Here is a 1,010,333-nt window from a genome sequence, read left to right on the forward strand (position 1 = left end):
AACACACAGGAATTCCAGTAAGGGAAAGGAGTCCCTGGCCCCAAAAGCTGTATTTGGGGTTTCATTGAGACCACATTTCATCTGTATCAGCTCCCTCCTCCAGGTCAGGGAAGCACCCTCTTCATTCATCTTCCATATGGATATTGGCGTTGCATTGTGCTAGCCTGGGAGCATCTGAATTTTTACTTTATTTAAAACATTTACTGTGATTCATATCCATAGTCACTTTTCAAATGACTTTGGAATATACCTAGTTTAAAAGTTGGGAGTCCGTTATGCTAAGTGAAATAAGCCATTCGCAAAAGGACAACTACTGTATGACTCCAGTCATTAGAGGTAACAGGAGTAATCAAATTCTTAGAGACAGAAAATGGAGTGGTAGTTGCCAGGGGGCTTTGTAACGTCTTTCTGTGCTTTGCTGCCTCCACCCAGTCTTTTCCTTTTACTACAGGGCATTAGGATATCTCCATTTCTGACCTGGAATGCTGACTACCTTTTGTGGGGGACTGAAAACCCCCCGCAGGGAGGAGCTGGTGGTGGGATCCCCTGCACTGAGAGACTACTCACCTCCCACTTTCTCCCCTCTCCTCTGCCCAGTTCCTCAGTTCCCACAATTCTCCCGCTGCCATCACCTCACCTAACCCAAAGGACACTTCCATCCTCTCCTTGAGCCAACCTGGGTGGAGACAAGTGCCCCCTTCCCTTTTTTGAATAGAAACAAGAAGAGCACTTTTCAAAAGTAAAGGAACATTTACTGTGAATGTAAGATGAGATCAAACCAAACTGCAAGCAGGAAAGCTAAACGCATTAGAGCAGATGTAGGGACCGAAGGAGAAGCCTCTTTGTAATTTAACTGCTGTCCTTCCAGAGTGGCTGCGGCAGGTTGATCTGGCTGCAGTCCCATTCCCCATCGGCATCCCCCGAACACCTTAGAGGGGAGGAAGCAGAATCCAACAATGGGTCTGGGGACCAAATGGACCATTGACCTCAGAGAAAGCACCTTCGCATCTCTCCAGCATTAAAGTAACATGACGGATTTCCATACCTGGAACCTAGCATCCTTCTCTCCTGACAACTGTTAGAGGAAACTGACACATTGAACACATAGTACAAAAGGACCGACAGGAGTTTAATTCTCAAGGCCACAGCCACAAACCCGGTATTGCCAGGGAGAGTTGAGTGTGTTCAAATTCCAGCAGTGCCCCCACGAGCTCTGAGGCCTTAGGCTGGGCACATAGTTGTGCCCCTCCAGTGCCATGTCCCTCTTATGTAGGACGTCAGGGAGGACTGAAGAGGTAAGTGAACACAGCACTCGACAACCTCCCAAAATGTTCACTGTTTTCAACGACCCTGTGAGCCAGGTGTCCCTATTCCAATTTCACGGATGAGGCAGCCTTTGAACCCAGGTCTTCTGTGGTCAAGGCCTATGCTCTTTTCATTTGCCCACTGCTGCAGCCCTCATGTGGGCACTTGTTCTTGTACCATCTTGTTCCATTTCCCAGGCTGTGCATTTGTGGAGGCCATGGCAGCCCCAAGTAAACGGCTGTTTGAATTGAATGCATGAATGCCCATGTTAGTGAAAGGAGAGGAAGTGATCTGAATTTGAGAGACAGAGAAAGCACTTATATCAGAGGCTAATAGATTAATTCATTTAGACAGTCAGTTAGTTAATATTTACTGAGTATTCATAAGATACCTGGCTCTATTCATATACATTGTATCATTTGGGATGCCTGGAGGGAGTGGAGAAGGCAAGGAAGAATGGGGAGGTTGAACTAAAAAATAAAAAGTCTGCATTATAATTTTTTATATTATTTTATTATTTTCAGATCAAAGTAATCCTCAAACTAGGCTAAAAAAAGTATTGTTAGAGAAAGTAAAAACTGATGATATGATGTGTAATAGTCATACTGTTAGTTGTCATGTGAAAACATTCCTGTCCTCTTCTATCCCCAAATCCTGGTTACATGAATACTTAGCATAATCACCCAAACTAGTGATTTTAAATTCCAAAATAGCGTAGAGTCCAAGTGAAGGTTTTTATTGGACTGTTGCTATGGGCAGAAAGCACTTGAAAAGAAGACACCATACCTTGGATTGGAGGACAAGATTTCAGAGAGCAGGACTTCATGTCTTGAAGGTTTACTGGTATGTTGCTTGATTTAGTCATTCATTTGGTTTAGGAAGGGGACAAACAGCCCAGGTAGGAACCCAAAGGCCAGAAGCATGCCCAGGTAGTTGGAGGTAAACGACTATTGCTGGGAAGGTTTGATGCAGTTAGGGTTGTGGATGGTTTGGTGGAGAGGGTAGAGCCGGGGGAGGGAGAAGGAGAAACCCAGGGCCAAGGATCCCTCAGGGTGAGCATCTGCAGGTTCAGACAGGTAAGAGAATAGACAGGTTAAAGCAGGTTGGATCACAGGTGACAGTGAGAAGGGGCTCATGGGAGTGGCTTCCAAGCATGAATCCTCAAAATGAGTGTTGAAATAGGAGTGAGATGAATGTGGGGACCTCACTCCTCTTGCAGTCAATCTTGAGCCATTAAATGGCCTCTGACTGATGCAGAGTGTGAACTCTCGAAGGTAGTCTGGTAAGGTGCCTCCGAGCATATTTGAGTTCCAATCTGTCACAGGTTGAACGATCTTGGTAAATCATTTAACCTTTCGGCTTCCACTTCCTCGTCTGTAAAGTGGGATTGGCAGCAACAGTACCTGCCCCACTGGGATGTTATGAGGATGAATGTCACATGCTCAGCATTGTACCAGACAGTGATGAACTGGAGGGACCTGGGGCTACCACCTTTGGTCTGTGAGCTCTTCAAGGGCAGAGTCTATGGTTACTATTCATCACTTACTTCATTATCACTATTGTTGTTAATAAATTAACATTCAGTTATTTTAAAACATACCTTCTGCTTCCAATGATGTCTAAAACTGATACCAAGCAACTTCTCTGTGGGCCTGAAACCAACCTTTCTATTTTTTTGTTTTGTTTTTGGTTGTTGTTGTTGTTTTTAACCAGAAAAAGAGATACTGAACCAAAGCAATACTGTTAGATTGTCCTGAACCTCAGATCCCAGTAAAGGAGACAGCATAGAAAGAAAGAAAGAAGAAAGAGATATGAAAGCAGAAGTAGAGAATTGCTGACTTGGAGAATTGGAAGGCATTGAAGGTTCTCCTGAACAACCATCCCACAGTCAATTAAGAATGGTAACAGTGATGTCAAGAAGGGACTGGAAAGAAGTGAAGGGAGGAAAGACAGGATAAAGGCTGCAGTGGAAGCTTTGCTTCTATTTACAGGGTTAACAACTGATCAGTGTTATATTGGACTAGAGGCCCGGTGCACAAAATTCATGCACTTGGGGGGGCATCCCTCAACCTGGCCTGCACCCTCTCGCAGTCCAGGAGCCCTCAGGGGATGTCTGACTGACGGCTTAGGGAGTGGGCCTAAGCTGGCAGTCAGATATCCTTAGCACTGCCGCAGAGGCAGGAGAGGCTCCCGCCATTGCCGCTGCACTTGCCAGCTGTGAGCCCGGGCTCAGGGCTTCTGGCTGAGCTATGCTCCTCCAGTGGGAGCACACTGACCACCAGGGGGCAGCTCCTGTGTTAAGCGTCTACCCCCTGGTGATCAGTGCACGTCACAGTGACCGGTCATTCCATCATTCGGTCGATTTGTATATTAGCCTTTCATTATATAGGATAGGCTGAGATCCCTGGAGAGTATACAGATCCTGAAATCTCTGGCTGAGAATCTCTTTTGCAAAGAGGCAGCTATCATCTCCTATAGATAACTTAGGTTACAATAGACTTTTTAACCTTAATTACTCTCTCCCACTTACCTTCCTTAGTATTTGAGGCAGGTTACCATCTTTCTTCCTTTGCAATCCCGGTCCTTTTTAAATGGCTCTTCATTTTTTTATTCAGAGTATAAACTTAAAAAAAAAGTCCCTTAATTTCCTTCTTCTCTTCCTCTGCCTCTCCAATTCTTCATCTCCTGCCCTTTTGACCTTCTGTTCTTATTTATTATTTTTTTCCTTTTCTGTCTTAGTTGCCATTTATATTGTTCTAATATTGCATATGAGGTTCTACTTGTATTCAGGTCTACATTTTCAGGCCACAATAACACCATCTCTTCATAAGTAAAAAAAGCTAGAAAAACAAACAAAACAAAACTCGAAAGCTCTGGGTTCTGGCCCTTCCCTAATTATCTGGCTTTTCCCCCCTAAATACTTTCATTTTTTAGTGTTGGCATTGAAGAGAGAGAATGAACTAGGATACTGCTCAGAGATATGCTCCATGAATCACCTTTCCACTAAAGGTTAGAAGACGCAGCTTCACCATTTCAGGTGCAAGATGTTTGAGGCTGATATTATGCTCTTCTAGGACTAAGTATTCCGGCTGAAGCCCAGCCTCTGCTCTTCTATTGCCCACAGGCATTGGGACACCTAGTACGTCTGAGTAGGCTTCTTTTGGAATTATAGAGATTTTGGCAGAAAGGTCCTTCAAAGTCCATGCAGTCTATCCAGCTACCTGACATCCCTGAATCCAGGGGAGGAAATCGCACTACTTCCCAAGGCAGCCCAATCCATTCCATGGCCAAATAAGAACGCTGAATTTTCAAAGAAAACATTTCTATGTTTGGTCATGGTGGTTGTTTGCTTAGCAAACTATCTTTCCATGAATGATAGTTATTCTTAATTTTCAGTAGCCACAGGTCATTCTCCTCCTATCAAGGTCTTTGCAAGAGAAAGGCCTTTTATGATCAGAATACTGGGTTACTTGTCTTTTTAAAATTTACAGATGTGGAGGTAAAAATGCGTTGGTAGTGCATAAATCCTTTCTCATCGGCCTCATTGTCATGTATAATAATAATAGCTAACATTTCTATGGAATTACTATATGCCAGGCATTGTTCTGAGCATTTTGCATATATTAAATTAAGAAAACATGATTTCTCAAAAACAATTTTACTATTTTCTTCTCTATAGGGTTCCATAATATGATGACCTATCAATTAAAGATTGAATCTAGCCCTAACCGGTTTGGCTCAGTGGATAGAGCGTCAGCCTGAGGACTCAAGGGTCCCAGGTTCGATTCCGGACAAGGGCATGTACCTTGGTTGCGGGCACATCCCCAGTGGGGAGTGTGCAGGAGGCAGCTGATCGATGTTTCTCTCTCATCGATGTTTCTAACTCTTTCCCTCTCCCTTCCTCTCTGTAAAAAATCAATAACATATATTAAAAAAAAAGATTGAATCTAGTCATCTAGTCCAATCCCCAACTTTCTAGATAAGTTCCAGAGAGGGTATATGCCTTACCTAGGTCACACAGTTAGTAGGGTGGGAATTAAAATGTCTTAATAACAACAGGATCATCATTCATAGCCAGGATCAAGTAAGTTATTTCAGGAACTTGAAATTTTTTTTGTAAGAATCTGCTTCGTTTTGCTCCACAGGTGGTTAATGCTCTGCCACAAGTTGCCAAAATCACCTATTTCTTCTTCTCCTCCTTCTCCTTCTCCTTTTCGTTCTCCTTCTCCTTCTTCTTCTTTTTTTGTTAATCCTCACCAGAGGATACTTTTTTAAAAAATATTTTTTTATTGATTTCAGAGAAGAAGGGAGAGAGAGAGAGAGAAACATCAATGGTGAGAGAGAATCATTGATCGGCTGCCTCCTGCATGTCCCCTGACCAAGAATTGAACTAGTGACCTCCTGGTTTATATATTGATATCCAACTACCGAGCCACATCAGCCGGGCATCGAGGATACTTTTCTATTGATTTTTGGAGAGTGGAAGGGAGAGAGACAGAGAGAAACATCGATGTGTGAAATACACATTGATTGGTTGCCTCCTGCACGTGTCCTGACCAGGGTGGGAAACTGAACCTGCAACCACGGTACGTGCCCTTGACCGGAACCGAACCCAGGACCTTTCAGTCCTCAGGCTGATGCTCTATCCACTGAGCCAAACCAGCTAGGGCTCTATCTTTTTTTTATAGATATGTTTTTTTTATTGATTTTAGAGAGCGAGAGAGAGAGAGATAGAGAAATAGAAATATTGATGAGAGAGAAACATCAATTCCCCCCGCCCCCCGCCCCAGCCCACCCCCTCTCCTGGCCCAAACCTAGCCACAACCTGGTTATGTGTCTTGACCAGGACCATAGATCTCCAGGTTCATGGGTCAATGGTTAACCACTGAGCACACTAGCTGGATTATTATTTTTCCTATCTTTTAAAAATAAGTCTTTTTTTTTTTTTTTAACTTTCTTCCCAAGCACTCGTGTCATCCCTCCCTCCACTTTCCAATATATTTTAAAACTTTTCTAATGTAGACAAGTGAATTTTTCTCCAAGTTAGAGTGAGATTTCTGGATCAGAACAAAACAATCATTTTAACGTCTCTGCTGTTGACTCTCTTATCAGAACAACTGACAAACACAGTTCAGTTGACTTAGTCAAGATCTGTCCAGTCTTTCTCTTGCATGGCCTATCATGAAGGATGTAAAAAGCAGTGGGTGGTGGGGGGCAGGGGCTGGATGGAGGTGGGTAAAGGAGCAGGGAGAAATGCAGGACATCTGTAATGATGTCAACAACAAATTAAGACAATTAAATTAAGTTAACCCTAAAAATAGAGGAGGTATCAGGGAGAGGTAGACCCTGAGCAGAACAAAGGGCTGGCTGCATGTTGAAGAGAACACCTCTCTGGCAGAAGAGAAGGGAGCTGTCTGGCTGGCTGTTTGTTTCCATGGAAATCCACCTGAATTCTGCCCCTGGGACAGCCCAGGAACATGACAGGGAAACTCCTGCCCAATTCTGGTTGTGAACATTTCTTCCCAAGGACTCTGTCTGTGCACTCTCCATATTCAGAACCAGGTCTGGCAGGATCAGTAGAGAAAAGACTTTTATTCTCTCAGAACACAGGAATATTCTAAGTCAGGAGTTGTTTTTGTTTTTTTGTTTTTTCCCCAGTATTAGTGTGGGGGCTACATAGAATATTTTAAAGTCATATTTACCTTCAAGCAATGACAGCTTTACAAATAGTATGGGCATGGACATGAAGTAGTCCAATTCAATTTATAACTAATGCTAAATCAATTCCTAAACTATTTTCTTGTATACTAGAGCCCTGGTGCACACAATTCATGCACTTGGGAGGGGGTCCCTCAGCCCAGCCTGCACCCTCTCGCAGTCTGCGAGCCCTCGGGAGATGTCCAACTGATGGGGAGCAGGCCTAAGCTGACAGTCGGACATCCTTACACTGCTGCGGAGGTGGGAGAGGCTCCTGCCACTGCTGTTGCATTCGCCAGTCGTGAGCCTGGCTTCTGGCTGAGCAGCACTCCCCCTGTGGGAGCACACTGACCACCAGGGGGCACCTCCTGCCTTGAGCAGGATGGGGCAGAAACTGGCTCTCCAACATCCCCCAAGGGGTCCTAGATTGTGAGAGGGTGCAGGCCAGGCTGAAGGATCCCACCAGTGCTCCATCGGGGCCTGGGAGGTTGGCCAGCCAGGGAGGGACTGCAGGAGGGCTCCAGGGTGTGTCTGGCCTGTTTCACTCAGTCCTGATCAGCTGGATCTCAGCAGCAAGCTAACCTACCAGTTGGAGTTTCTTCCCCCTGGTGGTCAGTGCACGTTATAGCGAGCAGTTGAGTGGCCTTAGCATATCATTAGCATATTACGCTTTGATTGGTTGAAAGGATGACCTGACACATAGTATATGAGGCTTTTATTTTATAGGATAATATTGTTCAAAATTTGTTTGTTGGTTTTCAGCTGCTTTAAAAAACAAACAAAAAACTACAGATATTATAGTTGAATTGGTTGGTAAAAAAGTACTGAAGAGACACTGGTTGAATATTAGATAGATTTTCGGCAAAAGGGTATTTTCCCTAATTGTTTGAATGTTTCTCCTCTTCAGTAACTAGAAAGATGAAATTTATTTCAATTTTAGGGTCACACACACCTGGGGCTCAATCTTCGTTCACCACTTAGAATCCTGAAAACTTGTGTATGTGACTTAACCCTGGGTCTCCACCTCCTTTCATGGGATAGCACTTATCTCACAAGCCCATGTGGATTTCAAACAAGGTATTTGCAAAGCACATGAAATATGTTTGCATAGTGCTAGGTATATAGCCCCTCAGCAAATGTTAGTTTCTGTGTGTGTATATGTCTGTAAGTGTGTGTGTTTGGAGTGAAGAGGAAGGACTTAATTGATGAGTATGAATTGGAGGACCATTCTAGAAATAAAGAATCTGTAAACAAACAAAAATCTAACACAAAACAGAAAGGAACAAAGGTGAGAAACGGAAAACAAGAAGCTTAGAAAAGTGCTATTAACAAGTATTTAATAAGCACCTCTTATTTAAATGTTTAGGTCCTCTACCAGGTAACCAATGAATGGGATTCATGCACAGTTCTTATTCTCAAAGAGCCTACAATACTTTTGAGGACACCCCGCGATAAGATTTATTCATTTGTAAAAGAGATCATTAAAAGGCAAAAGAGTTGTTACTCTTGGAGTTGAAAGAAGAAAGCTATCTCTGCATTTATGGTTCTTTAGAGGCCAGACAGAAGTTCAGTGTTGCCATGGGAGAGAGGCAAGGACAGATGAGAAAATCTTCAAATGACCAGCCATTTGATCGGATGACTAAGGTTTGGGAATGGCTTAACAAGGGGAGACTGCTGGGTTTTTGTTTTTTTAACAGCAGTGGTGAAAACTGATTTTCATATTCTTTGGAACAACAGAAATTCCCAAAACAAACCTAAATGGGGCCTGATAGTCTCATAGCATTTATGCTGAGGAGGAGGGGGTGAGGGACAAACTGAAACCTCCAGTGCACACTCCTGGTTTCCTTATTTGGCTTGGGAGACACCCATACCCTTTGTTGAGTTACTTATCCAGATCCTCTTTAAGCTCCATTTCTTTCTTTTTCCAGCGGATCCCTGGAGAGATGCCCTTTCAACCCTCCATCTCTGCTAAATGCCTTTTGGATCCCAGCAGTGGAGCCCATTGGATGGTTGGATTGACTCAGAGCAGACTGTTAACTGAGGCCTATTAGGATTGGTACAAAGAATTGTAGCCAAATCTTCCAGGTTAGGAGAGAAATGGCAGCTCCTCCCCACTGTGTGCCCGTGACAAAGCACAGCAACCGTCTTTAAAAGGGTTAATACTCCCCCCCCCCCCTCTTGCCCCCCAACTTGCTGCCAGAGATCAGCTAATCTGATAATTATGGCAACAAACACAGTTTAGACAAACAAGACCTGACCCTGAGGGTTTGGAATGAAAACATTTACTCTCTCCCTCCCCGGAGAGCCGGAGAGCTGGTGCCTGGAGCATACACACAGGGAGACTGGGAAAATACCCTTGTGCTGGAGCGACAGGGTGAAAACATCTGTGTTCCTGAGCTGCTTAAGGAGATAAAGTTAATGGGGAGAAGGGATGGGGTGGGGAGGTGGGAGGAGCGGGGAATGGTGCTGTCGAAGGGTGTGCATGTTTGAAGCAGATGGAAAATGTACCCATAACTGGAGATGTAAGCCAATTGTAATTGATTTTACAACAGACGCAGGGTGACAGGAGAGGTGCAAAGGGGACTCGATGATGCAGAATTCCCGTGAAGAGCCTGGAGAGTAGCTAGAGGAGGAGGAACATCTTGAAACACCTAAGTAGGATTTACTCCTGAGAGCTGGAGTGGACGGATATTCAGTCCATGGTTCTCAGTGAATCTGGTATCTGCCAGGGAGTGGGGTTCACAGACTGGGTTGGCTGGTCATCCTTTTCTCACCTCCAGTTTTGCTTGTAAACTGAGCAACTTGCCCCTTACCCCTCCATGCCTGCCTCCAAACCTGCCAAGCTACTTTCCCCGCTTTCAGTTCTAAAATGCTGCTTCCTAGAACTCTTTCTGGGTTGCTTAAACTGGAGGTTCTGACCTTGGCTTGCTTCAACCTGGAATTCCAACAGTTTCTCCTTTTTCAACTCTACCCTTAAGTTTTGCACTACGTATCCAAGACCTGGTGCCAAATGTCATTTATTTTTTGTACATGGCTGGTGGTACATCAGCTGGTAAACATCCTTGCCCTTTGGAACTCTCCAAATTATCTCTAAGCATCCAAATCCCTGGAGGATTGCAGATCATATATATGGATGACACCAAGCTAAGAGGAATAACTGCTGTGATTGATGATAGGATCGAGGTTTAAAATAAATTCTGTGAGGTGAAAGATGGTCTAAAATCAATAAGATAGGATGCGCCAGGAATGTGAAGCACTGCGTTTAGGTCCAATAATCAATTGTACAAGCATAGGATGGAAAGATCTACAAAACAACAGTTTATGTAGAAACCAAACCAAACCATACCAAACATTTTTCAGTCAACAACTGATTCAATGTGAGACAACAATGAACCCATCTGCTTAAATAATAAATACAAGTATAGTAGGTGTTAATAAAATATTGTGATAACACTAACATTTTACTATGTTCTTTTAAAATTTTTTTGTCCTCACCCAAGGACATTATATATATATATATATATAGAGAGAGAGAGAGAGAGAGAGAGAGAGAAATATAGATCAGTTGCCTTTGGCATATGCTCCAAACAGTGATCAAACCCATAATCCAGGTATGTGCCCTGATCGGTGATCGAACTGGCAACCAACTGAGCCATTCCGACCGGGAATTGTTCTTAACAAAGAAAGGACAAGACTGAATCAATCTTCTTTATTTTTTTTTAATATAACTATGTGCTGACCAAGCATAGAGTCCAGACGACTGTACATAACAATTCTGTCTTACTTGTTTGGGCTTTAGCTTATATTGCACTCCATACAGGGTTCACCTTGGCAATTGTCAGGGGTTCCCATTCCCTATTCAGCTGGTTCTACCTGCCCCTGTGTTTTGAATCGCACAAAGGCCCAATTAGCTGCCCCTCTGGTAGTCTGTTGGAGAGTCCCCCATTTCTCGAGGAGAGACACTTCTTTTCAAAGAGGCCAGTCTTCTCACTATTCCACACACACCCCATGATCATTTGTTCATTGGTTCATTGATTCATTGATATATCCATTGACCATTGACTATGTACCAGGACCTGGGGAGTCAGTAGTCAATAAGCCCTCATCAAGCTTATGTTCTCATGGGGGTAGGCAGACCCTAAATAAAAACTAAAAATGTCAGATAATAAAAACGCCTGAAAAAGTTACCAGGTACTTGAAAAACCTTCCACCTTCTGCCTACCTGGTAGACTTTTCAAATTTTACCTCCTGCTTCCTAACCCAGCTCAAGTTCCACCTTCTCCTTGGAGGCACAGACTGCCTCCAAGGCCTCTCTTCCCTGAGCTCCTAGTGCCCAGGGCTTGTAACACATAATTTAGCACTCAGCTGCTCTCTAATTGTTTCCCTAATGCTAATTTTGCCTCCCACCAGACTGTGGGAGACAGTAAACTTTGAAGTTATAGGACATGTCTTCTGCTTAAATATATTCAGTCAATCTCTAGGTAGTGTGCTCTTTAAAAGGAGATGAAAAACACAGCTCAAACATGGTGAGGTTTTTAAGCTGATTCCCAGATAACAAGGGAACTTCTTCCACTGCCTCTGAAATGCTCTAGAATAAGAATGTAAAGTTAGGACAATAGTTTGTTTATTTGTTGAACTTACCTCCTCCAAAGAATCCTAGACTCTGTAAGGAGATCTTTAAAGCAACAAACATACCTTAAACTGACTAGTGGCAAGATTAGAGCGAACAGCAGGAAGAGACATCCAACAATCTCAAAAAGGGAGGAAAGGTAAGGGCAGAAAAGGCCCAGTCCAAAACGGAGTCCAAGCAATATGCTTCTGGATCCCTTAGACTCTGTAGAATAAGAGTGCCCCCCTCCCAAATAGCCCAGAAACAATACCAATGGACTGGTTAGAGGACTGTTAAAGAAATAATCATACCTTCATATGGTGGACTGGTATGTGGAAAGAATAACACAGGTAAAACTATACACTGACATAAAGAGATGGCCACTACATAGTTTAAGAAGTGAGTCTCATAATAGTACAGATAATATGATCCTTTTCATTAAAAATCTATATTTATATGTGTATAGAAAAATGCGTGTAAGAGTATATACAAAATTGTATATATCTATTACAATTTGGGAAATACTATTTGGGGTTATGGGCAATAGGGTCGAGGAGACAGAAGAATTTAATAGTTTATTTTTACTTGATAACTTCCACACTGTTATATATCCTGCACTTAATTATATACATATACATATACATATACATATACATATCCTGTCTAATAAAAGAATAATATGCAAATTAACCGTCACTCCATCACAAAGATGGCAGCAGCCAAGGAGCTGGAGTGAGCAGGAGGCTTGGGTTGCCCCTGGTGATGGAGGAAGCCAATCTTCCTGCCTGCCCTGGCCGGCCCGGAGCTCCGCTCAAGGCTACAAAGTTTCAATTATAGAAGTTAAATAAATCCCAGATACCTGCTTCCAGCCCGCAGGCGTAGCCAGCCTGAAAACGGCCATCAGCCCCTCACCCAGGCTGGCTAGGCACCCCAGCGGGACCCCCACCCTGATCTGGGACACCCTTCAGGGCAAACCAGCCGGCCCCCACCTGTGCACCAGGCCTCTATCCTATATAATAAAAAGGTAATATGCAAATTGACCCCAACAGCAGAACGACTGGGAATGACTGGTCACTATGACACACACTGACCACCAGGGGGCAGAAGCTCAATGCAGGAGCTGCCCCTGGTGCTCAGTGCGCTCCTGCAGGGGGAGCTCTGCTCAGCCACAAGCCAGGCTGACGGCTGCCAGTATAGCGGTGGTGGCGGGAGCCTCTCCTGCCTCCTCATCAGAGCTAAGGATGTCCAACTGCAGCTTAGGCCTGCTCCCCGCTGGCCAGGGACATCCCCTGAGGGGTCCCAGACTTCGAGAGGGCACAGGCTGGGCTGAGGGACCCCCCCCCCCCGCCACCGAGTGCACAAATTTTTGTACACTGGGCCTCTAGTACATATATATTTACAACAAGCATTTCTTGCTTTAATAAAACAACAAATAGGTAACAAAAGCAGCCATAGTTTTTACTAATCTGTCTTTTGGAAAAAGACACACATGTTATAGGGAAAAAGATCATTACTAATGTTTGGTTTGCTTCTTAGAGAATTATGGATACACAGAGTGGTTCCTGGATTTGTATAAGTGCCCCTGGGCCACATGGGAGAACTTCTGAAGAGAAATCCCACGATTTTCCAATGGACTGTGTATGGGGACAGCTCTGCCTTAGAAGACACTCTTCGGTAGAACAAAAGCATATTTAAACCAAAGATATGGCAGGATGCAGAAGGAAAGAGATGAGGAGGCAGCTAGAAGCATGTTTCATGAGCTTGCTTCCTTAATGCAACTCAAGGGTGCATTGAACAAATTCCTTGACAAAATTTTTGTTGTATACCATAAATGAGCTTCTGAAAAAAAATCTTTAAATACAATTTTAGATCAACCATAATTTTAGGCAGTAAGGGAAAACAATATTTAAGAGCTGTTGAAGTTAAGAAAGTGACATTGGAATGATAGACACATTTTGAATTCAAAATTTGCCACTTACTAGCTTTGCAATCTTTAGCAAATTACAGCAGATTCTCAAATAATGTGGCTTCATTCATTCAGAAAAAAAGAGAACTCTTTATATCGACTAGCTTATGGTAAAATCAGTTTTATTACATATTGTTTCACTTAAAGTCGTGGAACCTATCAAAAACCTTAAGTAAGGACTTACTATATGTCACCTTTAATTTTTCCTCCTACCTCTTGTCTCTTTGGGGGGCTCCTCTTTCTCTTTCCAACCCTGAAATGTTGATGTTCCCAAGGCTGCTGAGGGCCCTCTTCTCCTTCCTTGGGTAATATTTTCTTTTCATGGTTTCAGTGACCACCAATGCCCATGACATACAAGCCAATGGATCAGGCCAATCTCTCTCCTCAGCTACGCGTTCTGCCTAATGTCTTTTAATGGATCTCCATTTACCAAATGCTAAAACCCTATAACATGTTTTACATGGTTCTTTAAATCTGGTTGTAGTTCATCTTTCTGATCTCATCACTCACACATTTCCTCTTCTCTTTCTGCTCCAGGCTACCAAATCATTTTTTATTTCTTTGACTGTGTTATGTGCTCTCTGAACTCTGGGCCTTTACCGTGTAACTACCATCTCCTTAGCCTTCAACTCCTTTCTCCTTCTCTTCTCCTTCTCAGACTTCTTGGTTAACTCACACTCATCCTTAGATCTCATCTTACACCTCAGTTTTTCTGAGAAACCCTCCATGCTCCTCCTGGTTTGGTACTGCACTCCTCACTGCATTGAATGACTTGTTTACACATTTGGATTGCTCACTAGATCATGAGCCCTATGAAAGCAGGGAGCCCATTTGTCCTGTTTGTCTCTGTATACTTACAACAGAATCCCCAATACTGACACTTAATAGCCTTAGATATTTGTTGAATAAAGCACTATTGTTTGTTATTAATATGAGTGAGGTGACATAATGGTTAAGAATTGGACTCTACTGCTTAACATTCATGCAACTTTTGGCAAGTAAATTAACTTATTTATGCCTCAGTTTCCTTATCTATTATCTAAAATGCGTAGAGGAAGTGAAGGACTAACTGAAATAATCTTTTTCATTACAATGCAAGTGCTCAATAAACATCAACCATTTTAACACAAAAATGCTTAGAGCAGTACCTGGCACATAATAAGAACAGAGTAAATATTTATTATTGCTTTAATTTTTTTGCGCTGATAAAACAATCTCTAATTTTAAAAGTTTAGACTTCTGAATATAGATTTTATTAAACCACGGAATAGCTGTACTTAATAAGTTACCTAGTCTAGTAGCTTTTCCCTCTTGGAATGTATTTGAGCACTTGGGTGGAGACTTATTAGGAACAGTAAGATTTCAGTTTTTGCAATACTGTAGTTGGACTTTAAACTGTTTCTGTGACTGTTGCTTTTGTTCTAGATGGTACGTTCTCAAACTTGGGTGTGCATCGGCATCGTCTGGTAGCTTGTTAAACTACTGATCAACTGCCTCTATATCTAGGTGGTTCTGGGATGGGGCCTAGGTCCATGGACTTTATCAAGCTCCCCTGGTGATTCTGATGCATGCCAAGGTTTAAGAACCTGTGATCTAATAAAAAAGAAAGTGGTTAGAATCAACAGCGACTATGACCATGTAGCAGCATTGGGCTCAGCAGGACTATGTTGGAGTTGCCTTCTAGAAAGGGCTCTGAGATATTGGTCTCTGGGAGATGCCTCTGCTGCTGCAAGTAGCCACTGGGACAATTGTGACCTCCAGGACAATCCTAGAGACTCTAACAGGAACAGCTGCTGAGAACTGGTCCTGGGCTTGTTGAGGGAACTCCTGCTAAGGGATATGCTGTAAATGCCATTAAGAGTCTTTGCTGGAGGCCCTGCCCCAAGCAGCAGCAGGTAGCAGCAGTGCTTCTCAAAGTGGGATCACCTACTTCCAAAAATCACGTAGAGTTTGTTAAAATGCAGAGTCCTTGCTCCTACTCCAGACCTACTGAATCAGAATCCGCATTCTAAACAAGCTTCACAGCCTTTTCTGTGGTATGCTAAAATCAGAGCGCCATGGACAGACTGTTGAGATACTAGTGTGCCCCAGCTGCCATCTGGGGTGGAGAGGTGTTTTTGTGTTGTTTTGTCACACTCCCCTTCCTAGCACTCTGGTCAGGTTGGAGGCCCAGATATTCTGCATGGAACCTCAGACCGGTTTCTCAGATTTTAGGTGGTCACCAGCTGTCAAAGACCAGCTGGAGACTATAACCCAAAAAAGACTTTTGAAAATCAAAGCGTAACTTTGAGCTATTAGATGTTAGGCACTTTTCTGAGGACACCTACAGTGGGCATTTGGCTTTCACATTGTCTGCTTAAAATGGTTTTCTTTTGAGAGATATCTTAATTGTGGTTGGTGGGCTTTGTCTGGATTCCTCTTGTAAGGTCCTGTAGGCGACAGGGCTGTCCTGGTACACTTGGCTCAGGTAAGTGAAGCATTTTGTAGGTGACATCTACTCTTCTTATCTGTCAAACAAAGATAGATGAGCAGGGACTTGGTTGCCGCGGGGGATGTTATTGCCTTGGTTCTCCCATCAAACTCTGTCAGGCTTTGTAACTTGAAGAAATGAAAGGAGGAGCAGGAGAGGGACAGTTTCTAACGAGCTGTCAGTAGGGCCCCACCACGGGTTGGAAGCCTCCCTCTTTGTCGGCCTGCCTCAGCCCTGACTTTGTTCCAATGCTATTAGGGTAAACTCCTTGAGTTTCTCTCAGAGAAAGAGAAGTGGCCTGGGGCTGAGAGGCACAGATTCATAAGTAATTTATCTCATTATACACTTCCAGTGCTTAACCACCATTTCAAAGAGGAAGAGCCAACACAGCAGACTTTGAGAATTTTGCCCTGGAAAGGACGCACATCCTTCATACTACAGCTTAATCAGTGTGTTTTCTTTCTTTCTTTCTTTTTTAAAAATATATATATATATTTTATTGATTTTTTACGGGGAGGAGGGGAGAGGGATAGAGAGTTAGAAACATCGATCAGCTGCCTCCTGCACACTCCCTACTGGGGATGTGCCCGCAACCAAGGTACATGCCCTTGACCAGAATCGAACCTGGGACCCTTGAGTCCTCAGGCGGACGCTCTATCCACTGAGCCAAACCGGTCAGGGCCAGTGTGCTTTTCTTAATTGCTTAAAATGCAGGAGACCTGGCTCTCGGCAAGGCTGAGTTGTAGGAGGCCTTCTGTTCCAAGTGATTTTTAGGGGTGGAACAAGGGAGAATTTACAAAGTGCTAATGTAGAGATCCTTCTAGAGGTGGGATCTGCTTGCAAGGGTGAATTATCAGAGGAACCAGAGAGACTGTTAGAGTTGATGCCAAGTATAATCTCCAGGTGGGAGAGTATCTGGAGACGTCAGAGCAACTCAATTTCAGTAATCCCAGCATTGAAAAGTGACAGGTTTAATAAAGAAAACCCTGGGTGTCAGTTTTTGTTTTGTGTAGGTATTATAGATTTGTTTTATTTTTGTCAGCCACTATACTATTTATCATAAAATTATTCATTCAAGATTATAATATTAAAATAATAATTAGTTTAAATAGTCTATAATCCAGGATTACAGATGGTATGACAGCCAACAGTCCTGGAATGTGTTTTGGATAGTTATACAAATAGTGCGTGGATACATTTTTGCTGTAAAATATTTAGAAGTTTACACAGCAAAAAAGTCCCTCTCTCATTTCTTTTTCCAGAGGTAACCATTGTCAATAGTTTGATGAATACTCTTCAGTCATCTTTCTATATATATATAGAGAGAGATAGAGAGAGAGAGAGAAAGAGAGAGAGAGAGGCCCAGTGCACAACATGATCCCTCAGCCCGGCCTGCCCCCTCTCACAGTCCAGGACCCCTTGTTCCTTAACCACTACCTGCTTGCTGCTCCTCACTGCTCAGTGCCCTGCTCCTTAGCGCTGCCACAGAGGCGGGAGAGGCTCCTGCCACCTCTACTGCGCTCGCTAGCTGTGAGCCTGGCTTCTGGCTGAGTGGTGCTTCCCCTGTGGGAGCGCACTGACCACCAGTGGGCAGCTCCTGTGTTGAGTGTCTGCCCCCTGGTGGTCAGTGCACATTATAGCAACTGGTCGTTCTGCCTTAATGGTTGCTTAGGCTTTTATTATATAGACTAGAGGCCCGGTGCACAAAAATTTGTGCACTTGGAAGGGTCCCTCAGCCCGGCCTGTGCCCTCTCGCAGTCTGGGAACCCTTGGAGGATGACCACCTGCTGGCTTAGGTCCGCTCCCCAGGGGATTGGGCCTAAGATGGCAGTCAGACATCCCTCTGGCAGCCTGGGAGCCGTTGGGGGATGTTCACTTGCCAGCGGGGAGCAGGCCTAGCTGCAGTTGGACATCCTTAGCGCTGCTGAGGAGGCGGGAGAGGCTCCCACCACCACCGCTATACTGGCAGTCGTCAGCCTGGCTTGTGGCTGAGCAGAGCTCCCCCTGTGGGAGCACACTGACCACCAGGGGGCAGCTCCTGCATTGAGCTTCTGCCCCCTGGTGGTCAGTGTGTGTCATAGTGACCAGTCATTCCCAGTTGTTCTGCTGTTGGGGTCAATTTGCATATTACCCTTTTATTATATAGGATACTTATCTTTTCACATGAGATTATATATCACATATTGTTATGTAAGTTTTAAAAACTTAATAGTATATATTTTGGATATATTTTCATGGCAGTAGATGTGTCTTCTTCATTCATTTTAACATTAGCACAGTATTGAATTATAGGGATGAAACACTCACTAATTGGTGCTATTAAAATTGTTTCCAAAATATTTGTTATTACAAACAATGTTGCAATGAGCCTCTGTGCACATACATTTTTATACACATATTCTTATTGAAATTTTCCTGAATGCAAAATTTCAAGATCAAAGGCAAAGCTCAAGCCATTTTTTGGTTTTATTGTCACTTCTACATTTGTTTATTGTATAGTATGTCTAATTCTGTTCATCTCTCAATTCAGCTCTCTCAATGGTTCTTAACTCCAGCAGAGCATTAGAATCACTCAAGGAACTTTAAAAAATTACATATGTCCAAGCTGCACCCCAAACCTCCTGAATCAGAATCTTTGGGAAGGGCTTAGGCTTCGGTTGTCAGAAAAAATCTGAAAATTCTAATGTGCAGCAAAGATTCAGAATCATTGATTTATACATTAAACAAAACAGAACAGAGCTTTAGAGCATTTTAAGATAGGACAACAATTATAGACTGAGTCAGTTAAACAGTCACTGATTGTCTACTCTGAAAATAGCTTAAGTAAACCAAGTTGCCCAGGTAAAAAGAAATTTGATGTTTAATAGTTGTGTAGCAATTTTCTCTCTTGAAAATGCTTTCCTTTTAAAAAAAATCTCAGAGCATCTTCAAAGCTCTGAGCAAGTTGAGTCAGAAATGACCTTATCTATTTTACAATCGCAGAAGCTGATGGGGGCAAAATGATGCTTCTCAATTTTAATGTGCTTAGGAAAAATCTGGGGATCTCCTTTAAATGCAGATGCTGACTTAGTAGGCCTAGGGTGGGACCTGAAATTTTGTACTTCTAACAAGCACATAAGTGATACTGATGCTGCTGGTCTGAGGACCATGCTCTGATTAGCAAGCACCTGGATAAAAGATAGTGAACTAAATACAATGAAGAACCCACTCCAATGGAAGAAACTGGACATCATAGGGGTGCATCCTGTATATGTCTCTAGAAGGATTCTAAGCCTATTGGCTGTCACACTATCTGTAATTCTGGAGCTTGCCCAATACTGTTTTTTGTCTCTGACTATACCAGTAACTTTGCCTTTGGGGGAATCCTGATGGGAGCTTATGGGGCCTTTAGTGCTCATTCCACTGAGGCCTTTCATACCTCAGTTACAGCCCAATCCTCCCTGGGGAACCAGAAGACCCAACTCTGAACTTGACTTGTCTCTGCCTACCGTTTACTCTCTTGGGTCAATGGTCTTCCAGAGGAGACTTTGCAGCCCTGCACTGGTTCTCGTGTCCATCAGACATAAGATGCTGTAAATCTCTTGGCAATATCTATTCACCCTGTATAACAGGGCTGTTCTCCTTGGACAGTGCTTGTCGTCAGTTTTCTTTTTAGCCTTTAGAGATTTTTGTCCTATGTAGGATAGGAATAATAAATATATAAATAAATGTTTCTTCTCTTGATACTTGTTTCTTTAACTTAATAAACCTCTTACTCTCAAGAGTAAATTTCTTACTTGCTTCACGTTTCTCAACTGAATCACAAAGATAAAAATACTTATATTTTACTAATGGAAATTAGACTTTTAAAAACGATGTTTTTGCTTTTATTTTTTAGAAAAAAAGAGCTAGAAGCAATAATACAATAATAAAGGCATTATTTTTAACTAGAGGCTCGGTGTACGAAATTTGTGCACTCGGGGTGGGGGGTCCCTCAGCCTGGCCTGCAGTCCGGGAGTCCCACGATCCATTGCCCCATAGAGGGAGGCCCTGTTCACCTGCCGCAGCCTGCTGGTCAGTAGCCTGGGCCTCCCTCTTTGGGGCGATCACGGAGCCCCCTGATTGATTGCCCCGCCAGCTGGTGGCCTGGGCCTCCTTCTGCAGGGCGATTATGGGGTGATGGTGGGGCCCCCCCACAAGTCGCATCACACCCGCCTTGGCTGGCCTGGCACCAGTGCGTGTCATAGTGTGGTCCTCTGGATGGTCGTTCTGCTGTTCAGTTGATTTGCATATTATGCTTTAATTATTAGAGAAGATGGGATGTTTTCTCTCGAAAACATTGGTTGCCAATATGGATTCCAGAAATTGAAAATATGTGCAAGGTGTAGGATCTAAGATGTGCTGCTGGAGTAGGAATTAGATGTGAAAGATATGGAGCACTTACCATGGCTGTAATTTTAGTATTTCTGCTTATTCAATGCTCTTACTGTCATCCTCATTAATTGTGAGGATAAGGACTTTTTCTTTTTGTTCACCATGTTATCCTTAACTCCTAGTGCAATGCCTGGCACATAGTAGATTGTCAATAAATATTAATCAAATGAATGAATAAATCATGAAGAAAAAGAAACACTAGTTTTTTGTTATAAGATGAAGTTAAACTAAGGTTAGAACTAAAATTAAAACAAAAACTAAAAAATAACTCAAGAAGTCTACAAAGCTTAGCTTACATTAGAAAGATTCCTGATTGGAAAAGTTAGAGATCCACTGCTTTAGTCATGTGGAAGGTTAAAGCCATACACAATACCTTACCCCATTCAATAATTTTGACATTGTTTTGTAATTCCCTGTGAGCCCTTATGCCTCTTCCACTTCTAGAGCAGGATGTTTCTCTGTTCAGAACTTGGAACTGTTGTATGGAAATTAATATGATGTCAGAAAGCAAATACAGTGACTTCATCATAGGAACAAGTACCTCTCTTGATCTTTTTTTTTTTTTTTAAACATGATTAACTAACTAGTAATACATTTAAAATGTTTAAAAAATACGCCCTACTCTGAAAGGAAAGTTGTGATTTTTAGCTATGATTTAAAAGAAAATATTCTGAGTTCTCTGGGGGAAAAAAACATCACAATATGAAAACAATAAAATCTCATCCATTCCTTCATTCAATACATTTTTGTCACAGTAGAGGCAACATGGCACAGTGGAGCAAGGATCACCATTGTCTAGCTGTGCCATCTCAGACAACTTGCTTTTGCCTCAATTGCCTCATCTGTTAAGTGGGATAAGAAGACCATGTACTTCCGTGGTGATTATAATTTGAACGATTTGCTGTTTATAAAGCACTTAGAACAGTACCTGTAATAAGCACTATATACATGGTTTTAAATAAACAAACTCCTATAATGTGGTAGACAGGCCCCCAGGAAAGTAGTGAACTACTGAACATTTGCTATGCATCAAGTGCTAATACTCAGGCAGTTTTGCATCAATTTTTATAACAAACCAGATCAAGATATCATCTTCATTTATTTTTTCAGCCAATATTTATTGAGATTTACTAGATATGAGAAACTGTTTTAGATTCTGGATACAGTGTCTTAGAATTTATATTTTTAAAAAAATCACTATTTTATTATCAAGTAATTTTCAATAGGTCCCTCAATTTCAAGATCTGTTCTAAACTGTAGCACACTACATTATTCTTTGTCAAAAGTTTCTGAAGTTTTAAAGTACTACATCTGTAGTGCTTTGAAGAACTACTTTCCCCCTCTACTCCACATAATTATAGTTGTTAGACTGTCTCAATTTTGTATTCTTGTGAAGGCTCTTTCAAATCTGTTATTTTTCAATAAAAACTTGATTTTAGGTTATAAATAACACATCTGTTGGAAAGTATGTCATTGCTTATTATTTTTCTACTAAAGCAATGCTGCAAAGCATAACTGTATTAACTCCATATCTATCTTTTTCTGTAAACTTGTACAAATTTCTTTAGGATAAATCCCCGGAGGAGAGGTTGGCTGGTATCTGCACTTTTTGGCTGATATTGCCAAAATGCGCTCTGAAAAGGTTTTATCAATTGACATCTCACCAACAGTGCATGAAACTGCCATTCCCCCTGCATTCTCAACATTAATTTATCAATATTTTTAATTTTTTTCAATCTTATGAGCAAAATGGATAAATTAATGTGGATTTAATTTAATAATGAGGGTGAATTTTAATATGTTTATTGACCACTTGTATTTATTCTTTCCTGATTTCTTCATATCCTTAGCTCATCTTTCTATCAATAAAATGCTCTGAATATATAATAGACTAGAGGCCCAGTGCATGAAATTTGTGCACTTGGAGAGGAACCCCTCAGCCCAGCCTGTGCCCTCTCACAGTCGGAGCCCTCGGGGGATGTCCAACTGCCGTGGAGGCGGGAGAGGATTCTGCCACCACCATTGCGTTTGCCAGCCGTGAGCCCGGCTACTCGCTGAGCGGCACTCCCCCTGTGGGAGCACACTAACCACCAGGGGGCAGCTCCTGCATTGAGCATCTGCCCCCTGGTGGCCACTGCACATCATAGCAACCAGTCATTCCACTGTTTGGTCGATTTGCACATTAGCCTTTTATTATATAGGATTATTATATAGGATGTGTTTGAGAAGTATGCTGTAAATATCTTTTCCAAGTCATCATATTTTTATTTATGGTGTATATCACCATACAAAGTCATTTTCTTAAAAAAATATATTTTATTGATTTTTTACAGAGAGGAAGGAAGAGGGATAGAGAGTTAGAAACATCAATGAAAGAGAAACACCGATCAGCTGCCTCCTGCACACCTCCCACGGGAATGTGCCCGCAACCAAGGTACATGCCCTTGACCGAAATCAAACCTGGGACCCTTTCAGTCCACAGGCTGATGCTCTATCCACTGAGTCAAACCAGCTAGGGCTCATTTTTTTTTCTTTATGGCTTTTGTGATTGTGTCATGATTGGGAGAGCCTATTTTAGTAATATTTCAAAATCTCCTTTATTTTCCCTATTTTGTTTGTAGTTTAAAATATTTACATCTTAAATCTATCTAGAGTTTCTTTTTAGGTTTGCTACAAAGAAGAAAATCAAATTTCTTATCCCAAATAAATTTGACATAATTGACAATCACAACATTAGATGAAATTCTGTGCTAGAAAGGGTACACTGTTTCTAAAAGCACATATTATGAGTTAAATAGGGTCATGCTATCCTGAGAGAGTTCTAGAAGCACATGTATCTATAGCTAAAGCAAAGTCTTCTCCTGGGAGTTTCCTTCCATATACCATTCCCAGTCCTCACACATACCAGCTAAATAAAAATGCTACTATTATAGCAATAATAATTAAAGAGTACTTATCTTCAGTAAACAAAATTCTGAAAATCAAATTGGCAAGTGAGTTTATATTTTAACATGACAGTTTCCTTCATGTAAATGTTTAATTATATGCTAGACATAAATAATGCATTGAAAGCACTTTATGGAGGTACCTTCTTTCTAGTATATATTCCCATGTTTATAGAAAATGGCTGGTTTACAGGTTAGAGAGAGACTAGGGCAGAATCTCTTTAAAAGGGGGTAGAATTTAGAACAGAATGGAAATCTTTGATGACCTTGTTCCAGACAACCCTAGCTACAGAGTGAAAGTCCTATATCTTTTTCCTGTTTGTGCCCAATCAATACAATAAATGCTTTGGAAATGGTGATGCAGAAGATAGTTAAGAATTAATTACGGATGACAAAGTTCTAGAGATCATTGTACAACAATGTTCATATAGTTATTACTCCTGTGCTATATACTTTATAATGTTTATGATAGCAATTTTTAATTTTTTACCATAATTACATAAAAAAGTTAATTCTGCATGGGAATATCTTGTTGCTGTGAAAGATACCAGGAAATATAATTGATGGTTTCAGTTCACAAGGAACAAACAATCAAGTTTATGGCAAAAGTTCAGAACACATGGAAATGAACAATCTCAGGCAATATAATGATACTAAATGAGAAGAAGAAACACAAAGTCTTATGGGTTAGGCAGGCATTTCTGAGCTACAGTGATAGAAATATGTTAGGTACTTACATGGCTTTTAAGGCATTTTAATATATGTTTTCCAAATGGACCCTTTTTTCTAGACGTAGGAGGTGTTATCTGTGTTTAGGAGAGAGAAAACAAAGGCTCAGTAGTTGTAATTTTTCCAAGTTCACAAGGCAGAGCTGGGAACTAGACTCAAGTGTCTTCCAGCTCTTACTCCTGGTGGGATTTATTTAGATGGGCACTGAAGAAGTGTTGCCAAAACGTTTTGAGGGTTAGAGCAGAGTCCAAATGTACTAGGGATACTGTGTGCTAGATTAGGATTATTCTCTCTTCTCAGTCATCCTGCTCAAGAGCATCATGTAACTTTTAGTACAAAATAACAGATTTGTTCTTGCTTCTTACTGGATAGAGAAATCATACAGCAATAGCATGAGGATTAGCATACAAGGTTTCAATTTCACCTGTGTATATATACACACAGCCATTCAGCCGACTGCAATCCCATGAAAGACATTCCTACCCATCATGTCTGACATTATTCTTAAAGTAATAAGACTTGTGGTATCGTGAAGATAGGTCTGATCTGACTCAGGTGTTGAGAGGAAAACTAACACAGACAACACAATAGTCAGTGAATTTTAATTTAAAAGCAGTTATCAGAGATCACACCACATGAGTTATACACATTTTTAAACCACATCCTGCTAGTTCAGTAGACTGACTCCTACCCAGAAAGCACAGGAGCATTTGGTCTGTTCATAACAATAACCCTATCTGATTGTCCAGGGTCAAGCTACTGTTTATCTTTGCCAGACGGAACCCATATCCTGAGCAGAGAACCTAAAACCTTCTGCGTTTTCCACCAGTTACTTCAAGGCTATACAGGCTCTGACATTCTTTCTATGTAATCACCTAAACAATAAGAAAAACACTTTGGCCCTGGCCGAATAGCTCAGTTGGTTAGAGTGTCATCCTGTTACACCAAGGTTTCGAGTTCAATCACATACAGGAATCAACCAATGAATGCATAAATAAGTGGAACAACAAACCTCTTGCTTTATTCTCCCTTTCTCTCTCTAAAACCAATAAATCAATAAATTAATAAAAGAGAAAAATACTTTATGAAAAGTATTAGGTCAAAGTAAACACAGATACAATGACCAGAGCTTTGCTTTTATTTTCCTTCTCATGAGCACTCAATACATGTTGAGGCAGAAGTAGGCTTACGAAACACAGAATTTACTCTTGTATTATTATTTATTAATTCATTATATTATTTTCCAAAGAACTGTAAAGTCACTTTTGCCATACCCTGTATTTTGCAAAAGATGGGCAGTGCTGCCCTCTACTGTTGGATGTTGAAATGTTAACAATGTACTTCTATTTTCCTGCTAGCTATGTGGAATAGATTAAGACAATTTATTATAGTATATTGCTTTAGTCTAAAATAAACATGTTCTTAGCAAACACATTGAATTTATTTCCTTCATTATCTTTTCATCTATGTCTATCTCGTATAAAAGTGTATGGCTCAATAAAAAGAACATCAAAATTTGTGGAAAAATGCTAACACATTACTCTAGAAGTAAGAGGCTGTATTAGTGATGCATTTAGGGAGAAACAGGACAAGGAGAGGAAATTTTCCTCTGACTTTAATTAAGGTCTGTAGCTTTGAAGTTCTTTTGTCATCTGAATGTCTTCATTTGCTTTCTGTTAAGTCAATCCAGTTTTTGTTTCAACTGCACATAATGACAGTCACCTAGGGATGTTGAAAGAATAGAGGAATAGTTTCTAAAACACTTTCTATTCTTCAAAAAAGGTAATATAGAAATACAAAGTTATTATTAACATTGCTTAAACTTATTAAATATGTTGTCTTACTACCTTTAAGTTGCTTCGAGACTTTTACTGCTCACTACAAGACTTCTTAAAGAACTCGAAATATTTTTAAAATTGTTTCCTGCTTTTTCATTTTTAAAAAATTCCAGAGTATATACCTGCAAGAGAGAGGCCAGAGCAAAAAGACTTCAAAGAGAGTTAGCTAAGTCATTATCCTACAGCTATTCAGGGACTAAAGTGTATTATATGGCAATGATAATTTCTAAAACTGTGTTAAAGGTGTATGTATGTCAACACTAAGCAAAATCTTTTTGCCCCAATTTACAGTTAAGAATATTAAAATTCAGACACATTAAGTAATTGACTCAAAGTTTCAAAACTAGTAAAAGGCAAAACAAGGATTGCATTGTTCTGCTATGCAGCTCATCATTCAATGAACAAAGTAAATAAATCTCAAAGGCAAATGTCACCCTTTGGGATCTTGGCCTGACCTCCTTAGGCTTGGGAGACTTAACAGCCTTGGCACGTGCATTCATGGTCTTGGCGTTGTTGGCCTGCATCTTCTTCAGGCTCTTCTTATTGTGCTTCTTGGTGAAGCACATGTTCCTCAGGAACTTGGGGTCTACCCCCTCAGGAGATTCGTCTTTGTGATTGGGGTTTCTTGATGGCATTTCTGTGCCATTTTTGGGACTAGTTGTGTGTGGTGTGGTTCTGGGACTTGGCTATATCTGCACGAAGCACCTGGGACCAGAAGCTACAGTTTTGGTTTGTTAAGAAATATGCGCTCAGCTGCTAAATAATACCCTACTCTCAGTGACAGCATATACCTAAATATAACCATTTCAAACCACTTTGTAACTGAATGTAAAATGTGACTAACTCCTCCTTCCCCTGACCTGTTTCTAAAATTAGACCTCTGGGCATCAGGGGCAAGATTGAATACAATAAGCAGGTGTGGAGTTTGCTTAGAGGTCCATGCAGTACTCACTGCTGCCCTGGCCTCGCCTGCCTCTTATACTCTGGGCCCTGAACACTTCAGATTTCCAAGAGAGTATATTCTAAAGGGATTCATTCCAGATGAAGCTGTTCCCAGATCTTCTCTTACAATTTTGGAGAAACTAGGGGCTGAGGGGTTGGGGAGGCAGAAGGGGATGGTAGGGAGGATGCTTAAATGCTTAAGAATCATTGATTTAGAGGTATGATATTCACAGTGTTGGCCAACAGTATAGTCACTCCTTATATCATTCCCTGTGGGAAGAACAACCTCAGGTTAGCTAAACATCTTTCTTTTGACCTTCATTGCCCTTCCCCTGGACACTCACTTTACCTGGCTGCCTACCTGTCTGGGCAGTGTTGGCCTCTCAAGAGTTTTTGACTTGAATTATCCATTCAGCAGCCAGGCAGTGTTGCATCAATTCTAAGTCAAAGTGTTATAATTAGCAATGGCCTGGAAAGCATTTTGTTTATTCCAAGATTGGCATTTTACTTAGAGGGGCAGCCTGCAGGGCTCAGGGCAGAAGGGCACTGAACTTAATGTCCAAGAACCTCATATTCCTAAGGAAAAATGTTTGAGACTTGGATCCCACATATGTTGTCTCCAGCCCCTCTCCCCCCATCCACCCACCTAGTAACTGCTTGCCCTTTCTGAAAATTCACAACCGAGATCGTGCAGACATGAGAAAAACTGCATGCCTATGGCACTTTCTTTGCCCCTATCAGCACGGACTTGGTTATGGAACTGCTTAGGTTATCGATAAATATTTATTTGGACTTAGCTACGCTGATAGTGTTTAGCTAACCCCAGGTTGTTCTTCCCCTAGGGAATGACGTAAGGAGTGACCATATTGTTGGCCAACACTGTGAAGATCATGCCTCTAATCGGACTCTGGGGAGGCCGGGCCATAAAACACGCCTCTCGGCAGCTGCCTTCTGCCAGTGCCTTTGGCAGCACCGAAAGTTCATTGTCATTTCACCTTTAAACTTGCAACCTGAGAGGAAGGTGTTGTTCATGAGACACTGTGTGCGGTTACCTTTAAAACCAAAGGCAGTGTTTCTGAAAAGCAGCAGAGGCCACCCAAGGTTGGCAAGTGTTGCTCCAGGTTCTCTTGGCTTGTGTTCATTACTTTGAGTGGAAAATTCATTGGGAGACGTGTTGTATCACTCAATGAACAGAGGCTGAGGTACGGTTTTCGTCGGACACACCAAGAGAACGGACGCCTCCTTCCACCCTTTACTGCACACCGACTAAGACACTAAGTGCAGGAAACGGAGGGAGACTTACACAGGATAAGCTCTCTGGCCAAAGAAGCCACCCACCTACACGGGGTGTGGCAGATGAGCAATGACAACAGAAGCTAACACGTAGGGAGTGCTCACTAGATGCAAAAATCCCCCCACCCACTTCGTAAGTATGAACTCACATAATCCCCGGGGGGAAAATACTATCACCTCCCCTTTACCGAGCAAGAACAGAGAGGTCGAGTAACTTGCCTAATCCTGCACAAGTTAGCAAGTGGCAGAACCAGAATCTAAGCTAGGACGTGGGTTCTTAACGAGGGCATTTTCTAAAATGGTAATATTGCTCACAAGGTACGTCAGACGCAAAGGAAAGAGGCGGATTTGACTAGAGTGAGGATTAAGGGAAGACTTTCCGGAGGAGGCATTTACACGGGTCTTGAAGGTCACAAGGTTGGGGGTGGGGGGGGGCGGGGAGGAGGAATACTGAGGGAAGGAACAGCCTGCCTGAGAGAAGAGGCAGCCTGGGGGCCAGCCAGCGGAGGACGCAAGATCGGGCTGAGTCCGTGCCGGGGAGGAAAGCAGGACAGGAGCGGCGCCCAGACCCCGAAGGTCCTTTAGGACCAGGCTTCTGTGCAAGGAAAGGGAAACAACCATCTCCAACTGCAAGAGCGGCAGAAAGGAACTCCCGGTCTCTCCCTCTCTCTCTAAGTAGGATGTCCCCGGCCTGAGACCAAGGCGCGCGGCCCACGCCCATTTCCCTCTGGAGATGGTCAAGGTCGCCCGCGCGGGTTCTGGAGCTGCACGTCCTGGCCCGAGGACTGGCGTCCCGAACGCAGACCCGGGGACTTGGCTACCAGTCGGGGCCAGGTCAGGCCGGGTCAGGAACGTGCGTGTACCGGTACCGGAAGGCCCCTCCGCCGTAACTCCCGCCGGCCACCGCTCAGATACCTGGTGATCCCCCGAAGGTCGATGACGAAGCCTCCGGGACGCTCTGGTCGCTCGGCTCCGCCCCACCGTCCTCGGACGCCCGGAAAATGGCCTCAGCGATAGGACCACGCTCTGCCAATCAATATGCGCCACGCCCCCAGCTCAGACGTAGTCCATTGCATTGGTGGTATTATGCCGCCTATCAGATTCTCTTCTTGGATTGGCTAATAACGTCTTGTGCGTCAGAAGCTGGCGATTGGCTAACCGCGTTGCCAAGCTCCGGACGCGGCTCGACCATTGGAGGCCGCGGGCCCGCCCCGCTGGCTAGTTGAAGGTGAGAGTCTCCTCCAGCCGGCGCGGCTGAACCACACCGAGCGGCTCCAGCCTCACGGACTCCAGCTCTCTCGCCATGGCGCCTCCGTCAGTGTTTGCCGAAGTTCCGCAGGCCCCGCCGGTCCTGGTCTTTAAGCTCACTGCCGACTACCGGGAGGATCCGGACCCCCGCAAGGTCAACCTGGGAGTGGGAGGTAAAGATGCCGTGCCCGCAAGGTCAACCTGGGAGTGGGAGGTAAAGATGCCGTGCCCAGGCGCGTGAGTTGCCCGGGGAGCGGAGCGGACCTAACCGGGACTGTGGGGACTGTGGGAGGGAGAGGCGGAGGCCAGCTTGGCACTGGGGTAGGGGCCGCGGAGGGGCAAGATCATGGAGGCTTAGTTCAACCTGCTTATTTTACACATGGGTATAGGAGCCCCTGGCAAAGGGAGATGTGTCCAAGGTCACACAGAACAGAGGTAGCGGCCAGGACACTAGCTCAGTTTTCCCAATCCCCGTTCCGTGTTCTTCTTAAAAAAATATATATTTTATTGATTTTAAAGGGAGAGGGAGAGAGAGATAGGAACATCAATGATGAGAGAGAATCACCGATCGGCTGCCTCCTGCACGCCCCCTGCTGGGGATCGAGCCCGCAACCCAGGCTTGTGCCCTTGGCCAGAATTGAACCGGGACCCTTCAGTCCGCAGGCTGAGGCTCCATCCATTGAGCCAAATCAGCTAGGGCTGTTCCGTGTTCTTTATACTACATTCTTCACTTCGTAAGAAGTGGGCGGCCAGAGATTGTAGGGAGAAGAGGGTAAGATAGGAAGCCTGCTGGGCTTGGAGTCCTGTAGATGGGAAATGGACAAGGGAGAACTCAGCCCTGGGGAGCTTTGTTCTGAGCCGGTAAATATGTGAGTGGCTACCAGGTATCAGTCAGGTACTTTCCCCTGTGTGTGTGTGTGTGTGTGTAGGGGGTGTTGAAGACAGGCTTTGTTTTGCCTTCAAGAAGTAGGTGTTAAGTGAGATAAAAGAGATGGAAAATGCTTCTGTGGCAGGTTAATGCTCCCTGGGGGGACCTGGGAAGAATGTTCCCGCCGTTTAGAAGTGGTAGGAAAGGAGTAGAGAGGGTGGAAAGGCATTAGAAACTCATTTTCTACACATCCTTGCCTTCCTTTCTTGCTTGTATTTCTTGGACTTTGAACAGTTCAGAGCATGGGCCTCAGTTTTCTTCTTCTGCCAAGAAAAAGATTTGGACTCTAAGTGCCTCTTAAATTCCTTTAACTTTAATCTTCTCTGGTGAAATTTTTATTTCTATCAACTGTCGTTTGGATGTTTGAAACTCCACGCACTTTCTGGACCACATACAGAGTCCAGCCAGGAAGAAGAAAATGAATAGGGTGATGTTCTATGCTAGGGAACAGACTTTACTAAAAGGAGTAAAATATATATATATATATATATATATATATATATATATATATATATATATATATAATTTCAGAGAGGAAGGGAGAGGGAGAGAGAGATGGAAACATCAAAGGTGAGAGAGAATCATTGATTGGCTGCTTCCAGCAGGCCCCCCTCTGGGGATGGAACCCACAACCTGGGCATGTGCTCTGACTGTTCGGTCCTGAAGGAGGAACACAGGAGGTCAGAGTGGTAAGGGATTATGAATTTATTCATTTATTCAATCATCCGCACACCAGGTGGCTGAGTCTGGATGCCTCCAGCACCCAGTGACGGAGTCAGCGGCTTTTAAAGGGGCTTTTTCTGGGCGGAGACCTCTTTATGCATACGCGGAGGGGGATAATGGAATGTGGTCACCACAAGTGAAATGTCTTCAGCAAAGGGACTGTCCATAGTTCAATGATCTGAAATGCCAGTTCCTGGGGGAGGGGTATCAATTCAATTGCTCAATCAAACCTAACACTGACCATGCCTGGGAATCAAATCTCCTGGTTCATAGGTTGGTGCTCAACCACTGAGCCACACCGGCTGGGCAAAGGAGTAAAACTTTTAAAAACAGACAGTTGGACTGTTTTGTAGCAGAGGGTGGCAGGAAGGTGGTTCAGAATCAGGCTTCCCACTGTGACTGCTTATGTCTGTGCATATGACCTGTTAAAAAGACTTCACCAAAGATTATGGGGGAGGGGTTAGAAAAAGCCATTAAAAAGTGAGGGTTTGTTGAAGCTGGTAATTTGTTGAAGCTGGGAAATGGGTACATGGGCATCCATTATGTTATTCTTGAAATTTTGTATATGTTTGACATTTTTCATAAGAAAGCATTTTTAAATCAATACTACGGAGTTTCATCCACAAAATGAAAAGTGATATTTCTAGCAGGCAGCAGAGTGGGAGAAACATCGAAAGATTGCCTTGAATTGAATTAAAGTGGGTACCATTCACCCTCTTATTTAAATCCAATCCAAACTTCCAAGTATTTCTTAGGGCCAGATATATGGTGATGAACTAATATTGATGTTGATCTAAATATATATTTTAAAACCTCAGATTTTATTGACTCCGTTACCTTTGAATTGTCTTACAGAGTTTTTATGAGGATTACATACATCTAAAGTACACAGAACAGTTTCTGGCACATAAGTAGGAGTTATGTAAGGATTAGCTATTGCTGTTATTGTTTTGGCATTTCTTTGGTGGGTCACAAAAAATGTTGAATAAAAATTTTCAGTTCAAGAACTGCAAAATGAAAGTTCCTGGCATTGGTTCAGAAGTAAAGTGCTCGTGCAGAGAAAAAGCACCCTCCCAGCCCAGACCAGTTGTGATTAGCTCAGATGCATAGTCTGCAGCTCAGAAGTTCACTTCAACTGTGACAGTGTCTTTGTCATGTTTTCTAGGAACCCAGGAACTTCACCTCCTTACTATGAGCAAACTAGAGGCCCAGTGCACGAAATCGTGTGTGGGTAGGGTCCCTAGACCTAGCCTGTGATCAGGGCTATCTTCCGCCTGCTCACCAGTCCCCAGTCCCGCCCCACCGCCGCCACCCACCTGGTTCCCCTCACCAGTCCTCAGTCCCACCCTGCTGCAACCTACCAGGGTTCCCCGTTTGCCATCCAGCAATCGGAGCCTGTGGGCCAGGGGTGGAGACGGGGGAGGGACCGAGAGGTGGTCAGTGCACCTCATAGCGACTGGTTGAGTGGTTGTTCTGGTTTTACGCCGTTATGGTTTACGCCGTTATGGTCCCTGGGCTTTTATTATATAGGATGATTTTTGCATTTAATCTAATTTCATGCTTACAATGACGCTGGAGGGTCGTTACTATTACTGATGAAGCAGGCAAGTTATATGGCCATTGGTGGTGTGGAGCTGGGATTCTAGGCCAGGTCTCTCACACTCCTGGGTCTCTGCTCCCTCCTCTGTTTTGGGTACTTTCAGGTGCTCCAGAGGCAGTCAGTGCACTGTAGTGGAAAGAGCCAGGAGACTTGGGTACAGATTCAGTGACATGATCTTGGATGGGTTATTTAACAGACTTACTTGGTGAAATGAGGAGGCAGGGCAGAATGCCCTTTCTCTAAAATTCTACTCTTAAGATTCACTAGCATATTTCCTGACTTTAGGTTAGCATAATAATGTTACTGGCCTCTTCCGTTGACTGAGGATTAAATGAATAACGATGAAATGTGATATGTAAATAAAGTGTTATATAAATGTTATTTTTGATGATTACTGTGACCTTTTTTGTGGATGACAGGTGTGGATGATAAGGGTCTAAATAAAGTAAAGTAGAATAAGAAGTCTCTTTTCAGCCTTTGTATGTCCTAGCTGTATACTCATCCCACAATATCTTCTTTGTGAAGGAAATGTAATTAGTCACTGATTTTGAGTCACTTAACTCTTTTTCCTCCGAGTTAAGCTAAAGCCCAATGGCGGTTATCCAGCTCAAGTTCTAGTGATGTTGGACATGTTTTGAATAAATTGCAACCATAATCTCATTAGCTAGTTGCTACTTGCAGATTATTTCTCCAGAGAGTTTCTTTTTGCTATGACAATTTGCATAGTTTCCTTATAGTTAGAGCAGAGCATTTTCTACTGATCAGTATGATGTTTTCTGAGTTGACAGTTTTACTGCTTCTCAAAGTTTCAGACAAATGGCTTTCAGCTGGGGAGACATGGGTCCAGCCTGAAGCAAGACATTTCCTCATGGACTCCAGTCCGTTTGTCATGTAAACTTAGCTTTCTTTTGTTCCAAACTGTACTTACTTTAATATTTGTTGTCATTTTTAATGTGGGTTCTGGCATCTTCAGATAAAATTATTGGAGAGATGTGCTATATTAGGTGTTTCTGAGTACCCCTGGCCCTTTCCCCAGAACCTCTGTGGGAGAAGGGGCTTAGAGGCATATCTGCATGGGCTCTTGAGTGGAAATGGGTAAAGGAAGTGGAAATCTTAGGAGGAGGAGAGGTGATGGTTTCATCTTTTAGTTCTCTATTTTGTCCCTTTTCATCTGGAAAGCAAGACTGCTGGACTCACCTGAAACCTGTGTGACTCCTCTAAAAGGGTTTCTACCCAGGGATAACAGCAATGCTGCATGGAGGTGGGAGCATGCTGATAAAAAGGCCACTCGCACAGTCCTCTGGGACCTGCTTGCTTTGGGCTTTTTCTATACATCTGTTATTCTTAAAAAAGACACATGGATTAAGTATGACAGTCTGGTTCTTACAGACCTTGTGATCTTGGAAAATTTATTTAGCTTTTCTGGTCTCAGTTTCTAGACCCCTAAAATAGGGATCACAGTATCTATATTGTGAGTTGTTACAAGAATTGAGAGTAAAAAGTAAAGCATTTGGCATGGTCCCTCGTATGTGCTAAGTATTCAGTAGGTCCTTGTTATTACAATGGCTTTGGCTTCTTTATATCCTGAACTTCCCTGAAAACCAGACCCACATTTGCTATAGTTTGCTGAGTCTGTCCTACAACCACCTCAAATGCAACATGTTTAAAACACAACTCATCATTTTCACCTTCCTCTCAACCTTTTCTTTTTTTTCTTCCCCATATGTGCTATGTCTTGGTCAACTCCACCAGATAATAGATTCAATCATTATCCCTAGAGAGAGACTTTGGAGTCATCAGGGACCCTTTCCTGGATCCTATATCTATTTACTTGGTTACTGTAAATATTTCTCTTTTCTCCGCATCCAGCATGGCTAGAGAGCGGTCTGGTTCCTGAGTAGGGGCTGCTGGGGATTGAGAAAATGAAAGAAAGAGACAGACACAGAGATGGAAGGAAAAAGCTGGGGCCAGTGGGACCACTGTCCTCTGATGGAGAGACAGGGACCCAGAGCCAATACAGCATGTTTATTTTATACAGCAAAAACCAGGAAGTTTTACTAAAAGTTAAGACAAAGGAGATTATGTTCATTCTTGGATTGGCCCGAGTAGTATTCATTCCTGGTGCTTGGCTGGATTTAAATAACAAAACCCACCCCCTGGCACCTGGGCTGAAGGTCATGCTGACAACACTCCTGTTTCTGGCAAAGCATGTTTCCAGGATGTGGCTTTGCCAACACCACTGGATTCAGCTGACAATAATTAAAGAAATGCCCATGTGCCTTCCCAGGCGCTCTCTACAGGTTGTTACCTTCTGTCTTTTTTACCGCATAAATCTTTTTTTAATTATCTCTCCTTTTCTTTATCCCTTCTGTTGCTCCTTAATTCAAGACCTCATTATTTTCCTTTGGGATTATTGCAGTAACCTCCTGGCTTGATTATCTGCCTCCATCCTCCTCTCCAGTTATTTTCTATCGTGTCAGTCAAATGATCCTATTACAGCTGTCCATGTCACTCTCTCTCTGTCTCTCTCTTTTTTAAAAATATATTTTCATTAATTTCAGAGAGGAAGGGAGAGGGAGAGAGAGAGAGAGAGAGAGAAACATCAGTGATGAGAGAGAATCATTAATGGGCTGCCTCCTGCATGTCCCATACCGGGGACCAAGCCCACAACCTGGGCATGTGCCCCCTTGACCGGAACCGAACCTGGGATCCCTCAGTCCGCAGGCTGACGCTATATCCACTGAGCCAAACCAGCTAGGGCTCCATGTCACTCTCTTGCTTAAATGCTTTCAGTGGTTTGCCCAGTGAAATGAAGTTCCTTCTAGAAGAGACTCCAAGACTCTTTGAACCACTCGTTGGTATTCCTCCATTCCAATCATGAAAATGCAGATCCTCCAAAACATCTCTCCAAGCCTTTTGGACTTTGCCAGTGTTCTCTCTGTGCGGAATGCTTGTCTTTCTTTATCTTTTACACCCCTTCATACCTCATTGTCTGCACAATCTCCCCTGACCCCTCACAGGAGAATTAATGGCTCTATGTTCTATGTTTTCTAGAGAGCAGTGTTTTATTTTATCTTATCCATCTTTGTGTAGCTACTTCTAGTCAATGCCTGGTCCATGATAGATTCAGTACATCCTTGTAAGGTGAATGAGAGAATAAAAAAATGGGTGAGAAACTTATTAGTCCAGAAACAGGAATAAAATCCCTTGGGCAGCAGGAACAGTGGTTGTTGATAATGCTCCAGTCACCCAAGAGGAATCTGCAGTTCTGCCTCATTAGGCCATTTAGGTGAGACATTGGGAATACATCTGGAACGGAACCTGGGGAAACAGCAATGAAGGAGGAAAGGGAGGTTTAAATTGGCCAATTTCTCTTTTGTCACAATATAGACACACTGCCTCCCTGACACCAGTTGCATTAAGTATTTCTTAAGAGTTGCACAGAGTATACAATACTGGTAAGAGCAATAGTACTGTGGCTTTTTCTTTATCTCATTTTATTTATTTAAAACATACAATTTACAAATATTGTCTAGCCACTAAAATTGTGCTATAAATTGCTCATATATATTTGAAAAATGCCCACTTGCCTTTATAATAAGAGATATGCAAATTAAAACTACTCTGAGATTCTATTTGCATTCTCACATTGGCAAAAAAAACAACGAACACACCACTCAGTGAGGCTGTGTGGGGAAGCAGACAGTCTTATATGTTGATGGTAGGAATGTAAACTGATAACATTCTGATGGAGGACAATTTGGACATGCCTGTCAAAAACAACAAATGCACATATTTCTCAGCCCACTTTACCATTTCAACCTTGCATCTAACAGATATATTTGCACACGTGTAAGATGACGTATGTACAAGGTTGTTCACTGAAGTTTTGTAATAGCCAAAGATTAGAAACAACTCAAATGTTCATCAACAAGAGACCGGCAAAACAAATTATGGTACACTCATCAGTTTTGTGCTGTAGAAAAGAACAAAAACATTGTATGCACAGATATAAAAAGATCTTCAAGTGGAAAAAGCAAGAAACAAAACTGTATATTATGGTATATGTTACCTTTTGTGTGAAAAGAGGGGGGACATAGCTGTATTTCCTTGTATGTGCATAGGGAAGTTCTGGAAAAAAGAAACTTTTTTTTCTTTTCTACAAAAAGAAATTAAGAACAGTTTATTCATGGAGTGAGAGTATTTGGAACTAGGTTAAATGGAGGATAAAGATGGGATGAGGGCATGTGAATATATCACCTATTAGAAGAATAGTTCATGACAATTAGTTTTTTGTTTTTTTTTAAATATATTTTATTGATTTTTTACAGAGAGGAAGGGAGAGAGATAGTCAGAAACATCGATGAGAGAGAAACATTGATCAGCCGCCTCCTGCATATCTCCTACTGGAGATGTGCCTGCAACCCAGGTACATGCCCTTGACCGGAATCGAACCTGGGACCTTCCAGTCCGCAGGCCGACGCTCTATCCACTGAGCCAAACCAGTTTCGGCGACAATTAGTTTTTTGATAAGTGGAAAAAAGCACATTGAAAATTCTATATACAATCTGATTCATGTTTTATAAAAGAATATAGTCATGTAAAATAAAGCTTATAAGGTTGTATACCAAAATTTTCATACTCCTTATCTTTGAGTGCTGGGATTACATGTTAATCATAATGTTTATTATTTACTTTCTGGGCTTTTTAAAATTTTGTATAATCAACATGTGTTGTTCAGTAAATAATATCAACCACCCCACAAAGTGATTTTTTTAAAAAGTTAGGGATTGATATTGGGCAGAAATCAACCCAGTTAATCAGAACTACTCTAAAATTTTCAGTTTCAAAATCACTTGCAAAAGTATAGGCTTGTTGGAGACCTAAACATTCAAGCAGAGAGGCAAATGGCCCCAGCAGGAATCCTACTCAGAGAGATCACGGGCTTGGGTGCAAGCCAGAACAGCTGCCCTCTAAAGCCATAATCCCCAAATAAGCATAGGGTAGTATAAAGGCGGGGGGGGATCAGTTATAGGATAACTCAAAGTGGACAAAAAATACTTTTAGTGTAGAAGTGCTTAGAAATTTGATTGTAAGCAAGATTAAAGGTTATGAAATAGATGCATTTAGATCAATAAAAGTGTGAAGCACATGAAGTGGGAGGGACAGTTAAAATGGTAAACACTGACTGATGTCAGAACACAGAGAGAGGACGCAGATGTGTTTCAGTGGGCTGTTGAGTGATTGTGTAACCAGTTGTTGGAATCTTCAGTCACAGGGCGTTTGCTTGTCATTTGTCCCATTTCTGTTCGTATGGGACAGGAGGAGGAGGTGGGTCTCCTTTCACACCCCTCTCTCTGCATGTTTATGTTTGAAGGTGCAGCTTTCATCTGAAGTAGCACCTAGCCTTTTTCTGGAAGTCTCTTGGGGCGATACAGAAAGAAGCAGATTGGTGGGTCAATGGCTATAGAGACCTCAGTGCACTAGTAATACTGACATAGCATTTGTAAGATATATCATTTTAGTTCGCTGAGTGCTTTCACATGCATTCTCTCACTCCATCAGGCTCTGATGTCCCAGTTTTATTTTAACATTCTATTTTTCGGTGATCATAAATTTAAGAACTATAAGTTCTGTAAGGATAGGAACCATGTCTGTCTTTCTACTTGCCCAGCACCTAGCCCAGTGCTTGGCCCAAAGCGGGCAGTCACTTCCTGAACTTTAGTTTGTTTTGATCAGATGGTGATAGAATTTTCCCTGTTCATAGTTCCAAACTCTTATTTGGACAAAGCCTCATATAAGTCCCTTATGTAACTCTTTTCCATGTTCTAGCTTATCGCACGGATGACTCCCAGCCCTGGGTTTTGCCTGTAGTGAGAAAGGTGGAGCAGAAGATTGCTAACGACAGTAACCTAAACCACGAGTATCTGCCAATCCTGGGCCTACCGGAGTTCCGGACCCATGCTTCCTGCCTTGCCCTCGGGGATGACAGCCCGGCAATAAAGGAGAAGCGGGTGAGTTTTTGGATGAGGATATATATTTTCTCTTTAGGAACTGTGAAGGTGAAAAAGAGGTTGAAAATTCAAGTTGTTTTAAAATGTTAGGTGTTATGTCTATTGAACTGTCGATGAATCAGGGTTTAAGTAGTGTGACCTCAGGAACCTGATAGTGCAAATAACGTGCTTTTGTATAAAGCACAGCTTCTTCAATGGTTTACTTTTGCCCAATTGATTATCACATTTCAGCTACTGGGTTTGAAGCAGTCAGAGGAAATGCCAAGCTAAGGGAATTTAATGGATTTATCAAAAGACTAGGGTCTGGATCCAGCTCTGCCACTCTTTTTGACCATAGGCAAATCACTTACCCCTCTGGCCCCTATGACTCATCTACGTGTTACCGAAAGACTAGTTTGTGGCTCCTGGTCTCATAAGGCTTTTATCAGATTTTCGAAAGGAGTCTGTGGCCCCCAAAAGTTCAAGAACCACTAGTCTAGATGCTCTCTGAAGATCCTATCAGTTTTACTGTATCCTTTTATTCTTCTAGCCTTGGTCTCAGCTTCTCTCATTTCAGTGCTTCCTGGTACATAGTCTGTGTATAACTAGAGACCCTTGGAAGAGGAGCACATTTGGAAGCAGCCAATGAGAGAGGCTCTGTGTGGCAGGAAGTTGTTTGGTGGAGATTCCCAGTGTTGTAGGGATTCAGAGGAGGAGGAGGCTGGTGATGGCCAAAGATGAGACTTCCACTGAACCTTGGGAAATGAGACTACAACACTGGTTTTCAACACTGGCTACATTAGTATAACCTGGGGATTTTTTAAAAATATACTGATGGCTGGACCCAACACCAGGCCAGTTAAATCAGAATCTTGGAGGGTACCACCCTATCCTGCCCTTTTACTACCTTCCCTTCATGGGCATTTAAAACAAATTTTTTTAAAAAAAATTCAGTATATTTTTATTGATTTCAGAGAGGAGAGGGAGAGAGAGATAGAAATATCAATGATGAGAGAGAATCTTCGATCAGCTGCCTCCTGCACATCCCACACTGGGGATTGATCCTGCAACCCAAGCATATGCACTGACCAGTAATTGGACCGTGACTTCCTGGTTCATAGGTTGGTGTTCAACTACTGAGCCATGCCAGCCAGGCAACGGGCATATTTTTAATAGCCCTCTAGGTGATTCCAAAGTACAGCCGGATTGAGAACCACAAGGTACAGAGGGAGGTATTTGTCTGAAGTAGTGGGAGTTCAGGGCCAGAGGTAAGAGGTAAGCAGGCCTCTATGTAAAGAGACCTATCTGATCAGGCAGGCTGGTTTTAGCAGCCCGGGCAGGAGAAGCCACCTGAAGGTTTGAGCAGAGGAGTTACCCAATAAAAGTGTTGGAAGAAGATAAACTTGGCTGGGTGCGTAGGAAGGGAAAGAGCTCAGGTTTTTGCAATAGCTCAGTTAGATATTATGCAATTTAAACCAGCGGCCCTTATCGCTCCCCTGGGCCATTGTCTAGTGTGCCCTCATGAGTGGAAGGGACCACATCTTGGAGACACCTGATTTATCCCCACATGCTGTTACCTATATGCTCTGATAAACAGGACTGCAGGGTCTAGTGAAGGTTACACAGGGGCACATTATTATGTGTATCAGAAGGCAGTGAGGCTCCAGGTCGGTGATTAGGCAAGTAATTAACTTAATTAGGGTGACTCACTTCAAGGAACTGAAGGATAATACGGGTAGAATTGGAAGAGTTTAGAGATTATGGGTGGCATTGGGACACTGCTCTGACAATCCAGTGTTTCCATAGAGGGAGAGGAGTGTCTTGATAAAGTTTGGAAGTGGGGAATTTTGGCAACTGGGGATTCTTTCTGAGGTGCTGTTGATAGTTGGAATTCTGTTAACAAATGAAAGCAGAGATTCTGTGTTGGGGAGTTTCTTCTCCTAAGACTGTACATTCTTACACATTTATTAACTGTGTTGGGCAGACACTTATTCCTTTGCCCAACACTCCCCATTATTGATCACTTAATGCTGTAAGACTTGGGGCTGTTACTTGTGGAACATAGCCCTCCCTCTTAGTCCAGTGCATTTCATATTTTCTTTTTTAAAAATATTTTTTTATTGATTTCAGAGAGGAAGGGAGAGGAAGAGAGATAGAAATATCAGTGATGAGAGAGAATCATTGATCGGCTACCTCCTGCACACCCCCTACTGGGGATCGAGCCCACAACCTGGGCATGTGCCCTGACCGGGAATCGAACCGTCACCTCCTGGTTCATAGGTTGATGTTCAACCACAGAGCCACACCAGTGGGCTTTTTAAACCATTTTATCATAGAAAATTTCAAATATCTACAACAATAGATAAAACAGTATAATGAGCAAACCTCCATGCATCCATCACCTAGCTTCAACAATGATTTGTATTTGGTCAATCTTGTATACCTCCCACTGCCCTGCCAAAGCTGAATTATTTTAGAGAAGGTCCTAGACACCACCATATATTTAAAAAAAAAATTATTTAAAAATTTTACAAATAATACATGAAGACATTTTTATTTTTAAAAGACAACTTACAGCCCTAACCGGTATGGCTCAGTGGATAGAGCATTGGCCTGCGGACTGATGGGTCCCAGGTTCGATTCCGGTCAAGGGCATGTACCTTGGTTGCGGGCACATCCCCAGGAGGGGGTGTGCAAGAGGCAGCTGATCGATGTTTCTCTCTCATCGATGTTTCTAACTCTCTATTCCTCTCCCTTCCTCTCTGTAAACAATCAATAAAATATATTTAAAATAAATAAATAAGTAAATAAAAGACAACTTACAGGTTAGGCCACAGTCCCTTAGACCACTATTCTCCATAGCCGAGGCCCCTCCACAGAGGTTGCCACTGATTTTAGGTTGATATGTGTCCTTCCTTTTATTTAGATAGGCTTTTCCATGTACTCTTCCTTTCTTTCTCCTTAATCCTATAGACATAGTAAGCAACATGTAATTTATAACATTTCTCTACTGAAAGAGTTATGCCAAAACCTTGTTTAAATCATGAAAGGGCAAAATCAAAGATATAGAGGCAGAACAACAATGGCTTAGTGACTAGAGTGAGAAGACCTGGGTTGATGTTCAGCTCTGCTACTCACCACCTGTGTCTTCTTTGGCAAGCCACTTCTCTGAATCAGTTTCCTCATGTAAATTTGGGATCTAGAACTTATTTCATGGGATTGTATAAGGATAAAAAAAAGAATGTATGTGAAGGTATTTGGTAAATGGTAAAACTTAGGACTTTCATTATTGCCCCGTGAGGTCATTTTAAGATGAGATGAAGCTCAAGGAGAGAAAGTAGTATTCACATGTCACCTTTGTTTCATTAGAATATATGTCTAAGGATTCCTAAGCCTGCATTATGGAAGGAGAAAGCAGTATTCAGATTGATGTCAATGGCAAGCTGGAACATTATTTTCCAGGCTTCTGCTGGAGGGCAGTTTTGATCTTGGGATGGGTATCAAAGGGATTGAGGGTGTGCCCTCCAGGGCACACTCTGATGTGGCCTAGGTATGTTCTCTTCTTCTGTATTCAGAAGGGAAGCTCCCTCCAGAGTCAGACTTCAGACTTCCCTAATGCTCATAGTTGGTAACTTTGAGCAATGTGCTTCAGTTCTCAGCCTCCATTTCCACATTTGTAAACATGGGCAAATTACAGTATCTTCTTCATGTAGGTGTGAGGTGTGATGAGACAGTACATTTAAGGGCTTAGCATAGAGCAGGCACAAAGTAAATGCTCATCATTACTGTATTTTTCCCGATATTTTCTGACTTCCCCATTATCAACCAGTGACCCTGCTTCTTCTCTTTCAGGTAGGAGGTGTGCAGTCTTTGGGGGGAACAGGTGCACTTCGAATCGGAGCCGAGTTCTTAGCGCGATGGTACAATGGAACAAACAACAAGGACACGCCCATCTATGTATCCTCACCAACCTGGGGTGAGTTCTTTAGGTGTATTAAGAGGAGAAACAAAGAAACTAGGGGCAATTATCCTCATGATTCTCACTGTTTACCCAGAAAATGTAATCCAGCCCTGGATCACCTGACATTTAGGAATGGCTTCATCAGTGGATTTTGGCAGGACACGCGTAATATGATGCTTAAATTCACATTAGGAATACTTTTTCCCAAGACTCTTGGTAGACTTATGTTTTCATGTGTGTTAAAACTTCCCAGAGGAGGCATAGAATGTAGCTATATAGGGACCATTAGGATATAAGTTTAGCATGAAGAAGCCTGGTTGAATTTGTTTTTGGTTACAACCATTCTTAACTCCTCACCTCGATGTCACCCAGTGGACATTCCAGGGCCCTGGAAGTTGACCTGTGTCCTTTACAATTACACCTCCTGTGATTATAAAACCATTTACATTTTTACCCCTTTGCTTGCAGAGAATCATAATGCTGTGTTTACTGCCGCTGGATTTAAAGACATTCGGTCCTATCACTATTGGGATGCAACGAAGAGAGGACTTGACCTCCAGGGTTTCCTGAATGATCTGGAGGTGGGTGATGAGATGATAAAGTAAGCAGAGCCATAGGGAGCAGGGAAAAGTTTTTGGATCAGTTGATAAGCAAGAGAGTCCTGCTTGTGTCCAAGCTGATGTAGCTTCCCTTTCCTCAGAATGCTCCTGAGTTCTCCATCTTTGTCCTCCATGCCTGTGCACACAACCCAACTGGAACAGACCCAACTCCAGAGCAGTGGAAGGAGATCGCCTCCGTCATGAAGGTAACTAACTGCCTTTCCAGAGCCTCTCTTAACAAGTAGTCTGTATTAACATTGAATGTGTTCAGAAGCCATGCCTATTTACTGGAGAATATGTAAGTGGAGAAAAGCCTGAAGAAGAAAATAAATATTAACTGTAAATCCTGTTATCCAAAGGAAACCACTGTCAATATTTTGGTGCAGAATGTAAGGTGTATTTTTGTTGTTGTTTTTTTTTTAGTGTAGTTACACATATAAACATATCTGTTTTACAAAGGCAGGATTATTTTGTCTAGACCATTTTATAACATACTTTGTCTTTGATTTGAACTCCCTTACATGTCATTAAATGTTTTGTAGCATTGTTTCCCATGCATGGACATGTCACATAGGGATTGACTAAATTGGTTGATGGACATTAAGATCTCAGGTTTCTTGCTCTTATGAACAATTATGTAATAAATCTCCATTGTGTTATTTCTTTGGGGTAACTTTCTAGATTGGAATTTCTAGTTTAAAGTGTACATATGTTCTTTATTAAGGTGTTTAAAAAATACTCACTGGGAAACTTATATGACTGGCAGCATGGGGATATACTAGTGAACAAAGCTGCCCTCAAAGAGCATACACAGCCTGTTTGGGGAAACAGCCACGTGAGACAGTTTTGTTGGTGGGGTTATAGAGAGGCACATAGACCGGACTTTGGGAAGTATGTGTGTGTGTGGGGGGCGGGGGGGGGGGGGGGGAGGATGGGGGAGGGGTGGTATGGCAGAAGAAACCTTCCTGGAAGTGGTTTCCATGTTGAAACTTGAAGGATGAGGACAGGTGGGGGCTGGAGGGGCAGGAATGTCCCCTGTAAGGGGAAGAGCATGGCCAAAACCCAAGGTGTAGAGGTCATGGCCCGTTTAAGGAAGTGAAAGTAATTCCTGGCCTAGATTCCAAGGGCTTTGGGGGAATGTGAGTCATGAGGCTAGAGAGGTAAATGGGGACCAGAGCCTGTGCTGCGGCACTGACTTCATTCTGAGGGCAATGAGGAGCCATGAAAACCTTTGATGTCATGGAGTGACATGATCAGTTGTGCATTGTCTTCAAGTCACCTTGGCTACATGGCAGGGAATGGATCAGAGGGAGTCCAGATTAGACAGGCTGGGAGAGTAGTTAGGGGGCTATTGTTATAATCCAGGTAGGAGCTGATGGGGACCTGGGTGAAGTAGATGGCATTGACAGATGTGAAAGGATTCTAGAGCTCCCAGGAGACAGGAGTGATAGGACTGGGAGGGTGATTGGATGTGAGGGATGAGTTGCAGAGGCAGGACAGGAGGATGCACCTTAGTCGCTGGCTTGGATGGTTGGGATCAGGGAGGTGGTGCCCACATAGAGAGTGAGCCCAGAGGAGGAGCAAGTTCAATGTGGGGAGCCCTTTGAGGAGACCGGAGTGATAAGACTAGAGAGTATGCAGTGTACTTGTCCAGTAGAATAGCCCTGAAGTTATGAAGAGGCCCTGGGGATACCAAGCTGACATTTGACTAAGCTTATCACACCAGAAATTCATGGGAAAGAATCTGCCAATGTAGGTCAGACACTGCCTCCATGCCTCCATCCCTAAGCCCTGTTGGCAAGGCAGCATCATGATGCTCTGGGGCGATACACTTGAAAAAACAAGGTTTACCAAAATTGTTAGATTTAGGGGTTGGTGTTTAGCTGAACAGAGAAATAGAGATGTAAAGTGGTGATTGGATGCAGAAAAGAGAGAGAGAGGAGAAATGGATAGTTTTAGAAATTCCTTCCAGAAACAGTTGGGGATGAAAAGCCAGTGTCTGAGGTTGGTTCCTGAAGGATGTCCTGCCTGACTCACTTTCCTTCCTCGCAGCGCCGGTTTCTGTTTCCCTTCTTTGACTCAGCCTATCAGGGCTTCGCATCTGGAAACCTAGAGAAAGATGCCTGGGCCATTCGCTATTTTGTGTCTGAAGGATTCGAGCTCTTCTGTGCCCAGTCCTTCTCCAAAAACTTTGGGCTCTACAGTGAGTGCTCTCCTGAGTTGCAGCCCCACCCTCCACCCCTGCCCCCATCAGGGCCACCAAGGCTAATTCCCGTCTCTTTCTCCAGATGAGCGTGTGGGGAATCTGACCGTGGTTGCGAAAGAACCTGATAGCATGCAGCGGGTCCTTTCCCAGATGGAGAAGATTGTGCGAATCACTTGGTCCAATCCCCCTGCTCAGGGAGCACGGATCGTGGCCACTACCCTCTCTAACCCCGAGCTCTTTAAGGAATGGTAAGGGACTCAACCTGATGGGCAAGGGGTTGCAGAACAGTAAGTGCCCCATTACATTTAACTATCTCTTCCTCTTATTTTAGCGGAGGCAAGACATAATTACTTCAGCCTCTTTGAATCTCAGATATTTCTATGAAATAGGGCTGCCACCTACTCTCATGTGCATAACACAACACTCGTGCCTCACAAGCACTGGGAACATAGGAAGGGACACTCGAATAAATGCAAGTTTCCCCCACTCTCCCACCATCTAGGCTTTGTCCCCTTAAAGTGGGGAAACAGGAAGGAATTCCTGATAGGATAGAATATCCAACTTCAAGTTAGTGTGACAATTTGGGGGCTCTTCATTCTTAACGTTACATATATTTTATCTTATTTGAAACAGTAATTTTTATATAGTAGCTAAATCTGCAATCTCTATTTAATGAGTCCTGATAAAATATATCATTCTGTCTAGATCAGCACCTAGGTGAAGTCTGAGTTTAAACATAGGTGGTATTACAGCTAGTATACCCAAGACTAGAACTGAGCTCCATCAGTGAATATATTCCATTCCTTCTGCCTGGTAACCGTATCTCTTTGGCCTGTATATCCCCCATCCAGGCACCCACATACCATAACAGGCAAGTGGTAGTCCCATTTTCAGCTTATAGATTGAATTGTGGTTTTTAAACATCTGTGTTTTCATGTATTATTGGTATTTATGTTACTGTCCACTCAGGAAAGGTAATGTGAAGACAATGGCTGACCGGATTCTGACCATGAGATCTGAACTCAGGGCACGACTAGAGGCCCTCAAGACCCCTGGAACCTGGAACCACATCACTGAGCAAATTGGAATGTTCAGCTTCACAGGGTTGAACAGTAAGTGCTCCCCACCCCCAAATGCTCACTATTGGAACCAGCACTCCTCTCAGTCAGTGTCCTTGGACTTGGCTCCATTAGCTGTTGCCTAATTGGTCATCGAGAACTTTAGACCAGAACAAGTTAGGTTTTCTCAGTGTGTCCCATCCATCTCTTGAACTCCCTGGGTCTCAGAAGAGCATGATTGTGGTCTGTCCTGTGTCCCATAATTAAGATATTTTCATTTTTGTGGGCTGGGAAGTGGCTCAGAGCCAGCTGGGACGTAACAAGGTTTATGGCTTGGAGCCTTGATTTATGAAAGGTCTGTTATAAATGCTTAGGTACCCTTTGGCTCTTCCTTAGTCCTAAATATGAATATTACATATGATTATACAGGGACCTAATTGACTTTTTTTTAGAGAGAGAGGAAGGGAGTGAGAGAGTAGAAAGAAACATTGATGTGAGAAACATCAGTCAGTTGCCTCCTGTATGTGCCTTGACTGGGGATTGAACCTGCAATCTTTTTGGTGCAGGCTAACCCCCCAACCAGCTGAGCCACCTGGCTGGGCAGGGACATAATTTCTTAACCGGTCTTTCCTAGTCTCTTAAGCATTGCCCTCAAAAAAGAGGTTACAAAGTTACCTTTCCATGTCATAAATAAAAACTTAGATTGGTAGTTGGAATTAAAAGATGATTGAATGTCCAGTGGGTAGCCTTGAATGATCTTGGTCAGCCGTCAGTAGGCCTATTTGCAATTGGCTGTCCCTTCCAGTGATAGAGGGATCATTCATTTAATAAGTTATTCCCAAGCACCCACTGGCCAGGCCATGTGTTGCAGACATGGCCACTCACCTGCATGTGGAACTTGTGTGCCTGGCTTGGTAGTAATTGGGACATCAAGGTCCTGGAAGTTACTATAAACCAGGGCTACCAGAATGCCATCTCTCTCTCTCTCTCTCTCTCTCTCTCTCTCTCTCTCTCTCTCTCTCTCTCCTCTTCCTAAATCAATTTTTAAAAAGATGAACTGAGTTAATATAAAGTGCTTAGAACACTGGCTGGCACAGGGTTTGCTCCTGATTATTATGATTTTGTTCCCATCTTAGTTTGCGCTGCTATAACAAAATACAGACTGGGTGGCTTAAACAACAGAAATGTATTTCTCACAGCTCTGGAGGCTGGGAAGTCTGAGGTCAGGGTGCCAGCATGGTCAGGGCCTGGTGGGGTTTCTCTGCTTGGCCTGCTGGTGGCTGTGTTCTTGCTTCATGCTCACATAATGGTGAGAGAGCACGCTCTCTTTAGTCTCTCATGAGGGCACTACTCCCATTATGGGGCTCCACCCTCATGGCCTCATTGAACCTAATCACCAGCCAAAGGCTCCACCTCCCAATACCATCACATTGGGGTTAGGGTTTCCACCTGCATTTTGGAGTGACACAAACATTCAATCCATAACAATTATTATCCCATTCCCTCAAATGATGGTGTCTTAAGGGTACAAACTAGACAACAATCGGTTGAAATTCTCTCATGGCCTTGCAACAAAGCAAAAAAGCTCTAGAGATTGTGGCATAAACGAAGTACAGGCAGTCCCTACCTGCTCTATCCATGAGAAGTTATGCAAACACATGGGAAAGTGCTCCTGTTTATGTTTGAATGAGAGAGCTAAGACATGTCAGATCAGAGAGGTGTCTGCAGGTTTCCAGCCCGTTGGTTCATGCACACAACATTTATCCAGCTCCTCTCATGCATGGGGCCTTGTACAATGTACTGTGAAAATGAAATGTCCAAGGGAGGTTGCTTCTAGGTGCTCAGGGTTAAGCAAATTCAGGTTAAGGAAGAGACGAAGGAAGCACTTCATAACCCGTTTTTCGTATCAATGGAATGTTCTGAAGTCTGAGGGTTGTTTCAGTTGATAGCGTGTTCTGTGAATGGGATGTACAAGGTTTGGTTGGGAGATAGTCCCAGATTAAAATTCCTATGAGGAGGAGCGCTATTAAACTTCTTGGGGATTAGAAAGTCAGCTAATACGACTAGTTTTCAGAATCAATTGAGGATTTTTCCCTGTGTACAATTGGACAAAATAGCTCCTTTGGGTTTTCTTCTCTGTATTACGAGGCAAAGAAGGAAAACTAAAATTGTCATGGAGTTGCTGAGGCTTAAAGGATTCCTACTACTCTGATTCTATCTCTTTTTGTTTTCAACAGCCAAGCAAGTTGAATATCTGGTCAGTGAAAAGCACATCTATCTGCTGCCAAGTGGTCGGATCAACATGTGTGGCTTAACCACCAAAAACCTAGATTATGTGGCCACCTCCATCCATGAAGCAGTCACCAAAATCAAGTAAAGAGGTACCACTGAAACCAGCACCACCAAAGCGGCCCTCTGTCGAGTGTGTTCCCTGCCTGCACAAGTCTAGTTGTATACATCATGGATCAGACTATTGCAAGACCAAAAGGCTGCTCTGGTGAGGTTGGCCCCGCTTGAAGAGAACATCCCTTGAAAAGAGATGCAGGCCTGGGTTAGAGCCTTTCTGAAGGCCAGAGCAAATTAAGCTTTCTGTTTAAGAAGAATAAAACGGTACTTTGATCATGAGCTGTAGATACCTTGCTCCCTTGCCTGTGTCACTTGTGTGCTTCTATGTGTTGCTTGACTCTGTTCAAAGTCTAGTCCCAAAGATCAAGTTGTCTGAGAGCCATGTGTAATTGTGGGTGTTGGCTGTCAGCAAAACTCATCACCTCTACCCAGAGTGCCTGTGTCCCTGCTCTTTCTGCATGGTTGTGTCCCTAGCCCTAAGCTTTAGTTCTTTAGGGCAGCCAAGGTACAAAATATATTTACATCACATGCACACAGTTAACTAAAAGTTTCACAAAACAGTATATACTCTTGCTACATGCAGTGCATTCTGATATTTTCTAGTCCATTCTATTCTGTTATGTTCCATTTCACTAAAGAAATAAAAGTGCTGATTGAGACTCTATGTAATTGATTTTGTATCCACCAATAGGTTGTAACCCATGGCTTAAAATGAATGCTATAGCCCTGGCCGGTTTGGCTCTCTGGATAGAGTGTCGGCCTGGGGACTGAAGGGTCCCAGGTTCGATTCCGGTCAAGGGCATGTACCTTGGTTGCAGGCATATCCCCAGTGGGGGGTGTGCAGGAGGCAGCTGATCAATGCTTCTCTCTCATCGATGTTTCTAACTATCCCTCTCCCTTCCTCTCTGTAAAAAATCAATAAAATATATATAAAAAAAAGAATGCTATAGAGCCCTAGCCAGTTTGGCTTAGTGGATAGTGGGTTTTCTTGCGGACTGAAGGGTCCCGGGTTCGATTCTGGTCACGGACACATGCCCGGTTGTGGGCTTGATCCCCAGTAGAGGGCATGCAGGAGGTAGTCAATGATTCTCTCTCATCGATGTTTCTCTCCCTCTTTCTTTCTGAAATCAATAAAAATATATATTAAAAAAAAGAATGCTATAGAGGGATGTTCTAGTTGCTAAAGAAAACCTAATGTGTTCTTGTAACAGGCTTACCATTGGTGAACGCTTTGCACCCCAGCTCTTTGCCAGTTTTCTGGACTTGTCCTTCAGAGGCCAGCTGTCTTATATCACTTAAGACCTTGGACTTCATGGATTCCTAGAAGGGTTGACATCACTCAGGGTGATTCTAGAACACAGCCCCACCCAATGCAGTGGAGCACCTCCTAGTCAATTAGAGCCACTTGAACATAGATCACATTTTCCAGAGAGTCCAAGGAACTCTCCCCATACAGTTCTGTAGAATTTGAGTCTTGAGTTTGAAAATATTGAAAGATAATTCTAGTTATTTTAACAGTATCTGCCCCTAATGTGCCTTTGAGTTGATATAAAATCCTACAGTCTTGAGGGCTGATTGGTGTCTTAGAAGTCATTAACTCCAGCCTCTCTCAGAGCTATAGTCTCTGCCATATTGTCCCTGACCTGTTCATTTTTAAGGGGGCGGGGGTGAGGGGGAGGTAGGGGGAGAGCGAGATTCTTTCACTACTTGGTGAAGCATCCCATTCTATTGATGGAGTACCTTAAAGAGATCATTTACCTTGATTCAGATTTTGGTCTTCGTCTGTCCTACTCCCCTGGTTCCCTTCCTTGCGTCCTTCAAACCACAGATACCAAGTCCACTGGCACTTCTAATTGATGACCTTACAAATATTTGAAGTAGCAGTTGTTATTCCTAGTTTTTGCTTTTCCATGTGAAGCTCCTCCCTTCCCCCCACCCCAACTCTTTGTGTTCCTCCCAAGAAAGATCTTGAGCTTGGAAGGCACCCACCAGTGCCTCATGCATCACATGGATTCCACAAATAATTATTGTCTTAGTGCTTCTTTCCTGTTCTCATTCACACTCTAGCTCAGGGGTGGGCAAACTTTTTGACTCGAGGGCCACAATGGGTTCTTAAACTGGACCGGAGGGCCGGAACAAAAGCATGGATAGAGTGTTTGTGTGAACTAATATAAATTCAAAGTAAACATCATTACATACAAGGGTACGGTCTTTTTTTTTTTAGTTTTATTCATTTCAAACAGGCCGGATCCGGCCCGTGGGCCGTAGTTTGCCCAAGGCTGCTCTAGCTTCTCATTTGAGTTTTATTTCCATTTCTGGCATTTGTTTCTGCAAATTCTTACCTATCTGTCTTCCCAAAGTACAGCACTGGAGCCTTCCTGTAACCTAGACTGCAGCCTCATACCTGGCCTTCAGAGCCAAGCCTCTTCAGGCAGGTGGGCCCCATGAGATAATCACAGGTGAGCTCCACCCAATCTGCATCCCAAATGAAAACACTTCAGAACTCCCAGATTCAGGGCAAGGAAGCCAGTCACATTCCAGGAAAACATTTTCATTTTATTGAAAAATTATTTACAATTCATTAAGTCTTCATAAATGCTTTATTTTAAAATTAAAGTCTTTTTTTTTTTTTAAACTTTTTGTAACCTGAAGAAAATTGGGGAGGGTGGGGTTGGGGAATAGGAATGACAGTGGTTACAGGCTCCTTAGGGATTCTGCAAAGGGATGGATGTAACACAACAGCAGTGGCCTGAGCCCTGTGGCCTAAGTGGTAATGCAAGAAGACTGCATAACAGTTCTTACTTGAAACTCAGTCCCCTGGTTTGGGTCTGAGGCACCCAGCATAGGGCGGGGTGAGGGGGTGACACTTTGCTATTCCTACCAGGCAAGAGTAGGTGTTGGGGGCAGGTGGTAGCCTTGGAACTATCTAGAAGTCATGCACTACTGAGCCTCAGGCAGAGCCAGGCAAGGGATGTGAAGTCAGTAATACATTGCTAATACGCTGCTGGAAAAGGCATCACCAGCTGGAAAGTCTTTACTTCCACACGCCGTGGCCCTCCTGTCTGCAACACCTGCTCCGGTTCGGATGGGAAGAGGGGATGAAGTTATGTGGGGTGTAGGCTGTACAACAGCCTAGGTTGTGCCAAGAATTTCTGAGGATTTCCACTTCTCGGTGGGTGCCAGCTCCCCCCCATCAATTTCAAGGACACTTGCGAAGACCACTTACAATTAAAAATCTGTCTCAAACTGCCAGTGCTCACTTCACTCTGCATTGCAGAAACTTTGGGCTGAAAGCTCCACTTTCCGTTAAAATAGGTTTTAACCCTTTGTGGATCCAGGGCCTCTGAGGATCTATGAAAGCTTTAGCCCTCTGGAAAACAGGCATAAGAACACAGATACTAAATTCCTAGTGTTAGGGGTTTCATAGACCCAATGAAGTCCAACAATGGACCCCCTGGGAGGATGGACCCCCAAGTTAAGAACCCCTGAGTTAAAGGTTCCTATGGATAAGCTGCAAATAACCCAGAGGAACCATCATGTGATTACTGATTGAATGGGTGTGGGGTAATAGGAGTAATGGCTGTGGAGGAAGGGGAGGTAAGCCTGGTGCCCCACCCCAGGGAAAAGTTAGGGAATGGTTTGGAGATTCAGCAGGCAGCACTGGATCAGGGCGATAGATCAGAAAGGGACTTGGGGTCCCAAAGACCTTCACTTCCACATTTTCCCTAAGGCTGGCTCTGTGTCCCGATCAGAACTTTTTTTATTTAAGTAGGTACGTGCAATCATCCTGCCATCTGATGGTTATGCTTGGAATTGCATCTGCCCCCACATCCAAGTGAAATGGCAGAAATCTAATATGTTCTTGGAATAAAGTACACATGGCTAACTTGCTGGGGTGCAGTAAGGGGTAGAGGTGGGGGGACTGGATGAGAAAGAGGAGTGACTCTTCAATGTTCCTGTGTAATGCACACTGAAGTCCCATGAGAGCTTGCATCCTTCTTGGCTGACGTGGGCACTCTTTGGTTTGTCATGGCTAAACTTGCTTCAACAGCTTAGAATTTTTCCATATATACACACACATATATATGGGAAAATATATATTTGCTTTGATTTGAACTTTAAACCTGAAGCTCCATCTCTGGCTCCCAATTGGGTCTCTGTTCCCGGTTCCTCCTCTTCCAGAGCAGATTTATTGATCGATTGGTAACTGCCGATTGGGAGCCAAAGCAGATGTGTCCCTGGGAAAATCAGTGACTTGAGGTTCCATCTTGCATTCTTTCCACTCCAGCTGAGACCCAGTTCCCAGGCTGCTGGAGCCCTTATCTAACAGGAAACTGGTCACCAACAGTTTTCTGTATTGTAATGTCATGCCCACATGGCTGAGTCCCGCTGCCCTGAAGTTCTGGAGGAATTCTTGGTGCATCTTCTGAACACACCGTCACGCTTGCTGCTCCAGCCTCCGCTGTGCCTGTCAGCGGCACCTTCTGAGCTAAGCTAGGCATGAAATATGGCATCAGGGGATCTCAAAGAACAAAAAGGGCAGTAGGGGTCCCAGAGTGGTATTGTCAGCCTGGAGTCATGTCTTCAGTCCCAGGCTGTGCTGTGGACGAGGCCTTTTCTAGCATGTTCCACTCGAGGCACCTCCTTCCATCTTGGCCACCGCAGGCTCTGAGTCCAACTGGAGGCGATGAGGGAAAGTCTGTCAAACTGACAGTTAGGGGTGAAGAGGTGGCGAGGGAAGAGGAATGCTCTGTCACCTGTGGGAGGCCTTGGGGAGAAGCAGATGACAGGAGGGTGGGTTCTCCCCCAAAGCTCTGGAATGTCACACACCCAGCAAAAGTTGTCTGCCCATCATGTGATGAGAGGTGTTAAATTGGAGTTCTCCTCAGAGGCTCTCTCTCCATCGGGTGACCTCTTCCTTTTTCGACCACCTGAAAAACACAGTTTGTAAGGATCAATCTGCAGGACTCAGAGGACATTCATACTCTCTTGGTGGTCCAAGCTCTCTTCAAAATAGAAGCAGAAATGGAGACAGTTTGGCAGGAAGCAATCTGCATTGTAACCTGCTGCTGCTACCAGCATATTTACATTTTTCAAGAAATATATTTTTATTGACTTCAGAGATGAAGGGAGAGAGAGATAGAAATATCAATGATGAGAGAATCACTGATTGGCTGCCTTCTGCAAGCCCTACACTAGGGATCGGGCCCACAACCCAGGCATATGTCCTGACCAAGAATCGAACCGTGACCTCCTGTCCTGGTTCATAGTCAACCATTAAGCCACACCAGCCAGGCAGCATATTTACATCTTGAAGGACGAGGATGCACCTTTCCCCTGAGATGACAGCTCTACAAAGCCACAAACCCAGGCTAGTGCCAATAGAATGGAGATTTCCTGGAGGGAACTGAGTAAGGCCCATGTAATACCTCGGGATCATGCCGTTCCCATCCTCTGATCCCCAATTATCAAGGATGCAATAACAGCCCAGGGTCTATGATGGATTCCCCCGACTGTACCTCACTAGGGTTCCCAAAAGGAGTCACTGGTTCCTCCTCCATGAGGAAGAGCCTAACATGCTTTTTCTACTACCCAGCTGGTAGGTGGCTTTCATCTGGGTGAGGAGATACTCACTCAAGGTTCTCAGCAGCCTCTTGCCCATGGTTTCCTCAAAGTCACTACTGCAGGGACTGGTCTCTGTATCCAGGTTGATATTACAACATTCACTATCTGATGCTGAACGGAAAGAAGAACGAACACAAGTGTTTCCAACATGCACACCCAGGGACCGAGGTGGGATGATTCTGGCTGACATTTCTTAGCAGGTGAGAGTGCAGCACCAGTGCTAAGGCAGCAGTGGCTCCAACAAGGGAGGGATGCCCAGGGAGCCTTTAGCAAGGGGCACTTTAGTGCCACAAAAGGAACAGAGACAGAGAACAAGAGTGGGAATTAACTACTCAAACCCTGTTTGGCAGGAGAGAGAAGGGAACAAGATGTTCTCTACTCAGCATTTTTTTGCCAGACAAAAAGCACATTTGAGGACAGGTGGTGATGTGTCCTTCCTCTATTTATACAGATCTTGGAAAACCACAGGGTTCAATAACAATTAAGCACATGCCAGGTCTTCTCCCACTGAACCCGGTGAGAATTCAGAAAGCCCCAGAATCTCAGAGCCAGGAAGGAGCCCAGCTCTTAGTGCCGATGCAGGAGGAACCTAACCTGGGAGGCAAAATGATGTGCTGGAAATGGCCCTGCACCCTAAGCCAGGAGGCTGAGTCCGCTTCTAACGCAGCATACCGATGGGGCAAGTCACCTCCCTTCTCCAGGTCTCAGGGTCCTCATGTGCCACAGAGGAGGATGGGTCAGATAATCGCCAAAGATTCCCATCTCCTCCATTCTTATTCTTTTGATACAATTTCTTGGTACATGTTTTAGCTACTAAATCCAGTGTGGGTGGGAGAAAAAGAGCATCAGTCCTAAATTTAGGTCCTGGAACAGTAATTATGTATGTCCCAGATTTTCTCCATTAGCTACAAGTTCAAACATATCTCAGGCAAGCATATCTTAGGCAAGAACAGAAGGACCTTAGGACTGCTGGGACGCTGGGAGCTCGGAGCAACACCACCATCAAGACAGAGGCCTCCAGTGTCTCAGAGGGAGGTGATACGGTCTCAGACTTCATCTGGTCCCTGGGCCTCAAAGGAAGGGAAGAGCCCTGCCAATGAGAGTGATGGCTGACTTCAATGTCCTAATCTGTAAAGTGGGCCTAACAATAACTATGCACTCTTTAGAGATCATGGCACCAAGCACTGGAAGGTACCCTCTGTATGTGTTATCTCATTGACGCTCAAAGCTACTTTATGGGCTAGTTACTGCGATTTGTATCTATTAACATAAGGAAATGTACCTATTAAGACAAGAAAACGGAATCTTCAGATAAAGTAACTTGCCCCAAATTGCATAGCTCCTAAGTCAGTGGTTCTCAACCTTGGCTGCACATTAGAATCACATGGGAATCTTTTTAAAATCCTGATTTCTGGGCCTCATCCTCCGGAAATTCTGTTTCTTTGTTACTAATGATGAGGCCCAGAAATCAGGATTTTAAAAAGATTCCCAGGTGATTCTAATGTGCAGCCAAGGTTGAGAACCACTGTCCTAAGTGAAGGAGCCAGGCTCTGAACCCAGGTGGAAGCCTAGTTCCTAACACACTGTCTTCCAGGGTCTGATGCACGGTAGCTGCCCAGTAGATGTTAGGAGGCGTAAGGAGGCAGGACATTTTACATGGGGGCTGGGATCCCAGGCTCCCCTCACCCAGTGCCCTATGGTGAAGACCCCCCTGGCTCCTGGGGCCCAGTTTCCCTCCCGGACCTGCTCTTGTGGGAATGGCTGCAGGAGACACCGAGAGCTGCTGTGTGCTGTGCTCCTGGAAGTCCGTCATATCCTCCTGGGTGAAGCCCATCTCCTCCATCCTCAGGTACACGACCTCGCCGGGGCTTCTCAGCCCATCGGAGCGGCTGCCTGGGGAGAACAGCACGTGTGTCACCTCTCTGCTTTGGAGAAGACTCGGGCTCCATGAGGACAAGATGGCAGCTCGGGGCAGCCATGAGGAGGAAGGCAGGACTGTCCTCAGTTCAAGGCAACCCGGCCCATCCGCCTGACTAACTTACATGGCAGGCTGTTCCTGTTGTTTAGGAGGATGACAGCAGGGTCATCCTTGGGGGTCTGGGGTGTACCCCGGGTCGTGGGGGCCTTGGTGGAGTCTCCGTCAGTGAAGGCCTCCATGTCGGGGGACTGGGGTGAGTTGTCCATGTGGCAGGCGGTGAGCGCATTCTGGTACTGCTGCCGTGTGATCTGGGAGGAAGAGGCAGAGAGGGGCAGAAGCTCAGGAGACGCTGCGCAGAGCCTTCCATAGATGTGGCCCAAGCACAGACGCAGCCTCACCTGAGTACTTTGGAACCCAGGCCTCCGTGACCTGGGATCCATGAACTAGGGGCCTTACCCAAGCTGTACCAGGCAAGGGGTTGAAGACAATGAGAGGACCCTTTGTTTGTTTGCCACCAGAGTTCTCACTGTCATTTTTATTTGCTCTGGACTCTTGTTTTGTTTTATTTTTAAATTTAAATTCTTTATTGTTTAAAGTATTAAATATCTCCTCCCCCGCCCCATTGAGCTCTCCCCAGCCACTCCCACCCCCCACCACATGCCCTCACCCCCCTACTGTCTGTTTCCATTGGTTATGCTTATATCTTTGTTTTTTTCTAAAAAGATTTTTTTATTGACTTTTAGAGAGAGAGGAAGGGAGAAGGAAAGAGAGAAAGAGAGAGAAACATCAATCGGCTTCCCTCTACATGCCCCCAACTGGAGATTAAGCCAAGCAACCTAGGCATGTGCCCTGACCGGGAATTGAACCGGCAACCTTTCACTGCATGGAACAATGCACAACCAATTGAGTACTGGCTCTGGACTCTTAAAGTGCACCTGGAGGAGCTAAGTCTTTACTTGAGACCCTGGAGAGGAGAGAGGGCATCTTCAGTTAGCAGGGTGGTTGCCCACAGAGAGGTTTAAAACACAGGTGTAGAGAGCGGCTACAGCAATTGGACAAGTTCAAGCCTGGGACTAGTGAGAAGGCATGATCCTCTCGTGGCAAAAGCCACGTGCAAGTCCCAGCACAATTATAGCCAAAGGCTATAGTTGTAAGCTTGAACCTATGGTCCAAACCTGTGGTCCCACGTGGCTAAGTGATATAGGCTATGGGAGGTGCAGCAAGTAAACAAAGCTTGAGCAGGTGCATGTAATTGAGTAGATTTGAAACCCACGAGAAGGAGAACGTTGTAACCACGCCCTTACTTTGCCTTGTGGGAACTGTTTATAAAATAAAGACTCGGCTTGCAGGACGTGGCACTGTCGCTAGCTCTCCATCAGAACTCTGACAAAACTGCAGATGAAGCCAATATGTGTGTGTGTTTTGAAGCCTTCTATAGTTCTATCCTTCAAGAAATTATTGCCAGAAAGCAGCTCCTTTCTCTAGGTGAATTATGATGGGAACTTAAAGACCCACTGTTTCTGCTTTTTTGCTTTTATGACCAGGAAGTTCACAGATAAATTTCTATTTACTTTCAGTATCAAACTCATTCTTGATAGCTTTTTTTGCCAAATTGGTTTACAGTCTCTTTTCAACTTCTAACTTAAAACATAATTGAAGTATTTACTTATTGAAATCATATAACATATACTACTGGAAGTGCTGTAAATATCCTAAAGAGATGGAACCAGAGATTAGGTTTTCAGACCTTGGTGAAAGCTCTAGTGCTAATGTTACCCAGAAGGGCGTGCTTTTGCAGGTAGAGGTTGGGATATGAGGACGGAACCTTCTATCTACACTGAGTGGCCAGATTATTATGACCACCTGACGTTTGTAGGCAAATTAGCTATAATTTCAAGCTGAAGTTGCTAGAGGGCCAGATTATTATGACCACCTGACGTTTGTAGGCAAATTAGCTATAATTTCAAGCTGAAGTTGCTAGAGGGCCAGACCATTATAAATAGGGAAGCAGGTTGTTTACCACGACAGTAGAGTGATGTTTTTCTGAAGATATGGGTAAACAACGCGATTTAACAGCCTTTGCACGTGGGATGGATATATATATGTATATATATATATATATATATATATATATATATATATACACACATATATTATATATGCTATATAGTGCATAACGGCTTACCGAGCATGTAGGTATGTGCTATCACCTTTGCTTGTCATAATGACTGTATGGGGTGGGCGCGAGAGGTCTCCTACGGCCTATATTACGAGTAAGGAAGTGAGGTCTAGGAAGGTTGAAGCACTTGCCCAAGGTTTGAGAGTTAGCAGGCCTTCAGCGTCCTAGCCAGAAGTTCACCTTTAACCAGTGTGATGTCTCCTGTCATTTTATAACTTTCATCCCTCAAAACACGATCCTGCAATTTAGGGATTCTGCCACCAGATGGTGATGAGGCATCTTGGTTGCAGTCACACGAGTCAGATTATGTCATTAGCCAAATATCCTTAGTTTAATAATGACATTTACAAAACACATTTTTTTAAAAACAAGCATAATGATTCTTTGATATCTTCATAGCTTATTAACCACTATTAATCACAGCTTTAATATCTTTCCCAGATAATCGAGGCATACTTTTCTATCTAATATTGTAACATATTGTGAAGTCGGTTTACTCCTGGACTTTATAACCAGTTCTAGAACTTCATTCTATCTGGACATGGAAAGCCCTCACAAACTGCCCGCAGCCAGTCACAGGGGCTTCCACCAATAAAAACACCCATTTTGTACAAACTTCTGTCTAGGTTCCTCAAAAACTCTCTTTATGTTAAAAAAAAAAGGGGGGGGGGCTGGGAGAGGTCAGTAAAAGAGAGCCTACATCATGGTCCTAACTAGTCCATTAAATCAGGAGGAGGGGATTTTTAACTTTAGTCTAAAGCAGTGGTTCTCAACCTTCTGGCCCTTTAAATACAGTTCCTCATGTTGTGACCCCCAACCATAAAATTATTTTGGTTGCTACTTCATAACTGTAATGTTGCTACTGTTATGAATTGTAATGTAAATATCTGACATGCAGGATGGTCTTAGGCTACCCCTGTGAAAGGGTCATTCGACCGCCAAAGGGGTCTCGACCCACAGGTTGAGAACCGCTTGCTGGTCTAAAGCATCATCTTAACTTACATTAAAAAACAAAACAAAAGAGAAACCAACACCAACATAAAACAAAAGCTGTGTTGAGTTTGAATTCTCAAATTCCTTGTATAGAACCAACCATTCCAATCAGAGGTTTTCATTTGCTAACCAGGAAGGGGGCTCTCACCAGACACCGGATCCGACCACACCCAGAATGTGGACGCCTAGCTGCCAGAACTGTGAGAAGTAAGTGTTTGTTGTGTAAGCCACCCAGTCTATGGTAATTTGTTAGAGTAGAGCAGCCCGAGTGAACTAAGATGAATGGAAAGACCTGAGAAACAAACCTGACAAAAATTCCCAGTTCCAAGAGAATCCAAAGGCCTTACTCTGGCCTAAAATGCCAGGTGACATTGCTGCTAATGTGCCAGTCTCATCTCACACCAGCCTCTGCTTTTGGGCTCAGACCCTGGAACCCCCAGCTCCTTCCTGCCTGCTGTTTCTGTCTTGAACAGAAATTCTCCCCACCTTCCCTTTCAGGTCTCAGCAAAAATGTCCCTTGCTTGGCCTGCTCTGACAACCATTTCTAAAGCAGCCTCCGTTTATCCCCCACCCTGTATATTTCCTTCATCGTCGTTATCACTACCTGGAAATTACCTAGGTTTTATCTATGTGGTTACCTGTTAATTATCTTTCTTCCCCTAGGACAGTGATGGCGAACCTTTTGAGCTCGGCGTGCCAGCATTTTGAAAAACCCTAACTTAACTCTGGTGCCGTGTCACATATAGAAAGTTTTTGATATTTGCAACCATAGTAAAACAAAGACTTATATTTTTGATATTTATTTTATATACTTAAATGCCATTTAACAAAGAAAAATCAACCAAAAAAATGAGTTCGCGTGTCACCTCTGACACGCGTGTCATAGGTTCGCCATCACTGCCCTAGGAGCATGGCAGGTACAGAAAGGCAGGAGCTTGCTGTCTTGTTCGCTCCCGTAACTCACCAATGAATGCCTGGACAGAGCCAAGCGCAGTGCAGACGTTCAGTAAATATTTGAACCACTTACTCTATTGTGACTTCCCATTTCTTTTCCCACAAGTCATGTGGCCAGTACTACCAACCATAAGAGTTAGCATATTAGAATTTCTCTTCTCCCATTTTTTCCTACCTCCACTTCTGAGGAAGGTCTGCAATGAGAGGGCTTCAGGGCTGGAAGCTATAGGGACAAGAGTCATGGGCTCTGGCTTTCTAAGGTTTAACCTCATCGTCACATTATCTTGGATCAAAGGGGAATGGGATGCATATCCTGACCCCCCAGCCACCTCTGCCGGCAGGATCGAGGGGACGGTCCACCCGGGGGAGTTACCTTTACAAACTGCACGTCGCTGAGGATGTGGACTGAGTAGTCAGGAGTGTAGAGGTTGTTGCTACTGCACAGCTGGGTGTTGCTGCCCCCAAAGTCACTGCGCTCACGGTTGGGAGACTCGGAGCGGTTCAACCCGCTACAGCGTGAAGGGGAGCGGTTTACTGCAGACGATGAGGGAGAGGGGAGGGAGAAAAGGCCAGGAGGGGTGGGTGTGGAGAAAGGAGAGGGGACCAGAAAGAGGGAGAAGAAGAGAGAGAGGTGTTGTTTATTGAGGTCCTGCAGGACTTTAAGACAATGGCTACACTGGGTGGTGAAACCAGGCTCCCACCCCTCCCACCAGAGCCCAGAAAAATGCCCAGCTGCCCACTGATGTTTATTCCTTCGAGGAGCAAACACCTAGGACAGGAACTCATGGCTCCACTCTGCTCAGGCTCCTCCTGCTCCCCAAGACCTCAGCCAGGGTTGAGTGCCATGGAGGAAAAGGGGGCTCTGAAAGAAAGCTGATGGAAAGTAACCTCACGGGTTGATCTGATCATAAATTTCTAACTGGGCAGTCATGCTCCAGGCCTACAAAAAGGTTTAAGCAAGCCCTGTCCATTGCCCTTGTGCACTGAGGTTCACACACCTTTGAAATGCCAGGGTAACCCTCTTTCTCAGACCCTTTGGGGAGGTAACCACCTCAAGGGAGCACATACTCTTGTAACTTTCCTCTGTGCCTTGCTTTCTCCCACCTCCAGGTAACTGACCTTACATTCCCTCCTTAACTCCAAATGTATCCGAGGAACAGCAAAGCTGTCATTCTCTGGGGCATTGTGAGATCCTGCTCCCTGGCAAGTTGTCAGTTTGGCTCATAAAAATGCCTACAGGTTTGGATGTTCTCACATTGACAGTGCAGATGAGGCCCAATTGTGAGCGTGGTTAGCTACCCCAGCCCACGAGACCTTCTACTAGACTGAGTTGCTTCAGATAAACTCCATTCACAAACCTTATTTTAGAAAGGCCAAGATTTGCCCTCAAAACCATCTGCCACAGCACCGATAACCAATCCTCACTGCACTGATGCACTGCAGTGGGGATGACTCAGGTCTGCCCCAACAATGGCTGGGCCCGGGACAAGTGGAGGCCCACAGACCACAGGGCATATATTTAAATCACACTAATAAACTGTTAAAATAGGTTCTGTCGTTGTCCTCAACAACCTGGAAGGCCAGGTCCAACTCCTTAGAGTTTTGTGCCAGAAAATAGGGTTGTATGAGGAGGACCAATCCCCGGCACCCTTTTGGAATGGGGAATTCTGGGATTTTGGTATCGGAAATGTGGTCTAGAACAGTGGTCGGCAAACCGCAGTTCGCGAGCCACATGCGGCTCTTTGGCCCCTTGAGTGTGGCTCTTCCACAAAATACCACGTGCGGGCGCGCAAATACAGTGCGATTGAAACTTCATGGCCCATGCACAGAAGTCGGTTTTTGGCCTGGGCAAGTTTATTTTGAAGAAGTGGTGTTAGAAGAAGTGGGGGATGTCGGTTGGTTGGTTGGTCGACGGGAGATGCGGGATACGTGGGGCGGGGAGTGGGGGGGGGGCGATTCATACACCAGTTGAGGATGGGAGAGTTGGAAGGGGTTGACTTCAGCGAACGTACCTCAAACGTACCTCAATCAAATTGAGGACGTTTTTAGCAAAGGCCAGCTTAGGAGTACCCTAATTAAGTTAATAACAATGTACCTACCTATATAGTTTATGTTTAAAAAATTTGGCTCTCAAAAGAAATTTCAATCGTTGTACTGTTGATATTTGGCTCTGTTGACTAATGAGTTTGCCGACCACTGGTCTAGAAGGAAGAACACAGGTTCTGGGTGGGCACATCCCTTTGGCCCTGCAAATTCCTCACCCCACAGAGAGGGCCAGGACTTAGGAGGGCCAAAATGGGGCCCTCTAGTGTGGGGCTAGGTCAGGGTACCCTCTAGGGCCCAGCGGTTCTCAACCTGTGGGTTGCAAACAATGAAAATACATCCTGCATATCAGATATTTACATTACGATTCATAACAGTAGCAAAATTACAGTTATGAAGTAGCAACAAAAATAATTTTATGGTTGGGGGTCACCACAACATGAGGAACTGTATTAAGGGTCACGGCATTAGGAAGGTTGAGAACCACTGACTCGGCCTAATGGGGGTGGGGAAGGAATAAGTCTTCCTGAATGTTCAGTTTTTTTTCTTTTCTATTTTCAAGAACAGACTCTTCGGAAAGTTCAATTAAGACTCTGTTACTTGGTTTCAAAATGAACTATGTGAATTACCCTCCCCAGGATTAATAGGAGAGAGGTTCTGAAGGTGACGCTAGCTTTATCTTAACCTGGGCATAAGACCCTTCCACCCCTCTGCTTCCCAACTGATGCTACAATGCATTTCTTCTAAAAAAAGAGGAACAGGAGCCCTCAGCTTCTCATAACACAGACTTAGTGCAGGGGTTCAAATGAAGAGTCCGATCATTCAGAAGTTCTGCTCCTTGTTCTTTCAGGGTAGAACTTTAGGAACTTAATTCTGTCTCTTGAGATAATGTTGCCATCAATTAAAATATCCTATTAGCATCTATTTGGAGTGAGTCCTGAAGCATTGATGATCTGGTCAGCTGCCAAGCTATTATTGTTGTCTGGCAAACTGTGTTTCAGAAAGATTAAACCAACAATAGGTTGAGTAATTTTCTCATTGAAACCATAATATTCACTGCCTTGAAAGGATTGTAGAATTAAGGATTTCACTTGTCTTCCCCATCTCAGTAAATGTCATTCACATATACTGCTATTTAAATAAGAAACCTGGGAGTCCACCTGACTCCTGCCACTCCACCAGCCCCACATCAAGTCCTCTTATCTCCACCTCCGACATTATAAGCCCATCTGCCTCTCTGACTCTACTCAAGTCGGAGTTATCATCACTCTCATCTGGCCCACAGTCTGGTCTCCCCACTTATAATCTTATTTATAATCAGTTCTCACCTCAGCAGCCAGAAGCACATTTTAAAGACACAAATCAGTTTCCTATTGAATCTGAATAAAATTCACACTCTTTGCTGGGACCCTTAAGCCCCACCATGACCTGACCTCTGCTCTTCTGTTGGATCTCATCTTGGGATTCCCTTCCCCTCCCCTGCTTGCTCTGCTCTACTGGCCGCCTTGGGGATCCTCAATCATGCAAGCATCTCCCACCTCAGTCGATACTATTTCCTCTGCTCCCCCTTTTCCTCTTATCCCACCTCCTACCCACCCAGCCTTCAGCTCCCCAGCCCCACATTCCCATACTCACCCCTTCCCCCAACCACTCTCACTTCTCAGTCATTAGGTCTCAGTTGAAACACCACCTTCTCTGAAGTCCTGGTCTGGCTGCCCCAAGAAGATTCCTCTATTTTCCTCTGTCACTGCCCTCTGTTCATTCCTTCAAGGCATTTTCACAAGTTTTAACTATCCACTCAATTTAACTAAATTCCATGAGGGCAGTGACCTTTTCTTTTCTGGTCATCATTGTACACCCAGTACCTAGCACAGTGCATGGCCTAGAGTAGGTGCTCAATAAAAATGTGTAGAATGAATGAATCAGCACATATGAGTCCCTTAAGGAACTTTTAAGTTTAAAATCTAAATTTTATTTAAAAAAAAATAAAATCATCCTGGAATCAGAAAACCTTTCCTCTGCAACTTAAAGTCATTCTGAGAAGGCTAACATCTCCAAGAAGCTAGGAGTGGGCAGCTGAAGAGTGAGATCATGTGCAATGAGAATCAAAGGGCACCGAGAAGCCTCAGGCGCTGGCCTCATAGCTTGAGGAAGAGGCAACAGGAAGCATTAGAACTTTCTGTTTGTTTGTTTGCTTGTCTGTCTAATAAGCTTGTGAAACAGGCTCAGTTGAGTCAGAGCCTCCTCCAGAGTAACCAAGGACTGAGAGGGACAGTGATGGTGCCAGGGAGAACTGAGCGAAGCGCCAAGGTGATTGTAAAGGGCAGTAGAATTGGGCAGAAAAGTATGTATTTCATTTCTGGTCCCAGTCCCTTGAAAACAAACATTGAGTTCTGGCTTGGCTAGATCCATTTGTGATATTCTAAGGTGGTGGCTGGCTAAGTCAGTTGATGGTGCTTCCTTGGGCACATTGTTCTGGCAACAGTAGGGAGTCCTGTAGGAGAGCGGCTTCTTTGGCATGTGTGTGGAATTCAGAAACCGTACCTTGACCTGGTGGGTCCTGTCCTCAATTCAGTTTAGAACAAGGGGAGAGAGTGTGAGCAGGGCCTGTGGCTTCAGTTTCACTCCTTGGTAACCCTCCCTTTGCCTGGTCGGACATGTGCCTCACATACTCTACATCTGCTGTTCCACCTTCTCATCCCTTCTGTCTCAACTCAAGGTACATTCAAGGAAGATGACAGGGAAACACAGCCCTGTCTTATCTACTAAACAACTTCCATCCATAGAAGGTTCTGCCTGAATCACTTCTACTCCCTGTTGGAAACAGAGGCAACAGCTACTACATCCTGGTTCCCCCTAAAGCTCTCCTCCTCACTGACATCCAGCATAGGACTGTCACCCTGTTGCCACTCCCAAGGACCTGCATGTCAAACACAAGCAACATCACTGTTGTGCTAGGATGAGAAACATGTTTGTTTGTTTTTTAAAGTAAAAACAATGCTATTGAAGGTTTATTCATAAAACCCTGAAGGATTCCAAACACAAAAAGTTCCAACCATCTTACAGAGGTCTGGTCTATAAAAGTAATTTTTAAAAGGAAAAGAAGCCCTCGTTTCATGACAAAGAAAGTCTCAGCTCATCGAGTGTTGTGCAAGATCAGTGTTTTCATGTCCCAGAGCCTGACATTCCTCAATAGGTGGGATGCGATGACTCGGCATTTTGGTAATTGTGCCCATACACGCAGAGGTTTCTGAGGAAGGGACATGGACATGCTTTTAATAAAAAGGAGAAGAAATCAGTAACAGACGAGTGTCCCAGCAGCATGGCAAACTAGTTCAAGTTGTATAATTCTCCTTGGCATTTCCTAAGAGCACAGAGGCACAGCTTGGGGAAGCAAAGCGAGGAGGGAAATCCTAACTGTAGTGCAAAGAGGTCTAAGAGGGAACAGACCAAACTGTGATATATAAAACTGACCACAGGACCCCTCAACAGGAGTGAGGCCAAGCAGCCGGTATATCACTTGTCGACTCTTGCTCATCATGGCCCTGGAAAGACAGGGTGGTAGGGGGCCAGGGATTTCTGCTCTAGACCTCCAGGTGCCATGGAGAAGTGTGGCAGAACTCATTCTGCAGTCTTTGCCTAGTCAGTCTGCAAGGCAGATCTGTCCTAGGTGGCAAATAGGAGTTACTGAGGTTGGGTGGAGAAGACACTGCGGTAAAATTGGGGGTGGGTGGAAGAGGATTTGCCACTGCAGTTGGGGCTGGATGGAATATCCTTTCACTCTTCATTGATAGGCAGGGGCCAGGGAAACCTAGACACAGCTCTGGGACTCTTGCTTCACTTGTGACACCTGTATCAGGAGAGTGATCACAACTCTATCCCGGGAAAAGGACCCACAATACAGAAGAATCCCCACTCCCTGTTCCGTCTGAGGATCTGAGGGGAAGTGAGCTTCAGTGGCTGCCTGGTCACATCTTTTGGGCATTCAATGAGGCACAAGGGGGAACAGTCTACATTGGTCATGGTCACTGTGCCATGTGCCATCTGTGTTCTCCAAACTGCACGGGGAGTTTAATTATAGAGGCCTATAGGAGCACAAACGAGGATTATAAAAATGCATCATTCTGGGGTAATAGTCAACATCAGACAACCAAATGTCAGAAGCACTCCGTCAAAGCTACAATGTGAACTCTGCAAATCAGCCCAAGTTAGGAGCCCAGATGAACTCGCTCACGTTACATGAAGCTTTAATGGTTCCCAAATGTTTACGATGCAAGAGCCAACCCAAAGGAATATTTCCATTTACCACATTTCACAAAGTACAATGATTATTTTTAGGGACTCCTCATATATTCTGAGAGAAAACTCTATTCTCATTGATCTCAAAGCATACTATAGATGGACAATCAAGCATTGGAAAAGAACCCTTGCTCCTGCCTCTCTCCTGCCTCTGTGCTTTGTGGGTTCGGAAGGATTGTGAAATCATCTCTGCTGAGAGAAGAAGGAATGAAACTGGGGAGAGGGAATGGTAACTGTAGCGGGCCTCATACTCTCAGTGGGTTGATCAGAAGTTTTGCGTTTAAGTGAAGACACTTGCAAAGCTGGCTAATTACACCCTACTCTGGAGTTAATCCACAGACCACTTTGCTCTCCTCATTCCAAACTGAGGCTCAAACAGAAGGAAACTCATTATGGTTGATATCTGGTACAGGGACCACTGGCCTCAATCCAGTGTGAGCACCATATTCATTAGCACATCTGCTTTCAAAATGCGAACAAGTCACAACCCTCTGGGGGGCACAAAATGCCTACTTTCAGAGGGGCAGCAAGGTCCTGGGCTATGGGAGAGCAGGACCTAAGAATCTTGGATTCTAGTCCTCATCCCTCTACCTGCTTACTACACCCATGACACTGATCCAATGACTTAAATTCTTAGACCACTGCCTCCCAACAATAATTCCTGCCCATCTCCTAAGGTGGCTGTGAGGATCAAATAAAATGAAGGTTCCTTTTAAACCTAAAGGCCCTATTAATTTCCAGTATTTATATTCTTGCCTGTGTAAGATGGGGGTAAGACATACTATACATAATATGTTATCTGGATTATAAATCACGTATGGTGGCCAGAAGGTGCCAGGACTGCTTTCCACAATACTCCTATGACTGACGCTTCTGCTGCTGCTGATATGGAGCAGAAGCAAGAGTGACAGTGGCAATACCATGATATAGGTATGAAGATGTCACCCAACTGCTGGGAAGGCTTGGTGGTTGGCTATAGATAGAGACCAGACAAAAGAAGGTAGGGAGAAACCCGCCAAAGGAGAAGCAAGGCATCCCCACTTCTCATTCTCTCCTCCTGTGCTGGTCAGGGCTCCACTCTGCAGTTAAATCAAGGGTTGGAGTAAGCTGGCCTTGCTCTCACCTCCTTGTCATTCATCTGTTTCCTATTGGGTTGAAAAGGGGGTGGTGGTGGTTAAAAGAGCTTCCAGGAGCACATGGCAACAGCCAGTTGGATGGGAAGTCTCAGTACCTGGCAGTGGTTCTCAACCTTCCTAATGCCGCGACCCTTTAATACAGTTCCTCATGTTGTGGTGACCCCCAATTTCATTGTTACAAATTGAACATAATTAAAGCATAGTGATTAATCACAAAAACAATATGTAATTATATATGTGTTTTCCGATGGTCTTAGGCGACCCCTGTGAAAGGGTCGTGCGACCCCCAAAGGGGTCGGGACCCACAGGTTGAGAACCGCTGTGCTAGGGGGTCTTGCCCAGAAGGAATGAGACACCTTAATCTCTGTCTGACACTAGGTTACCATGAAGGTTTTCATAATAAACACTGATGAACTAGAGTTAACCTTTACTTTAACTGGAAGTTACAATTAACTAGGCTGTCTGGTTAACTGAGGGTTAATTAAAAAGGAAAATATACCCTGACTTGCCTCTTTTTTTTTAATGCTTTGATCCTTTTGGTTGAAAATCTTTTAAAAATGGGCATCTTCCCTTTTGCTGAAACTCATAGGACATTCTTCATTCACCAAGATTCCCCATATGTAAAGGATTGTGAAGGTCCATGATGTAGTCATTTCTAATTTTGCTGGCATGTGGGAGTAGACCAGTTAGCTGGCAGAGGCACCAGTTTGGCATCTCATACTGAACATACTGTCCTTTGGTCATCGTGAAGGCATGGGCTCTCACAAAGTGAGAAAAATTTTATTTCTTGGTGGAAAATCACCATCAAGTGAGAGAGAAAATTTGAGAATGTGGTTGATGTATCTTGTACAGATAAACATGGGAACCAGATGGTTTTTGATGGGAAAATGTGATTTGGGAGAAAGGAGAAGTCAACATAAATACTTTTGAAGTTGCAAACTTGGGGGTTTGAGGTCTCACATAGCCTTTTTTGAATATTGAGGGTTTACTCTGCAGATAGCAAAACACAACTGGATTTTTGATGACTGAGAATATGGTGGGGCCTCAGAATCATTACCATAGCACTGGGATAAGAGAGACAGATGTAGAGGGTGTGGGAAATTGTGTTCCAACTTCAGAGCAATTGAACAAATAAATTCTTGGTTTGGTCATTACTTATTCCCTGAGCCTAACAGATGAACCTCTAGAGATGAAAACAATACAAACACTTAATTGATTGCTCAGATTTATTACATTCTATTTAATCTTTGAGTTACTGTGTAGCTCTATGAGGAGCTGCTTTACCCAATTAAAAAGAAACTGGTAACTTGTATTTAATTAATGAGAGGTTAAATCTAATGAAAAGTTGTTTTGAAATTTTACATAGAGCATCCTTTGTGTGAACAGAGCCAGAAGGAATATGGTCACCACATGGTAACATTACTAGGAAGATAATGAGGATGGGTTAGTGGTTAGCTAAAGGCAGAGACCACACTGAAAGAAAGGTGGAGGAAAAATAGGATTAAGGCATAATATTCTATTGTTCCTTCCTATGTTTCTCCTGCTGCACTTTTCACCTCTCCATTCTACAGTCAGACAAATGTTGAGGAAGAACTCACATCATCTCTCATCCCATTATTTCTCTATTTACATAGACAGATACAACCCTGAGAGCTAAATTCACAAGTGACACCACTGAACTAGCAATGCCTGGGCTATATGTGCAAATGAGTGTTATCTGTTCATTGTGCTGTGCCTTAGGCACCAGAATGCCTGCTGGGAGGGACTGTTCTCATGTGGGACAGTGAAGTGACAGAGACCAAAGGCTCTTGCAAACCTCACTGGATCTATGGGGACCCAAGACACCCTTGCATGTTTACCTGGCGAGCCTGCCAGAGAGTCCCCTCTGCTGAAGGCGAAGGTACGAGACACAGACATGGGCACTAAAGAGTCAAGGGCCAAGGGTTTGTGAGTTGTGAAGGGGAAGATAAACACAAAAGGAGAGAGACAAAGAGTGGTGAGACAGTCTGTTCCTGGATCTTCAAAGCATCACATTTCTCTGCAAAAGGAATCGTGCCTCTGAAAACATGGAGATTGCACCCTCTTACAAAGTCACTCTCCAGAAAGAGGGAAAGGAAATACTTCCCTGAAGGTCTTCCAAAAAGGTGTACAATTCTTTTGAAGGGAAGCAGACCAGCCAAGGACAAGAACAGCAGTGCCCCAGTGGGGCGTGTGCATCCGCAGCAGCATTCTCTCTGAGCCAGCAAATCTCCGGGAGCCCAGCACTGCATTCCCACCAGGCTCTCCCAGCGGCCACATGTATCTGCTCACCAACCAGAGGGCTGAGAGCAAAATGCATGCTCCTGCTAGGGGCATCCTTAAGGAAGCTGTATCCTCCCTGGGACTCTTAGGAGCTCCCTCTGTGGAGGAACTGTGTGCTGCTAGAGCAGCGGTTCTCAACCTGTGGGTCATGACCCCTTCGGGGGTCGAACGACCCTTTCACAGGGGTCGCCTAAGACCATCAGAAAACACACATATAATTACATATTGTTTTTGTGATTAATCCCTATGCTTTAATTATGTTCAATTTGTAACAATGAAAATACACCCTGCATATCAGATATTTACATGACGATTCATAACAGTAGCAAAATTACAGTTATGAAGTAGCAACGAAAATAATTTTATGGTTGGGGGTCACCACAACATGAGGATCTGTATTAAAGGGTTGCGGCATTAGGAAGGTTGAGAACCACTGTGCTAGAGGCTTGGGAAGCAAGAGTGGCAGGCAGCATTTCCAACAATCTTAATGGGAATCAACTTGGTAAATTAACTCATCGTCACTTCTTAGCACTTAAAGTGCTCCAGAGCACCTCTCTCACTGTCCCCTTTTCCTTCTCTCTTTCCCCACCGGGTCTGAAATGGCGCTGGCCATCACTTGGGGCCTGGGTCCTTCCCCACGCTTGACCCTGATCAAACAGTGTTTCTGCATGGGAATCTGTCTTCACCTCTCTTATATGGTCATTCCGAGTCCCTTCCCAGGAGCTAAATGAAGCCAGTCTGCAGGTGATGGCACATCAAAGTAGGCAGCTTCTGCAGCATCAGATGATTTTACTGAAAGGACCCACAGGTGCAGGGGAGTGTGTGTGTCTGGAGCCCTAGACCTGATAATCATTTACTCTGATACGAGATATCAAAGGAGACTTGAACAGGCCCTTAATGTTGCGAGATACACGGGAATAAGAAACCCCATAGTCTCAAGAAGAATCTTACACTTCTGGGCAGCAAATTAAATGCATACCCTGGCCAAGCAATCAAAGACTCATTCTCTCCACCTGCACACCCCTGTGGGCTGCTTTTCTGGCTACCCTGAGCTCAGGCCCAGTTCCTCCAGGGTGCCAGGCTCAACATGGTCCTCCTGGGCTCCCTGGCAATCAGCACCAAGATGAAGGAGACAGTGCAGGCTCTGTTCCCTTTACTCTGCACAGGAAAGCCAGGGTGACTTACTTGTAACCTCGAGTTCAACTCTGAGGCCTTGGTCATGGGCAGTGTTCTGGCAAACTCATCATCCCATTAATCACCTTCAAAGGCTGATAGAATTACAGTCTGGCTTCCAGGACAGGGGCAATTTGCTAAAGTGAGATTCTAAAAGAGTTTACTGCCTTGTGGCTCAGCCTTAAACTCTCCCTTGACCTACAAGCCAAGGTTCTTGGCCAGTGAAAGATGCTGGGTGGCTGGACCTGGGGCTGAAAGTCCAGCAGGGACAACTGTAGGGTGTGGCCCAAGCATGTCAAACTCACAGCATTCGGCCCACGATGAATATTTTTGAGGCCCAGTCAATATAACAGTATGTAAGAAACGTTTTAATAAAAGTTTCGTAACTTAATTTTTACAATATCCTGTTACACATAATTATTAATAATGACTACAATGTTCACTAATGACTGATTACTATAATCGTGTTGCATTCATTTCCCTTACGTGCCTTACGCACAGGCACACCACTTCTCTCCACTAATACTAGCAGTGAATATTTTAGCAGCCGATTGCCAGGTCATTAGTCTTGGACTGACTTGTTTGGTGTGTGCAACAGGAAATACTTCACTTTTGGAGAACAAGAAAAATAGGTCTATTTGTGTTACACTTATTAATTTGTGCAGTTATTCAGTGTCTGGTAAGTTAACGTTCAAGAAAAACTTAATTTTTATTAAAATGTTCTATGTTTTATGTTAACGATCACTCATTTATTTCAGCCCTTTGTATTCAGCATGTGTCTACCGAAATAAACCTACATTTCTATGGAAATTGAAGCTTTTGTTTTTTTGTGGCCCATGTAAACTTAAACCTTGTTTATTTGGCCCGTGTTAGCCTTTGAGTTTGACATGCTTGGTGTGGCTAGTCTTTGGAGTTATTTCACACCTCACTCCACTAAATGGAGAGGGTTTGTGGGGAGGATGGAAAATGTCTCTATACCCCTTACAGACTAACTCATTTTTTTTTCCTCCTGAAGATTTCTAAAGATGCTCAAAAGTGGGCGGGAGGAAAAGAGTGTAATGCTTCCTTTTAGTTAACCAGTTATGAAGGAGAGACCTGTGTTGCAAGTGTACTCCCATCTCATTGATAAAATGGAAGGATTCTGATACAAAAAAACTAGAGACAGAAATGAGGGAAAGGAGAAAACCGGATAACATCTTCCTACTACTTTAAACTATATATACTTTTAAAATGTCATCTAAATTAGGTGGGTTGGGGAGTTGTAATTATCCCCTTCCCCCAGAGTTCCCACCTCTTTTGGTCTTCTGGAATAGCCAGAACAGGGCCAACAAGTCTAGGTAAGATTTAGAATCCCGGAAGTTGCTCTACATTGAGCAATGTGATGGGTGGACATCTCCTTTAGAGAACCAAGTCCGGTCCTGGAGCACATCCCTCACCCCAACAGAGTTCTCGTTCTGAGTACTGAGGTTTCCTCCATCAACCTTACTTGAGATTTGCTGGCTTATATAAGTATACTAATGAACCAGGGTATTTATTTTACAGATCTCCTTCAACTCATGTTGGGCCACGCCTTGGGTGTGGGTAGCGACTCTAATTTCATTTCAGCCCTATGCTGGGCTAGGATGCGAAATTATACCATAAATTGTTCCAATATTCCCACATAGAGATTGCATTCTGGAACATGATGGCTCTCCAATCTGTATTTCATTGTGTTGTGTGCAATAGTCAGGGCACCGGAATGCATCTATGTAAGTCACCAACATGCTGGGTGATTTGGAGCAAGTCACTTCTTTAGTTTCTCCATGTTAAAACGGTATCTATCTTTCATGTGCCAGGGATTGATATCCAGCGTTGGGACCCTCTGAGAAATCCAATATAAAACACTACGTAAAATGCTTTTTATGATAAGAGAAAACACTCCATTTGGCATTAAAATAGCCACTTTAAACAGTAACAGCTGAAAGCAATGCAAAAGTCAGACCAGTGAGTAAAAATAAATTCTAGAGAAATCATTCTTTCAGCATCACACTTACATCACAATAAATGCCATGCCTTCTAAACACAAGCACAACAATTCTATTTAGGAAACAGCAAGTAGGTAAAGCATAGAAGGGGCAGAGCAAACTAGCCAGCAGCCCCGTGACACCCCCCACCACCATCAGCATGCACGGCCAGCTGGCAGACACCTCTCCTCCAGCTGAGATGTGGCGAAGGAGGAAAGAGAAGCAGATACGCAATATATCGCACCAGCCTGGGACTTCTAGCCCAAGATCTTGCAGTCACTTCCTACTAACCCCACAGACACAAGAACGGCATATTAAGTTTTCAAGTAAAGGCCAGTGGGTGAGTTATCCCCGCAGAGAAGGAAAGGCCGAACCTCCACCAGAGCACACAAATGTGTGACAATCAATGGCGCCTCCCCTCACAACCTCCCTCCCTGCCGTTCATCACTGTACATGAGCAGAGCAGCAGCAGAAAACATTCCAGACACACAAACGAAGCTCCTGTGGTCTGCGAGTACCTGGCAAGAAGCAGTGTTCCTGGCAGAGCATTACAGAGAGGCTGCCAGCATTTGTGTGAGCCCCAGCCCCAGCCCCAGCCCAGGCTCAGAGTGCTGGGTCCGGGTCCCCAGAGGGGGCTGAGGCAGGACTACGATGGGGAGCATGGGGGAGGGGTTTGAGAAATACATACGAAAGGCAGAGGATCCAGCCAGGCTTCCCGCCTTCCGCACGTCATTATCTGAGGACAGAAAGATGCAACGTGTTTCAGAGGCAATTCAGAAAGTACACCTTCTTATCGAGGTTCTCCCTCTTCCACCCCACCCCCAGCATGAATGAACCTGGAAAAACAACACAACACACCAGACAATCAAATGGAAGTGTGAAAAGAAAAATAAACTTGTCTTTTCACACTAAAAAACCCCCCACTATCCATCCCTAACATTTGATAGCATTACTGTCTACCATGTACTTCCAAAAACAACTCTCTGAACGAAAAACGAGTCTTATTCCCACTTCATGGAGGAGGACACTAAAGCCCAGGAAGTTACCGGGCTTGCCCAGGGTTCCTAATAGGAGCAAAGACTTGAACCCAGCAGCTTTTTTCTACAATATCCCACTGCTTCCCCAATACGCTATGGCTTGGGAACTGGAATACCTGAGCAAGAAGTGGTCATGATGGCTGGGACACCATAGTAGGTGAAGGCTCCATTCTCGAAGCGAAGGCCTTCCTTACCAACCTCCACCTCCACTTTCCCCTGGAGAAAGAAGGCAGTGTGCTAAGGGTGTGTGCACGCACTTCCAGTTCGATTATTGACCACAACCCTAAGCTTCTGTCTGGATAACAAGCAGACTTAAGAGCTGATCACAGGGAAATGTGAATTCTGTCCAGATTTACGTGTCAGAAATAGCACTGCCAGCTTCAGTAGCCCTTTGCAGTGAATTAATTGCCTAATTTATAAAGCTGCATCCAGTCACAAATAATCCTGAGCTCTCCTTGCATACTGCAATGGCCTCCCATGACGCAGGCCCAGGCATCAGTTGGCCCAGGGCCCTATAAACGGACTCACTGGCTTGTTCTGAGATGAGACCATCTCTAAATCTGGTTGAAATAAAATCTAATTCTGACTCTGTGTGAAGCTTGTTTAACCCATCACCACTAATGACGACAGCTTATGTGTAGCATACGGTGTGTGTCTATGGGGCTGACATTGTGTTATGTACTCGGCATGGTTTCTCATTCAGTCGGTCCCACAACGCTATGAGGCCCCTCCTGCCTTCACCTCCAGTTTATAGATGAGTAAATTTTGAGGCTCAGAAAGGTTAAATCACTTAAATCAAGGTTAGTTAGGATACGGCAATATTGGAATTTTAAAGCCAGATCTTTCCAATATCTGAATTTACACTCTTGCCACTATATTTTACTTCCTCCAGCTTTGATTTAAAACAGTTAAGTTTATATGAAGCATAAAACAATAAATTGTATGGGTCATTATGTTATTTTTAAAAAAGTGACAGAACCCTTCCTGATTTCCAGCAGTGAAGAATGTGACCCCATTTTGGAGGTGGTCATTTTACTGAGGTTGTCTGGAAGAATGGGCATTCGGCACACTATCATGTCAGAGCAGACGGAGTGCAGGTGGACAGACAAAATAGAGCCCACTTGTAAGTTACTGTAAGTTTAATTAAGATTTTAAGCCAATCACTGTATTTAGGGTTCAGAAGATATTGTTGGGAAGAGATGGAGCAGTGACAGAGCTAATGGTGGAGCCAGGCCAGGGCGCCAGCAGGATCCAGTGCCGGAACCATGCCTGGCACGCATTTACAGGCCTATCCGGGCACAAGGGCAGAGGTGAGGACCGGGAAGAAGCTGCACCGCTCTCACTCGGTCATTAGTTTCCCTCCGTATCCTCTTAAGGAGGAGGCATCAAGGGACTGCAGAGACTGAGAAGTTTCCAAGAGAGTGGACGGGTTCTGTGCACCTCCAGCTGGAAGTCAGAGATGATAAGATTTCAGATCGACAGAGGGAAAAGCTTTAAATAAGAAGCGTCTGAAGTTTGAGAAGAGGCACAGGACAGGTCCACTTCTGGGCATGACCAAGCAGAGACAGGAAGGGGTCAGGGATTCTGTGGGACAGCAGTTTTGAAAGTTCAGTCACAGAACCCCTCTGCTGGAGAGGTACCTGCTGCACCCCACCACGAACATCCTTGAGTGGTCAGACTAAACGCCATCAAGATCGCCCCCCAACCCCCCACTCCTAGGACACCAACCAGTCAAACTTGGCCCCTTCTGTGGGTCACTGACAAACACCCACCCCACCTGGCCTTGCTCCCAGGGCAGCCAGCTGAGTCTTGGAACCCGGCAGTGGGGAGGCATGGCCATTCCTCTCCAGCCTAGGGAGGCCCTTGTCGTGTCCTCAGAGGGACTCGAATGTTCCCACGCACCTGGAGCAGCAGCACAAAGTAGTCCACGGGGCGGCTGCGCTGGTAGAGGTAGTGTTCCGGGGCTTTCTTGTTCTTGTCATCAAACTTCAGCTCCTGGATCACGTGGGGATGTTTCAGGAGCCGGAGTAGGATCTTCTCCGAAAGGTACAGAGACTTAAAGGGCTCCACTTCTAGAGGAGAGTGGGAGGCAGGAAGAATAGGCAGCTGGGAGGAGTCAGGGTGGGCACAACCAGGCCACGTGTCTAGAGCCACCTCCATTCGTGCTCCAGGCATGAGGCTGGAAGGGCTCTTGTGACTCTCAGGTGTGTGTGTGTGTGTGTGTGTGTGTGTGTGTGTGTGCGGGTTTAAACCCATGTGTGTCTCAGGCCTTCCCCTGCTCCCTGGGGATGTGTGTCCCTGTATTGGCACCTCAGGAGAAACAAGTCACCATTTTGGAAATGTCAATTTTGTTATTAATTTTCTACTTGACTTTATTTAAAGTTGCATGTGAATTTAAAAAAGAAGGCACTTTTGCCCCACCGGCATGGCTCAGTGGTTGAGTGTTGACCCATGCACCAGGCGGTCGCTGGTTTGACTCCTGGTTAGGGCACATGCCAGGTTTGTGGGCTCGGTCCCTGGTAGGGGACATGCAGGGGGCAGTCAGTCAATGTTTTTCTGTCATCAATGTTTTTGTCTCTCTCTCCCTCTCCTTTTCTCTCTCTCTAAAAAATCAATACAAATAAAAAAAAAAAGAAGGCAATTTTGCTATTTGTGACAACATGGATGAACCTGGAGGATACTATGCTAAGTGAGATAAGCCAGACACAGAAGGACAAACATTGCATGATATCACTTATATGATGAATTTAAAACAGTCAAACTCATAGAAGCAGAGGACAAAAAGGTGATTGCCTGGGGTGGTGGGAGGGTGAGGGAAGGGTGGGATTAGTCAAAGTTTCAGTTATGCCAGATGAATAAACCTTAGAGATCTACCACACAGCACCGTGCCCACAGTTAAAATACTGTATTGTATACTTAAAAGTTTACTCAGAGGTTAGATCTCATATTAACAGAGAAAAATAACAATAGAGTGGGAGGAAAACTTTTGGAGGAGATGGACATATTTATGGCATAGATTGTGGTGATAGTTTCACTTATTTCCAAACACATCAAATCGTATACAATAAATATGTACCGTTTTTGTGTGTGTCAATCATACCTCAATAAAGTGGTTAAAAAAACAGAGTTGGGCATGGCTAAGTAAGCATGTAAACAGCAAAACTTTCACTGTAATGATCAAGTGAAATACAGAGAATTTAATCTGACTTATTTGTGACATATCTGTTGAAAGAAATGAAATTCCAAGTTAATAGAAATGGTAATTATTTAAGTGATATGTTCTCAATAATGTGTAGCATCCTTGCATCAAATTTATATGTTAACAGATATTATATTATATCATACTGTAACATTAAAAGATACAGCTGCTTTACTCTAGGAAATCAGTCAGTAGTTAAAAGAAATCTGTATTCAGAACTAGATAACATGTTGAAAACTCTACTTTAAAGAATTGTAACATAAAGTTTTCTACTTTTTTTTTTTAACACCTGGAATAGTACTAGTACTCATCATATAGTCAATAATCATATGCTGGGTCAATTAAATATTGCACTTTGTAATGGGTGTGCATTTGAGGTCTGCACATTAATTAGGCCTGTGTGAGAAGGTCAGAGGGTTCAAAGACAAACTTTACCTTCTTCACAAGTTTATCTTTGGATCCTCTTACTTTTTTTTCTTTCTAAAGATCCCAAGATTCACAATCCACTTCCATATTTTAAGAACTCGTATCTCTATATGATCTCTGGAGGGTACTGGACCCCAGGGCCTTGTTGCTGGATAGGACAATGCCTTTCCCTCCCCCACAGATCATTTGGGGTACCCCAAATCCAACAGGATGGAGGTCGGCCTCTGTCTCCCACCAAGAGCGAGTGGAGGAAGGGAAAAGTGTAGCAGTGGTTTCTTTAGCTTTTTTTCTTGAGTAGATCAATAAGCAGAGTTGGGTTATATTCATTCCCTCCCTAGAAGATCAGGCAGGGGCTGGCACTGACAGTATGTGGCATCCTGTCACCCTTGCCTGAGGCAATCTCCTCTCCTGGAACAGTGGGTCTCAGTCTTACACTGGAATTAGGTCATGAAGTATTAAAAATGATTGGTGCATGGACCCCACCCTCCAGATTCTGCCTGGGGTGGAGACACGGTGGGCAGAGTCATACCTGTGGCCATGAAGCGGTGTGTGGCCAGCAGAAGCTGTGGGGAGACCTTCACCCTCATCTCCGAGTCAGAAAGCTTAAACAAGGAGAAGTCATGCCGCTTCCTCTCCCGGTGCGGGACCCTCTGCTTTTTCCGATTGTCGGCTGCGGGGATCACAGGGGACAGAATGCAGCAACTCAGAATCACTGTTGGTTTTTGGAGGTTTCCCGGAGTTATGGGGGACAGACAGATCCTCTGAGACCACCTGAATTTCTGCAGTGTCAACTGTAGATGACATTACCTCTCCGAGGGAGTGAAAGGATGTTGATCAGGGACAGAAGGTGAGAGGTGCTGTAATTGTCTCAGTGTTATCTACACTTAGGTGGTGCACGGTGGAAAAGGGGAAAGGGTGGCCTGGGACTCCCAAGGTCAGGGTTCTTGAGCTGGTCCCCTATTTATGAGCTGTGCAACCATCAGAATGTTTGTTTGTTTTAATCTATACAACGAGGTTAATAATTAATAACTCTTCTACTCATCTCGTGAGTTATTATGAGACTTGAACCAAAAGCTACCTGTGAAGTACTTACAAAAAGGCATTCAAACATCTGGGACTTGCATTCTCAGCATCTAGGGATTTGGGAGTCCCAGAGGGTTTGAGCCTCTGCCCCTCTTCTGTCCCCAGAGCTGGGCTCACCTGGTCTCTTCCTGATGATTTTAACCACGCTCTGAGCAGAACTGGAGGCATGCCACCTCCTCTTCCCACTCACAATTCTCCTGCTTCAACCTTGACCCCTCTGCGGGGAGAGAACTGGGGAGGAGAAGGGATTGCTGTCCCATGAGCTGAGATTCGGAGGAAACACTTCCTGGTGTAGGGATTCCCATGGATTTAGATAACACTCCCATTCTAGAGACAACTTTGTAGCATTTGCAAGGAAAGCTTTGATAAGACTCGGTAACCAAAAGCAGTCACTATCTGCATGGAGGAGTCCATATCGTTCCTGTGGGAGAGTGGGTAGGAAGGTGAGGAGACCAGAAAGGGGGGACAGGGTCAGAAGCAGGGACAGGAGCCAGGGGTGGGGAAGGGAGAAGAAACCAGCTGGTAGGGCTGAAAAAGCATAAGGGAGAAGAGCCGTGTGTATAAGAAGGGACACTGAAGGTTTGGCTTGGGTTGCGGTATGAAATCTCAGATGTCTCCACTGCGCACGAAGTTTTGGTGTAAGTAGATTGTTGAGTGGAATCCCAGGGTGTGTTGGGTCTGTATCTGGGTGGTTAAAGAGACAAAACAGGAACAACACAGGACAGAATCAAGGGCAGGGTGGCCACCTCAGGTATACTTTGTTTCCTTTAGTTCCTTTTTCATCCAAAGGCCAGGAGGTCTCCTTTTCATAGTCTTTGTTCCTGAAGGTTCTGTCCTGATAAACATTTAGCTAGCACAGCAATTTTCAACCAATGCGCTGCAAGAATTTTTAAAACATGCAACGCCTGACTACTTAGTCAGGGACACTGACCTCTTTTCCCTCAGGTTATACTGTAAAATTAAAAAATGACAATAGCCAATACAACAATAGTTGTCTGGTGTGAATGAATCAAAATTATACCTATTTTTTTTTGTCAACTCGGCCCAAAATATAATTAGTTTATGTGTGCCACGAGATAAAAAAGGGTGAAAATCTCTGAGCTAGCATGTTCTCAGGGACCCAGGTAATTCAAGCCAGGGTACCCTGCCATGCCTGCACCTGGCATTAGGGGGCTGACACACAGAATGCATGGGCTTGATATACACTCTTTCACTCTGTCTGTCACACTAAGCCAGCTCTGAGAGTCACAGAGGAAAAGCAGATGACCTTGGACAACAGCCAACGCCATGCACTTACTGTAGAGGTCAGTTTCGTCCAGGATCTCTGACTTGATGATCTCCTCTATGATGTCCTCCAGTGTGACAATGCCCATCACCTCATAGAAGGGGTCCCCTTCTCCCTCATTATTCACCCGCTGGACAATGGCCAGGTGAGATTTTCCTAGAGAACAAATGAAATCACAGGTAAGCATCGGGGATGTTTTCAGAGACCCTTCCTTAGGGAGAAAATTATACGACGTTGCTTTCTGACTGATCTCAGGACTGACCCACCCCAGGGCCTCCTTAAAATACGAAGTTTGTATACAAGCCTATATAAATGGAAACTATACTTTTACATCTCTGTTTCTTTTTAGGAAAGTTACCTAATATAAGGGGTTGGCAAAAGGAGGTTTACAGTTTCTCATATGGAAAAAGACAGGCAGGGTATGATGGTTACAATAGCTTTATTAACTCAGTGTTTTGCGCACTCACAAGTATAAACCTACTTTTGTCCACCCTGTACACAAAGTCAGTTAAATTTTTCTCCTTTTAACTTTCACATATTAGCAAGCACAGTTGACCTTTGGACAATTTGGGGGTTAGGGGCACTGATGCCTGCACGGTTGAAAATCCACGAGTAACTTTTGACTCTACAGTCAGCCCTTTGCACCGTGGATTCAACCAACTGCTGATTGAAACAGGACTGGGAATGGGAAAATACTGTTTTTGAGCTGTAGTGGGTTGAATCTGCAGATGCAAAAACCATGGATATGAAGGGCCAAATATATTTACTGAAAAACATCTGCATGTAAGTGGACCCACGAAGTTCAAACCGATGTTATTCAGGAGTTAACTGTACTAGTATATCTAAGCTAAAGAAGGATGAATAGGGCTATTGAAAGACCAAGAACTTGGAGTCAAAGAATTAAGTTAGAAGCCTTTTCCTCTTCCAACTTCCCCCATCCCATATCCCTTAACTATCCCAGTTACCATTTGTGCAACTGATCCTCATCTAATTATTTGACCTCTCCGAGTCTTGATCTTCTCATCTAGAATCAGGGGGAAATACCAGTATGGTGACTTTAAAACATGCCTCCAAATTCTTTGATAGGCTTCCCATCAAGAAGTGTGGTCTCTATCCCCTTCCCTTGAGTCTGAGCAGGTTGTGACTGCTTTAACAAGTAGAGAACAGGGAAGTGTTTGCTATGAGACTGCTGAGGCTAAGTCATAAAGGTCATGCGGTTTCTGCTGCAGAAACACTCGAAGTGAGAAGTATGATGACTACCATGGTGTAGAAACCACATGTTCCAACTGAGCCTGGCCTTCCAGCCATCCCATCAAGGTGCCAGCCAGATTTTAACAAAGAAGCCACCATGGCAGGGGATCTGTGATCTTAGTTGATTCAGCTCTGCTTTCAAGTCATCTCCAGCTGCTGGCTTAGACATTGCAAAGCGGAGGTAAGCAATTCCCACTGTACCTTGTCCAAATTCCTGATTCACAGAATAAAATGTACTCATAAGGCATTTTGAAGCTCAAATGACCTAGTGGGTATGTGAAAGCACTTTGTAAATTGTAATGTGTCACAGGCAGTTCATTTTTATTGTCCAACAACTGAATAATAACAGTTAACATTTATTGAGCTCTATCTACATACCAGGCATTGTTCAGAGAACTTTCTATATATTGATTCATTTGATCCTCATAACAACCCTCAAGATGAATATTATCATTATCCCCATTTTACAGAGGAAAGAACTGAGGCACAGAATGGTTACCTAAGATGCCTAATGTTACACAGTCACTTATAAATGGCAGAGCTGGATTGCAAATCCAGGTAATTGGGTTCAATCCTAACCTAGGGAATGAGTCTTACCTACAGTCTTCCTTCACCTTGGTTTGTTTTCATCTGCTGATAAACACATTTCCTTGTCCGGTTTCTAAAATGAAAATCTGGGTGGTTCTTTTCCTTGTCTAAGAGACATTTCAGGGGAAAATCTAGGGTACTGACTAGGATGTTATTCTTGCAAAAAAAAAAAAAAAAAAAAAAGGAAGTTCATGCTTTATCAGTGTTACTTTTTATAAGCTTATGCTTGGTCATTGCTATCAGATAAGAGGAGTAGTCAGCTTGCTGGACGCATAATTAACCACTACAATTTAAATACATGAACTTCTGTGTCAAATACTTCTAATCACACGAAAGCTACCTATTGGAATTTTTAATGGAAAAGATGGCATTTCTTTCAATAATGGTTTATAATTTCTTCTCCACATTTAACCCATCCTTTGACTTACTCCCAAACTGATCTGATCATGCCCCCGCCCTGCTCAAAACGCCCCCATGGCTCCCTAGTGTGCAGAGCATCAAAGCTAGACTCATGAGTTGGGTATTATCAAGAGTGTAAAATGCGGCTCTTCCCTATCTTCCTATCAATTCCTAATCATTCTATATTCTAGGTTACCTCTACTTCCTCAACGTCCTCCATCTCCACTTTCGAAGTCTTCACTCACAGTTTCCTCCTCCCATTCCAGCTCCACTGGTCCTTCAAGTTTCAGCTCACATGCCAGCTCCTCAAGAAAGCTCTCCCGTATCTTCCCCATTCTGAATCTGAACCAACCTCTCCTTGCCCGTGTTTCTAAGCCCCTGATAACTCTGTTAGAGCATTTGTCATACAAGTTGCTCCTTCTTATTACTAGCAATGTGTGTGACCTCTACTGGACTGTTTATTTTCCTCAGATCATCAGCTCCTTCAGGACATTAGACTTAGATAGGTTACCTCCCATATAACAGGCAGCCAGCAAATTTCTGATGACCTGAGCTAAGATGGAATAAAAACCCATAGTGGATATAATATATGATGTTAAGACCAGACACTAAAACCTTTACGTTTTGATAAAATATAATGTGTTTAAATTAAAATTTAAACTCTGACTCAGTGGTTCTAAAATTATCCTTCTTTGAAACAACTATCCTATCCAACTGGACTGAAGGGTTTTGTAGTTTAACTTAGGGTATACTGATTATTTGAAAAAACTTTAAATTAAAGTTTTTTAATTTTGATGAAGTCCTCTAAAGTGCTATACACACTTTAGAGGCCAGGCACAGTGCTAAGCATCATATACACAGTGTTCTTACATGTATGGCAGCTGTTCACACTTTTCTGCTAACATGTACTAGCAGATGACAAAAAAATAACTACTATAATGGAAAGACTTGAAAAAGTGATTTCTTAAGATTACTTTCTATAATTGGATAACTTTTTATTGTGGAGCCCAAAATATATATAACACAGCCATACTTCCTGCCACTAAGAGATCAATTCATATGATGGGATTAAATAAAATAACATTTTATGATGTTTCACACAAAATACCATATCTTCCATGTGAAAAATCTCCCATTGGTCTATACTTTAGAAGATAAATTTGAGGATACACTATATGATTACCAGGGAATAGAGAGTTTAAATCCTAATTATGTAATATCAAGACAATGTACTTATATAATCTATTTAGAAACATTATATAATCCATAATCAGCCTTCATGATTCCCTCAAGTGCCTGTAGAGATCTACAAACACATGAAGAAGTCATTCTTTCTTGGGTACAGACTGGAACAGGAATCAGCAATCACATAACCCTGTTCTGAGCTGACATTCACAGGGACAAGGAAACCAGATGTTCCCATGACACCTGTTCCTGAGGTCCTTCCTTTCTCAAAAAGGTTGGCCTTTGAGAGACTTGTCTTCCTGTACCCCTCCTCTTCCTGGGCCCCAGAAGTGATGGGTATGGCCCAAAGTGAAGCCAGTCTTGAGACATGGATAAGTTAGTCACTCCCTCCTGCCACAGCACTTTGAACATACCTCTTTAACTGAAATTTATAAGCACATTAATAGATATTATGATTATAGTAGCAGCTACTATTTGCTATATACACTTTAGGGGCCAGGCACAGTGCTAAGCATCATATACACATTATTTCACCATGTTGCTGTTCTCTACTTATGCATGATCCCCCTCCCCCCACACTATGAGGCAACAGCTATGTTCTACTTATCTCTGTTTTCCCAGAATCTAGAATAGCACCTGGCATAGAGGGAGAACTCCATAAATAATGGATGATAACTGGATATCTACATGCAAAAGAATAAAGTTGGATGCCTATGCCACACTACACACAAACATTAATTTGAAATGGACCAAATGCCTAAATGTAAGAGTGAAAACTATAAAACTCTTAGAGAAAGACATAGGAGTCAATCTTTGTGACCTTGGAGTAGGAAATGGTTTTTTAGATAAGACACCAAAAGTGTAAGTAACCAAAGTAAAAAATATGTACAAACAGGACTTCATCAAAATTAAAAAGGGGCACCATCAAAAGAAAGTGAAAGACAACTTACAGAATGGGAGAAAATATTTGCAAATCATAAATCTGATAGGGAGCTTGTATCCAGAATATACTAAAGAAAATTTACAACTAATAAAAATACAACTCTATAAAAAAGTGAGTAAAGGATGCAAATAAACATTTATCCAAGAAGATATACAACTGGCAATAAGCAATAAATATTGATGAGGATGGGGCTTAAATTTTGACTATTCCCCTCCTCTGCCCTTCTATGGGAACCATGCTCTTTCTGGTTGAGCTGTCCCTGTGTAAACTAGCAGAATTTTTCAAGTGCCATCTCACAACTATTAGTTCATTAACTTCAGTTTCCTTCCAACTTACTAGAAAAGCAGGATGCCTGGTAATTAATTTAGGCTAAAAATGATGAAATCATTAATATTTATACAGAACTTCACAATTTCTCGAGAACTTAGTTAGAAATGCAAATTCTCAGGCCCCACCCCAGACCTAGTAAATCAGAATCTTAGAGGGTTCCGTCCATTAATAAGCTTTACAGCTGGTTCTGATGCAGGCTAAAGTTTGAAAACCACTGGTTTATGGGGAGGTTCTGTGGTACTCTGGTTAGGTGTCAGATGACCTATTAATGAGGAAGAGAAACAAGCACTGAGCTGTCTAGTTAAATCCTGGTCCTTTTGGTAACCTTGGTGTAAGTCACAAGATGCTAAGTACTCCTGAAAAGACAGAAAAGAACCTCCTCAAAGAGTAGCTGCAGGGCAAGCTGATGAATGCTCTCTCATATGATGTGGTGGTTAAGGTATTTTGTTGACATGGGAAAGAGAATGGTGGTTGACTGTTTAATACTGAGCTTGGAAAGGGGTTTCTTGTAGTTTTTGTATCAATCTCCTTTAAGACAAGCTTGAGGTACTACACTATTTATTAGGCTCTTGCTGTGTCTGAGGTCAATAAAATTTCCTACTACTGAAAGTCAAACTAGTCTTTTCTGTTGCCCCAAGAATCCAAAGGGTGTTCTATCTCACCACCCAAACTACAGGTCAGATTTCTTAGAAGGGCGACTAGGTTTGTAGATGCTTTTGAAGCAGTGGTTTTCAACTGGGGCTGACTTTGTCCCCCAAGGATATTTGGCAATGTCTGGAGACAATTTGGGGTGGGGGATGCTACTGATATCTAGTGAGTGGAGGCTGGGGAAGCCTCATAACAAGGAATGTCAATAGTACTGAGGTTGGAAACCTTGCTTTAAAGAGACAGAAAGTTAGAGAGTGGCAGAAACATCACAACTGCATTTTGGTACTTAAATAAATATCTTCTGACGTGTCTTTAATAAATATAGCCTCTAAATGGTTTAGGCACGTCCACAGAGAAGAGCTTCCAAGGACCCTATTAGTATACTTCTTATGCTTTGAACAAAAAAAAAAAAGCAAATAATTGATCTGCTTCCCCTCTCTTTCAAAAATAGCTACAGTACTTTGGTAAAGTAAAGTGTTCCCAAGATAAAATACAGAAGCTTGGAAGTGAACATATTGCTTAGAAATATAGAATTAAGGAAAGCAGAGACCATTTTATGGTTTTATGGTTTCTGCTTCACTTATGACCTTCACCTTGTAAAATACAGTGGTTTGTTTTTTTTTATTCTCCCTGGTGTCCCTGCAGCATCTTTTATTCATTTGGTAGAAAGTATTGAATGCCTATTCTTTTGTACCTTGGTCTTGGTGACCTTCTACCACTCGAAGTGTATTCCTTGGAGGAGCAGCATTGAATATCACCTGGGCCTCTGTTCAACATGCAGATTCTTGGGTCCACCCCTGACCTACAGAATCAGGATCTTGGGAGGTGAGATGGGGCCCAGATAGCTGTTTTAATGATATCCCAAGTGATTCGTAGACACGCTAAAGTTTGAGAGGCACTGCGCTTGACACTTGCTACCAGAGGAACTGGTATCACCTGGGAGCTTGTGACCGATGCAGAAGTTCGGCCTCAGTCCCAGCATAGTCCAGGCATTGGGATGTTTAAAAATTCTTCTGGAGACTCCAGTGGGCAGTTGTAGTTAAGAACCTCCGCTCCAGCCTGGTGGGCCTGAGTGAGCGTTGACCTATGAAGCAGGAGGTCATGGTTCAATTCCCTGTCAGGGCACATGCCTGAGTTGTGGGCTCGATCCCCAGTGTGGAGAGTGCTGCAGGCAGCCAACCAATGATTCTCTCTCATCATTTATGTTTCTATCTCTCTCTCCTCCCTTCCTCTCCGAAATCAATAAAACTATATTAAAAAAAGAACCTCTACTCCAGTCCTTGATCCTCTGTTCTTCTTTCCCCTCTCTGTTAACGATCCCAGCAGAGCCCATCACTTTAAGTATCACCATTACCTCTTTCCTGAGAACTAAATTGGTATCTTAATATCAGTGTCTATTTTGAACTCTCATCCTGTTTTAGACATTTTTGCCTGAGCTGTGCCCTGGTCTCATCAGAATCATCTACCCAAACAGGAACACATGATGTTCACGCCCCATCATTCCAGCTCTTCCTCCCTCTTTGCTATAATAAGTGGCACCATCAACTTTCTAGTCACCCAGAGTCAAAACCTAGGAGTCATTTTTAACCTTCTTTTCATTTGCTCCTATTTAGAAGAAATCCTCACACTCTTCCAATTTGTATCTTCTTCATTCTTTCAACAGAACTTATTGAATGCCTACTATGTGCTAAGCACTTTTCTAGGCACTAGAAATACAGCAATGAACACAATGGACAAAGTAATGTTCCTCTGTAGCTTACATGTTAGTAAATGGGGGTGAGAGAGAACAAGCCAAATAAAATCTATTGCGCAGTGCTAAGAGGAAAAGCAAAGCAGGGAAGAGGGATGAGGGAGTGTGGGAGTGAGCAAGTAGGTGTTACAATTTTAGGTAGGGGAGGCAGGGGATGAACTCCCTGAGAAGGTGATATTTGAATAAAGATCTGAAGGCGGTGAGGTAGGGAGCCCTGTGGATATCTGGGGGGTATATTGGCAGTAGAACAAAATGCAAAGGCCATGAGAGTTGGAATTGTAACTGATGTGCTTAAGGAATGGCAACCGGGTGATTGCAGAGCGTGGGAGAAGACAGCGGTAAGAGCCAAGGTCAGGCATGTAGGGGGTGGGGTATGTGCAGCTATGATCAGCCCTGAACAGGCTTTGTAAGGACGTTGGCTCTCACTCTGAGTGAAATAAAGCCATTATAGAGTTTTGTCCCTTTTTAAGTTTATTTGTTTTTTGGCAAAATTGGTGACATGATCTGACTTATGTTTTAAAAGGATCACTCTAGCAATTATGTTAAGAATGGACACAGAGTGGGCAAAGGTGAAGCAGAGAGACCTCACAGGAAACTCTGGCACACATCTAAGTGAGAGATGGTGGCGGCTTGGACTGGGATGGCGGCAGTGAGGTGGTGAGATGTAGACAGATTCTCTGCATATGCTGAAAGCAGAGCCTACGTGAGGGACTGACTGTGGGGAAAGAAAGAGAACTTTGGACCTGAACAACTGCAAGAATGGAACTGCAATTTACAGAGTTTGGGAATATTGTGTGAGAAGTAAGTTTGGCAAAGAGAGCAGAAGCTCAGTTTTGGACAGGCTTAAGGTTGAGATGCCTTTTAGACCTCCAACTGGAGCTATCACGTAGCAGTTGGACATACAAGTCTCAAGTTGGCAATATCTTTGGTAGAATGAATGAAATAACCAAGGGAGTGAGAATAGACAAAGAGATCCTCCTTTGAGTCCTGGAGAATTCCAACATTTAGAGGTCACAGAAATGCAACGTTAATGCAACAGATATTTGAGCATCTGATATAGAGAGGCCCTGCTCCAAGCGCTGGGGACATATCTATGAATATGATGTAGGAGGAATTAACAAAGCAGACTGAGAAGGAGCATCCACAAGGTAATGAAGTCTCAGATTTTTACCCTCTTCCAATTGTAAGTTTATGTAGTCCTTAATTTCTACTTCCTCACTGCATCCTGGCAGATTGTTCTGATGTCCTAAGCAATCCTCCTTTTTGTTTTTTTCCAGCTCTAGTCCATCCTAGTCATTTATGAGGTTATTTCCCATCTCAGTAACATCTTCCAGTTACCAGGGAGGATCATTTCTGAAGTCTTCTTGTTGCCATTAAAGGCCTCTGTGGTTTTTGGTATATATCTTGCTTTCTTTTCCACCACTCTATCAAAATGTACTGTGCTCATTTGCCATTCAAAAAATAACTGGTTTGAGGATACTTAGCTAATAAATGGTAGAGCCAATATCTGAATTCAGGGAATTAAATAGGACCCATCCTAGCTGGGGTTTGTGGAAAACTTCAAGGCATACTAACCAAAAATGGGTACTTTAACCCCAGGCCTCTCAGACTCAGAACTGGTCTTAGAGGCTGCCCCTGAGGCCAGTTTGTCTCTCTCCAGCTTCAACTAACCATAACCAGGATCCTCTGCTTAAAAATCACCACGATGACCCCAGAATCTGGTTAAGCTTTGGCTAATGGAGACATTCTCAGGCCATAAACCAACCTCAGAATGAGAAAGATACATTGAAAGGTAAATAGGGCTGGTCTTAGTTGTCCACAGAGTACTTAATTCTGGGACAGCCGAGGGGGTGTGGTCAAACTAGGCTGGTCCCTGCGAGAAGTAAGCCAGACAAAAGCCACTCGAAGGTTCTCATTTACGTGAAGACCACCTACAGCTTCTCCAGTGATCTCCATACTGTTTCTGATCTAACCCAAGCTGACCTGAGAGCACAGGTTAACATTCACCCCATTTTCCAGTGTTTGCCATAGTGGTGATTGCCAGTGTTCACTGGGTGCATATATTCGTCATATCTTTGCAAAATGGGGATTGTTATTACTGATCTGTGAACAAGAAAACTGAGACTAAGAAAAATAAAGTGACTTGCCCCAGGCCCAGAGTTATTAAGTAGCAAAACCAGGAAACGCACCCAAGTCTGTCTGACTCCACAGCCTTGCTCTTCCCAACACACCTTGCAGACTCCACATTTCAGGCCAGATCTCAGGTTTCCTATCTTGGATGCATTTAAAAGCAATGAAACTTATTTTGTAAAGGCCCTGAGCCTGGAGGAAAGTACTATACAGAGCTACTGCCCAGCACCTCACTAGTGAATTAGCGAGGGAGGAGGAGGGCTTTGAACGGGGAAGGGGAAAGGAGTCACAGTCCCACCTCTTCACCATACTTTTGCCTTCTGGTCCAACCCTTCCAGTATTTTGCCTGGCATTTCATTTTAGTGGATTGCTTTGAAGGCTTTCATTGATCTGATGTTTTTGTGTTTTGTTTTTTTATTTGCCTGGGATGCCTGCGGAAGGGCAGAGTGATGGGTGAAGAAACCTAATGCTAACTGATGACAGGATAAAAGAAATGTAAGGATATTGCCAGAACTCAATTTTGGTTCCTGGGCCCTATCCAAAGTAAACAGCTCTCAGTTTTGTTTATTCCATACAGTGACTTTTACATGGGCTGGATCAGCACTGGCTATACAAAATGTCTAACTAGATACTATTCACGTAACTAGACCAGTGAGGTAAGAAGCAAATGGTGGAGTGTCCTGAGGGCTCTACAGGCATTATCTTTAGCCTTTGCAGTAAACTTACAGTGTAGTACCTTTATTCTCATTTTAAGAAGAAGGAAGATAAACCTCATTCTAAGTGGTACAGGAACCTGCCCCAATCATACAGCTAGTAAAAGGAGGAGCTGGGATCTGAGCCCAGGTGTCTACAACTCTCTGTGGTTCCACGGTCGGAGGCAGCAAGTCACAGATGTGGCTTCTGGTTCTGCCTCAGTCACTAACATTGAGCAGGACACTTGTGTCTCCAGATCCCAGGTGCCTCATATACAAAAAAGGGATAAATTCTACTGACTTCACATGCATGGTTAGCAAATGAGCTACTGTTTTGGAAAGATCTTTGCCAGTGTAAAGGCTTCGCAACTCAAGAGCTTATCATTGCTATTTTTATTAGTCCTTTCTGTGCCTTAGTTTTCTCCACCTTAAAATGAAAGGATGGGACCAGATGTTCCCCAAGGTGCCTTTTCTGGCTCTATCATTCTATCTATATATATAAAAGCCTAAGTGACTGTTATGACCAAACGACCGGAATGACTGAAACAACCAGAACAACTGGTCGCTATGATGTGCACTGACCACCAGGGGGTAGATGCTCAACACAGGAGCTGCCCCCTGGTGGTCAGTGCACTCCCATAGCCAACCTCCCCAGCTGGCCAACCTCCCGTGGTTCCTTCCCCCAGCCAGCAGGGCCCAATTGCCTGATCCGGGTTGGGCCCCGGGCTGGGATGGGGAACTGGGGGTGGGTGAAGGCAGACATGGCCCCTTTCTCAGGGGGACGAGGGCTGGTTCCCTCTATGGGGCCAGCAGCCAACCTCCTGCACCCTGTCCCTCCCCCCAGCTGACAGGCCCCAATCAGTGCCCTCCTGCCACGGTCGTGGCGCAGTGTTGAGGGAAGGAGGAGGGGGAGAGGTGCTCAACGGTGGCATTGGCTGTTCCTTCCGCACCCAGCCTGGTAACCGTCGCCTCTTCTCCTGACCCCACCGAGGGCCAGCTCTCTCCTGGGGCTGGTGGCCAACCTCCCGCAGTCCCTCCCTCCCCCACCCCCGTCCCTCCCCCTGGCCACAGGCCCCGATCTGTCTGACCCCGGTCAGCCCTGATCGCCAGCCAGACCTATGGACCCCACCCGTGCACAAATTTCATGCACAGGGCCTCTAGTACTTTAATAAGTTGAAAAAGTCCTGGACTGCAAAAAAGTTTGGCTTTTTAGAGGATACTTCTCTGTGATGATATATGACATGTCAGAATTTTAACAGTGCCAATAATTACAGCTTCTGTGTTTACAAAGGTCTGTGAAGTCCTAAAGTTTATATTTTAATATTGAAGAATTCCACTGGAATCAGATGAGAAAAAGCTACCTTAACACATGCTGGTATTTAAAAAAAAAATACAATCAAATAAAATCTTTTTCTATCAAATCAGAAAGAGAAAGACAAAAATGTTACCCTACCAGTCATACAGCAACCACCTTGATTTGGAAAAACAAAAGTTCCTTTCTCTAGTTACTAGTTTAAAAATAAGGAGTGAGAGAGGCTGTCCTGTGTAGTAATTATCCTGCTCCAATTCATTGGAAATAGAGTAATCAACCCATTTATCACAAAAAAATTTCTTAAGCCACTGAAAGGCAATTATAAAAAAGCCAACTGTGTCACCCAGAGCACCATGGTAACCAGCATCACTGGCGCATGAAAAAATAGTTGTTAGTCACTAGAAACTAAGCCGATTGGCAGTTTGGCTTGCTAAGCAACACTATAAAAATAGCAGTGTAACGACCCATTATCTGGAGGTCTGACTTTGCACGGCTTTGACTCTGGTCCCAGAAGGAACTATCCCAGGTTTGTATACCAACTCTGTACCCCAACTCCTAGTCAAAGCCTAATTAATCATTTATTCAACAAATATTTATTCAAGTGTATTGTATACCAGGCACACGATTCCCAACATGTGTATTTACTTGGTTTCTCAGTTAAATAGAGTTCTCAAATAGGCTCAGAAAGAGTGGTTTTGTGCTGAGTGGGGCAGGCATTTGCTTGAGGCCGGCTCGAAGAGAACCAGCAGCTGATAGCCAGCAGACAGAAAAAAATAAAAAAGTAGACAGAGAACCGCTTTATAATACTGCACAAAATTACTACATTCTCATGACCATGCTCCTGTGTCATCAAGGAAAGATTAAGTTACATTTAGGATCCTTTGTTCCGAAAGGCAGAAATGGGTATAAAACCTTTTAGAAATATCACCACCAAAAATGGTGAAGAGATACATTTTCAGCATTTGGAGGAAACAAATGATGTTTGACAAATCCCTCATTCTACCTAGTCCCCCATTTTACTGCAAGAAAAGCAGCATATGATCACTGCTTTGCCAGCACTCAAATGTAGCCTTGGCTCCCTCCCTGCCTTCATTTTTCTAGCTCAAGCTCCTGCCTCAGCTGGAATGCCCCTTTCCGTTAAAACTGCTTACCAAAGTCCCTCTCTTTCCACTTCCCAGATCCTCCCAGGGAATTATTTCTCCCTTCTGCCGCAGATGTTGTCTGGATGCCCTTGCCTGTCCTTCACGGTGCTTTGTATCATTTCCATCGGGGCCCTTCCTCCTTTCATGCTCCTGGGGGACAGGGCCTTTTCCATATTTGTATCCACATGCCTCTCCCAGAGCCCTGGTAGGCTGGCACTCAGTGATTCTTACTGCATTCAATTGCTCAGACAATGCTGGCAGTCACTAGAGGTCGAGGGAGAGTTGGTTGGAGAAGATAGTGTTTTTCCTCATGGATGTTAAATGGCCCAGGAGCCTCGCATGGCACCCAGACTGGCCCTTGCTCCTCAAGCCTTGGCATGTCTGCTCCCTTCCCCTGAGCTCTTCTTCTGGCACGCTCCTCACCATCCTGGAGAACTCAGCCCAAATAGCACTCAAGGAGCGGGAGTCTATCCTTACCCACAGAACTAGGGCCCCTCTAATATGCTCTCATAGATCCCTATGCTTTTTCTTCAAATCACTTGTCACTGTTTGTAATTATTTATTGGCTATTGTATATATCCCTACTCAACTGTAAGCACCAGGAGGGTAGGAGGCTTGACATAGAATAATGCCATATGAAAAAAGGAAAGAAGGAAGAAAGGAAGGAAGAAGGAAAGGAAGGAAGAAATGAATTGAGAAAAATCTCAATCTGGAAAGGAACAGACAGCGGAAAATAAAGAGAACTGAGAGTTGTTATTGAAGGTCCAGGGGTCCCAAATGTGGGTCCAGAGGTAAACCAGTTTAAGAGGATTCATATTAGGAGAATCCACAGACCGCCTCCTGTGAGACATCCAAATGCTTTCAGGGAGCTAGAAAGATAACCAAGTGTATTTGGTTGTTAAAAAATGGAATTGAGGTGAGGTACTATATTCTTCAAATAAAAGAGGACTCACAAAGGATGATAAAAAAGAGGAAATTGAATTGAACTGCAGCCTGTGGGATTTATATTAGATAAAAAGAAAGCCTGACAATAAAGGCTATTATACCCTGGAAAAGATAACTAGATCTAAAAAAACGAGTGAATTAGATTTTCTCTCAGGTTTTTCAATGCCCCTTCCAGCTTAGATTCTATTGTTACCTGGTATTTCTTTTGTCAGGCTGAGAAAAAAATTATTGTGGAGCAATATTATAATAATCATAATGAAAAATTTGAAAGAAATATATTATACCTTGTATAATTAATTACTTTTACTTTTGCTAATGTCCTTTCTTTCTTCTTCCCTGTACATGAGCCTAGACTTTGTTTACTGTTTGCTCTATTGTTTAGAAGGTTAGCATCTCATCCTAAATATTACTAATTATTATTTAGCAACGTTTGACATATTTTAAAGCACATTACATCTAATTATACCAGTGAAATATAACTTTGAGTGAAAGTAACTTTTGATTTTCTTTTATGAAAGACACAAAATGCAGCACTAATGTTTTGGCAGCTTTTTAAAGAATTAAACAATGGGATGGATATTCTTCCTAATAAAATAGCTCACGTAAGAATTTGGAGTCATAAGCAAAACACTGACTTTTCAACCAGATTACTTCTCAATGAAAATGTTACTGAGCACTTACTGTCTGTTTGGATGTTTTTCTCTCTCTCTCTCTTTCTCTCTCTCTCTCTCTTCCTCCCTCTCTCTCTCAAATCAATACATAAAAATTTTAAAAATAAATAACATACAATTTGACTTTGTCCTGCTGCATAGTCCCAGATGATGGGGCTGGGATAATTAATTCATTTACTAGAGCTCTGTAGATCCCTTCCATTATATTCAAGTCCTTCAATCATTCATTCAACAAACATTTATTGAAAACTTACTATGTGTCATATCCACTGTTAGGGTGCTACAGCTACAAAGACTCTTTGCTCTCCAGCTGCTCATTATATGTGTTGGTAGCACAAATACTTAAATATGGACAATAGAGCCTGTTCGTTCAATACCAGCAATATGGGGTTTATAGGAGAAGCTTCACAGAGGAGGTGGCCGGTGTGCTGAGTGTTAGAGGAGGAACTGGAGTAGGGGTCAGTCAGGCAATGCATATTCCTGACAAAGAGTACAGCTTGAGTAAAGGGGCAAAGACAAGAAATAGCACAGTATGGCCACAAGTTTAATGGTGCTGGAGCACACAGCTGAGGCAGGGAGTGGTGAGTGATGAGGCCAGAGGGGTGAGCAGGGAGCAGTTGATGAGGGCACAGCTTGGACTTCATCCTGCAGGGGGTGGGGAGTGCAGAAGAGTTTAAAGCAGGGGATGACATCACCGGAGATTATTTTAGTGGCACTGGAGAGGATACATTTGAGACAGACAAAAACTGGAAGCAGCAAAACCTCTTAGGAGGCATTTGCACAAATGAGTAGTAGATTTGTGTTTATATTGAATAATCATAGCTAACATTTATTATACGAAAGTTACTAAATAAGCACTATAATGCAATATTGTCTGACTATTTCAAACAGGCCTATGAATAAATACTATTATTATCCTAATTTTACAGCTAACAAAAGAGACAAACTGTTAAGAAACTTGTCTAAGGTTAGGGTGCAACCTGGGAAGTTTAGCACCAAAGCTTATGCTCCTAATCACTATCTCACTTATTTAATTTCTGTCTCTTGCATTTTTAGAATGAAAACTCCATGCAGACCGGAACCATATTGCTGGTGTTTTCTACTGTGTCTACACAACATGTACATGGTAACTATGTGTTGAATAAAATCAATGAATAACCCAAGTGAAAGAAACAGTGGACTAAATTATGTATACATATAAGAAATAATTTGGGTGAAATATTGGCAAACTTTTTGCAGACTTTGGTGATTGCTATGGACTAAATGTCCATAAATTCATACGTTGCTCCTCCTCAAATTCACACCTTGAAATCCTAAGACCCCAGTGCAGCCTCTAAGGAACTGAATAAGTTAAAGGAAATCATAAGTGGGGAGCCCTAATCCAACAGTAAGGTGTCCTTATAAGAAGAGGAGGAGAAACCAGAGTGTGTTTTCTGTTCTTTTCTCTCTCTCTTTCCCTCCCTCTGTCTTTCTCTCTCTCCCTCTCTCTGTCTGAGCATGCACTCAGGAAAGGTCATGTGAGGACTAGTGAGAAGGTGGCCCTCTGTAAACAGGAAGAGGCTTTTATCAGAAAACAAATCAGCTTGAACCTTGATCTTGGACTTCTAGCCTACAGAACTGTGAAAAAATAAATTTCTGTTGTTTGAGCCACCCAGTGTATGACGATTTGTTATGGAAGCGGGAGCAGACAAGACAGTGATTAGTAGGATGAAGGTGGGTGGTGAAGGAGAGGTCTGTAAGCCTGGAAGACTAGAGGGACAGTGGTGCCAGTAATTGAGGTAAAGAACCCAGCAAGAGGAAGAGGAAAGATTGGTTATGGTTAATGGAACAAACAACACTAATTTTTCTGAACTCAGGGTTTACCTCACTCAAACACAGCAATATAGAAGTTAGCTATTTAAAACCACTTATTCAATAAATGTGTATTCATCCCCTAGCCATGGTGACTGCTGTGCTTATCCTGAGAATACAAAGTAAATAAGATTCATTCTCTGACCTCAAGGAACTCACAGTCCACTGGGGAGAAATATTGTTCCCTTTTGTATAGCTAGCATGCTAGCTGGAAAGACCATTTTCCCTTTCTCCATTTTCTAAAGACCTGGGATCATCAGAACTATAGAGGTAAAATCCCATATGAATAAGAAAGAGTCATCTGAGGGAGGTAGGGGACGCTGGGGGAGGGGGAGGTCAATGGGGTGAAAAAAGGAGACATATGTACTACTATTTGTAATACCTTAAACAATAAAAAAAAAAAGAGTCATCTGAACTGGATTTGCATATGGGCCTCGGAGTATAAAAGCTGAGTGATGATCACAGGCAGTTTTAGGGTTCTCAGTTACACCTGCAGAGTTGTTTTACGATCAGAGAAGAAAAGGTAGGTAGAAATGTTTTGTCAAATGCAATATGCATGTTAATAATAATAATTATTATAAAAGCTACATTTCTCACCTGCAGAAACTAGAGGTGAATCAGCCATAGGCAACAAGTCAGAGCTAAAAAAGGCCGCTTTGAACCCTGTGGAGGCAGGAGTTCTGGGATGGTAGGGGGAGTAAGACTGAGGTAGTGGGACATAGAATAGGCTTTGGGGCCCTATAGACCTAGTTCAAATCACAGTCCAGTCAGTTATTAGCTATGGGAAATCGAACAAGTCATATAATTAACCTGAGCTTTAGTTTCTTCATCTGTAAAATGGAGTTAATAATACCAACCCTGGAGGGTTGTTCTGAGTATGTAAAGGGCTTGGCATGGTGCCTGGCAGAGTTGTCGCTCAATTAATGGCAACTGTTGCTCCTATTAAAATATTATCATTTTCCTCTCCTATCTCCTAAGGGGTTTGTGTAGGTAGTGAAGTAACTTGAGATGCCAAGAAGTGAGGGAAATGGAAGGGTTTTTATGACGGACTTAAAAAAAGTTATTTTTAAAAGTTAAAAAAAAAAGAGTAGTCCAACTCGGCTTTCCTCTCCTACCCTATGGTGCAAACATAACTCTTGTAGAAATTAGCACTGTATTCTATAGCTTGGAGTCACAGAACACCCACCTTGATAATTATTCCTTGTATTTAGTCTATCCTAAGTAAATCTATCAATCACCATTAATAAGGGTTCTCCAAAGGCAATGCTTCTCAAACTTTAATGTATACATGAGTCAGCTGAGGGCTTGTTAAATGCAGACTTTTATGCTGTGGATTTAGAGTGGGGCATGTAATTCTGCCTTTCCAAAAGCTCCCAGGCAAGGTCCATGCTGCTGGCTCATGGGCCACACTTTGAGGAAAGAGCATGGCTCTGAAGGGATGTGGACATATCTTCCTTGGCGCGGTGTTCACTGTAATGGCCTGCTTCTCTTTTGTGAGCTACCTAATTTGCAAACTAACTGCTAGTACACTAACAAGCCCTTTTCAGACCAAATGTAGAAATACCGCAACAGGACTCATTTCAGATCAATAGCGACTTTTTTGAGTAGCCTACTCTGTGCAAGGCACTGTGCCAGGTGCCAGGGATACACAGGTTAGTAAGACACAATTCCTGCTTCTGAAGGCTGTCCTCATTCTAACACTGCATGCCCTTGTAGACTAACTTTCTGAGGGCAGTCTTACTGTCTCCCTATTGCTTAACACTATGTAGATACTCAATAAAAACTAAATAAATGAGTCAATGAATTCACAGGAGTTTCATTGAAAATGTCTTCTCGAAGCACCTGACAATGGGACACTCTTAAACTGCACTCTATCCTAAGTATCACATGTAAGAAGTGGCTAAGTTAAACTGAGGCTGATAGGCTGAGTACTAATACAATCTGCCTGGTCTCCTTACAAAAAGAGGAGATTAGAACACAGAGAGAGACTCCAGGGATAAGAACACAGTGAGAAGGTGGCCATCTGCAAGCCAAGCAGGGAGGCCTCAGAGGAAACCAAACCTTGATCTTAAATTACCAGCATCCAGAACTGTGAGAAAATAAATTTCTGTTGTTTAAGCCCCGCAGTGTGCAGTATTTTGTTTTGACATCCTTAACAAACTTATACAGATTTTCACAGCTTTTATGCCCAGATCCAGACTCCCTTTTGTAGGGCACACAAAGTGGAAGAATAATTCTGAGTGGATGGATGAACCCCAGAGTGCAGTGGGAATGAATTATGGAAAAACTGGGGGGGAGACAGACAGAAGGTGAGACAGTAGCCTAAATTGGGCTAAAACAGCTGCTACGCACACACACACATACACACACACACTTCCTCCCTTCTCATGATACCAACACAAAGTAAACAGCTTTTTGACTTCTTTTCCCCTTGGTAGCAGAAGGAAGACCCCAGGTACCTCTCTATGCAAAGAGCTAGAGAGTACCTGTGATGATAAGGCAATGAAACTGAATTTTTGACAAACAAATTAAAACACACATAGTCAAATGAGATTCCTGCTAGTCACAGGGAAGCTACATTTGAAACCTGATTCTAAAGTCAGGGAATTAGTATTTTTTATTTAGCTTAGTTTGTAATAAACATGCCAACTCATATGTATAGATGAGTGCCTCCTTCAAAATAGTCATTCTAGAATCTAGAACAGTGGTTCTCAACCTTCTGGCCCTTTAAATACAGTTCCTCATGTTGTGACCCAACCATAAAATTATTTTCGTTGCTACTTCATAACTGTAATGTTGCTACTGTTATGAATCGTAATGTAAATATCTGATATGCAGGATGGTTTTAGGCGACCCCTGTGAAAGGGTTGTTCGACCGCCAAAGGGGTCTCGACCCACAGGTTGAGAATCACTGATCTAGAAGGTTCTACCTTTTTCTAACTATGTCACTGTTCTCAAATAATTTCTGGAATTGCTTTCAGGGTCTGTGAGATAATCTTCTGAATGTTCTCAGTGGTGACTCTTGAAGGTGGATTTCATTTTGAAAAACAAGCAAGGGTCCTTCTGGATCAACTCTAGCTAACTAGAGGGAGCAGCAAAACTGTGGAATGCCAAGACGACTGACACCAAAGTACCCAGGCTGATGTTTCTTGGGTGAATTGTACTCAACCCCAAAAGGCAGTTACCTAGGACCAACTCCAGGCATGCAGTGAACATGTTATAAGCATGACATCAAGGAGTGGGGGTGACTGCTCTGAAGTGAACATACAAGTTTTCTTTTCATGTCGTTATGCAAGTTTTCTAGTGGTTCCCTTTACCAGAATATTTCCTCAGGTCCAGATCTATCCTACCTCATGGGACCACAGTTCGAAGAAGTACAAGGACCTCATTGCCCTACTCAATTTTTAATTCCAACGTGGGTACTTGATATGCGGAGTGAATAGCTGATGGAAAATTCAATAGGGGGGAAGAATGTCTAAGGTGTTTGGGGTTTACTCTATGTGATTCAAAGGCTATAACTAGGACCCAGAGAGAAGCTTAGGAGAAATAAATTTCTACTCCAATGCAAGACACTGTCAGCAGCGGAGCTGTCCAGCAGTGGATTGAGTTTGCCCTGGAAATAGTGAGCTTTCAGCCCTGGGAGGAGTTTAAAACAAAGGCTGCTTGCTATGGGAACTGGTAAAGGTTCCTCCAGTAATGAGTGGGAAGCTATAAGCAATGACCTCCAAGGACTATTTCCAAAGTCCATCCTGAACAATACACCTGGCAAATGATAGGCCCTGAAAAAATACTGGAATGAGATGAATGAGAAATATGGGGCATCTTGTGAGCCAAGCCAAGGAGAAGAGCTCAGTCATCTGCAAGGAAGGTAAGGAGAAGTGAAATGAAAAGGGCCCGTGCGTCATGAGGTGGGGTCTCCCTTGAGTTTTTGGTACCGCGGAAGAAGTGCTTTGGGTGCCTGAAGCCTCACGTTTATGAAAGGGTAGTACTTTTGAAGGTGGTAGGAGTTGAGAAAGGAGATAACCACTGCTCACCCTTCTTAAACTCCTCCAGCACCGTGTCCAGCCGAGTATCATTGAAGACGCAGTGCAGGGGCCGGTTGTAGAAGCGGGTGACGGTGAGGAGTGGGGTGCAGTCATCGGGGTCCACGAAGGCCAAGTCCTTGACAAACAGAATGTCCACAATGTTGTGCCGCTGATCGCCCTCGTACACGGGGATGCGAGTGTAGCCGCTGCGCAGGATCTCGGACACCGTGGAGAAGTCCAGCACGGCGTCGGAGCGCAGCATGAAGCAATCGCCCAGCGGGGTCAGCACCTCCTCCACCACCTTGGTGCGCAGCTCCAGGGCGCCCTGAATGATGTTGAGCTCCTCTTTCACCAGGTCGTTGTAGGGGTCCGCGGCCCGCAGCGTCTCCAGCAGCTTTTCCCTCGTGTAGAAAGTGCTGATCTCCTGGCGCAGCGCCCAGTCCAGCAGGCGGCCCAGCGGGTAACACACCGGGAAAGCGGCCGCCATCAGGAGCCGGGTCAGGCACACGCTGTGCGAGGCGATGGCCAGCCCGTGCCGCGAACACACAGAATAGGGGCAGATCTCCGCGCCCAGGAACACGGCGCCGGTGCACACCAGCGCCGGCAGCCACGGGAAGTGAATCCCCGCCTCGCCGTAGTCTTCCCCCGGATCCCCGACGCCCGGCGGCAGCGAGGTGTACAGCCAGCCGGCCAGGACCGCGTTGGCTCCGACTTGGCCCAGGAGCAGCGTGCAGAGGAGATGGGTCCCCCGGCCGCGCACCGCCTGCACGCGGCGCGCCTGCTCCTGCTCGGTGGCCGAGCCGCTGTTCCGCAACACCCGTAACTCCACCGGGTCCAGCGAGAGCAGGCTCAGGCGCAGACCGCTGAACAGGGCGGACAGGGCGAGCAGCAGGAGCGCCCCGAGCGCCCGCAGCCAGGCGGGGGTCAGCAGGCCCTCGCCCGGGCCGTACAGCCGCGGGCGGACGCGCAGCAGGAAGCCGCCGGCGGCGCCGTGGTGGTGCCAGGCGCGTCCGTCCCAGGCGCACAGCGAGAAGAGTTTCCCGCCACCGCCCGCGCCGCCCCTCTCCGCCTCACCCTTGCGCAGCTCTCGCACTCGCACCTGGACTAGCGCCGATCCGGCCACGCCTCCGGGGCGCAGGGGCCCCAGGACCTCCACGTCCGACGCCCAGTCGCTCTGCTCGCGGCAGCGCTGCGGCCCCGGCGGACGCGTGGGGACCGCGCTGGGCGCCAAGCCGCTCCCGCCCGGCGGCTCCTCGATAAACACGAGCCGTGGAGCCAAGTCGCCCGTGCCGTTCTCCCCCGAGGAAAGGGTGGGTACGGGCACCAGCGCCGCGGGGGCTGCGGGCCCGGGCTGGAAATAGACACGCAGGAGGAAGCTGGTGCCTTCTGCCGCGCGGAGGGTGCCCCCCTCCAGGGACACGCGGCCTCCAGCGGTGTCCTCGGGCCTTAGGCCCAGCAGCCAGGCGGCGGCGGCCGGGGGCCGAGGGGACAGGGAGAAGAAGAGCAGAAGCACAGCGCCCCGGCTGCAGCAGTCTCGGAGTCTGACACCCACTGCAGCTGCCGCTGCCGCCATCCTGCACCCGGCGCGGCTGCACGTGATACTGCAGAAAGAAGAGCGAGAGCCTGAGGGAGGAGGAGCCAGCGCCTGGAACCGGTCCCAGGCAGGTCACCACGTGCACGCTCCCTGCGCGCGTGGGCTGGAGGCGGTGGGGGTTCGGACCCTGTCAGGGCAGGATGTCCCAGCAGGAGGCTGGAAATGGCCACGCATCACTGCACGGTGCATAACCCTGACGCACTCTGGTATATCTGAACTGCAGCCTAGGGAAAGCTTGGCTTGGAGCAGGGCCTCCTGCATAAGCAGTAGGCAGCACCTTAGCGAACTCCTACCCCGCAGTAATTCCCCGCCGGCCCCTCTTCTTCCCCATTGGCCAGGGAAATTTCCCATCGTTTTGCTTCTCCTGCTAGCATTCCCCCTTCTGATAAAAATATATTCTGGAGGCAAGTTTTGAATCTGTAAAACATTATGTTTGGTCTCAAATCCAGCTGATCTTTCATGTTTAAAATTTTCTAAATCACTTACATTCAATTCTTTCTTAAGACTGGAATGTCCATCAGTGAGAAACTGTTGAAATAAGCCATGATACTACTGTGTGATGGAATACTATGCAGCAAGAAAAAAGAATAACATGGAATCTTGTGATTGTGATATGGAAAAGTCTCCAAAGTAAGAGTTAGTTGAAAAATGGCAAGGTGCAGAACGATGCGTGTAATATGCTACTGTTTGTGTTAAAAATATTTGTGTATAAACTTATATGTACACATAAACATATATATTAGATTTACTATACAGAGGGTATAAAAGAGATTTGTAATGTTCACCTCTGGGGAGTGGGGAACAGGACTAGAGTCTGAAAGGTTGGTTGAGAGATACTTAAAGTGCGCGCACGCGCACACACACACACACAGCAAGTTGCAAAGATAAAGCAGAGATTCCAAGTATCCTTTACCCAGTTTCCCCCAATGGTTATATCTTAACTATAGCATAACTAGAGGCCCAGTGCATGAATTTGTGCATGGGTGGGGTCCAGTGGCTCGCCTCATGGGGGCCCATAGGGCCAGGCTGGTGGAGAGAGGGGGAGGGGAAGTGGGCTGTTGGCCAGCCAGCCCTGCCCCCAATTGGGGTGTTGAGGACTGATCTGGCGCTGCACCGCTCAGGGAGGACGGTGGGGGTGGGGCTGATCAGGGCCTGGGTCAGGCTGGTTGGCTGTTGCAGTGCGCATCATAGCCACTGGTTGTTCTGGTCGTTGCACTATTTGGTCACTCGGCTTATATATATATAGATACCAAAAGCAGGAAAGTGATATTGGTATAATGTGTGTATAATTCTATGTCATTTTATCACACACATAGGTTTATATAACCATCACTGCAATCAAAATACAGAACCATTATTCTATCACCACAAAGATCTGAGAGGGAGACTTTTTGCTGAATTCCTGTGTATTGTTTGAATGTACCATAGGCTTGTGACTTCATTTTTATGCATTTATTTTTAAGTTTTATGTAGTAAAATTCACTTTTTGGCTTATATTCTATACATTTTGACAAGTACATATTCATATAACCATCATAATCAAGAATAGTGCCATAACCCCCCAATATTCCCTCTCACTGTCTCTTTGCAGTCAACTCTCCCTCATCCCATCTTCTGGATACTACTGAGTTGTTCTCCACTATAGTTTTCCTTTTCCAGAATGTTATATATTGGAATAATACAATATGCAGCTTTTTGAATCTGGTTTCCCTCGTTAGCATAATGCATTTGAGAGTTATCCATGTTGTTGTGTGCTGGGGTGCAGCCCCAGCAGGTCCAGGGGTCCCCAAAGGTGTGGACGGAGTCGGCGAAGAATGAATGACATGGAAACTGGTTTCAGTTCATCAGCATAGCGAGGTTCTCCCTCCAGGATCTCCAGCGAAGTTCTGGTCAGGATCTCCAGCGAAGTTCTGGTTAGGAACTCCAACCAAGTTCTGGTCAGGATCTCCAACCAAGTTCTGGTGCCATGTTCTCTCGCTAGGTTCTCCAGCCAGGATCTCCAGGTTCTCCAGGTTCTCCAGCCAGGTTCAGTCACCAGGTTCTTTAGCCAGGTTCTATCCAGGTTCTTTTGCCATGTTCTGTCTAGGTTCTCCAGTGAAGTTCTGTAGCCAGGTTCTGTCCAGGATCTTTTGCCATGTTCTCTGGCTAGGTTCTGGTTAGGATCTCCAGCCAAGTCCTGTCTCTTGGTTCTCTCTCTAGGTTCTCTCTCTTGTCTTGTTACATCTGTATTTATACCAGTTGATTTTAATCCTGTCAATTTCTATTGCAAAGGTTAGGGCGTTTCTTATCTCCATTCCAGGGAGTAAAGATTATGTAGCTTAAGGGTGATTGTTTGTAGTTAAAGTGATTAACTACCCGCCTGGCACTTAGTTAAGAGGTTTTATCCCCTCCTTAACTTCAGGGAAAAAAACCTTTCTCGGAGAGGTGACCTTGGTTAAAACACATAGTGCTAAAGGGAGCAAACATATTAAGAACAGTATGCCATATACGCCAGGTCCCTTGAAACATATGCTGTGCAGATGTTTCTTCTCTGCAGCGACTGTGTCAAGCAGCAAGGATGGACCGGCTCCCAGCAGTTGTGTTTATCAAGAGCTCATTCCTTTTTATAGCTGGGTAGTATCCCGTTATATGGGTATATCACAGGTTGTTTATCTACTTACCAGTTAAAGAACATTTATTTCCAGTTTTATGTATAAAGCAGCTATAAATGTTCATGTGCATGTTTTTGTGTGAACATACATTTTCATTTCTCTTGTGTGAAATTACCATAGGTCTGTATTACTTTTTACTTCATTTTAAATATATATTTTTATTGATTTCAGAGAGGGAGGGAAAGGGAGAGAGAAATAGAAACATAAATGATGAGAGAGAATCATTGATTGGCTGCCTCCTGCACTGGATATGGGCCCTGACTGGGAATCAAACCATGATCTCCTGGTTCATAGGTTGACGCTTAACCACTGAACCACGCCAGCTGGGCTGGTACCTCCTAATAATTTAAAAAATTATTGCTTTGTTTGAAATGTTAATTTCCATAGAATGTGTGAGACCCCAAAATATTAAGAAAGCCTTGCAGAGGATAAAGCTCAATACAAATGATCCCAGTTAAAAGTCATCTTTTCATAACAAACTCTAATCATCCAGAGTGGGATTAGCCCCTTTCTGCGTTGAGACTAGACAGGGGCTAGTTGGCCACATGCCTACATAGGTTTTCTTTTATTTCTTTTTAAAAAATATATATTTTATTGATTTTTTACAGAGAGGAAGGGAGAGGGATAGAGAGTTAGAAACATTGATGAGAGAGAAACATCAATCAGCTGCCTCCTGCACACTCCTCACTGGGGATGTGCCCGCAATCAAGGTACATGCCCTTGACCGGAATCGAACCTGGTACCCTTCAGTCCGCAGGCTGACGCTCTATCCACTGAGCCAAACCAGTTAGGGCCCTACATAGGTTTTCTTGTCACTCTGAAGGGAATGTGAACAACCCTGCCATTGCCTTAAAATACACTAGATCCTGTCCATGCACTACAAGCTGCCTCTGGCACGGGCTGCTTAAGAGATAGCTGATGATTTAATCTGAAGGGGGAACATTGAGGCATTTATGGGATACATAGAGGAACAGGAGAAGTGGGGTCAGGCATGTGATTGTTTCCCTTAAGTATTGGGGGGATAAAAGCTCTCACTTTTCTCTTGACAGTTTGATCTCTCTCCTCTCTCAACCTAAAGCTTCTCAGTACAAAGGTATGTTATCCTAAGGGTTCTCCCACCTCTTTTAGGCCATAGGACTTTATCATCATTATGATACCACCTAACACCTTTATCAAGATTTAGAGTTACAAAGGAATTTTATATTTTTTATTTCATTCACACAATAGCCCTGTGAAGTAGATATAATTATCCCCATTTTACAGATTAGATTAAATGACCAGTAAAACGTCTTTGGACTCTAGTTTGATACTCTCTCACCCTGCAGTCCTGACTAATCCTATATAATAAAACCCTAATATGCAAATTGACCGAATGATGGAACAACCAGTTGCTATGATGTGCACTGACCACCAGGGGGCAGACACTCAATGCAGGAGCTGCCCCCTGGTGGTCAGTGTGCTCCCACAGAGGGAGTGCCTCTCAGCCAGAAGCTGGGCTCACAGCTGGCAAGCGCAGCGGCAGGTCTGGGGGCCTCTTCCACCTCCACTGCAGGTGGGTGGTAAGGAGTGAGGGGTCCTGGACTGCAAGAGCTCTGAACTGCAGACTGCAAGAGGAGTCCCGGACTGTGAGAGGGTGCAGGCCAGGCTGAGGGCACCTCCCCCCCCCCCCCCCCCGTCTCCCTTCCCTACCCGCTCAGTGCACGAATCCGTGCACCAGGCCTCTAGTGTCAAAATAAAACCTTTCAAAAATATTAGGTCAGGAATTTAAAACCTAAATTTCTGATGATAAAGAATTACATGCTCATTGAAGATAGATTTTTAATGTAAAAAAACATAAGTATAAAGAAACTATAACACCACCAACCTGAAATATACACTGTTAATATTATAGCACACTTTAAAATTTTTCTATATAGACAGATAACTGAGAAATACACACACATACTTGTATATTTTATATTTAAATACATATTATACATATAATTCTAGTCTGTTTTTTGTCACTTCATATATTAAGAGCATTTTCCATAATGTAATAACACTTATTTCATAAAGATAGTTTTTAATGAATGATGCTATTATATGTATATATATATGTATAATATTGAGAAAGAGAGAGAACTGTAAGAATGATTCTATTTCCAATTGTACCAGCTCGATTATTAGCAAGTGTTAGGCTTTGGAAAGTCAATCCACCTTTCTGGGCCCATTTCCTCATCTATGAAATGAAAGACCATTTTAGAGTCCCTCTCCTTTCATGAGTCAGTGTCTGAGGGCTAAGGTATACTGGATGAGGATAATCCAGAGAGACTGAGTACTTTTCCTTTACTGAACAGGAGGGTCTGGAAAAGTACTGGGTTTCCAGTGTTCTACTATAACTGGAAGGATTCCTAAAACAGGTTCAGGCTGTGTGATTCTAGTAAGGAAGAGCTGTCAGAATAGCTCCTCAGAATCTGAATGTTGACTATCTTCCTAGCTTACAAAATGGGCAATTCCTCACTTCTCAGACAGATGGAGGAAATGATACTTGCCTCTAATCTCATGACTATGCTATTTTAGAATGCATATGTTAAAATGTTTTTTTTTATTACTTGTTTATTGATTCAACAAGTATTTGTTAGGCAACAAAGTACTAGGCCCTGTGCTAAGTATTGGGTATAGACAGATACCATCCTTGCCTTCATGGAGCCTAATTTTTACTGAGGATGACAGAGATGAACTAGAAGTTGCTTACCTACCTAATTAATTAATTACTCCTATGAAGGAGATGTTCAAAGTGTCATTCATCTAGAGAGGAAGGTCTGGGAAGACTATAACCCCAAATTAAATTTAATAAAAATGGAAGAATTTATACATTAGGAAGAAGATGAAAAATTTAGTATTTTGTGCCTTCTATTCCTTTTGTACTACTTTTAAAATTATGACAGTGTATTAATAATATTCCTACTAATATAATCCATTAGCATTTATTGCATGCTTACTTTGTGCCAAATACATTATCTCTTTTAATCCTCACAATAGGTGAGAAAACTGTGGCTGTAACTGGATAAGTCTGTGAAAGTCACATCACTAATGAGTAGTGAGGCCTAATCATATAGACAGTCTGAGTCCAGAGTCTACAGTTTAAAAAGTTAGAAAAATAATAATACCAATAACCCTTAGATAAGGTTTACTATATATCAGGCATAAATTAACTCATTTAATTCTCATAAGCACCTTTGGAAGTAGGTACTATTATCATTTCCATTTTAATTGAGGAAGCTAAGCTACAGAGAAATTAAGTACCTTGGTGGATTTTACAAACAGTAGCAGAAACACTGCCACTACACTGCACTACACTACAGCTATCTGTCAAACTTTTGCCCATTTATATACATGGTCCTATATAGTTGCACTTCTAACATTTCTACAATTGTAGTATTGCTTCCTTTCATTCCTCATTATAGTGTAATTATTTTCCCTTATTAAAACTATACACATTTTTTTCCTTTCCTCTCTTTACACTAAATTGGGTGGAATAGGGTTAAAGTTTTGGGCTAGCATCTAAAGTGCATCTGCTCTTTTATGGGACATATATTCAAGCATGCTTCATATCTGAAAACACTAATATTGTTATTGTTGTTTGTTGGTTTTACCACAGGCACAGAGGATTGAGTTAATCATTTTCCTCAGTTCATGGGCTAAGAAAAGGCCTCCTTTCCATCCTAATCCCATCCCTTCCTCATTGAGGCAGCCACTCCAATATCTTGATATGGTCGTTTACAGGTAAGTATCCCTGTAAAATATACAGTGTTGGTTTGTGTGTTTTTATTTTATTGAGATATAATTCACATACCTTAAGATTCACCCTCTGAACTATAAAATTCAGTGGTTTTTAGTATATTCATTAAGTTGTGTAACCATCATCACTGTCTACTTCCAGAACATTTTTATCACCCCCAAAAGAAAGCCCCATCCCCTGTCCCACTGATATACTTTCTGCCTATGTATATGCTTTTAATTGTCATAAAATGTGCTATAAAACTTGTTCTGTCTCTTACATTTTCACTAAACCCTATGTTTATAAAATCTGTCCATGTTGCTGAACATATGCTTAGTTTGATGTTTCTAAATGCTAGGTGGTCTTCCACATTGGATAGCCACAACTTTAATTTCATCAATTCCCTTAGAGAGGGACACAGATTGCCATCAACTTTCCACTACCAAAAGCCACAGTGAAATACTTGACCATTCCCTACCGGACCTGTGGGAGACTCCTCTGGGATGTACCTACTCTGAGACTGTTGGGCCACAGTATATACATACACTTAATTTTTCTTAGTATAACCAGAATACTCTCCACCAGTAGTGCCTGAATTTTCCTGTTTCCCCATATCCTAGCCTGCAATTAGTATTTAATTTTCAAATCTGGCCAAGCCGATGAGCATGAAGTGCTATCTCATTTTTAAAAAACTTGAATGTCCTAACAACTTTGAGAATCTCATTATTATTTGTTAGCCTTTCAGGTGTGAAATTGGGTGGAATAGGGTTAAAGTTTTGGGCTGGCATCTAAAGTACATCTCTTTTATGGGACACATATTCAAGCATGTTTCATATCTGAAAATGCTAACACATACTTTACTCTGCTTGAAGCCCTGGACCCTATTCATACAGAAGCATGGAGATGGAGGTTCCCAGTGGAGCAGGGGTAAGGCAGTCTGGACTTGTTAATGTCTACAATAAACCATTAATTGTGTGCACAATATTTCTGAGGTACAGGCGTTTCTATCAGTTAATAAGTGAAACTCTTACCTAGGGCAGAGAGGTCCTCCCCGCACCCCCCCTAAGGTCAATAATTTTCTTTGTTCATCATTAATACCCAGCATCTGGGTAGTTAGAATGTCAATCCCACTCTGATCACCAGCTAATCAGTGTATTAAACACCTCAATCCAATGTGGGGTACCAGACAGGGGCACAAAATGCTGGAAGCAGAGATGGTAACTTCCACCCAAACAATGAAAAATATTGAAGATGTTTTCTTTACTGAGAGGAGATGGGAGAAATTCAAAGTTATTCATATAATATTGGCTTGAATGTTGTTTTTCATGATAATCTGGTTCTTAGATGGGCAGGGGGTAGTCAATCTAAGAGAGTCTTTAATGCAGGCAAATATTCATTTTTGTTTTTATAAAGCCATGATTATCAAATTTTATTATGCATAAAAATCACATGGGAGGTTTGTTTTTTTTTAAAACAGATTCCAAAAGAATACACAGGAAACTGGTAACAGTGGTTGCCTCTCTGAAGAGAAACTGGTAGCCGAGAAACAAGAATAGGAGAAAAACTTTTCCCTTTGATCTTTATATTTTATATAATTCACATACATTTTCTATACAAAAATAATTTACATTTAATTTAAACATGCATGTTCCTGAGGCCTTAAAAATGAAGGCCTGGAGTGGGGGTCATGTGTGGGCTGGAAGGGGGTCTATGGGGGGAAAAAGGGGACATCTGTAATACTTTCAACAGTAAATATTAATTTAAAAACAAAAGAATAAAAACTACTTAAGGCCCTGGCTGGGTAGCTCAGTTGGTTAGAAAGTTGTCTGGATATACCAAGGTTGTGGGTTTGATCCTCGGTCAGGGCACATATAAGAATCAACCAATTATTGAAAAAAAGAAAAAGAAAAAAAATGCACATCTCGTCTCCATTTTGAGTCTGTGGGTCTGGAATAGGACCCAAGAATCTGCATTTTAGTAAGTGTCTCCTGTGATTTCAATACAGTTGACTGTTGACTCACTTTTTGAGAAACAATGACATAAAAGAGTAGTTCTTAATCTGTTTTACATTTATGTACTCCTGGAAATTTCTAATAAAAGCTATGGGCTTTTTCCCTAGAAAACTGCACTTGTACTCAAGGACATGATAATGTGAATATGTTGTGAATACAATTGCAGGTGTTCATGGGAACCCCAGTGGCATCATATTCATGATCCTTACATTAGGGATCCCTGACATATAGGTTTTGTTCTATATGATGCAAGGAGTTGTTTTTGTTTTTGCTTTTAATCCTCACTTGAGGATACTTCTTCCATTAATGTGAGAAAGACATATCGATTGGTTGCCTCCTACACATGCCCCAAATGGTGCTGGGGATTGAACCTGCAACCCAGGTACATGTCCTTGACCAGGAATTGAACTGGTGACGCTCTAACTACTGGGAAAACACTGGCCAGGGCAGGAGTTTTTTGTTTTGTTTTGTTTTTTAAGAGAGAAGTTTAGATAATTGAGAGCATTTAAAAGTATGTATATGTGTGCACATATGTGTGTGTATAAGAAAAGTGCAGAAGTGATTTCTACTTTTGATGAAGGGGTTCCTCCTCCATTTCTAGAATCAGCTCCTAACTAATAAAGGAACAGAAAGAAGATGGATCCCTCAACAATTCCCTTCCAGCTACATTCTGTTCACAAACATGTTAATGAAATTTGCAGATGACCCCAAAAGAGGATATGCAGCAAACACCAAGAAAGCCAAAGAAATTATATAAAACATAAACAATATGGCAAAGAGAATGACACTCAGCTTGGAAAATTTTCAAGGAGAGGCATCTGGGGAAAAGTAATTGGAAAGAAAATTTTTCATGGGGAGGGCAACACCTGGAAAATAGTAATGGTTATAAGAGGCCCAAGGGTGATGCTAAATGGCAAATTAGATATATGTCTGTTGAGATATTATGAGAAAAATATGACACTGGCCTCTTGTCACAAAGCAGGAAGACAATGGCTCTTTCTGTTTGGCCCTAGTGAGGTAGCACCTGGGATGCTGTTTTTAGTTTAGGACACTTCATTAGTGGAAAAGTGTTGATTAATATTTGGGAATTTAGCTGTAACTGGCTTGGCTCAGTGGATAGAGCATTGGCCTGCAGACTGAAAGGTCCCAGGTTCAATTCTGGTCAAGGGCATGTACCTTGGTGCGGGCACATCTCCAGTGGGAGGTGTGCAGGAGGCAGCTGATTGATGTTTCTCTTTCATCGATGTTTCTGGCTCTCTATCTCTCTCCCTTCCTCTCTGTAAAAAATCAATAAAATATGTTTAAAAAAAAACAAACAAAAACAAAACAAAAAATATTTGGGAATTTAGAGGAAAGAAGCAAGAACAATTAAAAGCATTTATTTGACACAACTCAACCATTCAAAACCAATAGCACAGAGGGAGAGAGGAGTAATGAAACTATATACTTTGATTGTGTTACTAAGAAATTAAAGAAATCAAAGGTCTCTTCTTTCAATTTCAGCATAGAACCAATGATTGTTGGAGCTGGGAGGGTCTTTGGAGATGAATTTTGATGACCTTTAAGTTCCTGGGCAGTGTTAAAATTCTGTAAGCTAGGTAGGTTGCCCTTGGGCTGTGCATTCCACAGAGATCTAGCAAAAGTCCTCTTAAACACAGATCTCATATTATTCTCCTGATTAAAATACCCCAATAGATTCCCATGGTATTTAGAATAAATTTAGCTTTTCAACAGGGCCCATATCATTAGGCCTTTACCTAAATCTTGTTTTCTACCACTCTTCCCTGAGCTCACCAATCTTCAGCCACATCTCCATTCTCTCTATTTCTGTTTTTAAAATTTTTATTTATTGATATTAGAGAGATAGAGAGAAATAGAGAAAGAGAGAGAAACATCGATTTGTTGTGCCACTTATTTGTGTATTCACTGGTTGATTTTTGTATGTGCCCTGACTGGGGCTCGAACCTGAAAACTTAGCATATCAGGACAATGCTCAACCAACTGAGCTCCCCAGCCAGGCCCTTCTCCTTATTCCTAGAACTCTGCAAACTCTCCCAGCCTCATGGTCTTTGTATTTGCTGTTTATTTCTCTATCTCCTTGAATTATGGATTCCTTCTCATCTTTCTTCCTTACATAACCATGTTATCTAAAGTCTCCATTGCCACTCCATCACCCTGTTTAGAGCATGATCACAATCTGTAATTAACTTTATTTACTTGTGCATTATCTTTTCCCCTCTTAGGATGTAAAGTCCAGGAGAACAAGGACCTTTTCTATCTCACTCAGTCCTATAGTTCCAGTTCCTTTCATGAAGTAATAGCCAACACATTTTACCATATTCTTGATTCTGTTGAGTGTTTTACATGTATCAACTCATTTAATCCTCACAGCAACCTTATCAGATAGGACTATGATGATCTACACCTTAAAAATGGGGAAACCAAAATACAAAGAGGCTAAAATTAACTTGCCCAAGTTTAAACAGCAAGTAAGTGGTAGAGCTAGGATTTGAATCAGCAGTGTGAGACTTACCCAGGGCCTGAGACGTTAACAGAAGAGTCAAAGCTAGCATCCAGGGCTACTAGCTGCTTGGTGTTCATCTGTGTAAAGAACAGGCAGTGGATTAATTACTTGGATAGTTATGCACTATTATCTCTCCCTTATGAGAAATTCCAGTTAATGAAGATTTGTTTCCATATCTGGGAATGTGTGGTCTTGAGTCATTTTTTTTGGGAGTAATGAGGAAAAGAGACAAATTGGAAAGGGAACGGGAACAAAAACAGGAGGTAAAACATGGTGGAACAAGATTTGAGCTGTTTATAATATAGTGTTGGGAGAGGCAAGGGAAGCTAAGAGGAAGTAAAGCAAGGACTTGTTTTCTGGACTACTAGGAAGCAGGGAATTGGTCTGATATAAGAGGAGTTGGGGGGATGTGCCTTGGTATGAACTTATTTATCACTAGAGGCCTGATGCACAAAATTTGTGCACTGGGGGGGGGGGGGGGTGGTCCCTCAGCCCAGCCTGCGCCCACTAGCAGTCCAGGAGCCCTCAGGGGGGATGTCTGACTGATGGCTTAGGCCTGCTCCCTGTGGACATTTTGAGCACTGCCACGGAGGCAGGAAGGCTCCCGCCACCACTGCTGCACTCGCCAGCTGTGAGCCTGGCTTCTGGCTGAGTGGCGCTCCCCCCATGGGAGTGCACTGACCACCAGGGGGCAGCCCCTGCATTGAGCATCTGCCCCCTGGTGGTCAGTGCGCATCATAGTGACCTGTTGTTCCACCATTCAGTCGATTTGCATATTAGCCTTTTATTATATAGGATGGGCCGAAATAAGACTTACGTAGCCCTGTATTTTGGAGAGAAGATTGAGAAATACCTGTTCTGCTAGGTCAAACAGACTAAACAAAGTGTGTCCAAAGGCCTTTTTGTATTGAGCATCCAAGTGACTCAGTCTCTGTGACCTGTGTGACCAAGATGTGGGAGTCAATGACAACCCTGTGTCATAAAATCAGAAAGACATACTTGGATGGAGGAATCAATAGGCATATTTTATTAGTTTGCAGATTTTCTGCAACCAAGCAAAACAAATTTCCAAGCATCTTGTCAAAACTGAAAGGCTCTTAGTAAGCATGGGATGATATAGTGAAAGTAACTGTTTTATTAGCAGGAATGAAAACATATCCATGAGGGATTTCATTGGTTTATTCATGATGGCCTCAGCTTCTTCAACTCTATTTTCCCTGACTCCAGTCTTATTTTGTTTGTCTATTGTTTACAACACAGAGATGGATCTTGGTTAAAATTTCATTTTTTAAAATTGACTATTTTTTGGAGCAGTTTTAGGTTCACAGTAAAACTGATGAAGGTACAGAGATTTCCCATATAACCCTGACTTACATATGCAGATTTCTCCAATATCAACCCCCACTCTCCACCAGAGTGTTACATTTGTTACAGTTGATGAACCTACATTGACACATCATAATCATCCAAAGTCCATAGTTTATGTTAAGATTCACTCTTAGTGTTGTACATTCTATGGGTTTGGCTATTATTGTATTGCTTTCTGTTTCTGTCTTCAAATCTCTTAATAGTTAATGACATAATATATTTAGCTACTCTGATGGTAGGTGCATATATTTTTATAATTATTAGATCTTATGGTGAATTGACTCATATCATTATAATGATTGGGTCTTGTTTTTTTAAAAAATATATTTTATTGATTTTTTACAGAGAGGAAGGGAGAGGGACAGAGAGTTAGAAACATTGATGAGAGAGAAACATCGATCCAGCTGCCTCCCGCACACCCCCCACCGGGGATGTACCCGCAACCAAGGTACATGCCCTTGGCCAGAATCGAACTCGGGACCCTCCAGTCCGCAGGCCGACGCTCTACTATCCACTGAGCCAAATCGGTCAGGGCTGGGTCTTGTTTTTTAAACCCATTCAGCTTCTCTATGTGTTTTGATTGAGCAATTTAATCCACTTACATGTAGAATAATTATTGGTAGATAAGGACTTATTATTGCCATTTTGTTAATTGTTTTCTGTTTGTTTTTAGTTCCTTTGTTCCTTTCTTCCTCTAGTTGTCTTTCTTTGTGAATTAATGATTATTTGTCATATTATGCTTTGATTCTTTCCTCTTTGTCTTTAGTGTAACTACTGTGGGGTTTGTTTTGTGGTTACTGTGAGGCTTTCATAATAAATGAAAATAGTCTATTTTAAGCTGATAACAGCTTAACTTCAATTGCATGAAAAAGCTCTACATATATACTTGTTTCCCCACCCTCATATTTTATGTTGTTAATGTCATATTTTACATTGCTTTATATTGGGTATCATTTAAAATAATATTTAGTTATAGTTTTAAAAAATATATTTTATTGATTTTTTACAGAGAGGAAGGGAGAGGGATAGAGAGTTAGAAACATTGATGAGAGAGAAACATCAATCAGCTGCCTCCTGCACACTCCTCACTGGGGATGTGCCCGCAACTAAGGTACATGCCCTTACCCGGAATTGAACCTGGGACCCTTCAGTCCGCAGGCCGACACTCTATCCACTGAGCCAAACAGGTTAGGGCTAGTTATAGTTTTTAACGCTTTTATCTTTTAGCCTTTAACTAAACTTCAAAGTGATTTATAAACCATCATTATAGGATTACGGTTTTGCAAATTTGACTATATATTTACCTTTACCAATGATTTTGTATTTTCATATGCTTTCTGGTTACTAATTAGTGTCCTTTGTTTCAGCTTGAAGAACTCCCTTTAGCAATTCTTGTAAGAAAGGTCTTGTGGTGATGAATTCTCTCAGCTTTTGTTTGGAAAGAGATCAATACTTATAAAATGGAAATCTGACTACATCAGTCACTTGCTTCCAAGGGGTCTCTTGCTTGTAGGATAAAGTACAAATCCCTTAACATGGCTTATCAAAATCCTTCATGAGCTGCCTTCTTTCTGTATCCCATCACTTGGTTTTTCAAGGGTGGTAAGTGGCAGGGCTGGCATTTGAACCCAGATAATCAACTTCCAGAGCCAACATTCTAATTCTCACCTAAAGATATTTTTTCCATTTCTTTTATAGAGAGGAGAAGGGAGGGTGGGTGAGAGGAAGAGGATGAGGAGGAAGGGGAGTAGAAGGAGGGAGGAAGGGAGGGAGGGAGGGGGAGAGAGAAACATTGATGTGAGAGAGACACATTGACATTGATTGGCTGCCTCTCACGCCAGCTGCGACCCAGGTGGGAATCAAACCCAAGACCCTTCAGTTCTATGGCCCACGCTCTAACCACTGGCCAGGGCCAGAGCCAATATTCTAAATTGCTTCCTTGCATTGCCCAGCAGTACGCTATATTGAATTCCTTTCATTACCTTCCATGAACTGTGCTTTGTTTTCTCTTTAGGCTTTTCTCCATGCTATAGACTGACTGGAATTTTCTCTGGCCACTCTCTTGGCATAGAAAACCCCTTCCTATTTATCCTTCAGAGCCCAGCTTAGAAATTTCTCTAAGAAGCTTTACATGATTTCCCAAGTCTGGGTCAGAAGTCCCTGACCTATATTCCTATAAATTCTTTTTCTTCCCCTGACATATAACTTATTCATTATAATTGCCAGTTTACCTCCTTAACAATAATTTGGACTCTGTGATTTTAGGGGCTGTGATGATCTTAAATGCATGATTAATTCCCAGTAGGCACCAGGAACTTATTTGTTGCATAAACGAACAGAAGATTTAAAATTCCTTAATAGGATAGTCTCCTATAGTGTAAGTTTTTAGAGACTTAATACTGGGGGTTGGGAAGGGAAAACGATAGTTATTTTGTTGTTTGGATCTCTTGTGGGGGTGATTCAAAGCACAACTTGGAGAGAACTCCGAGGCAGCTGACACACTCAGGAGAGAAGAGACGGGGGAAGCTGGTACGTGCGACAGGCGGAAGCTGGTGCCGCTTCGCTGATGGGCTGTCCCCTCCATGGCCCTTCTTTGCAGGTGTCAGTGCTCTTCGGCCCACGTGGTGCCTCCGGGGCCTCTGGACGCCCTGGGAAAGCATCGCAGCTGGAACCTCCTCACAGCCCGTAATATCGCGAGGCTTCCTGGAAGGGAATTTCGCTTCAGCACGTGTCCCAGCACGTGTCCCAGCACGTGTCCCAGCACGTGTCCCAGCACGTGTCCCAGCACGTGCTGCGCGTGTCTTTGCCTGCTGCCCAGACACCAGACTGGAAGCGACAGAACCTGTGGAGGAATGGTGGCCGCTGACGGGAGTCTCCGAGGAACCTGTGGAGGAATGGTGGCCGCTGATGGGAGCCCCTGACGGAAGTCTCCGAGGAACCTGTGGAGGAATGGTGGCCGCTGACGGGAGTCTCCGAGGAACCTGTGGAGGAATGGTGGCCCCTGACGGGAGTCTCCGAGGAACCTGTGGAGGAATGGTGGCCGCTGACGGGAGTCTCCGAGGAACCTGTGGAGGAATGGTGGCCGCTGACGGGAGTCTCCGAGGAACCTGTGGAGGAATGGTGGCCGCTGACGGGAGTCTCCGAGGAACCTGTGGAGGAATGGTGGCCCCTGACGGGAGTCTCCGAGGAACCTGTGGAGGAATGGTGGCCGCTGACGGGAGTCTCCGAGGAACCTGTGGAGGAATGGTGGCCCCTGACGGGAGTCTCCGAGGAACCTGTGGAGGAATGGTGGCCGCTGACGAGAGTCTCCGAGGAACCTGTGGAGGAATGGTGGCCGCTGACGGGAGTCTCCGAGGAACCTGTGGAGGAATGGTGGCCGCTGACGAGAGTCTCCGAGGAACCTGTGGAGGAATGGTGGCCGCTGACGAGAGTCTCCGAGGAACCTGTGGAGGAATGGTGGCCGCTGACGGGAGTCTCCGAGGAACCTGTGGAGGAATGGTGGCCGCTGACGGGAGTCTCCGAGGAACCTGTGGAGGAATGGTGGCCGCTGACGGGAGTCTCCGAGGAACCTGTGGAGGAATGGTGGCCGCTGACGGGAGTCTCCGAGGAACCTGTGGAGGAATGGTGGCCGCTGACGAGAGTCTCCGAGGAACCTGTTGAGGAATGGTGGCCGCTGATGAGAGTCTCCGAGGAACCTGTGGAGGAATGGTGGCTGCTGACCGGAGCCGGGACAGGGAAGCCTCCGCTAGTGGCTGGGAGTCGAGCCCCCAGGCCAGACAGGGGCCTGTCCCCTCTAAGGGGCCCAGAGCAGGACAAAGTGAAAAGCAGCACCAGGAAGCACAGGGAAGCTCTACGTCCAGAACAAGAGGGACCCAGGCAGCGGGGCGGTGGCGGCTCAGACAGCAGGTGAGCACACCCGTGTGGGCGGCTTTCAGAGGGACCGGTAGAGGAGAGGTAGCCCAAGAATGCAGGGAGGGGTGGGGATCGAGAACACAGGTGTGGGTATGGCCGCAGGGATGAGATCCAGTCCTGGTTGCATGTGGTCTGGCAGTTGCTGCCTCTGGACCTGGGAAGGGACTGGTGGGTAGGACTCCGCTGGAGAACCTAGTTGTGAAGATGAATGTAAAATCACCTGGGAAATAAACAGCCGTGGCGCTGGTGGCGAACCTCTGAGCTGATTGCTTAGCCTTCGTCCAGAGATTTAGATTGATTTATTTCGTGCTTGCCCTCATTCCATTCCTCCTACCATCCTCCTTCCTTTCTTCCCTCCTCACTGTTCACTCCTCCCCTAGCTTCTCTCCCCCTCACCATCTCCCCCTTCCTTCCGTTAAACCAGTTCGTAACCCTAGGATTCCCGTGGGCTGTGAGCTAGGATGGGAAGAATATCACATCTTTATTTTATTCAACATCTAAGTAAAATTTTTGCATCTTCATCAATTATGAAAGGAATTGTGAACCAGAGTAGTATTAGCAGTCCGTATGACTATGTCCTCAATAGAAAGCACATAGTATTAATACCTGTACGTTTGTGACCATAGAAATAACAGATGTTGACATTCCCACTGTGGCATTTAGAGATATTTTTGCTCAGGACTGAGAAATTATGAGCTATTTTCAATGCATTAACATTGAAACATGTAATACTATATCACTAACTTAAAAAATATTTTGATAATTATAGTTCTCATCCATTCCTAATCTTATTATGGTGCATGGAAAGAAAATTGGTACTGATCTTGAGAAAGTGAATGACCCAAACCATTGGGCCACAAATCTTTTTTCAGTGCAGGTGGTTTCCAGAGGACCTAATGTAATCGTTAATTGATAATTAAAACTAATTTTAAATATTCACTGTGGATATTTTGGTGTATAACTCTGGAGGAGGTAAAAGAATTATGTGGTTTTGCCATAACAAAATGGTTATTTCCTATCTACTTATTTATGTAAACAAACTTTCTCAGAGTTTATATTTAAAAATAAAACAAAAAGGAAAGGGATTGATTTTGTACGTTGACTAATACTATCAGTAGATCCATAAAATAAAAGCCACATTAATCTCACTAAGAGATATGAGTCTAATAAAATATTCTTATATATATTATCTATATAAATTTTATTATATGTATGCTGACTTTGTTCAATTGATTAATTCAGAAGAAATTTTTTAATACTCTGAGCCTTATGGTCACACAAGGCTTGATTTTGGACTTCTGGCCTCTAGAACTATGAAAGAATATATTTCAGTTGTTTTAAGCCTTCAAGGCTACGGTAATTTGTTATAGCAGTTAATAAATAGGATATATAGCATGTGCAAATGCTCAGTTTTAGTAGATACTACCCAGTAGTTTTCAGAATGATGGTACCTATTTACACTCCCAGTAGCAGTGTATGAGAGTTCTAGTTGTTTTACATCAAGGGTTGGGGGCCAGGTAGTTAAGAGCCTGATAGTAAATATTTTAGGCTTTATAGGCCATATGGACTTATGGCAGATACTCAGCCCTGTCATTGTAGCATGAAAGAAGCCATAGACAATACATAAATGAATGGCTGCACTCCAGTAAAACTTTATTTACAAAAATAAGTGGTGAGTCCTAGTTTGCTGACTCTTGCTCTGTATTCCCATCATCATTTAGTATTTTTTGTCCTTTTCATTTTAACCACTCTGGTCCATGTGTAGTCGTCTCATTACGCTTTTAAATCACATATCCCTGATGATTAATGAGGTTGAATATCTTTTTGGGTGTTGACCATTAAAAAAAAAAATATATATATATTTTTAATCCTCACCCAAGGATATGTCTATATTGATTTTTAGAGAGAGAAGAAAGGAGAGAGAGGGAGGGAAGGAGTTGTTCAAGGTCACAGAGCTATTAATTGTAGGAGTGTGGATTTGAATCCAGAGCTGGAATTTTAAGAACTGCCTAATTTGCAGCATGGGATGGGCATGCCACAGTTAACAATAACACAGGGTTGCAGAAAGTAAGGGCTGTGTTACTTATCTAGGTTAGGTCTTGATGATAGGGAATTGTTCCTGAAATTGGCCAGAGGTTCTTTGCTTTTATACTTCAAATTGTAGCTATTTCACTGTTTCCAAAAGTCTGGGAAAGGGAAGAAGAAATATTGTCATTGTTTAACTGCTCCAATGAAAGGTATAAAAGAGAGGTTGAAGTAATTATTAGATAGTTGAGATTTGGGAGATGCTTATGAATCTCAAATTCCACTTTGTTTCTTTTCTCTATAACTTGGGACATAGACTGCTGATGTTAAGTAAATACAGGTATGTATTAAAAGATGGGGCCAAACTTTCCTTTTTGACTTTTTCTCCCATTACTACTCATACTGAATCCTTCCGTAGATGATCTGATTCATTCACTGCCCATCTAATAGACCTTTCACTTTCCCTTCCCTGAGGTTTTGCCTAACGAGGCCTATAATTTCTCTTGTGATAAACCTGGGATGTTCACAAACTTGCTATTCTGAAGTTGGAAGGGACTGTAAAAACATTCTGATCCAGAAAGCTTAGCTTAAGAGACTTGTCCAAGGTGACAGAACAGTTAATAGCAAAGCTAGTAAAGAACCCAGTTCTTCTAAACTTGTAGTCACAGGCTCTATGCACAGCCTCACTCTGCCTCAATTTTGGGTTGCTAGGAGCAGTCTCTAAAGGATATGCTGAGAGGGCCTCTGAGTCTCCTCTGACGTCAACTTTAAAATATGTGCCAGTGTGAATTTTCATATATAGAGTATGGGATTTTTCAAGAAAGTCACGTCTGTTTTATTTATTCAGTGTAGTCCCTGACAGCGATATGCAAATATAGAATTTATTTAGTCTGTCTCCCCTGGTGACTTGCCAGTCTCCAAGGGGGGAGGAAAACATTTTGTTTCCCATGGGTTTTGTTTGTCATAGCTTGATTTCCCATAATGAAAACAGCTCTGGATAGCTTCATATGGGACAAAGCTGGAAATTATTAAATGTTTCTGAGTTATGTACATTGGGCATCCATAATTTACTTATGAAGTTTCTCCATGCATTGCATTTAGAACTTGCCAAAATCTATCACTTGGATATTGGTTTCTTGGGTATTCTGAGGAGCTACAGTATTTGACAAAGGAGACCTAGTCTTTTAGTGTAAAAAATTGGAACCCGAGTTTTATTTACAATTTAAGAATCTCTCGTCACTAAGTGTATCCCCTTAGGTAAAGAATAAAAGCTTTGAGTCTTATTGAGAACTATAAATTCTTTCACCTCTGTGCTAATATGTTCTTTAACAGAATGGATGTTCTTGGCCCCCAAATACAGCATCATCCTGCTTTTCTGTACTTAATTTGCTTGTAGCATTTATCTGAAATAGCTCATTTACGTGCTATCACTTTCTGTGGTATCAGTAAAGAACAAGACAGTCTTTTTTTTTCATGAAAAGAAACCATTTTTTCCTCTTTCCTAATTGGTTCTGTCATCTATAAAAAGAACAATTGCAACTCTTGTTCTGAAATGAGATTTCTTTTTTTCTGATGATAAATGAAGATCCAAGGAATATGTACAAGCTCAATGAGTAGGAGAGAAATAATGGTTTTTGTAGATTGTGATTTTGATGACTTAATCAGTTCAGTTATCTTTGGTATTTTGAAGTCTAGAAACTAAGCAGTCATTTTTAAAGGGAAAAATATGCCTACGACATAGTCTCTTTTTTTATTAAAACATTTGTAATAATAGATAATAGGACATAGTCTCTTTTAAACACTTCACTATTACTTTCTTCCCCCATTACAGAATACCCCCTTTGTACTTTCAGTAAAGGAATGATATGAACCTTTCATTTACTGAACATCTACATATGACAGCTAATTTTACATACTTTAACTAATTTAAGCCCATAACAAACTTTATTAAGTGGTTATTTTTAAACTAATTTTTACTAATGAAGAAATGGAAGGTCAGAAAGTCCAAGTAATTTGCTTAAGGTCACACAGTTAGTGTGATAGAGCCAGGATTTAAACCCAGATTTATTGACTTCTGTGGTGGTGAACGCCAATTGGCTATTCAATATTCATTCATTCCTCTTTCTTAAAAACTGAACCCCAATTTAAAAAAAATATTTTTATTGATTTCAGAGAGGAAGGGAGGGGGAGAGAGAGATAGAAACATCAATGATGAGAGAGAATCATTGATTGGCTGCCTCCTGCACACCCCACACTGGGGATCGTGCCTGCAACCTGGGCATATGTCCTGACCGGGAATTGAACCATGACCTCCTGGTTCATAGGTTCACATTCAACCACTGCACCATGCCTGCCAGCCGAGCTGAACCCAATTTTTAAGGCAGCAAAATTCTGTATTTTTCAACCTCCTTTTCACCTAGGAGAAGCCATGAGATATAAGTGGAAATTGTTGGATGGGATTTCCAGGAATGACTCAACTGGGAGTCATCTTTTACTCTTCTTCTTTTTCTGTTCCTGTCTAGATAGTAGATGTGATGGCTGGAATTCTAGCATCTGTCTTGTGAACATGAGGGAAACTTGAGAATGCAAGCTACATGCCAGTGCTAAGGATTGCAGAGTAGAAAAATAGGAGTCTAAGACCCTGAAGATGATGTGATGACATCCTAACAGTCCTGGACAGCCTACCTTCAGACTTTATGTTAGTGAGAGAGTGGGGTGGGTAAACCTCATTTGTTAGAGCTGTGTAACAAGCAGCTGAATGCAGTTCCTAATTAAGACAGACTTTAAGAACCATACTACATTTACTACTGCTGGCTTGACTGCTATATTTTGAGTAGCTGAGTGACTAACTTTTTATGTTCAATATAATTCCATGTCTTACTATTCAAAGTATAGTGGTTGGGCCAGCAGCATCAACATTACCTGGGAGTTGTAAGACACTACTAAGAAAGAAAATTATAGGCCAATATGCCTGATGAACATAGGTGCAAAAATCCTTGCCTATAATTTGTTAAGCATTTACCTTTAATCTGTTTTACAGTCATTATGTTTGGGCTAAAGACAGAGGAAGAAGGACACATTCTCAGGCTATAATTTTGTTTTTCACTTAAAAAAACCAACGCTTTTATTATGGAAAATTTCTGAAAGACCAGCAAAATAGAATTATATAATGAACTCCTATGTATCTATCACCTAGATTCAATAAAGACAACATTTTGAAAAAAAAATTCAACTATCTTTTCTCTCTCTCTTTTTAAAAAATTCTTTATTGTTGGAAGTATTACATATATCTCCTTTTCCCCCTATTGACCTCTCCCGCCCCTCAGCACAGGCCCTCACCCTCCTACTGCCTGTGTCCATCGGTTATGCTTACATGCATGCATAGAAGTCCTTAGGTTGATCTTTTACCCCCCTCCCACATCCCTTGCCTTCCTTCTGAGGTTTGATGGTCTGTTTGATGCTTCTATGTCTCTCTGGATCTATTTCTGTTCATCAGTTTATGTTGTTCATTATATTCCACAAATGAGTGAGATCATGTGATATTTATTTTTTTCTAACTGGCTTATTTCGCTTAGCTTAATGCTCTCCAGGTCCATCTTTGCTGTTGCAAATGGTAAGAGTTCTTTCTTTTTTACAGCAGCGTAGTATTCCACTGTGTAGATGTACCACAGTTTTTTAATCTACTCACCTGCTGATGGGCACTTAGGCTGTTTCCAAATCTTAGCTATTATAAATTGTGCTGCTATGAACATAAGGGTGCATATATTCTTTCTGATAGCTGTTTCTGATTCTAGGGATATATTCCTAGAAGTGGGATTACTGGGTCAAAAGGCAGTTCCATTTTAAATTTTTTGAGGAAACTTCATACTGTTTTCCACAGTGGCTGCACCAGTCTGCATTCCCACCAGCGGTGTATGAGGATTTCTTTTTCTCCACATCTTTGCCAGCACTTGTTTGTTGGTTTGTTGATGATAGCCATTCTGACAGGTGTGAGATGGTACTTCATTGTTGTTTTGACTTGCATCTCTCAGATAATTAGTGACTTTGAGCATTTTTTCATATGTCTGTTGGCCTTCTGTATGTCCACTTTCAAAAAGTGTCTATTTAGGTCTTTTGCCCATTTTTTGATTGGATTGTTTATCTTCCTTTTGTTAAGTTGTATGAGTTTCCTATAAATTTTGGAGATTAACCCTTATCGGATGTAACATTGGCAAATGTGTTGTCCCATGCAGTGGGCTCTCTTGTTTTGTTGATGGTTTCTTTTGTTGTGCAGAAGCTTTTTATTTTGATGTAGTCCTATTTGTTTATTTTCTCCTTGGTTTCCATTGTCCCAGGAGATGTATCAGTAAAGATTTTGCTACGAGATATGTCTTATATTTTGCTGCCTATGGATTCTTCCAATATTTTTATGGTTTCCCATCTTACATTTAAGTCTTTTACCTATTTTGAGTTTATTTTTGTGTATGGTGTAAATTGGTGGTCTAGTTTCATTTCTTCTCTCTCTCTTTTTCCCCCTAGAGTATTTTAAAGCAAATCCCAACAGATAATTTCATTTATAAATACGTCAGGATGCATCATTAACTCTGAGGATTTTTTTCTTTCCTTCTTTAAACATTACCATGACAGCCTGAGTTTTTTCCATGTTTGTTGTTTTAGTTTTTGCTTAAAGGGAACTTTGATAATGGGAAGAGCTGTGTAACAAGCAGCTGAATGCAGTTCCTAATTAAGACAGAATGAATGAAGGGGAAGTTAGGGTATATACATGGGGGTGTAAGAACCTAGTGAAGGTCAGAGTTGTTAAAGGGAATTTTAATCCCTCTTTTAAAATCAGATATTGGTGAATAGATGATTCAGACCCTATCTGGTTACCCCTGATATTGCCATGTTACAGTTATTTAATCTCACTTGTAAGCAGATGCTTTTCTAGGGCTTCCCAACACAGGTTCAAAGCTTGAGGACATTTTCATAAATATTCCATTATGTACCTCTAAAAGAAAAGGGCTTTTTAAAAACAGGACTATAACCGTATAATTTTCACCTATAGAACTGTATCACATACAAGAATTAATAATAAATCCTTAATACATTAAATAACCAAATTTATAGTTCCTCATAAATACTCTGAATTTATTTTAAGAATATGGTTTTACAACCTCTTTTAATCTGAAATACCTACCCTCCAACCCCTGCCGTTTTTGTGTGAAAAAAAGTAGATCATTTGTCCTGTAGAATTTTCCCAAGTCTGGATTTTCCTGTAAATTAGTTGAGTTTAGAAATTCAGGTTCTTCTCTCCCCTCCACCCCCACAAGACTTCTTTATAGATAATCCTGTGTTCTTTTACCATCATATCTGATAGTCTCTCTTTTTGTAGTGTCATTTTCCCCAAGGATTCGTGATTCCTCTTGGTAGGGAAATCTGTGCATTAAGGGTGCTCATTGTTACTGGGATTATCACTGATTTTAGGATGTTTCAGTGGATAGAACTAGAAAATACTATTTTTAAAGATAAATTACATCTGAGTTTTTAGTAATACTTCCGATTCAAATTCAGTACTAAAGGATTTTTATTTAACCTTACCTTTAAAAAAATATGTTATACTAATCTGTTTCATTCTATGCTGAGAACTCTGGTTCTCATGAATGCTGGATACTATAGAATAAAATAGAATATTACATAAAATTTAATTTTCTTTATCCCACATTACACAATAACAGTCTAATAATAATAATACCAACACAACCACTAACAATTATGATGTATAAAGATACATAAAGTACTGGGCTTTACTAGTAAAGATGTATTAGAGATGTATAAAATACTGGGCTTTAAAGTCACTTGAACTACTCTATATGTAGTGAAACCCCCCCACTTGGATATATGTTTAGGTTGCTGTATTTCATTTGGTTTTTAGTTTTTAAGGGCTGTTTTAAATTTCTTCTAATTAAGTAAAATATTTGCATGGTTCTAAGTCAAATCAGCAAAACAAGCTAATTTTAAAAATCCTGTATCTCTTTATAATATCTTAGTCTACTTGTATTTTGATTATTTTTCTGTTGGCTTCCAATGTGAGCAGTATTAAAATTAGTCAGATAACTTCTCTCCTTCCTGATTCCTTCTACCCCAATATTTGATTTGAAGTAATATCCTTTTACTCCCAGTTAATCAAGCTTTAGTCTACTTTTTTTCATCCTTTACTATTTTTTCATAGTTTTACTGGATCTACATTGTTAGAACATATAGACATTGCCTGCTATATTCTCTCCTTTATAACTATCATTTAGTCTTAGTTCTTCTTTACATAGATGCCTCACCAGCTTTCTGCTATTGTTTTCAAATATGTCTGATGCTCTTTCCAGTGAGTAAGTATGAGAGAGAGAGATAGAGAGAGAGAGAGAGAACACGGAGAGGGAGGACGAGAGAGAGAGAGAGAGAGAGAGAGAAACAGGAAGAGAGGATGAATGAATATATGAATATGAATAAACATAAACAAGAATTTATGCACATGAGTTAGGGGATTTCTGAGAAGGTATCAGGAGCCAGATTTTCTATGCTTTATTCTCTAACCATAGTATGCTCAGCAAAAGTGAAAATAATCATGGATATAGACTTAGTCTTTATATATTAATAAATATTGTGTATCAAATTCAAAATCTACTGAGAAAACAAAATTGCCAGTATTGCTGAAAAAGAAAAGAAAATTTGTTTTATGCAAAATATATCTTCTATTATATAGAAGAGGTTGTCATTTAGATTGAGGAAGAAAGATGTTAAAAATGTTAAAAGACATGTTACATTGATTTAAGTGTTTATTAACTAATTAAGTAAAATATAGGGTCTACTTCTATGTTACACAGACTGGTTCAGAATATCCCATTGGTTAAGAGGTAGCTTCTGGAAAGACAGACCTAAATTTGAACCCCCAAGCTGCTACTTGTTAGCAAGTTACTTAATCTTTCTTACAGTTTTTCCTCCTTTAAAATTAAGTTATGAGAATTTGTCTATTAGAGTTATTGTAAAGATTCAATGAGGTAATGCATTAAAATGCTTTACACAATGGTTGGTACTTAATATGTGCTCAAGAAAGCTGGTTATTTTAAATATTATTCTTTGTCAATTTGGGTGGATAAATGGATTTCATACTTGAGATGATGAAGGAAGGGCTTAAAGTGACATCAGCTTTATTTTTATATTGTGTCTCCCCCTGGCAAGAACAGTTTTTTGCCTGCTTGCCTGCCTATTCTGTATTGTGTGCTTATACTTTCTCTGTAATACTGACTTTTTTATTTTATTTTTTAAAAATATATTTCTTTATTGATTTCAGAGAGGAAGAGGGAGAGAGAGATAGAAACATCAATGATGAGAGAGAATCATTGATCGGCTGCCTCCTGCATGCCCCCTACTGGGGATGGAGCCACAACCCAGGTATATGCCCTTGGCCGGAATTGAACCTGGGACCCTTCAGTTTTTAGGCCGACGCTCTATCCACTGAGCCAAACAGGTTAGGGTGATACTGACTTTTTTTTTGATTTCATGATGTCTTGCACACAGTGGGTATCCTATATAATGAAAGGGTAATATGCAAATCAAACGGTGGAACGACTGGTCGCTAAAATGTGCACCGACCACCAGCTCAACGCAGGAGCTACCCCCTGGTGGCCAGTGTGCTCCCACAGGGAAAGCGCTGTTCAGCTAGAAGCCCTGAGCCGGGCTCAAGGCTGGCAAGGGCAGCTGTAGTGGCGGTGGTGGGAGCCTCCCGCCTCCGTGGCAGCGCTAAGGATGTCCCACTGATGGCGTAGGCCAGATCCCGGGTCTAAGCCATCAGTCGGACATACTCCGAGGGCTCCCGGACTGCTAGAGGATGCAGACCAGGCTGAGGGACCCCCGCCCTTGAGTGTACAAATGTCGTGCACAGGCCTATAGTTAAATAAATAAGTGATAACTTCTTGTCTTCATGGAATACGAGTAGCACATTACTTATTTATAGATAATCTGTAAGGTTCAGGTGGGCAATCCCCAATTTTATCTTCGTGTAGCTCATCCTCTTTCACCACCTGGACTTTCAGACTTCCCAGCAACTGAGGATTATTTCTCTAGCTAGTGGTTGTTGTTGCTAGGTTTGCGATTGCTGCTTCATCTATCATTACACTCACAAAGATACATAGACACATCTGTGGGCATTAATTTTCATGATGTTTTTGACTGACCTATTCTATATTTTACAATTGCTTATTCACTGTCAGCAGCAGAAACCCTGTAACTGTTTATTTCTTGTAGTGTTTACCCAATTTCTGTCTTCTTTGGCTTTGGAGCATCATTTTATCAATAACATAACAGCATTTTTCTTTCTCCCTTTTTTCCATGGGTTGTATGTTAAGTGTTATGTGGACAGCAAATGTTAGTTTCACTAAAAATTTAAAAAACTATAGAAGTTTCAGTACTTTAGTGCTAAAACTTAGATAAAGTTAGCCAAGAGGAAACCTCTTCTAAAAATATGGAGCCCAGGCTCTATTTGCTGTCCCCTATAGTAATAATTCTCAGATTTTAAATCTGAATTTTACTCATTTGGGGATATTTGTTAAAATGTAGATTCTATTTAGGTAGGTTTGAGATGGAGCCTGAGATTCTCCTTTATAACTAGTTCTCAGGTTATGCTGATGCTGCTAGATCTGTGGACCACATTTTGAATAGTAAGGCCTTAGGGGAGAAGTATGATTTGACAAGATATACAACAAATTATTAACACACATTTTGCCTTTAATTTACATTTTATGAGAAATAATTGTATGAAATACTTTTGGAGCTGGCAGATTATTTATATTAAATGTTAATATCAAAGATAAATTTGAGGAAGACCTATTTACAGTTTTTAGCTTCATTGGGGATGGATTAGGAAGCATATTTAAATAAGTATTAGTGGTTTAGTTTAACCATTATATTTATTCTGACATTACTGGGTCTTTTTTTTACATGTACCTCAATGAATTGTTACAACAACCATGAAAATTAGATTACTATTCTTATTTTACATATAAAAATATTGATATTCGGCAACATTAAACAACTTTCTTAAGGTTTCTTAGATAATAGTAAAGCTGGGATGAACTTAGGTCTGACTTCAAAGCTTATTCATTTGGCATTGCAGTAAGCTGCCTTCCTAAGATTGTTTTTACGGTAAATTGGCTTTATATAAATGTTTAAAATATCTATGGAACCCTCTAAAGGAGTTTCTATGTTTATCTATCTGGGAAATTTTAGATAGTTTAGATGTGTGATTCTAAGATGCTTATAGTGGTGATGGAAGGTGTGTGTATGTGTGTGTGTGTGTACATTTTCCTTAAATGAGATGCACTTGTAAGAAGATATTTACTCCTCTTTAAAGCCAGAGGCCTGAAATAGATTTACTTAAACCCAAATATCCTATGATAGGTGTAATATTTTTATTTTTGAAAATGGATTGGCAAATAAATGGGGGGGACTTGAAACACTTTCACCAGCAGATGGCACTCTAACATTTCTTAGCAGGCCACCCTTAGGTAGTCTCAGTAGAGTCTAAACTGGAGACAAAAGCCAAAACAAACAACCTCCCCCTAACTTATTAAAGTATGAAATATTTCCATTATAATTGAGATGTAAAATGACATATGTATAAAGTAATAGACCCCTATATATACAAATTATTATGAAGTCATAATCCTTTTCAGTGTTCCGTGGCACTTTTCCCCATACTCTCTCTATTGCAACACTTTTAACTTGGTCATTTTCGAAGCTAGACTGTGAGATTTCCAAGAGCAAGATTATTCTTTGGATCCCAAGGTGAGTGGGTGGGTAGACATACACACTTCCTAGCCTATAGTCAGCACTCAATAAATATTTCTCCCTTTCAGTCCCTCCAAAATCGGTTAAGTATTGCCTTGAATTCAGGAAAATGTTTATGAACATTAGTCTTTGCAAGGCCTTTTAAAAATTTTTTCCCTTTCAAAAATTATTTTATAGGTATTGACTCTAATATGTTTGATGTATGTCCTTTGATATATTTGTATTCTTGTAAAATATAGTTTAGTTGTGTTTTATTTCACTAATGTTATTTATGCTATAGATCTCATTCTTTTTTTTTCATGTTCTCACATATGTAAAAGACCATCCATGTTGTTGTATGTACATTTAGTTCATTGCTTCTAAATATCTTCTAACTGATCCCCTCCTCATTTTACCAGTCCATTTGCCTTGTGATGGACAGCTAGGTGCTTCCAATTCCGCAGTATTAAAACCAATGCTTTACTCACCATCCTCGTTCAAGTCCTTTTATGAGCCTTTTATGAGTTGCTTGGGAGTTTATGCCCATAATGGGATTTCTGGGTCTTAAGGAATACACATATATAATGTCACAAAATATTGCCAGATCACTTTTTAGAATGGCCCAACCAGTTTACACTCCCATCAGCATGCAGAAAGGTTATCATCTCTCCACATCCATAATTAGTGTTATCAAATATTCAAATTTTGCCAATCAGATGGTGTAAAGTGAAAACATTTCTTGAATGAAGGAATAATCAGTTGATAATCTAGTAAAGCTAATAGGTTCTGTGGTATTTACTTGCACAGTTTACCCCCTTTGAGGATGGTCCCTCACTATCTGAACTTTCATTGTCTAAACTTAGGAACAGAATAGATTCTATTATTTTTTTTGAGATATCAGTATTTGAACTCTTGCTCATTACCTGAAACCTAGGAATTAAATAGATTCAAATAACATGGTATCCCTTGTCATCTGAATCTGTTCTGTGAAACTATAAACCAAATAGAAGTTTTATAGCATGGGATTCAGGATATGCTGAGATGCCATTCCAAATCAATTATCAGAGTATCTGGGGGATGGCCCTGGGCATGATTGTCTTTAAAAAGCTCCTCAGGTGTTAATGTGCCCCCAGGACTGAGAATCACTGACCAAGACACTCAAACTATTTTTATTTCTTCCTGAAAGGGGAAAACATTTTAAAGTATTTAAACACAGTATTGTTCTGGCTAGGCTTCAGAAAAATCAAAAGAGAAATTTGAAATTTAAGTGTCTGATTAAAATGAAACATACTTTCTAAGAGTCACAGCATATCAATCCCTCTAGATTACCAAAAGAAATTGAAAAATCTGATGAGAGTTAAGGCTGGTAAGGTTTAGCACAATGGCCGTTGAACTAAAGAAGGACTTGGATCTGCTTATGTGGGGACAACACTATTCCAAAGAATTAGGGATCTAGATGTTAATTCTGGCAGAGGTAAAATATTCAGTCGAATAACTGTGTACATGTAGAATATATCAGCAGACTTTGATTATTGAGGAGTGAACTCGACCTGAGGTAGGCTTTCTATTGTCATTATTTGTTCAACTCCCATTATTATAAACTAAGAACATTAGGTATTTTAAAAGGTCAAAGTGTACCATTAGCCTAGGGAACAAAAGAAAAGGCAATCACAGATAGTCATTTTGGGGGGTAAACAAACACACTTGTGTTCCAGGTAGATGTTTTATTATAGGCCCAATTTCTCAATGTTGAGACTAAAATAGGTATATTGAGATAAATATATATGACTTATATATTTAACTTAGAAATTATCTTTAATAATAATTAAGGTTTAGAATTGACTGACTAGGAAAGTGGTATATTGGAAACTATAAACAACTTATAGTTATTTGAAGGTATACACGATTTATAGTTAATGAAGCTGTAAAACATGTGAAAGGCAATCTGAATTTTTGTCCTGGGACATAGAATATATACATATAACTTTTATCTGTAAAAGTTCTCAGGTATTTTCAATAACAAACATGCCAAAGCAGTCTATCTAGTTTTCAATTAGCAGAGCTAGCTTTAGTTTCAGGTTCTTCAAGAAATTAGCATTTTGATCTTTTTGACTTTTGATTTCCTTACCTGAATTAGAGGATAAAGTTTGTCCTGTCTATGCCAGCATTTTTCAACCTTTTTCATCTCATGGCACACATAAGCTACTTACTAAAATTCTGCTGCACACCAAAAATATATATTTTTTCCATTCTGACAAAAAATAGGTATAATTTTGATTGATTCATTCACACTGGATGGCTATTGTTGTGTTGGTTATTGACATTTTTTAAATTTAACAATCTAAAGCAAAAGAGTGCCTCTGACTAGTCAAGTATTGCATGTTTTAAAAATTCTTGTAGCATACCGGTTGAAAAACCCTGATCTATATGCTATGAGCATGAAATGGAATCATATACATAGATGTAGGTAGTTATTATATTATTTCAAAAACCTTAGGTTTCAGGTGTATACATTTCTTCCTACCTTATCTATGCAAATTACATTTACTTCCACCATAAAATCCAACAGTGAAAATAATAGTTTAGTAACTATGTGCCAGGAACTAAAGACATTACCTCATTTAATTCTCAGAACACATGTGGAGGGAAGTATACTTATGCCTATTTTATAGATGGGAAAAATGATTTGTTCAACAAAAGTCACATAAGCAGATAGTAGATTGTGAACTAGATTTTAAACAAAGTCTATTGAACCTATGCAATTTGCAGTATAACCTGATGCTTTTCAGGACTTATCTGAATGTACAAAAGACAAAATGGGCTAGGATGGTAAAGTGACCTATCAATGAATGTGACTAAGGACATAAAAACTTTATAAAAATTTATCTTTATTGTTGGAAGTATTACAGATGTCCCCATTCCCCCTATTGCCCCCTTCCAGTCTGCACCTGTCCTCCCATCCTAGGCCTTCATCACACCAGGACACGAATACTTTTAATTTATTTTACTGTTACTTGTTTTTCCACCTATAGTAGTTGCCCACATAACTGTCATATCTACCCTGAAACAAGGGATTTCAAACTGGATTGAAGTGAGTCAACTACATTTATATGGTTATGATCTTCCCAACATGCATTTACTGTTTGATGGCAACAATGGGAACAAAAACCATCCAGCTAGAATTTTCTTATATAATGAGGTAAAACAACTTACAGAGTTACAAAATTTCTTTCCCCTTCAACTTCCCATATGGAGAAAGTGTCACCATTCCTTGCTTCTCTTAGGATGGAGACACAGTCTTTCTTATTCCTCAGCACTGTCCTTTGCCCACTTTGTCTCCCCTCTCCTAGTGGAAAATTGAAGGAGGCATATAAAACCTACTTAACTTTTCTTCTTTTTTCAGATGCTAATTATAGACAGAAGAGCCTGCATGGTTGAAATATATGGTATATTCTTTCATTATAATTATTACTACATTTATTGATATAATATTAGAGTTGACCTTTTGTTTCAAGGTTATCACAAAATTGATTATTTAATATTAGTTTAATTCTTGTCTCAGTTATTAATTGACAGGATGTATTTATGGTAAGTGTGGGAGAGAGGGAATTAGAAATAACATGAAATAAATAGCAAAATTGGCATATTTTAGAACTTATAAAGTAAATACATTAATATTTTAGAATTTATAAAGTTATTAGTTCTACATAATAACATTATTCAGTTATTATTCAACTCTAGGATATTATATTTTACAGAGTAGGCAGCTGAGGTTTAGAACCGTTCAAAAGTTTACCCAAGGTGACAAAGCTGGGATCCGGCAAACACAGGTCTTTCAACCCCTAGTCAAAGTTTTTTTCCTATGTTGACAAGTTGTTTGAGCATATGCATTATTTTAGCCACTTATAGTTGAATGTGGTGGAGTCAGGCATCCCTGGGTTTCTATCCTTGCTGCCACTTATTAGTTGTGTACCATGAGAAAGTTGCTTAATATCTCTTGAGTCTGAATTTTCTTACTAGTATATGTAAACTAGGTATAATAATTAATTATATACATCTCAGACTTATTCATTATTAAAGATAACATAGGTATAGCCCTGAGCGCCATGCATGGACCATAAGATCTCAATAAATAGTAGTCATCATGGACATGAATGTTTAATAGAAGAAAAGGAGGTGGTATATAGAGTCAATGAGTTTGTGATGGGCTAAAAGTGAGAAAAAAGCATAGGAAAACTGGAAAGAAATTATTGTAGTGAAGATGACCATCATTTAAAAAGTATGCACTCATTGCAGCCACACTGTAGGCTACAAAGTAGAATTTGGCCATACACACAGGATACATCATTAGTCCCAATCACCAGTCCTAGTGCTAATGTTGGTCACTGGCATATTTCCACTGGTATAAAATGAAATGATAAAAATATAGCAATTTTTTATGAAACTAAATTTATTCAGTATACACTTGCTCATTATTTTCACATAATTTCAGCTTTTTTTTTTTTGGCTGTTAGAATGTTCTTTTCTTTTGGGAAGTAATAGTGATAAATAGTTGATTTTTTAATGTCCTTACTAGACAAAATAAAAAGTTGGCAAATATATGTCAGCTTTCCCCCACTAATATTTATTTTGAAATCCCATAGTCTAGAAATCATTGAATCAGTTAATCTTCAAAATTTCTTACAGTTCTGGGAACCTAGATTCCTAGATATCAAAGGAATTTATCTGTAAGGACCATTCAGTAATACCAGGCAGAGACTATCCAAGGAGACTTCAATGTATCTAGTTCCCAATAATTAATATTTTATACAGAGGCCCAATTTTTGTTCCCTAGGAAAGTACAATCTAAGAGCAGAAATGCAAATTGTTGTCCCCCAACAGCACACAGAAAGTAGGATAGAAATATCAACCTAATATACAGATTAAAAATGAGCTACTTACAGCATATTAAGTAGGTGGTTAGATAGGAGGCAAGACAAAAATCATGATATGGGCATTGGGCGCTATTTGGAAGGAGTAGCCCTGTGCAGATCTATAACCAAACTAAACAGTCAGGTCATCTTGGAGTCAACCAGGAATATCTGGAACTCCCTAAAAGTTATGGAATTGCTTTCTTTACCTTGATTTCCTGAGACTGGACATGACTATAGAATTTCAATGGCTATACCAGAGAGATGGTTTTAATCAGGAATTAAGAAAAAAGCATTTTGGTTTGTTGGCTTTTATTTTTATACTACATACAGGTTCTGATGAAAACATTAAATACTGGTTAAATAGGCCACCAAACAATTACAGAATAGTTGGACCAGTAAGCAAAAATTGTGGTTAAAATTCATGATTAAGCAGATTCTCATTATACCTAAGTTCATCCTTAGTCACAAGAGTTGGTATTTTTGAAAGGTACGTTACTTAAAGAGATCTAGTGTAGTGGGTGAAATGATTTTTTTTTTTTAATCCTCACCCAAAGATATGTCTTTAAAATGATTTTAGAGAGGATGGGAGAAAGAGGGAGAGAAAGGAACATTGATGTGAGAGAGAAACATCAATTGGTTGCCTCCCCCACACACTCTGAGTAGGGATTGAACCTGCAGCCTAGGTTTGTGCCCTGACCAGGAATCAAACCTGCAATCTAGGTATGTGCCCTGACTGGGAATCAAACTACTAAGTGCCTGAGTCTGAATAAAATAAGGCCTCTGTATAAAATATTAATTATTGGGAACTAGATACATTGAAGTTTCCTTGTATAGTCTCTGCCTGGTATTACTGAATGGTCTTTATAATAGATAAATTCCTTTGATATCTAGGAGTCTGGGTTCCCAGAAATCTTGAAGATTAACTGGTTAAGTGATTTCTAGTGAATCAAACCCACTACCAATTAACTGAGCCACTCAGCCAGGGCTGAAATGATTTATTTCATTCAAGTTGTCTTCCTTTGACCTCATTTTATGCAATCCTACTTCCAGAAAGAGGTCTTCATGGCACTTCCCAGTCTAACCCAACCTAACCTTTGGACTTCCTGGTTGCTTGGTTTAGTAAAAGCTCCTCAGGAAACCTCATTTGAAGGCTATCTATGCTAGCTCTTTCCAGATTCCTTAATCCCATTGGTGGGGAGGGAAAGGGAGACAGGTTGCAATTTCAGTGTTTGTGGGTTCTGAGACTACCCTTGGGGAAAACCTTTGATCTGCATTTTAGAGTTTTGCCTGTTTGATATCAGAGGCCTTGGGACACTCATGCATACCTCTGCTGCACAAAGTCGTTCATCTGCCAAGTAGAAGGCCCATTTTGTCCCAGAAATAAGCCAAAAGTGGGGACTAATGGTCTGACTGCACAAACTGGGCCTGGCTTTTCTTCTGCACTTTGGTTTGAGACCTAAGGTTGGAGCTGATAGGTGCTGTGTGTCTCCACTTGAAGAGTCAGGGCAGGAGGTGCACCATGTGGGTTCCAGGCTGTTCTTGTACATCTAGGGGGATACTTGTGGGTGGACTCCAGGTGACTTCAGGTTGAGTTTGAAAACCCAACTGTGTCATTCTGTTCCTCTCTGGCACCATAAAGGCTCACTTCCCCACAGCAGAGGTAAGCCCAAGGTTGACCTTGAGAAAGGGCACCTCTGTTTGTGCATTGGAGTAGAGTGGACACGCAGTGGTTCAGATGAGATGGGTGCATTGCTGCCCAGACTATCCAAACACAGACCAGGTTGCTTTGACTTGGCCTAAGTCAGCGTAAATTGAAGCCCCCAAGACATTTCACTTTGGCTGCAGGCAGAACGCAGCCACATGCAGCCTGGATGCCCGTGTCCCTACACACAGAGAAGCTCTTTGACCTGGTCACTCTGTATATTACTTCTGGCCACTCTTTGCCCCATCTAGGTCAGAGGATGCTTCTGGGTGGATACCCAGTGTGTTGCAGAGGTCCTGACTTGTGTCCATGGAGTCTTCGTCTGCACTCTATGCTTTGGCAGGAATCAGTCGCTGCAGGAATCAGGACCGCTCTGCTACTTAACTAACATCCTTGCTCTCCTGCTTCAATCCAAAGGGAAGGGCCCAGAGTAGGCAGAATAGCTGATGCTGTAGGACCAACAGGCACAGGCTGGGGTGGACCTTTTACTCCACTGTGCCCAGGGCTGGCGCTGGGCTGTCCTGTTGGGGTTGTAGCTAGACCAGCCTTCCCCAGAACCTCACAGGGAGGGAAGTAAAAAAAAGACATCCCACCCTGTACTCAAAACTTAAAACAGTACTGCTTGGATCCCTTCCTCCACTTCCTGACCCTAGAGGGTTAAATCTGGAGGGTACAACGCCACCCCTCCTTCCTACTTCCCGCCTCTCCCCCAACCACCCCCTTACCTTTAAAAAGTTAAAAAATGTCTGCAGTCGAAATCTCTTAAAGGGGCGGTGCTGGTGAACGAGTACTCTTGGCAAGAGTTGCTGAGAAGGCTGGCTAGGGGCGTGAGTTCGCTCCACCAAGCACCAAAACACAGAAGAAAAAAAAAAGGGAAAAAAAAGAGAGAGAGAAAGAGAGAGAGCAAGGGGGGGGGGGAGGAAGGGAAAAAAGGGGGGGAAAGCAGACAGACACACACTTTAGATAAGGACAATTAGTCACCAGCGAGACCCTGTAGGAAGAGAGGTTTAAATCAGAGGGATTTAATGAGGGTGCTCTGTGCCTTCCCTGAAGCCATGCCCTCCAGCAACTCCCGCCCCCCCTCGTGCCTAGCCCCGGTGGCTTTCTTCTTGGCTCTGTTGCTCCATCTCTTCCTTTCCTCCCAAGCTGGAGACAGGAGACCCTTGCCTGTAGACAGAGCTCCAGGTTTGAAGGAAAAGACCCTGATTCTACTTGATGTGAGCACCAAGAACCCAATCAGGACAGTCAATGAGAACTTCCTCTCTCTGCAGCTGGATCCGTCCATCATTCATGATGGCTGGCTCGATTTCTTAAGGTAAGGCAGGGGCTTCCATGGATCATTTTTTTTAAAAGTAACAACCTCCCACCCCTCCTATCTCCCATTCCAAGGGGAAAGAAGAAGAAAATAAGCCAAGCGGATCTCTCAGAAAGAAAGGAGGTTTTCCTCCTCCTGGAATATTTGCTGTGAGGCTGTAACTGGTGATTGAGAAAAGCAATGTTTTCTATTAAGATGCACATGTTTGCAATGCAGAAGGCATTTCAGAAACTTATCAGTTATGACTGAAGAAATGTTGTGCTTACATATATCTGTAATTAGTCTACCCGACTCCTTCTGAAAAAGAGACGAGGTTCAGGACAGTTACAAAAGTGAAGAAAAGGTCTCCAGCAACAAAGACCCGAGAGGAATGTATGTATGTATGTATGTGTGTGAGAGAGTGCGTGTCTGCGTGTGTGTCTGTGAGTGTTCAGGCGGGGAATAGCACGAAAATGGAATTTTCCACGGAAAGATAGTTTTTTCAGTTCTCTCCAACTCCCAGACAGAAAATGAATTTAAGCAGAGGCTTGAGTGATAGACAAGTGGATCATATTTTTAAATTTTTATTTTATACCCTCCACTGTCATCTCCAGACTTGAGGACTTTGTAAGATGCTTTTTATAGACCGAAGGGCCCCCCAGTCCCTCCTCCTTAAATCTCCTGCGGTAACTGCATAGTTTAGTTTTTCTTTAAAGAAAAAAAAATCCTCGCTCTGATCATAGCGTATATAAGGAGAGCGGAAAGGGTTCTAGAAATACTCCGGGGATGTTTCAGAAGTCTGAACCCGGCACTGGCGGATTCGCAAACCCAGAGGCTTGTGTTCACAGACCCCCTTACTCTAATCTAGGCTTGGAATCCCTCTCGCCGGTTGTTAATGTTCAGCAGTTGGGCAACCACGATCCCTTCCCGTCAGGGACAGAGTTGCAGTGTAAAAAAAGAAAAAGAAATAAACAGATCATCTGTAGTGCTGAATCCAAGTGCTGAGTTTTTAAAAATCCCTCCAAATTGGAGCCTCAGCTGTGGGCTCACCCAGAGTCTTGAGCGCTTTTAGTCTCCTTTCTCCGCCCTGAGGCCGCGACCGCTGCGCTTCTTTCGTGAGTATCTTCGACTCCATTCGAGTTTTGCTTCTCGTGTGCGCCCGCCCCTCAGCCCTCTGGGTCTCCTCAGGACTTTGCCGGGTCAGCGGACTCGGCAGGTAGCGGGAGGCGCAACATGGGGCGCTCCTTCCACGTGGAGCAAGCCTTGCGTGAGGACTGCGTGGCTGTCGCCGCCGCCTCCGAGGCCGCTTCAGCTGCTGCCCGCGTCTCCGCTGGGAGGGCGGGCACATCTCCGCGCCGCCTGGCGTCCTCCTTGGAAGCTCTTCATGCAGCAGAACGTGTCTCTGAGCTTGTCCCCAGGTGGGGGGCAACCGGGGTTTGCCGAGATACACGCCCCACTTGCATTGCACTTATCCAGCCGCGCAGACTCCTTCAGGATTCTCTTTAAAAAACACACACACATCCTGTTTGCGCCAAATGCTTGCCACAGAAAAGATTCTAGAAGACGGCATTGGGGGAAGAAGCCGTGGCGGGCGTATTTGCATTGGCTGTGCAGGCTTCCGGATGGACGGTTGCTGGGAATGCCGATTCCGCAGGTCGGACTTCTCTGCCCGCGGAGGGCCACGCGATGTCCGACCGCGCTTCCCTGGAACGCAGTCCTAGAGGTCGCCGCCGCCGGACTGCCCCGGGCGGCCAAGACTTCTCAGAAAGTCCCTAAGCAGAATCTCCGGTCCCCTCTCTCGTATCTGTCCCCTTTGATACTCTTTAGTTTCTCCATTTGGGTTTGGATTTCAGAACCTGAACCAGCAAAGTGTTAAAAATAACGTATAGTAGTAAGAGCATCTACAATTGCTCTTTCTCACCTATTTCCGAAGTACAGCGCTTCTATTTAAAAAACAAAAAACAAACTATGGAAATTCTGAACCTAAATAGAGGTAAATGCTATTGTTCTGGTGCTCCTCCGATGCGCAGGTTCCAACTTGTGGCAAACTTCACTTTCCCCATCGCTTCTAAACGGCTCCACGTGGAAAGGAAAAAAGATGGAGCCCCACTGGGAGGAGGGGAGAAGAATGATACCTTTCTGAGATCACTCTGAATTACTGTAGGGTCAAAGAAAAATTGCCTTTCCTGTGCAAAGCAGGGGTGGAGGTATTCACCGAAAGGCAAGGATTACCCCGGGAATCTCTCGACCTGGGATTTGGGAGGTGGATGCGGTTGCTATAAAGCAGTGGAAAAGCATAATCAATTTAGGCATTAAAAAACAAAGAATCAATTTGACCTCAGGTGCCTGGTCTGAGAGAAAGAAGGAGAAAGAAGATGAGTTTAACTTTCTCTACTGAGGTTGCAGTGCCCCTGGGGCCGAGGAGGCAGATCCAGGGATTCAGCAGAAGTTTGGCAAAAACCGGAGCCCCGCGGCACGCGCGCGGTGCGCCTCTCCTTCAGGAGCGCTTTCCCGGCAGCAGCAAAGCCGGACAACTGCGCCTTAGCCCCGTGTTCTCAGAGGTGTCCCCCCTCCCCCCTTTACACACACTTAGCGAACACAATCTAGTCCTGTGGAAATAACTACCTTTGGCGAGCAGCTTCGGGGTGTCCGAGGGAGGGGTCCGTGGCCAGCTGGGCGCAAAAGGTAGGCTTGGGCCAAGGGCAAGGGCAAGAGGCGCACGCTAGAGGCCGCGGAGCTGCCAGGAGCCCGTGCAGTCCGCGGGCTGTGGTGGACACCGAGCCTCTGAGCCGGGGCCAGGTCGCTTGCAGAGTGGAAAGAGGGCCTTGCTGGGTGCTCGCGACCTCCCGCCTTCCCTTGGGATCCTTTCCTCTCTCTTTCTCTACCCCGCAGCTCCAAGCGTCTGGTGACCCTGGCCCGGGGACTTTCGCCGGCCTTTCTGCGCTTCGGGGGCAAAAGGACTGACTTCCTGCAGTTCCAGAACCTGAGGAACCCGGCGAAAAGTCGCGGGGGCCCCGGCCCTGATTACTATCTCAAAAACTATGAGGATGGTGAGAAACTTGCTTCCCATTCTTGCGGGGTGGGGGAGGTTTGGAAAGGGGGAGCGAGCTGTGTGTGGATGGGGTGGGTGGAAGTAGATTTGGAGGAGAGCCTGGTAGAAGCTCTCCTGAAAAGCCGGTAGCTGCAGGCGAGGGCATGCCTGAGTGTGGGACTCCTGACGTGATTACGCAGAAGGGGCTTTCAGGTAGTCCAGGTCCCAGCTGCTTGCCTTCGCTGGGCTGCTAAATCCCAAGGCCATGAACTGTAGCCCAAACTTTTGGAAGGCTAGTCCAGTGGGGAGAAGATGCAGTGGGTTTCTTGAGAAAATACAGGCGGGTTCATAGGCTATTAAAGGTCAGGTTCACATTGCATTGCTAAAATTCTAGAAAAAAAGTGGCTATTGTTTTTATTTCTTGCTTTCCTGAGGTGAGAATCCAGCCTTTTTTGAAACCTACTCTAAAGTTTTCTGAAATAATCCCTTTTAGATTGGTCCCTTGTTAGGGAAGGTTTGAAAATCTCCACAGTCAGTTCTCCTTCAGACTGCCTAATCTCAGAGTCACATTAAAAAAGAAAATTAAAATTGGATTATAAATGCCAGCCTTCTTTCCTGCCAGGATCAGATGAGTTAAGCGTCTGGCTTTGAAAATTCCAGATCCTATTCCCGTGTGAGGTGGACCAATCTTTTTAGGTTTGAACAGTCTCATTTTCAGTAGGGAAAAATGAAAATGGTATTTAAAAATTTTGTTTAGGGGGTTTGGTGTTAATGTCTATGAACTTCCTGTGTGGGTAAAGGGACATACTTTTTTTTCAGACAGGCAAGATGGGAATTGGTGGTTCCTCAGCCACTGAGGCTGTTTAGATAAGATAGAAGAGCATTAGTGTCCATTTTTGGAGGTCTATCTCTGTCCTGCTGTTCCTTCTCATAAGTGAGTTACAGTTTTATTTTTAAAGGGTTCAGGGACAGTTTCTCAGAGCTCCCTGGATTTTGTTACACCTTGTCCTTATAAATCAGCAAAACGAGGAAATGCTGTTTTATTTTCTGGGGCTTTCACTGAATGGGGATTTTGGAGAGGTACTGGATTTATTTCAAGGATGGCTGAGAAACTTTTTTTTTAAAGTGCCAGAATGGAGAAAGAGAACAAGGCTGAGACTTCTTGAGTTTGAAGTGTGAATAGGACTTCCTCTTTTATAACATCTGCCAAAGTGTGTAGGTGTTTAAGGCTATATCTTTTCAAAGGTAAATGTCATTGCCATAAAAATTAGAGTGCAAGTAGATTTTGCTGTCATTCAGCATAAAATCCTGAACAGCAGCTCTGTTGGTAATTTGACCCAGGGCCTTATAGCTCCCAGGGTCACTGTCAGCTCTTGTGATCAGACATAAGGAGGGAAAATATTAATGCTTTCCTGATGAAATAGCTCTTCTTTGAATCCATTTGAAATATTTCTTCTTTAGTTTGTAGTAAAACTTGTAAGAGCCCCAGGAATTGGCCTTTTTCTCCAAAACTTGTACCTAGGATTATATTACTGATTCATTGAGAACACGAGACCATCTTCAAATGAAGGATACCATTTGTTTTCCTTTGTAAAAGGAGAAAGTGGACACCATGGGGAGAAAAGAAATTGGCAAAAGACTGTGCCCCATAAAACTTCATAGAATTTTAAAAAATCAGAATTGGAAAAGATCTAAGAGATCATCTTCAATCCTCCCACCATTTCAGGGGCCGGCCAGTACAGGATCATTTCATATGGAATCCTTTTCTTGTTTTGTCCAACTGGCATTAAATATCTCTATGAATACAGTTTTCACCACTTCTATGGGAGAGAGCTCTTCTGTCCCATAGGTTTTTGCCAGCAAATTTATCCTGAGATTTTCCTTTATGCATATTCCATAAATATTTATAATTATTCATTTTGTATTTTTTAGATGTCTACCTTCAAAATAATTTCTGTCCTTGGCATATCACCTTCAAAAAAAGAGGTTTTGTCATAGCTGTTTTTTATCTAGACTACCTGGATTTAATTCTTTTAAAACTTTCTTTAAAGTCAGTTCTTCCAGACACTAATCTGTTTTATTGCTCCTAGCTGAACTTCTTTGATTTATGTCTCTTGGTAATAAGATGCTCTGAACTATATCAGTATTTGAGTCCTTAGCAGAGTTAAAGAGAGTGGGAACGCCCTATTTCTGCCCTTTGATGCTTACATATCCTTAAGCCACCCTGTTGTCTTTGTTGTTGCATGTTGCATTGCAGAACTCAAGGCAAAATTGTTTTAGGTATAGTCTCAGCAATTTTGAAAAATTATACTTCGGTTGTTACTTTTCATTCAGTGACAATTTTCATCTTAAAATAATTAGGTCTTCTTAGTAAATGGCCCTATAATAGGCACTTAGGCATAAGCACCTTATTAAAAAAAAGATATACTGACTTAAACATATTGTAAAATAATAGAGTCATGTGGCTTCTATTTTCCAAATAATTTTAAGTACTTTAATGCAACTGCGTTTTCTCTTTCTACAGCCATTGTTTATCACGTTTGGAACTTCTTTGGTTACTCCTTTAATATACTCTATGCTTAGGCAACTTAAATTTTATAGAAACATGGTGATGATGGAGGAAATAAAAATTGGATTGTTCTTCATACCTTGGAATCTTACCCTTTGCCTAACTTTTTCTCTGTTCTGTGATGTTATGCTTTTCTTGCTCTCAACAAAGAAATTTGGGTTAATCTTTTGTTCAGAAGTTTATTTTGCTCCAATCTGCCCTTCTTTGTTACATATTCTATGTGCTTTCTTTATATACCTGCCTCTTTGCTGCCATAAACATACCTTTAATCAAGTTGTATACCATTTATTATGCACATCAAAAACCAGCTTAATATTTCTAAAATATCATATCCATCATGTTTCCTTTAAAAACATTTTTCCAATTACAGTTGACATAACAATATTATATTAGTTTCAGGTATATCATGTCACTTTTTTTGCTAAAAAATGATTATTTTTGGATTGCTTACAGAAATGTTTAAACTCCTCAACTTGGCATTCAAGGCCTTTTACATTTCAATCTCAGCTTACTTTCTGTAACTTGTGTTTTAATATACCTTTTATTACAACCCTACTTAATTTCACTGTCTTCTTAAAGCACTGTCTAAACCCCATACCTATGTTCAGCTGGTATATCTCTGCTTTGAATCCCTTTCTCTTGGCTTTGTTCAAATCTCACCCCCTACCCTGCCCAGTTCCTGAAGGCCTATTGCAAATGCCCCTTATTTCCATAAAGCCTTTCCTGAACAAGGCATACCATAACCATCTCTTCTTCCTCTGGACCATTGTAGCTTTTACTCTTTATGCTGTTCTTTTGGCCCTCTCTACTTTCTTTTGCTTTTTCACTTTTCACACAAGTATTTGTTTTAACTTTCCAAGTGGCTCCGTTGGCTGAAGCAACATCCCGTACACACACAAAAAAGGTGGTGGGTTCATTCCTGGTTGGGGCACACGCCTTGGTTGCGGGTTTGATCCACAGTCAGGGCGTGTGTGGGAGGTGACTGATTGATATTTCTCACATTGATGTTTCTCTCTCTCTCTAAAACAATCAATAAAAACATATCCTTGGGTGAGGATTAAAAAAAAGAAAGAATGCACATTCTTTATAGGAAGGGATTATATCTAATTATCGTGTATCCCCAAATGTCTAGCATAATGTATGACACATAGTAAAACTTCCACAAATATTTTTGGATACATAAAAGGTTAAGAGCACTGTTAAAGGCACTGGGAAAATGGAGGTGACCAATGAAGAAAAGAATGAATACAAACATGAAGATTCTATTCATTTTTTTATCTTCAATGCATGTTCCCATGAAGTCTGCTTTTAATGCTTAATTTAATGACATTATTCATTTTCTTAGCCATGTACTCTTTATCTTTGGTAGTTAGTCTAAGTTGTCTTGGTTTCATGCGCTGTATTAAATCAACCTTACCACTTGGTTTAAAACCTTGCACTGGACTCACACTATTTTTTTTATTGTATCTGTTTCTTCTGTGCTTTTACTTTTGCTTTTCCTTGTTAGTTTTATGTAGTTGCTATGTCTAACTTTTCAATTCCTGATTTAATAGTGCCTTTCACAAGTTTATTATTTTTTGTCTTTATTTCCTGAAGATTTTCTTCAGAGAGCTTTTGAAATTCTAAATGATCAGTGTGAGTACACTTTGTAAACTCTAAGGCACTATACAACTATTATTATTGTTCTTTTCTCCAGGAACTTTTCTAGTTTTAGTAGAGGTGAGGTAATTAATTCTTTTTCTTTCTATCTCCATTCCATTAATGAAGACATATGACATAAGAATAGCACAACTGCCAAAATACATATTTACCTTGAATGTATCCACCTTCCATTATCTCATTTTACCTCACCTAAATGTTTCTTGAAATTCAATTATACTTAACAAGTATTTATTTATTTAAAAAGAACAAATATTTATTGATTATCTACTTTGTGTTTAGTTTTATGCTGAATAAGGAATGGCAGAATATCAAATAAAAAATACTGTCCTAAATCATCATTAGAACACAACAGTAAAAACTGCTATAGGTAAGATTCACTAATCTGTGTTAAAATAAGAAGAGCCTGGCTGGTGTGGCTCAGTGGTTGAGCATGGACCCAGGAACCAAGAGATTGCCAGTTTGATTCCCAGTCATATGGGCTTAATCCCCAGTAGGGGGCATGCAGGAGGCAGCTGATTGATGATGTTCCTCTCTCATCAATGTTTCTATCTCTCTATCCCTACCCCTTCCCCTCTCTCTCTGAAAGAAAAAAAAAATCAATTAAAAATAATTTTTTATTGTGGTGGTTTTAGAGTATGTCCTCAAATTCTCTGGTACTTTGCATCTAGGATATGATTGACTTCTCTCCTTTTGAGTGTAGACTGGATTTAATGACTGGCTTCTAAAGAAGAGAGTCTTAAAGGGGAAAATGCTAACTTTATGATGGAGAAAATGACAGGCATTATTTTAGCAAAGTGATCAAGGTTAACACCAGCAAATAAGTTATGTTGATATCAGGTATTTCCTAATATGATGTGATCAGAAGGGTACTTTGATACTCTTTTCCCACATCCACAACTCTCTGTAAATCTGAGAAAACAGATTGAAGGACACTATAAAATATCTCACTTGACCCTTCAAAATACATTGTTCTTGCTGTCAATGAACTAATAACTTAGTGAGATAATAGTTTATATTGATAAATCTGAAGATTAACACAAAGAGAATATAGAATAAAATGCAAAGTAGAACATAATAGTTTTTCAGGGTATAAGAGGAAAAGTAGAGATGAATACTGGCCAGACTTAGATGGGAGTTAGGTTAGGCCTTTTCTTTTTTAAAAATATATTTTATTGATTTTTTTACAGAGAGGAAGGGAAAAGGACAGAGAGTTAGAAACATTGACAAGAGAGGCTGCCTCCCACACACTCCCCACTAGGTATGTGCCCGCAACCAAGGTACATGCCCTTGACCGGGATCGAACCCGGGACCCTTGAGTTCACAGGCCAATGCTCTATCCACTGAGCCAAACCAGTCAGGGCTAGTTTAGGCCTTTTCAAAGATGGGTAAGAGACAAGGAGAGAAGACATTTAACTAAAAGGAAAGAGCATGAACCAAAGCCTAAGTATGTGTTTGAGCACATACCTTAACCCTAATCTCAATCCTAACTCTAACCCTAAACCTTGGCTTCATAGAAGGTACATGTTAGAAATTATCTTAATTCATGTTGCTAGAACCATGTCACATTTTTTAGACACTCATTTGCACATTTTTGTTAATTCAGAAATGTTTATAATTTTAAAAATCTGTAAAAATAAAGTGCATGTTAGAAATTACACCAAGAAAAGCTCATATTGCTAGAATTATGTCTAAATTGAGTTTTAAGAAGTTCTAATATATTTCTGTTAGCTCCAAAATATGTAATTAAAAAAGAAGAAAGTACCTGTTTGAGAAGAAGGTTTGGTTGGGTAAATCCAGATTAGATTATGAGAATCTTGCATTTTAAGCGTAGTAAAATGAAATTGGCCCTATAGGAAAATAGAGGCCATCATAAATTCTTTTACTCCATTGGAGTAGGGGAGGGAATTTTCAACCTGAGCAGTGAGGTACTATTGTCACATTACATACTACTGACCTCTTGTCACTTATGCAACGTAAGTCAAAATTAGTTTCTGGAGATTTAAGCCCAAGAAAAGCTTCCATTCCAGCTTCATCATTTGGTATTTATGATTTGTCTGCCAGTAACTTTAGGGTCTGATACAATTTAATGTTATATTAAAGGATTCAAATTCTGTAATATTTGAAATTTGGTAACCAGGTCCTGAGTGCTAGCTGCAGCTCACTGTACCCCTGTGAATTTGAATGTATCTCACAGAGATATAGTCATCATGTCATTTAATCAAAATTTAGTCATTGTGGCCATCTGTATAATGCTTAAAGTAATAGCGATCAGGATACTCTGATCTATTGCTTATAGAAGTGGCTTAATTAATTTGAGTGAATAAAAAAGTCCAGTAAATAAACCTTCCAGTCTCAACCACATTTGTATAATTATCACCTGGTCATTGAGGCCAAAGGTAATTCACACAGTTGTGTGTACCTGTACAACACAAACTGTGCTACTATTGCCAGTACCAAATATCATTATTTTTCTTGCCAAAGTTATTTAAATTCTCTCTCCTGTTCTCCCAAACACTCTTGTTGAGATGGGTACCTCATGAGGAAAAGAAGCTTCTTTCAAAATTTTCTGGGCCTTCCAGTTACATGGTCTGGGCTCCTGGAGTCAGGAGCCTCTTCTGAGAATCCTTCATCAAAATGGATTAGATGTTAGGGAATCTTAACTTCAGTGCTTCTTAGTATCTCAATGAAGTTTTCATTTATCTCAGTGTATGAGGCAATGGATTGGAACTCTGAGTAATGTGTGTGTATGTTTATGAGGGAGAGGTAAAGGGAGGAGGAGGGTACAGGGGGAGAGAGGAGAGAGGAGTACCTAAGAGAGAGAGCGATAGAAAAAAAAGAGAGACAGAGAGACAGAGAGTCAGGGAATATGAATATACTAGAGGCCCAGTGCACAAATTCGTGCACAGGTAGGATCCCTCAGCCAGGCTGGCGATCGAGGCCTATTGGGGGGCTGGCCGGGGGGGGGGGGGAGGAACCCTGGGAGGTTGGCCGGGCAGCCCCCCCAATCAGGGCCTATGGGGGGGGCTGGTCAAAGGGGGGGGGTTGGACGATTGGGGGGAGGGAGGGGCCACAGGATGCCTGCCGGTGGGGGTAGGGGCCATGGAAGGTTGGCCAGTTGTGGGGGAGGGGCCATGAGAGGTTGGCTGTGGGAGTGCACTGACCACCAGGGGGCAGCCTCTGTGTTGAGCGTCTGCCCCCTGGTGGTCAGTGCATGTCATAGTGACTGGTCGACTGGTCGACCGGTCGTTCTGGTCATTTGGTCGTACCGGTCATCCAGTCATAATGGTTGCTTAGGCATATATATATATATATATATATATATATATATATATGAGCATGAGAGAATTTGGTGTGTTAATTTCTTGTCCATGGTGATGTAGGCAAAATAAAAACATTTCTAGACTAGTGGTTAGTGCTGTAGAAGGTATAGTATAGATACTTGTTGAACTACTTTATCCTTTGATTTCGTGATCCGATTGAGTTGGATTCAATTCTGTCCCATTTTCTTCACTATAGTAGAGTGAAAAAGGTTATTTTGCTTAATTCAGTAAACATTTTTGATTATCAACTGTATGCAAACTTAGTACTAGATATTGGGACTGCCAAGAGGAATAAAACATGAACTGTACTATCAAAATGCTCTGGTCTTACATATTCAACAGAATTTCACAGTGGTTTCTAGTGTCACCACTGTAGTTAGACTAATCTCTGTCTAGTCCCTTCATTTTGAACACTCATCTTCCGTCTTGTATTAAAATTTATTTTCTTGTCCTTCAAGCTCTACCTAAGTCCTTTCTTTCATTAAACCTTCTGCTAAGCCAATCTCGAGTAATCCCCCCTCATTTTCTGAGTTTTTCTGAAATTCTTCTCTGAATACTCAATTCAGTTTAGCCCAAGTGCCCCAGAATTTATGTTTGCTTGACTTAAAAAGATAATTTTTGTCTCTAGGAATTGATGATAAAAACACAGGCATTGAGATGCACATAAAATCCATATAGAGATAATCATCATCACACTGTATAGAACAGACACATAAGTCAAACAAAGAATGTTATTTACAAGCTTTAATGCATGTGTTTTACTTTTTGTGTGGCAAAGAGTGAAGAATGAAAAATATAAGCTGCATATTTAGAAAAGATAGAGGTACATATCTGTATCTATATGTTTATAATGAAGGAGTTGAGGGTTAAAACAGTACCTTATTTTCACTTACTCTGATAAGGCAACAACACCTTGAAGGATGGAAGGTGAGACTGGAAAGCTGGGAAAAGGTAGATTGTCCAGACTTGTGGCATTGTTCTGAAACACTGTGAAAGAATGGATGCTTTTTTGCAGCTTAATAGTAGTAATAATATAGTAATATTACCTAACATTATAGAGTGCTTATTATGTGCAAATACTATTTTAAGCAGTTTACCCGTTTAATCCTTTTTACCCTCTGAGTAAAGTATTGTTTTCCTCATTTGACAGAGGGGGAAATGGAGACCCAGAGTGACTAAGTAGCTTGCCCTGCTAATGTAGTGTGAAAGAGGGACTCAGTGATGTCATTCATTAAACCTGCTATGAGCTTCATAAGGAGACTTTGGTTTTAGTCTCAATCCTTTTCCTAACTAACCATGTGCAATTGGGGAAACTGTTCACCCTCCCGAAGCCTGCCTTATCTGTAAAATGAAGAGAATTTACTACATTGTCCACATGTAGCATCTAATTTTAAAATTCTGTGAATTAAAGATTTTCTCAGATACACAAGACATACAGGAAATAATAGCAATGAAAACAAGATAGGATATTTTCAAAGATTAAAGGATGTATAAGCAGTAAGGAGTTCAGAGTAGGGGCATTAAGTGAGAGCTAGAGTAGTCAGGATAGGTGTCTAGGAGGAAGAATCTTGACCTGACCTTAAAGGTGAATACTACTACTACTACTACTACTGGCTACTGTTTGTTGAGCAATTGCTATGTTTGACTTTTGTTTCCCCCTTTAATTCATAAATCTGTCTGATGAGAAGTGTGTGTGTGTGTGTGTGTGTGTGTGTGTGTGTGTTTGAAGAAACTGAGACTCAGAAAAGACAAGTGACTTGCTCAAGGTCAGACCAGGATTATTATCCAATCTTCTCTTTACAATGCTTAGATAAGAGAGGGATTCAGTCTTTGATTCATTCATTATTTCATTTATTCATCTATTAGGCACTCAAAAGGCCTATATTAAGCATAGGCTTCCTATGAGGATATTCAAAGGACTTGTGAGTCAGGTCACAAATAGTTGTTATGTACAACAATGAAATAATAACCACAGAGGGGAGAACCAAGATGGTGGAGTAGGTAAACCCCTGTACTCGCCGCCTCCCACAACCACAACAAAATTACAACTAAAATACCGAACAACCATCATACAGAACCACCTGAAAGCTGGATGAGTGGAAGTCCTACAACTAGAGAAGTAAAGAAGAAAGCACATTGAGACCAGTAGGAGGGGCAGAGGCACTGAATGTGCTGGTCCGACACCCATGTGTACTATTTTCAAAAAAATATATTTTATTGATTTTTTTACAGAGAGGAAGGGAGAGGGATAAAGAGTTAGAAACATCGATGAGAGAGAAACATTGATCAGCTGCCTCCTGCACCACCCCTATTGGGGATGTGCCTGCAACCAAGGTACATGCCCTTGACCAGAATTGAACCTGGGACCCTTCAGTCTGTAGGCCGATGCTCTATCCACTGAGCAAAACCGGTTAGGGCTGTACTATCTTCTTAATTGGGAGGGATATAATCTCTGTGGAGGCTGCTTGTGAGTAGCAAGGAGTCCAAGCCCCACACTAGCCCCCCAGCCCAGGGTCCCAGAGCTGGAAAGAGAAGCCCCCATACTACAACTATGGGATGTAAAAACCAGCAGGGATTGGGCTGAGTGATGGAGGCTGCTGGAGACTCTGGGGTTCCTTTTAAAGGACTGGCACACAAACTTACAAGATCATGCTTCCTCTGAGCTCCAGTGCCGGCCACTAGGTGGTGGCTCTGGGACACCCAGACACATACTGGGAGGAACTGGATTGTCTGGAATTGAGGCAGGAACTCTGGGGCAGCTTTCTCCCTGAAAGGGGCACTTGAGAGGACATTATTCCTGGGCTGGGACATCCCCAGTTGCAAGGCTGACTGGCAGCCATATCTGTTTGCTTCGCCCTGGTGATTCCCTGAGACCCCCCACCCCATCCAATTTGCAGCCCCACCCAGCCTGTATGCAGTGGCTTTTTCAGATGAATGGCCTGTCTTGTTCAAGCTTCAGACTTTGCTAAAATCTCTCATGCCGGTGGCAGCATGCCCCAAACCTATCAATAAAAGGCCCAAGACCCGGCACTAGCACCAGCCTGTTTTGCTTCACAGCTGGGCCTTCCCTGGGCACCTCTAAACCCAATACAAATAGCTCCTGCAGGATGTCCCCAGGCAGTAGCTGACTGCACCTCTCTGGAGGCCCTAGAGTCAGTATACCTGGTGGACAGCTTCAGACCATAACGGATTACGACTCTATACATCCAAAAGTAATACACTCAAGAGGCAGACTCAGTGAGCACCAAAGCCCCACTGAAGCAAGTCCTGCTCCATAGGGGTATTTTCTGCACACTTGTTCTTCCACTGTAGTCATAGCTGGTCCTCACAGCCAATTGGCCTGGAGGTCAGTTCCTCCCAGAGATGCCAACAGCAATCAAAGCTCAACTATAAGACTGTGCACACAGCCCACACAGGGGCACACCTAGAGTGCTCAGCTCAGGTGACTGGGGAGGCTGAGTCACTGGGCCCTACAGGACACCTACTACACAAGGCCATTATACCAATTCCAAGAAACATAGCAACTCTATCTAATATGTAGAAACAAACACAGGGAAGCCAAAATGTGGAGATAAACATCACACATGAAAGAAATGGGACTAAGCAAACTACTGGACACAGAATTCAAAACCATGGTTATAAGGTTACTTAAGGATCTTCATGAGAGCTTCAAGGGACTTTGTGAGACTTTCAAGGATCTTAATGAGAATGTCAAAGACGTGGAAAAGGACCAGGCAGAAATTAAGCATACACTAACTGAAATAAAGAATAATTTACAGGGATTCAACAGTAGAGTAGAGGATTACAAGTATTAAATCAGTGATTTGGAATATGAGGAAGCAAAAAACACCCAACCAGATGAGCAAAAAGAAAAGAATCCAAAAATATGAAGATAGTGTAAGGAGCCTCTGGAACAACTTCAAGCATACAACATTCACATTTTGGGTGTGCCAGAAGGAGAAGAGAGAGAGTAAGAAACTGAAAACCTATTTGAAGAAATAATGACAGAAAACTTCTACCTGGTGAAAAAAATGGACTTACAAGTTCAGGAAGCACAGAGAGTCCCAAACGAGGAACCCAAAGAAGCCCACACCAAGACACATCAATATTAAAATACCAAGGGTTAACAAAAAAGAGAGACTCTTAAAAGCAGAAAGAGAAAAGCAGTTAGTTACCTACAAAGGAGCTCCCATATGACTGTCAGCTGATTTCTCAACAGAAACTTTGCAGGCCAGAAGGGAGTGGCAAGAAATATTCAAAGTGATCAATCTCAAGAACCTACAACCAAGATTACTCTTCCCAGCAAAACTCTCATTTAGAATTGAGGTCAGATAAAGAGCTTCACAAACAAGAAAAATCTAAAGGAGTTCATCACTGCCAAACCAGTATTAAATGAAATGCTGAAGGGTATTCTTTAAGAAGAGGAAAAAGAAGAAGACAATATGAGCAATAAAATGGCAATAAATACATACCTATCAACAATTGGATCTAAAAATCAAGGTAACACTGAAACCATTTTGACTTTTTGTTCAAATACTATATCACTGTGTGATTTGAAAGAAATCCTAGCTGAGGATTTCTTAAGTCTCTTTGAATACCATTCATCTTATTAAAGCTGCTTTGTGAATTTGAATGCTAGTGAGCCAAAGAAGAGATTTATAAAAAGACCTGGTTTATGATTTATTAGAAATAGGCTAAAGAAGGCACAAGGTAGTCATTTTTTAATAGCTCCTTAGTTGTTTCCAGGAGAAAATAATTACATTTTATATTTGTAATATTCTTTAAAGATTATAAAAACCTCTCTATTCTGTACAGAAACTGTGTATAGTCTTATTTTAAATTTTGAAATTTCTGGTTTATAAATGAGAAAAACTCAGAGAAGTTGCTCAGAGTAACATGGCTTTTAAGTGGCAGAGCTGGCATTAGAACTCAATACTTCTGCCTTTAAAAGCCTGACACTTTTAAATGAGGTATCGTAGCTAATAACCCTTTCACTCCACTACAATGAACTAGATAGTGCTCTTTTTTAAAATGTTTTTTTCCCTTTATTGAATATTACAAATGTGTCCTTATCCCCCCAATGTCCCCTCATCCCCCCAAAGTACTCTTTTTTAAAAAAAATTTTATTTTATTGTTTAAAGTATTACAAATAGCAGTACACATGTCTCCTTTTTTCCCCCATTGACCTTCCCCTGGCCTCCCCTACTCCCCGGCACAGGCCTCCCCCTTCCCCCCATGTCTTGTGTTCATTGGTTATGCTTATATGCACGCGTACAAGTCCTTCGGTTGATCTCTTACCTCCCCCCACAACCCTCCCCAGCCTTCCTGCTGTAGTTTGACAGTCTGTTCAAGCTTCTTTGCCTCTATCTATTTTTGTTCACAAATGAGTGAGATCATGTGGTATTTTTCTTTCACTGACTGGCTTATTTCACTTAGCATAATGCTCTCCAGTTCCATCCATGCTGTTGCAAAGGTAAGAATTCCTTCTTTTTTTTTTTTTTTTTTTTTTTTTTACAGCAGCATAGTATTCCATTGTGTAGATGTGCCACAGTTTTCTAATCCACTCATCTGCTGATGGGCACTTAGGCTGTTTCCAAATCTTAGCTATTGTAAATTGTGGCTGTGAACATAGGGGTGCATATATCCTTTCTGATTGGTGTTTCTGTTTTCTTGGAATATATTCCTAGAAGTGGTATTACTGGGTCAAATGGCAGTTCCATTTTTGATTTTTTGAGGAAACACCATACTCTTTTGCACAGTGGCTATACCAGTCTGCATTCCCACCAGCAGTGAAAGAGAGTTCATTTTCCTCTGAATCCTCTCCAGCACTTGTCGTTTGTTGATTTGTTGATGATAGCCACTCTGACAGGTGTGAGATGGTACCTCATTGTTGTTTTGATTTGCATCTCTCGGATGATTAATGACTTTGAGCATGTTTTCATATGTCTCTTGGCTTTCTGAATGTCCTCTTTCAAAAAGTGTCTATTTAGGTCCTTTGCCCATTTTTTGATTGGATTGTTTATCTTCCTTTTGTTAAGTTGTATGAGTTCACTGTGAATTTTGGAGGTTAAACCCTTATCGGAGATAACATTGGCAAATATGTTCTCCCATGCAGTGGGCTTTCTTGTTGTTTTGTTGATGTTTTCTTTTGCTGTGCAGAAGCTTTTTATTTTGATGTAGTCCCATTTGTTTATTTTCTCCTTAGTTTCCATTGCCCTAGGAACTGTATTGGTAAAGATATTGCTATCACAAATGTCTGCTATTTTGCTGCCTATGGCTTCTTCTAAGATTTTTATGGTTTCCCATTTTATGTTTAAGTCCTTTTTCCATTTTGAGTTTATTTTTGTGTATGGTTTAAATTGGTGGTCTAGTTTCATTTTTTTGCAAGTATCTGTCCAGTTTTCCCAACTCCATTTATTGAAGAGATGGTCTTGACTCCATTGTATGCTCTTGCCTCCTTTGTCAAATATTAATTGAGCATAATGGTTTGTGTCAATTTCTGGGTTCTCTATTCTGTTCCACTGGTCAATATGTCTGTTCTTGTGCCAGTACCAGGAAGTTTTGAGAACTTCTAGCCAGGCTCACCAGATAGTACTCTTGCTCTGTGGTAGTTGGCCAATCTGAAATGGGCTCTGTGGGAAGCTAGAATGGGTTTTTGTGAGAGGCCATTTTGTTTGTAGGTGTGCTGGGGTCCAGTTTAGTACCAGATTCTTGTATGTTTTTGAACTGCTCTTCATTGACAAACTCTTGCACAGGCCACAGAATGCCATTCTTGGAGATCAAGAACCTGAGTCCCAGATTCCCTTGAGCCTGGGATCCATTCCCAGGGTGAGGCTAGAACCAGTCCAGAGAAGGGATGGAGGGGACTTTGAGAGCACTGGGTGGGAGAGCACTATCACTGAAGAGATTTCCAACAAAGAATTCGAAAGCCTTTTAAAAATTTATTTTATTATTATTATTATTTATCTTTATTGTTGAGAATATTACAGATATCCCCCCTTTTAAGAATTTTAAAGCCTTTTAAACACAAACATTCATTAGCTGTCACAGTGCATCCGGTGGGAGGGAGGAGGAGTCTGTTCATCTACCACAGAGGAGGCCCATTGTGAGTAAGCAGAGAAGCTAGAAATAGAACATGAGGTTTTTTGGTGACATAGTCACTGAACCATGCACACTTTAAAAGAAAAATGTTTGTAATCACCAGTGAGACAAATCTTTGCATACCAATTAGTGCCCTAATAGGTATTTTTTTTCATCTGGGTTGTTTATTTCCTCGCAGTTCTTGAAAACCAGGTTGTGGACTTATTTGCCTGGCCATTATGAATACCCTTGGAAGAGTAAACTCAGGTTAAATCCATTGACGTGTAGATTCAAAAGGAGCTACATACAGGCCAGGCGTAGCCAAGTTAAAATCCATAGGTGAAACTAAACATGTAACCTAAAACCATTAGAAAAATAAGTGCTATTGTTTCATAGAACATTTGTAGAAGCAAATGAATGGCACCCCAGCCCAAAGGTCAGGATTTTCAACAACTTGTAGCAGAAAACTTACACTTATTAAATGTCTTCACTAGGGGTTTTTGTGTTAGTGGATGACTGAGGTCTTTTGTTTCTTCTGTTTTCCTCGTGGCAATAAAGTTGAAATTTAGCAAGCTTTCAAAATGAAATTTCTCATAGAAGTTATAACCACAGGTTTTAAGTTTTCATCACCTAAATGTGGAACAGAACGATTGAAAACTTGGGGGTAGGGAAAAGAGAGTTGAGGACACATGTGGTGTGTATCAAAAATCAGTGTAAATCAGGAAGGTGTGGTAAGGGGGATTTCCTGTGTTACAGAACTGCTGAAATAGTGCTCCTCCACCCTCCATCAACACATTCCAAATGAAGGTACTGGCTTTTTCTGACACCTTGCAGAGATGGTTTGCTCCTCAACTGACACAGTATAGTTTCCTTGAAGCTTCAATCAACAGTTTGCAGCTAGGAAAAACTAATCGTTGGGATAATGTGTTCTTTGATTGTGTCCTTTCTTTTGTTCCTCTTGAGTTTGGCAGATACCTTACCTGTAGGATAGGACCAGACTAGTATATCTTAGCCTGTTTGTTTGTTTTTCACCCCTGCTGTAGGATAATTCATTCCTAGGTTTCTAGGTATGAAAATAATAACTACCAAATTACTGAGCATTTATACTGGGTCCAAGTACTGGGCCAAAAGTTTTTCAAAGGTGATCAGATTTTCTCCTCACAACCCCATGAGACTGGTACTATTAATTGTCCCATTTGAGAGGAGTTAGTCAATTAACAAATATTGGGTGCTATGCCAATTAAACAAATCTCTGGGGTTGAGCTGAGGCATTGAGATAAAAAAAAAATTTCAACCTCTGGGTGAAGTGATTTGTGTTAAGATATCTCTGCTGGTCTGTTGTGGAGTTAAGATCTAGACAGAATCTAGAGCAGTGGTTCTCAACCATGACTGCACATTAGAATCATCTGGAAATCTTTTTAAAATCCTGATTTCTGGGCCTCATCCTCCGGAAATTCTGTTTCTTTGTTATGGGGTGGGGCCACAACATTAGTCACAAAGAAACAGAATTTCCGGAGGATGAGGCCCAGAAATCAAGATTTTAAAAAGATACCCAGGTGATTCTAATGTGCAGCCAAGGTTGAGAACCACTGATCTAGAGCCTAGGGCAGGCATAGCCAACTCTACTATAGTGCCGCCTGAACTTTAATGTGTATGTGAATCACCTGGGGATCTAGTTAAAAATGAGATTCTGCATTTCTGACAAACTTCCAAGTCTTGCCCATACTCCGGTCTGGGGACCATACTTGGAGTAGCAGGCTTTTCTACTGGATACTAATATTAGTACCTATGGTAGCCAGAAGGGAAAAATGTTTACTGAAAGGCAGTAAGCAACAAGATGGGGAGCTGGGAGGGGCTCATCCATTTTACTTTAGTGATGATGGCAGGGATCATGGATTGGCTATATACATTTCTCAGTGTTTTCCTAGGACCGAATAACCTTTTTCAGATTATTGTCCCATTCCTGAGAACTCTTGGAACTTTAAGACTGGCAAAACTAGTATAACTTCACTTGTTGAGGTGTTTTCATCTGTTAGTCAGGTAGAGATGTGGGTTGTAATTGCTAAATTGGTCAGCTTTCTAAAACTTATTCTCCTTTTCTTCAAGGAGGCTGAAACAGGAATTCAGATAGATGAGAAATTACAAGAAAAACATAGATTTTCAATTAAATATTTCAATAAACATTTGTTAAACACTGGCTATATAACATAGTCTTTTAAAAAATATATATTTTTATTTATTTCAGAGAGAAAGGGAAAGGGGAAGAGAGATAGAAACATCAGTGATGAGAGAGAATCATTGATTGGCTGCCTCATGAACACCCCGCACTGGGGATTGAGCCAGCAACCCAGGCATATATCCTTGACTGGAATTGAACCAGGGACCCTTCAGTCCACAGGCTGACGCTCGCTATTCACTGAGCCAAATCAGCTAGGGCTAACATAGTATTTTGTTAACATTGCAATATCTTCTCTCTTTAGGATACAAAAACAAATGGAATATAGTCTTTGCTTTGATAGAACTCACAATTTAGTGGGGAAACAATGACATAAAATAGATAATGATATGGTAGAAATATGAATAGACAGATTGTAGAGAAAGAAGCAGTAAACTTTACCAGAAGTAGCTGAGGAAGACTTTATAGGTGTCACCAGACCAATTTACTCTTGTTATTATTTCTGATTGTTGTAAATGTCAATAAGAGTTTAGGTTATTAGACCATTGCTGATATTTTTTAAAGTTTCCTCTGTATTAAGAATGATTTTATAATTTTGAGATTAAGGGTACAGGTGATTCTCATCAATTACATGCATGAAAAAATTGAGATTAAATTGACAATAAGCATTGTCTTAATCTTTTTTAGATGGCTTATTGAGCTATAATTTATATTCCATACAATTTATATGCCATTTAAAGTATACACATCAGTGGCTTTTAATATAGTCACAGATTTGTGCAACCATCACCATTCTCCACTTTAGAACATTTTCATCACTCCAAAAGGAAACCTTGGACCTCTTAGTTATCTCCCCAAACTATCCCCTACCCCTGACCTGGCAACTGTTAATATACCATCTGTCTCTCTGGGTTTGCCTATTCTGGATATTTCATATGAATGGAAAGAGGAAATTAAGGCTCAGAGAGATTAAATCTGTTAGTAATACAATAAAGCTAATGAGTAGCCGAGCCAAGATTTTATATCTAACGAATGGTCCTCACCCCACCCCTGGAAGGCAGTTTGACTATAGCACTTGATTCCTAAAACCTCCTTCAAATTACTAGAGCAATAAACAAACAAACAAACAAACCTTCTAAGCCTCTTTTATTGGCTCTGGCTATTGACAGTGACATTGTGTAAGGTATTCTCTCAAACCAAAGTTGTGTATTGGGGGTACCTCCAAGGAAGCAGTCCTTTTCTCTTTGCCAAAACTCAATAAATAGGATGCTTGCTTTTGGTCATGGGACACCATGGTCTTGGGCTAGAGAGGGATGGAGCCCGTGGCTAAAGTGGTCTATTTAATGGTATGATTCTATTTTTTCTTTTTTTAAAATATATTTTTATTGATTTCAGAGAGGAAGGGAGAGGGAGAGAGAGAGATAGAAACATCAATGATGCGAGAGAATCATTGATTGGCTGCCTCATGCATGCTCCCTACTGGGGATGGAGTCCACAACCTGGGCATGTGCCCTGAGTGGGAATCGAACTGTGACCTCTTGGTTCATAGGTTGACGCTCAGCCACTGAGCCACATCAGCTGGGCTATTGTATGATTCTTTTTAAAAAATATTTTTAAAATTAAATTTATTGTAGTAACATTGGTCAACATAAACATATAGGTTTCAGGTATGAGTTTCTATGTTACAAGACCTGTATATTGCACCACCCAAAGTCAGATCTTATGTCACCATATATTAGGGCTCGCTTCTCTCCCCACCCCCTGTACTTTTCTTTATGAAAGACTAGAGGCCTGGTGCACAAAAATTTGTGCACTCGGGTGGGGGGTGGGTGGTGGTCCCTCAGCCCGGCCTGTGCCCTCTCGCAGTCTGGGACCCCTCAGGGGATGACCACCTGCTGGCTTAGGCCCACTCCCCGGGGGATTGGGCCTAAGATGGCAATCAGACATCCCTCTAGCAGCCCGGCAGCCCTCGGGGGATGTCCACTTGCCAGTGGGGAGCAGGCCTAAACTGCAGTCGGGCATCCTTAGCGCTGCTGAGGAGGCAGGAGAGGCTCCCACCACCACCACTGTACTGGCAGCCATCAGCCTGGCTTGTGGCTGAGCAGAGCTCCTCCCATGTGAGAACGCCCTGACCACCAGAGGGCAGCTCCTGCATTGAGCGTCTGCCCCCTGGTGGTCAGTGTGTGTCATAGTGACCAGTCATTCCCAGTCCTTCTGCTGTTAGGGTCAGTTTGCATATTACCCTTTTACTATATAGGATAGAGGCCTGGTGCACGGGTGGGGGCCGGCTGGTTTGCCCTGAAGGGTGTCCAGGATCAGGGTGGAGGTCCCCACTGGGGTGCCTGGCCAGCCTGGATGAGGGGCTGATGGCTGTTTGCATCTGGCCACACCCCCTTCAGGGTGGGGGTCCCCACTGGGGTGCCTGGCCAGTCTAGGTGAGGGGCTGAGGGCCGTTTTCAGGCTGGCAGGTGACTGAAGCTACCAACCTCTCCTTTTTTCCTTTTTTTTTTATTCTGGGATTTATTTACCTCTATGGCTGTCACTGGAGCTGAGAGCCGGCTTTAGCTCTGAGGCTCAGCTCCAGCTCTGAGACCTTGGCTGCTGAAAGCAGGTATCTGGGTTTATTTGGCTTCTATAATTGAAACACTGTTGCAGCTCCAGCTCTGAGGCCCGGCTGGCTGAAAGGAGGTTTCTGGGGTTTGTTTAGCTTCTATAATTGCAACATTCTTTCTTAGAGTGCAGCTCAGAGGCCGGCAGTGTCAGGTGGGGAACCTTGGCTTCCTCCATCACTGGAGCAAGCAAGCCTCCTGTTCGCTTCAGCTGCCTGGCTGCCGGCTGCCATCTTGGTTGGAAGTTAATTTGCATATCGCCCTGATTAGCCAATGGGAAGTGTGTTGGAGGTATGGTTAATTACCATGTTTGTCTGTTATTAGATAGGATTATTTATAAAGCAATTCATTACTGTTTACCTCTTTAAATTTCCATTTAAATTTTTATTAAATTTATTGGGATGACATTGGTTAATAAAATTATGAAGGTTTCAAGTGTACAATTCTATAATACATCTTCTGTATATTGCATTGTGTTTACCATCCCAAATCAAATCTTCTTCCGTCACTATATATATGCCCTCTTTTATTCTTTGCTACTTCATCTAGACTGCTTTTTCCTTCTTTAGGTAATTTTTTTCTTTTTACTTAAGTGTAATGACCTAAAATATTTTACCTCAAGGATATCTTTTCCTTTTCTCCGCTTTTTGGATTTTGCCTAGAAGTGTAGTTTTTCTTAAGATAGAATAAGTTAAAAAAAAAAAAAAAAGATAGACTAGGTTCACCCTTATTTTGAGACCTAACCTTTCCCCTACAAGTACATTTCTCTTGAGTTCATGAGTATAATGAAATCTTTTCAATGCAATGCCAACTCTCTTTTTTGCCTTGTTAACTGCCTTTGATATTTCTCATTTGCAATTTGGTTTTACTGTCCTATCCCAGGCCTTCTACAAAAATAGTAACCTCCTGATTGGTGTCAGTGGCCCTGATTTCTTTGAATGAAGGAAATAAACAATTACTGAGCACCTACTCTTTGAAAGGCACTTTATAGTATATCTCTCTTTTTTTTCTTTTTTTTAAATTAAATCTTTATTGTTCAGATTATTACATTTGTTCCTCTTTTTCCCCCCCATAACTCCCCTCCTTCCGCCCTCACTCCCCACCCACTGTGTTCATCCATAGGTGCACGATTTTTGTCCAGTCTCTTCCTGCATCTCCCACACCCCTTTTCCCCCCAAGAATAGTCAGTCCATTCCCTTTCTATGTCCCTGATTCTATTATAATCACCAGTTCATTCTGTACATCAGGTTATTTATTCACTTGATTCTTAGATTCATTTGTTGATAGATGCATATTTGTTCATAATTTGTATCTTTACCTTTTTCTTCTTCTTCCTCTTCTTAAAGGATACCTTTCAGCATTTCATATAATACTGGTTTGGTGGTGATGAACTCCTTTAGCTTTTCCTTATCTGTGAAGCTCTTTATCTGACCTTCAATTCTGAATGATAGCTTTGCTGGATAAAGTAATCTTGGTTGTAGGTTCTTGCTATTCATCACTTTGAATATTTCTTGCCACTCCCTTCTGGCCTGCAAAGTTTCTGTTGAGAAATCAGCTGACAGTCGTATGGGTATTCCCTTGTAGGTAACTGAGTTTCTTTCTCTTGCTGCTTTTAAGATTCTCTCTTTATCTTTTGCTCTTGGCATTTTAATTATGATGTGTCTTGGTGTGGTCCTCTTTGGATTCCTTTTGTTTGGGGTTCTCTGCGCTTCCTGGACTTGTAAGTCTATTTCTTTCACCAGGTGGGGGAAGTTTTCTGTCATTATTTCTTCAAATAGGTTTTCAATATCTTGCTCTCTCTCATCTTCTGGTACCCCTATAATTCTGATGTTGGTACGTTTGAAGCTGTCCCAGAGTTTCCTTACACTATCTTCATATTTTTGGGTTCTTTTTTCATTTTGCTTTTCCGGTTGGGTGTTTCTCGCTTCTTTGCATTTCAAATCTTTGACTTGATTCTTGCGCTCCTCTGGTCTGCTGTTGGGAGTCTGTATAATAAATATTCTTTATTTCAGTCAGTGTATGTTTACTTTCTAGATGGTCCTTTATCACACCATCGAGGGTCTCATTAGATTTCCTGTACATCTCATCAAGTTTATCGACAGACTCTAGAAGCCTCTTGAGAGACCTCAAAAGTGTGGTTCTGAACTCAATATCCTCCCTTGATAGTTTTGTCCTGTTTCTTTGTCTCCGCATTTTTTACGCTTTCTTGGTACACCCCCTAGTGGTCTTTGTGCGCAGTCTTGTTGTAGTTAAGCCTTGAGTGTTATAGTTAATACTAGAGGGATTTGACCTCCAGGCCGACTGGCTGTGATCTTTTTTTAAAAATTAAATCATTATTGTTGAGATTATTACAGTTGTTCCTCTTTTTCCCCCCATAGCTCCCCTCCACCCAGTTCCCACCCCACCCTCTGCCCTTACTCCCCCCCCCCCCCACTGTCCTCATCCATAGGTGTACGATTTTTGTCCAGTTTCTTCCTGCACCCCCACACCCCTTTCCCCCCTGAGAATAGTCAGTCCACTCCCTTTCTATGCCCCTGATTCTATTATATTCACCAGTTTATTCTGTTCATCAGATTATTTAGTCACTTGATTTTTAGATTCACTTGTTGATAGATGTGTATTTGTTATTCATAATTTTTATCTTTACCTTTTTCTTCTTCTTCCTCTTCTTAAAGGATACCTTCCAGCATTTCATATAATACTGGTTTGGTGGTGATGAACTCCTTTAGCTTTTTCTTATCTGCGAAGCTCTTTATCTGACCTTCAATTCTGAATGATAGCTTTGCTGGGTAAAGTAATCTTGGTTGTAGGTTCTTGGCCTTCATCACTTTGAATATTTCTTGCCACTCCCTTCTAGCCTGCATAGTTTCTGTTGAGAAATCAGTTGACAGTCATATGGGTACTCCCTTGTAAGTAACTGACTTTTTTTCTCTTGCTGCTTTTAAGATTCTCTCTTTATCTTTTGCTTTTGGCATTTTAATTATGATGTGTCTTGGTGTGGTCCTCTTTGGATTCCTTTTGTTTGGGGTTCTCTGCGCTTCCTGGACTTGTAAGTCTATTTCTTTTACCAGGTAGGGGAAGTTTTCTGTCATTATTTCTTCAAATAGGTTTTCAATGTCTTGCTCTCTCTCTTCTTCTGGCACCCCATAATTCAGATGTTGGTACGCATCAAGTTGTCCCAGAGGTTCCTTACACTATCTTCATATTTTTGGATTCATTTTTCTTTTTGTTTTTCTAGTTGGGTGTTTTTTTCTTCTTCGTATTTCAAATCTTTGACTTGATTCTTGCGATTCTTTAGTCTGCTGTTGGATCTCTGTATAATATTCTTTATTTCAGTCAGTGTATGCTTAATTTCTAGTTGGTCCTTTTTCATAACCTCGAGGGTCTCACTAGATTTCTTGAGGGTCTTACTAAATTTATCGGTGGTCTCACTGGACTTATTGAGGGTCTTACTAAATTTATTGGCGGTTTCTAGAAAATTCTTGAAAAACCTTGTAAATGTGGTTTTGAACTCTATATCCTGTAGTTTTCTTCCCTCCATTTCTGTCATTTGTGACCTGTTTCTTTGTCTCTGAATTTTTTATGCTTCCCTGTGTTGATAGAGTGGCTTTCTGTGCTAGGTGTCCTACAGGGCCCAGTGGCTCAGCCTCCCCAATTACCTGAAGTGGACACTCTTGGTGCACCCTTTTGTGGGCTTTATGTTCAGTCTTGTTGTAGTTAAGCCTTGATTGTTGTAGGTATTACTGGGAGGAATTGACCTCCAGGCCAATTGGCTGTGAGAATCAGCTGTGTCTGCAGTGGGAGAACTTCTGTGCTGGAGACACCCTTCTGGGGCAAGACTTGCTTCAGTGGGGCTTTGGTCCTCACTGAGTCTGCCCCCTGAATATGTCTCTTATAGATCTGAGGAGTTGTATTCTGGATGGTCCCACTCTGACCACTGGGTACACTGGCTCTTGGATCTCTAAGGAGGTGCTAATTTAGCCTCTGCCTGAGGCTACCCAGCAGGAGCTACGAAGAGATCTGCAGATTCTCCTTCCTTTTTTGGGGTTTGGAGGTGCCCAGATGAGGCCCAGCTGTGAAGCAATACAAGCTGCTGTGGGGCCTTGGGCCTTCTTTTGGAAGTTCTGGGTCTCTCTGACCCAGCTGCAGTTTGTTAGGTAATTTTCAGATTGCAAAGGGCCAGGCCTTTCATATGCAAAAGCCTCTGCTAGCAGCTTGGGTGGGGCGGGGGTTTCAGGGGATCAACAGGGCGGAGCAAGCAGCTATGGTTACTCCTCAGTCCTACCCTAAGAGGCCTCGCGTCTCAGTGTCCCGTGGTAATCGCTGCAAGCACCTCTGAGAGAAAGCTGCCCTCGAGTTCCAACTGATGCCAGACAGTCCAGTTTCTCCCCGTATGAGTCTGAGTCCCCAGAGACTCACCCGGAACTGGAGTTCAGAGCAGTCGGGAGCTTGAGACTCCCTCCCAATTGAAAAAGACAACCGTGTCCTCAGTTGCCAGACCTTTCCATGTGCGCCTCCATACCTCTGCACTTTACTTCCGCACCTCCTCTGAGGCTCAGTGTGCTTTTCTCTTTCCTTCTAGTTGTAGAATTTCCACTCAGCCAGCCTTCCTGTGGTTCTGGATGATGTCCGTTTTGCCTTTTAGTTGTATTTTTGAAGTTGTTGTGCGAGGCAACAATTTCAGGTGTTTACCTATGCCGCCATCTTGGTTTCTCCTGATCCATAGTATATCTCATTTAATCCTCAAAACAACCCTACCAAGCAGGTCTTCCAAATACCAACATTTAAAGATGAGGAAACTGAAGTTCAAGGAGGTTGAATAACTTGTCTCAGCTTTACAACTAGGACTTAGCAGTCAGAGCTGATGATTTTAAAATCTGTTTTTTCAACAATAGTCCATTTTAGAATCTCATCACATATAGAGTACATAGTAGGTGGTCAAAAATGCATACTTATTTATAATGAATTCCTATTTAAATCACAGAACAACATTTAAAAGCCAGAGAGGACTAATGATCCTCTTACTATAAAATAATGATGCTTAAGGCCTTACTGCACTTTCATCTTAGAGTAGACCACTGTTCTTGGTATTTCTACACTTGAGTGTGTGGTGCTATTTTTTTTTTTATTGTTTAAAATATTACATGTCTTCTATTTTCCCTGATTGACCCCGACCAGCAACTCCTACCCCCGAAGGCAAGCCCCTATGGTCCCAGTGTCTGTGTCCATTGTTTATGCTAATATGCATGCATACAAGTCCCTTGGTTGATCTCTAACCCCCCTCTCCCCTGCCTTCTCTCTGAGGTTGGATGGTCCGTTCAGTGCTACCTTGTCTCTGGATCTATTTTTGTTCATTAGTTTATGTTGATCATTATATCCCAAATACGAGTGAGATCATGTGATATTTATCTTTCTCTGACTGACTTATTTTGCTTAGCATAATGCTCTCCAGTTCCATCCATGCCATTGCAAATGGCAAGAGTTCTTTCTTTTTTTACAGCAGTATAGTATTCCATTGTGTAGATGTGCCACAGTTTTCTAATCCACTCATCTGCTGATGGGCACTTAGGCTGTTTCCAAATCTTAGCTATTGTAAATTGTGCTGCTGTGAACATAAGGGTGCATATATCTTTTCTGATTGATGTTTCTGATTTCTTGGGATATATTCCTGGAAGTGGGATTACTGGGTCAAATGGTAGTTCCATTTTTAACTTTTTAAAAAAATATATTTTATTGATTTTTCACAGAGAAGAGAGAGGGATAGAGAGTTAGAAACATCGATGAGAGAGAAACATCAATCAGCTGCCTCTTGCACACCTTCTACTGGGGATGTGCCAGCAAGCAAGGTACATTCTCTTGGCCGGAATCGAACCTGGGACCTTTCAGTCTGCAGGCTGATGCTCTATCCACTGAGCCATACCTGTCAGGGCGATTTTTAACTTTTTGAGGAAACCATACCATTTTCCACAGTGGCTGCACCAATCTACATTCCCACCAGCATTGAAGGAGAGTTCCTTTTTCTCCATATCCTTGCCAGCGCTTGTCATTTATTGATTTGTTGATGATAGCCACTCTGATAGGTGTGAGATGGTACTTCATTGTCATTTTGATTTGCATCTCTCGGATGATTAATGATTTTGAGCATGTTTTCATATGTCTCCCAGCCTCCTGTATGTCTTCTTTCGAAAAGTGTCTATTTAGGTCCTTTGCCCGTTTTTTGATTGGATTATTTATCTTCCTTTTGTTAAGTTGTATGAGTTCTCTGTAAATTTTGGAGATTAAACCCTTATCTGAAATAGCATTGGCAAATATGTTCTCCCATGCAGTGGGCTTTCTTGTTTTGTTGATGTTTTCTTTTGCTGTGCAGAAGCTTTTTATTTTGATGTAGTCCTATTTGTTTATTTTCTCCTTAGTTTCCATTGCCTTAGGCCTAGGAGCTGTATCGGTAATGCTATTGCTACGGGATATGTCTGCTATTTTGCTGACTATGACTTCTTCTAAGATTTTTATGGTTTCCCATCTTATATTTAAGTCCTTTAACCATTTTGAGTTTGTTTTTGTGTATGGTGTAAGTTGGTGATCTAGTTTCATTTTCTTTGCATGTATCTGACCAAATTTCCCAGCACCATTTATTGAAGAGACTGTTATGACTCCACTTTATGCTCTTGCCTTCTTTGTCACATATTAATTGAGCATTATGGCTTGAGTCTATTTATGGGTTCTCTGTTCTGTTGTATTGGTCTATGTGTCTGTTCTTATGGCAGTACCAGGCAGTTTTGAGAATGGTGCCTTTGTAATACAGCTTGATATCTGATATCGTGATCCCTCCAACTTTGGTTTTCTTTCTCAGGATTGCTGAGGCTATTCGGGGTCTTTTTTTATTCCCAATGAATTTTTGGAGAGTTTGTTCTAGGTCTGTGAAATACACAATTGATATTTTAATGGGGATTACATTGAATCTATAAATTGCTTTGGGTAGTATGGACATTTTAATGATGTTGATTCTACCAATCCACGAACATGGTATGTTCTTCCATTTGTTTATGTCTTCCTCATTCTCTTTTTTCAATGCCCTGTAGTTTTCAGGTCTTTTACCTCCTTAGTTAAGTTTATTCCTAGGTATCTTAATTTTTTTTGGTGCAATGGTGAATGGGATTGTTTTTTTAGTTTATCTTTCTGTGAGTTCATTATTGGCGTATAAAAAAGCCATAGATTTCTGGGTGTTCATTTTGTATCCTGCTACATTGCCGAACTCATTTATTAAGTCTAGAAGTTTTTTGGAGTCTTTGAGTTTTTTTATGTACAGTATCATGTCATCTGTGAATAATGACAGTTTTACTTCTTCTTTTCCAATTTGGATGCCTTTTATTTCTTCTTGTCTGATAGCTATGGCTAGCACTTCCAGTACTATATTGAACAGGAGTGGTGAAAGTGGGCATCTCTATCTTGTTCCTGTTCTTAGGAGATATGAATTTAGTTTTTGCCCATTGAGTATGATGTTGGCTGAAGGGTTGTCATATAAAGCTTTTATTATGTTGAGGTATGATCCCTCTATTCCCACTTTGCTGAGAATTTTTATCAAGAAAGGGTGTTGGATTTTTTCAAAAGCTTTTTCTGCATCAGTCAATATGATTATGTGATTTTTGTCTCTCAATTTATTTATGTGATGTATCACATTTATTGATTTGTGGATATTGTACCATCATTGCATTCCCGGAATAAATCTCACTTGGTCATGGTGTATGATGTTCCTAATGTAATGCTGGATCCGATTTGCTAGAATTTTGTTGAGGATTTTGGCATCTATGTTCATCAAGGATGTTGGCCTGTATTCTCTTTCTTTGTGGTGTCTTTATCTGGTTTTGGAATTAGGGAAATGCTGACTTCATAGAAAGAGCTTGGAGGTGTACCTTGCTCTTGAATTTTTTGGAATAGTTTGAGGAGGATAGGTTTTAGTTCTTCTTTGAGTGCTTGGTAGAACTCCCCTGCAAAGCCGTCTGGACCAGGGCTTTTGTTTGCTGGAAGATTTTTGATTACTGCTTCAATTTCTTCAGTAGTTATCAGCCTATTCAGGTTCTTTGATTTTTCCTGATTGAGTTTTGGAAGCTTGTATTTTTCTAAGAATATGTCCACTTCATTTAGACTGTCCAGTTTGTTGGAATAGAATTGTTCATAGTTTTTTTTCATAATCCTTTGTTTTTCTGTGGGGTCAGTTGTTACTCCATCTCTTTCATTTCTGATTTTGTTTATTTGGGTCCTTTCTCTTTGCTTCTTGGTGAACCTGGCTAGAGGCTCATCAATCTTGTTTATCCTTTCAAAGAACCAGCTCTTGGTTTTATTGATCTTTTGTATTGTGTTTTTTTTTTTTGGTCTCTATGTCATTTATTTCTGCTCTGATCTTTATTATTTCCATCCTCTGCTTACTCTGGGCTTTTCTTATTGCTCTCTTTCTAATTCTTTGAGTTGTAAGGTTAGATAACTTATTACCATTTTTTTTCTTCTTCTTTTTTTTTTTTTTTTTGAGGTAGGCTTGTAGAGCTATGAACTTCCCTCTCAAAACTGCTTTCACTGTGTCCCATAGATTTTGGATTGTTGTGTTTTCATTGTCGTTTGTTACCAGGATGCTTTTTATTTCTTCTTTGATCTCTTTGGTAACCCAATCATTGTTTAATAGCATGCTATTTAGCCTCCAAGTGTTTGATTTTTTTTTCATTGTTTTTTTTGTAGTTGATTTCTAATTTAATGCCATTGTGATCTGAGAAGATGCTTGATATGATTTCTATCTTCTTGAATTTGAAGAGACTTTGCCTGTGTCCCAATATATGGTCTATCTTTGAAAATGCCCTGTGTGCACTTGAGAAGAATGTATATTCTGTAGCTTTGGGGTGAAATATTCTGAAGATGTCAATTAATTCCATCTGATCTAGTTAGTCAGTTAGGATTGATGTTTCTTTGCTGATTTTTTGTTTAGAGGATTTATCCAATGGTGTCAATGGGGTGTTAAAGTCCCCTACTATGATTGTATTGCTGTCGATCTCTCCTTTGATATCTTCCAGAAGTTTTTTTTATATATTTGGGTGCTCCAGTATTGGGTACATATATGTTTACCAGAGTTATATCCTCTTGTTGAATTGCTCCCTTTAGTATTATGAAGTGGCCTTCCTTATCTCTTACTATGGCCTCCACTTTGAGGTCTAATTTGTCAAATATAAGTATTGCTCTCTCAGCTTTTTTTTTTTCATTTCCATTCACCTGAAATTTTTTCCCCCATCCCTTCATTATCAGTCTGTGTGAGTCCTTTGTTCTGAGGTGGGTCTCTTATAGACAGGAGATATATGAGTCATGTTTTCTTATTCATTCAGCTACCCTACGTCTTTGATTGGAGCAGTTAATCCATTTACATTTAAGGTTATTATTGATAGGTACTTGTTTGTAACCATTTTTATTCTTTATGCCTGTGTTCCTATTTCTTCTTTTGACAGCAGTCCCTTTAGCATTTCTTGCATTGCTGGTTTGGTGGCAATAAACTTCCTTAGCCCTTTTTTGTCTGTGAAGCTTCTGATTTCACCATCAATTTTGAATGATAGAGTTGCTGGGTACAGTATTCTTGGATTCAGTCCCTTGCTTTGCATCACTTTGTACATTTCATTCCATTTCCTTCTGGACTGATGCGTTTCTGTTGAAAATCAGTTGATAGTCTGATGAGAGATCCCTTGAGGCAACTTTCTGTCTCTCTTTGGTAACCTTTAAGATTCTTACTTTGTCATTGGTGTTTGCCAATTTAATTACGATGTACTTGGTGTCAGTCTATTTGGTTTCATCTTGTTTGGGACTCTGTGAGTTTCTTGGACTTGTGTAGGTTTTTTCTTCCCAATATCAGGGAAGTTTTATGTCATTATTTCTTCAAACAGGTTTTCTATTCTTTGCTCAGTTTCCTCTCCTTCCGACCCCCCTATTATGCGGATATTGTTTTGCTTCGTGTTGTCCCAAAGCTCCCTTAGGCTCTCCTGTTTTTTAAGTTTTTTGTTTTTTTTCCAGTTGCTGCTCTGCTTGGGTGTTTTTTCCAACCTTGTTTTCTAGCTCACTGATGTGGTCCTCAGCTTCTTCTGGACTACTGTTGATGCTTTCTGTTGTGTTCTTTATTGCAGCTATGTTATTCTTCATTTCTTCTTGGTTCTTCTTCATTTCCTCTTGGTTCTTACACACGTTGTTGAAAATATCTTTCATCCTTCAATGTCCTTATGACCATTGCTCTGAATTCTTTCTCTGAGAAATTGCTTGCTTCCATTTCGTTTACTTTTTTCCCCCAGTGATTCCTCCTTTTTTTTTTTTTTTCATATGGGGGCTGTTTCTTTGTCTTCCCATTTTTTCTCCTCTCAGGCTGTCTAGTTGTGTGGCTTACTCTCTACCACTTTGACCAAAAGGCACAAAATACACCTCAAGAAGACATGACAGACAGGGAATGAAACACGACTGTATTCATGACACCAATAACCCCAAGTAAAGGTGACCACCAGAGAAAAGAGACTTAGGGGAGAGAAAACTGTGCAAAAATGTTATTGAGAAAAGGAAAAAAGGTAAGAGAGAAAAGAAAAAGAGGAAAGAAGAAGGGGAAAAATATATACATACATGGGGGGAAAACTCCACAAAACCCACAAATAACCCAAAAAATGCAAACACTGAACACTCAGAAAAAAAGGAGGGGAGCTGAATCTGAAGAGGCAGAGCTTATTTCCAGAAGGTAAGGTAAAGAAATTGAATGAATGGGGGAATGCCCACAATTCAGTATAGAAGAGGTAGAAAGAGAATGAGTGTATAAGAAGAAAAGTAAAAAACAAAGTACTCAATAAAATAAAAGATTTCCCCTTTCTTTACTCTATCTATCTATATATTCATCTATTTTTGGAAAAGAAGAATAGAGTAGGGAGCAGATAGGCCTGAGTTGGGTAAGTGAATCTAATTAAGCTATTAGTAGAGGAAGAGAACAAGGGAGGACAGGGAAAACAAAAGCATAAAATAAAATAAAAAATAGACAAACAACAGCAACAAGAAAAATATTGGCCAATGAAGAAAGAAAAAAGAGGGTGCATGGACTTGGAGGAGGGGAGAGGAAATTAGATTTATGAGTAAGCCAACAGAGACTACTATAATAGTAACTAGAGGCCTGGATCACGACATTTGTGCACTGGAGGGGGGGGTGTCCTTCACCCCGGCCTGCACCCTTTTGCAGTTTGGTACCCCTTGGGGGATGTCCGCTTGCTGTTTTAGGCAGACATCCCCTGAGGGGTCCTTAGCGCTGCTGCAGGGGCGGGAGAGGCTCCCGCCATTGCCACTGCGCTTGCCTGCCATGAGCCTGGCTTCTGGCTGAGCAGTGCTCCCCCTGTGGGAGCTCACTGACCACCAGGGGGCAGCTCCTACGTTGAGCATATGTCCCCTGATGGTCAGTGTGCATCATAGCGACCAGTCATTCTGCTGTTTGGTCAATTTGCATATTAGGCATTTATTATATAGGATGCGTCAATAGAGCAGATAAAGAAGATAAATTTTTATCAGGGAGTAAAAAGAAAGGAGAGAGAAAAACTAAAATAGGAATAGGAGAAGAGAGACAGGATGAAAAAGGTGGAAGTGAGGAAGAAAGGGTTGGCATAAAGGAAAAAATAAGATAGAGTAAAATAATGATAAAAAATAATAAAATAAATATAGAATGTAGGACACTAATCCAAAAAATAAAAAAATAAGAAAAAAAATCTATAATAACAAAAGTGTAGTATGGTAATTAGTCCTGACAGCCGAACAACCTTCTGGACGAAGCTGGGGCTGCGAGGGCCGAGCCCCTTGCACGAATTTCATGCATTGGGCCTCTACTTTTATATATATATATATATATATATATATATATATACACACACACACACACACACACACACATATATGTGTGTGCGTATATATATATACATACAGGTGTGTGTGTGTGTGTGTATATATATATATATATATATATATATATACACACACACACACATACATACATACTAGAGGCCCGGTGCACGAAATTCGTGCACTGGGGGTGGGGGTTCTCTCAGCCCAGCCTGCCCCTCTCACAGTCCGGAAGCCCTCAGTGGATGTCCTACTGATGGCCACAGTCTGGCAGCAGAGGCTCGGAGCAGGCGTTCCGTGTGTGTGTGTGTGTGTCCCCACTGGGGGTCTGCCCCCAGCCACATTGGAGGCTCAGAACAGGCACTGTGTGTGTGTGTCTGCTGGGGGCCTGCCCCCAGCCACACCATGGAGGCTTGGAGCAGGAGCCCCTCTGTGTTGATCTCTCAGGCTTCTGGCTTCCACTGCATGTTGTACTCTCCCTTGAGTGATGGCCAGGATGGGGGTGCTGCCTGCAAGCTGGGTTTTCCTGCTCCAGGATCGCCATGGCGGTGGGGGAGCAGGCCCAGCTTGGAGCTGCCTGCAGGCCGGACTTGCTCTCCTGCTCCCGGATCCCCATGGCAACCGGGGAGCAGGCCCAGCTGGGGGCTGCCCACAGGCCAGGCTTTCCTGCTCCTCGATCAGGCCCAGCTTGGGGCTGCCCTCAGGCCGGGCTTTCCTGCTCCCTGATCAGGCCCAGCTGGGGGCTGCCCTCAGGCCAGGCTTGCTTTCCTGCTCCCGGATCCTCATGGCGACCGGGGAGAAGGCGCAGCTGGGGGCTGCCCACAGGCTGGGCTTGCTTTCCTGCTCCCGGATCCTCATGGTGACCGGGGAGAAGGCACAGCTGGGGGCTGCCTGCAGGCCGGGCTTGCTTTCCTACACCAAGATCAGGCGCAGCTGGGGGCTGCCTACAGGCCGCACTTTTCTACTTACCGATGGCCGGATCACCACAGCGACCCAGGGCCCAGTGGCACTTTCCTGCTCTCCAATAGTCATAGGGTCCCGGCTGGGGGCGGGGCTTAGCAGTGCGGGGCTCAGGCTGCACGGGGGTCCCGGCTGGGAGCTCAGGTGGCACACAGGGGTCCCGGCTGGGGGCGGGGCTTATGCCCCGCTGCCCAGGGCTGCACATGGGGCCCGGATGGCAGCTCGAGCTGTCCCGCCCTGCCTGTAGTATAGTATAGAGGCCTGGTGCATGGGTGGGGGCCAGCTGGTTTGCCCTGAAGGGTGTCCCGGATCAGGGTGGGGGTCCTGCTTGGGTGCCTGGTCAGCCTAGGTGAGGGGCTGATGGCTGTTTTTAGGCTGCCCGCACCCCTTCAGGGTGGGGGTCCCCACTGGGGTGCCTGGTCAGTCTGGGTGAGGGGCTGAGGGCTGTTTTCAGGCTGGCAGGTGACTGAAGCTCCCAGCCTCTCCTTTTTTTTCCTTTTTTTTTTAATTCTGGGATTTATTTACTTTCTATGGCTGTCACTGGAGCTGAGAGCCGGCTTTAGCTCTGAGGCCGGCTCCAGCTTGAGGCCTTGGCTGCTGAAAGCAGATATCTGGGCTTTGTTTAGGTTCTATAATTGAAACACTGTTGCCATCACTGCTGCTCTAAGCTCTGAGCCCGCTGCTGGCTGAAAGCAGCTATCTGGAGCTTGTTTAGGTTCTATAATTGCAACTTTGTTGCATCCAGAACTCAGAGCTGGGCTGCCGCAGGCCGGGAACCTTGGCTTCCTCCATCACTGGAGCAAGCAAGCCTCCTGTTCGCTTCAGCTGCCTGGCAGCCGGCAGCCATCTTGGTTGGCAGTTAATTTGCATATCCTGCTGACTAACCAAGGGGAAGGGTGTCAGGGTTATGGTCAATTTGCATGTTTCTCTTTTATTAGATAGGATATACACACACATATATATACACACACATATACATATATACATATATGTGTGTGTATGTATATATGTGTGTGTGTGTGTGTGTATATATATATATATATATATGCCTAAGTGACCAGCCGACAGGCCAGTAGCTATGATGCACACCGACCACCAGGGAGCAGATGCTCAACGCAGGAGCTGTGGAGCTACAACTTTGCAGAGTGACCACTTGCACTCCGGGACCCCTTGGGGGATGTCAGACTGCTGGCCTCGTCCTGATCCCCGCAGGCCAGGCCAAGGGACCCCATTAGTGCACGAATCTGTGCACTGGGCCTCTAGCAATAATACTAATAAAAAATAAAGATAAAATGAAGAAAAATATTTTAGTTTCTTAAGTAAAAGATAAAAAAAAGTGAAGTAGTGAAGTTTGTTCACTTCAGCTGAGTATTTAATGTCCCATGGGGGCTGGTCTGAGACTCTCCACTGTTCTGTCTGCCATGTCTCAGCTTCCTGCTAGATAGTCAGCACTGTGTTGAAGCTCTCAGGGATCCACTGCTCCTCTCAGTCAGATGCCACTGCCTTGGTTTCAGTCAGGCGGGATCAATCTGCCTGCTTGTGTGGTGGTATTTTTAAAAACACTATATATTCTGTGCCATGCATAGGGCCTGACACATTGTAGGTGTTTGATAAATATTTGTTGAAAGAATAATGAATGGGTTAGGTTGTTGTGGTCTGATATCCATGCAAATTGAAAACAAAGATCCTTAATTCACTTAACTTGAGGGTAGTTGTCTTCCAGTGGCTGTTACTGGCTCTTTGTTTACAATCACCATTAACCAGAAAAGCCCCAGTATCTATAGAGAACCTATGAATCTAATGTTATTAAATATTCTCTTGTGGAAAATAGATTTGCATGTAAAGAGGGAGCTCTCACATCTTGAGAGTCTTGCTGTCTTCAAGATAGTTTGTTTATTCAGAAGGAAAAAAATGCAGGGGAAAAATTAAAAACAGACAAAAGCTAAATGGACAACTCTTAGTAATTGGGTATGAGGAGGGAGTAGAATTCCTGAATTTTGTTCCCAGCCTGGCAGCTGATTTATTCCTCCACTTCGAGTTCTTGCTTTGCTCCTCTAGCATCCTCATTTGCTATACTAGTATAGGAGAGGGCTATGGTGACTATATAGAAGTGAGCATTGTGAAAACTTGATGACATTGTTAGGCTGAGTTACCACCATGGAGACCAATATTATGCTCATCTTCTGGCAGTCCTGGTTTCTTAAAAGTTGCAAGGCCTCTGGAAGTAACTGGGAGCTATGTTGAGAAGTAAACTTTTCTTGAGAATTAAGGTATATAGAGTGGTTTTTAAATTTTATGCATATTAAATTTTAATCCCTTTTCTGGGGTTTTTAGTCATCATCAAGGGTATTTGGAAATGAAGGGATTTTTTTTCTTTTTTCTTTTTTTCACAAACTGCTTAATATTTGGGAATTAATGAGCTAAAGATAATGATCATGTACCATTGGGTCAATCATATATCCAATATACCAAGGCCACTTGGGAACCAATTGTGAAAGGCTTTTCTTGAGAGATGGAAATGGATTGGGATTGGGATTGGGATTAGACTGTGGAAAACTCTCTGAAAGTTAACTCGAGGGTTAAGTTAAAGGGTTTGTATTTTATTCTTTAGACAATAGAGAGTCAAGGATGGGTTGTAACTAAGAAAATTGTATGTGATATTTTAGAAAGATTTTTCTTATGGCTCATAGGACAGAATAGAACAATGGTAGATTCCTGGCTGCAGAGGGACAAAAGAGAGGCTAGTGAAGATATCCAGGAGTGAGATGAGGATAGACTACATTAGTGCATCAGTAGTGGGAAAGAAAAGGATAGAGAGTTATTACAAATGAAAAGTTCACAGAACATAGTAATTGATTTGATATGGATAGTATCCTTTACAATTAATTTGTGCTCCAGTTGTAACATGAAAGGGAGACCTTTTTTTTTTTTTTAGAAAATTCACTGGGACCAAAAAATCTTTATAAACTGAGGGATTAATAGCATCAGCATGAGTCAAACTTAATTAAAAAAAATGTAGTCAGTGCATAGCAGGTTTTTGGCTCTGTCATTTCAATTAGAAACAATCCCTTTTCTACTTTTTTTTTTAAACTGACTCCTCTACCCAAAGTCAAAATAAAGTCAGACAATTCAAAGGTTGAGAATGTGGTTAAAATGTTTTCAAATTATTATTACCTGGGCAGAAAACACTTTTGTATTTGAGACTTGCCCTGATATATATATATGGCATATCTGTGTGACATAGATTGAGTGGCCAAGTTATTATGACCACCTGACGTTTGTAGGCAAATTAGCTATAATTTCGCGCTGAAGTTGCTAGAGGGCCAGATCATTATAAATAGGGAAGCAGGTTGTTTACCACGACAGTAGAGTGACTTTTTTCTGAAGATATGGGTAAACAATGCGATTTAACAGCCTTTGAACATGGGATATATTTGAACGCGAGTGGCCAGATTATTATGACCACCTGATGTTTGTAGGCAAATTAGCCGTACATTGCATCGTATGGGATATGGAAGCCGAAGGCCTGTTTGCTGTCTGCAGTTACCAAGATAAAATATCTCCAATTTGCACAGGAACACAAGGATTGGACAGTCGAGCATTGGAAAAAAGTCATGTGGTCCAATGAATCACGTTTCCAGTTGCATCATGCAGATGGCAGAGAGAATATGGCGGAAAAAGCATGAAAGCATGCACCCCACATGCATGAGTACAACCCTTCAAGCTGGTGGGGGCAGTGTTATGGTTTGGGGCATGTTTTCCTGGCATGATTTGGGCCCTTTAATTCGTGTGGAACAACGTCTGAATAGCACAACATACCTAAGTATCATTTCTGATTTGGTTCATCCTATCATGTTCATGGGTATCCCAGTGATGGCAAACCTTTTGAGCTTGGCGTGTCAGCATTTTGAAAAACCCTAACTTAACTCTGGTGCCGTGTCACATATAGAAATTTTTTGATATTTGCAACCATAGTAAAACAAAGACATATTTTTGATATTTATTGTATATATTTAAATGCCATTTAACAAAGAAAAATCAACCAAAAAAATGAGTTCGTGTGTCACCGGTTCGCCGTCACTGGCGTATCCCAATGGAGATGGCTTCTTTCAACAAGACAATGCGCCATGCCATGGTGCTCATATTATGCAGGAGTGGTTTCAAGAACATGAGGGAGACTTTACCTTGCTTAGGTGGCCCCCACAATCACCAGATCTCAATCCAATTGAGCATTTGTGGGATGAAGTTAAAAGAGCCATCAGGCAGCTGGTTCCACAACCATCAAATCTCACAGAACTGGACAGTGCTATTCATCAGGCATGGTGTCAGATTCCTCGCATCACCTTTCAACATCTCGTGGAGTCAATGCCAAGAAGAATCGCCGCAGTATTGAAGGCAAAAGGTGGCCCAACGAGTTACTGATGGGGTGGTCATAATAATCTGGCCACTCACATTCAAATATATCCCATGTTCAAAGGCTATTAAATCACGTTGTTTACCCATATCTTCAGAAAAAAATCACTTATACTGTCATGGTAAACAACCTGCTTCCCTATTTATAAGGGTCTGGCCCTCTAGCAACTTCAGCGCGAAATTATAGCTAATTTGCCTACAAACATCAGGTGGTCATAATAATCTGGCCACTCTGTATGTATGAATCTAGTTAACACATACTGGTAGAGGAAAAAAATCTTTTCTGTAGCTAATATTGCACTCTTAAACCTGCTCTATTATCCTACAGTTGTATGTTCTTGTTTATAAATAGGGATTAGATGAGTGAATGGATGGCCCAGTTAATCATCATCATCAGTGTTGTTATGATCATATGGCTATTTTTATTATTAATGACTTTTATTAAACATTTCATATGAGCTAGACATTGTACCCACATTATACCTACTATTTTATTTAATTCTCTCAAACAACTTATGAGATAGGTACCATTTTTATTATTGCATAGAGGAGGAAACTCAGGGCTCAGAGCTATTATATAACTTGTTCAAGATCATACAGCTAGTATTTGGCAGAGCTAGGACAGAACTCAGATCACTTTCACTCCAAAGCATTATTTTATCTGGTAAAACACTTCCAAGTACATTTCTAATAGACATGTGGGGAGCATCAGTTTTAGAGCTAAAAATCAGCAGCACAGTATTGTACCTCCTAAAGATAAATCTGGTAATAAGGGCTTGGAATTATTTACAAAATATTTGATACCATGTTTCTAGGCACCTCTCATTTTGCTATACTAGTATATGGAAAACATTTCAACAAGTCAGTGACTAATAGTAATGAGTCACTATCTGCCCATGTAGTTTTTTTTTAATTGTGGCAAAAACATATAACAAACAATTTACTATCTTAGATCTAATATATGAATTCAGTAGTGTTGTAGGACACAAAAATCAACATAAGAAATGAATTGCATTTCTATACACTAACAATGGGCTATCGGAAAAAGGAAATTAGAAAACAATCTCATTTATTATGACATCAAAAAGAACAAAATGCTCAGGAATAAATTTAACTAAATAGGTGAAAGAGGAGTCCACTGAAAACTATAAAACATTGACTAAAGAAATTAAAGAAGACACACATAAATGAAAAGACATCCTGTGTTCATGGATTAGAGTATTTAATATTTTAAAATAGTCATAATACCCAAAGCAATTTACAAATTGAATGCAACCCCTACTGAAATCCCAGTGGCATCTGGCATCTATTGTTATACAAAAATAGAAAAACAGTCCTAAAATTAATTTGGAACTACAAGCGACCTCAAATAGCCAAAACCATTCTGAGAAAGAATAACAGAGCTGGGAACATCACACTTTCTGATTTCAAAATATATTTCAAAGCTACAGTAATAAGAGAGCATGACACTAGCATAAAACAGACATATAGATCAATGGCACAGAATAGCCCCCAAATAAATCCATGCATATATAGTCAATGCATATAGAAAATCCTTGATTTTCACCAAGGATGCCAAAAATATACAATGGCAAAAGGATAGCCTCTTCAACATATGGTGTTGGAAAAAGTGGATATTCATTATCCATAGGCAAAGAAATTAAATTGGACCTTTATTTGATACTATGCAAAAAGTCAAATGAAAATAAATTAAAGTTAAACATGAGATCTGAAAATGTAAAACTCCTAGAAGAAAATGGGAAAAGCTTCACGATCTTGGTCTTATAAATTATTTCTTGGATATGATAGCAAAAGCACAGGCAACAAAAGCAAAAAAGACAACTGGGACTATATCGAACTAAAAGTTCCTGCACAGCAAAGGAAAGAATAGTAAAGAGGCAACCTGTGGAATAGGCAAAAATATTTACAAATCATATATTTGATAAGGGGTTAATAGCCAAAATATAAGGAACTCCTTCAACTTAATTGCAGAAAAACCACTAATAACCCAATTAAAAACTTGGTAAAGGACTTGAGTAGACATACACCCTGGGGCCTTGACTTACGAGTGTCCTGACTAACGAGTTTTTCGAGATAGGAGCCGTCTCTTGGCCGATTTTTTGCTTTGAGTTGAGAGCTAAAATTCGGGTTACGAGCCAGCTTCAGATACCCCACAGCTAGTTGGCACAGCGAACGTCACAGTGAATGCCACAACATCAGCCCAGCATCACGTGTCTCACTTGTTCACTTTTTGATTTGACATACGAGTAATTTGAGTTACCAGCTCCGTGACGGAACGAATTAAACTCGTAAGTCAAGGCCCTACTGTATCTCCACAGAAGACATATAAATGGCCAAGGGTGTGTGAAAAGATGCTCAATATTACTAATCATTGGAGAAATACAAATCAAAACCACAATGAGATATCACCTCATACCTTTTAAGATGGCTATTATCAAAGAAACAAAAGGTAAGTGTTGGTGAGGAATTAAACTTTGTACAGCATTGATGGGAATGTAAAATGCTGTAGCCACTATGGAAAACAGTATAGAACTTTCTGAAAAAATTAACAATTGAAATACCATAAAACCCAGCAACACTTCTGGATATTTATCCAAAAGAATTGAAATCAGGATATTGAGATATGTGCACACCCATGTTCATTGCCACATTATTCACATTAGCTAAAATATGGAAACAACCTAAATGTCTATCAATGGATGAGTAGATAAAGAAAATGTGGTATACTAGTATACATACAATGGTATATTTTTCAGCCTTAAAAAAAAGAAGTACTGACCTATGCAACAACATGGATGACTCTTGAAGATGTTATACTAAGTTTTAGAGAAATGTGGTGTACAACATTGTGTGACATCTGCTGTAATAACACTATATTGTATACTTCAAATTTTAAGAGATTTGATCTCATGTTAAGTGTTTTTGCTACAATAAAGATTTATGTCATTTATAAAACTCTAAAGTTTATTATATGAGTAAAATAGGATTTTAAAGTGTTCACTGTGACTCTTTTTGGCATCTTAACTCAATTGTAAGATCTTTGAATGTGGAGTTCATTTTATTTCTTCCATACCCATCCTTTTAAAATGGTGGAGAACCACACAGTAGATAAAGCTTTGATTAATGGATATACACTGAGTGGCCAGATTATTATGACCACCTGACGTTTGTAGGCAAATTAGCTATAATTTCGCGCTGAAGTTGCTAGAGGGCCAGACCATTATAAATAGGGAAGCAGGTTGTTTACCACGACAAGATATGGGTAAACAACACGATTTAACAGCCTTTGAACATGGGATCTATATATATATATATATATATATATATATATATATATATATATATATATATAAATTAATTATGAGGAAAGTAAGGACATTCAAACTGATGGAAACTGATATCTTTGAACATTTACTATGTGCCAGATACTGTGCTAAATGTTTACTGTATTTTGTTTTACTTAAATATTTATAAAACCCTGTGAGAAAAGTATTACTACTGATCTTTTTAGAATGAGGTGTCTGAGATTCAGAAACATAGGTGAGCTGTGTGAGAGATTATGGTTAGTAGGTCTTTGTTTTGTATTGTTGTTTTTGAATGTTTATTTTTTTCTTAGTCCAGAAACATCTCTTTAGCTACTAATAAATTATTGTGACCTTGGGAAAAAATTTATCATCTTAACCATTTTTAAGTGTACATTTTAGTAGTGTTATGCCAAGGTAGTTTTGAGTCTATGTAAAGCTATCTCCTCTTTATCTCCTTCACTTTTGTCAGATTTATGTTTTACATTAGTAATTCTATAGTACATTTACATGGTATATTATTGAGTCATCACATGATTGGCCCATAAAGTGATCTGTGGCAGGAAGGACTTTGTACTGAATGAAGTTAGAAAAACTCCATTGGGAGGGTTCATTCATGTGGGTAGATTCATGTGGGGTAACAAAAGATCTACAGAGGCTAGTTCTCAGAGAGTTGGAGGCACTCTGTCTGCTTCCTAAGCTGGCCAGAGCATCTCTTGGGCCCCCTGTTACTAAGAGAATAGTAAGAACTCTGCATCAGGCAGTGTGGTTGATTAATTCAGAGGAAGGCAAGACATTCTTGGATATTTCAAAGGTTTCCCTCTATCCCCAAAAGTACCCATGTAAGATGTACTGCTCCATTCAGAGTCACAGTCAGAGGTCATTCAGAAGATTATGTTCTATGTAAATAAAAATAAACAAACAGTCAAACAAAACAACAGAAAAAAAACAGGCTTGGCATGGACCATTTAATTGAGTTCTTTCAGGACACTAACTTTGGCACTTGTTAATTTAGGGTTAAGCTGCAGTCTTCATGTGAGTCTGATGTCATTTTGTGTACAACCCCCCACTCAGTCTTTGCATTAGAAAGCACTTTATTAGAATTTCTACAATTGACAAAACCACTTAAGTTTTTTAATGAGGCCCTCTCCTCTTCTCCCAAACATGGGGTCTTTTTCTCCTCAGTTGTCTACTCTGACATTTCGAAAAGAAGAGAAAGATAGGTGTCTCTGCCTTTTGGGGAACTGTGGGATCTTCCATTTAAACTTGTGTGTTTTGCTTTCTTGGCCTGTTTATATAAATATAAGAAACCAGAAGCCAGTAAAAATAAAAATCATGAAGTTATCCATGAAACATGCAGAAGCAGCCTCCTTGAATGATAAACAAGCTCAGCTGCAGGAAGATCTGTAGTCTGATATTCATTACTGAAAAACTTCCACTGGATGGACAGTTTGTCCGGATGAGTTAATTAATTTTAAGAGCTCTCTGTCCTCTTAGAAATATACCATTCCAGATTGGCTGAAAACATGTTTACTTTGAACATTCATCAGTAATTCTGGGTCAGCCACCCCGCAGCTTGGTTTGCTTTGGTGCCAGCTGCATGTGGCAGAAGTTAATTTGTGAGATGTCTCTTGTGTTAAAAGGGGGAAAAGTCATGTGGGGAAATAGGACTCTTGCAGAGAGAAGGGAGTGTGGAATTTCCAGTTCTCAGAATTAGGAAGCCTTGAGCACAGAAGCTAGTTCATATGAATCTGTATGGAAATTAGGGGCTTTTCCCAAGGATAACTTCTCATCTCTGCAAATGGATTTCCATTTCGATATTCTAAAAATATTTAAACAAATTATTTCACGTGTCCAAAGGCTCGCTTTTTTAAAAATCCCAGATTTACCCTGCCTTCCAAGTCCTGTTTGAATCTTACTTTACTCCAAAACTTCCTTTTATTGCAGTGGCTTTATTAAACCTTCTCTTTCTGAAGTTCTAAAGCACTGGGAGATAATAACTGTGCTATTTTCCAATGTATTTTGATGATGTCTCAAGTGTATTTAGTAGGTTTCAATTAGACTTAGGTGAGGAATTACCTTGTGAGTGGATAGAACAAGTGACAGCCTTTGCAAATGGTTTTGTAAAAAAATTTCTCTTTCTCCACTTCCTTGCCATCCTTTTCTTAAAAATTTATCTTTATTGTTGAAAGTATTGCAGATGTTCCCCTGCCTTTTTTCCCCATTGACCCCCTTCACCCCACACAGGCCTTCACCACAGTATTGTCTGTGTCCATGGGCTATAAATAAATGCATGTAAATTCCCTGGTTAATCTCTCCCTAATCCCCACCCCCACCTTCCCTCTGAGATTCATCAGTCTGTTCGATACTTCTATGTCTCTGGATCTATTTTGTTCATCAGTTTATTCATTAGATTCCACATATGAGTGAGATCATGTGATATTTATCTTTCTCTGACTGATTTATTTCGCTTAGCATAATACTCTCCAGGTCCCTCCATGTTGTCTCAAAGGATAAGAGATGCTCCTTTTTCACAGCTGCATAGTATTCCATGGTGTACTAGTAAATGTACCACAGCTTTTTTATCTACTTGTCTACTGATGGGCCTGCAGATATATATATATATCTATAATAATAAAAGCTTAATATGCTAATTAGACCGGATGTCCTTCCGGACGTCCTTCCTTCTGGACAAAGCTGCAGCAGGCGGGAGCTGAGGCAGCGGTGGCAGAGGCCCCAGCTGCAGTGGTGGTGGGCAGTGGGCAGGGGCATATACGTACATATGTATGTATATTTTTCCCCCTCTATCTAACATGTTTTTTGTTCTACTTTTAAGATTTTCTCTTCATGTATGGTTTTCAATAATTTGATGTGTTTTGGTGTTCTTCCTGTTTCTTTTTCTTGGGGTTCTCTGGGTTTATAGTTTTTAAAAATATATATATTTTATTGATTTTTTACAGAGAGGAAGAGAGAGGAATAGAGAGTTAGAAACATCGATGAGAGGGGAAACATCGATCAGCTGCCTCCTGCACACCCCCTACTGGGGATGTGCCCGCAACCAAGGTACATGCACTTGACCAGAATTAAACCTGGGACCCTTCAGTCTGCAGGCCGACGCTCTATCCGCTGAGCCAAACCATGGGTTTATAGTTTTTTTTTTTTGTTTTTTGTTTTTTTATAAAGTGAATAATCTTTAATAAAGTTAATTACCTCCTGATTTTTCTGTTTAAGGAGGGTATATTTTACCTTTTCAAAAATTTTTTTTTTTAATTTTTCGCTAAAAGTATTACAAAGGGTATTACATAAGTGTCCTTTTTCCCCCCCCACCCTTAACAAGCCCCTGCCCTCCCTTACCCCATGGGTTTATAGTTTTAATCTATAGTCATGCACCATTTAACAATGGTTCTGAGATCTGCATCTTTAGGCGACTTTGTCTCTGCACACATCATAGAGTGCACTTATAAAAATGTAGGTGGTATGGTGTTATTTAAGAAACATCCAAACCTGTAGAGAATTAAAAAAAAATCTAAACCAGTCTTAATCTAAACATTATTTGGCAACTATTTCCTCCTAACATGATAGAACTGAAAGGTAACATGTGCAATTTCCCATTTTAATGCTCCTATATTATATACACAGTATACATACACTTAAAATGTTTGAGACAGCCTAGTCTCTTACATACAGACAGCAGGTCATGAGTAGTTTGAGCTACCCATACATCTTGCATAGATATTGGGCAAAATAATCTGTGAATATTTTTTACATTTTTAACAAATACACATAAATATAAGAACATAAATGACAGTTGAGAATTTTATAAGAGTTTATTTGAGCCAAACTGATGACATATGCCAGGGAGCAAGATCTCAAATGCTCTGGACTCTTTGGAGAATAACAGTTTTGCAGCTTCTTTTATGCATTTAAAATTAAGGAGGGAAATTAAGGAAGATTACATAGAGATGGGAGAAAGCAAGGCAGGAATTTGGGTTATGGTATAGTTAACAATATTATATGCTCTCTTGAGGGTTGTTATTTCAAAGGTGTGTTAAACCTAGAAGTATGGAAATAAAGCCTTGCTTAAGACAAAGATAAACCTTTTACTAATAAGTTATATGGCTGGGACATGATTACTCACCATGACCTGCCCTGTTTGAAATTTATGATTAGATTGCTCTGTGAGGTTATTTTCTATAGAACTTTTTTTCCCCCCATCCACAATGGTATGGCCTGTTGGTCTGTAGGGGAGGAAAAATAATTTTATGTCTACTCTTCTAGGTTCTTGGCTGACACATCTTGTAATAAAAGACAGATTAGCAGGGAAAAAAAAGTTTAATAACATGTATACCTCCTGTTGATATAAGAAACATTCAAACCTGTAGCGAAATTTTATGAGTTTATTTGAGCCAAACTGATGACAGTTGCTGGGAAGCAAGATTTCAAGTGTTCCTGAGAATGGCAGTTTACAGTTTCTTTCTTTCCTTTTTAATGCATTTTTATTGATTTCAGAGAGGAAGGGAGAGGGAGGGAGAGATAGAAACATCAGTGATGAGAGAGAACCATTGATTGGCTGCCTCCCGCACGCTCCCTACCAGGGATCGAGCTGCAACCCAGGCATGTGCCCCTGATCAGAATCGAACCTGGGGTCCTTCAGTCCACAGGCTGATGCTCTATCCACTGAGCCAAACCAGCTAGGGCTTACAGTTTTTTTATGCATTTGGAATTAAGGAGGGAATGTAAGGAAGGTGGGAGACAGGATAATTATATGTTTTCTTGGGGGTAGTTATGCTTCTGGGGGTCTGAAAAGGGTATTACTCTGACATTTCAAAGGTGTATTAACCTAGATGTACAAGGACAATGGAAAGGCTTGTTTAAGGCAAAGATAAACCTTTTACTAAAGAAGTTATATGCCTGGGGCATGACTACCTACCATGACCTTCCCAATTAGGAATTTATGATCAGATCACCCTGTGAGGTTACTTGCAGTCATTGGACTTGTCAGATTTATTACAGTATCTATTTTTCATCCATGCTCCTCCATTATAATCTTACTAGTGGCCTGGTGCATGGATTTGTGCATATTGAAAGGAAATTAATTAGAAGGTGGCTGGCGGAGCGGGACTGGGTGAGATGGCCTGGACACACCCTGGAGCCAACCCCCGTGGTCCCTCCCCAGCTGGCCGCATCTGGGGCGCTGCTGCGGTTCGAAGGGTGTCTGTGGTCACTGCAGCTCGGCAGTAAACCAGATTCTGGCCCACGGTGCCTCAGCAACAACATAACCCATGGCTGAATGTGGAATCACGCACCCTATGAGGAATTGGGTTCCCTCCTCTCTGGTTCTGGGGTGCGTCACCGCAGCTCAGCATCTTCTGCATTGAGAGTCTTCCCCCTGCTGGTCAGCGTGGGTCATGCCTATCGGATGGTCGGACAGTCGGATGGTTGTTTAGCCTTTTATGTATGTAGATGGAATCACTGCAGTCTGTTGTTGAAAGTGGTTATGTAGCACATGACTGTAATTTAAAAGTTTTGACCATTATTTTCTCAAGTATTTTATCCTTTTCTTCTCTCATCCCTTTTGGCACCAATTACTATGTTATGCTGCTTAAGATTGTCTGATAGCTCAGTGATGCTCTGTTAAAATTTTCCAGTCTTTTTTCCTCTCCATATTTGTCATTTTTGGATAGTTTCTATTGCTCTCTTTAATTCCATTAATCATTGTTTGTGCAGTGTCTAAATTATTGTTAATCCAATCTAGTGTACTTTCATTTTAGCTATATATTTTTTCTAGAAATTCCATTTTTTAAATATTTCTAATTTTCACTCTTGTGCTTTCTTTTATCTTTAACACATAGAATATATTTGAATTGTTTTTTTCATATCTTTGGTTACTACTTCCATTATTTATAACTTCTGTGTTTTTATATTTATTGATTTTTTCTTCATATTTTCTTGCTACTTTGTATGCTTGGTAATTTTTAATTGGGTATGAGACATTTTGAATTTTACATTGTTGGATGCTGGATATTTTGATATAAAAAAATTTTTTTGTGTGTGTGGGGGGATGAAATTAAATTCCTTGGAGTCAGTTTGATATTTAAACTTTGTAAGGGTGATCAAAAACAGTCTTTTTTCTATGGCTAATTTGGCTTCTCTGTTGAAGCAATACCTTTCTGAGGCAGTACCATTTGACATCCATACCCTTCGTGCTCCATGCCTTGTGTATAATGAGGTCTTTTTAGTCTGGGTGCCCAGAACATGAACTATTTCTGATCCTATGTAAACTGTGGTGATTTTTTCACTTACTCCTTCCTGGTCGTTCTTTTTTTTTGCCTTGGTAATTTTTTTCACATATGGCAGGTCATTACCCAGAGTTGTCAGGTGCCTCCTCTGCAGATCTCTGGATCTCCTGCTTTTTGTGTAGCTCCACCTCTTCTGTACTCTGTTCTATAACTTCTAGTTGCTTTGGCCTCTCCTAATTCTGAACTCTGCCTCCTCAATTCAGCAAGACTGCTGAGTTCTATTTGGGTTCCCCGTCCTGTACTAAAGCTTGAAAGCTCTTTCCAGGTAGTGAGAGAGGGCATCACAGGGCTCACCGTCTTTGTTTTTCCTTCCTCAGGGATCAATGTCCTGCGCTTTCTGTCTTCCTATGCCTGGAACCATTGTTTCACATATACTGGTTCTCTTTTAAGCTATTTAAGGTAGGAGAGTTAATCTAATTTCTCTTATTTCATCATGACTGGATGCTAAAATTTGTGATATGATTTTAAGTTTCCCAGGATGTCTCACTGTCCTCAAATATTTTTTTTACTGCCTTCCAAGGTGCTTATAATCCCACCATTAAATAATCATTAATGTGAGTCTTTTGGCATTTGAATATCCTATTGAGATGCAAAAGTGCTCCATAGGAAAGGAAGCATAATAGTACAAGTTCACTAAATACTTATGAGACATCTGAAAGCATAGAAATATTATAGAAGTAGAACTCTGGATATCTGGTTTCATTCTGAGATCTACTACAAGTTTGTGTGAACCCTGGCCAAGTTATTTGACATGTATGGGCCTAGTTTTATCATTTGTGAAATGTAAAGGAGGAGGAGTAAATGATTAGTTGTATTCTGGCTGAGGGCAGTAGGTCCATGTCTTACTCCTTAAAGAACTTAAATATAGTTAGAGAAACAACTAAATTTCATTAATACTTCAGCAAATCATAAAGGACAATATAGTAGAATGTTATCCATTCTAAGTGCTCTGAGAGTTCAGATATGTTAACATAATAGATAAAGTTTTGTGCAAAGATGGAAATCAGCCTGGCCGATGTGGCTCAGTGGTTGAGCATTGACCTATGGATTCCCGGTTAGGGCACATGCCCCAGTTGGGGGCTTGATCCCCAGTGTGGGCATGCAGAAGGCAGCTTCTCTTATCATTGATATTTCTATCTCTATCTCCCTCTTCCTTATTTTCTGAAATTAAAAAATATATATTAAAAAATATGGAAATCAAGGTGTTCCTTGAAGGATTAGTATTTTTGGATAAAACAAAGGGACAAAAGTAAGGGGAATAAGATGTTCACGTTTGTTAGAAAATTGTCATTGTTTAATGAGAGTTTAGTTTGCTGATAGTGGATCAATTTGAAGTTGTTATCTATAAAAATGGAAGTAATTGTTCTTTTTCCAATATCAATAAGAAATAATATTTCAGTAGTGGTTATAACTCTTGTGATTATTTGAGATGGTTATAATATAATTTTTTTTTCAGATTTTTGAAGTTTGCAGATATTTCTAGTGTTTTTAATTTTTTTAAACAAATCCCATATCTAATATGTACCCCAAATAAAATTTAGTAAGGTTTTTCATTATTACTTATCCCCTCGACTTCTCCTGTGTCCTCTACCATGGTTAATGGCATCACTTTCTACCTTGTGTCTTAAGGAAAGCTGTGTATTATTTTTTATTCTTTTCTGAGTCTAATCTCACATATTTATTTGGCTATCAGGTATAGCCATATTTAACTCTGGAATACTCTTTCTTGCTACAGCTGTATTGTCAACCCATCTTACCTCTCTCCTGGACCATTAGTGATATATTAATGGGTCTCTCTGCTTCCCAGCTCTCTTAACATATTCCTCATACTGCTATTAGTCTCATGTATAGTTTTCAGTAGATCACTTCTCTGGATACAGAGCCTCTGACATCTCTTCAGAGCCTGGAAAGAAACTTCAAACCATAAAGGCAGTCATTTGTTCCCAGCTTGTTTCTCCAAGTTTCTTGCCACCCTACTATACTCTAGTCTTAGTATTCTAATTATGGTATGTGGAAAAGGGAATATTTCAAACAGGGAGCAAAATTAGCAAAGGCGTGAAAATATATAATGTACTTGGAGTCTCCATCAGATAGACTTCTACTTATCCTTCAATAAAGATTTGGTTATGAACTCAACCCCCCTTTTTACACACTTCTGACTTTATCTCTTTTCCCCAAGTATGCAGATTATAAGTGCTTATTACATTGTTTTAGAATTATTTCTGTTCTTATTTGTTGTTATTACAGGCTGTGAGCTCCATAAGGGTAGGGACCAATATTTATTAATCTTCGAAGTCCTAGTGTTCAATATAGTGTGTTGAGCACATTGTAGGAGCTGATGTGTTTGTTTGAATTATTACCAGTATATAACTAACACTCCCTTGAAAGCCTGGTCCTTTCTAGAACTAATTCTGTGGGTCCCCTGAGGCTGCCACTAGGAGGCTCCAAAGCCATCCACATAAGGAAATTTGGTTTGCTTCCAAGTTAAGCAAGAAAATGATGATGCTGGACTAGTCCTTATTAAAAGTTCAGATGTCTAAACTTTTGTTTTAATTTCTTTAGAACTCTGTTTTGTTTTTGGCTGATTTTGATATTTAGTATTACATATCTTTGTATTACACATTATCCTTTGGAGAACTGATAGTATACTTAAATGATATATACATTCTAGTCCTAGCCAGTCTACAGAGAGTTGCGGGAAAACCAACTCTCAAAGCTTTTAGTTTTTCAGGCACAGAATGAACTTCAGTGCGACTGACTCTAATCCAGTGCTTAAGTATTTTTTTTCTTATTCATCAAAAAGCATGAATTAAGTGTAATTGTTGGCTTCCTGTTCTTGCCTATTATTTAGTTAGCTCCAAAAGATTTGAATACATCAGATTCTAATGGAAATTGCCATCTGAAATTATTGCTGCACAATGACCAAATATGTCAGGCTTTCGGCTCTAATTGGCATTCATGATTGCTGCTCTAGTAAAGTAAATTCTGAACCATTTCTTACAAGGTTGCCTCTTTAGGAGCCACTTGATAATGGGATGATCCTAGAGTTTCTGAGTGGTTTTTACTATTTAGATGTGAGGAGGGAGAGAGGGAGCCCATTGGTGCAGATCTACCTTTTTTCTTTATGTATCTCTGTCTTCTCTTTCCATAATCTGAATTCTGTCTGTTCTTCATGCCAAGTTAATCTTCTATGAGGATTTCTCCAGGATGTAGCATTATCTCTCTTTTTTCTTCTGAATTAAGCCGAAGTAAATTTTGGAGTTGGAAGACGTTTAGTTAATGTAGTCTGGTCTTTTACCAGTGTGTGAAAAATGGCACCAAATGTGGGTAAAAATGGCCCAGAGACACTTAGTAAACCAGCAAATATCTTGTTTTGGCCAAGGTTGGTAATGTAATAGTTCTTGTCTCATCCTAAGAACTAATGCTTTACTTCATGCTATGTGTATCCCTACTAAGAGCTACTTATGATTACACAGTCCTTCTATGAGGTAAATTATTTAGCACTTTTATGAAGAATCAATCAGTGCAAAAATGTATTTGTAGATAGAATTTCAGCAATTGCAGATAAAATAAAAGAAGTAGTTATGATACATTCTGCTACTTTGTATAAATTAGATCCAATTCTGCAGGAACTCTCACTTGAAAATAGACTTCAAGTTGGTTATGAGTCATGGTGTACAGATGAAAAATCAGGGCTGTGGTCAATACTGTAAGGACAGCCTTAGAAATATTTAGCTGAAGAATGATTTATGCTGAGTTATTGTGGGAAGTCTTTGCTTCTGGTTTTCAGCCTCCAACTCAATTGTATTGCTTGTTTTCATGAACATTCTTGTGATGGAACAATGGTGTCTCCATCTGGGAATGATGTAAAAGTAGAGAAATCCTGCAGACCTCAGAGGAGGGAACTGGAACAGAGACTTGAATATTCATGGACATCTGCCAAGTATCCATATATATTTGCATACATTTAGTAAAAATGGATAAAGATACTTGTAGAGGCACATTCTGCCAGGGTGTCACTTATTCTGCTGGGTGATGTGGGAAGAGCACCAGCAGTTAGGAGGCCAGGGTTATAATCTTTGGTACAAAACACCACACAAACAGAATGCTGAGTAAATCACTTTATCCCTGTCTCTAGTTTCCTTATCTGTGAAATTTGAGGGTATACTACTCTTTACTCATTCCTCTAGAGCAGGAGTCGGCAGAGTATATAGCCTGCAAGGCAAATCTCTCCACCGCCTGTTTTTATAAAGTTTTATTGGAACACAGCCGTGCCCATTTATTTATGTATTGTCTTTGGCTGCTTTTGCATTACAACAGCAGAGTTGAGTAGTTGCATCAGAGGCTGTATGCACAAAACTAAAATATTTACCGTCTGATTCTTTATAGAAAGAGTCTGCAACCCATGCTCTAGAGAACATTTTTTAAAATTGGGGGAGGGGTTCATAAACATTGACATTAGGGATGGCACTGATCTCTGGTTGATTGGGGCCAAGAATGTCAAATGTCCTGCAGGGAAGGACATAATGAATAACTCTTTTACCTGAAATTCCAATAACTCCCTCCTAGGGATTCCTTCCTTATTTTTGATTCTAAGGAGATCCATTTTTGAAAGCTATATCAATTCCCTAGAATAGGCAACAATTTCCCAAGTTAAATGAGTTAGGACTTTTTAAAATGTTTTTTTTTTAATTGATTTTTAGAGAGAGGAAGGGAGAGGAGTAGAGAGATAGAAACATCACTGAGAGAGAAACTCCATAATTGGCTGCTTCCTGCATGCCCCCTACTGGGGTTTGAGTCCTCAATCTGGGCATGTGCCCTGACCAGAAATCAAACTGTGAACTCTTGGTTCATGGGTCAGTGCTAAACTACTGAGCCACACCAGCTGGCGAGTTAGAAATTTTTAACCACTCCCTATAATCTGAAAAAGAGTATCCATCAAGATATCTACCCAGAATCTAAATTAATTATTATGCTTATGGTGAAATGTTAGAAGCATTCCTTTTAAAGTCAAGAAGAAGCCAATAATGCCCTCAGCTCACCTTTGTACTAGAGATACTAGTGGGCACAATACTATCAAGAATTGTGAAGGGTCTGAGGTTTTACCCTACATGCAAACTAACATGGTAGCCTGCCAGAGTTGCATGGATGCTGGCAGAAGATATGAGACTCCTGTGTCAGATACAAAACAGTTTATTTTTCACAGCAATATCTGTGGCTAGAGTATTAACACATGTTTTTAACTGTTTTGCTGAGTCTCAGTTCTCACAGGACAATAGGAAGAATGCTAAGTGATACTTGCATGTGCAATGGGTTGTATGACAGGAGGGGAACCCTGAGATTAGGGAACCCTGAATCTTTTGTAATGAGAAATAAACAGGACTATCCTGTATTCTAGAGAAAATGCTGTATTTATTATATAGGATACTAAGCATGCCTACTCTTTGCTCTGGAGGGAGGTACTATCTCTATCTTCTAAGACTGTTTAATATAGAAACATCTTTGAAAAGGTAATCTGCTGGGGTCCAATCCCAGCGGGTCCAGGGGTCCCCAAAGGTGTGGACGGAGTCGGCGAAGAAGGAATGACACGAAGACAGCCTTCAGTTGATCAGCAGCCTAGTCAGGACCTATAGCCAGGATTTCCAGCCAAAGTTCTGGTCGGAGCTCTGGTTAGGAACTGATGAGGTTCTGATGTTTATTGTCTTGTTATATCCATATTTATACCAGCCGATTTTAATCCTGTCAATTTCTATTACAGAGGTTAGGGCGTTTCTTATCTCCATTCCAGGGAGTAAAGATTATGTAGCTTAACTACCCGCCTGGCACTTAATTAAGGGGTTGTATCCCCTCCCTAACCTCAGGGAAAGATCCCCACCTGGGGAAATAACCTTTCTCGGAGAGGTGACCTTGGTTAAAACACATGGCGCTAAAGAGAGCAAACATATTAAGAACAATATGCTATATATGCCAGGTCCCTTGAAACATATGCTGTGCAGATGTTTCTTTCCTGCAGCGACTGTGTCAAGCAGCAAGGATGGACTGGCTCCCGGCAAATTCCCCCTTTTTTATTTTTTAAATGATAGCGCATGCAAATCAGTGGCCACCTCTCAGATTGGGCTGTTTAAGACTTGGAAGAAAACTGGCAAGCAATGACAATAAGCATAGCTATAAACATAGTGGATGAAGCGCACAAGGAGCCCCGTTCCTTAGGAGGTTGCCGGCCTCTTCAGTCAAGAGATTTCAGCTGTCCTCAAGTTGTTGGTTTGATTGTCTTTGTTGGTCTGGCTAGCGGGTGGCATCACTGGCGACGGGCTTCCCGACGTGTCAGCGAGTTGAAGGGCTGCATCAAAGGGTCCATCAGGGCCGTGCTTGATGGTGGCGTCGGCGTCCAAGGAGGAGCAAGCTGTGTTCTCTGGGTCAGCTGTTATGGAGGATGGAGGGTAGTAGAGAGAAAAAGAAAAGAAAGCAAAAGAACTACAAGGCATGGAAGTGTTTAGAAAAAAGAAGGAGAAGAAAGGGAAGAAGGCAGCATCCTGACACAGCCCTTTCCTTCATCTGCCCCCTTCCCTGTGGTCCAAGGTAGAAATGGGAGACAAGTCCTGTTGCAGTGAAAGGGAAGCTGCTGTCAGCCAGGTCTCTTATCTAGGTACTGATCTCAGCTGGACCAAGTCTCTTTCTGTTCCCGATCTGAGCTGGGCCAAGTCTCTATTCGTTATCTGGGTCCCTATCTGGGCTGGACATGGGAAGCGAGAAGCAGCCATGGGGGAAGGAGACCTTCCTCAGAAGGGCCGAGTGTTCAAGTCCCTGCACCATTGGGGGGGTGAGGATCTGTGCCCCACCTCTGTTGAACCCCAAGTTCTCTCCTACTGGCCCCTCTGTGACTGTGCCTGTCTTAGGTTGTTCCTCCCTGAGGAATCTTACCCGTCTTTGACTAACCAGCCAAGCTCCGGGGCCAAGCAGGGTAATGTGAGGTTCAGTTCTGTCTCCTTGGTAGTCTATGTCCCTCTGGCCTCCATGACCAGCAACTGCCTTTGGATCCCCTCGCCTGCTGGCGGGGGTCCCGGCATTGATCACATATCTTGGGGAACCCAGGTTTCTTCTCCAGAGAGAACCCAGCTCACTCCATTGGGCGAGAGACATATCCATGGTACCAGTCACCGTGACCTCAGCATTAACAGAGAACTCAGGCAACAGCTGTGGGCAATTGGATCGTGAGAAGAGGGTCCCTCTTGACACAAGGGCAAGAGGGGCCAATATAGGACAAAGGGGAGTCCCGGGACAGGGCTTTCTCAGCCCAGGATGTCAGGCTCTTGGCACAAGACAACTCCACGTATGAGGCATATACCAAACACCCCCAGTCACGGCAGAAAGGGGAGGTGCCCTTCCTGGAACAGTAGGGTAGGGAGATTCTAGAAAAGGCTGTGTTCAGGAGAGAAGGAGAAAGGCCAAAGAACCAGCAAACAAGTAGTTAGATTTTTAAAAAAAAAGGAAAAAGGAAAGAAGATGTGGGGCAAAGCTGGGACATATGGAGGCACATGTGATCCTCCCAATGGACAGATTGTTCCAGCTCAGGGCTGCACATCTGCTGCAGACGGGCACTGGTCAGGTGTGCTAGGGTGAGGTGGAAATGGAGGGCGGTGAGACATAAGATCGGACTAGACGGTCTGGAATCCACACAGGTGAGTCTGTGTCCTGTGGAAATATACAAGCATATCCTCTCCCCCGGGTTAAAAGTACATCAGGTCCCTTCCAGGCTCCTGTAAGCAAGTCTCTCCATTTGACGAGGACTTTAGGTTTAGTTAGATCAGGGTTCCAATGCCTGTACATCGGGGAATTTCCCTCAGAATCTACATTTAGTATATTAATTACAAATAAAGTATGTTGTAGAACATGATGAGGAGAGGAATATTTAAACTCATTTTCTTGTAATTTTTTAATTTGTGTTTTTAAGTTTGGTGAGCCCTTTCTACTATTGCTTGGCCTTGAGGATTGTAAGGTATTCCTGTAGTATGTGCGATGCCAAATGTAGAGCATAAGTTTTTAAAAGCTCTAGAGGTATAGGCAGGCCCATTGTCTGTTTTAAGTGCCCTTGGTATTCCTAGGTAGGAAAAACATTGGAATAAATGTTGACTTACATCTTTAAAGGCTTCTCCTGTACGTGCAGAAGCAAGGATAACATGAGAAAAGGTATCAATACAAACATGCACATAGCAAAGTTTGCCAAAAGATGGGACATGAGTAATATCCATCTGCCATAAATCACAGGGTCTAAGTCCTCTTGGATTAACTCCAGTAGCAGGGCTAGGAAAATGAGTAGGACAATGGCCGCAGTCACGCACAATACTTCGAGCAGCTTCTCTAGATATGCGATAATATAGACGGAGAGCAGAAGCATTTTGATGATGAATGGCATGAGACCGCCGGGCTTCTTCTAGAGCTGTACAAACTATTGGGCGAGTTAGTAGATCCGCCTGATAATTTCCTTCACTTAAGGGTCCTGGTAGACAGGAATGAGCTCTAATATGTCCAATATAGAAAGCCTTTTCTCGTTTATGAATGTAAGTTTGTAGCTGAGTTAACAAAGAGAAAATGGCTGTTCTTCCTTGTGGGAGAGAGGCGGTCTCAATATGAGGAAATAATTTAACTATATATTGAGAGTCAGTGTACAAGTTAAAGGGAACCTGTTGCAATTGTTCAAAAGCATAAATGACTGCCAAAAGCTCCGTTCTCTGGGCTGACGTCTCTAGGGTTTGTTGAACATGGGTTATTGAGTCAATGATTGTTACTGCCCTACCATTAGAGGAGCCATCTGTGAATACTAAGGAGGCAGGAGGTGATAATGGCTCTTTTGAACATTTAATAGGAAATATAAACGGATGTAGGGAGAGAAATTGCAATATAGGTGATCTTGGCAAATGATGTAAAATTTGTCCTGGGAAGTTACCTATAGCTATTTGCCACTCTTCTTCAAATTGTAATAGTGTGTCTAATTGTTCTCTTTTATAAGGTATTATTATCTCAGTAACTTCTCTTCCAAAGAGTTCGATACTGCGACGTCTACCTTTGATAATGAGAGTGGCCACTAGGGAAGGATAGGATGGTACAATCTTCCTAGGAGTGACAGGTAAATGTATCCATTCTAATGGTCCTTCCTGCCATAAACATCCTGTAGGAGTATATTTAGTGGCTAGAATAATTAAGGCCCAAGATTTGGAATAATCTAGATACTGTAGTTGCTGTTTATTGATGGCCTGTTCTATTTTTGCTATAGCCTTTTCTCCTTCTACAGTTAATTGTCGGGGAGACTTAGGGTTAGAATCTCCTTTTAAAATGTCAAATAGAGGTTTTAAGTCAAGAGTGGTTATTTTTAGATATGACCTGACCCAGTTGATATCACCTAATAGTTTCTGATAATCATTTAATGTGTTTAAATGATCTTTTCTTAATTGTAAAGGCTGATGGATGATAGTAGAGGTATGTAATATTCTGCCTAAGTAGGAAAAAGAAGGTTCAGTCTGAATCTTTTCTGGGGCTATTTTTAGACCATGTTCTTCTAAAGCAAGGACGGTCTGAGTAAGAATTTCCTGTAAAGTAGCCCGATCTTTATGAGCTAGTAAAATATCATCCATATAATGAATAAGATATAGATCTGAAAATTTCTTTCTAATAACTTGCAATGCCTGATCTACAAACTTTTGACATAATGTAGGACTATTTTTCATCCCTTGTGGGAGAACCTTCCATTGATATCTCTGATAAGGCTGTTTAAAGTTTTCTGATGGTATGCTGAATGCAAATCTTTGACAATCAGCTGGGTGAAGAGGTATAGTGAAAAAACAATCCTGTAAGTCAATAACAACAACACAATACTCCTGTGGAATTGCCACAGGGGAGGGCAATCCAGGTTGTAAGGAGCCCATATCTTCCATGGTGTCATTTATGGCTCTTAGATCTTGCAAAAGTCTCCACTTGCCTGATTTCTTTTTTATTACAAATATAGGTGTGTTCCAGGGACTATTTGATGGCTCTATATGTCCCTCTGCTAATTGCTGATCAATTAATTGTCGGGCTGCTGATATTTTCTCAGATGTTAAGGGCCATTGCTCGACCCATACTGGTTGTGATGATTTCCAGACTATGGGATCAGCAGTCCTATGGGCAATGGCCCCAATTATAAATCCTGTCGAGGAGTGTGAGGTATTACTCTCTTTTCCTAATCCCTTTTCTGGATTAAATCCCATGTGCAGCATCTGTGATGTTACTCTATCACTGGGGCTATATAATAGAACTCCCATTTGAGACAAGATATCTCTTCCCCATAATGTAAAGGGGATAGTCGTAATTACATAGGGACAGAAGGTTCCTGAATGTTGATCTTCATCAGCCCAAGTTAAAATCTGAGAACTCTTTTTTACATTAGATGCCTTGCCTAGTCCTACTAGGGAAGTGGAGGTGGTATGCGTAGGCCATGAAGAGGGCCAATCCTTCCCTGCTATGCAGGAAACATCTGCTCCTGTATCCAATATACCTTCAATTGGTTTTCCCTGAATTTGTAAAATTTTTGTAGGTCTAGTAGCATGGATTTCTTGTATCCAAAATGCTGCATCACTAGATCCAAAGCCTCCGGCCCCTCTGGCTTCCTGGGTAACAGCTGTCCCTATTTTATGTATTGGTAACAGGAGTAATTGGGCAATTCTCTGGTTGGGCTGAATCTGTATAGTTGTGGTGGGTGGGGAAAGTAGAATCTGTATTTCTCCTGTGTAGTCTGCATCAACAACTCCTGGGATGACTAAGATCCCCTGTAACGAGGTGGAGCTCCGCCCTAATATTAATCCTACAGTTCCCTCAGGCAGCGGCCCAGACACTCCTGTAGGAATGGCTGCTACTGGCGAGTCTGGGGTTAGTATTGCGTGGGTGGTTGAATGGAGGTCCAATCCTACACTGCCTGGGGTTGCTCTGAAGAGGTCACTGACGGATTGAAATTTGCAGCAGAGGGGTTGAGGGTCGATGCCCCTATTATTGCAGGGGCCTGGGGCCGGCCCCTTCTCAAGTTTCCCAATTGAGGTGATGGGATATAACCTCCTTGGGAGCGATTTGTAGAATTTAAAGGCCGACCATTTTTATGGTATTTCGATCTACATTCCTTTGCCCAATGGAATCCTTTCTGACATCGGGGACAAACGGTTTTTGGAGGATTAATATTATTCCCTGATGTATTTCCAGGCTGTCGAGGAGCTTGCCATCTGGCTTGAGTATTATTATTTCTATTTGGGCATTCTCTGCTAAAGTGCCCAGATAAGCCACAAGAGTAGCAGTTCATATTTCTTGTATTACCTGTATTATTGCTGGCTTGTCCTATGCCCTGTACATATTGAGGGTATGTCTCCCCTTTGAGAGCTGCAGCTATAGCTACACCCTGTATAAATGCTGGACTTACATCAGCACACTGTTTTATAAAATCATTTATAGTTCCCGTTCTGCGAATCGGCCTTAATAAAGCCTGACAGGTATTATTAGCATTTTCAAAAGCCAGTTGTTTGATTAGGATATCGGCAGCCTCTTCATTATTGATTACTCTCTTGACTGCCTGTATGAGGCGAGAAAGGAAATCCTGATATGGTTCCTCGAATTTCTGTTTAATCTCTGTAAGGGAGGTTGTTTTTCCTGCTGTATAAGGTAGGGATTTCCAGGCATTTACTGCACAACTGTTTACTTTAATAAGTGCCTCTTTGGGCATATACATTTGCTCCTGAGCCGTGTTAAAATCACCTTCTCCTAATATCATGTCTAGGGTTACTCCTCCTCTGGATTTTTTGCTAGTGGCTACAGCTTTCTTAGCAAGATCGTCATATTCAGTTTTCCATAATAAGTAATTGCCTCCTGAGAGACAGGATTTACAAACCTGTGACCAATCATAAGGAGTCATCCATTTATTGGCTAGGGTTTCTACCAAGGTTAGTGTGTAAGGAGCTAGAGGTCCATATTCAGAGCAGGCCAATTTTAATTCTTTAAGTATTTTGTAAGGTATAGCCTCCCAGTTGGGGCTTTCGTCCTCATCAAACTCATTCTCATATGCAACTGGGAAGCAGAGTGAGAACTCAAGATCTCCATTAGCTTCAGCTTCTCTTATCGCCCTTTGCAGCCAATCAATGATTCTTGCTGGGGTCCAATCCCAGCGGGTCCAGGGGTCCCCAAAGGTGTGGACGGAGTCGGCGAAGAAGGAATGACACGAAGACAGCCTTCAGTTGATCAGCAGCCTAGTCAGGACCTATAGCCAGGATTTCCAGCCAAAGTTCTGGTCGGAGCTCTGGTTAGGAACTGATGAGGTTCTGATGTTTATTGTCTTGTTATATCCATATTTATACCAGCCGATTTTAATCCTGTCAATTTCTATTACAAAGGTTAGGGCGTTTCTTATCTCCATTCCAGGGAGTAAAGATTATGTAGCTTAACTACCCGCCTGGCACTTAATTAAGGGGTTGTATCCCCTCCCTAACCTCAGGGAAAGATCCCCACCTGGGGAAATAACCTTTCTCGGAGAGGTGACCTTGGTTAAAACACATGGCGCTAAAGAGAGCAAACATATTAAGAACAATATGCTATATATGCCAGGTCCCTTGAAACATATGCTGTGCAGATGTTTCTTTCCTGCAGCGACTGTGTCAAGCAGCAAGGATGGACTGGCTCCCGGCAGTAATCTAGAAAAAGGCAGCCATTGTCTCTGATTGTAAGACAGTTAAAAATGCAAGAGTCCTATGTATTCCAACAAATAAGAAAAGTAAATAAAATATATAAGAATTAAGAAGGAAGAAACACATGTTTTTAAAAGAATAATTTTGATTTTTAGTGAGAGAGGAACATCTATGTGAGAAACATCTATGTGATAGCACATCATCGATCGACTGCCTCCTGCATGCCCCCTACCAGGGATCAAGCCCACAACCCGGGCATGTGCCCTGATCAGGAATTGAACCGGTAACCTTTCTGTGCATTGGAAAATGCCCAACCAACTGAGCCACACTAGCCAAGGCAATAAATTTGTTTTTATTAGCAGATGTATAATTGGTTACATAATGAATTCATAAACATCTAGTACAAAATGGTTCAAAATAATAAGAGAGTTTGCCAAGATTGCTAAAGTCAAGCTATATATAGCAAAACCAGACTCATTTTTTACAAACTATGGACAACTTAGAACATATTATTAAAAATTATACCAGCAAAAACCATAGTATCTTTGAATAAATCTAAGAAATATACCAAATTTTAATAGAAGACACTATAAAACTTTATTGAAAAACATTAAAGAAGACCTACATAGAAATGCATAATGTCATAAAAAGGAAGATTAAATATCTTGAAATTGTCTCCAAATTAATGTATAAATTCAGTGCAGTTAAAACTCCTATAAGCTCTCTCTCTGTGTGTGTCTGACTTACTTAACAAGCTGATTATAAAATGTTATAAAAGGATAAAGCTGACAGAGAGTACATGGATGGGTACATGAGAGCTGTGGATGGGTATTCTTTGTACATTTCTCTGTTTGAAAGATTATATAATGAAAACAAAGTAAAAATGAAGGTTTTTTTTTTCCTAAAAGTGATATGCTGCATGTCTTGGAGATCCCTGAGTCTGGAGTTGTGGATGCTGGCTTGCACTGTTTTAATTATCCAGATAAGAGATATATAGTATTAACTGGAATTGTAAAGAAGAGTGTAATTCTAAGAGACATTTTAAAGCCAAAGTGGATAAATTTGGTGACTTAAAGGGAAAGGAAGAGAGAGAGGAGTAAAAGATTACAGGGGTCAGAAATTAGAAGATTAGGGAAATGACATGGTTGATTAAGTCAGGAAAATTAAAGGGCAAGCCAATTGGAGGGAGGAGAAAGTAGATTATGAGTACTTTGGTTGGGAGTGATAGGTTCTCATCACAGAGGTCTTCTAGCATCTGTGAATCTCTTTCAAAGGACTATTTTTTGCTTCCTCATATTTCTTTTCATGTACTTATTAGCAATTTGTATATCTCCTTTTGGTGAAATGTCTATTCAGATATTTTATTCATTTTTAAATTGGGTTATTAGTCTTTTTATTAAGTAATAAAAATTTTCTTTATATTTCTATTGCATATATTATTTTCAAATATTTTCTGTGTCATCTTTTCATTTTCTGAATGATGTATCTGTTTGAATACAAGGCCTGTGCCTTTATTATATTGCCTCATATAATGTCAGAAAAAGCCTGTATTTGGCAGGCTTTGATGACTATATTAAAATCATTTTATTGTGACTGTGTCATCTAGTCTTAGCTTGAATATTTCTAGGAATAGGAAACTCACTCCATCCCCAAATAGCTCTTTTCCTTATAGGACAGGTTCTGTTACCATTTTTTCATGTGGAACTGTAGAGTATGTTTTTTGGTTATTCCCATAATGTTTGACTTTTGAGATTTACATGGAGTAAGTCAGTTATCTCTTCTATATGAAAGCAAGTTTTCTTTGCCAAGCTTACCACTCTCAGTCTTTTATGTCTCTTTACAATAACAGTAGATGAAAAAATTGAGGCTTACAGAGGTACTTTCACTGTCACTTCTGCAACTAATAAGTAAACACCAAATCAGATTTTTAAAAAAATCTTTATTGTTGAGATTATTGCAGATGTCCCTCTTTTTCCCCCTGTTGCTCCCCTTCACCTGGTTCCCACCTCACCCCAGGCCCTCACCACCATATTGTCTGTGTCCATAGGTAATGCACATATGCATATAAGATCTTTGTCTCATCTCTTCCCCCACCCCCTCACACCCCCTTCCTTCTGAGAATCATCAGTCTGTTCCATTTCCATGCCCCTGATTCTATTTCATTCACCAATTTATTCTGTTCATCAGATTTTTTATTCATTTGATTTTTAGATTCAATTGTTGATAGATACGTATTTGTTGCTACTTTGTTGTTCACATTTTTTATCTTTACCTTTTTCTTCTTCTTCCTCTTCTTAAAGAATACCCTTCAGCATTTCATTTAATACTGGTTTGGTGGTGATGAACTACTTTAGATTTTTCTTGTCTGTTAAGCTCTTTATCTGACCTTCAATTCTAAATGATAACTTTGCTGGGTAATCTTGTTTGTAGGTTCTTGCTATTCATCTCTTTGAATATTTCTTGCCACTCTCTTCTGGCCTGCATAGTTTCTGTTGAGAAATCAGCTGACAGTTGTATGGGCACTCCATTGTAGGTAATTAACTGCTTTTCTCTTGCTGCTTTTAAGATCCTCTCTTTGTCTTTTGCCTTTGGCATTTTAATTATGATGTGTCTTAGTGTGGTCCTCTTTGGGTTCCTCTTGTTTGGGGTTCTCTGTGCTTCCTGGACTTGTAAGTCTATGTCTTTCACCAGGTAGGGGAAGTTTTCTGTCATTATTTCTTCAAATAGGTTTTCAATGTCTTGGTCTCTCTCTTCTTCTGGCACCCCCATAATTCAGATGTTGGTATGCTTGAAGTTGTCCCAGAGGCTCCTTACAGTATCTTCATATTTTTGGATTCTTTTTTCTTTTTGCTCTTTTGGTTGGGTATTTTTTGCTTCCTCATATTTCAAATCATTGATTTGATTCTTGGGATCCTCTAGTCTACTGTTGAATCCCTGTATATTATTCTTTATTTCAATCAGTGTATGCTTAATTTCTGACTGGTCCTTTTTCATTTTTTGACATTCTCACTAAGATCCTTGAAAATCTCACTAAGTCCCTTGGAGATTTCTAGAAGATTCTTGAGTAACCTTAAACCTGTGGTTTTGAACTCTATATCCAGTATTTTTCTTCTTCCATTTCTTTCATTTGTTACATGTTTTTTTGTCTCCACATTTTGGCTGCTTCCCTGTGTTTGTTTCTATGTATTGGGTAGAGCTGCTATGTCTCCTTGAGTTGATAGAGTGGTCTTGTATAGTAAGTGTCCTAAAGGGCCCAGTGGCTCAGCCTCCTCAATCACCTGAGGTGGACACTCTAGGTGCATCCCTTTGTGGGCTGTGTGCACAGTTTTGTTGTAGTTGAGCCTTGATTGCTGTTGGTGTCCCTGGGAGGAATTGACCTCCAGGCCAATTGGCAGTGGAGACCAGCTGTGCGACTACAGTGGGAGAGCTGCTGTGCAGGAGACACCCTTATGGAGCAGGTCTTGCTTCAGTGGGGCTTTGGTGTTCACTGAGTCTTCCCCTTGAGTGTGTCACTTATGGATGTGAAGAGTTGTAATCTGGTATGATCTCACACTGACCACCAGGTACACTGGCTCTTGGGTCTCCAGGAAGGTGTAAAGTCAGCCACTGCCTGGGGCCACCCAGCAGGAGCTACAGTGAGATCTTCAGATTCCTCTTCTTTGTATCAGGTTTGGAAGTGCCCAGATGAGGACCAGCAGTGAAGCAAGGGAGGCTGGTGCTGGTACTGGGTCTTGGGCCTTTTATTGATAGGTTTGGTACTCCCTGACCCAGCTGCAGCTTGTTTGACAAGTTTTTAGCCTGAACAAGGACAGGCCATTCATATGTAAAAGCCATTGCTCACAGCTTGGGCGGGGTCTCAGGAAATCACCAGGGCTGAGCAAACAGAAATGGCTGCCAGTCAGCCCTGCAACTGGGGAGGTTCCAGCAGGGGAACAATGAACCCTATGAGCACCTCTGTCTGGAAGAAAGCTGCCCCTAAGTTTCTGCTCAGATGCTAGACAGTCCAGTTTCTCCTCATATGTGTCTGGGTCCCTCAGAGCTTTGCCTGGCACTGAGCTCAGAGGTAGCGGGAGCTTGTAAGTGCAGTTTGTGGTGCATGCCTTTTAAGAGGAGCAGCTTGGTCAGCCTGTGTGTCACTCAGCCACAATCCACACTGGTTTTTAAAAGCCCGTAGTTCTTACTGCCCGTAGGGACTTCTTTTCCCAGCTCTGGGACCCTGGGCTGGGCATCTGGTGTTGGCCTGAGACCCCTTGCTCCTCTGGGCAGCCTCTGCAGAGACAGTCTCCCTCCCAATTAAAAAAGGGGCACACATGGGTGCCAGACCAGCCCGTTCCACACCTTCACAACTCCTACCAGTCTCAGTGTGCTTTCTTCTTTATTTCTCTAGTTGTAGGACTTCCATTCAGCCAGTTTTTTGGTGGTTCTGGATGATGGTTGTTCTGTATTTTAGTTGTAATTTTGATGTGGTTGTGGGAGGCAGTGAGTACAGGGGTTTGCCTATGCCATCATCTTGGTTCTCCCCCACAAATCAGAATTTGAACTGAAGTCTGCTTAACTCCAACTCTTTACTCTGCTTCCCTTGACTGGCATAGAATGCAGTGTGGCTATGTAATCTTTTGTATTCTGGATGTTCTGGTTCCATTAATTTAGTCTAAAATTTAATTAAATTTTTTTTGGTGGCAATATTATATTTGGCAGTATATCACTGGCTTATATGTTAAGCTTGTATTTAACTAAAACTTACAATTCTTAATAAGATCTTAAATATCTGAACTTCTGTCTGGTATGGCCTTTGCATATTATCTTATGTAATTAATTTTCAGTATAAATGCAGGACTTTGTGTTCATGTCCTTACCTACATGTTGGGGATCCATCCTACATTTCTGTGTTGCCAAGATAATTTTGAATGTTGAGCCTATCATCTATGATACTTACTCTTCCTTCAGATGTATGACCATGTGCATCTTTGATAAGTATTCTCGCTTTGTGTTTATCGAGTCTTTGATACACTGTTGAACAGATGAAGTATAGATAAAAATCCATAAAGAATATCTGTTTCCCCCCAAACATTGTCATAATGCACTTTTATAAAGTCTAGGAAGTATGTTTGCCCATGCTCATTGTTTTCTTTTCTTAGTATTATTAACATTAAGATAATATGGTCACTTTCTTTCAAGGTTTTGGTTGAATGAACCAAATATCTTATTTGCTTAAAGAACCAAATATTTCTACGGGTACCATCAACACGGGCATTCTTTTTGTTTGTTTGTTTCAAAGCCATTGGTGTCAGCAGTGAGCACTGGCAGAGCAGCTTTTTTTTTTTTTTTTTTCTTTTAAAGAATTTTCTTCAAAATACTTTAGTTTGCTAGGTAAAACTTGAAAGTTTCTAGAGTTGTTATCCAAATTGCTATTGATAATATAATTTGTTTCTATGGTAATCAGCTGAATTATATTTTAACTTATAAAAGTAAAACAAATAACTTTAGGTCATGAAAGCTTCCTGGTAATTGTGACACATTCTAGAAGAATGTTTATTTTTGAGGAAGGCTATTTTCTGAAGAATACTTTTACTTTGAGTGTAAATCATACTGTATAAAAAGCAAACTATCACTAATGGGAAAATACCTGTGAAATAGAAAGATCTGAAAAGTTACTCTAGCCCTGCTCTTGCTTTCTTTAGTGACTCACAAAATACTTCTAAATTGAAAGGACAATTACTGAGTCAGAATGTATCCAGAGGTATATGAAAAAAATATCAGGAGAAATTCTGAGTAGCTTACTCACAGAATGGCAGCTCTAGTTTGAACTGAGTAGGCTGGCTGGGAGGTAAGCTTGTAAACAGGCCAAGAATCCTGAATACACATGCTGGAGCTATCACTTGGTCCTATGGCATGAGATAGAGGAAATGATCTTCATAGTCACTAGTATTCAGACAAAGTTGTATTATATTTTTCCCATGGAGAGTGCTAAAAGGTGTTAAGAAAAGGCCCCATGAGGTAAATAAATACTAGAGGTGAGCTTAGAAGAGGAATGGAGGAGTGAGAATCTTAAGTGAGGTTAGAGAGAGAGAAGAAACAAAAACATCTTCCAAGAATTTGGAAATGACCAGAGAAACTTGCAGGATGTATCATGAAGTTGGAGACCCTCAGGTTTATTAATTTTGAATTTCTTAATTCCGATGAAAATAGTGGTAGTTTATAAATTATAATTTTGGATAAAACAGGACTGTAATATGTGTATGATTTTTGTTTTATTAGTTTGTTTATTTATTTTTTATCTGTATTTTTATTGATTTCAGTGAGGAAGGGAGAAGGAAAGAGATAGAAACATCAATGATGAGAGAGAATCATTGATTGGTTGCCTTCGGCACACCCCCTACTGGGGATCGAGCCTGCAACCCGGGCATGTACCCTTGACAGGAATCGAACCTGGGACCCTTCAGTCCTCAGGCCAACGCTCTATCCACTCAGCCAAGCCAGCCAGGGCTATTTGTTTATTTTTAATTGTTTTGTCTTTCATTTGTGCTGCCTGTCCCCCCACCCCCCCCCTTTTTTTTTTCTTTCTGTAGACATTGTTCGGAGTGATGTTGCCTTGGATAAACAGAAAGGCTGCAAGATTGCCCAGCACCCTGATGTTATGCTGGAGCTTCAGCGGGAGAAGGCAGCTCAGATGCATCTGGTTCTTCTAAAGGAGCAATTCTCCAATACTTACAGTAATCTCATATTAACAGGTAAGGCTATTGGAGCCGGCTGGAATCTTAGAGCACTGTAGATTGATGGCCTCCATCAGTTAGTAACTTGATGCTTGGGAGACACTAAAGTGGGATCCAGATGAGCCCACATCTGTCTGTCTTTACTCACTATATCCCTTTTTAAATTGTGATGACTCTTGTCTTCCTATAAAAAACATTTCTTGTAGTTTGCAGATGTATTTTGGCTTGAGGTTATGGGCGATTCAGCATGTGTGTTCTTAAAAGACAGAACCAATGAAAACCTAATGAAGCCTTATAAAAATATTACTTTTTAGATGTGTGCCAGTAGATTTGAGAGAATTACTAAATTTGGTGTCTAAGAAGCAGCTATTTTCCTTTTTCTGTGTATGTCCTTTCTATGAACCCAGTGAATATAAAGATGAAATGCAAAAGAGATAATGATGCACATGCAGAGCTGAGAATGTTCTGTTCGTGGTGGAGTTTGAAAATATCTGGGGAATTTGATTTTCTTTTTAAGAGCAAAGAGGCTATGAGACTGAGCGATACTCCCTTACATCCTTGGTTCTAGAGGGGAAGTGAATATGTGTGAGAGCTCAAAGGAAAAACAACTTTTTGCAGGGTTGCCTGCAAACTTTTGCTGGTAAAGAGCATGAGAATTGCACGTCTTTGTCAAACTTTGGAAAATATTCTAATAGCAGGCCCTGCCCTGGTAGCTCAGTTGGTTAGAGTGTTGTCCCAATACACTAAGGTTGTGGGTTCACTCCCCAGTCAGGGCACATATAAGAATCAACCAATGAAAGCATAAATAAATGAAACAATAATCGGTGTTTCTCTATCTCTCTTTCTAAAAAATCAATAATAAAAAGTTTCTAATAACATTCACTAATGTGAGAATCATGAAGGACTTGAGACGAACTAATAAGAGCAGCTCAAGTTACCTTCATTTTCTTGAGGGCATGCAAGGCATATAGATCTGCATTATGTTTATTCAAATAAAATTTAACAAATCAAAAGTGTATTTTCCCTTGTTTATTAATATTTAAAAAATAAAAAGATGGATTGGATTGTCTGACAGGCTCTGAACATCTCACACTTATTTTTGTAAAGTCTAAGTTAGGAAAATTTTAACTTTTTTTTTTTTTTTTACAGGCTTCCTGGCATTTTACCAGGAATTGCTGAGTGGCAACCAAATTGTTTTGCTTTGTAAAAAGCACAAGTCTTTTTCAACTTTCCATTTTGTACCTGGTGGAAAACTCAATAGCATGAGATAAAAACCAGATTTAAATGTGGCTTTGGTGAGCAGAGAAGAGGATAATGGATTTCATAATATAGGCCCTGTTTTTTGCTCTTTGATAGGTCATTAAAGAAGGAAAACTTAAAAGTGATTTATAGCCAATGATGCATTTCCCTAAATTGGTTAGTGAAACTGTGTTTAGATGTTTGGGAAGATTTCTCTCTAGATTTATTCAGTCTACCTCAGATGTACAAATGTGCATGTATTTAATGTTTTTCAATTCTGTTATTGGACATGGAATATTTTTATTCTATCCTTATTTGAATATTTTAAGCACATATTGGAGAGGTCAGACCCCATGTTCTTTAATGTGGCATAGAAAGGACTTAGGGTAATTCTAACCCTAAACTGTGGATCCAGAATGTGGCTCAAAGGCATATTATCTTTGAACACACACAAGTGTTCTATTGAGTTCAATGGAATCTTTTCTAATTCTCAGTAACATAATCTTTTTCGATGTTTATTCACAGTTCAAACTGTTGGAATCAACATTGTCAACTTTTACCCTGACAACTTGCTTACTTTCCACTAAACAAACTTACCCTAGTGAAGAGCCTCTTTCCTGCTCTTACTTCTCCCAAGCTACTTCAAAGAGTCCTTAGGCATTTTCCACATTTTTCATCCAATGTCTGTGCAGAGGTGGTACCTTGCTACAGACAGAGTATTTGGTGTGCCCCGGTATGTTTACATGAAAGTTTAAAAGGTTTTGGTTCCAGGTGTTGGGAAGAGATGGAGTCATTTCAATTTAACACCAATGGTAAAACTATTTTAGTGTCCTTTAAGTCTTTGATTTTACACAGAGTGGTTTTCTAATTGTTATGAAGTTTAATCCTTGATTTCTTGTATAAATTTTGAGAACATGGTCTCCAGACAGCTAAACATAATATTTAAACATAACTAAACTAACTTTTGTAAATATTTCCCTTTTTAGTGATGAATGTATATTGGTAAGGAGGGTGAGGTTGAAGGGGCAGAGACCTCTCAGATGAAGTGACTTTCTTTACCAACATGTTCAGAACACCTACTCTTGGAGCTCTGCTTGGTGATGTCCGCTTATTTTGTGTAACTCTGGCATAATGTTTGAGTATTTATGTGGGAACAGGATAAGGAAGCTGGGCCTCCAAAATCTCAGAAAGAGATAACTTTTTCATACCTCTGCCCTCCCCTCAATATCTCTCCCAGTTATTTAAAGAATTTCATGTATATGGGTAGCAGTGTGTCATAATTGTTTCCTGGTAAGTTAATGATATTTATTTTTAAATTGGAGAACTAAGATCACAGTATAAGAAAAATATTAATAAAGTGATTGAAATGTCACTATGGTAAGAAATTAATAAAGTTATTGAAATGTCAGATAAAAGCATGTTAAAATATTGGTTGTTGCCCTCTGCATCACAAGCAAGCCCTCATTCTTAAATGTTTTGTCTTTATTTGGTATGACTAATAGCATTGAGGTGAGAGGCATGCTTTCATGTTCTTCATTTCAGCTCATGATTTCTCTTAAGCAGACACCCCTAAGATGAGGGTAAATGATATTTTAGTTTTGATGATATTTTGACCATTTAATAAAAGGAAACAACTCTACAGTTCTAGTAACTACCCAGTTAATGGAAACTAATAATAATTCTTTAATGCATACATCTTATTGAAGTAGTCCTCATTATATCATAATTTTAGGAAGGTAGATATTTTTACATGATTCTAAGCATGTCTTAATATTTTAATGTAAATTATTTATATGGTATTGGAAATAATGTTAGCCTCATCTAAAATAGAGGGTTTAAAGTAAACCTTAAGGTTACAGGAAGGTGAAGGAGTACTTCCAAAAGAACATCTGTGATAGAAATACTTTAAATGGTGATGAGTCATATACTACACTTATTACACTAACTCACCAACACCTGATTGTGTACTCATCTTGTGCTTCTTGAGTCTGAGAGTGTTAAATGTCACTCTTTAAAGAACAGGGATCATGTCTTTCATTTCTTTGTGCTCTCATGATTTTTTTTTTTTTTTTATCCTCACCAGAGGGCATGCTCATTGATTTTAGAGAGAGAGGAAGGGGGAGGAAGGGAGAGAAACATTGATGTGAGAGAAGCATCAGTTGGTTGCCTCCTGTATGCACCCTGACCAGGATTAAAACTGCAACATTTTGGTGTATGAGATGATGTTCCAACCAACTGAGCCACACTGGCCAGGGCTCTCATGATTTTTTTATTGTATATGCATGCTCTCAAGATTCTTAATCTAATAATAATGCTCTATAAATTTGTTTAAAATGTTCTGCTGTCTACATAAAGGATGAATTCACTTGAAGACTCTTTTTAAGGGATAATTTTAACATCAATTAAATAGCTTTTATAGGTTTAGATTCAGTTATTTGTCTTCCCTCACCTCACCCCCCTTTTGAGGTGTAAATTGAACTTTTGTGGAGGATTCCTATACTATAATCAAATGAAAAACAGAAAATAAAAGTTGAAAGTCAGCCTTTAAGGGCAATACATTTTCTAGGATTTTGTTTAGGACATAAACCCCTGGAAGGCAAGGAATAACTAGACAGCCCAAACCATGGCCATTATAAACCATGGCGTTACTCAAGATGCACATAGTACCCCGTTGTGGTCCATTCTTCTAACTTCAATTAAGGAAAAGGGCTCAAATCAGTGGAGTGAAAACTGTTCTTTCAGTTCCCACAAACCATAATGCTCAAAGGACTATTTCCAGATCTTTTAAATTATTTACATTATATTCTACAGTATTGAATAGAACATAATTTTATTTAATCATTTTCTTATTAAGTTCCATTAACTTCTATATATATTGACACATTTATTTCTGTGGAGTAGACATCTCAAAGTGGATGGCTGGATCAAAAGATATGTATTTTTAAATTTTATAAATTCAGGTTTATTGAGGTATAATTTACATGCCGAAAAAATAAATTCTGAAAAATGTATAGTCTATATAGTCATATAACCACAACCACCATCAAGATATACAAGATTCTGTCACTCTAAAAAGTTCTCTACCAAGCTGTAAAACATAGAAGGAACCTTTACCTTTTGCAACAGCATGGATGGACCTGGAGATTATTATGCAAAATGAAATAAGCCAGTCAGAGAAAGACGAATACCAGGTGATCTCACTTATGTATGGAATCTAATGAACAAAATAAACTGACGAACAAAATAGAAACAGAGGCATGAATACATAGAACAGACTGACAGCTGTCAGAGGGGTTAGGAGAGGGGGGACTGGATGAAAGAAGATGAAGGGATTAGGCAAAGGACATATATGCATAGCCCATAGACACAGACAGCAGTGTAGTGATGAGCAGAGGGAAGTGGAGGTGGGGGGATAGATGGAGGTGGGTAAAGGCAGGGGCAGAAATGGGGATATCTGTAACAGGGTCACCAATAAAAAGAAAAAGAAAAAGAAAGTTCTCTTATTTCCCTGTGCAGTTAATCTCCTTTTCCTACCTCCAGTCCTTAGGTGTGTGTGATCTGATCTCTGACCCTAAATGTAATGTACACAGGTAGTTGTGTGTGTATGATTTCTTTCACTTAGCATATTTTTTGAGATTCATTCATCTTATTGCATATATCAATCAGCATTTCATTCCTTTTCGTGGCTGAGTAATGTTTTATGTTATGAATATCCTACAATTTATTCATCTGTTGATAGACATTTGGTTTATTTCTAGTTTTAGTGATTATGAATAAACCCAGTGTAAATATTTGTTCTCAGATCTTTGTGTTGACATGGATTTTCATTTCTTTTGATTTTATGGTATCTTTTAACTTTATAAGAAACTATCAGACTATTTTCCAAAGTGACTGTACTATATCTTACATCCTACCAACAGTATGTGAGGAGTTCTAGTTCCTCCACATTCTTGTCAACAGTTACTATCACCTGTCTTTTAAATTTTAGCTATTCTAGTGAATATGTAGTAGTATCTCATGGTTTTAATTTGCAATTTATCTTTTGACTAATGATATTGAGCATCTCTCTTCGTGTGCTTATTTGTCATCTATAGATCTTTGGTGAAGTGTCTGTTCAAGCCTTTTACCCATTTTAAAAATATTAATGAGTTTTGTTTTCTTGCTATTGATTTTTGAGAGTTTGTATATATTTTGGGCTATAAGTTCTTTATTAGATATGTGATTTGCAAATACTTTTTCCTCTGTGACTTTAAAAAAAATTTCTAATAGTTTCTTATGAAAAGCAGAAACAATTTTGATGAAGTCCAATCTATTATTTTTTCTTTTATGATTTCCATTAAAAATTTTAGTGCATCTTGTCAGGTAATTTTCAGAAAAGTTCATAGCAATTCCTATTCCCACTAGCAGTGTACAATAGCCGTTATTTCCTAGCATTCACATTAGCACTGAGTATTAGTGCTCTTTTCAATCTTTTTCAGTATAACAAGTGAGAACTATTACCTCATTGTAATTTTCTGGCTATACCCAGAGTGACTATGTTTTCACATATTTGTTGGTGATTTGCATTTTCTGTTTTGTGAATTACCTACTCATATACTTTGCTTTAAAAAAAAGCAACACTTGGGTGTTGATCTGTTTCTTATCAGTTTGTAAGTACTCGGTGAATTAGGAATGTTAATCCTTTGTCATGTGTATTGCAAAACATTTTCCTCCCTGGATATCATTTATTTATTTATTTTTTTGGCTCTGTTTTTAATTAAGAGCTTTAATCTTTAACTATGACTGGAATTTATGTTTATATATAGTACCATGTAAGTATATAGCATTGTTTTCTTCCAAGTAACTAGCCAGCTTTGCATACACTGTTTTAAAATAAAACATTCTTTTGTCACTAAATTGAAACATCATATATGTTATATATTATGCTCTCACATATCTTTGTACCTATTTCTAAACTCTATTTTCTGTAATTTTTCTAGTCTTTATTTCTGTGCCAATGCTATACTGATTTGAAATCTGGTAAGGCTTATTAACCACTTACTCATTTTTCTTTCCAAGGTTCCCATAACTGTTCTCATATAATTATTTTTTGAAATGTATTTTTAATTTTTCCAGTTCAAGAAAATTCATTACTGAATTATAAATGTAATTGCAATAAATTTATATCCTAATTTGGGAAGGATTGATATTTTCTTTTTCTTTTTTATAGTTAAATTTAATATTGGCAGATTTTTTTTTAATTTTTCAACTATTTAATACTTATTTACACACACATGTTAGCAACAGGTATCTTTCTCACTTTATAAATGAAAAGTTCAAGTCAGGATTGGTCCAAAGGGCTCTTTCTTCCTCAGGGAAGTTTGCAGAGGATCCCAGGCCTTGATACTCTAACTCCTAGGACCTGTTAGGGAGGTTTTGGAAGTACAGGTAGGGAAGTGGAGATGCCAAAGGACCTACACTCAGACCAGAAGACAAAAGTACGTGGACATTTTAATGAACTCCCCTCCATGTAGCTTCAAGCTACCAGGACACAGGCCCCACCAACACCCTTAATCTTCTCCTCTGTCTTCTGCTGAAGAACTTGGCCTTCACAATGACAGGTTGCTTTGGGAGCTTTCTCTTCCCCAAAACTTTGTAGTAGCCCGATCGCACCACATCAATGATAGGAGCAACTCCAATCTTGCTTTTGGCAGCATTGACTCTTGTCTGCTCACTGACCAGGTCCACAGTTTATCAAGGTTGACAGTAGGGCAGAAGCTCTGGTTCCTCTTAAAGTGGTAATGCCTCATTCCAACTTTCCCAAAGTAACCTGGGTGATATTTGTTGAAGTTGATCCTGTGATGATGCAAGCCGCCAGCATTACTGCAGCCCCCCGGGTGCTTCCTGTGCTTGCCGATGCAGCCGTGGCCGTGGCTCACGTGGCCCCGAAGTTTCCGGGTCTTCCTCAGTCTAGATGGCATGTCGGTGGCCAAGTTGCAAGAGCTTGGCAGATTTTTTTTAAAAAAAATCTTTATTGTTGAGGTTATTACAGATGTACACCCCCCCCCCATCTCCCCTCTCTACCCAGTTCACTCCCCACCCCAGTCCTTCACCACCCTACTGTCTGTGTCCATAGGTAATGCATATATGCATATAAGATCTTTGTTTAATCTCTTCCTACCCCTCACCCGCCTTTCCTCTGAGAATCGTCAGTCTGTTCCATTTCCATGCCCCTGATTCTATTTTATTCACCAGTTTATTCTGTTCATTAGATTTTTTATTCATCTATTTTTATTTTTAGATTCAATTGTTGATAGGTATGTACTTGTTGCCATTTTGTTTTTCATATTTTTGATCTTTTTCTTCTTCATCCTCTTTTTAAAGAATACCCTTCAACATTTCATATAATACTAGTTTGGTGTTGATGAACTACTTTACCTTTGTCTTGTCTGTGAAGCTCTTTATCTGACCTTCTGGGTAGAGTAATCTTGGTTGAGGTTCTTAATATTCATCACTTTGAATATTCCTTGCCACTCCCTTCTGGCCTGCATAGTTTATGTTGAGAAATCAGCTGACAGTCATATGGGCATTTCCTTGTAGATAACTAATTGCTTTGCTCTAGCTGTTTTTAAGACTCTCTCTTTGTCTTTTGCCCTTGGCATTTTAATTATGATGTATCTTTGCGTGTCCTCTTTGGATTCCTCCTGTTTGGGGTTTTCTGTGTTTCCTGGACTTATAAGTGTATTTCTTTCACCAGGCTCGGAAGTTTTCTGTCATTATTTCTTCAAATAGGTTTTCAGTATCTTGCTCTCTCTCTTCTTCTCACACCCCCATAATGCAAATGTTGGTATGCTTGAAATTGTCCCAGAGGCTCCATAAACTATCCTCATATTTTTGGATTATTTTTTATTTTTGCTCTTCTGGTTAGGTGTTTTTTGCTTTCTCATAATTTTTTGACCAAGCGTTTTGAGTTCCTTGAAGACATGATTCTAACTAGAGGACTTTAAGTATTAGAGTTCTTCCTGATTACCCTAAAATGAAGCTCTGAGGTTGAACAGAAAAGGAATCAGATGCTATTTTACATGTTTAAAATGAGACTAATGCTATAATCAACACAATGAAGTGTTTGTGTAAATGTCAGTGGCCATACACAAATGCACAGTCATGAGATTAAATAACACATGACTAGAAGTTCTCAATTTCTCCAGCTGCTTTATGGTTTTAAGTAGAATATATTCTGTTGCTTGTAAGTCCTCTTATGAACCATCATATAAGTGAAGAATTTTTTTAAAACTCAATTTCTTATAAGATTCAACAGACATAAAATTACATTTCAATAAATATGATCAGAAGAAAGGTAACATAGGAGAGAAGGATATAATTGCAAAAACATACATTTTATACATGAAAAGCATTGTATTGGCAATTACTATAAAGAGTCATCAAAGGATGCTTTTTTAAAAAAGTGCTCATGTTCTGCGTCTCTCAGAATATACTTGGGAGCATTGATTGATTAATTACCAAGTTGATGTATGCTTTTTCTTTGTGAATCACCAAATGAACTTCCCTGTTTTCAGGAGTCTTTGTATTAGCAGACCTGGAAAAATGATGATTACTTGTTGCTTTTCACCTATGCTCTGTAAGATGATATAGGAAGGAGTCTTCTAAATTAATTTTAACTTTAGTTCTCTCTTGTTTTCTCACTATGAGAAGCATTTTCTCATCAGTTCCTTCATTTAGGATGATGGCATCACCTCAAAACATAATGGAATAAAAGCAATTTTTTTGGACAGTTAATTAAATACAGATAGCCCTCTCTGTAGTCTGGTTGAAGTTAATGGTGCATTTTAGAGTATTAGGACAGTAATCTTTCAAGATCCAGGTGGGTGTGGGAGAGGGTAGCTAGGCATTCCAAGAGCTATGCAAGGAAATCCATTGAGTGGGGGAGTCTTACTAATAATTAATTATGCAATCATCTTGTCAGAGGAGTATTAGTTTTTTATATTTTTAATATATCCTCAGAATAGAATGAGAATTTTCATTAGTTTATTATTCATTAGTTTATTTTCAGTGTATCTCAACATATTGCATGTAGTTCACATGTGTCCAGTTAAGTGGATTTAAAGTATTAGGTGCATTTTAGAGTATTACATATTGCATGTAGTTCACATGTGTCCAATTAAGTGGATTTAAAGAAATTTTTGAAAATAAACTGGATTAAATATAGTTTTAAAGCCAGCAAGGAACAACAAAAAATTGTAAGACCAGTGGTTTTCTTTCAGTATGAAATCTTTGTTGGCCACATAATGTGGTAAAAATAATTTGACAAGAAGTTGTCCAAAAAAAGTCTCTGAATTATCAAAAAAACTATTTTAAAATTTACATGTATTTTTAATAACATGTCTAATGGAACAGTGATATAATGCCCAGACATTATTAATATTTTAAAAATAGGAACAAAAAAGGTTTTGAATCATAATCAAAATAAGACACACATTTAAATTATTGCTTACTTAATTTTTAGCTGATAATTAAAAATTTTTATTTTGACCTATGTTTTAGAATGTAACTAAAATATTACTGCAGCAAGAGCTGCATATGAAATACATATATTACATATATAGTTATATATTAATATATATGTATATAAAAAATTGGAGATCAATAATCTATGAAGTCCTTTGTTCCTCAGAGAAGTATAGGGTAGTAGATATGAACAGGAACTTTAGGATTAAACAGATACGGGTTTTGATCCTGTACTTAAACTGTACTAGTTTTGGGGGCCTTAGGCAAACTATTTAATTTCATTCCCATTTGTACAATAGGGAAAATAATGTCTTATGTGGTTTGTGAGGATTAGATGAACTGTTTTGAAGTACTTAACACAGGGCCATACACTCAATGAATGTTAGTTATTGTTATTGTTATAATTATTATCTTAACTAGAGGCTCAGTGCACGAAATTCATGCTGGGGTCGGGGGGGTGGCAGGGAGGGAGCCCCTCAGTCCAGCCTACCTCCTCTCCAATCCGGGACCCCTCGGGGAATGTCCGACTGCCGGTTTGTGCCCTCACTTTAAACAGATGACAGCTCCATTGTTGTTTCTTTCTTTTCATGTTTAAACCCATTGGAATTAGAAGGTATTCAAAGTGTGTATACATTTTGGGGGGACACACTGTATATCTCTAGTCACCGGTGAAAGGAACCAACGATGGATTTGGAACCCTCAGACTGGGAACCTCGCTCACTCCCCACATGTCTCCCCACTCCACTTTTCACCTTTGCGGGCAGCAGGAGAATCAATGTTTTCTCTCATTGACTCAGAAAAGCACGTCCTGTCACCAGCTGCCTGGCAGGAGTGCGCTAGGCCCCAAGCGAGGGAGGCTCAGTCAGGGCAGCCTTAGCTCATGGGTGCTGGCACCCAAAGTGCACATTCCTCCTCTGCAGTTGCCCCGACTATCCCACCGTTTCACTGAGAGGACGGAACTCCTCACCTCCTCTGGGTTACCGATTTTGAACGCTGACCAAAGGCACCTCAGCAAGGGCCGCCTGCACCCATCAGGTGTGTCTGTCACCACCTTCTCCTGCCTCGGCACCTGCATTAGCCCCATGGAGGTGATCTCGTCGCTGCACTGGACTCCGCAGGAACAGGGCATCACCACTCCACTCTCTCACTGTCATCTTACAGGTGCCCACCCCCAGCACCCACAACACCCAGACACGCTCCACAGAACGTGAGCATGCTGGAGGGGATGTGTGCACGTCCTGTGGGGGACATAGGCATTCTGGGGTTGGTGGAAGTGCAGCGGAGGGGTGGCGGGGGGGAACTTGTGCACACCATGGTCCGGGACTGTTGCAGGCGTGCGTGGGTGACAGTGCACTGGGGGACATTTGCACTCAAGCGGGGGAAGAGAAGATGTATGCACTGGAGGCCTGTGGCTGTGCAGATCTGTAAACCCCCGTGGTGCGGCCAGGAGGACGTCAATCTGGCCTGCCACGGTGGCTGTCTCTGTGATCGAGCACCTTCTGGGCCAGGAGGCGGGACGTGTGCAGCCACTCCTCGGCGCTGATGGCCTGCAGGTGCTACTTCAGCTCGGCCCGCAGGCTCAGCTTGGCGCACTCAAGGCTGCCGCTGCCGCCATGTGAGGAGTACAGGCCGCTCTCCACTGGCCTACCTCCCCCACCCAGAGGCTCTCCTCAGCCCACAGGCTCTCCATGTGTGCTGTCCACAGGCCCAGAGCGGCTGGGGCGTGTGGAAGGTTTGGCTTCCTTCCTCACCGGGGTGATGAAGGAAGCCAAGCGTCCAGCCCAAAGGAGGCCAAGCATACTGCCCGAAGGAAGCCAAGCGTCCTGGCGGGCTCCATGGCTGCCACCAGAGGCAGGCCCTCGGCGGCCGGCTGGGGCATGCAGGAGGCTTGGCTTCCTTCGTCACGAAGGAAGCCAAGTATCCTGCCTGCTCTGGCTGGCTCTGTGGCTCCGGCCAGCACTGCCATTTTTGCGGCTATGGGCGCTGCCATCTTTGTGGTTATGGGTGCCGCCATCTCTGTCATGGAGTGATGGTTAATTTGCATATTACCTTTTTATTAGTATCCTATCTAATGATAGACAAACATGGTAATTAACCATACCTCTGCTACGCTTCCCATTGGCTAATCAGGGTGATATGCAAATTAACTGCCAACCAAGATGGCGGCTGGCAGCCACACAGCTTGAAGCGAAAATGAGGCTTGGTTGCCCCGGCGATGAAGGAAGCCAAGGTTCCCCGCCTGCCGCGGCCCAGCTCTGAGCTCCAGATGCAACAATGTTGCAATTATAGAAGCTAAACAAACCCCAGATACCTGCTTTCAGGCAGCTGGCCTCGGAGCTGGAGCTGCAACAAAGTTTCAATTACAGAAGGTAAATAAATCCCAGAATTAAAAAAAAAAAGAAAAAAAGGAGAGACTGGGAGCTTCAGTTGAGTCTTGGCCCGCCTGAAAATAGCTCTCAGCCCCTCATCCAGGCTGGCCAGGCATCCCAGTGGGGACCCCCACCCTGAAGGGGGTGCGGGCAGCCTGAAAACAGCCCTCAGCCCCTCACCCGGCTGGCCAGGCACCCAAGGAGGATCCCCACCCTGATCCAGGACACCAGCAGAAAGACTGGGAATGACTGGTCACTATGACACACACTGACCACCAGGGGGCAGACGCTCAATGCAGGAGCTGCCCTCTGGTGGTCAGTGAGCTCCCACATGGAGGAGCTCTGCTCAGCCACAAGCCAGGCTGATGGCTGCCAGTACAGCAGTGGTGGTGGGAGCCTCTCCTGCCTCCTCAGCAGCGCTAAGGATGTCTGATTGCAGCTTAGGTCTGCTCCCCACTGGCAAGTGGACATCCCCCGATGGCTGCTGGGCTGCCAGAGGGATGTCTGATTGTCAGCTTAGGCCCAATCCCCCGAGGAGCAGGCCTAAGCCAGCAGATGGTCATCCCCCGAGGGGTCCCAGACTGAGAGAGGACACAGGCTGGGCTGAGGGACCTCCCCCCCTCCCCCGAGTGCACAAATTTTTGTGCACCGGGCCTCTAGTAGATAATAAAGAGATTGTTCTTTAGAGAATGTTTCATAGATCAGTTCATGTCTCAGATACTACTATCACAATGCAAAGAGGAAAAGAGCTAAATAGATTTCAAAAGAAGCAAGTTCTTAAGTTTCATGATTATTGTCAGCACTAAAGTTTTCCCTACATGTTTTTTGTGTGTGTATGTGTGTTTAAGGGTCTAGGCTTTGGAGTAAGTAGAGTTTATTATAGAGATTATAGGGGCAACGGGTACATGAACATCCTTGCTACACTTCTCTAGTCTCTGTTAGGGTTCTGAAGAAGAGAAATGTAACCATCCTACAATTTTTTTAGTCTTTGGCCTGTCTTTCCTTTGAATGTAATGGCTTCAGCAGTTAAAGGTTACGTGCTCCTTTTTTTAGTATGAAGAAAATTTACAGTTATGCAGATAAAGATCTGTAATCTCACACATAATCAAGGTGAGTGTGGAAGTATGATAGATGTAGGAAGTGATAAATTGTACTATACAGCAAGGAAAAATAACATTTTGTTCACTTGGAATAGCCATTTGATTCTCCTGTGGCTTATGTTGTAGAATGTATTATTGTTACAGTGATTGATGATTAATGTATTAGGGAGAAATTTTCAGAGTTGAGAAACTACATTTCAGCTTTGCATTTACTTTACATGCATCCTGCAGCAAGACTTACCTTCCTCAATTCATAAATTTGGAATTATAGATCTGCCTTTTGTCAGCACATTCTGAACACCTGTCATGTGCTAGCACTGTGGTATTCACTAGGGATATATAAATGGTAAGACAGGATCTGATTCTTGCTCTCCCTGAAAATACTAGTATAGTTCAGTAAGAAGGTACACATGCAACCAATTATAGCTTACTGTGATTAGGGCTGTATTAGAGAGATAGGAGTCTGAGTTGGCCTTGGGGAATCGGAGGGGTCTTCATGAAGGAAGTGGTGCTAATGATCTCTAAGTTTGCTACTCTTACATTAAAATTCTGGTTAGCACTCATTTTAGAAATTAAGGACTATTTGGCAAAGAGATAGGCACAGGAGCAGTTTTCTTCAAATTGTTGATAGCTTGTGATGCCTTCAAATAAAAAAAATAGTTTACAAGTAACATACTTTTATTTGTACAGTAGGACTAGAGATACTATATATTGGTACCTGCATATGTGATTTGGAATTAGAATTGTTGAGCACCTTGGAAAAGCTCAACTGTTATTCTTTCTTCTTATTCTTTTTCCTCATTTGTCTCTTTTGCTTGTGTGAGAATATACTTTAGGGCAGTGATGGTGAACCTTTTGAGCTCGGCGTGTCAGCATTTTGAAAAACCCTAACTTAACTCTGGTGCCGTGTCACATATAGAAATTTTTTGATACTTGCAACCATAGTAAAACAAAGACTTATATTTTTGATATTTATTTTATATATTTAAATGCCATTTAACAAAGAAAAATCAACCAAAAAAATGAGTTCGCGTGTCACCTCTGACACGCGTGTCATAGGTTCACCATCACTGCTTTAGGGCCTCATCCTCTGCTTTCCCCCTTCAGTTTTTCATCCATACTTATGGCTTGAACTGTCACATAGAGGTGGGTCCTAATTTTTGTGGGATGCGTAGCTCACAACATTTTATTTTATCTTTAAAATAATGGATACAGGTCTTTAAGATGATGGGTACAAAATTATGAAATCAAAATTTTACACAAAAGTTTATACAGAAAAGCAAAAGACCCAGAATAGCCAACACAATACTGAGGAAAAACAAAACCAGAGGACTAGCACTCCCTGACTTCAGACTTATTGTAATGATACAGTAATCAAGTTAACGAATGTGATATTGGTGAAAGACTAGACAAATAGATAATGGGATAGAATAGATAGCTGAGAAACAGACCTAGACAAATATAGTCAACTGATCTTTGACAAAGGAGGAAAAATAATTCAATGGAGAAAAGTTAGTTTTTTCAACATATTGTGCTGGAACAACTGGACATCTACATACAGAAAAAATAAGACTCTAGAAACATATTTCACCTTTCACAAAAATTAACTCAAAATGGCCCTGGCTGGTGTTGCCCAGTTGGTTGGGCATTGTCCTGTGCATTGAAAGGTTGTTGGTTTGATTTCCAGTCAGGGCATGTGCCCAGGTTGTGGGCTTGATAACTAGTAGAGGGCATGCAGGAGGCAGCCTATTGATGTTACACTCTCACATCAATGTTTCTCTCTCTCCCTCTCCCTTTTTCTATTTCTCTCTCTCTCTCAAAAATCAATAAAAGTTTTTAAAAAATGAATTCAAAATCAACCGTAGACCTAAGATAAAACACTAAACTATAAAACTTCTAGAAGATTACATAGAAGAAAATCTAGGTGACCTCAGTTTGGTCATGAGTTTTTATTTATTTTTATTTTTATTTTTATTTTTTTGGTGGTGAGGTTTTAGATATAACACCAAAGCATGCTCCATGAAAGAGAAAATGGAAAAGTTGGTCTTTATTAAAATAAAAAATTTCTGCTCTTTGAAAGACACTCTTAAGAGAATGACTAAGTAGGTCCAGAAATACTCTGAATTCTTAATTTGAAATAATATAAAATGATATTTTATGTTTGAGTTGTTAAAAAATTATCTTCCCTTTCTCTTCACATACCCTGTGGTATGTATTTCAAAAGTAAAGTTGCTGATCATCTACATATTTATTAGAAAAGAGCAAAAAAGAAGAAAAAAGAGAAAAAAATATAAGTGTGGTGATTGCTAGAAAAAGGGAGCTTAGTGGGAGGTAGAGAAGGATATGGAGGATAAATGGTGATGGATGGAAACTGATTTGGGGTGGTGAACACACAATAGAATGTAAATATGATGTGTTGTGGAATTGTGCACCTGAAACCTGTACAATATTAACCAGTGTCACGTCAATCTACACTAATAAAAGAGAAAGATGCAAATTGACCATACCTTCATGACACCCACCAGCCAATCAGGAGTGAGTATGCAAATTAACTTAACAAAGATGGAGGGTTAATTTGCATATGCAGGCGCCGAGCAGCTGGGGATGGGGCAGGACGCTTGCATCGTCACCATGGCGATGTTGCAGGCATTCCGCACCGCTCCATCCGCTCTGGGCCTCTGGGTAGTGTGGGAAGGCGGAAAGGTGGCTCCGGGCTGGAGCAAAGGCAGAAAGGCGGCTCTGCCAGGCATGAAGGTGGTGCCAGCAGCCAGGGGAAGGAAGGCCCATTCTTGCACAAATCCTTGTGCATCGGGCCTCTAGTAAATTCAATAAAAAGGAAAAACAAATTTGTTTTATGAAAGTGAAAATGATTAACCAAATAAAACACTTTTCCATATTAAATATAAATTTATAGCTGGGAGTGTTACTAGGAAGCAAATCCAACCCCACTACACTATAGGGTACTTGTTCAAGGTCACACAGTTGGCTAGGTGGGACTAAAATCCAGGCTTTGGATTCTTTCTTGAGTTCACTGTTCTTCCTACTACACTGTAAAATGTTTTCCCTCCTGGAAATGAAATAACTTCTGTTCAACTGAAAAATAATTATACAATTTAAAAATTCATATATATACTACCGAAGTTCTATTAATGGGTTACCTTGTCTCATGCAGAGGTAGGCACTTGTAATATGGAGGTGATATGTCAGTGTTTTAGCACCAGATGAGCCTACCATCTGTTGGTGTGATTGACAGACAGAGGCACCACCATAAGGAGGGTAAGTGCTCTACTCTCAGACATGGGGACCAGAGTATCTCCGCTGTGGGAATAAGGGAGTGCACATGTTACCTGAGTCTTGAAGGAAGAATATGAATTATAAAATGTGTGAGGTGAAGCAGTTTAATTTTGTTGAAAATGGAACATATCACTTGACCCTGTTATAGCCTGCAGAGACTTCCAAGTCCTTGTGGTAAAGGAGTCACTTAGAAGAGCATCCAATTTAAGAAACTACTTCAATCCAAGAAGATTAAGGCCGTAGGGACTTTTTAATTTTCTTTAGGTCTTTTATCTTTATTTTTGGTGACTGAGTGGTAGTTGCTAATATGGTCTCTGTTTAGGGTAACGATTAGATTTTAGGTATAGGTAATGGAGAAAAGGGACATCCCTTTGTTATATGCTTATATTTTTAATAGAATTCTAATTGGCTACCTATAATTAGCCATGAAATATTATCTTTAGAGAAATGTGAAGAAACAGATTTCTAGATATGAGGGGAAAACTGTTACTAAAGTAAACTATGATTTTTTTCTAAACAGTTTCTTCTTTTTCTCTTGTAGGTTGCCATAGATTACTTTCAGTATGTCTTCTCTTTTTAATTTATGCCTATTAGTTTGAAGTTATGAAATACCTGGTCAGTACTCTTCTGCTAATTTTTCTGAACACAATAAACTTTTAACAGACTCTCAAATCCTCTCAGCACAAGTCTGTTTTCCAGTTGCCTAGTTTTGTGTCTCTGTATTTCTTTGTTAAAGGTTGTTTCTGTTTTGTAGCTCAAAAAAAACAGTATCTTCTTTTAACTCTCCAATAGCTCTGAACTATCTCTTAATGAGGAGACATGAAATGCCATTGTCAGCCTCAGCTACTTATAATTTCTTAATTTAGAGAGGAATATAGCCTGTTTTATTTTATAAGAGTTAGATCATCTATATTTTTATGTCTGGTTTGAAAAAGCAAAACAATTACGCTGCTAATGAGGTCTTCTGACAGTCCTATCTTGCTTCTCGGTGGAATATTAATACTTGCAGAAGATGAATGGGATGCCATCTTAAAAAGATGAGTCCAGCCCTAGCCAGTTTGGTTCAGTGGATAGAGTGTTGGCCTGCAGACTGAAAGGTCCTGGGTTCCATTTGGTCAAGGGCACATACCTCGGTTGCAGACTCCCAGCCCTCATGGGGGCAGGGGGAAGGGAAGGGGTATGCAGGAGGCAAGCAATTGATGTGTCTCTCTCACATCAGTGTTTCTCTCTATCTCTCCCTCTCCCTTTCACTCTCTCTAAAACTCAATGGAAAAAATATTCTTGGGTGAGGATTAAAAAAAATGATAAGTCCACAGAGATACTTCATTTTGTTCCCCTTTTTATTCCAAGAAAATCAAATCTGCTCAGTGTGCACGTCTCTGGGAGATACACGTTGAGCATTCATCCAGCAGTTGCTAATATATTGTTGGGATTTTGAGTAGTCTTTTATCAATTAATCACTTATTAAGTAAAAATAATTATATATAAGGCACAATGCCAGGAGCCATGGAGAAAAAGAAGTTGAATCTGTGTTCTTATTTCCAGGGCTAAAACAAAGTCTTAAATACTGATCTAAGAATAAATGTTAATATAAAAGTCTCATTTAAAATCATAAAGTTAGCAGCCAATATGAAATTAAATTGTTACAATTTATTCATAGTGTTGGTGGAAGTAGAGGAAGGCATGGCTCTTGGGAAATTAGTTCATTTTCTAAATTAGCTGAGAAATGATAAAGGGCTAGAAACCAGTGACAATTTTTAAAAAATCATAGATTCAGCATAGAAACTGAGCAGTATATAAAGGTATAATTAACCTTGCAGAACTAACCTTTAATTAAATACTAGAGGCCCGGTGCACAAAAATTTGTGCACTCAGGGGTGTCCCTCAGCCCGGCCTATGCTCTCTTGCAGTCTGGGACCCCTCGGAGGATGTCCACTTGCTGGTTTAGGCCCGCTCCCTGGGGGATCGGGCCCAAGCTGGCAGGCAGACACTCCTCTGGGCCCAAGCTGGCCGGCAGCCCTCGGGGGATGTCCACTTGCCAGCGGGGAGCAGACCTAAGCTGCAGTCGGACATCCTTAGCACTGCTGAGTAGGCAGGAGAGGCTCCCACCACCACCGCTGTTCTGGCAGCCATTAGCCTGGCTTGTGGCTGAGCAGAGCTCCCCCTGTGGGAGCGCACTGACCACCAGAGGGCAGCTCCTGCATTGAGCGTCTGCCCCCTGGTGGTCAGTGTGTGTCATAGTGACCAGTCATTCCCAGTCGTTCTGCTGTTAGGGTCAATTTGCATATTACCTTTTTATTATATAGAATAGAGGCCTGGTGCACGGGTGGGGGCCAACTGGTTTGCCCTGAAGGGTGTCCTGGATCAGGGTGGGGGTCCCGCTGGAGTGCCTGGCCAGCCTGGGTGAGGGGCTGATGGCTGTCTGCAGGCTGCCCACACCCCCTTCAGGGTGGGGGTTCCCACTGCGGTGCCTGGCCAGCCTGGGTGAGGGGCTGATGGCTGTTTTCAGACTGACCAAGACCCCTGGCGACTGAAGCTCCCAGCCTTTTTTTGTTATTCACTCCAGCTCTGTGGCCATGGTGACTGGAAGCAGGTATCTGGGGTTTATTTACCTTCTATAATTGAAACTTTGTTGCCTTGAGAGGAGGCAGCAGCTGCCAGGAAGCTTGGCTTCTTCCATCGCAATGGGCAAGCAGGCCTCCTGGTCGCTCCAGCTCTGTGGCCACAGCCTGCTGAAAGCAGGTATCTGGGGTTTATTTACCTTCTATAATTGAAACTTTGTTGCTTTTGAGGGGAGCTCAGAGCCGGTGGCAGGCTGGCTTCCTCCATCACTGGAGCAAGCAAGCCTCCTGCTCACTCCAGCTTCTTGGCTGCCAGCCGCCATCTTGGTTGGGTTAATTTGCATATAGTTGCTCTGATCGGCTGGTGGGTGTGGCTTAAGGCGTAGCAAAAATATGGTCAATTTTCATGTTTGTCTATTAGGTAAGATTGTGTTTCAAAAGATGCCTCAACTATCGTCAGACTAATGTCAGAAAAAAAGACATGAAACATGTTCTAGAAAAATTAATAAAGAGTAGTAAAATTCTTAAAACTTAGAGGAGTCATAAGTCAGCAGAACTAGTATTCTGATTTCAACTTCAAGAGTGGAATTTGGAAAACAATTTGTTTAAGCCTCAGTTTCCTGAGCTATAAATGTGGTTTATAATAGTATCTATTTAATAATGTTGATGTGAGGATTAAATAATATGTGTGTTTAGGGCTTAGTTCATTGCCCAGTTTATAGTAAGCTTCAAGTAAGTGACAAAAATTATAAATATTATATAACCAAAGTTTGGAAAAATAGTAGGGATTTAAAATATAATGAAATTATTTTTAAAAATTTAACTGGTTTTCTCTTATATAAAAATCAGAATAGCTCTTCTTATACTGGTTCATGAAAACCCTAGTACTACTAGTATTTTAATCAGCTAGTATAGGTTTTAAAAAATGGTTAGTGAAATATTATTAATGTAATACCATTACCCTGTATGTAAATTACCCCCAAACACTATTAAAATCTACATCACTAATATGGTTATCATACGTGGAGCTGATTCTAAGATTTTTTTTTTATAGAGATTTCAGAATAGATTTTCTAAATGTTATAATTGGAGTGGTTGGCTATTTTAAGAACTTGTTAAGAACTAAGGTCTTCTACCAAGCTATATACCAGTACACCAGTTTATTTTGCATTCTTTAATGAAAAGGGTAATAAGGTGGAATTAAGAATAAAAGAGGTACATAAGAAGCACTCATCAGGTATTCAGTATATCATATTAAAAAAAATTATAACAGAGATTCAAGTTTTGTGAAAGGAAGAATAATATATTGAAATTCAATTTCAGCATATTTGCAAAATATATAGGCCTTCTTAAAATGAGGTGTATGTTTTTTTTAATTGTTTTATTGCTTAAAGTATTACAAAGAGTATTTTATATGTCTCCTTTTTCTTTTCTCCCCTTGACCTTCCCCTAGCCTCCCATACCCCCCAGTGTCTTGTGTCCATTAGTTATGCTTATATGCATGCATACAAGTCCTTCGGTTGATCTCTTACCCACCCCCGCAACCCTCCCCAGCCTTCCTGCTGTAGTTTGACAGTCTGTTCGATGTTGCTCTGCCTCTGTATCTATTTTTGTTCATCAGTTTATAATGGTCTTAATTATCCATAAATGAGTGAGATCATGTGGAATTTTTCCTTCATTGACTGGCTTATTTCACTTAGCATAATGCTCTCCAGTTCCATTCATGCTGTTGCAAATGGTAAGAATTCCTTCTTTTTTACAGCAGCATAGTATTCCATCGTGTAGATGTACCACACTTTTCTAATCCATTCATCTGCTGATGGGTACTTAGGCTGTTTCCAGATCTTAGCTATGGTAAATTGTGCTGCTATGAACATAGGGAGGTGTATGTTTTTGACTCACTTGTATTTTGTGATATAATTTAATGACAAAGAGTTAAAATTGGATTAAATTTGGAAATGGAAAATATGGACCTCCAAGAAAGACAGCTTCAGTGGGAGGAATAGGACCTCCAACAATAAGTTATAGCCATAGAAGACTCCACTCCTACCCCCACCCCTGACTGTTTCAGAGTCTTGAGAACTTCCTGAGAAGACAGTTATTTTTCCTATCTGCATTTTTGAAAAGCAGAAGCCTGGAGTTCAGTCCTAGTTCTTCCACTTACTTGGATTTTGATTTAGGACATGTCACTTAATTCCTGTGAACCCATTTTCTTATCTGTAAAATGAGGATAATGATATCTGTCTATCTATCTCATAACATTGTTTTCAAGATTAAATGCACATAGAAGTACTTTGCAAGTTATAAAACCAAAACCAGAGAATGCAGATTTCAACTCCTCACATACATAAGGGACACAGTAAAGAAGCAGAATCAGGTTCGGAGGAAGCTGGAGCCGGACATGGCTGGGCCGGCGACATGGAACCGCTGTACCAGCAAATGCACAGGCAGGCCTACCAGACCCAGTATCACATGGGACGCTGGGTGGCGGCAGACAGGCAGTCTGTGCACTTGGTAGAAAACGAAAACCAAGCAAGCATACCAGATATTCAGCCACTAGGAACGCCTGGAGATTTTGCCCAGCAGAATGCCAAACTTCGTGTCGCTGAGACGGCCCCCGTGAGGCCGAAGCGGCCCCCGAGAGGCTGGGACGGTCCCGGTGAGGCTGAGGCGGCCCCGGTGAGGTTGGGATGGCCCAGGTGGGGGTGGGACGGCCCTGGTGGGGTTGAGACGCCCCAGTGAGGTTGAAACGGGCCCAGTGAGGCTGAAACAGCCCCAGTGAGGCAGTAATGGCCCTGGTGAGGTTGAGAAGGCCCCGGTGAGGGTGAGACGGCCCTGGTGAGGTTGAATAGGCCCCAGTGAGGTTGAAACGGCCCCGGTGAGGTTGAATTGGCCCTGGTGAGGTTGCAGTGGCCCCAGTGAGGTTGCAACTGCCCCGGTGAGGTTGCAACTGCCCCGGGGAGGTTGTAACGGCCCCTGTGAGGTTGAATCAGCCCCTGTGAGGTTGAGACGGCCCCGGTGAGGCTGGGACGGCCCTGGTGAGGCTGAGACAACCCTGGTGAGGTTGAATCGGCCCCGGTGAGGTCGAGACAGCCCCGATGAGGCTGAAACGGCCCTGGTGAGGTCGAAATGGCCCCGGTGAGGTCGAATTGGCCCTGGTGAGGCTGAAACGGCCCCGGTGAGGCTGAAATGGCCCATGTGAGGTTGAGACGGCCCCTGTGAGGCTGGGATGGCCCCTGTGAGGTGGGGATGGTGCCTGTGAGGCTGAGATGGCCCCTGTGAGACTGAGACGGCCCCTGGGAAGCTGAGAAAAATACCACATGAACTCATTTATGGATAATAAGTACCATTATAGACTGATGAACAAAAATGGATACAGAGGCAGAGCAGCATTGAGCAGAATGTCAAACTACAGTGGGAACCCTGGGGAGGGTTGGGGGGAGTAGGAGATCAACCAAAAGACTTATATACATGCATATGAGAATAACTAATGGACACAAGACACTGGGGGGTGGGAGAAGCCGGGGGAATGTCAAGGGGGAGAAAAAAGGAGACGTGTAATACTCTTTGTAATACTTTAAGAAATAAAATTAAAAAAAAAAGAACTTATAATGATGCAGACACTGGAATAAATCCCAGCCCCAAACTGAGAAATGCTCAGATGTGGATTCAAACCAGCCTGGGAATCCAGTCATGCCAAGGACAGGGCCTTGTGTCCCATGTGTGGGTGGGAGTCTAGATTTGTGATTTGGGCTCGATTGGGAAGCCGGGGGGATTGCAAACTGCTTGAGAGCCGGGGGCTTTGTCTGCCTTGTCCCTAACCGTCTCTCCAGTGTTTGGAGCAGTGGCTGGAACCTACCAGGGGCACCCTCAGTAGAGGTTCCCATGATGAAAGAATCAATGGGCAGATAAGTGTGCTGACCTCAGATTCAGTGGATAAGCCAGCTCCTTTTCTTTCTTGGGCAAGGTATCTTGAACCTTCTGAGCTTTAGAATCCTCAACTATAAGGTGAGAAAAAAATAGTACCTGCCTCCTAGGTTTGTTCTGAGGTTTGCACAAGTGATGACATAAGCTCAGTGGTTGGTACAGATTAAGTCCTGGCCAGTGGCAGGTACTGTCATTAGTAAGATTTGTATATTTCTTGTGGCAAATAAACAATAAAATCAGGATTTTAGAGCAATAAAACCCAAAATCCAAGGAGATCTGTGAATAAAAGAGAAACCACAACAGGGAAGCAAAATCCCAGTTTTCCTGACTAATTATTTTTAAAAGTGTCAGAAAAAAAAGGCCATTCTTAGTTGTCAAGAAATCTAAAATAGCAATTTTGAAATAAAGGAGGCAGTAATGTATTACAAAATCCAATGTATCTATTTCAAAAGACTCCAAATTAAGTGATCATAAGAAGATCTTTGAGAAATACTATAAAGGGAAGAAAGCAAGTCTTCTAATTAGGCATTGTGTGAATTATATCTCATTCAAATCCAAATTTAATATAAATGTATTCGCTTATAAGAAAAACCTAATGATGATTTAAAAGCATCCTATTCAGCTTTGACTTTAAAATGAAATACTTATCCACATGCACAGATTTGATGTGATATGTCTAAGAGAGCCTATGAATATTCATAGCCAGTATACGAACTCCTTGTCCACATTCATATAACACACTTCATGCCAAAAAAAACACACAAAAAAAACCAAAACCATATATGAGGCAGGATTATAATACAGTATGTCCTTGCGTTACGTCGGAGATCCGTTCCTATGGTGCGATGTAATGCGATTGTCGCTGTAAGTCGGAACCCACCTACACAAGCACCTACGTCACTCACATGGAGCACGTACACAGCAGTAATGAAGTAAAACAGTAAAAACAATTTAAAATGCCTGACCTTTACTTGTCCAATCTAATAATAGACAAACATGGTAATTAACCATACCTCTGCTATGCTTCCCATTGGCTAATCAGGGTAATATGCAATTTAACTGCCAACCAAGATGGCGGCCGGCAGCCACACAGCTGAAGCGAAAATGAGGCTTGGTTGCTCCGGCGATGGAGGAAGCCAAGGTTCCCCGCCTGCCACGGCCCAGCTCTGAGCTCTGGATGCAACAATGTTGCAATTATAGAAGCTAAACAAACCCCAGATACCTGCTTTCAGCCGGCCGGCCTAGGAGCTGGAGCCGCAACAAAATTTCAATCATAGAAGGTAAATAAACCCCAGAATAAAAAAAGAAAAAAGAAAAAAGGAGAGACTGGAAGCTTCAGTTGCAGGCTTGGCCTGCCTGAAAACATCCCTCAGCCCCTCATCCAGACTGGCCAGGCACCTCAGTGGGGACCCCCAACCTGAAGGGGGTGCGGGCAGCCTGAAAATAGCTCTCAGCCCCTCATCCAGGCTGGCCAGGCATCCCAGTGGGGACCCCCACCCTGAAGGGGCTGTGGGCAGCCTGAAAACAGCCTTCAGCCCCTCATCCAGGCTGGCCAGGCACCTAAGCAGGACCCCCACCCTGATCCGGGACACCATTCAGGGCAAACCAGTTGGCCCCCACCTGTGCACCAGGCCTCTATCCTATATAGTAAAAGGGTAATATGCAAACTGACTCTAACAGCAGAAAGACTGGGAATGACTGGTCACTATGACACACACTGACCACCAGGGGGCAGATGCTCAATGCAGGAGCTGCCCTCTGGTGGTCAGTGAGCTCCCACATGGAGGAGCTCTGCTCAGCCACAAGCCAGGCTGATGGCTGCCAGTACAGCAGTGGTGGTGGGAGCCTCTCCTGCCTCCTCAGCAGCGCTAAGGATGTCCGACTTCAGCTTAGGTCTGCTCCCCGCTGGCAAGTGGACATCCTCCGAGGGCTGCCGGGCTGCCAGAGGAATGTCTGATTGCCAGCTTAGGCCCTATCCCCTGGGGAGCAGGCCTCTGCCAGCAGATGGTCATCCCCCAAGGGGTCCCAGACTCTGAGAGGGCACAGGCCGGGCTGAGGGGACCCCCCCCCGAGTGCACAAATTTTTGTGCACCGGGCCTCTAGTAAATAAATAATAAAAAGCATGACACACATATGTACATACGTTGAAATGGTGGAACATTTTTTAATAAATAAACTAGAGGCCCAGTGCATGGCCTCTGGGGATAAGGTGGGGGGGTCGTCCCCTCAGCTCGGCCTGCACCCTCTTGCAGTCCGGGAGCCCTCAGGGGACATCCGCTTGCAGTCAGACATCCCTCTTGCAGTCAAGGACCCCTTGCTCCTTACCGCCTGCTTGCAGTGGAGGCAGGAGGGGCTCCCGCCACCGCTGCTGTGCTTGCCAGCCATGAGCCCGGCTTCTGGCTGAGTGGTGCTCCCCCAGGGGACAGCTCCTGCATTGAGCGTCTACCCCTTGGTGGTCAGTGCACATCATAGTGACTGGTCGTTCGCCCTTAAGTTGATTTGCATATTAGGGCTTTATTATGTAGGACTAGTGGCCCGGAGCATAAAATTCATGCGGGGGGGGGGGGGGGGCAGGTGTCCTTCAACCCGGCCTGCACCCTCTCCAATCTCGGACCCTTCGGGGGATGCCAGACTGCAGGTTTAGCCCGATCCCTGTGGGATCAGGACTAAACTGGCAGTCAGACATCCCTCTCGCAATCCGGGACCGCTGGCTCCTAACCGCTCACCTGCCTGCCTGCCTGATCACCCCTAACCACTCTGCCTGCTGGCTTGATCGCCCCCAACTGCCTCCCCTCAAGCTGGCCTGTTTGCCCCCAACTGCCTCCCCCACCGGCCTACTCACCCCCAACTGCCCCTGCCTGCTGGCCTGCTCGCCCCCAACTGCCCCCCCCCCCCCTCGCTGGCCTGATCACCCCCAACTGCCCCTCCGCCCCACTGGCCTGCTCACTCCTAACAGCCTCTGCCTCAGCCCCGCCACCATGGCTTTGTCTGGAAGGATGTCCGGTCTAATTAGCATATTACCCTTTTATTAGTGTAGATGAGAGATGGTGACATAACCACGAAACGATGTACGTTGAGTCCGACGTAACCCGAGGACTGCCTGTATAGGGATGTTCCTAGGTGTTAACTATATTGTGCTTAAGGAAATAGTTTACAAGGTTTATTATATTGCAAAGTACTTATCACTATAAAAAGTTTGTAAACTTGCAGCAAAATAAAATTTTTTGACCTCTTTTTGATTTTAATAGATTATTAATTAGATTATTATTAATCTAATTATTTAATTAGATTATAAGAAGTAAATGCTAGAGTTTGCTGCAAAAAGAAAGCTATAGAACTAATTGGAATGGATCAGTTATTTCCCAGATTTTTAAGAGAAACATAAAAACATAAGGCATGGAATTTTCTATTACCAGAATAACCAAATGCCTCTTAGAGTTGTAAAAGAGGCTTTGCTTATTAGCTTTGTAGAGATTGAGGAGATATAAAATTTTTTTAATGAAAATAAGAATGCCCCCTCTCACCCCCCCGCCCCCCCCGTGGGAAATAAAAATTGTTTGTCAGTTTCTACAATTTAGAGAAAACAAAATTCCCGGAAAATATTTGTGTCCCACAGTATGGATTGTCCCCAAATGCAAAAGTTTGATCAGTCAACTCAGAAGAGATAAACTAAATATTTTCCTCTGAATTTTCCATTAGCAATAGTAAACTGAATTATTTCCAAGGGTCAGTGGAGGTGCTGTATAGTGAGCACATTAGAATCATAGCTTGCCATCTTTAGAGTAATGGATTAGATGAGTCATGATATATATTGACCTGCTCATTAATGGTAAAAATAAAAATAGCTATATTTATTGAGCACTTATTATTTAGCAGGCATTATACATTTATTGGATATTTTGTTTACCATGTACCAAATTCTATGGGATGTTTTTAGGTATGGAATAGGGAGAGGAGGAAGGTTGCATGGTTAAGCAGGTTTGGGAAATACTGACTTAAAACCTTTTTTTTTTTCACTGAAAAATTTATCACAGCCTTTAATATCCTGATATACTTATGAATTTCAATGAGGGGGATATAGAATGTGTATTTCCTTAACTTTATTGACCAGAAACTCTTTCCTCTCTACTTCCCTGCTTCCTCTGCTTGTCTTGAGACTGAGATGATCTGAAGAAATACTTCTGAAAACACCATCTTTTAAAAAGGATTTGTTTGGAAACCTCAGGATTTTTAGCATTTCAATTCAGGCATGTAACAAAATAAGAATAATTTTTTTTAGTTAATTCAAAGAACCTTTGAAAGGAAAGCTCATAGAGAATTAAAAACCCATAGTGAGTTTTGTTTTAAGTTAATGAACAAAGTGACATGTCCTTTATTAAAAGAGAACATGGCAAAAACCCCCCCGCCCCCCCAAAAAAAGATATAGCAGAACTGCAACATCAAGAACATTTGAATTAGGGGACATAGTAATGACATTCATGCCCCGTAAAAAGGTAAATTAATAGCAGCTGGGGCAGAAGAATATGCTGGCAGAGCTATCAAGAAACACCACAATAGGGATGGAGCACAGATTATCAAATGGAACATGTGTAGGGGAATTTGTGCCCTTTTTCTTTTTTAAATTAGAGCAATTCAACTATTTAAGGAAACAGAATTGGGCCAAAATCACAGCAAGTAGTAGCCATGACTTCAAAGAACTCTTATTTATCAATTGATAAAACTGAGTAGTCTAGAAATAATCATGGACTTAGAGTCTGAAGTCCTGGATTCAGTTTTTGTTCTGCAGGTACCAGCTAAGTGGCTCTGGACAAATAACAAAATATTTTTTACCCTATTTCATAAGATTCAGATTACAATGAGGTAGTGAATGTACTACATAGTTGGAGCTTAATAAACTTAGTTGTAGCTCTGACTCTTTGAGTACACAAACGAAGGTTAGTGTATTTTAGAACTTCTATTTCATTTTCTAATTTTGTGGATGCTTACAAGAAGCTGCTAAGGACTAATAGTTTGAAAGGAATACTTTTGTCACTGATAGAAATGATGGTCTGTAAATCACATCTTTAATGACTTATTAACACCAAAAGAAGAGAATATAAGTTTTAAAAAATCTCTAATTAAGGTAAAATCCAAGTGATTAAATTAAAAGATTATCTGGACTCAGGGAGATAATCCTTGGTAATGTGGAAGGTAGGCTTAGACAGATATGGCTGGAGTGGGTTTTGAGAACTGATGGGCTAAAGCAATAGTTCTCAAACTTAAGTAAGCATAAAAATTTTCTGGGGAACTTGTTAGAAAAAAATGCAGATTTATAGGTCACAACTCCATAGCTCTTGAGTGGAGACAGAAAAATCAATTTTTACCAATCAGCAACTCAGAAGTTTTTGATGCAGATAAATCTTTGATCATAATTTGAAAAAAATTGAACTGCAACCTATATAAAACTATAATAATAGTATTGGAATAAGATATATTAGTAACATACAGATAAAAGAATGACTTAGAAAATTTATTAATATTTTTACACATTTGATCTGTTAAATTCTTTGAAAAATGTCTTATCCTACTCAACTATTTATTGGTTTATGTATTTTTCATGTAAGCATGTATACTTAAATTTTATTTAGCATTTATAGATATTTAAATTTATACTTGTGAAAGGAGAATATTTCTTTTTGAGACCTTTTTCTTTTTATTGAACATTTGTTGAGCATCTTCTGTATCCTCTAGGCATTATGGAGAATACAAAGGAGAGTATTCTAATATTGTAATGACTTACTGCTTTGGGGGTCTTGTTGCCGTAGAACTCCCAATGTTCCAGGTTCTTCTGGAGCAAGTTCCCTCATTCATTCAGAACATATTTATGGGAGATTCAGTATGTGCCAGGCACTGTTTTAATTGCTGTATAATATAACAATGGTCATTTTAGAAAATATATGAGTAAAATGCATACTTTGCTAGATGGTGAAAAGTGCTATGGAGAAGACAAAAAGCAGAAAAGGGAGGTAGGATTGCTGGGATAGGTATTCCTTTTAAGTAGGATGTTGAGGGAAGAACTCACTGGGAAACAACATTTGAAGAAGACGTAAAGTAGTTGGGGAGCAAGTTATACAGGTAATAGGGGAAGAGTGTTCTATGGAGTATCATGGGCAAAGACCCAGAGCCATGAGCATGTCTGCTGTTCCTGAGACAGCCAGGAGCCCCGTGTGGCTGGAGAGGTGTGAGCAAGAGGAGTGTAATAGGGAGATGTGTTCAGAGAACTTATGAGAAGAGAGGTTTGGGAAGTATGTTATGGTAGGGTACAGATGATTTATGGTCTTCAGAATTTTTCAAGTTAGAATAATGCTCCTAAAATAACCAGAAAGTATCACAGCATTTTGAGTTGGGTTTCAGTAATCTGGTTAAGAATTACCACATAGATAATATAATTTTTGAGAGCAAGAAAATGTATTATTCTTAATTGGAAATCTGGTGCCTGCCAAGTAAACATTTACTAAATATTGAAATGAATGGTCAAAAATGGGACTGGGATTGAGATCTCCACATTCAGAATTTTTAGAAGAAATTATTTACAGGTTTATTTTGATAATAAATGTCAAAGTTCAATCAAGTTATGATAATCAGTTCTTCATGTGAACTGGTCCTCAGATGAATTCAGTGCCTACACAATCACGAAAACATCCCTTTTGGATATAAGATATATCTTTCCCTTAGTTATCTTTTAAACTGAAATAAATTGTGTGTATTTTAATTTTTTAAAATTATGCATTGCACCTATTCTATCAAATGACATGTTTATTATCAGTCAGGATTTGTGTTTGTGTGTGTGTGTGTGTGTGTGTGTGTGTGTGTGTGTTTGGGTCTTAAGAATTATAAAGAAATGAGAGCTTAAGTCTGAGTTTCTAAATCTTATTGAACTTGATGGATGGGTTGCTACAGGGATCTAGGTAACTTAACTGAATTAGCAGTTTGGGGACAGTTTAGATAATAGGCCGTTTGTATTGTCTGAAGCCAATGGAAAGCCATTGGATTATATTAATGAGAGTATCATTTTTAGATTTGGAATTTAAAGAATCACTTTGCTACCTTTGTGGAAAATGGATAGTATTCTGGACAGGAGACCAGAACAATGAGAGTATTGCAATTGTCTGGGGGAAAAATGAGCAGGGCTAAATATAATTGAGTTGATGAAGAAGGGAGAGACTCAAGAGTTATTAAGGAGGCAGAATTGACAGGTCTTGGTGACTGAATGTATCTATGTGTTTGTGTGCTCATGGCAAGGTTGGGCAGAGATCAGGTGCAGAATAATAAGTGAGTGTAGGATGAGTCCTGTGTTTCCAGGTAGTTCTAGATTGCTACTTTATCAGTTTGTCTATACTTATATACAAGATCATAAGTGTTTAGAATTATTAGAGTTTATAGTTCAATTCAGTGAACAACAAATAAAAACAAAAAATACAACAATTTAGTGGCTAGACAGTCAAGTTGTTTTGGAATTGCATGCAGCTTTATTTATTTTTTTTTAATCTTAACAGTTGTTTCTTAAATTATAGGCATTAATTGAAATCTCAGTTTTATTTTCTCTTTAACTAGGAGATGTATCTGGAAATGAAAAATCTTGCTCTGGGCTGGTCAACAGGACAATAACAGACCAGGGAACATAAAGGATTTAAAATCTAGCTCTTTCTTTAGGTCAAAAAGCTTCACAGGATCCCACCCAGCTGTGAAGCTCTTCATTTGATCAAGGCCTTCATTTATCACTTCTGGAATTGTGTGCACATTTAAGAGAAAGGGGGCCAAATTAAATTAGTCTTAACAAAGAGAATTTCAGCAGTTGCATTAGGAATATGCAGAGGATCACAGTCTGCCCTCAGATGCACCCCCAGAATTTCCATTGACGTCAATACTTACTGCTTACACATATCTAAGGGCAGAATCTGGCCCTTGGAAATTAAATTAAATAATTCCCTGTGTGGAATGCCAGAAAGTATCACAGATCTGCTGAGAGGGACAAGCTACTAACCATGAAAGGGAAGATTTTCTGTGGTAATGTCAATACTGATGGATTAAGATGTCCCAGGGATGCAAAATGGTTCTTCCCATTACTGTTTAAGTTTACAAACATCTATGATCTGCAGATGTGTTTTCAAGAGTACACATGATTTTTTCAAACAAGCAGGAGATGACTCTAGTGAAGTTTTAATACTTTGCCTGTTGTATACTTTTAAATGCAGTGGAATTAAAATTCTAAACCCTAACATTCCAAAATAACTTTCATTCTATAATTTTGGACTTGAAATAATACAATGAAAATCAAACATTCTCCAAAGCAGTTACATTTCATCCATTGGTGGATGCATTTTCCACAATGAAGGTGCCTAGAGTTTGAGAATTTCTAGGAATCTTTTGAATTTAACAAATGGGAAAATGACCCTCTGCATGAGCTCCTGGCTTGTTGGTTGGATGGAGGTCAAGCACTTGTAAGTCCTCAGAAGGAGATAATTTTTTAAAAATGCATACTAGTAATATAAGGGAGCCTTCATTTGGTGACACAGTCACGAAAACATTTGTGTCCTTTGAATGAAAGATGAGATTAGGAAAATTTGTTCTATAAGAAATCCAATTCAAATATATAGAGAGGTCATTTAAACTCTCAGATGGGAGTACTCTTGTGTATTTAGGTGGTTTAATGCTGATTATAATAATATTAAGACTTCTTTTTCCCCAAACTTTAATTCAATTGAAAAACATTTACTGTGTAACCTCTTTAGGACAGTCTCAGGGCTGGCACTCTGGGCTGAAAACTTTATTAATGGGAGTATACATCAATATGCACAGAAGACAGGATCTGATAAATTATAAATAGACATATAAAAAAATTCTGAGAGAGAATAAAGTGGGAGAAAAAATGTTTAAATTTGCATGCTATTCTGGAAAGGTCCCAAACAGCCCTGCTCTACTGTGATGCACTTTGAAAATGAGTATGGTTTTGACTGGTGACAGAGGTGTAGGTAGGATAATGAGAACAGTACAGTGGGGCCTTGACTTACGAGTGTCCCGACTAATGAGTTTTTTGAGATACCAGCTGTCTCTCGGCTGATTTTTTGCATTGAGTTGACAGAGTAATTTGAGTTAACGAGCTCCTTAATGAGCTCGGTCTCTGAACGAATTAAACTCGTAGGTCAAGGCCCCATTGTATTCCAGGTGGAGTGATAAGCCTGAAAAAAAAAGAATGAGATGAGTGATTGATATGGATATTGGGAAGCAGTGAGATGTCTGGTACGGTTAGAATATAGGGTATGTTGAGTAGTAATAGTGGAGATAAAATAGTTAAGACCAACCTTTGGCCCTAGAATGCCAGGCTGAGGAATTTGGATTTTGCTTTAAAAGCACTTAAAATTTCTTAGGGTTTTTGTCTGATCTCAGTCCATATCAAGATAAAATTACAGCCATTTCTCTTAATAAAAGCAGTTTCACAGATATTATCTCTAAGCCTCTTATGCTCACATGTAGTTTTTATTTTTTCACTATTTTCTTTTTTTTAAAAAATATATTTTATTGATTTTTTACAGAGAGGAAGGGAGAGAGATAGAGAGTTAGAAATATCGATGAGAGAGACATCGATCAGCTGCCTCCTGCACACCTCCCACTGGGGATGTGCCCGCAACCCAGGTACATGCCCTTGACCGGAATCGAACCTGGGACCTTTCAGTCCGCAGGCCGACGCTCTATCCACTGAGCCAAACCGGTTTCGGCTTCACTATTTTCAATGAATATGATTCTCTACCCATTCAGGAAAGTTTTAATGTTGCATAAACAGGTTTATGGACCAATATGATGGGTTATCATAAAAAGGATTCAAGGAGAAAAAGGGTGGTGTGAAATCTTTGGGTGAGAAAAAGCCACATAAAGCTTTCAGATCTTGTAGTTTTCTCTTGCTTATACAATGAGTGGCCAGATTATTATGACCACCTGACGTTTGTAGGCAAATTAGCTATAATCTCGCACTGAAGTTGCTACAGGGCCAGACCATTATAAATAGGGAAGCAGGTTGTTTATCACGATAGTAGAAGTGATTTTTTCCTGAAGATATGGGTAAACAACGCGATTTGACAGCCTTTGAACGTGAGTGGCCTTTGGTGGTCGAACGACCCTTTCACAGGGGTCGCCTAAGACCATCCTGCATATCAGATATTTACATTACAATTCATAACAGTAGCAACATTACAGTTATGAAGTAGCAACGAAAATAATTTATGGTTGGGTCACAACATGAGGAACTATATTTAAAGGGCCAGAAGGTTGAGAACCACTGGGCCAGATTATTATGACCACCCCATCAGTACTTCATTGGGCCACCTTTTGCCTTCAATACTGCGGCAATTCTTCTTGGCATTGACTCCATGAGATCTTGAAAGGTGATGCGAGGAATCTGACACCATGCCTGATGAATAGCACTGTCCAGTTCTATGAGATTTGATGGTTGTGGAACCAGCTGCCTGATGGCTCTTTTAACTTCGTCCCACAAATGTTCAATTGGATTGAGATCTGGTGATTGTGGGGGCCACCTAAGCAAGGTAAAGTCTCCCTCATGTTCTTGAAACCACTCCTGCACAATACGAGCACCGTGGCATGGCGCATTGTCTTGTTGAAAGAAGCCATCTCCATTGGGATACGCCATCAATATGATAGGATGAACTTGATCAGCAACGATACTTAGGTATGTTGTGCTATTCAGATGTTGTTCCACACGAATTAAAGGGCCCACATCATGCCAGGAAAACATGCCCCAAACCATAACACTGCCCCCACCAGCTTGAAGGGTTGTACTCATGCATGTGGGGTGCATGCTTTCATGCTGTTTCCGCCAAATTCTCACTCTGCCATCTGCATGATGCAACTGGAAATGTGATTCAGCGGATCACATGATTTTTTTCCAATGCTCAACTGTCCAATCCTTGTGTTCCTGTGCGAACTGGAGATGTTTTATCTTGGTAACTGCAGACAGCAAACAGGCCTTTGGCTTTCATATCCCATATGATGCAGTGTACGGCTAATTTGCCTACAAACGTCAGGTGGTCATAATGATCCAGCCACTCAGTGTAGATGATGAATGTTATTAGCACAGGCATGCAGCTAGTCCCATCCTGGCAAACTGTGGTACTGGGAAATAATCTTCTGCCTCTTTGTTAGTCCTAGGACACAGACTTGGACAAATTGCTCTACTCTGGACTTCACATTTTGAAAATTAGGAGTTGGTCTAAATAAGCTCCAAGTTCCCTTACTCTTCCATGATTCAATATTGAGCAGTCACAGCTGCACCTAGCAAGAGAGACAGCATCTTGGATTTTCTTTGTTGCTGCTGGCCTGTACTGAGGCATCTAGTATCTCACTCTGTATGTACTCACCGATGCCTGCATCTGTCTTGCTCTGCTCCCTCACCTTGCCTTAAATCTACAGCCCCAATAAAGGGTAGTGGAGGAGGTGGTAATGAGAGGTGCTAGAGGTAGAGAGGAAAGTTAGCGTCAAGGTATAGTACTTTGAGTGCGAAGTGTGAAGGATATTGAGCAAGAGAGGCAAAACTACAAAATAGGTGAAGCTGATCTTTGTCACTGCTGAATGTGTTACTTTTATATGTGTGTCAGGTGGTATTGATTGGCCCATTGGTCCATTGGCTTGTTTTTGCAGGTTCTTCTTTGTTAAAACTTCAGATTTAATCATTCTGCTGGCAACCAGAGGCATGCATGTACAAGAAGTGCTATCCCTAGTCTTACCAGGTTATTTTGTTTTTGTTTCTACTTTTTAGAATTATTTCCGTTGAAGGATAAAATAAAAATTGGCCTCATTCAAATCAATTTCTAACTAGTGGAGCCAACCTGCCTATCAAAAGTCGTTCTCCAGGGAGGCTCAGTGCTGGTTTGTTTGCAGAAATGTCTAACTTTTAAAAATAACCCCCTGAGTGTAAGGGAAAATGCATTCCCTGAGAATATTTGTATCCTTCTTCTGTGAGGACCTTTGACCTACCTGTGAACTAATATGCATCAAGTGGTTTGTTAGGAAAAGGAAGCAGTACATATTTGCAAAGAAAAATGGCCACTTTACATCTTAATTTCCTCCAGCATTTTCCTTAGAGGGAAAAAAGCTTGAAGTTATTGTCATTGTCCTTAGTTCTCTGGAATTGAAAATATGGACTTCAGTGCCCTTAAATACACTGGTTACCAAGAAAAGCAAATGTTTCTCTGTGGCATTCTGTTGACATTATGGAAACATTACTCTGCCTAGCATTTATTTCAAGCTGGGGAGGAACTGAGTTTTATGGTTTTCTCTGAAAAGGGCACAAGCCAAACAAATCTCAGACTTCTGACCTGGCTCTGACCTTTTTCCAATAGCCATAACTTTTGTTTCAAATTGAAAATGGGGTAACAGTTTTCTCTTGGGAGAGAACCTTGAGCAGTCACTTAATAAAAGGCCTTTTCCCAGATTCTTAAGTAGCTTTGTAGGCCTTTAGCTCAGATTTTCAGATGGACAGTGCCTTCTGGCTCAGGATTTTTCAGCCTTTTTCAAAATTCTCATTGTATTCTCTGACATTTGTCATTTTCTTCATGACATTTTTTTTTCTGTTATTGACCCCAAAAACATATTTGTTGGAGGAAAAAACCTCAGGGTTTCTCTCAACAAACTCATCTTTCTAAGAAAATTGAATGACAAGATAGTTGAGAAGGATGGAGGACTTTTCACTGATCTCTGGATTGTCTACAGTGCACCCAGGAACAGTCTGTCTAGAACTGTGATGGCGAACCTATGACACGCGTGTCAGAGGTGACACTCGAACTCATTTTTTTGGTTGATTTTTCTTTGTTAAATGTTATATATATTTATATATATATAAATGTTATATAAATGTTGTATATATTTAAATATATAAAATAAATATCAAAAATATAAATCTTTTTTTTACTATGGTTGCAAATATCAAAAAATTTCTATATGTGACATGGCACCAGAGTTAGGTTAGTGTTTTTCAAAATGCTGACACGCCGAGCTCAAAAGGTTCGCCATCACTGGTCTAGAACAAGGAAGAAAAGACCTTTACTTCTGGTTAGTGTTCTCTGTGCCTTGGGCCTATCTATCTTTGCAGTCTTCTCCCTTTATTATTCTTATACTGTGTGAAACCACACTGTTATCATGTCTGAGACCTTTGTGAGTATCTGAGTCTGTCTGTATTTAAAACCAAGACTTCTGATCTGTTCTTTTGCCTCCTTTATCCTTCAAACTTAGGTTAGGAAAACTAGGGTACCATATCATAAAAATAAAGAGGTGAAACATATGAAAGCTCACTATAAATTGTAAAATGCCATTTAAATATAAGATGTTATAAAAATGAAAAGGGGGGTTTAAAAAAGCTCCTAGATATTATGTGATTTCTTTAGGTACTTGGAAACGTCCTATTTTTAACAGTTGCTTTTGAAGATTTTTATTATTATTTTATTTGACTTTTTGTTAATCCTCACTTGAGTATATTCTTTTCATTGATTTTTTTTTAGAGAGAGTGAAAGGGAGAGGGAGAGACAGAGAAACAGCAGTGTGAAGGAGACACATCAATTGGTTGCCTCCTGCATGTGCCCTGACCAGGGCCAGGGAGCCTGTAACCGAGGTATGTGCCCTTGACTGGAATTAAACCCAGGACCCTTCAATCCAAGGGCTGACGCTCTAACCACTGAGAAACCCGGTAGGACAACAGTTGTTTTTGATTAAAAAAATTTTAGAATAGTGACCTTGAAGTTATCTAGCTCACACTTTCTTTTGGGCAGAAGTCCACTTAAATAATCTTAGAAAGATGAATATTCTTCTCTCAAAGTCTAGAGAGGAGAATCCATCTTTTTAGGCAGTCCTTTCCAGTGTTTCATATCCCAGCAATGTGAATTCTGATTTTTAATCTAAGGATCTCCTGCTACAATTAAAGGCTGTTACTTTTGTTCCATTATAATGGAAACAGGACAGCTGTTCACTATTATTAATGTGATATATTTTTAAATTCTTGAAAGCTCAGTTTTTCTGGGTGAAATATGTCTGGTTCCTTTATATTTTCTATATAGTGACTATTTTCAAGAACGTTATTGTTCAAACATCTTCTCAATTCCCCAAATCTTGTTTTAGTTGTAGAGCCCCAAAGTAGAGCTCTCTAATTAATGGCATGCTCAGTGCTGCAAGATTAATTTGTCTCTTTGTTTTTCTCTTCTTTTATATGTATTTCTACATATAGCAATCAACTGGCATAATGTTGTTTTTGATCTTCAAATATTTTTCTATTTTACATGAGAAGGCCTTAATTTAGATTCTGGGAAAATATGAACTTTGAGGTTCCTTGTAAATAGGGTGAAAGTAATGGCATAATTAGTGGTGTTTATACTCCCTGTGAATTCATTTTTTCACTCATTCAACAAATAACATGTATCTAGTATGTGCCAAGCACTAGACATTTAGCAGTAAACAAAGATGGCAAAATCTCTGTCCTCCTGAAAACAACATTCTAATCAGGAATTTCTCTCCCCTCCAACTTTTTCACTGGAAGTTTATATGGCCTAAGAATGTAGCAGCATAAAGGCTATATAGGAGAGAGGTGGCAAGCGAGATAGCACAGTTGTGGAGGTGGGGAGTATATACATATTTTGCATATAGATTCTACTCATGCCCATGCTGAATTGTCCCAATGGACTTAACTTACAAAACTCTTACGAGCACAGGGCTTTGAGCATAAGGTATGCTATGGAAGCTGTGTAGTGAGCATCACAAAAGCTCCATGTTAACAGAACAGCAAGATACTGTAGAGGACATGAATATTGTGTGCATTCCCTCTGTTCACACTCATGTCCACTGTCCCATTGAATTTCACTTACAAATTGTAAGTTCAAAGATAAAAGTATTAAGAATTTTAAATGTCAATGATAGATTAAACCAAGTATAAGGTCTTTCTGAGTGTGAGCCCCAGTGTGACTGTACAGGTTGGATGATTATGAAGCTGGTCCTGACTTCTTCATTCACATTTCTGATGCTTGGAATGGGATGACTCAAAGGTTGAACTCACGTGGGCCTATTGACTAAAACACTTATATATGGCTTCTCAATATGAATTGGGTTTCTCCCAATGTGGTAGTTAGGTCCCAAGCAGTGGAGTCCTTAGAAAGACCTTCAGAGGGCAAATATTCCAAAAGAACTAGGTAGAAGCTGTTTGTCTTTAATGACCAAATCCTGGATATCACATATCACTTCTGCCATCCTTTATTAGTAGAAGCAAAGACTTCTTTGATTCAAGGGAAGTAACAAAATGCTCCCTTATCGATGGAGCATATTTTAAAACTGTTTTAGTAATTAAAATTTATCAGGTGCTCAGATGTTTTCATACTATTTTTTTTCTTTTCTCTCCTCTCCATTTCCATTTCTTCCCATCTAGTTCTTTCTTTGTCATATAGGCTCCTCTGCCTCTTCCTTCTCCTCCTCTTTCTTTTTTTAAAAAAACTCTCATTGCATCAAACTTTTCTCATTATTGAATGGGGGAAAAAATTTAGAGTTGGAGAGAAACATGAAAGTGAGTAAGACAGAGGAAGAGAAAAAATGGAATTAGCACTTAACCTCTCCATTTAGCTGTGTGAACTTATTGCAATATTTTAAAATTTCAGTCATCTAGGTCCGTGGTCGGCAAACTGTGGCTCGCGAGCCACATGTGGCTCTTTGGCCCCTTGAGTGTGGCTCTTCCTAAGCCTTAGGAGTACCCTAATTAAGTTAATAACAATGTATCTACCTATAGTTTAAGTTGAAAAAATTTGGCTCTCAAAAGAAATTTCAATTGTTGTACTGTTGATATTTGGCTCTGTTGACTAATGAGTTTGCCGACCGCTGATCTAGGTTATCGCCGTTTACTCCATCTTCATTTTAAGAAATTATCTGTGATTATGCATATTTCCATTTCATTCTATTTATTTCTCATCTATTTGCTTTTGAATATGAGTACTTCAACTAGCCCTGGTCTCATGTTCTCTGCTTTTGTCAACTCTACTGCATTTCTTGACTCTACTAGAATTCAAGCAACATGTATTCAAATATTCTACAATCAGCCTTATATAAAAGAGATAGAAATTTATTCCAAATAAACTGAAGCAAGATGTGGCTGCAAGAGGAATTTTGGCCTATAAATGTGAAAAAAATGTCATTGTATATTCTAAGAGAATGCATTTGGCAAGAGGATGGACTTCAGTGGAAATTGATAGAGCTGGTTTGCATAAAGCATCTTTAACCCATCTGCCACTTGAGTGATGGCTTCTGACTTAGTCTCCTTATTTCAAAGGATAGCATTTGAGTATTGCCTTAAATCTCAAACAGCATTCATAAAGCAGCACTTTGATTTGCTAAGTGGAACTACATCAGAAACATATAGACTTGGCATCACTCAGATTTACATAATGATGGAGCAGTGTCAGGATAATGCCAAGTAAAACAATGTGATGAACTCTAAACACTATTTTCTCACATACCTAAGAGTACTTTAGTTCCAGGCTCTCTAGAGTCAATGCCAAAGATATTCCCACCCTATCAGAGTTTATGGCTTTAAGAAGGAAATGTATCATGGTGTTTGTCCGCAAAGCCATTATTTCCCACATGCCACAGTCCTGGTTTATACTGTTTATTAGATAATTAAGAAGCAGCAAAAGCCTTTTATATTGGTACTAGAGGCCCGGTGCATGAATTCGTGCATGGGTGAAATCCCGAGACAGTTGGGGACAGGCGGGGATGTGATAGGTCCTCTGGGCGGGCGGTGGGATACCCTTGTAGGAACGGGATCCGGATCCATCCTGCTGACATTTGCACCCGTTCTGAGGAGCCACCTGGCGGCCACTTTTATATTGTTTCTTCCTTGTGGAGCATTTAGGGAGGTGAAGCAGCTGCAGTACCTGAGGCTGATTTCCAGGAGGCTGGTGGCACTGTCGGGATCCTGCCAGCGGTGCTGGTCTATTGGTGCCTGGCCCGTTCTCTAGAGATTGGACCTGCAGGACTACTGAGGGAGTGAGTGTCTGCCACCGGGCTGGTGGGCCATCAGGAGGGACAGGTCAGCTGAGTTGTGCTCCTGCTGTGGGAGCGCACTAAACACCAGGGGGAAGCTCCTGCGTTTAGCATCTGCCCCCTGGTGGTCAGTGCATGTCATAGTGACCAGTCATTCTGGTCGTTCTTGTTGTTCTGGTCGATCAGTTGTTCGGTTGCTTAGGCTTTTATATATATAGATTATTGGATTTTTGGCCAAGATAGTTTAAACTAGGTATATTAAAATAATATCATACAAGGAACATTAGGCTACTGACTTAAAACACAAATTAAATCTTTTTACAACAAGAAATTATCTTGTATCTTGACAGCCTAAAACAAGTATTTTCATTTTTACCCTTTTAAGATAATTAAAATGTTGTATCCATACCATTTTGTTTTTCATTTTTCCCACAGATTATAACAATGTGAAGAACATGGGCTTTGGAACCAGACAGATCTGGTTTCAAATCTTGGCTCTATCATCTACAGTGTCAATGGTTTGGTCAAGTTATTTATCCACTTTGGTCTTCAGTTTGTTTATCTGTAAAATGAGGATGACAGTTGACATCCAAATATAACTTGGGTTGCACATGACTAATCTTTGTATAGTATCTTATTCAAAGAAACAGCAATTTAGCAGTAAATATATATGAGAGAATTGTGATATTTAGTCTTTAAAATACAAATTAAGGAAACCAAGATGGCGGCATAGGTAAACACCGGAAATTGCTGCCTCCCACAACCACTTCAAAAATACAACGAAAAGACAAAATGGACATCATCCAGAACTACAGGAAGGCTGGCTGAGTGGAAATTCTGCAACTAGAAGGAAAGAGAAAAGCACACTGAGACTCAGAGGAGCTGCGGAAGTAAAGTGCAGAGGTACGGAGGCTCGAGTGCATGGAAAGGGGCTGGCACCTGAGGACACGGCTGCCTTTTTGAATCAGGAGGGAGTCACAAGCTCCTGACTGCTCTGAACTTCAGTTCCGGGAAGTCTCTGGGGACCCAGGACTCATATGGGAAGAAACTGGACTGTCTGGCAGCAGGCAGAACTCGGAACTTGAGGGCGGCTTTCTCTCAGAGGTGCTTGCAGCAATTACCGGGACACTGAGACGCGGGGCCCCTTAGGGCAGGGCTGAGGATCAGCCATAGCTGCTTACTCCGCCCTGTTGATTCCCTGAGACCCCACCCCACCCAGGCTGCTGCAGAGGCTTTTGCATATGAATGCCCTGACCATTTGCAATCTGAAAATTACCTAACAAATTGCAGCTGGGCCAGACAGACCCAGAACTTCCAAGAGAAGGCCCAAGGCCCCACAGCAGCTTGCATTGCTTCACAGCTGGGCCTCATCTGGGCACCTCCAAACCCCAAAAAAGGAAGGAGAATCTGCAGATCTCTTCGTAGCTCCTGACGGGTGGCCTCAGGCAGAGGCTAAATTAGCACCTCCTTAGATCCAAGAGCCAGTGTACCCAGTGGTCAGAGTGGGACCATCCAGAATACAACTCCTAAGCTCCATAAGGGACACACTCAGGGGGCAGACTCAGTGAGGACCAAAGCCCCACTGAAGCAAGCCTTGCCCCAGAAGGGTGTCTCCAGCACAGAAGTTCTCCCACTGCAGACACAGCTGATTCTCACAGCCAATTGGCCTGGAGGTCAATCCCTCCCAGTGTTACCTACAACAATCAAGGCTTAACTACAACAAGACTGTGCACAAAGCCCACAAAGGGGTGCACCAAGAGTGTCTACCTCAGGTAATTGGGGAGGCTGAGCCACTGGGCCCTATAGGACACCTAGTACAGAAAGCCACTCTATCAACACAGGGAAGCATAAAAAATGCAGAGACAAAGAAACAGGTCACAAATGACAGAAATGGAGGAAAGCAAACTACTGGATATAGAGTTCAAAACCACACTTTTAAGGTTTTTCAAGAATTCTCTAGAAACCGCCGATAAACTTAATGAGACCCTCAAGAAATCTAATGAGACTCTCAAAGTTGTGATAAAGGACCAACTAGAAATTAAGCATACACTGACTGAAATAAAGAATATTATACAGACTCCCAACAGCAGACTAGAGGATCGCAAGAATCAAGTCAAAGATTTGAAATATGAAGAAGCAAAAAACACCCAACCGGAAAAGCAAAATGAAAAAAGAATCCAAAAATACGAAGATAGTGTAAGGAGCCTCTGGGACAGCTTCAAGCGTACCAACATCCGAATTATAGGGGTGCCAGAAGAAGAGAGAGAGCAAGATATTGAAAACCTATTTGAAGAAATAATGACAGAAAACTTCCCCCACATGGTGAAAGAAATAGACTTCCAAGTCCAGGAAGCGCAGAGAACCCCGAACAAAAGGAATCCAAAAAGGACCACACCAAGACACATCATAATTAAAATGCCAAGAGCAAAAGACAAAGAGAGAATCTTAAAAGCAGCAAGAGAAAAACAGTCAGTTACCTATAAGGGAGTACCCATACGACTGTCAGCTGATTTCTTAACAGAAACTTTGCAGGCCAGAAGGGAGTGGCAAGAAATATTCAAAGTGATGAAGGCCAAGAACCTACAACCAAGATTACTTTACCCAGCAAAGGTATCATTCAGAATTGAAGGTCAGATAAAGAGCTTCACAGATAAGGAAAAGCTAAAGGAGTTCATCACCACCAAACCAGTATTATATGAAATGCTGGAAGGTATCCTTTAAGAAGAGGAAGAAGAAGAAAAAGGTAAAGATACAAATTATGAACAACAAGTACACATCTATCAACAAGTGAATCTAAAAATCAAGTGAATAAATAATCTGATGAACAGAATAAACTGGTGTATTATAATAGAATCGGGCATAGAAAGGGAGTGGACTGACTATTCTTTGGGGGGGGAAAGGGGTGTGGGTAATGAGGGAAGAGACTGGACAAAAATCGTGCACCTCTGGATGAGGACAGTGGGTGGGGAGTGAGGGCGGAGGGTGGGGTGGAAACCGGGTGGAGGGGAGCGATGGGAGGAAAAAAGAGGAACAAATGTAATAATCTGAACAATAAAGATTTAATTAAAAAATAAAATAAAATAAAGTAAAGGATTCCAATGGTAACTTTAAGAATAAAAATAAATAAATAAATAAATAAATAAATAAAAATACAAACTAAAAAATTTAACAGCTTTACTGATGTATAATTGACATATAATAAACTGCACATACTTAAGGCATAGCATTTAATAAACTTTAATATTTATAATACCCATGAAATCTTCACCACAATCAAGATAATTATTATCTTTATTTACATTCTTGCTAACACTTGGTATTATCAGTCTTTGTAATTTTAGCTGTTCTAGTAGATAGTGGTATTGAATAACCAATTACATAACCAATCTGTGTCCATTGGTTATGCTCATATGCATGCATACAATTCCTTTGGTTGATCTCTTACCCTCTCCTCCCCCAGCCTTCCCTCATAGGTTGGACAGTCTATTCAATGCTTCCATGACTCTGGTTCTATTTTTGTTCATCAGTTATGTTGTTCATTATATTCCACAAATTTATTATACTGAAAGATAATAATAATTATTATCTTGATTATTTACTGCCCTGCTAAATCGAACCTGGGACCTTTCAGTCCGAAGGCCATTGCTCTATCCACTGAGCCAAACCGGCTAGGGCTCTATTTATTCTTGAGTCAATTTTGGTCTTTGTGTCTTTCTAGGAATTTATTCATTTCATCTGAATAACCTTGACTTTGATATTCATTCATTTTAATGCATATGTCTAATTTGATACATTTGTCTAATTTGCTGACATAAAATTGTTCATAATACACCCTATAATTCTTTTAATTTCTGTGGGATAAGTGGTGATGTGTTCTTTTTCATTCCTGATTTTGGTGATCTGTCTTCACAGCGTTTTTCTTAGTGAGTTTTGCTAAAAGTTTGACATTGTGTTTTGTTTTTGTTGTTTTTTACCTTTTCTGAGAAGCATTTTTTTGTTTTTATTTATTTTCTCTATTGCTTTTTAATTTTTTATTTCATTTTATTTGCAATCTAATCTTTATTATTTCCTGTCTTTTCTACTTTGGGTTTGAGTCCATTCTTAATTTTCTAGGTTTCTAAGGTGAAAGCTTAGATTATTGATTTGAGATCTTTTTTTTCTAGGACAGTCATTTAAAGTTATAAATTCCCCTCTAAGTATTGCTTAGCTGAAAGTGGATAAATTTATTGCTGGCTATTTTTTACTTCAGAAGATATAGTAGTGGTTTTTAATCTTGGTTTGGCAGAGACTATCCAGTTATTTGTTCTTTTTGGACATTGGGGCTGAATATTTACTGCCCTGCTAAAGCTACAATCTTTAGGGGCATCTACAATGTTGCTGGGAATTGTGTTTTATCCCAAACATTTGTTCTCCAGAGAAAGTCTTACAGAACCATTTCCCCAGCTGTCTGCCTATACCTATTCACTTTCTGCCTTGCATTTGTGATTTTGATGACTTCTTATTTTATTATTTCAGTTGTTGTCCATAATCACTTGAAGCTTAAGAGAAGGGAGGAAGTGAGGGAAATAGTGTTCCTAATTGATGAAAAGAACTGGAAGTTAGAAAGCCTGAATTTTATTCCCAGCTTCACTGCTTTTCAGGGTCAGACATATTTTGGGTGATTGGGGTAATGTGATTTTAGAGATGTCAGAAGGCATTTTTCTTGTCTTTATTCCTTCTTCCTACCTATCTTTGTCTAGTTGATGTCCACTCACTCTTTAATCCTTGACTTTGATATTCATTCTTTTAGAATTCTCGGATCCTTTTCACTTGCTTTAACCTCTTCTCTGATCACACCAGTGTCTTAACACTATCTTAGCAATTACCACACTTTAGTGTAACTGCTTGTTTATTTCTCTGTTCTCCATGTTTTCTGAGGACTGGGCCCAGGATTTTGGTTCACATAATATACAGTCCCTGGCAATAATGGATACTCATGTGGAATTTAATAAATGGATTTTTGAAATTTAGCATTTACAGCTTTATTCCTTTTATGCTTTTTACTCAACAATGTAAATTTGATATTTAGATCCTTTCCTGAAAGCAGGCTTTGTTGTGAGGGCGCTTGAGGTACGTTGGGAGGCAGCACCAAAAGAGACCTGGACACAGAAAGGGGAAAAGGGCACACTAAAGTCTCGATTTACCTCTAAGTTTAACATGGTTTATTGGAATTTTTGTTTTTTTTGATAAATTTGTATCATTTTTATATTACCTTCAGTGATGAAATGGAAAGAATGTATGTTTAATTTGGTTATCTCACAAAACAGCTGGTGATCTTGTACCTGAGAGGAATATGTTCAAATTTAAAACCATCTGACAAACTGAGAAAAGGGGATGATATAAAAAGGACATTTAAATTTGGTGTAATTGCTTTAGAAAAGTAGGTCAGAGATAGTAATTTTCTAGGAATAATATTAATGTCTTAATATGCTTTAAGCATGAGAATAATAGTAAAGAAGGTAAGAATTTCTAAAATTTACAAGGAAATTTTCTTTGATCATAATCTTTCTAAAGAGAGCTATCATTCTACACTTTAAACCTAGAATTACCTTATTTTAATGCATATGGAAGGCTTAACACAACTTTTTTTTCCTTGACTCAAAAATAATTTTAAGTAATAAATTTTGGTGAAAAATAATTACCCTTTACATTTGCATATCACCTTAATTTTTTGGGGGGGATAACAAGAACAATAACACGTGTATTTTGCTTTATAATCTGCAAAGCATTTTTTCTTTAAAAATTATAAGAGACTAGTTATTCCATCAGATGATCACTTAGTAGGGCATATAAATGTCTAATAACCATCTTGTACATCTGAAACTAATATAATATTGTATATCAATTATAATTGAAAAATAAATTTAAAAATAAAATAAAAATTATGAAAGAAATTTATTTGGTTAGAAAAAATTATAGGATATACTGTATATGTCTATATATTTAATATATGATCTTCAATCCTACTTATAGGAATTGATACCATTAATAGTTATGTAAACTTCCAGATCTCTTGCTATATGTTCACATATAAACATATTTTTGGGTATATATATAATATATATAGCAAAGGTATAAGTATAATATTTATATATGGATACATTTATAATTAATTTAGTTATTTTACTGTACATCCTACACATGTATTTTTATGAATTATAATAGTATTTCTGATTGATTGTTTATGAGCAGTAGAATTGATGGAATAAAGGTTATTCACATTTTAAATGTTATGGACAGATTGCCTACCTAACCATTTTATACTCCATCCAACTATATATGTGAGTATTCTTTTTCCCACACTCTTGCCAACATGGGTATTATCAACCTCTTTAATTCTTGCCAAGCTGAAAAGCAGTATCTCCCTGTTTAGTTTGCAATTTCCTGATCTCTTGTGAGGTTGTACATCTTGTATTTCTTCTGTGAATTGCCTGTGCATGCCTTGCCATTTTTTATGTGCGTGTGTTATTTGTATTTTTATATTTATTTGTAGAAGTTTTTGAATTATTAGGGATATTAACATTTTTGTTAAGTATTTGTTATATTTTCTCTGAGTTTAACAGTTATATTTTAATTTTTTTAGAGTGTCATACAAAATATTTTTTATTTCATAAAATCTTCAATATTTTACACGTATTCTCAGACAATCCTTAAATCCATTAATGTAGGAATTACTATCATCATTGTACAGATGAACTAGCTGAGGTTCATAAAGCTTAAGTGACTGGCCCAATTAGGAAGAGACTCTCATCTAAGCCTACCTTGCTAGAAATGCACACCATGACAAGGGAAACTAGAAAAATAAGTGAGCTGGCTAAAGAGCCACAGAACAAAGCATGTTCCCTTCCAAATTGACTATTTCTCAGTGCCCAGCCATTGGTCAACAGTCTTTAAGGAGGCTGTACCTAAAGCAGCAGTAATAGTTTTGCAATGGCCTCTTGGTGGTTCTGGTGATATGAGGTGTTTGTAACTCCTTTGGCTTAGATTTGACACCCATTTTCCTTCCTCGCTGCTCCTGGCCAACTTTCTTTTATGGCTCTTGGCTCAGATCTTAGATATTAACTTTGTTTACTTTGTGACTTCTGGCTCCAACCATTGGCTGTGCCTATGGACAGATTATTGGCTGCAATTTCAGTGGGTTCCCTGGATCTATGATTTTGGCCCTGTTTGAAGGCCATGGTGCTGATACTGGGCTTTTAGGCCCTTGTATTGGTGAATGACACAGGGATGGAGAGTTGGAGAAAATGCAACAAAAATTTTATTTCAAAATATTCTCAAAATGTTTATTGAGAAAATTCAGCTACTGGATACCAAATATTTGTGAGAAAGTAAGTGTGGGTTGGAAGAGTGGTACATTTGACTCTTCTTTCTGACTGGAAAGAATTAGTTATGTGCAGTTTACTTTTTCAGCATGGATTGAAGTCATATAAATTCTCTTTAGTCACTCTGTCACCTGGAGTTTGAAAGGAGCAGGGAGACTGGAAGTAACTGGCATTCACCTTCTAGCTGGTCTGAAATCTAGAAAGTAGAGCAAATTATTGTCAAATAAAAAAGCAAAGTACAGAACATTTTGCATACTGTAATCCTATTATCTATATATATAAAAACCCAGGAACCAGCCGGCAGAACAGCCAGAATGACCAGAATGATCAGTGGCTATGACACACACTGTGGCAGCCAACCAGCCTGATCCAGGCCCCAATCGCGCCCCCCCCCCCCCCAACTCCAACCCTGCCCCCGGTCACCCCTCCACCCCTATCGGGGGCAGGGCAGGCCGGCCAACCTCCTGTGGCCCCCCCCCCCCCCCACCATTGGGGTGGGCCAGCCGATTCCACCCATGCACAAATTTGTTCACTGGGCCTCTAGTTATAAAATAAAGCACTGCCATAGAATATTGGTTAGGATTCTAACTCATAATCAGTATCTTCTAATTCTGGCTCTAATTGATGCAGAAAACCTCTTGATAAGGATTTTGGTGGTAAATTGGTAGAAGTATTGGAGCAGTTTCTACCCATTCCCCCACACCTCCGACTCTATAAATTTACTTTAAGTATAGGGGGAAAGCCAAAATTTTCTCTAATACTTCTCAGCAGATTGAAATTTTTATATGTCAATTTTTTATTAACAAATAGTTCTATTTTGGAGCATTTCTATTTTTTTAAGATAAACATCTCATTTAATCTTTATAACAACCCTATTTACAGAGAGGGATGTGAGATACAGAGGGCTTCAGTAATTTGCCCCAGCTCACACAGCTAGCAGGTGGTAGAGGAGGGCTTCCAGAGACTATACTCTACCATTTTATACTATGTTATACTATGCTGCCCCTCATGGGCAAAAATATGAAAAAGGGTGAATGTTTTCTTTAACAATAGCTAGCATCCATTATAGTTAACATTTATGAAGTGTTTATTATATTTCAGGACATGTACCACATACTTTACATGTAAAATGTTATTTAATCTTCATGATAGTCATTTGTGGGAGGCACCTTATTATCTCTATTTTATAGATGTAAAAACTGAGGTTAGAGAGGTAAAATAACTTACTTAAGGCTATGCAATCAGTAATGGCAATGCTAGAATTTAAGTGTAGAGCTATCTGATGCCAGGGCCGATGATAATAACTTTTTTCTATACTGATAAACGACAAAACCCAGCTACATTTAGTCTTCTAAGTATTGAACTTACAAACTTAAAATTATAAGTTCTGATACTGAAAGACAGTTTTTGGAAATTTCTGGGAGAGTAATATGAAAGGACAAACATCACTTGAGAGGACTTAGTGTAAAGGCAGTATGGTGCAATGGACAGCATACTTGACCATCTGGGAGATAGGGTTATTAGGATTGGAGTCCTAGACCCTGACACCAACTCATTATGTGACTTTGTGTAACTTAGTTTACCTATATTGATAGAAGATCTGTCTATAAAATTAATGTATAGGATTAGATAATCTCAAGAGAAATTTCTGATTCTAATGTTCATTGATTATTGCCACAGATAGATTATAAATAAATAAATAAATAAATAAATAAATAAGTGTTAGACTGTTGGACATTATACTGTCTGGATCTTTTTTGGATTATTTTCTAATTAATAAGCTCTCTTTGCCATGGGCAGAAAGATTTCCTTCATGCTCTAATTCTTTCTCATCATCACCCTGTCTCTCAACATCTTTTCTCTCACTCCTTCCTCTCAACATCTGGGTTTTTGGTGTTTGTTTTATTTTGGGGTTTTTTTGAAGGGTCTCTTTGTAGGACTACATTCTTCTGTAAACCACTACCTCAGTCCTCAGCCTTCTCTGAGTTCCTGGATTATTTGGGATGTTTTGCTTCCTGGACTTGTGTGTCTTTTTTCTCCACTAGGTTAGGGAAGTTTTTGGTCATTATTTCTTCAAATAGGTTCTTGATCCCTTGCTCTCTCTCATCTCCTTCCGGTACCCTTATGATTTGGATGTTGTTATGCTTACACTGTCCTCATTTTTAAAAATTCTTTTTTTCCTTTTTGCTGCTCTGATTGGGTGTTTTTGTTTTTTTTTTCTATTTTGTCTTCCAAATCACTGATTCAATCCTCTGCTTATCCAAACTACTGTTTATTCCTTCCAGTGTATTCTTCATTTCAGATGCTGTATTATTCATTTCTGGCTGGTTTTTCTTATGGTTTCTATGTGTTTTTTTCATGCTGTTGAGCATCCTTATATCTATTACTTTGAATTCTATATTTGATAACTTTCTTGCCTTCATTTTATTAGCTCTTCTCTAAGGTTTTTCCTGTTGTTTCATTTGGGGCCCGTTTTTTTTTTTTCCTTCCTATTTTGGCTGCCTCTTTTGTTTGTTTCTATGTATTAGATAGATCTTTGACTCCCAGTCTTTGTGCAGTGGCCTTATGTAGTAGGTATCCTGTAGGGTCCAGTGGTGCAGTCTCCTTGGTCAACTGAGCTGGGTGCTCTGGAATGTCCCTGTGTGGGTTTGTGAGCCCTCCTGTTGTAATTGTCTTTATTGCTGTTTGCCTGTTTGTGGGTGGGATTGGCTGTCAGGCTGGCTGACTGTGAGGCTCAACCTCAACCATGGTGTGTGAGCTGCTGTGCATGTGCTGACTCCACAAAGCAGAATTCACCTCAGCAGGGTTTGGTGCCTGCCAAGATCTTCCTTTGGGTATGCTGATTGTGAAGCTTATTGGAAGTTGCTCTGTTGTTGTTTGAAGCTGGCCACTGGGTCTGTTGGTTCTGGGCCTCTAGGGAAGGACTCTGGTGTAGTTCAGTGTCTGATACTGTCTGTGACTGGCCCAGGGCAGCTGATTTGGAGCTACCAGTGATCCAAAATTTATGGCTTCCTCTGCTGGGCGTGGGTATGCATGGGAAAGACCAAGCTGTACACCAAGGTTAACTCTTACCAGCACTGGGCCTGGCGACAGGTCAGCAAAAGTCCCAAGGCACCTTGATGAGATCTGCCTCCTGAGCCAGCCAGCTGCTTGTTAGGCTTAATCACTGAAAGAGCCTTTGGTTATATTCCTCAGCAGGGCATAGCTCCACAGGGTGACGTGAGAGGGAATCTAGAGGGTGGGATTATTGCTATCCCCCAGGCTGATGCTTCATAGAAGGGAGTGCTTTACCCAAGAAAGATGGCAACTGCAGTATCGGAGAATGACTCAGCACAGGGATCCTGGTGTCTGTCCCTTCAGCTTCCTCCTCAGAGCCACAAACCCCAGAATCTCCTCATGCAACTCTAGTCTGCTTGGCACTCCCTTTGCTAGAGACCAAGGTGAGTGGCTGCGAATGAAATTTGAAATTTTGTGCATTGGCCCTTTAAGAAGTTGACTGTGTCTCCAGCTGTCTCTCCCTGGTGGACAGAAACTCTGCTCCTTTTCACAGACAGATAATGGGCACCTCTTCCTGGTTCTGGTGGTCTGGGCAGGAGTCGGGGGTGGGGCAGAGGGAGCTTATCTTGAGATTTGGACACCATGCTTCTCAGGGGTAATATCCCCCTGCCCTCTCTGGGGCAGCTGAGATAGCCCTCCAGAACCTCAGCCACTCATGGAAGAAGGGTCAGCCCTTTTCACATCTCCACCCTTCCCACCAATCTTGATGTGGCTTCTTCTGTAAATCCTTGCTTATAAAGCTTGTTATAAAGCAACTAGTCTTCAGTTGTAATTTCATTTTGGTCCTGGGAGGAGGTGGGTGTAACTTCCATTTACTCTGCCTCCATCTTGATTCTTTCCTATTGTTTTTTCCTCTTCCTAGCAAAGAAGCCTCCATAGTAGAGATGCTTGTTTAGATGGACAGGTTAGTGTTTTCAGAGAGAAAGTGCATGCATGGAGAGAGAGAGAGAGGGAGAGAGAGAGAGAGAGAGAGAGAGAGAGAGAGAGAGGAGAGAAGAGAAGAGAGAGAAAGGAGGAGGAAGAGAAGGAGGAGGAGAAAAGAGAAGAGAAAAAGAAATGTGTTGGTATCTATATTAAACTTTATAATCACCAAAGTAAAGCTTTAGTAGATACTTGAAAATGTTTGTGATCATTAAGTGACTACCCTTTCTTGATGCCAACAAAAACTAAATAAGATGCATTTAAAAATGAAAGAAGGTAGGAGAGACCAAGATGGCGGCATAGGTAAACACCGGAGATTGCTGCCACAAACAACCACTTCAAAAATACAACTAAAAGACGGAACGGACATCACCCAGAACCACAGGAAGGCTGGCTGAGGAGAGACTCTTCAACTAGAAGGAAAGAGAACAGCATACCGAGGCTCAGAAGAGGCGCAGTGTGGAAAATACAAAGGTGCGGAGGTGCACGCGCAAAGCGGGCTGGTGGCTGTGGGCGCGGTTGTCGTTTTCAATCAGGAGGGAGTCTCAGACTCTGAGCTCCAGATCCAGGTGAGTCTCTAGGGACTCAGACTCAAATGGGAGAGGCGGGATTGTCTGGCATCAGTTGGAACGTGAGGGCAGCTTTCTCTCCGAGGTTTGCAGCAGTTGCTGGGGTTCTGAGAAGCAGAGCCTCTGGGAATGGGACTGAGAGCAGCCATAACTGCTCCCTCCACCTGCCCGGTTGATCCCGCCCTGCCCAAGCCCTGCACAGAGCCATTTGCCGGATAGCCTCAGGCAAAGGCTAGATTAGCACCTCTCCAGAGGACAGAAGTTTTCCCACTGCAGATACAGGTGATTCTCACAGCCAGTTGGCCTGGTGGTCAAATCCTGCTAGTATTAACTACAACAATCAAGGCTTAACTAGAACAAGACTGTGCACAAAGACCACAAGGGGGTGCACCAAGAAAGCATAAAAAATGCGGAGACAAAAAAACATGACAGAAATGGAGGATATAGAGCTAAAAAACGCAATTTTGAGGGCTTGCAATAATGTGCTAGAAGCTGCCAATAAACTTGATGAGAGCCTCATGAAATCTAATGAGACCCTTGATGCTGTGATAAAGAACCAACTAGAAATTAAGCATACACTGACTGAAATAAAGAATATTATACAGACACCCAACAGCAGACCAGAGGAGCGCAAGAATCAAGTCAAAGATTTGAAATGTAAAGAAGCAAAAAATACCCAACCGGAAAAGCAAAATGAAAAAAGAATCCGAAAATACAAAGATAGCGTAAGGAGCCTCTGGGACAGCTTCAAGCGTACCAACATCCGAATTATAGGGGTGCCAGAAGATGAGAGACAGCAAGATATTGAAAACCTATTTGAAGAAATAATGGCAGAAAACTTCCCCCACCTGGTGAAAGAAATGGACTTACAGGTCCAAGAAGTGCAGAGAACCCCAAACAAAAGGAATCCAAAGAGGACAACACCAAGACACATCATAATTAAAATGCCAAGAGCAAAAGACAAAGAGAGAATCTTAAAAGCAGCAAGAGAAAGAGACTCAATTACCTACAAGGGAATACCCATACGACTGTCAGCTGATTTCTCAACAGAAACTTTGCAGGCCAGAAGGGAATGGCAAGAAATTTTCAAAGCAATGAATACCAAGAACCTACAACCAAGATTACTTTATCCAGCAAAGCTATCATTCAGAATTGAAGGTCAGATAAAGAGCTTCACAGATAAGGAAAAGCTAAAGGAGTTCATCACCACTAAACCAGTATTATACGAAATGCTGAAAGGTATCCTTTAAGAAGAGGAAGAAGAAAAAGGTAAAGATACAAATTGTGAACAACAAACATGCATCTATCAACAAGTGAATCTAAGAATCAAGTGAATAAGTAATCTGATGTACAGAATGAACTGGTGATTATAATGAATCAGGGACATAGAAAGGGAATGGACTGACTATTCTTGGTGGGGAAAGGAGAGTGGGAGATGCGGGAAGAGACTGGACAAAAATCGTGTACCTCTGGATGAGGACAGTGGGTGGGGAGTGAGGGCGGAGGGTGGGGCGGGAACTGGGAGGAGGGGAGTTATGGGGGGAATAAAAGAGGAACAAATGTAATCTGAACAATAAAGATTTAATTAAAAAAAATAAAATAAATAAAAATGAAAGAAGGTAAAGGGATTAATCTAAAAAGTATATACATAACATATAGACACAGACAACAGTGTGATAATAGCAAGAGGGAAAGCGAGGTAGGGGTAGGTGGAGGTGGACAAAGGAGGAGTGAAATGGAGATAGAAAGAGACTTTGCTTGGGGCAATAAACATAAGATGCAGTGTGCAGATTTTTATTGAGCTGTACACTTGAAGCCTGTATGGTTTTGTGAACCAATGTCATGCAAATAAATTCAATAAAAAGTAGGCAAAGTAGAAAATTTTTGAAATTTTAAAAGTGAAGAAGGAATTTATACTAGATACACATTTATTTAATTATTTTTTAAAGGATGCAGATATAAGTTTATTGGTGATACACATCATTTCAACATTAAAGATCAAATAATCTTGAAACATAGTATCTAAAAATCAAAATTAAGAGTAAGTTCCATATATATTCTAAAAAATAATAAGTGTTCCAAAACTGCACACCATTTTTTTTTCTAAATGAAAAGTAGTATTAGTGGTATGTTTCTTAAAAGATTAAAAAAATTATAGCCATTTAATCTGTCCCTTTCAGGTAAAGATGATGTCTGATAATAAATGAGAAAGTAAATGCTGTCCAAAAGAAACCAGAGTAAGCAATGTGAAAATCGATGTTTATATGCACGTTTGTTTAGACCTTTGGCATCTGTTGATCTGAGAATGGAATGTTTACCAGAGTTTTTCTCAGTAGGATGGAACACTTTAGTTATTTAAAAACCTACTCTAAGTAAGGAATCATGTGAGATTTTTGCTGTAACATTGCACAGCTCTGGAACTGAATCTTGAGTAGTGACCTTTATCAGGATGAATAATGGTCTTTATTGGTATTAAACAGGAATTGGCAAACTATGGCCTATGAGCCAAATCTGGCCTGTTGACTGCTTTTGTATGGTTTGCAAGCTAAGAAAGGTTTTCAAATTTTTAAATGGCTGAAAAAATACCAAAAGAATATTTCATGACATATGAAAAGTATATGAAATCCAAATGTCAGTTTCCATAAATTGGAACAAAGCCATATTCATTCATGTATATATTTTCTATGGTTGGTTTTAGTTACAATGGCAGAATTCAGTAGTTGGAACAGAACCCACATGGCACACAACACCTACAATAGTTGCTGTCTGACCTGTTACAGAAAAAGTTTGTTTTTATACTTCTGGTATAATGTAAGATAGGATGGGAGACTCCCTAAGAAAAAGTGGGTTGGGGCAGAAATGAGGACATAAGATAAAGGCAGAATCCCTTTCCTTCTACTTTTTATTTCTTCCAAGCAAGCTCTATCTCTTCTTCTCTTTCACACTCCCACCCTTCGCTGTACCCTAGTTCTGTATTTACAGACACACATATGTTATGAAAGAAAGAAAACCGGTCTTTAATTTTTATGAAGGTTTGTAGTCGTGCTTTTAAAAAATAATTGTATTTTTCTTTATTGTTTTAAATCTGGAGCTTGGGCCCTATGGGAAAGAAAACTAGGGACCTAAGTATGTAGACTCTCCATTTGGCAACAACTAAAAGTAGTGCTAAGACTAGTTAAGAGGAGTAAGACTGAAAATGAAGCTTTGTTGGCCTGTATTGGGAAATTTGGACCAGATCCAACAGTTTTGAACATCATTTTTGACCACCATGCTGGGAATCCTGTTTTGTTCCACTGTACAGAAAAACCTTTAGGGGTTAAACTCCTACCATTCCATTCTTTGTGGAAAAACAACACAAAAGTAGGGTCTCAATTTGGATAAGATGAAACTGATTCAAATGAGATTTTATTAACTAATTTGGGGAGCATTTGGAGCTATTCTGAGCTATACAATTACTCCTTTCTCATCTCCACTGACACTCTGAGAATCAGATCACCTGGGGAAAGCAGATTTAAAAAATTCCAGATGGTGTGTGCGATGCTCCAGCTGTGGAGAATCTCTCCCAGTCAGGCAATCTGCCTTTCTCCCGGAACCCTCTAAAACAGTGCTGCCCATTTGTCATGCTTCTCCAATTGCAGCCTTCTGGATAGCTTCTCTTTGCCTTGTCTGTGTCTTCCTTTCCAGTTTTTCTCATCCCCCTTCATGAGTTAATGTAGTAACATCTCTTCATTGGCTGTAAATCCATAGAATAACCCAATATAAAATATGGTTTTGTAAAGGAAAATTGCAAAACATCTGTTTTTTTTACCCATAAGATTCAGTGTTCACTTGTCCCATATGACAACATGACTGTTTGTGCATGTGTGAAAAAGAAAATAAACAGGAAGAGGTAAAGTCGAGCATGAAGGTGAGCAAGAAGGAATTCATACATGTGTTTTTGTAGCCAGTTAGACAAAAAAATTCATCTCCACCTCAACTTGCTTGGAATCCTGAGTTAATGTTGGTTAAGGTCAGTCTCACTGACTTGAGTGACTTTGATGGGTTACCAAAGAAGTGATTGCTTCTGAATTGTGCTTGGCTATTGTCTTGATGATAACTTTTATATAGCACATGGTGGCAAGGCCTGAAAGTTTATGGGCATCTTTTGGTTTCCAGAGAGTTCAGATGGGCTGTCCTTGGAAGTTGAACACACTGGGAGGTAAAGGGAAGAAGCAGATGGAAAAGTAAGCCCCATGCTGTTGGCTACCTACTGCCCTTGTTTTATCTTTCTAATATGACTATACCTTTCCTAATTTGTAGAATATTAAATGGATGCATTTTGTAACCTTCCATTTTAGGTATGTTATAGTCCATAATTGAGTTCAAGTAAGGTGCATGTGTCACTTGAGTTTAATTTTACTTGGTACTTGGTATCTTCTGAAATCTAGATGAAAAATTACATAAATTGGCAGAAACTGAAATTTCTTTTTCCATGTTGTCACATTAAAAAGTTGAAGTAAAATTTATATATCATAAAATGTAAAGATCTGAAGAGTACAACTTGATTAGTTTTACTAAAAGTATACACCTATGTAACTACCACCTCAGATAAGATCTAGAAATTTCTGTCATCCAGAAAGTCTCTTGCTGTCCCTTGATAGTAAGTCCCAATCCCCAATCTCCAAAAGGCTATCACTGTTCTGACTCCTATCACCATAGAATATTTTGCCTGTTCTTAAACTTCATATCTATTCTTCGGTGTCCAGTCCTTTTTAAAAAAAATTTTAAAATTATAGTTGACATACAATATTATATTAGTTTCAAGTGTACAGCATAGTAACTTAATATTTATATACCTCACAAAGTGAGGCCCAACTCAGAAGCAATCACTTCTTTGTCCCATATAGAATCACCATAATAAGTCTACTCATCATCTGTCACTGTACATCATTATAACTATATTATTGACTATATTTCCTATGCTGTACATTACATCCCCATGACTTATTATATAGCTAAAAGTTTGTACTTTTTAATCCCTTTCCCTTTTTCCACCCATCTTCACATCTGCCTTCTCTCTGGCAACCATTAGTTTGTTCTCTGAATCTATGAGTTTGTTTCTGTTCATCTTGTTTGTTTGTTTGTTTTTAGATTCCACATGTAAGTGAAATCATGCATTATTTGTTTTTCTCTGTCCATCTTATTTTATTCAACATTGTACTCTTTAGGTACATCAGTGTTGTCACAAATGGCAAGATTTTATTATTTTTTATGGCTGTCTGACTTTTAAAAATTAACATAATGTTTCTAATACTCATCCATGTTGTATTTCTGTGGTTCATTAAAAAAATTTCTTGAGTTGTTTTCCAGTGTATTAGTATCCCACAATTGGTATGCTTTCTCCTACTAATGAACTTCTAACTTGTAGAGCAGAAAGTTTTACTTATGATAAGTCCAGTTTATAAAATTAAAATATATGTAATGTTCTCTTTGTCCCATATATGAAATCCCTGTCTGCTCCCAAGGCCACAAGTTTTTTTCATGTTTTCTTCTAGACATTTTTTTTAGCTTTAGGTTTTACACTGAGGTCTGTGATCCATTTTCTATTGATTTTGTCAGGGAGAGATTAATGTTCATTTTTTCATATGTTTTTCCAGCAGCATTTGTTAAAAATGCTATCCTTCCCCCCATATAATTATATAGTTGAAGATTTGGTCTATTGAACTGTAACTTTTTTTTTGTAATGTCCTTGTCTGATTTTGGTATCAGGGTTAAGCAGGCTCATAAAATAAGGTAAAATCATTCTTTTCTATTCTTCTGAAAGAGTTGTGTAATATTGATATTGTCTTCCTTGAAGGTTGACAGAATATACCAGAGAACTCAGTTTGGTGTCGAGTTTTCTTTGTGTGAAATTTTTATTACATATTTAGTTCTTTAATATATATAGGACTATTCAGATGTTCTCTTTCTTCTTGAGTTATTTCTAAGTAGTGTTTTTGTGGTTTTTTTTTAGTGAAGAGAGAGAGAAAGGAAGAAAAAAGAAAAAGAAAAAGAAGAGAGAGAGAAACATTGATTTTTTGTTCCACTTATTCACTCATTCATTGATTGATTCTTGTATGTGGCCTGACTAGGGATTTTTGAATTGCAACCTTAGCTTATCAGGACAATGCTCTAACCCAGTGATCGGCAAACTCATTAGTCAACAGAGCCAAATATCAATAGTACAACGATTGAAATTTCTTTTGAGAGCCAAATTTTTTAAACTTAAACTATATAGGTAGGTACATTGTTAATAACTTAATTAGGGTACTCCTAAGGCTTAGGAAGAGCCACATTCAAGGGGCCAAAGAGCTGCATGGGGCTCGCGAGCCGAAGTTTGTCGACCACAGCTCTAACCAGTTGAGCTACCCAGCCAGAGCCTTACGTTTTGTGTGTGTGTGTGTGTGTGTGTGTTAAGGAATTTGCCCATTATATTTAAGTTTTCAAATATATGGATATAAAATTGTTCATTGTATTACTTTATTTTCCTTTTAAGATCTGTAGGATTTGCAGTGATGCTTCTTTTTTATTCCTGATATTGTTAATTTGTGTTTTTCTCCTAATTATTCTTGGTAGGTGCTTATTACTTTTATTAATTATTTAAAAGAAAAAAGAAACCTTCCCAGTGGTGTGGCTCAGTGCTTGAACATCAACCTATGAAACAGGAGGTCATGGTTCGATTATTGGTCAGGGCATGTGCCTGGGTTTGGGACTTGATCCCCAGTAGAGGGCAGTGATGATTCTCTCTCATCGATGTTTCTATCTCTCTCTCCCTCTCCCTTCCTCTCTGAAATAAATAAAAAAAATTTTTAAAAAAGAAAAAAATACTTTCAACATTGTTCATTTTCTCTATTTTGTGCTGATTTCTAATTTGATCTTTATCATTCCTTTCCCACTACTTAATTTGGATTTAATTTGCTTTTTTCCCTTCTGGCTTTGTAAGGTGAAAATTTATTTTAAATATTTCTCTTTTCTCTAATATAAGAATTTAATACTATAGATTCCTCTAAAGTGCTGTTTTGGCTGCATTTCGTAAATTTTGATATACTAGTATTGTTATAATTCAGTTTGAAATATTTTCTAATTTCTCTGTGATTTCTTCCTTGGCCAATGGATTATATAGAAATGTGTTTATTTTTTACGAATACTAGGAGATTTCCTAGATATCTCATTTTTTTCTTAATTTAATTTCTTGTCAGAGAACACACTATGTAAGTTATTAATTGTACATTTGGTGTTTCTCATCACCAGTTTTGGCCATTATTTCTTCAGATATTTTATCTGTCCCAGGCTCCTTCAGGACTTAGTTATATGTATGTTAGGTCATATCATATTGTCCCAAAGATCCATGAGAGTCTATTAAATTTTTTCATTAGTTTTTTTCCTTTTTCCTCAAATTGAATTACTTTATTAATCTGTATTCAAGCTCACTGCTCTTTCTTCTATTGTTTACTCTTAAGCCCATCTTGTAAATTTTTTAAGATTATTGATTTTTAAAGAGAGCGAAAGGGGAAGGGAGAGGGAGAGAGAGAGAGAGAGAGAAACATTGATGTGAGCGGGAAACGATGATCAGCTGCCTCCTGCATGCCCCATACCAGGGATTGAACCCAGGCAGGTATGTGTCCCAAGCAGGAATCAAACTGGCAACCAAATAATTAAGTGCCTTTATAAAGTAGCCCTATGCTAGGGGCTTTCGTTATGTTACCTGGCATCATCATCATAAAAACCTGTGTGTGTGTGTGTGTGTGTATGTATGTGTGTGTGTGTGTGTGGTAATTAGTCTTCCTTACTTTATAGAGAGGAATTTGGCAAACAATAAGAATTGAAAATGAACATTATGACTTCTGGTTTCTGGTCTAGCATGCAAAGAGCTTGGATATCTCCATTCTATCCTAACAAGAAATAAAAAGATGACAAAGTAAAAAATAACAACTCTTTTTAGATCCCATTAGGGAAGTGAATACACAAGGCAAACTGTTGCCCTTATTTCTTATGGGTCATCTAATATGGAATACACTAAAATTCTAACCTAAAGAAATCTGATATCCAAAAAATGAGTAACATGAAAGTTGCGCCCTTAGAAGCAACTTTTAAACAAATACCAGAACAATAAATAACTTAATTTGCCTATTCACCATAAAAATTTCAGTGATTCTAGGAAGATATATAATAAAATCCTTTAATGTTGTTATTCCTGAGTAAGACTCAGAGGCCTCTCTGTGGGAAATGGCTTGCCAACCACTCAGTGGAATAAAAAGTTCTAATTACTCTCTGTTTTCCATCTTACTTTAAATCCTACTGCACAGATTATGTTAAGGGTAAATTTGAAATTCATTTCTCACATCAGACTTTGCTAGTCCTTTTTATGAATCTTTAAAGCATGATTTTTGAAAAAAAAAATGCTACTATTTCTAGTTTTAAAAATGCACTTTTTGGGTGATTCTGAAGTGTTTGGCAACAACCATATTATTAGACAAAACTGAAATAATCATCAAGCTGAGAAAGAGCTTATTTTATACAAGAAAGTTAAATAGTTCTCCCATATCCCAACATTGGTTGGTGTCCTGACCTTTCCAAATATTTAACATGTAAAGACATTTGAGAAGCCGAGGCCTTGCTCTCTTTCTGTCTTTAAAATGATATATTTTACTTGAAAATTTATAAGTGGAGCCACAACTGCATATAGGAACAAAAGAGCTATGTTCTTAGCAGGTTCAGAACATGAGAAAACCCTTTCTAGAGAGCTCTGGAAAGTTTTTAAAGTCTTGAAATTTGTGAAAAAATAAAAGTTTTATTTGTTCATTTTTAAATGAAGAGTCTACATCATGATAATTGGCTGCATGTGTTTGGAAGCAGCCATTCCCCAGTTTTCATTTAGCATGCTGTGGCATGTATTAGCTTAATTCCTCCCAGAAATGTGAGTGTCATCAAATAAGAAATGTATGAAGTTACCATTTAAAAATAAATAAACAATTAGCATTTTTAGGAGAACCATTTCCATGAAATTCCAAATTTTATAAACAAATGCTAAGCATTTTCATATCAGTTGTTTAAAGAATTTGAAGAAATTTGTTACTATTAAATCTTGGTTGATGAACAATGATAGAGGTTATATAATTTCAAAATTTTTGTATTGGATTATCAGGGATTAAGCACAATGGAATACTTTCTGTGATAATAAAGTGGGGCCAGGGCAAAGAGTTCTCAAAGAGTTTGTGTTTTAGTAGACCCTCATCAGAAATGGTAAGGAGAGTATCGAATGCTACCAACAAAGGCATAGGGCATAGTAGTTGCAAATACCAGCACTAGGATTCTGCCTCACTTATAACTAGATCAATTACCAAGTGAATTCTGGCCAACTAGCCTTTTGGGGATTAGTGGAAATATTTAAAGGAAGAGTCAAATAGCCCAAGAACTAGTTTCTATCCTCTTATAATTGTGATGGTTGAGTAGAGGTCCAGGCCAGTGGACTCTTGGCATTATATGGAAATTAAATTATACCTTAAATACATTTCAATAGCAGCATGTTAAATTGGAAGTTTTTACTAAGGTATAAGTAAGTATCCAATAGAGGTTACATACAAAGTGCCAGTCCAAGATGCATAAGGATATACCTAGAAACTGCTCACATAATTTTAAAAACTCTTCACCCATATGAGGGTGTTAAAGTATGGATTGTTAGATATTCGAGGATTGTTTTTAAAGGAAGCTCTATTTCGAGAAAGTGGTACTGTGCATCTTTTTCTCCACACCTCTCTACCAGGAATAAGGGGAAAGTGCTTCCCTCTTCACCTAAGGTCAAGAGAGAAGGGCAATGTAAGGCACTTGATATACATTTTCTACCACTGGTATGGGAGACTGCCATGAACAGACTTCTTTCCAGGAAATCTAGAGAGTAAAAGATAGACGGCCTAGTTACTTTTGTGATGGGACAAAGGAGATTTGCTACTGCATTGGAATAGGCCTGCAGTTCTCACAATATGTTTTGGGGAAAGAATCCATTAATGTTTTTAGTAGGTCAGATGTGGGATCACACAAACAAGGGCCATTATGGGGAACATCTTAGATCCACTTAAATAGAAGTTCATTGAAAGGCAGATAGGCCTCAGCATAGATGGGCTACTGTGTCCCTAGCCTTTGGAAGGAATAAATTACTGCCAGAACAGAGTAAATTCCTCTAAGTCAGTGATTTTTATCCAGTGTACTGTGGAACACTTAGTATCACAAGAATTTTTAAAACATACAATACTTAATAATTATAAGCGGGTTCTTACTTTTCTCACATTTCCCTTACCTTGTGTGAACCCTTGAGCAGGAAGTAGATTTAGTTTTGAATTAAGTATAAAGGTTTGATTATAACCTGGGATTAGAGATTTTGTGAAGATTGAGACTATGGTTGAGTCTTAAGGTGACCATAAAACATTTACTACCCGAGAGTGAGAATTAAAAGCCATGGAAAAACCTAAATTTCCCTCTAGAGCAGTGGTTCTCAACCTTTCTAATGCCGCGACCCTTTAATACAGTTCCTCATGTTGTGGTGACCCCCAACCATAAAATTATTTTTGTTGCTACTTCATAACTGTAATTTTGCTACTGTTATGAATCGTAATGTAAATATCTGATATGCAGGATGTGTTTTCATTGTTACAAATTGAACATAATTAAAGCATAGTGATTAATCACAAAAACAATATGTAATTATATATGTGTTTTCTGATGATCTTAGACGACCCCTGTGAAAGGGTCGTTCAACCCCCAAGGGTCGCGACCCACAGGTTGAGAACCGCTGCTCTAGAGGCATAGGAAATACTTCCCCCACAAAATATATTTTAAAGGGATAGTGGGAGCCAAAAGTAAGTATGCTATCTGATTATTTCCAGTGAGTCTGTTTTCTAGTGGGCGTGAGGTGGTATCTCATTGTGGTAATTTACATTTCCCTAATGACTAATGATGTTGTGTATTTTTTAATGTGTTTATTATTATATGGTTATCCTCAGCCCATTTTAAACTGGATTTTCATTTTATTGAGTTGTGAGTGTTCTTCATATATTCTAGGTACAAGTCCTTTATCAGCTAAATAATTTGTAAAGAATACCTTCTCCTAGTCCAGTGATGGCGAACCTATGACACGCGAACTCATTTTTTTGGTTGATTTTTCTTTGTTAAATGGCATTTAAATATATAAAATAAATATCAAAAATATAAATCTTTGTTTTACTATGGTTGCAAATATCAAAAAATTTCTATATGTGACACGGCACCAGAGTTAAGTTAGGGTTTTTCAAAATGCTCACATGCCGAGCTCAAAAGGTTCGCCATCACTGTCCTAGTCTGTAGTTTTTGAAGAATTTTTTCTTAAAGGTCTCTTTTGAAGAACAAAACTTTTTATTTGATGAAATCCTTATAACCAACTATTTTTATTTTAAGGTTGTTTATCTTTATTTCATCTTCACAAGTTTACAGTATAGTTTTGCTGGATATAGACTTTTTGGTTGATAAGTTTGTTTCTCTAACCCCTGCCCCAGCACTTTGAATATGTCATTCCACTGCCTTCTGTCCTCTACTGTTTCTAATTAGAAGTCAGCTTTTAATGGTATTATTATTCTATATGTGATTGATAGTTTTTCTTTTGATATTTTCAAACATTTTTCTTTGTCTTTGTCTTTTAAAGGTTGACCATGATGTATCTAGTTTTGGATAGCTTTGTGTTTATCCTACTTCTCTGCTGGTGAGCACTTAGGCTGTTTCCAAATCTTAGCTATTGTAAAGTGTGCTACTATGAACATAGGAGTGCATATATCCTTTCTGATTGGTGTTTTTGATTTCTTGGGATATAGTCCCAGAAGGGGGATTACTGGGTCAAATGCGAGTTCCATTTTTAACTTTTTGAAGTAACTCCATACTGTTTTCCACAGTGGCTGCACCAGGGTACATTCCCACCAGCAGTGCATGAGGGTTCCTTTTTCTCCACATCCTCGCCAGCACTTGTCATTTGTTGATGATAGCCATTCTGACAGGTGTGAGGTGGTACCTCATTGTTGTTTTGATTTGCATCTTTCGGATAATTAGTGACTTTGAGCATGTTTTCATATGTCTCTTGGCCTTCTCTATGTCCTCTTTCTAAAAGTGATTATTTAGGTCCTTTGCCTATTTTTTGATTGGATTGTTTATCTTCCTTTTGTTAAGTCGTATGAGTTCCCTGTAAATTTTGTAGATTAAACCCTTATCTGAAATAGCATTGGAAAATATGTTCTCCCATGCAGTGGGTTTTCTTGTTGTTTTGTTGATGGTTTCTTTTGCTATGCAGAAGCTTTTTATTTTGATGTAGTCCTATTTGTTTATTTTCTCCTTAGTTTCTGTTGTTCTAGGAGCTGTATTGGTAAAGATATTGCTATGACATATGTCTGATATTTTGCTGCCTATGGATTCTTCTAAGATTTTTATGGTTTCCCATTTATGTTTAAGTCCTTTGTCTATTTTGAGTTTATTTTTGTGTATGGTGTAAGTTGGCGGTTTATTTTCATTTTTTGCATGTATCCTACCAAATTTCCCAGCACCATTTACTGAAGAGACTCATGACTCCATTGTATGCTCTTGCCCCCTTTGTCAAATATTAATTGAGCATAAAGGTTTGGGTTGATTTCTGGGTTATCTGTTCGGTTCCATTAGTCTATGTGTCTGTTCTTGTGCCAGTATCAGGCAGTTTTGAGAATAGAGGTTTTGTAATATAGCTCAATATCTGGTATTGTGATCCCTCCAACTTTATTCTTCTTTCACAGGTTTGCTGTGGCTATTGGGGTCTTTTTTTTATTCCCAATGAATTTTGGGGAAGTTTGTTTTAGATCTGTGAAATATGCCATTGGTATCTTAATGGTGATTGCGTTGATTCTATAGATTGCTTTGGGTAGTATGGACATTTTAATAATGTTGATTCTACCAATCCATGAACACGGTATATTGTTCCATTTGTTTATGTCTTCCTCTATCTCTTTTTTCAATGTCCTGTAGTTTTCCAAGTACAGGTCTTTTAACTCCTTAGTTAAGTTTATTCCTAGGTATCTTAATTTTTTGTTGCAATATTAAATGGGATTGTTCTTTGGGTTTCTCTTTCTGTTGAGTTCATTATTAGTGTATAAAAAAAGCCATATATTTCTGGGTGTTAATTTTGTATACTGCTACATTGCCAAATTCATTTATTAAATCTAGTAGTTTTTTGATGGAGTCTTTAGGGTTTTTTTATGTACAGTATCATGTCAGCTGTGAATACTGACAGTTTTACTTCCTCTTTTCCAATTTGAATGCCTTTTATTTCGTCTTCTTGTCTGATAGCTATGGCTAGCATTTCCAGTACTATATTGAACAGGAGTGTGAAAGTGGGCATCCCTGTCTTGTTCCTCTTCTTAGGGGAATTGGTTTTAGTTTTTGTCCATTGAGTATGATGTTGGCTGTAGGTTTGTCAAATATGGCCTTTATCATGTTGAGATATGCTCCCTCTATTCCCAATTTGCTGAGAGTTTTTATCAAAAAATGGGTGTTGGATTTTGTCGAATGCTTTCTCTGCGTCTATTGATATGATCATGTGAGTTTTGTCTTTCAATTTGTTTATGTGATATATCATGTTTATTGATTTGTGAGTATTGTACCAGCCTTGTATTCCTGGAATAAGAACCACTTGATCATCATGTATGATCTATTTAATATATTGGTGGCTGAGATTTGCTAATATTTTGTTGAGGATTTTAGCATCTATTTTCATCAGGGATATTGGCCTATAATTCTCTTTATTTGTAGTATCTTTATATGGTTTTGGCATTAGGATAATGCTGGCCTCATAAAAAGAGTTTGGCAGTGTTCCTTCCTCTTGGATTTTCTGAAATAGTTTGAGGAGTATAGTTCTTCTTTGAATGTTTGGTAAAACTCCCCTGTGAAGCCGTCAGTCCTGGGCTTTTGTTTGGTGGGATTTTTTTTATTACTGCTTCTATTTCATCAGTTGTTATTGGCCTATTCAGGTTTTCTGATTCCTCCTGATTCAGTTTGGGAGATTATGTTTTTCTAGGAATTTGTGTATTTCATCCACATTGTCCAGCTTGTTGGTATATAGTTGTTCATGGTATTTTCTTACAATCCTTTGTATTTCTGTGGTGTCAGTGGTTACTTCTCCACTTTTGTTTCTGATTTTATTTATTTGTGTCCTCTCTCTTTTGTTTCTTGGTTAGTATGGCTAATAGTTTATCAATTTTGTTTACCCTTTCAAAAACCAGCTCTTGGTTTCATTGATTTTTTATATTGTTTTTTTTTGTCTCTATGTTATTTATTTCTGCTCTAATCTTTATTATTTCCTTCCTTCTACTTACTCTGGCCTTTTCTTGTTGTACTCTTTCTAGTCCTTTAAGTTGTAGGGTTAAATAGTTTATTGCTGATATTTCTTTTCTTTTTTCTTTTTGAGGTATGCCTATAGTGCTATGAATTTACCTCTCAGGACTGCTTTTGCTGTGTCCCAGAGATTTTCCATTGTTGTGTGTTCATTTTCATTTGTTTCCAGGAAGTTTTTGATTTCTTTCTTGATCTCATTGGTAACCCATTCATTGTTTAATAACATGCTGTTTATCCTCCATGTGGTTAAATGTTTTTGGGTGTTTTTACTGTAGTTGATTTCTAATTTCATTCCACTGTGATCTGAGAAGATGCTTGATGTGATTTCAATCTTTTTGAACTTGTAGAGACTTGTTTTGTGTCCTAACATGTGGTCTATCTTTGTGACTGATCCAGGTGCACTTGAGAAGAATGTATATTCTGCTGTGTTGGGGTGATATGTCCTATAAATGTCAACTAAGTCCATCTGATCCAGTGTGTCCTTTAGAGTCTCTGTTTCCTTGTTAAGTTTTTGTCTGGGAGATCTATCCAGTGAAGTCAGAGGAGTGTTATAGTCCCCTACTATGACTGTATTGTTGTTGATCTCTCCATAAAAGTCCTCTAGAATTTTTTTATATATTTAGGTGCTCCTATATTGGGTGCATATATGTTTACCAGGGTTATATCCTCTTGTTGGATTGATCTCTTTAGTATTATGTAATGACCTTTGTTGTCTCTTATGATGGCCTTCATTTTAAAGTCTGTTTTGTCAGAAATGAGTATTGCTACTACAGCTTTTTTTTTCTTTTCCTTTTGTATGGAAATTTTTTTTCCATCACTTCACTCTCATCCTCTGTGTGTCTTTTGTTTTGCAGTGGGTCTCTTTTAGATAGCATACAGTTGGGTCATGTTTTTGTATCCATTCAGCTACCCTATTACTTTTAATTAGAACATTTAATCCATTTATATTTAGGGTTATTATTGATAGGTACTTATTTATTGTCATTTTAATTCTGTATGGGTAGGCATCTCTCTCTGTTTCTTTATCTCATTACACCAGTCCCTTTAGCATTTCTTGTAATGCTGGCTTGGTGGTGATGTACTTCTTTTAGCCTTTTTTTTTTTTTGTCTCAGAAGCTATTTATTTGACCATCTGTTTTGAATGATAGCCTTGCTGGATATAGTAATCTTGGTCTCAGACCTTTGCTTTCCATTGCCTTGAATACTTCATGCCATACCCTCTGCCCTGTAGACTCTCCATTGAGAAATCACATGTAAGCCTTATGGGAATTCCTTTGTAGGGAACAGTTTTCTTTTCTCTTGTTGCCTTTAAGATTGTCTCTTTGTCTTTAATTTTTGGCATATTAAATTAATTATGATGTGTGTGGGCATGGGCCTGTTGGGGTTCTTCTTGCTTGGGGTTCTTCTTGGTTGGGGTTCTCTGTGCCTCCTGAACATGTGGGACTTTTTCCTTTGCCAGGTTAGGGATGTTTTCTGCCATTCTTTCTTCAAACACCTTCTCTATGCCTTTCTCCCTTTCTGTCTCTTCTGGCACACCTGCTATTCTAATATTGTTACGTTTCACTTTGCCCCACAGCTTCCTTAAGCAGTCCTCCTGTTTTTTAATTGTTTTTTTCTTTTGGTTCTCTGATTGAGTGATATTTTTAACTTTGTCTTCTAACACCCCTAGAATGAGTACTGAAAGTGATTCATTTAAGGCTAGCAGGGGATGGTTCAATAAACTTAAGAAAATAAGTATTTGTTTACAGATTAAATAGCACATTAGACATGTACTGTATATAAGAAAGGTTAAAACATGGAATCATTTGGGGGTCTGGAATGAATTAATTCAATTTACATTATTTCTAATGGGAAAAAATTATTCGTTTTTTGAACAAATTGCTTCTCAGGCAGCATTCCAGAATGAATTAAGTTCAAGAACCAAGGTTCCACTGTATATTAAAATAGCACTGTAATGTCTTTGAAAGCAGGACTCTCATTGAAATCATAACCCAAGGAGGACTAGTTTGAATTTGAATAAGACCCAGAGTCTTACTATTCAAAATCGTTAGGATATATATAATATTACATGTCATACAAAACCCAGGAAAATCTCAGCTTGCATTGAAAAAATTAATAAACATGCAAATGAAAATATGACACAAATGTTGGAATTATCTGAGAAAGACTCTAAGCTATCTTAGTAAGCACCAACAAGTAAATGCATACACTCTTAAAAACAAATGGAAAGAAAGACTGTCTCAGTAAATAAATTGAAAATATAAAACAGAAGCAAATGGAATTTTAGAACTGAAAATATAATAACTAAAATAAAGTCACTGTAGAGCCTTAATAGCAGCATAGAGATGACAGACAAAAGTGTCAGTGAATGTGAAGATAGATCAAGAAAAACTGATCAATCTAAACAAAAAGAAAAAAAGGTAGAAAGATAATTTAACAGACCCTCAGGGATCTGAGAGTCAAAACTAAAATGTCTAACATGCATGTCATTTGAGTCTCTGAGGGAGAGGAGAAGAACTGCATTGCAAAAAAAAAAATGTCAAAACTTACTAAATTTGTTGAAAGATATAATCCTGCAGATCCATGAAGCTCAGAGAATCCCTAACAGTATAAACCCAAATAAATATGTACAGACATGTCATAATCAATCAGCTGAAACTTAAAAGCAAAGAAAAAATAATATACTGAAAGCAGCCAGAGAAAAATGATGTATGATTTATAACTACAATTTTAAACATTGAAGATTTCTCATCAGAATCCATGGTGGCCAGAAAGAAGTAGGACAAGAATTTTTAAAGTGCTGAAAGAAAAGAACCATCAGCTGCAAATTCTGTATAGGTGAAAATACCCTTCAGAAAGAAGGTGAAATAAAGACATTCTCAGACTAATGAAAATAACTCATTTCTAGGAAACCTCTTCTAAAAGAATTTCTAAAGTAAATTCTTCATATGGAAGGGAAATGGTGCCAGAGGAAACTTGGAAAATTTGAAATGAAGGAAGAGCAATAGAAATGATACTTTTTAAGTTATGTGTATTTTACCACAATAAAAAAGTAAAATGATGGAAAAAGTTATATTGTGAAAACACTAAATAAAAAGAAAGTTGGAGAGGTTACATTAATTTCAGACAAGGTAGACTTCAGAGAAAAGAAAATTACCATGAACAAAGAAGGATATTACATAATGATACAAGGATCAGTTCACCAAGAAAACAACAATCCTACATTTGTATGTACCTAACAACAAAGCTTCAAAATACATGGCGCAAAAAGTTACCAGAATAAATTATTTAGATGTTCCATTTAAAATGATTATATTTATGTAAGTTGTATAAAATGTTTCTCAACTATAGCATCAAAAATCAGATCAATGGTTACCTGGGTACAAGAAGGTAGAATTACCAAGGGGCACAAAGAAACGTTCAGGAGTGATGGCTATGTGCACTATCTTTTTAAAAAAAAATTGAATCTTTATTATTCAGATTATTACAGTTGTTCCTCTTTTTCCCCCCCCATAGTTCTCTTCCACCCGGTTCCCACCCCCCCCCCCCACCCTGCCCTGTGGGGCCTTGGGCCTTCTTTTGGAAGTTCTGGGTCTCTCTTACCCCCCCCCCCCCCACTGTCCTCATCCATAGGTGTACGATTTTTGTCCAGTCTCTTCCCGCACCCCCACACCCCTTTCCCCCCCAAGAATAGTCAGTCCACTCCCTTTCTATGCCCCTAATTCTATTATATTCACCAGTTTATTCTGTTCATCAGATTATTTATTCACTTGATTTTTAGATTCACTTGTTGATAGATGTATATTTGTTGTTCATAATTTGTATCTTTACCTTTTTCTTCTTCTTCCTCTTCTTAAAGGATACCTTTCAGCATTTCATATAATACTGGTTTGGTGGTGATGAACTCCTTTAGCTTTTTCTTATCTGTGAAGCTCTTTATCTGACTTTCAATTCTGAATAGCTTTGCTGGGTAAAGTAATCTTGGTTGTAGGTTCTTGGCCTTCATCACTTTGAATATTTCTTGCCACTCCCTTCTGGCCAGCATAGTTTCTGTTGAGAAATCAGCTGACAGTCGTATGGGTACTCCCTTATAGGTAACTGACTGTTTTTCTCTTGCTGCTTTTAAGATTCTCTCTTTGTCTTTTGCTCTTGGCATTTTAATTATGATGTGTCTTGATGTGGTTCTCTTTGGATTCCTTTTGTTTGGGGTTCTCTGCGCTTCCTGGACTTGGAAGTCTATTTCTTTCACCATGTTGGGAAGTTTTCTGTCATTATTTCTTCAAATAGGTTTTCAATATCTTGCTCTCTCTCTTCTTCTGGCACCCCCATAATTCGGATGTTGGTACGCTTCAAGTTGTCCCAGAGGCTCCTTACAGTATCTTCATATTTTTGGATTCTTTTTTCTTTTTGTTTTTCCGGTTGGGTGTTTTTTTCTTCTTCGTATTTCAAATCTTTGACTTGATTCTTGGGATCTTCTAGTCTGCTATTGGGAGTCTGTATAATATTCTTTATTTCAGTCAGTGTATGCTTAATTTCTAGTTGGTCCTTTTTCATAACCTCGAGGATCTCACTAGATTTCTTGAGGGTCTCACTAAGTTTATCGGCGTTTTCTAGAGAATTCTTGAAAAACTTTAAAAGTGTGGTTTTGAACTCTATATCCAGTAGTTTGCTTTCCTCCATTTCTGTCATTTGTGACCTGTTTCTTTGTCTCTGCATTTTTTATGCTTCCCTGTGTTGATAGAGTGGCTTTCTGTACTAGGTGTCCTATAGGGCCCAGTGGCTCAGCCTCCCCAATTACCTGAGGTAGACACTCTTGGTGCACCCCTTTGTGGGCTTTGTGCATAGTCTTGTTGTAGTTAAGCCTTGATTGTTGTAGGTAACACTGGGAGGGATTGACCTCCAGGCCAATTGGCTGTGAGAATCAGCTGTGTCTGCAGTGGGAGAACTTCTGTGCTGGAGACACCCTTCTGGGGCAAGGCTTGCTTCAGTGGGGCTTTGGTCCTCACTGAGTCTGCCCCCTGAGTGTGTCCCTTATGGAGCTTAGGAGTTGTATTCTGGATGGTCCCACTCTGACCACTGGGTACACTGGCTCTTGGATCTCTAAGGAGGTGCTAATTTAGCCTCTGCCTGAGGCTACCCAGCAGGAGCTATGGAGAGATCTGCAGATTCCTCTTCTTTGTTTGGGATTTGGAGGTGCCCAGATGAGGCCCCGCTGTGAAGCAATGCAAGCTGCTGTGGGGCCTTGGGCCTTCTTTTGGAAGTTCTGGGTCTCTCTGACCCAGCTGCAGTTTGTTAGGTAATTTTCAGATTGCAAAGGGCCAGGCCTTTCATATGCAAAAGCCTCTGCACACAGCTTGGATGGGGCGGGGCCTCTGAGGATCAATAGGGCAGAGCAAGCAGTTATGGCTGCTCCTCAGTTCTACCCTAAGAGGCTCCGCTTCTCAGTGTCCCGGTAATCGCTGCAAGTACCTCTGAGAGAAAGCTGCCCTTGAGTTTCGACCAATGCCAGACAGTCCAGTTTCTCCTGTATGAGTCTGGGTCCCCAGAGACTCGCCCGGAACTGGAGTTCAGAGCAGTCGGGAGCTTGAGACTCCCTCCCGATTGAAAAAGACAACCGTGTGCTCAGTTTCCAGCCCTTTCCACATGAGCCTCCGTACCTCTGCACCTTACTTCCACACCTCCTCTGAGTCTCAGTGTGCTTTTCTCTTTCCTTCTAGTTGTAGAATTTCCACTCAGCCAGCCTTCCTGTGGTTCTGGATGTTGTCCGTTTTGTCTTTTAGTTGTATTTTTGAAGTGGTTGTGGGAGGCAGCAATTTCCGGTTTTTACGTATGCTGCCATCTTGGTTTCCTGATGTACTCTTAAGTTTTTCCTATGTGCACTATCTTGATTGTAGTGATGGTTTCTTATGTATATACACACACTTTTAAATGTATTAAGTTGTATACTTTAAATATATGTTGTTTAATGTACATTAGTTATGCCTCAATAAAGGTATACAGAAAGTTAAAAGAGATAGACTGGAACACATCTAATCTCCCATAATTATCTTACTTCATAGGCTCCATATTTCTCTCTATTCCTACTTTTTCCCACCAAATATGCTGTTTACCTTTTTTGAATAGCCTTTTTGTTCATACATCAAGGAAAGTTAAAGGAGTGAGGGAAGTTTTGGAATGTCTTTAGCTTACCATTTTAACTGAGAAAAATAGAACTTAATCTAAAGGAAGAGGGTATGGGAAGGACAGATTTTTAAAAAATTGTTTCTTTTAAGATCTTGAATCTTGAAGTCATAAACCAGTTATTGACAAACTTGGTCTAGTGGAAGGAAAACAATAAAGAAAACAAAGAACAAGTTCAATATCATTATTCATTAGGACATGGAAATAAAAATCCCAGTGAAATATTATTTCACACTCACTAGGATGGCCATAATAATACTTTTTAAATGGAAAATGTGTTTGCAAGGATATGGAGAAATTAGAATCCTTATACAATGCTGGTGAATTGTATATTTATGGTCTGCATGTGTGATGTGATATCTCTCAGTAGTGATCTCTGGATTGTTTGGATTGATATCATGTGTACTCATATTTATGTTCATTAAATGATTGTAGAAGGGCTTTGTAAATAAGTCTTCATGACATTGTAAATTTGGGGATAATGTAAAACAGAGAGCCCAGTCAAGTGTTAGGACTCCAGAAGAGTCATAGAAAGGAAACAGTCTTCACTTAGGAAGGTTATTATTAATTGAGAGAGTAACTAGTTATAATAACTAAGGTTATTTCATAGAATATTCATAACTAAATAACATGTGTGAAATTCTTATAAAATCTCAGTAAAACAAATTTTTTTTTCTGGGTTAAAGTTCACTTAACACTCCCACATCAATGAGAGATGATTCTTTTCTTTCTGAATTTTCTCCATTCCTCTTTGGAGGGTAAAGTCTCTTCCAATTCTCTGGGAGCCTTTGCAATTCAAGGCAAGCAATTGTTTCTACTCCCAAAATGCTTCTGGGATGAAAAAGCAATTGGAAAATAAATATTGGTTTAAAACTAATATCGCAGGAAGAAAAACAATAATGAACCAGACACTTTGGGCCTCAGGGAGTGAGCTTTTCAGGATAGGATATGTGGAGTTATTGGACAGGCCATGGCATGTCCATCATGAAGTGTATTATGTCAGATATAGAGACTTAGAGAGAAAAAGGCTGCTGGGAAATGTGAACTTGTTGATATGGATGACTTAATAGTAATCTTCATTCTCTGTGTAAGCCTTGGATATGCTATTCTAAGTGGATGTTTTCTCATCTATAAAATAAAGATGATAATCTGCCTCAAAGGGCTTCTCTTAAGTATGAAAGAAGATTGTGCATATAAATCAGCTAATATTATACCTGATGGGGGCTAAGCAGTTAATATATATTAGTTGTTAATATATTAATATTAATAAATTGTCATGGATGAAGACAAAGTCTATATATTCTAGTAGCAGCAAATATGTTAGAAAATAATTGGACCTGGGGGAGACAGTCACAGAGAACACCTTTAGGTAGACAGAAAGGACTTGGGGAACGAGAGACTCATCCAGTGAAATTTCCATGGGTGACCAGCAGTAGTGGTCCTAATGAAAATGATTTAGTCTAGATCAGTGGTCGGCAAACTCATTAGTTAACAGAGCCAAATACCAACAGTACAACGATTGAAATTTCTTTTGAGAGCCAAATTTTTTAAACTTAAACTATATAGGTAGGTACATTGTTATTAACTTAATTAGGGTATTCCTAAGGCTTAGGAAGAGCCACACTCAAGGGGCCAAAGAGCCGCATGTGGCTCGCGAGCCGCAGTTTGCCGACCATGGGTCTAGATTATTAGAAACTGTAATTAAATGGAATAAAATTTTAATTAAACATACATTATTGAGCACTTCTTACATGTAATGCAATGTCTTATGTAACTTTGTTAATCTTGATATGTTTAGTATAAGACAAAACCCATGTTCTTCAGGAGCTTACTTAAATGAGCCAATGAGTATGCAATGCAGATGGCCAGTTTTAGAGGGTACTGAGAGAATTAATGGAAAAAGAATACCTTCTCCTGGCAACATGGTATAAAGAAGAAAAAGAATTGAGATCACTCTTGAGCATATTGGTAGTAGAAAGTAATTGGGACAAAATGCTTGGGGACTTATTTTGGGAGACTGTTCAATTTGTTTAATTCATATGTTTTCCTTGCTGAATATGGTTACACTTGAGCACTGTATTGGCTTGCTATTGTTATTTAAGAGTTGACCCTAAAATTCAATTGCTTTAAGCAACAAATAGATATTATTGTTCATAGTCTGAGGATCAGCTGACTGGGACTTAGGTCATCTAGACTGGGTTTAGTTTAGGCATTTCTGCTCTTTGAACCAGTGAGCTTACTAACCTGGGCATGCTTTTAGGGTGATGATAGAATGCATGAGAGCAGATGGAAGCATGTAAGGTTTCTTAAGGCCTAGGCTCAGAAACAGGCCACTGTCATTTCAGCCTCATTCTGTTGGCCACAGAAAGCCATGTGGCCAATCAAACCTAGGGTCAAGGTGTCGAGAAGTATACTTGACTCATGGAGGTTATTGGACAGGCCATGTCGTGACCATCATGAAGTGTATTATGTGAGGTATAGAGACTTAGAGAGAAAAAGGCTGCTGGGAAATGTAGGAGAGTGAGCCACTGGCAAAGGCTCTTCAAAAAGCCAAATATTTTAATTTCCACCATGTAAGTCATGCTCCTGGCTAACTTTGAATAGGCCATTCTATTTGCACAAAAAATTAAATGTCACAAAGAACTTTTACATGTTATTTCTGTAATTTTTTTTAACATAAACAGGTTATCATCCCTAAATTAATGGTAAGAGACATGAAATAGCAATCCCCAGTTAACAATCTCAAGGTATAAATAGACAGGAATCGTTTCCCTCTAATTTAATATAGAAGAAATTCTGCAGCAATGGTAAATGCTCAGGAGTCATTGTGGGTCTTTGATACAGAAAGTAGTACTTTGTCTTCCGTTCCAGGGCAGGGAGATCAGAAGAATGGCTTCTACATATTTCCTTCTCTTTTTTCAGAGTCCAGATTCTAAACTCAGCGAGAAACCACAGATTTCTTTCTTTGGCATCAGATGGGTGGAAAGCTGATTCTTTTGGTTGCTTCTACATCTTCCTCTCATTCTCAAAGCATAGAATATTGGAATTGATTGCTACTTTGCTTTTTAACATAACTGGATTTGAAAGCATTTGTCAACTAATATTTGGAAGTGGTTAGAAAATGCCTCAGTTGATAGAGCTTCTAGTTTCACTTATGATTTGGTTTGGTTATGTGGCAGTTACTATTAGTTTCTTATCAGACAGCCACTCCTGCCCTTCTTCCTTTCTAAAAGAGCCTCACTTTTGTTCAGAAACAGGCAGCTATATGCTTCAGGGGAAACTGATTTCTTCCCAACCTTAGATTGGTGGATAGCCATTTCTTTAACTCAGGCATGGTAGTTCTATTCTCCTTGCATTATTAGTTTAAGAATTGCCAATAAAATAAAAATGGAAGTCTACTGGTAAGCTACTAGGAAAGATTTCCTCACTTTAAAAGAAATGTGCTGAGAAAAACAATTGTGTGAGGAGGTAAGGCCTGTAGCTGCTGCAGCCATCTTGCTACTATTAAGGGACATGCTTGAGGACAAAGCCAATGCTCTGAGAACAGCAGAGCAGAAATTGGAAAGGGTTTAATTACATCATTAAAGATATCACTGAACTACTGAATTAATCAGCCCTAAAAACACCTTATTTTAAGTCTAGTCTTTTTATGTGAGATACATTTATGTATTGTTAAATTACTTTTTTCTTCTTTGCTGCTAAAAGTACCCTAATTAATTGAAAGTAGGATCCTGTAGTGAGACAGATCTACATCTTGCCCTGCCTTCACTCTCAAAGAGGCAATAAATAAGGTGATCAGGAGCATAGACTTGGAAGTATACCAGACTTATATTTAATCCTAGCTCTTATCTTTTATTAGTTTATTAATTTTGGAGAAGTTATTTAACCTCCCTAAACTTCCTTTGTTTTCTCATCTGTGAAATGGGAGATATTAGCTATTTTACAGGATTATTAGGATTTAGTAAGATAATACATTTACAGCCTTTACACAGAACCTGTCACAACTAGTGCTCAATAAATTCTTTTTATCCTATATAATAAAAGGCTAATATGCAAGTCTACTGAATGGTGGAAGGACCAGTTGCTATGATGCACACTGACCACCAGGTGGCAGATGCTCAATGCAGGAACTGCTCCCTGGTGGTCAGTGTGCTCCCACAAAGGGAAGTGCTGCTTAGCCAGAAGCTGGGCTCATGCTGCTGGCAGTTGGACATCCCCCGAGGGGTCACAGACTACGAGAGGGCCCAGGCTGGGCTGAGGGACACTTCAGTGCACAAATGTCATGCACCGGGCCTCTAGTTTATTAATGTCTGCAAATTCAGATTAATACCACTGTCCACACCATTTGCACATTCAACAAATATTGATTAGGCACATAGTTTGTAGGCTAAGTGTGGAGAACAGCTTTCTTCTCTCCTCTTGAGACTGGAATCTAAACTGTGAGAGGAGTTATAACTTTGGGAAATGGACTACCCAATTCTGCTACCCTGAATTTTGAGGAAATGCTTCATAGGGCCCTGGTTTCACTCTCCTGGCAAAGAAGTATCCTCCTGTACCATAGCCAGTTGTTTTATTTGGCCAAGTCATCTCCATGGCCTCTAAGTTTCTGGCCTTTTAAACCAAGCTGAGTCACCATTTCCAGCCAGTATTTAAGACAGATGCTGGTGATTATTCTAGAAAATTACTTAGAATGCTTCTCCTTACCTCTCTCAGGTATATCACTTTTACTTCAGAAGCAGGTTATCCAGGCCCTTTAAAGAACAGCCATGAAGACACTGCTGTCTTCTACTTTCAATAGGGTAGTCTTGTGTGTTCTTCATAAAACCTTAGGATGTCCATCACAGTGTTACTTCTAGGTGCCCTGCCCTCCCCATAAAACATCAACATACACCTACCCTGCTCTTCCCCCAAGTATGCCTCAGCAAAGAACAAAGCATTTTGTAGTTGTAGTAGGAGGTAAAAAGCTTGGAAAGCTCTGTTCTAGAGAAGCTGCTGTGAGATTGCCTCAGAAATAGAATGTCAGATCATCTTTCAGTCCATGGGAAGCACACTGAAATGTATTGAGATACAGAGTGAAAGAGAACTGGGCTAGGAGCCAGGAGATCGGTATGGTATTCTGTAACAGACTTACTATGGGGCCTTTGAAAGTCACTTTACCTTTCAATGTCTATTTACTTATGCCCAGTTAATTATTATACATTCATTGAACAGTTATTTAATTTATTTAATAACTATGAACATTTAATTTATGACTTATGTATTCATTTGAATAATTAGTTATGTTTTATTAATTATTTCTAAGAGATCAGGAACTATGTCTGGCTCTACTGGTTATTGTAACTGTAAGCACAATTCCTGACTTAGAATAGTGCTCAAATATAATTATGACTGAAGAAATGAATCTATAATATGAATAAGCTCTGGGAGAAGTCCTTTCTTTTTCTATAAGTTAAGGGAAAATATCCTTATGTCCTCTTTAGTGTAAAACTGAATAAGTAGTGCTTTTTTTTGGAGGAAATACAAATGCCATGTATTTGAGGAGGGAAATCATCTCGATCTCTGAAGCATCAAGATAATGGGGGCACTAGAAAGAACTTCTGAGGAAAATATGGCTATTTTAATTTGACCAGAGGGTATTTGGAAAAGCTTGAAAGTATATGTATGCATGTACTTATCTTAAAGGTTAAGGTAGGATCATATAAAAGTAAGACCATTACCTTGGACTATTTGGTCTCAATCAGAAATAAGAAAGAGAAAATCCGATTCTTCATGTGTTGAAATAGATTTGAGAGCTCCCACAGAAGTTATGGGGAAACTGAAGAATTATGTAGGAGAAATCACCTCCTATATGTGAGATGCCTCTGATGCAGAGGGCATCTTGAAGTAATATGCAACTCTTGATGACACCTCTTCAACACTTAGTAAATCTGACCTTTCCTTTCATCTGTCATTTTGCTGAATCACATGGCCCAGCAAGCAGCTAACACATTGCAACCAAACTTCACAATTGCAGGCTGGGAACATGTGCTCCTTCAAATTGATTAGTGATATTACCAGTGTTTAAACCCATTTCCTGTCACCTTGGAGAATGGAGGTTACTTAACAGGAAGTCATTCTGCTGTCATCCAGCAGGGCTGCCAATGCAATTCTTTAAACTTGGTGAATAGAGAGGCAGCCTGCTTTACTCTGGTCTAAAGCTTTTGCACATGTTGAGTAATGCAGGCATTTAGCATTCCATGGAAGCACCTAGATTTGATACTAATGGAATGTGCATTAAGGAAAGGATTTCTAAGTTCTCAAAGGTTTTGGCAAATGCTGACATGGAAACTGTTTTAGTTAAAAATGAGCTTATTTTGTGTTTAAAAGGTCATTTTGCATTAACTGTGACTTCAAGTCGATTTTGAAAAATCACCTCTTTGAGGAGTGGGCAAATAGAAGTCCCAAGAGGCAGCACATTTCCTCTAATAAATTCAAGCAACTTTTTCTTTGTATTGAAGATATTATTTGTCATACATTTTCCTTGTCATACTGAGCATTCCCAGATCATCATTTAAAACAGATTGGTAATTTGGCCCTTAATTTTGGCACCTGTACATCTTTTAAAGCTCTGGTCTGTGTTTGGAGACTTAACTACTCTGTAAGTTAATACCCTTTTAGGGCCTAAACACCACCATTAGCAGCAAATTGGCCTCTCAGGATGCTGGATAGAACCATTTTTTATATTTATTTGTTTAAACTTTATTAGCCAAAGGTTGTCTAACAGCTCAGAGGGAGTGAATTGCCCATGAGGCTTGGAGGCATGTTTAAATATTTCCTTATAACATCAGGGTTAGGAGAGGGTTTGATCATTATAAGTACTTTGGACTGCTTATGATTCCAACCTCCATTTCTAGGCAGCCTTGAAAACAGTCATGAGCTGCTCACATTCTCTGGTTTGTAGATCTAGTAAGTCCTAGATTTCCATATCTGGAGTTGTCCACAGAGATCATTTGGTCAAAACTACTTATTTTACAAGTAAGAAACTGACGTCAAAAGATGGGAAGTGAGTTTTAAGTTATTTGTCTCTTCAGGGGGCATTTGCCTTTTTTCTTTTTAAATTTTTACTTTTCACTTGCTGTTGACATATATATTATGTTAGTTTCAGGTGTACAACATAGTAATCAGATATTTATATAGCTTACAAAGTGATCACCCCAGTAAGTTTAGTAGCCATCTGGCACCATACATAGTTATTACAATATTATGGACTATATTCCCTATGCTGTACTCTACATCTGAGGGAATACTAGTGTTGATGGAAATGTTCTGTCTTGATGGTATCAGTATCAATGTCATGGTTGTGATATCATACTGTAGTTTTGCAAGATGTTAGCATTGGGGGATATTATAAGAGAAATCTTCAAACACAAAATCTTTAAGAACCAAGGGAAAGGATTCCTATTGATGGAGTTTTATGAACTTTCAGGTGGTAGAAAACTATTCCAGAATAAAGCAGCTCTTCAAGTAGATACCTATTCCTTTCCCCCGCCCCCCTCCTTATTACTACTAACCCCTCTGCTAGGGAGTAGAACTCTTTAAAATGAAAGAGGCTTTATTCCATGTAATATCTGAGTGTGTTTATTTTAGGACAACACCTAGGTATAGTGCATGACATGAAGTAAGTGATTAAAAACGTGTATTAAAAGCGTATATCAAAATGGATTTAAAGATTCTGATATAATGAAAAGTAACATTCTATAGAGGGAAGAGCATCTTTCTTAAGAGTTCAGATCCACAGCACTAATAGTAGCTCATCAGATGACTGCTGAGTGGTTGATATTCTGAAATTGTGCAATTAACATTTATCCTCATGAGAGTCTTTTTTGTCTATTCTGAAGTATTTGGCTAAACTTTTGCTGATTCTTGTCTGGTAGGGGTTGATATGAGAAAGGACTTCTAGATTTTTAGACTTTGATGGCTTCTTGGAGGTCATCTAGGCCAGTGGTCGGCAAACTCATTAGTCAACAGAGCCAAATATCAACAGTACAACAATTGAAATTTCTTTTGAGAGCCAAATTTTTTAAACTTAAACTATATAGGTAGGTACATTGTTATTAACTTAATTAGGGTATTCCTAAGGCTTAGGAAGAGCCACATTCAAGGGGCCAAAGAGCCGCATGTGGCTCGCGAGCCGCAGTTTGCCGATCAAGGATCTAGGCCAATAATATTATCTAAGCCTTGCTTGATTTCCCTTTGCAATAAACCTGCCAAATTATTAAACAGGTTTTGCCTAAAACAGTTGTATGGTAGGGCAGTTCCTCTTACCATGAGGTGAATATACTTAGAAAGTTGTGCCTTTAAAAATAAATTCTTGCCATAACTGGTTTGGCTCAGTGGATAGAGAGTCGGCCTGCGGACTCAAGGGTCCTGGGTTCGATTCTGGTCAAGGGCATGTACCTTGGTTGTGGGCACATCCCCAGTAGAGGGTGTGCAGGAGGCAGCCGATCGATGTTTCTCTCTCATCAATGTTTCTAACTCTCTATCCCTCTTCCTTCCTCTCTGTAAAAAAATCAATAAAATATATTTTAAAAAAAATAAATTCTTATGCCCTAACTGGTTTGGCTGAGTGGAGAGAGCATTGGTCTGCGGACTGAAAGGTCCCAGGTTCAATTCCGGTCAAGGGCATGTACCTTGGTTGCGGGCACATCCCCAGTAGGAGGTGTGCAGGAGACAGCTGATTGATGTTTCTCTCTCACCGATGTTTCTAACTCAATCCCTCTTCCTTCCTCTTTGTAAAAAAATCAATAAAATATATTTTAAAAAATAAAATAAAAATAAGTTCTTATTTTTAGCAATAACCAGCATCCATCAAAATTTCTACTTATAGTCTTCTATAATAGACTCACTTATTATGAGTCTAATTCTTTTTCCAAAACACTGCAATTCATGAGCCTGTTTTTTCCCCCAAGCTTGGAGGTTATATTGTTAACATTATTCCTGCTTCTAAGGGAAGATGCGATTCCTAAATCGGCTGATTCCATAATAATTTTTCTTCCCAAGTAAGCCTTATTTGCCTTTTGTAATATTTTTTGCTTAAAGATTTTCAAATCAGTAGTTAATAAAGACATTTAGTTTCCTTTCTAGTCTTTTAGATTTCTAAAATGATGGTGGTTTTAAGTTCTTGTTTGTTACTTTCAATTGTAGACACATTCCATTTGATGTCTCCTTAAGCAGAGTAAAGAATCTCATTCCTCCAAAAATCTCACTGAGTTTTGGATTGTATCTTTATGGGAGAACAGCTGTGTTCACAAGAGAGGATCCTAAAGGTCTGCCATTAATAATTGGTCTTTGGGTAATTCCATTTTTAAGTCTAAGATAAGTGAATATATAGATAATAATAGAGCACATCACTCCTCTGCTCTAAATGTTGTCTAATGTTAGTGCTACTCACAGTGTGACCCACAAATGGGCTGCATCAATATAACATAGGAACTTATTGGAAATGAATTCCCATGCCCCACTTAAACCTATTGAATCAGAATCTCTGGTCACCAAAATCTGTGTTCTAATAACTTTTCAGGGGATTCTCATGCAAACGAAAGTTTGAGATGCATGGGTGTAAACGTCATAGACTTACATTCAACATCTACTGAAATGCTCTAACAACCTTTCTTTCTCTTTCCTTTACTATTAAGCTTTATCCAAATTTAAATACTTGATATTCTATCATAATTTTCTACTAAATCTGCTCACACTATTTACTCCACTACGAATGTCCTTACTGCCTTTTTTCTTTAAGATCCAGTTCAAATGTGGCCTCTTCTATAAAGACATCAGGAAGTCATCACCTGTAAGTGGCTGCTTCTTTTTCTAAAACTGTCCTAGCAATATATAGCTCTCTGCATGATACATTCTTTTCTAAATTAGAATTGTTACTTATCTTTTCTCCAAACTTCTATCTACCTCCTTATTCCATCTTGACCATAAATTCTTTTTTAAAAATCCTCATCCAATGATATGTTTATTGATTTTTGAGAGAGAGAGAGAGAGAGAGAGAGAGAGAGAGAGAGAGAGAGAGATCGGTTGCGCCTCCCTCCCTCCCCCTGCCCACACACATACACACTCTGACTGGGACCAAACCCACAACTTCTTGGTGCACAGAATGATGTTCCAACCAACTGAGCCACCTAGCCAAAGCCACAAATTCTTAAGAGCACTCTCTCTTTCTCTCTAACTTTTCCATAAGTGAGTGGAAAGGAACAGGAAATGTTTGTTGAGCAAATGAAATAATCTGCAATCAAAGGAAAAGCAACATACTCATAACTTAGAGATCTAGGTTCTGGTGTATCTCTGCCATTAGTAAATTTGATTTCTTTGAACAAGTCTCTTCATCTCTCAGGAAGTCAGTGTTCTCATCAGTAAAGTAAAAGGGTTAGACTAGCTGATTGTTTCCCAAACAATGGTCTATAGATGAATGCCAGTCTATGATGAAGTTTTCAACAACTAAGGATGAAATTAAAAAATAAGAACAATGTGGTGAGATTTTAATGATGCTAAATTTATCTAATGTTTAAGTTCCAAGTTAATCTTTCCACATTTTTATTAAAATTTTTATAACATTATGAAATGGTGCTGATAATTGATAGTTCCTTTTTAAATGTCTTTATTTTGCTAAAGCAAATGACTTTGAGAAAATGAGCAACCCTAGTTTGGTACTCTCAATATTTATTTTTTGGAAATGTTGCTGGTCTATGAAATCTATAAGAATGTGAATCACTGGCTTAGATGCTCTCTAAATCTCCTGCCAGAGTTAACATTCTATACTCTGTCAAATGTAGTTGGATTAGGTATGGACACAAAACCCCTATGGAAAATCCAGATGATACAGGAACTGAAGTTGGAATTCTGCATGAGACTGGCTGCCTTGTCCTTGGGGTCCACTGCTGAATCAGCACTTCAGGATGGTGGTAAAGTCATGTGGCTGCCAGTAACCCTGAAAGTTGGAGCTTGTGCTGGGTCTTCTTTCAAGATCCTTCAGAAGAGCTCTAAAAGCTTTTGCACTGAATAACTGCATAATTGACCAAAATGGAGATTTTCATAAATACCTCCAACTCTCAAAAAGTTTTTGGTTCACATTTGACAGGGCAATAGGAACTTTCAGGTATAAATTAAGGAAGTGGTGTCATTAATAGTAAATGGCAGTTCTTCTAAAATGATGCAAATTTTCAGATATAGGATTTAATTCTATTCCAATAATAAAGAGACTATATAAGAAAGCTTACCAACTATTCTTTTTAAATTAAATTTATTGGGGTGGCATTGGTTAAAAAATTATAGAGGTTTAAGTTATACAGTCCTACCATACATCATCTGCATATTATATTATGTGCTCATCACCCCAAGTCAAGTCTTCTTCCATCACCATTTATCCCCACATTGCCCTCTTCAACCTCCCCACACTGCCCCTTCCCTCTGGTAATCACCATACTGTCAAACTGCTCTTGATGTTGCTTCATTCTATTTCCATTTCAGTCCCCATATCCATTCCACCCTCAAGCACTGAGTCTGACTGTGTTAGTATTAAAGCAGACTGACTCAAGAGGCTTTCTGTATCTAATTTTACGGTAGCATATCTCTTGATTATTAACACATTAAGGCAATATACTTCTAACTTAGAAATTTGATACTAATTGGCTTTGGGATATTTGATTTAAAAAACAGTTTTCAAATGGGGCTGTGAATTGTTCAGTTTCTTTATTCAGGATTAACAAAAACATTAATTCTGCCAGGAAAAGTTGGTCTAGCAGGGCAGAAATATTAGAGTCTTGGAGCTTACCTGTCAATCTTGTATTTTCATGTCCTTTGTCTAGAAACAAGCCTATAAGCTAATTGACTTCTGTTCCTTTCCTCTTGGCCTCTCATTTTTCTGAGCATGGAGACTCAAATTAAAACAAAGATAAAATTCCAGGGGAAGCTGGCATTGATCAAGTTTTGGATTAAATTAAATTAAGTGCTTTTTATTGAACTCAGCAGTATTAGTTATTAAAACCAGAAGGCTTTACCCTGGCTAGTGTAAAAAAAGAAAACAATGACTCATACTGGAGCACAGATTTTTATTGGGAAATTAGAGCACTCGTTTTCTCTTATTCCATTAAAATTTTTGCAGACAAACACATGTAAACAAGATCAGGGAATGGAAAGCAGTGAGGAGTCAGTCTTTCTGGCCTCTGGTGCTTCTTGGGTTCTAGCTTTCAGTTGTAGGAACTTAGGGGAAATGCTTTATCTGGAAAGAATAGTAGGACATAGTAGGATTTTTCTTTTTTGGAGGGCATGTTAGACAAGTTGCCAAAGTGCTTTTTTTTTTCCTATACTGACTTGGAATTATGTACATAGGAGAAAGGGAAAAGACAGCAGCATAGTGTAGCATACAGAGAATTAGCCAGAAAGTTAGACCCCCCAAATTCCAGCTTTAAATCTATCAGATATAGACTGGTTGGCCTTGGGTAAGACAACATCTCTGCTCCTGTTTGCTCAGCTGTAAAATAAGGGGCTAAAATGGATAGTCTCTAAAGACCTTGCTCTCATTCTGTCATATATATCTGTGTTTTGTTTAGTGCTGTGGGAGACCACCATGGCCTATAGTGAATATAACAATTAACCCAGACTGGCCTGGGCTCAATCTGTTCTGCCATCTATTATTCTTATTTTTTATATTAACTAAAAAAGCCCACATTTTATTCAGATTTCCTTAGTTTTTACATATATTCTTTTTTCTGTTCAGGATCATCATCCAGGATACCATATTACACTTGGTTGTCACACATTTGTTAGGCTTCAGTTGATTCTGACAGTTTCTCAAGCTTCCTCTGTTTTTGATGACTTTGATAGTTTTGAGGAGTATTGGTCAGATATTTTATAGAATGTCTCTCTCTTGGAGTTTGGCTAATGTTTTTCTCATGATTAGACTGGGCCTACAGGTTTGGGGAAGAAAAACCTATAATAACTCTGCCACAGAGATGAAGTGCCATTCTCATTGCATCATATCAAGGGTATGTATTGTCAACATGACTTATAACTGCTGATGTCAACCTGGCTGAGGTAGTATTTGTCAGATTTCTCCACTATAAAGTTAATCCTTTTCTTCCACTTTCCATATTGTACTTTCGGGAAGAAAGTCCTTGTGCATAGCCCACACTTAAGGAGTAGGAAGATTCACATCCTTGAGGATGGGGTGTCTACATAAATTGTCTTCTTCTGCATGAGGGATTTATCTCTTATTCCCTATTTATTTATTTATTTATTTATTTATTTATTCATTCATTCATTTATTAATATCAGTATAGAGTTAGACTCATAGAAATTTATTTTATTCTTTTGGTTATAATCCAGTATTACTTATTTCATTGTTCAAATTGTTCCAGCTTTGGCCATTGGGAGTTCTTTCAGTTGGCTCCCACGTCCCTTTGACACACTTCATCACTGGGTTTTTGTTGTTTTTGGGTGCTTCCTTTTGCCACCTGTTTTTTTTTGTTGTTTTGTTTTTTAATAAAGTCTTATTGTAATACAGCTACACCCATTCTTTTACATATTCTTTATGGTGGCTTTTGTACTACAAAGGCAGAACTAAGTCCCTGTAACAGAGACCATATGGCCTGCAAAGCCTAAAATATTTACTCTCTGATCCTTTACAGAAAAAAAGTTTGCTGACTCTTGATTTAGACCATTCTATATGTTTTTAAAAATGTATTTATATTAGAGAGAGAGAGAGGAAAGGGGAGAGAAAGAGAAACATCAGTTTGTTGTTCCACTTACTTATGCATTCATTGGCTACCTCATGTATGTGTCCTGACCAAGGATCAAACTTGAAACGTTAGTTAATTGGGACGACACTGTAACCAACTGAGCTACCCAGCCAGGGCCCCATTCTCTTAGGTTTTCTAGTAGCTGTAACTTGATAGAGTATAATTTCTAGGATTTTCAGATTTCACTTTATTACATTTTTCCCCCTCTCGGAATATGATCTTGACCCTGAAGTTTAATCACCAATGGTGCCATCAGCAAGGCTTTGTTTAACACTTGTGGGTTTGGGTGGCTATGTTTTTTGTCCATGACTGCTTCCTTGCCCAAGTGTTTGATTAGTTATAAAATACCTTTTCTGTTAGTAGTTTTTGTGTGTGTTTGTGTGTGTGTGTGTGCCTGGGTGTGTGTTTTATGGAAGGAAAAATTCAGTAACTTTTTACTAAGTTTTTAGTAAAACTTTTACTAGCTTGGACTAAAAGAATTTATAATAGCCCTAGCTGGTTCGGCTCAATGGATAGAGTGTTGGCCAACAGACTGAACAGTCCTGGGTTCGATTCTAGCCTAGGGCATGTACCTTGGTTGCAGATTTCCTGGCCCTGGTCGGGGTGCATGCAGGAGGCAAGTAATCAATGTGTTTCTCTCACATCGATGTTTCTCTCTATCTCGCCCTCTCCCTTTCCCTCTCTCTAAAAATCAGTGGAAAAATATCCTCAGGTGAGGATTAACAAAACAAAACAAAAAACCCACAGAATTTATATAACCAAGGTCAGAGTTGTTTAATGGCTTATACTTGAAAAATTTCTTGTTGATAGCACTAAATCTGCCCCATAGAAGCAGATAGGTGGAGAATTTGATGTGAAGTAAAGAATGCTGACTAGAGTTTTGTGAAAGTCCATCAAGCCTACTTCATTAGTGAATTTACTCAAATTAGAACCAAAGGTTCTAATAGTGAATAGGAGTGCATTAGACCACTTCTCTTAAGTGTTCTCTAAGCCATGCGTTCTGACCAGTACTGAAAGAAAATAAATCATCAGGCTCCATGATGGTTTAATATGTCTAAACATCTGGATTTAGACATAAATTTTATTTTAGTATGGTTTTCACACTCCAATATCATCATCTCACCAAATTAGTAAAGTTGTCAATAGAAGGCGAGTAGAGAAATGGGGTGATTTATTTTAAATAATAAGTGTATTTATTAAAGTCCCAGTGAAGCAACATTAGTATTATAAATTCAAATTACAGTTTAACTCAATATAACATAGATAGGAGTAGAATGGACAAGGAAAATACTCATATGCTTTCTATGGTGTGTTGAGACTGATATCTATACTAATAAAAGCCTAGGTGGTCCTCACACCCTCGTGCGCAACGTCGTCACAAGATAGCTGCCATAAGATGGCCGCCACAAGATGGCCGCACGCAGAGCGGAGGCGGGGCCGAGTGGCTGCTCCATGTGGTGAGGCCTGGGGGTCCTGTGGCTCCACATGGTGCAGAGGAGGCCAGTCCTGGCATCTCCACCGCCTCGTGCGGAGGAGGCAGGTCCCTGCAGAGGAGGCGGGGAGTGCAGTTGTGAGTGATCAGGCTGGCAGGGGAGGGCAGTTGGGGGTGATCAGGCCGGCAGGGGAGCAGTTAGATGTCAATCAGGCTAGTAGGAGAGCGGTTAGGGGGTGATCAGGCTGGCAGGCAGAAGCAATTAGGGGCAATCAGGCAGGCAGGCAAGCAGTTAGGAGCCAGTGGTCCCGGATTATGAGAGGAATGTCCGACTGGGGATCGGGCCTAAACCGGCAGTCGGACATCTCCAGAGAAGTCCCAGATTGGAGAGGGTGTAGGCTGGGCTGAGGGACATCCCCTCCCCCATGCATGAATTTTGTGCACCGGGCCTCCAGTCTATATATATAAAAGCCTAAGTGACTGAATGACTGGTTGCTATGACGTGCACTGACCACCAGTGGGCAGATGCTAAAAGCAGGAGCTGCCCCATGGTGGTCAGTGTGCTCCCACAGCAGGAACATCACTCAGCTGAGACCCGTCCTGGCAGCCCACCAGCCCACCGGCAGCCACTCACTCCCTCAGTAGTCCTGCAGGTCCAATCCGGGACAGGCACCAACAGACCAGCGCCTGCTGCACTATCCCGAAGTGCCACCGGCCTCCTGGAAATTGGCCTTAGGCACTGCAGCTGCTCCACCTTCCTAGACACTTCTCAAGAAAGAAACAATATAAAAGTGGCCACCAGGTGGCTCCCGACAACCCGTGCGAATGTCAGTGGGATGGTTCTGGAACCTGCAAGGGCTTCCAGCCGCCTGCCCAGAGGGCCGATTGTGTCCCGGCCCCCCTCCTACCCTCTTCGGGACCCCACGAATTCGTTCACGGGCCTCTAGTCCTATATAACACTATGCACACAGGGGACAAGATTTGATCCATAGTATGGCCAGATTATAGCATGGTGGTACTCTATTTTAGAATTTTACTGTTAAAATAACGGACTGAGAAAGTTAAAGTTCTCCTAGGTACATTAAAGCACATAAAATAAAGGCTTGTTTCTCTCTTCTTTCACTGCCAATCTTTTCAAATATGTAGTCATTCCACAGCCTCCACTTTGAATCCACACTCTCATTAGTTCTCTGAAATCTGCCTTTTCCTCTGATTACTTGCCTGTATCAGAACTCTTGAAGGTCACCATGACCTCCTATTGCTAAATCCAATTGTCTTTTCCCAGCCTTAATTTCCTTGATTTGCTTGCAACATTTAATACTATTTTGCACCTTTGTGCATGTGTTGTGTGTGTTTTAAATCTAGTTTTTAGCTCTTAGCTTTTGTCATTCTATGCAGTTCTCCTTGGTGATTTTGTTCCCTACTTTGGTTCCAACTCTATATAGCTGATGGTCAAATCTAAATCTACAGTCTGATCTCTCTCCTGGGTAATTATCTCCAGGAAACGTTTTCATGTGGTGTCTTGGGTCATGTTAAATGCAGTGTATTTTAACCTGTCATTTTTCTTTCTTAAATTTGGTTCATTTCTTATATTTCTATTAATAATCTCACCATTCTCAGGGTTGCCTGGGCCTGACATTAAAGTTATGTTTGATACACCTGTTCTCTTGTTCTACATAGCCACTGAGTCAACAAGTTCTAATGACTTTCTCCTTTGCAGTGCCTTTTCCCTCCTGCTTTGGTTTTTTGTTTTTTTGTGGGTTTTTTGGTAAATATTTACTGAGTATTGTTCACCATGTACCAGGGGTTGTTTTCATTTTACTCTTCCTGTCCATTTTATTCTAATTTACCACTATATATCTTAACTATTATAATGACCACCTCAGATTGGCTTCTCTGTTTTTTTTCTTTCTCCCCTAATCCATCTATCCAGATGACAGTTCTTTAAAAAAAATTATTGATTCATTTTAGAGAGAGAGGAAGGCAGAGAAAAATTGATTTGTTGTTCCACTTATTGGTTGATTCTTACCTAGTATTTGTGCTCTGACTGGGGATGGAATCCACGACCTTAATGTGTCAGGATGACGCTCCAACCAACTGAGCCACACCATCCAGGGACCAGATGACAGTTCTTAAAAGTGAATTTTATAATGTCATTCAAAGAACTAGAGTGGTTCCCCACTATAAAGAGAATAAGGTAAAACTTCTACACTTAATGATAAAATCCTTCCACAACTTGGTCCATGCTTATCTTTGGAGTGTCAGTTCCTTCTTTTCTATATAACCCTCTTTCCTCCAAAGCAAGTTTCTTCATAATTCACTGAACTCACCTTTTATTTGTACTTTTCCTTTTAAAAATCATGGTAGTAATAGCCCAGCTGGTGTTGCTTAGTGGCTAAGCATTGACCTATGAACCAGGAGGTCTTGGGTCGATTCCCAGTCAGGGCACATGCCCGGATTCGGGTTCGATCCCCAATACGGGGCATGCAGGAGGCAGCTGATTGATTCTCTCTCATCATTGATGTTTATATCTCTCTCACTCCCTCTCTCTTTCTCTCTGAAATCAATAAAAATATTTTTAAAAAATTCAGGTAGTAATAGTCTTCTTACCTAAGATGCCTTCCCTATTTCATTCCACAGTGAAATCTGTACGTCATTTAAGTCCCAGCTGACAGCTCACGTGTAATGTGAGTAGAATGGCAGCATGAAAAGGTAGCATGGTGGATAGAAGGAGAAACAAGAGATTGGAGCTGAGAGGACTTCACCATTTGGGTGGTTTTGAACAAATCATTTTGTCCAATTTTCATTTCCTAACTGTAAAAGTCAGAATATACCATTACCTTTACAAGGATGTTGGGTGGATTAAATAAATAGACATATGTAAACTTTCCAGGCATAGTATCTGTCATCTAGTAATTGCCCACAACTGTTTGTTTCATCTGAATCTCCAAACCTAAATTATAGTAGAATTTCTTACACAGCTCGTCTTCCCCTCTATATGTTTACTGCCTTACTATGATAATGTTATCTCTTTTGTAATCTTCCTCTCCTCTCCTCTCCTCTCCTCTCCTCTCCTCTCCTCTCCTCTCCTCTCCTCTCCTCTCCTCTCCTCTCCTCTCCTCCCCTCCCCTCCCCTCCCCTCCCCTCCCCTTCCCTCCCCTCCCCTCCCCTCCCCTCCCCTTCCCTCCCCTCCCCTCCCCATGGGACCAGTGAATATTGACATGTATTATTTCACCTGATGGCCTAGGATTTAAGTGTAACCATCTCTTTCCTTTTCCCCCAACCATAGTCATCCCCAAATACCACTCTCATCCCCATACATATCTACACATTTACTTGGACCCAAGCAATAATAGATTAATCTAGTTCCAGTCTCAATTAGAAGTCTCTGACCTGCCTTGCTCTTTGGGAAGAATGGAAGAGGAATAAGAACTTTCCTTTTAATAATGATGGGTGAGATTACAAGGTTGGAGTCTCTTTAGTATCCTCTGGTATCCAGGAGGTGTCACTACAACCTTATATGCATTGTGAAAAGTAGACCACACCTTTTGTTTAAGTGTACCTCTTACTGTAGTATGCAACACTGGATACTGAGTTTTCTTCACCTGGCCTTTTAAATTGCATGACTATCAAGAGGGAAGCATTGAAATTCAAGGCACAAATCCTTGTTATCCTAAGAAGTGATTGGGAGTTGCTGGAAGGCTGAGTGATCTGGTTCAATTGTGTATGGAACAAATGATTTGAGATCTAGCATCCAAAAACAGTTTGGAGCTAAACAAAGAATAATCTGTGTTTCCAGGGAGCTGAGGCCAAGGTGTGCTGATTGTTTACAGGCCTGTTCATACCCTTCTTACAAGAAGCTTTCCTAGGCAGGTAGTAATGGCCAGAAGCATGTGAAGAAATATGTGGTCTTCTTTATCTCTTCTATCTCTAGAATTCATCTCTAGGCACAACAGAAACTAGCTGAGCTTTCTATCAGGGAGATCCTTGAAAGCTATCACAAAGGGAAAAAAAGGCACTAAAAAATTTCTCATTTAATTTGGCAAAACTAAACAAATAGAACAGAAGTTATCATAAAATACCTAAAAGCACTGTCTTTGAATGGTAATGTGCTTGCCTGTACTCCCTCAACCCAAATGACAGCTTTCTCTGTTCTATTTGCCTCTGATGAAATATATCAAAATAAGTATTGGCTTGACCTTCTGACATCAGGATAAAGACCTTGTCAACTTTCAGCACAGTTAAGTTTGTGTGCAGTGTAATACCTGAAAAGGAGACCTGAGAGAAGAATGGTTTGGGCATGACTAGTGGGAGCATTTTTCCTGTTGTATTAGAAATAAACCAGTGTTCCTGATGGAAGAAAAGGTCACTGTGCTGTGGGATATGCCTTCTGTGAGATGAGGCTCTGACCACTAATGACACTTGTGCTTTTCATTACAACGGAGGTGTTAACCACATCGTGCTGGCTGTGTTCCAGCCCAAGCCATTGCAGCCTTCTGCTTCTGCAGCCTTCCTCCTCTTTGCCTTGGTTGGCTGTAGAATTCTTCACTTCCTGTCCTAAACTTTTGTGAGGTGTCATGGCTGTTAAACAGCTGCCATGTTGCAGGCCAGATGTCGCTGCACATTAGTGTGCATGAAATGTTCCTCCTATAAAATATTAGATAGTTTAAAAATCTGTTTTGAAAGTTTGTAAAACACTTAGGATTCCTTCAAATAAGAGGGCTATTTGTATATTCTTAAATTGTGTGTGAAAAATGTGCCAAAGTATACATTGCAAAGGATGTAAATACTATCGTGCCTCTGTCTCCTGATTGTGAAGATAAGTTGCCAGCTATTTTGAGGAGAACATGTGGATATAATCCAATTAGATTTTCAAAAATCTATACTAAGGCTTCTAATCAAAGGTCTTTAAAATGTAGTCATTGCATTGATTTTGGAGTGGGAACAGTCTTATTTTGACTAAAGTAAGGACTTTAGGAATAGGAAACAAAAGGAGGAATAATGCATACTTATGTTATTTTAAAAGTTGCTTTATTAAGGTATAATTTACATAGAATGAAGTTAAAAGATCGTAAGTGAACAGTTTGATCAGTTTTCACAAATGCATACTCTTGTGTTACCCCAGTACTATCAACACTCAGCACATTTTCATCACCCTCTGAAAGCTTCCTTATACTCTTTCCTAGTCAATGTTCACCCTCTCCCACCCTTAAACAACCACTGGTCTGATTTCTGTCATCATAGATTGAGTTAAGCCATTCTAGAACTTCATATACTAGTAAATAGAATTATGTGGCATGTACTTGTTTTGTATCTGGCTGCTTTCATTCAGCGGAACATTTTTGAGATTCACCCATGTTTTTCTTTGTATCAGTAATTTGCCCCTTTTTTGTTGCTTAGTACTAATCTCTTATATAAATATCACAGTTTGTTTATCCATTATCCTGTTAATGGATATCTGGATTGTTTCCAGTTTTTGGTTATTATGAATAAAGTTTCTAGAAGTTCTTATGCAAGCATTTAATTAGACATAGATTTTCATTTTTCTCATATAAATACCTGAATCATAAGGTAGAAAGATACTTGTTTAATGTTTTAAGAAACTGCCAAACTATTTTCCAGTAGGTCTATTATTTTATACTTCCACCAACAAGGTATGAGAGTTCTGGTTATCCCACATACTCTCCAATATTAATTCTTTTTCATTTTACCCTTTCTAGTGGATGTGGAATGGTACCTCATTATTCCTAAGTTTTTATTTTAAATTTTGCCTGTATAGAAGTTTTATAAATTTGGATTCAGAAGTTCCTATAAACCCTTCTCCTAGCTTCCCTTAATGTTAACATCTTACATCATCATGGTACATTGGTCAAAACTAAGACATTAACATTGTTATAATGCTGTTAACTAATCTACAGCTTTTATTTGGATTTCCTCAAATTTTTCCACTAATACTCTTTTTTGTTGTTGTTGTTCCAGGACCAAATCCAGGATACCACATTGTAGTTAATCTTATGGTTTTAATTTGCACTTCTCTGGTGACTAATGATAATTTTTCATGTGTTCATTGGCCATTTATAGATTTTTTTTTTGTAAAGTGTCCAAGTGTCTTGCCAACTTTTTTTTGGGCGGGGGGGGGGGGGGGGGGGTCTTTATTTGCCTTTTGTCACAAAATTTTGAGAACTCCTTATTTATTCTGGATATGGAGCCATTGTCAGCTACACACACACACACACACACACACACTGCACTGAGTGGCCAGATTATTATGACCACCTGATGTTTGTAGGCAAATTAGCTATAATTTCACGCTGAAGTTGCTAGAGGGCCAGATCATTATAAATGTCTGAATAGCACAACATACCTAAATATTGTTGCTGATCAAGTTCATCCTATCATGTTGATGGCGTATCCCAATGGAGATGGGATGCCACGGTGCTCGTATTGTGCAAGAGTGGTTTCAAGAACATGAGGGATACTTTACCTTGCTTAGGTGGCCCCACAATCACCAGATCTCAGTCCAATTGAGCATTTGTGGGGCAAAGTTAAAAGAGCCATCAGGCAGCTGGTTCCACAACCATCAAATCTCACAGAATTGGACAGTGCTATTCATCAGGCATGGTGTCAGATTCCTCGCATCACCTTTCAAGATCTCGTGGAGTCAATGCCACGAAGAATTGCCACAGTATTGAAGGCAAAAGGTGACCCAACGAAGTACTGATGAGGTGGTCATAATAATCTGGCTGGTCATAATAATCTGGCCACTCAGAGTGTGTGTGTGTGTGTGTGTGTGTGTGTATGTGTGTGTATGAAGTATAATTAATGTTAGAGTTCCAATTGATAATAAGGAGGACTCAGATTTAATATTTTGAAATTAATCTGAAGAGAAAAATATACTAGGATTTCTTCAGAGAGGTAGGTTGAACTAAGTTTGGACTCTGAAATATAAACCTAAAGGTGAATATATCAGGAATGGGCCTAATAATAATAGTAGCAATAGTAATTGCTTATACTTGTTGGGTGCTTGGTATATAGCAAACCCATTTGCTTATTCCTTTATAAACATCATTTCATTTTATTCTCACAGCAATACTATGAGGTAGGATTACTATTATCCACATTTAAAGGTAAGAAAACAAGTCTTAAAGCAGTTAAAAAATTTGTTCAAGTTACAGCTGAAAAATGGTGACTTCAGGGTTTGAATCCAGGCAGTCTGACTCGAGTCTGCAGGCTTAATTTCTGCAATATTCTAACAGAAAAAAAAATCAGTGAACTTCAGTGTGTGTGACTAGGGACATGGAAACCAAGAACTATGAAACACTGTTTCTGATGTCATTGTTGTGGCAAAAGTTATTGATAACTTTCTGGAAAACTATTTTATCTTTGGATAAAACAGTGCCCTTGTACCTAGAGTATCATGTGCAATTTTTTTTGTCACCATACTTCAAAATGATGGAATTAGAAGGTCAACTAAAATAATAAAGAAAGAAAAGGAGGAGTAGTGGTCATGGAGGTGTTCAGGAACAAATTATACAGATTGGAGCTGTATCATAAGAGGACCATCATTGAAGTTTCTTTAGTTTATAGAAGCTTAAGTAAAATAAAAGGAAGAATTCTTTTCTATAACTTATGGAACTTATTAACTAAAGAGAAATAGGGAAGGGTAAAAAGGGTAGAAATATATTCAGAGGAAAGCTTAAAAGGTTTAATAAATGACAGCTAGGGAACAGGGATACTCCTGAGGTCTGAATTTGTTGTCTGAGAAGACAACTATGTTCAATTTTAACAAATTGCATTGCAAAACTTTAGGACATTTTATATGTCTGAACAACTTGCCTTTTCCAGAATATGACATTGTATTCTTATGTTATCATATATACAGCTCTCTCTGGCTCATATGCCCCAGCCCTCTTCATCCTTTAAGACTCACCTTAAAAGGCACCTCTTCTGTGCAGCCTTATCCAACATTTCTAGGCAGTTAGTTACTCCCTGCTCTGTTCTCCTTGCAATTTCTTTTATTTTAGCACCAATTACAGTGTTTAGGCAATCTTACAATCTAAATTTTCACTGGTGAATGATTGGATGGCAAATCTTGAGGTCAAAGAGATAAAAAAAAGGGGACAAGAATGTATAATTTTCCTATGTGCCCAGAACTTGAAAACTGGATACTGGTTAACTGTACTTATTCCCACCATAACCATTATCCCCATAATGAACTAAGGCTCAAAGGTGTTGAATAATTTGTCCCAGGTCAAACAGCTGCAAGAAAGTATACCCATTGCTGTCTAACTGCAAATGCTGTGCTTTAAACCAGTATAATATGAAGACTTTTTGACTCCTTATGTCACATTTTAGTTTACTCCACACCTGGCTACCACTGAGAATGCCTATAGGGAAGAGAGATGTTACTCCTTTCGTTAAGCATATTTGGTCTCCTTACAGGCCTTGTATAACAAGCTTATCGATTGCAAGGCTTCTCTTATACTTTATTTCCACCATAGATCTAGCACAGTGTCTTGTACATAGTAGGTGCTCAATGAAAATTTATTGAATTGAATTATATCTTACTGTGCTCCAATGATTCAATATAGAAGCTGGGTTGTGGCTTGGGAATTAAACCATCATTGCCTCAACTTTCTTATAGATCTTCCAGTAAATGATTGGCAGCAACATAATCTCATGTCTGTGTTCTGGAATATATTAACATTTTCTACTTTAAAATGTCTTATTTTTATCTTTTTAGAGAGTTATTACTAAAGACATTCTATTAAAAAAACACCCAGTTACTATGAAAAAACAACTACTTAAATTATAGCATCAGTCCTAAAGAAGTCAGAAAGCTAAAAGGCAAAGGGGCTATTCTAGTTTCCTAAAGCCCAAGGGAACCATAAAGTATTTTCTACAGTAAAAAAAAATATTTTTTTGTCGTGTTGAACATTTATTTGTAAAAGGTAACCTTGCTTACATAATGAGTTTACCCTGTATTAGGAATATGCAGTAAAAAATTGTCTCTGTATTTAAGGAAATTAAAATCTAGTTGGGAAACAAGATAAAGTTGAAAGATGCAATTGATAAAGATGCATTTGATTTATTTTTCTACATTAGTGGAAAGGAGTCGGTGCCTTATGGTTTTAGAGAAATATTTGTGGAACTGATGAGATAGAAGAGGTGATTGAAACCTGGAATGCTTAGAGTTAGGGTTAGGGAGACAGTGGAGTTAACTGGGGGCAGCCTGCTTTGAATTGCTTCCAAGTAGTTTTATGTGGCTGGAAAAAAACAAACTAGTCTCACGTCAATTTCATGAATTTCAATAATCTGGAATAGGCCATGGTGATGCTCAGCGATCTTACTGTTTTTCTTGTCCATTTACTCACCTATTTTTTTCATTTTATCTTCTCTCCTCAAAATTTACAGTCCCTCCCCACCCCCACCCCGTATCCTTTACTTTCATTGGCATACAAACATGGGTCCTTTTAAATCTACATCAGACCACTTGACTCTTCTGCTCTAAACCTTCCATTGGCACATCATGTCTCTCAGATTAAAGCCATTGTTCTTACAGTGGCCTAGAAGGCCCTGTGGTCTGTCATTCGCCCTCTATCCCACTACAACTGACTGCCTACTCTCTGATCTTTCTCCCACTACTCTCCCATTTGTTACCTTCACTGGCTTCCTTGGTCTTCTTAGAAAATATCGAGTGTACTCTTATGTAAGGGCTTTTGCATTAGCTATTCTGCTTGGAAATTTCCCTCAGATGCTTATGTGGCTTGTCTCTGACTTCCTTCAGGTTTCTGTTCAAATGACAAGGAGGCTTTTCCTAACCACCTATATAGAATGTTAATCCCCAGTCTGACCTCAGGACTCTCTAGCACCCTTATTCTTTCTTATTTCTCTTTGAATTATATATTTATTTATCTGTTTAGTGTTTGTCACTTCTTAGTTTAATGTAAGGAACTTTGTTTTGTTCTGAGTTATATTCTCAGAGCCTACATGTTGTAGACACTCAGTAAATTTTGAATGAATAAATGAAGTAGACATTTGAAAAATGGGTAAACATTTCAGAGATGAAGGCTAGAAAAGTCATTCCATGTTAGGAAAATAGTTTAAGGAAATAAGGAAAGGTGGGAATATGATCAATTTTAGAGACAGTGAGTTGACTAATATGACTGGGACATTGGGTTTGAGTTGAAAAATGATAGGACAAAATTTGTAAAGTTATGTTGGAGTATATTATGAAAAATTCTGAAGAACAAGCTAAGATATTTTATTTGTATATTATAGATAATGAGAAGTGATTGCAGATTTTAGAAGAATGGTGTGTGTATTTCCCTTTACCAGGACAGAATTCATGAGGCACATCCCAGGGAAGCTTATAATCTCTCCAGTGTCTCTGTTGCTAAAGCTCCAGAAGCTTGCCTTATTTTGGAATATATGAACATATTTTAATTAGTTTTCATTTTTGAGCTGGAAGGCACATTTGACATATTGTTTAAACTACTACCATGATGTTGTGCTTTCATGGTAAGAACCATTGTTTAACACATTGGCATTTGGGAGTCAGTAAATATTGATTTAATGAAGAATATTTGTTGAATAGAAACAAGTCCCAAAGAATTTGAGTGACTTACCTTAAAGTCATTCAGCAGAATGGTTCCCAACTCTAGAGTTTTGGTAACTGTTCTTTGTGGTTCCTTTACAGCAAGTAATTCAAGAGATTAACTACACAATCCAGACTCTAGACTTAGATTTTTTTCCTCCCTAAATGACTATTAAAATATAACATTTTTATTATAAGTAAATAATGAAATGAAATATACTTTGAATTAAAATGCAATGGACAAGAACTATAGGTAGAACTAACCCTAGTCGATTGCTTTATCAGGATTATGATCTTATTTAGAATACATAGTGAATTTTCTTTCCCATAATGTTATTTTGGCCTCTGGTTGGTTGGTTATTGGCAACTCTGACATTAGAAAGCCACATCTGTTTTAGTTGCTTGATAGCTCTTTTCTCCTGATTCTTGATTGTGTTTTATTCTTTCTTATCAAGTAGAAACCAATTTTTTTTCCTTTGCTTTCAGATATTATATGTTTAGTGACTTTACCTAAAAACTGAGCCAGGAATTCATTTGTCTATGTGAGAGTCTTGTTAAGTGTTAGGGAATTATTGAGTTCATAGAGAAACTTTCTCCATAGGGTACCCTTTTGTCCTCAGCTCTTTCATTTGTTTTTATTGTTGTTTTGTTATGAACATAAACATCTTATAACTTGGCAACTTTACATCCATCTCTTCTCACTTCTGCAGATTCCTCACAAGAAAGCATTTTTGTTGGTATAACCTAGAAAGCTTTAGATGACACTATTCAGATCATTCAGAGCCAGGGTTAAACTAGTATTTTGTTTCTAAAGTCCATGTCTTCCTATTTATATCACACTGATTCTTCCACCCAGGAAGGGGAAAACAGGAAGGAAACTCTGGGGATAGGGGTTAAGAAATACATAAATAATTTGGGAATGAGAGGGCAATTTTACAGATGAAATAGCTGTCTAAGAATGAAATGAGAGAGTAGCTTAGGCAGCGTGAGAATCTGATTGTATTTTATCCAAAACCAGGTTATATAAATGTGGGGTTGATTCTATTTGAGATCTTTTTTCAGTTGTCTGGTGACTTTTCTCTCAATATTTTATATACTGAATGCATTGGAGTGTTGCCACCAAACATAAACATATTCCCAACTTTGGTTAAAGATTTCACGAGGGATAGCTACTGAAATTGTCAGAATTTGGAAAGGTTCTAATTATAATATCCCATCATACTCCATGTTAGCAGCCAAACCACAACAGACATTGAGCCTTAGAGGAAAAACATTTTCACTTGTCAGCCAGAATATATAGCTACTAGACAAAAATATTGTCTTAACTGTTTATTTAACATTAAACATTGGGCTGTGCCATAATATTAGGTTTCAGCCATGTGACATTGTCAATATTCTACCATTTTTTAACAATAAGAATAACAAAATAATAAGAGCAGTAATTTATTGACATTACTAAATCTTTATGATGTGCTAAATGCCTACCATTATTATCTTATTTAATTTTCAGAGCAAACCATGTGATAGATACTATTTCCTCCTCTTAGAGATGAGGCTAAGAAAGGTTACGAGTTGTCCATGGGCAGATAGGTTGGAAGGTAGCAGAGGTCATATTTGAGGTAGCTCTTACAGTAAATGCCCTGCCTTTCAGTGTGCTAGGTTGATTCCTTATGGAGATCTAGAAAAATGAAGACACTTGTAGTAATAATAGCTGTCTGTGGTATTCATCTCACATGGTATGTTTTATTTACATTTTAATTAAGCCATACAAAAATGGATATCTTTCCTCAGTAGCTGCAGGTACCTTCTTAATGTGGCTTCAAGTTTAGAATAACTTTATTCTGAGGCCAACCAATGTGGCTTTCCTCTTTTTTTTTTTCATTTGCCTTCTCTAGACATTTCTGCTTTTGTTGCTTAAATATCTTTTTGGAAAATAGGGAGAATGTTCAAAAAAGCCTATCAATAACAAAGGATTTATTTATTTCTATTCATTGTTTCTTTGTTAATGAACTACTGTAGTAGTTTTGTTTCATAAAGTTGCCCAAAAACACTGAATTAGGGAATACTGAGTCATGTTCTTGGAGGAAATCAAGATTAGGTTCCTGTGAGCTTCTGGCCACACTTTCATCAGCCAATCAATACATAGCTTTGTTTTATACAGATTTCTGTTTAAGGATACTTTATTTAATATAGGGTGGGGCAAAAGTAGGTTTATAGTTCATATGGAAAATAATACAATAATAAATAATAATAATACAAGAATAAACTCTGTATTTCACATATTCAAAAGTGTAAACCTATTTTGCCCAACCCTATATGTACTTCATACAAATAATTAATTGTATGCTGTGTTTCTTTATAATAAAACACAACCTGAGAAGGGTGTAACAGTTTCCTGACTCATAACAATGTTTTTTCTCTGCTTTTTTTTAAAAAAGTCATTATCTCAAGAATCCAGAAATTAAGCTCTTTTTCATTTTTTCCATAACGTCAGCACATACTATAGATGTTTTAGTGCTATTATGAGTGGCCTCCTTTTTCTGGAGGAACTGTATATTGTTTCATTATCATTTAATTCAAGGCCAACAAGTGGGCAATTTGAGGGCAAAATGCCAGTAAGGAGGTGTTGGTTAATTCACTAGAGCTGTATTTGCTTTGTAAGGCACATCGCATGATTCTTACACTTAGGATCACTACAGAGCACTTCAGCACAATATTTGTGGCCACTTTAAATAGAAAAATCATCAACAAAAAGCACCAAAATGCATAAATGTGGCATGAAATAGGGAAGGGAAAAGCACACTTGTTTTCAGTTTGAAAGCTGAAACAAGAAGTCACCTATTTTGACCTCAGTTGGGAACATTTGAGTTGGATGTCAAATTTTCTGCGAGTGACTGTGAGAGCACCACAAATAATTGATTTTGGGAATTACAAATACATTTTAGCAAGTGGGCAAATTTGCAAACAGAATTAGTGAAAGGATCAATTGTAATTGGATTTATTACAAACCACAGTTTTTATGCATAACAATTTCTTTAATTTTATTTATTTAAATTGTTATTTATTTATCTTTATTTTTGAAAAGATTACATATGCCCCCCCCTCCCCATTGGTCCTCTTCTCACTCTTGCCCCCTTCCCAGGCCTTCACCACACAATTGTCTGTGTTCATGGGTTATGCATACATGCATAAAAATTCTTTGGTTAATCTCTTCCTACCTCCGCCCCCCTTCCCTCTGAGAATTATCAGTCTGTTGCATGCTTCCATGTCTCTGGATATATATTGTTTGTCAGTTTATTTTGTTCATTAGATTCCACATATAAGTGAGATCATGTGATATTTGTCTTTCTTTGACTGGCTTATTTCGCTTAGCATAATACAGGCAGTCCTCGGGTTACGTCAGACTTGATGTATGGTGTTTCGTGGTTACGTCGCCATCTCCCATTTATAAAAAAAAAAGTTCTGTCATTTCGACGTATGTACATATGTGCTTTATGTTTTTTATTATTTATTTACCACAAGTAAAGGTCAGGAATTATTATCTTTTAATTTTTTTTATGGTTTCACTTCATTATTCCTGTGTATGTGCTCCATGTGAGTGATGTAGGTACTTATGAAGGTGGGTTCTGACTTACGGGGAAAATCGCGTTACATAGTGCCCTAGGAATGGATTGACGTAACCCAAGACCTATTGTACTCTTCAGGTTATGCATGACAATTTTCAAGACTTTCATGACACTTTGAATGAATTTAGAAGAACAAGGTAACATCTTAAAAGTTACCACATACTTTATTACTGTATATTTCTCAGAGTAGCCCCAAAAATGAAAATTTTGATTTTATTATGAGGTTACTATTAGACAAATAAGTTGAAGTAAATAGAGTGATTATTTTCAAATCATGGAATAAGCCACTGGTTAGTCAAAATGCAACTGTGACAAAAAAGGACCAGATTGGCAGGTTATTTTTGCCACTTCTTTTGGTACTACCCTACACCTTCTCCTTTTTTTAAAAAAAATTTTTTAACATTTGCATAACAAGTATGATGTAGTGGTTAAAACTGCAGGCTGTGGAATAAGCCTAGTTCAAATGCTGGCTCTACCTTTTATTAGGTATGTAGATTTGGGCATGATCTTTATTGTCCCTAAGTCTGTTTCTCTGTAAAACTGAAATAATAGTGTATTATTTTATATACTAGAGGCCCGGTGCACGAAATTCATGCATGGGTATATGTGTGTGTGTGTGTGTGTGTGTCCCTCAGCCCAGCCTGTACCTTCTCCAATCTGGGATTCCTCTCACAATCCAGGACTGCTGGCTCCCAACCATTTGCCTGCCTGCCTGCCTGATTGCCCCTAACCACTCCCCTGCCAGCCTGATTGACGCCTAACTGCTCCTCTGCTGGCCCGATTGCCCCTAACTACCCTCCCCTGCTGGCCCAGTCACCCCTAACTGCCCTCCCCTGCTGGCCCGGTCACCCCTAACTGCCCTCCCCTGCTGGCCCGGTCACCCCTAACTGCCCTCCCTTGCAGGCCTGGTCACCCCCAACTGCCCTCCCCTGCAGGCCTGGTCCCCCCCAACTGTCCTCCCCTGCAGACCTGGTTGCCCCCCCCAACTGCCCTCCCCTGCAGGCCTGATCACCCCCAACTGCCCTCCCTTTCAGGCCTGGCCCCTCCCAACTTCCCTCCCCTGCTGGCCTGATCACCCACAGCTGCCCTCCCCTGCCGGCTATCTTGTGTCCACATGGGAGTGGCCATCTTGGGTGTTGGAATGATGGTCAATTTGAATATTATTCTTTTATTAGATAGGATGCTATAAATGTATGATATAGTCACATAAATAAAAATTTATGACATCTATATTCAAATGTACTGTATATAATTCATATGTAATTCATATGTAAATAATTATTTGTTGTGAGAGTAAAATAATATCCTATCTAATAAAGAGGGAATATGCAAATTGACTGCACGCTGTCACAAAGATGGCAGCGCCCACGGTGGAGGCAGAGTTCCCATAATGAGCCTTAATGAGCAATCAGCAAGGACCTGAGGCTGCGTGGCACTGGGCCGGAGTAGAGGACCTGAGGCTGCGCCCCCCACCCAGTGTGGCTTGACGAGGAAACTTAGGCCCTGTCCCCCGGCCCAGCACCAGGCCAGGGGACCTCAGGCCATGCCCCCACCCCGGCACCAGGCCAGGGGACCTCAGGCCGTGCCCCCCGCCTGGCAGGGCTTGACGGGGGACCTCAGGCCATGCCCTCCACTTGGCGGTGCTTGACAGGGGGCCTCAGGCCACACCCCCGCCCTGGCACCGGGCCAGGGGATCTGAGGCCATGCCTCCTGCCCTGGCGCCTGGCCGGGGGACCTGAGGCTGTGTCCCCCACCCAGCGGGGCTTGATGGGGGACCTCAAATGCACCCCCTGCCCCGGTGCTGGGCCGGGGGACCTGAGGCTGCACCCCCCGCCCAGTGGGGCTTGACGAGTGACCTGAGGCTGTGCCCCCCCCCCCCACCAGGCGGGACTTGATGGGGGCCCTGAGGCTGTGCCCGGTGCCAGGCCAGGGGACTTGAGGCTGCACCCCCCCGCCTGGTGGGGCTTGACAAGGCTGGGGCTGGCCGGGTCTGGATCTCACTCAGTGGTGGTTGGGCCGGCGTCTGGGTCTCGTGCGATTTTGAGGCACCGTGGGTGGACGGGGACTTGACTCTGGGTCCCGTAGCACACCCCAGACTCTGACAAGAGGAAGATTTTCATATATATTTTACTAATTTTCTTTCATCTCTGACACTTCTATTATAGTGAAAGGGCAAATAGTAATATTAAAATATTTCTGCTAATTAATCCCCTTTTAATGTGCATGAATTTTGTGCACCGGGCCACTAGTAAGTTGTATAAAATGCATAGCACAACCTAGGTACATATAAGTATTTTATAAGAAGTATGTATTATCATTACAAAGAACCTATTTTAAATGAGAACACAACAGTTCTCTAAGGCAAGCAGTGTTTATATCACTTATATTATTTATTGTGTTTTATAATGAAGTCTCAGAGAAGTTAAGTGATTTTCTTGCCAGACTCCACTACCTTTAAGTCTGTCCCTCCTGGGAATTTGCAATGAATCCTGTTCTTACAATTAAAGTGTTAATTATAAGATAATGTCATCTGCAAATAATGACAGTTTTTCTTCTTCTTCTTTTTTTTTCTCTTTGGATGCCTTTTACTTCTTCTTGTCTGATTGTTGTGGTTAGGACTTCCAGTACTACGTTTAATGAGTGGTGAAAGTGGACAATTCTGTCTTGTTCCTGATCTTAAGAGAAACACTTTTAATTTATGTCCATTTAGAATGATCATATATAGTTTTTATTATGCTGAAGTATGATCCCTCTATTCCCACTTTGCTGAGAGTTTTTATCATAAGTGGATGCTGGATTTTATGAAATTGCACATGGAAAACCCTAAAGACTTCACCAAAAACTACTAGATCTAAAAAATGCATTTTCCAAAGTAGCTGGATATAAAATTAATATCCAGAAACAGTTTTGATTTTATACACCAATAATGAACTATTCGAAAGGGAAACTAAGAAAGCAAACTAATTTACAATTGCATCAAAAATAAAGGTAAAATACCTAGAAATAAATTTAATCAAAGATGTAAAAGATTTGTACTTGGAGAGGAACCAAGATGGCGGTGTAGGTAAATACCGCCTCCCACAACCACATCAAAATTACCACTGAAATACAGAACAACCATCATTCAGAACTGCCTGAAATTTGGCTGAATTGAAGTCCTACAACTAGAGAATTAAAGAAGAAAGCACATTAAGACTGGTAGGAGGGGTGGCGGTGCAGAAAGGGCTGGTCCAACATCCACATGGAATGTTTTTAATTGAGAGGGATATCTTGGCTGAAGAGGCGTCCCATGAGGAGCAAGAGGTCCCTGTCCCACAACAGGCCACTCAGCCCAGGGTTCCAGTGCTGGGAAGATAAGTCCGCATAACATCAGGGTGTAAAAGCAATGGGGATTATGGCTGAGTGACATCGAGGCAGCTGGAGACCCATGCAGTTCCTCTAAAAGGACCAGCACATGGTGATGATGTGGAGAAAAAGAATCCTCGCATACTACTGGTGGGAATGCTGACTGGTGCAGCCACTTTGGAGAACAGTATGGAGTTTCCTCAAAAAATTAAAAATGGAACTCTCATTTGACCCAATAATACCACTTCTAGGAATATATCCCAAGAAATCAGAAACAGCAATCAGAAAGGACATATGCACCCCTATGTTCATAGAAGCACAGTTTACAATAGCTAAGATTTGGAAACAGCCTAAGTGCCCATCAGCAGATGAGTGGATTAAAAAACAGTGGTATATCTACACAATGGAATACTACGCTGCTGTAAAAAAGAAGGAACTCTTACCATTTGCAATAGCATGAATGGACATAGAGAGCATTATGCTAAGCAACATAAGCCAGTCGGAGAAAGATAAATATCACATGATCTCACTCATTTGTGGAATATAATGAACAACATAAATTGATGAACAAAAATAGATCCGTAGACAGAGAAGCATCAAACATACCGTCAAACTTCGAAGGGAAGACTGGGGAGGGTGGCGGGTGGGGGCGGGGGGTGGTAAGAGATCAACCAAAGGACTTGTATGTATGCATATAGGCATAACCAATTGACACAGACACTAGGGGGGTGAGGGCATGTGCTTGGGGGTGGGAGTGGTTGGGGAGAGATCCATGGAGGAAAAAGGAGACATATGTAATACTATATGTAATGCTTTAAACAATAAAAAATTTTAAAAAAGATAATGTAATAAGTCACTTGAAATGACATGTGGGCAAGGTCCATTTTTCTTTTCTTCATGGTTGATTTCCTGGTTGCCCAGCTCATTGACTGGCACATAATAGGTCCTCAGTGTATGCTTACTGAATGAATACATTAAATGCCAAGGTCATAAGTTTTGTGTAGTAAATCAGCCCTCTTGTTTTCCATTTTCACTCTTATTTCTCAATATTATTGCCATAATACCCATGCTTCTTAGGTACTACACTAGATAGAAAGAGGGAATACTACAAAGATAATTCCTGTTCAAGGAGTGTACAGTCTTTTAGAGATAGCAGATGATAGTGTAGCAGTTTCTTGTGGCTCCAGTAACAAACTTCCACAAACATGGTGGCATAAAACAATAGAAATGTATTCCCTCACAGTTCTAGGAGAAGTCCAAAATCTAGGTTGCAGGGCTGGCTTCATTTGAAAGCTCTCAGAGAGGTCTGTTCCTTGCAACTTTCAGTTTCTGGTGGCTCCAGGCATTTCTTGGCTTGCAGACTGCATTGCTCCAATCTCTGCCTCTGTGGCCACATTTCCTTTTTCTCTTCTGTTCCTTGTTTATCTTTTCTGAGGACACTTGTCATTGGATTTAGGGCCTACCCAGATACTTCAAGATGACCTTATTTCGAATCCTTAACTTAATTATATCTGCAAAGACCCTTTTTTCACAGCTCCAGAGTTTTTGTGTGTTTTTTTAATCCTACCCCAGAACATTTTTTTAAATTGATTTTTAGAGAGAGAAGGAGGAAAGGAGGGAGGGAGAAGAAGAGAGGTCTGGGAGAGAGAAACATGCGATGTGTGATAGAGAAACATCAATCTCAGAATTGGTTGCCTCCCACCCCAACAGGGCATCAAATCCACAACCTAGGTGTGTGCCCTGACTGGGAATCAAACCTCCAACCAAGTCAGTCACCTGGCCAGGTGCAGGCTCTGGAGTTTTGACATGGGTATTTTGAGTGGCCTAGTTCCAACCTCTACCACATATAGCAACTACTGTCAAGTCAAGTCTGTTTTTATGAGGGTACAAACAGTTTCTTACTTCAGGTGTGAGAAATGAATATATTGACAACTATAAACAGTGAGATGACAGTATGTATAAAACAGCTCAGCCATGCTTAAGGATTTTCTTTTTAAAGTGTATTAAGTTCTGAATATCTTCCCAGCCACTCATACTAAGTTCTTACTGAGAAATTTAATATGAAGTCCCCTTTTCCCTGAGAAGATAGTGTAGTACAGGCTCTGGAACCAGATTGCTTGGCTATAAATCCCTCACCATACCCTCATTGGTCTTTGTAAGTCTTGCCTGCAAAGTGGAAATTATAATAGTACTTATCTCATTAGGTTGTTGTAAGAATTAAATGAGTTAATATATGTCAAATATTTAGAACAGTGCATATGAATTATTGTTAGCTATTGTATGTGCCTTTGTTGGGGACACAGGAGAAATAAAACAAATGGTTCCTTTCCTTAAGGGAAATACAAAAAATGTATTGAGGGAAAATCTTGTGGCAAATACAGGACTAACATAGCTGAGTTCTGATTGAGAAGTCAAAGTCAAGAAGTCTGACTAAGAGATTGTTATGGAAAATGTCATATGAGATAAGGGGGCCTGGAATGGAGCTGTAGAATAGAGTAGAAAGGTTGGATAAGTGGAGAATTTTAAAGAAAAGTGGACCAATACTTGGCAACTTTATTCTACCTTGTTATGGGAGGGAAACAGTCTTTTTCTTATTTCCATTCAATTTCTAAAACCAGCATTAGTTAGACTTTTTCTCTAAGATGAATTAATAAGATTCCTTCCAGAGCTCAAGTTTTATTAATATTAACTCTTCTGATTTTTTTGAAGGAATCCCCTAGGTCCAAGAATTTTTTCAGGATAACTGAATGCCAGAAGCCTAACTAACCTAGTTCCAACCTCTACAGTTGTCTTAATTATTCTCTGTTGAATTATGTACCCTTACACTCACTTTTATAGTCTTGAAACACATGAGCTGGGTCTCAGATATATCTATATGAGAGAGGAGTTCGTGAATAAATTATATATACTTATGTTTTTCTTTAACTACTTATTATTTTTTCACTCCATTCCTCTGATGGAAATGCAGAGAAATAGTTGAGAAGAAAGAAGAGCAAAAGTCTTGAAAAAGAGGTGGCTGTTGTTTCTTTTCTTTTAACAGTTAGTGTGATCTCACAGTAGTTCTTTGTAAGTATGCAGCAGAGTATACACTGATTCTGCCAGATATATTAACATTATAATTTCAACAACTGTTACAGTTTCTCTGTTAAACCTAATAAAGTTTAATGAAAAGCAGTTACCAAACAAAAGTGAAAAAGGAATTCACTTAGGACATTAAGTTGAAGATAAAATTAAAGCCAAATTAGAAGAACATTCTTACTTTAGTTTTATAGTTCTGCCTTCATATAGTTGTTATTAATTTAAAGAAGGTAAATCTGCCCAGCCAACGTGGTTCAGTGGTTGAGCATCGACCTATAAACCAGGAGGTCATGGTTCAATTCTGGTCAGGGCACATGCCCGGATTATGGGCTGAATCCCCAATGGGTAGCATGCAGGAGATTTTCTCTCTTATCGTTGATCGATCTCTCTCTCTCTCTCTCTCTCTCTCCCTTCCTCTCTGAAGTAAATAAAAATGTATTTTTAAATCTAACATTTTATCTGCTATATTGAACACCAGAATAACATCACTACTACACCGAATACCAGAATAAGAAAACTAATAGCATTAAGTTTTCACACTAATAAAGGTTTGATGTTATCTTTATTAAGTATCAATTTTCCGCTTCCCAAAACAGTACATCTGTAGTCAATCTTCACTTAGTGGTTATAGCTGGAGCGATATTTATTAACAGTAAAAGGTAACAAGGCAATAAGCTTTGTAGTTCTTTATATTGAATATATTTGTACCTAAAGTTGAATTACCATGCCTAACATATAACTCAACTTTTCACAATCTCATTCTGTGATCAGCAGGTAATTATCATCTCAATAAAATTGCTACAGTCATTTAAAACCCCACATTAAATATATTTTATTTGGCATTACAAATCATTTGTTTTGCTCACGCAAGCTCCCCTCTACTTGAATCTCTCTTTGTCACTGTGTATCTGTATAGTGGTGGTAGTAGTAGGGATATGGGGTAAGATGAGGATTAATATAGTTTTTAAAAAGAGAAATTAGTTCATTTTTGCCTATTTTGCTCATCATAGAAAATTTGCACAATATAGACAAGTATAAAGGAAGGTTAAAAACATTACCTAAATATACTTCTGGGAAATTCAAATGAAAACATGAGCATGTTTTTACCAAGTGAAAAAAAAAAGCTGTTTTCTTGTTAGAAGTTGTTCACATTTGGTAAAACAGATTTGAAATTTACCTTTTGTTATAACTAAGATGTGATCATCAAGGCCATCTAGTTCAGAATTACTGTTTATACAGCAGATGCTGTTTTAAGTTTTGTAGGTCTGTGTGTTTTATTTTGCAGATAGCATTTTCATATCCTATATAATAAAAGGCTAATATGCAAATTGTCCCCTCAACCAGGAGTTCAACCAGGGGGCGGGGCCGGCCAGCCAACTGCCTGTGGCCCCTCCCCCTGGCTGGCCCCACCCCCAATCAGCCCCACCACCCCAATTAGGGGTGGGGCCAGCTAGTCAACCACCCATGGCCCCTCCTCCCAGCCAGCCCACCCCAATCAGCCTGATCAGGGCGGGCCAGCCAGATCCCACCTATGCACAAATTCTTGCACTGGGCCTCTAATACTTACATGAGAATTTACATTCAGAAACAAAAGTGTTTGTGGTTAGGAAATTCTCTGAACGTTCTCAGATTGTGATACAGTGTAGATATGTATTCTGAAATTAATGAGTCAGCTTGCTGATTTTACTTGGGTAACAGCTCTTTTCTGAACAATTTCTTTCTTTGTGTCAAAGTTGTGACTTTTAGACGGAAGATTGCTTATTTATTCAGGTAATTTGACGTACTTGTAATCATGGTTATATAATTAAAACAGAAATTTGCAAACACTGTCAATTTTATGTTACTACTTTGCTGAGGGTTTTCTTGGCGAGGATTACTATAGCCTCTGATTGATGGAAGAAGGTACCTAAGCCTTAATATTATAGTTTATTAGTGTAGTTTATTATCATTTCCACTTGTTTTATACAAATCATTGCAAAGTTATATTGTACAGTAGAAGCCACTATAGTCCTTATAAGAAAAAAAACAGATTTTTTTTGGTTGTGTAGTGAAATCTAGAATAATATACATAGTTCAACATAATGGTGTTACTATTTATTACATGACATGTAAAGGGAATCAATATATACAATTTATCATCTTTAAAAAAAGATCACCTGTATCAAAAGTGTCAAAAGTGTTTTGATCTCGAAACAAGGAACATGCCCACATGGAGTTATCTCCCAAAATACATATCTTATAAATACATTGAGAGATGACTGTACCAAATGAGACTGTATTTATGGGAACTAAAATGTTGTCTGCATTGCTTGCTGATCTGGGGTAGGACTTGATGTAAAGAAAATTGGACTAGGATGGTTGTCTTTCTTCTGTTGAATCTTAAGCTTTTGAGGATGGGGTTTGATGGGATGGGTTAAGCTAGATAACAGAAGAGAGAAAGAAGGAAAGACAGCAGCAAAGTTGTTTTATTTATTGCATAAATAATGAATAATAATGTCAGATAAATAACCCCATGGAGAATAGAGATCCTAAAGAAATATCCATGTATGTGTGTTACTTACATATCGTAATTTGATATCACAAATCAACAAATGTATAAGTGAAATATAAGTCCATAAAATTAATAGAAGAAAATGTAAGTGAATATGTGTGTGGACTATAAGGGCTCAATATGATTTCTCAACAAAATTTTAAAGCACAACCATAGGCAAACACTGATAAATTAAAATTAAGGATTTTTGTACAATGAAGCCTTTAGGGCCAAAAATTAAAGACAGATAACAGAAGGAGAGAATATATTGGTTATGTCTACATTCCTCTACAAATTCTATATTGTTTGAAAGAATTAATTTTGTTGTTGTTGTTAGTCTTTATAACTCTGGTGTCTGGCACAGAGTAGTCAGTGTTAAGCAACTTTTTGTTAAGTAAATGAGTAAAAGGAATGGATGAATGAATACAACTAATTATTTTTTAATAATCCTGTTTCCTTACTGTTGTTATCTCCAGGTTTTAAACAGCTCTGAATCAGGGAAATAAATATAGCCTCGTCATGTTGATGGCTCTGTGCACCATATTACAAACTGTTTTAATTAAATCAGAGGTATCTTTATAAAATACAAATTTGATGACTTCCATGATCAAATGCTTTATTGGCTCCACTTAAACTTTTTTGGGTAAAATTACTTCAAAAACATAACATGCACATAACTTGGCTTCTGACTACACCTTTTTGCTTATTTCTTTCTTTAAGCACCCTGAACTCTGTGGTATAAGGAACTTCTTTCATTTCGCAAGTGTGACATGTTGTTTGATGACTGTTTGCCTCTATGCATTCTGATCCTAGAATAAGTCACTTTTACCCAGAAATTTACAAGGTGGTTTCATATAGTTGGGACAATCAAAAAGTCTGTTTTAGGCTGGTTATTTATGTGAAACACTGTCCTGGAATCAAGGGCTGCAATGATAAGGGAAAGGGGTACATTTCTTAAGTTAATATGCTTTTTAGTATTAGCTAACTTTGAGCAGCATTGCTAAATCATTCATTTTCCACTAATTTAACCCTATCTTTGCCTTCACTGAACCAGCAAAAGTTCAGTAATTATAAAATGTCAGGGTTGCAAGGAGCCTTTAACATTACTCTAGTGCGAACACTCAGGTCAGTGGTTAGGAGCTGAAGGTAGTAGGGAGAAATGACTGCCTTAAAGCCACAACACATTTTGTCTTCAGTTAAGGGTATTTCTAGAACACCACCTCATGTTGCATCTTAGTTTACCTCAAATAAGGACCCAACATGAAAGATAAAATCAGAAACATAAAGAAGAGAAAGTTAAAGTACAGACTTGTCCATTTCCACCTTTCAGGCTTGTGGGATTTTCTTTTTCCCATAGGATAGGGGAAGTCTGAGCAAAAATCATTGGTATTGGGCTTCAGACCAATGCAAGTATTAACTACCTGAACTAAAAATCAACATTGAACATTTCCTTTCTGATACTGAAGAGCAATGGAAAAAGGAAGGATTTGTATAGTAAACTTGGGTTGCTAACACTTGACTTACATAAACTTTACATAGTTTTCCATAAGCCAAGATACATTGTTCATGGTGCATAAGAATTTATGCTCAGTCTTGAGTAGTGTGTTATGTGAGTCTCATTGTGTAATCATATTATCTTTTCCTTGTTCATTTATTAAGAAAGTCATTTAATTATCTAGTAATGTGAAGGGACTTTGATTTAGGTTAAAAAAAAAGAAAAAAAAAAGAAAGAAAAGTACTTAGATAAGACTTTCCACAATAGTAACTTTATAGAAGTCAGGAAATCTATATATATGAAAAGCCAGTGACCGGAACACTATAATGACCAGAACAACTGGTCGCTATGACGCCCACTGCAGCCAGTGGACTGGCTGGATGGGGGGGGGGGGGGGGGGGTGGGCGGGGGGGGGCCTAGTCGGCCAACCTCCTGTAGCCCCTCCCCCTGGCTGGTCCCACCCCTGATTGCCCCTCCACCCCAATTAGGGGGCAGAGCTGTCAGGCCAACCTCCTGTAGTCCCTCCCCCCACCCAGCCCCACCCCAGATCACCCCCACCCCCAACCCTGATCAGGGGCAGGGCTGGCCAGCCCACTTCCCACAGCCCCTCCCCACGGCTGGCCCCGCCCCCAATTGCCTCCCCCACCCTAATCAGGGGGTGGAGCCCACTGGCCAATCGCCCTCGGCCCCTTCCCCCAGCCAGCCCAGCCCTGATCAGGCCCCAATCAGGGCGGGCTGGCTGGCCAACCTCCCGCCATCTCCTCTTCCTGACAGGCCCAGCCCCGATCCTCCCCAATTGGGGCCGGGCCAGCCGGACCCCACCCGTGCATGAATTCGTGCACTGGACCTTTAGTGTTAATTATAAGAAACCCAAGTAATATAGCTGTATAGGGGATCCATACAGGCAAACCAAACATATGCTTAGAGTGCTAGCAAAATAAGATGCACCAGATTTTTCTAAATGAATTACAACTTTTTTTTTTTTTTTAAAGCATAAAAGTGGCCATTGCGGAGAAAATCAAACTTATTGGGCTTTTTTACACTTTTTTTTAGTATTACTTTTATTTTGAATTATATAATGGGAGATGTGTGGGGAGGGGGAAGTCCCTAATTTTTCAGTCCTATAAAGGTCTTAGTCTTTAATCTGAAAAAATATCATTATTCAAGCCACGAGTGAGTCATGTGTGTGATAGACTTGTTTCCAGTATTTTCTAAAGTCTCAGAATTTCAATCTTGAATACATCAGACACTCCCTCTCCTATTGCTTCTAGCCCCTGGTCAATTTGGAAAAACACCAGCATAATTGGTTGTTTCTGAACTCTCCCAAGTTAAAATCTTACGTGGCATCTATCCGAAACAAGTGGCAGTTTGGGGTCACTAGTGGTTACTCAACTGAATCATCATCCAAATATTTTACTTTAGTTGCTTTACCAGTTCATTATTTAAATTATTTTTTTTTCCAAACTTAGCTTAGAGTCTGTCTGAGGCTTGACCACATGTGAAGTTTGACATTTTAAAGGTCAGCTGGTTTTAGTTATTTGTAATTTAGAGTCAACAGATTTGTTTTTTCTTTTTGAACAGGGAAATGTCTATTGTTTTTTCCACTTGAAAAACTAAATAAAACATACAAATATTTCATGAGCTTTCTTCAGACTTTCCCAGAAAGAGTCTGTATTTGTGTTGAGACAAAGCACAGGGAAGTTGCAACCTCAGATGGTTTGGAAACAGTTCATATTGCAATAGTTGAAAAGTTAGATAAGGGGAAGGAAGACTTCCACTGGTTTAAGGGGAGAGAATAAAATATGGCTTCTTAATGTCTGTGTTACAGCACTCTATATATCATAAACTCCAATACAGAACCACATTTGGGACATGGCTGGGATGGGGCTAATATAGTAGTATGTGCTAAGCTATTTCTGGGATATACTATTGCTTCTGAGTTTAGACCAGCTTCAATATTCATATCATCTTTTTGAGCTTAAGCCTTCATGAAAACTGCTAGCTAAAAGCTCAGAAGAAAACATGTTGGAGTCTACCACCTTCTCCTAACTGCTCTCTCCTTTAAAGCATGGTTTTCAAGGCAGAGGATGGTCTTGTTAGAATGCAAACCAGATCATACACTCCCTTGCCTAAAACCCCGACTTTTCCCTCCATGGCCTGGAAGAGCCCTGCATGATCTGAACCTCACCCTAGAAGGATATAAGTATCTGAGGAGTTGAAGAGGGATGGCCAAAGAGGGAGTGGACCAAGAGAGGCTGGTTGAAAAACTAAAATTTAAAAGAAACTCACCACTTTCTAAGTCTCTTCTCTTTTTATTACCCTGGCAGCTTTCTTATTGCTACTTCTGAAGTCTTTTCATTATAGTATTAACAGCTGTAATTCAATATATTACTGGTATCTATTCAAAATTCGGCCCTGTGATAGAATATGCTCAGGGGAGGGAATTAGTCCCCTTTCTCTTCCACTTTGCTATGCTTCAAACTGATGCATTTCGGTTTTCTCAACCTCATCTCCTTTTTCAGTTACTTTAATTTGCCAAGCTATTTCTGGTTTCAGGACCTTCACACAAGCTGTTCCTTCTGCCAGGAAGTGCTTCCTCCCTCCTCTTCCCCAGCCAACTTCTGCTGATCCTTTAGAGCTCGGTGTAATTCATTCCCCGTCAGAGAGAACGCCCCATGCATCACTGAATGAAGGCGGGATACAAAGGGGAACAAATGCGGAGAGTTGCCCTGAAGGAGCATGTAATACTGCTGGAATAATGCATTCTGAATACATGAAAATTTCATAATGGAAGACAATTAAGAGACTTGAGTGCTTAGAAGAGGCAGCAATCATTTTTAGCTGAGATTTCTCTTGTAAACTTCACAGAATAGAGTAGGTTTTGAAGAGAACTTGGAGGATGATAATATTTGTGTAGATGTAAAGGAGGGCACAAGAAAATGAAAGAATATTTTTGTTTGGAAGAAATGAATATGGGAATTAGATTGGAGTGGATAGACTGGTTAAGAAAGAGAATCATTGAAATTTAGAGGTGGAAGAGACCTTATATTCATTTAAACGACTTCACTTGAATGCCTATCAAGTGTCAAGTATGTCAATATTTTAAAAATTAATATATATTTACCACACTATATGAAAACATTATTACTTTGTATTCTAGATAAGGAAACAGATTCATAGAGGTTAAGTACAGATAGTGTGTTAGAGCATAGGAGAAACCGACTAGAGCCGTGGTCAGCAAACTGCGGCTTGCGAGCCACATGCGGCTCTTTGGCCCCTTGAGTGTGGCTCTTCCTAAGCCTTAGGAGTACCCTAATTAAGTTAATAACAATGTACCTACCTATATAGTTTAAGTTTAAAAAATTTGGCTCTCAAAAGAAATTTCAATCGTCGTACTGTTGATATTTGGCTCTGTTGACTAATGAGTTTGCCAACCACTGGACTAGAGGAATACTATGGAAAGGAAGGAAGGTACTTTAAGAAATTAAGTGTAATTAACATTGTGACAATTTCAGATATTTGATACTTTGTGGATGAAAAAGGGTCTATATGCTAACCTGACAAGCTCAGGGAAGGCCTGCATGTCAGTTTTGCAAGCTCAAAGACCTAAAGTAACCACAAAGGATGATCTGAAATTAAAACTTTAACTAAAAGCAGTTATGGTGGGTAGTCAAGTCCTTGGCCAGTATCTTCCCTGACAAAGGTCAATCTTTACCTTAACTGAGCCTATTGTCTTTTTGTATCTACAATAACATATCATTGGAATGTCAAAGTAATTTTCCTTTTTCCAGACCCCTCAAAGAACAGGCACCACTCTGCTGAGACCACAAATCCCCTCATTGTTATTGAGTTAATTGTTGACTGTTAACTATCCTGCATCCACCTCAGTAAAAGAAGTATGTGTTTATCATTTTACTTTTTATCCAACCCCAGAAGTTTCCCTGCTTTGCCTTCTCCCGCTTCCCTAATCTATCACCAATGGAGTCCATGTAACCCACTTACATCTCCTCTTTTGATTATAATGTATAAAACAAGGTAAAAACTGCCATTCTCTGGAGCATTATCCCAATATATTGAGATTCTGCTTCCTGGCAATTGTTGACAGTTTGGCTCAAATAAGCTCACAAAAAGTCTTTACAGGTTTGAATGTGTTTTTTTCTCTTTCGTTTTTTTTTTTTTTACACGTTAACAACTTGCAGGTGATATGGTTTCTAAGTTATTATTAAAACAACTAGAGGCTCACTGCACGAAATTTATGCACAGGTGGGGGGTCCCCTCAGCCCGGCATGCACCCTCTCCAATCCGGGACATCTCTCTCGCAATCCGGACGGCTGGCTCCTAACCGCTCACCTGCCTGCCTGCGTAATCACTCCTAACCCCCTCTGCCTGCCTGCCAGATTGCCCCTAACTGCCTCTGCCTGCCAGCCTGATCACCCCCTAACTGCCCTCCCCTGCCAGCCTGATCGCCTCTAACTGTGCTCCCCTGCCGGCCTTATCGCCCCTAACCACCTCTGCCTTGGCCCCCACAACTGTGGTTTTGTCCAGAAGGACGTCCAGAAGATGTCTGGTCTAATTAGCATATTACCCTTTTATTAGTATAGAGAATCAAGTTATTAGCTAGAAAAAGGGACAAAATGAAAGGAATGCCAAATAGCTCAATATAATTACACGTTCACTAAAATTGTGTGCTGTAGAGAAATTATGTTGTGTGGGTCCTGAGAATTCTTAAAGTGACTACCAGTATTCTTCTACAAGTGTGATGGAGGTGAATCAGTTTCCCAGTTCAACATTCACAGAGAATTTCCTTTGCATAACAAAAAGGGAATCTACAAAAATGAGCAAGACTTCCAGAAGCTAACACTCCATTTAGGAAAATAAGAAATGCACATAGCTAAATGCAATTTAAAGAGGATGAATTCCTCTATATTAGAGATGCAAACAGAGCTGTGGGGCTACAAATGAGGAAGAGAGTAGCTCTTCCTTTGGATAGTAGATGGGCACATTTCAAATACTCTCTTTTCAGATTGTAGAATAACTAGAATCTTTCAAATTTACTCACTTTCAGCCCACCTTCATAATTTCCCCCTTATTTGTATACCATTTTACAGTTGATCCATCTTTTTAACTTTAATAATTCAAATAAATGAATTAAGAAAGTAAACTTTATCTTAGTACTATAAATGGAAAACCAGTTCACTTACCATAAAAAGACAGTAACTAAAAATAAAGACGGTATAAACAAAATAGTGTTATTAAATTCTATCTAGGTAGTGTTGCCTGTTCCTTGGCTCTGAGACTGAATCCTTGTAAAAAGAAAGCTTAGCAAGTGTTGGAGAGATGCTAATGACATATTAGCATGACACTGAGACTTTCTTTTTAACAAATTAGAAATTCAGAAACAGAATTGAAAATAGAATGACTTTCTCACTATGTGATTCAGTGCTATATGATAACTTCTGTTACCACTCCTGGTACCAGTCTCACTTCTAAGAAGTACTTTGGAGAATCAGTAGTACAGATTTTAGGTTTGATGGACATGACCTCAGCAGAAAAGAGGCAGATTTCATGGAAGAAGTGGTGTCTGAGGCTTTTTCTTGGCAGAATCTGAAGCAAGGATATTCCCATGGAAAAGCTGTTTATAGAAGCATACTGATTTCTATGGTAGAAAGAAGAGGAGGAGGAAGACTTACTCCTATTTTGCAGGCATATTTTTCTGCCCCCAGAACTCATTTTGGGTTTAGACATAAGGATGAGCCTAATACTAGGTTTCTTGTATATCTAATGCCTTCTTTATAGTTGTCTCTATCTTAGATGAAGGCCTCCACCCCAATCATCTGTGAGTCTACTTTAGACTATAAATGCCTCTGCAGATGAGAATAATGGGTGCCTTTTCATATGTAGATGACGTTTGTATACTGAAAATGGACTTTGCTAGTGAGGTTTGCTGGAGTTTATCAGCTTCAGAAATATAATCTCTCAAATATAGATAATTGAACACATTAGTATCATTTCATAAAACATCTTGGGCTCCAACAGTTCTTTGATGCTTTGAAATCCAAGATAAATGCTGTCAGTCAAGACAGAAAGTGATTATTTCTTTATGGGTTAGGTCTTTGAAGAGATATGGGTGTTGGACTTGGCAGCACATCAGCAGCCACTGCGACTTCTTTCCCACTGACCATTTTTTTTAGAGATAATTTTGACAAGAATCTGGAGAGAATCCCTCTCAGTTCTCTGGGGAATGTGAAAATACAAAATTTACAATATCTATCTTATTTGCCTCAGCAGAGCCCAACTTTAACCTTGCTGAGAATTATCATTTGTTGCAGAATGCAAAGTAATAATGAAACCACTCCCTTAGAAAGTATGAACTCGCATCTCATGCTAATGTTCATAATAACATGACCAATATCCTAGTCACCCTCCTCTTAGAAAAATAAATATATTGGATGCCTTGCTTTTAGTGCCTTCTCTGCTTACCATATTTCAGACACTCTTTTTTTTCACTTCACACACATTATCTCTAATCTTCACATCAACTTTGTAAAGTAGATATTTTTCCCACTTTCAGATGGATAAATTGAGGTTCTTAGGGAACTAATGAAGGTCATATAGCTGGAAGTGGTAGGAACTGGTATTTCCTAACTCTGCAAGTCTGTGTCTTTAAATTAGATTCTAAATTTGACATGATACTCCAGGTGAGGTGTGATAGGAATATAATCTAGTAGAAATATTATAAATTTTAATATTAATGAAGTTTAAGTTTGCATTTTCCTCTCTCCTCCTTTTTAACCCCTGTGGCATATGAGCACCACGTAAGCTTAAGAAGCTGTTAGAGCACAGGGTTTAGAGTGAGACAGATCTGGTTTGAGTCCAGCTCCATCACTTACTAATTCTCAGATTTGGCAAGAGATTTAATCTCTCTAGTACTCAGTTTCTTTAACTATAAATCAGGCATAATAATAGTGCCTGTTTCTTGAGGTTTTTATTATTAAATGGTAAAAGGTAATTTGCACATTTCCTAGCATGTAATAAATGTTCAATAACGGATAGCGTGATTAATAAACATTAACATTACTCATTTTTTTAAAATCGAAGTTTGACTTTTCTTATTGCATTAGCTCCTCTTTTGTTTCATAGTTCTCTGTGTGACCTCTTCTTCCTTCCATACTTTTTACAACTCCATTATCTATTTGATTAATCCTTGACTTTAAGTTGTTCTGTATAATGCCCAGCCAGGTTCTACAAATGTGTTAAAAATATGTCATATGCAAATTTCTTGGTCTGGTTTAGCTATTGTATATGTATCTAAGTATATATGAATACGTGTGTGTTGAGTATATGAGTGGGTGACATATATAGAGACAATGAAAGACCTCTGAGACACTAGCCTTATAGGGCAATGTTTTGTTAGCAACCTTACTGATCTCCTCTTAGGAATCCAGATCAGTCTTTATACAGCTACATTTTCTGGAAGATCTGTGGCTCAGATTGTCAAAGCTTACCAAGAGCACATGCTGGAAGAAGAGGCAGCCCTTCCAGCTGCTCCCTTTCTTCTCTCTGCAGATGTGAACACTTCCCACAAACCTCTTTATGAAATTTGGGAGAAGCAGAAGGGAAACTGTTGAGCTGTTTATTTTATTGCAAACAAAGGTTAAGAGAGTCTTTTCTGAATATTTTTCTTGGAAGCCAAGAATGAAATCTTATATTACTTGACCGATATGTTTATTTTGAGGCAATTTAAGATTTAACTATCTTGAATTATATCTGTTCATGACATGCCTACATGATCTTCTTAAAGCTCAAGCACTCCAATGCAACAATTGTGAAAAGCTGCTAAGGAAGTGTGGGGAAAAGGAGTGAGATGCCAGAATCAGAAGTCATATTATTAATGGAGCATGTAGAATTAGAAAACCATATTCATGACAAGAGAACGCTGATAAATCAAATGTTTGATGGTCTCAGGAAAGGATGACCTGTTCATCATTATCACAATGAGGATCGTCCTTCCAAGAGGACTGAAAATGCTCCAATCTGAACTTACTACTGTGGCCAGTTACAAGGTCTAACATGCTAATCCAACCTCATGCTGTTACACTTTTTCTCATTCACTTTTTGCCAGTGCCCTAGCATTCTTTTTATTTCAAAGACACACAGAGTTCATTACCATTTTAGCGAATTTGCACTTGTCCTTTCCTCTGATTGAAATGTTCTATCTCCAAATCTTTTCATGGTTGCTTCCTCCTCATTGAGACTTCAGGCCAAAGGTTAGCTACCCAGAGAGGGCTCCCCTGACCACCTTTGGCAAAAAAATGATGTTTGTTTCCCAATATCCCTTCTTCCCTTTTATTTCTTGTTAGGCACATTGGCACACAGCTAAGCAACTATATTACCCAAGCTCCCTTGCAGATGCATGTTGTCCTGTAACTAAGTTCTGGTCAATGAAATGTAAACCGAAAAGTAATGTGGTGCTTTGAGACAATTCCTAAGAGGAAGGAAATGGTTCTTTTTTTTCTCCCCTGTTCTGCCCTGTTCCCTGAAATACCAAATGGTTGCTGTGTCCTAGCAGCTAACTTGAATAATGGTAAAGGGGCATTCACTAGGTATGATGGAGCAGAGATCTGGAAAGCCTGAGTCCCTGATGAATTTATGACTCTCTAAAGCAGTCCTGGATTGTCTACTTCCTGGCTTCTTTTAAATAAGAGAGAAATAAACTTTATTTCATTTAAGCCACTTTTATTTCTTTTATTTTGTATATTCAGTCAAACCTATGCCAAATTAAAGTATTCTTCTCTTGCCTGCATATACCATACTTTATGATACCATTATTCTCTGGTTTGTCTTCACGGCACTTTTAGCAATTGGAAATTCTCATTTCTATCTTTTTTATTGTTTGTCTCTCCCATGTAGAATGTAACATTGGTGGGAGAGGGATCTTATCTTCTTTGTTCAGTGTGGTGTCCTCAGAGCTAAAACAATGTAGGTACTCAGTAAACAATTTGTTGAGTTAATGAAATCTGTAGGCTAAAATTCCTCCTACTCATATCAACATTTTTCTCTGTGATTCTGTTTCTGTGGGTGACCAGTCTTCTTGTGAACAACACCTTCTTTCTGTAGATATAGTAATTTGTTTAAATAGGTCTTTCTAGCTTTGATCCATCAAGTATTTAATAGTTAATTTAACCTTCATTTCTAATTATGTTTTGGGAAGGGGGCATCTATTGTCATCTGTAGGTACTTAAAAAGATCAAATTTGAGTTATTATTAGCTTCCCTACAATGTAAATTATACATTCATTCTAAAGAAGGTGGAAAATACTAGGTTTATGTTGTACTCACCTCATAACTGTTGCCTCAAATAGAACAAAAGGTTTTTATTTCATTTATGGAATAAGGTTGCTACTTTGTAGAGTTATGTTCCCAGGTTCCCAGCAGCTACATGTTGCTGACTGGTATTCAGCTTGCTGTCTCTTTTGACTTCATGCATAAAAACCCCACATTAAATCTCCCTAAAAGTGAATAAAAACCAACCACTGGTGGTATGAAAAAATGTTCAGAATATTTTGCAAGTAGCTGGAAACCAAGGGACACTTGTTAACTTTGAAATATTTCTAATGTTTTAAGGGAGAAAAATGAATACCCAGGATGAAAAGGTTTTAGTATATATAGGGAATCTCTGAGAAGAGGTGATAACATATGATGCCCTGTGCTCATAGAGGTGAGAATGAGACCTCTGTACCCATTATGGTGAAGGTAGATTTTGAAAGATAAAGAGGTTTCATGGCTTTGTTGCAGAGAAAGGGGTGGCAAGTAGGATTACTAGAGTAGAAGGAAATGTAGGGAGAATGTAAGAAGATATTACTCCAAGTACAGAGCTGGAGAGCACAGCTTTCCCTCAGAACATTCCTCAGCATTCACACAGGGCTTGCATGTAGAGGTACTCAGTAAATGGTGAATTGGGTAGAAAAAGTGGAGCCTGTCTCTTCTGTGTGGGCACCGTCAACACTCACCTCATCTTATGTTTCAAAATGAAGGAAGCAGTTTCTTTTATTATGTTCTTTCATATGAATCAATAAACTTCTTAAACCAAAGTTACAGAAGCTATAGAAAAATATCTATATTAAAATCAATCTGAAGATTTCCTTTTTATTACAGAAAAGTGAAAACTTAGGAAATAAAGAACCTTTAGAAATGTCAGAAAGCAATTTCAATGGATTGGTGATGGTAAAGCTTAAAAGTCATTGTATTCTCCCCAATACTGCTTGAATTGTCATATTTTTAGGAAACCTTGGTATCTAGCAATTACTGGTGTTTAGTCAAGATGATTTTTAGTAACATATATGGTGTCACTAGGGCTCTCAATAGAATGGAAAAGGAAATGAAAATTGTAGGCCTTCCTACTTTACTTCCCATGGCCCTTTGCAAACGCTTAATGCCCTTTTCCTCCAACTCTATGTTCTTTCTTATTAATAATAACTATTATTATTATTTATTGAATGCTTAGTATAGATTTGATACCATACTCAGCACTTTGCTTATATTATCTTTTTAATCCTGGCAAAACTATGCGAATTTAGGAATTCTATTCCCAGTTTAGAGATGAAAAAGCTGAAGCTTAGAGAAATTAAGTAAGGTTTTTAATGTTGCATTGTGACCAATTAGCAGATCTGAGATGAGGACCCTGGTATATAGGACTGCAAAGCCTGTTTTCTTAAACAGTCATTCTATCATATGGCATGTTATACTCCCTCTTTGGTGCCTGTTATTATACTCCCTAGTTATGCTCCAGATTAGTATGAGTCAGCTGTCTAAGCATCTGCCCCAATTCCTCAAGCTCCAAAATAGGCTATCCTTACCACTACCTCAGTGTGGAGGCTGTGTCCTTTTGCTCTTAAGCATGTGGGCCCACCAGCATCAAGCAGGGCTAGGTAGATAATACAAGATACCACAGTGCACAGACGTGGGTTTGGGGTAGAAGAGGCCAGACCCAGGTAGTGTGAACACAGTTTGGTGCAGTGAAATGTGAGTCTTCCCAGGTCCCTGCTGTGTTAGACAGAAGCATGGAGAGGTAAGCAGGCATTGATAAGCCCCAAAGATCAGTCACAGCAGCCGAACTGGATTAGACATGTCCATGTGGGATAAGGCCAAGACAGCGAGGTTCCAGTCATGTGGAAAGACTCAAGGGAGCACCAAATGAATTCTAACTCCCACTGTGATCTTCCAGTGGAAGCCTTTTATTGGGCATCTCAGAGCTGCCAGGTCAACCCCACTACCAGAAGGAAGCCCAGCTCTCCTGTTTAAGAAATATTACCCTTGTCCACCAGGAGCCTTTGGCACCTTTTTGCAGCTATACCAGTGACTTGTACTTATTTGGGGCTCTGCCAGAAGTGGGTAGGGGGAAGAAAGGGTGGGTTAGGTGTCATTATTCTTTGTCAGAGCTTACTCCCACTACTGTTTTGGATTGAATTGTGTTCCCTGCAAAGTCATATGTTGAAGCTCTAAATTCCAATGTAACTGTATTTGATAGGGCTTTTAAGAGGTAATTAGGGTTAAATAAAATCATAAGGGTGGGATCCTAATCCTATAGAATTGGTGGCCTGATAAGAAGAAGAAATGTCTCTCTTTCTCTCCATGAACACATACCGAGTAGAAGCTGTGTGAGGACGCAAAGAGAAGGAGGCTATCTGCAAGCCAGGAAGAGAGTTCTCACAAGAATCTGACCATCCTGGCACTCTGATCTTGGACTTCCAGCCTCCAGAACTGTGAGAAAATAAGTTTCTATGTGTAAGCCACCTAGTCTTTGGTATTTTGTTATTCTGAGCTGATGAATACAGCTACTTGATTGTCAGAGCCTTTGCCCTCAGTGGCTGGCCGTTTTCTTTGGCAAAAGTGGCAGGAATTCTTTCAGTCCCTAAAAGGAAGGCAAACTGATCAAAGTAATTCACATAGAGTTGTGAATGAGTGACAAGTTGACCCTGAGGGCATAGGGATTTTCCAGTGACATTTGTTACAGCCCATCTACCACTCTTCTCCACCCCATCCTGGCCCATTTCCCCCAACTAACACACACACACACACACACACACACACACACACACACACACAGGAGCAAGGAATCCTTCCTCAATGGCCCTTGGCTTTCTTGACCTTCCTCTTTTCATATATGAGGCGCTGTTGGGGTATGAGAGAAAGACGTGACCTTCTTAGTACCTCACTTGTGAAAGGGAGCCCACCTCTGACAATAGATTATTATTTTCTGTGCATGACTTGTGTAAAATAGAATCCTGTAAAACAGAATCAGGAAGATCCCTCTCTGGAACTAAGAGCAGCAATTGAAGTCAGCAGTCATTTGGTGTAGGGTTAAGAGTGGCTAAGGCTTTGGAATCAGCTACCTAGGCTTAAATCTTGGCTCTACAGATTATAGCTATATGAATTTGAGCAAGATCTCTAAGCCTTCATTGTCTCATTTGTAAGGTGGGGTTTATGATGATAATTATTCAAAGGGATGTAGAGATTTAGTTGGATAATCTATGTTAAGCTTGTAGCAGAGAATCTGTTTATATATTAGTAAGTAGGCAATAAATATAATTTACAATAATATAATTTACTAGGCATCTCCTGTAAAGGACACTATATTTGGAAATACACAGAGAAATAATGCTCTGTTCCTGCCCTTGGGGATCTTACAAGTATGAAAAACAGCATGCAGGATTCCTATGAGATTAAGAGACCCTCATAGACACCAAGTCTTTTAAAACATCTTCAAAATCCCTGTTTTCCAGTAAACCTACTGTCAGGTTTTCTGCACACTCAGTTTATCTGTCTTCTTAAGCTGTTTGAAGTCAGCTACATTTGGCTTTTTTGAATCTTTCCTCCTAGCCCTGTGCACAATGTGGCCAAATATTATACCTCATGTATTATTTTTTTTGTCACTTCCCTGGTGCTTCTCCAAAGCAGACCCTTTTCTTGCATACAAAGGAGGGAGACTTTCTTGGAAGAACATCTAGTCCAAAGGCTCCACGTATGCTGACTTTGTCATTTCTTCACAAAGACAGTACGTTTTCTTGAAAAACAAACAAACAAAATAACTCTATAAAAATGATCAGCATATCTTAATGTTACCAATTAAGATGAAAATACTTTGCTTTTCTTCTTCAATAGAGCCAGGACTGTGGTATTTCTGTAGTCAAACTATTGTTGTTCAGACAAGGTTATTGCAGTATGCTTTGGTTTGAAAAAGAAAAGGAGTTAGTGTTTGTCTCCTAATGCTTATAAAATGGCTCTCTCACCTTCTTCATTTTGAACCCTTCTTCCTTCTCGAGTTTAATTAGTAGAACGCAAAAGGGGCTAACTACCACTTCGTCACTTGTATATACAGGCCTGCCTGGCTTAGATAGCCTTCACATGAACTTTCCTTTATTACAGCCCTTATAAAAGATGGTGCAGAAAGCTAGACAGAGGTCAGTGCATGTGTAAACAGTGATATCAATAGTAGAACAAGTAAAGGGGAAAAAAGTCTTACCACTTCTCAGTGGGCTGAGAATCACAGTGGTCTTTGTGAAGAGGGAGCATATTGTTAGCTCATGACTAATCATTTGAATTGCTTATCCTCTTGAATGAGTTATTTGAGATGGGAATGTTGATTTGTTTATTGGGTTAGCACATGTTAATATTGCACTAAAAAAAGGTGCTGGTACATTCTGCCAGCAGATGTAAAACAATTATATTGTTTCTGTGATTGTGTTTTAAGAAAATCAATTTGAAGGAAGTTGGTATAGTCACAGTGACAGAAACACTTGGAAATATTGATAACACAGCAGGAAAATTATCATTGATTATGTGAAAAAGGACAGTGTTATTTTATCTTTTTCATTCATTTTAATCATTCAAGAAATATTTACTGAGTTCTTCCTACTGTATTTCAGTGAATCTAAGACTTTGTCCATTATAAGATGCATCATCATTTCAGCTACCACTCGAGTGGCAGGTAGCTTCTGAGATGATTCTCAGTGATCCCCCACTCCTAATATTCATGCCCTTGGATAATTATTAAATGTGGTCTGGGCCTAGTGACTTGCTTCTGAAGAATAGGATATGAAAAGTCACTTTATGTCTAGGTTACAAAAGATCATGAATTTACTCTTGCTAATTCTCTCTGGCATTGTTCTTTGCTTTCTTATTATATATTTTATGCTCTATGGAGAGACTCATGTAGGAGACCCTAAGGCAAAAGGCTCAGTTAAGCTGCTTTTGGATACAATATAGATAAAAAGTAAAAAGAAAAAACTAAGATGGAATCAGCTGTTACTATAATTTTTCACTTGTTCGGTTTTCCTAACCTAATATTAGAAATACTTACTCTTTTCTCAGTTTCAACTGGGCATAAATTCTGTGTGTGTGCTAACGTATGTATACAGTTTTTTAAAAACTTTCATTTTTCTCCATTTGACGTACTTATGCCTTTCTATTTTATGTTTTCCATTTTTGTATCTTTTTCCTTTAGCTGCCTTTTTTTCTTCCATGAATGCAACCTGTCTTTATAGAAAAAGTAGTGCTTCAAAGCCAAAGCTTACTAACTTTGTAATCTTACTTAATTTTTCTGAATTTTAGATTTTCTATGTGTAAAACGGGAATAATAATATCTGCTATATTAGGCATGACCTTTTTATTTCAAATGACAGAAACCCACCTAACAATAATTTAGGCAAGCATGAAAAGTAGAAAATTTTTGTGTGAGATAACTCCAGAAAGGGGTGCAATTGAGACTCAGGGATTACTGACACCAATGTCATAAGAACTGTCTGTTCCTTTCCATCTCTGAGCTACTACTTTCTGGTCAGCTTCATTTTCTCAGTATGGTTTCTTTCACATGGTTACAAACTTGGTTACCAGATGCTCCTATTTCTTCCATCTCAGACACAGTTTAGCAACCAAAGAGGGACTGAATTTCTTTCCCAAGGTCTAATTTAATAAATGCCAAGGAAAGACTGATTGGATTTCATTGGTTGTGGGACAAGGCAGAGGCCTACTTTTGGCAATACTCAACAAAACTACCTGGTTATAATGTGTGTGTTTGTGGGAGGCATCACACCTTTTCTGAAGGATTATTATGAGAGTAATAAAATTCTTCTAACTTATTTGGTTTATATTGCTATTTTTTCTATGAGTGAGAAATGTTACAACGTTTGGTAAACGTGAATGGTAAATGTAAAATAAGAGGTTAGTATTATCCAATTGTCTCTCTTAAGGTACCATTAAATTTTATCTAAAAAGGGTTTGGACATTGACAACAATCAATATAAGATTAAAGAAAAATTTTGAGGAGGAAAACAAATTTCCCACAATCTCATTTACTGAGTATATTTTTGCATATTTCCTGCCAAGCCCAAAACATCTACAGAATTAATCATTGTATTTACCTGTACTTTGTATCCTGCTTTCAATATTTATGTAATAAACATTTCCTATCTTTCTAGGTAACAATCAGAATAACATAATGGCTATCTATTGTTCCATTATGTTGATATATCATAATTTATATTGTACTTCCCCCTTTATTGGTTGGATTTTACAGTTTAATATAAAATATTTAATTTTTGGCTGTTATTGATAATGTTGTATTGTAGATTCTTAGTTGTGTACTGGATTAAAGATAGGTTGTACTAGCAAAAAATTGTCCACAAATAGGCAATTACTAGACTCAATAAATTACTCGTTTTCAATAAATACTTTTTAACATGGAAGGAGCATTTGGCTGAGGGTAAAAGGAGAAGGGAAGTTTCAATTGCACTTGAAATTGTGATGAGGGCGAGATGTTGTATTGCAATGTGAGACGCTTTCAGTATCAAGAACTTTGACCTTTTTATCTGCCCAGTACTATGACCTTGGACAAACCCCTTTACTCTCCAGAGCCTCTGTTTCTAGAGGATTTATAATTCCTTTCAAATAAAAGTATTATTTAATTGTCTAACATTGACTGGGTACAGATATTAGTAGTCTGACCAGAAAAAGGATGTAAAAAATGCTTTCTAATACATATTACAAAGCTGAACAAAGCAAATTATAGTAATTGTGACAACTATTGTGATGGCTACTAGAAGCTAGTGTCTGTGAAAGACAGTGCATCTTATGTTTTCTTTTTTCTTTTTATTGTTTAAAGTATTACATATGTCTCCTTTTTCCCCAATTGGCCCCACACATACACTCCCACCCCCGAGGGCAGGCCCCACTGTTCCAGGGTCTGTGTCAGTTGGTTATGCTAATATGCATACATACCAGTCCTTTGGTTGATCTTTAAAGCCCCCTCCCCTGCCCCTTGTCTCTGGATCTATTTTTCTTCACCAGTTAATGTTCATCATTATATCCCACATATGAGTGAGATCATGTGATATTTATCTTCCTTCAACTGGCTTATTTCGCTTAGCATAATGCTCTCCAGTTCCATCCATGCTGTGGCAAAGGATAAAAGTTCCTTTTTTTTTCATAGCAGTGTAGCATTCCATTGTGTAGATGTACCACTGTTTTTTAATCCACTCATCTGCTGATGGGCACTTAGACTGTTTCTAAATCTTAGCTATTGTAAATTGTGCTGCTATGAACATAAGTATGCATATATCCCTTTTGATTGGCATTTCTGGTTTCTTGGAATATATTCCTAGAAGTGGGATTACTGGGTCAAATGGGAGTTCCATTTTTAACTTTTTGAGGAAACTCCATACTGTTTTCCACAGTGGCTGCACCAGTCTGCATTCCCACCAGCAGTGCACAAGGGTTTCTTTTTCTCCACATCCTCACCAGCACTTGTCGTTTGTTGATTTATTGATGATAGCCATTCTGACAGGTGTGAGATGGTACCTCATTGTTGTTTTGATTTGCATCTCTTGGATGATTAGTGACTTTGAGCATGTTTTCATATGTCTCTCGGTCTTCTGTGTGTCCTCTTTCAAAATGTGTCTATTTAGGTCCTTTGCCCATTTTTTGATTGGATTGTTTATCTTCCTTTTGTTAAGTTGTATGAGTTCTCTGTAAATTTTGGACATTAAACCCTTATCTGAAATAGCATTGGAAAATATGTTCTCCCATGCAGTGGGCTTTCTTGTTGTTTTGTTGATGATTTCTTTTGCTGTGCAGAAGATTTTATTTTGATGTAGTCGCATTTGTTTATTTTCTCCTTAGTTTCCATTGCCCTTGGAGCTGTATTGGAAAGATATTGCTACGACATATATCCAATATTTTGTTGCCTATGGTGTCTTCCAAGATTTTTATGGTTTCCCATCTTACATTTCAGTCCTTTGACCATTATGAGTTTATTTTTGTGTATGGTGTAAGTTGGTGGTCTAGTTTCATTTTTTGCATGTATCTTACCAAATTTCCCAGCACCATTTATTGAAGAGACTGTCTTGACTCCATTGTATGCTCTTGCCTCCTTTGTCAAATATTAATTGAGCAAAATGGCTTAGGTCTATTTCTGGCTTCTCTGTTCTGTTTCATTGGTCTGTATGTCTGTTCTTGTGCCAGTATCAGGCAGTTTTGAGAACTGTGGCTTTAAAGAAAAAAAGAAGAAGGAGAAGGAGAAGAAGGAGTAAGAGGAAGAAGGAGGAAGGAAGAAGGAAGAAGAGGAAAAAGAAGAAGAGGAGGAGAAGGAGGAGGAGTAGGAGGAGGAGGAGGAGGAAGGGGGAAGGAAGAAGAAGAGAAAGAGGAAGAAGAAGAAGAGGGAGAGGGGGGAGGAGAAGGAGGCGGAAGAAGAAGAAGAAGGAAGGAGGAGGAGGAAGAGGAGAAGGAGGAGGAGGAGGAGGAGGAGGAGGAGGAGGAGGAAGAAGAAGAAGAAGAAGAAGAAGAAGAAGAAGAAGAAGAAAAGGAGGAGGAGGAGGAGGAAGAAGAAGAAGAAGAAGAAGAAGAAGAAGAAGAAGAAGAAGAAGAAGAAGAAGAAGAAGAAGAAGAAGAATAAGAAGAAGGAAAGGAGGAGGAGGAAGAAGGAAGAAGAGAAAGAGGAGGAAGAAGAGGAGGAGGAAGGTGGAAGGAGAAGGAGAAGAAGGAGGAGGAGGAGGAGGAGGAAGAAGAAGAAGAAGAAGAAGAAGAAGAAGAAGAAGAAGAAGAAGAAGAAGGAGGAGGAGGAGGAGGAGGAGGAGGAGGAGGAGGAGGAAGAAGAAGGAGAAAGGAGAAAGAAAGGAAAAAGAAGGGAGAAAGGAGAAAGGAAGGAGAAAGGAGAAAGAAGGGAGAAAGGAGAAAGGAAGGAGAAAGGAAGGAGAAAGGAGAAAGAAAGGAGGAAGGAGAAAGGAAGGAGAAAGGACAAAGAAAGGAGAAAAAGGAGACCACGACCATGGCTTTGTAATATAGCTTGATATCTGGTATTGTGATCCCTCCAAATTTGTTCTTCTTTCACAGGTTTGCTGCGGCTATTCAGGGTCTTTTTTATTCCATATGAATTTTTGGAGAGATTGTTTTAGATCTGTGAAATATGCCGTTGGTATCTTAATGGGTATTGCATTGAATCTATAGATTGCTTTGGGTAGTATAGACATTTTAATGATGTTGATTCTACCAATCCATGAACATGGTAGGTTCTTCCATTTGTTTGTCTTCCTCTATCTCTTTTTTCAATGTCCTGTAGTTTTCCAAGTACAGGTCTTTTACTGCCTTAGTTAAGTTTATTCCTAGGTTTATTATTATTATTATTATTATGGTGCAATGGTAAATGGGATTGTATTTTTAGTTTCTTTTTCTGTGAGTTCATTATTGGTGCATAAAAAAAGCCATAGATTTCTGGATGTTAATTTTGTATTCTGCTACATTACCAAACTCATTTATTAAATCTAGTATTTTTTTTATGGAGTCTTTGGGGGTTTTCTATGTACAGTATCATGTCATCTACGAATAAGGACAGTTTTACTTCTTTTCCAATTTAGATGCCTTTTATTTCTTCATTTTGTCTGATAGATATATCTAGCACTTCCAGTTCTATATTGAACAGGAGTGGTGAAAGTGGGCATCCCTGTCTTGTTCCTATTCTTAGGGGAAATGAATTTAGTTTTTGCCCATTAAGTATGATGTTGCCTGTAGGTTTGTCATATAAGGCTTTTAGTATGTTGAGGTATGATCCCTCTATTCCCACTTTGCAGAGAGTTTTTATCAAGGAAGGGTGTTGGATTTTGTCAAATGCTTCTTCTGCATCGATTGATATGATTATGTGATTTTTGTCTCTGAATTTGTTTATGTGATGTATCACATTTATTAATTTGTGGATATTGTACCATCCTTGCATCCCCAGAATAAATCCCACTTGGTCATGGTGTATGATGTTTCTAATGTAATGCTGGATCCGATTTGCTAGACTTTTGTTGAGGATTTTGGCATCTATGTTCATCAAGGATATTGGCCTGTATTCTCTTTCTTTGTGGTGTCTTTATCTGGTTTTGGAATTAGGGTAATGCTGGCTTCATAGAAAGAGCTTGGAAGTGTGCCTTGCTCTTGAATTTTTTGGAACAGTCTGAGGAGGATAGATTTTAGTTCTTCTTTGAATGCTTGGTAGAACTCCCCTGTAAAGCCGTCTGGACCAGGGCTTTTGTTTGCTGGAAGATTTTTTATTACTGCTTCAATTTCTTCAGTAGTTTTCGGCCTATTCAGGTTCTTTGATTCTTCCTGATTGAGTTTTGGAAGCTTGTATTTTTCTAAGAATATGTCCACTTCATTTAGACTGTCCAGTTTGTTGGAATGGAGTTGTTCATAGTATTTTTTCATAATCCTTTGATTTTCTGTGGGGTCAGTTGTTACTCCATCTCTTTCATTTCTGATTTTGTTTATTTGGGTCCTCTCTCTTTGCTTCTTGGTGAGCTTGGCTAGAGATTCATCAATCTTGTTTATCCTTTCAAAGAACCAGCTCTTGGTTTTACTGATCTTTTATATTGCTTTTTTGGTCTCTATGTCATTTATTTCTGCTCTGATCTTTATTATTTCCTTCCTTCTGTTTACTCTGAGCTTTTCTTGTTGCTCTCTTTCTAATTCTTTGAGTTGTAGGGTTAGATAATTTATTACCATTTTTTCTTGTTTTTTGAGGTAGGCCTGTTGAGCTATGAACTTCCCTCTCAAGACTGCTTTCACTGTGTCCCATAGATTTTGGATTGTTGTGTTTTCATTGTGTTTGTTACCAGGATGATTTTTATTTCTTCTTTGATAACCCAATCATTGTTTAATAGCATGCTATTTAGCCTCCAAGTGTTTGATTTTTTTTCATTGTTTTTATTGTAATTGATTTCTAATTTTATGCTATTGTGAGCTGAGAAGTGCTTGATATGATTTCTATCTTCTTGAATTTGAAGAGACTTTGCCTGTGTCCCAATATGTGGTCTATCTTTGAAAATGCCCTGTGTGCACTTGAGAAGAATGTATATTCTGTAGCTTTGGGGTGAAATGTTCTGAAGATGTCAATTAATTCCATCTGATCTAGTTAGTCAGTTAGGATTGATGTTTCTTTGCTGATTTTTTGTTTAGAGGATTTATCCAATGGTGTCAATGGGGTAGTAAAGTCCCCTACTCTGACTGTATTGCTGTCAATCTCTCCTTGATATCTTCCAGAAGTTTTTTTAAATATATGTGGGTGCTCCTGTATTGGGTGCATATATGTTTACCAGAGTTATATCCTCTTGTTGAATTGCTCCCTTTAGTATTATGAAGTGGCCTTCCTTATCTTTTATTATGGCCTTCACTTTGAGGTCTGATTTGTCAGATATAAGTATTGCTATCCGACCTTTTTTTTTTCATTTCCATTCGCTTGAAAATTTTTTCCCCATTCCTTCATTATCAGCCTGTGTGAGTCCTTTGTTCTGAGGTGGGTCTTTTGTAGACAGCAGATATATGGGCCATGTTTTCTTATTCATTCAGCTACCTATGTCTTTTGTTTGGAGCATTTAATCCATTTACATTTATGGTTATTATTGATAGGTACTTGTTTGTCACCATTTTTATTCTTTATGCCTGTGTTCCTTCTACCCTTCCTATTTCTTCTTTTTACAGCAGTCCCTTTAGCATTTCTTGCATTGCTGGTTTGGTGGTAATAAACTCCCTTAGCCCTTTTTTGTCTGTGAAGCTTCTGATTTCACCTTTAGTTTTGAATGATAGCCTTGCTGGGTATAGTATTCTTGGATTCAGTCCCTTGCTTTGCATCACTTTGTCTATTTCATTCCATTTCCTTCTGGCCTGATGTGTTTCTATTGAGAAATCAGTTGATAGTCTGATGAGAGATCCCTTGTAGGTAACTTTCTGGCTCTCTCAGGCAGCTTTTAAGATTCTTACTTTGTCATTGGTGTTTGGCAATTTAATTATGATGTGTCTTGGTGTCAGTCTTTTTGGTTTCATCTTGTTTTGGACTCTGTGTATTTCTTGGACTTGTGTAGGTTTTTTCTTCCCAATATCAGGGAAGTTTTCTGTCATTATTTCTTCAAACAGGTTTTCTATTCTTTGCTCAGTTTCCTCTCCTTCTGACCCTCCTATTATGTGGATGTTGTTTTGTTTTTTGTTGTCCCAAAGCTCCCTTAGGCTCTCTTCCTGTTTTTTAAGTTTTTTGTTGTTTTTTTTCCAGTTGCTGCTCTTCTTGGGTGTTTTTTCCAACCTTGTCTTCTAGCTCACTGATGCGGTCCTCAGCTTCTTCTAGTCTGCTGTTGATGCTTTCTGTTGTGTTCTTTATTGCAGCTACACATGTTGAATTTGTCTTCCTCCTTTTCAGTGTCCTTATGACCATTGCTCTGAATTCTTTCTTTTTTTTTTTTTTAATTAAATCTTTATTGTTCAGATTACATTTGTTCCTCTTTTTTTCCCCCATAACTCTCCTCCTCCCAGTTCCCGCCCCACCCTCCGCCCTCACTCTCCACCCACTGTCCTCATCCATAGGTGCACGATTTTTGTCCAGTCTCTTCCCCCATCTCCCACTCCCCTTCTCCCCCCAAGAATAGTCAGTCCATTCCCTTTCTATGTCCCTGATTCACTATAATCACCAGTTCATTCTGTACATCAGATTATTTATTCACTTGATTCTCAGATTCACTTGTTGATAGATGCATGTTTGTTGTTCATAATTTGTATCTTTACCTTTTTCTTCTTCTTCCTCTTAAAGATACCTTCCAGCATTTCATATAATACTGGTTTAGTGGTGATGAACTCCTTTAGTTTTTCCTTATCTGTGAAGCTCTTTATCTGACCTTCAATTCTGAATGATAGCTTTGCTGGATAAAGTAATCTTGGTTGTAGGTTCTTGGTATTCATCACTTTGAATATTTCTTGCCATTCCCTTCTGGCCTGCAAAGTTTCTGTTGAGCAATCAGCTGACAGTCGTATGGGTATTCCCTTGTAGGTAATTGAGTCTCTTTCTCTTGCTGCTTTTAAGATTCTCTCTTTGTCTTTTGCTCTTGGCATTTTAATTATGATGTGTCTTGGTGTGGTCCTCTTTGGATTCCTTTTGTTTGGGGTTCTCTGTGCTTCTTGGACCTGTAAGTCCATTTCTTTCACCAGGTGGGGGAAGTTTTCTGTCATTATTTCTTCAAATAGGTTTTCAATATCTTGCTCTCTCTCATCTTCTGGCACCCCTATAATTCTGATGTTGGTGCGTTTGAAACTGTCCCAGAGGCTCCTTACACTATCTTCGTATTTTCGGATTCTTTTTTCATTTTGCTTTTCCGGTTGGGTGTTTTTTGCTTCTTCGAATTTCAAATCTTTGACTTGATTCTTGTGCTCCTCTGGTCTGCTGTTGGGTGTCTGTATAATATTCTTTATTTCAGTCAGTGAATGCTTAATTTCTAGTTGGTTCTTTATCACAACATCGAGGGTCTCATTAGATTTCTTGAGGCTCTCATCAAGTTTATCGGCAGTTTCTAGCAAATTATTGAAAGCCCTCAAAAGTGCGTTTTTTAGCTCTATATCCTCCATTTCTGTCATGTATTTTTGTCTCCGCATTTTTTATGCTTTCTTGGTGCACCCCCTTGTGGTCTTCGTGCAAAGTCTTATTGTAGTTAAGCCTTAATTGTTGTCGGCAATACTAGGGGTGAATTAACCTCCAGGCTAACTGGCTATGAGAGTCAGCTGTGTCTGCAGTGGGAGAGCTTCTGTGCTGAATCTCTAGGGTGGTGCTAATCTAGCCTTTGCCTGAGGCTATCCGGCAAATGCCTCTGTGCAGGGCTTGGGCGGGGCGGGTCCTGTCCCAGGGGATCTACAGGGCGGGCGGAGGGAGCAGTTATGGCTGCTCTCAGTTCCGTCCCCAGCGGCTCTGCAACCGCTGCAAATCTCGGAGAGAAAGCTGCCTTCCCGCTTCTCCCATTTGAGTCTGGGTCCCTAGAGACTCACCCGGATCTGGAGCTCAGAGTCTGAAACTCTCTCCCGATTGAAAACAGCAACCACGCCCTCCGCCGTCGGCCCGCTCCACATGCACTCCGAACCTTAGTATTTCACCTCCGCACTGCGCCTCCTCTGAGTCTCGGTATGGATTTCTCTTTCCTTCTAGTTGTAGAATCTCTCCTCAGCCAGCATTCCTGTGGTTCTGGGTGATGTCCGTTCCGTCTTTTAGTTGTATTTTTGAAGTGATTGTTCGATGCAGCAATCTCCTGCGTTAACCTATGCCGCCATCTTGGTTCCTCCGCTCTGAATTCTTTCTCTGACAAATTGCTTGCCTCCATTTCCTTTACTTCCTTTTCCAGTGATTCCTCCTTTTCTTTCATATGAGGGCTGTTTATTTTTCTCCTCATTTTCACTCTTCTCTACTGCGTTGACCAAAAGGCACAAAATGCAACTCAATAAGACACGACATGGAACAAAAAACAAATGTATTCATGATACCAATAACTCCAAATAAAGGTGACCACCAGAGAAAAAAGACTTAGGGGAGAGAAAACTGTGCAAAAATGATATTGAGAAAAGGGAAAAGGTAAGAGAGAACAGAAAGAGAAGAAAAAAGAAGGGGAAAGAAATATACATATATGGGGAGAAAACTCCACAAAACCAACAGCTAATCAAACAACAACCACCTAGAAAAAAAGGAGGGGAGCTGAATCTGAAGAGGCAGGGCTTATTTCTAGAAGGTAAGGTAAAGGCATTGAATGATTGGGGGAATGGCCATGATTCAGTATAGAGGAGGTAGAAAGAAATCCTATATAATAAAAGTATAATATGCAAATTGTCCCCTTGACTGGGAGTTCGACTGGGAGTTTGACCAGGGGGCAGGGCCAGCTGGACAACCTCCTGCGTCCCCTCACCCCGGCTGGCCCCGCTTGATCGGCCCCTATTGAGGTGGGCCAGCTGGACCGCACCTGTGCATGAATTCATGCACCAGGCCTGTAGTGAGTGTATAAGAAGAAAAGTAAAAAACAAAATACTCAAAAAATAATTTTAAAAATAATAAAAATATATACAAAAGAATATATATATATGTATATACATATGTAATTTTTCCCCTTTATCTATATATTCGTCTATTTTTGGAAAAGGAGACTAGAGAGCAGATAGGCCTGATTTTGGTGAGTGAAACTAATTAAGCTATTAGTAGAAGAAGAGAACAGGCGAGGAGAGGAAAAACAAAAGCATAAAATAAAAAAAATAAAAATAAACAACTAACAATCAAACAAACAACAACAACAAGGAAAAAAATTAGCAAAGAAAGAGAAAAGAAAAGGGTGCATGGACTTGAAACAGGTGAGATGAAATTAGATATATGAGTAAGCCAACAGAGACTATTATACTAGTAATGCATCAATAAGGCAGATAAAGAATATCAATTTTTAACAAGGAGTAAAAAGAAAGGAGAGAGAAAAACTAAAGCAGAGACAGAAGAGAAGCAGGATGAAAAAGCAAGAAGTGAGGAAAAAAGCGTTGGCATAAAGGAAAATATGAGATAGAGTAAAATAATGATAAAAAGAATAAAAGAATGTAATACTCTAATCCAAAAAAAAAGATTAAAAAAAATGAAAGGTTGGGGATAGGAAACGCGTTCTCATGGCTGAGGTGAAAGTGAAGCTGCAGCCACCTGACGTGGATCCAGTAGAAATAGAGAACAGGATTATAGAATTATGTCACCAATTCCCTCATGGAATCACAGACCAAGTAATTCAAAATGAAATGCCTCATATAGAAGCTCAGCAGTGGGCAGTGGCAATCAGTAGACTATTGTCTATGGGTCAGTTGGATCTCTTAAGGAGCAATACAGGCCTTCTGTATAGAATAAAGGATTCTCAGAATGCTGGTAAAATGAAGGGACCAGACAACCAAGAAAAACTAGTATATCAGATCATAGAGGATGCAGGAAATAAAGAAATATGGAGCAGAGATATCTGGTATAAAAGTAATTTGCCATTAACAGAAATTAACAAAATTTTTAAGAATTTGGAAAGTTATAAAGCTTATCAAAGCTGTTAAGTCTGTAGCAGCCTCAAAAAAAAAAAAAAAAAAAAAGATGTATACGCTTCACAACCTGCAGCCTGACTAGTCTGTGACTGGTGAAGCCTGGTACAGTGACCAGGATTTTGAATCTGAATTTGTAGAGGTACTTAACCAACAGTGTTTTAAGTTCCTACAGTCCTAGGCAGAAACAGCCCAAGAAAGCAAACAGAATCCAGTGATACAAAAAAATAGTTCATTTGCTTCATCACACGAAGTGTGGAAATATATCTGTGAATTAGGTAGAGTTGTCCATGGAGGAATTGAAACCATTTTGAATACACTCATATCATGGGAAAGTGGAGATGACTATCATCGCAGCAAAGGAAGGCACAGTTGGTAGTATAGACGGACACATGAAACTGTACAGAGCAGTCAATCCAATCATCCCATATATGGGCTTGGTTCAGGACCCCTGTGGACTCTGTCCGGTTTTTGACAACTGCCAGGAAAGTGATGAGATTTCACCATCTAACTGTATTTACATGACAGAATGGCTTGAATTTTAATAGAGATCTAGGAACTTTATGACATCTTTCAAATGAAGTTACTTTGGGAACAAATAATTTAACTCATGATGGAACATCAAACTCCCTTGAAAGCAAACTTCATAATAATGGATACAGACTTACTGCTATGAAAATATATTTGTAAATCTATGAAGACTAAATTTATATTGTAGAGTAGTCACCAGAATATGAAGCAGCTAAGTGAAATCCATTCTTTAATAAACAAAATACTCTGAAGTTCTGGAGGACAACATCTGAAACTTTCAAGACTTGACTGTCCAAGGAAAAAGAAACCAACAAATGCATAGTTACCAATAGATAATGGCTAGAGCCTAAAAATGCTTGTTTTGAAGCTATTTTTTAAGGTCTTCTTTGGAAATTGTTTATATCTGGTTCAGTATCACCATTTCTGTTTTCTCAATGGTCCACTGAGAAGAAATTAAAACAGGAAAGGCAGGAATAGCAGAGCAGTCTGTGCAAACTTGGGGCGTGAATGGAGGAGATAGTTGAAACATCCTTTTACACATTCTGTTCCTTTTTATGTCAGAAATATTCTTTTGGAGGATTATGCCACCACCTTTACCTCAAACCTATATGATGACTATTGTCAAGGATGTTTTCAGTCCATAAATATTAATTATTATTCTCATCCAAAAGGATTTTTTTCTCTAGACCTTCTTTGTTAAAGTCTTACAAGTTCACTCTGTGGCTCAATTGTATTATTCAATAGAATTTTTCCTATATTCTTTTTTTTTTTTAATTAAATCTTTATTGTTCAGATTATTACATTAGTTACTCTTTTTTCCCACCATAACTCCCCTCCACCCAGTTCCAACCCCACCCTCTGCCCTCACTCCCCACCCACTGTCCTCATCCATAGGTGCACGATTGTTGTCTAATCTCTTCACTCACCCCCACACCCCTTTCTCCCCCCCCCCCAAGAATAGTCAGTCCATTCCCTTTCTATGTCCCTGATTCTATTACAATCACCAGTTCATCAGATTATTTATTCACTTGATTTTTAGATTCACTTGTTGATAGATGTGTATTTGTTGTTCATAATTTGTATCTTTACCTTTTTCTTCTTCTTCCTCTTCTTACAGGATACCTTTCAGCATTTCATATAATACTGGTTTGGTGGTGATGAACTCCTTTAGCTTTTTCTTATCTGTGAAGCTCTTTATCTGGCCTTCACTTCTGAATGATAGCTTTGCTGGATAAAGTAGTCTTGGTTGTAGGTTCTTGGTATTCATCACTTTGAATATTTCTTGCCATTCCCTTCTGGCCTGCAAAGTTTCTGTTGAGAAATCAGCTGACAGTCGTATGGGTACTCCCTTGTAGGTAACTGATTTTCTTTCTCTTGCTGCTTTTAGGATTCTCTCTTTGTCTTTTGCTCTTGGCATTTTAATTATGATGTGTCTTGGTGTGGTCCTCTTTGGATTCCTTTTGTTTGGGGTTCTCTGCGCTTCCTGGACTTGGAAGTCTATTCCTTTCACCAGGTAGGGGAAGTTTTCTGTCATTATTTCTTCAAATAGGTTTTCAATATCTTGCTCTCTCTTTTCTTCTGGCACCCCTATAATTCGGATGTTGGTACGCTTGAAGCTGTCCCAGAGGCTCCTTACACTATCTTCATATTTTCGGATTCTTTTTTCATTTTGCTTTTCCGGTTGGGTGTTTTTTGCTTCTTCGTATTTCAAATCTTTGACTTGATCCTTGCGACCCTCTGGTCTGCTGTTGGGAGTCTGTATAATATTCTTTATTTCAGTCAGTGTATGCTTAATTTCTAGTTGGTCCTTTATCACAACATCGAGGGTCTCATTAGATTTCTTGAGGATCTCACTACATTTATCGGCGGTCTTACCAGTCTTTTCGAGGGCTTCTAAACAGTTCTTTAAAGACCTTAAAAGTGTGGTTTTGAACTCTATATCCAACAGTTTGCTTTCCTCCAATTCTGTCGTTTGTGTCCTGTTTCTTTGTCTCGGCATTTTTTTATGCTTCGCTGTGTCGATAGAGTGCCTTTCTGTGCTAAGTGTCCCAATTACCTAAGGTAGACACTCTTGGTGCACCCCCTTGTGGGCTTTGTGCACAGTCTTGTTGTGGTTAAGCCTTGATTGTTGTAGTTATCACTGTGAGGAATTGACCTCCAGGTCAATTGGCTGTGAGAATCAGCTGTGTCTGCGGTGGGAGAACTTCTGTGCTGGAGACACCCCTCTGGGGCTAGACTTGCTTCGATGGGGCTTTGGTGCTCACTGAGTCTGCCTCCTGAGTGTGTCTTTTATGGTTCCACGGAGCTTAAAGCTGGATGGTCCCACTCTGACCTCTGGGCTTCCTGGCTCCTGGATCTCTAGGGAGGTGCTAATCTAGCCTTTGCCTGAGGCTATCCAGCAAAAGCCTCCCTGCAGGGCTTGGGCGGGGCGGGTCCCACGGGATCAACAGGGCGGGGTTAGCAATTATGGCTGCTCTCAGTCTTGCCCTCAGAGGCTCTGCTTCTCAGTGTCCCAGTAGTCACTGCAAGCCCCACGGAGAGAAAGCTGCCCTAGGGTTCTGAGCGATGCCAGACAGTCCCGCTTCTTCCGTATGAGTCTGGGTCCTTAGAGACTCGCCCGGAACTGGAGCTCAGAGCCTGAGACTCCCTCCCAATTGAAAACAACCGCGCCCTCAGCCTCCAGCCCGCTCCACATGCACTCCGAACCTTAGTATTTTACTTCAGCACTGCGCCTCCTCTGAGCCTCGGTATGCTTTTCTCTTTCCTCCTAGTTGTAGAACATCCACTCAGCCAGCTTTCCTGTGGTTCTGGATGATGTCCGTTCCGTCTTTTAGTTGTATTTTTGAAGTGGTTGTTCGAGGCAGCAAACTCCCGTGTTTACCTATGCCACCATCTTGGTTTCCTCTCAGAATTTTTCCTATATTCTTATTATTTAACATTAAAACAAAATAATCCATTGCAAAAAAAATGAAAGTTTAAAAAAATAAATAAAAATAATAAAAAAATAAAATGAAGAAAAGAGAAAAACATAAAAAAAATTTAGTTTCTTAAGTAAAAAATAAAAAAGTGAAGTAGTGAAGTTTGTTCACTTCAGCTTTGTTTTAATGTCCCATGGGGGCGGGCTTAAGACCCTCTCTATGTTCTGCCTGCCACGTCTCTGTTTCCTGTTAGGTAGTCAGCACCGTTTTGAAGTTCCCAGTGATCCACCACTCCTGTGTGTCAGATGCCACAACCTTAGTTTCAGGCAGGCGGGATCAATCTGCCCACTTTGTTTTTTCTGCCTGCTTTCAGTCTTATTTACACAAGCGTCTATTTCTGACATGGCCTCTAGGTGGTGGTGTTTCTGTATTAGTTTTGGGATCCAATGGCCCCTCAACCCAGTCCCCAAGGGCTCCCTGGGGGTATTTAGAATCTTTGTTTCCCTGCTGAGCTCAAGGCTGGGTGTGGCTGCGCTGCTAGGAGGTGTCTGGTTTTCAGGAGAAAAATGTCTTCAGGATTGGAGGGATCGGACTGTCCCAGAGCTGGCTTCCTGATCGTCTCTCCCTATTTTGCTTCCCAGCTTCCACAAAACCACCTTCCCCTGCATCGCAGCCTTGGTGAGTGTTTGTAATTGAAAGATCCTATGCACTGGGTTTAGCGAATAAAAGTAAGGAAATTATAAAGACATGAAGAACTTCAGGCTGCCTTTCTGGGCACAGCCTCTCACGGCTGTGGGCTTAAGATCTATTGTCCCCGCTGCCAGCAGCCCAGTGGACCCCCTTCCACAGTGGAGCGCTATACTTTCCACAAGGGACTCGGATTTGATGAAATGCAGTCTCCCTCTGAGACTCTAGTCCCGGCTGCATGTGTTTCTCCCTCCAGCCCAGATCCCCAAACCCACCTCTCTCCAGGCGACCTCTGACCTTTCTATCTACGGATTGTCTTGCCAGCTGTGTTTAATTCGCCAATTCCAGATGGATGTTATTTGATTCACCTGTTTCTTCAATCTTCTCTGAGAAGGCGCAGGACCCGTCTGCCTATTCAGCCACCATTTTGTCTCCCCCTGGACAAACTTTTTAGGAGCCTGCAGCCGGGGAGGCTGGAGTATTGGTGTTGGTGGGTTTGCAGCGGAGGTAGCTGGTCCCTGGCTGGTGTGGCTGTGGGGTCCCGGGTGGTGTTTGAGGTCTCCCCGGGTGGAGATGAGGCTGGGCTCCAAGTCACAGCTGCTTTCCCTTTCAAGATGGTGTGGTCTGTGCAGCAGAGTCGGCCATCCTGGGAGAGATTTCCGCGGTAGTAGAGGCTTCCTGGCTAGGGGAGCCTGATTCGCCAGTCCTGGACAGTCCTGTGGAATATAACTGTCCCTCACTCACACATACTCACACCCCCCACCATCCACGCATTCCCCTTTCTCTCTCTCTCACACACTCTCTTCCTCACTGCCGTCCTGTCGGCCACCATCTTGGATCCTTCTAAAATCTGAATTTTTTGTTTTATTGACGGTTTTATGTCTAAGAGATAAAGCAAGAGGTCAATGAGAGGATCTTTCTGTCATCTACAAATGTGATAACTAGAGAAAGCTATCAGGATCAAAGGTGAACAAAAGGTGTTTTTTTTTTTTTTAAGGGAAAAGGAGTGAATTTTGGAAACAGTCATTTATATGTTTTAATAATGTAAAAACAATGTAGATAATTATAAAGCTTGTGCTTTATGTACATTTAGGAGACAAAGTGGTGGTCAGTACGAACCAATTATGTTCACTAAGAAACACTACCAAAGTAAATTTGCTTCTTTTTGGGGTGTGGTTAGTGGCTTGATGTATTGGAGAATTCCTTATACAGAGGGTGTATTGATTTCAGAAAATCAATTTACAAAGGTTTCAATGTCATACAATCTTGTAGCTAAAATGATGAATGTGTATCTAAGTAAATTTGCAATTGATTGAGCAACCATTGTGGTGTGACAGCAATTAAGCAATCTTAAAGTTCCATTAAAAGATGTGTAATGTTCATTAAAAGGGGAATAATGTTCTCCATAGTTATTAAAATGAATAGAACTCAGGAAAGTCCATGGCTTACCAGATGCTCTTTCTTCCAAAGCCAGTACTGTGGAGAAGATAAAAGAATAGATGTTCAAGCTTAAAAGTCCCAGAGATGAAGAATTTGGAAGCTAAGGATCTCAGAAATAGATAAAAGAAAGAGGAACCTTTCTACTTAAGCCAAAAAACAGATGTTGGGTTAGTGCCAGATCAGGTAGAATGAGTGTCATTGGTTTCCTGAGGAATGGTATTATGTCTCATTGACCTTTTAAATCCATTTTCACTCCTAAAACCTAGTACATTATGCCTGGAACAGAGGAAATACTCAGTAAACAATTATTGAGTAAATGATACATGTGAAAAGCTTCCAATCTAAGAAGATGCCCTGCCAATACCTCTGTCCCTCAAGACCACTGAAACAGTATAAATTATAATTTGCCCAAGGCAGTGCTACTGTCTCTAGCATTGTGCAAAGAGAATACTTTAATGGCAGAGTTTATAAACATCTTATCCAACTCCTTTTTAGATAAGGAAACTGAATCCTCAGAGAGTTCAAGAAGCTAGTCCAGGATCCCATAGCTAATTAGAAGCACAGTAGATTTATGAAATGCTAGCCTCTTGGACCCTAGTCCAGTAAAGCTTTTCCTGCCACCTTCCTGTTCTGCTGTTCTCTGCCTCAGCTGCTTCAAAAAAAAAAAGGCCTGTTTTTTTCCTTCTATTGTTGACAATATTACAGATGTCCCTCATCCCCCACCTCCTTGCCCTTCTCTACCCAAGCCTTCAACACAATATTGTCTGTGGCTATGCATATAAGGTCTTTGGTAAAACTCTTCTCCCCTCCCCCACCTTACCCCCAGACCTGTCAGTCTGTCCCATGCATCCATGCCTGTGGACCTATTTTATTCACCAGTTAATTTTGTTCAGTATATTTCCACCTGAGTATTTGATGTAAATGGACTTCAGTCAGTCACTCCTGAACTCATTCCCTACCTCTACCCTTTGCCTTTTGAACTGATTTGCTTTTTTTGTTCTTGTACCTATTTGTCTTCTCAGTAGAGACCAGCTGAGAGGCCTTCCATGCAACTCCTATCTGCTCCCAGTCTTCAATTTTAATCTTTAACACTTCCATTTTTTAATTTGCTCTTAGAAAGCCAAAAGTAATGGTTTTATTAGTTATCTACTAATATGTAACAGTCTACCTCAAACCTAAGTTCCTAAAGCTACAAACATTTATCATCTGAGTTCCTCTGGGGAAGGAATCTGGGAACTGTTTAGATGGGTAGTTCTGGTTCAAGGTTCCCTCACGAGGTTTCTGTCAAGAAAGTGGCTGGGACTGCAGGTTCATCTGAAGGCTCAGCATGGGGAGGGTCCACTTACAAACTCATTCACATGGTGTTGACAGGTCTCCGTTCATCACTGGCTATTGGTCAGAGGCTTCAGTTCTTCATCACACGGATCTTTCCATAGGTTTCCTGAGTGTCTCACAACATGGGAGCTGGTTTCATTCAAAGCTAGTGAGTGAAAAGATAAGAAGAGAGAGAGAAAAAGAGAAATGGAGAGGGGAAAAAAAACACCATTGTCTTTTATAATCCAATTTTATAAGTGACATATCATTTGCCACATGTTATTTGTCACACAGACCTTCCTGGTATAGCGAGAGAGGGGATTACACAAGAGTGTGAATCCCAGGAGGTGGGGATCACTAGGGTCCATCTTGTATGCTGGCTACCGTAAGGATGCAGGAGCGCTTTTTAGTGAAGAGGTACAGAAACAAAATTTATTTTAAAATTGTTTTAATGGGGTCTACATTCATGCAGTCCAAAAAAAAAATACAATCATGCACTACATAATCATATTTTGGTCAACGTTGGACTGCATATATGACAGTGGTCCCATCCTATCTAATAAAAGAGAAACATGGTAATTAGCCGTAACTTCGCTACCCTTCCCATTGGCTGATCAGGGTGATATGCAAATTAACTGCCAACCAAGATGGCGGCCGGCAGCCAGGCAACTGACGCGAACAGGAGGCTTGCTTGCTTCAGTGACGGAGGAAGCCAAGGTTCCCCGCCGGCCGCTGCTGGGCTCTGAGCTGCTCTCTAAGAAACATCGTTACAAATATAGACGCTAAACAAAACCCCAGAAACGTGCTTTCAGTCAGCCGGGATCTCAGAGCTGGAGTTGCAACAAAGTTTCAAATACAGAAGGTAAACAAAGCCCAGAAACCTGCTTTCAGCAGCCGAGGTCTCACAGCTAAAGCCGGCTCTCAGCTCCAGTGACAGCCATAGAAGGTAAATAAATCCCAGAATAAAAGTAAAAAAGGAGAGATTGGGAGCTTCAGTCACCTGCCAGCCTGAAAACGGCCCTCAGCCCCTCACCCAGACTGGCCAGGCACCCCAGTGGGGACCCCCACCCTGAAGGGGGTGTGACCAGCTGCAAACAGCCATCATTCCCTCACCCAGGCTGGCCAGGCACCCCAGTGGGGACCCCCACCCTGAAGTGGGTGTGACCAGCTGCAAACAGCCATCATCCCCTCACCCAGGCTGGCCAGGCACCCAAGCGGGACCCCCACCCTGATCCAGGACACCCTTCAGGGCAAACCAGCCGGCACCCACCGGTGCACCAGTTCTCTATCCTATATAGTAAAAGGGTAATATGCCTCCCAACACCGGGATCAGCAGAGCAGCAAGGCCTCCCAGCACCAGGATTAGCGGAGCAGCGAGGCCTCACTGACCCTGTGTCAAGCGGAGCCCCGAGGCCTCCGAGCACCGGGATCAGCGGAGCCACAAGGCCTCCTAGCACTGGGATCAGCGGAGCCATGAGGCCTCCTGGCCCCTGGAGCAGCATGACAGGGGGCAGCGCCCAAACCCCCTGATCGCCCTGAGGCTCTGTGTGTGACAGGGGGCGGGGCCACAACCTCCCTATCCGCCCTGCTCTGTTCGTGAAAGGGGAAGACGCCCCAACCCCCGATCGACCCTGCTCTGTGCCTGATAGGGGGGAGCTCCCCAACCCCCTGATTGGCCCTGCTCTGTGTGTGACAGGGTGCAGCGCCCCAACCCCCCCATGAGCCCTGCTCTCTGTGTGACAGGGTGGAGCTGCAACCTCCCCATCGGCCCTGCCCTGAGTGTGACAGGGGGGAGTGCCCCAACCCCCTGATTGGCCCTGCTCTGTGGGTGACAGGGGGCGGTGCCCCAACCCCCCAATCGGCCCTACCCTGAGCGTGACTGAGGGTGGCATTGCAACCTCCTGATCCGCCTGCCCTGCTCTGTGCATGACGGGGCGGCGCCCCAACTCCCCAATTGGCCCTGCTCTGAGCCCTACCAGGAGCTGCGGGGCAGGCACCTAGGGATTGGGCCTGCCCTCTGCCACCTGGGAGTGGGCCTAAGCCAGCAGGTCGTTATCTCCCGAGGAGTCCCAGACTGTGAGAGGGCACAAGTGGGGCTGAGGGACACCCCTCCCCACACCAGTGCACAAATTTTTGTGCACTGGGCCTCTAGTCTATATATATAAAAGCCTAAGTGACCGGCCGACTGGCCAGTAGCTATGATGCACACTGACCACCTGGGGGCAGATGCTTAACGCAGGAGCTGCCCCCTGGTGGTCAGTGTGCTCCCACAGTGGGAGTGCTGCTCAGCTGGCAGACGGGTGCCAGATACCAGGCTCATGGCTGGCGAGCGCAGCTGCAGTGATGCCAGCCTCTCCCGTAGATGCTCCCCCTGCACACCCCAGCAGTGGCAGCAGCGGCAGGCTCAGTGGGGTCGGGATGAGTGGGAGTGGCACAGCGCCCAGCCTGGGCTTAGGCTTCTCCCTCGCCACTTGCTGCTTCCCACACTACTGTGTGGGATTGATATGGACAGGGGTCTGGAGCCCCCGGAGCTGGTGGGTAAGGCTGGGCTGCAGTGGCATGGAGGTCCACTGATCCCCGCAGGCCAGGCCAAGGAACCCCACCAGTGCATGATCTGTGCACCAGGCCTCTAGTAAGATCATAATAGAGCTGAAAAATTCCTATTGCCTAGTGTTGTAGCTGTCCTAAAAGCATAGCACCATATATAACTGTTTTGTGCTGGTCTTGTTCTAGTAATGCTATTGCTATCTGCTAGAAATGCCTGGGAGCACTCACCTGGCCCCTGGTGAGCATTGCTTAGGTATCTCCCCTTCCTAACAGTATTACAAGTGGATCTATCCTTGTGGTTCTTACTATAATTGCAAGACACTACTCTTCAGCAATAACCTTTAGAACCTTCAAAGGAAAAAAGAGATTACTTATAGGTCCTAGGGTATACAAGGTATGGGTGGGGTGGGGGTCATGTGAGAATGGGCCTAGGATTCTGCTTTTATTTGGGTGGGTTCAGGATGGAGGCCTAGTGTTTTGTAGGCTCACTCTTTATTGGTGAATTTAAAACATAAGGGGAAATTTAAAATGCAGAAAGAGAAAACAAAACAACTGGCCCAAATGGTCAGTTATTGAAATCAACCAAGATCTCTAAAACAAAGGAACCTCACTGGGGGGAGGTGGCCTGAATCTTTACCTAGTCTGGTGGCTGGCCATGTGTTTATTCCCTATAGCTTTACTTGAGGGGTGCCTCTTTGAAGTGAATACCTGAGCAATCAAAGCTTAAGACAGGCACTTGTGTTACAAAAAGAAACCTACTGTCAAGGTTTACACTACTATTATTCATGTGTTTGTGGTGATGGTGGTGCAAACAAATCTGTGCTGCCAATCATATAAAAGTATTGTGCGTACAATTACAGTAATAGGCTATACCAGTGGTCGGCAAACTGCGGCCCCTTGATTGTGGCTCTTCCACAAAATACCACATGCGGGCGCGCACGTACAGTGTGATTGAAACTTCGTGGCCACACTCAAGGGGCCAAAGAGCCACATGTGGCTTGCGAGCCGCAGTTTGCCGACCACTGAGCTATACCATTTAGGTTTGTGTAAATGCAGTCTATGATAACAGGACAAAATCGCCTACTGATAGATCTCTCAGAATGTATTCCTGTCGTTAAGGGGCACATGACCTTAATATAAAAGATATTCAATACAAGTCTCTTATTCTTGCCCTCATCCTTCCCCCTTCTCATAGTAACATTTAAAAAAGTTTCTTATATGGTAATTTAGAACAGTTTGGAAACATTTTTTAAATAAAAGGTCAGATAGTAAATGTTTATACTTTATGGGCCATACAGTCCCTGTTACAACTACTTAACTCTGTTGTTGTAGCATGAAAGCACCCATAGACAATAGTAAACAAGAGGACATGGCCATTGTCAATAAAACTTTACTTATGGACACAGAAATTTGAATTTTTTAAAACATTTTCTGTCATGAAATATTCTTTTTTTTTTTTAAATATATTTTATTGATTTTTTACAGAGAGGAAGGGAAAGAGATAGAGAGTTAGAAACATCGATGAGAGAGAAACATCGATCAGCTGCCTCCTGCACACCCCCCACCGGGGATGTGCCCGCAACCCAGGCACATGCCCCTGACCGGAATCGAACCCGGGACCCTTGAGTCCGTAGGCCGACGCTCTATCCACTGAGCCAAACCGGTTTCGGCATGAAATATTCTTATATTGATTTTTTTTCAGCTGTTAAAAAAGCAAAGCAAAAAAATCCTTAGCTTGTGGGTTATATTAAAGCAGGCTGGTCTTGCCCATTGGCAGTAGTTTGCCAACCTCTGATCTAGACTTTATTTATGTAAATGTAAACAAATACATCTTATTTTTTTTCTCCATTAAGGGTATGAAAGATTTCTGGGTTATTCCCTCTAGAGCAAGCTTCTCATTTGCAGTATCTCAGTTTTCAGTTGGAAATTCTTCTTGCAACCACCCTAGATCTTCAGTAGCTATTCAACATTCATACTTCTTTACAAAGCTGGCTTCTCTTTCCCTTATTCAGAATGAGGAAACTTTAGTGTGTAGTATCCTGAATCAGTAGAGCCAGAGGAGACCTTGGATATTATCTTGCCCACCTCCTTACTCCTTTTTCAAATTTATAAACAAGTAACCTGAAGTATAGAGCTTTTTTTAACTTTTATTTTATCAAAAGTAGAACTGGTACTGTAGCCCTAGTCAAGGAAAGCCTTAGTTTGATATAGGCCATAAAGAATGGGAAAATCGATGAGTATAGGAACCGCAGTGTCCACTGTCAGTGAAGCTCCCAATTTCCTTGTTCCTTTGCCTGGCTTGGTTACAGTGGTGTATGTTTCTGGAACTTTTGTCTGCCATGTGTGCTTGCAAGGGCATGTTCAGTGCACCATGGAATAGTAAAGTGGCAGGATGTCGATCGCTGCTAGGGACAATCAGAGGCCAAGGAGGATGCAAAAAAAGGGTGGGTTTGTGGTGGAAATATGAGATTTGTTGGTAAATGGATAGCTAAATAAGCTTGTTTGTATGTCTAGTTGGCTTTTTTTGTTAACTTAGTTTGGGGCTAGGATTTCAGTGTCATGGAAAGAATAAAGATGAGTAAGGGAAATGATGTATTATAACTTTCATTTAATGTGTCCTAATAACTGCCTTTTTTTTTTCTTTTTTTCACCTTGTGGGTTTGGTGGAAAAAGCATGTCTCAGGTCTAATAGTGCCTTGAAGACATGTTGCTATTTTATTGTTATAACCATTGTTGTCAATGCTGGGAACACTGACTGATTAGAAGGACAGATAATGAGAAGGTATTTGGGGAAATAGGTTGGTGACAATTTAAATAGACCAAAATTTTTCATTACCTAAATAGCTAGTATGAAGCATGCCTCCTTTTACTCATGCAGTGCTTACTGATCATAGGTACACTAAATCAGCATCTGTCTCCATGAGTGGATAATCCTAGCTGTATATACCATCTCTTTTCCTCAGTTCAGCTCTATATACTCTATGTTTCACTGTGTTTTGGTTATACTTAATTTTAAATTTGTTTCCTACCTTTAATTCGTATTTAGACCTTTTCTTTATTCTTCCTATTCACCTTCAAATCTCCCAATTTAAAAAATCAGAACTCTTTTTAAAAAATATATTTTTATTGATTTCAGAGAGGGAGAGAGAGAGATAGAAACATCAATTATGAGAGAGAATCATTGATTGGCTGCCTCCTGCATATGCCCTTGACCAGAATTGAACCTGGGACCCTTCAATCCATAGGCCGACGCTCTATCCACTGAGCCAAACCAGCTAGGTTGTGTCTTTTTTTTTTCTGAGAGCAGTCATTTTATAGCTTCATAAATCATTTATCAAGATACTATTGCCAGTCAAAAAACCTGCCTGTTTGAAACTTGCTTTCTAGCAGGGAAGACAGACAATAAATTATAAATATTATTACTGAATAAATAAAGGTCATGTAGCTTAACTCCACTTCTAGGCAGATAGGGTAGATGTACTTTTCCCTATTCTTCTTGCTAAGTGCAACTAAAATCCATGGATATTATGTGTATAAAGACTCTGAAAGGTAGTGAGAAGAAGGCAGACCAGGACTCAAGGAATGACATGGTAGTGAGTTCCCTGAGTTTTCTTTTTGTTTCACATATCACAGACTTAGAGATGAAAAGGCCAGCAACCTATAAATGCCAATGAAAGCAGGCCAAAAAAAGCCAGTTCTCTATAGCCAAAGGACTGGTAAAGGAGCAACCTAGCAATACAGAAAACTTTTACACAACTGTTCTATTCTAGCAAAACACCACAAAAAATTGTGTACCCACTCCATCATGCTACCAAAGGATAAGTGGCCAGGCTATACTCTACTCCTATAAAGCTCTAGTGTTGTTCCCCAATACCCTCGTCAGAGTGATGTCAGATAAATACAGTAGAGAACCTGGACTTGCATCCCTACTGACTGCCAATGAGGTGCTCCTTTCCTCCTTTACTGTGATGTCAGTGGAGACTACGGGGAGCTGAAACTTCCACCAAGCAATGACAAGGAGCTGCCCTTAGGTGTCAGTGGAGGCTGAATGGGTAACCTGGACTTTTATTTCCACCTGGCAGTACTAAAGCAGGGCCTTCACATCCTCAACAAGAATAGTACAAAAAAAACAAACAAACAAACAAACAAAAAACCCAGTTAAAAGGGAAGGTTTAAAGAAGACTCAGAGTCTCATAACAAAATATGGACATGTCCAGTTTCCTACCAAGAGCCAGATCTTGAATGAAAAAAGACGATCAATAGATGCTATCTTAGTTTTTAAAATTTATTATGTACTAGAGGCCCAGTGCACGAAATTCATGCATTCGGGGTGGGGGGGGGGGGGGCGGTGCCTCAGCCTAGCCTGCGCCCTCTTGCAGTCAGGAAGCCCTCGGGGAATGTCTGACTGATGGCTTAGGTCTGCTCCTCCTGGGGAGAGGGCCTAAGTAGGCAGTTGGACATCCTTAGTGCTGCCTTGGAGGCAGGAGAGGCTCCTGCCACCACCGCTGTGCTCGCCAGCCGTGAGCCCGACTTCTGGCTAAGCGGCGCTCCCTCTGTGGGAGTGTACTGACCACCAGGGGGCAGCTCCTGCATTGAGCATCTGCCCCCTGGTGGTCAGTGTGTGTCATAGCGACCGGTCATTCCACTGTTTGGTCAATTTGCACATTAGCCTTTTATTATATAGGATTGTTTTATGGTGTACAGCTTAGTTGTTAGAAAATCATATACTTTACATAGTGTTCCCCTTGATATTTCCAGTACATAATCATCACATTATTGTCTACATTTCCTATGCTTTACTTATTTCATGTGACTATTTTTTAACTACCAATTTGTGTTTCTTAGTGCCTTCACCACTTTTACCCAGTGCCCCAATCCAACCTCCCTTCTGGCAATCACCAGTTCTCTCTATATATCTATGAGTCTGTTTCAGTTTTGTTAATTTATTTTGTTCTCTAGGTTCTACATGTAAGTGAAATCATATAGTGTTTGTCTTTCTCTGACTAGCTTATTTCACTGAGCATAATACCCGCCAGGTCCATCCATGCTATCTCAAATGGTAAGGTTTTATTCTTTTTTGTTGGTTGTTAATCCTCACCTCAGTATTTTTTCCCATTGATTTCTAGAGAAAGTGGAAGTGAGGGGGAGAGACAGAGAGAGAAACATTGATGTGAGAGAGAGACATTGATTGGTTGCCTCCTGCACATGAACCCTAACCTGGGCCCCCAACCATAAAATCATTTTCAGTGCTACTTCATAACTGTAATTTTGCTACTGTTATGAATCGTAATGTAAATATCTGATATGCAGGATGTATTTTCATTGTTACAAATTGAACATAATTAAAGCATAGTGATTAATCACAAAAACAATATGTAATTATATATGTGTTTTCCGATAGTCTTAGGCGACCCCGTGAAAGGGTTATTCGACCCCTAAAGGGGTCGCGACCCACAGGTTGAGAACCGCTGCCATAGAGGTCCTGGATTTAGGGCTTTCCTTACAGCTGATCACTTGTATCTAGCAAACAAATCTTTCTCCCCAAATTGTCACCTACTAATTTATAGGTATTAACCTTTAAAAGAGGAGCATAGGATAGGTGACAGAACCATGGAAATTATTCCCTTAATAAGATTCCCCTGCACCCTTGGGAGGAGGTCTGTGACTGCACTGATTTTAGAACATTTCCTCACATTTAGAACATTTCCTGGATCCAACTGCTAGAGAATAGACTTTGAAAAGACAAGGCTGTGCTGATAAGTGATGTCACAGTTGGGCAAAAGAGCATGTGCTAATGAACCATGCAAAGCCCCAGTCACTAAAGTTGGGGTTTTACACATGTGTTTTTATGGATCTTTATTTACCATGAACATTTAGATGGTAATTGGAGCACAAATTGTCTGTTAAAATAGTTATTTCAGCTTTCCCCTGACCATTGTAATCTTTTGGTAATCCCTCTTTTGGCCCTTTCCAGCTGTCTGCCCTTTATGCAGAGAGGGGCCAGCTTCCCCTTTACTGCTGTGAGTGAAGGCTGAGCCTTAATGTGTGGCCACTTACATAGCTTCTCAGCTTTCTGATAAAAAAAGAGGCCAGATCACTTTATATGGTAACTGGCTTCTCCAATGTGGAGAGCAACTCTGTTCACTCCCAGAGCAGATGTTCACATTGATGAAAATGACATAAATAATAGCCTTTTTCAGTTACTGAGTACTCAGTATATACCAGGAACTGTACTAAATGCTCTATCTGCCTTGGCCCATTTAATTCTCACAATAAGCACACCAGTGGGCTCTATTGTTATAATCAGCTTACAAGTGAAGTTAATTGAGGATCAGAGAGGAAAAAAATTTGTGCCTAAGGTTACCCAGTTTGAGCACCCAAGTGTGTAGGAGTACAGAGTCTATACACTTAACTATCATGCCAGACTGCCTCCCTTGACTAGAATTCTTCTGTGTTGACTTTGAGGAAATGTCATCCAAATATTCTCCTGGCAGCTGGATGAAGCTGCTTGCAGCAGGAAAGGCAAATTCTCCTGAGAAGCAGATGAACAGTTATACTCCAGAGAACTCTGTGGTATTCCTGAATTGCTTCTGCCCTTGGGGCTCAAAGAGAAGACTGTGATTATTTAAGTTGAGAATTCATTTGATTCAAGACAAAATTCTTATTCATAGAGTTTTCACTATTTTTAGTTATCCATTTTTTTATGGGGAGTTTAATCTAATTTAATTCAATTATATGAAATGTTAGTAAAAGATGTTCTGGAACTTAGAATGAAACATGTGACTCAAGGGAGGTGGATAAGTCATTAAGAATAAAATGTCTGACTGTGAGGACTGTTAAACACTTGGTCTTTGTGTAATCTCTTGAAAATCCTGAGGACCAGCTACATTTCTGTCTCCCAGAGATGGTTTAGGTGTGAGATTCTCAGCAGAGGACCTCAGGTTTCCTTGTGATTCTTATTCTTCATAAATTTAACTTAAACTACTGTGTCAGTTTAGGTCTTCTGAGAAGCACACACCAAGACAGGAATTAGACATGTCCGAGTTTTATTTGGAGAAACACCCATTAAGGGTAAAGAGGAAAGGATCAAGAGTAGGCAGGGAGAGCCTTCAGAGAGTGATGCAGGTCTGACAGTTGTGAAAGGTGCAGAAGGAAAGAAAATTGGGCAGGAAGAGCTTCAGTCCACAAAGCAGTTCTGAGAAAGTCTTGGCTAGGCTGATGGAAGTCTTTAGGAAAATATCCCCCATTAAAGAAATTTGTGCTGGGGGGGTGGCCTAGCTCTCTTCACCTTCTGTACTTAGTCATTGCCTGGGAGCAGCATGGGGGTCAGAGGGTGGAGGGTAGGGTGGGGAGCATGACCTCAGAGTGAACACTGCAGTAGATCTAAAAGTACAACAGCTGGAGGCTGTCAGACAGCTAGCTATGCTTCAAGCAGCAGGTTCTCTTGAAGGGATCAGAGCTGAGTGGACCATATCTATGTCTACTACAGTTACATACTGCATTGCTAAACTGGGGTATTTTCCTAAAATTTACTGCTAGTGTCAAATGAACCAAGAAGTAAACTATTTTTTTCCTAAAAATAAATCCCCTGGCATCAAAGCGAATTGTCTAATAAGACTCCTTGATCCCTTTCTTTCTAGACCCCATTCCCAATGCTTAGGCTGTTTATTTTTATTTTTTTCTGGAATCTGCTATAGCTTTGCCATGTTGTTGGTATCTAATAATTTTTTTTAAATGCTTCAAATTTATGTTATGTGTGTCGGAAGAACACGTTTGTACTTACTTTTCCATAAAAATTAATCTAAAATGATAGTTTTGTCTCTTGAATATATTTAAAATGTGTTCTTTCTCTCTATTTCCTGTGCTATTAGATTAGGGCAGTTCCCTCATCCTTACTTCCTTGGATTTTTTAGTAGCTTTCCATCTGTTCTCTCTGCCTCGGTCTTGTCGATGTTTGATTCACCTTCTGTACAGTACAAAACACAAATGTGACCTTTTTAGAAAACCTCCATGGCTTATTAGCATTTAGAGGGGGGAAACCCCAAGCTCCTGCTCACCTTGCTAACCTTTTCTCCTTCAATTCTCCTCCATGTGCTCTCTCTTCTAGTGCTATGGAACCAATCATAGTTCTGCTTATTGCCTGCCTGTGTATATACACCGTTCTTTGTCTAAACTGTACTCTTTTGTGTCCACTTGACACACTGCTACTAAATATCTGGTCAGGTAGCATATTCTCTTGGAAGCTTTTCTGGATTTCTGTTCAGAACTGACCCTTCATCTGTAATTGGAAGCTCCATGTTTTGTATTATAATTATTTGTACCCTTTCCATAATGGGCCAGGTTGTGTTTTATTTATATTTATAATCCTTGCCCCTAGCACAGTGGTTGGCCCATCAAAGGTACTCAATAAATATTGGTGAACTGAACCAAAATCGAGTTACATTCCTTGTATTGCCCACAATGTCTATCACAGAGTCTCCTTGAACAAATATTTGTGAAATGGATGTAAATGAATGAAATGAAAATGTATTTAAGGAACATTAAGAAAACTCAATTTCAGTATTCATTAACTGGACTTGTTGATGCTATTTACATTTTACCGATTTTCATTATTTGAGAGCAGTTGCCTTACTTGTCTTATTATGTATATCACATTCATATGTATATTACATACGTTTATATAAATATGATGATGCAATAGGCAAGATTTGAGGGTTTGAGTTACCTGGCAAGCATGGCCTTGACATATCATTTTCATTTTCATATAACTTGTACCTGGACAATTATATTGGGTTATATCTTCAGAACAATGTCACTAGTGACGTATGACTGATCTTCATTAAAATTCCCAGTGGGTGTTGTCACTAGAAAGAGAAACAGAAAAGAAATTAAACTTTATTGCTAGATGCCTACTAGAGTTTCTCTTTTACAAGTATTGCTACATATTTATTTATTTTTGTTCCATTTATCATTTCACTTATTCATTCACTCATTCATTTATCTTTTAGCTTATAGTGGTAGGTAAAAACAGTCCACAAGGAAAGAAAGTAAAGATTAGAGGCCAATTATTAAGTGCTCATTCAGGTGACATAATCTCAGAACAGCTCTATGAGGTAGTAGAAACTATTATATTCATTTTAAACATGAAGAATTGGATGTTCAGAGATGTTAACTAGTGGAGCTAGGATTTGAAGGTCGGAGTTATTGCTCTGAAATAGCTCTATTTCAGGATTGATTTTAGAATTATTCCCATCTAGTCACGTGAAGATTGCTTCTGTAATTTATATTGCTGATTTGTTTTCCACTCAATCCAGGAATCTGATGATACCAACTTCCATATTAGATGGCATACAGAATTAAGTTCTGAATCACTGTCATACTTATTGAATATCTAATGTATATAGTTAGAATTTTATAGATTAGTTCTTAATCTACACTAATAAAAGAGAAACATGGTAATTGGCGTACGACCGCTACCCTTCCCATTGGCTAATCAGCGTATCCTTATGCAAATTAACTGTCAGCCAAGATGGCGGCCGGCAGCCAGGCAGCTGGAAGCTAACAGGAGGCTTGCTTGCTGTGGACTCCAACGTTCCCGCCGGCCTCTGAGCTTCAGTTGGAAACATAGTAACATTTACAGAAGATAAACAAAACTCCAGAAAGCTCCTGTCAGTCAGCCGGGATCTCAGAGCTGGAGTCGCAACATTGTTTCGAATACAGAAAACAAAGGCCAGAAACCTGCTTTCAGCCGAGCCTCAGAGAGAAAGCCGGCTCTCAGCTCCAGTGACAGCCATAGAAGGTAAATAAATGCCAGAATAAAAAAAAAAAAAGAAAAAAAGGAGAGGTTTGGAGCTTCAGTTGCCCGCCAGCCGGAAAACAGCCCTCAGCCCCTCACCCAGACTGGCCAGGCACCCCAGTGGGACCCCCTCCCTGAAGCAACAAGATGGCGGCTAATTTGCATACTGAAGGCAGGCGGCAGCAGGCAAGGCTGTCTGCGGTCTGGGACCCGGATCTGTGACCCTGGCGGGCAAGATCAGCGGAGCCTCGAGGCCTCCCGGCACCGGGATCAGCGTGACAGGGGGCAGCGCCCAAACGCCCTGATTGCCCTGCGGCTCTGTGTGTGACAGGGGGCGGCGCCCCAACCCCCTGATCGGCCCTGCTCTGTGGGTGATAGAGGGCAGCGCCCCAACCCCCTGATCAGCCCTGCGGCTCTGTGGGTGATAGAGGGCAGCGCCCCAACCCCGATTGCCCTGCGGCTCTGTGTGTGACAGTGGCGGCACCCCAACCCCCCCACGGGCCCTGTTCTATGTGAGACAGGGTAGAGCCATACCTCCCCATCGGCCCTGCCCTGAGTGTGACAGGGTGTGGCGCCTCAACTACCCCCCCCTCCCCACGGGCCCTGCTCTGTATGTGACAGGGGGCGGTGCCCCAGCTCCCCTATTGGCCCTACTCTGTGCGTGACAGGGGGGAGCTCCTCAACCCCCTGATTGGCCCTGCTCTGTGTGTGACAGGGGGCAGCTCCCCAACCCCCTGATCAGCCCTGCTCTGTGCATGACAGGGTGGAGCTCCCAAAACCCCTGATTGACCCTGCTCTGTGCATGACAAGGGGGAGCTCCCCAAACCCCTGATGGGCCCTGCTCTGTGTGTGACAGAGTACGGAGCCCCAAGCCCCGATGGTCCCTGCTCTGTGTGTGACAGGGGGCAGCGCCCTAACCCCCTGATCGGCCCTGCTCTGTGCATGGCAGGGGGCAGCGCCCCAACCCCCTGATCGGCCCTGCTCTGTGCGTGGCAGGGGGTGGCGCCGCAACTTCCCTATCGACCCTGCCTTGAGTGTGACAGAGGGCGGTGCCCCAACCCCCCAATCGGCCCTACCCTGAGCATGACTAGGAGTGGCATCACAACCTCCCCATCCGCCCTGCTCTGTGCATGACAGGGGGCGGCGCCCCAACTCCCCAGTCGGCCCTGCTCTGAGCCCGACCAGGGGCTGCACCTAGGGATTGGGCCTGCCCTCTGCCACCCAGGAGCAGGCCTAAGCCAGCAGGTCATTATCTCCTGAGGGGTCCCAGACTGCGAGAGGGCACAGGATGGGCTGAGGTACCCCCTCTCCCCCCCGAATGCACAAATTTTTGTGCACCGGGCCTCTAGTTTGCCTATAAGAATGATTTCTATTGAAATTGCTAATGGTTCTTTCTCAAATTCAACCAGCTAAAAGTGAATTGGGGTGGTGGGGAGGGTGTCTGCATTTAAACGGACCATGATAAATTTGGATCTGTATTTGTATACATTTATAAATGGCTTCCTCCAAGCATGAGGGAGGAATTCCATTTGGAAGCATGTTCTGAGTTCTCTGAGTAGACATCTTTAGCAAAGCTTACCCCCCTGAGTTAAAAACACTATGCACAAGAAATTATCACTGAAATTAAATGGTGGCAGACATGTCCAAGGACTAATATAGGGATTTGATTCCTTTATGAATCTTGTGATAGATGAATGTGTGGAGATGGCAACTAGTGGGCAACAAAACAATATTCAAATGGTGATAATACAAGGAAATGATATAATCATATTAGAAGCCTTGGAATGACTATTAAGAATGGCTGTGTTTACCAGAGAAATCAACTGCTTCCACAAGTCTCACCACAACGCCTGTTTTATAATATGAAAATTTGGTCATGTACATTTTCATACTGAACGTTTTTGTTAAATAAGCTTTTGTAGTAGGAAAAAAAAGGCCTCATCCTTCCCTACATTCCCCACCAAAAAAATAAGAATAAAAAAACCTGGTACAATCTGACATAGTTGCCAACTCCCCATGTGAGACCTATATTTTGCTTTTAATAAAGACAGGCCACAGTATAGCCCAAGAGGAACTCCAGTCAGACCTATAGCAGCCTCATTTCCTCCCAGTAGGAGGCCTGGTGAAGATAGATGCTCTAGATACACAGCACTGCTAATGTGGAAAGGGTTGACTGAGGAGGGAAGCAGGGGTGAGCCCTGTGTAAAGGCAGGGGTCAGGCCTATGTGTTAAGGCTAATCAGAATAGATGATCTGATTATCTCCCAGAATATAAACACTTCCAAAAGTTAATGGTTCTATTTATGTTGAAAGAAATCAAGAAACAAACTTGGTTATGTTATTTGGAATAAATCTGTGCAGATGGTAAGCAGAACCAGAAACTGTTTGAAGTTTTCGTGACAAGTTAGGGCATACATGAATATGGTAACTTTTCCTTTTTGAAAGCGCTTGATTTTATCAGCTTGTTTACCTATCTGTCACAATAGAGCATAAAACCAAGAAGCGTTTGCATAGACTGATATCTGAGAAACATGTTCCTGGTAGCTGCGAAGCAGCAAGAAAGGCATATATCAGTTTTCTGCTCTTTATTAAATGCAGTAATAAACTAGTTCTTCAAAAATCACCTAACTGGGTGTCAAATAGAGTGTGACAGTGGGCAGACTTATAGCAAGGGGTAGATATTGTCTATGTAACATTTTGCTCTCTTGCATCAGTATTTCATGCCCTGTGTAGATAAATCAAAAGCAATTTGTCACATTCTCAAAATTCACTCCCATTAAGTTGTTAAACAAAGCAAGTAATTGTTACAGAATTTTCTATTCTTTAATCTTCAAGCAAAGGACACCATTTAGGTCTCTGACAAACCTGGCTGTTTATTGCAGCCCGAACAGAACTGGTTAAGTCTTATTCTGCCTTCCAAGAGGGAGCTAAAAGTAATTGCAAAATATTTTGTCCCCCTTGGCTCTGTGCGTAGATTTAAAATTAAATTGGTTCTGGTTAGTAAGCTAGAACAGGGTAACTAAATTGAATTTTCTGAGGAATGTTGTGAATCCTATGTGGAAAAAAAACACCATACGAAGTTTGTATGTTTCCTGCTATTCTTTTTGTACTCTGCTCTCTCTTGTCCATTGTAATCTTTTCATACTTTCCTCCCTGTTGGTAAGGCCAGCCTCAGTTGTATCTCATTTGGAGTGTTATAAGCATTTTTACCTGTGACTATTTCTGTGGAAGTTTCAGACATTCCTTGTAGTTAACTTTTCCAAACACTCTTCCTCTCACAAGTGCAAGTTACTCCCTTTCTTTTCTTCTCATACACACTTTTCATGGAATGAGATTATTGTTAGCATTTTATGGAGTGTGCACAAAGGAAAAGCAAACATAAGACCAGAGACTGGGGCATTCGAAGTGTTAGTCCGTTGGTTATGTTTTTAAATCATGATCACAGATTTTAGTTCTAACTGTGACATTCTAGAGAAGATTCTAGAATTATCCCCTTACAATTAAATCTTTCCTGCTTCTCATTTTAAAAAATATTTTAACATTTATTTTCTTGGTGTAAAACTAATGCTTGCTCATTGTAGAAAATATTAAAAATTTAAAGTTATAGAAAGAAAAATATAAAAATTGTTTCAAAGCTTAGTGAGGTATATAGAAGTATATAGGAGAAAAAAATAATTTTACTATCAAAAGATAAAAATATGAATGATATTATATTTCCTTCCAATTTTTTTTATTGCATAAAATTTTCTGTATTGTTGAGCTTATATTGTGTATACACTTTTGAATTTTTTTTTTTAAATCTTGGGAAGTTTTATAATGTGTGTGTGTATTTTTTTTTTTCTTAAATTGATCTTTACTGTAGGGGCCTGGCCTTGGGGTATGGTCTATCACATAGTGCTCTTCCATTTTTCTTTAAATGTTTAGGTAGCAGAGCATCTGAAATGTGATAAAATTAGCTTCAGTTTGATGGGAGATGGATGTCCATCTTCTAAGCTCTTCTCCCTTTGCCCTTGAATGTAGAGGGCAGGTATCTTAGTGCTGCCACAGCTCAGATGTCCCAGCTTCCATTAGGTTGATTTTTTAATAAACACTCATTCTCTATGTAAGAAGATCAGACATAGATCTGATGTTACAGCAGATTACTAAATGTGGCTGGCCTGGATTAAGAAGTGTTTGCTATTTGGTCTTTAGGCAACATATTGGAGCAATCTTAATTTTTATTTTATGGTTTCTTCCCGGAAGATTAAGGCTTCAACTGACACTAAATTGTGTGGGTTTGAGAAATTATAGTGCTTTCTGTTTTGTTTTGTTTTGCCTTTTATTTTTGATGAATAGCACTAGGCCTCATAATGCTTAAGTACTCATTTTTACCTACTAAAATTTCACTTCTCTCACTGATCTTATGAGAAACAAACAAACAAACAAAAATTAACTGCTTACTTGATTCCCCTCAGTTATTTGTGCATTTGAGGTTCCACCAGTCATTCAGTATGGTACTTTGCTCGCTTTTATTAAAGAAGCATCCCCTTCTTTTTAATTCCTTAAATTGTTTCCTTTCAAGAGATTGGTTTAAAATTTTTTGAAGATCCATCTTACAGGCTCCCAATGAAAGCTTTAATTTCATTTTATTTGCTCTGATTCAGGCATTTGAAAGCCATGGTGGGCACTCAGTGGTTCACATCCCCAGGCTCTGTCAGTGGCATTTGGGCTGCTCATTTGGGAAAATTTTAGACCAGTTTTTCTCACAAATAAAGTGTTTTTAAGATGGTATTTTCTGATAAAATTTCAGTCTTCTCTGAGGCCAATTATTTTTCAAAGCATTTCTGGGCCCTGCTTTGCCTATACTATGCACTAACTAAAGATACCATAAGAGGTTATGGAGATTTACACAAAATATGCTTCATTACATGAAGATAGATTACAAATGATTTCTGTCCTACAGCTCATTTCAACAGTTCTACCATTAAAGGAGATAAATAATTTAAACTGTTGATTGACTTCCAATGTGTACAATATGCAAGCTTTAGGGGCAGTGACTTGAATCATCTCAATTTGATTACAGGACCTCTATAGGCTACTCAAGGTTTCAGTATAAAGAGATGGGGTTCTTTTTTTTTTTTTTTTTAACATTTTGCAAGGTTGTTGCTTAGTTAGATTATAACTCTACTTTGGCTATAAATTATTTAATATAATTCTTCAGTACATTTCTTTTGAGTATCTGAAATCTTTGAATAGAGCTTCTTTAGCTAACATATAAGAACGAAAAGGGAGATATAAGAAAGAAGAGAAACTTAAACTCATACCAAATGGCATTGCTAGAGAATTATGTTCTACAGAGCATGGTGTCTAGCTGAGGCAGATGTTAACAATTCACTGGGTTGATATTAGAGATGTTTATTACAGAGAACAAAGTCAGTTGCTAAGTATAGGACTTTTCCCTCTTTTTGCATCTTCCTTAAATTCTATATCCACTCAGTCCCCAAGTCTTATTCATGGTAATCTCTCTTCTTATCTTCAGTGCCATTGCATTATCAATGTATTTGTTATAAACATTTATTACTTAACTAGTGGCCCGTTGCACGAAGATTCGCTCAATAGGCCTTCCTTCCCCTGGCTGCTGGCACCAGTTTTCCTCTGGCACCCGGGACCCAGGCCTTTGGTCCGGCCGCAGCAGTGAGGCTTGGCTTCTCCGCTCTGGGTGCTCCCAGCCCCTCCTTTTTTTTTTTCTTTCCCAGCTTCTCAAGCAGAGCCCAGGTCTGGCTGGAAGCCTGGGTTGCCCCCGGTGACCCAGGCCCCCAGCCACTCCTTGAGTGGAGCCCAGGCCCACAGCCCCTCCTTGAGTGGAGCCCAGGGCCGGCGGGAAGCTTGGCTTCCTCTGTCGCCAGGAGCAACCCGAGCCTCTTGCTCACTCCAGCTCCATGGCTGCCGCCATCTTCAGTCTTTGCTCCATGCCTGTGTATGCAAATTAACCGCCATATTTGTTGGATTAATTTGCATAGTTGCTCTGATTGGCTGGTGGGTGTAGCGAAGTGGCGGAGTGATGGTTAATTTGCATGTTTCTCTTTTATTAGTGTAGATATGATCTGGATACTACATTATCATATTTAGACACATATCATATTAATGATTCTGCAAAGGTAGGTATTATTGTCTGTATTTTACAGAAAAGGAAACAGAGGTTTGGGTAGATTATGTCATTTCACAAGGTTAAATAATGTGTAACTTTTTAAACCCATATCCATCTCGCCCCAAAACAAATTCATCCATTGCTTGTTCTATTTGTGAAAGCCTTCTAATTTTCCTGCCTTCACCTCCATTTAATTTCTAACTCCTTTCTTTCCTTTTTTTGCAGCAAAACTATGTTAATATTAAAATATGCAAACATCACTGCCCTCAATTGCCTAAACAATGAAGTCTAAACCTCTAGGCTTGTTTCAATTCAATCCTAGCTGGATCCCTCTTGCATCTCTGACTGCTCTTTTACCCATTTCCTATTTTTCTACCTCCTGGCTCCCTGTGCTTCAGCTATTTTTGGTTCAGATTTGTTGGCATTATATGAATGTTTCCTACTCTTTAACATTTTTGTTGCTATTTCAGTTGCCTAGAACACACTCTGCCTGACTCTTCTTAGTTTGTGAACTCCTACTCATCTTTCTAGACCAGCAGTTCTCAACCCCTTTCTCAGGGGTCGCCTAAGACCATCAGAAAACACGTTTTCGATGGTCTTAGAAAGTGAGACACCACTCCTCTATCCATCTCCAGGCAGGTCCGCCCACATGCAGATACGCCCACATAGGAGTACCCGGTGTGATGACATCATCGTGCCAACCCCATCACATACACCCCGTACAAATACAGGTGTATGTGACAGGGTTGGCACCATAATGTACTTATGCGGACCAGTCACACATGTGTAGAGAGCAGCTACTGTGTAGAAAGCAGCTGCTGTGTTGAAAGCAGCTACTCTGTTAAAAGCAGCTACTGTGTTGAAAGCAGCAGTATTGGAGGTAAAATGACACTTCATGAATTATAATTACTGGGTAAATGTAAAATCATGTACTGTAAAATCATCAACTACTGCAAAAAAATATATATCTGTACCATGGGAACTTAATCTGGATGCTGATCGGTCTTTTTATATTCAGCTGTGGTTGATGTGAATACTGCCCCCTTGTGATAGTAACAGGTATGTAAAAAACAACACAGAGAATGGTAAATCATAGGAAACTTCAATGAACTGTATTGACTGAACTTTGCCATGTATCATCTTTTGTATTATTAAAGCTATTGTTATATATTATTTTCATTAGCAAACCATCCCATGACAATGGATCGTGTAGAGAAGAACATTAAGAAAAGAAAATATAGTGAGGATTTTTTACAGTATGGTTTTACCTCAATAATTACAGCAGGAATTGAGAAACTGCAATGTGTTATATGTTGTGAAGTTCTATCAGGCGAATCCATGGAGCTGAACAAACTAAAATGCCATTATGATAGCAAGCATCCGAGCTTTGCTGGCAAGGATACCAACTATTTTAGAAGCAAAGCTGATGGACTCAAGAAAGCCAGACTTGACACTGGTGGCAATTACCACAAACAAAACGTAGCAGCCGTTGAAGCTTCATATTTGGTGGCACTCAAAATCGCCAGAGCTATGAAACCTCACACCATTGCTGAGGATTTACTGTTGCCAGCGGCCAAAGACATTGTTCAAGTTATGATCGGAGATGAATTTGTTATGAAATTGAGTGCAATTTCCTTATCTAATGACACTGTCCGCAGAAGAGTAGATAACATGTCTGCTGATATTCTTGATCAGGTAATCCAGGATATTAAATATGCTCCACTTCCAATATTTAGTATCCAGCTTGATGAATCTACAGACATTGCAAACTGTTCACAGTTACTGGTTTATGTGAGGTATATTAATGATGGTGACTTTAAAGATGAGTTTCTTTTTTGCAAACCTCTTGAAACGACAACTACTGCACGTGATGTATTTGACACAGTTGGTTTATTTCTGAAAGAGCATAAGATCTCTTGGGAAAAGGTTTGTGGTGTTTGCACAGATGGTGCTCCAGCTATGCTAGGATGTCGATCTGGATTTCAACGTTTGGTACTGAATGAGTCACCAAACGTCATCGGAACTCACTGTATGATTCATTGGCAAATATTAGCAACGAAGACGCTGCCACAAGAGTTACAAGAAGTAATGAAAAGCGTCATAAGTTGTGTCAATTTTGTAAAGGTGAGCACTTTAAATAGTCTACTGTTTTCGCAACTGTGCAACGAGTTGGATGCGCCAAACAGTGCTCTGCTATTTCACACTGAAGTGAGATGGTTGTCGAGAGGAAAAAATTTAAAACGTGTTTTTGAGCTTAGTGATGAACTCAAAACGTTTTTTAATCAGAAAGCAAGACCACAGTTCGAAGCACTTTTCGGCGATAAAAGTGAACTGCAGAAAATAGCTTACTTGGTTGCCATCTTTGCCATCTTGAATGAGTTAAATCTATCACTGCAAGGACCAAATGCAACATGCCTCGATTTGTCTGAAAAGATCCGATCATTCCAAATGAAACTTCAGCTTTGGCAAAAAAAATTGGATGAAAATAAAATTTACATGTTGCCTACCTTATCTGCTTTCTTTGAGGAACATGACATTGAACCAGACAAAAGGATTATGATGATAATTTCTGTGAAAGAACACTTGCACATGCTTGCAGACGAAATTTCATCATACTTTCCAAATCTACCTCACACCCCATTTGCACTTACCAGAAGCCCATTCACAGTCAAAGTTGAAGATGTTCCTGAGACAGCACAAGAGGAGTTCATTGAACTTATTAACAATGATGCAGTGAGAACTGATTTCTCTACAATGCCAGTTACAAAATTCTGGATCAAGTGTTTGCAGTCATATCCTATTCTGTCTGAGACTGTGTTGTGCCTTCTTCTTCCATTTCCAACAACATATCTTTGTGAAACAGGGTTTTCCAGCTTGTTGGTTATCAAGTCTAAATACAGAAGTAGACTTGTTGTGGAAGATGACCTTCGTTGTGCTCTTGCAAAGACTGCCCCGAGAATTTCTGATCTGGTGAGAAAGAAGCAATCTCAACCTTCGCACTGACATTGACTTTTTACGCATACTGTCGCAAAATGTAGCAATGTAGTTTACTGTTGTTATATTAAGACTGTTACCCATGCTACACCATGCTTCAAGACAAAATTTCATTTATTTGTAATTAGAAATAAATATTTCACAATATATAATTACATATTGTTTTTGTGATTAATCACTATGTTTTAATTATGTTCAATTTGTTGTGGCCCCACCCCATAACAAAGAAACAGAATTTCCAGAGGATGAGGCCCAGAAATCAGGATTTAAAAAAGATTCCCAGGTGATTCTAATGTGTAGCCAAGGTTGAGAACCACTGCTCTAGATCAAGTGTCAGCAAACTTTTTTCTGTAAAAAAAAAAAAAGTGAATATATTTGGCTGGGATCTATCATGTCTTCTCCTTCTCCTCCCCTCTCCCCCAACTCTTTCAAAATGTAAAAACTGTTCTTAGCTCTCAGGACAATGAAAAAGCAGGTCACAGACTGACCTAGGTGAAGTAGGAGAAAGAAAAAACACCAGAGGCAAGGAGACCTGTTAGAAGGCTATTGCAGCACTCCATAGTAAGGATACAGAGACCCCAACTAGGGTGAATGACTGTAACTGGTAGGAGAACTGACAATACTGGGTGTGGAGAAAAAGGTTAATAATTGTGCTCAAACCTCCCCAAGTTTCTGTACCAATCCAGACTGTGTTTTAAAAGTGTAGCAAGTATCACACGATCTCATTTATATGTGGAATCTAATGAACAAAGTAAGCTGATGAACAAAATAGATCCAGAGACATGGAATAAATAATATTGTGTTTATTATACAATAAATATTAATAGATGACATTTGTTGAGCAGTTTTATGCAAGATACTACTTTAAACTTTCTACCTGCACAAAGTTTTTAAATATTCACAACAACCATATAAGATTGGTAGATGTTAACCAAAAGAGGTTAAACAAGACATGAAACAAGAAAGAACCACATAAATCACTTTAACACAGTGTTGGTGTCACATTTTTAAACAATAATTTGTTGTTATACATCAAGAGCTTCAAAAATATTCAAAGCTAGAATATTTAAGAACATAATAATGTTCTAAGATGTTAGGCAATAAATAATGGATATAAGATACACACAATGTAATTATGACTTTATGTAATATTCAGTATATTAGCATAAAGAAATTAAAAGGAAACATATTACCATACCCTCTTAGTCCATTCAGGCTGCTATAAAAAATATCATAAACTGGGTGGCTTATAAACAACAGAAATTTATTTCTCACAGTTCTGGAGGCTAAATGTCCAAGATAAGGTATCAGGGTGGTTGGGTTCTGGTGAAGACACTCTTCCAGCTTACAAACTGACTTCGTTTCATATCCTCACATGGTGGAAGGGATGAGGGATCTCTCTAGAGCAGTGGTTCTCAACCTTCCTAATGCCGTGACCCTTTAATACAGTTCCTCATGTTGTGGTGACCCCCAATTTCATTGTTACAAATTGAACATAATTAAAGCATAGTGACTAATCACAAAAACAATATCTACACTAATAAAAGAGAAACATGGTAATTAGTGTACGACCGCTACCCTTCCCATTGGCTAATCAGCATATCCTTATGCAAATTAACTGTCAGCCAAGATGGCGGCCGGCAGCCAGGCAGCTGGAAGCGAACATGAGGCTTGCTTGCTCCAGTGACTGCAGACTCCAACGTTCCCCGCCTGACTTGCCGGCCTCTGAGCTGACAGTTTGAAACATTCTAACAAATATAGGCCGGGATCTCAGAGCTGAAGTTATACATTGTTTCAATTATAGAACCGAAACAAACCAGATACCTGCTCTCAGAGCTAGAGCCAGAGCTAAAGCTGGCCCAGAATAAAATAAAAAAAAGGAGCCATTGGGAGCTTCAATCAACAACCGCCAGCCTGAAAGCAGCCCTCAGCCCCTCACCCAGACTGGCCAGGCACCCCAGTGGGGACCCCACCCTGAAGGGTGTGTGACCAGCTGCAAACAGCCATCATCTCCTCATCCAGGCTGGCCAGGCACCCCAGTGGGGACCCCCACCCTGATCCAGGACACCCTTCAGGGCAAACCAGCCGGCCCCCAGGCCTCTATCCTATATAGTAAAAGGGTAATATGCCTCCCAGCACCGGGATCAGCGGAGTCGCGAGGCCTCCTGGCACCGGATCAGCGTGATGGGGCAGCGCCCAAATCCCCTGATCGCCCTGTGGCTCTGTGTGTGACAGGGTGCGGCGTCCCAACCCTCTGATCGGCCCTGCTCTGTGGGTGATAGAGGGCGGTGCCCTAACTCTCCTATCGACCCTACTCTGTGCGTGACAGGGGGGAGCTCCCCAACCCCCTGATGGGCCCTGCTCTGTGCATGACAGGGGGTGGCGCCGCAACCTCCCCATCAACCCTGCCTTGAGTGTGACAGGGGGCGGTGCCCCAACCCCCCAATCAGCCATACCCTGAGCGTGACTGAGGTTGGCATCGCAACCTCCCAATCCGACCTGCTCTGTGCATGACAGGGGGCAGCACCCCAACTCCCCAATCAGCCCTGCTCTGAGCCCGACCAGGGGCTGCACCTAGGGATTGGGCCTGCCCTCTGCCACCCAGGAGCAGGCCTAAGCCAGCAGGCTGTTATCTCCCGAGGGGTCCCAGACTGAGAGAGGGCACAGGCCGGGCTGAGGGACCCCTCCTTCCCCCCCCCCTCCCCCCAGTGCACAAATTTTTGTTCACTGGGCCTCTAGTGTAATTATATATGTGTTTTCCGATGGTCTTAGGCGACCCCTGTGAAAGGGACGTTCAACCCCCAAAGGGGTTGTGACCCTCAGGTTGAGAACCGCTGCTCTAGAGTCTCTTTTATAAGGGCACTAATTCCATTCCTGAGGGCTCTGCCTTCATGACCTACTCAATTCCTGAAAGCCTGTATCTGAATGCTTTTATATTGGGCATTAGGTTTTCAACATATGAATTGGGGAGTAGGGATGCACAACGAGACCATAGTACACACTAACACTGGTTACTTCAAGGAGACAGAATTGTGGGTGATGTGTTAGAAATAATGCCCCCAAGTTTTCCGAAATCACTCACAGCAGCTTCCTGTAAGTGAATAATACAGTTTAGTTTCTTAAAGGCATATAACATTCAGAAAATTATTATATTCTACAAAAATTATAGAATCCTAGATTTTATTGATAAGAGGAGCCTCAGGCAAACATTTGTTTTTCTGAATGCAAAAAGGCATCGTTATCTCTATTTGGCACAGACAAAAACAGGCTGCAAAGGATTCTATGATTTGTCAAAATCTCTGTAAAGTAGTCATTCTTCCCTCTGGGTGGAAAATTAAGCAGGTTGTTTCATCTTCTCAGATTCTCACGCAGTATACAGTATGTATACACAAACAAAGAGGCAATAATTTAGAGCATAAGTTTTAGAGTGAGAAGGAACTGGCTTTGAGTCCTTACTTCATCATTTCCTGGCTGTGTAACTCTATCTAGACAAGTTACTTTATCTTTGAAAGCCTTAATTTCTTTATCTATAAAATTGGCATAATAATAGTACTTTCTCATAGCATTGTTGTGAGAATAAAATTTTAAATAAGGTATTGACTTGCTTAACCAAATACGTTGAAATTATTGTTATTACAAATATTAAATGAATAAATTACCTTCATTATTGAGTTAAAATATGCTAGCACTTTTAGTTATTGGCAAATGTTTAACTAACTATGCCTTTATACTAAAGTAGGGGCCTAGTGCATGAATTTGTGCACCTTGAGAGGAACTGTGGGCCACGAAGCTGTGGTGGGCACAGGGGCAGGTCTTGGCCCATCCTCTTCACCCCTGTCCGGCTCCTCCTGCTGCGACCCTCTGGTCCCCCGTCTGCCGGCAGCCTCGCTCCCACTGCCGCGGCTCCCATGCACTGACGGCGCTGGCCCCGCTCATACCCGCTGACAGTGTTGAGCAATTGGGGCTGGTGCCAGCAGCGGGTACAAGTAGGGCTGTCACCAGCAGTGGGTGCGAGAGGCGATTGCCAGCCCCAATCGCCCTTCAGGAGCAGGGGAAGGTGGAGAAGCCCTGAGGGACAATTGGGGCTGGCAGCCGCTGCTTGCACCCACTGATGGCATCGAGCGATCGGGGCCAGCACCTGGTGCCAGCAATGGGTGCAAGCAGGGCTGGCGCTGGCAGCAGGTGTGAGCGCCTGGCAGGACTGTGGCACGCAGGAGCAAAGAATTTTTAGTAACCACCAGAGGCTCACCTTGATGATAGTGACTGGTGCCCCGCCTTGATCTGGCACCTCTGCTCACCTGTTCCACTATCCCACCGCTGCCAACGCCCGCTATGTTCCACGTGTGCCCCCTGGTGGTCAGTGCACATCATAGCAACCAGTTCGGTTGTTTAGTTGTTCCACTGTTCCGTCTATTTGCATATTAGCCTTTTATTGTATAGGATTTCCCCCCTTTGCTTGTCCCTGAAATAATTCCAGTTCTTCCACTTTTCCTCTGATGATCCTTTGGCACCTCTGACTCTGATTCTCTAAGTTTTCTGTGGCTTATTCAGTTGTCAATTACTGAGTTGAACAGCATAACTGAGCAAGAACCTGATCAACTGTTTAGTGTCCTGGGTTACTTAGAGACCCTATGACGTTCCTAATAGCAGAATTTCTTCACAGTGAAACTGCATGGCAGTGTTTCATATCTCCTTGGCTTGTGGTTTGGTTGCCCAGAAAGTGATTCTGAGGTAGAGATTAGCATAGAGGGAGTTTTTGGGGAGTGCTTTCAGGAGCAACGCTTTTGGGGAAAGAAAAGGAGGCGGAACTGGGCAGAGGGAGAAGTTGATTTGTGATACATTCCAAACAAGGGCTCAGGAAATTCAGCCAAAGCTCTGGAGCTGGGATGGCCTTTCAGAGTGCAGATGAGGGGATCAAACCTTCAGACCTGACATCAGTCAGTCATTGGATGGAGGCTGTATGGCTTTGGAAGAAGCAGCCATTTTCAGCCAGTGGCAATTCCTGGTGAGGGGTGTAAACTGGCAGCACTCACAGATGTTGAAGTGAGTCATTTAATCCCCAAGAGAGATCTTGTGGGTGCAACATAGCATTCGCTATAGCTTGTTTTGTGCAATTATTTCCCCTAATCCTGGAGGGCATTGTCTTCCATTTTCTCTGTTGCATATCATTGGTTCAGTTTTCAATTATATCCTTCTGGTCTTGTCTCAGAACTTAGAGCATCTAAATACAACAAAGAGCTTTTCAATTCATGATCAGTAACTCTTAACCTATTTCTTCCTAGTATTTTTATGCTTATGAATGTAACTGCTTAGGTCCTCATTTGTGAGAGATTTGAACTATAGTAGAACTTCTTGTTTAAATTATTCTGGAAGAGAATATTGTCCTCACTGAGATAACTTCACTTTCACTTTTTAAAAGAAAATGCATATGATCAATAAGGGTATGTCAAGCTCATAGCTCTCACTAAAATTCATCCTACCCTTCAAAGCTCTGTCTTCAATACCATTTTTTTTTTACTACACCTATGTTCTATTCAAGCGTACTATCCAGTTGGTCTTTGTCTCTTCCAACCATGATCTAACCCTTCTTCCATGTTATTCTCCATCTCCTCAGTCTTGAAATCATTACATTTCTGCTATTTTCTTTTCTTCCAGAAATGATTAAAATTCCATCTGTTACTCTCAGTTATAAGAAAAAATATTGTATTTATCATTTTTCTCAGATCTTAAAGCACATTACTAATTTGATTCTCACTAATTTACAAAGAAAGTCGATAAAGCAACAATTGTTTGTAAAAAATATTAATATGTCACAGTGTACTATAGCATATAGTTTACAAAATAGTTTCATATCATGTTTACATTTAATTATTACAATAACCCAGTGGGCGGCATTTACTCTATTTTACGGTTTAAAAACTGGGACTCAAGGTAATTAAATAACTTATTTAAGATCACAAAGCTTTTAATCCATATTTTCTGACTCTAAGTCTAATGGCAAAGTCTGTGCTCTCTTAGCACCTTTACATACTTTAATTATGGTACATGTTCATTTATACTTATAATAATAAAAAGCATAATATGCTAATTAGGCTGGACTACCTTCCAGATGAAGCCAGGGCTTCGAGGGAAGCCCGGGTCCCGGGTGCCAGAGGGAAGCCTGGATCACGGGTGCCAGAGGGAAGCTGGTGCCAGCAGCCGGGGGAAAGAAGGCCTACTCTTGCACAAATTTTGTGCATTGAGTCTCTAGTTTTAATTATGTATTTACATATCTGCCTCCCTTACTAGACTGTAAAGTTTTTTAGGGAAGGCACCAGGTCTTATTTGACTTCATACCTTCTTTGATTTCTTTTACTTTCTTGCCAGCTCAGTAATTTTACAAGATATTCTTATATTTTATTCAGAATTTAATTTTTATGCAAGTGAAGTTATGTTCAGATTATCTAATTTGCTGTCTGATTAGAAATGCAATCCAGGTATATTCTTTTAATATTTGGTATTCTAGTTCATGACTTTCTTGTACTTTGACTTTATTAGTATAGATGTTTGCATGGAATGCATACCCTTTCATGTTCAGCTTTGTGACTGTGTGACAGTTACTTAATTTTTTAAAGCCTGATTCTAAAAATGAGGGTGAGCTCTAATTGGTTTGGCTCAGTGGATAGAGCATCAGCCATGGACTGAAGGGTCCCAGGTTCAGTTCCAGTCAAGGGCATGTACCCTGGTTGCGGGCACATCCCCAGTAGGGAGTGTGTAGGAGGCAGCTGATCGATGCTTCTCTCATTGATGTTTCTAACGCTCTATCCCTCTCCCTTCCTCTCTGTAAAAAGTCGATAAAATATATTTAAAAAATAAAAATGAGGGTGATAGTGATACCTACTTCATAGTATTATTTGCAGGAATTAAATAGGATAATGTGCATAAGGCACTTAGACCAGTATATGGCATTTGGTAGTACTCAAGTTACCTACTCACTTCCTCCCTGCTTCAGGAGAGAGGACAGCTCTACAAAGGTTTAACAACAAAAGTGTTAATGTCTTTTCAACAATGTACTTCTCACTTCTGTCACAGAAGTTAGCCACAGTTCTTGGCTTTAGGAATAATTAAAATCATTCAGTGGGAACAAGAGACTTGTCATAAGGCAATTTATTTTCGTTGTTAGTTAACTGGTTGATGAATTAGTTTGTGGTTTTTGGAAGTTGGGACTGGAACTCAACTCAGTTGTAAATATCTTGTTTGTTCCTATATTGTTCTGCAAAAGATAGTAGAGCGTTCTTTTGCTCAGGAAACATCTGAGAGTTCATAAATTTGAGAGAGTAAGAGAAAGGTTCATATTTGTTTATTTCTGATAGATTTCCCATATTTACTCTCATGCCTTGATCATGATAAGCACTTAGTAAATATTTGCTGAATTAAGCAGAAGATGGATTTGGTGATGTCAGAACATATTGAATAATTTTATTCCAAATTTATTCCAAAGTTCAGTTAGGATCTTTGGGATTGTGATGGCACCTTGGTTGTCATTTTAAGGGATGACCTTTGACAGTAAAGGATTTGAATAAAACAACAGAGATATAGTGCACCTAATCCCAGTGTGCCTCTTATTTTCAGATAACATTTATTTTACTTAAGTTTTTCTTTTTTTCTATTCCTCTCACTTAATTTTGAGAAGAATATTTTTCAACTTTATACTCATCTTTATTTTATGTTCCCAATCCCTAGTATTATGTCTGAAAGATTTGTGACAAAATGCTAGAAGTATAAATAATTCTCTCACACTCTCAATTTAAGAACGTAACAATTATTAAATTTATTACTTACATTCCATGAATCAGTCAGAAATAAATGTTCTATATTTGTGGGTTTCAAATGCAATGGTTTTTATGGTTTGAATTATTTATTCCATTTATTCTTTTCCTTGCTTATGGGGTTATTTTGAAATTTTTATGACCTGTTGTTTAAAATAGTTTCCATTGGTTATTGGGGCTAATTTGGATATGGTTCTCTTTTGTTTGTTTCTTTCTGAGTTCAATGATATTTAGAGTAAATACTTTGATGGAGTGACCAGAGAAGTTTAAAATGTAATCCTATCAGTAAAATAGCCATGTCAAAAGTATACCGTCTAGTCACTGTGCACACATCATAAAGATGTTCTAGCTATCAAGATGGCTGGGCTTGGTGCCCTTTTACTACACAAGTGAGCCAGAACTGTCATTGATTAAAATATTTTTTACCTGGAAGGTTTTGTCTGTTTTGTTTCATTTGTTTGTTTTCATCTACTGAATTAATTTTTAATTGCATTACATAACAGTACCATATTAATATTTAAAAAGTATTTAAAAAGAAAAAAACAGAATAACTCAATTTATCCAAATAGATCAACTAATTTCATTTTTCCCCTGTTCTTTTCTAACTCTTATATAAATGTATGCACATTTTTGTATAGTTGAAATCATAGTGCACAAGCAATTTGGGTCATGTTTCTTCACTTAGCATTATGTCATACAGATTTTCCCATAATATCAAATATAATCTACCCCTTATAATAATGGTAATAGCTTCTCAATTATTGATTAGGTTTTAGCTTGTTTGTTTTTACCACTTTTCATTATTGAACATTTAGATTTTTTTTTTTACTATACTCAGTTTATCTACAAATTATCTCCTCAAACACCTTGTTTCTTTTTCACAATTATTTCTTAAGGATGAATTCTCAGAAGTGAGGTTATTGGGTCAAAGCTATCCTATATAATAAAAGGCTAATATGCAAGTAGACCAAATGGTGGAACAACCGAACAACCAGTCGTTATGACGTGCGCTGACCACCAGTGGGCATGCGCAGAACATGGCGATTGTCAGCCACAGCGGGATGGTGGAGCAGGTGAACGGGGATGCCAGACCAAGGCGGGGTCATTGGGGTGAGCCTCTAGTGGTTACTGAAAATTCTTTGCTCCCACACGCTGCGGTCCTGCTCGGCACTCGTACCCACTGCCAGCGCTGGCCCTGCTTGCACCTGCAGTCGGTGCTGGAGCTGCTGCTCGCACCCGCTGTGGGTGCCCAGTGCTGGTCCCAATTGCTCAGCGCCATCAGCGGGTGCGAGTGGCGGCTGCTGGCCCTGATTGCCCCTGAGGGCTTCTCCACCTACCCCTGCTCCTGAGGGGCAATTGGGCAGCAGCTGCTGCTCACACCCACCGATGGTGCCAGCCCTGCTCGCACCCGCTGCTGGCGCCGGCCCCAATCGCTCTGTGCTGTTAGTGGGTGCAAGCGGGGAGTGGGAGTGGGGCTGCTGGCAGACAGGGGACTGGGGGCCGCAGCGGGAGAGGCTGGGCAGAGGCACGGAGGATGGGCCGAGTCCTGCCCCTGTGCCTACCACAGCCTCGCGGCCCACAGTTTTTCTCAGGGTGCACAAATTCGTGCACTGGGCCCCTAGTATTAAAATAATAGTTTATATGTCTTCAGTTCTTCCCATGTGCCAGGTTATGAGTGGAGCACGTCTTTATCTGAATTTAATGTAATCTTTACAATAACCACACAGAGAGTTACATTATTTTTATCTTATCATTAACTTAATTAGATGGGCATTGAAACCCTGTCAATCTGAAACTAGAGACTGCAACTTTGAACCACTATGTAAGTCTCATATTCTGGATGTATTTTATCAAATTACTCATCTAAAGAGTTATATTAATTTGTAAATGGTTCTCCACCCTGTCCTGTCCAGCCAAGCTGTGAACTTTAGGAAAGTTTATGCATTCCTCTCCTACTCCCCCCACTGCACCCTCCTCTCAGTTTTGTTAATTTAATAAAAGCAAAAGATACCCCATAGTTAGTCTAGAATTTTGGAGTTTGATGGGAACTCCTGGAATATTATTTTATTGATTATCAAACAGAGGTTCAGAGGAGTGAAGCAATTTGTTCAAGATTAACTTGGGATACTTAATTCCCTGGGCTAGTGCCTTTTGCAGTCTACTTTGCTGTCATCCAGCTGTTTGTGTCTTCTTTCTGTGTTCTCTTTCTTCTTCTTACTTGGTCCTTGCCCACAGATACCAACTATTAATGTTGCAGAGCAAGCCCAAGAATAAAAATTTAAGAATCAAAATAAATTCAGCGATATGACTGAATCAATCTCATTTTCAGTTCATTTTTATTGGTGATTGGGCAAGAGAAAAAAATCTAAAACTAAAAGCCTTGTTTCAGAAGGGAAAGTGACACTGGTATCACTGGCAAGATTGCTAATTCTGAGGATGTGGCTCCAAATGACTAGTTTTCACATATCTTTTAAGCAGTTCCAGATCGAAAGAAGTACCAAATTTAATTGGCTTCCCACAATTCCTTGGTTTTGTTGAAGAAATGCCTTGTTCATAGTTAACAGAAGGTTTACTAAGGCTTTATGGATTGTAGAGAAACAATATAGATATATAAATGAATTATGTATTTCAGTGTGTTTATGCTAATGAGTTTTTGGAGGAGGAAAGGAGAGGTTAATTGAGCACTTAATATGTGCCAGATTTGTATTTAACATACCTTCTCTTACATAATCCTCAAACAGGATATTATTCCCATTTTACTGGTGAGAAAACTGAAGCTCAGAGAATTTCACTGCTTACTCAAGGTCATAACAGATAAATTAAGAGGTGAGATGGGATCTATCTGATTCCACTATGGTTTCTTCTGTCATTGAAGCTCACATATTTTTCCTTAACTTCCTAATTTAAAAAATGGAATAGTCAATTATCATCCTATATAATAAAAGGCTAATATGCAAACCGACCGAATGGCTGAATGACCGGTCTCTATGACGCACACTGACCACCAGGGGGCAGACGCTCAATGCAGGAGCTGCCCCTGGTGGTCAGTGCGCTCCCACAGGGGGAGCGTTGCTCAGCCAGAAGCTGGGCTTATGGCTGGAGCGTGCAGTGGTGGTAGTGGGAGCCTCTCTTGCCTCCATGGCAGTGCTAAGGACCCCTCGGGGGATGTCCGCCTGCCGGCTTAGGCCCACTCTCCACGTGGGCCTAAGCCAGCAGGCGGACATCCCCTGAGGGGTCCTGGACTGCAAGAGGGTGCAGGCTGGGCTGAGGGACCCCCCCCCCCTCCAGTGCACTAATGTCGTGCACCGGGCCTCTAGTTTTAAAATAAGTATACAGTGGGGCCTTGACTTATGAGTTTAATTCGTTCCGTGACGGAGTTCGTAACTCAAATTACTCGTATGTCAAATCAACAGAGAATGAGTGAGACACGTGATGCTGGGCTGATGTTGTGGCGTTCGCTGTGACGTTCGCTGCACCAACTAGCGGTGGGGTATCTGAAGCTGGCTCGTAACCCGAATTTTAGCTCACAACTCAAAGCAAAAAATCGGCCGAGAGACAGCTTGTATCTCGAAAAACTCGTTAGTCGGGACACTTGTAAGTCAAGGCCCCAATGTACAAAGTTTTTTGGCCTTTTCTGACTTTAGAAAAGGTGATTTCTGAATAGTGACTCTGACTAAAAGTTATTCTGAAGCAATTTCCTTAACTATAAGAATGTGAGTGATCAGTCTCCACTAACAGATTCCAGTGGAAAATAAATGTAGAGATAATGGAAAGATGGATCTATTTACTAAATTCAGCAGGGCTGATGACCATGTACTGCTGGGCTTTCTTTGGAACTTATCTTCATGTCTATGTGTTTTGTGTGCTTGTGTACATGTGTTTAAAGGCCTGTCTATCTATTAATTTCTGCAACTGGTCTTTTTGTGTTCCTACTTTTCTTTTTAAATTGCTTTAATAATTTAATAATTAAAGTTTAATTGTATTTTTCTGGACATCATACTTTTTTTTGCCAAGGCTTACATTTCCTGTTTTCCAGAGGGTACATTTGCACCAAGTTTGACAAATGCATGTCTTTTATCTCTCTTCCATGCAGCTTCTCTTACTCCTCCTTTGGTAGATTCTCCCTTTAACTTTTCAAGATTGCATAATTTCTGCCCCTCCTCCTTTTTCATTTTTTGTTGTTGTTGTTCATTTCTGGTCTGCCAAATTGTTTTCCTTGAAAGCTTATCCCTGTGAATATTTCTTGGATTAATCCTAATTTACTTTTGAACTCTTGCCACACCTCAGATGCTTTCATTCCTGACCCTATGGCTTTCATGATGCCTCTCTGGCTATTCTTGCTTCCCATTTGCTAGACTCACTGATCCTATGTTGTCCACATGGTTCACATTTTTAAATCAGAAACATCTGCATGGGGAGGAGATGCTAATAATAAATAATTAAATTTAGCACTTTTCATGTCTTAGACCTCTTTATCCATGTTATTTAGTTATTTCACACAACAGAGCTAGTGAATAATATCAATTTTTTTTCTCCCACTGTAGAAACAGAGGGTGCTAATAACTTGAAGAAATTGAGGTAAATTGAGATCCAATCCTGGTATTCATGCAATATTAAAGCTGATATTATGATTCCTGCTTTGGCTTTATAAAAATTAACTTATACTGTATGTGTTCTATAGATCATTATCAGAGGTAATTTTATAGATTTTGTGATATAGGAAATCTCATTGTTTAGCATTGTAATCATTTGAAATTTGTGACTTTTTTGATAGTCAGCACTGAGGCATTCCTTTATGCTATTACTAGACATTTACAGAGAACTCCAAACCATAGTTTCTGCTTTGCCTTCTTCGGAAAACAGAAGGTTGAGAAGGATTTGGCTGTATTGTGTCTTTTACATGAATCTGACTAATTTCAAATTAAACACATTGAGATTTGGCAACTTTTTAAAAGCAACTAGTTATACTAATATATCTTCCAAATTAATGATTCAGTCTATCACTTCCCTGCTTAAAAAATATATATTCTGGAGTCCCATTCCCTGCTGCTGAATTAAGGAAATACTATAGGAGCCATACCTGGCTGTCTCTTCATTAAATACATCCATCTTTTCTTGTGCTTTTCCAAACCTCTCAACCCTTTCCTTACTCCCTAATCTCCATGCCTGGCAAATCTGCTCATTGGGCCATTCCAGTATCCAGCACTAAACCTGGATTATGTTAGGATCTCATGTTCATTCAACTCTTTGTTGAGTGGATGAATCTCAAAGCTATTCTAATGAATCTTTTTCTCTCTCTCCTTTGAATCTTCTTAACTCTTCAGGAGTTTCCTATGGTGCTCTTCTCTTAGTAGGCTTTGTATCTGAGTCATTAGCATATATCTCTTCTGACCCCTGGTAGACCTTTCACTCCCTCTGGCTAGAAATTATGTATTTCTCTGTGTTAAGACATTATACATAATAGATGCTCTATAAATATATATGGAGTTGGGCATATGTGAAAGTAAAAATCTTTATTAAATATATTCTACTAGATCAGATTGTCAAGCCTTTTATTTAATCTAAGCAAGTAAGGTTTTACCTTATGAGTTTTGGATGTATCAGTGCATATAATTCATGTATAGATTATACAAATATTTACAATATTTCTTCTTCAATCTTGTTTTTGAAAAACCATGTGGCAGATTGATGATAGAGAATTATAAAAGCTCATGGCAAAAATAGTCTTAGAAGGACTAAACTAGTCTATAAATGTCTTTATAAAATTCTTCATTTTGTATATCTTAATATTGATACCTCAAAAAAACTTTTCAAATTTTTTTATCCTAAAGTTTTAACAAGATACTCATAAATTGATTGGTTTTTTTTTTCACAGATAATATGGACACTAAGAGGATATTTATTTTTCTATAGCTTTTTTTTTGTCTAAACTTTCAGCAACTTTCAGGTTGTATGCTCTGTCTTCAGGTTTTACTATGATCCCAGAGATTAAGATATTAATTTTGATACTTTGAGTGGAAACACAAAACCAAAAACAAAAAATACAGATAGGTTTATTTAATATACTCTATGGAACTAAGTAAGCATTTCCCAGTTCTCGTAGGCCTTAGCTCTGTTCATACCAGAGTATATTTTTTTAGCCTCTACATAATTTAGCTTCTTTTTCCCTAAAAAATTAAGAAGAAAATTTCTAAGTCCTGGATTTACCTTCTGGTGTTTCCTTTATGTACTTTGAGGCAGCATGGCAAAAATGTCTACTCCTGCTCTGCCAACATTTTTACTTTTAAAAAATTTCCAGTACTATCCTTTTTCTGGAGCACCCCCAAATCAGCTGCTTAACATTTGCATCTCTGAACAGTTATGAATATAAAATTTAGCACCTATTGGAACCTTCTCATCACCTCTCCTAAATTCACTCACTTTAAAGCACCAGCAAACAATGTACTTTGTTGCAGATTTCCTGAAAAAGCAGAGGAGTTTATATCATTTATTCCACAGCAACACCTCCAAAACCCTTATAAGATATTTCTACTAGTCAAAGTCTCTCCAGAGCCTTGCAACTATCAACAATTTTCTTTCCTTGTTTTTTCTCCATGCACATATCAGCTTTCTTGGCTCCTTTCTCTACCAGGTTTTCTATGAGAAGTTTTCAGTTTCTCATCCCTTATTATGCAGATTTATTGAGGTTAGTTCTAGTTCCTACCTGCAGAATTATATATCTAACTCCATCACAGGGCTCAATAAAAACAACAACAACAAACCCAAAGGACCCTTAGTAATAGGATCTACGTTGCTTAGGAGGCATGATCTTCTTTTATTATTTGAGGGGTCTTACTCCAAACTCTAAGCATATAAAATATTTATTTCAATTAAGTCCTGTGCTCTACCCCAAAGAATCTGTCTTATCAGTTTCCAGCTGAATAAACAATTCTCTATATTGTTGTTACGTCTAATCTCTCCATCAGAGTGGCTTAAATGGAACATATTTTGGAAATTGGAAAAGGAAAGATACACAAAAATCTGCTAGAATTTTGTCCAAAGTACTAGGTGTTGTGAAGGAATTCCTGTTGGGAGTATTAAATAAGACAGTTAATAGATGCAGTATCTGGCTATACTTATTGTTATTTATTATTATTGTTTATTATTTATGGTTGTAAATTTTACTAGATTCCAGAGTAAAATAATATGCACTAATCTTTTAAAAACCAATACATTAGAACTCTAATGTCTAAATGAGTTTTAATTCCTTAAAGTAATTCTTATTAGAGGTCAGACACATACTATAGCAATGTTTTTATTATGCTAAACACTTTTGTTCAGAAGAATTAGCTTTCAAGCAGCTATGTCAAGACCTCATCTGAAGAAAACCAATTTCACTCTAATGTAATTAAGAATTGTTTTTTACTCCAAATGTAATTAGGTAGTTTAGTCACAAACTTTCTTTACTAACTTTTCTTCAAATTGCTTTTGATTTATCACCAGTAAGAGTATTTATTTAAAACTAGAGGCCCCTCGGCCTGGCCTGCACCCTCTTGCAATCCAGGTCCCTTTGGGGGATGTTGGAGAGTTGGTTTCAGCCCAATCCCCACAGGCCAGGTTGCTTAGGCTTTTATCTATAACTAGGGGCCCAGTGCATGAATTGTTGCACCTTGAAAGGAACTGTGGGCCATGAGGCTGGGGAAGGCACAGGGGCAAGTCTCGGCCCATCGTCCATGTCCCTGCCCAGTCCAACCCACTGCAGCCCCCAATCCCCTGTCTGCTGGCAGCCCCGCTCCTGCTGCCATCACTCCTACAAGCGGCTGGCACCGGCGCCGGCCCCTTTCACACCCGCTGACAGCGTGGAGCGATTGGGGCTGGCGTCAGCAGCGGGTGCAAGCGGAGCCGGCGCTGTCAGTGGATGCCTCTCCCACCTCCTCAGCAGTGCTAAGGATGTCTGACTGCAGCTTAGGCCTGCTCCCTGCTGGCCAGTGGACATCCCCCGAGGGCTCCCGGGCTGCCAGAGGGATGTCTGATTGCCAGCTTAGGCCTGATCCCCCAGGGAGTGGGCCTAAGCCAGCAGGTGGACATCCCCCAAGGGGTCCTAGACTGCAAGAAGGCACAGGCCGGGCTGAGGGACCACCCCCCCAAGTGCACAAATTTTTGTGCACCGGGCCTCTAGTATCTATATAAAAGCATAAGTGACCAAACGACCGGTTGACTGGTTGCTATGACACGCACTGACCACCAGGGAACAGCTCAACACAGGAGCTGCCCCCTGGTGGTCAGTGTGCTTCCACAGTGGGAGTGCTGCTTAGCTGATGGACCCGACCCAGCAGCCCACCAGCCCAGCAGCAGCCACTCACTCTCTCTAGTCCTGCAGGTCCAATCTCTGGAGAATGGGCCAGGCACTAATGGACTGGCACCGCAGGCATGATCCTGACAGTGCTGCAGGCCTCCTGAAAGTCAGCCTCGGGCACTGCAGCCGCTTCCCCTCCCTAGATGCGCCGCAAAGAAGAAGTGATATAAAAGTGATATAAAAGTGGACGTCAGGTGGCTCCTGACAACTGGCATGAACATCAGCAGGACGGATCTGGATCTTGGGCTGGCAAGGGTGTCTCATGGCCTGCCCAGAGGGCTGATTTCCTCCCAGTCCCCCAGCAACTCCCTTGGGGCAGGCACCAGACACAGGGCTCATGGCTGTCAAGTGCTGCTGTGGCAGCTTGAGCCTCTCCCGATCAGGACTGACTGGGCAGGAGCCTGCGGTAGGCACAGTGGGGCTGGGATGAGCGGGAGTGGCAGGCAAGAGTGACAGGCAGTGTTGGGCTGCCAGTTTCAGCCCAATCCCCACAGGCCACACTGAGGGACCCCACCCATGCACGAATTCATGCACTGGGCCTCTAGTATATATAGATAATGTGCCACAGGCTCATAAGTTCAAGGTGAATTAATGGTAGCAAATTTGGAATAAATACACCATTTCCTAAATACTTGTGTGGTCTTGGATAAGTCATTTCTCTTTTCCTCTTGGCCTCAGTTTCCTTCTTTAGTGTATAGAGGTGGTACTATCAATGATGACAGTAGAAAATCTATAGCATATGAAAGTCAGGACCTGAGGTAACTTGAGTTGGAGGTTTAAGACAAGGAAGAGAGAGGATAAATGTGTATTAACAGTATGATTTTTAAGATATACTCTTGCTCGATTTTAATGCTATAAATTTAAATTTTAGCTCTTTAAATTTGGGAAAAAATAGTTCTTGCAACTGTCATTTTATTAGGAGAGGCGGCTCTAAAATATATAACTAAGAGTAGGTATTGTATCATGTAAAGGCTGTCATAAAGGAATGAACTATCCCGTGAAGAGTTTAAGGCCGAGTTGCTGGAGTGCATCTGCCACCTTATGGAAGTGGGCAAATGGCTAACTGTGAATTTGAATGAAACTGAAGTAGAACTCAGGAATCCAGTATTGTCTTTAAAAAAAATTTATATATATTGACTTCAGAGAGGAAGGGAGAGGGAGAAAGAGATAGAAACATCAATGATGAGAGAAAATCATTGATCGGCTGCCTCATGCATGCCCCTTACTGGGGATTGAGCCTGCAACCTGGGCACGCCCTGATTTGAATCAAACCATGATCTTGGTTCATGGGTCAATGCTCAACCACTGAGCCACACCTGCTGCTTGTCTTTTTTTATTACATTGTCTTTCAGTGATCAGAACCCAAAGTTAAATGTATAATTTAATTGGCAATCAAGGCAGCTGAGATAGAAGATAGGAGCTGGCTCTTAGAATATTTATTAATCAGAAGCCAGGGCTGAAGCCATAGTGTCCCTGAGAACCTCTCAAAAACAGGAGATAGTAGTGGAGAAAGTACAGGCCTTCAAGTCTGATATGATCTAGGTTTACATACTGGCCCTGATACTTATAGTTTAGTGATTTTAGGAAAATGATCTCACTTCTCTCAACTATAGCTTCCATATCCACGTGATTAGAATAATTCTACCTACTTTGTGCTGTTGTTGTCATGATAAAGCATATGGAAAGCATAGACCCTCAATAAATGGGATTTTATGTTCTTGGGTTATTCTTTGGGGCTCATGGAAATGTAATTCTAATCTATACACCCCCAGTAGTGGTTAAGGACAGGTAAAACATAACCCTCTTGGCTACACCCTGGCATTGTTGCTACGGAAAGCAGTTAGGAGCTGCACCTAAATGAAGTCCTTACCTTCTCACAGTGAGATTAGACATAACCACATGTGTTAGTATCACTGAGTCTTGGTCTTCAAAAAAGAAAAGGAAAACTCTGTGTACTTTTTACCTAAAATAGCTTAGATTCTTAGATATGTTGGAATAATTTAATAGTATATAATATTATTTATAATTTAATGACATTTAATAGCAAATATTTCAAAGTTAAGATAATATGTTATGTAATTGTATTCTTATTTAAGATCATTTATTTATTAATTAAACAAATATTTATTAAATTCACGCAGAAAACATGATACTGTAGCATTTATTTTTTCTAAAGGATCCATTAAGAGCTTTTTATTTTATTTTATGTTATCCATCACTATTTATCCCCTCTATACCCTCTTTCACTAATAATATAGCTTTTAATCAGTACCTTGAAGGAAGGATTTAGACATGCAGATTTAGTAAGGCAGGTGATTCCAAGCAGAAAAACAGCCTGAGCAAAGGATTTCAGAAAACTGGCTGCTGTCTATAAGGAGGTAAAATGTTGCCTATCTTTGGTAGAATAGATACCTCTTTGAGCAGTAATCCACTTTGCCTTATTAGTAAAATTGGAGACCATTTCTATTTTGAAAATAATCTCAGCTGTAGAAGTTAAAAACCTGGCAATTAGGTAGGAATTCATTGAAGATGCAAAATAATAAATGCAAAAAACCCCACAAAACCACAAAACAATAAAAATCATTTCCACTTTGGGGACATGAGTTTTACATTATGATTGTTTGCCTTTCCATACATGACTGCCTTCAGCCTTTCTCTTATTAAGTTATTCATGTATTAATTCAACAAATGTTTATTGAGAATCTATAATATGCATGCATTTTTCTAGGTGCTAAGGTGGCAGGCTGAACAAGACAGGCAATGTAGGCAAATGGCTCTCATGGACTTTATTTCCTGGTGGATGAATAAGAGATAAGCAGAACAAGGTGGTTAAAGTCCTGGAATGCTCCAGACTGAAGAAAGAGAAGGTTCAATGACCTAGAAGTGAAAGCGATACTAGTATGTACAATAGATTAAACATTTAGTTTGATTAGAATGAAAATAGAGGGACCTGGCACGTGAAGATCTATGATGAAGCCGCAGAATGATGCAGAGATAAAAAAATGGCAGAGGGTGATTATGATGCTTTATCCCAGTGACAGTGGGAAACCTCTGATGTTTTTTAAGCAAATAATACGTTGAATAAATTTTGTATTATAAAAAGATCATTCTGACTCCAAGTCAAGAATGAACTGGAATGGGCAAGAGGCAGGGAGATAAGTTAGGAGGCTAATGCAGATGTCCCAGTGGGTGATTGTAGAGACTGGATTGCAGTGACAGTGGAACAGAAAGAAGTAGATGAGTGAGATAGATGAGGTGATAAGATCATGTGTATGAGTCTGGGAGGGAGGAAAGAAAGAAATAGATGTGAGGGATAACCTCTCTGTTTTTGTGTTCAGCAAATGAGAGAATGTTGTTCTTTATTGAAGAGACAGTTCTGAAAAAGGAATATATTTGGGGGAGGACAAGATAAGTTTGACTTGGAACATATTGTATTTGAGATGCCTGTGAAATACCCATGTAAAGTTGTCAAGGTAGTGAGTACACAGTCTAGAGCACAGGTGAGAGTGCCAGTCAGATTTGGGAGGCTTCAGCATGTAGATGGTAATAGAAACTATGGATGTTGGTAAAAAGTATCCCTGCCCTGTTCTCCAACAATCTTTTTTTTTTTTTAACTTCTCTTTATGTCTAGTAGTTATTTTAAGGTATTTCACACATCTATATTCCATAAGAGATGCTTTTAGTCTTTAAATTTCTTTAGAGTACTTCTGTTTCTTCCAAGCTTTTGATGTAAACTATGGTGCATGCACCATAAACATTTTTGATAGAGAAGTCAGGAAGCATTATTCTGGGGACTGGTAAGGACCCACTTTTCTCTCTAACAGGTATATCATTCCATATTTGAGCCAATAGATTTCTTAGGAATTTTGAAGGTATTTTTCTTCTATCATAATGTATATCCTGGCAAAATAAATATGCATTCACTTATTGGATTAGGCAGCCAGGAATGTGGAGCTCTGGGAAATCCCTGAAGAAATGAGCTCTGCAGTGTATAGACCCATGTGAATCATTTTCAGGCACAAATTGATTGAGCTTGTCCCCAAAGTGGCAATAGTTTTATGGAGCAAACATCTGTGGCCTTGGTGAACCTCAAGAAAATAGACTTAGAGTTGATAGTTTTTGAATTAATACTGGGGAACAACTGTAGTTCGTTAGTTCTCTCTCTCTCTCTCTCTCTCTCTCTCTCTCTCTCTCTCTCTCTCTCATGCATTTCTGCAGAATTCTATTCAGCAAGGAACATGAGTTTTATATTATGGTTGTTTGCCTTTCCGTACATGACTGCCTTCAGCCTTTTTCTTGCTAAGCTGCAGTGCTGGTCTACTCTGATGTTTCCTCAGTGCAGCTGGAGGCATGTCTTTTGGCAAGGTTCTGTGTTTATTATAATCTCTGTGATGTGCAAAAGTAATTTTCTTCTTTAACTTTCTTTTTAAATACTTAGAATTATGAATGTGGTTTTAATTAAAGATTTCAAATTGAAACATTTCCTTTTTCTTAGGACAGTTTTAGGTTAAAATATTTTAGGGTTTTGAGAAATACCAGATCCCCAACTCACAAAGTGCAAAAAAAGAAATCATCAGTCACCCTTTTAAGCTGCTATCTATGGTGTGGCTAAAGTTGTAGGGCATGGATTTGGGTCACAGTCACAACCAAACAACTCTTTTTTGCTCCTTTAAATGACTACCACCTATTTGCAGATTTGGAAAATCTCCCCAAAATAGTATGGTGGCTGTTTTTCCTTTATGTAAACTCACGCCTGTTATGCTTAGGTCTTACTCCAGGTCTTGCTTTCAGATTAGATACTGGCTTTTCCTCTTAATAGACTTAAGACTTTGACAAATCAATTAGCCTTTGTGAACCTTGGGAACTTCATATGTGTAACTCAGATGTTCTGCTCTTGCCGGGAACAAAATGAATATTCAAAAGTAAATGAATCTATATGCTCTGCTTCATTTTGATTATTAAATACTATATGTATAAATATGCTTGTAATTACATGGGAATAATGCTGCAGAACTATGACAGAGCCTGAGTAATGATTGTTGCCTCGAGAGGTTGGCCAGATGGAAGAGGGAAACATTTCCCACTATATATCCTTTTGTATCATCAAATTTTTTCCCATGTTCAAGTATTACTTTTTAAAAACCAGCAAAGCAAAATCAATATAGATACAAACCGCTATCTTGTAAATTATGAGAAATATTTTCTATTCTTAGAATTTGTCTTTTCAGATATTCCTAAGTTGCCTTACCAGTCTAAGGGTCAGTCTTGACTGTCAGTGGAAAGTCTGCCATTCCAGCAAAGGATTTGTACCCCACTGCTGTGGCTGCTCTCTCTACCCCATAGTGTTGCTCCTTTATTTGAGGACAGCTTGCAGGACCCATTTATTCCTGCCCAGAAGCAAGCTTTCTTTGCTTCCAGATTTGACCCTCTACCCTTCTCTCCCCCAAAGACTCATGGCCTCAGCACAGGCTGCAAACAGCTGCTCAGGAAGAACACAGAAAGAATGATAAACTCACAGAATTGTCAGGGTTTTCAGGAGGTCTACTCTTGCGGAAGCTGTCAGCTCTGTTTTTATGTGTAGGAATTCCACAGCTTCTCTGAGTAGATCTGGTCCAGTTGAGTCCTTCCATCCTATGTTGTCAGTGAAACATTTTTATCAATTACTTGGATAAAGATAGAGAGTACCTATATGACATGAAAGTGATAAAATCAGGTCCCCAAAATATCTGAATAGGCTGCAACTACATTTATTTAACAAGATGGACTTAATTATACATATAGCTAAGTGATCTATCACTTAATGGGAAGCAATGTTTAAGCATCAGTCTGTATGAAAAAGAACTATGATTTTAGGTGAGTGATGGATTACCAAAAACTTTAATGTGTAGGTCATCTATACATATAAAAGCCTAATATGCAAAGTGTCCCCTCGGGAGTTCGACCGGGAGTGCGATTGCTCGCTATGACGTGCTCTGACCACCAGGGGGCGTCATGGAATGAAAGAAGACCCTGGCTGGCAGCCAGCAGCTGGGGAAAGGAGGCCCCAGCCAGAAGAAGCTGCAGCCTCTAGTGACCCTACCTGTGCACAAATTTCGTGCACTGGGCCTCTAGTTTTAAAATAAGAAAAATAGCTAGAACAAGAAGTACTGCTTCCTGTATCAATGCCTTATTTTTGAGAAGAATAGTAACAAACTGCATATATAGGAGAGTAACAAAAATAGAGAAGAACCTGAGTTATTGTGATGATACTTAATTATGATAGCTAGAATTCGTTTACCAGTTGCTATGTACCAAACGTTCTGTTAAGAGCTTGTATTAGTTTTTGCTGTGTAACTGTAGTACATTAGATTATCACTTAGTTAAATATTCACTCCTTCCTCTCCCCAAATCCATTAGAAGAGTAAACTTTCCACCTCATTAATGCTGAACATGGCTGTGTGATTGCTTTGGACTCAAGGTCCACAGAGTTTATTTCCCCTCCTATTGACTTCGGAGTTGTGTACATTATTTTCTTTGACCAATGGTAAGCTAGTTGATATTACAGGCAAAAGCACTGCTTTTATTCTTTTAGGATTTTTAGTTGGCTTTGCCCTCTTACACTTTCTTTTCACCATAAAATGAACAGGTCTTGGATAGCTTCTGGTCTGGGAAGGACAGGACATGTTTGGAGCAGACCCAGACCCAATATGCAGCTTTTGGAGTGAATCACAGCCAAGACCAGCATAAATCAGCTGAACTCCAGTCAACCTGGCAAGAGAACTAGAAATAAATGCTTATTGTTGTTCACTGAGTTTAGGGGTAGTTATGCAGCATTATTGTGACAATAGTTGACTAGTGGTATAACAGACAATCTTAAAGTTTCAATGGCTTGCAACAGAAAATGTTTTTTTCCTCAAAAGTTTGTGAATCATATGTAGCTCTGCCAGACTTGGTTATGATAGGCTAAGCTTGGATTCAGAATGCAGGTTGGGTTTATGTCTTCTTTGTGTGTTTTCTTATTTTCCTTGAAATGGTGAATTCCTGAGGACATATTCTTATGGAAGATCATCATAGCATTAGAGAGCAAGCAAACCATGCAAGCAGGTTTCAAGTTTCTGATTATATCACTTCTGCTAACATTACATTGGCTAAAGCAAGTCATTTGTCTAAACCAGGGGTGGGCAAACTTTTTGACTCGAGGGCCACAATGGGTTCTTAAACTGGACCGGAGGGCCGGAACAAAAGCATGGATGGAGTGCTTGTGTGAACTAATATAAATTCAAAGTAAACATCATTACATAAAAGGGTACGGTCTTTTTTTTTTTTTTTTTTTTTAGTTTTATTCATTTCAAATGGGCCAGATCCGGCCCACGGGCCGTAGTTTGCCCACGGCTGGTCTAAATTCAGCATCTCTGGGATAGAGAAGTATGCTCCACCCATAGTGACTCTGCATACATGGCAAAAAGCATGAATGCATATACTTCTAATACAGGGAGAATATGAAAGGTTGGGAATAGTAATCACCCAATCTACCCCAGTGCTTCACACAACATTTATTTTATTCTTTGAAACAATACTATGGGATAAATACCATTACTATTTTTCTTTTATAAATGGGGGAAACCGAGATACAGAGAGGATAGTCAATATCCAAATATAACACAGTTAGCAGGTTAACATAGTTATGGGATTGAACCTTCAGAGTGTGATGCCTTTTACCACTATGATTTCCTTCTCCAAGGCATGTGATATGAGCAATGTCTAAAGGAAACAGAGCTGCTTTGCTTGAAGAGGAGAAGCCATATGTTCACCATCCTCTTAGCTCTGAAGAGAGAGATAAGATACATTTTATGTGTTGTCAAAATGTAGTATCCTTGGTAGGGGTAGTGGATAGAGAGATCAAAGGAATGTAAGTTTGGATAAAATTAAAGAAAATCCTTTTAACAGTCAAAAGTTCTCAAAGATGGAATGCATCCAAATAGATACCTAAGTGACCACTGGGCATGGATGTTATAGAGAAGAGTCCAATATAATATATAGAATCAGTTTAGCTTGAAAGATTGAAACTTTAAAAATCCTTCCAGCCAAAAAAGTCAACAATTATGTGAAAATGTAAATTGTTCTGAAAGTGGATAATCATTCTCAGTTAATAAAAACATTACCAGCAGTAATAAATCAGAGTTTTCCAATGTTTAAAATGACTAGAAATTTTAACGCTAGCTAATAATTAAGAATCTTATGTCATGCTCTGAGTCAGCTGTGCCCCATTCTATAATATTCCAGATGTGTGCAATAGATAATTTGGACATGGGTTATTTATGGCAGTGATGTCTAAAGACAATTCATTGAACTTCAGTGTATTAAAATCAATAATGTACATCCTTGTCCTAACTCTGGAGTTTAGTTTTCCTTCCATGTAAAATGGGTGGTTTTAGGTTGGATACTCTCTAAAGATTTTCAACTTGGCTCTGATAGTCTGTGATTCTATATATTAAATATGAAGGATGTAGAGATTTATTTTTTGAATATTTTAAAAATAAAAGTAATTTTGTGCATTCAAAATGCACACTACTGTTCTTTTTCTAAAAACCATCTATACCTAGGCATCTAGGAGAGCATCAAGTGTGAAGAACAGTTGTGCTTGTGTGTCTTTCTAGGTAATACATAGGAATCTGCCTGTCTCTTTTCTCTTTTTCTGCTCATTTATCTTCTCCATTGGATTTCGTGACAAACTTTTAAGTTTAAAATTTAAAAAACTCATAATGAAAGTAGCATTCATAGTTTCTACTACCTGCTTCAAGTTCTAAAGAATACTTTTTAATTAGAAAACATGCTAAAATATGTGTTTGATAGCAAATTGCAATTTCTCATAGAATTTTTTCTTGTCCAGCAGAATGTTTTGTGATGTGATAAACTGAAATTTGTTGACAGGGTCACATGCTAAAGTCCTCCTGCGTTGATGCCACTTAACCTTTCCACCATCGCAATCTCTTACATAATACAGGCTATCAGCTGAAAGTCAGAGAATGTCACAAGACAAAATAAAATTGCTGGGTGGTAACAAAAGCTCCCTCCTACACTTTATATTTTCCAGGAGAGAGTCAAAAGACTAGCCAGTATAATGATATTTGAACCTTCTGTTTCTGCTGAATGTGCCAGTTATAGTAGAAATATCACTTTCTTTGAGCAGTGCTTAAGTAGCACTGCTTTCTTTGCTGTGCTTAAGTAGCATGGTCCATCACAAAACTGTATTTTTTATAACAAATTATGAGAGGGATAGCTTCTTGAAGTCTTTATGTATTAAAATCACATAATTAATGGTATATATTCTCATAGAAGTAAATGTGAAGCCTTGTAATTATAGAAAGGTTTTGAATTTAATAATGATTTTGTTTTCCTAACTTTATCATAACATAATGGAAGTAACTCAGGAGAAACTGCACTTTCCTAAATTAGCAGCATGACATACTGTGGTGGCTGTCTAGCATTCTTCATGGCATTTTATCAGATCTAATTTTCCTGAGTATAGTTATAAACACAAGTTTCACTACTGAATAGTGTTGGGACAGAACTGTTATAAGTAGAAATTATTTTAAATGGAAATATGGCTACTGTTAAAATAACTGCACAATAGTTACCAAAATATTGTGTCAAATTTTAATATACATGAACAGTATAGTTCTCACCTTACTGCTGTCAATGTCTGGTCAATCTGTTTATCAGCTCAAATGGCACCATTAATAGGCAAATATAAACTGTTAATAATTCACTTGGCCTGCCTGGTGTGAAATTGTGTTTTCTGACCTTTTTTTCCAAATTTTGCACATAAACTGGAGATTTATTTCTTATCTTTTATTTTTAGATTACAGTGACATACAATATTATTCAGGTGTACAACCCCATGATTAGATAATTATATAACTTACAAAGTGATCACCCTGATAAATCTAGTACCCATCTGACACCATATGTAGTTATTACAATATTAAAATATTACAATATTATTGACTATATTCCAATTACAGTGACTATTCTGTAATTGCCAATTTGTACTTCTAAATAATTTTACCTTTTTTGCCCCCGCCTCCCAACCTTTCTCCTATCTGGCAACCTTCAAAATGTTCTCTGTATTTATGAGTCTGTTTTTGTTCTGCTTGTTCATTTATTTTATTTTTTAATATTTCACATGTAAGTGAAATTACGTGGCATTTTTCTTTCTCTGTCTGACTTATTTCACTTAGCATAATACCCTCTGGGTCCATCCATGTTGTTGCAGATGGCAAGATTTCATCCTTTTTTTATGGCTAAGTCATATTCCATTGTACAGTATATATGCACCACTTCTTTTTCATCCATTCATCTATTGATGGACTCTTAGGTTACTTCTAAATCTTGGCTACTGTAAATAATGCTGCAGTAAACATATGGAAGTATATGTCTTTTCAATTTAGTGTTTTGGGTTTCTTCAAATAAATAGCCAGAAGTGGAGTTGCTGGGTTCTTCTTTGTCTCTTGTTATAGCCTTTATTTTAAAGTCTATTTTGTCTGGTACAAGTATTGCTACCATAGCTTTTTTTTGTTGTTTCCATTTTTATGGATATACTTTTCCCTCCATTTACTTTCAGTCTGTGTGTTTCTTTTGATCTGCAGTGAATCTCTTATAGACAACATATGTAAAGGTCTTGTTTTGTTATCTGTTCAGGCACAGTATATCTTTTATAAAAATAATTTTGTTTTAATCCTCACCCAAGGATATGTTTTTATTTATTTTAGAGGAAGAGGAAGGAAGAGAGAGAGAGAGAAACATCAATATGAGAGAGAAACATTGATCAGTTGCCTCCCATACATGCCCTGACTGAGGACTGAACTCGTAAACTTTTGGTGTACGGGATGATATACCAACCAACTGAGCCACCTGGCCTGGGCTATCTCTGTATGTTTTTTGATTGGAGCATTTAATCCATTTGAATTTAAAATAATTATTTATAGATATGCATTTCTTACCATTTTACTATTCATATTTTAGATCTTTTTCTTTTCTTTTTTTTAAGTGTCTTTATTATTTATTGTAGTACTGGTTTGGTGGTGACGAACTTCTTTAGCTTTTTCTTGTTTGGGAAGCTTTATAAATCTAAATGATAACTTTAGTGGGTTGAATAATCTTGGTTGTGTTTCCTTACTTTTTATCACTTTGAGTAGTTCTTACCACTCCCTTTTAGCCTGCAAAGTTTCTGTTGAGAAATCAGCTGACAGTCTTATGGAAGCTCCCTGTAGGTACACTAAAAACTACAATGTATTGCTGAGAGAAATTAAGAAAGACCTAAATAAATGGAGAGATATTTATTGAGTCAGAAGACTCAATATTGTTAAACTATCAGTACTACACAAAATAATCTATGTACTCAGCCCTACCCCAATCAAAATCCCAACCTGCCTTGTGTAGAAATGGACAAGTTGCTACGACATATAACTAATATTTTGCTGCCTATGGATTCTTCTAAGATTTTTATGGTTTTCCCATCTTACGTTTAAGTCCTTTATTCATTTTGAGTTTATTTTTGTGTATGGTGTAAATTGGTGGTCTATTTTAATTTTTTACATGTATCTGTCCAATTTTCTCAACACCATTTATTGAAGAGACTATCTTGACTCCATTGTATGCTCTTGCCTTCTTTGTCAAATATTAATTGAGCATAATGGCTTGGGTCTATTTCTGGGTTCTCTGTTCTGTTCCATTGGTCTATATGTCTGATCTTGTGCCAGTACCAGGCATTTTTTAGAACAGTGGCTTTGTAATATAGCTTGATATCTGGTATTGTGTATTGTGATCCCTCCAACTTTGTTCTTCTTTCTCAAGATTGCTGTGGCTATTCGGAGTCTTTTTTTTATATATGAATTTTTGGAGAGTTTTTTTTTGGGTCTGTGAAATATGCCATTGTTATCTTAATGGGGATTGCATTGAATCTATAGATTGCTTTGGGTAGTATGAACATTTTTTTCTCTATTGATTAAGGTATTACATATGTGTCCTTATCCCCCATTGCCCCCCCGCCCCCATCACCCCTACTCATGCCCTCACCCCCCTAGTGTCTGTGTCCATTGGTTAGGCTTATATGCATGCATAGAAGTCCTTCGGTTGATTTCTCCCCCTTACCCCCACCCTCCCCTGCCTTCCCTCTGAGGTTTGATGGTCTGGTCGATGCTTCTCTGTCTCTGGATCTGTTTTTGTTCATCAGTTTATGTTGTTCATTATATTCTACAAATGAGTGAGATCATGTGATATTTATCTTTCTCTGACTGGCTTATTTCACTTAGCATAATGCTCTCCAGTTCCATCATGCTGTTACAAATGGTAAGAATTCTTCTTTTTTATAGCAGCGTAGTATTCCATTGTGTAGATGTACCAATTTTTTAATCCACTCATCTGCTGATGGACACTTAGGCTGTTTCCAAATCTTAGCTATTATAAATTGCTGCTATGAACATAGGGGTGCATATATCCTTTCTGATTGGTGTCTCTGGTTTCTTGGGATATATTTCTAGAAATTGGATCACTGGGTCAAATGGGAATTCCATTTTTAGTTTTTTGAGGAAACTTCATACTGTTCTCCACAGTGGCTGTACCAGTCTGCATTTCCACCAGCAGTGCACAATGGTTCCTTTTTTTCTGCCTCCTTGCCAGCACTTGTCGTTTGTTGATTTGTTGATGATAGCCATTCTGACAGGTGTGAGATGGTACCCCATTGTCATTTTGATTTGCATATCTCTGATGATTAGTGACTTTGAGCATGTTTTCATATATCTCTTGGCCTTCCTTATGTCCTCTTTCGAAAATTATCTATTTAGGTCCATTGCCCATTTTTTTTTATTGGGTTGTTTATCTTCCTTTTGTTAAGTTGTATGAGTTCCCTGTAAATGTTGGAGATTAAACCCTTATCAGTGATAACATTGGCAAATATGTTCTCCCATGCAGTGGGCTTTCTTGTTGTTTTGTTGATGGTTTCTTTTGCTGTACAGCAGCTTTTTATTTTGATGTAGTCGCATTTGTTTATTTTCTCCTTAGTTTCCATTGCCCTACAAGCTGTATCGGTGAAGATATTGCTTCAGTATATGTATTAGATTTTGCTGCCTGTGGATTCCTCTAATATTTTTATGGTTTTCTGTCTTACATTTAAGTCCTTTATTCATTTTGAGTTTATTTTTGTGTATGGTGTAAGTTGGTGGTCTAGTTTCATTTTTTTGCAAGTATCTGTCCAGTTTTCCCAACACCATTTATTGAAGAGAAACTTGTCATTATTCACAGAAGACATGATACTGTACATAGAAAACCCTAAAGACTCCATCAGAAAATGATTAGACTTAATAAATGAATTCGACAATGTAGCAGGGTACAAAATTAACAATCCCATTTACCATCACACCAAAAAAAAAAAAAAATAATAATAAGATACCTAGGAATAAACTTAATTAAAGAGGTAAAAGACCTGTACTTGGAAAACTACAGGTCATTGAAAAAAGAGATAGAGGAAGACAAACAAATGGACAAACAAACTGTGTTCATGGATTGATAGAATCAACATCATTAAAATGTCTATCTATCTATACTAATAAAAGGGTAATATGCTCATTAGATCAGGTTGACCGGCCATCTTCCGGACATCTGACTTCCTTCCGGACAAAGCCATGGTGGTGGGGGCCTAGGCAGAGGTAGTTAGGGGTGATTAGGCCAGCGGGGGCGGGGGGGGCAGTTGGAGGTGAGATCAGGCTGGCAGGGGGTTAGGGGCAATCAAGCCAGCAGGGGAGGGCAGTTGGGGGCAAGATCAGAACTGCAGGGGAGGGCAGTTGGGGGCAAAATCAGGCAGGCAGAGGCAGTTAGGGGCGATCAGGCTGGCAGGGGAGAGCAGTTAGGGGCAAGATCAGGGCGACAGGGGAGGGCAGTTAGAGGCGATCAGGTAGGCAGGCAGAGAGGTTAGGGATGATAAAACAGGCAGGCAGAGGGGTTAGGGGCAATCAGGCAGGCAGGCCGAGGCAGTTAGGGGTGATCAGGCAGGCAGGCAGGTGAGCGGTTAGGAGCAAGCGGTCCCAGATTGTGAGAGGGATGTCCGACTGCTGGATCAGGCCTAAACTGGTGGTCGGACATCCTCCAAGGGGTTTCCGATTGGAGAGGGTACAGGCTGGGCTGAGTGACCCCCCCCCCCCTCCCCCCCGCACGAATTTTGTGCACCGGGCCACAAGTATATATATATATATATTTTTTTTAGATGTATTTTTAAATCTTTATTGTTGAGATTATTACAGGTGTTCCTCTTTTTTCACCACATAGCTCCCCACCCTACCCCAGGCCCTTGCCATCCCATAGGTACTGCATACATTCATATAAGATCTTTGTCTAATCTCTTCCTGCACCCCCACATCCCCTCCCTCTGAGAATTGTCTGTCTGTTCCATTTCCATGCCCCTGATTCTATTCCATTCACTAGTTTATTCTGTTCATCAGATTTTTTATTCATTTGATTTTTAGATTCACTTATTGATAGATATGTATTTGTTCATAATTTTTTATCTTTACCTTTTTCTTCTTCTTCCTCTTCTTAAAGAATACCCTTCAGCATTTCATCTAATACTGGTTTGGTGGTGATGAACTCCTTTAGCTTTTTCTTGTCTGTGAAGCTCTTTATCTGACCTTCAATTCTAAATGATAGCTTTGCTGGTAGAGTATTTTTGGTTGTAGGTTCTTGCTATTCATCACTTTGAATATTTCTTGCCACTCCCTTCTGGCCTGCATAGTTTCTGTTGAGAAATCAGCTGACAGTCGTATGGGTACTCCCTTGTAGGTAACTAACTGTTTTTTTCTTGCTGCTTTGGAGATTCTCTTTGTGTCTTTTGCCCTTGGCATTTTCATTATTATGTGTCTTAGTATCGTCCTCTTTGGATTCCTCTTGTTTGGGATTCTCTGCACTTCCTGGACTTGTAAGTGTATTTCTTTCACCAGGTAGGGGAAGTTTTCTGTCATTATTTCTTCAAATAGGTTTTCAATATCTTGCTCTCTCTCTTCTTCTGGCACCTCCATAATTCGGATGTTGGTATGCTTGAAGTTGTCCCAGAGGCTCCTTACACTATCTTCATATTTTTGGATTCTTTTTTCTTTTTTCTTTTCTGGTTGGGTGTTTTTTGCTTCCTCGTATTTCACATCATTGACTTGATTCTTGGGATCCTCTAGTCTACTGTTGAATCTCTGTATATTATTCTTTATTTCAGTCAGTGTATGCTTAGTTTCTGACTGGTCCTTTTCTATTATTTTGGCATTCTCACTAATATCCTTGAAGGTCTCACTAGGTTCCTCGGAGGTTTCTAGAAGATTCTTGAGTAACCTTATAACTGTGGTTTTGAACTCTATATCCAGTAGTTTGCTTTCTTAAATTTCTTTCATTTGTGAAATGTTTCTTTGTCTCCGCATGTTGGCTGCTTCCCTGTGTTTGTTTCTATGTATTGGGTAGCTGCTGTGTCTCCTTGAGTTGATAGAGTGGCCTTGTGTAGTAGGTTTCTTATAGGGCCCAGTGGCTCAGCCTCCCCAATCACCTGAGGTGGACACTCTTGGTGTACCCCTTTCTGGGCTATGTGAACAGTCTTGTTGTAGTTGAGCCTTGATTGCTGTTGGTATCACTGGGAGGAATTGACCTCCAGGCCAATTGGCTGTGGGGACCAGCTGCGACTTCAGTGGGAGAGCTGCTATGCAGGAGACACTCTTATGGGGCAGGACTTGTTTTAGTGGGGCTTTGGTGCTCATTGAGTCTTTTCCTTGAGTGTGTCACTTATGGATGTGAAGAGTTGTAATCTGGTATGGTCTCACACTGACCACTGGGTACACTGGCTCTTGGATCTCCAAGGAGGTGCAAAGTCAGCCACTGCCTGAGGCCACCCAGCAGGAGCTACAGAGAGATCTGCAGATTCCTCCTCTTTGTATCGGGTTTGGAAGTGCCCAGATGAGGCCCCAGCTGTGAAGCAAGGCAGGCTGGTGTTGGTGCCTGGTCTTGGGCCTTTTTTTTATAGCTTCGGGGCTACCTGACCCAGCTGTAGCTTGTTTGACAGGCTTTAGGCTGAGAAATAACAGGCCATTCATATGCAAAAGCCACTGCACACAGCTTGGGTGGGGTTGTAAATTGGGTGGGGCAGGTCTCGGAATCTCCAGGGAGGAGCAAACAGAAATGTCTGCTAGTCAGCCCTGTACCCAGGAGGTCCCAGCACAGGAACAATGACCGCTGCAAGCACCTCTGTCTGGAAGAAAGCTGCCCCCTGCATTCCTGCCCGGATGCCAGACAGTCCAGTTTCTCCCTGTATCTTCCTGGGTCCCCTAGAGCCTCTCCGGGCACTGGAGCTCAGAGCAAGCGGGAACTTGTAAATTCAGTTTGCAGCGCTGGCCATTTAAGAGGAGCAGCTGGGTCTCTAGCAGCCTGTGTGTCACTCATCCCCAATCCGTACTTGTTTTTACAGTCTGTAGTTCTTACTGCCCGTAGGGACTTATTTCCCTAGCTCTGGACCCCTGGGCTGGGGGGTCTGGTGTGGGGCTGGGACTCCTTGCTCCTCCAGGAGGCCTCCAAAGAGGTAATCTCCCTTCCAGTTAAAAAAGTGGCACACCTGGGTGGTTGACCAGCCTGTTCAGTGCCTCGCACCTCCTACCAGTCTCGATGCGCTTTCTACTTTACCTTCTTCTAGTTGTAGTACTTCCACTCAACCAGCTTTCCTGCAGTTCCAGATGATAGTTCTGTGTTTTAGTTGTACTTTTGATGTGGTTGTGGGAGGCAGCAAGTACAGCCGTTTACCTATGCTGCCATCTTGGTTCCTCCTCTGAAACCACACATATATTTATGCAGCCCTGGTGCCTAGGGTAGTGCCCTCTGACATGGGCTCCCAATCTCGCCATTGCAGAATTCTGGTGCAGAAGATGCTGTAGTTCATGGCTCTCAAACATCAGTGTGCACCAGAACCACCTGGAGGGCTCTTTAAAACAAACCACTGAGCCCCATCTCCAGAGTTTCAGATTCAGGAGGTCTGATGTGGAGCCTAAGAATTTGCATTTTAGCAAGTCCCCTGGTGATGCTGATGCTGCTTACCTGGGAACCCCACTTCGAGATTCTTTCTTGACCTCATATCTATCAAAATATATTTGCCCTAGCCTGGTTGGCTCAGTGGATAGAGCATTGGCCTGCAGACCAAAGGGTCCCAGGTTCAATTCCTGTCAAGGGCACATGCCTGGTTTGCGGGCTCGGTCCAACATTCAGGAGACAGCCAATCAATGATTCCCTCTCATCACTGATGTTTCTATCTCTCTCTTCCTCTCCAAAATCAATAAAACTATATTTAAAAAAAATATATATATATATGTATGTGTGTGTGTATATATATATATATATATATATTTCACATTATATCAACAGGCAGATATCAAATGTTGATTGCTTCAAGGACCTGTCTTATTCTAGGGATAGCTAATTCTCTAGTAAGTAATAAAATAATAATGGATGAAAATACATGACTACATTAACATTTATTTCAATATGGTTTCTAAAACCAAATTGTGCTCTGTGTCCTACATGTTCTGTGGTAATGCTCCAGTTGTCATTTGGAGGTAATAGGATACTAGATTCCTCACTTTCCCACTTCTCCACTCTTTACTGCTTCAATCACAAGAATTTTAGCTTCATCTGTTTTATAAATTGAACTTCTATGTAGGATTTTATTAAATAAAATATTCATGAATAAAAAAGATTGGAAGAGCACTTTATTTTTTCCTTTTTTGTTAATCCTCAGCCAAGGATATTTTCCATTGATTTTTAGAGAAAGTGGAAGGTAGAGGGAGAGACAGAGAGAAACATCAATGTGAGAGAGACACATTGATTGGTTGCCTCCTGTACACACCCTAACCAGGGCCAGGAAACCAACAACCCAGGTATGTGCCCTTGATTGTAATCAAACCCAGGACTCTTCAGTCTATGGGCCAACGCTTTATCCACTGAGCCAAACTGGCTGGAGCTGGAAGAACACTTTCTTAATCCCAAAGTGAGATGAATATAAAGAAAAGAGCTTTTTTAAGGTCCATATAGGGCTATACTTAAAGTTTGCTTTAGATAATTGTGGGTCAGAGAAGAATGTCTTAATTATGATTCACTTTGAATAGCAAATGAAACCAAGCTCCCCACTTTTCATAATCAGAATATATTAATATCTTTACCAGTTGAAGAATTTTCTTCATTAGAATTTATTGTTTCATATCAGAGGCTATCTGCTTTTGCATTCATCCACTCAATTAGAAAGCATTTATGACGCACCTGTTATGTATGATATAGTGAATTGCATGTTTTCTGACCTCAATAAGCCTAAAGTTTACATTTTCTTCGTATATGTGCTTATGGAGGTGGAGGGGGGTGCATATCAATTAGAATACAGAATAAAATGAACTGAATGCTTTTATAGACATGCAGAACACTTATAAAATAATTAATGTAATTATTTTGAACTTATGGGCTTAGGGAATGTTGGAGTAAGGCTTCATGAAGAAGCTGGCATTTGAATTAAGTCTTAAAAGTTGAAAGGGCTTTCAAAATTGAAAAAAGAAATATAGTTTTGTGATCAGTGGATAATAGCACCATATCTAAGATTGAACAATGAATGTAAAAGCTATCATTCAGAATTGAAGGTCAGATAAAGAGCTTCACAGATAAGAAAAAGCTAAAGGAGTTTATCACCACCAAACCAGTATTATATGAAATGCTGAAAGGTATTCTTTAAGAAGAGGAAGAAGAAGAAGAAGGTAAAGATAAAAATTGTGAACAACAAGTACATATCTATCAACAAGTGAATCTAAAAATCAAGTGAATAAAAAATCTGATGAACAGAATAAACTGGAAAATATAATAGAATCAGGGGCATAGAAAGGGAGTGGACTGACAATTCTCAGGGGGAAAGGGGTGTGTGGTGGGGTGCAGGAAGAGACTGGACAAAAATCATACACCTATGGATGAGGACAGTCGGGGGGGGGGGGCTAAGGGCAGAGGGTGGGGTAGGAACCCGGTGGAGGGGAGCTATAGGGGAAAAAAAGAGGAACAACTGTAATAATCTGAACAATAAAGATTTAATTTTAAAAAACCCAATATGTAATTATATATGTGTTTTCCGATGGTCTTAGGTGACCCCAGTGAAAGGGTTGTTAGACCCCCAAAGGGGTCACGACCCACAGGTTGAGAACCGCTGCTCTACTGTATATTCTTTTAGCAGCCCCCTCTGCTGGTTGATTTTATTCACAAATACATTATCATGAACAGATTTCTCAGGAATTCATTCTCCTTACAAATAATTTGTAATACCAACTCACATTTACTAGTAACATTGAGTTTGGCAGCCTTCCATACAATTCTAAAGAGGCTTTTTCAGCAACTTTCCTCCAGCTTTCAGTTTCTGGTACAGACCACTATTTCTTCTCTAAACTTAACTATTCTCTAACTTCCTGCTGATGGTTGTGGCCTTAAGATCATGGAAATCAACCTACCAAGTACAGGGATGAAATTCCTATTGCCAAATTTGGTTTTCTATTAGTTGCCCTGAAAATATTTTAGATATTTAAAGTTGCAAGGAAACAAAGCTTAATAATTATGTATCAGGTTTGTTTGTTTGTTTTTTTACAGGCCGCATTCAATAATCATTGTAGCATTGGGCAAATTACTTAAACTTTCCAAGCCTCAGTTAGCTTGTTTGTAAAATAGGAAGAATAACTATTGTGAAGATTGTTAAGGATTGAGAGGATGTATATGATACTTGATAACTACTAATAGCTATGGTTATTATTTGATAGCTATTATTATTTTCATTTAAAATCAATATTGTTTTTATTTTTTTCAATATTGTGTTTTTATAAACTATGTCTTATTCAAATAGTTTAGTCTCCACAATTTTTTTCTATTCACAGTGTTTTATGAAATCATATTATGTTGTGTTTTCTGATTTCTTTGACATCTTAAAACTAGAAAGAGATTCTGTACTCCACAAATGTGAAGTTTCCACTTTGCATTCCTGTTTCAGATAATGCATAAAAATGTTAAATAAAACTATCCTAGGTCAGGTCCCCAGATAACTTCATTATTAATACATCTTTACTAAAAGTCAAATGCGTTTAACTCTCATCTTTGCTTCTGGTCATTAATATAATTTTCTTTCTAGTGTAAGACATAACTCCATTGAAATCTATGCTGTAGATTTTTTTTGTCTTTGGAACTTGATTTGGTGTGTGTGTGTGTGTGTGTGTGTGTGTGTATGTGTGTGTGTTTAGTATTCTGTATTTTAAAACATCCTTTTCTGTTGTAAATATTGTACTTGTATTAATATACTTTGGGGAATGACTTAAAACTTATAGTGTTCAGTGTTCTTAACTGATCATATATATATGCAAATTGTCCCCTCGGGAGTTCAATCAGGAGACCAAGAGTTCAGTCGCTCGCTATGACATGTGCTGACTACCAAGGGGCAGCACAGAACAAAGGAAGCCAACCCCCCCCCCTGCCCTGGCAGCCGGGAGCTGGGGAAGGGAGTTCCCTGGCCAGCAGCTGGAAGGAAGGCCCTGGCCGGAAGCCAGAAGACCCCGATCGGCCCTGATCGCTGGCCAGGACTAGGGACCCTATCCGTGTGCAAATTTTGTGCACCGGGCCTCTAGTAAAGAAATATTTGTTGCCCCAAAAGGATCATACTGTTCTACTCCAACAAGCAATTGAAGGGCTGAATTGCCTTTACATTGTAGTGAGCTATTTTCTAGGCTACACAAACATATAAGCATGTTTTATTTTTCTATTACATATATTGTCAAAATATATTACATATTTTGTCTGGCTACAAAATATAGATATGAAATTCTCTCTACCTGTGCAAGTAAGCTGGATCATTGAGTCTTGGCCATACTTGGCTTCCTTAAGTAGCAAGGGTTCTCCTGTGGAAATAATACTAAAGTAGTTTCTATTACAATGTTTCTGATTTTTAAGGGGACAATGGATAGCTACATGTGGGATGACTGTGTGCTTGCTAGCTTGGTTGGGAAAAACAAGGGTCAAGGGGATCATTCTATGTTGTCCTGGTTCAGCCTTAGTCTTAGATAAGTACTGTGTCCCTGGGTCTCAGAGGTGAGGCTTTCTCATCAGTGATTCTACCTCATCCTGGATGATAGAGAATCTTTGATGATCTGAACCCAAGGCTGTTTCCTGCCCCACCCACAGAGATAGTAGGTTTTTTTCCCCTCATCTCATCCCTCAATTGTAGTTGGTTTTCAACTGTGCCCAAACAAAAGGAATCCAAAGAGGACCACACCAAGACACATCATAATTAAAATGCCAAGAGCAAAAGACAAAGAATCTTAAAAGCAGCAAGAGAAAAACAATTAGTTACTTACAAGGGAGTACCCATAAGATTGTCAGCTGATTTCTCAACAGAAACTATGCAGGCCAGAAGGGAGTGGCAAGAAATACTCAAAGTGATGAATACCAAGAACCAAGATTACTAGATCCAAGTGCCAGTGTACCCAGTGGTCAGAGTGCTTTTATTGGATATAATAGGTGAATGTTATCTACTAGAGGCCCGCTGCATGAATTCGTGCACAGATGGGGTCCCTGTGGGTGGCCTGCAGGGATCGGGCCGAAACCCGTAGTCCAATGCCACCTTCAGCTCCTACCTGCCACTCCTGCTCATCCCGGCCCCATTGTGCCTGCTGTGGGCTTGTGCCCAATCAGTCCTGATCAGGAGAGGCTTTCACTGCTGCAATAGCACTCGCCAGCCATGAGCCCTGAGTCTGGCGCCTTCCCGAGGGGAGTGGCCTACAGGATCAGGCTGAAACCAGCTCTCCGACATCCCCCGAGGGGTCCCAGATTGCAAGAGGGCCCAGGCCATGCTGAGGGACCCCAGCAGTGCACGATCGGGCCTGGGAGGGACCACTGGAAGGCTCAAGGGTGTGTCCGGCCCATCTCGCTCAGTCCCAATCAGCAGCAATCTATCCTACTGGTTGGAGCATCTGCCTCCAGTGTCAGTGCACATCATAGTGAGCAGTTGAGCAGCCTTAGCATATCATTAGCATATTATGCTTTGATTGGTTGTTCTGCCATTCGGTCTATTTGCATATTACCCTTTTATTCTATAGGATAAGGAACTTTAGTGGTTTAGAATAGAAGCTTGGTTTTCTTGCCCCTCACTAGTAGTGTCTCCCCTCTTTAGTGCCCTGAATTCTGGTTTTCATATGTTCCCCTGTATGTTCCTTACATGTTGTGTGTCCTTCCCTCTTCTGCCTACTGGAATTTTATATCCTTAAGGCCTAGTTATATCTATCATTCATATTTGTCTTTCCACACTTCCCCCTAGCATACTGCCTGTGTGTAGCAGTAAGTTCATACATGTTTGCTAAACTCCAATTAAAGAAAGTTATTTAAGCCTTTCGGCCGGAACTTCCATCTTCCAGTAGTTCGTCAAAATGACTAACTCAAAGGGAAAGAGGAGAGGCACTCTCTATATGTTTTTTAGGCCTTTAGAAAACATGGAGTTGTTCCTTTGGCCACATATGTGCAAATCTACAAGAAAGGTGATATTGTGGGCATCAAGGGAATGAGCACTGTTCAAGAAGGAATGCCCCACAAATGTTACCGTGGCAAAACTGGAAGAGTCCACAATGTCACCCAGCATGCAGTGGGCACTGTGAACAAGCAAGTTAAGGGCAAGATTCTTGCCAAGAGAATTAATGTACATATTGAGCATATTAAGCACTCTAAAAGCCAAGATAGCTTCCTGAAACGTGTGAAGGAAAATGATCAGAAAAAGAAGGAAGCCAAAGAGAAAGGTACTTGGGTTCAACTGAAGTGTCAGCCTGCTCCACCCAGAGAAACACACTTTGTGAGAACCAATGGAAAGGAGCCTGAGCTGCTGGAACCCATTCCCTATGAATTCATGGCATGATAAGTGGGAAAAAATAAAAAAGACCTCTGTGCTGATAAAAATGCTTCTCTTAATTGAGTGGAAGTATGGTGTCCCTTCCCCCCAAAGCGTAATTAAAGAAAACTTTGTGAGAAGAAGGAGGAGGAGGAGGAGGAGGAGGAGGAGGAGAGGAAGAAGAGGAGGAGGAGGAAAATTATTTAATCTAGTGACCTCAATTATAGATTATTAGACTACTGGGTCTTTAGAGTCATTTCATTCCCTGAGAGTTGAAATGTCATGAGTTGGCCTTGACAAGCAAAGAAATGCTGACATTAATTCCTAATGATACATTAAAACAAAAAAAAAGAAAAGAAAGCAAAACAAAAAAACACATTTCAATCTTCTCTGTATGAGCCATACATTTAGCAATTCACAATTGATTTTTTTGTAAGTGAACCTTGAGACAATTCTCTCTCTGCTTGACTACACAGAAAACCATTTCTCATAAAAGAATCATCAACCCATAAAATAGTCATTATGATGCAAAGTGTGCATGAAATGTGCAATATAAGGAAATCAATCTAGAGGAAATTAAGAGAAAGAGCAGAGGACATCAAGAAACCTTCACTTTTGAATTCTCATTTTTTTTTGCCTTTAAGCTCTCAATTCCCAGAGTAAGGACAAGGGGAAACTTTTCTTGTTATATTATTAGAGTTGGATTTTCTTAATATAATTTTAAAAAATTATTGAGATACACAAGTCTTGCTTATTGTCTAGATTTTTTTTTTATTAGCCTACTTAGAATTAGAGAAAAGGCCAGAGAGAAGAAGAGAATACTATTCCCTTTCACTTGTCTAGCCCTTTACAGTTTACAAAACAATTTCACATACATTATGTGTGAGATGTTTAGGACCTTTAGTTCCATTTTATACATAAAGTAACTGAAGCTCAGAACAGATACATGAGTGGCCCAAAGTCATGCAGTTAGTGAGAAATAGAGAGTCAGGTCATCTCTTCTAGCTTAACATTATCAATTGTGTCTTTCTAACTGCTCTGTTTTTGTTAGTATTCATATATATATATTCAAGTTCTAAATGTATGAAGTAGTTGGTGCCAAGGAAGAGATTATTGTGGGTAGGTAGGGCTAATGGGGATATAGCACTTTTACTTTTTCTTGCCCATTTCACTCTAAACCATGCCAACTCACTATACCAAAACATTTTTCCTAATGATATGTATGGAAAGGAGAGGAGATAAAAAGAAGAAGAGATAAGGAGATGAGATTTTAAAAAAGAGAGAAAAGGGAATGAGAAACAGATAAATGTTGGGGTCCTGCCCCAGCAGGTCCAGGGGTTCCCAAAGGTGTGGACAGAGTTGGTGAAGAAGGAATGACACGGAGACAGCGTTTAGTTGATCAGCATAGCCAGGTTCTTTTTCTATTGTCCTGTTACATCTGTATTTATACCATTCGATCCTATAAGCATGCCTCTATAATCACATCATGGTATGTTTTGGGTAACCTTCTACAGTTTCTTGTTTCATTTCCATAGTTTCTTATCTGACCTTTGCCAAAAATCCTGTCTCTACCTAGTTCTGTTGATTTTAATCTTGTCTAGGTTAATCTCTGTGTTCCATTATAAGGGCTATTCCAAGGTCACTGCTCTACTGATAAGCTACAAGGAAGTGACTGAAGGAGATTATCCTACCCAGTAAAGGTTATGTCCTCCCAGCCTCGCTGCTTGCCTTCCCTGGGACTGCCCTGTGTTGGTGTCTCTCCAGGGGTATAGGCTTTGGTACTTTCCCTGGTGGGCAGACCCCTGGGGATGTGGGCCCAACGAGTCCCAAATTTATTGCCAACAGTCTTAGTCCAAGTTCTTCATAAGTAGTACATGGTATTTCTGTAACACTAGGGGGTTTTACTGATTTATTCTCTTTCTTAGTCCTGTTAATCCCTAACTCCAGGGGAAAATCCTCACCTGGGGAAACAACCTTTCTCGGGGAGGTGGTCCTGGTTAAAACACATAGCGCTAAGAGGGGAGCAAACATAATGCTATATACGCCAGGTCCCTTGAAACATAAGCTGTGCAGATGTTTCTTCCCTGCAGCGACTGTGTCAAGCAGCAAGGGTGGACCGGCTTCCGGCAGATAAAGATAGGAAGCTCTATTTTTCTGTCTACTGTCAATATCAAGGCAATGACATTGACTGAGAGAACTTGGATTAGAACTCATATCTTGGGGAGCTTTGTTTACTGAAGCACCTTGCTTCTCACCTAAATGTATTATTTAGTTTATGGAAAACATAAGCATCTCCTCTTTGTGTGTGTGTGTGTGTATGTGTGTGTGTTTGTGTGTGTGTGCACGTGCATGTGTATGTGAGTTGTTCAAAAGCCCTCTATAAATGCTCAGAACTTTTAGGGGAAGTTTTGCTGTTCCTCCTCATTTAGCTGTGAGAATAAAATGGTTTGGCCTTCTGTAACTTGCTTATTGCATAATGACTTTTCAAAGAAGATTAATGGCAAGGATATTTATGAAAATGTCTCTGTGACTTTCATTTGTAACTATTCAGATATGTGGCTTTTGCCATTTGTATTTAATTTACATTTTAAAACTTTTGTTTTAGAGCTCAGCCAGACTACAGATAGCCCAGCAGAGGGCCTTGAAACTGTGTAAACAAATAAAGAAGTGGTCCAATGAATGTTATATGCATACAAGGGGCCCAGTGCATGAATTCGTGTACCTTGAAAGGAACTGTGGGCCTCAAGGCTGTGGTGGGCACAGGGGTGGGTCTCAGCCCATCCTCTGTGCCCCCTCCTGGTCCCTCCTGTTGCGGCCCCCGGTCCCCTGTCTGCCAGCAGCCCTGCTCCCACCGCCACTGCTCCCACCTGCTGATGGCATTGGCCCCACTCGCACCTGCTGACAGTGTGGAGCAATTGGGGCTAGCACCAGCAGTGGGTGCAAGCAGGGCCGGCGCTGTCAGTGGTGGGTGCGAGCAGTGGCTGTTGTCCTGATTACTCCTCAGGAGCAGGGGGAAGTGGAGAAGCCCTGAGGGGCGATCGGGGCCGGCAGCTGCTCAAACCCCCTGATGGCACTGAGTGATTAGGGCTGGTGCCGGCAGCAGGTGCAAGTGGTGGCTCCGGCGCTGGCAGCGGGTGCGAGCGGGTCCAGCGCTGGCAGCAGGTGTGAGTGCTGGACAGGACGGCGGTGCACGGGAGCAAAGAATTTTCAGTAACCACCAGAGGCTCACCCCGATGACAGTGACTGGTGCCCTGCCTTGGTCTGGCGCCTCCCGCTCACCTGCTCCACCATCCTGCCACGGCCAACACCCGCCATGTTCCGCGCTCTGCCACCTGCTGCCGACGTCCCCCATGTTCCATGTGTGCTGCCTGGTGGTCAGCACATGTCATAGCAACTGGTTGTTTGGTTGTTCCACTGTTTGGTCTATTTGCATATTAGGGTTTTATATATATAGATAGGAAACTTTTCAGCCCTTGTTCAAGAAAGTCAGCAGCTCTCTAGTGTTAAGTAGGGAGAAAAGCCTATCTTGCTGTCCCAACTTCTTTCTTCAGTTTCTTTCTTCAGTTGTACATTGTTAGAAATGATGCTGGGTTATATATATAGTCATATTGCCAATTCAGTCTTCCAGTGTAAATGAAAGAGGATTAGTTCTTCCAGTTTTGATAGTGGAGGCTACTATAGTTGGACACCAGTCTTGCTGACATGGTATGTTCATGATAAATCATAAATTTTGTCATTTTAATCTCCCTTTTTGGTTTACCTCCTAATCTATTTCTCCCAGCTTTCTTAGAAGATAAGGTAAAGTAAAAGCATTACCAGTCTGGCTTTGTCTAGGTCAGTGGTCGGCAAACTGCAGCTCGGCAAACTGCGGCTCACAAGCCACATGCGGCTCTTTGGCCCCTTGAGTGTGGCTCTTCCACAAAATACTGACTTCTGTGTGTGGGCCACGAAGTTTCGCCCACACGTGGTATTTTGTGGTATTTTGTGGAAGAGCCAAAGAGCTGCCGTGGCTCGCGAGCTGCAGTTTGCTGACCACGGGTCTAGGTGATTCTAATTACTTAGAACACATGGTTGTAGAGACAAGATCTCCAGAAATAATTGATCTGATCCCATATATAAACTCTCTTGGAAGTAGAAGTGAACTTATTTGCAGCAAAATTAAATTAAAAATAAGTTTATTCTTTATCTTGGTAACCTCAAGAAGCCAGCTTTCTAGCTTGGTTTTAAGGAAGGTGAGTATAAGATTAGAGAACTTTTTAAAGAAAGAATCCCTCAAAATGTGAATGAATCTGGGAAAGAAGACCCAACTTGCGGAAAGCCAGGGAGAAACTACAGAGAAAGGATGGTTCCATATCAGAGAAGCTTGCTCTTTTCAGAAAGAGGAAGAGCAGAAGGATCTGGGAAGAGTCATGATTTTGTTATGTGACATATTTTCTTGAGGAATACCTTCCTGGCTTTATGCCAAACAAAAATAAAACACTTTCACTTTGTAAAAACCTGTATAGTAGAAGTTTAAGGACAAGTGAAAAGAGGGAGGACTTTGAGGTATTCCAGAGAAAAATAGCAGCAACTATAGCATCACTAAAATTCCAGGCTTCCTCTGTTACACCAGGCTCCCTAAGGCTTAGGTAACTTCCCATCTCTGTCATCAAAACCTTTTGGGGTTCACTTCCAAAGATTTTATAAGGTACAGATTATATACTAGTAGTATTTCTCCTGATGTACCTCTGCCTTTCCAAACTCAACATGTATGGTTGACTGTCATATTGTTACAATGTAGATCAGTCTCTAAATCTAGACTATGTTAGTTCCAAATGTTTAATTTTAGTCATATTGCCAATTCAGTTGACATAGATTCACAATAAATCCTAATTTTAGAGTAATTTCTAGTGTTCTTTTCTGGTTCATCTGCTAATTAAACAGCTATTTCTCTCAGTTCTCTTGGAAGACAAGATAGGGGAAAATAAGTATCTACCTGGTTTTGTCTAGGAAGGTTATTTAATTTCTCTTAGATTTCTCACCTATAAAATGACAATAAGATATTCACTTTGCAGGCTTTTCAGGAGGATTAAAGTAATAACTCTAACTCATATAGCATAATACCTAGATCCTAGTAAGCACTGGAGTCCACCAATTTGTTTCAGATAGTTACTTTTTCTAAAGTTGCTAGAACTGTTTTTATTCTTTCCTCATCACTTCTAAACTGTATTTCTCAGTTATGTAAGGGCTTGGGACATCTGTTGAACAATGCAAATAGACATGGAATGTACGGTCCACTGCCATATGGGATAATTTGTGCAGTACAGAAAGGCTTTTCTATCAGGAAACTTCTCTATCATTAGGTGTATAAAATGAATTCTTCTTGCAAAAGTGATCTAATTGGTATATTTGAATTCATATGTCATATAAGAACAAATATTTTTGAATTCAGTTTTCTTTTTACTTTTTAAAGCTAACTCATAGCTAATTATCGCTTCCTATATATTTACTCACATATTGAGAAAGAAGAATGAGTCTTCCCAATTTTCAAGTTCTCATATTTCCTCTCTCTTTAGAATATCTCATGGCTATATTAAAGCCTTGACTTTCACTTCCAAAGCCTTTGGTGAATCTGTTCCTTAACTTCCTGGTGATGAATCCAGTACTTTTCTACCTTGGTAGATTTATGAATTAATTTATATTTTTGACCTATTCAGCCAGCTATGTTTCTTGAATGATTCATCTTGAACTTTGTATTGCCTTATGCAAGCAGAAGAATGGTTGTCAGATATTTCAAATCTTAGCTTACTATTTTGCTCATTTACTCTAATTCTGTGTAATGATGGTGCTAACATACTTGCTTAGGTACAGAATACTTTCATATATATCTAGTATTACCCTGTATACATGTATGAGTATATGTATTTATGTATATGTGTGTATACAAATATATGAATATTAATTATGCAGCCCATGGTGAAACTTAATTAACAGGGAGAGAAACCCACATTATATACTGGAGTGTTGATATTGGACAGTTCACTTAACCTATTTGGGCTTCAGTTTCATCATTTATAAATGTAGATAATAATTCCCTGCCCTGTGTGAGATTTTCTTTATAAAGTGCTATAAAATTATAATGGATTATTTTTCATCTTCCCCATTGGATTGTGAGCCTTGAAATGGCAGAGAGCGAATCTGATTCACTTGTGTAAACCCAGTGGACTTGGAATATAGCAGGCCCTCAACAATGTCTTGTGAGAGGAAGGAAAAGAGAGAGTAAAGAGGGGAGGGAAGGTCAGTAAAGAGAAGGACAGAAGGAAACACAGTTAAGAGGAAAGGGGGAGGGTGGAGGAAAAATCTTCAGTGCATTTGGTACTTTCTCATCTTAGTTGAGTTTAGCAGGAGAGATTGTGTTCAGCTAAAGGAATGCTAACAGCTTCACTTTCCTGCCATTGTCCAGGGACACTCTCCTATTTCTATGGCCTCTGAAATGTATGTTCCATTCCTTCTATCCATAAGACTAATTCTGGCCCATCTGTTTTGGGTCAGTGATAAAAAATTACCAGAACACAGGCAGTAAGTAAATAATCCTTTTTTTACAGTGGACCTGGCTTTTATGAGTTTCTAGCTTTGATCTGATTCTCTTTTTTCTCTAACTTTGCTGCTCTTTGGCCTTTCTTAGTTTTTAGTGTCTTTGCTCACCTCCTGCTAAGTCTAATTTCTTTTTTACTCTCAAATCCTGAATTAGCTTCATTGGCTATGGACAAAGTCTGCTTCATCTTAGTCTTAATCTTTTTAAGATTATTTCTCACCTGAATTATTTTATGAATGTTATGCACAGAAAACATCTAGCTGGTGTATACGGGCTTGTTAACATTTCAAAAACTGATATGCTAATTCTTATTTTTCTCTTACCCCAGTTGAGCCATCAAACTGTTATGGAAAACTCAAGGCTGATCCCTATTACCCACCAATAGTGCAGTGACCATACAGCCTGGATATTAGAATAAAGTACTAGTTAAGGAAATTCTGTTAAGTAGACAGACCTAGTATTCTGATATTAGTCTAGCAAAATATGGTCACATAGACATGACATGAACTGGTCTGCAGAGTAGATTACACATCATATGTAGAGAGATTAATATTTCATTCCCTACAGCAGAGTTGGCAAAGACTTGATGTGTATGTCACTGCTACCACTTTTCAAACCTTACACATAGCAGACAACAATAAATATTACAATTCTTTTTCCCACTGAAGTTACAGTTTGCCTAAGAATCCAGGAATATAGTCCCAATCCGAGCAAATTGGCATATGTAGTGAAATCCAATAGCCATGCTTGGAGTAGTGGTTAAAGCCACAGGCTTTAGTGCTTAGGCAATTGAGTTCAATCTTAACTCAGACATTTTCTATATGGGTAACCTCTTTTGGCCTCAATTCCCTCAATGTGGGTAATAAAAATGCCTCCTGGTGTTGTTATAAGTATTAAATGAGATATTATGAAGTACTTTGCAAATGCTGAACACATAACAAGTGTTCAATAAATGGTAGCTGCTGTTACAATTAGAATTTGAAGAGTTATCAAATACATTTGGGTTGGTAGGATGACCCATCTTTAACTGAAAGACAAAGGGAGATCGATTTTACTCTTAATACAACTCTACATAGCTCTGGGAAACCTCTTAGTAATTTGGAGTTTGTGTTTCCTGTCAGATGTTGTTATTGAACCTGAACATGGATGGTGAATTGAAGATATGACTGTACCAGACTGGCAAGAATATGCTTGAACTAACCATAGTGATCAGTATTCTTCCTCTGTATTTTATACTTACTTAAAATTTCTCTAGGCTGCTTTGTGTTTGTAGATACACATTCTCTAACTTGCGTATAATATTATGGAATTAATTTCTCACACTCATCAGTGTGAACTCTGTCATTCATAACAATGTGCCATTATAGCAGTTTGGCAGCTGCATGAGGGAAGCTTATTTTAAAGCAGCACTTATTTGTTGTTTTAATCTGTTTCTTTGCTTGTTGGCTTGAGCTTTAGTAACTTTTTGATTTCCCAGATCCTACTGAAAGTTTTTTCCTTAATGAAGATGTTTGGAATTGTGCATCAGTTATTCCAGAAATATCTCCAACAGATGCTGCCCCATTCATGGGTTTCTTAGACAACAAGGAAATAATGTGTGCAGGAGATATGTAGCAAGGCATGTCTCCAAGCTCATCATTTTCACATATAGCCTTGTGCTGTATTTCCAGGTTCCTTTTCATCTAATCACAAATTTCAAAACCAAGATCATAATAAGAAATAAATATAATCAACTGTAGGAAGTAGCAAAGCATACCTAAAATATCTAGAAGCCTTGGATTCTGGTCCCAGATCTGGTCCTAACTAGATGTCTAACCTTTCTTGTTTAAAAATCAATCACACTGGGCCCTAATATCTTTGTCTCTTATATGAAAATATAGGCCCACATTACTGATTCTTGGTAACTTGGGGTAGCCTCTGGGGCATTTGAGAATGCAGTGGAAGGTCATAAGAAAAAGTATATTCTCCTTGGTTGGTAGAATATGTATTAAAAAAAATTCAAAAGCAAAACTTTTCAGGTATCTCACACCTCTTCTACATTTATTTGCCATGTAAGGGATGTCAGAGTCTGTTGAAATTGGCATGTTTAATACCATATGATCTCACTGATATGTGGAATCTAATGAACAAAATAAACTGAAGAACAAAATAGAAATAGAGGCATGAATACATGGAATAGACTGACAGTTGTCAGAGAGGAAGCAAGAGGGGGGCTGGGCGGGGGGTGGGGATGGGGATGGATGAAAGAAGGTGAAGGAATTAGCCAAAGAACATATAGGTATAACCCATAGAAACAGACAACAGTATGGTGATGGCTAGAGGGAAGGGGGAACAGGAGCTGGGTGGAGGTGGGCAAAGGAGGGGGAACAAGGGGGACACATGTAATAGTGTCAACAATAAAAAAATGTTATCTTTGTCTTAAAATATTGGCATGTTCAAATGTGAATATAACACAATTTCTAGTCTCTGAGAGCTAGTTAATAGACAGTGATAACCTTTTATCCTTTCTAGTCTCTGCTCCTTGAACTCTTAAATTTTTTAAATTATTTTTTGTTAATTTTAAGTCATCATTTTTAGGTAATGATAGGCAGTATATTACTGCCATTTCAAAGTTTTTTAAGAACATCCCTTAAAACTAGGCTTTATGTTTTCTATTTCAAAACTCCAAAACATGAATCTGAAAATAAAATAGCAGTCACACCTTTAAATTTCTAACTAATGCCAAAGAATGTTATATTTAAAAGGGGTAGAAAGTCTTAATTCAATATTTCTTAGTATAACTATGAAAAGAAAATTTAAAATGACTCATATGTGACCATGGTCAACAGAGTCATTAGGTTTAATTTTCTTCATAGTCAAATAATTGTGTTGGATTAAAATAGAACATTTTTCTTTTTAAAGCACTTTCAAATAAATAGATTTGTATAGTCATCCTAAGAGGTAGGCATCCAGGGATTATCCAAGGCCACCCATAACTTCAACTTTTACTCGCTTTAAAAAAAAAATAAATTTTTATTGATTTCCGAGGGGAAGGGAGAAGGAGAGAGAAATAGAAATATCAATGATGAGAGAGAATCATTGATCGGCTGCCTCCTGCACACCCCACTTTGGGGATCCAGCCCACAACTCAGGCATGTACCTTTACTGGGAATCGAACCGTGACCTTCTGGTTCATAGGTCGATGCTCAACAACTGAGCCACATCAGCTGGGCTGATTTGCTTCTTTTTAAAAATTCTCAGAAGATAATACAGGCTTTTTAACCCAGCTTGTTTTCTTGTTAAGCTGTATAAAGACAAAATACAAAATCCCACTAATAAGTTTATAATGATATATTTCTCTGCAGAATCAGCCATAACAACACCCCATGCTGTAAAGGGAATCTGTAAAGTTATCTTGCTTGATAGGAAACAGAAATCCCATACACATGCCAGGACCAAGGCCCCTTATTTTGCATCTGTTCAAGGGGGAAATACTTGGAATGGAAAGGCATTCCTATTGGTTGGGATACACAACTACTGGTAATTAAAATCTCTGATTCCTTTACTGAGCAGTCCCATGACACTCAGTAGGAGCTTATGCACTAAAGACTTCAGCTGCCTTTAGCCTGAAAATGACCCATTTCCCAACCTTATGTTAGTCCACGACACACCTGTGCACTGGCCAGGACACACTGGAGAGTAGACGGGAAGTCCCTTGTCCAGCCTGCTTGCAACCACATCAGAGACACACACCAGGTGTGACTGGAAAGTAATGAGGCTCACTCAGAAACAAAACATGACAACTGGACCAAGAACAGGATTTATGCATCCAATTGAGGACTGTTCCTCAAAGTGGTCACCATGGAAAACATAAAATGTTGCCATTGCTCATAAGACTTTTAGAATATCTCCTTGAGGAAGGCCTTTAGAGACTATGATCTTCTCACGAAATTTGTTCATTTCTTTATACTCATGTGTTGGTCTTTCAACCAAAACTTTGTGATTTGCTATATAGATCTGGTGCTCAGAAGAGAGGCCTACACAGGTGGTAAACATCACCAGAGATACCATAATTGCCAACAACCACCCATAAGAAGCAGGAAAAGATGAGAAACTGATGGTGAAAGTCATCTTTAAGCTACTTAGTCATTCTGCAGCACTGCAGCATTGATTTGAGTGTAGTGAGAGGAGTAATGAGCTCTCCTGCCCTGACCCCATGCTCCTAACTTTGACAAATTACTTTTTATTTCCCTTTCTCCAAGTCTTCCTCATTCCTGCCTAGCTCTGAGGCATCTCTCTTGTTCCTAACCCTCCTTTACCACCTTTTCCCTTCCAGCTACAACTTTAGGAATACCTCCATTTCATTTGTGCCACACTTGGCTATGTTTTCACCCAGGAAATTAAAATCGTAAATGGCATTTAAAAACTGCTTTACTTTTCATATAATATAAATGATGTTCTTGATTGAATACAACTTTAACTTGCTAATGGTGGAGGAGTGTACTGGAAGGAGGTTGGGCTTTTCAGTCAGAAGGCCAGGGTTAGAATCTTGGTGTTTTCACGTTATGTTATCACCCTGACTTCTCATCAGTACCATGGGAATATTAATACCTACTTTTCAGGATTTTTTGTTCAGATTAAATATTAGAAATATATATGTAACATAAATGCTGAAGTTCTCAAAGGCTAAGTGACTTTCCCAAGGTCACGTGGCTGATTGATGTCTTGGTATGTTGAATCTGTGATTACAGCTAATCCATGGTTCTGACCTTTTAATCTACACTAATAAAAGAGAAACATGCAAATTGATGTCACTCCACTACCCTTACCATTGGCTAATCAGGGCGATATGCAAATTAACTGCCAGCCAAGATGGCGGCCGGCAGCCAGGCAGCTTGAAGCTAACGGGAGGCTTGCTTGATTCAGTGATGGAGGACTCCAACCTTCCCCGCCTGCTGCTTCTGGCCTCTGAGCTTGCAGTTTGAAACATTGTTACAAATATAGAAGCTAAACAAAACCCCAGAAACGTGCTTTCAGCCAGCCCGGCCTCAGAGCTGGAGTTGAAACAGTGTTTCGATTATAGAACCCAAACAAACCAGAAACCTGCTTTCAGCAGCCGAGGCCTAAGAGCTGGAGCCAAGCCTCAGAGCTAAAGCTGGCCCAGAATAAAAAAAAAAGAAAAGGACAGGTTGGGAGCTTCAGTCACCCGCCAGCCTGAAAACAGCCCTCAGCCCCTCATCCAGGCTGGCCAGGCACCCCAATGGCGACCCCCACCCTGATCCAGGACACCCTTCAGGGCAAACCAGCTGGCCCCCACCCGTGCACCAGGCCTCTATCCTATATAGTAAAAGGGTAATATGCCTCCCAGCACCGGGATCAGCAGAGCTGCGAGGCCTCCCGGCACTGGGATCAGCATGACAGGGGGCAGCGCCCAAACCCCCTGATTGCCCTGCCGCTCTGTGTGTGACAGGGGGCAGGGCCACAACCTCCCTATCCGCCCTGCTCTGTTCGTGACAGGGGAAGGCGCCCCAACCCCCAATCAGCCCTGCTCTGTGCCTGATAGGGGGGAGCTCCCCAACCCCCTGATTGCCCTGCAGCTCTGTGTGTGACAGGGTGCAGCACCCCAACCCCCTGATTGGCCCTGCTCTGTGCATGACAGGGGGTGGCGCCGCAACCTCCCCATCGACCCTGCCTTGAGTGTGACAGGGGGCGGTGCCCCAACCCCCCAATCGGCCCTACCCTGAGCGTGACTGAGGGTGGCATCGCAACCTCCTGATCCGCCCTGCTCTGTGCATTACAGGGGGCGGTGCCCCAACTTTCCAATCAGCCCTGCTCTGAGCCCGACCAGGGGCTGCACCTAGGGATTGGGCCTGCCCTCTGCCACCCATGAGCAGGCCTAAGCCAGCAGGTTGTTATCTCCCGAGGGGTCCCAGACTGCAAGAGGGCACAGGCCAGACTGAGGGACCCCCTCCCCCCCCAGTGCACAAATTTTTGTGCACCGGGCCTCTAGTTTAATAATATTTCTCTTTGCTTCTGAAACTTTCCTGTGTACCGGGAAAAACTTGACAAAGGTCTAAATTCTTTAATCTACTGTCTAGTTCTACATCAATTATTGTTGAGTATATTGATACCATTTAAATAATTATCAAGCCACACCAGAATATGAATAGCTTAATATCATAAATTCAAGTGTAGCCCATGGTTCCAAAAGATAAGCCATTCTAAATGCAGATTCTTGCAGTCTGGAGACTGATCATTTCATACATACTCATTTGTTATTTTTAAAAAATATATTTTATTGACTTCAGAGAGGAAGGAAGAGGGAGAGAGAGATAGAAACATCTATGAGAGAAATCATTACTCAGCTGTCTCCTGCACGCCCCCTACTGGGGATCAAGCTCGCAACCCAGGCCTTTGCCCTGACTGGGAATTGAACTGTGACCTCCTGGTTCATAGGTCAGTGTTCAACCATTAGGCAACACTGGCCGGGCATAGTTGATTTTTCTTTTTCCCAACCATTTTTTCCTCTGCATTTTCTGACTCAGTTGATGATGCTATCCTCCTCTGAGCTACTCAGGCTTACAAATTTGGAGTAATCTCTGAAACCTATTTTTCTTTTGTCTCCTCCCCAATCCAATCCATTTTCAAGCCCTGTAGAGTCTCTCTTTGCCCTTCTATTCTCTATTACCACTGTCATCACCTTTGCCCAAACTCATATTATCTTTCTCTTATTATATTGAAGAAGCTACCAACTGCTATCTCTGTTTTTAGTCTATCAACTCTCCCATCTATTTTCAATGTGCTGTCAGATTTATTCTCCCTTCATACTTTCATACTTCATGGCACACCTCTGCTCAGAACTTTTTAACATCTAAGGATAAAGTTCTAAATCAATAGTTTGCTCTTTTAGACCTCCCATCTGCTCCTGCCTATTTCAGCCATATTTTTAACTTTTCTTCTTTACTCATTATATAATTCAGCCAGCCGAACTCACTTTTTCTTCTAAATGTTTTTCTGCCCTATCCCAATAGTCAGGAAGTTATCTTAATTAAAGAATAATTTGTTTACTGGAATAAACAATGGCATGAAATAAGTCTACTTGAATTTAAGTTCACAAGCTGTAGGATCTTGGACAAGTCACTGAATTTCTCCAAGTTTCAGTGTCTTTATGTGCAAAAAAATGAAATCCAAATGAAGACTGTCATAATATTTAAATGAGAATATATTTTTAAAATGTGACAGTATATTTTTAAGATGCATTGTGAAGTATTTTTAAATGTTATTAGTTCCTTCCATATCTGATTCTCAAAGATGATCTTAAATGCCATGCTTGGAAATTTTAATTTAACATCATCACCTTTTCTTCCAACTGAAAATAAGTCCTCCCTTTTTTGAACCAAGTATCACTTTCACTATAATATACTTGGGTTACTTTTAATGTGTACCTTTTATTATAATTAGTTATGTGTATGTTCTATCTCTTCTACTAAATTTTAAGGTTCTGGAGGACTGGGTTCCAGATCATTTCATCTTGGCATGCACCTTCTAGGACCTACGATGGTATCTTGAACATTGTGGATGTTCTGTTATACTTAATAGATGAATGATGAATTTGAATCAATGATTATAAAAGTATTACTCACCTGTTTATAATCTATTTCTTTTTCTAATTTTCATCTCTTCTTTCAAGAATAGAGTGATGGTGATCTTTTGGGAAGGGTTTTATTCTGATAAGAGTTTAGAGCCTCATAACTGATATCAAATGCAGCAGCAGTGCTATGTGAGCTTACTTGCCAGACATCAATAACATGAGAAAATGATCTCTCCTAACTTCTGCATTCAAATTGTCAGTCTTAATGTTGCATGGCTTTAGTTTGGCCTTTAATTTACAAAGTTTCTGTATTTTAATTATGTCTATATGAATGAAATGAGTGTTCTTTATATGGCTCATTACCTACATTAGTAACGACATACTCTAGTAAAATGTGAATAATTTTTTCTTGCCTATTTCTAGAACTGATCTATTACAGTTTTATTAACTTCTCTAGATAGTTTATGAATTTTAAATATATACTAGATCATAAATTTCCAAACTCTTGTAGCTGGGTGAAGACTGTTTCTAGGATCCACAGATATGCCCCTTTGGCATTGTTAGGAGATCTCTGCCTCATAGGAAGTTAGCTAAGGGCTTAGGAAGCCAGTAAGGAATGTACACCTTCCCACAGTTTTAATAATTATTTGAACACCTAGATCTGTGCTAGTTGCTATGAGAAAATAAAAATGCATTAGACAGACTGCATATATGATGCTGGTTTCATAAAATTATGATGGAACTGAAAAATTCCTATTGCCTAGTGACATCATTGTCCTTGCAATGTCATAGCATAATGTATTACACATGTGTTTGTAGTGATGCTGGTCTAAAATCTGCACTGCCAGACATATAAAAGTACATACAATTATGTATACTACATAATATTTGATAATTATAATAAATGCCTATTACTGGTTTGTGTATTTACTATACTATACTTTTTGTTATTATTTTAGAGTGTACTCATAAAAATATTTGCTGTAAAACAGTTTGTTGTGTTACTCCAGCAGCAGCCTCACACATCTCCTGTTTATCATGTCTCTTGATTGCATCATTTCCTCTTGAGCTTAATTTAATGGTGTTGTTTTATAAATTTAGTCTAGCCGAAGTGTAAAGTGTCTGTAAAGTCTACAGTAATGTCTTAGGCCTTCACATTCACTCACAACTCACTGATTCACCCAGAGAAACTTCCATTCCTGCAAACTCCATCCATGGTAGATACCCTTTACAGGTATATCATTTAAAAAAATCTTTTACACTGTATTTTACTGTACCTTTTCTATGTTTAAATATACAAATATCTACCATCGTGTTACAATTGCTTACAATTGTATTCAGTACAGTAACATGTTGTACAGGATTTAAGCCTAGGAGCAGTAGACTATTATCATATAGGCTACCAGTGATGGCGAACCTATGACACGCGTGTCAGAGGTGACACACGAACTCATTTTTTTGGTTGATTTTTCTTTGTTAAATGGCATTTAAATATATAAAATAAATATCAAAAATATAAGTCTTTGTTTTACTATGGTTGCAAATATAAAAAAATTTCTATGTGACACAGCACCAGAGTTAAGTTAGGGTTTTTCAAAATGCTGACATGCCGAGCTCAAAAGGTTCGCCATCACTGGGCTATACCATCTAGGTTTGTGTAAGTACATTCTATGATCCTTGTACAATGACAAAGTCACCTAACAACACATTTCTCAGAATGTATCCTCATTGTTAAGTGGTGCTTGACTGTACCCCATTTTCAAAAATGGTTTTATTTATTTTTAAAATCTATCTTTATTGTTGAAAGTATCACAGATGTCCCCTTTGTTTTTTTTTCTCATTGACCCTCTTCACTTGCCCCTGCACCCATCTCTCCCAAGCCTTTGACCACTATTGTCTGTGTCCATGGGCTATGCATATAAGCTCCCCAAGTTAATGTTCTTCCCCCTACCCCCTCACCCCCACTTTCCCTCTGAAATTCATCAGTCTGTTCCATGGTTATATGTCTCTGGATATATTTTGTCCATCAGTTTATTTTGTTCATTAGATTCCACATATGAGTGAAATCATGTAATACTTGCCTTTCTCTGAATGGCTTATTTCGCTTAGCATAACACTCTCCAGGTCCATCCATGCAAAAATGGTTTTAGATTCTTTAAAAAAAGTATGAGAATCCATGATTAGAGAGTTACAGACAAAAGAACTTGAGAGGCAGATAGCTAGCATCTAATCTTCTTTTAAATATGTAGTTGAAAAGTTATCTTTTCAAGTTATAACACATCCATCAGTATACATTATGGGTAAACAGATATACTTTCCATTCATTCCTGCACTGGAAAGGCAGTGGCATGGAAACTTACCATTATTAATTCTAATTATTAATTTTAATATGGACTCTTTAAGACTTGATATGTTATTATAAAGTAAAAATCTTTATATAAACCACCACTGAGGTCAAGACTTAAAACTTAGCTACCCCAAATCCCTCCAGTGTACTTCATTCCAATTAACCCCATCCTTCTCTCTGAAGTAACCAATATAGCAATCAATTTCTTGTGTTTCTGTATATTACTCAAATGTGTATCCTGAACACTATAGTTTTGTTTTTCCCATTTAAAAAAAATTCATGTTTTTGAAGTCTCTTTATTAAGTTTTTTCTTCGTTCTTTTCTTTTCCTTATAGTTTGCGTGTCTAAGAATCCAGGGCATTTGATCTGTAGTTTCCCACAGTCTGAGTTGTGCTGATTACATACTTATGTCTCAGTTCAACATGTTCCTCTGTCCTCTGTATTTTCTGAAAATTAACAACTGCATCCAGAGGCTTGATCAGACTCAGGTTTGATCTCTTTGGCAAGACCAACAGTTCTCAAACATTTTAATTTCAGGATTTCTTTAAAAAATGTTTAAAGGCCCCCCAAAATCTTTTGTTTATTTGAGTCATGTTTGTCTATATTTTTCATATTAGGAATTAAAATTGAGAAATTTAAAAATATTTATGTAATAATTTTTTAAAAGTAAACATTAATAAACTCATTACGTGTTAACATAAATAACATTTTAAATCATAAATACCTATATTTTACAAAATGAAAAAAATGTCTACTGAGAAGAATGACATTGTTTTACATTTTTTGCAAATTCCTTTAATGTCTGGCTTAATAGAAGACAGCTGGATTATCATATCTGCTTTTTCTTTTTTTTATTATTTTATTAAATCTTTATTGTTCAGATTATTACATTTGTTCCTCTTTTTTCCCCCCATAACTCCTCTCCACCCAGTTCCCACCCCACCCTCCGCCCTCACTCCCCACCCACTGTCCTCATCCAGAGGTGCACGATTTTTGTCCAGTCTCTTCCCGCATCTCCCACACCCTTCCCCACCCCCCAAGAATAGTCAGTCCATTCCCTATGTCCCTGATTCTATTATAATCAACAGTTCATTCTGTTCATCAGATTATTTATTCACTTGATTCTTAGATTCACTTGTTGATAGATGCATGTTTGTTGTTCATAATTTGTATCTTTACCTTTTTCTTCTTCTTCCTCTTCTTAAAGGATACCTTTCAGGATTTCATATAATACTGGTTTGGTGGTGATGAACTCCTTTAGCTTTTCCTTATCTGTGAAGCTCTTTATCTGACCTTCAATTCTGAATGATAGCTTTGCTGGATAAAGTAATCTTGGTTGTAGGTTCTTGGCGTTCATCACTTTGAATATTTCTTGCCACTCCCTTCTGGCCTGCATAGTTTCTGTTGAGAAATCAGCTGACAGTCGTATGGGTATTCCCTTGTAGGTAACTGAGTTTCTTTCTCTTGCTGCTTTTAAGATTCTCTCTTTGTCTTTTGCTCTTGGCATTTTAATTATGATGTGTCTTGGTGTGGTCCTCTTTGGATTCCTTTTGTTTGGGGTTCTCTGCGCTTCCTGGAGTTGTAAGTCCATTTCTTTCACCAGGAAGGGGAAGTTTTCTGTCATTATTTCTTCAAATAGGTTTTCAATATCTTGCTCTCTCTCATCTTCTGGCACCCCTATAATTCTGATGTTTGTACGCTTGAAGCTGTCCCAGAGGCTCCTTACACTATCTTTGTATTTTCGGATTCTTTTTTCATTTTGCTTTTCCGGTTGGGTGTTTTTTGCTTCTTCACATTTCAGATCTTTGACTTGATTCTTGCGCTCCTCTGATCAGCTGTTGGGAGTCTGTATAATATTCTTTATTTCAGTCCGTGTATGCTTAATTTCTAGTTGGTTCTTTATCATAACATCGAGGGTCTCATTAGATTTCTCGTAGATCTCAATAAGTTTATCGGCGGCTTCTAGACAGTTCTTGAGGGACCTTAAAAGTGTGGTTCTGAACTCAATATCCTCCATTGACAATTTTGTCCTGTTTCTTTGTCTCCGCATTTTTTATGCTTTCTTGGTGCACCCCCTAGTGGTCTTTGTGCGCAGTCTTGTTGTAGTTAAGCCTTGATTGTTGTAGTTAATACTAGGGGGATTTGACCTCCAGGCCAACTGGCTGTGAGAATCAGCTGTGTTTGCAGTGGGAAAACTTCTGTCCTCTGGGGAGGTGCTAATCTAGCCTTTGCCTGAGGCTATCCTGCAAATAGCTCTGCGCAGGGCTTGGGCGGGGCGGGTCGCACGGGATCAACAGGGCGAGCGGAGCGAGCAGTTATGGCTGCTCTCAGTCCTGTCCCCAGAGGCTCTTCTGCCTCTCAGAGTCCCAGAACCGCTGCAAACCTCAGAGAGAAAGCTGCCCTCGCGTTCCAACCAATGCCAGACAGTCCCGCTTCTCCCCTTTGAGTCTGGATCCCTAGAGACTCACCCAGAATTGGAGCTCAGAGTCTGAGACTCCCTCCCGATTGAAAACGACAACCGCGCCCTCAGCCACCAGCCTGTTCTGCGCGTACCTCCGCACCTTTGTATTTTCCGCACTGCGCCTCCTGAGTCTCGGCACGCTGTTCTCCTTCCTTCTAGTTGAAGAATTTCCCCTCAGCCAGCCTTCCTGTGGTTCTTGGTGACGTCCGTTCCATCTTTTAGTTGTATTTTTGAAGTGGTTGTGCGAGACAGCAAACTCCGGTGTTTACCTATGCCACCATCTTGGTTTCTCTCCATATCTGCTTTTTCATTCAACCTGTTGCATTATGTTATTTTATTTGAAGTGCATGAAGAAAACCTGGCCTTACACACATTTGTAGTTGGAAATATAAGGACCTCACAGATGTCCTGAGAGGGTTTCAGGGTCTTTGGACTACACTGTAAGAATCTCTGGGCAAATCTTATAGGCGTTTTTGAGCTTTTTCATCAAGAGTGACATGATGTCTGTTGATATCAGCAATTGTTGTTCAGTGCCCAAAACCATTAAATCATTGGAGGTTACAAAAATGGTGATATTCTATGTTTTATTTTTAATTTGTTGGTTGGAATCCTATATAATAAAACCCTAATATGCAAATCGACCAAACAGAGAAATGACCGGTCACTATGATGCACACTGACCACCAGGGGGAAGATGCTCAATGCAGGAGCTGCCCCCTGGTGGTCAGGGGGAGCATCGCTCAGCCAGAAGCCGGGTTCACGGCTGGTGAGCACAGCGGCGCTGGTTGGAGCAGGCCTAAGTCGGCAGGCGGACATCCTGCAAGGGATCCCAGGCTGTGAGAGGGCACAGGCCGGGCTGAGGGACCCTCCTCCCCCAGTGCACAAATGTTGTGCACCAGGCCTCTAGTACTTTTATAAAAATCTGCTTCCCACACTTACTGGTTACTCAGTGGTACAGTTAATATAGAAAAGGTGGGGTAAGTGACTCTTTCCCCTTATTTACCATTTTTAAGATAATTAAATTCTCGATCACCCTTCAAAGGTGGCCAGTTGGTTTTCAAAATCTTACTATAAATGACAAGTGCTAGCAAGGATATGGAGAAAAGGGACCCTAGTACACTGCTGGTAGGAATCCAGACTGGTGCAGCCATTATGAAAAACAGTATGGAGTTTCCTCAAAATATTAAATATGGAACTGCAATTTGACCCAGTGATCCCATTTCTAGGAATATATCCTAAGAAACCTGAAACACCAATCAGAAAGAATATATGCAGCCCTGTGTTCCTAGCAGCACAATTTACAATAGCTAAAACCTGGAAATAGCCCAAGTGCCCATCAGTAGATGAGTGGGTAAAAAAAGCTGTGGTAGCTTTTTACGAAGATGACGCCAAAAGCTAATAAGGAAGTACCTGCCTCTCCCAAAGCCAAAGCCAAAGCCAAAGCAAAGGCTTTGAAAGCAAAGAAAACAGTGCTGAAAGGCGTCCATAGCCACACAAAAAAAGATTGGCATGACACCCACCTTCCGATGGTCAAAGACAGTAAGGCTCCCAAGGCAGCCTAAATATTCTCAGAAGAGCACACCCAGGAGAAACAAGCTTGAGCACTATGCCATCATCAAATTACCCCTGACTACCGAGTCAGATGTGACAAGATAGAAGACAACAATACACTTGTGTTCATTGTGGATGCCAAGGCCAACAAGCACCAGATCAAACAGGCTGTGAAGAAGCTCTATGACATTGATATGGCCAAGGTCAACACCCTAATCAGGCCTGATGGAGAGAAGAAAACATATGTTTGACTGGCTCCTGACTATGATGCTTTAGATGTTGCCAACAAGATTGGGATCATCTAAGCTGAGTCCAGCTGCCTAATCCTATATAATAAAGAGGTAATTGACCATCATGCCCTCACACAAGATGGCTGCCCCCATGTGGTCATAAGATGGCCACCACAAGATGGCCGACAGGGGAAGGCAGTTGTGGGCAATCAGACCAGCAGGGGAGGGCAGTTGAGGGGGACCAGGCCTGCAGGGGAAGGCAGTTGTGGGCAATCAGGCCAGCAGGGGAGGGCAGTTGTGGGCAATCAGGCCAGCAGGGGAGGGCAGTTGGAGGCAACCAGGCCTGCAGGGGAGGGCAGTTGGGGGCAACCAGGCCTGCAGGGGAGGGCTGTTGGGGTAATCAGGCCGGCAGGAGAGGGCAGTTGGGGGCGACCAGGCCAGCATGGGAGGGCAGTTGGGAGTAAGAGGCTTGCAGAGGAGGGCAGTTGGGGGCGATTGGGCTGGCAGGGGAGGGCAGTAGGGGGCAATTGGGCTGGCAGGGGAGCAGTTAGGCATCAATCAGGCTGGAAGGGGAGTGGTTAGAGGGTGATCAGGCTGACAGGCAGAAGCAGTTAGGGGAAATCAGGCAGGCAGGTAGGCAAGCTGTTGGGAGCCAGCAGTCCCATATTATGAGAGGGATCCCAGATTGGAGAGGGTGCAGGCTGGGCCTAAGGACACCCTCCCCCACCCCCCAAATGCAGGATTTTGTGCACTGGGCCTCTAATTCTAAATATAAAAATTTTACACTGAAAATAAAAAGCTATGGTACATTTATACCATGGAACATTATGCAGCAGTGAAAAAGAAGGATCTTTTGCCCTTAGAGACAGCATGGAGGGACCAGGAGAGTATTATGCTAAGTTAAATAAGCCAGTCAAAGAAAGACAAGTATCACATGATCTCACTCATATGTGGAATCTAATGAACAAAATAAACCGATAAACAAAATAGATCCAGAGACATAGAAGTATGAAACAGACTGTGGAATCTCAGAGGGAAGGTGGGGGAGGGTGGTGGGTGGGTGGGAAGAGATCAAACAAATAACTTGAATGCATAAATGCATAATCCATGGACACAGATAATGGGGTGGTGAAGGCCTGGGGTGGGGGGCAAGAGTGGTCAAGAAGAGGTCAATGGTGGAAAAAAGGGGATATATGTAATATTTTCAACAATAAAGATTAAAAAATATATCACTATAGATTAATAACAAATATATTTTGTGTGTTCCAATCAATTGTAATTGTTATCTATTTTGAAGCTTATATTGCTCCATCTTAATTAATTGGAGTCTCTTGAAACTGCCTCCTGAATACTGATCATGAGGAAGCTAGTTAAGACCGGTAATTTTTTCATAATTAACATCTCTGAAATAAGTGTGCCCTACAGTTTATTGAATATCATTATTTATTAGCAACTTTTTTCACATATATATATATGAATAATTGGATAATATAATCAGTAGCATCTTAGATTTGTTGGAAGTACCTTAACACAATTAAGGTTAATTTTTTTGCTTAAAGTCTGATTGAGACATGTGAAGCAGTCCTTATCCATCTTGTTATATTATCTGAAGTACTGGCCTCTAAGCTTATTGTGGCAGAGTTATCTGAGGATTGTACCAGGTGCTTTAAAAATTTAGGCCCCAAAGAAGCTATCATTTCTACTCACATTCCTCATTGGCTGAATTTAATCACATAGTTGCAACTTAATTGCAAGGGGTACTGGGAAATGTAGTCTTTCTTTTTGCCTAGGAAAAAGTGATATGATAAACACAGCAGTGCCTCTGTAACATTAGGTAACTTGCTTAACATCTGGGTCTCAGTTTTCTTATCTATAAAATGAGGATAATAACAAGACCTTCTTTATAGGGTTATGTTAAGGATTAAATAAATTAGTACATATAAAATAAAATATTTCTATAGTACCTGACATATAATAAATGCTCAATAAATGTTACCTATTAATACCAATATTTTTCAATAGCAATGTCTTAAAACTAATGCCTAATATGTTCCAGAAGTCCAAAGCATGATTATTCCTTAAAAGGTATTCTTCAGAACATGCTCAGATTCAAGAAGCAGAGAAAGTTTTGACAGATATATCCATGCTCTAAACCAGTCCCCTAATGAAGCCATTTTTTAAAAAATTCACCTTAAATTGTCAGATCAAAGAATAAAGATCGTCAAGAAGAAAACTAGTTAGTAGTCATGGCTTGATTTTTGCTTCTTCCCTAAGGGATCTGGTTCCATTTTTGTCTCTCTGAGAGTCTCATGGATTGTTAGGTGTTTGGAGAACTGTCTGTCTCTTAACTATTTGAGTATGCTTTTAAAAGGTTCCAGAAAGTGCTGTTTGTTGATAAATCAGAATAATCAGAAAGACGAGTATTAGTGAAACTGTAAAAGTAGGAACAAAATTTTATGCAATGGTGCCAGCTGTCATCCCACTTAGGAACACACATCATAGATTTCAGTGCTTTTCAGACATCTGCTCTCTTAGTCATATAAAACAGTTGTTCTTTCAGCAAAAGTCCTGGCAAAAGAGCTCCATTATTTCAGGAATTACATTCCCAAGCCTGGTGCCTGCATCTCCATAGTTATAGAGAGGGTATAGAGAGGTCCCATAATATTCCCTTGCACAGTTAGCCCATGACTTAGTACTTGTACATACATTTTCTTACTCCATAGCTGGAAGTCAAGCTTCTTTCTACATTAGCTAAATATGAAGCACTAGATCAATGGTATCTGGGCACCCTCTCTTCTAGTAATCTAAAAAGAGTAGCCACTATCTAAATCCTTTCCCACATGGATCATGACCACAGGTTTTCTCTAATCATCTGGTCAGATTCTTAGCTACCTCACCTAGACTTATAGAATCCTCCAAGCTGAACTCATTCCTCATGACAATTATCTAAACTCTTAACATTTTGAGATTGAACCCAGATCTTGCAGTTTATTTCAAGCTGTTTGTCAGCTTTCACTTGAACCTAGAAACCATTGTTGTCATTTGAACTCTTTACCATCTGACGATTGAAACCAGACCCCAAGCTGGTCTTCCAAGCTTTTTAATGACAAGAGATTGAATGCAGACCTCATTTCTGACATCCAAAACTCTTGCCACTTGAGGATTAAATTCATTCCTAAATATTGTCCTCAGTCCATGCCATTTGGGGACCAAACTTTAGGTCTTAGGACTTTTATCTAAGTTCTTTATAGTTTCTGGATTTAACCCATGCTGTTCATATGTTATCAAAGCACTATATCAATTGAAGATTGACTGCACACCACAAGGCGTAAAGCCAAGCTCTTTAGCAGTTAGATATTGAACCCAGACCTCACTGAGGATTGTCTTCCAACTTTTATGCCAGTTGGATTCCAAGCCCAGTCTGTGGCCACCTTCCAACCCCTTATTGATGGGGGAGAAACAGAGCTCCCCAAACCACTTTAAGCATTCTCTCCTGAGGGATCAAACCTATCTATGGTCATTATCCAACATCTTTACCAGCAGTGGATAGGACTTGGCTGTCAAAAAACAAGCAGAAAGATTGGTTGAAAGCTCTATTTATCTTTTTCAGCTGCTAAAGATCTTAAATGATGATATTAGTAGCTCTGAGGAGCAGTACTTCTCAAAATCTGGTTTCCCACCACCTGCAAGAGAACCACCTGAAGCTGCTATTGAAAAGGCACATATCTGGGTTCTATCCAAGTTATGGCTCTATCAAGAATTCTTAGGCTTGTGACCATGGAATCTGCATTTTTAGAAAGCACTCTAGCTGATTTTCATGCACATTAAAAGTTGAGAACCACTGCCCTTGAGCAAGGTCTATGTTATCTGTTGGAGAATAATCCCAGATCTCCCAGCTGCCATCCAGCTGCTCACCAGCTGGGTCTACAATGCAGGTTCTTATTTATATATTCTATCAGTACATTACTTTATTAGCTTGGATGTATAAGCCAATTTTTTCCTAACTGTTATTCAGTTGTGCTGGTTTATAGGATGGGACTCATTCCCTTGGTTCAATAAATATGGGAGGAGGGGAGTAAGTTGAGTTGTGGTATAGCACAGCTAACTCTGCCACAGGGATTTCATTTCCCACTCAAACAGGACCACCAATATAGTACCTTGCCTTGGGGAAGCATACCATCAGCTCTGAATGCATGTTCCTTAACACCACACCATCCTGCAAATATAGCTTCTGTGAAGGTAAAAACTGGTCCTCCCCCAGCTTCTCCACAGCATTCAAGCTGGTCAAATTGGCATAACAGGTGAGACTAGAACTTCTTGCCTACCCTGCTTGTCCCTGCTTTCTCAAACACCCCCCCTCACACACACGCACACGCACTTCCCATATAAAAATCAGAGTATTTACAAATGTACTGTTTTATAAGGAAATGCTGAGGGGTGGAGAATGAAAAACAAACAATCTAGATGTTAACATCTGGAGCAGACCAAATTAAGACATAAGAACTCATTACTGCAGCAATTACTTACTAAGTCTGGGAAACTTAAACCTAATCTGGGTTGAAATTTTTCAAGCATGCCTTAATATAAAAATAACTTGGGAAAAATCTGCATGGACTATTGTGACTCAAATTGAATTTTATGTCCACTATTGAAAATGCATGGCCCTGATTTCCCGTTGATTCGGAGGGGAGAATCATGCTCTCTAGGGCTAAAATGTGTGTTTGTTTCTAACCAAGGGATGTTAAAGAATATTTTAAAGCATCAAGTCTTATGGCTGTTTATTTTTTAAACTTCTTGGTTAAAGTGAAAAAAATTTTCATAATGTTAGAAGTTTTGTTAATAAGCCTTGCTTGTGTCTACATGAGCACTTTTACTATAGTGTTAGATTTAGAAAGTATCAAGAATAATTTTTGTAAATCCCTCTACCTTTTCTTTTTCCTTTATCCTGGAGGTTCAGGGTTGTCATTAAACTTACTATTTTCAGACTGAAGCCTTTTGTTTCTGAGTCATAGGTGTCCTTTGCCCATTAAATAGAGGAATACATGATCTTGAGAATAGTGAGAGGTGAAAATTATCTCTTCATTAAGTCCTATTCGTTACCCTGATTTTTTTCTTTTTCTTCATCTTCCCCCTCCTCCTCTTAATCCCCCCTTTCCTCCTCCCCTTCTCCACTACACTTATTATTGTTTTCTGTCTTCCCCCACTAGAATGTAATTTCTATTAGGAGGGGAATTGAATCTACCTCATTCACTGTAGTTTCCTCTATACCTGGAACATAGTGGATAATATTTATTGACTAGCTGAAAGACTGCCTAATTAAATAAATGAGTGAATGAGAATAGCCAGAAACAAATAACTTAAAATTCCTAGTGATATTGGAGAATACTGGAGTGGTAAAATTTTCACAATTCAAGGTAGTATTGAAAATCACTTTGAAAATGCAATCCAAGCCCTTATGAGAATATGTCAAAGTTCGAAAAGAGGATAGATGATATAGCATCAATAATCTGTACCAAGAATCTGATGATGATGAGTTCTAGTTCAGGTTCTACCACTTAGCAGCTTTGTGACTTTATTCCAAATTATTTACTATTTCCAAACTTCAGCATCCTTGAAAATTCACTCTTCCTACCTTTCAAGATTGTGGGCATCCAATAAGAAAATACATAGGAATATTTTTGAAAACTACAAAGCTTTATGCAAAGCTTAAGCAGTGTGTATTAGTTAGGGTTCTCCAGAGAAAAAGAACCAATGACATCTGTGTGTGTAAATACATATACATAAATATATATAAATATATACATATATGTTTAGAGAGAGAAAGGGGGGGAGAAAAAGAGAGAAAGATAGTTTTAAGAAATTGGTTCTCACTGTTGTGTAAGTTGGCAAGTCCATAACTTGTAGGATAAGCTGGCAGATTAAAGACCTATGGGAGAGTTCCAGTTCAAGTCCAAGGGCAACTACTGGCAGAATCTCTTTTCCTTCAGGGAGGTCAGTCTTTTTTTCCTTTTAAGGCCTTCAACTGATTGTATGAGGCCCACTTACATTATAGAGCAGGGGTGGGCAAACTTTTTGACTCGAGGGCCACAATGGGTTCTTAAACTGGACCGGAGGGCCGGAACAAAAGCATGGATGGAGTGTTTGTGTGAACTAATATAAATTCAAAGTAAACATCATTACATAAAAGGGTATGGTCTTTTTTTTTTTAGTTTTATTCATTTCAAACAGGCCGGATCCGGCCGGCGGGCCGTAGTTTGCCCACGGCTGTATAGAGGGTAATCTGTTTCACTCAAAGTCTACTGATTTAAATGTCAATCTCATCTAAAAAATTTTCACAGAAACATCTAGAATAATGTTTGACTTAATATCTGGGTACCATAACCTAGCAAAGTTGACACATAAAATTAATCATTACAGGGGGGAGATAGATTCCTTGATGGCACCACATCCCTAACAATCTTTTTTTTCCCCAACAATCTTAAAGCAGCTTTTAATTATTAACTTTTGCCACATAATAAAATATGTAATTCATTCAACCTTTCATTTCTGTCTTTCAACTACCATACTTATAACTACCATTATTGTTTTACCTTTGTAACCACATAAAAGCTGCTCTTTTCTAAGCATCTTTTTTTTCTGTTGAAGGCTAGTATAGTTATCTATTGCTGTATAATAATAAACCATTCCCAAAACTAGTGGTTTACCACAATAATTATTTATTTCAAGTTTTCAATTTGGCCAGTGCTTGACAGGGAATGCTCATCTCTGCTGCATGTGGTATCAGCCACCTGGGCAGCTTATCCTAGGGGCTGGTGGATCCACTTCCAATACTGCTGACTCACATTGGAGCTAGTACAAACCTGCTGGAGCCAAGGGCTAGGGGCCTCAGTTCCTCTCCACATGGATCTTTCCATGGGCTGTCTGTCTTTCTCATGGCATGATGGCTGGTATCAAGAGTGAGCATTTTAAAAGAGAAAGTGGAAATTGCCAGTTCCCTAAGAGGCCTGGTCCTAAAAACTGATGCATACAGAGTCCAGATTCAAGGACAGGAGAGATGGATTCTATCTTTCAATTGGAGAAGTGTCAAAGAACTTGTGGCCAACTTTTAAATCTGCCACAAAGATACTTCCATAAATCTCATTGTTAGGTCTTGTCTTTGCCTTGTTTTCAGAGTTGCTATTTTAAATTAAAGAAAATTTAAAGTGTAGTAAAATGAATATTAAAATATTAAAAATAGGGTTAGTTTGGTTTTTTTGCTCCTACACAATACTGACACTTAATATCTTTCAGAGTTTTAATATCTGTACTCATTCAACAGATATTTACTGAGCATCTACTATGTATTTGGCACTATTCTAAACACTTGGAACACAATGCTGTACAACAGAGGCAAGGTCTTTTCATCCTTTGTCACATACATTTTAGTGGGGAACAAATACATGATAATCTAATGATTTTAGATACTATTCACAGAATCGAACTGCAATTATGTGATGAAATGACTAAAAATATTAAACTTTCAGCTGCAAGTAACAGCTGCAATTAATTAAGAGTAATTTAAATAATGAGCCTGGAAGTAGGGTGGTTCTGTCTGGTTAATTTAGTGGTCAGAGACATCATCAAGAACCCAGGTGCTTTCCATCTGCAGCTGTTCTGGCATCAGAAGCATTCATGACTATGCCCCATGACAAAGAGATAAAAGGAAGGGATGTGTATGTATATAGAACTTCTCTCTTTTCCATTCTCATAAGTAAGGGGCATTTTCCCAGAAGTAGGTTTCCTTCATGTCTTATTGGCCAGAGTTGTGTCACATGCTCATGCTTAAACAAATCCTAGTAATTGTAATGAGACCACCATAACTGACTTAGACAATAGGATTCATCTCCTGGGGATGGCATCTGTCTCCCCACAAGCACTGTCTGCTTAAGGGAAGGGTAAATAAAATTGGAGTTTTATTAACAAAGAAGAGGAGGGAACAGGCTTTAACATCAGTGACTAAATTTTAATTTAGGAGGTTAACAAAGACCTTTTTGAATAGATGACATTGAAGCTGAAATCTGAATGACAGGAAGGAGCCAGCCTTGCTTGAGGAAAAGGAAACTCTTAAGGAAATATGTAATTGGCCTTTTAGTAATTCTCCAGCCTTTTCTCAAATAATTATGCACATACCCATTTCAGCCTTTACTTATGACCTTTCCAGTGGCTGTATGTTCTCCACTCTTTCGTCATAGTAGTACCTATTTTTTTCTCTAGGAAAGTTCAGCTCAGACATTGCTAAAGGTTTCAGGAAAAGCTTCTTTGCCTTTCCCACCTCACATATATCCAAACACTGGATCAAACCTTCTTTGATTGATAAACTGTAAAGAAACATGCATTTTTTGTAAGATACATGTATCTCTACTCTGTTGTAATTACTATAGCGGAGATTTTCAATATGATAACTTGAGTAGTATATGGGATTTGCACTATACCTTTGGATGTAAGAACACACACATTATACCAGTTTTTCTCAATATCATATTTCTAACATAATTTTGTGGCCCAGTGCCTGACACATAGTAGGTGTTCCATAATGTTTGTTGAATGAATAAAAGGGAGGGAGGTATGGAGAGAATTCCTAACCTTAAGAAATATATAGGCTACTAAGGAAGATAGAGATATAAGCCAATAGTTCAATGCAGCTGCTAAGAGCTATACTAGAAGTAAAATAATAAAAGGATTTTATGAGCAAAGCCAGCAACAACTAACTCAATAAAGCACCCTTCTTTCATGCATCTGCCCCTTAGGTCCTGACTATCTTGGTAACTCTCCATTGTCTTCTAACTGATTTTTAAAATTCAGTTTTTCTAGCAACAGGAAGGTGATCTTATATAGCATGACTCTTCATAACCAAGAATGGAAATCTCAGAATTATTTTAAAATTTATCAGCCACAAATGTATAACATAATAAAAAGTTATATCGGGTGATAAACAGGAAGGGGCAGAGACAACATTAAGAAACAATAAGTAATGGTTATTTTACTGTCTGGCTTTCCTATTGCTGAAGAAAATTGTTTATCATAGTTAAATGATGTTTTGCTGCTTCTCACAATGGAGCATCATAACACACAGAGTTGCCCAAATGAAAAGCAGGCTATACATTTCATTTTGGTATATCTGCTATTAATGTGTTCCTTAATTAGTTGTTTTCTCTGTTTCTGGTAATTTAATAAGTGTGGCCTTTCCCTTTGGTCATTCTTGAATAGACTATTAGCATAATCAAAAGTCATGGCTTCTAGATTTGATGAAAATCCATATGGTTATTTTTACTTGACATGGTTGAGAACCACTGATCTAGACAGAGGGAACTGCCTATGGGCAGGTTCTGGAGGCGATGAGAGGCCAATGTATATTAAGTAAAGAAGCAAGAAATTCAAAAGGCTAGTAGAGAGGAAGGCCAGGACTAGATTATGCAGTAGACTTTCGTCTTAAGAGTAATGGGAAGCCATTGTAGGGTTTATAATGGGTAAAAGGAGGATTAATCCATCCATCCCTGCTTTCATGCATCATAGCTATATTTTGAAGACCTAATATGTATATTATATGTATACTATACTAAGCTGATTGCTGAGAATTCAACAACAAAGAAATCAGACATACACTCACCCACTATGCTACCCACTTATGAATAGACACTGAGATTATATTTAAAATTCTGCTAAACAAGTGAAACTATAGTGAACGTATTTGTAAATGTATCTATACATGCATATTATCAACACTTTGAGCACCGGAGTGAGTGACTGTCAATGGAGTATTCTCTGGTGGAAGATTCACATAGGAAGGTAGATGTCTGGACTATATACTAGATTGCAAGAGAAAAACTAAAAACTAAAATCTGGAAGTTAGCCGTTTTGTATAGTTGGGGACTTGGAAGGGAAACCAGTCACTAGAGATAAATGTTCTCAGTTAAGATAAGCTCTAGCTTGCATGTTAAGCTAGTAAACTGGAACTTCAGAGGTATGTAGCCAGGGCACTAATTGGAGGCTATCAAGACTGAAACTTTATGGCACCTTTGAAGGCCTCTCTAAATGTAATAATGGGAGTATAAGTTTTTATATACAGACTGTAAAATTAGGGAAATGTGAGCTGTATTTGAGAGGGCCCAGATTGCACTCAGATTTGGTTGGTGTGATTTCTCTGAAGATTATCAGATGTCTGCATTATTCAGACCTAGTTATAAACTAACATGCTTTACCAATAAAGAACACTTTGCTTTTTCTGTCTCAGAAAAAGATTTATGTCTTTTTAAACTCTCCTAAGTGTTAGTTGAAGGAATGCTGAGGCATGACTCTTAATTCCTAAAAGAGTTTAGATTTCTGGTTTCTTCATTAAGCATTATGTGTTAGAAATTATATTTGATTGACCACATGAACTATTGCATTAATTAGGCTGTGAAATTGTAATGTCCCCAATCAGTGGAGCTGGGAAAAGAGTGGAGCAAATAAGAGATGTTTCTAAGAGGAATCACTTTTCTTTGGCATTGAATTGAGTATAGGACAGTGGTCGGCAAACAGTGGCCTCTTGAGTGTGGCTCTTCCACAAAATACCACCTGTGGGCATGCACGTACAGTGCGATTGAAACTTCATGGCCATCTCAAGGGGCCAAAGAGCCACATGTGGCCCTCGAGCCGCAGTTTGCCGACCACTGGTATAGGAGATAGGGATTTTAAAAATGTAAGGATGAGGCTGTAGTGTAAGATCAGACAACCAGGAAGGTGATGATACCATCAATAGAAACAGAGGATTTCTGGGAGGGTAAGAAAGTTTGGGGGGATGATGATGAGTTTAGAAGATTATTGGAGTCAGAGAATTATAGGCTGGAGATACTGATTTTAGAGCAGCTCATGTAGAGATCTAGGCTGAGGTCATATAATGAGTCATCTATTAAAGCTTGTAAAAGAACTCAAGCTGAGGAGTAGGTCTTAGAATATCTTCCCATTTAGTGCAGATGGGTAAAATGAGGCTGACAAGAATCTGTCAGAGAGATGAGAGAGCATAGTCAAAGCAGTGACACAGAAGAGAGTAGTCAAGTAGTCAGTGCTTTCCTGTGTCCTTTACAGTGACTCAGGAGTCAAAACTGTTTTTGATTTTCCCAACAATACACTTGAATGAGTGGCTGCAACAAGCTGAGAAACTCCTCACTTAGGCTACTAGAGCTTATTTTATTACTTTTATAATTAAACTAGAGGCGCAGTGCACGAATTCGTGCATGGGTGGGGTCCCTCGGTGTGGCCTGTGGGGATTGGGCAAAAACCGGCAGTCCAATGCTGCCTGCCGCTCCTGCCTGCTGCTCCCGTTCATCCTGGCCCTGCTGTGCCTGATGCAGGCTCGCACCCAGTCAGCCCTGATCAGGAGAGACTCGCTTCTCCACAGCAGCGCTCGCCAGCCATGAGTCCTGCATCTGGTGCCCATCCCGAGGTGGGCGGGGGGAGGGGAGGTCCGGGACACAATCGGCCCTCCCGGCAGGTGGTGGGATGCCCTTGCTGGCCTGGGATCCAGATCCGTCCTGCTGATGTTCGCACCGATTGTAGGGAGCCAACTGGCGGCCGCTTTTATATTGTTTCTTCCTTGAGGGGCATCTAGGGAGGGGAAGTGTCCACAGTGCCCGAGGCCGACTTTCAGGAGGCAGGCAGCACTGTCGGGATGTTGCCGCCAGCACTGGTCCACCAGTGTCTGGCCCATTCTCTGGAGATTGGACCTGCAGGACTACTGAGGGAGTGAGTGGCTGCCACCAGGCTGGTGGGCTGCCAGAACGGGTCAGTCAGCTGAGTGGCACTCCTGCTGTGGGAGCACACTGACCACCAGGGGGCAGCTCCTGCATTGAGTGTCTGCCCCCTGGTGATCAGTGTGTGTCATAGCAACCAGTCTATGGGTCATTCAGTCATTTGGTCACTTAGGCTTTAATATATATAGGTACTATCACCAAGATATAGAGAACTTCTTTATTACTTTTCTACAAAGACCATTATGTTATTGGAAACATAATTAGATTTTATGTCCCACTTAGATAAGGTACAAGAGAACAATGAAAAAATGTCAAGAAAATACTCCAAATAAAACTTGAAAGTCAGTGAAATAGAATTCATTGTGTTTTCAGCACAGCTTCTCTGGGAACACATGAATGATATTGTCAATGAGCTAACAATTATTGAGTGCCCTTTAAAGAATGAGAGAGAGAGGTATTGATTCTCATGAAAGAGGAATTGAGGATTTAGAGCAAAAAAAGTTGCATGTGAATTTGGATGAAAATTGAAGTGTTAGATGACTAAATGATTTAAAAAGTGAGATTCTCATAATCATGGAGTGGGTGGAGATGTAGATGATATAAGAATGGCAGACACAAAATGTGAATGTACTTAATGCCACTGAACTGTACACTTAAGAATGGTTAAAATTATTAACTAAAAAATTTATTCAACTCCATTAATCAGTTTATTTTATAATTGAAAGTACCCACGTCTCCAAAAGGGTTAACACCCAAGTGCTGTCTGCCAGGGCCTGAAGAGATAGAACGTGGATTAAAGATTGTGAAGAATAGAGTTTCCAAACTTAGCTGGTATGACAATTAGGGGAGAACATCTGAGATCCAAACTATCCTGGCCTGTTCATAGAGTGGTAGATATGTAGAGGATGGCTACCATGCTGGTGGAAACAGGCCACTCACACATTTTAAGAATAACTCATTGTTCTGAGGGCTCATCTTAATGAAAAATTTCATGTTCCAAGTTATATTTTTGTATGTGAATGGACATGGGCGTGCTATTTGCCACATTTTGAGGCATGCTGGAGAAGAGCTAGGCAAGCATTTGTTTATTAAAAGCACTAAGTAACAACATTCCTCATTTCATCTTCTTCCGACCTTTTCAAAGCCCTTCTTCAAAGCTGTTCTCTTTGAGCCTCTATTTACTCCATATTAAATGTCTCTCTGAGTAAATTCTTTGGGAAAGGGCCAGTCTTTGTGGTGTTCTTGCTAATGCAATCTATAAATGACAGGTCTCCTTTGGAGTTATCTCTAAATGACAGGTCTCCTTTGTACAGTTAGTTGGAGCAATAACCACTACTCTGACCCCTGGGTGGCAGGAACCATTTCCCATTCTTCATTTTTTGTAGGAATTTGTAAGGAGCTGGCCTTCATTAGACTCTTTAAAATGCATACAAATACCAACCACACTTTGCAGACATGATTTTTTTCAGGCACTTGTAAGTTCAAAAATACCCTTTATTCTTTCCAACCCAGTAAGAAGGCTGTTCCCCGCGGAGGCCTAGCCACAAAGCAAGTCTGAAGTTTTCTTTTGTTTGGCTTATATGGAGTTATATATATAGAACTAGCTATAGAAGCCCCTCTGTCCTTTTTTTCTATGTTTGGAGTGGAAGAGAAACAAAGTTAAAGTTGTCTTAATTTCGTTCATTTTTGTGTCTAAAGAGATAAAAAAAGATTTTTACACAAAGTATACACCAATACTGTTTCCACCTTGATAAAGAAAGATACAAATAAATGGCTAATGATTGGACTTATTAGTTAAAAAGAAAACTTTTTGATTGTGTGGTGAGACCATATTCTAGCAGAAGTACCTGTACACCTGAAACAACAGGCACAGGATTTTGCCTTTTCAGTAGTACATTAATATATAAGTTCTTCTTTTAAGTTTCTCTCACAGTTATATTTGGTTTTATAAGAAGCAGAGATGACAATGAACATATTTTCTAATTCTAGTCTAGAGACAGGTAATTTTTAACTGTTTCATACCTGAGATAGCATGGAAAAATATTCAAACAATGTAATTTCAAAGTCATTGTTGTTTTATGCATGCCAGAAAAATAAAATTAGATAATTGGAAAACTTGAACTAGAAATTAAGTGACAGGAAGAATAATTCAGTAGAAAGGGTATAGAATTAAGCATCAGAAAACTTTGGACCAAAGCTGTTTCTATCTGTGTAATGTTAGGCACATCTTGTCATCTCTCTAGACCCCAATTCAAACATTCAGTCTTTAAGCAATATAATATGAGAAATAGGTCTGAAATTATTTTGAAAAGAAATAAGTGTTATATTATTGGGGAGCTAAAGGAGTTATTTAATTAAGTAGAAGTATCTCTGACACAATTGCATTATTTTTGTAGAGATATTTTATGTGAGGCCAACTTCCATTTAATAGGCATTTTGGCCAAATATTTGAAACTTATGAATAAGGTACACAAATCTTTATTTGGGAAAGGATTCCTTATAAGGAAAAAATCCACCTGGTAACACTCCTATCTTTCACAGTACGTGTGCCAATCACATAGTCTGTCTACATTCTTAGCATGGTATCAGTCCTCAACACCAGGCAGTCTGGCTTCCATTTCCAACAGTATTAGATTTCTTGAAGCTCATCAGTCATCATCTGATGACCAAATTCAATGGATTTTTGTTAGAGCTTTGTATTAAGTACCTGCAATAGCATTACATTTGCTCCCTCCTCCAGGTTCTAATGCCTGCCCCGACCCCACAATCAATTCCAAAATCCATTATATCTTCATGTTCTAAGAAGAAATCAGTCATAAGCTGTGGGAAAATGATAGAACATGGAGCACAATGCTATATGTAATATAAGAACATAAGATATTCTCTTTGTTCTACGACAATAAAAAATGTGTAGAATGTTTATTGATAGAAACCCAGAAAAAGAGAAACTATGAGTGCCATCCTGTGGTAAGGCATGCCCTACCACATTTAATTTGACATACCTCACTCACCATCATCTCCCCAGCTCCCCACCCCCAATATTTTAGCTGTGCTCTCTGCCTGTCTGTGCCATTTGACACTGGAGTCCATTCCTTTTTGAAGCCGTGTTATCTCTGGTCTCTGAGTCACTGCAGTAATTCTGTCTTTATCTTCTTTATTTTTCAAGGCTCCGTTATATCATCTTATTTTTAAAATCACATCCTTCATTGGCTGTCATTGCTATTATTGCATCTTGGTGATCATTCTATGACTTCCTCTTATCTCTTCTTGGCCATTCAACTTACTTCTTTCCCAACAACAGTTGCCAGATAAAACACAGTACACCCATTTAAATTTGAATTTCAAATAAGCAATGAATAATTTTTTAGCCTAAGTATGTCCCAAATAATACATGGTAGATGCTTATGTTGTTAAATAGCATTATTTGTATTTGTTAAATCTAGCCATTAACCTTCTCTTTTTTTCTCATTTGTGGTTGATATGGAGATGTATTGCTCAGATTTCCCTTCAAAGAAGGGAGTACCCAAAAGTGTTGATTGAGGTAAGCAGACAGCCTCCAGCTGTCAGCTCCTTCAGGTATTTTGTCACCCAAGGTCACCCCTTCTTTGGGTAGCCCACATCAATGACTAAATGAAGTTGAGGTACAAGAAGGCACAACCATTTTGGTCTGATGCAGGGCAACTCTGTCAGGCAGTATTTGCTTCAGAGCTCGCCATCAGTTTGACCAAGGCATTTTCAGCCTGCATTGCAGTTCCTTCTTCCTCTGTCCGATCCACTTCCTTCCCTTTCTTTCAAAGGCATTGGTCCTTAGTAAGCCTCCAGACTTTGTCTCAGCTTCTGCCTTTGAAGAACATCCTCTGAAAGAACTTATTTCTATGACTTCAACTATGACCCCTCCGACTATATTAATGTGTTCCAAACATATGTCTGTGTCTCACTTGCATTCACAGCTGCTCATAGTACCTCTCCACTTGAAGGTTTGAATGTTTTCCAGACAGAACTAAAATTATATTTGTATTCATTCATCCCACAAATATCTCTTGAGTGCCCACCATGTTTCAAGCACTGTAACACTGGGGTTGTAACAATGAACAACACACACACAAATCCCTGGTCATATGGAGGGGAGTCTACTGGGGAAGGCAGATAATAAACAAGATAAATAGATGAAATGCATTATAAGTTATAGAGTACAAGCACTAAAGAAAATAAAAGAGCAAGAAATAAGTATAGGAAGTGTGTATATGTGTGTTTGTTATTTTGTGTGGGGGAACAGGGTCAAGGAAATTTTTGATATAGTGGTCAGGGAAAGTGTATTAATCAAAATTGGCTATGCTATGTTATAGTAATAAATCTAGACATCAATGGTGTAGCCCAGTGGTCGGCAAACTGCGGCTCGCGAGCCACATGCAGCTCTTTGGCCCCTTGAGTGTGGCCACGAAGTTTCAATCGCACTGTACGTGCACGCCTGCACGTGGTATTTTGTGGAAGAGCCACACTCGAGGGGCCGCAGTTTGCCGATCACTGGTTTAGCCCAACAAAATTTTAGTTTTGTTCATAAGAAGTCTGATGTAGATGGTTCATTGCTCCATCCAGCAATTCAGGACTCTAGGTTTCCTCCATGTTGTGATGGTACCACATTGATATATAGTTTCTAAGGGCAGAAAGAGTTGTAGATAGATTAGTAGCCAATAGGTGACTTGGTCTGGAAGTGATACATCACTCCTATCTATATTCTCATTTGGCAAAACTAAGTGACATGCTCCCACACTTAACTACAAGGAAATGCCTCCTGTCTGTCTATGAAAAGGAAATGGTGTGGTAATCATACCATTTTCTTTTCTGGCATAAAAGCTTCACTGAAAAAGTGACACTTGAATAAGATCTGAAGGAATTTTCCTGGAATTTTTGCTCTATTTTAAGATCTGTATGTTTCAAATACATTATCACTCACCAACCCTTTCCTATTGAAAATGTGTGGTTATCTTGTGTTCTTTTATTTTCTCTCTCTAACCAATCAAAAGTCTATAGTATTGCAATAATCTCATATATTCTATTTCTATATATAACCCTTCCCCACTCTCCAGCCCCCAATCCATCTTCTATGCCACAGCTGAAGTGAAAATTCTAAAACAAAAATCATGCTGACATATACTTTTCTCTTAAAAGTATTTTAATGATATAAGAAATCCAATTGTAACCATGCATCTGTGATTTTCCCACTAATTACTGTTATTTACATGTCTTAAAAGTTACAACAAAGAACAAGATTGTGGGGAAAAAAAACTCACTTAAGTACAAATGAAATACCTTCCTAATAAAAAATCTAGCTAGTTATTAATCACTAGAGGCCCAGTGCACAAAATTCATGCACTCGGGGCAGGGGGGTGGTCCCTCAGCCTGGCCTGCACCCTCTCATAGTCCGGGAGACCTCGGGGGATGTCCAACTGACTGCTTACAGACAGACATCAGTCAGACATCCTTAGCGCTGCCATGGAGGCAGGAGAGGCTCCCGGCTAAGCAACACTCCCCCTGTGGGAGCACACTGACCACCAGGGGGCAGCTCCTGTATTGAGCATCTGCCCCCTGTGGTCAGTGTGCGTCATAGCAACCGGTCATTCTGCTGTTTGGTCAATTTGCATATTAGCCTTTTATTATATAGGACTAGAGGCCCGGTGCACAAAAATTTGTGCACTCGGGGGGGGGGGGTGTCCCTCAGCTCAGCCTATGCCCTCTCACAGTCTGGGACCCCTCGGGGAATGACCACCTGCTGGCTTAGGCCTGCTCCTCGGGGGATTGGGCCTAAGCTGGCAATCAGACATCCCTCTGGCAGCCCGGCAGCCCGGCAGCCCTGGGGGATGTCCACTTGCCAGCAGGGAGCAGGCCTAAGCTGCAGTCGGACATCCTTAGCGCTGCTGAGGAGGCAGGAGAGTCTCCCACCACCACCGCTGTACTGGCAGCCATCTGCCTGGCTTGTGGCTGAGCAGAGCTCCTCCATGTGGGAGCTCACTGACCACCAGACTGCAGCGCCTGCATTGAGCTTCTGCCCCCTGGTGGTCAGTGTGTGTCATAGTGACTAGTCATTCCCAGTCTTTCTGCTGTTAGGGTCAGTTTGCATATTACCCTTTTACTATATAGGATAGAGGCCTGGTGCATGGGTGGGGGCTGGCTGGTTTGCCCTGAAGGGTGTCCCGGATCAGGTGTGGGTCCCGCTTGGGTGCCTGGCAAGCCTGGGTGAGGGGATGATGGCTGTTTGCAGCTTGTCACACCCCCTTCAAGGTGGGGATCCCCACTGTGGTGCCTGGCCAGTCTGGATGAGGGGCTGAGGGCTGTTTTCAGGCTGGCCAAGCCGGCGACGGAAGCTCCCAGCCTCTCCTTTTTTTCTTTTCTTTTTTTTATTCTGGGATTTATTTACCTTCTATAATTGAAACTTTGTTGCCGCTCCAGCTCCGAGGCCAGAGCCTGCTGAAAGCAGGTATCTGGGGTTTGTTTAGCTTCTATAATTGCAACTTTGTTGCTTAGAGTGGAGCTCAGAGCCGGGCCACGGCAGGCGGGGAACCTTGGCTTCCTCCATCACTGGAGCAAGCAAGCCTCCTGCTCTCTTCAGCTGCGTGACTGCCAGCCGCCATCTTGGTTGGGTTAATTTGCATATCCTGCTGATTAGCCCATGGGAATCGTAGTGGAGGTATGGTCAATTACCATGTTTGTCTATTATTAGATTAGATTATCAATTAGATAAATTTTTTTTCTAAGAATTAGAGATATTCTATGTTTTGTGTTTGGTTATGGTTTCATTTTTATATCAGTACTTTGCAAGGTTTTCTCTTCTCTTAAACTATCTGCCTATAATTTATCAGAAAGATGTCACTTTGTAAATAGCTCTCAGAACCTTCTCTCTAATGCTGCCTTCCTGCACATACTGTTTATCCCTCTTTCACTCTCCATTCTTTTCCCACTTTTATTCTTATAGAGGAAACATTTTTTTAACATTAAAACATATGAATTATTTAATTAGTAAGTAACTGGGGTTGAATAGACAAATCTCCCATGCATAATTCTCTACAAGAGGAAACAATTTTAATACAATGTAATTTTTTAAAAATTTGCTCAGAGAACTCCAGCTTGAAGTAGAAAAATATAAATTATAGAGACTCTCAAGTTTGTAACCAATGTTTGGCTCTTCTAGCATGCCTCTTCCAAATCTACCCTTTGATGTCAGCTTCTTGATAAAAACTATCTACATTAACTCCAATAGTTTGGAGTTGAAGATAATATCCAAAGACATTGGCAGTTTTAGGACTGGTTTCTAGTGAGGTTTTTAAGATTAGGGACTCTGTCTTATTTATTTTGTATTATCTTAACTTCACTCAGTGTATGCCATGCTAGGTAGTCAATAAATGTTGAATGTTGAATGAATTAATGAATGAATATTAGAATCATCTTAAAAGAGTCTTCCTGGTTTGCTTCTGAACCTAAAAACACATTTTAAAATACAAGTTTTTGAAAAATACATATTAATTTTCAGTTCTCAAGATAATTCCCAATTAGGTCTTGATTGGGTAGAGCAGAGCCCATGGTGTATGTAAACATCAGCTTTTTATAGTTACCACTTGCGTGACGTTTCCCCCTGAGTAAAAGAGTGGAATTGTGGAGAGCAGTACCTCCCCTCATTTGCACTTCCACTGTCCATGTTGAGTGAGTTGAATAATATGGGAGTGCTTCTTCCTCTAGCTTTATTACAGTTCAGCCCACCTCGGTGTCAGCTTCAATGTGTGGAAGGAGCTCTGAGTCTTTTGGAAGAAAACGAGAGGGAAAATTTGAATAATTTCAAGGTATCCCTGTGTTAGTGATTTCAGGCACTGATCTTCCTCAGAGCTTTTTATGACTTATTTCTGTAACTAACAGATGAGGGAAAATGAGACACTAAGACTAATTTTTCTCTTTAGTGGGCCACGTTCACACAAGTGCATTTGCCTTGAGCCTGTTTTCTGCCCAGCAACAAAATGGAGCTAAATCTCATTTTGCAGCTTAAAATTAATGTCTCACTTAACATCTGTTTCACCATATTATTTAAATTTTCCAGCTGTCAGTTTGGGAGGCTGGGTGAGAAAGGTGAAGGGATTAAGAAAAAAAAAGAAAGAAAAAGCTTCGTAGACACAGACAATAGTACAGCAATTGACAGAGGGAAGGGTGATCTGGGAGGTAGAAGAGGGGAACGGGGAGATAATGGTGATGGAAGGAGACTTGATGTGGGGTGGTAAACACACAATAGAATATACAGTTGAGGTATTGTAGAATTGTATACTTGAAACCTATATAACTTTATTAACCAATGTCACCCCATTAAATTCAATAAAAACATATTAAAAAAACAAAAATTCTTCCTTAGAAAAATTAATAATAAACTTTAAGATGTAATTTGATATAAATCTCACAGATGACACACTTTGGATTTTGGTTATATCATCAGTGAAGTCCATTAAACTTGACTGTGATTTGAAACTTTACTCTTTATTTGGCTTTCACACCTTCTTTGAGATGATTTATCTTAAGAGGAGGAAGAAAACTTCTGTACCAGGATTTACTACACAAGTTCCCTTATGATTTCTCTAGAGCAACTTCTTAGATTCATGGACAGTGAGAGCAGAAAACAGATAGACATTGGAGAACATCTGATTTAACCACCACCTCCTTTTATAGATGAGCAAGCTGAGGCTGGGAGAGGATAAGGGACTAACCTTAGTAGCCTGGAAGCAGAATCCTGGTCTGACTCCCTCTATGTTTAGATTTGATTTTAGGTGTTCTTGTGTATGATATGCTTGCAATAGGCATAACTGTGGCATGAAGGAGCATGTCCTATTTCCCTTGACTTAGACCACCACCAAGCAATCCTGGTGGCATGACAGAACCTATGCTTCAAAGAAGCACAAGTAGTTAATATGGCTGTAGCATAGAGAGTAAAAAGGGGATGTGACAAGGGAGAGGAAGGACAGGGCAACAATTATTTGATCAGGGCTTAACATAGTTTTTTTAAAATTTTTGTTTTATTTTGTTGTGGAGCAGAGGAAAACTATAATATAGTTGACAAACAGCAAACACACACACAAAGATTTAACTGTCCTGTTTTAAAAAGTTTAACATGTTTAATCTTTGCAAACTTCTGATATCACATAATAATGTGCTTTATTGGTTTGACAGTTATAAAAACTCTAGGACATAATTCAGTTTGGTTTTCCTCATCTTTAAAATATCTCATTTAGTTATTATGAGGATTTAAAGAGAGTTTGCTTGTAATTGCTTTTATATTCTTGTGTGTAAAAGAAAATGACTGGCAAAATTCACTTTCTCTGTTGAATGGCCTAGCCACTTCTATGTATAGTTTTAAGTCTTGAATTAACTTGTATTGGAAATTAAACCTGCCCAAGGTACTGGGGGTGAGAATAAATGGCTTTAGTAATTTAACCTTAATGACCTCCCTACCATTTTTTTAATCTCCAAGAGATTCAAGTTTTTTTGTAACATAAAAGATGTCTCCTGGAAGAACACTTTAGTAGTGGTAACTGGCGGCTCTGTCTCTTTTTTTCCTGCACAACTTTTTATTTTGAAAAGTTTAAAACTCGAAGGAAACTTGAAAGTTTAGATTCATTAATTGTTTAAATTTTGCCACATTTTGCTTCTTTTTATCAGGTATATATCTACTTATGTAAGTTTTGGCTGAATCATTTGAGAGTAAGTTGCATACATCATGACATTTCTCCTGCATAACCACAATACCATTACAATACCTAAGAAATTTGACATTTATTGATTCGATATCATCTAATACACAGTTCGTGTAACTTTTCCTAATTATACCAGCAATGTCCACAGTAGCTATTTTCACCTCCTCCATCTCAATCCTGGATCCAAACAAGGATCTTGTTTACATTTAGTTTCTTACACTTTAATCTTTTAAAATCTAGGACAGTTCCCCAATTATATTTTGTCTCTTGTGACATTGACATTTTTGAAGAATCCAGGCTAGATTTCTTATAAATGCACCAAAATTTGGATTTGTCTGATTGTTCCCGTATGGTCAGGTTCTGTTTAAATATCTTTGGCAAGAATACTACATGGATGATATAGTATAGATGTCCTTTTAAGAAAGCTCTCTGAGACAGGGTTGAAGGGTGCTAAATGGGGAAGCTGTAGCAGTTATTTGGATGAATGACATGGTGGCCTGAATTAGGGTGGAGGTGGTTGGGACTGAGGACGGGAGAATCTGGCAAAGGTTTAGAAGATGGACTTGATTAGCTTTGGTTGTGATAGGTGATAGAGGGAGGAACCTAGGATAATTCTCAGGTTTACTGAAAAATGACTATGTCATTTCATTAGTTCAGGGAATAGAAGAAGAGAAATGTTTATTGGGGTGGCTGATGAGTTTTTTTTCGTATGTACCATTTGAAATGTTCGTGCATCATTTAGGTAGAGATGATTGATATGACCAGTCTACAGTTCAGGAGACAAGCCCTGGACTGGAGATTTAAATTTGGACTGAAATATTAGCATATAGTTTGGGATGAATCCATAGGGGTGGGTCAGATTACCTAGAGCAGTGGTCGGCAAACCGTGGCTCGCGAGCCACATGCAGCTCTTTGGCCCTGTGGCATGGGCCACGAAGTTTCAATTGCACTGTGCAAGCCCGCACGTGGTATTTTGTGGAAGAGCCACATTCAAGGGGCCAGTTTGCCGACCACTGACCTAGAGTATTAGGTGAAGAGTGGTGGGGTGGTAGAATATTCTTAGTGAAGATTTAGCCATAGCTCTTAGACCAGTCCTCTTTCCCTGGAATGCTTGTTTCGTTTTTCAGAATTTCAAGTTTTGAGGTTGTTCCACTGATTTAGTCTTTAGTCAGCAACTAAATTCAGAATTGTTGGCCCTCATCACGATTGCATTTGTCCCACCTAGACTAGAGAATCACCGGCACTGGCACTGACACCATACTCATAATGATGCATGTTTTCATCCAGATACCCTGAGTACGTGTGGGGCTGTCTCTCCAAAAGGAGCCACATCCTATCTAAGATGGGACTGTAGTATGGAGATGGGATTGAAAGGTGCTACATGTGGAGGCTCCCTAACCCAAGTAACAGTGTGCTGAGGCACATTATGCAGGTCAACCAAACACTATAAAGATGATCATACATCAGCTGTGTGTGAGCACATGTGTGTTTCCTGCAATCTGGATTGAAATTTTGTGGTGAAGTAGTTCCAGACTGAACTAGCAGAAGAAGAAGAAAAAAACCCCCAAGAATGTTTTCCTAGCCCCATGTAATGCTTTGACTTTATTAAACGTGTGTGCTGTGTTTCTGCCTGTAGCTCATAGCATATGGAGTTATTCATTCCTCCCCACTCCTCCAAGAAATCTTTTATATACTTCCTCCACAGGTAGAAGCCTGAGTCACCAACAACACTAGACAGTGCTTTACTGACACTGTGATATTCTATTACCAAAAACCTTTCCATTCTCAACATGCTTAGTCTCATGTTATGTGAATATCTACAAAATGGAAATTCTTATTCAATGGCCTCTATAGAGGAACTTGGCAATGTAAGAGGAAAAGGGAAAGCCTAAATAGTTCTTCTTGCAGGAAAAGGGAAGGCTGAGCCCAGTGGGGAAGGCTGAGTATTCAGTTGCCAATGCCAGTTACTTAAGTACTGAGATTTTCCAGATCTCACGTCAGAGAAGGCAACACCTGATTTCACTTAAAACTGCAGCATCTGCCCTACTTCTTTCCCCCTGACCAGGCCCATGCCTCACCAGCCAGACCCATGAAGTCTAAAAGAAAGGAGGATGCAATTAGTGGTGAGTGGGGGTTGGAATGAGTGGGAAGCTCTTGAGAGTTCTGATCTGATTGTGCAGCTGACTTAGGAGGTTTCTCCCACACACTAACATATTAGTAATATAGTCAAGTACCAGGAGGCATGAGAGAGAGGGCTAATTCAATCATTTAAACCTAATGCTATATTTTGTTTTGGTTGTTGTTGATGCTGCTGGTTTAATAGTTGTTTTACTGGTTGCATAGTGGTTCTCTAGCTTCTGCTTTCTTGAATCATCAACATTGCTCAATATGTGGAGTAGAGAGTAATTTTTCTTTTAAATATTATATTAGCCTTGCCAAGGGGAACTATAGAAATTGATCATTGTACTCCTATTTAATTATTATTTTTTATTTTGGTACTTAATATCTTCTCTGCCTTCACTGTAATTTTTTGTGTACACAGATACATACATATATATGTATACCCAAATAGATACAGTGAAGGCAGAGAAGACATTAAGGATCAGAATAGAATATGTGTATATGTATGTACAGGGGTGGTAAAAAAGAAGTTTATAGTTATATGTAAAATAATACAATAATTAATAAATAATACAAGAATAAACTGCATTTCACATACTCACAACTATAAACCTACATTTGCCCACTCCTGTATGTGTATACATATGTATATAGATATATATTTATCCAAAAGATGATCCAGATTTTCTAATGTTAATTTTAATCTGAAAGATCTCCATTAAGGCTGGAAAGAAACAAGAAGGTCAAAATTACAGCCAATGCAATCCAAGTACGTGCCCTTGACCAGGAATTGAACCTACCAGGGCTATTTGCTTAGTGGTTTTTAAACAACAAAGGTTAAATATATATTTGCTATTTTTCACTTAGCACTGTATTAATATTTTCCATGTCAAAAATATTTTTCTGTAGTGCATTTATTGAATTCATTCTATGGATGTATTTATTCACTCCCCTATTGTTGGAAATTTAGTCTCTCTCTCTCTCTCTCTCTCTCTCTGCAGTTACATAAAGCTATGATGAACATTCTTATCCAATTCTGTATATTCCCTCAGAGAAAATTTTTAGGAGTGGAGTTTTTTAGTCCAAGGGTACGTGCACTTTAAAAGCTTTTAATATATTTTGCCAAAATGTTTCTTTCCAGAGGAGCTTTTAAAGTTTTATAAGGATTATATAATCTGAAATTTTCATAAACAGATTGGGGTTTAGAGCAGGGATTATACATTACAAGGGAGGTCATTACTGTATATCCTAAAAGCATCTCGTCCAAAATAATTGGGATAGTTGTCATTAAAGATTGTGCAAGAATAGGTCCCTAACCCCTCTGGATGGGTTCAGAGAAAGGCAGCTAATCTGAGAATTATTTAATTATTTAATTATCAGCTAATCTGATTCTTTATTGACGCAGATGTAGTACTATGTCTAAATGAATTCATAGTGTCTGAATCTTAAAATACTAAAAGCCTAGAGTCTCATAAAAATCCAAAAATATATGAGATAATATTATATAGAAAAATAATTAAACTGTAAAAGAATAAATTCTTGCTATGTCTACTGAATGAAATCATTTTTATTTATTTAATTTATTAATACAGAATACCCTTGACTGCTGGGTATATATTCATATACCTCTGGCTAGGATCTTGGAAATAGGCCACCATAAGTAAGCTTTCATATGGAGAACAGGCAAAGTAGAGGAGTGTGAGAGGAATCGAGAGGAATCAGGCTCTCTCCTCTCTGGTTCCAGGGTGCGTCACCCGAGAACCGCTGCTGCCAAGTGACCACAGCTCAGTAGCTCCTGCATTGAGTGTCTGCCCCGTGGTGGTCAGTGTGCATCATAGCTATCGGACAGTCGGACAGTTATATATATATACATATATACATGTATGTATATATATATATATATACATATATACATATATGTATATATACATATATATGTGTGTGTGTGTGTGTGTGTGTGTGTATATATATATATATATATATATATATATATATATATATATGTAATGTTACAGTGTTATTCCTGAAGATCTGGCCATGCCTTCAGTTAATGGGTTCTGGACCTGAAAACTGGCTCAGGACCAAGAACTAGCAAGGGATTAGGACTTTTCAGCCTCCTGCTCATTCATTTTTATCTTTCCATGGTTGTAGATTTTACGTAACACTCCTGTGGCTACCCATCTATTTGCCCAAGGATGTCATGCTCCATTATCCATCTTCACAACTCCCTGCTATCAAACCCGTTGGCTGCCCCTCTAATCTTGCTGGCCATTATGGGAATTGCAGCCTTTTGGCTTATTGCGTTTAAGCATCACCACTGAGCTCTATTGCTTTGGCCCTTATCATCCCATCCTCTTGGTTACTGACAAGCCCAAACCTGGCTGCATATGAGCCAATACTGAACTTCTTACTGATGCTGTGCCTCTCTTGCCAGCACATTCATACTGGCCTTGGTGGAATTGTGTCATTTGGGTTCTCCCCTGGACCACAGCCCTCTGGTGAGTTTTCTGGCCTTATAAATATATCCATCTTAACATGGCCACTTCCCTCAGTCTCTTTTATTCCTCCCTGTACCATCTGCCAGGGCAACTGAAGCATTTCTACTTTGCTCAGCATGGCCATTACTTTTTCTAGGATGCTAAATGTTATCCTGGCAGTGGATTTGCCCCAGCCCCTGGGATACTTGCTAGGATGTTAAATCCCATGTCCCAAGAAAGCAACCCCAAGCCAATGAATTCTTGATTAACCAATCTTACATCCTGGGTCCCTTGATCAGGCATCTTCAAAGTCTGATTCTAGGAGTACATCCCTGGCTCCTATAGTTACATGCTAGGTAATTCTCACAACTCCTTGACCACATAGTCTATTCATTTCCTTAACTGGGTAATGCTAGAGAAGAGGTGCCAGGAGAGGAGTTGCAACAGTTCCTGAGGGGGGCTCCTGTTGTCCTGCAGAGAGGCTTCTCTACTATTTTCTAGCACAGGGCAAATGCTACCTCTTCCTAAGGGTGGGCTACACTGTAAGCCCTTTGGACTCAGGGAGGCTCTTCAGCTCCAACATCTGTGGCATCCATCCAGATGTCCCCATCCCATTTTTCAGATTACTAGGTTTTTCCAACCAGAGCCTTGATAGTACCACAACAGACCTTTTTTTGATTGACCATTCAAATGTCCCTGAAGCTCTGGAACTGTCAGATCTGTCTTCTGCTTAACTATGTGTATTCTTACACTACAAGATATAAGGGCACCTTTATAAATAACCAGAGAAGTCCTCTGGCTCTCACACTTAGCTTTAGTTACTTATTAACAACCCCTAATTTCTCATTATTTTTTTCAGGGCCTCAATATATTTCTGCAATAATCTGCAACCCTGGCGTCTTTTTGGAATACCCCATACTCATATCTTTTAAATTACTGCGGCTGCATCCTTCTACCTGACTATGTTTTCAAGTTACCACCAGTGAAATCTTTAGCACCCTCCTACCACACTTAAGATGGTTGTTTTTTTTCTTACTGGGTGGTGAGTGAACCAGTCCCAGATCTGCATTTTACTGCCTGCTTCCTTGAACCATTCCTGATATATGCCAACAAGAGACACAAAGATAGGATTAGGTGTGCCAGAGATTGATTGGGCATGGGGAAGTTGGCAAAGGTAAAGAAAGCCTTCAGACTAGTCTAATGTCTGTGAGAGACATAATAATTTTAGCATCCATCAATGGTCTTGACTGCAACAATTTCTACTGAGGCATTGCCTAATGCCATTTTCTACATTTATGAATTAGTATTCTGTGAGGAACAGCAGCTGTTCTTTTTCTCCCTTTTACTTATGTAAGCAATTATTTATTTATACAAGATAACTTTTGTGTATTTATATTGTTCTGTGTTTTATAATCCAATGTTATTTGTGTTGTTCAAATTTTCTCAGCTTTAGCCATTGGGAGCTCATTTAAGTTGGCTCCTAAGTCTCCTAGAAATGTCTCTATCATTTTTTGAGCACTTGCTTACTTTCTGGTATCAAATGTTCTAGGCCTATTTCTGTATTCTCTGACCTATTTCTGGTAACCAGCCATTTCTCCAAGGAGTCCTGGTTCCTTTAATTAGAGTATGGTATTTAGAAACCAAAATTTTGGGTGCTAGGTGTGCTCATTGATATTGGGATGTCATTACTTCCAGGCTTGCTCAGTAGACATTATTATATCTATATCTATATATCCATAGATGTATCACCTATATATACATCTATATTTCTATATCTGTCCATCTGTATATATATTAAAAACCATGAGTTATATTGATACCTCCAAATCTAATCCAATTCCACAGGGTTTATTCTAACCTTCTCCCGTTTTTTATTGGAATGTCTTTCTATAACATAGATTCTTTATAATTTGTTTAACCAGTAACCATTTGATAGGCATTTGGATAGCTTTCAGTTATTGGCTGTTAAAAAGAGTACTGCAGAGATAATATTTGTACATATATCTTGGAGAGATTTTTCAAATATATATATAGGGAAAAATGTCTAGCAGTGGGCTTTCTTGGTCTAAGGAAATGAACATTTAAAATTCTTATAGATATTTCCAAATTAGCCTCTAAAAATACTGTTTGCATCTTTTAAAATAATTGTCTTAAGGGCACATTTCTTAAAAACAATCCTGGCCTGTTTCCTAATGTCAGTGTCTCTTTAACCCTTTTCCTGTCACCATTTAGATAGACTTCTGATGGGATCCAGAGGCCCAGAGATTCAATGGCATTTAGTTTTCCCTTAACCTAGTAACATTGATTACTGCAGTCATTTGGTCTCTAGCCCAGAGTCTTCTGATAGTGTTGCAATTTTTATTCATAGACATTTCTCAAGTCTCATTATCCTTCAATAGTTTCAGTCAAATTATAGACATTTATGCTGATTTCTTTATAACCTAGTTAAAGTTTCATTGCCCTGACTAAACCAGAGATATTTCTCTTTATATTAAAATTCACTCTTAGCCTAGAGATATTTTCACTCTTTGCAAAGTGGCTGTGTTTTCCTCCTAGGCAATTTTAAACTGTTCTGTTAATAGCTGCAATTAAAATGCCCCCTCCCTTACTGATTGTACTCAGTAATTCAAATGGTTTCCCATTAACTGATGATTTCTTTCTGAATTACAAGAGGCAGAGTTGGTTCAGAGTTCACCTTACTCTATTTCATTCTTACATTTCTTTTCTAGCTTCCACTAGAATTCCCTCTGTTATTCCAGTCTCTATTGGTTAATAACCTATGCCTCCTCTGTATTACTCATTCTATACCGAACACAATGTGGATGTTATTTGAATGTATGTAACAGCATAGAGTAACAGACATCATCTAGAGAGAATTTGCTACAATGAATAATGATAATTGAGGTTGAATGTTTAGGGTGCAGACAGATTGTCTAGAAGTGGCATTGAATGGGCCTAAAGAACAACTGTATGAGTTACATTTGTCAAAGCTTATTGTGTATCAGACACTGAAATGGATGCTAAAAAGGCAGACATGGTACCCTCTCGTTGGGAATTGCTCCATTCTGCCATTAGAGCAGAAAACAGAGCTAAACAATGATAGCATGGTTAGCTATTGCTGATACAGGAGCTGATTAATAGTTGGGAGAGATCAGAGGAGAGGAAGTCCCAGTGTCTCTACTTTAAGGAGTCAGAGAAGACCGCACAGATGACACCATTGATCTAGGCCAGTGATGGCGAACCTATGACACGCGTGTCAGAGGTGACACGCGAACTCATTTTTTTGGTTGATTTTTCTTTGTTAAATGGCATTTAAATATATAAAATAAATATCAAAAATATAAGTCTTTGTTTTACTATGGTTGCAAATATCAAAAAATTTCTATATGTGACACGGCACCAGAGTTAAGTTAGGGTTTTTCAAAATGCTGACACACCGAGCTCAAAAGGTTCGCCATCACTGATCTAGGCTATGAAGAATGAAAAAAAGAGAAAGAAGGATATTCCAGGAAATAATTAAAAGCTTAGGACAGAAAGGAGCCAAGGAATAATGTGTTTATGGAGGAATGATGGGGCATTCTAATGTGGTCCAAAGTTGATCAAACTAGTATTTGAGAAATTCTTCACCAAGCACAGGCAGGTATCACAGAGAAAACATGGTATATTTGTTTTATTCATTTCTAAAATGGAAAAAAAGGCAAACCCCTTTGTGATTTTTTTTTTAAAATAAAAATGCTGGTTGTTGTTTTTTTTTTATGTGGCTAAGGACTTGGACACATAATCCTTCCCCTTAGCTCTTGGAGAACACTGCCAGTGACTCCAAAAGGGGAAATTGATGCTGAGTACAATAGAGAAGTATCAGTTTATTCCAATTTTGAGCACATGAGAATATGAACAGATTATAAAATCACATGAACAACAAAATGTAGAGATCAGTCACACTTGAGCAGAACTTAGTTAATACTTTGAAGTCATTCCTCTGAGACAGCTGCCCCAACCCCACTCCCAACCCAACTGAGCAAAATGTAGTGGAAATGGGCCTGTTTAGGGGCTGGGGGTTAATACTGGAATGACTTACTGGGTAGTAAGTTCTTAAATTTTAATGACTTATCTTGATAAAACTCTAAGGAAGCCCAAGTAGAAGCCAAACTTATTCAACACATCATTAGTCAATGCTCCTTAGAGTAATCCTATATAATAAAAGCCTAATATGCTAAGTGTACGGTCATCCAGTCGGCCGTTCAACCAATCAAAGCGTAATATGTTAATGATATGCTAAGGCCGCTCAACCGCTTGCTATGACATGCACTGACCACCAGGGGGCAGACAGCCGACCGGTCGACCAGTCGTTATGACATGCCCTGACTACCAGGGAGCAAACGCTCTAACCAGTGGGTGAGCTTGCTGCTGGGGGTCCAGGCACATCCCTCTCTGGCCACAATCATGCACCGGTGGGGTCCCTCGGCCTGGCCTGCGCCCTCTCTCAATCCAGGACCCCTTGGGGAATGTCGGAGAGCTGGTTTCGGCCTAATGGTGGACCAACCAGTCGCTATGATGTGCACTGACCAACAGGAGGCAGACACTTAATGCAGGAGTTGCCCCCTGGTGGTCAGTGTGCTCCTACAGGGGGAGTGCTGCTCAGCCAGAAGCCAGGCTCACTGCTGGTGAACGCAGCCATCAGTCAGACATCCACTGAGGGCTCCCAGACTGCGAGAGGGCACAGGCCAGGCTGAGGAATCCCCCCCCTCCCTCCCCCCTGCCCCCGAGTGCATGAATTTCATGCACCAGGCCTCTAGTATTCATATGAGAAGCCAGGAAACCTGACTATAGGACATAGAGGCATTGGCACCATCTGGTGGAGAGAGTAGAAACTCATCTTTAAGCATGGGCTTGCTTAAATATGGGACCTTACAGCAGATGTTGCAACAAAGATTAGCATTTACTAAATGCTCTCCATTCAAACATGTAATTTTCTAATAAATTCTAGATTTATCTCTTGAGCTAGCAATAATACTTATTAGATCTCTCTTTGGGACCTTTCAGTTTCTTACTAGACTTGGTACTTGCAACTAAAAGGATTTGGGTTGTGGGAACTCTTCAGCATAATTTTGAGGCAGGAAATTGCTCTCTGATAGATGCTGTGAAGGAAAAAAGGAGATACAGAATTAGCCTTAAGTAACTTAACAGTGTAACTGGGAAACAAGCCATTTATTCTAGGGAAATGAGAAAATCAAGAGGCAAATCCCAAGGTAAGACAATGTCACAGGAGATGTCACTGGGCACTCAGATGAGGTTGGTGTGTTCAGGAATGACTTCATGAAGGAGGCTGGACTTCAATTTATCCTCAGCAAAGCATTTCCAAAATTTCTAGAACTCTAGTTCTCAATTTGGGCATGTTAAGGAAACCATCTAATATTGTTATTTCTTCACACTTTTCATTCACACTTTTTTTTTTTTGGTAAATACCTTCTGCCTTGTCTTAAACCATCAAGTCCATGAAATTACAGGTTTGATATGTTTTTGTGTTTGCTATATATTTGTTTTGCTAATATACATGAAATAAACACAGGAAATCCTCATTATATGGAGATAATTACAGTAAGTCCTCACTTAGTCACTGATAGGTTCTGTGTCTTTAAGTGAAACTACATATAACGAAACCAGTTTTACCATAGGCTAATTTATATAAACAAGAGTTAAGTGCCTATGGCATCTCATCAATGTTATAACAAAACAACATCGAACAAAATAATTTTCTTGATGACCTGCTGTAGTTCTACAAAAAGACCATTTAAAGGGAATCAATCTACCGAAAAAGAGTATCAGTCATTTATGTTAATTTTTTATGCAAAAGTTCGATTGGGATTTTAGTTTATAAATGAAGCAAAAAATTATGAAAATAAATATTTCATTGTTTACCCAACAAAGTATAAGCTGTGTTGCAACTATGGATAATTTGAATGAAAAAAATATTATTTAATTGAATGGTATTTTTCTGACAAAATAATTTAACTTTTGTGGCACAATCATAAATATTAAAAGACATCAAAATAGACCTCTCTTTACCTTTTAATGTTCAAATTATTTTATGAGCAACCTACTTAACACTTGGATTGCGGGAAACGAGTTAAGTCGGCTCGTGTGAATTGCGCGTACTCCGCGGGAGCCGTCTTAACTCGGTTCATATAGATTTGCGGTGGAGTGCGGGAAACGTGTAAACTCGGGCCGATTGTAACTGCGTATTACCAAATATTTGTTTGTTGGCCGTTCACAAAGATACCTACCTGCGTATGCGAACCGTTTCATACCCATTGGGGTAATAGGTATCATAAAAATCCCTTGTAAGTAGAGAACACTTTATGGCGCTGGTCGAGTACAATACCGTTAGGGTACCAATGTATTGTTTTCTCATTTTATAACCGATATCCCTGGATATCTCACCATGCAAAGAGAATAGTTATTGAGAAATACTTCTTGTGTCCGGACGTCTTTAGTTTTGAGTTTTGTGAATATTATTACGTGTTTAAATATTTAAATATATTGTGATAAAGACATTCATATAGAATTTTTTAACCAAATAAAATAAAATCGTTCCGCAAAGTGTTCGCATAATAATTATTTTTTTTATATCAGATATCTATCGGAGTACCGCTATTTTCAGTTAGTATTATTTTTATTTGCTTTAACCTAGAATGTCGCAGCATTCAGACTATAGTGATGATGAGTTTTGTGCAGACAAGTTGTCCAATTATTCTTGTGATAGCGATCTTGAAAATGCGAGTACAAGTGATGAAGATTCTAGTGATGATGAAGTAATGGTGCGTCCCAGGACATTGAGGCGACGAAGAATTTCGAGCTCCAGCTCTGACTCAGAGTCAGATATAGAAGGCGGGAGAGAAGAATGGTCGCATGTTGATAATCCACCGGTCTTAGAAGATTTTTTAGGGCATCAAGGATTAAATACAGATGCTGTTATAAATAATATAGAAGATGCCGTGAAATTATTTATCGGAGATGATTTTTTTGAATTTCTTGTAGAGGAGTCAAATAGGTATTATAATCAAAATAGGAATAATTTCAAACTTTCAAAAAAAAGCCTAAAGTGGAAAGATATAACCCCTCAAGAGATGAAGAAGTTTTTAGGGTTAATTGTTCTCATGGGACAGGTGCGCAAAGATAGAAAAGATGACTATTGGACCACGGAGCCATGGACGGAGACGCCATATTTTGGTAAAACGATGACGAGAGACAGGTTCCGACAGATATGGAAAGCTTGGCACTTCAATAATAATGCGGATATCGTAAATGAATCAGATAGACTTTGCAAAGTGAGACCAGTACTAGATTATTTTGTGCCTAAATTTATAAATATTTACAAACCTCATCAGCAATTATCACTAGATGAAGGGATCGTACCTTGGAGGGAAAGATTATTCTTTAGGGTATATAATGCTGGCAAGATCGTTAAATATGGAATATTGGTTCGTTTGTTGTGCGAAAGTGATACAGGATATATCTGTAACATGGAAATTTATTGCGGCGAAGGAAAGCGATTATTGGAAACGATACAAACAGTAGTGTCTCCATACACTGATTCGTGGTACCATATATATATGGACAATTATTATAATAGCGTCGCAAATTGTGAAGCACTTATGAAAAACAAATTCAGAATATGTGGAACAATCCGGAAAAATCGAGGTATACCTAAAGATTTTCAAACAATTTCTTTGAAAAAAGGTGAAACAAAATTTATAAGGAAAAATGATATATTGTTACAAGTGTGGCAATCAAAAAAGCCTGTATACCTGATTTCTTCGATTCATTCTGCGGAGATGGAAGAAAGTCAGAATATTGACAGAACATCAAAAAAGAAAATTGTCAAACCGAATGCACTCATTGACTACAATAAACATATGAAAGGTGTTGACCGGGCCGACCAATACCTTTCATATTATTCGATATTGCGGAGGACGGTCAAATGGACAAAAAGGTTGGCAATGTATATGATAAATTGCGCATTATTTAATTCTTATGCAGTTTACAAATCAGTGAGGCAAAGAAAAATGGGTTTTAAAATGTTTTTGAAACAAACAGCTATCCACTGGTTGACGGATGATATTCCAGAGGACATGGACATTGTTCCAGACCTTCAACCAGTACCGTCTACTTCTGGAATGCGGGCTAAACCACCTACATCTGATCCACCATGCAGGCTATCGATGGACATGAGAAAGCATACGTTACAGGCAATTGTCGGAAGTGGAAAAAAGAAAAACATTTTGAGAAGGTGTCGCGTATGTTCCGTTCATAAATTGCGCAGTGAGACACGCAACATGTGCAAATTTTGCAATATACCTCTACATAAAGGGGCGTGTTTTGAAAAATATCATACGCTAAAAAACTATTAATTTCTATTTGTTTTGATTTATTATGAAAATTTTATTTTAAACTTTAAAAATATGTGTATATTTTTAGGTAATAAGTATTTTTTGGGTTTTTCGTATTTAGTTTATATATATCGAATTATTTATGTACTGAATAGATAAAAAAATGTCTGTGATTGAATAAATTTTCATTTTTTACACAAGAAACCGAAAATTTCATTTCAATCGAACCCATACTTCAAAAGATATAGGCATTTTAAACTAACTCTGATTTTGCGCGGGAAACCTAAATAATTGCCCGCGCCATCTTATATTTTGGCGGGAAATTCACCCGACACCATAGTGTTAATTATCATCCTTGTGAGTTTTCTCTTGTTCATTACTGATCTAATTGTTCTAAATCCTTATAAGTTAGTGGATTTTTATGTGATCTGAGCAGACTTTTTCTTTAATCTCATGCAATTCTACTTTTTTTGTTTAGATTTGTAACTTGGATTTCCAGTAGATATGTATTGGGTTTGAATTATATTGGAGAAATTGAAAACAGCATTGATCTTATTAGTGAGCCGAGGGTATTGTAAAGTAGAAGATTATTTAAGTCAGTTCTCAGTTCAACAGTGAATATTTTGGTGTTAGGATGACTTTTATTTTCCTATGCATCCTTCCAAAGTCTCAGGGAATCTCTGGAATTGCCCAAGGACAGAGAAGGTCAGAGTCCTCTGCTCGGAACTGGGTTAAACTTCAAGACCCACTGAGCATAGTATCTGTCCTACCTCCTATCATACCCTTTCACAATATCCTTGGGTGATATTTCTTCTTTTCATGGCATCTACAATTGTGTATGCTACTTTCTAAAATCACCTTGAAATGTATACTGAACCAAAAGGTAATAGTAGCTTTTAGAAGCCTCTCTGTGTAATTCCTATTAGGAAACTCATATAAAGGCTTTTTGTAGTAGCTAATATTTTCCTTTTGTTGGAATGATGATTTGAAAGTTACAAGCCTTTCTCTGCTTTTTCCCAGCCAGGTCTCTAGACAAACTTTATAACTTTGCTGATTGCTCTGGACTCCACCTGATATTTGCTCTAAACGCAATGCGTCGTAATCCCAATAACTCCTGGAACAGTTCTAGTGCCCTGAGCCTATTAAAGTACAGCGCCAGCAAAAAGTACAACATTTCTTGGGAATTGGGTAATGGTAAGTAAGGTTGTTATTTGCTTTAATTGACAAGATAAAGGGTAAAAAAATAAGTTGGCCTCAGATATGATCTCAATTAGACCATCTCTAGTGTATGGGCCTGAAAACACTTGAGATTTTTGGCCACTGCGTTGAAAATAGTAAAAGACCAAATAATAAAGGACAGTAGATTTAGTGAATCCACACCATTTGCATATATAGTTATCGCTAGTTAACTCATTCCACATATGGAGAAAATGTCATCTGTGATTCATAACTAACAAATTGAAGCTAAGTCAGATACAACCTGTCTGCACAGTCTGAGCTGCATTTTATAGGGTGTGTTCTATGGAACACTGGTCCTACAAGATAACCTTTATAACAATTCAAATATATTTGGGGACTGCTCTGTAGTATATGCACCTCTCAAAGGTAGAGAGGAGCAATGGGGGGAAAAGGGGACATCTATAATACTTTTAACAATAAACATAAATTTCAAAAAAGGCTCTGAGAAGCCTGCTGCAACTATTATAAATTAGTTCTTTGAACATATTTATAATACAGTTTTGAAGTTCTTATCTGCTAAGTCTAACATTTGGGCCCCCAAGAAAGAGTTCCTATTTGCTGCTTTTTTTTCTTGATATGTTCATACTTTCCTATATCTTTCCTATATCTTTCCTATATCTTTCCTATATCTTGATATCTTTGCATCTCATAATTTGTTTTGTTGTTGTTGAAACTATACTTACAGGTAGGTTAGCACAGCCCTGAATTCCAAATCCTCCATCTCAGAGGTTATTTTTGCTTTTGCTTTTTGTTTGTTTGCACTAGTTCTGTAGAATCTGCCTCCCTTCCATTATGTAACTGCTAATATCTCTTAAATTTTATTTTTAAATTTTTTTTAATTTTTAAGGCCAGCTTCCTAGGGGTTTCCCTTAGTCAACATAGGCTAATGGTGAGACTATGATTGATCAGAGGTTGTGCTTAATTGAGCCAGTAAGGCTTCCATCCTTTGCCAGTGGATCTGTATGTGGGTTGGGGAACACAATAAAAATTTAGGCAATTTACAAGTCTGACTAACTTTTACTTTCTGATAGGCCTTCTTGTGTCTCCTTTATGAGTGTACTAGGTTTCACACTCATCTACGAATGCATAGATAGCTAGTGCCCTCTCCAGTCTCTCCTGAGCATGCACAGCCTTCCAGACTATGAGGAGTATCTGTGAGCTTATCAAGGCCCACTTTGACTGTCTTATTCCCCAAACCGCCTGTTAAATTTCTTGCAAGTGTGCTGGTTTATATCTTTCCCCTATCAGTATCAAAACCTCAAGTTAGTCTTCTTGGAGCATGTACTTCATTCCAAATCAAATTAGCTCCCTCTAGCAGTGGAGCTGCTGGATTTAGAACTTTCCTTGCCCTTTAGAACTACCAAGTTAAGAAAAACTGGGAGAGGGGGTTTTGCCCTAAATTATTTCATTTAGCTATTTTGTTATTATTAAACATTACATTTTTCTAACTTTTTGGTATAATAACCATATTTATGAACTTTCCTTTTTTATCATTTATATTCATTTCCTAGGCTTGTCATATCAAAATATAATGAGTTTCATGGTATGAAACAACAGAATTTATTCTCTCTCAGTTCAAGAGACCAGAAGTTTGAAATCAAAGAATTGCCAGGGTTGATTCCTTCTGGAGGCTCTGAGGAAGAATCTATTCCATTCCTCTCTCCTAGCTCCTGGTAGTGCCAGCTAGCTTTGGCACAGCAGCATATCTCCAATCTTTGCTTCCATTGACCTGTGGCCTTCTTCCCTGTGTATTTGTGTACCTGAATCTCCCTCTCCTTTCTTTTATAAAGATACTAGAGGCCCGGTGCCCGACATTCGTGCACTTGGGGGGGAGGGGGAGGTTCCTGAGCCCAGCCTGCACCCTCTCGCAGTCCGGAACCCCTCGGGGGATGTCCGACTGCCCACTTAGGACATCCCCTGAGGGGTTCTTAGCACTGCTGTGGAGGTGGGAGAGGCTCCCACCACCACCACTGGGCTTGCCAGCCATGAGCCCGCCTTCTGGCTGAGCAGTGCCCCCCCCCCCCACCCCCAGTGGGAGCGCACTGACCACAGGGGGCAGCTCCTGCATTGAGCGTCTGCCCCCTGGTGGTCAGTGCATGTCATAGAGACCAGTCATTCCGTCATTTGGTTGATTTGCGTATTAGCCTTTTATTATATAGGATTGGTTATTGGGTTTAAGACATACCCTGATCCCATATTACTTCATTTTAACTAATTACATCTTCTAAGATCCTATTTCCAAATAAGATCACATTCTGAAGTTTCAGGTAGACATACATTTTGTGGAATACTGTTCAACCCAGTATATCACTCATTATAGAATATCACCTGAAAATCAGTATGGTGTCTCTGTTGTGGATTAGGTGATCTTTTGTGAAGATTAGTTTGAAAATGAATAGAATAGTAAGATGGCATTTGACTTTTTTGTTGCAGGGGTTCCTCAAGTTAAGCTAGCTCACATCCTCTTTGGTTATTTTATTCACAGTGTTAAGAAAAAGGCAGAGAGATCTGTGAACAGGAAAGGGTTGGCAGAGCTTTACCCTTCTCAACCCTGACTTCCATGTCTTCTTTTAATCTAGAGCCAAATAACTATCGGACTATGCATGGCCGGGCAGTAAATGGCAGCCAGTTGGGAAAGGATTACATCCAGCTGAAAAGTCTATTGCAGCCCATCCGGATTTACTCAAGAGCCAGCTTGTATGGCCCTAATATTGGGCGGCCCAGAAAGAATGTCATCGCCCTCCTAGATGGGTACGTCAGATTATTTAGCAGTTCTTATAACATTATTTATTAAATGTAATTAATTAATGTATTTGTATTTTTTCTAGTTATTTTGTTCTTAGGAAGGACAGAGAGATTTTTTCCATGATTTCCCCCACTCTAAATCAGGGATTCTCCATCAAACAGTGTAATAACTTTTCATGTCAGACCTTCCACAGTCAACAGAAGGTGGTAGGATTGGGGAGGGAATTCATAATCAAACAAAGCCAATAACTCTATCATTTATGTCCATGCAGTTATGCTTTTGGATTATCTTTTTTTAATGATTTGATTAATGTATTTTCATGGGATGACAGTGTCCTCTCAGTAGCATAATCCTAATTAATTATTCATTCATTCTGGAAAAGTTTCTTGAGTAAATGATATGTGCCTAGTACCATGTCAGGAGCTGGGTATGTAATAATAAACAAAAACAGATACTTTCTTTACCTTCACAGAGCATATAATATGGTAGGAGAAACATAGACATTAATCAATTGATCTTAAAATTAAGATAATACCAAGTAAAGGTACATGGTACTATAAATGACTCTAAGGGCTGGGATTTGATGGAGCAGGAGGTCATGGAAGGATTTCCTTAATGAAGCCACACATAAGAGGAAGAGAGATATTTGGTGTATTTAAATGATAGGTAGGTGTTAACTAGATAAAGTTTAAACTGAACAGTATCTGTGTTCTTGGGAAAAAGAAAAGCATATGCAAAGACCTGGAAGATGAAAAAAGGGCCAGGTTGGCTAAAGAAAGGCATAGCTAGAGAAGTGATTAGGTATCATATTATATAGATAGAAACTTATAGGCATAGTGAAGGACTTAGAATTTCTTCTAAGTACAATGGGAAAGATGCTGAATGTTATTAAGCTGGGGAGAGAAATAATTTGACTTGTTATGCAAAAAGCATGCTATGTTTACTCTGTGGAAAGTAGGTTGGAGAGGAAGCAGTGAGAAGGCCACTGTAGTAAAGAAAGAAAGAATGATGGGAACCTGGACTAAGATGGTGGCAAGGAAATATATTGTTGGAGGTAGAATCCAAAAGTCTTGATATATTGGATAAATGTATGGTGATATGACATAAGAATATTCAAGCAACTGGGTGAGTGGTATTGTCATTTACAGAGATGGGAAGACTGGAGGACTAGTCTAGGAAGAAAATCATGACTTTAGTTTTCATGTTACATTTATTATGTTTGAATCTAAATAAGATGTCAAATATATCATTGAATGAGTCAAGGGATCAAGATCTCTGCTAGCAATATTAATTCTGGGGATCATTAAAATGCAAATAGGATATAAGGCTGTGGGAATATAGGAGATCAGTTAGAGAGAATGTGGAAAGAGAAGAGACAGAGGGTTAGGAGAGGCCAGAGGAACTCTCATATTTAGAGGGAGAAAAGAGGAATGACCTCAGAAGTAAGAAAAAAGAGAGAGATTAAGATGTCACAGGAACCAAGAAAAGAGAGTTTTAAATACAGAGGGAGTGCTGCTAGGAGGCCAGGAGGTCAAGTAACAGGAAGATAGAAAAGTACCAATGGATTGGGCAACATGCATGTTTTTGGTGACTTTGGATCACAAAGTTCAGTGGAGTGATGAGAATAGGAGACAGATCACAATAGTTTGAAGAGTAAGTGGTGTGTGTGTGTGAAAGATTGGAAACAATAATATGGACAGTAATCCTTAACAGATTTTTTGCTATGAAGGAGAACAGAAAAACTAAGGAAGATGTGGGAGTCAAGGAAAGTGATGGCATTTTTCTTCTGGGAGACAGTAGGACAGGTTTGTGTGTTGATGAGACTCATGCAGGAGAGAAGAGCTAGATTGAAGATATAAAACAAAGTGAGAAGTCCTTCAAGGTTAGAAGAAATGGAGGCCAGAAAAATTGGCCTTCATTAAATGGAGGGGTATTTCCATCAGAGTAACAGAAGGTAAGAAACAAATATATCTCCATGCCAGAGGTTAAAAAATCATACTGAGGAGATACTTCTACCCAGTACATAGGTGTAGTTAGGGCATTCTAGTTTGTGTACATACTGTAAATGTGAGCACATAGATAGATGCTGGTTTGTTATGAATAAGTCAAGAAATTTGGATACAATAGTAAGTGACAGATAAAAGAAATGAACATGTAACTGGATGCTGTGGTAGCAAGTGGTGGGGTTCATCTCCCTATACATCTAAAAACTAACAGGACTCAGGAGATAGAGAAAATTACTTAGGGCAAGGAAAGGTCCCAGTGCTTTATATGCCAGGAAAAAATGGAGATTTGTCTTTCTTAATGTATATGTACTAAATATACAGTGAAATATAACTTGAAATACATAAACATTCCTAGCAACTCAACCAACAATAACAAAAATGTCAGCACTCTAAATTATAAGCTCTGTAGTCTTTTCCAGTTCTCCTGGTTATACAGATATAATTTTACATAGTTGCGATCATTGTATATGTATCATTTTGAGTTCTGCATGTTTTACTCATTGCTTTATATTGCTCTTTCTTTATTTCTACATAGTTCTCATATTTGTCATTCTTAATAGCAATAAAATATTCTATTGCATTAATGTACCAAAGCTTTCCCTCACTGTTGGGCATTTGGACTGCTTCCAGTTTTTGTCTGTAATATATAGCACAGCTATAAACATCTTTATACAAATAGGTTTTTTATTTCTTTTGAATTACATCCTTGGGCTATATTCCAAAAAGTTGGGTTTCTGGATCGAAGTATGTATATGATAATTTTTATGGTTCTTATATTTGTTGCCAGATTTTATTTTTCAGAACAATTTTACCAGGTTGCAGGGCAGTAATGTATTAGTGAATCTTTTCCCCCAATACCCCACAGCAATGAATATTGTCTTTTTATTCATTTACTCTATTTTAATTGATGCAAGACTCCTCATGGTTGTTTAAATTTGAATTTTGTTAACTATAAAAACAACTGGGAGATTAAAAATGGTGGCAGAGTAAGTGGATGCTGCATGGACATGCTCACAGAAACAAACTGGTATTACAACTAAAATACAGAAAAACTTCCTGAATAATCAACAGAAAACTCACAGGAGAGAACCCTGACACCCGAGGACTGAAGGTGGAGACCGCATAGAAACTGGTAGGAGGGGCAGAAGCGCTAAAGGGCTGGCCCGGTGCCCACAGATAGCAACTGAGTCCCAAAGAGATATCTCAGCTGTGGGGGGTTGCCACTGAGAACTCTGGGATCTAATCCCCAAGCTGGGCCCCCCCCCCCCCCAGCAGAGAGCACCAAAACAGAGGAGGGTACCCATATAACATCTGGCTGTGAAAAGCAGCAGGGTGCTGTCTGCCAGAGAATAACAGCTGAAAATTCAGGCACCCTCTTAAAGGGCCACTGTACAAAATTCCCTGTGGAGCCATCCACCTTGTGCTCCGGCAGAAGGAGGCTTAAGTGGGCTGGAGCTGTGAGGGCAGAAGCCAGGACTGGGGGCTCGAGGGATAGGGCTCAGAAGGCAGACACCCCAAGTTTCCTGGGCTGAGTCATTCTCTCAAGCAGCAGAGAACATCTTTCCCACATAGACATCTACGTTAACTGGGGGGAAGACAGTTGACACACCCTATTGAAAAACACCTTGCCCAGAGGCTACTTAAGAGATTAAAAATAACAATTAGCCTCCAGGGAGTAGCAACTGCCCCACCCTGTTGGAAAAAAAAACTCTTGCCATACCTGAAGACGATTGCCTGGGGGGCAATTCAAGTCAGAATCCTATCAGTCTGTAGGCCAAGACAGTCTCTGGAGGCTTTGATTCTCTACCTGATCTAATTAGTCAAAAATGGCCTTTAACACTGTCCTGCATTAGAGATTGAGAGGTGTAGAGGTGTAATACATAGACACAAACCCAAACAGAAAGCCAAAATGAGGAGACAAAGAAACAACCCCCAAACGAAAGAACCAGAGAATTATCTAGAAGAAGAGATAAATGAAGCAGAGATAAGACATTTATCTGAAACAGAGTTCAGAGTATTGATGGTAAAGATGCTCAACAGTGTGAAAAAAGATATAGTAACTATGAAAAAAGAACAGTCTGAGATAAAGAATGACATAATATAAATAAAGAGCACATTGGAAGGAATACACAGCAGATTAGGGGAAGCTGAGGATCAAATCAGTGAATTAGAAGACAGAGTTAAAAATATCACTCAATCAGAGAACCAAAAAGAAAAAATAATTAAAAAATAGGAGGACTGCTTAACGTGAAACATAACAATATTAGAATAACAGGTGTGCCAGAAGAGGCAGAAAGGGAGAAAGGCATAGAGAAGGTGTTTGAAGAAATAATGGCAGAAAATTTCCCTAACCTGGTAATGGAAAAAGTCACACAAGTTCAGGAGGCACAGAGAACCCCAAACAAGAAGAACCCAAACAGGCCCGTGCCCAGACACATAATAATTAAAATGCCAAAAATTAAAAACAAAGAGAGAATCTTTTTTTTTTTTTACATGTATTTTATTTTATTTTTTGTTTTATTATTATTATTATTATTTTTTTATTTTTTTTATTTTTCGCTTAAAGTATTACAAAGGGTATTACATAAGTATCCTTCCCCCCCCCCCCCTTGACAAACCCCTACCCTCCCTTACCCCCCAGTGTCTTATGTCCATTAGTTATGCTTATATGCATGCATACAAGTCCTTCGGTTGATCTCTTACTCCCCTCCCTCCTGCCCCCCAAGTCTCTCTGGCCTTCCCACTGCAGTTTGACAATCAGTTTGAGGCAGCTCTGCCTCTGTATCTATTATTGTTCAAAAGTTTGTAATGGTCTTTATTATCCATGAATGAGTGAGATCATGTGGTATTTTTCCTTCATTGACTGGCTTGTTTCACTTAGCATAATGCTCTCCAGTTCCATCCATGATGTTGCAAATGGTAGGAGTTCCTTCTTTTTAACAGCAGCATAGTATTCCATCGTGTAGATGTACCACAGTTTTCTAATCCATTCATCTACTGATGGGCACTTAGGCTGTTTCCAGATCTTAGCTATGGTGAATTGTGCTGCTATGAACATCTGGGTGCATATATCCTTTCTGATTGGTGTTTCTGGTTTCTTGGGATATATTCCTAGAAGTGGGATCACAGGGTCAAATGGGAGTTCCATTTCCAATTTTTTGAGGAACCTCCATACTGCCTTCCATAGTGGCTGCACCAGTCTGCATTCCCACCAGCAGTGCACAAGTGTTCCTTTTTCTCCACATCCTCTCCAGCACTTGTCGTTTGTTGATTTGTTGATGATGGCCATTCTGACAGGTGTGAGATGGTACCTCATTGTTGTTTTGATTTGCATCTCTCGGATGATTAGTGACTTTGAGCATGTTTTCATATGTCTCTTGGCTTTCTGAATGTCCTCTTTTGACAGGTGTCTATTTAGATCCTTTGCCCATTTTTTGATTGGGTTGTTTATCTTCTTTTTGTTAAGTTGTATGAGTTCCCTATAAATTTTGGAGATTAAGCCCTTATCAGATATGACGTTGGCAAATATGTTTTCCCATGAGGTGGGTTTTCTTGTTGTTTTGTTGATGGTTTCTTTTGCTGTGCAGAAGCTTTTTATTTTGATGTAGTCCCATTTGTTCATTTTCTCTTTAGTTTCAACTGCCCTAGGAGCTGTATCAGTGAAGAAATTGCTTTGGCATATGTCTGAGATTTTGTTGCCTTTGTATTCTTCTAGAATTTTTATGGTTTCCTGTCGTACATTTAAGTCCTTTATCCATTTTGAGTTTATTCTTGTGTATGGTGTAAGTTGGTGGTCTAGTTTCATTTTCTTGCATATATCTGTCCAATTTTCCCAACACCATTTATTGAAGAGACTATCTTGGCTCCATTGTATGTTCATGCCTCCTTTGTCAAAAATTAATTGAGCATATTGGTTCGGGCTAATTTCTGGACTCTCTATTCTATTCCACTGATCTATATGTCTGTTCTTCTGCCAGTACCAGGCAGTTTTGAGAACAGTGGCTTTGTAATACAGCTTGATATCTGGCATTGAGATCCCACCTACTTTGTTCTTTCTCAGGATCGTTGCAGCTATTCGGGGTCTTTTTTTATTCCAGATGCAAAGAGAGAATCTTAAAGGCAACAAGAGAAAAGAAAACTGTTAACTACAAAGGAGTTCCCTAAAGGCTGACACCTGATTTCTCATCAGAAACTCTATAAGCCAGAAGGGATTGGTGTGAAGTTCTCAAGGTAATGGAAAGCAAGGATTTGAGACCAAGATTACTATATCCAGCAAAGCTATCATTCAAAATAGAAGGTCAAATAAAAAGCCTGACCAAAAAAAAAAAAAAAAAAAAGGCTAAAGGAATACATCACCACCAAGCCAGCATTATAAGAAATGCTAAATAGATTGCTGTAATAATAAGAAGAAACAGAGAGAGAAACCTAGCCATACAGAAATATAATGGCAATAAATAAGTACCTATCAGTAATAACCCTAAATGTAAATGGACTAAATGCTCCAATCAAAAGTTGTAGGGTAGCAGATTGTATACCAAAACATGAGCCAACTATATTCTGTCTACAAGAGACCCACCTGAAAACAAAAGACATACACAGGATGAGAGTGAAGGGATGGAAAAAAATTTTCCATGCAAATGGAAAAGAAAAAAAAGCAGGAGTAGCAATACTCATATCCGACAAAATAGACTTTAAAATGAAGGCCATTACAAGAGACAACAAAGGTCACTACATAATACTAAAGGGATTGATCTAACAAGAGGACACAACCCTGGTAAACAAATATGCACCCAACATAGCAGCACCTAAATATATATTAAAAAAAAAAAAAAAACTTCTAGAGGACTTTAATGGAGAGATCGACAACAATACAGTCATAGTAAGGGACTTTAACACCCCTCTGACTGCACTGGATAGATCTTCCAGGCAAACTTAACAAAGAAACAGAGACTCTAAAGGACACACTGGATCAGATGGATTTAATTGACATTTATAGAACATTTCACCCCAATGCAGCAGAATATACATTCTTCTCAAGTGCACATGGATCATTCACAAAGATAGACCACATGTTAGGACACAAAACAAGTCTCTACAAATTCAAGAAGATTGAAATCACATCAATCATCTTCTCAGATCACAGTGGAATGAAATTACAAATCAACTACAGTAAAAACACCCAAAAACATTTAACCACATGGAGGATAAATAGCATGTTATTAAATAATGAATGGGTTACCAATGAGATCAAGAAAGAAATAAAAAATTTCCTGGAAACAAATGAAAATGAACACACAACAACCGAAAGTCTCTGGGACACAGCAAAATCAGTCCTGAGAGGGAAGTTCATAGCACTATGGGCCTACCTCAAAAAACAAGAAAAATCAGCAATAAACTATTTAACCCTACAACTTAAAGAACTAGAAAGAGGACAACAAGGAAAGCCCAGAGTAAGTAGAAGGAAGGTAATAATAAAGATTAGAGCAGAAATAAATAACACAGAGAATATATATATACAAAAAATCAATGAAACCAAGAGCTGGTTCTTTGAAAGTATAAACAAAATTGATAAACCATTAGCCAGACTCATCAAGAAACAAGGAGAGAGGACCCAAATAAATAAAATCAGAAAGGAAAGTGGAGGAGTAACCACTGACACCACAAAAATACAAAGGATTGTAAGAAAATACTATGAACAACTATATGCCAACAAGCTGGACAATGTGGATGAAATAGACAAATTCCTAGAAAAATACAATCTCCCAAAACGAAATCAGGAAGAATAAAAAAAAACCTGAATAGGCCAATAACAACTGATGAAATAGAAGCAGTAATAAAAAAAAAACTCCCACCTAGAAACCAGAAACACCTATCAGATAGGATATATGCACCCCCATGTTCATAGCAGCACAATTTACAATAGCTAAGATTTGAAAACAGCCTAAGTGCCCATCAGCAGATGAACGGATTAAAAAACTGTGGTACATCTACACAATGGAATACTATGCCACTATAAAAAAGAAGGAACTTTTACCATTTGCAACAGCATGGATGGAAACGGAGAGCATTATGCTAAGCGAAATAAGCCAGTCAGAGAAAGATAAATATCACATTATCTCACTCAAATGTGGGATATATCGATCAATATAAACTGATGAACAAAAATAGATACAGAGACAAATGGCAGGGGAGAGGAGAGGGGTTAGAGATCAACCACAGGAATTATATGCATGCATATTAGCATAACCAATGGACACAGACACTGGGGCAGTGGGGGCTTGTCCTCAGAAGTGGGAGTGGCAAGGGGGAGGGGTCAAGTGGGGAAAAAGGAGACATATGTAGAACTTTAAACAATAAAAAAAAATATATTGAGTGTCAGGGAAAAAAAACAACAACTCCCACCAAACAAAAGCCCAGGTTCTGACGGCTTCACAGGGGAATTTTACCAACATTCAAAGAAGAACTAACACCTATACTCCTCAAACTATTTCAGAAAATCCAAGAGGAAGGAACACTTCCAAACTCTTTGTATGAGGCCAGTATTATCCTAATTCCAAAACCAGATAAAGACACTACAAAGAAAGAGAATTACAGGCCAATATCCCTGATGAACATAGAAGCTAAAATTGCCAACAAAATATTAGCAAATCTCATCCAGCAATATAATAAAAAGATCATACACCAGGATCAAGTGGGATTTATTCCAAGGATGCAAGGCTGGTACAATATTTGCAAATCAATAAATGTGATACATCACATAAAAAAATTGAAAGACAGAAATCACATGATAATATCGGTACATGCAGAAAAAGCATTTGAAAAAATCCAAAACCCATTTTTGATAAAAACTCTCAGCAAAGTGGAAATAGAGGGAGCATATCTCAACATGATAAAGGCCATATACAACAAATCTACAGCCAACATCATAGTCAATGGGTGAAAACTAAAGTCATTTCCCCTAAGAACAGGAACGAGACAAGGTTGCCCACTTTCACCACTCCTGTTTGACATAGTACTGGAAGTGCTAGCCATAGCAATCAGACAAGAAGAAGAAATAAAAGACATCCAAATTGGAAAAGAAGTAAAACTATCATTATTCACAGATGACATGATATTGTACATAGAAAATTCCCAAAGACTCCATCAGAAAACTAGCAGAGTTAATAAATGAATTCAGCAATATAGTAGGATACAAAATTAACACCCAGAAATCTATGCCTTTTTTATAGGCCAATAATGAACTCACAGAAAGAGAAACTAAAAAAAAAAATCCCATTTACCATTGCAACAAAAAAGTTAAGATACCTAGGAATAAATTTAACTAGGGAAGTAAAAAACCTGTACTTGGAAAACTACAGGACATTGAAAAAAGAGATAGAGGAAGACAGAAACAAATGGAACAATATACCGTGTTCATGGATTTGTAGAATTAACATCATTAAAATGTCCATACTACCCAAAGCAATCTATAGATTTAATGCAATCCCTATTAAGATACCAAAGGAATACTTCACAGACCTAAAACTAACTCTCCAAAAATGCATATGGAATAAAAAAAAGACCACGAATAGCTACAACAATTCAGAGAAGGAAGAACAAAGTTGGAGAGATCACAATACCAGATATCAAGCTATATTACAAAGCCACCGTTCTCACAACTGCCTGGTACTGGCACAAGAACAGACATATTGACCAGTGGAACAGAACAGAGGACCCAGAAGTTGACCCAAGCCATTTTGCTCAATTAATATTTGACAAAGGAGGCAAGAGCATACAATGGAGTCAAAATAGTCTCTTCAATAAATGGTGTTGGGAAAATTGGACAGATACATGCAAAAAAATGAAACTAGACCACCAACTTACACCATACACAAAAATAAACTCAAAATGGATAAATGACTTAAATGTAAGATGGGAAACCATAAAAATCTTAGAAGAATCCATAGGCAGAAAAATATCAGACATATGTCGTAGCAATATCTTTACTGATATATCTCCTAAGGCAATGGAAACTAAGGAGAAAATAAACAAATGGGACTACATCAAAATAAAAAGCTGCTGTACAGCAAAAGAAACCATCCACAAAACAACAAGAAAGCCCACTGCATGGGAGAACATATTTGCCAATGTTTTCTGTGATAAGGGTTCAATCTCCAAAATTTACAGGGAACTCATACAACTTAACAAAAGGAAGATAAACAAGCCAATCAAAAAATGGGCAAAGGACCTCAATAGACCTACAGAAGGCCAAGAGACATATGAAAATATGCTCAAAGTCACTAATCATCCAAGATATGCAAATCAAAACAACAATGAGGTACCATCTCACACCTGTCAGAATAGCTGTCATCAACAAATCACCAAAGACAAGTGCTGGTGAGGATGCAGTGAAAAAGGAACCCTCCTTCACTGCTGGTGGGAATGCAGACTGGTGCAGCCACTGTGGAGAACAGTATGGAGTTTCCTCAAAAAGTTAAAAATGGAACTCCCATTTGACCCAGTAATCCCACTTCTAGGAATATAGCCCAGGAAACCAGAAACACCAATCATAAAGGATATATGCACCCCTATGTTCATAGCAGCACAATTTACAATAGCTAAGATTTGGAAATAGCCTAAGTGCCCATCAACAGATTAGTGGATTAAAAAACTATGGTACATCTAAAAAAAAAGAAACTCTTACCATTTGTAACAGCATGGATGGATCTGGAGAGCATTAAGCTAAGTGAAATAAGCCAGTCGGAGAAAGATAAATACATGATCTCACTAATTTGTGGGATATAATGAACAGCATAAACTGATGATCCAAAATAGAGCCAGAGGAAAAAAATATTTTAGAATATAACACAAGTAATCCTGTTATTTGCAGATTTTTAATTTTTCCTACAACTTTTATGATATACTATGTTAGTACAGTTTTGGTAATATTTGTTTAAGTCTTTTTTGAAATATTAATTTTTATTGCATGTAATATTATACTTAAACTCATTTTTTTTGAAATATTAATGTTTATTGCATGTAACATTATTATACTTAAAATCATTTTTTCTTGAAAAAAAATATATCCTATATAATAAAACCCTAATATGCAAATCGACCGAACAGTGGAATGAACGGTCACTATGAAGCGCACTGACCACCAGGGGGCAGATGCTCACTGCAGGAGCTGCCCCCTGGTGGTCAGTGTGCTCCCACATGGGGAGCGCCTCTCAGCCAGAAGCCAGGCTCATGGCTGGTGAGTGCAGCAGCAGTGGCAGGAGCCTCTCCCGCCTCCACAGCAGTGCTAAGGACCCCTTGGGCACTGTCCGCCTACCGGCTTAGGCCTGTTCCTGGACTGCGAGAGGATGCAGACTGGGCTGAGGAACCCCTCCCCTCCATTGCACGAATGTCATGCACCGGGCCTCTAATATATATATAACTGAACATTTTCCAAATCCTTATGTCGTCTCCTTTCTCCTGCCCCAGGTTTGGTTAATGACACAGTACCATTTTTGCCTCAGGCACAGACTGGGAGGCCATTTCAAATTCATTCCTCTCCTTTGTTCATATATTCTATCAATTACTTATTAAGTTCTGTTGTTTCTAACATCTTAGTATCACTCATATTCTGTCTTCTTTCCATTTTTATTTTAAGCCTTATCATTTTTTCTCCTGAATGGTTTCTATATATTTAGTGTTAGACTCTAATAATTGTTTCACATTGATTTCTCAGTGGTTTTTTAAAAAAATCCAACATGTGATCAAATCACTCTTGCTTGAAATCCAAACCCTTTCACATGTCCCCCCTGGGCTTCAGAGTCAGGTGCCTGCCTCATTTTGCAGTCTATTGCTCCATGCCCTTTGCACAATGTGCCCTTAGCCATAAAAATATATGTAAATTTTGACAGATGCCATATACCTTTTCCCTTTGCACCTTTTTATCTTGTGACATTTTCTTTAGAGTAACACCCTATCCCCTAATTTTTCATCTTTTCAATAGATCTTCTCTGACATTTTTAGGCAGGATTTTTTATCACCTCCTCTGTCCTTATATGGTACTTTGTTTATTTTCCTGCTGTAGCACTTATCAAATTGATGATAACTTATTTATTTATATGTCTGCCTCCCCTACTAGATTGTGGACTAGGATCAGGACCCAGCCTATGTTTTATTCATTTTGTAGCCTCAGAACCTAGGAATACAATAGGTGTATTATAAGTGCTTGTTGAATAAATTCTGTCCTATTCAACAACTGTTTCTATAGTCATATGACCCAAAAGCAGTATGCATAAATGTGATTGTGAAGCATTTTAAATCATTGTATATTATGGTGGTTTATATAAATCATAGTGGTTTAGCTTTAACTTTATCGAGCCAAACTAATTTTTAATTTTTTTAACTTAGGTAGTTATAGGATTGTCTTTCCAGTTAGGATACAAACTCCACTAGGACAGATATAGAATCTTCACTTTTATATCTTCAGGGACTAACGTGTTGCCTGGAATATGGAACATACTTAATAAAATGCTTGTTTTATTATTTTCATTTCCTCATTCGGGAAATGGCTCTTCCTAGTAATTGATTTTTATCTAAAGGCATGAAGAATTATTCTTTAGGGTTATATCAATTTCCTCTGCTTTTCTTTTATAAACTTATGCATCATCTATATAATGACAATTTTATCTTAACCTATTGCTTTTTTATTACTTTGAAACATGTTTTTATTGTTTCAAAAGTTTATTTTTATTATAACTATTCTTGTCTACTTTCTTATTAGTAGTCTTTTCTGTTTCTTTCCTTACACAGTTAGGATAAAGTTACTATTTCCTTTTCATATAGACAGTTTAAATGTTTTAATTGTTAATGTTAAGCTCTTTTAATTTACTTGGAGTTTATTGCTATATCTGCTATAGAGTAGGGACCTAATCTATTTTTTGGTGAGGCAGTAGTATCAAGAAGCAGACATTCATTGAAAGCATTTTAACTAAGATAGTTAAACAGATGGAAGACTGTCAACAATTAAGCAGAGTAAGGAAATGGCAACCCAGAGAATGTGGGCTCTGAATAAAGATAGCTAATCTGCCTAGCAGATAGGCTCTGAGTCAGAAGAGGGTGGAATGAGAAAGGGGGACCAAGTCAAGGGGTTTATATGAAAGTCTGTCTGCAGAGTGACTACAACCAGAGCTCAACTGTTCCTCCATCATTTTAAGTGCCCTACCCGCCCAGATAGAGCAAAAACAGCTCGGTCTATTATCTCTAAGCAAATGCCAAACCAAAGCTCAGGAGCCCTCACCAAAGAAACTGAAAGAATTGCCAGGGGATGAACCTAGTATGTTAAGATGGAGTTGCTCTTGCATAGTAAATAAAACAGTGAATAAAGCATTGTGGGATACCCATGCCAAAGGCTGGCTGTGCATCCTCCTCCTCCTTCTCTAAAGTAAAATGGATTGGTCAACAGACGCTGCCTTAAAAACAGACATCCCAGTGAAAAGAGAGGCTTATCTAAAAGCCCACATACTCAGTAGCTGAACAAAATGTACCTGCTACTTAGAAGAGTCTACTTAGTCCCAATTTTTAAATATGAATTGATAGCCAAAGATCACAAGGAAACCAGTAGCATGGAAGAGAAAAACCAAGATAAACAAATTTAAAAATTGACACAAGAAGATTATAACTCAGGGTCAGAACTTTAAAAATAAAAACTGGAATTAGTATTCTTATAAAGATATAATAAGATATTGTACTTCTAGAGTAAAAACTTATTTTCATGAAAAACGTACAACTAGAACAATAAGAAATTTTAAAAACTAAATATGTAATTGCTGAAATTATATCCAATAAAGGTTAGACAATGATTTATTAGATACAACACTGAAAGTATAAACGATAAAAGAAAATATTGATTCATTGGACTTTTACAGAATTAATAACTTTTGTGCATTGAATGATATCATCAAGAATGTGAACTGGCACACAGAATGGGAGAAAATATTTTCAAGTCATATAAGTGATAAGGGATTTGTTTACAGAATATATAAGAAGAACTCTTTGAAGGAGCGGGGGCAGGCTAGGAGAAGTCAATGGGGGTAAAGGGGACACATGTAATACTTTCAACAATAAAGATTTTTTAAAAATGAACTCTTACTAAACAATAAAAAGATAACCTAGTTTTTAAAATGAGCAAAAGGGAATTGAGTAGACATTTCTCCAAAGAATATAAACATATGGCCAATAAGCACATGAATAGATAGATGTCCAATATCATTAATTATTAGGGAAACATAAATAAAAATCATGAGATATCACTTCTCATTTACTAGGATGGCTAAGGTAAAAAGTCATACAGGAACAAATATTGGAGAGGATGTGAAGAAATTGGAACCCTCATACACTGCTGGTGGGAATATAATATGGTGCAACAGCTTTAGAAAACTCTGGCAATTACTCAAAAAATTAAACCGAGTTACTATATGATTCAGCAATTACATTTCTAGGTGTATACCCACGGTAAATAAAAAAATCCACATACAACCTGTATACAAATATTCATAGTGACATTTTCATAATTGCCAAAAAAGTAGAAATAGCCCAAATGTCCATTAACTGATGAATGGATAAATAAAATGTGGTATATTCATACAGGGAATATATATATACATTCATTGTCTTTTTAATTGACAATAAAAAGAAATGAACACCAATACATGTTACAACATGGATGAACCTTGAAAACATAATGCTACCTGAAAGAAGGCTAAATATTGCATGATTCCCTTTATATGAAACTAGAGGCCTGGTGCATGAAATTCATGGATGGGCAGGGGGTCCCCTCAGCCCAGCCTGCACCCTCTCCAATCCAGGACATCTCTCTCACAATCCTGGACCACTGGCCCCTAATTGCTCACCTGCCCGCCTGCCTGCCTGCCTGGTTGCCCCTAATTGCCCCCCTCTGCCAGCCTCATCGCCCCTCAATGCCTCTATGTGCCTGCCTGATTGCCCCTAACTGCCCCCCACTGCTGGCCAGGTCGCCCCCAACTGCCCCCTCCCTGCCGGCCTGGTAGCCCCTAACTGCTCCCCCTGCTGGCCTGGTCGCCCCCAACTGCTCCCCGCCCCCCCCCCCGCTGGCCTAGTTGCCCCTCACAGCCCCCCTTGCCAGCCTAATCACCCCCAACTGCCCCCCCTGCTTGCCTGGTCACCCCCAACTGCACCTCCCCACCAGCCTGGTCACCTCTTACTGCCCCCCCCCCCCCCCGCTGGCCTGGTTGCCCCCAACTGCCCCCCCCCCCCGGGCTGGTCATCCCTCATGGCCCCCCCACCATCCTGGTTGCCCCACGCAGCCTGCTTGTTCAGTTGTTTGGTCGCCCCTCACTAACCCCCTTCTGGCCTGGTCGTAGGCATCCATCTTGTGAGGGCATGAGGGTTAATTTGCATATTACCTCTTTATTATATAGGATGTCCAGAACAGGCAAATCTATAGGGACAAAAAGTAGATTAGTAGTTGCTTAGGGCTGATGGAGAGTGACTGCTCGTGGATAGGGATTTCTTTTTGAAATTAAACATTCTAGAATTAGATTATATTGATAGTTGCACACCTCTTCAAATACAATAAAAAAACTGTTCAATTTTACACTTAAATGGGTTGATTATATGGTATTAAATTATATCTCCCAAATGCTTTTAAAAGAAAAAAAGTCTACTAAAAAATTGGAAGATAAAAATCAAGGAAATCACCCATACATGGAGCTTAGAGTTAGAAAATTTGAAATAAAATATTACAGATATAGAGGATTAATTCAGAAGCAACAATCTTGACAGGACCTTTCAAAAGTGAAGATGTCCTCATTCCTCGCATTCCTATGATTCCATTTAACCAGACTGAGCCACAGCAACATGTGGCCGGGTACAGCTAGTGTGTATGTGTGTGTGTGTGTGTGTGTGTGTGTGTGTGTGTATGATGTCAGTCACTGCTAAAGACTCTAATGACTTTTCATTTCTCTTATAACAAAATTAAATCTCCTTACCATGTCTGACAAGGCTCTACAACGAATGCTTTGCTGTTGCTCAATTCTTTACTCTTATCTTCTCCAGCTTTCCCTTTTCCTTACTTTATTCGGGCCTCACTGGCCTGGTTTGTGCTAAGCTTCTCTTTATTTGGTGAGCTTTCAAATATGCTCTCTTGGGAAATATTCTTCCTCACTCACTTTCTTCCATTTTCCCCTCTCTTTCCTCTTCTACTTTTCCTCAAAACCCTATTTTCTCCTCCAAGAATGGCCTATTCTACAGATGCTCCTAATATCAAATTCTGTCAAAGGTGTGGTCATGATCCCCCTGCATTAAAAGCACCTAAAGAGCTTCTTAAAAATACAGCATGATTCTTAGACTTCAGCCCAGAGCTACCAAAACAGACTGTGTGGACATAGGGCATAGATATTGGCATTTTGAACAGGAATCCCAAGACATTCTTTGTACATCAAAGTTTGAGAACCACTGTCCTCTAAGTCCTCTAATAGAGGCAGATCAGGTGTTATTATCGTTATTTTACAGATCAAAGAATGGAGGTGCTCACATTTATTGAGTGCCAACAGTATACCGGGCAATACCCCTGTTCCTTCATGTTTGCTATCTTGTTAATCTTCACAAAATCTTTGGGAAATAGTTGCTGTTCTCTCTATTTGAAAAGGTTCAGAGAGGTTAAACAATGTACCCAAGGTGATAATGGCAAATAAGCTGTGGATTCAGGTCTTAAATTATGTATCTGTTTGACTCCTGGGCCCATGTGGTGCTGTTTTCCTGAATGAAGATCCTTGAACAAAGCTACACAGCTTAACATAATAGAAAAATAAAATTCTTCTTCATCTTAGTTCCACAGTGTTCACACTCTTAGATGTAGCTTTATTCCAGGACTTGAGCTTTTGGAAAGTTTGCTTTTTGGTGTGAAATTCATCATAACATCTTGATGCATTTTTCCTTTTCCTATCAGGCTCCACAGCCAGGGAAAATCATATCAGGTCCGTTATCCTTCTTTGCTTGCATCCAAGTCTTTAAGATTTCCTCAGCAGTATTTTAGGCTGTCAAGACATGTCTGTCAAATATTCCCCTAACCAGCACCTTCCAGCTCCAGCTATAGCCTTCCAGTTCCATTTTGGCGTCTTCTCTCATCATCCCCCATATCCCTGCCATTTGTCTTCCTTCTAATCAAACCTAGTTTGTCCTTTATGCATTATTGTCTCACATCTGCCTCCATTTAGTTCCTGACACTGTCCTATGTAGCCTCCTTTTTCCCAAACCCCACCGCCCATTAGCAGCAAATAGACTTCATGTTGGGGGCCAGTTCCAGGTAAAAGTGGCTAGAACCCTGACTTGAGGAGGATTCTTAGGCCAATTCTGAGATTAACGAGAGTATTGATATCTATTATTAATATCTACCATGGGCTCAGGAAAAGGGAGCAGCACCACACATATCACAAATTTGCCATCTCTGCATGATTTAAACACGTGCTTTAGAATCAGAACTGCATTTGAATTATGGCTCTGCAACTTATTACCTGGGTGATCTTGAGCAGTTTTTTCATCTATGAAACAAAAGTGGTAATACCAATCTTACAGGGTTTTACATTATATAAACTACTTACCAAGTGTTTGTCAATCAGTAATTTTAGCTAACTTATTTTTTCCTTTCTTCATTCAGCAGCCTCCTTAAATTAAACCTGATGGATATAACTTATTGGCAAGAGAGACTGATTAAAGAGTTTCAACCCATCTCTGGTCTCTGTATATTTACAGCTCTATAAATCTATACATTTAATGGGATTTTTAGCTGGAAGGGAAGTCTATCAGCCTACTGCCAGTGTACAACCTATACGAATAAAAGCATAATATGGTAATTAGACAAGACATCCTTCCGGACAAAGCCAGGGCTGTGAGGGCCAAGGCGGCCACCATGGCAGGAGGGGGCTGAGGCAGAGTAGGTGGCCACTATGGTGGCAGAGGCCAAGGCAGAGGCCCCCAGCTGCTGCAGCAGGCGGGGACCCAGGCAGAGGTGGCCACCATGGCGGCAGGGGGCTGAGCCCCTTGCATGAATTTCATGCATCAGGCCTCTAGTTATATATAAATAGAGATTGAGAGAGAAAAGGAAGTAGGGAGCCAGGGAAAATAAAGGGAGGCTTGAAAGGAGGGAAAGAGAAAGAAAGTTGTCAATATTTTATTTGTTCAATGCAGTACCTAGTATAGCTCAATATATAATTAGCCATGGAAAAGTAACTGGCTTTGGACCAAATGGAAGATGCCTGGTTTGCTGTAACTCAAAATGAATAATTTTCTCACATGTTTTTCCTAGTTTTATGTATGGAATGGCTGTTAAATCTTATTCATGTTAGGTATATAACCAAAGATTTTCTTTTTAGACAAGGGAAGAAAGATCAGGCTGCCCAGTCTCACTGAAGTTTGTACTCATTTAAACATTCAGTTTTCTGTGAAGGATTTATCCTCCTTCCTGGGAGAAAAATTTAGAATCCAGTTTTTAGGGTTGCACTTTGTGGTCCAGAAGTAGAAATCAAAACCCCAAAGACCATGAATAAAGATGTGCCTTATTATAAGAGAGAGCTGTGATATGCCCTGGGAGAGAAGGCTCAACAATATTTCAGATACGTCATATGTGCAGGTGGATAACAAAGGAAAGAAATTCTCCCAGATTCGAGGTCTCTTGGGAGAGGAAAGGAACTCTCACAATGAAAGGGGATATATATATATATATATATATTTTTTCTATAGCAGCACATTGGTTCCAATGGGAAAGACTCCCCAATACTGAAAGGTCTGCCTGGCACTGGCCAATTTCCTTTGGTACAGGTTCCTGCCCCTTCTGTCTCTTATCCTTGTTTTGCACAATTTGATGTCAGCATGAGCATAGACAGCTTCTGTTCTCGGAATTAATCATCCAGAATTTCTGTCTTCATAATTCAGGTACGGAGACATCCAACCTTGGAAAACCAAGATCTTTCTCTCTTGTCGTTATTCACATCCTCGGACATCTTTTACTTGTACGCTCATAGACCTAAATCTAGGGATTAGAATGGAAGTGGATGGTGGAAAATCCTTGGATAATACTGATCCTAAATGGTATTTTACTTTCCCAGTGGTATTTTACTTCTGACAACACTAGTCTGTGTGCATGTTATTCCACCTCTAATATTACTGTTGCTGAGCATTCTGCAGCTGTGTTGAAGTTATTCATTTATGTGGTTTGGGCCAGTTTCTGAGAAACAAGCAGAACTAGAGAGCAGAAGAATCCATCAATGCTAGATTTGAACAAAGAAAATTATCTTTTTGGACTTGTCATCCACATTGCCAGTATAGATCTAAAAACACCAGAAACTGATATAATATTGTATGCCAACCATACTTTAACAAAATGGTCCAGAGACATGGAAGCATGGGACAGACTGACAGATCTCAGAGGGAAGGGGGGCAGGAAGAGATTAACCGAAGAACTTACATGCATAGCCCATGGACACAGACAGTAGTGCCCTGAAGGCCTGGGGTGGAGTGGGAGCAGGTGGAGAGGGGCAAAGGAGGGAAAATGTAGGACATCTCTAATACTCTCAACAATGAAAATAAATTTATATTTTTAAAAAGCAGAGTATAGAAACAATATAAATGCAGGGTAGGTAGAGAGCCACAATTCTCAGGGAAGGAGAATGGGGATGGGGAGAATTCTCCAAAACCCTTTGACTATAATATCCATTCCTTGGAGTTTCGTCTAATCATTTTTCTTTATGTGTTATTTCTGTGGTTGATTTTGTATTTCTAGAATTTTTAAAATAACATTTGAGGACGTCTGAAAACAAAACATTTGCTCCATTTGAGATGAGTTTTTTACACATTTCAAAAAACAAGGGCATGTTTGGTCATTCTGGTAGTATTTGGAAGTGCATATTTTGCTTGACATTATTTGAAAATTAGATTTTTTTTCTCCTTGAAATAAGTGCAGAAATGCTTCCATATGTTTGAAGTTGGTCTATTAGTTTGCTATGAAGGAAAAAAGAAAAGATATAGTTTATAGCAATTTTCATGTGAACATAGTATATCATAATGATGTTTTCTCAAAGTTAGCAAAACAGCTTTTCTGTTGCTTCAGTATACTACTAAAGTGAAGAAGATAATATCATTTGTTTTAAAATGTTAAGCTTTGATTGAAGTATTCAAAAAATATAATAAAACTAAACTACATTTTTACTATTTTGATTTCTTATACAAAACTAGAGGCCTGGTGCACAAAATTCATGCATGGTGCAGTTGGGGGTGACCAGGCTGGCAGGGGGAGGCAGCTGGGGGCGATTAGGCTGGCAGGGGGGCAGTGAGGGGTGACTGGTCACCCCTCACTGCCCCCCCTGCTGACCTGATCACCCCCAACTGCCCCCCTGCCAGCCTGGTCACCCCTAACTGCCCCCCACCATTCTGGTCACCTCTTACTGCCCCCCTTGCTGGCCTGGTCACCCCTAACTGCCCCCCTCTGCTGGCCTGGTTTCCCCTAACTGCCCCCCCATTGACCTGGCCGCCCCCAACTGCCCCCCCTGCCGGCCTTTTTGCCCCTCACGCTCCCCTCTCCCCTCACAGCCTGGTCGCCCCACGCAACCTGCTGTTCAGTCGTTTGGTCATCCCTCACTAACGCCCCTGCTGGCCTGGTCGTAGGCAGCCATCTTGTGAGGACATGAAGGTTAATTTGCATATTACCTCTTTATTATATAGGATAAGATATTAAATGAGGATCTGATTTTAATTTTTTTAGATAGCCATAAATCCATATTAAAAATACTTTGGCTTTTCTATATACTGATTTTTTTCTTGTAATAAATTCTTATATGCACACTAAAAATATTCTTTTTCTGGTCCATAGATCTACTTACTAATTTCAGAGCTAGGAATATTTTAATCATTGCAAATTTCATGGTGTATTTTAATAAATGGTACATCAAATAAATGTCCCTTCATTATTCCAATTTTTTAGGATTTTGTTGGCTTCTTCAGATGAATGTTAGAATGATTTTATAAAGTTTCAAAACTATCTGCTGGCATTTTTTTATTAGAATTTTATTAAACCCATAAATTAGTTTAAGAATAATAATTGATTTTCCTGTTCAGGAGCATGGTAAGTCTTTTCCTATATTCAATTTTAAAATATTGCTCTGTAAACTATATAATATTCTATATATGGGTCCATTAATTTATAATTATTGATATTATAGATTTTCTTTGAGAGGTGTGGGGAGAAAACATTAGCATCACTTTAAATGTTCCTAACTCTAGTTTACTCATTCTTTTTATAATGCTGCATTTGATAACGGAAGGGTATTTAAGGACTTAATTATCAAGCTACAGTAGAACAAACTATCCAATGCATATGAGTATCTTCAGATTATAGTATCATAAAGGACCATTTTCTAACTTCCAAAATGCCAAATTAGATGTGTTCTTTATTGTCTGTCCAACGCCTTTTAGCCAAACAAGGCATTGATGTTAAATTTTTCCTCCTAATTTTCTGTGAATACATAACTTACCATCAGTAACTATTTACTTCAAGTTCTCTGAGACAAAGCCAGAAGGATTGTAATTCGTTCACCAATATCAGCCTCAAAAGTCTGTTCCCTGGTTGCCCATATGAGCAAAAACATTATTGCAATTAAAAGTTCAGGGTTCAGCCCTAGCCAGTGTGACTCAGTGTTAGAACATTGGCCTGGGGACTGAAGGGTATTGGGTTCGATTCCAGTCAAGGGCACATGCCCGGTTGTGGGCTCAGCCCCCTAGTGTGCAAGAGGCAGCCAGCCAATGATTCTCTCTCATCATTGATGTTTCTATCTCTCTATCTCACTCCCTTCCTCTTTGAAATCAATCTATAATAATAAAAGCATAATATGCTAATTAGACCGGATGGCCGAACAGCAGAATGACCGTCCGGACAACCTCCCGGATGAAGCTGGGGCTGTGAGGGCCAAGCCCCGAATTTTGTGCATCAGGCCTCTAGTAAAAATATATTTTTAAAAAAATGTTCAGGGTCCAGTTACCAGAGAGGAGAGGGATTGGGAGGCTGGGTGAAAAAGGTGAAGAATTAAGAAGTACAAATTAATACTTACAAAATAGTCAAGAGGATGTGAAGTACAGTATAGGGAATATAGTCAATAATATCATAATAACTATGTATGGTACCAGATGGGTACTAGAAATGTCAGAGGAACATTTTATAAAGCATATCATTATATGACTACTGTGCTGTACACCTGAAACTAATATAAAATCATATTGAGGCCCTGACCGGGTAGGTCAGTTGATTAGAGTGTCATGCCATACACCAAGGTCTCAGGTTCGGTCCCAGTCAAGGCACATATAAGAATCAACCAATGAATGCATAAATAAGTGGAACAACAAATAAGTGTTCCTCTCTCTCTCTCTCTCTCTCTCTCTCTCTCTCTCTCTTTCTGTGTGTGTGTGTGTGTGTGTGTGTGTGTCTGTCTGTCTCTCTCTTTCCCCCTCAAATCAGTTAAAAAATCACATTCAATGTTATTGAAAAAATTTAAAAAAACTTTTAAACTTTGGGGTACTCTCTCTCCCCCCACTTAAACACACCTGTCAGGTCCTCTTAGATGCTCCAGCAGTGTTTCTCAATTGTGTCTTTTCTTATTCTCACGTTTCAAAGTCTCCCAACTTCTACATTCATCTCCTGTCAATTAGTCCACACCTATACCTATAATGTTTACCATAAGCAGAGTGAGCTTCCTAAAACTTGTATCTGATCCTGACACTCCCTCTCTTGTTTAAACACAGGGTAAATCCAACAAATATATATATGAAAATTGAGCTAGCTGTATTTTATAATTAATATGTTAAGTGCTAGTGATACAAAGATAAATAGGACAGGGAAGTGTACCTAATTGTTACATGATAAAGGCCAGACACACTAGCATCACAGGCTCATCTGACCTCCTGCCACTCCCTTATCTTTTCCCTGACATCCAGCCACACTGGACTACTGAGAACACACTCATTTTGACTCTTCCTTGCTTTGCTGAAGCTGCTTTATACCTCCCTCTTCATGGCAAAATCCTACCCTTCTTTCAATGCCAGATGCAATGTCATGTGTGACGTGAAGCTTTTCTCAATGCTTAGCCCTCTTCTAACACCAGAGAAGGTAGAACTAACTGCTCCCTTTACTGCTGTTTCATAACAGTTAGTTTGTACCACTAGTGCACACATAGAGACTCTGATAGCTAATTGTTTCAGTGTCTGTCTTCTTGACTTTATTGTGGTTGTCTTATAGCAGAGGCCATGAGTCAGTCACCTTTTGATACCTGCTTTAGTGCCTTGTCTTACAAACAGGCATGGAAATGCTAAAGTCTGTGAGAGGAAGCCAGCAGGCAAAGAAGATGCTCAGGCCTTTATGCCTTTTCTGATAAATATGGTAGTATTTTCTCAAGTCAAAATTTAACTTATTTTTGCATGTAGGAGTTATACTGCACTTCTTGGCCTCAGTGAAACAGCTTAGAGGCAGCACAGGATCCTAGAAAGAGGGTAGGATTTGAAATCAGAGAACCTGGGTTTAGTAATGAGCTCTATGAATTTGAGCTAGTACATAACCTCTATGAGACTCAGCCTCCTCCACTATAAATTAGAAATATCTGCCTACTCAGGTTGTTTTCAGGGTTATGTGAAGTTATGTACATACAAAGCTGAAAAAAAATTTACAGTGAGAAAGCATTATAAATGTCAGTGTTATTTTCATTATGGTTATTTTTATATGTAAATGGAGACAGCTTTATATAAAATAGTATTTCTGTTTCAGAGATTATTTTGGAGGAGTAAAGCTCATGTAAATGTATTTTAAATATTTTGTTTCTTTTTAAAAAATGATACTTAGCCCTAGACAGTTTGGCTCACTGGATAGACTCTGCCTGTGGACTGAAGGGTCCTGGGTTCAATTCTGGTCAAGGGCATGGTACCTGGGTAGCAGACTCCTCCCTGGCCCAGGGCCCTGGGAGGGGCTCATGCGGGAGGCAACCAACTGATGTGTTTCTCTCACATTGATATTTTTCTCTGTCTTCCCCTCTCTTCCACTCTCTCTAAAAATCAATGGAAGAATATCCTTGGGTGAGGATTTAAAAAAAAAATACTTATATCTAAGGTTGTCTAGGTTTTCTAATTTTTAAAATATCCTTGGGAGGGGTGTAAAATTTTATCTCCCCCTCTTTATTTTTGGATGATCCTACTTGTAAGATTATTATTAGGTCTCCACTGCTTAGAATATGTACGTGGCCGGGATAGTATTTGAGATGCTAATCTGTTTTTATTCTCCCTGTATTTTTTTCCAGTTTTCCCCTCTCTATTCAAGCAGGTAGCTGATTCTATGCATATTGACTTAGAAAGAGCACTTGGCAGGGTGGAAAAGAGAACACCCAAGCCTTTTCTCCACCCCTCTTCCTCCAACCGCTTCTCTCTTCCCCTCCCCTCTCCTCTCCCTATCCCAGTCCCTGTCTCCTTCCTCTCATTCCTCTTCATCTTCTTTTATAAACTTCACTCTAATGCTAAGTCGTAGTCCTGGTGTCCTCTCTCTACCTCTCTCTAGACCTATAGAAACTCAGTCCTCTTCTACCATAATGGCAACGCAGAAACTCTATTTGGACAAAGCAAAACCCCTTTGCTTATGTGTACACCTGGCAAGGTGATGCTGGGGTAGAGCAGGAATAGGGCCTTCCTGAAAAACACCGTCTCCCTTCCTAGTAAGAGAGTTCTTTAGTTATGAAGTCCTGATTGAAGACAGTTTCTGTCTGAAGAAAGGTTCTTAGGGTCCCAGGGTTGAAAGGCATATCTCCCAGCCCATCATAGGAGTATATTTGATAGCACTGTATACTTGTATAAGTAAATTGGGTTTCCCTGTGCCCTCTTCTAAAGGAGAGGTCTGAGGTTTTTCAGAGGCATCGATTGTGTTCTAATTCTTGGGAAATGTCATCATTTATTTGTTTTCTAGCAAATCTCAGAGTCTTTAGAGAATACAAAATGGGGCAGATAAGTTTTGATCATAGTGAGAGTAATGTGGGAGCTATCAGGCATGGGCTTGGGAAGACAGACATAGGCATAATGTCCTATAGGGTCTTGAGTTCCAGGTGGTAAGGATGTGTGGAAAGCTGAAAGTAGAGTTACCTTTACCTTCTGCACAGTTTAACTTCAATAGCTGTTGGATAGGCCATGTTTTTAAAAGGGCTGTGGACACTTTCAGAAAGCATAGCTACCCAGGCATTGGCCTGATTTATGTATGTCTCAGCTTATTTCATTTTAACTCTGTAGATATGGTTTGCTTCAAGTTGCAATATCTAATTTATTTTTCTTCCTTACAGGTTCATGAAGGTGGCAGGAAGAACAGTGGATGCAGTTACCTGGCAACAGTAGGTATTCACCATTTTTGCTCTTATTATCTATCAGCTGCTGTGAAATGAAAGATATTACTTGTCATGAAGTTTATATCTGACATTTAATAAACTATTCTTCATCCTCCAAGAAAAAAAGTTAAAACTAACCCCAAAGCTGTTCTTATGACACATACTATCTCATAATAATACAATTTTACAAAAAAAAGCAACACTGACACATTTGGGAAAGCTCGGCTATTATGTACACTTTTAAATCAATCTGTCATCAGTGAGCAGGTGATGGAAATTTGAACATGCCAGCATTTCCCCATAAGCTTTTCCTTAGGAATAAATTTCCTTAAGAGAGGAAATATTGTTAATTACTCAATATATCATATGAAAATAGAAATGCTTCATTACATTAATGGCAGTGGTCTTAATTAGTGCCAAGAGAGTCACTAATATGAAGCAAATAAAAAAAGAATATGAAGGGAATGAAGCAGCTTCAAGAGAGAATTAACCCCTCCAACATTCCAGGAAGAAGCTTACAATAGCAGAACTATGTTACCCTAAGGGGAGATTGACTTATAACAATAATTATCTGAAATATAAATTTAAATTTTCTATAAGTCTCCTTATGCCATTTATTCCGGAATGTCCAACATCTTACTATGTTTCACAGTTTTATACTAGAATCCTGCCCTTCCTTTTTGTAAGAAATCTATCCCACAACATCCTCCAAATCATCTCTCATCTAATGTGGTCTTCATAGCTCAGCTACATGCTCCCATTCTGTGCCCTCAGAGCTATCAACTATGGCCATCTTTCTCAGTTACTCCAACCCTTGCTTCCTAGCTCATTAACTCTTGTCTTCCTCTGTTTTAAGTGGGTCACAGTAGTCCTTGCATATTCATAACAGGTGTGAAATAAAGTGGGTGAAATCCTTATTAAGTATCCCAAAAGGATTTTTGGTTTGTTGGCAATCAATAACTTCAATTACGATGGAAAATATTGTATTCTACCTAAATACTCTTAGTTTCTCTAAACAAGTTCCAAATATTTTCATATCTTCCTTCAAATTGTTTATTTTATCTTACCTTTCTTCAAATTGTTTTTCTGAGTCATGGATAGAGTAAGTCTGACGATCTTGTCATTCTTTTGTTTAAAACCCTTCAGGGTCTTCCCTTTGCACTTAGCCCAAAAGCCAAACTTTCTACTCTTTGTGATTGCATCTGATGCTACTCTACCCTTACTCACTCTGTCCCAACACACTCATGGTCTTGTGGTTCATAGAAAGTTCACAGACATGGCTGCCTCAGGACCTTTGTACATGTTATTCTTCTGCCTGAAATACTGTTCTCCCCATTTTTTTGTGTGACCTGCTACTTCTCATCTCTTAAGACACAACTTACATGTTATCTCCTTCAAGTAGCCTTCCCTATAAAATAGGTTCCTCATCGATTCTCTTTCTTAGCTCTTTTTTTCATAGAATTTGTTGTAACTTACAATTATTATTTTTATAACTTGTTTTTGTAATTTGTGAGGTTTTTTCTTCCACCAAAATAGCATTATTTTATTCAACAACTGCTGATTTAGGCAATTGTTTTTCTTTTAAAACAACACTTTCATTTTATTAATTGCTTAAGTTAAAAGTGGCATATTCAAACTACAACAAAGAAAGAATAATAGAACCAGACACCCATATGGTTGAGTGGTTGAGCACATAGGCATTGATATTAGAAAACTTGTGTTTGAACCACAGTTCTTTCAATTATTATCTCTGTTACCTTTGCAAATCTTTATGCGACTCAGTTTTCTTTTTTTTTAATTGTTAACATTCAATATTATTTTATACTAGAGGCCCAATGCACGAAATTCATGCAAGGGGCTTGGCCCTCGCAGCCCTGGCTTCATCTGGAAGGTCATCCGGAAGGATGTCTGGAAGGTTGTTCAGCTGTCCGGTCTAATTAGCATATTACGCTTTTATTATTATAGATTAGTTTCAGGTGTAGAGCATAGTAGTTAGACAGCCATATAATTTATAAAGTGATCCCACTAATATTACAAGTACCTACCTGGCACCATACTTATTACATTATCATTTATTATATTCTCTACCCTGTATTTTACATCCTCATGACTATTTTGTAACTGCCAATTTGTAATTTTTAATCTCTCCACCTTTTTCACCCAGCCCTCCAATTAGGCAATTGTTTATTGAGCAATAACAACAATGATAATAACAATAGGGCAGGAATTGTTGCAAACCTTTATATGCCTTACCATATCTCCTCACGACAACCAAATGAGGTAGGGACTCTTTTCATCTCTATTTAGGTATGACTTAGAAGAAGTTGTAAAAAATCCAAAGATTGCATAGAAAGTGGCAGAGTTTGGAGTTGAAGTTGGAATAATCTACTATTACTGCTTTGATAGCAATAAATGATCCTTTACTGAAAGTATTACATTCCAGTGTGAGAATTTAAATCCTCTTCAGTGTCCTCACAAAAGGCTATCTGGATAATGTAGGATAAAGGTTGAACTTGAAGAATTTATAGTGTTTGTAGGGAGAACTAATGAAATAAGTATACAAATATTAATGGGTAAGGCTTGATCAATTATAGCTGACAGGGAGGGATCAGAGAAAGCTCTTCTTCCCTAGTGAAGCACACTTTATCATGCAAATGGAATGAAATGAGCGCAGTATTTTTTATATTGGAGAAATAGATTGTTTTACAAATACATTTTGTTTATTGGCTACTTTAAAAATACTGGCCATCTCTCAAGATATAGATCATATGTTTGCAACTACTCTAAAAATACCCCCAAAATTTTTAACTCATTTGAGGACAACAAGTAGCACCTGAAATCTGTCATTTATTCCTTCCAGCTATAGTGTTCAGTCAAGATTTGGAACAATTCCAGAAAATCCTGGCCAGGAGGACTTAGTAAAAATTAAAACCAAATGCCATGTTTCTCTAACCTTGAGAAATGCTGAGGTGAAAATTTCTTAATATTGTAAAGTAAATCAAGAATGTGTGGTAGAGGATGTATATAGTAAAGCATTAATTGTAGTGTGTAAAGCATTAATTGTAGAATCATTTCATTGCTGGGTATTTAACCAAAAGAAATGAAAACATATACATATACTGCACAAAAACTTTTTATAGAAGGGTTCATAACAGTTTTATTAAAAATAGGCAAAAACTAGAAACAGACCAAGTGCCATTAGCAAGAGATTAAACAAACTGTTGTATATTTGTATAAAGGAATGCTACTCAGCACGATAAAAGAACAAACTAATGATACACTACACAAATGAATGAATCTCAACATTATGCTAAGTGCAAAAAGTCATATAAAAATACATTTGTATCATTCCATTTACATGAAATTTTGGAATAGATTTTAAAAATGGGGACATTGACTGCCTCTGTCGATGTAGGGGGTAGGGATATGGATTGAGAGGATGAGGGAATTGTCTGGGGTGAGTATAATGTAATCTACATCTTGATAGCAATTTAGTTTTCACAGGATTATCCATTTTTTGAAATTCATCAAACGATATACCTAATATTTATGCATATCATTGTATGTAAAACTTAAGAAAAATAACCATAAACAGATACTGAACTCTAATCAATAGTATGCCTGATGAAGTGTTTAGGATGAAGTTTACCGAAGCCTGCAATTTACTTTGAAATGCCTCAATAAATAAAATAGATCAATGAATGGATAGAGGGATAGATTGATAAATGTGTGGTAGAAGATGTATATAGCAAAGCATTAATTGTAATCCCATGGTGATGGATATATGGTTTTCACTATATAATTCTTTCACCTGTTTCTGAAATTTTTCAAAATAAAATATTAGGAAAATAGGCCTACATTGTTACACCTAAATACATAATATTATTTATTACAAAATAATATATTGCTCTGAAAATATGTATGAGAACATAATAAATGAGAAAATGCTTTTGTCAAGTGAATAAAGTAAAATATAAAATATACAAGTCATACCCCAATAATATAAAATGCACATTAACTCAAAGAAAATGCACTAATAGATTTATAGTGTTAATCTTTAGGTAGATGGCATATAAGGACTCTTTTATTCTCATATTTACTTTTTTGTAGTTTCCAGTCTTTCTGTAATCAGCATGTAGTGCATTTTTCTTCATGATAGAAACCAGCAGTACCCAGCTCCACCCTTCCCACCTCTTATTGCCCCTCTCTAGAAGCATCAACATAATTTTAGCCACTTCTGATACTTGTTTCCATATTTCTAAGTAACAGTCTGATCCTGCTGTTTCTTGAGTTTTTTCCAATTCAAATATTATCTATTAATTTCCTACTATGGAAAATGAGAATTTAGCTCTCTTACCTCCCTAACTCCTTGCACACTGAAACATACTTACCTTTGCCCATCCTCCAACATTTTACTTCTTAAGTATTGGTGAGATCAGAATTCAGTGCTCACATTTTTATTACTAATAAATATGATTCACAGCAGAGAATATGGTGTGCTATGGTTACATTTTCTTTCTTTCACAACTTTTTGCTTTCCCTGGAATTAATAACTGTCTTTTTCATTTGCCTAATTTCCTATTAATCTATCCCTAACTCTGTATCAGAGGGTAAATCTCTCTCTGTGCAAACACCCCCAGGTAGCCATCAGTTTCTTCTTGTCCTCCTCTGGTCCCATCTGGACTGGTTGATCTCTGTGCTTCCTGCACAGCTGTTGTCCTGGGATCTCCCTTCACCATCATCCTGGGGATTCCTTTGACTTTCTTATTTGTTGGATCCATGCCTTTTTTTGAGGTTTACTCCCTATTTTGGGGGAACATTTTTCCCCAGGAAATTCCTGAGAAAAGATAAATGAGAAGTAAACATGTTGAGACCTTGTATTAGAATTTGATTTATATTTTGGATGCATAAAGATTTCCCTAAGATTTTGATGCATTGGCTCCATTTTGTTCTAGCTTTCCTTGTAACTATTGAGAAATCCAATGCCTTTTTAATTTCCAATCCTTTTATTTGCCCTGTTTTTTTTCTATCTTGGTACTTTTAAGATCTTTTTGTCCCAAGCGATCCTTTACATGGTTCTCTTTTTATTCTGTTCAGTAGGTATGTGGTAGATCCTGTCAATCTGAAATTCTTACCCGTCAGTTTAGAAATTTCTTTCTGAATTTTTTTTCTTGGATAATTTTTTTTCTATTTATTTTCTGTGCTCTCTCTTTATGGAATTTCCACTATCAGATATCAGAGTCCTCAAACAGTACTCTAATTTTTATATATTTTTCTCTTTCTTGTTTTTTCTTCCATTTTCTGATAAATCTCCTTAATCATCCAAATTTTCTGTTGACATTTTCATTTCTGTTATATTTCTAATTTCCAAAAGCTCTTTTTAGTCCTCAAAAATTTTTTATGGCTTCATATAGCTTAGTTCCTTATTTCTCTGAGGATATTAATTTTAGTTGTTTATTTAGTTTCTTTTGTTCTTTTCTCTCCCCTTCCTCTTTCCCTCTGTTCGTTCTCTCTCTCTCTCTCTCTCTCTCTCTCTCTCTCTCATTTTTCTTACAGTTTCTGAATTTAAACATTTTGTCCTCTATGTCCTTCCTTCCTTCCCCATTTCTTTATTTCGGTTTTTGTCTCTCACGTGAATTTTCCTAAATGTCAAATGATCCTTGGATCTCCACTAATATTTAAGAGAGAGGCATGAACGCTGATTGGACTTTTTTTGTTCATGGAAATTTCTTCTCAACTAGTGGAGGATTATATAGGGTGATCTGGCTGGGATATTACATTATGGAAATCCTAATTGTCTATAGCTGTTTCTCAACTGAAGATATGTGGATTCTCACATCATTTGCTATATTCTGTGGCAATATGTTATTTTGGTTTAAGAATATGAAGAAAATTTGCTCTCACAGAGATATACAGCTAGAAAACAGAGGAGTATTTGAATAGCCTTTTTCAGGTTTTTGCGGCTATTCTTCTCAGATACTACATTGAAATTCTACAAGTGATAGTTTCCTAAAGATTTGTCACAATGTGAAATATGAAGCCATATCAATAGACTTTTCATACTCTGATGCATTAAAATCTATTGGTCTTGTATTTTGAATGTATCTTTTACCCATGTATGATGATGTAACACCATGCATTGATCATTTGGATAACATTGTTTTGCTGAGTTGTGAATTGTTACACAGATATCCCAAACGTTGGCACATTTCATCATAATGCATCAAGCACATTTATTATCACTGCTGACCGAATCAAAAAAGTCTGTATGTTTTGGGAAGCAGACAAGCTCATAGTACAGATACAAATATCCTAAAATCCTAACTTTCATTCAACAGTTCAAAATTTATAATCAGCAGCAGGTTTTGTCAGTTGTTTTCCTTGAAGTGACAGGCTTACTTTGTTCATTTTTGTGAAAAAATATCTTTTAAAAACCCGTCTGAATAATCACAATTTGTCTGTCAGTCATTGTTTCAAGTAAAAATGTTGTTCCATGAAAAATTACCAATGCAGTTTACAACTCGAACAATCATACAAGTGTTTGCCCTTGAGACAGACATCATACTTTGCTGTGGAGATGAAGTCTTTTATGTATATTTTCCATTTAGTCATACAGATTATTTTTTCAATATGTACTCAGGGGTTAAAATTTAATAAAATTAATAACTTTTATTATTTTATCAGAGGAAGTACTTTTGTTTTATTGCAAGTATATGACAATGATCACTAGGATAGTTTGATGCTCCTGACTTGACTTGTGCTAAACTTCCCGAAGTTTTACCCACTGTTGCTTTTGTACCATCAGTCCAATTGTTGTTCCATGAAAAAATTACCAATTCAGTTTACAGCATAGTTTTCCAGTACAAACATGAGAGTCAAATCAGTTATTTTACACTTTATATATTGCATCACCATTTGTATTTAGTGCCAAGCATTGTATTTAGTGCCAATAAACCAAGTTATTTTAGTGCCATTCACATAAAATATTTTTATTAATGCTTAATTGGGTGGATGCAAGAGAAAAAGCTGTCTAGAGATTTATCCAGATATTAATATCCTGAAATATTAACTTTGTCTTCATGCTTCTAGCTAAATCTTTAATTTAAGAAGTTACTGTATTATTGGGAAGTGACACTGGGGTGATTCCTTTTCCTAACTTTACTGAGTTTTCACCCAGTAGTCATTCAACACTGTCAATTGCAGAAGGCTCTTATCAGTCTTTCACCTACCTCATGTACCTTTCTAGCCAATGTAATACAATAACCTACTCTTTTAAGTACAGTAAACTTCAAAATAATTTTAAATGTTATTGCAAAATAAGACAACATTTTTTAATTTTCATATAGGCATAAGAAAAACATTCGAATTTCAAAAGAACTTATTGGATGGCTGTGGAGTCAGATTATAGCAGGTATAATAGAAAAAAGCTTGTTGAGAACAGTAGATGTATTGAAGACAAACTGAATTAACCATTGAAAGCATACACACTTATACTCCAAAGCCATACTTTAGAAGTCTAGAAAACAAGAATATACAAGCATATATTCCATTAATTGTCTGAGCAATGACATTATCACATGTGATATAGTCTCTGGAAAACCCAATGTACACTTGCGAGAGAATGAGAGTGAAATGGCAAGTAAGTGTCTTAATGTTGTAATGAAAAGTTTTTATCTCATGAACTCCTGAAAGGATCTTGGGGACCCTTTCAACAATCTGTGTGCTAACCTCCCTCCAGTTGATTCTAGTGTACTCTAAAGCTTGAGAACCATAGATAATGACTGCCTAGATTTAATTATAAGAATACATTCATCACCGTATTTTCTGCCATAAAGCTTTGTCCAGTAGCTTCTTTATTGACATGTGGATAGGAGAAAAGATTTAAGAAAAATTGTCCTTGGAATTGGCCTTTAGAAAATTTCTTGCTCCTTGTAATTAGAGTCAAAGCTTCAAGTCATTTAATTGAGTTTTTCCGCAGATGAAAGTCAGCACTTTTCTCTATTTGGTCTTAGTCTGCACTTATACTAGTATACACCATTCCTCACTTCTGTTGTTGCAGAAAAATGTAATATGGCGATATACTACAGCTATAGTCTTAAAGAGATCAATTTTATAATTTAAAATTCTAACTACATTTAAAACAAAATGAACATTTTAAAAATGTTTTTATTGATTTTAGAAAGAGAGGAAGGAGAGGAAGAGAGAGAAAAAAACATTAGTGAGAGAGAGAAAAACATTGATGAGAGATATAAACATCAATTGGCTGCCTCCTTCATGCTCTCCTACTAGAGATCGAGCCCTATACCTGGGCATGTTCCCTAACTGGGAATGGAACCAGTGACCTCTCTGTGCTTAGGATGATGCTCAACCAACGCAAAAATGAACATTTAAAAAAAGTCATTGCAAGAGCAACCATGGATTTGCTTGCAATATAAGTAAATGTGAGCAAATGACTCTGAGAAGAGCATCTATTGGAAATTCATGAACATTGCCAGGGGCAATGGGACATTAGAGTGACTTGTTAAGCAGAAATTCTGCTTAAAAGGAAAAACTGAAGGAATCCATCACAAAAATATTAAATTTTAGAGAAAAGAGTTCAAGCAAAATGTGGACCCTATTTATAAAAATTGGAAACATGATTCAACAATGTAAGTAATTCACAAGAGTGCTTAAACATCTTTAAAACACTATTTTGGAAGCAAAGAATCTATAGAGCACTGCATTATGGTTTGGTAGAAAAAAAATGGGCTTTGAAGTCAAGCAGGCCTGGACAGATCCCTCTGATCCTTAGTAGGTTTGGGGCCTTTGGGAGAAAGTAAATCCTTCAGAGCTCAGTTTTCCCACCTATAAAGTAGAGTTAATGCCCAAAACTGTTGTGAAGACTAAATGAGGTAATGCACAAAAAGCACTTTGCACAGTACATATATACAATACTAGAGGCCTAGTGCACAGATTCATGCACTGGTGGGATCCCTCTGCCTGGCCTGTGGGGATCAGGCCTGAAACCAGCAGTCCAACATCCCCCAAGGGGTCCCTGAGTGTGAGAGGGCACTCTGCAAAGTTGCTGTCACTCAGCAGCTCCTGTGTTGAGCATATGCCCCCTGGTGGTCAGTGCACATCATAGCTACTGGCCAGTTGGCTGGTCGGCCAGTTGCTTAGCCTTTTTCATATATAGATATGGACCTCCACAAAATATGTTTTCTTCTTCCTTCCCCTTCCGTCTTTCTGTGATCCTTCCCAATCTCTCTGTTTATGAAAGTGTCTCACTATGGAATATACAGATGTTTAGCACATATTCCATTACTGAGCATTTTCATAGCACTCTGCAGATGCTTCAAGGCTTTTGCTTATGGTCTTTTCAGCCAAGGGGGAAACTGAGAGGTTATTTGGGGTAACCCTGTTATGTTTTATTTATTAATTCATTAAAATGGTATTTATTGAGTACCAATAAGTATGTTCAGGCACTATGCTAGATGTTATAGATTAGCAATTTTCAACTGGTGTGCCATGGCATACTGGTGTACTGCAAGAATTTTTAAAACATGCAATTCCTGACTATTTAGTCAGGGGAACTGACCTCCTTTCCCTTAGATCAGCGGTTCTCAACCTGTGGGTCACGACCCCTTTGGCGGTCGAATGACCCTTTCACAGGGGTTGCCTAAAGACCATCCTGCATATCAGATATTTAAATTATGATTCATAACAGTAGCAACATTACATTATGCAGTAGCAACGAAAATAATTTTATGGTTGGGTCACAACATGAGGAACTGTATTTAAAGGGCCAGAAGGTTGAGAACCACTGCCTTAGATTGTTAAATAAAAAAAATTACAACAGCCAACACAATAATAGTCTGGTGTGAATGAATCAAAATTGTACCTATTTTTTTTTGTGTGTCAGATTGGTAAAAAATATATTTTTGGTATACCACAGAATTTTAGTCATTAGATCATGTGTGCCATAGTGAAAAAGATTGAAAATCGCTGTTATAGATAGACTAGATTGAAAAAAGAGACAAGATCCTTCCTGGGGAACTTAATGGGCTTCTGGTTAGCAAGAAGTTTATCCCTCTAGTGATCAGATCTGCACACCACGCTTATTCTCCTTCCTTAAGAGAAAGTGGAAAAGGATAGGTGCTCCTGGTAAAGATCACAATAAGAAGAAAATCAGAGAGAGAGAGAGAGAGAGAGAGAGAGAGAGGAGACAGACAGAGAGAGAGAGAGAGAGAGAGAGAGGAGACAGACAGAGAGAGAGAGAGAGAGAGAGAGAGAGACTTTCTGAAAGCAAGTAGAGCCCTAGCTGGTTTGGCTCAGTGGCTAGAGCGTCAGCCTGTGGACTGAAGCGTCCTGGGTTAGATTCTGGTAAAGGGCACATGCCTGGGTTGGGAGCTCAATCCCCAGAAGGGGGTGTGCAGGAGGCAGCCAGTCAATAATCCTCTCTCATCATTGATGTTTCTATCTCTCTCTCCCTTCCTCTCTCTGAAAACAATAAAAAAATTAATTAAAAGTGAATCTAACAATAGAATAGCTCTTTGTTTTCAGAAAGACTATCCACACATACCTATATGTGTATATATGTATTATACATATTTTAATTTCGCATTTTCTGGGATTAAGCTCTGTGCTAAGTTCTTTATAGAAGTGATCCAAAGCATGGGTTTTGCATTCTAACAGACTGAGTTCAAGTCTTCAATACCTACTGTCTATGTGACCTTAGGCCAGTTGCTCAGCACCTCATTGAGCCTCACTCAGTGTCTTCTTTTGTGACCAAGTGGTAGGCTTCTTAGCTTACCACTGGCCCAAGAAGTGCTTGCAGCTTTCCTCTCAGTTTGATTATTCTGGAAGGCTGCATAGTCTCCATTGGTAGCTCCCTTTTCCTCCATCATTCTCATGGAAGCTGTCCATCTCCTGTTGATTTGGGCAAGAGAGAGTGAGCAAGTCTCTTCCTAGTTCACAGTGTATACACACACAAAACCCCAAAGATGTCTCCATCTGGAATTATCTCCAGGTTTCCACAGGTGTCTCCCCTGCCTAAGGAAGGAAAGTTTGAGAAACACTGGTGCAGGGCCTTGCACATAGCTAATAACATCTGCCATTAATTAAAGTGGCTCAAGCACATTATATGCATTGTATCAAGGGCATCTGCTAAATGTATGGATATTAAAGAGGCAGCTTTTAGAGACTTGTTAGACTTGAAATCCCAAGACCATGCCTTCTATCTTCATGCCAGATCCCAATTGTCCTTGTTTTAATTATTTTGGAGCCCACCCTGGAGAAGTGCTGGTTGATTATATCTATCCATCTTGTTATTCATGGGAAATCAAAGGGTCTGGATTCCAGCTTAGACTTAGAAATTCCTGATCTTCACTTTCTTTATTGCTCTGTTAAACAAGTATTGCACTAATCTGGAGTCAGATTATCTGGTTTTTAATTCTGGCACTAATGCTTATTACCTTGTACAAGTCTTTTAACTGCACTGAGTGTCAGTTTTTGCATCTGTAAAATAAGTATTCATTCATTCAAAAATATTTATGGAGTTTCTACTCTGTGACAAGCACTGTTCCAGGTGCTTGGGATGGATTAGTAAACAAAACAGATAAAAATCCCTGCCTTTATGGAACTTACATTCTGGGAGAGTGTGGGTGGGGTTTGGTGGGGAGGAAAAGGGTGAATAAAGACAATAAACAATAAATATAATAAGAAAATTATATGGTATGTTAGAAGGTCAAAAGTTGGAATAAAGGAAATGATGGATGGACCAGGGCAGACTGCAGTATTAAATGGAGTTATCTTTGAAAAGGTGAAACTTGAGCAAGATGTAAATAGGAGGTGAGGGCCTGGAACAAGTGTATTACAGGCAGAGGGAGCAGCTAGATCAAAGGCTCCAAGACAAGAGTGGGCCTTAGGTGTCATATTAGTTCCCACCACATAGGATTGTGAAGATAAAGAAGATGACACATGTAAAGCACTGTACTTAATTTTCATGAGTATTTAGTAAATTTTGGTTATGATTATTATCGTCTTTATGGAGATCACATTTCTAAATGTTATAGACTCTTTCAAGATGATCCATATAGCACATAAATATAGTGCCTTTTTGAAATTGCTACTTTTCTTCATACATATTCTTGACTTTTAAACACTTGACTTTTGACTACTTTGAAATGAAAAATACATTTATTATCCCTGAATACTTTTTTTCCCTTGGCAAGAGTCATGAAAAAGGTGTAAACTGTGTTATATTAAAAATGTTTTAAGTTAAATTGGATATGTGACCACTGTCCCCAGGTCTTCAGTTGCTGTATCAATCTCTTGGTGGTTATTATCTAAAAGGCTGCTATAGTTAAAAGCATAGCTACCTCCAGGGAAGTCTTTCCAATATTCCCAGACAATGTACCAGTTTTTCTTTCCATGTTTCTTTTCAATTTTGAAGAAAAGAATGGGAGAGTTTTTGTTATTAAATTTCTATTTTGGCTATCTCTAACTGCAAATTCTTGGAGGAATTGAAGCTCTGTATACATAGTTAGTGTTTAATGTAATGTATTGTGTGAAACCTTTATATCTACCAAATCTTGTAGCTACTTTATATAAAAGTAAAACCTTGAAAGACCTGACTACCTTGCTACTCAAAGTGTGGGCCAGGCTAGGAGCATCATCAGTGCCTTGGAATGTTTAGAAATGCAGACACGGTGCCTCACCCTAGACCAGTTACTGAGTCAGAATCTGCAATCTAATAACATCCCCAGATGCACATTAACGTCTGAGAAGTACTGCCCTGACAAAACAAGTATCATTAACACCATCTTCCTCAGATTAGGGCAGTAAGCTGCAGAGAGAGCAGGGAATTTGTATAATGAATGGTGATTCCAGATTGAACTGAGGTCTGTTCACAGAGATGAGTGCATACTCTTTCCACGACACTATTTCCCTCACAGTTCTTTTAGTAGACATATTTCATAATCTATTTTATAGAGAAAAAAAGAAATAGATCAGCTTCCACTTGAATGTACTTTGAAAGCGTTTGACCAGATAGACCAGTGATGGCGAACCTTTTGAGCTCGGCGTGTCAGCATTTTGAAAAACCCTAACTTAACTCTGGTGCCGTGTCACATATAGAAATTTTTTGATATTTGCAACCATCGTAAAACAAAGATTTATGTTTTTGATATTTATTTTATATATTTAAATGCCATTTAACAAAGAAAAATCAACCAAAAAAAATGAGTTCGTGTGTCACCTCTGACACGTGTGTCATAGGTTCGCCATCACTGAGATAGACTGAGTGTAAACACCTGGTCCAAAGAAGCGGCCTAGAAGATGATACTTGAATTTGTGTGTGTCTCAGGGTGGATGAGTCATATGCTCCCCTGTTCTTCTGAGATAACCTGCCTTTCAGTTGGATTAGGGAATCCAAGTGTAGTTGTTGGCAGGATTCTCCCCAAATCCTGCTTTGATGAGAAGAACACAGGAGGGAATGGGTAACAACAGACGATGGCCTGAGGAGATGAACAGTCTGGCCTACTAGTCAGGGAATATCTAATTTTATGAGTAAGGAGGTATTTTTATGGTTTGCCTTAAGTGAATCGCCTCTGATGTTAGGAAAACAGACTGGGAACAGCTGGACCACACTTTGGATCAGTTGCAAAACAACTCGATCCATTTGTCTCTGGTGTCATTTGATCCCTTGGAGAGCTGTATTATCTCAATGTGGATGTTTGACTTTCAGGCTTGCTTTGTGCCATGCGTACTCTGTTTGATTGTGTTTCTCAGATTTCATGGAATGTTGATTATATTCATTTAAGAGTTTGAATTCTAGGATTACAGAACATGGAACCTCATAGGTGACTGGATCCCGGGATCTTATAGACCCATCATTATATTTACCACCATCGGAACTCTGATTCCCAGAGGTAAACCATACTTGATAGCATCTGAGAAAATCATACAGATATTCAAAGTCATTTCCAATTTTCAATCTCTGGTAATATATTCCACATTATCACCTTAGGTGGCCTTTGTGAGCAACACTTTTCAAAGTGATCTCAGTGCAAAAGTTGTTGTTTTTATTATTTAGTACTAATATTTTTTCTTGGAAAAATTAAGCAAGAGACACTCGCCATTTGTAGGTTTGCAAAGTAAAATTGAGTACACTTGTGTGATTTCAATAGCAGCTAAATATTTTCTCTTAAGAAGTTTAAAAATGGGTGGGGCAGGGGGCAATGGGGTGAAAAGGACACATATGTAATACCTTAACCAATAAAGAAAAAAAAGAGAAGTTTAGAAATGACTTGTCTTTTGATGACAAATTGAGATTGAGCCCAGCTTCTGTCACAGGAGAAAAGACTGAATGCTCTGAGTGAATCATTTACCCTGGCAGACATTTGCTCTCCTTAAGAAAAGTGACTGCTTTCTTCTCTCTGATAAGAAGTGGTCAAGCACTCTTATCCCAGTTCCCAAATTTACGGCAGTGGAAACTTGAGGTCATGATAAAATTATATTACCACATCTATAACCACCATGATTACCACCACTAACATCTTTTCTGAAAGTCATAGTTAGACTCCTTTCAAAGGAACAAAATCTCAGCGAGTTCAAGAAAGCAAAAACAAAAAAAAAGTATGTCGTTAGAAGCTATGGAGGATGGTTTTGAGCATGTGCAGGATGTAATTTCATTATTGTCTAGAGTTACATGGCTGTTTCTGGGATCGGGAAGTTTCTTAAACAGAATATATTATTGTTAGATGGCAGTGTAACTGTGGTTTTTGCTGGTATTTGGTGTGGAGGTGGGTAGCTGATTCCTGCCATTCCCCCCTCCCCTTTTTTTCTCTCTTCCCACTTCATTTCATATAAATAAAAGGATACAAAGCTGAGGGTAACAAAAGAACCACCATCCACAAACACTTAAATTCTACACTTGGCCTATAGAAGTCAAGGAATTCAAATTTTCTATAATTTTAAAAGATTTGTTTACGTTGTGTGTAATTAGTGGAGTTTTTTCAATGCTTGTTCAACTTTTACATAAGATGCTTTAATGTGCATCACATGAAAAATGTGGTTGAACATTATGAGCCCCTTAACATTTGCATGTCCTCTTCTGTGTGAGTAGATTTGTAAATTTGGTGTTAGCCTAATAGACTGGGAGGTGGGCAAAGAGGGAGTTGGAAAATACCCTTCCTTTTTGGATACTTGGTATGCCCTGAGTGAAGGGATGATGATTCCCTGTGGCATAGGAGACAATCTTATTTCACACACACACACACACACACACACACACACAATTTTACATAAGAGTTCAAGGTTTTCATGGGTCCACTAGAGCCCATCCATGGACCTCATAAGGAATCCTAAGTCCCTATGTTAAGAATTAGGTTTGAGCATTGCTTCCTCCTGCCCTCATACCGCACTAACTCCTATGCCCCCAAGTCCTCCTTTAAAATGCCTTTGAAGTAGATTATATAAAGACCCCAAAATGTTGCCGAAACCGGTTTGGCTCAGTGGATAGAGCGTCGGCCTGCGGACTGAAAGGTCCCAGGTTCGATTCCGGTCAAGGGCATGTACCTGGGTTGTGGGCACATCCCCAGTGGGAGATGTGCAGGAGGCAGCTGGTCGATGTTTCTCTCTCATCGATGTTTCTAACTCTCTATCTCTCTCTCCCTTCCTCTCTGTAAAAAATCAATAAAATATATTAAAAAAAAAAAACCCAAAATGTTAATGTAAATTAAATTATTCTTGTGTAACAAGAGACAGGGGTTGTGGGTAACAGGAGAAGGAAGTCTTTCATAGGCTGCCCTCCATTACTGCCCTCAAAGTTTTATATATGATTGGTGTTCATTAAATCACTGTAGAGATAAATGGAGATGACACACAGAAAGACACATATGACTATCTGAAGACACTTTATTTTATCATATTTTATTTTTCTTAGACTGATATTTGCCAGAGCTTTTGTGTAAGAGAAAAAAGTGAAATGTTTGTATCATACCATGATCCATACAGTTTTTATGAATTCCTCCTTCATAAATTCATGGAATATTGTCGACTGGCATATTCTTCCCAGCACTTTTGGCAACATCTGTAAGGACAAGCATTTTTACTACAATTGTACTAAAAATTTTAATAAACAGAAAATAATCCACACCTTATATATCAGATATCTAGTGAACAGATTGCAAAAAGCTGCTGATTATTCAAGCACAGCATCATTTTCTGGAAACTATTCAATTAACAATTGCTTTCTGCTCACTTGCTTCTGTGTTCAACTTCAGCTTTTCAAGAGCTACCCATGTGTGAGTTTAGCAGACCCAGAGGAAAATTATCTTAATTCTATACCCATCTCATCGCTCTCTCCTCTCGGTGCTATCTCTACCTCCATTTACTCAGATTATAATCACTTGCTGCCTCCTGGGAATCCTCAAGTCACATGGTAGCTGTTACTTGCCTTTTTTGCTCTCTGCTCAAGTCATACACATTATTGAAGCTATAAATATTTATTGAATACCCCTGCATGCTAATATTTTTAAAGAAAATATAGTTGTTACTAGCATTTAATTATTTAAATTCTATTCAATTAAGTTCCTGTTGATTATAATAAAGACCATTGTATATCTGACCTATTTATTCTCTCCTAGAATGTCAATAATCAGCTAACTGAAGTCTCCCTGCTTCTTATCACACTTCCCAGTCCCTTCTCATCACTATCACCAGTTATTTTTCTAAAACAGGGGTCCTCAAACTTTTTAAACAGGGGGCCAGTTCACTGTCCCTCAGACCGTTGGAGGGCCGGACTATAGTTTAAAAAAAAATTATGAACAAATTCCTGTGCACACTGCACACATCTTATTTTGAAGTAAAAAAACAAAATGGGAACAAATACAATATTTGTATTTGCACTTGGCCCGCGGGCTGTAGTTTGAGGACCCCTGTACTAAAACATGCATCTGATTATATCAGTCTCCTGTTTAAAAACAGTGATTCATTCAGTGGCAATTTATTGAACCCCTACTATGTGCCAGGCATGTAGAAGACACTAGGAATACATGAAGAACACGATAGTCATAAGGACTTGCTGTCATGGTGATTAAATTCTAAAAATAACTTCCTATTTTCCCCTTTGGTAATAGTAACACTTTAGAACAACATGTAAGGCTTATCATAAGCTGGATAGCATTTATTATTCCACTTTTATCCTTGTTTATTCTTCTACCTCCCTCACCCCTGGGCATGCTGTGCTCCCATTGAGGCAATGGTTATTTTTCTACAGCATGCACTTTCAGGCTAGTGCTATTTCTTCTCCCTGGAATGCGTTTCTTTCCCTTCTCTGACTTGAAAAATCTTGCCTCTTCTTTAAAGTTGAGCTCACATGTCAAACTTTCAACTTCTTTCTTAACTAGCCTCCTTACCTCAGCATAGTATCTATTGAATTGGAATTTCCTTCCTCTTTCCCTTCCCTTTCTTGCTCTTTGAAACTGGGGTTCTTAAGCAATAAATTTAAAGAATTACAAGAAAAGTAAAAGTAGTAGCAGGGGATGAAGAATTGCAAAATCCCGCCCAGTTGGCATAGCTCAGTGGTTGAGTGTCGACCTATGAACCAGGAGGTCATGGTTCGATTCCTTGTCCGAGCATATGCCCAGGTTGTGGGCTCAATACTCCACCCCCAGTGTGGGGCATACAGGGGGCAGCCGATCAATGATTATCTCTCATGTTGATGTTTCTATTTCTCTCTCTACCTCCCTTCCTCTCTGAAATCAATAAAAAAATGTATTTTAAAAATATTTGCAAAATCCATTAGCAAATTGAATACAATATTATAATTCACCTAGGGGTTTTTATTTGAAGATTGTTTATTTTCAGTCAATTGACAAAACACTGGATGATATCCTATGTAATAAAAGCCTAATATGCAAATCAACTGAATGACTGGTTGGCGGTGGGGGGGGAGGGCTGGCGAGTGGGTGGTGCCAGGCCAGCCAAGGCTGGTGCCAATGGGCAGAGGGAGGGGATAGCAGTCAGGGGAGGCAGTGGCAACTAGCGACAGTGGAGGGGTCATCGGGGGGCGGGGCTGGCAGCTTCACTGGTCAGCCCACTGGTCGCTTCCCACAGAGGGAGGCCAGACTGCGGCTTAGCCCCACTCCCCACCATCAGTCTGACATCCCTCGAGGGCTCCTTGACTGTGAGAGGGTGCAGTCCAGGCTGAGAGACCCTCTCCCCCAGAGCGCATGAATTTTTGTGCACCAGGCCTCTAGTGTAGGGATAATAACCCTAATAGACAAGGTTCCAGCATCCAAGGAATTTACAGTGTAGCAGAGAAGATACAGTTCTTTACATAAAACTACAGTGAGGAATACAAGACAGTAGATAATGGGTGCTATTTTTGAGGCATAGGTCAAGCGAAGGCACTTCATGAGACCATTTGACTTGCTATCTCCAAGCAAGAAGTTAGTGACCCCATTTTATAGGTGGGTAAATAAGGCCCAAAGGGGTTACATGGCTTGCTCAAAGTCACATAATTAAATAGTAGCAAAAGAGACTGGAACCCAGGATTTTTTGTGTGTGCAGAACTCTGTCCTACAATACTATCAGGCAACCCATCAGCAAATCCTGTTAGTTTTACCTTCAAAATATATCCAGATTCCAAATACTTCTAACCATTTCCACTTCTGCCATCAAAATTCAAAACAATTTTCATTTCCTCCCCAGACTTTAGCAATGTCCTCCTAACTGATCTCCTTGCTCCCTCCTACTGCCTATTTTTAACAAACAACTAGACTGATCCTATCATTCCTATGCTCAAAATCCTTCAATATCTCTTTATCTGATTTAAAATAAGAACCTAAGCCCTAAAATTGACCTATGAGGCCTTAAATTAACTCTGAATTTATCTCCTGCTACCACCCTGGTACCTCCTGTCCAACTCTACTCCTAGCCTGTTTGCTGTTTCTTGGACATGACCCTTGCATTTGCTTTTCCCTTTGCCTAGAATATTTTTCCTCCAGAAATCTGCATGACTCTCATTTCTTTTAGGACTCTTCTCTAATGTCACCTAATCAAAGTGATATTTCATGGTCACCTTTTGTAAAGGAGTGATTTCCCTCAGCCTGTAACTCCTTCATCCTGCTTTATTTTTTTTCTTCATAGCATTTTTCCCAATCTGACACATTTATTAGTTTACTTTTATTTTTTCTCCCCCTTTTAGAATATAAGGTCCATAGGCATTGTCAGTCTTATTCACTGCTGTATTCCCAGTAACTAAAATGATACCTGGTACATAATAGGTACTCAATAATGAATTGTTGAGTGAGAGAACAAGAGAAATATTGGTAAAGACTAGAAGGCCTAATCAGACTGGTTTCCATTATACCTGGAACATGCCTTATGTTTTCATGATTCTTGAAATGTCTAATACTCACACCTCTGCCGTTGAACCTATTTGTTTTTATGACCCATATTAAATCTCACTTCCTCTTTAAATTTTAAGTGTTCTAAGGAACATTAATTCTATAGCATGTGAACAGTTGGTTCTTATAATAATCAGGGTTCCCCAGAGAAACAGAACCAATAGGAACTGTATATGTACAGAAAATAGATATATTATAAGGAATTGGTTCATGTGGTTATGGAGACTGGAATGTCCAAATCTGCCGTGTGATCCAGCAGGCTCAAGACCCAGGAGAGTCAATGGTGCAGATGAAGTCCAAAGGCATCTGCTGGACTTCCTCCTGCCCTGTTTCACTCAGGAAGGCCAGTCTTTTTGTTTTCCTGATGCTTTCAACTGATTGGTTGAGGCCCACCCACATTATGGAGGGCAGTCTGCTCACTCAGAGTTCACAGATTTAAATGTTTATCTCATCTAAAAATACTCTCCAAAAAATTAACCATAACAGTCTCTGAAAATATGAGCCCATTATTAGCCCGGCTAGTGTGACTCAGTGGTTGAACATCAACCCGTGAACCAGGAGGTCACCTGTTTGATTCCTGGTCAGGGAACAAGTTGTGGGCTCGACCCCTGACAAAGAGCATGCAGAAGGCAGCTGATGGATGTTTCTCTCTCACTGATGTTTCTATCTCTCTAATCCTTTCCCTTCCTTTCTCTCTAAAATCAATAAAAAAAAAAACACTTTTAAAATGACTCCATTATTAAATAAATTTGTGAAACCCTTGATTAATTAATGTTTGTTTACTCTGGTTTTCTCAAAGTCTTAGATGTACTATCAGTTTCCAGGGTGTGCACCCTTTGGGACTAGTGTTCCATGCACATGGCTTTGGGAAATCCTGGACCAGCGATTTTCAACCTTTTTCATCTCATGGCACACGTAAACTAATGACTAAAATTCAGTGGCACACCAAAAAAAAATATATTTTGCTGATCTGATTAAAAAATAGGTATACCTTTGATTCATTTACAGCAGACAGCTATTGTTGTGTTGGCTGTTGTCATTTTTTAATTTGACAATCTAAGGGGGAAAAAGTCAGTGCCCCTGACTAAATTGTCAGGTATTACATGTTTTAAAAATTCCTTCCACACACCAGTGTGCCTCTTGTGGCAACTGGTTAAAAATCACTATGCTAGACCAAAAGGTCATTAAGATTCTTTCCATTTCTAAAAGGTCAAAATTCTAACTGACTTGCCCAAGGGTACATGGCTACATTCATTACATTAGAACTTAAACTAAAACTCAGTTTTCTTACATATCCATTGTACCAAGTTATTTAATGCAGCTTTGTAATAGCAAAAGATTTAAAACAACATAATAGTTTATTAAGAGGGAATTGGTTAAATAAAATTCATGGTATATACACATAAAATACTATGCAGTTTAAAAAGAAAAGAGAAAGCTCTTCATGTGCTAATCCTATATAATAAAAGGCTAATATGCAAATTGACCAGAGGAACGACCAGTCACTATGACACGCACTGACCATCAGGAAGCAGACACTCAATGCAGAAGCTGCCCCCTGGTGGTCAGTGTGCTCCCATAGGGGGAGCACAACTCAGCCAGAAGCCAGGTTCAAGGCTGGCAAGCACAGCAGCAGTGGTGGGAGCCTCTCCTGCCTCTGTGGCAGCGCTAAGGACCCCTTGGGGAATCCTGGACTTCGAGAGAGGGCAGGCCAGGCTGAGGGATCTGCCCCAGTGCATTAATGTCGTGCACCGGGCCTCTAGTATGATATAATCTCCAAAATATATTATTTAGGTGAAAAAAAGAAAGTCAAGAACCATGTGTATAGTATGTTCCTTTTTATGCAAAAATATGTGTTGAGGGGGGAATATATGCTTTGCTTATATGTGCTTAAAGTCATTGATACCTTTTTTTTTGCCTCCAAGGAGTAGAATAGAGTCACTATGACACAGAGGTTAGAGGAAGACTTTCCATCAGATACCATTTGTTTCTTTTGATTCCTGAACCTTGTGAGTCTATTACCTATTCAAAAACAAAATTTAAAGAAACAAAAAGTTATATAAGGTAATTCTAATGAATCAATGAGTTGGAAAACACTAGACTATATGTTCTCCTAGACCAGAATCCTGTGAAATGTTTTAATGGTCCAAGTTTTGTCCCATGTCCTTCCAGTGACTTCCTTTATGCATCCTTTGAAAGAGATAATCATGCCCTTCTTCTCCTCCTACCTCTCCTACTTCTCAGCCCTAATATAGGCTTGTGATTCCAAGGGGGGGCACCAGTTATGGTTATTCTGTGTCTGCCAAGCTTAATACCTGGGAGGAAAGCTGTGTCAGGGTAGGAGAGGCCAAAGGATGGCTAGCAGCCCAGATTCAAAATGGATATCCTGAGATGAGCCCTGGCCTGTGGTGCCAATTTAGCATACTCCCTCCTTGCATTTCACTTCTCTCCTCTAGAAAATTGGAATAATTTACTTGTATCAGGGAGGTTTTGAGGCTCACATGAGATTATAGATGAAAATGTGCTTGGCAAATGCAGTGGGTTCTATATATGTGGGAGAGAGGGATTTGTTGTTGGAAAGTAAATTGCTCCAGGTGCATCCACTAAATATGACAATGAAGCGGCATTGTTCCTGGTGGTTGCACCATCATTCCCTCATAAAGGAAGCAGAAAGTGGCCGTATCTTCTTCAAGCTCTAGAACCTCACCCTGAGTGTGCAAGGGGCATTATGAGGAAGCTGACTTCCAGGGACACAGCCGGGAATTACCTCCCATGTTCAAATGGGCTCACTTGGCAGCCCTTTGCCCAGGTCTTTCCTGTGGCCAAGAGCAGTGATGGTGTGTGAAGAATGCCTTTTAAAAGCTGCCTTTTTTATTTGGAGTGAAATAATTTTAGAAGTAGAACATAGAATTATTTTCAGAGACATTGGAAAGAGTCCAGGAATGAGTTGCATGACCTTGGATCAATGATTTCACCTCTTTGGGTCTCAGGTTCCAAGTCTATAAATGAGAAGGTCCTTAGGACTACTTCTAAAGTAAGAAAACTACCCAGCACAACTGGATAAAGGAAAACAGAAACCCCAGGCATTTGTGCAATTCTGCATTCAAACTGTCATCAAATTTAGACAATAAATTTGCAGTGAGAACCACTCCAGGATCAGCCCTCTTGTTCATTAACACATGACCACTTCCCCCTCATGTGCACTTCAGTTTGATCTGCCCTACCAGCAGCATTTCCTCTCGTCATTCAGACAAATAAATAACCAGCCTAGTAGCCAAGAATGAAATTAGTAGCAGGTGGAACAGCTTAGTTTTAATGATGCTGCAACCAAATTTTAATTGAATAAAGATTCATAACTTTCCTGTTCTTATCCCATTAATGCTTCACAAGTACTCAATGAAGTCAGCCACACCTAGCTCCCAGGGAGGAAAATGCTAACACTCTTGACATCTATTGTCAGTTCTCCTTTTCACCTCTAGAACCAGACCCATTTCCCTATAAAATTTCAGTTTCATTTAAGCCTGAGTTTTGTTTGTTTTATCTTTTAAAGTTTTTTGCTAGTAAGTTTGTTTAGAGGAGAATCTTTACTCTTTTTCTGAGGTGAAAGGGTGATTTGAAAAGCACCATCCATAGGACCTATTACTTAAGAGGTCAGATATGGCAGCAGAAAGAATTACATGAAAACATTGATGCATCCAACTCATAATTAATAAGTATTAATGTTTTAAGTTTTGCTTATGATATTTTATATAAAACAAAACATCTTTGATATAAAATTGAAGTCTACCTGTCCTTCCACCTAGCCCCATTATTTTTCAGAGATAACCACTTACATAATTTTAGATTGCATACTTCCAGTCCATGTTTATTTTTATATTTTTACTAAAGCCATGAGAATCTATAAACTAGCTATTGTATTGCTTTGTATGCTTTAAAAATTTACATAAATTACATATTGAAAATTATATAAAATTATATGGAGTTATAACATTCATATTCTACAAATTGCTTTCTTTACTCAACATGTTTCTAAGATCTACATACTAATATATATACATATAGTTACATATAAATTTATTTCATTTATTTTTCTGCTATTTAGTATAATGAAAAACATTTCTTCTTTTTTCTTAGAGTTTTAAAGGGCTTTTTAAAAACTCAAGTCTAATCCCATCTGGAATATATTTTTGTTTATGGATGTGAGTTAGCAATCTGATTTTATAATTTTCTTCATATAGTACCTGCACATTTGGATAGATTTATTCCCAAGAATCTTATAGGCTTGCTAAATGTCATATGTTTAATACAGTTTCTAACTAGGTGTTTTTAGTATTTGGGAACACTATAGATTCTATATATTTATCTTTTAAGTAATTACTGTGATACATTTTCTCACCAGTTCCAAAATTGTTCTATAGTTTCTTTAGCTTTTCTATAGATCATTATATTGCTTGCAAAAAAATGATAAATTAGTTTCTTTCTTTCTAATAGTTACGTGTCTTTAAAATTTTTTTATTTTTGCCCTAACCGGTTTGGCTCAGTGGATAGAGCGTCGGCCTGCGGACTGAAGGGTCCCAGATTCGATTCCGGCCAAGGGCATGTACCTTGGTTGCGGGCACATCCCCAGTGGGAGGTGTGCAAGAGGCGGCTGATCAATGTTTCTCTCTCATCAATGTTTCTAACTCCCTTTCTCTCTGTAAAAAATCAATAAAATATATTTAAAATAAAAAATAAAATGTTTTTATTTTTGAACTAGTTAGGATCTTCAGTACAGTGTTAAATGCTAAGGGTGATGGAAGTCATCCTTGTCTGTTCTTAACTTGAATGGGAATGACTTAATTTTCACCATAAGGTATGATGTTTTCTCTGAGTTATTGGTAGATAAGCCCTTATCAGGTTAAGAAGATCTTATCTTTGTGGTTTGTTAAAGAGTTGTTTTATTATTTTTTTAAGTAATGGAAAGTATCAAATTTTACCCAACCTTTCTTCTGTATCTATTGAAATGATCATGTGGTTTTTCTCCTTTAATACTAAGATAGTATATTACACGGACAGAGTTTTTAATATTGAACAATCCTTCCATTTATGACTGAATTCTATCTAGACTGGAATATTTTTAATACATTACTGGATGATATTTGGTAACATTTTATTTTAAGATTTTTGTTTCCATATTTATAGGTGAGATAATTCTATAATTTTGTTTTCTTGTACTATACTGCCTTTAGAATCGGGGTTCTACTATCATTATAAAATGATTTAAGTAGTTTTCCTTCTTTGTCTATGCAGCAGTGTATTCAATATAGATATTATTGTTAAACTTGTTTGTAGAGAGTTTCTGATCTGGACATGATGGAGAAGTTTTATTGGATTGGCCCTCCTACCAAAAACAACTTTAAAAGCTGATCAAATAATAAGGTAACCTTTCTAAGGCACTGGGGTATAACCAACAAAGGGTGACTTGAGGAGCTAAGATCCTTGAAGGAAGGGAAATTTAGGAAGTGAATCACATATTAACATCATCTCTAGATTTTTTTTCCTAAGGACATTTTCTAGACTATAGTGTAGGGAAGAGTTTAAGCAGAAATAGCATTCTTATTGGACTAGGGTGACAGAGTCAGAATTTGGGGTTGCCAAAGTGGCTAGTATAAAGGGTAAAATCCTAGAGAAAAGCAAACAGAGAAGGAGTCCAAAAGTATGAATACAACTTTCCCACAAGTCATTGGCCAACACCTCAGCTTCATGCGCAAGTGATGAGACCTCTAGAAACTAAGCAGAAAAAAGCAGCCAAGAAGCTAAAGTGCAATAAAAGGTTCACATCCAGAATATATAAAATATTCCTGCTAGTAAATAAGAAAAGACAAGGAATTGTATCTTAAGGACAAAAGACACAAAGATGTGCTTCACAAAATGCCCTCTTTCATGTATGGAGCAGCCCTCTGAGATTTGTGATGTAAGTTGTTGCTTGCAGTTCCCACCCTTAAGGTCTTTGCTTAATTCAGGTTCTCTTGATTCTATTCACTTACCATTCTGACTTTGAGTCCCTATTTATTTCTACTATTTGGAGCTTTTCCTTCATTTCAAGTTTACCTAATATTCTTTCTTTTATCTGTGCAGCATTTCTACATATTTAAGATTGAATGGGGGATTCCTAGCATCCACTCAGTCATGTGTGTTTACTTAAGTCCAAATTCCATTTTCATGAAGTCAGTTTAGATTAGAATGGGTGATATGACCCTGTATTGTTTCTGGATTCATGACTTTATATTACTATAAATCATTGCATGGAGAGTAGATTAGGAGTTCACGGAGAAGGAAGCTATTTAGACTAGGAAGAGTGAAATAGAGGGATCTGGAGGTTTATATAACTGTTGGAAACCAATGTTGGAAGAGCAAGTGTACATTTAGCACCTTCTTTTCTGTTGAACTTATTTTGAGCACTTGCTCTTTGTCACTAGGGAGCTGGTGGGTTTTAGTTTGTTTTGTGTAAGCCAAGGATCTAATAATGTATAATAATTCAACGATTCTCAAAGTTTGGATCTACTTTACTCACAAATCATATTACCTGAGATACTGATTAAAAATGTACATTCAAGGGCCCAGCTGGTGTGGCTCAGTGGTTGAGTGTTGTCCTATGAACCTGGAGGTCACGGTTTGATTCCCAGTTAGGGCACATGCCCGGGTTGCGGGCTCGATCCCCAGTGTGGGGTATGTAGGAGGCAGCCAATCAATGGTTCTCTCTCCCTCTCCCTCTCCCTTTCTCTCTGAAATCAATAAAAATATTTTTTTAAAAATGTAGATTCAAGGACTCTACCCAGGGCCAGGGAACCTACATATTATGTACTTTCTAATGGTGCTTTGTATGCTAAGGTGTGAAATCCTTATAGATAAATACCAGAGATAGATATATTAACCCTACCAGTGGTGGTTGTATATCACCTGTGGGAAATCTTGAAGATGATGCTTAATTCCGAGGATAGCTTTTATTTTTCTAGCTGTAGAGAATTTTAATTGTTTAGTGTGGCAGGTACTAGCAATGTAGGCCCACAGGCCAAATCCAGCCCATCATGTGTTTTTGTGTAGCCAGCAAACCTTACAGAATGTTATTTGTGTTTGTAAATGGTTGAAAAAAGTAAAAAGAATGGTACTTTATAATGTGAAGATTCTATGAAATGCAAATTTTAGTGTCCATAAATAAAGATTTATTGGAACATAACTGTGCTTATCAATATACTAGTGGCCCAGTGCATGAATTCGTACACATTGAAAGGAAATGAATTAGAAGAAATATTTTAGTATCGCTATTCGCCCTTTCTCTATAATAGAAGTGTCAACCAAATTTAAGATTGACAATGACAGATCAAAACACATGTGTGCGATTGGTACCAATGAGAGCTTTATATGTATTGTGCATGCACACGTCAACTTAGCCTTTTATATATATAGAATAAACTTGCTTAATTAGACCTGCTTTCTGATTTAGCTAAACTTTTTCCAGCCCAGTGAAGCACCCCAACTTCTCTTTCAGGTAATTATCAGCAACACAGCAGTAAATATCAACACGAAGCAGATTATTATTGTAGATCACACAGGAAGAACAAAGGGTAAAATATTTAACTGCAGCAGTGTTTGACTATATTCTGCGTAGTGAGAAAACCTGAAGTCATTTTCAGGTTCCACCATTTCTTCTTTTCAGTTGGGTCAAGTTTCTAAACTTTCTAAATCTCCATTTTCCGGCTAATGAAAAGAAAATAGGATTCTACCAAGTCTCCTATCTACCTACTCCAGGACTTCTTTGAGGATTAAATGAGATGAGGCACTGGAAAATGCTTCACAGACATTTGGTTAATGTGTAAAATGTTTCCACCTGTGTTCCTGGGCTGAAGAAACTCCAAGGAGGCTAGTCGCTAGGGAGAGAAAGCTGGGCATTGCTACATGACGTCATTACCAGGAGCCCACAGCAACCATTTCCAGGCTGGGCTGGGCTGTGGGCTGCATTTTACGCCATGGGTCTTGTCAACATTGGCTGCAATTTGGTGGGGTGTTTCTCCAGGGTGGTGGCGGGGCCTGTGTCCCACTTGGGGGAAGCTGAATGTTGATTTGTCAGTGCCAGGTCCATGGTGCTGGCCAGTGCATGTCATGGCAGCTCCTGCATTGAGTGTCTGCCCCCTGGTGGTCAGTGTGCACCATAGCGACCGGTCAGACAGTCGGACACTTAGCATATTAGCCTTTTATATCTATAGATTGTCTATGGCTGTTTTTATATTACAACAGCAGAGTTAAGAAGGCTCAACAGAGACCACATAGCCTCCCTTCCCCCCATCCACTCAGGCCTAAACCTTTGCAGAACCCTGGGCAAGGCAATAGGCCTTTACCTTAGTGCAGGTCTATCAAGCTCCCCATAACCCCCAGGCTCCCTCTACTTCTTTACCTCCCCCTCACACCCAACACTACACACACACACACACACACACACACACACACACACTCTGACTAAATGTCCTATAGTGAAAGACGAAAGCAAAATTGCCCTGTTCTCATTCAGAAAGATTCTTTAAATTTATCTGTGATACTTCTGTGATCTTTGAGGAAATATTCTGGAAATATCAGGTAGCTCTGATTATATTAATTCAGTCCTTACCAATTCTTGGTGCCAGTTAGGAGGACCAATTTTGGCCCCAGGAAAACATAAAAATGTCTAAAAATTTTTAGAAGAGGAAATCCATTTATGACAAACTAAAGGTTAATAGATTCATGATTTAACCTCAAACTATATTGTATCAAATAAAACATTTGATCTGACAAAAAAAAAGAGAATTTTTAAACTTGGTAAGAGAATAGGACTTCCTGAAGCTTTCCCAAATATTTAATAAGATAAAAGATTGATTTTGGAGAAATGAAAATAAGGCAGGAAATAAGACTAATAGGGCCTTGCTTTGCTTTGTGTACAGAGTATCCCCCCAAAAATGTATACACACTTTAACAGCGGATAGCTCAATTTTGAAAATGAAATTATTTTAATAAATACTGCCTTTATAATTATTCAAAGTGTGTATATACATTTTTGGCACACCCTATACATAGAGGGGTAAATATATAGTTTGTGAATTATTGAATGTCTTTTTTCTTTTCACAGTTTCTCTGAACCTTCCTTCAGGCCACTTTTCTGTCCAATAGCAAAATGATCAAAATAAATGAGGAAGAAAGAGTAAATGGAAAATAGACTTAGAAGAACAATAAAGCAGTGTGGAAGATTAACACTCTAAAGTGTTTATCAGTTTATTTTATTCTCTTGTTAGAAATGGGCTACAAATTTGATTTTGTGTCTAAGTAGCAAAAGCAAAGCTGAAAACAAAATCTAGTGTCCACAAGTAAAAAACAAAACCAATTTTTATGAGAAACATCATTTTCCTGATAAGCCTTGAGATAAATTTTTCTGGCAGGTCTTCTAGAAAATCTACCATATGATGACATGGATGTTGTTTTACACACACGGATGTGTGTAATATGGACAGTTTTTGCTTATCCTATTCTTTCAAATACATGGATGCAAAATCTGCATTAAGGAAAAGGCATGACATAGGGACTGGGGAAGTGTAAAACGAAGTAATTTCTCAATCTCATATAAATGACGGTGTAGAAAATCAAACTCAAATAGGAAACTTACACGAAACCTTTGGGCAAGTCATTTTGTTTTGCTTTTCTCTTAGTATATATTCCTGTGTGCATTTGTTGGACAATATCATATGAAAATGCAATTTCATTAATACCAACTGAAATATAAGATTCTCATATGTGTTGAGGGGACACATAATGGTATCATTTGACTGTGTGTCAAAGAGGAGACCTTGAGCCTTAGATTTGGAAAGGGCCTTAAAAATCATCTCCATCAAAAATGACAAATATGTGGCAGATGTGCCTTCATTTCTTACTCTCATTACCCTGGCAGACATTACTAATCATCACATTAATACACTAATTGACAATGCACAGTGGAGATAGGGCTATTTCTCAACACAACCCTTAATGCAAAAGATCCATGATGGTATGCATGATAAAAATTCTTTTAGTGGACTTCTGATTTTAGCCCCAACATGTAAAGAGCTTAGAAGTTGTTACTCTTATTCATTCAACAAGAACAAAATAAAAAGGTTGAAAATGAACAACTTTTCTTGGATGTGTCAGGGAATTATGATTGCAGGGCAAACCAACACTCTGAAATCTGGAAAGACAGATGAATCCAGAGACACTACCAAAATTTGCTTATTTGAAACAGAAAATACTGAAGCCATAATCTGGTAGGAACATATAAGTGGTAATTCTGATGAATTGCTAGGGACTTAGTGTGGACTAGCTTGAGAGTAAGGAACCCCTGGAGGCTTCAGACTTAGCCCCTTACCCCCTACTTTTGTGGAATCCAAGAAAAATCCCCTTGTAGCTCTGACCAGGGGAGAATAAGAGTTATCATTGTGAAGTAGAAAACCAGAGCATTCTCTATAACAAAGACCAACTCTCTAAGGGAAACGTTATAACTAGAGCCTTATCCCTTTGGGGGAAGGCATTTTTCTCACTGAAATCCCTCTAGCCTTCCTGTCTCACCTAAGGGGAAATAGCTATACCACTGGGGAGGAGGGAGTGACATTTATAGCCCAGAGATACAGACCCACGAAAGGACTGAGATTGAATCATAAAGTTAAGGAACACTTTCCTTCTTCTATACCCAACCACATACCAACAGGGTGCTAATATAATAACTGAATTATAGCTGAAAGAGCTGCAAGACACAGTCTCTCCCTGAGGAGGAGTAACTAGGGAAGCCTAAAGTCAAAAGATAACTCACAAACAAGTACATTAGAGGAATTTGAAGCCTCTGGTATGTATAACTGCAACAAACATACAATATAACCCAACTCAGCCCAAATCCTCACAGTAAAGTCTATTTATCTCAGTTTCTATTATCCAATTCAGCAGGTTGGCTTTCAACAAAAAATGACAAGGTATACTAAAAGGCAAGGAAAAACACAGTTTTAACTAATAAACCAAGCATCAGAATTATAGTCAGATATGACACAGATGTTGGAATTATTAGACAGGGATTTAAAAATAACTTATGTTAAGGGATCTAACAGAAAGTACACGATATATAAGAATAGATGGATAATGTAAGAAGAGAGATGGAAATGCTACAAAATAATCAAAGGAAGTACTAGAAATCAAAAACACTGTAACAAAAATGAAGAATGCCTTTGATAAGCTCGTCAGGAAACTGGCTACATCTAAGGAATCAGTGAGCTTGAGAATAGGACAATAGAAATCTTTCAAACTGAAATGAAGAATGAAAAAAATTAGAACAGAACAGCTGTGAACCGTGGGACATTTTAAAAGTGTGTGATATGCCCTCGCCAGTTTGGCTGGGTGGATAGACGTTGGCCAGCAGACTGAGGATCGAGGTTCGATTCTGGTCAGGGGCACGTACTTCAGTTGCAGGCTCCATCCCTGGCCCTGGGTGGGGTGTGTGAAAGGCAACCAATCAATGTGTCTCTCTCACATCAATGTTTCTCTCTGTCTTTCCCCCTCCCTTATATTCTCTCTAAAAATCAACGGAAAATTTTCCTCAGGTGAGGCTTAACAACAACAACAAAGTGTGTGACATACATAATTTGAATACAAATATGTGAAGGAGAAGAGAGAACAGAGCAGAAGAACAATCCTATATAATAAAGAGGTAATATTCAAATTAACTCTCACGCCCTCACAAGATGGCTGCCTACGACCAGGTCAGCAGGGAGGTTAGTGAGAGATGACCAAATGACTGAACAAGCAGGCTGCGTGGGGCAACCAGGCTGGCAGGGGGGTTAGTGAGGGACAACAAAACAACTGAACAAGCATGCTGCGTGAGGTGACCAGGCCTGTGGGGGGCCCGTGAGGGGTGACCAGGCCAGCGGGGGGGGCAGTTGGGGATGACCAGGCCAGTGGGGGGCAGTTGGGGGTGACCAGGCTGGCGGGGGGGGGGGGCAGTTAGGGCCAACCAGGCCGGCAGGAGGGGCAGTAAGTGGCGAACAGGCCTGCGGTGGGTGGGGGGGGGCAGTTAAGGTGACCAGGCTGGCAGGGGGGTGCAGTTGGGGGCCACCAGGCTGGCGGGGGGGGGGGGCAGTTGGGGCGATTAGGCTGGGGGGGGCAGTGAGTGGCAACTAGGCCAGCAGGGAAGGGAAGTTGGGGGCGACCTGGACAGCAGGGGGGGCAGTTAGGGGCAATCAGGCTGGCACGCAGAGGCAGTGAGGGGTGATCAGGCCTGTAGGGGGGGCAGTTAGGGGTGACCAGGCAGGCAGGCAGATAGGCAGGTGAGTGATTAGGAACCAGCAGTCCAGGATTGTAAGAGGGATGTCTGGATGTAGTCGGACATCCCCCAAGGGGTCCCAGATTGGAGAGGGTGCAGGCTGGGCTGAGGGCCACCCCCTCTGCACGAATTTCATGCACCGGGCCTCTAGTGAAGCAATAAAGTCTTGAAGTAATTCAAGTATTGAAGTAATGATGGCTGAAAAGTTTCCAAAATTAATAACAGACAAAAAAATCATAGACCCAGGAAGCTCATAGCACCAAGTAGGATAAATACTATGAAAACTATGCCTAGAACAGTGATGGCGAACCTTTTGAGCTCGGTGTGTCAGCATTTTGAAAAACCCTAACTTAACTCTGGTGCCGTGTCACATATAGAATTTTTTGATATTTGCAACCATAGTAAAACAAAGATTTATATTTTTGATATTTATTTTATATATTTAAATGCCATTTAACAAAGAAAAATCAACCAAAAAAATGAGTTCGCTTGTCACCTCTGTCATAGGTTCACCACCACTGTCCTAGAAATACCTTTAAACTGCAGAAAACCAAAGAAAAATAGAAAACCTTAAAGAAGTCAAGGGGGAAACAACACTTTACTTATAGGGGACAAGGATATGAAGTAATATCCTGCACCACTTAACAGAGATATGTTCTGAGAAATGTGTCATTAGGCGATTTCATAATTATGTGAACATCACAGAGTGCACTTACACAAACCTAGATAGCATAGCCCACTACACACCTAGGCTATATGGTATATCCTATTGCTCCTAGACTACAAGTCCACACAGCATGTTACTGTACAAAACAACACAAGATTAAATCAAGCACGAGAGAAAATGATGCAATCAAGAGACTCAGTAAAAGCCCTGGCCAGTTAGCTCAGTTGGTTGAAGAGTTGTCCCCATATGCCAAGGTTGCAGGTTTGATTCCCAGTCAGGGCACATACAAGAAGCAACCAATTAATGCATAAATGAGCGTAACAACAAATCTATGTCTGTCTGTCTGTCTGTCTGTCTCTATCACTCCCTTCCTCTGCTCAAATCAATTTTTTTAAGAAGAGAGAGAGACTTAGTAAACATGAGATGTGAGAGATCACTGCCAGAATAACATAGCATACTGTTTTACAGAAAACTTTTATTAATAAGTAGAAAGATTATACTCTAAAATAATAAAGTAGAATAGCAAATGCATAGATCAGTAACATAGTCATTTATTATCATTAAGTATTATTTACTGTATATAATGTGCTATACTTTTAGAAGATTGAGAGCAATAGGTTTGTTTATACCAGCATCACCACAAACAGGTGAGGTGCCATAATGTGCTATAATGTTACAACTTGCTAGGATGTCACTAAATGATAGGAATTTTTCAGCTCGTTAGTAATCTTATGTGACTACTATCGTATATGCATTTCATTGACTAAAATGTCATTATGTGGAGGATGACTGTATTTACTCATATTTTAGCCCTTTTCTGAGAATCATAAGACCAGAAAGCATCCCTTGAGATTACTAACAGGGCTAGATTTATTTTTCGGACATTTGCCTCATTTTGGAACCTGGATACTCTAGCCTGGTGGTAAGGGGTTACCGTTAGGGACTGCTTGTATCAGGAAGCCTTGTTCTGTAAGCATTTCTGGTAAATTGCTAGAAGAACTCTCAGAAACAAAAAAGGTGTGTGTGAAGCAAATGTGGGGGTGTGCAAGAGGCAACCGATTAATGATGTTTGATCATTGATGTTTCTCTCTCTCCCTCTCCTTTCCTCTCTGAAATCAATAAAAATATATATATATATTTTCTAAAAAGGTGTGTGTGTGAGGGACAGGGAGGACTGGAGGGACTTGATTCTTTAAGTTTCTGGGAGTTTGTTGTGATTTACTTTATCATTCTAAATTAATATTTACTTTTGTACCTAATTTTGTGTTTTGTACTTTTGATTCCTTTTTCTTAGAGGGTCCCACAATTTATTTAAGTTTCAGCCCCAAAACACATGGATCCACTCCTGCCCACACTTTAGGTACCATCACCTGGTACTACTCTGAGGTGCCCCCCTCAGAGCCCACTCCGGTGGCTGGAGCTGCAGATGACTTTTCCACCCCTGCCCTTCTGTGCTTCCTGTAGAGCTCTCCTCAGCACTGCAAGGGTCAAGGAAGGGCCAGCTGTTTGAACCTCTGCCAAAAGACAGTGTTTCTCCACATACACTGACAGGGCTCATGAGGAAGAACGACCTGGACTCAGGACCAAAAGTATGCAAGGCGTTAGGAGAAAGAAAAGATCAAGAAAATGGGGCCCTTAGAACAGCCCTTAAGCTTCAAGACGAATCTTTTGGCTAATTGTGGGTTGGATTATACAGGCAGTCATGATTTCATTAAATGTGTGGTTTTTTTTTTAACTTATTGATTTGAGAGAGAAACATCAATTTGTTGTTCCACTTATTTATGCATTCATTGGTTGATTCTTGTATGTGTCCTGACTGAGGATTGAGCCCATAGCAATGGTGTATCAGGACAGTGCTCTAACTAACTGAGCTAGTTACCTGGCCAGGGCCTCATTTAATGTCTTTTTCGAGCACCCATTATGTGCCTGTGAGATTGCCCACAACACTGACCTTTACTTGCACCATTTTTCAATGATAACATCTTTCAGAGCACCAACTCTTAGAAGTTCTTGAACCACAACCCTTTAATCAGCTGTATGGATTTTACAGGAGCTGGTTTAAGAAAGTCAAAGAAACATCTATATTCTGTATGATCTTTTTTTTTTGTAACAGTGTTCATTTTATATAAGCTTTACCTGCCCACAGTAGTTCTGAACACAAGAGAGGAGGGTTGACCCATTGCAAAGAAGATCAAGAATAATGGAGCCTCAGAAAGAAAACCTAACGGCAAGTGTGAAGAATGTACCCAGCAGGAAACCAGAGTGAGGGCCTTTGGAGGAGGGGCAAATACAATTTATAAAGCTTTAGAGAGACTCAAGTCAGCCTCTCCAGTGTTTGGCTTCAAGTGTCAGAATAGGTTTTATAGGTCAACAGGGTTCTAATGATTATCCAGGCTTTCCCCCCTTCAATGGGGAAGGCCCCAGTTTTATGGAATTACCTGCCCAGTCAGCAGGCTGGGTGTTAGAATTCGGAGCAGACTGCCCCCCCTCCCTAAAAGCAGCAGGCGGCAAAATAGGTCCGGAAATTCCTGAGCATTGAGAAGCCAGCACTAATGCAATTACCTGAAATAAAAGAAGGGGTCAGATAGGAAGGGGCAAAGGTTTTTCCTTTTAAAGTAAAGAGCCAGGTAAACAAAACCAGCTGCTACTGGAGCCAAGGAACTCTCCTCATTAAATTTTTAAGAGCCTAATGATATAAGTGGCTAATTGTAGTACAATGCTGAAGACTGAATCTAGGGTCCTGGAGAAGGGGGAAGGGGAACTAGGGTTAAAACCAGGCTAGCAGAGACAGAAAGGAGATGAGACCTGCCTCCGGCAGAGGCTCCCTAAATGAACAGAATGGAATTAGAGGAAGAGGAAGATTATTTGATGCGGGAGTCTCTAATGTTTCTGTCAGTATCCCAATGAGATGGGCTTGGGAGTCTAGTTGGGGACAGTTTTAAGTTTATATGCTCATAGGATAGCATCTGGAATAAGTTTTTTTTAATAACTAATTATAGGAAATTTTATGTGTTCGCTATGAAAAGGTATACAGCAAAATATTAACAATGGATCTCTCTAGGTGTTGGGCTTATCAGTGGTTTTTCATTATTATATTTTAATGTTGTTTGTGTGTATTTTCAAACTTGTCTATAATGAACCTTATTTCTTTTGCAATAAACAAATACAGGGCAAACTTTACTTAAGATAAAAGGTATTAAACTGGAAATAAAATTTAAAACTGAGGGCAAGAGAGTTGGTAAGTGGTTCCATTTACTTTGTATATTCTGCCATCTTTGCTACCTCCCCAGATGTGTGCTTGATGTGAACTGCTAATCTACAGGCCAGCAGAAGGGGAGACGGTTGCTGGTATTGAGCGAGACAGACTATTTGTCCACACAGAAAGGTTTCAACCTCATTGAATTTGGAATACTTCACAGAGAGGTTGTTTCCGTACAGTCTCTCTTGGCTTCAACTTTAGTTGAACAGCTCAGTCACTGTGGAGGGAACCTAAGAGATGCTGAAATTTCAAGATGTCTTGTAGGAGGAGTATGACTTGCCTAAAAGTATCAGTCTTAGTATTTCTAGAACCAACCATTGTGCCAGGGTTTATGTAGAAGATGTCAAAGTACCTCTAATTGATGGATTTCCTTTCTCTCTCCCTTCTTTCCTTCCCTCTATTCTTCCTTTCCTCTCTGATTTACTTAGTCTTCTGACACCTTTGTAGCCATTACTAAATTAATTAACTCTTGTAAGAGAGACTGATTGGTAGCTAAGAGTTATATTTATCATCATAGTGAGAAAAGCAGAGAAAACAGAGAGAGTTGCCCCCAGGTCACTAGATAGTCAGTTGGAATTCAGTTCTGCTTTTACCTAGTCTTATTGAGAAATCACCATCTTCATCATTTTTAATAATTAATTCTACCAAATTGTTACCACAGGTTATCCCACCTCCTTCATATCCAAATATAAATTATATCCTGGGCCCATTACTACAGGTAGCCACTATCAGTGAACCAAAGCTCTGTAACAGGCAGGGATTTTTAAATAACCAATGATTATTGACATTGAATGCTTTGTTAGCAGTTTCTAAGGGGTTAAGTACAACAAGCTAAATGTTCAAGTGTTCCCAAAAAAGGGCTTAGGTATTTATCAGATTCATACATATGGTTAAATTATCCCCTCTTAAAAGTGATATTAAATTCTGGGAGACCAAAGTTCCTGTTTCCACAGTACATTATAAATGTGGGTTTAAGGTTGCAAATGAAAGTTGCTGAAACTTCTCAGCATACTAGGGGGCTTCCTCTGACATCCAAATGTGAATTTGATTCAGACTGAGGTTATTAAAAAGACACCATGTTGGTCAGGTTGGGGATGGAAGGTATTCTTAGCGGGGTCAAAGGTAGAGGCAATGTCCAGGGTCATATTTGAGAAGCATTTTAGAGGGTGACTTACATCTCTGTTAACTTATTTTATTCTCTTGAAGAGCTCACCTACATCCATGGCTCCATTTATTACTTATAAACTGAAAAAGACACCCAGGTCATCATCACCTGTCATAACTCTTCTCTGTACCTCCTCTTTATTTCCCCAACTACCTGTTGCATATTCCCTCTTTGATATTCTCTGCATCCTTGATAGTTCAAACAGCATTGTTCATCTCCTTTGACAAACCTAAAACCTAGTCTGACTGGCCTGCATGTCCTTGACAGCAATATTCTCCAAAATATTCTCTCTCATAAGCTCGTGGTCATCACTGGCTCCCTTCCTCTTTTTCTTACACTCCACAGAAGTTTTATTTTATTAGTTCTTCCTTTACAGGCTCTCACTTTTACATCTTTCCGTGAACTCCCTTACTTAGACCCAAATCCCTTCTTACCTGCACTGTTGAGATAAGATAACCTTGTCACATGCATTTCCTGCTTGGAGCTCTCGCCTGCTCCAATGTAATTCACAGCCCCAGAAAAGCCTGAGATCACCTCAGAATGATTGAATCCAGCTTGTTAGGTTAAATGTGGGGCCAACAACAGGCTCTAAAAAGTTTAAGTCAAAGTTTTTATGGGCATTCTCCCCCTACATGTTAAATGAAGGAGGAATTGGACTATTTCTTGAGTCTAAGAAAATAGCTATTGAGTGAACAATAACAGGAAGCATATTTTAGACCCATGTTAGAAGAGCCTTTCATGGATTCAAGCTGTAGTATGGTGGAACAGTACTCATAGTATATGTAAGTGGGTTCCCTGTCCTACATAATCACTTTTCAGGGATGATGTAGCAGGCTAGCATGCTTCAGACCACATGACCATAAAGTTCTTTTCAAGCTCCATAGTTTTGCAACACTCCATCCCTCCCTCTGCCTCCCACCTACTGGGATTGTCTGTTCTTGCTGCTCCATACTTCCCCCATTCCAAATCCTACAGTGAATGAACATGCTCTCCTTCCCCAGACAGATGCTCCCCTGCTCACCCCATCCCATGGTGTTACAGTCTAGCTTACTGCCCCCTTGGCTCTTAAGTAACCTGGAGGCTAGATTTGCATATTGAGTTCCTTTTATGTGCTAGATTCTGTGCCCAGCATTTTGATTTCTGATTTGATGGATACAGTAGCCCTGTAAAAATACTATAGTTTCTTGTTAAAACAATTTTAAAGAAGGGGAAACACAATAATCATATAAGTAATAAGTTGCAAAGCTGGGATTGAACTAAGGTTTTCTAACTCCAAGTTCTGTGTACTTGAGAAAAGAAACAAAAGGAAGGAGGAGAAGAGTGAAGAGCCCCTCAACCCTGGACTGGCCCATGGGTTGTGTGGAATAGGAGGGTGTACATTGAAAAAGTACATCTGGCATTTTTTATCTCAATAAGTATTTAATTGTATGTGTTGCCAGCAACATTTATAAACTTTGATGTTTAAAATAGATACTAGAGCTAACAAAGAGAAAAGAGGAAACTATAATATATTTGATTAAAACATAAAAGAATATTTATTACAGTGCATTTTATCATATGCCTAGTCATCATGTAAAAAGCAACAACTATTCATGTTCTTCAGTATGTGTTAGATTAAATTGCATGAATTATTTTTAATTTTAACAGTATATTTTAATATGCCTGGCTTTCATGTTATATGCTGTGTAATCACAACTTTTTTAAAAAATCAAGGGTGCTAATAGTGAAGTACTAATAGGAGGTAATGGACATGCCTAGCACTCTGTGTTGCACATTATAAATGTTTATTGGACTTGAACATCTGTACCAGGAATGAGGTGAAAGGTCATGTCATTGTTTTGTTTTAGTCCCTAAAATAAGTAACCACAAAAATTTTCAAAAGCATGTACCCTATGATACAATTCTACTTTTAGAATTCTATACTCACACTAATTTAATCAGTCCCATATTGTTTATAACCCCATCTTTGTGAGCTGAAAATTAGAGAAATTAGAAGAAAAAACAAAACAAAAACCTAAGAGTTGTTGAGTTCCTACTGTGTGCAGACACTATAGGTTTATGTACTTAATTTTCAGTTAATACTGAGAAGTAGATATGTTCCCTCTCTTTTAAGAATAAGAAAACTAAGGCTGATAGAGGCCAACTGTCTTGTGCAAGATCACTTAGATAGGAAATACCTGATTTGGAATCTGAACTCGGATATCTCTGGCTCCCAAACCCATACTCTTTCCAACATACCAATGTTGGATTCTGTGGAAATGTCTGAGGTAGTGAAGGGGGCTGAATGGGTGGAGTTCATCTCCTACCTTCACTTCAACCAGAGCACCTGCTTTATAATTAAAGAAAGAATTAACCATTCTACTACATCATACATTGGTATGGGAATTTATAATTAAAGAATTTTCACATAGTTCAATAATGTGTACTGATAGGTTGATGTCTCATTTAAAATGAAATAGTCTCTCATTAGCCATCAGCCAAGAAGGCCTGAGTGGGTTGGAAAAGGCACCCAAGAGTCATAAGCATTGATTTAAATGGATTTAATTTGGAATTTTGCAAAGAGAGGGGTGGGGAGGTTTGAGATAATGAGTCACTTAATCCTGGGCCAGTCTCAGCTTTGACTTTGAATAAGAATTCACAAAGAGCGTACTCACAAAGCTGGATGCAACTGTTGGAGTCAAATGTTCACAGTGTAGTATCAGCACAACTTGATGTTTCGCTGAAGCTACCTGACAAAACCTGGACACACCCATGAGTGCCTTCTCACTATTTTAAGAGAGGGCTCCTGGACTTTAATCTATCTGACTCATTTATTTGTTTATTTATTCATTCATTCACTATTCATTTACTTTGAAGATAGTAAGAGAAGGTTGACCACAAGAAATTTTGCCCAGGGAGGTGAACTGGAGATGAAACCTTGAAGACTCACTCACTACACTAAATCACATTATTGTGGTTGGTGTTTGTTTTCTTATTTATAAGTGTGGAAACCTATAAAAATGTTTGAGTATTCTTTCAAACCTCACATACTTTTATTACTTTAAGGTATGGGTAGGGATGATATGGAATGAGTGTTAAATTACATTCCCTAGTGGGGGGGAATGTAACCTTTTCTCCATTTCCCTTTTCTCCATTTCTCCATTCTCCATTGTTTTATGGATTCCTGTCTATTTCTATAGAGTAAGCAATGAAGTTTCTTGTGACAAAGGTTGAAAAAAATCACATTATTAGCCCACAAATGGAGATGAAAGGAGACTAGACTTTGGGTGGTAAACACACAATGCAATATACAGATAATATATTATAGAATTGTACACTCAAAGCCTATAAAATTGTATTAACCAATGACACCCCAATGAATTTAATACAATCTAAAAAGAAGAACAAGTAAAAAGTGTATTATTTATTTGAAAAGTACCCAGGATCAAACTTTTTAGGATATAAGAACCCAAGTGAACCCTGGACGGTTTCTTCAGGCAACAGACACCTCTGACTAGAGAAGTGTATGTAGTCTTCTGCTCAAGATTTTATCTGATTCTTATTTTATTTTTATTCCAGTTGCTACATTGATGGCCGAGTTGTCAAGGTGATGGACTTCCTGAAAACTCGCCTGTTAGATACACTCTCTGACCAGATTAGGAAAATTCAGAAAGTGAGTAAAAGTCCCCTGGGAAGAAGAGGAATCAGTTTGGGGATGAGGCAAGGAAAAGGTCAATGGGGCCCAACTGAATGGCAGCACTGTGGGAATCAGAGTAGAAAAATAGTTAGTCCGGGTTTGCATGGTCCAGAGCCCCCCCTCACAGTTGACGATTGTTTATTGTTTTTCAAATGGAGAAGGGTTTGAATGTGATATACCAAGGTTCAATAACAAATATTTTGTAATAGTTTGCTTCTAAATTGTGAGTTTCTTAAGTATAGGTTTACTTTATATTCTTTTTTAAATGCAGGGGTTTATTTGGGGTTAGGTAAAGAAGAGGATGATTACATTTATTAAGTGAAATTTTGATCTGGGGAACTGGCAATTTTGAGCCATATTTATGCTATTTCTAAATGTCTTAAAACCAGCCAAGTAACATCTTACTTTTGTAGAGATGTGAGGAAAGCCATATTATATTCAGCAATTGCATGTAGGTCCTATTAACAAGACACCTTTGGTCAATAGTTCTCAAACTTGAGTACAGTTAAATCCCCAGAGCTTGCTCAGGAAGTTATTCTGACCTAGTATGTGTGGAGTGGATCCCAGACGTCTCTATTTTTAATAGTTTTCCATTAAGTGATTTTACCCAATGCAGATCACATTTTGAAATACACTGGATTAGTTAATTCTGAACCATGGAGATCTTATGTCTACAATTTCCACCTGTCTCTACAAAATGGTGATTTCACATCTTTTGTTGCCTAGTGGGGTCCTTTTCCAGGGAATGGGGACCTTTTGAACACTCAACTATCTCTTGATCAGATTAAACAAATCTTTGCAGAATAATAGCAACAGATAGGCCCCCATTAATATGGGATGAATAAATAAGTGAATGTACAAGTGAATGAAATGGTTCGTGTATTAAATTAGCTGTGGAATAAAATCCTATGTAGAACAATTGTAGAAAAGTACTTTTGATTCACTTAAGTGGAAGTCTGTACCCTTTTTTTGCATTCATACTAATGTCATACATAGAATTACAAATATCATTTTGAGTCTCCTTGTTATCAAAGACTGGGAAGCCTCAGGACTTCTGGACTTTTGCACCCAAGTCTGATCTGTCTCAGGATCAGGTGCATTGCCCAGCACTTATCTGTCACTGCCTTCTACTAGGCAAAGCCTTGAGAAATAAATGACTTGAAATATCTCTGTCAGTGTTTGGCATTCATTTAGTTTTTAATATTGAAATATTTAATATTTGCTGAGCACTTAGCAAGTACCAGGCAAAGTACCAGGTGCTGGAATACAAAATGGAATAAGGCATGGTGTCCACCCTTGAGGAATTCACACTTCTAAGGTTTAATCCTTACTCTAAGCAGGTTTAGAAACATATTACTTAATATGTACAGTGTCAACCTATTCTTTCTTTCTTTTTTTTTAAGGATTTCATTCCCAGGGTAGCCTTTCTTCCCCTAGCATATCGCAGGTCATGTGGTTTAGACCCCCTCACCTTTCATATCGATAGTCATGACCTCCTCTGGCTTTTGCTTTGGCCCTGTTGAAGACATGGTTGGATTTTTTCCATGGTGGGACGGTGGGAGATGGGACATTGGAAACCCAAGAAGAGAACCTGCATCACAAATAAACTTTGCCACACCACAATCTCTGGTGCATAGATCCTTAGAATGCTTTCCTTGCAATCCTGTGGAAGAGCCTAATTTCCACCAACAACATTTGTCTTTGCTTAAGTCAAAATATAAATGGAAAGCCCCACATGAATCTGATCCCTGGAGCTTTGAACATAACAACCCAGCTGATGGTACAATGCCAACCTTTTGAATACTACAGTTTTCTAAGCATATTGTGCTTATGTGGAGGGGGAAATTTTATCGCATTTATTTATTTATTTGTTCTTCCATTCAATAAATATTAATTGAGTGCTTACTGTGTTCCAGGCACTATTCCAAGTGTTTGTATTACAGCAGTGTACAAGATGGATAACTCCCTGTATTTTTTACTTCTTGGTTTTGACCTGATCACAGTGGAAGTAAAATGATTCAGTGGTATCATGGTATTGACTGTGAAGGTTTTAGCTGTGCCCATATAATTTTTAAAGTAGAACAAAAAGCTCTAAGTCAGAACTAAGACAAAGGTGTTGGAATTAGGTTCTTTCCTTTCTCCTCACAACCCATTACTCTCCACCACTGCATACTCCTTAACCATCATGGAATGTTCAAAGACTGAAATTAATAAGCTAAGCTCACTTCCTGATTTGTGAAGGCAAGGCCAGAGAAACTTAAGGAAAAAGGCTCAAACTGCACATTTGAGATTCAGACCTTTGAAAACATGTCTGATGGACTTGGATGGGGAGGGCAAAGTACAGTGTCAGAAAGAAATAGTGGAGCCTCTAAGACAGTGGTTCTCAACCTTCTGGCCCTTTAAATACAGTTCCTCATGTTGTGACCCCTAACCATAAAATTATTTTCATTGCTACTTCATAACTATAATTTTGCTACTGTTATGAATCATAATGTAAATATCTGATATGCAGGATGGTCTTAGGCGACCCCTGTGAAAAGGTCGTTCAACCCCCAAAAGGGGTCGTGACCCACAGGTTGAGAACCGCTGCTCTAAGAGAAATGACCTACATGCAGAAGAGATGGCTTGTCTTTGCTACACGATGCCTGAAGCTTCCACTGGATGACTCAAAGGCTCTCAACAAGAAGCATCAGAAGGGCTTGTTGATTCCTGAGTGTGGCAGTTAGTTGATGCAAGCTACTGACCAGCACCTTTGTGGGACTCATAACAGGAATACCTTCATATGAACTCTTGATGTAGTGGCTTTCTCCCAAGGTTCTAAAGTCCAATAGATGCCCAGGAGAGAGCCAGGTGGAAATGGCATCACCTTTTCTAATCTACCCTGAGAAGTCACCAAGACTGATGGAAATTCAAGGGCAAAGGAAATAAACTCCTCTTGATGGGGGAGTGGCAAGATTCTGGAAGAGCATCTAGGACCAGAAATATTTTTGCAGTTATTTTTTGAAAATACTGTCAGCCAAAGTTCCATCCTCCCTGTTTCATTTAGTAGCCTTCATTCATTTCCCTCATTAGTTTTCTTCTTCCAACTCTCTCTAACAAAACTCATGTAGATATTGCCTTAAATGGGTATCTGCTGGGGGTGCGACTGGATCGCAGATTCTCTGAGACTTGACGCACAGGACAGATTCTTCATTTGCTCCAATGTCAGGGCCTTCAGGATGAGTCTCTCTCAGCAAAGCCCAGGATGTGCTAGATACTTCCCTGCCTTGGGGAGATGAGAGCTGGGAGAAGATCAGAGAAGAGAAACCAAGCTTTGCCAGTTGAAATGTTGCTTTTCAGTTCCTGAATTCCCCCGTTGGGTAGGAAGGGGTATGGGAAGTTAGAGTTCAAAGTGAAGACTGGGGCAGAGTGGCCAACTTCTTTCTTGTAAGCCCCAAAACCAGTTCAGAGATGAGCCAAATAGGATTTTAATATGTGTATACCTGAAGCCCTCACCCAAAAGCTATAAATGATATCTTTGTGTGTTTTTTTTCTGTACTTTGGGAACTTCAGAGAAGTCCTAATAACACTTCCCCCCATGCTGATATCCCCAGGCCCACAGTGATAGAAAGGGGCATATTTCTGACTAAAACACAAAGTGGAATTGGTTAGGTAAATCAGTGGTGAAGCTGTTTGAATAAGACATAGGATACAGGATTTGAAGTCTGGTGGCTTGGGTTGGAGGTTAGGCTTAGTTGTGTGACTTCGGGATATTAACTTAATTTCTCTGATTCTGTTTCTTTAAGAGCACTATCTTCTTTCCCTCTCAGGAAGGTTAGGAAGGTCATGTGAAGTCCTGTTCTGTTAATTGCTATTGAAAGCTAGTTCTTAATGCTATTACTATTGTGGTTTTAGTTACTGCAGTTATTTTTAATAATTTATGTAACTGGAGAAGCTTCATGCTACCTTTATCCTCAACTTGTTTTTTGTCTTGCTTTTTTCCCTCTTTCCTCTTTCTTTGAACCCTGGAAAATACGATAGGTGATATTTTTGGCACCTGAAAGACAGTAACTCAATTGCTGAAAACAGCTGTGGTTTCCAAATTTAGACACCACTTATAAGAACTGTCAGTTTTCTGAGCAGTGGGTGAATTGTGATATGAACATCTGTATGATGCTTTTGAAAGCTAAACAGAGACAGTGTTTGGACACCAACTTCTTTGGATGATCCCCACTCTCTCTCCCTTCCATTAGAATGAGGATAATCATCTATCTGTACTTTGGGAGATGAGTCAAGGGAAAAGGGTTGAGAATCTAACAATACAGGCAAGAGTCAGATGGGAAAGTGAGAGATGTTTAGGATATAGTACAGATGGTATAATGTGGATAACTGGGCTGACTCCAAAACAATGATATAAGAACCAAGAAGAACCACTTTGGCTTAAGTCATTTGGACTCAATGATTTGTGTCATCTCCTAGAGGAATCAGAGGAGGAAATAATACTTTTTGATATTATTTTCAGCAATTCAATAAGCACAGGAAGGAGTTGGTGAAATCCCAGTCATAAGGGAAGTATTTCCAAAAGTCTATCCATATGATTGCATTTAAAATACTAAATAAACTAAACAATTGGCTTCCCTAATAGTTTCTTCTTTCTTCCTTCCTTCCTCTCTTCCTTCCTTCCTTCCTTCCTTCCTTCCTTCCTTCCTTCCTTTCTTCCTTCCTTCCTTCCTTCCTTCCTTTCTTCCTTCCTCCCTCCCTCCCTCCCTCCCTCCCTCCCTCCCTCCCTCACTCCCTCACTCCCTCCCTCCCTCACTCCCTCTTTTCTTCCCTTTCTTCCTTCACTTATCAGTTGGTTATAATATTCTTAGTATTTTTTCAGACCCCTGAGGATAAAATGGTAAATAAGACTGATGTGGTGGTTGTCTTCGTAGACCTTATGGTCTAGTGGAAAAATAGTTAATGAAGCAAGCAACAATAATAAGGTGTGATATGTCCTATAGAGGGACATAACAGGTGCTATGGGTGCCCATAGAGGGAAATATCTACTTTCGAAGGGAAGAGAAATATAAGAAGTCCTTCTAGGGGGAGTAACATTTAGGCTAACACCTAAAGTATAGACAACTTCATATTTATACAGTTTGTCTTAAGGCATGATCAGAGGACTCCTGATTGTAGATGTATATGGTAGAAGGAATGGTTTATATGGTTCATAATATAACTATGATCATTCTTTTGTTAATATCATCATTGCTTATGGTTGCTTATTCTATTTAATAAAGATGAACTCCATTGAAGTCTCAATAAATGCAATAACATTGTGCCACTTTTTCCAATATATCTTAGTTGCAGGATCATGGAAGTAGGTAAGGCAGAAGAATATTTAATTCTTTTAAAGTAATTAATAGATCAAAAAAGAAACTTTGTTCTCAACCAATCTTCCGATTTACCTACTTATTTGAGCCTGTTGTATATCAAGGGGGAAGAAGGTAAAATAATAATAGTTATTCTTCAGGATCATAAAATAACTGAACCCACAAGGAAAAATGAGGACAATGATATTGTTAACCTTCTATAATGAGAAAACTGCAAAATGAAAAGATATAGGGCAAGAACAGTAGTATCACCAAAAAAATCAGTATTTGATTGATTCATTCATTAATTCACTCATTCATTTAATAATGTTGAATGCTTATTTCAATGTTTCAGTTCCTACCCTAGTGTTTCTCACTCAGCATGTGCTCAATAAATGTTAGAGGGAGGAAGGCAAGCAGAGAGGGGAAGGTGAATGAGCAGAGTCAAATAATGGAAGAAGTGTAACAGAAGTAATGTCTTTGTCTCATTCACATTTGGATTTAATAATGGAAGAATATAATCTACTACTGACTTTGTAGCATAGTGTCGAATAGATAGAAATAGATTTAGGCAGCCATAAATGGGCTCTGTCTACATGTAGGCACAGCAGGAGATTGTCTTCTGAATATGTGTGTAGGAGTGAAGCAAAGATCTCTTTACAGCTCAAAGTAACATTGCACTCTGTTTGCTAATGCTGGATATTTCATTTTAGAAAAATAATGTTTCATTCTATAGTACAATGAGGATATGAAATGTAAATAACCCAAGAAGAGGTAAACTACATAAATTTAAAGACCTACTATGGTGCTAATCTATATATATAAAAGCCTAAGCTACCGAACAACTGGTTGACCGATTGCTATGATGCACACTGACCACCAGGGGGCAGATGCTCAATAGCCAACCTCCTGTGGCCGGCCAACCTCCCACGGTCCCTCCCCCAGGCCAGACGGCCCCAATCAGCCGATTGCCGGCCAGGCCAAGGGACCCTACCCATGTACAAATTCTTGCACTGGGCCTCTAGTCTATCCTATCTAATAAAAGACAAAAAAGGTAATTGACCGTACCTTTGCTATGCTTCCCATTGGCTAATCAGCGCCATATGCAAATTAACCGCCATCAAAAGCGGCGGCTAATTTGCATACTGCAGGCAAGACTGGCCAACGCCAGACGCCATCCAGGCCCCGTGTGCGGCCCTGGGCAACCAGGCTTAGGCAGCGCGATCGCGTCACCTAAGCCCCACCCCAGCTGGGACCCCTGTGTGCCGCCTAAGACCCCGCCGCCTAAGCCCCGCCCCCAGCCGGGACCCCCATGTGCCGCCTAAGCCCTATGCGCCTAAGCCCTGCCCCCAGCCGGTACCCCCGTGTGCCGCCTAAGCCCCACACCGCTTAAGCCCTGCCCCCAGCCGGGACCCCCGTGTGCCGCCTAAGCCCCGCTGCCAGCTGGGACCCCATGGCAATCCCAAGAGCAGGCAAGTGCGGAGGGCGGGCGGCCGCCAGGTGGGCCTGTTCCTGGGATCGCAGGCAAGTGCGGAGGGTGGCCGGCCCCCAGGTGGGCCTGCTCCTGGGATCGCCATGGCGATCCCAGAGCAGGCAAGTGCAGAGGGCAGCCCTCCCCCAGATAGAAAATGTGCATATAAAGCAATCTTCCTCCCTCCCTCCCTCCCTCCCTTCCTCCCTCCCTCCCTCCCTCCCTCCCTCCCTCCCTCCCTCCCTCCCTCCCTCCCTTCCTTCCTTCCTTCCTTCCTTCCTTCCTTCCTTCCTTCCTTCCCCAGTCCTTTTCTGTCCTTCCCTCAGTCTTACTGAACAGTTTATCCACAGACAAGTGATAGGTTCCACCAGCCCCACAGGTAATTTCCTCTCGCTGAGGTAAACTCAGTGCACATTTACCCCGGTGCACATTTAATTTGCACACTACTATCCAATACACTATCTGCATCGCCTATACTTATTAACCATTATTTCATAACCCATATAATATTTATATTCCTAACTACCCAGGATTAAGAAGGCTTTTAAAGAAGAATACTGGCTCAGCCAGCATGGCTCAGCGGTTGAGCATCAACCTATGAACCAGGAGGTGAAGGTTTGATTCCCGGTCAGGTCACATGCCTGGGTTGTGGGCTCGATCCCCAGTGGGGTGGGGCGGGGGGGGGTGTGCAGGAGGCAGCAGATCAATGATTTTCTATCATCATTGTTGTTTCTATCTATCTTTCCCTCTCTCTTCCTCTATGAAGTCAATAAAAATATATTTTTTTAAAAAAGAAGAATATTGAATATTCCTGGTGAAAGAACATTAATTTAATCCCCAAATCAGTTAATATAATTTGGGGTTCATCTCTTAGAAATCAGGAGTGAATGATAGTTGGAACCACAATATTAGATAATATCTAATGTTACCACAAAATTAGTGGAAGATGACAAGGTCTTTCAGGGAGTTGTTTGCATTCATTCACTGGACTTCATTTATATGTTTCATGTGCACAGGCTTTTGGTCCTGATATGTGCAAGGCATGACAATGTGGAGCTTATGTTGCCCATGGACATTGGAGGAATGGCCCTGGGAACAAATTGCTGTTTGGGCAAGAAGCTTCTTCAGAAGGGAGAGGCAACTTGGAGTGACTTACCAATGTTTACACATGGAAGTGGGGAGATGTCCTCAGCGAGAGGAAATTACCTGTGAGGCTGGTGGAACCTATCACTTGTCTATGGATAGACTGTTCAGTAAGACTGAGGGAAGGACAGAAAAGGACTGGGGAAGGAAGGAAGGAAGGAAGGAAGGAAGGAAGGAAGGAAGGAAGGAAGGAAGGAAGGAAGGAAGGGAGGGAGGGAGGGAGGGAGGGAGGGAGGGAGGGAGGGAGGGAGGGAGGGAGGGAGAGAGGGAGGGAGGGAGGGAGAGATTGCTTTATATGCAAGTAGCTGCTGCCTAGTCTCTTCCTCCACCAGAATTTACCCTTAAACAAGTCATGGCTTTGGGATTCTGTGAACTTTCTTCTTTATTGTTTTGCATATGCTCATAATTTCCTTGCCTCCCTGGTGACTTTATATTTTCTGTGTATGTCTTATTTTAATTTTATGTTTTTTTTGCAATCACATTCAATTGCTTTTCTGTGGTTTGAGATAATAAGAGCAGAGAATGCAATTTTAAATCCTAAAAATGACGCAGAAGCCACAAATTAAAAATTGATCTAATACCAAAAGAATATGGGCAAAATGTAGCACTCCGGAACAGGGAGATGATAAAAAGAAATTATACAGAAAAAATTAATGAAACTGACAGAAAGTGCATTAGACAGAAGAAATAAATCAAGAGAATGTGTTGAGAATGGCTGAGCTCAGAATAGCTCGGCTTGTCTGACTTAAGGACATATTAAATATGGACGCAGTTTAGTCAGTAGAAGCCTCTAGGTCTCCTCAAACAGGAAAATTCAACTAGAAAGTGGACAGAGTCCTAAACTGCAACTATAAGTATTTGATATTTGCTGTTATGGTTTTGAGGCTGTTAATTTTCTTCTCTGAAATTTGGCCTTTTCATCAGCAAAATACTATCTCAAGTGATTTCATTATCTCATTTATTTCACAAGTATTTAATAAATGTTCTATAGGGTATGCAAAAAAGGAAAAAATGCTTGTAGTATAGGAAGGAAAACAAATAGGCAAACAGAAAATTATAAGTTGGTATAATTAGGTCAAGGTCAGAGACAGGTTCAAAGAATTTTGGGGCCCAAAGGAGAAAAGTAACTTTCTGAAGGTTTGAATAAAGTTTCACACAGGAGATAACATGAATTAACCCACAAAAAAAAATCAAATGGATATGGGGAGAAGGTGATCAGTGAACACCTAAAATAAGATTGTGTAGTTGGAAATGGTGAGTCCATTTTGTGTAGTAAACCAGAGGTATTGTGGTGAGGGAGGGCAGAAGAGGTCACTAAGGAGTTTATGAAGTATCTTAGATACCAAGTTAATTAAAGCGGTTGGCATCAGATTCCAATGGCTCAGTGGTTCTCACTGTTATTTCACGATGTCTAACATACTCCCATGGACAAATACATACAATAGACCATGGGTTGTGTGCAGTTAATGGCTCTGTAGTTTTTCTCCCAGTTAAGGAATCATTTCATAATTCTGATAAATAAAAAGAATGTTACTGTGACAACTTAGAATCCTTTTTTTTTTTTTTTTTTGGTAAATCATTCCCCAGATCACTGCTCTCAAAATCATTACAAAAAAGTTACTCTTAGTGCATCTCCTAACTAATTACACAGACCTCTGTGATCACACACAGCAGTGTGGAAGTGGACTTGTCAGGAGGACTGAGGAAGAAATGGTAAGATCTAGCACTCAGAACAGGGCAGTGAGGAAGGAGAGGACAGAATGGAATGATCCCTACCTCTTCTAATAGGAGGCAGCTTACAGTAAAAAATACACAAGAAGAATATAAAGAAACATCGGAACATTACTGAACTCTAACCAGAACCTCTTGTAAATATAATATGGAACAAAGAGGCAGAGGCACCCCCAAGAGGAGCTCTGTGCATAGGTAAGGTTTAAGAAGCTTCCTGAAGCTTTGAACCGATGATACAGGAGATAAGTTCTGGTTTCTTAAAGGGCTACTGCTCTTCCTGATGTCCTGGGGAAGGTTGATTTCTGAGTAGATGAGAGGCTGGAATTAATGGACTCCAGCTTCTTTTGGAGGGTGGGCCTCCTGCCAGGGCTGATTAGCCAGCTGGCCTGTCCACTGCTCCTGTTTTATTGCTTCCTTTCTCATTAAGGAAGGTGTTGGGTTTGGATAACCATAAACAACATGTCTGCTGCTACAAGGCTACCATCTCTTGCACAGTCAGTGGCTGAGACCAGGCTCTCAGGAGTCATTTTTTTAAAAAGACTTAGGTCACAGTTTTTGAGAAACAGGAAAAGGAAGTCCAGGTTTGAAACTATGCCACGTAAATGGTTATTTTTTTATTTTTACTGTTTTTCCTTTAAAAAAATTTTTCAAAGTCGTTGAGAAAATAAAACTTTTTAAAAATCGGTGCTGTTTTCCTAAACTCTTCTTTCTTTCTCACCTCACTTCCTTCAGCATAGCCACACGAATAGTCCTGAGGCCTTCAAGCCCGAAATATGAGGGCAGAGAACTGGGTTTCCCTTCACCCTGCCCCCAATCAAGCCCAAGGATTCTGATCAGCAACTAGTCACTTGTGAGCTGTTCTGTGGGTGCCTCAAAACTCCCTTGTCTACATGGGCCCAATGGCTGAAGCCTATTTAGAATGAAGAGCTTCTGAAAGGGAGCGAACCACTTCGCTCCTCCACCTTCACATCAGTAATCTCAGCATTTGTACTTCCCCCTCCCCAGTCAGTGTGTTTCTTAAAATAACCTTCATTGGCACATCATTTCTCACCAGGAACATACCTTTGTTTATTCCAGTCCTGCAATTTTCTCTCTTCCAGCACAGGGAGAATCATATTTACGCAGAAAACCGCAGTGTTGAACTAGAGCCCTCCGTTTCTTAGAGTTTCACTTTCTAAGGGAATTTTGCAGGTGGTTCCATCTGGTTTTCCTGATTTCTTTCGTTCCTAGTCTGCCCTTACCGATTTCCTCCCTAATCCCAACCAGCACCCAGCCTCAGTACCTCCCTACCACCTCACCACAATGGTCTTCTCTGCTCATGATAGTCATACAGTTCATCAAGCTTCTCACCATGTTCCAAATGGTAAATGCTCAGAAAATCCTTGTTGATCTGTACCAACTACTCCCAGAACCTTTAATATGAATACTTTCAAGGAATCTCTTTTCCACAGAACATTTCATATAACGTTTAGATTTTGTATCAAAGTTCTACCTCACTGTGTATTTTTTGTTCATGTGGCTTCTCTAGAAAAAGACAAGAATTGCTTCTGTGTTGAGAGTGGATAAATGAATTACTCTGAATGGGAATTATGTTAATGTAAATGATCCCTGTGCATTTTAAATTTTAAATGGACCTCTCTTTGCTACTTAGCATACATCTGGCCCATTATCTACCATGAAAAGCATTGTGTCCAAAAGAAAAGTAATCAGCTTTAATGTTAGATTAATCCAAACATAATCCTATGTACTTTGGACAAGAAGAGTGATCTAGGTAATTTTGATTTATGCTTTAAGAGCTTACCATATACCAGGCACTTTTCCAAATGCTTTATAATTATTAGGTAATTTAAATATAAAAAAGGCACATATACCATTTTATTGGGATATAATTCACATACCATAAGAGTCACCCTTTAAAAGTGTGCAATTAGTGACTTTTAATATATTCACAGAATTGTAAAATCATCACCACTGTTTAATTTTAGAACATGTTCATCATCCCCCAAAGAAACCCCATACCTATTTGTAGTCACTCCCCACCTCCTCTCCTCTTCTCCCTCTCCTTCTCCAACCCTAAAAAAACACTAATTTGCTTTATGTCTCTATGGACTTGTCTATTCTGGGTATTTCATATAAATGGATCATATAATATGTGGCCTTTTGTGTCTGGATTCTTTTAGTTTAATGATTTCAAGATTCGTCATACTGTAGTATTTACCTTTTTGTTTTGTTTTGTTTAACCAAACCCCTTTTCTCTAATTGTCTCATTTCAATATCTGTCTTTGAGCAAAATTAAATCCTGAATATCCTAGAAGTCAAAGACAAAAAGAAAAACACCATTATTTGACTCAGTTTTAGTTAGTCACAAAAGAAGTACAAAGTTATCAAGAGCACAGGTATTTTTCTAGCACAGGTATTTTTAAGGGGAATCATTGTAATCCTTTAGTGTCATTATATGGCTCTATCTTTTGATCATTTAAGGTGTTTTCCTTGCTTTCTTAGTTATAAAGTGTTGCCCTGGCTACATGGGTTCGGCACTTCGAGTCATTTGAGAAGGGGAGGAGAACTGTCTGTGACATCCTCAATAACTCTTCTTTTTTTTTTTTTTTTTGGTGCAAGGGGGATTCTTATTTAATCTTTAACAGCATTCTAATTTGATCTCCACTATTAATTCCCAGGGTTTTTCTTCCATTTTTTATTGCTATCTTACTTTCATCTGAAATTTTTGAAGTATTTTTACAACTTTCTTCCTTAAAGGGTCAAGCACTTTGCCATCTCTGATTTGAAAATAGGTCTCAAATAATATAAATTATCTAGTAGATGGCAGGAGGGGGGATGGAAAGGCAGAGAACTGTACCGAGGAAGAGATTTTTAAAAAAGAAATCTCTTTGCTGATGTCTGCCCATGAGTTTGAAAAGAGGAAAGTTCTGACATACATGTAACTCTCTCTCTCTCTCTCTCTCTCTCTCTCTCTCTCTATATATATATATATATATATATATGCAAAGAATTAATTAAGATCTTATTCCTGAACTATAGCAAACTATTATTATCAGTTCATGCAAAGACCTGCTTTAATTTTCACCTTCATTTCTAATCCTCACTCACATGCACCTCCCTCAAATGCATGACTTCCTTATGTGTTTGATATATGTCTTTAAGAGACATGTATCTTTATATACTGTTTAGTGTTATTGGGTGTGAATGGTAATTATATAAATAATATTGGTCCATAAATATTATATTGTTGCTATTTTTTTTAACTTATCACTAACCCTTTAAAACCTGTTCATATTGCTGGATTTACATTGAATTTATTGCTCTAACTTGTGCATAATATTTTATGATATATATCCACCACATTTTACTTTCCTATTCCTCTAGCAACAGACATCTGCCACAAACATAGTGAACATTCTCATACTTGTCTCCTTAGAGACCTAAGGGAAAATAGAGTTGGTCTAAATGTACAGGAGAGTGATTGGTGGGCCATAGGACCTTACTAAATGCACTATCATTTATCCAGTGCCTCTTGTGCATAACCAGCATCTTCTCAGTCCCACCTCCTGCTCTGGTTATCTCTGCAGAGATCAGAGATAGGCAGGTGCACAGGCTGCAACCAGTGTAGTGCTGGTATGGTGCAGTAGAGCCTCACTCCTCAATGAAATGGGGTAATGTTGGGTGGGGATAAATAGTCACAAGGCTACTCTTGATCTTTGGAGGATAAGAGCCAAAGGATAGTTCTGAGACACAGCTCTTACCAAGATCCCTGTGGGATTGAGTACAAGTTGCCAGCACTGGTTGCCAATTTGAAAATGCTTCCTTGTACTGGTCTCCCCTTCCTTCCTATTTCAGTCCCCCAGTTCCTCATTCCTGCTGATATTACTTCCCAAATGAACCACCTATAGACAAACCTTTGTGTCAGCTCTGCTTTCAGAGGCTAAGCAGTGTACAGCATTATCCCTAAGTACTGCCAGATTGCTTCTCAAAAGATCTGAGCTCTGATTGGGATAGTTTGGCCAATCTCCAACTTGTGGATCAGACACTCGGCCATTTCAAAATGTCAGAGGGCCACCTTTTGACAAAAGGTTTTGCCTTTGCTTAGGAGACTGCTCCTGTGTAGGATCTTTCACCTGTGAGTCAGTGATTTTTCTTTTTATGCTTACTGCAGTTACCTCAAAATGTGGTTCTAATATGTACACATGCCCTGGTAATTGTAAAATACTTCTCCCAGACATTGATCTCTGTGGGCTCTCATGATTGATGACTTTTGATGCATGGACAGTGCACTCATCCATGGATTTGCTGTACCAGAGTATTAAGAATATTTGCTTTTCCCCCTAGCTGGCTTTGCTCAGTGGATAGAGCGTTGACCTGCGAACTGAAAGGTCCCAGGTTTGATTCTGATCAAGGGCACATGCTCAGGTTGCTGGCTCGATCCCAAGAAGGGGGTGTGCAGCAGGCAGCCGATCAGTGATTCTCTCTCATTGATGTTTCTATTTCTCTATCCATTCCTCTCTTAAATCAATAAAAATATATTTAAAGACAAAAAGAAAACTTGCTTCTCAGTGCTTGTTAATAAGGAAATATCATAGATTTATATCTTCCAGTGAAAGGTGTTGCAGTCAGTTTATGTCCTGGAATTCGCACTTGTTCTCTTGTCACATTGGAGTAATTTAGGGAAAAGTGATCATTTCTTTTGGTGGACATGTGTCAGTATTAATCCGTGTGTGTGTGTGTGTGTGTGTGCACGTGTACATGCATGTGTGTGCCAGGTCACTGTATGGGGTGCATTAAAATAAAAAAAGCATAGGTCATTACCACCTGGGAGTAAGGGATTGCAGGAATTTCCTTAAGGGATGTGTGTTTCTTCTCATTGGAGAACAGCTTTTAATAATATCACTATTCCTTTCTGCTTTGTTGTGTGAATAGGTGGTTAATACGTACACCCCAGGAAAGAAGATTTGGCTTGAAGGTGTGGTAACCACCTCAGCTGGAGGCACAAACAACCTATCAGATTCCTATGCTGCAGGATTCTTGTGAGTAACACTTTCAATTTCACTTCCAGGGACTTTGAGGAAAGAAGGATAGTGAGACTTCCATAGTTGCTCAGTATTCTGCCCTTGAGAGGGAGAGTTCATGTTGAAAATTATTCAGCCATTTATTTGTGAATATGTTTAGCCATTCAATAAAGCAAGATTAGAGACTTCTCTAGATATGAAAATGCCAGGCACAGGCATCAAAACAAGATAGTAGCAACAGTAGTCATAAAAGTAATAAATAATTTATTTAATGTCTCCAGTGCAAAACATAGTGCTGACATTTTCTCATCTAATTTTCACCATACTCCTGGGAGATGGGTAAGAGTAACACAGGGTTTTTGCCCTCTAGGATCTTAACATTGGAGGAAGGGAGACAAGATAAGTAAAGTCATAAAGATAAGTGCCATAATAATAATAATTTTAATTCTGTTGTGCTTAGTGTGTGCCAAGCACTGTCTAAAATGCTTTATATATGGCTAATAATTTAACAGCCAGTGAAGTAGAAACTATTACTTTATAATAAAAGCCTAATATGCAAATTGAGCGAATGGCAGAACGACCGGTCACTATGACATGCACTGACCACCAGGGGGCAGATGCTCAACGCAGGAGCTGCCACCAGCCCGCAGGCCCCAGGCCAGCCAAGGTGGGTGCCAGTGGGCAGCCCCCTGATTGCTCCGCAGGTTGCCCTGCAGATTGGCCCTGATCACCGGCCAGGCCTAAGGACCCTACCCACATGAATTTCATGCACCAGGCCTCTAGTTACTTTATAACAACCCAGTGAGATAAATACTATTATTAGTTAGTAGCAGAGATTGGACTCACACCCAGGCAGCGTGCTCCAGAGCCCAGCCTCTTTGCCACTACATCAGACCACCTTTCCCTGAGCCTGTCTACAAAAGAAAAGTAATAGACATGCAAAGGAATCAAGGATTTCTCTGACTGGGAGAATCAGGAAGGGCTTCCTGGGAAAAGTAGCATTTGAATGGGACAAAGAGAGATTACTCTAATTTCTGTTGGTGGAGAATGGTGGTGACGGGACGGGGAGCATTCTCAGCTGAAGGAACAGGGGAGGGGAAATGTGTGTGACAAAGGCCTTGGCATCTGAGGGAATGTAGGAAGGCTGAGACTAAGGAGGGAGTTTACCATCAAATCATGAAAGGCCTTGAAGATCAGGCAGATGAAATGAAGCCTGTTGCGTATTCAGTGGCAAGCCAGTGAAGGTTTTGGAGGAAAGAGACACCTTCTGACCTATGTTTTAAAACTTTGGCTTTGGCAATAGTACACTAAAGAGTTTGGAGAGGCAAGGGATGGGAAAATGAACTTGAAGGTTATTGAAGTTTTCTGGAGAACAATTTAAGCCAGAAGAATAAGGACCCCTGACTGGCCTGCCAGTGTTACATAGCAGGGACAAATCCCTCAGGACCACGGGCTAACCTGTCCTGTCTAGTCTTACAGTCCTGGCTTTTGGCTAAGCAAGGTCTTCCTAAGAAGCTTAGTTGACACATTTGTGAAGGAAAAATCAAGTCAGTCAGATAGATTTGCCTTTACAGATGGAATCCTGCAAGTGCAGATGAAGATAATGAGTCAATGTAATATACTGTGATACCCTGGGTCTTCCATCTATGTGTCCTCAGCACTTAACACTGAGTGGCACAGAACAGATGAATGACATGGAGTGAATCAGCATTTGATAATGTTGCTGAGAGTCTTCTTTCAAAAATATATTCCCCACCAGGTTTCACCGTGAGCCCGGAGGCCAGGGTAAGAAGCCAGACTAGCAGTCAGTACTACAGGGGACCTCTTGGCATCAGCAGTGGACTAGCTTTTGCTCAGCTGTTGCAAAAGAACTCTGCTGCAGAGCCCAGCAAACAGCCCCAATGCATTCAGTGTTTTCATGAACATTCTTCTCTTTAGGGGATGATGTGAAATGAGAAGTACCACAGACCTTGATGGAGGGAGCTGGAGAGAGACCTATCTTTAATGAGCATCAGCCAAATACCTCTGCAGTCATTTTGCAGAACACAGATAAACATAGTTGTTTAGATTCTAGTCATAGTTCAGACACCCATTGCTTAGTTGGCACAGACTATATGAAAACTAGCTCTTTCTGCTCCTGGTTTTCCTTCTTACCTCTTTATCACACATTTGCTCACAGCTCTACTGGCAGCTATCCAGCATTGTGCCCTTTGAGTTCAGTTCTCTTCAACGGGCATAAATTTCTTCCTAGAAAAAAAAAAGTAAAGCATTATAGGAAGTTCCAGAAAGTTAGCAAGAAATAGAAAAAAAGGTATTTTTTTATCCTCCCCCCCCCCAATATATGGTATAATTGTGAGCTTACTGGTAAACATATCCATGCAATCATGAGTCAGAATTCTTCACTGCCAAGTATTCAAGGGTACTTTTTCCCATCAGGGCTTTGAGATTCTTTGATGCACTACAATGTACCCTTAGTGTATACTACTGTGTCTCCAGCTTCTAGTAGTGTCTGGCACATATTAGATATGCAATACACTTATGTGGAATGAAAAATACTGGCTGCAGTAGCATCCTTGGTGAAATATTTCAGTCAGCTTACCCCTTTCTCTACTTGAGCATAAAAGGGACACTTAGAACATCATGTATCTCTTCATCTCAGGGCTTATTATTACTGGAAGAAGGTGAAGATAACTTCAGTACTAACCATCCACTCTGAAAAGCCAGGGGGAAGCAGAAGTTCTGGCTATAGTCAATTTTGACTGTTGTGGGGATGTGCATATTGGATGTGGGTTTGGAGAAGAGGATGCATATTCTTTCCTTTTGTGTTAGAGTTCCTTCAAAACCTCCCCATATACTAGCAAAAACTCAGATTTACTAGTTAACATTTATTTGCATTTATTTATTAACATTTATATATATATATATATATATATATATATATATATATATATATATATATAATCTTTGCAGGTGACTGTGCTAGGCTCTGTAGAGGTCACAAGTAGGAATTTGATACCATCCCTATAAATGTGTATGTACAGGTATTTACATACCCAGTGCTTTACAAATGACTTACATAGTCATAGCACTTTTTAAATCTATCCTCTATGTTGAAAATAAGGCCTGGCATTTACAATTGATTAATTAATGTCCTTGAATGAATAATGAATGAACAAGTGGGAACTTTTCACATATAAAAATACTAAAATATGGTCTTGTGTTGACATCAGATGCTGGTAGATATAGGGTCTCACATATACATGATGACATATTTACTCATCACCCTGTTTCTTCATTCACTCAACAAGGACAGGGCTAGAAAGGAGAATAACACACATGTGTTTTTATAGATAAATACTTGTTAGATGTAGGCCCTGTTGTATTTGCCCTATTTTCACATTGAAAGAACACTGAGTTAGGAGGCGTCCACCCAGAATTCGTGTTATAGTTCTACTATGAGATATTTAGTACTGTGTCTCAAAGGAAAAGCCAAAGCTGTTGTCCTGCTTTCATAGGATTGCCAAATTAATAAAAAATAATAAAGGCAAGTAGCTTAGGCGTGATGTTTCAAAAGAATTTTTAATTCCCTGAGTTGCAATGTCCCAATTAAAACAAACAAACAAAAAAGGTTCTATTATATTATTGTTAAATTTTCTTTTATATTTCAAACTTTTGTTTTTGTGTTTTGTTTTGTATTTGTAACTAATTATCAGTAAATATTTTTAGCTTTTATGAGAATAACATATAATTGTCAATGTGAAAAATATTTGAAAATATCAATGATATTCATTCATAATTTAAAAATTAGCAATGCTCTTCATTTCAGTAAGGGAAAACTTTCATTCTATAAGTCACTGGTTTGGAGCTCCATATGGTTTCAGATTTGGGAAATCACAACTATGCATAATATGTCTCTAGTATGCTGAATGGTGATTTTTAAAGTTCCTAGGATCTAATTTGATCCAGATCATTTTCAACACAATAAAGAGTATTGAGCACCTACACTGTACTAGGAACAGTGATGGGTGTTTTGGGTACAAAGCTAAAACATATGTCTGTTCTTGATGAATTTATAACCAACTGGGAGACAGCAGAGAAGTAAGCAAGTGATTGTCATTTAATGGGCTGGAAAAGGGTCTGGATAAGAGTTCTGAGAGTACAGAGGAGGAAGGTTCTACTTTGTGGTGGCAGAAGTTAGAAGGAGGCAACACTTGACTAGTAGATTAACAGGTGGAAAGAAATTTGCCAGATGAGATGGGTTAGAGGAAGAGAGGAAGGGAATACTGAGCAGAAGTTAAAAACATGTCTAAAGACTCAGGTAAGCATGTGAAAGCATGGTGTTATTTGGGCAGCCAAGAGTGGTTTTATGTAGCTTAGAGCCTGGGAAATGGGGGTTAGGGTGAGAGAAAAGGAAAGAAGAGGTGACAAATGAAGCTAGACACATATGCTGAGAAAATATTATGAAATGCCTCAATATTATACTGAGAAGACTGAATCTCTCAGTCATATTTCTTACACTTATATTATTACCATTAGAAGTTTCCCTATGTTTCAGAAGTAGAAAGAGAAAGAGAAAAGAATGAACTGAATTTGTCAATAATGAAGGCAGAGTTAGCATGGGTGTTGGAAGAACCCAGAGAACAACATTTTTGAAAGAAAACATGCCCTGGAAAGTGGGTGTTTGGCATAGTGGGGTATGCAGTAAGTGTTTGAGCAATGCAGGTCCTTCACTGTGATATGCATGTGATGGTAGCACACTTCAATCCCTGTATAGTTATATGGTGAAGACAATTATTATTGCATCGACTGCTGATGGTAATATATGAGGGATACAAATGACTGTCCCACTCTTGCACAGATCATAGGAGTATTTGAATTAGAGACACATGAAAACCACATGCACAGTCATAAGGTGTAAGCAGGAGAGTTCACGTGATGAAAAGTATAGTGTGTGTGCTCCTGTGATTGTGTATCCTGTGGCCAGGGGGTGATAATCATGTTTACAAGTGCCTATGGTGTTATTTTAATATTAAATATTACAGGAATAGAAGATAAGTCATTAGCAACAAGCTATTTATGACCAAGGGCAATTCATTTTACTCTCCTGTATCTCTGTTTCTTTTCCTGTAAAGTGAGAGGTAAAATTTGATAATCTCTAAAATCTCTTCCAGCTGGGTATTCAATGCTTAAAATAATCTCCTTTGAAGTATGAGGTAAATTTGGTGGTGAGGGTGGTTAGTGTATATGTGTGTGTGTTAGCCAGACTCTGTAGAGTTTGTTATATGCTATTTAAAAATGTATTGATGTAGCTTTTCCCCCCTGCTTTTTAGATGGTTGAACACTTTAGGAATGCTGGCCAATCAGGGCATTGATGTTGTGATACGGCACTCATTTTTTGACCATGGATACAATCACCTCGTGGACCAGAATTTTAACCCATTACCAGTAAGTGTGAGATAAAGATTCCCAGCTCCTTCTCCATGTCATTCAGTTCTTTGGATCATGCCTTGTTCAACTCTGGGAGAATTTTTCTTCTGTTACCAGTTAATCTCATGAATTGGACAGAATCATTCTTGACCCATTTCACAGACTTTTGGCTTTACCCCCCACCACCCACACCTCTACATGTGCATGTATGCATGCATACGCATGCACACACACACACACACACACACACACACATTTTTATATAACGTATTTACTACTATAATTTTAAGAAATCTTGTGCAGTTGAGATTCCACATCTACTTGTGGCCTGTTTGAACTCTGCTTGAGAGTGAATTTTTCCAGATTGTTTTCTTTAATGCTAATAGGAGACATTAGTTAATGTCAGATACAACATGTTGAAAGCAGATGGGAGCATGCTGGCCAAAATCAGATACAGTAGGAGCCCATCCCTTGGAGAGTGACTGAATGAAGTGCACTTACAGTTAGATGTTGATCCCTATGTGACATTGAGGGGATTTTCCCAGAGCACCAACTTCTCAAGCAAAGCAAAGGAAATGAAAAGAAAGCTAAGGAAGAATGGCAAAAGCAGAGATCTGGGTTTGTCCAGTGACTGACCAGTCCAAGAAATCCCATTTAGTCCAGAAAAGCTGTGCTTACCAGAAATATTACCTGGGCCATCCTTTTCACAGATGTCTTGGTCATGATGCAAGGTCAGGCTCCTCTCATTAACCCATATAATGTCAGAGCTAGGATCCCCCTTCTAGATGATCTAGTTCCACCTCATATAACAGAGGGACTGGGTGGGGAGGTGAGGAGAGGGCAGGTAGAGCCAGCCCTAGGGCCTGTCCCTGTGCCCTGGTCCAGTGCTCTGTCTACAGAATTTCTGCTCCCCCAGGGTCCACAGTAAACAAACCCAGTGGAACCAGTGAGTGTTCCTGCCATTTGCTTCCCTCTGCCTAAGTCCAGGCCTGAGCCAGGAGGCCTCCAAACCTGGAACAGAGAACAGCTTGGCCTCCAACAGCACCATTTCCATGTCTCAAAACAATCCCTCTAGTCAGAGTTCTGAACATTTATTGCATCACTTATTGCATATCACTCCAATTCAATCACAATACTGGCACAGTTGCTTTTATTCAGAGAGCCACGATGCCTCTCTCAAAGTGTGTGTGTGGGGGGGGGGGGGGGTGGGGGGGGGGGAGGGCTGGGTACAGAGGGATGGAGAGGGAAATTTTAGTTTGAACCATAGAGTTTTGTACTTGCTTTGAGCTCATAAACTTATAGAGATAAACAAAAAAATAATTAGAAAAGTACATTAAACCAATATAATGTCATATGAAAATTCTGATCATCAGATAGTGAGGAAGAGACTAATAATAGGTAAGTGAATATATAAATAATAGAGTGCTATAACAAGGAGTCAGTGGAGTCTCCTTGAAAGTGTGTAGAAGGAAGGCTTCTCCGAGAAGGTGACGTTGAAGCTAAGAGCCCAGTGAAAAGAAGGAGTCATATGGATTTTTCAGAAGAGCTTTCAGGAAGGTGGAGAGCTAGCATGAAGTCCTCACAGCAGACATGTTTGAGGAAACACAAGAATAGCTGAGTGACGGGGCCTGGCAGAGAAGGGGGAACTGGACATGAAGCCCCACTGGAGTCAGATCACATGGAGATTTTTAAGCTAATAGGAGTTTGAATTTTCCTGTAAGTAGTATGAAAAGCCCATAGGATGGTTTTATGGAGGGAGGTAACATTTTTAAAAATCACTTTCGTATAATTAATGCATCAAATGTGCGTTATAATTTCTTTAATATTGTGGACAAAATTTAATTTATATACCACTTTCATATACATACATCAGTAACGCTCTGAGCACTCTGTCTTCCCTTCCCTCTGTCCTTCCTTTTTCCTTTCTTTCCTTCTTGCTTTATTCCTTCCTTCCTTCATTCAAATCTTATTCACTCTTCTTGATCATGTGCAATGGGCCATTGTGATGAACCACAGAGATAAGGCATGTTTATAATCTAATGAGGCGTACTGAGAAATGGAAAATAAATAAACATGCAAACAAAATAATTACACTTTGGCATAATTACTCTGCAAAGTCTGATAGTATGACTATTTTTACTTATTTTGCTGAAGAAAAACTAAGATTATTAAGTGACTAATCCAAGGTCAGACAAGTAGTAAGAACTGGAATCTAAGAGTCTCTCAGCTCCGAATCCTGTTTTCTTTGCACCATGCTGCACCGTTTCTTGCAGTGCTCTTTGTTGTATCTATGTTATGGTCTGAAGCCAATGTTTGCCTCAGAATTGGGTCCAAAGTTGGAAATAGGCATTTTCAGGAATTGAAGAGAAGAAAACCTAGACTAGAAAAAGATGGTATTTGGGTAACTAGACAGGCTTGATTTCTAGAACTGGACAATCCTGAATTCCAAAGCATGGCTCTGTGTAGTTTAAAGATGCAAGTCTTCATGGCTTTTTTCCCAAAATGAGAGTCGCTGCAGGTGGCTTCCTTAGAAAGCATGGCACAGAAGACCTCGGTTGATATGTGGTAGTAGCAGAGCTCACAGAAGCTCATAGGAAGCTGAAACAAATCCCACTGATTTAGCACAAATGAGCTGGGCAGCTGTATTTCTGGAAACACCAAGCTCTAATAAAGAAACCATATGTAAAATGCACTTAAAAAGGTAACAGTCTTTCTTTTTGTCTTTCTTTATACTAATAAATTCTGCACCTTATAAGTAGAGAACTTGGCAGCTGGGAGAGTGTGTCCTAAATCCCCTGGAGAAAGTTTACTAGGCTAGACCATGGCACCAACATGACAGGTCCTGCCAGCAGCCCCGGGAATGTGTAACAGAGACAGACGTGGGAATTGTATAGGAGGCACTTCAGAGAGTTGTGCAGTTGATAACCAAACACTGCCAATAAAAATGTGTGCATTTTATATTGCAACTAAATCTTCAAGAGAATTTGTAAAAAGCTTAGGAGATTACTGAGTTGTTTTGATTGCCTCCTAGAAAAATCAGTATTTTCTATTCCACTTCCTTCAAATCTAGTTCAGTATATTTCAGGAAAAGTTTTTTCTAGAAAACTAGTGGCCTGGTGCATGAAATTTCATGCACTGGTGGTGGGGGGGGGGGGGGATCCCTTAGCCCAGCCTGCACCCTCTCACAGTCCCCCCTCGCTCCTTACCGCCCTCCTGCAGTGGAGGCAGGAGAGGCTCCCGCCACCACTGCTGTGCTCGCCAGCCGTGAGCCCGGCTTCAAGCTGAGCAGTGCTCCCCCTGTGGGAGCGTACAGACCACCAGGGGGCAGCTCCTGCATTGAGCATCTGTCCCCTGGTGGTCAGTGCGCACCATAGCGACCAGTTGTTCCACCGTTTGGTCAATTTGCATATTAGGGTTTTATTATATAGGACAGCATTTTGTTTTTGTTAATGTTCTAGGATACATTTTTAAAAAGTGAGGATCCTAGCCTAATGACTCCTCCTATATTCCATATTACCCTTCCACTGACTCAGTCAACTTTGACCCCAGTTTGTAGAATTTCAGCTCAGCTCTGACAAGGTCATTCCAATTGCACCAGTCCAGTCTAAGGTAAGAGGTAATATGTGAGTGGCCCTTTAAAAACACACCAAAAACTTGTCTTCAAAAAAAGAACATTTTCAACTTCTTTGTGTTCTCTATGGTTCCTCCTCCAGAAAAGTACCAGCTCTCCTCCTGTTGTGAGATTTCCCTTCTCCAAGGAAGAGCAGAACATTAAGTTTAGCAGTGCTTCATCACTCAGCTCCCACCCTTTCCCCTGACCCCATGCCATTGGGAAAGAGGGAACGTGTGAGTCTCCACAGCCAGTCAGCCAGTCATGGGCTCCCTTGGGAGTAAATGATGTTTGTGCAGAAGAGATTTGCACATCCAGTGGACATAGTCCAGACCCCACCAGTTGTGGGCATTCTCCTAAGAGAGGGTTTTGGAATTTAGCTTGCTGCTTATTTTTAAGAGCTTGATTTAAAGAGCTCTCAGGGAAAAGAATAGTGAATTACTAGTCAACATCTTTTTAACTCCCACGCCAGCCTGGCAAATATAATTCAATTACAAAAACATTGACACTTCAAATGTGTCTAGTTCGGTGCTAGTATGCAGAAAAATAAGATATAGTTCCCTCATCTGCAGAGTTAACAATCTGGTGTGTGTTTGAATTTGAGGGATTACAATTTAGTCTTCTATTTAGAATAAAATAGAAAGCTAGTTCACATTGGGTTGCCTTTTCTATACTGAGTGTAGTGATGGAATATTTATATTTGCTGTCTGTTTTGTTGACTGTTCCTGCTGAATGATAATAAACATTCAATTCCCCAGTACACACTTATTGAATACTTGTTGTATATGTTGCTCTGGAATATAGTCAGTGGTTGTGGATTGTACTGCAACTCACTCATCTATGGTAGAATTAAAACTATGTCTGTGGTTATCATAGCAACAGGATTTGAGCCAAGCCAACACTGTCCAGATGTCATTTGGACATTGGAAAGAAATTGAATCTTAATGATGCCTGCCTAGCTTCGCTAGTTAGGTTTTTATAGGACTAAGATCCTAGGTGCGCCATTCTTGTTTCCCTTTGAAATGTTAAATAATGCACAGCCATGATATGGACACAGGATCAGCTTAAATCTGTGCCTTACCTGAGGAAGAACATCCAATTACAAACTCATGTCCTATTGATGCTGGATTGATGCACAATTTATTCTTGTGTGAAGAACACCACTTAATTAGAAACCTCACGGAGAACAGCAGGATCCTGGTATAATGAAAAGATTCACGATTCTAGCCCTAGTTCTGCTATTAATTAGATGTGTATCTTTGGGTTCCAGTTTTCTTGTCATTTAAATTGTAACAAAAATGTCTCCTCTGTCTACCTCCAAAAGATACTGTTACAATCCTTGAGAAAATGAGACATGATGATAAGATTCTGATTTTTATGTATACATGACATACATGTATACATAGATAATTACTGGAAGAGATTAGATCTAAATATTAAAAGTGGTTTCTTTGTGTAGTAAAAATTACAGATAGTTTTTTATTTTTTTCTTTGTGGATTTTTTATGTAAAATTGCTACAACAAGCATTACCGCTTTTATAATCTGAAAAATAGTTTTTAAAAAATAGACTATTTTGAAAAGATTGTGTTTTCAATAGTTAAGTAAACATTATCCCAACCTAATTCACTTATCATTCACTAGGGACCCAGTGCATGAATTCGTGCACCTTGAAAAGAACTGTGGGCTGTGAGGTTGTGGTGGGCAAGGAGAGGGATCTCGGCTCATCCTCTGCACCCCTGCCCAGCCCCTCCCCCTGCGACCCCCAGTCCCCTGTCTGCCAGCAGCCCCACTCCCACCGCTGCCACTTCCACATGCTGATGGCGCTGGCCCCGCTTTCACCCACTGACTGCATGGAGCGATTGGGGCTGGCGCCAGCAGCAGGTGCGAGTGGTGGCTGCTGCCCTGATTGCCCCTCAGGAGCAGGGGGAGGTGGAGAAGCCCTCAGGGGCGGTTGGGGCGGCAGCCGCCTCTTGCACTTGCTGACAGTGCTGAGTGATCAGGACCAGCACCAGGTGCTGGCTGTGGGTGTATGCAGCGCCAGCACTGGTAGCAGGTACAAGTGGGGCCATCGCCGACAGTGGGTGTGAGAGATGGCTGCTGGCCCCAATCGCCGCTCAGGAGCAGAGGGAGATGGAGAAGCCCTGAGGGGCAATCGGGACCAGCAGCCACCGCTCGTACCTGCTGATGGCACCGAGTGATCAGGGCCAGCGCCGGGGCACTGGCAGCGGGTGCAAGCGACGGCTCTGGTGCCAGCAGTGGGTACAAGCAGGGCCGGCGCCAGCAGCAGGTGCGAGTGTTGGGCGGGACTGTTGCGCGTGGGAGCAAAGAATTTTCAGTAACTACCAGAGGCTTTGTCTGGTGCCCCCACTCACCTGCTCCACCATACAGCTGTGGTCAATGCTCACCAAGTTCTGCACGCTCCCCCTGGTGGTCAATGCACATCATAGCGACCGATTGTTTGGTTGTTCGGTTGTTCTGCCATTTGGTCTATTTGCATGTTAGGATATATATATATATATATATATATATATATATATATATATATTGATTCTTCACTTACAAAAACTTATTACACTCATGCTACATGCCAGATAGATACTGTGCTAGACACTGGAGGCACTCACTGTCTTGCCCTCAAGGAGCTTAGGAGTGGATGGAAGACAGATGAGTCATCAGGAATTGGCAGAAGCGCTTTGTCAGGGCAGAAGAGGAACAGAGGCCAGCCTGTGTCAGGCAGGCATCAGGCATCAAGAAAGTCTGGAGGAGACAACACCAGAGCTGGATCTTGAAGGGAAGAGCAAGTTAATTTAGGAAGAATGGTTTGGGGCCTGGAGAAGAACTTCCACACAGAGGCAGGAGCATGTGCAGTTACAGGGGAGTTAATTTTTCCAGGGAGTCATGGTGGATGAATTATGAAAAATTACTTAGCAGGCTTTTCCCATTGATTTCCAGTGGCCACACAGGCTGAGTGAAAAGTAAAGAATTTCCAAGCTGGAGGTGGTGAGACAGAGGAGGTACAAAACCCAGCCAAACCAGCCTGGGACCTGTTTCTTGGTGTAGCTTCCTTTCTCTTTCTTTTCTTTCCCGTGGGAGCCATCAGGAAGATGAAAGAAGCAGAGTGTACCTGTTTAGGGGTAGCTGTGATGTGAAACCCAATCCTCTCATTAGAGGCCCTGGCAAAAACTTCTCCATGCACAGCCTTCCTTTGTGGAGATCTGCAGCTGCTGAGAGAAGGGCGTCCTCGGCTGCAGGATCAATCACTGTGCTGGCTCCGTGGCAGTGGCTAGAGCGCCTGGGCTGAATGCCCAGTGGGCATGACTTGCTTCTCTCCTCCTCTCTGCCTCCAGACCCTGGCTTCTCAGATCAGAGCCTGCGCCTGCATTGTCTAACTAGGCAGGCAACTCTTTTGCTCCTAATGCTTTAAATAGAAGCCCCTCTGATTTTTTACTACAGTCCTCATCCTTTGCTTATTTATCAACCTGAATGTTGTGAACAGGATGTCAGCATAGACATTAGCAGTTGTAACAGCTCACCCTGATGGAAGCTGCCTCAGGAAGTTGTAAGAGCTCTGCACCTGAAATCAGTAGATGCAGGCTCAAAGTGCAGCCCCACAAGGTTTCAGTTGCTTGTATCTTAATTTCCACCTTTGTAAAATGGAACTAACTATGCTGGGGAGTGGGCATGGAGAGTATTTTAATGTAGAGCTTTAGACTGACCTGAGTGTCAAATCCAGCTCTACTAATTACAAGCTCTGTGCCCATAGACAGATTGCTTTTACCACATAGTAAGTACTCAATAAATGTTAGCTGCTATTGTTACTTATGTCACATTATAAAATACAAAATTCTATAGTCACAGGAATAATTATTATTAGTAACTTGAACATGACTATGGTGAGATTATATATATTTGAATATCTGTACAGATATCTGGAAATCAATTCAAGTTATGAAAAGTAGGTATTTTTCGTAAAAATTCTATTAGTAGTTCATTAGAAGAACAAAAAAAGGAAAGCTGTAATTCCTGCACTTGAGAGGAATTGACTGTAAATGGTTAAAGACAAGCTAAAAATTACATTTTATTTTCCTCCAGAGAAAACGCTGCCACCTTTTCTCAGTGAAGGCAATTAAGGCAGAACCGCACTGCAATACTCGCTCTAACACCTTCATTTGGTATTTATAAATGGCCCAATAAGCCCTGGAAACCATGATATGTCACATCAGAATGCTAATGACAGCACATTATGTGAATCACTGAGAGGCAACAATTGAAAATCTCGCTCTGCCATCAACCATTTATATTGTTCCCAGATTGCAGTACTGAAGGATTACAGCTACAGCAAATTGTGCAGCAACCTAAATAAATTAAGGAGGAGAAGCAATTACAGCCTCTCTGCATTTGACTTAAGAGCACAGTTTGCCATTCTCAAAGCCACTTATAGATGATGGAGGAGCAAGGCCATCTCTGGAAATAAGAACTTCATCTGCCCTAACCCCATCAGCTAACCTAAAACAATAAAAGTAATCTAAAAATAATCTGAAAGGAAGAAAGGAAGGGTGGGGTAGGGAGTAAGAAAAAGTAGGGGAAAAAATGGAATGCTCTGTGGTAGGTTGGAAAAATCTTTTGTAAGTGCCACAATATGACAAATTTAAGATTATTTTCTTTTTAAATATTATATTTAGAAATACTAAAGGCACAATGATATCTGGTTATAATTGTTAGGAATTAGCAAATAGGCCTGTGATAGAAGTGAACATGAGAGCCAAAGAAAATACATTGTTTTTTCTAAATTGTTTTTGTTGTTGTTGTTTTTTTATTTTATTTTATTTTTTAATTAAATCTTTATTGTTCAGATTATTACATTTGTTCCTCTTTTTCCCCCCATAACTCCCCTCCTTCCAGCTCCCACCCCGCCCTCCGCCCTCACTCCCCACCCACTATGTTCATCCATAGGTGCATGATTTTTGTCCAGTCTCTTCCTGCATCTCCCACACCCGTTTTCCCCCCAAGAATAGTCAGTCCATTCCCTTTCTATGTCCCTGATTCTATTATAATCACCAGTTCATTCTGTACATCAGGTTATTTATTCACTTGATTCTTAGATTCATTTGTTGATAGATGCATATTTGTTGTTCATAGTTTGTATCTTTACCTTTTTCTTCTTCTTCCTCTTCTTAAAGGATACCTTTCAGCATTTCATATAATACTGGTTTGGTGGTGATGAACTCCTTTAGCTTTTCCTTGTCTGTGAAGCTCTTTATCTGACCTTCAATTCTGAATGATAGCTTTGCTGGATAAAGTAATCTTGGTTGTAGGTTCTTGGTATTCATCACTTTGAATATTTCTTGCCACTCCCTTCTGGCCTGCAAGGTTTCTGTTGAGAAATCAGCTGACAGTCGTATGGGTATTCCCTTGTAAGTAACTGAGTTTCTTTCTCTTGCTGCTTTTAAGATTCTCTCTTTGTCTTTTGCTCTTGGCATTTTAATTATGATGTGTCTTGGTGTGGTCCTCTTTGGATTCCTTTTGTTTGGGGTTCTCTGCGCTTCCTGGACTTGGAAGTCCATTTCTTTCACCAGGAAGGGGAAGTTTTCTGCCATTATTTCTTCAAATATGTTTTCAATATCTTGCTCTCTCTCATCTTCTGGCACCCCTATAATTCTGATGTTGGTATGTTTGAAGCTGTCCCAGCGGCTCCTTACACTATCTTCGTATTTTTGGGTTCTTTTTTCATTTTGCTTTTCTGGTTGGGTGTTTTTTGCTTCTTCGCATTTCAAATCTTTGACTTGATTCTTGCGCTCCTCTGGTCTGCTGTTGGGAGTCTGTATAATATTCTTTATTTCAGTCAGTGTATGCTTACTTTCTAGATGGTCCTTTATCACACCATCGAGGGTCTCATTAGATTTCCTGTACATCTCATCAAGTTTATCGACAGACTCTAGAAGCCTCTTGAGAGACCTCAAAAGTGTGGTTCTGAACTCAATATCCTCCCTTGATAGTTTTGTCCTGTTTCTTTGTCTCCGCATTTTTTACGCTTTCTTGGTACACCCCCTAGTGGTCTTTGTGCGCAGTCTTGTTGTAGTTAAGCCTTGATTGTTATAGTTAATACTAGAGGGATTTGACCTCCAGGCCGACTGGCTGTGATAATCAGCTGTGTTTGCAGTGGAAGAACTTGTGTCCTCTAGGTAGGTGCTAATCTAGCCTTTGCCTGAGGCTATCCGGCAAATGCCTCTGTGCAGGGCTTGGGCGGGGCGGGTCCCACGGGATCAACAGGGTGGAGGAGGGAGCAGTTATGGCTGCTCTCAGTCCATCCCCAGGGGCTCTGCCTCTCTGTCCCAGCAACAGCTGCAAACCTTGGAGGAACCGTAGCCAGACAGTCCTGCTTCTCCCGTTTGAGTCTGGGTCCCTAGAGACTCGCCCGGATCTGGAGCTCTGAGTCTGAGGCTCCCTCCGGATTGAAACAGACAACCGCGCCCTCAGCCACCAGCCCGCGCCTCGCACACTCCGCACCTTAGTATTTTACTTCAGCACTGCGCCTCCTCTGATTCTCGGTTCCTCCTAGTTGTAGAACTTCCATTCAGCCAGCCTTCCTGTGGTTCTGGATGATGTCCGTTCCGTCTTTTAGTTGTATTTTTGAAGTGGTTGTTCAAGGCAGCAAACTCCAGCGTTAACCTATGCCGCCATCTTGGTTTCTCCTGTTGTTGTTTTTTAAAATAAAAGAGGTATTTTAAAATAGAAATAGAAAAAAGTTATTTTGTTTTTAATTTTTTTTAAAAATATGTTTTTATTGATTTATATAGAGAGAGGAAGGTAGAGAGAGAGAGAGAGAAACATTGATAAGAAAGAGAAACATCATTGATTGGCTGCCTCCTGCACACCCTCTACTAGGGATCAAGCCCACAACCCAGGCATGTGCTCTGACTGGGAATTGAACCAGCAACCTCTTCGTTCATACATCGACGTTCAACTGCTGAACCACACAGGTCAAACTGTTTTTTCATTCTTATTTCAATGCACTACATTATAAAATTTTTAAAAATCTATTTTCATTAGGTAACTTATTTTCTAATTTTCAACTGTCAGTCTTTGCTTATTTTACCTCTGATTTGGTTTTAAGCATTGGAAGGATTGAATAGAACACATCATTTTAACTCACTCTCAATTTGAATTGAGAGTGAGCAGACCTGTCTTCTACTCTAAAATTCACTGCCCTTACCTTGGTGTCAAAGTCCTTATAACTTTATTCATTAAAGCAGTTATTCTCAAACCTGGCTGCCTATTATAGTCACATTGGGGCTATTAACAAATACTTATGCTGACACCCTTCCCCCCCACTCCCACCCTCACCCCAGAGTCTGATCCAGATAGTCTGTAGAGGAGCCAGGTGTTGGTATTTTTTAAAGTCCCCCAAGTGTTTGATTATACAGCCAGAATTCAGAACCATTCGGTTAGAGATTTTCACTTGCCCCAATTCGATTAGAAATTACCTTTTTTTCCCTCTACTGTCCTCAACTCTTGCTTCAATGATCAAGATATTAACGAAATATTTAGTACTGTCTATCATTAAGTTATTTGAAAGCTCATTGATTCCAGGGCACCGCCATGCTGAGCTGCCAGTAGGAAGGAGTGCCTTAGGATAGAAGGAAGATCAGGAGTTCTAGATCTGATTCCAGGGTCTCCCACCAACTCACTCATCCTGAAACACTGGGCACTCTGGGTCCATCTCAAATGTGGGGGTGAACTTGAGGATCTGAGGTCCCCTTCAATTCTGACATTTTCTGATTCATCTTCAAGATTTCCATACCAGTATCTTCAGACAGACTTTTTAGCTGAAGCTTACATTAATAAAACCTATTAAATATAATCAAACTACACAATTTCACTTTTAAATGATTCAGGGAGTAATCCCTCTTTTCTCAAGGCTCTTGTAGCATGTTATAGCAGTAATGTTTCTTTTGTCATTAGAGTTGTTCGGGTACATCTATTTCCTCTCTCTGAGTGTAAGCTCCTTAAAAATAGAAGCCATCTCTCCTATCTTTATATTTCCCATAATGCCCTGTTCATAGTCAATGCTTACTGAATACTAAAGATGCTTAGTGACTGGGATTCTGGATATTGCAGTGCATGCTCAGTGATGGAAATATGGAAGGCAGGCTTTTAGTTTCAGTTTCTGTGTGCACACTGAGTACAGGCAGGTAGTATACCTAGGTGCTTAGGAGATTGGGCTCCAGAGTCAGACAGATCTGGATTCTTGCTGTGCCACATTTGGCAGATTCCCTCATCTTCTACCATCTGTATAATGGGGATGCTAACACTCCATACCTTATAGTTTCTTATGAGTGCTTATGACAGTAACCATTATTATCTATTGAACTAGTCCAAAGGACTGTCATCCACAAGGTCACTTTTGATTTATTTTTTCTACTGGGAATCTTACCCAAACCTTATCAGTGGAATTCAGGAGGCCTCCTCCCCAGCAAAACTAGTGGAATGGTGACTTGATCATCTGTATCCAATAGAGCCATAAAAGTTTGAGTTACTTTTTCCCTGAAGTTTTTCATCATACTTGTATGGATGCATGTGGCCTTTGATCCCTCATAGAGAAGGAGACCTCAGCCATACATCTAGTCATCTTTCTCCTTAAAACAGCTCAGGTTGGGTCCTAGCCAGTCTGGCTCAGTGTACAGAGCATTGGCCTGTGAACTGAAGGGTCCCTGGTTCAGTTCCGGTCAAGGGCACATGCCTGAGGGCCTGCTGGAGGCAGCCTATCAATGATTCTCTCTCATCATTGATGTGTTTCTGTCTCTCTCCCTCTACCTTCCTCTCTGAAATCAATAAAAAATATTTTTTAAAAAAACACCTCAACTTGGGTTAGAGGGCAAGGGAAGGATCAGGGATGGTGAAGGAGAGAATAATTCCATGCCAGTAAGCAAGACTTTGCATTTACATTAAATTCACTCTTTAAAAATATACAGTTCAATTGTTTTTAGTCTATTCATAGAGTTGTGCAACCATCATCACAGTTTATTTTAGAATATTATCTGAAGAAAACCCCATACCTATTAGCAGATACTTCCCATTCTCCTCAGCCCCTGGCAACCACTAATCTACTTTACATCTCTATAGATTTCCCTATTCTAAATATTTCCTAATATGGAATCATATAATATGTGTCCTTTTGTGACTGGCTTCTTTCATTTAGCATGTTTTCAAGATTCATCCATATAGAGCCATAAGTCTTAATAATACTTAATTCCCTTCTATTGCTAAATAATAGTCCATCATGTGGATATACTATACTTTTTTATATATTCATAAGTTGACAGATATTACAGCTGTTTCTACTTTTTGGCTATTATGAAAAATGCCACTATTAAACATTCCTGTACAAGTTTTTATGTGGCATATGTTTTTATTTCTCTTGGGTATATACCTTGGAGAGGAATTACTGGGCCATGTGTTTAACTTTCTGAAGAATTTCCAAACTGTTTTCCATAGTGACTTCACCATTTTATATTTCCCCCAGCAATGTATGAAGGTTCCAATTTCTCATCAACTTGTTATTGTCTGTCTTTTAATTATAGCCATCCTAGTGGGTGTAAAGTGGTATCTCATTATGGTTTTGATTTGAATTTCCCTAATGCCTAATGATGTTGAGCATCTTTTCATGTGCTTATTGGCTATTTGTGAATCTTTGGAGAAATGTCTATTTGAGTTCTTTGCCATGTTTAAAGTGGAGCTAATTGTCTTTTTATTGTTGAGTTGTAAGAATTCTTTATAATACATGTCCCTTATCAGGTATGTGATTTGCAAATATATTCCCAAATTCTATGTGTTGTCGTTTCATTCTCTTGATGATGTCTTTTAAGCACAAAAATTTTAAATTTTGATAAATCCAATTTATTTATTTTTTCGTCACTTGTGCTTTTGGTATCTAATCCAAGACCACGAATATTTACTCCTATGTTTTCTTCTAAGAGTTTCATAGTTAGCTCTTACATGTAGATCTCTGATCCATTTTGAATTAATATTGTATATGGTGTGAGGTAGGGATCCAGTTTCATTCTTTTGCATGTAGATACAGTTGTTCCAGCATCATCTGTTGAAAAGACTTGTTTTTCCCCATTAAATTGTTTTTGTACCCTTGTTGAAAATCAATTGACCATCATTGTAAGGGTTTATTTCTGGACTCCCAATCCTATTTCATTGATCTATATGTTTATCTTTATGTCAGTATCGTACTGTCTTGACTACTCTATCTAGCTTTGTTTTAAATTTTGAAGTTGGGAAGTGTAAGTCCAAAAAAGAAAATGTTCTTTATTTTTTAAGATTGCCTTAGCTATTATTATCAATCTTGGATGGTGTGGCAGCTCAACTAACTAAATTTCTAATGTTTGTAGTTACTCAAAATTCCTTTTCAGATGGCAACGCCATTATGACTAATTTATTGCAGCTTTAGGAATTCATTGCCTCAGTAACAACAGACACATTGATTTTAGGCTGGCATTGCAGGGTTTGCTGCCTCATTGTCACAATAATATCCTTTCTCTCACCCACCTGGATAGTGTGAACTATAGTCAAGGAACTATTTTTTTATTTGTTCAATCCTGCCTCTCACTGCTCAGCCTTTAAATATTAATTCAACTTTTGTTTGTTAATAGGCAGTACATTGGGGGACACTTATTAGCTAACCCCCCTCCTACAATTTGGGTGAGAGCACTTACTGCCTGATCCTGGGAAATCTTTGTTTATCCCTAAACCTGGCCTTCAAATCCCTTGTTCTTCCTTATCCAGAAAGTCATGTCATTATCACCTTCCCATCCTCATCACCAGAGTGATCAAGAATTGTGAAGGGCCTGAAATTTTACCCTACTTGCAAGCTAATATGTTAGCTTTTGCTGCTTAATAGATCTAGGCCGAAGACACAAGACTCCTGGGTCAGAAACAAAAGACTTTATGTTCTCATACACAGCAAGCAGCATGAGCATTCTCATATTTCCATTGGTTCTTCTGGAGGCCAAGTCACACTGGGGCAATGTAATAGGCTCAAATGAATGCTACACAGACAATTGGTTTAAGTTACAGCTGATGAATTCAGGGGCAAGGACCCAGCACTTTTTGAGCAAGCAGCAAACATTATAGCAAGCAGTCTTTCCTTCCCACCTCTCCCCCACCCCACAGGGGTGAGCAGTGATATGGTAGTCACACTGTGGTCAATTTGACCTACTTAGTTGTCTGTGTGAGTAACTACATAAACTGCTTTTTATCAGAAAACAGATAAGCCTTGCAGTCAAGCACACTCACCAAGAACATGCAAGAACAATCAGGACTGGTGACCAACTGCCTCTCCCAACAATCTACCCCTTGACTCTGTATGTTCTTCGCTGAACTCCTATTTGTACCTGAGTGGACCAGTGTGCCGCTCTGTCAACCACTTGGGTGAATCTGTCTCACAGAGTCTGGGACCAAATTTGTTGCATTTGTTTCATACAGCATAATAGTTAATTTTATGTGTCAACTTAGGCCATGGTGCCTAGATACTTAATTAAACATTATTTTTGACATTTAAACTTTTTTAGATGAGATTAACATTTAAATCAGTAGAATTTTAGTAAAGCAGAATATCCTTCAGGTGGACCTCATCCAGCTGAAGGTTTAATAGAAACAAGACTGACACCCAATCAAGAGGGAATTCTGCCAGCAGATTGCCTTTGGACTCTAACTACAGCAGCGGTTCTCAACCTGTGGGTCGAGACCCCTTTGGCGGTCGAACAACCCTTTCACAGGGGTCGCCTAAGACCATCCTGCATATCAGATATTTACATTACGATTCATAACAGTAGCAACATTACAGTTATGAAGTAGCAACGAAAATAATTTTATGGTTGGGTCACAACATGAGGAACTGTATTTAAAGGGCCAGAGGTTGAGAACCACTGAACTACAGCATAACTCTTCCCTGGATCTCTAGCATGGTGGTCTACTGTGCCGATTTGGAGTTGAGTTGCTAGCTTCCATAATCCGTATCGTGTGAGCCAATTACTTAAAATCAATCAGATAGATATATAAATAGATATAGATAAAGATAGAGGATAGAGATAGAGATATAAACACACATATCCTATTGTGTGACTAAGACAACATTTAATTAAGGCTGCTATCCACAGGACATTTATAAAATACTGACCATATATTGCAATTCATCTCTTCATCTCTCTTTCTCTTCCTCTCTCATGACGGGGAGAAACACTTGAGTTGAAAGTGATTGTGAAACCTTGGGTGCTGAGACTTTATTTTAATAAACTCTGTCTTCCTCAAACATAGCAGGCACTCAGTAAAGGTTTGTTAAATGAGAGGGGGACTGTGTGAGTGAGTTTATGATTGAATTCCCTCAGCCCCCTATAGTTGCCTTCCCTTATATCTCCATTCAACAACAACAATAACAACAGAAAAAGCCTAAGCTCTCTTTCAGGGTCCATCTCACAGACTGACTCTTTCTTGTAGTTTTTCTTAAATTTTCCTAAGAGAATGTTTTCTCTCTAGCTTTCAAATATTATTGACATTGAATCTATATCCTTTTATGCATTTAGTATGCATGGTGTTATCTATAAATATTTGTAGTCTTTGCAAACTGGTCATATTTCCTTTCTTAGATGATAAGTTCCTTGAATGTAGGGACTTAGTATATTGATCCCTGTATTTCCTGTAGTACCAAGTGCACAGTCAATACCTAACAGACACTAAAAATTGTCTGCTGCATTGGGCTGTCTCAAGGCAGGGTAGGAAATCGCTGGTGCAAATGTGCTAATTACCCACAGTTGGTCTTAGGTGTTTCTGATTATTAGTTACCAGCTCAAAGTCCCTTTAGGAAGCATGGCCTTTTGTTAATGACCACTTTAACTACCACACATCTCTGTAATGATTGGTTGCCTTTAAAATGAGCCAATAACTACATGTTTATAGAGAGCATAAATGAGACCTGTGAGTAGAATAACAAAACACTCAGAGACCCAAATAACATGGGTCTAGAAATCCTAGTTCATATACCTCAGAATCATCATCTTTTGAGCTACCATGAAATGAGAGCCTGCTATATGCCAGGAGCTAGGTCATTTCATGCCACATTTTTCATCCTTAAGACAACTGGAGATGTTATGTTTTAACTGCTGTTGAGGAAGTGGAGGCCCAGAGAGTGTAGAAAATTTACCCAAAGATCGCTCACAATCTACCTAATCTTCATACCTTGCTCATCTCTAAGCTCTTTGAAGTCCACCTCAGCAATTGTCTTATCTAAAAGCCAAGCCATTCACTGTCATTACTCTGGTCCAGGAATGGGCAACCCCTGGCACGCGTGCCAAACATGGCACGCCAGAAACTTTTGCTGGCACGCGAAACCCTCTCTTATAATCTTCCATTTACAATTTTTTTCTTAATATCTACTTTTTTATTTTTCAGATAAATTCAGTGTAGGTGCATCTTAGATAAATAAATAATTTTACGTAACAAGTTATCTTAAAGACCATAGACATGGATTGATGAGAGAGGGGAAGAGCAATTTCTATGCCTCTGCCTTAACTCTCCCTGCCTTCCTAGATCCGACTAGTGTTTTGATTTCATCCACATATGCTTGTGAATCTTTGTTCTCAGTGATGAATTTTGTTAAGTCTCATAATAGGAGTAGCCTGAGGGATGCAAGTAGTAGCTCGTGCATATCTCTGAAGGTCACGAAATATAAACCTGATGTAAAATCTCTCATCAGTGATGCAGCAGCAAAAGTCCCACTGATAATATCAAACGGAGTCATAAAGTTTTCTGTCGGACTATCAGTGTACATGTATACATTAAAAAATAAATGTATTGTCCATCATTATATACTGTTTTTGTCGCTCAAATGAATTGACTTATTTCTTTAAGGTTCGTCACATACGTACACCTTAAGAGATATCAAGTAGGTATAACATGTTCTCAAAAAATTAGGGTTGGCACGCAGAAGAATTTTGAGTCAGAGATTTTGCTGGTTTTGGCATGCACTCACAAAAAGGTTGCCCACCCCTGCTCTAGTCTCTATAATCACTCAGAACCTCTTTAGCTTTTGTCTGAGTCATCATAACAACCTCTTTATGGTTCTACTTCCAATAAATCTTCCACAGTATCAGTCTGATACATGGTCATGTCATTCCCCTTCTTCAAAAACCTTCATTGGGTCCCCATTGCCTACATAATTCCCCTGACTCCTAAGCATTGCATTCAAGGACTTACACAAGTCCTTGGACTTGCTCTGCCTTTCTAATTCTTTTTCCAACCAGTCACTCCAAGATATCATGTCTTCCACTGGAATGACCAATCCATACTTTGCTTCAAAGCCCTCCTCCAGTGCCACCTTCTCTAATGTCCCCAATAGAAAGCTCTCACTCTGGTTATCTCGTAGCACTTTGATGATGTGTTACACTTGGTTTTCATTATACAATGCTGTCTATCATATTTATAAATACATAGGTCAGTCTCTCCTTTTAGAAAATGATCAAATTGAAGATAGGGATTATTATGACTTATGCCTAGCACATAATAGGTGCATAATGAAAGCTTATGAAGTTGTCTAGAATTAATTTGAAATGAATGTGAATTTTGGGTGAATGAGACATTAAAAGCCATACTCCACTCTGAGGAACAGTTACAGCTGCTGCCTAAAGGGACACTGATTATATATTCTTTAATCATTCTCTATACTCTAACACACTCACTATTCAGGCGGTTGTGTATCAACTGCAACATGCATAGATAGAATGAAATTTCAGCTATATTCAGGACTATTTTTCTAACTGTTTTGCCAGCTCTGAGAAGCACCTGGCTCAGTGGTTCCATACCAACTCAAATAAGACTTGAGAGGGGATTTGAAGGGTGAGAGAGAGGTAGCTTGCCAAATGAAATGTCTTAGAAGCACCAATTTAATGACTTACATATAAATTAATCATAAACATGTGGATTAAATTTCCCCAGAAAAGGCATGTTTGGGCTCTCTGTGGACCACAAATGATTGAAAAATGATTGGAGATATTTCCTGAGCCCAAAGACTAAGAAGGAGCAGGTCTATACTTCTTTAACTGCAAATATTAGTGCAATAGATAAATTATCCAAGGGGTCTTGGGGAGGCTAGAAATATGGACAGGAAATAAGAAAATGAGATTCAGCTTGAAAGAATGCTCAGGTACATCTGGGGCAAAATAATCAGAAACAGAGAGATTTGTTTTGAGGGAAAACCCAATAAAGTTATGGAGACTACAAGACATTAAGGGTGACTTCTAATTGGCATGGTCCATGTGATAGAACGATGGTCATTTTTATTCCTGAGCATGCAAGAGAAAAGACCCTGGACTATTGAATATGTAATGGTACTCATCGCCCACAGAATATAAACAAAGCCTTTGCTTTTGGTTAGGTCAAGATTTACCTGGTGGAAGAATAGTTTGGCTAAAATTAAACTAACTTTTCCAGAAAACTCAAGAAAGTAAATGACCAGTCAAGACTGTATGTAGTCCTTGAGCATAAAGTCCAGAGGCAAAATGGAGTCTGAATTTTAAAGCAAAAGAAACTGATACACAAGCTCAAATGGATACCTTCACTAGGGAAGAACACAATCTGTGTTTGAAGTCTTGAGTGCATTATGGGCCATCCACAGGAGGCCTTTCTAGATGTGTTTTATCATTCCTTGTCGTTTGAAAATATCTTTTGAAGAGGTCAGATATCCAGCTGAATAGGCCAAGCTAAAGTACAGTCATTATAGGCAACGTCTGACCTTGGAAATTGGGCCTTGTTTTGCAGAGTTATCAAGACTAAGTGATTTCATAGCTTATCGGTATGACTGTAGGGAAGAAGATTACTATGGATTGTTGAAAGTCTCTTTACATAATTCAGATCCCTTGTAATTGGATTGATTGTATGATCTAAGCCAAGCACGTCAAACTCAAAGGCTAACACTGGCCAAATAAACAAGGTTTAAGTTTATGTTGGCTGCAAAAAAAAAAACCAAAAGCTTCAATTTTCATAGAAACGTAGGTTTATTTCGATATAGACATACTGAATACAAAGGGCTGAAATAAATGAGTAATTGTTAACATAAAATCATAGAACATTTTAACAAAAATTAATATTTTTTCTTGAACATTAACTTACCAGACACTGAATAACTGCATAAATTAATAAGCGTAATGTAAATAAACCTATTTTTCTTGTTCTCTGAAAGCAAAATATTTCTTGTTGCGCACACCAAAGAAGTCAGTACAAGACTAATGATGTGGCAACCGGCTGCTAAAATATTCGCTGCTAGTATTAGTGGAGAGAAATGGTGCGCCTGCACATAAGGCATGTAAGGGAAATGAATGCAACACGATTATAGTAATCAGTCATTAGCGAATGTTGTAGTTCATTATTAATAATTATGTATAACAGGATATTGTAAAAATTAAGGTACAAAATTTTTGTTAAAGTGTTTGTTACATACCTTACATACCTTAAATATATTGGCTGAGCTGCAAAAATATTTGTTGTGGGCCGCACATGGCCCTTGGGCCACGAGTTTGACATGCTTGATCTAAGCACTTTACTATATCAATATTATAATGTAGACCTGATTATTACCTCATTTTGAAGACAAAGAGACAGATTCAGATGGATTAAATACTTGTCTACTGGCTTGTAAGTGGAACAGCTGGAATTCAAACCCAGGCAGTCTGTCTCTTCACTCACTCTCTGGCCACTACATTGTACTCTTATTTAGAAACGACATTATCATAAACATCATTTCCCCTGGTGAGAGTAAAGCTATATCAGAATAAAGCTGGCATATAATCTGGAGTATATCTAAACTTTGGGTAAAGATTTCAATTAACCTGATGTTTCTATACTGGAAAAGAGCTGAGGTGACATGTCTATCAGCAGGCACACTGTGACACCAGCCTAGATATGTAATTCTTCTCAGCCACATTGTGACTGCTGAGTTGTGAATAGAAAGGAGAATTCCAAAGAGAAAGAATAAGGAGCGATATTTAAATAGTACAATTTGTAAATAGTATAACCCCTAGAAGTATAACTGGAGATTCCCATTGGCAGGATGGCTGCTGCTTCTTAATGAGGAATGTAGAGAAGGAAAAGCTATCTTTTTTTATTAGAAATAAAGGACAGTAGGCTTTAGGTTGGTACATGCAGACATGTCTGCCTAATTTTTTTCTCTTATTGCTTCATAGAGAAGTAGTAACTAGGGGACTTGTACTCAAGAGTCAAATTTTAATTCAGCTCATCTCTTTGTTTAATTCTACTAGCTTAATGGAGACAAGACAGAGAAAATTGTGAATATCTAGATACTTGAGTCCCAGTTGCCAGAAGGCCTTTACCTGACAGACTGACTAAATTCTGTAGTAATTCCATGGGGAGTTAAAGTAAAAAATGAGGAGTCAAAGGGAATGAAAAGAACCATTCCAATCAAGGCTGAGGATAAAAGTGAAGTCATCAAGCAGTGATGTACAACAGTGTGGAATGAGTGTGAAGAGAAGTAGACAACTTACAAATGCTTCTAACGAGAGCAATCTGGATGGTGACAGGACTAAATCAAAGACATGAGTATGGGTTGAAAGTCCTGGGGAATTTAAGCTAAAGAAGGGCAAACTCATCGGTAATGTCAAAGTTGTCTTCCAATATGTGAAAGGCTATTGTTTATAAGAGAGTTTAGATTTCTTCTAGAGGACATAGATGTCTTGTAAGGCACAGAACTGCACCCCTCGCTGGAAACTAAAAGGAAGAGAATTTTAACTCCTGCTAAAAGTGATGAGCCAGGATTCGAAGCCCAAGTCTGACCTGAGAGCACTTCATTTTAACAGGAGGGCTTGAATTTGTACTCTACAACTCGAATCTTTAAAAACAAACAAACGTTATTTCACTAACTGATCACTTCTGAGCCCCTAACCCTGCTTGATAATAACAAACACACACACACAAAAATCAAAGTTAACTCAGTCTTTTCTTCCTGATAATTTTTCAGACTTTTCAAAGTTTTCATCTCTTTCTTCTTTTCTTCCTCCTAGATGCCATCTGGGCACATGGGGATACTGATCTCAAGTTGCTGGTGATGGGGAGGGGAGACATGTTCTGTTATCTGGGTACTCATTGACCTTCACTCAATCACCGCCCCCCCCATTACTTGGTTCACCACCCTGGTATTTACTTAGGGGGAATGGGTGCTGCCAGGTCTTTTGGCGCCATGTTAGCACCTGCTATTGAGCATGGGAATTACTATTGCTCCATGTTAAGCACCCCATACTCTGGGACTTCCCTGTAGTGTCACCAAGATTCTTCCAAAACACAGTCCCCTCAGCAGTTCTCTGTGGCATCACAGAGCACATGGGAACTTGTGGAGCTATTGCAGGAAAACAAAGGCCATGGCAGATGTGAAGCACTGACTCAGACATCCCTTCGCAGGATCACACCAAGCCACCACTTCTGTGCCATTGTAGCTGCCCTTGGTTGGTATGTGATGTGGCCCTGACCCCCAGTTCTAAAAAGTAGGACACATGTACACTCTTCTTTCAATTTCTCCTTCTTCCTGGCCTGAGGACAGGGGATGAATACTGTGTCTCTTTTCTGTGATCCAGGCAACTTCCTAACCCTGGTTTTATCCCCCTCCAAACCTTCCCTATGTCAGTTATATCCTCAATCCTCTCTGCAGTATGGCTTCCAGTGCAACTTTATGTTCAGACCTCTAAGTGTTTCTGTATTTTTAAAAGCTTTAAGAATTGGAGGGGGATACTTAATAAAATCTATTTTCTAAGATCTTGTCTCACTGAGTTTGCTGAGGCTAATTTGAAACTCAAAACTGAGCTATGACCCTTCTATTGTAAGTAGTATCTGATCTTCTAAAGAAGATTGAATGTACGTGATTCAATATATAGAGTTGAAGGGCAACAAAATTTACAGAGAATGAAAGTTAAATTGGCTATTTTATATATTCTTTTGTTTCAGTGGAATGTTTTATAATTTTAAAATGTTAATTACATTGGTTTAAAATCTCAGAATAGCATTCTCTGTATACTTTACTGCTCTCTGTAAAGAAAATCAACCAGAGTCCATTAGCATAATCTTTTATTCAAAATGCCAGGGGAAAGAAGGTTCCAGCAAAGTATCCTAACTTGGGCAGAGAGAGCCGAAGGAGATATATATATAATATATATATATATTTTTTTTTAATTGGTTTCAGAGAGGGAGGGTGAGGGAGAGAGAGATAGAAACATCAACGATGAGAGAGAATCATTGATCGGCTGCTTTCTGCATGCCCCACACAGGGCATTGAGCATGCAATCCAGTCATATGCCTCTACCAGGAATTGAACCCTGACCTTCTGGTTCATAGATACACCCCTGAGCCACACCGGCCAGGTGAGGGTAGTTTTTAATAGGACTTTAGTAGGAGAGGTTAGCTGAAGTTCAGCTAGCTTTGGGAATAGTTGGATCAAGATAGTTCTCAGAAGAAGGAGGAATTGTACTTGTGAGTTAGCAGCCATTGTTTGGGCAATTTGGATTTCATTAAGAGTAGAGAGGAACAGCTGTGGAAGCAAGGACATGCTAGTGCCATAATGGAAAATTCTCTGGCCTTAAGAGTCTCTTAATTTACAAAGTGGAAAAATGCACCAGTGTCTCCATTCAGCATGTTATAGAGCCTCTTTTCTGAGCAGCTGTTCTAATGATGTGGTTATAACCCACTTTAAGTACTCTTTCTCTTGATAACTAAATTTGAAATTTTTTTCCAAATAATGATATGGCTCAACACAGTAAGCTTTCAATCAGTGTCTGCTTTGCTGGGCTGAAAAGAGGCCTTTGAAAAACCCACCAAACAACAAGTGAGACAGACATAAATTATTCTATCAAAATGGAAGTACTGTGAAATTCAGGGGCGAAAGTGGCTTTTTGCAGAGAGAATGACATTTGATTTACACCTTGAAGATGGTGATGATACTGATGATAATGTCAATATAAGCTACTCTTTTTTTTTCACTTAATTTTTTTAAAACATATTTTATTGATTTTTTACAGAGAGGAAGGGAGAGAGATAGAGAGTAAGAAACATCGATCAGCTGCATCCTGCACATCCCCTACTGGGGATATGCCCGCAACCCAGTTACATGCCCTTGACCGAAATCGAACCCGGGACCTTTCAGTCCGCAGGCCAAGGCTCTATCCACTGAGACAAACCAGTTTGGGCTATAAGCTACTCTTTATTAAGATGTACCATGTGCTAGCCACTTTATATATACATTATCTTCAGTCCTCAAAATATCCCACTTGGACCATTTGGTGTTCTGTAACAAAAATACTGTAGGTTGGGTGGTTTATAAACAACAGAAATTTGTTTCTCACAGTTCTAGAAGCTGAGAGGTCTAAGATCAAGTTGCCAGCAAATTCAGTTTCTAATGAGGGCCCTCTTCCTGGTTCATAGCTGGCTGTCTTTCCTCTGTGTCTTCACATGCTGGAAGGATTGAGGGATTTCTCTGGGGACTCTATAAGGGACCTGATTCCACTCAGGAGGGTTTCAATCAACTTCCAAAAGGCCCCACTTCCTACTACTGTCACTTTGGGGATTAGGTTTCAGCATATAGATTTTCAGACACAAACATTCCATCTACAGCATCCACGGAGATAGATCATTTTTACTTAAGAAGAAGTAAAAAGTGAAGCTCACAGAGGTCCAGTGACCTGTCCAAAGCCACATATATAAATGACAGAGCTCAGATTTGAGCCTTGAGCAACCTGGTTCCAAATCCTCCCACCATTCCCCTGAACCAGTGTTTCCAAAGGGTGGAAAAGGCACCACTTCCACACTCCCACAAGGGAGATTAGGAGAAGTGTGGTGTAGCATTACATAGTATTGCATCCACAGTAGCGGAATTACTGCCATTTCATTTTTCTGTTAAAATATGGGAAGAAGTTTCAGTTTGACGTCTTCAGATTTGCCAGCCTCCCATTTTACAAAGAGCCTCGGGCTCAGAGCATTTGGTAATATTCTCACTAGAATTTAATAATGCATTTTTTCACAGTACTTATTCTTATGGTCACTTTCTAACTATGGAAAATGGTGCTTTTAAAGATTTTACATAAGTTGATATGAAATTATACACTTATTTAAGTTAAAACGTAAGTATTTTCTAAAGGTCTTTCCCCTCTCCTCCCATACCAGGAAAAGGAAAAACAATGGTTATCAATAGAAACAGAAAGTTAGCACCGAGATGGGTGTGCATCAACAAACCTTACTAAAATAAGCCTTATCTATAATTAGATACGTTAGTTTCCCCTGTATGTTTACCTTCCCACAGCATGACTCCTAGAAGTCTAATATTCTTTTCCTTAATCTTGCCACTTCTTCACAAATGTATCACCCTTTGTCAAAAGAGTATAAAACCTCCAAGTCTAACTGCTTCTTTGCATCTTTTCTATGAAGACCTCTAATGCATGTAAAAATTAAAATGTTAACATCACATAAAATGTGTATGTCTTTCTCCTGTTAATCTGTCTTTTGTCAGTCTAATTTGCATACCCCAGATGCTGAACCTAAGAGGGTAAAGTTTTCCTCCCCTACAAATGCTTGTTAAGCAAATAAGGTCTATCATAAATTTTTCAGACTAGAGTGTGGGCAAAGAATGAGGCTATTTTTATCTTGAAAAATAAGCTCCCATGAGGGCGGTATGCCCATCCCCTTGAAGAAATGTATTTTTAGGAAATTTTCTGACTTTTTTGAACCCTCTATCTTCAGTTATTTCAAGTAAAATAATAGTAAAAGAATATGTGAGAACTTATATGCAAAGTAAGTTATACTCATTTCTAAGTAAATAAGTTAAATAATTTTTAGAAAGACAAAAAAAAAATGAGTTTGGTGAGAGTTAAATCTTCTTATGTAGAAAGCGAAGCCTGAGAGACCATTGTGCTCCCTGAAACAAACTACCTGCCTCTTTCACTTTCTCTCTATCATCTATGATTTGTGCAGAAAAGAATGAAGATTTTTGAGAGTGGCGAGGTAGGAAAAAAGAATTGGGGCGAATAAAGAAATATAGCAATAGCCATGAATAATGATATTCTGACACGCTGTTACTGAGCCAGCCTTAAAGATGAGGACAAAAAAATAAATAAAGCTCAATACAGATATATGTCTTTATCCCAGAGTGGTGGTAGTTTCTGCCATCCTCATTTAATCATTCACAAATTGTCATTTATGGAAATATACCTCTTTAATATAAAATATTCAGCATCAAATAAAAATCAGGTAATTGTTCCTTTTAAAAGATACTGCTTTAGAGCAACTTTGAAAACAAAGAAGTGCCTGCTGTATAATCTGACACCTTTCTTGCTGATGGTAACTTTCTATGTAACAACTAACCACAATTCAGACAAACCATGTGAGGTAAGGCATTCTGGTCATGGCTTTGTCACATGACCATCACCTGGTAGAACCAGACCAAACTGCAGGGAGGTTTTTTTTGAGCTTTTGAGTCATTAAATTATTGGAAACCTCTAAGAGAATTTGTATTCTTCTTATAGAAGATTTAAATTTTGTTTTCTGTCTTTGCTTTTCTGCCACAGTATTTTACTGCCACAGTATTTTTGTGACATATTTTACACTCTCCTTAGTAATACAGGAGCCTTTTATATTCATTCCAAGGAAGAAAGGTAAGACATCTGGCTACATATATACTTAGGGTTTCTGGCTTCCAATCCACTGTTGCATGCTAGCTTCCCACAATATCTACAAAGCCAGGTGAGGATTTTGAGGTGAGGGGTTCACTGGAGTCTTGGGGTGTAAACTGTTGTTTGCTGTTTTCAATTGACGGGTTGATGAGTCCTCTAGGCCTGGAATGCAAAATTAAATTATTTCCAACTTCTATCATTTCTAGGCAAGAATTTATTGGATTATTAAAGTTATATTGTTAAAGATAGTGGAATGGTAGAGTTGGGTTACTATAGACAATGAGCTGTGTAGGTATCAATAGTTTCAGTTCTTACAACCCAACCACCCAATTATTTCTGCCCTTCCATGCTAAAGATTCATTCTAGTGAAGGCTTTTTTACTTTCAGAATAGCACAATGAAAACTGCCCAGGTTTTGGAGTGGATATATTTTGGATAGCACAGTGCTATCCAAATGTTCATTCCCTTCACCTTGCTTTTCCTCTCCATGCTTTTAAAGGCGTCTGTTAAGATATGGAGAAATTGGAACCTTTATATATTGCTGATGGGAATGTAAAATGGTGCAGTCACTTTGGAAAACAGTTTTACAGCTTAGCAAAATGTTAAGCATAGAATTGCCATATGCCCCAGCATTTTCAGTGCTAGTTATCTACCCAAGAGAATTAAAAACATGTCCACACAAAAGTTTGTTCATGGATGTTCATAGCAGTACTATTAACAATAGCTAAAAATGGAAATAATGCAAATCTACATAAACCGCAGAATGGATAAATAAAATGTGATATATTCGTGAAATATAATATTATTTGGCAATAAAATAAACAAATTATTGTACATGCTACAACATGGATAAAATTGAAAACATGATGCTAAATGAAATAAGCCAGTCACAAAAGACTATATATTGTATGATTGCAATAATATGAAATACCCAGAATAGGTAAATCCATAGAGACAGAAAGTAGATTAGTGATTGTTTGGGAGCGGAAGGTGGGAAGGAGAGAATGAGTCTGGGGTAATGAGGAGTGACTACTAATCATTACAGGGTGAGGAAAATGTTCTAGAATTGATTGTGATGATGGTTAAATAACTCTGTGAATGTACACTTTAAGTGGGTGGATTGTATGATGTGTGAATTATATCTCAATAAAGCTTTTTTTAAAGGTTCCCATAAAATATAAATATTCTTTAGTGAGAGTCAAGCTATAAAATAATCCATTAACTGATTGCTGAGAACAAAACTTCAGAAAAGGAATCTTGGATTGGTGAACAATGGGATGGGGACTGGAAAGAACAGGCCCTGAAAGAGGAAGTGTATGTAGAGCTGATGAGCTGGCACAACCGACCCTGCCTAGGCCAGGCACTGCCCGGGTTTACCTCCAGGCCTCGTCACACAGGGGCATGCGCAGTGCATTTGACACGCAGAGGGGCATCATTTTTAACATCCCCATTCTTCAGTATGACAGTTATTTGTAGTGATAATCAGTAATAACATTATTTTCTTGATTCCTTTTTTAGTATTAAACAGTTGAAAATTTAAAAAATACATTTCTATTTTAAAAATATTTCTATTTAAAGAGATTGTCCAAATTCAGTAAAAGATTTTAGTATAAACTAAAATTTACATTTGTCAAATAAGAATAGTACACCTCATAGCTCTGCTTTACTTCTAAATTTTAAACACAAAATCTTTAAGTGGTCACATAAAAAGACAGAACTGAAATAACCCTAATTCTGTTTTTTCATCTTTAAGATCACTGAGCAGTCACTGTTTCTTTAGAGGCTCCGGTATGAATTTAGGAATATGTGGTCCTACAGGCATTGGAGATGGACGGGTTGGCTGGAAAAGAGCTTACACAATCCCGCACAGCACAAACTGCTACAAACTTATTCTCAAACGGAACACGTGTTGCCAACTCCATGTGGTAGGGGGCTCACTGAATAAGGAGTTCTCGGAATTAAATTCCATGTATAATACTATATTTACTAACGCAAAAACTATTAAAATGTGCTAATTTGAGGCTTACATATATATTATTAAAACTCAATAGTAACCATTGCAGTTTGTTTCAAGTTAGACCAACAAAAGACTTTTTCAAGGAGGAGTATTTTATCACTGGCAATGTTTAGAATTGTTGGCACATGGTGATAATAAAAAACAGACTGACTTTTAGTCAGTTTCATTCTTGTTTTTTAAATCTCTACACATAATGCACCACCCTCGATGCCTGTACCCAGGGCGACTCCCCCGTTGCCCTACATGTGGAACACCACTGACGTTAAGTTGCAAAACCATGGAAAATGATGGCTTATATATTCTAATAACTATAGTTACTGTGAATAAAATCAATAAAAATATATATTTTTAAATCTAAATTTGCTATAAGTCTGTTATATAATCCTAGAACTAGAATTAAAAGGTTAATTTTTTAAAAAGTCTGATTTCATGGAGGCTCTAAAACCCACACTAAGTTGTAATAAGTTAAAATGAGTTTCTCAAGAGAAAAATTAATTTTTTTCATTAAGAAGAAAAGACTGTCTTTTACAAATTCTTATAGCCAGATGTTATGTTCTTGGGGCACTCAACACACACTTTGTTTTTAAATATTAAAACTTTTAGTATAAAAAAGTAGAACACGAAAAGAGGAATAATAATAATAAGCAAATAATAATAACAATATTCTAGAAAAGCATTTGAAACTACAACTTGTAATGGTATATTATCTGGGTTTACCCCTTTTTCATAGAAAGGTGGTATGAAATATAAATATATATATATATATGGAAAACAAGGCCAATTGACCCTATGACCTGAATCATTAAGAATTCTAGAGACTCCTGTATTACAAAGCCACTGTTCTCAAAACTGCCTGGTACTGGCAGAAGAACAGACATATAGATCAGTGGAATAGAATAGAGAGTCCAGAAATTAGCCCAAACCAATATGCTCAATTAATTTTTGACAAAGGAGGCATGAACATACAATGGAGCCAAGATAGTCTCTTCAATAAATGGTGTTGGGAAAATTGGACAGATATATGCAAGAAAATGAAACTAGACCACCAACTTACACCATACACAAGAATAAACTCAAAATGGATAAAGGACTTAAATGTACGACAGGAAACCATAAAAATTCTAGAAGAATACAAAGGCAACAAAATCTCAGACATATGCCAAAGCAATTTCTTCACTGATACAGCTCCTAGGGCAGTTGAAACTAAAGAGAAAATGAACAAATGGGACTACATCAAAATAAAAAGCTTCTGCACAGCAAAAGAAACCATCAACAAAACAACAAGAAAACCCACCTCATGGGAAAACATATTTGCCAACGTCATATCTGATAAGGGCTTAATCTCCAAAATTTATAGGGAACTCATACAACTTAACAAAAAGAAGATAAACAACCCAATCAAAAAATGGGCAAAGGATCTAAATAGACACCTGTCAAAAGAGGACATTCAGAAAGCCAAGAGACATATGAAAACATGCTCAAAGTCACTAATCATCCGAGAGATGCAAATCAAAACAACAATGAGGTACCATCTCACACCTGTCAGAATGGCCATCATCAACAAATCAACAAACGACAAGTGCTGGAGAGGATGTGGAGAAAAAGGAACACTTGTGCACTGCTGGTGGGAATGCAGACTGGTGCAGCCACTATGGAAGGCAGTATGGAGGTTCCTCAAAAAATTGGAAATGGAACTCCCATTTGACCCTGTGATCCCACTTCTAGGAATATATCCCAAGAAACCAGAAACACCAATCAGAAAGGATATATGCACCCAGATGTTCATAGCAGCACAATTCACCATAGCTAAGATCTGGAAACAGCCTAAGTGCCCATCAGTAGATGAATGGATTAGAAAACTGTGGTACATCTACATGATGGAATACTATGCTGCTGTAAAAAAGAAGGAACTCTTACCATTTGCAACAGCATGGATGGAACTGGAGAGCATTATGCTAAGTGAAACAAGCCAGTCAATGAAGGAAAAATACCACATGATCTCACTCTTTCATGGATAATTAAGACCATTACAAACTTTTGAACAATAATAAATACAGTGGCAGAGCTGCCTCAAACTGATTGTCGGACTGCAGTGGGAAGGCCAGGGAGGGTTGGGGGACAGGAGGGAGGGGAGTAAGAGATCAACCGAAGGACTTGTATGCATCCATATAACCATAACTAATGGACATAAGACACTGGGGGGTAAGGGAGGGCAGGGGCTTGTCAAGGGCGGGGGGGAAAAAGGACACTTATGTAATACCCTTTGTAATACTTTTAGCGAAAAATAAAATAAAAAAAAAGAATTCTAGAGAGTCTATTTATAAGCTACTCAGATGTTTGAGATCTAAAGTCTGTTTGGAGAACTAAAATACCCCATCAACCTATCCATCCATTCTCTTTCTTCCTGCCTGCCTGGCTCTCTTTCCTCTTTACTTCCCATTGTTTCCATTCTTCATTCATTCAGTTCCTCTTCTAACCCAGGCACTGTGTAATTTGTAATTTGTGGATTGCAAAGATGAATATTATCATTTCTGCCCTCAGAATTCTCTCAGTCCAGTGGCAAAGACAGAAACATAAACAACTTATTATAATTCAGTGTGGTTGGTGCTGCAATGTAAGAATGTACAGAGAGCTGCAGGAGCACCAAGGAAGAGGCCATGAGCTCTCTGTGGACAGAGAGAAACTGTCCAGGAGGTGGCATGAAACTGAGTTTCATGGGCTGAGAAGGAGTTCTCCAGGGGTGATGTACATGTGTGGGGTGGGCGGGCAGTGATGGTGCAGCAGAGGGAAGACATTCTACAGTCAGACTCTAAGACTTGTTTCACTTTTTTCTTCTAGTGTTCCTCAAGTTTAGATGGAAGTAATTTATAAACTGATTTTCAAAGTTTTACTGAGCACTTCATATGTGCAACATTCAACTAACAGGAAACTCCTGGATTATTGACAGCTTGCAAATCATTAATTGCTTTTATAGAATAGGTTGTCAAGCTCATTTAAATAGAATCTTCACAAATTTGAATTCTTACCCTAAAATCTCCTTTTATGTCTGTTTAGCTCTATACATAAAAATGAGTTTTGGGCAAGCAGTACTTTAAATTTTCCCCCCATTTCTATCTTTCAGGTTTAAGGTGTCCTATTAACTCTAATAGCTCATAATTTGGTGTATAAAACCTGCTTACCCTAATTGCTTGCCTGGAGAACAGGGTTAGGGAAGCCTACTCCCACTATATCCTCTATGCTGCACACCCAGTCACTTCCTTTCTTCTGAAAGCTGTTTCAGGGTGAGAGGTCTAGTCTCACTATTCTGCCCCCTCCTGAGATTATAATACTTTCATCATAGCTGGGAGTCTTAGAGCTGCAAATGGAATCTAATGTGGATAATTTAAAGTAACCCTGCCTGTCGGACTATCACCCTAGGATTTGAATTGGACACTCTTTTCCACCTCCCATTTCCTGACTCGACTCAGGAAGACATGTGTTCCATTACCCTGGCTTCAACATAACCTCACAGTCTCCTGTCATTCTATTTCTCCTGTTGGTCAACCTAGGAAAATGGCTCAATATATAAAAATATCAAGAGCTTAAAAGAGAGAGAAAAGATAGGAGAACTAAAGGCCTTCTTTTATAAAGTGGAGTTGAGTGTCCTAAAAATACTACCCAAATAGCCTATTAATATGCCAAAGATGAGTGTTATCACTTACTGCAGTAATGGAGAGCACGCCCTTGGCAATCTTATTTTCTTTTGTTCTCAGACTCTCTTTAAATATACAGTTAGAGCCAGGCCCAATGCAGGGCTTATAAACTTCAGTGTCAATGTCAGAGAGATCCCAGCAGGAGACTGAAGAACTCTGGGGGGCAGTTTTTGAATGGAAAGCTTTGGGTCCTGATGATGAAGAGGTTTCAATTGAATCTCAGTGGGACTGCCAAAACTGTTGAATGCTGGCTCCAAAATACCACCAAAGTAACCGTTTGATCAAGCAAAACTGAGTTTATTGCTTACTGTAGCAAGAGAACAATACCTTTACAAAGTCTTAGTAGCATCTCAGAATGGCAAGGACAAAGTCAGGATATTTATGAGGCTTTTATGAAGTCTGATTCAAAGTAGGTCTTTCAGTGTACCAGTGTAGTATAGGCTTGATTAGGATTGGGTAAGTATCATAACATAACAGTTTAAGATTGGTGGACACAGCAAAGCAAGAGTTTTGAGGTGAGGGTTTTGTTGACCACAAACAAAAAGTTGGTCAGGTATTCCTTGCAGTCTGCTATATGCAGCCACGGTGAGCCACGTGTAAGCCTGGCAAAACAAAGAAGTTCTTTTATAGACAGGAAGAGGAAATGTGTGGGGGTTATAACCACAGAGTTCTTCCTGTAGGGCTTTCCACCAATAGAGGACATGAGAGCTCTGCCTACAGGCTCTCCTGATTCCTGTCTTGATTAAAGTCTCAATCATTAATTTTGACCGTTTCAAGGAGTCTTAGATACTAAATAGTCATTTGATACTATCTATAGGAAACTTGCGTAGTTTGATGTCATCTGAATGGTTTTCATGAAGTTCCTGAAACAAACAAATTTATTTTCAAGTTGTATCTTCCTGGTCAAGAGCTTCCTGAAATAGAAAAATCATATTGATGGAGACAGTGAAATAATAAAGACAGCAGCTGGTTTCCTTTTCAGTGGGATATCACTAAATAACTTGTGTAGTTGCTAACAAAAGAATTATCATCTTAAATACATTGTTTGAAATTACAGAGGTGAACAGAGGAGGAAGTTGGACTATAATTTAATCCTATTGAGAGAAGGAAAGAAGGATTAGAGAGTTGAGGCTTTTAAAGAGCTAAAATCCTCATCTTACATATCAGAAAATCAGGGATAATTCTAAAATTGATCATTAACAAATAATAGTATATTTAGTGGAAGAGGCAGCACTCTTTATTAGAAGCCTTTTGGTCTTATTTTAAATCATGTGAATATATATTATTTTGGTAATTTTTTTTAAAAAAGAATAAAGAACAGAAGGGTGTATTACCCATTGAAAGCGTGGTATAACCCTAGCTGGTTTGGCTCAGTGGATAAAGCGTAGGCCTGTGGACTGAAAGGTCCCTGGTTTGATTCCAGTCAAGGACACATGGCTGGGTTGCGGGCTCGATCCCCAGTAGTAGGCATGCAGGAGGCAGCCAATCAATCTCTCTCATCATTGATGTTTCTATCTCTCTTTTCTTCTCCTTCCTCTCTGAAATCAATAAAAATATGTATATATATATTTTTTTAAAAAAAAAAAAAGCTTGGTAGAAAGACTATAAAGAGTAAGGGCTTTCTTAGAGAAGGGGTCATTGATCATCTCCAAGTTTTCTCTAAGTGGTGATGGGAGGGTTAGGGAGAACATGGAGGAGGGAGAGAAATTGGAAGCTAAAGGAGTGTTCTAGAAGTGTAGGCATCAAGAAAACAGAAATAGGATAGTCCTGAGGATGGTACTCTGGGACAGGAAGGAGGTCTGGCAGTGACAAAGAAGTGGCTGGGACCCTGCTGAGTGTCCTCTTTTTTCTCCCCTACACTCCTTCCTTCTCTTCTGCTCCTTTTCCTCTTTCACTGGCTGTAACATGGGCCTGGAGTAGTTTTTATTACAATTTTTGGTGTATTTATTGACTACAGTTTTATGTTTCCTGTTCATAATTGAAAAAGCAGATGAGTTAAACATTTTCTGTTTCTCATGAAAAAAATATTAAAACCAAATTGAGTTGTTTTTTATTTCTCTGTGGTCTTCAGTTGATTTTGTTCTGTGGGTGAGTGGTCTTGAAAGATTCGCTCCTCCCCCTCCTCTCAGCCTACACTGTTCCCTTGGGTCAATGTAATCCACCTTCTCATATGCCAGAATTCGTATTGTTTCCCTCATGATTTGTGCTCCTTTATAACACCTTTGATTATTCTAACCTGCTCTAGGTTTTATCTGTGATATTATAGGTTAGTTACTTTGTAGCTTAAAGTATAATATCCAAATTATTCTGAACTCATTTTTGACCTTCACATATATTACTTCCACTAAAATGTGAAGCAGGGGTTTCATTTCACTTAGAAACTCAAGAGTTTACTTCAATTTTTAGGTAAATAGTGATAATAAAGACTTAGATTATAAGTATCAGTATATGAAAATATTAACTGGGGTTCACATGGAATTAGCAAAATCCTAGTGAATTATCATTTACTAAAATAATCTCTTGCTTTTATCAAATGAACTTAGCTCAAATATACAATTTAAAATGATAAGAAAAGATTAAGTAGCCTGTCTTAAATTTGGAAGCTATAGGGAATTAAAGATTTTGGTGATTGTAGGAGGCCTAGAGCAAGAAAGTAAAGAATTGGCATCACGGTATGGCAGTGATATTAGACCAGAATCAGAAGATGAGGTGTAATTCTAGCCTCTGACTAGCTGTTTGACCTTAAGCAAATGTCTTAATCTCTCTAAGATCCTATTTTTATCCATAAAATAAGATAATGATAACATCTACATCATAAGGCTATTGTGAGGATTAATTGAAATAGTAAATATGAAATGCTTAGCATAGTGTTTGTCACATATAAATATTAACTATTTTATCTTCAATGTTTCTATGACTTTTGCTAATACAAATTCACCATTGGGGAAGTGACTTTACCTATTTGGGTATGTCAAAATAGATAAGTTCTATCTCTGTTTTTGTGACACTCCAATTAGGCTTTTTTCCATCTAAGTTCCACCGTGGACCACCACAGCTGTGTGGTGACCTGTATTCTTTCCCTAGATAGTAGGTAGCTGACATCCCTTCTAAGGTTATTATATAAGCAAATTCAATTATATTTAGATCTTAAGAAATATCGGAGTCTGGAGCTGGGTGTTTTTCTTCCCCAGGTCAGTTGGGCTCTGATGAAACCCCAACAGGTTAGGCTGTGGTGAACTCGTTTCCTCTGAGGGCAGGCCTGTTAAAGGAGCAGAGTGCTCTGGTGCCTTTTCCTTTCCCCTGGGCGGAAGCTCAAGCAGATTTTTCTCTGATATCTACTGTGGGAACCTGATCAAGCTCCTGGGGGTAAATTATGGGAGATCCCCATGAATGGGTCCCCTAGAGCCGTGGTCGGCAAACTGCGGCTTGCGAGCCACATGCGGCTCTTTGGCCCCTTGAGTGTGGCTCTTCCTAAGCCTTAGGAGTACCCTAATTAAGTTAATAACAATGTACCTACCTATATAATTTAAGTTTAAAAAATTTGGCTCTCAAAAGAAATTTCAATCATTGTACTATTGATATTTGGCTCTGTTGACTAATGAGTTTGCCGACCACTGCCCTAGAGTTTTTAACTCTAAATTGCAGTTCAGGTTTCCCTACCTGGGCATTGGTTCCCAGGGCAGTTTCTGCTCCCAAGGTTTTGCTCCTGTTAATGGTGATGACCTGTATTCACCTGTCTGACTCTCCAATCTTGGGTCCAATGGTTTGCACTGTGTCCTTCCCTCTCTTATGGATCCAAGAAGAGTTGTTGATTTTTCAAGTCTGTTCAGGTTTTTACTTATTGTTGGGATGTAGTGGCTACTTCCAAGCTTTTTATATGCAGAACTGGAAACCAGAAGTCTCATGTTCTCTTTTTAATTAATTTTTACAATTTAAGTAGTACATGAATAAATTATCCTTGACATTTTTTAATATATTCCAAATAAGGAGAATCTTCTTTGTATTCTATCCACAGTCTTATTTCTCTTTCCCCCTACCAGGTCTCTACCTTTATCATTTTGCTGTGTATTCTTCCAGATTTCATATGTGTATGCATACATTAGAGACCTTTATTAATATATGTACATCTACCTAATTCTTTAAGTGATGCAGTAATCCACAGTTTGCACTCTGCTTTATTTTAGCAATTCCCCTCTGACAAACATTGAAGTTACCTCTGTCTTCAAGAAATATAATAATCCTAAATGAAAGAAGCCAGTCACAAAGGACCATGTATTGTATAATTCCATTTCTGTGAAATGTCCAGAATTGGCAAATGTATGGAGACAGAAAGATTAGTGGTTTCCTGACCTGGGGGGTGGGAGAGAAGTATAGTGTTGTGGGGTAATGACTGAAGGATACAGGGTTTCTTTTTAGGGTAAGGAAATATTCTAAAATTGATTGTGGTTATGGATGCACAACTCTGTGTATGAACTAAAAAAACCATTGAATTGTATACATAATGGATGAATTGTATGGTATGTAAACTATAACTCAATAAAGTTGCATAAAAGAAAAAATAGTAGTACTCTCATTAGATTTGCTTCATCGGGACTAATTAAATTTGGGGTCATCTCTAGGGACTGCTTAATAGCACTGGTGGTTTTTAACCTCAGCTCCTCATCTACACAGGTAGCATGTTCTGTGACAAGCCTCATTTCCTTAGTAGCTGAAGTGTTTTAAGGTTTGACCTATGACCTATGTGACCTGTGACCTTTGTGAAAAAAGTAAGGGGAGAGGTGGACAGGGGCTAAGCAGTACAGAGTTCTTGGTGGTTTCCATCATCTATCCCAGTGATGGCGAACCTTTTGAGCTCAGAGTGTCAGCATTTTGAAAAACCCTAACGTAACTCTGGTGCCGTGTCACATATAGAAATTTTTTGATATTTGCAACCATAGTAAAACAAAGACTTGTATTTTTGATATTTATTTTATATATTTAAATGCCATTTAACAAAGAAAAATCAACCAAAAAAATGAGTTCGCGTGTCACCTCTGACACGCGTGTCATAGGTTCGCCATCATTGATCTATCCTGAGAATAGGAGTCAAGCAAGAAACTTGCCCCACCCCATTTCATTGTGATTCTAGAAAGGGGGATGGGGACAGCAAACTCAATGTCCTCCTTTTCATCTGTGGGCCTGAACAATAAACAACACTTCTCAGGGTAGCGTCTTCAGAGTCCTTCTCCAGTGGCCTCGTGGTGGAAAATGGGCCCTTTTCTTGGGAGTAGAAAGATGTTTCTTATGCTGGCCTCAAGCAGCAGGCTCACCAATGAGCTGGAACAATTCCTTTCTTCTCTGAAGGCTTTTCTGCAATAGAGGTTAGTTCCAGATTTTTTATTTTTGGCTCTAGGGCCCTAATAGTAAATGCTGCTGTTATATTAAAAAATAATAAGAACAAATAATTAATCACCATTTGTTGAATGACTGCCTAGCCACTTGCACTACTAAATCCTCACCAGAACCCCCATGAGAAGAGTGTCATCTCCTTTTATAATTGAGGAAAATAAGGTTAAGTAACTAGCCCAAGTCATGTAGATCTATTGCTTCAAGCCAATGCCCTTTCTACTGCATCATGCTGTCTATGTATTTTAGCCTTGAATATCACGCTGAGGACCTGAGGGCTCTTTGAGGTCAGAGGCCTTATTCATTAATCTCTGTCTTGTTCGCCACACCTAGCAGGGTGCTCAGCACACAGTTGGTTCCTAGTACATGTAGGTAGAAATGCATTCTCAGAACTCACTGCTTTAGTTCATCTGTGCAGGTCTTGCCTGTGTTCTAGAAATGCCTGAGCATGGCCATGTACCAGCTGAGGTGTCTGAGTTCCTTATGGCAGGTTCACACGGGAGGCCATGTGGAGCCTCTGACTAACTCCAGAGAGGAGTTTTATTTTTTTAAATGGGATGTTAGGAAGAGTCTAAGGGAAAAGTTAGGACATTAAAATCTGTGGGATCAGCATGAAGGCTGCTTACATATTGCATTAGTCATGGACGGTGAATTCACTCTCAAGAAAGCAGAGAAGTGGAGAAATGGAGAGAATGCAGTTGGCAGGATACAAATGACAGGTACAAGAGTTAATATGGCACCCTCAGAAGCAATAAACCAAATTCCAGTCATCCCTAAAGCACATGAGCATGTGTGGATCAGATCAGGAAAGAGAGAAAATTAGAGCAGTGGCCAAAGCAGAGATGCACATTGAGATAAGGTTACATGTTCATAGAAACATGTGAGCCCACAGATGCTATCTCTAGACAAAAAAACAAAACAAAACAAAAACAAACAAAAAAACTATAATCAATTATAGTATTTTGCCTCAATGGAAGTGAGATACTATATTTGGAAAGCAATTTTGTTTTGAAATTAGAGGTAAGAATGGAAAGGAAATAGAAGAATTATCTTCCTCTGGATTAGAGCTCCAGGACTTAGAGCCCAGTGTAGATAAAGAAAAGTCCTCATGAGATGAACAACTATGAAAATGAGCCTGGCCCACTTGACAGTGCCTAAAATGAATCAGGCTGGGCCTAAAGATTCTCCCTTGCCCAACAACTATTTAGTGTGTGATTTGTATGGAACTTTGTTTTGGAGGCATCCTTGAATGCACTTTATTCTGCTCACTACTTCTCCATCTCATGAAATAAGTTAGCAGTCCATGAACATTGCAAAATCCAGTCTCTGGAGTAGGTAAATCTTAAATTCAGTCCCAGGTCTACTATGGACATGTTAGAAGACATGAGTCAGTCACTTCATTTTTCTGTTCCTCAGTTTTTCCTTTTGTAACGGAGATAATGTAGTTTTATTGGTCAGTTACCTCAGGATAATACTTTTTTAAATGCAAAATTATTTGACTCCTTTGAAGTCCATTCAACAATCATTCATTAAATATGGGTTGCCTCTGTGTAAGTATAGGGCTGGAGTCTGTGCAACATGATCCCCCATGCTTAATCCACAGGATTAATGTACCAGGCAGCAAATGGACACAGCACTGACATGCATTATATCTTTTCTACTTTTTTTTCTAGAAATATCTCTCCTGGAATCTGACTCTGAAATAGCTAACTTCTCCAAGTTTAGAAAATAAATCTTCCATTGCACTAGTATAATTTAATACCTTTACTTGCCTGAATTATATTTTAAAAAGAAAGTTGTGCAGCCCCTCTGCCCTCAGCCACAATAAGCATATTTCATTAAATTTATACACTGTGATTTTACACTGTACAGTACTAGAACTTTAAACATACAATAATTAACACTGTGCAGCTGAAACCAGAATCAGGGAAGGAATGGTATTTTAAAAATTGGATATGATAGTCCTAGCCAGTTTTGCTCAGTGGATAGAGCGTCAGCCTGCGGACTGAAGGGTCCCAGGTTCAATTCCGGCCAAGGGCACATGCCTGGGTTGTGGGCTTGATCCCCAGTGGAGGGCGTGCAAGAGGCAGCCAATCAATGATTCTCTCTCATCATTGATGTTTCTATCTCTCCCTCTCCCTTCCTCTCTAAAATCAATAAAAGAAATACATTTTAAAAAATTGGACATGATAGATTATGTCAAGCCTAACTTAGAGTCAGAAGATGCAGGGTGCAGTTTGAAAGAAGGGACTCCAGTTGATTGATCCTAGTTAGTTGTTCAACCCTGGACCCTTCATCTGTGGCCACAGATTGTACAAAGGGATGCTTTGGTAACCATCTGATGGCTCTGCTTTACATGAAAAAGTTAAGGGAATCAGTAAATAAGGGCTGAGCAAATAGAACAATGATGCCAACTAATTGCTGGTTCACCACTAATTGCTGGTTTTCCTATTCTAATGACCAGGTCAAAAAAAGGAAAGAAATAGTTCCCACGGTGCCTAATATATGGACAATTAATAGTTAATTAATTAATTAATAGTTCATAAAACAAACTTCCTCAGAGCCCAGAGGAAGAACTCTGAAGCAGTCAGGAGGTTCTTCTTAAAGAAGAAAAGTCAAGTCAACAAATGAATTCATTTTAGTGCCTACTGGGTACAGTGTATCATATTGTGCAATGAGGGCATGAAAGTTACAGAAGCCATGACAGTAGATGTTACCAGAAAGGACAAAAGAATGGATCATAAGGTGAACAAAGAAAGATCAGGTAGCTATGGAATAGGCTCCTTAGGGGAGGACTGTCTTCAAGGAGAAGGAAGGTTCAGATCTGGTTTGGGGAGAGGATTCCACCTGCCAGGAAGAACCCTAGCCGAGAGAGCAAGTGGGCATGTTGGCAAGTGGCAGGAAATGCCAATGAGATATGAAACAGCTGGTCTGTAGAAGGCCTTTTAGCCCTTAGATGGACAGACTCAATGAGCAAGTGGGATTATGCTGGGTTCTTCATTAAGAGAGAAAAGTAAATGGAACTGGTATATGAGGAAGTTTCTTTTGTGGCAACCCTTTGGGAGTCAATGGAATGGGAGGAAGCGGGAGGCAGGAAGGTCTTTTGGGCATCAGTCCTGGTCTGAGGCAGAGGTTGGGGAGCTCCCCACCAGCGGTGCTGCCAGTATCCTCCTTCACCTCTTCATTTCTGCATCTTGGGGCCGGTTCCATGAAGGATGGACAAGAGTAACTAAGCACAGGTTTGGTAATGATTAGAGAGTGGAGACTTGCTGGTAGGGACCAGGAAAGGCTTCATGGGATAAATCTGGAAAGATTAATTGAATTTTGACAGGTACAATAATACTTGAGGAGGAGAGAGAGAATGGGAAGGAATATAGATTTGCAGTAGATGTAGTATTTAATCTTGATTCATAATGCTATACGATATGTTATGGCTCTTTATAGTTTAATTTAATTTATATTTTACAATTTAAATTTTTAATTTAAATTTATAATTAAATTATAATTTGTATTTCAGTTAAAACTAGAGAAGGCAGAAGCATGGAAAGCTAACTAGTCTAACCTATTTTTATATATAACAGCTTTAAGAGATATAACTCACATACCATAAAATTCATCCACTTAAAGTATACAATTCAGTGGTTTTTAGTATAGTCACAGAGTTGTGTAACCACCACCACTCTCTAATTTTAGAACATTTTCATCACCCCCAAAAGAAACCCTATTTTTAATTTTGAACTCACAAGTACAATGAGAATGGAGGCTCTGGTTTCCAGGAATTCTTTGTCTTAGCTGGGTAGAAACCTTGAACTGACTCTCATTAATCTTCAAGTCCCATGTCACTTGCTCTAAAGAAAAACATCCTGATGTGGCTAGGCTACAGGGAGTGCGGGGCAGAGAGGGGGCGGGGAAGTCCTGGGTCCCAAAAAAGAAGGATTTATAAGAGAACCTCTAGGGAGAGAAAGGGAACTGTGGGGCCCTGAGGAAACAGGAAGGCAACCAGGTTGGGGTTATGGAGCAGAGAAGGCAGCCCTTCCCCCAGGAGGCCTAGTAACGCAAGAATCTTACAAGACAACTGCTCTGTCCCCACAGACCTGGGGCCGACTGAAGCTCTTTCACTTTATCTAACCATCCTCTCTGGAGCAGTTGAGCATGCTCATCTCCCTCTTTCTGCCCCTGCTGCTAAGTGCCACACCCTGAGCTAGCACTGTTCTCTGTGTTATCTCACAGAGATGATTTAATCTCTACCACAGCCCTGCAAGGAATGGCTATCACTTTTTTTTTTAAACATTGATTGCAAATTTATTAAAAACACTTCCAAATATTTAACAAAAATGACAAGCCTAATATATGAGTTCTAAAAATGTCTTAACATCTTAGGAAATACACACACAATATGAGAATCACTAAAGCTGGTTCTAAAAGCACGGTTTTTAGGTTCTCTCTAGATTGTTTCTCGTTCTTTCTTACGTGTGTTCTTGGCACCTACAGGGCTCAACAAGCTGATCAGGTTGTTGGAAACTCAGCTCTGGGTCAGGAACCTCAGGAGGGCCTGCTGCAGCCATTGAGTGAGGCTGGCTCTCACTGGCCTAGAGAGTAACAAACTAAAGCTCATAGAGTTAAAGTAACTTTCTCAGGGTCATATACCGGGTAAGTGCCCACATTGATTTCAAACCCAAGACTCCAACCCGGATTCATTTAGCTTTTAGATCTTTACCATCACTGCCTCAGTGGGATCAACAACCTTCTGCATCCTCCTTGACACCCCAGGACCGAGAACCAAGGCATAAGAAAGTCACTACCCAAGCCTGATAAAAGCACTGTGGTGAGTAGGGTTATAAAAATCTTTGAATCCTTCACAAATATTTTTGAGAGCAATGTGGTCTTCTCAGCAGTGTCTTTTCTGTATTAGCCCTTTGCACATCTGGCACACGAGATCCCAGATGTGTGATTTTCATCCGATGCAATGGGGCCACAGTACTGGGGATCCTGCCGGGTCAGCTGTGCTCAAGAAGGCCTGTTTCTTTGACAGGACCTGCAGGAGGTGGCTAGTGGTGGTTCTGTAGCCCCTGATTTATTACTGTCTCTAGCCAGAGACAAGTGCTACACCACTTGGTATACACAAGTACACACACACACTCACACACACACATACACACACACACACAACACACACCATCCATTTGAAGAGGAACACAAAGAAGGAAACATTCACAAGGCATCACCATTGATTTCTCTTTTCTCCCAGATCAACTGGTCTAACTTCTCCCTGTTGCCTCCTTTGCCTGTGGTCTGTCAGCTGGAGGTGATGACAAGGAATATTTCAGACTCTTTCCCCATCTGCTCCAAACACCAGGAAGCTGCAGGCTTGCTTCCCTCCAGGCCAGCTTAGAAATCCTGGTGTCAGGATAGAGCAGGCTTCCAAAAGCCAACCACAGAACATTTAATACCTGTGCAAACCCCACATAGAATTCATATGCCATAGGGTCATGGCTTTATGAGTGTTTCCATGACATGGTATTATTACACCCCAGATCTCTCACCTCATATGTCACTCAAGCATTCTCTGTCAGGAAACCAAGGAATAAACATCCAAAAAGAAGATTAATATTAGAGAGACTAAAAGAGTAAAGTTCATGCAAACCATATGGTTCAGCTCAAAAGGGATGTGTCTATCCCTTTACCCTGCCTTCCACCTCATCTCCTCTCACACTCCAAACAGGAATCCCTTTATAGCAGTGTTGCTTGGGCTACCTGGGTCAGAGTCAGCAAGGAAACTTGTTAAAATGCAGATTCCTGGAATCAGCATTATGGAAACATGACCCAGGAATCTGCATCTCACAAGCTCACCAATAGGTGTTTCTGAACAGCAGACTCCTTTGTGACTGCCCCAAGAAACAAAACATCTACCCCTGTTTGAGTACATGTTTTTATGTAGAACCCACTAGTTCCTTGGGCAGCTAAGTCTACTGTAATATGATTGCAATGAAGGGAAAGACCTCTTCTGTTGACCTTCTATTATTCTAATCTACTTTTATTCCCATTTTTCCTCATCCCTCTGGAGCCAAGGGACTAAGTCACCTCCCTTCCATTGGAGATCCTCTAGCACAGACCCTGTGTGTCCTACCTTAGAAAGCAGAGAACTGAATCCACCCACTGGGCTGGTAAAGCTAGTCAGGGTGGGGCACTAAAGTAAAAGGTTTTGAACTGCAAAATCTTACAAAAGGCCTGCTATTGAGCATCTTATTTGAAAGCCCAGCCTCTGGACACTGACTCTGGCTGTGTACCCTTAGGCAAGATGCTCCCTCTCCCTGTGACCCAGTTCTTCATCAGCAAAACAAGGGTGATATTGATGACATGGGCAGTATAACTCTTTATGAAGATTAAATAAAATCATACATATAAAGCACTCACAAGAGTGCCTGGTATGTGTTAAATTCTCTCAAAGTATTATTATCAACATCAACATCAACATCAAGTAGGAAGAGGGCAAGGAAAAAAATTCTTCAAATTCGCCTTCAAGTTTTAGCCTTCTGCTCCTTTTGTTTTCATTCCACAAATTGACAAACAAGTAAAAGCTTAATAATATAAGGTTGTTACAGAGGCCATTGAGAGCCAGTTGTTCTCCTAAGTACCAAGGAGAAATACATGGGCAGCACTCATAACAGGAAGGCTTGCTATTAGTGGGATGACAATATGTCCCAGCAGTTTGCCCAGAATTGCCCCACTTTGTTCCTGTGGTCATTATTAATACTCTTAAAAATGTCCCAGTTTGGATAGTAAGTTGTTGAGTCGCCCCAGGCATTAGATTTTCAGAAGACTTTCGATGTGGGTTGGAAGCATTAAGACAGGTTTCTAAGAGAACTTGTGAAATCTCTTTGGAAATATTTAAAACATACCCATCTGGCTGGGATGATTTAAAACAACTGCAAGTGAGTACTTATTTACAAGCCCCTAAATGCTTTGTTTGGTTTGGTTTAACTAAACTGCCTTGCCCTGCCTCTAGGAGATACGTAGGTAGTAAAATTAATAGAGGCAACATACTTTACTACTCAATTTGCCAAAAAAGAAATTGCTTTGTGCTGTGGCTAGTGGATATGGATGGGCAACCATTATGAATTTAGAGCCAGTACATTGTACCTCAGATTATAGAAAAGGGATCGTAGGTTTGGAAGTTAACAAATTATTGGGCAACTAAAGTTTGAAATAAGAATGTAAACTACTACTTGGCTAAGAATATTGTAATAATAGTTAACAATGTGTCAGGTACTGTATAGATAATATCAGATTTTGTCCTCAAAAAACCCTATGAATTTAGTACTATTATATATATTTACAGATAAGAAAATTAAGTCACAGAGAGTTGAGAAGCTTGTTCATGATTTGTTCCAGGCTGTTTGGATCCAGAACCCATACTTTCCACCTCTATGGCAAAGCTCCACCTAAAAGAACATTTTAGTTTAAATGAAGTGGGGACAATAGCACTACCTGGTTTTTCATGTATCTGGGCTGTCTGCTGGTGAGAGCAGACTGCCTTGCAACTGAGGGAAACAAAATGATCCTCACTGAGGGGAAAAAATGAAGAAATATAATTATAGAATTTTCTGTTTAATCCTTGTGACATCTATGGAAGGTAGGTATCAGCATTTTCATTTCACAGTTAAGGAAAGTGAGGGCTTAGAGAGGTTAAGAAGTTTGCCAGGGATCATGGCAAGATTCTGACTCAGGAATCCTATCTTACACTGGAATCCCTGACCTCACAATCTGTGGAGAATGCCTGTGGTTGCCATTAAGTCAAACATGCAGGCTGTAAGCTTGAATTTAGAAAATGACTCTAGTGTGTGTGTGTGTGTGTGTGTGTGTGTGTGTGTGTGTGTGTGAAGCATAAGAAAGAAGTATAGCAAAAAGTCAATAGCTGCTATCTCTAAGTAGTCTATGAATGGGTAATTTGTTTCTTCTGTATATACTAGTATTTCTATATTTTCTAAGTTTTGTTAATGAACACCTTTGTTATAGAAGTTTTATTGAGATATACTTTACATGCCATATACTTCACCCATTTAAGTATACAATTCAATGATTTTAGTATCTTCACAGTTGTGCAACCATCCATCACCACAGTTTTAGTACATGTTCATCACCTGAAAAAGAAACCCCATAATTATTAGCAGTCATTCCCCTGTTTGAAGAGGCCAGGGGATTTAGAGAAAGTGGGAGAGGTAAGTATGGATGAAACGCCAAGCAGATTATTTATAAACCCATCTCTGCACTCCATTTTTCAAAACAGTTCAATAGCCTGTACTGCCTATAAAATGAAGTCCATAGTGAGGCATCCATGATCCTCCATGGTCTGACCCCATCTTTATTTTCCGGCCTTACTTCCCACTGCTCCCCTTCATTACATCCAGCCACATGGAAGTATTTACTGTCTCCCAAATGAAAACAGAATTCAGCCCTTGTCTGGACTTACCTTCTTTACTCTCTGTATCCAAATAACTGCCAGTCCTTCAAAGCCCAACAACTCACAACCCACTTCTTCCACAAGGGCTCTCCAGAACCCCTACACAGTCCTTCCCAGACAGAATTAATCTCAGACTTGCCAGAACACATGTAATTCTTTACCTGTATAGTGACTCTCACAGGTTGTCCTTACTTCTCTCAGAGTGTACACTTCTCAGGGGCAAGACTGTCCCTTAACTTACCTGCCTCTGACATAGAGTCTGGTACATGATAGGTATTCAATAAATGTTTGTTGAATCAGTGGGTGGATGAATTCATGGAATAGAGATGTGGAAAAGGAAAGAGAGTTGGGGAACTATGTGAAGATAGACACAGTCAAATAAGTGCCAGTGCAGGCCAGAAGAAAAGGCTTCAAGGTGAGATGACTAATGATGTGCTGAGGTAGAATCAAATGGGAGTAGAGATTAGCAGTGGGGAGCGAGAGTGGGCAGAGGGAAAGGGAGTATACAAGGAAAACAGTGAGCTCTATCCTGGGACTCGGGCTTGAGCTGAAGAATCAATAGACAGATTCCTATAGGGGCTAGATCCTCCAATAGGGAGGATCAGTGAGTGAAGTGATTAGGAAGAAATTTCAGATCTTCGGAAGGCTAGGGCCTCTTCTCAGCTCCAGTGAATTCTTGGATGTGAACTACTATGGGCTGATATTGAAATGTTTTCCCAAAACTCCAGAAATATGCATTTTTTGTGAAATCTCCTATTTGTGAAATTTTATAATCTAATTGGGTTTTTAAACTTTTTTTGAAACATAATATATATACAGAAATGTACACATATCCTAAGTGAATTTCACAAGCTGAACACATCATGCAACCAGTACCTTGATCAAGTATCAGAATATTATCAATTCAGAAGCACCCTCCATATGCTCCCTTCCAGTTCTGTCTCAGTAGTAACCACTATCTTGACTTCTAATATCATAAAATAATTTTGCCAGTTTTATAGTCTATAAAAATGGAACCACATAGTGCTTAATTTTTTGTGTGTCTGAGTTTTTTTATTCAACACTAGTGTCCCAGTGCACGGATTCATGCACATTGAAAGGAAATTAATTAGTTCCTCCAGTGCAGGGACTAATGCAGGCAGTCCCGGGGGTGGGACTGGGTGAGACAGGCTGGACACACCCTGGAGCCAACCTCACATGGCCCCTCCCCACCGGCTGCACCTGGGCTAGCGCTGAGGCTCGAAGGGCATCTGCGGAGTGAGTGGGGTCCCTCCAGCAGGTGGGGTCCCTCAGCCTGGCCTGCGGGGATCGGCTGAAACTGGCTCTCTGACATCCCCGAGGCATCCCAGTGCGAGAGGAATCATGAGGAATCGGGCTCCCTCCTCTCTGGTTTCAGAATGTGTTACCCGAGAATCACCGCTGCCAAGTGACTGCAGCTCAGCAGCTCCTGCATTGAGCATCTGCCCCCTGGTGGTCAGTGCTAGTCATAGCTACTGGACGGTCAGACGGTTGCTTAGCCTTATATATAAACTAGAGGCCCGGTGCACAAAAATTTGTGCACTCGGCGGGGGAAGGGGGTCCCCCAGCCCGGCCTGTGCCCTCTCGCAGTCTAGGACCCCTCGGGAGATAACGACCTGCTGGCTTAGGCCTGCTTCCAGGTGGCAGAGGGCACACCCAATCCCTAGGTGCAGCCCCTGGTCAGGCTCAGAGCAGGGCCGATTGGGGAGTTGGGGCGCCGCCCCCTGTCATGCACAGAGCAGGGCGGATCGGGAGGTTGCGATGCCACCCTCAGTCACGCTCAGGGTAGGGCCGATTGGGAGGTTGGGGCACCGCCCCCTGTCACACTCAAGGTAGGGTCGATGGGGAGGTTGCGGTGCCACCCCCTGTCATGCACAGAGCAGGGCCGATCAGGGGGTTGGGGCGCTGCCCCCTGTCACTCACAGAATAGGGCTGATAGGGGAGTTGGGGCACCACCCCCTGTCACACACAGAGCAGGGCAGATCAGGGGGTTGGGGCGCTGCACCCTGTCACACTCAGGGCAGGGCCAATGGGGAGGTTATGGCTCTACCCTGTCACACACAGAGCAAGGCCCGTGGAGGGGGGTTGGGGCGCCACCCTCTATCACCCACAGAGCAGGGCCGATCAGGGGGTTGGGGCACCGCCACTGTCACACTCAGGGCAGGGCCAATGGAGAGGTTATGGCTCTATCCCGTCACACACAGAGCAGGGCCCGTGGGGGGGGGGGGGGGGGGTTGGGGCACCGCACCCTGTCAAACACAGAGCCGCAGGGCGATCAAGGGATTGGGGAGCTCCCCCCTATCAGGCACAGAGCAGGGCAGATAGGGAGGTTGTGGCCCCGCCCCCTGTCACACACAGAGCCGCAGGGCGATCAGGAGGTTTGGGCGCTGTCCCCTGTCATGCTGATCCCGGTGCCAGGAGGCCTCGCGGCTCTGCTGATCCCGGTGCTGGGAGGCATATTACCCTTTTACTATATAGAATAGAGGCCTGGTGCACGGGTGGGGGCCGGCTGGTTTGCCCTGAAGGGTGTCCTGGATCAGGGTGGGGTCCCTCACTGGGGTGCCTGGCCAGGCTGGCTGAGGGGCTGAGGGCTGTTTTCAGGCTGGCGGGTGACTGAAGCTCCCAACTGCTCCTTTTTTTCTTTTTTTCTATTCTGGGCCAGCTTTAGTTCTGAGGCCTCGCTGCTGAAAGCAGGTTTCTGGCCTTTACCTTCTGTATTTGATACAATGTTGCAGTCCGGATGGCTGAAACCCGGCTGACTGAAAGCCGGTTTCTGGGGTTTTGTTTAGCTTCTATATTTGCAACATAGTTGCTTAGAGTTGCAGCTGAGAGGCCGGCAAGTCAGGCGGGGAACGTTGGAGTCCGCAGTCACTGGAGCAAGCAAGCCTCCCTGTTCGCTTCAGTGCATGGCTGCCGGCCGCCATCTTGGCTGACAGTTAATTTGCATAAGGATATGCTGATTAGCCAATGGGAAGAGTAGCGGTCGTACGCTAATTACCATCTTTCTCTTTTATTAGTGTAGATAGATTATACTTGTGAGAAACATCCATATTTTTGGATGTAGTTGTGGATTGCTCATTCTCATTAGTGTATATATCCCATTGTGTGCATATACCATAATTTATATGTCCATTCTACTGCTAAAGGACATTTAGTTTCAAGGTTTTATCTAGTACACATAGTGCTTCTAGGAACATTTTTTGATGAACATATGTGCACATTTCTACTGAGCATATACCTTGCAATAAAGAAATAGGATCATAATATGATATTTTCAGCTTTAATAGATACTGCCAATGTGCTTGTACACATTTACACTCCCACCAGCAGTGTATGGAAGTTCCAGTTTCTCCACAGCCTTGTCAATACTGTTTTTTGTTTTTGTTTTTCATTTTAGCCATCCTCATGGATATGTATTGGTTTTGCATTGTAGTTTTTATTTATTTTTACTTGATAAATAATGTTGTTCATTGGGTTATATTCATTGGCCATTTAGATAGCTTCTTTTATGAATTGACTGATTTCTAATTTTTCTATTGAGTTGACTATATTTTCTTTATATATTCTGAATCTGAATTCATTGACAGATACATGTATTATGAATATTTTCTTTCACACAATCACCTGCTTTTTCACTCTTTTAATGGTGTCTTTTGATAAACACAAGTTCTTAACTTTAACATTGTCTGATTTATCAATTTTTTCTGTATAATCAATACTCTTTGTGTCCTGTTTAAGAAATATTTGCATATTCTACTGTCACAAAGATGTTCTCCTATGTTTCCTCTAAAAGCTTATTGCTTTACCTTTCATATTTAGCTCTGCAGTCCATCTGGAATTGTTTTTATTGTATGTTAGAAGGCAGGGTCAATAAAAATTTTTCCATATGGATATCCAGTTGTAGCAACACCATTTATTGAAAAAGATTAGCCTTTCCCAAATGCTCTGCAGTGTTGTCTTCATCATAAATCAGGTTATCATATATGCGAGGATCTGTTTGTGAACTCTGTATTACATTTTATTTCTTAGTTTGTCTATTCTTGCACCAAACTCTGAGTGTCTTAATCACTATAACTTTATAATAAGTCTAATATCTTGGTGGTATGTCTCTTCCAGCTTTGTTTTTCTTCTCCAAGATTACATTGGATATTTTTGGCCTTTTGTATTTCCATATGAATTTTAGAACCAGCTTGCTAATTTTTGCAAAAGAACCTGCTGAAATTTTGATAGAGATTACATTAAATCTGTACTTTAAGTTAGGGAAAATTAATATCTTTACAACAGTGAGTTTTCCATTCCATGATGGTAAATCTCTTCATTTATTTAGATTCTTTTGGATTTCCTACATACACATGCTATTGTCAGCAAGTAATAAAAGTTCTATTTTTCCAATTGTGATTATTGCTCATCTTTGATTGGGGCCATTTATTTGCTGAAGAAGTATGTTTATCAGAGTGATCTATTTGTAGTGGGATTTGTTGTTTGTACCTCCTTCCACTAAGTTCGTATTTCCTTTGCTCTGGAAGTATGTTCCTTCCTGTTCTCTGCATCCAGGGAGAAACTATTACCATCTGGTGAGCTTACCACTCCCTTTATTACCCCCAATCTCTCTTGGCTACGGTGCATGTGGTAAACAATAAAAGTGGGAAATCAAGCTGGTTTCTTATTCAACTCAATCTTTTCTGTGATAGGCAACTAAGTCTCTAATTGCAACAAACTCCACTTCTCTGGTATCCCAACTATGCCCCTGGATTTCTTAGTGCTAGTATGAGTAGCTTTCAAAAATGTGACTCTTTATTCTACCTCAAGCAAGCCTAACACTTTGTAAGGGTGCTACTTATGATGTATGGTGCTAATTATGGTGTATTGTGGTTGTTTCCTTATTTCATTGATAACGGGCATCCTTTTTTAAATATATTTTATTGATTTTTACAGAGAATAAGGGAGAGGGATAGAGAGTTAGAAACATCAATGAGAAAGAAGCATCGATCAGCTGCCTCCTGCACACCCCCTACTGGGGATGTGCCTGCAACCAAGGTACATGCCCTTGACCATAATCGACCCTGGGACCCTTCAGTCCCCAGGCCGACGCTCTATCCAGTGAGCCAAACTGGCTAGGGTGGGCATCCTTCTTAATGCTGCTTTTTATTCATTTCGTTTTTGTTAATTGGTTTTGAAGGATGGGAATGAAGTTAAAATGCCTTTATTACATCATATGCAATCAGATGTCCCCTTTATATTTTTAAAAACGACAATTTTTGGTTTTTATTACAAACATTATACATGCTCATTGTAAAAAGTGTAGAAAATAAGTAGAAATACACAGAAGAATCGTGAATAGGATAGTGTGGACTTATTTGCTTGAGGCAAGAGCAGCAAAGACTGATATAACTACAAGACAAGAAGTGTTAATGGACAAAAGAATCCCTTAGAGAGCCAGACTGTGCCAAAATATATAGCCCGCAAAGGGGAGTTTAGTTAGACAAGTCCACAAGACAAGCCAAGTGTGCAAACATAAACAGCCCTCAGAGGAGGATCTGGGCAGACAAACACAGACAAGGCCCTGCAGGAAAGCAAAGGCTGCAGAAAAGGCAGAATGTGCAAACAGCACCACTCAAAAGGGAGGCATAAAGATGGTAGAATCCCAGGCATTAAAGGTGCTGGAAGGCTTATTTAGTTACACTCCATTCCCTGGGGCTAATGCTGAATCATTCCCAGTTAAAGATTCATTTAATGTATTTTGCTAAATGGCTCGAGAGGGGACAGGACTTCCCCAGAGAAGATGGAGCTGTTATAGCTGGAAGGGACCTTGGGGAGAAACTAGGCCAATATCTCCCAAAGCATGTTCCATGTGCTGCTACTGGCATAAAAAGTTTTCTTAATAATACCTAGATTTTTTACTATAATAGTTACATTTATTTTATTTTCTGTTCTCAATATAACTTTTAAATATTCCCAGGAATGCCAGAAATATGCTTTCTTGAAATAGTTCATGTAATCAATTCCACATGAATTCACGTACAATTGGTCACATGAATTCATGTCAGAAGGAATTCATGTGATAGATGCTTTGAATCAGGTGTACGTGAGTAATCTGAAAACAAGTGTGTATTTTTCATGTCAAATTAACGATAGGATGGGAATACTGATGAGGCTAATTGTAAAGTATCAGAAATTCTAAAAATAATTAATATCCTGCTTGGAATCCAATTTAATTCAAGCAATTTTTATTGATGTCCTTCTGCAAGCAGAACTGGTTAGTGTGTTTGTAGAGAAACAAAAAAGAGACTCAGGAGCTTTCTTGACACTTGGGGACTTGGCAATGTAGTAGTTAACAGACATCACTAATACAGGCAGAGTAAAATAAATGTTACAGAGGAAGCTTATGTAGGGTGTCTTAGAGGTTCAAAAGAAAAGAGATCACACTTTTCATATCTCATAAAATCTAAGATGCTGTCAACTGAAAGACATCTTTATTTTATGCACCACTGGGAAAAAAAGAGCTGATAATTAAATTATGATGTGTCATCAATTGCAAGAGATATCCATGATCTAGAGACATTTAACATGTGAAAAAAAATCATCTAGACTTGATGAAATGTGGTAATTGAGAATTTTGATAGGTTGAAATAAGAGAAAAAGCCCACCAAGCAGGGGTCCTTCTGTTTTTTATATACTACATACTTTCTTTGGTCATTCACATGACTTCAATCATTCCTTCTAGGATCATACTCATATATCATCATCTCCTGCCAGAATTTCTCCCTTTAAATGTAGAACCTTATATCCAACTTCATTCATTTATTTAACTTTATTTCATTTATCTATTTAATACTTTTGTAACTATCTTGTGCCAGGCAGCATTCTGTTTTATATTAAGTATCATAGAAACCCTATGAATAATTATCATCATCATCATCTTTACTATTATATATAGCAGTTAAGTAAATCACCCAAGGACATATAGCTAGTAAGTGGCAAAACTAGAGAAGATGGGCATGAGACATTGCAAATCTTCACTTCTTGAATCTACAATACTTGTCAACTAAGTGGATATGGAAACTGAAAGAAAAGGAAGGTTTTAGTGCAGGTTACTATAACAAAATGCCACAGACTGGTTGGCTTAAATAACAGAATTTTATTTCTCACAGCTCTGGAGGCTGAGAGGCCCAATATCAAGGTTCCAGCCCTCTTCCTGGCTTATAGATGGCTGTCTTTTCACTGAATCCTCACATGATAGAGAGAGAGAGACCTCTGTCTCCCTTCCTCTTCCTATAAAGACACTAATCTCATCATGGGGCCACATCCTCATGACCTCATCTAAACCTAATTACCTGTAAAGGGCCCCACATTCAAATATCATCACATTGGGGAATTAGAGTTTCAATATATTAATTTGAGAGTGACACATTCAGTTTGTAACAAACACTAACAGGGATTTAAAAAGTAAAAGCCCAGCCAGCATGGCTCAGTGATTGAGTGTCGACCTGGGAACCAGGAGGTCACAGTTCGATTCCCATTCAGGGCACATGCCCAGGGTATGGGCTCAATCCCCAGTGTGAGGCATATGGGAGGCAGCCGATCAACAATTCTATTATCATTTATGTTTCTATCTCTTTCCCTCTCCCTTCCTCTCTGAAATTAATAAAAATATATTTTAAAAGTAAAGAAAGAAAATGTCCTTTGGAAGGAAAATATTTAAACTGGGACCAGTTGAATTATTATGTGCCACAAGAAATGCAGGTGCAAATATCCTGCACTTTGTTGGAAACACCAGTGTATCGATCTGGGCAAATATTGGGCCAGGGATATTGATTTGGGAGTCGGATACAGATCTGGACTGTGGGAGTAGATGAGGAGGAGATCTAGTATAAACAAGTTAAGGACAGCTTGAGAAAACCCCACATCTAAGAGAGGTAAAAGAGAAGGCTCAGTCTGAAGTAGGAAGACTCAAACTGTGGGTGGTCACAAAAAGCAAAGAAGGTAGCTTCAAAAACGAGGTGGTTGGTCCATGTTAAATGGCCAATGTTAAATACAGGGGTAGAAAAGAATAATGACTAAGTAAATCCCTCACATTGGGTAGTGAGACGCTAACTGGTTATGAGAAAGAACACTTCCATCAGATTGATTAGAAGGAAACTAATAAGTAGGTGATTTTAAAAAGAAAGCAGAAGTTGCAGATGCTTTTTAAAATTGAACTAAAATGGCAGTAAAATAGAATTTGAGCTCATCTGCTGTAAGTGGGCAAAAGAAGGTGAGATTGGGGACTCTATAGGAACAAGGATGGTATGGGAATCTACTGTAAGAAATTCAATAGGTATCTAGTAAGAAGTGAATCAAAAGACCCATATCCATCTTACCTGCCACAATGAGAGAAATATGAGTATCACAGTAAGATTAATTTTGTGCTTATTTTTCTTACCCCTTCCAAGATGGATCTAGATGCTGAAATACTTGATTGTAGAATTATGAGTGGGATGGTAGGCCTAACATTCAGCTTCTCAGTGTGCTAAACGGGATTCCTACAGTCGTATGCCTGCATTAGTGTTCAAAGGAGTTCTGTACCCCCTCACCGAAGGTTAAAAATAGTAAGCATCCATCTCTGAATCTCTGAAATCATACAGGAAGATAGAGGGGAAAGGGAATTTGCCTACCTGTTGTCAGCAATATATTTTTTGTCAACACCATTCACTAAGTCACCAGAGAATCAAGATTATTGCCAAAGGTTTATAAGAATTATTAGACATGAGTGATACATCTTCTATGTGGCCTTTATGCTTTGTACTCTTATGAAATACATAAATTTCATTATGTTATAGTTATTTGTAGGCATTTTTTTTGTCCCCTATAGTCCACCAGCTTGGAAGACAGGGACTATGAGTTGTTCATATCTGTACTTCCAGAACTTAGAATCTCTTAAGTGCATAATAACTCCTTAAAGTTGATTATTATAGGAGAGAAAGACCTTTTGTTCAACTTGGAAATTATGTCTAGTTCAAATAATTTATAATTTAATTTAAATGAATTACATGGACTAGTCAGTTCCAATATCCTCACTAGTTTTTAAATAATTTGTGAAGACCACTGCAATGTTCTGATAAATATAATGCTCCTGTAGGTTCAGAATTTGATGTATACAGCCAATTTAAGGGAAGTAAAGTTTAACTTTGAAAAATTAAATTTCAAAAATTAAACTCTGATTTAGCAATATGAGGATATTCTAACGTTTAAAGCCTCTTTAAATTATCATTGAAAAGTAGAAAACTGTTCTTCTGACTACAATGACTCTAAACATTTATTCCTTACTAAATTATTATATTCAAACCCTGTTTTTAAGTTATATAAAGGGAATTGATTTTTAAAAATTCTCTAATGAGTCATCTAAGTCCTAAAATAAAGATTATTTCCAAAAGAGCAGCTATTCCTCTGCTTCCCATTGTTCTTGCTTCTCCTTTATAATCTGATACAGTTTATATTATAGTTCTTAAACCTATACAGCTTAAATTTAATTATCCTTATATTTCCTTTTTACATCATGGTGTCTGCATTTGCAATGGCTATGCATTTCAAACTTGCTGTTTCCTAACTAGATTATAAGTCTTAATGTGCTATGATTTAGCTGCTTTTGCTTATTTAATTTTCTTGCTGTTTATCTTTCCCTCAATCTTGCAAACTATTTTCTCAGAGAGTATTACCTATTTAAGTTATTTAAGTGCTTTTGAAGAGTTTTACGTTTTATGTCCTGTGGACTCTGTTCTCTATTCATGTAGCCTGTTTTTTTAATGTTTCTTTTTCTTCACACTTTTTGTTATTGTTGTTCATCCTCACCCGAGGATATTTTTCCATTGATTTTTCGAGAGAGCAGAAGGGAAAGAGAGAGACAGAGAGAGAGAGAAACATCGATGTGGGAGAGGAGAAACTGGTTGCCTCCGCATGCATCCTGGCCAGGCTGTGTATTGAGCCTACAACCAAGGTACATGCCTTTGACCGGAATTGAACCCAGGACCCTTCAGTCCACAGACCAACACTCTATTCATTGAACAAAACCAGCTAGGGAATTTCTCCACACTTGCTAATGGTTTTAGAGAATAGGCAAACCAACCATAATTACATTTGGCCACTACATCTTCATGGTCCAACAATGGTCAAGGTCACAGCCTTTAATTCTCTGGGTCAGTTTATTTTGCATCATTTATAGATCACAGGTTTTGCTCATGACCTTGTTCAAAATTCACACAAATATATATTTTAGGCACAAGAGAAACTAGGGGGAAATGTATAAATAAATTCAAATCCAGCCCCACTGTTAACATTTATTCATTTATTCAAGCAACATTTATTAATTTATTCAACAAAAAATTATTGCCTTCTTCCTGTGTTCCAAGTACTTTTTTAGTTACTGGAGATACGACTATTTTAGCCCTCATGGAATTTTGATTATTATGGACCCTCATCCCAACCTTTGCTAATAAATATGATAACTGAGTAAGATATGTTACATAGAGATAAATACCAAGGACTTTTTTTTTAAAAGGAAGTAAGGTAGTTAGGAAGTGTTAGAGAGAAAGATAAAATTTTAAATAGAGTGATATCTCTGCTGTGTCCCTTGAATATGGTGAAAAGGAAGACAGTTCCTGCCCACAGGGAGCTCACAGTCCACTGGGTAAGACAGATATTGAACAGGCAATTACCAGTCTGATCAGTATCCTAAAATCTCCTTGAAGAAATGGAATTTAAAATGAGATGTAACAGATGAGTAAATTGTCTAGGTGACAAGGAGGAGCAAAATTTCAGGTGAATTAGTAGGATCACATTGAGAGGCCCAGTCAAAGTTTATGAAATGATAGAATTAAAGGGGGCCCTTAGACATTACTCTTTCCAAGGTCTCCATTTCACTTGTAGGAAAACTAAGCCCTAGGAAGATCAAGTGATATACTGAAGTTACACAATGAGTTAGGGACAGGATTGTCACTAGAACCCAGAATGAAAGCTCCACAAGAAAGAGAGTTTCATCTGTTTTATTCACTAATGTATTCCCAAAGCCTAGAGCAGTAAACATTTGTTAAATCAAAGAATGAATGAATTGCCTGACTGGCTCTTTAGTTGTTGTTGTTTTTTTCTACTCTATCATAAATCTCAGTCATAATACTGTACTAGGCCCCTAGGGCCAAGTGTGATGTGTGAAGTAAAACAGACACATTCCCTGTCCTCCAATAGCTTGTCATATTAGGCCAGCGGATCTCAAACTTATGGTCTCAGATTCCCTATACACTCTTAAAAATTACTAAAGAACCCAAGGCTATATGGATTATATCTATCAACATTCACCTTATAGAAATTAAAACTGAGAACATTTTCAAATTATGTATTAATTCATTTAAAAATAAGACTAAATCCCATTACATGTTAATAAAATGACAAATAGCTCTATTTTCCAAAACAAGGGAGTAATTGAGAAGAGTGGTATTGTTGTACAATTTTGCAAATCTCATTTATGTCTTGTTTAACAGAAGAGAGCTGAATTTTCATGTTTCTGCATTCAATTTGTTGCAATATATCGTTTTGGTTGAACTATATGAGAAAAATCTGCACTTATACAGACATGTAGTTGGAAAAAGAAGGAAAAAAATTGAAATCTGCTGAATTAGACAATCCTAGCAGTTCTTCCAGGGCCACTGTATCAATCTTATGTAATAAAAGGCTAATATGCAAATCGACCAAACTGTGGAACGACCAGTTGCTATGACGCACACTGACCACCAGGGGGCAGACACTCAACGCAAGAGCTGCCCCCTGGTGGTCAGTACGCTCCCACAGGGGGAGCGCTGCTCAGCCAGAAGCCAGGCTCATGACTGGCGAGCGCAGCAGCAGTGGCAGGAGCCTCTCCCGCCTCCGTGGCAGCGCTAAGGTTGTCTGACTGCCATCAGTCAGACATCCCCCGAGGGCTTCCGGACTGCAAGAGGGTGCAGGCCCAACTGAGGGCTCCCTCCCCCCCGCACCCAGTGTATGAATTTCGGGCACCAGACTTCTAGTAATTATATAAAACTGAAATTCTTGTTTTACTTAACATTTTAATCTTGGTATTCATGTTAACATTTGTGGTTGGCATTTACCTTCTCTCACTGAGATTTCCCATGCACAAATCCATACTCCTTACTGTGTGACATTTCCCTCACACAAGTCATTATCGATGTGATTAAATTAAATGTGACCTCCAGCCAATCCTTTCAGATTCCTTTTGAACTGCAACCTTAGTGCTATTTGCTCATTCCCATTTGTTTTAACTCAGCCTTAAAAACCTAGGACCTTGGAACTATGGAAGTAGAAAGATTTTCCAAAGCAGAGCTAGACAAGGTACAGGCAAAAGAAGATGGGACAGAATTTTGGAGGAGAGAGCAGTCTCCTTATACCCCCCATTGGCAGAGAAAGTGGACCTGGCAACAGCTTCCTCAACGCATTCTGGTTTCACTGATTGGAATTGGATCCTGACGTTGGAAGTTTTTTTAAAAAGCTTTCCAGATGATTCTACTCTATTCAGTCAAGGTTGAAAACCACTGATCCACACCAACTTCATTGTCAGATGAGGAAACTGAGGCTTTCAGTGTTTAATGCAGAGACTTCCAGATAATGCAGTCATAAGGATGGAGCCCAAAGTCCAGGTTTCATACAAGGGCTTTTCTCCCATAACACCTTCACTTAAAGTTGTAGGAAGACTGATCAAGGGTACAGGAAGCATTGTGGGAGATAGAACTAAGAAAGGTGTGCTTAACAGTGTGTAAAACCAGGAATGAATATGGATGTTAAAAGAGAAAAAAGAGTCAAAGAGCTTAGGGCAGGTAGCCAAGAAACTGAAAGAGGCAGCTGTGTGGGAGACAGAGAAGGAAAGAGGATGAGGTGAAGGGCAAGAGCAAAGAAGGGAGGTATGGGGGCAGAGAGAGCCAGCAACAGAGAAAGAAGGAGATGCAGAGGTGTCAAGAAAGAAATCGGTGGAGTAACTGTAGAAGTAGAATGCCACCAACAGTCTTCTAAAAATATGAGTAAAAAGTTTAAAATAGGACCACAAACAGCTTTCTTAACATGCCTTTTAAGTTACCAGGCTGTTAAATATTGTGGAGTTGATTTGTTGATTAATGGTTTGATAAGGAGAGGGCCCCAAACAGATTTCAACCTCTTCACCACTATCCTGAGCCTAACATTAAGCAGTCATCTATCGCTTTCCCGATGCAATGGGTCAGTAATTCTGGAGAAGTTTTCTGGTTCTCTATTTGGTGCTACAATAGAGTTAGCCTATGTCGCTGACCAGCTATAGACAAGATTTGTCAAGGTACCTAACAATACGTAAGTAAGAAACCATCTGTTGCGGCCCCACCAATGTCTTCGCTATCCTCACAAATGGGAATGCTCACTCTATCCATTTGCATTTCTTAAGAGCCTGCTCAAACTTTTCACTTCTTCCATTAAGTCAAACCAAGCACTTCTCTAGAGATGAATGGTATGTCCTTTTTTAGGAAATACTGATGCAAGATCAGAAGCCATCTTAATTAAGGTCAGTTGTTCTCAATCTTGGCTATACATTTAGGATCACTTGGGGAGCTTTTAAAAATTCCAGTTCTTGGGCAACATTCTAGACCAATTAAATCAGAGTTTTGGTGGGATATGACCCATTTATCAGTATTTTTAAAACTCTCCAGATGATTCCAGTGTACAGCCAAGGTTCAGAACAATTGACCTGAGCCTTCTTAATGAGATATACTGGGGGACATTACAGAGTCCTAGGGAATAAATAACCTGCCTTGTTCTCTCCAACCTGCCCCAAGAAACTAATGTACATCAATAAGAAATAAATACATTACCAAATCTACTGGTATATTAGGTGAACCAAGTTTCGGGAAGGTTCATAACTGTCAGGACCACAAGAAGATAAAGAAATTCCAATGGAGGTAAGAGGGTGATAGATGCTTGACTTAGAGACACCGTTCTTCATTTGAGACACTTAATTTCCCTTTGTAAGCTTTTCTTCCTCTACCCATCCTATAAATATCAATATTCTTTAGGGTTCTGTCCTAGGCTTACTTCTTTTCTTATTCTACACATACCCTCATCCACCCACACAGCTCCAGTTATCATCAGCCATTCATAAAGGCATACATCTAGCCCATTTCTCTCTCCTGAGTTTGAGCTTCTTCCTGGACATATCTGACTGGGTGCTTCATAGACATGCCTAAATGTAAATTCAACATCTCAATTCCCATACCCTTCCACTTCCTTGCCATAAGTATGATGTCCTTCTGTGCCATATCTAAATGAATGGCACCACCATTCATTTTTCCAAAGTGATTTTCTAAAATGCAATGCCTGTTAACACCTGCTTAAAACCCTTTGTTGCCTTAAGATTCGTTGCCTCTAGAATAAAATTCAAATTCATTAAAATGGTGCACAAGGTGCATAATTTGGTCTCTGCCTACATCTACAGCCCCATCTCCTGCCACCCTTCTTAGACTCTGTGTTCCAGCCAAATTGAATTTCTTTTTGCTCCTTGAAGGTGGTTTCTTTCTTTCTCATCTCTGGGTAAACTCTGTTGTGTTCATTGCTGCAATCCTAGTCCCTGCCACAGTACCTGGTACAGAGTAAGAACCCAAGCAGCATTTGTGGCATGCGGCCATGTGTGTATGAGGGACTGAATATGTTTTCAGTGTTAAAGCCTTAGATGTTCTCCTTTCTCCTAATGAGCTGCTGATCAGCACTGATCTATTCATTCAGAATTATAATTCTTCTCTTGCCCTACCTGACTCTGGTCTGTTTTTCTTGACCTTGGCTTAGCAAACATGGCTCTTGCCTCTTAGGCTCTTGACCTTCCTGATATTTTACTATTAACCCTGAACTTCTCCTTTCTTCTCCCTCTCTTGTAACCAGATCCATCTCTACTTAACTCTGCCTTAATAGTTCAGTATGAAGGGCATCAATATTCACTCTTCACTTTAGAAGCACTCTCTCTTTCCAGCATCACCTCAATGATTTCAAACAAACCTGCTTCTTTAGCAACTTTGTTTGGGTTCTCTAACCCAAAATAATGCAATAAATACTTACGTATGAAATGGTTTTTTTAGTGATTGAGAATATCCTTCAACTCTGCCTTGGCTTCAATTTACATTGAGCCTTTGCTTTTATAACAAATTGGACTTTTCTTGATCCATTTCAACTGAGGCCCCAAAGCTAAAGAGATTAGAGCTATACCATCCACACAGAACTTCCCCAAACAGTTCTGAACCCAAACCAAATGGGATCTTTTGCCAATTGTCTGTCTACATATAAGAGGACACTGGGAGGTGGATGAAGGGAAGATTGTGTTTGTGTCAGAAGAGCAGTAGGGACAGGAAGAAGGTTCTTCCTCTCTACCACAAATTGTTTTGTAAATTTATTAATGCTTAAAACTCAGAACCTGGGAACCACAACCTAGGTAAAGGCTTCTCTGTTGCATATTTTACCATATTGAATAATTTCTTGGCTATTTTCCCCAAACAAGTTATGTAGGATAAAAGTGAATCTTAATTTATATTAAGCCAGAGTAAAAATGGCTTTCTTTCAAGCACTAAAGAAATATATTTTCAATCAACACCATGGTTATATCATCTTTTATTAAAACTATATCAATACCTATAAGAAACTGATTTAAAAGTGTAATGCCATTTCTCTGATATCATTATTGTTCTAGTAGTATCCTGTTGTCACATATGTGAGCAGTATTGGTGCAGTGCAGACATAAAGAAGGCTGGGTCCAAGCAGATCCCTTTCCTGGGTCAGTTTTAATGGCACCATAGGTGGCTGCCCATCTCATTGTACATTTTAGCCCATTTACCTTTATAAATCATACCACAGAGCTTTCAGTACTTACATATACTTAAACTGAGAATAAATGTGCATTAGAGGAAAGCATATTTAGTGGGCTTTATGTGTTAAAAAATGGCTCCATATTTCATAATTATTTTTACATCAAATGCCAGCAGTCTTTGAGAAAGAAAGTTTCCATATAAATGTACAAATTGGGACATACTTTTAGGAAACATTAAAGAGAACTGTGCAAATTTCAGTGTGTCCATAAGTGAATCAATTAATCTTCGCTCCCTAGAAGTGTTAAAAAAAAAGAGTAGCTGGCCATGACTTTTTAAAGTATGTTTTAGAGAAAATACAAAAATCACCATTATTGGTATTTTGGACTAAATGCAATAGTTGAGCATTATGTCTGAATCTGTCATTCTGTGATTTGCTATAATTGGGTTCCTTTCTATTAAGCTGGTCTTACTAATGTTAATTCTATATTCACTTGATATGAGCATTTATATTAAACTTCAAAATAACTCCTGGTAGCATCCAGAATATATTGCAGAAACACTGGAAAGCAATGTCTGCTTTCCTCCCAATTATGAAAACATTTAGCTTTATTAGTAACTATTAAAATGACAACTGAAAATTTTGGAGATGGGTGGTGACTTGCAGTGAACATGCATAGGCTGGAGCCTCTGACCGAGTTACTCAGTGCAGTTATCAATGCTTAGTTCTTGGCTTTCTTTAGATAGTGAGCTTGCATGGACTTGTCTAAATTCATGATCATTTCAAAAAACACCCAGGAAGACAGGATTGGGATAATAAGAGAATGGAGCAGGTAACCATTAGTTTGGGATTGCAAACCCACTGTTTTTTTGTTTTGTTTTTTAATATATATATTTTTATTGATTTCAGAGAGGAGGGAGGGAGGGAGAGAGAGAGAGAGAGAGAGAGATCAATGATGAGAGAGAATCATTGATAGGCTGCCTTCTGCATGCTCCCTATTAGGGATTGAGTCAGCAACTTGGGCATGTGCCCTTGACTGGAATTAAACCCTGGATTTTTCAGTCCACAGGCCAACACTCTATCTACTGAGCCAAACCAGGCAGGATGCAAACCCACTGTTTTAATTGCTGACTTCACAAACATCTCTGGCTCCTCAGCGCCAGATCTGCTACAGGAGGAGTATAAGGAGAGTTCTTGTTGGCATGTGTCCTGCAAGAAAAGGGTCCATGATTTGGGCATCTCCCTCAGAGGGTGCACCAAAGCCAGGTTACAACACCGCCAGTCAGTAGGCATTTTTGCCCCCATTTACCTTCCTTCTTTCCCTCTTTGCCTCAGGAATTGGTGGAGAAGACGATTAAATAAAAACCAAACAAGCAAACAAAAAATGTATCCCCTTCTTTCACTAGTTTTCTTTGATTTGAATGTCAAGCCTAAACTGATCAATATGTGAATGGAATTGGATGAAAAACTGAAGTTTATATTCAATTGGTCTGGACTTTTTATTACCTGACAATGAAAACTTTCATTAATATCCAAAAGCTAAGAAATCAGCTTTGAGAATACATTCAGGAAAGTGGGTTTATGAGGCAGTGGTTAAAAAAAAAGCATAAAATTTTCTGTGGGTACCACATGAGGTTGAACCCTTTAAGTAAACAATTATACTTTTATTCTTAGCATCTAATGTGGCAGAAAGGGGGCAAGTGTTACCTGGAAACCCCTGGTTGGGCTCGGGTTGCCTGTCGCTGTGTCCAATAACGAAGGCAGGGTTGAATCATATAAGGTGTTTATTGAGAAGGCCAGCCAACCAAGAAGACAGGGCTCTTACAAGCATTCAAATCCTGTTTTACAGCAAGGTGCAGGGGACAGGATTATAAAGGGGAAGGGGCCAGGGTGAGGCTGCGAACAGAATGCAGCCACGTACAGTCCTGGGGGTCCGCAGACATCAGCTATTGACTTTAGTCATCAAGCGATGAGATGATGTTAATGAGATGATGTTTTGACTCCTGGTGGGTTCGTCTGACCCTGCTTATCGGTTCTGCTTGCTGGATTCACAAGTCACCTCAATTGCTTCGCACAGGCCTTGAAAAGGAAACTTAAGAAAATGTTAACCCCCTATTCTCATATAAGAAAATTAACCCCGCCGAAACCAGTTTGGCTCAGTGGATAGAGCGTCAGCCTGCGGACTGAAAGGTCCCGGGTTCGATTCCGGTCAAGGGCCATGTACCTTGGTTGCGGGCACATCCCCAATGGGAGATGTGCAGGAGGCAGCTGATCGATGTTTCTCTCTCATCGATGTTTCTAACTCTCTATCTCTCTCCCTTCCTCTCTGTAAAATATCAATAAAATATATTTTAAAAAAAAAAGAAAAGAAAAGAAAAAAAAAGAAAATTAACCCCCTATTCACATAAGTATATGTGTTCTAATATTTAAGATAATATTATTTTTCAGATTAATTAGGTGCTCTATCTATCAGATTATAGCCCCCCCTCCCCCATCACAAGGACCTACCTCACATATAAAGTAAGTTTAAGAGATAACGGACTAATTTTTTATCTAACCTTCCAGAACATATGTACCCAAATGAAGGGATTTCTCTTCAGAGACAGTCACTTCACAAGGCTCTGTAGTTCTTTTATTGATATTGTCTTTGCTCAAAATATCTGAAACACCTCTTTAGAAATTGCTTTCTGAATTGATGGCACATTGTTTGATATCTTATCCATGGCTAATCTTTATCCTTTGGTAGTGGGTTGGATTTTCTAAAATAACTAATTATCATTTTGAGCCAAGACTAATGAATAATGGATAATTTAACTGAGAAATACACTTGGAGTGAAAAAAAAATCCCAGGTTATTAATGTGAAGTAGACTTCTTCCATGACTTTTTTTCCCTTTTTTTTCTTTCTTTATTGAATAAGATATTACAAATGTGTCCTTATCCCGCCAATGTCCCCTCATCCCCCCAATCCTGCCCTCCCCCTCCCCCACTGTTGTCCACATCCATCACTTATGCTTACATGCATGCATACAAGTCTTTTGGTTGATCTTTCCCCCTTACCCCCACCCTCCCCTGCCTTCCTTCTGAGTTTTGAGCATCCATGACTTTTATTGGCTCAAACAGTAATACAATTTAAATATCCAAATGGTTGTGAGTCATGGCAGTGTTATTTGAAGCGCCACATGATAAATTGGTGTCCAGCTTTAAGAATCAAGTTGTCCTCAATCTCTTGGTTAGACAAAGCAGGTGGTAGTTTCAGATCTTCAGAGCAGAGGTCACCCATCCCTTGGTATCATGGTTTTTGCCAGTTATTCTCATTGTGATGTCCTGGCATTTAAAGCCTTATGACTAACCCTTATTTTTGTTACTTTTTAAACTATAAATTTCTTCTTGTCCTTAAAAGCTAAGTCATCTTCCAACCTCCTTTTCTTCAGACAAAACACAAGCACAATTGTTGGACACCAACAAAAAATCTGGTTAATTGCTCTCTGAGGACCAAGTGAAACTGTTTCACATCATTAGAAAAATATGAAAATGGTCATTTTGAAATTCAGAATAACTATTAATGACCAACAAAATCAGTATGTTATCCATCTGCATTTAAAGTCTCCATGAAAGGCTTCTCACATTGGCTTCCATTGTTCTCTCCAATTTTAAATTTCCAGATCCTACCAAAGTCTGCCGGGCCACTTCCTAATTCCCTCCATTCCTCAGAGTGAGCCATATCACTGAGCTATCCCAGGCCCTTGGGCTTTGCTTCAGGAAGTACCTTTCCAATTCCTCTGCTGACCCTGTTGCTGGAATGATCCAATGATTTCTCCCCATCTTGAATACCAATCAGAACCACCTCTGAAAAATCAGACCCTAATTTCATCAAAGAGTTAACTGGTGTTTGGAATCACACAGGTCTATTCAATATAAAAAACATATGTTTAAAATTGACATTTGGACCAATTTTTGCATCCATTAGATCCCAGATTTGGAAGAATTGCATGTGATTAACATTACAAAACATAAACACTGTGTTCCAGTGAGTCAAAAGAAAGCCAGGAAATTTTTTATTAAGGCATTATTATATCTTCAAAATGTCCCATTGTGACTCCCATAAATACCTCTCAGAACCTCCTTCTATAAAAGTCTACTTTACACTTTTTGAGCCTCAAATTATGGCAATGCTTCTTGACATCACAGCTGCTTCATTTGCAATCTAACACAGAGACTGAAATCTTGGTTGCCTGTACTGCCCCTGAATGCATTTAGCTTTGTAGCAGTCAGAGCCAAACATCACTGAAACAGGTAGTTATAGTCTCATTGAACATTGGAATTAGAAGGGACCTTAGAGATCATCCAGTCCCTACAACTGAGAATATTGAGGCTCCACAAAGGGGACATTTCTGATCCCAGGTCCTTGGTGGATATCAAGATACCACAGGATTTGAGTAAATCCAGAGCATCTGCAGAAATGAAAATGGACTCAGACCTGTGAAAGGGAAAGAACCAATTCAGCCTTTGTCCTTGAAAATCAATAAGGCCAGAAACAATAAAGGTCAAAATAGACAAAAGGGAAACTTTTCCAGGGTAGGCAGTCTGTTCTCTGAATCCCAGAGAGAGAAAAAGCTATATTTCTAACCTCTGCAAGGTAAAATGATAGGCTAAAATCAGTTTAGGAAGAATTTCTTCTGGGAGCTTGTCAGGCTGTGAAATCAAGGCTTTGGACTGAGCACTAACAAAAGAGATGGGTGCTCTTCTGTATGACGTCTTGTCACGTGCCTCAAGACCCCTGTGCACAGAGAAAGGTAACAGTACTCCACAAATGCTGTCGTTCTCAACAAAGACTCCCCAGACCATCAGCATCACCTGGGAACTTGTTAGAAATGCAAATTCTCAGGCCCACTCCAGTCTTAATGAATTAGAATCTCTGGGACTGGGGCCCAGGCATCTGGATTCTCACAAGCCCTCCAGGTGTTTCTTTATGTGCTCTAAAGTTTGACAACCACTGGAGGATTGAAAAGCCTCCAAGTGAGGGATGGAGCACACAAGTGAACCAAAATAAATCTGGCTAGGCTTAGTACCTGTGAGCAGGAGAGAGCAAATACCTCACCCTACACTCCCTGCATTATGTCTGTCTATAAATACAAAGAAGTATCAGAAGGAGCCAATGGGCACTAATGTTGTTTACAGGTTTTCAAATAAGACAAAGCCTAGGCAATCAGTGAGGATCAAGGAAATCTGACCCAGAGGAATAAGGGATGATACTAAGCACTTTATCACTAAAGGCAACTACATCTTATTACTGTTAGCAGAGGAGCAATGAGAGTGTTACCTGGTTTATGGTCTTTAAATCATAAAATGTTATTAAGAGGTTAAATTTACTCTGGTAAACTAATCTTTTAGCCGCCCATATTGAATTTTTTAAAGCTTTAACTGGACAGGAACTTTTACAAATTCCTTGTTCCTGTCCCGTTAAATGCAGAGTACTTGCTCTGCATACAAGGTCCTCCCTAATCTGGTAACAAATTCACATGTTCTAACTGTCACATCAAACACAGTTATTTGTAGCCACCTTGAGTTAGTTCTTTGGAGCAAAGCAGAGCAAGTCAATTAATGAAAATGGTTACTTACACATGGGTTCTTTACCCCTGAACTTCTAGCAAGCAAAGCTTACTAGCCCTTGGAACAGGAACACAATATTTGACTAAGTTTTTGTTACTGTATGTTTGTATTTTTATTTGTAAAAGTTTTTAAATTATAAAAGTAACATAATTATGGTAGGAAATTCAAGCTATATGGGATGACATAAAGGATTCCCTCTAAGCAGAAGTATGAGTGGCTCATATAATAGTTTCTCATGTAAGTTTTAGAAATTTTGCATGCATATGTAGTAATATATTTATATGTGGCATAAACATTTTTAAGTACCATGTTCTGCAGTTTGCTTTTTTCACTTATTGTATCTTGGACAGATTTTCTATCACTGTGCAAATTGTTCCACTTATTACTATTCTAAGGTTATGCCATCATTTGTATAACCTTTCACTTATAATAGACATTTAAGTTGTTTAATCTTTTGCTATGATAATAATGCTATTACTAATATTCTTGCATTCACTCATTTACTTATTCATCAATATTTATTGACCTTTATGTGTGACATGCTATGGGAAGGGGAAGGTATTCAGATCTGAATGGTATATATCCTTTGCCTTGTGGAGGTTACAATCTAGCAGCAGGTATAATATAATTTCAAGCTGTGATAAATGCTATGAGGGAAATAAAGTGTGCTAATGTAAAGTTAACTGGAATCACTTACCTGAATAGCAGAGCCAGGAAGGACTTTTTGAGAAGTTGACATTTAAATTGGGATCCAAAAATAGTAGAACATTCCAGGCATAGGGAAGAGCATTACAAAGCCCTAGATAGAAAGGAACTTGGCATTTTCAAGGAATTGAAAAGAAGCCAATGTAGCTAAAAGGTGATGGATGAGAGAGAGTGGCATGAAATAACATTGGAGAGGTAGGCAGAAACCAATCATGATGTACCTTGTAGGTGATGGTAAGAAGTTTGGGAGGTTTTTTAAAATATATTTTTATTTATTTCAGAGAGGAAGGGAGAGGGAGAGAGAGATTGAAACATCAATGATGAGAGAGAATCATTGGTTGGCTGCCTCCTACATGCCCCCCACTGGGGATCAAGCCTGCAACCCAGGCATGTGCCCTTGACCAGAATCAAACCCGAGACCCTTCAGTCCACAGGCTGATGCTCTATCCACTGAGCCAAACCAGCTGGGGCAGAAGTTTGGGTTTCCTCTGAAGTGTTATGGGAAGCCACTAGAGAATTTCATTCAGGGGAGTAATATGATTAGATGTAGATATATAGATATATAGATATACAGATATACAGATATATAGATATACTAGAGGCCCAGTGCACAAAAAATTATGCACTCGGGGGGTACCTCAGCCCGGCCTATGCCCTCTTGCAGTCTGGGACCCCTCGGAGGATGTCCACCTGCTGGCTTAGGCCCGCTCCCTGGGGGATTGGGCCCAAGCTGGCAGTCAGACATCCCTCTGGCAGCCCGGCAGCCCTCGGGGGATGTCCACTTGCCAGCGGGGAGCAGGCCCAAGCTGCAGTCGGACATCCTTAGAGCTGCTGAGGAGGCAGGAGAGGCTCCCACCACCACTGCTGTACTGGCAGCCATCAGCCTGGCTTGTGGCTGAGCAGAGCTCCCCCTGTGGGAGTGCACTGACCACCAGGGGGCAGCTCCTGCATTGAGCGTCTGCCCCCTGGTGGTCAGTGTGTGTCATAGTGACAAGTCATTCCCAGTCGTTCTGCTGTTAGGGTTCTGCTGCACTGGGGTGCCTGGCCAGCCTGGGTGAGGGGCTGAGGGCCATTTTCAGGCTGCCTAAACCCCCTTCAGGGTGGGGGTCCCCACTAGGGTGCCTGGCAAGCCTGGGTGAGGGGCTGATGGCTATTTTCAGACTGACCAAGCCCCCTGGCGACTGAAGCTCCCAGCCTTTTCTTTTTTGTGTTTTTTTTATTTGCTCCAGCTCCGTGGCCATGGCAACTGGAAGCAGGTATCTGGGGTTTATTCACCTTCTATAATTGAAACTTTGTTGCCTTGAGAGGAGGCCGCAGCCTCCAGGAAGCTTGGCTTCTTCCATCGCAGGGGCAAGCAAGCCTCCTGCTTGCTCCAGCTCCACGGCCACGGCCTGCTGAAAGCAGGTATCTGGGGTTTATTTACCTTCTATAATTGAAACTTTGTTGATTTTGAGTGGAGCTCAGAGCTGGCGGCAGGCTGGCTTCCTCCATCACTGGAGCAAGCAAGCCTCCTGCTCGCTCCAGCTCTGTGGCTGCCGGCCGCCATCTTGGTTGGGTTAATTTGCATATAGTCTCTCTGATTGGCTTGTGGGTGTGGCTTAAGGCGTAGTGAAAGTACAGTCAATTTGCATGTTTGTCTTTTATTAGTATAGGATAGATATATAGATATATAGACACAGATATAGGCATAGATACAGATATATAAAAGACTACTCTGATACTCTGTGGAGAATCTACACTAATAAAAGAGAAACATGCAAATTGGTGTCACTCTGCTACACCCACCAGCCAATCAGAGTGACTATGCAAATTAACCCAACAAAGATGGCGGTTAATTTGCATACACAGGCATGGAGCGAAGACTGAAGGCTCCGGCCAGAGTGAAGACTGAAGACTGAAGAGGCTTGGCTTCTCCGCTGCAGCTGAGAAGCCAAGCCTCGCTGTGGCCGGAGGGGAGAAGCCAAGCCTCACTGACCCAAAGGCCTGGGTCCCAGGTGCCAGAGGAAAACCAGTGCCAGCTGCCAGGGGAAGGAAGGCCTATTGTGTGAATCTTCGTGCAACGGGCTTCTAGTAGATTATGACTGGATAAGGATGAGACCAAGAAGAACACTATTTTAGTAGTATAGGCAACATGATGATGGATGGTTTTGGCAGGCTAGTGGCTATAGCGATATAGAAATTCAAGATATATTTCAAAGGTAAAACTGACATGAAAAACAGGAATGGATGTGGGGATTGAAGAAGAAAAACCTGGACAGCTCATGAGTGATGGAGCCATTTACTGCATTAGGAAGACTAGGGGAAGGATAAGATAGTAGGGGATGAATGAATCAAGTGTATACTTCCAACATGTTAATTTTGAGATGTTGAAGAGACATCCAAGTGGAGTATCAAATATCCAGATTAATCACAAGCCTGGAGCTCAAAGGAGATGTTTGCACTGAAGATATAAATTTGTTGTATATTTGAAGCAGGTGAAAGTATGAGGACTGACTATGCAGGAGAGAAACAGGATGAAAGTTGACAGAGACTGACCTTCTCTAGGAGATACAGCATTTCCTACTTGCATAGGAAGAAAGCATAGGCCATAGAGGCAACCATGCAGAGACTGGGTGATGGGAAGAAAAGGGGCTCCCAAATCATGGTTTCTTGTATTGCTTGAAACATAAGCAGGGCCATTGACTGAGAGGAAGGGAAGTGCATGGAGAAGAGGACTTGAGCAGGAAACGAGTGTACAAGGTAGTTATCTCAGAGAATAGAAAGGCAAGCTCGGTGAAGAAACTAGAGAAACAGCGTAGGCTTACATCATAGGAAACACTGAGAGCACATTTGAGGTATGCGGTCAGATTTAAAGTGAAACCTGTCTTACTGTTGTGTGCTTTTCAACAACTATATTCAGCTGCTTGGGTACAAAAATGGGGAAAATGAGTGGTCATGGATATCTATATATATTGTTCTGTAGTAAACATACATAGAAATAAAATTACTGATTCAAGAGTATTAAATGTTGATACTTTTCAATCAATAGATTGATGATTTCACTGGAAACTTTTTAAAAATACTGTTTTCAACCCTGTTAGTCTCTTTTAATATGAGAAAAACAAAAGCACTAAGTGAATAATAGTAATATTAAGACCAATAACTCAGAAGTTTCAAAACACAGAAAAGTTTAATGCAATTTAAGGAAATAAACAAAATATGTACTTGCATAATTCATCTTGTGTGTATGAGGTGTGGCTGCATGTGTGTTGGTTGAGTAATGGTTTGGTGTTTGTGTGTGTATGTGTCTATCAGTGTGTGAGTAAAAATGGAAGGTGACCTACCTTGCACTGAATGGACCCAAAGACATTAGAACTGAGCCCAGGGTGTATCATAAGAGGTTTGTGGTTATTACCACTTATTTTTCACACTGTCTTCCCACTGTTCAAGTCTCTGTCAGGAAAATAGAGTGGTTTGGCTGGAGATGATTGGGATTTGTTGAGTTGGGTGGAGCTGTCAGATTTATATGGCTTTTTCTCTTAGAAATACATGGCCTTCCTTTTTCATTTGCAGTAACTGTGAAGCTCATTTAGGGCTGCTGCGTCCCATTCGCTTGGCTCCCCAAGTTCTAATGAATACACAGCACCTCACTCAGGGACTGCACTTCTGGCCAACACATCAGATGGGAAACTCAGAGTGGTTTGGTCCCCAAATTCCTTCTGGGTGTCCATGTTTCCATAGTTCTCTCCTTTCACTTACCAGTCAAAGGTTATTATAACTAATTGGGTGTCTGTCCTCCACTGGCTCTCAGGGTTTGATCTGCACACACTTAGGTCCACTGATGGAATCACCATGTGGCCTGGGGAATGAGTGTTGATCAAAGTACCGTTCATCCTCTTGCTCTCCCACTCTTTTTTTAAAATTCCAGCTGTGCCTCTGGAAATGCCCTTTAAAACTTGCATCATATGCTTTTTTGATAAAATGACATGACTCAGAGAATGTAAGTATCTGGAATTATATCTCATAAACTCAGCTTTCAAAACTTAAGTGTGTTGAATCGAAGCCAGTCAAATGAACTAAAGCTGGCTGGGGGAAGACAAACACGGAAGAGTGATGAGTGACTCTGGGCTGAACAGAGGAATGCCTGCTGTGAAGCTGTCAGGGATGAGGAACCGTTTAATAGTTGACTCTCTCATCATCCTTCTTGATCTAGAAGGCAGATGTTAAAACCACCTTAATGAGAATGTAGGTGATACTAAATTGGAGGCATTCTCCAAGGCATAGAAAATATAGGTTGAAAGTGCACAAAAGGAAAAAAAGGCTTATCCAGAGCTACCATTGCTGTAATAGAAGATTCAGAGCTTCAGAGATAATATAACCATGCGCAATACTCATCTATCTCATTCTGAAGGGCCTCAAGTTGGGAGCTGGAAAATATGGTTACTTTTACTGTCTAGGTACATTCCTCAGTTCTGTGGCTGCAGATACCTCCCCCAGGAATGACCATAGGATTCAGAGGTCCAGTTTTAAAATATGCTGGGCACAGCAGTGGCCTTGTGATAGGAGACAAGTTTAGTTACTTCATATATATTTATTGAGCACCAGCCCAACATTGTGTTAGGTTCTGGGAATATAGCTATAAGGAAACAGGCATGGCCCCTTGTTCTCAAGAAGCTCAGAGTCTTTATAAGGAAGAGACAAATAATATGTAGCCTGATAAATAAGATAATTACTACAGAGTATGAGAAATGCATTGAAGATTTGGAGAAATCTGGTAAAGGAGACCTGAAAGATGAGATGAAATCGCCTCCAGAAGAGCTGGGGGAAGAACTTCTGTGCAGGTGCCTTTGAAGGGAGAAGGTCTGTAGGATTCACAGGACAGAGAAGAAGGCTGGATGTAGTGAGCCGGGAGAAGCGTGATGTGAAATGGGGTTGGAGAGCTAAGCAGCAGACAGATCATGCAGAGTGTGCAGATCACCACAAGAAGCTTGGATTTTAGTCTAAGAGCAATGGGCAGCCAGTGAAGGGCTTTAACAAGGAACAGATATGTTCTGATTTAAGTTTCAGGAGGATGACTTTAATTGCTTTGTGGAAAATGAATTATACAAGTGAAGGCAGGGAGTCTAGACAGAAAGTTGCTGCAAAGAATATGAGAAACAGCGATGGCTCAGAATAGGGTAATGGCAATGAAGAGGGCAGAGGGGATGGCTGAGAGAAATAGTAGAGGTAGAAATGAAAGGACAAGTAGGTGGGTTGGAGAAACCATTTTTACATTCTGCCTCCTTTTATACAGTCCCTAGGATAGTAATTTCCTAAATTACATCAATACTATACAAACTCCCAAGTGGATTTGAGCTCTCCACTCCTCTCCAAGCAAAGGTGGACTGGCTGAAAATCCTGGCAAGGGACTTGAATTGATATTAGCATAGTTGGATATTGGGTCCTTTTCCAGAGTTCTGGACCCCAGAACTTTCTACCAGCTTCACATCCCCTCTCCAATGAGCCCTGATCCTAATTTAGTCTTGACCACAGAAAGCAGTCCTTCACCATCATTCACTTGTATGATTAAAACTTTCTCTCCAGGCCTCTACCCTGAATTTATTCCTATTTGGAATTCCTAACCCACCCTTCTTCCCATTAGTGTCATCTGTAAACTTAATGATGACCATGTTCTGTATTTTAGCATCCAGGTCCTTCAGAAACAATGTTCTCTGTATTTATTGTTGAAGCTGTGAGCAGATTGCCATGCTTCATGTGCACAGGCACTGAAATCTGAACCAAGGAAATGTGATTTTGGAATGAGACTGGTTCATACCATAGAGTTTAATTTAATATTGGAGTTAGTGTTGTAATCAAAATAAAACACCATAGTTGATCTGATACATCTGATATATGTGATTGTTATTGTTATGGTAGAAATGACATTTGTATAAATGACTTATGCACATTTCTATTTCACAGCTACACCACAGTTTTCTTTATAAGAATTGTCAATAATTTTCTCTATCGCCTATGCAAATAACTCACAATAAAGGCAAAGATTCTATCTAGACCTTACTTCTAATCATTGTTCTCACAGAGCTGACATTTCCCTTGTTATACCTAGTTTTCTCTTATACCTTCCCCTCAGCCCCAGGTCCTTAAATAGCACACATAATTGTCTTCCACATCTGACCATATCGAAGGCCAGAAAAAGCAGGAAGTCTCACTTCTAAGACTGTGGACTTTTCACCTGAGGTCTGATGGCAATCATCATATCCCTGTTCTGTGGGGTGACTAAGGGTGTGTAATGTTGGAAAATTACATCTTAGACAACGCATTCTTAGACAAGCCTGCATATAATTTTTCCCTGCACTCATGGGAACGTATAACCTACAGTGTAGGTACTCTTACTAGAGAGTTGCATAAAAAGTTTAATGTTCCAACATTATTCATGGTCAGTGTTAAAAGCTGCCAACACTATTTTCGTCATGCTGCCAAATACTCAAATTCCTTTATGGAGATAAAATATTTCTACTAGTCTCATCCTTCTGAGTTCACATGCTCCCAGACCACCCCACCACCACGTTTCACTTCCTGTCCTTCTGAGATCCAGATAACTAAGATGTTAGTCACTATAGCAGCCCACAGCCTGCTTTGCTTTCTCTGGGGTGTCACCCATCAAAATCAATTTTCACCAAAGGAAGATCCCTCTGTTCCCCTTAATTAGCAACTGCCATCTTTTCTTCTCTTTCTCTGGCTTTTCCTTTTATAGTCAAAAGCCACTTTGGCTCTCCTTTAGAACTGCCTTCCCATCAAGTCTCTCTTGTGTTTTCTGGACTCCCACCCTATTTTATAGTGTATGCATAGCATACAACAAGAAGGGGATATTGCAATTCTATAGAGTTGATAAGGGAGGGCTGGTCATGCCATCTACCTTATTTGTAGGACCCCATACAAAATAAAAATGTGGAACCTCAACTTCAAAAAGTGGCATTAAAGTTACTAAAATATAAAGCTTTTTTTCCTTTTTGCCAGTCTCTTGACCTGTAGTATTTTTATTAGCTATTTCTTGTTGTTCTAAGTAAAGAAAAATTAAAATTTTAAATAATTAGCATGAATTTTGCCATCCATCCTTATATTGTGCATGTGGCTTAAATGTTAATACAAGAGCACTTAAGTTGTATGCAAATTATCAAAATACTAATTCAAAAGAATATATGCACCCCTATGTTCATTGTAGCACTTTTTTTGATAGCCAAGATTTGGAAGCAGCCCAAGTGCCCATCAGTAGATGAGTGGATAAAAAAGCTGTGGTACGTTTACAAAATGGAATACTATTCCGCCATAAAAAGGAAGGAAATCTTACCTTTTCCGACAGCATGGATGGACCTGGAAAGTATTATGCTAAGTGAAATAAGCCAGTCAGAGAAAGACAAGTACCATATGATTTCACTTATATGTGGAATCTAATGACAAAATAAACTAGCAAATAAAATAGAAACAGACTCACAGATACACAGAACAAACTGACAACTGTTAGAGGGGAGGGGTTTAGGGAGCTTGGTGGAAAAGGTGAAGAGATTAAGAAAAAACAACAACTCATAGACACAGACAAGAATATGGTGATTACCAGAGGAAAATGGAGGTGGGGAAAGATAGAAGAGGGTAAAGGGCAGGGGGAGGGGGAATAACTGGTTATGAAAGGAGACTTAACGTGGGGTGGTGAACACACAATACAATATGCAGATAATGTATTGTAGAATTGTACATCTAAAACCTATATAATTTTATTAACCCATGTCACCCCAATAAACTCAATAAAAAATAAAATAAAAAACCTCCAAAGCAGGAAAACATCTTTCTCTGACTGGTATTTTTTACATATTTGCTAATGAGTGTCTGCACAATAAAGATGTGGTCTGTAGCTTGTTTTCCAAGGAGAAATCCAATTTGGCTCTCATGGATGTTGCTGCTACTCAGATATAGTTTAATTCTTTAATTGAAACAGCTGCACAATAGCTTGTGGGCAGTGCTGTGTAGGCAATGTTCCACAGGCTTTCCTGGAGCTGTCTGGGTGGAGACCACCTTCACTTTTGTATTCTGAATCCCCTGCGCTCATCAGAGAGGCTGTCAACAAAATGTCTCCTCTGGTTGGCCCTTCTGTTGGCTGTTAAAGCTGTGGTTGTCTTGTGACTGATTTCACCGACTCGATTCTACTCTTTGTAATCAGAAAGGTGCTAGCATTTTGCCTCCATGGATGAAGGAATAAATCAATTTCTCTCCAAATGCCCTTCCAGAAATCTCTCCACTAGCTCGGCTTCTGTAGCCTGCCCAGAAATGCATTATTATAAAGCCTCTTCTCCAAGTACCACATGTGCACTTAATTTTCACGACTTGCACAAATAAATACTTTTATTACAAAAAAGCTATAAGGGGATAAATTTGAGGAGAAAAAGGATCTGCTCAAACCTACAAGGGCTTACCTCCTTCTGCCTACCAACACACAAAGAATGAGTCAATTAAGGAAGAGGTGGGACCTCGGAGTTAGCTCAAAAACTCTACTGAGACACCATACTGGCTTTTGCCCAGCTAAACAATGAGCTCCCCCAAGTGTGAGACTGTGTCTTAGTTCTTTCTATTTGCTCAGTGCATCACAGGTGCTCAGCAAATGATGAAGTTCCTCACTGGCTGCTCCACAGAGCCCCAACTGAGCCAATGCCCTCCACCCTTACCTAGGTCTTGGATTGATGGGGCTGAGTACAAAAAAATTCTGTAATTTTGTTTCACGTATATCATCTGAAGTCTGTCTACAGATGCATAAGAAAAACAAGGGGCAGAGGGCCAGGCCAAAGGGAAAATAGGTGTTGTGTTAGTCTCTGAGAATACAACAGTGAGAAGACACAGTCCCATCATCATGAAATTCATAGTCTAGAAGGGAAGAGACATATGAATCAGAAATTCTATCAATAAATGTGCAAAAGAAACTGAATCAAGTGTCCTAAGAGAAAGAAATGGTTCTCTGAGAACATGTAACACATAAATGTGATTTAGCTCAGGTGGGGGGTTGGGGGTGGTCCAGGAAGCAATCCCTGAGAAAGTGACCCTAAAGCTAGCATCTGAGATGTGTGGTGTGCGTGTGAGGTATGTGTGTGCGTGTGTGAGCGCGTGTGTGTATGTGTGTGTGTGTGTGTGTGTGTGTGTGCGCGCGCGCGCGCGCGCGCGTGCACCTATTGGGAAGAGGTGTGTGGGATGTGAATGGGAGAAATTAGAGAAACAGGAAGGCCCTGCCCATGGTGGGAGGGGAAACAAATCAATGTCCTTGAGCATGAAAGGCAAGGTGAAAGGGCCCAGTTTGTATTAAAACCACTTGTCTCAGTCTCTTGCTTACAAGCACTGGGGAACCATTGGATGTTTTAAGTAAGGTGGTCAAACAATGGGAATGGAGGGATTTCACTCCCTCTACAAAGAGCAGTATGGAAAAGCGTAGCTTTCAGTATTTCCAAAGGTGCTATAGTCCTATGGAAACTTCCTGGATCTGTCCTGCAGTTCCCTCTCTGTGGAGAAGGTCAGAACAGTAGGATTCTCCCCTTTACATGTGAGCTCTGGCATACTGCCATGTCTGGTGCAGAGAGCCATGGTGATGTTCTACTTCATTTCTTCTTGGCTCTCTAAGGTCAGATATCTAGATAAAGTGCGGCTACTGGTGCAGCATTTGTACCCACTAGAGTTAATTGGGTTTTTGTAACTTTGGACATTAAAAAAGAGGTTCTATGAAGGAAAAATATTTGCTGTACATGTGTACTTTCCAGAAGCAGGAAATGTTGGAATTAAACAGGTTTAAGCACCTGTAGTAAGGCCTGCTCAAGAAAACCATGACCTTCAAACCTTGCAAAGCTATCTTTTCACTTTCATTCAGCACTGGAAGCCCTCCCAGGCATCAGGAGGTTGAATCTTTATTTGATAACAACTCATAGGACACTTCTTGAATACCAACATTCTTGTTCACAGGATGCAAAGATAAGCCCTGATCTCAGGGAGCTTCCTTTCAACCATCATTAAACTTTCCAAAATATGCACACAAGTGCACACACGGACACACACCAGTTAAGTTTATGTTTTGGGGCAACTTGAGACATAACTGTGAACATACTATAAGATAACTATTCTATTTTCATGAGGCAAAAAAAATCAGGAATGAGAAAAATAAGCAATATTTATTAAATACTTTTATATATCAGGCACTATAATAGATGTTTCCAGGTGTATCATCTCATTAAACCCCTATGAAGAAACTGAGGTTTGGATATAATAAATAACTTTTTAGGGTTTGAGTATATATCTTTCAACTGTAAGCAAATTATTTCTCCACGTTTATTTCTGTGAAACATTCTCCAACTCCCTCATCATAATTAATTGCTTCCTCTTTTGAATTCCCAAAACAAGTGGTTCCTGCTCATGTGGTGTTTACTTTAGTGAGTCTCATTTTAGAGAGTTGTTTACATGTATCTTGGCCACTAAGTTCCTTGAGGAGAGGAAGACTTCTTGTTCATCTTTGTATCACTCAAGCTAAACAGAATATCTTGCATACCACTAATATGTGCTCATAAAATGCTTGTAAAATAAAAGAATGTATTTGCAGCTCTCACTGGGTTGGTCAGAGCCCAGGGCCACAGCCCAGCACCCCTTCTCACACCTAGTTCTGTAGTGTATCATCAAGGGTCTTATGGTCATGCAATGTGGAAAACCTAGTTGGCAAGCCCAAGCCCTGCTCACACCTCCACAAGTAGCTTCCCCTTGCCACCTTTCTAGACCAGTGGTACAAACTCCAGCGCTATGGTCCACTCTCAGGAAGTCAGACTCCAGGTTGATGTCCACTCAAGCCCTGAGAACACGTGAGGGCCTATCTGAGCAGAGGATTCTGGGATCATGGGGATTCAGAACATGGTCTACAAAGAGGCATGGGTCCTTGGCTCTCTGAAGTTCTTACCCCATGGAGAGGGGGGCAGCTGAAGATGGGCCAGAGCTTGGCTCTCTAAAGCAAGGGCCCCCTTGCCCAGCTCTAGATTAGTAGAAATAGCAAGTGTGAGAAATAATGAGTGAAGTAAGTGGATAAAGACAAAACTTTTCAAAAATATGCACTGGATTCATATGTACTAAAAATGATAAAACAGTACTTCAGAACTAAAGTTCTGGGACACATTAGGAAAGATTTAGCCAGTGCACATTTGTTAGATATTACTATTACACTGTTTGACTGTTTTCTTTCAGGTATTTTCTTTATTTATCTCACTTATCCCTGGCAGAACTTGATCTCACCAAGATTTTGTGGGCTGGGATTGGGTTGGGAGGAGGTGGTGCTGAGGACAGAAGGGAAATACAGCTCTTGTTGCTGTGCTGCCAGGAGCCATCCCACCCTCTGGAATTAAGGATTTGAGCATTTAAAAAGCTGTGAATCCTGTTTAATACCCTTTCTCTATATCCAATCAATCATCAATTCCAATCAATTTTATCTCCTAAATATTCTTAACTCCCTCATGTTATCTCTAATTTAATTTCCTCACCTTGATCAGATTACCATTATATTTCTTCCAACTAACCTAAATGGTTTTCTTCAATCCATTTTCTGCACAGCTGTGAAAGTCAACTTGCTAAATGTAAATTGAATAATGTCACTTTATCTCTTAAAATTCTGCAGTGGTTCTAAAATCCTGAGGTCTATATCAACCTGGACCTACGATCCTCATCTTGTATTCACTTGCTGAGCTCCAAGCTGCATTAGTCTGCTTTCAGATTCTCAAACATTCCAATTCTTCCCCAGGTCAGCCCTTTACATAAGCTCCTTCTCTTGCCCAAGACTCTCTCTATCTCCTCCTCTCTTTTTCTCAAATTTTAAATGTCACTCCATGAAACTCATTCCCTGGCTGTCCCTATCCCCAGACTGGGTCACATCTTCTATTATAAGGTATCATAGATTCCTCAATTGTCATTAGTACTATTAAAATTAATTAATCACCTAACTCATTGGTTTAAGGACTTTCTCTCTAGATTATAAACTTCATGATGGCAAGAAATTATGTGCCTTATTCACCACTGTAACCCTACTGCCTACGTAGAACCTTAAATATTGTCTGCATTCCATAATTGAATTCTAGCACCGCCTATAGATAGGCCAGGCACTCTGCTAGGCATGGGCTGTAGGAATGGGTAAATAATCTTAGACCTCGAGGAGTACATGATTCAGCGATTAATCCAGTAAATTCTGCGACCCTCTGTCAGTTTCTTTCTCTTTTCCCATTTATTTTGGTTCAACTTACTCCTCCATATATTGCTTTGTCTAGCTTTCAGACAACTGACTTTTTGACAAATACTCAAGAAAAAGAAAAGATTTAAAACCTCTGTCATTTCAGTGTCATCTTCTATTAGTTTTCCCTCTCCAACTAATAAATGGACACTATTTTTCTTCAATCTCTTCTCATGTCTGATACATTTAAAGAATGTCTGTTTGTGTCTCTCTTTGTCCCTTGAAAATTGCAATGCATTCCTTGCTGTGGATTTTTTTATTGACATAAAAAGCCATTATATTTGCTTTCTTTCTTGAGGACTCTTATTATCTGAAAACTTCTCATTATATTCCATCTTTTATACAATAACCTTTTTGTTGTTGTTTGAGATGTGTGTGCATTTTTTTTCTTTTCTATCTGTTCTATGCATAAAGACAATTTTTCTACTTTTTCGTGTATTTCCTTAAGAGATATTTAGAGATCATATTATTTAATTTTATTTATGATTATATAGGCACATATTCATAGTAAAATAAAAGAAAGAGTGAGAAAGGAGAGAGGGGAGGCAGAAGCAGGGAAAAAGGAAGGGAGGGAGGAAGGAAAGAAGGAAGGGAATACAATTTGAGTCAGCTAAGAGTTGGTTTACATGAGGGATAGATAAGGACAGCGAAAGAGGGAGGATGGAGAGTTTAAAGAGGAGAAGAAGGATAAGTAGGGAATTGGAGAATACATGTGAGAAAGGAGACTGTAAATGGTGCATGTAGCTATGTAAAGGTAAAAATTTCACATTCCCCTTGGTTTTTAACCTACCATCAACGGACTTAACAACCAAAATCCTTCAGTCCCCTGAGGGAAGAGATGATAAACTAAGAGCAAGTCACCATAAACACACCTTCCTTTGGGTAAAACAATTCAAAGAGATGTCAGCCTATGGGTGGATCGATGATGTCATCTTCAGAAAGGAAGTTCTGATTAACAAATGTATACATATTTATTCTTTACTATCTTTTCAGTATATTATTTGGCACATTCAAAAGAGTATCCATGCATACATGCTACTTTTTAAGCAAAACAATACAATCAGCACCTGTGAATCCGCCGCCCAACCCCAAACCTAAAACATTGCTTTTTTGACAATGTTTTTGATAAGAATAGAATTGATAAGTTCTCGCATATCCTATTTTCATATTTCTCTTGCTCATCTTAAGGTAACTATTATCCCAAATTTTATGTTTATCAATCTATTGCTTACATGCCTATTCATATAATTTTATTACAAATGAAGGTGTGCTTAAATGACATATATGACCTAACTGTGAACAGATATTTTTAAAAAACAAAAAGTAAACATTTCCTACACCATACAAGAGGCACACAGCTATTGCCTAGAACATGTTTTACCTGGGCACATTATCCTTGAATTCTGGGAGGTGGGGGGGGGGGGGGGGCGGGGGAGGGGAGGTAGGGGTTGGGAAATGAAGGCTTTTTGTCCACTTTTGGAAGTAGAAGTGAAGAGATTCATCACAAATAGTTTTCATACAATACCAAAGGATAGGCAGGGAGAAAGGAAATGTATAAACACTTTAAAAGTGCTTTATCTAGAAATAAAAAATCAGTGAATCTGCCAACAGAGCAAATTTGGGGCTTAACACTGGATTCTCCTTATTGCCATGTTACTACTAAATAGTGAATAGGAAGCTTCTAAAAATAAAATGTGTTCTGATTTTAGTCTCTGAATTGAAATGTTTTCCATGTTTTCTTCTTCTTTCAAGATTTACTTCCATTATAAAAGATCTAGGATACTTTCTTAATAGAAAAAAAAAAGACATTATTATGAAGTTTCACTTTCAAAGGAAGGAAGGAGAGAAGAAAGATCCCTGAGTGGAAGGAGGTTGTTGTTGTTGTTTTCAGTCTCTTTCATATTTATTGATAAGAAGACTCGGTATCATAAAAATAAAGTTCTCTTCATTTGATCTGTGAATTCAGTGAAATTCCAAGTTCTCAGTAGATTTTGTTTAGCTACTTGATAATCTGATTCTGAAATGTCTTTGACTGAGTAAAGGCCCAAGATTAGCAAGCCATTACTGAAGAATAAGACAGGAGGACTTGCTCTACCAAATTTCATTACATATAAAACAACTAGAGGCCCAGTGCACGAAATTCGTGCATGGGGGGGGGGGGCCCTCTCAGACCAGCCTGGACCCTCTCCAATCCGGGACCCCTTGGGGGATGTCCGACTGCTGGGATCAGGCCTAAACCGGCAGTCGGAAATCCCTCTCACAATCCTGGACTGCTGGCTCCTAATCGTTCACCTGCCTGCCTGCCTGGTCACCCCTAACTGCCCCCCCTGCCTGCCTGGTCACCCCATGCAGCCTGCTTGTTCAGTTGTTTGGTTGTCCCTCATTAACCCCCTGCCAGCCTGGTCATAGTCAGCCATCTTGTGAAGGTATGAGGGTTAATTTGCATATTACCTCTTTATTATATAGGATGGTAATTAAAACTGCATTCATGGTGGCCAGCCAGCATGGCTCATTGGTTAAGCATTGACCTATGAACCAGGAGGTCACGGTTCAATTCCTGGTCAGGGCACATGCCTGGGTTGCGGGCTCAATCCCCAGTGTGGGGTGTGCAGAAGGCAGCCAATCAATGATTCTCTCTCATCATTGATGTTTCTATCTCTCTCTTCCTCTCCCTTCCTCTCTGAAATAAAATTACCTATTTTTTTAAATGTAGTAGTGGTACAGGACAGAATAGATAGCCCAGAAATAAACCCACGAGTATATGGAAGTTTGATGTATGATACAGAGAGCGTTGCAGATCACTAAAGAAAGGAGAGACCCATTTAATAAATGATGCTGATATAACTTACTATTCATATGGAAAAATATGAAATTAGATACTTATACCAGAACCTAGATAAATTTTAGATTGATTAAAGATGTAACTATGAAAAACATTAAAAGTTTTCAAAGAAAATATAAAATATCTTTATGAACTAGTCATGAGGAAGGACTATTTAACAAACAACAAGAGCTAGATGTTATGTCCCCTCTAGATTGGCAAAAATTAAGAAGTATGAAAATAACAGATGTTGGCAACAATGTGAATCAAAAGGAACTCAGACACTTCTTGAAGGAAGTATAAGTTGGAATAATTGGAATTACTTTGGAAAACAATGTGGCATTAGCCTATAGAATTGAATATTTTTATATCTGTGCAGGACACAGCAATTCCACTCTTAGGTATTGCTCTCAACAGTGCTACGGGGCTTCTCTAACTTTAATGAGCAGCAGAATTCCCTGGAGAGCTATACAGTCTGGAGGCCCCGCCTCTGAAGATTCTGATCCAATAGGTCTTGGATAAAGTCTAAATCTGCAATTCTACGAAGCACACAGTGATGAGGCTGCTGCTGGTTTCCAGTCATGATTGGAGCAATGCTTCTCCAGATTGCTTCACCTGCACCTTGGGAAACAGGAGCAAGAATGTTGAAGGCTACATTGTTCATGATAGCAAAACTCTGGACACAACCCAAATATCAATCAGCAGGAGAATGTATAAATGCATTATAGTATGTTCACACAATGAAGTATGCAACATTGAAAATGAATAAACTCTGGTAGTATAACAACCTGGATGAATCCTAGAAGCATATTGTGAAAAAGTAAGTTATAGAAAATTACATAATGCATGACGCCAGTTTTTAAAAGCTAACAAGCTAAATAATATATTGCTTAAGACAAAATTCAAACATTAGCTGAAGGAATGAAAAGCACACAAATAGGAAAGGGAAGAATCACATAACTAGATGCAACAGTGTGGGTATTATTGTAGCTTTTAAGGTGGATGATAGGTTCTCATATGCCTCAGAACTTTCATGTAAGGTACATATGTCCTCCTGTATATGAGAAATATACATAGTATACACAAAATGGGGGGAAATTAAATGAGTTCCAATCAAGTAAACTAAATAAAACAAGAAAAAATTACAAGAGAAGTAAAACTGTAATAAATGACAGAAAAGATCCCGGAGAAAATAAATATACAATGTGCAGGACAAACTTGAGACTTCTTCTTGCAGAGAGAAAACAGAAAAGAGATGATACTTGTGGAGAACTGAGGATGGAAATCTAACAGACTCCTGAAACAGAGACTGGAGCAAACAGAAAGAAATAAGATTAAGGCTTTATTTAAAGAGCATTCTCACAGGTTGGAGAAAGTCCTTAGTCTTTCTTATCAAAAGCACTCCCAAATACCAGAAAATTAATGCAGAAACCCACATTGACACATTCCTGGTAAAAGTTCAAATATCAAGGATAAAACGTGACTCCTATAAGCATCCTGGCAGAACATATGAGATAGAAAATAAACAGACTAACCAAACATAGAATAAAACTAATGCCTCAAGGTTCTCTAGAACCACAAACACTATAAAAAGTTACTTGAGTTTATTTAGGAAAGTAAATGGATATGACTAATTAAGGAAAATTTGAACAAAGAAAGAAAAATTATAATAAAATGGACTTAAACCTGTAGATATTAAAATGTAAATTTTAATCATTAAAATGATGTGAAACTGATAAAGAAATAGGGTTCAGTGAAAGAAAATAGAAAATCCAGATGCAGAACTATATATATATATATATATATACATATATATATATATATATATCCCTAATATGCAAATAGATCAAACAGTGGAACAACCGAACAACCAGTTGCTATAATGTGCGTTGACCACCAGGGGCCGCATGCAGAACATGGCAGGTGTCGACAGCAGGTGGCAGAACATGAAACATGGTGGGCATCGGCCACAGCGGGATGGTGGAGCAGGTGAGGGGCACCAGACCAAGGCAGGGCGCCGGTCACTGTCATCAGGGCTAGCCTCTGGTGGTTACTGAAAATTCTTTGCTCTCGCACACCACTAGGCGCTCACACCTGCTGCAGGTGCCAGAGCGGTTGCTCACACACCACTGCCGGCGCTGGCCCTGCTCGCACCCTCAGCTGGTGCCAGAGCCACTGCTGGTACCCACTGCCAGAGCCCAGTGCTGGTCCCAATCACTCGGCGCCGTCAGCGGTTGTGAGCAGCGGCTGCCAGCCCCGATCTCCCTTGAGGGCTTCTCCACCTCTCCCTGCTCCTGACGGGCAATCAGGGCAGCAGCCACTGTTCACGTCCGCTGACAGCACCGGCCCCGCTCACACCTACTGCTGGCTCCAGCCCCAATCGCTCCATGCTGTCAGCGGGTGCAAGCGGGCATGGGAGTGGTGACAGCTGGAGCAGGGCTGCAGGCAGACAGAGGACCAGAGGCCATGACAGGAGGGGCTGGGCAGGGGCACGGAGGATGGGCTGAGACCTACCTCTGTGCCCACCGCAGCCTTGCGGCCCATAGTTCCTTTCAAGGTGCACGAATTCGTGCACTGGGTCCCTAGTATACATATATTTACATATATTTAATCAGTATTATAGATTATAATATGATACATATATAATATGTAAATACATATGTAAATGTAATATATTAAAATAAGATACATCAGCCCAGCTGGTATGGCTCAGCAGTTGAGCATCAACCCAAGAACCAAGAGGTCACAGCTTCAATTCCCAGTCAGGGCACATACCCAGGTTGCAGGCTCAATCCTTAATAGGGGTGTGTAGGAAGCAACAAATGGATGATGTTCCTCTCTGTCATCGATGTTTCTATCTCTCTATCCTTCTCCCTTCCTCTTTCTAAAAATCAATAAAAACATTTTAAAAAATAAATAATATATCATACATGATATAGTATATTATATATAATTATATAATTACTAATATATTATATAAAATAATTCTATATCATATTATATAATACTAGAAGCCCGGTGCACGAAATTTGTGCACAGGTAGGGTCCCCCGGCATGGCCAGCAATCAGGGTAGATCTGTGGGGCGACCGGCGGGCCTGCAGGCTGGTGGCAGCTCCTGCATTGTCTTCCCCCTGGTGGTCAGTACACATCATAGTGACCAGTCATTGGGCCGTTTGCTCGATTTGCATATTAGGCTTTTATTATATAAGACTAGAGGTCCAGTGCACGAAATTCATGCATGGGGGGTTTTCCCTTAGCCCAGCCTGCACCCTCTCTAATCCGGAATCCCTCTCACAATCCGGGACCACTGGCTCCTAACTGCTCACCTGCCTGCCTGCCTGATCACCCCTAACTGCCCCCCCCCCCGACTGGCCTAGTCACCCCCAACTGCCCCCCCTGCCAGCCTAGTTGCCCCCAACTGCCCCCCCCCCCCCCGCTGCCTGGTCGCCCCCATGTGCCCCCACCCCCCGTTAAGGGCCTGGTCACCCCATGCAGCCTGCTGCTTGGTCGTTTGGTCGCCCCTCACTAACCCCCTGTGGGCCTAGTCGCCCCATGCAGCCTGTTCGGTCATCCGTTTGGTTGTGATGGTCACTTAGGCTTTTATATATATAGATACTAGAGGCCCAGTGCACGAATTCATGCACCAGTGGGGTTCCTCGGCCTGGCCTGTGGGATCGGGCCGAAACTGCTCTCTGACATCCCCCGAGGGGTCCTGGATTGCAAGAGGGCACAGGCTAGGCCAAAGGACCCCACCACTGCACAATTGGGGCCAGAGAGGGACCGTGGGAGGGCTCCAGGGTGTGTCTGGCCCATCTCATTCAGTCCCGATCAGCTGGACACCAGCAGCAATCTAACCTACCAGTTGGAATGTCTGCCTCCTGGTGGTCAGTGCACGTCATAGTGAGCATTTGGATGGCCTTAGCATATCATAAGCATATTACACTTTGATTGGTTGAACAGCCGACCAGATGACTGGACACTTAGCATATTAGGCTTTTAGTACATAGGATAATACTATTTATATTTGTATATATTTACATGTATATAAAACTTAATATGTGATAAAGATGAACTTAGGGATAGATTATTCACTATATGATGCTACAACAACCAGTAAAATATTCAGAAAATAATAAGGCTAATATCATACACCAAAATATTTTTCAATGAACTAAAAGATTAAATTTTAAAATAACAATAAGAACTAGAAAAATATAAGTAAAGCTTTATCTGATCCTGTGTGAGGAAGGACTTTCTAAGAATAAAAGAAAAGGAAGATATGGAGAGAAAAATATTGACATATTTAACTGTAAAATTTTTTAAAATTCTTCATGTCAAAAAAGTCATAAAAAGTAATAAAAGGCAAACTACAAACTTGGACAGAACTTTTGCTCCACATACATTCTAAAGGTTTCTTACCACTAATATTAAAAGACTAGAGGCCCAGTGCACAAAAATTTGTGTACTCGGGGGCGGGGGGTCCCTCAGCCCGGCCTGCGCCCATTCACAGTCCAGGACCCCTTGGGGGATGTCCACCTGTCAACTTAGGCCCACTCCCCGGGGGATCAGGCCTAAGCTTGCAGTCAGACATCCTTCTGGCTTAGGCCCCCAAGGGATCGGGTCTAAACCGTTAGTTGGACATTCTTAGTGCTGCCACGGAGGTGGGAGAGGCTCCTGCCACCACCACTGCGCTGGCCAGCCATGAGCCAGCTTCTGGCTGAGTGGCACTCCCCCTATGGAAGTGCACTGACCACCAGGGGGCAGCTCCTGCATTGAGTGTCTGCCCCCTGGTGGCCAGTGCACATCATAGCAACCGGTCATTCTGCCGTTCAGTCAATGTGCCTATTAGCCTTTTATTATTATTATATAGGATATGTTACAAATCTGTAAGAAAACGGTGGACATGTCATTAGAAATATGGGTGACTGTGATAAACACATCACAGAGTAACAATAAAAAACAGAGAAATTGTAATCTAATGAGAGCAAATTAAACCAATGATATTCTGTATCTATTTGCCTAACAATGATGAAATATTTGCCATTTTAAATAATAAGAGACTGTCTGTAATAGTCATCCTAAGGCCACTTAAAGTTAATTAAGATAAATGGTCCGGCAAGGTTTAGAGCCCACTACTCAGGGTAGATTTGGATCTATTCTGGTGTCAAAGGGGCTTTAAGACTTTGTTCTGATTTATGCAACTCACCAGACATTTTTAAGCAGCTGATGTTATAGATGGCGACACAAGGAAAGATAAAAATATTATTCAGAGACTTCTCCTGGAAAGATGAAGGCTGAGAAGACATGGTTGATGTCTTAAAGACCTTGAATTCACTGAATTCCAGAATTGCAGGAGGTGGGGGGCGGGGGGCGGGGGGTGGTGGAGAGCCCCTAGACAAATTAGGAAGCCCTGTGTTACATGATGAGTTGTAAACACTGAAGTCATTACCCCATAACAGGTGATAAATGCTTACACGATGCAAATGCAAATTTTATATTTGTATCAAATACAGAAACAAAATATGGTAATAGCGAATACAAATTAAGGTGTTGGGTAAATAGGCTTTTGTAAATTCAAATACATGTGTGGGTTACAGATTGAATATTTATTAATCAGTTCCAAATGGACCATGCAATAGTTAAAAACATCACATTCTTTTTAGTTTACAATTGTTCTTTTTATTGTAGAATTATTGAAGGTGACCCAGAATTAGCACTAGGGTTTGCAAACGTTATTCTGGAGTCTCTACCTGGAGCAGCTTCATCTCCCTCACACCTCACCAGGCATCTTCAGTGACAATATTTGAAGAATAACATTTTGGGTTTGCATATTGGTAGCAATCCTAAAGATTGGAGATCTTCCATTCTACAATTAAACAGAGCCATAAACCAGTATGAAAGTATAGTCATAGGAAAATAAAGTTGAAAATTTAAGGCTCCAACTAGTTGTTATTTCATATGAAACTTATTTCAAATGAAAATTTGATTCATTTGATTGTATGTGGCTCTGAGTCGTCCCCCCACACCCTCACATACACATACACACACTTACACTCCCCCATTAAGAATGTGAAGGTCTCTTTGTTTAGACAATGCTGGCTTCACTACCAACCCAGGCTGAACGTTTTGTCGGGTGACCATGCTTACAGGGTTAGTCGCTTTGGTCAGGCTTTACTCCTGCTAAAAAGTACTTTCTGGTCTGGCTGGTCTATGTGTACTCAAAACACCTGAACTGCATCTTCCCCTGACTCTCCATGTCTCTGTTCTTCTCAGGATTACTGGCTCTCTCTCCTCTACAAGCGCTTGATCGGCCCCAAAGTCTTGGCCGTGCACGTGGCTGGGCTGCAGCGGAAGCCACGGCCAGGCCGAGTCATCCGGGACAAACTAAGGATTTATGCTCACTGCACAAACCACCACAAGTAAGTCTTCAGAGCGATGGCACAAGAAGCCACCCTAGGGGCTTCAGGCTGTGGGCCCCTCTTAGAATTCCATGCCATTTGGGACCCCTTCAAGACACTGAAAACTGCCTCTGGAATTACATTCTACCTGCTCTTTGTGTATTTCAAATGATCTCTGATGAATAGCTTTTCTGCAAGTAAACTCCTTTCTCACACTTACAGTATTTATTCATAAAAGATTCATGAAAATGCATGCCATTTATTCATTTACTTCTTCATCCAACAAATATTTACTGAGCTTTTCCTCTGTGCCAGTTGATGTAATGCCCAAGAGGCCTTTTTGTATGCTTCTGGCTAAACCACAGCAAGAGACATAAACTCTGTTCCTACGATCCACCAGCAGAGCTGGAGACAGTAAGTCAACATTTCTAAGACCTACTGCTGGAGAGCTATCAGCTGAAAACTCAGCCCAGACCAGCGCATCCCAAAGCAGGGGTCCCCAGGATGAAAGGTGTGCCCAAGGTAGTCATGTCAGCTTCAGAGCCATTTTTAGTCTTTCAAAATCTTTTCAGCTTTTTTAAGGGTTAAGAAATTAAACAAAATCTGATTTAGGGGCTGCTCCTCCAACAACTCAGCGTAGTAGGTAATGTGTAGCTGTCCTCCTCCTTTTTATCTGAAGCACTGGCTGTCATTAGAATTATCTTTCAAACAGGAAAAGTAATTATCAGTAAATAAAGTTTGGCAGATAAAATGTTTTAAAACATGAGTATCATAAGGGTAAAAACTTAAAACTGAGCCTAATGCAAACCCTTCAGACTATAAATGGCTTTCTTACATCATTTCAGGTTTAAGGAGCAGAGCAGGCAGACCTGGAAAAGAGAATTCTTTCTCTTAACGCAGAGAAACAGAGTGGGGGCCGGGCACAGTGTCTCCAGCCAGACCTTCATTCCAGCAAGCCCATCAGGGGCTGATGTGGGCAGTGGATAGCACAAAGAGCCCCAGCGGTCAGGTTACAACAGACGCTCCTTCTCCTTCCTGATGAGAGAAGAGCTAAGCCAATTAATTTATCATGATAAGATTTTTCAAAGAATCACTCTGAGCATAGGGGGCCTGGGGCCAGTTGTCTTGTCTTTAGATACAAGTCCCTATTGTGGATGAGAGGAGACTGGTTTGGGCAGAGGCCAGAGGTTTTCAACATCCCTTTTGCTCAACAGGAAGCTCAGTCCAATACCTGACAGAGAGTGACTGCTTTACGGCCTTGGCCTGAAGTTATCTGATCACCACACAAGGAAACATTGTGTTCCTTGTCTCCACCTTGGCCCTGGAGTAACCGCCCAAAAGTGGACCCCCAGCTTCAACAGAGAAAAATTATTCTTGGCACCTTTTGTCTCTTTTGGGAAGCACATCAGTTTGTGGCTTTTATACTATAAGTCTGAGGACTCAGGGAAAAATGTCAATAGCATGGGTTTAACAGGACTTGAGTGTCTTCACAGAGGGCTCCTCATCTTGTCTCATCCAAGCGTCCATCCTGACGTTCTTTTATGTTTTCATGGAAGTTGTCACTAATGTTCTGAGTATACCATGAACTCAGGGCCAGTGTCTCATTTGTTTTTGTGTTCTTGGTGTCTAATATAGTGACTGGCATAAAGAAGTTCTCAGTAAATATTTGATGAATGAATGAATGAATGCAGAAATAGGGCATTGAGGCATTACTTCTGACTTAGACTTTTAGCTCCCTTCCACTTTGATATCACCACATCAGCCAGAAGGAGAAGGTGTGGTGGCAGGGTTAAAAATTCTATATTCACTAGCATGAGGACTCCAGCAAGTTATTCAAATCACCTAGATTCAATAGTGTCTCTACATCACCAGCTCTCCTCGTCTTTCTATGGGGAGTCACTCCAGAACCTCTCTGGGGAAATGGTACCACTGTGCTTTGGTCAGTAGCGTTCCTCCTCCACATAGAAAGAAAGAGAGGGAGGGAGGGAGGGAGGGAGGGAGGGAGGGAGGAAGGAAGGAAGGAAGGAAGGAAGGAAGGAAGGAAGGAAGGAAGGAAGGGAGGAAGGAAAGAAGGAAGGAAGACTTTACTAATCCATTCCACACATGACCCTAATGATAGTAATTGGGGTGAAGTTCTTTTTGTTCCTATTAGAAAAGAAAATCCTCAATGGATGCACTACACTGGGTAAGAATGCTGGTCTCCTCCATGTCAGTGGGTGTCAGATACCCCACATAAGTAGGCACAAGCAAAGAAATGTTTCTGCTCCCTCTCTGGGAAGCCAGGTGCCCTGTCTGTACCCACTCATCCTCCACAACAGTCATGACTCAATTGACTCATGTTTCAACAGTCATGAAACATTATTGACTCAATTTATTTGTGGCCAACAAGGCTAAGGTCACAAAAACGTCCCAGAGTGGGCATGTTGGCTTCATACTGTTCAGTCTTGACCAGTAGTCTGAAAATATATATCCTTGGTCAAATCAGGGACTGGTGAGAAAGTGTAAACTTACCAGTAGAATAACCCAAAGAAAGTATCTATAGACACAACTCCTGCACACCAGTGTGTATTGAACACTTGCTATGTGCCAAGCATCTTGCCAGTAATTTGCACTTATATTGAATTCCACAGTTCTGATGTGTTATTCTTATATGCCAATAACACCATTAATAGTGAAACAGTTTTACATTTGAGAAGAACCCTTAGAGATATTTTGGCCCAGGATCCTATACAACACAGACATTCCTTTTATACTCTCTCTGATGATTATACAACCTCTACTTGATGCCTCACTGTCTCCCATGGCAGAGCGTTGCATTGTGGGTCATTTCTGACGTAGGAGAGCATTGTCTTTTATGATAGGTTTGGGAGCAAAAGTTAGATGCTCATACCACCACCAGCAGGTGCTTTTCTGCTTTCTGTTCTAGAGGTAACAAGTCAGGACAGTGATAGCATGGCAGTTCTCACCTTAGGTCTTCTTGTTCAGAGAACAAATATGTTTTGACTGGGAGAAACCTTTTTCAAAACCATTCTGCTGAGACAATGTATGTTTCTGGGGAGGAGTTGCAGTCCTTAGCCAAGTTCAGAACCATTGGAACCTGGTGAATATTGAAGCAAAATTGAGCCTTTTGGGGTTCAAGTTCATTTATTATTGGCAAAACATGACTTCCTGTTTTTTTCAGAAGACTCATAAAAAAGGTTCCTGAGGCTTCTTGGACATCAAATGGCTCTTACAAAACAATATTTTGATGAGTTAAGTGTAAATGAATCAGAAACATGTGGATTAAATTTCCCTTAAAATACACATGGGCTTTGAAATTAGGGCAAAAAAAAAATGTTTGGCAAAACATGGCCTGACTTTTACCAAACCCAAAAACTTTGAATTAGATTTAGAGACAATGGACCAACCCAGTTTTCAAGCACATTGACTTTCCCTGAGAATGATTGTGATCCCAGAGCATCATCCACCCTCCCTTCCCTTTTCCAGTCCTCCAGCTTCACTGGAGACATTTCTAGAACAGTGACTGTTTTTTATCTGGAAGTCAAGATGCACCTCCCCATATGACATTCCCCACCTCTTACGTCCAAGATATTCCATTTCCAGCTTCCCTTCCTGACTCACTTCCTCCTCCTCCCATGGCAACACAGAGATGTCAGGCAATGAGAGAACAGCCAGAAAGATGAACTCCAGATTCATGGATTCTCTGCTGGTGGTAAAATGTCTCCATGAGTGAGACATGGAGCAAGACAGGTGTTCTACCAGACAAAAGGGACATTTATTAAGAGAATCAAAAACCACCTGGACTAATGGCCTGCAGGCCTCACCTTTAGTCAGACCCCATTTTTTAGGGAAAGGGACTGTTTTCTGTGGGCAGAGAATATACATGCTTCAGGACGTTCAGCACAGTACTTTCAGGTTGGTGCTGTACTCCCCAGCCAAAAGTGTGTCTTCACAGTCAGATGGCCTGCTTAATGCTCTTGCCCATCAGCCAAGCAGGGAAGGTCTGGCTGAGGCAGTCCTCAAGCCAGTTCCTACCTGAGGAGGCTGCAGGAGTTCTGAGAGCCTCTGCACAACAATCTCTAGGCAGGTTTTCAGTACTGGTTTGTTTCCCGCAGGGGAACTATGTGAATGGAAATTAGGCCATTGCCAAGCAGCTTGAAAAGATGGCTTTCCCTGGAGCAATGTGTGATTTCAGATCTCCCTCCCCTCCCCACCACTGCCCCACCTCCCACCCTTCTGCTCTCCAGTCTCTGAGGCCTCGTTATACCCCGGCTCTGCAGAAGAGAAACTCATAAATGCAAGCGCAGGGCTCTCTCTCCTCCTCCACTGTTGGCCTTTGAGAAGGTTGTTTGATGATTGTTAACAAAAGGGATTACCATAGTCAGCAAAACTGGTATCCATGTATGCCTACTTTCCTTCACACTCTGAACCAGAGTAGCAGTGGTTAATGGTGTCTTCCTCAGTTCTGCACAGCTAAGTTAAGCTTAAAGCCCACCACTGGTGTTCTTTAATGATGGCAAATGCTGACACACTAGAGCATCTTTCTTCAGAGCTCTGGTGACACAAGCCTGCTCAAGTAAATTGGCATTCTCTTTTGACCTAACTCATTTGGTTTCAAAAGCTAATTCACACATTTCAGGGGATTGAGAAGGACCAGAGGAAGGGGAACCAGATAGAAGAGACGTTTTCATTTAATAATTTATCAGAATATCAATGTAGGCATACAAAAAGCTTTGAACACAATAATATGCCCCCTTACACATGCAAGAAAAATCATGACAGAGAGCTGGTGGGGTATACTTTGCTTACTCTTTTCATAATCTGAATGGATCGCTCTGGGCAAATGTCCCCAAACCCAACTCATCTGCCAAATATCCTAAAGAGATTAAAAATGCAGATTCTCAGGCCCCAATCACAAATGAATGGAATAAAAAAATTCAGGCATGAGCCCTGGAAACTATATTATTAAAAAACAATAAACAAGTTGTCCTTCAATTGGTCATTCAATTCTTTTTTTATATATTTTTTTTATTGATTTCAAAGAGGAAGGGAGAGGAAGAGAGATAGAAACATCAATGATGAGAGAGAATCATTGATCAGCTGCCTCCTGCATACCCCACACTGGGGACCAAGTCGGCAACCCAGGCATGTGCCCTTGACCGGAGTCGAACCCAGGACCCTTCAGTCCGCAGGCCAATGCTCTGTCCACTGAATCAAACCAGCTAGGGCTCAATTCTTAATTATTACCCTTAGAAGCAGAGATGAGTGATCCAGAGGCGGAGGGGTGCTGTTTCTGCAAGGAATGGTATTTTCCTCTGGGCAAAGTTGACGTAGAGTTTCTCTGAACTCCTCCTTTGAAGGCAGGACCAGGTCATTTTTTGTTTCCTCTCATTAACCCATCCAGATGGGGCCTTACGGGACCCCTTAAAAACAAAATATTTTTTCCTACAAGAGAGAAGGAAATCATTATAGTTTTGTTGATATATGCTGAAAGGCCATGTAGACATATAGTTTTCACAGGCTTCTGAACATCCTGTACTGGTTTAAAAGGATTCCAAAATGGTGAAGAGTTTTATAATCTAGGAGTAGGTAAAACAGCTAGAGCAGAAATAATAAAGATCAATAAACTTGACTACATAAAAGTTTTAACTTGTATACATAAAATACAGTATAAACAAGCTGAATTAGTCAAAGAAAACTGGGGGACATTTTATAACATACATGCAGGCAAAGGATCACTATCCTTAATAAATAAATAGTTTTTATAAACCAATAGAAAAGAGGCAAAAGACATGGTCAGTTTACAAAAGAAGAAATTACATGCCAGATGAAAAAAATGCTGCACCTCAGTATGAATTTTTAAAAAATACAAATTAATACAACATTGAAATCCCATTATCACCTCTCAGGTTGAGACAGGTTAATATCCAGTGTTCTTAAGGGTATGAGGAAATGTGTGTTCTTATACATAGTCAACCAGAGCAAAAAGATACAAACTTTCTAGAGAATTAATATGAATGCTATCAAAATGTGTGTATCAGTTAGGATCAGTGAGGTTATGCTGTGATAACAGAAGACCTCCAAATATCCATGGCTTTCAATAAGAAAATGTATTTCTCATTCACACTGTGTGTCTGTCACGGCTCAGCTGCAGCTCTGCTCCATATCATCTTCACTCCAGGATGCAGGTCAATAGGGCCCCTCTAGCCAAGAACATTGCTGGTCTTCTGGCAGGGAGAAAAGGGGCATGGCAAAACATGGGTTGGCTCTTAAAGTTTCTGCCCAGAGGCCTTATCCACCCACATTTCACTGAGCAAAGCCAATAACGTGAGCACTCTAGAGTTCAACAGAGCAGGGACAGAAAATGTTCCACAGGGAGGGACACCACTGGGAATAAAGAGTTGGTGAGGAATCATACAATGTGCATTCCCCTTGACCTAATGTTTCCAACTTTGAAGACTTCATCCATCAGAAATAATCATGATGTGAAAAAGGTTTCTGTGCAAAGTGCTTCATCACATAATTTATAATGGCAAACAACTGAAAACAAAGTAGGACATTAGGTAAATAAATTATGCTGCATTTCTATGATTGAAGAATTTAGCATTCTTTTATAAGCAGAATATACCACATAATAAGATGGGAACATGTTTACGATGCTCATGAACTGGAAAAACTGTGTGAACAATGTGATCCCAGTTATGGAAAAACTGAGAAATATGTATGCATGTGCCACATACTCAGTAAATATTTGTTAAATTAATAAACTAAAAACTACTGGAAGGATGTTTACCAAAATGTTATTATATTCCAAAATACTTGGATTATGGGAATTTTCTTTTTTCATTTTTGTATTTTTTTCTATTTATTTATTTATTTATTTATCTATCTATTTATTTATTTATTGCAATTAGCATGTTTTGCTTCCATACTCAGAAAAAGATATTTTGTTTTTTCAAATCATTGCAATGCATTTAAACAAAAACAAATGGAGTGTGGTGAGATGTGAGCATCTTCTTTGCAGAAAATCACAATAATAAGCCCTTCCTGTCTTTGAAGGCCTAGGGTGGCCGAGAACCATAAAATAAAGTGGCCTTTCCTAGGGCTGTCCTGTTTCATGCAGTCTGTAAATTATTTAGAAGCATTTAACTGACCACTGTTTCCATCTTCTCTCTCTCTCTCTCTCTCTCTCTCTCTCTCTCTCTCTTTCTCTCTGTCTGAATCTCAGCCACAACTATGTTCGAGGGTCCATTACACTTTTTATCATCAACCTGCACAGATCAAGAAAGAAAATAAAACTGGCTGGGACTCTCAGGGACAAGCTTGTGCACCAGTATCTGCTGCAGCCCTATGGACAGGAGGGCCTGAAGTCCAAGTAAGTGCTGGCCTGGAAATAGCTTAGGCGCAAGGGCAACAGGAGCTGGGTGGGGAAGGATCTAGAGTCTCCCCTTTGCTGAAGGTACCAAGGGTGCTGCTAATTAACTCAGGGGCTCAGTAGGATGGAGTCAGAGGAATACTGACTCCCTTTGGGACCCTAGTCAAGCATCTCCTGTCTCTAGGCTTGGATCACTCAACTATAATGTAAAATGATGGACAAAATATTTCTCAACAAGGTGACTCTTGGTATCTGGGATTCTTCGTTATGCAGGATTACCACATTTCAAGCTATTTAGCATCCTTGGGCCCTATGCACCCCCCAATAGTACCCCCTAGTCATGTGACAACCTAAAACACTGGGAATTGAGAACAATGCCCCTTCCAGTCATAACATTCTCTAATGCTATAACTCCCTATTTGGCATTATTTATAAACCTTGTGGGGCTTAGAGGAAGGAGCACTGAACAAAAGATCAGAAGTTCAGACAAAAGTCAGTTCTGCCCCTAACTTTGTAACTTTGGGTACATCACCTCTCTGGATCTCAATTTTCTTATCTGAATAACAGGAGAGAAGGTATATTCTGGGGGCTTTGTGGTCCCTTCAAACTTTATAAATATATAATTCTGTGATACTCCCTACCTCCCTCAGTTTCTGTTAGGGGCTATTGACAACACTGATCACTATCAATAGAAAGCAGCTCTAGGCCACAGTGAGAAGGGCCTGATCAAGGGTAAAGCCACCCCAGCTCCCCAAGTAAGGCCTCCCAGAAAGGGCATGGGATGTGGTACTGGGAGTGTTCCCACTCCATTTTTAATGCTTACCAAGTTAAACAAAGCTGTAAACTTGGAGCAGGTGGCTTGCACTCCCACAGCTGCCCACAACTATTTGCGCTTTAATTGTTCGCTGTTGCACTGCAACCTTGGTGGCTTGCATTTGGCTTCCAACTGTATGTGCAATGGGAACAAAACACAATCTGGGAAGTTACTTACTGAGTTTTTTAGCCCACCCTAGATCTGTATTTTCAGTCTTAGTTCACATTCTGGCTCTGTTTTCTGGCTACATGCACACTGCTTCTTCTTCCCCCCCACCGCCCCCTCTCAATTATACCTGTATCAGAGGAACTCTCTTGACTGTTTTATCCCCTCTCTCAACTTCCCAGCAGTTCATGACTAGTGTGAAGAATTTCCGGTCTTCATCCTCAGCAGGACACTTGGTTCTGGTTTACTAAATAATTATGACTTGGGAAAATCCTTTAATCCAAATCCTTAGGCCTCAATTTCTTTATCTACAAAATTCAAGGGATGTTATATATTTGGTAAGCTCCCTTGCAGCTCTAAAATTCTCACCCTTGGTCTGACTTTCTGAGGACCCTGCATTTGTTCAAGTCTCCCACTGCCATTCAGTAATGACCTAAAAGTCACGTGTGGCAGAGGGGCTGACTCTTTAGCAGCGAATGTGACAGTTCAGGGTCCTCTAGAACCAAAGAGATTAGGAGCTGAGCCTGCCCGGTGTCAGGAAGACCGTGTGTACCCCATGGAAGGAATTGACTTAATGCCTAGTCGTTCCACAGGGGTCCTGAAGAGGACTTGGTAATACCCACTGAGATCAAATAACAATGCCAAGCAATTAGAAGAAGAGGGAGCTGGAACCAGGCCTAGATGTGAATCCAGTTGCTACCATTTGCATGTGTGATCAAGCCTCAGCTCCCTTACTGTCAGAAGGGTTATTGTGAGAATCAAATTAGAACATATGAGTGAAATGAAGCCTCCTACAAAGAAAATTTTACACACCCATGCATATATATACATATGAATGTAAATACAGATGCCACATATAATTTTACATCTATGATATTAAAGAGAGTTTTGGATTGGAAGTCAACAGACCTGGCTTCTGAATGTAACCCTGCAACTGCTCTTCTGTGGAATTGTGGGCCCTCCACTCACATCTCTAACCCTGTTTCTCTCCTGTAAACTACTGCTGATTTACCACCTCTCCCATTCTAGAGATGGTGGCTCTGACTTGTGCTGTGCCATCTTGGACTGTCAGCTATCAGACAGGGACTGCCATGTACAGGTTCAGTGCTGCATCCCACACTCTGCTTAGTAACTACTAAGAGCAAGAGCCCTCAGCGGTTCTGGGATGGGGGTCTCACAGGAAGGACGTGGTTTTGGTGCAGCAGAGTCCACAGGAAAGGATGAAAGCAAATGCTAGGAAGTGATTTTAGCCTTTGGTGTCTCCTTCTCTCATTTATAAGCCTCTGGGGCCAGGTTCTGTGTTCTGTGTCTAATTCCTAGCTGTGGCCTGAAGCCATATTAACTCTGGGAGCCAGGGATCCTGCAATTGCTTGTCTGGAGGAACCCAGAAGAAGATACAGAGCAAGTCAGTGCACCATTCAAGCCACCAGCCAGGCATTCTGGTGTTCCCTCCTAGGATTTCAGGAGGAGAGAGACATTGGCAAACTTTTTTGATTAGTAGAGAACATGTGGTAATTTGCCTTCTCTTAGAATTGCCATTCAGGACTGGAAATATTTGAAATCTCTGAAAGGGTATCTCCATGTGAACTCAGGGCTCAGGTATGCCAGGTGTTATTGCACAGGAAGCCCCTTTGGGACCATTGATCAGGCATAATCCCAGCATCCAAGACAACAATGAAGGTTCCTGTTTCTCATCTCAGTGCATGAACAAATTATCAGATTCTCCTCCATATGAGATGGGTCTCAACTCTTAAAATGAGATAGTTCTCATTCTAGGAACCAGATACAAGGTGGGGGCTCTATAACCTCTAGGATAGGAAAAGGGAAACTTTTACAAAACTTCAGTGTGTACAAGAGAAAGGTATACTGTATCTGAAATATATGTTCTTCAAGAATGGCTGGAGGAAATGGCAGACTTAATTCAGAGAAGAAAATTAAGGTAAGTCATGAGGACTTACTTCAGATAATGAAAGGACTGCTAACTGAAAGAAACAGATTTGGACTAGAATCCTCTGAAATGACAGAAAACCATGGAGTAAAATTTAAAAGAGAAAGATTTCACCACAAAATGAGCTCATTTTCCCATGGCTTGCCTGGTCCGACCAAGGCCAGGATAGGCTTTCTCAGGAGATAGCTTATTAGTCAGAGACTGAGAAGCCATGGCCACCTCAGAGGTGCTCTGAGATTCCTCACTCGGTGGGAGGCTGAGGTAAAAGATTACCGCTTCCCATCAAATTCTAATATTCTGTTATTCTCTTCATTCCCCTTTTGCCACACTCCCATTTCACTTGTGGAGCTGGTTGTCTCTGTGCTCACCAGCAAAGTAGCTTCTTTAAGCCATTAAAAGGGCACACAAAGAGACTATGCTACAGGAGGGAGTGGTGGTAATATCGGGCTAGGTTTTCTCCAAAAAAATATCCAGCTGCCAGTCCCTCCCTGTCATGTTCCCTGGTTTCTCACCTCTCTGTGAGGAAGACTGACCATTCACACCCAAGACAATAATAGTTCCCCTTCTGGACAAGTCAAAGGGCACCTTTGGGAGCATCTCTACCATCTACAAAGGAGAGAATCTGTCCAGTGCTTCATAAGTTCACAGATCAATAAATATTGTCCTCTAGGGAATCAGTTCTACCCCAGACATAAATATGTCCAATGTCTTTCAACAGAGAAGCCACATGAAGTCAGGCCAAACAAGTCAACTTACAGCAAAAAAACAGGAGGACTCACTTTATGGAGAGAAAATCCAACCCAGAGCAGGTGTTTGGTTAGATCCCAGTGTTCTTCCCTATGTGTCTTGTTCAATTCCACTTGAATGGAAAACTATCCAAAAATTAGAAAAGAAGAAAACAACTTCTATCACATTGGCTGCTCTATTCTGACACACTGGCTTGAGGGAATTAGCAGATGCTGAGAGTCCTGGAGTGGAATGACATTTCAAGGTGTTCTGGTTCATTCCCCTGCCTTCAGAAAGTCTGTGGCTATGACATCTGGACTAGGAGATGCTCTGTGTTTAAAGACCTCTGGGGAAGGAGTGCCCACAGTCTCAATTCTGTCTGCATTTTATAAGAACACTTATATAACACTGGGGCCTGCTGTGCCTGTGGCTAGAACTTTATAGATAATAAAGAGCTTTAATAGCCATTATCTCCTTTAACCTTCCAAACAGCACCATGAAGTAAGTAGAACAATTCCTGCCTCTCTCCCATTTTAGAATTGAAAAAACTGAGTTTTAGAGCATTAAATGACTTCTCAAGAGTCATACGGCTATTAGGTGATAGAGCTAGAAAATACCTAGCATTCAGTTCTCCTGACCCCAAATTCAGTGTACTTGCTTCAACACTGTACTACCTCAACAGCCCAGTAATATAAAATTATAATGACCCATGACAAATATACAGTATGGGTAACTGAGCTCCATCATGATACTGTCTGGTTTAATTTCATCTTAGGCTCATTACATAATGAATATGTTTTCAAAGTATTAGGTTACTCAGCAATGTTCTCTCCTTTACACTAAACTCAACCCAGTTCCATTAAATTTTCTTCACAAGTCCTAATTTCAAATCCTTCTTAAAAGTTCTACACTGTACCACTTCTAAGATTCTGCTTCCCAGTTACAGAATTATTAAATACCAGGAGTGATTACAAATTAATTTAATCTGAGGTCTCTAAAAATGAATCTCAAAATATTATATTTTGACCCCATACACAGACACTGCCAGTTGCCCTATACCTGCTGGAGCCCACCCTCAGAGGTCCATCTCTGGGGAAAGATGCTGGCAGGAAACATTTCCCAGGGAAACTGAAGAGTATATATCCTCAACATTCATCAACTTTGATTGAGATTGTACTTTGTGCCAGACGTAACTTTTTCCTCTTCCACAGTCTAATATGCAATGGCAATTAATCTGGCTAAAATTTTAAATGAATTGTGTTCCTATAACTATAAGGACTCAGGAATCCCAAGTAGACAAATTAGGGGAAAAGTCTAAACATAAAGTTTAATATGAATACTTCAGATCAGAATATCTCTTCATCAACCTAATGACAGGCCATGTCAGCACCTGGCCTTCAAAAGTTATTTAATGTGGGATGTTTGGAGGGGGAAGGGACAGTTCATAGGTCTCTGCCCTGAAATAGTTAATCACTATTAGAAGTAAAGAAACAAACAATTAGCAGGAAGCAGCCTGTGGATGGTGCCATCAGAGGTGAAGAGTACTTCTGCTTTGAGGGTAATAGGTTCCATATTAAACATTTGAATTTCATACCTGCATGAGTCTCTCCTCCAACTGCCATGATTTTACCTGAAAGAATCTCAAGGATTCTGTGAACCAAACATTGTTTTGCCTATTTGGGGAAGAAATGAATATCATTGTTTTTCCTAATCTACATATTGTTTTTTTTCCCATCTCTCTTGGATACAACTTTTGCTTTGATTTTACCCCCATTAAATTCTATATCAAAGAGAAACATTGGCATCTAACTGCATGCCTTTATAGAGGTGTCATTTAATGTTAGCCAAACAGATTGGTTCTGAAAATACTCAAGTAACTCCCAGGTGCTAAGACTTTAAAAATAACTTCATGTCCGTGTTGGAACAGACCACATTCTGATACTTCATTTCCAGATTCAGTGCTTGGCTAGTGTTAAAAGTCCTGAGGGCTGAACTGGCTACCACCAGACCGATCACAATCTCTCTCTGATGATAACTGGAAGCTATTTATTTTGGAATCTGGCAAAAGGAGCTTTGGGAAAAATCTTAACCCTAAAAGTTCTATACCAAGACTTCTTACCCATATACTCAACACAAAATCTGAAGACCTGTTTTCTGGACCAAAGGGCCATTACTCCATTTATCTCAGCAACTCCAGGCATCTAAGTATTTAACTTCTATACTTAGTTGGTACCTGGAGCTTTTGTACTCTGGTCAACCAGATGTACTCCCTGCAGGTTTCCATTACTGTATCTTCATTAGTCTGGGATCATTTAAATTAGTTTATCTATAATAATGAAAGTGTAATGTGCTAATTAGACTAGACAGCTGAATGACCTTCCAGATGAAGCTGGGACTGCGAGGGCCAAGGCAACCTGCCTCGGCTGCGAGGACTGAGCCCCTTGCACAAATTTCTTGTATCGGGCCTCTAGTCTTTAAAATAAACTACTCTATGAAAGTTCTGCACTTATTAAAAGATGACTTTATAGAGGGAAACAAAAGGAAGTACTGTTAGAGATGAAGATGTTTCTTCTATAATATCCCTGACAGCTTCTCTTCGATGAGACTACTCATCTCATGAGTTGGCCCACTCCCAGACTAGACGGCTCTGATTGTAGAAAAGATCCTCTTTATATGTGGCCAGAAGGTGTTTTCTTCCCACTTCTTCCCTTGCTTTAGAAAAAATAAAGCAAAGTAAATCTATACCTTCTTTATAACAATTTTTCAATATGTCTCCCCTTAGAATTCTAGTTTCCAAGCTAAACATTCTCAGCTCATTCAACCATTCTTCAAATAGCTTGGTTTAGAGATTGCTCACTATCCTCTTTGCCTTAGAATTTACTGAGTTTTAGACCCTTATCTCATATGATTAACAGTTCAATTTTCTTACTTTAGACAAGCTGAATTGTAAAAGTCTGAGAAAGAGTAGGAAATGTGAACATTTTATTATAATTTACCTCATCCACACAGAACAGTAATAGTTTTAAATCTTTGCAATGTTATAATGAAAAATCATATTCTTATTTAATTTGTATTTTTTGAGTATTAGTGAGATTGAATATTTTATGTCTATTAATATTGTATTACTTTTATGCATTTTCTATGCCCTTTGCTTATTTTTCTACTGGGGTGTTATCTGTTTTATTAATGATTTGTAAGTTTTTTTCTAATATAAGGCAATTTCCCCTTTGCTATCTATCATATGTGTTGAAATATTGTCTCTAATATTTTATTTGCTATTTTCCAGCTATTTCATTTTTAGGGTATTATCTTGACATACAGAAGTGTTCCCTTTTATATAGTTAAATCTATTTATCTTTTGCTTTGTGAGTTCTTCCATTCTACTTATATTTTTTATGTATTCATATTTCTGAAATAAGATAAATAGGTATCTTTATTTTATTCCTAGTTTCTTTGTGGTTTTGTTTTTATCTCAGTTTCTTTAATGCATTTGGAATTCATTTTGACGTCCCATAAGAAGTGAAGAGCATCAACAGTGGTGCTGTCCAAACTGAGAGTGTGTGAGGGCTTCAGGTGCTGATTCAAAATGCTATTTTTAAAAAGATCCTTTATTTAAGAGTAAGGGTTAGAATATAAGCCCCTTACCTTGAATACAGGGTCCTACTAGTGCAGATACAACCACATCATCTGCAGCCCCTTTGAAGGCCACTCAGAGCCCCGGGAGGAAAGGGAAGCTGCAGGGACTGGGAACTTCCAATCTCAGGTGATTGGCAGGACAGGTGCCTGTGAGGGCAAGACCTCAGAGCTGCCGTGGGGGAACAGGAAGTTAGCGTTCTCAAGTAGACTGTAACAGAAGAAATATAGGTATATATGAGACTATCTATTTGTAAGAATACTTATACGTAAATAAGGCTCTAAGTCGGTCTATAGAAAAAAGAAAGAGGAGAAAATATACAGAGAAATGAGCCTTGCAAATCTTTAGTCAATTTATGCTTCCTCACTAAAACTTAGAGGAGTCTGGGTTCTTTTAAACCTTGTGCTAGTTTGGGGGTGTTTGTGGCTAAGAAAGAGATGGTAGCTATACAAAATGTCTACAGCACTGCCTAAGTAAATAATTACCTATATATCTAGAAAACATAGTAAGGGCAATGGATGATATATTTAATCCCCTTAGCTCCTCCTGCTTCAAGAGCTGGAAGCATTCTGTCCATAGGCATCTCTCTGTGACACAGCTTGAGACAATCAAATGACTTAGAACATGCACTTCAAGAAAAGGACAATGTTGTTCCTTTCAGTGCTAAAGAAACTCGAGTTTGTTATGTGTATAAATGCTTCATCTAGTTCAGTTCTGAATCCACCCTGCAAAGTACTACATACATCTCCCTGGTAAGTGCTGAGGAGCATCTCACTGGTGTACATGATACAAGAGAAACATGAAATAAAGCATTTCCACTGAAATAGCAAAAATGCTCATTTCATACAAGTCAAAGAAAAGCATGCCTTTTAAAAGTTCACATCTTCCTTTTAGATTGAAAAATGTGACCTCCTGACATGGTACTCTAAAGGAGTTTAAAAAGCTTATTTTATTCCAAATTAATTCAGAATGGAATGGTTAGAAAGTTGATTCCCCTCCACCCTCAGCTGCAAATGTACTCCCATTCTTTCTTCTCAATCATGCCTGTACTTTGAATCACCCTGAGGAGTTTTACAAACCCTAATGCCCAAGCCTCACCCCAGACCAATTAAACCAAAATCTCTGGGCTTGGACCCAGGCACCAGTAGTGTTTAAAGCTCCCCAGGTGATTCAAATATGTGGCCAGGGTGGGAACCCTTGTCCCTGGAGAACAGGCTGAAACAAAAGCCCTGCTGATTTGCATCTTTGATTCCACCCAGATTCTGTTCTGCATTCAGGCACTGAGCCATTTTGCCAAAGGTGTGAACATGCCATGAGCCCCCCAGGAGTTCTTGTGCCTGAGTGTACAACTCCCCGAAGGTTTTCTTACTTGTTTTAACTCCCCGATTAGTGATGTAGTAATATACAGATCACTGTGCAGATTAGAGGATTATGAAATGCTTTTATATTTTACAGTGACTTGACATTTTAAACCAAGATGCTTAGAAATCCACAGTTTGCACTGTTGTTTTCTGAGAATTTGTTTCCGGTTATGGACTAGATTTTCTTCCAGCTCACTCCCAGCAGCTGGGATCTCTCTACATAGCTGTCCATCAAGGCTGTGGCCTCACCTCCTCACCTCCTTTCACTTGGGGACCTTTGTTGCAGAGATTTCCATTCTGTTCTGGGTGACTTGGATGAAACACTGGTAAATGCGCAAGTTGGTGTAAAGCTAACATGTTTCCCAGCAGTTGATTCTCAACCGAGGGGCAGGGAGCAGAACATGTAGGCAGTTCTGGTGCATTGAGAAGAAGAGGCCCTGGTCTTCTTAAGGTCCAGGCATCAGAAAAGTCCTAACCCACCTCGTCCCTATAGCAGGGCCTGGGCTCTGAATTGGTATTTCTTTGGCTGCCAAGCATTGAGAGCCCATACAGGATGTGTTTCTTTCCAGACAAGGGGCTGAAGTACCAAACTGTGTACCAACTGCCAGTAGTCATTTAGTAGACTGCCTCTTTCCTGCTTATCTTTGCAGGAATGATTCAGAGTGCAATGCTCTTTGCACTTTGACATCTGTGGACCCTGGAACAGAAACTGCACTACTGGAAACATCTTATTTTTCCCTATTGAGGGTACACCAGTGCACTTAATATTATAGGGAACACTGTCAAATTCTGATCAAACTGAGACATTTATCCCTTTGATTTAATATATTTGAATAGGTATCCAGGGAGCCATGACTTTATAGTGATGGAACTAATTTTGGGCATGGCTTATGGACTCTATTTCATACTGTTACATATGGGAAAACCTGTCTGTGCTCATGTGAGTGCACCGCGAGTGCACACACACACACTCACCGGCTCTCTTATCTGACTCTTTTCATCTCACCTGCAGACTATCTGTAAAGGGATGCTCCTGACCTACCCTCACCCCCCTGACTGCCTCTTCCAGCTTCCCACAACTAGGGCTGGGGAAACCTGGTCCCTCCCCACAGAGGATACAAACCACAAGAGGTTAAATACAGGAGCGTGGGAATGTAAGGCAGGGAGAGATGAATTCTGACCTGGGAATTTGGGAAACCCGCAGGGCGGAGGGCCATCGAGCAAGAACCAGCAGGATGAACCCTATGTCTAGGAAATGCTGGAAGGAAGGCGAGCTTACTAAAAGTTTGGGAGCACAAAGGTTCAAGGGCCACTTTTTTTGGTTTTGGGGGTGTGGGAGTGGCACATCGTCTCTCATGACTGGAATATAGAATGCTTTGTGGGCTGAAGGGAGAGGCCATAAAAATATATTAGTGCCAAAATCAGAGGGCTTGAAATTCAGGCCAAGAAGCTGATTTTCATTCTGTCTCTCTCCTTGTATAACGTGTTAATTACAGTGTGTCTGACCACACATTTGCATGTTTCTTTGTTTTCTGTGTTAATGGGTGAGGGCTACGTCTGTTGTAATTACATCTGTACAACACAAAGAACAGTAGGAATATGAATAATGCCTTTACACACAACTTGTGAATGTCGGTGGCCATGGCGTCAAATCTTTGCAATGCAAAGGGAACAGAGCTAACCACATATTCAAGTCCTCATGAGTTTTATTGCTGGTTCCACTGTATCCTGTAGTATGAGAGTGATATGGCTATGACATGGAGCTTTGAGATATCACAGAATCAAATTTTCTTCATAAACTGCCCCCAGATGATTCCCTCATCTATTGGGAGTTAATAATATCGGTATAAGTCCAGGTTCCTTAGCTGGGCTCTCATCTTGTCTGCCAAGTGTGCTAAGTTATTTTAAGCTGATAGAAGCACATGGTAGACTCTCATTATGGCTTGGACAATAGTTACATAGACTTGATTAGAACACATTAAAGCAGGACCCCCAAACCTGACTGCAAATAGGAAAAACCTATATTCCTAGCAACTTGCCTATAAAATCCCCAGCTCTGCTTGCATAAAGGAGTCCCAGGGTTTTCTCTGTTCAGTGGTAAGGAAGCTTGATTGATATGCCTCATTGTGTCAATATGCCCTCAAAGAGTAGGATGAAGGGCGAACGATCTCATCAGCCTCCCAGTGTCTCCGTGGCCAGGAACTTCATATATGATGTGAGCTTTTGGAGGGACAAGGGGAACAGGGAGCTTTTATCTCCATTTTTCTCTCTTGTTTGGTCTCCTCTCTCTAACAACAGAGAAGGGGAAAGGAGTGCCTAACCAGCCACATGAGAACTCCTAGAGAGGTTGCCTGAGTAGAACTGGACAGACATTAATTTGAACTACTATCATAGGCAAGAAGGCACTGAACCACGTGGTATGAAAATTAAGAAATGAAAACAAATATGTTTCGCAGGCAAAATGACTCCTGCACATGGATAAAATAAAGCTGGGAAGGATGCATGCTCAAATGGAGGGGCCCTTGGGTAAGGCCCGTGGAGGAGGCCACATCCATGGGGCCTGGAGGGAAGAGTACGCCTTTTGGCAGATGCTACTAGATTCCATGCAGAGCAAAAAGCACAGGGAGAAAAAGTGCAGGATACCCTTGGGAGGAAGTAAGCCTCCCCATGACCCCAGAGAGGGTGGTGGACTTCCTACAGCCTATGCTCCAGCTGGGCATGTGGGACCAGGGACACTAGCTGCAGTGGCGGCTTAGAGCAGCCCTCTCAGTGGAGGAGCGATCACTCATGGCTGTTTCAAAAGAACTTCCTCTCTAAGCGACCCCAGATGCACAGCCCCTCCCAGAGCAGGAAAGGGGAGCTAGGGCCCTCCTCAAACCTGGCCTGCTCCCTCCGGGCTCTAACCTGCCCCTGACCTGGAGAAGGGCAGGGCAGCTGCGCATACCAGCTTTCTAACTCAGCCAGGAGGCCTCCAGGGGGCAACTTGGCCTGGGGCCTGTAAAACACACAGGTGCACGCTGGCTAGTGCGAGGGGACGCCTGGGACTGGGGACCTGAGAGCCTGGCGCAGAGTCACACAGGCATCGGCCAGCCTCACACCTGCGCAGACCCCCTCTCCACACACTGGCCTGGAATTCCGCACCCCAGGCAGGAGTCTCAGTCCGGCTTGCAAGTTTCCTTAATTTTAGCCCCATTTCAAGTGGTCCGCCACAACGTTTTGTTGGGATTTGATTGATCCTGTGGTTTGTTCCTCTGGAGACCAAGCACAGGGCTCACCCCCTGGCATTCCTGGGACTGAGAGCGGTCTGTGGGGACAGGCGGACCCTCTCTGGCTTCCTGGGAGCCGCAGCCCTGACATGCTCTCTGACACCGATGTGTAGAACAAGAGTGACCTCTAGTGGCCCATGGGGAAGCACAATGGAACCACGTCAGAACTAGCTGTTCGGGTTATGAGGAGCAAAGGGAACTGATACCCCCGCCAACTGGCCCCCATATACCCACTCAATCACACACACACACTCAGACTCTTATTTATTCTCTTTTCTCTCCCTCTCCCCCAACCCCTTCCCCTCCTTTCCCTCCCTCCCCCCCCTCTCCCTCTTCATTTAACAATCCAGAAGTTGAGACCAGAGAGGACTGGTAACATATCTAGGCCTGCACATGTCATGCTCAGAGTGTGCACTAAAACTCTGGTCTCTGGCTTCCATTCCAGAGTCTTTTCCGCTACCCACATATTTATATCCAGTCCTTTTATCACAAATCTGTGTTGTGAGCTGGTTGACAGGAGCATGCAGGATGAATAGGACAGAAACACGGCCTTCCTGTTTAGTAGAGAGACCAACAAGCAGTCAGCAGTCCCAATACCATGTGATGAGTGCTGAGACCCAAGAAGTCCTGGCCAATATAGGAGCACTTTGGAGGGGCACTGACCTGAAGGACTAATAGGAGTTAGCCAGGAAGAGGAAGCTGGAAGCGGGGAGAGTATGGAGAAGGTTTTAGTCAGAGGGAACATGTTCAAAAACACTGAGAATGAGAGATTGTGATTGGGGAAATTGCAGCACAAAAGAAAAGTTGGTGGTGGGTGGTGGGTGGTGGGTGGTGGGTGGTGGGGAGCTGGAATGTGTAGGGGCTACAGTGAGCCTCTAAGGGGCTGAAGGAGTATGTAGAAGGCCTTGGCTATGGGATCTTGTAATGACGTTGGACAATGTCTAAAATCAGCAGGGAGTCACTAGACCAGGGGTGGGCAAACTTTTTGACTCGAGGGCCACAATGGGTTCTTAAACTGGACCGGAGGGCCGGAACAAAAGCATGGATGGAGTGTTTGTGTGAACTAATATAAATTCAAAGTAAACATCATTACATAAAAGGGTACGGTCTTTTTTTTTTTTTTAGTTTTATTCATTTCAAACAGGCCGGATCCGGCCCACGGGCCGTAGTTTGCCCACGGCTGCACTAGACAATTAGGTAGGTGAATGTCATGATCAGATTTCTATTTGTGTGAGATCACTCTGAATTTGACATTAAACTCTACCTCAGGCTAGCTGTTTTGCTGTGGGCCACCTGCCTGATAAATGTTCAAACCTAAAGAAAAGTTAGAATTCATCCAGTCCACCCTACAGGTTGAGAAACCCACCCTCAGAGAAGGTCAATGACTTTCTCAAAGTGGCTGAGGCAGAACTGACCCCTAAGTCCCTTCACCTCCCACCAAGACCCCAAATATGCCAGCCTGAACCAGACACTACATCTCAAGGCTGCTCCCAATAATACACAGGCTTCCCTTGCCTGTGCCCCTACAAAAATCCACCTGGGGCCGGGCCAGAGTCCAGCAAATTACCTTCAAGATGGCCAGAGGGTATTCTCACCAGACTTGCTTCTGAGACCTCAGGATGGTCAAAAGTTTGCTTCAGTGTCCACTGCTAGCAAGGACAATGGGAAGCCATGACGAGCAGAGATTGTGGACAGGTGGCGCGGGAGGGGAAGGAGGTTGACCAGGCCAAGAGGCTCCCTTAGAGACCTGGAGAGCAGAGGACTTGACTCCACATTGAGACATTGAATCCCCTTTCAAATAGCATGCAAAATAAAGAAAACAACTTTAGGAATTGAAAAGTAACTCAGACTTTGTAAAAACAGATGGTGATAAAGCCCAGTTGTCCTAATATTTGGATAATTTAAATGGCCTGAACACCTAGGGATTTAAGAGAAATAGTTCAACATAGACTGGATCAGTTAGTGTTTGGTTTGAAAAGTCCTAAGCAGTAAGGAGGCCCCAGAATATGATGAAAATATGATAAGAAAGGTTTGTAAGAAAAGAAACATGATCCTGGTGAGTGCCATCTGGAATTGGAGAGAACAACATGAAATAGTAGAAAGAGGTGTCAGGAAGCCTATTAGCTATATGACCTTGTCCAGACTGCTTAACCTCTCTGACCTCATCTCAATAGTAAAGTTACAATAATAATAATAGTGCTTGCCCTAAGTACTTCAGGGGGCTCTTTAGCAATCACAAGGAAGGGCAGACAGGACTATGGTGAAGGGCAGTGCAGTCTTAGCCCTGTCACTCACTGGCTGTGTGACTTAGGAGAGTTTTAGACTGGGTAAGCTTTTACTTCCTCATCTGTACTGTAGGGACGCTAGCACCTGCCTCAGTTGGTAGTTGTAAGGACTAAATGCAACAGTCCAAGTAAATCATGGCGTAGTGCCTTTCACATAGTGCTCAGTAATCAGTGACTGTTATAATTAAGTTGATAATATTTACAAATTTGCAAATTGTTCAATGAATAAAAATGAAACATTGGAATATTTAGCATGATATGATGTCACTGGATAACAGAATTTAAAAATGTTTTTGATGGAGGCAGGAAAAATAGAATGAAGGTGGTAAGCACATAGGCCATCTTTATAATGAAGGGACTTTGTAAATAAGGACATAAGAGGACTCAAGGCCTCACACAGTTAATTCATGTTGGCTTAGCTAAGAGTTTGTCTTATAGATCTTTTTTTAAGGATGAAAAACACTAGTAATGAAACTTATTTCAGGTTGGGGTAGGATTATCTAGTGAGTGACTGAGAATCAGTGATAATTCAGGACTTATCCAGAGCAATTGGTATGTTAATGTAACAGTTTTCAACTGGTGTACCACAACAGAGTGGTGTGAGGCAAGAAGTTTTAAAACATGCAATTCCTGACTATTTGGTCAGGGACACTAACCTCTTTTCTCTTAGATTGTCAAATAAAAAAATGACAACAGCCAACACAAGAACAGCTATCCAGTGTGCATGAATCAAAATTATACTTATATTTTTTGTCAGATCAGCAAAAAATATATTTTTTTGGTGTGCAGCAAAATTTTATCAGTTTATGTGTGCCATGAGATGAAAAAGGCTGAAAATCACTGTGTCAATTAAATCTGTAAAGACACTCAGGGAGCCTCCAGGGAGCCTCCTTAGAACTGGAGAAACTCAACCCAAGACAAGAAATAATGCAAAAAAAAAAAAAAAAAAAACACCTCAAAAATCCATTCACTTGTTCAGAAAATATTTTGTCCCTACTCTGTGACATGCATCTTGTTAGGCACCAGGAATTTAAGGACAAAAGACATGGTCCCTTTCTGCAGCTAATTCACCGTCCGGTAAGAGAGCAAGTAAATCACTACAGTTCAGTGAGGTAGTTATAGGTAAAGTTTGGGGCTCCTAACTCAGGGGGTGGAGAAAGATCCCCAGAGAGAGCAACACCTGAGCAAGCCCTACAACTACCCAAGCAGTTCATCTAACAGAGAGCTCCTTTGCAGCAACCCAGAAGCTGAATTGCAAGTCATTTAGTAATTTGGTCATGCTGAGGCAAGGTTGTGGGCCTTGGGAGAGCAGGGGGCTTCCTTGGTAATGTCAACATTATAGTCATTGTTCTTTTAGGAACTCTTGTTTGAAAAAAAGCACATGATGCCCTTATCCTCCAAAAAGAAATCATATTGGGAATTTTATTACAGTTTTAAATCATTTTGTGTCTTATTAATCCCAACAGTTTCTACTGGCATTCACATTTCAGAAATATATACTATACTTTTAAGTGAACTCGTGTATTTTAATCCCAACAGTATCTGACATTTTCATTTAAGAAATACTATCTCATGTATGAGCAAGACTTACTAGTTTTTCATTGTAAAGCAATCTTTGTTCATGCATATATTGATGAAATCCTTACAATAACTGCCAGCTCATCCCCCCCGCCCCCCACGCACCCAGAGGTCTGTGATCCACAGTGAGTGGGCATTGCAGTGAGGATACCGGCATGCTCTGAGACTGGAGAGGTAGCTGGAGCTAGGCTTCAGTGTCCATATTCAAGTGAAGGGATGGGGAGTTCCTGGAGAGCTTGAAGCAGTGACAGCAACAGAGCATTACTAGGTCAGTGTGGCAAGTGCGGAAGGGTCTGAACTAAAAGAATAGCAGTAAATGGTGAGAAAGAAGCAGATGTGAAAAGGTTGAATTGCTTGGATGTAGGGGCCCTACAGACAGGAACTGGGGAAGAAATATCAGATGGCTCCCAGATTTCTGGCTTAGCTAATTGGACAAATAGTGGTACCAACACAAAGATTAAAAGGCAGAGAAAAGGACAGGGTTTGAGTAGAAGATATTTACTTTAGACATAGCGACTTCGAAGTTCCTGTGGGACAGTTAAGTGGAGATACGTAAGTTGGAAGGATCTAAGCTAGAGATGCAGGCTTGGGAAGCATGGACATATGGATAATAAAGTGCTGGGTGTGGGTATAGCACTCAGGGGGAGTACATAGTATGGAAAAAAAAGCGGTCCAAGACAAAGACCGGAAACCCCAACATCTGAGAAGCAGGTAGAAGAGAACAGTCCCCCTGGAAAAGAAACAAAGGGGGAAACCCAAGAGAGAGGCAGAGACAGAATGAACATGGGAGCCAAGGGAAGAGAGGCTTTAAGCAGGGAACCATGAAACTAGTCATTGCCACCGAGCACTCCAGTGTTAGGACCAAAAAGTTTATCTACTCATAACGGCAATGAAAAGATTAACAAAAACACCATTCCCTGCTTATATGGCTCATTATACTTGCAAAGGACTTTCATATTTTTATTTCATTGCACTACACCCTATGTAGCATTCTTACAGATGCAGAAAGTGCAGGAAGTGAGGTTAAGAGATTTGCCATAGCATCTTGCAAGTCAGCAGTCGGGCTCCTGAATTTAGAGGTAGTCCAGATCTTGACCATGCTCCCTGATTCCACCCACTCGGAGTTAGCTTTCTAACCAACCAATAAGGAAATCAGAATGGGCCCTTTTCCAGAATACCTACTCGTTATTAGTATAGAAATTAAAAGGCTTGCCTATCATACTTGGTTTTGTGTTGCCTAGAAGCCAAAGATGTCAGTACTCTGGGGTCGCCTGAATCTAAAAGGGCAATAGCTAATTCCTCAAGGGGAGAGCTTGCACCTAATTCTGTGTATAAGAGGGACACTGAAGGTTTTCAAGTAGAGGAGTGATATACATTTGAGTGTGCTCTGGAAAGATTAATTAGTATTAGTGAACTTGTGTTTGACAGTGCACACCACCTGAAACAAAATAATAAAAATACACTGTTAAGACCTGTCTGGGTTTTTGTTTTGTTTTATTTGCAACAGAAATACCTCTCTTCACCCTGCCTCCCACACCAGTGAGTAGACTGTCTTCACCAGAGAGAACCACTCAAATTTGGAGCATAAGCTCCTTGCATATTTGACGAGGTCAACTCCTATCTTCAGACCTTGATGTTCCCACCCCCACACCTTCCAGAGGCAGGCCTGGCTCTATATAAGAGTCTCCTCCCCGCTCATTCATTCCTTAGCCATCCCAACCAGAAAAGGGGGGCTGTACCCTCTGGCCTGTCAGAGCTGGACTGGGCCCAAACTTACTCATGCAGGGCCAGCCTGGAGCTGCCTCTCTGCCTCACTCTCCTCCATGGGGAGCAATTCACAACACACTTATCTCAGGAATTCACTGCTCCATTGGGCAAGGGTCTGATTATCTCTCTCTAAACCTGTCTATCATTCACAGCACAGAAGGAACACTAAACAAAGGCCTTTGTATCAATTTCTAACACTTTATTCTTTTTACTGCTCAGATGATATCACTGCAATGTTATCACAGTGAAGGTTAGACAAGGCCCAGAAGCAGTCATCACTAAGCAATGTTGGTTTTCTCAGGGTAACTCACAGCCTTATTTGCAGCTCATGCCCTGGTTCTGGCCTTTTCTACTGACCCATAAAGCTGAGCTTCATTCTGAGTATGTGACTGTACAAGTTGCTCCCCAGTCAGGAACAGCTGGGAAGTTGTCTGGATTTTGTACTGCAGGCCAAGGATGGGTGATCTGTTCCCCTTTCCTCTAAGTGCACTATGCATGTGGCCCCCTCTCAGTGTGAAGATGGCTGCTGCACAGGAAGAATAAAGGCAGGCAAGATAGGTGAATTGTAATCACAAATGCCTACTTTTGTCACCTTATACTTCATTGTATTGCTAAAAATGAAAACATCTGTTAAATGTTAGATATGAAAACTCATTTTTAAATTAGAAAAAGGGGAATTGTTAACTATGTCTCTCCCCTTCTTCAGAACCCCATACAAGTAATATGATGTCAGTTCTCTACGCTATCAAATTAATGAAAAATTCTAGTTAAATAGATTTCTGAAATAATTTTAAGCCTGTGCATCAGTCCACAGGTCTAACTAAAGTGCTATTATGATTTTTAAAAATATAAGCATGAGCCCTGGCCAGTGTGGCTCAGTTGGCTGAACATCATCTTGTGCACTGAAAGGTTGACGGTTCAATTCCTGGTCAGGACATATATTTCAGGTTCGATCCCTGTAGATGTTTCTCACATTGGTGTTTCTCTCTCCCTCCCTCTCTCTCTCTCTCTCCCTCTTTCTCTCTTTCTCTATAGATAGATAGATAGATATAGATATAGATATAGATATAGATATAGATATAGATATATTTGATTGATAGAAAGACACTTTTCAACTTCTGCATCTCAGAGACTTGTCACTTGTCTAAATCAGCAGTCACCAAACGGTCGTCTGCGAACCACTGGTGGTCCCTGAGGTCCAAAAGGTTGGCGACCGCTGGTCTAAATCGCTGGTCTAAATGATGTGTCTGTGGAACTACTAGTTATCTTGTATTCAAATCCTGACACCCAGACCTACAAGTTGTATGATCTTGGGCAAGTCACTTAACCACTGCAGGTAGAAAGGGAATAATGAGTTTCTTTCTCAGAGTGTTGCTGAGATGTTTGAATGTGTTAATAAAATAAAGCTGCTAGGTGAAAGCCTGGGCACAGCAAGTGTCAGTAAGTGATAGCTGTGCATGTATCAGACAGACAGGCAGCAGTCTGGGGCTGCCCAGGCTTTGTGGCGATGGCCCCCTTATAATGCATTATTGAGTTCCGTTCTGTTTCTCTTCTCCACAGGTCAGTGCAACTGAACGGGCAGCCCTTAGTGATGGTGGACGATGGGACCCTCCCAGAGTTGAAGCCCCGCCCCCTACGGGCTGGCCGGACATTGGTCATCCCTCCAGTTACCATGGGCTTTTATGTGGTAAAGAATGTCAACGCTTTGGCCTGCCGCTACCGATAAGCCACCCTCACATTCATGAAATAACAGCAGGCCTGCTGGACTGCTTTCCACCTTTCCGCCCTAATAGTATCCTTACTTTTCAGACATCTTCTTAGCAACAAACCAGTCTCTGCTGCCCCATCCTGCTGGAATCAACATAGACTTGCTCTCTCAAGGTAGCACGAGCTTAGCCTAGGTAGGTCACATCCACCCCAAAGGAAAATGTGGACATCACAGGTACCTTTATCAGGTTGAAGTTGTGTGTATAGAGCTGTTTGTATCCTTGTATGTGTACCATGAGACCCAGCTGAAGCACACTCCCCTGACAAATGAAATAACTGCCCAGATCCTGGTCACACCGCAGTGTTACTATAGGCCGTAGCCTGTGGCTGCTGCCCTCAGAAGATGAGCAAGGACCAAAGCCTGGTGGGCCTTGAGAGCCCCATCCTCTTCCAAAGTCTCAGCACAAAGAGAAAGCACGCTGCACCACCAGCACACTCCTTTTCTTGTCTGCTCCCTGCTGTTGCACTGGGTTTCCTATGAGCTCTCTTCCCAGAGGGGAGCAAGTGGGTGAGTCAGCCCTGGTTGATGGGTGAGCTCTTTGTGTCATTTCCCAGCTGATGTATGAGTGTGTGCATCTGGATTTCTGACAGTGGCATCAATCACTGGCTATTCCTCTGGGAAGCCAGTGCTTCAAAAGTAAAATTGCAATCATACTCCAGATTTTATAAGAAGGCTCTATTCCTCTGTGAATCCAGATTCCCCCAGGGTTGGAATGGGAGTCGGGTAACAATATACATTGAGTGGAGAGCAATGTAGTAGGCACCACAAAAAGCAATCATCATCCGTCATGCGGCTGTGAGGGAGAGTTTCGGTACAAAGAGAAAGTACACCATACCATCGCCACACATGTCCACACACACACACACACACACACACCACCACCACACATGTCCACACACACACACACACACACACACCACCACCACCACACATGTCCACACACACACACACACACACCACCACCACCACCACACATGTCCACACACACACACACCCCACCACCACACATGCACACACACACCACACCACCACCACACATGTCCACACACACACACCACACCACCATCACACATGTCCACACACACACACACACATACACACACAGTTCACCACCACTACCCCCATACATGTCCACACACACACACACACATACTCCAAACCACCACCACCACACATGTACACCCTCACACACACATATCAAACCACCACCACACATGTACACTCACACACACACACACACACACACACACCAAACCACCACCACACATGTACACCCTCACACATACACACATAAAACCACCACCACACATGTACACACACACACCGAACTATCACCACACATGTACACACACAACAATAAACAAACAATTAGACTTGCCTCAAATTCTAAAGAATATTTACTAAGGATAAGCCCTTAATGGTTTGGTTGACCAAAACCATTAAAAATAAAAAAGAGGTATAAACCAAAGGTTCTCGCCTTAAGATACCACTGAATCTAATCTTCCTGCCTCTTCACTAGTAGCTGTGTGCCTCTCAGTGCATTCACTAGGCAGAAATTCAATCTGGTCACTAAACACGACCAGGTCCCTCTTGTCCCAGACCAACTCCTCTGAGCAGTGAACACAGCTTTCGGTTAGCCATTCCAGGGAAGGCAGGATCCGGAGCAGGACTGAAGGGGAAACTGGGATGGTTGGTGGGAAGCTCCCAGGTGGACAGGAGCAAGTGGAGTGAGTTGAAGTTCATCATGAGGACCTTCCGTCTGGGCTGTGGGGTCCTTGCAAACAATCCGTGGCTGAAATTCCTTCCTTTTCTGTAGATGTGATTTTCTATCTCAGGATAAATGACACGAATGATGCTCTTTTAAAAGGAGGAGATATTTGTCAATGTCACAGGGTTCCAACTAGGGGAGTGAACTGTGAAAGGCTGGGAATGGAAGGGAGAAGCAGGGTCGCTGAGGCCAGAGGCCAGGGAAACTGCCCAAGATGCCAAGGTGTTAAATAAGGATGAGGGCCAAGTCTGCAGAGTGAGCAGTAGGTGAGAGACAGGAGGAGGATGAACCGGGAGAGGGCGTGGAGGGGTCTCAGCTTGAAGAACTGGGAGTTGAGAGAGGGAAGCTGACAGGCTCATTTCTGTGTAAGGAAGGGAGCGGGTGTGGTTTTGACAGGCTTATTATTAGGTACAGAAGGAACAGCACACAGGAGGTGCAGCAAGAGGGGAGACGGGAATGAGCTGGGCCCAGTCAGCGGGTAGCTCAGCCTAGAGGCTGGACCCTGACATGCAGCCTTGGGGTAACTCAGAGGGTCCCTCTCCTCTGGAAACAGGCACCTCCCCCTGAAGCTTCAGCTCTGAGAGGGTGGAGAGAGAAAGGAGGGGAAAGAAGTGACAGACAGCCCCAAGTGAGGAAGAGAGCGAAAAGGAGAAATGAAAGACCAAACCGTTGTTTCCCCAAAAGGGGGTGCAGGCGGAGCAGCAGGGCCCCTGGTAACAACCAGAGCTACCTGAGGTCCCTGCAGGCAGGCCCTGGGCTAGGTTGCTTTACAGACACAGTAGCCCCTGTTTTTCCTGTAATTCATGCAGAGGGTCCAGAACGTTCCCAGATCACCCAGGGCAATGGTTTGCTGAGCTCAGAATAATCAAGAGCTTGTTCATTTAACCACCAAGCTCAGTGGCTGCCCAGTTCACAGACTCACCCCTTCACCTCTTCTAGGTTCTGTTAATTCAGCACAGCCAAGACCCCCAAAGCTCCACTGAGTGCACTTTCTGTAAGTGCCGATTCTTCACTCAGCCTCTACATGTGGGGAACATAGGCAGTTCCTGCTTCTTCTGTCTTTCTCTGTGTATTTAACGTGGCTCCTAAGAGGTTTTGCTTTTTCTAGTTAATTAAAAGAGAGAGAGGACCACTGAGATTTATTTCTGGAGTCCTGCAATTCTAACTTTACAACTGAATCACAGAAGAAGTATTTGCATTGTTCAAAGAAAACCAAGAAACTCAATATAAAATCACATCCCATAGAGATTTTAAAACACCGCATCTATCCTGGATTTTTCATTTGTGTCGGGGTGATGACTCAATCGGGGGAATGCCTCCTTCGAATGGATTCCCCTATCACACTTCCCACAAAAGGGAGCCTGGGGCAGAATTCAGCACCACCATCCACATCACGGAGCAGCTTGCCAGGCTGGGCCCGGGATAAAAGAGCTCACCCACAGCCTCCCCGATCAGATATTTCCTCCTAAAACAAGACGTGGCTGAGATAACCTAAGACTTAAGAACCATTTATTTTAAACCAAAAGATGGGCTTCCAAAGTGCTTATTTGAACGCCTGATAATGGGTAATGAAAACTCTGTCTTGTGGAGATGATTTTATGCTCCTTCTGCCTCTAGGAATGATTTTCTTTCTCCTTTCTTATCGCAAAGGCTCAGAACAAATTCTCATTGTTATTTGGAGAGAGTGTCCCAGTTCCTCTAGTGCCCTGAAAACACTGCAGCTGCGGGATGTTGGCATTATCGCCAAATGGAGAAAAGCTTGAAAATACCAGACAGGGCAACAGGCCTAGGACTCCCAGATCATCATTCCCAAGGCCCTCTTTCTCTCTGCAGCCCCAGCCTCTCCCCGGGCAGGTGGGCCAAGCCCTACAGCTCTGGCAGGTCAGAGGTTGGTGGTGGAATCTGCCTGAGAAGCCCCTCCAGCTCTGCAGCCTCCTGGGGTTTATTTCTGAAAACAAAAGGGCAGTGTTTAATCTCTGCAGAAGCAAAGGCCAACCAGGTGGATAAAAATGTTAGAACAGGGGAGGACTTTAAACATTTGAAATATCAATAGAGCAACCAAAAATAATAGAGCTATGGCTTGGAAAAGGCAAGGGAAGAAAGGGCATAAACATTTATGGAGCATGGCTTCCTCTACTTCCCCTTCTTCCCAACCTCATACCACTGCCCCAGCCTGGACACTGCCAATTGCTCACTTCTACTTACTTACTCTCCAGTCCCACAGCCTCACCTCTGCCAGCCACTCTGTCCTCAACCTGGAGCCCAGGGAAATCTGCTGTACTGAGAGGGAATTCAGTTTTGGTTGTAGAAATGTTTGCAATCTTTTCATAAGATGAGCCAGAATTAAAAATAAGATAGTAAGGGTTCTCAAAGAGAAGCAGTCATTATAAGGCCCAAACAACTAGAACATTATAGTCACTCCATTTCAGTTCCACTAACAAGAACACAAAGGCTCCTGTACTGCCTTTCTATCCCAGTCCTGGGCAGTGAGTACTTGGGGAGGACCAGAGAAGTAATCCATCCAAAGCCATCTGGATAAGCAGAGGGCAGGACTGGGACTTGAACCCAGATCTGTTGGATTCCAAAGCCTACTCTCATTGCATTGTACTTCCTTTCTCGCTTATTGGACTAGTTATGGCCAACTTTTTCTCATCTCTATTATGCCCACAGCTAGCTTTCTTAACATCCTGTGTGTGTCTACAGACAACTCTAGTAGTGGCTTCACCCAGGACAGTTGATCTCGGGTTTGGGGTAGGCAGCTAACAACTCTGATGAGTAGTGAATTGGGTTATGACCAGCCTTGGCTATAGAATTTTGAATCCAGGCTCAACTTGGCCCACCAGTGGCCCTCCTAGTCTGCTCCCCTCCGTGTGTGTTTTTCTGTAGAATAATTTAAATGGCCACTCCCACCACCACTACCCACCACAGGTGATGAGTCTTGATATTCTAAGTCTTGAAGGTAAGCGGTGGAGCCAGTTAGCACCCATGCATGCTGCCTCTGCTAGCCCTGCTCCTCCTCCCTCCACCACCCAGAGGTTTGGAAGTCTCTCTTCACCTTCCCAAACTAAATAGAAAGTCCACTAATCATTGTCCTATGGGTAGTATTCACAAATATCACTCCAAAACAAGAAAGCCAAAACACCAAAAGAGAGCAAATCAAACGCTTTGGCACCCACTTCCTTCCAAGCACCAGAGCAGTCCCTGGGAGCTCTGGGAGCATTTGGGAGGAGCTGACAAGTCCCAAATGACCAGCTCGTGAATAACTCCCACTGTCTCATGCACCCAGCAGAGACATCACTAACATTACTCTTCTAATTATTACTCATAAAAATCTTCTAGGATTCTTTTTTAAGTTGTAAATGTTATGTAATAAATTATATTTTTGGGAGAAGCAAAAAGAAACCTTCGTTCTCTTGATCTGGAAGTTGGCAAAATGAGTGCAGGAACACCTCCCAGGGAAAGTTTCTTCTCTGTGCAGGGGATTTAAACAGGTGTTAATATTTCCTTCCAGAAAACAGAATATATTAAGGTTTATATGAACCTGATGATTGCAGAGGCTTGGGTTCATGAGGTAGTTTATATATTGAGGTAATGTTTTGTAAGTAATAAAATGTGAATACTCTAACTTTCTGTTCTCAGGGTGTTCTGTGGGGAAAGGGAGGTCACTGTTGTCCTTGACCTTAAGACTGATTGCCTGATGAACTAACACATGCTGGGAACCTTTGATTTCATGGTGTGCTGCCCTACCCTTCCCCCCTGTCCCCCACAAGCTTGCTTCAAGTACTCTAAATGGAAATTAAATTTTATTATTCAAGTTAGATGTCATTGTCTCTCATAAATTAACTAATAGCTGTAATAACAGGTAAGCCTCAGACTCTCAATGGCTTAACACAATTGAAGTTTATTTCTTGCTCAAAGGTCATGTAAAATTCAGTTGGTGGTAATGCGACCAAGGTGGGCAGCGGTTCTGTTCCATGTAGTCCTTTAGGGATCCAGACTGCTGTGAGTTCTCTGCCATCTTTAGCACTTAGCCTCTAAGATTGCTATGGGCATCTCCAAGATAGACCATATCCTAGGCCAGGGGTGGGCAAACTTTTTGACTCGAGGGCCACAATGGGTTCTTAAACTGGACCAGAGGGCCGGAACAAAAGCATGGATGGAGTGTTTGTGTGAACTAATATAAATTCAAAGTAAACATCATTACATAAAAGGGTACGGTCTTTTTTTTTTTTTTAGTTTTATTCATTTAAAACGGGCCAGATCCAGCCCACGGGCCGTAGTTTGCCCACGGCTGTCCTAGGCCATCAGTAAATGTAAAAGGATTCAAGTCATACAAAGCATATTCTCTGAGCAGATGGACTTGAAATAGAAATCTATAGATATCCTGAAAAGCTCCAAATATTTGGAAATTAATAATACATTTCTAAAAACCCATGGGTCAAAAAAATAAAAATATATATAAAGTATTTTAAACTAATGAAAAATTAAAATATAACATATCAAAAATTGTAGGTGCTGATAAAGCAGAACCTTGAGAGAATTTTATAGTAGTAAACTTCATTGTTAGAAAAGACAAAAGATCTCAAATCAGGTCAGTTTCTAGCTTAATAAATTATTTAAAAAGAAAAGCAAATTAAATCCAAAGTAAACACAAGAAAGGAAATAGTAAATATCAGTACAGAAATTAGGGAAATGAGAACCAATGAAAATTGGTGAAACCAAAAGCTATTGAGAAAAATCAATAAAATCCTTAATGTGACCTGAATCCTTACAAATTTAATGAACAGAATAGACACTCCAGAAATAGATTCATGCATATATGGACAACTGATTTGAGTTAAATGTGTCAAAGTAATTCAGTGGAGAAAGAATATTTTTTCAACAAATGGAACTAGAAAAAATGGATATTTATATGCAAAACAATGAACCCTTCTCTCATACCATCTACAAAAATCAACTTGAAATGGATGTTAGACATAAAAGTAAAACCTAAAATTATAAAACTTCTAGAAGAAAATACAGGAGAAACTCTTTGTGACCCTAGCTTAGGCAACGATTTTTTTAGACTGTACACACAAAAAAGCACAAAGATTTCTATTCTTTGAAAGTCCCTGTGAAGAAAGTGAAAAAACAAAGCCACAGACTGCAAAAAAAAAAAGTGCAAAATAGATATCTGTTAAAGGATTTGTATCCAAATATATAAAGAAATCATATAAATAATAAGAAGCAAGACAATCCAATTTTTAAAATGAGCAAATGATTTGAATACTTTACCAGAGAAGAGATATAGATGGCATACAAGCACATGAAAAGCATCATTTGTCATTAGGAAAATGGAAATTAAAACCACAATGAGATACATAGATAAAAACTACATACCTACTAGAATGGCATAAGTTAGAAAAAGGCAATATCAAATGCTAAGGAGACTACAAAGCAACTAAAACTCTCAATATTGTAGAGGGAATATAAAATGGTGCATGCACTTTGGAAAACAGTTCAACGGCTTAATATAAACTTAAACATACACTTTACATGCAGTCCCGCCATCCCACTCCTAGGTGTTTATCCAAGTGAAATAAAAACTTACGTTGACACAAAAACCTGCACATAATTACAAATAGATAAATTGGATTACATAAAAATTGAAAACATTTGTGCTACAAGTGATAAGTAAAAAGACAAAACACATAATGGTTCACAGATCTAGAACAAATACTCCAAAAATTTATATGGAACCAAAAAAGACCCCAAATAGCCGCAGCAATCTTGAGAAAGAAGAACAAAGTTGGAGGGATCATAATACCAGGTATCAAGTTATACTACAAACCCACTGTAATCAAAACAGCCTGGTACTGGCACAAGAACAGGAATATAGATCAATAAAATAGAACAGAGACCCCATAAATCGACCCAGGCCATTACGCTCAATATTTGACAAAGGAGGCAAGAGCATACAATGGTATCAAGACAGTCTCTTTAATAAATGATGTTGGGAAAATTGGACAGACACATGCAAAAAAATGAAATTAGACTGTCAACTTACACCATATACAAGAATAAATTCAAAATGGATAAAAGACTTAAATGTAAGTTGTGAAACCATAAAAATCCTAGAAGAAATCTAGGCAGCAAAATTTCAAACATCTCTCATAGCAATATCTGTGTGGATACATCTCCTAGGACAAAGGAAACTAAGGAGAAAATAAACAAATGGGACTACATTAAAATAAAAGCTTCTGCAAAGCAAAAGAAACCATCAACAACATGAAAAAGGAGAACATATTTGGCAATGGTACATCTGATAAAGGGTTAATATCCAAAATATATAAGGAACACATACAACTTAACAAAAGGATGACAAACAATCCAATTAAAAAATAGACAAAGGACTAGACACTTTTCCAAAGTGGACATACAGATGGCCAAGAGACATATGAAAAAATGCTCAAAGTCACTGATCATCAGAGAGATGCAAATTGAAACAACAATGAGGTATCACCTCACATCTGTCAGACTGGCTACCATCAACAAGTCAACAAATGACAAGTATTGGCGAGGATGTGGAGAAAAGGGAATCCTAGTACACGGTGGGTGGGAATGCAGACGGGTGCACCCATTATGGAAAACAATATGGACTTTCCTAAAAAAATTAAATATGGAACTGCCATTTGACCCATTGATCCCACTTCTAGGATATCCTAAGAAACTTCAAAATACCAATCAGAAAGAATTTATGCACCCCTATGCTCATAGCAGCACAATTTACAATAGCTAAAATCTGGAAACAGCCCAAGTGCCCATCAGTAGATGAGTGGATAAAAAAGCTGTGGTACATGAATACCATGGAATACTATGCAGCTGTAAAAAAGAAGGATCTCTTACCCTTTGAGATAGCATGGAGAGACCTGGAGAGTATTATGCTAAGTGAAATAAGCCAGTCAGAGAAAGACAAGTATCACATGATTTCACTCATATGTGAAATCTAATGAACAAAATAAACTGATGAACAAAATAGATCCAGAGACGTAGAAGCATGGAACAGACTGAAGAATCTCAGAGGGAAGGTGGGGGTGGGTGAGTGGGTGGGAAGCCATCAACCAGAAAACTTGTATGCATATATTCATAGCCCATGGACAGAGACAATAGGGTGGTGAAGGCCTGGGGCGGGTGGTGGGGGCAGGTTAGAAGAGGTCAATGAGGGGGGGGGGGGGGGGAAGGGTACATATGTAATGCTTTCAACAACAAGGATTTTTAAAAAACACATAATAGGAGAAAATTTTTGCAAATCATGTATCAAATAAAGGACTTGTATCCGGAATATATAAAGAACTCTTAAAACTAATAATAAAAAGAGAATTAACTTAATTTTAAAATGAGCAACGGATTTGAGTAGGCATTTTCCCAAAGAAGACATATAAATTGCTGCAACGTACATGAGTAGATGCTGAATGTCATTAGTCATTAGAGAAATACAAATCAAAATCATGAGATACCACTTCACACCCATGAGGATGGCTGTTAAAAAACGACAACAAGCTTTGGCGAAAATGTAGAGAAATTGGAGCCCTCATACAATGCTGATGGGAAATGGACTAGTGGGGTGGGCGGGGAGAATAAATAGCAAATCCACTTGATGAAATTTATTCAATCACTGAAATTCATGCTTACGAAGAGTTTGACACAAAAGAGAAACATGGTGAGTGGAAATAACAGGATAGAGTGCACCGCCGGAGACCTCAGCTGTGGACGGGAGACAGTGCCTGCGGAGGGGCTCTGTGCTATGGACGGGGAGTTTGGGCCCTAAGGTGGGCTGCCAGGGAGGGGCAGTGAATGGAGGAAGGGGAGCAGGAGTGATGTTTGCTTTGTCTGAAGGTGGTGGAGGCATTAATTCTTGGCTCCTGCCTTAGGCGGGGACGGGGAGAGGGGGTGCTCTCCTACACCGTCCCTCAAAGTGATCCCTCCTGGGCTGCGCTCAAAGCTCCTAGGAGAGACTCCAGGACACTGAGGGGTGACTTGGTGGGGACGAGTCCCTTCCATAACCTTCCTCCGCTCTCCCCGCCTTCAGCCTCTACAAGCACACACACAATTTAAGAAAATCTTGCGAACTCGGGTGCAAAACAAAGCCCCTAATGTGAAGGCCCCTCCCCGCAATGGACGAAGAAATTCCGGGGTGCCCCTGGGGGCAGCTGGGCCCTCCCGCAGGCTGTCCGCTCCCCAGGAGGCCAGGGAAACCGGCGGCTCCTGCCGGGGCTGAAGCGCAGCCCAGAAGCAAAGCCCGTCCCTGGACAAGGGCCAGCCTGGAGCCGGGGGCCTGGCTGGTCACCCAGCTGGGCCCCGGCACGTGGTTATCTTTAGGCCGCAGTTTCCTCTTCTGCGAAATGAAGCGAAATGGGGCTGTTCCCGGTGCCTCCGTGGGGCACCGCTGGGACTGAGGCCAGGGGACGGGCTGGCACAGTGCGGGACGCGGCCCTGAGCGCTGTGGGCGGCGCCCCCAATGCTTTGGGCCTGGGCGCCCCCCTCAACGACAACAGGAAGGGGACCCGGGTCGGCAGGAGCCCGAGCTCCAGGGCGGAGCGTCCCACCCGAGCCCACTGCACCGCCCCGGAGCCGCCGGGCGGGCGGTCACGTGGGGAATCACGTGGTCCCACCCGGAAGCGCGCCGGGGCGGACCGGCTGAGCGGCGGTGCTCGCGCAGGAGGGGCCCCCCGACTGTCCCGGCGCGGCCCTCGGCTGCCCCCTCCGTGGGCGGCGGACCTGGCTCGGGACCGCGCGGTCCCCCGGACGTGGGGCGCGGGCCCCACCCCGGCTCACCCACCGCCCGCGTGGCCGAGAGCCAGTCGCTTCGCTTCTCGGAGCCCAAGTTCCTGCAGCTCCGAAGTGGGGCGGGTGCCACCAGCCCGGCCTTCTCCCCAGGGTAGCTGTGAGGTGCGAGGGGACTTGGGGGTGAAACTGCTGTCCACACTGGCGAGTGCGGGGCCGATGGAAGGCTGCGGGGTCGGGCGCCCCGCGGGGCAGGGCCGGGCGCAGCCCGAGCTGCCGCAGGCGGACGGTGCCCGAGGACACTGGGGCTGGGGGCGCGGGCAGAGCTCCGTGAGTCCCGCGTTCCCTCCTGAGCGCAGGGGAGAGAGAACAGGGCCTCCGAGGAGCCGTTTGGAATAACAAAAGTACAACCGAATGTTCACTAGGAAACACTCCCATTTTCCTGGGAATGTGGCCTGAAGTAGCGAGACTCAGTTCTGTTGCGAAAAAATGCTGAGCCCTAAAAGCCCTTCCTGCCTCATCCTCATTGAGCTAAAGCTTTGCATTACTCCCGCCTTTTATCATCAAAATGTGAAGGACCCACAGCCAGTTTCGTTCATCCCGTTGTTTGATGAAGGGCACCTGGGAAATAAGAATAAAGACCCCCTTCCCCCCACACACCTCTGTGTCAGGGCCCTCCTGCCCGGTGACCCCCGACTCTCCCTATAACCTCTAGGCAAGTGCAGCAGGGATTTGTCCTCCCTTTCCCAGCCGAGTCTGAGGCTCAGGGAGGTTTAAGGGCCTTGGCAAAGCCAAAACTAGAACCAGGGGTCAGGTTCCTTTTTCCTGGGACTAGAGTGGGTTTGCTGACCACACCGCGGCTCTGCATGACCCATAGGGAAGTGAGCGTGCTTGGAGGGAAACAGTAGGTGGGAATTCATGCTTGTGGGGCACCTGCTATGTCCTGTTCCAGTTGTCCTCGGGTAGGGGTGGAGGGGTACAGGGCACTCGGACACCTGGCTGTGGGGGAAATGTACTGAGCAGACTGCCTCCGAGCCAGAGCAAGAGCTGTGACCACGCAGTCAGTCCTTCGCCCCCTTGTCCACTCCCAGGAACTGGCACAATCAGAACTGCTTGCCCTCATGACCTCTCTGTTTTAAGCATTTGCAGGACCCGGAATGCTATGCTGCTCTCCATGAGCTGGTCACAGAGTCTGTGCACTGCAGCCCTTTCTGAACCGCTGGCTGTCGGGAAGCTCCGCTGTGCTCCTTACCAAGGTAGATGATTCCGCCATACCTGGGGCAGCCGGAGGCAGGCAGCACCCACTCTGGGGCTGCGGGAGGTGGACAGAGCGAGGCAGGCAGTGACTGAGTTCTCCCAGGCTCTGCATAGCCCTCTCCCCAGCCCCTGACGTCACCTTTGCCTACTCTCTCCGTCCTCCCTCGCATCCAGGCAGTCATCAGGGTCGGCTGTGTCTCTAGGCTACACTTCTCCTGGCCTCCACCAAGGAGTGGGCCCTCAGGACCCCACACCAGGTGACCTGCCTCCATAACCTGACCTCACCCATCTGTGGCCAGCACGCCTTTCCCACAGCCTTACCAGCCTACAGGGGCTCTCTGCTGTGGACCACAGCCATCATTCCATAGCGCACCATGCCCCACCCCCACATCAGGCTGGCCTGGGAGTCCCGGCGCCTCTTCCAGGTCCAGCTGCCCTCACTCTGTTCTCGCAGCCCCTGCCTGGTGCTTAGCAATTCCGCGGGGATAGGCTGGAAACACCTTGAGGCCAGGTGCTCTGCGTTAGAGTTGATAAACCAACTGGAGATTTGGAGGGAATTCAGTAAGTACCACTAAGCTGCTCAGATAGGGGATCCTAAAGAGAGTAGGGGTCTGAGACCTCGAAATGCTACGATCTTATTGAGGAAGCTGAACCTCCACTCATGGAAGACTCAGAGCTTCCTTCCTAATCCGTGTCATGTCTTAGCACAGGGGCAACGTGATCATGTCCGTGTGGCACACTGAGGCACACGAGAAGGCGTGAAGTTCCTCTCGGGGGTTCTGAGCCGCACGCACCACCTGAGAGCTCTGGCCTCACCAGGCTTGGGCACGCTTCTCCGGGGTTGAGAGTCTCGACATCTTGCTACACCCCAGGGGCCAAGACACAGTGCAGGGAGCTCTGAATTAATAATCGACCAGTTGGTGGATACGAAAACACATTTTCTATAATTAAGCCTTAAAATGTGTGGCACAGAGGGTACATGAGTGGGTGGTGGGGAAGGAGGTTCGAAAGGGCCAGAGGTACTGGAGGATGTGGCTGCGAACTCAGCAGCTAAACAAGTGTGAGAACGTGGACAAGGTCAGGCAGCCTCTGTTTCCACCCAAAGCAAGAACATGTGAATGAAATTGTGCGGAATCCACTCCTGGTGGGCTTCGAAGCTCGCCTTTTGTGGCTGTTTTTTGATTTGAGGACAAACACACCTCTGGACTGCCCCGAGGGAGGTTCCGTAGCTGCCCTCCGTTCCGGCACAGGCTCTGTCTGCCCTGAGCCCGGGGACTGCCTGCCTCCCCGTGCAGGGGACTCGTGTCCAGATCGAGAGCTGGGTCCTTCCTCACGATTGATCCCAGGAGGCCCAGGGGTCAGAAGACACAGGGAAGAGCCCAGCCATGGCCTCAGACAGGATCCCTTCTCTGCCACTTCCAGCTGTGCCACATGGTGCTCTATGAAACGGAAGGAGCTGAAGGTTCCTGTTTTACCAGGGGGTTGAGAGGGAGTGGAGAAGTAACACCCGGAGGCCCGGGCGTGGTGCCTGGTGCCCAGGAAGGGCTCATAGATGTTTGCTGGGGTTAGGATCCTCTTCATCACTCAGGCCGAGCTTAAGGATGTGGGGCTGGGAGGCAGCCTTGACCTTGCTTCTCCCTGGCAGATGAAGTGCGTCTTGGTGGCCACAGAGGGGGCAGAGGTCCTCTTTTACTGGACAGATGAGGAGTTTGAAGAGAGTCTGCGGCTGAAGTTTGGGCAGTCGGAGTATGAGGGAGAAGAGGTGAGTGTGGGACGGACGGGAGGGGACAGCACAGAGCTGCCGGGAGGACAGGGGGCAGGAGAGCCTGCCCGCCCTCCAGGGCGGGGCCGGAGACAGTGTGTGGCCCAGCATCCTTCGCACCTCCCACCCCTGACTTCCCCCAGGGCCGACTGGCTAAGTGAGGGCAGGGGGAGGTAGAATTTTAATCGCACAGCAGAGAAACTTGATCTCACCAGTTTCTTTACTTAAAAAGTTTAGCGTAATCTTAACACATTACTTTTTTAAAAAATATATTTTATTGATTTTTTACAGAGAGGAAGGGAGAGGGATAGAGAGTTAGAAACATCGATGAGAGAGAAACATGGATCAGCTGCCTCCTGCACAGCCCCCACTGGGAATGTGCCTGCAACCAAGGTACATGCCCTTGACCGGAATCGAACCTGGGACCCTTCAGTCCGCACGCTGACGCTCTATCCACTGAGCCAAAGCGGTCAGGGCAACACATTACTTTTTATAACAGCTATATTAAGGTATAATTGACATACTACAACCTGAACATACTCAAAGTGTACAGTCTGATATACTTTACACATATCTGCAATTCCATCACAATCAATACAATGGACATAGCCACCATCCCCCAAATTTGTGAGCTTCCTTCACCTCCCCCAACTTGGCCAACCACAGATCTGCTGTCTGTCAGGATGGATGAGTTTGTATTTATAGACCTTTATGATGAAATCTTACAGTGGGTACCGGGCTGGGTTTGGTTTGGGTTTGGTCTGGCTTCCTTCACGCAGCCTGACTGAGGCTCGTCCCTCTTGTACTGTGTGTGTCTCAGCCGTTCATCCCCGTCCACAGCTGAGCTGTGGTCTGTCTTCACCATGCGCCACAGTTGGTTCACCAGTGATGGCGAACCTTTTGAGCTCGGCGTGTCAGCATTTTGAAAAACCCTAACTTAACTCTGGTGCCGTGTCACATATAGAAATTTTTTGATACTTGCAACCATAGTAAAACAAAGACTTATATTTTTGATATTTATTTTATATATTTAAATGCCATTTAACAAAGAAAAATCAACCAAAAAAATGAGTTCGCGTGTCACCTCTGACACGCGTGTCATAGGTTCGCCATCACTGGTTCAGCCACTTAACCTGCTGGTGGGAGCAACATGCGGGATGTTTCCAGTTTTGACTTCCACGTAAAGCAGCTCTCACTGGCTTGTCGTGGAAATCCCTAGGGTAGCTGGCTGGATCATGTCAGTGTGTGTTAAACTTTCTAAGAGACTGCCCAGCTTTCCTAAAGAGGTGGTACCATCTACTAGTCCACTAGTAGGATGTGAGACTTCCGTGTCCTCAGTAGCCTGCTGACACCCGCTGTGGTCACTCTTTGTAAACTTACTTAGTCATTCTGATCAGTAATAGAAAGTGACTTTTCTATTAATATAATTTGTTCATGACAGAATCTCATTGTGTGTTAATTTTCATTACCTTAATGACTAATGATTTTGAGTATCTTTTCATGTGCTTATTTGCCATTCTTATATCTTCTTTACTGAACTGTACAAATCTATTGCCAGTTTATTGGGTTGATTATTTCTTATGTATTTTGGATGTAAATCCAAGGAGATAGATGTTTTGTAGTTATTTTCTTCCAATTTGTGTCTTATCTTTGCATCCATCTAATAGTGTCTTTCAAAGAGCAGAAGTTTTTAATTTTGATAACTTCAATTTGTCCTTTTTTTTTCTTTTTGCTTTTATGAATCATGCTTTTGATGCCATATCTAAGTAATCTTTACCCAACCCAAGATCACGAAGAGTTCTCCCGGTATTTTTTTTTTTTTATTTTAATAATTTTTATTTCTTAAAGTATTACAAAGAGTATTACATATGTCTCCTTTTTTCCCCCCCTTGACATTCCCCCGGCCCCTACCCCCCGCCCCCCCCCACCCCATGTCTTGTGTCCATTGGTTAATCTTATATGCATGCATATAAGTCCTTCAGTTGGTCTCTTAATCCCCCCAACCCTCCCCAGGCTTCCCACTGTAGTTTAACATTCTGTTCAATGTTGCTCTGCTTCTGTATCTACCCCTGTTCATCAGTCCGTACTGGTCCCCTTTATTTGTCCCAACCTCACTGAAGTAGTCTCAACCTCACCAGGGTTGTCTGAGCCTCACCAGGGCCGTTTCAACCTCACCGGGGCCGTCACTACCTCACGGGGGCCGTTTCAACCTCACCGGGGTCGTCCATACCTCACGGGGGCCGTTTCAACCTCACCGGGGTCGTCCCTACCACACCGGGGCCGTTTCAACCTGACCGGGGTTGTCCCTACCACACTGGGGCCGTTTCGACCTGACCGGGGTTGTCCCTACAGACCGGGGTCGTCCCTACCTCACAGGGGCTGTTTCAACCTCACCGGGGTCGTCCCTACCTCACGGGGGCCATTTCAACCTCACCGGGGTCGTCCCTACCACACCGTCTCCCGGTATTTTCTTCCAGAAATTTTATAGTTTTAGGTTTTATATTAGGTCTAATGATCCATTTTGAATTTTTTAATATGGAGTCAGGTATAGATTAAAGTAAATTTTTTTTTGCATGTGAACATCCCATTTTACACTTTATTATTAAAACTCAGATTATTTTCACTTAATTATTTTCACTCTACATTTTATTTATTTTAATACATTTTATTGACCTCAGAAAGGCAGGGAGAGGGAGAGAGATATAGAAATATCAATGATGAAAGTTCATCACTGATCAGCTGCCTCCTGCAGGCCCCACACTGGGGATTGAGCCCACAACCCGGGCATGTGCCCTGACTGGGAACTGAACCAGCAACTTCTTGGTGCATAGGACAACGCTCAGTAGATTTTATATGTACCATAGTTGGGATCATGCCACATTTACAGTTTTGTTTTCTGTTTTTTTCACTTACCATCATATCTAAAGCTTATTCCATTTTGTTAAATATTCTCAAAAGCATAAATGTTCATGGAAACATATTCCTGTGTATGGATAAAAGCGTGCATTTATTTAACTATTTCCTCAATACTGGGCTTGCTTATCACTTCTAGTTTTCTGTAACTATTACTGTAGGGAGCACTTGTGCTTAAATTTTACCCCACATCTTACTATTTCCTTGGGATAGATTCCTAAGTACAGAAACATCGATTCAAAAGCCATAGATGTTGTACCACTTTATAATTCTACCAACTAGGATGAGAATGTCCCCTCACACTCTGCCTACACCAAATATTTTTATCTCCCCCCACCCCTCTCCCCAGAAAAAATTCTTGCTACACCTGCAGAAAAAACTACTTCTAACATGAGTTGCTGTACACACTCTAGATTTTTAAGTGACTTTTCTATTGATATAATTCATTCATGACAGTTCTAGAAAATTATGGTACGTGAATAATTCAACATTTGCCTATCTGGAGGGATATCCAGACAAATATTGAGAACCTATTATTGTGTGCTGGTCTCGGGGGGTAAAGCAGTGAATGTGACCTTGCTCTCATGTAATTAGGGGCTAAAAAGGGATGACGTACAGTGAACCAAGTAAGCACCGTGAGTTCAGGGAGTGATGAATGGTCAGAAGCACTTAAACCGGGTGTGAGGTGGGGAGTGACTGGGGCAGGGTGGCCTGAGGGTGGTCAGGCGAGAGGCTGTCTGAGCTGGGACCTGAATGATGAGAAGCAGCCGCTGTGTAAGCTTCACTGGCAGGTTCTGCAGCCGCTGGGCACAGACCTTGGCTCCTGATGTTGCGATGTTGGGAGAAAATGAGCCCCACGGCTGTGTCCAGTTCATATGTTAATGCTGCGCACAGCCTCTGGCTTCTCAAGGCAAGGGCTTCCTCAGCTCCTTGGAGATCTCACGGGCTCCAGGTCGGGACTCTGCTCTCTCATATCGCAGTCAGATCTCCCGGAATCAGCTGGGGCAGGCCAGCATTTCCCTCCCTTCTTGCATTCCAGTGTTGTGAGTTTCAGCTGAGGCCATTCCACTGGCCTTATCCCATTTTATTCGCAGATTCTCGACTAATTTGTCCATCTTTTTTTGTTTGTTTTGTTCCATAGTTGGGAGGGCAGAGAGGATGGGTGGGGGAAGAGCTTATAAAAGTAAAAGTGTGCTTGTAATGGAAATAGAGGAAGTACAGAACTATAGAAAAAGTAGGAGAGTCACTCACAGGTCCCTTTATTCAGAATAAATTTAACAATGTTGACTTTCTTAATATTTTTAATGCTTTTTATACAGTTTAAAATACAAAACATTCACACCATTTTTTAAAAATGTGTTTTTATTGATTTCAGAGTGAAGAAGGGAGAGGGAGAGAGAGAAACATCAATAATGAGAGGGAATTATCGCTGCCTCCTGCACGTCCCCTACTAGGGATCGAGTCCACAACCCTGGCATGTGCCCTGACAGGGAATCGAACCGTGACCTCCTGCTTTATGGGTGGATGCTCAACCCCTGAGCCACGCCCGTCAGGCCACACCTTTTTTTTTTTAAACATAACATTGACTGCAATATGGAGGAATGTTCCACATCACTGAAACACTCCACTAATTTAAGTGGTTTTCTGTTCTTCCATCATTTAGATGAGCTGTTACTTATTTAATGTCCCTCTGGTACTAGACGCTTACCTTTCCCCCAGCTGCTTGCTACTATAAACGATGCTGCACCTGGGTCTGTGCCCGCTCTCTGACCCCTTTCCTTAGGCTGCATTGCCCCACAGCAGGCCTTCTGCTGCAGAGGGCACGGGCTGTGCGCCATGCAGGGAATGCTCTTCGAGTTGGCCAGCTCGCCATCAAATGCCCAAGCATTGCACTCTGGAAGCATGGCCTCCTCCCTTCGAGTTCCCTTCCATCTTCGGGGCCTAAACAGCACAGTGAGGTGGCCAGCCCTTCCCAGCCTTCTTAACGACACCCCAGGTTTGAGGCAATGTCTTTCCGCTCCCTTGGTGTCAGAACAGTGATACCCTCCCAGGCAGATCCTGAGCTGCGGACACCCTGGTGGCCAGGCCGGCTCCGTCCATTTCTTTGTCCCCAGTGGCCGGCCCACTCCAGCAGGGTTTCTCCCCCTCTTGCAGCTTCCTGCCCTGGAGGACCAGCTCAGCACCCTCCTGGCCCCAGTCATCATCTCCTCCATGACAATGCTGGAGAAGCTCTCAGACACGTACACCTGCTTCTCCACAGAAAATGGCAGCTACCTCTACGTCCTTCACCTGGTGAGTGTGTGGTCCTGGGGCCCGTGTTCCTCTTCCTCCCTGGACTCCATGGGCAGTCTTATCAAAATTCCCTGGGACCTGATCGTCCCCTCACTGTCCCCAGGGATCAGGGCAGGTGAGGGAGCCCCCCGGGGCTGGCTGACATCAGCCCGCTGTGCCCACAGTTCGGAGAATGCCTGTTCATCGCCATCAACGGCGACGGCACGGAGGCCGAGGGGGACCTGCGGCAGAAGCTGCGTGTGCTCAAGTTCCTGTTTGAGCTGCACTTCGGGCTGGTCACCGTGGACGGCCAGCTCATCCGGAAGGAGTGAGTCCTCGTGGCTGGTCCATCCAGGCATTTGCTCAGCACCCTCCTGAGGCCAGGCCATGTGTGCACACCGGGGCCCTGGCTCCTTCCTGCGCTTCCCTGGGCCGCTAGCTGGGGTCGTGTCACGTCTGCGTGTGAGAGCCGGAGAAGGGCAGGGATTTTCTCAGGCGCCGGCCCCGGTTCCTGCCCCGCCACTCCTCCCCACGCCAAGGGCATGGCCCCAACACGGCCCTCTGTGCTTCGCAGCCTCTGCCTGTTACTTGGTTAGGTCACGGGAGCTCTGCCGGTCCTGCCCGGGATCTAGGGCTGCGCCCCGTGGTTGAAGCAGGGGACAGCCAGCTTTCTCATGCCCTCGTGCTCTCCCCCAGGCTGCGGCCCCCCGACACGGAGCAGCGCGTCCAGGTGTGGGAGCACTTCCAGAGCCTGCTGCGGACCCACGGCCGCCTGCGCGAGCGGGAGCAGAGCTTCGCTGTGGAGGTGACGTGGGTGGGGGTCCTCGGGCCCAGGAGGGGTCAGGTCAGAGCGGCGGTGCAGCTGTAGGTCCGGGTTTTGATCCCTCTCACGAGTGAGGGCGCAGGCAGACCCCCAAACACAGGAGCTTCTAGTGAGGCCGGATCCGTGCTGGTCTGAGCTCCCTGTTCCCAGTGTGTGTGCTCAGTGTGGACTGAGGGAGTGCACCCCCAGCCAGGGCCGGAGCAGGAGAGGGTGGCGGGTGACGCGGCTTCCTCTCCTCCCACGCGTGGCCAGGCCGTGGAGCGGCTCATTCACCCCCAGCTCTGTGAGCTGTGCATCGAGGCGCTGGAGCGGCACGTCATCCAGGCCGTGAACTCCAGCCCCGCGAGGGCCGGCGAGGAGGCCCTGCACGCCTTCCTGCTCGTGCACTCCAAGCTGCTGGCTTTCTACTCCAGGTGAGCTGAGGCCCTGGCCCCACGCTCACCCGTCTGACAATCCCCACCTCCCCGGCCAAGAAAACCTTCCAGAACCTCTCTCCCATGAAGCTTCTCGGATTCTTAGATTCCTCAGCCCCTCTCAGCTCAGTCTCTCTCTGAAGTACTTCTCCCGGGAATACTGTCTCAGAGTCAGAATTTAGGACTTCCTGGTCCCCAGTGGTTCCCCATTGATAATTATTTTTAACACAACCAAGTTTTAGTTTAAAAACTGATGAGCTAATTTTATCTATACCCTGCCTTTCTCCAAAAAGGGAGAATCCGCTGGAGCAGTCATAAACTCCTGGGGGGTCGGGACCATGCCTGTGTCTCCACAACCCAAGCTGTCCTCGTCCACTGCCCTCGAGGGCACTGGACACGTGCCAACCAGCCGCGCGTTCTCTCTGCAGCCACAGTGCCAGCTCCCTGCGCCCAGCCGACCTGCTGGCCCTCATCCTGCTGGTCCATGACCTCTACCCCAGCGAGAGCACCACGGAGGAGGACGACAGTGACGACACTCAGGTCTCGGGCAGCCTCTGGGCAGCGGGAGGCCATCGGGGACGCGTGGAAAGCCCGTCCGCGGGGTGCCGGCAGCTGCTGGGGCGGCCGGGGCTCCTGAGTCACAGTTCTGGGCTTGTGGCTGGGCCTGCCTTTCCTGCTGCTTTCAGATAGGAGAGTTCTGGAATGCATGTGGTTAAAAGTGCAGATTTCTGGAGTCAGATAGTCCCTGCTTCACCACTTAGCTACGTGAGCGGGGCTGATCCTAACCCCTTCTGAGCCTCAGCGGCCTTATCTGTGCAGAGGGACAGCGATGACATCTACCTCCCAGGGTTGTTTGGAGGAATAAAGGAGGCAGGTTCCTAGAGCCCAGCAATGCCTGGGGCGGGGGGACTCAGTGAGTGTGCCCCCCACCATCACCCTCCTCCTGCTCCTCAGTGGTTTGGATGTCAGTGTGAGGGAATGTCAGTGGTTCTGGAGAAAGACTAGACCACCTGGGACTGAAACATTGTGGAAGGTGAGGCCACACCAGGGCCTCACGGTGGAGCCAGTCGCACCTGTGCCTCTGCTTGGTGGCTGGGCTGTGAAGTGCTGGGAGTGGGAACTGTGGGGAGGAGCCCGGCAGACATGCTCTAACCGCGTCTCCTGTGCCTGTCACAGCCTTCCCCACGGAGGCTGCAGAGCAGCCAGAACATCCCCGTGCAGCAGGCCTGGCGCCCCCGTTCCTCCGGCCCCGCCCGGAGTTCCACAGGGACAGTATGTGCCATGTGCCTGCGGGGAGGGGAGGCGGGGGCCGGGTTGAGCCCTCAGCCCAAGCTGCCCCTTCTCCCCCCAGGAGACAGACAGCTTCTCCCTCCCTGAGGAGTACTTCACCCCTGCTCCTTCCCCAGGGGAGCGGAGTTCAGGTTCAGGTGAGACCTGAAAGGGGAGGAATGGGTGTGTGTGTGGCAGGGAGGGGGAGGGTGGAAGGAGAAATATGCCAGGTGGCAGCCCTGGGGAGTCTGTCTTGGGGTTCAGTGGACCCTCTGCCTTGTAAGGGCCCAGGCACAGACGCCGGGATTTCTAGAGTATGGGACACCGTCTGCAGCAACCCCTCTGTCTGCCTTCCTGGCTCCAGCTTGAATTCAGGGGCTGTGAAGGCCACTCAAGTGATCACTAAACTGTTTATGACACGTTGATGCCATTTAAAAATTCATCTCTCGTCTGTGTATGCTCTGCTTTCTCTTTCTTTTTTGTAATTAATAAGTAATCAGGTAATTAAAATTAAGTAGTAATCATTTGATTTCAAGCACAGTGATTTAAAATATAAATATTCAGTCTCTATAGTTTATATCTGACCTGTTTTTAAAGTATGTGGGTAAACAACAGAAATAAAACAAAAATTTAGTTTATTAAACTACTGCGTGGCCTCGGCATCAGGATTTTTAAAAGGTCTCATGTGCAGCCACAGTTAAAACCCCCTGGGTTAGACGTTCTTCACTTCAGGTCCTTGGAGCTGCCCGGGGCCCCCGAGGGCGTGTCCCCGGTCACTTGTGCTTGCACATTCCTCTGAGCCCAGAGTCATAGCTGTCCTCTGAGCCTCTCCGTGAGCCCAGAACACACTGGGAAGCACCACTTGGGGTGATCACTGGCTTCCCTTCCCTCACTCATCACGATCCTCCTCGCCCCTTCCTCTCAGCGGTTGGTTTTTTATGCCTCAGAGCTGTAAATAATGCCATTCCACAGTGCACAGAACTCACAGCTTACAGGTGGCTCGAGTTGCACTCATCCATTTGTCAATCAGGTGTGTGAGACACAGGAACAGGCTTCCCCCAGAGAAACATGGTTATAAATGATAGTCGTTTGCAATAAACTCTGAGAGAACACTATTATTACAAACATATAACATTTCCAATATGTGGTGGGTTCCGAAGGTTTTTGTGAGCTGTACGGGAAGGGAAATGTAGCTCAATTCCCAGCACTCAGTAGGTGCTCAGTAGAAGTTTGCTGATTGACTGAACAAATGGGGACATGTAGACCGTGTGCTGCCTCCTAGTGGCGAGGCACTGTTACAGCCAGGTAGGGGCCTGAAGGGGCAGAGGGCAGAAGCAAGGGGGAAGGAGGGACTGAGGAGCGTGCCCCCGTTGCCCGGTGCATCTTCAGGCACTGGCTCCCAGCGCCTGGCTCTGGGGGGAGCTTCTCTTCCCCGGCCAGGCCCTGGTATTGCAGAGCTCGCCTGCACTTGCCGGCTTGGGATAGGACGGGAAGGGCAGTGCCCCTCCGGCCCACACTGAGTGCTTGCCCCGCCAGGTGCTGCGAGTAGCTGGGGCGGGGGCACTCCTGCTCCACCCACCCCTCCTGATGTGCTATTGCACCATTATTTATAGTTTCCAATTATTTATGTTATTTTATTGCCTGTGGCCTGCAGGTAGCACCGTCTGGATGGATGGGGGAACCCCACCCACCGATGACTCCCTGGTCCAGGTGAGTTTTTTGGGGAGGGGATGGCCCGGCGTAACAGCTGGTCTAGATGCTGCAGTGAGTGCTGGGGACTCTGGGGTTCCCCCTCTGAGTAACGCCTGCCACCTCTGGGCTGTCAGTGCCGGGACAGCTCAGCCCCGGGGGTGGGGGGGGGGGGGGGCGGTGAAGGGAGACCTCAACTCCTGAGAAATCCCCACTCCTCACTGGAGAGTGAAAGTCCAACTTTTTAACGTTTTTTTAAAGATGAAAATGTAAATATATTCATTGTAGAAAAATTGGGAAATACAAAAGTAAAGTATGGAAAAGGACTACTCTCTCTCAAGACACACACACACACACACACACACACACACACACACACTGCATGTATAGTTTTTCTTTTCCTAATGTATTTCATTACGCTTTTGCCTTAAGCATTTTTTCCTTTGCTGGGCCCTCCTAGCAGTGTGGTCAGCACTGCGGTCCATCGCGTGTGCTGTTCCTCACTTAGCAAACCCCCCAGACGGCAGCACATGGTGTCCAGCGTTTGCTGTCATCAAAGGACTGCAGTGCCGTCCTCACAGAAGCTTTTGGTGGCATCTCATCCTCACTTCTCCGCTTTTACCACTAAAGCTTTTTAGAGCCTCTGTCAGGCGGGAGTCTTGCTCATTTAGTCGTCAGTGCCTCGGTTTCCCCCGGTCGGCGCTCTGAGGGTGGTTGAAATGAGACTGACTTAACTTTCAATGCCTTCATCTCTGTGAAGACAGGGGGAGGGAGCCTCTTGCCCTCGCTCCACCCTTGTCTGTTTTTCCTGCGTTTTCCGTCTCTTCTCTACCCACCGCCCCTGCTTGGCACCCAGCCCTGCCTCTGGGCGGAAAGGCCCAGAGAAGCTGAGAGAGAGACCGGGGCTGCGGTGCTGTTTCGGCACATGCAGGGACGGGAGAGCTGGGACTTCTTGGAGCTGAAACATTGGCCCCTCGTGGTTCTCAGTGAAGATGGCCAATGGGCCGCTGTGGGTGGATCCAAGGCGGGGAGGAGGCCAGCGGGCCCCCCGCCCCCTCCCACCGCAGCCCCTCTTCCTCCACAGATAGGAGAAGACACACTCCAAACGCTGATGCCCGGCTTCCCAGCACCTTCCTGCCCCAGACGGATTTTCCTGGATGCCAGTGTGAAAGAGATCTATTGTCCCATGGTGCCCCACACCATGTACTGCCTGCCCCTATGGCCGGGCATCAACATGGTGCTCCTGACCAAGGTAGGAGCACCCCCACCTGCCCCCGCTCCCTGGGCCCGGACACCTGCCCCGTGGCTGCCCGTCCCCCTGCCTGCTGCCTCTTCCCATAGAGCCCCAGCGCGCCGCTGGCCCTGGCCCTGTACCAGCTGCTGGACGGGTTTTCCCTGCTGGAGAAGAAGCTGAAGGAGGGCCAGGAGGCCCGGAGCTCCCTGCGCTCCCACCCGCTCATCGGGGACCTGCGCCAGAGGATGGACAAGTTCGTCAAGAATCGCGGGAGACAGGAGCTTCAGGTGAGGCCCAATCCTCATCCACCTGCCTCCGGGAGAGGGCCGGCCGGGCGCAGGGCTGTTCCGTCCACCTCTGCCCACCGTGGGTCCGCGATCCTTGTTTCCCCGTTAGGAACTTGTAGCAAAAACTCACGGCACTTGACATTTTCAGAACACGTTTATATAAGTTTGGCAGAACACGAATCATAATTCCCATTTTTTTAGAGGAGGGAACTGTGGACTTAGATCTCGACTTGGCCAAGGTCTCGGGGAGCCAGAGCCTGCCTCCCGGACTCAGGAAAGGCTGTTGTCTGCCCCCAACGCCCTCACAGGGTGGCAGGTCTCACAGGGCCACTCCACCCCCCCACCCCCGGCAGCTTGGAGACAGGGACAGTGACGGGGGCACAGGGGAGGGGAGCCCAGCAGGACGTGGGGTGGAGGCTGGGTCAGTGTGAGGAACTGAGCGTCACTGTGGCTGTGCACAATTGACCTGAAATGAGCAGAAGGATTGGAGGAGGCCCAGCCTCAGACCCAGAGTCTCCGCCAGAGCAGCCGGCAGCTGCTCAGCGTCTCTCAGTGACCCCGGCATCGCGGCGGCACTGCCTCAGGGTGCAGGTCCTCTGTAGGGTGATGCCCAGGCTCCTCTCAGCGTCAGTGCCCCCTCGAGTCACTCACCTGTCACTGGCAGCATTCGTTTGCGTGTCTTTGCCAGCCAGGCAGTGGGCCCAGCACATGGAAAGTGCTTTTGAAATGAACACCTGCCAAGAGTAGAACATGGTGCACAGCGGGTGCAGGGAGCGGGGGTCCTGCCGGGACCCCACATTGGCTGTGCGAGGGCACGTGAGTGCGGGGCCTAAGCAAGCCTTCAGAGGATGCCCTCGGAGCCTGGGCCTTGCTGACCGGTCCCCTGCCCCTGCCCTCCTGCAGAGCACCTGGCAGGAGTTCAAGACCAAGGCCTTCTCCAGAAGTGACCCCGCCTCGTTGCAGGAGTGAGTTGTGGGGTCTGGGTGGGGGGGAGCAAGTTTGGACAGAGGGGCAAGTTGCCTCCAGGCCAAGAGGGAGAGAATGTTCAGGAAGGTGCCTTTGAGGAGACGGGGGTCCTGGGAGAGGGGGTCCAGCTGCGGACGCCGGAGGGAGGTTTGGAAGCAGATCGGCTAGAGTCTGAGTGCAGGCCCGTGAGGACCCAACACGGGGACACGCTGCCCGGGTTCCAGCCCAGCTTCAGCTCCGCTTCAGTGCAGCCTCGAACACGTCACTCCCCGTTCATTGGGAAATAAGCCATGAGGTTGGACGCGATCCCACGAACGGCATCCCAGCGCATGGAGCAGCGTGTTGGGAGGAACTGGGAAGGAAGCTGTCTCCTGGGTCACGGGGGTGAGGCACGCTTCGCCAGCCGTGCCTGTCATCGTGCCTGGTGACCGGGATGCGGGATGCGGGATGCGGTGCTGTCCCTGCTGCGTCTGCCAGTGCAGGGTCAGGTGGCCCCCACAGGGGACGGTGCCTTCTCCCAGGGCCCTGCCCGCCGTGACGCGCTCACCCCCTGGCCAGGCTGCTCCAGCTGTGCGGGAAGATGAAGCGGCAGCTCTGCGCCATCTACCGTCTGAGCTTCCTGAGCACAGCTCCGAGCCGCGGAGGCCCGCAGCTAGCCCAGCACCTGCAGGACCAGGTCCAGATGCTCATGCAGTGAGTGTGGGGCTGGCCCTGGGTGGGCGGGGTGGCCGGGTGCACACCTCCCCACGCCCCCACTCCCTGCTTTCCCACAGAGAAAAGCTGATGGACTGGAAGGACTTCCTGTTGGTGAAGAGCAGGAGGAACGTCACCATGGTGTCATATCCTCATGTCTGAGCCCCGAGCCGCCCGGGGGAGCGCTCCTGTCCGCCTGTCCCTCCGCCTGCCCACTCGGAAGGACTGCGGCTGTGGGATGGAGAATATACCTTCCATCACCTCAGTTTCTTTTCTCTCAGTAACAGGCAATAAGGCCAGGTGCCTGTCCACAGGAACACTCCAAGGCTGAAATTTCAGCAGCCCCTGGTGTCCCAAAGTTACTTCTTAAGAGCCTTAGAGTTCACTTATGTCGGTGGTGCCGCCAGCAAAGTGGTGACGGGCATTCCTCGAGGGACGGAGGTCCTGGGGTCGGGGCGGGGTGAGAGCCATGTCCTCCTTGGCGGTCACAGTTCACAGCAGACAGGAAGGTGCTGAGAAGACCTGCACAGAGTGTTTATCCCTGTTTTAGAAACCATGTCCAAGATGTATTAGACCCTCTTATTATGGACCACTGGTTTTACTGAACATTGATCTTCCCTGGAACTTTCTATAAAGCAGCGATGCCTATATGAAATCTCCAAAGGGTCTGGTCTCCAGCCCCCTGCCGCGTCTCCAGTGTGCAGGTGAGAGGGAAGGCAGAGCACCAGCCACTGCCCTTCCGTGGGGTCTGTTCCCAGCCTTCCAGCCTCTTGAGGTGAGAGAGATGAACAGTCACCGTGAGGTGTGTGGGGCGGCGGTCAGCTGGGCTCACCCATCACCCATGCGGCTCTCCTCTCTGCCAGCCGCATCGTGTGTATACTTTAAATGCATCCCTCATGAAGACCATAAAACATGAACATCCCATGTTCCCGTTGCATCCAGAGCTCCCCGGGTTAAATGTGCCAACATCGGGGATCCATTGTACTTGCATCTTAGAACTTTTTGGGTTTGGGTTCACGGAGGTAAAGAGAGGTCTGGGAGAGGGCCTCCTAGGGGTCAGCTGAAATGTTAACTGCGGGAGGGACAGGCCTGGCCTCTGACTCCACTGCTTAGCCTTATGGGACTGGGTCAGGGACAGAGAAGCACCTCCCTGGTCCTGGCTTACAGCACCTTGACTCTGACCTGAACCTACCTGGAGGACTTCCCGGGCCTGGTGCACTTCATCTACGTGGATCGCACGACCGGCCAGATGGTGGCCCCCTCTCTCAGCCACAGTGAAAGGGCCTCGTCGGAGCTGGGCAAGGGGCCCCTGGCTGCCTTTGTCAGAACCAAGGTAACTGCTGCCCAGCTGGGCGCTCTTCACTGCCCATCAGATAGGACGTGCTGGCCTCGGCCCTGCCTGGGAGGGATGGGCCCCCTGCTCCCAGGGATCCCGAAGCTCTGGAGCTCGCCCCACCTTAACCCCTACTCTTCCTCCTCAGCACCTATGCCCAGCCCCGCAGGCACCTCATAGCAGCTTGTCTCTGTCACCCTAGGGCCCTGATCGGCCTTGATCAATGCCGGGGGCACCCTCCTGGGTGTTGGCTAATGTCCCGGCTTAGCAGAGACTGGCAGGGAGGTCAGGGGAAGTTGTGGCCAGGCCGGCCACAGCGCCTGGTGTAAATAGGTGTCCATTAAGAACTTGTTGAGTTAAACAAAACAAAGAAGAAACAAAGCTTAGCCACTTTGACTGTCAGAACTTAAGACTAGATGGTTTCTGCTAAGGAAACATTCTCTGGGGATTCATTCTCTGGGGACCTCACCTTTGGACTCTTCTTCATGGCAAACTGGTATTTTGAGTCGGGAGAAGGGAGGACCTCTGCCACCTTCTACGCTACGTACACACAGAGACACACCCACTTTTTGCACCCAAATAAAGTGTGGCCCAGAGCAGATGGGCGTCAGAGGCCTGTGCTGAAAACCAGTTCCCACTATGTGGCTGGGTGTTACATAGCCTAAGTTCAGTTTCCTCTTTTGTAAAAGAGGATAGTGACACTGTTGACAAATATTACAAATGCACGTACAGTACTTAGCACCGTACGCAGCACAACAGAGAATTTATTGCGTGTTTACTGGTACCATCATCACCACCATCATCATCTTCTCCATCTCCATCGCTCTTTCCAGAGAGTTGGGCTCCCGTGGTACATTAATTTCCTTGTTTTCCTGTGCAGTTTGATGTAGTTGAGCGCTTTCTGTCTATGCAATTGTGTTTACCACATTTTCACTTTTATGTCTGTGCATTTCCTCATGTCATTAATTCTTTATAAACATGATTTTTGACAGCTCCACAAGAGTCCATCATGGGAATGTAACATAATTTACTTAGCCATTTCCCCGATGTCGAACATGAAGATTGTTTCCAGGCTTTCGCTGCTATAAATAATTCCGCAGCACACACCTGTGTGCATCCGTCTTTGTCCTCACCTCTGATTACTTTCGCACCGTGGATTCCCAGAAATGGAATGACTAAGTCAAGTGGGAGGAATGTTTTTAAGGTTATTGATACACGTTGTCAAGTTGCTTTCCTGAAAACACAGCAAATCCATGCATTTGTTTGCAGATTTAATTAGACATTGCATTGTGGTCAGGTTCGGAGTGAACCCTGTGTGCCTTCCGCTCAGCTTTTCAGTGAGAGGGCTCATCAGGCCTTTTCCCAGCCCCAAGCTGTCCCTGCTGCCTCCCCTCAGCTCACAGCAGCGTCAGGAAGTCCTTGAATGAGGCCAGAGTACGTGGTGGGCCTAAGTTGCGTAGTCCGCGAGCATGTTTCCATCAGACCCCTTGGTGAGCCTCCTTAGGACCTCACCTTTGGAGCAGAGGTGCTGGGTCAGGATGCCCTCGGTGCTCAAACACCTTACTAACACCTTCCCGGCCTAGAACCTACGTCAGAGGCTCCCCGCCCGGGAGGGTACCCGGGAGGGGCTGGCCCTAGACGGCAGGAGGGGTTCCAGGCGGCCACCCTTTATCTCCTCCTGTGTTAACGTAGACTTTGGCTAGTTTCTGGCCTGAATGATGAGTTTACTCATTTATAGCCGGAGTGTATGGCGACATTATATAAAGTGCTTTTACATCTATTTTATTGTCACAGGAACTGGAGGGGTAGTCCACCCAACATGGATTTATTGCTGAGCTCCTGCTCTGAGCCAGGGCTGTGCCTGGGCGCTAGGGAGAGAAGAGCAGGAGAGGCCTTCGAGCAGCTCCTCCTCCGGGTACTTTTCTGCCCTTGGAGGCCAGAGCTGAGCTCTGCCCCTGCCATGGGGAGAGGGCCAGCTGAGCTGTCCGCTGTCAGGGTGGTGCGAGCGCTCTCCTCCTCTCCCCAGGTCTGGTCTCTGATCCAGCGGGCACGCAGATACCTGCAGAAGGGCTACACCACGCTGCTGTTCCGGGAGGGGGACTTCTTCTGCTCCTACTTCCTGTGGTTCCAGAACGAGATGGTGGGTGCGGCTTTCCTCGCCTGGCACTCATTCCTTTCTCGTGGACGGTGTGCAGGCTGTCTCTCCATCTCTTCGTGTCCCTGGTGGAGCTGACAGATAAGCAAAGCTGGTTGGGACCCGGACCTCAGAGGCCCCTTTTCCCACCGGCTTTGTGTCCCTCCACCCAGCTGTTGTTCAAGGCAGCATTTAGTAACTTCAGGTAACATGAGAACAGAGGGGCGCATGCCCTGTGTGAGAAAGGCTGCTCAGATCATGTGCTTCCTCAGGATGCCCCAGCATCACCCACTGCACTTAAAAAGCAAGGCACAATGTTGTTCCCATTGTACAGGTGGATAAACTGAGGCTCAAAGCAATTAACCAGCCTGCCCGAGTACAGCTGACAGTATAGCTTGGATCTCTTGCCTCTTGGCTGGTTCTCTAGACCTCACTGTTACTGCAGTGTATGGACATGGCTGGAAAATTATTGTCTGCTGTCCCCATGTCTCTCTCCCCCTCCCCCTCTCTTTCTCCCTCTCCCTTCCCCTTTTGCTCTCCCTCCCTCCCCCCCTCTTTAATTTTCTGTTTCACTTTGTTTTCTCCTCATTTGTCACTGTTAATCATTATTCCAGCTTTCTAAAGGTCAGTTCTGCTACCCCCACATGCCCTTGGTCCCCGTTCTCCTGTCTCCCTGTCCCCATGCCCTGCTCTCTCTCTGCTCTTGGCGAGAGGTGACCCTGAGGTGATGGCCCGTCCCTTTCCTCAGTGACGTTATTGGAGTCTCTCACCACTGTTCTCCCAGCCGCACAGCCCTGTGCGATGGTTGAGGCCGGTATCATTGACCCATTCTACCCACTGGAGATCAAACCACGGCTGGTCACTGAGGTCATGGGTGATGAAGCCAGAACCCAGGCTCAGCTGTTTGGACCTGTAGGCGCCCATCTTTGCTCTGTGCCTCAGAACTTCCCAGTGTGTGTATGACCTTGCCCTTAGCTTCAGAGCAAGGCACAGCTTTGTGTGCTTGGTTGGCCCCGGGGCAATGGGCTGAGGTAAAGCTGCAGGTGGGGAGGCCCAGTGTGAAGTCTGGCCGAGCGTACCTCCTGGTGCTGGGCCGGCGCCGTGACGGCCTGGCCCACAGGGGGTGCCCGGTGGACCTTGGTTCCCTTCCCCTCCAGGTGCGACCCTGGGAATGCCCGGTGCTTTCAAAGAGAGACGGGCCTCTCGGTAATGCTTTGCTCTTCACGGACCTCCCGGGTCACCCTCCCAGTGGCCCTCCTGAGCATGGTGACCCAGGTCGTCATTGATGGGAAGGAGAGCTCCCACGTGCCAGGCACGGTGCTCGGAACTTTACACCCATCATCTCTGCTGTTCGTTGGGATTTTTGTTATCTCCACTTCACAGATGAGAAAACAGTAGAAAGAGGTCCCCGGTTTTCCCAGTTCCTAGCACACCCCAGGCAGGGCTCAGCCAGGCCCTGAACCCGGTGTGTCTGACCCTCATGTTCTTCCCACCACACCCACCACCTCTCCAAGCAAGGCCTTCTTCCTCCTTCCCAGGGGCACAAACTCCAGATAATCGAGGTGCCTGTCCTGTCCGATGACGCGGCGCCCGTGGGCATGCTGGGAGGAGACTACTACAGGTGACAGATTTATGCACCCTGTTGGGGCCATGGGTGCACAGATGTTGGGTGATAAGTAACAGTTCCCACATAGAGGAGCAGCTTCTATGTCAGGATGCCCCCCAAGAACCTCTAAACTCTCGTTAGAGGCCCCTCACAGCCGGGGCCAGCATCCAGTGAGAAAGTGAGTGGGAAACATTTGGATTTCTGCCCATCCTGCTGTTGGCACCCTCTTGGCAGCATTTGCAAACATCTGCCCTTGGGTCCCAGGACTTCCCTGCTGGCTCTGTGGCTCTTAGCTAGGATGCTCCGTCAGCAGGCCCCACACAGGACTGGGAACTGGAGGGATGGACCGAGGCAGCCTGGGGCTGAGCCTCGCACGGTGAGGTCAGCATGGGAAGGCCTCGCAGGCCTGGGCTGGAACTGGTGAGGGGACTGTCTGCAAGGTGCCAAAGAGCCCCTGGCTCCAGGGGGGGAGTGCCAGGGCTGCTTCTGAATCCTGTCCCCCCTCTCCCTCTCGTAGGAAGCTCCTGCGCTACTACAGCAAGGACCACCCGGCCGAGGTCGTCAGGTGTCATGAGCTGCTGGCCCTCCACCTGTCAGTCATCCCCATAGATGTGCTGGTGCAGCAGGCAGGCGAGCTGGCCCAGCGCCTGTGGGAGTCCTCCCGGGTCCCCCTGCTCTAGGCAGTGGGCAGTGTACCTGGCTCTCCACCCCCACCCCCACCTCAGACATCCCTACTACAGAGCCTCCTGGCGGGCAGCCACCTGAGGACCGGACAGGCCCCAGGGCAGCTCCAGGACTTCTTTTATTTCTCTTGTTTGTTTTCTTCTGTTCCCTTCTCCCCACCCCACCCCACCCCAGGATTTCTTTAAAAAACCTCACCTAAAGCAGCCTCAGGCCATGCAGTGACCAAACCCCCAGAAGCTTCTGTCTGGAGGAAGAGGGAGGCCAGGAGGTTCCTTTGTCTCTAAAACAGCAGTGGCTGCTAGGTCAGAGCTGCCTGCGCGTATCCCAGGAGACAGGTGTCTGAGGACGCTATCCTCTGCTTTTGTCCGAGGGGGGAGAGCTCCCTGGGGAAGCCCTTTCCCTCCCAGATGACAGGCGCTCCCTGGCTGGGGTCAAGTTCCAACCCTGCCACTTCCTCTCTCCCCACGTGAGGGCTGACCCCACTCCCTGTCAGGGTGTTTGTAAGGGCTGCTGGGCACGAGAGGAGCCTCAATAAATGCTGGTCACGGTTATTGGTTCTGTCCAAGCTAATGCGCCTGGGCCCCTGGGCCTTCTTGGTGCCTAGAAACCCTGGCAGGTCCTGGCCTCTGGGTGCCCACACGGTTCCTGGCTCCTGCCCTGGCCCCACCCAGCGATCCAGGGATCCCAGGCGTGGAGGCTTGTCAGGGCGCCCAGGTGATCTGGTGTGCCTGGGTTTGAGAACCAACGGCCCGGCGGAGCAGCCTCCAACCCAGAAGCTCCCACCCCAGGGGGCACACAGGACAGACCGTTGGCGCACTGGGCTTGGGGAGGACCACAGAGTTCGGTGCCCCTCGCAGCAGCACAGCAGGTTCCTGCGTGGTGGCAGACCGCAACCCCCTCCTGAGTCTGCAGTCTGGAGCCACAACTCATGCCTAGGACTGCTCTTTCCCTAGGGAGCAGCCTGAGGGCACAGGTACTAAAGGAACTAGAGCAGTGGTTCTCCACCTTCCTCATGCCGTTACCCTTTAAGACAGTTCCTCATGTTGTGGTGACCCCCAACCATAAAATTATTTTCGTTGCTACTTCATAACTGTAATTTTGCTGCTGTTATGAATCGTCATGTAAATATCTGATATGCAGGATGTATTTTCATTGTTACAAATTGAACATAATTAAAGCATAGTGATTAATCACAAAAACAATATGTAATTATATATGTGTTTTCCGATGGTCTTAGGCGACCCCTGGGAAAGGGTCGTTCGACCCACAAAGGGGTCGCAACCCACAGGTTGAGAACCGCTGAACTAGAGCCACACCCGGGCCCAAGTGCTTGGAAGGGGCCAAGGAGGGACAGCCAGGGAATGGACTGCAGCCCTCCCTCATATGCCTTCATGAGGGACATTTAAAACATCCCCTGGAAAGTACGGCCAGCACAAAGGGGAGGCTACGTCTGGAAGCCCCCCCTGCCCCCGTGACTTTAGGGCCCCCACTTTCGTCGCCTAATGTTCCCCTTAAATTTCAGCCGCTGCCTGCTGTGACATAGTCTAACCGACCCCCCCATCTGTCAGCAGTGGGGGCATCCTGAGGGGTTTCAGCAGAGCCTCGGAGGGGGTGCAGGGGCTGTGCCTGTGAGGGGCTCTGCGAGAAGGGTCCCCAGAATACGGCCTCTGGGAGCACTTTCCACAGGCCCTCCCGATGGTGAGGTGAGGCTGACATGGGGTTACTGGAACATGTCAGAGCAGTGCAGACACTGCCGGCTGCTGGGGTGGTGCTTCCTACAAGGGGCGCAGCCCGCTTACTAAGGGGCCAGGGACCAAGGGGCTCCTAATTCAGGACAGGCCGAGGGTAGTAATAAGGCGCTTTAGCCGAAGATCCTTACAGACGTGGCCTTCAATCCCTGAGGATTCTTGGGAAAGGTGCCAAAAGACAAGGGAGATGTCCAAGCCTTCAAAAGGAAAAGGTGAACCCCAAGAATTACAGACGAGTGAGCTGGCCCCAGCCCCTCAGGCCCCTGCCGCAGCCACTTAAGTGTTTGGAGGAGAAGGCGCCTCTGCTGCCCGGCAAAGGTGCGGCCCTCCCTGCAGCTCTGCTGAGGCCGAGAGCAAGGCCATGCAAGGGGGTGCTGGGCCAGCGGCTCCCCAAGGGGTTCACCACCCTACAGGCCGGCAGGTCAGGGAGTGAGAGGCAGTCAAACCTGAGTCTCTCTTAGATTTCCCACCCCAGCACCTCCCGGGCATTTCATTCCTTCCGGAGAAGCAGGACAGCACAGAGCCCCTCAGTGCTCTCTCACACCCCTCTCCGAGCCTCAGTGCCCTCAGCTGTAGAATGGGGGTGCTGGGGCTTACGGGAGGGGCTTCAGGACTGGGCAGCACAGCGCCTGGCTCATGGGGGCCCTCGAGAATTACCAGCACAGAGAGTACTCCGGAGGCCGCAGGAGCTCTGCGGGTTACAGTTCTGCAGCTGTGCCCTGGGTGGACTCGGTGGGGGAGGGGCGTGTGCAGCTCAGCGTCCTCGGTTTAGGCCTGGCCCCGGGCCAGGTGTGGCAACAGGACTGCAGCTCCTCCTCTCCTCCTGCTTTTCCCTGCTCCCCCGCCCCTTGAGGAGGCACAAACGCTGATGGCAAGCAAATTACTGGCCGAGTGCTGAGCAGAAATGGCTGCAAGTGGCCGAGGCCTCCGCAGGGCCGTGAGCGCCTGGCCCTGTCCTGCGTGGAGACGAGCTCACTGGGAAGCCACGGGGCGCCCGAAGCCTGAGTACGATGCGGTGGTGATAGGAGCAGGTAAAGCGCTGAGCCAGAGCTGAGGGCAGGGAGGCAGCTCTGCCCAGAGGCCTGGAGGGACCCCTCCCCAGCCTTCCCTGTTTGCTGGGCACTAGCCGGCCAGGAGTGGGGGCAAAAGGGAGAGGGGCTGTGGTGGAAGCCACAGTCTGCCAGCAGGCGCGGGTCCTGGGGCTCGGGCGTCGACTTCTGTGTGGTCTGGAGCAGATTCTTGCCCTCTGGGCTTGGGTCTTCCCATCTACAATGAGGAGGAGGACGAGGTCATTCTCTCTCCTGTGAAATTTGCTGGTTGCCACCACATTCTTGAAAAGCACGTGTTACCTACGGGTTAGAAAGAAAGAGCCCTGCAACAACAGACCGGTGGAGCCCAGCCACATCAAGGGCCTGAGTCCTGGTCGCCACAGCCTCGTCACAGGCCACCCATCCCCAGAGTTAACGGATCGTTTCACAAAGGGGGGTTAGAAAACAAAAACGAGTCCCAGAGATGCTTGTGCATGTCCGCAGAGGGCGACAGCCCCACAGCCTCGCACATCTGGGTGTGGAATCTGCAACAGGGGTCCTGCTGGCCCCCGGCTCAGAGCCCCGACCACCGGGTGCCTGGGGGGCTGCAGGCAGGACCGGCTGCCCATCCTCAGGCCTGCCATTCACACAGAGGGCCCGAGTTTCAACTTTTGGCATTATTTCCAACTGGGTTTATACAGAGAGACAACGTCAGGACTGGGAGGAGACCGTGCCCATTAGCTTTAAAGCTGCACCGTATTTGGGCGTTCCTTCATTTTGTAGGCGCTGAGAGCAGCCGTGTGCCAGTCAATGTTTAACAGTCACCCCTCCAGGGGAAGCGTGTGCAAACGCACCCATGCATCAGCTTAGTAGCGATGCTGAAATAAAAGCAACAGAGCACATTTTTACAGGTAAAGTAACGGTACTCTACATTCCAGGTAGCCAAGTGATTCTCACGGAATGTCTGTGATTTTTGCTAAACTCAGTAGCCAACCTGTGGTTGCAATTGACAAGTGAGGATAGTTCCAAAAAATGTTGTGTGATGTTTTCATTTACGTTAAAGAGTAGAACAAAAGTGAACTAAGTGAAATCACGAAGATTTATGTCCGAACTTCACTCCTTCAGTGACGGGACCGACTTTCCTCCATCGGATAATACTTTGACTACTGGAAGAACATTCCCTCCATTGTTTGTGCTTTTTGTGATGCTACAGCTACGGACACAACACACTGTTAAGTTTAACCTGCATCATTCGCATTTTCTCCACTTTCTAAAGTCTATCAGCAGAATAACGAATCAAGCCCGCCGTGTAGTGCCGGCTGATCCCCAGGTGTAAGTACTCTCGCCACGGCCTTTTTCAAGTTGCCAAATGGCGTGCTGGATGTGAGCCTGGGGGGGATACACAGCAGCCCACCGTTCCCTGGCACGGCCGCTGAACGGATGCACAGAGGTAATTACCGCAAGAGCATAGACCATAGTAAAATATGTACAGTAATCAGGAAGTGACAGTATTGACTATTGTCTTTAATATAATTTATTTCATTGTAAGCTTATGTAAGTTAATGTTTAACAATGGCTGTTCTGACGACCGCTCACACACTTCCTGGGGGCAGCCAGCTCCACCCGCACTGACAGCTCAGTAAATGGAAGCACCCCGTCTCTCAGCCTCACAGGGGGCCTCTGCCTTTCTCCACCCATGACGACAGCTCACCCGGCTGTTTCCTGGCAGGGAGATTGACTCTAGGCCTCATCTCTGCGTCCCTGAAGTCGCACCAGGAGCTGGGAGCCACCTGGAAGAGGACCCCGATGTAGTCAGCGGACTCAGCGTGCCTAAGAAAGCCAGGAGCTTGTTAAAATGCAGGTCCAGGCGGGTGTGAGGGGTGCCATGAGAAGGGTTCTGGGATATCGGATCCCAGACTCCTGTCATCTGAGGTATGTTTGTGCATTTGTGGGCTTATCTGTGATGATTGAACTGGAACCTAGTTGCCTGGAAGCCTTTATTAGTTTTCCAAGATTTACAATCAGTACTAATTAAAGAACAAATAGCTACCATTTATTGTGGGCCTGCTAAGGGCCGGGCTTTCCATATATTATTGGTTGTTTTCTCTGCAACACTGCAAGGCCCCCAGCATCCTGTTTCGCACATGAGGAAGCACGAGGCTCCTGGCCGTGACACTGGCTCTCGGGGCCATGCCTGGAACTAGCGGGAGCCAGGCTGGGCCAGGGCAGCGGCCTTGCAGGTGCATGTATTTGAGAGCAGGGCTTTTCAAACTGCAGTGGCAACCCACTCATGAGTTCCACCCAGCAATGTTTTCTAAAGTTTCTTAAGAGAATTTTCAAAAGTGTATAAAAATAGTATATCCACCAGCATTTAAAAAAATAAAATTTTATCTAATAGATCATCACCTGCTTATCACATAGTAAGAGTTGATGTCAGTTCACGTTTGTTTCTGTGAAGACACTTGCATGTGGAGGGTGTGCCAGGCCAGCGTGTAAGATGCATTTCCTCCACTGACCCTGGTTGGCGAGGTTTGAAAAGGGATTCCTGGAGTGGGTGAGAGAATGGCTCAATGACCTCTAAAACTCTGGGAGTTTCTATGTGGAAAATTTAAAATCAGCTCAGTGGTGAAGAAAGCCATCATGCGGGTCACTGCTGCTCCCCTATTTATGGATGTTTGTGAAATTATCAGTTGAGCGTTTTATTTGAGTCAACAGAGGGTTCAGGTTGGTGCTCAGAGAACAGTCATCTGACGTCTTCGGAGATGCAGAGCGACCTTTCATTACCAAGGACAGACACATGCCCACTGGTCCAGACTACGCCCGCCTCCTTCCCTGAAAATGTCCGGGGCCTGTTCTCTGCCCAACGAGGATTCATCAGCAGCTGCACCTTCTCCTGAAACTAAGGAAAGAGGAGGCCGCTCGGCCCTGGGACCTCCTGCGTCAGAATGACCTGGGAGCGCAAGACCCCGTACCAGGCCCCGCCACCCGCCTGCTGAGTACACTCGGCATTCACACGGGCTCTGGGTGGTCCTGACGCTTCTCAAGCTGGGGAGGCACTTCTACCAGGAGGGTTGGTGTGGACCTGGGCTCCCAAGCCAAGTTCAGGGCTCCTGACCCGCAGGCGGCGGCCTACGGTTTTGGGAAGAGAGTTTGTGTGTAAGGACGGTAAGTCCACCTGATGCCCGGCTCCCTGACGCATGCTCGCTACTCCAGCACACATGGGAACGGTAGAGTTCAATTCCTGCCTTTCGAACTGTGCTTATTGTACTTTGGGAGCGCTGGGGGTGACAAAGACAAAGCCATGTGCCTACAGCCGTCTGGGCCACTGCTGTGAACCACACTTGGCAAAGTGAGCCAGGACAGCAACCGTCCTCACGACCAGCACTCACCTGGGCGGCCGCTGATTCCGCGCCAGACGGGGCCCTCCAGCATCAGCGCGCCCGGCCGCGTTCCCCCCGACAGTCACCCCTCGTTCCCACGTGAGGCAGCTCAGTGATTCGAGGCTCCACAGGATGGCTTTCTCTGATGAGTGTGGACTCCTCGCCCCTCATTCCAGCACGAAGCCCCTGGCCACGCCAGGCGAAAGGACATCTTCCAGGCCAGGGCAAGAACCAAGGTTTCTGACTCCCCACAGACCAGGAGTCTCAGAGCATCAGGCTGGATGCTGTTCTGACATCCAGGTGCAAGTTTGGGGGGACCCCAGGTTTCTGCTCCCTCTCCAGCGTCTTCCCAGGCGTGGGGCAGGGGTGGATGATCACACCACCAGGGAAGGTGTCTGTCTGCCTGCTGACCATGCCGCTTTCCTCCCCTCCCTGTGTCATTGCAGGTCACAACGGGCTGGTGGCTGTGAGTACCTCCCCTGCCACGCTTCACTGGCCCCTGGGCATGTGGCTCTCAGCAGCCACGGGAGAGAAGGAAAGGCAGGCCCGTCCTCTCTCCTGGTGCTGACCAGTGGCCGGGAGGAGTGGAGTCTGCAGGGGTTGAGGAGGATGTCGGGGGCTCCCTTCCTCCCCTCTCCTTCAATGCCATGGATTTCCCCTTGGCCTTGGAGGAGTCAGGGAACTTTAGAGGCGAGATGATGAGAAGCTGGGGAGGTGGGTGGGTAACTGGCATCGCCTGGGAGACGTGTTGGAGCCTGGGGACCAGGTACCGAGCTGGCGGGCCTATCTATGCTCCCGAGTGTGCGCAGTCCTGTGTGCCGAGGCCCGTGCTCAGCTGGGCCCAGGCCACGCACCACCCGGAGTGGACAGCAGCCCCATGGCCAGGTGCACCCTGGGACAGCCAGGAAGCCAGGGCAGCAGGGAGGTGCTGTCTGAGCCGGGCCAGGGTTACCCGGGGCCGTGCTTCTCGGACCTGAGTCCGTGGGCTCCTAGGAGGCCACAGTGTGCCAGAGGGTGTCCAGGACCCAAGGCAGACACGGAACATCGTCCTGAAGCGGTGGCCGCTCTGGACCAGTGGTTCTCAACCTTCCTAATGCCACGACCCTTTAATATAGTTCCTCATGTTGTGGTGACCCCCAATTTCATTGTTATAAATTGAACATAATTAAAGCATAGTGATTAATCACAAAAACAATATGTAATTATATATGTGTTTTCCGATGGTCTTAGGCGACCCCTGTGAAAGGATCGTTCGACCCCCAAAGGGGTCGCGACCCACAGGTTGAGAACCAGTGATCTAGGCGATCAACGTAGGGGACTTAGCTGAGCCGGAGCGATGAGACGGTGCTAAGTCTCAGTACTTTCCCCGACACATCCATTTTACTTGAACATTTTACAGGGGGACAGATCAGTCATTTAAAACATGGATTTTGTGCTCATATGAGCCTGGGCTTGTCTCCCAGCTCTGCCTACGTGGGGAGGGTCAGGCAAGTCACGCCAGCTCTGAGCCGCGGGAACACAGGGTCAGGACACCCACCTCGCAGTGTTGTGAAGGGACTCAATGCTGACTCATTGCTGGAGGTTTCCAGCCGAGGCCACCGGCCCCTGCTGTTCATGGAGCCAGGTGGTGGCTCCTGGCGGCGAGGAGACCGCACGCCCCCGGGAGCCCAGGCACTCAGTGAGGGGGTGGGAGGACCAGCACTGTGGCTGGATGATTTGAGGGGCGTCTAGCAGTAGAGTTTGCTCTTGATTGGACCCTGTCAGAAAGGCGGACAACTCCACGACCGCCATCTCCATGAATCTTGTCTGTGTCAAGGCAGGAGGAGACAGAAACTGGTGACGGAGCGGCTGTCTCTCGGCCCAGAAAGGGAGCGTTTGGCATTTTGTGGGGGCCCAGCGCCCCTGCGTTTGTGCTTAGAATTGTGAGGGGCTTGCTCTGTCTCAGTCTCTGTGCTCTCAGCCCCTGGTCGGAGGTGATCCTTCCAGCAGGACACACGGGCTCCCCAATGCCAGCTGTTCTCTCTCCTCTCCCGCCCGGATGTGTGGGGAGCACGGGCCCTGGGCCAGGCCAGCTGGGTTCAGTTCCCAGCCCCTCTCTTCATCAGCTCCGTGAGCCTGAGGAGAGCGATGCCCCTCACTGAGCCTCGGTTTCCTCACCTGTGAAGTGGGAGGAATTCTAGTTGTCCCTCGAGGGTGCTGGGTGAATTAAACGAGCTGACCCCGTCCAGTGTCTGGCACATCGCCATTGCCAAGTAACTTTTTTTTAAGTCTGAGTTCTATACCATCTGAACTATACCACCCTGTTGTCACCTGGGTGGCGGTGAGAGGACCGGCATAGGCTCAAAACCCGACTAATTCTACTCAACAAATATTTATTGATTTACAACTAAGTGCTAGAGAAAAATTACTAAAACCCCTCCATCATTTGTTCCTCTGAATGAGGCTGCACTGCAGTCTGAGCTTCATTCTCTGGGCACGTTCCCGGAGCCAGCGACCAGCTCAGAACCCTCACAGCAGCCCGAGAGCCAGGTGAAGTGGGTATTGTTATCATGGGCTCATTTTGCACGTGAGATGAAGGCCAGATGGCTCCGCGCCGAAGCTGCCCAGGCAGGAGAGGAGTAGAAGCCATGGGGAGGGGAGGTCTGGCTCAGTGCTCACAGCCCAGTCACTCCAGCCTGGGGTGGGGGTAGGGGCGAGGGGAGTGGGGGGGGGGGGGGTGGGCGGGGGAGGAGGAGACTTGCCCTGCCTGGAGGAGGGGGCCTGAGTTCCCAGAGGCTCCTAGGCCTGCCTGGAGGGAAGGTGAGAGGCAGCCAGGAAGCAGAGGGGCGGAGCAGTCATGTGGGATCTTAGAAGACATTTGGGAAAGCGAGTTTCAGGGGAAGCAAGGGGAAGGGCTTCCCAGTGATGGGAACAGCGTGAGCCCGGGTGGCAGGCTGGCCTGCAGTGCGGCCCCTGAGACTGCAGGTGGCCACCAGGGTGCAGGGAGGGTGCTTATGTCCCCCAGGCGGCCTACCTACAGAGGACGGGGGTGAACACGGCCGTCTTTGAGAGACGCCATGTGATCGGGGGCGCAGCTGTCACAGAGGAGATCATTCCAGGTGAGCCCGAGCGGTGGAGTGGGGGCAGCGGCGGGGTGACCGCCAGTGGCCGCCCGTGACTGTCTTCATGTGATTCGGTTTCAGGGTTCAAGTTCTCCCGAGCATCCTACCTCCTCAGCCTGCTGAGACCACAGATCTACACTGACCTGGAGCTGAAGGTAGAGCCCTGCTGCGGCCGGCCTTGTGTGTGTGGGGGGGCGGTCAGTTACATCTTCCCCCCGGGGTGAGGCTCCCCACAAGGTGATTCCCAGCACCCGAGGCCTTGCTTCTATCCGAGGGCCTATCTGTCCACGGTATCCTTGGTACGTTTCCTGATGGTTTGGTCTAGTCCACCCAGTGTCTAAAAAATCGGGAACTTTCACATAAAAATCAGACTTATTTTAATGGAGGAGCTTTATCAACACGAGGCCCGTGTTCCTCCATGCAGCACTGATCCCCAGGTGGGGCGGGGGTCCCCAGCCCTGCCCTGCCCCAGCCCTGACTTGTCTGGCCCTCGGGAACGGGCCTGAACCCTTGAGCCCCGAGTTTGCAAAGCTGAGCAAAGCTGCCTCAGGCCAGGAGCCTGCCTAGCTGAGGTCCTGCTGCCGCCCTGGCAGCCCGAGCAGGAGTGGAAGGACTTTCACCTCTTCCGGCGCCAGGGCTGCTGCGAGCCATCTGAACCCTCTCAGTGGCCCCTGCTGCCTCTCTTGGGTTAACCTTGGTCACAGGCTGGGCCGGCGCTGCCCCCGCTTCCACATTCCTTTCACCCCTCGCTGCCTCTTGTATAAACTCCGCTCACAGCCCAGGGCCGCTGAGCCCCTCCCGGCGGGTGCCTGTCGCCCCAGAGAAAGGGTCCCTGTGCCACCCGTGCAGGAGGCCGCCGCGCGCTTTAGCGCCAGCTTTGCTCTAAATTGGAAGTTTGAAATTGATAAGATGTTGAGTCACTGTTCACAGCTCTTGGGCTGCTTGAACTGGTTCATGTAGAGGAGTTCTCCAAACTAGATAACTACAGAAACGCACTAAAGAAATTATTCTTTGAGCTAGAGAGAGAGAGAGAGAGAGAGAGAGAGAGAGAGCGCATCACCAGCCAGGACTGGGTGAAATGTAGCCAAGGACGGGAAGGGCCTCTGGTCTTCAGCCCGTACCAGCCTAGAGCTGGTGGCGCGTGCAGACACACCAGCTGTGCGCAGAGGCAGCCGCCGTGGGGAAGGGGTGGGGTAGACCCTCCTGTGAAAAATCTAGCTTCTGAAAATGGAGAGTCACAGAATAGAATTTTTCACATGATTAATAGCTTTATTAATAAAATAAATTAAAAAATATGTGCTCCTGAAAGGTTCCGTGTGCTCCTCCAATATTTGTAAGTCAAATCATATTTTAAATGCATCAAGGGAACTTCCATTTAAGGTGACCCTGGAGTAAATGAGTCTGCAAAGTAAATAAAAATTTTTGATGTGAATAATTTATCTACCTTGTAAGTATGGATTTTCACATAATTGTTTTTTTATTGTGTCTTTCCAAATTTTAATTATTTATTTCTGGAGCGGGGGCAGCTGTAGACTAGTGTGGAGCGTGAGCCAGGGCTTCTGAGTCAGAGATGTGGTTTTGAAACCCGATCTACCTTCCAATGTGACCTTGGGCAAGTTATTTAACTTCCCCGAGCCTCAGCTGTTGCATTTGTACAATGAAGATGGTATAGAGCTGTTGTGGGCTGACCATTGTAAACCCTAGGACAGGCCCTGGCACAGGGTAGCGTTGTGTGACACGGAGCGGTGTGGCATGGTGTGACATGGAGTGGTGTGGCGTGGTATGACATGGTGTGACAGGGTGTGGTTTGTGTGTCGTGGTGTGTTGTGATGTGATATGAGGTGGTGTGACGGTGTGACGTGGAGTGGTGTGGCTTTGTGTGTCCTGGTGTGATGTGGCGTAGTGTAGTGTAGTGTGATATGGTCTGCCACAGAATGCCTGGGCACGGGGGCTTTTACACACTTTCACTGAACAATAGGAATCAGGACCGTGGGAACCTGCATGCAGGTATCTCAATGGTCATAAACACAACCGGAGAAGCTCAAGGGCAGAGGCCACACATCCCTCCCACGTTGCTTGTTCTGCCTGTGTCCTGCAGAAACACGGGCTGAGAGTTCATCTTCGAAACCCCCACTCCTTCACCCCCATGCTGGAAGAAGGCACGCGGAGCAAGGCGCCCAGGTCCCTACTTTTGGGCACAGACATGGCGGAAAACCAGAGGCAGATTGCCCAGTTCTCGCAGAAGGATGCCCAGGTAGGGAAAGTGACCGGCGACGGACCTCTTCCTCCCTCTGTCGCCTGCAGTCGGCTCTTGAAAGGAAACGGGCCTAGTCGGACTTGTCCTGGAGCACAGGTCCAAGGGCCAGGGGGCTCGGACAGGCCACCCCCCTTCCCCCGCCCTCGATGTTGGGCACTGTGAAGAGAAGCGGGGAGGTCAGTGGTTAAGACCAGTGGACACCGGAGCCCCTCACACTGTGCGTTCAGAACGCGGCCACTGTTCCGACGGCCTCTGTCTTCTGCGTGTCAGAGGGAGGCCCTGGCAGGTGCTTACACTGTGCTTCTGTCTCCGCTGCTTTCAGACAGAACTCTAAGTGGTTATCAATATTAAAGCACATGGAGGCCGAGACAAAGGATCAAGGGCGGATCAGAGACGATTAAGGATAGAATGAACTGGATCAGGAATCTAGGACAAGGAGGTTGTAATAAATATTCATTCGATTTGGCGTCAATCCCCCGACAGCCCAAGGCAAGAACTTGTACGCGATGGCGTGTGGGTCTGCTGAGTGGAAGCAGCGCATCTGACAGCGAACACACGATTTTCCCAGGCTTCTTCCTGGGATTGCATTATAAGGAATTTGTTGGGTAGCTTTGTCTAACGAGTTATTGAATATAATGGGCCTGGTGTGATTGGTTTGCAGATATAAAAAGATTCCTTAAATGGCTATTTTTTGTACTAAGCCTAGATATAAGCTGAAGGCATGGCCTTAACTCAGATCTTGTGCAGACATTTTATAAGGAGAACCTAGGTTACTGTAATCAATGTGTGTTGCTTTTTGTGAGGCTAGTCTGTCACCAGGGAATTTCTTCAACCAGCAATTTCCAAACCTGGCTTTGTTTTCAAAGTGATTATTTTGTGCACTGGGTCGGGGACCACTGCCTCCACCCTGTGCTCCAAACCCTGCCACCTCAGGCGCACGAGGGAGCATTTAGGACAAGGCCAGGGCCCGGGGCCTGTGGGACGGGGCGGTGGCCTGGAGTGCTGCCGACCACAGGAGCGGGAGGCAGGGCACGTCCCCTGTGGGAAGTCAGGGGCCTGGATTCTGGCTTCGTCTTTGTCGATTGTCACACTAAAGGCCTCCCGCAGAAAGAGCTATGCAGCTTCACTGTGCACTTCAACACAGAACTTTTCTTTATGTAACAATTAAATTCTGTGGGTATATCCGTGAGTCTGAATGAACCAAAAATTAAGAGCTCTGGGCTGAAAATGAAGATAGGCCTCCAGGGCACAGGCAGCCACCCAGCTCCTGTCGCCCATGGGCGGGGGGGCGGGGGGGTGGGCGGTCGATGTGGATTCTGTCGTGTGAGCTTGTGGGGTGATGGGGTGCAGACCTGCTGTGATGAGAGGACGTGGGAGACTGCAGAGCAGGAAGGAGCAGTCGGCGTGCTGGAGCGCAGGGAAAGGACCCTACTTCCCCTCAGTAATGCACGGCAGACGCAGAGAAAGAAGAAACCGCTCAGTGGTTCTTGGTTTATCGCGGAGACCACATCCTGAGTACTTGCCAGGTTCCTGTGGCGGACGACTGGTCCTGGCCAGCTTAACCCCTGTTCCTGCCACCGCCGATGGCTCTCCCGCGGCCCAGGCTCGCTCTGACCTCCCCTGGTGTCGACCTCAGCACAGACCCGGACAGGGAGTGACAGCACAGCCACATTGAGACGCTGGGCATTGGCCAGAGGAACCAGGAGGCTCCACTGAGGGCGGTGGCCACACGGGGGCAGCATGGAGGGCAGAGCATGGGACCATGTGCCCGGACTTGGGGTTGTGTTCCAGGCTTTTCCCAAATACGAGGCCTTCATGAATCGCTTGGCATCAGCCATCGACCCTCTGCTGGACGCAGCGCCCGTGGACATGGAGGCCTTCCGGCGGGGCTCCCTGCTGCAGAGGCTCCGGGCGCTCTCCACCCTCGCACCCCTGCTGCAGGCAGGTAAGTCCAGCCGGCATCAGGCAGATGAGTGACCTTCACGGAGCTGAGCCCACTGTCGCCATGATCAGACGTAGGCCTGAGCCTCCAAGGCAGCCTGCCAGCTGCCATCCATGAACAGCTGCCCCGGAGGTCGGCGAGGAGGTCGTGCCTGGCGTGCCCTAAAACCAGAGCCCACACTAAGGCTTACGTGCGAGCGGTTCGTTTTGCAGGGTGATCCAGGGAAGGGAGAGAGAAACTGGGAAGAGGGGGAATCCACACCAGCGTGCTGCTGTGCGGGCCACCACGCAGGTGACAGGTGCTGGGTCCCGAGAGGACCCCCTAGATGCCCTAGGAGATGCACGTGAGGACCAGCCCCCAGAGAAGAAAGGGAAACTTTCTCCATTAGGTTCTGTCTCCCAGTGATCAAAGGGGTTTTAACTCCTACATAGGACTGGGCATCCATGGGTGTCAGGTGGCCTTTTGTGGGCGTCCTGTCTGGGGGCCAGAGAAGCCCCAAGGCTGAAATGAAGAGACGCACCTTACAGGCGTGGGGTGAGATCTGTCGATGGCACCGTGTGGAGCTGATGGAAGCCTGCCTGGGCCTGGTCGTTAGAGAGAGGGGCCAGGAGAGTTTGGAGAGGATGCTAGATTGGGGCTTAGCAGGAAAACGTCTGTGATTGATTAGTGATGTCTGCCACGGCTATGAAAAGGGAAGTTTGGATAAGCATGCTATTCTTTTCTACTCCTCCAGGTTATAAAGACCAGTTTAGCTTCTGTATTCTAGAAAAATACTGAAACAGTTAGCTGTGGCCACAAAATTGCTACATAAAACTGTAAAACTCCAGTGGCATATAAAAATTAATTTCTCACAAATCTGCATGATTTAGCTGATCCCAACTGGGCTCGGCCGATCTGGTCTCACACATGTTGGTGGCTGGGGCAGATCAGCGAGGGCAGCTGTGCTCCAGGCGCCTGTCCTCCTGGGAGCTGCAGGCCTTCTTACATTAATGGCAGAAGCTCAGAGGGCAAGCCCCGATGTGCAGGCCAGTTTCAAGCCGCTGTCTGCATCACAACTTAAAGCATTCCACTGACCAAGCAAACCTTGTGGATGAGTCCAGAATCGAGTGCAGAGAGACTGCAGATCAGAGCGTTTCCTTCTCGCCTGTCAGTTCATGTTTTATGGGTCTTCTCTTTCAGGGCGCATCCTGGGGGCCCAGCTGCCCCAGTATTACCAGGTCCTCACGGCTCCCATTACCAAGGTAAGGGGCTCCCAGCCTCAGGCAGGGCCTCGCGGTGAGGGGTTCTCTCGCTCCGATGGCCCTAAGCCCTTCTCCTCGCTGTGTTACTGTCCCAGGTGCTGGATCAGTGGTTTGAGTCCGAGCCTCTAAAAGCTACTCTAGCAACGGATGCTGTGATTGGAGCCATGACCAGCCCCCACACTCCAGGAAGTGGGTGAGTATGGGCGGCGAGGTGGGGCAGTGGGAGTCGAGCGAATTCCCCCAAAAGCGTGATAACAATAGTCATTGACTGAGCTCACCCTGTGAGCCAAGCAGGAAGCCACACACTCCGTACACGATCCATCTGACCCTCACGCTAGGACCTAAGAGCCGTGGTTCAGAGAAGGGAAGTGTTTTGCCTGAAGCCACACAGCTACGAAGTGGCAGGGTTGATTTTCAGCCCAAGTTGTCTGACCCCCAAAAAGTCCTTCTTAGCTGCTGCTCTCTGTTCTTCAGTAAGAAAAGCCTCTCACCCACCTCCCACGGTGACATCTCACATGAATGTATCTTCTTCCCACCCTCTCTCCTCTTCTCTCCCTCACTCCTCTTCCCATCTCTTCCCTGGAAGCCCTGCTGCCCCTCCCCCTCCCACCGACCATTTCCCTGGGTCCCAGGACAGGCTCACACAGACACCTGGGTAAGGGTGGGCAGCCGCCTTCCCTCTGTGAGCGGGGGTGTGCTAACAGCCTGAGCCAGCAGGGGGCAGTCACACACAGTGGGGTTCTTTGCTGCGGTAGGACGGAGTGAAGCCCCGCAAGAGCAGGAAGGGCGGGGTGTGTGTTGGGACAGAGGATGCTGCCAGGTGTTGGGCCATGTCCAAAGCACCAGAAGATGCAGCTAGAAGCTGTCAATGTGTCTTTTCTCTCAAGGGAGGGAGTGCCCCTTGGAAGTGGTTTCCCGCGTGCACTAAGCCAGCCCCCCATTCCCCAGGGCCGGGAAAAAGGGGGGCTGGCAGCAGTTGCCACACCTCGGCCAAGCTCTGTGATCAAAATCAATGTGGATCTTCCAGCTGGGGCTTCCTACCCTTTTCTCTGTGGGCCTCCAGGAGGCTTCGCTACTGCCCAGGTTGTAAAATGTGCCTTTAAGTAATTTGTTTCTTCATTAACTCTTTCAATAAATATTGATGGAGCACTTGTCTGTGCGAGGTGCTAGGGCGACAGTGGTGAATGAGCTGAAATCCTGTGGGTGAGATGGACACAGAGCAAGCACTGACAGCGGAGTGCCGAGGTGCTGGGATGGGAAGGAAGCCGGGACCACGTGCTCTCGGTCAGAGAAGCCCTGCAGGAGAGGCCACCGGTTAAGCGGAGCCTCTAAGGACAGGAGGAATGAGTGAAGCAAAAGATAAGGGGGGAAGGGGCTCTGGGCAGCTGTGTTCCATGTGCAGAGGTTGGGAGCTGAGAAACCAGGTGGTCTATTCGAGGGACTAAAGGAGGTTCCGTTCGGTAGGAGTGTGGGCTGGGAGGGGGCACGGTGAGGGATGCGGCTCAAGATCAGGCAGGAACCCTGGGGGCCCTTTTCAGACTCTGGCCATGACCAACAAGGAGCCCGAGAAGGCTTGATAGGAGAGTAGGGCCAGGGCATAGCTGGGTTTTGAGATGGGACTCCAGGTTCAACGTGGAGAAAGGTGTGCAGGGAAGAGAGAGGGGAGAAGGTGGTCCAGTGAGGAAGGCTCACTGCAGTGTTTACGGAAGAGCAGAGCGTGGCCTGGACCAGGGAAGGAGCCGAAGGGAGCAGGGGCGGGAAGCTCTTCAGAGGCGGAGGTGACAGCACGTGGTTGGATGGAGGGCGTGAGAGGCTAGTAGGAGGCAGGTTTCTTCTGGAAACTGAAGATGCCGTTCTTTGGGGTGGGGAAGGTTGAAGGAGAAACAGGTTGGTGGATGAGGGCAAAGATTGGGTTTAAGACACCTGCCCAGAAACCATGCAAATGGGGATCTCGGTGGGTAGCTGGACAGACGGACTGGAGCGCAGAGAGCCGGAGCTGCAGCACCAGACTCATCTGCACGGGGAGAGAACTGGGGCGGGGAAGCAAAGGCTCTTACAAGAGCCTAAGCCCATTGAAAGGCTCGTGGAGCAGGTTGGATGGGAAGAGAGAGGCTGAAGGTACAAGACAGTGGAATATTTGCACCTTGAACTCTGAGGAGATTAAATCCCACCTCCGGCCACTGAGTCTGATGATCTGCCCTCAGGTATGTGCTGCTGCATCACGTGATGGGGGGCCTGGAGGGAGTGCAGGGGGCCTGGGGCTACGTCCAGGGAGGCATGGGTGCCCTCTCGGATGCCATCGCCAGCTCAGCCACCGCGCACGGAGCAAGTATCTTCACTGAGAAGGTGAGTGGCCCCCCTGTCCCCTCCTCTGATGGTTGGCTAGGGTCCTTCCAAAACCTCAGATTTGCAAGTTCCCTCATTTTACCAATGGACAAGGCGGGGCTCGTAGTCGAGGGGCTCAGTCATGCAGCCTGTTAGTAGCTGAGCAGCTCTCCACCGGGTCCTGGCTCCCGTCAAGTTCACTGCCACTGTCCACAGTTGGGCTGAGCCTTCCGGGCGGAGGGGCGGGCTAGGCCTCCCCCAGGAGCTGCGAGCTCGGCCGGTGGATTCAGGGTGGGGAAGCTGTGAATGTCCAGGAGCAGCAGAGACCATGGAAATCCTTCAAGGTCTCACCTCGTTTTCCTTCCTGTGGGCTTCTGGGGCCTCACTGTGTGGGGTCCAGACGGTGGCTAAGGTGCAGGTGAGCAGCGGACGCGTGCGAGGAGTGGTGCTGCAGGACGGCTCGGAGGTGCGGAGCAAAGTGGTGCTGTCCAACGCGGAGCCCCAGACCACCTTCCTGAAGCTGACGCCACAGGTGAGCCTTGGCGGGGGGGCGGGTTAAGATCTCTGCCCAGCCCAGCTCCATGGCTCAGTGGTGGAGGATTGACCTATGAACCAGGAGGTCACAGTTCAATTCCCGGTCAGGGCACCTGCTCAGGTTGTGGGCTCGATTACCCAGTTGGGGAAGCGGGGGGTGGGGGGTGCAGGAGGCAGCCAATCAATGATTCTCTCTCATCATTGATGTTTCTATCCCCCTCTCCCTCTCCCTTCACCTCTCTGAAGTCAATAAAAAAAAGCAAATTTTTAAAAGATCTCTGCCAAGACAGGAGCTGAGAAATGGGGTGATCGAGGGAGCTGGAACTGCATGGGGTAGGAGATGCAAGGGCCAAGTCTGTCCACCTTTGGGGAAGCCAGTCCTCCTCTTTCTCACCTCGCAGACGGGTAACAAACAGGGCAGAGCCTCACAGGTGAGGAGAAAGGTCCAGAGAGGTGGGGTGCCCTGGGCCGTTCAGGTGGCAAAGGACAGAGCCAGAGCTGGGACCCAGAGTTATTCATACAACTGTCCTGCTATCCCGGTTCCTCCCTTCTAACCAGCCCCGGTTCCACGGCCTGTGTGGATTACCTATTTCCACATGAATGCCGCATCACAAACAGCCACCGGACTCCTGGGCATGTGACAAGAACTACTGATTTAGCACAGATTGCTGGAGAAGTCCGTTGATCTTGGCTAAGTTCAGCTGATTTGGGCTCTTCGTACATCTGCCATCAGCTCTGAGCCCCGCTGACCTGGGCTGGGCTCGCTCACATGCCAGCCAGGGGGTCAGGAGGCATGGCTAGTGCAGGACAGTTTCTGCCCACATGACCTGGGCCGGTGTGTGTGTGGGGCGGGGGCGGGGTGGGGGGGGTGGGGGGGGGGGCGCTGTTCCACCTGTCCTTCATCCTCTCGCATATTCTCAGCGTCTGGCAGAGGCAAAAGCAAGCAAACTCAACCAGGCAAGCCCTTTCCAGGCTTCGGTTTGCATCCCATTCACACTGGCCTTGTTCAAGGCCAACCCCAGAGTCAGAATGGGAGGACATTACAGAGAGGGATGCATAGAGAGGCCTGAGGATTGGGAACAATTCTTGCAACTGACCACACCTCCCCTGTCCCTAAGGCAATGATATGAGCACGGAGCTCCCAGCCATTCTCGGGGCTATTCTTGAGACAAGCACCTCGTTTTCTGAGTGATTCCGCTACTAAAATCCAACAAACATCCGTTCAAAAGCCTCTTGTTAAGGCACTTCTGAGATCATCAAGACTTAAAACAGCTTACGGACGGGAGGAGAAAGAGGCCTGCAGCCCACTGGCCGTGTCGAAAGCAGGAGTCAGTGTGGGCCATTTACAGTCAGGACTGCAGGCAGGTCACAGAGGAAGAAGTGGTTAGCACTGAGCAGGAGGGGAGGGCTTCACGGAGGAGGGGGTCTGGCTAAGCTCTGAGGACGGAGAGGATTTCCGGAAGTAGAGGTCAAGAGACCGGTCTGAGCAAAGGAGGAAGGCCGCCACTTTGGGAGTGAAGGGAGTGAAGGGCAGCGGGTGGGCCTTTATGGAAACTTCCACTTGCAGGAGTGGCTTCCCGAAGAGTTCACACAGAGGATCTCTCAGCTGGACATCCGGTCGCCGGTCACCAAGATCAACGGTAAGAGCAAAGCCCACTGCAGGGCCGTCTCTCGGCCATGCTCAGAGTGAGCAGCGTCCAGGTCTGGGGGAAACTGACCTCATCATCATTTCTATCCACAACCTCCAGCCTGCCCCCTGATTTGAAGGGGAATTACTTTTTCATACTTTCTCTTCCCAGGGTGAGCAGGGTGACGGGGAGAGAAGGAGGATTCCCGGGGTGCAGAGGACACAGGCCTTGGGGCCCTGACCCCTCCCTTCCTTTGGTTCCTCAGTGGCTGTCAACCGGCTGCCTGACTTCCTGGCGGCCCCCAATGCTCCCAGGGGCCAGCCGCTGCCCCACCACCAGTGCTCCATCCACCTGAACTGTGAAGACACCCACCTGCTCCACCAGGCCTTTGAGGATGCCATGGATGGCCGGCCCTCCCACAGGTGAGCAGTCCCTGGGCTTTGCATCCCTGGGGTGTTCTCAGCCATGGCCCTGGGGAGGTGGGGGCGACTGTCCGGACACAGCAGGCTTGTCTCTTCCTCCTGGTGTTAAATATTCACAACGAGGTAGGACCTGCCTAAATCCATACTTAGATCCAAGGCGAGGAAATGCATCCCAGGCAGGAAGTATGGGTCGGGGCAGGGAAGGGACAAAGAGGGCAGCAGGTTCAGCCAAGTAGCACAGATTAGCAGAAGGAGCGAAGAGAACAGCGCTGGCGTTTGTGAAGAACTGGAGAAAATGCGGGAGAGAAAGGGCATTTATCCAATTCAGCTGCCTGCCCAGGGGCCCACACTCACCGATTCCATATCCGCTCTTATCTCTGATAAGCTGCTTCATGCAAAACTTGGAAAAGCATTGCCCACCTCCCACCGCACCACAGCTGTATCTCCATCCTAGGGACAGGCAGGGATGTTCGGGAGCAAACATCTTCCCATCCTGTCCATGTCCCCCAAAACCTATTGAAAACCGATTCTGTGCCAGGCTCTGTATAGGCACAGGTCAAAGGGACCAGGGGTCGGGTAGGGGCATGAGGCAGACACTAACTTCATCACAAGACGGGCACACAAACGTCAACAGCACGAGGTAAAGAGGATGGGGGCCTGAGAGAGGGGGAGAGGGCGAAGCCCACTTATCCATTCATAAATATTTGGGGCCCTGCTCTGTTACAGGTTAGCTCAGGGACCAGGGTGCAATGCAGAAGCAGAGTCAACAAGGCCTCTGCCCTGAGGTCACTGGCATTTTACGGTGGAGACAAGATAGCCATGCACTGTGACATGGAGAAAAATAGGTCGGGGAGGGGGTGTTGCTAGTCTTCATTAGAGGGTCAGAAGAGGCTTCGCTAATAACTTTGCATTTGAGCAGAGACCTGAAGGAGGTCTGTGGGTATCTGAGGAAGAACATCCAGACGGAGGGAAAGTCAGGTGCAAAGGCCCTGGGGCAGGAGGGTGCTGCTGTGTGGGAGGCACAGGAATGAGGCCAGCGTGGCTGGAGAAAGAGAACCTGGGAGTGAAGGGCAGCGGGTGGGGTCTGAGCCGCAGCTGCTACATCCTGCTGGGCTGTCGACCACTGCTGGACTTTCCTCCAGGGGAGTGTGGGCGGAGCCTCACTTGCATTTCAGAAGGACCACTGTGGCCACTGTGCCGAGAAAAAGGATGTCTGCGCAATGGGTTACTATTACAGAACCCAAGGGAGAAGGGGTGGAGGCTTGGCCCAGGGTGGGGGCGGTGGAAGTGATGAGAAGTGGCCACATACTGGGTATTTGAAGGCAAAGCTGCCAGGATTGGCTGTTGGGCAGGAAGTGGGGTAGGAAGGAGAAAGAGAAGCCCTAGGAGAGGGTGTTTCCTTTGTTGGAGAGGGTAGGAGGTGTGGGCAGGAAGGAGCGGGTTCTAGCGGATCCCAGGCATTCGGTTTGGCAAGTTACTTTGGAGGGGCCTAGTGGACACACAGCCCAGAGGACGCGCTGAAGGGAGGGACGCGGGGAGAAGGGGCACTCGGTGGCCTAGGGATGGCAGTGTTTGGAGGCCAGAGGAACACTGTGCTGCAGGCAGAATAGGTGTTGTAACCAGGGAGGGGCAGGAGGCGGTTCCTGGGCTGCTGGTGCCTGGCAGCTCTGTGTTGCTTGGCCTGCTCGGGGCAGGCGACCAGGCAGGGGTAAGAGAGGTTGAAACCTGGCTGCCCAAGCGCCTGCTGACTTAGCCTGGCCCCTTTGCTCATTCGTGTTGTTTGTCTGGACCTGGGACATTTGAGACCCTTTGTTCTACAGGCTGTGGTGGAGGAAGGCAGGGAAGGCCAGGCATTCGGGGCTGGGGCTGGCGGGACCAGAGACCCTGGGGCTGGGGCTGGGGCTGGGTTCCTCAGGAGTAGTCGGGTGGCCACTGCCCCTGTGCCGGTGACCAGCCACCTAGGCCTCACAGAGATGATCCGCCGGCCTGGGTGTCATCTCGTCCCAGGCCTTCCTTTTGTCCCCTGTCATCTCAGAGCGGCCCCAGCCCCTTCCCTTGGGGCAACTGCTTCTTCGGATCTGACCGTCCCTCCTCCTGTCACAGGCCTATGATTGAGCTCTGCATCCCGTCCTCACTGGACCCCACGCTGGCTCCCCCCGGCTGCCACGTGGTCTCCCTCTTCACTCAGTACACTCCCTACACCCTGGCCGGAGGCAAAGTCTGGGATGAGCAGGAGAGAAACGCTTATGCAGACAAAGGTAAGGGGTTCTGCCAGACTTCCTGTCTGTAGTGGCAGCTGGCTGGGTGGTCTGAAGGGCCCCTCTCCTCTGAGTCCCCCACCTTCAGGATCTGTCGCATGAGAAGAGAATTATCCAAGGGAACTAAGTCTACAAAGTGAATGCCCGGGGTCAGGCACTGGGCCAAGAAAGTAAAACAGACACAGGTCCTGCCCTCGAGTGGCTCACGGTCCAGTGGGTTGAGTCATAAGGAAACCAATCTTACAGTACAAGGTCCTGTGTGAACCGAAGGAGGAAGCGTAGACGGAGGGACGTGGAGAGCTTTCCAAAGCAGGGGCCATGGGAGCTGGGCTTTACAGGATGAACAGGAGTTTGCCAGGTAGCAAGTGGCATTCCAAGCAAAAGAAATAGCTTGGGCAAAGCGATGCAGTAAGGAAAGCTTTGCACAGTCAAGGAGAAACAAATCACTTTGTGTTGAGGGTTGAGGTAAGAAGGTGGGACTAGCCTGAGGTCCATAGGCCTTTGTACTGAATTATTTATTTGCCTGAGGATTGTTTCTATCTCTCTATCTATCTATCTATCATCTATCTATCTATCTATCTATCTATCTATCTAATTTTGCTTATTGAGATGTAATTTGCAGTGTATAGTTTAATGAATTACAGTAAACTTGCCAAATTGTGAACCATAACGCCTCCTCCTAACACCCCGTCTCCCTGCTGCCCGGACCAGTGTTCGACTGCATCGAGGCCTACGCCCCTGGCTTCAAGGGCTCCGTGGTGGGCAGAGACATCCTCACGCCGCCTGACCTGGAGAGAATCTTTGGGCTTCCTGGAGGGGTAAGAATCAGTGTGGGGGTCCCTCATCACATTCTTCTCTCTGTACCCCATTCCCTGGTGTGCCCCCCACACAGCCTTCACCCGAAGGGAGGAGAGCCCATGGCGGAGAGGGGACAGAGGAGGGGCCCCATCTAGGGAGCGGGCAGAGCTGGGAGATTCAGGCAGGGGAGGCAGCACCTGCTGGGGAGCTCACCAGGACTGGGACCCCTCTGCCTGGACGTCCATGGCCGCCCGTCCCATTTGAGCTTCTTCAGAGGGAGCGCCCTTCCTCCAGGCAGCCGGCCCTCAGGCTCCTGGTCAGGGTCCCAAGCCTCCCTGAGGCTGGAGGCAGGGGAGCCAGTGAGGAGGCCAGTCCCAACCCCGTGGCACCAGCCTCCTGTGGCTGCTGACCGCGGCCCAGATGGGATGCGCTGCTCGTGTAAAAGGCACACCAGGTTGCAAAGACTTCGTGTGGGAAAAGTGTACAGTGTCTCATTCATCATGGCGCTATTGATCCCATGTTGAAATGATAATGTGCTGGGTCTACTGGGTTAAATGAAACACACATTGACATTGATTTCACCAGTCCCTTTTTTAAATTTTAATGTGGCTCCTAGAAAAGAAAAGTCACCTATGTGGCTCACGTTAGATTTTATTGGATCCCTGGTCCAGCTCTAGGATAAAGGAGGCCAGGCAGGGGGAAGGGAAAGGAGTGGGTGGGTGTGGAAGGCATGAGGTGGGCGGGGAGGAGAGAGGAAGGTGTCGTCTCCACTGGGTGGGGGTGGGGGGATGGGAGGGGGGGGGATGGGCGAGAGCAGGCTTGAGGGACGAGGTCGGTGAGGGGCATGCTGAGAAGCTGCTGGAAGCACACCCTGTGGTGACGTCCTGCAGATGTTCGTCTTCTTGCCCAGACCTGACCGCCCCCCCTCACCCCCGCCCCGGCCAGGCTGGTCTGCCCAGGCCATCGGAGCAGAGCTGAGCTCGGTCCCCAGGCCCCTCGTCTGCCACCTCCTGTGTTTCTGTGGAGCGTGGATCCCCGGGCCCAGGCTCAGACGGTGTCCTGGTCAAAGAAACTCGAGCCAGCAGCCGAAATCAGCAGGTTCCTCTCATTGCAAACGGAGCGGGATTCGCAGTCCATAGCAGAACATGGAGAATCTCCCTGTCAGTGTCCCGGTTCCCTCGCCTCTGCAGATGCTCCCACCTCTTTCTTCCTGAAAACACGCCCCTGGGAAGCTGCCCCCAGCCCCGGGGATGTGCCCCTGTGTCCTCTCTGCATCCTGAGAACCAGGAGAGCATCCCGGAAGGGGGGCCTTGGGGAGCACAGGGGAGTGAAGACCCAAACACTCCTGTGTTCACCCCCTGGCCCTGCCTCCACAGAACATATTCCACGGCGCCATGGCCCTGGACCAGCTCTACTTCGCCCGCCCCACGCCCCTGCACGCCGGCCACCGCTGCCCGCTCCTGGGCCTGTACCTCTGCGGAAGTGGGGCCCACCCTGGTGAGTGCCCCTCCGTCCCACCACCCCGTGTGGGTGGTGAGGGCTGGCGGGACGTCAGAGGCATGCGGACGGGGACAGACGGGGACAGACGGGGACCGGATACACAGGGAGGGAGGCAGGGAGGGGCCCGGGACCCCCACAGGAACAACCATCCCCACACTCAGGATTCTCAGAGCTGGGGGACCTGGTGCCCTCTGCCGGGCAGGCCACAGCCACAGGCCTGGTAGCTCGCACCCTCCTCAGGAGGTTTGGGGGTATGTCCCTGAGGCATCTCCCCACATTCCAGTTTGGACTGTGAGGTACCCATGTCCCTAAATCCCCTCCTTCATTCAGACCAGTCAGGATCGGTAAGTTAATGTCTCCATTTAAACACTCTCCCCGCACCTATCCCCAGCGTGACTGGCCTCCCCCAGGCCTCCGTTCATGCCGACACTGACCTGGGCCCTGTCCTTCCCCTCCTCCCAAGCCCTCAGTCCTGTGCCAGTTTCACGTGCTGAGTGTCTCCCATCAGGCACATGGGCGCTCAGACCCAAAGGGGCACTTGCTTGGACTGTGGGCCCGGCCCCTCCCCAGAGCTCTGACGCAAGAAACCTGCAGGGGAGCCCAGAGCCTGTCTTCCTCAGGGGTCAGGGGTCAGGGTGGTTCTGAGGCCTACACCAGAGCACGCCAGCATCCTCACTCTGCTTGGCCGCTGCTCCCTGGCGGGGGCGGGGGGGGGGGGGTGTGGAGTGCAGCTTTGGCTCATGGGAGATTCCCTTCCAGGAGGAGGGGTCATGGGAGCCGCTGGTCGCAATGCAGCCCACGTGGTCTTGGAGGACCTCAAGAGCCTGTGACCCTGGCCCAGGAAGAACTGCCCTTGAGCTTGGAGGTCCCCACGGGGCCATCTGTCCAGGCTATGGCTGAGGCAGACCAGTACGCAAGGCTCAAGCGACTATTTTAGAAAAACACATGCAAGTTACGTTCGGCACTGGCTAACCTTGTACCCAGGGCTCACGATGAACTGCTTTTGTTGTATTAAAAACAATGTTTTGTACAGTCTGCATTTTTCTATATATTAGAATAGGAAAAACGTAACTGTAATTGCATGTCTGCGTGATAGTAGGTGGGATTCACTTGTCTGGAATACTCAGTATTCTCACAACATCAGCGCCTCACAGCCCATTTGGCCAGCAAGCATCCGCATCTCACTGCTGGGCCCCCACCACCCATGGGTTGGGGGGCCGCCCGGTGAGGCCCAAACTGTAGGAAAGGTCCCAGCTCCCCAGGGAGCCACCACGTCATCCACAGGGGCCCCGGGCCTGCACGGTGCCCGGCGTCTCAAACCCTTACCACCGCCAGCCAGGCCAGCAGCGGTGAGGGTAAGGGCAAGGCAGGCGCAGCTGAGGGCCAGGGCCGTCTGGGGCCGCGTTCCTGACTGAGAGCGTCCCACCTCTTCCTTCCCACGAGCAAGACGCCTGTGACCTCTGTCCACGTGAACTCGTGTTATTCTCATGTGGGTTGTCACTCCTGGTCAGAGAGATTCGTACACATGGCCCCGTGGTGATACAACGCCCCAGCCAGCTTCTCAGTCCAGCAGCCCAGCCGCAGGTCCCGGGGCCTCTCCTCCCTCCTTCCCCCTCAAATGTATGCAGATTAATGTAGACCCACTCATTACTCAACCTCAATAAACGCAGCTTTCTCACGTGTAGAGGAGTCGTTGTGAAGATCACGTAAGACAACAGGGCGTGTTTTCATCCAGTCTCTGGCGCATGGGTGGTCCTGCGGCTGATACTGTTGTTGAGATGTCACCGCCAAGTCTGTGTCCTACGGGAGGAGGGAAAGAAGCATGTGAGAGAGGCAGGTGCGGCTAATATCTGTAGTGAGACGAGTGAAGGCGGTGGCCGCACCCTCGGTTTCACAGCTCACCCCTTTCCAGCTCCCACATGACGAGAACGGAATTGGATAACAAGTAAGAACTTGCAAAATCTTCAGAGGCCTGGGGCATAGCACATCAGACTTGGTTGTTCAAAAGATTAACAACTAGAGGGGGATGGTAAGTAAAAGTCACAGATACTTAATTTAGAAATTTTTAAAAATATAATAACAAAAGGACATAAAACCCAAACATAATCTTACCTGCAGAAGTCACCGTGGTTACCATTTTACAATATTTCTAGCTAGGCTGTTACATCATCTGGATCACATGCTAGTTTCTATATGTGAGTTTTATATCTTTCATTTTACTTCATGTCATGAGCATTAATCAGTAGTATAAAAACATTTGAAAACACTGTTTTTAATAGTTGCCCAATAATCTCTTGTAAGGATGTAGCATACTTCATTGCAGGACACTGAGTTTAGCCTTGGCCTTGATTGCTAATTAGCACCAGCCACAGGCCAGAAAGCCACTCTTCTACCACATCGACCCTGAAATGACTCACCATGGTGTCTGCCAGGATGCAGCTGCCGGCCAGGCAAACATTCCCGCTGGAGGAGGAGGAACTCGGGGAGGTCAGGGAGGGGCCGGAGAGCAGTTTCAGCACAGCCAGGAAGCGTTTCCCGCTGTGTGGTGGCTTCCTGTCTGTGTCCACGGCTCTGGAAGATACATTAGGTCCAGATGAGATACACGACCGGGCCTCTGTCCGGCGGGGTGCCTCGGCTCCTATAAGCCTCCGGCACATGCCACCCCACTGAGCAAGGGGACCGAGCTTCCCCGAAGAGATGACTGCACATGGGCCACGGACCAGCAACGAGTCCCTTGCTGACTTCAGAACGTAAAACTCTCACAAGGATAAATAAGTCAGCACCACATTCGAACCTGATTTATAGTTGTTCGCTGCCTCCGAGCAGCGGGGATCACTTCCTCTGAGGCACAGTCGTGTAAAAACCTGGTGAAGTTGTTAGGTCGTGCAGCTCTGATGGCCCCTGGGCAGTGGTGTCCAGCGGGCCCGCGGGGGAGATGTGAGGTTTACAGCCCTGGGAGGAACTCGGGCGTCCTCGCTGGAGGGATGACAAATGCGGCCGCCGGGCCCCCTGCGGACCTCGTAAGTGTGCATTTTCCTGACGCGTGTTCTGTTTGCAGAGCACTTGGCGGCATCGCGTTCTTCTGTGAGAGATTGACGTGAGTCCCGTGGAGAAGGAAGGGCAGGACTTGCCTGAGCCGGGCTGGCAGCCTGTGGGGAAAGGGAAACCCTGTGAAATAAGGAGAAACACAAATGGACAGCAAACCTAAAATCATATTTCACCTCCCAGGAATCAGTTACATTCCACTTAAACCAAACTCCCATGTTTTACCTACAAAATAAAGAAAAATTATTCCTACTAGAAAATTACCAGTGTGGGCACAAAAAGAGACTCTCAGATGCTGTTGGCAGTGCCATCAAGTTGTATTTGATAATGAGACTCAAAAGACAACATCCAAAAGCCAACCCATGTGGTGGGTTATTCAACGTCTTGTCATTTAACCTCTGAAAAATATCAGAGCTGTCCCCAAGGATGGAGGTGCAAGCACATTCATGCAGTGTTATTTGCAATGGCAAAATATTGAGAGCAGCTTAAATGTCCCAAAATAGAGAATTAGTTAGATTCATCTTGGTATTGCATGGGATGGACTACCAAAGGGCATTTTTTAAAATCACATTTTGAAATTACTTTTTTTAATCACATAGAAAAAAGCTGATAAAAAATAAGATGCAGTGGAATCCTAATTTTGTTTATAGAGATTAAAATATATCTTTCTGTCACTCTAACATATATATGAGATGTGTGTAATATACACACCATACATACACACACACACAGATGGAGATGGAGGACAGAGAAACAAATTGGAAGAAGCAAGTGCGCCCACGTGTTAGCAGGAGCCTGAAGTCTTTCTGCCACTTGCTGGCAGTTTGGAAAACGTTCCTTACTACCTTCATAGAATCTATTTTAGCTTAAGAACAAGCCCAAAGTAAATGGACGGGACTTTAAAACATTGTTTAAAATGATGATCTCAAGCGCATTAATGAACTCCTCATAAACCAGAGACTTCCAGACACGCCTGGGTCTCAGCGTTCCTTAGTGGGGGGGTGGGGGGGGTCCTCCGTCACAAAGGGGAGGGCAGCATATTGCCGGTGCTTCAACAGCCCGACAGGAATCCTGTGTGCTGGTGGGGAGGCCACAGAGGTGAACCCCAACCTGGATTTTCTTTCCTTTTACCTGAAATTACATCTGCTCTGTCATGCTGGTTGTCACATCCATTGTTTTGTGGTTAGATACGGCTTCGACTAATAAAGAAATTGGAATATGAATTAAATGAGCAAAGGACACTCGCTTGGTGGCTTGGTATGCAGACATCTTCCGAGACACTAGGTCTCTTAAGAAAAAGTACAGTGTAGTCAATAGTGAGGAAACATCAGGGCCAGGCCCACACTCGCCACTGTGCCCGCTGGCCTTTCCTCCCTTTGCTCTTTCAGGGCCCGCGGAGGAGGCGGGCCTGGCTCCAGAGCTGGGGTGCACAGGGGAGGAGGATGCCTTCCTCACAGCGCGGACGTGAGGAACATGTATGTAAACATAGCTCACCAAAACACGTGTATCCTACGGCCAGGAAGCCCACTCCAGGTACGCGTATAAAAGAAGTACTTCACCAAAAGACATACTAGCCTGCTCGTAGCAGCACCGTTCGTCACAGCTCCCGCTGGAAACTACGCAAGCGCCTGTCAGCAGGAGCACAGATGAGTAAATTGTGGTCTGTTCACACAATGGGATCCTAGTCAGCAGTGGGAATGAACAACCGAGAGCCACAGGCCACAGTAGCATGTTGGATAAAGGAAGCTGGGCACGAAATCACACAGGCTGGAGGATTCTGTTGAGAATAATGTACAAAAGCAGGTGAACGTCATCTATGCTGTTAGGCATTCACCTTGAGGATGTTCGGGACTGGAATAGAGCCTGAGAACAAATTTGGGGTGCTGGTAATTTCCTGTCGTTTGATCAGTGTGGTGGTTCAGACTGAAAAAATTCATCCAGCTCTACACTTAGGAGGTTGCCATCTCTCTGAGCATATTACACGTCAATAGAACGTTAAAAAGAAAACCAGCTTGGTGCCCGGCATAAAGTGACAGCACCTGTTAACATCGTCACCGTAAAGCCCTCAGTTACTGACAAAGCCCTAGGTCTGAGTCTAGACTAGGATGTGGAAATGAAGGAGGGCAGTAGGAAAGGAGACGAAAGGGGGAAAGGACCAGATGGATGTGAGGGACAGACCCTCAAAGTGCCACCACCCATGCTCCCTGCTCTGTGGGAAGGACAGTGACAGGCTTGTAACCAATGGACTATGACAAGGTAACAGGATGCTGTGATTATGTTCTAAAAGATGACCGTGCCCAGCGTGCAGGAACCTCTCACGCCCTGGCTGGCTGTGAGGACGCAGCTGGCCACATTGGCAATCCGCACATGGCAGGTAACTGCTGCAGCCTCAGGGATCTGAGAGCAGCTTCCCGCCAACAGCCAGCAAAAACCTGAAGACTACAGTCCTACAGCCTCAAGGAACTGAATGCTGCCAACCGCCATGTGAGGAGACAAATGGTCCTTCCCTGGTCGGGCCTCCAGGTGAGAGTGCAGCCCTGGCCAGCACCTTAATAGTCGCTTTGCGAGTCCCTGAGAAAAGGACTCAGCTAACCCTGCCTGGACTTCTGACCCCTGGAAACGATGAGATACTAAACGTGTGGTATTTTAATCAGCTGAGTGTGGGGTAATTTGTTACACAGCAATAGATAATACCAGAGGAGGCCAAACAGCCACGCACATGGTGGGTACAAAATCTACCTCATGGTTTCAATTCAAACTGTGCTCCTAGATTTCAAAGTATTTCCATTTAAAAAGACCATGTGACCTGGACATCCCTCCCATGGTGGCTGGCCATCTGCCCCCGGAGGGGCTAAGCCTGGAGCCAGCCATCACTGACTGAGGTCATTGGTCAGATACACCTGGGTTTTTATCCTGGCTCTACTGCCATTTGACCTTGAGAATGTTCCTTAACTCTTCTGAGTCTCAGTTGCTTTTGACTAATGGGGAGAGTGATGTTTGCCAGGTACGAGGCACACAACAAAGACCAGTTTTCTTCCTTCCTTACAAAGTGACACACGACTACATTCAGAGGGTTCAGACAGGATGAGAGGCACTCTGGAAACTTCTGGGCTCCTGTGAAGCAGTGGAATGAAATTAAAGCCACCACATAGCTCAACTGGTGTGGCTCAGTTGGTTGAGCATTGGGCCAAGAGGTTGCCAGTTCGATTCCTAGTCAGGGCACATGCCTGGATTGTGGACTCAATCCCCAGTAGGGAGCCTGTAGGAGGCAGCAAATCCATTTTTCTATTTCTCTCTCCCTCTCCCTCCCTCTCTCTGAAATCAATAAAACCACATCCTATAAAGAGGGAATATGCAAATTGACCATCACTCCACCACAAAGATGGTGGCGCCCACAGCGGAGGCAGGGGTTTCCATAACATGAGATGGCTGCACCCACAGCATAGGCTGAGTTCCCTTAATGAGCAATCAGCAGGGATCTGAGGCTGCACCCCCCAAACCCCCCCATGGGGCTTGACAGGGGACCTCAGGCCGCTCCCCCCGCCCAGCAGGGATTGACGGGGACCTCAAGGTGTGCCCCCCACCCCGGTGCTGGGCCAGGGGACCTCAGGCTGTGCCCCCTGCCACCCAGCAGGGCTTGACAGATTTCCTGAGGCTGCGCCCCCCCTCCCAGAGGGGCTTGACAGGGGACCTGAGGCTATGCCCCCCACCCGGTGGGACTTGACAGGGAATCTCAGACCGTGCCCCCAGCCTGGCAGGGTTGGTGGGGGATCTCAGGCTGTGTCCCCCGCCCTAGCGCCAGGCCAGAGGACTTCAGTCCGTGCCCTCTACCCCAACTATGGGCCAGGGGACCTCAGGCCGTACCCCCCGCCTGGCAGGGATTGATGGGGGACCTCAGGATGTGCCCCCCACCTGGCACCAGGCCAGGGGACCTGAGGCTGCGACCCCACCCAGCGGGGCTTGACAAGGGTGGGACCGGCCAGGTCTGGATCTAACCCAATGGAGGTGGGGCTGGCCGGGTCTGGGTCTCACATGATTTCGAGGTGCATGTGGGTGGGCAGGGACTTGATTTTGGGTCCCGTGGTGCACCCCAGACTCTGACAGGAGGAAGATTTTCATATACATTTTACTAATTTTCTTTCATCTCCGACACTTCTATTATAGAGAAAGAGCAAATAGCAATATTAAAATATTTCCTCTAGTTAATTCCCTTTTAATGTGCACAAATTTCGTGCACTGGGCCACTAGTTTAAAAATAATAAGAAGAAAGCCACCACATAAAGAAATGGAACAAGAGAATCGAAGATGGCGGCATAGGTAAACACCGGAGACTGCCGCCGTAAACAACCACTTCAAAAATACAACTAAAAGACGGAAAGGACATCAACCAGAACCACAGGAAGGCTGGCTGAGGAGAGACTCTTCAACTAGAAGGAAAAACAACAGCATTACGAGGCTCAGAGGAGGCGGTGTGGAAAATTTAAAGGTACGGTGGTGCGGTGGTGCGAGCGCAAAGCGGGCTGGTGGCTGAGGGCGCGGTTGTCGTTTTCAATCAGGAGTGAGTCTCAGACTCTGGGCTACAGATCCGGGCGAGTCTCTAGGGACCCAGACTCAAACGGGAGAAGCGGGACTGTCTGGCTACGGTCCCTCCGTGGTTTGCAGCGGTCGCTGGGACAGAGAGGCAGAGCCCCTGGGGATGGACTGAGAGCAGCCATAGCTGCTCCCTCCTCCCGCCCTGTTGATCCCGCCCCGCCCAAGCCCTGCGCAGAGCCATTTGCCGATCGCCTCAGGCAAAGGCTGGATTAGCGCCTCCCCAGAGGACAGACGTTTTCCACACAGCTGATTCCTACAGCCAGTCAGCCTGGTGGTCAAATCCCTCTAGTGTTAACTACAACAATTAAGGCTTGGCTAGAATAAGACTGCGCACAAAGACCACAAGGGGGTGCACCAAGAAAGCATAAAAGATGGGAGACAAAAAAACATGACAGAAATGGAGGATATGGAGCTAAAAATCGCAATTTTGAGGGCTTGCTATAAACTTGAGCAGAGCCTCACGAAAACTAATGAGACCCTCGATGCTACGATAAAGAAATTAGAAAGTAAGCATACACGGACTGAAATAAAGAATATTATACCCAATAGCAGACCAGAGGAGCACAAGAATCAAACCAAAGATTCTACAAAAAACACCCAACTGGAAAAGCAAAATGAAAAAAGAATCCGAAAGTGTGAAGATAGTGTAAGGAGCCTCTGGGACAGCTTCAAGTGGACTAATATCAGAATTATTGGGGTGCCAGAAGATGAGAGACAGCAAGATATTGAAAACCTATTTGAAGAAATAATGGCAGAAAACTTCCCCCACCTGGTGAAAGAAATGGACTTACAGGTCCAAGAAGCTCAGAGAACCCCAAACAAAAGGAATCCAAAGAGGACCACACCAAGACACATCATCATTAAAATGCCAAGAGCAAAAGACAAAGAGAGAATCTTAAAAGCAGCAAGAGAAAGAGACTCAATTACCTACAAGGGAATACCCATACGACTGTCAGCTGATTTCTCAACAGAAACTTTGCAGGCCAGAAGGGAATGGCAAGAAATATTCAAAGTGCTGAATACCAAGAATCTACAACCAAGATTACTTTATCCAGCAAAGCTATCATTCAGAATTGAAGGTCAGATAAAGAGCTTCACAGATAAGGAAAAGCTAAAGGAGTTCATCACCACTAAACCAGTATTACACGAAAGACTGAAAGGTATCCTTTAAGAAGAGGAAGAAGAAAAAGGTAAAGATACAAATTGTGAACAACAAACATGCATCTATCAACAAGTGAATCTAAGAATCAAGTGAATAAATAATCTGATGTACAGAATGAACTGGTGATTATAATGAATCAGGGACATAGAAAGGGAATGGACTGACTATTCTTGTGGGGGAAAAGGGAATGGGAGATTCGGGAAGAGACTGGACAAAAATCATGCACCTATGGATGAGGACAGTGGGTGGGGAGTGAGGGCGGAGGGTGGGGCGGGAACTGGAAGGAGGGGAGTTATGGGGGGGGGAACAAATGTAATCTGAACAATAAAAATTTAATTTAAAAAAAAAAAAAAAAGAAAGAAATGGAACAAGATTTTTTTTCCGTTTCAGATTTGAAGATTCCTCAGAGAGGGCCCCCACACTAGAAGCTTCCATCCTGGGCCAGCAGCACCCACACTTACCTCAACAGTCAATGACACCAACTAACCTGCACACAGATCAATGTATCCAGGTGAGAGACCAGGAAGCAGGCAGGGCGTTGCCACATGCAGAACCTGGGTGCAGGCTGGTGAGCTGCATTTCTGGCCCAAGGCATCAACCTGCCTTGAAAGATCCCCCCCGACTCCATGAGGCACTCGAGCCCCCTTCCTCAGTGGCTGCTAGTGATGTTCAAGGTCAGGGGACAAGCACGGGTTTTTGGAGCTGTGCACAGTCAATCTGCCTCTGGGGAAAGCTCTGGAATCTCCGGAGAACCCGCTAAAACCTAGTCTATCTGCAGGCTGTTGAAAAGTTGGGAGAAATAGGACTGGGTTAAGCTTCGATTACTCTCCTTGTTGGATTTCCATAACTCACTTCAACATTCCCTCTAGGATGCCTCTCCTAGAATCAGCGTCTCCATTAATTTGCTACTTGTTGAGTCTTGCTGCAGCAGAGGTACCTGGGCACAGGCCCAAAACAGGACCAGATGATAATAGTAACAGCTGCTGTTTATCGAGTCCTGACTCCATGCCAAGCACTGCACCCACCGAGCATAGCATGTGCGTTACTTCACTTAAATCCACAGCAAACCCAAGAACCATCCGCACTGAGTGTCATTCACAGATAAGGCAACAAGCCCAGTGAAGCTGAATAGCTTGCCTAAGGTCAAGTTTTGAACTGAGGTCTTTCAGATACTAAAAGTCATGTTCAGAAGCTACACTCTGGATCCAACGAGCAGACAAGTGGTTTATCACAAGTCCCACTAATTGCTGACCACTTATGTTAGGGCTATACCCAAATGTGAAGCAATGGTCCCTGGCCTCAGAGCATCTGCAGTCTAGGGGGGGAAACCAGAAACATGCATATAAGGGTTATTAACAACCCCAATGCCGTGTGAATCTGCACAGAGCACACTATGGAATCTGAGGGAGAGACAAGCTGCCTGTGGTTACGTAGAGTCAGGGAGTGGTTCTTCCAGCAGCGGGGGCGTGAGCTAGAATGAGGTCACTCTAGACCAGTGATGGCGAACCTTTTAAAGAGCTCGGCGTGCCAGCATTTTGAAAAACCCTAACTTAACTCTGGTGCCGTGTCACATATAGAAATTTTTTTATATCTGCAACCATAGTAAAACAAAGATTTATAGTTTTGATATTTATTTTATATATTTAAATGCCATTTAACAAAGAAAAATCAACCAAAAAAATGAGTTCACCTGTCACCTCTGACACGCGTGTCAAAGGTTCGCCATCACTGCTCTAGACTCAATGAGTGAACAGATTTGATGAGTGAAGGATGAAGAGGGCACCTAGTTCCTCCAGGGCACCGCCTGGCAAAGGCAGGGGGGTGGGGACAGGCGGAGAGATCAGGAGGGCACAGCTGGGTGGGAAGAGGGTCAGTGAAAAGCAATGATCAGAAATAGTTGGGACAACAGGCTCCCGCTGCCGAGAACGCAATGCCTGGCTGACGCAGGCTTCCTTCCACAGCCAATGGGGAGTCTGAGGAGATGTTGGGGATTTTACACATCCAGCCCCTTAACTTGCTTAAGTAGTCAATGCACGGTGTTGAAAGAGACCGTCCCAGGCAAGCTTTTGGACTGCCCACACCCCTTCTCAACTCCCTCCCAAGGCACACAAACGAGAAGATCGGGTATGGAGGTGCGTGAGGAATGGGACAGTGCCTCCAGGAGGCTAAACCAGATCTTTAGGCCACCACGCGCCCCGCCCCCCCCGCCCCCTCGCTTCCCACCGCCACTGTCTGCCCAGGCCAAGAGCTCACTGTGGGGTGTCAGCAGGAGGCCAGCGCGGCTTCCGTGGAAGAGCCCTGTCCCCAGCAGCCTCAATGCCAGTGGCCTCTAGTTCGCCTACAAGGAAGGAGAGAGGCCCTGGCCTAGTTGGCAGCCTCTGCTCTTTGTCAGAGGTGTTTGTAAAACCTTGTGAGTAACGGCCCTAGAGCAGCTGAGCTGCATTTCATCAAGGACGGGCAGGTGAGAGCCGGGCTGGGCTTCCACTGGAGCGGCCAGAGGCTCGTCTGCACGCGGAGCAAACTGGAGCCGCCGGTGTTTGGGATTAAGGAGAAGTTTAATAATAGTAAACAAACTTCCTTAGAAAGGGCTGGCCTAAAGGGCACTGGCTATTAGGGAGAGAGAAAAACCCACCACTGCCGCTTTTATAGTAACCCCGCTCAGGCTATAATGAGAAAACCTCTCTTCTGTAGAAATGACCTTCTCCAGCGAGTCACCCGAGCCCCAGCTCCCAACCCTTAGCCCAGGAAGCAGAGCATAATGGAGCAGTCAGGTGTAAATTATAGGAGCCCGTCGGGGCAGGAAGCAAGGAGAGTTATAATAGTGGAGTAAATTAATTCCACGTAAGTGGGATTAGCAGCAAAACAAATAGCAGTCCCACCACGAACCCTGTCTGGAATGCTGCGTGTCCGTCCCCTGCCAAGGGGACAGAATAACCGAGTGGCTGAGCAGGAGTCAGTCACAACATAGCTCCTACCCCAACTCCTCTGGAAATACAAGGCAGAAAAGTGTTTGTTTCTACCCACAGAGGACTCAAAAAGAGATGGTGTGTGAGGGGGGGAGCTGCCTCCCATTTCACGGCGGCCACAATACCCCACGAGCAAACGAAGCCCTAAATGCAACCTGAGCGGCAGGGGAGGGGTCGCCAGGATGTGGGGTAAACTAGGAGCAATGAGTTCTGAGGAGGGACCCACCAGGCGCTTCCATTCCTGGCCCAGTGCATGTTGGTTTTATTCTTAAATTGTCAGCCTCTTGTTTGTTTGAGCTTTTTGAAGCTTCTGCTCCTTTCACCATTTGAAAGTGACCTCTGTTCAGGTGAGTGGAGCCCTGGGTGCTTTGGGACCTCAGAGGCTGTGGGTCATGGTGAGGACTCCAGGTGTGAGCACACTCGGGCCGCAGAAGGCCAGCTTGGACTTCAACTCGGGCTCCTGGTGTACAAAGTAGGATCGGTTATACTTCATAGAGTTGTTGTGAGGACTAAGTCACATTAGACCAAAATCCCAAAGCCCACAGCCCACGTGCTGACCTGCTGAAGATGGACATTTGAGTAGATGGCAGCTCTCCGGCCTCCCCGCCCCCTTGCTGTGAAACAGTGGAGCCAAACGAGAGAATCCATAGTGGATGCTAGTCAAAGGAGGGTGAAGCAATACCGAAATCTCCCGAGGCGAAGGCGAGGAGAATGACCCACCTTCGGATAACTCCCAGGAAGGACCTCCAGGAGGCTCCGCGAGGTGGGGATTCTCAATCCGCGTTTGTTTACAACCTTGAACTAAGCTCAGGTGGACTTGCAACCATAGGCTGCAGGGGGTTGGAGGGAGGAGGACCATTCTTATAAATCCTTTAACCCAGGGGTCCTCAAACTACGGCCCGTGGACCACATGCAAATACAAATATTGTATTTGTTCCCGTTTTGTTTTTTTCTTCAAAATAAGATATGTGCAGTGTGCATAGGAATTTGTTCATAGTTGTTTTTAAACTATAGTCCGGCCCTCCAACGGTCTGAGGGACAGTGAACTGGCCCCCTGTTTAAAAAGTTTGAGGACCCCTGCTTTAACCAGATCCCTAAACCTTTATGACTATACTCACCTGGGTGGGGGCCAAAACACACCAACGTCCAGTCTGTTTCATACCTCTCCTGAGCTTGATCACTAGGGAGATGGGGTGTAGAGGAACCAAATGAATATGTCACACTGAACTTGTTGAACATGCAACATACACATCTTTCTATTCATGTTACAAGCGAAGAACTTCACATAATACACTTGATTTTACATTATAAATGAACTAGAGGCCCGGTGCATGAAATTCGTGCACGGAGGGGGGTTGTCCCTCAGCCCAGCCTGCACCCTCTCCAATCTGGGACCCCTCGAGGGATGTCCGACTGCCCGTTTAGGCCCGATCAGTGGCAGTCGGACATCCCTCTCACAATCCAGGACTGCTGGCTCCCAACCGCTCGCCTGCCTGCCTGCCTGCCTGCCTGCCTGATTGGCCCTAACTGCTTCTGCCTGCCAGCCTGATCACCCCCTAACCACTCCCCTGCCAGCCTAATCGACGCCTAACTGCTCCTCTGCTGGCCTGGTCACCCCTAACTGCCCTCCTCTGCAGGCCTGGTCCCCGCCAACTGCCCTCCCTTTCAGGCCTTGTCCCTCCCAACTGCCCTCCCCTGCCGGCCATCTTGTGGTGGCCATCTTTGACCACATGGGGCGGCCATCTTATGTGTGGGAGTGATGGTCAATTTGCATATTACTCTTTTATTAAATAGGATGGTCTATGGTTTCAAAAGTAACCCTGCTGATTTTATTATACTAGCTTTGTTTGTAAGATGAAAGTTATTAGAATAGCACAAGGATTTATTAGGATAGCACAGGCAAGCCAGCCGACAACGAAGGGCCCCTAAACAGCACAGTGACCATTGGTGCCAGGTTGCCCACATTTTTCTGGTTTTGGCACTAAAAGTTTTGCATCCTGGCAAAACCCTCAGTTGTGAGCAAACTGGTATGGCTGGGCACTCTACCATATGAGCAAACTGTAAGGAATTCGGTCTATATCTCCTTAAGCAATAGGAGCACATGAGTGACTACTTATTGAATTGTAATTCATTTATATATAACATGGAGATAGTGGTCAATTTATGGGCCAAAAATACCCTCTCAGGACAACCCACAATCTCTCATCAGACTAAAATGGGTAATGAGGGCACAAAATCAATAGCAATTTATAAATAAACAGTACGAATGACAGCAATCAGAAACCACAACAGCTCTTACCAACTCCTGAAGCACTAACTAAAAACCATCCTTCCAAAAGTTGGAGAAATTCCACCCATGGACAGTAGGTGTGGAATAACAAACCCGAGTCCTTGGTAAACCAGGTTGACACTAATTTTAGTTTATGAGTACCAAATTTTTGTGGGTCACTGGCAAGTAGCCTTTGACTGTGTGTGAAGAGGAAGGTCCACAGATTGTGTGAGTCACCTGTAGGAACGAAGGGAAGGATTTGCATTCCTTAGTCAGTTCATAGTCATCAGTATGACACTTAGTTCTCACCACGATGTCCAGGTCAACACCATGCAAGTCCCTGCTTCAGCTCGTTTAGTAAATGAGACAACCAGGGCCCAAAGAACTGAAATGGCTTTAGCAAAGCCACGGTTGTCAGGGAGACCCCAACAGGTTTTCTGCGTGTTATAGGGGTGTGTGGCAGGCAGAGTGGTAGGATTTTTAGGTAGTCTGTCCTATCTAGTTGCTCCTTCCAGAAACCTCTGAAATAGTGACAGAAGATTAATTCAGTTGAACCCCAAAAAGATACATTGAAGTTCCTACCCACAGTATCCTCGAATGTGATCTGACTGGGACATAGGTCTTTGTAGATGTAATCGAGTTACAATGAGGTCAGTAAGGTGGGCCCTAAGCCAATGCCTGGCGTCCCTATAAGAAGAGGGAAACACACTCACATGAAGACACAAACACAGAGAGGAGACGGCCATGTGCAGGTGAAGGCGGAGCTCTGAGTTGAGATGCCACCAGTCAAGGGGCACCTGGGCTACTAGATGCTGGAAGAGGCACAGATGAGGCCTCCCCTCGAGGCTTCAGAATGAGCAGGGCCCTGCTGACCGCCCCCCTTTTTTTTATCTTTGAGCCTCCAGCACTGTGAGAACATACATTTCTGTTGCTTTAAGCCGCCCAGTTTGCGGCACTTTGTTATACCAGCCCCAGGAATCTAATACAGGACCCCAAGTGGCTCACAGTCCCCTGGGGGGGGCTGGGTATCTTTTCTCTCACGCTCTCCCTGCAGCTGGTTGGGAATGAAAGAGAAGGGAAATACACACACACACACACACACTTCATCCTCATTATCTGCACTGTGTCCTTCCTGCCTCTTCCATAGCAACATGGGAGAGCTTTGGGGCCTCCCTCCCCTGGTGGGCACGCATCTTGGGCATGGAGAGGGTGGCATGATGTCAGTGCCTGTGTCTGGGCACCAGGTGGGCGGGAGAGGCCCGGCGGGCACCCCGCCCTCCTCCCTGAGGATGATGTTCCTGGCCAGGTGCTTCCAGCAGGACCACTTGACATTTTCCTCTCCACACCCCATTTGGCAAAGGGCAAGAGGTTCGCTGAGCCGCCCTGCCCTTCACTGGTTTCTTCTAGGACAAAAGCAAAGAGCTCATCAGATCGCCCGAGAAGGACTGCCTCTGCGGAAACTGGGGAGGTTGCACATTTTCTTGCTTTTATGTTTAAAGTCTCCTTATAGATGCAACATACAGACTTGGTTGAGATTGAGTTACAGACTCTGTGATCTGACTGCCCGTGAACTTCCACGTGGAGGAGAGAGGCAGCCGCCCCCCCCCCCCCCCCCGCCCCCCACCCAGGCCAGGTGGCACCAGCCCGCGCAAGGTCGGCGGTTTTAATAGTCCCTGGATGCTGAGTGTGATCCTAATTTTATAAAATAAAGATACATACAGGTTATTAATATATCTGGAAGGATAACACCAAAATGTTATCTATCCAGGATAGAATTGTAAATGCTTTTATTTTATTTTACTTTTATTTATTTCTTTTCTAATATTGCTACACTAAACAAGATGGGATGATGTAATAAAACTAACAAACATCCCCCATGAGCCCTGCCTGAGTGGCTCAGCTGGTTGGATCGTCCAGTACACCAACAGGCTGCCAGTTCGATTCCTGGTCAGAGCACATACCTAGGTTCTGGGTTCAATCCCTGGTCAGGGCGCCTAAAGGAAGCAACCAATTGATGTTTCTCTTTCACATGATGTCTCTTGCTTTCTTTCTCTCTCTGTGTTCCTCTCTCTAAAATCAATAAACATATCCTTGGGTGAGGATTTAAAAAGAATCACCCATGATTACAGCTCTTGAGTACAAATACTGTTAATATTTTGATGCCTAATAAGTAGATGAAAACACGAGAGAGCTATAATGACATTAACCCTTTCTTACCACAGAAAGAACTAGAGGGCTTTTTTCCAATGAAGCAATTTTTTTCCTAGTTGTGATTGTCTTGTGTTTACAAAATTATGGCTTTACTTGGAATCATAACAAGCATTCCCCAACGTTGCTCTACAGCCTTCATTTATAATATTCATGATGTTGAATAGGTGCATAATAGTCCATTAGGTATATAAACCTTCATGTACTTAGTTCCCATCATTGAACATTTTAGTTTTAGGTTTGGAATTTTTAAATTAGGAATTTTGTGTTTTACTGCTAGCATTAAAATTCAGAGGGCCAGGTAACTTACAAGTTCTATTATCTCTTTTAATCCTATAGGTTTATTTTTATTAATGATCAATAATTTATTTTATAACCCTTTGTTATATCTTTCTGTGTCATCACATGTTGTCAACTTTAAATTACAATGTCTTAAATTAAAATTTACAATTTGCCCCATACCAGTCAGGCATTTATGATACCATTTTTCACTTGGCTACTAGCCTTGTTGGGTTGAAAAGTGATATTGAGTAAAAGAAGACTATTTCTGCCATCAAGTCTCCAGTTTCCTAAAATACCTGTGCTGTTTTCAACTTAAATCCTGCTCTCCCTTCATCCCTACAACATCCTTGCCTTCCTGCAAGGAAGCAAACGTGTGGCCCATGGCCCACCACTCCTCGTCCTTGGCCTGAGGCCGAATCACCAAATGGTCTCTACATATTTCATGGTGAAGCCTGGACATGACATTGATTGGCCTGGCACCTGAGGCAAAACCATCGTCAGACTCAATAATGTTGAATGTCGCTTCTAACACTGATGTTCTGGGAGCCTTTATTCACACCTTTCCACTTTCACATTTTTAGTTTAACATCTGAATTATGTAGAATTGCAAACACAACATAAGGAGGCTGCGCAAGACCCAGGTCCTGGCGTGAAGGATCCTGGTACAAGGAACGGCCAGTGTGGGGCGGAACATGCTGGAAGCTGGAGGGAGAGGATTCAGGGCACACAGATGATAAATCCAACCCAGGTGACAACAGAGACACTTCCTGAGCCACACTTGGCGGAGGATTTTCACTGATCCTCGATGAGGAGTGATGGAAAATTAGTACCAGAATCCCGCTGTGGCTCTGTGGTTCACAGGGTATAATTATGCTTAAGTTTACTTTACAGTCAACTGCCTCTAATGCTCGTTCCATAGTGTAGGTGTAGACAGTTTCAATTCTTCTGTTGTTCTTAGAAGCTCTACAGTAAAACCCGACTGGATATCATTATATTGTAAATCTGTCCTGAAGGGCCCCCCAAGTGACTGCAGCAAAGATGATTTCTATTCCCAAAGTGGGGAGACCAGGCGGACAGAAGCCTGTCCAGCATGCTGCTCAATAAAGCTTAGTTTTGACTTCGATGGGGGCAGTATCTGTCACAGCAGCCTCGGAGGGCTCTGACATGCAGGCACTCATCCATTTCCCACCCTCTGAGCACCTGCAGTGGGTCAGGCACTGTGCTGCGTGCTGGGACCACAGCAGGAAATAACAGAGTCCGTAACCTCAGAAGCCTCCGGAAGTAAGTAAGCAATAAAGCAATAAAGGAGTGGGAGTCGGGTTTTAAGAAGAGATGGTCTGCCATAATCACTAAGGGTCAAGGATGAGGAAGGCAATGAGAAATTAGCCAAAAGACTGATATAAGACCGAGCCCATCTTGTGACAGACCAGCTCCGTGGACCTGTGTGAAACACTGAGAATACAGACACGAAAGGGCTGGCCTTTCTGCTTCACGTTCCGGGGGCATAAATATGAAATTCCAGAGGCTTTAGATGGTTCTGAACATCAAGATGTCAGGTGGCAAGTGCCCTGAGTGCGTGCAGATGGCTTGAAGTGGGGCATGTGAGCGGGGAGAGGCGTGCGTGTCTTCCTGGAGGAGTGGGAGGTGGAGCTATTAGTGAGCGACGATTGAAATGCTCATCTTGGAGCACAGCTGCAGGAAGGGCGGCCAAGGAGATACAGGCAGGGGTGGGAGAGGATGCGTTTCATCAGGTTCCATCTCTGTGTGATGCCAACCCATGAAAGGCAGAGCAGGGAAGCTTGGAGGCGACCCAGCTTTGTTAATGCTCTGCCTCAAGGAGCTTACTCGCCAGGAAGGGCTTAGCAGTTGGGTTCTCAGTACAGGAGATAAAGCTTAAAGCAGAGCTTTGAACATTACTGGTGGAATTTATAACTCTACCCTCGGGCCCTTTGGCCTGGGGATGTCCGACGGAATCTAGAGGAGCCTCATCTGCTCACACTGCTTGAAGTTGAGAAGAATCTGAAAGTCCAAGTGATTGCATCCTCCAAACTCCACTCCATTACTGTGGTTTGCAGCTGTGTTTCCTGCCTCCATCCACTTACTCTGAGCAGCCTGACCTCACTTGATAATAATGAAAGCCATGGCAATGCCTCCTGCATCTGCATATAGTCCATAGCTCACAAATTTCTGACCGGTCTTGTTCCATTTGCTAGAACAACATGGAGATGGAGACAGAGTGAGTACACGTTATGATCCTCACATTTTATAGCAGAACAAACTGAGGCTCAGAGAATAGATGGGTATTTTCTCAGTCTTATAGCTGGTAAATGGTGTTCGACTTCCAACGCGTTGTTGGACTATAAAGGCCACTGCATTATGCCTGGTCTTTGTAAAACGGTGTGTCTACACTTTTGAGTGGAAGCTGCTGATTGGTCTTCAGCCTTACAGTGGAATCTTGTAAGTTTATGAGTGAGGACTCATTCCTGAGCGGGAGAACACTGCCTCCCAGCAACCAGGTTTGGAAGATGTGGGGCCCAGCCCATCTCCGCTGGAAGAAGATGGTGGTGATGACGGTGGTCATGTCAGTGGCATGAATAAGTCTCAACCTTCAGGGTCCTGCCTCAGCCCTAATGCGGTCTGGGGTGGCCAGAAACGTAGTCCCCCCCAAACCTAGAAAGTTCTGACATAGCAGTAATTTGCTCTGTGGGCACTCAGCATCCATTTCTCCTTCATTTGCTCACAGCATTTGGAGCGTTAGCTGTCTTTCCCCCAGTGTGTGTCGTCTCTTCTCTCCCAAGGCTTCGGGGAACACATATAGCCCCAGTACAGCCCGTCGGGCTTTCTCCCGGGACTCCCGCAGAGTGAGGAGGAAATCACTGGAGCGAATTCATTCCAGGGGCAGAGTCCCAAGGAAGTTAGTAATTCGTTTCTCCTGCCAGACTCTAGCCCACTCTGGTTCTGGCCTTTTCCAAGCCCAGTTCTCCTACGTTCCACTGGATTCTGAGGCCGCCTGCCCTTTGCCACCCATGACAGCTAGAATCCGTGCTGTTGCCTGCAACCAGAGAAGAGTCGATCAACTCCACTTCCCCTCTGTTCCCTGTGTCCTCTTTCTCCCCTCTCTCCCTCTTCAGGGACGCAGCATCGCGTAAAGGTGAGAGCCTCGGAGTCAAAGTCAAAAATCTGAGTTTGAATCTAGTCTCTGCCGAGGCCTTGACTGAACAGCAAGTTCAGTGAGTTACAGGCAACGGGACACGTTGAATGATGCTTTTATCTCTAGGTCATGAGACGTCAGGCCACTTAAAAAAAAAAAGCCGTCTAAAGTAAATAAGAATAAGGAAGAAACTCATAAAGCCGAGGGTGACACTGTTTATCCTGGGGAAGAAAGTGGAACTAGGACAGGAACCCCAGTTCCTCCTTGATCTGTAAGGGGAGCTTTGTCCTGGACACTTTGTGAGGAGAGAGGACAGGCCCAGAACTATTCGCCACAAAGAAGAGTAAACACACCGGCACCCTGGGCACCGAGCAGGACAACCGTCCCCTTTCACTGGGGATAAAGAGGGCAGTGAGCTTGTGAACATGCGGAGGGTGGGTTAAGGTGAAGTCGGAAATTCCGGCTACGTCAGGCTGGCTCCGGGTCGGGTGGTGTGTTTGGGCCGAACAACCCTTTCCTGTTGTGCATCTGTCTCCTGTTTCAGGCCGTGTGTGTGGAAAGAGGGGTCATCGGGGCTGCATGCAGGCCTCTGTGTTACCCAGAGGGACGTGCTGGTCCCCGAGCTGTAATTAGGCTTCGGGAAGTCAACAGGGGGCTGGGAGATCAGGCCCTGACTCAGGCTTTTGAAATGTGGAGGCAAAGCCAGGGCTGCTCTCAGTCGGTGCTGCCTGTTTGGGTTGCTGCAAGCAGTTCATGCTCTGTCCTCTTCACTCTGCCTCCTTCCGTCTGAGTCTGTTTCCACCGAAGTTGAAAATAGCATTTTTACAAACATATGGTCTTTGACTTGATTCCATGCAGCTTTCAATAGCCTCCCAAGCAGGAGTCTCTCCTGCCAGAATGACAGAAGTTCCTTTGTTCTGAGCCAGAAGTCACTTCAGATCACTAGTCCATCGAGTGATTTGCGTTACTGCTCAGATGCAGGTGCCCACGTGGGCACTACAGTTTGGGTCACATCAATAAGCTGTCTGGGATTTCACAGCAAATGAGAGCTGTCTGAAGTAGGCCTTCTATGAGGCCCATCTAGAGACACATCTTTAACCTAGGGCTTCCAAAATCTATATAATAAAAGCCTAAGCGACCTTTACGGCCAGAACAACTGGTTGCTATGATGCTCACTGACCACCAGGGAGCAGATGCTCAATGCAGGAGCTGCCCCCTGGTGGTCAGTGTGCTCCCACAGGGGGAGCACCACTCAGCCAAAAGCCAGGCTCATGACTGGCGAGCGCAGCGGTGGTGGCAGGAGCGAGCAGGTGGGCAGTAAGGAGCGAGGGGTCCCGGACTGCGAGAGGGGGCAGGCCAGGCTGAGGGACCTGCACAGGCCTCTAGTTGTTTTATATATATAAAATAACTTGTCTAAAAGTTTCAGTGACCTATGAGCCCTCAGAGAGCAAAGCCGGGCTTAGACAGGGGCAAGAGAGAAGAGGTCCTCAGATGCCCCTTTGCTGAGTCCATCAGCTCTGGGATGTTGGTCCCAAAGGACACACTGCTTCCCTTCTCCCCACCTTGCTCTCATCATCTGCAATGGTGAGGGGTAGAGAGCCATGGGCACCAGTGGAAATTGCTGCCTGTGACTAAGGTCTGCCCAGAGAGAGGCTGTGCCCTGTAAGGTGAGGAGCAGGACCTACTTTGGGAGCTCATTCTTGTGCTTGATTCAGGCGGACTTCTGGGTGGTCCCATGGCACATTCCCACTGTGATTAACTTCTATATCCCTCAGAGGGGCAGGTCCCATCCAGCTCTCCAGCTACACCAGTTTGAATCTCAGCTCCCTATTGCTAACTTCATGGGCAAGCGACTCAGTGTCTCAGAGCAATTACTCCTATCCTTAAGTCAGCGGTTCTCAACCTGTGGGTCACGACCCCTTTGGGGGTCGAACGACCCTTTCACAGGGGTCGCCTAAGACCATCCTGCATATCAGATATTTACATTAGGATTCATAACAGTAGCAACATTACAGTTATAAAGTAGCAACGAAAATAATTTTATGGTTGAGTCACAACATGAAGAACTATATTTAAAGGGCCAGAAGATTGAGAACCACTGCCTTAAGTAGAGACACTAGTGCTTCCAAGAACTGTGATAATTAACTAAGGTCCACAGGAACACCTCTGGCACAGTCCCTGGCACATAGTAGGTGCTTAATAAACGTTACTTCCCTTTCTATAGTTAGTAGACGGCATTGAAAGACACAATTTGTTCCCTGTCTCCACTCCCTGTGGAAATGTTCTTCCGCTCTGGTCTGGGCTTGGCCACGTGACTTTCCTTGCCATCTGGACAGTAGCAAATGTGACACAGAGGCCTGAGAAGTGCTTGCATATTGGGGCTTGCCCTCTTGCTGCTCCTGGATCCCTGCCACTATGTGGACAAGCTGGTGCTAGCCTGGTGGAGGGTAAGAGATCATGGGAGGGGACAGAGGTGGTCCAGCTGACACAGCCAGCCTCTGCTGACACAGACGAAAGTCATCAGGCAACTTACTTCCAACTGTCATTGATCCCTCAACTGTGCAGCATTTCAGAGTCAGCCTCTCATTGGTCCCACAGCTTTGTCCATGTTAGAATCCTTCGAAACAACAAGGTGGCTGACAATATTGGAACTTTTATTCAGTTGTCTTGTATCCTGTAGATTTGCCTCTTGGATGCCTCAAAATCATGGCAAAGAGTGAAATTTCAAAGGAAAACTTTCTGGAAATTAAGTGAAATTCATGCTCTAGGATAAAGAAATGGACCCCGGAGAGGAAAGTCCCCTGATGTGTAGTTTGCCAGGCCAACTCCATGGGGGCTCACCCAGGAGAGAGAGGCGGGGCCAAACGAGGCAGTTGCCCAGAACAGAAATGGAAGCCTGGCCAGAAGGAGGTTCGGGGTACACACCCAATCACAGCAGTCATGCTAGGGCTGATGGGGCGAGAGAAGGCCAGAAGCAGGGAGATGGGCCATAAGGTCACTGTCTGGGGAAGTCAGAAATTTGGGACATAAGAAAGCTAAGTAGATAGTTTTTAGGACAAGACCTGTGGATACTGTGAGTGAACTGGCCACTTCTCTAACATCATGACCCTGGAGTATTTGGTCTCTGGCTTTCAAGTCACCAGAGACCCCCTCAGGGACTGGCTGAACATGATCTCAGCAGATGAATTAGTGGGTATTAATGAAGTGCCAACTATAGGCCTAGGTTGGGCTAGGTACTCTGAGGGCTATAAGATCAGGCTGAGACCCCTGCCCTAAAGTAGCTTACAAGTTATGTCCTGGAACCCATGCCAACCAGGTCCAGAAAAGTTAAGTTCAAAGCAGTTAGTGGAGAAATAAGTGGGACTTGAATGTTGCTGTATGGACTTCTAGAGAAGAAAAGCTAGAGTTAGATCATGAGGAATGGCTATAATTTAACAACAAAGAAACTTTTTGGCCTAGGTCAAGACAGGTCAGTATGAAAGAATGCTGTGATTGATTAGTGATGTCTGCATGAGTGCAGGAATGGCAGCATCCTGCCCTCTCTTTACATCTCTGGGTTAGATGATATTTAAAGTCCCTTTGATCTTTAATGGTCCATGACCATTCCACAGGCCATGTTACTTAGGGTGATCATGGGAGAGGGAAGACCAGTATTATATTTTTCCTGTCAGGATTTCTCATCCAGAAACTTGAAAAATTGGTTAGTCTTGCCAGGATGAGCAAAGGAGCAAACAAAAAGCTTAGAATACGGCAGATGGGAAGAAAAGTAAGAAAATTATTAACATAAAATTCATAATTTCCTTTTGCAGGAGGGAGGGGAATTCCACGGGGAAGGGCATACAAGAGTAATATTCTATTTTTTAAGTTGGCTGGTAAGTACTTGGTTATGTGGTATGTGAGTATTTTTAATATTAATAGATATTTGGGTTGTTTTCAGTTTGGGTTATGATGAATAATGCTGCTATGAACATTCATGTGCCAGTTTTTGTGTTGACATTTTTTATTTCTTTTGAGTGTGTACCAACAAGTGGGGTTGCTCAATCATATGGTAACCGTTTCACATTTTGAGAACTGCCAGACTATTTCTCAAAGTAGCTGTACCATTTTACATTCCCACCAGCAATGTATCAGGGTTCTAACTCCTCCACATCCCCTCCAACCCTTGTGATTACCTGTCTTTCTAATGATAGCCATCCTGGTGGGTGTGAAGTGGGATCTTGTGGCTTTGATTTGTATTCCCCTCATCGTCAGTAACGTGAGCATCTTTTCTCGTGTTTATTAACCACTTGTGTATCTTCTTTGGGAAAATGTCTATTCAGATCCTTTGTCCAATTTTTAAATATGGTATTTGTCTTTTTATTATTGAGTTGTAAGGGTTCTTTATATATTCTAGAACCAAGACCCTTATCAATTATAACCGGCAAAATTTTATCTCTCCTTCTGTGGGTTTTCTCTTCACTTTCTTGATCAAAACTTTGGTCTCAAAGCACAAAAGTCTTAATGTTGATGATGCCCAGTTTACCTACTTTTTCATTTGCTCTTTGTGCTTGTCCTGTCGTATCTAAGAAACCATTGCCTAATTCAAGGTCATAAAGATTTTTCCTCTTTTTCCTTCTAAGGGTTTTATAGTTCTAATCCTTACATGCAGGCCTTTGATCTATTCTGTGTAAATTCTTGCATATGGTGTAAGATAAGGAGCCCACGTCAATTACCTGCATGTGGACATAATATGTATTATGGCCTAATCTCAGAAATGACCTACTATTATTTCTCCATATTTTATTGGCCACACAGGCCAATCCTGTTACAATGTGGAAAGGGACTGCTCATTTCCTTCTGGTTATGACGACCAGGATAGTCATCACATTGTCTTGGAAACTGGTTACCATACCACAGACTTTCAATATTCATACATCAGGGAAATTCCATGATATTATCTTTACTGAATAACAAAAGGAGATTACAAAATATTCCCTCATCTGTAAGTAATAACTAATTTATTCCTCTATTATTGACCTACTTTTTTGTGGGTTCTGGTAATAATAAGAGCTATCGTTTCTTGGACAACTACTTGGTTCCTGACATATAGCCAATATTCCTACTCATTATTTCTAATTCCCACTTATTGGGTATTAGAAACAAGAGATTCTCATACCAATGAATTGACAAAGGAACAAAAAGAAAGCTTAAACATCATGTCCAAGGTCAACCAGCCAAGGAAGTGATAATCAAGTTCTAAATGTGTCTCATTGGCCTACAGCAGCGGTTCTCAACCTGTGGGTCGCGACCCCTTTGGCGGTCGAACGACCCTTTCACAGGGGTCGCCTAAGACCATCCTGCATATCAGATATTTACATTAGGATTCATAACAGTAGCAACATTACAGTTGTGAAGTAGCAACGAAAATAATTTTATGGTTGGGTCACAACATGAGGAACTGTATTTAAAGGGCCAGAAGGTTGAGAACCACTGGCCTACAGGGTCCTTCCTTTCCCCTCTTCAACTACCTACGTCCAGAAGTCTCCTGGGCTTGCAAGTCAGGGCGGGGCCTCTCTACTTCTCTGCTCTCTCCATGCCACAGCAACCGCCACGGGGGCCTTAAATCAGCCTCCTCAAAACTCGGAAATGGACGCTGAGGAGCCATCGGCATTACTCTGCACCAAACAAAGCTGCAGGACTTGGGGAGCGGTGTCGCCGTGGCTGATAGGCCCTGTGGGGTCTGTTCAACTCAGCTCCCATTCTTGTTGCTACTGCAGCCCTCTACGGTGTTGTGCCAAAATTCAAAATATAATCCAAGTACATTTTTATTTGCATTTTATAGTCTATTTTGAATAGTTGAGATCCTTAAGAGTTATCCAAAGTGTATCATTTTCCTCTAAAAGCATGCTGTAATATGTTTCACAGCATCCAATATGATTTTATTACATCTTGGAATCAAAATGTTTTCTAAAATAAATGTTTGATTTTATGACTCAAGACTATCAGAAAATAAGCCTAGTTACACATCCAAAAATTACATTAATGGGTACTTTTATGTGTACCCATTCGAAAAGAAGGTGTGATATCCTCTCTCCTCTCTCTGTCTCTCTCTCTCTTTCTCTCTCTCTCTCTCTCCTTCTCCCACTCCCTCCCTCCCCCCACCCCCTGCATTTTCAGAAGACGCCAAAACTAAGTGATGGGCAGAGACAACAAGAATGTTTTGGGGCACCAAAGACATTTAAAACCATTTGAAACATTAAGTTCCTTGTACCTTTTGGGAAGATTAGATATTGCAATCTGGGCGTTCTCACTGTTTAAGCGTTTGCCACTAAAAAAAACAGCTGTTGTTTTTCTCCTTTAAAACACACACCAAACCACAGGCAGGTTCCCCTGTGCTCCAGGCATTTCCCCACCTCCTAACCTCTGTGGATTCTGTGTTCCTTGGGAGGGGCGACAGGCTGGAAATCCAATTCACCCAGCAAAGCAGAGACAGAATAAGCAAACATATCTGTAAAAGTGGCTCATTTATTTTGCTGAATTTAGTTGCTTCCTGGCCCTCTGGTGGCTGTCAAGTTCCTCAGGTCACAAAAACAAGCCTGTAGCCTCAGAGGGGCGCCTGCAGCTCCAGGGGGTCTTCAACAAAGGCCCACAGAGGCACCCTGTCTCCAGGAGACCACCTGGGGAGACTCCTGGAGCTGCCTCACTGGCCTTCCTGCCCCCAGGTCTCCCTGTCGCTGCCCAGACTCCACAGAGAGACCTTCCCTCCTCAGCTTAATCACAGTGGGGGGGGGGGGGGGGGGGGGCGGGGGGGGAGGGAAAGAGAGAGAGAGAGAGCGAGCATATCACACCTCCTTTTCTAATGGGTCACATAACAGTACCCATTAATGGAACTTTTGGATGTGTAACCAGGCTTATTTTCTGACAGTCTTGAGTCATAAAATCAGACATTCATTTTAGAAAGGAGATGAACCTCTTAAAGGAATCTCAGAAAAAGAGGAATCCAACTGGAATCTGATGACATCTCCTGCTCTCCCGATTTACAGGAAACACAGAGACAGGCGCGTGATAAATGACGCCCTGGGCACGCAGCCTGCAAAAACAGACTGGGACACGCTACAGGACAGATCTCTTCAACAACGAGAATTGCAGGGGAAAGAGATGGAATGGAAGCCTGTGAATGAAAAGACACTTTCAAAAGCAATGTGCGGCCTATGGCTCCTGAATCAAATAAGCAAACTGTTAAAAAAAAAAATAGGGAAGTCTGAACACATAACTGGGCTTTTGATGATATGAAGAAAATATTGTTAAGCGTTTTAGATGATTTGATGGTATTGTGCTTATGTTAAAAACTTTCTGAAGGAGTCCTTATCTTGTAGAGACACATACTGGATATTTACAATTGAAGCAATATGATGTCTGGGATTAATGTCAAATTAATCCAGGAGAGTGAGGAGAGGAGGAGGCATAACTGAAGCAGGACTGGCCATTGAGCCTTTTATTATTCCCTCCACCTCTGGTATGTTTGGGAAATCTCTACAGTGAATGTTCTGATAGGTACATATCCCCATGGTCTGTATCAGCGGTGGTGAGTCTAGATCTCATTGGGATCCTGGTGAAATGTGTAGACAATCCTCTTTTTTAAAAAAAAAATATATATTTTATTGATTTTTTTTTACAGAGAGGAAGGGAGAGAGATAGAGAGTTAGAAACATCGATCAGGTGCCTCCTGCACATCTCCTACTGGGTATGTGCCCGCAACCCAGGTACATGCCCTTGACCGGAATTGAACTTGGGACCTTTCAGTCCGCAGGCCAGCACTCTATCCACTGAGCCAAACCGGTTTCGGCTAGACAATCCTCTTTAAAAATGCATGCACACTCCGGTACTCCCATGCAATCTGAGATATCGCATGGACCCCGACGCCCTGCACTTCTAGCCTTCAGGTTCCACTATTAACCAAAGCCCTTCGTAGTCAGGCCCCAACGCCCTCTCCAGCGACCACAGGCTCTGCCCGCACCCACCCCTCCATGCCTCTGCTCACGAGGTCCCCTCTGTCTGAAGGCCTTTCCGAAGAAGGCCCACATCCAATCGTCCCTCTTCTCTGAAGTCCTGCTCTCTGAAGTCCCCCCTCACCAGCAGCGCACCCACTGCCTGGCCCCTGGCCCTGCGGGATGAGTTCTGCAGCCCCCCTGGCCCTCACGGGCTGTTCGTCCTCCTGCCCTGAGTGCTGCCCTGGGCGAGCAGCCTGGGCTTACCGATTTGTTCTTGTCATGAGTTCCCTGAGCTCACCTTTTTTTTCTATGCTGAGCCCAGAGCTTTGCACACAGTCAATAAATGTTGGTTAAAATGAATTCAGTGAAAAACGTCAAGCCCCAGGGTCAGGGGAGAGCTAATGGGATCTCGCAGCTCACATGCTGTATGTCAGAGGCGTCAGGGCAGGGAACAAAGCGCTGAGCTCTCTGCCAGCGGGTCCTCGTCACATTTGTCAGGTCAGGAGTTTGTGCCCAGGGTGGTGGTGTGGGAGTGGGGGCTCGACCAGGTCCAGGGCAGCACAGCCTCACCCACAAGGAGGACTGGGGGCAACAATGAGTCTCACATCCGGTGCTTCATGCTCTCCCCTGAGAGCCTGGGGAGATGTTTTGGGGGTGAGGAGGGGGTTCTCTTGGGGGAGGAGTACACATGCTGCTCCTAAAGGTGTGTGCTCGCCCGCAAACCTGGTGACTGCACACTCACCACCACACCCCACCCAGGATCCGCCCCCCGCCCCTCTGTTCTCCTGGGCTGCAAATAACTCCTGCCTTAAGCCCCATCCACCCCTCAGTGTAAATTAGTGCCACTACTAGGTGTACCGGTTAATAATGAGGATTTTGTAATCAAAGAAAACACGATAATTTCAAGAGGAACATCGAAAGTGCTTTATTCAAAGTAATGTCCATCGCTAGCTACACACTTCCCCCATCTTTCAGGTAATTTGTGGATAGCATCCCAATAGAACTTTTCTTGCTTTGAGGCAAACCATCCAGAGACCCAATTTTCCACTTCGTACAAAATCTGCATTATTAACCGGTACACCTAGTTCTAGGCCAGGGTTGGATGGAGGACTTGCGCATCCAGGAGACAGCCTGGGACCCAAGGCTTCGGGACTGTGCCAGCAGGACACAGAGAAGGGCTCAGAGCGGGGAGGCCTCAACCAGAGGGATGAGCAAACATTAAATCCAGTACAAACAGAGCAGCTGAAACTGGGAAAGACCCACCAGGTCCCAGAGGAGCAAACACAGGGCTGGGCCAGGAACAGGCCCGACAGGGGACCCCAGGGGCTGCGAGGAAGCCCACCCCCCACCATGGCATTTGCTGGCACTTGGTATTTCCTTTAAAGCGTTTAGGCCAATGATGGTGAACCCATGACACGCATGTCAGAGGTGACACGCGAACTCATTTTTTTGGTTGGTTTTTTCTTTGTTAAATGGCATTTAAATATATAAAATAAATATCAAAAATATAAATCTTTGTTTTACTATGGTTGCAAATATCAAAAATTTTCTATACGTGACACGGCACCAGAGTTAAGTTAGGGTTTTTCAAAATGCTGGCACGCCGATCTCAAAAGGTTCGCCATCACTGGTTTAGGCTCTCCTGGTCTATAGAAGGCACCCCTGGGCAGAAGATGGGAGCAGGACAAAGGGGTAATGTGACTCTTCTGAGCGTCCATCAGTGTCTACATGACAACGTTAGGCGCAGTCTGGGCAGCTGCAAACTAAGATTCTAATTGCCATGCGGGCACCTTGGTTTCCCTTCATGCACCGGAAAGTGCATTCCTGAGGCTAAGCCGGTGCCACACCTGTTATGTCAGGGGACCTTCGTGTCATCCTCTGAGGCAGGTAACGTCATTCCCATTTTATAGCTGAGAAAACTGAGACTCGGCAATGAAACTAAGCAGTTGAGTTCCTTTCCAGGAAGACACGGTTAGTAGGTGGTGGCACGGGATCAGAAGCCAGGACTGACTTGCTCAGAAGCCCAGGGACTGTCACAACCATCATTTTCCACGTCTCATGTTTCCTTCCAGTCTTCAGAGAACATCCTAGTCCCTGAGTCACCCTATCAGCTTCCACCACGTATAACACTGCGGCCCACACACCAGCCTGGCAGTAATAACAGTCCTTGCAAACATCACATGGCACGGACTGGACGGGGCACTGCACCTCTAGGCTGCAAGGGTAGCAAGCAGGGAACCTGACCGGGAGGCGAGTGTGGGGCACACCCACCCTCAGGCTCCGCCAGTGTGTGCTCGCTCCCTCTCCAGCTCTCCCCCTCGCTGGACAGTGAGACACCTTTGCCGGGGGAAAGTCCCTTAATTAACCTATCTGTCCCCGAGTGGTCCTTCCCCTCCAGGGCTCACGATTCTGAAATCCCCTGCTTCCCCCTCTGTCAGTAGCATCTCAGAGGGGACCCCCAAATCGTGTGAGTCTTAGTCACACCCATGTGGTCTGACAGATCTGGAAATCGCTCTTATTAACCTCTCATTATCTCATTAGTGCTTTGGTTTTGACTTGCCCGTTTTGTCCTTCAAAGCTCCCCGCCTCCCCACCTCCTCCCCGCGGCGTGATGAAGGATGTATGGCAGGAAGAGCTGGAGCGGCTTCCTCCGGCCCCCTTTCTTGTCTGCAGAACTTTAATGCTCGTTACTCATTCTCTCCTTTCTTCTTTAATCACAGATCTCCGCAGCCTGATGTGCATTGCGGCCATTTTTCTTCTTTGCCCTTTGCAGACTTTTGGGGGCACTTCCTGCGTCGCCTGAGCCTCTCTGACCACAGCTCCTCTTGTGTGTCTTTTCACAGGTCGCTCCTTCGTGGTGATTTTAACTCCTACACAGCCATTCCGGGCATCTGGAGCAAGACACGCCTTCCTAGCCCCTCACCCCTTCCTCTCCCAGGAAGTGCCCCCAGACTCCCAGGCTCGCTTCTTCCTGTGTCATCATAGCACTATTCACGGACACTTCACAGGTGAATTACAATTTTCAAAGCCTGTTCCCGTGCCAGGTAACCCTCCCAGCACCTCCATGGCTAGTTCCCAGCAGGGGAAACAGGCTCAGAGGCTCCCCAAGCTGGCCACGCTGGTGAGGGGCCTTGAGAGAAGTGCAAAGCCAGGAGCCTGCCATTCGGAAGTGTTTGCTCCTGCACTTCACTCCTCATCGCCAGCAAAGGCCGGGGACTGTCAGACACAGCCTCACGCCAGGAGGACCTAGTTGTGGACATGTGAGGATTTGCCAACTGAATTCAAACAATAGTTCCCTGTCCACCCTCCACGGTGGGCGAGTGTCTCTTTCCACACATCCATGGCCACCCGTCAGTCACTCCCGTAACACGGTGGTATCTGCCCTTCTTTGTCCTAAGTTCCTGGGCTCCAGGCCTTCTCTGCTTTCTGAGGGGGGGAAAGGGGGGGGGGGAATGGAGGCCAGAGCCCTCCACCTGCTTGTCTGTCACCACAGTTCCCCTCTGGGCCCCGAAACCTGACCAAAGTCCCGCGGTGTCTTCTGTGCAGGTGGCATTAGCCCAGAACTTACAGGCTGCCACCGATGGTCCTCCTTTTCCTCTGTGAACTTTTCAAACACGTTACACCAGGCTCACGTGGAGGTTCGCACACGTCTGACTTGCACGTGAGCGTCCTCAGTAGCCTTGGCGTTGCCTGTGCACCCGCCTGAGCTTATAGATGGCTCCAGGTTGCCTAACGCTCTGAACACTAGCCCTAGCTCTTATCAGCGTTTTAAATTCTCCTTAATTAATGACCTCCTTCTTGATTGGGACAGACTTCCTCACTGTAACAGAATTCCCAGGCTCCAGTGGCCACATCTGTTCCTGGACCTGTGCTTATGAGTGTGGCCCGTCCCCATAATCCACAGGCTGAGGCCGCCACCCACAGTGCCTGTCTTAGCCCATTCGGGCTCTATAACAAAACGACCACCAACTGGGTGCCTTTCAAAGGCTGGATGTTCAAGATCAAGGTCAAGTGTCAGGTGAGGGCCCACTTCTTGGTTCATAAAAGGCTGTTTTTTCACTGTGTCCTCACCTAGTGGAAGGGGCGAGGGAGCTCCCTGGGGTCCCTTTTATAAGAGCACTAATCCCATTCGTGAGAGCTCCACCCTCATGACCTAATCACCCCCAAAGGCCCCCACCTCCTAACACCATCACACTGAGGACTGGGTTTCAACATGTGAGTTTGGGGAGCACACAAGCATTCAATCCATAACAATACCTGTGGGAGCGGGAGAAGCTCTGGCCTGGGATTCTCCTTCCTGACCTGGGATTCTCCTTCCTGGCCTGGGACTCTCCCAGAACAGGCTCTCCTCTCATCTGAGAGTTGCCTGGGAGGTCAGGACACAGGAAGTGTGTCTTGTTGGGGGCAGGGCAGGGGCCGGGAGCGACACTTTGGACCCAGGGACAGAGGAGAGCACCATCCTTGCTTCTACCTTGTCTGATTCCATCACCAGAACCTGACGCTCCTCTGGTTCACGCTAGCAAACATTGGGTGTAGAAAGGGGAGTATAGCAGATAATAGAAAAACAACAGAATTTAAGGAGAAGTCTGAACTATCAACCCGAAACAAGAGAATGAATTTGTAAAAGAACAAAATTGAGCAAGAAGAACGTTTTCTCTAGGACAGCAAGGTAGTGCGAGCCCAAGAAGAGGTCTGACCCAGAGGCTTAAGCGGAAGGACAAGCCGCGGAGCGTTGGGGTTGGAGGGGCGTGGCCAGAAGTCTCTGGGAGGGGAGAGCTGCAGCTGCAGGACTGTGGGGCTGTAGAGACACACCATCTACAGATCCCAGTCACTCCCCACCAGCGGCTGTGAGCTGGAGAGCCACGCCCAACTCCTGCCCCAACCGCTCATTCTGTAAAAGGAACTTCTCAGCAGCACCTTTGCCTTGGAGCTATCAAGACTGGATGCTGTGTCTCACCCCCCGCCCCCGCTGGCTCCAACTAGGCAAAACCAATAAAGGGCCGTGAACTGTGAGCAATCCCAGTGCGTTGGGCCTAAAGGGAGAGTCTGAACAGTGAAAAGTGGGATTTGTTTTACCTCTTCATGTGCCCACTGAAGGATTCGTCACCTATTTCATAGTATGGACTGTGGGTTCATAGTATGGATGTGAGCTCATGGATTTATCCCATCCTACCCCGGCCATTAGCATCCATCCTTAATTGGCATAACCACCATGAAACGTCCTTGTCTAGAACATAAGACCCCGGACTGTGTGCCATCCCGGAGCCACCTGGCGAATTTCCTCCCGGCACGGGCTCCCTCGCGGGGCAAGCAGATCCTCTCAGCTCTCGTCTCGTTCATCCCTGTCGTGGCCTTTGTTTTCCCTTTAATCGTGTCTGTCTCTCTCACTCAGGAAATCACTTTCAAAATACAAGGGCGATGGTGGTGTTTATTAGGGAGACATGGCCAATATGTTTTCTCTCTTTCCTCTTCCCAGCATGATTGCTTTACCTTTCAGACAAATGAGTTATAACCTATATCACACCTGCTCGTGACACTGATTCAGAGCCAACCCACCCCCACCCCTTAGCCTGCAGGAGGCCTCGTATATTTTTAAGTCAAACGCAGGGGTGCCTGGGACCAGCTCTCGGACTGTGGTCAGAGTCCCTGAGCAGCCACTGTGGCTTGCTGGCAGAATGTCGCTAATTTGGAAAAGCCTTGAGGTGGTTTCCACTTGGCCAGCCCGATGACTGCTGTTCAGTGAGATGGAACTTTTGGAAGTGGCTTAATGTGTCCATTCCCACAGCCGTTACTTATGCGTAACTTCTTTCCCTTCTTCTTCTTTTTTTTTTATGGCTCCAAGGTTTTATAGCTTCATGTTAATCACATTTTCTACTTGCTTCTCTGCTAAGCTCAGCCCAGGCAGTGATATGTTTAAGAGCCTCCTCTCAGCATGAAGCAAGGACGCCTGAATTCTTAGCTGACAGCAGCTTGCAGACGTGGGAGGGTTTTCTCTGTTATCTTGGAGAATGTGGGCTGGTTTGAGGTCAGGATGCGGGAAGTGTCTGGGTTGGCCAGAACTGCCGGGTCCCTGGGGAGCCATTCTTCAAGGGTGAGAAAAGTGTATACTTCTTGCTTGAAGATTCAAGTCCAGATGTGCACACTCTGAAGAGACAGCACGCTGAGAAGGGTTCGAGGCGAGCACTCGGGCAGCTGCTCTTCAGAAGCGAGGCCTGTAATTTGGCACCGAGTACCCTCTCCAGCCGTTTGTCTGGAATCGACATTGACATCGCCCTTTTGAGATAAGCTATAAATCTCTCCCTGTTTCTGATTGGGTCTAACGAGCTGCCAAGGCTCATGGGGCGAGAGGGTGGGCTGGCTCCTCAGTGGGGTACCTCCAGCGGTCCTTCAGGGGGTGGCCTCAAGGAATGAGTTATGGCTCTGGGACCATGAGCGTTCCTTGGAAATTCTGCACTTGGAATTGCTGCCACCATGAGCGTTCCTTGGAAATTCTGCACTTGGAATTGCTGCCTATGTCTGCAGGTCTCGGGAGAGCGGGAGAGTCCAATGTTCCAGCAGAGTTCTTGGAAGTAAATGTTAGGGACCCAGGAGAGGCTGGTGTTGGGAGACGATGAACCCAAAAGATAACTGACAAACAAGGGGAACTTCAAGTTCAGTGTCCGGAGGAGGCAGCCCCGTTGGGGCAGGTGGTTTATGTTATGGCTATTGTTGTTTTTCTTCCAAATGATCACACCAAGAGGTGTTCTTGTCTGAAGACGAGAGTATCTTTCTCTAAATCTAACATGTTCTAACATTAAATTTTACTGCGCACCAGATACCCAACCTGAGACCCTAGCAATAGCCCCCTGCAACAGCTGTTGCGATCCATTCTTGATGACACTGAGGCTTAGAGAGGAAAAAGTAACGTGGCCAAGGCCCCTTGGCTGGGAAGTGGCAGATCGGAGGTTCAAGTCAGGCCTCCTTCTTGAAGTTACTCTACAGAGAAGGTATATTCAGCCAGAAGAAGGTACATGAGCCTGCTGGGTCTGGTCGAACACAATATCATAGACGGGGTGACTTCAACCACAGTCATTTATCTCTCACAGCTCTGAAAGGTAGGGGGTGGAAGATCAAGGTATTGGCAGATTCAGTTTCTGGTGGGGACACTCTTCCTGGCTTATCCAATCAGGGCCCCACCCTTACGACCTCGTTGAACCTTCATCACTTTCTTAGAGGTCCCGTCTCCAAATACAGCCACACTGGGAGAAGGTCTTCAATATATGAATTTGGGGAGAGGGACACATACATGTAATGCATAGCAGAGGGCTACCCATCCCCACCGGGCAGGGGTACGTTGAGGTCCTGCATGAGAAGCCCAATCCAGCTCAGCATAAGTGAACAGTGGTCTGGGTATCCAAAAGGAACAGGTGAGAGCTACACTTCGGAAGGTCTGATAACAGGGTGACTGAGGACTGAGGTGCCTGGGGTTGAGGGCTGAGATCCAGGCCATGTGTCCCGTGAGAGGCATCGGTCTGGCTGAAGAAGGAGCCTGGGGGTCTCTGGTTCTGAGATGGGTGTGAGGCGTGTCTGAGGTTCCCCAAAGGGGGCCAGGGACTGGGGAGGGAAAGGATTCTCAAAGACGCAAAATGGCAGAGGTTCCCATTTCTTCTCCTCCTCTCCCTTTCCCCTTTTCCTATTCTTTTATATCAATTATTTAGTTTGGACTTTGTCTCTAGCTTTCTACAGACAGAATCAAATGGAGGTCATCTTATATCTTGCCCAGTATCATAGTCACTCATCCCCCTACAACATCCGTGCCACAAATTCATCCGGCCTCTTCTTAAATACCTCCCCTGACAAGAAACTCACTACCTTCTGAGCCAGCCCATTTTCAAATGTCTTTAACTGAAACAAACCCCAGCTCTCTGCAGGTCTCGGTTCTACCACACAAATGGCACCAGCCCTTTAGAAGACATTTAGAGCAAATCTTCTCTCTACTGAAAACGTGCAGCTCCCGAACCTGTCCTTCATGCCCAGCATTTCCATCCCTGTTTTCATCTCTAAGATGAACGGGTCACTTTCTAAGACGGTGGTTCTCAACCTTGGCTGCCCATTAGAATCACCTGGGAATCTTTTCAAAATCCTGATTTCTGGGCCTCGTCCTCCGGGAATTCTGTTTCTTTGTTACTAATGTCGTGGCCCCATCCCATAACAAAGAAACAGAATTCCCGGAGGACGAGGCCCAGGAATCAGGATTTTAAAAAGATTCCCAGGTGGTTCTAATGTGCAGCCAAGGTTGAGAACCGCTGTTCTAAGACATTGTATGTCTACGCCAGCACCAGGTTCTTGTCAAAGAGGCGTGCGCTCACCAATTAAGCCCGATGTGGCTACTCCCCACACCGCCTCCCCCTGAGCCCGGAAGCTGCCTTTCACCTGCTGCACAACCACTCAGTGAGCATGACCCACCGCCAGGACCCCCCCGGGCCCCGGACTGCGGCTCTGAGCGAGATGGTCAGCGTTCCTACTCTCACGGAGCTTGGAGTCTAATAGGGGAGACAGGTCATAGGCAGGAAAATAAGCATGTCAGGTAGGAAATGTCACAGAACCGTGACATTGTCTTTCACAATCAAATGACAGTTGAGAGTCTAGTGAGCGTGTTGTTGGAGCCAGGCGCTCTGCTAATGATGGAACTAATAATCTTGTATGCAATTGCAGGGTGTTTTTTCCAGGTGTCATAGAGCTTTCTGCTCTCTGATCCTCACAAGAACCTTGTGAAGGAAATAGGACGGGCATTATTTTGATTGTGAAGGCCATTTTGCCAGTGAGGGAAGTGAAATGTACTTTAGCAGCGCCCCAGCCGGGGCGCGTGTGAGGACTCACACCAGCACGCTCCCCGAGCATCTGGCTGCCACAAATTAGTGGGTTTGCTGTAGCTTAGCCTTGCTTCCCAAGCCAGCTCTAATTCAGTCATTAGCAGTATTGTCTGACAAATGCACACATCCATATATTTATTTGATGCCTTTGGTGGTTTGGAAAATATATCTTGCATCGCACTGTCATCATCCGTCTTTGTAGGGAGGACGTTCATGTGGGGAGCCAGGAAGAGGCTTGCCAGGATCAAGAGACATCGCCGCAGAGCAGGGGGGCTGGTTTCCGAGTCAGGAAGTGCCGGGGGGAGACAGCTGGGGAGGTCAAGCGGCCACTCGCTCACCAGGCAGGACCCTGGGGCAGGTCTGGAGCCCCAGCAGGCTGGTGACGGTGCACAGCTGCAGGGGGCAGCTGAGCTGGGCCAGCGGGTTGCACGGAGGCGCGGAGCCTACGGGGCAGGAGGGTGAACGGTCTCCCAGCGATGGAGGAGGCCGCTGCATTTGGGAGTCTGCTAAGTGAGGAGGCTCTGGCTCCCTCGCTGGCACCCTGCCGTACCTGGGCTCTCAGCTCCCCTCCTCCTCTTTCTCCTCTCTCAAAAAGGGACAACCCAAAACAGAACGCAGCCATCTTTCTCTGGGTTTCTCATTATTAATCTTTTTTTAATACCTACACAGGACAGGTTTTATTTCTTCTCTGATTGGTTCTTGAATCGCTCTGCCATGTGACCTCTCTGTGATACACGTGCCATGGATATATATTAAATCCCTGGTGTTTGTACTGTTTGGTGAGCTAGACCAGGGCCCAAGCAGGGAGGCTCACTGATGTGCCACTGAGATGGAAGCCACTAATTTGTGGAAGCCATGAGCTAACACGGAGGGTGGCAGGAAGCAGGCTGTACACAAGAAACCCAGGGAAATGGAACTGGGTGCGAGAGCGTGAGGAGGCTGCAGGACACCTGGGGGCAGAGGCTTTGCGTCTTCTCTGTCCTGCCCGGACCAGTGGAATCCTGACCCGGCAGAAGGTCACCCTTTCCAAAGCAGCCTGGCCACAGCCGCAGGCTCCCGGGCAATCTGACTGTCAGGGAGGCACCGGGCCTGGGGGCTGCGCGTGGGCGCCCCGCCCCGCACTCGGGAGTTCAACCCCTTTGCTCTACACTGAGCGGCGTGGGCTGTCCTTTCCGTGACATGTGAGATTAAAGTGAAGCGTCCACTAAACGAGTAAAGAACAAAGTCAAGTTTAACTTAGGGGAGTCCAATCCAGGCAACCTTTGGTGGGTTTGACGGCGTGTGGCTGAATCTCTCTGAGCCCATTTCCTAGCCCAGAACACGACAGGAACGGGTCACAGGAACGCCAACACCCCTCCACGCTCGGAGAAGCTGGGTCCCCGTGAATAAAATGGCAAGAGGAAAGAGAAGGCCAAAGGACACTTGTAAGGAATCCTTCCAGAGGGTGAAGGGGTTGAGAGTGCGGATCGGCAGTTACAAAACCGTCAAAGGAACATAAAGCACAGCACAGGGACTATAGTCAATAACCGTGCACAGTGTGTGTGTGGGGGGGGGGGGTGGGGAGGAGTAATTAGAATTATTGCGGGATCACTTCGTAAGTTATATAAATGTCTAGCCACTATGCTGAATGCCTGAAACTAATATAATATGGAATGTCAACAGAAATTGAAAAATTTAAATCTTTTTAATAAATAAAACTTTTTTTAAAGAATTCTTCGAGGACGCGAGATGCTTTCACATCTTGCTAACTGGTCTTCTCTTTGCATCACATGTCAGTGTACGGTGTTATCGCATATATTAGCTCCCTCGTTAAATCCTCGCAGAGCCTGAGCATTGCCGAGTTTCACCAAGGATGCTGTGGCTGGGAGGGTGGGATCTAATGAGCCGCCCAGAGTGACGTGTGTCCCAGAACCAGGAGGCCAGCCCCGGATGTCTGCCTCGGCCTCCTCATGGTCCACCCCTGGCTCTTGGACCCGTCACATCATCTACTTTGTTCTCCGATCCGTCATGTGGGCCTCCTCGGGTACACTCTCAGCTCTTACCTTGACTCCTGCCTGAGGCTCAAATTCATCCCCTGTCCTGGAATGACTCTCCTTTTACCACCTTGGGGCTCCCTTCCCCACCACAATCCTTCCTCGGTCTTGAGTCACGCTTGTTTTATTGATTCAGGCAACACTCAGCTCAGACCCTGAGACTTACCCCGGCGTGAGAAAGAAATTCAACAACAGCGCACACAAGAATTATGCGCATAAAGCAAGGGGGTCTTTCTGCCACATCTCTGAGCAGGAAAATCAATTCAACAAATATTTATTGAGCACTTACTCTGTGCAAGGCACGGTCTGTATATTAAAAAGAAAAATGGCATGGCCTTGAGGCGGTGGGAAAAAATAAAAACATGGTTCGACCGATTTGTAACGGTCTAAGAGCCTGCAGGGAACAAGGAAGGCTCCATAAAGCACTTGTCCAATCAGACTAATATCTCTATTTATTCCAGAATAAGAATAATGACATCTCCCGGGATATGTCATCTCCTTGGACAGCAGCTTGACTTCTGTTCCAGAAGCCGAACAATGAGCTACTTGGAAAAGGGGTGCTGGGTCTGAGGGGAACAGCCTGGCAGTCAGAGAGCCAGCCACCGGGAGGCAGCGGAGAGCACCCTGGGGTGGAGTTCCAGTGAAGGGCTGAAGGCAAAGCTTAGCAGGTGCTTGTGCCGCGGGCTTCTCCTTGGTCACCTTTCCAGGAGTCCCGCCCCCTCTCCACGTTTATTCCCCAGTTTGGCTCCCTATGCATCTTGTGTGTTCTGTTTATCTCGCGGAAGGACCACTGTCCATGCCTTCCTGGCACAAGAAGCGAAAGCTCTCGGAATGTATTTGTCTGGTAGCAATCGGAGGTAGAAGTGAGGAAGCAGACAGTGTCGAGGGCCCTGGAGAACATCCCCTTAGCCATGAGGCCCATCGCTTGGAGTCACAGAACTGCAGGGGTAGGTGGCACTAAGTCCTGGGCAATGTGTCCAGCAGAGGACCCCTGCCCAACACCTGCCCTGGCCAGCGCCACCGTGCTGGCCCCCAGCTGATCGTCACCTCCGGGCAGCTCTGCTTGCCACCCCCGCTCTCTAAGGTTCAGTTCCCAATCACACCCGCCCCACAACAGCTTCTGTCCCTGAAGCCGTAACGAACAAGCATCATTCCTGCAATTTTCAGTGTCTGGGACTCTAATGCAAGATTAAGACCTCTTAGACTGTAAGGACCTAGTGCAGGGGTCCTCAAACTTTTCAAACAGGGGGCCAGTTCACTGTCCCTCAGACCGTTGGAGGGCCGGACTATAGTTTAAAAAAAAAACTATGAACAAATTCCTATGCATACTGCACATATCTTATTTTGAAGTAAAAAAAACAAAACGGGAACAAATACAATATTCGTATTTGCATGTGGCCCACGGGCCGTAGTTTGAGGACCCCTGACCTAGTGAAACATTTGAGACCCTTTTTTAAATTGTGAAGGAAATACAGCCCAGTGTATAAAATCCAAATCACATAGGAAAAACAGTCGGGTACCCCTTCCCCCCTCCCCAGGGATACCCACTGTGAACAGTTGGCTGAGCTCGGCTTCCAGACCTGTTGTCTGGCACTGTCTATGGATGGAGGGTGTGGTCCCACTTGGAGAAGCTTCTGGGTGGAGAGCAGGCCACCGAGAAGCCGAGAAAGGAAACAGACACCCTCTTAGCAGAGAGGGAAACGGTAGCAACTCAGGCGACGGAGCCCAGTGGGCAGGTGCCACTTAATTTGGGCTGTAGACCCAGTGAGTAGTTGTTGAGTGACTCACTGACCCAGCGTGTGAGGTGGCCTTCCTTTCGCTGTGCTCCTCCTCTGTCCCCCTCTCCCCGGCAACAGTCAGAAAACCAGAGAGCTTTAAAAATAGACCCGAGCACCCCCCCCCCCCCCCCCCCCCCCCGCCTGCCACCTAGACACGTCCCTGGACAGCGGAGCAAACGACAGCACAGGGACCGGCACCCGGGACGCGGAGCACGCGGAGCAGACTTTCCCGTTCCAACCCCTATTTTTAAACACTGCGCGCTTACTAGAAACTGACCCTCCAGCGAGCCTGTGTGTTTATTTCTTGCTGGTTTCCAACCCCAGGCTGGAATTTGAGGAGGCCGGATATTTGGGAAAAGAACCCACTCACACCACCTTGTGAATGGCCCCAGATTTATCCCCGGGGCGTGAGTCTATTTGCCGATTTCTTTTCTCTTCCCACTTGTTTTGAAATTGCTGAATTGTCCCTATACATAGCCAGGGAAGAGGCTGGCTTTGCCGTGAAAATAGCTGCTTAGAGCAACAGAGCAATTTGGAATAAGCAAAAATAGCTCTCTGTGGTAACGCCGGCGTCTCATTTTCGATATTGATTTCCGTGCCCTCTCGAGCGTGGTTTTTCTGGCCTCGCATGTGGGGCAGGTGAGGGCACCACCCTTGTTTATCTCCTGGTCCACACGACGCGCGGTGGCTCTCTGGGCACGTGTGTTTAGAATGTTGGAATAAGCCAGGGAGCAGACCTATTTCACGTGTGGTCACAACAACTGTGGGTGCCACATTCGTGAGGGCCCGTGGGTGCCTTACAGTGTATTCTGGACGCCACAGAGCACCCCACTTTTTCTGTGAAATGTGATGCTCACTCCGGGGTGCTATCTGCACCCCCTCCCTTTTGCTCTAGCGGTCGCTGCCCCGGTGGCTTTGGGAAACCAGTGGCATTGCTTTAGAACATGGTTTTTCCACCGTGCCACACACCAGACCCAGGAAGGCCCGGGGATGCGCCTGGGCACACGTCATGTGAAAGGCGGCCTGGCGTGAACCCTCTCCAAGCCCTGCTGCTTTTGGACCACCTGTCCGTGCGCGCTGCTGAGACCAAGTGTTGGAAACTCCAGGCAGCTGCAAGTCCGAGCCCGGAAACCCCGCCGAGACCTTGAGGACGCGTTCCCCTGCCTGGTCTCTCCCGTGGAAATACTTTGTCACAACGTGTGCGAGAGAAAAGGACGTCCGCCCCCCCTCAAAAAAAAACAAGTCAATAATAGATATGCTGGATGAATCTCAAAATAACTACGCTGAGTAAAAAAAAAAAAAAAAAGAAAAGCCAGACACAAAAAAAAGTGCATACGGAAGGATTCTATTTATGAAAACTTCAAGAAATGCAAACTAATCTATAGTGAAAGAAAGCAGATCAGTGTTTGCTCGGGGACAGGAAGGGCTGGGGGAGATGAATTATGCAAGGGCACAAGGAAACTTTGGGGCGTGGACATGTTCATTACCTTGATTGTGGTGATTGTTTCGTGGCTCTATACACCTGTGGAAGTTTGTCAAGTTGTATACTTTACATATACGCAGTTTCTTGTGTGTCCCTTACACTTCCAAAGAGCTGGAGGGAAGGGGGAGATACTGCAGAAGAATTAGAGGTGCGGCCTTATTCTTGAGCCATAAGAACATTAGACCACACTGATAGTTCATCGTAGCCCCGCTAAGCCTTTACTTGCATTCTCTCATGTCACTCTCTAAAGCCCTCGGAGGAAAGGGAGGTGTAGAGGCAATAAGGAATTTGCTCAGATCTCCAACGAGGAGTTTGCTGGGATTGGACCCACGTCAAAATGACTTCCAGTCAAAATGACGCCACAGCCTAAGCCTTACGTCCAAAGAAGTTTTTAGTCCTGGCGCTGCCACCGAGCAGCCATGTTCGAGCTGGGAGTGTTCCCAAGCAAACGTCCCTTTGAAGGCCCGAACACCCTTCCAGCAACATCTGTTTATAATAAGACTTTCTTCTTGAGGGATCACCAAATTATCGCCAAAATGAGTCGAATTAAATAAAAAGCTGCCTGATGCCATTTAACTACAAGGTGGCAATGTGAGTGTAGGGGTCACTGTGTTTGAAACATAAAAGTGCATTTGGCCTTCCGCTCTAGGCTTGTAGAGGATGGTGGTTACTCTGGCTCTTTGGTAAGAGTCCCCGATGGCCATCCCTGGGGCTGCAGAGGTAACAGGCATCCGTGTGGTCGGCACTGCTGGTGGGGCCCTGTCCTGGCTGGAGGAGGGCTGAGGAGCCTCCCTTTCCCTCCCCCGGGGTCTCAGGCTTGTTTCACCCACACCTCTTAAGCCTGCACGTGTTCTCCAAGTCTCAGCTTTCCCCACCGAGTAGGAAAAGAACTAATTTCCCGTGAAAGCAGAAAGGTCACCCTTCCACAGACTAATGCTGTGACCCTGAGCAAGTCGCTTCAGTCATCCCGGCACCAGTTTCTTCAGATGCAATAAAAATAACAATGAACCTGTTAAATGACATTGGGAAAATTCTTTAACCTCTCTGTGCCTCGTTTTCCGCATCTGTGAAATGGGAACAAAAAGAGTTGTTTCATGTCAGATGGTTTGTCATATGACTGACGTAGGATTGAAGTGACGGGAGTAAAGCAGCCAGAACGGAGCCTGAGGCACAGCACACCGCTGTTGGCTATGGCTGAGCTGTTGCTGTTTACTTTGCCACTTACAAAGAGCTTTCGCTGTTCGTCTTGTACCCATGTTACGGAAGAGGGACCCAGTGTTCAAGAAAGTTGAGAAACTTGCTTAGCTAGTGAGTACAAACTAGAACTCGAGCCAGGAATTGATTAGATGATGAAAAAGTCCTTCACACTCTAGCACTGGGTGGTTTTGCTTTCCTTTTTCTTTTCTTTCTTTTTTTTTTACATCGTCGATCTTAAATCTGCACTATTCTTCTTCAAGGTCTCCCAAATCAGTTATAACTCTTGGATCATGGGGGGATGGAGGGAGACAGGAGTGGGCAGGAGAGATCTCCATTGTACACTGCCCCCTGTTGGCATGGAAATGGAGGCTTGGGGGGGGGGGCAGGAGGGACCCCCCCTCCCACTTTAGTACACTGCCCCCTGTTGGCAAGTGAGCTAAACCTGAGCAGCTTCCTTAACTTGTAGTTCACTTCTGCACCTGGGATCCACTGGCTCCTGCAAAGGGGACTCTTCTCCACTTCCCAAAGCACCTTCTGCTAGCGAGTCTGAAAACCTTGTTCTGCTGTGAACTCTGGAGTTACCTGGAACTGGATATAAAGCATCCCCGGCGACCTTGAATCAACAGCCATGCTGAAGGACACTCAGACACCTGATTTAGAAGACATCTTTGTGAACCAGACTAAAAACCTGGGACAGCAATGCCAAAACTATAACTTCTGATTCTTCTTTATTTACTGCCGCAAACTCCAAACCTTATCTGGCAACTCAGTGGTCTAGTTAAGAGGGACATTTTTCATGCACAAAAATGTTGAGCTGAGTTTGCCTTCAAAATTGAAAGATGGAAAATCAGCTCTGCTAGTGTTTGCTTCTTGTTGGTGCCTTAATACTCAAGCTCTGGCTTCTTGGTGCAAGAAGCACAAAGCCACTTGGGCTAATTTAAGTAAAACAGTTGTGGAAAAAGAGGCATCTAAAGGCTATGAGATTTATATACTCATATTCACATTCTTATGTTTCTTAAAGAATGTATTCTTAAAGTGGTATAGGCTTCAGACCCTGCAAAAGCTGGGCCCATTTCTGTGCTCCATGCCTCAGTTCTCTCTGCCAACCAGCCTCCTCTGCGGGCCTACAGACTTGGGTGCAGTGGCTGAGGTGGCATCCTCAGGCCAGTCTTCACATGTCATTCAACACAAGTCCAGTCTCAGCACCTAGAGTCTCTGCCACCTTTAGCTCAAGTCCTGGAAAGACGTGATCTCACCAGTTATTGGCCAGCCAATGCCTTGACTCTTTCCCATCCAATACTTGGAAAAGTGGAGAGGATCAGCACCCTTGGGTATAAAAATGTGTCTGTCCCTTTAGCATAGCCTATGAGTGATGGTGATTCCCAATGAAGGTAGCCTCAGATTGCAATAACTACAGAGGGAAGAAAACAAGACAGAAAGACCTAAAGGAAATGATCAAGTCCTCAATCCTCTTGCTCCTCTTCTCCCTTTCTTCCTCTTGCCATCCCTTGGAGGTTACAGTATGGCCAGGGATGGAGGCAGCAGAGCCAAGGAGGTGGTGCCTGGCCTGGGGCCCAGGAAGTTGCCAAGGACTGAGATGGTGGTGGTAGGGCCAGCACTCAGAGGCTGCAGGCATCGTCCAGAGCGTGGGTCCATAAGAGGGAGGGAGTGAAAAGCTAAATATGTTGAAGCTAATTGGAGCCTAGTTTTCACTGTTGGAGATGGGTTTACAAATATGGAGCAGGGCAAGACAGGAAGAATTCTGGAGTGATAGACTAGTTAGAAGTGTTGAGGTAAACTTATGTTTGGATGTTTGGAGAGATAGATAGACAAACAGACAAGTAAATCAGAAGAGGTAGCTCTTCTTTATTATAAGAGGTCAACAAACAAATGTAGAAGGAATGAATGATGGAAATCAGTCATCACCATTTGGCAACGATCACAGAGGACAGCAACAGACCCTAAGGCTGAGTGGATGTTCCATGAGGAATAAGGTATCAGTGTAGCCTTAGAGTATCTCCCACAAAATACCTATCAACACACACAGGGAAATAGTGAGTTTACAGTAGGCAAGCCTGGCAGATACCACCTTGACCAGATATATGACTGAGGATCCATCACAGTCATGAAAAGGTTGACACTGTGATACCCCAGTGAGATGCACAGAGAAGGTTCCAGCCTCATTTCTGTGGTTTCCTGTCAAAATGTGTGGCTTGAGTCCAGGCATGAGGAAACATCGGGGGAAAAAACAATGAGAGATCTGTACACTGCCAACATCAAGAAAGATACAGAAAAGACTGGGGGACTATTTCACATTGAAAGGAAATAAAGAAAGGTGACAACCAAAAGCAACATGTGCTCTCAGATTGGTCCTGAACCAGAAAATAAAAAGAAACATTGTTGGGACAGTTGGCAAATTCTGAGTGCGATCTGTCATAACAACATCATTTCTTGACTCGGGGCATTTGTGGGTGTTATGTAGGAGAGTGTCCTTGATTTGAGGAAGTACACGCTGAAATATTTAGGGGTATGAGGGATGTCTATAATTTGTTCTCAAATAGTTCAGAAAAGCAATAGTGAGAATAGGAATTTGTGTATATAGAGGAAATATTGAACAAATGGGGAATCAGGATGAAGGGGGTATTGGGAATTCTTTGTTATTCTTCTTGCAACATTCCTATAAGTTTGAAAGTACTTAAAAATAAATTATAAAAAATATTTTACAAAACAATCAAACCTGAAATGGCAACCCGTGTCCCCCAGACCCTTGACAAAGGAAAGGTAGCACTTCTTCACGTGAGCAGAGCCTCTTAAAAACTTCTAGCCTCTATCCACCTCGGTGAAGAAGTACAATCCCCTCTTCTGCTGACCAGTGCAAAACACCAAAGCAAAACACCAAGAGGAATTTAAAAACCTCTCGTGAGAGTAAATAAGAAGCTGGTACTGCTCTGGTGAGGCACTCTGAAAGCAACCTTTTGTTTACAATCTCAAAAGCAAACAACTGATTCCTGCCAGAAATAGAAAGCATTTAAATTTTTAAAAATAGGTGTCATTGACGAGCAGTTGGAGCAGATCATTGCCAAGGCAAAGCATTGTCCTAAATTTTCCATCTACCTTGGTCATATTAGAAACACAGTGTTCACAGAGAAGGAGCTCGATCGCATGGTAGGGCATTGAGAGCTCATGCTTAGGAGTCGGACATGGCTGGGTTCAAATTCACCCTCCTCTGCGTTGTAGCTGAGTGTCTTCTGGCAAGTCAGTAGCCCTTCTGAGCCTTGGTCTCTTCACCTGCAGCGTGTGGATAACAACAGCTACTTCCTATGGCTGTGGTGAGGCTCAATGAGGTCTCACAAGCAAAGCTCCTGCAATTGCAAGACCCTCAATAAACACCTGTTTCCCTGCGCTCAGTGAAACATGGGAAACGCCCAAGGCCCTCCAGGATCCCGGGTCTTACTTTAAGAACCATCTCAACGGACAATGAGGCACTTGGCCAGCTTCATTTGTGTCTCTCCAAGCCCAGGACGCCTGTAGCCTGTGATTTCTTGCCTTCACCTGAGTGACATTTTTTCTGCCTGTCTTTATTTCAACCAGACATCCCTTCATCTTACAGCACAAAGTCCAGGCAACAGTCTGACACAGACAAATTTATTCTTTTCCCTTCACCAGCATGGCTTATGAGTGAGGGAAACCAAGAGGGGAAATGTTCATCCGTCTTAGCCTGACTGCAAAGAGAAGCCACATGGTAAGAAATTAGACTGAGATGGATTTCGAAGAGCTGAACTCAATAGCAAAAAGCCAAATAAATCTCAAGGAGTGTGTCCACAAGGCCCAAGGGAACTGCTTTGGGTCCTCATCTCTTAGAAGCTGGTTCATTCTGAGAAGCATGTGTCATCTTTTAAAAGCCAACTTGGCATCAGGGTCAGCAATTGAGCTTATTCTCACCCACTGTGTTTCACGTCCAAAAAGGTGTGTCACCCATTAACTGCGGTGTCGCATGCCCCAAATCAATAAGAGGCCCAAGACCTGGCACTAGCACCAGCCTGCCTTGCTTCACAGCTGGGCCTCGCCTGGACACTTCCAAGCCCAATACAAATAGCAGCCATCTGCTGATCTCTCTGTACCTCCTGCCAGGTGGCCCCCAGCAGTGGTGGACTTTATAACTCCGAGAGGCCCCAGTGCACCCAGTGGACAGCTTCAGACCATGGCATATTATAACTCTACACATCCACAAGTGACTCACTCAAGGGGCAGGGGCAGTGAGCATCAAAACCCCACTGTAGCAAGTCCTGCTCCTTAGGAGTGTCTCCTGCACAGCTGCTCTTCCACTGTAGTCATAGCTGGTCCTCACAGCCAATTGGCCTGGAGGTCACTTCCTCCCAGAGCTTCCAACAGCAATCAAGACTCAACTATAAGACTGTGCACACAGCCCACACAGGGGCACACCTATCGTGCCCAGCTCAGGTGACTGGGGAGGCTGAGCCACTGGGCCCTAAAGGACACCTACTACACAAGGCCACTCTATCAATTTCAAGAGACATAGCAGCTCTATCTAATATGTAGAAACAAACACAGGGAAGCAGCCAACATGCGGAGACAAAGAAACATGTTACAAATGAAAGAAATGGAACCAAGCAAACTACTGGGCACAGAGTTCAAAACCATGGTTACAAGGTTACTCAAGGATCTTCATGAGAGCTTCAAGAGACTTTCAAGGATCTTAGTGAGAATGTCAAAGACATGGAAAAGGACCAGTCAGAAATTAAGCATACACTAACTGAAATAAAGAATAATTTACAGGGATTCAACAGTAGAGTAGAGGCTTCTGAGAAGCAAATCAACAATTTGGAATATGAGGAAGCAAAAAACACCCAATCAGAAGAGCAAAAAGAAAAAAGAATCCAAAAATATGAAGATAGTGTAAGGAGCTTCTGGGACAACTCCAAGTATATCAACATTCGCATGATGGGGGTGTCAGAAGAACAGAGAGAACAAGATATTGAAAACCCATTTGAAGAAATAATGACAAAAAACTTCCCCTACCTGATGAAAGAAATACACTTACAAGTACAGGAAGTGCAGAGTCCCAAACAAGAGGAACACAAAAAAGCCCACATGAAGACATATCATAATTAAAATTCCAAGAGTTAAAGACAAAGAGAGAATCTTAAAAGCAAAAAGAGAAAAGCAGTTAGTTACCTACAAGGGAGCGCCCATAAAACTGTCAGCTGATTTCAACAGAAACTTTGCAAGCCAGAAGGAAGTGACAAGAAATATTCAAAGTGATGAATAGCAAGGACCTACATCCAAGATTACTCTACCCAGCAAAGCTATCATTTAGAACTAAAGATCAGATAAAGAGCTTCACAGACAAGAAAACGCTAAAGGAGTTCATTACCACCAAACCAGTATTATATGAAATGTTGAAGGGTATTCTTTAAAAAGAGGAAGAAGAAGGAAAAAAAAGATAAAAAATATGAACAATAAAATGGCAATAAATACATATTTATCAACAATTGAATCTAAAAATCAAAATAAATGAATAAGGAATCTAATGAACAAAATAAACTGATGAATAAAATAGAACCAGAGGCATGGAAATATAGAACAAACTGAGGAATCTCAGAGGGAAGGGGGAAAGGGGGTGGGAGAGATTAACCAAAGATCTTATACGCATATATGCATTACCTATGGACACAGACAATAGGGTGGTGAAGGCCTGGGGTGGGGCAAGAACTGGGTGAAGGGGGCAATGGGGGCACATCTTTAATACCCTCAACAATAAAGATTTTAAAAATAAATAAATAAATAATAATAATTTTTTAAAAACACATGAAGACATATGCATCCTGATTTCATTGCTGCATTATTTACAATAGCCATGATATGGAAGCAACCCAACTGTCCATCAATAGGTGAGTGGATAAAAATGTTGTGGTACATATGAACTATTACTTGGCCATAAAAAAGAATGAAATCTTACCATTTAGAACAGCATGGATGAACTTAGAGCAGTGATTTTCAACTGGTGTGCTGCAAGAATTTTTAAAACATGAAATACTTGACTATTTAGTCAGGGGCACTGATCTTTTTTCCCTTAGATTGTCAAATTTAAAAATGACAACAGCCAGCACAACAGTAGCTATTAGGAGTGAATGACTCAAAATTATAACTTTTAAAATTATTATATGTGTTTTTATTAATTTTAGAGAGAGGAGGGGAGAGGAAGAGAGAGATAGAAACATCAACGATGTGAATCGATAGGCTGCCTCCTGCATGCCCCTACTAGGGTTTGAGCCTGAAACCCAGGCATGTGCCTTGTCCAGGAATCAAACTGTGACACTCCTAATTCATGGGCAAACACTCAAACACTGAGCCACACCGGCTGGGCTATACCTTTTTTTTTTTTGTCAAATTGGCAAAAAATACATTTTTTAGTCTGCCCAGAATTTTAACAATGTGTGCCATGAGATGCAAAAGGTTGAAAATCACAGACCTACAAGGTATTATACTAAGTGAAATACGTCAGACAGAGAAAAACAAATACCATGCGATTTCACTTATATGTGGAATCTAAAGAACAAAATAAACAAGCAAAACAGAAATAGATGCCTAAGTACAGAGAACAGACAGATGGTTACCAGAGGGGAGGTGGATTAGGGGGCTGGGTGAGAATGGTGAAGGGATTAAGTGCAAATAATCATGGGCATTGAAAGTACAGCTTAGGGAATACAGTCAATAATATTGCAATAACTGTGTATGGTACTGGATGGGTACTAGAACTATCAGGGGGTCACTCCGTAAATTATATGAATGTCTAACCACTATGCTGTACACCTGAAACTAATATAAAAGAATATCGGATGTCAACTCTAATTGACAAAATAAATTAATGTAAAAGAGAAAGATAATAAAACAGGAGAAAAAAATCAGGATTTACAAAAGAAACCTTATTCACTCTTTCTTTTCGTCTCTTTATAAAAGTTAGACAAGCTCAATCCGAAAGATTTGGAAACGAAAGAAAATGATCAACAAAAGAATGCTCCAAATTCTCACAGCTCCGAGGTGAGCACTATGAACACTTCAGCGGGTCTCCTTGAGGTCTGGTTTCTTGACATACGTATTTTGTTTGTGTCCGTGACTAACACATTCCATTTTGTAGTCTGATTTGTCGTGGTTTGTTCTCCACCCAGGGGATCTCCTGACCTTCACCCACTCAGGAGGCGGCCTTGCTTATCTCTCACTCGGGGACGGGGGTGTTGGTGGGGGGTGCTTCTTCCTTCCTCCTGGCCTCCATCCCTCCCGAGCCTTTGACCTCTGGCCCCAGCCCTGGCCTCCTAAACACTCCTAACTGGACCTGCCTCAGCCACAGTCTATAAGCCATTAGCCTGGGCAATATCACATCTAGAAGGGTTCATCCCTAAGACCTCAGCTTTTACCCGGGGTCGTTATAATAAACGACCATCTGAAGAATGTTTCTGCATCTCCCACGGAAGCCTTTGAAGAGAGCGTCTACTGTGTGCCTCCCTGTCCTTATTTGAGATTCTCATGATAAATCTGTGCTCACAATGAGTGTCAGGGAAAAGTTTGCCTCTCCTGACAAATGGCTGTACTTCCTTTTATCCGATAACTCATCACATTTCCCCTTTCGCTTTAGCTCAATTTAATGTGCAATTGCGGTAACTATCTTCTGCTAGGTTTCTGGTTTAATCATCTCCTCCCTTCATCCATATGACTTCGGATATTTCATCTTTAATCTCACTGTCCTGGGCCCCTATTTTTAATTGTCAGTCGCCTCAAATTTGTTTGGAAGCTACTAGGAACACAGATCATAAATAAATAAACAATAATGGGACCCCTAGGCCATCGTTTTCGAGTCCTATCTGCCTTCATCCAGTAATTAATAATTCCCTTCATCAATTCCAAATTCCTCTCTGGTTTTTCCAGGCAACTGCACCCACAGAGCTATTATAAGAAGCAGTTTGGGCACATTATGCCTGACTGGGAATAATGGGATTTTTTAGAAATGAAGTGTTATATATTGACGTCACTTAGTCATTTTCCTATATAACTAAGTCCTGGTAAGCCTCTCTGATCAAATACAGCTTCTTACTGATAAAACAGCAGCTTATTTCCCTGTAAGGATGACAGCTACTCCATTCTCATCCCAGCTCACTTGGCGATCAACAAAGCAAAATAGAGAGTGGCTCTCGGTGCCCTGGGACCGTGTGAGGGGACGCTGTTGTTTCTGCCTGAACCAGTTCTGTCACTTAACATTTCCCCCTTAAGCCCCACCATGGACCTCCTTGGTGTGTGTCTCCCCACTTTTGCTTATGTCACCTTGGTGATCTCTGTCTCCTACATCCACTCCCTGCCCCCATCAGCACCCACTCTTTAAGTGGTAGATTAGAGCCCACAATTCTTCACCCTTCCCTACAACTACACCCTCGCCATGGTCTCAACATGGGCAGAATGCTCTTCCCCACTCCTTGACTTTGGGCTTGGCTCTGCAACTTGCTTTGGTCAATAGAAGGTGCAAAAAGGACAGTGTACCCGCTGCAAGCCTGAGCCTTAAAAGGCCTGGCGAGCTTCCACTTGCTCCCTGTGCTTCTGTCGTAGCCACAAGAACAGCTTCCTTCAGCCCAGGGCATGTACATAGCAGTTTCCCCAGATGAGCAAAATCAGTGCTTACTGTTGCATGCCACTGAGATGCTGTGGCTGTTTGTTATGCAGCAAAAGCTGACAGGTACACTTTATACTATATCCTTCTGGGAAGATCTTGTGCTTCATCTTATTTTATTGGCCTTGATTCTTCAGACTATACCGTTGATTCTCAAGTTCCCTGGAAATTAGATTTCACTCCTATATGTATTCTCACCTTATTCCAAGCATCTCAGGTTGGGTCAAGTCCTGGGGCTCCGACTTATCTCCAAGGGCTAGACTCTCTAGGGTGGCCTAATAATGAGTAGGTATAGAATGTGTGCATCTTCGTCCCTGGCATGTGGGTTCTAAAAATAGCTAACTCCTACTGGGCATGTGCTACCAAAGTGCCAGGCCCTGCACTACTAATAAGTGCCAACACGTATTGTTTCAGATATTCCTCAGAATTACGGGGCAGGTATTATTATTATTATCTTTGCTGCACTCAAAGGAAAGTAACTTGTCCAACTCTCAGAGCCATGTGGAGGGAACTCAAACTCACCTAGGCCCAACTCCAGAGCCCACATCATGCTGCCACCCTTTTACTTACCTAAATTGTGTCAATCACTCTGTGCCCCCACCACCCAGGTTGGCAGACAATCCATCTCTGTCATACTCAGGGCCAGAAAGCCGGGGGAGGGGCCAGGTCCTGGGTTTGGACCTGCCATCCTTGTCATTACTCTCTTCCCCAACTCCAACCCCCTCACCCCCGATTGCAGGTGGTCTCCTAGCCCGGGACCGTGGCGGAAGCCTGTTTGGGTCCCGTATAGGACCCCTGTGCTGTGTCCTGCTGAGCAGTACTGAGGCCTTGGGGAGCCAGTGAGGCTGGAGAACTCGGAGGCAAGAGAACAAGGGGTAGTCAGGGAGGAGCTCCATGGGGCTTGTGGGAAGTTTGGGTCACGCTCGCTCTTCCAAGGCGATGCCTGAGCCCCCACTACTGCTGAAAGTCACCGCAGCGAGGCAGAGCTGGACACAGCCCTAGAAAACTTTGGTTACAGACGGGGAAACTGAGGCCCATTTCTCTACGAGGCAGACTCTCACTCCTCACTTCCCGGCAGCACCAGCAAGAATGTCGCTGTGGAGGCAGCACATCGATCCCTAATTAATTGTATGCGGGCCGTTTTTGCTTAATTTTTTGCGCAAATGGCAACATTCAGTAAAATTACGATAACTTTAGTTTTACATATTTTTTTTTCAATGAAACTTTTTGTGATTTACTATACAATGTATACTGAATTATTTTTCTTAAATTTTAAACAAATACTGGAAAACTCACTGGAAAATTGTGTTTACCAGTCGACGTAAAACGTATAAATACGTTTCCCTGCATCCAATGTGTTAAGACTTACAAGCCTTTGTCTTTAACGTGCTGTCACATCCCTTCCTCCTACTTCTGCATCTGGTGCACTCACTACTATCAGTGTGTGATTCATTCACCTGAGGCTGGGACCTGCCAGGCTACCCAGAGCAGACCCCCTCTGGCCTGCTCGATGGAAGCAGTGCCTTGTCCTTAGCTGTCCTTGCTTATCTGGGTGGGATATTTCTATCACGAAAACCTGTCTGCTCCCCACCACACAGGCTCTGGGGCAGGGGGTTGGCTCCTCCCAGCGGTCTCTCGGGAGGGTTATGTGTTTCTGAGCAGACATGTGCCAATGTCAACCTGAAGAGAAGGGGCTCTTCCCCCATTTGCTTATTTTCCACGTCCTCACAAGTCTGCTTCCGACCTCACGATGAGGCGTCTCACCTGAGTGACGCTGCTCACTTCCTAAGAGACTGACTTCCTGGAATGGAGACCCAAGGTGGGCTGTGTTTCTGGTTAAGAGCACTCCATCTATCTTTCATCGATTTCCTGGGAGCGAGGAAGAGAGAGGCTCACTTCATTCACACCTTTACCTCTTGCACCTGACATCCATCCCTCCACAGTGGGCCGTTAATGCACCCCGATCCCCGAGGCCACCGCTCAGCTGTCCCCCGCAGGACTGCGTGTCCTCACTGCCCTTCCACAGGTCTGCCTGAGTGACAGCCCGCAGCTCCCCGGCTGTGGCTCTCAGAGCCTCCCGGTGCCGCTCTCACCCCTCCTTTGACGGGTGTAAATTGGTTCACAAATCCTGCAATTCCTTCAGCTCATGCTCCGCTGAGTTTCCTCCCCGATTTTCTGGTTTATTGCCTGTTGCCTGGTTGCGAAGATTCCTTGTAAATTGCACTGCCCTCTGCTCTGCTCTGCCATTTGTCCAGGCTCAGCGTGGAAGCTGTTGTCCCGGCATTTGCCATGTGCTGGTCGTGAATCGCTCTGAGGAAACAGCTCTGCGGCAGGCAGGCGTGCCACCTGAATGGCAAGGAGGCGGCAAGGTGAGACGAAACCACAAGGGCACAGAGCTAATTTATGCCACCAGGCAGAACTCATCTTTCTCGCCTGTCTCGTTCCAGAGGAGGAATCGATATATTGAGATGGTGGGATCACTCAGAGCTCTTGAAATGTTTCTTGACGCCATCCCATCACACCCTGGGGACTGCAGACGATTGAAAGACAGGCAGCTGGCCTTCCACAAGCACCAGCAAGACAGACAACAAGATGTGACTGGGAAGAGGCTAAAAGTACAAGCTATCGTCTGAGGATCTAGATTTAAATGCAAGCTCTGTCACTTCCTGGCTGTGTGACCTTGGATAAGTTACTTACGTTCTCTGTGCTTTCATTGCTCTCCTATAAAATAAAGATAAGAGCGCTGCCACACTGGATTGTTGTGAGGTTTAAATGAGATGTTTCTAAAGCATAGTCCCTGGCGTATAGCAAGTGCTCAATAAATGTGAACTGTTGTTACTATCATCAACAACATCATTGCCCCGAAGCAGCAGGCTCGAAGTCAGTGAACACTGCGCCTTCGCACCTTCACCCAGCTGATCTGTCCGTATGCTGCAGCTCTGTTATTCCTTTTTATCTTCTTTTTTAATTTTAAAATTATGGTTGACATATATTATCATGTTAGTTTCAGGTGTATGACATAGGGATTAGACAATTACATACCTTACACAGTGATCAGCCCAGTAAGACTAGTACCCACCTGAGACCACGCATAGTTATTACAATATTATTGAATCTATTTCCTATGCTGTACTTTACATTCTGTGACTATTATCATCACCTACCTCAACCCCTTCCCATCTGGCAACCATCAATTTGTTCTCTATATCTATGAGTTTGTTTCTGTTTTGTTTGGCTGGTTATTATGTTTTTTAGATTCCAAATATAAGTGAAATCATATGGTACCTGTCTCTGTTTGACTTATTTCACTTAGCATAATACCCTCTAGGTCCATTTATTTGTTGCTTGTGGCAAGATTTCATTCTTTTTTAATGCTAAGTAATATTCCATTGTATATATGCATCACATATTCTTTATCCATTTGTCCATTGATGGACACATAGATTGCTTCCCTATCTTGGCTATTGTAAATAATGCTGCAATTAATGGATTAAAGACTTAAATGTAAGACTTGAAGCCATAAAACTCCTAGAAAAATACTGAGGCTGTAAACTCTTTGATATCACTCTTAGCAATATATTTTTGGATGTGTCTCCTCAGGCAGGGATACAAAAGAAAAAAATTAACAAATGGGACTACATCAAACTGAAAACTTTTTACACAGTGAAGGCAACCATCAACAAAATGAAAAGACAACCTACTGAATTGGAGAAGAAGTTTGCCAATGATACATTAGATAAGGGTTAATGTCCAAAATATATAAGGAACTCATACAACTTAACACTAAAAAACAAACAACCTGTTTAAAAAACGGGCCGAGGACCTGAATAGACGTTTCTCCAAAGAGGACATACAGATGGCCAACAAACATATGAAAAATACTCAACATCACTAATCATCAGAGAAATGCAAATTAAAAACACAATGAGATATCACCTCACACCTATCAGAATGGCTACCATCAATAAATCCACAAACAACAAGTGTTGGCGAGGATGTGGAGAAAAGGGAACCTTCATGCATTGTTGGTGGGATTGTCCTAGTAAATTGGTGCAACCACTGTGAAAACAGTGTGGAGGTTCCTCGAAAAAATAAAAACAAAACTACCACATGACCTAGCAACTCCATTTCTGGGTATTTATCTTAAGAAATCCAAAGCACTAGTTAAAAAAGATATATCCACCCCTGTGTTCGCTGCAGCCTTGTCATTCTGACCACTCCTTTGACTTGGTGTTTCTGGTGAATTCCCTCCCATCTCTGCCTTCCTCTCCAGCTCCCTCTGGTTAGCACAGTGGCTTCATTTTCTCTTGCACCCTTTCATTGGGGGAGATGAGCCAGTCATCAGAGCAGAACTGTAAATTACACATCACATTTCTATAGATGCCATGCAGTTATACAAATTATAGGCCATGTTTTTATGTACATAGGAACCTTTATATAGATAAAATATTTATGCAGGTCCCCATAGAAAGGCTAATGTACTGGCATACTGTTTCTCAAATGTTCTCAGCAGTCACCAGAGTCCAACGTGCTGATGGAAGCATTGTTCCATATTGGCCTTCCTCTTAACTGTCTTTATACCAAGAGCATTGCAGGACCCTGGGCGCTTTGAAGACACTTTGTGGAGCCCTTCACAAGAACTCAGAGGTGGAAGGAACCTTAGAAGTCATTGAACCCAAACTCGGACCACGCCCAGAAATCCCTTTCCAGCAACCATCAGTCCATCAGTCAAGGAATCTGCAGATCTCCACAGAGGAGGGGCCTGGCCCTTTAATGGGCAGGCAGCTCAACATGTGAGACAATTGTTTCTTCAGTTGAGCTGAGATTTGTCCCTTTTCAATTCCTCATCTGTCACCCCCTTGAATAACATTGAAAAAGACCAGCCTTGACTGGCTCTTTACTCAGGCCCCTTTTCCTCGTTGGAGTCCCTTGAAATAAGTCTGGTTTTGGGCTCTGGTCAGCAGTTCATCTTGCAGCAAAGCCGGCCTCTGCATTGACTTGCAAGATTTTGCATTTATTCAGGCAAAAACTGGTCAAAACAGTTACTGCATAATTTGTTCCCAGAGGTTTGAAACATTCAGTGAAACTTAAAAGTTTGATGTTCTCTTTTTTAGAAAGTTATTGCTTGAGAATGGTTTTTTATACCAGGAAATAGTTATCCTGAATGATGTTGAAAACTTCCCCTCCCCTTTACCTTTTTTTTTTTTCAATCAATACATGTTAAAATAACAAGCCCTAAAATAAAAAAGGAAGGAAGGAAGGGAGGAAGGAAGGAAGGAAGGAAGGAAGGAAGGGAGGGAGGGAGGAAAAATAAAATAAAACAGCCTTTTTAAGCACAACAGGCTTTTCAAACATTTGAATCTGCCCTCCAGTCTTTTCTTAGCTTTGTCTTCTCCAGGCAAAATAGCCCAAATTCCCTCAAACATTCCAGTCCCATTTTCCGGACTCTTCATCCCAGTCATTTCCCTCTGCCCACACCCTGGTCTGTTAATATGCTCCTTATAGACCAGGGTGTGGCCACAGGGAAATGCCTTCTCCTAGATGTGGCCTGAGCAGCCCGGCGCTCTCACGCCCTAGGCCCTGATGCAACAATGAACTGAGCGTTTCCTGTAATATAAAATTTGAATTGGCTTCTCAGTTGTAGTTTTGGCGACTAAAACCCCTTCAGATCCTCTTCACTGGGACTGATGCTAAGCCATGGCTCCCCTAACCTGCTCTTGCAAAATTGTTTTTTTGAATATAAAAGTGGAACTTTCCATTTGTTCCTTGCAGTCTTTGGTTCAGCATCTCCATTCCCCTGCAAGCAGAGACGTGTGAAAAGCGGAAGTGGGAGGGTGGGGGGCTCAACCATCCAAGAGCTTAGAGAAGCCTGAATCTTTACTGTGACCCGGCACCATTTATTTCTCTTTCACTGGCATCTATCATGATGCTGTGTATGCAGTAGGCACTAACTACTAGCCGAACCTGCATCCAACCTGCTGTGTCACCCTCCAAATTGTAAACACAAATACAGGATACACGTGAAAGCTCTTTGAATATTGTCAGGTACTGGGCGGGTATCAGTTGTTAACGTTGCTATTATTATGGCGACTGAAAGCTTATGGGAGGCAGAAGCCATAAGTTGTTTTTCCACTGTCTCCGTAGTAGCTGGAATGAAGCGCCTTACACAGCAGGTGCTCCATAAAGGTTGTTGGCTGAATTGAATCGAAGGAGCTTGCCCAGCATCTCAGACACAGGCCTAGAAGAAGCATGCCCAGACGTGGTAGGTTCCAACTAGGGGGTGATGGGAGAGGGGGCATAGCAGTAAAAGGGAAAGGAAGATGAGAACTGGGGGCTGTGCTGAACCTAAAGACATCATTTCCCAAGGTTTCTACACCAGATCAGCGAAGTGACTTAAACGCAACAAGCATTTCTTTCTCTCTCATGAGACTATGGGTCAGCTGGGCAGATCTAAACCAGACTTGGCTGACCTTGACTGGACTCAATCTTGCTTCTGTGATCAGCGGGAGGCCCCTCACACACACATCTGGAAGCTAACTGGCTGTGGGCGGGGTGACGGGGTGACTGGCCCACGTGTCACTCATCATCTAGCAAGCAGCTCACGCTCACTCACTCGGCAGCTCAACAGAGTTCCGAGGGAAAAAGCAGACATGCGCAAGACGTCTTGAGGCCGTGGCTTGGAACTGGCATCACGTGAGCTGCAGTCCACTGGCCAGGGCAAGTCACAAGGCATGCTTCTTCTAGGCCTGTGTCTGAGGGGTGGGGAGGGAAAAACCTCCACCCCTTCATGTGAAGACTTGGAAAGCCACATTGCAAAGGTGCGGATATAGGAAGGTAGAAGAATTGGGAACATTTTCATAATCAGTTTATTCATCCTTCCTCCTTCTTTCCCTCCCTTTCTTCCTTCCCTCCTGTCTTTACTCCCTTCCTCCCTTCCTTCCCTCCTTCCTTCCATCTTTCCATTCACCCATCCATCCCTCCATCCAAACACACTGGCTGGACACCTACAATAGGACAGGATCATGCAAGGTGCTGGAGGCATGGCTGGAGGGTGTATATGTTGGTAACATGAGTCTGGTTGGAAGGGGATTCCAACCAGAAAGAAACTACCACTGAGGCAGAGTTGCTTCCATGGCATGAGTAGCTTCTGTCTTGCAAGATGGTCCCCTGGGCAGATGACCCATCCACACTCATTTGCTTATGTGACCAGATTGGACCCTGATGCCCATCCAGCATCGCTGCCGCTCCAGAATCCTGAGCCATTTATGAATTCAGTCAGTCACTGAGCACATGGCCACCGCATGTCAATCTGGCCCTGGTAAGGACATAAACAACCTGATGGGCCTCTGGGGGCCTCGGGGGGCCTGGCAGCTTTAATGGGCTGCAGACCTCTCCCAGGGTGACTTGGGACAAGACAGGGACTGCCAGGCCAGGTGCAGCCCGGGATGGAGAGCCCATGCAGAGCTCGTGGCAGAACACTAATATAGCTCAGTTTTATGAGCTCTTAAATCTTAACATTTGCTAAAATGAGGGAGCCCGGCAGGAAGATTAAGCATTGCTGGGCCCTTTAAATCATCAGCACCAGCCATCCTGGGACTAGATTTGTTTTAGGCCCTGGCGTGATTTCTGTTTCAAAGGCCCAGGGAAATGAGCAGTGGTTAAGAACTTGGTTTCTTGCCAAGTTCTGCCACTTACTAGCTGTGTGACCTTGAGCAGGGGACAGAACTGCTCTGTGCCTCAGTTTCCTCTTCTGTAAATGGGGTTGTAAGCACTTGAAGGATCATGCCTTGAGAAATTCAAGGAAGTTCAAGGAATTCAAGTTATAGGGGGGGCTGTTGATGGCTTTCAGCTCCGGGAAGAACCCCTCCTCTGCACCTCACTCCACCATGACTTGGAACTGCAGGAAGCCCAGGACTAATGTTTCTGTGGAGCCTCAACTCTTAATCAACCCGAGTCAAAAAGAGGTGCCCTGACCCAATCGAGAGGGCCCAGACCCTGAATACTCAACAATCATTCAGAGTTACTCCGGGGCCGGAGTACAGATGAGCCAAAGTTGGGATCATGCCCCTAACTTGCTGAGTAACTCCAGACAAGCTCCTTAACCTCTCTGAGCCCCTGAGAAGCATCATAATCCTCCTAGGGAGACTGGTGGAATAGCACACCCGATATTTACACAGGTCCATTCATTCACTCAACATTTACTGAACACGACGAAGCTGGGGAGAAGTCGATGGGCCCTGGGGAAAGATGAGCACGCCTCCATCCTCAGCAGGTGCTCCCCGTGTGTGGAGAAGCAGGAAGTCAGCAGCTCCTCACAGGAAAAGGGCCTGGGGGGCGCTCGGAGAGTAGCAGGTGTGGCTGTCATGAAGGCTTCCCGGAGGAGGCAAGACCAGTTAAACCACGAAGACTAGAAGGGGTTAGCCAGGCCAGAGAGGCCTGGAGGCGAGTGCTCCAGTGGAGAGAGCATCAGGGGAAGGAGAAGGAGGACCAGGTGATGGTGTGAGAGCGATGGGCAGCTGTAAGCTGACTGGCCAAGGAGGTCAGGATGGGGAGAAGATAAGGTGAGCTCTGGAAGGACTCATGGGTCATGCTGACGGGCTGGTTTCTAGCCTGAAGGCCATGGGGTGTCAATGAGCGGCGGCAGCATGGGCTCCTGTAGGAGCTAACGTGCTCATGGGAAGAGCAGCAGGCCAAGAGCCAGCATCTCGTGGGCGCTTGCTTTGTGCCAGGCACTGGGTCACTACAGTTACCCAAGCAGTCACCATAGAAGGAAGGTAGGGCAGTTCTTAACTGCACTTTTCAGATAAGGTGACCTTGTACCTCATCTGAGGCCACCAGTGAGTCGGAAGCAGAGCTGGCTCCAGGCCTATGCTCCTCACCACGACGCGTTCCCACCTCTCTGGGAGCCCACTTTCCCGGGACCCCACAAGTCTGTCTCCTCGGGCCCCCAGCACCACCTTGTCCACCTGCACCTGCAGCGATTTCCACTCCATCCCTGCCCATCTCCTTTGCAGGCACCACGTCCTCCAAATTTAACCTCCCCCACCCACCTAGGGCCTAGCCTGGAACCTGCCGGTAAACCCTGTCCCAGGAGAGGCACTTTGAAATCCTCTTCATTAGACTCCTAATGTGGGAAATTAAAACTATGAGCTTGAAGCTTTTCAGGGCAGCAAATAATATTTACGGTAACACCGTTTTAGAAGATCAAATATTTATAATAGGGTAGACTCCACCAGGCTACCGTTGTCTGGGCTTCTGGGGTTGCAGCCGCTGCATTATGAATGGGTCCACTCATTAAAATGCTTTCAAAACCATTTGTGCTCCTGCTGGCTCCTCTCTGGGGGGCGAGGTAAGGCCCAGGGTGAGACCTGCCACCGAGCCCGGGCTGCCCCTCTGCCGGCGACCGACCGTGGCAGGGTCTACGCTTGCCCCTCCCCTGTTCAGGTGCTGGGTCTTCCATCCGACCTTCCCATCATACTCCTGAGGCTGTGACTACCACCTTTCCTCCTGAATCCCCAGCAAAGAGTTCCTTCCTCAAAGCGCAGGCAGTGTCTGTCTTCAGCACAGCTATTCCCCAGGGCCAGCCTGTGCAGGGACTGAAGACATGATCACTGAGTGAATGCATGCCCCACACTCATGTAAATCCAGCAGAGAGGGACTTGGCTGTCATTTTTTTTTCCTCTAGCTGTTTTCTGTCTCCACTTTCTTGTCATCTACTCCATTTTACAAGAGAATTTTGTTTGTTTGAAGACACCCTTTCCAGGTCTAAAGTATGCCCCATGCTTGCTTGTGATGTTATTATTAGCAGAATGTTATTATTATTTGTGCAGTCTAATTATTTTTATTTCTCCAACTTCTCATCCCAAATCAACACCCTTTTGGCCTTCTGGAAACTTCTCTGAACTGTCTCTGATTTGGGGGTGTCCAGTGGCCAAGATGTATGCCACACTCCACTATGGCTCATCCGTCACTGAGTTCAGAAGCAGAACAATGTTTTCTGGCAGGAGGCCAGTCAATGTCCAGGGGTGGTGTCTGATAGCTCAGTACGTCGCAATTCAGGTCAGGGGGACAATGGCCCTGACCCCAAGATATTCCCTTCTCCAGAGGGTTCTTTCCAAGTCATCTGATTGAGAGGTGGGGTGCATGGGCTCTGGGACCAGCCTCTGTGATGTGGCTTTTCAACATCCAGCGTGCATTGCATGGACAGGCTGGGACAGACAAATCCATGTGTGGCCAGAAGTAATGAGGCTGTTTGGCTCATGCAGTAATGAGGCTGATTTTCTGGTTTGCCTCCGAAGGCCAAGAGAGGTCAGCAAGAGTGTCTCCCATCAATTCTATTAGACATGAAGTCTAATCAAATAGTTCTGAAAAATTTAAATAACTTACATTTATCAGTTTGCTTGTACCCAGATACAGTTTCCACCTCCCAGAATGCTGCTGGATTCGTGACAAATGGCTTCTTTCAAACATCCTGCTTACTTATGTGTTCAATGATTTTACCCTTATTATAGATCAGTGGTTCTCAAACTTGTCCATGTGGCTGAGCACCTGGAAGTTATGGGGCTTTTTTGCGGAACACCATGAAATACTGATATATTTAATCCCATCATATGTGCCAGCAACAATTTTACTAGCAGAAAATATGACTGTATTAATGCGTGCAATATAACATCGCAACCACAAACACACATGTCCCCGAAGAAGAAAAAAATAGCTGCCACGTTGAGATCGGCTGTGTGTGCCATTTCTCTTTCATATCTGTGTGCTGCTTGTTCACGCTGTTATCTCTGGGGCCAACCAACAGCCAAGGAGCAGCAGGTACCAAAGCTTCAAGAAGAAAAAAATTGAGGATCGGGGGTGAGAAGACTGAGCAGTCTTGAGCAGGAATCTGGCCCAGGAGGGTCAGAAAGCCCCTTCCACAGGCGCAGACATGGGGCTCAGCTGCCGGACGTGCCTGGCCCCGGCAGCCCCAGCAGGATCCTGAAGCCCCGAAGCGGCCGAGACCCTGGTGGAAGCACTGGGTTCCCCTGTGAGTTGTTGCTGCCGAGATGATGGCCCTGCCACCTCATGTTCTCCTGCATCCTGAGTCACCTCTCCTTGTGACCATGACAGGCCAGGTGGACATAACTGGAAGAGTGGAGACGCAGGACTCAAAGGGGAGTCGCCACCTGAGCCTCCATATCATGCTGGACAGTTTCCCACCCAGGGAATTCACCATGATTTCACCTCCAAGATCCTAATTCAGTCAGAGCGACAAAGGCCTGTTTTCCAAATAAGGTCCCATTCGTAGGTTCTGGGGATTAAGATGTAGACATATCTTTGGGGGCGGGGGGCACCATTCAACCCACACCCAGCAAAACTAGATCACCCCTGTGGGAAATCTCATGGCCAGGCAAGAGGCTAGTTCACCCAGATATCCCTCCTCTGTGCATCCCTTTCCCCAGTCTGCTTCTTCATCCCACGCTTGCCCGCAGCCTCAGCTAACCGTTATTGAGGGTCTGGCCGTGCTGGGACCTGTGGCAGCCACCCCGGGGAGGGATAGTCCTACCAAGGTGCCTAATAGTGCATTCTACTTCAGTCCCATCTCACTGAACACCAACACACCTGACCTCCTAGAAGGAAGTAGATTTTCCATATAGATTGTGATTTATTCCAAAATCACACGTTTTTTCTAATAATTAAATTTTTTGAAAGCTAGCTCCTGAAGATGATCGTTTGGGTACAAAGTTGACAATAAATAATAATAAAAAAACCTTAGACTTCTATGTCTCTGGATCTATTTTTGTTCCAGAAACATAGAAGCATCGAACAAACCATCAAACATCAGAGGGAAGGTGGGGGCAGGGTGGGGGTGGCGGGTAAGAGATCAACCAAAGGACTTATATGTATGCATATGAGCATAACCAATGGATACAGACAGTAGGGGGGTGAGGGCCTGTGTTGAGGGGTGGGAATGGGGAGGGAGAGGTCAATGGGGGAAAAAGGAGACATATGTAATAGTTTCAACAATAAAGATATTAAATAAAATAAAAAACTTAGACTTGTCTAGTGTCCACAATTAGGATTGAAGAGTATGATGATCGCAGGCCTGATTAAAGCAGAGAATTTATAGGGGAAATATTGTCCTCAAGACTGTGAATACAATAAAGCAGGTGATATTTGAAAACAGAGTTTCACATCTGGGTGATCTTCCAGATGCAACAAAAGTCTCTGCCAGTCTAGACAGCTGCCCGAACCCCACCCCCAGAGGAACCCAGTAGGCGGGGGAGTGAGGGTCCCCAGCTTCACCCCACTAATCCTTTCCTGCTTCATCGCCTCTGAAATGCTCTCCTCGCCAGAAGATTATCATTTCATGTGCTGCTTGTCATCAGGCCGTTAAACTTGCTCTTATGTATTCATTCTGGCCATTTGAATTTTCCATCTCATTGTCTTTTGTCTGCAGGGCAAAATTGTGATGCTGCTTTCCAATTCCTACCCAGTTTTTCTCTAATTTCAGAAACTGAACAAGGACCAAGTGGCGAGGTCCGGGGTCCCGGAACCCCCATCCCCCCCAGCTCAGTGTGGAGGGACACCCAGCTCTGGGGCAAAGCACAGAAGATGGGCTCAGTAGGCTTCGGAGAGGACCGGAGGCAGGACATTCTGGCACCTCTACTTGGTGTAGCTCGGCATCGCTTCCTGGCCCGATCATTAGGAAATAGTCTGTTTCTTTTCATGTCTGTGTCTCAGCAGACTGTGAACTCCCAAGGACAGGCATGATAATAGCACTAACAGCCACCATTTATTCAGCGCTCACTCTGTGCCACACGGTTCCAAGTATTTCACACACACAACCTCGTCCAATCCTCACTCCAGCTGGCTGAGCTGGGGGCTCTGCTGTCTTCATTTTGGAGATGAGGGCGCTGATGCACAGAGGATGAGTGACTGGCCCAGAGTTGGGGTTGGGATCTGAATTCAGTCTCGCCAGTTCCAACTACAGTGCCTGTCACACAGTAGGTGTTTAATAAAATGGTGAAAGGAACCAGCGGATAAATGAATGCCTTCTCCCTGCGTCTCCCGCTTTGCCCAGGCTCATCCTGTGTGAGCATCCCCTCCACTCATCAGCTCTTCCCAGCGGAGTGGCTGCCGCCCGGCCCTCCTGCCCAGGCCTCAGATCTGTGCCCTGATGGCTGCCATGAGGACCTGGGCTGATGCCTTCTGGGGGCTACGAGGTCCCAGCGAGAGCAGGTGGTTCTGCAGGAGGAGAGCTGGCCATGGCTCACATAGTGAAATGCCCAGAGGACAAGAGGAAGGAGAAACCGAAATTCTCTGCTGAGAACAGTGGGTGTAGCCATCACACACAGCAGGCAGGTAACTTAGTTCACCCCATCGACACTTCTCCCTCTACGGTTACCCCCTTCTTTCTACCATCTGCCCTTGGTTCCTGGCTGCTGAGGAAAGAAGCATGAAGTCGATGCGAGAGAGGCCTGGTCCCGGGTGCCCCACTGAGAAGAGTCTTCCCAGGAACCTGAGCCTCAGAGCACTGAGGGCCCCTGAGGGTGACCAGGATGTGCAGGCACAGGTGGGCTTTGGAGCCAGGCAGACCTGGCACTGCCTTCCTAGCTGGGTGGCCTTGGTCAGGTCCCTCAACTTGCATTTCCTCATCTGGAAGAGCAAGACCCACCTTAGTCGTGAGGATTAATAAAATGTGAACATGTACAGGGTGCACCTGGTTCTCTCTGGCCCTGGCCTAGGAGCTGGCCTAGGTCACGCCCTTTAGCCCTTCCAGCGGGTCTGAAACACCAGCGCTAGGTAGAGTGGCGGTTAAAGGCACAGGCCCTAGAAGCAGGTTGGGGTCTCAGCTCTAAGATTATTAGCTGAATGACTGCACACCGTTTCTTGGTGCCTCAGTTTCCCCAGCTATAAAGGGAGGTATTCAGCTGTCCCTCCATCGGAGTTGTGAGGATGAAATGAGGCAGAGGGCTCCAGACATGTTAGTGTCCAGCAATGTCACAGCAGCAGTCACAACAGTGCCTTTATTGTGACCCCACCTCATCACCCGGAGACAGGGGTGCTGTCACCGGCAGGGGCCGAAGTGAGACGCCTTCCCCTTTTTCCCCACTCTCCCCTCTAGGGGCACCTGATATAAAAGACCCCAGGAAAGAATTTGGGACCCTCAGAACCCTGTGGGCTCCCTCAGAATGCTCAAATGCCCCCACCCCCAGGAGAACACGCCTGCCCTCGCATAGACTCAGGAACCGAGGTGCGGCTCTGCAGACAGACATGGGTGGGAATCCCAGGTCCCTTTCATGTCACCTCCACCTAGTTACGTAACCTTTCTGGGTCTCAGTTTCCTCATCTGTAAAATGGGGAGAATCACGGCCTCCTATCTCATAGGGTTGTGGTGAGGCGTCGATGAAAGGATGCATGTAACTAATTCAGAACAGACCCTGACAAATAGTGAGCACTCTGTGAAATTTAGCTATACCCTTTCCATCCGTACAGTGCTTCACAGTTTATAAATCATTTTCCTATACATGATCTCCTTTTGATAATCCAATCATAATGGCAGACGCCAGGGGGCCTTCAAATTCACGCAGCACCGGCCATTCCCGGGGAGGAATGATCCCCTTTGACAGAAGGGCCCATGGCTCAGAAACACGGGCCCAGGGCCGGCCGGGCCTGTGTAACACTGGAGAGCATCCTTTTCATCACGGAGCCAGGCTGTTTCCCAACCAAGGAAAAATGTTGCCACACCCATGCCGGCGTTTAATTTTGTTCAGCCCTGGGGAGCTAAGTCACTTCTTTGCACAGGCTCTGCTAGGTAAACAGCCCTGCTCCTTGCCCCTCCCTGAAAAGGCCACTGGTAGGAGGCCAAGGCTTGGATGTCAACCTGCTGGAGAAGGCTGCCCACCCTTTTTCATCCTGCAAATAAATGCCTGGAGCCTGGCCAGGGGCAGGACGACCTCGTAGGGATGAAAGCAGAGCCCTGTTGACCAAAGCCCCGCGGGGCAGGCAGGCGAAGGGCTCCTCCTCTGTTGTTCTCCAGTGCATTCTCCCTATTAACATGCAGGCTGCGTCAGTCCCCTGCTACAAATTGTGCTCCTGCATATGTTATGAAAGCTGTGACCTTCCTCACGTTCCCCCAAACACTTGTTTGCTGACCCAAGGGATCCCTTTAGCGAAAGGGATCAAAGGCCCGAGTAATCCCCCAATTTCAAAGCTAAACCCAAGCATCAGCAGGCACATCTTCTACTCAAGAGAGCAAGGGGTGAGAAAGCCGGAGAGCCCCAAACAGAGAACCTTTTCACTGATGCTAAAAGAATGAATGTGATCCTTCGCCTCCCAGCCCCACCACGAAGCTGCCTCAGGCCACCCTGCCCCAAAATGTGCTCCGTGGAATATTCCAAAGACGCTCATAGTCCATCAAGGGCAAGAGGGCATTGTGAGAGGGGAAAGGGCTCCACCGTCAAATAAATGCAGGAGACTCTGGACTAAAGAAAGTTAAACCGGAGTCCTTCCTCCTCAGGCCCTTGGCAATGACGATGTGATGAACCCAAAGGGTCCAGAACGCAAAGCTTCCCAACCATATTTGAAGACCATGACCAGAGGGCTCTCCATTCTCCACCCCGAGGCATGGAGTCATCTAGTGCGGAGAGGCCAGAAGTGTCCCGTCCCCTTTCCCCCTCCGGACAAGTCCATGCCGACAGGAGCCGCCTCCATCCTCTTTGCTTCCCCCAAGCACCTTCCACAACACCTGGCCTGTACGAGGCAGGAAGTTGAGCTTAATTGAATTCTAAAGTCCCTTTCACTCTAAGGCTGTTTGTCAGCAGCTTTCCAAGGTCTTTGTCCTTGGAATTCTCCAAACAGATTTTAATGCTCCCAAGTGTCCCCAGTAACTTGGAACCGTCTCTACTTTTGTCTCCATTAAATGCAGCTTACATTGCTGCCCAGGAGGTCCCTGGCTTCTGAGAATGCCCCCTGGGAACCCTGACCCTGGGAGGCAGGAGAAAAGCAACCAGCCACACAAATTCAAGCCCCTGCTCCTCCCTTCCCTGGCGGGTGGCCTTGGGCAAGGCACAGACTCCTTTCTCTGAGACATGAACTTAATAACCTCCTAGGTTTACACTGGAGACTTTATAACGAGTGCCGGAAGTAATGATCCAGCACATAGTAGGCCCTTTCTCCATTCTGATTCCTTTCCTTGTCACACTCCCCAAAGCCCAAGCTACAGAGACAAGTTCAGCCTAGAAGGTTGGGAGGGACCCTGTGGAGGGGAAAAAAGGGCAAACCTTCAACTGACAATTATTACAAATGCCAAGGAAGCGCTCCGGAATATTGACTCCACAAACAGTGAAGTTATACATCTCTCCAAACCCAGGAGCGAATTCCCGGCCGGGCCAGCCCAGCTTCCAGAGGCCCTCTACTTGAGGGAAGGCATTTACACTTAGTCCAAACCGCAGAATGCCTGCTACTTAGCCTGAGGTTTTAACAAATAATTCCTAACCCCCACCACCAAACCCGGTTTCCCGTTCCTAGCATTTAACCTTATGCTGTACAAGCTGCCGCTCCCAGCCAGCACCTGGTCCGGGGTCCCCACTCAGCCACTTAGTAGCTGTGCTGTGGGCACCATAATGGCTGTGAGCCTCAGTTTTCTCGCCTATAAAATGGGAAGGATGACGCTAACCTCCTGCAAAGGTGACTAAAAGGATGAAATGAGCTGGAGCAACATGAAAGGACTTTATAAACTACACAGTGTCTGCCACTCAAAGGGAAGCTGCTATTTCTTAGAAGCCCAGTGACGGGCCCCAGGCATCTGTTGAGTCACATGGACTGCCCAGTGAGAAGAGTCACCTCTGGATCCTGCGAGGAAGGCAGTGCAGGAAGTGGGAGCAGCGAGGTGCAGGCATGGCTTTGTTATTACTAACTCTGCCCCTGGACCTGGAGCAACAACCCACAGGGAGCTGGGAGGTGAGCTTTGCTGTGCTTCTGGCCACACCTACACCCATCTCCATAGTCTTCACCTACAGCAGTGGTTCTCAACCTTCTGGCCCTTTAGATACAGTTCCTCATGTTGTGACCCAACCATAAAATTATTTTCGTTGCTACTTCATAACTGTAATGTTGCTACTATTATGAATCATAATGTAAATATCTGATATGCAGGATGGTCTTAGGCGACCCCTGTGAAAGGGTTATTCGACCGCCAAAGGGGTCTCGACCCACAGGTTGAGAACCGCTGACCTACAGCTTAGGGCTCAGGTAACCTTATGTACAGCCCAGTTTTCCTGATTTACACCTGTTGTCCCCGTGTGTTTATAAACAAATCTCCCTTTTACTCCCAAAAGTTCAGTGACAGCTCACTTGGTCCCCTGACTTAGGATGTTTAAGAAAATAGAACTTCCTCCCAACCTCACTCCTCCAGGGAAAATGACGGAATGTTGGCAAGAGAGATACCTGTTAAACAAGAAATGACTCTAACTACTGGCACTACGATGCTGATGAAGGAGCAAGGGACTTTAAGCCCTGCCTTTCACGTGTCTGTGCCCCTGTTAAGTCATCAATAAATGAGGGTATTGGCCAGATTGTGAAAGCCCTTGGTGTTCTGATTCACTATGTCCCCTCTGGGGGCTGGTCACTCACTGTTCCCCTCTTGTGGGCATGACTTCAGGGCCACCACACAAGATGGGGCCATGGAGGTCCCTCCCTCCTGAGCAGAGCTGATGGTCGTGTCTCCTACGGCCAGCCGTGCCTCCCCAGCAGCACACGCAGGTGCAGCGAGGGACACAGACCCGGTGTCCTTGGTAGACTTGGGTGGGCCTTTGCCAGGACTCGACAGGTGGAAGCTGGGACCAGGCAGGCCCTCCCCGGTCACTTGTGTGGAATAAAGGTCCTTTCTGTATTCCCTTTACCCCCATCTGACCACCCTTCCAGGGGCAGCTCGCCCGTGACCTCCCCCTTGGAGATTTTGCTGAGGTTCAGCCCTGCATCCCTACAGCCTGGGTATATTTCCTTCCTTGAATACAAGTGACCTGTATTGAGAACGAGCGACACACCAAATGTAGCTACACATCATCCTGTCCTCACACAGCCCAGTGAGTTACAAAATTGTCTCTCCAGTTTACAACCAGGGAGACTAAGACTCTGAGACTGCACTGGGGGAGGGCGAGGGGCAGAGGAAGAAAGGTGACCGGTTTTCACCAGGCGTGGGGAGGGCGGTCAATTACTACTTGGTAAGTGCGTAGAAATGAAGGTGAGATGGGAAATGGGCATGGAAGGGAAAGGGGAAAGGAGAGGGTGGGACCGTTTCAGCTTCCAAGTACCTGACTCTGGTGCGCTCTGACTGCGACGTCACTGACCCTGTGAGGGAGCTGTGGCGTCTTCATTGATCTTGGAGAAAACAGCGAGTCAGGGGAGTGAGGAGACTGCCCAGAGTCACACAGCTCAGTTGGTAAAGTTGGAATTCAAACCCGAGTCCCCTGACGCCAAGCCCAGAGCACTTTTCATCATCATCGTCTCTTAGAGTGGGACCTTCTCAGATGGTGGCAGTGGGGACGTGGGAAAGGGGGAGGAGAAGGAAGACATCCGCCTGACTCCACCAGGGCCTAGAGAGGGGTCATGTGGCCTGCTTCACTCTGGTGCTCATTATAACACCCCTCCCAGGACACCACTCTCTGGGACCCCCTGAGCCCGGGTCGGGGAGGTAGTCTTGGCCCTGCCCTGCCAACAATTCTCACTAAGAGACCCTCCGTTGTTCCCCGGCATGCTGAGAAATTCTGACTTTGAACTTCTCAACCGAGACACATCCCAGGTCCCCCTGAAGCAACCTTCCCTTTTCACGTTCAAGTCCACACGTGCTGAGTGAGCACTGACTGTGCCCGGGCACCGGGCCAGGGTTGGGATGACCGGAACCCAGCCCCTGACTCTCAGGAGCCCGTTCTAAGGGAAGTGCATTGCCCTTTCTAAAGTGCGTTGTCCCCGTGTGTTTATAAACAAATCTCCCTTTTACTCCCAGAAGTTCAATGACAGCTCACTTGACTCTAACTACTGGCACTACGATGCCGATGAAGGAGCAGTTGGTAAAGTTGGAATTCAAACCTGAGTCCCCTGACTCCAACACGCTGTCATTTTCCCATGAGGAGTGAAGTTGGGAGGAGGTTCTATTTTCTTAAACATCCTAAGACAGGGGACCAAGTGAGCTGTCATTGAATTTTTGGGAGTAAAAGGGAGATTTGTTTATAAACACACGGGGACAATGCACTTTAGAACAAGGCAATGCACTTTCCGGAGGACCACGATGCCAAGCAGAAGAAAAATGCCGAGAAAATCACTTTAAAAGGAGAAAAGTCTACATGCACAAAATCAACCTTTGAAATGACGCATTTGGCTACGCACATATTTGCTCATCTACCTCTGTGATTTTTAAGTGTTATAAAGCACTATTTTTTTCTTTCCAAATAAAATCCTTCTGGGAGCCCAATGTATTACAACGACAAAAAGAACAAAAATGAGGCTGCGGAAAAAGATAACAGCAGATTTCCTGTGATTGAACCCGCAGTCGGATGTCACATCCCTTGGATACTCCTAAGCCCAGAGTGAGAACGTCCCGTCTATATGATGGCGAATCAGGCACCCAGTCAGTTATTATAAGGATCAGGGAGCAGCCGAAGAAAATGATGATGAAAGACCGAGCACACAATGCCAGGTGCACCGTGGCTCCTGATGAGGAGGTACACGTCCAGGTGTGAGCAGTGGGGCTTCAGGTTGGTTTCAACATCAATTAACTGTGTCTCATACGGAGGCTGGGAGGGGAGGGGAGCACCTGTCCCCTGGCTGGGGAGTGTGGTGCAAGCAGGATTGCCCAGGCGGGATTGGAGATGCTGGAGACTGAAACCAGCATTTGCAAGTAAAGGGGCAAATTGAGCAGAGATCTGGGACTGTCAGGTCCAGAGGATTAAATGGAGCACGGAGGGTGAAGAGGGAAAGTGGGGGGAAGGGGACAGAGGGAACCAGAGCTTAGAAGAGCTCCCCATCACTGGGCGTTTTTCTTTAATTTCTAGGCAGCAGAGAGCTGTGTTTCTGAGCAGGGGGTCGACACATGGAGCTGGTCCCTTGGGGAAGGTGCTCCCCTCTCTGAGGTTGTATTTGAGCCTCCATGTCAGGGCCCTGGACATCCTTGCCAGGGTCACTAAGGAGCCCAGTACTCACGGGCCCTGGAAGCTCTGGGAGCTCTGTAGCCGAGGCTGGTTCAGGGGCGGCCATAAGAGGGCAGGAGAGGGCCGGTTATGGGCTGCGTGGCAGCCTCAGAGGTGTGCGGGCAGGCCTGCAGCAGGAGGCCCTGGGAGCCCTGCCTGGCCTGGAGTCGGAGGGCTTGGGTGTGGGAAGGAGAGGGGGAAGGGAGGAGGAGCAAGGCTGACACTGCCCTCTGGGTAAAGGCCATGACGAGTACTGGACTCTGTCCGGCAGGCCTGAACCACCTCCTGGTTCTGAGATCGGATGATTTAACTGACCTCTCTGTGCCGTGTCCTCCTTTGGTAAACTGGGAGTTCAATAGCGAAGTTTACATAAAGGAAGGCAGGGGACCGTCTGTATTAACCGTCATGCACCGGCCGATGCCTGTAGGTATATGTGCATGGCCTGAAGTTGGACTGTGCTCAGGGAGCGGCTCTCTCACCTTTACTGGGACCACTTGCTGACACCTGCAGCCTCCCCAGGGCTGCTCCCTGCGGCCGGTCCACACTCCCTTTGCCCTTTTGCCCTCCCTCCACCCAGAGGCCCAATTTCAAGCTGCATCCCGTTTCCCTGTCTTTTTGTCTCCCCAGCTCCCTCTGGGATACTCATTCCTTCACATGGGATGTCAGCAAGAGGGGTTTCAAAGCCCCTGAAATACAGGTTTTCCTACGATGCCCTGGGAGCCTGGGCAGGTGCCTGGGGGAGCACCTAGTGTGGGGAGGGGAGTACCCGGGCCCCCTCCTCCACTGCAACTAGAGAGGCTCAGCGTGCATCTGTTTCCTGCAACAGAACCCCATGCTTCTGTTTGAACCCAGGGTTCTTTCTGAGGGTCAGAAAGCCATCGAGCCCCAAAGTGAGATGACACCCTCAGCAGGTTTGGCACCAGCCAAGCGTCCAGTCTTAACGCCGCACCCAGTGAGCCGGATCCCGTGCTCTCCCTGTTGTCACCTTGCTGATATTTATAGCACGACTGTGTCCACCAGCGAGCGGAACGGGCTTTTTAGGCTAAACCAATTAAACTCTCCTGCGTAAGTCATGTCTCCCGGATGGCTTCTGCTGCCCTTCTCTGAACTTGTTTTATCTTCATTATCTCAGCCCTTCTCGGCAGCGGAGGGCACGGCCCGGGAGTTTGCACCTTGGTCGCCGGGGATGCCTGCCCCTCGTTCCTGGCCCGCCTGCGTCCGGCTGCCCCAGCGCGCTCCTTCCCTGGCTGTGTGCTGCGCTGCCCACCCAGCAATGCTGTCGGCCCCTTGGAAAGTGAGAAGTAGAATCTCCTCGAGGAGGGGCCGTGGGTCTTTCTCTCCTTTACTTCTTGGCTCCCTCCAATACAACTATCAAGCACCCAAGCCCAGGAGAAGCACCCAGCGGGCACCTCCACAACATGTGGAGATGACTGGCTTCTGGGATGGGCCCCCAGGCCCTGCGCTCTGGCGGAAGCTGGTGCCAGGCATTCCCCATGGTTGGGTGTGATCTCCAGGGCGTGTGAAGGAAGTGCAGGGAGTCCACAAGCTTAAACGCAAAGATACTCTGCTCCCATTTCTTCTCTAAATCAATGAGAACACATGTGCCTTGTTCACGGGGAAGGCAAACCATGAGAATGCACCCACCGCAAGTAGGTTGAGATCAGAGGAGTTTGCCCATGACTCAGTCTCCAGCCCATTGGCTCATCACGCGTATTAAATTCCTTTTATGTTTAGTCACACTCGATTTAATTTACACCCAGTATGGACCATTGGTTTAAGACAAGAAGCATAAGGAACTCTGAGATGGAAATGCAGTATCAAGTTAATGAGGAGCATTAAAAAACAGCAGAATAATTCTCAAAATTTTCCTAGTACTCCAAAAACCAGGGCTAAAGAGGAGAAACACATGGTGGCAACTACAGACAATTTGGCTCTCATGTTTGCTAAGAATAGAGATGATCCACTGCTGTAATGTATTTTTGAAAAGTGCTTGCAAATAGCAGTTTCAAACTTTCTCTTTAATCTCAATATCCAGAAAAAGAAAACCTTTTACATTAAAAAGACTAGTTGACTTCTCAAAACACAAAAATTTTAATGGCTCCAGATAAAAGGACCTGAAACAGTTTTTACACTACAACTTATAATTACAACCTGCATTTTAAAATAGATTTGGTCCCCAAATGAAACATATCAAAATAATATTTGTTGTCAAATTATCTTTTGGCATAGTTTAAAGTAAATTAGGCAGCATTTATCACTTATTCAATGGGGGGGAGGAGAGGATGCGCAAATTTATCTTTAAACATTATGGAGATAATTATAGAGTGATTAAAATAAACTTCATAATATAATCTTTAATAATACCCTGATCTAAAATTACATTATTACCTTTAAAAATCACTCCCTTTCATACCACAGAAAATTACCAAAAAATTTTTTTTTAATTCACTAGTGCTGTTCCCTAAATTTTTTTGGTTTTTCTCTTTCTGGATCCATTGGATGAGGTTGTGTGCCTACTTTGGCCAATGAGTTGAGAGTGGAAGGTTCTAGACTCTCCAAAATTCCTTGTCCCCTGGCACTGTGACTTGCATTTGAGATGGTGGCTGTCCCTCAGCCTGGCTCCTGAGGCACTAAGATGAGCACAGCACTTCTGTTGACCCATAATGAACATTCTGGCTGAGCAAGGAAGAAAACTGTGTTAGGCCCCTGAGATTGGGGGGGGGGGGGGGGTTGTTATCGTATTTTAACCAAGCTTTTCCTGACTGATACAGTTCCTAAGTGGGGGTATTAGAGATTATCTCTCACTAGGACTAATAAAGCAGTGGATCAAGCCTGGGGCTTGCGGACAAACACACCTATGTCTGAATCCTGGACTAGCCACTTACTTGCTAGGTGGCTTGGGAAAATTACTTAATCTCTTTGAACGTAGTTTCCTAAACTTTAAAAATAGGGTGCACAATACCCACCTTGATTGGCTATTAAAAAGATTACAAATAGCACATAGAAAAGGTCTTGCACCAAGTCTAACATATAGACACTTTAAAGCCATCATAAGATATTTTAGTAAACTTCCTTTAGGCTTATCTGCCCAGCACCCCTTTCCCATGTCCCCCTTTTTTGGCAAACTACTCCACCCCCTCTCTAATCATGTGACTCTTGTGAGGCTGCCAATCATAGTGGCCTGTGCCCTGGCTGAAAAAAAATCAGCATGTAACCAAAGGCTCTTCAATCTCCCTCTCCATTCACAATGATTGGTCAAAAGGCTGAGCATGTGACCCAAGCAGGACCAATCAGGGTGCTTCCATGGGATTTGCTATAAGAATAATAGGAGAGAGGTTTTATCCTCCATGGATCTGACCAATGATGTGATAAGCCTGGAGCTGACAGTAGTCATATTCCCTACCACATAGAAAAACTCTCCAACAAAAGAGAATGAGGTCCCCATGTAGAGAAAAAAGCCAAGAGATGGGAGTGATCGGGATTCAGAAAGGGGGAAATGAAAGAGTTAGGAAAGGAGCGAGAGAGAGGCTTGAGAGATGATAGAGATAGGGAGAGAAATAGACCGTATGGTGTGCTGCTGCTCAAGCTCCAGCCTTGACCACTTGCCCTGCAGCCCATTTTCTCTGAGATTGGGGCCTGCCCCGCTCTCATCCCCTATCCTGTGCACATCCAACTCCCAAAAAAGGATGATTGCGCAGACCTGGGGTTCTAAGTGTGTAGAAGCTTCTGAAGGCTTCAGAGGAACCTCTCCCCACCCCGCTCCCGCACAGTGTGAGGCTGGGGCCTCCTCCTCCTGGCCTCCCTCCCCAGGGCTGACCCCTACTTGCGGGTTCACCTGCTTTGCTCTCCTGCCAAATGTCCAGACATGGACTCCCTGCCCAGGCTTCCCTAGCTCCCAGACCCCAGGTAGCTGAGGCACATCTGCCAGGTCCATACTCCCAGTTACTTCTTATAGGACATGCTCCCAGTGCTGAACACCTATCTGAGCCACCAACACTTGCCTATCACTGTGTCCCCCCTCCCCAGAGTCCTGGTTGGTCGACTTCTCATCACCGCAGCTAGGGAGGGATCGACAAGCCCAGAGGCAGGTCTAGTCCCCACATGGCTGAGCACATGGGTTTGATGGTGGGACAGGCCCGCATTGTTGCAGATCAGCTGTATGACTTCAGGCACGTTTCTCACTCTTCATGAGCGTCCACTTCTCGTCTGGGACATAGAGCTAATAATAACTGACTTACACTTTTGGTATGAGGATCAAAGGAAATGATACATTTAACAGTACCCAGTATATAGCCAACATTCAATAAACGTTAGCTACTATTGCTATTTTTACCATGATAACCATTATTTTTCCTGGCCAGGTGTGATTTGCTTGACATCCAAGCTCCCGTTCTTTTCAATGATGATAGGGCCTTCCCCCTGACAAGAGCTGTTTCTCCCTTGCTGTCCCTCCCTGAGTGAGAACACTGGTGCAGAGGGAGATGGCAGGAAGTAATTGTCCCAAGAGCCACTGTCCCCTCCCCGAGGTGGAACACATGGCCTGTGCTGGATTCTGAGGAAGGAAAGGGTCTGAACCCCCACCCCCCTCCTCCCATATCTGCTGCTCTGGCTAAAAGCTATTTTTATCAGCTTTGTACTCCCTGGAGCTGAGCTGTTTGGCTGCAGGGAATAGCTCCTCCAGTGGGAAAAAAAATAAAAAAACTTAACCTCCATGCCTCTCTCGGAAATCAGCTGCATGAGTGGTTCTGCTTCTCCGGCACTTCTGTCTGCTCCAGCTGGGGGACCAGCTGTCTGGGAGCTGGGGCCGTGGAGCTGGGCCGAGGCCTGCCAGGCCCCGAGATGGGAGAGGAATGCGTTTTCTTCCAAACCAACTGCTTGGGGGTGGCCTGAGAGCTCCAGGGACAGGGCCAAGATGGACACAAACCCACATGTGAGCCCTTACCTGGCACCTAGGAGATGTGTCAGGAAGTGAGCTGCCCAGAACCACACCTGTTGGAGTTGGCAAGGACCTCAGAGATCATCTCTTCCAACCTCTCCATTGGATAGCTGGGCACGAAGGCTCAGAAGGGTGAGGCACTCCGTGTACGAAGTAGGCAAAGCCACAGCCTGGCCTCACAGTGCCCTCCCTGGGGGACTTGCTGGTTGGGCTGCTCAGCCGGCTCATTTGTTGCCTGGAGTGACAGCTCCACACCTGGCTGGACCAGGGCCCCCCTCCAGCCAGCTGGTTGACCCCTGGTCCCACTCTGTTTACTGCCAGCATCGCCTTCCCGCTTGTTTTCCTAAGGGAAGAGCCGGAGAGGCCAGGCAGGGCCACCGCCATTGAATGGCCCTTCTGAAGAGCAGACTGTTATTCCAGCAGCTCTGGAATGTCTAGAGGGATGAAATGAAACTGTTGTTTGCAAGGTGGGGAGTGATCTGGCCCTGGCCTCAGCTCTGTGTGTATTGTGGAGTCAGAGTTTTTAAACTACACCAGTCTAGGGCTCCCACTCTCCCTCCAATGAAGGTTCTCCTTCCACAACCCCATGTTACTCCCATTTGTTGAAAAATGTTGTAATATGTTGATTTTGTTAATACAAGACACCAAATAATTCATCTACAGATCTGCAATGTACGTGATACGAACAAGGCTCCACGGTTGTGTGACGCATCACCTGAGCAACAGTGTTTAATTGTTTGAGCTGACGGCGCTGTTCTGCCTCTTATCTCAGAAGCTTCCAAAATGGGTCCATTGAGATCTCTGATTCTCCCCTTCCATTCTCTGAATAGTTGGCTCAGCCTGGGATGGACAGCCCATGGTGACCCACAAACTTGGAGATCAGATTGATGGGACTCTATGCTCGAATTTAAGTGCATCCTCCACTCTCTTCAGCACAAGAAATGGCTAGAGACCCCAAGGCAGAGATGGAGCCCACATCTGCTCAGAAGGGAAAGGGGGGGCAGGAGGCTGGGAGCTGGCGACAGAGGGGTACAGGATGCAAGCCAGCATGCGAGTCCATAGGGAGAGCAAGAGACAGGAGCACAAGGCCAAATGCATCCACAAAGCATTGAGACCCTCCCTCCAGGGACTCCCTCTAAGCTGGGAAAGGAAATCCCCCCCCTGACTTCTCCGAGAGAGAGCATGAGAGGGGAGGGCTGGGAGCGAAGACTCCTGGGTCTCCTTCTCCTGCGCAGGCTGGGACAGAACTATTGAGCTCCCGGATAGTTCCCAACAAATCTCTCAAGCTGGGAGGAGAAAAGTCCTACCCTGGGGGTTTTAAACTCATGTTCACTTTCCTTTAGGAGCTAGAAAGAGAGCTTAGCTTCCCACTTCCCTCCCTCTCCCCACACATCCCTCCATCTGGGCCCTCCCCTAGTCACTGCCCCTGGGCTCATTATCTGCCCACTGATATTCAGGATGCTTTCATTAACATCATCGCAAATGCAGTCATGAAGAACTTATTAAGGAAGTTTGCACTGGCCAATGCTTCCCACAAACAGCCAACTTAAATACCAAACAAAAGATCCATTTACAGTGTCAAAGGAAACCCCAAATGCATATGGGCAAAGAAATATTGTTGCTCTGGTACTTCCAGAGAAGCGGCAGGAAAATTATTAATATCTATTTTGGGGAAACGTGGATTAAAAATAAACAGCCACAGTGGAGGGCAGACACATGCCGATGGAGCAAATGTGAAAGGCAAGTGCAAAGATGTTGAGTCACAAATTTTGAGCCTGAATGATCAAGCTTTATTTGTTCCCTATACGGTTCATAATTCCAATCTTTTATTATGCAAAGCTGCCAGTTTGGTTTTACATGGACGAAGGATGCTTGGCATGATTAACAGATCATATTTGCCAGTTGTTTCATCCAGGCAAACGTAGACTGGCTTAAAAGAGATTGTTTATGTTATTTTCAACTCTTGGGGCATGGAGACAAGAGCACCCTAAGTTAGCATTCGCTCCCAAAAGGCAATGCAGAGAAAAGCTGATGGTGGGCTAGGAGAGTAGCTCCCTGGGGTTCCAGGGAAGAAACCTTCCCCACCTATGCCAGTGAAAGCTTTCAGCATCCAGAGTTTCAAGATAGGGGCCGAGCTACCACAGGAGGAGGGTTTAGTCTTTGTGGCTCCTTGGGAGCTCTCCAGGGTCCTGATAGCTCTGCTTGAAATGCTTTGCACCAAGTGCACCCTCAAGCCTTGAGCTGGGTCTGCCGCCTCCACCTTTCTGGATTTTGCCCTCCAGATACAACTACCCCAAATATGAACAGCCTGCCAATATCTGCATCCTCCTTGGTCTTACACTACATGAAAAGGCAGCATGGTGTAGCTGCAAAAGTCTATATTTTCAGGGAACACAGATTGGGTTGAAATGTCAGTTCTACCACTCATTGTGTGAGTTAGGAAAGTTATCTCTTCTCCTGATCCTCGCTCCCTTTTCTGTAAGATGAGATAATAACATTTGCCTTTTAGGGTTGGAAAGATTGTTAAAGGTGGAGAATATAAAACACTTACTTTGTGTCTGGCATATAGTAGGAGCTCAATAACAGATGCCTACTTATCATCCATGTTAGCCTCAGTGCTGGGCTTAGGCTGCTCTGTCAACCTGTCAATCCCTGGACTGGTGATCCCTTTCCCTTTCATAAGTTAGAACTCAGTGGTGGCAAGTAACAGAAAGGGGCAGGAGCTTATATAAAAAAAGGAGGGGGGGGGGGTTGCATTGCAAGGACATGTTGGTGTCTAATGGAAGCCAAAGCCTGAGTACACTGCACCTCAGTGGGGTTGTAAACTGGGAGCAGTGAGCTCACCAGCATCCTTCACAATCTCCCACCTCCTCTCCTGCCTGGTGTCTCCTTATTCCATCTGGAGAACAGTTGTCTCTGTCCTTCCATCTACGTGGCAGAATACGGCCTCGTGTAGTTCATGGGTGTTCACATTGTAGGTCTAAGATAGATACTGGACCAGACTGGTCCCATTTTCTCAGCCACAATTCCAACTTATTGGAGACAAAATATGGTGGACACTGTTTGGAATGACCCCTGATACAAACAAGCCAGACCAGGGCAGGTCTGGAAGAGCCATCCCCGGGGAGACGAAGTGAACACACATCCTCTGTGTTTCCAGGACAAACCACTTTCAGATGCCAGTTGATGCACAAAGCTTACATTATTGTGCCATAGATGATTGATTGATAGATAGATGGTAGATAGAAGTGAGAGAGACAATGATACTTGAGTACATAGTCTTAAAATGTGTTTTTTTCATCATCAGACTCATGCAAAATAAAAAGCTAATGGTCCTTGTCAAAGTGGGACCTACCAATGCCATTTGACAACATCCACTGTGGGGACCACAATGGGAAACACTGCAGATACCCTATCTTCACGGAAGCCCCCAGAGGCCTGCAGGCCCCGGAGTCATCCTGTGTCCCTGGCCAGGAGGATGTCAGAGAGCCTGAGCCTGGTGGCTCCCAGTCTGTGGAGCAGAGGTAGTGTGACCCTGAAGGAGACACTCCTGGCCAAGGACTCACACACAGAGATGAGCCTAGAATCCATCCCCACACAGACTGTTCCAGGATAAATGCTCAGCCACAAAGGGCTTAACTGCATAACCTCATTCACCATGCTCTTTGGAGCCTTCTCTGCATCCTTTTCCCACCAATTTGTCCTAACAGCCTTACCCAGCCTCAGCTACCTGTCTAGGTGGTGCTTCTCAACGTGGCTGAACATTAGAGTCATTTAGAGAGTGTTTAAAATATTAAAAATCCTTAGATCACCAGTCCCCTTTTAGGGACTATTTTGAAAGCTCGGGGGTGGGGGAAGAAACTTATTTTTTAATAGCTTCTTCTGTGATTTGAATTTATATCAAACTGGAAAGCCTGGAACTAGGGTAAACAGCCTGAGAGCACAAATTTAAGTTGAGGCTATTGTGCTGTGCCTGGGAGTACAGACTCCAGATGTGATTTCTAAGAACTGCCTCTGCTTCACTTCTCAAAGGGAAATGATGGCTTTCCCTTCTTCTGCACTGGCGAGCTCTCCAGAACACAATGCCCCAGGGAGCACTCCAGGCTGATCAACAGAAGGATTGTGTCTGGACTCTTAAGGGTGTTTCCACATCTTCCTAAGAACCCTCAGAAGAATGGTAGTCACAGGCCTGCAATTTGAGGATAGCAGTGTTTTAGTGAAAGAGCTAAATCAATAGCTATGGGGCAATGGGGCAGGGACATGCCTATGATTATAGGGTTATACTCTACATAAGCCATTGTTTATATAAACCATCAGCCAGGACTAATTGCTAAGGGTTAATTGGTAATGAGAAAGCGAGAGCCCTAAGCCCCCCTAAGAGCGGCAGAGAGACTTTGGGGCTTGGAGGCAGAGGGCAAGTTGGATGAGCAGATAATTAGGGGAGCTGGACCAAAACCAGGGGATAAGAAAGAACTTTGGGGGGCAGAGAAGCTCAGAGAAAACTCAGGGTTAAGTCACGGGAAACAGAGAATTAGGCATAAAATGCTAAGGACACCATGCGAAGTGACCTGCAGAGACTTGTAGGCTGAGTAATCTCGGTGTGACTCATGGGAAGAGCTCAGAGCTCTCAAGACAGAAAATTCAGCCTTAGCCAAGGACTTGCCTCTACAAGCTGTGTGACCTTGGACAAGTTGCCTAACCTCTCTGGGTCTTGGGTTTTCATCAGTAAAATGGTGTATTGGAGCAGTTGATCTCCAGGTTCTCTTCCAACTCCAAGACTGTGGACAATGTTGCCACAGTCTGGGGGAAGCTGCACCCTCACTGCCATGGGTGCTGGAATGTCCTCCTTGTTTCCTGTCTGCACGTCATGCTCAGATCCCCCACACTGACTAGAGAAGAGAGTTGGGCACCAAGGGAGGGTGGCAACCTGGGATGATGCCATGGAAGCTGGGAGCCTTCAGGGTTGTTGAAGCCATCTGTGAGCAGAGGGGTCTGCAGGCTTAAGGAACCCCAAGGCCAGCCCCAGGCTCCCATGTGGTCTTCTCCCCCAGGGATCTTACAGAATCCTGCAAAGAAGTCCCACTGCTTCTAAAGACAGGAAACCATGATTCTGGTCATGACCAGGTCACTCAGGCTAATCAAGGTATCGGGTTTGTTTTGTTTTTTCGCTTGGGGCTGGAATGGCCTCACTGCAGTGTAGTAACTGGGTAATCTGGCAGCCACCCTTGCCTTTGATGGATGAAAACCAGATGGTGAATTACAGCTTCCTCGTGCAGACTGTTTGGCAGCCATGGGGTCTGTATCTGTCAGTGTCTGGTCGGGAAAACAAACCACAGCAATTATTTTAACAGAGAGAATTTAATCTAGAGAATTGGTTAAATGGACATTGGATGACTGAAAGGGTAAAACAAAAATGGAGGAGGGGTTGGGGAACGCATTGAAAAACCAGAGTGAATAATGCCAAAGCAGCTGGCACTCCGAGGGCAGGAACAAGGGAAGTTGGGGTTGTTAGAATCCAGGAGCTGGAGGATGGACTGCAGGTGGAGACGCTTCTGAGGAGGGGTGCTGCCCAGTGGGTGTCGAGTGGGCACGGTGCACAATGATGCTGCTTCCAGAAGTGTTCAGGAAAAGCTAGAAACTGGAACTGACTTCTGCTGCCACAATGAAGAACCATCCTTGGAGTGAGCTTGACAGAACAAGGAGCAAACCTGGGAGGAGCAAGTCCCAGCTCCCGCCTCCTCTGGCCTTCTTGTCTCCTTCCGGCCTCCCCAAGGCAGAACCTACGAGGGACCAGCGGGCAAAGGAAGTGTATGGTTTGCAGACTCCCAGCCGGTACCACAAAGCCTCACAGAAGAATTTGGTCAGACAGAGACCGTACCTGGTAGTCTGTTCAGCAGCCATGAGGCCCCCGGCAGGTGGGGGAGAATTAAGAAGGCCCAGGGGTGCAGTGTAAAATCTAAGCTAACGTTTGCTTTGAGGTGATGCGTTGAGACCCATGGAAATACAAGGGCTCCAGAGCTGGGTTTGGTGCCCAGTAATTCAGGGCTGAACAGCCCCACTCTGGCGACAGGAAACCAAGAAAAGGTTGACTTGCAGGCTCATCACTTTCAGTCTCAGCATTTTCTCTCCTTCTTTCCTTTCCCGAGGCAAGGGGGACAAACTGTGAGGAACTAACCCCTCCATGCAGATGTGGAGGGAGAAGACCAACCCCCCACTCCAGGAAATGCTCCCAGAACCCACCCCCAGGAGGCACAGCCTCCTCCGCCAGACATTGTCCTTGCTGGCTCAGACCCACTCACTGGGTGGACGGAGAAAGGGTGGGGGCTCTTTTCTCGTCCTAGAGATGTCTGGCCTGTGTGGGGATCACAGGTTGGAGGGGGGGCACATGTAAAACTGCATTGGCCCATTTCACTGGCTCCATCTTTGCAGGAGTGTCGATTCTGGGGGGCATCTACCTGCATAGAGCAGGGGCTGAAATGGAGCCAGTGGAGCAGCCACACTGTGCCAGGCCACTGTCCCTCAGCCTTCACCACCTCAGAGCTGGTGGCCCCACCTCCCACGGCCAGCCCCACAGCCTGATCCGGCTGAGCACAGGAATGATGGACTTGGCAGCCCTCACCAGTGCCGATGGGGTATAAGTACCCCAGTTCCCTTGCTCCCAGGTGGGCTGTCTGAGTTGCCCGTTTACGCTATTTCCCAGAAGAATTAAACTCCAGGTGCCCACGGCAGTAGCTCATGTGGTAATCCTCTCACGCACCCGCACAGCAGCGTTTCGGGGTCACCCCCGGGTCTCGGTGTCCATGCCTGGGAAACTAAGACACCCAGGGGAAAAGGGAGCGGCACCTCATGTCCAGGCAGAAGCTGGCCCGAGAGGAGGACCCAGCCAGGGACAAAGCGGTGGGCTCGGGCCTCACGCTCTGCAGGCCTCTCTGGGGGCCCCACAGGAGGTGCCCACAGCCAGGCCGCCCCTGGAGTCTGGCCTGACGCTCAGGCGGAGGTCTCTCGGCTCGAGGCTGCAGCTGGGCTTTGGTTGTTTTTTTCCCTGCCTCTGTCACGCCCCTATCTACATGACACCTGGGCCTTTGAGCTCTGAGCATACTTCTGAAAAGGGAAAATCTGGGTCAGGCAGTCACCATCCAAGTGAGGTTTCAAAGGACTTTCCATTCCCCAAGCCCTTCGCTTTGAACTTGGCCAAAACTTTCCTCCCAGGCTGATATTTCTTCCTTGGAATGATAGCCCAAAGGTGAAAAATGCAGGGCAGCTTCACCACAAGTGGGTGGGGTTGTTTTTGAGTCTGATGAGTAAGTGAGGAAAAGTACTGGCAGCTGAGGCCAGCAGCCCCAGTCCCGTCTGGGATCGCCCGGCTCGGTGCCCAGGCCCGGCCAGTCACTCATGCCACAAGCTGCCACTCAAGAGAGCCCCCTCTTGGAACCACAACTGGTTAAAGCCAACAACCTTTTCCTCCTCCTGCCTCCTGATATGGCCTGTGGTCCGGAGGTCACCCACAGAGCTCCAGCCTCAAAAATGTGTCCCAGCCCAGACAGGGCTGCAGGGCATTGTCCACCTCGGTGTCACTTTCCTGGAGCTCTTCCCTGTGCCCTTGGGTCACCCAGGTCTGCATGCCCGGGCTCCTGGATCGGCTGGCCAATCGGGTTAATTCTATTCCACGGGACTTTTCCAGGAGTTGGTCTCTCTGACCTCCCCGGTCAACGCGGAAAAAGGGAGAGGGGAACTCAATGACCTGAAATAAAAATGGAAGTCCAAGGATGAATGACACGGTGGGCCAGAGTGACTGAGAGCCATCTGGGGCTTTCCCCACAGCACCAGGTGTGTTTGAGACAAAAACACCTCAGGTGGAGGCTTCAACTGGACGCAGCAAGACAGGGGGAGAGACTGAGCTGGGCCTCAGCAGAACTGGGTCTCAGCCTGGACTCGACTGTGTGCCTCTGGGCAGGCTTCTTGGCTTCTCTGAACCTCGGTTTATTGGGGTTGTTTCTTGCAGGTTTGATAAGGGTGTTTCGACTGCGACGGGGTCAGGCTCTGTGATGAGCATCGGGACGACATAAAGGCTCAGGTCCCGCATGTGGCTGACCTTCAGGCCACGCTGGGGGAAAGAACTGCTCCTGAAATGCTGAGGAAAAGCTGCGTGGTAGCCATGCAAGACCTGTGCTTCCCCACGGAGAAGTCTCTGGTGGTTTGGGAACTGTTCTCAGACTTAGGGGCCAGGGAACAGATCGGGTCTAGAGGATAGAAACCCATTCTGGCAAGAGTGGCGAATAAATTTGTGGTGCGTCTGTTTCTCTCTGGACTGCCCCTTGCCCTGCCTTGCCTCACCTCCCTGGGTTTGGATTTCTAGAATCAAAGCCTCCACCACCCCACCCCTTTCAATAACCATGAGTTCCCAAAGCAAAAGGTTGAGAGCTTGAACTTGAACCAGGGAGACCTCGATCAAAGCTGAGCCACTTTCCGTCTGGGTGACCAACCTGGCTGACGCCCCTTTCCTTGTCTGTAAACGGGGTCGTAAGAGTGTCCCCCTCCTGAGGCTGTTCTGAGGGTCAAATGAGGCAACACTTTCAACCCTTAGTGTGGGCCTGGCACACAGCGAGCTGTCGGGAATGATTAGTTTTGTTTGTTTCTTGGTTGTTATTGTTGCTTTTTAAACGTCAGAGAAGGCTGTTGGACTTCAGATCTCTAAACTCTCAGCTCTTGTGTTCAGTAAAACAGAGCAGGGCCTACGCAATCCATTGTAGAAAGTAAAAATTGTGCAAAACGGATTTACTGGAACCAAGGGCTATTCCGGAAGAAGGGCCAGTCTGGCTCAGTTTTCACCACCGAACCCCAACTGACTCGGTGTCACTTTTGTTGACTGTAGACGACCAGAAACTCTTGAGCTCTTCATCGCTGGGGGACAAAGTCATGCTTGAGCGAGTAGAGGCCCAGGTCAAGGGCTTCTGGAGGCTGAACGAAAGGACAAGAGGAAACCTGTGTGTTCCTCCCTGATCTGCGTACATCTATCACCCACAACCCCCTGGGTTCCACAGTGAATCTCCAAACTCACGTTTGGGTCACAGGAGTTTGCTTCTGGACTTGGCCTTGGCCCCATTAGGAGAGGGGCTGTTCCACCCCCCACCCCCCACCCCCCACCCCCCACATCAAAAATACACAGACTTCATGTTGCCTCAACAGGCACCTAAAAACTGCATAATAAAATGGACCGTTGTAAAGCAGCCCACATTTTCCCAGAGGCCCAAGATTGCATTTGATGGTTACAGGTCTATCAGTGGTGACTCAACAGCAAATTTATCCCTGATCCCACCAACGGCATCATAAATGCAGTACTGTGCCTCCACCATGACACTCCGGTTATAAAGTGAGCATGGATTTACTGAACTTTATTACACAAAGTGAACCAATGGCCTAGATGCAATATACGTGCAGCTATAAAAAAAAATACAACCATGTCATACATTTGAGCTAAAACCAATACTCCAGCCGTAATGGACACCAATTAAATATTTAATTATGGCCAGTTTTCCCTACTTGCTTTGAATTCAACATTAATTTGGAAAGGATAATTTGGGTAGCTTAGGTCTCCTTAAGACTGCCAAGGGAATCCTGAGTGGTTAGCTTGGCCCCTCAATAATGAAGGTCCCGGGGAGACGGCAACATCAGGTTCAAGCAGGAGTCTGAGCTGAGTGACAGGTGGTGGTGGTTATGGATGGTGTCTTCCCCTGAAGGCTGCGCTTTGAAGGAGGGCTGCCCCACATGGCACTCCCCGCCTACCCCCACCATCTCCCCTCGGAGGGGGAAGTCGCCCTGCCCCGGCTACCCTCCAAGGCTGGAACTGAGCACCTGTCTGCTGGGCTAAGGGAGGGAAGGCAGTTTTATGGAGCTGCCACAGAAGTGCTTCAAGGAACCACTGGTGTCATAATCATGGGAAGCTGGTTAGCATGCAGAAGTCTGGGCCTCACCCTGACATCCCACTTCAGTACGGCAGGATGGGCCTAGGAACCTGCCTTTTAACCAGCTCCTTGGCCCTTCTGCTGCACACGAGGTTTGAGAATCCATGCAATGGGGGTTATCCTCATCACACACACACACACACACACACACACACACACACCCATCCTGGCCATGCAGCACAGGCCACCACTGTTCCCCCGACTCTACAACAAAACTGAGTGTAGGCGCCCCTCACACCCATTCTGTAACTACCCCTCCCTCCCTGCAGGTCGTCCCCGTCAATCATTGGCTGTGCCTCTTTCTAAACCTTTTAAAGAACGTGTTTGCACACTCATATATAGTTTGAGGTTCTTATTGTTTATGTAAATGACATCATTTTAATACATTGGGATGGAACTTGCTTTTTTTCACTTCACAAAATGCCAGGCAACCACACCACATTAGTGTGTGTAGATCTGCCTCATTCTTTTTCTCTCCCACATCCTGCTTCAGAACAGCATTCTGCCACAGATTCTCCATCACTCCCCCACTGAGGAAGGTTAAATCCACCACCCCACCCACTTTTTCCCTCTTGGGTTCATTCACAGTCTCCCTATGGGCACTTCCCAGGCCTCAGCAAGGAAGGTCGCTCCTGGCAGACAGGCTGTGCTGTGCTGACCCTCCACACGTCAACGAAAAGCCTTTAAACGATGACCTGGCCACTTGCCAGAACATTAGCTCCTCTCGCCAACTTGCCTCCACCTGAACTGAGGGTGCGCATCACTTCATCCCTGAGATAACCTCCCAGCCCCCCCGACCCCATGTCTCCCATTTGTGCTACCAGACTGCTCTTCCTCAGCCACCAAGTGAGGTATCATCCCCTCCTGACCCGGAAACTCTCAGCGGGGCTGCTGGTGCCCCTCCCATCCAACACTGGGCCTGCCTCTCCAGGGTAACCCCCCCGCTTTGGGCCCATCCACTGACCTTATGCTCCAACGGGCAGTCCCACGCCGAAGGCTGTTGGGGATGCGTTCCCCCTAGTTTTTATTCCTGTGGATAACTACCTGCTCCTCCAACGCCACACAGGGCTCACACCCCGTGAGAACCCCTCTGGGGTCACCCCTGGTACAAGCCTTCCCTCCGTCCTTTGTGCTTCCCAAACACTCAGCTGTCCCTCTGTTGAAACTCTTCACTCCAAGTAGCATTACAATCCCTCCTGTGCGCAGGTCTTCTCCAGGGCAGGGATGGCCCTGTGCTCCTGATTCTGGGCTGCACCAGCGCAGACGCACTGTGACCAGTGAGAGGTTGGGAAAGACCCAGCTCTGTATGCAGCTCCCTTCATCCCTTTCGCTTTCCCCACACATTAAACTACTTGCTGATGATTGCACCTCCAGCCCTGCATCTTCTCCCTAAGTCAAGACCACACCTCCTAGCTGACCGCTAGGATATCTACACAGAGGTCTCCGCATGACTGAGGCAGGATAGAACACCTGCCCCCTCCCCAGACTCTGTCTTCGAATGACCCTGGCAGCCTCGCCCTTCCTCCCTCCCAGCTGCAAGCATCTGGAGCATTGCAGCTCTGAGCCTTTGCTGAGCTTTCTCAGCTGCGGGACTGCCTGCCCTCAACCCCTTCAACTGGCTGGATTGGCCTCACCCAGGTGCTCAGGACAGAGAACAACCCATCAGCAAATGGGGGAGGGGGGCCTGTGTGCTCACTTCCCGCAGAAGCAGAGCTCGGCTTCACGGGGCAGGAGAGTCATGGTGGGGCTGTTGGGACACAGAGGCTGGGCCCCACCAGAGTTTCCGATTCAGAAGGTCTGGTGGGCCTGACAGCTGGCAATTCTAGAAAATTCCCAGCGGCCCGGCATTGAGGCTGCTGCCGGGGCCACCCTTAGAGAGCCACTGCCCTGTGGGGTTTGGAATTTGCTCCCGCTCCCTAATTTTAGGTGAGAGGAGCCCAGCGAATCCTCGAATCCTCGGTGACTTCACATCCACCTGCAAATCTTGTCCTCTTTTTGCAGCTGGTTTCATCAAGCCGAAGGGGAAGTTACCCAGCAGGGCTGGTGGCCAGGCCCCTGGCTGCTGAGTAAGTTTTGTGGGGCTGTGGCAGGAGTGCCCCGAGAATCCCTCCTCCTCTGCCCTGGCTCAGGCCCCCTTATGACTTCTATCTCAATGGTTCATGGAGGGTCACAGGCCACGTTGAGAGCCTGATGAAAGCAATGGGTTTGTGTCCCTAGAAAAGCAGGGACAGTTTGTGTACACTTTCAGGGGACATCACAGATCCCTACGAACTCCACCATGGACCGCAGGCCAAGGATCCTGCTCTAACTCAGTGGTTCTCAACCCTCACTGCGCAATAAGATGTCGCCGGGAGACAAAAAATACACATGCCCAGAACCATCCCATTATGACCACAACCGCCTGGGGTAGGACCGAGACCTGCGTCGTTTTTTAATGTGCCGCCAGGTTGAAAACCACTGCAACCTGCCTCTTGCCTCGACCTGCCCCTGCTCCCTTTCCACACCGCCAAGACCCTCCGTGTCTCAAGGCGCTTCTGCTCATTGGGGTCCCAGGCCAGTCCTGAGCCCCTGTTATCTGCCTGCCAAGATGATTATGGGAGGAGGGGGTGGTGTGGTCTGCCCAGGGTCACCTCTCCTCAAATGTCATCCTCACAAGTTCACAGCCAATCTCTAGGCTGTACCCCTGTCTTCTCTAAGAGGGCATCTGGAGCAATCACCCCATCCTTCCCACCTGGGAACAGCCGTACGCCCCATTAACTAGGCCGCTCCTTCCCACTTAGATTCAGATTAGCAATGGAAGGAGCTGCTGTTCTGTCCTGTCTCCAGAAACAATTAAGATGAAAAAGTGTCTCAAGCAACCACATGGAAAGATCGGCTTCAGCACAGGGTGTCCACATGCCCAGGAGAATCAGAGTCGGTGGTAGCGTCCCCGGAGCAGGCTTAAGATTTCCAGAACTCGGGACTCTGCAATCAATACCTGGAGACAGCACAGGGGATTGTAATTGATTAAGTGAAGCGCTTAAATAGACCCATCACAGACCAATTATCACTCACCGCTAAACTTGCAGCGGTTCTCAACCTGTGGGTCGTGAATAATGAAAATACATCCTGCATATCAGATATTTACATTACGATTCATAACAGTAGCAAAATTACAGTTATGAAGTAGCAACGAAAATAATTTTATGGTTGGGGGTCACCACAACATGAGGAACTGTATTAAAGGGTCGCGGCATTAGGAAGGTTGAGAACCATTGCGTCATAAAACCAATCTGTGGCTTCTCCTTCTGAGAAACTGGGCAGGAGGAAGTAGAGGCCGGGGTGGGGAGTGAGGGCATGAAGAGGGACAGGTGAGGCTCTTGCCCCTTCCTGGGCAGCTAGGGCTTCTGTCTGCCGGCGTCCTTCCACTTTCCCTCTGAGGAACTAACCCCCCTTATTCTGTGATGTCTCAGTAGGGCCGTCAAAGTGCGCCCCCCCCCCCCCCCGCCCCCTGCCATGTACTGTCTGGCACAGAACATCATCTGCCCCAAGCAGACCTTCTCTGGTTGAATTTAAACTTGAGCGAGATGACCTGCGGCCATTCCCCTGGCAGCAACCTGAACCAACGCCCGTCAGTCCCGGCGAATCCCCAGGTCCCCAGAGTGGTTAGGTGCCTTTTATTAGCCCAGGCTTTTCCTGTATCCTTCCAATAAATTCCGTGTTTGCTTAAAGTAGCCAAAGTTGGTGTCTATTTTTTCCCCCAGCAACACAAACTAACTGACCCATGTCACTCAAATTCCCTGCTAAGAAAGCTCCGAGGAACGGCAGAGGAGAGGCGGTATCCCATGTTTCCTGTTAGCACAGGGCCCGGACGACCAGGGCCAGCCTGAGCAGACACCTGCAGGTCAAGACCAGGTTGTGTGGGTGCCAAGACCTCAGATATGGCCAAGTTCAGCCGTATAGGGATGAGGTCTATGAGGCCAGCAGACTGCAGAGGGGCCACTTCCCAGCAACCTGAGAAGACGCAGAAATGGGGCAGCTGCTCCATCGCTCAGTCCTTGGCTGATGTGCTGGCTCCCTGCAGCTGCCATAACCAATTACTACAAATGAGGTGGCTTAACACAACAGAAATTTACTCTCTCACTGTCTAGAGGCCAGGGGTCCAAAATCAAGGTGTCAGTAGGCCTGTGCTCCCTCTGCACGCTCCAGGGGAGAATCCTTCCATGCCTCCTCCAGTTCCTGGTGGCCCCAGGAGTTCCTTGACTTGTGGCAGCATAGCTCCAATCCCCTATTTCATTTTTACCTGGCCTTCTCCCCTGCGTGTGCAGGTCTCAAATCTCCCTGTCTTTTCTGGTATAAAGACATCAGCCATTGCATTTAGGGCCTGTCCTACACCCAGGATGATTTCATCTCTAGATTTTTAACTTAACTGCATCTGCAAAGACCCTTTTAATAAGGTCACTTCAATAAATTCCGGGAGCTCACTACAGCTGGTATCTGGGACCGGAATCCAGCCTCTGCCTATCCCTGCTCACCTGCACCCTCCATCAGAGCGAGGCAGGACATCAGCACCCCAGAACGTAGGCTGCATCGCATGAAGCAGAGCCAGCACTGGAGGAAGGCCGGTTGACTAGGAGGCCAGCAGAGTTAGGGGAAACCTTGGCACAGTGATCCGGGGCATGCCACAAGATCAAAATATACCGCAGGGCAAAGACTATGGGTCTCCAAGTTCCCACACTCACTGCAGGGCAGTGGAGCAGATGTTTCTCATGCATCAGTTCATATTCTCCTGGGGTGGTTAATGCCCCCAAGGCAACCTCCACAATAGAGGACACAACTGGAGAAAGAGTTGGTAAATAAAAGCCTCAGCCTCCGATCCCTTGGAGGTGCAATTCTGAGGTACATCCCCCCAAGGAGGGTCCCAATAGGAAGAGCCCCAATTTCCAGCTGTGGTAACCAGCTTAATAATCCATCTCCACTTGGCTCTTTTCCCTTGCCTGTAGCATTCTTTTTTTTAAATATATTTTATTGATTTTTCACAGAGATGAAGGGAGAGGGATAGAGAGTTAGAAACATCAATCAGCCGCCTCCTGCACACTCCCTACTGGGGATGTGCCCGCAACCAAGGTATATGCCCTTGACCAGAATCAAACCTGGGACCCTTGAGTCTGCAGGCCGACGCTCTATCCACTTAGCCAAACTGGTTAGGGCATTCTTCTTGGCCCTTTACTTCTGTTCTCTGGGATTACCTCCCATGTAAACGATGTGCATCCTGGTCCCTGTCCCAGGAACAGTGCTAATTCCATTGGTACTAAAAGTGGTCCTAGAAAGCACACCCTTAAAATGGTTTTCCAGAACTGGACCACTTCTCAGTTCACACAGCAACAGGGCAGCACTGGTGGAGTAAGCGGGGCAGTGAAAACCTTCGGCTGTGGCTCACAGATTGCGAGGCTCTTGCCGGTGGTGTACTGGGATAGCACACGGATGGAAAGGAAAACATCGGCCCACGCAGTAACCCCAGCACTTGAATGTGTGGGGGCGGGGATAATAATAAAGATTACGGAATTGGATGACTTTTTTTATATTTTATTGATTTTTTTTTTTTTTTCAGAGAGGGTCAGAGAGTTAGAAACAACAATGAGAGAGAAACATCGATCAGCTGCCTCCTGCACACCCCTCACTGGGGATGTGCCTGCAACCAAGGTACATGCCCTTGGCCGGAATCGAACCTGGGACCCTTGAGTCCGCAGGCCGATGCTTTATCCACTGAGCCAAACCGGTTAGGGCTGGATGACTTTTTAAATATTGTCCTAGAAATCTCCAAGAAAGAGAACAATAGGCTCAGTCAACTAAGTCAACAACAGCAACTCAGAGCTGCTGTGGAAGCCAGAGGCCTCCCTGGCAGCATTTAAAGAGGCCCTCCAGCCTGCGGCCATATGGCAGACTGCGGAAGGTGGGGCACAGGAGCTCATCAGAAGGGTGGCCAAACTGCAAAGGCTATGGATGCATAGTTTCAACAGGTTTCCTATGCTAAAGGGAGGACCCTGATGAGGAAGGGATGGACCCTGAGATCTAGGATGGGATGTACAGGGGCATGTGTGTTAGAACCACGAACCCTCAGAGTCACCCGAATCCTCTGGGCTGGCAGGAGTACCCCATACCCCTTACTAGAGAAGAGAGCCCCCACCCCATTGAGAAACCCAGGCTAATGAATGGGTAACACTCAGAGTCCGCAGTTGAGGGAGATGCCTCATGGGTAATGCTTGTCCTCCTCAGGGTCTGACTGACCGAGAGAAAAAGAGAGAGGACACCAACTACCAATATCAGGAATGAAAAAAGGATATCGCCACAGATCCTAAGATGTTAAAAATAAAACATCTTAGGGAATATTTAAAAAATGATGCCTATAAATTTGACAACAAAGATTAAATAGACTAAATTTCTTGAAAATCACAACTGCCAAACACATTCAGTGAGAAGTAGGTAACCCAAATAGTCCTCGATATCTTAAAGACATTCACAGTTAAAAATCTTCCAACAAAGACAACCCGAGGCTCACATGTAACCAAACATTTAAGGAAGATATAACACCAATTCTACACAAATTCTTCAGAAACTAAGAGAGGAAGGGAGAGGGACTGCTGCTTCTGGGAAGATGAAAGAGGAGCATATTTCCCTATTGCACTAAGTGAGAGTGTAAGTACAACACCAACCTTGGGCCTTGTATGTGAAATAAACACAAGAAGACTCTGAAAGGTGGGGAGAAGAAGGCAGCCCAGCTAGGGACCCAAGGAACAACATGATGGTGAAGTCCCTGAATTTTCTTTTTGCCTCATATAGCCGAGGGTTTTTGCTGAGGAAACCAGCAACCTGGCAGTGCCAATAGGCACAGACCCCAAAAGCCTTCTTTCTCTCTCTCTAGCCAAAGGACCAGGAAAACTATCAAGACAGGAAACTTTAGACAATAACTGCTCTAGTCCAGCAAATGCCACAGAAAAAAACAAAACAAAACGGTGGCACCATACCCTGAACCTAAAGAACATAAACACACACACACACACACAAACACACACACCAGCAAAAGCCTAGTGGAAAGCCTGGATTTCCAACCTTGTCAGACTGTAACAAGATACCTCATTCCCACACCATGCAGGGTGGTATCAGGAAAGGTTGAGTAGGGAGCTGGGACTTGCCTCCCACCGAGTGGTAATCAGCCTCTTCCATCCTCAGCCCAACCCCTCCCACAGTGTCAATGGAGCCTGAGTCTCCATTCCTATCCAACACAAAGGAGGAACCTCTTCCCCTCCCCATTGGGATGGTATCAGAGGAGGCCTAGGGGAAAGTCAGGATGTTCACCACCACCCAGTGATAAAAAGGTCACCCCACTTTTGATGTCAGAGCAGGCCATGTGAGAAGCAGCTACAAGACACCCCCCCTCTCCGCCAGAGAGGAGTCATGGAAGCTTCTCATCCCCCCCCACCCCACCCCCCCACCCCTCCTACCCCACCCCCCCCACCCCCCCCCCCGCCCGCAGCTATAATGAGGAGCTCTCCTCTCAGGTGTCAAGGGAAACTGGATGGGGAACCTGGACTTACACCTGACCAAGCACTAATAGGTGGTACCCCGCTTGTCCCCTGCTGAAGCACTGCCAGAAAAAGCCAGTTTAACAAAAGATTTAAACAAGATCCATAGAGCCACAATATAATACCCAAAATGTCCAAGTTTCAATAAAAGAATCACTCATCGTGCAGAGAACCAGGGAGTTCTAAAACTGAATGAAGAAGACCATCAAGAGATACCAACAACAACCATGACAGCGATGTTAGAATTATCTAGCAAAGATTTTAAAGCAGCCATCATAAAAATGCTTCAACAGACAAATACAAACACAATGGAAACAAATGGAAAAATAAAAAGCCTTAGCAAAGACTAGGAAGTCTCAGGGGGGAAAAAGAAGATATAAAGGAGAGCCAAAAGGAAAATTTAGACCAGAAAAATACAATAGCCAAAAGTTTAGGTCTCAGTGGATGAGCTCTAGAACAGGAGGGAAGAGGAGAGAGGAAAGAACCCGTGAATTCAAAAATAGATATTACCTAATCTGAACAATATAGAGAAAATAGACTTAAAAAAAAAGGAATGAACAAAGCCTCTGGGAATTGTGGGACTATAACAGAAGATCTGGTAGTCATCATTCATGTCTTTGGAGGCCTGGAAGCAGTGAGCATTAACCACACATACTTGATAAAATTTTCAAGAAGCATCTCAGGAATGGACGTCAGTGGTGAGGGAGGGGAGCGTGCGAAGCTGGGGTGGAAGAGTATGGAACATGCTTCAGTGTAACCATAGCTTACATTCTGGTTTATGAGGACATATTGACCACCCCCTGAAAACCAGATGCAAATTGAGTGAGAATGATCAGGGGTTGGTGTTGATGCTGGAAGTGCTGCCTGAACAGTAGAGACAAGAGCCTGGAAAATATGGCCTTCACCATGAGTGTGACCCGGTAGTACCCTAGAGCCTGGGAAACGTGGTTGATGTTTACTTTTCTAGATTTCCCAAAGTGGCTACATAAATAATAGATGCTCATAAACATGTTGGACAAATAAGTAAACAAATGATCTCATCTATACAAACAGATTTCACTGGCTGATGTCATTCATATAATGATATAAATATAATTGATGACTTATGTGACTTACACTGAGGACAGGAACTGGGCTTCCCCTCTTTGTGTTTCTACCATGCCTAGCCAAGTGTTCTCTGTACAAATAGGATGGATCCAGGCCCACTACTGAGTACAACATAACACCCCAACTTGAATGAAACACATTCACCTATTAGCTCTGGTTTACAAATCATTGCCAAAGGCATAAGGCAGTACACCAAGTTCCCATCACACCACCTCACCACAGTGAAATCATCCAAAATGTGTTGGTGGGCAGAAGTGTATGCTCATTAATTGGTAATGAGGAGAGATTATTCCCCCTAAGATGTTAAGTTTCTGCCACTATCTTGGTGGAATTCCTTCTCTTTCACCTTGTTTACTAGCACTAGATGCTAAAAGAAGATGTCATGTAAGTATCTACATTTTTTTCTGGACAATTCGGTCAACATGTTAAAGGTCAAGCTGTCCTAAAAAAAGTCATTTCACTTAATGGCTAAGAAATTGGGCTTCTCTTGTCCTTTCTGGGCAGTTTCCTTTGTGAACAAATCAACAACCTTGTAGTTATTTAACTCTTCTGTGGCCACTGGTGTATCCAGAATGGTCCAGGACTAAGAACTATTCCTGCAACTCGGAATCCACTATGAATTATGAAAGCCAGGACCAGCTACTGGCGAAGGAGAGGGCAGTTGGCACAGGCTCCAGGTCCCTTCTGCCCAGAGCTAGGGAACATTAATAAAACCTGGTGGCCAACTGGTCTCTCAGAAGATCTCAGATTTCAGTCTGATGGTCACAATGGTATGACTTTTTGTGGCATTGAGTACATGACGAAATTCCTATCATGGAGGAAGATCCTGCCAGAGTCTAAATGTTTGCCTGACCTCCCACTCCTGGCCCAGCACAGGTAGGGCCCCCTGAGGACAATAATGAGGACTGCCCCCATTACCACCCCTGTGATAGACTCCTCGGGGACATGAGGTCTTGGAGGAGTTAATGTAGGGCAGAAGGCATGGCCCTCCCACCCCACCATGAAGGGATTGCAAATCCATTTGGGAGTAACTGGGATATAGAAGACTGTGATCCCCAAAGACTAGGCCCTTCACATGTGGAGGAGACCCCTCTTAATGCAAGAGGGTCCCTGTGAGGGCTGACCCCACCAGGCAGGACCAGGACTCTATGGAAGAAGGCATCTGGACTCGGTCAATGCAAACACTTCCCAAAGGTGTGGTCTAGAGAGATGGTTCTCCAACGGTAGCAGGAGTTAGAAGTATCTGGAGGACTTATTGAAACACAGATGCTGGGCCCCATCCCGGAGGTTCTGATTGAGTGGGTCTGCGGCGGGGCCTGATAATTGGCATTTCCAACAGGTTCCCAGGCAATACTGATGCTGCTGGTCTGAGACCAGTCGGAGAACCGCTGGGCTAGAGTGTGAGACTGCCAGGCTGCCTCTTGCCCTGTCTGGTGTTGTCTGAACAGGCCCATCCGATTAGCCCTGCCTTCTGGTGGGACTTGTCTCTCTCCCCTATACCACCCATCCTCCTCCTGGTTTGGCCTTTGGTGCCAATGGATCCCCCATCTTGCCTCCAGCTCTCTGGCCATGGTCTTGGCTCCGCTCCTGCTTTATCTATGGATTTCCCTTTACCTCTCTCCTGGCAGGTCCTACCCTCTCCCCCTGGCAGGCCAGGTCAAGGCAATTCCCCACCCAGACAGCTCCTTGCTGCCCCCTCCTGGTTCCTGGCAGCTGAACTTTAGCTGGTAACAGGAAAATTAACCCTTTGGAGTCTGTCAGTCCCCGCCTTGAATGATCTTCTATTCCAGCTGAGGAAATAAAATCAGTTTCTCACGTAAAGAGCCTTTAAAATGTTTGCAAAGCTGTAGATCAACAGACTCAGATGCAAGAGAATACAAAACTCTGTTTAGATTGCATGTACCTCTCTGCCCCCCTCCCCGCCGCCACCCCCCCCCCCCCCCCCCCACAGCCTCAATTAATTCCAGAAGTGACTCACAAATGTTAAATCCAGGGCTAAGGAGTGGCTACTAACACTTTGGCCTCCAGTTTGGTTCTGTCCCCAAATAGTCAACAATTCTCCTGAAGGGGCTCAGAAGAAGCGAGGCCCTGGGCTGGGGGAGAAGGTGTGTAGTCTGCGAGGTTCCCAGGGAGCCCACTAAGGCCTATTGACCTCATCCGCCCAGAGAAACTGGGAGGAGCAATGCAGCTACTGTATGGGTCACTTTCAAAGATCCAGGGAAACAGTGTGGAATAAGAAATGTTTTTTAATTTAGCTTGTCTGGTGTTGCTTGAGGAAAAAGAGGTTCAATTACTGGCGGGTGAGAAGGTCAGCGCGGACTTGTGTGAGTTTCTGAAGGGACCTTGGGGGCTTCGGGCTGTGGCGTGGAGTCTTCATTCCATTTCATTTCCCCCAGAACTGATGACTTTAATTTACCCGGTCAGAAGCGCGTCCAGTACCTATGTTTAGCTGCTGAGATGGGGAAATTGGGGGGTTTGAGGTGGAACTGGGGGGCAGAGGGAGAATAGAAAAGGGAGATGTTCTCAAGGGAACTGGAGAAGAATTGGGGAGAACTTTAGAGAGGGGGGCGTGGCTGAGGTAAATAAGCAGGGAGAGACCCAGAGAGCAGGGTGTGGGGCGGGGTTAAGAGACAGGGAGTAGATGATGACAAAGACCTTCCTCAGGCAAGGACTTCAAGATGAGAAGCCCAGTAACGAGGTGAGAGCCTGTATCTCCCAGTGGGGGTGGAGGTGGGGGAGAAGGCTGTGGGGCAGAGATGAGCATTAAGCTGCTGGTATCAAATCAAACAGGAACACACAGGCCTCTGCGGGAACTTAGGGCCTTTCTGCTGGGGATCCCAGGGCAGAGGTGGGGTTGGGGGAATCGAAGTCAGATTCTCTGCCCTTTAGTAGCTTACAAGTTATTAAGATCCCCCCTGTGCACCCCAATGAAAGATATGAACCTGTGAAGACTTAAATACCAGCTCAAGACAACACCAAGGAAGACTAAGGGTCTTACAGCCCAGCTCTAATCAAACCCACCCTCCTCAGAAAGCTTCAGCAGCCTCCCCCCACACTCCCCCCAAGGGAAGGTGGAGTTCCCGCCTGGCTCTGGGGCTGAATGGCCCACAGCTCTCTAAACATAACTTGAGTGACTGGACACCCCACACTCCCCACCAGGGACCACCTCGAGGCTATACCCCTACCTTCTTGTTGCACCTCCTGTCTACTACCCCCACCGCTGTCCTTAGGCCTAGGCAAGGGGGTCCCTGCCCTGGTCCTCCATGCTTTAGAGCAGCGGTTGCCAATCGGCGGTCCGCGGACCACTGGTGGTCCGTGAGGTTCGAAAGGTTGGCAACCGCTGCTTTAGAGGGCACCCCTGTGGCCCTTGTTCAATCGTGTCTCTCCCCACAGAGCACGGAATTCGCAGGGCCAAGGGGACGCGCCCGCTGGAACCCCAGCTCGTTTCCAAACCTGTGCTCCAGCAGCTCTGCCCAAGACGCCGAGCCTGCGTCCAGCCTTTCTCCGGAGTGCAGACGCTGCCTCGGGCTGTGCGCCAGGAGCGAGGTGGCAAAGGGCAGCCACTGGAAGGTCTGGACAGAGCCTGGTGTGTGCGTGTTCCTGCCACAGCAGAAGGCCCCTTGCTGTGGAGGTGGGAAGATCAAGGGCCAGGGTAGACACTCGGTGTAATAACCTGTCCTGCACAGGACTCTGAGGAGTGGACCGCTCTGGATTCAAACCTGCACTTCCAAGTCTCTCCGAAGGGCATTTGTCACAGCAGGGGAGAGACCACGTTGGATTTGACAGCGAGTTAGTTTGAATCTTAACTCTTGGACACTTAGACACAGGCCATGAGGTATCCTCTGACCCAGACCCAGGCCCTGCAAATGTTGGGCTGAGCCTATCCAACTGCACACGTCACTGAGAGACGGAGGTTTTTCTGAAGCTTTCAGAGGAACGCAGGAGGGTGACATCACATATCACAAAGCAAAACTCCATACATTTCTATTTAACCAGCTCCGTTCTTCCTCTCCACGTCCTCTCCTTCTACAGCCAGCCCATCTCTCCTCTCTCCCAGCAACCAGCCCCTTGGCCGGCCCCTCCAGCCTTGCTCGGTCCACCCCTCACTCCCCGACCCATGAGATTCTCAAACCCCCTCAGCTACCATCACTGCTGAGTCATCTCTCCCACCAGGTGGATCTTCCTGCACCTTACACTTTGGGAGCATTCATGCAGTTTCATGAACGAATTCACAGAGGAGTTGGAACCTGAGTGAGACCTGAAGGATCGGCAGAACATGGAAAAGGAAGTCAAAAGAGGGAAGGAGGAGAGGGAACAGGAGGAGCAACCGTGGAGTCTCCGTATCTGTGGGCAACAGTGAGCCATTGATTATTCTTGAACGAGGGCATGGCCACACGGTGGGAAGATCACTCTGTGAGGAATTGACAGGGACAGCCAAGGTGCAGAGAGGAGAAGAGAGCAGCTTGGACCTTGGATGTCAGAGGGGCAGGGGTGCGAAGGCAACGCAAATGGGTGCAGGAGGCCGTACCTTGGGCAAAATGACTTGCTGAGGCCACGCAGTTCAGACAGTCGGCAGTGGAACTCCAGTTCCCGATCACAGAGCTGTGTAATTCCCTCCCCACGAGTCGCATAGCAGGTGGGGTTGGATGAGTCCTGAATGTGCCGAGGGGGAAGTCCTGCCCCGCAGACATGGCACTGGGTTCCCGGGGGCCTCTGACAACATCCTGGGTCACAGCTGCCCAGCGGGAGATTCTGCTCTTCCCACTTGGGAGGAGAGCACAGGCCCTGATTTGGGTAGGGGTGAGGAACACCCATGGGAAAGAGATGCATATTAGCTACTGCTCAACCTCTCAGCAACTCACCCGGGTGGGGCGGGGCGGGCAGAGGGTAATGCTTTAACCCTGGGGCCCTGGGTGAGGGGTGAGGGAAGCTGGGATAAACTCCTGATACTACACAGTGCCCCATGGCTTCCAGAGCGCTATTCATTACCACCCCACTCTCCCACCTCTCTGCCTAGTGAAGCATATTCATTTTCAAGTTACTTCTATGAAGACTTCAATCCTCAGTCTTCCCTCCTCCGGACTCTCACAGCCCTGTGCTTCCATTGCAGTTTACTACTTGCTACTCTCTGCCGATAACAGCTGTGTGACTTTGGAAAAACCACTTAACCTCTCTGTGCCCCAGTTTCATCATCTGTAAAAGCAGGGTAATGAAAGAATTGTCCATAGTGATTTTAAGTGCACTAAACGAAATAATACATAGAACCACTGCTCCACCCTGCTAGCCGTTATAACCACATGCCTTGTCTGTTGGCTGCTTGGGGGGTCTGCCTCCCCCACTGTGCTGCAAACCTCGAGGACAGGGATCACATCTGGCTTGTCTTCATCTCTCCAGCTCTGGCGTAAGGGCCAGCACAAAGCAGGCCCATGCACTTGATATGGGCCAAGCACTGTGAGAGAATCTAGGTTTAGAAATAAGAAGTTCAAGGGCTCCCAGAGTCAAGGTGGACACGGGCCTGTGTGTAAGGAGTGCAGTGGAGGGTCTGGATGCTGCTGAGGCCCTGAGCACAGCCAAGCACGAAGGAGCAAGCAGGCAGTCTCCATCACTCAAAGCTTATTGAGATGAACGGAATTGTCCCATTTGACCCTCACAGCAATAGCATTTAAGGATGAGAAGATGGCCACTCAGCTGAGACAATCCCACCACTAGTAAGTCACGGGTCTGGGCCTAGGACCGGAGCCCCTCACTTCTCAAGGAGGGGGCTCACTGCTCCCCCGCCTCAGCCTCTGCCCTGAAGTTTGCAGTTAAAAGACTTCCGGGCAACATCCACTCGTTCCCTGGGCTCTGGCCTGGGCCAGCCCTGGCTTCCAGGGTATTTTTAGCTCTTGGCGGCCAGGCCAAGCTGGTGATTGGCAACAGGCGGGGCCCACCACGTTTCTGAGCCCTCCGTGTTGTTCCTGGCCGGGCATGAGAGGTGGCTAGGCTTGGGGAGGCAGCCAAGGCATACCTGGCACCACAGCCCACAGCTGCCTCATTGTCCATGGGGGCGGGGCGGGGCTGCTGCTGCTGCTACTGACCCCCGGCTGGAGCATTCTTTCCTGTTGATTCATCCCAGGGAATGCTCTGGGCCCAGCTGGGGCAGGGCAGGGGCACTGGGGGGACATCTGGGACACGGTTGGCCAGGGGTGGATGGCAGCTCTCTGGCAGCTAAGTCAGTGTGTCACCCAGGGATCAAAAAGGTCCACTTTGCCACCCTAGCTCTTATCACTCTCTGCCTGTGGTAGCGTTTGTTTACACATCTGCCTCCAGCACCAGACTGGGAAGGCCCCTCCACCCTCCACCCCCCTGCAGTGTCTAGCACTCCAGCACCCTGTCTAGCACGTAGGAGAAAATCAATAAAGGTTTGCTGAATGAATGAGCCTTTGGAAGACACTCGGGCAAGGTGGGGGGAGGAGGGGGAGTCAGACTGTACTGATCTGAGCCTAGGGAGGAAGCTGGGAGGTGAGCACTCTGCCCCATTTTACAGATGGGGGTACTGAGGCACTGGGAGGGACCCGGACTGTGGAAGAGAATTTGGAGGAAAGGGACTGGCATCTGGGTGCTCAGCTAAGCTGATGGGACTCTGCGCTTTCAGCCTTTTCTACTTTTGTTTTATTCCACAGCCTTCCCCCATCCCACCCTCCACACAACCCTCCCTCACGAGCCTGTCAAGGGGCCAGGACTGCCTCCTTCCACTCTGTACGGGATTGCAGGGGAGGATTTAAGTTCTCCTGGTGACTTGGGGAGCAAGTCGTGTCTCTTGGGACTCAGTGTTCTCAACTGTACAATGGGCAGAACAGAGGCCTCCGTGACGCCCACGCAGTAGTCAATAAACTCTGAGAGACCAATCAACGGAGAGGACTGCTGTTACTCCAAAGAGAGCCCACCCGCACCACACCATGTGGACCATCTGAACCGAGCGCCCTGCCCGCGCCCCTAAATCACCAAGCACCCCAGGACTGACTAGGAGGCACTTCCATGGGAAGGAGCACGCTGACCCGGACGCACTGAATGTAATCCCCGGGTCAGCTCTGGGGTTAGGTCTATCACCCGATTTGGCAGAGGAAACTGCCCCTCAGACAGGGACTTACGCACTCGCACTCCTGGCAGATGAGCACAGTCCTCCGAGAGACTCAGATCCTCCCACCAGCCTTCGGTCCTGCAGCAGCTCCAGTTTCCTCCAAAGAAAACAGTTCCCCTCCGACCCCCGCAACTTCTCGACCCAGGGATTTCCCAGGCCGGTGGGGCCACGACACAACCTATGCGGGCTGGCACCTGGCCACCCTGGCCGGTCTCCCGGCGGGAAGGGGGGGGACATAGGGCGGGAGGGGGGACCTGGGGCGGGGCGCCCGCCTCCTCCAGGGCCGCTCGGGGGCGGGGCCTCCTCCGCGCCCGCAGGGTGGGGGGCGCCCGCGGCCCAGCAGGATAAAAGGGCCCCAGGCGCCCCAGGAGGCCCGTTAGCGCTGCTTCCCCGCAGCGCCCGCCCAGTCCAGTCCCGGACCATCTGCGCTCCAGCTGGTGAGCCCCCGCCTGACCCTGGCCCTGGGTCTGTCTAGCTGTCCTGTCTGTCTGTCTGCTTCCTTCTCTCTGTGGGTCTGCAAGCCTCTGAGGGTTCCTGAAGGCTGAGCTGGGAGGGATGGCGATCCCATGGATGGGGCAGCCTAGCTCCCAGTCGCTCGCCAAAGGAAGTCTCCTTTGGAAGTCTCCTTTGCTTCCAATGGAAGTCTCCAAGTTCGGAAGCTTGGCCCCAGGCCCGCCCTGGCCTCGGGTGCCTGCGTGTCTTGTTTGTGAGTGCGCTGAATGTAACCATCTCTGTCTTCTCACCCGGGAGGAGGCAGGGGAAGGGGCAAGGCAGGTTCAGATGTCACTTCTGTGACTTGGGGGACTACGAAGCAGGGCAGAGCCAGGCTCTCCAACTAACCAGATCAGGGCTGATTAGCGAGGGGGAAGAGGAAGGGGAAGGGGAAGGGTGGGCAGGGGATGCAGCCTGGGCTGAGGGCTTCAACTCCCAGGTGCTATGGCTGGACAGGTAGGGCTCAGAGACCATTTGCTGGCACTGCTTCAGGTCACATAATCCGTCATCCCAGGGAAGGTGTCAGCGCTGAGAGGGGAAGCCCCACCCCATTTGCAAAAAGGTCGTGTGATCCCAAGGCTGGTGCCCACCAGAGCAGCATCCCCACCGCTACCTCCTGAGCACCCCTGGGCATTCCCAGTCCCGAGGGGGGCAGGTGCCGAGTCCCCTCCCAGCACCTGCACCAGGTGCCTCTCTGCTTCAAGCTGGCAGGGTCCTGGGTCTGTCATTTGTTTGCACTCGGTGCTGGCACCTACCCCAGTGCCCTCACACCTCAGCAGGTCATAAATCAACCAGGAACAGGGTGGAATTTCATTCATTTCCCTGCCACCCGTCCCTCTCCCCCTCCTCCTCCAACCTCCATCCCTCACGCTACGAGCCTGGCTTCTGGAAATAGGCTGCCTGGGTTTGAAACCTGGCTGGGCAAGTTACTTAGCTTCTCTGGACCTCATCTTCTCATCTGCAGAGGAGATAAGTATTCAATAAGTACTTCTGTATTATATAATTATTATTAACCCCCACTCCGGCCTTCCTCTCACTCTGTCTCTTCCTTCCCCGGGAAAAGAGCGCCGTGTGAGGCTGTTTCCTTCGCTAAGGGAGGCTCCTCAGCCTGGTCCTCTTTTCTGTGCTCGGCCCTGGAGGACCAGCTATGGGAGACACTGTGGATACCGGTTGTGGAGGCAGGAAGCAAACACACCAAGTGCTCGGAGGGTGGGGCCTGGGAGGGCTGAATGGAGGGGTAGCTTTTGAGCTGGGTGTTATAGGAATCTAACAAGCTGAAGTAGAGGGAAAGGCCACTCCAAGTAGAAGGAACAGTGGGAGCCAAGGCTTAGCGGCTGGGAATTGAAGGATACTTTGGGGAATGTGAGGAGACAAGTTGGGTGCGAGCAAGAACTGCAGCGGGACCTGCAGTGGCAGGAGGGCTGGGAAGAGGGTGCCCCCTGCACCTGACTCCCCTGGGCAGCTCTCATGGAAGGGAGCTACCCTGGCCTCGCACCCAGGTCCTGCAGCAGGAGCCCATCCCTGCCTTCAGGGTGTCCCCTTGGAGGGGAGGGAGCCTGTTGGTCCAGGACTGTCCACAGCTTCTAATAAGACCTCCATGACGCTGTGGGACATCAGCCACAGGCAGACCTGCCCAACCTACTCCACAGCCCATCAGAGCATGTCCTACAGAGGGGGACCCTCTAGTGCCACCCCCTCTCAGAGAGAGGAAGGAGCCTGACTCAAGTCACATAACACTTTGGTGGCAGAGTGAGGAGCATCCTGACTCCTGGGATAAAGGAGCAGGCTACTTTCTCAGGCCAGACACGCCCCCCCCCACCCCCACCCCTTGAGAACATGCTCTCTTATGGTGACCACTGAGTCCTAACACCTTCCCATCCTCTCTCATCATCTGTGGAAGGCCCCTACCACAGTGACTTCAGTTTAGCTCAGTCCCTAGCTGCCTACCTCCCGCTTAGGGCTGATGGAGGAGGGAAAGGGGACATCCCAGGCAGTGACAGCCAGCTGGGAGCCCCCCCCCTCCGCCCCCAGGCTCCTGAGTGGGGAGTGACATGAAGAAAACAGTGTGTAGGTCTGGAAAGGAATTACAGGAGGGGCAGGGCAGGAAGAGGCTTCAGCAGTGAGAAAGGGAGGGAGGCAACACAGGGCTTTGGGAAGTGGAGAGAGGAGAACCTGGGCTCAGAGGGAAAAAAGGCAAAGCTGGAGGATGTCGCAAAGAAGGGTCCCGGGGACTTGCTGTCAAGTTAGGATGTGGCCTCCATTCCTTCTTTATCCAAAGAGGAGCTGGAAGCAAACTATGGTGCTATAGCAGCTGTTATAGTTGCTGTTACTAATAGTTAATGTGTCAGTTGAGAGCTTGCTCACCTAAGGGTCAAGAGGTATTCATTCATTTAACCTTGGCAAGAATCCTACAAGGTAGGTGCTATTATTATCCCCATTTTACAGAGAGGAAACTGTGGCTCTGAGAAACTAAACCACTTGCCCAAGGCCACCCAGACACCAAGGGACAGAGGTGGATTGCGAGGCCAGGCAGTCTGGCTCCATCTGTACACTTGAGTGCTGAGTTATGCCACCTCAAATCCATGCAACCACGGATATTTCCTGGGTGCCACCTCCATACCTGCTCTATTCTGGGCACCAGGGGCACAACACAAAGTCCCTTCCCCTTTTTAGTGGAGCTTCGTCCTAGAGCCCACTCTACCCAGTCCTGGGCTGGCCAAAGCAGGCTGGGCAGCTGATGGCAGAGGGGCTGGGTGCAGCAAGGAATGAGCGATTCTCAGCAAATACCAGCCTGTGGGGAACAGAGTGGCAGGCCCCCCCCACCCCCACCCCGAGAACATGCTCTCTTTGGTGCAAGCCTGAACAGGGAGCCAAGAACCCAACTTTCTCCACCCACCGCTCCAGGCAGCCTCAGCCCCATCCGCAGCAGAGCCTGGCCATGGAGGAATTTGGCACTGATGGCTGCAGACACTGACAGCTCTAATCCACTGTAACCTTCTCCTCGATGCTCCTCTCCAAGCCTAGTCCCAGGCCCAAGGCTGCTAACACATGAGAGAGAGAGGATCAGCCCCAACCTCATCCCCGTTATGGACTCAAAGAGCATCTGCTTACAGCCTCCTGAAGGCAGGAGCCCTCTCTCTGGTGGATGGTCACCGCCTAACCCTTCCAGGGTCCCTCACTTCCTGCGGGATGAAGGACAAACCCTTTGTGACACACAAGGCCCTTGATCTACTGGCCCAGCCTGTCCCTCTACCCTGTCCCCCGTCTTCTCTTGCACCTCTTCTCCTCTCCCCTCCTTTACCCATTCTGTTCTCTGTACCTGGAATGCAGAGTTTTCCCATCTGGGAGAACTCATTCCTCTAACAAGGCCCCAGTGAACTGCCTCTTCTCGGAAAGCCTCCCCTAACTCCTCTTCTCTGGGCTTCATGAGAGCGGGGAGTAGCATTGACATCTTCACGTCAGTGTCCCAGCACCTGACCTAATAGTTGGCCTGAAGCAAGTATCCCACAGATGTTTGTTGAATCCGTGTACAAATCACGCACCTAGCAGGACCTAGAGCAAGGGCGTAAGGATATCACAGACTTCCCAGCTCAAGGAGATATTAGACAATACAGGGTGGGGCAAAAGTAGATTTAGAGTTGTGAATATGGGAAACACAGTTTATTCTTGTATTATTATTATTATTATTATTATTTCTTAGTTATTGTATATTTTCCATACAAACAACTGTAAGCCTACTTTGCCCCCTGCTGTATTGGTTCAACCTCCTCACTTTCAAAATAAAGGATCAGGGCCTAGAGAGTTTAAAAAGCATCCCCAAGTCACACAGCAAATGAGTGGTAGAGGCCTAGACTCCCCTCAAATGACCCTTTCTGCTCCAGCATCCCATGCGCCTTTTGTGGTGAGGGTGGCTAGGGTGTTGGGAATGTCAAAAGGCAGGTGAGGGCAGTTCCCCTGGAGTAGATATTTCTGGTCCTTGGGGTCTCCCCCATGACTCCAAGGGTAAGTCACTTCCTCTATCTATATATATAAAAGCCTAAGTGACCAAACAACCGGTCGCTATGATCCACACTGACCACCAGGGGGTAGACACTCAACCCAGGAGCTGCCCCCTGGTGGTCAGTGCACTCCCACAGCCAACCTCCCGCGGCCGGCCAATCTCCTGCGGTCCCTCCTCCTGGCCGGCTGGCCCAATCGGCCCCAATCGCCAGCCAGGCCGAGGGACCCCACCTGTGCATGAATTCGTGCACCAGGCCTCTAGTTTACATATAAAACTGTATCAAGAATAACTGTTTACTGAGCACTTACCATGTGATAGGCTTGTGCTATGCACTTTACATACAGTGTTTTATTTAACACTCACAACAACAGTGCAAGATAGGAATTATTATCCCCACTTTGCAGGTGAGGAGTTTGAGACTCCGTAAAGTTAAACTCAAGGTCCCATGGCTAATGAATGGTGGGTTTGAACCAAATTGATGAACCTCAGAGCCCAGACTCAGTCAGTGCCAGCAAACACACACGCACGCAACACACACATATGCACACACTTGGAGGGGCCCTGCCATGTTTTGTCTCTGCCTGAGGCCAGAGGTAGGTGGTGATCATTGTCCTGTTTACTCATTCCCCAGGTGCCTTGGCCTCAGCTGTCCGTGAAGTCACCATGATGTGGTCCCCACCGGCTACCCTCTCCCTGCTCCTGCTGTGCCTGCTCCTGGGCCAGGCCCCTCTCAGCAGGTCGCAGTCGCCCGGTACCACAAAGCTGCGGCTGGTGGGCCCAGGAAGCAGGCCGGAGGAGGGCCGCCTGGAGGTGCTGTACCAGGGCCAGTGGGGCACTGTGTGTGATGACGACTTCGCTCTCCAGGAGGCCACAGTAGCCTGCCGCCAGCTGGGCTTTGAGGGTGCCCTGACCTGGGCCCACAGTGCCAAGTATGGCCCAGGGGAGGGTGAGTGACAAGCTGCCAAGCAACATGACAAGGAAATGGTAGTGGGCTTCTCTCAGGGGCTGGGCTCTCTGAGGCTCCTACAAAAAAACATCCCACCTGTCCTTTAATTCCCAGCCCAATGACCTCCTCCATGAGGCCTCAGCTGAAGTGCCCCCTGCTCTGAGCCTCCCATTCTTGCTTGCAGTGAGGCCACCACTATTGCCATGATCACAGCCCCTCAACTAACTTCCTTGAACATAGTGATTGGCACACAGTGGGTGCTTAACAAATGTTGTTGCATGACTAGATTGATGGATGAATGGGTGAACAGGTTAATCTAATTACTAGACCGATCTGGCATTTTCCAAAAAGACTCTACAGAACCTGATGCCAAGAGGAGGCAGTAAGCAGGTTATAAATAAATCCCAAGAGAACCAAATCCTCTCCTCTCTCCACCCCACTTTCTGCTCAGAGTTAAAGAGGAAAGTTTATAACTATCCAGGAGGCACAACTCATGACCTGTCTCTCTGTGCTGGTCCCTGGGCATCACCTGTCTGTCCCCTCCCCCTCAGGACCCATCTGGCTGGACAATGTGCGCTGTGTGGGCACAGAAAGCTCCCTGGGCCAGTGCGGGTCTAATGGCTGGGGTGTCAGTGACTGCAGCCACTCAGAGGACGTCGGGGTGGTGTGCCAACCCCAGCGCCAGCGCGGCTACCTTTCTGAGAGAGTCTCCAATGCCCTTGGGCCCCAGGTGAGGAGGCTTTTCAGGCCCTGGCCTGAGCCAAGCATTGGGTCAGGGGACAGGGAGCCTCCTGGTAATGAACCTGGAGGAGGAAGGGGAAAGAGAGCAGAGCCTGGGCTGAGAAGCATCCTGGCCCCGACTCCTGTTGGTGCATGGACAGAGGGTCCCAGCTTGGGGGGGGGGGGGGCGTGGGCAGGCCAGGAACCAGAGGCTGGGCCTGCTGGGAATCACTGAAGCTGCTCCCCATAAGGGAGGCAGCAGGCAGGCAAGGGGCTGCCTCACCCACAAAGCCCGGCCACAATTGCTGCCTCTTCCCGGCACAAACAACCCCGAGCTAAAAACAGCCCAAGTCAAACAACAGGAGCAGGCAGGGCAGGTCCAGGCTCCTACCATCCACTGCCAGAGGGCCTGGCCCACTACATGCTGCAGGCCAGGATGGGGGCTCACCATGGTCTAAGTCACCCCGGGGCTAAGGTGGGGGTCTCCTGGGCCAAAGGATCCTGTTGGCGGTCTCAAGGTCTGACCATCCTCAGATCTCCCTAGTGGAGCAGGAAGGCTCTTCTATGCCTGGTGGAAGCCCCCCAATTCCAAGAGCTCCCATCCTGACCCCAGGGAGGGTGCAGACCTGCCTGCTTCCCTCTAGAGCAGCGTTTCTCAACCTGTGGGTCGCAACCCCTTTGGCGGTCGAACGACCCTTTCACAGGGGTCGCCTAAGACCATCCTGCATATCAGATATTTACATTACGATTCATAACAGTAGCAACATAACAGTTATGAAGTAGCAACGAAAATAATTTTATGGTTGGGTCACAACATGAGGAACTGTATTTAAAGGGCCAGAAGGTTGAGAACCACTGCTCTAGAGTGAGGAAAGGACCCTAAACACACCAAGGTTCTGCCTCATGCTCACCACGTGGCCTTGGACGAATGCCTCCCACTGTCTGGGCCTCAGTTTCCCGGCCTGTCCTGTGAGGGGGCTGTGTGGGGTGATCTCTAAGCGCTCTGAGCCCCAGCTCCCCCAACGAAGACCTGCAGTGGGCTCAGCGGGGCAGGAATCCCGGCCCACGGTGCCCATGCACCCTGCAGGGCCGGCGGCTGGAGGAGGTGCGGCTCAAGCCCATCCTTGCCAGTGCCAAGCGGCGGAGCCCAGTGACCGAGGGAGCTGTGGAGGTGAAGTACGAGGGCCACTGGCGGCAGGTGTGTGACCAGGGCTGGACCAGGAACAACAGCAAGGTGGTGTGCGGGATGCTGGGCTTCCCCAGTGAGGTACCTGTCAACAGTCACTACTACAGGTAGGAGGTCAGCTGCGGGAGGGTGCGGGGGAGGCGGGCTTGCAGGGCAGTGGCATGTGTGAGTGTGTGCGTGTGACACACATGGGACCTGGCAGAGGACCGTGAGGTTGGCAGGGTTGGGTGTGTCTATGGCAGGTCATTCAGTGGGTGTGGGGACTGGGCGGGAAACTGGCCCAAATGAGGAATGTTCCTGGATCTCCTGGGTGATGGATCCCACAGAATAATTAAGAGGAAGGTGAGGGTGAACATTGGGAGATGCCTAGAAACAGTCAGAAACTAACCGATACAAAGAATAGCACAGCCGGAACCAGTTTGGCTCAGTGGATAGAGCGTCAGCCTGCGGACTGAAAGGTCCCAGGTTCGATTCCGGTCAAGGGCACGTACCTGGGTTGCGGGCACATCCCCAGTAGGAGATGTGCAGGAGGCAGCTGATCGATGTTTCTCTCTCATCGATGTTTCTAACTCTCTATCTCTCTCTCTTCCTCTCTGTAAAAAATCAATAAAATATATTTAAAAAAAAAAAAAAAGAATAGCACAGAACACTCCCACATAAAAACAATGGAATGTAAAAGTGTGTCCCCGATTTACAAAGTAGACTTTACTGAAGAGCCTTACAATGCTGCCCGCAAGGACAGACGACTTGAGTTCTGGTCTCAGCTCTGCCTACCTAGCGGTGGGGCCTAGGCAGGGCACCTGAGCCTCAGCTATCCAACCTGCAAGGAACTGTCTCAACTTTGCCCAGTGAATTTCCTCAACTCTCATCCAAGCCAGGCCTCAGCAGGGTTGTGTGTGAGCAAGGCGTGGGGTGGAGCACAGACATAAAATCCTCTGTCAGAAACGTGACAGGCTGTCACAGGATTGCATCAGCCCGTCTGCGGCCAGGCAGCTCTCCCAGCTCCGTGGAGTGAAGACTGTTTCTCCTCAGGGGAGGAATCTCCCACAGCACAGCTGAGTCACCCACCCTTGCCGTCCCCAACCACTTTTAGTCGCTTTGTCCTGTGACTCTGACTTAGATGACCCTGGTCCTGAAGATCCACTCGATTCCAGCCTTGGGGGTGACTGACATGGGGGCCCCTGACTCCCCACCTAGTAATTGCACATCTGGGCCTGGCTGACTTGCTTACCACCCATGAGGGCAGCCCTGATTATAGCCTCTGGGTGGGCAGCCGCCACCAGCAAGGCCTTCAACCTCCACCTGTCCCCAGAGGACCTCTTCCCTGGGTCCCTTTTTCAGGGTGCTCCTTAAAGATGCCCCTCCAATTGGCATGGGGAGAGGGCAAGCTGGGAGCTGCCTGCCCCGGGGATGCCCAGTGCAACAGAGACCCCACGTTGGGATTGATACGTCAAGAGAGCGTGCTGGGCCCTGCTTTCCTTCCCTGTGAAATGGAGGTCATTGATATCTGTGAGGTGGTCACCTCTTAGGGCTGCTGTGAAGCTCAGCGCTGAGATAGGACCTGTGGGCAAAATTCAAACTGTGAAGTCTCAGGTGCAGACTCAGGGACAACTGGGAGGAGCCAGGGTGACGGGTAGGACTTCTGCACCCACTCCACTCCCCACTGTTTTCTCTCCTCCAGGAAAGTCTGGGATTCGAAGATGAGGGATCCCAGGTTTAGGTGAGGAGTGTACCCTTGGGGAAGGGTGGCAGAGGGGTGTGGCAGGAAGGGCCTCCTTCCCCTCCCCTCTCCCCCCTCCCCAATGCCTTGCCTTCCTGAGTCCTGAGCTTCCCTCAACCCCTCCCCCACCCGCAGTCTCCCTGTCTTCCAGGCTGAAGAGCTTGGCCCAGAAGAATTCCTTCTGGATCCACCGGGTCAACTGCCTGGGGACGGAGCCCCACATAGCCAGCTGCCAGGTGCAGGTGGCGCCAGCTCGGGGCAAGCCGCGGCCGGCCTGCCTGGGTGGCATGCATGCTGTGGTCAGCTGTGTGGCAGGGCCCCGCTTCCGCCCTCTGAAGGCCAAGCCTGGACGCAAGGAGTCCCGGGCAGAGGTGGGTCCTGGGTGCCTGCACCCGGCAGGGAGGCACAGGCCCCTCTCAGCAGCACCCTGCCTTTGGGAAGGACGGGTGAGAAGTCCACGACAGGCAGGAGGAGGGACAGCGGCCCCTATCCCCTATCCCCTATCCCCAATCCCCTATCAAGGAGGTATCGATCGGTGCACAGAGTGGTGGTACCCTGGATGTATTTAAAAGGGACCGTTTATAACCCTACCATAAATGGAAGACTGACATCACCTGCTATGAATAGAAGGTAACCATAAAAACAGTAATTACATTGTAGCTATATCCCATATTGAACCTGAGCCTGGCCCTTTGTTATAAAAAGCAACGAGCAAGTGCTGGTGAGGTGGTACAGACAGGGCAGGGCAGCACCCAGGAGGTGGTCTCCAGATGAAAGGAAGGAGGGGCAGAGAATCACAACGGAAATAGCTTCCCTACTCTGTGAGACAGTTTAATTAATGCCATGTCCCTGCATGTCTTTAAAACCACTCCACGGATCCCTTTGGGAAGCGTTCATCTAGTTCGGCACCAAAAGACACAGAAGCAGAGGCTGGCGCGAGGCAGGAACTGGCCTGGTGACCAGGTGGCAGGGTTGTGAAGCGCAGGGACTCACTCCTAAGGCTCTTTTCTTACTGTCATATCGTGGTGGCTCTTAGGGAGGTTGAGAAAAACAGCTTATTCACGGTAATAGTTATGGGCAGAGTCAGTGTCTCTGCCCAGCTTATAGGCCCCGGCCCGGACGCCCACAGTGGCTCAGCCCGTCCCTCCTCCTTCACCCTCCCTGACGCTGGTTTTTGCCCAGCAGGAGCCAAGGGTGCGCCTCCGCTCCGGGGCCCAGGTGGGCGAGGGCCGGGTGGAAGTGCTCAAGAACCGCCAGTGGGGTACAGTCTGTGACCACGGGTGGAACCTCATCTCCGCCAGCGTCGTGTGCCGCCAGCTTGGCTTTGGCTCTGCTCGGGAGGTCCTCTTTGGGGCCCAGATGGGCCAAGGTGAGCGAGGAAGTCTGGGGTGGGGGGAGGGGCGTGGATGTGCTACTGGTCCATTCCTTGGTGGTCCTGGGGTGCCCGGGCCCAGGACAGAAACTCCCCCCCTCTGTGGGGGGGAAGCCACAGCTGTGGGGCTGCAGAGATGGAGCCTCAGTGGCATTTCTCTCCCTCCCTCTGTAGGGCTGGGGCTCATCCACATGAGTGAGGTGCGCTGCAAGGGATCTGAGCGGACCCTCAGTGAATGCCCCTCCCTGGACGGGTCCCCTAATGGTTGTCAACATGAGAATGATGCTGCTGTCAGGTGCAATGTCCCAAACATGGGCTTCCAGAATCAGGTGAGCTCAGGCCTGGGCATGGCCTCAGGCTGAGGACTGGGGAAGCCCTGAGATAGCCCCAGGACGCCGCATGGAGCCAGGGTGAGGGGTTCGAGAGAGGCAGCTAGTGCTTCTGCTTTGGGCCCAGCTGGCCTTGCCTGGGAGCCAGCCTAGAGAGCCTCGCCTCTCCCGAGTCTGCCCTGGCCTGGCCCACAGCCCCTCAGGACAGCGGGAACTCTAGGTGGCTGTCCCTCCCATTACACTCTCTCTGGATCCCTGTAAAGTTGAGGTGAAAGGTGCAGCGGGCGGAGGGCTGCAGGGCTGTCAGCTGGGGAGTGGCACTGGGCGTCTTCGAGGATGATCAGAGTTCACTGTCATGCTAATGTGGACGGTGGGCAAGTCTCTGAGTCTCTGACCTTGGTTCTCTCTTCTGTAAAATGGGTAACTGTCTCACAGGGTCACTGTGAATGGGACGGTTGATATGAAATCCTCAGCAATTAGCGAGTCGCCATTAATGGTAGGATTTCAGATAGGAGGAGGGCAAGTACTGGAAAAGGAGCCCCGGGAACAGGCGCTTAAGTCATATTTCTCGAGCAGACAGGGACATTAGGGCGAACCCAGAGAGGGAAGTGTCATGTCAGGGCAGCACAGCGAGCTGGCCTGCGAATCCCGAGCTCCCCCTCCTGAGGCCACCCTGCTTCTCACACACCTCTGGCCATTGCAGGTGCGCTTGGCTGGCGGGCGCAACCCCGAGGAGGGTGTGGTGGAGGTGCAGGTGGAGGTGAATGGGGTCCGACGCTGGGGGACCGTGTGCAGTGACCACTGGGGGCTCACCGAAGCCATGGTGACCTGCCGACAGCTCGGCCTGGGTTTTGCCAGCCATGCTATCAAGGTAGGTCCCTGTCTTGCTCCCAAACTTCCTGTGCTAAAGCTACTAACCATTCATTCATTCATTCATTCAACAATTACTGAGTGAAAGTGGGCCAATGTAATGCTGGGTGCTGGGGGATGCTGTGGTGAAGACAGATCCTTCCTCATAGAGCAGTCAGCCCAGGGAGGGAGACAGTCATTAGTACAACGTTCACACAACAGGCACATGATTGTGTCTGCAGAAAGACAAACAGAAGTTAGGCAGACGAGCTGGAGAGGAATAAACAGCCCATGCAAAGTCCTGTGGCCAGAGGAAGCTCCACTCTGCAGCGGAAATCAGGGACCGGGGTGTGGCTAGTAAGGGCGAGTGATGTGAAGTGTGAAGGTGGAGGAGGCAGGGGCAAGACCATTCAAAGCCTGCAGTGCAGATTTTTAAAAGATTTCTTCCTTGCTCTTCGGCAGACAGTTGGGGTGGGGACTAATGTGACTACAGGGAAACATGTTCAGGAAACAGTGTTGCCGTAGCCCAGGTGGGAAATGATGCTGGCTGGGACCAGGCAAGTGGCAGTCCTGGTAGAAACAAGTGGATAGAGTCAAAAGGTATCCAGGCAACAAAGTCAAGAGGCTTTAACTGCAATGGGCAAACCTCTTCAACTGCACTGTGCTGGCTACCGGGCATGCTGGGCACACCTCACCTGGCAAACCAGGGCCAACACTGAGCACAGCTGACCATCTGGGGCTGGGACCTGGGACAGGCCGCCTGGGCGGGCAGGAAGGGAACAGGACCCTCCTCTTCAAAGAGCTGAGGGCTGCCAGGTGGGAGAGGGATGGGAGCAGGGCCATGGGATGTGGAAGCTGCATCCCTACATGGAAGAAATGGCTATTATCAGAGGGGTCCAAAGTGGCATGGACTGCTCCATCACTAAAGGTTTCCAGGCTGAGGCTGGGCACAGCATGGTGGGGGTGTTCTGACAGGTCCAAGTCATAGATGGGACCTCTCAACCCTGACTGGGTGATGCTGGCTGTTTTCTTAGGACACCTGGTACTGGCAGGGGACAGCGGGGGCCGAAGAAGTGGTGATGAGCGGGGTGCGCTGCTCAGGCACAGAGCTGGCCCTGCAGCAGTGTCAAAGGCATGGACCAGTGCACTGCCCCCACAGCACGGGGCGGGGCTCAGCAGGAGTCTCCTGCACAGACAGTGAGTAACGAGAGGGCCCATGGGGTCGTGGGGCAGGCAGGCCTGACTCCCCCCAAAGCAAGCCTACACCTCTCTCCCTCAGGGACAGCTCTGAGGCTGGGTGCTATCAAGGTAGGTCCCAGCTCCAGGTCAGCAGGATGGGAGTGGGAGGAGGGCTGGACTTGGAGTACCAGCTCTGCCAGTTATCAGCTGTGTGTGGCCAACTCAGTTCACACAGGGTGGCCAACTCTGCCCAGCCCATTCCATGGAGTCATTGTGAGAATTAAAACAGAGAATGTGTGAAAATATAAGGATATACAACAGTGTTTTCCAATGTTCATATCATGACTAACAGTTAAAAAAGAAAAAGAAACAGAATAGAAAACAACAGAATGAGTTACATTTAGTAAGGGCAGTATTTTTTCTTGGAATTATGTATATGTGTACTAATGGCATGTAATATATTTCTTACTGCAGTTTGTAGTAAGGGAAAAGTTTGAAAGCTGTTGTGGAGGGTACATAAGTGTGCGGACATGTGGGCCTCAGACTCCCTGTGTATTCTCCTGAGCTCTGGGATTCATCCAAAAGGCTACAGGCCAAGACCATTCTCAGGCATCAGTCTGTCCCACGCACTGATTCCAGGGGCAGCAGCATCTGTTTGACATCTGCCGACCAGGTCTGTGCCAAGATAACTACGTATATCTAGTCCAAAGGCTAGAGGCTGGCACCAACCCAAGTGGCCTCTTGACCTTCTTCCCAACCAGGCTTCAATGCCAAGACATCCTTAACCTTGTCAGTGAGCTTTAGGGCTTTCTCTGTCCAGTGAACCTGGAAGAACACTGGGCCTAACAGCACACCCTGCCCTGCAGGGTGATGGGACACCGGGGTGAGCCTACACCAAGGCTCACGGCACATTGGGGGCCTGCTCCCCACTCACTCCCCTTTTGGGAATGGCAGCTCTGCTCCTAAACACACTTGAAGCTTCACAATAGCTTAGCACAGCCTCCTGCTGCCTCTGTGGCCACCCTATTCGTCCTCTGTGATTTTTCTCATTTCTTTCTTTCCTTTACTCTCTCTTCTCATTCTCTCCGAAAGCTCTCTCTTTCCTTTGGGACACACCCTGGCTCTCTCCAAAACATACCCCAGGAATTTCCAGTGCATTTTTAGTGCTAGCACAGGCATCATATAGCCACCCAGCCGTTTCCCCACTCCCACCCTCAGGGCGTTTCCATCGCAGGGTAGTCAGCGCACAGGCTCACCCATATGATGCCTCTGCCAAAAATCTGAACTGGAACCCTGTTTTTGCACGACAAGCATTGAGAACAGGCAACTTTTCTCTCTTGATGTTACATGGCAACAGCTGTGGATCTCCACATCTGTGTTGTCACACGCGGGGGACAGCAATGAGAGGAGGCATGTGGCTTCCCAGGAGGGTAAGAGCCGCTGTGGCAGGAAGGGAGCGTGAGAGGCACTGAGCAGTTTATCAAGACACAGGCTCCAGCACGTTAAACTTTTATGCACAGGAAAGCACCAGAAATGGCCATGATGCCTCAGAGGGGAACGCATAGGATGCCCTGGTATGAACACCCATGCGAGTGATCAGGTTAGAACAGAGATTGTGGAGAAGGCGCAGGCCTAGGAACTGCAGCAGAATGAACCAGAATGGTAGATCAGGAGCAGGCTTGGAGATTAACCCTCCCAATTGCCCCCCTTCCCCTCTCCCAACCCTTACACTGAAGGAACTGAGTCCCAGAGAGAGTGACTGAGCGGAGGTAACCAAGCAGCGCTTACTGAGAGGTTATCGGAGCTAAGCGACACAAAGGCAGACAGGCTGAGAAGCATTTTACAAAAGAAATACTAGCTTACATCAATTACATGCCTATCGCAGCCCAATGATCTAAGCACCTTACAGGTATTATTGCATTAATATCACTATTATTATCCTCGTCTTCCAGATGAGGAACATGAGAGACAAAAAGGTTAAGCAATTCACAGAGCTAGTTAATGGTGTAGCCAGAAATAAAGCCAAGACATGAACCTAGGCGGCCTGGCCCCAAAGCCAGCAAGCTTAACCTTGACACTGTAACTGCCTCCAGGGTTAGGGCAATAGATTGTTCCTTTGTGACTAGAACTCACATCTCCTGACTCCTAAACCACCCTACCCTCTGGGGTCCCCAAAAGAGCTTAGTCTGGGGGCAAGCCTACCAAGGGAGCCCAAACAGCTGCCTTCCAACCTGTGCATCCCCACATGTCCTCTGCGGTGCAGGTGCTCCAGACCTTGTGATGAACGCCCAGCTAGTGCAGGAGACGGCCTACTTGGAGGACCGCCCACTCAGCCAGCTCTACTGCGCCCACGAAGAGAACTGCCTCTCCAAGTCTGCTGACCACATGGACTGGCCCTACGGACACCGGCGCCTGTTGCGCTTCTCCTCACAGATCTTCAACCTGGGCCGGGCTGACTTCCGTCCCAAGACAGGCCGCCACAGCTGGATTTGGCACCAGTGCCACATGTTAGTGACCGCCCGTGCCATGACTCTACAGGGACAAAGAGCAGGGGCCAGGGGCCAAACCTGCCTGGCCTCAGGCACACTTTCCTGGGAGGGGTGCGTGTTCTGGGTAAGAGCCTCCTTCCTAGAGGCCTTACTGACCTTGCCTCCAGGAGGCGATGGGGAATCCCAGCAACATCAGCTCACCCTCTCCATTGCTCTCGCCGGCCCTGGATGTGCCCATGTTGATGGTGCTCATGGGGTCCATTTCCCACAGTAACATCCAACAGAGCCATTACTGCCACCAGGGCTGGTCTCTTTTAGGATGATATTGGACAATTTTTCTATGTGGGCCCTGAGGCCTTGTCTTTAAAAGCCGTGTGAAGTGGGGACTCCTAGAAACTTGCAGACCCAAAATAGACATCCCATTCAGGATGCTGGCTCTGCAGGAAAAGCTTGCTGGTTTCTGCAGCAGCGAAGCAAGGTCCCCAAAGAAGAGCTAAAAGGAGACAATGAGCATTCTTTCCTATCAGGAGTCCCCAGCCCAGACAGGAGGAGAGACAATGCCTGTGACAAAGCAGAATGGAAAAGTGGCTTTTTTCTTCAGGACACGGCCGTGGGTGGGGAACGCTGAGAGGAATGGGCAACCACTCGGACTTGGCCTTGTGAGATAATAAGCTCCCTTCCTTACAGCATGGAGAGCTGTCATTAGGACTGGATTGGAAACAATGGTAGCAATTTCCCAGGCTGACAGGGAGCACAGTTAGCACCCTCTCAGCAGCTCAGCTCCTAGGCTGGTCCCCTAGAAGTGCCCCTTCCTTCCACCTCCCGATCAGGCCTTGAAGCTAGGCCTGGCCCGTGGAGGCTACCAGGGCAAAGGCTTCACTTCTCACCTGGGTAAGACCCTAGGTAATGGGGCAGCTGTGCCTTGCTGCTGGGCAGGGGAGCCAAGAGGGTAGGCCATATGTCACTAATCTCAGGTTTGGGAGAAGGGCACTGCCCTGCTATTATAACATTCTCCTCTGGGTAATGATGGGGCCTAGTCCTCAATCTTCCCTGCCAACTTCTCCCGAGAGGACCCTCTTCTGTTGCTGCTAGACTGACAGCTCTGCCCCTTCCACAGGCATTACCACAGCATTGAGGTCTTCACCCACTATGACCTACTCACTCTCAATGGCTCCAAGGTGGCTGAAGGGCACAAGGCCAGCTTCTGTCTGGAGGACACAAATTGCCCTGCAGGTATGTGGCTTCCTGTCAGCATATCCGCTTCCTGTTATAGTCATCACCCTTCCTGGGGTCAGGTTCCCCTCTGCCCTGCTCAATAGCCCCTGGCACCTGGGGACTCTGGCTTGGCAACTGTCAGCATGCAAGGCATTTCAAAATGATCGATTCCCTACCTTCTGAAATCTTAGGTGGAAGGTCTCTACTTCCTCTGCATTCCCACCCCACACTTTGTACCAGCTTTAAAATACTTAATACTTTCCTATTTCAGATAATAGTTGCAGACCTGTCTCATCTCTGCTAAATTCTTTGAGGGCATGGATTGTCTGATTCCTATTTGCATACCCACAATTCCTAGCCCTTAGGAAAAGGCATGGTAAACACTGGCTCCTGAGGGCTGGATGGACGGAGGGACAAATGTAGCTCAGTAGAGCTGGAATCTTCCAACCACATTTCCTAGGCCAACAAGGCTTTCCACTAGAGCAGCGGTTCTCAACCTGTGGGTCGAGACCCCTTTGGTGGTCGAACGACCCTTTCACAGGGGTTGCCTAAGACCATCCTGCATATCAGATATTTACATGACGATTCATAACAGAAGCAACATTACAGTTATGAAGTAGCAACGAAAATAATTTTATGGTTGGGTCACAACATGAGGAACTGTATTTAAAGGGCCAGAAGGTTGAGAACCACTGGACTAGAGCATCCAAAGGAAGAACCTCTGTCACAGATGGGGTTTGTTGCAGTGCCGGATCTCTGGCTGATACTGAGGCAGGTTAATCTGACTGCATGTAAGACCTGCTTGGTAAGGCTGGTGTGAGACTATGTAATAAAGTATGTGAAAGACCTAGCAGAGTGCGTAGTCCCAAATGCCTAAACCAGTGCCTCAATAACGCAGTACCCTTCCTTACAGGACTGCAGCGGCGCTACGCATGTGCCAACTTTGGAGAACAGGGAGTGACCGTTGGCTGCTGGGACACCTACCGGCATGACATTGACTGCCAGTGGGTGGATATCACAGACGTGGGGCCCGGGGACTACATTTTTCAGGTAAGGGGGCTCATGGGACTCCCCACAGGAAGCCCATTTCCTCCAGAAGTTCCAAAAGCTTCCCTGAGGTAAAAAAAGAGTATCATAAGGTCAAGGTCTCCCACAGGTCTGGCCCTCGAAGGGGCTGTGTGTGCTACAGGGGAAAGAACACTGACTTAGGATCTGGAGCATCTGGGTTTGAGTCCTGATTCAACAGGCAGTCACAGCTTCTCAGTCGTGACTTTTCAGTCCCCATCTGTAAAATAGGGACATTCATGTCTATCTCCTGGGGTGGCTGTGAGGATTAATTAAAGAATATAAACATGCTTTGTAGAACTACACAAAATGTAAAGGATTATTCCAGTCACTAGCAGCTCAGGAGTCAAATCACCAGTTTTCAGCTGTCCCCTCCTCTCGCTCCAGGTGGTTGTGAACCCCAAATACGAGGTGGCAGAGTCTGATTTCTCCAACAACATGATGCAATGCCGCTGCAAATATAATGGGCACCAGGTCTGGCTGCACAACTGCCACACAGGTAACTGCGAGCCACTAGGGGACCAGCCCTCTATGGGCTTGGGGATCTGGAAGACTCCAAATGTACTGTGTGACTTGAAGGTGTGTGTAAAAGACTAGGTGTGGAACAGAGCTGAATTTGACGTCCTCACAGGAAGATTTGCAGAACAAACTAATCAGACTATCAAGCCTCACCCAATAGCTACTTCTTTCTATATCCCTTTGTCCTAAGGTTGTTTGGATTGTAAACGGGTTTCCATCTGTCCTAGAGTCTTTCCTGTTACTCAAGCCATGTCAGGATTTCCCTATTCCAGTTCATTATTTTTCCCTCCCTTTCATATGGTCTTTATTAGTTGCCTCCATCGTAAGCTGTCTCACAGGCAAAAGTAGAAGTCCCTCAGATCTGCCTCCAGCTGTGATTACTGCTTGCCAAAGAGGGACCATGCACAACAGGGCGCAGGGCAGTTGTGGGATTGGCAGTATCAGACAAAAGAGGAAGCAATGATCCAGGGGGGGCAGAGTAAGGAGGTGGTTGCTCTACTTGTCTATGAAGAAAGGGAGCAATTCCATCTTAAAGTTTTAAAAAGGTTGTATTTGCTATGGGCTGTGTGTGTTCACATCCACACTTGTAGTATGTGGGGTGGGGCAGACTTGTCCGTTCAGTTAACAAACATTTACTAAGACCTCTGTCTATGTTGAACACTCAGCCAGGCACTAGAAACATATATAGGAGATGCACAGTTGTCAAATAGGGCAAGCAGACATGCAAATGGATAACCCCAATACTACTGAGTACCCCAAACTGGTATGAACTAAATGTTGAACAAGCAGAGACAGAAAGCAACAACCCAAAGGAAGTGATGTTTGAGCTGGGTTTCAAAGGAGGGACAGAAGTCAAGGAGGGAGGAGTAGGAGGAAGAGCATAGGACTTGGCTTATAAAAGGCTTCTCTGAGTCCAAATTCAACTCCAACCACTTTTTATCTGTAAGACAGTGAGGAAATCACCACCCCAGAATCTTTCTCTATTGTACTTCAAACCCACTAAGGTTGACTGCAGAGGTTTGTGATGGTTCCTGCTAATACAATAGACTTTATCCAGTGGACTTCTGGGAACCATTAATAAATTATAGTCAAGGGGGCAAAAACATCAGACTTACGTTTCAAAAGATAACTCTGATAACAGATGGAAGACAATGAGAAGAGGAAGACGAAATAGCTAAGGTTTGCATATGTGTGACTGAGTCAACTTCGCAGCCATTCAATGAGACAGGAGTGTGAGAGGAATCAGGAATTGCAATCTGACGCTGTGCATATGGAGATCCTCCATAATGCTGGCAGCAGGCTGCAAGGCACAGGACAGTGAGGAAGGAAAGAAAAACAATACCATTCTGATCAGTGTTCCTGCAGAAGAGACAGCATGCTTGAATGAGAGTTGAAGTTATTTAATAAAGACTATTTATAGAGGTGCGAGTAAGACTAAGGAAACAAGGGGCATTGAGACATCCAGGGATAAGCAAGAGTGGAAAACTAACTACCTTTAGGCTTGAAGGGGAGAGGGTATCCTGGAGCCAGATGAAAGCTAGAGCTGTGGATGAGGGAGAACCTGGCCGGGAGTTACAGTAGACCATCGCTGCCAGAACAAGGGAAGAAATACCCCCCTTCTCTCCTTCCACCCCCTCAATCCCTGGCTGTTGCTTTCCACTGACCTAAATCAACCAGAAACCAGAGGAGGAGATCCAGGGTGAGGCAATGTAGGGGTCAGTTCTCCAGGGCACAGAGAGGACAAATCAGGGTAGAGACTGAATCTGGAGGGGGCAAAGGAGAGTAACCAGCACAACTGTTTCCATCCAATAGCCTATTTATCCCAATGTCCCTGAAACCACACACCTGTCAGGGTCTGTTTCTATAGAATGAATTGGGGTCTGTGCCCAGGACCAACCTGATGTAAAGCATGAGGTCAGCAGAATGTCTGTGTGTTTGTGAAGCTGTCAGGGTAAGGATGAGACTGTGTGGGTTGGTCACTTACCTGCTTTCATTTGGCCCACAGGGGATTCATACCGAGCCAATGCAGAGCTCTCCCTGGAGCAGGAGCAGCGTCTGAGGAACAACCTCATCTGAAGCCATCACTGCACATTGCCAGCTGCTGCCCACACACCAGATACCTCAGCTTATTGGAGCCGTGCCCTTCACAGAACCCTGACTCAGAGGGAAATGGGCCAGTGCCAAGGGGCGCCAAGAATTGCTCAGGAAGCCTTTTGATGGCAAGATCACCAAACCAGGATGGTACTGCTCCCTTGGGATGGCTCTAGGCCTGTCCCCTAAGGGCCTTTGGTCTATGGACGATGACTCTCCAGGCTTTGTGCAGCTAAGCTCTTCTTGCATAAGGAGACCCAATCTTTCTTGGATTTTGGCCCCGAGTTCCTGGGTCAGGAGCAATCAGTTCCTTGGGGATGGACTATGGTCCAGTCCCCCACCTTAAATAGTGCTTTGCACATGTCTTGGAGGAGTAGAAGACAGGGGCAATACACAGGAGGTGGGGTTAGCTCTCTGCAAGCAGATCAAAGCAACACAATTTGTGTCAATGTCACAACTGGCAGAGAAGTTTGTGAATTCATTGCCTTGCTTGATCTGTCCTCATTTAGAACTCACCTGCCCACTCTGTCTGTTCCTTAGGGCCCTTACCTTTATCCTACTGTACATATGGGTGTTTCTAATATCCCTGGAAGTGTGGGCCTCAGGCATCCCCTGATCTCCTGATGGGCCAACACTACCAGTTGCTGAGTGCTTGAGAAGGGGCAAAATTTGCAGAAGTGACCAGACAGGGCCTTCCTGCAGAGCAATAAAAGAAAAAAAGCAGAAAGTCTGCCAAGGAAAAACTATATGCCATAAACCTGGGCAGGCAACAAAATGTCCCCCTCAAGATCACTGTGCATCTCAGGACTGGCCTAAATTTCAGGTCTCAACCAAGTTTCTGAAGTGAACTTTGCATTGAATACGTTTTTGCAATGGAAAGAGCATCAGTCAAATAAGCCACTCATCTCTGTAGGAATAAGAAGACAGGTCTTGTAGAGTGGGGGAGAGGAGACTATGAGGGAACATTTAATTTAGTTAAAGACTAAATCTAGGAAAGGCCACCAACCCTTCTTGATGTAGCTACAATATGCTCTTGCTCAGGTAGTATAAAATCCCAGGGTCTTCTTGGACATGATTCTTAATCTTTTCTCCACTTAGACACACTTAAAAGATGATCCTTACAGGTCTGACAGCCCAGTGCCAATAAAGGTTTTTCACTATTGACTGTTACAAAGACAAGGCTGACTGTGATTCTTTGCAGTTCCCAGTGCACCAACTTCACTCCTTTCACTCCCACTGAGCTGATGACCAGGCTGCACCGGGCACACAACAGCCCCACTACATTTCTCTGATCAGATATCAGCCTACTGTCTGCTTCCCAATTCCCTCCCAGGCTCAGTGCTGAAACATGGGTTAGAAAGGTTAAGGGATGAAGGGTAGGCGGCAAGAAGGTCAAGTCCAGGGACTGTAAACTTTTATAACTGAGGTTGCAAAGTCTAAATAAATGGATGCAGATTTACAATAGTGTGTCCCACTCTTGCTCCCCCCTCCCCATATCATGAGTGCCACCCCCTCCTTAGAGAGTAAAAAGCGACATGCTCTGGGGTACACTCTATGAATACAAAGACATGCTTTCTTCCTTCTCCTCTACCTTCTCTCTTTTCAACTCCCTCATCTCCTTCATTAGGCAGAGGGAGCATTATATTTTGGCACAGCAGTTTAGGTAAACAAGGGAAGGACTGATTTCCTGTTGGAGCCAGCAAACATCTCCCAAACAGTAACAACATTATACTCGCACATGCAGCTAATGGTCTGTGAAAGAATGTGCAGCTAGTGGGGGAGCATGTGGTGACTGATGGCTAGATTCAGGCAGGGAGGTTACCCACAGGTTCTGGCTGGATCCAGTTTCCAAGAGAGCCAGAAAAGTAGGCCAGGCAGTCAGCCACCAGCTCTGGTCTCAGTCTTGCTGCCCACATCACATGTTTGATAGGTGCAGCCAGTTTTAATTCTTGGAAAAAGCTATACAAGGGTTGTCCTGTTACACCTGAGTTGAAAGGGAAGGGCATGGGAAGACTGGTGGCTGGCATGACTTATAACTAGATGAGGAATGTTAACAGAATACCAACCACCAAATTCCAGACAAAACCAAAAATGTCAGAAGACTTTCATCTCAGCATACTTTAGTCTCTGAGAAACTAAAGTGCTAGGAACTTCAGAAGCCTACATTATTTCTATTCTACAAAGACTTTTGCTCTATGCAGAGCATATCCAAACTCAAGGGGAAGGTACCTTTTTACTATAAATTCCAAGTAATCCTGGATGCAGACATTCAACATACATGAAGCAACATATATGCATAGCAAAGTGCATTGTGTCTTCTCAAACATCTAACAAGGAGTCAGTGGCAGCTACAGGGTGCTCGCCAGTTAGCTCAGCTTGTGAAGGCATGGTTTAGATATAGCCAAAGACTTTATTCCCATCTGGACAAGCTCAATGTAGTCATGCTGGCCCATGGCAGGACCTCTTACCTCTAGCCACTATACATCAATCCCAACTACTAGAAAAAGATAATGAAAAACACACTCTCTACTAAGGGTAGAAGCAGCAGCACTCTATAGTTTTCAATATTGGCTAAAAAAAGAGTCCTTTCTCTGGGTCTGGTTATAAGGATAAATCTGAAAGTTAGAGGTGGATGGTTGTTAGCTGGGGGAAAGAAAGAAAAAAAAATGTACAAGCTACTAGCCACCTAGTATAAAGCACTAGAGAGAAAACAAAAGTAACTTCTAGCAATTATGAGGACTACAAGAAAACTGGGCAATAAACATGGGGCAGTGTTACTTTTAATATTGCCATTTAAAACTAAAATACTTTAAGAAAGTGGAGGTCTCCTCAAAGACAAGTGATAGTGGCAATCATCTTTTTACTGCTCAAGGTCACTCTCTGCCCTAAAGAATCAACACAGAGCAAAACTATACCTCAGAGGTATACAATTCAGTAGGAAGCCTGGCTATAATTCCTTGCACTTCCTTTCAAATGCAGCCACATTTTCCCATTACACATGCCTACCTTAGAGAAGTCCGTTCTGTGATGACAAAGCACAAGCTGTGCAGCTGCAAGCCAGAGAGAGGGGCACTGGTCTAAGCACTGGGTCTGAGGGTCAAGAAAAAGATTTAATCCTCCAAACTTGAACTGGAGGCATTACACACAAACAAGGGACACTTTCAGAATGGACCGAGATTGAAAAAAACAATGCTGAGAAATTGCGACAGGGCTCCCAAGACCAGAATAGAAGCAGGGATAGTATGTCAGGACTAAGACCCAAGGCCAGTGTCATTTGAGGAATGTTTGAAAAAAGCCTGACTCCACCATGTTCTAGGCAATGCTAATAATCCATCATTGTCACAAGCACCAAATCATATAAAAATGAGGCTAATGCCTTAGTTAAAAGCACAACGAAACACTACTTCTTGCTACTCAGCAACTTAAGGTCTAGCACTATCATTTCTTGAGTGCAGTACTTTCCAAAAACACTGGGAATGCAGATATAAAATGGATAAAGCCTGAGGTGACAGCTCTGACCTGTCCATGTCCTTTAGGAGGAAATCTCTCACTGCCCAGAGGTGTTTGTTTTATTCTGGCTGTTTTTCATTGTAATGGACAGTCTGGTACTGCCTGCCAAGTGCCTCTGGCACAGGCTGAGAAGATCATACCAAGAACATGCTGCATGCCAGGTATTTTCTGCAGGATGTTAAGATTTGACAGAAATGGGGAAAAAGCAAGAGGCTGGAGTCTGAGTGCACAAAGAGGGCAAGAAGGGAAAAGGAACTGCCACATACCAACCCCAGGAGAGGCATGTTTATAGTCTACTCTGGGGCAGAGAGATGATCATCTCTGCTCATGGGTACAATAAAACCAAGAGATCCACTGAACCCACACACAGCGTTATAAGGGATAAAGATGAGGAGAGCGGCTTACCAATTTCTTTATAGGAATGACAAAATTGACAAATACCAGAGTGATCTAGGTCATAAAATGGACTTTAATGTCTCCCTCTTACAACATGATAGACTTCTCAAGCTGGAACTAGCATATAGCTCCCAAGACTTGCTTCCTATGGGGAATGAAGCTGGCATGTCCCTGGCTGCTGTGCAGCTGGAGAAGCCCCAGGCACTCAGCTTCTCAGTACAAACTCTGGAGTCCAAATACTCTCATCTGCTGCAGTTCACCAATTTGGGAGTTCTGGAACTGGAAGTGTAGATTCTGTGAATCCCAAGTATACCAGACACTGCTCCATCCCTTCCCCTTCAATACTGCTGTTCTCAGCTCTGTGAGGTACTAAAGAACACCCTGGTTTTGCAGGGCCTAAATCTCCCATCATCACAGGTTTAAATCCTCTGCTTCATATTTGCTTAAAACATCCTGGAAGTGTGACCCATGCTAACATGACTTTCCCTGTCCAGAGGACTCCTGGAAGTCATATTTTCCAAGTTTCTTACTAGCTGATTGCTCCCTTCTTTGCCCAACACAATAAGGTGATTCCAAAGAACTGCATTCAGGAATGAAGAGAGACAGGAGTCTATCTTCTTTCTACACCAGTCAGTCTTTGTCTTGATCACTTTATCCCTTTCTTTCATTAACATGCACATTTGCATGTACACAGAGCTCTGGAAGGATCTTCTTATCTGAAGAGTATGGAATATTTTCTGAATTCATAGAATTATCCTTTCCATTGAGTGATGTTCAAACTGCAGATTGGTCTCTGCCTTCCCAGATGTCTTCTCGTTGCTTGGCTTCCAACCGTTTTCTTTCTGTAAATTAGGGCAGTGTTAAAAGTGGCAGTGTACATCATATAACCAGTGACTTTCCCTTAATCCCAATTACAAAGCAAACTAATCAAGAGACAGCTGGATTTCCTGGTCTTCTCTAACTGGATAGTTAATATCTTTAACTTTCCAAGTACTTGGTTAAATGGAAATGTTACTATTACTATTTAATAGAAAGAGAAAGATCTGGAGCTAATAGAAATAAAAAGTATATGGAATAAGTCAGAAATCTAGTAGGACCCAGATTCTAGTCTTGCTGATAATATATTTTAATTCTATTTCTCAACTGTGTTAGTGCCTCCATATAATTGCCCATTAGTCCCAGTTTACTGATCTTTCCATATATTTCAATATTCTTCTTCCAACTTCTTGCTCAAATGGAGGTGGTAGCCCCTGGGCGTTAGTTACATCTTATTACAATTTTACAGAAAAAATATTTCAGAGGCAAACTGAATTTCAGTATTTTCAGAGCACTTTCAGGAACCAGAAATCTTCTGGAATACACAATTCCAAAATGGAAAAATGGCCACACATAATGGAGGAAAACTAAGGACTATTTCTAAAAACAAAAAAAATGCACATATCTGGGTAATCCATCTTTAATTTTTAACATAAAACCCTAGTTTTATTTAACAATTTCACCAAAATGGGTAAAATACAGACCACACATGAATGAAGTGGCCCAAGCACTTCATTAGGTGACATAATACCAGTTCTAATTTCATGGCTTGCCATTTATCTTGACACCATAAAGTAGATGACAAGTCTAAATTCTTCTTCCCAAGGGCTATTATTTCAGATGTCTGTAAAGATTTCTCAAGTCATAAACCAGGGGGATTACGGAAAACAAGGTGAGTTTAGAGTTAACATTTGCTATTCATATCTTTTCCAAATCAGCCAAACCTCTTATAAAATTCCTGTACTAAAATATCTGACTGTACTTTAAGGGCAAAGAACTTTGTCAGGAAGTTGACTGGCACTTGTACATGTGAGAAAGAGAAATTCGCTGCTATTTGGGCACCATCTTGTGGCATGACCAGATATAGCAGCAAAGTTACAAGAGGCAAAAATTATGGGGGTCAGCAAATTCCAAATGGAAGGCTAGTTAATTCAGTGCCCTGTGAGTGGCTTTATGAATTGGGTTGGGATTCTCTAGGAAACAGCACATTTCTTAGGAAGGCACTGTTCTGATTCTCACAAACAGGAAAGTTAGGAGGCTATCTAAAGGCAAAGGCAACCTTATATGAAAACAATCAAACACTGGTTCTGGATTCTAAGAAAAAGAACCCAGAAAAGTGAATTACTAGAACTCAAAGTTTTCAATAAGCTCAGGAACTTAAATCAGAAAGGCAATATGGGAAGAGTAGCTCAGAATCCACAATTCTAAAATCAAAGCAGTTCTGAAAACAAAGTTTTGTTTTTAAAGTCTGGGCCAAAACTCATTTGCTGATAAATCTAACCTAAAGGATATATGACTGTTTATAGCCTTCACATATGCCATTTAGGGTGACTAGTCATGCACTCTGCAGCAGAAATATCAGTGTTAATGTGTCTGATTTTGGTGTTATGAAACACGTATTAAGATAACCATAATATCTTTCTAAAATTAGAATATTACAAAATTCTGAAACATTTCCTGCCCTAATGCTTTCTGATAAAAGACTGTAGATCTCAATTAACAAATGTAAATATAAGAAGAAAGTCTAGTTGTAAACCATATGAAATAACCAGTAAGATTAGGGAGACAAATTGAGAAGCACAAAGAAATAATAAAAATGTGAGACATACATTTAGAAGTATAGAACATGATTAAAATAGAGAAATATGTTAGAATGAGACAAAAATATTTTCTTCATTTTAAAAAGTAAATGAAAGGCTGGAGGGGGGGTTTAAGTGATTTGCCTATGGCTGCATAATCAGTGAAAAACTGACGCTGGAACCCAGGTCCATACATAATTCTCAAACCAGCATATTTTCCACTATTCTGAAATCTGAAAATATCTACAAAGAAAATTAAAAAAATGTGAAAATATATTGACAGAAAGATAAAGAAACATGCTGTCCCTGTATTAAATGGAAAGGAAAGCAGATAATAGCTAACAGACTGCATGAGAAAAGCTTATTAACTTTACCTCCAACCTTTAAAGAAAGTAAACTAAGTAGAGAGAAAGAGCAACAGCAGCCTTAAGAGCAAGGAATTAAGCAAGAATGGAAGAATTAGTATGAAATGATTAACCTAAAGCACTCACATAACTGGCCCAGAAAACTTTCATTTCCCAGCAAAATAAATAGGCAGAAATCTATATACACCGAGTGGCCAGATTATTATGACCACCTGACGTTTGTAGGCAAATTAGCTATAATTTCGCGCTAAAGTTGCTAGAGGGCCAGACCATTATAAATAGGGAAGCAGGTTGTTTACCACGACAGTAGAAGTGATTTTTTTCTGAAGATATGGGTAAACAACACGATTTAACAGCCTTTGAACATGGGATATATGTATGTATGTATGTAAGTGTGTGTGTGTGGCCACACAACGAGTGGCCAGATTATTATGACTACCTGACATTTGTAGGCAAATTAGCCGTACACTACATCTTATGGGATATGGAAGCCGAAGGCCTGTTCGAACACCTTTGCTCTCTGCAGTTACCAAGATAAAATGTCTCCAATTCACACAGGAACACAAGGATTGGACAGTCGAGCATTGGAAAAAAGTCATGTGGTCCGATGAATCACGTTTCCAGTTGCATCATGCAGATGGCAGAGTGAGAATTTGGTGGAAACAGCATGAAAGCATGCACCCCACATGCATGAGTACAACCCTTCAAGCAGGTGGGGGCAGTGTTATGGTTTGAGGCATGTTTTCCTGGCATGATTTGGGCCCTTTAATTTGTGTGGAACAACATCTGAATAGCACAACATACCTAAGTATCGTTGCTGATCAAATTCAACCTATCATGTTGATGGCGTATCCCAATGGAGATGGCTTCTTCCAACAAGACAATGCGCCATGCCACGGTGCTTGTATTGTGCAGGAGTGGTTTCAAGAACATGAGGGAGCCTTTACCTTGCTTAGGTGGCCCCCACAATCACCAGATCTCAATCCAATTGAGCATTTGTGGGAAAAAGTTAAAAGAGCCATCAGGCAGCTGGTTCCACAACCATCAAATCCCACAGAACTGGACAGTGCTATTCATCAGGCATGGTGTCAGATTCCTCGCATCACCTTTCAACATCTCGTGGTGTCAATGCCAAGAAGAATCGCCGCAGTATTGAAGGCAAAATGTGGCCCAACGAAGTACTGATGGGGTGGTCATAATAATCTGGCTACTCACGTTCAAATATATCCCACATTCAAAGGCTGTTAAATCGCGTTGTTTACCCATATCTTCAGAAAAAAAATCACTTCTACTGTTGTGGTAAACAACCTGCTTCCCTATTTATAATGGTCTGGCCCTCTAGCAATTTCAGCACGAAATTATAGCTAACTTGCCTACAAACGTCAGGTGGTCATAATAATCTGGCTACTCAGTATATATAAAAGCCTAAGCGACCGTTATGACCGAACAACTGGAACGACTGGTCGACCAGTTGCTATGACACACACTGACCACGAGGGGGCGCAACACTCAACACAGGAGCTGCCCCCTGGTGGTCAGTGCGCTCCCACAGCCAAACTCCTGTGGCCCCTCCCCTCGGCTAGCAGACCCCCATTGGCCCCTGGTGCTAAAAACCATTCGTAGAGACCTGCTTCTGGGTTGGGGTTTCATATATAGCAGAGCAGCTTCCTCACTGTGATCTATTGAAAGTCAGCCTTTGACACAAGGGTTTGTTTTGCTCCCATCCTCTCCCACCACCACTGCACAGAGAGGGAAGGAGGAGGAGGGGAGGCGGGAAACTGCGTGGTGGCGGGGTGCCAATGGCGCCGGTGTCCATTTCTTCCACACCAAGCCTGGTGACCGTTGCCTCCTCTCCTGAGCCCACTGGGGCCCTTGGGCCCCGGCCTGGGGCAGGGAATTGGGGGTGGGTGGTGGCGGATGCGGCCCTTTTCCCAGGGGTGCCAAGGGCCGGCTCTCTCCTTAGGGCCAGCAGCTAAGCTCCCGGGATCCTTCCCCTGGCTGGCCAACCTCCCGCAGTCCCTCCCCCCCCGGCCGGCCAACGGGAACCCTCCTCACCCCCCCGCATGAATTTGTGCACCAGGCCTCTAGTCCTATATAATAAAAGCGTAGTATGCAAATTGCCCCCTCGACCAGGTGGTCATCTGGGAGTTTGACCAGGGGGAGGGGCTAGCCGGGGGAAGGGAAGGAGTTCCCGGCCAGCAGCCTCTAGGGACCCTACCAGTGCACAAATTTTGTGCACTAGGCCTCTAGTATTATTATAATGAATAATTTTCCAGGAATCACATAAATAATAGTATCCTGAATTTGTAAAGCACTTTCTGAACATTTTTACACATGTTAACTTATGTTGTACTCAAAAAATTCTTCATGGTTAGGTAAGTCGCTTTGTTAAAAACTGGGGTACACAGACACGCCCACGACCACACAATTAGTTAATGGCAAAAACTCTATTAAACCACATTCCTAAATGATCTGCCCTTAATCATTCTAGTTCAGCTGTGGGCAAACTACAGCCCTCGGGCCGGATCCGGCCCGTTTGAAATGAATAAAACTAAAAAAAAAAAAAGACCGTACCCTTTTATGTAGTGATGTTTACTTTGAATTTATATTAGTTCACACAAACACTCCATCCATGCTTTTGTTCCGGCCCTCCGGTCCAGTTTAAGAACCCATTGTGGCCCTTCAGTCAAAAAGTTTGCCCACCCCTGTTCTAGTTAAAGGTTGTTAGAATAGAATGGTATCCACACATTCTCTATTTCTACTAAGGAAGAAAGAAGAGGAATCTGGATTAAACTATCATACAGATTTAAGTTAGACCAAAGGAAAAATTTTCTGACAGTGAAAACTGCTAACCACTGCAACAGATAACTAAAAAGAAGCCTGTCATATTTTATTTTCTGAAGACCTTAAAATTTTCTAAGTACTTTTTTTTCTGGTAAAAATTTTTTTAATTGCCCCAAAATCCTTTAAGAGGGATTACAAGTATTACAGAAGGAGCATATATTTTAATTAGAGAGGGCTAGGTTAAAATGTCTCCTCTCAATTTACCAGCTGGGTGATCTTAGGCCAGTTTCTTCTCTGGGCCATCTCTAAACTGGAAATAAAGCCATCCATCACAGAGTTATTTTTATGTTACATTACCTGAAGTTTCCTTCCAATCCTTTTAATCAACTAAAACCTTGCCTTGGCTTTTCATTTTAAAATCTTCAAAACTAAAGTGAGAAGAGAAACAACTGCTTAGAATACCAGGCTCATATTTTCTTCCTTACTCAAAGCAGGTATCTTCACTAGATTGTCAGTCTTAAGGAGAGAAACAAAATCTTATCAACTCTCTAATTCTCCTAAATATGGATCATAACGCTCTGCAGGTGTTCAGTAAGTGGCAAATGTAATTGGTAGAGTATTATATAAAATTTAAAATAAAAAGAATAATGACAAAAAATATGCCCTGGAATCTGCCCTGGACTCAACATATAATATTTACTAGTATTAATAAAAACAGGAGCAGCTAACATTTGTCACATAATAGTTACAGGCCTACAGAAACAGAAAGGAGAGTATTCCTATGGTTTTTGAAGATGACTAAGTATCTTTCATGTTTTTCTCACTTGATTTCCATTTTATGGATGAGGAAACAGAGAGTAACTAATTTGCCCAAGATCACACAGCCAATAAATAGAGAGCTAAGATGTAGACCCAGGTCATCTGATGCCAGATTCTACATTATCCACTATGCTATACTGATTCCTCCTCCCCTGGTGGAAATAAGTCTGGAACAAAATATCTGTTCTTAACACCTAAACAGTACTTTTAATTTCCACAGAGAATAATTTGCTAAGTGAGAAGCCTTGGGGTACATGTAGACAGGTAACAGAGAATCTGCTCAATACCAGGTATATAAAGAAGCCAGAAAGAGGTAAATCAGGAATTTTCCATATGTATTTTCTCAGATATGAAGAATGGGAAAACTCTGAAGCATAATAAAGGAAGAGTCCTCTATAATTTGTACAGCCGCAGCACCAACAGATAATAGGAACTTATCACAGTGGGTCTCTATTCACACATAAAGGTCTTCATTTAAAAAGTAACAGGTACCCACTTAACCAACAGTCTCATTTTTAATTACATCACTGAAATGTCCTTTGTATAGCTGGGTACTTAAAACAAATACTTCAAGTGGAGCTGCATGCTGATGTGCCGAGAGAGTAGAGGGAATACTCAGATGACATCCATGGATAACTGCTGCTGCAGTATCGGTACAGATACACAGAAAAGCATGATATACTGAAAAAAAAAAAGTCATATCTCTTTCTATAGATATTACTGTTATTACCCTTTATTGATCTTCTGATAATTGTGGTTATCATAGAGAAACCACTTTCTTCAAAGATAACCAATTAATAAAGGATTAAGGACATGGCACATTCTCCTTTAACCTAATTATGTTATTGCCATCTATAAGAAGCAGATGAATCCTACCCTATTTCTATTTTCTATGAGGCCTTTGAGTAAACCATGCATTGGGAAAATCAAAACTGCCTCATTATAATCATTACAAAGTTTCAAAAATTAGTTGGGTTCTACTCTGAAACTCTAGCACCTGCCATGACACACTCTGTCACTGGTTATCTGGCCAGTGCAGCCGAGAGTCTGTAAGCTCCCTGCTATCACCAAAGCAGAGTGGACAGGAAGTATTAATGGCCTTGTTAGACTGGCAATAAACAAAGAGTTTGAAACTTCAATTCGTTTAATGAAAAAATGAAGTTACTTTCAGTAAATGGTATTTTCAGAATAAATTGCCTTCACAGATTCCACAGATCATGGGCTAAGGCAATAAGAATGTCTCAAGCCTGAAGGTTGATAAAAAGTACTTAAGTAAAAGCCAGAATCCCAAACCTTTACAGACAAGTCAATAGCCTACAATGGGAAGAGAGATTTTAACCTCAACTTAAAACTTATAGGTAAAGAAAAATACTGCTTGTGAATCGGTTGAAATATTTTCTGAGAACTCTTGTACTGAAAAATAATCAGAAGCTAGGTTAATCTAGATGTACTCTAATGGAGCCACTCAGGACTGTCTTTACAAAAAAAATAACTCTTACAGTTATCATCATCAATGCCAGTGGCTGGCTTTTTCTTAATTTGTCTTCTACGTAAGATCTCAACCATTTGATAATAGCATGACAATCATGGCCCAGTAAAACCACAGCAAATAATGTTTTCTACCTAGAAGACCATATGTTTTCACACACAAAATTTTTCTCAGCCTTTAGAGCAAGAACTATAGAAAAAGCCATGGATGAGCTGAGAAGACTGAACCTATCTTGGAAAACAATAGTAAGTAAATGGATTACGATGCCTTGGTGTGTGGAACGGTAGACAATTTCAATATACTTGGGAGGCTTCTAGGAAAAGAAAATGACCAAAAAAATGAGCTTCATTTTTTTTTTTTTTTTAACGCATGCAATATCGTTAGCTCTAAAGCAGCGGTTCTCAACCTGTGTGTCGAGACCCCTTTGGGGGTCAAACAACCCTTTCACAGGGGTCACCTAAAACCATCGGAAAACACCTATATAATTACATATTGTTTTGTGTTTAATCACTATGCTTTAATTATGTTCAATTTGTAAATGAAAATACATCCTGCATATCAGATATTTAATTACGATTCATAACAGCAGCAAAATTACAGTTATGAAGTAGCAACGAAAATAATTTTATGGTTAGGGGACACCACAACATGAGGAACTGTATTAAAGGGTCGCGGCATTAGGAAGATTGAGAACCACTGCTCTAAAGGGACTAGAGAAGAACACCATCCCTTCAACTCACCTCGGGCTTCTTGCAGTTTCTTGAGCTCTGCTTCCCGTTCAGTTTTGCTCTGCTTACTTCGAACCCCAAGGGCATTGATGACTAGCCTTCTAGCTAGGGCTGCCGAAGTCTCAGGACGCTCCTTTGCTGGCTGGAGGAACTCTGAATGAGAGAAAGAGAGTAAGGAAGAGAAAGCACTCTAGCTCCAAGTGATTTAACTCAGTAATTAACATACAAAATAGACTAACAATGGCTGCATCAGCAGTAATTAATACGAGCCTGATATATGATCAGAGGAAATTAACATGGCAAAGCACAAACAACCCTGGCTTCTTTATCTGTATTAACACAATTTCTTACAGTGACTCTATCAAACAACTAAACACAGAGGTAAACTATATAAGGATGTCATCAGAAAATGACTGCTGCATAGCTTACAGTTAGCATCACCCATTCTCTCCAAGTGGCTGCTCAGATGCCACATTTACTACACAGCCTTTTCTATATTATTCTTTCTTTAAAAACATACGTCTTTTAACATTAAAAATAAAAGTCATATGTCTTTACTACTCTGGTTGCTGTTCAAGTGCTGAAAAAACAGTAAACTACTATTAACAAGAAAAAAAAAACACCTGACATTAGGCTCACCAGCATAAGCTCTAGCTTTGGCCTTGGCTGCTCTTGTGGCCTGTGACAAGGGCCGGATCTTCACCATGGTGTGTTTACTACCCAGAGCATCACGAGCTGCAAAGAGAAAGAAATACAAAGAGGCAGAGGACATGAAAAAGAGTGATGCAAATGAAAATTTAAGACTAGTTCTTAAAAAGTATTCCCTAGATGTTATGTGCTTTTTATTTTTTCTTTCATGGCAAGCAAAGGAGATGGTAAGCTCTAGAAAGTCTGTAAGGAACAACCTGGCGGTGGTTATTTTAGACCAGAGATCAACAAACTATGGCTCTATAATCAAGTTCAGCCAAACACCTGACTTTTGTAAATAAAGTTTTACTGAAATAGAGCCATGCCCATTGGTTTGCATATTGTCTATATAGCTGGTTAAAGGGCTACTGCAAATTCATTTGTCTGGGGGAAAAATCTTAAATATTATAAGATTTAGTCACACAGGCTTCTTAAATATCTACCTATAATCTGTTTATGTACTATTGAAACAAACAATTATGCAGCAAATAACCTTGAAAGAAGCTGCCTATTTCTCTAACCATTGGATTAAGGTGAAAAGGGAGAAAGAAGACAAGCACATGAGTACCAAAATACCATGCTTCAAAAACCTGTATCTGCCAAATACCCTATACTGGCTGAATAAAATGCCGGTTGGCTGAAATAAAAGGGAACTAAGGACAAGTAGACAATAGACAATAAAAAATAGACAATAAAAAAATAATACTGAAATCCATTGAGTAAATACCTGTAATTGGACTGGAGAATACTCCTAGGGCATGTGTGTCATCCACCCATTTAATATCAAATCCTTTCTTCCTGCAACAAAAAAACCACAATTTTTATTTCATAAAATTTACTTTATGAAACATCTTTCAAATAGAGTCTCATAAAGCATTTCAGGATGAGAGAGAAACACTCAACAGCACATTGGTGGAATGGGGATAATGAAACAAAAACAGCTTGGAGGATAGAAGAAGCCACTGAATTTTAAAAGCAATAATACCATTATAAAGAACTACCTGGGAGTATTTTACATTCTCAGTTATTTTATAGACATCAACTAATTAATCCTCACAAGTTCCTTAGGGAGGTAAAGTACTTAACACACTATTTTACAAGAGATGTTCTTAAGGGCACAGAACAAGAAGAGGTAGAAAGGGGAAGCAAAGGAGGGTTAGAAGAATATGAGAGGAGGCGGAAGGCAGGGAAGGTCACCTGGATTTAATGCATATGTAGGCTTGGACAGAGATGGAGAGAGAAACAGAGAGAGAGACAAATCATTAAAAAAAAAAATCAAGTAATGGAGAGAAAGTACAACTGTTATCAGAAAGCCTGCCTGCCCTAGTCTAAAAAACACCTTTATTTTGGAGCACAGTTATATAGTTAACACAAGGACTATCAGGATGATGGCATGACAGCGATTTTTTTTTAAAGTATATTTTATTGATTTTTTACAGAGAGGAAGGGAGAGGGATAGAGAGTTAGAAACATCGATCAGCTGCCTCCTGCACACCCCCTACTGGGGATGTGCCCACAACCAAGGTACATGCCCTTGACCGGAATCAAACCCAGGACCCTTCAGTCTACAGGCCGACGCTCTATCCACTGAGCCAAACCAGTTAGGGCAGCTATTTTTATTTTTTTAGCTAGGACGGTGGTTCTCAACCTTGGCTGCACATTAGAATCACCTGGGAATCTTTTTAAAATCCTGATTTCTGGGCCTCATCCTCCGGAAATTCTGTTTCTTTGTTACTAATGTTGTGGCCTCACCCCATAACAAAGAAACAGAATTTCCAGAGGATGAGGCCCAGAAATCAGGATTTTAAAAAGATTCCCAGGTGATTCTAATGTGCAGCCAAGGTTGAGAACCACTGAGCTAGGAGCTTAAAACTGCTCATGGACTCAATATAGTACTGTGGAAAGAGCACAGTGTTTAAGCATCAGATATAAATGGAATCAGGTTCTGCTATCCATCCTGAGTTTAACCTCTCTTGAAGCTACGTCTCCTCATCTGTAAAAATGGGCATGGTACTTCCTCACAGAGTTGTAAAAATGGAAATAGGATCATCCATGACAAGCAAAGAGCACACGGTATTGAGCACTCAGGGGGTATTTAGTAAATGAATGGCACTCATTATTTTTTATTATTAATACCAATATTCATAAAAAATTATTAATATTAATGAAGATGGTGATTAATGATTAAAACACAAGGCTGCCTGTAGTATTTGACTCACAGGCATTATTATAGATCATGACCTTTTCTATTTTTATAAAGTACTATAAAGAAAAAAGCCAACTGCTAAAATATTTTCCCTCTTTAAAAACAAATGAAGAAAAAAAAATTCCTTTGATAAAAAAATTTGTTTAAGGGAAATAGAATAAAGGAAGCTTTGATGGTTAGTTAGAAAATTTCCTAAATGTAAGAGCAAGTTTAACCATAGCGTAAAGTGACCACAGGGGTTGGAGACTGTGAAAAAATTCAATAGTAAAAATATGTATCATAAGATAGTTTACAAAAGGATACAAAAAGATCTAGATGTATTCTGGAGAATCTTTTAGACTTTAGAATTTATAATCCTTTAAAATACCTCTCTTTCGAGGATGTTTTTAGATTTGATAAGAAAAAAGGTCTTACAGGTAAGATTAAAAAGAAACAAATCAAAGGGAAGTTAGTAACTCATTAGAATTAACTAATCTTCCAAGTTTAAACATCAAAACTGATCCTTGGTTTTAAAAGTCATCATTATTAACGACAATCTAAGGTAGTTCTAATTTGTGATTTAATCGTGACTGCTTTTTAAAATCTATTATACATTTTATATGGAATAGGCTCTGGATATTGGGTCTTAATTGTCTATAAAAACTTAGTTGAATGTATTGGAAGACCAGAGAAAGGTGAAGTCACTAAAAATCCTAAGAAACTACTAACAACTGTTCAGGCAAAACAGCTATAAAAGACAGAGGAAACATTTAACCCTATAAGTAATATGCACTCAGATGATTCTGAAAGTATGTTAAAGTTCTTACTCCACTTAAAAGAAATGAAACTGGAATAATATGATGCTAATATGCAAAAAGTCTTTTACCAATAGACAAATAACTTAAAAAAAAAAAAAAGGCCTTGGCACTACATCAAAGACTGTCAAGTGAATGGACACTTATAAGTGTTGTTAAACTAGTTGAAACATGTAACAATCATTTTTTATCATTCTCCACTTGACTATTTCTAACTGAGTGGTCAGAATAACCTCAAATCAATAATTTAATTTACAGTGTTCCTGAACTGTTAATGCCCTTGGTGCTTGGTAGAAAAAACACAAATCCTTTCAGGAGAAATCCTCTTCTTTTATTGGAGGCATCAATTTCCATAAATAAAATTGTAAAGAAAATGGAGAGCTCTTGGAACTAAATCTGCAATCTTGGAACTAAAAAGCAAGGCACTATGAGCGAAGATTTGATGAAACAGAACTAAAAAAGACTTCAGGTAAAGTAGTTACCAGATATAAACTATATACAGTCTATGTTTAATATACTTGAAGAAATTTTTTAAATTTTGAAAATACTTAGAGAAAACAAGAAACTAAAAACTGACTATGCATATTTGAAGAAGACAGAGAACTTTGAAAAATTAGAAACATAAAATGAAATTTAAAAATTCAGTGGACAGATTTAACAGCAAATTAAACAAATGAAAAAAATCAGTGAACTGGAAACTAGAGCTAAAGAAATTACTCAGAATGAAACAGAAAAAAATAAAAAATATGAGAGTTAACATGAGAATCAAGTGAGGGGTCTAATATACATTTGATTGGCATCCTAGAGAAGGTAGAAGAGAGAGAAACTGGCAGAGGCAATATTTGAAGAGATAATGTGTGAGGTACTCTCCAAAACCAATAGAAAACATTAATTCACTGATTTAAGAAGCCCAAATAATATCAGAATGAATAAATAAAAAGAAACACAAAGCCTCATATTGAAAATTCAGAACACCAAAAACAAAGAGAAAGCCTTAACAGCATCCAAAGGAAAAAAAATTACATTCAGAAGCAACAGTTGCTAGACTTTGAGATGACTTCTCATCCTCCACAAGGAATGCCAGGAAACAGTAAAATAACAACTTCAAGTTTCTGAGAGAAAAGTAACTACCAATCTATAATTTTATATCCTGCAAAAACGTCTTTCAAGAATAAAGTTGAAATAAAGACATTAAAAAAAAAATGACTTTCTTACCAGCAGACTATCACTAAAGTAAATGCTAAATAATTGTCCCACACTTACATAAAGAAAAAGATTTCAGATGGTAGGTATGAGATGCAAGAAGATATAAATGAAGAACACAGAAAATGGGTAAATCTGAATGCTGAATATATAAAACAGTAACATCAAATAAAAGTTTAAAAGAAAAAAATTAAAAAGAATCACAATGCTGCCCTAACCGGTTTGGCTCAGTGGATAAAGCATCAGCCTGTGGACTGAAGGGTTCCAGGTTCGATTCCGGTCAAGGGCATGTAACTTGGTTGCGGGCACATCCCCAGTATGGGTTGTGCAGGAGGCAGCTGATCGACGTTTCTCTCTCATCGATGTTTCTAACTCTCTCTCTCTCCCTTCCTCTCTGTAAAAAATCAATATGTTTTTTAAAAAAATAAAAAATAGCCCTAGGTGGTTTGGCTCAGTGGATAGAGCGTCGGCCTGCGGACTGCAAGGTCCCTGGGTTCGATTCCAGTCAAGGGCATGTACCCTGGTTGCGGGCACATCCCCAGTAGGGAGTGTGCAAGAGGCAGCTGATGAACATCCCACTGATGTTTCTAACTCTCTATCCCTCTCCCTTCCTCTCTGTAAAAAAATCAATAAAACATATTTTTAAAAAAATAAAAATAAAAAAAATAAATAAATACAAAGAATCACAATGCTCAATCATAATCTATGTATATAAAAGCCTAAGCAACTGGTCAACCAGCCGACTGGTAGCTATGACACACACTGACCACCAGGGGGCATATGCTCAACGTAGGAGCTGAAACCACAGGCATGGAAACATGGAACATACCAATGTATCTCAGAGGGAAGGGTGGGAAGAGATTAACCAAAGATCTTATATGCATATTAGAGGCCCAGTGCATGGATTCATGTACCAGTGGGGTCCCCTCAGCCTGGCCTGCGCCCTCTCACGACTCAGGACCCCTTGGGGGGTGTCAGAGAGCTGGTTTTGACCCAATCCCCACAGGCCAGGCAGAAGGACCCCACCAGTGCACAAATCCGTGCACCGGGCCTCTAGTAGCATATAAAATGGGGTGGAGATGAAGTGAAGAATGGAATTGGGGAATGAAGCTAAAAGCTTTTACAGTGTTTGGGAAGAGTGTGAAAATATCAACTTTAGCCACTGATAAACATGCATTTTGTAATTTCTAAAGTAACCACCAAAGAATAGAATCAGAGCATCATTTCCCCCAAAAATAGAATGAAAAAAAATACCTCATCCATCCAAAAGAAGGCAAGAAAGAGGAGAAAAAGATGGGACAAGTAAACATACAAAAAAGGATGTCAGGCATACATCCAAATACAGTTAACCCTTGAACATGGATGGTTTTGAACTTGCATGTGAATTTATTAATATTTATGTTTGAATTTCTTAAAACCTGTAGTATCAATAGATATAGTACAGTATTATAAACTAGAGGCCTGGTGCACGAAATTCATGCATGGAGGGGTGTGTGTCCCTCAGCCCAGCCTGCACCCTCTCCAATCTGGGACCCCTCTCACAATCCGGGACTGCTGGCTCCCAACCACTCGCCTGCCTGCCTGATTGCCCCTAACTGCTTCTGCCTGACAGCCTGATCACCCCCTAACCACTCCCCTGCCAGCCTGATCGACGCCTAACTGCTCCCCTGCCGGCCCAATTGCCCCTAACTGTCCTCCCCTGCAGGCCTGGTCGGCCCCAACTGCCCTCCCCTGCTGGCCCAGTCACTCCTAACTGCCCTCCCTTGCCAGCCTGGTTGCCCCTAACTGCCCTCTCCTGCAGGCCTGGTTCCCCCCAACTGCCCTCCCCTGCAGGTCTGGGTCCCCCGCAACTGCCCTCCCCTGCAGGGCTGGTCCCCCCAACTGTCCTCCCCTTCAGACCTGGTCGCCCCCAAATGCCGTCCTGTGCTGGCCCAGTCACCCCTAACTGCCCTCCCCTGCAGGCCTGATCACCCACAACTGCCCTCCCCTGCCGGCCATCTTTGACCACATGGGGGTGGCCATCTTGTGTGTTGAAGAAATGATCAATTTGCATACTATCTCTTTATTATATAGGATGTACTGTCTTTGTCTTATGATTTTCTTAGTAACATTTCTTTTCTCTAGCTTACTTTCTTGTGAAAATACTGTACATATAACATGCAAAATAAGTGTTAATCAACTGCTTATGTTATCAGTAAGGCTTCTAGTTAACAGTAGGATCTTAATAGTTAAGTTTTTGGAGAGGCAAAAGTTATATATGGATTTCTGACTGTGTGGGTTGGTCTGCACTCCTAACCTCTACCTTATTCAAGAGTATATCAAGAATTACAATATAAAATGAACTAAATACACTATGAAGACAGATTTAGAAGTCATCATTAATACCGGTCTTCCTAACTGCTAAAAATTGTCTAGAAAGACTATTTGGCATTTGTAAGGATTTAGCAGAAGAGTGGTTTAATACACAACATTTCTAACAGACTTGGAAAAGACAATAAGTAAACCTGATGCTAAAGTTAACAACAGGGAATATGAAAACATGAGATAATTTTTCAGAAGACATTTTAAAGAAAACTTCATCCCACTTTCCCTAACATCCCCAACCATTTGCAATACTTACTGATAACTGCAGAAAACCCGTAGGAGGTCTTCAGTACGAAATTCTTGAGGGAAGTCATAAATTTCAATGACATGTGGGAATTCACAATCACTGAGGTCAATATCAGGAACTTCACTGTTATAATAATCAAATCTAGGTTCCTGGATGCTTTTTGTATTCTTCATATTCCCTGATAACTAAGAAAGAAGAAGCATATTAGTGACTGTCACATCAAGCCAGAGCATTATATAATACTAGAGGCCCGGTGCACAAAATTCGTGCACTGGCGTGTGTGTGTGTGTGTGTGTGTGTGTGTGTGTGTGTCTGTCTGTCTGTGTCCCTCAGTCCGACCTGCACCCTCTTGCAGTCCATGACCCGTCAGGGGATGTCCACCTGCCAGCTTAGGCCCCATGCCCCAGCGGCAGTCGGGGATCCCTCGCTCCTTACTGCTCAGCTTGCTGTTCCTTAGCGCTGCCGCGGAGGTGGGAGAGGCTCCCGCCACTGCCACTGTGCTCGCCAGCTATGAGCCTGGCTTCTGGCTGAGCAGCGCTCCCCCTGTGGGAGCGCACTGACCACCAATGGGCAGCTCCTTGCATTGAGCATCTGCCCCCTGGTGGTCAGTGCGCATCATAGTGACCGGTCATTCTGCTGGTCGTTCCACTGTTCAGTCGATTTGCATACTAGGGTTTTATTATATAGGATTCCCCCAAACAATCTTCCTCCTAGTCTCCATGTTCCTATTATTTAACTTTTAATATTGTCTCTGTATTAATGCTGTTCATAAATACAATGACCAGGGTTTTATCACCCAGTTTATATAATACATGTGAAATACTTGAAAAGGTATTGAATTTCTAGCAAAGACAGGCAATGCATGAAACTTAACTTGCATCTATCAACTACTGTGTGAGAAAATGTGGAATGATTAATGTGGTGAGTTACAAATGGCACATCGTGGAAAATGAATTTCAGAAAATAACTGAAGAGATCAATTAATAATGTTTGTATTATTTGAGCTTACTGATCAGACTCATCTCATAGTTTTTCTTTTGGAAGTGAACAAAAACAAAAATTTAAGAATAGAAACACTTTGTTAGTCCACCTTTTGTTGAACTTAGCTTACAAAGGAATTTAAGGCAAATTTAAGTGGTTCACGTAATTAAAATTAAAGTCCCTAGCATGAGAACTACCTTAAATAATTGCCACATAGCAGGTTAGTAAAGAAATTAATAGTAATAAAAATATTTAAACATTCTAGAAACCTCTCATGCATTTGGGGTCTCTGACTCTCTCATATATGCGAAGTTCCCATACATATGTATGTACTAAATTTGGCTATTTTCTTTTTCTAAAAAACAAACAAACACCCAACAACATTAAAATTCTACTATCCTATGAAAAAACTAAAGGCTATTAACTATTTTACACTAGAAACAGAAGGGAAAGGGAAAAGTGGAAAGTGGCAACAAAGCCATTTTGTCATTCACTTGTTACAGAACCTAGATGCTAATACTGACCATCCAAAGCCTTCAGAGTGTCTTCTTGTTAATTAAAAGCCTAACTAGATGCCTTCAAGCTTTCCCTCTATTGTACCATGCCCCTTTTCCCATCAAATGAGGAAACGAGAGCTTGCAATGCCAGAACTGTATTTCCTTTCCTTGGAGAAGTAAAAAATGGATTCAAGAATTTTATTGAGGAGGGAGGAAAGGGGAAAGGTGATTTAAGTAAAACCAACAAAAATGAAGTGCCTCTAGTTCCGTTTCTCCACTAGGCTTCAGTTTTACATCTTAAAAAATGGGAATAATAGTAATATTTATACTTCATAGACAGCTGTGTGGATTAAATGAAATGATGCAGTAAGTGCTTAGCATACTATATGGCACCTAAATATTCAATGAATTCAACCTTCTTTAAACAAAATTTAACTGAGTGCTGAATCTATTACAGGCCAAGCTATTCCCACTTTTTTTTTTTAAATCCTCACCTGAGGATATTTTTTCCATTGAATTTTAGAGAGAGTAGGAGGGAGGGAGGAAATGACAAAGGGAGGGAGGGGGAGAGAGAGAAAGAACCATGTGAGAGAGGCATATCGATTGGTTGCCTCCTGCACACACCCTGCCCGGGGTAGGGATGAACCTGCAACTGAAGTAGGTGACCTTGACTAGGATTTGAACCCACAACCCTTGGTCCTCGGGTCAACACTCTAACCACTGACCAAAACAACCAGGGCTATTTCCACTTTTAGGATGCAGAAAGTACAGAGAGTATTCTTACCACCATAACAATAAGAGCAGCTGATCTATAAAATCGAATTCAGTTGAGACAACCAAGAAAACTAAAGTCCATAGAATGACAAGTCCCTCCAAAGAGAAACAGAACATATAAACCGTTTGCCTTTGACATATCATGGGAAGAAGCGGCCACTACACAAGTGAGCAAGATGATTATCAGCTAAACTTTTAACAAAGTCTTAAAAGCCTAGAGTGGGCTGGTATATCAGTTTAATGACTCAGAGCCCCAGAAACAAGGGGAGTCTTAAATCACTTGCAAGTCCACCCTTATACCAGGTGCCACACTGTCTTGATTACTGTAGTTTTATTATAATAACTATGAAATCAGGAAGTTTGAGTTTTTTTACTTTGTTCTTCTGTTTCAAAATCACTTTGGTTATCCTGAGTTCCGTGCATTTCCATTTGAATTTGGGAAGTATCTTAATTTTATTAATCAGAGATGAACATGTGATGTCTTTCCATTATTTAGGTCTTCTTTAATTTCTTCCAACATTTTGCAATTTTCAAAGTACAAGTTTTGTATGTCTTTTGTTAATTTTAATTCTAAATATTTTTTAGCCTATTAGAATTGTTTCCTTCATTTCATTTTTGGATTTCTGGCGTTGACTTTCAGAGCTACTTTGCAAAAAAACAAACAAAACAAAGCACTGCATGTCCATGCATTTACATAAAACTGGGGCTAAATAATGCATTGTGAAAGGTAAACAATGCACGACTCTAAAAATACCTCCGAAATATAAATACTAAGAACTGATTAGAAAGAGAAAGGAAAAGAGGGTGATCTGGCAAGAAAATATGATTAAGGTCCTTTGCTGTACCCTAGTCCGCAAAATTGAAATTTGTATAATTGTATCCCATTTTTAAGCTAACTATTAAGCATTTTGGCTTCTGGGACTGATTAAATAGCAGTGTTAATAATAGCAAAACATACAATTCTTAGTCTGTATTTCACGGAACAATAAATATAAAACCTACAAGTTAAGTTCCTGGTCAAGGACACATACCTGGGTTGCAAGTTCAATCCCCACCCCGCCATCGGGGCATGTGCAGGAAGCAACCAATTGGTTTGTCTAACATCTATGTTTTTCTTTCTCCTCTCTCTCTCTCTCCCCCTCTTCCACTCTCCATAAACATCAATAGAAAAAAATATCTTCACTCCCCCGTGAGGCTTAAAAAAAAACACCAAAAACAAATCAAATATGTATGTTAACATGAGCTGGAACTAATAACAAAAGATATTAACCCTCCTACCAATAAGTTTGCCGATCAGTAGAGAGAGGCATAGAAGCTAAGGAAGTTTTATTTAGACAATAATTCCTTTGTTCTTGTACCAACACTCAGAAGGTTAAAAGAGGTCATGCCAATATCCTTTTATATATAAATTATCAACTTAAGTCTCTGGGCATCCCATACCATGGCTTTAGAAGATTAAGTGTGATCTACAGAGACTCATCAAGAGTTGCAATTCTGGGAGCTCAATAATGGCCTAGCTATGCTCTCTATCCTCCTCAGGCAATTTTAGAGGTTCAAACATCACAGGAAACTGCTTCACATGCCAATGGCTGCCACACCCTACTGTATAGCATACTTTCCTGCCTATTAAAAGTATTAGAAAAACCTCCATATGTCTAGCCATTGTCAACAAAGAAACAGGCCAGCTGGGAAAAGAGCCAAACATCTTTGGTTGGAAAGTTTTCAAGGTAGGGAGACATTCTGGTTTAACCTTTAATAAAGTATGTTTGGAGTAATACATATAATAAATTAAGTGTAATAGTAGCCAAAGGACTATTAATGTTATTGGATTTGACATCATTTAATAACATTATTATTATTACATCTTCTAAAACCCAAAGCACAGGAGACCAAAGTTTAAAGTTAGATCTGCTTCAACATTCTCAATCCATCTCTCCATCTCGTTTTTTGTTCTCATCCATCCTCATCCCTCAACATAGATCCACTTCCTACCAAGCACCTCCGAAGATATCCAAACACAACACCCAGGCACTGGCTGTCTTTGGCTTAAAACACTACATACTCCATTTTCCTGCCATTCCCAGCTTTAGGACATGCTAGTGTCCTCTCTGGCTATGCTCCTCAAAATATTAAGTAGTTACCTACATTCTTTTGCACCTATTCTAAACAGTGTTAAGACCTGAAAAACAGTTACCCACCTGACTGCCCTGCCCCCTGGATACAAAACCATATCCCTAAGCTAATACACAGAATCCAAGTTCTAGCAGCAATTTTGTCGTCTGTTTAATTGATTTCAGAGAGGAAGAGAGGAGAGATAGAAACATTAATGATGAGAGAGAATCATTGTTTGGCTGCCTCCAGCACCCCCTCCCACTGGGGATCGAGCCCACAACTCAGGCATGTGCCCTGACTGGGAATCGAACCCATGACCTCCTGGTTCATAGGTTGACGCTCAACCACTGAACTACACCAGCCAGGCATCAATTGTGTTTTGAAAGCATCTGGAGGCTACCTTAAAAAGGAAGAGATCTCTAATTCTCCCCTATAGCCTTCATCCATTCAGTGAATATTTAACAAGTTCTACCATGTGTTAAAGGCTCTATGTGCCATGCCCTTCTTTTGTAGGAAGCTGTCCTTTCTCTATGTGTACCCACCTATGTTTTCTACCCACTCCGGTATTCCCTTTCCCAACTCCTATGAATGCTGCTTCGTTTCTCAAACTAAGACCATCTTCCAATGCGTGGATCCTTAATAACTTCTCTATATTCACCCAAATTCCCCCATTATTGGTATTTCTGAATCCAATTTGATTCTAAAATCTCTGAACAGTTGTTTTTCCTAATTATGGGCTAACAGTAATTTCTAGTTACCACACTCACTTTCTGAAATACATTTAAGTTTCTGTATTATCTTTGAGCAGTGGTTTTCATTGTATGTGCATCAGAATCACTTGATGGGCTGAAGAGTTTATATTTCTAACAATGTTCCAAGTGATGCTCATGCTGTTGGTCCAGGGACCATATTATGGGGACCACTGTCTTTGAGAATCTGATGAAAGCTATGAAAAACTACACCTATAAAAAATTTCATGCAATTTCAAGGGGTTCATGAATGCCCATTCATAGGTACTTTCTGCTCTATATTTCTTCCTAAGGAATGTTTAAGATAGTGTTTGTTGATTTGACCATAAGAAGTGCTAACTGTGGTATAGGTAGGTGTGCATGCAAACACATTCTAAGAGTGAGAAGAAACTGCCTGGTATTGGAAAGTCAATTCTGTCCAATGGGCTGACCTTTTCAGTATCATATGTCTCTTTCACATGCGTGTGATTATTTTTCTGTACTTCTGGTTTAACTCTCAGAAACAAAAGACTCATCAGTATTTAAAAGGCTCTTTGGAATCACTCAAACACAACTCTATTTTATAGGTGAGGAAGTGGTCTGGTAAAAAGAATATAAATATTGGAGTAAGATAGAATTAGACTGTAATCCTGATTCTCCCTTTACTAAAGGTATGATCACTAAACTTCAATTTTCTCATTTATGAAATTGGGGATTTTAAAGGGAAATAATTTTTTTCATTTCAGGTAAAGGTTATGTGAACTCACCACTATAAGGAATGAAAGGGGAGTAGTTTGTATTTATGTTAATTTAAATATTGTCTAAATTAAGAAAATGAAAATATTAAACTAAATAATTTGTAAATTATTTAGATACAAAAAACCTAACATTTGGTATTTATGAACTCTAACTAGCCAGCATGTCATTATCACTTATATTTTCTATATAGACTCCACAACCATTTATTCTTTAACTCAAAATAAATTCCTTAAAAAACAATCATACCTTCGTTTATTTTACTCTTCCTTTCTCTAATTCTTTCACGCTACAGTGTCTAAAAACATCTGAACATCTACTGGAAAAATAAAATAAACAATAATAAACTACCCTCCTCCCCTCAAATAGGCCTGTGTAAAATATATCTTGTCAACACAGAAGAGCCCCTTTGAGAAGTTTCCCTCTGTATTCCTCAATAGCCAGCCAGTATCCATTAAATTCATCTTTAATCTATTCACTAAATCACTAAGGACTTGGCTGTTATAAGTATCACTCAATTCTGCATATTCTTTTTTTTTAAGGATCTACCAGATAGTCTTTTCTCAGTCTATAATCCTATGTGTATTGCAGGAACCCTTACATTGGAGGTAAATCAGTGAATGGACACAAATGTCTCCAAAATCCCAAGTTCTATGAATCTACAAATTATCAAAGCATCAAGCAATTTCCAGTAAACATACCTCTTGTAAAAGACGTGGATCCAGGCAGTCACCATCATCATTAAACATGGACTCCCAGCTCTCCTCAGTAGCTGTACTTTCCTCCATGTGGGAAGTTTCAGTCGTTTTCGGTTCCATAGATGTCTCTATAGAAACTGATTCTATACCAGGAAAGGACATACCAAATTCTATATTCTCTGAGTCATCTTCCTCTTTTGTTTTGAACTCTTCAGTTTTCAGTTCATGCAATGCCTCTGTTATATCACTAGTACAATCTAGATCATTGTCCAAGGCACTATCTGAAAGTACTTTTGTCCCATTTAACATACTGAGTTCAGAGTCCAAAGAGACGTTACAATTACTACCAGCAATCTTCTTTATAGGCAAGGATGAAGCACAATCTGACGAACTCTCTGTCAACTTTCCTAGTGACTCTGTGAAACTACATGAAACACTCTCAGCATAACTATCTGAGCAAGCAGTGAGGTTGCTGAAATTTTCAGTGTCATTCCCACCTCTAGCTACATGAAAAGGGGTTATATCTGTACTCATTTCTAAATATTCTGAGAAACTACTTGTATTGCTATAGGCTTCACCAGCTATTCTAACTGCAACGACACAAGGGCTATCTACAGTTATTTGATCAGACATGGTATCTGTAATGTCCATCATACATGCCTTATTTGTAATGTCACCTACACTCTTAAACCCATTACCTATATCTGTTTCATGAGCAAGAGCAGCTGTATCAGAAGGCTCATACTTTATGCATAACTCATCAGCAGTGTTGTCATTCTCCTCACACTCTCTAATCATCGTTGGCTCAAAAATGCCATCTGTGCTCTCTAATGTGTTGGCTGAAGTCATTTTATGAGAGATGTGACCCGTTGTCTCAGGAATGGTATCTATACCTTTCTGACCCAAGATGAAATCTATACTATTGGCTATGTCACCAACATTCTCAGCTTCAAAGTCTACACAAGGTTGATCAGTGACACCATCTGGACTTCCAGGAACAGGAACAGTGGTGATGCCTCCACTGCTGAGCTTCAACATTCCACCTGATGTTTGCATGCCTTGTTGCACAATTCCAGAATCAGAGCTTAATTTTACTGGTCCAATCATACTCTCAGGTCTTAAAACTCCAGATATCTCTACAACATTGGCATTTGTTTCAATTCTGCTTTCTAAATCTCTGTTTTCAAATGTTTCCCGACTTAGTTCGAGCCTACTAAAATCACAGAATTCCACATTTTGGAATGGTTTGTTTAAAATTGGAGCCTCACAGATTTCTGAACAAGACAGAGATAGAGGCAACCTCTCGTGTCCTGTCACATCTGTGGTTTCAACCTCCAAACACTCCGCCTTCTTTGGTTTAAAATGTCTTTGTAAAGGTATACTAGGTACAGTCCCAGAATTTAGGACTCCTTGCTGATGTCCTTGGGATAATATTTCTTTGGATTCTGTGGCTCCTCTCTTAGTACAAACCCTAACCTCATTGTTTTCTTGAAGGCACGTGTCTTTTCTTAATTTTGTTGAAGATTTCTTTCCTTCCCTACGATTGTGCTCCTTTTTATCAGGATAAATACTTAGTCTTTGAGTCTTAGGTTTTTCTCTAAAGATCTCCTTTTGGGAGAGACAATTTTTTTGTTCTTCTTCCACCACAGAATTAGGTGAACCACAGCTTTTTTCCTCATCCCCTGTCTTGAGGAGTACTACACCCCTTCGAGCTTTAGGTACATAAAGTGCCATGTCAGGCCTTCTGGCTCGAACTCTGCATCTCACTGCTTCTTGCTGCATGGCACCACCTCAATCTGCAAGAAATAGAGAGAATGATTTAATTACAAAAAACAAATTACAATGTATTGAACCAAGAGATTTTTAAAAAGTAGCGAGCCTACTAATCCATGCTATAGAAACCTTCAAGTTAAAAGAAAACCTGCCATAAAATAATTAATACAATCACATGAGCAACTAATAAAATCCCAAAACTGCCCATAAATTTTATCCATATATCCTCTTTCTTCATAGTCCCCAAATCCTTTACCTCTACCTCCCAAGTGCTCTCTACTTTTTAAACAAGTAGTCTTGTCTTAGGCTGAATTAAAACTGATTATCTGAACTAGCATTTATCTAGTACTCATAAAACACAACCATCTCTATATTCTAGAAGGTCATAATTTACATTGAAGAGTATACTCAAGGAGGACACCTAAAAATATATTGGCTCAACATAAATATTATATATATGTAAGTATAATTTTTTAAGAGTAATAACTGAATGTGAGTAACTTGAATGTGGGCTAGGAAATAAGATGACTGATCAGGGACTGCTTTTGAACTATGATTTTTAGGAAGAAATAGGTAGTGGGAGAGAGAAAGCCATTATTCTATTATTACTATTTAATCAAGTGACCTATTATAAATTGTTCTTCTTTCCAGCAGCAACAAAACAGGTCTGGGTAGAATGAAGAAGGGTGGAGGCCAAGGAATGAGATGAGACAACTCACACTAGTAACTTCCTGACAACCTCCACCATGGTTGCTCAATGGAATTTAAAAAGGGGAAATATTTAACAAAGGTTAAATAAACCTTTACCTACCAACAAAATATAAATAAATGTGCTAGACAATTTCATATTGAGTTATTCTTTTAATATTCAAAAAAGTAAAGTATGTATTAGGTTGTCCAGAATAAAGTGAATAAGGAGAAGCTATATGTAGCAAAAAACCACCACAGACACTCAGAAGCACCCATTGTTAGTATTTCACCACATACATTTCAAAGGAAAGAGATAGTAAGATGAAAAGAAAGGCTAATAAATCCTGTCCTCTCTATTCCAGATCCCTAAAACTTCATCTGATTCAGGTAACTTGAATGTGGGCTGCATGGCACCACCTCATGTTGCTTCCTCAGTAAAGGAGCTGTGCTCTCATGGCACAGGCTATTTTCTTTTCAGTCCAGGTATATACCATGACCTTGATTCATCACAGGCTATTTTCTTTTCAGTCCAGGTATATACCATGACCTTGATTCATCCAGTGTCCCGAGTGATCTGCCTGTCCCTATTCTCTTTTGATGTCTTAATTATCTAGCCCACCAATCTTCGTGGATTTTCTATTTTTGCATTTGTGGAAGAATATGACTTTAACATTGAGCCATGCCAGGATTTCTTTTAAATGCCTACTTTTCAAAGACAGAAGTACAAATGTGTATTCCACTGGAGGATATGCCATAAACATAGCATATCTTGATCTCAGCAAAGCATCTGGCAAAATACATTATGATGAACTTCTGTATATAAGATGGCGAAATGTGAGCTATGTAAGAGAACTGGTAGGTAGACTCACAACAAAAAGTAACGATAATGGGTAGAAGTAAGTTTAGAGGTTATTTAAAGAACTATGTCCCCATAGCCCTTTGAAATTCAACATTTTAAATAATAATTTCAATGTAAACAAAAGATATTGAGTGTTTATCAAATCTGCAATTGACTCCAAATAAAAGGATTAATAAATACCAAAAATTATAAAATTAAATTTAGTATCATTTCTACAATCTAGAATGCTGTGCTGAAAGTAATATGAAAACACAAGCATGAATAACAATAACACCAAGATCTGCTTTGAGTTAAAAAGAATCTAACAAATACTTGACCTGTGTACAATTTGTACAAGAATCTAATAGCTTTTACTTAATCTACAAAGTCATTAAGAGACCAAAGGTAGTGATTTAGAAGTTTAGAAAGGCAACAGTCTTAGATTACAGTCTAGAAAATATACCATACACTGTATGGTTAAAGGAACTAAAGCTATACTTCTTGACCAAAGAAGTCTAAATAGGAACATCCCTGCTACCTTTATACCTAATAGGTTACTATACAGAATAAATTTTTTTCTTCTATGTTTCTATGCTTCTATATTTCTGCGGAAGTTAGTACCAGAACCAAATGGCAATAATAAAATAAATAAATAAATAAATAAATAAATAAAAGCTTAGCTCAATAGAAAAAGAACTCTACTTCTAAAGTTCTCCAATACTATTTTTAGGCAATGAACTCTGTATCTAGAATAATTTAAAACAGTCTGAATGACTGACTGATACACTAGAGAAAAAATTTCTATCTGTAAAACAGATAGGTCTGGATTAATTTTAAACTAAATTCTATGATTCTATTTCTTATCTATAACAGACATATATCCAAGACTTCAAATTTAAAAGTTATTATGTGCTACAGCTAATAACTTTTAAATCTCAATCTTTCTTTTATTCTTAGTTAATGACCACATATTGTCATAATACAATTTCCTAAAGCCGAATAACAGAATAATAAATTTATGCTATTATCCATTCCCTACCAAAACACTGAATTCAAGTATGACATGACCAGCGGTGTGCTGATAATGTTTAGCAACCAGTTTTCCAAATCTAGTTTGGAATAATGATTGATATTTTTGTTTATCTCAATGATGTAAACAATGTGAAGTAATAACTTTGCTTTTTTAAATCCTCACCAGAGGGCATACTTAGGAAGGAGAGAGAAACATCGATGGGAGAAACAACTATGTGAGAGAGAAACAACCATCCATTGCCTTCCATAACAGGGACTGAACCGCAATCCAGGTATATGCCCTGTTCGGGAATCAAACCTGCAACCTTTTGGTGCACAGGACAACGCTCAACAAACTGAGCCACTCTGACTCAGTTTTTGAATGGAAGGATGTATCTTCAAATTTTTGAGCTATGACAATGTAATAGGTAAAGACATGACACTTTAAATTTGCATTACTAGTATTTTGTCCATCACTTAAAGTCTAGACAATAAACAACAATAAAGCCCTGACTTAGGGCATTTGCCCAACTGCCATGTAGATATTCCTACTGTGGCTAATTTTAAGCTATCATTGTGGTAATGATACTAAACATGAAAATGGGAAAAGATATACAGTAGTACATCATGATACAGTATTTCAATCATAAAGTATAATAAACAAAAGTAAGTCAAGGTCATGGATATTAATATGTAGTAAGATAACTACAAAGTGATGAATTTTAAGTATTTATTACATTTTTATAAATGACATTTATCTATATATATAAAAAGCCAGCGACTGAAATGCTGTAACATCGGGTTGCTATGACGCCCACTGCAGCCAGCGAACCCCCACTGGGGTTGGGGGTGGGGCTGGCCGGCCAACCTCCTGTGGCCCCTCTCCCCCCGACCCCCCCAACTGCTTAACCCCCTTTCCCCGCCAGCCCTGCTCCCAATAGGCCTCTCCCTCAAGGGCGGGGTGGATGGCCACTCTCCCCCTGGCCGGCCCAGTGCCCTAACACCTCCCCTTACCCCAATAGAGGGCAGGGCCGGCTGGCCAACCTCCTACAACCCCTCCCCCTGCCTGGCCCCACCCCAGATCAGCCCCCACACTCCGATCAGGGACAGGGCCAGTGGCCAACTGCCCGTGGCCCCTCCCCCCACTGGCCCCGCCCCCGACTGAACCCCCCTACCAATCGGGGGCAGGAGTGGCCAGCCAACCACCCACAGCCCCTCTCCCGGCCCCCGGTCGCCCCACCCACACCATTCAGGGGCCAGGCCAGCTGGCCCACAGCCCCTCTCCTTGGCCGGCCCCACCCCTGATCAGCCCCCATGCCACCCCAATCAGCCCACGGCCCCTCCCCGCAGCCAGCTCTGCCCCCAATCGCCCCCCCCCCCCACTCCAATCAGGGGCAAGGCCAGTGGCTACCGCCCACGGCCCCTCCCCTGGCTGACCCCGCCCCCACCACACCAATCAGGGGTGGGGCCGACCGGCCCACTACCCACAGCCCCTCCCCACCCCCAACTGGCCTCCCCACCCCAATCAGGGGCAGAGCCCACCAGTCAATTGGCCATGGCCCCTCCCCCCTGATTGGGCCCCAACTGGGGCCGGGCCAGCCGGATCCGGATCCTACTCGTGCACTAGGCCTCTAGTTTAATAATATTAAGCTATACAATTTAAATTTTAATAATAGCCATGTTTAACAATCAGTTTGCAAAATTCCTAAAATTTTAACAATCATCTCTCAGTCTAGTAGGAGATGCTCCAATACACCATTGGTTGTGACAATCCTTTCATAATTCAGACACACAAAAAAGGAGCATCCCCATCTTGTGGACTTTCAAGATAATGCCAATTCAATTTAAAGCCTTGTGTTGTTATAAATTTCTTTTGTAAATGTAGGCATGAAAAGCCTTTAACATTGGGATAAAAGCTGGCTGTATTATGCAAGTTTTAAAATGTATCTTGGATTAAAATTTTCCCACCTAAGTATTTACTAAAAGCACTTGATCTTTTCTTTCTATCTTTTAAAAAATCACGTATTTTTAATGATTTCAGAGAGGAAAGGAGAGGGAGAGAGAGATAGAAACACCAATGATGAGAGAGAATCGTTGATTGGCTGCCTCTCACACTGGGGATCAAGCCCACAAGCCGGGCATATGCCCTGACCGGAATTGAACCCTGACCTCCTAGGTTCATAGGTCGACACTCAACCACTGAACAACACCAGCCGGGCTCTTTCTCTCTTTTAAAAAACAGTTTTAACTTTTTCACAATGTTCTAAGTGGTTTTATCAGTTCCATTTGCTTCTTATCTGTAGGGGAGAATCAATTATTTAGGTTGTATTTTACAGCTAATTTATCCTGGATTAGTCATCAGCATGTAGTTCTTTTCAAAATTACATTTTCTAAAGGGGATAAAAATTCAGATTCCTTTACAATAGTGGGCAGTTAATTGCTAATATACGCCTTAAAATATTTTAGGCCAAATCATTTTTTCTAACTATACTTCTGAACACTGAAATCATATATGAGCTCCTGTCCAATTGTTTCTACAGTTTCAAATTCTCCTAGAGAGAAGTATCAGTAACTTCCTTTAAATATATTTCTGACCCATCTTCCTGAGTAAGTGAAAAAGTCAAATCAGCCTTTTACATTTCCATAACAGAATGTCAACACTGTCCACATTTGGTATCTAAAACATATAGATCCCTCTTCAATCAACAATAGGGAATACTGACACTTAAGGCACTCAATGGATAATTCAACCATGAATTGATTTGATCCAGTACTTAACAAAGTTCACTTGAGACATCTGATATTTGAAACTGCTGAATGGGCATGTTAACTATTCATTCTTCCAGAACAAATTCTCTAAGCTCTATTACTTGTTACCTCATTAGAATGCATCATAACTAAACCATATATTTGTCTTAACTCTTTATTTGGAAATAATTTCTAATTTATAGATAAATTACAAAAGTAAAAATGCCATAATGAGCACCTGTACACCTTTACCCATATTTATCTACCTTTTACATTTTATACCCCACATGTTTTACCATTTTTGCAATCGTGCATGTTCCTTCCCCTTTTCTTGTCTCTCTTTTCCTCCCTCCCTCAACTCCTCCCTACACACACACACACACACACACACACACACACACTTCTCTTCCTGAAACTTTTGAGGACAAATTACAGACATCATGGCCCTCTACCCCTAAATATTTCACAGTGTATTTCCTATAAATAGGCGTATTCTTACATAATTACACATTATAAATGTGAGCAAATCTAACATTGATACCTTTATCATATCTAACGTAAGTATTCCAATTTTGTCAGTTGACTCTGTCATTTCCTTTATAGCATATTTCCCTCTCCAATACAAGACCCAGTATAGAATCAGGCAATACTTTTAGTTACCATGTCTGTTTAGCCTCCTACATGTTATAAAGTTTCCATAGCTCTTCATTGTCTTTTATTATGACACTAGAGGCCCCATGCACAAAAATTTGTGCACTCGGGGGGCTCCTCAGCCCGGCCTGTGCCCTCTTGCAGTCTGGGACCCCTCAGGGGATGTCCACCTGCTGGCTTAGGCCTACTCCCCGGGGGATCGGGCCTAAGCTGGCAGTCAGACATCCCTCTGGCAGCCCAGGAGCCCTCGGGGGATGTCTACTCGCCAGCGGGGAGCAGGCCTAAGCTGCAGTCAGACATCCTTAGCGCTGCTGAGGAGGTGGGAGAGGCTCCCGCCACCACCGCTGTGCTGGCAGCCGTCAGCCTGGCTTGTGGCTGAGCAGAGCTCCCCCTGTGGGAGTGCACTGACCACCAGGGGGGCAGCTCCTGCATTGAGCGCCTGCCCCCTGGAGGTCAGTGTGTGTCATAGTGACCAGTCATTCTGCTGTTAGGGTCAATTTGCATATTACCCTTTTATTATATAGGACTGACATTTTATAAGACTAGCTCCCCCTAGCCCCCTTTTTAAAATTAAACATCCCTCATTTAATGTCTGCCTGCCATTTCCTAATGATTAGATTGAGGTTATACATTCTTAGCCACAATAGTACATAGGTGATCGTGTGTCCTTCTCAAGGCATCACATCTGGAGGCACATGATTTCCATTTCTCCTTCAGTGATGATATTAACTTAGATCACCTGGTTAAGGTACTGTCCAATTTCTCTACTATATAATTACTGTGTATTTTCTCCCTTGCAATTAATAAGCAGTCTGCGGGGTAACACTTAAAAAGCATGTAAATATCCTGCTCATCAAAATTTCCCTAGATTTTACATACACTAATGATTTTAATCTGATCCAAAATTTACTATGATGGTTGCAAAATGATGATTTTGCAACTCTACAAGTCCCTTCACATTTACTAGTCAACACTTGGCATTTTTTCAGAAAGCAAAAGTAAACCGTATATCTTACCTCACCTCAGAAACTAAGATCCCCTGAGTTAAGACTCCATGTTAAAATCTTAGCTTTCATAATTGGTTAATATACCTGAAGAATATTTTCTAACTTTTGCAAATGGACGATGAAAGTAATTATCACCTTATCCAATGTCCCACTGTAAAAAGAAGGGAAAAAGCATGCATGTCTCTCAAAAGTCATATGCCCTTTAACAGAGCATAACGTGTCTCTTTCTGCTCTTTTCCAGAAAACACAAAATTTAAGTTTGGAGTTCAAACACAATGATTAATCCATCCCAGATGGCTGGTAATATTTATTTCTCTGTCCCTTTTTAAAGCCATCTCAAATTCCTTTGGGAAGGAGGCAAGGCACAATCAATTCATACATGTTAATAAACATGTATGTGAGGGCATGAGAGGAAAAAATTTTGTGGAAATCTACTTCCAACTTACATTTGTTTGAACTAATATTCTATAGAATAATACAATGTTTCAAAAGAGGTATACAGAGTTCTGACACTGACATCCCCTTCAAATGACTTGCAAAATTATGCAACAGAAAGATATTTATGTAAAGTATATAGTAAAATGTCAACGCAAACATCATGAATGCAAGGTTCAACAGTTAGATTTTCAATTCAAGATGACAGATGAAGCACACATATATACCTTCCCCCACTAAAAATTGATCCACATTTATATGGGAATTCATTTTATAATAAATGTGGAACTTCAAATCAATGGAAAAATATGGAATATCCAATGTCAGGAAACTGCCTGGCTTGCTTACCAATACTTTACTGAGGATTTTGCTTGTATATTCATGTAAAATCAGTCTATCATTTTCCTTCCTAGTACTGGGAATTACATGACTGGGTTATCAAGGTTACTATAAGACACATTATATAAGTCAAGAATTTATGTATAAGGCTAGGCTTCTCCTTAAATGTTTGGTATAAGTCATCTGTAGCACTGCCTGGGAATAGTAATTTTTGTTGAAAATGTTTAATAATAATTTACTTTCTTTAATGTTAAGGTCCATTGAAATTTCTTCTTCTTGAGTCAGTTTCACAAATTGCTCTAGAAAATGTCTTTGATGTAAGTTTTCAAATATATTGATATAGAAGCTGATCACAGTACTTTCTTAGCATTCTAATATGAGTACTTGTCTAAATATCTAAAGTTAATCATTATTAGTATCTGTCTCCTAGACAACTGTACAATGCTTTTACTTCACAATACCTTCCATATGTACTCTTAGTTTTCATCCTAAAATATCTTTACACTGCTCCCATCTTTTAATACATTTTTTTCTATTGTTACTGTTAAAAAATCTGTTTTTGTCAGTTTGTCATTGCTTTTTGTAGATATCTCTCATTCTTCTCTGATGAATCTCAAGATATTATCTTATGAATTTGGTGTTCTTAAATGTCTACTATGTGTTTAAGTATGTGTTTAGTATTATTAGTTTTCTACTAGAGCAACACTATTTGAATATTTTTGCTATTAGTTTTTTACCAGTTCTAGTCATTCAGGGTTATATCTTTAAATTCATCTTCAATATCACCAATTTTCTTTTCATATTTGTCTATTCTGCATTTTGTCCTATCCAATCAGTTTTTAAATTTTAATGACTAAGGTCCTATTTGTCCCCTCCACCGCCCCTGATCACTTTGGCCTTATTAATTTTATAATTAGATTTCATTTTTGTTATAACACTAAGTATTTACTATTTAATAGTTTTACTTTTTGGATTTCTTGAAAATTTAATTCTACTGCCTCTTGTATAGCTGACTTTTGCTTAAGGCAATGTCAATTTTTTTTTTTTTAATAATTTTGAGTAGTGTGCTCCACATCAGTGGGACTTTAGCAATATCAGTGGGAATTCCATACAGTCAGACTATAAACTTTCCTCTATGTAGTGGCTCTGCATTAATGTTAATTTTTAACTCTGAGGTATTCTGGACCATGCAATAAGTATAAAATATGAAACAAACTCACATGCGAGTAAAACAATAGCTACAAAATCTCAGGAAACTTTCCCCTTCACTCAGAACCCAGATAAAAACAGACAAGTTTCCTTATTTTTCTCTGTAACTGAGTAATTTTTTTTCTAGTCTACCCTTAGATTGAGAGTACAATGCTTTGAGATTTAAGGTAACCTCAGTTTCCAACTCATCTGTCCCAGGCCCAATGCCTCTAGTCCTATTTCACGCATGGTTATTAAATCTAAGCCTATTATCAAGAACAGCAACCTTAGTAAAATAAAAAATAAACAAAAACTGTAAACAATCGTCCTGGCTGGTGTGGCTCAGTTGGTTGAGTGTCCTCCAGTGCACCAAAAGATTGCCAGTTCAATTCCCAGTCAGGGCACATGTCCGTGTTGTAGCTTCCATCCCCAGTTGGGGGGAGCGGGGGCGTGTAGGAGGCAGCTTATCCTCACATCACTGTTTCTTTCTTAAAAACTGTAAACAATCTAAACAGGAGTAATTTTCTAAAGTTATGGATCATCCATACATTGGGTGGATATCCAAAACATAATGCTAAGTGAAAAGAATTTACAATCCAATCCATTTTTTTGCACAAAAGTATGCGTATGATCCTCACTGATGTGGCTCAGTTAGTTGGTGCATCATCCATATACTAAAGGTGGAGGGCTCAATTCCTGGTCAAGGCACATACACCCAGGGTGCGGGTTCAATCCTTGGTTGGGACATGTGTTATAGGCAATTAACCCATGTTTCTCTCTCACATCTATATTTCTTTCACTAAAAACCAATAAAATAGAAATGTATGTGCATGTACATGAGTATGCAGTCAAATAAGGACTGTAGTTCAGGGGTTAGAATCCCAGCCCCTTGACTAGCTCTGACTTCAAATAACTTTATTGTGGCAAAATTTATTGCTCTAAGCCTTAGTTTATTCAAAGCAAAAGATGAGGACAGTAAATTTATTTCATAGGCACACTAAATAAATAAAATAAAATAATGCATGAATAGAAATTTTCCAGTCATTGTAAAAGTGTCAATAAATAAAGGCTGGCTATTATTTAAATAGGCAGTTGAGTTCCTTAAGTTACAAGTTAGCACAGGGAATCAAAAGCCCTTATAATATAGTACTATTCAAAATGTGCCATGATTGCCTACAGAATCCATTTCTACTTGACACTAACATCTACTTCAACTAAGTATCCAGCTTTGCCCATCAATCTCTAACAGTCTAATGTTATATCCAATAATTATATCCAATAATACAAAGTAAACACAATGCAATTCAATTCTGAAGTGAAAATACAAAACTTGAAAAGAATGCAGGATTTCATGAAATCTATGAAAATACTATTGAAGAAAGTGTTCATCTCATAGCAAAACCCTTGGGGAATCAAGATCTGGCAGAATCAAACCAGTGAACAACTGAAGAAGAGAAAACCCAAGAAGGATGATGACAGAATAGGAATGAAGGAATAAAATGCCAAAAATTAAGAAAAATCTCTTGAGAAACCAGGAACATTCTCAATAGTTTTGGTAAAATTGATGCACTAGGCTAGTCTACCAGTATATGATAAATCCTAAAAGAAAAAAAAAAATCTAACAAAGTGTGAAGGATGCTACCAGACTGTCACATAATTTTAGTGGAATAATTATACCAAGAAGGTGCATCATTCTTTGTTAATTCTAAGAATTAGCACAGCTGTAATTACAACGTAAATTTTTCATGAATAACTATAAAACTTTAGTCTTCATTTTAAATAGGTCCACTCTAATAAGTATTTTCAAAGTACTAATTTTCTCACTTAACAAGAATTTCTCATAAATGTATATTCCTAAGGGAAGAAATGCTATTATCTAAACTCTTAATAGTAGTTACATCTGAGGGAGCAAAAAAATGAGGGAAAAGAATTACTAATTTTTATAGCTATATCTCACTATTGTTTGAATTTCTTAACATAAGTGTAGTATTTTTGTAATTAAATTAAAAAATCATTAAAATTTAAAGACCTGCTATTATTTTAGATTAAGAGCCATTACTATAAATTGGTGTTGGAGAAAGCAAAGGCAATGAAATTGATGAACAGATCTTTACTGGACAAAATTACTATAAACAGGAAAATGATAAATGAAGAAAAGAGCGATGTCTTTAATATACTTGACTGGACAATAAAACAAACAGTACATAAATCACTTGATGTTGGAGAGACACCTTTAAATGTTGCAGAATGCCGAAGCAATCTCTACTTTTTGGTCAAGAATGATCTAGAACTACATTGTCCAATAAACTAGCCACTAGCCACACACAGCAACTGAGCACCTGAAAAATGGCTGTCTAAATTGAGATGTGCTGTGCATGTAAAATACCCCTAGATTTCAAAGATTTGGTATATCCCCCAAAAAAGTAAAATGCCCCATTAATATTTTTTATATTACCTATATGTTGAAATTGTACTATTTTTATATAATGGGTTACATGAAACATATTAAAATTAATGTCATCTGTTTATTTTTATATGGCTACTAGAGAAATTAAAATTACATATGTGGCCTACATATGTGGTTCGTGTTATATCTCTAATGAAATAGTGCTGGTCTAAGGTCTTGCCATATCCTTAATGCCACAAGAATAAACAGTCTATTTTTTCTCTTGTGTCTTGCCTGTTTCAGATTTTTCCACTTTTATCAGATTTTTCCACTTTTAGCACAAGGGAATATGCCAAAGCAAGAAATCAACTAAAACATGAAGGTATAGATAAGCTTATCTCTGCACAAACATTTTAATGTTCCATATATTCAAAATGATAAAAAAATAAAGCACCAAAAGAAGTCTGCTTATGTTTCATAAATCAGAAAACAAGACATGTTAGACAACATTCCTATGTGGTAAAAGTTACCCTCAACAAATTTAGAACCATTTCTTCTAACTTAACTTTTTTTCCTGAAAAGAGGGCTTTTTATATATGTTTAAAACTGTAGAGGGCCCCAGATTCAGATTTATTTCTATGCATATTAATAAAACTACTCCCTTTGTTTTACTATACTATCATAAGAATTCTTATTCTCATTAGTCTATTTACAAACTAGCAAAACCAAGAGATGCCAACATCCTTCAACAGTTCAGCAGCCTAAATGTCCAACTATAAAAATATATGAAAAGTAAATTTAACATGTTTATAATTATCTGTAATATACAAAATATATTACATTACACAAGTAAACCAATAGATTTCTAAGCACTAAAAGCTGATTACATACTTTTAAATTCTAGCCATCCCCTCAGGAAGACTCACTGTTCTTTTTTCCTTAATTTCATAGTTTGGTGAATGGTATCGCTAACAGTTATTCAAGCCAGAAACCTGGAAGTCATTATCCCTGACATTTCAATCAATTACCAAGCCTTGTTCATTCTACTTCTACACTGCTTCCAGTGATTTTCTAAAATACAAATCAGATTTGCTCACTTCCTAGCTCAAAATTCTTCAGTGGCTCTTTATCATGTACAAACTTTAAAGTATCTTGTATAGCATATTTGACCCCATATGACCTAGCTCCACTGCCATCCCTAGAACTGCCTATCTGCCCAGCCACTCCTAATTTCAGATTTTATATTTCATCAATTCCAACTCCTGGCAGTATAAAAAAACATGCCCAGCTGCCTTCTTACACCTCTGTGGTTGAAGGCAAACAATTTCTCAGTCGGATATCTGCCTGACAGTCTCTACCTGTTCTTCAATTCTCACCTTAAAGGTTACTTCCTCTATAACTTTGTAACTGAAGCCCCAATATATTATGGTCCTAAGTACCCACTATATACCTTTACATAACTTGTATACCTTTTTTAAAGCAATTATCATATTGCTTTGCAGTTATGTGTTTGCATGTCCAGCTCCCTTCTAAACAGTAAGTTCTTCAATGTAGGGTTACTTTTTGTCATTGTATTTACAATGCCATAGCACTGAATTTGGTACTAAATAAATGTTAAATCATGGCAACTTAGACTTCACAATAAATGATACACCCCAACCTCTAAGATTTGGGACCCCATTCATTGATTCATTCCACAAGCATTTATTGGATATCTATTATGTGCCAAGTGCTATCCAGGCATTGTGAACACAGCAATGAACAAAACAGTCTCTGGCCTCAAGGAGCTTACATTGTAATGGCGGAGACAAAAAATAAACAAACATATAATGCCTGATAATGATAAAGGCAATGGAGTAAAATGAAGCAGGGAAAGAGATCAAAGTGATGGGGTGTATGGCTATTTTAGAAGACCATATGATAAAGTGGAAAAGAGCACTATGAGTTAATACCTGAGCTGATACTTGTACTGAGTCAGTGAGTCACACAAATTATCTAGGGAAAAGAGAATTATAGGAAAAAATAAGAGCAAGTGCAAAATTCTGAGGCAGGACAAGCTTGAAGTGTCTACTAAATAACAGGAAAACAGGTGTGGTAACAGCAGAGAAAGGGACACAGAGGTCAGTAGGATAACTAAGGGCCAGAACAAGTAGAGCTCAAAGGCCAAGGCAAGAGCTTTTATTGTGAATGTGCTGAGAAATCCCTGAAAGGTTTCAGCAAGAGAATGACATTATCTGACTAACCTTTGCTGAAGATCATTCTAGCAAAAATGTGAGACACTGACTATAAGAGGTAAGAGTAGAAGGAGGAAAATCTATAAAGAAGTCTAAAAACTAACAGACACACAGCATGTCTAGGGTAGTAACAAAGGAGGTAACAAGTAGTGGTTGGATTAATGATATATTCTGAAAGCAAAGGTAACAAAACCTTAGTGTACTGACTGTATGGGATGTGAAGAAGGAAAGAGACATGTCACTCAGAGTCTTGGTCTGATCAACCAGTTACATTTACCAAGATGGGGAAGACTAGGGCAGGGAATGGGAAAACAGCAATCAAAAATTGTGATTTGAACATTTTTAATTTGAATGCCTGCTGGACATCCTGTACAGTTAAGTAACAATTGGATATACAAATTTAAAGCGCAGTGGCGGTGCAAAAATTGGAAATAAATATTCAAGCCAAGGAACAGGACCATCCAGGGAGTAACAAAGATAGAGGGCCAAGAGGATTGAGCCATGGTGGTTAAACTAAATCTAAAAGGTCACAAAGAAGAAATGTGGCCTGCAAAGGAGATTAAGGAAGAAAACAGAGGTAGCATCCCAGAAGCCAAGTGTAGAAAATATTTTTGAAAGACAAGAGTAATCATTTGCTTTAAATGTTAAAAGAAAGAACTGAGAATATTTTTACTAAATTTGATAGGATAGAGGTTGTTGGTGACATTGGAATGGCTTCAGTGGGTTGGGGAGACAAATTCCTCACTGGAATGGGTGAGACAGCAATTGAGGTAAGGAAGAATGATATAATAGGGAGGGAGAAACTGATGATGCAAGCAGAGGATAGGGAGGTTAACTATAATAAAGGCATATTTACTATTGTTTTCAAATACTGGAACAAAAATTAGCAACTATAAGATTAGAAATTCTACCAATTCCTGCTTTGTTATATTTTATTAGAAATGCAAGGGGAGTACTAAGTAGAGTATGATATTCTGAATTCTCCTCAGGGCAGTTAAGGCATGTGAGACTCAGGATTTACACATATATCAAGCTCACATATGCAACATCTTTCTTAAGAGTTATTTTTGCCTTAGTGAAGCTTAGGATTCATTAAAGCCTGTACAAAATCAGTTCTTCAGTCATTTGAATCCAATCAGTCTAAGGAACAAAAATTCTGCTTCTTTAGTAATGCTAGCCTATATCTTTGTGGAGGACTGGGCAATCTTGTAAATGTAGCAGTTAAATATACTTTAAACTTTTATAAAGTGCTCAGTATTCTGATGACAAAATAGATTACAAAGTTCTTTATCTTGGGTCACTATGGGCTACTACCTGTGGGAGTCTCCAAAAAAAGAGATTTCTTTAAACACGTTACCATTTTTAAAGATAATGGATGACTCAAAGGTCTATAATAGAGGAAATCTAGTTTTAAGAAAAAACTTAATAAAGTGCAAAACCCAAAAAAAGATTTTTGTATTTTCCCTAACACAAAAGCATTATACAATAAACCTTTTAATTAAATCTGTATTCTCATCTCACAGAGATAATCATTATTTACATTTTGCTGCATCTGCAGCTAGACCAGCGGTTCTCAACCTGTGGGTCGCGACCCCTTTGGGGGTCGAATGACCCTTTCACAGGGGTCGCCTAAGACCATCCTGCATATCAGATATTTACATTACAATTCATAACAGTAGCAACATTACAGTTATGAAGTAGCAATGAAAATAATTTTATGGGGAGTCGACCAAGATGGCGGCGTAGGTAAACACCGGAGACCGCTGCCGCAAACAACCATTTCAAAAATACAACTAAAAGACTGAACGGACATCACCCAGAACCACAGGAAGGCTGGCTGAAGAGAGACTCTACAACTAGAAGGAAAGAGAACAGCAAATCGAGGCTCAGAGGCGGCGCAGTGTGGAAAATACAAAGGTACCGAGGTGCGCGCGAAAGCGGGCTGGTGGCTGAGGGCACGGTTGTCGTTTTCTGTCGGGAGTGAGTCTCAGACTCTGGGCTCCAGATCCGGGCGAGTATCTAGGGACCCAGACTCAAACGGGAGAAGCGGGATTACCCGGCATCAGTTGGAACCTGAGGGCAGCTTTCTCTCCGAGGTTTGCAGCGGCTGCCGGGGTTCTGAGAAGCAGAGCCTCTGGGAACGGGACTGAGCGTGGCCATAACTGCTCCCTCCGCCCGCCCTGTTGATCCCGCCCCGCCCAAAGCCTGCGCACAGCCATTTGCCGATCGCCTCAGGCAAAGGCTGGATTAGCGCCTCCCCAGAAGACAGACTTTTCCGCACAGCTGATTCCTATAGCCAGTCGGCCTGAGGGTCAAATCCCTCTAGTGTTAACTACAACAATTAAGGCTTGGCTAGAACAAGACTGCGCACAGAGACCACAAGGGGGTGCACCAAGAAAGCATAAAAGATGCGGAGACAAAAAAACATGACAGAAATGGAGGATATGGAGCTAAGAATCGCAATTTTGAGGGCTTGCCATAAATTTGTGCAGAACCTCACGAAAACTAATGAGACCCTCGATGCTACGATAAAGAAATTAGAAAGTAAGCATACACGGACTGAAATAAAGAATATTATACCCAATAGCAGACCAGAGGAGTACAATAATCAAACCAAAGATTCGACAAAAAACACCCAATTGGAAAAGCAAAATGAAAAAAGAATCCGAAAGTGTGAAGATAGTGTAAGGAGCCTCTGGGACAGCTTTAAGCGGTCTAATATCAGAGTCATTGGAGTGCCAGAAGATGAGAGACAGCAAGATATTGAAAACCTATTTCAAGAAATAATGGCAGAAAACTTCCCCCACCTGGTGAAAGAAATGGACTTACAGGTCCAAGAAGCGAAGAGAACCCCAAACAAAAGGAATCCAAAGAGGACCACACCAAGACACATCATCATTAAAATGCCAAGAGCAAAAGACAAAGAGAAAATCTTAAAAGCAGCAAGAGAAAGAGGCTCAATTACCTACAAGGGAATACCCATACGACTGTCAGCTGATTTCTCAACAGAAACTTTGCAGGCCAGAAGGGAATGGCAAGAAATTTTCAAAGTGCTGAATACCAAGAACCTACAACCAAGATTACTTTATCCAGCAAAGCTATCATTCAGAATTGAAGGTCAGATAAAGAGCTTCACAGATAAGGAAAAGCTAAAGGAGTTCATCACCGCCAAACCAGTATTATATGAAATGCTGAAAGGTATCCTTTAAGAAGAGGAAGAAGAAGAAAAAGGTAAAGATACAAATTATGAACAACAAACATGCATCTATCAACAAATGAATCTAAGAATCAAGTGAATAAATAACCTGATGTACAGAATGAACTGGTGATTATAATAGAATCAGGGACATAGAAAGGGAATAGACTGACTATTCTTGGGGGAAAAAGGGGTGTGGGAGATGCGGGAAGTGACTGGACAAAAATCATGCACCTATGGATGAACACAGTGGGTGGGGAGTGAGGGTGGAGGGTGGGGTGGGAGCTGGAAGGAGGGGAGTTATGGGGGGAAAAAAGAGGAACAAATGTAATAATCTGAACAATAAAGATTTAATTAAAAAAAAAAAAAAAAAAAAAGAAAATAATTTTATGGTTGGGTCACAACATGAGGAACTGTATTTAAAGGGCCAGAAGGTTGAGAACCACTGATCTAGACCTTTCTATATTTTTTAAAAAGCTTGTGTATGAGATGTATCTCTATGAGCACAGAATCCTGTATAGAAAGACTTTCCAGCCAATATTTTGTCAAAATTTTTTGCACTCCAGTTAAAAACATTTCACATCATGACACAGTACATTCAGATTCATACCCATGTGACTGAAAAAAGTTCCATAAAATACTATTTATGCTGCTCTTTTTTAAAAAAATCTACTCTAGTTCATTTTTAATTTAAAAATGTTTAGCCCTAACCGGTTTGGCTCAGTGGATAGAGCACTGGCCTGCGGACTGAAGGGTCCCAGGTTCGATTCCGGTCAAGGGCAAGTACCTTGGTTGTGGGCACATCCCCAGTAGGAGGTGTGCAGGAGGCAGCTGATCGATGTTTCTCTCTCATGGATGTTTTTAACTCTCTCTCTCCCTTCCTCTCTGTAAAAAATCAATAAAATATATTTTTTAAAAAATTTTTTAGATTCTTATAGTTTAAATTAATTTATTCAGTAAGTTGTTTCACTTGATTGTTTAAAAAACATACTAAAACAGCATATTTCAACATCAGAAACTTTCACAGCAGGGATTAAAAAATGCTCTATTTTAAATGACTTGGAATTTTGGTTATAGAGCAAAGTAAAAGAGAAATTTTAAAAAATCAAAAGTTAAACCACCTAACCAAGAGTCTTTAACAAAATAATAAAATTAAAAATACACTAAATTTCCACACTTCTAAGGTCCTCCACTCCCAATGTCAAGCGCATTCTGCAATTAACCACGAAATGTCTTTCCTCCGCAAAAGAGCATAACTTAACATATACTTGATCCAGCACATCACAGAGGTACTTGTGTATAATATAATAACATGAAAAATTATACTTGGACAGCAGAGAAATGGCTTCATATTTTAAAATCTGCTAATGAACCACAACTGATTGTCCTATAGTTTTCTTAATGCATTCTTCCATAAATGAATTTGCACTAGTTAATACAATGACATATTTCATACTTAAAAATGCAAAATAATTCCTACATCTACTTGGAGGTTTATTCTCACTTCTATTCAAACCAGGTTTATAAAATACTAGAGGCCTGGTGCATAAATTCGTGCACCAATGAAGTCCCTCAACCTGGCCTGTGGGATCAGGCCAAAACTGGCTCTTTGACATCCCCCAAGGGGTCCCGGATTGTGAGAGGGCGCAGGCCAGTCCGAGGGACCCCACTGGTGCACAATCGGGGCCGGAGAGGGATGTGGGAGCTTGGCCAGCTGGGGAGGGACTGCAGGAGGGCTCCAGGGCATATCCGGCCTGTCTTACTCAGTCCCGATCCGGCGGACCTCAGCAGCAAGCTAATCTACTGGTTGGAGCATCTGCCCTCCTGATGGTCAGTGCATGTCATAGCAACTGGTCAACCGGTCGACTGTCTGCCCCCTGGTGGTCAGTGCACATCATAGAGAGCAGTTGAGCAGCCTTAGCATATAATTAGCATATTATGCTTTGATTGGTTGAACAGACGATCGGACACTTAGCATATCAGGCTTTTATTATATAGAGTATGTTGTCATTTAAATTTACAGAATAAAGACAATCTGTGATATTAGGTCTATTGTTGGAGTCTAGGCCTCCTTTTTAAAATACCTGGACTGAAGAAAAAAGAGGTTTTAAGCTAGGTATTATTTAGAACAGCGATCGCCAACCTTTCGGACCACCGGTTGATGATTGCTGATTTAAAGGACCTCATGTAGACCTTACTCAAAGGTCTGCAGAAAACATTCATTAATGGGAAGCAGAATGAGTAGGCAAATAGCTCTATTCAAACTGCTAAATTGGCCATGTATAAAGTGACACATCATGGCATACTGTGACAGGTTGCTCTCACCAACACAAAACTATATCACGACCTCCAAATTACTATTTTTTCACACAGTACCTGCTTTTTATTGTTTCTGTCTCTTCACCACCTGTCACTTCTTACTACTCTATCCATATCTCACACTAGATACAAAAACTAAATCAAAATGAATCAGACTTATACATAAGATCTAAAACTATAACACTACTAGAAGAAAATACAGGAGAAAATCTTTGTGACTTTGGGTTAGGCAAAGATTTCTTAGATACAACACCAAAAGCATTATCCATTAAAATTTTTTACAAATTTAAAGACTTCATCAAATTTAAAAATTTCTGTTCTTACAGCATGAATGGACCTGGAGAGTATTATGCTAAGTGAAATAAGCCAGACAGAGAAAGATAAGTATCACATGATCTCACTCATATGTGAAATCTAATGAAAAAAATAAACTGATGAACAAAAACAGACCCAAAGGCATAGAAGCACAGACTGCTGAACCTCAGAGAGAAGACAGGGGAGAGTGGGTGGCAAGAGATTAACCAATGAACTTGTATGCTTATATGCATATATGCATAACCCGTGGACACAGACAATGGAGTCATGCGGGCCTGGGGTGAGGGGAGGGACGGAGTGGGCTGGAAGAGGTTAATAGGGGAAAAAGGAAGACCTATGTAATATTTTCAACAATAAAGATTTTTTTTTAAAAAATCTGCTCTTCAAGACACTGTTAAGAGAATGAAAAGACAAACCACAAATGGGAGAAAATATCTGCAAATCACATAACTGATAAGACTTTTATCCAGAGTATATAATAAAACTCTCAAAACTTGATATCCAAAACGAACAACAATTTGAACAATACTTCATCAAAGAAGTTATAAAGATGGCACCAAAAACTGCTAACATAATTTATCACTAGAGAAATACAAATCCATTTACATAAAATTGTGGAAAAGGCAAAACTTTAAGGACAAGAAATATATCAATAATTGCCAAAAGCTTAGGTTTAGGTAAGGCGTTGACAATAAAGGGGCACAGATGAATTTTTGGATTGATGGAACTGTACTCTATTTTAATTATATGGGAGTTACATGACTATACGCTTTTGTTAACATTCATAGAATATATATCCTTAAAAAGGTTAATCTTACTGTATGTAAATTATATCTACAGTCTTTAAATGAAAAAAAAAAATCCACATTTCCTAGAAATTCCTACCAAAATACAACTGACAGCACTGATTCTTTAATTTCTGATAACTGGCTTTAAAATATACCTATCCAAAGCCAGTGAGTAATTAGTGCAGCTTTAATGAAGTTACATTAGTAAGACTAAAGATCTATTTCTTTCTTAAAATTAGGGCTATAGTCTTGCCTAATTTAATTCTGTAGTCATTACCTAAAACTTCCATGAATTATTCAACTTTGCATGAGTAATGATTGTAAAACTTAGTCTCCTTTAACTATCAACTCTATTCCTACTCCCTATATAAACAAACCACACAATTCTCTGCAATGCATTCAGAGATATATATAAAACTGTATTTTTCATCTGGATAATTTTTGTTAGCTTTGATCAAATAATTGCATCATACCCCTCCCCAAGGAACTGACCTCCAGGTCGCTTCACAATGGACATTCCCTTTCACTTAGATCACATTCCACTTGCTAAGACCACTATCTCTCCCCAGATGTGCAAAGAGAATTCTCCACCCAGAAAAAGCCCGCCAAAAGTGCTTTAAAAATCTCTGACTCCTGTCCCCGGGTGCTGGCGCCATTTGGGGGCTCAGCCCATCTGGTTTGCGGATGATGGAATAAATTTGTAATCCCTCACCATTTTGGCCTCGTGTGTTCCTCCTTCGGCGACCCTCACACAATTTTTTATTCTGAATAGTCTAAAATACTCTGGCAAGTCCAAATGATATTAAATATGTCCACATATAATAATTTTTTCTAAAACACACCGTTTTTTCCTAATCCCTTGCTCATAAACCTTAGTGACTTACCAGGGTCTACAAGATATAAACTAAGCTTTCTGGCATTCAAGGTTCTCCACAATTTGTTGTCAATCTACTGTTTCAGTCATATTTCTAACACTCTCAGATACAAATCCTCCATTCTGCACCGGATGGCCTCTCAGTCTAGTCTGTTCATGCCAACTTCTGAAATGCCCTCTTTGAATTACCTGGTTATACAATCCTAGTCACTACAAAAGGCTTATCTCAAATCCAGCTTTTTCCTTTAACTATTTGAAGACATTGATTTCACCTGTCTGTGATTTCTTTTGCATTAATTATCTTTGGTATTCATTTGTCATTATATACTATTTTATATTCCTATTTAAGTGTTTCATTTATAAATGTCATCTCATAGTCTATAATATAGTTTCTTAAGGGCAGATACTGTTTCTCAAATGCTTCTTGTATCCCCAGAAACACAACAGGTACTCAATTCAGAGAAAAAAATTAATGTGAAATTTTATTTAAAGTTCATTTTAAACCACTTTAAATTTTAAATTAATTTTAAATTCATTTAAGGTACTTAACTTCTTGGAAAAGCTTATTTTATAGCTTGAGAAAAAATCCGGGAGCACTACACTTTTACTCCCTGAGATCTACCACTGAATCACATTCATCTTCATATTTCCAGAGTTGAATACAGTGTCTGATACATGCAAAACACTCAAATATTTAAATTTCATTTTCTAAGGTCTCAAAATAAGACACAGAACCCTGGAGTTCTATCCCAATCCTCCCATGATTATATTAGTTCCTTGAAATGTTTTCTCATGTCTCCTACTTGTTCACAGATTCTCCCAAAAAAGACTACAAATATCACAAAGACAAAAACTGTGCTTTCTCCTCTCTTTCAAGCTTGCAGAGCAACTATCACAGTGCTGAGTTTATGCATAGAGGTAAGCAATATTTCTATCAGATTTCTTTAAAGTAACATAAAGGCAACTTATATATACTTCTCTGCCCCATGTAAAAGCAAATTAGTTACTCTTCCTACTGGGAAGATTTATTTTTCATCATCTTTGGCACAAATTCTAGAATGCTATCTGCCAGGTCCCATGCCCCGATGAATATGCATCCACAAACAATTATGAAGACAGATAGCTTTGGGGAGGGGGCACTCTTTCATCAGGTCCCATTGCTGGCCTGTGGTTAGGGTGAAGGGTAAGTGGGGGAGGGGTGTGGCCCTATGATTAATCACTGCCCACTCTGCTTAGGGGTATTTATCACAGCCCACTGTCAGGTAAATCACTGGAAAAACACCTCTTCAGTAATTAATGTGAAGTGACGGATGGACAGCCCCTGGACCCATTAATCAGGAACATCAGCAGCCTACTGAGATTATGAATGTCAGGATGCATAAACTGCCGGTGGATCAATAGGCCCAGGAATTCATCCAAGGCACTAATTTCCGAGGCATCTCCGGTACATTAGGCTCCCTGGACCCCTCCCCCAATCTGAAATGAAAAGCAAGACTTCAGAACAAAGAGCAGGAGCTGAGTGAGGTCTGAAGTGGCCACTGCAAAAAACAAAACAAAAACAAAAAACAACAACAAGGAAGCTGCTCCATGATTAGGGAAAGTACCAGGATAGCAACATAAGCATAGTACTATACTGACCAGGAGGCTCTCAGAAGGCTCAGTACCCTGGAAAAGCAGGAAAACCAGGAAGACAACAGTTAACATCAGTGCTTAGAGCCTGATTATCCATTTTAGGGGTAATCCAGCTTCTTGCTTCTAATCTATTACTAATTTTCCTGTCCACATTTTCTTTCCTTTCATATTGGCACTACTAATATAGAGTAGAGAGAAGAGAAAGAAAATTCAATTTCTGCTACCTAACAACCTAGGTAAAAATTTCTACTTAAGAAGAAAATAGAATTTTGAATTATCCTTGAATTTAATTTAGTCTCATTACCATGACAAACTGGGAATTGCCAGCAGAAGTACCCACAGTGTCTTCAATTAAGAACAAGGTGGTCTTCCTGAAACATTTACAAAGCATTCTGCCAATATACTATACAGGTTAAAGGTTAAACTGTGTGGTGGGATTCCAGCAAAATGAAATCACATCTTAATTCTATTTCTTCTCCAAGTCAAACAAAAAAAATTCTCCATCAAAAGGGTCTGTTCAACTTGTAAAACAGTATGGAGCAGAAGAATTACTGTTTGGTTGTCACCCCAAGTTTAGTCAATTTTGTATTGGAAATAAGGCTGTGCTTTGGCCTCATATTGAACACTCTCTAGGCTGCAGTGACGGGAATGAGACTGCACTTGCTGCCACATCCCGCCAAACCCCAGTGCTGTGCTTTGTGGTCACACTCAGGCCAGGACTGCAATCCTTGGTTAGAAAGTGTCTCAGAGTTACAGCTGCCTGTTCCGCTAAATCTCATTTCATCCTACTGATGGATAGATGGACAGATGGCTGCTTGGTGAAAGCAGCATTATCAGATGGAGCCTCTGAATGATGGATAGCCCTCTTTCTACTTTCTCCAAACCACCATCGATCCAAGCCATATTTCAGTGGTCAGAAGCCCAGTAATATTAAGACACACAATCAGGTTAAGTTACTTGCAGTGTAAACCTCTAAAACAGAAATTCTAACACCTCTGCTTTGCTGTCAAGAACTAGACTGAAAATGTTAGTTCCATTCTTTCTAGTTGCTAACCCAATGAATCCCAACAGCTCAAAGTCCAAAGGGAACAGCTGGGCTCCATTCCTAGGAGCACTTGAAAAGCTAGTTTGCCTGCCAATTTTTTACTGGCCAGTTCTGTGAAATGAACTATGCAGTAGTAGTGAGCGGACCTGTGAATATGTGTATCCAGTGAAGTTATTAGAACCATATAAACCACAAAGAGTTTGTCAGTGATATAATCACTAACCTCAAACATGTACAGCCTTAGATATACCACGTGGACCTACCAACATCAAAGAGGGCAATTAAAACCAGAACAGATTAAAATTTTGTCTTTTGCACATAATCCTAAAATGCTGTTTCTATCTAGTCTGCTGGCTGGCTTCTATTCTCTGGTGTACATATTAAATCCTAAGTACTAATCCTTCCCTGTTTTCACAAGCACACTTCTGCATCCATTTGCTCTCTCACCTTCTAGATACTCATTGCAGCTTGACTATTTGGACCGCATGCCCTCTTTGTTCCTTCCACATTAGCCTGTGCTCTCAGCAATTCAGAATCGTATAACTGAACTCTGTATCTAAGTTACTTCCACTCATGTGGTTAGAAGAAATAGACTCTGACTCCAGCTTTGTGATACAAGTTCCAGAACCCACATGCCCTATTTTTCTAAGCTCACATATCCCCAAATGACTTCTCCTCTACATGCTTCACAGTCAGCTATAACCCAAATCAGCTTGGCTTGGCTCCTAATCCTCCTCCTCTTGACTGACTTGCTGTCACCCTGAGCCTAATACTCACAAAGAATTTGTTTGTACTTGTTTGTGGGGCCAGAAAAATGTCTCAGTGAGTGGCAACAGTCAAGTGGAGTGGCCACTGTCATTCTTCTTGCTGTAATGGTAGTGTACTTTAATACTTTAATATTTATGCCTTAACAACACCTATAGCCCTGTTACTAGCAAAAAAAAAAAAAAAAAAGAAATCATGTGCTATTTATACAATATACTACTTATATGTAAGTAAATCAAGAACAGTACTGCCCTCCATATAAACATTAAAGAATTTTTACAGACTTTTAGAATTACATTACTGAAGTCAGAACTCAATGTCCTCAATTTTTGAATAAGAAAACTGAGGATCTGAGGTTGTAGCATCCATGGTTAGATGGATATTAAGTAGCAAAGCAAGACTGGAACCTAGATTTCAATTACAAATGCTGTGCTCATTCTATTATATTTCTCACACATGTCATTTTCATCCATGGGATTTCAGAGGGAATGGAGAGGGTAATGACAGATGAGTGCCATTTGTGTGTGTGCCTGTGTGTTTTGGGGGAGGAAGGTGGTCACAAATAATTAAATTTGGTCATCCATACTAATGTGCTTGCCATCAAAGTTGCCCATGGGATCACCTGAGAGCCAATCACCATCTTAGAGAACAAAATTAGAGGAAACCCTGACAACTAGAAACGTCTACTCTTCTTCTGTCTTTATGCATTTGTCTCAGTTCTATCTAGACAACCATAAAGAAAAAGAACAGAAAAAAATCTGATACAAGTAGAATCAGAAAGCAAGATTTTCCACACCTTAAACTAAATGGAGAGAAGAGCAATGCGTCCTCTTTATTTCCAAGGATGCCACATTCTGGTCAAATGCAGAGCACAAGTTGACTGATTGGACTTCACCCTCTGGTGGCCAAAATGTGTCACTGCTCCATTTCCTGATTGCCAATTACCTCCATACTAATCTTTAAGCTTATAACTGAAAAAGACCTTTGAAAATTATGTTGTGCCCCAGCTGATGTGGCTCAGTTGGTTGGGCATCGTCCTGTGCACTGAAGGGTTGCCAGTTCGATTCCGGGTCAGGGCACATGCCCGGACTGTATGATCAATCTTCAGCAGGGGAAGAGGGGGTCGGGAGGCAGCTGATCAATGTTCCGCACTCACATTGCACTCACATCGATGTTTCTCTCTCTCTCCCTCTCCATTCCTCTCTCTCTAAAAATCAATTTTAAAAAATAAAATCATGTTCTATAACCTCATTTTGGTTGAGAAATTTAAGACAGCTATTTAAGTGGTAACTTAGTAGTTTTATCACCATCACAGCTGGTTAACCAGTTTTCCAACCACTATGTGCTCAGGATATATTAGCTGAGCAAAGTTTAATCCGGAAGTTAATCGTGCTGCAAAAATCATCCCATAATACACATCAAAAACAAATGTGTTATCCACACCAATGCTCATCGTCATTAGTATAAATGATCAGGATGACTTTTCCATCCCATTCCCACAGCAATGTGTCTCATACACTGGACAAGAACTCTACTACGACTATTCTTAGCACCAGATAAAACATTTCTCCTAAAAATTAAAAAAAAAAAAACCCCAGCACTTCCCCACAACAAAATAACTCTAGTTAGGTGAATAATAAGGATTGACAATTCTTTAAACTCTTATTTTATTTCTATATACTCCTTAAATTCATAGAAAGGTTGTTTATTTACATTAGCCAAATACATTTTAGAATAATCAATTTTTTATACTCATTTGCAAGGCCAGCTAAAGTCAACACAAAGGTCCTTTCATTAAAAATGGTCTTTTTATAGAGTTTCTATTTGGTTAAGAAAAATCTATTAAGCAATGCCTAAGAGAACAATGAAGTATTTTTCCAAATCTACTGTTGTGAACCATGTCTAATTATGTTTTCTGTTTCATTATGATTTAGGCCCTATAAGCAAAAGTGAATTAGTGGTAGAGTAGTAGTAGTATTAGTACAGAGGAAGAGAAAGAGGAAAAAAATAACCAGCTACCATTTAATGAGTACTTATGATGTGACAGGCACTGTGCTAAATGTTTTACATATATTATCTCATTTGATTACATTATAAGACTATGAGGTAGCTATTATTATCCCAATTTTACAGATGAGAAATCTGAACCTTAAATAACTCAAGATCACACAGCTTCTAAGTGTTGGTTAAGATTTCAAAGACCCTGCATTTAACTACTAGACTGCCTGATAGCAGAATGGTCTCTCACAATAATATATTAATTTCATAAGTATTCACACTTTGCTTGCAATCTGTATAAATGTAAAGCAACTAAAGAGAATTCAAAGACTGCTGCAGTAAAACAAGAAAACTAACAAGAATGAAAGAACTTCCATGCTTTCACAGCATGCCTAATGCCAATAACCTTCCAGACTTAAAAGTGCTGACAATAATAATTCACTATTGTCTCTGAAACTTCCTCATTCACCTTGCCTCACCCTCAAAGCCATATGGCAAAGAACTTCACCAGGTGTCAGGAGAGGACTCCATCTCTTCTATTCCCCATAAGAATAATCTCTATACTTCTTAGTAGAACTCGTCCAACCATTTCAAAACATTATCCTTTTCTATGTCTTCCCTTTCTCCAGAGGCGCATGTGAACATGGCAACAATGACCAATGAAATGCACAACTGAGTTCTTAGACTGGAATAAGTTTCAAATCAGAATATAGAGTATACTTTCAAATATGAATGTAAAAAAACAAGAAACTTGTACATCAAATATATACTGCAGATGTTTTTTTCAAATATAATCCTGAGCAAAATAATAGTTATAGTATCTTATTATTAATCTGCTTTGGACATTACAGCCTTTGTCTCTCTTCATGCAGTTGGACAAAGAATACACCTTACATAACTGGGAAGAAACATTTCATGAAAAAAACTGATTACTAAAACAATGAAAGATACAGGATACATGATTCCAGTAGGATCTTAGGGGCACCAAAGTAGATAAACTATAGCATGAAAAGGTTTTTCTTAAAACACAGTTCAAGCCCCCAACTTATTTTACACTCCACTGGCTATAGTTGTCATGCATCAGCACCAACTGATTTCATGCCTTATAGGTTGGGAAACAGTTTGCAGCTTAGTCTCTTTCACACTCCATTGATAAGGTAACCCCATGGTTCACCAAGTTTAATGTTAGCACCTATTACCATGAGCCACCTCAAAAGGCAGTCAGATCAAAGCTTTAATATAACTGAACAATAGCAATATAATATGCAATAGAAAGATAGAAAAGTCTGCTTCCTACTCTGTTTATCTACCTTGGGCAGGTGTTGGGGAATAGAGGGCTGGAGAGAGAAGAAAAATAATTCCCTCCTAAAACTTCTTCCTCACATTACACACCTAAAAGTTGGTCTGTGTTTCTAGATTTGCTTGAAATTAGTTCCTCTCCCAGATATATCCTGGGTTACACTCATATTCTATAGTAACAATGAAAGAGTTGACATGGATAAGGCTTTGGGAGCTGTACCTCAAACTTGACACGCATTAAACTTGATATTTTCCCCCTTTTGAATGTACAAAGTACAGCTAATAAATAACTGAGTAAATTTTGAAAACACAGGCTTAATCTGTGCTAAGTAGTGTGTGTGTGTGTGTGTGTGTGTGTGTGTGTATGATATATACATATCATATATGATATATATATACACATATATATATCACATATGATATATATATACACATATATTATATATATATATAAAATAACTCATTTGATCCCAACTACATACTAAGAGGTAGCCATTATTATCTCAATTTAACAGATGAGATACCTGAAACTTAAGTTACAGTTTAAGTGTTGGTTAGGATTTCAAAGTCCCTGCACTTAACTACTACAAATTACAATACATGCCTTCTAAAAAATGGGTTAAAGCAAAGCATAGGTAGTTAAAAACAAAAACATCAAAGTACAATAGCAACAAAAGAGAATAACTGTAAAGGAGGTGGAGTCCCTGTTAGAAATATAGTTACAACTTGCTATCTATCTCCTCCCTCCCTGCAGCTATGCTAACAAGTGTAAAAGCCAAATGTGGCTGTTAAGAAACTAAGAAACCAAAAGACTTCAAAGCAAACTTCACTTGAAAGCAGGCAAAGAAAATATTAAATAAATAATAGATAAGATACTAATTAGAGCTTCAAGAACAAATAATTACCTGAGAACATAATATCTTCAGAACAATGCTCCTTTTAGGATCAGGAAGCCCGTACAGAGTGCTACAGGCAGCTTTCAAAGCAGAATAATCTATTGAACAAACATGGCTGAGGTATTTAAACTGCATTCTAATCTATCTGTTATTCTTATGACATAAAAAGAAAGATAAATGTTAAAGGCTGGCAAAAGCTAACAATAGGTAACTGCATTTTCTCACAAACAAATATCAAGTGCACATACTGTACTAAGTTCTTGTTAGGGGTAGTGGAGATGTCAAGTAGAACTATAAGTAATAACATGGTTTGAACCACATGAGTAATGTAGCCCCCGCTCCCTCCTTTAAGGTGTCTCTACCTAACTGGGAGGGTAAGAACATTCTTGTAAGTTGTTTTAAGGTAATATGTAATTGCCAAATAAAGAGAAAAGCAGTAAATGATAAAAACCTAGAGGAGAGAGATCACTAAGGGACTAAAATGGTTGAAGATGTCATTGAGTAGGTGGAATTGGAACCAGACCTCCCTTTTTTAATTTTTTAAAAGTATAGTTGGCATACAATATTATATTAGTTGAAGGTACATAACATAGTGATTCAACATTTACACTTACAACCACATCATTAGGAACTAGGCCTTTAGAAGACAGAGATGTGAAAGGAAGCATTCCAAGTAGAAGGAATAGCCTAACAATATGCAGAGGCAGTAAGTCAGGAAGTGTTGCTTTGGAGACAGTTATAGAAACTAGTCTAGATAGAGTCAAAGGTTCAGTATTGGGAAGTAGTAGAAGATTCTGCTAGAAAAATGGTTTCCAGCCTGGAGAGCCTTCAACACTAGGTTTAGGCATTCAATCTCCTAGGCAATGGAGAATCGAGTCTAGATCCTACAGACAATTCCTAAGAAATGATACTAGTACAGTGTCTCTAGATCTCCTCCATACCGTCCCTTACTCCATTTGCCCCTTTATTTACCCTGGCATCTTTTTTAAATATGGATAACATTGGTGTAAAGATGATAAGATAGCACATAATCTTCACACTGACATCTCTCTTATGCTTACTTAATACAATGGTATCAATGGCCAAGCAGTAACATATTTAACTCAAAAACAGAAACTGATCAGCAGGAGAGATGGGCTCCAAAACAATATGATCCAAGTCTAATCCTATATTCAGAATTAGACATGATACCAAAGGGAACCATCAAACACATTTACTTTGTATAACCATTCTAATAATCAGAGAAAGAACTGAACCAAAACCTGCTCCACATTAAATTCTACTCTGCAATACAAATAATATCCAGAAACTCTTGCCTTGATGTCTGATGAAGACAGCTATAGTTGGTTAACTGTCTCTGAAACAATAAGTTGATGGTGTGTGTGTGTGTGTGTGTGTGTGTGTGTACACATATGTTAAATAAATAAATACATAAATAAATAACAGGATATACATTTGTCTGGGATAAAGGCCCAGTCATTTTAGCTCCAGATATGGTAATTGGCCTTACTACCATTGCAATAATGCCTTGAAAAGATAAGCCCTATCCCTAGTACTCTGATTGTTATAGTCACATTTCCTGGCATGAAGTGATATTTCTAGTGTCTTCAAAATTTTCAAACTTATCCAATCTATACTCTCATCAAAAGAACACCTAATCTTAAAATTTGATGACAGAATGAAACAAATAACACCTTGAAAGGAAAAGTGAAACACACTATTTCTACCCTACGAAAACCCCCACACACACTCTAGCTGTTGATTTCATCCTATTATCAGAGCTAAGAAGAATAAGTTCCATTCAAATTGTCCACAGAACCTGAGCTGCTTAGCTCTTCTCTCATTTCTCTCCCTCTCCATCTCCTCTGTAACTTACACACAACCACCTCACTCTGCTGTCTATCTTCCCCCAACTGCTACCCTACAATTCACAGGCTATCACAGATTGTCAGCACTGCGTTTGGAGACTTGAGAAGTACTCTTGTGGGACAGTGCAGTGTGTTAGTACATCATTTCCCTGAACACAATGTCACTCTTTATAGCCAGTTGCAAATTAGTTTCCTCTTAAAAAAAAATAAAGCTCCTAATAAGACAGGTACAAGGAGATTTTAAATAACCAAGATTAAAATTCACTTTGGTTTACTCTCAAGATCTGGGACATTTCAGAGTCATGCACAATGAAATCCCATGCCTCTACTCATATGAGCCATACAAACCATCTAAGAATATCTGAAGTGAGCTTTCTGATACTAACAAAAGCAGAGACTACCAAAACCCTATCAAAGGAGAATTTTCTTTCCCTTTATCTATACCTATGGCTCCTCATTCTTAGATTCTATCTGAGAAGACTTTAAGGTCAGCTCTCAGCATCAACATTTACTTCTCAATTGCTGTGCAAAACCTTATTTAAAATTCTGCAAATCACCAATATCATTTCATTATAGTTTCCATCCTTTTTTTTTTTTTTTTTGCCATGTGCTTCAGCAGCACACAAGACAATTATCTTCTGACAGATGCTGTGACTGACCCTCTTGTTACCACTAAAGCCTTCACCCTACACATCAGCTTCCCAGTTGCTACTGTCTACATGTGAGAGTTAGAAGCTGAAAGACTGAAAAGATCATCAGAGGATGTAGGTTAGAAAAACATCTCACAAAATAACAGGTCCTACCAATTTACTAAATTTTCTTTAAAAAAAAATTTAATTGAAAATAACACCTACAGAGTAATATTAAAAAACTGAAATCACTTTCACTAGATATCTATTTTTCATTTCCAAGTTCTTGGAGAGATTCATTCTGGGTTTTTTTGGGGGGGGAGGGGGGTTAAAATTTTTATTTATTGATTTTTGGGAAGGAGCAGGGGGAGGAGGAGGGAGAAAGAGAAACATCGATTTGTGGTTCCACCCATCCATGCATCCATCAGTTGATTCCTGCACGCACCACAACCAGAAATCAAACCTCCAACCCCAGCACATTGGGATAACACTACAATCAACTGAGCTACCCGGCCAGGGCTTCATTACACTTTACTAAAAACAAATTGATTATCTATTCTTTAACCCAGGGGTGGGGAATGTCCACTGTATAAGGCCTGTGAAATCAATTTATCTGGCCCTGCCAAGGCATTAGAGATGAGTTAATTAAATGTTTGACCAAATACAGCAGGCTAATTTTTAAGTTGATAATTTTGTATGGCCCGAGAATGATGTTATAAATATCCAAAGGCCCTTGGCAGAAAACAGGTTCCCCACCCCTGCTTTAACCCTTACAATAACATTCCATCTTTGCTGATCCCTATATGAACTATAGGAAAGCTAGAGCTTAAAAGAATGGATATTAATTTTCTGTTTTTCCAGTGGAGAGAGACTGAAGAAAGCAAAGCTAGTAATCCCACTTTGAGAACTAATTCCATTATTTAACCAATCCCTGTTCTCTTTACAACAAACACCAAAATTAAGAAAGACCTAGAGAATAGAAGCAAGAAAATCTTCCAAAGAGCCTGTCTTTTAGGAAATTGTTACTTTCAAACTTGTTTTACATGCGTTACAACATAAAATGATGGAGAAGAAACAAAATATAAGCAAACAAATATTTAGAGTAAATGAACAGTCTTTCTATAAAATATGCGTAAGCCCTGGCTGGTGTAGCTCAGTTGGTTGGGCGTCGTCCTGAGCAACGAAAGGTTGCTGGTTCAATTCCTGGTCATTGCAGGCTTGATCCCTGGTAGGGGGCATGCAGGAGGCAGCTGGTCTATGTTTCACTCTCACATTGATGTTTCTCTCTCTCTCTTCCCCTCTCTCTAAAAATCACTATCATTTTTTTCTAAAAATATATGCATAAGTATACTTAATTGACTTACCAAATAAGTGACATTTATTTTTTGAGCAATAAAACTCTATAACAGGGGTGGGGAACCTTTTTTCTGCCAAGGGCCATTTAGATATTTATAACATCATTCGTGGCCATACACAATTATCAACTTAAAAATTAGCCTGCTATATTTGGTCAAACATTTCATTAACTCACCCCTAATGTGATGGCTGAAACTGCTTCTCTTGGGTGAGGCGTGTGATGTTAGCTGGTATTGATGAAGTTGCTACTCGCAACTGCTTTTCCAGGTTTGTGTAGATCAGTCTGGAGCGCAGTCGACTCTTTGTTATGGTAAGTTTTGAAAAGAACTGTTCGCAGCAATAAGTTGTTCCAAACACAGATGCATATTTCAATGCATGTCTCCTCAAAGTGGGAAATTCATCGTTACTTATGTAACATTTATAGAACTCAAGCAGTGGGACATTGTTGTACCTAGCTTTCAGCTCATCATTGCTTTGCAGCTGAATGATTTCGTGTTGTAGGTTATCAGGCACATCAGCTGGTTCTACATTGAATGGTGTAGCAAAGATGTTCAATTCCATTTGTTTACTTTTCACGTCCTTGAATCTTTCATTAAATGCCTCAATCAGTTTTGCACATTCACTAGCATACTCAAGTGTTGTAGAAGGCTTTTGTCCTTCCAGAGTGGGGAAATGCATTGTGTTATTCCTTTCCAGTTGCACTTTCCACAGCCTTAATTTAGCTTCAAATGATATCACCTTTGAAAGCAGGGTGCTGAGAAGCTGGTTGGGGCCCTGTAACTTGACATTCAACTCTGAGAGGTACTTGGTAATATCCACCATGAATGCTAGATCACACAGCCACTTGCTGTCAATGAGTTCCCTGACAGGTTTTCCCTTCATCTCCATGAACTGCCTGACTTCATCCCGCAGTTCATAAAACCTCATGAGCATGTTCCTGTGGCTCAGCCACCGCACTTCACAGTTATAAACAAGATCACCGTACTCAGAGTGAAGATCATTCAGTAACTCCTTAAACTGGAGGCTGTTAAACCCTCTGCTTTTGACAAAATTTATGCATGACACTACTGTTGACATTACACTGTTAAGCCGCAATGACTGTGCACAGAGACTTTCTTGGTGTATGATGCAGTGGCATATAATTAAATTACTTGGATCAAGACTAAGACGATTCAGTTCTTTCTTGACCAATGAAATTAACCCTTTTTGCGAGTCAACCATGGCTGGAGCTCCATCTGTAATAAGGCCACTTAACTTTTCAAATGTTAGCTCAAATTTTTTCATTGATAAAACAAGTCTCTCAAACAAATCCTCGCCTCTTGTAGTGCCATGCATGGCTTCCAGTGACAGCAGTTCCTCACGCGTGTCAAACTCTGCAGTTATCCCACGAACAAAAACAGCCAGTTGGGCAGTATTGGTTATGTCTGTTGTCTCATCACAAGCCAGAGAGAAAAATTGGAAATCTCCTGCAGAATTCTTCAATGTCTTTTCAATATCTTGTGCTAAATCAGTAATCCGATCTGAGACGGTTCTCCGAGACAAACTAACACTTTGAAACAATTTTACCTTGTCTGGTGCTAACAACTCTGCAGCAGCAACCATGCACTCTTTCACAAACTCTCCCTCTACATGAGGCCTCAGCTTCTTTGCTATTAGCTCACTCACTACATAACTCGTCTGAATAACGTTGTCTCTGTCACAACGAGGCTTAGTGAAAGCAGCTTGTTGTAATTCCAAACTCCGCTGAAGTGCATTGATTTTATCCAGACGCATTTGGCCTCCCAATTCACTGAGTTTAGCATGTTTTGAGCTGTAATGACGCTCCAGATTGGCTTTTTCCATTACTGCTAACATATCGCCACAAACTAGGCACACAGGTTTGCCTTTGACTTCAACAAAAAAATAATCATTTGTCCATTTCTCTTGGAAAGATGGACGCTCTGCATCAACTTTTCTCTTCTTTGTAGACGCCATTTGTAGGATGTCACACCACTTAAGCTTTAATAACTATCCAGTGTGTGTATTGATTATTTTGCTTTAACTGCTGTTCTAATCCTGCATTTTGGATTTGGAACATATGCAATGTTCGTATCATCATGTCATCGACACTTGAAGTCTTTTCTGTGTGCTGCTGTAATTTCATTAATCTTCATCTGAGACTGTTTTGGGGAGGACTGTTGATGGTGGATGTGTGGATAAAGGTTGGATTGAAGTTATTGTCCGTGTCGACAACATCGTCTTCAATCATCAGAGGCGAGATCCTCAACATTGTGAGGAATCATCTCATAGCATCTCATCTCATGACTGATCGCCATAGTTTCCTGTTAACACTGTCCCAACATGTACACTCCCAGCCTGCCTGTCACTGACTGTCCTCTGAGTCACCACAATACAGACAGACAGGCTTAGGTCAGCAGACAAGAAGCTTTCATGTACTCCTCCGTGTCTTGTCTATCTTGTAATGGATGTTCCTTCGTTCCTTGCTTGTCCCTCAAAATTTACATTATTGCCCTGGCCTATTGCTCAGTGGTCAGAGCACTGGCCCACAGCTGAAGGGTCCAGGTTTGATTCCCAGTTAAGGACACTACCTGGGTTGCAGGCCCAATCCTGGCCCCAGTTGGGAGTGTACAGGCGGCAACATATTAATGTGTCTCTCTCACAACAATGTTTCTCTCTCTCTCTATTCCCCCACTTCCACTCTCTCTAACAAAACAACAACAACAAAAATCAATGGGAAAAAATATATCCTCGGGTGAGGATTAATTAAAAAAATTTTTTCATTATTATGATTCACTTAATATAAACGTATGTTGCTATGAAAAAAGCTCCTACATCTTGAATTTCGAGTCCTGCCTGCGGTTGCCTTGGCAGGGCCAGACCAAATGACTTCAAGGGCCTTATACAGCCCATTGGCTGGATGTTCCCCACCCCTGCTCTACAACAAACAGACTCTGTCTGAAGAAAAATGGTACAAAAATTCCTTTCTGATAGATGCAGCAGCCTCACCTGGAAAATAATAATAATAAAAGTCATTTTTATAAAAATGTGTAATCATTTCTTTGAAACTTGTCTGTGCACTTAACTTACATTATCTCATTTCGTGACTACTAAGAGTTTAACCCAGGATTTACCACAGATTTTGCAAGAAAAATAAATACACACACGAAGTACTTTTTAGAAACTCATCAACAAAACAGAATAAAGAAATGTTATCTTTCATTCTCGGTCTGAGAACTGGTCTGAGGGGGCAGAAACACCAATTAACTGCCATTAAAAAAAAAAAAAGAGGTGTACAAAACAAAATAATACAAATGATCAAAAACACAAAAAGACATTCAACTTCCAGGCATTACTATAGTTCTTATAGGATGGCCCATAGTTGATGCTCAGTAAGAATATGCTGAATGGAAGTTTGAATAGATGGATAAAAAATAAGCATCATCAGTTAGCAAAGAAATAAAAATAAATATATTCTTTAATGCCCTTCAAACTGGCAAAGATTTTTTTAAAAGCGTAAGATCCTGTTTTGGTGAATGTAGACTGAAAAATTATATAGAATGAAAAATTATACACAACTTTAATGTCCATCTATATGGGCCAGAGTAAATAAATTATGGAACATCTATATCATGGAAAACAATACAAACATTAAACAGAATAAAGTAGCTCTACAAATACTGACATAAAGATCTATAAACATGTTAGTAAGTTTTTTAAATGGCAAATTTAACAAGAAGTGTACAAAACCAATAAAAAGAAAACATTCCTGTGATACAAATATAGATTTGAACCAATAGATATTCCTTGTTCTTAGATAGAAAACTCAACACAACTCAACATCATCCAGATGTCAGTTCTCTCTTCATTAATTTATTAATTTAACATAATCCCAATAACAATCCTAATACATGCAAGCTTTTTTATGGCGACAGCTGCTACTAAAGTTCAACAGAAAAAACAAACATGTAAGAATAGCCAATAACACAGTAGAAATTTTAGAAGCTAGCCCTCGATATACTATAATTAAAACTGTAATAATGGTGCAGGAATACAGACTGGTGCAAAAGAACAGAAAGTCCAGAAATAAATTCTATGGAAACTTAACATATGATAAAGGTGGCATCTCAAAACACAAGGGCAAAATTGTACTTTTTAAAGAAAACATGCTAGGACATTGTAAGTTCACACAATATTCATTTTAAAAAACTCCAAATGAATCCAAGATCCAAACATAACTAAAATCATACAAGTACTAGAGGAAAATGTGTAAATTCCTTTTTATCCTGGGTAAAGGAAAAGGTTTCCTAATTATTACCCAAAATTCTGATGCAATGAAAAATTGGACTACATAAAAGTCTAAACAAATACACACTTACACCCTAAAGAAACAAAAGACAACTGGCAAACTGTAACATATATCATTTATAACGAGCTAATTTCCCTAACGTATTTTTTTTATTCTCAAAAACTGAGGGAGGGAAAAAACCCAAAAAACCTGATAGAAAAGTGAATAGAAAGATACAAGAGCCCTGCCAGTGTGTCTCAGTGGCTAGAGCATCGGCCCGCACACCAAAGGGTCTCGAGTTCCATTCCCAGTCCAGGGCACATACCTGGGTTGTAGGTTTGATCCCAGGCCCCAAGGTAGGCAACCAATTGATAATTGATGTGTCTCTCTCACATCGATGTCTCCCCACTCCATCCCCCCACCCCCAAAGATTAATGGAAAAAATATCCTCGAGTGAGGATTAACAAAAAAAGACACAAGACAATTCACACAAAAAAAGATATTAAAATGACCTTCATGCATATTTTGGAAAGATGTTCAAACTCACTAATAAGAGAAGTGAATATTAAAACTATATGGATACCATTTCTTACCTATAAGGTTAACAAAAATTAAAAGGTATAAAATAACACACTCTGATGGTAATGTTGTGGGGGAAACTAACACTCTCATACATTACTGATGGGAATTCAAATGTGTACAGCCCCCACAGCAAGAGATCTGGCAATATTTTAAAACTATATATGCTTTTGAACTTTTGAACCAATCATCCCATTTTAGGAATTTACCCAAACATATACTTCCAACATATGAAAAGATATATATGGACAAGGTTAGTCACTGCAGCACTGTTTGTCAATGCAAAATATTGGAAAAAGCATAAGAGAATGGTTAACATCCTCACAATAGAGTACTATGCAACTGTAGGAGGAAGGAAAAGACAGAGGGAGGAAAGAAGGGAGAGCGAACTCTACAAATTGATGTGGAATGGATTTCAAAATATGTTAGGTGAAAAATGCAAAGTACAAAAGAGTATCTATCTATACTAGTACTAGGGTTCCTTTTGTGTAAAAAAGAAGAGAAAATAAGAAAATATACCTGTATCTCCTCATTCATGGGGGGAAAATACATAGGAAGGATAATTCAGAGAATGATGAGATTGGTTACCTATATAGAAGGTAGGCGTAAACAGGGTAGAAAAGAAGGGATTTAAAAAAAAAAATGGGTGACACTGCTCTAAGTATATATATTTTTTATACAATTCTGACTTTTGGAAGACTATTAATGTTTCACATACTCAAAAATAAATAAGATCAATTAGGATGAAGAGAAAAACTTAAAATGCAAATAGAAGTGAACTGTACTTCAAATGACTAAGATAACCATGCAAGGGAAAGAATAATATTGGGGAGAGAAAACTAATCCAAGTAACTTTTGAACATGGTTTTTATGTCAGTAACGTCCAAAAGTAACATAATAGGAGCCACATAAATAATTTAATATTTTCTAGTAGCCGCATTAAAGTAAAAATAGGTAAAACTTTACTAATATATTTTATCTGATATAGCTTAAACATGTCAATATATAAACAATATAAAAAATTGTTAAAATATTAATTCCTTATTTCATACTAAGTTTTCAAAATCCAGTAAATATTTTACACTACGACACGTTTCACTTTATGTGGTTAGTGGCTACCCTATTGGGCAGTGGAAATTTACTAGTAGACTAAATGATTATGCTTTAGATTTATGCTAAAGGAAAAAACTATCAACAAATATTGGACTCTATTTACTAGGTGTCTTTCATACCTTTATTGACTTCAGAGAGGAAGGGAGAGGGAGATAGAGATGGAACATCAATGATGAGAGTCATTGATCGACTGCCTTCTGCATGCCCCACACCAGGGACCCGGCCAACAGCCCGGGCATGTGCCCCAACCAGGAATCAAAACATGACCTCCTAGTTCACAGGTTGATGCTCAAACACTGAGCCACGCCAGCCAGGCTACTAGGTGTCTTTTAAATAGTGGTATGAGCTAGCAATTCTTAACCTATTTTCTGATATTCTAGAATTGAGCCAGTAAGTAAAAACATGAATAATGGGGCTAGGTTTCTGTTAAGAGGAGGAGTTATAAAGATAAAATGAAGGCTAGAATAAATTCTGTAGTGTTGGATTAGAATCAGTGGTGTAGACACAAACACACATATTCCTATATCACATGTATCTATTTCCCAGATACCTGCTAAGAGGGCCTACAAGTAATGACACACAGCAGCAATGAGGACATCTAGAATCCAGGTCCTGGCTTATAATGCCATTCTCTATTAAAAGCAACCAGAGATCCTTGAAAAAATAACTCATTCTAAGGCTTGGGCTGGGAAAGTCTAGGATGGGCCTAGAACATCTTGTTGTGGTAGAAAGTAGAAAATTTTTAAAATAACAAGAGCAATCCGAAAGGAGACAGATCATCTTAGGGGTTCCCACTGGCCAAATCAGGGACAGCATAAAAATAATGAAGTAAAGTAGTGTTATAAATAAGCATAGGAAAATGATTCAGACAGAAATCACTAATAGATATTAAAATCAGTGAGTAAAAGTTCAAGAAGTAACAGAATATATTTATAGTTTCAAGTATAGTTTCAAGTCAAAGATACTTCAAAATTACAAAATGTGAATGTAGTTAATTCCAGTTAAAATGACTAAATGGTGCCGAAACCGGTTTGGCTCAGTGGATAGAGCGTCGGCCTGCGGACTGAAAGGTCCCAGGTTCGATTCCGGTCAAGGGCATGTACCTGGGTTGCGGGCACATCCCCAGTGGGAGATGTGCAGGAGGCAGCTGATCGATGTTTCTCTCTCATCGATGTTTCTAACTCTCTCTATCTCTCTCCCTTCCTCTCTGTAAAAAATCAATAAAATATATTTAAAAAAAAAAAATGACTAAATGGTATATTTTGTTATATATATTTTATCACCAAAAAAACTATGAAAGAAAAAAGTTACTTCACACTAGAAAACCTAGCAGACATTACCTTAAAGAAGTCATAACATTACTTCCGTGGTACTCCTGCCAGAAATGGATAACCTGAATCCAATTATGAGAAAATATCAGATAAACCCAAATTAGAGGCATTCTACAAAATAACTGGCCTGCAGTCTTCAAAAATGTCAATGTCATGAAAAGAACAAAGAAAGACTGAAGAAATGCTAGAGATTAAAGGAAACTAAAGAGCTATGACAACTGAATGCACTTCATGATCTAACATTTTCTTTTGCTATAAAAATACATTATTGGAACAATGGGTGAAATTTGAACAAGTCTATAGATTAGATGGTAATATTAAATCAGTGTTAATTTCATGATTTTGACAACTGCACTGTGGTTACATAAAAGAATGTCCTTGTTTTTAGAAAATGCACTCGCAAATATTTAGGTACGCAAGGGAATAGGTATGTACCTTAGCCTCAAACAGTTCAAGACACACACACACACACACACACACACACACAACAGAGAGAGAGAGAGAGAGAGAGAGAGAGAGAGAGAGAGAGAGAAGTGTTAATATCTGAGGTACTTGGGTAAATTTTTTGCACATTTTGTAGTCTACAATAATGTCAACATAAATTAAACAGGAAAAAAGAGATGTTAAGCACAGTACTTAGCACGTAATCTGCATAAATGATAGCTATTAGACGTTATTTTGTAATCCAGAATATTATCTCTGGATTCTGCCCCCAAAAATTCTCAACTCAAGACATACACTTTTATGGTGGGAAAGAACTTGTAACAGCCCAACTGCAAGCCAATTATTAACATTACATATATTCTTTTCTAAGAGGCAAATTACATATTAAGGAGTGAAACAAATCTTTTGCCCATATTTTTGCCTCTGCACCAAATTAAATGGTTATGAACTATCAGCCATTTGACTATTCCAAAAAACCATACCATCATATTCACTGGTTAGCCTGCTACTTGGGAACCTTACTAGATACCAGATACCAGAACCTGCTGTTTCCAACAGTGCGTCTCTGCTTCCATATTTTTAACCCTTGTCAGAAACCAACTGTGTTTGACATTACAAAAAAAAAAAAAAAGATACAGAAGGAACAACAAATATTTATAAAACTAAAGAGTGAATTTGAAGAATGGAAAACTATACAGAAGGCTAGCAAAAGACAGTGAAAAATGCACACCATGAACTGGGAGCAACTGGCCCATGTTTTATTGAGGAGAAAATCCTCTCCAAATTCAGTCTTACTGCTGCTGAGCAACACCCTATAACTTCTCTTCTATCTAAAGCTCTGACAACTGGAATTTCTCTGTAATTCAATAAGCTCTTTGGAGTTACCCAGGCTTCATCCATCCTGCCAGGAACATCAGTGGAGAACTCTGTTTTCCCCACTAAGAGCACATTTTGTGGTTGGTGGCATAGGAGTAGGGTTCTCTTTCAAGACATGAATAGTCTAGTTCCATTTCTTTTCACTTTTCCTATGAGTGGGAAGTCTGCAACAGATACATTTTCAACAGCTAAAAGTAATGTCTAAATTATAGTTCAGGCTAGTGGTTTTCAATGTCATCCTGCAAGTCACCAGTTTTATACATAATGTGAGGGCTAGTCCTATATTTATAAAGTTTTGTAATTAAAAATATATACTTTTACTTTCAGTATTCGCTCATTTACTTCTATTATGTCTAATGAGCGCATGAATGCCGAACCAACAATATAGCAGTCTTATGCATTCTGGTGAGATATTTTGTGAATGGTTAGTTAATAGGAGCTAATGAGGACAGGGTCACAGATTCAAACATGTTGGCCAATTAGCTTTGCTGTGTTTCAGGGTTCCATGGTCACGATCAACAACCTTAACCTTGGCTGAGGGAAGAAAAATACACTGATCATGTAAAGTATTGAGGGAATGAACATAGATGTATCACCAAAATTCATAACTATCAGAAAAATACAATAAAAACTGAAAATAGGAGTAACACCACCACCTATCTAAGCCTGGCTAGATTTACCGAGTTCAAACAATGTCTAAATTTTTCAGTCGTGCAGGTTGGTATTATTATCCGTTTTACAGATCATGAGAAAATGAACTCAGAATGATTATAGGAACCAAAGTCACAAAATAGTAAACAGCAGAGCCTAGGTTCAAACCTTGATCAGTCTGACTCCAAAGCTTATGTTATTTTCACAATACCATACTGTCTCTCCAGAGCATGTCTTAGGGACATAGGACAATCAACAAAATGTTCTTATTCAGAACTATTCAGCACAGTCATCACTAACTGGGCTTCACTATGTACAGTTAGATCCTATAGCTGATAATGTGTCTACCTTCCAAAAACTTCTTTTAAGTAAGAGTCAAAAAATATTTAAAACACAAAAGGAAAAACACATTACAGCACACAAAGTAGATTTTAATGAAAGTGATCACTTACATTTTTGTATACAAATCTGTAGTGAAAAATATCTTGCTGATTCATGAATAAGAATGAAACTGACAAAGCAGAGGCCAGGGAATACCACATCAAAAAAGAGAGTAAGGAAACATTTCCTAAACATCTGAGTCTACTAACATCTTGCAGTCAACAGGTTGAAAGAATTTAAAATAAATATTTCATTTCTTAACCAAAAGACTCTACTTTGACCAACAAGTCAGTTTTCCCTATTAGGTTTTTCTCCTAGTATCTCTAAACTCTCACTCCTTGCAAATACACACAAACCAAAGCCACCATCAGCATCAGTCACCAAGAGTTTCCGCTGTCAAAAAATGAAGTCACCCCTGAATGGATAAAAAACAAGACCCTTACATATGTGGCCTATATGAGACTCATTTCAGTCGAAAGACACAGACTGAAAGTAAAAGGATGTAAAAAAAATATTTCATTAAAATGGAAACAAAAAAAAGCTGGGAAGAAATAATTATCAGACAAAATAGACTTTAAAAGAGGGGTGGGGAACATCCAGTCCACGGGCCTTATTATAAGCCCCGTAAAATCATTTGTTCTGGCTCTGCCAACGCATCAGGGGTGAGTTAATTAAATGTTTGACCAAATATAGCAGGCTAATTTTTAAGTTGATAATTTTGTATGGCCCCAGAATGATGTTATAAATATCCAGATGGCCCTTGGCAGAAAAAAGGTTTCCTTTTCCCACCCTGCTTTAAAACAAAGGCTATAATAAGAGACAAATGAGGACCCAAGCAATTCCACTTCTGGGCACTTATCTGAAAACAAAACTCTAACTCGAAAACATGTATGTGTACCTCTATGTTCACTGCAGCATTACTTACAATAGCCATGATATGAAAGCAACCTAGGTGTTCATCAATAGATAAATGGATAAAGAAGTGGACACACACAGACACGGGAATATTACTCAGCCATGAAAAAGAATGAAATCTTGCCATTTGCCAAAACATGGACAGACCTAGAAGGTGAAATAAGACAGAGAAAGACAAATACTATATCATTTCACTTACATGTGGAATCTAAAAAACTAAACAAATGAATAGACTCATAGATACAGAAAAACTGATAGTTGTCAGAGGGGTGAGGGGATGGGCAAAAAGATATAGGGGATTAAGAGATACAAACTTGTAGTTATAACATAAATAAGTCACGGGGAAGAAAAGTTGTCAATAACATCACAAAACTTTGTATGATAACAGATGGTTACTGGACTTTTCGTGGTGATCACTTTGTAAGGTATATAAATGTCAAATCATTGTGCTGTATGTCAACTATAATTTTAAAAAGCTTCACATTCAAAAAAGAAAAAATGATGTCACCCAGTCTTCAGAACCCTACCCATTGAGATGAACTTTAAAGTCAATTAGTCTGGCTTAAAAAAAAAAGTTGGGGAGGAAGGCAAGACAAAACAATGCTCTTATAAAAGTCTGTCCTAATCAATTAATGGTCAATATCTAAGTCGTACACAGATCATTGTTCTGCTAAAATCTACTATGTGCAGACAGAAAACTACATTCTTACTACAGGTTATAAATGAAACATCACATCCCAAAAATCTTTTCACAACAGCATTTTGGAAACCTCTAAACGTGAAAAGCAGCATAATATAATCTTTACATAAAATGCAACTGCTTAAAAAAAAACACAAACCTGCAATCTGAAAACTTACAGTATTTTAAGTTTATGGGTTAAGGATAGCTATCCTCGTTTTACAAATAAAAACAGGAATCTCAAGAAAATACTAAAGTTATGTTTTTATCATCATCGTCATCAGTTACAATAGCAAAAGAACGAGCACTTACTCCAGGCACTACTAAGCTCTCTATATTCATATCTCATTTAATCTTTATAGACACCTTTCGAGGTACATGCTATTATCTCCATTTTAGAGACTGGTAAACAGTCTTAGAGATCAATTTGCCAAAAGTCATAAATATAAGTCACAACACCAGGACTTGGAACTCAAATTGGTTCGACTTTGTACATTGAACCGATTCCCTGCACTGCCAACCTCTTTGCTTTTCTGAACCACATTCAAATAGTTTTCCACCAATTATTTCAGAATAAATACAAGTTAAGGTCACCTAACTACTACTACTCCAAACCCATAAAAAAATTTATTATAAAATCCCCATTCTCTAAAAGGGGAAGAAAACTGGGACCAAAAGCCACCTGCTTAGAGTCTCAGAGCTCAAGTGCCCGAAAAAGAAACAAAATTAGAATACTGGCTGTTTATATTCTGAATTGGAACTCTGAGGCAAAACAGGCACACGTCCCTAGGATAGGTGAGCATAACCCTCTCGTGTGAGCCGGTATGCGCACAGGTTACGGGGTTTGTGTAGGAATCAGAGCGGGTTAGCACTGGGAGTCTCGGAAAGGGGGGGAAGGACACAAGACCTGCTGAAGACAGGCATTAGCTGAGCCCCGAATCCGAGATACTTGCACCTGAAATAATGTGACGACAGAACAAGGAGGGTAGACAGGTGTGTCTGTGTTGGGGGGGAGGGACGTGTCCAGATCCTGACGGCCCTTAAAATGCAGACGAAGTTTAAAACTGACTCCGCAGGTGACAGGCGGGGCCCTGAAAGCACCTCTTCCCCGGGAACACGGCACAAGCACATGTGTACGGCTCACCTTCATTTCTAAAGGCACCTGCCGCCACCTGTTTATTAACTCATTTCATCTTCATCAACAGCATGACCCTGTTCCAAGTTTAGGAAAAAACACGAATGTGACTTTAAAATGCCACTGACCTGGACTTAACGACGGGAGGCTACGGTCACATGGGACACGGGCTTTCTCACACTGGAAGGCGGGCAGGCCAGGGCTCCTGTCCCCGCTTTTCCTGGAGGGAAGCCGGGCCGGGGCTGCGGGAAACGGGCTACAGAGACCACAGGCCCGGCAAGTGGAGACCTAGACGCCTCCCCGGACCTCAGGCTCCCATCCTGGGAGTCTTCCCTTCCGCCACTCCGAGAGGCGCCTTTACTGCTGAGGAAAACTAACGCTCCGGCACAGGGTGGCCCGAGGGCCGCCCCAGAAAACCAGGAAGTGCCTCCTCCCTCACCGACTGCTCACTCCCAGCTCAGAGCCCACGGCTCCCGGGCAGCGGAGGGAGTGGACTCACTCCAAAGGCTCGCAACCCGGACATCGCTCACGGCCCGGGGGCGTCTCCCGACGGCCTCTGCGGCCCACAGCCCCGGGCCCCCGAGTGGCGACGGACCCACTCAGTACCTGTTGAGACCCAGAAAAGAACGTCCCCGCTATAGGGAGTTTGGGGGCGAGGGCCCTCAGCGGGCACGCACCCCCAGGCAGAGCCAAAGGGCCTCGGTAGGACCGTAGGGTCCCCCGCAACCCCAGTCCCTCGGGGGTCGAAGGGCGGGAGCTGCCCAGTAACCTCCGCCCCAGGCGAGGGCCCGCCCTGCGTGTCACGTGAGGAAAAAATACCGGTAGCAAACTAAAGAGAAAGGAACTCCCGTCCCAGGTGTGAGGGGAGAAGGGCACGCCACGAGCCCCAGCTCAGGGTGCAGAGGGAGGGAGGGAGGGACAGACGGAGAGAGGAAAGGAGGGAGAGACGGAGGGAGGGATTGGGCTCGGGGCAGCTCGTTACCGGGCGCGCCGTCGCTCTCCGCTTCCGCCGCCTCCTCCTCGAAGCTCTGGCTCTTCCGTCGGCGCCTCGGGGGCGAGCGCCAGGCCTCGACTCCGCCCCGCAGCGCCGAGCGGCCTTCTGGGGAATGTAGTCCCGGGCCGTCGGCTGCCACGGGTCACGTGGGGGGGGCGGGGCTAGCAACATGAAGAGGTGGAGAATGTGCTTATGCTCAACTCTTACCCCTTTGGCTCAGCTACAAAGGTACTCGAATCTCTTCCCATCCCACTCAGTCATACCATCCCTCTTCTTCACAGCCAAGTTTCTTGAAAAATATAGTCTAAATTCGCTGTCTCCACTTCCTCCTTCGTCCTCGGCCTCCACAGAAAATGCCCTTGTTGCCAAATTCATCAGAGATCGTTTCAGGTCCTCTGACTTAAGCGTTAGGCACCATTTGACGCTGTTGGGCATTCTTTTTCACTTATTTCCTTTTTCCTCTCAGGCTCCAAGAATTGTTTTTCTAACCCGTCTCATGTATTAGTGTTCTCCAGAGTTCTTGGTATTGCACTGAGGGAGGGGAGGCTCCTGCCCCTCCTCTCCTGAGTTTGATGTTTGTATTCCCAACTTCATAGACTGACCCCTCCTCATCCGTGTCCCACAGACATTTCAAAAGTGAAACTCTCACCTTCAACCTAGATTCCTCCCTCGCTCTCACTTCCTCTACCACCTATGCCCAAATAGTCACCAAACCTACCTCCCAAGCATCTCTTGAACCTCTTCCCTCTTCACACCCACTGGCAGTGATTTAACTCAGACCTGCATTATTTCTTACCTGATTACTCATGGTCTTCCTCACTGGTCTCAGTTCCTTAGCACCTCTATCTAAACCTCCCTACTACCATCGGGCCCATATATGCAAAGGAACATTTTACTCCTGTCACCTTTTGGGTAAAATCTTGTAAAGGATATACTTGATTAAGTTTGAGAAGGGGAACAGGGGTGAATCCTTTGGGATGGCTTTTGCAACATATGGAAGTCTGCCTTACTACTTCCCACCCCCCCAAACTGTGGTTGGAAGGTTCAGAGAAAGATTATAGCACACCCTATTGTGAGGTAGATAAGCAGGGGCATTTTTTTTTTTTTCAAAAATTCCCCAGATGATTCAGTTATTCAACAAGGTTGTATTTTTGCTGCTTAACGATTACAGCAAGCAAGGCAGTCCCTGCCCTTGTGGAGTTTACAGTCTCTTGGAAGAGACAGATATGAATCAAATGACTCCATACCAAAAATGAGACCCAGCAATAACAACAAAAACCCACAATTACCAGCTGTGGTAAGAATTATACAGGAAAAGTAAGCAATCTTTCCCTTTTCCTCTGCCCAGGCTGGGAATCGGTTTATGCTCCTCAGCCTATCAACATAGCCTGTCAGGAGCTAGTCTCCTTCCACTCCCTCCCTTATACATCTAGATTTACCAAACTGCTGTATTGCATTCACTCTCTCACTTTTGCACAAGCTGTCCCTCTGTTTGGAAAACCCTTCCCTTTCTCCCGTGACTAAGTGTACTCTATATCATTCTCCTCTGTTAGATTCAAAGAAAACCCAGTAGAACACCTGCCATATAGAAGGATTTTCTGAGGATTGGACTGAGTCAGGTGATAACTCCCAGCCCAGCAAAGGTGAGCTGAGTAGGGAAGCCAAGGACGGTTGAATGTGGGCTACTGAGAGCAGGGCTACATTAGCCAGTTTAAGTGGCGTACAGCGTGAGCCAACACACCCATCATCCAAAACACAGATCAAGTATTACCTCCTCCAGGAAGTCTTTGCTGAGCTCCCCCAGGATGAACTATTGCCTCTTTCCTGGATAATCATTGCACCCATGCTGACCTTTCTTTCATTGATATGCCAGAGCCAGCTCGTATCAACTTTGAAAAGCCAATTTAAGCTCTCAGAAATTTTGCAATTCAGTTCTTAAACCTTTGGTGGCTTGAAATCAGCTGTGATGGGAGTATTTATACCACCATGGAAATCAGCAAATGACAAATTAGGGCTTTTTTTTTTTTTTTTTTTTTTTTTTTGAGAGTCAGTTTGCCAGGGCAACACTGCCTTTGTCATAACACACATCTCTTCAATGTATTGTGGTGATGAATCCTCTATTAGATGAATTCCTTACAACAACTTCATTTAGCAAATATTTATTGATATTTATTACTATGTACCAGACACTAGCAAGATGCTTAAGAGTTATACAGTGGAGTACAAACAAGCATAGTTCTTACTGTTATGGAGCTTACAATCTAGCAGATAAGACAGAAAATAAACAAAGAACTCTATACGTACAAATTCAGCCTGGCTGCTTTGTGATAGAACATCCTGGCATTGAGTGGGGATCTACTTTAACAGGGTGGTCCAGGAAGCTCTCTGAGGCAGTGATCTTTCCACTGAGCAACAAAGGATGAAAAAAATAATAATCAAGAGGAGAACCAGGGGGGGAAGTGTTCCAGCCAAATGGATCAGACTATACAAAGAAAGAGCTAGGTTGTTTGAAGGACAGAATGGTCAATTTTGCTGGCATGGTGTGATCATTAAATTTATGTGGTGTCAACTTGACTGGGCCACAGAATGCCCAGATTAAACATTATTTCTGAGTGTGTACTTGGGGATGTTTGCAGATGGGATTAGCTTTTGAATTGGTGGAATCAGTAAAGTACAGTTAACCCTTGAACAACATAAGGGTTAGGGGAGCCAATCACTGTGCAATGGAAAATCCATGTATAGCTTTTGATTCATCCACAGTCGTCTCACAGTCATCTCCCTCAGGATCTATGAGAGATTGGCTGCAGAATATCCTGAGGATACCAAAATCTATCGGTGCTTAAGTCCCTTATATAAAATGGCATAGGATAATGCAAACAGTCAGCCCCACTTCCTGTGGATTCCCAACCACAGATCAAAAAATACTGTTTTAGATCCTTGGTGGTGTGTTGAATCTGCAGAATGAAACCCAGGAATAAGGAGAGCTGACTCTATGTTTATTTTTTTAAAACCCAAGTATAAGTGGATCAGTGCAGTTCAAACCCATATTGTTCAAGAGTCAACTGTATATTGCTCCCCTCTCTGATATGAGTGGGCACCATTCAATCCACTGAGGGCCTGAATAGAATAAAAATCAGGAAAAGGGAGAATTCAGTCCCTTCTTAGTTGTGTACATGAGCTGGGACATTTGTCCGTTAGTCTTCACCTGTCCTTGAACTGAGATTTATCCCATTGCTTCCCCAGGTTCTCAGGCCTCAGACTCAGACTAGAATTACACCACTGGCTTTCCTAGGCCTCCAGCTTGCAGACAGCAGAGTGTGGGACTTCTCAGCCTCCACACCTGCGTGAGCCAATTCCTCAAAATAAATCTCCTTTTGTATATACATACATATATAGAATATATATCCTATATATAGGATATAGCATATATATATATATATACACATATATATATACACACACACATATATATATATATGATATCTATATATATAAAAGGCGAATATGCTAAGTGTCCAACCTTCCGACTGGTCACTATGACATGCACTGACCCCCAGGGGGGCAGACACTCAACGCAGGAGCTGTCGTGACTCGCACTGGTCATTTACACAGAAATGGCACCACGGACCTGGCACCAATAAACCAACATTCAGCTTCCCCCAAGTGGGACACAGGCCTCAACACCACCCCGGAGTGACAGCTCACCAAATCACAGCTGACGCTGCCGAAACCCCACAGTGCAAAATGCGGCCCACAGCCCAGCCCAGCCCAGAAATGGTGGCTGTGGGCACCAGGTAATGACATCATGTAGCAACGCCTGGCTTCCTCTCCCTAGGGCCGTGGTCAGCAAACCTCAGCTCGTGAGCCACATGCGACTCTTTGGCCCCTTGAGTGTGGCTCTTCCACAAAATACCACGTGTGGGCGTGCACGTACAGTGCAATTGAAACTTCGTGGCCCATGCGCAAAAGTCGGTATTTTGTGGGAGAGCCACACTCAAGGGGCCAAAGAGCCACATGTGGCTCACGAGCTGCGGTTTGCCGAGCCGCAGTTTGCCGACCACTGTCCTAGGGACTAGCCTCCTTGGAGTTTCTTCAGCCCAGGAACACGACTTGCTTTATAGCCAGGTGCAAACATTTTACACTTTAACCAAAAGTCTGTGAAGTGTTTTCTCATGCCTCATCTCATTTGATCCTCACAGAAGTCCTGAAGTAGGAGACTCAGTGGAATCCTATTTTCTTTTCATTAGCCGGAAAACAGAGATTTAGAAAGTTTAAAAACTTGACCCAACTGAAAAGTAGTAAGAAATGGTGGAACTTGAAAATGACTTCAGGTTTTCTCACTGCACAGAATATAGTCAAACAATGCTACAGTTAAATATTTCACCCTTTGTTCTCCCTGAGATCTACAATAATAATCTGCTTCATGTTGATATTTACTACTGTGTTGCTGACAATTACCTGAAAGAGAAGTTGGGGTGCTTCACTGGGTTGGAAAAAGTTTAGCTAAATCAGAAAGCAGGTCTAATTAAGCAAGTTTATTTTTTATATACAAAGCTCTCTCTGGGGCCAATCGAATGCGTGTGTTTCCATCTGTCATTGTCGATTGTGAATTTGGTTGACACTTCTATTATAGAGAAAGGATAAATAGCGATATTAAAATATTTATTCTAATTAATTTCCTTTAATTAATTAAATGTGCATGAATCCGTGCACTGGGCCACCAGTATACATATAATAGGATATATATCTTATTTAGATAAACATATGTAGTGTTTGTGTATATGTATTAAAACAATCATATAGGAGATATATATATATATCTCCTATTGGTTCTGTTTCTCTGGGGAACCCTAATACAGATAGCAGGAGTGTGAATTAGGTGATCCAGATAACATGAGGTAATTGGAATCAGGTATGCACAACCTTAAGGCCATGGTGAGGACTGTGGATCAAATTAGAGCAACCAAGGGGGTGGTGTTATCCGATCCACATTTCAATCACTCTGCTTTTGTTTGGAGGACCAGAGTAGAAGTGGTAGCCCATTTACTGCATTAGTCTAGGTAAGAAATAATGACACAAAGTGCTGGTGCTAAAACAAAATGGGTGGATTTGACAAATATTTTGCAGAGCCAACAGGACTTGCTGACGATTGAATGTAGGGGAGAATGGGCTGATGAAGGAAAGAAGACCCAAGGCCAGAAATTGTTTATATTCATCTCCATATCTGCAGCCCCTAGAATAAAGCCTGGCACATAGTAGGTGTTCAATAATTGTGTTGAGTGAAGGTATCCATTCAATGTGCTAAGCTCTGTGTTCTGTCAATGTGCTAAGCTGTGTGTTCTTCCTTCATACAGGGCCTCCACTAGCCCATATAGTATCTTCATGCAAATGAGAAAAAAGTGCCCCTTCCTCCAGATAGACAAGCCCATCACCAGGGTGCACAGATCAATGAGCAAGCTTGGGCTGCATTTTGCCCCCACTTGCTTCTGCAGCTGGCATCCTTGTGCAGTGCACAGTCTGCACAACCACATATGGCAGCCCTGGCTTAACATCCCTGAGAGATGGTTTTGTGGCATTAAGCCCAGTATGCATGGGGAGAATTTGAGTTCCAGGGGAAGGAAGCTGCCTGCCTGGGGACACCAGACCTGCTGCTGTGACTGAAATTCAAATCTTTGCCCTCTGAATCCCTGTGGGCTCTTTAGCTTTGGAGCCGCATTGTCTCTCCCAAATCACTCAGCCCATCAATAAAACGCTAAATTCAAAATGGTGACTTTGCTTCCTTGAGTTTCTCATCTGTCTCGGTTACTATTGTTAGAGTATTTCACATTTACATAGTATCCAGTGTGTGCTCAGTCCCTTACAAAATACAATAAAGGAACATGAAACCAAAGGATCTTTTCTTTTTTAAATAGACTAAATAAGGAATGGCTGCTTAAAGGGACCTTAGCTCTTGGATAAAAATGGTGATATGTTGGTTTAAGGCAGCGGTTCTCAACCTGTAGGTCGAGACCCTTTTGGCAGTCGAACGACCCTTTCACAGGGGCCACCTAAGACCATCCTGCATATCAAATATTTACATTACAATTCAAAACAGTAGCAACATTACAGTTATGAAGTAGCAACGAAAATAATTTTATGGTTGGGTCACAACATGAAGAACTGTATTTAAAGGGCCAGAGGTTGAGAACCACTGGTTTAAGGCAACGGAGAGGGGGAGGAATAATGCCCACGTGCAAGCTGTTTTGCCTTTGAACTCCCAAACATAGGGGTCAAGGACATAAGGAGGAGAAAGAAATGCCCTAGAGGAGGAAAATATTCTCCCTTTAACAAACAATAGCATTTAACAAGTGCTTCATGTGTGCCCGGAACCATGCTAAGCCCTTTACATGTCCCATCTGAGTCAATCCTTGCACAACAGTACAAGGTACAATCTGTTATTACCATCATTTTATACTGGAGGAAACCGAGGCCCCAGGCTATGCAGCTAATAAGTGAAAAACCCGAGTTTTGAACCAAAACAGTCTGGCTCTAGAGTCTGAGCTCTCAGCCACTAAATTATACCACCTCTCACGCCAGCTCACCTGTTTTAATAGTGTGATCCTTTGGAGTCCTGGGATAATTAACGGAGGATATCTGGTTCTCAGACTCTTAGGGACTCCATGTCACCTGTCTGTTTAATGATTCTCAGCCTAGCTTCAAAGTAGACAGTTTGAACAAGGCATATATAAGAGAAAAACCCTGTGGGGGGACATTTCACAATCTCCTCGGAGTTTTAATAGCCTCCCAATATAATACCATAATTATTTGGTTGGCATGGAAGATGGAGAAGAAAATGTTACCAGGAGAGAGGGACTGAACGAGCCTGCCCCTTGGAAATGTGAGTCCTGATGGGTTCCTCCTCACTTGAAATTTCTTTGCTTTTGTGATTTCCAATAAGCACAGAAGCATCCACATTTTATTGAGCTTTTGGGTATTTGGACCCTTCCCTCATAAAGTGCTACTATCCAGAATTGTATGGGTCTTGGGCATCAACTGGAGGAATTATAAGACTTTTTAGGACAATAGGAGGGCAAGGTATCAACGGACAGCTCCCATTTAATTCAGAAAAAGCAGGAGAGAGAACTCATGAGCAGCAGGGACTCCAGGCCCCCAAGCCTAAATTAGGAGCCAGAAAGCTCTCTCAACTCTAATTGAAGCTACCTTAAAGAGGGCATGGACACAACTATTGTTTTGGTTGACTCTCTGGGTTGTGAGGTCACAGCATCTGATGCTCTTATGCAGCTGTGAGTTGTGCCAGCACCCCACCACCATACTACCACCACACACACACACGTATTCCCCTCCCCCCACTAGTTTCCATCGCTTGATGTCAGGACTTGTACAGCTAAACTATCTAATGCCACCATGCCTGGTTGGAGGGAAGGCTTGGTGATATTATGCCCATAGTCATCATGATCTGAGAACAACTTGACTCCTTAGAGCAGTAACTCGAAAATAGTGTAGAGAAACCAAGATGGCGGCATAGGTAAACACCTGAAATTGCTGCCTTGCACAACCACTTCAAAAATACAACTAAAAGACAAAACAGACATCATCCAGAACCACAGGAAGGCTGGCTGAGTGGAAATTCTACAACTAGAAGAAAAGAGAAAAGCACACTGAGACTCAGAGGAGGTGCAGAAGTAAAGTGCAGAGCTGGGCCTCATCTGGGCACCTCCAAATCCCAAAAAAAGAAGAGGAATCTGCAGATCTCTCTGTAGCTCCTGCTGGGTAGCCTCAGGCAGAGGCTAAATTAGCACCTCCTTAGAGATCCAAGTGCCAGTGTACCCAGTGGTCAGAGTGGGACCATCCAGATTACAACTCCTCAGATCCATAAGGGACACACTCAGGGGGCAGACTCAGTGAGCACCAAAGCCCCACTGAAGCAAGTCTTGCCCCATAAGGGTGACTCCAGCACAGAAATTCTCCTACCACAGACACAGCTGATTCTCACAGCCAATTGGCCTGGAGGTCAATTCCTCCCAGTGATACCAACTACAATCAAGGCTTAACTACAACAAGACTGTGTACACAACCCACAAAGGGGTGCACCAAGAGTGTTCACCTCAGGTAACTGGAGAGGCTGAGCTATTGGGCCCTATAGGACAACTAACACAGAAAGCCACCCTATCAACACAGGGAAGCAGCCATAATGTGGAGACAAAGAAACAGGTCACAAATGACAGAAATGGAGGAAAGCAAACTACTGGGATATAGAGTTCAAAACCACGGTTATAAGGTTTTTCAAGAATTTTCTAGAAACCGCCGATAAATTTAGTGAGACCCTCAATAAATCTAGTGAAACCCTCAAGGTTATGAAAAAGGACTAAATCGAAATTAAGCATACACTGACTGAAATAAAGAAAATTATACAGAGATCCAACAGCAGACTAGAGGATCCCAAGAATCAAGTCAAAGATTTGAAATACGAAGAAGTAAAAAACACCCAAACGGAAAAGCAAAAAAAAAAAAAAAGAGTCCAAAAATATGAAAATAGTGTAAGGAGCCTCTGGGACAACTTCAAGCGAACCAACATCTGAATTATAGGGGTGCCAGAAGAAGAGAGAGAGAGCAAGACATTGAAAACCTATTTGAAGAAATAATGACAGAAAACTTCCCCTACCTGGTGAAAGAAATAGACTTACAAGTCCAGGAAGTGCAGAGAACCCCAAACAAAAGGAATCCAAAGAGGACCACACCAAGACACATCATAATTAAAATGCCAAGAGCAAAAGACAAAGAGAATCTTATAAGCAGCAAGAGAAAAACAGTCAGTTACCTACAAGGGAGTACCCATAAGATTGTCAGCTGATTTCTCAACAGAAACTATGCAGGCCAGAAGGGAGTGGCAATAAATATTCAAAGTGATGAATAGCAAGAACCTACAACCAAGATTACTTTACCCAGCAAAGCTATCATTCAGAATTGAAGATCAGATAAAGAGCTTCACAGAGAAGAAAAAGCTAAAGGAGTTCATCACCACCAAACCAGTATTATATGAAATGCTGAAAGGTATTCTTTAAGAAGAGAAAGAAGAAGAAAAGGTAAAGATAAAAATTATGAACAACAAGTACATATCTATCAACAAGTGAATCTAAAAATCAAGTGAATAAAAAATCTGATGAACAGAATAAACTGGTGAATATAATAGAATCAGGGGCATAGAAAGGGAGTGGACTGACAATTCTCGGGGGGAAAGGGGGTGTAGGGGGTGCGGGAAGAGACTGGACAAAAATCATACACCTATGGATGAGGACAGTGGGGAGGGGGTTAAGGGCAGAGGGTGGGGTGGGAACCGGGTGGAGGGGAGATATGGGGGAAAAAAGAGGAACAATTGTAATAATCTGAACAATAAAGATTTAATTAAAAAAAATAATAATGTAGCAACTTCTGCCAATTTGAATCTCCCAGATGAGTTCTGAGTGAACCAGTCAGGTATCTAGAACTGGACCTTGGGTTCCAGCATGGCATCATCTATGCCCTGATATCGACCTCCTTAACACCTGCCTCAGGATGTGCAGCCTCCACAAAACACCCCCCACTTTACGAACAAGTTACTTCTGCCTCCTCCTCCCAATAATCCTTGGTTATAGAGCTCCCACCAAATCATAACTGTGTGTATGCCTCTACCCCACCATGGCAGGTGTCATAATTGAAAGGGCGAGGACTACGCCCTCCATCTTACCCTGTGTCCTCCATTTTGGGGCAGCCATGTGCTTGGCAAGGAGCTTCTTCCCGGAAGTCTAAGCCTCTGCTAGCCACACCCAGGAACAAGACACCAACTTGCGCCTGGCCAATTGGCAGGGCCCACAGTCCCCTCTCCTACCCTGACTCCACCCCCCTATAAAACTCCTCTTCACGCCGGGGGAGGCCTCTCTCTCTCTGCTTCCTGCCGCTGCGTCGGCGAGGTGGGGGAGCCGAGCTAGCTCGAATAAAGGACTCTCTGCTTTTACATCGGACTTGGCTGGCTCCCTGATGGTCTAATGGGGACCTTGAGATCTGGGCATAACAATAACCAAGCACCATTCATGGCATATGGGCCCCACACTTATTTATTGGATGAACTAGTCCTCTCTCTGTTCTTTAAAGCAGGGGTGGGAATGGGGAGCCAAGGGTAAAATCAGAGGAAATCAAGTAACCAATAACTTTAGTTTACACTCTCATTCCTCAAGAACACTTTTGCAGACGGCACCTCTCGGTGCCCCTCTCCCCGCCCCCCAATTCCCTGACCTCCAAAAATAATGTAGCAAAGCATCTGATGAATTACCTGGGAATAGATAGAACTTCACAAAGAGTAATTCTATTGGACCTGATCCCTGATGAATAGCTTGGGTTTAAATCCTAGCTCTTCCAATTACTAGCTGTGCAACTTTAAGCAGGATACTTTATCTTTCTGTGCCTCGGTTTTCTGATGCATTAAATAATAATAGTGGCAACATCACAGCAGGTGGGCAAGGATTGTGATAACTAAGTGATACATTCTATGTAAAGTGCCCAGTTCCAGGTACACAATAAGCATTTCCAAAAAATGGCAACTGGTTTGTAAACGGCCCAGATTTAAAGATAACAAACCCATTCTATTTAAGTCTTCGGACGGCTGGGTTTATTCCAGGGAGGGAGTGTTGGGGCCATTCTGGAGTTCTGTCTGGAGGCTCAGACAACTGGTGTCATCGACTGGTTCTAATCTGGATCTACCACTCACCAGCAGTGGCTCTTGCCTAAGTAAGTAGCTGATTTTCCAAAGCCTGATGTCCCTCGTAGGGCCAGCAGTACTGAGCTGTCTCACAAGGGGGTGCCGGAAAGATCAATTCGTGTTAGCAAAGTGCTCTGGAAATGTAACATGCTAAATATTAATGGGTCTCTCTAAGTGTCGGGAAATGTGCAATCTGAACTCTGCTCAGGACAAGCTGAAGGTGGGGAGAGCAATTCTGGGCAGCCCGATTGCCACATCCTTGGTCTAATTGGGAGGTGGTGCTGATGAAGGAGCAGTGAGTGCAGCGAGCATGTGGGGGCTGGGCAGGGCTGTGGATGGCAGCTCTGGAAGGAAGGATGTTCTGAGGAAGCACCTAACCCACACAAGACAGAAACCTGGGGTAGGTTTTGGACGAACCCAGAAAAGCTCTTGAACTATTTTTTTTCTTCACAAAAAGCAAACATAAGCTCACTGCTTGCTGTTCCCTCTCATTTCTCAATTCTGCAGAAGATAGCACTGTGAGGATGGCAGCCATTTGCATTCTTATCCTGCTCTCATCCTCCAAAACCATATAGGCAGGGTGATAGGTAGAAACTGATTTAACTTTAGCCAAACTCTCAGTTCAAAATCTTTAGTGTGGCCAGACATCAGCCTGTGCCACTGCTAAACATCTCTGGTGTAAGGCATCCCATAGGACACTGCTCAACCGTCACCTCTTCCAGGAAGGCCTCTTGGACCCAACCAAGTTGAACTGGGAGCTCCCCCTTGGGGCCCCCGGAGTGCCCTGTGCTTGTTCCTATGAGTGCATGTAATAGACACTGCCAGTGCTCTGCCTACATCCTTTGGCACCATCATTTCCTACACACCCATGGCTTTCTACTGTCTATGGCCCTGCATGTGCTCAGCCAGCCGTCAGGGCAGGCCCGAAGGTGGGCGTTCATGGGCAATTGTCAGATTCTCACCCTCAGATGAGACAGAACCGGGACAGCTTCTGCACTTGCTCTGAGCACTCCCCAATGGGACCGAGCTCCAGCTGCACACAGCAATCACCTGCTCATTAACACACCCTGTTTTGGTTTCTTTTCCTTCTCTGTCTCAGCTTCTCACCCCTCTCCTGGCACTTCCTAGGATCGCTGTCTGGGGACTGCTCCTGAGGCCCCCAGCCTGAGACACTGCACTTACCCTGCTGTAGGAGGGTTATCTGTTTGTGCCTCTCATTCTCACTAGACACAAGCAACTTAAGGGAAGAGACTGTGCCTACTTCATCTTTTTTATCCTCAATGTTTTGCATCATACCTGGAACATAAGAGCTCAGTAAATATTAGTTGGATGAATGATTGAATGGAGTATTGAGCCCAAGGATGATAGTAGTAATATCTGGCACTTGCTGAGTTCTTCTAGAACAGTGGTTCTCAACCTTCCTAATGCCGCGGCCCTTTAATACAGTTCTTCATGTTGTGGTGACCCCCAACCATAAAATTATTTTCGTTGCTACTTCATAACTGTAATTTTGCTACTGTTATGAATCGTAATGTAAATATCTGATATGCAGGATGTATTTTCATTGTTACAAATTGAACATAATTAAAGCATAGTGATTAATCACAAAAACAATATGTAATTATATATGTGTTTTCTGATGGTCTTAGGCGACCCCTGTGAAAGGGTTGTTCGACACCCAAAGGGGTCGTGACCCACTGTTCTTGAAGGATTTCCTCACTGTTCTCAATATCAGCTCAGAACTAAGGAATTCTGTCCCAGGACTTAGAAGAAAAACAAATACCTGTAATACCTGAACTTGCCACGTGTGGTCAAAAGTTGCCTGCACACCCCGGTAGTGAGCTGTCATCTTGGGCGGACTGCTCCCCAGACCCCTGCACATCTCCTGCAGCTCTGGCCTAGGGAAATTCATCACTGCGGGCAGGACAGCCTCTTCTGCCGTATATAACAACAAATGCTCCTTTCTCCTCATGCCAACTCCTCAGGCCTCCTCTCTCTTTTCTGTTCTTCACCTTAAAAAAAAAAACAAAACTGGCTGGCTATATTTCATGAATTTTCTGCAGTGTTGCCTTTCTTCCGACTTTTTTTCTTTCTCAATACTGAAAGAAAGGGAAGCACATGAATCTGTAAGAATAGTGTCCAAAAAGCTGAAGCTAGAGAAGAAGCCAGTTCTCCAGGAAAAGCTAAAAGCAACCCAAGGGACTCAACAGTGATGTCTGAGGAAGAACTTCAAGCAAAGGCTAAACCCTTTGTCTATGGAAGGTGTGTGTACACAGACGAGGAGGTCAAACTATTCCATATTTGTTTTCACACCTTCTTCCATCTTTACAAAGGTGTCCAAACTAGCAACTGTATGCCAATCACAGAAGAATGAATAGCTGGAATTCTTTCCAGCAGAAGGAAAGGACCTCAGCAATTTACAGTGAGGTCACACATTCTACCATCGGCATCTGGGAGAGAGAGAAACAAAGAGAGTGAGAGAGAATGAGCAAGCAGTTACAATTTAAGTATAGTCTAGAGCAGCCCGTCGGCAAACTACGGCCCGCGGGCCGGTTTGAAATGAGTAAAACTAAAAAAAAAAAAAAAAAAAAAAAAAAAAAAGAGCGTACCCTTTTATGTAATGATGTTTACTTATGTTTACTTTGAATTTATATTAGTTCACATAAACACTCCATCCATGCTTTTGTTCCGGCCCTCCGGTCCAGTTTAAGAACCCATTGTGGCCCTTGAGTCAAAAAGTTTGCCCACCCCTGGTCTAGAGCATTCTGCCTGCCTTTCCGCCCACTGGGCATATGCCCCAGTGTGAACATGAGATGGGAGATAATAAAATAATTGGTAATAGTAATGCAAATACTTATTATGTGCCAAGTGCTAGCCTAAGGTCCTTCATGGATTTATAGATTTGTTCCTCAATATAACCCCATGAGGCACGTACTATTATGATCCCACTTTACAGACGAAGAAGCTGGTGCATAGAGAGACTGCGTAACTGCCTGTAATTAGTAAGTAAGTGATGGAGCCAGGATTCAAAATTAGTCTGGCTCCAGGACTCACTAGAGTCAGCTTCCAAACGCCCCCTGTAGGAAGGGCAGCTAGGCAGCTAAGAGTGAGTTGGGTGTTCAGAGATCCTTATTTTTCATACTGCAGGACTCCTGATGCAAACAAAACAATTCCTTGGATGCACAACTAAGAATCAGTGATTTGCTGCCCTGCTAAGGATATTCAAGGACAATTTTGGGGACATGTCACTTTTAGCTTTCAATGCTGACTTGAGAATGTAACTCTTATGCTGGGTGTGAGTCCTCTGTGCATGCAATTCGTCTAGTCCCTAGACCTAGATGGAAAATCCCCCAGACAGCTGAAAGAATTTGCAGACCTCAGACCCACAGTCAAAATCTTTGAGAAATCATGAAAAGTAGGAAATACCACATTTGGCCTCATTTTCGAAGAGATTAGGTTTATTTCTATAAAATATAGCCAAGTACACCAAATGTTAATATCTGCTATAATTTTAGAATAGGCTGTCAAGAAGATGAACTCACCAGTTCAGTACACAAATGTTTATTTGGTATCTATTATGTGCCAGAGGGCCCATTCTTGGCACTGGGGATACAACAGGAACAAAACAGATGAAACCCATGCCTTCACAGAGCTTGCATTCTACCGGGAGACTGTCAATTAACAAATAAATCTAAAGATAATTTCAGGCAGTAATAAATGTTATGAAATGAGGCAGGGTAAGAGGATAGCAGGTGACAGATCGAGGCTGGGGTAGACTTTAGGTCTCTCTGTAAAACTGACATTTAAGCAGAGACTGAATGAAGCGAGGGAACCAGCCATGGGAGGCCTGAGGAAATGCACCCAGCCTAAAAGCCCTAAGGTAGGGACCTGCAGGTTGAAGGGACAGCAAGGAGGTCTGTATGATCAGAGTGGAAAGTGCAGCCCTAGCCAGTTTGGCTCAGTGGATAGAGCGCCGGCCTGTGGACTGAAGGGTCCTGGATTCGATTCTGATCAAGGGCACATGCCCGGGTTGAGGGCTCAATCTCTAGTGGGGGGCATGCAGGAGGCAGCCGATCAATGATTCTCTCTCATAGTTGATGTTTCTATCTCTCTCTCCTTCTCCCTTCCTCTCTGAAATCAATAAAAATATATTAAAGGAAGGAAGGAAGGAAGGAAGGAAGGAAGGAAGGAAGGAAGGAAGGAAGGAAGGGGAGGAAGAAAAGAAGGGAGGGCAAGAGTTCATGTGAACCATGAGAGGTGGCTAGGTGCCAGGTGCCAGGCCATGTAGGATCCTACGTGTCACTGTAAGGACCTTGGGTTTATTTCTGAGTGTGCTGGGAAGTCTCAGATGAAGGCTCTGAGCAGGAGAGTAATGTGATCTGCTTTGGTTTTTAGAGAGATAACTCTGGCTGTTGTCTAGACACAGGATAAGCCATCTCTGTTCTCTTCATTGGAAATACTACCTTTCTTTCTGTAATTCCACAATATTTAGCCCATCTTCTATTATACCATTTGTTTTACTTTGTGTGTGTGTGTGTGTGTGCGTGCATGTGCACCCTCCACCCACTAGAGTGTAGTCTTCTTGGAAACAAAAATCTGAGTTTATTTGTCCTTGTCCCTCCACCTTGGTTGCTCCTATTGAGAACTCATGTCTACTGGTGCACACAATACCTAGAATAACTCTGAAAATGACCAATATTACAATGAGACTTCCAATCTTTCACAAGGAATGCTGTAGCTGGCAATTTAATCATCAGATGGATGTTTGTGCCTTTTAAGGAGCTTTGACACTCTCAGCCTTTATAATTCTAAGAATAATGTTAAGTCATGAAAAAATAATAGAACTTAGTCCATACAAGTATTTGCATGCTCTACCCCAAAAAGTCATGGTCACACTTTCATAGAGGTTCTCCCTGCCTAGAAGCACCTTGATGCACCTTGTCAACTTGGTGAACTCTTCCTCACCTCCCAGGACTCACCTGAATGTCCCTTGGTGTTGGCTTGTACTCTGAATGAGTAGGATCACAAATGAAGTACTGTGCACATACTGGGCAACACAATTTAAGAGGAATGTAGACACATTGGGGCATGGCCACAGGAGGCTAACCAGAGCATTGAGGGGTCTGCAAACAAAATACTATTAAGAAATGGCTGAAAACACTTAGATTTCCTCTGGAAAAAAGACTAAGGTGGGAGGGTGGGGGTATTGGAGGCACAACAGCCATCTTCAGGTGTGAAAGAGCTGTCACAGGACAGAGGGAGAACCTTACTGTGTGCTGTCCTGAAGGCAGGGGGAGGACCAATGGGAGAAATGACAAGGAGCAGATTTCTGACCTGCTTAAGGAAGCACCTTCTTAACACCTAGCCCCAGCCCTTCCCTGCGTAGAAACACAAAGTGTTTTAATTGAATTGGAGGTTTAACAATTCCAGCTATTCAACAATGAATCAGCTCCAGAAAGCCATAGAAAGGAGCCTTACCGGAATAAGGTATATTGGATTAGCTCAGGAGAGGCAAAGCTTTTACATTAAGTCCCAGCCATGAATGTTTGGCAGGGGCAGCCTGAAACACTGTGAGAACATTTTGAGGCTGCATCGCTGCTCGGCAAGCCAGTGTGAATGTCAATGGGCAATGTCTGCTGTGGGTAGAGGACTAGGGAATGGCAGCAAGAAGGTCAGCCCCAATATCTCAGGACTCTCTCAACCCTTCCATTGCATGTTCTTCTGCTGCTATGTGTTTGGCTATGAGGCCTTCCGTGGCCCAGGTACAATTGCAGGTATGAAATACAATAAAGTGTCTTCCAGTTTCCCAAGCGGGGACACATTGCTGCAGTGTGCGAAATCAGCATGGAACGTCCATCCGAGGGCCCGTGGCTTTCAGATCTGCTCAGAGAGCTGGGGCAGCTGGCGTCGATTCTGTTTGTTTTCTTGGAAGGAGAAGTATTGATCTACTGCACCGTGAAGCCTGCTCCTGGGTCACCCAGTTCCAACAAGCAATTCCCTTGTCTTCGGCCACCATTTCAAAGTCCCCTGGAAACTCTTCTTCTATTTGGCTCAGCCTCTGGCTAACAGGCTACTGATGCCGGGCATCACTGAGGACCCCTCGTTTAATCAGTGTAACCCTCCTTTTCTACCTTCAAACAAAGCCACGTTGAACCTCTTCAGTGCCAGGAACAGCGCTAGGCACTCAGCATAAGGCTGACGCCAAACCTCAGTCTGGCGTAGACAACAGATAAACAGATAAGTTACTGACTAAGATATAGGCAATTCTGGCAAAAAATAAATAAAAAATTTAAGAAAGTGTAATTGGGCTGGGTGGTGGCGGAGGAGGGAGACAGAATTCTGCTGGGGTGCGGGAGCGGGCGGGGGGAGGGGGTAGTCCTGGGTGGCCAGCAGCTGCTGGGAGAGCTTTGATGGAAGGCTCAGCAGAGGAAGGAGGTGGGTCTTGAGGACTGAGTAAAGATCTCCCCTCAAGTAATTAGTACAATGCTAGAGTTCAGGGGTCACCTCTCATGGCCTGACAAGAGTTCTGAAGAGTGGCCAACAAAGTGTGAAATCGGCGCCAGGGCTGGAAAAATTGTGAGGAAGATAAAGTTTGGCATTCCCCTTCCTTCTGGACCCTCTCCCTGAAACATGGACACACTTCCTCTGTCCCAGGACACCCTCCCTTCCTCTGACCCCGGCCTATCCCAGAGGAGGGCACCCTGAGCCTTACGCTGCTCTTGAGAACACAAGGTTTGTTCCGGGATCTACCTAGGTCCTACTTTATGTGAATTCCGCTAAGCTCCTGAGCACCCAGGTTCCTACCATCGAAACCGATTTCCCCACCCTGTTCACAGCAGCATTATTCACAAGAGCCAAAATGTGGAAGCAACCCAAGTGTCCATCGATGGGTAAATGGGTGAACGTAATGTGGCGTTTACATACAGTGGAATATTGTAAGCCTTTAAAAAGGATATGCTGACACATGCTGCAACAGGGATAAACCTTGAGGACATTGTGCTAAATTAAATAAGCCAGTCGCCCTATCCGGTTTGGCTCAGTGGATAGAGCTTCGGCTGCAGACTGAAAGGTCCTGGGTTGGATTCCGGTCAAGGGCACATGCCCAGGTTGCAGGCTTGATCCCCTGTAGGGGACGTGTAGGAAGCAGCCGATCAATGATTCTCTCTCATCGTTGATGTTTCTATCCCTCTCTCCCTCTCCCTTCCTCTCTGAAATCAATAAAAAAATATATTTGAAAAAAATAATTAATTAATTAAGCCAGTCAAATACTGTATATTCCACTCATGAGGTACCTAAAGTGGTCCAATCCATAGAGACAGAAAGCTGAATAGTGGTTGCTAGGGGCAGGGGAAAGGGAAGACGGAGGGTTGTTTGATGGGTACAGAGCTTCAGTTTTGGAAGACAAAGTTCTGGAGATTGGTTACACAATGTGCATGCACTAAACACTACTGAACCACAGACTTAAAAATGGCTAAAATGCTAACTCTTATGCTTTCTGCACTTTATCACAATTAAGCAATTTTTTACTAAAACAAAAAAACACCTCAATCTTCCACTTGCGCCAACTGAGCACAGGCTTCTGTGGGGAGCTGACCTTACATGCTTTTTTTTTCTTTATTAATTAAGGTTTTACATATATGTCCTTATCCTCCCTTCTCCTCCCCCTCACCCCCCCTCATGCCCTCACCCCCCCCGGTGTCTGTGTCCATTGGTTAGGCTTATATGCATGCATACAAGTCCTTTGGTTGATCTCTCCCCCTTAACTCCACCCTCTCCTAACTACCATCTGAGGTTTGATGGTCTGATCAATGCTTTTCTGTCTCTGGATCTGTTTTTGTTCATCAGTTTATGTTGTACATTATATTCCACAAATGAGTGAGATCATGTGATATTTATCTTTCTCTGACTGACTTATTTCGCTTAGCATAATGCTCTCCAGGTCCATCCATGCTGTTGCAAATGGTAGAAGTTCCTTCCTTTTTACAGCAGCGTAGTATTCCATTGTGTAGAGTCTTATATGCTTTTCATCACACCATCTCTGAGTCTCTGATCTCCGCCAGGAGAGGCCCATTCAGCCAACACACTGACTGTGCTAAATGGGTGATAATCAGATAAAATGATACTCCTCTCAGGTCAGACTCCAGAACCAAAATCTTTTGTAAATCGTTCCTGGAAGCTGAGGGTCACACTTAGTGCAGAATATTTAGGAACTGCAGCGGTCCGTGCGACAGACAAGAGGTTTGAGATCTGTCGTTGGATTGGAAGCTCCAGGAGAGGAAGCCCGTGTTTGTCCTCGTCATAGTCACTGCTTTACCCCAACCCTTGGCACTGGGCCTGAGGCTTAGATCACACTCAAAATGGTTCTGTTTTTCCCATAACCGTGAATGAATAAATTAATGAGTAGATAAGTTGGCCCCTTTAAATAATACAAAGTGGGCAGTTATAAGCATGAAGCATCTTATGGGAAATGGTACGTTTTCTACTTGTGTTTTGGCTGCCGAAACCCCTTCTTTTGGAGGAGCTACTTCTCCCTCATTCCTGTCCTCTGAGGGGCTGTCAACCACTGTGTCCTCCCCTATGGGCCACAGGGATGGGCATGTGACCCAGGCTGGCCACAACCTTTGGACCCAATGACTTGTCCAGATGTGAGTACAAGACCCAAGCAGGGTCCATGAGAACCCTGCTGAGATTTGCCTGTGGACACAAAGATTGAAAGGGCCTCTCTCCCCTTTGGCTTGTAAGCTAGTAGTCACTCTCCCCACCAACGGGAGGGATCCTGCCTGAGACCAAAGCCATAGAGGCAGGGCCCAGAGGTGCAGGAAAAGAGACAGCATCCTGACTTCAGTGTTTTAACCTCTGGATGCAGCTGTGCTTAAAGCCAAACCCACCTTAGAACTTCCCAATTATAGGAGTCGATAAATTTTTTTCTCCTTAAACTTATTTGAATTGGTTCTATGGGCCTCACAACAAAGAATCCTGAGAAACACAGTCTGTTCATTTCAGTTTGAGTGTTCTCCATATGTGTTTCACCTTATGACATTGACTATTTTTAAGAGGCCACAAAATGTATTCTGCACATCTTTGTATGCACTGCACCAAGACACAGCATACAAATCTGGAGAGAACGGATTTGAAAAGCTAGTGTTTGTCCTGAGGGACAGTCTAGTGACGGTAAAGGGTTGGGGGAAGGAGAGAATTTCATTTAACTAGTATTTTTAAATTATCTGCTGCGTGCCAGCTGTTTTCACATGTAATTGCAGTTAATTATCACCAACCATGAGAATAGGGCATTAGTATGTGTACTTCATAGATAAAGTCACGGTTCAGAGAGGTTAAACAACTTATCCAGGCCACCCAGCTATTAGGAGGTAGAACAAGATTTCAGACTCGAGCCTCTGACTCCAAGGTCAGTGGAATGTGCCACTGTACAATCCTGCCTCTGGGAAGGAGCTAAGACAAGCTCAAGAATAAGATAAGGATAACAGAGGAATTTGTTCCTTCATCCATTCAGCATATTCTTATTTAGTGTCTGCTATTCACCAATGTCTGCGAAAATACTTATTAAACCAGTATATACTACATAAATGTAAAATATATTATTAACATGTACAAAGCACTATGCTAGGCACTGTAAAGGGGGGAATAAAAATGAATAAAATAGTCTTTTCCCTCAGGGGTATACAGTAGAGTAGACCTGGAAATGCTACATGGCAAAGTATGATTAATGGCTTAAGAGAAGTTCAAAGTGCTCTGAGAGTTCTGATCAGGAAATGCCCACATCTGATGGAGGGAGCCGGAAAGACTTCATCTTTAAAAAAGCATATTAGGTAAGTGCAAATGAGTGTACTGTTAATGATGTATTTACCCAGGTACCGAAGGGATTTTGGAAAGAATGAGGAAGTAAAGGAGGAAGAAGGAAGGAAGGAAAGAGGGAAGGAAGGAAGGAAGGAAGGAAGGAAGGAAGGAAGGAAGGAAGGAAGGAAGGAAGGAAAAGTGGGGGAGGAAGGGAAGACAGAGGATGGGAAAGGAAAAAAAGGGAAGGGACAGGAAGAATGAAAAGAAGGGAAAGGGAGAAAGGAAAGAGAAAGAGGGAGGCAGGGATAAGAAAAGAGGTAAGCAAGCAGACAGGAGGGCCGCTGCAGCGTAGTCCTTGGCTGTGGCCTAGGTAGCAGGCCATGGAATAGGGGTTCTCTAACCTCTCTCTACATAGACACTTTGATTACTCACTTGTCCATCCTACTTATCACTGCAAATAACTAAAATTGTTACTTAATCCAGTAACCCCCCCCCCCCATTTTAGAACAGAGGAACCTTGTAATTTAAAATTCTAGAGGTTCTAACTTGAATGAGAATAAGAATCATCTGGGGAGCTTGCTCAAATGCAGACCCCTAGGCCCTAACCCCAAAGATTCATTTCCAATAGCACCGGCTTGAGTCCAGGGAAGTTGCGTTGTTAAAAATCACTTCGGTGAATCTGTTGCAAGCGTTCTGAGGACTGCATTTTGAGAAATACTATAACCTAACTGTATTGCTTCACGGGCAAAGAAGTAATAGAATCCCAGGAAGGTTAAAAGACTTTTCAAGGTCACACAGCTAGTTAGTGAAAGATTCAGGTGCAGAACTTGGGTCTATGGACTCTTAGTCCATTGCTTTCCCCCCACCCCCACCCCCACTAGCCTTAATAGCTATACAGCTTAAAGTTTGTCCTAAATATTAACATTGTAGAAAGGAAGGTTAGCCCTTGGCTTCCAGGAACATCTAAATGGGCCACACTCTGCAAACCATAATTCTGAGTCACCTCAGGGTACAGGATTTCAAAGTTAGTTTCTCTCAGATTCCAGTGTTAACTTGCACTAAGTTAGCACCAAATAAATATTTGTCAACTTGATAAATCCCTAGTTGGAATATAAAAAAGAAAAAAGAGGTTCTAGTGAATATACAGGTAAAAAATAAGACTCCTAGGCATCTTCCTATAAGGTTGCCCTTGATTCAGACTAATTTAATGAGTATTTATTGAACACCTACTATTGTCAAGGTCCTGTACTCTGTGCTTAGGGGCTATAAAAATAAAAGTCAGCTTTTCTATTCTGATGAGTGACACACTGTACAGGTTCAAAAAAAGAAATACTTACCTATTCAGGGAAATCAGAGTCAGGGTATACATTATAGAGATGTCTTTTGAGATGTTGTAAATGATGAGTAGGATTTCAATATACGAAATATGAAGGGAAGGTGGTCCAGGTGCAATTCAACTCATTGGCAGCAATATGTGGAAAAAAACAGTAAATAGCCCAGTTTGGCTATAGCTGGGGCACCAATGAAGAGTAATGGGATTATAAAACTGGGAAGATAATGAAAAGACCCTGCAAGAGAGGACTTAGATTTAGGATTAAAAGCTGGGGTTAAATCTAAAGCATATTGAGAAATCCTTAGTTTGATTGCTTTGGTGTTTTAGGAAGATGTTTCTGATAACAATGTTGTGTAGGAAGGTCAAAATTTGAGATATCTAAGAGGTAAGAAGACCAACTGGAAGATAATCAATTTGAGAGAGAAGTAATGAAGGTCAGGATGCAGCCAGAGGCAAAAGTATGAATTCATAGTAGCTGATTGGCTGTATAATGTAAAGAAAAGTAGGTGGATTACTCTGAAATTTCAAACTTGAGCAACTGACTAATGAAATATGGGGAATTAGGGAAGTAAGGTTAATTTGGTGGTGGTGAAAATTTTGGTGTTAAGTGCTAACATTAAAGCTTCATAGACCACATATAGCCACTCAAGAAAGAGCTAGAATTGCTGGAGATGGAGGTGAGAAGACAGGTGTAAACTAGGGGTGTAGAGGAATCATCTACATCAGTGATGGTGAACCTATGACACGCGTGTCAGAGGTGACACACGAACTCATTTTTTTGGTTGATTTTTCTTTGTTAAATGGCATTTAAATTTATAAAATAAATATCGAAAATATAAGTCTTTGTTTTACTATGGTTGCAAATATCAAATAATTTCTATATGTGACATGGCACCAGAGTTAAGTTAGGGTTTTTCAAAATGCTGAAACGCCGAACTCAAAAGGTTCGCCATCACTGACCTACATAGATGTGATCATGGAAGCTGCAGGAATGGGTGAGAGCAATGATATTATACAATGAAAGTATAAAGGGAGAACAGTGAACAAGGTTATAATGGTTATATGTTTCAATTGTAAATAATAGAAAAGACCTACACTTAATGATTTAAATAATCCAAGAAATTTATTGACTATATTTTTCTTTTCTTTTTTTTTTTTAAAGCTGCGTAGGAAAGGATTTTTTGTTTTTGTTTTTTTAAAAAATATATTTTATTGATTTTTTACAGAGAGGAGGGGAGAGGGATAGAGAGTTAGAAACATCGATGAGAGAGAAACATCGATCAGCTGCCTCTTGCACACTCCCCACTGGGTATGTGCCTGCAACCAAGGTACATGCCCTTGACCGGAAACAAACCTGGGACCCTTGAGTCCGCAGGCTGATGCTCTATCCACTGAGCCAAACCAGTTAGGGCGACTCTATTTTTCATGGAGAACTGAAAAATCCAGTGGAGTGGGCTTCAGGGATGGTTTGATCAGGGATCTGGATCCATTATGCTTCAGTTCTCTATGCTCTGTTCTGTGTTTTGACATCATCTTCATACTAAATTCCCTCAAGGTTATAATATGGTGACCAATAGCAATGAGGCTTTTATATTTTACTAGAGGCCCGGTGCACAGCCCAGCCTGGGACCCCTCGGGGGATGACCACTTGCTGGCTTAGGCCCGCTCCCCCGGGGGATTGGGCCTAAGATGGCAATCAGACATCCCTCTGGCAGCCCGGCAGCCCTCCGGGGATGTCCACTTGCCAGTGGGGAGCAGACCTAAGCTGCAGTCGGACATCCTTAGCGCTGCTGAGGAGGCAGGAGAGGCTCCCACCACCACCACTGTACTGGCAGCCATCAGCCTGGCTTGTGGCTGAGCAGAGCTCCCCCGTGTGAGAGCACACTGACCATCAGAGGGCAGCTCCTGCGTTGAGCATCTGCCCCCTGGTGGTCAGTGTGTGTCATAGTGACCAGTCATTCCCAGTCTTTCTGCTGTTAGGGTCAGTTTGCATATTACCCTTTTATTATATAGGATAGAGGCCTGGTGCACGGGTGGGGGCCGGCTGGTTTGCCCTGAAGGGTGTCCCGGATCAGGGTGGGGGTCCCGCTTGGGTGCCTGGCCAGCCTGGGTGAGGGGCTGTTTGCAGCTGGTCACACCCCCTTCAGGGTGGGGGTCCCCACTGGGGTGCCTGGCCAGCCTGGATGAGGGGCTGATGGCTGTTTGCAGCTGGTCACATCCCCTTCAGGGTGGGGGTCCCCACTGGGGTGCCTGGCCAGTCTGGATGAGGGGCTGAGGGCCATTTTCAGGCTTGCGGGCGACTGAAGCTCCCAGCCTCTCCTTTTTTTATTTTTATTTTTATTCTTGGATTTATTTACCTTCTATAGCTGTCACTGGAGCTGAGAGCCGGCTCCAGCTCTGAGGCCCCGGCTGACTGAAAGCAGGTATCTGGGGTTTGTTTAGCTTCTATAATTGAAACATTGTTGCTTTTGGAGCTGTTGCTTCAGGAGCTCAGAGCCAGGCCGCGGCAGGCGGGGAACCTTGGCTTCCTCCATCACTGGAGCAAGCAAGCCTCCTGCTCGCTTCAGCTGCGTGGCTACCGGCCGCCATCTTGGTTGGCAGTTAATTTTTATATCGCCCTGATTAGCCAATGGGAAGCATAGCGGAGGTATGGTTAATTACCCTATTTGTCTATTATTAGATAGGATCATTTACACTCGAGAGAAGAGAAAGAACTGGCTTCTCTCAACTGCAAAGTCTTGAGCTTCGCCCTAATTGAGTCACCATTGGTCACATGTAAATATCACATGTTGATTGCTGTGGTCTGCTTTCACCTGAACCATCACTGTGACAGAAGGAATGGGTTTATACTAATGAGCCTAGGTCAGTCAGAGCTGGAAGTGGGATCAATTTTACCCAACTCTACTGTCTGTTATACAATGGAAGATAGAGATAATTTAGAGTTCACTAAAAGGTCCAAGAACAGATTCTTCTAGAGCTACAACATTGGTAGGATAGGGGCTCTAAGAATATTGCACTGCCAGTGGAACCCCAGGCAGGAGAAAGTTTCAATGAGGATACAATAGCCAACAAGATGGTGGGGACAATGATTGATAAAAGGTCATTTGTTCGGGTGATTTAAGAAAATTATCAGTGGCCTTGAGGTGGCTGCTTTAGTTGAGTGTTGGTCATTAATGAAAGAGCCAAAGACTGAGGAGGAACTGCAAAATGAGAAGACGACGTTTAGACTCTTCTTTCAGGAAGATGGATGGTGATGGGAAAAGAGAGCAGTTCAGGAGTAGAAGGGAAAATTGCTATTGCTTTTAGGAAAAGAGAGACTTGAGGATACTTGCAGGCTGTGGAGAAAGAGCCGGAGAAAAGGGAGAGATGGATGACGTAAAAGAGTGGAATAACTAATGCAGCATGGTTTTGAAGAGACAGAAGAGAATGAGGTCAAATACGTAGGCAGAGAGGTTTGTTTGGAAAGAAAATTGGACACCTCTGCATCAGAGATCAGCCTGGGGGGAGCCAGGGTGAAAACAGACATGTTGATGTGGAAGGAAGTTGAGGAAACTCAGGGACCGGTGCCTGTAACTTTCTCAGTAAAATCACCTCTGCAGGGTGAGGGTGGCTGGGTGCCCCAGGAGGCCCAGAAGATTTGGAACAACTGCTGGAGGAATTAATTCAGAGTGTACAAAACATGAATAAAGAGGCTGGAAAACTACAAATTAGTACAGTCTTTCTGGAGAACAGTCTGACACCTTGCAACAAAAGCCATAAAAGTGTTTCTAGCCTTTGACCCAATAATCCCTCTTCTGGGAATATACACCATGAATATAACTGAAAAGGAAATATAAGCTATTTGTAAAAAGGTGTGTATTTCGGCCCTGTTCATAATAGGAAAATCCTGGAAACCACCCAAATGCTCCACAATTGGGCAATGGTTAAGCAAACTATGGAACATTAATGTGATGGAATACTATATAACCATTTCAAATGATAAATATGAGTTTTCTGTCAATACATGAGAAAGTGCATACAGAAAAATGTTAGGTGAACAAGGTAGAGTATGAAATAGGATGGATAAGTTGATTTCTACCTTGAAAAATGATGTTTATACAATGATGGGGTTCATAAAAGGTCACTGAATTATGTAAACAGTTGGTGTGAGAAGGTGAAGAGATTTTTTTCCCCCTTTAGAAAATTGTTTAAATACACATTTTTTAAAGAGTTGCCAAACAGCTGAAGCAAGTAAGCATGCATTTGTAATGAGGCTGATCTGCAGGGCTCTTGGAAAATCTCTCTTTGCAGCAAGAAAAAAAAAAAGAGTCGGAACATTCTGAGCCAAAGACTGTTAAGGTGGTGCATCAGGAGGCAGAGGTCACTAAGAGATGACCAACTTCTTTGCTGAAATGCTTCATGATGGTGCACTGTAAGGAGATGAGTAAAGACAGAACAGATAAGAGGACTAAGGAAATTGGGAGGAGGAGAGACAGAAGACTGGAGGAGGGAGGTGAAGGGTTGTGCTAATGGGAATGAAGGAGTGGGAGCTTTGGTGCCCAGAGGGGTGTTACAGAATTGAGGATGAGGAGAAGATGAGAAATAATTGAGTCGTCATTGAGGCGGGGGATGGAGAGAGGTCCCCGGAGTAAAAGAGGTTGAAGGACAGTAATATTACGTAAATATACTTGGAATGAATAGACAGTACAGTAAACACAATGGCCATTCATTCATCCATTCATTCATTCACCTCACAAATACTTATCGTGTGCCGATCATGTACCAGGCATTATTCTAGGCACTAGAGAACCAACAGTGAACAAAACAATGTGATTGGCCCCCCACCAGGTGGCCCTGACCCGTATTTCCTCTCTATTGCAGGTCCTAGCATATGGTTGATTTGCAGTTACCTTTTGCTAAATACGTATAGAAGTGACAGGAATTCTGTTGGTCTTTTAAAGCAGGGTCCTGTCAGTATGCTAGAGCCCGAGAAACACATGGAGGGGAGGGCGTCAGAGCTGGTGGCCTGCCCTCAAGCAGCTGGAGAGGTGCCGCCGAGGAGGTGGGCACAATAATGATGGAGGGGGCAGGTTTACAGAGGAGTAGAGACATCATCCCATCTAGAACCAGAGGGAACAGCAAGCAGATTGATGCAGGGATAGGACATATTAAGATGGAGAGTGATGTGCCTGAGAATGTATTCGTGCAATGTCCTTAGTGTTTTCCATGACGTCATTCACTCACCACTTACTGGGTGTCATCTAGGGCACAGCTCTGGACTAAGGACTGTGGGACCTGTAGAGATGGAAAAAACTCAGCTGCTATTCTCAGAAAACTTATAAAATTGTAAACCTGGAGTTGGTCTAGAAGACTGGGGAATAAGAAGAGAGGAGCGACGCCCGAATGCCCCAGTGAAGGAAGACGCTGTGGCCACTGCTCAGGGCTCTGACCCCCTCCAGAGTTAACTGAAGCAGGACGCTCTGCTGTGCAGGTTTTCCAAGGCTCAGCTGGAGGCCAGGGAAGCACTGGGGACTGGGATGCTGGAGAGGAGAGAAGCTGAAATGCTGAACACACCGCAGAGATTGAGGAGGGATTGGGAAGGGGGTTGGAGTGGGGATGGCTGAAGGGCTTGCTGGCTTGGGGAGCGTGCACATGATTGAGAGATGGGGGCTAGTTGTGGGAAGGTGACAGTGACCTTTCTCTAGAGCCTTACCTTGTTGGGGAGGAAACAGACAAAGGACTTCAGAGCAAGCAGTGTGATGCCCTGGAAGCAGAGGAAGTCTGAGCTCACAGACATGGGGAGGGAGATGGATCAATGGGACCTGGCTCAGGAGCTAGACAGCATTCCAGGTCCCTCTGCCAGTCTATGTAAGGGGCTGCTGGCACCTGAGGCGAGGTGGGTGGGCTTCATTCAGTCAGTTAACAAACCTTTATGAAGCTCAGACAGCCCTAGTTTCTAATTCCTGCTGCTATAGACTAGCCATGTGTCCTTGGACAGGTCAGCTTTCTTCCCCAAGCCTCCGTTTCCTCACCTGTGAAACAGCTTAATCACCTGGCGGAGTACATGGACTATGCAGAGGAAGGACCTTCAGAGTGCCAGATGAGCATCATCAGTACATGATAGTTGGTATTTCTATTAAGAACTCTGCCCAGTTCTGTGGAAGGTTCGGAGAAGCAAGATACAGCCCCCACCCCCTTTTCCTGCCAGAACTCCCTGTAATGAGGAGAGACACATAAAAACAAAGGATTGCCATCAACTAGACTATAATGTGTTAATTGTTAAAACAGAAGCAGGCTTGCTGTGGGAGCCTGGAAGAGGAAATAATTAGTTCTGCCTGGAGAGGTCAGGGAGGGCTTCCCAGAGGAAGGGACATTTGAGCTGGGTCATTAAGCAGATCACCTGGCAGAGAAGAGGGAGAAAGGCGTTACAGGCAGAGCGACCGCATTGAGCAAAAGCAGGGAGGCATGCAAGGGCAGTGTGGGCTTGGGGAACAGTAGTGAGGGGTGCTGCTTGCCGGCAGCCTGGCAGGGCCAGGTGGGTAGAAGGCTGGAGGGTCATTTGGGGCCATTCTGGGAAAAGCCCTGAGCTAAGGGCCTGGGCTAGGGTGTGTGGATGGATTCCTGCCACGGCGAGCAATTTCTGAGCTCCTGTCAGCAAGGGAGTGACATGTCCAGGAGCGATGCCTCCGATGGGACCGAAGACAGAAGGAAGCAGGTGAGAGCCAGTGCAGGGGGACCCGGGAGGAGGCTGCTCCTCGGATCAGGTCCTGTTTCCTGCAGCCATGCTGCGGAGCTCCTTCTAAACGATTTCTTGTTGAGGGAGCCAGGGCCCCCCTGCAGCAGGGAGTCTTCACTGGTCCCCGGGCCCCCAGGTGCTGCTGTCGCTGCTGCCCACACAGCCCCTGTAGCAGGGGAGAAGTCCCCCTTGGGAACACAGTACCAAGACGCCTAGGGCCCCTCTCCTGCCATTCTGGGGGAGCTCTGTGAGCTCCACATTAGTTTGGGGGCTGCCAGGAGACCGCCTTGGTCTCTTTCATGGGAGGCGTGAAAGGACAGTCCCCACCTGTTAAGTTGATTTTCCTTTTCAAAAAGAGAGAGCTTTGCTGATGAAGAGCGATAAGTGCCTTTCACTGACGAGGAAAGGATTTTAATAACGTCTGCTGATGACTCCTGCCCTGCTCTGCAGAGATAGAGGCTCATTCTTCTTTCCTTTAATAAACCAGCACGGCTGCACCATGGAGGGACCGGCTCCGGCTGCTCCCTTCTCCTCGCCCTGGTGGCATGCCACCCTCTGCCCCCCAGCTCCCATCCTTTCTCATTTCCTCAGTCTCTCTCTTCTCCCTGCTGCCAGATTCCACTTCCCTTCTCTTCCCTCCAGCCTTCTCATTGCTCCGAGAGGGTTATGAGGCTGGGAGGGACCTTATTAACAGGATACTCGCTCCAAAGAGATGGGCGGGCCAGTGTGGGAGTGAGATCCCCATCACCTTGGCGGTGATCACATACGCCGGAGACCTTACCAAGGAGATTCGTATTAGCCGATAAAATGTGATTCTCAGACTTCAGTTTACTTTAAATCACCTGTGGAGCTTATTAAAAACATAGCTCCAAGCATAGCCCCTGACCCTGGCTCTCCTGGTCTGCAAAGGGCCAGAGCATTGCCATTCCCATGGGAGACCCAGGCAGGAGGCTGTCAGCCAGTCTTTGAGAAACACAGGGGCAAGCTCTGACAAGTTGCTGCCCCAGACTCCCCTGCTCATCTCATCCGAGAGCCTTTCCTCCAACTCCGCCTGTTTTCAACAATCTGCAGGAGTCCTGAGCCACGTCGGTGATTTGGAACTTGAATGGTGTGGTATGTTACAGCTGGTTTTGTAATCTAACATTTACGGAGCATATGTGTGTAAAGCGTTCAGGTGAGCGCTTTGCGTGACTCTTACCTAACCCCCCTGCCACACCGCAAGGTGGGTCTTATTATTCCCTGGACTGACATTAAGTGACTTGCCCAGGGCTCCAGGCTGGTTAAGGCAGAGCAGGGTCCCAGGCCTGAGCTGACAGTCCGGAGCCCATCCCCCCTTCTTCTCCATTCTGCTCACAAAACAAGTACACTGGAGATAGGTCAAAGGAGAGGAAACCTTTAGGAAATGTCTTTTATGGATACTTCTTTTCCCATGAGAAATCCAAAGGAAGAAAGGCCTGTTTCCCCAATTGTTTCCCTTTCCCTCGACCTTCTTATGTTTGGCCTGATATCTCTCCTCCCAAACAACTCTCCCCTCTCCACCCTGCACCCCTAAACTAAATTCTCCTTACCCAGTTTGCCATCACCCCCCCAGGCTCTCAGCCTGTAACATGTGAGTTCCACTTGACGCCCTCTCTCCTTCAGCCCTTACACCAAACCCCGGGGACCCCTTCCCTGCAGCCTCTCTGGGCTTCACCTCCTGTTTATTTCCTGGCCCACACACCAGCCTCTGCTACCTCCACCACTTCATGCCTGGAAGATTTCCTTCATTACCTGCCTAGATAGAATTCAGTCCTCCAACTTTGCAATATTCTAGGATGGCCGCGTCACTTACATCTTCCTACATCCGCTGCTGTCATCTTGCATTACCTTCCTTAACCACCTCCATTGGCTCAACGTTGCCTTCCACACTGAGTCTAAGCTCCCCTGCCACCCCAGCCCAAATCTCCCAGCTTCGGCAGCAGTAATCCTCCTTTCCTGGAGGTTTAACATTTTATACCATGTTCGTTCCAGCCACTAGGCCTTTGTTTATGTGATTTCTGTCATCAGACAAGCCCCCGCCTCTCATTTTCTCTAATCTCAATCCTTCCTTCACCAGCCCAGTTCCACACTCTTCGCCTCCACAAAACCTCCTCCGGCTGAGCCTACTTTCCATTACTTTTAATTCCCTAGTACTCAGCGTGGGTGGTTGGCATCACACACCCTCATATTTATTTGTTGTCTTAGAATTATTCTAAGGTTGTTTCAGGTCTGTATATTTTTCTCTCCCCAGGCAGATGCTGTTGATGTTTAAGAACAATAACCAGACCTTCTTGCTCTCCGACATCCTTCCCCCGAGAACACAGAGTGGCTTTAGTAACTTTGCATTGAATTGAAACAATTCCTAAATGACCATCTTTTTAATTACAATGAATGACTCCAAAGTCCAAAGCCAGCGGAGTGTGTGCTTTGTGGATGGAAATGATCCGCTGATATATGGGGACAAAGAACAACAGGACTAAAAGGCAGGACGCCTGCTTTGTAATTGCACATTTTCTACTGAGCAGCTGTGTAACCCGGGGCAAGTAAGACAACTCCACTTCTCTGTCCTGAGGGGTCAGGTCAGATATTCTGTGAGACCCTTCCCAGCTCTCACATCCTGTGTTCTGTGCTAATCCACTCACCCTCTCTCCTAGCAAATGACCAAGGTCACATGTGTCTCTCTGGACCTTACGGTACTGGCATGTGAAATGGAAACTATGGTGAGAGTAGCTAATTTATAGAGTTGTTGTAAGGATTAAATGCAACAACTCAGAAAGCTCTTAGCCTAGAGCCTGGCCATAGAAAGTGATCAATAAATGGTGGCTATTATAAAGTCACTTGGCTCCGGTGAAGAGAGTGGGATGTGCCCATAAAAGAAAAGAAGGCCATCCCCTAGTGTTCTGATTCTAGTAAGAAGTCCAAGAGTCCATGAAGCCATCTGAGCTCTGAAGAGGTCAAGCTAGGGCCTGAGGATGGTGCCCTGCCCAGCAGCCTTGCCACGGCTGGAGCACCAACTGTCCCACTAATGACAGCACTGCTGGCAGGTGGGGTGACCCTGTTGAACAGTCCCATCGATTTTCCCATTACCTTTTAATGCTGTGTATTAAAGGCTTTGCACATCCATTCTGTTACCTTTATTTATTTATTTTAATCTCCAGAGCATGCCCAACTGCTGGGGAGGATTAAAAGCTTGGATACAGTAAAACTCTCCACAGAGTGAGACACCTCTTCTTGGGCAGAGCGTGGAAGCCAGGAGTCTTGGGGTTCCTCCTGGCTCTCTCCTGAGGTTATGCACACACTGACAAGGACCCTGCAGCGCACACAGACTATGCTAGGTGTCTCTTCTGGTCTTAACTGGTCTCAGCCTCTTCCTAGTGAGTACTGTCTTTGCTTGATTGGCCCCTCCCATGTTCCTCATCTTGCTTCCTGTTGGCCCTTTCTGTCCCTGCCCAGCTCCCAAGATCCATGCTCTCTGGCCCTGACTTCTGGTGGTCTCTTTGTTAAGTGATTCCATATAGTTTTCTGGATCCTAATACACACATGGCTTCATAAAAATGCTTATTCTGAACTTAAGTTGGCCTTGATTTGCTTATTTGTGAAATGGGAATATGAGTTCTCTTATCAAGACCAGAGGGAGATGAAGTCCATATGGTTCACTGAGCAATAGAGGCCAGGGGAACAACCACTGCTTATTATTTTTGAAGTAAGACCAAAGATAATGAGGTTGATATTTCATAGTACAATACATCTATGCAAATTAATTTTCTCCCATTCACCTTGAAAAGCTAAACGCCAATTTACAGATGTGACTGCACCCCATTCTCAGCTGCCACACCAGTCAGTCAGTCTCCATCCGCTAAGGGTAGAGTGAGTGTGAATATGGTGAATCCGAATTAAGTCTGATAGACAAACTAAGTTATCCAACATAATACCTTTGTCCTCCTTTGCAATGACATAAAGTAAGGATAGATTTTATTGTTAAATTGGTACTAAGGGTCATCTCAATGAGAAGATTTAAAACATAGTTTGGGATAAGTGTTGCTTCCCAAAGTGACAGCTTTGAAGGCAAATGCACTGACATGATTACGCTTTGATCTCCTTGTATGTTGAATAGGACTTTTTTGGTGGCAGGTGAAAGAAATCTCTAAGGGGGGAAATAATTTATTGTCTCAGTGACTGAAACATGCACCGTTGGGTCTTGTTTCAGGCATAGCTGAATCCAGGAGCTGAAATGTATTCAGGATCTGGCCTTTTTTTTTTTATTTCTCAGTTCTTTTGCTGCACTTGCTTTGTTTGTTTTTAAATACATTTTTATTGATTTCAGAGAGGAAGAGAGAGGGAGAGAGAGATAGAAACATCAGTGATGAGAGAGAATCATTGATTGGCTGCCTCCTGCATGCCCCACACTGGGGATTGAGCTCACAACCCAGGCATATGCCCTGAACAGGAATCCATCTGTGACCTGGTTCATAGGTTGACGCTCCACCACTGAGCTATGTTGGTTGGGCTCCTGTGCTTTCTTTATGTTCTCAAGCAGGCCTTCCAATCATGGTGGCCTCCAGAAGCTCAAAATTCAAATCCAAAGGAAAAAAGCGCTTCACCTTTTCACCAGTTTCAACAAAAGCCCCAGGTTGCGCTCTTACTGGCCTGGCTTGTGTGATGCCCTGCCCTAGACAATCACCATGGCCAACGGGATGGAATTCCCTGTGTGACAAGGCCTGGCTCAGATGTGCATTCTTGAAACTAAATGTACCCCACATGACCGAGAGTGGGAAAGGGATGGCTCCACAAAGGGAAAAGGAGGTGCTGGTGCCAGAGGATGGGCAAATGCTTGCTTGGCAGATAAAAACAATAGAGATGCACTGTGACTTTTTTTTAAATGGGGTTTCATTGTTGCCGTATTAAAGCAATGCAATCATAAAAGATTTTCCTCTAAAATTTTATCTTGTTGTATTTCAGTTCATAAAAGAAATAGAACTGCAGATGTCCCTTGGAAGCAATTGATACTTGAGCAAAATTTTTAAAAAAGGAACTACTTTGTTCATTTCTGGTTGCCTCTTACAGTGTCCTTGCACTGAAGTGTAGGGCATTTTTCTGGAGAGGTTTTCAGAAAGGTCTAACCAATTAGCATGGATATGTTCTCATTTGTCCTCCCTTTTATACAACATCTGGCTGGCATGTTGGGCAACACTCTGTGGTTATAGAATAGAAGAGTGGTTTCAAGCCCTTTTTAGAAGCAGAACTCTTTTTTGCAAATGCCATCCCCCCAACTTCTCAAACAGATGATAGCAGAGCTGCTCCGGTTGACCTGGGGTAGAAAAATCAAATCCCATCTGCTAAGCTTTTTCCTTCCCCTGTTCTTCTCTCCCTCTCCCTCAGCCTCTGATTCGTAACTGCAGGATCCTGAGGCCCCAGGATATGCAATTTGAAAACCACTGGAATATAGCAAGGGAACTGGCTCTCTGGAACAAAGTCTGGGGCTTTGGTTTCAGCGCCCTAGTGGAGAGGAGCACAGAATGGATATTTCAGGTGCTATACCTCCTTTATCTCATTTAGCGCCCATGACAACCCCATGAGGTAGCAATTATTACTCACTTATACAGATGGGATGATTGAGGCTCAGAATGTCACAAAGCCATCGAGGTATGGAGATGGTTGTGAAGCCAGGTCTCTCTGACTCAAACCACCCCATGCCTCCTTGGATATTCCTGGAGTGCCTATTGTATGCCAGATGGTACAGTAAGTGCTTTGATATGAACTACTCATTGGATCATTATAAAACCCTCTCCCCAAGGAAAAGAACCTAGACACCACATACTATATGATTTTTATATAAATTTCCCCAAGGAAAAGAACCCAAAGACCACCTAGTATATGATTTTATATAAATTTCAAAAATATTCTACCTAATGTATACCAACAGAAATCAGAAATAGCAGTGGAGCAGGGATGGAGTGGATGGTGGGTACTGACTGGGAGGAGTCTGAGGGAGCCCTGTGCAGTGCTGGCAACGCTCTGTATCTTGACGCGGGTGATGGTTAGGTGAGTGCACACATATGAGAAATTCATCAGCTGTATACTTAACAGTTGTGTGATTTATTACATGGAAGTTATACCTGAGGTTTTAAAAATTAAAATCCCACAATTTTAAGGAATTATCATTGTAAATACGAGGGAACTATGGTTCTGGAAGATAACTTGTCTAGATCATACTGTCAAGATCTAGACAAGGACTTTGTCTAGACTTTGTGATTCAGTCCTCCTGGCACATGGGCTCACCTAGGCTTCTTCAGTGGCCTTAGGGTGGGAACAGTAATGTCCAGGGATCATCATCCAGAAAGGGCTGTGGGTGGCCCTGGATGGTGGTCGGTCACTTCAGATACCCAGGGCCATGTCTCCATCCTTGCCCTCCCCTGTCCCCGCTACACCCCATCCTCTTCTCTACTGTCCAGCTTTGCTTTGATGACTCCTTAGCTCTCTCTAATGTTTCTGTGTTAGATTGATGGCTACACAAGGCCTCCCTGGGGATGAGGACGGAGCATGGGCCAAGGCATGGGCTCAGAGCCAGGAAAGGCATGCGGACAGAGGTTGTGAGGGGTGAGGAAAGGGAAGCCAAGCCTTCCCAAATGCCACCAGGGATACTTTGTCTCTTGCCAGAGGGCCTGGCCTCTGCTCCCCCGTGTGCTCAGAGCCTCCTGGGCTAGTCCCCATGCTCCCAGAGAGCCCTCCAGGCATCACTTCTGTCTATTCAAACCCTGCCTAGGTCCTTTGCTTCTTCCCTTTTACTATAAAAACAGCTTCTATTTTTAATTTTCCATTGTAAGGGAGACCCTGGGACTCAGGCCAGGGATCCAAGGAGCTGGGAAACCACAGTCCCAGGGGCCAGACCAGCAGTATAAGTGAGCGGATAAAACGGCAGCATCTTGGCACTGACTGGGTATAAATCTAAGTCTGATGATGAATCACTGTGAGGCCCCTAGCGAGCCCCCGGCTCCATGGATCTGAGGTGCAGGGCTAGGGTCATGTTCAGAGTGGAAGGGCTGCCTCCCTGCAGCACCCCCCGCCCCTCAGATCCATCTCCCATGAAGTTTTAGAAACAAATCAACCCCAAGCCCAAATCTGGCCACATCACTCTTCCACTTAAAACTCTTCAATGCCTCCTCTTCCATCCAGCAGCACAGGGGAATCATCAGAGGTTTAAGCAAGGAAATAAGTGCTCTAATAGAGTTGGCATCTGAGCCAAGTTTTTCAGGAAATGAGCAGAGAGCCCACTGAGAGGACTCATGTTATATGAAGTTGGAATGACCGAATAGGACAGGTTGCGACTGTCAAGGCCAGGCTAGAATATGTGTACTTCATACACAGGCACTGGCAACAGTGAAGATTTTTAAACAGAAGGATAATCTGGCTATGGTGTTTACCAAAAAAAAAAAAATTCTATGTAGGATGACCCAGACAGGAACTAGGCTGGAGGCAGGAACATTTACTCAACAAGCATTTATTGAGCACCTCTTATGTGCCAGACACTATGAGGGGTCCTGAGGAAACAGTGGCAAACAAAGGTATGCATCTTGGCTTCCTGAAATGTATCATCAACAGAAAGGAAAAATATTGAACAGGAAATTACCAATGTGATGTGTGATGTGAAGAAGTGCAGGGTGGTAGGAGTGCTTATTGGGGAAATCTCACCCAGGCTGGGGTAGTTGTGATGTTTCCACTGGGACCAAAGGATGGCAACAGGAGGTGCCAGGGGTGGGGAGGAAGTATTCTAGGCAAAGAAAATGCACATAAAGATCTCTGATGCTGGAAAGAACAGAACACCTTTGGCTTCTTTAAAAAGTTGAATATGTCTCACACTTTGAGTGGAGAGGAATCCTGGTAGGTGAGGCTGGAGAAGCGAAGGGTGGAGGCTTGGACCAAGGGCCTGTGGGAAAGCCCACTTATCATTTTAAAGATAAACTCTGGATACAGGAGAATGCATGAGGGGATGGGGGAAAAGGGGGATGCAGGGCAGCCATTTAGGTCATTATGTTTCTAAGGAGAAAGATGATGGAGGCTGTAGCAGGAAGTGGAGAGGAGTGGATAGATTCCAGGGCCTTGGGGAGACAGAATCTGCAGGACCTGGTGGGAGAGAGAGAGAGGGAGAAGAGTGGGGATGGCTCCCAGGCTCCTGGCTTGCAGATGACCACAACAGAACAGTGAAAGCCTCTTCCCCCTTTGTCCCTCCTGCAAACCAAATCGTGTGTTCCATGCTTTGCCCTTTCATTGGATCATAGGCTCCTTGAACTGATATATCAGGTCTTGCTTTGCCCTGGACAACACCTGTCCCAGGACCTTCTAGGTAAAAGATGCTCAATAAATAGCTGCTAAATGAATGAATGATAACCATTGAGGAAACCTTTGAATTGATCCTGTCTGTGGCCAGTCATGGCCAGACCCAGCTTTCCCCCTCCTCCCCTCTCCCCACGAGTGACAGGCGAGCCCAGGGGCAGGGGGCAGAAGTGGCTTGTGGGCACGGTGCCACCTGGAATACTTAAAGCATGAATTGCGAGTCAAGTGGCCCCTCTACAGTTAATCGATGGCGGCATATCCTGATCGCTTTCATTATTATTATTTTCTTATGCATGTGTGATCAGGAGATTTATTGTTGAGGCTACAGAGGCAAAATCAATTATTCATGTTATAAATTAGAAAATGATTTATGTCTACAGGAGACAGGGCCTCAGCCAGCAGAGCCCATTACAGATAAGCTTTGCTGAAAGGACCAAGATTTATCTGTAAACTTCACAAATTGCAGCTCGCCAATCCAGTTCTGTTCCCAAGCCCTCCCCCAGGGCACCCATCCCTCTTCCTGAGTCATTCCGTCTTTCTTTGCGTCCACCAGCCCCTTGACTCTTATTTCCTCTCCCTGCTTCCCACTGACTTCTCTTTGTTCTTCTTTCCTGTATTTTACCTTTGACAAATGCCCCTTCGCTTGTCAGTATCTATTTTGTGGGCAGAGATGCTTGAAGCTTCTAAATAAACTTTCTGGTCTCTGGGTACAGCCTGCCCTGCACAGGGAAGAGTTAGGTAACAACTCGGGTAGAATCCTCTTCATTCAGTTCATCTGCAAACCTGTCCAGAGGATGAAGGACCCAATCACATCTCCCAGAACAGCTGACTCCTGCCTCAGGTAAAAGACAACCATTACCCGCATTTGCATTACATCTTTCTCTCAGGTTCTTCCTAGAGAACAAGGTAATGAGAGGCAATGTGAGGACGTGGAAAGCCCATGGGCTCTGGAGTCAAATCGACAGCTGTGCTGCCAGTGGTGTGACCTCGGGCAAGTCACTTCTGCTCATTTGGCCTCAGTTTCCTCATCTACAAAAAGGGTTTCCAACATCGGCCCTACCTCATAGGATTGTTGAAGGAGTAACAGTGATGCTGGGGCTGCCACCCTTGGCACTCCTGCCCAGCCAGACCCAGATCCAAGGCTAACGAGATGGTTCAGGGTAGTCTCAGACCCAGATCCAAGGCTAATGAGATGGTTCAGGGTAGTCTCGTGTCTGATCTAGTGCAATGGCAGGAAATTCTGACCCCAGAGAGCATCACCCTTCTGAGTACCTACAATGTGCCAAGCGTAGGGGATACCAGTGAGCACCCCAGGCTCAGCGGCTGCCCCCAGGTCTAAGCCAAGACCCAAAGGGCCAAAGGACAAGTAGGGGTAATAAGAGAAAAGGGACAAGTAGGGGGAAGACTGTGTGAATCCCCACAGGGAAGGGCATAGGAGCAAAAGGAAGAAAACAGGCCAGTGTGGCTGGAGTGTAGTGAGCTACGAGGCAGGAGAAGGGGTTGGGGTGGGGAGGCAGGCCTGGTCAACTCATGGAGAGAATTCCAAATTGCTTCCAGCTCCCCAGCTGAGAACCTGCCTGATTTTGACTGAATGCCTAACTGAAGTCAGGGAGCCAAATCCCAGAGGTATATCCTGGCCTGGGATCCTCAGCATCCTCTTCCGAGGGCTGGAACCCTGAAATCCGTTGAGTCTTCTCTCTTAAGGGCTCTCATGTTGAAAATCAAGGCCCTCCTCCTGTTCCCTGGAAGGTCATGGGAAGCCAGCCCCAGGCTCCCTGGAAAGGCTTCACAGAGTCCACGCAGCACTACCCTGAGAGCCCTGGCCCCTCTCCCCAGATCTATGAGCACCTGCCCTCCTGGGTCCTGAGGACTGAAAGTTATTCTTCTCACGCCCTATGGCTCATCCTTGAAGTCCTGACACCTGGTCTTTCAGTTGATGGGAACCCCATGAACCCATCCTCTTTCTATGCCCCCTGGTCCAGGTAAGAACCCAGCCCCTGCAAGCCAGCTTCAAGGGCCACTTGGGACATATTAGTTCCCCTACTGCTGACCAAGAAGCCTCAGACTCACCCCAGCTCCAGTGATATTCTCCTTGGACAAAACCACTAGACTCAACTTCACTTCTTTCATTAGAGTCTCCAAGGACTGGTGTCAGCTGTTTCCTTGAAGTGTCAGATATTTCCCTTAGAAATTCCATCTACCTTAAAGTCCAGATTAGATGCTCCCACACCCCACCTCTGAATCCCAATGGCTCCCCATGGGCCATGCCTGTAATGAGGTTCAGTCATTAACATGGCAGAGAAGGCCCTTGTAGTGGGGCCCCACATTCCCACCAAGCCTCCAGCCCGTCTGTCCTACAGCTGTACAAAACCGCTTGCCATGCGCTATCCCACCTCTATGCCTCTCACACTCCCACCCTCACCACCAAAATCCTGCTTGTGCATCGTGTCCCAGTTCAAACATCGCCCCAGGAGGCCCTGCAGCAATGGAGAAGCACAGTGTAGTAGATAGAGCCCCGGCCTTTAATCTTGGCTTCTCTGCTTAATAGCGGTGTACCCTCACTCAGGATATAACCACATTGGACCTCAGTCTCTCCATATCTTTTTTCAAAAATATGTTTCTGTTGATTTCAGAGAGGAAGGGAGAGGGATAGATAAAAGAAACATCAATGATGATGTCTCCTGCACACCCTCTACTGGGGATAGAGCCCGCAACCTGGGCATGTGCCCTGACCAGGAATTGAACTGCGACCTCTTAGTTCATAGGTCATGTCCAACCATTGAACCACACCAGCCAAGCAATCTCCCCATATCTTAAATAGAGGTAGCACTATTTCCCTCCAAGGTAATAGTAGAGTCTACATATTTGGGAAAAAGCTAGAACTTGGGGTTCAAACTTGCCCCCAAGGAGAGAGATGAAGACTTGAATCCAGGTGGAGAGATGGGGAGCAGCATTTTAGAGTGCAGTCTAGGCCTTTCCCCCCCGAAAGCTACTTCTTGGAATAGGGCCTCATTACTAAGGTGGCGATGAGATGCTGCCTGTGAAAATCGCATCTTAAGTGTTAGACTGCTGTACGTATCATAATTATCATCATCTCTGGATTATCAAGGAAGGAAATCAGAGCTTTGGAGGAAGATGAGGTAGCAGACACAGACAGGAGCCAGCAGCTGCCCCTGGGACACCAACCAGCTTGGATCAGGACGGGAGCTGGAAAGGGAAGTGCAGGAGGTTGATGAACTAGCTTTGGCAACGCTTGGTTACCTTGTCCTGCCAATAAAGTCACCAGCATTGAAAAATGGAACCAACTCCCTCCCTTGCCCTTGTCCTCGGGTGTTCTGTCTGAGCTGTCCTTTTTGCTGCCAAATTACCTCTGCTCCCCTCACTCTGAAAAACTGGTGGTGAAATGACCCCTCTCTGTAGGTAATGCAGCTCTGCTGGATGCGTTAAGGGTGTGGATGGTGCTGAAACCAAAGATGGCTGGACTCCAGGCGAGGGGAGATGGGTCTGAAGGAAAGAGGCCATCTGACCTTTCTTCCCAGGTGAAAGACAACCTATGAGGCTTTGTTTAAAGGCTAATGGGAGTCCGTCTAAAGTGGCATTTATTAGTGCAGTTCAGAATCAGGTAGGCCTGGAATGGAATGGAGCACGGGTTCTGCCAAGCTGTATGATCTTGCACAAGTTACTTAACCTCTCTGAGCCTCCGTGTGCTCTTCTGTTAAATGGGGGGAATAATATCTATCTTACCAAGTTGTCGTAAGGATTAAAGTTACTTGTTTAACTTAATGCCTGATGGTATAATAACTGTTCAATAAGCGGTAGCTTATTGAGACAGAAGGCCAGGAATTAAATTAAGCATACTAAGAGAAAGAAGGTGAGATTGACATTAGGAAGGTAATTATGAAAAGAATATAGGCCTGTGTCGGGAGGAGGCTTTACCAAGAACTTGAGAGCCCTACCCCAAACCCCACTTGGCATGCCATCAATTGGGGGGTGAGCACAAGAATGGAGCAGCCAACAAGGTTTTCTCTGCCTGGTCTATGCAGGGTGCAGGCAGGTTCTGGGGTGGGAGCCAGCTGGGTATAGCTGTAACTGAGCCTGGGTGGTTTTTTTGTTTTTTGAGAGGCAGAGAGGTGATAGGATGAGAGGGAAGCAAGGAGGAGAGGAGGAGAAGGAAGGCAGACTCTATGGGAGGAAGCAGTGGGAGCAGAATGGGGGTCTGGGCTCGCAACTGTTCCCTGTCTGTAATACCTGCCAGGTAAGCAGTCTGCATCTGCTCAGCCACACTGCCTCAGAAGCTCAGCTGTGTGTGCTTTGCAGTCTGATCATTCTCCACACTGCCCAGAGGCCTCCAGCTGGTCCACAACCCCTCCCTGCAGATGCTGACAAGCCTGCAGACCCCTCACCGCCAGCCCCAGGCTCAGGCAGGGCAGCGTAGGGAGGAGCTGGGAACTCCCAGGCCACTTATTGCCCCCCTCCTCCTCTGACCCCATGCATCTTTTCAGCTGCCATCCCAGCTCCTCTCCTTGCTTCACTGACCAAGCAGCTCATCAGCGTGTGGTCCCTCAGGCTCCGGAGCCGTCCATGCCTTTGCCGCATTGGCCCGTTTCTACCTTCCTAAGGAGCAGCATTGTCTGCAACCTCCCTTATCCGCCTGTCCGCTTGAAATTTCCTCTTCCTTGGCCTGTAACTGACTCTCCCCCACTCCCGTAGCTTCTTTTGTCTTTTGTGTGGTGGCCCCACTGAGTTCTGAATTAAATCAATGTATCTGGTTCTCTCCTATGTGGGCGCTTAGATATCCAGGTCATATTAGGAAAGACCCCTCCCCCAGAGCCACCTCCAAACTAATGGTCTAGTACATTCCATGCCAGCCTCCACTCTTCTCTTCCTGCCAAAGTCTACAGGTGATGCTTCCACGAGTCCCTTCACTTACCTTCCTTCTTCCCATATTGATTGCACATAAGGCCCAGCTCAAATGCCACCTCCTCCATGAAGTCTTCCCAGAGCTCGGCCATAAGAATTAATCACCAGCACTGTGCATACAACAATGTTTTAAGCACAAGTCACAGGCTGCCTGCATTAGATTCAGTCATGTGTCTACTTCCCCACCCCACCCCTACTCTAATTTTATAAACAGGAACCCTCTCTTATCATCTCTGCATCCTTGCCTGGAACATGGAGGGTACTACAATAATGTTGACTAAATGGTGGCCACCGTTGTCTGGTTGGTTTACTGGTCGCTCAGCTCCCTGAAAAGATGAAACGTTATGTTGTTAAGAAGGACATTGCTTCAGGTTCACAATCCCCCAAGGATGGAGCAATGAGCTTACAATTTTCCTCTCCAGCCCCGCGGCCTCCAGCACACACCCAGAACGGCCCCTCCACGTCCAATTCCCATCTGTCATCGCACTGCCATACAGTAATTGTCTTCGATAGCAGCACTGATTTCTACTGGGACCTCAAGATCTTTTTCATCCAAATGCACAACGTAGCCACTGAGTACTTCCCCCACCTCCACACACACCTTTTCACTTATATAGTTTACTTTTCCCTCTTTGGAGGAAAAAACATAAGCATAGTTTTGACCCATTTGCCTGTATAATTACCAAAAATAATCTAATTTGTGCCAGCATTCATCTTCACTGCTTGCCCAGTTTCCATTTTCCTTGTTGATGACACCTTCAGGTTAAAAATCTCAGGTACTTTTGCCTCTTCAGATTCACTGCTTTCCCATAGCCAAGGCGTTGATTCATTCTTGGAAACGTTCCTGGATTCATCCCTCCCTTCCCATTTTTAGAGTTGCCACTGTCATAATCAAGGCCTCAACACCTCATACCTGATGACAGCCCTTATGGAATGCTAGGGCAGAAAAGAACATTAGAAATCACGGTCTAAGCTTTTGTTTTAGAGATGGGGACACGGAGGCTCAGATGTGAACTAACTGCCCAGTCTCACGCTGAGAGAGAGTGAACGCCCCATGAGGGCAGGGTCCGTGTCGGCCCTGTTCAACTCTGTACTCCCAGCACCTGGCAAAGTGGCACACAGCATCCGACGCAGTAGGTACATGCTCAGCCAACAGAACCAGATTCAGAGCTGGGTCTTCGGACTCCTGGTCCAGGTCTCTTTCACTCTGAGACCTGGTGCAATGGCCTTCAGAATCTTTCCCACCACCAGTCCATCCCTTGCAATCTAAACTGTGCTTCCACATCCTTCCTTTGACTGGCTTCCTAAGTTCTGCTTCTGAACTTAACACAGGTCTTTCTTTATTGCCTTGTACTGAAACATACTATTCCCCCTTTCTCACATTATTGGGGCATTAATTTTTTTCTTTTTTGAAAGTGTATGTTGTTGCCTTAGCTGGTTTGGCTCAGTGGATAGAGCGTCAGCCTGTGGACTGAAGAGTCCCAGGTTCAATTCCAGTCAGTTCTATTCTGGGTTGCATGCTCGATCCCCAGTAGGGGGTGTGCAGGAGGCAGCCAATCAGTGATTCTTTCTCATATTGATGTTTCTATCTCTCTCCCCCTCCCTCTTCCTCTCTGAAATAAATAAAAATATATTTTTTAAAAAGAAAGTGTATGTTGTGGAGGGTGTATGTTGCGGAAGGCGACAGAAAGAAGAAGATGGGCGTTGACATCCTAAATTCATGAAAATTCAGACCTGATCTCCTCACAGTAGAATCCCAGGCCAGGAGATGGACACTTGAATTGGCTTGAAGTCAAGGAGGAGAAGGAAATAAGGGGGTACAGGGCCAGGCACAAGAAGATAGAGAAGCCAGAACTGAGAGAAACTTAGCCTTGTCTAGGGGAAGCAGAGGTCCACTCTGACCAGTGGGTCATCAAGTAGTGAGAGGTCAGGACATGTTCAGTCTTCAGAATATAAACCAGGGGGTGGTTTCACATAAACCAGGATTGGTGTCTCCACTGCGTGCTTCCCTGTCTTGGGGGCAGGAACCACGGTGCTGAAGGGAGGACTCTCTCCAACGATCCTGATGTCTTTAGTCAAACACCCAGCACTGGGTTTCTCCCTCTGAATTAGTTTGCTTGGGCTGTCATAACAGAGTGCCACAGCCTGGCTGGCTTAAACAACAGAAATCTATTTTCTCACAGTCCTAGAGCAGAAGTCTGAGATTAAGGTGTTGGCGGGGTTGGTTTCTTCTGAGGCCTCTCTCCTTGGCTTGCAGACAGCCGTCTTCTTCATGTGTCTTCACATGGTCTTTCCTCTGGGCTCATGCATGTCTGTACCCTTATTGCCTCTTCTTATAAGGACACCAGTCGAGTGGAGTAAGGCCACTCTAATAGCCTCATTTATTTTTTAAAAAAAATATTTTTTATTGATTTTTTTTTTTTTTTTTTTTTTTTTTACAGAGAGGAAGGGAGAGGAATAGAGAGTTAGAAACATTGATGAGAGAGAAACATCAATCAGCTGCCTCTTGCACACCCTCTACTGGGGATGTGTCCGCAACCAAGGTACATGCCCTTGACTGGAATCGAACCTGGGACTCTTCAGTTCTCAGGCCGACGCTCTATCCACTGAGTCAAACAGGTTAGGGCCTAATGGCCTCATTTAAACTTCGTTACCTCTTTAAAGATCCTGTCTCTAAAAACTGTCATATTATGAGGTACTGGGGATTAGGACTTCAACGTATGACTTTGGTGGAACCAGAATTCAGCCGTTAATACCCTCTCAGAGGACAGAGTCCAGGGTGTTGTGGACACAGGATAAAGGCTTCAGAGGACCTACCTGGTTTTCCCTTGGCCTGTGCCCATGGGCAGGGAAGACTTGAAAGTGAATAACAGTGTTAGATTCCCACAGATGTAGGGGTTTCCAGTTCAAGAGCTTTTAGAGGGCAGTGCTTCTGAGACTGTGGCTGCAGGAGACCAGTTCTGAGCATGCAGTGTCCTCATCACTGTCCTCGCTGGGGATATCCAAAAGTCTTCTCGGGCGGAATCAGGGTGTGGCACTCAGCTTACTGTCCCACTGGCAAATGGGCTGAGGGAGCCCAGGCAGCCCAGAACTTTACAATGAGGGTTGGGAGCCAGAAAAGCAGCTCTCTCAGCAGGACCAGGATGGTGGGATGTAGAGAATGGCAGCAGAACCAAAGACCCTGGGAGCGGAGGCCTGGGGGTAGACTGATTGTGCTAATGGCTCCAGTTAATAACCTTGCTGAATTACACCCTCTACCCTGTAATTTTGTAGTGCTTCCCACTCTGATTCTGGACTCAACCATGTAATTTGATTAGGCCAACAAAATGTTAGCAAACATATTTGCAAGCAGAAACTTTCAAGGTACTTGTGTGTTTCTATTCCTTGTATGGTGGGGGTTGTTGGTCATGAAAATATCCAGTGTCTTCAAGACACTGGACAGAGAGCTGAGTCATCTCATACATCCCAGTTATCCAACACACCCAGTGGCAGCCATCCTAGATGAGCCAACAGCAAACTCACCACTCCACAAATGTGAATGAATCCAGCCATTATAGGAAAATCTCCCAGCTGAGGCCAGCCTCAATTACTTACCCACAGCAAGCTAAATACATGCATATTGTTTTAAGCCTCTGATTATTGGGGTGGTTTGTTAGACAGTATAATTGTGGCTAAAGAAAACTGATTCAAGAGACAAAGCAAGACAGGCAGCATCCAAGCATCAGACAGCAGTCAGTAATCCAGAGATTGCTGATCTGAGAGAGTCTAACAAATGGAGACCCTAAAAAACCAGACTGGCAGAAGACTGGAGGCCAGAGCAACAGCCAGACTTGAACCCTAATGTCAAGGCTGTGTCCTCCTTACCTTACACCCATGATTCTCCCCAAATCCTGCCCATCACCCTGCCTTCAATCAAGCTTATTTGTACATTTGCCTAATTCCCATACTGGATTCTATGTCCTGGTTTATCCACCACTGTCTCTCCCCTTCTCTCCATCTCCCAAAGGTGCCAGAAAAATATACTGGACCAAGAGCCAGAAGCCTGGCTCTTCTAATACTAACAGAGTGACCTTGGGCAGCTCACCCTCTATCGCTGATACTCAGTCTCATTGTCTGTAAAGTGAGGGGTGGGGCCAGATGAGATCTAGAGTGCCTCCAGCTTTGATATTCTAGGGTTCCCAGATCTTTAGTTCCTTGCAGGCACCTTCCTTTACCTTCCACCTTCCAGTTTTTATCCTCATCTTCTAGTCTGTATGCAGTTTGTTCCAGCCACCCGAGAAATAAAGCATTAAAAACCTATGCATTTCTGGTGTCATCTATTATCAGCTTTCCCTCATCATCTATTAGGAAGAAACATTCCCCCTTATCTTCCTCTTGTTCCTAGTGTATTTTAAAGAATGTTTTTCTATTTCCTTTTATGTGTTTTGCAGGCTGCATCTCATTTCTTTCCTTGATTTTTCTCTTCTCACACCTATAAATTCTGGCTATTTCTTTGTTCTCTTCTTGGGCAATTGGGCCAAGCTTCCTGTTTTTGCCTTTCCAACTGGCAGATCTGTTCTCTCTGCAGCTTTTTGTTTGGCCAATGAGATTTCTCCCCATCACTTACCAATCTTGATTGTGTTGGAGGTTTTTTTTTTTTTTTTTTCATGAGCCTTTAATTAATTCCGGATGCTGGAGAGCTGGTTGATAGTAACTGCTCTGCAACTTAACTGAGTGACCTTGAGCAGGAGCCTCCATTTCCTCACCTGTAACACAGGGGAGTACCATCTGCCTTACTACCAGCCAGAGTGGCTATAAGGCTCTGAGGAGGAGATGGTAAGACAGTCTTTGGTAAACTGCAGAGAACTGCATGAAGACAGGGGCCGTTGTTTTTGTGGCTAAGCTTGATTTTCTGCCTTAAAATGGTGAACTCTGCAGGTAAAACCAGGAACCAGACTGTTTTTTGTCTGAAGACCCCTCTGAGCTGGGCTGCTCACCTTTCCTGGGCCTGTTTCCCACAGCCTCCCCATTTCCGTCTCAGGAGAGAAGACCACCTACAGAGCCCCTGGCCTAGTGCCTTGGGCTGTGTGTTTCCGCTACAGGGATCCAGAGTATTTAACACTTTCATTCGTCCAGTCTGACTCCCCATCATCTTTCTTCTGGTTCTTCAGAAAGGTCTTACCTCCCTTCAGTTGATGCCATTTGACCCATCATTCATATGCCATGTATGCCCTCTCTCCCCACAAGGTAAAACTGTAAGACTCAGGCTGATCCATCAGAGTAGGTGCACATGACCTAAGCAGGGCCAATCAGAATGTTATCTGTAACGGACACATAGAAATTGAGAGAGAAGAAGGTACTTTTCTGCTGGTGTTGCAAATCAGAGACAGTGTGATTCTGGGACTCCCAGAAGCCACCTTGTCATCATGTGATGAGAGCCTACCTCCAGAATAAAGCAAAGCAGAAGATGAAGGCTGAAGGAAGGGGCAGAGTCATGATGATGTCATGTGACACACATCCCTCTTTTTCTCCTCTCCTCCAAGATTCAGCATATCTGAAGCTGGATCTATACCTAGACTTCCTACTCTTGTAAGCTAATTACCTACATTTTGATTAGACTAGAGTTGGAGAAATTATTATCCTACTGAAAGATCTCTGCCTATTACACCTCAAATAGTTCTGGAAACTCTTTGTTCCCACTCACCGCCAGTTGGTGCTGTCCCAGGTCCAAGATAGCAAGAAAACATGTAGAAGAGGAAGGGGAACAAAGGCACTGGTCTTTCCCACTGTGGGCTTACATAAGCTGTGTGCAGACTAAAATGTTTCTTCCTCCCATGGTGAACTTATGGGGGAGTCATGAAGATTGAGAAAGACCCAAGGCTTTGGAAGGCAACAAATGTGGGCCTTGGTCCTGCTCCACTTATAAGCCATGTGATTCTGGACCCAGACCTTCTCGGGGCTCCTGTCTTACAAAACTACTTAGAAAAAAGGTGTATGTACAGAGCCTGGCGTATAGTAGACACTCAATAAATGGTGCATACTATGAAAAGTTTCCTAATATTTCTGAATTCAACTTTTTAAACTGAAATTTTCTTTTGTGTTTCCTTTTCTATTTTTCTTGGAAATCTGTGTTGTAATAGTTTTTGATCATTTCTTCTGAGGTTATCTTCAACTTTAAAATATTCAAAAACAACTTCTTTCCTACTGTACCTGGATGCTGCCTGAGTGTAATAGGCCCTCAGTGACAGTTTGCGGGATGAGTGAGTAGGTGAACACTGAATTGGAAAGTGCATTCACCTCATTATAGTTCTACCTTCAGCACTATGGAGCTGTCCACAGTACGCTCTGGAACCAGGGAGTCAAGCCAGAATGTAGAACTTAAATATGGATTGCCTAGCAGACTTCTTTAACTATTTCAAGTATGTTAATTGGTCTCTCTAACCCAGAAGTAGGCTCCCTGGTAAGAGGGAACTTTTCATATGTTATATTTTTTCCCTCATTCATCCAACTAAACTTTATGCAAGTTCCTGTATCTATTGCTCTCAAAGAGCCTATAGACTCCAAAAGTAAATGTACAAAAACAAAAACTTTCGTCTACACATTTCTAGACAACATAGTGTCTGCTCCGCAGGGATAAAAACAGAATCACATCATACTAAAGGTGCAAAAATCTTAGAAACCATTAAATATCACTCTCGGCACCCCATCCCACCTTCCCAACCACAATTTATTTATAAATGTAAAAACCGATAGCTCATGACTTCTCTAAGGCCACACTTCTAGTTTGCTATTTGCTTTTTTAAAACAAATGCCCTATGCGCAAGTATTAAAAGCGTTCCATTCAATGATCTTCATACTTTTCACTCTGGTCAAGAGCCATCTGATGCTCCTTGCCATGGGTCTACATTGCTTCTTTCCCTCTACCTTCTCCAGAAGGTCATCTGTGCTCAAGGCCACACCTACAGAGCTGGCCCAAAACTTCAATCATACACATTATATCATAGTTACTAGAACCAGGAACCCCTCTGAGGGAGGATGTTTTGTAGACTATCTCTGCTAGAATATCCTGTCCTCCTCCTCCTCAACTTGGATATAGAATTATTCACCATTCTCCTCTCCCTTACATAGAGCAAAAAAACCTCTTCCATTTCCCTACAGTTTATGTCATCAGACATGGGATATATACACTGAGTGGCCAGATTATTATGACCACCTGACGTTTGTAGGCAAATTAGCTATAATTTCGTGCTGAAGTTGCTAGAGGGCCAGACCATTATAAATGTCTGAATAGCACAACATACCTAAGTATTGTTGCTGGTCAGGTTCATCCTATCATGTTGATGGCGTATCCCAATGGAGATGGCTTCTTCCAACAAGACAATGCACCCTGCCATGGTGCTCGTATTGTGCAGGAGTGGTTTCAAGAACATGAGGGAGAGTTTACCTTGATTAGGTGGCCCCCATAATCATCAGATCTCAATCCAATTGAGCATTTGTGGGAAAAAGTTAAAAGAGCCATCAGGCAGCTGGTTCCACAACCATCAAATCTCACAGAACTGGACAGTGCTATTCATCAGGCATGGTGTCAGATTCCTCGCATCACCTTTCCACATCTCGTGGAGTCAATGCCAAGAAGAACTGCCACAGTATTGAAGGCAAAAGGTGGCCCAACGAAGTACTGAAGGGGTGGTCATAATAATCTGGCCACTCAATGTATATTTGACTCTCAAAAAAGGAGACAAGAATCATCTGGTAAGGGCAGAAAAATGCAAATAAAGGTAAGATCTCCAGGACCCTTTTAGACTGCCCCTTACACATAGAAATCACCATTACCCTCCCACTCCAACACCAAGGCTGGAGTGCCCTTTTAGATTGGTATACCACCCCACCTACCTCTATCCATCTCTAGAACAGGCTTCCTGAGGAAGAATTGTGCTTGGAGGAGAGGAGATCAGAGGAGAAAACGTGTGTGTATGTTTGTCTGCTAGCTTATTGCTGGCTGGCTCACCCACCAGACTGTAAGCTCCCTGTGGACAAACACCAAATCAATTTGTTCACACTGTTTACCCAACACCTGACATAGCGAGTATTCAATAAATACTTGTTGAATGAAGAAGTAAATAACAAACAAAGAGAAAGCGGAAAGGCAAGCAGGAGAGGGGTACTTCCCTGTGCACATGTCTCTGTCTTGTAGTTAATGGAAGGGGATGGATGAGAGGGCAGCCTGTCCTCAGAGGCTTGTCCAAAGGGCCCTCCCCTCACTCAAGGGCCAAGGCTGCTTCCCATGATTTCTGATCCAGGGCTGACATTAGTCTTCAGAGGAAGACACAATGGGCGGCTGACTCTCTCTCCTTCTCCTTGTCCAATCATCTGTAACTATGACAGATGGCAGCCAGGGAGGGCTGCTTATGAAAAGGGGCAGAGAGAAAGAAGCTGCCTCAGGGTTTCAAATTCAGGTCACTTCTGAGTAAGCAAGATGGACAAGGCTTTCTTTGATCTTCCAACACAGGCTGAGCTCTCGCTTCAGCCCTGACATAGAAGGCTCTGGGGACATGGGTGTTCTGACCAGCTTGCAGCAATCTATGTGCAAGGCATGGCAGACAAGATTCTTAACAGAGGGGCCAGGATGCCAGAAGTTCTCCTAGCTTCTTTAGACATGCCCAGAAGTGCTATGGACTCTGCATGTCTTGGCTCGATGATCTAAGTTGTCATTATTTGACCTTCAAACTACTTTACCAGCCTCATGGCCCATTATGCTCCCTCTGTGCCTCATAGCATTCCTTTTATGCCCCCTAAGATTTTTCAGGGAATTTGATTAGAAACTTCTAGAATTCATACAGAGGAGTCAATCTGCAAGAATAACCATAATTATGAAAAAGAACAAAGAGAGGAACTTGTCCTACCAGATGTCAAGTCATATTACAAAGCTATATGAACTTAAATAATGTGGCACTAGCTCAGGTTCAGAGCAAAAAGACAATGAAATGGAACGGAATCCAGAAACAAACCCAAGCATTTAAGGACACTTAAGGACAAGAAAGAGATGTTATTTTTTATTAGTGGGGAAAGGATTGACAATTCATTAAGTGGTGTTGGAACAACTAATCATCTCTATGGAAATCACCTCTATGGAAAGTCAGATCCCTACCTCACACCCCATGGAATATATTCCAAAGGGTTATAACTCTTAAATACCCTCTATTGTATTGCTTACATTTCTCTAAGCATGAACTTCCATATCTCACTTCCTTTGTTTATATTGTTCCCTCTGTCTAGAATAGTACAAATCCTAACTCTGCTCTCCCTCTTGTCCAATCAACTATCCTCTGAAGCCCGGGCTAAATGCACCTCCACATGGAAGATTTCCCTGTTTTCCCCATTGAGTTATAAGCTTCTCAAGGACAGAACCTATACCATACCTCTATATGTCTATCTTCAGAATCTAGAAAAGTCCCCTGTGAAAATAAGGAACTCTGAAAATATATTTAAATTGCAATGATTTTGGTGATGATGATGTGGTGGTGATGATGAAGAAGCTTAACTGAATGCTCTGGGAAATGGGATAGATGATTCATGGTTTGCAAACAAAATAATCTTCATCAAGCTCTCTAATTACATGGAGAGTCTCCAAGTTCAGTTCCTTCTCTGAAATCTATCTATTAATTCCTGATTTGGAATTCAAAACTCAAAATGATATTTGTCAACCAAGGCCATCCAAGAACTTTGATGGCCTATGCTCAAGAAGGTTAAAATGCCTCTATTTGGGAATAAGCAGTATAAACATGGAATCAAATTTAAAAACAACAACACCCTCACCACTAATCAATTAATTAAAAAGCTATTATTGAGCTTTTTCTGTGAGCCAGACTATAAACAGGATACAAATAACTAAATTAAAAGTAGTCAGCTACAAAGGATAGATAGCAGTATAGGCCACATTCTAGTTCTGTGATGACGAATATGGGTTTGAAATCAGAAATATGTGACTCAAAATCCTGACTCTGCCACTTACTATCTAAGTGTGCTCAAGTGAATTATTTTATCCCTCTAAGCCTATTTTCTCATCTATAAAGTGGGGAATAATACAAGTATCTATTTTGTGAGGTTGTCATGAGACTCAAATGGAATGTATGCAACTGAGGATAACAACAGACATGTAGGAAACACTCAATGCCTTTTTTGTTTTTTGTAAAACAGCAATTTCCAATCTGTAGAAAATAGATCCTAATGAGGCTCCAGGATTATTGTAGGGGAACTCCAAGTCTGCAAAATCAGTAAAATCTATAGAATAAATGAATAATACGCCTCTTACACATATGTCTTACTATTTTTCAAATGGATATAAATGCTTCTATAATGAAAAAAAAACTGATCTTAGATAAGAAAAAAAAATATCATTGTTTATTTTATCACTTGATATTTTCCCAACTTGTAAGCTACAAAAAATTAATCCAAGACAGTGAGAAGGTTTTGACGCTTTTTCCTTGAGAAACTCGGAAACATGTGCATGAATAGTAGGCACAAAGATTCTAAAAGATCATTCTCTGCACCAGTCTTGAGAGAAAAGTCCTCAAGTTGGGGTTTAAGCTGGAGGTTGTGCATTCCTCTCACTACCTTTCCTTCTGTCTGTAATTGCTTGAAGATGGGAACTAAACGACCAGGGTCCTTCCTGAGATCAGTGTTCAGCTCAGGGCAGCTATACCACAGCTAATCCTCCAGTTTTCCCATAACCATCACTACAGAAAAGAAGACAAGCCCCAAGCAGAAGTGGGTCCACCTGGGGAGGGTGCTGGTGAATAGAGACCCAAGGCAAGGTGAAGGGGCCACTTCTTAATAGAGCATAAGGGACTTGGAATTGTGAAAGGCAACATTAAGATTGATTTCCCTGCAAAGTGCCTTTTTCGTAAATGCTATCTTTGGGTGTTTTAAGTAGATAATCTTTATTTTCAGGAACTTTTCTGAGGGAATTAAATATTTTAAATGCTGAAGTTTCATTTATTGAATCCCTGTTGGTCTCTGGTGACCCAATATTTTGGTCTCCTCTAAAGTTATTGCCAACTTTAGATTTCCCAACTAAAAACTCCAGGCATGTACTGGAAGGTATGGCTGAGAGGGTCTGTGTGAATAGCAAGGGTCAGCCCAAAGAGACTGTAAGCATCTCACAGGGTGAGACCCAGACACAGAGGCCAAGTGCTGAGCCTTCCCAGACGAATGACACACACACACACACACACACACACACACACAGAGGGTGCGGGGGAGGGAGAGGGAGAGGGAGAGGGAGAGAGAGAGAGAGAGAGAGGGAGAGGGAGAGAGAGTGTGTTAGTTTTGCTTTATCAGTTTCCAGAATTACAGAATCAACAATCCACTGAAGCTCAGAGAGGGAGACTCTCCCAAGACCAAGGACTGAAGGTCTACAAGAGCAGGAATTAGAATTCAGGCCTCCTGGCTCACAATGACACCTTCTGAATCTGCCACGCAGCCCTTTCCCTCCTTGAGAGGGCACCAAGGAGCCAGGAACCCCAAGAGCTGAAGATAGGAAAAGACTATACTGACTTGCCTTTTGCCACACAGCTTCTGCTTGGTGTCGGAGTAAGGATTTGGGGGAGCCACAGAATAAAGAAGCAAAGAGACTGAACAAAATTTCCTATAGGATGTGGTTAGGAATTCTAAACAGGGCAATTGTTGATTACTAGTCCCTGTTCCATCACCCACCAAAACACTGGAGGCTCAGTTTTACTCAGCGTTCAACTGACCTCAGACATGAAGACACCTTCCCCTGCCTCTGGTCAGAAGCACTGCATCCAGAGATAGAGACTTGAGAACAGATTCAAGGAGTCTGCTGATGGACGAATATGTAGCGCCAGGGTCAGCAGTGTATGGATACCAGTGTCTTGAGCTTATTTGAAATGTAACATGGTCTGTTATGGTACACTTTGCTAGCTTAGCAACACCCAAGAATATAGCTCCCGTCCAATAGTTCCAGCACAAGTTGAGGGTAGGCCTCCTACTGGCTTGATTCAAATCACATGTCTATTCTTGAACCAATTGCAATGGCCAGGAGAATGCAATGCTCTGATTGGCTAAGCCTATCACATGCCCACTGAAATTCCTTAGACAAAGACTAGAGAAGGGATGGTTCCCTAAAGGAAAAGTGGGATCCTGTGTCTAGAAAGATATTGGGCAGGAAAAAACAAATACCCACTCCACAACCAAACTACACCTTATTCTCAACTGTACTCTCCCAGCTTATCTGGGCCATCAGCTGGCTAGCTTAACCCCTAAAATGACTGAAGTGTTATTGTGCACCAGCGTGTTAATGTATTACCACATATTTCCATTCTTGCTCTTTAATGAAAGGCCCAATATCACACTTTCTTCCAGTGACCAATGGTGAAAAATCACAACCCCCGAAGCAGAATGGGGGTGGGGGCCTTTGAGAAAGAACAGCCTTTGAGGTGCCTCTCAAATACCATTCCCCATCAGCAGCTCTTCCTCTGATCCTCAAAGAACTGTCCCTAGTCAATGCCACACTCTACTTATAGGTATTTTAATTTCATCATTTAAAGGTAAACACAGCTGTTTGTACAATAAAAACTCAGGTTTTTCATCATAGGGTGTTTGTGTATTTGTGTGCATGCCTGAGCCTTATTTCAAGCACAAATGGCCCAGCTTGAATCGTTAAAAGACTTCATCATTTGCAAATTTACAAATATATCCCCAGTCTTCCAACTACCTTTTGCCACCCTTGAGACTTTGAAAGCATTCTGCCAGGATTAAGGGACTTCTACCACTCTTTCTAGACTGCCTAAAACAGGGTTAAACTCTGCACCATGTTAAAAGAAAACCACTGGGTTAGCTAACTAAGCTATTTGGCCTACATCAATTGTCCCAACTGCCACAATATTGGCAATGTCCTGCCAAGGAATGACTCAACATTGTCAAGAATTCAGGAGCAGCTAAAAAAAATGAAGAGAGGTCTCTTTGCCAGCCAAAAATGATTCACTCAACCTAGAAAATTATGTGCTTGCAATAAAAGTTAATGGCAAAATGTTCGTGAGGCCATGCTGTCCCCCAACACTAAACTGGAGTTTCCTGAGACTTTCTATAACCGGCAGTTGGCTGAGTCTTTAGACCACCGTGAGCCCATGCCTGCATCCAGAGCTCTTCCTCTGGGGATTGTAAAATGTACCACAGAACTGAAAACTGTCAGGTTTGGAGATGAGACAGATCTAGGTGTAAGTCCTGGCTCTACCACTTATTTGCTCTGTGACTGTGGGCAAGTCTTAAGTCTCTGCATTTGTAAAATATGGAAGATAATAACAACCTCCCAGTTGGTTCTGCTGATTTAACAGATATTTACTGAGCACCTACACAGCGCCAGACTCCAGAGGTATAGCAGGGAACCAGATATGGGGTCCCTGTCAACACATTATTTAAGTCATGTAATTATTTAAGTCACGTAATAGTGTATGCAAAGTAACTGCCCACAGGAAATGGTAGTTATTAGTAATGATGGAAACCTAGTAATCCTAAAAACTTACCAATATTTGGGAAGTGGGGAGAAGGGGGGTGACAGTAGGAGAAAACATGAGAAATGGCTCCAAAAGACCTGGGGAAGTGGACTGAGCTTTGAAGTCCTCCCTTCAATAGTTTGTTGAAGAAGAAATAGTTTGCTGATAAACCATTAGTGAGAGCTGACTTTTAAGCAGGAAAAGTCTTCAAGACTTAGCTGGGGTCATCAGAACTCTCTCAACCTTAAAACCATCCTAACTGTTACATTGTTGTCCTCATTTCGCCCATGAGGGAGCTATGGCTCCGAGAGGTTAAGTGCCTTGCTCAGGGTCACACAGCTGGTGACAGAGGTGGGACCAGTACCTGAGTCTGTCCAGTGCCAAACCCCATGCTATAAACCCCTGCACAGTAGCACCTACCTCTCCAGGACCTAGAAAGGGAGGTGAAGCTCCCAGGCTCTGAAGGCGGCAGCCCTTGTCCCGAGGTCCACACGGCTGCTGCAGAAACTGAGCTCAAAGGTCCTCTGAACAACAGACACCTGCGTATTCACTCAACAAATATTCATTAAGTCCAGGCGCTGTGTTGGCTTTGGGCATACAAGATTGAACAAGATGCACAATAATTCCTGCCCTCGTGAAACTTATATCCTAGTAGGGGTGAGAGACGATAAACACAACAGATAAGAAAAACAGATGTGGGTTAGAAAATGAAGCAGGGAGGAGGCCAGGGGGTGTCAGACAAAGTTGAAATTCTAGATGGGGTAGCCAGGGAAGGCATTGCAGAGAAGGCTGTAGTGAAGTAAGCCATGTAGATCTGGAAAGGAAGACTAGAGAACACAGTCAGAGTCCATTGAAGGGTAGAATCAGTCTGTGACTGGCTTCCGGCATGCTGAACCAGAGGGTCATGGCAGCCAGAGGATACTTGACAGATTGCCAACTGCAGGGACAGGATTGACCAAGGCTGCCGGCGCCAGGCTCTGAAACCCATCACCCAGTTGCCACCAGGGCCCTGCTTCCGATGGGCTGCTCCGGCCCATGACAGCACAGAGGGGATACTCGGCAGGCCCATGCCCAGGAGATAGTGCACTCCTCAGACAGCCAACCCTGCTCAGGGCTGCCCTGACAGCCTTGCTGAACCTTCCTTAGACTGCAGGGCAGTCAAACATGCTTTTGCTCAGTCTTCCTTCTTGCACTCGAGGTTAGGCTTGCATTGCTTCTTCCAGTTCCCGCCCCACCCCCCTTTTTTTAGCTTGGTTGAAGGGTCCCTGCTCTGCAGACTCATGCATTTCTAGGCTTTTGTACTTTCTTTTCCTGGTTTGTTTTGGTAATTTACTAGTGGAGTTCTTTTTAAGTAAACAACAAAAGCTCCAGTGTTTTCTCAGCTAACCAAAGGAGGGAAGGCGCTCATCCACATCCTGGTACACACACAACAGAAGCCTTGATGACAGTGGCAAGGGGAGATCAGGGGCCAGATGTGATGGTGGCAGCAGCCAGGCGGTTTGGAGGCTGAGAAAGACATTAACGCTGGAGGCCATCTGAGGATAAAGAGGAGGAAAGAGAAGGGGCAGCAGGGAGTACCTATCTTATCTCCTAGGCCCTGGCTGGGTGATGTGGTGGTGGGTGGGTTAATGTGTGGGAATTTCTCGGAGGGAGGAGAGGACTGGGGATATGAAAACCCTTTGCAGGGTTCAGGGAGGTCTATCCTAGGCTCACTGATTCCGTTTCCCTATTGGTTTTGAAGGCAAGTAAGTCATTTCCGGCTGTTCTGCAAACATCAGCTCCAATCGATAGCATCAGGATCGTTTCTTTGCCCCATTTGTTTTCAACAGCCCGCCACTGGCGGTCCCCCACGCTGACTTTCTCCAGTGGCAGCTGTGCTCTCTGTGCTCTCGGGCTCCCTGTCGGCGGCGTACAGCAGAGGTCCCCAGCTGAGCAGCAATCACAAGTTCAGGCCTTTAATCTCCTGCTCAGAGGGATAAGGCCCTGGTTCGCCTCCCTGAATAGATTATAGGCACTTTCTGCACAGGCAACAGACAGCCTCTCTTTCCCTTGTTCTGTGTCTGCTCCTGAGAATAGCATTTCTGGGCAGGCAGAACCCTCCTACCCAGACACTCCTAAAAAACTCTGGAAACCTCAGCAGCTGCGGCGAAGGCTAACAACTAGGTTTCTAGGAGGGGGAAACTCATACTCTGTCCCCCCTACCGTCCCCCACTGAAGGGAGAGTAACTCTGCCATGGCCTGACACGCCCATCGAAGCAAATCACTAGATCACTGGTCCTGCCTTCACCCACACAATTCCAAGAAGCTATGCTTATCCATTTACCCATCTACCCACATTTCTTCAGAAAATCTTTCTGAGCTCCTACTGTGGTAGCAGTGAGACAGGCATGAGCACAGCAAGGGCACCAGGGCAGAAAGGCCCAGATGCCTAGCAACAGGTAAAACTGGAAAACAACGACACCACCACCTCCCCCCCCCCACCCCCCCAGGGTAACCTTTCCACCCCTAGCATATTGCTGGTCACACAGTCTGAACCCTCCCTGACTTGTCATATCACTGATCATGCAGTTTAGATCCCCTGACCTCTCATATCTGTGGCCATGTGGTTCAGATCCTCCCTGACCTTTCCTCTTCTGGCATGCTCCTAGTCATGCAGTAGACCCCCTTGGAGGAAGAACAAGGGACCTAAAAGTGGCCTCATGTTACTTCCACGTGGGCCCTTGTCACAACCATTCCCTTAAGTATGAACCCCTAAGGATACCATCTAGGCCTCAGTTGTGTTCAGCTCCAGTCCCAGAAAAGCAGCAACACCAGATAAGAGATTCCTTGACTGGCTGACATCAGGACCAGCTGCCGTGACTAACTTCCTGCCTGGTACCAACCAATCAGTAGAGACCATGACCCTGAAAGGACACAACTGGAAACCTGATGAATGCTCTATTGGGGTCCTTCCCTGAGACCTCCAGATAAATACCCTCAAGATGGAGAAGCTAGTGTGGTTCCCTCTATGGAGCACTCACGCACCTTTCCCCACCCCTGTTCCCCAGGCACGTTTTCCTTGCCTTTCACCTAAGCTTCAAGGGCCCCTTCTTTTGCCTTGTAACTTGCTTCCTGAGCCCATTTCTTCTACAGCTCACTTCTTCTACCTCTCTGACTTTCTAAATAAACTTTTGCTTGTATTTGAGTCTTGGCTCTGAATTCTTTCTTAGCCACAACTCAAGTACCAAGGTTGCTGAACCAAGGTCCAGTCTGATTCCACCCATCCAACACCCAGTGCTGTTTTGCTGCCTGGCTCTCTGTTACCCGTGAAGCACACAAAGCTACCCCCAATGACTCTTCAGAACAACAGGAGAGAGGGCCATGTAAGTAAGTAGGGCATGAACTTTACAGAGGAGGAAACTGAGGCCAGATCTGACATTCAAACCACGGATTTGTAAATTCTGCCTTGGCCCAGGCACTTCTCCTCCCAGCAAGACCTTGACATAGTTATATGCACAAACAAGGCAGGGTCAGGGGAATTGTGCTTTCCCCTTATAGAGGCAACATGGTGCAGTGCTTAAGTGCATGGAATATGGGGCCAGACTTGCTGGATTTGAATCCTAGCACGATTACTAGCTGTGACCTTGGGCAGGTCATTTGCTTCCCCTCCTTATTCCTCGATTTCCTTCTCTCTCAGGAAGGGATTATAATTGGATTTACTTGCTAGATTGTTGGGAGAATTAAATGCATTTAATACTTGGCACCGCACTACACACGTGTTAGTTATTATTGCCAGGATTAGGTGGAGCTTTTAATTCATATCCCAGTAGGCTGGACTACGCAGGGACACTCTTTCCTTATACTAAAGGAAACCATTTATTCCCTTCAACATCCAAACTTACGTCTGAGAACATTATGATCCTACGGGATACAAAGTCACATCAAGGCAAAGGAAGGGTGGAAGAGCAAGAGATGAGCTTTGGTCCAAATGTCTAGAGTGAAGCTGGCCTAACCCTCCTCCCTAAGGCTCCTGAGGTCAGGGGAGTAACCCAAGTGTGACTTCTTCAGGGAGAAATGAAGGGGAGGGGAAGGTAATAGCATCTTCTCACAAGGTTGCTGGCATTAGACCATAACCCAACTTCACCATCCTCAGGAATGAGGGAAACGTGAGGCGGTCAGGGCCATGCACATCATCTGACAAGCCACTCACCTCCAACTGCCCCTCCACCTCTTCACCAAGCCTCTGCAGTGGTCGGAGTCCTTGAATTGGCCTGTGCCATCAGCCATATAAAGGCAGACCTGGTCTATAGCTCAGATCCTATAACGCTTGCCTGTCTACAGTGCTAATTTCACTCTGCACATCAGCTCTGTTGGCCACTGTCCTGAGCATCTCTGAGCTTTTTTTGCCATTGACAAAATGGGGGTCATCAGTCTAAGTGAGCTTACAGGTTTGGGTTTGTTTGGAATTACTCTGGGAATGGCATGAAAGACCTTTGCAGATGGGAAGGGCTACTTAGACTGAATGAATAGCTAGCTTAGGCTCATGTGCAGTGCTTCTAGAAACAAGCAAGGTCAGGCAGGTAGGACCTTGGATTCCTGGGCGCTGGTGGAAGATCCAAGGAAATGGGACCATATCTAGAATTTCCCCAGATGGTCACAGTGCCGACTCTCTCTCCACACTCTAAGAAACTCCACACACTCCCATTTAATGGCAATATTGGGAAACTAGAGTTTCAAGGCCCCCGGGGCAGTATTTCTTGACCTTTTGGGGACTGTGGAGCCCTTTGAAAATGTAATTAAAGCAATGGGCTCTCGCCCCAGGAGCATATGCTGCCTATGGATGCTCACAGCCGTTTTCTCACAACCATTTTGAAGGCATCAGAGTCCCCTCTGAAGACTGTCCCTGAATCCCCAACTCAGGGTACATCTTTGGATTTAGTGGGTACATAGAAGTGTGAGGCTTTCCTAAGCAACCTGTAAGTAAGTTTCACATTTATTAAGTAATCCACACTTTACAAAATAGTTTTCATTTATATTCCCACGGTTCTTACACCATTATGTTCATGATAAAAATGAGACTCAGAGGAGGTAGGCGACTTTTGCCCAAGGGTACACACAGTTACTACTGATAGCTACAGTCAACTACAACTCCCTGTCAGGCATTTTAGTTATGTTAAAAATCTAAATACGTTAAATCTAATTTCCCAACAGTACCATAAGGTACACATTATTATGACAGGGAAACCGAGTCTTGGAAAAACTGCATAATTACCCAATATCACACAGCCACAAGTGACAGGGCTGGGATTTGAACCCCAAATTGCTTGAGTACAAAGCCCATCCTGGCCATGTAAGGGATCCTTGGACTATAAAGCAAGCATTTTATTTCATAATAGTAGGGCTGTTTGGTTAACACAGGAAAGGACTTTGCCTAAAAGAAGCATTTGGATCATGTAGATATACTGGCATTTCCCCAATATAGAGCAGGAAAAAATGTGTACTTAGATATACTGAACTGTCATAACAGCCTGCCCAGATTGGGATCTTTCAACCAGGCCAAACCACTCGGGCCCCATGCAGCTCCCAATCCCAGCAAGCTCTGGGCATAGCAGACACATTTGCTGTCAAAGCCCTGGGCCCTCTCAGAGCATGCACACTTTTGCTCCTCCGTTTTTCTAGCACTTACTTGGCATCTGCTTTCTTGGCTTATCTGCCACATGAAGCTCTGTCCCTGACCCTCAAACCTGATGACCAACTGAACTTCACTTTTCTTGGAGTCCTGGCTACTCTTTCAGATGCTGTCTTTCTATTTAAATGGGCTTCCCTGTGGTTTCTTTTTGGGTTTTTTCTTTTTATATTTTTGTTGATTTCAGAGAGGAAGGGAGAGGGAGAGGGAGAGGGGGAGAGAGAGAGAGAGATCAATGATGAGAGGGAATCATCGATTGCCTGCTTCCTGCATGTCCCCTACTGGGGATTGAGCCCACAACGTGGGCATGTACCCTTGACCGGAATCGCACCTGGGACCTTGCAGTCTGTAGGCCGACACTCTATCCACTGAGCCAAATCAGCTAGGGTGGCTTCCCTGTATTTTCCACAGTGAATCCCTATCTTCTCAGTCATTAACACACTTATTTTTCTTTTCCACCCTCAGACAGATAAATGTCTTGCCCATCAAATATCTCCTCCCTCCCCAATACCTAATCAATCCTATTTGGTCAACATTCTCCCACCAAGCAAGCAGCTCAACTATAAACCTGAGTACCAAGTCTCGCACCTTTACTATGTAAGTCTGAATGCCAGAGAAATATGAGAGAGCCATTTAGTTATTTGTACATCCATTCACACATTTGTTGAACACCTACTGAATGCAAGGCCCTCAGCTATAGTGTTGTGGGTATATCACGGTAGCTAATATTTTTTGAGCTCCTATATTGGGCCAAGCTAGAGGTGGGTGCTTTTCATATATTCTTATTCAATGATTAAGATAACCTTGGACTTAAGGTATGTGGCTTTTGAAACATTTGGTAACAAGAAATGTAAAACTGGCATAACCAAAGAAAAAAAGAAGAAAAATTCAGAGAAGATAAAGTGCATGCAGTAATTACATACATGAGAGAATGTTATAACAAAATCATATGAACATTTGAGGGAGCAAGACTATACATGCTAGTAGAAGTCTACATACTAACCTTTCCATTTAAATGGGCTTCCCTGCATTTTCCACAGTGAATCCCTATCTTTTCCGTCATTAACACACTTATTTTTCACCCCCCAGACAGATAAATGTCTTGCCCATCACATGTCAGCAGCAATTCTACTCGTTCAGGCAGCAAATCAAGGCAATGATATGGACCCAATGCATCTTGATTTCCGCGTGGCGTTTGACAAATGCTTTACCTGGTGCCCTTGAAGATGAGATGGGGAAATGAGAATTGGGTCAGAGGACAGGAAGTGGAGTCATAGCTGGATGAACAACCGCAGTCAAAGAATATTGATTAGTTTTTCTGTGTCAACCCAAAGGTCTCTAGTGGCATGCCATAGAGCTCTGCCCTTGGTGCTGACCTTATTGGCATTGTTACCTGTGACTCAGAAGACAACCTACAAGGTGTTCCAATCAAGTCTGCGGCAGACACAGAGCTGGGAAGCATAGTTACCACCACAGATGACAGAATGGAAATAAGAAATGACCTCAACAGGAAGGAACACGGGGCTGAAACCAACATGATGGAGTGAGAAGAGAGAAATACACAGTTCTGCATTTAGGCTAAAAATTAATTGCACAAGTACCGGATGGGGTGGACCTGGTTTGGCAGCAGTCCATGGGAAAATTACCTATTTGTTTGTTATTCTGTAAATTGGCCGCTAGCTCAGCTGGGCCCAACTATGTTATGTGGTTGATATATGATCCATAAAGTGAGCACAGTCTTGGCTGCATTAAGTGAGGTAGAGTGTCTCTGGTTTAGATGATCACCTGGCCTCTGCATGCTCAGAACTGGCCAATCCTGTCTGGAGCACAACACTCAACCCTGGGCTTTACAGGGGAAGAAGGACATTGAGAAATTGGAGCGTGTCCTGAGAATGGCAGCCAGATGGTGCATATCCATAAAGAAGTCTCGAGGGAGCTGGGAAACTTTGGACCAGGAGAAGGAGCAAATCATGTGCTAGGCTGTCATGTGGAAGCTGGTGTGGACTTCCTCAGTGGAGACCACCAGACCAGCCACTCCTGACTACCCTTATCTGCTGGGACACAAGGGGCAGACCCTTCTTTTTAGACTGCCCACCCATTCTTGTAGGAAAGTAAAGAATTTACAACAGCTTCACAACAAAGTCGCGTTAGTAGTGGTGATTGGCCTCCAGCAAGGGCCTGGGGGTTGAGGAAATGTCACAGCTCCTCTTCCTGCCCTCCCCTCCCCCCATACACCTCAGGAGGAAGACTGTGCTATGGACCACCAGGTCTGAGGATGCTGACTACAGTAGAGCCTGAGCGGCACAGGAATAAATAAATCCACAGTGTACAGAAACACTTTCACCTACTTCTTGCTGGCAAGTATGGTTTTTTCCTTGAATTAAAAGCCAAAAATTGGGTAGAGTTTTGGGCATGGAAGTTGGCAGAGTGGGCCTTATGGCTGGCTTTGGTTTTAGGTTGTCTTTAATGAGGTAAAGAGTTCTCCAAAAGGCCCAGCATGGCTCACTGGCACGCCCCATTGGGGCATGGAGCTGGAGCACCAAGGGCAATAACCTGTTTCTTTGCCTTGCCTTGTTCCCTGTGTTCTAAGATTCTGGGGACCTGCCCTAGCCGGTTTTGCTCAGTGGATAGAGCGTCAGCCTGCAGACTGAAAGGTCCCAGGTTCGATTCCGGTCAAGGGCATGTACCCTGGTTGCGGGCACATCCCCAGTAGGAGGTGTGCAGGAGGCAGCTGATCGATGTTTCTCTCTCATCCATGTTTCTAACTCTCTATCTCTCTCCCTTCCTCTCTGTAAAAAATCAATAAAATATATATATTTTTAAAAGATTCTGGGGACCACTCATGGAAACAATGGAGACCCCTTATTTGGGTCCCTAGACAAGGATTATACAAGTTTCCTGAGCCATCCCTGATTGTCTGGGACAATTAAAACCTACCAAGATAGACAGACCTTTCTGGTTGGTTTGCCAGCTGGGTGACTTTGAGCAAGTTACCTAACCTCTGTTATTAGTTTCTTCATCTGTAACATGAAGCTAATAATGGTTCCTACCTTCAAGGATTAGTGTGAGGATCAGATGAGATAATTCACGTAAAGTTCTTAGCACACCATCAGTCACAAAATAAATGTTCAATATCAGCATAATTGTTGACCTGCTCTTTCCTCTCCTCAATTACTGACCATCCTGGGCAGAGATAAAATAGGGTATGGGTGTGCCCAGTGCCCACCACGTGGCAGTAACACCGCAACTCTTTTCTTCCATCAAGAACATGTCCAGGAATGCAAGTAACAGTGACACTATTATATGAGTAATCCTGAACCTGCACAATTTAATTTAAGAAGTAAATAATTTGCCAGTGTTTCTCAGTGGTTAAGCACGCACCTATGAACCAGGAGGTCATGGTTTGGTTCCCAGTCAGGGCATATGCCTGAGTTGTGGGCTTGATCCCCAGTGTGGGGTTGCAGGGGGCAGCCGATCAATGATTCTCTCTCTTCACTGATGTTTCTATCTCTCTTTCCCTCTCTCCCTCTCCCTTCCTCTCTGAAATCAATACAAATATATATTTGTTAAAAAGAAGTAAATAATTTGCAAACTTAGCCATTTTATTTTTAGGAAACATGACTAACAGCATATGTCACAAATGATCACACTGTTGGGCACTGTGACACCACACTGAGAGCCTTGCTTGTGGGTCTGTCTGGTTCTTACAGCACTGAGTGTGTGTGTGTGTGTGTGTGTGTGTGTGTGTGTGTAAGAGAGAAAGACAGAGAAGTAGAGGGGGGAGAGAATGTGGAGAGAGAGAGAGAGGAAGAGAAAGGGGAGGGGAGAGAAAGAGACAGAGGGAGAGACAGATGCAAATACCTGGGTCCTACCCCTGGAGGTTTGGATTCCATTGATCTTTGCAGGACACTGGGCTGTGTGCCATGCTTTCTGGAACTATGACAGCTCCAGAAAATAGACGCAGGAATTTGTGTAACTGAAGCACTCTGTAAAGGGAGGTTCAGGAAAAAGCAGACATTTCTAAGAAGCAGAAGATTCTGTCAGTGGGCAGAATCTCCCTATTACTGGAGATACTCACAGAGAACCTGCAGGCAGAGCAGGTCGGGGTCCTCCTGAGGGGCGCAGGCACCGCGGAGCCTGCCTCTGTCTCCCGCCCCTGGGGTCTCTACACAGCTGGATAGGATGTGGGGGAATTAGATGTGAACCTCATCCCTTCCTGGGGCAGAACTAAGAAGCAAAATTTGTCTTGGACAAGCTCGCCTTTCTTTCACTGCTACCTCTAATTTGGGTGGCAGGGAGGTGGTCCAGGGTCAGTCTCTGCTAGGCCACTCCTTGACCGCCCTGGCGAAGGCTGGGAGATCCTATCTCTCAGAGGTGTCTACGCCTTAGTAAGGGGACTCCTAACATGGGCAAAACCCTACGAACCCGTCTTTAGGACCTGGTGGTGACTTTCCTGTCATGGCATAAGCTAGCGCGGTAGTATTTACAAATCCTCTCTGCTGGAGACAACATAGTAGGTAGTTATGAGCAAAGGTTCTAGGCTACACAGTCTGGTAAAAACATAATGTGAGCCACATATGACATTGAACAGCTCTTAGCAGCCACATTACAAATAGAAAAAGAAACAGGTAAAGTTAGTTTTAATAACATATCTTATTTAACTCAATATATATCCAAAATACTACCATTTCAACATGTAATTAATATTAAAAAATATTAATGAAGTATTTTACACCCTCTCTCTTTATACGATCTTTGAAACTGGGGTTATAATTTACAATTAAATTACATCTCAATTCAGACTAACCACGTATCCATGACCATGTCTGGCAAATGGCTACATTACTGGACAACACAGTTCTAGTTCCTAAACTATATCCTAAAAACGTCTTCACTTGTCTGCTGACTAGCACATGACCTCAGGAAGGATATTCAACTTTTCTCTATCTCTTGTCTCCTACGTAAGGAGATGGCAATAACAATGTCTCCCTCATAGAGTTGCTATGAGGAGTAAATGAGTTAATATGCGTAAAGTATACAGAAGTGTGGCTGGCCCAGAGCAGGTGCTCAGAAATCCAACCTTCCCAGCCCTGTCGGGTAAAGGAGAGGCAAGAGTTTTCATCTACTTAAAAAAAAAGAGACATGAACATTTATGAAGCCCCCCAATATGTCAGACTCAGAGACAGAGGTCATGCTTTCATTAAATTCCCCAATAACCCAGAGAGGGAGAGACTACTGTCATGTTTTAAAGAAGAGGCTCAGAGAGGTCATCTAACTTGTCCAAGGCCACCCAGTAAGTCCATGGCAGAGCAGGGATTCAGACTCAGTTCTGATTTCAAACTCTTCTTTTCACTGACTTATGTGGCCTGGAAAGAGGTAGCCCAGCCTCTCAGAGCAGGTAGTGACAACTCCGGGCGTGAGCTGCCTCCTGATTCTCCCAGCGATCTGCCTCCCCGAGGGTAGGAGGGTGGCACCAGGATCGGGGGAATGAGGCATTTTGGTGAAGAGAACCTCCCAGGGATTCCTTCAAATTACATCTCTTTAGGTGGCTCCCTGAGTTTGCCCACAGAACTGGGCCGCGGCACCCGAGCTGAAGGTATAGGAAAGGTGAAGTGAATGGGAGGGTTTTAGATTCATCAAAAACACTTCACAGCATGCCTGGCCAGTGTGGCTCCGTGGTCGAGTGTTGACCGATGAACCAGGAAGTCACAGTTTGATTGCTGGTCAGGGCACATGCCCGAGTTGAGGGTTCAATCCCCAGTGTGGGGAGTGCAGGAGGCAACCAATCAATGATTCTCTCTCATCATTTATGTTTCTATCTCTCTCCCCCTCTCTCTTCCTTTCTGAAATCAATAAAAATATATTTAAAAAAATACTTCACAACATCAGAACCCAATTCTTGCTCAGGTTCTGCCCAGTCTCCATGTCCTTAAGTCCTCAGTGCTTTGAGAGAATTAAGTGGGCACTGGTCAGAACGACACAGCCAACGGATATGCAGGTGCCTCTTGCTGGCTGACCCCAGCCCAGGATATCCCAACCCCCACACTGCAGGTGAGAGGTGGTCAGAGGAAAAGGACGAAAAGAAAAATGGGAGATGCAGAAACCAGGATCCAGTTACAGAAAATAAGGGGGGAAAAGAGAGATAGGGAGAGCAATAGAGATCAGCAATGCAGCAAAAAGAGCTTTTAGTGATAATTAATAATTAACATTTCTAATGATGTCCCGGCGACAGGAAGAGGCCAGCACAGGGCTCTGGGGCACTCGGGGTGACAGTGACCTCCAGGAGGAGAGGTAGCCTGAGCCTCATTAACCTTCATGAACCGCCCCCCCCCCCCACCACTCCCATGCAGCCCTGGTGGGCCGCCCACTGCTGCTATGGCCACTGTCATGATGAGTCCAGGAGAAGGGGGAGGCTGGGGGAGTGACTTAGGGGGGATAGGCTTCTGCTAGGAGACAGTTGTTGGGAATCCCTTTTCTGGGCTCCCAGAGCCAGCTCCTATGACAGCCAGGTGCCTGGTTTCCCTGGGCCAAGGCAAACAACGGAGGGAAGCATGTTCAAAGAGATAGGACACAAAGAGGGAGCAGCAACATGCTAACAGCCAAAGGAAGCGGGGAGAGCAGTAGAAGGGGGGAAAGGCGGGAGACTGTCTGGGGTGGTGGAGGAGCTGTCCCTGGAGGAGGCAGGTATGGCTGAAGCCAAAGCCGAGAGCAGGAGGGACTGGTTACATGGTTATAGCTGCGATGGTGGCAGTCAGACTGGATGCCAGATGGTGCCCTCAAAATGCATATGTTGAAGCCCTCACCTCACAGAAGTAATTAAGGTTAAACAAAGCCATAGGAGTGAGGCCCTACCCTGATGGAATAGGTGTCCACATAAGAGAAGGAGACACCAGGAGTCCCTTCCTTCCCTCCCACCCGCGCACACACAGAAGAAAGGCCACGTGGGAATACGGACAGAAGGTGGCTGTCTGCAGCAGGCGAGCTCTCCCTTTGATCTTGGACTTCCCAGCCTCCAGAACTGGGAGAAAATAAACTGTTGTCTCAACTGCCTACTCTCTGGTGTTTCTCAGAGCAGCCAGCGCAGACTAGCATGATGGTGAGTGAAGTGATCGTGGCAATGAAAGCACTAGTAATAGGCTCTAGGGCAGCGGTTCTCAACCTGTGGGTCGTGACCCCTTTGGCGGTCGAACGACCCTTTCACAGGGGTCGCCTAAGACCATCCTGCATATCAGATATTGACATTACGATTCATAACAGTAGCGACATTACAGTTATGAAGTAGCAACGAAAATAATTTTATGGTTGGGTCACAGCATGAGGAACTGTATTTAAAGGGCCAGAAGGTTGAGAACCACTGGCCTAGGGTGACCAATGGCCCCCACCTGCCCAGAGCCGAGGGGTTTCCTGGCAGGCAGGGCTTTCAGCCCTAAAATTGGGACAGTCTCAGGCACCTGAGACGGTTGATCACCCGAGCTGGTGGCAGTAACAGCAGCAGCCGCAGCAGCTGTAATTAGCTGGTGCTTTCTATCACATGTACATCATATTTATTCACTTTTAAGCTGCCTCATTCCTAAAGGATGCTTTAAGCCATAAGGTGCTTTATGGATACAAAGCGTTTCACAAACACATCTGTCCTGCCAAACTTGGGCCAGCCCTTTGCCCGCCAAACTCAAGCTTGGCCCGTTTTACCCCAAAGGCCAGTGTGGACTCAGCCAGCTGGAGGGTCTCTCTCCTGCCAAAGGCCCCGTGGCCCCGAGGAGGCCGGGCCCCGTCACTAGGTGCCAAGCAGATGCCTAGGCCGCCCCCTTGGAGCGCTGACTCCTTTGAGCAGGGGGAGGCCGGGGCCTTGGCAGGCTTAGAAAACTCTCCGGGGGCTTCTGGGAGCGGACAGCGCTCCAAGTGTGCAGCAGTCGCTCTGTCTATGCTACATAAGTTAATTTGATTTGTCGTGACTTTTTATTCTGAAATAATGCCAAATTTATGGAAAAGTTTCAAGAACTTTATTTTAAAAACCTCTCAAATCCCCTTAGCCAGATTCACCAATTGTTCATGTTTTATCTCTTTGCTTAATATTTCTTTTTTTTTTAACCTAAAAAAATAAAACAGAAATTAAGCTTTCCTAGTGTGATTGACAGCAGGACATACATAACATATAAGTCAATGTGTCCACATATTTTGGCACTTCAACACCTTCCATCATCACCTTTAGTGGCACAGATCATGACTGCCTGGGGCTGAGGCTGAAGGGGTTGACTAGGATGAGGGACAAGGAAGCTTTGGGGGATAATGGAAACATTTTATATCCTGGCTGTGGTGGTGACACACGGATATAAATGTGTCTGAACTCATCCATCTGAATGTGTACTTACAAAAGGTAATGTTATTACAATTTATACTTCAATAAAGTTGATTTTTAAAATGTGTCCTTTAAAAAAAAAATATATATATATATATATATACATTTTTTAATTGACTTAGAGAGGAAGGGAGAGGGAGAGAGAGAGATCATGATGATAGAGAATTGTTGATTGGCTGTCTCCTGCACACCCCCTACCAGACATTAAGCCTGCAACCCGGGAATCGAACCGTAACCTCCTGGTTCATAGGTTAATGCTCAACCACTGAGCCACACTGGTTGGGCTAGAATATGTCCTTTTTTTTAACTAAGTTTAGTGGCCTCTGTTCTGAAGGACCCAGCAGATAAAAACGGAGGCCTGAAGAAGTATGGATTTTATGCCCTTAATTATCATACATTTATATGGCACTTATATGTCAGGCTTTGCTCCAAGCACTTTGCAAAAACGCACTTGATCCTGGCAACAAGCCTGTGAAAGGGCTATCATGGCCCCCATTTTACAGATCAGAAGAGAGGTTCGCTAGTAGCCCACGATGGCACAGCTAAAAAGTAGCAAAACATGGCTTTGCACCCAGGCAGGCTGGCATCAGAGCTGCTGCTCTTTGACACTGTGCTCAGCTGCTTCGTTATGTGATCGTGAGAAACCAGGTTTGTCTAAACGTGGACTGTCCGCTCCATAGCAGAGGTACCCCCTGACCACCTGGGACCAGCCACTGGGCAGAGCAAAGCTGAATGTCCTTGGGCTTTAGGGGCAGCCACCAGACTTCCCAGCACTTTCCCATCCTGGACCCTCACTGGGTCGTTGTTCCCTTCTCGAGTGCTTTCTAATTGCTCAGTGTTAGGAAGCAGGCAGAGAGGCCACTCAGCCTAGAGCTGGAGACAGAGTTGGTCATTTGAGCCACTCTGTCTGTCTCCAAGAGATATTAACAGAAAACAAATATCAGCGTGTGATTTCCTGAAGTTCTGTATTTCAGGGGCCGGAGCTGGTTTCCTGGCGACAGTGTAATTCCCGTAAGTCAGGGCTCTGGGGGGAGAGAACGCTGGACCAGACCTCGGGAGAGCTGGTTCAAGCGTGGGCTTCGCTACTGAACTGCTCTGTGATGTAGGGCAAGTTACTTCCCTTCTCTGGGTCTCAGTTTTCTCACCTAAAATAACCGGAGGGTAGATCAGATCCGAGGTTCTTGGTCTGTGGATTCCTAGGGAATCCAGGGATGGGCTTCAAATGTTCTAGGAATCTCCCCAAATTGTATGTGGTGTTTTAGAAATGTAGTTAAAGGAGGAACATAGATTCATCTGGTTTTCAAAGGGATCCACTATTCCTGTGTAATTTCCACACTCGCCTGCCAATTTCCACTCCTCTTTTTTCTAGTTCTAAAATCCTAAGACTCTATATCTTAATCTAAGTCTTTGTACTGCACCTCTGCCTGGAGCCTTCACTTACAGAGAATGACAAAGGAGAGCCAGGACATTCATCAAAGCAAGGACCAGTACGTGAATCTCCTGATGTAATCCAGTCTTTTTCATTCATGTATACATTCAATCGTGCATTCACTCATTGTAATAATTATATGACACTCAAATAACTTTTGACCAGTAATTCCACAAATGCCCAGAGTCTCAACAATGCCCCAGGGTCCAACACAATACCTAGCACACAGTAGGCATTCTCTATGTATTTGGTGACTAAAACAGTGAACTGGGAAGCTGACCAGGTGCTGGGAGTGGGACTACGGAGAGAGGAGGCTAAACCTCATATCAGGAGACCCAAGTTTTTGCCTCAGCGTGGCTCCACACACAGCCTCTTCCCCTTTGGACGCTCCTCTTTTATCTGTGAAGTGAGGGAACTAGACTAGCCAAGCTCCCAGGCGCCTTCTGGACTTAATATACCAGGATGTCAAGACTATTCCAGGTCACGCAGTGGGTTCTGGGAAAGAGCAGTGCCTGGGGGTTCCCTGTCTCAGGGAGTTCTCTTGAGAAGTATATTATTAGTTTTCTATTGTTGTGCAACAAAATAGCCTAAATATTAGCAATTTACAACAATAAGTGTTTCTTACTTCACACAGTTTCTGAGGGTCGGGATCTGGGTAGTTCTGGCTCAAGGTGGCAGTCATCTGAAGGCTCGACAGGGGCTGGAAGTTCTGCTTCCAAGCTACTCACATGGCTGTTGACTGGAGGCCTCCATTCCTTGGGTTTCTTCCCAGTGATGTTCATGCCACGGCAGCTGGCTTCCCCCAGAGCAAGTAGCCTGAGAGAGAGAGTCACCAAGATGAAAGCTGCAACATCTTTTTATCACCTAAGCTAGGAAGTAATATACTATCCCTTAAGTTGTATTTTACTGGTTGTATAGATCAATCCTGGTATAATGTATGCGGGAACCACACAGGGCATGAATGTTGGGGGGTGGGGAGCGTTGAGGGCCATCTGGGGGGCTGGTTACCACACCCAGGCCAAATCCCACAAGGCCCCCATTTAGACAAGGCCACTGTGCATAACTCTTCGGAGAGGGGGCCCTCAATGGGACGAGTTTGGGCATAAGCCAGCCAGTATCATCAGTGCAAAGTCCTACCCACACCTTTCCAAAGCAAGCCCAGGAATTCTGCAAGGCTCCTCACTGAAACCCCCCCGACCAGCGCAGCCCTGCAAGGGTGAGGTCAGAGCGGTGCAGGAGGCTCACAGGACCACCCTAAACAACCCAGCAAAACCTCAATTAACCAGAGCAAAGTGAGCCAGGACCATCACTTCATCATATTTTTTATTCAACTTCCCCACACTGATAAAGAAGCCTGAGTACTATGGTGGATGATAAAGAGACAAGTGGCAGGCAAGTATGTTGCTATGAAAGATGTAAAGAACCCATTGATGGTTCTGTATCTACAAGCTTGTATACTCTCTATGTCTAAAATATCGCAAGATCCTGCAAGATCCAGAAAGATCCATGAATGATCTGTTATCTTACTTCACTCACTAAGGCAGAAAAGTGAAGTAAAACATTTCAGGAAGTTTTAAAAAAAAATCAACATTTTAACAATACAGGCATTTTGCTGAATATTCATCTAATGAGGAAATGAAATTAACCAGACCATTTCACTTCCTCTGTAAATGGGGTTGAATTTCTTGTGGCAGCGACTCAGACTCCATTCTCCATTTCCCCGACATATCCAGCACTTCCACCCCGCCCTTCATTCCTCCTCAGCCTGGAATTCTTGGTGAACCCAAACGTGGGTTCCAGCTTCTGTTCCTTCTCTTACATTCAAGGCATTTGGCCTCTCTGAGCTCCTTTCTCCCCACTTAGAAAAGGAGATTAAAGGCCCTAGAGCAGTGGTTCTCAACCTTCCTAATGCTGCAACCCTTTAATATAGTTCATGTTGTGGTGAACCCCAACCATAAAATTATTTTCGTTGCTACTTCATAACTGTAATGTTGCTACTGATATGAATCGTAATGTAAATATCTGATATGCAGGATATATTTTTCATTGTTACAAATTGAACATAATTAAAGCATAGTGATTAATCACAAAAACAATATGTAATTATATATGTGTTTTCCGATGGTCTTAGGCGACCCCTGAGAAAGGGTCGTTCGACCCACAAAGGGGTCGTGACCCACAGGTTGAGAACCGCTGCCCTAGAGGGCCCTAGCCAGTTTGGCTCAGGGGATAGGGCGTCAGTCTGGGGACTAAAGGGTCCCAGTTCGATTCCGGCCAAGGGCACATGCCCGGGTTGTGGGGGGCGTGCTGGAGGCAGCCGATCAATGATTCTCTCTTATCACTGATATTTCTATCTCTCTCTCCCTCTCCCTTCCTCTCTGAAATCAATAAAAATATATTAAAAATGAATCAATAATTTTTTTTTAAAAGGCCATAGTGGGTTTGGCTCAGTGGATAGAGCGTCAGCCTGCGGACTGAAGGGTCCCAGGGCACATGCCTGGGTCAAGGGCACATGCCTGGGTTGCGGGCTCGGTCCCCAGTGGGGGGCGTGGAGGAAGCAGCTGATCAATGATTCTCTCTCATCACTGATGTTTCTCTCTCTCCCTCTCCCTTCCTCTCTGAAATCAATAAAAAATATTTTTAAAAATAATAAATAACTAAAAGGAGATTAAAGTACGTGATGCTTTGGGTCCCTTTCACCCTAACATTCTAGGGCCCCTTACATTGCCCATTCTCTCCGTCGTCACTTTCTGAAATCCAACTGTTGGTTTTTTTTCAGGATGCAAAAAAATTCTGTGGACAGAATTTCTCCCTTCTTTATGATCCTGCAATTAATAGGCTGTTATATCTATTATGCAACAAGATACTAAGCTCATTGAGGACAGGGGCCTGGTCCTTCTCATCTTTATATCCCTTAGCACTGCACCTAGCACACAGTAGGTGCTCATCCTGTGGTTTGAAAGAAGTCCAAAAAGTGTTGTGATTTTGCTGCACACTGCTGTAGGGGCTGCCCTCAGCCAGCAGGGGGAGCACTTTGCTCCTTCAAAGAAAAAGCCAATTCTGAACCTGTGAGGAGCTGATGGATGGATTTACCTCTGAGGATGAGAAAGGCCCCTGGGCCTAGGATGAAGGCCGGGATGAGAGAGAGATTGTTCTTTCTGACTAAGAAACCACCATTTATTTTGCAACTTGGTAAACAGAGTAACATCTCAAGAACAGAGAGCAACCTTCATGATAAATTCAGAGCACTTCCTATCGCTAAGGCCTTCATGGAGTTACAGTGCGGATACATTCTTGATTAAACACTGTGTAACTTGGGGCATTAAGTCTGTGATAAATTGGGAGATAGAGGCCTGCAACCTCATTATTTTTAAGGATATTTAATTACAAAATTCTGTAACAAAATTACAGCCTTATTAAAACGGTTTTTCACCAAAGAAGGGGGTCTCAAAGGGTGAGATAATGCCAATAGGATAGGTACTGTGCCTTTTGGGTTTTCTAGGAGCTCCCCTGTGCCACTGAATTTGGTTCAGATAGAGGAAAGAGGCCATAAATAGTTCCCTTCAGAACACAGCCCCTTGGGGAAGGTGGCCTCTCTCTTTACCTGCCCCCACAGATCCTGGAGTGCCCGTCAGCTAGGATTCTAGTAGGGAGAGCTGTTTGGTGGATAAACCAGCTTCTCTTCAAAAGAACAAACATCTTCATGTAATGGGTGGCTCGTTAGTCACTCACACCTTAGTATGAATTACAACATGGGGGGATTGTTTAGCCTGAGAATGGTCAATTTAATTGTATATTAAAATAAGTCATAATTTTGGAGCACAGAATACTCTGCAGGAGGGAGACCAGAGTGATGAGCCTTTGCAGGGGGGTTTTTGGGCAGCCAGAGAGTGGTGTGGTGGACATGGAACAGGGGGGCACTGAGAGGTGAGTAACAATGCTGAGACCACACTGATAGCCACAGCCCCTGGACTGTTCATAGAGCCAGCTCCTCCTCACCAGTCAATGCATCAGACCACAGGCCCTAATTGTTCACTCAGAAAATATGGCTCCTGGCTTTTCTGGGAGTTAACAGCTTCTTCGCCACCTAGAAGCAGAAACGTGGCAATCCTAGTGGTCTGACCTTGGGGTACTTGTTTCAACTCTCAGAAATTGAGCCCTGATCTCCTCAACAGGCAAACAGGGAGAGGCATCTGACTCCCCTCCTAGGAGACCCACTGGTGAGGACATTACTCTGCCTAGTGCACAGTGAGCCCTCCGCTATTGCTGCTGCTGTTGCTGTTGCTGCTGCTGCTATTGCTTTACTATTGTTGCTGTTGTTGTCAGTCTCTGGCACATGAGAGGCCCTCGATAAACCCCGGCTGGTATAATTACAGAGTCATTCTGTGTCCTGCATCCAGGGTCGGCCTGTGACACAAGGTCTGCTGCTCATTACTTACATCCACGTTAGCATCTCACCCCTGAGCTGCCTAATTAGGAGCTAGAGAACGGTGTCGAAATAAACCAAGAAATCTGACAACCCCAGCTGTGTTTCTCTTCCCCCCGGTCACTGTGCAGACCAGGCAGTGCTCCTTAGGAGGTGAGTGCTACTTCTAGGAATTAGATACTCTGGAGCCCTGGTAGAGATGGTGTGTAAGTGCCAGGTGCCTTGTGGCAAAGCTCCGTCACGTTCCAGCAATGTCACTTTAGGCGTATCACTTAACCTCCTTTCTATTCCTTCTCATCTGCAAAACAGAGACCATGTCAGTGAGGACCTGATGTCGAGGAGGAATTCAATAACATTAGCTTCCTTTCCGCCGGCCCCTTCCCCTGTCCCCCACCCCCTAGGAAAGGCCTAGAACATCAGAGCTGCAGGGAATCTGAAAGGCCAGCCAGCTCTGCCTTGTTTTTCCGGGTGAAGAAAGGACATACAGCGGGACAGAGGTAAGCCCAGATGAGAGGTCAGATGGCCCCCTCCAAGTCCACGCTCACCCCCCAGTGCTGCTCTGCCCCCCGATCACCATGGTGGGGCTGCTGGCGCAGAGCTCAATTTTCCTGGTCTGTTTAATTGGGGCTGTGGCTCTCCTCATTCTCTGACATTACATCAGTGGAGCTCTAATGACCATTAGCCACTGTGGTTTCTCCCTTCCGAGGCTGCTCATGTCTTTGGCTATAAACTCATCTGTAAGCATTTGTACTCTGCTCGTATTCGCAGCCCATCTTAGGAACTGTGCCTGAGTCTGGGCTTCTCCTTACAAGCACAGGACTCTATTCAAATTCACAGGCCCACGTCTGTTTCCTGGAGCACATCCAAGTGTGGGTGAGTGAGAACAGGCAGTTTATAATCCCGAGATGCTAATCTACCTTTCCAGGTCCTGACTGTGGTGGCGGAAGTAATAAAGTTGGAGAACAGAATAGGTTCCAGGCCTGAATGAACAATTAAGCCTCTTTTTAAATGACCAAGAGCAGTATGTATTAGGTACAAACTAATTACACGAATTAGCAGCAGCCACTACCAAAAAACCCCAGACACTTCAACTATATCAAATACGGAGGACAAGGAATAGAAAGCATCTTATTTTTCAGGCACCCTGTTATTTTAATGCCTATCTGTCCAACTAACCCAAGTCCTAGCTCTGGCCTCAGTTTACCTCTGGTCCAGGATGTATAGGGGAGTGGTCCAAAGAGGAAGGAGGCAAGAGTGGATAAGAAGACCTCTGAGTTTAATGCATAACATACTAGTCCAAGGGCCTCTTCTCCCCTGCCACTCCAGTCATTCATCCAGTAAATATTTACATAGTAACTCTTTTTAAAAAATATATATTTTATTGATTTTTTCAGAGAGGAAGGGAGAGGGATAAAGAGTTAGAAACATCAATGAGAGAGAAACATTGATCAGCTGCCTCCTGCACACCCCCTACTGGGGATGTGCCCACAACCAAGGTACATGCCCTTGACCAGAATCAAACCTGGGACCATTCAGTCTGCAGGCTGACGCTCTATCCACTGAGCCAAACCAGTTAGGGCTACATGGTAACTCTTCACAAGCATTGTACTAGGTACCGGGGAGGTAGCAGTCCCTGCCCCCACAGCATTGACATGCCCAGTGGGGAATATAGATACCAAGCAAGCACACAACAGATAAATAAGCTCATCGCAGAGAGTGGTAAGCCCTGAGAAGGCAACGCAGTGAGTTAATGGGACAGTGAAGAGCTGGGCTTGCATGGGAGCACCTTGGATGGATGGCTGGCATCGACAGCATCTCTGAGGAGGTGACCTCTGTGAGCTGAGACCCGTATCATGAGCAGCCAGTGATGAGCTGCGGGATGAGATGGGAGAGGTAGGCAGTGGCCCAGTGGTATGAGGCATGGGGAGGCAGGATGCAGAGTGGTGAAGTAGAAATAGCTCCTGGGGTCAGACAAACCTGGACTTTACACTCAGCTTTGAGACTTAACAGCAGTGTGACCTTGAGCAGGCTACTTCACCTCTGAGCCTCCTTTTCGAAATGGAGGTGATGATAACAGGACCAATCTCACATGGTTAATGTGAGGAATAAATGAGAGAAGCCATTCAAAGCACTTAGTGGAGCACTAGCGTACGGTCAATAAGTTATAGCTTCTATTGTGAACTTCATATCATGGACCCCCAAGGCCAGTGCGCACAGGCCCTGGGCCCAGTTTCAGCCACCACCACGGAGGAAGCCACCAGGTGGCAGTCTTTCCAGCTTTTCCAGTTGCATCAGTGCCTGGTCATGACTGTTTTGTCCTTGTTTTTTTCATCCAATAGGAGAATACAAAGACCCGATCCTCTGAAGACTGGTTGGGCACGGGGTTACTGGAAACATACAGGAATAGTTTCTGATTTCAGCAACAACATGTCATGGAGAGAACACCAGGCTAAGAGTCAGACCTGGATTCTAGTCACCCCTTTGCCATAGAGCTTGGCAATGCATTTGGTCCATCTGGGCCCCAATTGCCCCATCTACCTACCCCATGGTATCATCGTGAGGCCCAATTGAGGTCCTGTGTATGGCATGGCTAGAGGCTGTCTAGAGTGTGCGTGAGTGACCTGCTTTCTGTTCACTTAACCTCAGCTTTTTCATCTATAAAATGGACATAATAACAGAATCATCGGCTTGTGGGGATGACTAAAGTAGTTAAAGCAAGTGAACAGCATGCAGCACATGTAATTGCTGCCTAGGTGTGTGCTGTTACCATTTGTAAACATCGTTCAGGTGGGTCAGCTTGTGAACACAGGCCTTGGTGGCTTTAGTTGGGTGACTGCTGGGGAACTGAAGAGAAAAGAGAACGGTCGACAGAGGACGACTCCTCAGGAATCATGATTAAGCAGAGAAAGGAGAGAGTCCACATAGAGATAGAGATGGAGAGGGAGAGGGAGAGGGAGAGGGAGAGGGAGAGGGGATGGTCACAGTAACCAAGTCAGGGAGCCATCTCCTGCTCCTGCCCCTGCCCCTGCCCCTGCCCCTGTTCCCAGGAGGAGAGTATAGGATGCAGGGAGGGCATCACCTGCTGGCCCTATGGCCCCAGCCCGTTCCTATTCCTCCCTCTTTCTGATGAGTTGGGCATCGATTCCCTGCTGTACTGTACCCTCCTTGGAGGCAGAAAAGCTCTTATTCGTCGTTGTTCCCCCACTGGCCTAACACAGAGCCCGCACCTAACAAGCCCCGGACAAATGCTGGCTGGTGACCCATCTATCCTTGGCCATGCTGAGAACTGATCGCATCCCCGACGCCCCTGGGCTGTGCACTGAGCCAGAACTCTGCCAGCCCCACTCTGCCCGTGACCTGCGGAGGCTGGCGACCGTGCTAATGTCCTTATCTGTAAATGTGTGGGGAGCATGTCAAAATCACAGGCAGGAAGACGGTACGGTACCGGCTGGATTTCCTGGGCTTCCCACCTGCCCTGGACCTGTCCCTCCTGCCTTGAAGGCTCTTAGGAGGGAGCACATGGCAATGAGTCCTGTGCAAGGGAAGGGGACAAGTGTGGGGAAGAATTGCAGTCACGGGGCAGGACGGCAGGCACAATGGAATAGGCCCAGCGTGGGAAAAGGGGCACCCGCGTCCCTAATCCTGTTTTGCCACCTGTGAGTCTTGTTGCCAGGGAGGGAGCACTCCATCTTGGGCCTGTTTCCTCAACTCCACTGCAGGGAAAATGTAAATACCCACTTCTGTGTTACCAAGGACATCGCGCCTGACCCAAAAAAGTATTTAACTGCTGTTGAATGACCGGACGAGATAGTGCATGAGACAATGCTTTGTCAATTCGAAAGCACTCCTGGTAAAACTTTTTCTACCCACATACTCTAAAAGCCACAGAAAGGGTCACCACACACGCCCATCTTTTCAAAGCTCACGCTTTGTCTAAAACACGCATGCACGATTTTGCATTCGACTCCAGGAAATATCCAGAATTATTGAAATGAAACGTGCATTTTCCATTTCTTATCTGTGAAATTACCTGCCACTCCTCCTCTTGCCCCCATCCCTAGCACATCTAGTAAAAATGGATACTCCAGGAAGATGTGGCACTTTTATCTGGGGTAATTCATGGACCCGGAGTCCTCCCCTAACACCCTGTTTAAGGAACATGGTGAAAGAGAGCTCTTCAGGTTCAGTTATTTGTATTTAATATTTGGGTGGGCCAGCTCTTTGGCCTTTAGGTCCCACCGACCCCTGAGGGTCCAGAATGAGCTCCTTGCCTCCACGCTGCAGGCTCAGCAGCCCCAGCCGGCAGGCAGCAATGGAACAGATCGGGCAACAGCCTGCGGGGCTCTCCACTCAGAACTCTGTTCTTGCTGCCTGACCCTGACCCCCTGTGTCCCTGGGGCCTGCCCTCCCCTCCCTGTCCCACGCCCTGGCCCTGCCTTGGAGCCCTTGCCTGCCTCCCAAGGCATCTAACCCCTCCTCCCTGCTGCCTGTGCCCCAGCTCCACGCTCACAGCCATCACATCCACCTCTCGCTGAAAAGCGAATTGTGCTCCAGCTCTTAAAGACCTCCAGGGGAGCAGTTTCTACAACCTCTGCAGGAATCTCGTTCTAACATCTCACAACTCGCACAGAGAAGAAAGCCTTCTTTTCATGAAATCTCAATTCCTTTCTGTTGCTATGAGCATGGAGCTGCTTTTATCCTCGACTAGTTTGAGCTACACTTAAACAACCATAATTCCTCGTGATTTTCTCCCTACTTACCCGAGGGTGGAATGTTGGCTCTGCGCTGGTCAGCCCTCATTTACTGCGTGCACAGCCGTGGGGCAGGGCTGGGTCCTGCCTCAGAGGCCCGAGCAGAGAGAGACACTGAAGCCGATGGACCCTTCCAGCAGAGGTGGGGCTGAGCCAAGGGTGACCCCGCAGTTCTCTGGGTGCCTGGAAGAAATGAATCTATTGACAGTGGCTGAGGGCCTCCTGTGAGCCAGACCCTAACAGTGTTTGTGGGAAATATAAGGCCAGGCCTTTATCCTCAAGAATATCACTATGAAAGAAGCAATTATTCGACTCTGTGGGCAGTGGGCAATGCCCAAGACACTTGAATTTATGTCTCAGCTCTGCCTTTTATTAGCTGTGCCTTGTTAGACAAGCCCCTTCACCTTCCTGAGCCTGCACTTAGGTTCTTTTTTATTCTGTTGAATGCTACACAAATGAAAGGAATACCATAGAGCTGGGTGAGGAGAAGATGAAGGCAGAGGCACCTACAGATCTGCCATCGAAGGAATACAACTTCCAGGGGCTAGAGGTCTGGGAGTAAAGAGAAAGCGATGAAAGTGAGCAACATTTCAAAGGAAGGACAGGCAGGCGGAGGTGACAGGCTGGAAGCAGAGATTGGAGGACAGAGAAGAATGGCAATGGCTACCGTCTGTGGAGCACTCACTACGTACCGGGCGCTCTGCTGAGTGCTTTGCATATATCATCTCACGTGCTTCTTAGAAAAGCCCCGAAATTAGTTTTATCATCCTCATTTTACCCTTGCACCTGGCAGGTTATAACAATACCTCCAGACCCTGAAGCTGAACCTGTGAGAAACCCCTTCTATCTTTAATGGAATTTGGTGTCAAGATGAGGGTGGAGTTTAGGACAAATCAGGGAAGAACCAAGAGGTGCGGAGTTAGGTGGTGGGGGAAGGGAGGGCTCAACAATCCCTGATTGATGAAATCCCTGGCCATTTTCAAACATGGGTCCCTTTTCTCAGAGGCCATCAATTCTTGCCCATCTGTTCTCATTAGCCCTCCATTTCTACCCTACTTACTCTCTGGATAGTCTATCTTCTCATTCCTCCTTCTCTCTTTTCCCTATGTCTGTCTGCCTACCTGTTTATCTGTCTGCTCCCCCCGCCGCCCCCCCCGCAGCCCCCCCCCCCCCCCCCCCCCGCCACACACATACCCTGGCTCAATTATCCTTTCCATCTTCTTTTATGTCAATGCTTGACTCTTTGTTGATGAGAAGAATCTTCATGCTCAGCTCAGATATTCAATTCAGACTAGAAACATTCTCTCCACCCCCTTTGCTTCTTTCCCTAACATCCTCCCTTCCCTTTCTCTCCTCCTGATTCTTTCCCTCTCTTTATTTACTTCTTCCTGTTCACTTCCTCTCCTGTTCACTTTTCACCCTTTCCCCTCTCTCCCCTTAGGTTGAAACTGGCCAAGACACCCCTAGACCAGGAGCAGTGTCCCTGGCATTTGCTGCAACTGCCTTATGCCAGCTTCTGCCTCATGCCGGCTACCACTCCCCACCCCCATCTGCTACAGGGTTGTTCCCTTCTTCTTCTTTAAGCCATGACTGTGAGCCCATGTCTGTCAGAAACCTGGCTGGGCTGGTAGCTGGATATGCCAGACCACGAGGGGCTGGAACCTGGATCAAGACCTATCCACAAGCAGGGCCAAGATCTGGGGAGGTCCTGGCAGCTGCAAGTGGTAGGAAGGGAGGCCAGGCTGGGGGCATGTCAAAGGAAGCTGGCATGAGGCAGCTGGCAGAGGCTCAAGAAGACAGTTGATATCAGGAATGTGAGGCAGCAGGTGGTAGAAGACTCAGCCACGGGGAGGAAAGTAGAATATCTGGACCCCAGACTCTTAGTCCCCAAGCGCCTGGATCCTAGAGGGTAGCAGGATGGGAAAATGATACAGACACCCAGTCATTGGAACTGGTGGTACCAGACAGAGCACTCTGTCAGAAGAGGAAGGTAAGACCATGTACGAGGACTTTGGAACAAAGCAAAGCAGGACCGAAGCCAGCAACAGGGCGAGCCTTCAGATTCAAGTGAAGCTCCCCTGCTGTTGACCTTGGACCCCAGGGAGCCCCCTGACTGTGGAGAGTCCTGCTGACGGAGCACCGTAAGCAGGCAGAGAGAGCCAAGTAGTTAGGGGTTCACTGTGGCTTTCCTTTCACTGTCCTCCTCCTTCCTATCAAAGCCACCCCATCCAGTGTGGGAGAACCTCAAAGCACCCAAGCCCTCTAGACACAGATGAACACAATGAGAAGACATCTACTTGCATGGCCGACCCAGACTCCCAGCCCCAAGAAGTGCCGACTTTTCCAACCAGACTTTTCTCGGATTCCATCACGTCCTCCTTTGCTTAGCCTCCTTTCTCAGGCAGGCCCTCACTCTACCCGGGGAAGTTTGCCTGTAGCAAGTGCTCCGCATTCAAGCTTTTCTAAACTCCTTCTCACCACATGAAGTCCACCATGGCTTGTGGCTTCCCTGCAGGAGCTTCTGTCGTCTTCACCCCCACCTGCTCCCTCAGAAGTCCGTTCCTTATGTCTGCCACTTCTAAGCCACTGTTAACACAAGGGCACCTGAAACTCACAGCCATGTGACACACATGTACTCCTTAGAAAAAAAACGACTACAACCCAATGCAACTTGGCTCGTACCCCCTTAAACTCCCTACTTCGTTCACAGTTTATGACGTCTCATTTGTTACTACTGCTGCTTTTCCACACCCTCACAAAACAGCCATTTCTTGGAGAAGACCAAGATGGCGGCATAGGTAAACACCGGAGATTGCTGCCGCAAACAACCACTTCAAAAATACAACTAAAAGACGGAACAGACATCACCCAGAACCACAGAAAGGCTGGCTGAGGAGAGACTCTTCAACTAGAAGGAAAGACAACAGCATACCGAGGCTCAGAGGAGGCGCAGTGTGGAAAATGTAAAGGTGCGGAGGTGCGCGCGCAAGGTGGGCTGGTGGCTGAGGGCGCGGTTGTCGTTTTCAATCAGGAGGGAGTCTCAGACTCTGAGCTCCAGATCCGGGCGAGTCTCTAGGGACTCAGACTCAAACGGGAGAGGCAGGATTGTCTAGCATCAGTTGGAACGGAGGGCAGCTTTCTCTCCGAGATTTGCAGCGGTTGTGGGGGTTCTGAGAAGCAGAACCTCTGGGAACGGGGCTGAGAGCAGCCATAACTGCTCCCTCCGCCCGCCCTGTTGATCCCGTGCGACCAGCCCCGCCCAAACCCTGCGCAGAGCCATTTGCTGGATCGCCTCAGGCAAAGGCTAGATTAGCACCTCTCCAGAGGACAGAAGTTTTCCCACTGCAGACACAGCTGATTCTTACAGCCAGTCGGCCTGGTGGTCAAATCCCTCTAGTATTAACTACAACAATCAGGGTTAACTAGAACAAGACTGCATACAAAGACCACAAGGGGGTGCACCAAGAAAGCATAAAAAATGCGGAGACAAAAAAACATGACAGAAATGGAGGATATGGAGCTAAAAAAACGCAATTTTGAGGGCTTGCAATAATGTGCTACAAGCTGCCAATAAACTTGATGAGAGCCTCACGAAATGTAATGAGACCCTCGATGTTATGATAAAGAACCAACTAGAGATTAAGCATACACTGACTGAAATAAAGAATATTATACAGACACCCAATAGCAGACCAGAGGAGCACAAGAATCAAGTCAAAGATTTGAAATGCGAAGAAGCAAAAAACACCCAATCGGAAAATCAAAATGAAAAAAGAATCCGAAAATACAAAGATAGCGTAAGGAGCCTCTGGGACAGCTTCAAGCGTACCAACATCAGAATAATAGGGGTGCCAGAAGATGAGAGACAGCAAGATATTGAAAACCTATTTCAAGAAATAATGGCAGAAAACTTCCCCCACCTGGTG

At 42.6% G+C, this 1,010,333-nt stretch overlaps 7 protein-coding genes, 3 long non-coding RNA genes and 4 pseudogenes across 15 annotated transcripts; 8 read left to right on the top strand and 6 right to left on the bottom strand.

Moving 5' to 3' along the window:
- Positions 1-846: 846 nt before the first annotated feature.
- On the bottom strand, positions 847-29,184 carry LOC139021831 (uncharacterized). The gene is made up of 3 exons (XR_011473558.1): positions 29,123-29,184; positions 24,143-24,211; positions 847-928 (listed from the first exon to the last, which is right to left on the bottom strand). It is a non-coding gene; the product is annotated as an uncharacterized lncRNA (long non-coding RNA).
- A 246-nt stretch (positions 29,185-29,430) lies between these two features.
- Positions 29,431-49,533, top strand: GOT1 (glutamic-oxaloacetic transaminase 1). The gene is made up of 9 exons (XM_070432544.1): positions 29,431-29,628; positions 38,539-38,720; positions 42,552-42,675; positions 43,129-43,241; positions 43,361-43,465; positions 45,312-45,462; positions 45,548-45,713; positions 46,435-46,577; positions 48,761-49,533. The coding sequence occupies exons 1-9, from the start codon at positions 29,511-29,513 to the stop codon at positions 48,898-48,900; spliced, it is 1,242 nt and encodes a 413-aa protein (XP_070288645.1). The 5' UTR covers positions 29,431-29,510; the 3' UTR covers positions 48,901-49,533.
- Positions 49,534-51,412: 1,879 nt separating this feature from the next.
- Positions 51,413-101,958, bottom strand: CNNM1 (cyclin and CBS domain divalent metal cation transport mediator 1). The gene is made up of 12 exons (XM_070432546.1): positions 100,395-101,958; positions 80,536-80,679; positions 78,685-78,825; positions 76,433-76,602; positions 74,647-74,746; positions 74,182-74,229; positions 69,876-69,938; positions 60,912-61,072; positions 56,537-56,720; positions 56,238-56,387; positions 54,504-54,605; positions 51,413-53,800 (listed from the first exon to the last, which is right to left on the bottom strand). Exons 1-12 carry the CDS (start codon positions 101,956-101,958, stop codon positions 53,721-53,723), a joined length of 2,907 nt encoding a protein of 968 aa, XP_070288647.1. The 3' UTR covers positions 51,413-53,720.
- Positions 101,959-137,600: 35,642 nt separating this feature from the next.
- On the top strand, positions 137,601-678,859 carry HPSE2 (heparanase 2 (inactive)). Its single transcript, XM_070432547.1, has 12 exons — positions 137,601-137,956; positions 140,828-140,985; positions 206,516-206,677; positions 468,097-468,270; positions 470,895-471,066; positions 496,428-496,475; positions 536,850-536,943; positions 551,578-551,684; positions 556,997-557,111; positions 646,493-646,638; positions 653,846-653,992; positions 673,097-678,859. The coding sequence occupies exons 1-12, from the start codon at positions 137,667-137,669 to the stop codon at positions 673,260-673,262; spliced, it is 1,779 nt and encodes a 592-aa protein (XP_070288648.1). The 5' UTR covers positions 137,601-137,666; the 3' UTR covers positions 673,263-678,859.
- Positions 213,366-213,858, bottom strand: LOC139021468 (large ribosomal subunit protein uL15 pseudogene; annotated as a pseudogene).
- Positions 342,655-345,517, top strand: LOC139021469 (DNA-directed RNA polymerase III subunit RPC6 pseudogene; annotated as a pseudogene).
- LOC139021470 (small nuclear ribonucleoprotein G pseudogene) lies at positions 365,252-365,466 on the top strand (annotated as a pseudogene).
- On the top strand, positions 411,411-411,999 carry LOC139021471 (large ribosomal subunit protein eL21-like; annotated as a pseudogene).
- Positions 678,860-683,746: 4,887 nt separating the features above from the next.
- Positions 683,747-705,341, top strand: HPS1 (HPS1 biogenesis of lysosomal organelles complex 3 subunit 1). 3 transcript variants are annotated; one of them, XM_070432550.1, is made up of 20 exons: positions 683,747-684,000; positions 684,976-685,091; positions 686,738-686,854; positions 691,922-692,059; positions 692,224-692,366; positions 692,735-692,843; positions 693,114-693,274; positions 693,703-693,814; positions 694,451-694,546; positions 694,626-694,701; positions 696,198-696,253; positions 697,317-697,484; positions 697,574-697,753; positions 698,657-698,718; positions 699,278-699,412; positions 699,493-699,558; positions 700,601-700,745; positions 702,772-702,885; positions 704,418-704,500; positions 705,003-705,341. In XM_070432550.1, the coding sequence occupies exons 3-20, from the start codon at positions 686,738-686,740 to the stop codon at positions 705,163-705,165; spliced, it is 2,124 nt and encodes a 707-aa protein (XP_070288651.1). In that variant the 5' UTR covers positions 683,747-684,000; positions 684,976-685,091; the 3' UTR covers positions 705,166-705,341. The 3 variants fall into 3 exon arrangements, with proteins under 3 accessions (XP_070288651.1, XP_070288649.1, XP_070288650.1); XM_070432548.1 differs by lacking the exons at positions 700,601-700,745; positions 702,772-702,885; positions 704,418-704,500; positions 705,003-705,341 and having other exon boundaries at positions 699,241-699,412; positions 699,493-700,154; XM_070432549.1 differs by lacking the exons at positions 699,278-699,412; positions 699,493-699,558; positions 700,601-700,745; ... (1 more) ...; positions 704,418-704,500; positions 705,003-705,341 and adding an exon at positions 699,221-699,275.
- A 2,479-nt stretch (positions 705,342-707,820) lies between these two features.
- Positions 707,821-731,005, top strand: PYROXD2 (pyridine nucleotide-disulphide oxidoreductase domain 2). Its single transcript, XM_070432551.1, has 16 exons — positions 707,821-707,948; positions 711,772-711,791; positions 714,330-714,423; positions 714,508-714,581; positions 716,525-716,680; positions 718,475-718,628; positions 719,805-719,866; positions 719,962-720,059; positions 722,071-722,212; positions 722,592-722,723; positions 724,293-724,365; positions 724,619-724,775; positions 726,879-727,033; positions 727,745-727,851; positions 729,208-729,328; positions 730,091-731,005. The coding sequence occupies exons 1-16, from the start codon at positions 707,822-707,824 to the stop codon at positions 730,159-730,161; spliced, it is 1,743 nt and encodes a 580-aa protein (XP_070288652.1). The 5' UTR covers position 707,821; the 3' UTR covers positions 730,162-731,005.
- Positions 728,465-732,471, bottom strand: LOC139021836 (uncharacterized). The gene is made up of 3 exons (XR_011473559.1): positions 732,126-732,471; positions 731,749-731,902; positions 728,465-731,131 (listed from the first exon to the last, which is right to left on the bottom strand). It is a non-coding gene; the product is annotated as an uncharacterized lncRNA (long non-coding RNA).
- Positions 732,472-811,499: 79,028 nt separating this feature from the next.
- LOC139021837 (uncharacterized) lies at positions 811,500-832,046 on the bottom strand. The gene is made up of 3 exons (XR_011473560.1): positions 831,870-832,046; positions 811,983-812,164; positions 811,500-811,884 (listed from the first exon to the last, which is right to left on the bottom strand). It is a non-coding gene; the product is annotated as an uncharacterized lncRNA (long non-coding RNA).
- Positions 832,047-832,217: 171 nt separating this feature from the next.
- On the top strand, positions 832,218-853,447 carry LOXL4 (lysyl oxidase like 4). The gene is made up of 15 exons (XM_070432552.1): positions 832,218-832,292; positions 836,979-837,293; positions 837,845-838,023; positions 839,101-839,306; positions 840,881-840,919; positions 841,071-841,290; positions 842,105-842,288; positions 842,466-842,620; positions 843,324-843,491; positions 844,504-844,666; positions 846,912-847,155; positions 848,255-848,370; positions 849,266-849,402; positions 849,805-849,916; positions 851,942-853,447. Exons 2-15 carry the CDS (start codon positions 837,011-837,013, stop codon positions 852,010-852,012), a joined length of 2,277 nt encoding a protein of 758 aa, XP_070288653.1. The 5' UTR covers positions 832,218-832,292; positions 836,979-837,010; the 3' UTR covers positions 852,013-853,447.
- Positions 853,448-855,986: 2,539 nt separating this feature from the next.
- On the bottom strand, positions 855,987-926,501 carry R3HCC1L (R3H domain and coiled-coil containing 1 like). 4 transcript variants are annotated; one of them, XM_070432553.1, is made up of 8 exons: positions 926,432-926,488; positions 913,236-916,066; positions 878,784-880,576; positions 872,244-872,419; positions 866,148-866,218; positions 865,373-865,468; positions 864,746-864,886; positions 855,987-856,775 (listed from the first exon to the last, which is right to left on the bottom strand). In XM_070432553.1, the coding sequence occupies exons 3-8, from the start codon at positions 880,560-880,562 to the stop codon at positions 856,708-856,710; spliced, it is 2,331 nt and encodes a 776-aa protein (XP_070288654.1). In that variant the 5' UTR covers positions 880,563-880,576; positions 913,236-916,066; positions 926,432-926,488; the 3' UTR covers positions 855,987-856,707. The 4 variants fall into 4 exon arrangements, with proteins under 4 accessions (XP_070288654.1, XP_070288655.1, XP_070288656.1 ...); XM_070432554.1 differs by lacking the exon at positions 926,432-926,488 and adding an exon at positions 925,578-926,214; XM_070432555.1 differs by lacking the exon at positions 913,236-916,066 and having other exon boundaries at positions 926,432-926,501.
- Positions 926,502-1,010,333: the final 83,832 nt, after the last annotated feature.

The sequence above is a fragment of the Myotis yumanensis genome, unplaced genomic scaffold, assembly GCF_028538775.1.
Source record: "Myotis yumanensis isolate MYYU_CA2020_CCGP unplaced genomic scaffold, mMyoYum1.0.hap1 SCAF_13, whole genome shotgun sequence".
NCBI classification, from domain to species: Eukaryota; Metazoa; Chordata; class Mammalia; order Chiroptera; family Vespertilionidae; genus Myotis; species Myotis yumanensis.

What these genes read in the sequence shown, in the direction of transcription:
- R3HCC1L (XM_070432555.1), bottom strand. Translation starts at nt 880,562, where the DNA reads ATGCAGCAAGAAGCAGTGAGATGCAGAGTTCGAGCCAGAAGGCCTGAC. An exon ending in ATTCTCCAGTCCAATTACAG is followed by an intron (nt 865,469 to 866,147) that starts GTATTTACTCAA and finishes TTCTCTTTGCAG; the next exon opens with CTCGTGATGCTCTGGGTAGT. An exon ending in CAAAGCTAGAGCTTATGCTG is followed by an intron (nt 864,887 to 865,372) that starts GTGAGCCTAATG and finishes TCTCTCATTCAG; the next exon opens with AGTTCCTCCAGCCAGCAAAG.
- PYROXD2 (XM_070432551.1), top strand. Translation starts at nt 707,822, where the DNA reads ATGGCTGCAAGTGGCCGAGGCCTCCGCAGGGCCGTGAGCGCCTGGCCC. An exon ending in CGCACCCCTGCTGCAGGCAG is followed by an intron (nt 718,629 to 719,804) that starts GTAAGTCCAGCC and finishes CTTCTCTTTCAG; the next exon opens with GGCGCATCCTGGGGGCCCAG. An exon ending in AAACGCTTATGCAGACAAAG is followed by an intron (nt 727,034 to 727,744) that starts GTAAGGGGTTCT and finishes TGCCCGGACCAG; the next exon opens with TGTTCGACTGCATCGAGGCC.
- GOT1 (XM_070432544.1), top strand. Translation starts at nt 29,511, where the DNA reads ATGGCGCCTCCGTCAGTGTTTGCCGAAGTTCCGCAGGCCCCGCCGGTC. An exon ending in TGTATCCTCACCAACCTGGG is followed by an intron (nt 42,676 to 43,128) that starts GTGAGTTCTTTA and finishes CTTTGCTTGCAG; the next exon opens with AGAATCATAATGCTGTGTTT. An exon ending in GTTTCCTGAATGATCTGGAG is followed by an intron (nt 43,242 to 43,360) that starts GTGGGTGATGAG and finishes CCCTTTCCTCAG; the next exon opens with AATGCTCCTGAGTTCTCCAT.
- HPSE2 (XM_070432547.1), top strand. Translation starts at nt 137,667, where the DNA reads ATGAGGGTGCTCTGTGCCTTCCCTGAAGCCATGCCCTCCAGCAACTCC. An exon ending in GGCTGGCTCGATTTCTTAAG is followed by an intron (nt 137,957 to 140,827) that starts GTAAGGCAGGGG and finishes TCTACCCCGCAG; the next exon opens with CTCCAAGCGTCTGGTGACCC. An exon ending in CAGGAGGGCCTGAAGTCCAA is followed by an intron (nt 653,993 to 673,096) that starts GTAAGTGCTGGC and finishes TCTTCTCCACAG; the next exon opens with GTCAGTGCAACTGAACGGGC.
- HPS1 (XM_070432550.1), top strand. Translation starts at nt 686,738, where the DNA reads ATGAAGTGCGTCTTGGTGGCCACAGAGGGGGCAGAGGTCCTCTTTTAC. An exon ending in CAGGTCCAGATGCTCATGCA is followed by an intron (nt 699,413 to 699,492) that starts GTGAGTGTGGGG and finishes GCTTTCCCACAG; the next exon opens with AGAAAAGCTGATGGACTGGA. An exon ending in CTGGGAGGAGACTACTACAG is followed by an intron (nt 704,501 to 705,002) that starts GTGACAGATTTA and finishes TCCCTCTCGTAG; the next exon opens with GAAGCTCCTGCGCTACTACA.
- LOXL4 (XM_070432552.1), top strand. Translation starts at nt 837,011, where the DNA reads ATGATGTGGTCCCCACCGGCTACCCTCTCCCTGCTCCTGCTGTGCCTG. An exon ending in CAAGTATGGCCCAGGGGAGG is followed by an intron (nt 837,294 to 837,844) that starts GTGAGTGACAAG and finishes CCTCCCCCTCAG; the next exon opens with GACCCATCTGGCTGGACAAT. An exon ending in AGGAGTCTCCTGCACAGACA is followed by an intron (nt 844,667 to 846,911) that starts GTGAGTAACGAG and finishes TCTGCGGTGCAG; the next exon opens with GTGCTCCAGACCTTGTGATG.
- CNNM1 (XM_070432546.1), bottom strand. Translation starts at nt 101,958, where the DNA reads ATGGCGGCAGCGGCAGCTGCAGTGGGTGTCAGACTCCGAGACTGCTGC. An exon ending in CTCTCTGGCAGGCTCGCCAG is followed by an intron (nt 61,073 to 69,875) that starts GTAAACATGCAA and finishes CATCGTCTGCAG; the next exon opens with TAAACCGCTCCCCTTCACGC. An exon ending in AGCCATTCCCACAAGAGCAG is followed by an intron (nt 54,606 to 56,237) that starts GTCCGGGAGGGA and finishes CTTTCCGTTCAG; the next exon opens with CATCAGATAGTGAATGTTGT.